The sequence below is a fragment of the Schistocerca gregaria genome, chromosome 2, assembly GCF_023897955.1.
Source record: "Schistocerca gregaria isolate iqSchGreg1 chromosome 2, iqSchGreg1.2, whole genome shotgun sequence".
Taxonomy (NCBI): domain Eukaryota; kingdom Metazoa; phylum Arthropoda; class Insecta; order Orthoptera; family Acrididae; genus Schistocerca; species Schistocerca gregaria.
The window spans coordinates 563,957,993-565,111,425 of record NC_064921.1 but is presented as its reverse complement, the minus strand read 5'-3'; the positions used below and the strand labels follow the sequence as shown (position 1 = coordinate 565,111,425).

At 42.7% G+C, this 1,153,433-nt stretch overlaps 3 protein-coding genes and 2 non-coding genes across 6 annotated transcripts; 1 reads left to right on the top strand and 4 right to left on the bottom strand.

Moving 5' to 3' along the window:
• The first annotated feature begins 216,652 nt into the window (after positions 1-216,652).
• On the top strand, positions 216,653-1,106,262 carry LOC126332527 (leucine-rich repeat-containing protein 15-like). Of its 2 annotated transcripts, XM_049996616.1 has the most exons (10): positions 216,653-216,809; positions 360,780-360,819; positions 587,145-587,182; positions 732,408-732,476; positions 1,031,866-1,032,222; positions 1,064,962-1,065,240; positions 1,073,402-1,073,697; positions 1,077,783-1,077,915; positions 1,094,171-1,094,717; positions 1,105,349-1,106,262. In XM_049996616.1, the coding sequence occupies exons 5-10, from the start codon at positions 1,031,866-1,031,868 to the stop codon at positions 1,105,612-1,105,614; spliced, it is 1,878 nt and encodes a 625-aa protein (XP_049852573.1). In that variant the 5' UTR covers positions 216,653-216,809; positions 360,780-360,819; positions 587,145-587,182; positions 732,408-732,476; the 3' UTR covers positions 1,105,615-1,106,262. The 2 variants fall into 2 exon arrangements, with proteins under 2 accessions (XP_049852573.1, XP_049852572.1); XM_049996615.1 differs by lacking the exons at positions 216,653-216,809; positions 360,780-360,819; positions 587,145-587,182 and adding an exon at positions 719,630-719,821.
• Trnas-uga (transfer RNA serine (anticodon UGA)) lies at positions 543,501-543,575 on the bottom strand. Its single transcript has one exon. It is a non-coding gene; the product is annotated as a tRNA-Ser (tRNA).
• Positions 545,107-546,219, bottom strand: LOC126332553 (transmembrane 9 superfamily member 4-like). Its single transcript, XM_049996618.1, has one exon. The coding sequence runs from the start codon at positions 546,217-546,219 to the stop codon at positions 545,107-545,109; it is 1,113 nt and encodes a 370-aa protein (XP_049852575.1).
• LOC126332569 (transmembrane 9 superfamily member 4-like) lies at positions 545,266-547,098 on the bottom strand. Its single transcript, XM_049996619.1, has one exon. The coding sequence runs from the start codon at positions 546,991-546,993 to the stop codon at positions 546,235-546,237; it is 759 nt and encodes a 252-aa protein (XP_049852576.1). The 5' UTR covers positions 546,994-547,098; the 3' UTR covers positions 545,266-546,234.
• On the bottom strand, positions 940,935-941,007 carry Trnaa-cgc (transfer RNA alanine (anticodon CGC)). Its single transcript has one exon. It is a non-coding gene; the product is annotated as a tRNA-Ala (tRNA).
• Positions 1,106,263-1,153,433: the final 47,171 nt, after the last annotated feature.

The following is a 1,153,433-nucleotide window of genomic DNA, read 5'->3' as shown; positions in this document are numbered from 1 at the left end:
TCGATGTATTAAAACCAACCAATGTATGAAACCATTAGCTGTACATAGAGCGATTTTAAGTGTTTACAGGTTGTCGTATTGGTTGTGATATAGTGTAAAGGAAAATTTCATAAGGAATCAATACGAACTTTTATAAACATGTTTTAAAAATGTTCTAAAATGATATAAAAAGGTTTATGCATAAATTACGTTTTGCGAATGTTGCACATGATTTCAAAGACAATTTTTTAAATGTAGAGTTTTGTTTCAGCTTGTATGTCACTGTCATAATTTAGGCATACGTAATTATATGAAATAGGAGATTCATGTTTTAATCTAATGTGTGACGATAATATCAATTTGTATTACCATAGCGACATTTGATGTATTTATGTATCGCTAAGTATTTTTATGCTGGAAACCGTCGGTAGCAAAGTGATGTTGAATGTGAGCACTTTTAATAGGCTGTTACTCGTATTTTAAAACTGACGTGCGACTTTTAGTATAGTTCGCGATACCAACGTGGACATACATTCTGTAGCACCACTTACCGTATTGAAGGAGAAGATTGCGTAACGATGGAAACATAGGTATGTTGCTGTTCTGTGTATTACATATTTTCTTATAAAATTGTGTGTACTTTTACGGTAGTTGCAGGATCCTAGCAGTTTCGGCCCTATCTTTTGCAGATCCGAAGATGGCAACAGAGTTTTGCCGAAACCCATCATATATATGAAACATTGATTATAGCGATTTATACAGTGTTCAGGCACTACAGATCGCCACCAGGCTGACGATGTGAGAAATGTATGATGCAGCAGTTGATTAATACTGTTTCTGGGAGGCCAATACTTTGTATTCATCATAAATGTCTGTTATGTCGATGCTAAGTTTTGAATTACTACATATAGAGGACACATACTTATTAGATGGGGCACTCTTAAGTTCTGGTTTTTTCCTTGTACGGTCGTCTTACGCAGTCGTGCCTTTATATTACTACAAACCTTTAGCCTTTCCTTGTTTGATCTTAAATGAGTTTCTTCACCTATTCACATCTGTTCTGTTAATACAACGATGCTCTGTAGGCACACTTAGCTTGCGTATGCTACAATTTTTAAAAAATCGTTTACACGTTACAGTACTTAGAGGTTATTTGTGGAAATCTGTTTTAATTTTTGTCTCCGTTAATGTACTGACACATTAAAAAAGCCCTCGTAGTAAAAAATTACATCAAAGTTTACTTCCCTTTCCGACATGCTCCTAAACGGCGTCATTTTTGCCGCGGAAAATATCAGAGTGAATTTAGCTTCGAGCTCAGTCTTTGTAAAATATACTCGATACTGTGCTGTTGATACCGCCATTTGGGATTACCATAGTCACAAGGCTAAACTTATGCTCCATTTGAACACATTTCCACTCAGTTACTTATCACAAGTACTGCATTTTCTGACCATACGTGCATTGCCTCACAAAATTCGCATTGTTAAGAAAGCATTTTACTTATAGGCTCATATTGCCCATTGTTTAGTCAGGTAATTTTTACTTATTTATTATTTTCTTGGCTGAATTTAGTTTTTTCTTTATCTATACTGAAGGCTGAACTCCAGAAAACATGTACTCATATTTACTCACATTTACTCTGTTGAAAAGCATGCATGCCACTATTCTGCCCTTCTTGGTCGAGCGATACTTCCAAAACGGATTTTTTTTCTTATTTTAATTTAGGTACCTTAATGTCACAGCGAAATGTTCTAGAAGCTGCGACGTCTCGCTACTATGTCACCCCAAATAGCCTTGTGTCCCTGGCATTGTGTCGCAATACGTTGAAACGAATTTCCTCAGTATTTATACTGATCAGACTATAACATCGAGTAAAATGCTGACACTTTTTCCCCAGGACCAAAGGAATTAACATTACTTACAGAGAATCGGTTTGTGGACATGGATACTTCTACGTTACGAGTTCCCATGGGGTGAGGTGGTATCATGCGAGAAGGTCGTGGGAAGGTTAATATACGAATATTTGTAGAGACCAAAAGTATATAAATAAGCAATACGAATCAATTTTCATAAGTGCCATAGCTGAGGCGTCATTCTCATGGATGGTAACGTACTTTATCACGGAGCTGCCTTGATTGATGAATTTCTAACAGATGTTCTTCAAACTGAATCCCGTGTAGCAGCTCGATGTTGCATTGCGGACGTCTACTGCAGCCTGTCTTATGGCGTCAGGGACTTTTCCACACAAGGCTCCTTTTATAGAATTAGAACTTTGGTCCAAAGAGAGTTACCTCATCTCTGCCAAGCGTATGTGGCAATTACGTGTGAGCCCTTCCCTCTTTCGTTATATTGTATGAGATATACTAGTGTCATTCTGAATATATCTCGTTTCAAATTGCTTAACTGGACACCAACAAAATGTTCACAAAGAACATAGGACTATCTGTATTCTGAGAGCTCAGGAGTGGCAACGTACACTGATGAGCCAGAGCATTATAAACACCTTCCTAATAGCCGGTATGTCCATCTTTGTCACAGATAACAGCGGCGACGCGTCGTGGAGTGGACGCATTCAGGCCTCGGTAGGTCGCTCGAGAGAGCTGACACCATATCTGCACGTACGGTTCAAATAATGCCCGTAAATCCCGGGAATGGGGGCGATGAGCTCTGACGCCACGTTCGATCACATGCCAGATGTGTTCGATCAGGTTTGGATTTGGATGGTTGGGGGGGAGGGGCGGGGGGAGGAGGTCAGCACATCAACTGGAACTCGGTACTATGTTCCTCGAACCACTCCCATCACGTTCCTTGCCTTGTGACATGGTGCATTAGCTTGTTGTTGTCGGGAAACATGATCGTTGTGAAGGGGTGTACATAGTAGCGTACGACACACTTTCGCCGTTATGGTGCCTTGCACGAGCTCCACTGGAACCAAGGATTCTCAAGTGAATGTTCCGCAGAGCATAATGGAGCCGCCACCAGCTTGACTACATCTTGCAGTACACGTCTCAAGGAGCTGTTGCCCTGGAAGACGGCGAACTCGCGCTCTCCCTTCGGTTTGATGAAAAAGGTATCGGGATTCGTCAGACCATGCAACGCTCTGTCGCTGCGCCAGCGTCCAGACATGGAGTTAACAATGGCATATGCATGGGTCGTCTTCGGAGGAGATCCATCTTAAGGAGCGTTCGATGAGAGGTGTGTTCATACACACTTGTACTGTGCACAACATTAAAGGCTGATGTTAGTTCCGCCACAGTTCGCTGCCTGTCCTGTTTTACCTCTCTGTCCAGCCTACGACGTCTGATATATGGAATGAGGGGTGGCCACATAACTCTACGAGGTCTGGGTGTGGTTTCACCTTGGTTTTGCAACGTATTTAAGACACCACAGTACTCCACGAACATCCAAAAAGTCGTGCTGTTTCCCAAACGCGTAAGTCAGTAGTCATACTGAACGCAGCCAACCTAACGTATCTGTGTCGCCAGTTCTCTATCCACCGAAGCCCTGACTACTGACGATGGTTACCTCAAGAGAGTACTAGAAAACGCTGCTCATTATGGCAAACAGTCCAGATGTAAACTAATACCGCGATACAACAAATGTTTGATCTAGACTCGACTAAGCATAAAGAGATGTAAAACATGGCAGTTTTCACTAGTATCAGTTAACAAGGACTAACGTCCGAGCCTGGAAAAAAATGATCTTTATCACTGTACCGGGAAACCCATGAAGCTTATATTGCCCCTGAAAAGTAACCACGGAAGATATGTAATAAAGTGCAACGCACAAGTGTTAAACGCCATGATGTAAAGTTGTGGTGATGGATGGCGATTAGAACCCAGTACCAATATGAATTGACGACTAAGCTTGTCAAATAATAAATAAGTTTGCCAATAGCAGCACGGTACTGGAACGTGAAACGATGATGCAAATAATTATAGCCAGGTAGGGATTCGATACCGGCTGTTGTTCCATAGCTAGGAATAAACATGAAATATTTGCTGTTTCTTCATCAGTAGCGAGATGTGCAAATGTGCGATTAGAGGTAACGCAACGAATAGTTCTGTGCTGCCTGAGACCCCTCGCGAAGAGGTGTCAACTACCAAATTCTCTTTCACTAGTAGTTAGGATCGTGCCATTCGTAAAGACCTGGAGGAGTATGGCATCGTGATTGACCAATAAATGGATGGAACAATATCATATCGAGTGGTTGAAATCCACAGAGCAGTCAGATCCCGAAACCCAGTCCAGTGCCAACATTTTCAAAATCTCAAGGTCACTGAAATTAAGAAATGAAGGTCCTATGACCTTACGTGGCGATCGGTTCATTAACTAAAATAACATAACTAGTGTACCATCGACAGAGTTTTTGCAAGCAGCGACTTCCGCTTCGGACAACCAAAATCAGTCAAATCTGTTCCAGTCAGTAACGAATGGACATGTTTAATGTTGATTTGGAACTACGGCACAGTCCTGCGTTCTTCAGTTGGCATTACTCGATGTGAAGAGGGTGTGTCTGTGGCTATAAAAACTCATATCCCCAGCGGGAATCGAACCCACAGCTCAGCCATTACAAACCAGCCTCCGTCCAACCAACCACCGAATTTTACAATTTTTGGCATAATGTCTTTGTCGTACTGGGGTATGGAGTACACGGTACGAGAAGTCTTGACTTCCATTTGAGCTGTTGTTGTGAAGCCTACTCGTGGTCTAGTAGTGTATGTCATGCAGTATGAACAGAAAGACGTGATATCAAATCCATCAGTTTCTTTTTCACACTGCATTCCACAGACAGTAATAGAAAAACTTTGCTGAAATATATTTGTGAAAGGGCTCATGGGTGTCTGTCAGTGTAAGACAAGCTAGTGATCGCTTGATTGAGACCGGTGTCCGCCCAAGTGATGGCGACGCATCGGTTACAAAGCCTATGATCACCAGCGGGTTTTCTGTTCTCGAATTAGCAAGTATAACCTTACGTATCATACACTCCTGGAAATTGAAATAAGAACACCGTGAATTCATTGTCCCAGGAAGGGGAAACTTTATTGACACATTCCTGGTGTCAGATACATCACATGATCACACTGACAGAACCACAGGCACATAGACACAGGCAACAGAGCATGCACAATGTCGGCACTAGTACAGTGTATATCCACCTTTCGCAGCAATGCAGGCTGCTATTCTCCCATGGAGACGATCGTAGAGATGCTGGATGTAGTCCTGTGGAACGGCTTCCCATGCCGTTTCCACCTGGCGCCTCAGTTGGACAAGCGTTCGTGCTGGACGTGTAGACCGCGTGAGACGACGCTTCATCCAGTCCCAAACATGCTCAATGGGGGACAGATCCGGAGATCTTGCTGGCCAGGGTAGTTGACTTACACCTTCTAGAGCACGTTGGGTGGCACGGGATACATGCAGACTTGCATTGTCCTGTTGGAACAGCAAGTTCCCTTGCCGGTCTAGGAATGGTAGAACGATGGGTTCGATGACGGTTTGGATGTACCGTGCACTATTCAGTGTCCCCTCGACGATCACCAGAGGTGTACGGCCAGTGTAGGAGATCGCTCCCCACACCATGATGCCGGGTGTTGGCCCTGTGTGCCTCGGTCGTATGCAGTCCTGATTGTGGCGCTTATCTGCACGGTGCCAAACACGCATATGACCATCATTGGCAGCAAGGCAGAAGCAACTCTCATCGCTGAAGACGGCACGTCTCCATTCGTCCCTCCATTCGCGCCTGTCGCGACACCACTGGAGGCGGGCTGAACGATGTTGGGGCGTCGGCGGAAGACGGCCGAACGGTGTGCGGGACCGTAGCCCAGCTTCATGGAGACGGTTGCGAATGGTCCTCGCCGATACCCCAGGAGCAACAGTGTCCCTAATTTGCTTGGAAGTGGCGGTGCGGTCCCCTACGGCACTGCGTAGGATCCTACGTTCTTGGCGTGCATCCGTGCGTCGCTGCGGTCCGGTCCCAGGTCGACGGGCACGTGCACCTTCCGCCGACCACTGGCGACAACATCGATGTACTGTGGAGAACTCACGCCCCACGTGTTGAGCAATTCGGCGGTACGTCCACCCGGCCTCCCGCATGCCCACTATACGCCCTCGCTCAAAGTCCGTCAACTGCACATACTGTTCACGTCCACGCTGTCGCGGCATGCTACCAGTGTTAAAGACTGCGATGAGCTCCGTATCCCACGGCAAACTGGCTGACACTGACGGCGGCGGTGCACAAATGCTGCGCAGCTAGCGCCATTCGACGGCCAACACCGCGGTTCCTGGTGTGTCCGCTGTGCCGTGCGTGTGATCATTGCTTGTACAGCCCTCTCGCAGTGTCCGGAGCAAGTATGGTGGGTCTGACACACCGGTGTCAATGTGTTCTTTTTTCCATTTCCAGGAGTGTATAATACTGTGTTTCAGCATGCTGCTATAGGCATATTTAACTATGGTCTTATTATTTTAAGTCTGTGCCACGAAAACCTGAAAAATTCTCATTTTTGACGTTATGGGGAGCGTCGTTTATGCATTAGAAAACAGAGTCTAAAACGGAGTGAAGTCTAACATTTGTGATGTTGTGTTCCGTTTGGAATGGAGCACTGTGTAACGTGTGACCATTCTACATCGTTAACGGTGTATCCGTTCTTATTTCTCCAACATCAAGACCTGCAATATTATCCAGTTCTTTTCCCCACGTTGTTCCGTGAAGTTGCGTTTTATTCACGTCATTGCACTTCGGTGACAAAGAAGGGGAGAACGTATTAAAACAATACCTTCCATTTTGGAAAATGTGACTGTATATTCCTCATGTGTTAACATTACTGTTACAAGCTAATGTCTAGCCTTTTTTGAAAATAATACGTCAGTATAACTGTGGTAAACATTTTGTTCATATTGTCGAACTGTTTCCTCAGTGAGTTGAGGTCATGCTGAATTTGTAGCCTTAGCATACTGATTGTACATAAATACAGACAAATGACCCGTATGATTGAGAAGAAAAGCAAATACTCCGTATTTTAAAATTATTTGTATTCCACATTAACGATTCGAACCAGGTTCCTTCCTTTGTTAGTTGTGTGGTGAGATACGTGGCAGATAGTCGTACAAAGGCACACAAACGACTAGGCTGTGAAACATGAATAGACAAAATCAGTTACTAGTTGTCGCCTACTTTTTTCATACACAGTTCAACATCTATTTTCTATAATTTTGATTACGAATACGAGAATAAATTTGTGTACTTTGTCTATAGCGGGAATGATTTTCCGTTTTGGGGTTCTGTGCCTCATTCTGTAAAAACGAAACCTTCATATGTTCACTTTGTTGTCCGTCTGTCTCTGTGTCCGTTAAGACCCACTTTCTCTGGAACAGGATGGAGTGTCAAGTTCAGATTTATGTCACATACAACTTTGAATATGGCTCACGTTTGAATCAATCATATTCACAAATTTGAAAAATATGTAAAAATCTGCCAATCGGTTGCATAGGATTTCTATAATATACCTTGACCAGCTTCCGTCACCTCTAAGGGTGACTTCATCAGAAGGTAAGGTAATTACATGAAGAACCTTAGAGGTGACGAAACCTGCTCAAGGTATATAGAAAACCTATGCAACCGGTTGTCAGATTATATTTTTCAAATTTATGTCACATACTAAATCAATGCAATCAAAAGATACGGCCAATTATGACACATGTGTTAATACACGAAAACTCACTCATCAAAAACTACAGGGTACCAACCGTTGACATAGAATCATAAAATTCGGCAAGAAGCAGGGTTTCACAATACAAGTAAAGTAAGAAATATGAAGCTGGTTATATTGCAATTGTGTCATAGAACAAATATATTTTTGCCATTTTAAGATATATTGCAATTATCTTCCGTCAAAAGCATAATGGACGAGCGTTACTGCAAGTAAACGTAGAATGTAAGTTACAGTCATGTTTTAGTAAGCAAATAAAAATCTCTCTCTCTCTCTCTCTCTCTCTCTCTCTCTCTCTCTCTCTCTCTCTCTCTCCTATATATATATATATATATATATATATATATATATATATATATATATATATATATAGAGAGAGAGAGAGAGAGAGAGAGAAAGTCCTCTGTTCGCTTCTGTTTTGTATACCCGGGCTAGTCTGGGGAGCTACTATAGAGGTTTTTAAATGGTCTTGGAATTCCTGGGACCAATATCTTGCCGGTATCGATTTCAGTAAGGGGCAAAAATCTCTGAGATTCTCGTTTCCTAGAAAAGCTGAACTACCCATACACATACACACTCTCACTCTCTCTCTCTCACACACACCCACACACACACACACACACACACACATACACATATTCCATTCTGTCGTAAAAACAGCAGGCAGTTCTCACGAAGATCACTTGCAAATTCAAATACTTCGATAGAAGACTATCACGACACCGGAATTGGCAGTACGCCGTCAAATGCAAACACTTGTTACTTTTGAAAGCAGGGTTTTAGCGCTGTATCGCTTCCATCCTCCGGTCGTCACCCTTCTCCGTTCCGCCATCTACGGCGGGGAAAACACGGAACTCCTCGTTCAGAAGCGGCCGCTTCATGTAGTCGACAACGATGTCGCTAACACTCCCAGTCCCACACGAGTAGACGGATTTTAATTTTTAACGGTGGACACTGCGGGGACATCGGACCACATCGGATTAGCGGATTCCGGCGATAGTTCAACTTTTCAAATTAAACTTTGCGGTCTGCGCTCCGGCGGACGGTCTGGGGTCACGAGTGGTATCGTGGCTCCGGCGCGAGCAGTGGTGCGTTATACATCAGCCGCCACCGATTCAATAACGCGGGCCGCGCTCCAGATTTACTGCCCGACTGCTGCCGGCGAATATGCCTCGCGACCCGTTCGCCTGTTATCTTAATTACGGGCTACGATCCCTCAGTCGTCTCTCTGCCTCACTCTTACTCTCTCTCCTCTACACGGTCTCTCTTTCTCTCCTCCTCTCCCTCCGGATCTCTACCCCTCGCCCAAATTTCCACTCCGCAAAATGTATGCCCCGCGACAAAAGCGAGCTGTATTGTTTCGCCGACTGTTGTTTTGCAGATCCCTGGAGCTGTTGCACGCTCGTTATTAATTTGCGCTGGCCCTGTCTCGGCTTAATATGTCATTATTAATAATAATAACAACACCAACAACACGGCGATAGCCACGCCTGCACTAGGGCTGACGCGGGCCCCAGTCATTTCTGTCACTGCGCAAATTAACGCTACGGCGTTCGATTGGCTGTGTATTTGATTGTTAATTAGACCGATCGACCTCGTTGATACACAGCTCTGGTGCCGGTGCAGGACGCACTGCGATATTAACCCAAAATTGGCTGCTTCTCATTCGTGTTATGACTAAGAACGCTTTTCTAGCGATTGTCAGACTACATTTCTGCTTTCAGCTTGAGCCGTATGTGTTCGGTGTGCGTGAATATACAGGACTGACGGAAAGTTTCTACCCTTTTTATTGAACAGACCACTTTATACAAACAGGTGGTGCTGGCTGCGTGAACTGCACGGTAGTCTGTATTACTTGATGAATCATACTGAATACATTTCCAGTTGTTTTTTTTGTGCTGCAGGCGAATGTTATTGTGAGGGCCCAGTTTTTCCAGCAGAACAATTTAATAAATCTGGCACAGCTCTACATTTTAAGTTAATGAAAATTTGCCGTTCAATAATTCTTACACTCTGTCATGTTTTCCGCTTGTCCCTATATTTTAATTAGGGGGATAAAAAAGACAGTCTTATTAAAGACTGCTTATTTAAATTAGTTTTTAACTGTGTCTGCAAATTGTTCTGTGGTGAATTCTGTTCATCGTCGCTTCTACGAATGTCATGGAAAAACGAGACCATACGATAAACTTCTTCTGTCTCAGATTCAAGACCCTGATACTATTGAATATCTAACACTAAATTGGGTGCTGATACAAAACCCATTAGTGATCGTGTTAACAGATTTGATGATATGGTAGTGACAGTAACAGAGTTAGATGGCCAACAAAATTCACATCAAGCCGGAAAACACGCTGCCTGAATAAAATATTGTTAACCGTCAGTCGTTTTGCCATGGTTTCTGCAACGCCACCCCACAAGGAAAGAGAAAATGGATACACATATTGTATAGAGACGAGTATCCTGTACAGATATATCCAAAGACCAACAAACACAATGCCTGAATTCATTAAAATGAGCCAGAGAAGATTTCCCGAGTCCACAGACAAAAGCAAGATTTGAAGGTACTGGTCACTGGATGCATTTGTGACTATGGAAGAAATGATCTGTATGAGACTCTAAGTGGGGGTTATTATTGGGAAAGGTTGGTTCTTGTCTATCCTCAGGTAGTCTCGAATAGCCATTTCCCAAATCCAATTACTGCTGTTTTTACACAAGATGCAACAACGGCCCAATCAATCAAAAGAACCAACGTCTTTTCTGAAGAGAGCATTCCTTGAACTTAGGGAAGACCGTTCTGGAAAAACTCCACATCTAATCCTTATAGATCACCTAAGGGCCAGCTCATCCATGCAACAGAGGCTAGCTTATTCTATGTGTTTTGGAGGAGTGGAACTCTTGTCACTCCTGAAGGTACAGCAGTGCTTGAGGAGAGTTTTAGCTGGTTGGCAGACGAGTTGCAGAATGTCTTTATAATCAGGGACTCCAAACAACATATTGAAAAAGTGAACTGATGACATCTCAAATCACTCTCTTAGATGTAGGAATGTGTTTTTACAAAAAAAGAAAAAAAAATACCGTGTATAAAAAAATTCTAGAAAACTTCAGGGAGAAACTTTCCGTACCCTCTGTATGTGTATGTACAAGCATGGTGTGTAAAAATTTATATCCATAACAAAGTTTACAATAGGAGAAAGCAGTAAGTTATGATTTTAAAACCATTAACATTATTTTTTGCCTTGTATATGACGAACAAAATATGTTTATCAGAGGGATTTGCAGCAGAAATAAAATTCTAGTTCCCTCCAGTAAAGGTTAAAATACGGCATTCACAGTAACACTAGAAAGTATTAACAATTTTCTATATCCTGTGAAGGCATCAGAAGAAAAGAAGCTTTAAGAAGAACAGATAGAGTACGCTTAATTTCCGTAAAGAAATGGCAGTGGGAACATTGCTTTACGGTAGTGAACTTTAGGAAAGTACTCACATAAGCTATTTATAGCATAGTAACGTAAAACATTGCCCTGTAGCAATATACCGTCATCTAGTGAAAGCGGTAGTTCAAATTAAAAAATCTTTTAAAAATTTTTTTATATGGTGCGAGCGGCAATGACCTAGAAAATAAAGTTAAAATACGATGCTGATAAAACTCCCCTAAACACGATCGACGAAGAGAGGAAAATTAGCATGAACAAATAGCGGAACTAGGGCCATGTAAACATATCAGAACATGCCGTTCAAGTTATGAGGAGCCGCGCCGCAGCGGACACGGTCTGACTGACTGGCCGAAACCCGGAAAGCGCTCACGCAGTGGCACGAGAATCGCCAGAGGCCGGATGACGTGTACAAGCTGTGAAGAGTGGGTGGTGCTCAACATTTGATAAACAATACCTTATGTCCATTTTCTTTTAAAAAAGTCTGAAACCATACTAGGTGGCCGATATAAAAAATGGGCAGTTAGTTACAACTATAAGAATAATAAATGTGGTTCTGAATGCGTAAAGCCTGGAGTACGCCTAAAATATATTGGACAGAACCTACTAAATGCGCACCAAAGGCTCATTTTCAGCCTGAGTCGCTGATGCGCTCCTTAAAGTGGGTCTCAAAACTTCTTTCGGCCTGGCCTATGTACTCTGCATCACAGGCACTACTATATAACCCCGACGACTTGAAACTACTCCATGTTGCAACCTCCTTGTGTGTGAACTTCTGTCCATTGTTTTTAGGAATATAAAAATCAGAATTTATTCCCTTAGAACTTAAGAATTTGCCGATTCTGTTTGAAATGCTACCATAGTAGGGTATTCTGTAGAATTTACGTCCAATAGCTAATCTGCTATTTGCTGGCTATAGGAAAGTGAATGATCCTGGTGTGAGTGGAGTGAGAGCAGTGTTATGTTTCATGTTTATCTTTCTTAATACACCCCTGTTAATCTATCCAACAAAATCCGCGTCGTATTCATTCGAAAAGGCGATAAACTGTATTACTTTAAAATCCCGATACCTGGCTTCTTGAGATAATGGGACCGTATGCGTCCTGTGTAGTAAAGCCCTGAATGTGGCCTTTTTGAATTGCAAAGGATGGTTACTCGATCTATGTATCGCGACTTCAGAAGTGGTGTGCTTTCTGAAAATGTCAAAATTAACTGAGTTCCCATTGATTTTGACTAATAGATCTAAGAATGAAAGGGTGCCTTTAATGCTCTGTTCTATAGTAAATAGGATCCCCTCGTGTATTTTGTTTAGTTCACCCAGGAAAACGTTATAATCCTGGAAAGAACCGTTCTACAGCAAAATTATGTCATCCACATATCTGGCCCCAAAACATTACCCTTTCAGAGTATCTGCTTAAGTCGACCATCGTATTATGCTCAAAAAACGTCATAAAAATGTTGGAAAGGCTATAAGACAGTGGAGATCCCATTGCCAAGCCCTGTTTTTGGATGTATGTACTATCCCCAAATTGTACACTTACTAAATGCGATTTTAAATGTTTTCCAAAGACGCGTAACTTAACCGACATTGTCTTCGATCGGAAAGAGAAACGATTATTGGATAAGGGTTCATCCTATAATACATCACACAAAATATCGCAGCAGTAACTGGATCGGTTGGTCTCCCATATTGCTTCTACTTTGGGTAGAAAACTGATGTCTACAGCTTGGCCTAATGACCTGGCTATAGGAGTAAAAAAAATACTAGAGAATTACTCTAACAGATTAAGTATCCTAGTCGTAGTTCTCTAATAGGGTCTGAGGAGAATATTATAGTAAGTAGGATAAATGGAAAGCTCCGGGATAGTGCTGCGATTATAGTACAAGCGAATAAGTCTAAATCGGTCGTAGTTATTTCGGAGGAACAGTACGTTGAAAATGTCGAGCAATTTACAAACACCAACCACATCGAGAGAAGTAGGTATGACCTAACTGCAAAATACGTAGTGACTGTTAAAAATCTGACTAGGAATACAAGTATCTTTCTCAGACTTTTTAATAAGCGGTCAATTATTCCGATGAACCCATCGGCTCCAATACATTGTGGTGTAATAAAGCGCCATAAGGAAGTTTTGCCTATCATACGCATCATTAACTCCAGGAATGGCCCGGCTGTTCAACTTGAGAAACATTTGGCAAACTTTTAGCTTTGACAATCCCAAAGGGTACTTCCATGGTTTCATTTGATGTAAAAAAATATGTATGCAAAAATCCCATCACCCCCACGAAATATTTAGTGAAAATTTAAAGAAAATTAGTGCAGACCATTAGAACAGATAGAAGAGGTACTGCAGCTTCTGAAATTGGCATTAGGTTTTAACTATTTTAAATTTGGGGATAGTACATACATCCAAAAACAGGGCTTGGCAATGAGATATCCACTGTCTTATAGCCTTTCCAACATTTTTATGACGTTTTTTGAGCATAATACGATGGTCGACTTAAGCAGATACTCTGAAAGGGTAATGTTTTGGGCTAGATATGTGGATGACATAATTTTGCTGTAGAACGGTTCTTTCCAGGATTATAACGTTTTCCTGGGTGAACTAAACAAAATACACGAGGGGATCCTATTTACTATAGAACAGAGCATTAAAGGCACCCTTCCCTTCTTAGATCTATTAGCCAAAATCGATGGGAAATCAGTTAATTTACATTTTCAGAAAGCACACCACTTCTGAAGTCTGGATACATAGATCGTGTAATTATCCTTTGCAATTCAAAAAGGCCACATTCAGGGCTTTACTACACAGGATGCATACGGTCCCATTATCTCAAGAAGCCAGGGATCGGAAATTTAAAGTAATACGGTTTATCGCCTTTCCGTATGGATACGACGCGAATTTTGTTGGAAAGATTAACAGGGGTGTATTACGAAAGATCATCAAACATAACACTGCTCGCACCCCACTCACACCAGGATCATTCGCTTCCCTATAGCCAGCAAATAGCGGATTAGCAATAGAACGTAAATTCCACAGGATACCCTATTATGGTAGCATTTCAAGCAGAATCGACAAATTCTCAAGTTCTAAGGGAATAAATTCTGATATTTATATTCCTAAAAACAGTGGACAGAAGTTCACACACAAAGAGGTTGCAACATGGAGTAGTTTCAAGACGTCGGGGATATATACACTCCTGGAAATTGAAATAAGAATACCGTGAATTCATTGTCCCAGGAAGGGGAAACTTTATTGACACATTCCTGGGGTCAGATACATCACATGATCACACTGAGAGAACCACAGACACATAGACACAGGCAACAGAGCATGCACAATGTCGGCACTAGTACAGTGTATATCCACCTTTCGCAGCAATGCAGGCTTGCCATGCCATTTTCACTTGGCGCCTCAGTTGGACCAGCGTTCGTGCTGGACGTGCAGACCGCTTGAGACGACGCTTCATCCAGTCCCAAACATGCTCAATGGGGGACAGATCCGGAGATCTTGCTGGCCAGGGTAGTTGACTTACACCTTCTAGAGCACGTTGGGTGGCACGGGATACATGCGGACGTGCATTGTCCTGTTGGAACAGCAAGTTCCCTTGCCGGTCTAGGAATGCTAGAACGATGGGTTCGATGACGGTTTGGATGTACCGTGCACTATTCAGTGTCCCCTCGACGATCACCAGAGGTGTACGGCCAGTGTAGGAGATCGCTCCCCACACCATGATGCCGTATGTTGGCCCTGTGTGCCTCGGTCGTATGCAGTCCTGATTGTGGCGCTCACCTGCACGGCGCCAAACACGCATATGACCATCATTGGCACCAAGGCAGAAGCAACTCTCATCGCTGAAGACGGCACGTCTCCATTCGTCCCTCCATTCACGCCTGTCGCGACACCACTGGAGGCGGGCTGAACGATGTTGGGGCGTCAGCGGAAGACGGCCTAACGGTGTGCGGGACCATAGCCCAGCTTCATGGAGACGGTTGCGAATGGTCCTCGCCGATACCCCAGGAGCAACAGTGTCCCTAATTTGCTGGGAAGTGGCGGTGCGGTCCCCTACGGCACTGCGTAGGATCCTACTGTCTTGGCGTGCATCCGTGCGTCGCTGCGGTCCGGTCCCAGGTCGACGGGCACATGCACCTTCCGCCGACCACTGGCGACAACATCGATGTACTGTGGAGACCTCACGCCCCACGTGTTGAGCAATTCGGCGGTACGTCCACCCGGCCTCCCACATGCCCACTATACGCCCTCGCTCAAAGTCCGTCAACTGCACATACGGTTCACGTCCACGCTGTCGCGGCATGCTACCAGTGTTAAAGACTGCGATGGACCTCCGTATGCCACGGCAAACTGGCTGACACTGACGGCGGCGGTGCACAAATGCTGCGCAGCTAGCGCCATTCGACGGCCAACACCGCGGTACCTGGTGTGTCCGCTGTGCCGTGCGTGTGATCATTGCTTGTACAGCCCTCTCGCAGTATCCGGAGCAAGTATGGTGGGTCTGACACACCGGTGTCAATGTGTTCTTTTTTCCATTTCCAGGAGTGTAGTATCGCCTGTGATGATTGTGATGCAGAGTACATAGGCCAGGCCGAAAGAAGTTTTGAGACCCGCTTTAAGGAGCACATCAGCGACTCAGGCTGAAAATCAGCCTTTGGTTCGCATTTGCGGGAAACGGGTCGCCATATCACTGGTATCCAGAACAATATGAAGGTGTTACACTTGAAAAGTAAGGGCAACACCCTTAATGTTTTGGAAGAGGTTGAAAACTTCAGTTCTGAAGAAATCTCCTAGCTCCACACTTAATGGCTAGACCGATCTGAGGCACAAGTGTCTTTTAGAAACTTTTGATTACTTAAACATGTAGCCTTACCCCTACAGCTTGCTTGTTAGTAGGTTCTGTCCAATATATTTTAGGCGTACTCCAGGCCTTACGCATTCAGAACCACATTTATTATTCTTGTAGTTTTTACTAACTGCCCATGTTTTTTATCCGGCACCTAGTATGGTTTCAGACTTTTTTTTAAAGAAAATGGACATAAGGTATTGTTTATCAAATGATGAGCACCACCCACTCTTCACAGCTTGTACACGTCATCCGGCCTCTGGCGATTCTCGCGCCACTGCGTGAGCGCTTTCCGGGTTGCGGCCAGTCAGTCAGACCGTGTCCGCTGCGGCGCGGCTCCTCATAACTTGAACGGCATGTTCTGATATGTTTACATGGCCCTAGTTCCGCTGTTTGTTCATGCTAATGTTCCTCTCTTCATCGATCGTGTTTAGGGGAGTTTTATCAGCATCGTATTTTAACTTTCTTTTCTAGTTCATTGCCGCTCCTACTTATTAAAAAAATTTTTAAAAAATTTTTAAATTTTAACTACCGCTTTCACTAGATGACGGTATATCGCTACAGGGCAATGTTTTACGTTACTATGTTATAAATAGCTTATGTGAGTACTTTGTTGTTACATTCAAGAAAATGGCTATTTAAAAATTTAATTACACCTCAGAATTGGGGGATCGAATAGTTTATATGATCTCTTATTATTTTATTTAGTGTACAGATAGCCTGAGAATGTACCGATAAGTGGTGCGAAACGGGGCGCAGATTTAATAAAAATCATTCATCCATCCAGTGCCGAATTTTATTTGAAAAAATGTCGACGTTTGGCTGTGGTAGCCCGCCCTACAAAACAATATCTTCTTGAACCATCCTGGGACTCGCATTGGTACTGTTTGTAGGTTTCTGCATCTACATCTACGTACATTCTCCACAATACACCATACGGTGCGTGGCGGAGGGTAACTTGTACCATAAGTAGCATCTTTTCTCTCTGTTCTACTCCCAAAATAGAATTAGGGAATAATTACTGCCTATATGCCTCTGTACGAGCCCTAATCTCTCTTATCTTATCTTTGTGGTCTTTCCGCGAAATGTAAGGTCTTTTCAGTAAAATTGTTCTGCAGTCAGCCTCAAATGCTGGTTCTCTAAATTTCCTCAGTAGCGATTCACGAAAAGAACGTCTCCTTTCCTGTAGAGACTCCCCCCCCCCCCCCCCGACTTCCTTAAGCATTTCCGTAACACTCGCGTGATGATCAAACCTACCAGTAACAAATCTAGCAGCCCGCCTCTTAATTGCTTCTATGTGCTCCTTCAATCCGACGTGATAGGGATCCCAAACGCTCGAGCAGTACTCAAGAATAGGTCATATTAGTGTTTTATAAACAATCTCCTTTACAGATGAACAACATCTTCCCAAAATTCTACCAATGAACCGAAGACGACAATCCACCTTCCCCACAACTGACATTACATGCTCGTCCCACGTCATATCGCTCTGCAATGTTACGCCCAAATATTTAATCGACGTGACTGTGTCAAGCGCTACACTACTAATGGAGTATTCAAGCATTACAGGATTCTTTTTCCTATTCATCTGCATTAATTTACATTTACCTATATTTAGAGTTAGCTGCCATTCTTTACACCAATCACAAATCCGCCCCTTTCTTGAAGGCCAGACAGTAGCGTTTAGTTGGCATGGTTGCGGTTGTTTGTCTTCTTCTCGTGTTGACCGGCGCCATTCGGTTTTGCAAGTGGTTCCTGTCGGCTAGTGGCTGCAGCGGCTGTTATCGGTATGTAGTAATTGTTGCCCTATCTTTGGAGCGAGTCGTTGTTTTCCTGCATCGTGTGAGTGTGCGAATTCGGTTGGGGACTCAGGTGGAGCCAGGTCCGTGTGGTGCAGAACACGCCGAGACCACTGGCAGCACGCGTGGACCGCCGGATGGAAGGGCTGTGGTCACGAGGGTGGACGACCTCGTCCTACACCGGGTCCAGCAAGCTTTAAGATGAGTGCATTTCGCTCCAAGTGGAGAAACCTCCACCATTGTGATAACTCGTAATTCTGCAGTGACTTGGGTTCATGTTGCTGCTCATTGTGTCGCCGAAGCGAAGAGCAGCGAGCGGAGTGCTTGGGGAAGTCGGATCTGATTAGCTTTCTTCGACTTCTTATTACTATTTACTGCGTTCGACTTGTTACAATTTTTTAAGATTAACCAGCATTAATTTTCTTGCCTAGTGGCCGCTAACACCCCAGTTACCTGCCTTGGGGGTAAGTATATGTAACGGCAGTGTACGTTTCCTCACCTTGCCGCTGCTGTCGGGTAAGATGTGTACTTTTTACAGCTTTCTTGATTGTAGGCCGGTTGGTGATTCTTCTACTCTGGTGGTAGTGATTCCTTTCTCGTTCCGGACACTCTAAGCACAGTGTTCTGGGGACGTAGTGCAGACCGCCGGTTCCGGATTTAGCGTATTGTTCCATCGGTGCATTTGGTTTACCGGGCGTCAGGTAGCTTCAGCAAGATTATCATTACTCATTCACTAGACTGCCACTAGTCTGAGTTGCCATCTTGTGAAGTCAGTGCAAGTCTTGGCTGCCTATCTCATTGCTCGCGAAAGTGTTTGTTGCCGGACCTTATTAGAGATCGATTCCTGGAGCACCGTCTGTGACCCCTTGGTTCTTGTAAGACATGTGTGTTCTGAAAGGAGGTCTGCTGGCCAGTAATTCAGTGTAACGCTCCTTCAGTCCACGAGTTCTGCGGGTATAATCTGTCTCAGTACCCTTTAAGGAACTTATGTCCTGGTCTTTGTGTTTTATTATTGTATTATTTATAACAGTACCTTGTAATGCCTACTTTAAAGGTTATACATGTCTAGTTCATAGTTCAGGTCGTCTTCTGGAAAAATCTGGCAGTGTAGAGTTCAGTGGATGTTAAGGGTTGTGTTACAAAGTTTAACATCATCTTATTTCACCCGTTTGGCGATCAGTTGCTTGCTTTTTAATTAACCCTTGCTCCTGTATTTGCTGCTTTAAAGCAGGTTTATAAATTTTTTATATTGTTGCCGTTCCTGGCGTGTAAGGCCTTCAGCTGTGATTGTGGCCATTTGCCTTAAACTTCTAATTTGGTATATCTATTTTAGCAGTAAGCCTTATAACCTTATTCACTGCCATTCCTGGCGTCTGATGCCTTCTGCTATGTTTGTGGGGACTTACCTTTAATATTTCAATACCTGAATGTTGTAAATTGCAGTGAGGTCTTCAACAACTCTTAACTTATTGTCATTCCTGGCCTGTAAGGCCTTCTGCCCATATCACAGTGGCTTGATTTTAAAATATTATCTGCTTTGTCTGTATTTAATGGTGATTTGCTAAATCGTGACTCACTGAAAACACTATTATTTACACAATTGTTTATTCCTTCATTAACAACGTGTGGTATTCTTATTTATTGTTGAGTCTGGAATTACTGGTTTAAAATAAACCGTGTGTAACTGTAAAAGGCAACCAATAGTAACTTATTACGACACCGTCCACAATCGTAATCGAATCCTGCCTTCCCTTGACTACCAGGTTTCACTTGTCTTTACACTTTTTTAGTTTAACTTACAAAACAGAAGCGAGTGTTTATTTTCAACACTCCTTCAAACCTTTTGACAGTAAATCACCTGAGTTATCAATGCCTGAAATTTTTCTTACGGGCCTGGTTGGTAGTTATGTTTAACTGCTGGAAACAGGTGATTCGCTTATTTGAAGATAATGTGTGCTTATTTATGAAGATGAAACCTGCCATATGTTTCGCCGAAATCTTAGTAACGAGTCGGTTTTCACCAAAACACCAACCTCCGCACCTCCTAGATCACACGGATACTACCGAACATCGACGATGGTGGGCCAAAGACAATCGTGCCGTAGCCGTTGAGTGAAAAATATGTTTGCTCTCTTTGACGCAGCCTGCTGAATCCAGCATGTGTGACTAACATCCATCAAGTTATGAAACGAGATACAATGAAACAGTAGCCACTTTTCGAAGTTATCTACCTAAAGCCTAATTTAGAAAAACTACCTATTTTAATATTTGATGTACTACTTTGTTTTCTTTAATTCACTTTCCACTCTGAAATTAATGACAAACGTTCCTACAGACTATAGAAAAGTTTTGTCACAGAATGATTATGAAGAAATTCAGAATGTGATTTGAACGTCAGATCTCTTTTAATGTGACAAGTAAAAGACGGAATGCCCAGCAGAAGGGGATAGCCCCGTTGTATCTGATTATATCCTTATCGGTAAGAGACTCAAGCTCCTCATACAAATAAATTTGAGGTGTTAACGGGCTGTAGAAGCGTGGGACAACAAAGCGTTATAAGTACTTCACCTGTTTGAAAGTGTAGTTTCTTTTAGAGCACATTATTGCCTAGATCACAATTTCTGTCACAAAAAAGGCGCGAAATTCCCTACGTATCATGATCGTACACTTTCTGAGATAATAACCGTAAGTCATATAACACGCCAGCCTGTATGACATGTGAACCAGTTGAAGCTGTTCCTTTGACGGAAAGTAGCAAACTAGCTTCAGAAATCGTTTAACAGCTGAAAATGCTATATTCTCCTTTCTCTGTGAGGTACGGGATGGATTAAAAAAATGTTTAAACGTTGGACATATTTTTTGATTTGATTAAAACGCTTGATTGCGGATTTTTCATAATTTAATGCTCCAGAATTTGGACCATTACGGAATATGTGAACCAGCTCACATTGGGTTCACCTCTTACTCTAACAACAGAGAGCAGAAGGTCGTTATTCACAGTGTTGAGAATGGATGCGATGTAAGGTGTGAGTGAGGTATGGTCAAGTGGGGGGTGCCCCAGGGATCAGTGTTGGGGCCACTCCTGTTCCTTAATTATATAAATGAAATGCCCTGTAGTATTACAGGTAATTCTAAAATATTTCTGTTTGTTCATGTCACTAGCTTGGTAGTAAAGCATGTTATGTGCAAATAGTGCGGTTTATGACTTAAGTTCATGGCTAGTAGAAAATAAACTAACTCTAAATCACAGAAAGTCTCAGTTTTTTCAGTTTCTAACACACAATTCAACAATACCCGATGTTTTAATTTCACAGAATCGACATGTAATTAGTGAAACTGAACAATTCAAATTTCTAGGTGTTCAGATAGTAAACTGTTGTGGAAAGCCCATATTCAATATCTTGTTCAAAGACTTAATGCTGTCATATTTACTTTTCGAACAGTATCTGAAGTAAGTGATCGTTGACAGGAAAATTAGTTTACTTTGCTTATTTTCATTCTCTCATGTTGTATGGCATTATATTTTGTGGTAACTCTTACCATTCTAAAACGATACTTTTGGCTTAGAAATGAGCAACTCGGGCAATAAGTGGTGTCACTTTGCGAACTTCTTGTTGACCGCTGTTCATTAGTCTGGGTAGTTAGACATTGGCCTCCCAATATATATTTTTTTTACTGTTGTTTCTTTAGCTACCACAAGAAATCAAAAATCTTAGTAGCAATCCACGCGCTTTCAAATCTAAACTGAAGATATTCCTAATGGGTCAATTCTTCGATTTTGTTAATTGAAAAATTAAGCTTATCATATTTTATATTGTTGATTGCGCTTACTCAAACTTATGGCTTGACTTTTCTTGGGTTCATAAAAATTTTATTTTATCTGTTATTACTTTTATGTTGTAACTTCCTGTACTGAGATGTTCCATGACCTTGGGGATTTTCCCCTCAATTCGGTCTTAGGGAACTAGACATGTAAATAAAAACTAATAAAATACGAATCATTTAGACTTTAAGTCGTTGCTACTTTCCACAGGTACAACTAACATTTGAAGCTGCTTCACTTCATATTCCGTTATAAATAAAATAAAATATACCATTTTGACATGCCTGTGAAGTTCGGAAGGTAGAAGACAAGGTACTGGCAGAACTGAAGCTGTGAGGGCGCGTCTCAAGTCTTGCTCGGGCAGCTCAATCGGTAGAGCACTTGCCCGCGGAAGGCAAAGGGTCCCGAGTTCGAGTCTCGGTCCGACACACAGTTTTAATCAGCCAAGAAGTTTCATATCGCAGCACACTTCGCTGCAGAGTGAAAATCTCATACTCAATGGCAGTGTTAGACGATTTTTTTCATGTATGTCGGGTTGTCATCGTAAATTACCAGTGGAATCGACTACAGTATGCAATTAATGTTCTGTACATTGTCCTTAGGTTCGTCACAGTTTTATGCTTTATGCGTATAGAACCAATGCTGTGGAAGTGAGATTGAATACTGATCACCTCTGATGATCCATGTACTCATTAAACAGTTTGCTTAACTCTTTTCTTTAATATAGAAATTGATTGTCAATCTTTTGTGCCACATCACGGTGTCAAAGGGAGTAGGGTTTCTATAAAGTAGACATTGAGCTATGTATCACGTTTTGCACATTTGTTAGCCTTCTACCTCGAGCTAGTACGATTTGTTCCATATTATTTTTTATGTCGTTATAGTGTGTCTTATAATTCTACCTTTTTATTATACTGTGTACAATAACACACCTCTCGGGCGTCAGATAGTTATATATTGTATTATATATGATGTATTGCACCTTCATATGAGATAAAATATGCTTGATGAAAAGTATATGGTAGCAGAATCTGGAAGCAACGGTTTTAGAGAGTGTTTCTAGTTCTACATATCATGCTTTTCGCAAAGTGTTTGCAGTCTAAGTGCAAACGGTACGCTCTGTTTTATATTATTGTTTTATGACCTTCCGAAGTCTTTCACAAACATACCTGTTGCTTACATGGTATAATAACACTCCTGTTGGAGGTGTTGTATTAGATTTCAAGAGATGTTGTATTTGACTTGATGTATTAATAACTGTTATGAAATACGGTTGATAAAGTGTATATGATGGGACATTGTGTCAGGGCGGAAGACACATGATACTCCTTCCGAGTTCAACGTGGAATGGTTCACGGAGTTTTTTCTGTTCCAGAAAGCAGCCTGCCTTGTCACCAAGCACGCTGAGATACCACGGCGGCTTTGATCTCCAGACCAGTGACACCATCATATATCGGATTTCATGACTGATTCTGCAAGTATCAGAATTTGTTCCATATATAGCCGTATCCTCTGACTGCGTTGACTTAGAATCTTAAAAATTTTATACCGCCAAAAGTCGCTGACATTAGTATTTGACAGGATTTTCGTCTTGATACCTCTACCTAATCCTAAGAAAAAGGGGTCTTAACAGGTGGACAAACAGCCACAAACTACAAACGCAAAAAACTCAACTGAAATAGGTAACAGCAGACCCCTATGTATTAATGTCGTAAACAGAAAATATTGGTTGACCATAACAAAACAGAGAAGCATAGACCAGTGAGAGTCCTTAAAATGTACCGTTATGCATCTAGCCACCAGACATAGACGTTCTGTCTTAACAGCTACATTCCAAGGGTGTGTCTCTCGCAGTTGGTACCTATTGCCAACAACTAAGCCACCAGACATAGACGTTCTGTCTTAACAGCTACATTCCAAGGGTGTGTCTCTCGCAGTTGGTACCTATTGCCAACAACTAAGACGCCAAGCGGTCGCGAAATGTGTAAAGCGATCTAGGAAACTGCAACTGCTGTTCCTACTGCACCAGAACGCCCGTCTACACTGTGCTGATTTCGAAACACCGGTAAGCAATTACCACCGTAATTATTCTTCTTGTCTATCGCCCTCAAACCTTTACGTTTCTTCCACCTTATCGAACAACCATCAATAACATTTATTTGTGGACGAAAATGCACTTTAAACTTGGATTATCGGCATCTCTATCTCCAGACCAGTAACTCTCTGTGGGCGTGGAATCCAAAAACTGTCTGATCATCGTCAGACTACTATAGTTAGTGTTGACAATTAGTTTCTCTCTAATGTTATTTGTTAAATTTAATAAACCAAAGAGAAACGCTATAAAAATATACTCTGTACTAATACAAATTAACTACAACTTACCAGGATACCCTAACAACTTAACTATAATTTAATAAAACGAATAGTATCTGTATCAAGAGGCTGCTCAGAACATTACCAATATACGCACTTTCGACCCGCCATACGGTCTGTGTCTACGCGAAGTCCTGAGTACTACACAATAAGCATTCCGGATTTTGCCACAAAAAGATATAAATCTTTCAGGAGAGTATACCCAAAAGGAAATAAGTTATCAAATTATTCAGTGCCACACATAATCAAGTGAAATATGCATTTACAAACTATGATGTATGTCAGCAAAAGCAGAAACATGTAAGTTTTAACTAGAGCCCAAGGTCACATTTCTTAGATTTTTCACCTTTAGATCTACAGACACTAGTCCGAAATCGTAGTCAGATTTGAGATGGTTTTCGATGTGAAAACCTATAGCTCGGTAAGCGAAGAAGAAAAAAGTAGACAAAACATCGAGTTCTCTGGAGAGTTGAGAGTTCAGAACACGGAACACCTGCAGGGTTTTCTATATGAAGCGGCCACGTTACCACTTAATTAGCGAGCCCGTGCTGGCAGCAGTGTTCTCTCATTATGGTGTTCTGTATCGGTCGAGAGAATTAGTAATGTTAAATGTGAGATCCGTTATGGATTCTGAGTGGAATGACCTTTGTGAAATCAAATAATAAATTTGATACCTCAGTGTTACGCCTTCAGTGAGAATCCGTCAAATTATTTATGGGAAATGAGAACGAATTATCAAGTGAATTTAACAGAACAATCCTGAACCACATCAAGAAGTAAATGGACCATCACGTAGTCGCCAAACATATTCTACAATGTTGCCAGTTCCCCATTAGAGTAGTGAGAGGAAAGATACCTTGGCTCAGCTGACGCGCCGAATCTTGCGAATCTCATCTTTCGAAGATGTAGCGAAGCCGTCTGCTACTGCGCTGACTGACAACCGAAAAGTCTGAAACATAGCCCAGAGTTTTCTTCGCGTTTGTGTAACTATGGGTTTGATCTAAAGAACAGCGACGAATAAAATCCAGACTCACTAACTGTAAATCGAATATCATAAATAAAGAGCAGGGAGAATTACTTGGCTGGTGCTACTCTTCTGTAGCTGTTGTAGTTATTTCTGTGTTTTATGTATTAAATATTCTGCAGACAAACAGCTTATTCAGCAAAAGAGATTTGCTTTTTCAGCAAGACCGGAAACTTCTAACATTATGCGTAAGTAACATTTTTTTAAAATATTGATCACTTAAAACAGTTTTCCTTAAGAATGCTTGTATTGGCACCACTTCTAACATACAATAACACAAATGAAAAGACAGCGTAACACTGATTAGAAAACACGAACGTCTGCAAAAATGTTTCGTAATCTGCAAGTAACATATAGTTTCAAATTAGAAATGCAAGCAGTGGACGAATATCTTTTCAGTGACCATAAAACAGAACTCAAAATGCTATGAATAATATGAAACAAGCGAATGAGTGAGGTGCAAGTTTGATTATTTTAGATAATGATTTCTAATGATTAACTTCATATGTTCATCTGTTGTGTTCAACAAACTGACAACTGACAAAAAAAAAAAAAAACATACAGATGACTTGCAACTTATCACGGTAATCTTACGAGTAAAGTCCTCTATAGTAAACCCTCCAGAATCATTATGAATTAGCCAGGTATTATGTACTTTCTGCATAAAAACGTCTATGAGCATGTGCAGTCAGCGGTCATACTGAAACAGCGTTACAGGACTCCCAAGAAAGTGTCAAAACTTAGCACTGTAGGGGTACATATAAGGAAATCAATTTAATAAATTATCCAGTGCCCAGTTAAGTCACCAAAACTGTTTATTCATAAAGAACTAAAAATCATCTCTGCAGTAGCAGAGAAAACATTAATAACAATTGTGTGAATATGTAAGTTTTTCACTTTTAGATCTGCAGTGTACTGAATCAAGGTAGAAAGGAAACTTGTGAGGGAGATATTTTCTAATGATTTCTTTACTGATGGCCGAATTGCCTGAAGGTCACTTTGTTGCAAAAGAAGTAAAAATCTTGGCCCCAATCAGATTTCAACCGAAAGCTAACGTAGTCTTCTCTTTGAAGGGTGAATACTTTCTCCCTTAGCGGATAACTGTCACATGGAGCCCTCTCTTTGCTCCAAATGATGGCATAGAACATGTGCAGTGACTACCATTTCGTCTGTGTAGCAGACCAGAAGATTTTTTTACGCAAATTATCTGCGGAATTAATAGCGTCGGTTTTAGTACCAAACGACGCAATCCGACAGAGGATTGCCAGAGGCACAAAAACTGTGAGAATTCTGCACAGGACTATTACAATCAGAGCACCCGCCCACGGTGCCCCTGGAGCCCAAGTGAAAGATTTGTGTACTGTGCTTACACGAATCCGCAGTGAAAATTTATGCGGGCGAAAATGTATGAGTGAAAATGGGGCAGAGCTTGGGTGGCAAGTGATGCATATGCTGACAAATATTCTAGAACCGGCCATGACATTTAACACAATAACTCTATCAAGTGAGCTCATACCTGGGGTCAAGGGGGTCCGCCCCCCCCCCCCCCCCCCCGCCACCTCCATCTAGCTCTCAGGGAAAGAAAAAAATATAGTGTATTCTGGTATTTTTCTTTGAAGAAAGTGATTTAGTGGACGGTTTTGACAGAATCGGAACTTGAACTTTTTAATGGCTACTTAAGAGTCGCCGTATTAAAAATCTCCCCCCTCCCCAATGCGAACTATCAAATGGGCGTCCTTGAACTGTAGAAAGCAATGAATTATGGTAGCGAGCAACATGTTGCTAAGAAGAGATCGTCTCGTGCAACAATGAAGAGTTGTGCGTATGTCTGGAACCAGTTCTGATTCTCAGACGAGACTTTCACAAGGTAGGCAACACCACCTTCCGAGTAATTCGGACTCATACAGCGAGTCATCAGCAGATGAAATGAAACTAAAATTAGGGTGACCGACTGAGTCATATTCAGCAACAAGTAGAGTACCATACTGTTTTAACTATTAAACTATGTTAATTCTTTATGAAGTTTGGATAGCCTTGAGCCTTCACTAGCATGAAATAACCAGGAGCCGATTGTGGAGCAGACACTGGCTACTGTGACGCGCCCTACAGAACCGTCACCCCACGCTCATCTTGATGGATCTCTTACTGATATTTTGGTTTTCCTTCTTCTGAATTTTGCTCCTTGTTGACAAGACCATTCATCAGGCGCATTTCAATCTCAATGATACAGCAATGTCAGCGATTATATTATAATAACTGCGAGTAGATGATATTATTCATTATTTTGATTATTGCAGACGGAACAGAAGTTTCGCTTGCTGAAGACATATTTCAGACAATACAGTTAATACTTTCAGTGTTTTGTGTTACTGTTTACATGTGCTTCTTGTTAGTAGCGGCACGAATCGAATTTGCTGTGCACATACTCTCCAGGTCCACTTTTTTGCAAGTGCCTGAGCTTACTTCGTTTACTTTCTATCATTCTGCGTGGTTTCTGTTTGTTCTACATCGTGTCTCCCTACCACTTTCGCGCAACGACGCTCTGAGCGTGTTTTTTAGGGAGTTGACTAGTTTGAACCTGGGACCTGTTGCTGGTAAGGAGACGCCAGACCACACATGACATGTAGAATTCAGAAGAGTTCAGTGAGACTAGCGATGATATAGCCAAATACAAAATGATCTCAGCGTCAGCTCCACTGCACTCCCTGTAAAAGAATCGTAATACTAACTAAATTTAGTGGAAGGGGTTCAAGGCTTTTCTATTTTTAGTTAGCTGGTAAAATAACGTCGAAAAAGCAGTTAAGTTTACCATTGGAAATTTTATTCTACTCACAAAATATTGTTTATAAATTGCACTATTGATAAAAGGAAGAGTTTTAATACAGGATGGTAAAAACCAACAGCGTTCAACAAAAATGTGAACGAATATTCCCTGAATGGGTTTCCAAGTTCTACAATGGATCGAAGGATGACCTATATCACATCTATAATCTAGGTTTAAATTAAGTTTCACAAAAGAGAAAACTATCAAAATGGTCTACAGTGACCCTCAATTATATTTAATTACTTATCTAACTTGTAAATTACAGTGGCTGATGTGGCTTCTCAATAACTATATAACAGAAAAATCATCGCTTTTCAGATTTTTACTTCAAGTGGCAAATGTGAACACCATGAGCTTTAATTGACGATCGACACTAGTATTATGCAAAAAGGGGGTGTAATAGATGAGACTTCTGCAGTTCTGAGTGAAGCTCTATGCGCTGTTATGCGGCATCGCCTGCGTTCATTACCTTGTCGGTGTTCGTCAGGGGGCAGCGGGCAGCACATCTCCGCTCACCCCGCCGTCTCGGAAGCAACTCTCCCTAACTTCTCCTTATTACAATTTGCCGAAGTTGATTTAAAAAAACTATCGAGCCGTGTTTTCATCTGACCAATCAGGATTTCAATGTTAACCTTAAGATCCACCTACAAAAATTCTATCTATCCAATGAGAAACGTTATACTTTTCGTGGTGGGGCAATGTTTTTAAAGTTTGCAACGTAACAGAGACGCATAAAAGTCTCACGCTAAAACTTGCAGCTGGTGTGGTCCTTTTAGTGTTATCGTATGATCTATACTGTTCTTCTGGAGGGCTCCATCTTTTAACATGGGCTGGGGGGGGGGGGGGGGGCGGTCCTGACGTAACAGAGATGCGATAAAGTCTCACGCTAAAACTTGCGGCTGGGGTTTTCCTAGCGGTTAGCTGGCGACATTGGTGTCCGTCCCTTATCGCAGGGCCTTCCACCTTAACACGGTTCTGCTCTCGGCTTCTTTTCTCGTTTCTCCCCTCGGAACTGCGTCTGTCTCACGGTGGGAAGGTATGACATGCAATTAGGCATTCTTGTGTTAGTCTGTGGTATTCCTACTTTGGTTAATTTAATGTCACGATTTATTCGGAGCTATATGACATACTACTGGATTTGCTTATCATGTCAGGGTTTTCATGGAAGGTGTTGGATTTGCCTGACACCTTACAACTAGGTAGTTGAAACCGTATGTTGTTTGTAACTTTTCGTAAATGCCAACAAAAATATTTTTAAGAAACATTGTTTTTCACTTCAGAACGATCAAAAGAATAAAATGTCATATCGTCAAATTGTTACTGTATAAACAGCGTGATGCCGTAAAATAAAAAGACGTGAACAGCATCTGGCGAATGAGTGTCTCAGTTTGACAAAACAAAAAGAATTATTACACCTGCTAAAGTGCAGAGCCACACAAATATTTGCCGCTCCTCTTTACTTATGATGACCGATTTATAACTGGTGAGCCTGTATATTATCTGTAGATGTCTTTTAGATCGAAATCGTAGCTATAGAAATGCGAGTAAAACTTTTTGGGCTATATTAAGATATTTCGGCTGTCAGTAACACGGTAGCAAACAGCTTCGCCTTGTCTGCGTGCTGCCGAAGTGGTACCCAGATCAGCACATAAGCTGAGCAACCGCAATCTCCCCGTTACTGGTCTATCAGAGATTAGGCAACGCTGTAGAAAACGTTTGACAACTACGTGATCGTCGATTAGTTCCTTGTGGTTCGGGAATGCCTAAATTCAGTTGATATTCCGTACGATATTGCAGTGCCTGTGTTATGCTGATTTACGATGAAAATTTTCTTCGGACGTGCAATCGTGTCCGAAGGAACAAGCACTTCGTCAACTATAGCCATAATGAAATACATTAAATGGATTCGCAGTTGCGAATATGGGTAACCATTAGTTGTGTAATGGAATGATGACAGTGAACGTTTGTGCCAGGTCGGGACTCGAGCTCGGAAATGGTTCAAATGGCTCTGAGCACTATGGGACTTAACATCTGTGGTCATCAGTCCCCTACAACTTAGAACTACTTAAACTTAACTAACCTAAGGACATCACACACATCCATGCCCGAGGCAGGATTCGAACCTGCGACCGTAGCGGTCACGCGGTTCCAGACTGAAGCGCCTAGAACCGCACGGCCACACTGGCCGCTCGGACTCGAACTCGGATATCCGTCTGATTGCTAGCAGTCACACTACCATTTGGCTGCCCGAGCACGAATCAGGGCTACACCCCGACTTTCATACACTCCTGGAAATGGAAAAAAGAACACATTGACACCGATGTGTCAGACCCACCATACTTGCTCCGGACACTGCGAGAGGGCTGTACAAGCAATGATCACACGCACGGCACAGCGGACACACCAGCAACCGCGGTGTTGGCCGTCGAATGGCGCTAGCTGCGCAGCATTTGTGCACCGCCGCCGTCAGTGTCAGCCAGTTTGCCGTGGCATACGGAGTTACATCGCAGTCTTTAACACTGGTACCATGCCGCGACAGCGTGGACGTGAACCGTATGTGCAATTGACGGACTTTGAGCGAGGGCGTATAGTGGGCATGCGGGAGGCCGGGTGGACGTACCGCCGAATTGCTCAACACGTGGGGCGTGAGGTCTCCACAGTACATCGATGTTGTCGCCAGTGGTCGGCGGAATGTGCACGTGCCCGTCGACCTGGAACCGGACCGCAGCGACGCACGGATGCACCCACGCCAAGACCGTAGGATCCTACGCAGTGCCGTTGGGGACCGCACCGCCACTTCCCAGCAAATTAGGGACACTGTTGCTCCTGGGTTATCGGCGAGGACCATTCGCAACCGTCTCCATGAAGCTGGGCTACGGTCCCGCACACCGTTAGGCCGTCTTCCGCTCACGCCCCAACATCGTGCAGCCCGCCTCCATTGGTGTCGCGACAGGCGTGAATGGAGGGACGAATGGTGACGTGTCGTCCTCAACGATGAGAGTCGCTTCGGCCTTGGTGCCAATGATGGTCGTATGCGTTTTGGCGCCATGCAGTTGAGCGCCACAATCAGGACTGCATACGACCGAGGCACACAGGGCCAACACCCGGCATCATGGTGTGGGGAGCGATCTCCTACACTAGCCGTACACCTCTGGTGATTGTCGAGGGGTCACTGAATAGTGCACGGTACATCCAAACCGTCATCGAACCCATCGTTCTACCATTCCTAGACCGGCAAGGGAACTTGCTGTTACAACAGGACAATGCAGGTCCGCATGTATCCCGTGCCACCCAACGTGCTCTAGAAGGTGTAAGTCAACTACCCTGGCCAGCATGATCTCCTGATCTGTCCCCCATTGAGCATGTTTGGGACTGGATGAAGCGTCGTCTCACGCGGTCTGCACGTCCAGCACGAACGCTGGTCAAACTGAGGCGCCAGGTGGAAATGGCATGGCAAGCCGTTCCACAGGACTACATCCAGCATCTCTACGACCGTCTCCATGGGAGAATAGCAGCCTGCATTGCTGCGAAAGGTGGATATACACTGTACTAGTGCCGACATTGTGCATGCTCTGTTGCCTGTGTCTATGTGCCTGTGGTTCTGTCAGTGTGATCATGTGATGTATCTGACCCCAGGAATGTGTCAATAAAGTTTCCCCTTCCTGGGACAATGAATTCACGGTGTTCTTATTTCCATTTCCAGGAGTGTATGTTGTCAACCATGTGTCTACAAGCTGTACTCATACATCCATTATGTGTATACGAATATACATCCAAAATGTGTATGCTATCATTTACGACTCGCGTGCGTTTTTAAAAATATCGATTGGTGCCATTTTCGACTCCCAAACGATAGATGCACATCTAATAACATGTTTTCTGTTATTTGAGCTAAGTGATATTAATTTTCATCTGGATTAAAAGCCGTACAGAGCAGTTATCTCTTGTGGCCTCTTGTATTAGGCATTTTGTATAGTCAAACGACTGTACCGAATAGCTAGCTGAAGACCTGCGAGGCAACTACGTTTTTGGGTTTCATACAAAGATGCGAAACGCAGTTCAGGTCATTCGGTTACTTTTGAGTTTGACAGTACTTGTCCTGTTCACGAAGCGTACTGCTGTAATTCTTAAAGGTCCTTATAAAATATTTACTGGATGACAGGTTGTTTACATGTAGCCTCTATAGATTGTTATTGTTAAATAAATACAATGTAACATCTATGTAGTGTATATATTGAGCTACGTATTTGTATTCAAATAACCGCTTGCTGTCCATCAGGGTCCCTGTACCCACTGATGTAAAATAAATTTTGAGGGAAGTCCTGCTTTATAATATTGCACACAGTGTGTATAGTGGGACATCCTTGTAATGCAGACATCAAGCTGCGTATTGCAGTTCCCGCATTTGGTTGTTATTTACGTGAATCTTATTCCCTCTGCCCGATAACGCAGATTACCAGTGGTGTGTCTTTTGCTGTACTGACGTAATGTCTTCCGGCATAAGGCCAGAACTTACATAATGTCTTCCGGCAAATGGCCGATACTGATACGTATCCTGAAGTATGAGACTCGCAAGACTTTACCATGTACCTCTTCTACTTGTGTACTGTAACATTGAAAGTACAGATAATATGTAGCCTTATTGACGTCGTTCACCAGTAATGTGGTCAGTAGAGAAAGGTATTTTAGGAAATATAATTGTAGGTTCGTATGTATCCGTCCTGTTCGTGATTCTAAATGTAGTAGTGGTCAAACGTTCCTGTCCCTTTAACTAATGGACTTGAGGTTGTTTATAGGAACTTACTGCACTAGTACTGTCTTTCTCACTGCGTTTTCAAGTAACAAATTTGGCAAACGGAATTTTAATCTCTACCTTAACGATATGTGCAGTATATATATTTTAAGAATTTTAACATACAGATTATCAGGTTGTTCGTACATTACGTTTTATTATGTACTGTTACATTTTATGTATGGTCCAATGGCTAATAACTCATTGTAACGGTGTATTTATATAATTTATAACGAAAAATATTCGATGGGCTGTATTTTTACTGCCACCTGGTTACAATAGCTTCCACTTAGGGACTAAACGATCTGCGGCTGTTCGTTTGCCTGTCAACGTCAGCTGGACTTCTTCAGATGGTTCCCGCGTCATTGCTTATCATTATTATCTAGGAAAGTATAAGATAATAATGTACATGGGATTCTATTGAGGTTTTTTCCCCTTTGTGAGAGTGCTCAGCACTCTGTACATTGTCTGATATGGTGCACGTTTTGTGATTATGGGCAGGTAACGTACATATAGTAGAATGACTTCGAATCATTTCGCAAATTATTACTTCTTTACGCATCGTACACAAACACGTGATTAGTTGCTTAACAACACTGATTCTGCCGTACAGGTTACATACTCTACTTAATTGTTATACGACGTTTTTGGTTTGGATTAGATTTGTTGACCTGTATTTCATTTTAATCCTTTACAGATCGTAAAATGGCCAATTAATCGGCTGAAACCAGTTATTTATTTAACAAAACTTTAAAGATAGACAATAAAGTGCCCTAAAAGGATACTAGACTGTCAGGTATAGGACACCTCCTGCTCCCACTAACATGTCAAGCCATCACAATTTGCTCTTGCTTAGATAGTATTTTTTGCAATGCGAAAACAGACTAAGAAATAAGATCGTACCTGAAATGTGAATAACTTGAAAAGTAGTATGTAAGTAAACAGAAAAATACTAACGTAGGGTAACTCAGTGCATAGAGTTTACGAAAACAGCGTACAGTGACATGCTACGACATGGATAACGAAAATACTGATACTGCACTGTGCTTCAAAATGAAGGCTTTATAGCATTTATTAAATTCAACTTACTATAATAAATAATATATCTAATCAAAGAGCAACACAGATAGTTTGATTGTATAGCTGTGGGCATAGGGAACAGCACAAAATTACCAAGACTGACTGAAGAAGTTGTTGAAAGAGGAGAATGTTTCACGCTTAGCCACAAAGAATCACTTCGGAAGGATACCTGTGAGTTAGCATTTCCAAGCATTTCCAGTGACTGCTTTGTGGAGGTTTTTCAGGACACGCTTAAAACTACGCCCTTATCGTCTGCAGCTGTTACAAGCGTTAAAACCCACAGACTACGGTTTACGTGCCAACTCTGCAAGTGACGTAAAAGATTTTCTGAATCGTGTAGTCTTCAGTGATGGATCGACATCTCACCTAAAGGGAAATGTAAACACACATAACGTGAGCATCTGGTGGCCGGAAAATCCCAACGAGGCGGTACAGTTGCAACGAGACCCCCTTGTAATTGAATGTTTTTTGTACCATATCCCTGATGAAAGTTCATGGGCCACTCTTTTTCTGTGATGAGCTAGAACTTTGGCTCTTTCCTCATCCGGAAGAAGCTGACCCACAGAATTACAGCAAGATGGCATGCAGCCACACTGGCATAACTCAATATACGCTTGGTTAAATGACATTGTCACCCGACTGTTGGCTGCCAGTGGCCTGATGACACAACTTGTTTCACATGACCTGTACGTTCACACACTGTCTAACATCATGCGATTTTTACCTTTAGGGGTTCATAAAGCATCATGTGTAAGTGTTTCCGCTACCAGATGATCTACCCGAATTTAGAAACAGAATTTTTGCGGGGGAACCATACCTAAGAGTGCGCATTTAAGGAATAACCGTAAATATCTGGGTCATTGTCAATAGGAAAACAAAATCATTTTCGATTTGTATTTATTAACACAAAATCTACGTGATCATAAAATTACAGCAGCAGAGAGATAATACATTTATTGACTTTTCCAAACTATAGAATACTGGAAATTGGTTGCACTCTTTCGTTCTTCAGCGCTTAAGAGTTCGCGAAACATGCCGTAAGAGTTGGCACTTAGCAAATGTCGCAAATGAACGCAATATCAACCTCAAATGAAGTCCACCGTTCCTACCTCCATCTCCCACACTTTATGCATCGGATCTAGTTCTCTGGAAAGGCCAACATCTATTTTTTCTAGTCACAGCTTTCAGTCTTTTTCTTAAAGGAGACTCCTTAGTACCAAGAGCAGCGGCAACCTTTGTTTGCTTTCTCCACTTTCAATTCGTTTCTGGCCTCACCGAGTAGCTCTTTAGTTTAGATGAGTTTCCTGCACGATTTTCGCACTTAATCTGAAGTCATTCAGAAACAAAACCTATCTTTCGTTCTCTACAACGCTCTCAAGAGGTACAAATATGCAGTTGTGCCCTAAAAAGACACCGACCGAGGTGGCGCAGTGGTTAGCACAGCGGACTCTCATTCCGGAGGACACGGTTAAAACTAGCTCTCGGCCATCCTGATCTAGGTTTTCCGTGATTTCCCTAAATCGCTTTAGGCAAATTGCAGGATCGTTCAGTCGAAGGGGAACGGCTAACTTTCTTCCCCGTCCTTCCCTGATCTTATGGGACCGATGACCTCGCTGTTTGGTTCCCTCACACCGATCAACAAACCAAACCTAGAGAGAACGCACTCACTCTTTGAGGAAGTTATATGCGCACTCTTCCGTACAGAAACAATGATTCGAATCTAAGTCAACTAAGTCAACATATGGCAGGACACGTCACTTCGCGAAACATGTGGATGCAGTATGGTAGATTGCAAGCCAGCCTTTCAAAATGCAGTCGAAATTAAAGACTATTGTTCGTGTATCGTGTGTGTAAGTAATGCAACAGAGTGCCATAACTACAACAAGAAAGCTGAAAAGTGATTGCTACTTGTTTCACTTCGGAAACAGGATTTCTTGACACAACCTTTACGAGATGTTTCTGACACCAGTCTTAACGCCGGCCGCTGTGGCCGTACGGAGATTTTCTCCGCTCAGGGACTATGTGTTGTGTTGTTTTAATCTTCGTCATTTGCCGGTATGGTAGCTCAGCGTATTAGGTCAGAGGATCAGCTGCCCTCTGTAATAAAAAATTGAGTCAACGCTGAACTTGAACTCGTGTCATGGCACATCCCCACCGACAAATACAACGAACTATATCGAAAGTAATGAGATTTTTTTTTTAAAAAAAAGCGGTTATAGGCGCTTCAGTCCGGAACCGCGCTGCTGCTACGGTCACAGGTTCGAGTCCTGCCTCGGGCATGGATGTGTGTAATGTCCTTAGGCTAGTTAGGTTTAAGTAGTTCTACGTCTAGGGGACTGAAGACCTCAGATGTTAAGTCCCATAGTGCTTAGAGCTATTTGAACCAGTCTGAACACAACTATGCCAGTCACTAGCTGGTCAGTTTAGTCAACTCTCAGGAACTCAAACTGCGCAAATTTTTTGTAAACAAGAACTGCCTCTCCATAAAAACCTAGATATTCGCCTAAATTACTCTGTTGTTTCCACTCTGTATAGCATAATCTTGGAAATTAATATCTCGTTTATTGCCTTCCTTTTGTAGCGGATGTATCGAGGCCACCTTATATTCTTCTAAACCTTTTTCTGTTTTATATATTTTCACATGGATTATTTATAGCTTATTTTTATTGTTGGTAGACACAACTTCAAAAGTTCTGATTGAATAGAGTTCGCAACATTTTTATCCGATTTTAGTAACATTTTCTATTACTTTGATAGTTGGGGAAGCTTTTTTTTTACACTTTCGTGAGCGTTTGTCTATTCGAATTTATGGGCTGTTTCTGGACAATTAAGAAGGTGATCGATATATTCTGCAAATATTTCGAAATTGTCAATGTTGTTTAAGCCACATTGGTGAGCCTCTTCCCACGCCTTTCTCTTGGTAGATTTCCATTTTACATCTCACTTTCTCCTCCAAAGATCTACTGGAAAAAAGCCAGTTGAGCAGATCATCTTAAGTTCATCTGCAGAAAACACTTTCATACTAAATTTTCTCATACACTCTCTTTTTTACCATCGCCTTTTGACTTGAAAGTAATTAAATTTTACATATATTAATTACATTTTATAATTAATAATTTTACATTGTGAGGAATAAAATAAAATGAAAAAATGTTGGTGACAACAGAGATCGAACCCAGGGCCGCGAACAGACAGTCGCTACATTAAACCACTACGCCACTGCATTGTTGAAATAACGTCTTTCCAAAATTCCCTTATCATGTGTACTGTCTTCGATACGCTACACGCAATTTCAGAGAAAAATACTGACCTGGTTCTGTGAGTAGCGTAGCACTCTTAGTGCCGGAAGGGATGACGTCACATCAGAGCATACGCAGTCGAAAAGAGACATTTGCGTGCCTTGTTTGAACTGCTCAGGATGCGGCTGACCAACGTTTCAGTACTCGAAACTGGTTTCTAGTTATCACAGATAGAGCGCTACAAATGATATTTTCGTCCATTTTATTTGTATGCCACCAGGCATTTGAAGAGAAATGGTGTAATTTTAATGCCATTTATGGCTCGCATTCGAAGAGAATGGCGTAACTTTATTGTGATATCATGTTCGTAATCGAATAGACACCGTTCAAGTTTAGTGCAGAATTTACAGTGTCCTGTAGCACATTAGCACATCGTAATCAACCGCCACTGGATGATGTTATTGGTTGCATCAGTCGATAGAGATCATGATTGGATGTTAGTTGTGGCTGCCAGTGAACCGATTTGTTCGCCACAATGTTTCTAGTATTCTTTGCCCTCTTTTTAAAAAATTGGATTCCGGTCATTTTACTATCATAGTCTAGGTACCACATCAATAAAATACTTCTAGCTGGATAAGTTGGATAACTGTGCTATAGCACGTTAGCGAATTTCTAGTCTTAAGTGCGTTCCCGTTGTAAAATATTTTTGTCGGAGGATAGGTAAAGTCAAATTTTGAGATTTTCACACTAATTGCTTTTTGCTCCAGCTTAGTCTTGTGTGAGCTCAAATCCCTATTTTCTGTCAATACTCAGTTCTTCTTGTTATGTTCACAACACGCACAGCCCCCACACATACGTATGAACATACTCCGACATTGCAGTATGGGGTCACAGTAGTTTTCTATTTCTTAAGTTTCCTATGGTTTCTGTAACTCGCTTAAAGCATATGCCAACCTATTTGCGAGCTAGTGTCCTCTCTTTAATGACCTCATCATCCACGTATGTGAAACGCTTATCTTTTATTTTTCCAAATATTTCATTATGTTTTAGGTAACCTGTAGAGCTAGTCTCTCAACTTTATTTCAGTTTTTCAGATTTATAATGCTGAACTGATGTTTTAAAAGTAGCTATGTCTTCTTCTTGTCGCGATATCTTTCTCCATCATCAGATGATCATATCTGTGACCATAAGCACGTTCTCCTTGAGAAAAATGATGGAATGAAACTTCCTGGCAGATTAAATCTGTGTGCCGGACCGAGACTCGAACTCGGGACCTTTGCCTCTCTTTAATGACAAAGGTCCCGAGTTCGAGTCTCGGTCCGGCACACAGTTTTATACTGCCAGGGAGTTTCATATCACCGCACACTCCGCTGCAGAGTGAAAATCTCATTCCGCAAATGATGGAATGTTGTCGAGTCTAGGTGTCTCCACTAAAAGCCAAAGTGATATCAGGGATCATCGCAGCTTCTGTGATTAGTTTCTTATGCTTACTCATTTCAGCCTACTTAGTTCTTTTGCTTCTATTATTTCACTGTTTTCAAAATTTAACACCAGACTTTCTCAGAAATGAAAATTACAAGATCTCACACCTCACATTTCTCCCGAAGAATAACCCAATGGCCCCGAAATATATCTTGTAATACGATATACACGAAGTCAGCGAAGAGCTTTTGTGTTGCGAGCAAACCATTTATAACGAAAGACAATATATCAGTTTATGTATGAAGGCGATCTCAGTCCATGTCCGTCCTAATAACAATAATGCGATACCATCTCTAGCATCCATCCAAATAGAATCCTTCGATTGTTTAGTCGAACAAGCAACTCTGTCGTTTCTGAATATTGTGCAATCTTGTGTTTTACTTTCTAATAAAACCTATCTTTCGGGTCGTGTAAATTATATCATATCTTATCATCATTCTCATATTTCACAAGCAATTGACATGGGAGCCTCTAATCAGGACAACCGATTGCGTTGAAGCGTTATCGGCAGTACGCAAACAGGTATCGGTGGAAGGCCCCGCACAGTGTATTCAGAAGTGCAGACACAGAGACATTTGAATATATACAATGAAATGAGTGCAGGTACGGCTATATTAGTAGTTTAAGACCACAAAAAAATTAAATAATGTACGAGACGAGACGCTGCCTATCTACTTGTTTAAGATACTTTCAAAACATTTGGCGAAGAAGACGATACACGAGTACCAGCATGCCCAAAATGCACATGGCTGTGCATAGAAATACACATGAGGGAATGCATGTAATTTCGGCCGAATTAAAGTGAGCAAACCCGTCGGCGATCGTCAATTAGTGTTAGTAACTGCGAAGACTCGCGCAAGAGTGCAAAGAGTGCAACGGAGTACCTAATAAGCCTCTTGTCTTGTCTCACTTGCGATCGGTGGAGACGCTTGCTGAGTTTGCGCGAATGAATTGAAGCGGCCGTCAACAGGATATGTTTTTAGATCGGTAAAAAGTGTCTCTAACGGAAAGCATACCATGTGTGTTTCGAATATTTAAAACTTAATTCCTTGTAACTTTGCCACTGCTACAGGGCAGTTCATTATGGTTTTCCGAGACGCAAGGTACCGCATATATAGTTATAAGGAGTTGGTTTTGTCACTGTGCCGTTTTTAGTGGTAAGTTTATATCTGCGGCGATTTATGTGGAAAAGTATTTAGCTTTTTTTTCTGAAACGTCTCCGTCATTTGAGAAGCTTTGGACGACAATTCTGTTAATTTTTTAAATTTTTTACTAAAAAAATCTTAAATTATAGTCACATAAGTAATCATGTAATCGGAAGTGATCCCCCTATATAAATAAAAATTAATTAGAAATGTTATCGAATCCCAATTACAATATTATAAAACAAGGGAGATGAATAGAAAATCATGACTGTATAAAACTGAACAAAACTTGTACGACTAATATGTTTTGGTGCCATTATGACCAGCTGCATGTTTGTAAAGTAGTAAAGTCTAGTGAGACATCATGGAAACTATTTTCGTTGTGCTTCTGAAAAGTTACCAGTAATTTGTTGTTCGAAATGAAAGTGTATAAGCCTTAGAGTTTAAGAAGAAAGAATTATTTCTATATAACTGACAACATCCTGACGAATGTAATAAACGGGTTCCGTTTCCGTTGCCGTGCAGAAGAAATTTCGACGTAGATTCTTACGGTCATAAGGGCAACAAAACAAGGAACATTTGAGTTTTCCTAATTTTACAAATTTTTATCAGTTGAGAGAACAAAAGTACTAATTTCATATGCATTTGTCCACTAAATAGTGCTTATGACTTATAAATGTTTTTTCACCAGCAGCGACATAGACTTATGCTAATCGCTCGAAAGGAGAGACATGGCCAGTGCTGGCACAAAATCTGCAACTGCCTTTCTAATTCAAATGTCACCGATTCTAACAGATTTGACTAAATGGCGGACCTTTGGGGATCTGGGCTGAACAGATTCACTGTTAAGTAACACAGTTAAAGATTACAGGAGATTTTATTGACGCGTGTGACAGAGATCCATAAGTTCCGGAAACTGTCATCGAAGGGGCGAGCTATGTACTATCTATTCCATATGTTTTATTGCATACAAAATCACTTCTCCATAAACAGTTGCTTGTTTCATGCTTTGTTCGATCCAAAGCAAACCCTCTGCTGCCATTTTACAAAAGCTATTTAAATATTGCAATCCGATATTACTTTCATGGCGAATAAAGATATTTTATTTGTGTTTTAAGGTAATTATTCCCCGAAAATTTCTCTTACACACTGTTACGTTCATTTCCAAAAGTTTTTTAACCCACTGAAGTAAACAAATCATGCAATAATTTTTTTTAAATTCTGCTTACAAGACTTTACTGTATATTAAATAACATCTGAACTCTCGGTTAAGTGCTGTAATTCTTGTCGCGATGATGTTTCTATACTCTCATTTCTCTGTTAGGCTGCCCAACTATGAGCGACACTGTCTTTATATAAGACAGATTTTGCTGTCATCGTCAAGTCTTAAAAAATCTTATTGTCGTGTAATATGTTCATTTTACGTTGAACATCACGCCAACTGGTCCTACCGATAAATATGACGACTTTACAAAAGGTCTTGTCATAACTGAAATCTTTAAAAACAAAAAGTATACACTGATCAGACTGAACATTATAGATGCCTATCTAATAGCTCCTATGTTCACATTTGGCATGGCTAACATTGGCAACACATTATGGCATGGAAGCAACGAGGCCCTGGTAGGACGTTGTAGGGAGTTGGTACCACATCTGAACACACAATTCACCAAATTCCCATGAAGTTCGGAGAGCGGGGTGATGAGCTCTGACCCCACGTTCAATCACATCCCTGATGTGTTCGATCAGGTTCAGATCTGGAAACTTGTGGAACCAGCACATCAATTGAAAATCGCCACTCTATTCCTCGAACCAATCCATCACTCTCCTGGGTTTGTCCCATGGCGTATTATCTTGTTGAAAAATGCCAATGCCGTCTGGAAACATGATCGTCATGAAGGAGTGTATGTGGTCTCAGAGTATGGTACACCTTGGCCATCATAATTCCTTGCACGAGCTCCACTGGACCCATGGATTCCCACGTGAATTTTCTCCAGAGCATAATGGAGACGCCGCCAGCTTGCCTCCGACCCGCATTATATGTGTCAAGGAGTTGTTCTCCTGGAAGACTACGGATTCGCGTCCTCAGATGACGGAGAAGGTATCGGGATTTATCAAATCACGCAACGCTCTGCTACTGCACCAACATTCAGCGTCGATGGTCACGTGCCCATTTGCCATCGTCATGGAGTTAACATTGGCACATGCTTGGATCTAAGGCTGCAGAGTTTTCGGTGGACAGTATGTTCAGAAACTCTTGTACGCTGCCCAGCATTTTTTTCAGTCTGATGTTAGTTCTGCCACAGTTCGCCGTCTGTCTTGTTTTACCGTCTGCCCAGCCTGCGATGTCAGAGATTTGTAATAAGGGGTGGAAGCCGAATCCCATCTACGTCTGGGTGTGGTTCCACCTTGGTTTCACAACATGTTGAAGACACTCACCACAGCACTCCTCGGACACCCGAGAAGCCGTGCAGCTTTCGAAATGCACGTTCCGAGCCTACGGGCGATCACCATCTACCCTTGGTCAAACACACGGGCAGCTCGGTCACTGATACTATATGCACATGGTAAGGACACACACACCCATGCCCGCGGGAGGACCCGAACCTCCGACGGTAGGAGGCACATGGACTGTGACAAGGCGCCTCAGACAAAGCGGCTACTCTGCGTGGCAAGGCGGTGTATGTTAGGAGTCGTCGTTACGCACATTTCAACATGATTATTTCCTGATATTTGTAATTATTATGATATGTCGTCTTTTTTCATTAATAATTTTTGCATAATTTTGCACATATTCGGTTAACCTTTCTATACACGTAAATCCTGATCAGCGCTGTCAGTAGAACTGTCTTATTTGAACAGCAGCAATTGCAGTGTTGCATCGAGACAGTATCGCCGACTGGCAGGTCTGAGGAGACGCCCGCTGTCATTAAAGAGTTTGGAGAAGTTCAAATGATTCAAATGGCTCCTGGCACTATGGGACTTACCATCTGAGGTCATCAGTCCCCTAGAACTTAGAGCTACTTAAACATAACTAACCTACGGACATCACACACATCCATGCCCGAGGCATGATTCGAACCTGCGACCGTAGCGGTCGCGTGGTTCCAGACTGAAGCGCCTAGAACCGCTAGGCCACAACGACCGGCGTTTACAGAAGATGATAATGGAATTCGTAAATGCAGGTTATCTTTGTATCGTATTTAAAATACTGCACGTGCCCCGAGTAGTAGGGTTCGTCAAGTGTCACGAGACATTCCCATCCCATGGTCAACCGTACGGAAAGTTTTGTGGTCTGCATTACATTGCTTCTGAATTTATTCTTCGCATTCAGAACCGAACGATGTTGATGACATGCGTACAGGATATAATGGAGTCACAGTATACAATGCAGTGACACACAGAATTTTGGGTACCGTTAAGCCGGGTGCTGTGCACGAAGTGCCATTGTTGTCGCTCTATCTGACTGTGTTGTGTGGACTCTTGAGCGACTTTATTCTCGGTCCCCTCTTCTCTGGGGGCGTGTCAGGTGTACCGTGACGTCTGCACGTTATCAACACCTCCATGTACAGCAAGTGAATCGTGCTTTGAAAGAGCGCAGGTGTATGTAAATCACTGTTTTCATGCAACGTTGCACGAACATTTTATCCCCAGAGGTTCCCCAGATAAATGACCTGCAAGATCACGTGATCTGAATCCAAGTGACTTTTCACTCTTGGGACATCTGAAAGAACACTTTAACGAGGGACATGTTCGGTCTGTTCCTGATCTGAAGGCCATTATGTGAGTACACTTTGCTTATATTCCACCTGAACTGTTCGGAGCAACTATTGATCACGCTAACTTATACATGCAGCATCTCGTTGCGTCTCCTGTGCTCACATTCAGTAAACTGCGTAAGAGGCTGTTAATAATAAAATTAACATTATGCCTTTCTCACTTGTTTGAACTTCTCTCACCATGTATTGTTCCTAATCCATTATGTATGGGAGCTTATCTATTCGTCTTTATTTCGTTGGTTCAAATGGCTCTAAGCACTATGGGACTTAACATCTGAGGTCATCAGTCCCAGAGACTTAGAACTACTTAAACCTAACTAACCTAAGGACTTCACACGCATCCATGCCCAAGGCAGGATTCGAACCTGCGACCGTCGCAGCAACGCGGTTCTGGACTGAAGCGCCTAGAACCGCTCGGCCACAGCGGCCGGCCCTTTCTTTCATTCATAGCACCATCTTTGCACGCGCTGGTCAAAATTGAAACCACTTTCTCCAGAATAAATCGGTTCCGCATTAACGCGTTATCATATCTACCAAGTTTCGCTACCACACGATAACTATAGCTGACACAAGCACTTTAATCTCAGTGTGTTCTTCTTTGAATAGCTGAATTTTAATTCTCACAAGTCACTGCAAATTCTCTAGTCCTACACGGGTGTTAAAATATGCTCCAAGTGTCTATCTTAATTCATGTAGAAGATATAGTCTAGCTACACCAATTGAGCCTTCTTGATATGTCCTCCACTTTGCGATAGGAAGCAACCTGAAATAGGAAGATAGGACTCACTCCATCCCTGGAAAGGCGGGCATACTGGTGCAAAATGAGGTCTCGACATAGCTGACCTGTTGCAGTTCCTCTGTCAAAAACGTGCGGGGGTGTACGTGCACCAATCATAATCCCACCCCACACCATCAAACCACGACCTCCATACAGGTCCCTTTGAAGGACATTAAGGGATTGGTGTCTGGTTCCTGGTTCACGCCAGATGAAAACCCGGCGAAAATCAGACTATACCTGGTCTCGTCCGTGAACATAACCTGGGACCACTGTTCCAATGACCATGTACTGTGTTCTTGACACCAGACTTCACGGGCTCTCCTGTGACCAGAGGTCAGTGGAATGCACCTTGCAGGTCTCCGGGCAAGTAAACCACGTCTGTTCAGTTGTCTGTAGAGTGCGTGTCTGGAGACAACTGTTCCAGTGGCTGCGGTAAGGTCCCGAGCAAGGCTACCTGAAGTACTCCGTGGCCGTCTGCTGGCACTGATGGTGAGATATCGGTCTTCTTGTGGTGTTGTACACTGTGGACGTCCCGTACTGTAGGGCCTGGACACTTTTCCTGTCTGCTGGAATCGTTGCCTTAATCTTCAGATCACATTTTGTGGAGGGTCCGTGCTACAACCTGCTGTGTTTGACTATCCTCCAGTCGCCCTAGTAATTGACCCCTCATAACGTCATCAATATGTGTTCTTTGAGCCATTTCCAACGCACAGTCACCATTAGCACGTCTGAAAAGGTCTGCACACTTACTCGCTGCACCGTACTCTGAGACGCACCAACATACCTCTGCGTATGTGAAAGTGCTGCTAGCACCACCATGCGAAGACCGCATGCACCGCATGGTCATACCCCGAGGTGATTTAAACCTGCAAACCGCACACCAGAGCATTGTTTCACCATGTATCAGCATGAACCTTAATTTATGACCATGTGTGTACAAGCCAGATGACTCGCAACGAAAAAGCTCGTCGCTCCGTGACGCCTACAGTTTACATCTCGTCCGCAAGTCGATAACAGGGTGCAAAAACTTGCTCCTTATTCAGTAAGCTAGATTCGCGTTTGAACACCCTACTCAAATGAGTATTTATTCCTCCAACGGAGCACCCTTCTGAACACAGCCAGTTACGTACAGCACGTTGCATTCATCCGTTAAGCTTTGAAAGTTTCAAAGTACCTAACTTCAATTGATAGAAATTTGTTATACAACGATTTGTACACAGTGGGTTGCTTAAATATGTCACCTACAGATAGTAAGCTAAGTATAGAAATTATAGCTCATTGCCACACACTCTGTTAAAGCAACTAAATGGTCAGTGTGCAAATTTCCATAGAAAGAAAAAAATTTTCAAGTTTACCTAGCAAAATACATATTACTTTCAGCTATTATTTCGTGACGTACGGAGAAAAACACTTTACCTGAAACTCACTGTGGTACATCACAGCTCAGTCGTTGACGACTCTTTCTGGAAGTTATACATCGGCTTCCTCATGTGGTCTGGGTAAATTAATTTTGATCAGATGATCGTTATGACAACTGCAAACAGTAAACATCAAAGGAAATGAAACATACGTGATTTAGTTTGTTATTAACTATTATTATGTAAAGGAAACCACTGAATTTACAACGTTCTGCCGAAGTTGAAAATAATTATTTCAGTCACATGAAGTAATTAACTGACAAGAGTAACAAAGCCGCTATCTAAGCTTCACAGTAATTTCCATAATGAAACAGGAAGAGAACTTCCACCTCCGGCGTAGTAACTATTTACAGAATGAAATTTTCCCTCTGCAGCGGAATGTGCGCTGATACGTAACTTCCTGGCAGATTAAAACTGTGTGCCGGACCGAGACTCGAACTCGAGACCTTTGCCTTTTGCGGACAAGTGCTCTGCTATCTAAACTACCCAAGCTAGTCTCACGACTCACGACCCGTACTCACAGATATTTATTTACACTACAGAAGCATCCAAAGCGTCAAATTCACAAAGAGCCTGTAAAATGATTACTGCATGGCTGTGAAAGATCGTACCGAGTATTTTGCACACAAATTAAAAACATGGGAAATGATTTAAATGATTTTGAATCAAATCCCAGTACCAGCTGCAGTTTTCATTTCAAAATCGCGGACCGTTTCCACCCCCAAGCCCGTTATCCAGTGGTCTGTGTCAGGTGCCCTGCGTGAACACAGAACAAAGTACGGCAGTTGTTCTGTATCCTCTCAGAACACCTTACATACACCACTGGATAATGGCCTCGGGGGAGGAAACTGGAGCCGGCCGCGGTGGTCTCGCGGTTCTAGGCGCGCAGTCCGGAACCGTGCGACTGCTACGGTCGCAGGTTCGAATCCTGCCTCGGGCATGGATGTGTGTGATGTTCTTAGGTTAGTTAGGTTTAAGTAGTTCTAAGTTCTAGGGGACTAATGACCACAGCAGTTGAGTCCCGTAGTGCTCAGAGCCATTTGAACCATTTTTGGAGGAAACTGGTCGTGATTTTGAAATAAAAATAAAATTGAAACTGGTGCTGGCGTTTTATTCCAGAATAACACTACGTTTCAAAACTTCTAGCAAGTCGCTCCACACGCTGGGCAAGAAACTGACTTAAATGTGCCATTGCTGTAGTTGTTCTGAGCGACCGATCACATAGTTCTCCCACATTTAGTTTACTACTTCGAAGAATTTTCAGAAGCTTTGTTATTGTGAATGGCCAATTTTTCTCTTTCACTGAAAGTGAAACAAAGCCTTTTACAAATAAATTTCGCATCTGAGGACTGCAAGTTATGTTTTATGCTTTATGTTGCAAAGACAGTTATATACTTGAATTTCTTTAATCGCGCTACAGAAGCTGTTGAAATGTCTTGGGTCCGATTCTCAGTTGCTCCTAAAATATTTTCCGTTGCTTTTCACTCCATTAAATGACTTCAGTATTCGAAAATTGCTAATTTAACCTTAAACTATAGGCTCCCTTCAACTGGCTCTAACAAACCTATTGGAACGTCGGAGGAATGCAAAGGTATACTACGTCCAGTAGGACCAGAGATAGTAAAGCCCTGATGTGCTAAATCCACACTTCGGGTCGAAAATAGTAAGTTGCTTCAATTTCCTTTGAAGTTTCTTCTAAATTCCTGACTTAATTAAGGAAAAAGTTGCCACATTTTGTGACTATGGTCCCTTACGCACAATAAATATCATGTCAATGTCACCTATATTTCAGATAATGACAGTGTTTGAAAATAAAATTCTGTTTCATGCCACTAATTCAAATGAAAGCGTTAAAAATTGGTAAAAATAGAGTTGTGTAAGAGTACGCCATTTATGAAAGGCAATTGATTCAGTTTCTATAATAAAGATGAGTCCCAGCCAACAAAAGCTCTGAAACGCAGTTCAACATCGGCGTGATACGGAAGGGTGCAATTGAAACGGCGAAGTAATATTGTGATATCTATACAAAATATCCACTCTCCATCCCAACTCTTCATGTAGTACGGGGGAGCAGTACAATGCAGTCTGAAACACCGTAGTTTCCTGGGCACAAATCTATCGCCTCTCACGACCTTTCACTTTTAGAAATAATAATTATTCAGAAAGACAATCTAGCTTGTCAAATGAATGATACATACTTTCTTTATACCGATTCTCAGAAGCAAACATGTAAATAGAATGCACCGAGATCTGGTCTTACAAAAAGCAAGTCACTGTGACGGGGACCGAGAAAAGAAACAAACAGTGTGTCACAACTCTGACCAACATCTGCAATGCTTCAGCTTCTTTACTTAGCAGTTTTGAAGTCAGAGGCTCTCTGGATTGGGTGCACTTAGACGATTTGACTTCTTCCTTTAATAATAGTTACGAAAAACTAACATCAGGACTGTTTTCTGGCATCAAGTTTAAGTCTCACGCCTTTAATTCCTACACTCATTACAGCGCCAGCCAACAAAATTAAATTTCATGTCAGCTAGGAATTGTATACTAGCGTTTCAATAGAAAATTTCTGTTGACAGACTATATGTTGTTTCCATTTCCATATCGACAGTAGTGGTGCTTTATACATCTGCTTGAGGAGTGGCGCTGTGCCGATAAATCTGTAAAACTTCTGATGCAGTCAAAACAGTGTACAACAAAACGTCGATGGAATACACAGTTGTTTTTGAATGTGGTGAATCGCTATTATTGTTGTGGTCTTCAGTCCAAAGACTGGTTTGATGGAGCTTCCAATGTTTTCCTATCCTGCACAAGTCTCTCCGAATAACTACCGCAACCTAAATCCTTCTCAGCCTGCTTATTTTATTCATCTCTTGGTCTCCCTCTACAAATTTTACACCTCCCCCGCCCCCCCCCCCTCCCCACCACCACCACATTGATGTTTCAGAATACGTCCTATCAAGTGACCTCTTCTGTTAGTCAAGTTGAGCCACAAACTTCTTGTCTGCCCAATTATATTCAGTAGTTCCTCATTAGTTACGTGATCGACCCACCTAATCTTCAGCATTCTCCTGTAGCATCACATTTCAGAAGCTTCGTTCTCTTCTTGTATAAATTGTTCATCGTCCAAGTTTCACTTCCATACATATCTGCACTCCAGACAAATACTTTTAAGAAAAGCTTCCTAATACCTAAGTCTATATTTGATGTTAACAAATTTCTCTTCTTCAGAAATAGTTTTCTTGCCGTTGCCAATCTAAACTGTATAGCCTCCGGTCCTCACCAGTTATTTTGCTGCCGAGATAGAAAACATGTCTACTACTTTAAATGTTCCGTTTCCTAATCTATTTTCTCTAGCATCACCTGATTTAATTAGTTTACATTCCTTTACCGTTGTTTTGCTTTTATTGATGTTCGTCTTAATATCCTCCTTTCAGAACATTATTCGCCCCCAGAATGAGATTTTCACTCTGCAGCGGGGTGTGCGCTGATATGAAACTTCCTGACAGATTAAAACTGTGTGCCCGACCGAGACTCGAACTCGGGACCTTTGCAAAGGTCCCGAGTTCGAGTCTCGGTCGGGTACACAGTTTTAATCTGACAGGAATTTTCATTATTCGCCCCGTTTATCTGCTGTTACAAGCTTTTTTCTGTCTCTGGCAGAATTACAGTGTCATCGGCAAACTTCAAAGTACATATTTATTTCTTCTCCCTGAACTTTAATTCATACTCCAAATTTTTCTTTGGTTTCTTTTACTGCTTGAATTAAGGACAGGTGGAATAACATCTGGGATAGGCAAGAAACCTGTCCCACTCCCTTCTCAACAACTCCTTCCATTTTACGCCCCTCGAAACTGTAGAAATTGTACTAGTTGTAAACAGTCCAACATTCCCTTTATTTTAGCCCTCCTACTTTCCGATTTCAAAGAGAGTACGCCAGTCAACAACGTCAAAAGCTTTCTCAAAGTTCACTAATTCTGTAAACATAGGTTTTCATTTTCTAAGATAAATCCCGTGTACCTAAATTTCTCCGGAATCCAAACTGATCTTCCCCAAGGTTCCATTTCACCATCTTTTTCCATTCTCCTGTACAGAATTCTGCAAGTGCAAGAGATAGCAAACAAATAGTTCGATATTTTTCAGATCTGTCAGCAACTGCTGTATTTAGTTGGAATTATTACACTCTTGATCACGTCTAAGGGTATTTCGGCTGTCTCATACATCTTGCACACCAGATGGAAGAGATTTATTACGGCTGTTTCTCCCAAGGCTGTCAGTATTTATGACGTAATGTCGTCTACTCCCAGGATCTTGTTTCGTTTTACGTTTTTCGGTGCTTTGTCAAATTCTTAGCGCAGTTTTGTATCTGCCATCTGGTCTTCATCTACGTATTCTCTATTTTCTATAACACTGCATTCAGGTTCATTTCCCTTGTATAGACCGTCTATATATTCTTGCCACCTTTCAGCTTTCCTTTCTTTGCTTAGGGTTGTTCGTTTCTCCAAAAGCCTCTTTAACTTCCCTGCAGGCGGTGTCTATCTCTTCCCTAGACAAATATGCTTCTAAATCCTTACATATGTCCTCCAAACATTCCTGCTCACAATTTTACACTTCCTGTCAATCTCATCTTTTAGGCGTTTGTATTACCTTGTGGCGCTGGAAATGTCTTACACTTTGAAATCTGGTTCCGAAATCTCTATCTTACTATTATACAATCAGTCTGAAACCTGCCGTTACCTGTAGGTCTCTTCCACGTGTACAACTTCCTTTTATGATTCCTAAACCAAATGTTAGCGATGATTAAATTATACTCTGTGCAAAATTTTACGAGGTGGTCTCTTCTTTCATTCCCGTCCCTATTCACCTACTTTTTTCGTTCTCTTCCTTTCCCTACAGTCGGATTCCAGTCCTCCATCACAATTACATTTTCATTCGTCTTAACTATATGAATAATTCCCTTACCTCATCGTACATTTCTTCAATCCCCTCATCATCTGCGGAGCTAGTGGGCATATAACCCTGTCAGATTCGAAATATTAAAAACTATTTATTAATTATCACGTTTTTCTTAGATTATTAGACGTACATTGACACATAACAAAGCGAAAAACAAGTGTTACATACATTAATTGAACACACACTGTGTGGTTTCAAATGGTGTCGCTGTGGATGAAATGTCGTTACTTTTGCTGATAAGGTAAAATGCAGTTCGTGTCTCCTGTTAGTCATAAGGCTACTTGACACGAAGCATACTTCTCTCTGCTTTAGTGCTGTTCCATCTATGTGCTACAGCGTACGCACTGCCTTGACGGACATGTACTGGTGGATGCTTCGTTTCTATTGCATGTTAGTTCAAATGGAACAACTGTTTTACATTTTTTTACTAATGGTTATTTGCTCCCACTCTCTGAAATACTGCAATACAAGAATGATTTTTCCGTTCGAAAATGGAGAACCCTGTTTTCAGGTAACACATCATCTGATCTTTTACTGCTAGTGCCAGTCTGAACTGGCATCAAAGGAAACCCCTTCCAAAAGGCAGGCCAGAATTTCATTTTCTTTAATTCTGCGATAGTACATCTTGTGAAACTGGAAATACAACAACCTGTCGCAGCTACTCATGTTCCCCTCACAGCCGCAGTGGTTTCAAAAGAAATCACCATAATTATTATGAAAATAAACACATAAATTTAATTGTTGTCGCAATAATCAGTGTATAAATTTCATTAGGACAGTCGTCTGTACCTAATACATGCGCAAAACATGCCTTGCAGAGGCAAATTCAATCAAAATTTGAAAACAAAGACAATTGTGTACTGTAAAAAGGATGGCTCCTACATTTGCACTTTTTAGTGCTAACATTTGAAACATATGAAGTTGTCTAACCTACAACCGCGACACGTCAGCGTCTGCTGGAGACGTAAAGAATGGCTACAGATATAGCCACTGTGCATATGCTACGAAATGAGAAAATCCTAGGTGTCTTCAACAGGATCCACATTGTCTGAAACGAATAAACTTGCACTGCTGTGGTAGGTGTGCGCTCCCTGGCTCCCTGTCTATCTTGGTTGCGATAATGCATTCACTATGATATTCATAGCAGCTTACCCGTATTTCTATTTTTTTATTTATTATTAAACCCACTCCTCCGTTACCCCTATTTGACTTTACATTTTTAGCGCTGTATGCATATGACCAGAAGTCCTGTTCCTTCTGCCAACGAGCTTAAGTAATTCTCACTATACCTCTCTTCAGTCTATCCATTACCCTTTTTAAATTTTCCAGTCTACCTGCCCAATTAAGGGATCTAGCACATAGAGGCTCCCATCCGTAGAATACCAGTTTCATGTCTCGTGGTCGTGATATCTTCCTGTGTAGACCGCACCCAGCGGTCCGAATGAGGGACTATTTTACGTTAGGAATATTTGACCCAAGAACATCAGTTAACCATACGGTAGATCTACATGCCCTCGGGAGAAATTACGATTTTAATTTCCCCTTGCTTTCAGCCGTTGGCAATACCAGCACAGCAGGGCCGTTTTTATTGATGTTACTAGGCCAGATGAGTCAATCATCCAGGCCTTTGCCCCTGCAACTAAAACTGCTGATACCTCTACATTTATCCGACATGTCAACAGATATAACTCCATCGTTACAAACAGTCCTGTAGGAGGAGCATCCGTAACTGAGCATTATACCATTGGTTGAAAATACCGCTACAGTTGAAAGGTTCCCTTATTCAGAACACGACCGGTTTCAGTATCATCATGTGTTATTCTGAAAATAGCAAGAGACCAGTAATAATAATAGTTTTTAAAAGCAGTAACACAGACAAAAAAGGCAAAAGAAGGTTACGTACAACATCTTAGAAACTACCGTCGAGTAAGGTACTGCAAAACCTGAGTCAATGGTAAAGTGACACCAGACTGTACTACTGACGTCTGCGTGGGTAAAGCAATATGCAATGAACACGAACAAACTTGCACCTCATGCTTTGACTCCGACCGCCGCGGTGGACGAACACAGGACGCGGTTTGTTACCAACGAGCTCAGAGCATGGAGTGGCGGACGCGAAGGAGGAAGCAAACTGGTAAACCAAAGTCGCAAAAGTACTGCCTCAGTCCTCAGTTAAAAGAACATACACATGTGCCGCTCCTGTTTAAAAGCATCGCACTACTGAACAAAACGGAACGTAGCAAAACCTTACAGTCCACACTGTGAAAAGTTGTTATGCCAAATAATAGCTAGCAGCAACAGCACTAAAGAGACACATTATCAGTGGTATCAATTTAAAACCTACTAACAAAAAGTCGACAACTAATCGACGTTGAAAGTTCTCTCAAGCTCACTCTTAAGGATATCTTTTTGTGGAGGGAGATGACGCTTTTGGTGTACGAAACATCGATATGCACTACAGAGATCTGGTTACCAGTTTGGCTGAAGCTTCCGGTTTTATTAAACAATTATCAGATAGTAGATGCCAGATATTTGTCCATGTAAATGGACGACATTTTCAGCAACATCTCTAAAACAATATTCATCACACGGCAGTTTGGACAACGTCTCTGAACATCAATGGCGTCAAAGCCTCCCAGGGACCCTAGCACGCAAACGGTGCATCTGTTACACAAAATAATTATATGTCTACTTGACGACCATTTAAAGGTTTTTTCAGTGAACATGATTAATTATTTCTATTCAAGTTTTCCTTAATGGTATAGAAAGTGATGCTTAGGCGAAACATCATCCTCATTTAAAAACACGTGTGTTTTCTTTTAGACAACTTATTTCCGTGCGCAGATTGTCAGAGATTTTAGTCCTGCATACTTCATATCTTTGTGTGCCAAAGCTAGATTCATCAAACCGTAGTGGAGATCATTTTTCCTTCTAGGTTTGCACTTTTTGATAACAAATGTCATAACTGAATAAATGTACTGTGAAACTGTGGTTAACATTTCCAGCCGCTCAAAGAAATCCCTGTAAAATGTACATTTGAGAACCCAAAAATTATTCTAACTACTATGAATCGTGTAACGAATATTTTGGGCATAAGTGAGTATTTATCTCAGATTATGATCGAATAACACATGAGTGTATAAAAATATGTACAATACGTTAACTTGATAGCTTCCGTATCAACAAGGTCGGCAATTATTGTTATGTCAAAACTTGATGAACCTAAACGTTTTTAGCAGGTATGCTGTATGGTTTTTTAGTTCTAAGTTTCCTTAGACACCATACCAAAGATCGTAGACTATTCTACGCTGTTTTAGTTGTTGTTAGTAAACTGGGTTAAGAGAAGGTGGAATAGTTTTGGTGCTATAAAACTGCGTGATTTGTGCTACGTCTAAGTTTAAAAGGTAGTCAATTTCTGCAAAACCAATCAAAATCTTTGCAATGCTTCTATCTCTTCAAAAAAGTATATGTTACCTATAAAGAGGACTAACTGAGGTGTTCGGCAATAAACAATGGCAAGGGACAGTCTGCGAGAAACAGAGATATTAATTGTAAAATGTCAGAGATGGCATGTTTCATTCATATTAGTATAAAGTTCCACTAAAAACCTATAGATGGCACCACTTCTTAACTTTCAGATTTTCACTGTTGGCAGCTTTTACGATTCGTGTGAGAGTAAACAATGATAAATTCCTAAAAAAATGGCGGCAAGTCAGAGTGAAGTGTCCAATGTCCGCGTGAAAAACAAGCTTTCCAGAGAATTTTTGAACGAGTGTGGAGATGACCTGGATACTTATGACTCTGATAAAGACTTGGAATACGTTGTTGAAGATGAAATCACCTCCAGAGTTGTTGCTAAACAGGTAAACAGTAATAGTTTTTTCTGTAAGTAAACAGTGTTAAGCAGAGTGCCTTAGATTAATTTACTTGACAATGTGATTCCAATAATTCTAAGGGCTATCCTTAACACCACTTACTTGCCATGATAAGAAATCCAAATTAGTTTTCTATGAAGTATTATGGTATCTATAAATGTAGCTATATGTTGATATCTAGGCTTCTAACAGCAATCACTAGTTGCTGGTTAATTATTAGGGAGTATCTCTATTCCACATGCTTATCCTTTTCAAAAAAATTTTTCTAGAGAAAGTGTGTTGGAGAATGTCAATGTATACGTTACATAATGAAAACTACAATGGATGTTTAGTTTTAGGTGTTTCATTATTCTTAGAACTGTGCAGAATGTTAAACTTATGACATTTTTTCTGTAAGTAAACAGTGTTAAGTAGCGTCCCTTAGATGAATTTACTTGACAATGTGATTCCAATAATTCTAAGGGCTATCCTTAAGACCACTTACTTGCCATGATAAGAAATCCAAATTAGTTTTCTATGAAGTATTATGGTATCTATAAATGTAGCTATATGTTGATATCTAGGCTTCTAACAGCAATCACTAGTTGCCGGTCAATTATTAGGGAGTATCTCTATTCCACATGCTTATCCTTTTCAAAAAAATTTCTAGAGAAAGTGTATTGGAGAATGTCAATGTATACGTTACATAATGAAAACTACAATGGATGTTTAGTTTTAGGTGTTTCATTATTCTTAGAACTGTGCAAAATGTTAAACTTATGACATTTTTTCTGTAAGTAAACAGTGTTAAGTAGCGTCCCTTAGATGAATTTACTTGACAATGTGATTCCAATAATTCTAAGGGCTATCCTTAAGACCACTTACTTGCCATGATAAGAAATCCAAATTAGTTTTCTATGAAGTATTATGGTATCTATAAATGTAGCTATATGTTGATACCTAGCCTTCTAACAGGAATCACTAGTTGCCGATCAGTTATTAGGGAGTATCTCTATTCCACATGCTTATCCTTTTCAAAAAAAATTTTCTAGAGAAGGTGTGTTGGAGAATGTCAATGTATACGTTACATAATGAAAACTACAATGGATGTTTAGTTTTAGGTATTTCATTATTCTTAGAACTGTACAGAATGTTAAACTTATGACATTGATTTTTTTTGTAGGTTCAGAGGCTTCTTGGAGGTAGATGTTCCTCCGAAGATACATGCAGTAGTGACAATCATGAAGCAGACGCTAAACATGTTAACGATCAACAGAGCATACGGAAAGGTCAAAAGAGTCTAAAACGTGGCAGTGTGCAAGAGTAGATGAAGAAAAACAGAAATGAAGGAAAGCAGTATACGAAGTACAGAGGTAAGGGTACTGTTTGTGAAGAACAAAATGATAGGCACGCCATGCGAATGCCCTAAAAGTGTTTCCAGCTTATTAGAGAAGTAGATAAACCAACAATATTCCGAAATTTGTGGGAAATGAACTGCTATGATACTCAAAATGCTTACCTGCAAGGTTGTTTGCGGTCAAAAACTGTTATACGAAAGAAGACTAAACAAGATACATCCAGACGCAGTCAAACAGTTCTACCTACATCGAAAATTGCCGAAAAGGATGTCATTATTTGCAAAATTGCATTTGTTAACGTTCATGGACTTCAGAGAAATAGAGGCCATGTGGTGAATATCGTGAAACGATTGAAAAATGGTGCCGTTTAAACTCCTTCTGATGGCAGAGGTAAGCGTATCAGTCACCCTAGAAAATATTCAAACGATGTCATCAACGATGTGAGAGCATTTACTGACGATCTTCTAAAGTATAGGAGTCACTACACTCGAAAATATTCATCGCTAGAGTACTTAAGTATGGATTATTCCACTGAAGTTCTGTTAAGAGAAGTACGTCGAGGAATGTCAGTCGGCAAGCAAAAGTTCCGTTTCTATAGACAAATTTCGACGAATACTTACCAAAGAATTCAATATAATTTTCAAGAGCCCTAAAATTGACAACTCAAAAACCCTGTTATTCAATTTATCTAGCAGTCAAGCTTGCTGAGAACAGTAAAACGAAACTGGAATAGATTCATTGCGAATAAAGCAGGACATTCACCATCAAAAAGCAGAAGCTGGGCAAATTGCTATATGTGAAGCAATTAAAGTAGCAAAACAAGACAAAAATGTTCATGTAATTTCGTTCGATTTGCAACTGACACTACCCACGCCTAAAACGACTACTGGGCCAATTCTTTACCAGCGGAAAACATGGTTCTATCATTTTAGTCTCCATCCTTGTGTAAACAGCCAAGGGCATTTTCTTCTTTGGGATGAAACAACAGATAAAAGGGAACAGACGAAATTTCAAGCTGTTTAAAGATGTATTTTGTAAAGAAAGTCATCAAAAATGAAAAGTTTACTGCGTTTACCAACAACTGTGGCGGACAAAACAAGACTTGGACCTTAGTGGTGTTTTGGCTATACATGTTAAAGGCTGGTCGTTTGAGATACATCGAGCACACCTTTCCTCAGGCCGGACATAGCATGCTACCTAGTAACAGTGACTTTGCTCAAGTGGAGAAAAATGTCACCTCACGTTATCAAAGTGTTTATGAACCTGATCATTGGGAAGAAGTTCTAAGAACATCCAAGCGAAAGAAGCCATTCAAGGTAACTCTTATGACTCAAGAGTGTTTCTACAGCTTCTCTCCACAAAAACAGCTGTTCCACCAACCACAAGCATCAACTGCTGAAAGCAAATTCAGCATTAGAAATTGTGTTCGAATTGTATTTTCTGCTGAGCTACAACGTCCCACCATAACATACTTGTTTAGTGATACATACAATGGTTGCCTAGAATCTGTTGCCTTATCAAAATGTGGAAGGCCTGCAAGCAGTTCTTTCCTGATAAAGCTTAAACCGAAATATTCTGGTCCTCTTACTATTAAAGGAGACAAGTTGAGAGATATTCTCTCAAGCTTAAATTGTAAACCTCCTGTAACCATGATTGGTCAAACTCACTCCAAGCAGAAGGAGGTACTGCGTTTCAATAACAAGACGAAGAAGAAAGATAGACAATCGTACTGAGAAACCAACGTTCTAAGTAATATACTAATGTTAAGTAATGCATTAGAATAATGTGTTTTCACTTAAAAAAAATGTTAAGTAAGTGTGTTTAGACTACAATGTTTCGAGTAAATAATGTTAAGTACGTGTTTCTGAAATTTTGAAATATTTTTCCCAGTTTATATCACTTACTAAAAATATGTAACTACTGACGCTGTGTAATAAAGCAATGCTGTACGCGGAAAAAAATTGTTTTTGTATGTGTTTCAGATGTCTGATGAATGTGATTTTATCAAAATATTTTTGACGCGTTTTCTGAGAGCTACTGATATGTCCTTACCATTTTTTACTGCAGAGCCCTTGAATTTTGCCCCTTTATTCAAGCAAAACGGCAGTTAATTATCATAAAGAGCATTAGTGGGCCACTGACTGAAGGCTGTGGACCACCCTAATACAACATCTCATGACACAGATGATGTTTCTGTGTCTTACTAGGACACCCTAGGGTAAGTTTATGCATGCTGTTCACACAACACACTGAAATTTCTCCTGGAGGAAAAACCATCTTCACGATACAGCTTACATAACAATCCTTGTACCGAGAGTGTTAGGAGAGAGGCAGCCGCACAAAAACCGTAAAAAAAAAAAAAAAAAAAAAAACAGACGGTACCATCATAAATGTAATCAGTGTTTAATCTATAAATCATGATAAACATTAATGGACACCTTGCACTTCTGTTCCCTTCCCATCAGAATGAACATGAATGTGCGTTCTGTAACACACATTAAAATGTACAGGATCGCCTTTGTGCGCTAACAAGGGAAACTCCGCATTTCACCTCTCTCAGATTTATTGGTAAGATGGCCCAGTGGGTATACCGTCCAAAACTAAACACAAACCATGCTCTAAAACAGGAAGAAGGAATACTGAACTGAAAAAAATAGATAAAAAAGAGCGAGAGCAAAAGTCCAAGAACGAGAGGTGCAATAAATTGCTGCGTCATATACCAACGGCGTCGTGGGTAAGTGGTCATGGCATTGAACTGTTTAGCGCGAGCCGTGTTCAAAAATCTCTCTTATTACTTTCTTTTCAACAACATTATGAACAGTCCGTCCGGTCATTGAAATGTATGTTGTCTTTCTGTATTCTTGTCAGTTGTCATGCTACACATCCGTTATAGAATATGAGTCATGTAGTAAGAATACGTTACTGTCGCAAGTAAATGCGATGAACAGTGAGAGCGGGCAAGATACCACGTAGACGTTTCACAGAAACGAAAAGAACAAGTAAACGCGTGTGAACTAATTTAGAACAATGGAATTCAAGAATAAAATCTTCCAATACGGAAAGAAACTTCAAAAACGATAGAAACATGTGCCTAGACAGAGCACAGAGAAACTGTGTGATTATGAAACTGTTGCGTTCATTTGTTGCAGCTTATGTGACAAACTATTATGTTTCCATCATTTACTTGGGAGTGATCAAATTCATATTCATACGAAAAGCTATATCGGGCAAGGAGGCATGCCTCACTCTCTTACCAGTCGTACAAATTAGGTGCGTTGATAATATATTTCTATCATATGACACATGCACTGGCACTAATGCTGTGTATGACACACCAGACGTGTTTTCCGGTGTAGGCTTCGGTTGACTTCTCGCCTTGTCATCAGACGTTTGAGTTCCCATTCGGAAGCCACTTCCTTTCGGTTGCAGACTTACTTGTCATTGTAAGTCATTAGCTTATACCTCGCTATTGGTAAGCGGACGTTGCGCCACGACACGGACACAAATTTGAATTAAGCGAACAGCGGGAAAAAGAAAAAACTGTTTGTGCGATGATGATTTCAACACCGAAACCACTTAACCTCGCTCTTTCTGTTTGCGTGTGCTCTATATTGCACCTCTCGTTCTTGGCCCGTTCATTATTCCATTTTTTTTTTTCCGCGCAGCCCAGTACACCTTCTTCCTGTTTTCATGCTTGATCTCTCTTCAGTCTCTGACACGCTGGCCACTGGCATCTCCTACAACTAAATCTGAGGGGCGTGCGACAGGGAATTTCCCTTGCACGTACATCTCTCAGCATACTAAAGGTGGTATGTCGTTTAAATTATCAGGCAAGAAACCTTCAGTCAGGCAAATTAAACATAAAAATAATCGAAATAGTAGTCCAAATTCGACAATTTAGCGTTCACGAATTCATTTTCGAGTTTTCAAGTAAGACATTCGATCCACAGGTGTAACGACTACATTTGAGAGTCTATAAACTGTATTACAGAGGACAAACTCGATGTGCTGCCTTAAAATGGAATGCCCTAGATACTTTAGAGCCACAGTAGAAAATATAAACGACGCAAAAACCTTATATTCAGACTATTCTCCAAAAAGTTTCTTTGGAATACACTGTTGTTCTAAAGTTTCCGTAAACCCACCTCAATATTTTTAAATTACCTTGTTAGGAATTCCATAGGGAAAAAAGTGAGGATTTGCATAAAAAGAATCTTCCGCAGCTACTCAGTTAAATATTTAAACAGAAGACTTAAATCGTGGGATGAAGGCTGAAGAAGACTTGAGAGACTCATTGGCGTAGGGCCTGTGGCGTCTCGGCCTTGGACAGTGCTTGCCGCAGCAGGCATTTGCATTGCAGCTGCGGTGCAGCTGCACCCTACTCCACGCTTCTTAGCGAGTCGGCTAACGAGCGACTCGCTGCTTCCGTAAGTTGGTGGTACGGTTTGTTCGGCGGAGTCTGCTGGTTTTCAGTCTCAACTTTGTCCAAATGTGTTTCTTAAGAGCTGGAACAGGAGCATCTCTCCCTCGGGCTGACATTTTGACAGACAGAATACTTATTCTGTTCTTTTAATAAACTTCCTCGTGTTCTAAAACAGGTTCTTCCTACAAACTGGATAACATAAGGGGAATCCTACGTCGAGCAGAAGAATTCCTTTCTTCTATCCACAAGTGTTTCGATGACGATCCGTCATGAACTGTCAGTGTATGTGGTAACTCATGTAGCTGTCTGTGTCATGTGGTACAGATGACAGTTTGGCGTCTGGAATATTTCTGTCAAGCTGCTGTTATAACGGTTCCTTCTCCTAGGACTTACAATGTTGCTCAGGTTTTCCTGACCTTTTGCGCAATGCACTAATGTCTGTCAACGAATACAGAAAAACATTGATACAATGCTTGTCAGGCATACACATGTTTCGCATCTTCTTATTCTTCTCTAAGAACTAAAGGTGATGAAACGCAGCAATTAAACTATTCTCGTAGTACAATTATTAACTGTTCACACAATGATTCTCTGGAAATTTTACATACTAAAGCTTAATCTAAAGAAATTACACAGCACTTTCCTCAGACTGGGGACGCAATCCAGGTCAACTGATGATAAATCTCGGCTTCGTGAAAAGAAAAAGAAAAATAATCAACTGAGGCGTTAAAGGAACGTAACACACCTTGATAACCAACATGTGAGGTTTGTAATATGAGAAAGTGGTGGAGGACATTAATGTTTCAATTTTCATCGACAAGAAGGTCATGACAGACGGAGTTCAAGCTCGAGTTAGGGAAGGCTATCAAAAAAACCATCCCAGAATTTGCCTGGAGCGATTGAGGGAAATCACGAAAAACAAATCAGAATGGTCGGACGCGGATTTGAACCGTCGTCTTCCCGAATGCAAGTCCATTGCGTTAACTACTGCGCAACCTCCATCAGTTAGTATGAGAAAATCTTCCCATTTGCGCAATGCTATCAAGACCTACCTTTATACTTAACAGCAGTAAATAGGGGATCTAAGAACCAAATACGCAGTACCATTTTGTTCGTCTTGCAACCTTCGTTATACAGTTTCTTCTAAATAGCCAACACCGTTACAAAGTTTTGTAAACATCGCATTGTAAAATGCTAACTTGCAGTTGAGTAACAGATCAGATGCTCTATTTTCTACATTCACCAATCAGCATTTTAGTACACACTGTACAAGAATTAATTAACAAAACACTTAGCAAAGAGTAGTTCTAATAATCACAATATTCTAGTATTGAGTGGAAATGCACATTAAAAATGGAACACTCGGACGTTGCTGTTACATTAAGCGCAATAAATTTCATTGTTATTTGGAATGCTCACTACAAGTTTCTGTGATTAAAGATCTTCTAACATCAGACACTTCAGCCGAAGTACTTGGTCTAATTACGCCTCTTAAAAAGGCATTAATTTTTCTGTCCTTCCCAAACATTTAACTAAAATTGCACACCTTTATAAACGCAGAATTTGTCTAAGGTATTAGCAATGACTCACGGTGCTGCTACATTCAGCATCCAACAATATCAACTAATGCATTGTACACAAGAAGCTTCATCTCATTGACCATTCTCCAGCTGAAAATAATAACTGTCTGTAAGGAAATGCCGGCCGGAGTGGCCAAGCGGTTCTAGTCGCTGCAGTCTGGAACCGTGCCACCGCTACGGTCGCAGGTTCGAGTCCTGCCTAGGTCACGGACGTGTGTGATATCCTTAGGTTAGTTAGGTTTAAGTAGTTCTAAGTTCTAGGGGACTCATGACCTCAGACGTTAGGTCCCATAGTGCTCAGATTTTTTTTTTTTTTTGTAAGGAAGTAGATTTCTAATGATCATAAAGATATAATACTGATTTCATAGCTTACTGAACACTATATGTACAGGATGATCAGAAAGAGCCTGAAAAGCTTGTAAGGCTAGTGTTCCATAGATTTCGTGTTTGTTTTGAATACAGTCAGAGAGAGTCCCTTTAGTCAACCATAGTGCCAGTAGTGCTAATGTTTGTTTTCAATACAGGTCAGAGACAGGTAGTCCTATTTTCATTGTTTTCTACACGAAGTGGCTAGCAATCACAGTTTAGTCAATAATCAGCCTCCTTTAGTGAATTAGCAGTCTAGTTAAAGTTGATTAAGTCTCTTCAGTAAATTGATTCCTTAGGATGGATAGGATGTGTGACTGCTGTGTACGGACGCAGGAGGAGCTGTCCACTATCCGCGAACAGCTGAGCGTGTTGATGGCCGAGGTCAGCCGTCTTCAGGCTGCTGACGCGGAGTGTAACGGCAGTGGGGAGTCTGGTGCGTCGCAAGGTACACCCCAGGTGTTACATGCTTCACCCAATGTCCTTGCTGTCGAGACATCTTCGCGGGTACAGGGCGCAGTTCGGCTACCCTCTCCCCAAGGGGAGTGGCGGGTTCAGCGGCGTTCGCGGCGCACGAGGCGGACGGTAAATGTGGAGGCTGGCCGGTGGCATCGCCCCCTCTGCCTGTGAGTGGACATGTGGCTGCTCCTTCAGCAAGGTCCGAGCAGGCACACGGGGGGAGGGGTTTATTAGTTACTGGGAGCTCCAACGTTAGGTGGGTGATGGAGCCCCTTGGGGAAATAGCGGAAAGGTCGGGGAAGGAGGCCAGTGTTCACTCTGTCTGCTTGCCGGGGGGTCTCATCCGAGATGTGGAGGAGGCCCTACCGGCGGCGATAGAGAGCACTGGGTGCACCCGACTGCAAATTGTTGGTCATGTCGGCACCAATGACTCCTGCTGTCTGGGTTCAGAGGTCATCCTCAGTTCGTACAGGCGGTTGGCGGAATTGGTGAAGGCGAAAAGCCTCGCTCTCGGGGTGGAATCAGAGCTAACTATTTGTAGTATCGTTCCCAGAACCGATCGCGGTCCTCAGGTTTGGAGCCGAGTTTAAGGCTTAAACCAGAGGCTCAGACGATTCTACGGAGAACCGGGGTGCAAATTTCTCGACGTCCGCTATCGGGTGGAGAAATGTAGGATCCCCCTGAATAGGTCAGGCGTGCACTACACGCCGGAAGCGGCTACAAGGATAGCGGAGTACGTGTGGAGTGCACAAGGGGGTTTTTTAGGTTAGAGAATTCCCTCCCTAGGCCCGACAAGACGCCTCCTGAGACGCGGAAAGGTAGGAGTAGGCAAAATGCAACAGGGAATAACAATGTGCTAATAGTAAACTGCAGGAGCGTCTATAGAAAGGTTCCAGAACTGCTCTCATTAATAAACGGTCACAACGCCCATATAGTACCAGGGACAGAAAGTTGGCTGAAACCAGACGTAAACAGTAATGAAATCCTAAACTCAGATTGGAATGTATACCGCAGAGACAGGATGGACAGTGAAGGGGGAGGCGTGTTTATAGCGATAAGAAGTGCAATAGTATCGAAGGAAATTGACGGAGATCCGAAATGTGAAATGATTTGGGTGAAGGTCACGATTAAAGCAGGCTCAGACATGGTAATTGGAAGTCTCTATGGGCCACTGGTCTCAGCAGCTGTTGTGGCTGAGCACCTGAAGAATAATTCAGAAAATATTTCGAGAAGATTTCCCCACCATGTTATAGTTCTGGGTGGAGATTTTAATTTGCCGCATATAGACTGGGAGACTCAAACGTTCATAAAAGGCGGCAGGGAAAAAGAATCCAGTGAAATTTTTTAAAACTACCTTGAGCAGTTAAACAGAGAACCTACTCGTGGCGATAACATATTAGACCTTCTGGTGACAAACAGGCCCGAATTATTTGTAACAGTTAATGCAGAACAGGGAATCAGCGATCATAAAGCGGTTACTACATCGATGATTTCAGCCGTAAATAGAAATATTAAAAAAGGTAGGAAAATTTTTCTGTTTAGCAGAAGAGACATAAAACAGATTACAGAGTACCTGACGGCTCATCACAAAAGTTTTGTCTGAAGTACAGGTAGTGTTGAGGATCAGTGGACAAAGTTCAAAACCATCGTACAATATGCGTTAGATGAGTATGTGCCAAGCAATATCGTAAGAGATGGAAAAGACCCACTGTGGTACAACAACCTAGTTAGAAAACTGCTGCGGAAGCAAAGGGAACTTCACAGCAATCATAAACATAGCCAAAGGCTTGCAGACAAATAAAAATTACGAGAAGCGAAATGTAGTGTGAGGAGGGCTATGCGAGAGGCGTTCAATGAATTCGAAAGTAAAGTTCTATGTACTGACTTGGCAGAAAATCCTAAGAAATTTTGGTCTTATGTCAAAGCGGTAGGTGGATCAAAACAAAATGTCCAGACACTCTGTGACCAAAATCGTACTGAAACAGAGGATGACAGACTAAAGGCCGAAATACTAAATTCCAAAGCTGTTTCACAGAGGAAGACTGCACTGTAGTTCCTTCTCTAGATTGCCGCACAGATGACAAAATGGTAGATATCGAAATAGACGACAGAGGGATAGAGAAATAATAAAAATCGCTCAAAAGATGAAAGGCTGCTGGACCTGATGGGATACCAGTTCGATTTTACACAGAGTACGCGGAGGAACTTGCCCCCCTTCTTACAGCGGTGTACCGTAGGTCTCTAGAAGAGCGTAGCGTTCCAAATGATTCGAAAAGGGCACAGGTCACCCGCGTTTTCAAGAAGGGACTTTGAACTGATGTGCAGAACTATAGACCTATATCTCTAACGTCGATCAGTTGTAGAATTGTGGTACACGTATTATGTTCGAGTATAATGACTTTTCTGGAGAGTAGAAATCTACTCTGTAGGAATCAGCACGGGTTTCGAAAAAGACGGTCGTGTGTAACACAGCTAGCGCTATTCGTCCACGAGACTCAGAGGGCCATAGACACGTGTTCACAGGTAGATGCAGTGTTTCTTGACTTCCGAAAGGCGTTCGATACAGTTTCCCACAGTCGTTTAATGAACAAAGTAAGAGCATATGGACTATCAGACCAATTGTGTAATTGGATTGAAGAGTTCATAGATAACAGAACGCAGCATGTCATTCTCAATGGAGAGAAGTAAGAGTCGTTTCAGGTGTGCCGCAGGGGAGTGTCATAGGACCGTTGCTAGTCACAATATACATAAATGACCTTGTGGATGACATCGGAAGTTCACTGAGGCTTTTTGCAGATGATGCTGTGGTGTATCGAGAGGTTGTAACAATGGAAAATTGTACTGAAATGCAGGAGGATCTGTAGCGAATTGACGCATGGTGCAGGGAATGCCAATTGATGTAGACAAGTGTAATGGGCTGCGAATACATAGAAAGATAGATCCCTTATCATTTAGCTACAAAATAGCAGGTCAGCAACTGGAAGCAGTTAATTCCATAAATTATCTGGGAGTACGCATTAGGAGTTATTTAAAATGGAATTATCATATGAAGTTGATCGTCGGTAAAGCAGATGGCAGACTGAGATTCATTGGAAGAATCCTAAGGAAATGCAATCCGAAAACAAAGGAAGTAGGTTACAGTACGCTTGTTCGCCCACTGCTTGAATACTTCTCAGCAGTGTGGGATCCGTACCAGATAGGGTTGATAGAACAGATAGAGAAGATCCAACGGAGAGCAGCGCGCTTCTTTACAGGATCATTTAGTAATTGCGAAAGCGTTTCGGAGATGATAGATAAACTCCACTGGAAGACTCTGCAGGAGAGACGCTCAGTAGCTCGGTACGTGCTTTTGTTAAAGTTTCGAGAACATACCTTCACCGAAGAGTCAAGCAGTATATTGCTCCCTCCTACGTATATCTCGCGAAGAGACCATGAGCATAAAATCAGAGAGATTAGAGCCCACACAGAAGCATACCGACAATCCTCCTTTCCACGAACGAGACTGGAATAGAAGGGAGAACCGATAGAGGTACTCAGGGTACCCTCCACCACACCGTCGGGTGGCTTGCGGTGTATGGATGTAGATGTAGATGTAGAGTTGATGTAAGGCTGTTGCAGGGTAGGTTCTGCTGAGATATAACTGTCAAGGAAAATACTGGATACGTTGCACAGTTTTCGACTTAACCGTCATTGAAGTCAGCCATTCAGACCGCTGTGCGCGCAAATGCAAGCGTCCCGCCATAGACACTGTCGCCGAATGTGTTCCTCGTCCTGTTTCCTAAAACCGAAAAAGAGAGCGATGCAAAAACTAGACTTTGGAGGGTAGCAAGGAACGAACCAAAGCCAAAGGCTGAGCAGTCTCGTGCGCTGTCATCTACAGTAGGAGAACAGCTGACAGAAACTTCATCTGGCGGGCTGCTTGAATTTGCGCTCACGACGGCCTTATTGGTTAGCTTCAGTGCTAATGAACTCGTAAACGGCGCAACGTATTGAAGTATTTTCTTAAAAATAATTTCTCAGCTCAACCTATCCTGCAGCACCCTTAAAGTTTTTCAGACTGTCTCGGACCACTCTGTATATCAAACTATAAGCTGCTTTGTGCTGTACGCAGTAAAATATTTTACTAAGGAACTTTATTCCTTATGGACACAAATCAAGATTATTATTGGTATTATTTCTGATTATGACACTTTTTATTCAACACAAGGATGGAAAACAACAGATGATACATAAAAAGTTTTCTTAAAATAAACTGCAACACTGTATTTAAAGATTTAATGCTACAACACCGACACTGTCAAGAAATTATGAGGTGATATACTGTCCCTTTATCACAGTGATTAGTAAAAGAAATTATGAAGATATCCCCCAGATAATTAACTTTACAAGACCTTGAGATTGTCATTAAAAACTCTTGCACATATCGGCGGAAAAGTCAGAAAGCATCAGAATTAACATGATGGTCCAGGATGTGATCACATGACTCTATGAATTTTTCTGCCATTTATTACTTCATTCACAGATTTGTATATGTGACTAGGCCGATGTCTCTCTTAGGTTCGTAGTTCAGTACAAAGGTCATATATGGACATACAATATTCCATAGGACCACGTTCACGGTTTATTGCTATGTCATTTGTACATCTCAATATGTAGGATACAGTAACTAGTAGAGATTGGGACATATTAATCGGACTTTTTTACTTTGACTTGTGTTCACGATACGGATTGTTTCACGTTACATGAAGACAGTAATTCTACTTGTAATTACTTTGTGAGGCTGTACTGGTGCACTAAGACACCTAGAATGACCTTTTATTCGACTCCTACAATTCCAAGCTATTATCTATAGTCAAGAATATATTTACAGGGATCCCTGCAAGAGCTAATCTCTCCTGTGCAAGCCTCTTCACCTACACATAGCTGTTGCAACCTACACACGTTGAATGTGTTTACTGTAATGTAGCCCTGGTCTTATTCAACGATATTTACCCCGTCCCCTACCGCACCACCCCACCCTCCTTTCAACAAAACTGATGCCTACTTGACGACTTAGGATGTGTGCAAAACAATTAATCCGAACCGTTCTTTTAAGCAATTTGTGTCATAAAGCTATTTTCTCCCAATCTTCATTCAGTATCTGTTCAGTATTTAATAACTGTTGCCGCCTACCCTCCAGCAGTCTACTGCATTACAAAATTTTTTGAAGTCTCCAATTTCTTGTTATCTATACTGTTAGTCATTCCGGTTATTAATAAAACACAATTAAATCTCAAGAATCAATAGGACTATAGATGCCTAATATGACATCTCTTTACAAAGACGTCAACGCCACGTATTTTGAATTTTATATAGTACGTGCTTTCGTTTGAGCACAGTGGAAAAAATAGCACAATAAGTAGTCATGGCGTGCGGAAAGATACCATCACAAGAGGAAGGAGTTTACTGCGGCTATTACGTTAACGTTGAAGTGAAATATCAAGTCTCTCTTTCGGACCTACGCAAATTTATACAGCTCATAAAGTTACATTATTATACTGAAAAACTATGCATTAAATTCGTGGGCAACCTAACTATATCAGACGGAGCGCTAAAATTACTTGAGCTTAATAAAAACTCTGTGTTACTTGTTCATAGAGTAAAAGCCGAACACCCATGAAAAAGAGGGCCATGTCCTTGTATTGTACTCTAAAGTGTAACAAGTGGCAGGTGATTTTATGTACAATGCATAAGAGGGTTTCGTTTAGACAACTGCGTCATTAATTAATTGGATTGTCTTTTTATTTATTCTGTGTTCACGTCAGTATTCGATATGTCGTGAGTTCGGAGCATTTCGAAAAGCTCATAACATTCCAGAGACTCAATGGAAGTTGTAGCGCTGGTCTCCGCAGATCTCTCCGATCAGCTGCAACTCTGCTGAATGGTTTTCGATCACCTGAAAATTTGGTTTTGAGTTTATTTTCACACATAGAGCCCTCGGATCCTGTTATAGCGCAATTACGGTCATCAGTTGACTCGTGGATGTCCTCACCAGCCACGCAAGCTTCACAAAGATGACAATGGGTTAATAATTCTCTCGGTGAAATAATCTTGATAGTAGGTTTACCGGAAAACATCCAGAAAACAATGTCCGAAAATCCTATGCAGTACTCCACATGCACAAACTCAGATCAGTCATTTGTGGATAAACAAAATAGTTATACGCTTAAAATTCAGATATTCTATTCTCTTGAAAGTATCCAGAATGAAATTTTCACTCTGCAGCGGAGTGTGCGCTGATATGAAGCATACTGATAGATTAAAACAGTGTGCCGGACCGAAACTCAAGCTCGGGACCTTTCCCTTTCACGGGCAAGTGCAGGATAGCTTCTGTGAATTTTGGATGGCATGAGACGAGGTACTGGTAGAGGAGAAGCCGTGGGGAGCACTTTTTGGACGTGCTTGGTTAGCTCAGTCGCTTAAAGTACTTTTCCGCGCAAAGCAAAAGTCAAGAATTCGAGTCTCGATCCGGCACATAGTTTTAATCTATCAGGAAGTTTCTGTTGAAAGTAGTTCACTAAGAAGAAATAAAAATAACATTTATCGGACACCAATTGTGCCGTGTAATGAGACATCAAATTAACACAAGCTGGAATGGCGGCTAGCAATAGTACACGTATTTAACTGAACTGCTGTTAATCACTAACGCGTCACTACTAGTTGAGTGTCCAGACCAAAGAAGAAGTTACAGTAGTTGCATAATATCGTTAATAGATTCAATCTCCATGGAGAAGTGCCACAGTCACAGAACGTCTAGCCCACTTTCGCAGTCAGATACATTTGAAAATGTCCTTTAAACCCTTTTCCATCAATTCTTCACACACCCAGTACACTCCGTTTGGTGACATGTACATACTCAACCACACAACGTATACTAACTTTTCAAAACAGTTCATTTTTGGGATGGGGCAAGTTCCTCAAAGAAGACGACGTTGTTGTTGTTGTCTTCAGTCCTGAGATTGGTTTGATGCAGCTCTCCATGCTACTCTATCCTGTGCAAGCTGCTTCATCTCCCAGTATCTACTGCAACCTACATCCTTCTGAATCTGCTTAGTGTACTCATCTCTCGGTCTCCCTCTACGATTTTTACCCTCCACGCTGCCCTCCAATGCTAAATTTGTGATCCCTTGATGCCTCAAAACATGTCCTACCAACCGATCCCTTCTTCTAGTCAAGTTGTGCCACAAACTTCTCTTCTCCCCAATCCTATTCAATACCTCCTCATTAGTTACGTGATCTATCCACCTTATCTTCAGTATTCTTCTGTAGCACCACATTTCGAAAGCTTCTATTCTCTTCTTGTCCAAACTAGTTACCGTCCATGTTTCACTTCCATACATGGCTACACTCCAAACAAATACTTTCAGAAACGACTTCCTGATACATAAATCTATATTCGATGTTAACAAATTTCTCTTCTTCAGAAACGCTTTCCTTGCCATTGCCAGTCTACATTTTATATCGTCTCTACTTCGACCATCATCAGTTACTTTACTTCCTAAATAGCAAAACTTCTTTACTACTTTAAGTGCCTCATTTCCTAATCTAATTCCCTCAGCATCACCCGATTTAATTTGACTACATTCCATTATCCTCGTTTTGCTTTTGTTAATGTTCATCTTATATCCTCCTTTCAAGACACTGTCTATTTCGTTCAACTGCTCTTCCAAGTCCTTTGCCGTCTCTGACAGAATTACAATGTCATCAGCGAACCTCAAAGTTTTTACTTCGTCTCCATGAATTTTAATACCTACTCCAAATTTTTCTTTTGTTTCCTTTCCTGCTTGCTCAATATACAGATTGAATAACATCGGGGAGAGGCTACAACCCTGTCTCACTCCTTTCCCAACCACTGCTTCCCTTTCATGCCCCTCGACTCTTATTACTGCCATCTCGTTTCTGTACAAATTATAAATAGCCTTTCGCTCCCTGTATTTTACCCCTGCCACCTTTAGAATTTGAAAAAGAGTATTCCAGTCAACATTGTCAAAAGCTTTCTCTAAGTCTACAAATGCTAGAAACGTAGGTTTGCCTTTTCTTAATCTTTCTTCTAAGATACGTCGTAAGGTCAGTATTGCCTCACGTGTTCCAACATTTCGACGGAATCCAAACTGATCCTCCCCGAGGTCTGCATCTACCAGTTTTTCTGTAAAGAATTCGCGTTAGTATTTTGCAGCCGTGGCTTATTAAACTGATAGTTCGGTAATTTTCACATCTGTCAGCACCTGCTTTCTTTGGAATTGGAATTATTATATTCTTCTTGAAGTCTGAGGGTATTTCCCCTGTCTCATACATCTTGCTCACCAGCTGGTAGAGTTTTGTCATGACTGGCTCTCCCAAGACCGTCAGTAGTTCTAATGGAATGTTGTCTACTCCGGGGGCCTTGTTTCGACTCAAGTCTTTCAGTGCTCTGTCAAACTCTTCACGCAGTATCGTATCTCCCATTTCGTCTTCATCTACATCCTCTTCTATTCCCATAATATTGTCCTCAAGTACATCGCCCTTGTAAAAGCCTTCTATATACTCCTTCCACCTTTCTGCCTTCCCTTCTTTGCTTAGAACTGGGCTGCCATCTGAGCTCTTGATATTCATACACGATGTTCTCTTCTCTCCAAAGGTCTCTTTAATTTTCCTGTAGGCAGTATCTATCTTACTCCGAGTGAGATAAGCTTCTACATCCTTACATTTGTCCTCTAGCCATCCCTGTTTAGCCATTTTGCACTTCCTGTCGATCTCATTTTTGAGACGTTTGTATTCCTTTTTGCCTGCTTCATTTACTGCATTTTTATATTTTCTCCTTTCATCAATTAAATTCAATATTTCTTCTGTTACCCAAGGATTTCTAGCAGCCCTCGTCTTTGTACCTACTTTGTCCTCTGCTGCCTTCACTACTACATCCCTCAGAGCTACCCATTCTTCTTCTACTGTATTTCTTTCCCCTATTCCTGTCAATTGTTCCCTTATGCTCTCTCTGAAACTCTATACAACCTCTGGTTCTTTCAGTTTATCCAGGTCCCATCTCCTTAATTTCTCACATTTTTGCAGTTTCTTCAGTTTTAATCTACAGGTCATAGCCAATAGATTGTGGTCAGAGTCCACACCTGCCCCTGGAAATGTCTTACAACTTAAAACCTGGTTCCTAAGTCTCTGTCTTACCATTATATAATCTATCTGATACCTTTTAGTATCTCCAGGGTTCTTCCACGTATACAACCTTCTTTCATGATTCTTAAACCAAGTGTTAGCTATGATTAAGTTGTGCTCTGTGCAAAATTCTACTAGGCGGCTTCCTCTTTCATTTCTTAGCCCCAATCCATATTCACCTACTATGTTTCCTTCTCTCCCTTTTCCTACACTCGAATTCCAGTCACCCATGACTATTAAATTTTCGTCTCCCTTCACTATCTGAATAATTTCTTTTATTTCATCGTACATTTCTTTAATTTCTTCATCATCTGCAGAGCTAGTTGGCATATGAACTTGTACTACTGTAGTAGGTGTGGGCTTCGTATCTATCTTGGCCACAATAATGCGTTCACTATGCTGTTTGTAGTAGCTTACCCGCATTCCTATTTTCCTATTCATTATTAAAACTACTCCTGCATTACCCCTATTTGATTTTGTGTTTATAACCCTGTAGTCACCTGACCAGAAGTCTTGTTCCTCCTGCCACCGAACTTCACTAATTCCCACTATATCTATCTTTAACCTATCCATTTCCCTTTTTAAATTTTCTAACCTACCTGCCCGATTAAGGGATCTGACATTCCACGCTCCGATCCGTAGAATGCCAGTTTTCTTTCTCGAAGACGACTTGTCAGCAATAAATTAATGTTGTTCTAATCACGCGCTTCCAACCAAGGATTTTGAGGGGTTTTCCATGGTTGTGAGGCATGTGTCAGAACTGCTAAACCGGTCCAATTTGTTCGTCATTGGGGTCCCTCACCTGCCACAGCTCGCCCGATATTTGGCTGAGTAGAACCGCGACTGCCCCTTTGTCATCTTGTATGATATTTGGCTGAATAGAATCGGTACGTTCTAATGCCAGAGATCTCAAACAGCCCGCTCCACTACTGGGAGTGGAGAGTGAAAAGAGATAAAAGCAAATGAAGCAACTGAAAAGGTCATTCACCACACGTTTGAAGATGTGAGAATTTTTCATTACACTATGAATCGCGGGGCCGGCTATTGGGCCATTTCAAATCGTATATTTACCCGTAAATTTCTCCCACTGTTACACATGCTCAAAAGCTCGCAAATTATGCAAGACTACCTCTGCAACTTCACGTGTGACTTGTGCTCGTCTGGTGTACTGTACTGTGTTAATTATTTCTGATGGCTCATTTTAGCACTGAATCCGCGTCAGAATGATTCATTCGGTCAGCCGGACCAGCTATATCGAGTTTTCAGCGTCAGCTACCTCCATGCAGTATCCTGAGTGACAGGTCGTCGTACGTAGCGCCATAAATTTCCGCCCACACAGAAACAGTCACGTAGCCTGCTGTCCGACAGTTAGATCCGATTCAGACCTCGGACAAAAGTTTGAAGCTCCGTTGTCAACCTTTTAACCCGCCAGTTGTCTTGACAACAGGAATAAGCGTTTTAACATCTGTGGGAAAAGTATACACTTCTAATCGGAAAATGATTAATCAAAAAGTTCGAAAAATTATCTAACGTCTGATGAAGAGAAAAAACAGTCACTTTCTACAAATATACACGTTTAGTAACAATGTAGCAAATGACAGACTTACTGTAAAGAAGACACGTCAAGTTGCACACGGGGACAATAAAAACGCAGTCAGACATTGCCTTTGGCCACGGTCTTCGTCAGTAAAAGACACAAACACACACACACACACTGAAGCAAGCACACCTAACGCAAACACAGGCGCCAACTCCAGCATCTCGGGCCGAATACAAGTTTGGACTCATAATTAGCCATCTGCTTGGAGTTAAATCCCGTCTGCAAAGTGGTGTCATCATACTCTCAGGGAGATCAAATAGATCTAATATATATATGAGGTCTACTTGATCTGTGTCTATGCTCCCTGAGATTACGATGACAACAATATACAGACAGGATTTGACTCTACGTTTATGTATAAATATAAGTCTAAACTTGTCCTAGGCTACCAGTAAATATTTTATACGATGTAAACTACTTTTACAATTCAGGCAAAAGATACTCATGTACGATTTAAAATGTGTGTATGCACATTTTGTCGTTATCTCTGAAAACTGTAGGAGTTCATTGCAATAAAGAGTGTCTCAAAAAATATATTACAAGGTGTTATATTTTCAAAACTATCGATCGCTGTGCCTCGGCTCATTTAATGGAGTGTAGTTTACGTTCATTGTCGCCAGGTTTTAAATGTCTGCTGTTTGCTCGGTTACCCTCACATGTTGCAAAATGGCTACCCCGCAACGGAAATCGTTCTCAAGGTTAGAGAGTGTAAATCCCTACTACATTCCAAAGACGTATCAGGATGAGGTATCAAACTAATCCCCAGAAGGGGTGCAACATTCGCAGATGCTATCGACAGCTTGTAGACGCGAGGTGTGCATGTAAAGAAAAAGTCCTAGCCGCTCTTGTGTTTCCGATGAAACTGTCGCACAAATCCAAACTGCTTTTCAACGCAGTCCTACAAAATTAGCTCGTCGTGCCAGTAGAGCAACAATCTGGCGTGTTTTGCAGATCAGTTGTTTATGAAGCCCTACAAATCGAAGCGGTAACAGACACTATATCAAGACAACAAATCCATAGGTGTGCCATTTTCTAAAGATCTTCTGAGTCCTGTTGACGATGATAACACTTCAGCACAAAGCACCACGTCCAGTGATAGAGCGACTTTCCACTTTTGTGGGAAAGTAAACAAACACAGTATTCGAATTTGGGGTGTACGGAACCCGCACATACACAATGAACATTTACGAGTCACACGAAGTCGGTGAGTTTTGAGCAATATCCCATTCATCTGTTTGCGTCTCTTTCTTCTTTGACGGAACCACGGTTACCGGTCAGCAGTACCTTGCTATGTTACAAAACTAGTTGCTTCCGAGGCTGAACGTGAAGAACTTCATTTTTCAACAAGACAGGCCACCCGCTCACTGAAGTCGCTAAGTGCGTGAATATCTGAATGAAGCCCCGCCGAGCCGTTGCATTGGTTGTCAGTCCACTTGTAACTTAGCACTCTTCCGCTGGCCTCCATGGTCGCCGGATTTGACGCTCTGTGACGTCTTCCTATTGGATTTCACATTTCCACGAAGCCTAGAAGGCTTGAAGAACCGGATCCGTACTGCCATAACATAACGACGATGAATATGCTTACCCATCTACGAGAGGAATTCGAGTAGCGCTGTGAAAATGTTCATGTCGGTTGCGGAAGACTTATTGAACATATGTTATCTAAATTGGCAAGACACATAAATATGTGTTTCATAGTTGTAAGTCGTACAGTTTAATAAATGTGATGATGATGGTGTGGTCTTCAGTCCTGAGATTGGTTTGATGCAGCTCTCCATGCTACTCTATCCTGTGCAAGCTTCTTCATCTCCCACTAACTACTGCAACCAACATCCTTCTGAATCTGCTTAGTGTATTCATCTGTTGGTCTCCCTCTATGATTTTTACCCTCCACGCTGCCCTCCAATACTAAATTGGTGATCCCTTGATGCCTCAGAACATGTCCTACCCAACGATCCCTTCTTCTAGTCAAGTTGTGCCACAAATTTCTCTTCTCCCCAATCCTACTTAAAACCTCCTCATTAGTTATGTGATATACCTATCTAACCTTCAGCATTCTTCTGTAGCATCATATTTCAAAAGCTTCTATTCTCTTCTTGTCCAAACTATTTATCCTCCATGTTTCACTTCCATACATGGCTACACTCCATACACATACTTTCAGAAACGGCTTCCTGACACTTAAATCCATACTCGATGTTAACAAATTTCTCTTCTTCAGAAACGATTTCCTTGCCATTGCCAGTCTACATTTTATATCCTCTCTACTCCGACCATCATCAGTTATGGAATTAAAATGTCATCGGCGAACCTCAAAGTTTTTATTTCTTCTCCATGGATTTTAATACCTATTCCGAATTTTTCTTTTGTTTGCTTTTCTGCTTGCTCAACATACAGTTTGAATAACATCAGGGAGAGGCTGCAACACTGTCTCACTCCTTTCCAAACCACTGCTTCCCTTTCATGCCCCTCGACTCTTATAACTGCCATCTGGTTTCTGTACAAATTGTAAATAGCCTTTCGCTTCCTGTATATTACCCCTACCACCTCCATAATTTGAAAGAGAGTATTCCAGTCAACAATGTCAAAAGGGTTCTCTATGTCTACAAATGATAGAAACGTAGGTTTGCATTTCCTTAATCTAGCTTCTAGGATAAGTCGTAGGATCAGTATTGCCTTATGTGTTCCAATAGTTTTACGGAATCCAAACTGATCTACCTCGAGGTCGGCTTCTACTAGTTTTTCCATTCGTCTGTAAAGAATCTGCGTTAGTATTTTGCAGCCGTGACTTATTAAACTGATAGTTCGGTAATTTTCACATCTGTCAACACCTACTTTGTTTGGGATTGGAATTATTATATTCTTGTTTAATTCTGAGGGTATTTCGCCTGTCTCATATATCTTGCTCACCAGATGGTAGAGTTTTGCCAGGACAGGCTCTCCCAAGGCTGTCAGTATTTCTAATGGAATGTTGTCTACTCCCGGGGCCTTGTTTCGACTCAGGTCTTTCAGGGCTCTGTCAAACTCTTCACGCAGTACTTTGTCTCCCATTTTATCTTCATCTACATCCCCTTCCATGTCCATAATATTGTCCTCAAGTATATCGCCCTTGTATAGACCCTCTATATACTCCTTCCACCTTTCTGCTTTCCCTTCTTTGCTTAGAACTGGGTTTCCATTTGGGATCTTGATATTCATACAAGTGGTTCTCTTTTCTCCTAAGGTCTCTTTAATTTTCCTGTAGGCAGTATCTATCTTGCTCCTCGTGAAATAAGCCTCTACATCCTTACATTTGTCCTCTAGCTATCCCTGCTTAGCCATTTTGCACTTCTTGTCGATCTCATTTTTCAGACGTTTGTATTCCTTTTTGCCTGCTTCATTTATTGCATTTTTGTATTTTCTCCTTTCATCAATTAAATTCATTATCTCTTCTGTTACCCAAGGATTTCTAGCAGCCCTCGTCTTTTTACCAACTTTATCCTCTGCTGGCTTCACTACTTCATCCCTCAGAGCTACCCATTCTTCTTCTACTGTATTTCTTTCCCCCATTCCTGTCAATTGTTCCCTTATGCTCTCCTTGAAACTCTGTACAACCTCTGGTTTAGTCAGTTTATCTAGGTCCTATCTCCTTAAATTCCCTCCTTTTTGCAGTTTCTTCAGTTTTAATATACAGTTCATAACCAATAGATTGTGGTCAGAGTCCACACCTGCCCCTGGAAATGTCTTACAATTTAAAACCTGGTTCCTAAATCTCTGTCTTACCACTATATAATCTATCTGAAACCTGTCAGTATCTCCAGGCTTCTTCCATGTATACAACCTTCTTTTATGATTCTTGAACCAAGTGTTAGCTATGATTAAGTTTGCTCTGTGCAAAATTTTACGAGGGGGCTTCCTCTTTCATTTTTTCTCCCCAATCCATATTAACCTACTACGTTTCCTTCTCTCCCTTTTCCTACTACCGAATTCCAGTCACCCATGACTATTAAATTTCCGTCTCCCTTCACTATCAGAATAATATCTTTCATTTCATCATTCATTTCTTCAATTGCTTCGTCATCCTCAGAGGTAGTTGGCATATAAACTTGTACTACTGTGGTAGGCGTGGGCTTCGTGTCGATCTTGGCCACAATAATGCGTTCACTATGCTGTTTGTAGTAGCTTACCCGCACTCCTATATTTTTATTCATTATTAAACCTACTCCTGCATTACCCTGTATTCGCCTGACCAAAAGTCTTGTTCCTCCTGCCACCGAACTTCACTAATTCCTACTATATCTAACTTTAACCTATCCCTTCCTCTTTTCAAATTTTCTAACTTACCTGGCTGATTAAGTCATCTGACATTCCACCCTCCGATCCGTAGAACGCCAGTTTTCTTTATCCTGATAACGACGTCCTCCTGAGTAGTCCTCTCCCGGAGATCCGAATGTGGGACTATTTTACCTCCGGAATATTTTACGCAAGAGGACCCCATCATCATTTAACCATAGAGTAAAGCTGCATGCCCTCGGCAAAAATTACGGCCGTAGTTTTCCCTTGTTTTCAGCCGTTCGCAGTACCAGCAGAGCAATGCTGTTTTGGTTAGTGTTACAAGGCCAGATCAGTCAATCATCCAGACTGTTGTCCCTGCAACTACTGAAAAGGGTGCTGCGCCTCTTGAGGAACCACATGTTTGTCTGGCCTCTCCACAGATACCCCTCCGTTGTGGTTGCACCTACGGTACGGCTATCTGTATGGCTGAGGCACGCTAGCCTCCCCATCAACGGCAAGGTCCATGGTTAATGGGGGGGTTTAATAAATGTATGGGTTCGAAATACATGTATTCTTGCTGCAACACACTGTATCATCATATACTGCACAAATCATTTGTTACGATTGCTGTCATCACAGAGTGTTATACCGGATGTCTTTCTGGGATTAGTATGTGCTTACTGTGTGCTTTAAAAATGCAATAGTCACCTACGATGATGAGTAGCAGCAGCAAGGTGCATTACCCTGGGCCGATGGGATCATCATGGCATTACGCCATGGACACTTCATAGGCGATTTTCCTTACTACCTAACTTTGCATAAAAACTCGAAAATCGTTCCCCGCTGGAAGCCGCCATAGCAAAAGTGATATTGCACATACAAAAATAGTGCTGATTATCATCTTCGTGACAGGTTTTCAGTTATCATTACTGATAAACCATATCAGGACGTTTGAGGCCCACCTCGAAAGACCAGTACAGGAAGAAACAGATACCAGGTAGTCATCACCCTTTTGCAATGCCACCAAAAACAGTCCAGGCGGCTTCGCTCAAGAAAGAGCTTTCTTAGGACGACACGCAAGCAACGTAACCGCCGAAGAGAGGAGACTTAATGAATGGAAGGAAGCAACAACAAATACTGTCCTGGAGCTGAAGGAAGAACTTGCGGCTGAAAGTAACAAATCCTTGACAACTTGGAAGGCTCTGAATAGGCTGAGAACTAGACTCTTAGACTGCAAGCTTGCCCAATCGGGGTACTTCTATGGGGAACCACTACGTGACTGCGGGAATGTGCGCCTTGGCACAAGCTGTACGCTGCTGCAAATACTACTGTCTAATTATGTGGCAATGTGTGTAGCTAATCGTTGAGCAAAACACATTTAAACTTAAAATTTTATTACAGTTAACTTACATCATATTTTAATGTGTGATGCTGTGGATACGAAAAATAGACAAATAAGTGTGTTGAATATAAGGTGTACAGCTGTGCTCAGAAAACCTGAGTTGGATTCCACAACATACTGAATAACGGTGACGCTCTCGTTTTTGATCAGTTTTTCGGGGAAAACGAGAACCTCAGCGTAGCCTCTGTCATTATCTACATCTACATTTATTCTCCGCAAGACACCCAACGGTGTGTGGCGCAGGGCACTTTACGTGCCACTGGCATTACCTCCCTTTTCTGTTCCAGTCGCGTATGGTTCGCGGGAAGAACGACAGCCGGAAAGCCTCCGTGCGCACTCGAATGTCTCTAATTTTACATTCGTCATCTCCTCGGGATGTATAAGTAGGGGGGGAAGCAATATATTCCTCATCCAGAAACGCACCCTCTCGAAACCTGGACAGTAAGCTACACCGCGATGCAGAGCACCTCACTTGCAGAGTCTGCCGCATGAGTTTGCTAAACATTTCCTTAACGCTATCACGATTACCAAATAACCCTGTGACGAAACGCGCCGCTCTTCTTTGGATCTTCTCTATCTCCTCCGTCAACCCGATCTGGTACGGATCCCACAGTGATGACCAATACTCAAGTATAGGTCGAACGAGTGTTTAGTAAGCCATCTCCATTGTTGATGGACTACATTTTCTAAGGACTCTCCCAATGAATCTCAATCTGGTACCCGCCTTACCAACAATTAATTTTATATGATCATTCCACTCAAATCGTTCTGCACGCATACTCCCAGATATTTTACAGAAGTACCTGCTACCAGTGTTTGTTCTGCTATGATATAATCATACAACAAAGGATCCTTCTTTCTATGTATTCGCAATACACTACATTTGTCTATGTTAAGGGTCTGTTGCCATTTTAGAAGGAGCAAGCTGTGTACCAGCACATAGTTGATCCAATCTTTGTTCTACAGTCAAAGTCAGAGAGACATGGATTACATTGTATGCTTCAGTCACCTGCCACACTAAACACATAACACATTTAGCTGCTGGAAAATGCTATCGCACGTCAAACCTTTTCAAATTAGGGATGCTGAATTACCCCTCAGGCTCCTTCACGAAACGGTGATATACGTTTCACAGTCAGTAAACGTCTGCTGCTTTCACGTTTCGTCGAATCACTGCATCACAATGGTACATGGGAATATTTTTCAACTCTCTCTTCCTTCCTCAAGAAGCACTTAGTCTCACATACAAATGAAGCACCAAGAAGACGTGATCGGATGTCAATGTAACTTGGTAGACGTATGAACTGTTAGAGAGTACGTAAATAATTACAGAACGGCATACATAGTGCATTAGTACTTTGCGCGTATAATGTTGTTACCATTCTGCTTAGGTATTCAAGGGGCGTGAATAGCGTCATGTTATCACCGTGAAGAACGCGGAAATGACATGTACTCGTTTAAGACAGCGTTATCATCACTTGAAACCGTTGAAAGGACCCACATTGCCAGTCTTTATTTGACCAGCTGGTCGAATCGTACTACATTTATATTCGTGGACCATTCGGATTTGGCACTTGCCAGGTGTTAAAACTGCATGGGAACAGGAGGGCAGGCATCAGGCATACTGAGCGCCAGGATTCTAGTAGACCACGTCTGACCACCACAGTGGAGGATGGCCGTATTGTGCAACCAGCAAATCGTAGCCCTTCCATGCAACAGCAAGTAACGGACTCCTTTGCAACATACTGCGACGTCCCGCTCCTCTCGCAGGAGGAAAGAAGCAGTCCGACTATGGAATTACCTTCCCACACGTTGGCTACCGTTAACACTGTAACACGTTTGCAGTGATGCCGTGACTGGGAAGCATGAGCTGCTCATGAATGATGTCGCATTGTGTTCAGCGATCAATCGTGAGTCTGTAGTATAACAGATGACCATCGTCACCAAATTTGACGGTGATTTAGCCGAAGGTCCTATTTTTTCCATGTTTTGGAGAAGGACAGCTGTGTTACCTCTGGCGTTATGGTAGTCGGGCATAATATGAGATAACTGCTGGAACTCACTGAGGGCTCAGCTGTACACTACACACATCCTACATCTCATGTATTGTCCGCAGCTCGTGCTCTAGTGGCTACCTCTGAATCCCTGGGTCCCGTGTTCGATTCCCGGCCGGGTTGGGGATTTTCTCTGCCCGGGTACTGGGTGTTTATGTTGTCCTCATCATTTCATCATCATCATCATCATCATTCGTGACAGTGGCTGGTTTGGACTGTGAAAAGAAATTGTAGTGTGTAAAAATTGGGACTGTATACGGGCGCTGATGACCGCGCAGTTGAGCGCCCCACAAACCAAACATCATCATCACATCGCATGTATTAACGTTCTGCCGGCCGGAGTGGCCGCTACAGTCTGCAGCCGAGCGACCGCTACGGTTGCCGATTAGAATCCTGCCTCGGGCATGGATATGTGTGACGCCCGTAGGTTAATTATGTTTAATTAGTTCTAAGTTCTTGGTGAATGATGACCTCAGAAGTTAAGTCGCTTAGTGCTCAGAGCCATTTGAACCATTTATTAACGTTCATAAGGTACTATGCGGCGCCATTTTCCAACAGGACAATGGTCGCCCACATATGACACGTATCTCTGTGAATTAACTGCGTGATATTGAGTTACTCCCCAGATCTGTCTGAACATAATATATGTGGCACCAGCTCGGAGGCCGGCCGCAGTGGCCGAGCAGGTCTAGGCTGTGCTACGGTCGCAGGTTCGTGTCCTGCCTCGCTCATGGATGTGTATAATGTCCTAAGGTTAGTTAGGTTAAAGTAGTTCTAAGTCTAGGGGACTGATGACCTCAGATGTTAGGTCCCGTAGTGCTTAGAGCCATTTGAGCCGTACCAGCTCGGACGTAACTCGATCCTAGCGTCAGTATTCAGGATATCAAAAACCAAGTAGAACCGCTGTGAGCCAGCTTGCCTCAGAAGAGGGTACAACGACTTTATGTGCAATAGATGAGGTAGAGCGCCACACTAATAAGAGGTTTCATACTACCAAGTTCTTTGTGAATATGACTAGATTTTGTAATCAGTGAAACAATTTCACACATCCTCTAAATCTTCGTTGTTTCATGTTGTTACCTGCCTTCATATTGGGTGCTACAATTTTTTTTTTTTTTTTTTTTTTTTTTTTTGAGAGGCAGTGTATTTTTCTCTACACTCTGTATGAACATGCAACATGAAGGATGATCTCAGTGACATGTATCAATAGTTTATAGTAATAGCTGTTCTATGGCCACACAACTTCCGGCAGCTGTCGCTATGATTGGAGCCCGTGTGAGCTGAAACGGGTGTAAAAAAGGGGCGCTGGAATATCGAAGAAAATGTATTTCAGATATCACACAGAATTCCTGATTGTTGTGAGGAGAAAACCACTTTATATTCATGAAAGCGGAAATTTTTTGTGAAAGTTAATGCCTTTATTGTATTGAAGACCCAGTGTAGCCACGTATACTATTTCAGCATCACGTGCAGTACATTTCTGGGCTATTTTTGCAAAGCTTTCCGATGCAAACATAAACAACCATTGTATCGCTTTGTTTCTCTTATTACAAGCTGCTGAATGCTGCGTAGGTGTTAGCGAGTATCCACCTGTATTAAAAAGTGACGTATGTTAAATTTGAAGCTCTATCTGAGAGTCTTGTGTAGGATTACACGTCAGTATATTTTTTTCAACATCTTAAAATCGTTTATGGCAGTTCATCAACTATGAGAAACCATGGTCAAGTGTCACTGTGTATCTACACGTGCAAAGGATAACTTCGTGGGTTTGTTGTTGTGTGGGAGTGCGTGCGTATTTGAGTGTGTGTGAGCAAAGAGCCACCGAATTTCTTTTTTTTTTTTTAAGAGTCGAATACAATTCACTCTGTGATGATTTTTAATGAGAATTACACGTCGCATGTCATGTCTCGTAATTCGTAACTCGACCGGGTGAATGTTGTGGCGAAAATTGCGCAAATAATATTTGTTTTAGTTTTCTTATTTCGTTGTATTTTCCTTAATTCTTTTGTAGGAAGTGAAATCAATGTGCAATATGCTGTGAATCTTTGAAACTACATGACTGATAATTGCTTGATAAACAACGAGATAGGGGAAGATTGCGGAGCATAGAGGCATAGTAATAAAATTCATGGAGACAGAGCAAGGACCTATGCTCCAGGAAGCTCCAGGAAGATGCAGAAATCGATTATAAGGTTAAATCGATAGTTGAAATAATGAAAGTGATGAAATCGCAGAAATACAATATATTTACATAGGCTGCAGGTATTATTTGTAAACCGATAGCAAACACTCTCCCATCCTGACTGAGGACTTGAGTGCGCATCAGTATGAAATTGGAAAGTAGTTTCGAAGGACACTATTTGAGGATGTAGTTCATTATTTTCACTATGTGAACGTTATCCCCTCAAGAAATTAGTAATGCCAGGTTCTTAAGCTGATAGCTGTAAAGCATTCAAGGACTTGGTAGACTCTCAAAGTTAAGGTAGTATTTTTCTTGATTTTGGTTAATTTTTTAAAACTAACATTATTCAATAAGGTCATTTTCTTTAACGTATCATCGTCTTCATTCGTTTGACATATATGTCTACATAAAGGAGCCGTTAGGACTGATGCGTGTGTTGCGCTGTGTAGATACATTTCTGATTCTTGCTTTCTAATTTTGTATACAGCATTTATAATCTTTTTACTTATCCTGCCCACCTACATTCCCTTTTCCTTAAAGTCATCATTACGTCGACCGGTACGGCTTTGTTTTCCATGGATTGGTTACACGTTGTGTTGTCCCTAAAATTATTTGTTTTCGAGTCTACATTCGAACTAATTAGATTACGATTTCCTCTAGGTGTTGTCTTTTATCTACTCTAGAACCATACATTTCATCGCTATCAAGGTTAAGGTGAAGCTGCGTTCGTTCAACCCATCCAGCTTTTATAGTCTCATTTTCCAAGGATGGATATATATTTTGTTCCAAATGAATCTGAACCTGTCTTAAGACATGTAAATGCAAGACAATGGGAAAATTCTGTGATTTAATTAGCGATTTGCAAAGGATAGAATCCGCTGTATCAGCTTCTTAAATCATATGGTATCTCCACCATTTTAAAAATTCAGTACAGTTCTTTTCTTGTATTGCATATTCACCATTAGTAATCACTTCTGTAGGAAAAGTATCATTAAATGCCTTCGTTGTCTTCTCGAATCGAATGAATTTACACACCTTACCTGACAATTATGAACTTTATTTTTATTTCTATATCAGTTATAGAAGGACCGTGCGGTCTGAAGATGCTTGGGCATGGGAAGAGTCAGTACATAGTTTGCAGAAAGCTGATTACAGAAATTAGTAGCAAAAGAAGCTAAAGAATTCATTAAACATGTGGAAAACTTTGAGAGATTATAAATAAATGACACATTACGTAGAACAGTTCCGACGGAAACCTTTCAACGTACATTTTAATACTGGAGGTTTACGAATCAAGTTTTTCAGTTCTCCTGGGAGCCTACTGAACCTTGGTGAATTATGAAAAACTTACGTTGTGCTTAAGAAAGTCTAATCCAAGTACAGATCGTTTTTCTATATGGCTTTGCAGAACGAATGTTCCAGTATCTTATGAATAATTCAACATTGTGAACAACAAATCCCATGGCTGTTTATACTCTATGTGATCAAAAGTATCCGGACACCCCTAAAACATGCGTTTTCAAACGTGGTTAGGTGATTGGGTGTCACTTAAGTCATAGGTTTGTATGCGAGATTTTCACACTGCTAAACATCCCCAGGTACACTGATCCCGATGTGATAGTGAAGTGGAAACGTGAAAGGACACTTACAGCACAAAAGCGTGCAGGCCAACCTCATCTGTTGAGTCACAGAGACTGCCGACAATTGAAGGGGGTCGTAAAGTATAGTATGTGGTGTCACCGCCAGACACCACACTTGCTAGGTGGTAGCCTTTAAATCGGCCGCGGTCCGGTAGTATACGTCGGGCCCGCGTGTCGCCACTATCAGTGATTGCAGACCGAGCGCCGCCACACGGCAGGTCTAGAGAGACTTCCTAGCACTCGCCTCAGTTGTACAGCAGACTTTGCTGGCGATGGTTCACTGACTTCTACGCTCTCATTTGCCGAGACGATAGTTAGCATAGCCTTCAGCTACGTTATTTGCTACGACCTAGCAAGGCGCCAGTATCCGTAGTATTGACGTTGTGAATCATGTACCATAAAGAGCGACGTTCTTCATGAATGGATTAAAGTTATGACCGTTTTTCTCAATTCTAATTCCCTTGTCATGTTCCAGACCTCACGCCAGCCTGTGTGAGCTGAGACGCGTGCATTTCGGCCTCCTTTAGAAAAACACGGTTGGCTCTCCTGCCAACCACAACATTGGTGACGAGGCAAAACCCCGTTCGTGTCGATATTGCCCTGATTTACTTGTGTAATGGCTTCTTCACAATCTCCAGATGTACTGTCCGAATTTAGACTTACAGAATCAGCAGACGCAGTCCTTACTGGACGCCCTTGGACACCTCGTCCAGGGTCAACGTGCCATGCAAAACGATGCGGCAGCAGCCGTTTCACCGCTAACGCGGCCACAACACGCTGTTCCGCCCACTTTTCGACCTTTTGCTGCTGCACTGGAAAGCTGGACTGAGTGGTCATGCAAATTTGGATTCCATCTCGCCGCCTACAGAATTCAAGGTAACGAGCGGCAGCCTTTCCTCCTTTCCTCCGTCGGGGTTCAAACGTACCGTGTGATAGTCGAATTATTTCCCCGACGCGACGTAGCAACTCTGTCCTACGAAGAAATTTTGTCTGCATCAGATTCATATTTCAAGGAATCAGTCAATGTAGTTGCCAAACGGTATACCTTCTTTCGTACAAAACGAACGGCAGGTCAGACTAATCGCGAGTGGGTTGCAACCTTGCAAGGCCTTACTAGGGATTGGGCTTTTGGGTGTCAATGTGGACTCTCTTATTCAGATACTATGGTACGTGATGCAATTGCACAGAACGTTTCTGATGTTCGTATAAGGGAACAGATTTTGAAACTAGTCATTCCCTCCCTTCAACAAGTGATGGGCATATTGGATCGGCAGGACACACTTGACTTTGCTCAGGAATCATTTGAAACTTCGCCAGCAGTGTGTCAGGTTAACCGGCCCGCCGGGCGAGCTGCACGGAGCAGTAAACAGCCCTCGCGCCCGGCCGCGCCGCTGCCGCCAGGCTCTCAGCCACGTGTGCCTCGCAGGCAAGCAAACGCAGTGATCAAATCATGCCCGCGATGTGCTAATAAACATTCGCGTGAGAATTGCCTGTCACGCCAAGCTATTTGCTTTTATTGTAATAAAAAAGGACATGTTCAGAGTGTTTGCCAGAAAAAGCTCAGATCGGAAGTTCAAAACCCTTCCAGGCCCTTTGCTTCGCGCCGGAATCGGAATCGAACCATGGATACTCAGGCTCACGAAACTTCGCCCATGGAAATTCATGTATTTCATTCCACTCCGCCCAGTGCCACTCTCTAACAGTGACTGTGTTCGTCCCAAAAATAGTGTGTGTCGACATCGCCGGAACTCCCGTCAAGTCGCAAGTGATTCTGTACCAGTGTCTGTTCACGTTGCACGAGACAGTCGCTCTTGTCGTCAGCAGGACAATAAACTTTTTGTGGACTTGGACATTAACGGCAAAGTGATACCATTCCAGCTCGATACCGGAGCTGCAGTTTCACTGATCAATCAAGACACTTATAAACTGCTGGTCACACCTCCGTTGCGTGCCGCAAATGTTAGATTATCTAGCTATTCCGGTCAAAACATCCCTGTGTTAGGACAGTGCAGCCTTCTTGCAACATACAAAGGACAAACAAAACTTGTGTCATTTCACGTCCTTCATTCTTCTTCTGCAGTTAACTTGTTTGGTTTCGATTTATTTCAGTTGTTTAACTTGTCTGTAGTAAATCAGGTACTATCAGTGAACCACATGGTGCCTTAAGACAGTGTTTCTCGTCTATGTGAAAAATTTGCAGACATTTTTGCACCGGGCCTCGGTTGCGCTAAGAACTATAAAGCACATTTGGAACTGAAAGTAAACGCGCAACCGAAATTTTTCAGAGCGCGCAATGTTCCCCACGCATTGCGTAATGATGTCGCAAAAACATTACACGATTTGGAATCACAATGTGTAACTGAACGTGTGCAGGCTTCTCTCTGGGCGTCACCCTTAGTAATTTGGCCAAAACCTTCCGGAAAGTTGAGACTTTGTGTGGACTTCAAGGCAACAGTGAATCCACAACTAGTGATTGCTACTTTTCCTTTACCCCGCCCGGAAGATCTTTTTGACAAACTGTGCCCGGGTAAATATTTTTCAAAGTTGGACCTCGCAGATGCGTAGTTGCAAATACCGGTGGACGAAGAATCCCAGCGCGTTTTGGTTGTTAACACGCATCTTGGTTTGTATCGATTCAAACGACTGCCATTCGGGTGTACATCCGCCCCTGCATTGTTTCAGCAATATCTACAAACTGTTTGTGCGTCGGTCCCTACTGCAGCAAATTATCTGGACGATATTGTGTTCTCCGGAACGACGGAAGAAGAACATTTGGCCGATCTCAGAACATTATTTCAGGTCGTGCGAAAAAATGGTCTTCGCTTGCGAATGGACAAATGTGTGTTTTTTGCTCGGGACTTGCCATACCTGGGACATGAACTCAATTCATAAGGCATACATCTCAGTCTCACGCACATTCGTGCCATACAAGACTTGCCGTCGCCGCAGAATTTGAAGCAGCTACAGAGTGTGCTGGGAAAAATCAACTATTATTATAAATATGTGCCGCATGCCTCTTCCATTTCAGCTCCGCTTCATCGCTTACGCCGTAAGGGTGTTCTGTTCGTCTGGACGACGGAATGCGAGCGCGCCTTTCGCCAATTGAAATCGGCGTTGCTTTGCGTCATTCGATCCCCAGAAGCCCCTTTTGTTGATGGTGGATGCATCGGATTTCGGAATCGGTGCTGTGCTTGCGCACAAAGATGGATTGCACGATCGCTCTATTGCCTTTGCGTCCAAATTGCTATCGTCTGCGCAAAGAAATTATTCACAGATCGAGAAAGAAGCATTGGCTCTCGTATTTGGTGTTACAAAGTTTCATGATTTCTTGTATGGTCGTCACTTTACCATAATCACAGACCACAAACCTTTGACATCGCTTTTTCATCCGACCAAGCCTGTACCTCCACGTACAGCGCAGAAATTCATTCGCTGGCCTATTTTCCTCTCGCAGTACCGCTATGATATCTTGTATCGGTCCACTGCTAAGCACGGAAACGCCGATGCATTGTCCCGCTTGCCTGTTGCTGAGGATAGGGCATTCGATTCCTCCAAACTTGCTTGCATGTTCATTGATGCGGAAACCGATGACGTGGTCGAATCGTTTCCGATTGATTTTCGTCGTGTAGCTACATCCACAGATGCCGATTCTGTCCTTGCTCCCATTCTGCGTTTTGTTGCTACGGAATGGCCCTTGTCAAAGTCACGGATAGGGAAGCAGTTAGTTCGCCGATTTTTTGCTCACAAGGAATGGTATTTTGCTGTTGTGTTCTGATAATGATCAGTCCAGGGTTGTGGTACCACGTTCATTACAGTCCTCTGTCTTACAGCTTCTCCACCAAGGACAGTGGGGTATAGTGAGAACGAAACAACTTGCTCGTCACCACTGTACTTGGTTCGGAATCGATGCCGCAATTACGAAAATGTGCTCTTCTTGCATGGTGTGTGCCGAACAACAGTCAGAACCACCGCGGAAATTCTTTCCATGGCCAAAAGCCACTTCCCCTTGGCAACGCTTACACATCGATTTTGCTGGTCCATTCTGGAATGCTCGATGGTTGGTTGTGACAGATTCGTTCAGTAATTTTCCTTTTGTTGTCCGGATATCTTCCACGACGTCATCTGCCACCATCCAAGCGTTATCTGCTATCTTTTGCATTGAAGGTCTTCCACAGACTATTGTTTCCGACAATGGCTCACAATTCATGTCCGCAGAATTTCAGTCATTCTGCAAGGCCAATGGTATTCAACATGTGACGTCCGCGCCCTTTTCGCCACAGCCAAACGGTGCCGCTGAACGATTGGTCAGGACTTTCAAGTCACAGATGTCGAAGTTGAAAGAGTCGCATTCTCGGCAGGACGCGTTATCGCGTTATTGCTCTTTTTGTCCTCGTATCGCTCTCAGCCCCCCCCCCCCCCCCCCCTCTTCATGAAGCATGGACCTTAACGTTGGTGGGGAGGCTTGCGTACCTCAGCGATACAGATGGCCGTATCGTAGGTGCAACCGCAACGGAGGGGTATCTGTTGAGAGGCCAGACAAACGTGTGGTTCCTGAAGAGGGGCAGCAGACTTTTCAGTAGTTGCAGGGGCAACAGTCTGGATGATTGACTGATCGGGCCTTGCAACTTTAACCAAAACGGCCTTGCTGTGGTGGTACTGCGAGCGGCTGAAAGCAAGGGGAAACTACAGCCGTAAATTTTCTCTAGGACATAGCTGCTTTACTGTATGATTAAATGATGATGGCGTCTTTTCGGGTAAAATATTCCGGAGTTAAAATAGTCCCCCATTCGGATCTCGGGGCGGGGAATACTCATACTCAGGAGGACGTCATTATCAGGAGAAAGAAAACTGGCGTTCTACGGATCGGAGCGTGGAATGTCAGATCCCTTAATCGGGCAGGTAGGTTAGAAAATTTAAAAAGGTTAAAGTTAGATATAGTGGGAATTAGTGAATTTCGGTGGCAGGAGGAACAAGTCTTTTGGTCAGGTGAATACAGGGTTATAAATACAAAATCAAATAGGGCTAATGCAGGAGTAGGTTTAATAATGAATAAAGAATAGGATTGCGGGTAAGCTAATACAAACAGCACAATGAACGCATTATTGTGGCCAAGATCGACACAAAGCCCAAGCCTACTACAGTAGTACAAGTTTATATGCCAACTAGCTCTGCAGATGATGAAGAAATTGATGAAATTTATGATTAGATAAAAGCAATTATTCAGGTAGTGAAGGGAGACGAAAATTTAATAGTCATGGGTGACTGGAATTCGTCAGTATGAAAAGTGAGAGAAGGAAACCTAGTAGGTGAATGTGGATTGGGGCTAAGAAATGAAAGAGGAAGTCGTCTGGTAGTATTTTGCACTGAACATAAGTTAAACATAGCTAACACTTGCTTCAAGAATTATAAAAGAAGGTTGTATACATGGAGGAATCCTGGAGATACTAAAAGGTATCAGATAGATTATATAATGGTAAGACAGAGATTTAGGAATCAGGTTTTAAATTGTAGGACATTTGCAGGGGTAGATGTGGACTCCGACCAGAATCTATTGGTTATGACCTGTAGGTCAAAACTGAAGAAACTGCAAAAAGGTGGGAATTTAAGGACATGGGATCTGCATAAGCTGAAAGAATCAGAAGTTGTACGGAGTTTCAAGGAGAGCATAAGGGAACAATTGACAGGAATGGGGGAAAACACCGTAGGAGAAAAATGGGTGGTTCTGAGGGATGAAGTAGGCAGCAGAGGATAAAGTAGGTAAAAAGACGAGGGCTGCTAGAAATCCCTGGGTAACAGAAGAAATATTGAATTTAATTGATGAAAGGAGAAAATACAAAAACGAAGTAAATGAAGCAGGCAAAAAGGAATACAAACGTCTCAACAATGAGATCGACAGGAAGTGCTAAATGGCTAATCAGGGATGGCTAGAGGACAAATGTAAGGATGTAGAAGCTTATCTCACTAGGTGTATGATAGATACTGCCTACAGGAAAACTAAAGAGACCTTTGGAGAGAAGAGAACCACGTGTATGAATATCAAGAGCTGAGATGGCAACCCAGTTCTAAGCGAAGAAGGGAAGGCAAAAAGGTGGAAGGAGTATATAGAAGGTTTATACAAGGGCGATGTTCTTGAGAACAATATTATGGAAATGGAAGAGGATGCAGATGAAGACGATATGGGAGTTAAGATACTGCGTGAAGAGTTTGACAGAGCACTGAAAGACCTGAGTCGAAACAAGGCCCCCGGAGTAAACAACATTCCATTAGAACTATTGACGGCCTTGGGAGAGCCAGTCATGACAAAACTCTACCAGCTGGTGAGCAAGATGTATGAGACAGGCGAAATACCCTCAGACTTCAAGAAGAATATAATAATTCCAATCCCAAAGACAGCAGGTGCTGACAGATGTGAAAATTACCGAACTATCAGTTTAATAAGTCACAGCTGCAAAATAGTAACGCGAATTCTTTACAGACGAATGGAAAAACTGGTAGATGCGGACCTCGGGGAGGATCAGTTTGGATTCCGTCGAAATGTTGGAACACGTGAGGCAATACTGACCTTACGACTTATCTTAGAAGAAAGATTAAGAAAGGGCAAACCTATGTTTCTAGCATTTGTAGACTTAGGGAAAGCTTTTGACAATGTTGACTGGTATAATGTCTTTCAAATTCTGAAGGTGGCAGGGGTAAAATACAGGGAGCGAAAGGCTATTTACAATTTGTACAGAAGCCAGATGGCAGTCATAAGAATCGAGGGGCATGAAAGGGAAGCAGTGGATGGGAAAGGATGAGACAGGGTTGTAGCCTCTCCCCGATGTTATTCAATCTGTATATTGAGCAAGCAGTGAAGAAAACAAAAGAACAATTTGGAGTAGGTATTAAAATTCATGGCGAAGAAGTAAAAACTTTGGAGTTCGCCAATGACATTGTAATTCTGTCAGAGACGGAAAGGATTTGGAAGAGCAGTTGAACGGAATGGACAGTGTATTGAAAGGAGAATATAAGATGAACATCAACAAAAGCAAAACGAGGATAAGGGAATGTAATCAAATTAAATCGGGTGATGCTGAGGGAATTAGATTAGGAAATGAAGCACTTAAAGTAGTAATTGAGTTTTGCTATTTAGGAAGTAAAATAACTGATGATGGTCGAAGTAGAGAGGATTTAAAATGTAGACTGGCAATGGCAAGGAAAGCGTTACTGAAGAAGAGAAATTTGTTAACATGGAGTATAGATTTAAGTGTCAGGAAATCTTTTCTGAAAGTATTTGTTTGGTGTGTAGCCATGTATGGAAGTGAAACATGGACGATAACTAGCTTGGACAAGAAGAGAATAGCAGCTTTCGAAATGTGGTGCTACAGAAGAATGCTGAAGATAAGGTGGATAGATCACGTAACTAATGAGGAGGTATGGAAGATTACTGGGGAGAAGAGAAGTTTGTGGCACAACTTGACTAGAAGAAGGGATCGGTTGGTAGGACATGTTTTGAGGCATCAAGGGATCCCAAATTTAGCATTGGAGGGCAGCGTCGAGGGTAAAAATCGTATATGGAGACCAAGAGATGAATACACTAAGCAGATTCAGAAGGATGTAGGTTGCAGTAAGTACTGGGAGATGAGGAAGCTTGCACAGAATAGGGTAGCATGGAGAGCTGCATCAAACCAGTCTCAGGACTGAAGACAAAACAACAACATCGCTCTCAGCCCCGAGTTGGTCGCTCGCCGGCTGAGGTGCTCCACGGTCGCCCTCATCGAACCTTGATGTCGTTGCTACATCCGCCGCCTCAGGTTCCTGAGCAGCGGCAGACATAGCTTTTGCTCCAGGCGACGTTGTCTACTATCGCCACTATCGAGGTTCACGGCGTTGACTCGAAGGGCGCATAATTCGCTGCCTCGGCCGCGCTATGTATCTGGTGTTAGGGGCCTCTGGTGAGGTGCGTTGGCATCTTAATCAGCTGCTCCTCTGTCGTCGCACGGGACCTTCCGCTCGCCGTCTGCTTTCAGCGACGGTGCCGTCCGGTCAGCGCCCCGGGGACCCATCTACTTGCTCGCCTCAGCCCCAGGTGTTATCGACGCTGCCTCCCATTTTGCCCCATGGCGCAGTGCTGTCGCTGCCGCCGTCACCGCCGCCGCCTGTTCTCCCGCCGGCGAAGCCCGCAGTGGACGCGTCGCTGCAACCGCCGGGCGCCTCCCTGGGTCACGCTCAGCCGATCGCTTCCCGTGACCAGTTGTCCTCCGACATGGAACTCTTGCCCGTTCCGGACCATATGTCGTCTTCGCCCGTCGGGTGCCCCGGCCCGATGGAGGTCGACCCATCGGCCCCTCCTGCCTCTCTACGGGCGCATACACCGCATGTCGGCGTGCACCCTGAAGCAGGTATTCATGCGTTTCCTAGCTCCCCGCGGTCCGAATGGCAGGGTGCGGGTGGCACAGCCTCGCCTGTTCTTAGGCTCCCCACCTCGTCGCATACGTCAACATGCGGTCCTCCCCACGGCGGGCGGAAGCTTTATGCCACAACCGTAGAGAGATAGGTCTTATTGTGCATTATTTTTCTGTGTGAGATGGAACACTACATTAGTTGGACAGTATAGTGTAGCACTGTACTCAAGTGCATAGAGTCACATACCACCACATATTCTACATTTGCATTGCATTTGATCTCTTTTCTGTATTTGTCTGTACATGTGTCATGGGTGGCTCCCATGACCTAGAGTAGACCTCAGTTATGGTGCAAGTGTGGATCCACCATGGGTTACATCCAGAACGACGTGGTGCTTACCATAGTAGATTGTCCCATATCGACATTTATTTTCCATCACATCTGTCGAGTAGTACACTGTTAAATACCATTTAATGATTGACTGATGCCATTTGTTTCACATGAAGAGAATGTTGGTGAGGGCAACCGCGTCTGGGAGTGGCCAACAGACAGCTGTTTGTAAATGCTCCACAATGCCAGAAAGTTTTCCATTTTCCATATGTTGCAATGTCCTCAATATTTTTGTCAATAATAAACACCACCTCTGTATTTATTTCACCCATTTTCTGTCTTGGGGGAGCAGCATATTTTACACCATGAAATTTTCAGCTTTCTGTGAGAGTCAATGGATCGAAATTTATTAATTCTGGTTTAGCACCTGACGCAAACCTCGAAGTTGTGGTGGAAAAATAAAATGTGTGGTGTGTACACAGCAGTAGTCACACACTGCTTGGGTGTGTTACAGTAGAAAAACAATGCATCAAACTGCTTATGAAAGAAGAACACAGGCACCCTCTCTTGTGACTAATAGTCTGTGGGATATGATTCTTCTATAGTACAGGTGATGAAACTATATACTGATCTGAGTAAGTGGCATCGATCACTGGCCAACTACTCCAGTGGACCAGTACCTGTATATTTAATACGATAGCTATATACACTCCATGTAAAATGTTTGAGTCACCCACTTTAGTTCATTGAATAAGGCGTAATGCAGTACAATTATTCGACAGGAAACATAACGAAACATACATTTATTCCACAAGCACATTTGTTTGCGTTAACACTAATACATTATGTGTTCATATTATTCCAAAACATAAAAGAAAAAAAATGGTTCAAATGGCTCTAAGCACTATGGGACTTAACTGCTGAGGTCATCAGTCCCCTAAAACTTAGAACTACGTAAACCTAACTTAACCTAAGGGCATCACAAACATCCATGCCCCAGGCTGAATTCGAACCTGCGACCGTAGCGGTAGCGCGGTTCCAGACTGTAGCGCCTAGATCCGCTTGGTCACTCCGGGCGGCAAACATAAAAGAACCGCGCATACTATAACCACAGACCATTGCTGATGCATTAAAACAGCCGCTCAATGTGGCAACCACCAATGTTGTTAGAGGCATAGTACCTACAAAGCATGTTCTGTTACACACTCTCCCTATAACATGGTGTCCTCCAATTTCTAATGCAGCAGCCAGAACTCGTGCCAGTAGATCTTCCCCTGTCTCCGCAGGAGTCTCATAAATTAAACTTTTCATTTGAACCCATGAGAGGCAGCCTGCATCATCTTGTCTATGCCATTGCATAACAGGGCAAGCAATTCTCAGAGTTTGCTCTTTCCCTCAGTAGATGTGCACGTGTTGCACAACTGAACACAAACTGCCATAGAATGGAAATGGTACATTTCCAGACATGGGCTCCTATTCAAAATACTTCATTATGTACTCACTCCTCTCTACAAGACCTAGACGTTTGTAATGTGAATTTCGAAACACCTGCTATGAAAGAGCCATAAACAACGCCGTTTTAGCATTATGATGACTTGGCCAACTGACAGGCAAGAAGACACCTTGGTCTTGAGAAACAGAAGCAGAACAGGAATTTCAAGCCTTCAAGCCATTGTTAATAAGAGTTCCATTACTGTCACATCCCAATTTGGCGTAGGACTTCTGAATGGCTACAGATAGTGCGTATTCAGGATTCATATCGTGATATTTCAGGAATATTAGGAGGATGGAAACATCCACAAGGTGAATGCATACAGAACTCGTGTATTGAAAAACGTGATAAAAATTATACCATTACAGAGATAGTAGTTCTGCTTGTGGATTGAGGATTTAAAAAATGCAGATTTTTCTTGTTTGGGATCACAAGTCAATTGCATTCTTATCAAGTGCCAAAATAACACACAGGAGCCTGGCAAGATGAGTACTTTGGATTTAAGAGTTTAATTTTGCCGTCACCTTCATATCAGGAACGACCAACATTGTTTGCAGACATATCATCCTATCCTCCCCATGGGGTGGCTGAGGGAATGAACGAAGAACTGGAAGGCAACAGTATCAGTTTGTTGTATGTACACAAGTGGACTTTGAGAATTACATAGGCATGAGCCTGAAGGTTAGAGGGAAGCAACAGGACATGGACTCAGTACTATCATCCCTGAAAAGGAGATGGACACATCGATCACAGGCAGTAGTAAGAAAATTTTACCTATTTGCAAGGACATTCTCTTCTACTGCAGCGCTGCAGGTGATTCAGTCTGGGGTTATGTATCCCAGAAGAACTCATTAACTAAGGAATCTGGTATACACAACTGAGATAGACACACTTTGGTCCCAGGCAGTGTTTCTTGGAGCTGCGAGCACTCTGTTATTTTAGCAACATAGAGAACAGGATATGGAGAATTTTGGCTGCGCATAAGGCGTGCCAACAAACCAAATTTACCACCGTAGAGATGCAGGCACCACTCTATCCCGCAGTACATGAGAAATTGAAGTAAATGTTAGTGGCAATGGGTTTAATTGAACTTGTTCTCATGCACTTCACAAGGTTTTTGTTAGATAACGTTGGTAGTGGAATAGACCTCAAAATTAGTAGTATTCACTCCATTGGAGAAAGCTACGGCCTTGACAATATCGGCAGCACTGAGCATGGGTTTCCTGGCCCAGATAGGACACCTGTGCAAGGTAATTTCTTACAATGGTTCACACTTCAGACCTGAGAGGTGTAAAGTCACATTCCTCAAATCAAATGTAGATGTTATATGATCATGGGTCTGGTAATGCTTCGTTTTTACTTTGCAGCTCATTATTCGTTGGAAACACACAAGAACAGAACGTTAGAATCACAGGGAACATGCACTCTTGGTGACGTCTTGTTACATTGTGCACCATCCTGTTGCCATGAGACGTATAACACGAATGCAGAGATGGCATAAGCCCATTTTATGTTTGGATTGCCTCACACCAATGACGCTCGCGCTCAGCGTTTGTATCGGGAGAGATTTCCAGGACGAAGGTGCCCTGACAGGAAAAAGGTTGTAGCCATTGATCATCTCTTAGGGAACAAGGGGCGTTTCAGCCTAATACTCGCGACTCGGGAGACCTAGAAGGACGAGGGCACTACAGTGGGAGTTGCAGTTGGAGACAACCCTATTGTCAGCACTAAACATGTAGCTGCAATAGTGAATACTGACCACATGACTGTCTGGCGAGTGTTACACGAGGACCAGCTGTATCCATACCATTTATAGCCTGTGCTGCCACTAACAGCAGCTGATATTTCCTGCACAGGTACTCTTCTGCGAATGGTTTTTCAGCAAAGTTTCATCCATAATGTGCTGTTTCGACGATATCAGATTGTAAGTTTTCACAGAGCTCATGCAACTGTTGAAGGAAGTCGTCAAACAAAGATTTTCTGGCAATATTTTGGGTGCTATTGTTAGTATCTGTTTGGTAGGGCCTCACTTCCTTCCACTCATAGCTAACAGACAAGGTTATCACAGTTTCGTAGAGAATGTTCTACCTAATATGTTAACAGATGTGCATTTAGTGTTAATGTCAGTCAACTTCTAAAAAATAGATTTGGTAACGGATGGATAGGTAGGTGTCTGGTCTCCACGCTCTCTTGACCTAAATCCACTGGGCTTGTGGGAGCATTTCAAAGCTCTTGTGTATGGAACCCCCGTGCAAGATGTTTTCAGTCTCCATGCCCATATTATGGAAGTCTGCAAGACTATAAAAAATACTCGAGGAATACGTCAGAACATCCGGTAATCACTATGAGTGCGAGTTAATGCATGTATCAATGGCTGTGGAGGGCTTACTGAACATCTCCTGTGAGAAAGATCAGCATGTGATATGCTAGTGTGTTCCATTCGCTTGTGATTCCTATGATTAATGAGCTGGAGAACATTTAGTTGTAATGTGGTATGAGTACCACGAATTTTGAGGTCAGTTCCACTACCACCATTATCTAACAAAAACATGGTATCATGGAAACGAAGTAATTTCCCAGGAGATCTTGAAAGAGTTACCTCATGGTATCATGTTGCTAGCAGTTACCATACTATGAAACCGTCAGCTGAAGGATCTCATAACAGAAGTAGTGAACTACTCACCAATAGCAAATAGCAAGGGAGCGATTTACAATGAGCGACAAAAATCATGGGATAGCGAAGTCATGTGTGCATTTATACTCAGTTGTTTCATGTGAAATCGTTACCGAGATTATTATGGCCGCACATTGGGAATTAACAGGCTTTGAATATGGAATGTTAGTTGGATTTAGACACATGGGGCATTACAATTCGAAAATCTTTAGAGAATTCAATATTCTGTAACCCACAGCGTCAAGACTGTGCCAAGAATGCCATATTTCAGGCATTATCTCTCACTTTGGACAATGCAGTGGCCGATGACCTTCACTTAATTATCAATAGCAGTGACGACGAATTTAATTTTTAGCGCAGTGCAGTGGAATGCGACTTTAATGCGTTATAGAAGCACACGACTGACACAAGTCCTCTGCTAACAGCATGACATAACCTGCAACCTTTCTCCTATGCGAGTCCCAATTGTAGTTAATAAGGACTGTTGGCAGGGTCCATTTGTGATGTAGACATCATGAAAACATGGACACAAATTATGAACAATCTCTGTGCAAGCCAGTCGTGGCTCATAAATAATGTAGGCTGTGTTCACATGGAGTGGACTTGGTCCTCTGGTACAACTAAACCGATCGTTGACTGGACATGGTTATATTTCGCTACTTGGATGACATTTGCAGCCATATATGGACCTCATGTTCCCAAACAGTGATGGAATATTTATAGATAGCAGCACAACGTATCACTGGGCCAGAATTATCGCAATTGACCTGAGGAACATTCTGTGCAATTTGAGTGACTGATTTGGCCACCCAATAGACATTTATGGGACATAATGGAGAGGTTATTTCTTGCAAAAAATCTTGCGGTGGCTACTCTTTCTGAGTTACTCTTGGTTAAGGAGGTAGGATCGCTCACTATTTCTACAGAGGACTTCCAGCGACTTGTTGAGACCATCCAGTTTCAGCACTACAACAAGCAAATGAGGTCCAACACGATACTAGAAATTATCTAGTGAATTTCATCACCTTCACAGAATACAATTTCTGTGTGGAGCATAGGGCTCCGAAAGTCATTTGCAAGTTCAGTGCTGTGGAGAGAGGACGAGGTCGTCTTTTGAATGTCTTGAGGAGAAGACGCGGCATGGGATTAGACTACGGAAGAGGAGTCCTAAAGAGACTGCCAGGAATTTTAAGTGTTGGTTGGCAGCCACAAGGCGTACCACATGTTCGCGGTTACCAGAAGCTAACTTCGATCGGTGTTGCAGCGAAGCAAATCTAAGCGAATTTTCTGCAATTGTTAAGTATTGTCGTGCATCATATGTGTCAAAAATAGCTAACTACAGTTGTATTTTCTAATAACATGATCCCTGAAAGTATTATGGCACTTCACACAAGTAGAGCTCTTTGTTCAAGTCAAATTTTCGTTATCACGCACACAGTCACTCTTCGTGTATTCACCTTTAGATCCTGACCTTCCTATAGTTTTAATTTTGAATTCATTGTACAAACCTATCCAAAAATCCATCAAATATGGGAATAAATCTTAAACTTCTCAAACACCGTTCACACTGTAAATTATTCATATCCTTAACATTAGCACTTCTGTAGATTTACATTTTTTATCAGTTCTTATAAGTTCCAAAAAATTGACTTGCAGACTACTGTACAAAATTTAGTTGATCTTGATCCTTGGAGTTCTCAAAATATCGTATGATCTACGAATCTTAAACAAGTCCGATACTGAGACAGTCTGCCAGCCGGAGTGGCCAAGCGGTTCTAGATACTTCAGTCTGGAACCACGCGACCGCTACGGTCGCAGGTTCGAATCCTGCCTCGGGCATGAGATATGCTAGTGTGTTCCATTCGCTTGTGTTTCCTATGATTAATGAGCGGTTCTAGATACTTCAGTCTGGAACCACGCGACCGCTACGGTCGCAGGTTCGAATCCTGCCTCGGGCATGGATCTGTGTGATTTCCTCATGTTCGTTAGGTTTAAGTCTATGGAACTGATAACCTCAGATGTTAAGTCTCAAAGTGCTCAGAGCCATTTGAACCATTCTGAGACAGTCTTCCGTTCTCCCATGATAGTCAGGTGTTGGTGCACCTTGTGAAACACTGTCTTAGCCTCAGGGTGCCAGATGTTTACAGTCTTCCATGTGAATGGGGCAGTATCTAAGTGCCACGATCTGTTTTAACTGTTCCTCACCTCTGTACCGAAAGTCATCATCACCTAGACCATCTGGCTTGTTCACCCTCGGAATTGCTGACGCCACCTCTCCAAGAGACGTCCAACGTTACTCTTTCCTTTTGGATTATACAGTATTGGAACTATGGTTATCCTATTATTTAGACATACGTTGCACGTGACCTCTACATTTCAGTCCAAGTTTTTCAGGTATAATAGAATCACAATTACTTCTTATAGATCAGTGTTTCCTTTACGGTCCAGTAATGAATATCTTGCTACAAATCGAAGGAACTACATCTCTCATAATTTTATTTGTCTTCTATGACGTCATGGTAGGATTTAACACTGGCAAACACACAGCAGCGGAAGACTACGTGGTAGTAGGTAACTAGCGGAGAAAGCCGGCGTTTCCCAGCGATTTGTTTATAGCTATGACTCCACTGCCGCACCGCGCAGTGATTGGTCTTGTGCTTAATGTTTGTGGTGTGATATCTCCTGAACTACGTCTCGTACAATGGCATAATTTATGTAGGTACATTCAGCGGCATATGGCATTACTGTCTGAAATTGTGTTGGGAATGAAGATAGAAGTAAAGAAGTAAAAAATTAAAAATCACGCACGATGCGGCAGTTTTTCAGGAAACTCACTGTTTATGACGTCATATTTCCTGAACTACGTGTCGTGCAGTGACATAATTTCGCATTTACATTCAGCAGTATATGTGCATACTAGCTGTAAAATGTGTCACGAATACAGTTAGTAGTAAAGAATAATATAACGTCAAGCCTCCTGCGGTACTTTTACTGCATGAACAGTAAAAGAGAACATATCAATAAACCTTTTACCTTGCATCATTTTGTAAGAGCTGTAAGCGAGAAAAAATTTCGGAAAGACCCGAAACTTTGTATAACATTTGTTGGAAGTTGCTAAGCACGATCATTCTAAAATGCCGGGTGAATGAAGTTCTGCAAATTTACGCGTCACGAGATACTCTCCTTTTCCACTCCTACCTCCACCGTTCGATAGGTAGCTGTTTATTACCCCCATGGCGAGTGTTGCACGACGGTAAGAAATATGTGTGCCAAGCTTGGTTGAAATCAGTCCAGGGGTTTAGGAGATGTGGAATATTCATACAAATATACACATATACGTAGATCCATTTTTATATTACGTATGGATTACATTATCGTCATACGCAGCCAGAGATCTAGAAGGCTACTTTATATTTCTATTAGATTTATGCATGTCATGTTTGAGGAGGCGCATCCTCAGAAGAAAGTTTAGCTTTCCGACGCTACCATGCGACCTTAACACAGATGAGTCATCGAAAGCAACGATGAAAGTTCCAAACGTGAGTGCCCTATGTCCTGAGGGCGCTTCACGCACTCCAGCCCCGACGTTTCCTCCGAAGTTAGCGACGCTCGTTCCGTCCAGGCCTCCTTCTTTCTCGCCGGAAATCCGTCTGCTCGCCAGTTGTCCTCCGCAGTGGACTTGACACCTCTTGTTTCCGGCGACACCCTGAGGATGGCGACACCGGATGGGGACGTCGGCAGCGAAGCTTTCCTGAGTGGGTGCGGAAATTTCGTCGCGTTGTCAAGTCCTCGCTCTGACATAACTTCCGAAAAGAAAAGGTCTTAGTGCTATGTCCCCATTTAAGCTAAAAGCTATGTTCACCAGTTGTAGAGAGGGAAGTTCTCATTAAAAATTGTCGTGCTGTAATTGTCAGACTGTGGTAATAATTACGTACCAGTTACATATTTTATCTGTATTCTTTCATTAATCTTCATTCTAATACGGAAGATCTATACAACGTCTTATGATTAGGGAACAGAGGAATAAGCGAAATGTTAATTCGATACAATTTTGCATGATAATTAAGTAGAATGAGTCCCGTTACAACGTGGAAACGCTTCCTTTGTATGTAAGGCTGCGTTTAGTCCATTCTCAGACTGATATATTCAGCATACGCTTTAGATGATTGAAAACAAAGAAAAAAGGAAACGTGTAGGCCTTTATCGTAACTTGTACAGCATACGAAACAGCGAAACGTAATTAATCCTTGGAAGTCAACGAATGTTGTCATTTATGACGCATTTGTTACTTCTGAAAAGTACAGGGTGCTTCAAAAGTATTCATCTGGTTCGTTTCTTCTATGTGGCTGAGTATAGAAATTTGAGATAAATTTAAACTTAAGCATCGAAACTAAACGATAAGCTTGATGCCAGTTCTATGTACCCGTCTCATATGGTTACCTATAGATGTCTCCATGGTGAGGCAAGCTCGTGCTCTCCCTTCCTCGCTCTTTCTTTATCCAATGATTTTGAGTCGAGATGGCAATAACACAACGTCTGGCATTCTCCGTTGCAGTAGGCGCAGTTCAGTTATGCCAGTACCTTACGACTTTCCTCGAGAATAAAACATTGCATCGCCTACAGCTAAAAGTAATGGTCTGTGGCACCAGCAATGTGCCTCTGGCCTCTGGCCTCCATGGCCTCCAAAGCCACTTGGGGAGGTCGCATTTGATTCATCCGAAAGTATTTGTTCGGAAGCGGAATATATTGCAAAGGGCAGGCACATAGACATAATCATCCTGTCACTACTCACTATATATATATATATATATATATATATATATATATATATATATATATGGCAAGCACACAGATATATCTATCCAACCACTACCCAGTATGTAATATATACATACCGGGCAGTGGTTGGGTAGATATATCTGTGTGCTTGCCCTTTGTGATATAATATACCCTGCCTCCGAACAGTTTGCTTTCGGAAGACTCAAATACGACCCTTTGCAGTTCATTTCATTTCCTCTTTTTTATTGTGATTTAACAAGAAATTCTCTGTGTATAGCGTGTGTAGCTCATATTGTACGTAGTAGTAATTCCGCAGTGCAACCGTTTCATGTAACCTGACAATGCTCTTTCGACTGAGGCAACCATAATACACAAGGGGAACTGACCGAATGCTACCGCTTAGTTCTAAAGTAGATGAGCTTTCTATAGAGAACCTGATCATTAACTTGGGTCCCACCACAGCCGACGACGTCGTCTGAACTACATCCTTGGGTCCATCACAACTGGTCATCGTCCACCCAGACATCGAATCAGTCCTATAAGACAGCCTATAATAAACTGTAATTTGCATTGTTCATGATACAGAGAGACAAAACCTTTCTTTTAATGTGACCTTTCTTTTAATGTATAATACTTCTGCGATAATACATCGCTTGCAGAAGCAGTTGAACTGATAAACATCTATATAGTTGATAAGTCATATGAAACTATGAAATGTAATAAATATGAAGTTCTTGACCAATGAGAACGAAATAAACCAACACAAAAACACACTTAACAACAGCCTGCAGACAATCAAGTCGAAGTCATCACGCGACATATCGCTGCTAACCACACGGGCAGTCATACTGCAAAATGATCCATCAGATTGCCTGGGATTTCCGTGACATCAGCGAACGATCGCTGGGATTTGTCTACACAAGTGCGATCTACGAAGCGATCAATCGCCCAGACGACAGATTACTCTGATCCGCCCCTCGTGTTTGGTGGCATTTCATATCTATGCACCCACGACCTTGGGGTATTTTTCACGTTTACTTTTAAGAGCAGTGTTCCCTCTTACCTTTCAAGTATCTTCAATTCGTCCAGCACAGACGTCCTTGTGTTCAAAGCCGCCCCTTGCATATCTGTAGATACTGCATCCTCTGACATTGTTATTGCTAATGATTGTACTTAATTCTTCCGAAAGCTAGTTGTTCGGAAGTAGGTTACATCACAGTGACCACAGAAGGTGTATAACAGAGAAAGATGTAGCGTTAGGAGGTGAACTTGGATTAAACTCAAACCTCCCGCCTGGGAAAATTAAACTCATGCGTTACCCTTGCATTCTGGTGCAGAGTCGTTGTTGGGGAAACGAAAAGTTTGGTGACGGTGTACTGTTATGATACGGCGTATAATACAGCGGAATAACGTTTATTACTAAAGGGAAAAATAAATAAAAAGAATCTATAATCGGGCTTTGTGAAAAAAAAAGAGATTTCCAGTTACGACTTTTAAGGAATGGAAATGTCTCTAATTGACACTTCAACAAGCCAATCGATTCTCCGCTGTATTAAAACGTTGAAACGTATATAAATTCTTCACATATTATTAGTAAAGGGTAGTGGTGCTCCTTCAAATAAATAAAACATTGATTAGGTTAATTGTTTCTGTTACTAATAATAAGAAAAAAGGGAGCACGAAAAGGCGTAATAAGAGACAAAAACCGCAAATCTCCAGACCTGCTAAAATCAAATATACGAAAAAGATAAAACAAAAAAGAGAAAGGAGGACACAACATCAAGGGGATATGCCAATTGGTCACAAATTGATATTCATACAGGTATAGATTGGAAATGAAATATTGTAAATTTTGGCGCCAGCTCAGTTTAATGGGGCTACTGATAAGCAAAGTAAACAGGCGATTTGTCGACACCCGAACATGAAGCCTCTCAGAATCTCATTCCGTGCACTCGGTTGGACAGTAACAATGCCTCTCAGAGAGGCGCGGGTAGAATATATACTGACGTCAGCACTTGAGCGAGGACTTTTACTTGGACTCAAAGAAGCCATTTGGAGTAAGAAAGCTCGTTGCAATGACGTCGGGTGCATTCGGCTGGAATCTCATTGACTGGGGTAAGATTTGTCTTCGGTGATGTGTCACACTTCGAACTGAGCTCCGATGAAAAGCGAAGACTTGTCTGGAGACGCCCCGACAGTAATTAGAGGCCAACGATACGGCCGGACAGCCAGGAATGGTGGTCTGGATTCAAATGGCTCTAAGCACTATGGGACTTAACATCTGAGGTCACCAGTCCCGTAGACTTAGAACTACTTAAATCTAACTAAGCTAAGGACATCACACACATTCACGCGTGAGGTAGGATTCTAACCTGCGACCGTAGCAGAACAGCGGCTCCAGACTGAAGCACATAGAACCGCTCGGCCACAGCGATCGGCAGTGGTGGTCGGGGAGTCGTTTCATTTCATACCAGGACCCCTGTGGTTGTTTTCATCTGCAGCACCCTAATAGCACACCGCCAGTTCAACGACATTCTGCGACCCTTTTTGTTACTTTTCGTGGCAAGCCGTTCTGGGCATACATTTAAGGAAAAGAATGCCCGCACCCACGTTGCAAGAGTTTCTACTGCTTGACTTCGTGTTTGCCAAATCCTAACGTAGCCAGAAAGGTCGTCTGATCTCTCCCTAGCTGCGAACGTTTGGAGCGTTATAAGCAGATCTAGCTCGCCAATTGGACAGAATTTGGCACGACATCCCTCAAGCGGGCGTCCAACAACTTTATCAACCGATAACAAGCCGAACAACTGCTTGCATGAAGGTCAGAGGTGGAAGAACTCGTCACTACCTTGCTCAATTACTGAAGCTCCGTCTTTCGAATAACTCACCCAGCTTTCCTGAAACTGTAATCAATTGTTTGTCTGTGAATGTAAATCACGTCCACCGATTTTTGTCACACTTGGCTAATTTCCTCGTGATCTGTCGTTCATTTGTTGTCTTAGAATGCACGTAGAGTTATGTCTATAACTGTAAATTATGCACAACGATGACGCGTCTTTTCAAAAACTGTACTTACCAAGCTATCATTTTGTAGGGAATACTCGGAGAATATAATGTTATTTCCCTTACCTGTAACGTGAACGTAAGTAAGGGCAAATCTGTAACTAAACAGTCGTGACCCACCAAACTGAAGCTCCAGGCATTCACACTGTGGCATGACACTTCAAACCTTCAGAAAAATGGAATAAAATAAAATAAAAACAAATATATTTATTACCAGTTTATACAAATATTATGATAAATCTAATTTGTCTAATGTTATTCACAGAATATCGTTAGTTATTGTTAGTAAGTCAGTTTCACACCTGACTCAATAAAACTCCTACTGTGATGTACCGAGAACGTATTTAAACAACAGCCCCTGGATAACACAGCTGAATGTATCATTCAGTATCTGTTTCAGACTCTGTCCGAGAAATTCTAGATGGCAATGTAATAAATTAGTCTACACAGTAATGTTAGCGAGTTGATCATTTTTGGTGCTCTACCTATTGTGTGTGTGTGTGTGTGTGTGTGTGTGTGTGTGTGTGTGTATCGTGTATTGAACCGGGGACCTAGAAGCGACGGAGAGGCTTCGTCCCCGCCGTAGCCCTCAGTGGTTCAGAACCCCACAGCAGGATACAGCAGTCCACTCACCCCACCGCCACCCCCCACCCAACCCAAGGTTATTGTGCGGTTCGGTCACCAGTAGTACAGTAGATGTAGAGATGATGGGAGTAGTCGCGATACACTGGGCTCCACCTAATGAATCTGAGTTATTTATGAAACAATTGCATGCATTATTAAAGTTTTTAACTTCCAAGCTGAATGATGCGCTGTAATATTGAGTGGTCATTTTAATTTAAATCACTATGGTCTGTCCCTCCAGTGTGAAGCAGTTTCAAAGAAATACCCTTGTGAAATCGAATGGTTATTTTAAAAATAAATACCTTCGTAATCTTACGCGTATGTTGGAATGTACCTCCGATTTCTGTAGCCATTTAGGTGGGAAATATTTCTCGCGAAATTCGATGAATCATATTACACACCGATTGCTCTAACGAAACAGAAAATCGTTAAATAAATTTCCGTCGAGAACTCTTACAGATCTCTTCCATTCCAAACGACGTGTATCGCCTGTTTTTCTGAAGGACTAGTCATCCTGCCCATGACAATAATTCGCAACAGTATGTCTTATCACTGTTAGTTTAGCAACAGTCTTCCGAGTGATCCGGAGTGTTGACGCAGGAGTTAGTATGCTGGGTTCGCTTTCGGGAGGACGATGGTTCAAATCCCGGGGTTTACATAAATCGCTCCAAGAAATTTCCTGGGCGTTTCCTTTGAAAGGGCACGGCTGCTCCCCCTTACCCATCCTTGAGATAATCCTAGTCTTTGCTCCGTCTAATGACCTCGATCTCTAATGACCTGGTCATTGATCGGACGTTAAAACACAATCTTCCCTTCCATCCGTCCTTCTTTGTACTGATTTTCGGAGTATTAGTCTACATCTGCCATAATTTGATTGTAAATTTATGATGAGAGTTATCTTCCCTTTCCAGAAATATTGGTAGCTCGATAATGAGAATTCTTTAGGTCTGTTTAGTTTATGAAAGATATTTCTAGAGTTTTTAGTCTTCTGTTCATGAATTTATTTGGTTTCCCATCGAATTATTTATTTTAGATGTTCTAAATGGAAAAACTCACCACCAGGTTCCATGACTTCGTAATCAAGCTGTACAGCATTATTTTCAGAATATTGACTTTACTTTATGTAGCCCTTGTTAGAATTAACTTACAGAAAATCTGAGAAGGAAGATCATTATTCAGTACAACAACACTTCTGTGTCTTATCTACTGCACAGGGAAGGACACAAGGGACATAAAAAACCTATATATCTCCAATTGAAAATTACATTCGTTACCGACTGCTTAGAGAAACATTTAAGCAAGTTAAGAAGCTTTGCACACGGGTGTACTACAATGGGCCATTATCAAGTCGTGAATTTAATTATACACTGAGGTGACAAATATTGTGGTATAGCTCTTAATATTGTGCCAGACCTCCTCTTGCCCGTTGTAAAGCATCTACTCGACGTGCATGAACTCATGAAGTCTTTCGACGTGCTCTGCAGAAACATTGAACCATGCTGTCTCTACAGCCGTCCATAACTACGAAAATGTTGCCGGTTCACGATTTTGTCCACAAAATGATCTCTTGGTTATGCGCCAGGAATTTTCTGTGAGATTCGCTGGCATTGTCCAGGCTGTTCCTCAAATCGGTTTAGAATAAATGTGGCCCGGTGACGTAACGCATTGTCAGCCACAAAAATTCCATCGTTCTTTGAGAACATGACATCCATGAATAGGTGCAAATGGTCTCCAAGCAGCCACACCTCTGGAGAACCCAGTTCATTCCATGTAATCACAACCCACATCATCATGGAGCCGCCACCATCCTGCACAGCGCCTTGTTGACAACGTAGGCCGCTACCTCCCTGCACAGTGCATTGTTGACACCTTGACTCCATGGCTTCGTGGAGTCTGCGTCTAACTCTAAACCTATCATCAGCTCTTGGCAACTGAAATCGGCACTTATCTGACCAGGTTACGGTTTTCCAGTCTCTAGGATCTAACCGATATGGTTAGGGGCCCAGAAGAGCCGCTGTCGATGTCGTGCTTTTAGCAAAGGCATTCGCGCCTGCTGCCATAGCCCACTAACCCCAAATTTCGTCGCACTATTCTAACGGATACGCTCGTCTTACGTCCCACAATGATTTCTGTGGTTATGTCACGCATTGCTGGGTGTCTGTTAGCGCTGACAGCTCAAAGCAAACGCCACTGCTTTCGGTCGTTAAGTGAAGGCCGTCGGCCGCTGCCTTGTCCGTTGTGAGAGGTAGTGCCTGAAATGTGGTAGTCACGGCACACTATTGACACTGTAGGTCGCTGTATAATGAATTCCCTAACGATTTCCGAAATGGAATGTCCCACGCGTCTAGATGCAACTACCATTCCGCGTTCAAAGTCTTGCCGTCGTAATCATGTCGAAAACTTTCTCCCACGAATCAGTGTTCAAGTGACAGCTCCACTAACGTAGTGCTACTTTGTACATTTGATGTGTGCAGTACTACCGCCATATGTGAATATCGCTATTCAGTTAGTTTTGTCACTTCAGTGTAGAACGGAGAAGTGAGACCGGATTGCCACCTTGACAATGATTAATGGATTTTTGGGAAGTGTTTAATCAAATTTGAACATAATATGTTCTACGAATGCTGGGGTAGTCTATGCTGATGTGTCGAAGAAAATATACATTAGTACTAAGCTGTGTAACGAGCGTGTGAACGAAAGCGAGTATGACCAAGAAATTTCATATCAACAAAATAATACTCATCAGCCCTAGAAAATGTTTTCATATCACTAAGCTTCGGCATTGTACCGTTTATCTCTGGCACAAATGAGTTCAATAATGAACGAAAGAACTGATATGAAACGGTTTCAACGTAATCCTCGCAGTTAATAGTAATAGGGAGTAATATGTGATCCAAATATCGTAAAGAAAACAATGCGGATTAAGAATTTGATCGGATCCAGATATAAACGTTTTTATTTGAAGCAAATGAAGATAAATAATGGAGGCTCCACAAAACAAAGTAGAGTCAAATTTGTCCTCAGTCGTTTTTTTATCAAAAAATTGTTTTATAATCCGAGTTTCCAGTAGGCCTATGTCTGGAACGGAGAGTTTACATTCAGTGCGAGTTACCAGTTGTGACACACAGCAGTGCAATGAGGATTGTCATAGCGAAAACAATAAAAAGTCTGTAAGTTGCTCAGCAAACAATGTAATGTGTGGAACAAGTGAGAAAAAAAGAAAGGAAACAAATGGATCAGGAAACGGCAAGTGATATGCAGCAGAACGAGACTGTGCATAGTCAAAGGACCAAACAAGCATTCTACAATATTCCAAAAGCTCATACGGAAAAGTGGAGTAGACTGGAATAGGTTTGATGATACTAGTAGCATACGGCGATTTACTGCCTAGTTTATCTGTCGTGTTAGTATTTATTCATTGTTCGTTGTGTCAGGAATTTTAAAATCTTTCAATCATAGACAAAATATAGCTTACACACATTTCTCCTATGTGACTAACTACTTGTAAAAAATCGACTCTTCTATATCAACTTTTGACTCAGCTTATTACGTACTTGATTAGAAGCAAACGCTCTTTGAGCGGTTGTGCTTCACAGGGATGCTGAGTCTTATGTCTCTGTTTGTGCTAAGCTGAATAGTTACATTAAGTTTGAACAATTACAATATATTCTCTATGTGAGAAAATACAATGGATTTGAAGACGTCCTTTCTTTCAAATTTTGTAGTTAAAAGAATTTTACTACACCTTTCATTATATTCGTTAAATACTGTTATAATATCCCTTTATTCATCCCTCCTTCACTAGCAATACGTTTATTTTCTATTTACCCACCATCCCTGTATTCATCCCTCCTTCACCATCAATTCGCTAATTTTCTACATATCCGATCGCACATTAATAATTACTCCTTCTCCAGCTCTAAATTTTTGAGAGGCGTATTTTTTGATATTTAAAAAAAAATCTGAGTGGAAGTTTTCATTTTTTCTGCATCCTTCATTAACCGAAGGAAAAACATTGTTCTGTGCGAGAAATACTCGAAACAGTATAATATTTGCAATAAGTTTCTTGTTGTTCTGGAATATTCTTCTCGCCGTCTTTAATTGTGTAGACACGCTATTGTACTTTTAATTACTGGAACTGAAGCGTCTGTGTTCGCTTCCATTGAATTGCTGCCTACCTTTTGTGGCCTCTTTATCGCACGGTGCCCTCAATGCAAAAATAACATTCACGCCTTAGTAAAGCACGCTGTTGTTCAGGTGCTGAAGAAAGTTTTCAGAGGAGAATAGCGACGAGGAGTTAAAAATTAATTGCGTGTCAGATTGAAACATGTTTATCTTGTGAGTTCCGTTGTCGCTGCAGCGATAGAAGACCCCTTTTGGTAAAGACATTGCAGCACATTGTTGACTGTGTATTTCTGTAATGAAGTCGTAGATGTTACCTTATGGTGGGAACACACGAATAACTAAAAGTATTGCGCACGGTTGTTAGAGCAGGAAAATTAAAACTTTAGGTGGGCAATAAATATGCACAATTTAGAAATAAATTTAATGAACATCAGACATCTAAAGTAAGAGTTAAATTAGTTTCCGACGGTTTCAAGCTTTTGCTAAACATTTGTGGGCCGAAGGACCACGACATTTTCGACCTTTTTTTCAGTTTTTTGCTTATAGCTCGAAAACAATATATTCTACTGAAAATGTTTAAAAACATCAAAATTAAGGAGCATATCATTTCTCTTAGAATGGTCTTCTTAAAAGTTAAAATTTCTTCAGGCGTTTTGTGACAATCTATGGTCAAAGATCGGCAGCTTTTACCAGCTTGGCAGAAAAGCCAATTATATTCGGTTTCCAACGCCTTTAAATCAAAACGGCTACCGCAAATAACGTATCATTGTTGAAAGTCATAGAACATCAAATTCTACATAAAAATGGCTAATAAATTTCAAGATTCACTGACTCCCTTGCAATGATACATAAGAAAGTTTGAAAGTATACTTAGGTCTAAATTCCAGCTAAGACATTTTTGTGAAGTAGGGTTATTTAACTTCAGATCATCCACATGCATCCAGATATTCAAACTCAAGGGCAATTTAGTTAGAAACCTACCTCCCTTGGTAGTCAGGTCTATGTGTTAGTTAAGACCATGTCTCCAGAATGAGATTTTTACTCTGCAGCGGAGTGTGCGCTGATGTGAAACTTCCTGGCACATTAAAACTGTGTGCCCGACCGAGACTCGAACTCGGGACCCTTGCCTTTCGCGAGCAAGTGGTGGATCACTTGTCCGCGAAAGGCAAGGGTCCCGAGTTCGAGTCTCGGTCGGGCACAGTTTTAATCTGCCAGGAAGTTTCAAGACCATGTCTGTCCAACAAGATAATAAATGCGTTTAGAAATGAGAAAAACGTAACGAATAAAAGGCTTTATTGATGAAAAGATACTTCATCTGCAATATAAAACGGACGATTCATAAGTTTTTAAAAACATTCCTTAAGTATTTATTTTTTCGTTTATTTACAATTTTTTGTGTTTTACTGCATTTCGGGAAAGACGTTCTCAGGGAGACACAATAGTCGTCCAATTAATGGGATCTGAATCGATTTCCTCCTTGACGATGTTAATCGCACCATCGATTTGCGCTCAGCCGAGGACTATATCATCTTAGTAAGTAAAGGCGTGAAAGCGCCTTGCAGTCACTAAATGTAGCCGACCACTTTTAAACGTTGCTTCGGGAAGAAGCTGCTTGGCATCCCTTCTTGCATGTGTTAGATTTTGTGTTGAGCAGTTCATGGGGTGCAAGTTCTTGCGTAGTTGGAATTGGGAATCAGACAGTTTTTTGTGATCTTCCATCGCCATGTCTGTGGATCCAGCTGATTGTATAACTGCTCTGAATCTGCTAGTAGACCCTCTGGGAGTGCTGGCGAGCAGCAGCTTCGGTAGGAGGCAAACATGTATCAATGAATTTACTAGTTTTCGATTAAGCTCTCTCGTAGAGTCGCAGCCGAATTTAATTCAAAAGTTCGGAGGTGACACCTGTATACAAACATACAATGGACTTCACTCCAGCCTCAGCGGCCTTATGAGGTTTAGCACTGAGATTCATGAAGTCTGAGGCGACTTATTGAAGATCTACGTTCTTTTGAAATGTATTTGTAAATTTGATTTTGCCCTGTTGAAAAAAAAGAGGAGAGGTGGTGTTACTGCGACTGAGGGCCGGAATAAACAAATCTTTTCGGATTCTTCAGAGCGCTGAGAAATGTTGGGGGTGTAAATGAATGTGTCTTGATTGCATTTCCCAAGTTTAATAAGGAGGATGCAGATGAGAGGTTCATCCCTCTTACTACTATCTGCTACGTGGTCAGTTACCAGGACAACAAATCAGTATCTTTTCCGACAATAAAGTCGTTGTCTTCGTGCCTCGACTTTTCTATGGCTCTCCAAATAACCAAAGGATGTGCTTGACCAAATTGCCTTAACTTAATAATTTATCTGTTTACATTGAGATAAGACGTTTCTGTGGTGTAGAATGGTGTAGTGTAGTGCTGTGTAATGTAACGTGTAGGAGTATAGTCCAGAGTAATGGACCAATAGTCGATGCCATCTTGATTCTCGATGAACAGATATCTGTGCGCCAGATGGCCCAATGGTAGTATGTAGACCTTTTGGTATTGTTTTTCTTTATGTAGGTTTCCTCTTTAGATTTTCCTCCTCCTAAACAGCATAATGTTTGCTTATAACTAATACCTTGACACTGTGATGAAATATTATGTGTTATATTCATGCCATTCGATGGTAATATGAATTCACAACCAATTTGCACTAAGTACGTTTTCTAGCTTTGATTTGTATCTCTGCAAAAGTATGACTAAATTTTAAATGTTAGGAGCTATTTTTACGAAAAATTCGATGCTCTACAACTTTCATGAACGACATTTTTCAATTTGAGTAGCTGTTCTGAATTACAGGTGTTGGAACGTCATCATGACTGAATCACACTCAGGTGCCTGGCAGAGAGTTCATCGAAGCTGCTTCACAATAATTCTCTATTATTCCACCCTCTAACAGGGTGCAGAAAAAATACCTGTCTCCCTGTGAGAGCTCTGATTTCCCTTATTTTATTATGATGATCATTTCTCCCTACGTAGGTCAGTGTCAAAAAAATATTTTCGCATTCAGAGCAGAAGTTCGTGATTGAAATTTCGTGAGAACATTCTACCGCAACGAAAAACGCCTTTATTTCAATGGTGTTCACCCGAAATCCCGCATCGTGTCCGTTACACTCTTTCTCCTATTTCCCGATAATACAAAACATGGTGCTCTTCTTTGAACTTTCTCGATGTTCTCCGTTAATCCTATCGGGTAAGCCGCACAGAAATACTCCAAAAGAGGACGGACAAGCGTAGTGTAGGCAATCTCTTTAGCAGATTTATTACATTTCCTAAGTACTCTGCCAATAAAATGCAGTCTTTGGCTTCCCTTCCCCACAACATTTTCTGCGTGTTCTTTCCAATTTAAATTGTTTCTAACTATAGCTCCTAGATATTTAGTTGAATTTACGGCCTTTAGATTTATCGTGTAACCGAAGTTTAACGGATTCCTTTTAGCACTCATGTGGATGACATCACACTTTTCATCTTTTAATTAAAAAGTATAGAAATTACATTCCAAACGAAGCAATTCTGCATATTAATAGCCCTATGCCGCATGATGTCTACCATACACGCACGATAGTCTGTTACATTGACGCCTTTCAGCTTCAGCAAAATCACTTTCTTCAATTCTGAACGATGGAAGAAGTTGTCGACTGCAAAAGAGACGAAGTGCTGCGGGCACGTAAAGTGAATGCGTTAGATTGCAGCAAAACACGGTAACAGAGGCTGTGGACCTGTCGCAGGCCGCGCAATGGTGGCAAACATGGACAGTATTAATTTTCCCCCAAACTGGTACAAATTTCTGATTTTTGACAATCCATTGTAGCTAAACGCTTAAACCGATTTTATGCTATTTTGTTGAAATCTGACATTCTCAGCCCGTAGCTGTGTACAAAACATAGACTGAGTCTTACTTAGAAGATGAAACAAACCAGATACTACTTACAATGCTATGACCAGTTTTAATAGCGCTGTTACCGGTTTCGAACCGACAGATTCATCTTCAGACGTATAGTACGCGTTAAGATACATTTTACATTAGCAATTTTATCCGTTTGGAAAACAAAAGGCGAAAGCTAATGTAACATGTACCTTAACGTGAACTACCCGTTTTAAGATGAACCTGTCGGTTCGAAAGATGTACCTACGCTATTTCAATAAATAAATATCATTGTAAAATGTGGCGGGTTACTGTAATCTTCTATGTAAGAGACAACCTGTATATTATAAACCAATTTTAGCGTTCAAGAGAAATTTTACTGTCTTTCATTACGATACTTTTAAAATTTTCTGTAGCATGTGTAGTTTTCGAGTTAAAAAAGAAACAAAATGTCATGGTTTTTCCACTCTCACACAAATGTCATCGTTGAGAGAAACCTATGTACTTTAAAAGAAAGGGTATTTGTGACGAGCAAATCGTTCATCTAATTCGTTTGCTAAGAATTGTAGTAAAATACAATTATTTTGTTTTCAATGGCAAATAATACCATCATGCAGCATATTAATAGCCCTATGCGAAACCCCTTGGCAGCCATCTTAGCCGATATTTTCATAAATTCGCTAGAAGATAAATTCTTCAATAATTTTTCTGCTGCTGATCTGGGTATTTTGTCATCTGCTCGGTACGAGGACGACATTATTTACATTTCTGATCAGTCGCGTATTTGACAGAATACGTAACTGTCCCTCTGTTAGAGGTTTCTGTGTGTTACTGAGAGCTTCATTGTAGTGTATATGTGTAAAAGACTAAATTCAGTGGCTAACCTTAATGTTATATTTTCTCATTGATGTGACTGTCGGCTTTCTTGTGCGTACTATTCTGGGAAGGTGTTTTGGTAGTAAGACGTTGAAATATTTTGCAGGTTAAATTGTTATTTTGAGTGTTTTAAAACATTTTGCAATTAATGTTTATATTTTGTTCGCTTTAATTGAAATTTCCTGTATTTAGTATACATGTTAAAATTGTGTTATAGGTTTCCATGCCTAAATACCGTAGAAAGAAGCGTTGCTTGTAAGATCTAATTATTAAGTACCACCTTGTAGCGACAATCATTTTCTTTACGTAACTGTCTCGTTCAGGCAACGTTTCTTGCTGTGTGGTTTGGTTATATTATTGCGAGATCTTATTCTCTGGGAGTTTCCCTATATCAAAATTTCATTCAGGTAAATAGTTTCATATTGATTCTGGTGCTGTGATTTCTAGGTTGTTGAGATAAAATCATTTGCTAAAACCGATTATTCATGAAGGAACAAATAAACTTTCCTCCGTCGTCCGTAATTATTTGTGATAATTGTATTTATTTCTTCATGCTATTATACGGTCTTTAAAAAAATGTAACCATTGAAACGACAAATGACACTGCTAACCTGAGTTTGACCTTCCATTCTTTCCTTTTTCTTATCCCTTATTGCGTTTATTGATTTCACTTTTCATTTAGGTTAGGCTACTGGAAGATAAGGCAAAAGGATCTGGTTCTCCCTTTTGAAGCTGCTGCAGACTGTATTAACTCCCAATTTCTCTGTGACGGTAACAGTAGTGAGGTTGGAGAGAATCTATTGAAATCATTAGAAGCAAAGTGAGCCGAAATCCTTCTGAAAATATTCATCTTCGCGTTCTGAATCGATGCTGGTCTTGCACATTGAACGGTAAAGGTGTTAAAAGTTTTCAGACACAGCCAGTCTTAGAGCAAGCTAACGCTGCGATACAATTAAATTTATGTTTGAGAAGAAAAGCTGTAAACGAAGTCTCTGACGTCAGAAGTCAATTCTAGTTCTACCTGGATTCTGAATAAAAAACAATATGAATTTCTTGATTTTGTAGTGTTAGTACAACTGGTCTTGACGCTGACCGAAATTGATACATATGAATACTCAATAGGAACTAGTTAAAAAAGTGGCTGTAGCCTCTACAAAATTGTGAACATCGTAAATAAGCTTCAGACATATTTATTATACAGCCAACCGGTTACAAGTAACTGTTTGGTACAACAGATAATTAGGCTCAAATATTTGAGTAAGCCACAAGCACATGTTGTAGCAGATATCTGATAATCCTGGAAATATCCAGTGCGGCCCCAAGCACCCAGTCCCGCGCAGCGTGGAGTATTTAAGCCGGACAAATCAACAACTGCGCAGAGAAGGACGCGGTTCTCAACTCGGTGTCGTAACTCTGACGTCTCCAGTTACACCAGGTCTGAACATAAACAGAACTCGGCTCGTGGTGACCTAAGGTCCGCTGTCACTCACTGCCCCTCCAACGCTGCTCAAGGCCTACTTAAGACTCGCTGTGCCACTGATAATCAGCAACAAGCTACAATCGATTCACGTTGCCAATAGTAGGGCAAGTGAATAATGACCTAAATCAAGGCGCACAAAATCGATTGTGAGCCCATTCCCCTTTCCCCATGGTTCAAAATGCATTTAAAACTACATAGGAATGTTAAATCAACTTTCCATGGTTTTACGTACTGTATTAGATTGAAAAAATGTTACAAACGTAGGATGTTAGTTTCTAAGCGGATCGTTGTTTCATCATCATTGTTCATTTTACTGAAGAAGCGCTGGATTAAAATGACATTACACGTAATAACCATTGAGATTGCACCATGATAGAAAGGAAACATATTTCGAAGATGGTATTACATCAGTTAATGCTACGAACTGGTAGCTGTTAGTTTATAGCCAGCCAGTAAGAAACTACTACGATTTTTATTTGTAGAATATAGTTGTTCAGCAACTAAGAGGCGTTCCGTTGCTCACACCTATGGTAACGTGCGTTAAGGAAGATGGAGCCTCTTCATATCAGACCTGTCAGACAGCATCTGAGTCGTGCCATCTGAGATTATTGTGTTACTCACTACACGGGCAACAATATTTTCTATCTTAATACTATTAAATATTGTTTATGGTGTGTTATGAATATGGAAGTATACAGAAGTGCAGGTACTAAATGTGCCCTTTTTATGAACCTAGATAATATGTTATGCATTATCAAAGCATAGCTAAATTTGACGTTAGAATTCTTCAAAAATTACCGTGGAAAGTTAAAATTCACTGTTAGCTGTCATTGATTTATTGCGATGATGTTACAGTATTAATAACTAAACTGTTGCATATTTGTAGCCAATATGACAAAGGAATAAAAGAAGTACGGATTTATAATGATAACAGTTCGACACGGGATGCGCAACTGCGTGAAACTTTTTGCATAAAATTACCTGCACGATTATTTAAGTTCGTCACAGAAACTTGCAAATATCTGCTCAGAAATCATTGGAGAATTTTCTATCACGTTTCGTCAAGTGATAGATGTCAGATGTTTTATTGCTTAGATTCCATCCCCCATGTCTCCTTATTCTTAAATTGTGCTAATTATTTAGATATGTTCCTGTCCAAATTACTGAAATACGTGTAATTTGTTATTTCATATAATTGCATTACTTCTAATTACATTATTACATTGAGTGCGAGACGATATACTCCTCCCGTTTATCTACAGATACCCATTTACATTAAGCTTTGCGTTGCGTGATTCAATACAAAACAGGACATAAATATAACTTGTATATTACGTTTGGAATACCTTACTTAAATTTACGTCAAGTAGTTTCTCCACGTATTTTGTTAAGTGTAGCTCACCCTATGGCTTCAGTGGATGCAGTATCATTTCGTTCGGTCTGCATACATAAAATTTAAATCCTTAAGTCGTGGTATTTTCTATACCAGCGCAAATATATTTAACGCCGTCAGAGCTTGCTGAGGAAAGAGTGCGAGAGGAAACTGCTAGAAACTTCAATCACTTATACACCCGCTGCGATATGAATCACGAGCTGTTTGAAAAAAGTTCGTCATTTTTGCACCGCCTCGGATGAGATACTCCCTCATCAATCGCCAGAGCACACCGTAGCGGAGAAAAAGTTTTCATTATTGGCCTATCAAAGGTTCCAGCCAAGTTTCATCTCGTACAACTAACGGGAGAAAGTTTTGAATTCCTGACCGTGATCACACAGGTCTCACCTATCGATCGTTTATAAGAAGTAAGTTTGTCATAGCCCTCTTCACTTTATTGCGAAGTAACACAAGAACGCTTTTAATTTCCATGAAGATGAAAATGTTAATTGAAGATCTGTATAGAAGCGGCCTTCCTTCCATTATCTCTTTCATCTGCGAGTACAAGCACAGTATGAAGTGACAGTCGATTCATAAGTTGCCTCTGATGAGCAGGTACAATTATGTCGTCTCATTTAAGCAGTGTTGATCACTACGTTCGTTTTTCTATGTCCCTAAAGGAGAGAATGTTCTTTATTGTATTGTCCTTACTGCTACTAGTATGACGTTGTTAGTAGTCGCCCGTGTACTGGTGTGTAACAAACTATAATTAATATATGACCGTTTAATTGTGATCATCTAACTGTATGCGGAAAGGCTCTCTGGTAGAGAATTATCTCTAATAATTGTATTGTTAGTGGTGTATACGTTTGTATGTCCATTACACACACTCATACTGTAAAATCACGCTAAGTCCGACTGATCTAAATTAGTACTTGAGATCCATCAACAAAACAAATTCCAGAATGTCGTCGTTAACGCCTGTCATGATTGATAAACCAATGAAATATATACCAGCAACGTAAATAATCTTCAGAAGGTTAATGTAAACTGCATAGATTCAACCTCCACGAGTCCTCTAATACTGTATTATTTCTATCCTTTCGTGATAATTGTTCATACAGCATGCATGAAGCAGCGGGGAACGTCATAGTGCAATGACGAATTACTATGTAGAAATTTGGTTGTGTTGGAGTCGAATGAATGGAGAACTTTAACAAACATTTGAACTGAACATTTAACTTTAGACCGCGTAATTATTTTGACGCTCTTCCGCTAAACTAAAGGATGGACACCCCTGTTTCTGCCTTAAAATAACAGCATGAATTACAATTAGGTGAAACTGATAAAGTAATTATTTTAATGAATCATTTTGATTAAATATAATTTCAGCCTTCATTTGGCGACCCATAAAAACCATACACTCAATTTCAAACTGTCTATGCATAGTAATTATTTTCTAATGCCGCCCAACAGTACGCTTAAATCTCCCAACATTCAGTACACGTCTTTCTATTACAAAGCTTCACATCATCGTGATTAAAATTTAATTACTAAGCATTGATATTACATTTAATTCAAAGATCCAATTATAATGCCAGAGAATTCATTGCACTGATGAGCTTGTGTCACGTCGTATTATCTCTGACTGTTCGAGGCACATTACACTTTATCAACCGGTCGAGCACGCTCACTGGATATAGCTGCACCTATCCGTCATCTTCGCACCTAATTTAGTAAATTTCACCATACGAACGTAGAATTCGTAAACATTCACGTAAAATAACCTTGTATGTCACAGAATATTATGCACTGAGATACTTGTGAGTAATACTCTGGGAATGAGCTTCACAGCCATAAGAACAACATCCATAAATCTCTACAAAAAAGTACTCTTCAGTCAAGTTCAACTCCGAACCCCTTCATAGTATACTGCACGTTGTCATGTCTTTCGGCTGTTAATGCAATTTATACATCGACTCATCACCACATCGGAAACATTCACGAAAATTGAGGTCCCACAGCGCTCATACCATGAATTTCATACATTCTCAGATGAAATAGTGAGTTTGGACTCCCTGCTCAACGCAGTAAGTTATATCGGAGTTTTCTCCCATAAACAGAAATGATGAGAGGAATGGAACGATTAGTAGACAAGATTCACACTTAATTCCTACACATTTAATACTCACAAATATTTACTTAAGCACCCAGTTATACCCGGATGTACTTGGTTTTACACCTGGTATGTCTTTCCGTACACATTGGACGAAAGATGAATACATATTATTGCTCTCATCTCTTAAGCTTTCATAATCGATACACGGTAATGAGGATGAGAGCTACAAATTTTATGTTTCATCTACATCACAGTGTTTACAGAGGAAGCTTCCCATTGCACAACCTCAGATTTTGTAGTAGAGTGGCCCAGTGGATAGCCCGTTAAAAAATGAGCACAGATCAGTCATGAAAATTGGAAGAAGGTGTCCAAAACTGTCAAAAAATTAGCAAAATAGAAACAAGATGTGCAACACCGAAGGAAATGAAAAATGCACTGCGTCGTGGTTGTATGGTCACGGTTTGGACTGTAAAGCGGGAGATCATATTCACAGCTCCTTCGTGGCCCCCCTCTTTTTTTCGAAATTGTGAACTGTCCATCCTATCATTGGCTCGTCTCTGTTGTCCTACTGTAGTCTTGGCAACCGCATGCTATACACTCGTTATAAGATATGATTCATGTGGCAATAATATGTTGCCGTCGCAACAAAATGTGATGAATAGTGAGAGCTAGTGAGAATCCAGATAGACCTCTCGCAGAAATGAAAACAACAAATAAAAGGGTGTGAACTATGCTACAACAAACGGATTCAAGAAGCTAAACGTCCGAAACGGAACGCAAGACTCAGAACATGTGGTACTTGTGTAGAATAAGTACGAGGTAAGTACGTCTGTATTTACCTTCCACAGACACAAATTTTAACACAGAGAATAAAAACGTCAGTGACACGACTGACAGTTCATAATCTTCTGGGGAAAGAGGCCATGATGGAGACCTGAACGCGGATTTCCCCCGTCACATTTCAACACCGTGGCCACAGAACCACGATTCCTGCCTCGATGTTACACATATTGATGCTTGACCGTTCTCTGCTTCGATTTTTATTTTTTTACGTTTCAGTACACCTTCTTCCTGTTTTCATTCTTTATCTCTTTTCAGTTTCTGACGGGGTATCCACTGGGCCATCTTAGCACTAAATCTGGGGGAGGTGCGATGGTGAGTTTCCGCTGTCAGCGACAGATAAATAAAGAAGTAAAGTCAAATAATGTTGTTCAGTTAGACACCTTCTGCGTTAGGTCGTAAATGAAATACTTACACTGAATGTAGACATTTGTGTTTTGCTCCTGTTGCTGGTGTTGTTGCGTAAAGAGTAGGCTGAAGGGATGTCTTTTGTTCGTGTTGTTGTTGGAGGTTCATACCTGATGTTACTAAATTGCCTACTTTTATTGAGTAGCATCAAGGATGTCACCGACGTCAGGTTATAGAGAGATTTTAACCTCGCCACAGGCGGCCACCATGCTTGCCGGTGACGGTCATTCGATGTTGTGCAGAACCGCGATTCATCGCTGGATACAGTGTGATAACGTTCATCTGCACTCCAAACGCACCCCTTTGCCTTGTGGTGTTAACGGCAGCCTACGCGTAAGGATGGTATTTCCTAATCCGGTTGCTAGCCTCTGACGCATGACGCGGGATGACACAGAATGTTGTAAGCAGTCTATTAACTGCTCTCGGATGGCACTGCAAAAGGAAGCGGTTATAGTCCGTTTCGTGCACAATACGGCAGTACTCCCTTACGGTAGTCGACCGGAACTTTAACGAGAATGCATGCCCCTCACGTTTCGATGTATTTCATCACTTTCCCGAATTCCTCACAAATCTAGATATTGCACGGTTGGATCATCTGGCCACATCGACACACACAATGCAGCCCGTTTAACACATTTGTCAGCTGCTTCTAACGATATCACACTCAACCTCCCTGTCCTTCAGAGTGATCACTCAGTACATGAAGCTCACGCCCCTCATCTACCACAATCAGACCTGGCAAAACACTTAACAAGAACATCTGGCGATTGTTCTATCTGTCACAGAATTGGAACAATGATTACTTACATAGGGGCCGTTGGTGTGTGTATGTGTGTGTAAGTGTACGAAGTTACATTCATATCCGACCATTTCTTCTGGGTGCTTCACTCTCTATCTCAGGCAGAGTGTTATAACCAACATACCGTTTCGATTGACCACGTATAAGAATGCTAATATCATACTGTTATACTGTTAGGGCAATTCATTAAAGGAAGATTTATATACGAGTATGTAGTCAGATGAGTCTACTAGCTTGTGAACTAGTGGGGGAACGCTATCAAAGCCCAATGAAAGGGCAGCGTAGTGAGGTCAGTTGGATCGGTGTTGCTTGTGAGATGGCTGTATGTTAATATAGGTAGTGATAAGGTCGCTAGCATATACCCTAGTATAACTTACTAAAACAGTTATCACAGAATTAATTTAAAAACTGGTACACATTTGCTAGTATGAAATTGTAGAAACTTTACAGTGACAGGTGCGTCCTCAAGTCACTACGTGCAGCTTGACTCATTCTACTGCAGTCTAATACTATATGGCGTTTAAGTAAATACGCTCGTACCATAAACGTTTAGCACTGAAGTTGATTATAACATAGTACTTTGCACTAAGGAACTTAGTATGATTTCAGCCACTGCAAATTTTATTACTTCCCGTTTCGGTATATAAACATCACACTCTGCGTGCGGGGTTCTGGAGTTCGCTTTGATACAGCGTCACAGAACCTCAGCCACTCTAACTGATCGTGTCGTTACGACGTTATGATGTAGGCTATGCTATGACAACAAGAAAAACACTTTCGCGGAAGTGTTGGACATAGTTGGACATAACGACAGATGAGGACTGTTTCTGTTTTCCTCTTTTTTACTGTCTTTAAATTCTTCTCATCTGCTCTTCTTGACAGGAACGTACACGATGTGATCAAAAGTATCCAGACACCCAAAAAAATATGCGTTTTCATTTTAGGTGCATTGTGCTGTCACCTACTTTCAGGTACTCCATAAAGTGGTCAGGTGATTGCGTGTCACTGATGTCATGTCTGTGCGCGAGATTTCCACACTCCTAAACATCCATAGGTCCACTCTTTCCGGTGTCATAGTGAAGTGGAAACCTGAAGGGACATAGACAACACCTCATCTGCTGACTGACACCACCGACAGTTGAAGAGGTTCGTAGTGTATAATAGGCAGATATCTATCAGGATCATCACGCAGGAATTGCAAACTGCATCAGGATCCAGTGCAAGTACTATGACAGTTAGGCGGGAGGTGAGCTTGGATTTCATGGCCCAGCGGCTGCTCCACAAATCACGCCTGTAAATGCCAAACGACGCCTTTCTTGGTGTAAGGACGGTAAACATTGGGCGATTGAACAGTGGGAAAACGTTGTGTGAAGTGTGTCACGGTACATTATGTGGCGATCTGATGACAGTGTGTGGGTTTGTCGAATGCCCAGTGAACGTCATCTACCAACGTGTTTAGTGCCAACAGAAATATTCTGAAGCGGTGGTGTTACGGTGTGGTGGTGTTTTCATGGAGGGGGATTTCATCCCTTGATGTTTTGCGTGGCGCTATCACAGCACAGGCCTACATTGATGTTTTAAGCACCTTCTTGCCTTCCACTGTTGAAGAGCAATTCGGAGATGGCGATTGAATCTTTCAACACGATCGAGCATTGGATTTTGACCAGGCATAGTCCCATACTCCGGACAGAAGGTGAAGTTACATTCATATTTGGATAATCTTATCATAGTTGTAAATGTGGACTAAAGAAGGTCTCGCAAAATATTTGTTTATATAACCTGAGCTGATTAGGGCACCAGGCCCTCTCTTACATTGGACCAGAGTTTCAGACATACAGCACCTTTCTTACATCATAGTGACTTAATAAATAACAGTTTTAACATTGCAAATAATATTATAGTAGCTTCTCTGTAGAGGCAATGTGAGCAAATAATACTTAATTCCCCCGACTCTTTCTTCCCCCTCGCTTCTACTCCTAGCTCATATCCCTTTTATGTTTTAACACGTTCTATATCCCTTGATAAGCTCATGTTCGTTTCCATAACATATATTGGTAACCAATAAATCTTTCTATCACAGCCCGCCCCACTCTCCCCCAACCCCCCTCCCACATCTTCCGTAAATGCTGTATTTAATTTTTATTATAAATAGGTGTGCAATGTATATTGAACCCTAATATATAATCTACGGCAACGGCCTTGCCTCAGTGGATACGTCAGTTCCAGTGAGATAAGCGAAATTAAGCGCTGTTGGGCGTGGCCAGCACTTGGATGGGTAACCATCCAGCCACCATGCGCTGTTGCCATTTTTCGGGGTACACTCAGCCTCGTGATGCCAATTGAGGAGCTACTCGACCGAATAGTAGCGGCTTCGGTCAAAAATACCATCATAACGACCGGGAGAGTGGTGTGCTGACCCCATGCCCCTCCTATCTGCATCCCCCCTGAGGGTGACACGGCGGTCGGATGGTCCCGGTAGGCCACTCGTGGCCTGAAGAAGGAGTGCTTTTTATATATAATCTATAGCACCCTCTTATTAACGTTTTATTTAAGATACTTCACTTTATATAATATTACACGATGTTTTATTGTTTTTTTTTTTTTTTGACAGTTACTTATATAAGGCACCCCATATAATTTTACTTATAAAAAGGTGTCCAATGTATATTGATCCCCTATATATAATCTAAGCACCCTCTTATTAACGTTTTATTTATGAGACTTCACTTTATATAATACTACACGATGTTGTATTATTATTGTTTTTGACAATTGTTCATATAAGGCACTCCATCTAACTTTCCTATTTTGAAAATGTTAAATTAACACGTTTTTCAATAGCTATTAGACTACTTGCATTATTAAAAGAGTGAAAAAAAAAATCCTTTCATTGTATATACGGTTGTGTCTTTATTTTTATTATGATGACACTCTTTGAGATCACACTGTTTGAGACCATACTGCTTACACGCTCATTTGGTTGATATGAGTAAAAAACACTAGTTCTCTCAAATTCACTAATGTATGACACATAATCTTAAATATAGTTAACTCAATGTTCCGTTATTAACTTTTTATTAATTTGACATTGCATGTTTTGTAAAGCTTTCCTTCACCACACGTCTCCTCACTGTATGTGTTTTTATACTTATGTTTTGGTGATACTGTTTCTTAAATACGTTTTTTAAGCCACTTCACTGTTCACATCGTTGTTAGATCGGTCTACTTTAAAATAATCCACATGCACCTGTGATGTGTATTTATTATCGATGTTACAGCTACAGACCCTCTCTTACGATCTTTGTCCAAGATTCTTAGCAATGAAAAACTTAACAGCAGTGACAAATTTAACAGCAAAGGTGAAAGGTGTTTCATGTTTGCTGTTAGATTTTTTTCTGCATGTCCGTTAACGTTTGAAATGTATGATCATCTTGTGCGCATCTCCTACGTATCTGTGTATTTTGGAGATTATTTATTGTAACAGAAGCTATGTTTTTCTACCGATATCGAGTATGTCACTTCAAACGTTGTAGTGACAAGCTTTGTAAGTAATTATGCTTTGTAAGAAATTTCTACGTTATTTATCGCCATAATTTTTATTTTGTCAGCATATTGTAACCTGTCCATTTTATATGTTTTGGCTGATCGTTAGGTTTCGGCTTGGTAATGGTCTACTGAACGAAACCGAAAGCACTGAGCATAAAAGCAAACAGTTCATAGTCATCTCAATGACGTTTCACAATTATTTTACAGCTGTAAGGCCCCACCTCATCACAGATTTAGTAATTATGACGGCAGATATAAAAGGACTCTATAGGTGTACAACACAGATGTTTTCTAACATAGCTTGTTAAGGGGAAAGGAAATATAAGGTGAGAGCACGAGAGCACTATCTAAGAATACAAGGAAATGAGGAAGATCTGACTACAAAGAAGGATGTGCAAGGGTAACTGGTACGCACAGGGGCAAAGGGGTTCATTAATATTGCTTCAGTAGACATGTCGTCTACTGTCTTTTGAAGCTCTAGACATCATTCAGTTCACTAATATAATGCAGGAGGGTACTGCAGAGTCGGGTTCCTGCTACTGAGAAGGACTTCCCGGAAGTGGTTGAACGAGGGTGTGGGACAGAAATAATTTTGCTGTGATGGGAACGGATTTTCTGCCATGTTATTCAGACAAGAGCGATAATGTTGATGAGAGATGGGAATGACAGTGTACGTTGATAAGTCAATACAGAAGACAGAGGGCACGGAAACCTCCGTGCGCCCTGCATACAGCCAGAACAGCTGTGCGTATAATGGTGAAATATGATCGAAGAGTCGACCATCACGGATATGCCAAACACGGGCGTTCATAACCATTTCCAGGCGCTGTGAGTTTCCCTGACTTAGGCCTTGCAGAATATCATCGTTATAATCAATAACTGGATGTTTTAGAGTTTTTATAAGTTTCTCTGTCAGTCCACGAGAGAAGAGCTTCTAATGTTTTTGTAGGGCATGGACAGATACTGATGCCTTCTTGCACATTGCAGATACATTACAACTGTATACATTATTTTGTCGCTGTCCTGTAAAGCGCAGATTTTGGGAAGATCTGGTTTAGTAATCAACGTCTGACATTTAAACCTATTTTTCTGTTTTGCGCCCCAGTTTTCTGTAGTTTTGACATATGTTTAATAAACATTGTTGAGGAAAATGTGCAAGATAGCGGACAGTTTATGCGAACACATCGAGAAGAACTTGCGACACAAATCAGCGAGCGCTACTAACCAACTTTATACTAGCAACTTCTACATCCAGCAAATCTGACCATTTTACGTTTGGAGCACCTGGAATGGTAATATGTGACAGGATATTTCATGTTGAGTGAGACTGAATATGGCCGATTTGGTTTAACATAATCATTTTATAGCAGAAATGAAACTTCTGAAGTACATAATTCCCGAAAGCTGAAAGTTGTGGTTTCTTTTTACGTGTATTCAAGTATCTAGGACAGCAGGAGAAAATATAAAAACAGAGCGAATACAAACTTCTAAAGTATGAGATTAACGGAAAGTGAAAATAGCAAGGCAGGAGTGACTAGAGAGGAAACAGAAAGCATGTATGGTTATGGGAAGACAGATGCGACCTATAGATACCTTAGGAAAAAATGTGGAGAAAAATGAATCTCTATTAATATGAAGAGCATATTTTTCAACCCAGCAGTAATAAATGGAGGGAAGACTGAAAGCTGGAAATATAGATGGCACATACAACGGAAAAGAAGGCAATATATTGGAAAAATTCTACAGAGCACTAAAATATCAAAGTCGAATAATGGGTCTTGCAATAGACTACATTCATTAAGAATTATTGACGTTTGGGTGATTCAGTCGTGACATATCTATTCCTTAACGTATTCAAGATATATTTGACTGTCACTGTATACTCATGCACGAAGAAGTACGTTATAATTCCTGTTCCCAAGAGGGCAGATACGTACAGCTGTGGATATGACCGAAAAATCATTTTAAAAAGTCATGGTTGGAAACTGGTGATACGAATTATGTAAAGGAAATTGGGAAAAAGAGGTAGATGCCAAACTTGGCAATGATCAGTTCGGGTTCTGGAGAAATGTGGTAACAAGAGAGGCAATATTGACCATACGACTCATAAGATGCAGAAAAACGAACATACATTAAATTCATGAGGTTACTTTCCATTCGGAATGCTGTTACACGCAGCGACTGTTATGTTGACTTGTAAATAATAGATTTCAGCTATCAGTCGTCCTTTTCAAACTTTATTGACAGATCTAGATTTCAGTTAGAAACTAGCCATGCTCAATGCACTATCATTTTTGATTTGGTAGTTTCCAGCTGAAATCTATATCTGCCAATAAAATTTCAAAAGAACGATTGACAGCTGAAATCTATTTTTTACAAGTAAATACATTAAATTGTAATTGTACGTTTTGAGAAAGCTATTGACAATGTTAACTATAATATACTCTTCGACCTTCTGAAAGTGCCAGGGATAAAATACAGGAGTTAAACGGTTATCTACAGTTTGTACATAAACCATACTGTAGAACTGAATGACATGTAAGAAACCATTAGTTGAGAAAGGAGTGTGACAGTGTTGTAACCTATCCGCAAAGTTACTAAATGCGTGCACTGAGCATGCTGTAAAGGAAAGTAATGACAAATTGGGAAGAGCGAGCAGAAACGAAAACTATGAGGGTTGCTGATAACGCAGCTCTTCTGCCAGACAGAGCATGCAATGAGACACTAAAGGTAATAGATCAGTTTTTCTCTACCTAGAAAAATAAGTGCGATGGCCGAAATAGACAGGATACACAATGTAGGTTGGTGGCGCAGTGGTTAGCACAGTGGACTCGCATTCGGGAGGACGACGGTTCAATCCCGTCTCCGGCCATCCTGATTTAGGTTTTCCGTGATTTCCATAAATCGCTTCAGGCAAATGCCGGGATGGTTCCTTTGAAAGGGCACGGCCGATTTCCTTCCCCATCCTTCCCTCACCCGAGCTTGTCCTTCGTCTCCAATGACCTCGTTGTCGACGGGACGATAAACACTAAGATCCTGCTCCTGTCTCAAACTTCATGAAATTTTTTTCCTATGAACTTATCAGTAACGAAGCCTTTTATGTGAATGGGGAGCCAGAAGCGTGCAGGGAGATCGTGTGTGGCGCGAAACACACACTCGGAAGTTCCAAAATATCTTTACTACAGTTCCCTGTCTTGGTTCAATACAGGCAGCAGCGGCGTGGCAGAGGCGTCCACTGGTTCCCTGTGAGTGTGTGAATGCGTGCTAGGGTACATGCGTGCTCACGCTTGCTTATGTGTATGTGTGTGTGTGTGTGTGTGTGTGTGTGTGTGTGTGTGTGTGTGTCATACAACAGTGCTGACAGAGCACAGTGGCGGCCAAGCGGTGGTGCGTGACGCCACTTCCTCTGTCAGCGGCGACTCTGGCCCCAGCGGCCACGACAAGCTCCGGCCCCAAGTTTGCTGGCGCGACTCGTGACCCCGTGCTGTGCAGCAGGAAGCGTGCAGGTGATGTAACGCCTGTGACACACTGCCCTATGCTGATGGCCAACAAATTGCTTCCCGCAGCAGGTATTGGTCCGATGTGGTGGCAGCTCGAGCTCCCATGGTTTCAGGGAGGAGTACCCTATCACATAAGCAAACCGTAGCCCACTGAAACGTCCCCTTTGAACAATTATACAAGACTGTGCTTAAACTGACACACAATACTTTTTGCGCAACGCAATCTGACTTTCAATAATCCCTACAAGAGAATGGCCCTGACTAAATTAACCTATACGTTTCACAAATCACTTACCTCACAAAAATCTTCGTTACTCAAACTACTGCAATACAGCGAGCACCACTACTGCCAGCTAAATAAAAGATTCAAACTACGGAAGGCACTAACTATTGATAGGTATAGGTAGCAAATGAAAAATTGTAATAGAGAACAAACAATGTATTTACCTTAGTAGTCATAATATATATAGCAGTTCATGACATCCATTCTTACAAATTTCAAAACTCCGCCATCTCTCTCCCGACATCCACCACTGCTGGCGGCTCACCTCCAACTGCGCAACGCTACGCGCTGTTCACATCCATCTGCCCAATACTACAATGGCAGACAACAATGCAAACTAGCCACAGACTGCACACAGCACAGCCAGTGATTTTCATACAGAGCGCTACGTGGCATTACCAATAAAAAAACCTAAACAGCCTACTTACACCACGAGCAGCATATCATTCTACATGACACAGCCAAGCGTCACAACCTCATTGTTGTAGAGCTACAATACTAAACAAGTGACTTTAGCACAAAATGGCTCGTTATTAGTATGCCTTTGGGCTGCACTGGGTTGATCTTTGATGTGACCTCTGGCACGTTTCCGACCATATATTGTCGGTGTGCTGCAATTCCTTCCTCTTCTACAAGATCCAGTCCCTTGGGTCGCCTTATACAAAACTGTCACCACACTTCAGACAAACGTTAACCTCATCTCTGTAACACTTCTAAAATTTCACTTCTTCCATTTTCACATGCGTGCTCTTGTCCTCTGCAGTCAATAGTAACCACTGCACTTTTACACTGAAAAACTTCAATATCCACCAATAAATGGGATACGTATTGCTGGTACCTTGACTGCTTCCTTGCTAGCAGCCGGAAAACAAGAATGGGAGGCTTTGCTCCATCGGTCCTTGCTTCTGCTTTGGCTAGGTTAAAATAGAAGACCAACGTTTATATGTGCAGGTTTAAAGACCAATTTTAATTCTAGTGGTAGCTCTTTTTGCACTTTCCTCAGCCACTTCTGCTACTGATCTGGTTACAAAAACGTTATTACCAGTCGTCATTGCAGGGCTTACTGCATATCCTGACACCTCACTGAGTGCTTCCCACACACTATTCTCCAAGTACTGCAGTCAGTTCGTTGCCACTCCTTCCCTATCCAATACTTCCAGTTCATGTGTAACCTGTTAATATTCCAGTTCACTGATTCTTTCACAGTTTTCGAGCAGTTCATTACTTGCCTAGTCAACTAGCGTAATAACTGAATATTATTTAAAACATCTTTCCCCAAACTTGCGTTTGCCACTCGCTTGCTACCTTGTATTCTTTTAGTGAGTCTTTCATTCCTTCCACCACATCGTTCATACTGAAGTCCTCCTCGTCAGTTGTGCCAGACACAGTTTTCATCGATTCAATCTTTCTTCCTTTTTGTACGCGGTATAATCCAGAGAACCTGCATCATCTCGTCCGTTAAATTCTCAGAAGTCCTGTGTATTCTCACACATACCTCTGTAATTCCTTTCATCTCTCCGCGCTTTCCCACGCCGTGCCACAGGCTGTCGAATGCTTCCTCCGTTGTCTCACCTCGTTCCGTATCTCGCATGGGTTAAATATCATTTTTATAGCCCATCGCTGACTGGTGAACATACGTTCTTGCTTTATGAAGAGCAGTCCCCCTTCCAGGCGCTCGTTCCGAAATGTTTCTACTCCGATGACCATCTGTAGCATGGCTATTGTCCGCAACGTCCTGGCCCCTGACATGTTTAACCTGAGGGCAGCGATACCCATTACCGTTTCCTCCCGCTAAAGTCTGCTGATGCCTCGCAACAGTTCATCTCGGGTACACTGTACCTTACGCTACGCTCACACCTTCAAACAGAAACCGTAACTCCACTCTTACCTCGTAGGACTAAATGCTTGCGGACTTGTTCGCACTGATTTGTCGAAAACTTCACGCGCTCTCCTGCAACATGCTTTTAACTTTTCCCTTCCGTTTCTAATGTATACATCCTGGAATAGCTTCCGGACTTCCTCGAAACAGTTTCAAACGTCCCACACGTACAACTGTCGTCCTCGTTGCAAATGAATCGTGACAGTGACTGATGGCGTAGTTTCCACAACTTGACATGGCCCTTCATACTTGGAAAAAATTGTCTCATATTCGCCTTTGGAGTACAGTAAGCCGATTACATTACCCATTGGCCAGCCCTGTATTGCGGAATCCTTGCTGTATGGCTCCCTGTTTCTTCTAGCTTTTCTAGCGCCCTGGTATTAAGCTTGCGCACCTTGTCCCGGATTTCCTTTATTAGTCTCGCGAACTCTTTAACAGTTTCTCCTGTCTTACCCTTTTTGTTTTTTAACATGTCGAACGGTGATGGTATCTTAAGTTAACAAACTACCTAATAAGGGGAGAGTCCTGAACATGTATGCTGTTTTGATTTGTATGATGAGACCACATACCTTGAATAAATATCGCAGTTGAAGTGGTGTGCGTTCATACCGTATCCTCGCATCTTCCCTGTAGTTCTATGCACTCTTTCTATCCTTCCACTAGCTTGAGGTTGTAAAGATCTCGTCCCCCATTTTTTCACATGAAAAACTTTGCCCAACCTTCCCTTGAGTTGATTCATGGAGTGGACAGAACAATCCTTCATTGTAAGATGAAAAATTCGTGGGTGAAGGTGGAATACCAGCCTGTTCGTTGAAAGCAGTTCCTCCGAAGCATATGCCGCTCTGTCAATCATCTGGTGACGTACTTTTATGAAAAAAAAACCTGGAGAACTGCTGTATGCTCATTGCACAACGAAAGGGTATCGCAACTAGACACGACACAATTAAAAAACCATGATATTTATTCATAATCAAATGGAAGCTGCAGTTTTCGGAAAATGTCTCCTTATTCGTGATTTGCCGCAGACATTCTTTCCCGGGTGAGATTTATACCAGCAAATGTGACTGTGGGAAACCTCTCTTTGAGCTATCCTAATGGTGTTCGGAATTTCTATGTTTTAAATGTTACTGTGCTCGGTATCATCTTTAGAAATGCACCAGATCTTCCTGAAAAATAAACATAAAAGTGATATGTAATATTTAATGTAGGAATAAAATATAATAATGAGTGCAAGATTTAGTATAAGAATTGATGTGAGAATGAAATTTAAGAATATGAGAATTGGAAAATATTGTTATGATTGAAAATACTATCCATACATGTAGTGAAACAGAGTTGTAACGATCCAGTTAATATTACGCCCTTCTATCCCCTAACTTGATAAGAAATCTTCTAAGAACATCGGTATACGAAAAAAAAATTGGTAAAGCTGCATTTTTCGTACTACATCCTAAGTCATACTCCTGATATATCCAATCCAATGTTTCTAAACTGCGACACAAGGTGGCGTAAAAGTGAACTAAATGGTCGTGCGAGTAATCAAAAACAGGGCGAGTGGAGCACTGGCTATTGTGAAAGTAAATTAACAAGCAAGTATCTTTCACTATGTTCATGGAATTATCTCGCTCGTTTGTAAGCATTTTCAGAGAAGAGTTTGATGATTAAATAATTATTTTGTCTCACGGATCTTACAGACACGTACAAAAAATTTTTTTTTTATTTTCAGCTGATCAATATGAGGAAGAGGACGTACAATATGTGGAACCAAGATGATACGGAATAAGCTTTACTGAAACATCGGAACTATGGAATAAGATTTAATGAAGCATATAGAAGACGTAATATAAAAAGCCTATAATGCGTCGTCTTTTGAATGGTTTAAATTGAACATAATAGTTTGGAAGATCTATTGATTTGACCGTAGAGACGGAAGACGTATTCGCACAGCATTTAATTAATTTAGAGTCCAGTTTCTTCGGATTCAAGGAAGATTGCTTACCAACTATCTGAGAAATATCATCTACCGCATCGCTCCTGGAAATTATATATCCCAGATCAGTTTCTATGAACATAGTAAAAATGGTTCAAATGGCTCTGAGCACTATGGGACCTAACATCTGTGGTTATCAGTCCCCTAGAACTTAGAACTACTTAAACCTAGCTAACATAAGGACATCACACAACACCCAGCCATCACGAGGCAGAGAAAATCCCTGACCCCGCCGGGTATCGAACCCGGGAACCCGGGCGTGGGATGAACATAGCATTAAATGGTCTTAAGGCAAAAGGTTTGTGATCGTTTGATACAAAAGTCGTCAAGAAGATTATTTTGTGGCTACTATCGCACATTATATTGATCAATCTGACCAGGAATCGGTGAAACTAAAGCCACAGCGTTAAAATCTGGAAGTCTGTCTAACGTAGTAACACCACCCAGAGATCATTTTGGACATTCTACAATGTCTCAGGAATGTGGGTCGGAAAATAATATTGCAACTGTTGCTGAAATTAACAGTAAACAAATAAAGTCTTGCTTACAAACTTCACCTTCTGTTCTGTTTATAATAACAGTTAGCCAGAAAAATACTGAACGACCTAATCCAACAACGGAATTAACATTAAGTACTTACAGAAAGGAAATAGAAGCCACAGAAAAAGCAAATAAAATGAAATAAACCTTAGGAAGAAACATATAAAGATGAGGCAGATATATGAAAACCGCAACAAAAAAAAAAAAACAAAAAAAAACGAAGAACAGAGGGAAAGGGTTATATCAGTTACATAAGGAAGATTGAGAAGAAGTAATGATTCAGCGCATGAAATCTAAAGTTTGGGTACATGACCTACACTTTGGCGTGCATAGTAAAATTAAGACATATTTCTGTAAAAGCCAAATGATTTTCAAAAAGCCATTTTAAACACTCTGATTTCTTAAAAATTTATGTTTTGTTAGCTATGTGTAATTTCATTACGTGTAACTATGGAAGTAACGTAACGATTATAGCTTTTATTTTGTTATTGTGACGTCTCGTAATATTATTCCATGGCTTTATTATGTTGTCAAACACTTCTTATCCAGAATACGAGTTAATCTATATGGCGTAAAGATTAGGAAATCACGCGCCGTAATCGTTCTGAGGGTTGTGTTGTTGTTGTTGTCTTCAGTCCTGAGACTGGTTTGATGCACCTCTCCATGCTACTCTATCCTGTGCAAGCTTCTTCATCTCCCAGTACTTACTGCAACCTACATCCTTCTGAATCTGCTTAGTGTATTCGTCTCTTGGTCTCCCTCTATGATTTTTACCCTCCACGCTGCCCTCCAATGCTAAATTTGTGATCCCTTGATGCCTCATAACATGTCCTACCAACCGGTCCCTTTTTCTTGTCAAGTTGTGCCACAAACTCCTCTTCTCCTCATTAGTTATGTGATCTACCCATCTAATCTTCAGCATTCTTCTGTAGCATCACATTTCGAAAGCTTCTATTCTCTTCTTGTCTAAACTATTTGTCGTCAACGTTTCACTGACATACACGGCTACACTCCATACAAATATTTTCAGAAACGACTTCCTGATACTTAAATCTATACTCGAAGGTAACAAATTTCTCTTCTTCAGAAACGCTATCCTTGCCATTGACAGTCTACATTTTATATCCTCTCCACTTCGACCATCATCAGTTATTTTGCTCCCCAAATAGCAAACCTCCTTTACTACTTTAAGTGTCTCATTTCCTAATCTAATTCCCTCAGCATCACCCGATTTAATTCGACTACATTCCATGATCCTCGTTTTGCTTTTGTTGATGTTCACCTTATATCCTCCTTTCAAGACACTGTAAATTCCGTTCAACTGCTCTTCCAAGTCCTTTGCTGTCTCTGACGAATTACAACGTCATCCGCGAACCTCAACGTTTTTATTTCTTCTCCATGGATTTTAATACCTACTCCGAATTTTTCTTTTCTTAGCTTTACTGCTTGCTCAACATACAGATTGAATAACATCGCGGACAGGCTACAACCCTGTCTCCCTCCCTTCCCAACCGCTGCTTCCCTTTCATGCCCCTCGACTCGGACAACTGCCATCTGGTTTCTGTACAAATTGTAAATAGCCTTTCGCTCCCTGCATTTTACCCCTGCAACCTTTAGAATTTGAAAGAGAGTATTCCAGTCAACATTGTCAAAATCTTTCTCTAAGTCCATAAAAGCTAGAAATGTAGGTTTGCCTTTCCTTAATCTATTTTCTAAGATAAGTCGTAGGGTCAGTATTGCGTCACGTGTTCCAACATTTCTGCGGAATACAAACTGATCTTCGCCGAGATCGGCTTCTACCAATTTTTCCATTCGTCTGTAAAGAATTCGCGTTAGTATTGTGCAGCTGTGACTTATTAAACTGACAGTTCGGTAATTTTTACATGTGTCAACACCTGCTTTCTTTGCTATTGGAATTATTATATTGTTCTTGAAGTCTGAGGATATTTCGCCTGTCTCATTCATCTTGCTCACCAGATGATAGAATTTTATCAGCATTGGCTCTTCCAAGGCCGTCAGTAGTTCTAATGGAATGTTGTCTACTCCGGGGGCCTTGTTTCGACTCAGGTCTTTCACTGCTCTGTCAAACTCTTCACGCAGTATCGTATCTTGCCTTGGGCACAATAATGCGTTCACTATACTGTTTGTAGTAGCTTACCCGCACTCCTACTTTTTTTATTCATTATTAAACCTACTCCTGCATTAACTCTATTTGACATTGTATTTAAAACGCTGTTTTCACCTGACCAAAAGTCTTGTTCCTCCTGCCGCCGAACTTCACTAATTTCCACTATACCTAACTTTAACCCATCCATTGTCCTCATTAAATTTTCTAACCTACATGCTTGGTTAAGGGATCTGACATTCCACGCTCCGATCCGTAGAACGCCAGTTTTCATTCTCTTGATAACGACGTCCTGTTGAGTAGTCCCTTCTCGGAGATCCGAGTGAGGGACTATTTTAGCTCCGGAATATTTTACCCAAGAGGACGCCGTCATAATTAAATCATACAGTAAAGCTGCATGCCCTCGGGAAAAATTACGGCTGTAGTTTCCCCTTGCTTTCAGCCGTTTGCAGTCCCACAAGAGTAAGGCCACTTTGATTAGTGTTACAAGGCCAGATCAGTCAATCATCCAGACTGTTGCCTCTGCAACTACTGAAAAGGCTGCTGCCCCTCTTCAGGAACCACACGTTTGTCTGGACTCTCAACAGATACCCCTTAGTTGTGGTTGCACCTACGGTACGGCCATCTGTATCGCTGAGGCACGCTAGCCTCCCCACCAACGGCAAGGTCCATGGTTCATGGGGGTTGGGTTCTGAGGGTATGAAAACATTGAGAACTCGTTGGTGATAAGGTTTCTGTATATATGTGAAAGTTAGTTGATAGTTTAAAAAAATTAACAACAAAATGTGCGTTTTTAAAAATGGCTCTGAGCACTATGGGACTTAACTGCTGAGGTCATCACTCCCCTTGAACTTAGAACTACTTAAACCTAACTGACCTACGGACAAACATCCATGCCCGAGGCAGGATTCGAACCTCTGACCGTAGCCGTCGCGCGGTTCGGCAAAATGTGGTTTTTAAATTATCTTACAAAACACAGTAATTCTCCCTTAAGGGGTATGACTTGCGCAACCTTACCCTAATTGGGTTTCGAACACGGAACGATAAGCCACAGGATCGCTTGAGCTCGTCATATGTTGAAACAAAAGTAAAGTACGTCGGAAGAGTAACTACGGATAAACCGAGACACGCGTTCGCTTCTTTTGACCCCTCTTCCATTTTGACCTTTCTTTGAATAAGCAAAGTTTCTGGGACGTCAGTTTGTGGTAGTTTCTGTGTTCTCCTGGTTAGATGAAGAGGTCTTGCTCGCGAATGACTACTGTGGAGATCTGCATCAAGCCAGTCCTCCGACTGAATACAAAACAAACACACAAGTCCAGAGACTAGCTGTCAAATTATTTTCTACTATCCTTACGTAATTCGTCAGATAAACATAAATATGTTGCGTGGAAAGACAGACTAGCTTGATTGTGCTGACGTCTTTTTGGTAACATAGAATTACATGATAAAATAGAATTTCATTATTCCTAACATTCTGGAACGTGTGGGGAACATACAATGAAAGAAGTGAACTGACGGAAACTGATAAATGTAGTTGTATTTTCGATAGACGGGTATGAAGAAAACATGTCTGTTTTAATCTTAGGTAAGTTGTGTGGATGGAGCCTCACGTACTGCACCTGAACGCTAGCAGAGATTTGGGCGTGACGTACACCACAGACTCGTAACATTGCGGGCCGCTCTTACGCTTTCGGCGCCTTACACGGTTATTCCATCCCCTTTCGACGGGATGTCCGCGATCTGGATCACGCACGAGTTTTATACCGGGGTGCTCATCATTTTCCACCCACTCCTCTCGGCGAAAGAGGTGGGCGGCCATTGTCCTCCCCTTCGCCAGCCTTCCACCCCTACCCCAACCCATCTCCGCCGCCCGCTCATCCCTCTCCATCTACCGCGACGCCTCCACCGCGCAGGTCTCAGTTGGCCAGAGTTTACGATTCGGACCCGCGCCAGTTTAGAGGCGCGTATTGTCACCCGAGGCGGACGGCCGGAGCCCCACCAAAGGCGGATTTACGACCTCTGTACGTGAGATTTGCGGGGTGCACCGGCAGCCGGCTCCCGCCTACCTGCTGCCGGACACCTCGGGGCGCGCCGATAAACCCCGAGCCGCCGCGCAGCTGACGTAACGCAGGTGCGGACCTGCCGACTACAGCCGTCACAAGACTCGGTATTGAGTGCGCTGCAGCGCCCCCTGCCGATGAACAGTGCATTCTACCAAAACACCTTGGTTTACTGAATAAACACGTCGTTCCACCATGCCTTAGGGCCGGCCGCGGTGGTCTCGCGGTTCTAGGCGCGCAGTCCGGAACCGCGAGACTGCTACGGTCGCAGGTTCGAATCCTGCCTCGGGCATGGATGTGTGTGATGTCCTTGGGTTAGTTAGATTTAAGTAGTTCTAAGTTCTAGGGGACCGATGACCTCAGCTGTTAAGTCCCATAGTGCTCAGAGCCATTTGAACCATGCTTTAGGTTAACATTGAAACTGGAGAGAGACTGGATCAGGAAGTAGTAAGGAGCTCTGTATACAGAACACAAACGCTTTCCGCCTTAGTTTTTATGATTTAGCAGATCTTAATTTTTAAATTTCGTAAAATCCTTCACCCAGAGGCACTCAAAAGGCTACTCACAAACATTTTGATTAATATTTTAGAATAACTACCACATGAAGGACATTTAACGAAAATTTTGAAAATTCCGAAAATCTTTTAACTTTCACAATCAGTAAGAAATTGAATGTTTTAAGCGATAACTCACACACGAGATGAAAAAAATTCATTGATTAATAGTTTTGAAACAGAATTACAAGGAGCTGAAAATGAATACATTATCCAACTTAAGGCTACTGGCCTGAACTCAGTCCACGTATCAAACAGTTGCGCGGTTCAGGCCAACCCTAAAACATACTCTGAATGCACAATACAAATATGCAACAGAAATAAATTATAGATCGTACATGGGTCTTTAGCCTTACAGCAAAAGAAACTTGATCCGTTAAACCCACAACAGCTTTCGTGTAAACAGGAAATTGTAGATGCAAATTTTTTAAAACAGTGTGAACACTTGGAATGCACGTACAATTTCAAAGAAACACCTCACAATTACTTTAAATGCGAAAGATTTTTTAAGAGTGTGAACACCTGAGTATTCAAATAACTCGTAAAATTTTAAAGGCTCAGTCTCTGGACTTGATCGAAGTGTAAACGATTCCGAAAATGTACTTGAGCTCTTAGCAAAAATAAACTTTATCAAATAGGGAATATTATTCGGGTACAGGGATTAGTGACCACAAGGTTGTTGTAGCGAGACGGAATACCGTAACTTTCAAATCCACCAAAAGTGAACACATAATACATATCTTTAAAAAGCAGATAAAAATTATGTTGTCGTCTTCCTAAGAGATACTGCACTCCTTCCAATCTGACTGTGGAACTGTAAACGTCACGACCTTTGAATTCAAAGAAACAGTATCGATGAATGTTGAGAGGTAGATACCACATTAATTACTAAGAAATTTTACTGATTTCCCATAGTACACAAAACTGCTGAGAACTTTGATGCAGAAGGAACTAAGAAAGAATCTCAAACTTAAACGAATGAAAAATCCACAGAATTGGATAAGTTTTTCAGAATTTAGTGCGTACTTCAATGCTAGATGCTTTTAATAGTCTCCCACGAAATCTGGCTGAAAACACAGAGATTTTGTCGTATGAAAACTTCACCAGCGGCAAGCAACAATCAATACCTTCACTGCACGTAAATAATGGCGATGTTGCTGATGACTGTGCCACCAAAGCAGAGTTACTGGACACAGTTTTTAGAAATGTCTTCACCAAAAAAGTATTCCAGAATTCGAATCAAGAGCAACAGCCAACATGTTGTTGTTGTTGTCTTCAGTCCTGAGACTGGTTTGATGCAGCTCTCCATGCTACTCTATCCTGTGCAAGCTTCTTCATCTCCCAGTACCTACTGCAACCTACATCCTTCTGAATCAGCTTAGTGTATTTCTCTCTTGGTCTCCCTCTACGATTTTTACCCTCCACGCTGCCCTCCAATGCTAAATTTGTGATCCCTTGATGCCTCAAAACATGTCCTACCAACGGATCCCTTCTTCTAGTCAAGTTGTGCCACAAACTTCCTTCTCCCCAATCCTATTCAATACATCCTCTTTAGTTACGTGATCTATCCACCTTATCTTTAGCATTCTTCTGTAGCACCACATTTCGAAAGCTTCTATTCTCTTCTTGTCCAAACTAGTTATCGTCCATGTTTTACATACATGTTATCATACATGGCTACACTCCATACAAATACTTTCAGAAACGACTTCCTGATACATAAATCTATATTCGATATTAACAAATTTCTCTTCTTCAGAAACGCTTTCCTTGCCATTGCCAGCCTACATTTTATATCCTCTCTACTTCGACCATCATCAGTCATCTTGCTTCCTAAAAATCTAAACTCTTTTACTACTTTACGTGTCTCCTTTCCTAATCTAATTCCCTCAGCATCACCCGATTTAATTTGACTACATTCCATTATCCTCGTTTTGCTTTTGTTGATGTTCACCTTATATCCTCCTTCCAAGACACTGTCCATTCCGTTCAACTGCTCTTCCAAGTCCTTTGCCGTCTCTGACAGAATCACAATGTCAGACTCCAAATTTTTCCTTTGTTTCCTTTACTGCTTGCTCAATATACAGATTGAATAACATCGGGGAGAGGCTACAACCCTGTCTCACTCCTTTCCCAACCACTGCTTCCCTTTCATGTCCCTCGACTCTTATGACTGCCATCTGGTTTCTGTACTAATTGTAAATAGCCTTTCGCTCCCTGTATTTTACCCCTGCCACCTTCAAAATTTGAAAGAGAGTATTCCGGTCAACATTGTCAAAAGCTTTCTCTAAGTCTACAAATGCTAGAAACGTAGGTTTGGCTTTTCCTAATCTGTCTTCTAAGATAAGTCGTAAGGTCAGTATTGCCTCACGTATACCAACATTTCTACGGAATCCAAACTGATCCTCCCCTAGGTCCGCATCTACCAGTTTTTCCATTCGTCTGTAAAGAGTTCGCGTTAGTATTTAGCAGCTGTGACTTATTAAACTGATAGTTCGTTAATTTTCACATCTGTCAACACCTGCTTTCTGTGGGATTGGAATAATTATATTCTTCTTGAAGTGTGAGGGTATTTCGCCTGTCTCACACATCTTGCTCACCAGATGGTACACTTTTATCAGTATTGGCTCTCCCAAGGCCGTTAGTAGTTTCAATGGAATACTCCGGGGGCCTTGTTTCGACTCAGGTCTTTCAGTGCTCTGTCAAACTCTTCACGCAGTATCGTATCTCCCATTTCGTCTTCATCTACATCCTCTTCCATTTCCATAATATTGTCCACATGTACATCGCCCTTGTATAAACCTTCTATATACTCCTTCCACATTTCTGCCTTCCCTTCCTTGCCTAGAACTGGGTTGCCATCTGAGCTCTTGATATTCATACACGTGGTTCTCTTCTCTCCAAAGGTCTCTTTAATTTTCCTGTAAGCAGTATCGTTCTTACCCCTAGTGAGATAAGCTTCTACGTCCTTACATTTGTCCTCTAGCCATCCCTGCTTAGCCATTTGGCACTTCCAGTCGATCTCATTTTTGAGACGTTTGTATTCCTTTTTGCCTGCTTCATTTACTGCATTTTTATATTTTCTCCTTTCATCAATTATATTCAATATTTCTTCTGTTACCCAAGAACTTCTAGCAGCCCTAGTCTTTTTACCTACTTTATCCTCTGCTGCCTTTACTACTTCATCCCTCAGAGCTACCCATTCTTCTTCTACTGTGTTTCTTTCCCCCATTCCTGTCAATTGTTCCCTTATACACTCCTTTAAACACTGTACAACCTCTGGTTCTTTCAGCTTATCCAGATCCCATGCCCTTAAATTCCCACCTTTTTGCAGTTTCTTCAGTTTTAACCTACAGGTCATAGACTGTGGTCAGAGACCACATCTGCCCCTGGAAATGTCCTACAATCTAAAACCTGATTCCTAAATCTCTGTCTTACCATTATATAATCTATCTGATACCTTTTAGTATCTCCAGGATTCTTCCATGTATACAACCTTCTTTTACGATTCTTGAAGCAAGTGTTAGCTATGATTAAGTTATGCTCTGTGCAAAATTCTACCAGACGGCTTCCTCTTTCATTTCTTAGCCCCAATCCATAATCACCTATTATATTTCCTTTTCTCCCTTTTCCTACTGACGAATTCCAGTCACCCATGACTATTAAATTTTCGTCTCCCTTCACTATCTGAATAATTTCTTTTATCTCATCATACATTTCATTAATTTCTTCATCATCTGCAGAGCTGGTTGGCATATAAACTTGTACTACTGTAGTAGGCATGGGCTTTGTACATGAGTAACTTAAAAGCAGATATCCTCGGTGTACTGAGTCGCCTTAAAGTATTTAACAAAGACAAGGCCTCCGGTTCAAATTGTACTTCATACCAGTCAGGTTCCTTTCAGAGTTAGCTGATGCAATAACTTCCTATTTAGCAATCATAAACAATCGCCCACTAGTACAATGATCAGTACCTAAAAACTGGAAAGTTGCACAAGTTACACCAATATAAAAAAAAGGAAATAGAAGTAATCCACTGAATTACAGACTCAGATCACTAGCGTCGATATACGATAGAATTTTGGAACATATACTGCGTTCGACCATTACAAATTACTTCAAAGGCAACGATTTATTGACTAATAGCTAACACGAATTTAAAAAATATCGTTCTTGTGAAACAAAACTAGCTCTCTGTCTTCAAAACGTAATGATTGCTATCGACAGGAAATGTCAAACTGATTCCACGTTTTCGGATTATCAGAGGGTTTTTCACATTGTTTTCCCAAGCAACTGATAAAAAAATTGCTTGCCTTTAAAGTGTCGCTTGAGTTATGTGACAGGATACTTCATTTCCTGTCAGAAAGGTCATAGTTCGTAGAAACTGACGGAAAGTCGTCGAGTAAAGCAGAAGTAATATCATGTGTTCCCCAACGAACTGTTATAGGCTCTCTGTTATTTCTGATCTATGTAAATGATTTATTAGACAATCTGACGAGATCACTTAGATTGTTTACAAATGATACTGTCATTTATCGTCTTATTAAGTCATATATTATCAAAATCAGTCACCAAATGATTTAGACAAGATACGAGGGTTGGAATTTTAATAGTGGCAACAATTTATTTACAGCTCGTACAAAACAGATACGTGTTTCAAAGTTTTACTGACCTTCACAGCAGTCACCAACATTGTGTATAACCCGTTACCAGCGATGTGGAAGTCATAGGATACTCTTAGCAGCGCCAGTTGTGTTGACAGTTCCAGTGGCGCGGACTATTGCCCGACGAATTTGTAGCAGTTCTGAAGCGAATGCCGTGAAGTGTTTCCTTCAGTTTAGAAATCGAGCTGAACTTAAGAGGGCTTAAATCAGGGGACTGCAGTAGGCTGTATAGCAGTTAGCAGCCCTATTAGTCAAACAAATCCGTAACAGCTTGTACTATACGTACTTGAGTAAGGTCCCTCAAAATGATGGTCAAGTCCTGCAGAAAGTGTCATCACTTCTGTCTCTATGCTGTTCCCTTTTGGAACACAGTTTGCGACCAGTATATCACGAAAACGCCTCGCCTTAAGAACGATTTGCTACAATAAAATGACAGGAACAACACATGGGTAGCTAAAGGCTTTCCGTATTTGATGATTTTAGCGATTTAATTTGTTTGGTATCAAAGAGTACCGCTTTAAGACCACGGGAAAATAATGATGAAACCGAAGCTCTTCGTTTTGTGTACAATTCAAAAAAATGTTCATATGTGTGTGAAATCTTATGGGACTTAACTGCTAAGGTCATCAATCCATAAGCTTACACACTACATAACCTAAATTATCCTAAGGACAAACACACACATCCATGCCTGACGGAGGACTCGAACCTCCGCCGGGACCAGTGTGTACAATTTGTCATAGGCAAATGTCAAGTGACATTTGTAGGTATAGCCGTTACACATACCATGTTATCAGTATAACTGAAGCACTGCATTCATGATGAAGATGTAACATAGTTCATAGTGTCATGAAATTAAAAACAAGATGCCGTCTAGCCACTAATTTGTTTTTCTTCTGCTTTTGTATTCTAGAAAGTTCTGGGTCTTTCTCAGTAATTGAGTAGACATCTTCATTAGTCGATGTTAATTAATAAAATAAAAGGTAAAATCGTGCACTTTCTGCTGCTCTTCTTATATAGGCCAAAGAATGCTCCTCCAGTGGCCGGAAATCTTATCGTGATTGTGTGAGAAAGTAAACACATGTTACAAACTGTTAGATTTTACTGTTATGAATCTGTGCTTGAAATATATACACTTATCTCTTGGTTTTAAGGACTGCCGAAGTTCCATAGTTGGGGGTTTGCAGTCACGGAGAATTTATTAGAAATCACATACGCTGTTGACTACAGAAATTATTTCTTTCATTATTGGACTTTCGGCCCTTGTGCCACTTTCAAGTGGTAATGAAAAATATTTTGCTTCAGGACATGTCAGCCGTCGAAATACTCCGACATATATACATTTCATCGTATTTTTAACGGTGACATGTGCACACATCATAGGATTTTAAGGACTGATATGTGCTGGAGCAAAATTTTTTGCAGTACCGGTACCTCTTGAAAATGGTCCAAAGGCCGAAACTACAATAATGAAAGAAATATCTACAGTCAACGGCGGAAGCGATGTCTCCTGTTTGCATCTTACCGGTAATTATCAACTATGGTAAGCAACTTCGAAGAAAACCTCCTCTTTCATTCGAATACCGACCTTGAGACCTATATGAAGTACGTTACTTCAGAGTGATGGTGGCCAATACAGCGCAGAGAAAATGGATATTACGCATGCGCAGACTGACGTTAGACACTATATTTTTACGGTATTTAAAACCGAAAATGGGATAGATTCATCTGAATGTGAATAAATCTTCCCATATGATGTTTTTTTCAGTGATTACTATTTTCGACGCGCCTAAGCTGTCACCTTCAGATCCATCGAGTACTGGTAGCGAAATCATGCTATGGTACGGAAGGAAACGTACGGTTTATTATTCAGCTTGATGTCATAACCAGTATTCCATGGATTTTAAGACGGCGGCTTAGTCCTGTCGAATCTAGTAGTCCAATATATTATATCAAGGTAGTAACAAACTTCATACCAAAAGCTTTCTTTACGTTGATTTAATAGATCGCTCTCCAGTTTTTTTTTTCTTTATTGAGTTTCGATTGGCAGCAGCTTAGTATGCCGCTCTTCAGCCTACAGAATTTGTTTTCAAAAGGTGAAGATAATAAATAATGAAAACAAGCGATAAAATCATAGACTTAAATGGTAACATGGCGGAAAATCGTCGAGCTTAAAACATAGAACAACGGGATGATAATGCTCATAAAATACGTATGAAGTAGGCAGGTAAAATAATAGACAGACAATTCAAAAACACGGCGACAGTCTGGTTTATGTTCGCAACACTTTGGAAAGACGTGCAACACTGAGCATTCGCTTGAACACTGGACTAAAAAGTTGGCAAATATGACATACCACAGCCGAAGGCAGATGATGGGAAAGAAAAATGGGGGAGGAGAGGAAAAACGAAGGGGGGGAGGGGGAAAGAGCCGATGGACGACGAGTACCCATTAGAGGGGGGGGGGGGGGGGGGGTTCCTGGGCTGACGCGACAGGTATTGGGGAAAGGCAAAGGAGGGGAAAAAAAAAGGACTCGGGGTGGGGAGGGGGGGGAGGCGCTCTCCAGTAGAAATGTCAGCTCTTTATAAGGTTGAAATGAGTTAACAAATATCTCCTACTAGTACGTGTATCAGATCTTTGTACAGCATTATTTTGCGACCCTCTGCCAGCAATTAGCTGTTAAAGCCATCGTCTAGTCCAGAATCCTATTTTCTCTGTCCAGCTTCAGCGATCGCTAACAGAGTTAATGCACCCACTTTTCACAAGTCCAGTTTTGATTAGAAGCACGGTCCATGTGAGAACGGCGCAAGATCTGTTCCAACTGCTTGCTGCAAGGCAGTACAAGCAGCGATCAAAGATCGTGGGCCCTCCAATCTCTCGAGATGGGTAAATCGGTTTCTTTTACTCGGGGACAAAGAGAACCTCGGAAGCCGCAGCACGGCAGCAGCGTCAATTCGTACGTTGTTACCTGGAGACAGTCTCTGTCGGCAGCAGTAGCTGACAGCACATGGCGATCGGCTGGCTTTTCCACAGACAGCTGAGTAGAGGCAGCTGGTTGGTGTCACATGTCTTCCGGCTGCGGCCCAGGTCTGGACGTGGGCAACGACGGCAAGAGTCATTGTGTTCAGGACCAGAGAACTGAGCGACCTTCGAGTTGCAGAGAAGTCTCCAATGCTAAGAGGGTCCCCATCCTAGCTTTATGAAAAATTAACATTAGGCGTGCCCATACATCTCTTTGGCCAAGTGGGGATTCTCCTTCTCACCAAACGAATTCCTTAAAAGCTACTTTTGTAGCTGTTCCTTAAACCTTATTTCACACACTAAATAAAAGTCACACGTAAAGATAGCTGCTATCTGAAAGTTGTATTCCAAATTTTATATGTCGATGTATCCAGGCTGAAACGAGGATTGTGTATGCATCCAACTCATCCAGTTGCTGACGCTGTGGCCCTCCTCTAGCGACATCTGGGTTTCAGGTTCGAGTCTGAGACGTCTTCTCGTGCCTAAAGTCCCGAGTCGGCTGGCTACCTCATGAAGGCGAGAAGTAATCACATTGAAAAAAAATTATTTTTTGTTGGTTTGCAGCATATGTGACGTCCGGGCTTCATCAGGGGCACACTAACCAGTGGGTACGCGGAGTCCTAGTAGGTTGTCCGTACTTTGCCTCCAGGTCTTCCGTGGTACGGTGTGTGGTGTTTTCTTCTTGTTGTCTTCTCGTCTTTACGTTGCCCTTCTCGTATTTAGTTTCTTCTTTGGTGGCTGTGTTTCAGTTAGCTGTGGCCGACCTGGCTGCTTCCGCCGCGGACGGCGTAGGGAGCGCTCTTCTGCGACGGTTGATGCGTGGCCAGTAGATGGCCTCAGAACATGCATCGCCGACTGCAGGAAGCCTGCGCTAACTTAGAAAGCTAGTCTAGGAAATGGCGGATTCGTTTTAACCGAAAGAAAAGCCAGGCTGTTAAGTTCACCGAAAGACGACCACCGGATGTTCCAGAGCTCCAGTTGTTTGGTACCTCCATTGAATGGTAGCAAGCAACGACCTACCTTGGTGTCGTCATGGACGGGCAGTTAAGACGACAACAACAGGTTATGGCGACAAGAAGAAAAGTTGACCAACGGCTGGGTGCCCTTTATCCGCTGCTCAACGAGCACTCTTTTTTATCTGCTGAGAACGGCTTCCTGATATACAGACTTTTTGTGCGGCCGATCATGGACTATGCCTGCGTCGCTTGGGGCAATGTCGCTTACAAGCATACTCTATGACTTCAATCGCTTCAGAACAAAGTGCTACGACGGATTCTACATGTCCACCCACAATTCCCATCACGATACATATATGAGGCAACGCGACAACCAGAAATCATCCTACGCTTCCAAACGAAAGCAAGAAGACTGTACGAAAAGGCAGAGGTCTCTGAAAATCACCTAATTAGGAACCTTGGGCCTATAGTACTGCATGATTGGTAAAGCCCCAGGCAGCGCCACTAGAAGCCCAAGTGTAAGGTACACCTACACCGTTAAATAAAGAAGACCAAAAGACCAACACCTAAACCTGAAGTCTTGCCACACACATTCAGATATAGTAGTTAGTGCCTCAGGGGATATCGTACTCTCACCCAGGTTGCTCTTAATATGCGGACTGGAGCTGGCAAGGCGCTATCAGCACTGCCTCTGCAACTCTCTGCAGCGTTTCGGCAAGGTGCGATATCTTTTCGATTACTGCAGAGAGTGCGGAGACGGCTGCAGAGAGCTAATCTTCTTTCGCAGCGGATCCTGTGCTTCGGCTGGGTGCAGCAGAGTTGCGGGCGGCGGCGTGTTTCCACTCCTGCCGCCTCCCGACAAGGTGTCGCCTTCTTTACATGATTTCCCCCTGGGGGCGTCGGCACTTAAGTCGTAAGGTGTGCTCTCTGGAGCACGTTTTCTGGCACGAACGCACCGTCTTCTGATACCCCTATCTGTGGAGGCGAGGGTGGTTGCTTGCCGACTGTACGCCTGTGCGCGAATGGCCGAGAGAGCGGTCTTGAGTCTTGTGCGTCTGCTGTCCACGTTGGCGAGCAACTGCGGCTTCAATAACTTGACAGCAGCGGTAACTCGCCTCGTGTGGCCCGCCACAGTTCGTGTGCGTGCGTTCTCGATAGTGGACAGTTTCTGCTTGCATTGGCGCCTCGGGGAAGAAACAGTGGCGAGCCACGTGGTCCATCCCCTGGCAGCGGAAGCACTACGCCAAGCCCTCTTCTGCTCCAGATTATCCACGGTGACCTTGATGTTGGCCATCCGTTGCAGCTGGTAGAGCCGCCTGTTCTCTGGGGTGTCGGTGGTGATCACCAGCAGAGAAGGCGACTCTTTGTGCGTGACGTTTGACTTGACTCGCGTCACTTTGCGCACGCAAGAGTCAAGTTGCTCCAGTTCGCCCCTCAGTAGTTTAGGTCCCGCCGCCTTGGGGAAACCCTTCACGACGATGTTCAGTAACCTCTCAGGGAAAGCGGCGTGCTTGTAGCAGTGCAAGCCCTGGTTCGACGCCTCGCTCGTCACCTTGATGAAGTCGTCAGTGCGTGCGACTTGCAGCCGCACAAGGTTCACTGCTGCAGCTCGCATCTTGAAGTCTGCAGTCGTCCACTGCTTCACGAGCTGCGGGAAACCTTCATAGTCTTTGGCCAACTCAAAGACTATGGGAGGTGCCCGTTGCTACGACCGTCCGGTGGTGGTGTGCGATCGGGCGGCGGTCGCTTCTATTTCTGTCGAGCCGCCAACGTGTGTAGCGGTTGTGGACTCCGTCTGCTTGGCTGCTGTTGGCTGCTCCAACTGCTCCTCGTCTTCTAGAGTGCCGTAGCGGTTAGCATTAGCCGTGGACGGCGGGGAATGCGTCGTCCTGGGTCTGGCCGCCAGACGGTAGGCCAGGTTGCGCCTGCTGAGCTGTCGACTGGTATGGCCCGTCTTCTGCCACCGGTAGTTGAGACAGCAAGCTCCCTCTTCTTCTTGGGCTCATTTTTGGCACCGGAGGGTGCTGTGGAGATTGGCCGCTCGCCATCTGGGCACTGCAGCGCGCTGGCCGTTATCCTTTGCGTCTTCTCGTCAGCCGGGAGTGCATCATGCACTGTGACATCGTCTTTACCAGAATCGTCGTCCAAGTCGTGGTCCATGGACTGCGACCGGGTCGTTCTAGGCGGCGGGTCAGACGGAGCCGCTGGGGGAACAAACTCCTCCGAACACCAGCATCTCCAATCGTCTTATGTGCCAGCGAGCTCGGCCAAACGGCGATCCGCCACATCCAGCGCTTTGTTCTCGGAAGTCCGGGTGTGCCCAAAAAGTATCTGCTCGCTGCCGGAGCGACGACTGAGCGCAGCACATGTGTGTAGTACCGGTACTGGCACACACCGACATCACAGCACCTAGGTACCGTATCACGCGGTTGGTAAGGGTAAATGGTATAGCCCACTGGTAAAGTGGAGTATCGAGTGGCAACATGTTTTTTGCATTTACCGGGAAATATCACGTCAAGAACTCATGACGGGTTGCTGATTGTTTATGGTAAAAATTAGTCACAGAATTTTACAATTGTTAGATGGCGCAAGTACTTCCGGTGTGGTCACACAAGTCTTAATGGCGAAGAACCGACGGTCAGAAGAGGCGGCTGCTGTGCTCGTAGGCCGGAGTAACACAATCAAAACAAAAGTGGAGAAAGAGAACATCCATCGTGGATCAGTTTACACCATCCAGCATGACATTTTAAATATGGGAAAGGTCTCCACAACTACTCGAACCCGCTAGAGAAGCCTGGACATCCTACGCAGCAGCAGAAAAATTGCTGTTGTGTTGGGCAAATTCTACTAAACTCATTAGCCATGTTTTCACCGCCGATGCGTGCTTAGAGACCCGACACTGGAACAAAGCTAGCAGTGTAAGTATGTGTATTTACTATCACAGAAAAAAGCGAAGACGCGAAGTTCATCTGGCAAGTTAGTGCTGAGACTTTTCTTTCATTCTTATTTGATATTTTTGAATTTTATTTTACGCGGTGTTGGGGGGGGGGGGGGAGGGGGGGAAGTGGGGTACTACCATGGTTGGATGCTACCGAGCATTCTCGTAAGGTTTAAGCCGTTATAGCGACATCCTGCTTAAGCTCCCTGCCAAGATTATGGGAGTCGGCCAAGATGAAGCAATGTGTGAAGCTGTGCTAGGTGTTATCTTTGCTCTAGCCTCAGATCATTCTGTACAGGATAGGACACATTCACACAGGTCGCTTCTTTTCCTCCCTCTCCCACCCCCTCCCCTCCTGGCCACCCCCACCACTCTTGTTCTACTAACACAGCTCCCACAGACTTCTCCCTGTTTCCTTAGGAGAAGAACCATTGCGTGTCAGTCATTTTCACGGTGACTACAACGTTATATGATAGGTGCAACGTTTTCTGAATACAATAAATGCAGATTCCTACACACAGGTACTCTGCAAAGATAAATATATTTGGAAACACGCACGTATCACAATCTACATCTTCATCTACATTTATACTCCGCAAGCCACCCAACGGTGTGTGGCGCGGAGGGCACTTTACGTGCCACTGTCATTACCTCTCTTTCCTGTTCCAGTCTCGTATGGTTCGCGGGAAGAACGACTGTCTGAAAGCCTCCGCAATGAAGGGGAAATGCACTCTAGGACAACGTCATTGAGACGAATAAGTTAAGGTAAGACACATTGGGCTGCAAATATCAGGAAATACCCGAAAGGTGGGTGACAAATGTTGAATTTGTGACGTCACCTGGCGATATACCTCGCCGCGCATGAAGCGGTTGCCATGTCGATCCTAACCTCACTGATGGGGGAAGTGCTGCACATTGCTCTGCTGGGGTACTCTTTCATCGAGCAACTGTAATAAACGTTATCTGTTGTTAACGTAGATCTTACAGAATTATTGTTCTCGCTGTTGCGAAGCAAAAGCTGTTCTCGTTTTCCGTTTCTTTCCTTTCCTCCCATCGTTTGTAGTTTACAGAGTTTTTCTAGTAAAGAAAACGTAGGTCATTTACTGGTAGCGACGCAATTCCGAATTTTTTGCTCATTTACTTGTGATGTACTGTACTTTGCAATAGAACAGTGAATGAGATAATAAACATTATCACCCAGAAGAGGGTGTAATTAGATGAATGACGAACACTAACTTCACTTAACTAAGGTTATTCAGCACTAGCACATACGAGTGCCCTGAGCGAACCGCCTCCAGCCCGAACACATACAGTATATATATAGCTACAGAACACTCCGGCACAATGATTCTTGCAACTTGTGGATAATACTACAATGTACCACAACTGAATATGGAAATTAAAATTGTACAGTCAAGGTCAATTCTCAAATTACGCACCTCCTTGCAACAGTTTATTATCATATCCACTACACCACTGTCCTACTCAGTTTCTGCCGCAACACTGCTCCCTCCTTAAGGGAACAGCGTCTCGGCGTTACGTCCTCCTAGTCCGGGAAAGAGTCATCAGTTCTGCATACTCCGGCTCCTGATGACTGATTCTCACCGTGGCGGTGATTTTCTTAGGACTTCTTTTGCAGCTACGCTCTTCTTCACCTTTCCGCTTGTTGCCTGTCGCTGGAGCTTCGAATTTATCCATTGTTGCAGGATCCTTATAGGGCTTCATTCGAAGGACGTGGACCGAGTCTCTGATCTTTCGTCGTCTTGGACTTTATAAGGTCCAAAGTAGCCCCTAAGGAGCTTCTCAGAGAGACCAACCTTCCGAACAGGAGTGAAGATCCAGACGAGGTCACCAGGCTGGTATACAACAGGCTGTGGGTCGCATTATACCTTTAGCGATCGTCTTCTTGAGGCTGCAGCGTGCGGAGTCGAGCTAACTGCCGAGCGTCCTCAGCTCTGGTTAACACCTGGCCAATATAGTCGTCGTACACGTCATCATGATATAAAGGAGACACAGTGTCAATCGTCGTAGTCGCCTTACACCCATGCACCAGGAAAATGGCGTAAACCCTGTGGTGTCCTGTTTGGCGGTGTCGTACGCAAACGACACGAAAGGTAGTACCTCATCCAAGTTGCTCTGCTCAACACTGACGAACATTGATAGCATGTCGGCCAAGATCTTATTAGAGCTTTCAGCAAACATTTAGATTGTGGATGGTAGGAAGTTGTCCTGTTATGAGTAATGTTGCACCTACCGTTTATCTCTGTCACCAGATTCAATTGAAAAAATTTCCCTCGATCCGTAATTAACGACCTTGGGGCACCGTGTTTTTTTACAATCTCTTCCACGATGAATTTTGCTACCTCTGCTGTTTTCACCGCTTTTGTAATGGCACAGCGTGTCAGATAATCAGTGTAAACAATAATCCATCTATTGCCACTAGCAGACGTTGGAAATCGTCCGAGGAGGTCAATCCCAACACGCTAGAAAGTCGTTTCGGCTGATGGAATTGGTATGAGACGGCCAGGTGGTTTCTGAGGAACTGCCTTTCTCCTCTGGCAATCTCGACACTGCGACACATAGTGATGGACATTCCTAAATAACACTGGCCAGGAAAATCTCTTGCAGAATCTATATGATGTCTTAATAAATCCTAAATGTCCGACCTCAGGTATGTCATGGAATTTCTGTAGAACATCTAAGGGCATGTGTTTAGGAATCACTGGTAGCCACCTCTTTCCTAAGGGATCGAAGTTTTTCTTGCAAAGTAATCCGTTAACTACCTTAAATTGTCCTTTTACCCCTCTGACCGATTTAAGGCAAGCATAATTTGAGATATCTTGGCGTCATCCTTCTGCTCAGCAGACAGATCCTGGAGTGCAGCGAGACAGTCACTATCTTCATCGAAGTCTTGATGATCTTGCACAGGGTTTCTTGAGAGACAGTCGGCATCTTGGTGTTTTCTTCCACTTTTGTACACTATGGTAATTTCATACTCTTGAAGACTTAGTGCCCACCTGGAGAGTCGTCCTGTTGGTTCCTTCAGACCTGTCAACCAACAAAGTGAATGATGGTCTGTAACATCTGTGAATGGCCTTCACAGAGATACTGTAGAAATTTGCACATTGCCCAGATCACAGCAAGAAATTCTCTTTCTGTAGTTGAATAGTTTCTCCCGGATTTGCACGTGCCCTTCACTTTTCCATCCGACATTTGCACCAGAACAGCACCAATCCCATACCTGCTGGCACCTGTGTGTAGTTCTGTAGGTGCTCTCTCACCATACAGATCAAGTACAGGGTCAGTTGTCCAAGCTTTCCGCATCACATCGAATAAGTCTTGTTGAGCACCAATCCAGATAAATTTAGCATCAGCTTTTACCAACATTTGAAGTGGCCTGGCTTTAATACAAATGTCTTCTACGAAATGTCCGTAATAAGAACATAATCTGAGGAAGCTTCTCACATTTCTAATACTTTTAGGAATAAGAAATTCCATTATAGATCTCACCTTTTCTGGGTCTGCCCACACACCTTCGTTTGACACAAGGTGTCCAAGTATTTTGATATCTTTTGCTCCAAAGAGATACTTTCTTGGAATAAGTTTCAGTCCGCCTTGTTGGAAACACTTAAGAACGGCCCTCAGTCTTTTCATATGTTCATCAAATGCCTATGAGATCACTATAATGTCATCTAAATAACAAAGACACATCGCTCACTTCAGGTGCCTTAGAATATCTACCATCCGTTCAAAAGTTGCTGGTGCATTACAAAAATCAAACTGCATTACCTTGAAATAAAACAGGCTCTCGGGGGTGATGAATGCAGTTTTCTCACGATCAGCCTCTTCTACTTCGATTTGCTAGTATCCTGAGTACATATCCATGGTTGAGAAAAACTATTGTGTCGTGAATTCGTGGAAGAGGGTAAACGTCCTTTTTAGTTATCTTACTAAGCTTCCTGTAATCAACACCAAAGTGCCAACTGCCATCCTTCTTCCTGACGAGAACCACTGGTGACGACCATGGGCTCTCTACCTCGTCGCGAATTACTCGACGCTCCTTTTCTGACGCGCGGTATGCTCTCTGGCTTATTGGTTGATTGCCTCCAGTGCTAATTCGGCGCTTCACCATCGATTTGTCTAATTTGCTCTTCATATGTGGACTGAAGCACTCAGAGTGTGGCAGATATGATAAGCGAGTTGGGATGGAAGTCATTACAGCATAGACGTTTTTCGTCGCGACGAGACCTTTTTACGAAATTTCAGTCACCAACTTTCTCTTCCGAATGCGAAAATATTTTGTTGAGCCCAACCGACATAGGTAGGAATGATCATCAAAATAAAATAAGAGAAATCAGAGCTCGAACAGAAAGGTTTAGGTGTTCGTTTTTCCCGCTCGCTGTTCGGGAGTGGAATAGTAGAGAGATAGTATGATTGTGGTTCGATGAACCCTCTGCCAAGCACTTAAATGTGAATTGCAGAGTAGTCATGTAGATGTAGATGTAGAACTATTGGAGAATGGCAAGTAGCATTTCTGTTGTTCCTCAGAGAAATCAGGTAATAGTCAAGCTAGAAGATCTTATCTCGTAGTGGTGGCGCTAATTTCGCCCACAGACTCGGCCTGGGAGGTTCCTATGAGGCTCAGCTGTTCTTCAATTAAGGCTCAGCATTTGCTACGCACTTGCGTCTTGGAATAATCTGCGGCTCTCGGCGATAGTTAGCTATCCACAATTCACCGAATGCGTTCTTATACGAGACGACAGAGGCTGGGAAGACCAAGCCGTTTTTCAGTGGTCTGCTTCTCCTACATTCCACTACAAGACCCATGGGTTGATGCATGGCTTGACACGTGACAGTTATCTTTCTTTCGCTGACTGCAGGAATGATCACTTCATCCAGCACACATAGTCCCCACACACTCGGTTGCGCATCTTCCTGTCCACAGTATCTCATCTCGTCTAGCAGTATCTTCAAGCGACCACACTCTATAATCGCCTGAGAAGCTTTGAAAACGTCCCATCTGAGAATGAAGTCATGACTACTCTCGCGGAAAACGATGAATTCTGAGGGCTGTGTATCGCCACTTATACCCACACGAATGGCACATCTTCTTGTAGGTTCTACATATTTCCACTTCCCATTAGCCATCTTCGGCAGAGATGTTTTGCTGTCGACGAATACGGTTTCCTGCAACTGGCGACTGTACTTCTCCGAAATGACTGAATATGATGCTCCAGAGTCCACAAGAGCTTAAGCTGATCGGCCATCCATGAGGATGTCGACATAGTTTCCTATCATTGTTGTAGTGATCGACGGCGCAGGATTTTCTCTTCGGCTGCCTGACCTCCAAGGAAGGTCGCACCCTTTAGTTTTCCAGGCTGTGGCGGTTAGGTGATCGTCTAGAGCTTCTAAACGGCTATGGGGACCTTGGTTGGCGTGTTGGGGAGCACCCTCTCCAGCGGCTAGCTTGCGGCGATGGTGACCTACGTTGTCCTGCACCCACATCTTCTTTTTCATCTTCGTCGTCCCGAAGTTGACGTCGGCTAAGATCGATCTGCTGTCTTCTGGCGCGGGCGTCATCAAATATCCGCCGCCTTTCTCGACAATAGTGCACCACACGTCTCGGTCGTCCTCAGTGGAAACATACTGCTTGGTTATCCTTGGTCCTCCAGACGTCAGGCTCTTCCTTGGTGCCCAAACAATTTCCTCGTGCGGTATTGTAGGAACGTAACTCCGCCTGGATCTCGACTTTTTCACCGTTTTCAAGGGACGAGAGATTGGGTTCAATGTCTGTTCCACGTCCTCCCTTATGATCTCCTGAAGTGTCTCGGTTTTTTGCTCGCCGTGCAATCCAAGTGCGTTCTGAGCGTCCTCTATCACTATCTGACGAAGAACACTTGTGACGTCAGTTGCTGCCTTCACCACAGACATTGTTACGACGTTTGGAAGCCGTTCAAACTTCTTGCGTGTAATTCTCTTTTGATGCATTGTCTCGATATGCAGGCAACATTTTATGAAGTCGTCTGCTTTCGCAACTTCCTTCAGCAGTAGGACTTGATACATGTCCTCAGCAACGCCCTTCATGAGATGTGCAACATTATCTTCCTTCTTCATTCGAGGATCAACAATTTTACACAGCTCCAAGACGTCTTGATTGTAGGATGCTGTAGTTTCTCCTGCACGCTGTGCCAAGCACTTTAATTTATCTTCAGTCTTGCACTTCTGTTGCTGTGTGTCGCCGAAATACTTGCGCAGTTCTGCATGGAATACTTCCCAGCTTGTGAACTTCTCCTCGTTGTTCTCATACTAATGCTTGGCAGTGCCAGAAAAATACGTTAGGCAAACACACGGTGTCATTCCATTTGTTAAATTTGGCTACACGCTCATATACCTTCAGCTACTTGGTTGGATCTCAGTCATCGTCACCAGAGAACCCGAAAGGATGTCTCATGTCGTGGCACACAGTTGCTGTCATCGTAACTTCTTCTTCTGTCTCCAATAGATTTCGATCTGTTGAATATGACTTGAACTCGTCTTTCTCGCCACGTAAACGGCGGCTCTGTCGTGGCCTGATGGGAGCCACTGTGGCGTAGATAATGTGCGCAGTCACGAGTTCTAATACCCAGCGTCTCCACCAGAATAATGTTGCGTAGAAGAAGGTGTAATTAGATGAATGACCAACACTAATTGCACTTAACAAAAGTTTATTCAGCACTTGCACATACAAGAGCGCGCTGCGGATTGCCTCCGGCCCGAACACACACATTATATGTACAGCTACAGAACATTCCAGTAAAATGGTTTTTGCCAATTGTAGAATGTACTCGAACTGAATATGAAAATTAAAATAGCACAGTCTAGGAGAGTTTGGACTCACGACCCTCCATGCAACAGTTTAGTATCATATCCACTACTCCACGGTGCTAATCAGCTTCTACTACGACAATATTACTGCAGTGTTAACACATAATGGTGTAACTCAATGAAAAAAGAGTTCCTACCAAACACAGGATTCGAACGCCCAGCCTCACGCGCTGTAGTTGCGCATTAAGCACGGTGCCACACCGTCTTGTGTTCGGATGATCAGGTGCGACAAACCAGTAAGGTCTACCTCTGCAACTGCGGCGATGTACGTCATCTGGCGACGTCGCATGTTCAAAGTCCGTCATCCGTTCTTCCGACCTTTGGAGCCCCATGTGTCTTATATTAAATTACTTGTGTCGGCGTCATCTATGTCACTTTAGACGTTTTTAAACCTTAACGAGAAATACCCTGTGACGACTTTCACAGCATTTGAGGTCTTCTTGTAAAGGTTTTCTGCATACACTAATGAGCCAAATCATTAATACCATTTATGAGCGCGTTATTTAATTCCATCTGGTGCCGTTGCGGCCATTTGATGCGGGATGGAGCTCAGATGAATGGTTAAAGGACGATCATACAATGAGTGGGTGACAGGGTACTCAACGTCTGCTATCCCCCATTACAGAACGTGACAGCCAATTCTTGCTTGATAGTAGTGTCCGGTTATGCCGTCATTCAGGCGAAAGGCTGTTCGAAACATAAACTGCGCTACAAATTCAAGCCGACGGGAGCAGTAGTATGTTACGGGGAAGAGTCAGTTGGGCTTTGAACAATGGGAACTGTAGGTTTCGTGAAAATTACCACAGACTACTTGCAGCATTTCAGGTCTGACGTCTTCCTCCACGTTGATGGCGCTACAGCAGGGTAACTGCAATGCTGTGCTGAGTGCGAACGCATGTAACTGCCGTTCTGGTTCTAAAGTGAGGTGAAGAGCAAATAAGAAAGTGCTTTCAAAAATGGCAAAGAAACTGTCAAGTGTGTATGTACCTCGAAGTGTCTACCTCTGCCTCCGCTAACAACGAAGTAAAAAGCAGTAGGTTGCTGACTATACGAACAGCAGGAAGTAACACCAACCACCAGAGAAGATGCCTTGTAAATAAAAGTGAAATCCTATGTGGAGCAAAATTCTCTTTAATTAACTGCAGTAGGCTTAAGACGGAGAAACTAATAAAAATAAAAATAAAAGTCGTAAACAGAAAATAAGAATATATGAACTTCTAGTGCAAAACAGAACATAAGAAACGTAGCTGCAGTACAAAGATAAGCGAAACTACGCTAAACACGTAAAACAGAAGCATACCAATTTTCATGGGGTGAATTGATTGTAATGTACAAAGCTTTTGACTCGGTGATTAGAAATAAACTACGAACAGTAATGCACGAAAGGGGAAATCACATGCCTCTTTTACAATCAAAAGCTTATGTAAAGATTCCCAAATGATCGCAAACACAGCCCGCTCAAAAACAGACGAGATAATAATAAGTCAAGGCGTGAGGCTGGGGTCTAGCTAGCCACCCCCGTTCTTCAACGTCTACATTGACGATCTCCTAAGAAGGTAATAGAATGAAGTACACGAAGGTATAAGGAACTATCATCTTCATGTAGTCTTAAAACACAATAAGGAAACAAACCTACAACAATTTGTGCGTAGATCCTTCGAACTAGTAAGAAGAGGACTCATTACGAACCAAGCAATTATTTCAAAATCTGTGAACGGTAGTCTCTTCATAAGCGTTCAAAGACTTTCAGTTTACTTTTAACCCCATGTTGATAAATGATATACTCCGATATACTGAAATACTGTATGGCATGAGTAGGAAAGTGACAAAGTGGTCTCTATAAAATTCGGCTACAGTGCTATTACGATAGCTATTTACAAACAGTTGTGGTACATTCAGGCACATGTATTGTTCGATGTGGCTGTTTACTCAAATGTTAACAGTTATTATTCCTTTGATGTTTACACAGCTTTAAGCGTACCTCGCAGTTCTATTACTACCTAATACGTATAAATACATTTATGGAGACCACCGTTTCATAGCTCGTTTTATAATGGACGCATACGAGCCACTATTATTCCCAGTTACTGGATGTGAATGACAAGTAAGGCTCACTAAATGTTATGCCTTTGGGGGGAACGGTAGGTGTAATGACCAGTGCGGGCATAACGGCCATTTGAATTTGTTGTTCCGTACAATAATGCCATAGCGCGGCAGCTGCATAACGGTGTCACTCGACACCCCCTCAGGAACGAACAGTCATTTGAAGGACTCAGGACATCCTCTTGTCTTCTACTCACGTCTTATATGATTTTGAGACACTCTAATTTAAGGTGTGTTCTAACGTCTCGTAAATACTAGAAATTTACATAACTAGGTAGGTTTCTCTATTATAAATCCGTTGAAAGAGTAGTCAGTTACTGACATATTCCTATGTTGACGAATGCTTTATCGGAGGCTATCAGCAAATACCAACACTTTTGTGCAATGGCGTCTAGGCAAGTGCAGTGGCAAGACGGCTACTGACGTATCCTCTCTGCACTAGAAATTCCATCATGGTGAGTCAGCAACTTCTGTTAATCGGTACAAGGATAAACCAGTCCAAAGTTGCAATTTCTTTTTTATTTACTCGATGACTAGCCTCGGACGGAGACCCATTTTTAAATCATCCCACAGGGCATAAACTAAATTCACACTCATGTACCATACACGTATTACGTTCATGCAATGTTGCCCACCTGACCCTCCCCCCCCCCCCCCCCAACCCGGCCCCCTTTATTAGCTCATCATGTTCATGCTCCTGACGCAATATCGTTTCCCAACCCTCTATCCCATCCCTTGAATGTAGTTACGCTGTGTCTTCCTTCAGGGTGTCAAGTACACTTTTGGTGCTTTATGAAAGATAGATTTGTCGTTTAATGTCTATTTTGACCTGAGACATATTAGGAAAAGTTGTTTGATCTTCTCGCAGTTTGCTAACTCTGTTATGATAAAATTGTTCAAATGGCTCTGAGCACTATGGGACTTAACATCTATGGTCATCAGTCCCCTAGAACTTAGAACTACTTAAACCTAACTAACCTAAGGACACCACACAACACCCAGTCATCACGAGGCAGAGAAAATCCCTGTCCCCGTCGAGAATCGAACCCGGGAATGTTATGATAAAGTTTCATACTTGTAAAGCGTAGAAAGTGATGAAGATTTTTTAATCTCCTATCAGTTTGGCCTCTTTTAATACTAATGTTGTTGTTCACATTTCATTTTTTTTATATGCCAACATGGCATACAACTTTGTGATGCTGCTATGTTCTACTGTTTAGTGATTTTAAGCATTTGACTGTGTTTAGTAAGGGTTTACAAAAGTACTAATTTTATTGTTGAATTGTACAGTTATTATATTAATTGTCGGGGAATATTTTAATAAAGGTTATTTTAATAAAGGTTTCCTATACCCTGATAGGGCTCCTCCTTCGAAAGGTTTCCTTACGGCAGCGGAAGGAGTAGACCGACAGTTATCTGTATGCGCTGTAACTGTTTGTTGCAGATTTTTTACATGGTTTTCACATCTTCGGAAATACCACTTTTGAGTTCGTTACGTAAGTTTTGAACAGATATGTTTGGCATTTTTGGCAAATACTTTAAAATTTAGTAACGCATGTACTGTAAATGAGTCTAAATTTGGTTTTCTGCCCAATAGGACGATTTACCTATCAATATTGCATAACAAAAATAATTTATTTCTTCCACTCAGTGATGAAGTACATATATAAGCCCAACGCGAATGTGCTTTGAGGGCTCCACGTGACACGGAGAGATCAATAAGGACTGTAAAGGGTGGAATGATTTTCAAAAAAACGTTCATAAGAAGATTTTTGTACATACCGTTCAAAACAAGAGTTTTGTGTATACATTAACATGCATCTGGCAAGCAGAAGGAATCTTATAAGCTGTCAGTCCGTATTGACCACAGAACAAGAACAGGAAATTAATGACCATCGCCTGTTGTTGGCAACAATGATTTTCGGCGTCACAGTTAAGGGTCTGTGACGCTTGCTCATTATTTGAGCTAGACGAAAGGAATAAATCTTCCAGATAATACTAATAAAGAGACGAGGATGGCTAGAAACGGGTCGATTGCTGATTTCCGGAAGAAACTTCCAACTTCGAGATTGAGGTCACTTTGAATCTACTTCTGTTCGAAGACCAAACGTATTTAACAAGGTGATTACCAAAAAAATTTGTCTATTAATCGAGGATAGAACCAGGCACATTGATCCACCCAGTCGCATTTACAGTTTAGATAGAGATGAAATTTCCACAGTCCAGTATCAAAGTCTTGCCTTTGAGAGGGAGCAGATATAGTGGCGCCACCTTCATTCATTTATTTTTTCACGCATTCGGGTGAAGCCTTAGTTGAAGGGTGGGACCCCACCTGAAGCAGAGTTCACATGGCGTCGTTCAGAATGGATTCAAAGTGTACTGTTAGATCAGTGCTTTAAGCATTTTTTGCTGCAACCAACGGCCACCGAAAGTGACCAGTCGTTGCTGATAATAAATGGCTATTCCTCTCATTTGAAAAACACTGAGTTTATCGGAATGGTAGGTTGGTTGCTTTTGGTGGATCAGAGGGACCAGACTGCTACGGTCATCGGTCCCTTATCGGAATGACCAGTGCTAAGCGCACAGTTCTGTTGTGCCTACTACCTCACTGCAGACACAGATGTCACCTCGTGAACGTCTCATTTATGTAGCCTTTCAACAAGTAGGCAAGCGAAAGCATCGTTCCAGCTGAGTTGAAGTTTCGGGGTAGCTTTATTGAAGGCAACTGTTCCGCTCAGTGTTGTCAGGGCATTTAGAAAATTTCGCAGAGATCACATAATGAAAACATTTTTCAGCTGAAGATTTTGCTGCAGAAGAAATACACTCCTAGAAATGGAAAAAAGAACACATTGACACCGGTGTATTAGACCCACCATACTTGCTCCGGACACAGCGAGAGGGCTGTACAAGCAATGATCACACGCACGGCACAGCGGACACACCAGGAACCGCGGTATTGGCCGTCGAATGGCGCTAGCTGCGCAGCATTTGTGCACCGCCGCCGTCAGTGTCAGCCAGTTTGCCGTGGCATACGGAGCTCCATCGCAGTCTTTAACACTGGTAGCATGCCGCGACAGCGTGGACATAAACCGTATGTGCAGTTGACGGACCTTGAGCGAGGGCGTATAGTGGGCATGCGGGAGGCCGGGTGCACGTACCGCCGAATTGCTCAACACGTGGGGCGTGAGGTCTCCACAGTACATCGATGTTATCGTCAGTGGTCGGCGGAAGGTGCACGTGCCCGTCGACATGGAACCGGACCGCAGCGACGCACGGATGCACGCCAAGACCGTAGGATCCTACGCAGTGCCGTAGGGGACCGCACCGCCACTTCCCAGCAAATTAGGGACACTGTTGCTCCTGGGGTATCGGCGAGGACCATTCGCAACCGTCTCCATGAAGCTGGGCTACGGTCCCGCACACCGTTAGGCCGTCTTCCGCTCACGCCCCAACATCGTGCAGCACAACTCCAGTGGTGTCGCGACAGGCGTGAATGGACGGACGAATGGAGACGTGTCGTCTTCAGCGATGAGAGTAGCTTCTGCCTTGGTGCCAATGATGGTCGTATGCGTGTTTGGCGCCGTGCAGGAAAGCGCCACAATCAGGACTGCATACGACCGAGGCACACAGGGCCAACACCCGGCATCATGGTGTGGGGAGCGATCTCCTACACTGGCCGTACACCTCTGGTGATCGTCGAGGGGACACTGAATAGTGCACGGTACATCCAAACTGTCATCGACCCCATCGTTCTACCATTCCTGTTCCAACAGGACAATGCACGTCCGCATGTATCCCGTGCCACCCAACGTGCTCCAGAAGGTGTAAGTCAACTACCCTGGCCAGCAAGATCTCCGGATCTGTCCCCCATTGAGCATGTTTGGGACTGGATGAAGCGTCGTCTCACGCGGTCTTCACGTCCAGCACGAACGCTGGTCCAACTGAGGCGCCAGGTGGAAATGGCATGGCAAGCCGTTCCACAGGACTACATCCAGCATCTCTACGATCGTCTCCATGGGAGAATAGCAGCCTGCATTGCTGCGAAAGGTGGATATACACTGTACTAGTGCCGACATTGTGCATGCTCTGTTGCCTGTGTCTATGTGCCTGTGGTTCTGTCAGTGTGATCATGTGATGTATCTGACCCCAGGAATGTGTCAATAAAGTTTCCCCTTCCTGGGACAATGAATTCACGGTGTTCTTATTTCAATTTCCAGGAGTGTTTAAGCCTGCTTTACACAATACTACAAGTGGTACAATATCCAAAAACGGTGCTGTTATCATTTTAGACGAGATATAACAGCAATCGGGGCCATCAGTCATCAGGATCAGTCCTGTACCACAAAAAGGATCTTCGACTGAACTCATCATTAAACGTCAGATAGAGAGATGTTACGCCTTTTCTTGGCGTATCTGAGGCGAAAGGTAGGGCCAAAGAAAAAAATAAAGAATTTGCTGTGCTGTTGTCTTGAGTCAATTACAAAAACAATCTTTTATTTAAAGAAAATATGCAAAAAACACCATGAATGAGGATGCGGCAAAACAAAAAGATGGGAGGAGAAAAAGATTGCCAATAAGGATCCAAGGAAAACTGCTAAGAATTCTGAACTGAGCTAATATCATCGAAGTTGATGGATGGCTCTGAAGATGAAGACGATTTGGAATGCATGAATTCTTTTGAAAATTTTTCACTTTTTTAAAAGAACGACGGAGTATGTAATGTGGACTCACAAATAGTACATTTTTTGTTTCTGAGGACTGAAATATCTATCTGTATGAGAACCATGTAAGCAGGAGTGTAGTCTCACTGTGGACCTTGTGATTTTGGAGTTTGTAGACCAATAACAAGAGAATTCGACACCCTTTGTGGTAGCCGTTATAACTGTCCTTCCTCATGAGACCGAAAGAGTATGAATTGAAAATGATATAACACTGCTGAGTAAAAAAAGTTTATGTACTTAAGAGGTTGACGTTGGTTGGCCTGTTGTTACAAGTTTTGCTTAACTTTGCATTTGTCTTCAGCAGGGATCCCCGCCATACGTGGCATTGAATAGGTATTTTTAAATTGCTACTGAACTGGTTTTCGGTCGTATTACAAACGACCGCGTACAGGACATCAGAAAATGGCGGTCACATGGAATAATTTGGTGTACACCTCTGCTAGGATTTCGTACAAGATTACATATGCGCACAGAGTATCCGTTGAAGTAGGCAGTGTACCATCTGATTTGTCACTGCAACAGTTTGTGGGTAGAATGAGACAAATTACACCCGTAAGGCACAAGCGCTTTTGACATTGAGATACACTCTGCTCGAATGGGACTAGGGGAGGACTGACGTGACAGCGAATTGGAAATTTATCTGAAGCGTCATCTGTGGCACTGGCAGAGGGACGACGCCATTTCATAATGTCTTCCTTCACATATGAAAACAACTGCTGCCTGACCTGAATACAGCGCACAGCAATTTCGAGGTCAGCGAAGAAGCGCGCTTCGCACAAATTACGTGTCTCGTCGAGGCACAGAGGCTTATAGGGATGCCTCAGAAGCCGGCACTGCCCTCTTTTACTGCAGTGCAATATCGAAGGTCAGAATGTTCTGCGCTGCAAACCTTCCTTCCAGAAACAAAATTTTCGATAGGAAATAATCCAACAGAGATCTGGCGCAGATAATTAGGGTGTTTTATTCTACTTAGCGGTTGCGATAGACAAAACCGTTTTATTAGTTTGGGGAAGAGAGACTGCAGCACTACTGATCCTGTGAGTTGTCGCTACCAGTGTGAGAGAAGAAAACAGGAATAAATTAATAGTAATATCTTATCTACACTGCTGTCTTTATACACGCGTCCTACTCACAATTCCCAGAGTACATTGTAAAGCTTCATAACATTACAATAGCCTAAACCATATATTCATTTAAAACTTATTTTAGTAATCTGAAACTAAGAAAATTTAGTATTGGCTTGCTTTCAAGTCTGTATCACTACAGTTGAGTAACTCAAAATACTTGCCATTAACATCATTATTGATCTAATTAATACCACCACAGCATAAAACTAACCTTATTATCTACCTAGTCCTTTCCATACCAAATTTATTGTTCAATGAATCAATTAAGAATCTATTTTAATTAATATTTACATAGTGTTCATCGTTACACTTTCGTACATCTACCTCACAGTTCACAATTACTAGACTGTCCATAATATTTCAAATATTTTATTTTAAGAAAGGTCTTGGTTGTAACTCATACTCGGTCATGTATGTATAATTTACAGAGCTCTTTATTATTTTGAATTACTTTTTTAACTTTTCTTATACAATTTCACTTACTACTTCTCCAGTGGCTTTTCTAGAGGGATACAATTTGATACATTTACAGAACACATCCACTGCTATTAAAATGTAACATAAGCCTCCTGTGGTTCTTGATAATTGGCCAAAGAAATCCAAAGCGACTAATTCTAACACATCATTGGGCAATATGGGTTGCATGGGGCACATACTCTTTTAGTGGGTCGCCTTAGCTTTTTGACATAAGTCGCAGATCTTTATTCGCTTATGTACTCTCCTAGCCATGTTATTAATATATATTGACTCCATTAACTTTTCTACACTCTTTTTACGCCGGCCGGTGTGGCCGAGCGGTTCTAGGCGCTTCACTCTGGAACTGCGCGACCACTATGGTCGCAGGTTCGAATACTGCCTCGGGCATGGGTGTGTGTGATGTCCTTAGGTTTAAGTATTTCTAAGTTCTAGGGGACTGATGACCTCAGATGTTAAGCCTCATAATGCTTTGCAATCAAGACGGTTTTTAAGTAACATTAGAAAATCACTGATTGCTGTTATCCCATAAGACATTATGTCTGTTTTTGCAAATGCTCAGAGCCATTTGAACCACACTCTTTTTACATGCACACTGTCCATAGCTCTCATGGATATTATCAGTTAAAGTGATCACATGTTCACTGGCCACCACACCTTCCGTACATCAGTTGTCTAACCTTTCTTTCTGAACAGTATGCCATTAAAATTACAGTAATATTGGAATACTTTATCATTCCCTTTTTTATTAATTTAAAATTTACCAGTTTCAGAAACGAATCATTGTTCGGGTCCCTTCTCAAGTTTGTACAGATACGTTTGGTTTCCTTCTGCGGCTTAACTCCTTTTATGTAATAGGGTCTACATTCTTTTACACCCTTCAATTACTAAACCTTCCTCACCGTCTTCTGTACCTTGGTAACCTTAATAATGCATCTGATACAACATTCTGTTCACCCTTTATTTAATGTATTTCAAAATCGAACTGTTGCAAATATAATTCCCATCTGGTTAACCTGTCACATAGAAGTTTGCATTTCGGCAGAAATGTCAGTGCCTCATGATCAGTATATATTACCAATTTATGTCACCATAGACTGTAAAACTTCTTAAATGCCCTTATAGTTGCTACAACTCTGTTTCTGATATAGTGTAGGTGTGCTCGTACTTACAAATGTTCTACTGGCAGATGCTATATATTTCCTTTCCTCTTTCCCATCCCTATTCAGCATTTGATATAAATGTACTTCTAAGCCATAAGGAATGCCATCTCTCTCCAGGCAAAATGGTTGTCCTAAATCCAAATGACTCAAAATGCTTTACTCACTCACTTTAGCTTTAAGTTGGTCAAATGTTGCCTGACATTCTTCTGTCCACACAAAGACTTTATCTTTCTTTGACAAGCCAGCTGGACTGTTAAAAGCTTGCTCAGAAACAAACTTCCTATAGAAACCACATAATCCTAAAAATGATTTTAGAAGTTTCCAGCACTTTGGAACTGGGAATTTTTTTATAGCCTTCATTTTCTCTGGGCCTTCCCTCATTCCTTCGCTCGATATCAGATACCCTGCAAACATAATCTCAGTTCTAACAAATTCCGATTTCCTAAACTTCAAAGTCATTTACCTTTTCACAAAGCTTGAAACACTTCCCTTAGTAATATACAATATTCCTCCCAACTCTTGGTAGCTATTAAAATATCATCCACATTGACTGTAATTTTATTACACAGATCTTTTCCTAAGACTCTGTCTAATGCTCTCACAAATATGGATACAGATATATTCAAGGAAACTGGCACTCTACAATACTGGTAGCATTTTCCACCTACAAGAAAGCAGTATACTTTCCATGTTCCTTAGCTATAGGAATCTGCCAGTACCTGTCAGTCCGGTCAAGATGGCACAAATACTTAATTCCATGAAAATTTTGAATTATTTCATCCAAACTATCAGATTTGTCACGTTCACTTTCAATAATATTATTTAACTTCCTTGCATTTAACACTGCTCTCATTTTATAATCTTTCTTCCCAAAACACATGATTCGGTTATTATAGTTGCTATTACCTCTTCCTATCACTCGTAGTCTCTCCATCCTGTTCAATTCCTCAGCTACAGCTTTTCTAATGGCAACTGGGAGCTCTAAAGGTTTCCTGTAAAGAGATTCATGTGGTTTAATGTTCAATCTACACTCAAATCCATTCACTCTACCTCGGTCCTCTAAAAATAGTTCCATATTTCCATCATTACTTGATATAATTCTATTTTTTGCTCGTTATTAATTTCAGTAATTTCACTCAGGTTTTGCCTAGACTATTCCACTTTGGTCGTAGGTCATCTTCACTTTTTACATACTGCTCATTCTACATTGTCACAGTAATCTCCACATGGTGTTCTATAACTGTCAAACAGCCTGATGGTTCTGGACTATCAACAACCTGTCCCATGAACTTTACCATCTGTTCTATATCTAGATATTTGGATGACATTAACCCTTGATAACAATTAATAATTATATGGTTGTCACTCATCCAGTTTGCGCCAAAAATATTATTCATGCTCTTATTAGTGATTACCAAGAATACACTTTCTAGCACAAATTTACCTATTTTTAATGACAAATAAACTTTTTTCGTAATGGGCATACTCAGTTTTCCTGTAGCACTAATAACTCGAAACTGGACACAGACATATGTGCAATATTATTATGCTGATCCAAATGTTTCTATAAGATGTCTGCAATACCTGTCACTTCACTATCTGTGTCTATAAACGCATAATCGTTAATCTCACATAACTTTACTTCAATCATCGGTTGTCCTACTTTCCTCAATAAACCTTGTTCTATCACCTCATCAGTCCATTCGGTCAACATCTCATGGACTGCTTCATTGGTCTTATTGGGTAGTTTCTTCCTTCATCTGGAAGTATCCGATTTTCCCTAGCATCTGATTCAGCTGACCTCTGATGAACTAAATCATAACTCTTATCGAGGTGCTTCTTCCTTTTCCTACATACTCCTTTTGTGGTATCCACTGCTCTACCCTTTCTTTCTGAAATTCATTTACGGCAGATCTCTCGTCCTCCTTTACACATTCCTCATGCTGTTTGCAAACAGTAAGTATTACGTAAATTGAAGATGGAGGAGGAGAAAGGAAAAGAAAAGGAAGGGATTACTGATGCCAGCTGCATCGGTATATTACGCGGAATCAGCGGCACCGAGTAAAAATGTGTACCGGACCGGGATTTGAAAGGGGAACTCCTGCTAACTAGGCAGATGCGCTAACCGCTATGCCATCTGGGACACAGTGTTATCGCAATTGTGCAAACTATCGCGGCACGATTTAGGGCCGACCGCAGCTGCGGATTCCGCATGGTGCTGCTTCACATACATCCACGTACAAAGCATTATGACTACATGACAACGTAGACTCCATTGGAAGCTGCTGGGAATGGATGTGCTGGAACGGTTAGAGAAAGGCATGCAACAGACACAGGAAACTTGCAATTACTATCCTTTTCTGTAGGTGCTGTCTGCTGTGTAGGAAATACGATATCCATTACCAATCCTGCCCTTGACTGTGAGTGTCGTGTCAGTGATAGGTGTAGGTTCACAGTCCAGAGGACTCAGGAACCAGGGAGAACTGGGTGTGTTATGCCCATCCCTGTACTAACAAGAGAAGCGGTGCAGGTCACGCGACATTTCAACGGCTCAGCATTATTCCATTTCATTATCGCCCCTTTGCCGTGAGCTCTCTGAATGGCGGTCAGCCGGCCGGGGTGGCCGAGCGCTTCTAGGCGCTACAGTCTGGAACTGCGCGACCGCTACGTTCGCAAGTTCAAATCCTGCCTTCGGCATGGATGTGTGTGACGTTCTTGGGTTAGTTAATTTTAAGTACTTGTAAGTTCTAGGGGACTAATGACCTCAGAAGTTAAGTCCCATAGTGCTCAGAGCCATTTGAACCATTTGAATGGCGGTCAAACGTGACTTAAGCACCCGAACGCCGCAATGGATCCGCTTGTATAAGCAGACGACCATAAGACGGGGAGATCGAAGTATTGGTGGCACAACGGGTCGTCTACCACTGTGCGTTGGCTTCCATTGCAAGATCGCTAATGGTCTTCCACCATGTCCGCACGACGCCCCGTATACCCCATAAATTGCGCCTTCGGATTATCATAACTCACTGAAAGAAGATCTTAATGGCTCAAAGTTTACTGATGATTGTGCGTTGGCTTCCATTGCAAGATCGCTAATGGTCTTCCACCATGTCCGCACGACGCCCCGTATACCCCATAAATTGCGCCTTCGGATTATCATAACTCACTGAAAGAAGATCTTAATGGCTCAAAGTTTACTGATGATTGATGAAATCCAGGAAACAGTGCACAACTGAAACGGCAGATGACCCCAAAAATTCTTTGCACGTGGCATTGAGAAGCTTCTTCAGTGGTGTCACTTGTGCATTGAACTTCACGGCGCTTATGTTGAAAAATAGATAAGTGTTGTAGACCATTTTCACAAGATTATTTAAAAACATTTTCCCATTCTTTTAATAAATGACCTTTGAATACAACCACCATTACCCATTAGCCTATGATTTCCATATTCGCTAAATTATCCTCAAATCACGCACAGAAATCAATTTCGGCATTTAACTGCTTTTCTTCACTTGCTGTTACACTTTCTCCACTGCTTTTAAGTAGCGTTACAAACCGTGGAACCGAGCGAGGTGCTCGGCGGTCAGGGCACTGGACTTGCATTCGGAAGGACGGTGGTTCAAATCTCCATCCTGTCATCCTGTCATCCTCATTTAGTTTTTAAGTGATTTCCCTAAAACGCTGCAGCTAAATGCCTTTGAACTGGCACGACCGATTTCCATCACCGTCCACCTTTCTTTTCGAGCTTGTGCTCCAATAACCTCTATGTCAACGGGAAGTTAAACCATAAACTGCCTTCTTAAAACTGTGGAATTTTGTTGCGAATGGCTCAGCATAGCCTTCTGAGTTTTATAAATTCGTTTTGCTTCTTTTGCTATTACACTGACACTTCTGGTTCTCCTGCAGCCATAATACGTGGACTGAATGGATATCGCCTAGTCCAGAAAATTCTTGTGTTTGCCGCTCATACACAGTTCGTTACCTGGGTCGTGGCGACTGACGCATTTGTGTACTTAATCCATTTAACCCTAAATTCTAAAACGCAGGTCTATAAAGTCGTAGCCTAGCTTATCACTGGACTTTCGGAGTCTCTGGTTCACGCCTTCACGTCAGAACTAGACAGCCTCTATCCGTTCTGTGTGCACTTCTGCCGAACGTATGCTTTATTTAGATACTATGAGCAGTGTCTGAGTTCTCAACTTTCTCTGCCAACTGATGGAATGATCTTAGAATTACCGTAGGCCCCAGACGACAGGTATAGCTTGTTCCACCTTGCGCCAAAATTTGCAATTGGTAGGACCCTGTTCCTTCAGTGGCTGCCAGATCAGCTTTTTCACATGTTGAAACGAGGCCTCGAGGCATACAGGTTGGGAGCACAAGGCGATCCGTTCCATACATTTCTGTCATTCCTTTCGAGGAGTACAGGTTGGGAGCACAAGGCGATCCCTTCCATACATTTCTGCCATTTCCCTAAGTGGTACCAATATGCACCCTATGTCTGAATTTCCGACAGTTAATAGATCCGTAACGTTTTACGTTGCCCGAAAGGTGAAGTTAGTGCCATTGGTTCAGTTTCACTTTCATATGAAGTGGGGTAAATGTGTGTGGCCGAATGGAGGTGAAGAAGAGATGCAAAAGATTTAGGCATCCAGTCTTTGGCGGTACAGTTTATTGCTTTCATATTTAGACAGACTTAGAAACTGCGTGACCACGCCCGCATCACTGTGAGCTGAGCGGACCGACATTGACCACCAGAATTAGTCGGCAGTGTTGCCAACAGTCAAATATCAGACCGATGGCTGCTGAGCGGCAGCTGACGTTTGAAGACCCCAGCGGCTCGGGGCGGGGAGGCTTCTAGTTCGACACTGCTCCATCTAAGCTGCGGAAGATTAACTTCATGTCTCCCGTCACATTCAGGCACCTTTCTTCATTTCTGATGTCATGTGTTTTGAACCCCACCTCGCGCCCACTCTTGAACATCAGTACGTCGCGAACAATACGGTTTGTCGATCCGACAGTAAGATTCATCATTGCTGTACTACTCACCGTAATACGCCAGTTTACCTGTATCAACTCATCAACCCTCGCAGTGTTCTTCTGTAGCACATCACAAGCAGAGAGTGTCATGAGCGTGGCGAATTTTCAACACTTGTTACACTGTGTTTGACCTTATCTGCACACTCTTAGACTTGTGTTCAAATTAAACAACTTTCACCATATTGCACTGCCATCCGACAGTGACTTTCGATACGTTTCATGCCTTATGCTGACAGAAAGCAAATGACACCCTGCTGCTCCACTTTCGTGCAAAGCTATAAGGATGCCGCCATCTTGTTTTACTGAGTCCAAGCATCCAGTTCGAAAGGTGGGCGTGCCAACCTCATCTGATGACAATTCTTGGCCACCATCAAAAAATAGCGAAGAAACCTAAATTGTACAATTTTTCCCATTGCTGATTGAATGGATATATATTTGTCGCTCTAGGCGACTCAGATACATCGAAATAGAAATTTAAGCTGCATGCGAGACTGTTCCGACAAGACTCAGCATCAAGGATGGGCATAAACCTATTTTTGATCTTTCTGTCGACGACCATACTCACTTTGAGATATAAGTGAAACGCTTAGAGCATATCTCTGTTCTCTGGCATGTATGTTCTCCACTCGTACTTTTATCATGGGAGGAGACTAATCTTCCAATATTAATTAGTTTGGTTACAGTTTTGTGAGTAGTCGGCCTGACAAGTGGTACACTGAAATATTACAGAATGTCTTCTCTGAAAACTGCAGTATCTTGTGTAGATAGTTGGTGGAAAAATGTAATCGAATTGCAGCAAATAGACTAGAGTTCGTTAACCTTTTCCTCGTTGAATTGATGGCAGTGACCACGATGCAACTGTTGTGTCATACATCAATGAGAGGCTTGAAACATATAGCTCTGGAAAGGTATATGCAAAACTATTGATCTAGTTAAAAGAATATTTGAACTTGTACTAGGCAGACAGATACTTAGTGGAAAAATTTATCATGTTAGGGACTCTTCGTGATATACAGTAACTGTAAAGAAATGTTTGAAGAAACAGGGGGTACTGTGTAATAAAACGAAGTCTAGGGCTGTACATAAAGGGATAATGATTAAACTCGTTTCGCTGTCAAGAGGATAATGCGTGAAGCCTTCAAAGACTATCTAGCAGAATTAACGAAACATCTCTCACAAAACCCAAGAAAATTCTGTAAAGGCTGTTCGTAGAAACAAAGTCAGTGTCAAGGCGCTCATAGACTAGACAAGAAATGAAGTTGAGGGTAACAAAGTAAGGCCAGAAGTGATAACACCACTCTCATATATCCTTTCAGAAGGAAAATCCAACAGTGTTACACCAGTTTAATTCTCATAATAATGTAAAGCTAAGTAGAGTTGGTATTAATGTCAGTGGTGTGTAGAAACAGCACAAGTCGTCACAACGGAACGAAGTCCCAAGCGCTACCAGATTCTACACTGATTTTGCGGCTGATTTAGCCCATCTTTTAGCCATTATATATAGTAGATCCCTTGAACAAAAAATTGTGTCCAGTAGTTGGAAGACACAACAGGCCACGTTCGCTACAAGAAGACTAGCAGGAATGATCAACGCAACTGTCGTCCAATGTTCTTGACATCAACTTATTGTACAGTCTCTGAATATAACTAGGGCTCAACCAGCATATATTGTGAAAACATCGGTCATATGAAATTCAACCTCCACTTTACTCAGATATCCCTAAGGCCACGGAATATGCAGTATTTCATAACTTCTGAAAATCGTTTGACTTAGTATCACAGCTGCACTGATTGGCTAAAATACGTTTGTGGTGCCAAGCGAAATTTGGACTGAGAATTTCTTGATAGGTAGGACGCAGTATGTTATCACTGATGGAATCGACAGATGTAATAGATGAGAATTACGTAACTGCAATGTGCAAGAAGGCATCTACATCTCTCCATGTCCTACAGAAATATAAAACGCTCTTCCCTCTTCATCTGAAAAAGAAACTTGTACGAACACTTAAACTTCCAATTGTTGATTACAGAAATGTGGTCCTGTAGGGCCTTTTTCAAGAACGTATATGGCGCCAGGAACTGGTTATGAATATCTGTGTTCATCATATCAGTGAAGTTCCACTCTCTCATCATATTTCACGATCATATGCACAGCTATCCTGGCTATGTGCAGACAAGCACAGACATTTCAATATCCACTATCTTCTCTACGAACACTGTCCTGATATCTCTCCGCGACCTTAATGCTCTTGTCTGAACAACTTCACAGAAACTGTTATCAGAATCGAAGTCCATTCTGTTCCACTCCAGCAAGACTGTGCGCAGCACACGGTGGCGCGGTATTTCGAGAGCATTTGGTGTATTAGTTTACAACGCAGCTGGGTTCACCTAAGCATATGAACACGGTTCAAGTCTGGTCTGGTTTTACAAACGTGCATAGAGGCCATGAAGAATATGGTCAAATGAAATAAAGCCACTTTCTCTAAGTTCTTCTCAGTAGCATGTACCAGACTCCGAAACAACATCCCGCATTATGTTAGAGAACTGAAGAACATCTCCGACTTCGGAAGAAAATGATACATCACCTACAGCAACAATAAATACTACCATTGTCGCTCGTTACGCTAGTACATCCTTCTTTCCAACCGGATCTTCCTCTTTTCCCACAATTCTTAGCTGGCTCAGTGTCATTAAGTTTCCTTTCTCCAGAACGCGCTATAACAGAAAAGATCTACCTTGTACACCTATAAATTCTTTTTATATTTTCCGATCATTTTTTAAAATTCAGTTTTCTGACAGTTTTCATGCGACTATCCATGTATTCCTGTCCCGTGCCAAACTTTTCATTTCAGAGCAGCACTTTCAACCTATGTTCTCAATTATTTGCTGGATGTATTCGAATTTCCGTCTTCTTCTACAGTTTTTACCTTCTACAGCTCCCTCTATTACAAGAAAGTTATTCTCTGATATCTTAACAGGCACTGTCATTCTGTCCCTTCTTACTGTCAGTGTTTTCCATATATTCATTGCCTCGCCGATCCTGCAGATAACTTCCTTATTTCTTACCATATCAGTCCACTTCATTTTCAACATTATTCTGTAGCACCAAACCTCAAATACTTCGATTCTAATTTGTTCCCGTTATTGTTGATATGGTCATTATTACGGTCATTATTATTACGATTATTACTATCAGTGTCAGCAACTGCAGTAGTACAAGCATTGTTAGAATTAACATTATTAGTTCGTAGTAAGTATTATTTACTGAAAATGCCACTTCAGACAAACAAATCATTTTGATTGTATTTGTTGTATTGAAATTATTGTATTTTAGGAAACCATGATGTAAAAAAGGTACTGTATGTGTGAAACTCAGGTCCGATGGTAAAGACGACCTCATGGTCCTAATCAGATCAGGATAAATAAATAAATAAAAAAATATCAAGTCAGGTGTTCCCCAGCGTAGCGTGTCAGGACTCTGGAAGGCAATACTAATAGCAAGCTCTTGACTCTTCACAGATGTTTGAGTTACCTGTAACGAGATGTTGTTGTTGTGGCCTTCAGGACAGACTGGTTTGATGCACCTCTCCATGCTACTCTATCCTGTGCAAGCTTCTTCGTCTCCCAGTACCTACTGCAACCTACATCCTTCTGAATCTGTCTAGTGAATTCATCTCTTCGACTCCCTCTACGATTTTTACCCTCTGGGCTGCCCTCCAATACTAAATTGGTGATCCCTTGATGTCTCAGAATATGTCCTAACAACCGATCCCTTCTTCTATTCAAGTTGTGCCACAAATTTCTCTTCTCTCCAGTTCTATTCTATAACTCCTCATTAGTTATGTGATCTACCCATCCAATCTTCAGTGTTCTTCTGTAGCATGTAACTAGATATTGTTTGAAAAAAGTCTGCACAGTTACCTAGTGCCACATCGAGAATAAGAATAATGGAGACTGAAGAAATGAAACCACTGCACACTGTGCAGTGAAACTGAAATTTAGTGAGAAGCTTCTCTTTTGCCAGCCCTGCCGGCCGCGGTGGCGCGGAATAGGTTCTCCTTATGGCCAGAGGGCGTGAGCGCCGGACTGCTTTCCTCGAACGGCGCGAGAAAGTGGAGAAGTATCTACAGTTTGAAGATCCAGCGGCAAATCGACATGGGACGGAGCCAGGGCCGCTGAGGGCAAGACTGTGCCAGATACGGTGCGCAAACTGCACTTGTTTCTTTGCGTTGCTGGCCCAAGCAGTTGCCGCGGCCGGAGTCTATTGGAGAAGCTAGTTACTGGACGGTGCGGAGATGGCCAGTTCAACTTGTGCCTGCAAAGTGTTTGTCACTGGTAATGGATGATGCGTCAGCGATGATTGTCTTCAAATTTGGCGGGACTGGTAAAGGCGAAGCTGAAGTCGTCAGCCAGTGAAGGCAGACAGTACGTTGACGGCGACAGCGAGAAATAGACTAGGGAGATGACCACTGTGGAACCGATCAGTGTCATGCAGCAGCTGTCTTCAGCAGTCAACATGTGGTTTGGGCTGCAGTACACGGGCACTGCCGCGCTGCGTGGCAGATGGTGTCCTCTTGGCAGTCTCAAGGAGAAGACAGCAGTTGACGGCGAGTAAAGAGAAATGGTGCAGAAGTCTGTTACAGCAAGACGGTGCAGAGCACGAAGTGAGGGGTTATTTTGAGGGACATATTATTAGTGGTAAGGATTGAGAGTACTTGGTGGATTAGTTTACAACGCAGCTGTGTTCATCTAGCCGAGTGAAGTTGCTTCATTCCGGGTGTGGACGTATAAATCTGCAGTGGAGCTATGAACAATGGTGTCAAGTGAAATGCAGAATTTCACAAGAGAGCCATGGTGTAAGAGAGTGCGATATTTTGATTGTGGAATTATATGCTCAAGGAGACCTTGTTTTTATGAGTGTATAATAGTGACAGGCAGTTGTGTACTGTAGTGCTTTTTCTAATGATCCATGCAGTCATTTTTCCGTGCATTTGTCTTTCGCGTATAGCCTGGCAAATGATGGAACTTGATGTTAGTAGACTGTAGGTATTACAGTGAGCCAGTGATAGTGGCCAGCCACTGTGGCCGAGACGTTCTAGGAGCTTCAGTCCGGAACCGCGCTGCTACTACAGTTGCATTTTCGAATCCTGCGTCGGGCATGGATGTGTGTGATGTCCTTAGGTTAGTTAGGTTTAAGTAGTTCTAAGTCTAGGGGACTGATGACCTCAGTTAAGTCCCATAGTGCTTAGAGCCATTTGAACCATTGTTTTAGTGATAGTGCTTATGGGGTTAATCTCGGGCTAAAACTTTAATTGTTGTTATTTTAATTTGCGGCTTAATTTATAGTTAATGTTGGCCAAGGAATGTTATTTTATATAAGTAATATAGGGACTTTTTTAGAATAAGTTTTTTGTACATATGGTAGCCCATTTCAGTAAAGAATGATTACCTTTTATTCCGGATGGAATACTGTTTCATTTGTGATGTCAGCAGTTTTCTGAGTTCTATACTTGTGTTACTCAGTTCCCGAGCCTTAATTTTATTATGTGCTCAGATGTTGCTGAGTAAAGAAGATATTCAGTGTAAGCTAAAGTTCACATGAACCCCTGCAAAATCGACTCTATCCGAAACTTGAACCACAAAACACTGGACTTTAAATTATGACCGGGTATATGGCATTCATCGTTGACCTGCCGTACCTACCTTCACTACCCAAAGAGCTCGCGCCACCGGCTGATAGTCCCTGTGATGGTAGCTAACGGTTATTGCTAATGTAGTTGCTCTTCTAAACGGCATCCCATATGAGCAAAACCAGTGCATCTCTACCTGTAGTTACACCTACTTTAGGTACCTGGACTATGTAAAGCTGTGGTTCAAAATAACAACTCGATCCATCATAGGGTCGAGCGGCACACGTCTGCTTTCGTGCCCCGCAGCTAATTTACTGCAAATAATACCCTGTAGCTGTGATCCTGGAGTCCAATAATCTATGCATTGGCTGGAATTGCGAGTTAATTACATTTACAGGAATACAAAATGGAAGCTAAATCAATAATTTAATGAAAAGGATTCCATTCAAAAGACTGTAATTGATGTAGAGGACAGAGAATTATTTTGAAAAATGTTTACTCAAGAAAGGACAATGAAATAAACAGGGAGAGGTCCTTCAATATTCAATTACAACAAGGACAGAATATACCCGCATCAAATGCAGTAAAGTTACGTTGAGAGCGTTGCAAGAATGGTAGCAAAATCCATGAACTGTAGTACATAGTTATCAAAGACTCACGAATTCTAAGTGCACTTCGTAATCACAATATACAACATATTCAGCAGCGTAAGACAGTTCAGAGTTCAACATGATGAGTTACAAATTATTACATGTGCTACAATGAACAGTGACTTCTACTCTGTCTATCCCGTTTGGTAAGATAAGTGGACCATATTCACACTTTTCGGAACTTAAAGTAACTTCAGAAGTTAAAATACTGTAGCCGCCGATCACCGCCCAGAATCAAATGCCTCCACAATCGAATACCACTCGTTGTGAGAGACAGGTCGACCTTCTTTCAGAACTATCCTAAAAGTGCCCCAAATCGTTCCCTTAAGCTCTTCACTCGAAAAGTCCCACTCTCCACTTGACTCCTGCAGTGCTTTTCCATTGGCTGAATGCTGTCCCCGACAAAATTACATCGTTATCACATTCTACAGACATTATTTGACTCAAGAAAATTATTAACAACAATATTTCAATTTTAAAAATTTATAACCATTAAGTCACACTCAGACCCTACGCAACAAATGTAAATAGATGTTCGTCTCTGAATAAATGAAACAGTATACTTGCCCAAGAATACTCATGATAAATGACAACAGATTGTCATTAAATATGGTTTAAACAATTAATTACAGCTGCTTCTCACAAGCGTTTTTTACAAAAGTGGTATGAGTTAACACATACGAATGACCACTTCTTATATTACCACGAGTTTGTGTTACCAGTTGTAATTAATATTTAAACGAAGTTACTGGCAATGTAGTAAACTGCTTCCTAAGTAAATACACAAGTATGACAAAATGTGAGAGATTCATTTTCTGTGCAGTTCTGGAGGATACGATGTTCTGGCAAAATTTTCATAATGGAAAGATATAAAAAAACTTAATAAATCTAAAAACATAATAGATACAAATATATAATTTTCAGAAATGATAGCTATAGTCCAGCTATCATCTGAGATATCATATCTTGAAATCGCATGAAGCATTTGAAAGTTACTAATTCAGAGGTTCATTGTGAAAATGTTTTTTCACTCTGAAGTATTAACTTCTGTACTTTCAGATGTATTGAAATATTGTTGTATCACAGGATGCGCCTTTTTTTATGAGATTCAGATGTATTCATATTTGGTTTAATACTTGACTGTGAATTTAGATTTGTAAGAGATGTAACAAGCCATATTTCAGCTTATTTGACACTTCGTCACTTTTGGTGCATCTCCTACACAAAGGCTATGTGAGCTACAAACTTCCAAATTCGCAGCTTTTGGGATTCACCCATTTCTGGCGACGCTGCTCGTCTCTGTATCTGGACTCGCCCGTACTGATCGCCTAGCCGGACATTCTGCGAAGTAGCCTCATCCCTGGGCCCACGAGTGATCAGCCGACGTACAATTTCACCTCTCCTCACACTACTTCCAGGCGGCCAAATCGCTTGCATACATGCATGTGATGTTACACCCCCCTATGCGTTTACGATATTTGCATAGTAGATAATTCTATGTGCCGACACCACGACGGAAGAACTGCATTTCTCACTTTGGCCCACTACTGACAGATCGAATATATGCTGCAGGCTACACGACGACGTTCAGCGAATGGAACAAGTTGTAACACAATAACTGTGTAATAATACAGGTGAGGTGGCTTTCATTAATCATTGACATTAGTGTCTGCTGTGGTACTCAACACAAAATTATTTCAGATACGTGCTGTCACATCATGTGGAATAATTTGTACTCAATAAATCTCCCACCAGTTCCAAACATCATTGAATGTACTGGGAAACAGAAGTCGGCATCAGGCGTTTACGCTCGCTAGCATTGTTCAGTGCATGTTGTTCCATGAAAGTTCGGCGTATGTCATTGCAGTCATGCCGGGAGCAATTGCTTTCGACTTCTCTGAGACTCGTTCGGACATGCCATACTCGAAAGACCTGACTGTCCACTCGGGGGAAAACGCACGTCTCGGATTTTCACGCTGCTAAACCACTTAAAGGTATATAAGACTACGCAGCATCATTTTATGAATTTGTTTTGCAATCAAAATCTTTACTTTCCTTGTGGAAATAGAAAAGATTTCATTCCCCAAGGTTTTTAGTCCCATAACGTTCCTCAATCCGGTTTGAAAAAAGTGTCTATTTATGACGCCTCATTTTTTCACACAAATGGTTCACTAAGAAGCTAAGATCTCAACACACACATTTTCAAAATTTGTAACAGCTATTGTTTGATGACCCTATTTGTCAAGCATGTTCAATTGATTTATAAATTGTGTATTGAAAAAGTCTGATAGTGTGTAGCCTTCTGTTCGATACGCATTAGCCTACATATTATTCCGAGTGGTATGCAGCTAAAAGTACAAAAATGTTTTTGAAATGTTTGTGATATCTGAATTTTTGTAAACAGAAGTTATTAAAAGGCGTGTTAATATTTGTCCGCATGTTATGATGTTGCAAAAAGAGACCCACTCAAGCTCCTGGTCCTGTATCTCCCTATTTAAATTGATGTTGCAGTCTATTATATGCCGCTAACTGGTAACCCATATGATGTCCGTCACCCTGTGTGAAGCCATGCAAATTTTTCTATATAAAGTAGGTAAAATACTAGTTCCTTTTCCAGTTCAGCACCTAATACAAGCTTTATTCTAATTTTTGATGAGTTTACTTTTGCAGGAAAATTTTTAGCTTTCTTAAATGCTTCTAATGTCGATCGGGTCAAGTTAAATATTTTAGATTAACTACAAAACGATGAGAAGCGGAAAACATAGCTATTCTAGAAGCTAAGTTTGCCCTGCACAACCACAGAGAGTATTTTGTTCTTAGTAACGGAAACTGTCTGAAAGAAAAATGAATACATACCTCCAAAAGCTTTAAGATAACTGGAACTGAACTTATGTTAACTATAACTAAATGTTGTTGTTGTTGTTGTTGTGGTCTTCGGTCCTGAGACTGGTTTGACGCAGCTCTCCATGCTACTTTATCCTGTGCAAGCTTCTTCATCTCCCCTGTACCTACTGCAGCCTACATCCTTCTGAATCTGCTTAGCGCATTCATCTCTTGGTCTCCCTCTACGATTTTTTCCTCCACGCTGCCCTCCAGTACCAAATTCATGATCTCTCGTTGCCTCAGAACATGTCCTACCAACCGACCCCGTCTTCTAATCAATTTGTGCCACAAACTCCTCTTCCCCCAATTCTATTCAATACCTCCTCATACGACGTTGAGTAGGTGACAGTTTTCCAGAAGAACCGGAGCGGGGTCTGAGATCTATTTGCTGCCTCGATTATACGCTACCAGACAATAAAGTACACTGATCCACCACAACATTATGACCACCGACCACCGGTACGTTGGATGCCTCATGGTGGCGTTGCGGACACGTGATGAAGTAAGATGCAGTAACAAAAGTATCTAAGCGGTGCAGATACTGGAGGGGCATTACCCTATCGAAGATATGGGCTGCAGATGGGGAAATACACTGAGATAAGTGGCTTTGCTGAAAAGCAGATCATTTTTATGCAGAGTCTATGAAAGAGTATATCGAAATCAGCGATTTTGGTCGAATGTTCACGTGCTACTGTCGTGTACATCTATGGAAAGAGGTAGGAGGACAATGAAACTACCGCTATGTGTTAAATGGTTGGACACCCACGACTCTTCACAGACGTGTTTGAAGAAGGCTTGTCTGCTCCGTATAGTGGGATAGATGGAAATCTGTCGCCTCTCTGACGTAACAGCACAATGCTGTGCACGCACAACTGTTCCGGAGCAACCGATCATCATACACTGTTGAACATGGAGCTCCGGAGTAGACCACCCCCACGTCTCCACATTTTGTCCCAACGACATGGTCAATCACAATTGCAGTGAAACCAGTTTCTCTAACTTCAGAGTCTTTGGTAACAAACTTTCGGTTAGAAATTAGCTTCTTCAGATCATTTTTATAAAAATGTGTTCTAGTATACTGGAGCCATAGTGGGCTGTTTAGCTTTTGACATTGCCACTATAGTTGCAGTATATTAGGACATGTTTTTATGAAACAGGTCCGAAACCGCTAGTCTGAGGGCCTGCAAGTTCGTGACCGTAGACGTGAAATAAACGAAATTTATTCTTCATTTTCGAGCCACCCATTCGGGGCCATGTCGCAGCTTGTGAAACGATTTAAGTGGGCAGGAGGAAATCGGGATTCGACCGACACTCAATGGAAACGTGTCGGCTCTACGGGTGAATCACATTCTTACTACACGAGGTCGATGTTCGTCTCCACAAACGCCGTGCGGCGATCCACGGACTCTTGCAGGTAGCAGCAATATTATGCTATGGGAGACATTCTCCTGTGCTTACCTTGGACCTGTGGACGTAATCGAAGACAAGCTAACAGCTGCGAACCACCTGTATCCCTTTGTGCTAAATGTCTTCCCCTACGTCGATGCCATATTTCAGCAGTATATTATCTGTGTCTCGGAGCCAAAACCGTGTTACAGTGATTTGAAGAGCATTACAGTAAACACACGTTGATGTCTCTGCGACCAGATTTGCCGGATGTAAATCCTATTGAACCCATTTGGGGTGCTATCACCGCGTACGCAAATCAGTGGCCCGTTATATACACGAATCTCATGGCCTTTGCATAGACATCTAATGCCACATACTTCCACACACCTACCAACAAACTGTCGGACTCCTAATACGCAGAATCAGTGATATATTTCGTTCCAAAGACTGACAAACAATCTATTGAGCAGGTCGTTATAATGTATTGACTCATCAGTGTATCTGTACAGTATACGTAATTGAAATTAGTGCAGTTCCGTCAGTTGGAGGAGATGTACCAGAAGCAAATCCAGCCTGCCGACATGGGGCTGCTTTGACGGCCACGACATTGGAGCGGTGAGCAGCCCAGGCCGAGTGGCCTCTGCCTCCCTCAGTCCACAGCGCTTCGTTCTACCCCAACCCTCCCGGTCGGAGCATTCGTACCCGAGCGAACCAAGACCGAACGCGGTACGCTCGAACGAGTACCAGAGAACAAAATCGCGAACCTGCAGACCTCTACTGGCAAATTCTTTTCCTCACTTCAATAAAAATATAGAAAATCATACATTCAATTGTTCCCCCCATGAACCATGGACCTTGTTGTTGGTGGGGAGGCTTACGTGCCTCAGTGATACAGATAGCTGTACCGTAGATACAACCACAACGGAGGGGTATATATTGAGAGGCCAGACAAATATGTGGTTCCTGAAGAGGGGCAGCAGCCTCTTCAGTAGTTGCTGGGGCAGCAGTCAGGCTGATTAATTGATCTAGTCTTGTAACATAAAATAAAACGGCCTTGCGAACGGCTGAAAGAAAGGGGAAAACTCAGCAGTAATTTTTCCGAAGGGCACGAATCTCCACTGTATGGTTAAATGGTGATGAAATCCTCTTGGATAAAATATTCCGGTGCTAAAACAGTCCTCCAATCAAATCTTCGGCGGGGACTAATCAGGAGTACGTCGTTATCAGGAGAAACTGATAGGATAGAAAATTTAAAAAGGGAAATGAAAAGATAGAAGTCAGGTGTAGTGGAAATTAGTGAAGTTCGGTGGCAGGAGGAACAGGACTTCTGCTCAGGGGAATACACGGTTATAAATACAAAATCAAATAGAGGTCATGCTGGAGTAGGTTTTATAACGAGTAAAAAGACAGGAACTAGGGGTAAGCTACTGTGAAATGCATAGTGAACGCATTATTATAGCCAAGATAGACTTGAAGCCGACGCCTGCCACAGCGATACAAATTTATATGCCAACAAGCTCCGCAGATGAAGAGGAGACTGAGGAAATGCATGATGAGACAAAATAAACTGTTCAGATAGTTAAGCGATTCGAAAATTTAATAGTCGTGCGGGACAGGAATTCGATGGCAGGAGAAAGAAGCGAAGTATTAGGTAAATATGAACTGGGGGAAAGGAATGAAAGAGGAAGCCACCTTGTAGAATTTTGCAAAGAGCACAATTTAATCATAGATAACTCTTGGTTTAAGAATCATGACAGAAGACTGTATACGTGAAGAGATCTGGAGATATCGCAAGGTTTCAGATTGGTAATAAAATGGTAAGGCAAAGGTTGAGGAACCAGATTTTAAATTGTAAGACATTTCCAGGGGCAGATATGATCTCATAGCACAATTTATTCGTTATGAACAGCAGATTAAAACTGAAGAAACTGCAAAAAGATAGGAATTTAAGGAGCTGGAACCTGGGTAAACTGAAAGAACAAGAGGGTGTACAGGATTTTAGAGGGAGAATTAGGAAACTGTTGACAAGAACAGGGGAATGAAATACAGTAGAAATAGAATAGGGTGCTTTGAGAGGTGAAACACTGAAAGCAGAAGACGACTAAGTAGCTAAAAAGACGAGGGGTAGTAGAAATCATTGAGTAAGACAAGAGATCTTAAATTTAATCGATGGAAAGAGAAACTATAACAAATCATTAAATGAAGCAGGCGAAAGGGACTTCGAACATCTAAAAAATGAGATCGACAGGAAGTGCAAGATGGCTGAGGACAAATTGCTAGAGGATAAATGTAAGCATGTAGAATCGTATGTGCCTAATGGTAAGACAGATACTGCTTACAAGAAAATGAAAAAGATCTTTGGAGAAAAGAGAACAACCTGTATGAATATCAAGAGCTTATATGGAAAACAATCCTAAGTAAATAAGGGAAAGCAGGAAGGTGGAAGGAGTATATAGGGTTTATACAAAGGAGATGTACGTGAGGGAAATATCATGGAAACGGAGGAAGATGAGAAGGGAGATGTGATCCTGAGTGAACAATCTGACAGAACACTGAAAGACTTTAGTCGAAACAAGGCCCCAGGAGTAGACACCATTTCCGTTAGAATTACTGATTGCCTTGGGTGAGTCAGACATAACAAAACTTTTCCATCTGGTGAGAAAGATGTAAGAGACAGGCGAAATACCATCAGACTTCAAGAAGGATATAATAATCCCAGTTCCAATGAAATCAGGTGCTCGGGGAAGATCTGTGGGATCCAGCCCACTCGTGTGATACAGGGTGCCTAGGAAGCTGCTTTCTCGGATAGCTAGAAAACATACAAGTAAATCGTATTAATGGAGTTTATTACAGTAATTGAATTGACAATACCTAACTCTGAAGCAGTTGGTGACATGCAAATAATCAGTGTCATTCGATATACAATTTGCATGCAAGCAACTGATATAAGGAACAAGTCTCAACTAAAGAGTTAGGATGACGGTACTTCTTTTAGTGCGGCTCTTCTCTGCCGTTACGTTCCATGCCGACGTGCTGGCGCTTGACTTTAAGCCGGAACAAGATCAGTTTGGATTCCGGAGAAATGTAGGAACACGCGTGGCAGTAGTGACCCTACGACTTCTCATAGAAGATATGGCATTTGTAGAGTTAGAGAAAGCCTTTTAAAATGTTGCCTTGAACACTCTCTTTCAAATTCCAATGGTGGTGGGGGTAAAATACATGGAGCGAAAGGCTATTTACAACTTGTGGCAGTTATAACAGTCGAGGAGCACGAAAGGGAAGCAGTGGGTGAGAAGGGAGTAAGCCAGGGTTGTACTCCATCTCCCGTGTCATACAACCTGTATATCGAGCAAGGTGTAAAGGAAACAAACGAATATGTAGAGTAGGTGTTAAAGCCCAGAGAGAAGAAATAATAAATTTGAGGAGTGCCGGTGACTTTGTAATTCAGTCAGAGGCAGCAAAGGACTTGGAAGAGCAGTTAAAGGGGATGGACAGTATCTTGAAAGGAGGACATAAGATGAACATCAATAAAAGCAAACTGAGGATAATGGAATGTAATCGAATTAAATCAGGTGTTGTTGAGGTAATTAGATTAGGAAATGAGGCATTTAATTTAGTAAATGGGTTTTGCTATTTGGGAAAGAAAATAACTGACGATGGTCGAAGTAGGGAGGACAGAATGTGTAGACTGGCAATGGCAAGGAAAGCGTTTCTGAAGAAGAGAAATATGTTAACATCGAGATTTAAGTGTCAGGTAGTTCTTTCTGAAAGTATTTGTATAGAGTGTAGCCATGTAGAGAAGTGAAACATGGACGATAAACAGTTTAGACAAGAACAGAATTGAAGCTTTAGAAATGTGGTACTAGAGAAGAATGCTCGATATCAAATGGGTAGATCACGTAACTAATGAGGAGGTACTGAATATAACTGGGGAGAAGAGAAAGTTGTGTTACAACTTGACTGACAAAAGGGATCGGTTGGTAGGGTACATTCTGAGACATGAAGGGATCACCAATTTAGTACTGGAGGCCAGCGTGGTGGGTAAAAATCTTATAGGGAGACCAAGGGACGAATACAATAAGCAGATTCAAAGGGATATAGATTGCAGTGGTTACTCGAACATGAAGAGGCTTGAACAGTATAGAGTAGCATGGAAAGGTGTATCAAACCAGTCTTTGGACTGAAGACTACAACAGCAACGTACGTGGGTAGCTACCAATCACTTTCCTGACTTCACAAATTTGATCGATACGGGTTTAGATTCAATGAGTTCGAATAAAGCGCTCATTGAAACAGCTGGTGGGACAGAAGTGTTAGTACGTAATAGGCACGAAGCTTGTGGTCCACAATATTAATAAGAATGATGGGAAAATCGCACTGCTGTCCTGCCCAAACAAGTCGTTATATTCCATGAACCGGTCTTAGAACCTCTACAGTTTCATTTTCAGGTGGTTTTCAAACAATCTGGTTGCAGTTTTATGTATTTAAATTTAATTAACAGTCACGGGTTCTAAAAGATCCGTAATGATACGCTTAGTAAACTGTTAATTTACTTTACTTCCAGGCCTCTATGTAAATGTGTATCTGTATCTTGTAAATTAGTGTTGTGGGTGCAAGTGCGAGGCACACGGTAACAGAAATAGAACTGTGCTGAAAAGGGTTTTTGGCGTTCCGTGACAAAATAATCAGCAGAGCTGATCATTAGATAATCATACAAAAGGAGAGCGGACGGCAGAAAACATTTTTCATCTCAAATTATATGTTGCAATGTACAAACAAAGAGGCAACACCCGTTTATTGTGTAGGTGGTAATTAAAGATTTTATCTCGTCAGACCACTATTAAAAGTAACCTGCTACTTTATCCTTACAAATAGTCTGCTGTGTGTGTAGTTAATGATTCCAGACCAACCTGTTCTTGTTCATTTCTGCTTTTGGTTAATGAATGAAGTTGTTCATTTCTTCAGGTGGGTCATGATTTAATACCACACCTCCCCTCCCCCCACCCCGGTTAATATGAAGTCTTTTGACTACCCCACACCTTATGTATCCACTCACCACAAAAAATACCTGTAATTAAACACTAATATTTCTAATTAGACATTAATTACTTTACTGGTGCGTTGAATATGAGTTATTCTGAGGGCTGTTTGCGGAAGTAAGGTCCGATTGGTCGCAAAATTGGAACCATAGTGAAAACCAAATACGTTTTGTGTGCAGCAGTTAGTAAAGCTTCCTGCTGCTGCACTACATAGTTGCCACTCCGAGAGAGACATTTGCCGTAGCATTGTACCAACTTTCTAATACTCTGTTCGTAGAAGGCGGCCGCCTGTGCTTCTACCATTTCTCTACGCTGATATGCAGCTTGTTATCTGTTCCAAAATGTTTTCTTCATAGCGAGCAGTTAACGTGTGCAGAGATGAAAATCAGAGGTAGCCATGTCCGAGCTGTTCGGCGAGTGATCAAACGCTTCCCATCAAAATTTCTGCAGGAGCGTCCTCGTTCCAAAGCAGTGTACGGCCGATAGTTGTGATCAAGAAAATGCATGACTTTACTTTGTGTGGGCTGCATGAAATCAGGAAAACTTCCTCACAGGCTTTCATACTTGGCGGGAGGCGTCATCTTCTAGGCACCTTTACCTGTTCAGTGTACGCCCTGAACCGAAAAGAACGACGTGACGCGCTCGATGGTCATACTGGAGACACTGTCCAAAACATCTATGTAAAGTTTCATCGGGCTTTCACTGTGGTTTCCCTTTCGCGATCGATCGGTCTTTTCTTTACGAACAGCTTTTTTACATAATATTAAGAATCATGTTAGGTGCACAGTTTTCGAACCAATTTTGTTTTCACACTCTTTACTGAGTTTTGTGTTATGAAGTACCAGTAGAGAAGGAGTGAAACAAGGAGTCTCGAAGACTGTGCATAACGCACTTCTCTACATGAGCATCAAGGGACATATCACATATTCATTTGATGAGAAAGTGTGAAACGTTTGGAATATAATCCATTAGAAAGGCACATTTTTTACCAAGCTGGCTGGATACACTGTCAGCCAAACAATTCCCCCACTACCTGGACAGAAGTCAGTTTTCGCCACTGTGTCAGCTGCCACAAGTCACATTGCTTAAGGCGATGCCTCTAGTACGCACTGCTCCCCCTAGTTTACTCACTTTTCAGTCGGGCTGAACTTTGTTCGTAAGACAGCCGGTGAGTAAAGAGCGCTTCAATTACTGGGAATTTGTCTGCCCTCAGCCGTTGGCTGTCTGCCAGAGGCCTCTCCTCACGGCAGCGGACGCCTCAGGTTTCCCAGCATGCAGCGCGGCAAGCAATTACAGGCGCAGCTTCTTTTGGTCCTGTCCCAACACTTAGTTACCGACCCGGCCACAGGTTGTTTCCGTCAGCTGCGCGAGGGGGACTCCGGCGTCTGTGCTCTGCCTGCTAAGCTGACTCAGAACGGGGGCCTCTCTCAGCAGAACTCGTCTCGTCCTAGATAGCCTCCAGCGCTCTCTGTTGTAGTCAGATGTTTGAGCGCAGTGGAAAAAGAACTCGTTAGAACATACACAATACGTTTGGTCCGAATTTTTCATAGCCAAACAAAATCCGGCAAATCACAAATGAGGTATTATATCGACCATCGTGGGGTTTAGTCTCGCAGAAATGATTTATTATATGTAAATTGTGGGTAGAGAGGGGAGAAAGGAAAGGAAAGGGAAGGTAGAAGTGATATCAGAAGCATCTCGGCATTACACGGAGTCAGCAACGACGGGTGAAAATGTGCGGCGGACTTGTACTCAAGACTAGGATTTCCTGCTTACTAGGCAGGTGCTGTTACCTCTGTGCCAGCAGGTACACAGTGTTTATCGCAACTGCGCGGGCTATCTCGTACTTACGCTGAGCGCCATCTGTCCACAATACCTGTCCACATCCTTCTCGCTCGCTACTCTGAGAATCCCGCAGAAGATGGGACGTACTTGTGCATCCGCAATGAAGAAGTGGATCCATTTCCCATCTAGAAGAATCAATTACATTGATGCGTGGTGTCTGACCTTTCGGACTTTACTGAATCTCTTGCTCCACGTCTTGCAGTAGTCCAGCCGCAAAACTTGTTATTCAGTCTTTTGACACATGGTTACATTAATGTGAGGGGACAGCGTATGTACTCACATTTATTTCGTAGCTTAGTTGAAGCGATGGCCAGTAAACGATACAATTGTAATAAAAAGGTTCAACCGCCAACAGGGCGATAAAGCTAAAATACAGCAGAATCAAAAATTGGTTTAAATGGCTCTGAGTACTATGGGACTTAACATCTGAGGTCATCATGAGTCCCTTAGAACTTAGAACTACTCAAACCTAACTAAGGACATCACACACATCCATGCCCGAGACAGGATTCGAACCTGCGACGCGCGCGGTACGCGATTCAAGACTGAAGCGCCTAGAGCCGTTCGGCCATACAGGCCGGCACAGCAGAATCCAGAGAACACCATCCATAAAGGAAACCTAGAATACGGATAAAACGGTGAAGCAGATGGATGTAAGAGTATAAAACGAATGTATGATTAGGCGATGGAATCTTCAGTTAATCTGGTGAGGTAAAACAAACCTCTAAATTTAGAGCCTGCCTAACTGTATGGTGGGGCCGGCCGGAGTGGCCAAGCGGTTCTATGCGCTACAGTCTGGAAACGCACAGCCGCTATGGTCGCAGGTTCGAATCCTGCCTCGGGCATGGATGTGTGTGATGTCCTTGGTTAGTTAGGTTTAAGTAGTTTTAAGTTCTAGGGGACTGATGACCTTAGAAATTTAGCCCTATACTGCTCAGAGCCATTTGAACCATTTTTGTATGGTAGGTAACGAAGGTCAAGCCTAGATATAGTGCTGCTTATAAAATAGACGATCATCGAGATTAAAGAAACTCTGGGGAAAAGGAAAATTAAATTCGTGGTGAAGACATGAGTCACACAGAGACCGCCACGACTCCAAATGAGTTGAACTAGAGATGGAGCTGATTGGGGAGAATGGCGTATGCGCGTAAGAACGTATACAACGAGAGGTGTCACGCGAACAGGATCATAAAATTTGGCACTGAAAGTTGGCTACCATATTTCCAAATAATTTTACAGTGAAAATTACAAGAATGTAAGTAACAAAAATTCTTTTATTTTCCAAACAAGGGGACAACCAAGTCTCACACAATAACGCTATACAATGAAAAAAATTATATAGAAATTTATTAAAAACATAATGAAGAACAGAAAATACGTAACTGGCCATGTATGAACCTCATAATAATTAACAATGATGGAATTCAATCTCGGGAATGAAATAGTGGAGTATAGCGGTTACAGGGAAGAATGCCTAATAACATAGTATAAAAGTGGTTAAAAATAGGGAATATAGTGTATATACTAGGTTATTCTATGTAAGCAGTAGAAGTTTGTTAAAATTTTACGATGATGCGATTCTAGTTGCCCAGTGAGGATTTGTCGATATCTCCCAGATTGTTGAAATTATGTTCTTTTGTACTCTAAATTATTTTGTAGATTTTTAATGGGGTGTTCCTCCTACGCAAATGGTTACTTGTGGCTGGAATTGAATTAGATACATTACGTTGTTCTTTAAATCTTGTGCAGAAGCTTCTGTCTATTTGTGCAATGTATCTCATAAGACAGTTGTCGCACGTAACGCAGTAAATGCCAGAAGTATTGTATTTATTGTATTCTCTGTTGGTAGAGTGTTCTTTGTTCCTACACATTTTTGTGCCGCGTATTTCTTTTCTGCAGTTTCTTCTCGTTGTTGTGACCAAACTTTCTTCGAAATCTTACTGAAATATGTTTTACGGTGATAAAAGCGTTGTCCCGCACGCAAGAGACCTCTCTAACTAAAGTGACTGTATTATTCTTCATTTTACGTAAATTAGATCCATTTAATTTTCTCAAAATTCCCTTGTTAATGTTGTCGACAGAACTGACTTCACAACAGTTACAGAATGCAACGCAGTGAGTCACCTGATATTTATCCCTAGTTTCCTTTAAAAGGGGAACGTTCTATGTTTTATAGAGTAATATTTTAAAAGCGACCATTTTTTATGGCTCGGGATGGTGTGATGAAGTATTTCATTTTGAAGAATGCCACTATATATTCACAAAATGTGTGCAGCAATGTCAACCACTTGGTTCTAGAGAATACTGGAGTACACGTTTGTACCGTCTAAAGATATAATGTTATCTATCAACAGGAATTGTTAGACTCGAAAGGTTGTTAATCAGATATTCTCTGTTTTGCATACCGAAATCCGTGTGATGTCGGTAATATCTGTTTAAGCACTCTGCAACAGATTTTTCAGTGTGGTAACCAGCTCCTTCCCTCACATCGACAGTCGGTCTTACTGGCATGTAGCTATGAGGCTGGGGGCAGTGGAGCTCATTGGGAACATCTTCTTTATATCTAAAATCATTTAACAAAGCTTTTTACCGTGAGAACATGCTTACATGTTTCAGTATCACTGGCATTAGATAACTCATGAACTTAATTAACATATTGGTTTCCTTGTAGCATTACAATAACTTTGCACCTATTGGCCTTAACGGAAGGTTTCATGTTCATCGAGTTTTCTAGTAATAATGTGTAGCTCGAGAGCTGCATCAAACCAGTCTCAGGACTGAAGACCACAACAACAATGTGTAGTACAGTATTGTCCGTAATGGTATACGTATTTCCTACCTGCTGCTCATATTTATTAAATGGAGCAGTCTCAATGAGCATATTTACTTTATAGTAACTTGATTACGTTCCGGGGTGGTAAGTATAGCTCTGTCTAAGGCCGTGTCTGATAGTAAGAAGCTGATTCGTTGCTGTGAAGGTGCATTGTGAGGCTTGTATGACAATTCTATTTCTAACAATAGCATTTTATTTTCATTGAAGGTTGTCTCCGTTAAACTGTCAACTTGTGGAAGATACTTAAGACTATTATGTTCAACTACAAGTGTGGACACCTGCCGCTCGTTCGTACATAACCTGCAGATTTTCATATTATCTGTACTTGTCGAATTATCTTTCACGCATACTGAAAAATGTGTTCTTACATCCAATGGAACTGTTCACAACTGATGGCTTTTGCAAGGACTAAACGTGCTACAAACATTTCCCTGTTCGCCTTGGCTTTCTTTGAATACAATAAGTTAAACTCACGTTGGAAAAATGTTCAAATGGTTCAAATGGATCTGAGCACTATGGGACTTAACATTTGTGGTCATCAGTCCGCTAAAACTTGGAACTAGTTAAACCTAACTAACGTAAGGACATCGCACACATCCATGCCCGAGGCAGGATTCGAACTTGGGACCGTAACGGTCACGCGGTTCCAGACCGAAGTGCCTAGAGCCGCACTGCCACACCGACCGGCAGTTAATTTGGGGAAGAGATTTCTGAGAAAGTACGCTTGGAGCACAGCATTATAAGGTAGTGAAACATGGACTGTGAGAAATTCTTAATAGAAGAAAACCGAAGCGTTTTTAGTGGGGTGGTACGAGGCGGACTAGTAAGATAAGGAATGAGGAGATTCTCGGCAGAATCGGTGAAAAAAGGATTACGCAGATAACACTGCCAAAGAGAAGGGTGCGGACAATACCATTTGTGTTAGGTCACCAGGGTGTAGCTTCCGTAGTACTACGGAAAGCTAAGAGGATAAAAATTGTATAGCAGTCAGATATAAATATGCATCCACAAATAGTTAAGCGCTACTCTGAGTCGAAGAGATTTCCACTGGAGAGGAATTCGTGGCGGACTGGATCAAACCACTGAGGGGACTGGTAACTAAAATTACATAAATAAATAAAACATAAATAAATAGAAAGTAGCCCATTTTCTGAAGCTTGTGAAATAGGCTATAAGTGCGAAAAATAGGATATCTTTATATTTTCGGTCGATCCTCTTTCTTTGTGTGTTGTCATATACACTCGAGCTCTGAGCACTATGGGACTTAACCTCTGAGGTCATCAGTCCCCTAGATCTTAGAACTACTTATACCTAACTAACCTAAGGACATCACACACACATGCCCGAGGCAGGATTAAAACCTACGACCGTAGCAGCAGCGCGGTATCGGGCTGAAGTGCCTAGAACCGCTCTGCCACAGCGGCCGGCTTCTGGACCTCGACTACTCCTAGCGGCCGTGCACTCTTCTGTAGCTCGATACATAATAGCGATCCTTTATCGCGACCTCGCTGCGTCAAATGCTCGAGCGTCTTAGGGGTACTTATGCAACAATGGAGCTACGCACACTACGGCTGTGTAGCTTCGATCTAACGCTACGGGATGTTGCTCGCCAACCTCTGCTTCTCTGCAGCGATCCACCGATCACTAGAAAACAGCAGCTGCTGTGGAAGGACTGGACAGTGCAAACGAGTGCGCAACCCCTAGGAACAGCTTAGCCGGTGTGAATGTGGACGACATAGTTTCAAGTGTGTGAAAATGTTTGTGAGGATTTTGCTGTGAAGCTGAATCAGGAGAGGAGTATCACTTTTTAACATATAGTGTTCTACTGGCGGCGTTTTGGCTCGAATGTTGCCAATCAATACTTGAAACAACCATACCAGAAACTGTTGTGGTCTCGGGTAAGAGCCCTGTAATGTGAAGGTGCAAATTAAAATGTTTGTTAAAATTATGAAGGTACAAATCTTATGTCACTAATAAGAGTTTGAAATATGCTCTGCGAATCAGAATTACGTTGCAAGGCGTGGTGGTTGGCAGACGGGTACAACGTGAGCATATTTTGATAATCATTACCGCCAGAAAGTGCTGTAACAAAAATATCTGTCCTCACGCAGACGGCTCGTTCAGGTTTTACATCTACATCTACATGGATACTCTGAAAATCACATTAAGAGCCTGGCAGAGGGTTCATCCAACCACTTTCACAATTCTCTATTATTCCAATCTCGTATAGCGCGCGGAAAGAATGAACACCTATATCTTTCCGTACGATCTCAGATTTGCTTTATTTTTTCTTGATGATCGTTCCTCCCTATGTAGTTCGGTGTCAACAAAATACTTTCGGATTCTGAGGAGAAAGTTGGTGATTGGAACTTCGTGAGAAGATTCCGTCGCAACGAAAAACGCCTTTCTTTTAATGATGTCCAGTTCAAATCCTGTACCATTTCTGTGACACTCTCTCCCATATTTCGCGATAATGCAAAACGTGCTGCCTTTCTTTGAACTTTTCGATGTACTCCGTCAGTCCTATCTTGTAAGGATCCCACACCGCGCAGCAGTATTCTAAAAGAGGACGATAAGCGTAGTGTAGGCAATCTCCTTAGTAGGTCTGTTACATTTTCTAAGTGTCCTGTCAATAAAACGCAGTCTTTGGATAGCCTTCCCCATAGCATTTTCTGTGTGTTCCTTCCAAGTTAAGATGTTCGTAATTGTAATACATAGGTATTTAGTTGATTTTACGGTTTCTTGATTAGACTGATTTATCGTGTAACCGAAGTGTAACGAGTTCCTTCTAAGCACTCATGTGGATGTCCTCACACTTTCCGTTATTTAGGATCAACTTTCACTTTTAGCACCATTCAGATACCTTTTCTAAATCATTTGGCAGTTTGTTTTGATCTTGTGATGACTTTATTAGTCGCTAAACGACAGCGTCATCTCGTTTGGATTTTACATGCAAAAGTAGTCACCATTAAAAAACTCGGGATTGAAGGGCGACTGATTGTTCGAGTTTGATCCACCAGTGTCATGGACATTGATTTAAGACACGTTTTAACTGTCTGAAGAAATCTTGCTACCTTTATATTTTACGGGCAAAAAATACGTTAATCTGGGATTTTTCTGAAGCGCACCACTGCTATAAACTTCTAAGAATCTTATTCACCTGAGCTTCCAGCGCCGTATATAACATCGCTGACTCAACTGTCAAGACACTTGTCAAGTGAAGTCATGGTGAAATAAACATTCATAGTTCAACAACTTCACAAACAACAGCTCCACCAAAATCTTTACGCTTACTATAGCTTTACCGGCACCAAAGGAGTAAACTTAGGCCTATACTGCAGACAGCACCTGAGACATCGATTCAAATTGATATCAAGACCACCTGATATAAACTGAAGACAGAAATCTCGCGGGAATAGGCATACTCTAAAAAAAATATAATATAACTCTTCCGTCTTTGTCTCATTCCATTATACACTCCTGGAAATTGAAATACGAACACCGTGAATTCATTGTCCCAGGAAGGGGAAACATTGACACATTTCTGGGGTCAGATACATCACATGATCACACTGACAGAACCACAGGCACATAGACACAGGCAACAGAGCATGCACAATGTCGGAACTAGTACAGTGTATATCCACCTTTCGCAGCAATGCAGGCTGCTATTCTCCCATGGAGACGATCGTAGAGATGCAGGATGTAGTCCTGTGAAACGGCTTGCCATGCCATTTCCACCTGGCGCCTCAGTTGGGCCAGCGTTCGTGCTGGACGTGCAGACCGCGTGAGACGACGCTTCATCCAGTCCCAAACATGCTCAATGGGGGACAGATCCGGAGATCTTGCTGGCCAGGGTAGTTGACTTACACCTTCTAGAGCACGTTGGGTGGCACGGGATACATGCGGACGTGTATTGTCCTGTTGGAACAGCAAGTTCCCTTGCCGGTCTAGGAATGGTAGAACGATGGGTTCGATGACGGTTTGGATGTACCGTGCACTATTCAGTGTCCCCTCGACGATCACCAGAGGTGTACGGCTAGTGTAGGAGATCGCTCCCCACACCATGATGCCGGGTGTTGGCCCAGTGTGCCTCGGTCGTATGCAGTCCTGATTGTGGCGCTCACCTGCACGGCGCCAAACACGCATACGACCATCATTGGCACCAAGGCAGAAGCGACTCTCATCGCTGAAGACGACACGTCTCCATTCGTCCCTCCATTCACGCCTGTCGCCACACCACTGGAGGCGGGCTGCACGATGTTGGGGCGTGAGCGGAAGACAGCCTAACGGTGTGCGGGACTGTAGCCCAGCTTCATGGAGACGGTTGCGAATGGTCCTCGCCGATACCCCAGGAGCAACAGCGTCCCTAATTTGTTGGGAAGTGGCGGTGCGGTCCCCTATGGCACTGCGTAGGATCCTACGGTCTTGGCGTGCATCCGTGCGTCGCTGCGGTTCGGTCCCAGGTCGACGGGCACGTGCACCTTCTGCCGACCACTGGCGACAACATCGATGTACTGTGGAGACCTCACGCCCCACGTGTTGAGCAATTCGGCGGTACGTCCACCCGGCCTCCCGCATGCCCAATATACGCCCTCGCTCAAAGTCCGTCATCTGCACATACGGTTCACGTCCACGCTGTCGCGGCATGCTACTAGTGTTAAAGACTGCGATGGAGCTCCGTATGCCACGGCAAACTGGCTGACACTGACGACGGCGGTGCACAAATGCTGCGCAGCTAGCGCCATTCGACGGCCAACACCGCGGTTCCTGGTGTGTCCGCTGTGCCGTGCGTGTGATCATTGCTTGTACAGCCCTCTCGCAGTGTCTGGAGCAAGTATGGTGGGTCTGACACACCGCTGTCAATGTGTTCTTTTTTCAATTTCCAGGAGTGTATGTAATGTCTTTCTACTAATCGGTTCAAACTTTTGATGAAGGTAGATGTATGCGTAAAGAGAAAACTAAAATTTTTATTCAGTAATCCTCATCTGTTGAGGAAATACGATGGTTTAGGGAGTCGAGCTAAATGTAGCACGTAAAATTCGTTCTTACGTGAACTGATCGAGCGGAAATGTTTAAAGTGAAGCAAACATATTTTTGTATGCGTTATCACGATAAAATGGAAAACCCACTTTCAAAAACTTAGCTTTATTCGGATTTTACGTGCAAAAATCACTCGCGCCAGTTCTATGTTTCAGATTAGCGCAAATCGCTACAAATTACGTAAGAGGAAAGACAAATATATTTGATTCATGGTCGCCTTGTTGTTGTGTGGAAGCTTTATCTGTTGCCACTATATAAGGAACACAGCCCGGAAGACAATAAAAAACATATACCAGATCAGTCGTAGCCCGCGTCAGCAAAAATCAACATTGATTGCAACGCTATGGCAGTCTAACATAAACCACACAGCACAGTAAAATTTGGTCTAAGGTTAGCGTCTTTGATTAGTAATGAAAGGTAAAGACACCGGAGAGGCAGTTCTGACGTTGCGGTTGATAATGGAAGCAAGATTGAAGAGAGATCAAGACATGTTCAAGGCACTTGTCGACCTAGAAAAAGCGTTCGACAATGTAAAATGGTGAGAGATTTTCAAAATTCTGAGGAAAATTGTGGGGGAGGGGGCTAGCCATAGTGAGTGACAGGTAATGTACAACCTGTAGAAAAGCCAAGAGGGAATAATAAGAGTGGAAAACCAAGAACGAAATGATCGGATTAAAAAGGGTGTTAGACAGGGATGTAATCGTTCGCCCCTATTGTCCAATCTATACAGCGGAGAAGTAATGACGGAAATATAAGAAAGGTTCAAGAACAGAATTAAAATTAAAGATAAACGGATGTCAATGATAATATTCGCTAACGACTTTGCTATCCTCAGTCAAGGGGAATTAACGATCTGCTGAGTGCAATGAACACTCTAATAAGAACAAAATTAGGATTGAGAATAAACCGTAGAAAGACGGAAGTAATATGAAGCAGCAGGAGCAAGGAGGACATCAAAAGCAGACCATCACTCGCAAAAAGGGCATTTCTCCCCGAGAGAAGTCTACTAGTATCAAACATAGCCCTTAATTTGAGAAATAAATTTCTGAGGATGTACGTTTGATGTTTAGTATAGTATGCTAATGAAACATGGACTGTGGGAAAAGCGGAACAGAAAAGAATCGAAGCAACTGAGATGAGGTGCTACAAACGAATGTTGTGAATTCAGTGGACTGATGAGGTAAGGAATATGTAGAAAAAACTGACAAGAAGAAATTTCAGGATGACAGGACGTCTGTTAAGATGTCAGGGAATAACTTTCATGGTGCTAGAGAGAGCTGAAGAGGGTAAAAACTATTGATTAAGACAATAATCATTATACATCAAGAAAATAAATGAGGACGTAGGTTGCAAGTGCTACTCTTAGATGAAGAGGTTGGCACAGGAAAGGAATTCGTGGAGGGCCGCATCAGACCAGTCAGAAGACTACTGATAAAAAAAAAGAGAGAGAGAATAAGAATTAAAAACTCTCCCCTCGTTGTATTAAAAAAGCCGAAGACACCCTGGGAAGAATTAAGGATGTAAAAGAAGGGAACTATTTTTTCGACTTATCTGGCAGCTTCAAAGCCACTTAAGTCACATCTTGACGTATTCGCGCTTTTTGAGAATTAACTCTACTTCACAAATGCACTGAGCTCTCTTATATCACCCCCTGCCACATGTATGGTGAAGAATGTAAGAACAAATAAACCCCTACTGATGTGTGTCTAGAGACTGGAATGGATATACAGTAGGAAGTATCCGAGAGTGAGGGTGTATCTGCAATAGGAAGCATCCCAGAGTGGGGATGCATCCATTGTAAACTTTAATGACACCTTGTGTCATGTTGCACGACATGACAAGTGCCATGTTAGATTACACGGTGGCATGTATCATATTATACGACATGGCATCTTGTATCATGTTAATTTTCTTATACGATGCATTATATTACATGACATGCACTCACTCACTCCGTTGGCTTTTTGGGACGCGGCCGCTATCACAGTCGGCCTCCCGTTCCTCCCTTTCTTGTGCCGCTTTTCTTCCATTCACTCTACATCATGGCTTACCAGGTGGTCTTCAACCTTCCATCTTCTTGTTATATATCTGACGGACTATTCTGCCATGTGCCCTTCTGACAGCATGACCTGCTCTTTGAAAACATCTTGTTATGCCAGTTTTCGCAACCGAGAGTTGGTCGGCTAGCTTAACTAGTTCTTCGTTGGATCTCCAAACCCTTCTTCGTCTCGCTTGGTCAAAGTTTGCCTAAAGATTTTTCGAAGACTGAGAGTCGGTGTTCTTATTTTCTGGCCATGAGCCACGCTTGATCTCCGTACAGCAGTACAGCCCTTATGATTTTGTTGTAGAGTTTCAGCTTGTTCTTTTGGAGAAGTTTCTGGATGGAGAAGTAAACAGTGTTTTCGTTTCTTAATCTACTTTAGTACTTTCTATTGCAATCATTCACATTTACACCAAGATATTTGAAGTTGGGAGTGTTCTTCAAAGGGTAGTTCTCTACGTGAAGGTTATCAAGCTGCAGTCATATTTTCCATGCATATGATCATATAGTCCGTTTTTTCTTCATTCATCCTAAACATATTTTCATCGTGGTTTCATTTAGCTCCTTGAACAGCTTCTCAGTTTCACCACTGTTATTTTGTGTTAAAACAATGTTATCTGCATAGGCCAGTATATTTGGTTGTTTATCTGTGATGTTTCATTTGTTCCATGTTTGATTTCTCTTATCATTTTTTCTATGAGAAGTTTGAAGTGAGGATAGCGCATCACCTTTCCTCATTCCAATTTTCCTCTCATGTTTTCGTTTCTTAATCTACTTTAGTACTTTCTATTGCAATCATTCACATTTACACCAAGATATTTGAAGTTGGGAGTGTTCTTCAAAGGGTAGTTCTCTATGTGAAGGTTATCAAGCTGCCTGCAGTCATATTTTCCATGCATATGATCATGTAGTCCGTTTTTTCTTCATTCATCCTAAACATATTTTCATGGAGGTTTCATTTAGCTCCTTGAACAGCTTCTCAGTTTCACCACTGTTATTTTGTGTTAAAACAATGTTATCTGCATAGGCCAGTATATTTGGGTGTTTATCTGTGATGTTTCATTTGTTCCATGTTTGATTTCTCTTATCATTATTTCTATGAGAAGTTTGAAGTGAGGATAGCGCATCACCTTTCCTCATTCCAATTTAGCTCTCATACCAGTCCGATACCGAACCACAGTATGTCACTCTGCTTACTGTTTTCTCCATACCTCAACATTTTTGACCAAGACTTTGAGTTTCTTGGGGATTCCTTATTCTTCCATGATTTCCCACATCATTTCTCTGTGCAGCGAATCATAGGCCTGCTGGAAGTCTATGAACAGGTAATGCATGCTCCTGTTGTATTACTTTATTTCTGTACTGTTGGTCTTGATTCAGAATGTACCGTCTTACTCTGCCGAGGACATATTCGCCTTTTTTTTTCATATTATTGTAAGAGCATTTTTCATTGTGACTAACTTCTAAACCACTTCGTTTGTTTCTCTGAAATGCGGCGAAGGGCACAGGCTGTTAGAAGCACACAAGCTAAGCGAGGAGTAAAGGACAATATATACATTACTGTTAGTAAGCACCAATTTAATTAACTCACGGAAGATGCCCAATATGATCCCCCCCCCCCCCCCTCTCCCAAGGTATATCATGGATGGACCCAATTGCTACTTCTAATTGTGTTACAAGATGATATAGTGACCCCACCCTTGTCTCGTACCCAATGGTTATCAAGTACCCAGAAATGAAAATGCAGTGGTCTCACGTTCGATTAGCAAGGATTTGACAAGCCATCATCTAGCGATGCACTGAAGTTGGTTGGTAGCGGTGTTTTTGAGGACCTTCTCTAAATGCACTAAACTAACGTTTCCTGACACGAACGTACGTTGTTTGCTTGACTCATGCCCTAGCTTGTGTAGTCCTCCTTAGGTCGTGCTCCACATTTCAGATACGCTAACACGCAAAAGCAGCTTTTTCGAAAATCAGTTTATTGTCGAAATACGCGCACATTGTACCCATCCAAAACCCACCACTGCTTGTAACATACAGTTTGATACACCCTGAATTCTGTTATTTCAACCAGTTCAGTGAAATCACTGCTTTTCTGTGAAGCACCCACGCAGTCTGATTTCTTCTCTATACGGCCATACTTTTTACGTTACCATTCTGGTGCGTGATTATCGCTGTGTAGTCGCCTTGTATGTACTGAAACGATTTGTGATGTTAAGAGCTTGCTGCGACCAACCGCGGCTATTACTCGTTTGGTGAATGGAGCCTATGCCGCAATCCGGGAGCAACGCTTCCGTTCCCTCCGGTCAGGGATACACGGACAAGTAAATCGTTTTGGGGCGTAATATGTAAGCAGAGCAGCGAAAATCTGTTTCCGAAATGTAATTTTTATCTTTCGCAGGTAGTGGCGCAAGTACACGTTGCAAACCAGTGTTTATCGGCCTTTCAGTATTCACGGCTAAAGTTAATCATAATTTTCATCGCTATCCCCACCCCGCCCAAAACCCCTCCCTGCCCCCCCCCCTCCTGCCACCCATTAACACAATAACAATATATGTGCTTGTATATATAATACAAACAACGGATGTATGTATGTTCATGCGTGTGTATGTTCTCCTGCTAAACCACTGAATCGGTTTTAAGCAAACTTCACAAACATTTGCCTTACTGCTTACCGTTAGACAACATTCACTGTCGGGGTTCAAATGGCTCTGAGGTCATAACTACCATAGAACTTAGAACTACGTAAACCTAACTAACCTAAGGACATCACACACATCCATGCCCGAGGCAGGGTTCGAACCTGCTACCGTAGTGGTCGCGCGGTTCCAGACTGAAGCGCCTAGAACCCCTCACCCACAGCGGACGGCCGCTGTCGTGGTAAGAAGATTTACCTGACGTTGTTCAAGAGATATGACGTCATAAACAATGAAATGCATGAAATCCTGCTGCACCATCTTGACGCTTAAATTTATTACTTATGTGCTACTTACGCTAAGACTCCTGAAAAACGAAACTCGGAAAACCGTCTCATTGTGCATGAGGTTTAAAGAGATTACTTATTTGGTACTTACTTTATTCCACAGGACTACATCCAGCATCTCTACGATCGTCTCCATGGGAGAATAGCAGCCTGCTTTACTGCGAAAGGTGGATATACACTGTACTAGTGCCGACATTGTGCATGCTCTGTTGCCTGTGTCTATGTGCCTGTGGTTCTGTCAGTGTGATCATGTGATGTATCTGACCCCAGGAATGTCTCAATAAAGTTTCCCGTTCCTGGGACAATGAATTCACTGTGTTCTTATTTCAATTTCCAGGAGTGTATTTTGCAAATGAATCCCAAATGCGGTTACCATCCCTATGCGTTATCGTCATGGAACCATAATTATGCCTTTCGACAATGCGTCTAATAAGCGCATGCTGTTTAGTAAGTATCTCCATGGGTTATTATTATTATTGTTATGATTAGCATAGACAGAACTGTGGAAACATTATGTACATTACCATTAGGGAAACAGGGTAATTTGTAAACGAATATTTCGCAAATGGCAGTATCGGTATGAATCCTGCAGAACAGAAGCTGTACGACAGGTGATGCGCGTTAGGTGGAACAGCCCCCTGCGACTGATGACGTGATTATGCTGTATGCTCTGTTTACCTCACAAGAACTAAATGACAGCGGAGTAACGCGCCCGTGACATTCGTAAGCTCATCGTATTTTCTTCTTGTGTTATTCTAATATAGTACCGGTATTTGAGACGTATGGCATACACAAATCATGAATATGTGGATACGCTTCTGGCGGTTTGTGCACCTGATGATCGGGGTGATGTTGCCGCTCGTGAATATACTGCTAGATATTCTGGTCGACGTCACCCAGACAGAAATGTGTTTCGTCTTCTGGAGCTTCGCTGCCGGGAGACAGGTTCTCTGTTTCCCCGCATCGCGTGACAGAGGTCATCCTCGGCCTCGCCCTACTCCAGCTACTAAGAAAGTTATTGTGGATATCATTCACAAAGAACCCCAGCGAAGTACAAGTAGTGGCGTCTGCGTGAATCGCAATACACGGATTTTGAAGTGCTGCGTGAACATGGGTCGCACCACAACCACAAGTTAAGCAATACCTCCAAAATGTAGAGCGCCGCCTGCGAATACAATTCTGTGAATGGTTCCAACGGTTACAGGTAGCGAACGACTACTTCTTAAATACTAATAATATGGTCGGATAAAACAGCGTTCACTCGTAGGGCTGTCTTCAATAAGCACAACGCCCACCATTGGTGTGACGTTAACGCGCACACCACCCGCTGTCGTGCTTATCACTCGTTTGGTATCAACGGTAGGCAGGAGTTTGGGTTTCCACTTGTTGCCAAACCGGTCTACTGCACGAAGGTGTCATGCATTTCTCTCAAACTATTTGCTTGACGCACTGGCAGATTTTCCAGTACATGTCTGGCAGAGGTTACGGTTCCAACATGATGGTGCACCTCCATACTTTGGAAGTAATACGTGACGTTATTTAGACAGAACATTTGCATGGGAATGACTCGGACGGGTAGATCCAGTTGTTTGGCCTCCGCATTTAGTTGACATAAATCCCCTGGCATTATTCCTGTGTAGAAACTTGAAGGATCACGTCTATTTCATTCCGCCATCACATGTGGAAGAATTAGTAGCGTGTGTTCATGCTGCTCTTGTGTCTATGGATACACCCATATTGGGAAGAGTCAAGAGCTGTATGACGCACCAGGTTTGGACGTGCAGGGGGTCTCTTTGAGCATCAGCTCTGAGGACAACGTATTCTCTTGGAAACGTCAAGCGGTCATTACCACGTACATTATCACTGTCACTGGTTGCTAATGTGTTACATGTGCCGGCCGCGGTGGTCTCGCGGTTCTGGGCGCGCAGTCCGGAACCGTGCGACTGCTACGGTCGCAGGTTCGAATCCTGCCTCGGGCATGGATGTGTGTGATGTCCTTAGGTTAGTTAGGTATAATTAGTTCTACGTCCTAGGGGACTGATGACCTAAGCAGTTGAGTCCCATAGTGCTCAGAGCCATTTGAACCATTTTTTGTTACATGTGAGCGCAGGTACTGCATGTACTGCAAAACACTAGTAATACTGATTTATTTAACTGCGCAAGCGTCTTTAGCAGCTAGAAATTTATATTTTTAGTAAATTCTGTCCTATGACAGGTGACTTATTTCAACTGTTTGTTTCTGACCTGTCTTATTACGTTTTCGCTACGTTTACTGATACAAAACACTGTACTATGTAAACATCGGATACATGTGGCTTACGAAACGTTGTATGCTACTATATTTCATGGCAGAATGACAATGTAAAATAAAAACAAATATGATTCGGCCCAGAGTAAAATCCTCGACCTTATACACGCTAACCCAAAACGCTATCCGCTGCACAAACTGCACACCACTTTTTCATGTGAAGACTGAACTAGTTATCGGCCGGCCTGAGTGGCCGTGCGGTTCTACGCGCTACAGTCTGGAACCGAGCGACTGCTACAGACGTAGGTTCGAATCCTGCCTCGGGCATGGATGTGTGTGATATCCTTAGTTTAGTTAGGTTTAATTAGTTCTAAGTTTTAGGTGACTGATGACCTCAGAAGTTAAGTCGCATAGTGCTCAGAGCAATCTGAACCATTTTAGAACTAGTTATCGTACATGTGACAACAGTGCTGTCAGCCTGCCAACCCTTAACGTCCATTTACTGCCGGAAATATGCGCAGGACGCAATTTTGTGAGAGACGTTTTCGCTAGTGTGTGAGGAAAAGCTCTGAGAAGTCTGAATGCCCGCATTCTTTGTCACCCTGAATAAATATTCTACTCTGACACCAAGTAGCTCGCGAGGAGCTGATGGGGTATCTCATTCGAATATCTTTGGTCTGAAACCCAGGCCCAGGGAATCCACTGACAAATTTGTACTGAAAATTTAATTATTGCATGAATTTTTCGGTAAAGACATAGTGCTATATGTAAGTATATTATAATAGTGTAAATGAGAATTTTGATTTTTCATTCCGTCAGAATGCATGTTGCTTTGCTTTCCTTTCAATAAATTAGTCACTATTTGAATTCTCGTGCCCTTTAGCGGAGCTCCCCCCCACCAGTCGAGAATTGCTGATGTAAACGGTTAGTTAGCTTCCAGAATGAGATTTTCCCTCTGCAGAGGAATGTGAGCTGATATGAAACTTCCTAACAGATTAAAACTGTGTGCCGGACAAAGACTCGAACTCGGGACCTTTGCGTTTCGCGGGCAAGTGCACTTCCATCTGAGCTACCCAAACACGACTCACGTCCCGTCCTCACAGCTTTCTTTCTCGTCGTCTCCTACCTTCGAAACTTTACAGTAGCTCCCCTGCGGTTATTTAGCTTCCTGAGTAACCAAATGTATCCTCATTGACGACTCACGGTGCAAAACGTGTCTGGACGAGGACTAAGCAGGAAGCGGTAAATCGTTTCTTGCCGTCCTTGACGCTGAGACTGGAGCACCAGTGGCGACTGCACCCGGCCCAGCAGTCTCCGCTGGTGCAGCTGTCCCCGGCAGTGCACGGCGCACACGCGCGCCGCCGGCCAGCTGTTCCGTACCGTTCTCGGCAGCAGGACACGCCCGCCGCGCCGCGCCGCGCCCGCCTTCACATCCGGCGGAAGCTGCGGCCAGCACACCACGGCAGAGCGCGGCCCTGCCCAGCCCGGGCACGGCCGGTCAGCCGCTGACGGCCAGGGTCGCGGTCGCGGAGCCGCCCACTGCCGGAAGTTGCCGCGCGCGCTCGTCACCGGGCAAGCAGGAGAGCCGACGCACGGCTTCCACTGTACGCTGAGGTGACAAAAGCCTCGGGACAACGATATACGCTTACACATATGGCGGTAGTATCCCTACACAACAAATACACTACTGGCCATTGAAATTTATACACTAATAAGATGACGTGCTTCAGACGCGAAATTTAACCGACAGGAAGTAGATGCTGTGATATGTAAATGATTAACTTCTCGGAGCATTCACACAATGGTGGCGCAAGTGGCGACACCTACAGCGTGCTGACATGAGAAAAGTTCCCAACCGATTTCTCACACACAAAGAGCAGTTGACCAGCGTTGCCTGGTGAAACGTTTTTGTGATGCCTCGTGTAAGGAGGAGAAATGCGTACCATCACGTTTTCGACTTTGATAAACGTCGAATTGTAACCTATCGCCATTGCGGTTTATCGTATCTCGACATTGCTGCCCACGTTGGTCGAGAACCAATGACTGTTAGCACAATATGGACCGGTGGGTACAGGAGGGTAATACGGAACGCCGTGCTAAATCCCAACGGCCTCGTATCACCAGCAGTCGAGATGACAGGCATTTTATCCGCATGGTTGTAAATCACCGTGCAGCCACGTCTCCATCCCTGAGTCAACATTCGGGGGCGTTTGCAAGACAACAACCATCTGCACGAATGGTTCGACGACGTTTGCAGCAGCATGGACTATCAGCTCGGAGACGAAGGCTGCTGTTAGCCTTGACCCTGCATCACACACAGGAGCGCCTGCGATGGTGTACTCAACGACGAACCTGGGTGCACGAATGGCAAAACGTCAATTTTTCCGATAAATCCAGGTTCTGTTTACAGCATCATGATGGTCTCATCTTTTTTTGGCGTCATCGCGGTGAACGCACATTGGAAGCGTGTATTCGTCATCGCCTTACTGCCGCATCACCCGGCGTGATGGTATGGGGTGCCATTACACGTCTCGGTCACCGCATTGACCGCACTTTCAACAGTAGACGTTACATTTCAGATGTGTTACGACCCGTGGCTCTACCCTTCATTCGAAACCTCCGAACCCCTACATTTCATCAGAATAATGCTTGGCGGCATGTTTCAGGTCCTGTACGGGCCTTTCCGGATACAGAAAATGTTCTACTGCCACCCTGGCCAGCACATTCTCCTGATCTCTCACCAATTGAAAAAGTCTGATCAATGGTGGCCGAGGAACTGGCTCGTCACAATACGCCAGTCACTACTCTTGATCAAATGTGGTATCGTGTTGAAGCTGCATGGGCAGCTGTACCTGTACACGCCATCCAAGCTCTGTTTGATTCAATGCCCAGGCGTATCAAGGCCGTTATTATGGCCAGAGGTGGTTGTTCTGCGAACTGAATTCTCAGTATTTATGCACCCAAACTGCGTGAAAATGTAAGCACAAGTCAATTCTAGTACATTTTTCCAATGAATACCCTTCATCTTCATTTCTTCTTGGTGTAGCAATTTTAATGGCCACTTATGTAAAATGCCAGTGCGTTGTCACAGCTGTCAGGTTTCCGGTGTGGTTATGGCCGCACAATAGGGACTGACAGTCTCTGAAAGCAGAACGGTAGATGGAGCCAGACGCCTGGGACATTCCACTTCATACATCGTTAGGGAATTCAGTATATAGCGATCCACAATGTCAAGAGCGTGCCGAGAATATAAAATTTCAATCATTACCTGTCACCACCGACAACGCAGTTGCCGACGGCCTTGACTTCCGTGTTTGAGTAGAGTTGCCAGTGCTAAAAGACATGCAACATTGAGAGCAATAATCACAGGAATGCTTGTAGAACGTATGACAAACGTATCCGTTAAGACATTGCTGCGAAATGTAGCCTTCATGGGCTATGATAGCAGACGACCAACTCGAGTGCCTTTACTGACAGCACGACTTCCCCTGCAGCGCCTCTCCTGGGCTCGTGAACACACATGTTTGACCCTGGACGACAGGGAAACCGTGGCCTGGCAAGGTGACTCCCGTTTTCAGCTGACAAGAGCTGATGGTAAGATTCGAGTGTGGCGCAGATCCAGTGAAACTATGGACCCAGTTTCTCAACAACGCAATGATCATCCTGGTAGTGGCTCCATAATGGTGGACTAGCTCCTTTGGTCCAATTGAACACACCACTGACTGGAGTAGACCATAAGCATCCCTTCATGGACTTCGTTTTCCGTGAAACGATGGCATTTTTGTAGATGACAGTGCACAGCTGTTCGCGATTGTTTTGAACAAAATTCCAGACAGTTCGAGCGAGTCATTAGGCCACTCAGATCGCATGGTGTGGACCTTATTGAACATTAATGGCACACAATCGAGACATCAGTTGACGCACAAAATGCTGTACCGCCAACAATTCCGCAATAAGGACGGCTCCTTTTTCCTGGAAAATTGCAATCGAAAAAAAAGCCAGAATTTGTTGCCGGACATCATGCAATATTTCCGCTTCAGTCTCTGTAGTTTCATGAAGTTCCGATAGGCGACGGCGCTAATCAAAATGGCTTCTGTAGCAGAGGTCCGTTCCAAGCAGAAGGACGTTATTGATTGTGTATTGGAAGACAACCAGAGCATCGCAGGTACTCATATGCGCTTGCTGAAAGTCTACGGTAATCTGGCAGTGAACAGAAGCGCTTTGAGTCATTGAATGAGGTGTCGGTCATCATTGCAACATGGCCGTGCAAACCTGTCAGATCTCATCTCAGGAAATTGAAGAAACGACTTCAGCTTGTTCGTCACCACTAAAATCTTCTTCTCCGTGATAACAAAACGCTTCACACAAATCTGCGCACCTGAGAGGAACTCACGAGACTTCATTGGACCGTTCTTTTTCATCTTCCCTACAGTCTGGATGTCGCATCTTAGATGTTCACCTATTTTGGACCAATGATGAATGCACTACGTGAAAAGCAGTACATGGATGATAGGGAAGTTACTGATGGAGCAAGACGTTGGCTCCTACGGCTCCGACGTAGAGTTGCACCATGATGGCATACAGACCCTCCCAGTAAGGTGGCGTGCGCCCCAATAGCCGAGTGGTCAGTACGGCGGTCTGTCACGCCAAGCGACTGGGTATTGTGTTGTCCTCATCATTTCATCATCATCAGTGGAAGGCAACGGGACACCACCACTGCAATCCCTAGACGCTCATGCGATGGACGTCTCTGACGAGGCTTCCCCCATGACAAGACCTGCTGTAAGGCAGTTTAAGTAACGTGGCTTAAGGCCGTCACATTGAAAGCAGATTTTTTTTTGTAAAAACTAGGTTTTGTAGCCAAGAAGTAATAATTGCTATGATGTACTGGAATCCTGAAAAAAAAAATAGTGAGCTTTCAGAAAAAAATATGCTGCGTTACCTATTGAACATCCCTAGTAGTTTCATGACAAGCCACAAACCTTCATGTCTAGTTCATATGATCATATACGGTTTCAAAAGTTTCCTAGCGGTTACTCAACCAAATTATTACTCTAAATTACTTCAAGCAAAGATTTATGTGTCTCTTGAGACGCATGTCACCGATATCATTATCTTAATCCCCAATTCAATATGCTCTGCCTCTAACAATCTCCTCGTCTATGGGAAATTATATCATAGTCTTGCCTCTTTTCCATCTTCTCGCTGATGCACTACTCGTCGAGTTTCTAGGAGACGACACTTCCGAATGGAAGTTGTATTGAAATGTTACCATTCCATACAGCGTGCAATGTGTTTATATACGAAGTTGCACAGACTAAGACGCTAATCGGGTGATGCGAAGGAAGGTTGTGGACATCGATCATGCGTGACAATATCCTGGCAGTGGTGAAACCGATTCGCAGCTACTGTAGAATTTCTGATCGTGAGAACTTGACACATTAGTTCTTGAATAGCTTCACGACCATGGTACTGAAAGAGCGCTATGAAATTCCAACTGTTTCTTACAGAACGTTCGTGGCGATGCTGAAAGATAATGTCATATCTCTACCACTTTGAAGTGTAGTACAGCTGTCAATAAAAGTTTCTTGGTCTGCCATGATAATGTGTAACATACTTTTGAAGACTTCTTATACATTGTTATCGTATAAACGAATATTAGTTTTTAATCAGCAACGACTGGGAGCACCACTGAAACGGAACAGAACCGAGTTTTCGGAAGTCATTTCATTAGTACAGACTGGTTGAACTACAATTCGATAGAGATTTATGTTTTTATATACTTATATATTTTCCACTTATTACACTCAATTAAAGCCTGTATCAGATAAAGTATCTCGCATATCTGTTACAAATACATTCATGATAAGGTGGAGATTCTCATGGGAATCATCAGTGACAATTACAACTTGAACAGTAATAAAATGTCGGGAATCGAGACACTAAAAATAATGCAGAATGAACTTCATATCCGTGAGGTGTACAGTGTAACCCGCATCCGTACCTACTTAAAAATGTTAACCGTTAGTGCTCATGCTGTAACGAATTCTGCTGGGCGCTTTAGGAGGTATCAGTGTAGCTACAGAGAGTGACAGTGAAATACGTTTTGTTGATACCAAAGGGTTTCTGCGAAACGCAAACATCACTATCTCGTGCAATTAATTCTTAACAAAGAAATACTTCCCAAAACAGTGAGATGTATTTGCGATGCGCTGTCATCTTTGATTGCTTACGTTCTCGGTAGAAGTATTCCGAATGCTGTTAGAAATTTATGTTTTCACCTCTGATCCACTGTGATCAGCTCAAGCAGTGATTCCTGCTCGGATTCCATGTTTCTGCCTGTGATGTACTACAACCTTACAAACACATTGTCTTGTGAAAATTAGCATATTTCCAATAACAATGAAACAATAATAAGAGTTATTATATTATATTGCACACTTATATGCCGCTGAATAAGAAAATACTGAAAACTCAGATGATATCCAAGACTTGTTGCATATTTCTGCGTTTCGAAACCACTATCAGTGTGACGGTACAGCGGTGTTACATGTATTAATCATTTTATTCCTGTTAGTCCAGTTCCTTTAGTCGAGCGTGATGTACGTTTTTATATCCCCTTATAAAAATCAAGCCCTTTAAACTTGTTACTGCAGAACGACATAATAGTTTATTTTAGGTGTATTGAAATTGTACATTCAACATCGTGAATAGTAAACCTGAATCAAACTAATGATTTTTACGAAGTAGTATGGTACACAGTGTTTCGTTATTAAAATGGTAAGTGTAGTTATGCTATTTCACTTGAACTAAGGGGAAAACCCTCAAAGGCAAATGAATTACGGATTCGTCGTGATGAAGGCGGCGACGAAACGTGGTATGGGTTGCATGAGACATCGCAACTATAGCGAATATCCCATGATGGTTGGTCTGGTCTGTATCCGAAGCATACATGACCCTCTCGACAGAGTCTCAGACATTGGTCAGACAGGTTGCTGGAGCAAAACACCAGCCTTATGTCCGTGACGTGTTCACCATGCCATTCTGAGTTAAACTGAAAACTGCGGAGTGAAACAATGTCCATAAGGACGCCATGAGTTAACAAACGAATGGTCGTACAGTATTTTTCTGAGCATTTACAGATGAGTAACAATAGCCCTCCTCCCAACCATGTAAACTTCGCCCATAAGAAAAAGTGTACTTTATATATCGAGCCATATGAAGATCCCACTAGCACAGGTGAAGGAAACAAGTACTGTTTTGATAGTTGGTGGGCACGTTTCCCATTCTTCTGGTTTTATGTTTGTTAATCGTAGTTGATTTCCTTTACTAGCGACTTATTAGTCCCACCAATTTTTGTAAACAACTTTTCAACAGCCATAATCGTATGAAATATTTCTTTATTGCAGACAACCGGTTTCAACAGACTTTGCTCTCATCTTCAGGTCTTAAGATTTGTTTGTTGTAAAACATGTTCATCTTAAACTGAACCTCGGGCACAATATATCAAATGGATAAAAATCAGCACATTGTAAAAGGTCTGTCATGGTCAAGACATTTAAAAACATAAAAAACATTTAAATATTTTACTGATGACAAACCTTTTATCAAGTACTGATTTTTATGTATTTAACATCTTGCACCTGAGGTTCGGCTGTAAATGAAGATGTTTTATAAAGAAAAGGACTGAGTATTATAGCAAAATCTGTTGAAACCGGTTGTCTGCAGTAAAGAAATATTTTATGTGATATTGGCTGTTGAATGGTTTTTTACAACTGAAACAGATCGCCCTTCAGTACTCTCAAATTGAGGAAATTTCACCAATTTTCCAGAGTAACAGTGCAGTGCATCTTCCATTCTTTGTTTGTTCACACAAGTCTTTCGTCAAATTAGTTTAAGAAGCTGTAGGTGGTTTCCTCTGCCGGGGTTGACATTAAAACGCAGCGGTAAAATCACTGGCTGGTAACAGCCAGGGGAGAGAGAGTGGGCTTGCAAGCAGCCAAGGGACACTTGTGGTTTCGCAGCGCATGGTGGGAACGCGTGGGCCGTCGGTATGCAGATGTCCACTTGGGTCTGCGTGAAGGGTGGGTGTGCTCTCTCCATTTATACTAAGTGGCTGTAATTAAACTGACGGTGTTCCGAGCGCTCCAGAGTGAGCTGTAGTGCTAATGGAAAACAAAGGGTTCCATTACGTAACACTTCAGCAGTAGGCAATCAGACATCATCTGACTGGGAAGAAATTACATACGGCGTTCTGCAAGGTTCCATACTAGGTCCACTACTTTTTCTTGGGTATATTAGTGACCTGTCATCTGTTTCATTACCCGATGCCAAGTTTGTCTTATTTGCAGGTGATACAAACATTGCAATAAATAATAAATCAAATATAGCTTTAGAAAGGGCAGATAATCAAATTTTTACTGATATTAATAAGTGGTTCCTAGCCAATTCACTGTCATTAAACTTTGGAAAGACCCACTATATGCAGTTCAGAACTTTCTAGAGATTTCCTTCGTGTGTGTATAAAATATGATGACACGGAAATAGGAGAAGTTGAGAGAGTAAAATTCTTGGGATTGCAAATTGCTAATAAATTTAGTTGGGAGCGACATACTAACAAACTGCTAAAGCGCCTAAACAAGTCTGTGTTTGCAATTCGAATGATTTCAGACATAGGAGACAGAAATATTAAAAAAACTGGCATATTTTCCTTTTTTACTCCATTATGTCTTATGGTATCATATTTTGGGGTAATTCCACAAACATCATGTCGAAACCTATTCAAAGAATAGGTCACACTAATCATAGTATATGTATTCCTTAAGTATATGTATTCCTTAATGAAGTTTGTTGTAAATAACGCATCTCTTCTTCCAACTAACTGCTTAGTACACAGTATTAATACTAGGAATAAGAAAAAGATACATAAAGATTAAAAAACACTTACTCTTGTCCAGAAAGGAGTCCTTTATTCAGCAACGCGTATTTACAATAAGTTAGCAGCAACCATTAAGAGTTTACTTTTAGACAACGCACAATTTAAATATAACTGAAAAGAATTTTTGGTGTTTAACTCCTTCTATTCCATCCATGAATTTCTCAACAAGTGCAGTAGACCACTTTAATGAAAATTTATTATTCTTTAATTTTTCAGAATACTTGGTTGTAACAGCCAAGTAACAACTTACTATGTGAATGCTGGAATTACTGAAAGCAGATGTAAGTCTTAAGTCTGTAAATACTGGAAGTTTAATTTTAAATATTGTACATAATTTGACTGTTTTTAACTCAAAATCATTGAAATGAATAATTTACTTTAATTTTTGACAATACTTCGTTGTAATAGCCAAGTAATTAACTACTGTGTGAATGATGGATTTAATGAAAGCAGATGTAAGTATTAAACCTGTAAATATTACAGGTTTAATTTTAATTTATGTACATAATTTTACTGATCAATGACTGAGGATCATTAAAAATTGATGAAACTCAAGTTTTTCTAACTTCATTTTTGTAATGTGTTTATTTGACATGTTCCACACCCAGGTGGATCCCCTCTTTTGTGGCTCTATGGAATGAATAATTAATCATATCAAATCATCACAGGATGCTGAAACATCGTAGGAATGGTCGTTAACAGGAGCGCTCACAGAGTATGCTGAAAATAATGGTTTCTCTTTCTGCCACTAGACTGTAACCAGTCAGAGAGTAGTTGGGGTACAGAGAAAGTGGAGGAACGGTCAAATACATGACAACGATGGTTGTGGCAAATATATTACGATATGATCACAAGTTAGAGCACGTCTTCAATATAGTTTCCAGAATCAGCAACATGTTGTGTTCCTAACAGGTCACGGTCGACAGTTGTGGCGGCATACGAGTATATGGTGTAATCAGAGTGATATGTCGTCCTATACTATCCTTTGGATTAGGTGGAGACCGGAAACGACCCTGAGAGACGTGTCATTTCAGATACACCACAACCAGAACTGACATGGTTTTAGGTCGGGGGATCTGGAAGGCCAAACATCTTGAAATTGTCTAGAGATGACGTGGTCGTTACCGAAGGTTTTTTGAATCAAATCTTTCGTCCCTCAAACGGCATGTGGTGTCGCCGTATATTGCATGAAAATATTGGTATGGGCACAGTTGTCTTCTTGCAAAGCTTTAACTACGTTTTGCACAATGAGGGCCTTACAAGGTGCATATGTCATTGTACAGCTAACAGGCAAATGAAGTGTCATGTTCTCAAAGAAAAACTCACTGAGAATGAAGGAACTTGCGAAACCACTTCACGCAATCATATAAAAGTGAGTGCATTGGGTGTTCCTGCACAATATGTGGCGGAGCAGAATCCCATATGGGACAGTTATATGCATTAGCGGCACCGTGCTAAGTAAGTTGCACCTTGTCTGTCCAAAGAATATTCCCTAACCACATGTAATCTATTTCCACGTGTGTCAAAAAGCTAACGGCAAAGTTAGGGAATAGTAACCTATCCTGGGACTTAATTTGGAGCACATTCTGCATCTTGTGGGGATAGCAGAGTAAAATGCGCCGCAAAATCTTCTGAACATTGACCAGGAAAGAGACTGCAAGGCAATTCAAGCACTGGTTGCAAAATATGAGTAGTGTGTTGCCATGGGAACGGGTCACCTTATTTTCCGTCCTGCTACACATAATTCACCTGTTCATTGATCATATTCTTTAGCTCATTTATTGACGTGGGGCCCCTTCACAGCTGTTTCTCTCAGCGATATTGTCGCAATGCAGCGCTGCTATTGCTACCATTCTGATAAAACAACTGTACCATAAGAGCACCGTCTTTCTTCTCCATAGTCATCGCGTTTAGTGCCGAAAAGTTCAACCTTCTTAAGCCTTTACTCCAACTGTCACTTCACAAAAGAAGTCAGCAGGGATAAGCAATCGACAAACAGTATACTAACGTCAAAACAGGGAACATTTCACACTCTGATTGCTTACAGCGCTATGTTCTCACCTGGTGGCGGAAGGTAGAACTATCATTCTTTTATCATACTCCATGAGCGCATCAATTAATGAATATACTTATTATTTTCCAGCGTCCTGCCATTTATACAGCCAGCACTGCAGCAATTGAAACACCGTCAGTTTAATTATAGCCATCTGGTACATATTTTCAGTGTGTTGTCAAAGTGTTTTCTTCAAGGAAATTGTCACAACAGGAACGTTTCGTCCGTTATTTCTCGGTAATATCCCGATTTAATTGTCTGATTTCATTCCACTCTGTGTGCTGAATGACAAGGTGTTAAATCAGTTTAGTCATGCTGTTAGACGAGCTTTCACTGTTTTAAATGTTACATAGATGTTGGCTTATAGTTTTCCTAAGACTACTGAGTTCATTATATGATTCCATTAAACTTTCTTTGTGTGCTGCACCACGTGGTCAAAACTAATGCTAACTAATTGTTGTTGCCCAGTACTGAATAAGCGAGTTTATTTGCTCTCTTTCACAATCCAGAATAATGGGGGAGTCCCAATGTGGTTTGGTTTTAAAGTGCAAGGGAAGCCTAGAAGATGTCGCAATAAAATTAGAGTGCCGTCCAAAACAATGACTGGGCAAACTTAAGTACTCTAATTGAGAGATGAATCGCAGTTAATTTGATTTATTCCCATATATCGACAAAACTAATGAGAAACAGTGGCAACATTAGCGTTAAAAGGTCTTTGCATATCTGACATAATGGTCGGGTGGGGGAGAAGACGCTAATAAACACGCAAGTGACTTAATTGCAATAGCAAAGCGCCCAATGATTGTCGTATAGTTCACTGAAAACAGATACTATTATAGAAGGGAATGCGTCACACCTGTGGTCCGAGTTGAAAGCTGGTATACAAAATACTTGTGCTGCAAGTCGAATGTACTCGAGAGGAAGTTAGTGGACGTACAACTCTGCTTAATTACCTTTGCTCCGGGAAATTAGCTACTCTTACAAGAGGCGAGGTTGCGTGTTCATGGTGTTTTAAATACTTCCTGTGAACAATGCGCAATGGACGTTTCTGTCAAACTATTGTAATAAGAGTTGCACAGTAATGAGTAACGTAGCCTGGTTCTGTGGCCGTCCGATGGGAATCACTGTATCTTTTGTCCGTATGTGTGCGCGCTTGTATGGCTATGTTGTGCAACCCATCCTTTGTGCATTACTTTCCCCCGGCGCACTTTAATTTATCTAGACCAGTGCATGAGTACTCTAAAGCTGATCTGTGTTGGTACGTTCACGTATTCCCGTACCACTCGCCCGGTGGCCGACGCTGTCGGGACGCTTCTAAGACGCGTCGCTGGTTGCCCGCTTGCAAGGCGTTCCGGAACACACTGCGCATGCGCCAGCGGCAGTGTGAGGCAGGAGGCTCGGCGCGCCGTACGAGTGCTGGCCCATGTCAGTGTGCGCGCGGCAACCCGCGAGCGAGCAGCGAGGAGCAGGAGCGCAGGACAACTGCCATCGGGCTTACCAGCGCTCGCGACGTCGCAGCTGTCATAGCCGGAGCTGTCAGCTCTGTGAGGGAGCTCTTTTTCACCGGCTGCCTGCTTGCTGCACGGTAAGTTTTACTTCCAGGTCACATTCCGCTAGAAAATTCCAGCAGATGAAAATAAAAAGGATGCCAACTATTATGTTATTGCATCGCTGGCTGTGTTGTTAACGCATCGGTAGTGGTGTTTCGCCTTCACCTCGAAACAGTCACCGATTTCGTTGGTGCTCTGGTGTAGAGGATAATTTTAATCATATCTAACATTTGGAAAATGTTTCACTGACCGTAGACTTGAAGTGACAGCAATAGGAAAGCCTAGTAATCATGGAGAGATACAGAATTAATGCTGTTTATTTCCTATAAAGCAGTACTTTGAGATTTAGGGTTAGTTAATTACTAGAAAAGCGGTTTTTCATTTTGTGTGACGTGATGGTCAACTGTTAGCTGTTCTGTATCATTACTTGATCTATAACGTTACATGTCGCAATAGACGGAGCGACTGATTCCAACTTATCAAACTACGGTGCAGCTGCAGTCGACATTTAAAATAAATTTATATTCTTAGAAATCCAAGAAATCATTAACTTAAGATATTTTTGATATTTTCTCATTGTTTTTGTCATACTATAAAAGGCATAGGAACAGTGGAACTGTTTTTCGTTTTAAACTACCGGTGCTCTAAATGATAGAACAGCGTGACAGAAAGACAAATTATTTGGTATATGTGGAACTGTCAACATGTTATATTTTACTTTAGTGACTGTCTTTCTCTAAAATGTAATTGAAAAATACTTCATTTAGCGTGACTGAAAATGTCCAACAATTCTTCAAATTGTCTTGGTAAACTGTATAATACAATTTAGCCAAATGTGCTATATAATGTCCTATTTCAGCCTCTTAAGTCACTCATATCTTAATAGTAAAATTCTGATTGGCTTACAAGGTATGCTGTAGAGTGTTATGAAAACTTAGAGACTCAGTACTGAAACTGTTTCACTGAAATATTGTGGTAACGTTTTGCAGAAAGATTGTGTCTATACTCGTATTTTTTCAAGAAGATAAGTTCTTAACTGTTATGTATTGTGAATATTTAATCTTCGACTTCCAATAGAAATTATGACTTCACATGAAAAGAAGGAAGTCGAGGCCAGTTTTCATTTGTACTATTTTGAGTATACGCGCTTGCGTGCAGGCGTGCGTCCGTGTGCATCATCGCGGGCACGGAAAGGAGAGCGTCTTCTTCACTATGGGATATTTTCTGACATCTAGCTGGTAATTCGAGTTTCGTTGTAACGAAATGTCCAGCAGCAACTGCAGTTTGTCGTGAGATAAAATGGTGCCATTTCTTGTCGTTTTCTACCCTATAAGGAAGGTAGCTAAATTGACTCTACGATGCTAGTTTATATACAGCAAAACAATAGAAAATACATGCAGCACCGAATTTATGGATATCACAATGAAGGATAAGCCATTTCGTAAATGGATGTAATTTAAGGTGATTTTTTATCTGAAGGTCACGTTAATTGTGCTGTTATGCTTCACAGACGTAGAAATATTGTTAATTCTTTTAGTTTCTAACATTGCATTATGGCAAGATACTTTTCACTGAACTGCTATCGCATTTTTTATATGCGGTTTGCAAATGTTATGCTGTGTATGGTCATTTAATCAGAAATTTACATTACATGTCCATCACCCTCCATCTGGAGATCGCATAACAATATATCTCCAGTGTGTTGTAAATTCATTTCTCTGCGCGACTTGTGTACAAGTAATAGATATATTAATATATGTATTAAGAACGTGTTATCCATAAAACTGAAGTGCTTCGAATATGCTGACCTTCGGTTTCTTTGTTGCTCTTTCTGTTATGAATTCTATACGTAGTGATCTATTTCATTGCCACTGACTAAGTAAATTACCCGTGTGTTGTTTGTTCAAATTTCCAGTATTCTGCCATTGCGTTATTCACTCTTCCGAGCGATCCACAATTTGAGGGATTTGACTTGCGTTAGGAGTGACACTTCTTCTCTACGATATCTGTTTGTTAATCACACAGTAATGAAATATTTGCATATTTAGTGTCTGTAATGGAACAGAAAATCGCCTTGGCTCAACGGCAAATCGGACCGAGTGCTGTGGCTGATCCGGTATCTAGGCAAGCTAGTTTACCAGAACGTTGCTCATTAGTCCGAAGCTGATTCCATTCGCCTCCGGAAGCCCGACCCACCTCTCTGTCATCGAGTTAAATCTCTTCGATTTGCGCTGTATATTCAATACGTTGCTGATCCAATAACCTATTAAATTATGTTTATTCAGGGGAATTAATTAAATCCTTTCACTTCCTGAGTCGAGCTTGCTTACGCACGTCCGCGTATAGGTGGTCTTTCAAATACTTCCCGTGAAAAAGTGCAGCTGAAGTTTCAGTGTAACTATTAATTTCCTGTAACTAAATACTTGGTCACAAGCCCCACATTAACCAAATTATACTCATCTGCGTGCCCTCGGTATGTGTTTATCAAATGTGTATGATTTCACCATACAACCTGCCTAGTTGTTCTGTTTGAATGACTTTCACTCGGTGTACTTCAGTTGACTTCCTTCGTTGCATTTGGATTTCAAGGGTTGTTTGACTTCTGGGAGGAATAGAAGTTAGTTTGAAATTGTAAGAGAGATCTGTTGATTAGTTTTTCTTATATACGTGTGAAACGGTACTTTACTGGTACACGCACAAATATCGGAGTGTGGGTGAATCAGACGAAGTCTCTAATACTTGCTAGTGATTTAACGCTCGATTGGAGGTATCCGGTCAAAGCCTGTTGAAGGAGAATGGTGACGTGGGAAAGGGTGGAAGGGTGGAGGGCAGAAAATTTCATTCCTCGATCTGTTCAGCAAAGCAACGTATTGTTCATTATCACCTGACTTCACGCTAATTTTCCGGGCCAAACGACTATTGTATAGACTGTGATTCAAGAAATGACTGGACTTGCTAGAGATTGTCCGACCATTATATAGGGACGGTAAGCTCGACGGCATGCTTGGTTTTATTTAAGAGAAGCAGGCTATGTACACACAATGGTTCTTTCTCATCATCAATATAACCCCAGACTCCAAACCCACAATTTGTAGTCACTTATAATTAGCAGTTATACACTGAAGAGCCACAGAAAATGGTACATCTGCCTAATATCGTGTAGGGCCCCAGTAAGCACACAGAACTGCCGCAACACGACGCGGCATAGAACCGATTATTGTCTGAAGTAGTGCTGGAGGGAACTGACGCCATGAATCCTGCAGGGCTGTCAATAAATCCGGAAGAGTACGAGGAGTTGAAGATTTCTTCTGAACAGCACGTTGCAAGGCGTTCCAGATATGTTCAGTAATGTTCATATCCTTGGAGTTTGGTGGCCGACGCAAGTGTGTAAACTCAGAAGAGTGTTCCTGGAGCCTCTCTGTAGCAATTCTGGACGTGTAGGGCGTGGCACTGTCTTGCTGGAATTTCCAAAGTCCGTCGAAATCCACAATGGACATGAATGGATGCAGGTGATCAGACAGGATGCTTACGTACGTGTCATCTAACAGAGTCGTATCTAGAATCATCAGGGGTCCTATATCGCTCCAGCTGCACACGCTCAACCAGTTAGAACAGCCCCCTGCTGTTGATATTCAAGGTCCATGGATTCATGAGGTTGTTTCCATACCCGCACACGTACATCCTCTCGATACAATTTGAAATAAGACTCGTCCGATTAGGCAACATGTTTCCAGTCATCAACAGTCCAATGTCGGTGTTGATGGTCCCAGGCGAGGCATAAAGCTTTCTGTCATGCAGTCATCAGGAATACACGAGTGGGCCTTCGGCTTCCAGAAGCCCATATCGAGGATGCTTCGTTGAATTGTTCGCACGTTGACGATTATTATGGCCCAGCGTTCAAATCTGCAGCAATTTGCAGAGGGGTGTATTTCTCATGTTTAATGATTCTCTTCAGTGATCGTTGGTCCTGTTCTTGCAGGATCTTTTTCCGGCCGCAGCGATGTCGGAGATTTGATTTTTGACCGGATCAAGATATTTACGGGAAACTCGTGATATGTTCGTACCGGATAATCCCCACTTCATCGCTACCTAGGAGATGCTGTGTCCCATCGCTCGTTCGTCGAGTATAATACTACGTTCAAACTCACTGTAATCTTGATAACCTGCCATTGTAGCAGCAGTAACCGGTCTAACAACTACGCCGACACTTTATTTAGGCGTTACCGACAGTAACGCCGTAATCTGCCTTATTTTTGCCGGCCGTTGTGGCCGAGAGGCTCTGGGCGCTTCAGTCTGGAACCGCAAGACCGCTATGGTCGCAGGATCTAGTCCTGCCGCGGGCATGGATGTGTGTGATGTCCTTACGTTAGTTAGGTTTAAGTAGTTGTAAGTTCTAGGGGACTGATGACCTCAGATGTTAAGTCCCATAGTGCTCAGAGCCATTTGAACCCATTTGACAAACGTTCCTTTATAGCGTTGCGTTTAAAAGCTTCCATTTGTGTAACTACATCGATATTGTCACACAAAAAATGAATTAGCGAGCCTTGTTTACATATCTCTGTATTTGAATACGCTTGCCTATGCCAGTTTCTTTGGTGCTTTAGAGTACATAAGTCGCGACAGTCGCCCAGCTGGTTTTGTTCAAAATGGATTCCACCAGGCAGAGTAAGAAAAGCCATTTCCTTACGCGATACAACACCCCCATCCGCAAATGGTCTCAGGTGTCCGAAATAAGCACGAGAAGCTATTTATATTAGTGGGCTTTGTATCGTCTAAGGTATTTAAGTGCCAGTGTAAACAAATTTAGGTGATGATGTAACAGGACTCCATAGTCCCCAGAATGAAGTGTAATATGCTCTGGTTTGAATCTTCCTGAGAGATTAAAACATTGTCAGAGCGGCACAAATCCGGAAGTCTTAACAACAGAGCTTTTCAGCCACCAAGCACGACTCACGCTCACCACTTCCTCGAGTAATACTTCTCTTGTGATCGTAGCTTCTCACTAGTTCTCTTGCACACCTTGCGGAGCTAGCGTTCCTGGAGGAATGAATACTGTAGTTGTCTAGTTATCACCCACACTGTACTGATCCAAATTATTTAACTCCACATCCATGTCCGTAGAGGGATGCAACCTGCGAACCTTGATTAAACTGAAATCTACCTCATGAACAATGTTATAGGACTAATGAACGTCAGTAAAATAAGCAGAAATTCCAAAAAACATTTGTACCGCACTCAGCATTGTTATCTAACAAACTGACAACGCTGCAGATCCATAGGACGCACAAACCACCATTACTACAACATTGTAGCAGTTCCAGCGCTTCGTACAATTAAATAACTTTCGTATTTCACAGCCGACAGTGAAGAACATCTCGCCACCGCCCTAGTAAAATGGCCACTTGTAATTTGTTTCTTGAACAACTAATTTCCAGATGGTGCAGAAGCCTCAGGGTTTATTTATTGTATGCTGTAACGGCATTCTAGAATTATATTAAAGTATTTCCAAAACATTTTCGTTGTTGATTATCAGTCACTCACATTTCTCAAAAGCCTTGGTGACCTCTTTGAATGTAACATTTCGGGTTCCAGACCAAATATGATACACGGATATAACACACCAAGATGTTTCACAGCATATTCTGACATTGTCTTTTGTTTTATTCCAACAGCTATTTATGCGTTAATTTAAGGTTCATCTCCAGGATGCACCTAAGACTCATATAAAAACGAAGTAATGGTAACTCCCACGCGCTAGGCATACCACTAACTTTGTTAAAGTAAAAAGGTTTCTTAGACGGTTTCTCCGCGTACCTCAGATGGGATCACTTGTCCCTGACGTGGCACCATAATTAAGCCTTTGAACTGACCTAGAGGAAAGAATGTTAGAGATGAACATTTTCGTATCGATTAACACTGGCTGGCTCTGAGCACTAATCGACTTAATTTCTGAGGTCATCAGTCGCCTAGAACTTAGAACTAATTAAACATAACTAACCTAAGGACATCACACACATCCATGCCCGAGGCAGGATTCAAACCAGCGACCGTAGAGGTCGCTCGGTTGCAGACAGTAGCGCCCAGAAACGCACGGCCACTCCGGCCGGCAATTAAAACTGGAATAGGGGCCATCTCGGCGTTAGACCTACGTGTTTTAGGCAACTACATAAACCTATAACAACATAACTTGACGGGAATTTGAACCTATTTTCACTCGAATTCGCCCCGATTGTTGTAACCACTGTGTCATATCGTCTGGCAGCGCATTTCAAATATCGCTGCATGGTGTCCTCAGAGTGTGTAATACATAAATTCCTGAGGTCTCTCCATAAATTATCTCTTGGCAGTCCCTTAAAACAAGGCAGCAAATTTTTTACCTCTTCATCCTTTTCCAATTAAGTTCTTGTAACATTCCCGATGAACGGGCTGCCGATGTAGTACAACATTGCCTTCCTGCCCCTTGCAGCCAACTGATTTGAAGTTGGTTCTGACAATCTTACTATTGCCGATTCAATCGTAGCGTGAGAGTGCAGCAAATGTTTTAGTATGTAAACCTTTTTTATATCGTTAAGTCTCAGTTGCACATTTTTTCTTTCTTCTTTGTTTGATGTTCAACTAGGACGGCAACATAAACGATATAACAAAACATTTTAAACACTTTTTTTCTATTTAAATTATTTAAATGTACGAATTTATTGCATATACAATCCAAGGCAACTAAAAGAGCATAACAGTTCATTCACAAAATTCGCTCGCATTACACCCATGCTTTCTGTCCATATGTTTAATGTTGTCATATACACGTTCTACAGAATCATGGAATATCTGTTCGTCTTCCAGATCCATTTCATACAGACATGTTTGCTAACGTTCGAACCACTCCCATTATTACATACATTATAAAGGAAGTATTTTCCAGCCTGTATTCCAAAGACTATTCTACGGTCTTGTTTCAATTTCAAATGCTCCAGTACACATCCCCAGTGCATCTTTACGACAAAAATTTCTTTCTGAATACATAGATCTAGAACTGAATAGCCCACTGGATAGCCAAGTCCTTACCCCCCAATGTTGAACAACGTAGTGGTACTGCAGACATTATCTTGCTGGAAGTGGTGTTGCGTTGTCTCCACTCGACCTTTGAACTGCCTTGCCCTGCCAGTTATAGAAATTTGATGTTGACTGCGACCCATGGAGCAATGCAGTGTATTTTACATACGTAAACTTCTGTCAAAGAGGAGAGAGTGCTACGAGATAGAAGAAAAGGGTTTTTAGACTGACATTTATCTCTTTATGTAACGATATTGTTAAAATGTAAACTTTCACGGCCGGAACTGTCATGATTAATAAAATTCTTTTCCGGGCTATTATGCCGTGGTCTGATGGATTTCGCATTGTAAACCAACGTTTCGTCCCCATCTGCGGAGGACATCTTCAAGGGGGTTCGTGGCTTCTGTTAACCTCCGAAACACACACTGTCTCACTGGTGAGCCCGGAAAAGAATTTTATTAATCATGATATTGTTAAAATTATATTAATAATTAGGAACACGGAACATATAACTTTGCTTCCTTTGTGTGCACTCCACCAAAATATTTCTTACAAAACCAAGAACTTGAAGTGTTCCTAGAAAGATAGCGAAAGTAGTTTATCCGGCTACAGAAAACTGTGATACCAAGGCATAAAGATATAAATACTGCAGGAAGTACACAACTACCTATCCTGACAGATAAATGTGGACGGCGGATGTTCTTAGATCGATTGCCATTAAAAACCAAACTAGTGCTTTGTCACTGCAAGAAAGAGAGCGAATTTGAACTTTGAAGGACTAAAACAACAACAAGGGTTGTGTTTTCGGAAGGCAATGTGCTGCAACTACGGATGTGAGCCGCCAGACATGACGGAGTAACACAAACATAAACTCAAACGTAAACAAACCGGCAAACAAGCTAACAGCTAACACAACGTGTGGTTAAGCTTGCTAGGAATATCAGCAGTTACTCTGATCAGTCTCAGTAAAATCTCGCTAAAACGATCAGCGTAAATACAATTTCCTACTGATAGATCGTTCTTGATACCGTGAGTAAGTGCGCAGAACTCATATGCTGCAAAACCCCGTAGCTGATAGTAACCGTATCAGAAAAGTAGCACAGTGCTATTAGCTTTAGTCGTAGGAGGCACAGTGAGCCATTATCATACTGCTGTCAAAATATAATTGTTTATTTTCAAATTTCCTCCAACGTAAGAGAGTGACTAACATTACAACAATATAAATCTTTGTTAGAAGACAGAGCAAGGTATTGCATCTCGTATAAAGTATAATTTACGTATCCAGGATCGCCGTTCTCCTTACCACCCGAAACTAATGCATGAAATTTTGTCTACAAATATAGTACACCATACTCCATAAGCCACCTAATGGTGTGTGGCGGAGGGTACTTCTGCCACCACTAACTGATCCTCTGTTGCACTCGTGAATGGTGCGTGGGGGAATGATTGACCGTAAGCGTCTGTATTAGCTCTGTTTCTCGAACTTTCTCGTCGTGGTCATTTCATGAGATGCATTTGACAGGTAGTAACATGGTGTCCGACTCTTTCCGGTAAGCGTTCTCTCGAAATTTCAATAGTAAACCTTTCTGTGCACAAAGCCTGCCTTGTAACGGCTGCTCTCGGGCCGACTAAACGATCCCGTGACCAAACGCGCCGCTCTTCTTTGGATATTCTCCATTTCTTCGAACAGTTTAAGGTTGTAGGAAGGTACCATGGGACCAAACTACAGAGGTCATCGGTATCTAAGAATACACACTACGTAATCTAGCTTACACTATGTGCAACACACACACCCATGACCGAGGGAAGACTCGAACCTACGACGGGAGGAGCCGTAGGGACGTGACAAGGCGCCCTAGACCGAGCGGCTACCTCGCGCGGCTTCTTCCATCAGGGCTATCTGCTTAGGTTCACAAATGGTTCAAATGGCTCTGAGCACTATGAGACTCAACTTCTGAGGTCATCAGTCCCCTAGAACCAACCTAAGGACATCACACACATCCATGCCCGAGGCAGGATTCGAACCTGCGACCGTAGCGGTCGCGCGGTTCCAGACTCTAGCGCCTAGAACCGCTCTGCCACCAAGGCAGACCTACCTAGTTAGGATCTCAGATAGATGAAAAGTACTGAAGATTTTGTAGAACAAACGCCTTATAAGCCACTCCTTTCTTGAACGAGCCACATTTCCTTAAGATTCTTCCTAAGCATCTCAGTCTAACATCTGCTCTTCCTAAGATGTGATTTATGCTGTCATTCCACTCTGTGCAATTAATCTTACATATTTTACGGTAGGTACTGTTTCCAGCAATTTGTCATTAACAGTGTTGTTGTACAGTAGTGAATTCCTTTTGCTATGTATGCGCAATATGTTACATTTATTTACGTTCAGGGTCACCCTCCTGAGCCTGCATGATTCATCAATCTTCTGCAGATTATTATGCAGATTGATAGTATCGCATCACCTGCGAACAGTCTTCAAGAGCTGCCTACGCTTTCTGCTGTATTGTTTATACTTATTGTCAACAGTAACGGTCCTCTCACACTTGGCAGGGGTACTCGAGAAATTACATCAGTCGAGTTTGTTCCGTTAACTCTCTATGGAAGATGTACCAGTATTTATGTTTAAAACAAGTGTTAATGAATAAATTCGAATATTTCTTGTGTGAGTCTGAGGCATTGCCGGAGTGGTAACACCGGTTCCAGTCAGCACATCGAAGTTAAGCGCCGTTGGGCTTGTCTAACGCTTAGATGGGTGACCGTCCGAATGTGCCGAGCGCTGTTGGCATGTGGGATGCACTCAGCCCTTATGAGGCCTATTGAGGTGTTAATTGATGGAGAAGTGGTGGCTTCGTTCATGAAAAACTGTTAACGGCCGAGGGAGCAGTGTGCTGACCACATGCCCCTTCGCATTCGCCTAACAGCCGAAGATGACACGGCGGTCGGCCGGTGCCGTTGGGTCTTCTCTTGCCTGCTCGCACGGAGTATTTTTATGTGAACACAGCAGCGTTCCCATTCATCCTATGATCTTGAACTTGCACCTTTTACACGATTTTCACCGTGCACAAGTAAATATATTTTGTGAGAACTCATACGTTAACTGTCTAACATCAGCTGGATGTTAACTGTCTAACATGAGCTGGATATAATGCACTTTCTATTTTCTCTGAATTTCTTCTACCAAACTGTGATAATGTGGGGATTCGGCACATTTATGATATCGTGGTAACGTCCCAAGATCCTTTGTATGCAGTGTATAACTTGCCAGAAACGCTGTAATTAAAATCACCGATGACATGCATCTACCCCACCGAAACTTCAAACCCTCTAGAGATGTAGCAATAGCGAGGAAAATAAACGCATACTTCCCGTTGAAGTCTTAGAAATCGTGCAGCTTTATTGCTAGACTTTAGTAATGCATCATCATCAAGGCGGCGTGCAACAAAACTCAAATTACTGTTGAGTGTGTTATATGTGTGACCATACAAATAATTAGTATTTCATCAAAATCAGACGAAGTAGGTAAGAGTGACGACACGTAAATTTCATATGAGAGAAAGATTAGGCAGAAAATATTTCATTCAGAATTCAAATGTAGGTGTCGTATGTTTGTGAGAAGATTATGTTATGCCCCGAGTGACAACGAGAAACGTCAACAATCTTCTTCCAGAGCTGAAACAGCAGTGGGATCTTAGCCTATCTAGACTGCCATTTATCACCCCGAGATATTTCTGCCCTCGTTGTTCGGTATCCCAAGACTGTCACACGAATATACATTCGTGCTTAAAATTTAAGGACGATAGTAACTTTCACACAAAGTGTCCCAGCCAAATGACGTAGCTCGACAAAACTTGGTCCACATGTGGAAAGAACTAATACAGTGCTGAACAGTAGGTGGCTGACAGAAATATGCAATGACACGAACAGATATCATACTTTTATTCAAAGACAGTAATTACACTGAAGTCGCCGCGATTTTTAATGGTTCCCCGGACCAGGCGGAAAGGCGGAACATGGTTCTTAATACAGTGTGTGATCAACGCAGAACGTAATCATTCTCTCCAAAAGACACCCGTACTGGATGCAAGGTTGGTACAGAGTTCTTCTGGTAGAGCGTTCCATTACTCAACAAAATGTTGGGACTTGACGTCTGAGGTCATCAGTCCCCTAGACTTAGGACTACTTAAACCTAACTAACCTGAGGACATCACACACATCCATGCCCGAGGCAGGATTCGAACCTGCGATAGGTCGCAGCAGCGCAGTTCGGGACTAAAGCGCCTAGAACCGCTCGGCCACAGTGTACGGCCATTATTCAACAGCTGCTGGATGGTCAATGGCGCATGTTGCGGATCCACAACATACCCCGCAAGTGCGCGGCAATATGTAGGCCACTCCGTTCGCTGAATATCTAGGTCTATGTATTCTGAAACCAATTTTTGTCGGAGAGGTGCACCGAGGAACTGTATTGGAGTATCTGCAATAGAAACAAGTCCGTAGGATTGTGTTTTGAGTTTTTTTTTTTTTTGGGTCATCAGTCTACTGACTGGTTTGATGCGGCCCGCCACGAATTCCTTTCCTGTGCCAACCTCTTCATCTCAGAGTAGCACTTGCAACCTACGTCCTCAATCTCTGTCTTCCTCTACAGTTTTTGCCCTCTACAGCTCCCTCTAGTACCATGGAAGTCATTCCCTCACGTCTTAGCAGATATCCTATAATCCTGTCCTTTCTCCTTATCAGTGTTTTCCACATATGCCTTTCCTCTCCGATTGTGCGTAGAACCTCCTCGTTCCTTATCAGTCCACCGAATTTTCAACTTTCGTCTATAGCACCACATCTCGAATGCTTCTATCCTCTTCTGTTCCGGTTTTACCACACTCCATGTTTCACTGTGCTCCAGACGTACGTCCTCAGAAATTTCTTCCTCAAATTAAGGCCGGTATTTGATATTAGTATTCTCTTGGCCAGAAATGCCTTTTTTGCCATAGCGAGTCTGCTTTTGATATCCTCCTTGCTCCGTCCGTCATTGGTTATTTTACTGCCTAGGTAGCGGAATTCCTTAACTTCATTGACTTCGTGACCATCAATCCTGATGTTAAGTTTCTCGCTGTTCTCATTTCTACTACTTCTCATTACCTTCGTCTTTCTCCGATTTACTCTCAAACCATACTATGTACTCATTAGACTGTTCATTCCGTTCAGCAGATCATTTAATTCTTCTTCACTTTCACTCAGGATAGCTATGTCATCAGCGAATCGTATCATTGATATCCTTTCACCTTTTATTTTAATTCCACTCCTGAACATTTCTTTTATTTCCATCATTGCTTCCTCGATGTACAGATTGAAGAGAAGGGGCGAAAGGCTACAGCCTTGTCTTACACCCTTCTTAATACGAGCACTTCGTTCTTGATCGTCCACTCTTATTATTCCCTCTTGGTTGTTGTACATATTGTATATGACCCGTCTCTCCCTATAGCTTACCCCTACTTTTTTCAGAATCTCTAACAGCTTGCACTAATTTATATTGTCGAACGCTTTTTCCAGGTCGACAAACCCTATGAACGTGTCTTGATTTTTCTTTAGCCTTGCTTCCATTATTAGCCGTAACGTCAGAATTGCCTCTCTCGTCCCTTTACTTTTCCTAAAGCCAAACTGATCGTCAACTAGCGCATTCTCAATTTTCTTTTCCATTTTTCTGTATATTATTCTTGTAAGCAGCTTCGATGCATGAGCTGTTAAGCTAATTGTGCGATAATTCTCGCACTTGTCAGGTCTTGCCGTCTTTGGAATTGTGTGGATGATGCTTTTCCGAAAGTCAGATGGTATGTCGCCAGACTCATATATTCTACACACCAACGTGAATAGTCGTTTTGTTGCCACTTCCCCTAATCATTTTAGAAATTCTGATGGAATGTTATCTATCTCTTCTGCCTTATTTGACCGTAAGTCCTCCAAAGCTCTTTGAAATTCCGATTCTAATACTGGATCCCCTACCTCTTCTAAATCGATTCCTGTTTCTTTTTCTATCACCTCAGACAAATCTTCACCCTCATAGAGGCTTTCAATGTATTCTTTCCACCTATCTTCTCTCTCCTCTGCATTTAACAGTGGAATCTCCGTTGCACTCTTAATGTTACAATGGTTGCTTTTAATGTCACCAAAGGTTGTTTTGACTTTCCTGTATGCTGAGTCTGTCCTTCCGACAATCATATCTTTTTCGATGTCTTCACATTTTTCCTGCAGCCATTTCGTCTTAGCTTCCCTGCACTTCCTATTTATTTCATTCCTCAGCGACTTGTATTTCTGTATTCCTGATTTTCCCAGAACATGTTTGTACTTCCTCCTTTCATCAATCAACTGAAGTATTTCTTCTGTTACCCATGGTTTCTTCGCAGCTACCTTCTTTGTACCTATGTTTTCCTTCCCAACTTCTGTGATGGTCCTTTTTAGTGACGTCCATTCCTCTTCAACTGTATTGCCTACTGCGCTATTCCTTTCTGCTGTATCTATAGAGTTAGAGAACTTAAAACGTACCTCGTCATTCCTTAAAACTTCCGTATCCCACTTCTTTGCGTATTGATTATTCCTGACTAATGTCTTGAACTTCAGCCTACTCTTCATCACTACTATATTGTGATCTGAGTCTATATCTGCTCCTGGGTACGCCTTACAATCCAGTATCTGATTTCGGAATCTCTGTCTGTAACCTAATTGAAATCTTCCCGTACCTCCCGGCCTTTTCCAAGTATACCTCCTCCTCTTGTGATTCTTGAACAAGGTATTCGCTATTACTAGCTGAAACTTGTTACAGAACTCAATTAGTCTTTCTCCTCTTTCATTCCTTGTCCCAAGCCCATATTCTCCTGTAACCTTTTCTTCTATTTCTTCCCCTACAACTGCATTCCAGTCGACAATGACTATTAGATTTTTGTCTCCCTTTACATACTGCATTACCCTTTCAATATCCTCATACACTATCTCTGTCTGTTCATCTTCAGCTTGCCACGTCGGCATGTATACCTGAAATATCGTTGTCGGTGTTGGTCTGCTGTCTTCCTATTCATAACGAATCCTACACCTGTTATACCATTTTCTGATGCTGTTGATATTACCCGATACTCATCTGACCAGAAACTCTTGTCTTCTTTCCACTTCACTTCACTGACCCCTACTATATCTAGATTAAGCCTTTGCATTTCCCTTTTCAGATTTTCTAGTTTCCCCACCACGATTAAGCTTCTGACATTCCACGTTATCCTTTCGTTGATTATTCAAACTTTTTGTCATGGTAACCTCCCCCTTGACAGTCCCCTCCCGGAGATCCGTATGGGGGTCTATTCCGGAATCTTTTGCCAATGGAGAGATCATCATGACACTTCTTCAATTATAGGCCACATGTCCTGTGGATACACGTTACGTGTCTTTAATGCAGTGGTTTCCATTGCCTTCTGCATCCTCATGTCGTTGATCATTGCTGATTCTTCCGCCTTTAGGGGCAATTTCCCACCCCTAAGACAAGAGAGTGCCCTGAACCTCTATCCGCTCCTCCGCCGTCTTTGACAAGGCCGTTGACAGAATGAGGCTGACTTCTTATGCCGGAAGTCGTCGCCCGCCAATGCTAATTATTTATCAAAATTTAGGCAGTGGCGGAGATTATGAATCAAAGACGCTACCCCTAGACCACGGGTAACACCTATTTTGAGTACATACCGGCAAATACTTCCTTTGCAATGTATGTTAACAATGGGAGGCGTTGGTACGTTAGTAAAAAATCAGATACACAGGTATAATATACCAAGATGTTTCACAACATATTCTGACATTGTCTCTTGTCTTAATCAAACAGCTATTTGCACGTTAATTTAATGGTCAACGTGCAGGTGTCTACGGAAGACAACGTTCTGGTCGTCGGGTAAAGAGATCGCGCCCACGCAGTGGCTGTGCTACTGCGGACCGTGAGTTTGCGCACCTTGCAGTCGTCTGCACCCGCTGTTTGAAGTAGGGGCGGTTCTTGCCTGTTGCACATGTGGCGTTGATGTGCTGCTGCAGTTGACCATCGTCGACCACCTTTTCTCCTTCGGTAAACAGCGCATGTGTTTGTGAACGCTCACCACTACTGTCAGCAATATGAAACACATGCGCTAGACTCGCTACACTTGTGAGAGTGGTCCTCTTCCAGTTTCCTCATGATTCTTCCCCGTATGAATCATATAGATGTCTGCGGGCCGTGTTGTAATGAAGAACACCACCACAATGCACCGTAACTTCTATCTGATTGACACACCCTGTCTTTTCCCGTTCCTTCAACGTGTACGTGATGTAGGGCCAGCCCCATTTGGTGCTTCAGCCACGCCGACTACACGCCATCTAACGTCCAACTTTCTGTGTACGACTGGGAGATCTCTGTCAACTTGCTCCTGCACAGTCATTCATTTCAAACGAGTTATTAATGTGTCAGGGTTCTCGTCCTTACGTTTTCCAGAACAGCGTCGTCACCACGAATTCAGAAGGATCGCACTCAACGCCATTAGGGACCTCAGTGGCTCTACGCGACTTCTGATCATGAGGACAGACATAGCTCATCCGCGCACGACTTCACAGCCGCTACACGTAACATGAATCAGAAAATTCGCTTCCTTCTTTCAAGACGAGTACTCACACTGACAGTACGGCAGTGCCTGGAACACCACCGACATTAAGTACGATGACCATTGTTATGTCTTGCCATGACATTGCAGCAGAGAGGTGCACCGAAGGTGGCGAGTCAAACGACAGCACGCCGTCCTATGAGTTTCGGTTCAGTGAATTTTCTTACAGTGACGTATCAGAGTGTCGAAGCTCCAACGAGAACGAACATTGCTAGAGTGCATTCGTTATCGCCGTACGTGACAAGCAACTGGTTCGATATTATGGGGTGTGATTGGACACGCAACGCGTTCAGCTCTGGCTCACATAGTCGGTAATTTGGGCAGCCGCCGTAACCTTTCTATCCAGCTAGATCCAGTCTGTGATGCTATATTTCCACAAGGTTACTCAAGAGTGGATGTTGCTAGTGTTTCCGTAACATTTCTGCTTCCCTGGGCAGTATGTTCTCCAGATTTGTTACCCAAAGGATACCGTCTCGTCATGGGTTGCCGGAACGCTGTTATGCAAACGCGACGATTGATGAACTCCCGCAGAGAGGTAAGGGAGAAATAAAGGACGTGTCTTATTTATTACCTGCCTCGATGCGCAGCCGAGAGAGAGCCATTTTGGCAGGTCTGCGTACTAAATTTAGTACTCTGTAAGCCGCTAAATAATCTGCAAGTTTAATTATGTATTTTCGGAACTGTACGGTATACTCACAATAAACCAAATTTCGTTACTTTCTATCCTCCTTGAAGTAGCAATTGTAATAGACAGCAGCGTAATTTCAGCATAGCCTTCATTCTCCACAACAGATTTCCACGAACTGGAAGGAAGTTTTTTTTTGTTTTTTAAAGGGTTATCAAATATTATACATATGCATTAGCCGTAACAGAATCATACCTATTTTCTTTGAACTAATTAGTTGCTAGTAATCTATCGAAAACACAAATAATTTGGTTCGCGGTATTTAATTCCTAAAATCAGGTGCTCTTCACCATTCGTTTGGACTATATTGCACATTTATTCACCAAAACCTCGTTATTGTTACGAGAGAAAGCTGATCTGTAGAGTTTTGCGAATTCCGCTGATGTCAAAATCCCGACGTGTTTCACATTTACGGCCTGACAGTTCCCCGGGTTTTGAAGCGAGTCGTCAAAATCTGTGTACGGCCGAGCGGTTGGGCGCGACCAGCAGGTTATTAATGCGCTGCCAATGTTCCGTGTGCCAACATCGGAGCTCATCACTGCGAAGTGATGGCCTGAGCGTGCGCATTCATTCGCAATCTGCGACAGGATTTGTCGCGGTGCCGCGGCAGCTGCTGCTGCCAGGGACAACGAGTGTCACGGCCTCTCTGAGGAGGAACGGTTACTGCGGAGGTGTTAAGGCGCCAGAGGTTACTCACTACCGTCATGTGTCTTTCAGCCAGCTATTATGAAGTAATGGAGGTCGTTTTCGTATCAGATTAGTTTGTGCGAGGAGTAGGTGATCCCGGGACACATTTACGCACATTTCTTTTCGGACTTTTAAAATCAGTTTATTTATATCTACCGTACTCATAATTCTTTGGTCCTTAACTTGGTTCTTTAAATACACTGAAGAGACAAGTCATGCCGTACCTCGTAATACGGTGTCCGACTTTCTTCTTCCGGGCTTAGTGGATCATCTCGAAGTTGAATGGGCTCAAGAAGTCGTTGGAAGTCCCCAGCAGAAATACTGAGCCATGCTGCCGCTACAGCCGTCCATAACTGCGAAAGTGTTGCCGGTGCAGGATTTTGTCTACTAACTGACCTCTCGATTATGTCCCATAAATATTCGATTTGATTCGTGTCAGACGGTCTGGGTGGCTATATCAATCGCTCCCATTGTACAGAATGTCCTTCAGACCATTCATGAACAATTATGGCCTGGTGACGTATCATCGTTGTTTGGAAACATGAAATCCTTCAGTGGATGCAGATGGTCTCTAAGTATCCCAAAACAACCGTTTCCTATTAATGATGTCCGCTTAGCTGAGTGGTGCAGTCCGTCTCTCGCAGCCGGGCGAAGCAGACGTGCAATGTGTGCTTTCCGCGAGCAGCGCGCGCGGGCTCGTGTTGCTTACTTCCTTTGGCAGACACTAACGTGACGCCGTAGCGCTACAAGGCTATGGCAAACAAATAGAGAAGATCAACCTTGAAATGCTCATTTCGGAACGACTTTGCCCGACCAAAGGCGCTCGACGTCGAACGCTTTTTAAGAGAGGAAGCCAATATCCCGGCTGCCGACATTGTCGGCATTCACTTTTCGATCGTCAGTAAGACGGTGTATGTAAAACTCATAAACAAAGCTACATGCTCCAAGGTGCTTCGTGAGATGAAACAAGAACTCCAGTTCTTCCACGCAAAGGAAATGTTGGCAACGTCGAGGTCGGCCATGCCGCAATGGGACTGCGGACTATACGCATCTTCGAACTTCCATTTGAACTCCCTGCGGCAGACGTTGTAGCGGCGCTCCGCCCCTAAGGGACGGTACACGAATAAGTGGCTGAAAAATGGACTTAGTTTAGGACGTATCCAGTGCTGAATGGAGTAAGCAAAGTGCGCATTGACCACCGAGACGCGCCATCCTACCTACGGAGGGTGCCAGACTATAGTCGTTTATGACGGCCAGCCGAAGACGTGTTCCGGATGCGGCAAAGAAAGTCACCTTCGTTCCGAGTGCCTCCAGCGTCGGATCACACAACTCCCACCGACGAACGTTGCGCTACCACCCACGAAGACCATTCTCCTCGGGACTTCCGTGTTGGCGCCCAGACGTTCTCCACAAAACAGACCGATTTGGCGGTACAGGAACCACCTTCCACGGACAGAAACCTGGATGTGGTGGTGTTGGTTAGTGTTTAACGTCCCGTTGACAACGAGGTCATTAGAGACGGAGCGCAAGCTCGGGTTAGGGAAGGATTGGGAACGAAATCGGCCGTGCCCTTTCAAAGGAACCATCCCGGCATTTGCCTGAAGCGATTTAGGGAAAACCTAAATCAGGATGGCCGGAGACGGGATTGAATCGTCGTCCTCCCGAATGCGAGTCCAGTGTAGAAACCTGGATGATCAACCGGTCTGGGCAGTGGTGGAAAATAGTACAATGACGCCGGAGCTACCGAACGCGACAGACATTAACGACAGCAAGATGTTAGTTGATTCCCTTATTGTACCGACCGAAGCATTTGTCCCGGCGGGGCGTGAGTCAGTGCCGTCTTCCGACAATGAAGGCCACGTACGGAAACAGCGATCACGGAAACGCCGAAAGAGCCGTCGTCGGATCGTGTTGGAACACGGCGATTTACATTCGGCCGGGGAGGAGCAAGTGACCACTCAAGAAGCCAACCGCGAGGCTCTGGCCACTTCCACTGATTCCAACTTTGCAGAACAGACAGAGAAACATACAGCGTTCAACTACCATCCGCTTGATATAACCAGCGAGCAGTAGGAAGGTAGCAGTACAGGCAGCGAAGTCGCCCGGTCCCTTACTATCAAACACTCAGAGTCTATGGAACATGAACAGACATCCGCGCCCGCTTCGTGGGCCGAGGACGTCGAGACACAAGATCCCGATCCGGGGCCAGCTGAGGCCCCGCCGGATCATTCAGCATAAGCAACACAAGGAGGACCGCGTTCGGTGAGGGGTGACATCACTTCCGGTGTTCCCTTCTCTCCAACATCAATATGGATAACCGCCTGGCGACCATTAATATCAGAATGATAAGTTGTCCTATCAAGATCCAGCTTTTGAAAGACTCAACGCGAGCCATGGGAGTTGATTTTGCTTTCTTACAAGAAGTGAAAACGACCGCACTCCCGAACTTTTATGGTTACGCCACGTATGTGACGCCCGGTCGCCCTGCAGGCACCGGAGTGGCAATACGAGTGCGTGATGGTATCGAAGTTACTGAAATCACGCATCTTCCCTCTGCTCGAGGAATAGCACTTACGGCGCTCAACACCCGATTTATTGGTGTTTACGCGTCGTCGGGTACCACCAGACGTCACGACCGCTTCAGATGATAATCCACGGATGTCGCCCCCTTTTCCCTCAGAAGGTACTAAAACAGTGTCTTCGCCGGCAAATTTATTTGCGTACTTCACCCGAAGAACCAAATCCCACACTACATGCCCTGTCCGGAACTGGGTGCGATGATCCAAGAATTTCACTTGTGCGACACGTGGCAAAAACTCCACGGTAATCGCTCTTGCCACACTCATCTTTCCAGTCATTTGTCCAGCCGACTTGCTCGCATATATGTGTCGCAAGACCTCACACAAGAGGTGGTGGTCGCCGAACTATGGCCTCAGGCCTAATGATATCATAGTGCCTATATCTGCACTATACATCTCCTCCCCCAACAATCCTGTCGCAGCAATGGCTTTTGGAAGCTTAATATGACTCATCTCCAGGACCTGGGTTGCCGTCGGCAAGTTGAAGCAACGTGGACTGACTGTGAAGGCCGCCACCCCCGATACACCTCGACTCTGGAGTGGTGGCTCCTCTGTGCCAAAGCAGCGATCTGCAGGACACTTATGCAGTTTGGCAAGGACGTGGCTGCGTGGCATCGACAGACCCTCGATTTTGGCTACGCGACTCTCAGGGACCTCGACGCCTTCCCCCTTCCTCAAAGAGATAAAATGACCAAAGCAGAATTAAGGCTCACATACTATCATTGACGAAGTGCCGACGAGTAGGTGCCGTAGTGAGCTCGCGACGGCACGACCGAACGGCCACAGGGGAACCCACTATGCACCATGTTGTGTCGGATAAGCGCCGACGTCGCCAACACTTACTCTCACAACTCAGGACACAAGACGGTCGCTTCTGTACAAACCGAGCTACCATAGTCAAGGCGTTGGAGAATCATTTTCCTCATCTTTACCAGACAAGAACCGTAGATGACGATGCCACTACTGAAGTGTAACAGCAGGTAACACGTACTATCGACGAGGCAACCGTGAATACACTAATGGAGGAAGTCTCACTCGCAGAAGTCGAAGCCACCCTGGACTAAGGTGCGACCAATAAGTCTCCTGGGCTTGACTCATTGTCCACCGAATTCTACCGGACCTTCCGTCACATGATGCCTCGCTGGGTTATTATGTTCTGCGATCTGATGTCTGCAGACTGTGTTGTACCGCCAGCGTTTGTAGAAGGACTTCTCATACCGGTGCACGAGCCAGGTGGAGGGCGATCAAGATACGACGATAGGCTGAACGCCGACTACAAGATTTTCGCCAGGCTTATGGCGGTCCGTATTAAGACGACTTTGCCGGTGATTCTCGCTCCAGAACAGACGTCGCAGGGGGGGAGAAGCCAACATACACATGGCCACCGGTCACTGCAGGGACTTAATAGCGAACGCCTCTGTGTGCCGTCTGAGAGCGGCGATCGTCTCCATCGATTTCAATTTCGCCTTTGATAGAGTGTACCATAACTTCCTGCTACTTGTGATGGACCGTTTTCTCCCCCTTGGCCTCATTGACAACCTACGGCGTCTTTGGACAACAGCTGACTCACACATCCAGGTCAGTGGAAGGACTGTAGGACTAGTACCCATCAAGTGGTCCCTACAACAAGGTTGTCCCATTTCTACCTACCTCTATGCAATCGCACTCGAGCCACTCCGCAGGGGCTTTGACCTCCGGTTATCAGGCATCACGCTCCGGGACGTAACCTTTCGCAATAGGGCATACGCTGACGACCTGCTACTGCTGGTTCCTTCCTATGACGAAGTTCAAAGCGCGCTAACCTGGCTACAGACAGGCATCAGGCAGTCTTCTGAACATCAACTAGTCGGCGGCGTTGGATATTGGACGTGGTCTCGGACCGGAAGCCTTCGCTCCCGTCCCACCAGTTTCTGATCTGCGATATTTGGGAATCACGTTCAAGAAAGATGTACGTGAAACTAGCCGCAGCAAACTACCGACAGTTATTACAGATCATAAGCGCAATGGTGCGACAGAACCTGCTCCGGGACTTGAATAAGCTACAACGTGTTGAATACTTGAACCTCTACGTGGCACAAGTCCTCCCATAACCGCTGCAGATAGGACGCCGGCTTCAGGCGGCCTTCAGTTACTACGTTTCCGCAGGTCATATGTTTAAATTACGATACGACACTCTTACCTGCCCAGTGCACAAAGGAGGGCTGGGATTGGTCAAAGTCATGGAGGGAGCAGCTGCCCTTTACATGAGCAACGTGAGGAAACGCTGAAAAAGTCAACATACCTCTCTCAAGGGTCGTTTACTACATGTTCTGATGGCATTCTCTCACGTCCCGCCGGTGTAGGTTGCGCACATCACACCACAACTCCCCCATGTGTCGACCTTCATTCTTGATTACAGCTATGTCAGCTCGAACCTCCCCGCTACACGTCCACCAAAGGCAAAAGATTTTTATACCAACCCTCTGCAGGCTGTTCCCCATAATGTGGTGGAAAACAAGTACCATACGGTCCATTGGACAAGAGTGTGGAAAACGATACACCACGACTTTCTGTCGTCCACGGTGCGTTCGAAGTGGTATCAGATCGCCAAAAAAAATTTGCGTCACGGCAGAGACTTCACGCTATTGGACTGGCAGACTCACATTATTGCCCAGATTGTCACCTCTTGGATACCGATGAACATCGTTTTACATGAGTATCGTCGTCCGGAGTTTGGCGACTATCACAGAAGATATTGACTTGTTACCTCCGGGTCACGCCTGATATGACTAACCCTCAGACCCTCCTCTGTCCAGATGAATCTTACTTTCCCGCCGCAAAATATCATGCGCTTACACGGTTCAAAGGAATTACCGTCACCTATATCTCTAGCGAAGGAGAGAAAGAGCAGCTTGATTGCTGGTGGTTCCTACAAAATGCTAACAATGCCCTCGAACGCACACCGAGATACCGTACGCTCTTCGCAAATTATTTACGCAGTGTTTTCGTTAACCACCCACTCAGTTGGGGAGTGCCAAGCTGAGGTTAATGTTCTGTGCCGCATCACACTTACGGCTAAACGTCCTGCATTGTCAGCGATGAGAGAAGGAAGAGACTGTCTACTTCAAGGATTTCTGTTTTCCTTGAGGCATTAGCGAAGCAGAATGACTCCGTTGCAGATACCCTTCAATTGCGCCGTTGGAGATACCAGATAAACATGGCGAAGTACCAAATGGAACCAGTTACGTTTATTGCAGAACTTTTTTTAGCTGGAATTGCGTTAGTGACTTACATTTTTATTTTTTTTTACTTTTTTTTTACGCTGTGAATGAAGCTTTGTTGTTGTAACACTCAGTTACTAGAATTATCATTTGTACATGTTTATTGAGTGTAATCATGTAAAAAAATAATAAAAAAGTGAGGGAATAATTAGGGGCAACGCCTGATGAAGGTTAGTTCATTTCTTATTTTATGGCGTAGTTAAAGTGGCGGTGCCTAGTAGGGGTTCATTTTATTTTGTTTCTTTTATTTTTGGAGATTAGTCTTGTCTAAATGAGAAGATAGGTCCACAAAAAAGGGTTAAAAATTGGCTAGCGTATTTTTCTTTTTTCATTTCTTCTTTTAAAAAACAGTGGTCAGCGTGACAGAATGCCAATCTCGAGGGCCCGGTTTCGATTCCCGGCTGGTTCGAAGGTTTTCTCCGCTCAGGAACTGGGTGTTCTGTTTCCCTAATCATAATTTTTTCATCCCCATCGGCGCGTAAGTCGCGGAAGTGGCGTCAAATCGAAAGACTCGCACCCGGCGAACGGTCTACCCGACGGGAGGCCCTAGTCACACATCATTTACTTTTTATCAGTGATCGGTTCAGTTGAACCAGAGCACCCATTTCATTCGATGTAAACGGAGCCCACCACCATTATGGAGCCACCATCAGGTTGCACAGTGCCTTGTTGACAACTTGGGTCTATGGCTTCGTGAGGTCTGCGCCACTCTCGAACCCTGCCATCAGCTCTTACCAACAGAAATCGCTACTCACGGTTTTCCAGTCGACTAGGGTCCAACCGGTATGATCAGAGCCCAGGATAGCCATTGTAGGCGATGTTGTCCTGTTGGGCACTCGCTTCGGTGGTCTGCTGCCACACCCTGTTAACGCCAAATTTTGCCGCAGTGTCCTGAAACGTTTGTCGTACATCTCACACTGATATACCAGAATATTTCACGCTAGTCAGTTAGCACTGACATCTCTACGAAAATATCGTTGCTCTCGGTCTTGAAGTGAAGGTCATCGGCCACTGTGTTGTCCGCGGTGAGAGTGCCTGAAATTTGTTGTTGTCCGCACACTCTTGACACTATGGATTTCGGAATAGTCCAACTACCACTCCAAGTTCATAGTCCGTTAATTCCCATCATGAGGCCATTATCACGTCGGAAACATTTTTCATATGAATCACATAAGTATAACTGACAGCTCCACCAATGCGGTGCTTTTTTATGCCTTGTGTACACAATACTACAGCCATCCGTATACTTGTATATCAGTACCCCATCACTTTTGTCAAATGGCTCTGAGCACTATGGGACTTAACATCTGTGGTCATCAGTCCCCTAGAACTTAGAACTAGTTAAACATAACTAACCTAAGGACATCACACACATCCATGCCCGAGGCAGGATTGGAACCTGCGACGGTAGCGGTCACGCGGTTCGAAACTGATGTGCCGGAGCGCCTAGAACAGCACGGCCACACTGGTCGGCTTACTTTTGTCAATACAGTGCAAAATAATTTTATATAGGTATATAGACAGAAGTAACTTCTTGCAACTATGGAGGCGAATTTGCGCATATTGTAGAAAAGAATAATGAGTAAACAAAACACACTACTAAAATTTTCAAAAAAATATTCTTAATTGCCAGTGAACAAAATTATGGGCTTCGTTGTACCAATTAACATGCTAAAACACAAAAACTTTTCTCGCAGTAAACAAACTTTTGGCAAATTTCACCTGTTGTCATAATGTGATCTACATAGGAGTTAGGATATTAATTAAAGGCTTATTCATCATCACTGTCCGAGTTGTGGTTGACCCACAGAAAGAAATCTTTTATTGTGGTGAGCTCGTCGTTAGCTCACTTTTCACATTTACGGCCCTAGAACCATTCTTAATTTATTTGTGATTGGATGATACGCTTCAAACAGTAAATACGCGTACAAAGGCATTTCTTATCCTCTTCATCAGACTGTCGTCAGTTCTAAGAGAAAGGAAGAAGAAGATGATGGGATATTCGTTGAGCTGCGACAACTTGCTAACAAACGCTTTGGTTGGATGGTTGATTCGAGGGACGGGACCAGACAGCGAGATCATTGGTCCCATCGAATTACGGAAGGATGGGAAGAAAACTGGCCGTGCCCTACCAGAGGAATCATCCCGTCATTTGCCTGAAGCGATTTAGGGAAATTACGGAAAACCTGAATTAGGATGACCGGACGGTGGTTTGAAACGTCATCCAACCGCATGCGAGTCCAGTGTGTAAACCACTGCGCCACGTCGCTCGGTACAGGCTTTGCAAGGACTAGTATGGGAGAAAAGATTGAGAGGAAGGAGAAGAGAGAAGACAATGGACGACGTAAAGGGAAGCGGAAATTACGCGGACCTAAAGAGGGTAGCTGAACACAATAGCCCCTGAGGGGTACCATGTGAAAATTTGCGTCTGAGCAAAACGCTAATGATGACATCAGATGTACGCTACCTTCATTTTGCCTTGTTATCGCTTTTAGTTATTTCTTGCACTTATCGCTTGTTGATCTCATAGAATTAATTCCTTCTGCTGGAGATTCGTTAGGTTGAAATAGATTTTTCAGCAATTTCTACCTTTTGTATTTATTATATTTTATATTTGTTTTGTTTTTGGATTTCGTTTCCAACTGCTATTGTCCTACGGTTTCCTTCAGAGAGATACCAGTTAGAAGAGCAATGCAAAATAGTGCGTAGAAGTTCGGCAGTAGAAAAGCGTAAACGTGCACCATCGAGATGCTTGAATTAGTTTCGAAACTACAACAGCAACTTCCAGGCTTTCAAATTATACAAATGTACCTTATAATCAAGAACAATTTCTTGCAGACTAACATATATCTATCTGTTCTCAGTTCCAAAAGGTATGTCACTTAGGAGCTTCAATATTTTGAGTAACATAGTTTATTCGCCTCTCACAAAGACACAAATATGTGAAGTTTGTGAGAGCCCTCAGTAGATGGCAGTACTTCTCATCGATTGCCAGTCGTGCTCTAGCACGAACGGTTCCCGAGAAAAGTGCTTACGTTAACGTCCCCCAATGGTAAACGTTGCCCAATCTCCCCTACTTAAAGTTTGCTTTTTTCGCTGTTGTAGTAGTTTTTCCCGCAAAGCATAGGTTCTCGCGAGGTTTCGTTTGATTTCATGGAGCCCCTGCATAACGTACTTCTCAGGCATTTTTCTCTTCCATGAAGACGCTCCTGCAGCGTTTTCGATTGGAAGTGTTTGATGACTCATCATACAGCCTGCACTTGGCTCCCTCTGCTCACATCTAACGCTGGCTAAGAATACAACATTTTGTCACAGAAAACGAATTGCAGACTATTGTAGAGAAGTGGCTGAAATCACAGGCAACTATGATAAAGATATCGGAAAGCTGGTGCAACCCTACAACAATTGTCTAAGTCGGAGCAGCGACTATATAGAAAAGTAGCAGGGGAGTGTAGCAAACTCTTGCAAATAAAACGTTTTCTAATTTCACTGTGGTTTCCATTTCCTGACCGATTGAACCTTACTTTCCGAGTAACCCTTGTATGTACTATCAACCGACCCCTTCTACCAATTAAGCTGTGTCATTAATTTATTTTTCCCAATGTGATTAATTACCTTCTGATTAATTATTCGATCCATAAGTGTATAAGTCTACACTGAAGACAGATACCTCCACAAACTACTTCCTCATACTTACATTTTTATATAATGTTGGTAATTGATATTTTTCATAAGCCTTTTCCTGCTAGTACCTGCTTCTGCATCTTGAGTTATTTTTCTTTTCAAATAGTTAAAGTGATCAACAGCTGTCACTGTCTCATTTCCTAATCCCATTCCGTAACCCTCATCTCCAACGCGCTATGTTCAGTCGTTGCTCACATCTGTGGTGCGTCTGGTATAAGGAATCGCAGTATCCTGCTTGCATACACTCTAGACATCTACAAACGATTCTTTACAAGAATACGAACACTTTCACTTGATATCTTCAAAATGAGAGCAAGTTTTCTGATAATGAGGCGTGGATCACTGCGGGTAATGGAGGCCCCAGTATTGCCAAGTGTTTTCTCTGTGAAGGTTCGAACAAGAATGCCTTTTCCTCCTTGAATTTCGCCGTTATCACGTCCATTTTAAATTTTTGTGAAGAAGCAGACAGGCTCGACGGCACATAACAGACTCTGCAAATGCTGTCTTTAATTCTTCACGGGTCACAATAGCATTTTCCATCAGGCGAATACAAAATTTTGTCGCGTAATGCTGCTCACGAAATTTATTGTCAGAAAGCTGAAATTTTAGAGGCATCCTAATAGCACCAATTCACTGTTACAGCTCATGCTGAGAGAACAGGAAGAACGATGCATCGGATATCTGCAGGATCTAGTGTATAGTTTCACCACACGGCAATACATTGCTGCCGTATTTGCTGCCTCGATTCGATTAGTGCCAGTATTTACTAAACTTTACTCGCTTTTTCTTCTGACGCAGTGGAGACACAATCGCTTATACGAAGGTTGCCCGCCCTTTAAACGTTTCCTGACACAAACTGCTAGCAGCGTGCATGTGAAACTTGGTCAAATTCCAGAAGTTTGGAAGGTAGGAGACGGAAACTGGCAGAAGTAAAGCTGTGAGTACGGGCCGTGAGTCGTGCTTCGGTAGCTCAGTTGGTACTTGCCCACGAAAGGCAAAGGTCCCGAGTTCGGGTCTCGGTCGGGCACACAGTTTTAATCTGCCAGGAAGTTTTCTTGGTCAAATTGTCAACACATCGGGAAAATACACTGTCTGATCAAACATATCGGGACACTCGTATGTAATGCGATACTGACGACCAGATGACACATTAGGCGGACCCACCGGTCTGAAAAGAGACAGCAGATGGGTCCGTCGGGAGTGCTCACAAGGGAACTTCCCCATCGCACCCCCCTCAGATTTAGTTATAAGTTGGCACAGTGGATAGGCCTTGAAAAACTGAACACAGATCAATCGAGAAAACAGGAAGAAGTTGTGTGGGACTATGAAAAAATAAGCAAAATATACAAGCTGAGTAGTCCATGTGCAAGATAGGGAACATTAAGGAGAGTGTGAGCACAGGAGCGCCGTGGTCCCGTGGTTAGCGTGAGCAGCTACGGAAGGAGAGGTCCTTGCTTCAACTCTTCCCTCGAGTGAAAAGTTTACTTTCTTTATTTTCGCAAAGCTATGATCTGTCCGTTCGTTCATTGACGTCTCTGTTCACTGTAATAAGTTCAGTGTCTGTGTTTTGCGACCGCACCGCAAAACCGTGCGATTAGTAGACGAAAGGACGTGCCTGAAAACATTTGATCGCAAGGTCATAGGTCAACCGATTCCTCCACAGGAAAACACGTCTGATATATTCTATACGACGCTGGTGACGGCATGTGCATCACATGACAGGAATATGTTGTCGATCCACCTAACTTTTACACTTGGCGAATGGGTAAAAAGATTCTTCTACCTTGCCCGATTTAGGTTTTCTTGTGGATGTGATAATCACTTCCAAAAAAGTGAAGAAAACATAAGAGTTTGTCACGTAAACTGCAACAAATGAATGCAACAGTTTCTCAGTCGCACAGTTTTCCTTATGCTCTGTCAAAACATATGTTTTTAACGTTTTCAAATTTTTCCGTGTGTGGACCAACAAATCCTGCATATGTCCAAGCAAATCTGACCATGTCCAGGAATTTTGGAGAGCATAGTTGATTGTTGTTGTTGTTGTCTTCAGTCCTGAGACTGGTTTGATGCAGCTCTCCATGCTACTCTATCCTGTGCAAGCTGCTTCATCTCCCAGTACCTACTGCAACCTACATCCTTCTGAATCTGCTTAGTGTACTCATCTCTCGGTCTCCCTCTACGATTTTTACCCTCCACGCTGCCCTCCAATGCTAAATTTGTGATCCCTTGATGCCTCAAAACATGTCCTACCAACCGATCCCTTCTTCTAGTCAAGTTGTGCCACAAACTTCTCTTCTCTCCAATCCTATTCAATACCTCCTCATTAGTTACGTGATCTATCCACCTTATCTTCAGTATTCTTCTGTAGCACCACATTTCGAAAGCTTCTATTCTCTTCTTGTCCAAACTAGTTATCGTCCATGTTTCACTTCCATACATGGCTACACTCCAAACAAATACTTTCAGAAACGACTTCCTGATACATAAATCTATATTCGATGTTAACAAATTTCTCTTCTTGAGAAACGCTTTCCTTGCCATTGCCAGTCTACATTTTATATCCTCTCTACTTCGACCATCATCAGTTATTTTACTTCCTAAATAGCAAAACTCCTTTACTACTTTAAGTGTCTCATTTCCTAATCTAATTCCCTCAGCATCACCCGATTTAATTTGACTACATTCCATTATCCTCGTTTTGCTTTTGTTAATGTTCATCTTATATCCTCCTTTCAAGACACTGTCCATTCCGTTCAACTGCTCTTCCAAGTCCTTTGCCGTCTCTGACAGAATTACAATGTCATCGGCGAACCTCAAAGTTTTTACTTCGTCTCCATGAATTTTAATACCTACTCCAAATTTTTCTTTTGTTTCCTTTACTGCTTGCTCAATATACAGATTGAATAACATCGGGGAGAGGCTACAACCCTGTCTCACTCCTTTCCCAACCACTGCTTCCCTTTCATGCCCCTCGACTCTTATTACTGCCATCTGGTTTCTGTACAAATTATAAATAGCCTTTCGCTCCCTGTATTTTACCCCTGCCACCTTTAGAATTTGAAAAAGAGTATTCCAGTCAACATTGTCAAAAGCTTTCTCTAAGTCTACAAATGCTAGAAACGTAGGTTTACCTTTTCTTAATCTTTCTTCTAAGATAAGTCGTAAGGTCAGTATTGCCTCACGTGTTCCAACATTTCGACGGAATCCAAACTGATCCTCCCCGAGGTCCGCATCTACCAGTTTTTCCATTCGTCTGTAAAGAATTCGCGTTAGTATTTTGCAGCCGTGGCTTATTAAACTGATAGTTCGGTAATTTTCACATCTGTCAGCACCTGCTTTCTTTGGGATTGGAATTATTATATTCTTCTTGAAGTCTGAGGGTATTTCGCCTGTCTCATACATCTTGCTCACCAGCTGGTAGAGTTTTGTCATGACTGGCTCTCCCAAGGCCGTCAGTAGTTCTAATGGAATGTTGTCTACTCCGGGGGCCTTGTTTCGACTCAGGTGATTATGTGTGATAATTGTCTGAAAATAAAAAATTAAACCCCTCACTCGAGGGAAAGCTTGAACCAAGGAGCTCTGGTTCTGCAGAGGCTCACGCTAACCATGGGACCACGGCGCTTCCTGTTTTCTCGATTGATCTGTGTTCAGTTTTTCAAGGCCTATCCACTGTGCCAACTTATAACCAAATCTGAAGGGGGTGCGATGGGCAGGTTCTCTTGTCAGGGACGTCAACCATGCACTAGCCATTGGATGTCACCTGACTAACATATCCAACACGGACATTTCAACTCTTTCAGAGATATGACTGTGAATCGGAAACGCGAAGGCATATCCAGAGCTAAACCAAACACCAGGCAGACCTCATGTACGGACGAGAAGTGAGCATAGAGATTTGCGGAAGTTGCTTGTAAAATTTTGGATGAAATTAGCGGATGGAGCCATTTGTGAACTCCAAATGCTACCCTCCATTCCACCCATCGCAGTTATTATGCGTAAAGTGTTAAAAAGAATGGAGTCCAATGGTCGAGCAGCTCCACATAAGCCACACATTTCTGTAGTCACTGTTAAAGGGTTAAAGAGCGACGCTGCTGGTCAATGTACGCAAAGAAATGATTTGGAGTGGTGAATCATGCTGTACGCTTTGGCAATCTAACGGAGGTGTTTGGATTTGGGGAATAATTGGGGAACGTTAAGTACCACCATGTGTAGCGCCAACACTGAAGTGTGGAGATGGTGGTGTTACGCTAAGGGGATGCTTCTCGTGATGGGGCCAATTTTTGGGGTGCCTTTGTTTTAAGAAATGCAGATGAAAAATTTTTTAAACTATACAATGGCGCCATGTATTTTTCGTCTGACACCAACTGAACAGACTAGTTTCATTAGTTGTCTCTTAGACTAGACGTTTCGTGAATCGATGAATAAACAGTTTGACTGAACTTCATGTATAGGCCCCCGTCAATTGATGCGATTACTTTTCTCGCAGATAAATTTTCAATCAAAATCTAAACGCAGCTGTCTTTGATATGTATGCGGATGGCTAAATTTCTTGTTAAATCTCATACCGACAAACGTCAAGCATACTGGGCACAGCACTGAAGATTTCTCGAACATCTTCCTTCGCTGTAACTTCCTGGCAGATTAAAACTGTGTGCCCGACCGAGACTCAAACTCGGGACCTTTGCATTTCGCGGGCAAGTGCTCTACCATCTGAGCTACCGAAGCACGACTCACGCTCTGTACTCACAGCTTTACTTCTGCCATTACCTCGTCTCCTACCTTCCAAATTTTACAAAAGCTCTCCTGCGAGCCCTGCAGAACTAGCACTCCTGAAAGAAAGGATATTGCAGAGACATGGCTTAGCCACAGCCTGGGGGATGTTTCCAGAATGAGATTTTCACTCTGCAGCGGAGTGTACGCTGATATGAAACTTCCTGGCAGATTAAAATTGCGGAGACATGGCTTAGCCACAGACATTCGGTAGCTCAGATGGTAGAGCACTTGCCCGTGAAAGGCAAGGGTCCCGAGTTCGAGTCTCGGTCGGGCACACAGTTTTAATATGCCAGGAAGTTTCTTAACAGCGCACACTCCGCTGCAGAGTGAAAATCTCATTCTGGAAACTTCCTTCGCTATTTTGGAACCGTTACGACCTTCCTCATGGACGAATTCCTGTTGACTACCTGCAAACAGTCTTTCCGGAATGTAGCTCATCATCAAACGCTGATTGAATCTATTTGAGACATTGTTATTGCGTTAGATATTAATAAAAATCGTATTACAGCAGCCAACGAATATCATCATGTGATATTTCCAATTTCTCATGATACTGGTGCTTTAAACGCTCGCTGTGAACAAAGAAGGCCAAGTCCGACATGTTTTGGGCTGGCTTTCTCTTAAGAAAAGCAGATGACAAATTTTAAACTACGCAATGACGCTATGCAACTGTCATCTGATAAAAACGTAATGGACGATGTGTATTCATTGTCTTTTAGATTCGACGTTTAAAAATTACCAACTTCAATTTGTACAGCTGAAAAGTGATGTAGGAGGCACTGTATATACTGTAACAAATTTTTGGTTCTTCCTACCCACAACACTTCTGTGTGACGATTGCAATGTAAGTTTTACGTTGTTCGTGTTTTCCGAGCCACCACTACTGTGTATTCAGATAAGCTGTAGCGAAGCTGTATGCCACTCTTACCAACTTATGTTAACGGTAAATACCTCGAGAGAAAATTGGCTGCCGTCAACAGCGGCTTTCAGAGCTTGTAATTACAAACAGTTTTGAAAGAGTGCTCTGGAACTGCAGTGCATCAGCTTCACGTTTAATTGCTTCTTGGCAGAAATATCACTGGTGCACTGCACCAGTATTACTTGGTGCATGAGAAATTGTTGTCGTTGATGACGTGACTCTGATATATTCTGTGGCTTCACTGCAGTCGGTTATGGGTGTATCAGAAAGTGGACATTAAGGGACGTTCCAGTACCAAATCTCATACGACTTTTGATAATCGAAAACAATGTCTATACATTATACTAGCATCTTGTTATCATCGGAACAAATCATCAGTGCTGGTATTTATTGCTTATGTATTCCTAATCTTCACTTCAGCAAAAAACGACTTTCTTCCAGAAGACAAAAAAAAAGAGAAATCGTGTTAGGTTTTTATTAGCACACTTGAGTATGAAACAGAATACAAGGAGTAAAACACAAATGTTTCAACAACAAAGTAAATACGATGAGAAATCAAAACATTAATACCACCGACCACCACGAGGCTGAATACTGCGTCTTGTGTTCCACAGAGCGAGGAGGGGCAGTGGTAACATATCTCACTGACATTCGGAAGAAAGAGGGTTCAGATCTCCGTTTCGCCATCTATATTTAGTATTTACGTTTTCCCTAACTTTCCTAAAATCGCTTAAGGTGAAGGCCGAGACGATTTCTTTAAAAAGACATGGTAGATTTCCTTTCCTACCCTTACCTAATCCTTGCTTGTTCTCCGTCCTTGATGACTTCTTCCTTCCTTCCTTCCTTCTGGTAACGTTGCCGACACGTCACGTTGTAAAGAAAGCGTATAAGTGGAGCGGAGACGAATAATTCTACCGTTTTACCGATAATAAGGACCGCCAATGAGAAACTCGATTGACGTAAACGACTTTGACGAAGGGAAGTTTGTTATGATCCAGCGGGTGGGAAAGGCATTTCGGAGGGAACAGCGCTGATGGACTGTTCGCCTGCTGACGCTGAAAACTTCAATGGAAAGTAGCAGAAAGACGGTGAAACCACGCGTAGGCTACAAAGTCTTTGACAGTTTGGCAAGCACATGCTACGGAAGACGACTAGAAAGATACTATTCTTTGGCCGAGTTGTAACGTAGTTATTTCTCTTAGTTATGACAGTTTTCTGTTATTCATTCCGTTGTCAAATTTTTGAAGTGAGTTGTCAAGAGAAAGAAATTGTTAATGTTCATACCATCGCAGTGAGTTGTACCTGTAACATAAAGTACGAATTTTGAAACTTCCTGGCAGATTAAAACTGTGTACTGGACCGAGATTCGAGCTCGAACCTTTGCCTTTAGCGGGAAAGTGCTCTACCATCTGAGCTACCCAAGCACGACTCATGCCCCTACCTCACACCTTTATTTCTGCCAGTATATCGTCTCCTACCTTCCAAACTTTACAGATGCTCTCGTGCGGCAGGAGTGCCATTGTTGTTGTTGTTGTCTTCAGTCCTGAGACTGGTTTGATGCAGCTCTCCATGCTACTCTATCCTGTGCAAGCTGCTTCATCTCCCAGTACCTACTGCAACCTACATCCTTCTGAATCTGCTTAGTGTACTCATCTCTCGGTCTCCCTCTACGATTTTTACCCTCCACGCTGCCCTCCAATGCTAAATTTGTGATCCCTTGATGCCTCAAAACATGTCCTACCAACCGATCCCTTCTTCTAGTCAAGTTGTGCCACAAACTTCTCTTCTCCCCAATCCTATTCAATACCTCCTCATTAGTTACGTGATCTATCCACCTTATCTTCAGTATTCTTCTGTAACACCACATTTCGAAAGCTTCTATTCTCTTCTTGTCCAAACTAGTTATCGTCCATGTTTCACTTCCATACATGGCTACACTCCAAACAAATACTTTCAGAAACGACTTCCTGATACATAAATCTATATTCGATGTTAACAAATTTCTCTTCTTCAGAAACGCTTTCCTTGCCATTGCCAGTCTACATTTTATATCCTCTCTACTTCGACCATCATCAGTTATTTTACTTCCTAAATAGCAAAACTCCTTTACTACTTTAAGTGTCTCATTTCCTAATCTAATTCCCTCAGCATCACCCGATTTAATTTGACTACATTCCATTATCCTCGTTTTGTTTTTGTTAATGTTCATCTTATATCCTCCTTTCAAGACACTGTCCATTCCGTTCAACTGCTCTTCCAAGTCCTTTGCCGTCTCTGACAGAATTACAATGTCATCGGCGAACCTCAAAGTTTTTACTTCGTCTCCATGAATTTTAATACCTACTACAAATTTTTCTTTTGTTTCCTTTACTGCTTGCTCAATATACAGATTGAATAACATCGGGGAGAGGCTACAACCCTGTCTCACTCCTTTCCCAACCACTGCTTCCCTTTCATGCCCCTCGACTCTTATTACTGCCATCTGGTTTCTGTACAAATTATAAATAGCCTTTCGCTCCCTGTATTTTACCCCTACCACCTTTAGAATTTGAAAAAGAGTATTCCAGTCAACATTGTCAAAAGCTTTCTCTAAGTCTACAAATGCTAGAAACGTAGGTTTGCCTTTTCTTAATCTTTCTTCTAAGATAAGTCGTAAGGTCAGTATTGCCTCACGTGTTCCAACATTTCTACGGAATCCAAACTGATCTTCCCCGAGGCGTGCATCTACCAGTTTTTCCATTCGTCTGTAAAGAATTCGCGTTAGTATTTTGCAGCCGTGGCTTATTAAACTGATAGTTCGGTAATTTTCACATCTGTCAGCACCTGCTTTCTTTGGGATTGGAATTATTATATTCTTCTTGAAGTCTGAGGGTATTTCGCCTGTCTCATACATCTTGCTCACCATCTGGTAGAGTTTTGTCATTACTGCCTCTCCCAAGGCCGTCAGTAGTTCTAATGGAATGTTGTCTACTCCGGGGGCCTTGTTGCGACTCAGGTCTTTCAGTGCTCTGTCAAACTCTTCACGCAGTATCGTATCTCCCATTTCGTCTTCATCTACATCCTCTTCTATTTCCATAATATTGTCCTCAAGTACATCGCCCTTGTATAAACCTTCTATATACTCCTTCCACCTTTCTGCCTTCCCTTCTTTGCTTAGAACTGGGCTGCCATCTGAGCTCTTGATATTCATACACGTGGTTCTTTTCTCTCCAAAGGTCTCTTCAATTTTCCTGTAGGCAGTATCTATCTTACCCCTAGTGAGATAAGCTTCTACATCCTTACATTTGTCCTCTAGCCATCCCTGTTTAGCCATTTTGCACTTCCTGTCGATCTCATTTTTGAGACGAGTGCCATCACTCACGTAAAATACGAAACGCAAAGGGCCCACAAGCCTAATTGAAATAATACATTAATTAAGTATTGCTTTCGCCAGTAGAATTGGGTCCTGTCTGTTCACTAACTGATGAGTAATGCAGACAGCAATGAATACATAACCATCTGACTGTAGGTTTGACAACAGGCAAGACTGACACGCGTTTCTGATAGCACAAGACGTCAATAAAAGTTGACCAAGAAAGCAATTATATTATACCGGTACTACCTCAGGTAAGTTAATTAGGAAAAAGGCATTTAAACTCCTCATTAAAAAGTAAATTATTGATGGAGGTAATGCTTTTGTTAACACAGAAATTTACGTAGCTTCAGATTAACGTTTACTTACGTGCGCCGGCCGCGGTGGCCGAGCGGCTCTATGCGCTTCAGTCCGGGATCGCGCGACTGCTACGGTCGCAGGTTCGAATCCTGCTTCGGGCATGGATGTGTGTGATGTCCGTAGGTTAGGTTGGTTTAAGTAGTTCTGAGTTCTAGGGGAGTCATGACCTCAGATGTTAAGTCCCAGAGCGCTCAGAGCCATTTGAACTTTTTTTTTTTTTTTTTTTTTACTTACGTGCGGCCGAGCGGTATTAGCCGACCGGTCTACGGCGCTACAGTCATGGACTGTGCGACTGATGCCGGCGGTTGTCCTTAGGTTAATTTAGGTTAAGTAGGGACTGATGACCTTAGCAGTTGTCCCATAGGATTTCACACACATTTGAACATTTGAACTTACGTGAGCTAGTTTCCAGGATAAGGAAGCTACGTACATGGAACTGGTTGTAATTACAAAGAAAATTTTCTAGATCAAATAAATAACTGCGGGCTTTCACCAGATTAACAACGACGAAATACAACAGCATTGTTACAATAGACACAGATATAAAATATATGAATTTAATTTATTATTTCCTTTGATATGAAATTACCAGACTTACTTTAATTTTTAGTTACTTAACTTAACTTAACGTCACTCAATTAGCAAGCAAGACTCACCGCTGAGTATTATTGAACAACACTGGTAAGTTATTAAAACTTCATTATTATTTACTATCTTATCTTTTTTTAGTAAACAAACAAGACTGGCAATAGTTTTTTTTTTTTACTTTCCCTTTAGTTATTTACACAAAAACACTCGGGTATTCAGTAACTGGAAAGGAATACGATCCTGAGTAGGGTAATGGTTCAAATGGCCCTGAGCACTATGGGACTTAACATCTGAGGTCATCAGTCCCCAAGAACTTAGAACTACTTAAACCTAAGTAACCTAAGGACATCACACACATCCATGCCCGAGGCAGGATTCGAACCTGCGACAGCAGCGGTCGCGCGTTTCCAGTCTGAAGCGCCTAGAACCGCTCGGCAAACGTCATCGAACTGTTCGTGCAGATGGTTGTTGTCTTGCAAACGTCCTCATCTGCTGACTCTGGGATCAAGGCGTGGCTGCATGATACTTTACAGCCATGCGGATAAGATACCTGTCATCTTGACTGCTAGTGATACGAGGCCGTTGGGATCCAACACGGCGTTCCGTATTACCCTCCTGAAGCTACCGATTCCATATTCTGTTAACAGTCATTGGATCTCGACCAACACGAAGAGCAATGTCACGATACGATAAACCGCAATCGCGATAGGCTGCAACCCGACCTTTATCAAAGTCGGAAAGGTGATGGTACACATTTATCCTCCTTACACGAGGCATCACAAGAACGTTTCACCAGGCAACGCCGGTCAACTGTTTTTTTTTGTGTAGGAGAAGTCGGTTGGAAACTTTCCACATGTCGGCACGTTATAGGTATCACCACTGCGAATGCTCTGAAAAGCTAATCATTTGCATAACACAACATCTTCTTCCTGTCGGTTAAATTTCGCGTCTGAAGCACGTCATCTTCGTGGTGTAGCAATTATAATGGCCAGTAGTGTGTAAAGGCGTTGCCGACCGCTGCGCTGTATTCTGCCTGTTTTCTGTTCTCTGTATTTGAACACGCGTGCCTATATCAGTTTCTTTGCCCGTTTCAGTGTTGAAATGTTGAGTTTCACGGGCAACGTGTAGATTTTTTATTGTGCAGAGATAGAAATCCCCTAAATACGATACGCTGCTACCCATAAGGAGATAAGCACATTGTCTCCATTCGCGTTGAGACTGCGCAGATAATACTGGCCACTGCAGCACGGCGCGATATTAATCGCAAGGAGAAAAGATTACATGCATCACCCTAATAGACGGCCGTAGCGCTTCCATATGAAAATGCGCGTTGACCTCGCAGAGAGAACAGTAGGCTCTGACGTATTCCAGGGGCAGTCGTGCGAACTGAACATCCAGCAGGGTGGCCGCAAAAGCTCTGCGTAGGACGGATCGGGCCCACTGCGGCTGCAGCCAGTAGCTGGGAGCCGCCCGCAAGCCGCACGCACTGCGTGCCGTCCCCTGTCTCACCCTCCTTTCGTCGTGCCCTTTTGGACCAGTGACTCTGGATTCTCTGGTGACCGTACTCCGTGTCGCCGCAACAACCCATCCTCACACCCTTGCCCGGCAGGCACCCCAACTTCCACATACTCACACTCACAAACACACACACACACACACACACACACACACACACACACACACACATAGAAAGAGAGAGAGAGACATAGAGAGTTGGCGAGTCGAAGGAAAAGAGAGAAGAGCTGGTGACGAATCGGGCCGAAAGGACGAAAAAACGCAGTGGGGAGCCGGGAGGACGCGCGCAGCTCCAAGTCGTTACGAGATTAATGCCTTCCCTCGTGACTTTGACTTGGAAAGCTAGGTCTCTGCATCGCCTAATTAGCTGCTCCTTTGATCGTGCTCTGGGATGAGATTTATCTCATTTGAATTTTCATGTAAATTGCTAATCAGATTTTTTTATACACCCAAGGGAGCATGCCGTGGAATCATCGTGAGTACTGATATATTGCAGAGGGTTTCGGTTTAACGTCTAGCGATCAGCATTAAAGACGTTTTTTGCGAAGCAACCCAGTTTATATTTTTATTCCTCATTCTATTCGAAACGAGAAGTTTTACCTATAGCCTTGAACCAACTCTTAATGAAGAAGTTAAGTCCCGTGAGCGAAACACCACTGAATATGAATGCTGCTCACTATTGCTGTGTTATTACGTATGCTCCACGTCCCAAAAAAGACTTTTTCAGTTAGATCTGCACTTTAGTTCATTAACATTTTCGCTCCGGCTTCAAATTACTGTGAACTGTTAAGACTTTCTGAAGTGGTGTATGGGTAAGTCATTAAAGTATATGATGAAATTCATGTTGAAAAATTCAGCTGCAATATTCTATTTGTCATTTTACCTCTAAGTTTCTATGAATTTGCCCTGAATAGGAAGATAGTTTCGTGTCATATCGATGGTTTATATTTAGAACCAAGTTGAGAAATTTTCGTAGTGACCTCCAGATTCGTGCTTCAATTTCAGTTACTGTTCATGGTAACCCAATAAAATTAGCTGAGTAAATCAGCGTTGCAATAGGGGTGTCTTTCCTGCGAAATCTATGTATACGAGAGCTGGAACTCTACTTGAGATCCACAGCTAATTCCTGGCCTGTTCACAAAAAATTGTTCAGTCCACAATAAATATCAGTCTCGTTACTGGGCAGTACTGTTATGTTAAAAGATCTCGTTTTTTCTAAGCAATAAATTTTCTGTCTTAATCAAAACATCGAGGCATCCAGTGATTGCAAAGGTTGGCAGAACAGTCAATTCTGACATATATTGTTTATTGTCTTGACCATTTTCAACATTTATGTAATCCTCGACAGCCAATACTGGGCCTTAGCTACGGCTATTACCCTATGCCAACAATATGCCAGATGTGAAGAAACCTCTAGCGATAAGCTGCAGACATATTATGCTGTATGCAAAACATTGTGTGTTTAGTTTTTCTTCACCCAAACCTAACGCGGAATATCTCTCCATAGTTATCAGCAAGTACGGAAAGGACGAAGAGCATCAACATCCAAAACGTGATTATTCTACAGATAGTTAACACCATAAATATTGTCCGCTGGTACTCAGGTGAAACAAGACTAATTTAGGCAACACTCGAGAATCTAGGAGCAATTATTATTCTTGTTGCTATGACTTTAACACAAGAACTACATGTAAGTGCATCATTATCAGCTATAACAGTAATACACCGAGGTAACAAAAGTCATGGGATATCTCCCAATATCGTGCCTGACCCTCTTTTGCTCGGTGCAGTGCATCATCTCGACGTGGTATGGACTCAAGAAGTCCCTGGAAGTCTCCTGCAGAAATACTTGGCCGTGCAGCCTCTACAGCTGTTCATAATTACCAAAGTGGTAATTTTGTGCATGAACTGACTTCTCGATTATGTCCCACAAATATTCGATGAGATTCATGTCTGGCAATGTCAAATAATTCAATAGAAATGTCGAGCATGTTCTTCAAACCAACTAAAAATAAATGCTCTTCGTCGTTAATGAAGGCCATAAGCCACTGTGTTGGCCAGTGGCGCAGGATAGTATCTGAGATTTGGTATTCTCAGCACACTCTTGACACTATGCATTTGGGGGCCATTGAATTCTCTAATGATTTCCGAAATAGAATGCCCCATGTCCTAGCTTCATTCCGGTTCAAAGTCTATTAATTCCCCGGTTCGATTCCCGGCGGGGTCAGGGATTTTCTCTGCCTCGTTATGACTGGGTGTTGTGTGATGTCTTTAGGTTAGTTAGGTTTAAGAAGTTCTAAGTTCTAGGGGACTGATGATCATAGATGTTAAGTCCCATAGTGCTCAGAGCCATTTGAACCATTATTAATTCCCGTCGTGCTGATATAATAACATCGGAAACATTTCCCCCCTAGTCACCAGAGGACAAATCACAGCCCCGTCAACGCACTGCCCTTTCATATTTCAAATGTTTGACACTACAATAGTGTAGCCACAATCACAGAACATAACATTTTTCTTTAAAAAAAAAGGTTACATTTTCGGTTTCAACGAAGTAAGTCGCCCTTTTCAAATGTAAATCATTAGTTGGAGAATATACAACGGGAATTGTGACCATTAGTCCTACATGAGACTAAAGTGTGTTTTGAGATTCTTTTTTTTTTTTGAACATAGTAAAATTATGTGCTGCATTCCATGTGGAAGCTTGCTGTGTTTGATGCACTTAGGCCTTGTGATTTTATATAAGCCATACGATCGTTGTGTCACAAAACGGCACATTTGCAAGAAATCTTGGCAATTTTTACCCTGACGTAGTTTTTATCTGTTCTACATTAGGACATGGAATGAATGTTTGGGCAAGCATGGGCATAGCTTGCAGTGACTTCGTTGTGCCACCGTTGCCTCGGTTGCCTGATCTCATTATTTCTCGTAATTGTCAGATGTATGGTCGTAATTACCATAATATATTCTCTAACTGATGTTATTTATTTGAAAATAACTTCGTAGTTCACTGAAACCGGTAATGTAACCCCCCTTTTTTTAAGAAAAATTTTTCGTTCTGTAACTATGGCTTCACGACTGTAGTGTCTAATAAACACTTAAGTTATATTATGGTCACACTCCTTATGCTAATTATTTCTGAATATAGAGCCACTTTATATCTTGTGTACCCTATACTACCCCTATCTAGATATGTGCGTATCGCTTTCCCGCTTTCCCGTATCTCTTATTTTTCCGAGTCAGAAGGTAACTTTAAATTTAGAGTTCTTTAATAGCGACTGAGCTTTTAGTAGCCTTAGATTGCTTTAACAGCACGCGTGTTCCAGCGGTCCGACAGCTCCTTTTCCCATCCCTCCCATATCGCCTCAGCCATTCAAAAGTAACATCCACAACCTTAGAAACTCATCATAAACGTTAAAAAAGGCGTTGTGATTGAATTCACTAGTCTCATTCAAGATGAATTCAGATATGCTTTTTGTGGCTGTAAATTTCCAATTGGTACAAGACGTTAAGAAATCGTCCCTTTTTAGCTCTGTGTAGTATGCCCAAATTCTGAACATCGATTTGTTTTGAGAATATGTGTGCCTCCTGAATCGAGTTTGGAAGTTTCTTTCCGTTTATCCTATTCCGACTATACCAGATTTTTTGGCAGAATCTGAATCGTAGAATGTTACTTTTACGAGAACCTAACTTTACATTTGTTTTACAAAATAAGATCTCGATTTAGTGCTAAGTCTTTCCGTTGTAGCTCATGGCCTGTTGTTTTTTATAGTAGTTATTCTAAGCTGTGAGGTGAATTCCACTTACTTGCTTTAGTTCCTTCTTATCTTATTATAATTTTCTCACGTCCCTACCTCTATATCCATTCATCACGGCCACCTTTTTTTAAACAAGCTTAGTTCTCTTTCAACTTCATGCTGGAAGAGAAGCGATCTTAATCAACTATATAACTCTGAATTGATATACGACCACTATTACAGACGAGAATGCTGCCTACGCTCATTCTATGAATGTGAAAAGATTTTTATGATGACTTCAATCTTTAATTTCTCGAGCATAAAAATCGATAATGGCCCATTATACTAATGTTCTACGCTCAAGTTTTACTATATTTTTCCCATGAAATTGTTACATATTATTTTTCATACCTGACAAACCGTAAGTTTTATTCATTTATTTCCAAAAACACTGATCTCAAAGTACAAAAATTAATATAAGAGCCACTACCTGTTTTGTTGACTGTATGAATAATGTGGATTCTACCGAACCACGTTTTTATTCTTTGATGTAGCATTTAAAGTTTACTGACAACCTGGACGAGTTATAAGCAATATAGTGAGGACTTTGTGGTACATTTGATGTTTGGTGGTATGGTATAACAACAACATTGTATTTCATAGTATTTATGTTCGTTAGTTATTTCACTTTATTCTACAGTCGTCCTTTAATCTATAGTTCATACTGGTTATTCTAAGAAATTAATGCAATCGTCACGGAAAATACAAAATTTGTTTTACAGACAGTGATTCGGGCACTTCTCTGAGGACATAATGTCAATATTCGCTAACTCAGCCACTTAAAACATGCTAGACATTTCTTTCAGCGTAAAATGTCAATGAAATAATTGCTTGCTTGCTGCTCACTCTGATATTGCTGTCGCTGAAATAGGAATTCAGGTTGATAACTCTGTGACATACCTCGCAAAATCATTATCATTTTAACATGATTTGAAGAGGAACTGTCCAACTCGACATGTCGAAACCTGTCCTGAAATTCTTTATACGGGAAGAATACATCGAAAGAAATAGGATTTCAACATTTTAACTGCCAAAAATTACTGCAAGTGTTGTTTTAATGTTGAAAATTACCGATTTCGTAGCTCACCAGGCAGCCATAAGTACACTAAAGGCTATTAAGATTGCTACACCATGAAGATGACGTGCTACAGACGAGAAATTTAACCGACAGGAAGAAGATGCTATGATATGCAAATGATTAGCGTTTCAGAGCATTCACACAAGGTTGGCACCGGTGGCGACATCTACAACGAGCTGACATGAGGAAAGTTTCCAACCGATTTCTCATACACAGACAGCAGTTGACCGGCGTTGACTAGTGAAACGTTGTTGTGATGTCTCGTGTAAGGAGGAGAAATGCGTACCATCACGTTTCCGACTTTGATAAAGGTCGGATTGTAGCCTATCGCGACTTCGGTTTATCGTATCGTCACATTGCTGCTCTTGTTGTTCGAGATCCAATGACTGTTAGCAAAACATGGAATCGGTGGGTTCAAGAGGGTAATACGGAACTCCGTGCTTGATCCCAACGGCCTCGCATCTCTAGCAATCGAGATGACAAGCATCTTATCCGCATGGCTGTAACGGATCGTGCAGCCATGCCTCGATCCCTGAGTCAACAGACGGGGACGTTTGCAAGACAACAACCATCTGCACGAACATTTCGATGACGTTTGCAGCAGCATGGACTATCAGCTCGGAAACGATCCATTGCTGCTGCATCACAGACAGGAGCGCCTGCGATGGTGTACTCAACGACGAACTTGGGTGCACGACTGGCAAAACGTCATTTTTTCGAATGAATCCGGGTTCTGTTTACCGCATCATGATGGTCGCATCCGTGTTTGGTGACATCGCAGTGAACGCACATTGAAAGTGCGTATTCGTCATCGCCATTCTGGCGTATCACCTGACGTGATGGTATGGGGTGCCATTGCTTACACGTCTCGGTCACCTCTTGTTCGCATTGACGGCACTTTGAACAGTGGACGTTACATTTCAGATGTTACGACCCGTGGCTATACCCTTCATTCGATCCCTGCGAAACCCTACATTTCAGAAGGATAATGCACGACCGCATGCTGCAGGTCCTGTACAGGCCTTTCTGGATACAGAAAATGTTCGATTGCTCTCCTGACCAGCACATTCTCCAGATCTCTCACCAACTGAAAACTTCTGGTCAATGGTGACCGAGCACCTGGCTCGCGACAATATGCCAGTCACTGCTCTTGATGAGCTGTGGTATCGAGTTGAAGCTGCATGGGCAACTGTACCTGTACACGGCATCTAAGCTCTGTTTGACTCAATGCCCAGGCGTATCAAGGCTGTTATTACGACCAGAGGTGGTTGTTCTGGGTACTGATTTGTCCCAAATTGCGTGAAAATGCAATCACTTGTCAGTTTTAGTATAATATATTGGTCCAATGAATACCCGTTTATCATCTGCATTTGCTCTTGGTGAAGCAATTTTACTAGCCAGTAGTTTGTGTGCCCCTGCTGCAGTTGCAGCAGACAGCGCATGCGCAGTGGGCCAGGCGTATAGGTTGGCGGCAAATCGGTAAACAGATAATACGGCACAAATCAATTGTTACTGATAAAGTGAATTTCAGATTCCATTGATAGTGTCTGTGTCACAATTGTTTTCAATTACTATTCACTTGAATCTGCAACACATTTAATATCCATAAGAATTAGCAGTTGGTTACGGTATCATAAAATAATAATGGAGATAAAACTGAATTAATTTTTTTAGTTTTTTTAGTATATGCCGGGTAATAGCATTTGTGTTTGCTGAGATCCCATGGTTTCTTATCAGTTACAGCAAATAATTCACTACTTATTCTTTTTTTTTTTTTTAATTCTTGATCTGGTAGCAACATCACAACTGTTCTTCTACATCTACGTCTACATGCATACTCCGCGAGCCATTGTACAGTTCCACTCGCAGATAAAGAGAGGAAAAAACAACTGTCTGTATGCCTCCTTATGAGCCCTAATTTATCATAAATTATCTTCGTGGTCCTTACGTGAAATGTACGTTGGTGACAGTAGGGTTGTTCTGCAGTCGGCAGTCGGCTGTCTAAACTTTCCCAGTGTTCTTCGAAATGAATGTCAAATGGTTCAAATGGCTCGAAGCACAATGGGGCTTAACATCTGAGGTCATCAGTCCCCTAGACTTAGAACTACTTAAACCTAACTAACCTAAGGACATCACATACATCCATGCCCGAGGCAGGATTCGAACCTGCGACCGTAGCAGCAGCGCGGTTCCAGACTGAAGCATCTAGAACCGCTCGGCCATAGCGACCGGCGAAATGAATGTCATTTTCCGTCCAGTGATTCTCGTGTGAGCTTCAGAACCATATCATTAAAGCATGCTGACGACAAATCTAGCAGCTCGTCTCTGAATTGCTTCGATGTCTTCTTTCAAACCGATCTGGTGCGGATTTCAAAGACTCGAGCAGTACTCAAAATAGGTCGCAGCAGCGTCCTATGTGCGTATCCTTAAGAGGTGAACCCCTCTTTCCAGAATGCTCAAAATAAGCCGAAGTCGACCATTCACCTCCCCTACTGTAATTCTCACACGCTCGTTCCATTCCATATCGCTTCGAAACGTTAAGCCCAGATATATAAAAGACAAGAGTTTGTCAAGCAGGACACTACTAATGCTGCATCCGAACATTCCGGCTTTACTTTTCCTACTCATCCGCATTAACTTACATTTTTCTACTTCATTCATCACACCAACTAGATATTTTTTCTAGGCCATCTTGTATCAGCGTACAATAACTTATGTTCGACACCTGCCTGTACTCCACAGCATCGACAGCGAACAACCGCAGATTGCTGCCACCCTGCCTGCCAGATCATTCATGTATATAGAAAATAGCAACGGTCCTATCACACTTCTCTAGAGCACTCTTGATGTTGCCCCTGTCTCTGTTGAACACTCGACGCCGAGGAAAACATACTGCGTTCTAAAGAAGCCTTGAGCCAGTCACTTATCTGGGAGGCCATTCCGTATGTACGTACCTTCGTTAGCAGCCTGCAAGGGGGCATCGTGTCAAATGCTGCCCAGAAATCTGGGAATCTGGGAATATGGAATCTGCCTCTTGCTTTTCGTCCATTGTTCGCAGTATATGATGTGAGGAAAGGGCAAGCTGAGGTTCGCACGAACGATGTTTTATAAAACGATACTGATTCGTGATCATAAGCTTCTCAGTCTCAAGAAAGTTTCTTTTACTCGAACTGAGAATTCTAGGATTATGCAGCAAAGGGAACTTAGGGATATTAATCTGTAATGTTGCGGGTCTGTTCTTTTATCCTTCTTATATGACGGACTCACGTGCGCTTTTTTTCAGGCGCTTGGCACTCTGCGCTGGCCAAACTGTCACGATAAATCGTACCTAAGCAAGGAGCCAATAACGTAGAGTACTCTTTCTAAAATCGAACTGGAATTCAGTCCTGACCTGGAGACTAGTTTCTCGACGCAAGGGATGTTTATTACTGTGTCATCCATAAGGGACTCTGTGCGACAGTCAATCGATGGTAAGTTTGTACGTTTCTCCTGCGTGAACTATGTCGTAAACGTAGAATTTAAAACTTCGGGAATCCTTTTGGTATCTTCTACTGCCAAAGAGCTCCTTAACGATTTTACGTAGGACCAGAATTTGTTCGGGATTTTCGACACATCTTTAGCCAAGGTAGGATGATGGTAGATATTGTATGCTTAGCCGATATATCTCCTCACAGGCGCACGAATCTCTGGAAATCTCTGCCTGTTCTTAGGAGGACGGTGAAAAAGTTTTTTTACAGTGTGAAACATATGCCAGAAAACTTCTCGAAGTTTTAATTTTGATACCTCTTCATCATCTCCGATTTATCTGCCGAATAGTACAGTTAAACTGCATTCATTTTTACAGTGTCTGTTTGCATGATTAGTTTTTACGGATTTGGTTAAGTAAGCCTGGTACACGCACAGTATGTCGAATAATGGCCATCATCATTTCTTCCTCTATAGCTCTTCTGTCTAAATAAAACTAGTAATTACTGTGACTTGCCAAAATGCATTTTTTGGACAGGTATACCCGGTGTAAGGGAGATGTTTGTTTTTGAAATCCAAAAGACACCTCGCATATTTGTGACGATTATTTGTGACAACTACTGGAAATAATAATGTTTCGTAACCACTAAAATATACGTTTTTCATAAATTATCGTAAGAACAGTTATACAGAAATTGTTATAAAATAGTTCATGTCAGCATATTAAAGTCCCTGTTGACAGAAATTGTCTATAATGTAACATCATATACTGCCTTGATTTTCTTTCCTCTGTTATTTTCTTGTATAAGACTTACACCTCTAACAGTTTAGCTGACTATATGAAATGCAAGTTATTCATAAAATTAATGATTTGAGACAATTTTGATGTGGTTTAAGTGCTTAAAATTCACGTTTGTGCGCTTTGGACTTGGTGCTACACAGCGCTACTTTCTCTTTTCACGGCTGCTCCTGCTTGTTCGTCGATTCAAACGCCACGTAGGAACAGCTGCACAACCCGGTGTCGTAAGCAGTTCTTCGTGCGGCAAGAAAGAGTAACTAACATTTTATTAAAAATACTTGCAATGCACCCTGTCAACTAAAATTTTGACAGTTCATTTCTTTCGGGGTAATCTTCCTGCGTGAAAAACTTCAGGTTAGGTTTCGACGTGACGTATCGAACCAATCCCTTTATAGACGAAACTCCTAGTTTATGTAGTGACTGGGAGTTCGCGCCAAATATAGAAAAATGTGAATTAATGCAGATCACTAGGAAAAACAATCCTGAAAAGGAGACTCCATTAAAACCTTTAGGCCACTTAAGCAGTTTGGTCAGGGAACAGGGTTCCTTTGGTGAATGCGGCTGAGTCTTCTGTAGAGATTTTAGATTTACTAACACATCCTTTATTACAATAAAGTTTCGTTTCCTAGATACTTAAGACAAACATTAGTAAAACTCAAGCTCAATACAAACGGTTATAAAGAGGAAAAATATTAGCCCAAATCACAGTAATATTAACAATAACATAAAAGGCACTATACTAATCAAAGGAAACTACTTGCCGCCTTTTTGCTCCTTTCTTAATACAAAAGGAAAATTTCATACAACTGATTGCACATTGAACCACATAAGACATCTTAACATTAAGCAACTTTCATGGGAGCTCTTATTTATTATTTCTAGAAATAATAAATATAAAGAACTAGTTTGCTTTTGTTCTACAGTATTACTTTTACTGTGTTAACCGGTTTTCCACTTACAAGGCCATCTTCGTACATTTACTGAATATTGTTACTAAAGATGTTACAGTGTTTGCAACCAACATTGGAAGAGAAGTTACACGTGTACATGGAAGCAGAAACACACCATAAGTAACGTCTTTGGAAGTGTGGTGGTAAATCAATGTAAAAAGTAAAAAATTTTGAAAGTAAATAAATAAAAAGGAGTAGACAGGAAAAACTTTAACACAAAATATTAGCAGCATGCCTACGTAATAGCTTGTTTTAATAAACAAAACTAAACTTCCTAGAAATTTTAACCCTGAAAAATTAAGGTAACATCATTACAGAACTGCAGCCAGAAAGGGCACCATACAGTCGCCTGGTCAAACCCATCCCAGGCCGCTAGCAATTACAAACAATCAAGTGCTAGCACGGGAAGCAGACTTATTGACTGTCGTCCAAAGCTCCTACAGAACGCCTCGTATAACACGTGCACGACCACATACTCCATCCCACCATACTCATCTGGGGCGCTGTGCCCGCTTAGTGGTCGTATGTCGCACTTACTCCGCGCTGGCACTTACCCCGCACCTCTTTCGGTGACCTCTCCGCTCTCTTTGCAGCGCACAGTCTAAGGAAAAAATGTCCGCCAGGGAGTATATGTCTTCAAGTCACCTACAAGCGATCGTGATCAAGCAAAATCGATTCTGACACACCAAATCCCGTAATGTTTGAACACAGTATTAGTAGTGTGCTGCTGGAGACAGTCGCGTTGATTAAATATTTGGGAGTATTCTTGCAAAGCGATACGGAATGGTACGAGTACCCGGCGAAGGTAGTAGGAAAAGTGAACGGTCGATTTCCATTTATTGGTCATCTGTAACGGAGATCGCGTACAGAACACTCGAGCGACACATTCGTAACTGACACTCGACTGCTTGGGCTCCCAAGCAGGTCGAGATAAGGAAGATGTAGAAGCAATTCACAGGCAGGCCACTAGGTTTGTTACCAGTGCATTCGAACAGCATTTCGGAGATGTTTGTTTGTTATTTATGGCAAGCCGGGTATGCGGCAGTGTGTGCTGTGTGGCAGAGCAGGCACAATTATCTCATTACACGCTGGGGGTGTGATTCATTGTAACAAGCGGCAGTTGACTGTTTATCGCTGTGAACGTAAAGTAGTTGCTTACTCCTGTAATTTTATGAGAATATTGTGTTGTTATGTGATTGACCCTATGGCTCTTTCTTGTTGAGCTAAAGTTCTTTTTGTTATGGATTGTACATCATGACCTATTCCATATATTATTGTAGAACAAATTATTCAGATATAAGCCTGGGTACCGTGGTAGTGCTGTAGGTAGGTAGTGTTTTACTTGTCTGGTGATGGTAATAAGAATGGATTAAGGTGTAGTTATACGTTGTATTTACCGACTCTTGAGAAAGTTATATATGCTTTTGCATTGTAAGTTTTAGTTATTATTTCTGGTTATGGCCGAATACCCTCCGCCACGCACCGTACGATGGCTTGCAGAGTGTGTATGTAGATGTAGATGTAGGAGTAGATTTTAAATTGCTATGTTTGTCAGCTGAATCTCCTTAGTTCGTATAGGACCAGACTGAATTGGTTCTTGATATTAATTTATTCTATTATTATCTGGATAACTCTACTTCTGATTAATTCCAGTGAATCTTAAAATTCCTTACTTAGGTTCATCAAAAGTGGTTTTGTATTCTTTTACTTGAAGTTCGGGTGCTCAGTAAAATAGATCTTAAACTGAACCTCATGTCTACATATCTTCCCAGACTGAACCATACCTCACCCAAATCCGTCCCTACACCACGCATGGAACGGTAATACCGCAGTCCGTACGTTGATAACCTCTGTCCAGTGATGCAGGATAACACAGAACATGGCAGGGAGTCTACTATTTGTTCTGGTAAGACAGGCGTAGACGTGAAAGTGCTTGGTGCACCAATACGGCGATTCTCCATTGTGGACGTCGGACGTGATCGACCGGAAAGTTCACAAGTACGCCTCCCCTAGTGTTCCTATGCAGTCCGACATCGAACCACTGTCACACGACAATTGTGCACAAGTCCGGATATTGCACAAATCGACTGGCCATTTAATTACTGGAGATCCGCAAAGAGGCCCGCTTGAAACTCCTTCAGGTGCTGATAGCGCTGTCTCACACGAGTAAGCGGCATCTCCCTGAGCCTTCACAATGATCGCTCAACATGTGACGCTGTTCAGGCCCTTATTTGCGCAATCAGGCCAGGTACCAATACCAAACTGAACAACACTAATGTATTCTGGTGACCGTTCTATCTGTCAGAGAGAGTCGCAACTCTAACGATTTACGTGTATTTGCCGATGGTGTGCAAGTGCACGAAACTACCCTGAAACTCAACGATGCCTTTTACGCACAACACTATCTGTATCAGGTAGCGCACCTTTTTTGACAGAGCCTGATCTACCAGCGGAACACACATAATTACAAACGGTTATGCACTGCGTCGAGAAGTTGAATAATATTCGACAAAATCTCTGAAAGTGTGTGTCTGTATGCTTTTCTAAATACAATTTCTGTGTGAAGCTTTATAATGAATGTCACTGACTGAGAGTCAGTTCCGATATAAGCCATTTTAATTGGCTGCATTCGACGGGCATCGAGGCAAATTATTGCTGTAGGATAAATCGTTTCGGCACAAAAGACGCCAACCTTCAATAAAATGAGAGCGCCATTTTTCTTGGATACAGGCAAAAATAGGATTAATTTATTCCTCTGGGAGATATGTAATGTGATAACATAGGTAAGCATATTTCTGCCGAAAATTATGTGTATCAAGGTTGCTTGTACTCGCAGTTGACAAAAATATTCTTCAAGAGATCTTCGCCTTCTCGTCAAAAGTCCTGGCAGCTGTAGACGCTGAATAAACTCGTATCAACAACTTAGATTTTGTTCTGGACTGGAAGGCTAGTGCAGAAGCAGCGCGAGTTGGTCTCGCCCCTCAGGAATAAGGAACTGATAAGTGAGAGTCAAGTCCGTAAAACATTATTGGCAACGTATAAACAGCTGCTGTATTTTATCACCCGAAGAAACTGTCAATGAAAAACTTGCGTGCAGTAATAACGCTGGAACGATGCTTTTCCTGCGTCATCGTTCGTTCGATAAGTTTGATGCTTTCTTCCATCTGCTCCTAACTTGTCCTAATCTTTTCATACGTACCCAGCAACTGCACCCTATATCCTTTATAATCAGTTTTGCAGACTTTTGTCTTTGTCTGCTTGTACTATTTTTGCTCACTACTGCTCTTTCCAATGCCGGGTTAACTATCCCTAATTGCCGTAGCACATATCCCACTGCCTTGTCCATTCTTCTAAGGGTCTCCTCACCAGTTTTCCACAATACTTCATGCTTCATACATTATCTGTCCTCTTAATTTTGAACATCGTTACACAGTACCACGCTTCCAGAACCTTGTTGACATTTTACTTTTGACAACTCATGTGCTTCCATCACCCTGGCCCGCATCTCGTGGTCGTGCGGTAGCGTTCTCGCTTCCCATGCCCGGGTTCCCGGGTTCGATTCCCGGCGGTGTCAGGGATTTTCTCTGCCTCGTGAAGGCTGGGTGTTGTGTGATGTCCTTAGGTTAGTTAGGTTTAAGTAGTTCTAAGTTCTAGGGGACTGATGACCTAAGATGTTAAGTCCCATAGTGCTCAGAGCCATTTGAACCATTACATTACCCTGCGTAAACTTGTTTTCTAGATTCGAGAATTATTTCACGCCTTCCAAGACTACGTTACTCCAAATTTTAATGTTAATCAGATCCTTATTTTTCCTTCCACTAGTCTTCGTCAACTTCGTTTTTTTACATTGCTCACCCTTATCTACATTCATTCTCTCCATTCCATTCGACAGATCTGTCTGCCTCACAAAGGCTCGTAAGGACTGTATCGCTTGCGAACCTTAGTATCTGTTCGAGCTGCGCCTTCATTTTGCTTCCGATTTTTTTTCTTCATCACATCCGATCTGGATATTAGCACATTAGCTCTAATATTATAAGGATGTGTACATCTCGTTTGCTTCATGCAACCTGAGATGATATCTCTTAAAATACTCAGGCAAAACACTGTGGAACGGCTGACAACATTCATCCACAGCAGCACTGTTGCACTTCATGTATCACCACAATATTCACAAAGTGACAGAAACTCAGAGGAAAAGATTAACTAATCGTACGTCCAACATCAGGTCTCGAAATTCTGTTTGATCAACAGTTCCTGAAAGCGTAAATAACTTTCCTCTTGCGTGGAGACAACTACTATTTCACTGCTGTTACTGTTAAAGTACGACTGACTCCTACAGTTCGTAGAAGAACAGCGGTTTTTTGGGCAGTGTGGCATCTCTTGACATAATAGCACATCCCATTTCTCTGTCGATTACTTTCGATGAGTCACTGGAATGAATGCCCTCATCCTCGACCTAAAGTCTCATCGAACACACAGCTATAGACTTGTATCGCACATGTTATTGTAAAATTTTGAAACGGGTTTTATGCTCACGTATTGTGAAATTTCTGGAGTCAGAGAACGTGGTAAAAAGAACCAACGTAAGTTTCGGAAATGATCGTGTGGCACTCAAACTGTACTGTACGTCCACGTGATCCGAAAAGTCAGAGATGCCGTCGCACAGGTTATTCCATTAGTATCTGAATCTTGCGCCACAGTTTGTGATGCATGGCACGTACAGCTGATAGACGAAAAGGGGGCAGCTCTGCAAACGAGCAGTGAGTCTTGTTACGGTTTCATTCAGTAAGCGCGAAAGCATCACTGAGATGCTCAGATAACTCCAGTGACTCAAAAATCTTCTTTGCTGAAGCTAGACATATCACCTGCTTGTTATGTTTCAAATATAACTGATCCCTTTCCAAATGTGGCTACTTTTTACGATCACTAAGAGATCCTACTGACTTCTTCAGACAAACAGATAGTGGTCCATACGTAGTTCATATGGAGAGACTGGATGAAGCATACGGCATCTACAAGCTATACTTTAAGGTAAAGTCTTGCATCTTTCCCTCCCACTTGCCAAGAATGTTGTAATTAATATATTTCCAGTCTATGATGAACGACTGAGAATGACAGCCGTCGGTTGTTCTTCAGGGTGTAGTAGCGCTATTTCCTTAGCTTTTCCTTTTTTCGATTTGAAGAACCTAGATGAAAATTGAATTAAAAACTCCAGAAAGGTGAGTTTCATAGCTAACATCGATATGTTACGATCTGAAAAATTAAAACCTTACGTTCCTTCTTTAGTTATCAATAAGCAGGAAATAACAAGAAAAGTTAATTTAAAATATGAAGGCACAGGCATTTTGGAGGTCTTGCAGCCAGTATTCCTCGATGTAGGTATTATACTGTACACTAAGCAATATTTAAGACATGGTAAGGCACCAAATGACAAACTGCAGAACTGTTTCAATTCCCAGACATTACCAGACGTTTTGTCTATTCAAGAAACTACACGCATCAAAAGAAGTTTTGCATCACCTCGGTTCCGAGAGTTCCGGAACCTGTACAGAAAACTGGAATTGAGATCAACACAAACATAATTTCCACCCCTTTTATTGGTCGTGAAACCACACATTGCATGTTGTACCACCATACAGCGAGACCTTCAGAGGTGGTGGTCCAGATTGTTGTACACCGGTACCTCTAATACCCAGTAGCATTGATGCTTGCCTGTATTCATCGTGACATACTATCCACATGTCATCAAGGCACTGTCGGTTCAGATTGTCACATTTCTCAATGGTAATTCGACGTAGATCCCTCAGAGTGGTTGGTGGGTCACATCGTCAATAAAGATAACTTTTCAATCTATCCCAGGCATGTTCGTTATGGTTCATGTCTGGGGAACGAGCTGGCCGCTGTAGTCGGGCGATGTCGTTATCCTGATGGAAGTCATTCACAAGATGTGCACGATGGGGGAGCGAATTGTCGTCCATGAAGACCTATTCCTCGTCAATATGCTGCCAATATGGTTGCAGCATCGCTCGGAGGAAGCCATTCATGTATCGTACTGCCGTTACGCGCCTTCCATGGCCGCCAACGGCGTACGTTGGTCCCACAAAATGGCACCCCAAAACAGCAGGGAAGCTCTACCTTGCTGCACTCGCTGGACAGTGTGTCTAAGGCTTTCAGCCTGACCAGGTTGTCTCCACCCACGTATCGGACGATTGTCTGGTTGAAGGCATATGCGACACTCATCGGTGAAGAGAACGTGATGACAATTCTGAGCGGTCCATTCGGCGTGTTGTTGAGCCCATCCGTACCGCGCTGCATGGTGTCGTGGTTGTAATGATGGATCTCGTCATGGACGTCAGGAGTGAACTTGGGCATCATGCAGCCTATTGCGCACAGTTTGAGTCGTAACACGACGTCCCGTGGCTGCACGAAAAGCATTATTCAACACGATGGCGTTGCTGTCAGGATTCCTCCGAGCCATAATCCGCAGGTAGCGGTCATTCACTGCAGTAGTAGCCCTTAGGCGGCCTGAGCGAGGCAGTTCCTGTCTCTCTGTATCTCCTCCATGTCCGAGAAATATCGCTTTGGTTCACTCAGAGACGCCTGGGCACTTCCCTTGTTGAGAGCCCTTTCTGGCTCAAAGTAACAATGCGGACGCGATCGAACCGCGGTAGTGACCGTCAAGGCATGGTTTAACTACAGACAACACGAGCCGTTTACCTCCATCCTCGTGGAATAATTGGAACTGATCGGCTGTCTTACCCCCTCCGTCTAATTGGCGCTGCTCATGCATTGTTATTTGCATCTTTGGCCGGGTTTAGTGACATCTCAGGGTAGTGGGACTGTGTACGTGGTACAATATCCACAGTCAAAATCTATCTTCAGGAGTTCTGGGAGCCGGGGTAATGCAAATCGTTTTTTGATATGTGTAGATGTTCTTTAGACCTTTGTATGCAAGCTGTCAGGCAGTTCTTTAATTGCCTCCGATATGGGAACGTCAGCAAACAATGTCAGATCTAGATGAAATGCATTAAATACAGTTGGCCTCATTCTGTCGAATCCTGCGCCTCTGCTATTGCTATCTGTGATAATTGTGAACGACAACTTCCCTCCTCGGATCGATCCTGCCCTGGATAGCATAGACGGGGAAAAGCTCTAGAATTAGCTACGTTTAATAACATTGATTTCAGAGACGGGTTCGATATTACTCATACTCCAACCTACGTGTCTGTCACCGGGGGACAACAGTATTCCTTGCTTTCAACAATCAGTACCTCTCAAACGAACTAGAGATCTTACCAATGGCGGTCGGAAGTAGGCAAACACCGTAACGTTGTCCTATTAATGAAACCTTAAGTGCCCCACGCAACGTGCAAGTCCGAAAAATCACCTTACAGATACCATATCAACGACAGTCTCAGATATTTAGTTCTATTCCAGCTTACATTATAAAGCCCAGAAAAGTATTGGAGTTGATTGCAAAATCAGCAAACTCCAACAAGGAAGGCTTGCAAGGAGAAAGATTCATAAATCAGCCTAATACGTGACACGTGGTTTTAATTCCAGTACAATATTCACGTTAAAAATTATTTTCGAATATGGAAGGACCGTCTCAACCGGAAAGGTATAATTGTAAAGCATATGCTGCCGCATTAACAACAAAGCTGTAAGAAATAATGAGATCTAATTAGTTGCCGTACAAATAAAACCGTTCTAAAGCAGTGGTTCCCTACTTCTCTGAGACTATTACCTCTGAGTGCAGTCAGATATTAGCGCGTAGCCCGTACCTCCCCCACCATTGACATTGGCGTCCAACTAAATTTATAATGAAAAACAATTTTCTTTTAACATTTTTTATTTTAAATTGGCGAAATTTAAATGATATTTAGTTGTTGTAGGTACTTTATTAAACAGTGAACTAATCAATCAATGAGATGATTGGTAGGCTGTTAAGAACTATTTTCATAGAATGACGAATCAGTTCTCAGTGCTTGGCGAGTGCTGCCTACATTATCTTTTCAGGAAAGAAAGGTAACTATGGGTTTTGAGGGTAGACATTTATTACAAAACATGCTTCCTCTTCACGACTCGTCTCGCTAGTTTATTATGGGAAGTACCTACAACTCGGAGAAGTCATTTTCATGAGATACTTAATCTCATGTGAAGTAAGTGTTTCATTTTTATAGTCGTAGATACATGAGAAAGTACCAAGTATATGTGTAGTGGGTGGCCTATGAGGGGGTCGTTGTTTCATAAGCAGCATTCTGCACTCCATCGTGTCGGTGCAAAGCGCTCACTTACGTAATTAGTATTACAGCGTTCCAAAATAGTGCTAATATTAATGATATTTTTTTTAAAAAAATTAGTTTTATCTGTTGAACACATTTGGTTTTACCCCTCAGACAATTTCATTTTAACCCTCAGGCGATAATTACCCCCGGATTGGGAACCACTGTTCTAAGGGCTTTAGGGTTGTCTCAGTACATATAGCTCCTCACTATAGCAGTGTGAAAAATGCCTGGCGACGTTTAATAAGGAAACTTCGGCTTCGCCTATTCCCATCATGTAGCGAGAGAAAATGGTGCTAGATGTTCGAAATCTTGAGGAAAATTGGGGTAAGCTACAGGAAAAGACGGGTAATATAAAATGTACACAAGAACCAAGAGCGAACAATAAAAGTGGAAGGCCAAGAACGAAGAGCACGGATTTAAAAGGAACTAAGACAGAAATGTAGTCTTTCGCTCCTGTTCTTCAATATATACATCGTAGAAGCAATGATATAAATAAAAGGAAGGTTCAAGAGAGGAATTAAAATTGAAGGTGAAAGAATGTCAATAATTAGATTCGCTGATGACATAGCTATCCTTAGTGAAAGTGAAGACCAATAATATATATTGACTGGAATGAACCGCGTAATGAGTATAGAATATGGATTGAGAGTAAATCGAAGAAAAGAGAAAGTAATGAGAAGTATCAGAAATGATAACAGTGAGAAACTTGACATCATAATTGGTGCACACGAAGTAGATGAAGTTAAGGAATTCTGCTATCTAGGCAGCAGAATAACTCATGACGGACGGAGCAATGAGGACATAACAAGCAAGATAGCAGTGCAAAAAAGAGCATACCTTGCCAATAGAAGTCTGCTAGAATCAAACATTAGTCTCCGTTTGAGGAAGAAATTTCTGAGAATGAACATTTGGGGCATAGCATTGTATGACAGTAAAACGTGGACTATAGGAAAAACGGAACAGGAGAGAACAGAAGTATTTGAGATGTGGTGCTTCAGAAGAATATTGAAAAGTGGAAGGATTGATAAGGTAAGGAATATGGTCTGGTCTTTCTCCGGAGAATCGCCGAAGAAAGGAGTATATGGAATACATTGACAAGACATTGGGCCAGGATGATATCACATCTGTTAAGACATCGGAGAATAGCTTCCATAGCAGTAGGAAAAGCTGTACAGGGTAAAATCTGTAGAGCAAGACAGATATTGGGATATAGTCAACAAATATTTGAGGACGTAGGTTGCAAGTGCTACTCAGAAATGAAAAAGTTAGCACAAAAGAGTAATTCGTGCCGGGCCTCATGAAACCGTTCAAGGGACACATTTCAGAGCCTAGTTCTAAGCTATAGTGACGATCTTTACAATTAAGATATGGATACCTGGGTTTATCACTCAGCTGTTTCAGTTTTGCTGGAATCCTAACGAAAATACAACCTACTGAATGAGGCACACGTTCCTGCACACTGCATCACGAAGTGTTTTCATACTCCATATGGTTTTTCGGCCTATTGTTCACTGAATGAATGTTGCAGTTTCTTCTAAATGAGTCAATATTGTCAACAACAAATCCCATGCTGCAATACTCGTACAGCAGTGACTGAGTTGGTGTTGCGAAACGCCTGAAGGACGGCCTACACAATTGACGAACTGACACCGCAGATCTGTCAGACTGCCTTTTTCTAGGCTGAGAATATTCTTGGTGAATTCTCAACCTCAAAGTGAAGATTCGTGCAAGGGAATAGAGTGAATGTAAGCAAAGTAAACAACGCGTCGCGTTTCCGAGCCAGACACAATGGATATTATTCTTAATACATCAAATGTATTCACAGTTGTGAGTGTCAGCAACCACCAGTTGTAGAATGCAACGATGACAATGAAAATCTGTGCAGGACCGGGACTCGAATGCGAATTTCTCCCTTATCGCGAGTGGTCGTCTTACCATTTGGCTATCCGTGCATGACTGACGGCCAGATCCAAACGTCCAAATGTCGTCAACCATGCGTCCACGGCCTGTACTCGTACATCCATAATATATATTCCCGTACAAGGGAGACGTTTTACTTGAAAGTCACTTGCCCGGCATCGTCGGATAAATACAATATTGCAGTGCCTGTGTTATTCTGAATTACGATGCAAAGTTCCTTAATCATATCACATTATTCTTGAAGTGCAGATATGATCATTCATGTTGAGCTCGACACTTCCATTAAAGACTTCAAAGTACTATCGGTACTAAGATAGTCACTGACTGAATACCTTCGGAAAGCAAATTTTGTTCCTGCAAGACTTCTATGTCAAATACTGTAAGCACTGCGATTTGTTGCATTTAAGCATTAATCTGGTTTCTGAAACTGATGTACTAATGTTACCTCTTACCCTACTTCAAATCGTTCAAATGGTTCTGAGCACTATGGGACTGAACATCTGAGATTATCAGTCCCCTAGACTTAGAACTACTTAAGCCTAACTAACTCAAGGACATCACACACATCCATGCCCGAGGCAGGATTCGAACCTGCGGCCGTAGCGGTCACGCGGTTCCAGACTGTAGCGTTTAGAACCGCACGGCCACGCCGGCCGGTGCTGTCTGTTCTTTCACACTTGTGGGTTAATATTGTTGACTGAGGTAAGTGTATTGTATTACCATTCAGTGCTAAAGATAATCGCAGGTCGCACTTATCCCAAGTGCTAAAATACATTTTTTACTTTGCATTCCACGATTTTCGCATTAGCACTTGTTTCATCTGCAAAGACAAAAATTTAAAAAAAGAGTGTAAGATTTTAAGGTTTACATATGCTTTCTGCTACGGTAAGAAATTCACCTTTACTGTATCGCAATAAAGATGACTGAGCGCGCTGCATAAGTCGTCAATAAGATCCTTGACACTGTGGTTACTTTTATCTATGGGTGCCTTGCTAGCCAGTCAGATGTGTAGCGCTGTGGCATTCTGTAGTAGGGAGCAGATGAGTTCTTCGGAGAAACTACCTGAAATGTTTATTCTGGAAATGAAAACTCATTTATAATACTTTCTAGTTCTTTCTATTAATGGGGAAGATTTTGGAGGAATTTTAAAGGTAACGAAGGCGGTGTGCAAGAATGAAATGTTTATTGTTAATTGAAGGGAATCTTTGTCCCACAGATAACTAGTAACTTACTTTTTTTTTACCTAACTGCTGAGGTCATCGAACTCTGAGCTTACACCCTATTCAGTCCAACGTAACCTATCTTACGCTTTGGGCAACACACTCACCTATGCCCGAGGGAGGACTCGAACCTCCGACGGGGAAGCCGCGCGAACCGTGACAAGGCGCCTCACACCGGACGGCTACCTCATGCGGCTAATAACTTACGTGATTAATGTCAATTTGATCTCTTTGTCTTTCATTATATCACAAATATCGCAACTGATTGAAGTGTTTGTAAATTTTGTGATGACAGAACTTTGTAATTGTTAGAACCTTCGTATTCTCTGCAATCTTTTTGTTAATAATCAGAGTTTGATTTCTTAAGAACGATTTCCTGTAAAGTAAAACAAATCTCCATGATTCATAGTAAAGTTTTGAATATTTACTCGTGTGTACATTGCACCTTACGCCAAGCGAAGTCACAGGTTGTTTCTGACAAGAAAAAAGCTGACAAGCTGCTGCATTTGCTGATTTGCATTTGCCCTCGCGAACGTCAGCAATTCAGACATGAAAACAGCATGTTGAGCAAGAGGTAAGTCACTTTTATTTCATGGCAGATCTCACCTTGCATTCTCGAACCAACAGTGTGTGATTGGGATTGTCAGGTGTAGTGCTAGAAGCACATTAATTTTCAGTGAACAGTATTAGTGACTCCAAACAGCTCTTTTCTTCAGAGTAGAGCAGTAATTTACTTTTGTGGACATTCCAAGTCACACACTGTACTTCATATCACGCATCGTTCATAATGCACTTCACTATTGAGTTTCAGTAATACAGTTTTCATTGAGCACGCAACTAGTTTCTTTTGAAATTTATTAGAAACATACTCTTTAGTTAAAATTTTGCATTTCATGAAGTTTACAATTTGAATTCACGACACTGTTCACATGCGCGACGCAGGACCAACTAACAGTCAGTTTCGCTCAGCAACTGAATATGATATCTGAAGTATATCATACATGAGAAATTTTCTGAAACGGATATATTCAGTTTTGTCACTTAGTGACAATTTTTTACAGAAAGCTTTCAAAAGTAATTACGGAAAATATGAGGTGAATTTCAGTATAGTGAGTCTCACAAATGAACGCAATTCTACAAGCATGTCTACATTGGATCTAGAGTGGTTAATACAACAACACGGCCGATACGAATTAAGGTCATCAGATGAAACAAAAGAGACATTAACCGACACAATGTAGAGGACCCCAGCCAACAACTCCCAGGAATGCAGCTTCATCGTAAAATCTGGTTCCAGCTTAAAAGTGTGAGAACTGGACACGCGAGAACTAAATCCATGCTGTACAAATGGGGCGCCAGTGATAACCCAATGTGTGACTGTGAAACTGATGAACAAACAGTACAACATCTAGTGCAAGATTGCCCACTGCAAAGATTCTGTGGTGACTGGAGAGACTTCGTGGAGGCCAGCCCTGCTGCCGTTAAATGGCTGTCACATTTGAACATTACTTTTTGACGGATTCAAGCTGTGATTATATTTCAACTTTGCTCAAATTTAATAATGACTGGTGTTTGTCCTGTTTATATTATTATGTATGTGTGTATGTGTACCGGGTGATCAAAAAGTCAGTATAAATTTGAAAACTTAATAAACTACGGAATAATGTAGATAGAGAGGTAAAACTTGACACACATGCTTGGAATGACATGGGGTTTTACTAGAAAAAAAAACAGTTCACAGAATGTCCGACAAATGGCGCTGGACAGCAAAACGTCAGTGACTGCTACCGTGACGGGTTAGAGGTACGCCGAAATGTTACAGAATCGCATCATTCCCTGCCTGGCTGGTAAACATCTGCTGGAACGTACGATGTTTATGCAGGATGGCGCTCCAACCCATAGTGCTAGACGCGTGACAGATATCTTGCGCGCGGTGTTTTATGATGATCGTGCGCTCAGCCGCCACTTTCGTCATGCTTGGCCTCCCAGGTCCCCAGACCTCAGTCCGTGCGATTATTAGCTTTGGGGTTACCTGAAGTCGCAAGTGTATCGTGATTGACCGACATCTCTAGGGACACTGAAAGACAACATCCGACGCCACTGCCTCAACATCACTCCGGACATGTTTCACAGTGCTGTTCACAATTCCTCGACTACAGCTATTGTTGAGGAATGATGGTGGACATATTGAGCATTTCCTGTAAAGAACATCATCTTTGCTGTGTCTTACTTTGTTATGCTAATTATTGCTATTGTGATCAGATGAAGCACCATCTGTCGGACATTTTTTGAACTTTCGTATTTTTGCGGTTCTAATAAAACCCCATGTCATTCCATGCATGCGTGTCAATTTGTACCTCTCTATCTGCATTATTCCGTGATTTATTCAGTTTTCAAATTTATACTGACTTTTTGATCACCCGGTATATTTGTATTTAATGGTATGTTATGTAAATTTACGATGTCAATACCGCTCTTGCACTGGTAAAGCCATAAGATAAATAAATAACCGTAGTCGGAAACTGGTAATGCATGAATGGTGATATTGGTACCTGTATAACTAATATCCTTTTCAAACCGTATCACCAGCTCTTCGCCACGTTAACACAGCACGGAAAACAAACCTCTCATTCGGCACGAGCAGATCAAACAATAAGTGCAAACACGGGGCGCGGCATAGCACGCGATGAATCATGCAGAATCTGTTTGCGCAGGTAGTCCCTGCTGCTGGCAGCGCTATCGGGACTCAACTTGTCGCGCAGCGGCACGCCGCTCGCTAGGGTGTGGGTTGCCTGCGTGACAGGTAGCTGACAGGTGGCGCCACGGCCGCTCTCGCGTGCCGGCATTTGTTGGCGCAAATGAGCATGCGTTTACTCGCACTAATTACCAATTATCGCTGGCCCGACGGAGTTCTGCGTTGCGATGCAGGGTGGCTGCCAGGCGACGAGCTCGTTTGCTCCAGCTTCGGTGCCAACTGCAAACTGCTTCCGTAAGCAGTTTGCCTGAACATCAACAGCTCGAATACCTTACACCTTTAATGATAAATACGAAACACAGTAGCGAATGAGGGAATGAAGCGGTGAACACGTTGGAACTTTATCTAGGAGACTACCCTAACATGGGTTACACATTCAAAATCTCCAAAACGTTTAGTAAAACGTATCTTTCGGGACAGGGAACCTATGTAATTGCGTGGGCTTTCGTGAATATAAAAGTTTTCTGGGTACTTTACCTCGACATAATGTAAAAAATACATCATCCGGGAAACAATAAGTGCAGATAAGTGCGAAAAGTATCACACAGTCAGCTTAACAGCTCATGCGTCCAAGTTGCTAAGAAGAATAATTTATATATATAGAAAAATGGGAAAGAAAACTGAGGATCTTTTAGACAATGAACTATCTGGCTTTTCGAAAGGTATCAGAGATGCAATTCTGATGATGCTTCTGATAATGGAAACAAGTCTGAAGAAAAAAAAATCTAGACACGCTGCCACGGGGCCGTAAAATAATGAAGTAGTGCGGTTGCAAAGAGATCACACGAGAATGTGCACATACAAATGTTGGTCAAAAAATGTTATTGCAAATTTTGGCTCTCACACGAGTCTCAGGAGACAATTTTCACACTTGGTGCATTAGTACACTTCCCCACCAGCGCATTTGTTATAGTTTTGAATCAATTATTCACTCAGACACAAGTACAGTTCATCCTGGGGAACAAGAATTAGGCGTTATTATATTAAAATCAGTTTTTTACGACACAGTTCAATCACAATTTATTGTAGTTGTCCTTTTCTTTCACACAATTAAATTATCACTCATGAAATGGTTTACAGTTTTTCTTTAATAATAATGTGACTCCGAGCTCCCAATAGCAATAATGTAGGCTCCCATAACCGAAACATATTCAAATAATTCGAACAGAAACACAAGTCCCACTGTCCTCTTTGATCTAACAGTTTCGGCGCGAAATCACATATAGCCACATGTTTACTTACGAGGATGTATACCTCGTAAATCGTACTCACACAAATAATCGTAGCACTCTTTTTTTGTCATCAGTCTACTGACTGGTTTGATGCGGCCCGCCACGATTTCCTTTCCTGTGCCAAACTCTTCATCTCAGAGTAGCACTTGCAACCTACGTCCTCAATTATTTGCTTGACGTATTCTAATCTCTGTCTTCCTCTACAGCTTTTGCCCTCTACAGCTCCCTCTAGTACCATGGAAGTCATTCCCTCATGTCTTAGCAGATGTCCTATCACCCTGTCCCTTCTCCTTATCAGTGTTTTCCACATATTCCTTTCCTCTCCGATTCTGCGTAGAACCTCCTCATTCCTTACCTTATCAGTCCACCTAATTTTCAACATTCGTCTACAGCACTACATCTCAAATGCTTCGATTCTCTTCTGTTCCTGTTTTCCCACAGTCCATGTTTCACTACCATACAATACTGTACTCCAGACGTACATCCTCAGAAATTTCTTCCTCAAATTAAGGCCGGTGTTTGATATTAGTAGACTTCTCTTGGGCAGAAATGCCTTTTTTGCCATACCGAGACTGCTTTTGATGTCCTCCTTGCTCCGTCCGTCATTGGTTATTTTTCTGCCTAGGTAGCAGAATTCCTTAACTTCATTGACTTCGTTACCATCAATCCTGATGTTAAGTTTCTCGCTGTTCTCATTTCTACTACTCATTACCTTCGTCTTTCTCCGATTTACTCTCAAACCATACTGTGTACTCACTAGACTGTTCATGCGGTTCAGCAGATCATTTAATTCTTCTTCACTTTTACTCAGGATAGCAATTTCATCAGCGAATCGTATCATTGATATCCTTTCACCTTGTACTTTAATTACACTCCTGAACCTTTCTTTTATTTCCATCATTGCTTTCTCGATGTACAGATTGAAGAGTAGGGGCGAAAGGCTAAAGCCTTGTCTTACACCCTTATTAATACGAGCACTTCGTTCTTGATCGTCCTCTCTTATTGTTCCCTCTTGGTTGTTGTACATATTGTATATGACCCGTGTCTCCCTATAGCTTACTCCTACTTTTTTCAGTATCTCGAACAGCTTGCACCATTTTATATTGTCGAACGCTTTTTCCAGGTCAACAAATCTTATGAACGTGTCGTGATTTTTCTTTAGCCTTCCTTCCATTATTAGCCCTAACGTCAGAATTGCCTCTCTCGTGCCTTTACTTTTCCTAAAGCCAAACTGATCGTCACCTAGCGCATTCTCAATTTTCTTTTCCATTCTTCTGTATATTATTCTTGTAAGCAGCTTCGATGCATGAGCTGTTAAGCTGATTGTGCGATAATTCTCGCACATGTAAGCTCATGCCGTCTTCGGAATTGTGTGGATAATGCTTTTCCGAAAGTCAGATGGTATGTCGCCAGACTCATATATTCTACACACCAACGTGAATAGTCGTTTTGTTGCCACTTCCCCTAATGATTTTAGATTTTGATGGAATGTTATCTATCCCTTCTGCCTTATTTAACCGCAAGTCCTCCAAAGCTCTTTGAAATTCCGATTCTAATACTGGATCCCCTATTTCTTCTAAATCGACTCCTGTTTCTTCTTCTATCACCTCAGAAAAATCTTCACCCTCATAGAGGCTTTCAATGTATTCTTTCCACCTATCTTCTCTCTCCTCTGCATTTAACAGCTGAATAACCGTTGCACTCTTAATGTTACAACGGTTGCTTTTAATGTCACCAAAGGTTGTTTTGACTTTCCTGTATGCTGGTTCAGTCCTTCCGACAATCATATCTTTTTCGATGTCTTCACATTTTTCCTGCAGCCATTTCGTCTTAGCTTCCCTGCACTTCCTATTTATTTCATTCCTCAGCGACTTGTATTTCTGTATTCCTGATTTTCCCAGAACATGTTTGTACTTCCTCCTTTCATCAATCAACTGAAGTATTTCTACTGTTACCCATGGTTTCTTCGCAGCTACCTTCTTTGTACCTATGTTTTCCTTCCCAACTTCTGTGATGGTCCTTTTTAGTGACGTCCATTCCTCTTCAACTGTGTTGCCTACTGCGCTATCCCTTATTGCTGTATCTGTATAGTTAGAGAACTTCAAACGTATCTCGTCATTCCTTAGAACTTCCGTATCCCACTTCTTTGCGTATTGATTCTTCCTGACTAATGTCTTGAACTTCAGCCTACTCTTGATCACTACTATATTGTGATCTGAGTCTATATCTGCTCCTGGGTACGCCTTACAATCCAATATCTGATTTCGGAATCTCTGTCTGACTATTATGTAATCTAATTGAAATCTTCCCGTATCTCCCAGACTTTTCCAAGTATACCTCCTCCTCTTGTGATTCTTGAACAATGTATTCGCTATTACTAGCTGAAACTTGTTACAGAACTCAATTAGTCTTTCTCCTCTTTCATTCCTTGTCCCAAGCCCATATTCTTCTGTAACCTTTTCTTCTACTTCTTCCCCAACAACTGCATTCTAGTCGCCCATGACTATTACCTTTTCGTCCCCCTTTACATACTGCATTACCCTTTCAATATCCTCATACACTTGTCTATCTTCCGGAGATCCGAATGGGGGACTATTCCAATCTTTTGCCAATGGAGAGATCATCATGACACTTCTTCAACTACAGGCCACATGTCCTGCGGATAAACGTTACGTGCCTTTAATGCAGTGGTTTCCATTGCCTTCTGCAACCTCATGTCGTTGATCATTGCTGATTCTTCCGCCTTTAGGGGCAATTTCCCAGCCCTAGGACAAGAGAGTGCTCTGAACCTCTATCCGCTCCTCCGCCCTCTTTGACAAGGGCTTTGGCAGAATGAGGCTGACTTCTTATGCCGGAAATCTTCGGCCGCCACTGCTGATTATCTATCAAAATTTAGGCAGTGGCGGAGATCGAACCCGGGACCGAAGACGTCTTTGATTATGAATCAAAGACGCTATCCCTAGACCACGGGTGCAATACAGCTCACCACATATATGCTTGCACACTTCCACTATTAAACAATACTCTTTGTCGAAATAAATCGGCGCGAAAAACAGTTCTCAAACGACCACATGGGCCACTCTCAAGTGGGCTTACTCGCCACCAACCCTCCAAAACGACTGACCAACGACTGGCCTGGCCAAGATAACTCTCGCCTATATAGGGGCGGACGTCAATCCCCTGGTTATACAAATACCAATCTAACCAGTTAAGGTTACAAATTTTGATACATACATCCCTCGACAGAAATAAGTACACTATCGGTACCGGGCTCTAAAGTACATCGTATTCACTATGTTACATTTATTTCTAGGATTATTCTATCGCCCGTAAATCAAGTTTTAGTTTTTGCAAAATTTTGCAACTTAGCGCTAATTTCTTTGTTGACATCTGTGCTCCAAAGTTTTAACATAGAACTGCATATTGCGCCGTTTTTGGATGTAATCTATAGCGATCTACACATCGCGCTGATCAAAATTTCATATCTATAATAATTAACTAACTGTGGGCCTTAAATGTTAATAATAATTTGCAAACAATGGAAACTATTGCAAGTTAATTGTATAGTATAAGTTAACTAGTTTAAAATACGTGTGATACCACCCAAAATATTGTATTTTCTATTGATTTTATAAACAACTTTCCCTCAAACTTTGTTTATTGGTCTTTACGGGCTTAATCATTTATGAATCTTAACATATGACTGCTGCACTCGATCCGCTATGACGAAACGTTTTTAATGAGTGCTCCCTCATCTCTGTAAGTTGGTATTTACTGTTTTATTAATCTTTCAGTGTTCGTGATATTAACCGATTTTGAGGTTACTATAACTTTTGCGTCTCGTGACTTTCAGAAGTTGCATATTGCTGACCAAAATCCACTGCCGCATTGCTCTTCACCGTAAGTTACATAGTTTTCACGTAGTGCGCGAAAAACCAAACAATGTCCAAGCTGCAGGCATCGTGGCCGCCCGGCTGCAAATCACACACGGGCGCGCCACGTGCTTCCGCGTATCACGCACCATGTAGTGCGCTCGCTCACCGCAAAGCAATCCTTGCATACTAGAAATATTCATCTAGTAACGAGCGTTTGTACCGTCACAACGCTCTTTCGATTTGTCGATCTAGAAAAAGCGTTCGACAATGTAAAGTGGGACGAGAAAAATAGGAGTAATCTGTAAGGAAAGATGGATAATATACATTATGTGCAAGAACCAAAAAGGAACAGTAAGATAGGGCGATCAATAACGACGTGCTTGGAATAAAAAGCCTTTCGCCTTTACTATTGAATCTAAACATAGAACAATCAATGACGGAAAAATGAAAGCTTCAATTGTGGGATTAAAGTTAAGGGTGAACACATATCACTGATAAAATACGCCGATGACATTACTAATCTTAATGAAAGTGAAAAAGTATTATAACGAGTGCAGACTGCAGAATGAATGAATGGATAGTACTTCCTCACAATGTTATTAAGCAATCAGAGTATGTACTAAATTACATAGTCTGATTGGTCGTAATGAGCTTTACTAAACCAGCGACATGGCGGAACTTCCTGGCAAAATAAATTAGTGTGCCGGAGCGAGACTCGAACTCGGGAACTTTGCATTTCGCAGGAAAGTACACCGAATGAGCTATCCAAGCACCGTACTCACATTTCCAGAATGAGATTTTCACTCTGGAGCGGAGTGTGCGCTGATATGAAACTTCCTGGCAGATTAAAACTGTGTGCCCGACCGAGACTCGAACTCGGGACCTTTGCTTTTTGCGGGCAAGTGCTCTACCATCTTTCTTTTTTTAAATAAGTAGACTTTCCACCTTTTTTTACATAAGTGTGAAAAAAAATAAAAATAAAAAAAAATCCTGCTTCCGTCAGGACAAAACAACGGTCTACGTTCCTCTTTCAGGCGCGTACCTCGCTAATCCCGTCATACCTCGCGTTGGTGTCGGGTACGTCTTCACGTGTGTTTGTGGATCCTCTCCACTGCCCTGGTCCTTTCTTGTTCTGATACTTATAGGCAATAATTACATTCTCCTACCCGGGACACCCCAACTGGGTGGGGGATCAAGCAAGGCACTCCCTAAAAAATTTGCGTAATATGTTCTATATCTCGGATGTCTCATAAGCTGTGAGTGATGTTCCTGTAATAAGGCCCAGAAGTCAAGCACATTCTTACTGCCGTCTCGGAAAAGATAACGCACAGTCAAACCTCGAATCCAAGTCACTGCGTTTGTCTTTGTTCGGGGATAATATGTCCTATCTGGGAGAAGTAATGTGCGTGGTTCTACTGTTTGCGGCCCCACCCGAAGGAGGAAGGCGATCATTTTTTTGACCAAACACCATACGTCCGCCGAAGGACCGCATATCAGGCGATGCTCCTCTGTGTCTATAACATTGCACTGCGGACACAGTGGCTCGTCCGCCATATGAATTGTATGCAACCTGGAACGAGTCACGTATTTCTCATTTATCACCTGATACCACAGTGCGCGCGTTCCCGTATCCAGGTGTGGATGGTGCACTGTACGCCATACCACTGACCACGTAACTGTTGGTTGGCGGCGCTCCACGGCATTGTTCGGCCGTCGTCGAGTTAAGATGTGATATATATCACGTGCTCTTGCCGTCCTGGTAGTCGGTAGTTCCATGTGTACATAACTGTGTTCCACAAAAAAGGTTCGCATATGGGTAAGCGATGGTGAGATGTGAGCCACCGCTACCGGAGCCGAACGCGAAGGTGGAGCGAGTTCGTCTATCAAGGTGCCCGTCAGACATGTCTGGTGTCGTGTCCACATCTTTATCACTGTGGTTACATAAATAGCCACTGCTCGGTCGCGTACGTGGAATAGTCCAAGACCTCCACGACTACGAGGAAGGGTGAGGGTTTCGTATCCTACCTTAAAAAGCAGACCCGTGCTCACAAAATATCCTAGTGCCGCCAGGATTCGGCGGGCCAGCACCACCGGCATAGGAAGAACTTGTGCCAGGTAGGGGATGCGAGAGGATAGATAAGTGTTGGCAAAGGTGACCCGTTGTATCATATCCAGTGCCCTTAACCTGTGACTTCGGACACTCGCACGAATTGTTTGCAGAAGATGTCTGTAACTCAGTGCCGCCGTGCGTCGAACGTCTGTAGAGAAGATAATTCCTAGGCATTTCATCTTGTTGATCGGCTGTAATGGTGCTACACTTCTTGTCGGGAGTCCTCTCCCGATGTTCATCGCTCCCGACTTTGCCATGTTCAGGCGACATCCCGTAGCCATACAATACAAATTAATCCAATGCAAGGAGGCTCTTGCCTCGTCTGCTGACCGTGCTAAAAACACTAGGTCATCTGCGTATGTTCAGCATATAAACTTGTTGCGCCTTATCGTCATTCCTTGGAGTCGATTCCGGAGCCCGCAGAGCAGGGGCTCGACAGCGATGGCATACAATATCGTTGACAGCGGGCACCCTTGTCTGACCGATCGTGAGATGGTGATGGGCCCCACCAAGCGTCCATTGATGAGCACTTTGGATGCGGCTCCGTGGAGTAGTCTCATAACGACGGTGACAAAACTTTCCGGAAACTTCATTTTTGTCATAACGTCCGTGAGATAAGCATGACTCAGCCTGTCAAATGCGCGATCGAAGTCTATCGATACCAATACATCGCGATAGTCACTGAGTGCCATTTGTATATTGCTGTCTCCTCCTAGCTGGGTTTGGTCGAGTGAAATCACTTGGCGTATTACGCGTTTAAAACGTGCTGCAAGTACCCTGGCGTAGATCTTGTAGTCGCAATTAAGAAGGGTCAGTGGCCGGTAGGCCTGTATCCCTGTGCCGCCAGATGGTTTGTGGATGGGGATGATCATTCCTTCCACGAAGGCGGGTGGAAGAGGCACGTTGGGAGACATCAATTCGCAGTACATGGCAGTCCATCGTGGAACCATGAGATCTTTAAATGTACGATAGAACTCTAACGGAAACCCGTCGGGCCCCGGCGATTTGTGCGGTGTTCCCTTATCAATCGCTTCCATTACGTCGTCAACTGTGATTTCACCTGTTAACTCCAGGTTGGCCGTCTCGTCGAGACACGCGGAGAGCGTTCGTCGGACCTCCTGAAAGGCTGGCTGATCGTGTTCCGCTTCTTCATAGAGATGACCGTAGTGTTCCACGAAAGCGTTGTCAATATCTTTTTGCGTTGTCATGCGGCGACCATCTGGCAGTACGACCGTCTGTATTAAGGTTCTGCGGCTACGTTGTTTTTCTCTGATAACGTGATACATCGACGGTGATTCTCCACGGACTCGTTCAAAGGCCCTTGCACGGATTGCGACTCCCTCCAGACGGCGGCGCGTTATGGAAATTATTTGGGCCTGTGCTCGTTTTATACCGGCTCTACGCTCCTGTGAAGGTGCTTGTACAGAAAGTTCGCGGAGCATCGTGAAATAAAATTCCGTCGTGTGTCGCCTCCACATCATCTGCTCTCTTCCGTATGCAATTAACGCTCGGCGCAATGCAGGCTTAACGCATTCCAGCCACCACTGCAACGTCGTCGGATATGTCGGGAGGCGTCGTTCACACACGTGCCAAGCATCTTCGACTCTGCGTCTGCACTTCCTTGAGGTGTGCTGTATTCAGTTTCCAAACACTGCGACTCCTCCAAACTTGTTGACGACTCAGGGAGACCGTGCAAATATATGCTTTGTGATCTGAAAAGGTGACAGGCCACAATTCCGCATCGAGGATCGCAGGTTCGAGACGACGTGTTACGTAAATGCGATCGAGCCGACTTGCAGAGTGACTCGTGACGTAGGTGTATCCACGTCTGTCGCCATGTATCTTCTCCCATGTATCAATGAAATTCATGTCCTGTATGAGTTGTCGCAGCTCCGGGCATGAAGTATAACGTGGGTGTTGATCCTTTGGTGCGAGCACGCAGTTGAAGTCGCCTCCAAATAAGACATTTTCATACCGACCTAAGAATAGTGTTGCAATCTCCTCTCCGTAAAATCGGGATCGGTCGCGCCGTCTGTCGGACCCCGACGGTGCGTAAATGTTAACGACCCGTACTCCCAGCACTGTGAGAGCCAGTCCCCGCGCTGACGGCAGGTACACCACGTCCTCGGCTACTATGCCACTACGTAGAAGTATCACTGTTCCGCTGCCGCCGTCGGTAGTAGGTGTAATGTACGTATCGTACTCGTAGAGGTCGGGGAAGCTCTCAACACATACTTCCTGCAGCACAACGATGTCGACGTCTGACGCATGCAACATGTCTCGTAATAACTGCAATTTTACAGGCGTTCTGATCGTATTATTATTAATAGAGGCTGTTCGATATGCCTGCCGCTGTTCCTCAGTGCGTAAAGCGCACATGAACGCTTATGTTAATTTGTGTGCTGCTGCCCGGTGACCTGCTGACTGTGCGTCAATCTGCATCTTCTGCGCGGTTAACATCCGGTGGACGCAGCACTCGCCATTACGGGTGCGTCGTCAGTGTGTGGGTCAGCATCGGATTCGTCGGCCCAGTTACTGTGCTGGAGGTCCAGCTCCCGTCGCGTCTCTCCGGCCGGGCTGACCGAAGGCGGTGGCGTTGCTGCGGTGGGTGGAGGGTCTCCTTCCGTCGGCTTTCCGTCCGGTGTGTCTGTATTCAACCCCTGTCTAGAGTGATTCGCGTCGTACTGCTGTGTGGGGGGTAGAACCTCCCGTTGCGCCTCCGGATGCACTGTATCGACGTTACACCCAAGATCGTCTGACATGGACTGCAGTAAGCAGGTATCCGACGGCGCTAGCCGTCGTTTCTTGTGGCGCTTCGGCGACCGTTGTTTGCGCGTGTGCGCCTCCGTATCCGAGTGCGGAAGTGACTCCCGGTGCTCAGGGACGAAAGCAGCTGTCGGCACAACCGCAGGATCAATTTCCATATCTCCTACCGATCCTTTCCGCTCGGTTAAGGGCGTCGTCGGCGCCGGAGCGGCAGAAGTGTGCGTCGTTTCGTCACTGGAGGCGGTCTCTGCTGCAGTCGGTTGCCGTAAACTGTCAGGATTCTGTACCTGGTTATTCTTCGGGATGGGATCTGTTCGGAATGCGTCCGCATACGTTAGTGGCAGCGGCGTCAATGTGGACGTAGGTACAGGTTCGCCATTTGGAACTTGCACTATCCTCCGCTGCATACATTCGGAACGCACGTGGCCCTCTTTCCCGCATCCTGAGCATGTTTTGGGTTGTCCATCGTAGATGACTATAGCTCTGCATCCGCCGATGAACAAGTACGAGGGCACATGTTGTGTCAGTTCTATTCTGATTTGACGCACCCCACTGAGAAAGGGGTAAGTCGTGAAGTTGGACCATTTTTCCTGAACGTGGCTGAGCACTCTTCCATATGGGCGTAAGGCGTCAATGACCAAGTCAGACGGAACCTCGAAGGGAAGTTCGAAAATGCGTATGTTTCGTAAGCCCAGTCCTGCATGATCAATAGTTACTTCTCCAACATGTCCATCAGAGTGACGAAATTTGAGTCCATGTTTAGTATCTCGGATGATTCTGTCACATACTGCATCGTTAATCAGCTTGACGTAAACGACACTGCTCACTATGGAGAGGTGGATTCCGATAAGTTCGTTGTAGTCAAGTTTAACTTCGTCTCGTAGGAACCTTTCTATCTCGTAGGCTTTCGGTCTCGCATGTACATTCGAAAAACTAATCTTGAGAGTCGACTTTCGCTATGCATGTGCCATTCTGTATCGAGTCGTCTAAACGTGCGAGTACTCCGAAGAGGTAAACAACTGCGCGAGCGCGAACTACTCCGGCAGGGACGTAAACAGACGTCCGTGCCGTAGCACCGCCGAAGGCAGACTATACCGAATGAGCTATCCAAGCACCGCATATGATCCGTACTCACATTTCCAGAATGAGATTTTCACTCTGGAGCGGAGTGTGCGCTGATATGAAACTTCCTGGCAGATTAAAACTGTGTGCCGGACCGAGACTCGAACTCGGGACCTTTGCCTTTCGCGGGCAAGTGCTCTACCATCTGAGCTACCGATGCACGACTCACGCCCGTTACTCACAGCTTACTGGCATTTGTGATGCTGATCGGGAAAGAAGGCCATCGACATCGACCACGTTGTCCAGGTAATCGAAAAACTGATTCGCTTGCAGTCGCTGATTTTCAAACGATAAGGACGTCACCGGCGGTTCTGCTATGGGTCCATGGATAAGGAGAGGGAAAAGACAGGCTGGTAAGCGTTCCGATCATTATTCAGGGACTTAATGACTACGTTGCACAGTGTTGACCTATGTTTGTTTCACTATGACGCTTAGTGCACTTTTTTTTAAGTCTCCTCGGAAGTATAATTTCGCATTTCTTTGTGCCCACACCAGGTGTGTGTGTGTGCGTGTGTGTGTGTGTGTGTGTGTGTGTGTGTGTGTGTGTGTTTGCACATCGGTGTCTCTGTGAGTGAGTGAGGGAAGGGAAGGGGAAGGGGAAGGGGAAGAGAGAGAGAGAGAGAGAGAGATAGAGAGAGAGAGAGAGAGAGAGAGAGAGAGAGAGTAAGGAGAGGAGAGGAAAGAAGAGGAGGGGAGAGCGCTTGTACACAGTGAATTTTAGCTTGTTCGTTGCCTTCACTTCTTCATCACTGCTACCCAGCAGACAACAAAAAGACAGTCTGATGCGCAGCCAAGAAAGAAACTGAGTTAAGGGAGTTTGCACACCGTCACTTGACCCGTGTGCGGACTGCTTGAGGTACTCTGCTGTAGGGACAGAGTACTTTGAGAGGATGACCATGTTCATTACATATAATGCTCTTAATTGATATCTCTCTGTGCCAACTGGTTAGTGGCGAAGCGGAGGTGGAAGGGACCTGTGGAGGATGAGGGCGCCCTGTACCGCTGGCTGCAGCCTTTAATATCCAAGTGGACGGCGGGAGACTAAACGGAAGTCCTCGAGCTGCGCGGAGCAATGCTCTCTCGACTGTGTCGAGCGCCGCACAGGGGCGCCGGCTTGTTACCGGAGGGGGCCCTGCTCGCTCTAGCGGCGTGGAGTACTTCCTGTAGGGCTGGCTGGGTAGGTAGGGGTGCTGAGACACGCTGCCTGCACAATCCGTAGCCCCGCCCCAGTCACCCCCCGCCCCCACACCCTCCCCTGTCTGTGTTTCAGACACGCTTTCCACACGGTCGGATGTCGTCACCACCTGAAGGCACGTCATATCTGACGAATGGCAACATTTCCTGTTACTTTTTTCGATTTAACAATTTGGTTTTAAAGCTTTAGAGTCAAAACGTCAGCAGTGTTGTTACCCTCTAAATCAGTCATCGTACACAATCATGATCTATAGCGGAAACTGGTACGGGTGCAAACATACAATAACTTGAGTACAAATGTTCCAAAAAACATGGGTGCGGAAATGTGTCATTTGCGATATAATTGCAGACATATGGTTAGGAGTGAACACCGACTTCCTTTTGAAATTTGTCCTATTTAATACAAGTGTTTTTGAAATCTAAACTTTTGGGTTAAGTCCCCATCCATTTGGGTTCCAATTTCAGCCATGGCCTACCTGAACAAGAACTGTAAGCGACGATCAAAATGTTTCCACGTGAGGGCGTTGGTGTATCGTTTCGGCAAAGTAGAGCGATTTCGATGTATATAACCACAAGTAGGCATAGGATTAGTGTGGCGTTTGCATCTTTCTGACTTGCGTGTCATAAATGGGACAGAGTGAGCTATGGCCACGTTATTAACAAAAGCGCCCAAACAGGATCAACAAGCTTTTATACTTTCCTTGGCTGCCTAAGGACGAACAGCGGTAAACATCCAACGGAGATGAGGAACGTGTTGGGGACTGCATGTCTGTCGAAAACCACCGTTGTGGAACGGTGCACTAAGTACCGACGCGGTCGCTCTTCCATAAAAGACGTCTGCTTGGGAGACAGTTGAAAGCCCCCTCCATAGTCCTGATATCTATCCGTGGGATTATGAAGCCTTCCTTGAAAAAGGCCTTGAAGTGTCCACGAGTTCCTGTCGGACGAAGATGTGTAGCAGCCAGTTGTGGATTTCCTCATACAGCCCAACACAGTGTTTTACCAAAGGTGTATCTTTTAAGTTGGTGCTCGATGTGATGATTGTCTCAATGCTCACGGCGATTTAGCGTCATTGGCTTACCGATTCTGGACTGTACAGCCTTCGAACGGAGACTTTTTGGTCGTGCCTTAATCAATGCTGCTTGAGCATGTTACAATTTCCTGTGCACTCGTATCTGATAACGAGGTATTCCATGCGCTGTTCTCACATTTTAAAGCAATACTGCAGTCGTTTCTGCACCAATTACTGTTTCTTTCAAACAGTCGCGGATCATCTTGTAAATATCGACAAGACTACGTAAATCGCAGTCCTTCAAGTGTAATCAGCGGGAGTGCTTTTGAGATGAGGTTGAACAAAAAAGTTCAGAGATTTGGGATGAGCTTGTCTTGGACACGACGGTAAAAATCCGGCAGCCAGGACAGCATCCCAGCAACGAAACCAGGTCCCAGTCTGCCGGACATTGACATACCAGCTCAGCAACCTCGTCACGACCCCCGCGCGTGAAGCGGAGGGACGTCACGCGTGCCTCTGTCGCATGACCGACCGACATTCTGGTAACGCCACGCCTGGCGATCATCCTCCTCCAGACGTCTCGTCATTCATTTGATAACTGGGTCTTCCGCTAACATCAACACGTGGAAGCTTGGATTGCAAGTTCCAGGACCATTCCGTCAGGGTGGTGTCTCAGCTGGGCCGTCTGATCACTCACAGGCTGTGACTGTCGTCGTCGCATCCACGACACTGTCTCGATCGGGCCACGAATCGATGGCCACTGGCTAAGTGTCCAACCCGGGCACGTGGACAGGCCTCGCGGCCACACCGCCATCCAGCAGTCATCCTCTGCCATCCACCGTCAAACTGTGGTAGTCGGGCAGCCGTTTCCATCTACAGGCAAAGCCTGCGTCAGCGCGTCCGTACCAGCGTATAGGAACCGAGTTTCACTCTAGTAACTGGAATCGAATGAGACCGAAGCGCACAGGCCGATGGGCCAATGGCGTCAAGCGGTAATCGCCGGTACAACGCAGATACACACTTCAAGTACCAACGACAACACAGACCACACGGAGAAACACGAAGACCTGTAGCGTTTCTCTTCAGGGATGAAGAGAAAAATTGTTATTCTTATATTTTTTGAAAAATGTCGAAAAAGTGAACATTTTGGTGGGCCACTTGGCAACAGAATCAGGGATTGATTACACTATTATAATAACATACGTTGAGCATTAAATACCTGGTGGGATTATTTTGAACAGGAGGAGCAGATTGATTTATTTGAGATCGTTCGGCATAAACATTATCATTTCTGTGCATTTTTATAGTCGCAATGTAGTCATAGCCGGAACAACACTAAGGGACCAGAAGATTTTTGGACTTCAAAGGAAATGGAACACTACACAATTAAAAAAAAAAGCTGATTGAGAAATAATAGGATAACGATAATGTTCCCTCTGCCTCATGCTGCGTTCAGCCCATCAGCGTGATTGTAATTTCTGGTGATGAACTAACACAAAATAATTAACATTCAAGTAAATGAGGAGACGGAAATCATCAAGGTTAATTTACCAAAATAAAAAATGGTTCAAATGGCTCTGAGCACTATGGGACTCAACTGCTGTGGTCATCAGTCCCCTAGAACTTAGAACTACTTAAACCTAACTAACCTAAGGACATCACACACCTCCATGCCCGAGGCAGGATTCAAACCTGCGTCCGTAGCAGTCGCACGGTTCCGGACTGCGCGCCTAGAACCACGAGACCACCGCGGCCGGCTTACCCAAATAAGCACACTTATCTTTAACACACGTTTTTTTAATGCTACGTAACTTTTCATATTAAATTACAATAGATGACCATTGTGGTTAAATACTTTATACATACCAGTCTAAATTTCTTCTTGATGCTGTCTGTTCGTAATCATTTACAAGGAACTACATGTTTTCTGGTTGGAAAAATAACATTTAGCATATTTATTGAATATTTTCAAATGAAATATAAAATGCGGAATGCAGCAAGTCCGCGTCCGCCTTTCATGGAATGCAAACAGTAAAAGGTGGGGTGCCCAGTGACTCATTTGTCTTGAAACAACAGAAATCTATTTTTATATCATTAATCGATACATGTACATAGAGATTTACAGGCACGACGCAAGAACGGCAAAGATAATAATAGATTCTGTCGCTGCTATTTGTGGTTCGTTTCATTTACTTTACAATTGTTCGATAACTTTAGTCCATCAGGCGTTTACTATTAAACATATATTAATGTTTGTGAGGCGAAAATTACTAATATTACAGACCATACAGCAAAGCTACATCGAATAGCAAGACGTAACAAATATCAGAAACGGTAAGTAGATAAATGATCACGAGCACTTCCGGAACACGACTGCGGTGGGTGTCCCTGCGCTGCCGGTTTTATACGCCAACCGTGAGCGCCGATAGGCCGGCGCGGCTGGAGTGACCCTCCCATAGCTCTGTGGCAGCGACCGATCCGCTCGCGGATTATATGGGCACCGCCGAGCGGGTGTCGTATACGTCTATGCCTTCTGGCGCGCTGTCAGAATTGTTGGAGCAGGATACCAGATTCTCGTTCCTCGTCTGCAGTCTCTCTGTTTCAGATGAACTGAACCATATCTGTTCGTGTCTGTCCACAAAGTGTTCTAACAACTGACTGACGGCATTCATCACCCGCTCCTTCGGCAACCTCCATCAGAGAACCACTTGCCCACTCCTACGCTACAGTGCACCTGTCACAGACCTGATCCATTTGCACCGTATTGATGCATTGGATGTCGTCCTACATAATCTCCAAAATGTGCCAGTACTCCATCGTTTATCAAACACATTCCCGAAACTTGAGACAAAGATGGAATTTGAACCCAGTTAGAAAGGTATTTAATCGAAAGTAGATTTGTACAGCCACGCTGGATTAGCCGAGCGGTCTGGGGCGATGCAGTCATGGACTGAGTGGCTGGTCCCGGCAAAGGTTTGAATCCTCCCTCGGGCATGGGTGTGTTTGTTTTTCCTTGGGATAACTTAGGTTAAGTAGTGTTTAGGGACTGATGACCTTAGCAGATAAGTCCCATAAGATTTCACACAAATCTGAACGTTTTTTTTAGATTTGTACAAACAAGGACAATATTTCAATCTGAAGTCGGGGACGACTCCGTAACAGCACATTCGCAATTATCTTTTAAGCCACTCTTTTGCGCACCTATGTTTACTGGAACATTTTTGGTTCTATATCGCATACTTTCACTCGTTTCAGTTATTAAAATTAATCGTGATACACTGTGTGTAACATACGTTCAAGACGGGTCTCTTAGCCCCAACTTATGCACACTGAAGCAGCAACGTTGCACCGGATTATGGATGTCCGACGACTTTATCGTAATATCTGCCAACTCTGTGTCGCAGGGTTAGTGCGTTTAGCGAATCTGATCATCCTCACTAGTTTGTAGCCAGCTTAACGTATTTACGGTAAGACGGAGTTCAAGACCTGGCCACTATACACTCCACGTCCCTCTCAGTTAACGGGTTTGTAGCTAGCTCTCCTTATATGCAGTGGAAGGGGCTCCGTGACCAAGCCGAAACAGGAACGGATAGAGAAATTTCTGGCTAGTTATGAGCGCTCGAAAGTGTTTGGAACAAAGAACATCCGTCGCGCGGGATTAGCCGAGCGGTCAGGGGCGCTGCAGTCATGGACTGTGCGGATGGTCCCGGCAGAGGTTCGAGTCCTCCCTCGGGCATGGGTGTGTGCGTTTGTCCTTAGGATAATTTAGGTTAAGTGGTGTGTAAGCATAGGGAGTGATGACCTCAGCAGTTAAGTCCCATAACATTTCACACACATTTGAACATAGGACAAGCCCACAATTCCAATAAACAGTAGATGGATTATTTGATCTTTTGGCTGCTGTAATGCTGGGCACCGGTTGGGCCGTCCGAGAGACGGATCACAATCCATGAACCCAGGCACGAAAATATATTTGTAGGATAGGATACTCACTAACCAAATAATTCCGAAAATTCTTGGTGACACCTTTAGATGTCATTTATTTTGTACACTTCGCTAGTAGTTTCGACTTGATAACGATTATTGACCGAATTGTGCAAAGTAAATGACAGCTGAAGGTTTCACCATGAATTTTAACACAAATGGAGCTGCCCTTATATATGAGTTCTGGGTGTTAGTTCTTATAAACAGGATTGACTGTTTAATTGAAAGGTGTAACTAGTTCTTGCCCTGATGTAACCCCAATTTATTACAATTGCTCCTCGAAAAGAAATACATAAATAAGACGCCAATAACTACGTATTAACGTGAGCAATAAAATTACAAAGCAAAAGGAACTGCCAGTTATGAGCATTGAAACGAACTTCTCTGAGAGTTAGGTTGTTTTGGCACAGCCCGCAATGAACAAGTGAGACGGAAGCGACCGTCGTCTCAACAAGACATCTAGGAAAAGCATAACCGTGGTCGGATTGGCGTAAAACCATTGGCCCATGCCAGAGAGACGCGTGAAACCCATGTGCAAATGACAAAGACGGGTCGGTAATGGATGAGCCCTCGACATCCTGACCGCGTGTTAAATCACGGAATCTGCTAAAGCTTAAAAGCAACAGACCGAAAAATGCGTTCCGGGGTAGCCTGTGGTACAAGATAATCTCACCACACTTGACGAGTAACAAGACGAGTCCTGCATAGTGCGGGGCTCATAGTCACCCGTTAGTCAATCCACTATAATCACTGAATTATAGTATAATAATCTTATGTAAGGTAACATTAATAATGCGGGGGCTTACAGCTTTCCAATGACTCTTAAAAATTTTGATTGACGTCGGTCAAACAACAAACCAGCATCAGGAATAGGAAAATAAAGTTAACTATAGAACAAGCATCAAATCGTGATCGTTTGTATGTAGGTCAAATTTATAAGCTAATTGCACAAGAATTACAGAATGAAGAAAACTACCCGATTTATACATCAGGCGACATGTTAACGCGGTGAAGAAGATCTACATTCGTTTGCCTTCGTGCTTCGCGCTGTTAATATACTGCTTAATGTTTAAATCGAGCCCTTCATTTCATTCTACAATTTTGATGTTGTTGATGTACAAATTTTATCAACATATAAATCAAGCCCTTCATTTCATTCTACAATTTTGATGTTGTTGATGTACAAATTTTATCAACATACAAATGATCATAATCGGTTGCGTATCCCATAATTAGACCGAGCGAGGTGGCGCAGTGGTTAGCACACTGGACTCGCATTCGGGAGGACGACGGTTCAATCCCGTCTCCGGCCATCCTGATTTAGGTTTTCCGTGGTTTCCCTAAATCGTTTCAGGCAAATGTCGGGATGGTTCCTTTGAAAGGGCACGGCCGATTTCCTTCCCTAATCCTAGCTTGTGCTCCGTCTCTAATGACCTCGTTGTCGACGAGACGTTAAACGCTAACCACCACCACTCCCATAATTAGTGCCCTATTTTTAAGTATGATGATTGTCTGATCAAATTGTCTTATTAAAGTGACATGGCGATTTTTGTGCCAGGTCGTGATTTTTCAAAAGTCCTGAATCAAATTCAGTTACTGAGTTTTGAAAGATAAGGCAACCGTTGTGAATGAGAGTATCGTATGATGGAAGATTATGGAGTTAAAGTCCCGTCCACGACAAGATCGTGACACATGGAATACGAACACGGAACGGAACAGGAAAATCATCTGTTTCTTTTTCGTTTTGAAAAGATAAGACAGCTTTAGATGTACTTCCTTTATTTATAGGTACGCCCGGTTTTGCAGCATTTAGCTACATCGTCATGTGCATTAAAGTCAAGTCATGTTTCTATCGAGAAAAAAGAAAAGATCCTGCTTTCATCACCAGCAACTTTTCGCTACTTAGCGGACGTCAAAAATGGCTGACCGTGAACACTGGCTCATCTCATTCTCTTTTCTCGATCTGAACGTGACTTTATTTTATTGCACCTGATGATGCGGGCTAAATGCTGCGAACTGTTCGGCCTGTAAATAAAGAATTTACAGTTCGGGAAGTCTTACCTTTTCAAAATGATATATCCAGGTTGTGCCTGCCTTGACTTCATGCTGCGTTTCCTTTTCATTTGTCTCACGCTCTAAGGAAGAGCAAAGAAAATTTGAAATCTGTAGACTGGACAGAGATATGAACCAACGTTTTCCCGAATGGGATCCAAATACCTTACCACTGCGACTCTCCATATATTTCGCATTGAGTGTCCTATTGACATCTGTCTATGGCGCTGTGCAAGTCCCACATGCATGCCAAGATTACACGTAGCCTAGTCTCGTGAGTTGTGGTATCTGTGGAACTTTTGCCACCTTGGTAACAACTAATCCCGTGGATTACAGTGGATACGGATTCCCACGTCCTGGAACTTTCCGAAAAGTTAGCGAAACCCCGTGATTAATCAGATCGTGTACAGTTACAGTTGTGATTCACTTCCTTTGAAGGATACCAGCCATAGACACACTGTGTGTATCACGTATAGCATAAACGTAGGCTCGTGGCTGTTGTTGTCGTTTAGGGTGACATGTGAGGAGATGAACAGACTGCGTACGCTATAGAAACTATGGTAACTGCTAAGGACAATAAGGTGTACGTAGTAAATATCTTTTTAAACATTTACCCATCAAGTCGTCGTAGTTTGAGGTAAGGACTCTGCCTCGGGCATGGATGTGTGTGACGTCCTTAGGTTAGTTAGGTTTAATTAGTTATAAGTTCTAGGCGACTGATGACCCCAGAAGTTAAGTCGCATAGTGCCCAGAGCCATTTGAACCATTTTGAGGCAAGGACTACGCAACCAAGAGGTTGCGGAAGCTGAAGGAAGAGTACAAACAACGGAGTCTGCCAGTTAACATGGATGCATAAACAGTTAGAGAAGAAAAGCTTAATTTTATATAACATAGTTGGAGAGCACCGATCTTTATTGCGATAAAATTATTTTAAAAACAGTCCTGATCGCCGCCGATGTTAACTTCTGACCGGTTTAGGCCTCTTGTTACGGATCATAATCAGAGTTTTCACCATCTGCGTGACGACGATGGCGCGTGACCGGCTGTGGAGGCCTCAGTCACTGTAACACTTACTGTACCATATCTGGACCGATAATATTTCCGTGTCGTCGTGTGATTGGAAGGCAGTCGGGATGGAGTAGGACGGAAGACCAGTCGGGAACGGAGCAGCAGTCGGGACTCGGCAGCAGTGAAGTCGGGGACGGAGCGCCAGTGAGGTGCGGACAGCCAGTGCTTGCCGATCGCAGGCGACATACATGAACTGTCCAACGAAAGGAGATTGGAGAGCCGTTGGTAATTTGACCGTTTCTGGGTCTCGTCAGTTGCTCACCTTGCCGGACGTGTGTGGGTTCCTTCCTTATGCAGAGATGTCGTGGTCAATGGGCGAAAGTTACCATTGGGTCCGACCCAGTGTGCCCGGGTCTCCTTGTCTCCAAATTCCGAACGGACATGGAGTTGAGTCGGATTGGAGCTGCAGTCAGCTTCGGACAGCCAAGACTATCCCGATCGTTGCCGACACATGTAACTTCAGTGGGAACGATCTGGATTTTTCGTTCGGTCGTTCGTCTCATCGGATGACGTGTATTTGGTCGCCGATCGCTTGTGGAAACTCTCTGTGTATAGCATTGATTCGTCCTCATCGTTCCTCAGTGACTGCTTTTACGATTACTCGAGTTCTGGTGCAAGTGTGTTTACGTGGAACCGTGTGTAGCTTCTGTGATTTCCACTGAGCTGATCAGTGCTGGCTGCGTACTGGAGTAGTCAGTCGGTCGGTTGAAACAGAGCAGCGAGTGTTTCGGGTGTAAGGGAATTGATTAGCCTGTTGGTGGGTTCTTCGGCTGTCCCTAAGTCGTGTTGCCACCCGATAGTGTAGAGTTACGCTTGGCTGCATGTCTCACCTAAACTGTGCTTAGAGTTTCCTCCCCTGGCCGACCCTTAAAACACTTCTCAACGCCGCCGTTGTTGTTTGTGATTGTCATTTTATTTCGTCGCAGGTACTGCGCCAGGCCTTCAGCGTGTATTAATGATGTCTGTTTAGTACATGGCCTTCAGCTGAACTTCATGACAACTATTTTAAGATTAGGCTTTCAGCCGTCTTTCATTTGAAATTCTTGTTGCTCTGTATTTAGACATTTAGCCGCGTTTGTTTCAAAATCTATGGCTTTAATACGCAAATACTTGTCTATAAAGGTTCTCCTTAATTATCTTGAATTCTTAAAACGGCCTTCAGAAGTGTTCTGTTAATGTTTATCTTAAGGTTGTCTTTAATTATTCTGGAGAAGCCATTTGGGCCCACAGTCGGGAACTGATCTTTGCTGTTTTAAAGAGAAAACTGCGCATTGGTTTGAGGAATAAAATTGTGTGTGTTCTTGTATTACTAACCGTAATTGACCTTTGCCCCTTTCCACAACCAGATCAGCTCTGTCCTGCAAAACCAGATTTCAACGTTATTTTTACGAAGACTGCTCTTACGTTGCGTTACATAGCTCATTGTCGTACACCATTAGTTTTGGTGCAGTTGGACATCTGCCATTCTGAAATGTCTGTACGACATTTTATCTTGATATGCCTGATTCCATACAACTAGCGGTGCGTCCTACTACAACTACGCATCGGCATAGTTGGTGAAGTATATAAATGACATAGCAAATGGTAGGATTGCCTGTAGTATTGGTAGGAAGACACATACAAATGAATGTAGCAAGAAAGAGTGGGCATTGATTTATGTCATTGGGGAAAGTTGACAGTATTACTAGAAGGATAGATTGCCACTCATCATATACTGCAGATACATTAAATGTATTCGCAACTGCGAATATGGATAACCATCAGCCGTGGAAGAGAATGACGACATTTAAAGTTTGTGTGGGATTGTACTCGAAGCCGAATGTCCAGCTTATTACGAGCGGTCGCGTTACTATCTGGCTATCCGTGCACGACTCATGGTGAGACCCATACTCCCATACGTAGTCAATTATGTGTCTAGAACCTGTACTCGTACGTCCATTATGTATGTTCCTGTACAGCTGATACATTTTACTTGACAGTCGCGTGCCCTGGGTCGGCGGATAAATATGCTGATGCAATGCCTGTGTCATTCTGAATTACGACGCAAAGTTTCTTAGGACATGCATATAGGTCCAAAGAAAATTTGCGTCGTAATTCAGAATAACACAGGCACAGCACTATCGTATATTGTGGAAATGTTGAGTCGCAGACAGACACAACAAAAAGACTGCTACACAAGTAAGCTTTGTGCCAAAAGGCATTCTTTTGATTTAGGCGACACACACACACACACACACACACACATATATATATATATATATATATATATATATATATATATATATATATATATATATATATATATATATATACTCCTGGAAATTGAAATAAGAACACCGTGAATTCATTGTCTCAGGAAGGGGAAACTTTATTGACACATTCCTGGGGTCAGATACATCACATGATCACACTGACAGAACCACAGGCACATAGACACAGGCAACAGAGCATGCACAATGTCGGCACTAATACAGTGTATACCCACCTTTCGCAGCAATGTAGGCTGCTATTCTCCCATGGAGACGATCGTAGAGATGCTGGATGTAGTCCTGTGGAACGGCTTGCCATGCCATTTCCACCTGGCGCCTCAGCTGGACCAGCGTTCGTGCTGGACGTGCAGACCGCGTGAGACGACGCTTCATCCAGTCCCAAACATGCTCATGGGGGACAGATCCGGAGATCTTGCTGGCCAGGGTAGTTGACTTACACCTTCTAGAGCACGTTGGGTGGCACGGGATACATGCGGACGTGCATTGTCCTGTTGGAACAGCAAGTTCCCTTGCCGGTCTAGGAATGGTAGAACGATGGGTACGATGACGGTTTGGATGTACCGTGCACTATTCAGTGTCCCCTCGACGATCACCAGAGGTGTACGGCCAGTGTAGGAGATCGCTCCCCACACCATGATGCCGGGTGTTGGCCCTTTGTGCCTCGGTCGTATGCAGTCCTGATTGTGGCGCTCACCTGCACGGCGCCAAACACGCATACGACCATCATTGGCACCAAGGCACAAGCGACTCTCATCGCTGAAGACGACACGTCTCCATTCGTCCCTCCATTCACGCCTGTCGCGACACCACTGGAGGCGGGCTGCACGATGTTGGGGCGTGAGCGGAAGACGGCCTAACGGTGTGCGGGACCGTAGCCCAGCTTCATGGAGACGGTTGCGAATGGTCCTCGCCGATACCCCAGGAGCAACAGTGTCCCTAATTTGCTGGGAAGTGGCGGTGCGGTCCCCTACGGCACTGCGTAGGATCCTACGGTCTTGGCGTGCATCCGTGCGTCGCTGCGGTCCGGTCCCAGGTCGACGGGCACGTGCACCTTCCGCCGACCACTGGCGACAACATCGATGTACTGTGGAGACCTCACGCCCCACGTGATGAGGAATTCGGCGGTACGTCCACCCGGCCTCCCGCATGCCCACTATACGCCCTCGCTCAAAGTCCGTCAACTGCACATACGGTTCACGTCCACGCTGTCGCGGCATGCTACCAGTGTTAAAGACTGCGATGGAGCTCCGTATGCCACGGCAAACTGGCTGACACTGACGGCGGTGGTGCACAAATGCTGCGCAGCTAGCACCATTCGACGGCCAACACCGCGGTTCCTGGTGTGTCCGCTATGCCCTCTCGCAGTGTCTGGAGCAAGTATGGTGGGTCTGACACACCGGTGTCAATGTGTTCTTTTTTTCATTTCCGGGAGTGTATAAGGTAGACTTGGCAGCCAGAGACAGTAATCGTGTTTGTATGAGCTACGTTTGCGTGAATGTGTGTGCGTCTGTTGCCTAATTCAGAAGAAGGCCTTTTGGTCGAAAGCTTACTTGTACAGGGTCTTCTTGTTGTGCCTGTCTGCGACTCAACATCTTTACTATATGCTGAGTAGTAATTTATACTTTTCATATTATTATGAGTCAATGTTCGATTTTCTGATGTTTGATGGGGAAAGTTGAAAATCTGTACTGTTCTTTGATTCGGACTTGTCTCCTACTTACTACACATATGCGCTGACCACTACGCTATCCGGATAGTATGTTCATCGCAACTGTGCTGTCTATTCTATCACACCTCCCGTCAGTCTCAAATTCTCAAATTATCCACATTCTACTGGTGTAGTGCGCCTCATCCATTATCCCCAGTGTATATCTGCACTCATAATATCACTCGCCGTCCTCCCCTTAATTACATAACTGTAGTCTTTGTTAACTGCCACAGTGGATACACCAGTTCCCGTGAGATCACCGAAGTCAAGCGCCGTCGGGCGTGGTCGGCACTTGAATGGGTGACCCTCCAGGCCGCCTTGCGCTGTTACCATTTTTCGGAGTGCACTCAGCCTCGTGATGCCAATTGAGGAGCTTCTCGACCGAATAGTAGCGGCTTCGGTTAAGAACACCGTCATAACGACCGGGAGAGTGGTGTGCTGACCACATGTCCCTCCTATCCGCATTCTTTACTGAGGATGACACGGCGGGCGGATGGTCCCGATGGGCCACTAGTGGCCTGAAGACGCAGTAGTCCTTGTTATTTCGTATATGTACAAAAGAACTGACGCATTGAGGGGAAAAAGTCATGGGATGCCTCCTAAGATTGTTTCGGACCTCCTTTTTCCAGTGAAACGCCCCTTAGAAAAATTGTACAAGACTGTGCTTAAGCTGACACAAAATATTTTTTTGCGCAACGCAATCTTACTTTCAGTAATCCCTACAAGAGAATGGCCCTGACTAACATTAATCTATATGTTTCACAAATCAATTACCTCACAAAAATCTTCGTTACTCGAACTACTGCAATACAGCGAGCGCCACTACTGCCAGCTAACTAAAAGATTCAAACTACGGAAGTCACTAACTACTGATAAGCACAGTTAGCAAATGAAAGATTTTAATAGAGAACAAACAATGTATTTACCTTAATAGTCATAATATATATATATATATATATATATATATATATATATATATATATATATATATATATATATATCAGTTCATGACACCAATTCTTACAAATTTCAAAACTCCGCCATCTCTCTCCCCACGTCCACCACTGCTGGCGGCTCACCTCCAACAGCGCAACGCTACGCGCTGTTAGCATCCAGCTGCCGCTGCCCAGCACTACAATGGCAGACAACAATGCAAACCAGTCACAGACTGCACACGGCACAGCCAGTGATTTTTCATACAGAGCACTACGTGGCGTTACCAATAAGAAAAACTAAACAGCCTACTTACACCGGGTACAGTGCAGCAACTCGATATGGCATGGAAGCCCCCTTAGATATTGTGAACCGTGCTGTCTTCCGTAGCGACGAACAGGATGACGTGCAAGAACTGACCTCTTGATTTTGCCCCATAAATGCTTGATGGGATTCATGTGGGATGATCTGGGTGGCCACATCATTCACTTGAACTGTCCAGAATGTTCTTCAAACCAAGCTGCGAACAACCTTGTGACAAGGGGCACTGTCATTCATAAAAATTCCATTGTTGTTTGGGAACATGAAGTCTGTGAATGTCTGAAAATTTTCCAACTAGCCGACCTTAAGCATTTTTGGTCAATGATCGGTTGAGATTCCATGTGAACACTACCTACACCATTACGAAGCCAGCAGCAGCTTACACAGAGATTTTTTGGCAACTTGGGTCGAGATCTGCTTGTGGTCTGCGCCACTCTTGAACCCTACCGTCAGCTCTTACCAACTGAAATCGGGACGCATCCACCGAGGCCAAGGTTTCCATTCGCCTAGGGTCCGATCGATATGATCACGATCCCAAGAAAGGCGCTGCAGGCGATGTCGTGCTCTTAGCAAAGGCACTTGGGTTAGTCGTCTGCTGCCATAGCTCGTTATCGCAAAATTTCATCTCACTGTCCTGACGGATACGTTAGTCGAACGTCCCCAACCTGATTTTTGCGGTTATTTCATGCAGCGTTGCTTGTCTATTAGCAGTGAGAACTCTGTGCAAACGCTTCAGATCCTGGTAGTCAAGTGAGTCTTCTTCCGCCGCGTTGCCGGTGTTGAGCCTTCATGCCTGAAATATGGTATTCTCAGCCCATTCTTGACACTGTAAATCTCGGGATATAGAGTTACCGAACAATTTTCGAAATTAAGTTTCCACGCAATTTAGCACGAAGTACCATTCAAAGTCTTAGGCCCCGTCGTGCGGCCATAATCAGGTCGGAAACCTTTTCACATGAATCACCCTGAGCACAAATGACAACTCCGACAATGCATTACCTTGTGTATGCGATATCAGCGCCATGTGCATGTGTGTGAATCATTATTCCATGACTTGTCATCTCAGTGGTACATAAATGAAAGTGTGAGAAAGAGATAGGAATCCGACGACTTCTCTTTGTTTTGTGTTTGTTTTGCACATAATTAAAGATGCAAATCGTTTGGGGTTAGTCTCTTTTGTGTTTTATACCCTTGTAAAATACAAACTCAATTTTATTAGTAGTTAAAGTTAGTTGATTTCATAACTCCAGCGTTTTCATGTAACCAGAGCAATTACAGTTGATGCAAGTACAGTTTACTTCCACAAACATAAAAAATCTGTATTGTTGTTAGTTTGTTCTCAATAGGACGTCGTTCATCATCACAAAAACAAGTGTTTCGTATTGTTACTGATAAGTTTAGACATTCTTTGTGAAAAACAGAATTTTTTTTATGTAAGGTCGACGAAATACTTAAGCGATGTTTGATATGTTGTTTGCTTTGCGTTTCTTTTATTCCATCTTTTAATGAGTAAATTACTGTACGTTTTCTACCGCTATATGATTTGTTTTATTTGAACTACAACATCCGGTAGCTTCATGTTACAAATCAGTAATTTTCGAACACCTGAAGTAAGCATTGACAATTTTGCTACAAATTCCTTCTATTTTTAAGTAATTGACAGGAGGGTGACTATATAGAACAAAAATATTCAGTTTATAACACGGTCATTTCTGTATCCTAACTCAGTATTTAGACAGCTCACCGCTTTCCGTTACTAGAATATAGTAAAATGCTGATGGCATATGCAGAAGAAGTTTTCGAATTGACGTAACACCTGATAAGTATGCAACACACCTAACATGCAGTTACGATCTCATTTGACCAAAACTGCTAGAAAACCAGCATGGCCTACGCTTTTGCTAGGTCTATGAGAGCTTACGGTAGTTTTACAAAAATGGTTCAAATGGCTCTGAGCACTATGGGACTTAACTGCTGAGGTCCTCAGTCCCGTAGAACTTAGCACTACTTAAACCTAACTAACCTCAGGACATCACACACATCCATGCCCGAGGCAGGATTCGAACCTGCGACCGTAGCGGTCGCGCGCTACCAGACTGTAGTACCTAGAACCTCTTGACCTCTCCGGCCGGCCGGTAGTTTTACAATTCCGCATACAACCAACTGGCGCGTACATACCACTTCACTGCCAAAAAGCAGTGGTGGAGTGACACATGACGGTCTGATACCAGTTCTACATCGTTTTTAGTGCTCCTTAGTAGTCACTGTGCCCTTTTAAGGGAGTGAAAAATTTCTCGCCCGATCAGCTAATAATTCACGTAGTGTACTAGAATGTGAAGGAGGGAGATGCACTACGCGAAACTGTTCTTGGAGCTAATGCAAACTGTATTATGCTGCACTGAGCAGCTACGTATTGCTGTAAGTAACGCTGTAAGAGAGCCAGCCAACGTTTGGTAGACTCCATGCCCTTTTGACGGCCGCTGGCGCACGGTTCTGCAGACGGCACAGAGCCAGTAGCTTTGCCAGAAATTTTCGTACTACAACTTCAAACGTGCCTGTGCGGAAACGAACGAGCACCACGACAAATATTTTCTCCGCAAGCGTGCCTTGCAGCCGGCGTCCTCGTTCTGCGACGGTAGCGGCTGTGGCCTCTTTCTCTGTTGCTAAGGAGGGAACTAAATGAGGGAGAAAAAGGACCGAAACGTGGCCCTGCAAAGGAGAACGCCGAGAAGCATTTTTCAGGACGGACGTGTGGCTAGAGACGTACTCTTAATTCGGTAACTTGGCTTCTTTCTTTCACCTTCCGCTGTCTTTACATCTTTTACAATTCAGCTTTAACCTAGCTCTCAGTTATTTCGCGAGCTTTATTTTTCATTCAGTCTGATGTAATCTTACAACAACGATGACATTATTACTAATGCACCTCACTAATTACCTGTAAAAACCTATTTTGTTCATAATTTTGTGGATTCCAAGACTATATTTAGAATGGTTCAAATGGCTCTGAGCACTATGGGACTTAACTTCTGAGGTCATCAGTCCCTAGAACTTAGAACTACTTAAAACTAACTAAACTAAGGACATCACACACACCCATACCGGAGGAAGGATTCGAACCTGCGACCGTAGCGGTCGCGCAGTTCCAGACTGTAGCGCCTAGAACCGCTCGGTCACCCCGGCCGGCCAAGATTATGTGTAAATATGTTTTAGACTACCATTAACTAAATAGATGATATAACAGGTGGCCATTAAAATTAGTGACAAGCACCATGAAGAATCCAGAATGTATTTTCAATCTGGGGTGTTCGCTGATATGAAACTTCCTGGAACATCAATACTTTGGCGGACCGACCTTCGGATTTGAGACCTTTGACTTCCGCAGCCAAGCACTGCTGGTAACCCGACCCTATAGCTTATCTCCCACCTTCAAAACTTCTCAGATGTTTTCCTGCGAAACTGGCAAGACCAGAACTCCTGATAGAAATGATGGTGCGCAAACATGGCTTTGTCAACATATGCATCACCTGTTAACTAAATGCCGACATGCGCTTACGTTTCACGGGTAGCTTAGAAATGGACACTGGTGCCCTCATACTTTTCCGCAATGTAACAGTTTCCAGTGTTAAAAATTCGTGGCAGGTCACAACTGTGTGCTGGATAGAGACTCGATTGTGGGACCTTCGACTTCCTCAGTCAAGTGCTCTACCAACTCAGCTACCGAAGCACGACCCACATCCCCCCTCACAACTTTACTTCTACCAGGACGTTATCTATTACCTTCGAACAAGGTGCCGAGTTCGATTCTCGGTCCGGCAGATACACTACCGGCCATTAAAATTTCTACACCAAGAAGATGACGTGCTACAGACGCAAAATTTAACCGACAGGAAGAAGATGCTTTGATATACAAATGATCAGTTTTTCAAAGCATTCACACAAGGTTGGCGGAGGTGGCGACACCTACAACGTGCTGACATGATGAAAGTATCCAACCGATTTCTCATACACAAACAGCAGTTGACCGGCGTTGCTTGGTGAAACGTTGTGTGATGCCACGTGTGAGGAGGAGAAATGCGTACCATCACGTTTCCGACTTTGATAAAGGTCGCATTGTAACCTATCGCGATTGCGGTTTATCGTATCGCGACATTGCTGCTCACGTTGGTCGATATCCAATGACTGTCAGCAGAATATGGAATCGGTGCCTTCAAGAGGGTAATACGGAACGCCGTGCTGGATCCCAGCGGCCTCGTATCACTGGCAGTCGAGATGACAAGCATCTTATCCTCATGGTTGAACGGATCGTGCAGCCACGTCTCCATCAATGAGTAAACAGATGGGGACATTTGCAAGACAGCAACCATCTGCTCGAACAGTTCGACGACGTTTGCAGCAGCATGGGCTATCGGACCGGAGGCCATGGCTGCGGTTACCTTTGACGCTGCATCACAGACAGGAGAGCCTGTGATGGTGTACTCAACGACGAACCTGGGTGCACGAATGGCAAAATTTCATTTTTTCGGATGACTGCAGGTTCTGTTTACAGCATCATGATGGTCGCATCCGTGTTCGGAGATATCGCGGTGAACGCACATTGGAATCGTGTATTCGTCATAGCCATACTGGCGTATCACCTGGCGTGATGGTATGCCGTGCCATTAGTTACAAGTCTCGGTCACCTCTTGTGTGCATTGACGGCACTGTGAACAGAGGACGTTACATTTCAGATGTGTTACGACCAGTTTCTCTACCCTTCATTTGATCCCTGCGAAATCCTACATTGTAGCAGGATAATGCACGACCGCATGTTGCAGGTCCTATTCGGGTCTTTCTGGATACAGAATATGTTCAACTACTGCCCTGGTCAGCACATTCTCCAGTTCTCTCACAAATTGAAAACGTCTGGTCAATGGTGGCCGAGCAACTGGCTCGTCAAAATACGCCAGCCACTACTCTTGATGAACTGTGGTATCGTGTTGAAGCTGCATTGGCAGCTGTACCTGTACTCACCATCGAAGGCCTGTTTGATTCAATGCCCAGGCATAGCAATGCCGTTATTACGTCCAGAGGTGGTTGTTCTGGGTGCTAATTTCTCAGGAACTATGCAACTAAACTGCTTGAAAATGTAGTCGCATGTCAGTTGTAGTATAATGTATTTGTCCAATGAACACCCGTTTATTAGGTGCATTTCTTCTTGGTGTAGCAATTGTAGTGGCCAGTAGTGTTGTTTTAAGCTGACAGTACGTTTCATACCAGCACACACACTGCTGCAGAGTGCATATTCATTCTGAAAACATGCCTAAGGCTCTGGCTAGGCCACAGCTCCGCAGTATCTTTTCTTCCAGGATCGCTAGTCACTCAAGTTTTGCAGGAGAACTTCTGTGAAGTGTGGAAGGTAGCGGATGAAGTACTGGAGGAAGTAAAGGTATGGTGACGGGGCACGAATCGTACTTTGGTAGTCCAGCTGATGGAGCGCTGGCCTGTAAATGCCCATGTCCCGAGTTCGTGTCTCAGTCCGTCACGCGGTTTCAATCTTGCAGAAAGTTTCGCCGTGAAAAATGTCAAATTACTAATTTCACTTTTTGCGCGGAATGGTATACTAGCCAGAATACATGATTCAATTTGTAGGTAAATTTGGGGTACATAGTCAAAAATTTAGCACACAAAACTGTCTTCTTTGACAGTAACAATGTCTCTTTCGAGACTGGGATTCTATTCGAACTCAGCTTGGGTGACAGATAATCATTCGCCACGCCACGCCGCAACAGCTTTAGAGTTCATCAGTCGTAGTACGTATCTAGCGAATCGTTGATATGCCAGACCCCCGGCAGCCCATAATAAGATGTTTTCAGTCGGTGAGAGTTCAAGTGACCGTACTGCTCACAGTAACACTCTCTGTCTCGAGATTGTTCAGGTGTACACGGGCAACATCCGGTCCTACTTTGTCGAAAGATAACCTTAACAGTTCAAATTATAGCCTATGTGAACTGGAGGCGGTCGTGCTGGTAACCTATGTCATTTGCCAATTACAGGGTACGTACGACGTTTAACGAATGCAATCTTGCAATGTTTGATCTCCTCGGAGACAAGTACTTCCATTATGATGGTGTATACAAAATAAAAGCTCAGGAAAGACGACCTTATGCAACCGCCATGTTCACTGCTGCCGTTGGGCGCACCACTGTCTGACCGTCTCTCTCTGTGTCAGGGGTATCCGCAACAATGGTAGCCACACTGACAGTCCCCGCTGCTCGTGAAACTGTCATGTTGTCCGTGTGCGGCAAACAAGCCCACCTTCCGACTCAAAGTACGTGACATGGACGTGCGAACATTGTCCGACCTCCCGATTGGAAGACGCATGGGGCAGCTGAGACCCTGAGACCCTGTAAGGCTTTGAGAACAGCCCTCCTGAACCATCGGTTATCACAACAGATATGAGACACGCACCAACAATGGCAGCAAAATTGCGGATTTATTAGCCGCATTGTCGACAAGCTGCATTCTGAGAGAAAAAAAAAAAGACTCACCGCGAAGGAATTGTTCGAATTGACCAATAACGGTAGATGCACGTACATGCACCTGCAAACAAATGGTTACGATTCCCCAAAAACTGGATGATTTATTCGGGAGAAAGGGTTCCAAAAATTGAACAAACAATAACTGTCCTTCGGCCCACATGCAGGCAGTTACTGGACTTGGCATTGATTCACAAAGTTGTAGGATATCTTCCTGAGGGATAGCGTGCCAAATTTTGTCCTATGGGCGTGTTAGATCGTCAAAATCTCAAGCTGTTTCGACGGCGCTGCTCACAATGCTACAAGTACTTAAACTGGACAGAGATCCGGTGATCTTGCTGGCCGATGCAGGATTGGTAACCACGAAGACAAGCAGCAGAAACTGTCGACGTGTGCGGTCTGCCATTATCTTGCCGAAATGTGAGTTAAAGATAACTTGCCATGAAGGGCAACGAAACGGGGAGTGGAAAAACGTCGACATACCGACGTGCTGTACGGGTGCTACAGATGACAATCAAAGTGGTTCTGCTCCGAAAGGAAATCGCATCCGAAAGCATCACTCTTGGTTGTAGGATCATATGGAGGGTGACATTCAGGTTGGTGTCCCACCAGTGTTCGGGGCGTCTCCAGACACGCGTTCACTGGCCATCGGGCCGAAGAATCTTATTCACTGCATTCACTTATTCTGTGGAGTAGAATTGCTTTCAGTGATGAGTCCCGCTTCGAGCTGTTCCCAATGACCCGGAGTGACATAACGAAAAAAAACATGCCAAATTTAAAATAACGCAATATCCGCAAGATTGGCAAAGATTTACAGAAGTTCGAAATATGGCTCGTACTTCAGTTCGAGATGCTTTCCACAACGAAATTTTGTTTCGAAATCTGGCAGAAAACCCAAAGAGATTCTGGCCATACATAAAGCATACTACTGACAAGACACAATCAATACCTTCACTGCGCGATAACAACGGTGAAGTCATTGATGACAGTACGACTAAAGCAGAGATATTAAACACAGTTTTCCGAAATTCCTTCACCAAAGAAGACGAAGTAAATATTCCTGAATTCCAATCAAGAACAACTGCCAAGATGAGAAACATAGAAGTAGATATCCTCGGTGTAACAAAGCAGCTTAAATCACTTAATTGTATACCAGTCAGGTTCCTCTCATAGTGTGCTGATAAAATAGCTCCATATTTATCAATTATATACAACTGCTCGCTCAAAAACTGATACGTACCTAAAGACTGGAAAATTGCTCAAGTCACACCAATACCCAAAAAGGGAAGTAGGTGTATTCCGCTGAATTACAGGCCTATATCACTAATGTCGATTCGCAGGAGGGTTTTAGAACATATTCTGTATTCGAACATTACGAAGGACCTCGAATAAAACGATTTATTGACATATAGTCAGCATGGATTCAAAACATATCGTTCTTGTGAAACACAACTAGCTCTTTATACTCATGAATTAATAAGTGCTATCGACAGGGGATGTCAAATTGATTCCATATTTTTAGATTTCTAGAAGGCTTTCGACACCGTTCCTCACAAGCGTCTTCTAATCAAACTGCGTGCCTTCGGAGTATCGCCTCAGTTTTGCGACTGGATTCGTGATTCCCTGTCAGAAGGGTAGCAGTTCTTAGTAATAGACGGAAAGTCATCGAGTAAAACGGAAGTAATATCCGGCGTTCGCCAAGGATGTGTCATAGGCCCTCTATTGTTCCTGATCTATATTAACGACATAGCAGACAATCTGAGTAGCCGTCTTAGATTGTTTGTAGATGATGCTGTCATTTATCATCTTGTAAAGTCATCAAATGATCAAAACGACTTGCAAAATGATTTAGATAAGATTTCTGTATGGTGCGTAAACTGGCAATTGACCCTGAATAAAGAAGGAGGAGGAGGATCTTAGTGTTTAACGTCCCGTCGACAACGAGGTCATTAGAGACGGAGCGCAAGCTCGGGTGAGGGAAGGATGGGGAAGGAAATCGGCCTTTCAAAGGAACCATCCCGGCATTTGCCTGAAGCGATTTACGGAAATCACGGAAAACCTAAATCAGGATGGCCGGAGACGGGATTGAACCGTCGTCCTCCCGAATGCAAGTCCAGTGTGCTAACCACTGCGCCACCTCGCTCGGTCCCTTAATAAAGAAAAATGCGAAGTTATTCACATGAGTACTAAAAGAAATCAGCTTATTTTCGATTACACGATAAGTCACACAAATCTGAGGGCCGTAAATTCAACCAAATGCTTAGGGATTACAATTACAAATAACCTTAATTGGAACGATCACATTGACAATATTGTGGGCAGAGCTAACCTAAGACTGCGATTCATTGGCAGAACACTTAGAAGATGCAACAGGTCTACCAAAGAGACTGCTTACGCTACACCGGTCTGCCCTATTCTGAAGTACCTGGAGTACTGCTGTGCGGTGTGGGATCCGCATCAGGTGGTACAGACGGGTGTCATCGAAAAAGTACAAAGAAGGGCAGCTCTTTTTGTATTATCGAGAAATAGGGGAGATAGTGTCACAGACATGATACGTGAATTGGAGTGGCAATCATTAAAACAAAGGCGTTTTTCGTTGCAACGGGATCTTATCATGAAATTTCAATCACAAGTTTTGCCCTCCGATTGCGAAAACATTCTGTTGGCACCCACCTACATAGGGAGAGCTGATCATCACGATAAAATAAGAGAAATGAGGGCTCGCATGGAAAAATTTTAGTGCTCGTATTTCCCGCTTGCCTTTCGAGAGTGGAACGGTAGAGAGACAGCATGACGGTGGTTCATTGAACCCTCTGCCAGGCACTTTATTGTGAATAGCAGACTAATCACGTAGATGTAGATGCACATGCAGACAAGTCTCGAGACGCCCCAGACAGCGGTGGGGTACCGTCGCTTTGCTCGTCAACAGCCATAAAGCGATTCCCTCACAAACAAACAACATCCGACTGCAGTTTGTGAATGAGAAACCCGTTTCATAATCTTTGATGCCGTTGCTTCTGCTTCGATTGTACGGTTGCACTGAAATTCTAATTAAATGCATGTTCAAGCATGTAGAGCACTTCATGCCCGTCTGAATTTTGTTGCATAGCGCCTTCACTGTGTTGGCACTGTGTTCTGCTTGCCACTGCCGGCACCGAACATTTTGTTCATCATCAGATGCCTGTAGTGCGCTTAGATGAGGCACTATTAGTCAGCTCTTGAAAGTTTAGTGTTATTGCACTGATAAGAATGCCCTTGTTTTTTCCTAGAAAACATACTTTTTTGCTCGTTTAAGTCATTGATTCAGTTGACACATTGAAAAGACTTTTTTCACATTAGCCACAGAAGTTTTAACGTGTGGACTACTAATAGCTCTCTGAGACCTTTACTTTGGTTTATACGGTCTGTGTGCTCTATTAGTGCATGTTAAAACTTAAGAGTTGTTATCCTCAGCTGCTGCAACACTTACGTTACATATTTTGCAAGTATGTTTTGTGCAAGTGCATAGTTGAACGAAAGTAACCATATCTATTTATAGTAGTTAAGGTTTGCTTAAATTTATAATAGGCAGTTATCAGTAACTTTAAAGCACGTTGTAGAAGAAAATGTCTTTCCATTTATTACCTCTAAGAGAAATTTCATATCCGCGGACTGAAAAAGTGGTGAACTATTACACAGGTCAAACGAGGCTAAGACAGGACAAAACCAATACATAGAGCTATACTGTCATGTCACGTATAGAGAGTGCCTGTACATGGTACTGATAAATGTCGACGTTTTGCAGAATATCTTTGCAAGAACACATTGAAGGTAGCTACCCGTCTGTAAAATATATGAAGACCATTCGCAGTATGTTTCAGTACAGACACAGTATTTATAAATGGCCATGTCCGGCTGCGAAATTTTTTTGTAATTTACCTAGGAAAATTACATTGACAGATCTTAATAAAAATTTTCTCCCTTTGCAATATGTGAAAATCTTTTCATGCCGTGACCTAAGCGCGATAAATACTGCCTGCAAAAACAATTTCTCACTGATGTCAGAAATTTAGATAAAGAAAGGATGTGGGAACTGATGAACCGAAGATTAACTTCAAAGAAGTATCGATCTGATAATAGTAAAGTAAAAGTTTCCGTGATTCTGCACAAAATGTTAGAAAATTGCATTAAGCACCTGAGCTTTCCCATAATGGTTTCTTTAAGGTACCTTTCCTTGGATACATTTCCATGTACAATTCATATGGCAGTACATTGCTTTCGACGGTTTATTGGTTTGCGAGATCACATTTCTGGTGGTGATACTTCTGTTGTAAGGTATTTTTGAAACATTTTAGTGATCTAATACAAGTTGGATTAGGGCGGTAGGAATGTTTCAGTTGGCTTAATATAAACGGGCAGATGCACACGAAAATCAAATGGCTCTAAGCACTATGGGGCTTAACATCTGAGGTCATCAGTCCCCTGATGATAAGAGATACCACGAATGAAGAAGTGTTGTAAGCAGGAGGCATTAAATATTTAATTCCTAAATCCGCTTACATGGCCTTTGGATTCGTAAAATAACATCAGAGATATTCTCAGTTAAGGCGAAAACTATGTGTGGCTCAGAAAAACCGAATAAAAATTAGCAAATGTTGTGAGCGGTTTTTCCAGATAATTCCACATACAAAGTATGCGTGTTTCAGTCTGCTTGCACCATCATTTGTATGCTTATTCCCATATCCCAAACATGGTATTTCATTCCGTGTATCCCGCCGACATCAAATATTGTCAGTAACGAAGCTCAGTTGCTATTTGAGTCAAAGAATTTCGAATAGAATGAGGATGAATGACGAACATGAGGATTATGTGAGAGCAGTACACAAAGAACAGTAGCCACATGATATTCCTTCTCTGTTCCCAAAGATAATTTAAATTGCGAGACCTCTACGTGAGACAGAGGCACCATCAGCGCGAAAAAAACGATAACTAACGGTGTGTTATTAAATGAATCGTAGCCTGCAAGCCGCAATAAATTGGATGTTCAACTGAGAATTTGTGTTTTCATAGTCTAACAATTTCAGTCCCAAAATAAATCCTCATAGGAATCCTGATTAATTACCACAATTGATGAATTATTATCAATCAATTTTGGTAACGTCAGTGAAAGATAGATTGCGTCTGCCTATAAGTCAAATATCCACTAGCTTCCTCGTTCGCTTGAGCCCTACCATGTGTTATTCATTGTGCATAGATTAACAGTTTGTATTTCGCACCGACCCCTTTTTATGAAATCCCAACCATTAAATTTAGGAAGGTAACAAAAGTAAATGTCCTCACTGGAAAGCATGTGAATGGAGTCTGACAGTGATCTCCCTATGCGTGCAAAGCATAGAAATGAAAGTACAGTCGCACATAAATAAATAAAAGGAAGCAAATCAGAAACGAACGGTAATCGTCCAAGGTTTCTAAAAATTCTCAGAGCCTCTGTACATCCATGATTTTATCAAGTTCTTGAGGATGAGCACCACAACGTACTGTTTCAAAAGAATCCGATGGAAGTCTTCGAATACAGCTTTATCCGATACAAGGGAAACACCTCGTAGACGAGTATCTTCTTTAGCAAGGAAATGAGCACAGTTAACTATTAACTCGAGCGCCTCACTCTAATCTGATAATTGCTGTGCCATTGAAAGACTTGAAGCCGCTCCTAACTGGCGTCTCCATCACGATAATAAGTCTTGGAAGAGAATACCGTGTATAGCGCAATCATGAGCAACCTTTGGTGACCCAAGGCCCTGATTCACACGCTTACTTAAGCTCGCAGGGCATGTTGTTTCATGACGTACCAGGGGCGCTCCTAGCTCATAAAGTCGAAACCACAGCAACGGTGACGTTAATGGTTATGGGGTTACGCACCGATACAAATAATCTTACAACTCAAGTCTTTGATAGTAATTTGATAAGTCTGGTAAAAAAAGAAAATGTTTCAATCTTTCATGGAAATTTACTATACTTATCAGATCACCCACGTGCATTTTATGTTCACCCTGTCCTCAGATGTTTACATTTACTTACTTGTCGTGATCATTGTTTTCTTTACTTACGACGATTTTCAATAGATTTCTTTAAAAAATGCCACTGTAAAATTCTGCTATGCTGCTAGTACAGAATCAGTGTTCAAGACACATTAGTAAATGTAGACATCTGAAGATGGGGCGACAAGTATCTTGAAATTTCATCATCGAATAATAAAAACGTATGAAAGCAACTGACTGCAGCTAATTCATTATACATTGAGTTGACTGAAGTGGTGGGATACCTCCTAATATCGTGCCGGACCTCCTTTTGCCCGACGCGGTGCAGCTACTCGACGTGAAATGAACTTAAAAAGTCGTTGGCAGTCCCGTACAGAAATATTTAATCAATCTGCCTCTGTAGCCGTCCATAGTTTCGAAAGTGTTGTCGGTGCAGGATTCTGTGCTGAAACTGACCTCTCAATTATGTCCAGAATGTTCTTCAGACCCATGGCGAACAACAGTGGCCCATGGCATGGTGCATTGTCATCCATAAAAATTCGCGATTTTAGCCCGCATTCAGATCATTAGAATGTTTAAAGTTTAGTGTGTAAATATGACGAACACTATTAGTAAGCATTATTGTAAATAGTATAAGAAAAAGGCTCAGCTACAACATTATTTTTACTACTAATATTACAATTCGCCTGGTTAACGCTTCATCACATTTCGCCTAAAAGGAAACGGAAAGCAAGGGCACACTCATACAAAAGTATAATCCTGGGGAATGATTTTAAGATGCGCTAAAAGCAATATAATTTGTTTTTTTTATAGACGAGGAGACAAATAAATGCTCACGAAATGCTGTCAAGACGATTTCGTACCACTGGCTGAAAAGATATTTTGTCAGAACTGATGGTGAACAAACCTTCTAAGACATTTCTCTCAGTCTAAATTCAGTGACATAAGACCGTACTTAGGTAATAGGAATGAACCAGAGATAAGTGTATAATGGAGGAGAGGACTTCGAGTGAAGTAACGGAGCATTACCTTGGAAATCGTGAACACCACCGACAGAAGCGCAGCGTAGAGCCACACGTACATCACACCGCCTACAGTGTGTCCACATTGGAACAAGAATACGAAATAAACAAATGTGGGCCACGATAGTAAAGCGGAACGACCTCACAGTGTGCATATATCGGAAAATCTTCGACTAAGCTAGGAATAAAATGATAGAAAAAAGTCGAAAAAAGTAAGAAGTAAAATTCATTAAAAACATATTATCATAAAATTACTAATGTGCAAAACGCGCAAAAGACAAACGAAATATGAAAGTCGACAGCACTATTTACAAAGCTAAATAATAGCTCCTAAGATACAAATAGAAAAAATACTGAGTACCAAAAATGTTGAAATAAAGGAATGTGACAGGCCAAATGGTGGTTTAAAAACATTAATGGTATAAAAGATTTCAAAATTTATATACATGAATAAATCAAATCAAAAGGGGATATGCGATAAAATAGGCAGAATAATAAATAGTAGATGTAAGGAAGGGGAACGAGCTATCAACTTATGAGCTGTATTTTAAAACAGGTAAAATTGCATCATTAAAAGCCTCATTCTTATTGACCAACTGATCAGTTAGAAGCCTACCATCATTAAAACTTAAATGTAATTTCCCTCTCTTCAAGTAAGTTCGGTTTTCCCCTATTTTTCCAAGTGAAGTATTTTGAAATTACTTGAGGTCTGAGGATGGTGGAGGCTAGGTTTCAAACGTTTAGCAGATGTCGGGTATGACCTAACCTCTTGTGTTCAACAAATGTTCGCCGAATCTCGTCTTAAACACCCTGCCTGTTTGTAGAATGTATGCTGCGTCTCATTCAGTGCAATCAACCCTTTATACCGCAGAACCATTAAGTTTGTCCTTGTATTGTTTTTGATTATGAATATAAAGATTTTGCACTTTGTTAGTCAACGAATATACAGAGCTTATTTCAAATATTTGTCCTAAAATGTTTTTCATGACTGATCGCATAGCCATGGACTGTTTCTGTAACACTGAATAAATTCAGCGATCATTTCATTGTGCATTTTACAACGTTTAAAGACCTTAACCGCTTAAATATGGCATATCAGCTGTTTCATACCAAGACAAACGCACAACAGAAAGGCGAATATCCGAAAATAATTCACAGGCGGATTACGATACGATGGATTTCTTTCGCGGGCCGGATTGCAACGAATAGCAGGTCGAATCTGGCCCTTGGGAAACCCAGTTCCCCACCCGTGGATAGCCTATCGATGTTCGAAGATGTCATATACAAAAACGCCATTACTTTTCTGATGTTCCAACCGTCTTTGAAGATCGCACATTAATTCCTTTTCTGACAGAGCGTTTTCGTATTTCATTTATACAATGACAGGTGTTCTCCATCCTAGTACACTTTAATAATATTATATACAAGGCCTATAATTTTAGGTATCCATATACTTCGCTGTTAAAAGTAGAAGCGAGTATAAAGAAAAATCAAGACCTGTTCATAGGATTTGTCGACCTGGAAAAGGCGTTGTACAGTGTAAACAGGTGCAAGATGTTCCAAATTCTGAGAAAAATAGGGATAAGGTATAGGGAGAGACGGGTAATATACCATATGTACAATAGCCAAAAGGGAATGATGAGAGTGGAGGACGAAGGACGAACTGCTCGGATTAAAAAGGGCGTTAGAAAGGGATGTAGTCTTTCGCCCCTACTATCCAATCTGTGCAGCGAAGAAGCAATGACAGAAATAAAAGATAGATTCAGGAGCGGAATATAGATTCAGGGTGAAAGGATATCAATGATACAATTCGCTGATGACATTGCTATGCTGAGCGAAAATGAAGAAGAGTTACATAACCCTCTGAATGGAATGAACAGTCTAATGTGTACAGAATATGGATTGAGAGTAAAGGGAAGAAAGACGAAAGAATTGAGAAGTAGCAGAAATGAGAGCAGCGAGAAACTTTACACCAGGATTGATGGTCACGAAGTAGATGAAGTTAAGGAATTCTGTTAGCCTGGCAGCAAAATAACTAATGGAGGACGAAGTAAGGAGGACATCAGAAGCAGATTATCACTAGCAAAACGGGCATTCATGGCCAAGAGAAGTCTGCTGGTATCAAACACAGGCCTTAATTTGATGGAGAAATTTGTGAGGTTGTACGTTCTGAGCACAGCATTCTATGGTGGACTGTGCGAAGAACGGAACGGAAAAGAATCGAAGCATTTGAGACGTGGTTCTACGGACGAATGGACGGGTAGAATCGGAGAGGAAATCGGAGAGGAAAGGAATACGTGGAAAACACTGACGAAAAGGACAGGATGATAGGACATCTGTTAAATCATAGAGCATGACTTCAATGGTGGTAGAGGAAGGTGTAGAGGGCAAAAACTATATATATATATATATATATATATATATATATATATATATATATATATATATATATATATAAAAGAAAATGTATCATGTTTATCTAGAGTAACCAGGGAGCCTTGAGGTCTTGTAAAACGCAAGCTAACGTAAGATGTGAGTTCCTTATTATGGGAGGAACGGGAGGGTGTGTCACATCACTCGACATAAGCATACAAATTGTTTTGTGACAGTAGTGGAACCAGAAAGTGCATATATCATGCCAAACGCGGGACGTCCTTCGCCATTTATAATTTCCACACTGTGTGACAGCACGCCTATGGACGGTGACGATCGACCTGACTTTCCATTATCCTTTTCTGGCAGATACGTCGCAGACCTGGGAAACACCGAACGGTGGAAAACCTGGCGGCACGTCTGTTAACTGAGTGACACCCCACATCGATTATTGCCGAGGAAGCGCACCGTTCCGCGATTCCCAGAATCGACTACCACCAAACTGTCTTACGACCTCAGACATAATACATCACGCTGATACGGTTTTGCAGTAGCTATGGGATCGATTGTATGAAGTTGTTGTACTTCCTTTCTGGAAGCAAGAACAGTGCAAGCCAGGGTAAGGGAAGTACATACCATACACTCATAACAATATATCTACAAAAAAAAAAAATTGGAACAGTTGTAACGAAACTTCACTGCTTTCATTGCTTCATTCACTGTTGAACGTATTCTTGACTCTTCACTGTTTAATAGGAACGTTACTGAAACAAATTTAAATGCAAGAAATTCAAACAGTGTATCTAATGAGAAATGGACCTACTTAATTATGTGCTAGTCGATTGTTTCTACGACTTTCGGAAATGAATTTGACAAACGCCGATGTTGTAGCTATAAGATGAGACATCTTTCATCACTTCAGACTAGGATGTTATACTTCTGGGAAACATTAATTTTTAGATCAAAGATCACACAAAAGCTAAGGAATAACTGTTGTATTATTCGTATTTCATTACTAATTTTAGTGGTAAATATACTAATAGTAGTACTATAGTAGCAGTAGCATAGGTACTGAGAAAAGCAGTAACGTTACTGATCTAAGCAGACTAGAGATTAACTTTTTTATTTTGGAAATGTGCGGGATGTTAACATTTTGAAGGGACAACTCTATCGATACCGCGTCTTAATTTTTCATGTGTACCCGCACTCATACGCTTTACGCGTACTGCGTTAATTTCCAATAACTAGCAACGCCTTACTCTTTCAGCAACCTACAGGACACAGCTAATAAAATAGGAGCTAGTTCTTTGGCATACTATATGTAGAATCATAATGGTGTCCCGTCGTATTCGCACTGTTGAGTGATTTCAGCCCCCTTATGCTCCATGGTCGCTTACATCATATTTATTATCCTGAAGTTCGTGCGACAATTTAAAGAACGCACTGCAGTTCGAACCTCTTCATTATAACATGTGGAAAAAACGACGTTTAATTTTTCGACCTTATCCCAGTGACTCTTCTTATCGGTATCCTTATGGTCACAGAATATCTGGACAGATGATTTCAATCTATTTACTGAGTGTAACATTACATCAAAATCTCTTAGGATTTTCTGTCGTCGTATACCACTACTTTTTAGTTTGTTTAAATAATAATAATAATAAAAATGTCTGTAGAACACACCATGTACTATTCTATCACGTATTATCAAGAAATTTTAATGCAGAGATTTGTTTTTGCTTTCTGAGATGCTGCTTTATCATTAATCATTTAAAACAACAAAAGACTAGTGTCCCACTCCTGTCAGGTAACGTATTCCAAGTCTTGCTCGTGTAACAGCATTTTTTGGAATAATTACTTAATTAATTGTGTATAGGTGTCAATGTAGCAGACATATTTGAAGCCACATATTTATATACCTTCAACTATTCAAGATCGTAAGTTATTATATCAGAGGAGGCCGATTTCAACAGGATTACGACTGCTGAGACCAAACACTGTCTTTGCAGAGATGAAGTCTAATAATTTAATTTCCCTTCCTTTGTTTCACTTTCGTGGTGGACATTCAAAGAGGGGAGAAAAGTGATTAACTTATTTACAACACTAGTAGCTAAGCTTTATTTTATTTTTATCAGCAACTATGCAGATAATGGGAAGCAATTCCATCGCTGTTGTAATGTGCTTCCATGACCCAGATAAATATGTACGCAAATTTTTCGAATTACTAGCATCTTTAAAAGTCGCAATACTAGAGGACCTTTCCTTTGATGTGATTTACACTAACTTAAAGGCACATTTCAACTGGTGACCTTGACAGGACCTTTGTTTGAAAATATTTATTGTGTGACATTGCAACTAAATTCCTTTTGTTAGATCTGCATCAATGAAAAACGGGCGTGTAACAAACTCAAATGGGACAGGAATGATTGAGAAACAGTAATAATTGGAAATCCAATGAAGAAAACGTTCAAAGAACAATAATGATAATACGAAATGAAAAAGGTACTGTTATAGTTTGTAGATGGAATTTTACTTTGGAATTCGTTGAACGCTTCGAGCTTCGGTTTCCTTACACTAATTTTAGCTTCCTTCAGTCATTGTCTGTTTACTACTATGTCTTCAGAACAATTCCTGTGTATCGCTTACAGTTATCGATGCACCCTGTACGTATCTTAGGGGCTCTTGAGGCGCCTACGAATGTGCAGCCGAGGTAACGCTAGACGGTGTCGCAACCTGTTATCATGGTGGGTTGCTGCCCGCCGCGGCCGCCGGGAACCCGTGATCCGTGTCGCTGGGAGGCAGCGGCGCCACTCGATACACGGCGAAACAGAATACTGTCGCTACCTGCCGCACTCCACTAGTGTACGCGGCTGGCACCTCCACACCGAGACCGCGGCCGACAGGGGATGTGTTGCTGCAAGCCGGAGGGGTACTCAACACAGACAGCGTTAGCTGCGCTGGGGCTTCAAATCTAGCGTATGTATCTAACAAATATGGCAATTCCAGTAGATAAAAGCGGAAATGGGAATAGACACGGATTCCCAGGTAGATTCCGTGTTTCTTGACTTCCGCAAGGTGTTCGATACAGTTCCCCACAGTCGTTGAATGACCAAAGTAAGAGCATATGGACTATCAGACCAATTGTGTGATTGGATTGAAGAGTACCTAGATAACAGAACGCATCATGTCATTCTCAATGGAGAGAAGTGTTCCGAAGTAAGAGAGATTTCAGGTGTGCCGCAGGGGAGTGTCATAGGACCGTTGCTATTCACAATATACATAAATGACCTTGTGGATAACATTGTAAGTTCACTGAGGCTTTTTGCGGATAACGCTGTGGTATATCGAGAGGTTGTAATAATGGAAAATTGTAATGAAATGCAGGAGGATCTGCAGTGAATTGACGATTGGTGCAGGGAATGGCAATTGAATCTCGAAGTAGAAAAGTGTAATGTGCTGGGCATAAATAGAAAGAAAGATCCCTTATCATTTAGCTACACTATAGTAGGTCAGCAACTGGAAGCAGTTAGTTCCATAAATTATATGGGAGTAGGCATTAGGAGTGATTTAAAATGGAATGATCATAAAAAGTTGATCCTCGGTAAAGCAGATGCCACACTGAGGTTCATTGGAAGAATCCTAAGGAAATGCAATCCGAAAACAAAGGACGTAGGGTACAATACGCTTGTTCGCCCACTGCTTGAATGCTGCTCAGCAGTGTGGGATCCGTACGAGACAGGGTTGATAGAGGAGATAGAGAAGATCCAACAGAGAGCAGCGCACTTCGTTACAGGATCATTTAGTAATCGCGAAAGCGTTACGGAGATGATAGATAAATTCCAGAGGAAGACTCTGCAGGAGAGACGCTCAGTAGCTCGGTACGGGCTTTTGTTGAAGTTTCGAGAACATACCTTCCCCGTGGAGTCAAGCAGTATATTGCTCCCTCCTACGTATATCTCGCGAAGAGACCATCAAGATGAAATCAGAGACATTACAGCCCACACAGAGGCATACCGACAATCCTTCTTTCCACGAACAATACGAGACTGGAATAGAAGGGAGAACCGATAGAGGTACTCAAGGTACCCTCCGCCAGACACCGTCAGGTGGCTTGCGGAGTATGGATGTAGATGTAGAATTGACGCTTACGAAAGACTACAATTACTTGTCCTATAACCTTTTTTTAAGTTATCGGAGCCCAAGACTTAACATCAGCTACCAGCAAAAGATTCTACTTCTGTCCTTGACACTACATCCCCGTGCCTCCCCCCCCCCCCCCCCCCCTCCGCCTGTCTGTCCCATGTCCCTGCTCTCCTGCTCTTCCCCCACTCACTTGCCTTCCCTGCAGCAACCCTAATCCTTCCACATAATTCTGCGAAAATCCTGCTTAATTTTTATTATTCCACAAGCGAGCCAGTTATGCTTACTACCCCCTGAGCATCAGGTCAGGTGCTGAAGGGCGGATGTGTGGACACTCAAGAGGAAGATTTAGACATGCACAAAAAACAACTACCACACTGATGTTGTTATATGTTAAAGCACTACATATACCCTATAAAAATATCTGCATTGGTACATGTTTCCTTTTACATAAAAGGTCTAAGTGCAGATATTTTTATAGGTCCTATGTAGTACTTCAGTATGTAACAACTCGAGTCTGCTAGGTGATTCCTGTGTGTGTCCAAAGTCTTACCGCGAACACGCTACAAAATTTACTACCTGTTTTTTCTGCACGGTTGTAACTGCATCGCTAAGAGGACTACCGCTGTCAGTATAGACTAACGTTTTGCGCACACACTTCCACACTTCAACACCTGACCTTGTGCCCAGGGAAAATAAGCATTAATGGCTTGCTTGCGCCACATGTACCGGCCGGTGCGGCCGGGCTGTTCTAGGCGCCTCAGTCTGGAACCACGCGACCGCTACGGTCGGTGGTTCGGATCCTGCCTCTATCATGGATGCTTGTGACGTCATTAGGTTACTTAGGTTTAAGTAGTACTAAGTCCAAGGGACTGATGATCTCAGATGTTAAGTCCCATAGTGCTCATAGCCATTTTGTGCCACGTGTAAATAGAAGAACCACCAAACCAAAGACAATAAGTATTAGTCTGCACATGGCGTAAATACTATTATAATTTCGTCCAGACAGCGTCCTCAGTCACCAATAGGAACGCCTGCACTTACAACTATTACACAGATCGCATACACAGGTTGAATCAGGAGGAAAGGTACATGCTATGAATGGCGATAGTGTTAGTGATTCTGACAAAATATCCTCATACGGACATAAGTGCAATACCGAATGGGTTATGAGATAAAACGTATTTAATGTAAATTGTCATAATTTTCTGTATTATTTAGATGTTTACATCGTACCACAGTAGTGTAGAACAAGGGAAGATGAACAGTTTGGTGCAATACTTGCGGCCTATCCAGCTCACAAAGTACTTCAAACTGGCTTACAAAACTACCTATCGCGGTTATCTGTCTACGTGTGAAGGTTAATATCAGAAACTATTGTAGGGATTTTGATTCACACTGATTACGAAGAATGTCTATGAGTATCGTTTAAAATTTTAGCAATGATATGTGATATATGTATTGTTATTACTTACATATTAAATTTGCGTTTGGTGTGAAATTTCGTGGTTGTGACAGGAGCTAAGGGCTTGTTAGGTACTGATGAGGCAGTCAAGGAGAAAAAAAATTAGTATATACCCACTACCACTGCTTAGAGCAGCAAAACTTGACCCGAAACTATACTTTAATAGATATCTCCCTCTTTCATCTTTCATACGTATTATGAATTGAAGTTCGCTCACCTTTAAGTGAAGGTGAATGTCAGAAACTGTAAGGATATTGATATGGTTTCAGTAATAAATGTACTGATTCACGAAGAAAGTTTGTGTATGCAACTTATTACTTCTGGTATGAAGTAGCATTTCATGGCACAGTTTAGGTCTCGCCGCACCTGTCAGTTGGCTCGAGCACTTACGTTTCATTCCTGCCGAGGAAGAGTGTACCTGCGACTGCAAATTCGTTGAATACAGTCACACGGCGACGACAGGAGTGCTGTGGAGTGACAGCAGACAGTCAATGATGGAACAATGAAGTGCCGTCTACTTAGTCAACACTGGGGGCTGTGAACAGCAGCGTGACTTCAAGTGCGTTGTTGGGACATGGTTGGTGCGTCATCCGATCTTCTTCATGTACCGGTGTATTTGGCTCAGGGAGTTGGTGGGCGTGTGGGCGAGCAGTGCAAACGGGACGACATGTGGCGCTTTCCTGCTGCCCGTATGTCCAAAGGACGGTGAGGAGCCTCAGTGGTGATGTGACAGTGTAACATCGGCAGCATGAAGTTGCTACAGGAAGCGCGTATCTGAGAAGTCAATCACCTGGATGTGGGGGACCGGGAAGTGCGTGCAGCAAAGCGGTAGAGGCAGCCTGAGGGCATCTGGTGACGGGGTTTGCAGCGCCCTGCTATCAACATGGGGCATTAGTTCCTGTCTGGGAAAACGGCCCGCGGCTTGACGTCTTTGATCCAGCAAAGGGTGCAAGAAACTCAAGTGATACTCTTTAAGGCGAAGAAACGAAGCAACACAAAAGAAGTATCCGAATGGGAGGAAAACGGTTCATATGATGTACATGTACAGACAAATAAATTATTACAATTTCAGAAAAATTGGATGATTTGTCTAGAGAAGGAGCGTCACAAATTGAGCAATTCAGTAACGCATTGGTCCTCTTCTGGCCTTATCCAAACGGTTATTCGGCTGGCAATGACTGTTAAAGTTGTTGTATGTCTTCTGAGTGATATCGTGACAAATTTTCCCACTGGCACGTTAATAGTGAAAAACCCGAGCTCGTTGGAGGGTACTGCCCATAATTCTTCTAACGTTCGAAGTCTGGGCGAAATCCAGATAGCAAGATATCTAGAATGAGATTTACACTCTGCAGGGGAGTGTGCGCTGATATGAAACATCCTGGCAGATTAAAACTGTGTGCCCGACCGAGACTCGAACTCGGGACCTTTGCCTTTCGCAGGCAAGTGCTCTACCATCTGAGCTACCGAAGCACGACTCACGTACTCACAGCTTTACTTCTTCCAGTATCCGTCTCCTACCTTCCAAACTTTACAGAAGCTCTCCTGCGAAACTTGCAGAACTAGCACTCCTGAAAGAAAGGATATTGCGGAGACATAGCTTAGCCACAGCCTGGGGGATGTTTCCAGAATGAGATTTTCACTCTGCAGCGGAGTGTGCGCTGATATGAAACTTCCTGGCAGAGCTAAATCCTGAAAGATCTGTGTTCCATTGTTAATAGCACTCAATGAATTTTCATGTTCTATCTTTTAGGGCAGATGGTAGCAGATTATTAACGACAATTTTTGTGGCCTATGGTGAGCAGAGCCTAGCGTTGTGTTAATTACTATATATTTACTGATCCTCTTGTTAACTCATAATATTAGTATTAATTTGGAGTTTAGATATGTTGTGATTTTTTTGTATACTTCTTCCTGCGGTAGTATTTAGTTATTTTATTCCTTCCTTTTCATTCTCTTACTGCTTCTAGTGTTATTTGTGGTTTGTTGATATATTAATGCAAAGCTAAAGATATTCTGAGAGGAATCGGACTTAACTGTTTGCCATATTGTAGTATTTTAGTATTTAGTAATTATCATGTTCTGAACACTTATGAATTGAGCACAGCTATATGCCACAGTAAATCCTCTGCCCACATACACACACATTATATATTTGGCACATTTCATAAGTCGATATATGTATTCCGAAGGTACTGTGAATATCCCGATTTCTTTAAATAAAGTACTGCAAGGTGATCTCGGTGGGCCGCAGCTATTACTCTGATTATACGCTTTTGTGAAATGAATACTTTTTCTCTTAATCATGAATTACCCCAAAATCTGATGCCATATGAAAGCACTGAGTGAAAACAGGCATAGTAGGCTAATTTACTGATACGTATATTACCAAAATTTGCAATGACCGTAATAGCATAAGTAACTGTACTTTAAGATTTCAGCAGATCATCCGTGTGATTCTTCCAGTTCCATCTCTCATCAGTGCACGAAGTCTTTGTACCTGTTGCTCGCAGGACGACCTATATTATCGCGAGATGAAACGACACCTCCGGCCGATGCATATGTTGACAAAGCCATGTCTGCGCAACATCATTTCTATCAGGAGTTCTGTTCTTGCCAGTTTCGCAGGAAAACTTCTGAGAAGTTTGGAAGGTGGGAGATAAGCTATAGGGTCGGGTTACCAGCCGTGCTTGGGTAGTTAAGTTGGCACATCACTTGGCTGCGGAAGTCAAAGGCCTCGAATCCGAAGGTCGGTCCGCAAAAGTGTTGATCTTCCAGGAAGTTTCATATCAGCGAACACTCCACTTCAGATTGAAAATACATCCTGGATTCTTCATGGTGCTTATCACCAATTTTAACAGCCACCTGTTATATCATCTATGTAGTTAATGGTATTATAAAACATATTTACACATAATCTTGGCCGGTCAGGGTGACCGAGCGGTTCTAGGCGCTACAGTCTGGAACCGCGCTAGCACTACGGTCTCAGGTTCGAATCCTGCCCCGTCATGGATGTGTGTGATGTCCTTAGGTTAGGTAGGTTTAAGAAGTTCTAAGTTCTAGGGGACTGATGACCTCTGAAGTTAAGTCCCAGAGCCATTTGAACCATTTGAAACGACATCTAGTGTGCATCCGCACTGAAGGAATCATGCCTGACCGACAAGACTGTAGAAATGTTGCTTATATGTATAGTGTGTGTGTTGTGTGTGTGTGTGTGTGTGTGTGAGTGTGTGTGTGTGTGTGTGTGTGTGTGTGGTGTCAACATAAATGAATATAATTTAATGTGCATAATCGCACGAAGTAAATGGGAACTTCGTATTTCACTGCTGTCTACAGACAATCACATGATTCTTCCAGACTCGTTAACAGTATACCAGTATATATCCTAAATGATTTAAGGTGAAACTACCACAGAAACGTAGGTGTTGGGAAGGATATCTTACACTGAGATTTGTCTGAAAACCTTATAGATAACTAATTCACAGATGCAAAAGGTCAGTTTTCCAGTCTCATACTATTTCTTCAAGTAATTACTTATTAGAGAACCGTGGGTGTTATGTGGTATGGAATGTTTGTACAATCAGCCACAACTATCTTCATTTTGGTTTGTGTGTAGTTAGTCGAAACACCACCCTTAATTGCTTTGAATTTACCTTTACATCGACAGACGGCTTCCATGTTTTCATCAAATTATTGTACAAGTGACTTGCCATAGAATAAACAGAAATTCACAGTTTCGTAAGTGTGACAGCATGTTTGCATTATGTTATAACTCATGTGAAATGATCCGCTCGAACGTTTATTGTACTCGTCTTTGGTAAACAGGTCGCGCTCGAGCTACCTTCCACCAGTTTAGTGAAGGTTACCCTAAAAATCACTTGTCTTAGGGAAATGCAATATACTTGTGTACGAATGATTTGGGGAGTCCACTTGCACTTCCTTAACGCTTTGAACGTGCTTTTGCTTAGATACTGTCTCCCATGTGCCAAGCTAGTACGTGTTCAGAGAGTTCGCTCGGTTTACTGGGATATTCATTTCATGCATCAGCACGTTTTTCCAATAACCTCGTGAGCTATAAAAGTCGAACATAAATGGTCACGACTTTATGCCTCGTAAATAGCATCGCGTGGATGGAGGCCGACTGCATTTTTCTTTATCCACCGGTGTTAGTGTCAGTAGCGCCTGGCCTTTAATATTTTTAGGGCTGCTTTTTTTCTAGCAGTCACGCAGAAAAATTTTCTACCGAATCGAAACCCGACTAAAAGAATTTCGCTATAAGCTGTGCCTTCTCGTTGGTATCAGTGTCTGAACTAGTCTCTCGTTAGTTGAACAGCAGACTCCAGGGGATCTGCGTTTCACCAGCGATATGTTGATTTAAGGGCTAAGCGAATAAACCATTCCCCTTTTGTGTCTACTGCCTGACGTCGAAACATTTTGATGCGATCTGAATCCATCAGTAACACTCTTCCTGAGCTAAGCTCCAGTACCTGTAATCCCTTTGCCGACGAATGGTTAGATTATACACTAAGCTAATTAAGTCCTCGTCGTAATTAGAGTACGGAATATTTTCTGCTCCTCAAGAAAAAAACAGTAATTATTACCAATATCTAATTCTTCATTCTTTGGCGTTTGTGTTCCTCACTAATTCTAATACCGTTTCGTAGCTGTATTTACTCTAACGTATCGCATGTAGTTCTTGTCGATTGAACAACTATGAATGACACGCAAATGTCTAAAATGCTTACTTTACAGCAATGGATGGTTTAATCGAAGTAAGAAAAATAAATATATGAAAAAAACAGGAGATTCTGAGACATAAAGCTGGGAGTCATTGACTCAGGAATAGTTGAACTGTCATATTAAAGGAACTTGACTTGGTTGAAACTTAAGACATTTCACTTGTGGCTGATGCGTACTGAATGAAGAAAATTGGTCCGTCGTAGACGATGAAGAGTAGTAAGATGCTGCAAACAGTTCCGTTAGTCGATATTAATAGTAGCTGACTTGGGTGGAGTAAGCAATAATTAACTTTCCTCCCCTCCCCACACACACACAAAAAATGCTATAATCTTGACGTGAAGTAGGAATTACTCGACTAAGCACTATTGGATGACTTGGTCTAGAATAGCCTTAACTAGTAGTTCTTAGTATCAGCCACAGACTTTTTTTCTTATATCTAACTAAAAATGAGCTCTTGGGTCTGGTAGTAATGGTAGATCTGGCCCAAACTGGAAACAACTGTTAACATTCATTTTGTGTTTCTGTCCGTGAATATATCGGTACATTCGGATTCACAGTATAATTTCTACTACAAACTATTTAGTACTATTTAGTTTTCTACTACGCACGTAGTATCGATCTTCGATCATCTGTAGACATTAGAAGCATCTTTATAAATACAGTAAAACACCTAACATTTCTTTATCTAACAGTAGGTTACGATCGCTGCTAGTCATATTCTAGTGTTGCAAGCATTAAATTAAACAAATTATAAATCATGGAGCTTCCTGGCAGATTAAAACTGTGTGCCGGACAGAGACTCGAACTCGGGACCTTTGCATTTCGCGGGCAGTTGCTCTACCCTGAGCTGCTCAAGCACGACTCACGCCCCATCCTCACAACTTTAATTCCGCCAGTACCTCATCTTCTAAATTCCAAACTTCACAGACGCCCTTCCGCGAAAATTGCAGAACTAGCACTCCTGGAAGAAAGGATATTGCGGCGACATGGTTTAGCCACAGTCTGGGGGATGTTTCTAGAACAAAATTTTCACTCTACAGTGGAGTATGCGCTGATATGAAACTTACTGACACATTAAAATTGTGTGCCCAACCGAGACTCGAGCTCGGGACCTTTCCCTTTCGCGGGCAGGTGCTCTATCCGGTGCTACCCAGGCCCGACTCATTCTAGAAACACCCCCAGTCTGTGGCTAAGCAACGTCTCCGCAATATCCTTTCTTCCAGGAGCGCTGGTTCTGCAAGGTTCGCAGAAGAGCATTTGTGAAGTTTGGAAGGTAGGAGGCGAGGTAGTGGCTGAATTAAAGCTGTGAGGACGGAGCGTGAATCGTGCTTTGGTAGCTCAGGTTAGAGCACCTGCCCGCGACAGGCAAAAGTCCTGAGTTCGAGTCTCGGCCTGGTACACAGTTTTAATCTTCCGGGTAGTTTCATATCAGGGCACACTCGGCTGCAGAGGAAAAATTTCATTCCAAATTATAAATCATAATTTGCAAACAGTTTACTACATTTCGCAATACAGAAATATTTGAATTGAACTGTTAGGTAAAATTTACTTCCTCTGACCCAGAAATAGCTTCTTCAGCAAACTAGTAATAAATGCCGTTGTTGTTGTTGTGGTCTTCAGTCCTGAGACTCGTTTGATGCAGCTCTCCATGCTACTCTATCCCGTGCAAGCATCTTCATCTCCCAGTACTTACTGCAACGTACATCCTTCTGAATCTGCTTAGTGTATTCATATCTTGCTCGCCCTCTACGATTTTTACGCTCCACTGTGCCCTCCAATGCTAAATTTGTGATCCCTTGTTGCCTGTCCTACCATCCGGTCCCTTCTTCTTGTCAAGTTGTACCATAAACATCTCTTCTCCCAAATCCTATTCAATACCTCCTCATTAGTTATGTGATCTACCCATCTAATCTTCAGCATTCCTCTGTAACACCGAAGCTTCCATTCTCTTCTTGTCCAAACTATTTATCGACCATGTTCCACTTCCATGCATGGCTACATTCCATACAAATACTTTCAGTAACGGCTTCCTGACACTTAAATCGACACTCGATGTTAACAAATTTCTCTTCTGCAGAAACGCTTTCCTTGCCATTGCCAGTCCACATTTTATATCCTCTCTACTTCGACCATCATCAGTTATTTTGCTCCCCAAATAGCAAAACTCCTTTACTACTTTCAGTGTCGCATTTCCTAATCTAATTCCCTCAGCATCACCCGACTTAATTTGACTATATTCCATTATCCTTGTTTTGCTTTTGTTAATGTTTATCTTATATCTTCCTTTCAAGACACTGTCCATTCCGTTCAGCTGCTCTTCCAAGTCCTTTGCTGTCTCTGCCAGAATTACAATGTCACCGGCGAACCTCAAAGTTTTTATTTCATCTCCATTTATTTTAATACCTACTCCGAATTTTTCTTTGGTTTCCTTTACTGCTTGCTCAATATACAGATTGAACAACATCGGGGAGAGGCTACAACCCTGTCTCACTCCCTTCCGAACTGCTGCTTCCCTTTCATGCCCCTCGACTCTTATAACTGCCATCTGGTTCCTGTACAAATTGTAAATAGCCTTTCGCTCTCTGTATTTTACCCCTGCCACCTTCAGAATTTGAAAGAGAGTATTCCAGTCAACATAGTCAAAAGCTTTCTCTAAATCTACAAATGCTACAAACGTATGTTGCCTTTCCTTAATCTTTCTTCTAAGATAAGTCGTAGGGTCAGTATTGCCTCACATGTTCCAACATTTGTACGGAATCCAAACTGATCTTCCCCGAGATCGGCTTCTACCAGTTTTTCCATCCGTCTGTAAAGAATTCGCGTTGGTATTTTGCGGCTGTGACTTATTAAATTGATAGTTCGGTAATTTTCACATCAGTCAACACCTGCTTTCTTTGGGATTGGAATTATTATATTCTTCTTGAAGTCTGAGGGTATTTCGCTTGTCTCATACATCTTGCTCACAAGATGGTAGAGTTTTGGCAACACTGGCTCTCCCAAGGCCGTCAATAGTTCCAATGGAATGTTGTCTTCTCCCGGGGCCTTGTATCGACTCAGGTCTTTCAGTGCTCTGTCAAACTCTTCACGTAGCGGCAATAATTCACGTCGCTCGAAACAGGAAAGGCTGACTTCACTTGAAATAGGAGTATATGAACCAGAACTTGGAGTAGGTGTTTCGACATGAATTGATAGCAGGTGAGTTGGCGTAAAAGTTCAAAAAGTTAACTTGATACTTTGACAAGGAGTAAAAAAGAATTAAACTGGATGCAGAAACCACGAGTAGTACATCTAAAACAAAAATAATTGTTTCTGTATCTAGAGGGTAGCTACAGTCGACGCGATGAACACGAAACAGAGCGAATTTACCGGAATCGTCACAACTCATCAGCAACTTCAGTGCAGCGCCAACGTGACGTGCGCGCTGCTGTAGTCAAGTCTGCCGTTGAGTATCGCCGTTTTGAGGTTTCCCAGTGGTAGAAAATAGTGAGTAGCCTGGCGGACAACGTAAGGTAGGAATTAAAACTTTGTGCCTTTGAGAGAATTACAAGAGGAACGTCTATTACAATAGATAAAGTGACAAAATACTGCAATTGTCTTGAGACATTGTTTAGGTAAATACTGTATAGGGTTAAAACATTTAAATCAGTCTGGCGGAATAAATATTTTTTGGACGGTTTTCCTTCTCAAACATGACAGATATTGGTGATAGAAATAATGATGTCAAGTCCAATATATATTGAAACTGACATCATCAGTATCAGAGATTCATAAACTTCTCTTCACTATCACTTGACTTCCACATGATACGCAAAGCATTTCATAAGGTGCTGTCCTCATTCAAGTAACTAATATCACGAATTTGGGAATTACAGTTGCGTTACGGTACAAGACAATAACTGTATAAATATAAAAGCTACACTTAAATCTGACAATATATAGGAAAACGTGAAAATTTGAACCCCATGGAATGTAAGACAACTTGAAAAGGATGTCATGTGGTACAGTGAAAATTTGATAAGATAAGCAGTTGTAAACAGAAAGATGAAAACAAATGAGAACACCAAAACGAGGCGTATTCGTCGTCATGGAGTTACCGCAATCGCTAATTAGGAAAAAAATGAGATTATCGTATGATATTGTTGGCTGGGAGGTCCCATTCGGGTTCCGCCGCCAAGTACAAGAGTTATTTCAGTGGCCGCCACATTGGGTGTCTTGCGGCCGATGATGGGGACGACACAACACCCAGTCGCCGAGCGGAGAAAATCCCCAACACGGCCTGGAATCGAACCCGGGCCCAGTGCATGGCAGCCAAGCACGTTACCACCCAACTAAGCAGGCTGGCGTTAATAAGGAAAACATGTCTAAAATAAGTCTCCAGATCGCTTTTCCTTATTTCCGTATGATAGGTTTCGGGCCAGCGGCCCAACTTCACATCATTTGTTATAACTAGAGAACAGCTCCATCTGTGGCTGTGACGTGAAGATAGGCACTTGTCCCGAAACCTGTCGTATGGAAATAAAGAAAACGATCTGGAGACTGAATTTAGATACTTTTTTAAAAGCAGGGACATGTCTTATGTAGTCTTTACATTTCATCAGTAAGTAGGCAGATATTATGCCTCGTTACAGAGATTTCTTCATAAATGGTGTTACGAAGTTCGTAACATTTCATCAGGTTGTCAGGTTGTGTAGATTTTTTTTCGAATAATTCGCCTGCCTTGCATTTCTTTCTTATGTGACTAAGAAAGTCAGGTTGAGAATTCACAGCCCGATGTCTTGACATTTTGTGGCCGCATTGCGTCGACCTGAGAGCTTTGTCATCCGTGAAAGGTGAGGCAGCCATCAAAGAGGAAGTAGCAATGAAACCTGCTTTAGAAACAAGGCTAATATCACCCTCCTGAATACAAAAGTACAACATCCTTGTTCTATCTCAACCCAGCTGGATTGGAGTTTATCGCTGAAATATTCGCAATCAATTCCCCAGGTGGAATGAAAGACTAAGTCGTTCTGTCCATACCAACGACACAATTACTTCACTCAGCAATCCTGTTCTTTTTAAAAGTAATCACCACCAGCGGTCTCTTGTGACGGAACTTACAGGTCCTTTTATTTTTGATAATCATTGACTTTGAGACAATTTATGTAATTACATTGTGTGACACAGAATCACTCGTTTACGGCACTAACTAGAGCTTTGTCGTCCGTGAAAGGTGAATCCATCATCAAAGTAAATTCAGTATTCTTAAGTCACATTGTTCTTCCGAATTTCTTCTATGCCTGCAATACGTTTGAAATTAAAGCGACTTACCCAGTTTTCTGCTACTGGAGAGAGGCGTTAAGGAGAAGTCAGATTTTGCATTACATAATTCTTCAATTGTTTCCAGTCAATACCGTTACGAATGTGCTTTGAGAAATAAGCGGATCGTTGCAGCAAACTTGCACAGTACTTTCACACCAGGTTGAACTCTATCCATGAAGCTCACTACCCAACATATGCCAATAAAAGTGACTGGTCTCCCTTGTTGGTGTGACCATCTCCAAGTACGCATCGCCGTGGCATTTTAAGTGTTCTGTCTTAAGCTCGCTTAGGATAGCTGCCGATGCATACACAACTTCGAAAATTCTTGTATGTTTTTCTGTCGTACCTTTCTAATTTGATAGTTTAGTCTAAAACTCCGACTTTCATCAATAAAATTGTTAAAGTATTATTGAGAAGACGATTTATGTTTTCAGTCAAGCTTAGGGGGGCAGTTGCTCTATAACGTTTGAGAATACCAATAAAAATCACTGACAGCACACCAGAACTCTTGCCTGGAGAATGAATACACCGAAAGCTTTCTTTTGCAATGATCTGTAATACGAAGATAATGAGGACTTTCCAAATTCACGAGAATGGTGTACTGTAAAACACCGTCTGCGATATTGTGAGTATAGCAATCAATAAACACTAGAAGTATGTACAAAATTCGAGTGATCTTTTTAAGATATACAGCCAATTTAAACTTAATGGCGTTAACATCTTCGGAAGTTCTGATATGGCTTGTTTTCACTGTGGCTTCTTTGATAATAGAGCAGCATATCAAAATCTGCGAGACATCTATTAAACGAAATATTTAGCTTCATTTAGTTTCTATTTGTTTCGTGACTGATCCTCTCCCCAGTATGGTCAGGTCTAAATACAGAACACAATGAAGGGGAAGCACAGCAGTCAGCTGCGTGTGCTTATTTTCCACACCCAAGTTGGAATTTAAAAGTGTAAGTACAAGAAACAGAAGCTCTTATTAAGACGTGTGGAGAGAAGAATTGTAGCGTATCACCATTTTGCTTCAATTTTTAGGACAAAGAAGCAGAGGAGGAAGTGGAAAACAATAGCTGTTGAGAAAAAATGTGCAAGTTGTAAAGGTACCATTGCTCTGTTTCGGTTGCGACATAGCGTATTTGCAGGTTTCACGGGAGACTTATAAGACCTACAGAAACTAATAGACAACATATTTAAAATATCAAAACACAGACTGCGATGACGAGGAATAAGAGAAAGGAGATTACTGCTGGTATGACTCTAAAACTGAGATCGATGAGGCAGTGATGTAAGATAAATAGCACTCATGAAGCATAGATGATAAGCGTTATATTGAGACAGACATAGGAAGATTTCATCAGTAAAAGAGTTCTACTGGTATCAGATATTGAAAAGTTCTGAAAGAATCAGCATTGTATGGAAGTGCAGTATGGACCGTTGGGACTCAAAATAAGGTGATGGAAGTATTTGAAATGTAGTGGTATAGGAATAAAGTAGAAAACGAAGATATAACAGGTGACAGAACAGTCCGTGGTAAACCACACGTTCAACAGTGAGCACCGATCGATAAGCTCCGAAACGTGCCATCATAGTATTGTACTCTGTCCATTATAATTATCCGGGCTGTTATGCAGTCGGAAACGAAAAGATGGGAATTGACACAGAATTCATCAACCGACCACGGCATAACAGCCCGGATAATTATAATGGACATGGTATTCCCGGCCGTGAAAGTCTACATTTTAGTATTGTACTCTGTCTTCTGTAGGGAGAGTTCTATAATGAGGTGTGGACGACCAGTTTCTTGTTGGCTACTCGTGGTTTCACCGTCATTGAACCATTTTCATAGATGTTCACTACAGTAGCCTCGTTCCGAGGCGCTGGACCGAAGTAATCTGAGAATTCCCCATTCGAGACCCTTGTTGCCAGTAGAAAGATTCGTCTCTCCTCTGCTTATGTACTTCTCTTATCGCCATCAAGCCGACAAGTGCCATTCAAAGTCGCAGGAGATAGTGGTTATAATATTTTGGCCATTAATTTGTATTACCTCGAAATGGGTAGCTACCACTACCAAACATTCGACGTTTTCTTGAACCATTCCCTTTTGACGTAACATAGGAGATAGATAAGGGACTAGTGATCGTCTTACATCCAAGCACTGGCGATCTGTCTAACAGGTCTTGCCTAATCGTGGAAGACAATCCAGTAAAAAGTCGTTTCATCCGCTATGTGTACCACTGTAATAGACGTATTGATCAGTATCAGAGAAAAATGTCCCGTGATGTCACCTACCGAGCTATGTATTTTTAAGACACCTTCTGAAACTGGCATGTACAAGAAGTAGAAGGAAGAACAGGATTTAGTGTCCTGTCGAAAACAGAGTCCTTAGAGGTAACGCTCATGCTCAAGAAGAACAAGAGTTGAGTTGAAGACCTTAGTGCCCTTACAAAGGAAACAACCGTATTAAATTTAATAGCCGGAGCGACATTCGAGCCATCTTTTTCTAGGATCCTCCTCCACCATCTAAACCACTATGCAACCTCGCTGGGTTATGTGCCCGTTATGTCTCTGTGACTACGCCTAACAGACACTTATAATGAAAACCTCAGAGTTCACTTTTACAGAACTGCTGACTGTTCTGTACTTTTGTTTGCGACTATACACATGTAGCAGCCGGCCGGTGTGGCCGAGCGGTTCTAGGCGCTTCAGTCTAGAACCTAGGGACCGCTACGGTCTCAGGTTCGAACCCAGCCTCGAGCATGTATGTGTGTGATGTCCGTAGGTTAGTTAGGTTTAAGTAGTTCTAAGTTCTAGGGGACCGATGACCTCAGATGTTAAGTCCCGTAGTGCTCAGAGCCATTTCAACAATTTGAACTACGTGTAGCAAGCAGAAGGATGTGGCTATTCGTTACTTCCCCACAACGTTAAGATATAAATCTAGATTCTGAGTTGATTATGAGAAATTTTTACTCTTTCAAGCTGATTTTCATCATCTCCTCTACTAAAAAAATACCAGCCTTTTTGAAAAATAGTTGCAACTTCGCTTTAGACTTTTACTAGCCCTAGAACCTGTCATTGCTTGCGCAAATAGTTTTTACAGTTATTGTATGTTTTTCAGTTTCCTAAAGGTGTTTTTGTAACAGGAAAGATAACGATGGCTACAGTGGAATTATCGATAAGATTTTTCGTTAATTTATCCCGTCTCAAACAAAAATCCGCTGTTCACTTGCTGCTTTGTAGGAATTTGCAATTTATGTAATTATTTTTATTACCTCTTCTTAACCATACGAGGACGAATTTCGACCTTACAATTTCAGAGAGTGGTACGTAACATTTCGACGTTCTTGTAAGAAATATTGTACAAGAGCGTTCGTCAGCCGCTGTATCGAAATGTATCTGAAATGCAGTCACGGTGTTAAGCTCCCATTCACGGCACTGTACCACTATTCGTGCGCCAGTAGCAGCTTTCAGAAGATGCTGGACTAAGGAGAGGCGCGTGAGCGAGATTACCGAAGCACGAGCAAGTGTCCAACGGCAGAATGGAGGTCCGTTCCACACTGGCGCCAGCTACGTGACCATTAGCGGGCCAATTACGGCTATCTACGGGACGTGCCGCGACTAATTACTGGCGCCATTAAACCCCCAGATTGCTGAATGCGAGCAGAGCGATCGCTGGTGCGAGCACCGAGGCGGGAACTGTCGCGCGCCACTCGGCTCACACGCGTTCGTCGTGCGTCGGCCCTCCTGCGTGTAATACACCTGCTGCTAGGCCGCAAGGGGCTCCGGGAAGTGTGTGAGTGTAGCCTGCTTGCAACAGCCTCGTTTGTCGCTGTTGGACAAAGCCTGCTCCGAATAACATCTTCCCCTTGTTCCATCAGCAAAAAAGAGCGCCAACGTCAAATTCACTGGCTCTGTCAGACCGTAAGCTAGCCAAGTTACACGTGGGGCAAGTGTGTAGTTTACAGTGTCTAATCCCGTAGAGGGGCCGTCCCTGGAAAAAACGGAACGAGATGAGATCAGTAGCTCTGTCTCATTTGGTCGATTTGTGTAGAAGACGTATGAATAGGCTATATTTAGAATTATCTTGATACGAACTACAATAGCTTGTCTAATTCAAACGTCATGGAGCTGTTGTTTCTAAAAAGAAAACCGTACATTATTTTCCTATGTTATCAATAAATACCCCGAAATATCACATACTTGTTCATTTCTTCAGATATCATGTGTTTTTGAAGGTTCTGCTTATCACCCAAACCACGCATTCCTTGACAACTTGTTTTTGCGTTTGAAAGTATTCCAAATCATTTCAGGCGTAAAATTTCTGTATGATTATTTTCGTGCAGTGTCGCCAATTACATGAAAAAATAGCAATTTCTGCTTTCACTAAAAGGATTGAATGTATTTCGTTACTAACTTAACGCGAATAAAGCTCTTGCGGAAGGCACTACAAATAACTCTTTCTTTAACTTGTTTAGTAATATTTAACTCCGTTAGTATTTGAAATTCACCGATATATTTCTAATAAGATGTCCCGATATCACATGTCATCAAGTCTGGTCAAAATAGCTGCATCTCTTACTACGTTTCTCACCTTTCTTTGATCTTTGTGCAGAGCGGGGTAGCCTCGCGGGTTGAGCGTCTTGTCTCGGTCCGCGCGGCTTCCCCCGTCGGAGGTTCGAGTCCTCCCTCTGGCATGGGTGTTTGTGTCATTCTTAGTGTAAGTTAGTTTAATGAGTGTGTGAGCTTAGGGACCAATGGCCTCAGCAGTGTGGTCCCATAAGATCTTACTACAAGTTTCTAATTTTACTCTTTGTTAAATAGTGAGTTGCAGACGTATATGACGTACATTCTCATAGATTTATTTAAGAAATTACGTCCTCTGAGATACGATCAGACGTAATTTGGAGAGGGATGCTCCGTTTGTCCGCGCTATCTTGTTTCTTATGACGTCCTTGGTTCGTCAGCCATGCGTTTGTTTCCAAGGTAGCAAAATTCTTTCACGTAGTCCAATGCTTAATGCTTGATTTTGATACTATGTTGTTGATTTAATTTTTCCTGTGTCTTAATATTTTCATTATTTGGTATAAACTCAATACCCATTCTGTATTCAGTAGCCCATTCAATCCATTCCTGTAATTCTAGCTCACGTTCTCTGATGACAGCAATCCTTTCACGGATATCAGTTACAAAATTCGCTTATGATACTGCTGTCATACGTGAAAGTGGAGAATAACTGAGGGACCTGCGAACGGAAGGAGAGGCTACTGAACACAAATACTGGATTGAGTTTACATCAAAGAATGAAAGTATTACCAAACAGCATATATGAAATTTAGCAACACAGCATCAAAACTAGGCATTACGTATTGCGCTGAGTGAAGGAATACTGATGCCTTGGAAAAAAAACACATGATGGCTGGAAGGAAGGAAGGAAGGAATGAAGATAAGGGTTTATCGTTCCACCGACATGAAGTCAGTACAGACGGAGCGCTAACTCACTGTTGCAAGGACGGGAAGGAAAACGGACGTGTCCGTTCAGAAGAAGCATCTTGATTTGCTTAGACTGATTTTGGAGATTGAGCCATCATTCTCTCAAACATGAGCGCATTGTGTGTGAGATGAGGTTGGCCAAGTGCCAAGCGTTGTAACTACCAGCATGCGCCACAACTTGCACATGACTGTACCCTGCGCCCTCGACAGTCGTAGGCATGGCCTCCTCCACATCTCGGATCAAGAGTCCTGAAAGATGTTATTTCCCTAACGAGCTCTATAACGCGCCTAACGTCGGAACTCATGATCACTAGCAAACACCTCCATTCCTGTTGTTGTTCAGACGCTGCTGAAGGAAGGGCTAGTCGTACAGTTGCAGAGTGAGAGGGCGACGCACCGGGGAACCAGTCCAAGTATCACTCTCCTTCTCGATCTACAGGAACTGGCGACAATCTGCCACTCACTTTGCAGTGAGATCTGTTCCCCCATGTTGGATACGATGGCATGTGCCTCGGCAGCAGAACCTAAGCCCACAACAAGTGGAAGAGATGTGCCCCATGTAACGTGCCAGTTTCCCCACTGCTGCTAGACTCCAAGGCTGCAGCCAGAAGATGGCTAACCTTCTTCAGTTATTCACGAACTGTGGCTGGCTCCTCCTAAATTTGTACACAGCGAAAACACCTTCTATCCTTGCAAACACTAAAATTCCAACCCCTTCGTCTTTTAGACACAAATTTACACCTCCTAAAGCTCGGAAACGCAAGATACGAAAAATTACTGAGTCTTTCGGTAATACTACGAGTACTTCACTGCACTCAGACAGATTAGGAAATACATCGAGTTCATCGAGAAAGAATAGCAACATGACACCTATTAAGTGATTGTAATACAGAATTGTACTAAATTGTAAGGCATTTCCTGGGGCAGATGTGGACTCCGACCACAATTTATTGGTAATGAATTGTAGATTAAAAATGAACAAACTGCAAAAAGCAGGAATTTAAAGAGATGGAAACTGGATAAAATAAAAGAACCAGAGGTCTTAGAAAATTTTAAATGCAGCATTAGAACATTAGGGAACGATTGACAAATACAGGGAAAAGGAATACAGTAGATGAAGAATGGGTAGGTTTGAGAGATGAAATAATGAAGGTGGCACAGGATCAAGTAGGTAAAATGACGGGCGTTCATAGAAATCCTTCGGTAACACAAGAGATTTTGAATATAATTGATGAAAGGAGAAAATATAAAAATACAGTAAATAAGGCAGGCAAAAAGGACTCCAAACGTATCAAAAATGAGATTGATAGCAAGTGCAAGATGGCTAAGCATTAATGGCTAGAGGACAAATGTAAGTATGTACAAATATATATTACTTGGAGTAAGATAGATGCCGCTTACAGAAAAATTAAAGAGCCTTTGGAGAAAAGAGAACCACCTGTATAAATGAGAAGAGCTCAGATTAAAAACCAGTCCCAAGTTAAGAAGGGACAGCAGAAAGGTGGAAGGAGTATATAGAGGGTCTATATACAAAGGCGATGTATTTGAGGGCAATATTATGGAAATGGAAGAGGACATAGATGAAGATGAGAAAGGAGATATGGCACTGCGTGAACAATCTGACAGAGCACTAATAGAACTTAGTCGAAACACGGCACCGGGAGTAGACAACTACTGACACCCTCGGGATAGCCAGCCATGACAAAACTCACATATCTGAGGAGCAAGATGTATCAGACAGGCGAAGTACCCTCAGACTTAAGAAAGAATATAATAATTCCAATTCCAAGGAAAGCAGGTGCCCACAGGTATGAAAATTATAGAGCTAGCAATTTAATAAGTCACGGTTGCAAAATACTAACACGAATTCTTTATAGACGAATGGAAAAACTGGTAGAAGCCAACCTCTGCGAAGATGAGTTTCGATTCCATAGAAACATTGGAACACTTAGACGACTTAGACGATAGGTAAAGGAAACGCAAACCTACGTTTATAGCATTTGTGGACTTAGAGAAAGCTTTTGACAATGTTGACTGGAATATTGTCGTTCAAATGCTGAAGGTGGCGGGGTAAAATACAAGGAGCGAAAGGCTATTTAAAATTTATGTAGAAACCAGATGGCAATTATAAGAATCGAGAAGCAGGAAAGGAAAACAGTAGCTGAAAAGGGAGGCAGACAGAGTTGTAGCCTAGCTTAGATGTTGTTCAACCTGTATATTGTGGAAGCAGTACACGAAACAATAGAAAGACTAGAATTAAAGTCCAGTGAGAAGAAATAAAAACTTTGAGGTTTGCCGATGACATTGTAATTCTGTCAGAGACTTGGAAGAGCCGTTGAAAGGCATAGATAGTGTCTTGAAAGGAGGAGATAAGATGTACATTAACAAAAGCAAGACGAGGATAATGGAATGTTGTTGTTGTTGTTGTTGTGGTCTTCAGTCCTGAGACTGGTTTGATGCAGCTCTCCATGCTACTCTATCCTGTGCAAGCTTCTTCATCTCCCAGTACCTACTGCAACCTACATCCTTCTGAATCTGCTTAGTGTACTCATCTCTCGGTCTCCCTCTACGATTTTTACCTTCCACACTGCCCTCCAATGCTAAATTTGTGATCCCTTGATGCCTCAAAACATGTCCTACCAACCGATCCCTTCTTCTAGTCAAGTTGTGCCACAAACTTCTCTTCTCCCCAATCCTATTCAATACCTCCTCATTAGTTACGTGATCTATCCACCTTATCTTCAGTATTCTTCTGTAGCACCACATTTCGAAAGCTTCTATTCTCTTCTTGTCCAAACTAGTTATCGTCCATGTTTCACTTCCATACATGGCTACACTCCAAACAAAAATTTTCAGAAATGACTTCCTGACACTTAAATCTATATTCGATGTTAACAAATTTCTCTTCTTCAGAAACGCTTTCCTTGCCATTGCCAGTCTACATTTTATATCCTCTCTACTTCGACCATCATCAGTTATTTTACTTCCTAAATAGCAAAACTCCTTTACTACTTTAAGTGTCTCATTTCCTAATCTAATTCCCTCAGCATCACCCGATTTAATTGGACTACATTCCATTATCCTCGTTTTGCTTTTGTTGATGTTCATCTTATATCCTCCTTTCAAGACACTGTCCATTCCGTTCAACTGCTCTTCCAAGTCCTTTGCCGTCTCTGACAGAATTACAATGTCATCGGCGAACCTCAAAGTTTTTACTTCGTCTCCATGAATTTTAATACCTACTCCAAATTTTTCTTTTGTTTCCTTTACTGCTTGCTCAATATACAGATTGAATAACATCGGGGAGAGGCTACAACCCTGTCTCACTCCTTTCCCAACAAATGCTTCCCTTTCATGCCCCTCGACTCTTATGACTGCCATCTGGTTTCTGTACAAATTGTAAATAGCCTTTCGCTCCCTGTATTTTACCCCTGCCACCTTTAGAATTTGAAAAAGAGTATTCCAGTCAACATTGTCAAAAGCTTTCTCTAAGTCTACAAATGCTAGAAACGTAGGTTTACCTTTTCTTAATCTTTCTTCTAAGATAAGTCGTAAGGTCAGTATTGCCTCACGTGTTCCAACATTTCGACGGAATCCAAACTGATCCTCCCCGAGGTCCGCATCTACCAGTTTTTCCATTCGTCTGTAAAGAATTCGCGTTAGTATTTTGCAGCTGTGACTTATTAAACTGATAGTTCGGTAATTTTCACATCTGTCAGCACCTGCTTTCTTTGGGATTGGAATTATTATATTCTTCTTGAAGTCTGAGGGTATTTGGCCTGTCTCACACATCTTGCTCACCAGCTGGTAGAGTTTTGTCATGACTGGCTCTCCCAAGGCCGTCAGTAGTTCTAATGGAATGTTGTCTACTCCGGGGGCCTTGTTCCGACTCAGGTCTTTCAGTGCTCTGTCAAACTCTTCACGCAATATCGTATCACCCATTTCGTCTTCATCTACATCCTCTTCCATTTCCATAATATTGTCCTCAAGTACATCCCCCTTGTATAAACCTTCTATATACTCCTTCCACCTTTCTGCCTTCCCTTCTTTGCTTAGAACTGGGTTGCCATCTGAGCTCTTGATATTCATACACGTGGTTCTCTTCTCTCCAAAGGTCTCTTTAATTTTCCTGTAGGCAGTATCTATCTTACCCCTAGTGAGATAAGCCTCTACATCCTTACATTTATCCTCTAGCCATCCCTGTTTAGCCATTTTGCACTTCCTCTCGATCTCATTTTTGAGACGTTTGTATTCCTTTTTGCCTGCTTCATTTACTGCATTTTTATATTTTCTCCTTTCATCAATTAAATTCAATATTTCTTCTGTTACCCAAGGATTTCTAGCAGCCCTCGTCTTTTTACCTACTTTATCCTCTGCTGCCTTCACTACTTCATCCCTCAGAGCTACCCATTCTTCTTCTACTGTATTTCTTTCCCCTATTCCTGTCAATTGTTCCCTTATGCTCTCCCTGAAACTCTGTACAACCTCTGGTTCTTTCAGTTTATCCAGGTCCCATCTCCTTAATTTCCCACATTTTTGCAGTTTCTTCAGTTTTAATCTACAGGTCATAACCAATAGATTGTGGTCAGAGTCCACATCTGCCCCTGGAAATGTCTTACAACTTAAAACCTGGTTCCTAAATCTCTGTCTTACCATTATATAATCTATCTGATACCTTTTAGTATCTCCAGGGTTCTTCCACGTATACAACCTTCTTTCATGATTCTTAAACCAAGTGTTACCTATGACTAAGTTGTGCTCTGTACAAAATTCTACTAGGCGGCTTCCTCTTTCATTTCTTAGCCCCAATCCATATTCACCTACTATGTTTCCTTCTCTCCCTTTTCCTACACTCGAATTCCAGTCACCCATTACTATTAAATTTTCGTCTCCCTTCACTATCTGAATAATTTCTTTTATTTCATCGTACATTTCTTCAATTTCTTCGTCATCTGCAGAGCTAGTTGGCATATAAACTTGTACTACTGTAGTAGGTGTGGGCTTCGTATCTATCTTGGCCACAATAATGCGTTCACTATGCTGTTTGTAGTAGCTTACCCGCATTCCTATTTTCCTATTCATTATTAAACCTACTCCTGCATTACCCCTATTTGATTTTGTGTTTATAACCCTGTAGTCACCTGACCAGAAGTCTTGTTCCTCCTGCCACCGAACTTCACTAATTCCCACTATATCTAACTTTAACGTATCCACTTCCCTTTTTAAATTTTCTAACCTACCTGCTCGATTAAGGGATCTGACATTCCACGCTCCGATCCGTAGAACGCCAGTTTTCTTTCTCCTGATAACGACGTCCTCTTGAGTGGTCCCCGCCCGGAGATCCGAATGGGGGACTATTTTACCTCCGGAATATTTTACCCAAGAGGATGCCATCATCATTTCATCATACAGTAAAGCTGCATGTCCTCGGGAAAAATTACGGCTGTAGTTTCCCCTTGCTTTCAGCCGTTCGCAGTACCAGCACAGCAAGGCCGTTTTGGTTAATGTTGCAAGGCCAGATCAGTCAATCATCCAGACTGTTGCCCCTGCAACTACTGAAAAGGCTGCTGCCCCTCTTCAGGAACCACACGTTTGTCTGGCCTCTCAACAGATACCCCTCCCTTGTGGTTGCACCTACGGTACGGCCATCTGTATCGCTGAGGCACGCAAGCCTCCCCACCAACGGCAAGGTCCATGGTTCATGGGGGGGTGTAGTTGAATTAAATCACGTGAAGCTGAGGGAATTACATTAGGAAATCAGACACTACAGCTAGTAGATGAGTTTTGATTTTTGAGCAGCAAAATAATTTTTAATGGTCGAAGTAGAGAGGATATAAAATGTAGACTGGCATTGGTAAGGAAAAAGATTATGAAGAAAAAAAAAAATTATTATCGAGTATAGAGTTAGGTGTCAGGAAGCATTTTTTGGAAGGATTTGTATGGAGTGCAGCCATGTGTGGAAGTGAAACATGGACGATAAATCACTTAGATACGAAGAGAATAGAATCTTTAGAAATACGGTGTTACTAAAGAATACTGAAGATTAGATGGGTAGATCATATAACTAATGATGAGGCGCTAAACAGAATTGGGAAGAAGAGGTATTTGTGGTACAATTTGACTAGAAGAAGAGGTAGGTTGGTAGGACACGTTCTGAGGCATCAAGGAATCACGAACTTAGTGTTGGAGTAAAGCGTGGAAGTTAAAGTCATAGAGGGAGACCAAGAGTAGACTACAATAAGCAGATTCAGTAGGACGTAGGCTGCAATAGTTACTCGGAGATGAAGAGGCTCGCACAGTACAGAATAGCATGGAGAACTGCATGAATCCAATATTTGGACTGAAGACCACAAAGCAACCACTATCCAGTATACCCTTGTGTCCAGTTGTATATGTTTGACAATGGTATGTTAGAAGAAGAAAGACGGTTTGTAAACTTTAAACTATGATATCGATGTAACATATAAACATTATCTTCATTACGCTGAAGCATTCGTGTGTCTATCTCAGAGAGGTTCACTTTGTCCAGAGCTTGCAACAATGTTCCATTTCCTAACCTTATCGAAAGTTTTACACTAGATCTGTAGACTGGTTAGCTCTGATTGCCAACGTCTGTTGTTTACTTTGTCACTAACAGCTGATTCCCCTTTACGACGCATTCTGCGGCCGTAACCTTGCCTCTCGCTGCTGAGCTGGCTGTCGATGCATATTTGTAAAATCTTACCCTCAAGTGTTGTCGCACTGCTCTGGAAAAACTGAAATTCAAGCGCAACATATGGTTTACATATATGAAATGTATTCGCAGATGCGAATATGGACAACCATCAGCTGTATAATAGAATGACGCGATCTCGCGATAAGCGGAAAAACCGGGTTCAAGTCCTCGTCCAGCACAAATTTTGACTGTCGTCATTCGACTATACAGCTGACAGTCGTCCATGTTCGCAACTGCGAATACATTTTATTTATTACATAATGGCTATAGTCACTGCAATGCCTGTTCTTTGAAAGAACACTGCTTCGTAATTCTCAAAAACACAGACACTGCAATATCGTGTAAGGTATATATGCTTGACACCAGTCAAGGGTGGAGGTGAGATGCAGTAATATGAAAAATAGATTTAAAAACGTCAACCGACAAGAGCGCCACTTATAATTTTACTTTTTATTACACGTTTCGGCAAAACTAATTTTCTATCATCGGATTTTGTGCAAATACATCTCAATACATGTACAGTACATAGTAGCAAGTCTTAATATGTCATTACACGAACAACCATACGTGGGGCATTGGTATGTCAATAATGAAACAAGATTTACATAAATTATCATGCTTACTGCGCCTACTGCACGAGTTCATGTTCACACAGCAGATGAAAGGCGTAGTTCTGATCTTTAATGAACCTTATTTTCATGAAACAGTTACGTATTATCGAAATATGGGACATAAAAGTTTGTTTCTTCAGGAAGAAATAATGAGAGTTGTACGAAGTCCTTATGACATTATTGCAGTTTAAATTAATTGTAGTTATCTCTCAACGCCATTTTTGCTCGCAACTTTATCCCAGTTTTCTTCGTTACAACTGAAACTCTCCACACTCAAGAATATAAAATTTGGTTATTTATTTGTACGGTTTCAGTCGGTGATGTGTCCTTTAATTAAAGAATTCCTTTTGCTTGTCGAGAAATTCAGAGTCCTACAATACGGCTTTAATGAAGAAGTCATTCCTTCATTCGTATGTAAGGGAAAGAGAAACACTATAATTATAAGGTGTGTCAGATAGTCTAACGACGTTTAATTTGTGATACATGTAGACGTCTATTATCGAGTCCCTGTTTCACTTAACAGCAGAACCGTCTAACGCCTTTTCTTAAATATCATACCGCTTTAGAATGAATGTTAATTAGATAATGTAACAAGTATGGGAAGAATAATACTTCAGTCGATATCTGGTGTGGAAGAGCTGTATAGGAAATGAACCAAAACGGATTTGCTTTTCACATTTGGGGAAATACCTGCTTTTAACCGACGACACAGTAATGAGTCACTAATTGAGTAAACTCAAAGAATAGCCATACCGTGTCTGGCAGACGAATTTAATGAGGCGTAGGACAACGGTAATCCATAGCTTACGAACAGAAAAGACTGCTTCTAATTAGGGAAACGTTTTTCAACTGGTGCTCAACTGAGATGGAAGTTCTTAAAAAGGGAGCTCTTCGGTCCCGTCTTAGATGCTATTCATACTGCCTCTTATAGAACCTTTTTAGAATCCTCTGAAGCTGGAAAAGCTATCAGAAGTCGTCTCCTCGTCCCACCTGGCAGTTTAACGAAGTATCCTTTAAATGTCAGACCTACAAAGATCTGTAGCTATAACAATGCTATTGATAAACTGAAGTTCTTGAAAATATCAATCCACATAAGAAATAAACACCACACATCCAAATTCTGAGGATGTGTAAAATCGTGATTCTGGAAATGTAGGTACATCAGCGTCCGCATTTCAGGGTCCACCATCAGGACACGTGGTTCAGGCAATAAAATGCCACAAAACGAAGTGAAAGAGTGAAACGAAACGACAATATACCGCTAGTTCAAACCGTGCAAAATGGTTTCACCATGTTCGCCATCGGATCGTACAGGCTGTGCTTCGGCGACTGCTTGGAACCAGTGGGGGAAGAATAACATACTCGTCAACGATCAGATAGTGGACTACATTGTATTACCACAGTACATTCATACACTGAAGAGCGAAAAGATGTGGTACATCTGCCTAATATAGTGTAGGGCCCCCGAGAGCATGCATAAGTGCCGCAAGACGATCTGGCATGGACCAGATTAATACCTGAAGTAGTGCTAGAGCGAACTGACACCATAAATCCAGCGAGGCTGTCCATAAATCCGTAAGGGCACGAGGGGATGGAGATCTCTTCTGAATAGCACGTTGCGAGGCATCGCAGATATGTCCAATAATGTTCGTGTCTGGGGAGTCTATTGGCGGAGCCACTGTAACCACTCTGTAGCAATTCTGCACGTGTGCGTTGTAGCATCGTCCTGCTGGAATTGGCCAAGACCGTCGCAATGCACAATGGACATGAATGGATGCAGGCGATCAGACAGGATGCTTGCATACGTGTCACTTGTCAGATTCGGATCTAGACGTATCAGGACCCCCTGTCACTCCAACTGCACACGCCCCACACAGTCACAGGCCCTCCACCAGCTTGAAGAGTCCCCTGCTGACACTCAACATCCACTGATTCATGAGGTTGTCTCCGTAGCCGTGCATGCCCATCCGCTCGATACAATTTGAAACGGGGCTCGTCCGACCAGGAAACATGTTTCCAGTTATCAAAAGTCAAGTTTCGGTGATGACGGGTCAAGGCGAGGCGTTAAGCCTTGTGTCGTGCAGTGATCATGGGTACGAATGGGCCTTCGGCTCCGAAAGCCCATATCGTAGACGTTTCGTTGAATAGTTCGCACGCTGAGACTTGTTGCTAGCTCAGCATTGAAATCTGCAGCAGTCTGTGGAAGGCTTGCACTTCTGTCACGTTGAACGGTTCTCTTCAGTCGCCGTTGGTCTCGTTCTTGCAGGATTTTTTACCGGTCTCAGCGACGTCTGAGATTTGATGTTTTACCGGATTGATATTCACGGTACACCCGTGAAATGGTCGTACAGGAACCTCCCCCCCCCCCCCCCCCTTCATTGCTACATAGAAGTTGCTGTGTCCAGTCGCTCATGCGCCGACTCAAACTCACTTAAATCTTGATAACCTACCATGGTAGCAGCAGGAACGGTTCTAACAACGGCGCCAGACACTTGTTGCCTTATGTAGGCGTTACTGACCGCAGCGCCGTATTCTGCTTGTTTACTTATCTCTGTATTTGAATATGAGTGTTTATACCACTTCCTTTGGCCTTTCAGTCTAAAGTATATGATAACAACAAACGTGATGCCACGTGGTAGTAAAGGCACTCATTGTTCGACGTCGAGAACGCTATCTCGACGCTTGATCAATGAACGGTTGAGCACCCCTGTTACTGCGGGTTTCACTGATGGGACGTGCAAAGCCTTCCGAATCTGGCACGACAGAAGTATCACATTGCTACTGGTACGTGAGTGACGTTGCTCTTGTGCTTAGTGACAAAGCATTCGCTTTCCGTTGAGCAGTACTTCAACCTGTTCTCCAGTGCTCGTATATCTATCTATGAGCAAGATATTTATGTGGTGACCACAGTCTTGCAGCTTAAATTGTTGAGTGGCCGGAGCGCCATTGAATATAACACATTGTCACACTTGGCAGCCTCCAACTTCAACTGAATACAGAAACACTATGAGTTGAGTGTAAATGCCCTGAAAATATTACCATTTTATACGAAATTTTGACCAATGTGTGATTAATAATGTGTCCTGACTTGAACTGATGAAACATTCAGAAGGAGGATGGACATTCAGAGTGCAGTGATAATAAGGGTTCCTTGAATATGTATTTAAGTGACTGCAGGACACTCAAACCAACTAGTACGACCTGAAGGAATATTGCATTCTCTGTTATAGAGTGAGGCTGTGAGACACAACATTATGCTCTCTAGTACCTGTCTTCCATAAATATGAATCACAATTGTCACTCAGAGCATATTCAAGATTCGCAGGAATTCTACAAGTTCACAGAAACATAGACCAACATCACACTTGCTGTAAAATACATCTTAAAAAATAAAAATATTCCTGCCGATGGCCATTTGTTTGAGTAACGATTCAGCCAAAGGCTGAATGTCTCCTCCCATCAAATATCGATGTAAACAATAAGTGATCACATGGGTACAGCCCAGAAAGGACGTAATAATGCATAAATTAAAATTGCAAAGTACTCACAAATCGCATGTACTTTTTCTTTATTTTGAATCGTTTCACACGACCAACGCAGGCATCTCCGGAAATTACATAGCTGAGGAGTGGTTGTCCACAAAGCGGATCATGTGAATTCTCATTGTCCTCAATCATTGATAAGATTTCACTTCCTCAGTTAGAGCGACTTCAGTGTATGCCTCTAAGTATGTATGTTCCACATCGCCTCCTAAATGAGTCGGCCTATTTCTACCAAAATTGATACACATGTCTCTTACTGTATGGTAAGGATCTGTGTTGGTGCAGGAACCACGTACCTATCAAAGGGGTGGCGGTGGTGGTGAAAATGAAGTGTAGTGGGAGACGTGCTAATACTCAGAATTTATTCATCCAATATTGGTGAATAAGAGCGTTCAATGACTTGCAACAATCCTTACACCTAATCCCAAACCTTTAGAAAACTTTTTTCAATGGTAACCCCCACAAATTGATAAAAAGAACGGTTTCTCGCTTACTACATTTTCGCTGATCCTGCAGTAAAACTAGTGCATCAAATTTTAATTTATTACATCTTGGCTACTAATTTTATTCGTTGGACACTTTCAGTAAAGCATTCACATATAGCACTAGATGTACCTGCAAAATTATATCACAGTACAATACGTAGTTCAGGAGATGTAACGTGAAAAACTGTCGCATAATGCATGGCGTTTAAATTTCTTACTTCTTTGCTATTACCTCTATTCGCAAGAGATTTCAGAAATTAGCATCCACAAATGCCGATATGTGTATCTACAAAATTTCATTATTGTACGACACGTCGGTCACGAAATACGAAGTGATAAACATTGAGTTGAATGAAAGCGACACTGCAGAGCGAAATTCACAGGAGGTACAGGTGATATGTGCAAAACCTTAAGCGAAATGTGTTACATATATATCCCTTGTACGTATGTGGGCGAAGCTGTGGATAAAAAAGATAAAAAAACTCGTCCTGAACCCCCTGCATCAAATATAAACACAGGCTTCCGCGGCCATTGTCACAGTCAATAAAATGTTTCTGGGTTTGTGACCACTCTGTCAATACCTGAAACTACCGACGTTTCGGTCCATGTTGCAAGTGACCTTCTTGAGAGTGTTTTTGTTTATTGCTGAATGAGAAAACTTTGTTTCTTATACACCTCTTACATAACCTCTTATATAACAGAAACGTCTGCAGGTATATAAGAAACAAAGTTTTCTTGTTCATCTGTAAATGAAAACAGCAGTAAACAAAAACAACCTGAAGAAGGTCACTTGCAACAGTGACCGAAACGTCAGTAGTTTCACATACCGACAATGCGGTCACAAACCATAAAAAATTTAATTGACCCCTGGATCAATTTCATCCAGACTTGGTCACATATTACTATCTGGAAACAGATTATGTGGGGTTACAAAGCTTAACTTCCTATTGCGGTAGGGATGAGAGAACCTGGGGAGGAAGAGGTGGAAAGAGAATGGAAGATGAACACATATATGGGAGGAGGAGGAGGAGAATGACACAATGAGGGGAGGGTGAAATGAAAAAATAAAAGGAAGGAGGAAAAGATGGACTGAGAGAAAAGTAGGAGGAGATGGACAGAGGGAGGCAGGAGGACATTTTGGGGGGAGAAGGAAACACAGGTGCAAGATGTGATGCAATTACAGAGGCAGAAGGGGATGACATAGGGGGAAGCAGAAGACAGTGTGGGGAGGTGCAAAATGGACAGCCACGCGGAGTTTCCGGGAGGTTTGAGCCGCCACGTGACGGATTGCGCGGCCGCTCCCGCCAGAGGTTTGAGTCCTCCCTCGGGCATGGGTGTGCGTATTGTTCTTAGCATAAGTATTGTGTAAGTCTAGGGACGGATGACCTCAGCAGTTTGGTCCTTTACTAATCTACTCACATATACTTGAAAAATTGACAGAAAGAGGTCATTGAAGGAGATGGACGGAGAGCGTGGCGGAGGGGAAGCAGGAGAGTGAATAAGAGAATTGGAATAAAGACTTTCCCAGGCACCCCTGGATACTCAGCTAGTAGATATACAGGGTGTCTCTCGTAGCTCTGCGACCTCATTTATTTCCGTGACGAAACTAAACGTGAAAATGTAGTAGGCTATGGATGTGCCTATGTCAGGGGCTCGCTCGATCGGTAAGGGCGCACAGCATCATTTTAAAGTTACTTTTTTTCATGGCACATGTTTGTTTTCCTACGGAAAGGGTGACTAGAGGTACAACTGCTGGCGACAGGCTTGTTTTTACAGTTGTAAACCTCAAACTCTCTGAAACGTGTAGACTCTGAAGGAGGGAAACGGCGACACAGTTTCTGCCGCAATGTGCAGAACAAGGCTGCTTGCACAAGCTTCCGGACAGCGCAGGCAACCCACATTGCATCATTACAGCATTAGTACAGAAACAGTGGCACCGTCTTCATTATTTAAAGGCTATCTATTCCAGAAAGTATGACGTTTAGAACAGTGCAGTCTTTTATCTTCGTTTCCGTAGAAAAACATTATTTGAAATTTAAAAAATACATGACTCTGTGCTGAAGTTGGTGTTTATTTACTTGTAAAGATTGTGCGTTCCTTCCCACTGTTTGAGCACCTAACATATCATCACCGACCATTTGCATTTTTCACATGTTGTTTGATTTCTGGAATATATGACGTTGCAAAGTTGGGTGGGACACCCTGTATATACAGGGTGAATGACCTAAAAACTGCACTGTAAATATTTCGGAAATGGGAGGTGCTATTGATGTTTCTATCGAATTAATTGATAGTTTTGGGCTCTTGTCGTTAGCAAATAAACGGATTGTAATAACACCTAGGAAGTGAATTTCTTGTACAAACTTAAACTTATTTAAGTAGAAAAATGCCTGTTTACATTAACAAACTAAAAGTAGGGTCGAGTAAGTTAGAGTGTCAGTGCTGTTTGTTGCAGAATTCTAGAACAAGTTGTTTACGAGATGTATTTTGAAATGTTTCCACACTGACACTTGTTTGTGCCACTCAACCTGGGTAGTTCCCACGTACGGTGCTCTTAAGTTTGTTTATCGATGGCCTGTGTGTTCCTTGAGTCATTTCGACTTTCTAGTCAGTTAGTATGTCAAAATGCAAACGATAGGTCGTGAGCAGGCGATGAGATGTACTAATGCAGAAAAGCTGATTTGTTCACTTTGTGTGGAGAGTTCAGGAAGAATGCTGTTCGTTCTTGTATGGGATATGAATCAGGATGCCCCAATAGACGTTAACCACTTTGCAATTACGTATCAATCTCTTCTACCAGTTAAGTAAAAGTGGTAGTGTAACACACAGCGTAACAGAAGGAAACAAGTGACGACAGAAAGGGGCAAATTAATGTTCTTGCTGCTGTTGCAGTTGATCCGCACGTTAGCTTCTGCGCAGTTACTCGAGGAATTTGCATGACTCAGGGAAATGTACTATGCATTCTTCATCGACATATGTTCCATCCCTGGCACAACTCTCTCCACGAAGAACTGCAAAGAAATGGTGATTAGAATCGTGTTAACTTATGTACATGGGCATTAAAACAGGATACTCCAGATGTACACTCCTGGAAATGGAAAAAAGAACACATTGACACCGGTGTGTCAGACCCACCATACTTGCTCCGGACACTGCGAGAGGGCTGTACAAGCAATGATCACACGCACGGCACAGCGGACACACCAGGAACCGCGGTGTTGGCCGTCGAATGGCGCTAGCTGCGCAGCATTTGTGCACCGCCGCCGTCAGTGTCAGCCAGTTTCCCGTGGCATACGGAGCTCCATCGCAGTCTTTACCACTGGTAGCATGCCGCGACAGCGTGGACGTGAATCGTATGTGTAGTTGACGGACTTTGAGCGAGGGCGTATAGTGGGCATGCGGGAGGCCGGGTGGACGTACCGCCGAATTGCTCAACACGTGGGGCGTGAGGTCTCCACAGTACATCGATGTTGTCGCCAGTGGTCGGCGGAAGGTGCACGTGCCCGTCGACCTGGGACAGGACCGCAGCGACGCACGGATGCACCCCAAGACCGTAGGATCCTACGCAGTGCCGTAGGGGACCGCACCGCCACTTCCCAGCACATTAGGGACACTGTTGCTCCTGGGGTATCGGCGAGGACCATTCGCAACCGTCTCCATGAAGCTGGGCTACGGTCCCGCTCACCGTTAGGCCGTCTTCCGCTCACGCCCCAACATCGTGCAGCCCGCCTCCAGTGGTGTCGCGACAGGCGTGAATGGAGGGACGAATGGAGACGTGTCGTCTTCAGCGATGAGAGTCGCTTCTGCCTTGGTGATAATGATGGTCGTATGCGTGTGTGGCGCCGTGCAGGTGAGCGCCACAATCAGGACTGCATACGACCGAGGCACACAGGGCCAACACCCGGCATCATGGTGTGGGGAGCGATCTCCTACAGTGGCCGTACACCTCTGGTGATCGTCGAGGGGACACTGAATAGTGCACGGTACATCCAAACCGTCATCGAACCCATCGTTCTACCATTCCTAGACCGGCAAGGGAACTTGCTGCTCCAACAGGACAATGAACGTCCGCATGTATCCCGTGCCACCCAACGTGCTCTAGAAGGTGTAAGTCAACTACCCTGGCCAGCAAGGTCTCCGGATCTGTCCCCCATTGAGCATGTTTGGGACTGGATGAAGCGTCGTCTCACGCGGTCTGCACGTCCAGCACGAACGCTGGTCTAACTGAGGCGCCAGGTGGAAATGGCATTGCAAGCCGTTCCATAGGACTACATCCAGCATCTCTACGATCGTCTCCATGGGAGAATAGCAGCCTGCATTGCTGCGAAAGGTGGATATACACTGTACTAGTGCCGACATTGTGCATGCTCTGTTGCCTGTGTCCATGTGCCTGTGGTTCTGTCAGTGTGATCATGTGATGTATCTGACCCCAGGAATGTGTCAATAAAGTTTCCCCTTCCTGGGACAATGAATTCACGGTGTTCTTATTTCAATTTCCAGGAGTGTATAATGTACCTTGTTTAGTGATGAAGCCGCATTTACCAGACATGACAGGATGAATTGCCGAAGAATGCAGAGTTGGTTTGACTTGCTCAGGTGGAACGTCAGCGTCCATGGCGCGTAAACGTGTGGTGTTGGATAATGAACCGTTAGTTCACAGGCCCGTTTGTCATGTACGGAACACTGAACGCACGCAAGTTTCGCAGCTTCCCAACACACCATCCTTCACGGATGCTAGAAGACGTTCCTCTGCAGACCAGGAGCAACCGGTGGTACCAACGTGATTGAAATGCTACACACTGCCTTCACGAATTGTTTCCAAATCACTCGACTGGACGCATAGTGCCTTTACCTTGGCTGGCCCGTTCCCCGGATTTAACGCCTGTAGACTTTTTTTTCTGCTGGGAAAACTGAAAGACGCTGCCCGCTAGAACACACCACCTACACCCCGCGATTTGCAACTCCGTATTACTGCAGCCTGCTCGGACATCTCCGAAGAAGTGTTAGCAGTTGTGCAGCAGTCGTTCCACACCATATTGTAAGCATGTACTGCCGCTGCCGGTAATCATTTTGATTGAACAGAAACTGTGATGGTCAAGTGTCTCATTACTGGTCAGATATAAATAACTAATGTATGCGCTTGTGCTGTTCTTTTGATGTATGCTACCAGGGATATTGTACAAGTGTCGGTGTGCGAACTTTTTAAATTACGATATCTTGTAAACGACTCGCGCTTGAATCATGCAACAAAAACCGCTGACATTTCAGTTTACCCTACTTCCAGTAATTTCAATAGCCGTTTTAGAATTTAAAATGTGAACGTTTGCACAAAACTACGTGTTCTAAGTTTTATTACACTCTGTTGACTGGCTAACAGTACGAGTCCCTGACTACCAATCCATTCTGTGCAAACCACACATCAACAGCACTTTCACTTCATTTCCGTGATATTTGTGATGCAAGTTTTAGGTTATTTTCTCTGCACATACACACGCACACACACACACAAACACACACACAGTTAACGATTACATTTGTTGATTTACCAACAGGAGACCACGTTCAATGGAAGGAGATGACCGTATTAGTGTAAACTGTATTAATATTCTTTTTACTCTTCAAGAAGATCTTACTACATACGTTAATCAGCGTGATAATATTTTCTAGATCAAAAGTATGTTTATGAAAGGATGATTTACTGAGTGAAGAATGTAGGTTAACAACAGTGTAACACGGGGGCACGATGGTGTAGTTAGTGTAATTTGACCCTATCAAGTATTTCGGGATTAGTGCGCTGTTTCGGTGGCACCAAATGGTGATATCATCTAATATACCCCGACTGGCCAGAACAGAATGAGAAGGACAATATTTATATAGACCAAATATTTTTCCCCAGCATGTTTGCAGTCAACCTTCTCACCGTGAACTCAGGTATGTTGCCGTGTACTAATGTCCGTCAAAATGATACATGAGACAAGCCATCGAATTAGAGCCATGAAAAGTGCAGGCATCGTCCACCCAATACACATAGTCCCAGCGATCCGGGAAAGATAAGTGTGCTGTTTCGGACAATTCACATGCGCACGCTGGCTCAAATCTCAGCCATGCTGACACAATTCTGCTCAGTCAGTTGCTGCCTCCAGAGTACAGCGTTTACACAGACTTTCGTATTGTAGCCAAGGATTGTGGCTTTCTTAACAGACGAAACCAGTGCACATAGTGTCTTTGCACCTCGACTGCGACTTACAGCTAGCGCAAAGACAAGTAATATGGAAGATATTTTCTAATGAAATGCTTTCACACTGCTTCACCTTAAACGTCACCAGCGTCCGAGGAATACTGTGCAAATCTTCTATGAGGAATGACACGTACCACTGCAATGACTTACGTGTTCGACGGCCAGGGTGGCCGAGTGGTTCTAAGCGCTGCAGTCTGGAACCGTGCTACTGCTACGGTCGCAGGTTTGAATCCTGCCTCGGGCATGGATGTGTGTGATGTCCTTAGGTTAGTTAGGTTTAAGTAGTTTTAAGTTCTAGGGGACTGATGACCTGAGAAGTAAGTCCCATAGTGCTCAGAGCCATTTGAACCATATAAACTTCCGTGTTCGCCTGACATTTCCCTACATTAGAGGCGTGATTGGCCATTATCCTGCATTTCGCGGCCTTTCAGTTCTTGACGTTTTTAAACTGAGAGGGGTTAGATTCCTATGGATTGAACGGTATGATTGCAGCATGTGGAGGCTTCTGATGGTACTTTATCATTCACTGTTCCTTAATACCGATCGTCTGCAGTTTATCGGAGTCCAATGTCATTATGTGTTATTGTAGTGTTTTTATATTATTATTATTATTATTATTATTATTATTATTATTATTATTATTATATTTATTACTTCTTTCCCTCACTCCGTTAGAGTAATACAAGTTGGCACGCGAGTGCAACAGTTTTATTGCGGGTCACTTTGGCATATGCTAGCAGAGGCGTCTAACTGTTTCTGCTGTTGTTGAATAAAAGAGCGGAAGACGGTGGAATCAGATGGTAGCAAATAGTATACTCCTGTACAGCAGGTTGAACTGAGGCACTTCACCTGTTCCGCAAACTCCAATGGCTATTTGACACACTTAAGGTGAGAAGCAGGAGAAATCTGTGATTTTAGTAAGATGTAGAGTGAAATTATAATTTTAATGTAGGAAACCACAGACTATTTTTAACTTAGAGTGAGCCGAAAACTATGTAAGAAAGGTGGAATATGAAGAATTCATGTGATAATTTCACCAGTGCAGTACTGTCAGTTACGGAAACAGATTTCATAAACTACGCAACTCATTACACACAGTAGTTTTAAATAACGTGGTATGTGTTTGCACTGTATGTGACGAATTGCTCATTGTAACGATATTTTAATGATTTGATGGTGACTGCTCGAACTATCGATACCGATCGTCACTTTTATTTGTACTATCAAGACAAACAAAGTTTATGCGCATATTAATTACATTTAAAATAATTTAACTTTATTTGTCTGCTTGGAACGCTAATACTTTGTTCACATACTCCTCTTTTCCCATGTTTTCAGGTGGAAATCGGTCGCAGACTCCGGTAGCTGAACTGCAGCGGTGAGTGTTTTTCATTTCTAACGCAAGACACTGAAGTTGCTATCCTGGAAACATTTTACGTATTATTTATAATTGATTAATTGGTAATGAACTAACCTAACAACATACGTCTTACTCTGCTATTAGTAGACAGTGCAGGAACAAGTCATTGAGCGTGAAAAACGCATATTCACTAAGTTTTTAACTATTTGAGAGATTGATATGTTTTTCTTACTATCGCATTAGTTATGTTGGGTTTAAGGTCCCGTCGACATCTGGGTCAAAACTAGATAAGTTAACATTGTAGAAAATAGGTTAGACGAACATAGTTACGTTGATAAATATAAGGGGTGAGCAAAAACTTTTCGTTTGAGGATATTGCTGCAGAGCATATACAACATAGTACGACTTCGATGAGGGAATATAAGCACCATGTAGGCAAGGGCCTACTAGCATGGCTGTCGAACGGAAACTTTTGGTGGCCCTTTATAAACTTCACCTGGATCGTGTTTTGGGCTGCGAACCTTTTAAACGGACTCTCCGAAGAATTTGTATCTGCTCGGTAAGTGATCGTTACTGTCTGAATAATGGCGGAGGAATCGAAAGGCTTAAAGCAGGACAGGTCCTTTATGTGTTATCACCATGTAGCTGAGCGAGTGTCACTGATACTATATGAAAGTTGATGTGCTAATCATTAAAATAGTTTTTTTCATTGCAGCTAGATCTTTTTATGCAATTTCAATCAGTACCAATCTCTACCTTCCGTAACGATTGCCGAAAATCTTGTTGACTGGCACAGAAAAAGGGAGAAATGACTGTCTTGATAAAATAAACGAAATCAGAGCTCGCACGGGAAGCTCTAGGTGTTCAGTTTCCCTACATACTATTCGATAGTGGAGCGATAGCGAAATAGTGCGAAAGTGATTCTATAAACTACCTGTCAAGGAAATAAACGTGAATTGCAGAGTAATCATGTAGATGTAGATGTAGGCCGAGACGTGAGGTGTCACCTGTATATGAGTGTTGAAAATGAAACTCAAGGGTAGAAGGAAATACGCGTTCTCGTAGTTCCGGACTGCTGAGCTGCAGCCTGCAGATTCACGCCATGTTCGCCTCATCAGATGAGCCCCCACTGCTGATCGAACTGCGACCGCTGCAGAAATTACGGCCGAAGTGGCGACGTGAATCTAAACTAGGATCCCGAGGAATCGGCAGTTTGCTGGAAGCTCCTCTCCGGGCAAGAGTGGAGTCCTTTTCGAACCTCACCACTATACAAGTTGCCTCTCATGATGTAGCGTCGCATGCAACAGGAGGAAGGAGTTAAGCGAAGTTATACTTAATGATGAGAACAAATGCTGCTAGAACAATCTCACAAGAAGTAGCAAAGTACAGGCGTATATTATCCAGCGTGATGTGTGACGAATTCTGGGCGTTAAGGTGAAGAAAACAGTAATCAAAAAGACAATTATCTGGTTTTTACTGATCACATATTGCACACGAAATACCTATAATCAACAAGCGACGACTATTATCTCGCATTTACTGATCGAATGCCGCACAGAAAATACCTATACTTCACAAACGACACTGAAGTCTGAGCGAAAAAAAAGTCTGTGTATAAGTATGGTGCCATCCCATGCGCCTAGCATCGATTCTGAGCTACAGTTTTCTAGCATTGCGACTTAGCATCATCTGCAATTAGCCCACGAACTTTGCACGGAAACCACCAGAACTTTCGTAATTGACGTGCGTGATGTATGTGGGATGACGCTTAGTCTTCTTGGAACATTTGCTCTTGGGAATTTCAGCATTAAACTTAACCGTGATGCACAACAGACTGTAGATGGATGAATATATTCTCAGCGCTATTCAGTATTCCTGACTGGAACCGCGCAAAATGCGTTGATATTTTTGGGATCCTCTCTGTCTCATCTATCATTCAATACCGAAATGTGAGCCACAGTAACAAACAGTACTCATGAGTCAGTGGTAGAGTCTTTTGTGTGTGTGGCTGGTCCAGGCTGAGGTTCGAGTCCTCCATCGGGCATGGGTGTGTGTGTTTTTCCTTAGGATAATTTAGGTTAAGTAGTGTGTAAGCTTAGGGACTGATGACCTTAGCAGTGAAGTCCCATAAGATTCCACACACATTTATCATTATTTATTAGAGTCTTTTGTGGGTTACCCCATTGATAATTGGATTACCAACGGGGTAAGATTATTCAAATAAATCTCTTTCTGTTACCATTCATTTTCTATAGTTTTATGTGGTACTCATCCTAAATAACTAACGATTGGCCTCTTTAGTAAATGACTAAATTAGCAGTTGATCGATCCCTAGCAGGTTCTATTTCTCTACAACTTCTGGGCAGTACTACTCACTACTCATCTGTGAGTAGCCCCATAAAGTTTCAGCGTTATCCATCAGATCTTTAACATGTTTCAGAACTTGGGAGCCACACATGAAGGAATAATAAAATTGGTCAAGTTTCACGTTTATCCATCAGGGCGCAGCAGTTACGAGATAGCGACGAAGGAGCTTCTACCAAGAAAACTTAAGTTGTACTCGATGTAAGTCACATCAGTTTCTTTACAAAGATTAATGACGCTTCAGAGTGAGAGGATTCATAATGATTCACAAATGTCCAGTGTACAGTGTACGATGACAGGATGTGTCTACTAAGAGAAATCACTTGGTACGTCGGCGGTGGATAGGAAACGGTGAAAAGCGTGTCTGAGGAGACTACAGAGTAGAACACAGAAGAATACATGTAGAATTTTTGCGATTGTTGGCTTTCTTGGCGTATTCCAGGTATGAAATCTTCACGGGTTAACAGCCGAGTGGCGTCGTCTTCTAGTCGCAACGTTTCAAAGGATTGCGTATCCATCATCTTCGCCTGAAGATGATGGATACCCAATCCATTGCCACTAGATGACGACGCCACTCGGCTGATAACCCTTGAAGATTCCACTGCATTCAGAATATTATCCAGCTAGTTGTGCTGCCTTCAAGGAAATAAATCCTTGCTGCGCTAAACCAACGGAAAAATGTTCCATACTTAAAATTAGTTCGACACACGAGACAGTATGCAACATGTTCGCTCTCTCCGCTGATCGGAATTCTCACCAACTTGAGCCATGTCCTTATTATGCTCTAATAGCGGTTCAACCTGAGGACGTTACCTGCAACATCTGTCGAGCAGTTGTTGCAACGGGAACAATAAGAGCGGGACACGAAGAAACGTTTTTTTCGATCGATCTCCGAGAAAGAACGTTGCCTGAATCCTAGCGACATGTGGCGATGTGCGACAATGGGCAGCGCTCGTCACCAGTTATCTCATATATTGCTGCACAGAGTAACTTGGAGATGTATGCTGGTTGACTCATATTAACGAATCTATATCAAGGTTACGTTTTCACACACAAGGAAGGGTTAAAATGGTCACCAATCAGCTGCCTTTAGAATTACGTCTACTTTCACAAATTTTGCACCATCCGTCCACTGGTCAGGAAAATGTACACTGCTCCCAGATACCTTCTACCCACATCCGCCAAAAATAAAACAGGATAAAAGTTCAAAGTCACTAGGCAAAAAAGCCTAATCAAAACAGCACGACACTTCAAGTTTCTCGTGAACAAGTGTAATTTATTGGCTTCAGTTAAATTTCTCACAGACCGTTTCGTGCACTAAACACCACCATTGCAGTATCTGCTTCACTCTAAATATTAATTCAGGGTCTTTGCCGACTGGACATTCACACATTCAATACACAGCGAAATTCTCCACGAAAATGGGGAATAACCGGAACAAGAATCAGTGACCACGGAATGGAAAGCATCTATGATCTTTTATAATCAGTACTGGAAGAAATAACTTTCTTGTCAATGAATGATCACTTACTCCTGACTTCAGGTAAATAAATTTCCTAGGACTTTAATAAATGGTTCCTAGTTAGATGCTTTCACTAAACATTAAGTAAACACCGTGTATATGCATCTCGGAAGTTGTGAGATATTTCTCTCCAGTATAAGGCTAAGGTATTACGACCACTTAGAAGAGGTTGGTAGTGTTAAATTCTTGGGAATTAGTTGGGAGGAGCATATCACACATTAGCTGAAGCATCTAAGCAAATCTTTATTTGTAGTGCGGACGTTATCAGACATGTTGTTGTTTTTTGTTGCTGTTGCTGTGGTCCTGAGACTGGTTTGATGCAGCTCTCCGTGCTACTCTCAGGTGTAAGCTTCTTCATCTCTCAGTACCTACTGCAACCCACATCCTTCTGAATCTGCTTAGTGTATTCATCTCTTGGTTTCCCTTTACAATTTTTACCCTCCACGCTGCCCTCCAATACTAAATTGGTGATCCCTTGATGCCTCAGAACATGTCCTACCAACCGATCCCTTCTTCTGGTCAAGTTGTGCCACAAACTCCTCTTCTCCACAGTCCTATTCTATACCTCCTCATTAGTTACGTGATCTACCCATCTAACCATCATCATTCTTCTGTAGCACCACATTTCGAAAGCTTCTATTCTCTTCTTGTCAAAACTATTTATCGTCCACGTTTCACTTCCATACATGGCTACACTCCGTACAAATACTTTCAGAAACGACTACCTGACGCTTAAACCTATACTCGATGTTAACAAATTCCTCTTCTTCAGAAACGCTTTCCTTGTCATTGCCAGTCTACATTTTATAACCCCTCTACTTCGACCACCATCAATTATTCTGCTCCCCAAATAGCAAAACTCTTTTACTACTAAAAGTGTCTCATTTCTTAATCTAATTCCCTCAGCACACCCGACTTAATTCGACTACATTCCATTATCCTCGTTTTGATTTTGTTGATGTTCATCTTACATCCTCCTTTCAGGACACTGTCCATTCCATTCAACTGCTCTTCCAAGTCCTTTACTGTCTTTGACAGAATTACAATGTCAGCGCCGAACCTCAAAGTTTTTATTTCTTCTCCCGGATTTTAATTCTACTCTAATTTTTCTTTTGTTTCCTTTATTGCTTTCTCAGTATATAGATTGTATAATATCTACCCTGTCTCACTCCCTTCCCAACCACTGCTTCCTTTTCATGCCCCTCGACTCTTATAACTGCCATCTGGCTTCTGTACAAATTGTAAATAGCCTTTCGCTCCCTGTATTTTACCCCTGCCGTCAGTCAACATTGTCAAAAGCTTTCTCTAAATCTACAAATGCTGGGAACGTAGGTATGCCTTAATCCTTCTTCTAAAGTGAGTCGTAAGGCCAGTATTGCCTCACGGGTTCCAATATTTCTACGGAATCCAAACTCATCTTCCCCGAGGTCCGCTTCTTCCAGTTTTTCCATTCCTCTGTAAGGAATTCGAGTTAGTATTTTGCAGCTGTGGTTTATTAAACTTATAGTTCGGTAATTGTCACATCTGTCAACACCAGCTTTCTTTGGGATTGGAATTATTATATTCTTCTTGAATTCTGAGGGTATTTCACCTTTCTCATACATTTTGTCTACACCCGGGAACTTGTACCGACTCAGGTGTTTCAGTGCTATGTCGAACTCATCACGCAGTATCGTATCAGCCATTTCATCTTCATCCTCTTCCGTTTCCATAATATTGTCCTCAATACATCACCCTTGTATAGACCCTCTATATACTCCTTCAACCTTTCTGCTTTCCCTTCTTTGCTTAGAACTTGCTTCCATCTGAGCTCTTGATGTTCATACAAGTGGTTCTCTTATCTCCAAAGGTCTCTTTAATTTTCCTGTAGGCAGTATCTATCTTACCCCTAGTAAGATAAGCCTCTACTTCCTTACATATGTCCTCTAGCCATCCCTGCTTAGCCATTTTGCACTTCCTGTCGATCTCATTTTTGAGACATTTGTATTCCTTTTTACCTGCTTCATTTACTGCATTTTTATATTTTCTCGTTTCATCAATTAAATTCAATATTTCTTCTGTTACCCAAGGATTTATACTGGTCCACGTCTTTTTACCTACTTGACCCTGTGCTGCCTTCATTGCTTCATCCCTCAAAGCTACCCATTCTTCTTCTACTGTATTTGTTTCACCAATTACTGTCAATTTTTCCCTTATACTCTCCCTGAAACTTTGTACAACCTCTGGTATAGTCAGTTTAGCCAGGTCCCGTCTCCTTAAATTCCCACCTTTTTACAGTTTCTTCAGTTTCAATCTACAGTTCATAACCAATGGATTACTGTCAGAGTCCACATCTGCCCCTGGAAATGTCTTACAATTTAAAACCTGGTTCCTAAATCTCTGTCTTTCCATTATATAATCTATTTGAAACCCGTCAGTATCTTCAGGCTTCTTCCATGTATACAACCTTCTTTTATGATTCTTGAACCAAATATTAGCTATGATTGAGTTATGCTCTGTGCAAAATTCTACAAGGCGGCTTCCTCTTTCATTCCTTACCCCCATTCCATATTCACCTACTACTTTTCCTTCTCTTCCTGTTCCTACTATCAAATTCCAGTCACCCATGACTATTAAATTTTCATCTCCCTTCACAATCTGAATAATTTCTTTTATCTCATCATACATTTCTTCAATTTCTTCTTCATCTGCGGAGCTAGTTGGCATATAAACTTGTACTACTGTAGTAGGCGTTGGCTTCGTGTCTATCTTTGCCACAATAAAGCGTTCACTAGGCTGTTTGTAGTAGCTTACCCGCACTCCTATATTTTTATTCATTATTAAACCTACTCCTGCTTTACTCCTATCTGATTTTGTATTTATAACCGTGTATTCACCTGACCAGAAGTCTTGTTCTTCGTGCCACCGAACTTCACTAATTACCACTATATCTAAGTTTAACCTATCCATTTCCCTTTTGAAATTTTTTAATCCACCTGTCCGATTAAGGGATCTGACATTCCACGCCAGTTTTCTTTCTCCTGATAACGACGTCCTCTTGAGTAGTCCCCGCCCAGAGATCCGAATGGGGGACTATTTTACCTCCGGAATATTTTACCCAAGAGGACGTCATCATTTAATCCTACAGTAAAGCTGCATGCCCTCGGCAAAAATTACTGTTGTAGTTTCCCCTTGCTTTCAGCCGTTCGCAGTACCAGCACAGCAAGGCAGTTTTGATTAGTGTTACAAGGCCAGATCAGTCAATCATCCAGACTGTTGCCATTGCAACCACTGAAAAGTCTGCTGCCCCTCTTCAGGAACCTCACGTTTGTCTGGCCTGTCAACAGATACCCCTCCGTTGTGGTTGCACCTACGGTACGGCTATCTGTATCGATGAGGCACGCAAGCCTCCCCACCAACGGCAAGGTCCATGGTTCATGGGGGTGTCAGGCATAGGCGATACAAAAATAAAAAAATCTATCATTCATCTCTTATTTTCATTCAATGATTTTAGAAGGAGTCCGTCTCGTTCTAAAACAGTTTTTCTGCTATAACTCATTCTTACACAAATTTGATTTTTCGTTTCACACTTTTTCCGAGAACTCATGAACCTACCGAAACTGTTTTGAATTTAGTGAATACGGGTTATTCAAAATTCTCTCTGCAGTGCCGTATGATTGTAAGCCGCGCGTACCATATGATTGTTCGCCTGCCTGCGTTACTTCGCTTCAAGTGGACTCTCTTAACATTCCATTGTTTCGTTTATCTCAGATAGCGTCAGTAGTGTCGTTGGTGTGATTTGTTACGTGTTGACGTGAAGGTTTAAGTTTAGTTCCTTTGTTCGTTTGTTCGTTTTTGTCACTGTTAAAATGCTAACAATTGAAGGACGTGTGTTTTTAGGCGAACAAGTGTGCAAAGCCGGCTGTAAATACACAGTTTCACTCCGTTAAACATTTAATTCAGTTTTCCCGGAGACAACACTCCCACATCGCGATAGAATGCGAGATTTGATTTCAAATTTCGAAGTACGGGTTCAGTGACAGAAGCACCGAGAAGTGGTCGTCCCAGCGTGTTTTCTGAGAATAAACTACTCGATATTTCTGATAAAATGTCCATGAGTCCGAACAAGTCAGTAAGAAAACTCGCCCAGGAAATCGATGTTAGTGTCGGAAGGGCCCAAACACGTAAGGAATAAATTAGAATTTTTTCCATGCAAAATGACAGTCGTGCAAGAACTCTAAAATGCTGATCATAGCAGGAGACTGCATTATTGTCAGTGGTTCAAAAATTTCGTTCAACAAAATGGAAGCGATATTCTTAATGAAGCGTTTTTCACTGATGATGCGTGATTTCATTTATCAGGGTACAAGAACTCGCAAAATTGTCTTATGTGGAGTACTGGAAATTCATTGTGTATTCATGAGAAACCACTTCATTCTGTGAAAATAAGAGTTTAGATTGCAATTTCTAGACACGGGATTGTGGGTTCCATATTTTTCAACGAAACAATAAACGAAAAACGATACTGCAGTGACATTCTGTACCCATTCATACGAGAACTTGAGTTAAGTGAAATAATGAACGGCCATTTTCAACAAGATGGTGCAACCGCACATACAGCTGGCGTTTCAAGGTCACTGCTTGCTGATGAATGTTCAATAAATTAACTGGTATTTCACTGCGTTTCATTTCGTTATGTTCACTGCGGCATTCAGCACGCACAGCTAACAATCATACGGCACTGGGGAGATACTTTTTGAACACCCCATAGTACGAAAAGTTTTATTACGCTTGTGTTCAGAACTTAAGGACGGAATTAAATTTAAGATGATCCGTCACTGCAAGCAACATAGCTCGATGAAACTTGGACCATAAGTAGAAATAATGGCTACAGTATAGTACCGTACATAAGGTAACTGAAAACAATACGCAAAGAGACAAACAGAGATATCACTTTTATTCAGGACTTGCTCTATGTGGCCAGAGGTGAGAACACATAACGCACCCAGGAACTTTGTCGAACACAATCGTTTTCGTGGTCCGGGTGTTATGTTGTGGGCATACTGACCTCTACATCTTTGACCGTGGTACACTCACTGGCCAACTTCATTGTGACACATTGTGCCTCTTCAGGGGTGCATCAGACGCTGATTTCATTTTTATGGATGACAGTGCGCGACCGCATCGAAAAGCGCAGGTGAAGAAGCTGACCTGCTCGTTCCCTTGAGAAAATGTGGGACGCCTTGGGGAGAGGTACTGCAGCCCGTCCAGAAGCACCAGTGGCAACCCAGCACTTGTCAGCCACACTGGCAGCGGGATGGAGCGCCCTGTGACAAGAACTCCTTACCAATCTTGTGGCCAGCATGAGTGGACGTTGCACAGCAACCACTGATGTTCGTGGTGCTCACTAGCCCTATCAAAGACTATCTTCCATCATATATCGGAATGAGTTCGGTGTGATTCTAGTTTTTGAATGTTTTTGAATAAAAGTACCATTATTTTTCGCCGCATCGTGCATTTATTTCAGTTAGGCCCTACCTTATGCACATTTTCTATGGTTCATATTTCATCGCGCTATGTTACATACAGTGACGCATCATGCGAAAGTAACTTTCATCCTTACATTTCACACATCGGTGGATGTCAGTGACCCTTTCAGTATCATATGGACTTCTCTTTTTCTCTCTCTTTCTTGTGGTATGTCATCAATCAAAGCTCAAATTTTCCTAGTCCAAAAAGATTTAACACGAATTATTTGTGGTTCGTCTCTACAGAGTTATGCAGAGGCCTTTTGATAGGGTGGGTAGTAGGTGTGAGCGTTTCACCTTACAACATTTTTCAGGATTCAGATTCTAGCCAGCCATGTAATAAAGAAGCGTGCCTGGGGCTTTAGGTATCTCTTCCTGACATCAAATTTTATGCGAAGTTAATATGAGCAGCCGGCCGCTGTGACCGAGGGGTTCTAGGCGCTTTAGTCCGGAACCGCGCTGCTGCTACGGTCGCAGGTTCAAATCCTGCCTTGGGCATGGGTGTGTGTGATGGCCTTAGGTTGGTTAGGTTTAATCTCTTCTAAGTCTAGGGGATTGATGGCCTCAGATGTTAAGTCGCACACAGCTCAGAGCCATTTGAACATTCCACACGAACTTCAGTCCGAAAATCCTTTTTTTATGGAAGTATGAAATGATTTGTTACTCATGACACGAAAATGATAATCTTACGATACACATTTACATTTTTGTGCTTCCATCCATGTCTTGAGCCTGTATTCCACACTTCCCGCTGTATCTGGAGGAAACTGTTGGTGTGTTCCGTACTTGGCCAAATTAACTTTTGTTGCGCTCCCTCAGAACAGAGACACTGGGTATGTGAGTTGGATACAACTAGAATTTGAAAAGTCTCTAAGGAAAAAGTTCTTTGAACCACAAATCTGGCGACTGGGGAGGCACCGCAATGGGTCCTTTTCGACGAAGCCACCTTTTGGGAAACTGTTTATCCAGATATTGGCGAATTATTCTTGTAAATTGAAGCGGAACTCCACCGTACACGAGAAAAATTCGTTGTATAACGTCTAGAGGTACATCATCAAGTAAATGAATTAACTCATCTCCGAGAAACTGTAGATATGTATATCCAGTAAGACAATGCGGAAAGACATAGAAACTGCAGATATGTATATCCAGTAAGACAATGCGGAAATACATAGGGCTCAGTTCGATCATCATCGAAGGCTTTGCCCCACATTTTTGAGGCTGAACTTCTATTCATGTCTGTCTCGTCACGCTTCATAATTCAATACGTGTTTGTTATGATAACTGTAGATGCCAGCACGTGAAAAGCAAGCTTCATTGTTGAATAAGGTACATGCTAAGAGCTGCAAAAATGCAGAAAGCTGCCCTAACAAAAGGTGACAGAGTTATTCTTGACTCTAAATCTGCCTCATTTAATTCTTGCAGGCGTTGAAAGTGATTTTCATGCAGAATGATTAACACCTTCCTTTCTCGCAGTTCTCCTAGTGACAATTCATAGTGCGAACAACTTGTTCCTCACTGTCAGCTTGTCTCTCGCAACCGTTCGTGATGTTGTAGAAACGGACACTCACAAGGTAACTGTGTCCTAGGCTAACGTTCAGCATGAAGTTGACGTGCTGCGATCGCGCTCCCAGCTGCTAGACCGTATATAACGTGGTTATCCATTAATTCAGAGAATGATTAAATCGTTATGATGTGTTCTAACTGAACTCACCCTGCAATAGAACAAACAATAATCACAGTTAAACAAATGCCGTGACGAAATGAAAACAAAAAATTGAGTAAAAGCCCACATTTCAGTTACTTTATGCAATTAACAGTCACTTCAGGGAATTCTTCGAAACGGACATAAATCGGTAAATGTGATATCCATGTACAGATGACTATGACTTCAAAAAACAGGAATGACTTTTTTCAAGAGGAAGAGCTTGTGCCTATAATGTTCCCAACGTTCTCAATAGGATATAGACCCGGCGAAACCTTTGTGGCCAAGGCAGTGTTTGACAAACACGAAGAAAAGCAGTAAAAACCCTCATCGTATGTGGGAGGGCAATACCTTTCTGAAATGTAAGGCCGGGAAGACTTGCCGTGAAGGGCAACAAAACGTGGCGTAGAATATCGTCGACGTACGGTTGTGTTGCTCCGAGGATGACAACCAAAAGAGTGGGCACGGCCGACTTCCTTCCCCATCCTTCCATAACCCGATGAGACTGATGACCTCGCTGTCTGGTCTCCTTCCCCAAACAACCCAACCCCTCAACCCAACCAAAAGAGTCCTGCTAGTTACAGAAATGGTGCCCCAGGTTGTTTGGCTGAATGGCGCGCGACAGTCAAATTGGAATCCCTCCACTTTCCGTGACATCTCCAGACAAACGTTCAGCCTGGAATCTCACTGACTGGAGTATAATCGTCATCCGTGATGAGTCCCGCTTGGAACTGATCTCTGTCTACCAGCGAAGACGTGACTGGAGGTTACCCAGATAGCGGTGGGATACCAACCCGACAGTCGCCCGCTATACGCCTCGACAACAGGGAGTGATGATCTGGGACACCACTTCTTTTCGAAGCTGGACTGCTTCAGTCGTTACTGTAACAGCACAGCGGTATGTAAACGATATTGCATTCCCCGTTTTTCTGCCCTTCGTGGCAATCCTTCCTGGGCTTACATTTCAGCAAGATAATGCCCGTCCACACACAGCGCGAGTTCCTCTGCTTCTCTTCGAGCTTGCCAAACACAAGCTTGCCATCATCTTCACTGGATGCCTCCCAAACTGAGAACGTTTGGATCATTATCAGCACGACTCACCAACTAGCTCTCAATTTTGACTATCTAATTCGCCAGTTGGACAAAATGTGGCACGTTTTTCCTCAGAAGGACATCCAAAAACACTATCAATCAACGCCAAGCTGAATAACTGCTTGTATAAGAGTCAGAAGTGGACCACTGCGTTATTGAACTGTTCAGCGTATCTCTTTCTCTTGAATAAATCATACAAATTTTATGAAATTGTAATAATTTGTTTGATTGTACATTTACATAACGTCTACTTATTTCCGTCCCATTCGGATAATTTCTTCGTAGTGCAATTTTTTTTGTCTTAGATTGTGTTTGATTAAATCTTTGTCCTGATAAGTATGTGAAGTGGTTTGCCATAACTCCATCTTCCTACAGGGCGTCCACCAGTATGATGAGTAAATTGATGTTGGACGATTGCTTTAGTATGATCACTTGGTGTAAATACTCGTATAAGAGTAGATGCTTGCATACTAATTGTCCAAGGGAGCTCGAAGTTGTTGTGTGAAAATTTATATATGCATTTGTTGTGATCATGAGATTACGATGCTCCCGTAGTGAGAGGACCTGGTATATCGTGTGCACTATTTGCTGATGGCCAGGGCCTAAATTTCTGGCAAATAGAGAGTAGAGTCGGTACGCCGTTCTGATAAAAAGCGGAACAGGGCCTCTTTACTGGAGTGCGTGCTGAGTAGAGGGCGGGCAGAATGGGAGTGAGTGCGGGGGTGCCGCAGGTAATACGCAGCTAATAGGGTTGCGACCCGGCGGCATCGGGGCGCGGCTAGCTCAGTTCTCCGTGAAAGCCGGCGCACGCCGCATTACCTGATGGCCAAAGTGGTATGGATCGCCGGGCCAGCCCCGTGGATCAGCCATCGGGCGGACTGCTCCATTCCAGCCCTGTGTACACAGACGTACGCATTAATCCCCGGCGCAGCGTCAATTGCGCGAAATGCTAGGCGCAATTGCCGTTTTGTACCCTGACGGGGGGTGTTACCGTGGCAGGAGCACATTAACATTCCTGCCTTTCAGCTTCAAACCTGCAACGTTCCGGCCATGATGCGTTGCTCTCATAGCCACTGGCACTCAATGCAGTCGTGCCAGTGTGGCAAGAGTAATTATACTGCGAGAGGTGCACTGAAATTATATGTCGGAGACAATGGCAGTGTGCATCTGGTGGTCTTAGATCAACAATATCTACGATCAAATCTGGTTTATCATCGTTCTAGGAAAACACATTTCTCTCGAATAACTAATGCGGGTCCAGTGATAGATAGGAAAACCGGGAACTGGTAGTGAAAAGGTTAAACTAAGAAAAAATTATGCCTCAGAAACAATTTATTTTACTAATGAAGGCCACTCCTAAACAAAACAGCCTCTGTGGTAACGTCTGTTGGTAGCTCTATAGACGGCTAATGTTTTCGCCTACATCCTTGGCCCTTCTTAGGTGAAAGATGTCAAAAGCGATGCCAAGTGTCACGGATTTCCTTAAGTTGACTCGACTGTAGGAGTATCTTAGTAGTAAAGAATAAATACATTAAATCTCGAAGGAGGCATTTTTTCACAAATCTCAGAGATTATGACGTCATATCTCCTAGACTATGTGCTATACAATGATATATGTGTGTAAGTGCATCCAGCGGCATATGTGGATACTGTCTGCAAAATGAGTTGCTAATATTGTTAGTAGCAAGGAAGTAGTAGAATTAAATGTCATGCACAGTTCGGCAGTTTTCCACACATCTCAGGGTTTATGAACTATATGTGGTCCAATGATATAACTTAGTAGGTGAATTTAGCTGCATATGTGGATAATGTCTGCGAAATGTTTTGCGAATACAGTTAGTAGAACAGAAGTAATAAATTTCAACGTCATGCAAAATGCGGAAGTTTTTGATGTCATATGTCCTCAATTATGATAGGTAGGTGGTTCTTCTCCACACAACGATTGTTGCCTGACAGTAAGAGGTGTCTGTACCAAGTTTACGTGAAATCGGTGAAGTAGTTTAGGAGGAGACGTGGAACAGACACACTTGCGTAAAACCATTTTTATAATACGTATGGATTACGTAACCATAAAACAATGAATTACTTAGGTGTCAAACTGAGACCAGAAAATTAATGCAACGTGAGTCAAGCAGGAGTCAAAATACAATCAGAAGCCGGCCTTATATAAATACATGGCAACGAACAAGATTACACGATGAGAAGATATCAGACGACTTCATGAACATTTAAACCCGAAACCCTTCAGAGCCCCGAAGATAACTTTTTTGATAAAAACGATAATATTAAATAAAAGAATTACTAACCCATTCACAGCTAAAATTTATTTTGCACAGAGTCCAAAAATAAAAATAAAAGGCCAATAACTGTCTCCCTTTGTGAGAAATAATACACTTCCATTGCCAAACAAAATGGACCCCTCAGTCCGTGGCATTTTTCCCCAATTTCGAAAGCTCTTGCTACATGCCATCACTAGATGTATATGAGATGTAGAAGTCCCAACGCTCAAAACTGCATATTAATTTAGTAGGACGTGGGTACCCCATCAACCACGAAGAGGTTAAACCATAAGAAAACATAGAACACGCCAAAATGAAAGACTGTACCAAACTCTTTAGCATAACACAACAAAAATCCAATTGGATATGCTTTGAAATTATGCAAGTAATACCAGACAGCACTAGAATTTGACTGCGCTGCCCTAACGCTGCAGAAGCCGACGAAGGCTTGCAACAAAATAAATTTATCTAAGGTTCGTCTGCTACAAAGACATGGGTGACAGGCTGTGGAATACCAAATCATTCCGAGAGGCCAGAATTGTGCTTCGGTAGCTCAACTGGTGTAGCACTTGCCCGCGAAAGGCAATGTTTCCGAGTTCGAATGTCGGTCTGGCACAAAGTTTTAATCTGCAGAAAGTTTGATCCTGATGGGCATCTCAGCGCTGACCTCGCTGATTCGCTTGTTTGCCTGTGGTGAAGGCTCTCAAAGCTACTTCCTTAGAGCCAGCCACCGTTTGGTTGTTATTGGAGTCTTCGAACTTCCTACGGGCAGATGTGAATATCAGACGAACCGCGGCTATTAGTCAGGCAAACCTTGCACTGGCCAACTGGAGCACGAAAACTCCAAACACTTAGATGTGGATCTGCGTGGACACCACTCTTAAAAATCGGCAGGCGGAGCAGGTCGCTCGCTCTAGTGGGATACCACCGGACTTATTGATAGGTTCCAGTCACAGCTAGTGATAGGGAGAAACTCAGTCGACACGATCCGATACATGGCTCTTAAAGGAAAATGCATTTTTGTGAAACAGCTCGTTCTTTCCTCACAGGATATCTAGCATGTGAGGAAGCGGATTTTGCGTTCCTACATTTATGGAAGGAATGCTATTCTGCACCATGTACTCGGCTGACTACGATTATCTGAAAAAGTTTTGCTCCATTCTATGTTCTCCTCCGCGCTTTTAACGAATTATCTCCTCCTTTTTCTCTACCTTGTACACAAAAGATTTGTCAGACGGGGCCTCCAGCACCTCCAGATAGTTCATTAAATATGCTGGAGTTTACAGGGACGTTTCATCATCCCATGACTGAGAAGACTACACGTTTTGTGTTGGAAAGTAGCTCTGTTTCATTGTTGAAACTGTAAAACCAAGAGGCGAAAGAAACAAGATTCATATGGTTTATCCTTACTAATGCGAGTGCTTGATGAATCTTTGACTGGCACAAGCCTGTGCATTACACTGGACGACAAGTGTTCACTAGGAACGAAAATTTAAGTCACTGTTCCCCAAGGAAGCGCACTAGGGTAGCTGAAGTTGTCTACAGAGTGCAGAAAAACAACCAGATAAGATCGGAGCAGGTTAGTGGACTTCCAGCCGAGGAAAATTTTCCAAATATCAGCAGACTGTATACTGACCTTTCTGTAGCTGTTTTAAAACGAACAGCATTCAGCTATGAGCAAGGCAGACAAACGTGCTTGGGTCCGTCTAGCAGTGTGGTTCTGCCTGACAATGTTGCAGTTAGGCTGTGCTGTGGATACGACATTACAGTGCTTTTTGCGTAGCTGATTTAACCGTCTAGCCTTATGAAAGAAACATCACATTTCGCATCTAACGTAACAAGCCATTGAATATATTTTAAACTTTGGCTAACTTTGACCATTCAACTGAAACCAGTATCTTCAGCTTATTTCGTTAGTAACTGCAGTCTGCAGCATAACAGATATCATCTGGTCAAAATTAATATAAATGAAAACTCTTCCACATGTTTTTCGCTGAGTGGTTGTCATTTTAAGGACGTATATCCAAAACTATGCGTTTTTTACCTACGGTTATCTGGAAAGGTTTTAACTGATTGAATGTCGATTATCACGCTCTTCGTTATCTGCTATTTTTCTCCACTTCACACATAAAATATTTATCCTCTACGGTCTCCAGTACCGTCAGATTGTTCATCAATTATGCTTTAGTTCACAGGTATGTAGCGCCTTTCTATGATTATAGAAATTACAGAATAACGTCAGAATTTTCACCTACTGTACGGAAGGGAAGCTCTCTTTCATTGTTATAACTACAAGACCAAGAGCCGATAGAATTTTATTACAAAATCAGTACTATACATCTGTACTCTGTCGTGTGGCTTAATATTTGAAGCCAATACTGCGATGGAATGTGAGAGGGAACGAATACAGCAAACCAACAATAAGGAAGGCAGAGCTTTCTGGGTGATTAGGCCACTTGATCTTCTTCGACAATTTTCTTCAGTACTCCACCTTCGGACGCCTGTGCTGTAGTCTTATGATTCCAGATGATAAATGAATAAGACTCTCATTCCATGACAAAACCACCGTGGCATTTACCTGCAGCTGGTAAACTTACTACTTAATCACCATTCCTAAGCGAAAGAATATCCACTCTGCAGAAGAGATACTCTCCCGCCTCGGGCGAGCCAGACGAAAGGTGTGGGGCACTTAGTGCCGAATTTCTTCTGCTAAGTCCTCAGGCTGTTTACCGCATATTCTACAGAACAGAAATTCCGTAACCGCAAAATCTCTTGGGAGCTGGAGCAAAATTTAAACCTTTCTCCCACACCGTCACTGTAGGCTAATTTCCTTGGTTGAAAGTATAGTTGTCATGCGCTGACATGTACCCCTTCTGTGTTTAAGGTAAGTGAATACTCCGAGAGGCATATTCTCCAGGCTTTCCAGTGTGGACCGTACCTGAAGTTGTATGAAGAAGAGCATAGATATGTGGCTTTTGTTTCTTGTGCTTATGAAGCCTTGCAAATACAAAATTCTGTGTCACTATGGTTACGTTTACATAAGCCCGATGATTCACACAAGTCATGACATGTGCATGGAACATGCGGCGTCACACGAGGCTACAGCGGCCTGAAAAATAACTGGCTTACAACGGGAGACAAATGTTACAAGAAGTTCATGGTTTCCGGTAGGTCAGGTTTTTTGGGACAGCGGAAAGATGTTTCTACCGGAGCACAAGAAAAGTGGATATGCTACTCTTCTTTAAAGGACTGCGTTTTATTGGCAGGACATTTAGAAAATGTAACAGAACTACTAAGGAAGTCCGTCCTATTTTAGAATACTGCTACGCGGTGTGGGATCCTTACCAGATAGGACTGACGGAGTACATCGAAAAGTTCAAAGAAACGATACAGGGTTTGGGCTGGACATCCTTCAAAGGAAGGCGTTTTTCGTTGCGATGGAAACTTGTCATGCAATTCCAATCACCAACTTTCTCCTGCGAATGCGAAAATATTTTGCTTACACCGACCTACATAGAGAGAAACGATCACCAAGATAAAATAAGAGAAATCAGAGCTCGTACGGAAAGATATAGGTGTTCATTCTTTCCGAGCGCTGCTCGAGATTGGAATAATAGAGAATTGTGAAGGTGGTTCGATGAACCCTCTGTCAAGCACTTAAATGTGAATTGCAGAGTATCCATGTAGATGTAGATGTAGATTACTGAAAAGTGGGATACCAGCTGCGTCATTCTACGTTCCTCATTACGTTTAACAATTTTTGCAAAATATTGACATGCTAACATATTCGCACTCTTTTCAACATGCAGCTCACCTCTCTCTACATCCTCACTCACTCATTTGGCCCAACTCATTGTCATTATTTCTTTGTGGCTTTCCAACTTTCTCCTGTCACTGTCAATGTCTCACTCTTGTTCTTACTGCTACTATCTCACTCATTTCTCACCACTATTCCTGTCTCTTGCCTTTGTCACCATCTCTTTCTCCTCCTGAATGCCATAGACTTTGTCTCTCATTGTCAACAGCCACCGCCCACTTCCATTTTATCTTTCTCCTTGTTCCTCTCCCACTAGCACTGTCTCCTTCACTCTTTTCACAGAGCTCTTCTTTCACTGTCTGGGTACTATTGCCACTGCATCCCTCTCTTTCTCTTACACTGCCTTTTCTCCTTTGCTCTTTCTATGCAACAACCACTATCTTCAAATATTTATTACTTTTCCTTGTGTTTCCCACTAGCACTGGCTCCTTCCCTTTCAGCGTAAAGAATGGCGAATAAGTTCGCAAGCCAAAATTTTGGGAAAATTTTAAACGAACTGAGGAAGTTAGAAGGAGGCACCTGGTATCTCAATTTTGAGTTAAGGTCTTTTAATGAAGAGGAGCATGTTCGCCTTTTCTTGTGCTCCGAAAGTAGCACCTTTCCGCTGGTTCCCTTCTTTTCCCTGCCACAGAAGGGCATGTGACTCGTATGAAGAGAACTTGATGGGTCAATAAAATTTTGATAGTTTACTTGCGTGAAATTGAATTACACTTCAGACCGGATTTCACGTGCACAGGAGTTTCACTTGTGCTTTAATACTCAACATGAAATTCCCGAAACTGTTCTGATGATATCATTTATATCACTATTTCTCCGTGCTACTCACTTTATAAACTACTTTTTCGCTTCACGCCGCATTTTACGTGCGTATCTTACCTGCACACGAACATTAAATTTGAACCTCTCTACCTCGGAAATTGATAAAGCTATCTAGAAACTTTTAAGGGTTATTCCAGACCGGTATCCTAGGAGTATATCGGGAAATTTACAGTCATTCGCTGTGCATAGTCGCGTTGGAATACGCAGGTGCACTGCAATATGCAGAAGGGGTGGAATACACAGAGCTGAGGTTTGGTCCACTGCTAGCGACAAGGAGAAAAAAAATTAATGGAATAAAATAAAAAATAAAAACTTTTATGGTGTTTTTCCTAGGAACTGGCTATTATCTAATGGGATCTGCATAAGGCCAATCAAGTCCACCATAGACAACATCAATGCAAAAGGAACCAAGAGAAATGCTCCATTTGCCTAAGCAGGAGGAAGTGAGTAATATTCAAACTTTAATCCAGTACTGTACGATGGTGACACTAATATGATCTTTCTGTTGGGTATGCAAATGGTCCCTAGCCCAAGGGCTAACCAAAACATTTGACCCTACGCTTTTATTGCCAATAGAACCCCAGGCCCAAAGCATGAACATGAAATATCTTGATTTTATGCGCTGCGTTTTGGAACATATTGGGAATCATGTTGTCGCATACATACCGACAAGGACGTAACTTAAGTTTGATAGGCAGTCAATTTGATTAACAGAGGCTAGAATTCCCTCCTTTGCAAGTTATTGAACTCTGTACTGTTGCCCACCGCAGCTCATTATTCTCTGGTGCAGCCGGACCAAGTTTTTGAAGATGCTCTTCGACAGCACCACATCGTTGGAGCGGATGATCTGCTATGTACAGAGTGACAGGCTGAATCCTTGGGCAGCACCTGTGGAGGGGGAGCATGCGCCACGCTCAGTAAAGGGGACTACACAGAACGGCTGTTTGCAATTTTGGCATCAGTCTTTGGAGGGAGTCAGCAGCAGCAGCGTCGCTCTTGAAGATGGCAGACATAGGGATCACCGAAATTTCGAGTCAAGGTGATTTTACATCTGGGGAGCAATCCCAGTCAGGTCGGCTAGAATTATAACACCAAGAAAATCTCCGCATAGTTTAAAATGGTCAGAATGTAGCAATGCATATGAATGCAGTTCGATTCACTGTACATCTTTACGACAAATCTTATAAGTGAGTCAATCTATCTGTGGACAGTAACCAATACATAAAGGAAGATAACAGTAGCTTTTTAAATGTATTGCTACTGAAGAATGCTGAAAATTAGTTGCGTAGATCGAATAACAAATAAAGAGCTACTTAATCGAAATGAGGAAAATAGAGCGGTATAATACCGATTGGCTGCAAAAAGGGGTCGGTTGACAGGATATATTCTGAAACATGAAGGTTTAGTCAGTTTAGTTATGAGAGAAAATATGGAGGGTAAAAATAGTTAAGGGACAACTACAGCAAGCATGCTGAAGTGCATGTAGGTTCCAATAGCTAAGAAGAGTTCAAATGATCCGATGTAATTCAATTTTCCTTGAGACGTAAAGTCTCAACTTTATCTACGATAATGGGAAGCTACAGAAATCAACTTTGTGCCAGAGCTGGTACTTGAACCCGGGTCTCCCGCTTATTAGGCAGATGTATTAGCCAGTTCACCACCGTAGCAGTATAGGTTATACAGCTGCATGGACTATCTTAGTCCAGTGCCCTGCCTTACACAAATTTCAGTCTCGCCTTCAGCCTGTTTGCCCCTGTTGTTGTTTTGTACTTCGCATGATGTATCTACGTTGACTACGTAGGACAATATATAGCATGTGTATTATTGAACTGCCTATTGAGTGAGGCTATCAGGTAATCAGCAGACGACGACACGATGTTGTGAACATTAGTCTGAAAACGGAGCAGCGTTCAAATAGAGGCAAGGGATTTGTAAGCGTTCAAGTGATAACTGATTAATTGCACTGCAGAACTAAAACTTGGCACGTGGTAGGAAAAGATGTAAAGTTTTCAAATGCTGTAGGGCCAATGGAAACAGCCACTGTAGGCGCTAGAAGTAACGCCTTCCTTCCAAATCAGCTCCGAGCCAAGGGAGACAGCGGCGTAACAGCACCCCAGCATTGCTTTGCGCTCGAACTATCCAAGCGCGCGAATTCTGTGCTAATCACCGACCACTGTTATCGAAGTTTGAATGGCCGCCACGGAACTAGTGTGGAGATTTCCAAAACAAACTTACTTTGTGCTAGAGTGAAGGAACGTTCAGTGCACTCCGGGCTCCCTCGCTGTGTCAAGAAACGGCGAAGAAAGCAGTCACTTGCTTTTAGTCTGTAATTATACAGTAAGTATGTGGTTGTTAAGACGTGGGTCAGGGCCTTTGTGCATCATAATTCGTAGTATAATAGGAACAGTTAATAGAAATCACCACAATTATATATTTCTGAAGTTTTACATTGTCAAGGAGGAGACGGCGGTATAATGTAATGTATTAAATAAATTCTTTTCTTATAAAAACTTTTAACGCCTAGAGTGCAATTTTCAGTATACATTTAAGGCACGATGACTAGTTTCGGTTTTTTTTACAACAGTCTTCAGTTCTGTAAAAAATGGAGGAAAAGTAGTCCAAGAAAATTGTATACGATAAAGTAGGATACAAAACAGCTGAACCAATTGTATAATTAAAGACAACTCCAATAGTAAAAGGGAACATATAAGAAATCCACTTAAGAGTAATGTATAACTAATATAATACTGCTTGAAAGGTGACACATTGCTTACACAACACTGTTAAGTGCATTTATTACATGCTCACATTTACTATCGGAGTTGGCTCTCCTTATACAATGTGTTCTGCTGTTACACATTGTCTTATGTCCTGCTCTATTCTACAAAATTTTCTTAGGCCACTTTTCTGCTATTTGTTTACAGACCTGAAGTTGGCTGCAGAAAACAACCGAAATTACTCATCGCGCGTTAACTGTATACTGGAAATTGAGATCCGTCGTTAAAAGTTTTTGTAATAAAATTTTTACTCAATAAATTATTTACCTATTCACTGTATTGATCGGTTTCAGTCCGACCATCTACAGACGACAAGCCCCTTGATGATGTATCGAGCCGCTTCGTACAGCTGTTGGGCATACCAAAGTACCATTCGACGAGTTGTGTTTTCCGGTAAGCCCAACACGCTCTGTGAACCGCGTCCGCACATCAATGGTTCAAATGGCTCTGAGCACTATGGGACTTAACTTCTAAGGTCATCAGTAACCCAGAACTTAGAACTACTAAAACCTAACTAACCTAAGGACATCACACACATCCATGCCGGAGGCAGGATTCGAGCCTGCGACCGTAGCGGTCGCGCGGTTCCAGACTGAAGCACCTAGAACCGCTCGGCCACCCCGGCCGTCAGCACATGAAGGAGCTGGTCTGAAGACAATCGCTTTGACTAAAACCGGTTATCACAATTAATAAACAACTAGCTGTTGCGATCTTGACTGTCTGTTTTTGTTACACTGTCAAACACAATCGCTGTTGTTCCGTTATTATATCAAAAATTATTACGTAATTGATTACTGAAGTCATTGTCCTGTAAATAAAACAGAAATTGTTACATAAATTCACTGTAGAATTAGGCTGATTAGCGTTGATTCGTTGTTGAGTGTGTCGTATGTCTGAGTGAACCCTCAGGCCGACATAATAAACCCGCAGCCTTAACTATGTCTTGGTCTACTTCTTTTTTGAGTCCTTTCATTTGCTTGATTTCGGTATTACGTGCAGTGTGATTGGGGTGGAAGGGTGGATGGTGTCGGGGAGGGGGGGGGGGGGTAAAGGGGGAGAGGTCCCTTAGATTTACTGAGTCCGCAGCTCGTGGTCTAGTGGCTAGCATCGTGGTCCTGGGTTCGATTCCCGGCCGGGTCGGCGATTTTCTCCGTTCGCGGACTGGATGTCTGCGTTGTCCTCATCTCATCATCATTCCGGAAGTGCCGAGACTGGAAATGGAAAGATTTAGAACTTGTACGCCTTGATGACAATGATGTTGAGTGCCCCAGAAACGAACATCATCATCATCTTCATCTTAGGTTTACTGAGGGCTAATGCGCTTGGTTTTCAGGAACTTGATGTCTGTTCAGCTCGTTGCGTTACAGAGGCCACAGCATTGTGACGATTTCTACTACGTACACATGACGTCGACTGCATTGTACCACTGCCTACTAACAGCTCATACAGGAAGCTTCTTAGCCGCGTGGAAGGCGTAGGGATAATTAGCCCTATGCTAGAACTGACATATGTCAGGTATGATGTTGATTTATTGGGAGGCGGTTATGCCAGTGAAATAATGCTTTGAATGGAAACGGTAACTTTGACCAACCTCTTCTTCTCTATATATAAAAGCCTCTGCTCTCATCTTTGTGTTTTTTAGGGCTAAAATCAGTAAGTACTGTTGTGACTGGTCTCTGGTCTTTACTAAGAGGTGTGCTGATTTATGAGCTAGGTATATTATTTAAACATATTTCACGAAAATTATCTGATTTATGATAATCTGTCAACCGCTGCTGTGAAAATGATGCCATTGCCATCTAGCGATGAGTAGCAGAACTCTTCGGATCTTCAGCTCAGGACCGCGCAAAATAGCTCCGGCCGAACTGACTGCGACTTATTACCCTGATTCGTTTGATCTACCGACAACATGAGGAACTACGTAGTGCGGCGCGGTCCTTGTGTAGGCGAGTACCGATTTCACATATCATTTGTTTTGACACGTCATTTCGTGCTCAGCCGGCGGGAGTGGCCGAGCGGTTCTAGGCGCTACAGTCTGGAACCGCGCGACCGCTACGGTCGCAGGTTCGAATCTTGCCTCGGGCACGGATGTGTGTGATGTCCTTAGGTTAGTTAGGTTTAAGTAGTTCTAAGTTCTAGGGGACTGATTACTTCAGATGTTAAGTCCATAGTGGTCAGAGCCATTTCGTGCTCATCAATGTACAACCTTAATTCCACCAACCAAAAGGAATCAGAATTGTTCATATTCGTCGGTGGAATCATGAGCTTCTTAAAGAAGTAAAACTGACATGGGCACGATCTAATTAACATTTTACAAATAGAGAATTGTTACTTCCCTCACACTGCCATTGAAAGTCTCACTTACAGCTCATTCCAAATTCTTCGAAAAATGTTCAGTGAGTTTCTTAACTTCGAAGTACCGTAAGCAATGATTTGAGAATAACTGCAACGCGATAAAAGCATGGGAATCCAAAACATGTGTTTCTTAATTTTTTGTGCAAAAAAGTAAAACATTTTCGGAAATATTACTCCACCAAGGGATGTACCTTTGATTCCTTTACATAGAGTTTTTTTCAGCGGTGAAGTAGCTGACTCAACTTCCAATTTTCTGCTTCCCTTGAATCAAACCTAGATCCAACTATGATTCATTGCATCCGCCACGAACAATCTTCGAAAAGGAACTCTGCAGATGTGTCGTAACAACGAATCAGTGTGTACTAAGGTTTAGAAGAGGAGTGCCACCACATTTAAATCAGGCATGTTTCCTCCCGTTTCATTTTCCTTTATTTGTGGCCTTCCAACATCATCCTCTCAAGTAGCCTCAGTAAAATTATGTGCTACAAATTCAAAAAAATGTTCAAAAACGTTAAAATGTGTGTGAAAACTTATGGGAATTAACGGCTATGGCCATCAGTCCCTAAGCTTACACACTACTTAACCTAAACTATCCTAAGGACAAACACATACACCCATGCACGTGGGAGGACTCGAACCTCCGCCGGGACCAGCCGCACTGTCCATGACTGCAGCGCCTTAGACCCGTACAGAATATTTACATTGGTTGTTAACATATTAATTAAATCATAATATTCTCTCTCTCTCTCTCTCTCTCTCTCTCTCTCTCTCTCTCCCTCTCCCTCTCCCTCTCCCTCCCACACACACACACACACACACACACACACACACACACACACACGAATCGCATAGAATATTTACATTGGTTGTAAACATACTAATTATATCATAATATTCCATCATTGCCCCAAAAGGTCACTCCAGACGCCAATTATACGTGATTCATATAACATTCATGAAGTTCCTTGGCATCCACTGCTTCAGTCATTTCAATTACATGAAACTGGTGTTATTCAGTTGAGCAACACTGCTCTCTGCATTTTATGCATAACCCTACTCAGTGATGCGTAAACAAATTAACAGCTACGCCAGACAAATCTGGCCATAGATACGTAGGGCTACCCATGCGAAGCAGTAGTCTATATCTAGTATGAGATAAGCTGACTCAGTGCAACACTTTGGATTGTAAGAGCATCGGAAACCTGGTCGAAGACTTGAAACAACTCTCACTGGCTATGCAGAGCATTCTCTCGTAAGGGAGTGTTGCTTTTTCTGACCACTAATTGCTTTTTTGGGGGAGGGGGGCATGGGGTGGAGGAGAGGGGAGGTTGAGAGGGAGGTTCATCAGTCTGTTGGTTGGTTTGATGCGGCCCGCCACGAATTCATCTCTTGTAAATATGCGTAGATCTGTAGTTAAGCTGTTTGGATCGTCTAAAAAGCCGTACAGCAGGTGAAGAATGACTTCATTGATCACAAAGTATGCATGAAACGTTACGGAATTATTTTCATCTTCAGAATTCCAGGTGCAAATGTAGCACAAGGACAAGAACGTTACCAGTTGTGTACGTGACAGACTGCTCATCTCTTGTGCCAACATCTTCGTCTCAGAGTGGCTTTGTTTGCACCCTACTTCCTCAGTTACTTGTTGTATGTAATCCTACCTCTCTCTCCCCCAATAATTTTTATACTCTACAGTTCCCTCTGGTACCATTAAGTGTTTTTCATAAGTTCCCTTTTCCACCGATTTTGCGGAGAACCTCCTCATTCCATATCTTATCATTCCAAATAACATGCAACATTATTCTGTTGTACCGCATCTGAAATGCTTCGAATCTTGTCTCTTCCGGTTTTCCAACTGTCCATGAATCACTAACATAAAATGCTGTGTTCCAAACGTAGATTCTCAGAAATTTCTTCCTCCAATTGAGGCCAATGTTTCATAACAGTAGACTTCTCTTGGGCAGGAATGCCCTCTTTTTATCTCTGCTGGTATGCTTCTTACATCAGCCTTCCTTCGTCCTTCATGGCTTATTTTGCTTACAAGGTAACAGAATTCCGTAACTTCATCTACATCGTGATGACCAATTTCGATGCTACGTTTCTCACTGTTCTAATTTCTGATACTTCTCATTACTATCCTCTATTCGCAGTTTATTCGCAATCCATATTTACTACTCATTTGACCGTTCCTTCCATTCAACAAATTGTGTAATTCTTCTTCCTTATTGGGGATAGGAATGTCATGAACAATTCTTGTCATTTATATCCATTCACCCTGAAATTTAATCCCAGTTTTGAACCTTTCTTTTCTTTTGTGATCGCTTCTTCGAATCATAAACTGGGCTGCAACCCTCTCTTATGCCATTTCTAAGCCAACGACTTTGCTCTTCGTCTTCTGTTCTTATTGTTCCCAGCTGGTTCTCGTACATAATGTGTAGTGCCAGTCTTTCCCTGTAAGTTACGGCTGCTTTATTTCGACGATAGTTAATCATTTAACAATGCGAAACGCTTCTTCTAGGACGAAAAACCTTCACAGGAGTCTTGATCTTTCTTCAGTTTTACGTCCATTATCAAGTGCAACGTCTGGACTGCCTCGCTGGTACTTTTAGCTTTTCTGATAAGCTGTCATTTAATAAATCCTCTGTTTTCTTTCCCATTCTTCTTTGTAGTATTCTTGCCATAGCTGAGTGGTTAGAATTCAAGATGAGAGACTCTAGAACCGCCAGATATGAGAGTGGCTAGAAAAACGTATGTAGTGCTGGCTCGTGCTGCAAATAGTACTGAAAACATGCGATGCACATTCCACAAAGATAGTTCTGGAGATAAATGATAAGTGTGATTTCATTCACAAAAGAATCTGTGAATACTCGTTCTCAATAGTCAAGCTGCCTGTTAGTCATTTCTAGCGATCCTCATTGCAGTCAAGATGAGTACTCTCGGCGAACCTATGAAGGTGCCATACCTTCCCCTCAAAGAAAACAGCTATAGTGGACGCGAGTTTTGTGGGAAGAACGTATGCGACATTTATCTGAAGTGTTGATGCCCACTTGCAGTGCACGTGACACATTTAAACTGTTTGTCGTCCACGTTCCACTTCCATACATGCCTCCACTCTAGACACACACCTGCATATGACACTTCCCAGCACTTAAGTTTTTATTCCGTGTTAACAGTTACTCATCTTCAGAAACGCTTTTATTGCCACAGCCATCTTATATTTCACATCTACTGTACTGGCCATTGCCAGCTATTTTACTGGCCACAATGCAAATCTCGTCTACTACTTTGATTGACTCATTTCCAAGTGACTCAGCATCACCTGATTTAACTTGACTTTGCTTTTGTTGAAGTTCATTTAATATCTTCCTTGCAGACACTGTCCATTCCGTGCAACTTCTCTTACACGTCCTTTGCTGTCTCAGGCACAATTACGGTCTCATGGGTAAATCCATGCGGCTTTTCGCGGATGATGCTGTAGTATACATAGAAGTTGCAGCATTAGAAAATTGCAGCGAAAGGCAGGAAGATCTGCAGCGGATAGGCACTTGGTGCAGGGAGTGGCAACTGACCCTTAACACAGACAAATGTAATGTATTACGAATACATAGAAAGAAGGATCCTTTATTGTATCATTGTATGATAGCGGAAGAAACACTGGTAGCAGTTACTTCTGTAAAATATCTGGGAGTATGCGTGCGGAACGATTTGAAGTGGAATGATCATATACAATTAATTGTTGGTAAGGCGAGTGCCAGGTTGGGGTTCAATGGGAGAGTCCTTAGAAAATGTAGTCCATCAACAAAGGAGATGGCTTACAAAACACTCGTTCGACCTATACTTGAGTATTGCTCGTCAGCGTGGGATCCGTACCAGATCGGGTCCAAAGAAGAGCGGCGCGTTTCGTCACAGGGTTATTAGGTAACCGTTATAGCGTTACGGAGATGTTTAGCAAACTCAAGTGGCAGACTCTGCAAGAGAGGCACTCTGCATCGCGGTGTAGGTTGCTCGCCAGGTTTCGAGAGGGTTTGTTTCTCGACGAGGTATCGAATATATTGCTTCCCCCTACTTATACCTCCCGAGGAGATCACGAATGTAAAAACAGAGAGATTCGAGCGCGCACGGAGGCTTTCAGACAGTCGTTCTTCCCGCGAACCATACGCGACTGGAACAGAAAAGGGAGGTAATGATAGTGGCACGTAAAGTGCCCTCCGCCACACACCGTTGGTTGGCTTGCTTAGTATAAATGTAGATGTAGATGTAGATGAAATCTCAAAGATTTCATTTCTTTTCCATGAACTTTAATTCCTTCTCTTAATTTTTCTTTGGTTTCCTTCAGCTCTTGTTCAGTGTACGCATTGAATGACATCAGTGAGAGGTCACAAAACTGTCTCACTCCTTTCTCAATTACTGCTTTCCATTCATGCCCGTAGACTCTTATTACTGCCGGCTGGTTTCTGCAGAAGAAGTAGTAAATAGCCTTTCGCTCCCTATGTTTTACCCCTGCTACGTTCAGAATTTCAAAGAGTATTCCAGTCAACATTGTCAAAAGTTTTCTCTACGTCTACAAATTTTACAAGCGTACGTTTGCCTTTCCTTAACCAATCTCCTAAGAGGAGTTGTAAGGTCAGTATTACCTCGTGTGTTCCTACATTTCTGCGGAATGCAAAATGACCTTTCTAGAGGTCAGCTTCCAACAGTTTCTCCATTCTTCAGAAAAGAATTCGTGTGGGTATTTTGCGACCATAACTTAATTAAACGTATAGTCCGATAATATTCACACTTGTCAGCATCTGTTTTCTTTGGAATGGAATAGTTACATACTTCTTGAAGTCTAAGGGTGTCTCAAAACCTTGCACACCACATGGAATATCTTGGTCACAGATGCCCCCCACGTATATCAGTAGTTCCGACGGACTGGCGCCATCTGCAGGGGTCTTGTTTCGATTTGAGTGCTCTGTCAAATTCCCATATCGTCGTCATGTATGTCCTTTTCTGTTTCTGTAATACCGCCTGCAATTTCATATCCCTTATATAGACCCTCCACGTAATGTTTTGACCTTTGAGCTTTCCATTGTTTGGTGGGTACAGGTTTTCCATCTGAGCTCTTTATATTCATAAATCTTCTTCTCGTTTCTCCAAACGCTTCATTAAGTTTCCTGTGGGCGGTATCTACCTTTGCCCTAGTGAAATATACTTCTAAATCCTCACTTTTGTCCTCTAGCCGTTTTGCAGCTCCTGTCAATTTCATTTTTTAGACTTTTGTATTCTCTCTGCCTTCATTTTGTACATTTTTATATCTTTTTCTTCCATCAATTAAATTCACTATCCCCTGCGATATCTGAGGACTACTAGGCCTCGTCTTTTTAAGTATTTGACACTCAGCAGCCTTCACTATTGCATTTCTGAAAGCCACCAATGCGTCTTCTACTGTAATCATTTCCCCCGTCCTAAACAGCCATTCGAAATTATCAGCAACCTCTAGTTTTAAGGGGGGTATCAATCGAATAACTTTTCAGATTGAAATTCAGTCGTCAATTGCACAGACATTTTCATTTCACTTTTCTGGTTTCAGTAAATTTATTCCTCATCATTCCATTGGGTTAGCAGATGTCAGCATCTTCTTCGAGAAGGATAATGCAACAAGAGCTATTATTTTTCAGCAAGTATAATGTATATATCAAAATAAAGTTCAGTCGTGATTTGTACCGATAAAATTATTTCTGCTGCAATAATACCTAGTTTTCCAAGACGACAAATTAGTTTGTTGAAACCGGTAAAGTGAAATAAAAGTATCTCTGCAACTGACTACTGAATTTTATTCTAAATTTTATACTATAGTTACTGAAAAGTAACAGCCACTAATGAAATAATAAATCATGTAATGCGTTTATAGCGTTACATAATCAACACTCTCACCTTATTCAGATCTTCACCGGCGTAATAATCGTGTGTCATGTACTAAACGGCGACTGCGTTCTGTCGGCAGAGAACCCCTACGTAGAAGATGGCCGCATGCTTTCTTTTCTCGCAAGTGAAAAAAAATGGATCAAATGGCTCTGAGCACTATGGGACTTAATATCAATGGTTATCAGTCCCCTAGAACTTAGAACTACTTAAACCTAACTCCTAAGGACATGACACACATCCATGCCCGAGGCAAGATTCGAACCTGCGACCGTAGTGGTCACGCGGTTCCAGACTGAAGCGCCTAGAACCGTACGGCCACACTGGTCGGCTTTGCAAATGAGAAGCTAGCTTTACTGGGGTACAGGATGCTGCAGTGCCATTCGATACTACTGGCCGTAACAGTCAAGGTGCCACTGTGCGCTGCCTTGGTGTCCAAATAAACAGCAGGCAGCAGACAGCAGTGCTTACACAACGCGCTAAGTGCCGCTCCTGCCCGCGGCTGCGTTTAAGTCCGCTAAAAGCGCTCCGCAGCAGGCGCCCCAGACACCCCTCCGACAGCCACAAACGACGAACCATCAAACATCGCCCCCGCTACGCACTTGCGCGCCAGGCCATCGCACCCGCGTCTCGCTGTCGTCTCGCTGTCAAACTAGCATACCATCACGCAGTAAGAAACGACTGCCGCCTAAAGGGCATACTTCTCGCATATGTTATTTTCCTATTCACATCATTTAATCGCAACACAGCAACAGGCCGTTGGCATTAGACTGGATATGAATATCTTAGTCTCTGTTGCTGGTCGAAAATGCACTACTGGCCATTAAAAGTGCTACACCAAGAAGAAATGCAGATGATAAACGGGTATTCATTGGACATATATATTATACTAGGACTGACATGTGATTACATTTTGCCGCAGTTTGGGTGCATAGATCCTGAGAAATCAGTACCCATAACAACCATCCATGGCCGTAATAACGGCCTTGATATGCATAGGCATTGAGTCAAACAGAGCTTGGATGGCGTGTACATATACAGCTGCCCATGCAGGTTGAACACGATACCGCAGTTCATCAAGAGTAGTGACTGGCATACTGTGACTATTCAGTTGCTCGGCAACCTTTGATCAAACGTTTTCAGTTGGTGAGAGGTCTGGATAATGTTCTGGCCAGGGCAGCAGTCGAACATTTTCTGTATCCAGAAAGGCCCGTACAGAACCTGCAACATGCGGTGGTGCATTATCCTGCTGAAATGTAGGGTTTCGCAGGGATCGAATGAAGGGAAGAGCCATGGGTCGTAACACAGCTGAAACGTAACGTCCAATGTTCAAAGTGCCGTCAATGCGAACAAGAGGTGACCGAGACGAGTAACCAATGGCACCCCTAACCATCACGCCGGGTGATACGCCAATATGGCGATGACGAATACACGCATCCAATGTGCGTTCACCGTGATGTCGCCAAACACGGATGCGACCATGATGATGCTGTAAACAGAACCTGGATTCATACGAGAAAATGACGTTTTGCCTTTCGTGCACCCAGGTTCGTCGTCGAGTACACCATCGCAGAGGCTCCTGTCTGTGATGCAGCGTCAAGGGTAACCGCAGACATGGTCTCCGAGCTGATAGTCCATGCTGCTGCAAACTGTTCGTGCAGATGGTTGTTGTCTTGGAAACGTCCCCATCTGTTGACGCATTGATCGAGACGTGGCTGCACGATCCGTTTCAGCCATGCGGATAAGATGCCTGTCATCTCAACTGCTAGTGATACGGGGCCCTTGGGATCCATCACGGCGTTCTGTATCACCCCCCTGAACCCACCTATTCCATATTCTGCAAACAGTCATTGGATTTCGACCAACGCGAGCAGGAATGTCGCGATACGATAAACCGCAATCGCGATAGTCTACAATCCGACCATTATAATGTGATAGTACGCATTTCTCCTCCTTTCACGAGGCATCACAACAACGTTTCACCAGGCAATACCGGTCAACTGCTGTTTGTGTATGAGAAATCGGTTGGAAACTTTCCTCATGTCAGCACGTTGTAGGTGTCGCCACCGGCGCCTACCTTGTGTGAACGCTCAGAAAAGCTAATCATTTGCATATCACAGGATCTTCTTCCTGTCGGTTAAATTTCGCATTTGTAGCACGTCATCTTCGTGGTGTAGCAATTTTAATGGCCAGTAGTGTACAACAGTGTTCTATAAATTATTCGAAACACAATTCTCTTTCTAGAAAAGTGAGTAATACAGTAGAAGTGAGTGTGACAAGTCAGTCTCATTTTCACCACAGAGCGTTAGGCGGTATGAAAATGTGCTTTGCTGCCTGGACGATTCTCATCTGCCACTTATTGTTACTCTTATCGTATCCAGGATAGTACTGTATAGTTACACAGTTCTTCACAAAATCAAAACGGGTCTGCAACATATATACAAAAATTTGTACATATCAAATTAATTTTGAGGTCCAAAATTTGGAAGTCTTATTTACTGAAATAGTTTCTGAACGCAGGTCCTCCAGCGTGCAAACTTCAGACAACTTCGAGGAGACCAAGAAGTGTTCAGCACCTTGAAGTTATCCACATTCGTTGGTTGCAGCGCCACTAATGTTGCTCTATCGCCTGAAGTTTTGTTTGCACCGTGGCACTTCATTTCACACTCGGCTCAAATCCTTCCAAGTCTTGAAGGGTAGCTGGAAACCTGCAGCGGGCTCTTCCGTTAAATTTTGGTTATTAGTTACAGTTGCCCTATTTCGTCACAGTTCTACTTGGCGAGCGGAAGGTGATGATACAATGGCTTCAGTTGTCAGAATGAAGCTCTCTCTCGCCTTTAACCTAGGACTTGTTCCTTCGCTTCCAAACATGGGATGCCTGGGATCATTTTCCTGGTTCAATTGGTTCAATTGGCTCTGAGCACTATGGGACTTAACATCAGAGGTCATCAGTCCCTTATAACGTAGAACTACTTAAATCTAACTAACCTAAGGACATCACACACATAAATACCCGAGGCAGGATTGGCTCCTGCGACCGTAGCAGTCACGCAGTTCATCTTCCTGTTCTCTCTTCTCACACTCTACTGCTGTTCTTCATATAATATTCGGCGGTGCTATCCCTGTAAGATGGCAGGTCTAGTTAACTGGAGTTGGTCGTAAACAACCAGTTATAACGCGGCCTGGTTCGTTAAAAGCGGTGACAACGTGCCTGGTGTGTGCAGATTTCTACCAAACTGGTGCAATATTTTTTGTCGTAGAGAAACACAAAGCTGGAGCAGATGTACATGAAACATTTTTTTGAGCCCCGTTATTGCTGTACATAATATTACTTCCGTTTCTGACTCTGAGCTTCATGTTATCGCAGTGGTCTTTAAAAGTAAATGTGCGGTCGAACTTTACTCTGAGGTATGTTGGGGAGTCTTGTGTTGTAGCTGTTTTCCTCTCCAAGTTACTTCCAGTTCAGTTGTTTTCTAGATGGCTATTTCTCAAGTGAAATGCACACACTTTTTTCTTTTCTTTGGGAGCAACAGGCTGTAAGAGTTCTGTCAGATCTTCTAGGGCTGCAGTCAGTTTCATTCCTACCCCCTGAAACCTTGATCCTTGGACTGGAAGTGCTGTGTCTTCGGCATAAATGAATGCTCTTGTGTCTGTTCCGACACATGGGTCATTGATGTAGATATTGTACAGCAGCGGTTGTAACACAGTTACCTTGAGGAAGACTGTTCATCGGCTTTCCTTGTTGTTCGGCGTGGCAAAGAAAAATCGGTTTGGTAGTACGCTTTGGATTAAATGCATTAATCTGTAGTTGTTCGTGATTGTATATACCTTCCTTACGGGTTTGTTAAGTTTTACTGTTATGTCGACGAATTCCGCGCCTGTATTCTGCTCACACTCATACCCATTCTGTACATGCTGAGTTAGACGATCGAGCGTACCCTGGGCAATCCTAGGAGTTATCCAAGCGGCAGAATCTTTCACCACTACGACAGGTCAATAATAAGTATCTAGCGTTAATTAGGTGTGAAACTTGCATCTGTGTGGATGACTGAGCCTAATGTGTACCTATCGAAATTTTTAACACTGTTCCATGTGGTGTTTGGAAGGGAAATGGATGTGAATTTCAGTAAAATCGATCCAAATAAGTATCAAGTGAAGAACAAAACATCTCCCACTACATCTGGCCGACTGGTACAATAACTATACAAGATCATATATGAAGAAAATTGTCTTGGTTTCGAAAATATTGCTTTAATGATGTGTTTCGCCCTTGTAGGGCGCCATCAGATTATCTACAAAAAGAAGAAATGGGAAAATAACACTTAAGGTATAGTCCTACCATGCAAGATTGTGTAACAGGTACATTTGTCTAGGTAATCTGGTGATGCTCTACAAAGACGAACCGGTCATTAAAGAAATATTTCGCTACCAAGACTGTGTTATTCATAAATAAAAGACAGATTGATATATAACACTATTTAGCTCTCCTACACTAAACAATCTCTTCTAGTTATGTAATCATATTCACAAAAACAACTTAAAATTAAATACTTTTTTTAGCTTCTTATTGACGAACTGAAGTCACTTAACAACTTGGTTCCTCTTCTTTTTTTTCCAATACGCTTCATCTTCTCCTCGTATTGCCTTCTGTAATCTTCTGTCATTGTTCCTCCTAATCTCTTATCTGTACTGTATTGTAAGGCTTCTAAATTTAGAATTTCGTTTTTATTAATGTTTCTACTTGTAATTTCCGCTTCATTCATGATGTTTCATTTCGGTATTACAGGCGGACTCCGTGCTGATGATGCAGACATTCGGTGATGATTTGGAAGGCTAAATGACTAAGACTAAAGTTATAATCTAAAATTTTTCTGGTACCTCTGGCAATGGAATTGTATTGTATGGAACTGGGGACCTAGAAACGACGGAGAGGCTTCGTCCCCGCCGTAGCCCGCAGTGGTACACAACCCCACAACAGGCTACAGCAGTCCACGCACCCCAACGTCGCCCCACACCGAAATCAAGAGTTATTGTGCGGTTCGGCCCACAGTGGAGGAGCCCCCCCCCCCCCCCCCCCCAACCTCTCCGCCGCCCCAACAACCAGCCATAATCGGCAACCTGCTCAACATTGCTGCAGCCTTTGCCATGTGAGGGGCTCGTCTTCGTATTTACGTCCTGAGGACAGTCGCCACGTATACTGTCAACTGTGGCCCGTGGCAGTTTTCAGTTATTTTATCTTTCTGTATAACTGTGACAGGTGTCAACTGTTGATCGCTCACTTTTAGTCCAGACATTGTTGGCGACCCATTCAGTGTTTCGTTGATCTGCAACATCTTTCAGTCATACACCTGATTGATAAACTGGAGCAACAGCAGTGTAGATCTGTCTCAATGGGGAACGGCGTACGTACAGGAAACAGCTGAGTTTCACCGTGTCTGTGTGGTTCCAGCGAGCGACTGTCTGCGGCTCATTCCGCTCTACTTGGCCGCTCTTTAGGCGGGGACACCTTTTATAAGGAGCGTCCGCTGTCAGTTTCATTAAGGCTCTTGTCACACGGTTCTTCCCAGCCACTAAAGACCCTCCTGTTAATTTGGCTGCTTGTCCAGAAGCGAACCCCTCCCCACCCGCCCCTCTCCCACAACCCTCTACCCATGGATACGTACGGCAGAGCTGTTGTGGTTATAGAGAGCTGCTGGTAGATCGAAAATTACAGTATGTCTTGCTTCAAAGGACTTCATCCGCCTGCGCAGAACTTCAAAGTAATATTGTTCATGAGACCAAGGCCTTTGGCGTAAATGGCTACTTTGATGGTCGACGTATTAGCGAGCCGGTGTAATTACTGAATGGAATGGTGACATTATTATTATACCACAGTATTACGCTCGTAACAAGGAAAAGTGTGTCAGTGGATTTTAAGGATAAGCAACAAGTATGGCTAATTTAACGAAGTAGTGTGAAACTGAACAAATAATGGCAGGGAAGGTGAATGGATTGTAAAACGTCGATGTGATCAAAATGATGAAGGAAATAAAGTAACTTTCTATGGTACGTAGGCGACTATATCTTACTAAAACTGTTAATCACTGAAGAATTACAGCACTGGACCGAGAACGTTAATGATGAAGTTGCAGCTTGTAAACAGCACATTGCCAAGTCTACCACATTTCTAGCCAAAGGCAAATTAAAGTTCTTTCCTCCGTTAACAGAACAATTCTGTATACATCGCCACGACGTAAATAAATCGATCATGGAAACAGAGTTCCATTCAGTTAAGACAACAGTAAAAAGTATGAAAGGATAGTGTCTTGATGTGACTAAGTTGCTCTATTCAACTTAATTTTTTCTCTGCTTCTAAACAGGAGGTAAGATCAGTAACTGCTTAAGTAGCCTAAGTCGTCATTTCATATTGCAGTGCCTCAGTTTGAACACAGAGCTCGTCCCAATGCGTCTGATCATTATCAGAGGTAGATGGCTCATTTGATTATTCTATCAATTAATGATGACGTTATAGGAAAGGTAAAAGCACCATAGAGGCAATTCTGACGCTGCGGTTGATAATGGAAGCAAGCGTAAAGGAAAACCAAGATACGTTCAGAGAATTTGTCGATCAGGGAAAAGCCTTTGACAATATCAAATGGTGCAAGATGTTAGAATTTTTGAGAACAGTTGGGGTAAGTTATACGGAAAATCGGGCAATATACAATGTGTACAAGAACCAAGAGGTAACAATAGGAATGGAAGACCAACAACGAAGTGCTTGGACAGTGTAAGACAGGAATGTAGTCTTTCGACCCTGTTCAATCTATACATCGAAGAAGTAATGACGAAAAGAAAAGAACGATTGAAAAGTAGAATTAAAATTCAGGGCGAAAGGATATCAACGATAATATTGGCTGATAGCATTGCTATCCTAGTGAAAGTGAAGAAGAGTTATAGGATCTGCTGAGTGGAATGAGCAGTCCAGTGAGTGCGGAATAAGGATTCAGAGTGAGTCGAAGGAAGATGAAAGTACTGAGAAGTAGCAAAAATGAGAACGACGAGAAAAGTAACATCGGGATTGGTGGTCACGAAGTAGATAAAGTTAATAATAACCCTGAAGGACGGAGCAAGGGGGAAATAAAACGCAGACTAGCACTGGTAACAAGGGAATTATTGGCCAAGAGAAGTGTACTAGTTTAACATAGGCATTAATTTGAGGAAGTAGTTCCTGAGAATGTGTGTTTGGAGCACAGCACTCTATGGTAGTGAAACATGGACTGTGGAAAAATCGGAAAAAGTGAGACTCGAACCATCTGAAATGTGGTGCTGCGAAAGTATGTTGAAAATTAGGTGGACTGATAAGGTAATGAAAGAGGAGGATCTCCGGAGAATCGGTGAGGAAAGGAATATATGGAAAATGCTGACAAAAAGAAGGGACAGGATGGTAGGGCCTCTGTTCAGACATCACGGAATAACTCCCATGGTACTAGGGGTAGCTTTAGAGGGTGATAACCTTAGAGGAAGACAGAGATTTGAGATAAACTTTAGGACGTCGGTTGCAAGTGCTACTCTGCGATGAAGAGTTTGGCACAGGAGAGATATTCGTGGCGGGCCGCTCAAACCAGACAGAAGCCTGAGGACTCATAATAAAGTTGCCTTCTACTATCTGACTGTGCTACAGCGAATCAAACGGTGCTGATCAAGATTCATTAATGACTTTTTCACTTTGGATCAAAGTAAACGCCGAGAAATTAAAGCTATATATCTGCCAGTAACTTCCATCTTTGCCTTCCGCATGCAACGTACCTGCTGACGGAGCTACCGTAGCACGCCTTACCATCCACCAAATACCTTCCACCTGCCGGAACCTGTTTTCAGAACTCCTAGTAACTTCTCCACGATATCATTTGTCCCACACACAAACCATGCAAGCTCTATGGAACTAAGAAATTAGGAGACAGATATTAGAAACCTGATCCTGTGATCGAGACATGGAGCGTGTTTGGACAGTTTCATTAGTGGCACAATTAAGCACGATAGGAATTGATTCTGGTTGAAGTTGTTTTTGAGTATGCAGTTTGAAATCATAGTCCCAAAAGTTATTGTTTCTCATTATAAAAGGAACATTTTTGTGCAATGCGACGATTTATGGAATCAGCCGAAACGACTGAGTGAACGAGTCGCACCCAGAGAAATTTTCCTCCACCACCGGCAACGTTACGCACATCATCACATACCACAAATTAGTAACTTCATTCCGTTTCTTGCCGGCCGCGGTGGTCTCGCGGTTCTAGGCGCGCAGTCCGGAACCGTGCGACTGCTACGGTCGCAGGTTCGAATCCTGCCTCGGGCATGGATGTGTGTGATGTCCTTAGGTTAGTTAGGTTTAAGTAGTTCTAAGTTCTAGGGGACTGATAACCACAGCAGTTGAGTCCCATAGTGCTCAGAGCCATTCCGTTTCTTGCTCGGAGCGTCTCAAGAAGAACACATTATGCAACTTCAGCCTCTGACGTTGAGGACGTGCATGAGGCTAATATGCTGGTGCGGACCATTCGTTAAATTAAAATGACCAGTTTAGCTTCTGATACTACATACAAGCAGTACTTAAAACTAACTTGGTTTCTTCATCATCCCGTCGAAGAGGATGCGCGTACAGCGGGAAGTTGATCTGCATTCATACGAATGAATAGCGCTCACTTTGTTTTGCTTTTACATTTATCGTCTGTGCAAACTCCGCACCTGCTTTAAACTTAACGAAATCTTAAATTTATAAGGTCAAGGATGTGAAAAACGATTTTACTTTTCGATGTAAAATATGTTCATCGGATGGTGAGTTTTTAAAATGATACGACTGGACCAGTTTGCTTTTGTTCTACAATATTACTTTTATTGTTAAGCGGTTTTCGACTGAAGATGGCCTAGTAAGAAGAAAAATGGTTAACAATAAAAGTAATATTGTCGAATAAAAGCAAACTGGTGCTTTTCACTTATTATAGTGTTGTTCTACCAAGAACCGACGGAAGATTGTGTTAATATGATACTACTTGTTTCGGTTGTGGCAGCAATCATCTTTAGACTATTAAAATGGTATTTAAATACAAATCGGTTTTTAAAGTATCGCGTTTTTAGGTAGGGCGAAAAAGTATAAAACAATTCCTCGAAGACCCATGCAAGTTCCTAAACAGACAGTCCTGATAATTTGTGATTGGAAAATTTTAATAGCGACGAAATTACAATTATGTAAGTTCCGAAACGAGAAACACAGAACGCCTGGAATACATAAATGATATACACTCCTGGAAATGGAAAAAAGAACACATTGACACCGGTGTGTCAGACCCACCATACTTGCTCCGGACATTGCGAGAGGGCTGTACAAGCAATGATCACACGCACGGCACAGCGGACACACCAGGAACCGCTGTGTTGGCCGTCGAATGGTGCTAGCTGCGCAGCATTTGTGCACCGCCGCCGTCAGTGTCAGCCAGTTTGCCGTGGCATACGGAGCTCCATCGCAGTCTTTAACACTGGTAGCATGCCGCGACAGCGTGGACGTGAACCGTATGTGCAGTTGACGGACTTTGACCGAGGGCGTATAGTGGGCATGCGGGAGGCCGGGTGGACGTACCGCCGGATTGCTCAACACGTGGGGCGTGAGGTCTCCACAGTACATCGATGTTGTCGCCAGTGGTCGGCGGAAGGTGCACGTGCCAGTCGAACTGGGACCGGACCGCAGCGACGCACGGATGCACGCCAAGACCGTAGGATCCTACGCAGTGCCGCAGGGGACCGCACCGCCACTTCCCAGCAAATTAGGGACACTGTTGATTCTGGGGTATCGGCGAGGACCATTCGCAACCGTCTCCATGAACCTGGGCTACGGTCCCGCACACCGTTAGGCCGTCTTCCGCTCACGCCCTAACATCGTGCAGCCCGCCTCCAGTGCTGTCGCGACAGGCGTGAATGGAGGGACGAATGGAGACGTGTCGTCTTCAGCGATGAGAGTCGCTTCTGCCTTGGTGCCAATGATGGTCGTATGCGTGTTTGGCACCGTGCAGGTGAGCGCCACAATCAGGACTGCATACAACCGAGGCACACAGGGCCAACACCCGGCATCATGGTGTGGGGAGCGATCTCCTACACTGGCCGTACACCTCTGGTGATCGTCGAGGGGACACTGAATAGTGCACGGTACATCCAAACAGTCATCGAACCCATCGTTCTACCATTCCTAGACCGGCAAGGGAACTTGCTGTTCCAACAGGACAATGCACGTCCGCATCTATCCCGTGCCACCCAATGTGCTCTAGAAGGTGTAAGTCAACTACCCTGGCCAGCAAGATCTCCGGATCTGTCCCCCATTGAGCATGTTTGGGACTGGATGAAGCGTCGTCTCAAGCGGTCTGCACGTCCAGCACGAACGCTGGTCCAGCTGAGGCACCAGGTGGAAATGGCATGGCAAGCCGTTCCACAGGACTACATGCAGCATCTCTACGATCGTCTCCATGGGAGAATAGCAGCCTGCATTTCTGCGAAAGGTGGATATACACTGTACTAGTGCCGACATTGTGCATGCTCTGTTGCCTGTGTATGTGCCTGTGGTTCTGTCAGTGTGATCATGTGATGTATCTGACCCCAGGAATGTGTCAATAAAGTTTCCCCTTCCTGGGACAATGAATTCACGGTGTTCTTATTTCAATTTCCAGGAGTGTATGAATAGTTCACCTCCTTGCTGATATCTGTTGCGTTAACCCCACGTTTTCGTTTTATTTTTTACAAGTATTATCACAGGTGTTACAAATTTACAGTCACAAATTTTCAGGGCATTCTGCAGGGTCTGAAGAACCTGCATGGAGCTGAGAGAAGTTTATACCTTTTAGTTCGATTTAAATACATGATATATTAAAAACTGTTTTTATTTAAGAAATTATTTTCTGCTTTTTGATCTTGTTTGTGTGAAATATTTCAATCGATTTCAGACATTTTGATGAGATTGCAGCAGAGAGATGTGGTAAGATTCAAACTTATTTCCTTCTCTCAATGCGTGAGTCAACTAACATCTTGATTCCTTTTACACATATCTCGAAAAAAGACAGTGAACGTAACACTTGAAGAGATTCGAACTCACGTGGAGGTTGGATTTTCTCATTTTGAGAGTACTGAAGGGCGATTCTTGTGATTGCTAAAATCCATTCAACAAAGTTCGCATAAAATATTTCTTTATTTAAGAAAACAGATTTCAATTGACGCTCCTGTTTTCAAGACCTGAATATGACAGTAAAGTCTGTTGGAACCGGTTGTCTGACATAAAGATATATTCAATGCGATAATGGCCGATGAGTTGTTTTAGCACTTACATGGAGGCTTAGCAGCAATCGTTCTTCCACCATTCACGACTGCGACATGAAAAGGCGGAATGGCAGAGTCATACTCAGTATCCACCACCATACCCACTAGACAAGAAAGCGAGTTAACATTGCATTGTCATCCGGTTCTGAACTATGTTGAAAGTTTCAGATCTCTACTTCATCGGAAAGTTATCTGTACTAGACACCCTAGAAAAGCGACCTCATAAAAACGTGTTAAGATATTGTTACAGAGTGAGGCATGACACAATCAATCATGAACAATCAAGTACTGAGTCATTAAAAGTATTTTTGGTTGTACAACATGTGACGTGCTAAGATCTGTAACGATATTGTATTATCTGAACACCATTGATAGCACAATTTGAACCGGTCATATCATTTTGTAAACATGCGATATAGACAAATAAAGTTTATGTTCATTTTACACTTTCTTTACTGAAACAAATTCTCAAATTAATGCAAAGGTAATAGGGATCTGACAAAATAATACGAAGATGCTAGTATGAACGATTTCTGATGTTTATTTTATGATTGATTTTTGAAGCAGCGTATTTCTATTTCTTTTCCGCCTTCTGCTACAATATACGCTGAAGCGCCAAAGAAACTGGTATCGGCATGCGTATTCAAATACAGAGATATGCAAACAGGCGGAATACGGCACTGCGATCGGATAGCCTGTATCAGGCGACAAGTGAATGGCGCAGTTAGATCAGTTACTGCTGCTACAATGGCAGATTAACAAGATTTGAGTTTAAACGTGGTGTTAAAGTCAGCGCACGAGTGATGCGACGCAGCATCTCCGAGACAGCGATGATGCGTGAATTTTCCTGTACGATCATTTCACGAGTGTACCTTGAATATCAGGAATCCGGTGAAACATCAAATCTTCGACATCGATGCGGCCGGAAGAATATCCTGCAAGAACGGGAACAACGACGACTCAAGAGAATCGTTCAAAAAACCGAATCTCGTATAAGGTCGCAGCTGAAAAACAAGACATCTGCTGTCACTGGATTGAAACAATATTTTAACTGATATTCGTACACTAATCAAGTTCGTGTGATGTAATGTAGAAATAATTTTGTAAGGCTACTTTTAAAGTCTGTAATTTGTCAAAGTCAGTTAAATAAATTTTTATTTACGCCCTTCATTCATGTATATGGTCAATTTACGTACATTTTACGTAAGCCCGTAAAGCTGTCGCTACACTGAGTAAGTTTGTCTAGCGCCTACAAGTGGTCTCTGTATTGGCCTACAAGTGTGTGATTACCGTACTGAGTCTCGATTGATCGAAGCGTATAAACATAAGAAGGTGTTCATCGGACGAATCAGACGGGGAAAGTCAAGCCTACCTACAACCCACACGTCAGCAGTGACAGAACTTACAGCACAATAAGAAAGACGATGAGGAAGGCTCATCAGAATGCAGTCCAAACAACAAGAGACTTATCGTGGCCGGCAGCTTTTACGACACCAACGGGAAATTTTCTGCGAAGGAATGAGACCAAGGTCTTACGGACGTCCCTCTCCTTCCCTTGTTTGTGGTTCCATCTTTTGCTTTCCCGGCGGTTTCTCATCTGCATCTCTGATTTCACGAACTTGTTTACCTTTAGGGTGGCAGATGAAACCGACTCTCGCCCCTCCCTACCTTTCCGTTGATGTTTTGTTCATTTGCCTAAGAGAAAGAAAGGCGTGTGTGTGTGTGTGTGTGTGTGTGTGTGTGTGTGTGTGTGTGTGTGTGTGTGTGTGTGTGTGTATTTTCACGTGGGTGGACAGGCAGTGTGCTTGTCCTTTCACGCTGATTGCAGCGGTGCAAATTTTAATCAGAAGTTCGATTGTTCCATCGTTTAGTAACTTATTGATGAATTCATTCTTTTAGCAGGCAGAGCGCATATTCGAAAAGCCCGTTGGAGCGAGCTTTAATTAATAATTTTTCATCAGCGCTGAAATCTCGTGCATTGCAAACAAACGATTTTTTTTGTTCCTTCCTCTAGGGCACAGTATCTGAGACCTCTTCTGGAAGAGCTCACGCTTTTCTCTCTGTTGCAGTGTTGGCAGCGAAACATGTCTACAAGGTCTGAATATAAGGAAATTTGACCTTTCCTCTTTCTAAGCCCACGTAAGAAACTCTCAAGAGATTCAAACGTAGTCTTGTTAACAGAAAATGATTTGAATTCCTCTGTTATTGAAAACAGTTGCTGTAAGCTTTCCAGAGGAAGAGTATCAATATTAATCAGAAACACCTGACCTTCACAAGGCACCACCGACAATTTCCTACTAACGTTACCACTACAGCCCCGTAGGAAAATGTACATTTCATTAAGTTTCCGTTCACACGAAAATTCGGTCCCATAACTACAGGTTTAAAAAGGTATGTTAAGAAAGGTGGAAAGATATTTCTGCTTAGAAAGAGTGACAGGACACAAATTGCATTATGAGAAATTAGCATCAAACATTCAGTGATGAGGGCGTATACGAGGAGTAAAATTGGAAGAAATTCAAAAGCATCATTCAGTATATCTTAGACAAGGGTGTTCCGAGCCAGGTCTTCAGGTATGGGAAAGACCCACTGCGGTTTAATAGCCATGTTAGAGAACTGCTCTGTAAACAAAGAGAGTTTTATCTAACATTCAAGAGAAGTCAAAACTTAGATGATAAACAAAAGCTGTACGTAGCAAAACTGAGCCTAAGGAGAGCAACAAGAGAAGCTTTGAAAGGAAAACTTTGTCAACCGATCTGTCTAAAAACCCTTGGAGGTTTTGGTCTCGTGTAAAATCAGTAAGCGGTTCGAAATCCTGTATTCATTCACTCAATGATCAAAATTGCACCGAAGCGGAAGATATCACCAGGACCAGATAAGGTGCAAGGGCTGTTCGGAAAGTAAGAAGCGATCGGTTGAGAAAAGGAAACCAGAGTGAAAATCTGCTGAAGCCTTGCACCGATGTATTCGGTAGTGTCTCTCTTATGCCCGTCGATCACGTTACGTTGCTCTTCTCAGCTACGAACGCACAGTGAGCACGTAAAGGTGCCCAGAACAGCAGTGTCTTTCGACGAATAAGCATGCCTCCAAGAGATTTCACTTCATTTCGTGCAACCTTACATAACGTTAACTGTCATACAATTCCTTCTACACGACAGTTCTCTTCCGCTCACTACGGGGGCAATGACGCTCCTGCAGCGTCGTCGATGATAAGTGTTCGGTCACCCCTCTATAGCAAGGGTTTGTCTCCCTCTGATTTTCATCTCTGCTCAGATGAATCATTTTTTGACACAGACAGCGATCTGCAGTCCAGTGTAGGTAATTGTCGGAAAGTACAGCAGGCTACCTTCTATGACGAGAGTATTGGAAAGTTGTTACAAATCTAAGGACATATGTCGTAAGTCGGAGAAGCGACTACGTAGAGAGGCAGCTGGAAGGTATAGTTAATTATTAAAAATAAAGCAGTTTTAATTTCCACTGTTAGTTCTAACTTTGCGACCGACAGTTACTTATTTTCCGAATAGCCCTCGTATCTATGAGATTCTAAAAAGATTATGTGCAAGAACTTGCTCCCCTTCTAGCAGCCGTTTATCATAAATCGGTGGAGCAAAGAACGGTACTTAGCGACTGGAAAAAGGCGCAGGTTATTCACGTTTTCAAGAATGGCCGTAGAACCGATGCACACACTTACAGACCTATTTTTTCATCATTATGTTGTAGAATTGTGGAATATCTTATGATGTGTTTGGAGAACTAAAATTTTGAAATCAGAGGTCTTGCGAAATTCAGCTCGTTCTGTTGCTCCAGGAGATCTATAGCCCAGTAAACAAAGGCGCACAAGTTAATGCCGTGTTCCTTGACTTCAGGAAGGCATTTGGCACCGTCTCGCATAGCCGTTTAGTGAAAGAACACGAGCTTATCGAGGATCGGACTAGTTTTAGTGCTGGATTCAAGATTTCTTTGCAGACAAAAATTCACAAAATGGACAGATGTAAAGATAGTTTCCGGATTCCTCAAGGAAGTGTGATGGGATCTTTGTTTCCGAAGTATGTAAATGATATAGCAGAAAGCGTCGGATGCTCTTAAAGACTGTTCGCATATCATGTGGGGTTCAATAATAAAGTAGCAAAGCCAGGAGACACTACCGATTTTTTTTGCAGAATGACTTGCAGAGCGTAGGTGAATGTTGCACGCTCTCGAATTTGTCCTGAACGTATGTAAATGTAACATATTGCGCATACGTAGAAAAAGAAATCCACTACTGTACAACTACACAATCTATGAGAAACTGGCGGGCCGGCCGCGGTGGCCGTGCGGTTCTAGGCGCTGCAGTCCGGAACCGCGCGACTGCTACGGTCGCAGGTTCGAATCCTGCCTCGGGCATGGATGTGTGTGATGTCCTTAGGTTAGTTAGGTTTAAGTAGTTCTAAGTTCTAGGGGACTGATGACCTCAGAAGTTAAGTCCCATAGTGCTCAGAGCCATTTGAACCAGAAACTGGCGGAAAGAGTATCTACCTTAAAATATCTGGGAGTAACTATGCAGAGCGACCTTAACTGGAATGGCCACATAAAACAAATACTGACCACATAAATCAATAAAAGTAGATGCCAGACTGAGACACATAGGAAGAATTCTAAGGAAATGTATTTCATCCACGAAGGAAATGGCTGACAAGGCTCTTTTTTAACAGACTGTTGAGTATTGTTCATCGTTCTCGGATCCTTACACGTAGGACTGAGAGAGAGAGAGAGAGAGAGAGAGAGAGAGAGAGAGAGAGAGAGAGAGATAAAATCCAACAAAGAGCGGCGCGTTTCGTCAGGGGTCTTTTAGTCGGCGCGAGAGCGTTACCGAGATGCCTAACAAATGCCATTGGCGCACGTTACAAGTGCATCGCGGAGAGGTTGAATATTGAAATTTCGAGAGAGAACTTTCCGGGAAGAGTCGACAGCATATTACTCCCCCTCTCATACGTTTCGCGTAATGACCACTAGGAGAAAATTCGAGAAATTACAGGCCATACAGAGGCTTACCAGCAGGCATTCATTCTTACTAAGCGCCATACGCAGTATAAGGGGGGGGGGGGGGGGGGGGAGAGAGATCAGCTAGCAGCTAGTGGTATTAGAAGTACCCTCCGCCGTAGACCACAGGTGGCTTGCGAATAATATGTAAATTACAGACCGTCTGTCACGTGACAGTGCAGTGCGTTCTGCTTATGCTTCGCCTATCGGAAGCCGTTGGATATTCAAGAGACAATGTCGTTATCTCTCTTATAAACACATTTCTGCTAAATAGTAGAAAAATTATTTGTTGCTTATTACCTTGTTACCTTAGTGTGATCTCTTGTCGGCTATTGCGTACTTTCCTAAGGATACTTATATAAGCTGCAATTTGCATTAAATTGCTGTGAGATGATGCAGCCATTTTCGTGTAATTTTCTTCTGTCTTTACGACACTTTTATTTTTGCTCCAACCTTATGCGTTTCGGCTTTGCGCCATTATCAAAGGCAGTGTTAGGTTATTCATGTAAAACTGTTCACTGATGTAACACTGCCTTTGAAAATGACGTGAAGTCGAACCGCGTAAAGTAGTTGCGAAAATAAAAGTGTGGTCAAGACATAAGAAAAGTTATCAAAAGTACCTACATAAGTTCGTTGTAATCATGAAATTTACCACTTGCTGGTTACATTGCATGTTTTTTAAAAGTACGTATCTTCCGTTGAAAACGCTGGTCGTAGCGAATTCTACTATAATGGCAGCGTGTGCAACATGTGTTTCTCTCCCACGCCCACACAGCAGCCTTCGCGCCTGCCTTACCGGAGTATCCTTTCGATGGTTCGGGAGGCGGCCGCTGAGAACAAACGGATGGCCCGTGGTGCTGCTGGTGGCGGAGCATCTGGCCACAGAGTATGCAAGGCAGATGCGGCGCGTGATGGATGGAGAGCTCCGTGATGGATGAAGTGTTGCATGATGGATGAAATGCATTATCGGCAGCATTTGTCTTATTTATGCTTTCCGGCGGCATATGCTCTTAGCGAGCCGTGTCCATCATCTGTTGCAGCGACACGTGAAAAATCCTCATTTTTCTATGTTTGGACTAATTCCAGCAACAAAAAGCCCCTCAAATTCTCTTCCAAAAATTGCTACAATTTTATTCCAATATGTCCCATGAAATGGGCCTATTAAACTTTTGTTTCAATACATTCAGCTCTTGATCTTTACTGGGAAGGAACGAGCATTAGGACGTAGGATCTCGTCGATGATATGATCATTATAGAAAGACCATCAGATTGAGGATGGATGTGAAGGCAGTGTCCTTTCAAAAGTAAACCTTTATATGTAGGGAACTCTCGGAAAACACAAACCTCTTTTGGCCTACGGGGCTCTGAGCTGCCATCCTCGTGAAGGCGAATCTGCACTATTTCGCTCGGTCGTGGACAATACAGTACGACACTAAATCCTAAGTGCAAATGTTGAACGGTGCTGATATGGACACTGTATAAATATTTGACAGTCACTAGATGCAAGGCAACTGCTTTATTCACGCGTTTCTAATAAATTCATCTTCAGAATATTTGGGAAATGTTACAGATATCAAGAGTCACACAGTGATTGCAGCTAAAAGATGAACAAGAAATGACAACGAAGGGTGCAGGAAAAACTCATGTAACGCCAGGGAGAAGAACTTCATGCGGGCAGTATGGGATCATATGATCATATGACCATGACAAATTCTGCAACATAGCTAAGCGAATAATTCATGACATAACGTCTAACATAAACTTCGCAGTAGGTAGCCCTAGTGGTATCATACCGTAGTGTTAAAGGCTTGAGAAAATCATAATTTAAAATACTGAAAGACATTAAAGAATGATCGTACATATGATAAACCACAGCAACACAAATAAAATGTAGAAATATACTAAAAAGGACACTGTTCATATAATGCAGCTAAAATAATACAGTCAATGTAACTGATGGTAGGGGTTGGGGGAGGGGAAAGAAACGAGAGGGGATGAAACATGAGTGTAGAAGGATAAATATATTTTATTACAGAGCTGATAACAGTAAAGTAAATTAAAGTGTATATGTAATTAAAAACAAAAGTACGTGCGAAAATAGTGAGATTAATTGCTAATCATCAACAGTGTAATATGAAAGCTTTGTCTATGTACTTCTTTCCGCGATACATAAGATGACTAATGGCTTGGGTGAGCTCTTGCTTCTACATGCTGTACTTACGCTACAATATAAAAGAAATTTGTTATATTTGTTTGTTAGCCTGCTACCTCTCTACAGGAACCAATGCCAAACATGCACTGTCATTTCAGTGTGATTCGGATGTTGTTACAAAAAAATGGTAAATATATCGATCATGGAAACAGAGTTCAACTAAGTTAAGACAACAGTAAAAGGTAGGAAAGGATAGTGTCTTGATGTGACTAAGTTTCTCTATTCAACTTAATTTTTCCTTTACATCTAAAGAGGAGGTAAGATCAGTAACGGCGTTAGTAGCCCAAGTCGTCGTTTCGTATTACAGTGCCTCAGCTCGAATACCGAACTCGCTACAATGCGTTTGATCATTATCAGCGGTAGATGCTCATTTGATTATTCTATCAATTAATGATGAAATTATAGGAAAGGTAAAAACACCATAGAGGCAATTCTGACGCTGGGGTTTATAATGGAAGCAAGTGTACAGGAAAACAAAGATACGAATGGTTCAAATGGCCCTGTGCACTATGGGACTTAACTTCTGAGGTCATCAGTCCCCGAGAACTTAGACCTACTTAAACCTAACTAACCTAAGGACATCACACACATCCATGCCTGGGGCAGGATTCGAACCTGCGACCGTAGTGGTTACGCAGTTCCAGACTGTAGCGCTTAGAACTGCTCGGCCGCACTAGCCCGCGATGATGTCAAATTTTAGGCATACTATTATTGCGTTTCTATACACAACGTAGCTTTGTTTCTAAACAAGATTATGCCGCCATGTGTGGCCGAGCGGTTCTAGGCGCTTCAGTCTGGAACCGCACGTCCACTACGGTCGCAGGTCCTAATCCTGCCTCGGGCATGGATGTGTGTGATGTCCGTAGGTTAGTTAGGTTTACGTAGTTCTACGTTGTAGTGGACTGATGACCTTAGAAGTTAAGTCCCATAGTGCTCAGAGCCATTTGAGCCAGCGTAAACAAGATTATACTTTTTTACTTTGTGGTTATTGTCGCTATAAAAAAAAGGAAATGTGTAATTCTTCACTGACGTTGCACCCCTCTGCCCCCCCCCTTTTCCACATCATTCCTTCAGCTTCGTTGGCTACATTTTTTTAGCAATATTACACGAGCAATGTCCTTCCTCGTATATTTTTACATTTTCTTTGTGTTGATGTGGTTCATCACGTGTTCGATCATTCTTTTACGTTGTCTCCGTATTTTAAACTATGTATTTTTAACTTGCGTCCATCAATACGATATGATACGTATATAGCCATTTATTGGTCACTTAGTTATCAGCTAAGTTTCGGAATGTGTCATATTCACATGACCCCATACTCGTCGTATGAATTTCTTCCTAATTTGATATTTGTTTTTCATGCACTCTTCGTTCAGTATTCACGTTTGTCTTTTATCTAGCACCACTGTACTACTCTTGGATTTGGGAATCTTTTCCAGATATTCTGATTATGAGTTTATTCGAAACACGTCATTTTTCGAAAAGTGTCTGTATTCGAAACGTGTCAGTAAAGCAGTTGCCTTACATCTTGTGACCATTAAATATTAATTCAGCATCCATATGAGAACTGTTGAACATTTTAAATTCCACAAAATGGGGGCATACCTCTTGCGTGACGGCATGCCGTGACTTGAAATTAAGTACAAACTTTACGTCCGGACATTAAGGGCTGCGCTGTAATCATACGCGACAGTTATACAGAAGGTTGGTGTAGTACTCATACGCACTAATTCTTAATCAGAGAATTGAAATATCCTGGTATTATTATGCTACCTGATTGTGCTTCTACCATCGACATCACTGACTATCAAAACTTTCATACCGGTTGTGAAAAGGCACATGTTAAAATATGGCTAAATAATTTATAACTTTGTGCTATTGCAGCAAAAAACGCCCAAAGACTTCAAGTGGTAAAAGTTATAAACTACTAAATGTTCTCGTTGCACGGACCACATCAACAACATGTTCATTGTCCACCGCTCCTCATTTCCTGTACAAAGAGAAGTCCTGTCCGCGCACTGGAACAAGCCTGAAGTAGTTTCATCTCTTGTGCTTCGCAGACGATCTAATTCTCAGCGCAGTCTAAATTTGGGCGGTATTGTTCAGTGTTGAAAAACGTGTACAGAATATGTTCGGTGAATTTGGTCTGCACAAATAGATCTACGGTCACTTACGAAATCCTGAAAAACTCGCATCAACCAAATCTAAAGTTGTCCCATGTTTATTTCAGCCTTCATTGATGAGCAGCTGTGACATACAAGTAATCAGTTGTTGTTAAATCTGTATCCTGAATGTGGCTCTCCTACCCAGCAACACCGCAACGTCAGTTCTCCCGGATCGAAAAAGTCTGAGGCTGATAATGATAAGCTTCCATCTCGCGCCGAATATCATTGTCTGAAAGTATTCTGACCAATAGGAATGTTTCTATGTGAGGTAAAGCATTTGCCGCATTATCTCTGTCTATTACATAAACATAATAAACCAAGAGCTTTCGTACATTTCCCTCGTTTACAGATCGAGGGCAATTAAAGTGTTACAACGCCAATCGATAAGTTTGTAGTAGCTGTATATCTCTGCAAAAGCAGAGATTACTACCCTAAGACACCATAGCACACGTTAAATGACGTCGAATGGCTAACATCAGTACTATTGTTTGATTAGAAACTTCATAAGTTAAACTTAGCGAGTCCGGGAAATATTTAGAAAAGTAGCTTCGCTTTTCGAAGGACGACGGTTCAAATTCCCTTTTGGTCAAGAGATTTAAATTCCCAGTGGTTTCCCTAAATCTCCTGAGGCAAATTACAATATGTTTCCTGTGGAAAGAACACAGTCAACATCCTCCTCCCCCCCCCCCCCCTCCGAGCTCGTATTCTGCCTCTAATAACGCTATATTTGACAAAAAGGTATAACATAAACTCTCTTCCTTTTCATAAGCAGTGTTGAAGAAATTGATGGCTACAAGTTCTTGTCGGAAAAGTATATCTGGTCAAATAAGCCAGATGTCTCATTAGTAAAAGTGAGAACAGCTATAAAACGCATAAATAGATTGCAGAAGTACATTTCTGCATACTACAGCACATCTATTGCACGAAGCTGATAAGCGTTACACAGATATGCGCAACACACAGAGCTGTTATTTGAAACTGACAACCAGTAAACAGCCATACCCATTTATTGGTTAGCAGTTTCATGTAATAGCTGTGTTATTAGTCCATAAATGAACATCTGCAATATATTTAGGCGTTTTAGAGAACTTCCAATGTTTACTTATGATATGACCAGATATACTTCTTCGACAAGTGTTTGTGCTTCATATCAGTCTGATGTCTTTTGACATGAAAATAACTTTTTCTACTTCAAAAGACCAGATAAATGTTTTCGAAAAGGGCTCGTGTTTCATACCAGTCTGATGTCTTTTGACATAAAAATAAGTTTTTGTACTTCAAAATGACCAAGGCCGAAATATGGTTCGTATAACAATAAAATAAAAATTATTTGTGTCAAATGGCGGTATCATCTTGGAAAATAGGGGCAAAGAGGGAGTGAGTGGAAAAATAGCTGTGTGTAAATAAGGCAGGAATATGACTGTCATGTATTCCCTCCTACTCTTGCAGTAATTTATTTTTAAGGTCCACTGAACAAGCTGGCTATTTGGAAGAAGGTAGACGGCGTGTTTATTTGATCCAGAAGTAAGATTCTGATCTAATTAGAAGGGAACAAAGAAAAGCTGTCTTCAACCGGCAAGTTGGCTTTAACACCACCTTGCTATACGGGGCAAGATCGCTCTGGAGATGGTACATCATTGCGTTATTCAAACCTCTAAACGCTTTTACTCATTCAGTTACAGGAGGATCTACACTCCTGGAAATGGAAAAAAGAGCACATTGACACCGGTGTGTCAGACCCACCATGCTTGCTCCGGACACTGCGAGAGGGCTGTACAAGCAATAATCACACGCACGGCACAGCGGACACACTAGGAACCGCGGTGTTGGCCGTCCAATGGCGCTAGCTGCGTAGCATTTGTGCACCGCCGCCGTCAGTGTCAGCCAGTTTGCCGTGGCATACGGAGCTCCATCGCAGTCTTTAACACTGGTAGCATGCCGCGACAGCGTGGACGTGAACCGTATGTGCAGTTGACGGACTTTGACCGAGGGCGTATAGTGGGCATGCGGGAGGCCGGGTGGACGTACCGCCGAATTGCTCAACACGTGGGGCGTGAGGTCTCCACAGTACATCGATGTTGTCGCCAGTGGTCGGCGGAAGGTGCACGTGCCAGTCGAACTGGGACCGGACCGCAGCGACGCACGGATGCACGCCAAGACCGTAGGATCCTACGCAGTGCCGTAGGGGACCGCACCGACACTTCCCAGCAAATTAGGGACACTGTTGCTCCTGGGGTATCGGCGAGGACCATTCGCAACCGTCTCCATAATGCTGGGCTACGGTCCCGCACACCGTTAGGCCGTCTTCCGCTCACGCCCCAACATCGATGCAGCCCGCCTCCAGTGGTGTCGCGACAGGCGTGAATGGAGGGACGAATGGAGACGTGTCGTCTTCAGCGATGAGAGTCGCTTCTGCCTTGGTGCCAATGATGGTCGTATGCGTATTTGGCGCCGTGCAGGCGAGCGCCACAATCATTACTGCATACGACCGAGGCACACAGGGCCAACACCCGGCATCATGGTGTGGGGAGCGATCTCCTACACTGGCCGTACACCTCTGGTGATCGTCGAGGGGACACTGAATAGTGCACGGTACATCCAAACCGTCATCGAACCCATCGTTCTACCATTCCTAGACCGGCAAGGGAACTTGCTGTTCCAACAGGACAATGCACGTCCGCATGTATCCCGTGCCACCCAACGTGCTCTAGAAGGTGTGAGTCAACTACCCTGGCCAGCAAGATCTCCGGATCTGTCCCCCATTGAGCATGTTTGGGACTGGATGAAGCGTCGTCTCACGCGGTCTGCACGTCCAGCACGAACGCTGGCCCAACTGAGGCGCCAGGTGGAAATGGCATGGCAAGCCGTTCCACAGGACTACCTGCAGCATCTCTACGATCGTCTCCATGGGGGAATAGCAGCCTGCATTGCTGCGAAAGGTGGATATGCACTGTACTAGTGCCGACATTGTGCATGCTCTGTTGCCTGTGTCTATGTGCCTGTGGTTCTGTCAGTGTGATCATGTGATGTATCTGACCCCAGGAATGTGTCAATAAAGTTTCCCCTTCCTGGTACAATGAATTCACGGTGTTCTTATTTCAATTTCCAGGAGTGTAGAATTTCACGTGGACTCTGAATCACGGCGTTTAATAGCATGACAACTGACCGTAAATTGGAAGTTCACGAGAATCATATTACTGACGTATGATTTTCTCAATTTCAGAGACAACAAGATGTGCTGTAACGTTACAGTTCAAAGTATGGCATACAGTAATCAGCCAGAACATAGTGACCACGGCGCACCACGACTATGAACGCCGCCTGGTCACGTGACACGCTAGCAAAAGTAGGTAAGGGGAGCAGACTCGGACGAGGGACCATCCAAGCGAAGATATGGGCTGTGAGTGGAGAAATCCTTTGAAATAGGCTACCTTGACAAAGAGGAGATTAGTATTACGTAGAGCCTGTGGACGTGTATCTCTAAAATGGCGAAGTTGGTCGAATGTTCACGTGCTACTGTCGTGAGCATGTACGGGAAGAGGAAGGACGACAGTGAAACTACCACTATACGCTAAATGGTTGGACGTCCACGAATCTTCACTGAACTGGAGGTTCCAATCTTTTCTACTACTCTGTGGAGTATAACATATGATTATCTGTGGTATCTCTGCCGATAGAGCACAATGCTGGTTCACGCAAAAGTCTTTCGGAGCACACTGTTCATCGTATGTTGTCGAACATGGAGCTCGGCAGTAGACCACTCCTTCGTGTTCACAAGTTGATTCAACGACATCGTCATTTACGATTGCAGAGCGCACGGGATCATTGGGACTCGATAACCGATCAATGCATCAGCTCTCTGGTGAATCGGATTTTTGCTACACTAGGACGATAGTCGTCTCCACTAACGCTAGTATCAGGGTAAACGGCGGCGCGAAACATGCAGCGCGCTATGAGCGCATGCTGGTGGAAGCAGTAGCATGCTGCGGGAAACCTTCCCCAGTGCTTGCATGTGACTTGTCATAGTAATCGTAGACATGCTGACAGCTGGGAAACACCTGCATCCCTTCATGCTTGATATCTTTCCCGATGGCGATTTCATGTTGCAGCAGTATAATTATCCGTGTCTCGGAGCCAGAACCGTGCTACAGCGGTCTGAGGAGCATTACAATGGACTGTCGTTGATGCCTTGGCGACCAAATTCGCCTGCTGTAAATCCTGTGGAGCCGATCTGGGTCACTACCGCCTTCCGCCGTCATCATATACGCAAATCAGTGGCCCGTTGTTTACTCGAATTAAATGACCTGTGCATAGTCATCTAATGTCAGATATCTCCACAAGTCTACCCATAAACTATAGGATCCCTGATACGCAGAATCAGTGACGTATTTTGTTCCAAAGACGGACAAACAAGCTATTAAGCAGGTTGTCATCATGTTTTCTCCGCAGGGTACGTAGAATACTGTAGCTAACGATTCAAACATGTGAGATAAATTCTTCTCAGTACGCAAGATACATTCAAGACGCACCTTACAGGTTCTGCATAAACTTCTGAGTGGAGCATAGTAGTTCCGGAGTTGGCCGTGCATTGCCAAGAACCTGCGGGAGCATTCCATGCCTAAAGGGCTCCGAGTGCCCTGAATTCCTGCAAGCCACGGGCCGTACAGGAGCACTGGGGAGTGGGGCGGACTCCAGGATCCAGGCTCCTCGCCCCACCCAGCCATCTCCCTCCCAATGCCCCTACCAGCCAAGTAAATCATCCGAGCATTAAACGCGGCACCACGCCTGTCTTGTTCTGTGGAAGACATCTCAGAGAGAATTTCTCCCATTTCGGAGGAGCTGGCACTGTGTGATTCGCGAGTGTACCTTTGCAGCTCAAATATCCATTTTCACGTACGATGCTCTGTTGGTATTTTCATTTATTCAAATGATAGATCGGTAGAATGACAAAAGTTATCAGATGTCTGAACAAAATTCAAGTTAAATCGATGTCACTGAAATCATCAGTGATGGTTTTGGTATACTAAGCGAAAATGAGGAAGATTCACAGGTCACGCTGAAGGAAATTAAGTGTACTGAACACAGAACATGGATTAGTCCTACAGCAAAGAAAGATTAAAATGTTGACGAATATCTTAAATAATAGCGACACTGCTTAAAATAAAAATAGGACATAGGAAACAAGCCGTAGATTGATTGAGAGGAGAAAGGTTACCATAAATGTACTTCTCCTTGTCAGACGTAGGTATATAAAGTACACATTTGAACTTTTGTTTTAATAAACAATACAGCACAACACAGTGGCATCTAACATACCAGTACCATATTGTGTCTTAATCACAACGTCCCTATTAGTACCGATATTCAACACTCTTACTCTCATCCTTTTCTTCTCTTCCCGCGTTACATGTTCCTCGTTGCCATCCAGTTCGCATTGGATATGCAGCACTTCTTTAACCGCTTGATGATGGCTTACTCTCATCCTTTTCTTCTCTTCCCGCGGTACATGTTCTTCGTTGCCATCCAGTGCGTATAGGATATGCAGCACTTCTTCAACCGCTTGATGATGTCTTCTGATGATATGCACCATGAAGCAAGTATCATTCACACAGTTGGGTGACTGATGGCTTTGTTATCTTACCATACGGTGTGAAAGCGTAGTCTTCTTCCAGAAGCACATCCAAATACTTTCTCGGTTGTAGTCCTAGAACAGCTTATTTACGGCCTAATGTATCATGTATGGCTTTGAAATCCCTCCGGGAATTGCAAAAAGGTGTCTTTTGTGCAGCAAGGTTGTCTTCTGCTTCAGCAATTATATGTCCCTCTATCAGTCTTCTGACTGGTTTGATGCGATGCGCCACCAATTCCTGTGCCAAACTTTTCATCCCGTAGTATCACTTGCAACCTGCGTCCTTATATTTGCTGGATGTATTCCAGTTTCTGTCTTCCTCTATAGTTTCCTGCTCTACAGCTCACTCTAGTGCCATGGAAGTTATTCCCTGGAGTCCTAACTGATGTCCTATCATTCCGTCTCTTCTTCTTCTCAGTTTTTCCTCTACATTCCTTTCCTCGCCAATTCTGCGGAAAGCAACCTCATTCCTCACCTTACCAGTCCACCAGATTTTCAATATTCTTTTGTAGCAACCCATCTCAAATGCTTCTGTTACCGTCAGTTCCGGTTTTCCCACAGTCTATGTTTCACTAACATACCATGCTGTACTCCAGACGTATTTACTCAAAACTTCCTTCCTCAAAGTAAGAAGACACTAGTAGACTTCTTTGCCCGGGAATGCCCTTTTTGCAAGTGATAGTCTGCGTTTTATGTCCTTATTGCTCCGTCCATTGATGCTAATTTGGCTACCTCGATAGCAGGGTTTCTTAACTTCTTCCCTGATACCCGTTTATGAGACGTTTCTCGCTGTTCTCAGTTGTGCTGCTTCTCGTTATTCTCGTATTTCTTCGATTTACTCTCAGCCCATATTATGTACGCTTAGTGTTCATTCTATTCAACAGATCCTGTAACTCATATTCACGTTCCTTGAGGATAGCAATGTCATCATCGACTTTTGTCATTGATATCATTTCACTATGAATTTTAAGCACACTCTTGAACCTTTTTTTTATTTCCATCATTGCTTCTTCAGTGTATAGATTGAACAGCAGGGGCGAGAGACTACATCCCTGTCTTACGCTCTTTTTAATTTAAGTACTTCGTTCTTGCTCTTCCAGTCTTATTATTCCCTGTCAGTACATGTTGTACATTACCCGTCTTTCGCTAAAGCTCTTCCTACTTTCTCAGAATCTTGAACATCTTGTACCACATTACATTGTCTAACAGTATTTCCTAGTCAACGAATCCCATGAACGTGTCTTGATATTTCTTCAGTCTTGCTCCATTATCAGCTGCAGCGCCAGAACTGCCTCTCTAGTGCCTTTACCTTTTCTAAAGCTAAACAGACCGTCATCTAACAGATCCTCAACTTTATTTTCCATTCTTCCGTACGTTATTCTTGTCAGCAACTTGGATGCATGAACTGTTAAGATGAGTGTGATAATTCTCCCACTTTTCGGTTCATGCTGTCTTCGAACTTGAGGCTGACCTTTCTCCGAAAGGCCGATGGTAAATCGCCAGTCTCATATATTCTACACACCAACGTGAGCAGCCGTTTTGTAGGCACTTCCCCACCTTATTTTAGGAATTTCAATGGAATGTTATCTGTCTCTTCCACAGCTCTTATAAATTCCGATTTTAATACAGGATCTCCTCCCTCTTCCACATCGATTAATTTTTCTTCTACTACCACGTCGTCGGACACCTCCTTCCCCTCATAGAGTCCTTCAGTATACTCTTTCCACCTACCTGCTCTCTACTCTGCAATTGGCATTGCGCTCTTAATGTTACCTACATTGCTTTCAATTCTGTTTTAAGTTTTCTATATGCTGAGTCAGTAGTTCTGACAATCATTTCTTTTTCGTTTTCTTCACATTTTTCGGGCAGCCATCTCGCCTTAGCTGCCATGTACTTCCTGTGTATTTTATTACTAAGTCACGTGTATTTCTGTATTCCTGAACTACCTTGAAGAAATTTCAACTTTCATCCTTCGTCAATGAAATGAAATGTTTCTTCAGTTACCAAAGGCTTCCTTACCACATTCAGACTTCTGACATTGCACACCAACATTCGTAGAACCTTACCCCTTCTTTGATTACTGGATTGTTTCTCGTGTTCACCTCCCCCTAGACACTCCCTCTTGGAGATCTGAATAGGGGAATCTCTTGCCAATGGAGAGATCATCATGATTCTTTTTCACTTACAGGCCACATCCCCACTGGTTACACATCCGGTAGTCTCGAGGTTCTAGGCGCGCAGTCCGGAACCGTGCGACTGCTACGGTCGCAGGATCGAATCCTGCCTCGGGCATGGATGTGTGTGATGTCCTTAGGTTAGTTAGGTTTAAGTAGTTCTAAGTTCTAGGGGACTGATAACCACAGCAGTTGAGTCCCATAGTGCTCAGAGTCATTTGAACCATTTTTTTGTTACACATCATGCACGTTTAATGCAGTGGGATATATTGCCTTTTGTATCCTCGTGCCTCAATTAGTGCTGATTCTTCCGCCTTTAGTGGCAGATTCCCACTCCGTCGGCAAGAGAGTGCCGTGAACCTCTGTCCGCTCCTCTGGCCTCTTCGACCAGATCTTTGGCAGAACTAGCGTAACTTCTTTTTCCGAGAGTCTTCGGCTGCTGTTGCTGATGATTTTTATTCAAATTTTAAGCACTGGCCAGATTCGAACCTGGACGCACAACATTTTGATTATTAGTCAAAGACGCTATCCCCAGGGTAGGGTGGTTCTTTGTCCCTCAAAGACTTCCAAAATCAACATGGCTTCTTAGTAAGCAGTAGTCGAGATCTGCCATTCCAAACAGTAGACATCGAGTTCAAAACAGTCGCGTTGTCATCTAGTCCTTGTCTAGGTAGCGAATCACTCAGCCCTTATGAATGTTTTCTTCCAGAAATTTTCCCCTATTGACTACACGAAGACACATCAAAGTTATTCTATTTTTTTTTTCGTTCCTTGTTCCCCTCAATGGGATACGTTTTGCCCCTTTCATATCTCCTATAGTATTGCTCGGCATGTCAGAAACTATTGGCGTTTCGTCACTAATCGCGATCTAATGAAAAGTGCGTAACACTTTCGAACCTGAATGACGGCAGACCGGGGTCGCCGAGCGGATCTAGGCACTACAGGCTGGATCCGCGCGACCGCTACGGTCGCAGGTTCGAATCCTGCCTCGGGTAATGATGTGTGTGATGTCCTTAGGTTAATTAGGTTTAAGTAGTTCTAAGTTCTAGAGGATTGATGACCTCAGAAGTTAAGTCCCATAGTGCTCAGAGCCATTTGAATTTGAACTTTCATGACGTAATGCTGGAAGTTAACCAGTTCCTCCATGAAATCTGCTACATCTTCTGTGCTAGAGCAGTACGTCGTCGGACAACAAGGCCATACCAAGCAACGCTCGTGTTGGATTCATATTGTGTCATTATTAAGACTCTTGCGATCCATCTTACCTCTTACCTCGCACACAGCTTCAATTTTCAGGTATTTGACACATTTCGGTCGCCTGAAAGACTTTCTCGTTGAAACTGCCATCTTCCATTTTTTCTTCTGAAACAACCCAACGTCATACGTTTAATTTGTTCAGTACATACTTTAATCTGGTCTTTGTTGTTTTTTCGCGGAGCATAATGGACAACTTTAAATTAGTAGCTTGCATAGTAATTGATTCTATGTTGCTTTTCCCTCTAAATGGCCATCCATATCAACATAAATCAGGCTTTCTTATCAGTATCCAACTGAAACTGAGTTGTTAGTTAACAAAAGAATATATATACATCTACAAAATGTTAACATCAATAAAATATCTGTTAAAGTTTCGTTGTGTAATAAAATGGCTTGCTCAAGTGGTTCAAATCTCTCTGAGCACTATGGGACTTAACATCAGAGGTCATCAGTCCCATAGAACTTAGAACTAGTTAAACCTAACTGACCTAAGAACATGACACACATCCATGCCCGAGGCAGGATTCAAGCCTACGACTGTAGCGGTCGCACGGTTCCAGACTGAAACGCGTAGAACCACTCGGCCACACCGGCCGGCCAAAATGGTTTGCCGATATTTTGGGTTACAGACGCTAGATGTTACAAATGAGCATAATTTTTTTACAACAAGGATATGTAAAATGCCAAATAAACGGATATAAGCTGCACACCAACTTTTCGAGGGTGAAATCTGGACAAATTTTGCTGCTCAGCGTCGATAATTATTTAGTCAGTTGCACGAAAGCGGGCATCATCCTCAAGCAAAATTATACTTTTCTATAAACTTTCCTCTTCTCTTCGTTTTCATTTTCTTTTATTTCGGTGGAGATCACAGTAGCTTTCCCTTATCACAGTTGAATCTTTAGTAGTGAATGAATCAGGAATGAATGTTCCATTTCCCAAAACGCTGTTAAATGCTTTTCTGCAGAAGCTTGGTTTTTGAACCTTTGTTTCTGTTGACGAGAGTTGATGCTTCTTTATTATGCTCTGTTGCGCGATCTGTGATTGGTAGTTGGTATCATGAAAGATAATTGCGTGACGTCTTCGAAAAACCTTAAAAGGAATTTCGACGTTTCTAAGTGGTCTTATTTGGATCTGTCTGTTGATGGTGCCGGTAGTCCACGTGGAGATAATTTAGATTCATGGTCGGTGGCAAAAGCTAGATGCATCCAATGTCCAACAAATGCGTGATATTTTGAGTACTAGCAGGACGATCATCACAAACCGCTCGTTCGGCGATGCTGATGTTAACGTCCGTTTTAGAAGTGGATGGTCTACCCGAAATTCCTTCGCCGCACACATGCACATTTACAGATATTTGTGCGCTCATAAATGTTTCGTTGATTTTATTTTCTTGATTGTATTTTTGGATTCTAATGTAGCAGAATTCCATATGTTCTTGAAAATGTGATAAATCAGTTGTCAGTGTACACTATCAGTACGCCGAAGCCAATATTATTCAGTGTTATTCACAGAATACATTTAGGCCTGCCAACATACTACATAGTTTTTTCCTCTAATGAAAACACTAATGTCACATTAGTGTTCTCATGCATCACGATAAAATGCTTGTCGGAGAAAGAAAAATCAGCGGCAGAGGCTGAAACTGGTAAGGACATTTCCTTCTTCTTTAATTGCCGTTGTTACTTTCTGCCAGTGACGGTTATGTTAATAATAGGGCGGTTTGATATATACTTATGTCAACGTCAACCGGTTAGAAGATTCCATCATCAATGTGTATGTAGCATCTATTCGCATTACGACGGCAACTATATTTAGACATTTTTAGGCTGGACCGCTTTCAGTTAACTGTAAACAAAAGAACAAAATGATATATCAAAGATGAATCGCCGAACAGGATACGTCTGTCATACCCCTCCGTAAAATGTGTACTTGTTCGCATGTACTTTGGCGTAACCAAGCAACATGCTCATAACAGTTTCCTGTCAGTAAATAAATCCGGCAACTGCTGCGACCACAGGACATTTCCACGCAGTATGACCTGTGTGTGTCGTATGAGTAGCAATGCGAACACGACAAGTGTACTGAAAACATTAACGAAACAAACCTTTAAGAAACTCCGCGAAAAGAAGCAAACATCGTGATGGGCTGGGACTTGAAGAAAGTATGATATACACAGCATAAAAAAAGTGTATAAAGATGGATCTGTTAAAGTTCGTTCAAGATTAAAGTTCAAGATAGGAGAGAAGAGTACGATATTGCAATACCTGTGCTTTTTAAAACTACGATGAATCGCACCTATAAACAACACAGGTACTGAAAAATCATATTTATCCGCTGACAACATTCAAGTGATTTTCTATTTGTCTTTCTCCTGTACGGGGATGTACACAATCAATTTGCGAGTGCAGGTAGCAGACACAGGATATAGAAGTTTGGGTATGGTTGTGAATCGTGCTCTGACAGCTTAATGCAACGCGACCGCTCGTGATAGGCGGGTTCGAGTCCCGGCCCGGAACACATTTTCCTTGTAGTCATTTCATTATGCAGCTGATGGTTGTCTATATTCGCAACCCCGAATACATTTCACGGGAGGAGAGGTCTGAACAAAAGAAAAAATAAACATGCAATGATAAAAGTATGAAATGGGAGAATAAAACGTAGCTACAACACCAAATAGCATAGTTCTATTTTTTCATCTTTTACCGGACTCACAGTTGACAGTATCGGTATACGGTGATCAGTATTACCACCTCACACCGAGGATGTGTGCATGTCACATAGCTATTTTCTTTGTCTTATTTTAAAGGGTTAACTGTTCTTGAGTACAGTAAGTAAATTCCTTGTCTGAGACGTAGCAAGTTGTGAATTGCAGGACTTGCAAAATTGGTAACATCAGTAGGACAGAGCATCGTGAAGAGACGGATACCACAAGACGGCACTCTAGCTGTCGACGCACATAGCTGTCTCGTCAACAGATAGCGCAGGCGCTCTGCAGAGTGGCTATCAGTTCCTCTGCTGACGGAGAAGCAGGCGTCCGGCCGCCGGTAGCCCGGAGAAGGTGCTGGCAGTTGAGACGAGGTGCCGGATAACTGGCGCCTTACAGAGTGCAAGAACGGAGTAGAAGACCGTACGTATCTTAAATGCTAACATCTTAGGTGGGGCTTTACCATGACTGTTCCTGACAGTAAATGAAAGAATAAATTTACTGTTACCAGTCACTGTTTATTTATCTCCACGACACATTCAAAGGTTTAAACCTCCATCGTCAGGTGGATTTACATTTGTTAGTATGAGGTGTGTGTGTGTGTGTGTGTGTGTGTGTGTGTGTGTGTGTATGTGTGTGTGTGTCTGTGTGTGTGTGCTGTGTTCAGACTTTATGGGAGGAATTTGTGACAATATCTCTAGTGGCCACAGGTTCCTTTCAGTATCGTACCACATCACATGCATACTGTCATGTTTTGTTTACAAAATATGGCAGTATGCATGTGGTGTGTTACGACAGTGAAAGGAATCTGTGATCACTGGAGACAGTTCCCCAAGTCCTTCCAAAAAATTGTAACACAACACACGCACACACACATATATATAATTACTGGTAACAGTAAACTTATTATTTCGTTTAAAGCTGTACGTAAGTAGACGCCTGGCATGTGAGTCTAATATTCAGCTTGTACAGTAATAGAAAAATTTCTGACACTGACGGAAACATTGTTCAAATGGCTCTGAGCACTATGGGACTTAACTTCTGAGGTCATCAGTCCCCTAGAACTTAGAACTACTTAAACCTACCTAACCTAAGGACATCACACACATCCATGCCCGAGGCAGGATTCGAACCTGCGACCGTAACGGTCACGCGGTTTCAAACTGAAGCGCCTAGAACCGGACGGCCACATCGGCCGGCACTGACGGAATATTTCAGAATAAAAAATAAAATAAACTATTCAAAACCATTTTGTGTACCACTCTTCCACGATAAAATGGAAATTTTTGTTTGATGGCAAATGTAATTTGTGACTACAATACGATTTTCCGTATAATGATTGAAGTTAAGGTTGTTGTTTATGTTCTTCCGTGTTATGGTCTCGCCTCAACATTGCTAAATTTTGACAAAACATCACATGCAATGATATGGATTATTCGTGAATCACCCACACACATTCTTCTGTCGAACGGAAAGACGCCATTCGCTTGCACCAGACAATGATCATCACTTCCGTTATATAGTCTAAATACAGGACTCGAGATGTAGTAATTCCTGCTGTCTGGACGTAGCGTAGACGCCGCATGTATCTGTACAAAAAACCGTAGTTTGCCGTATCGGGACTCGAACCCGGAACAATGGATAAAACTTGAGAAAGACATGGTGTACGACGCTGGCAGTGTTAAGATCCTGCAACTTCGTGTGATCAGAAACCCACAGCTACAACTCGTTTGCTTGACGCTTGTCCATTCAAAACGAGAGACGTTTACTTTTCCATCGCGCCAACAGTGGCTGCCGCTTTGTAATATTAGAGACATGACCGATACAATTACACTGATCCTTATTCGTTTGCAGGAATCTCCGGTACTGAGCAAATATACAAAGATTTAGTGTGGATAATGGAAGTGTTCACTTTGCCTGAATCTGGTGCTAACTCTTTACAAGGTACATCTGCCCGTTCATTAGTAAAGGCAAAATATATATCTTGCATTTTTCGGAGATTATTAAATTTTTACAATTAATTCTATTTGAGCAACATATTACACTATCATTCATTACGATTTTTTGGTACTGGAACCCTGAGGCTTGTGATTAAGGCTAAGTCAGCTTTCAACATAAGTAACAATTCGACCACCAAAGCTTAGAGCACAAAGTTCAGTGTCAGCTGCAGTAATGCATATGCCTGAGCGGGAAATAAACTGTATACTGAGATCAAAACACAAAAACTAAAAATCTGATGATGGCAGTAACCGCAACGAGACAATAAATTAAAAACATTAAGCTATGTAGAAGGCATTATTCGTAAAAAGAAACAAAAGAACTGTAAACTTCATTAGATTAAACGCTGTGTATCGTGACGTAATTATAACACTCAAAAGACTGTATGAGACGAAAGTCTCAACGTGTTGTAAATCCATGATTTTTATGTAAGAAATGGGAAACTTTCGAACATCTCCACTGACCTGAGTAGTACAATTATGTATTATCATGTAGATAACAAAAATTCCGTATCTTGCTACTGATTGTTTTATTTGTGTGTATCGAGCACACTCCAGCTCAAAAAATAAAAAAAAAGGCGCACCACAAAGGAATTATCCGAATAGGACGGAAATCGGCAGATGTGATGGACATATACAGAGAAAAGGATGATTACAATTTCGGAAAAAAATTGGATCATTTATTCAAGAGCAAGAGCTTCACAAACTGAGCAAGTCAATAACGCATTGGTCCACTTCTACCCCTTATGCAAACATTCGGCTGGCATTGTCTGTTGGAGTTGTTGAATGGCCTCCTGAGGAGTATCGAGTCAAAGTCTATCCCACTGATCCATTGGATAATCAAAAGTTGGTTGGAAGGCCCTACCTATAATGCTCTAAATATTCTTAATTGGGGAGAGATCCGGCGACCTTGCTGGCCAAGGTGGGCTTTGTCAAGCACGAAGACAAGAAGTAGAAGCTCCCATGGTATGCGGGCGGGCATTATCCTGCTGAAATATAAGCTCGCAATGGCTTTCCTTGAAGTGCTACAGAATGAAGGGTTAAATATCTTATACGAACAGTTAACCTGTAAGGGTGCTGCAGATGGCAACCACAGGAGACCTACTATGAAATCAAATGGCATTTCAGCGCCGTGAGCTCAATCACATTTCTGTGACCCACTTATTAACGGTCATAATGATGAATCAGCGACCTCTCTGGTGACTGCTCGCTCCTCACGTTGTGTTGCCTCTCTACGTCGACCACTTCCTTCTGGACGTTGCGTACGGTAGTGGTTCACCCGGACCTGCCAACATTGTCGAAGTGTGGCATCGGTCCTATTCACATGTCGAGCGATTTGCCGATTACTCCAGCTGGAGTCTTTGAGGCCAACTGCTCGTTCTCTCTCAAATGCTAGGATCTGCGTATACTGTAAGCGAGCCTGTCTGCGAGGCACAGCCACTGTCCAACTGAGTACACGGAATGAAATTCTCCAAGGCCTTATGGCCTCGTGTTCACATGTCCCGTGTTTATTATTCTTGCCAGCTGCGATGTAAAACGGCGCTGCAGCCTGTGAACTTTGACGGTCAATGAATAACTGTGTGTCACATTTAGGCCACTTTTCCTAACTCCTTCGAGGACCGTTTTATTTTCTTACAGTGTACGTTCACCCTTTCACGAGGTAGCATTGTTACCTGCCAAGGCTATTCACGAGTTGGTGCACACCTTCCCTCTTCTCCTTTCCACACCCGTAATGTCCCCACATGAAAGACACTCACCCCCGGTGATCAGAAGGCATCTTTCTCTGAACGAAACTTTGTTTACTTCATTTGTTTAAATAATATTTTGTGACTTTTTGAGTTTTAGCTGTGTTATGCTTCTGAGGCGAAGAGTAGAAATTGGCCAGAGTCTGCCGGTAATGGTGTGGGACACAACCTTAGACTCTTATTGGGATAGGTATATCAGGCCAGAGTTTTACAGGGCATGATGACACGAAGTGGTTTACATACCTACTTTATAGCCTAGCACGGCGCATGTTAATGTACACGGGCAGAGAAGTTTGTCATACAAAGTGGACAAATATTTTTGAATCAGGAAGTACAAACGTCCAAATACTCATCCTTAAGAATTTGACCGTGTTTCCAAATTTGAATGTTCAGCTGCTCAGGACCTCATGAGTTGTTGGATATGCCTTATTGGATGATGTAATTGAAATATTTGTTTTCGTTCGTTAAGGGCTAAAGGCGTTTCTTTTACTGTGTAAGAAAGTTATAGTAAAATATGTAAACTGTATGATAGTAGAGGTTTTTCTATGAGATAAGTCTAGCAGAAGTAACGTAGTCGTCCTTTTGTGTCATCAAGAAGTTTCGATGCAACTCACGGTAAACAATTTCAGCCGGCCGATGTGACCGAGTGGTTCTAGGCGCTACAGTCTGGAACCGCGCTACTGCTATGGTCGCAGGTTCGAATCCTGCCTCGGGCATGGATGTGTGTGATGTCCTTAGGTTAGTTAGGTTTAAGTAGTTCTAAGTTCTAGGGGATTGATAACCTCAGATGTTAAGTCCCATAGTGCTCAGAGCCATTTGAACCATTTGAAACAATTTGAGAATACGTTATTCGACAACAATAATTGCAGCTGACAGTCAAGGCGCTTCGATCAGCTTGTTGTGCGTCATCGCGTAATCTGGGTTGACGAAGAGAGGGAGGACGGTACACTTGGTCGTGGAATGAAAACTTAGTAATTACAGTTACGAAGTGGATAGTCCATTATACAAGGGGTAAACGAAAAACTCTTCTGTAGCTGTTTCACATGAATCCATTCCAGTTTCATCCTACGTGTCGGTTCGCACATTACTGTATCGTCATGGGATTCACATTCATCTCCATACAGCATTCATTCTTATATAATCTCTGATGCTACTTCAATTAACTCTTCTCTGCGCCAATATTCATTTTCAGTCCTTTTAAATGTTCCCAAGCTTTTAAAGATTAATTTAGGGTAATTTCAGATTCTCTTTGGTAGTTTCTTCAATGTAGTTAAATTAATGGAGGAAACGTTTTTTCCAGCAATTGAGTTCCAAATCTCAGTGGTACGGTGGGAGCCTGAGAACAGTATATCCCTTAGATTTAAAACTCATCCGCCTTAAAGAGAGACTTTACCTTATGACGACCAAACTGCAAAATCTGATTTCTTTTAAGCTCAGTTCAAAATTGATTCTCAATGAGGCATTCATTTATGGCCTTTTTGCGGCTTGCGGTAGTGGGTGTTTTGCTGTCTGAGCAGTACGATGTAGTGCGTTCAAGGACAGTATTACCAGTTAAGATATTAGGAATCAGTGTTTCTTCTAACCGTTTATGATAATTATCCCCATTCATATTATCGTAATAACCTTGGGATTTAGATTTTCAATCGTCAATTAACTCAGCTCGTCTACGAAATCTATAACATTTTGGCCTGCACTACTATTGCGTATTATATCAGGAACTTCTGCATGCTGCCTGCACTGTTTCATCTTATAATGCATATATGCACCCACGTTTCGTCCGTGAATAACATTGTTTTATTTGGCCCCTACTCATTGGTTCTGATTCTTCTCAAGCATTGCACTCTCTTTGCAGCAATGTCGTAGCGTTCTGTTAAGACGCTTGTTTTACTTTTACATCTCTGGAAACGAAATCCAGGCTCTTTCAAAATTTTCCGAAGTGTTTCCGTCCCCACCCATTAAAATTTGCCACCGTTTTTGTAATTACAAGCAGTTTTCTCAACGTTGGTATTTTCTTCTTCTTCTTCTTCTTCTTCTTCTTCTTCTTCTTCTCATAACGCTCCAAAAATTTTCTTGGAATAACTGCTTCGTCGTCTAAAGAAACTAGAACTGTTTTGTCTTCTTGGAATAACTTTTTCCCCTTTTTCTTTTCCTTTCTTAAATTTTTTTAAAATGTATTTTTCTGTTGCTTCTGACTTCCCTAACACTTTTTCCTGCTGCAATATTGCCTAACTAACCTAAGGACATCACACACATCCATTCCCAAGGCAGGATTCGAACCTGCGACCGTAGCGGTCTCGCGGTTCCAGACTGAAGCGCCTAGAACCGCATGACCACACCCTCCGGCGTAGGTGTATCATTACTTAGTTCTGCTTTTCCTCATGCTGGAAGTTGTATAACTCTAAATATAATCTGTTTATCACCTGATGCCACCAATTTGGTGGCACGTTCCTCTGTTATTCACTATCAGGGGTAACCTAGGTTATGGAAAACGCAACAGTGCACTACAGATCGATTTCCACGAACACGCCGAGCCGCTAGATACCACATACACAGATGTCCTGAAAGCGTTGACAGTGCAATATGTTTTCCTTGGTCACCACTGTACTTGTTCACCGTAATGTCGCCGCATATTTCCGATAACGACTACCGGAGGTAAAATGCAATAACATCGCATGTGGGTTGTACACGGTCCACTCAGTTAATGTGACCACACCTGTGTTCCAGGTAAGCCTGTAATAATCACTCAGAGACGGCATACGGAAGCACTAGTAGTGGAAGGTATATAAACCTTGTATGGGGGACGTGGGAGACAGTGCAGTAGTTGTCCTAATGCGGAAACGGAGCGATTTATCTGATGTGCAAAAGGGGAACGTCAATAGCTTTCGTGCCATGGAATTTTCGAAACGGCTACGTTTGTAAACTGTTAGCCTGCCGTCAGAGTTCCACCACACCGTGCATGGCTAAATGGCGCTATCCAAAACAAGTGCTGAGGCCACTATGGTGCAGGAGGCGCCTGGTCCATGCATCGCTGCTTACTGCTGTTCATCGGTGACGAATACCACAACTGGACGTCCACTACTGGCAACAGGTGGCCTCTCCAGATGAATCACGTGCTGTGCTCCGTCGGACAGATGGCCATTGACGTCGACGACACTGCAACAATCTTCCCAAGGGTCCAAGTCGGAAGAGGGGGCATTATAAGTTGGGGAATGTTTTCGTGGCATTCCCTGGGTAATTTCATCATTCTGGAAGGCACAACGGAGTAACACAGATATGCATCTGTCCTCGGGGACTACGTTCACTCCTAAATGCAGTTGGGCAGTATCACGTATAGGAAATTGCTATGCACTACGTAATGGAGATTGTGAGTGGCAGATAGGCACAACAAACACTGTCAAACAAAGCTTTAGGTCAAACAGACCTTCATGAGAATAGACAACACACACACGCGCACACACACACACACACACACACACACACACACACACACACACACACACACACTCGCAAACGCAACCCACACTCGCACGACCACAGTCTCTGGCTGCCAATTCCAGACTTCGACATTACAATGCGACGTGTCACACGTACGTGCTTGGTTGGAAAAACACGAAGATGAGTTTATCGTAGTCCCCTGGCCAACAAATTCCCGGGTTTTAAACCCAGTCGAGAATCTGTGGGACCAGCTTAACCGAGCTGTTCACGCCATGCATCCTTATGCGGGAAACGTAGCGCAACTGGCCACGAAACTGGAGTCGTCTTAGTTCCATTTCCTGTCGGTATTTCCAGAACCTCACCGACTCTCTTCATCCATGTCCTCTCTGCAAAAGATGGGTGTTCAGTCTTCAGACAGGTATTCAGATGAATTTGACACGACAGTCTCTCCTTTGATAGCAGTATCATACACTCTAAAAATTATCCCCACCCAAATGTACTCCACCCTACCACCACAATGATGTTAATTGTTACAGTCACGTCAGACGTATGCAAAGAATTCAAAATGCTCTGACTTGTTTACAAGAAAAGCTATATGCTGAAAAACTATACGTAATGCAAAATTATTGAAACAGTCATTTTCATTGTAGCAATATCATTAATAAATTAATAATTACAGCAAATTTTCTTCACACATGTTTTCCGTGATATCGCTTCCATCACTTTCTGTGCAAGAACAGAATCCTGGATGGTATTTGTCGTAGAAGCATCCGAAACACAAATACATAGAACACCACGCACATTGGATAAAATCTACTACTTTGCTGGCATACGATTTTAAAAAGCGATAAAAGATTGTTGTCTTCGACTAAACTTCGATGCGAATCATGCTCATACATGTGCGTTGTGTCCCACTAACTTGTGTTTCCGTTGCTTTTATGACAAATACTATCCAGCATTCTGTTCTAGTACAGTAAGTGATGTAAGTGATAACACGAAAACAAATCTGAAGAAACTTTACTGTAATGATTGATTTATTAATGATATTACCACAGCGAAAACGACTATAAGACAGTAACTTGTTCTCGAAAGAACAGTTACTGTTGATGAACTGTGCAGCTTTTCCCTGGAATAAATAATGGCTAACTGAAAATGTGTGCCACAACCGGGACGCGAACCCGGGATCTCCTGCTTACATGGCTTATTCCAGGGAAAAGCTGCACAGTCATCAACAGTAACTATTCTTTCGAGAACAAGTTTCTGTCTTCATATCTATAGTTAAAGGCTACCCAGCCATTGACCTTTGTCTGCGCGAATGCGGACAGGTTGCCCAAACTCTTACGGGAATCGCCAAAGCGTGCTCGAGTAATGAGTGGGTGGGCAAATGTCTATAAGGTAGAACACATGTGTAGAATTGTGGACAGTTGGGAATGTGAGACTCACGGGAAGCGTGCAAGGGATAAGTCCCTGCAGTCGCGCTGTTCATCTGTGTCCTCGGTGGCTTAGATGGATAAGCCGGCACGGTAGCTCAGCGTGTTCGGTCAGAGGGTTAGCTGCCCTCTGTAATAAAAAAAAAAACTGACTTAAAGGATCAACAACGAACTTAAACGGATGTCTTACGACGTCCGCCCCGAGAAAATGCAACGAACAAAAGCGAACAAAATGAGATTTTTTTAAAAAAAAAAAAAAAAAAAGATGGATAGAGCGTCTGCCATGTAAGCAGGAGATCCCGGGTTCGAGTCCAGATCGGGGCACACATTTTCAGCTTTCCACGTCGAGGTATGTCAACAACACCTGTCGGCAGGTGAGGTTGTCAGTTAGAAAACGACTATGTTTCAGTAATTTTGCATCACATATGCTGATTGATAATATTCTATATGTTTAAATTCGAAGATAAGCACACATCAGCATTTAAACCTGTACCGACAGCGTGGTAGGCATTAACCTAGCCTCTGTGCTACACTCGCTTGGTAGAAACGTGACTAATATTAAAAGTATAGAACATAAGAAAAAAAATTCAGCATTGATTTATCGGAAACTGGGCTCCGTCGCATGGAAAACCATTAGCCAGGAGCACTGTGCAGGCCCCTATACAACATATCTAAGACTCATCAAAGTCTACAGGTCTGATGATACTCTTCCAAGACTGATGACTGTCCCTCAAGAGAAAATCTTGAAAACGGCAATTGCAAAAATGAAAGATTTATACTGGACCAATCGGCCTCCATAGTTTAGCAGGCACTGTTGCTGAGTACTGAAGTGGAAAACGTGATTTACAGCTTCTCCTCGGTCATGAGAGCAGGTTACAGATGTGCCGCTATTCGGAGGGTACTTTCAATTATGTCATTTTCCTTAGAAGGCACACTTCCGGAAAACTTTGGTCGAAACTGTGGGATGGAAACTATTTTTATTTTAATATTCCCACTGTATGTCGCCGACAAAAACTCGAATCCCTAGTGTAAGTGTATTTGTTTAAGTGCAGTAAATTCGATAACTTTATCGCCACCTGTAGTGTACGCACTTCGTTGCCCATCGTAGGTGATATGATCGATGACGGGGAATTACACATATGTTTCTCGACTCCTTTTAGCAACAAGGGATGTTAAGCTATTTGCGATAATATTATTTAAACATACCACTGTAAATAAGACAAGCAGAACCTCTACTCTCACAGAAGAGGTGATTCTCAATGAAGATTCATTGAAAAAAAAAAGTGTAAGTCTTCTCGATCCTGTTCGCCGGCAGTATACTTCGGTCTAATACATCCGGGAGGTGTACTTCATGCTCTCCTGTCGGGGTGTCCATCAGCGGCTCAGACGTTAACTGTGAGTAAACACGCGTGATAAATTTGCGAAGGCTGACTGATGAGTCACAGGGTTTCCGCGCTGGCGATCTCTATACTGAAGAAACGGCTAGTGCTTCTTCGCTGCGAATTCGTTAAATATCACGGCGCTTCATGCTTCCAGTACAGTAACTTGAAAGCTGCAATACGTGCTCCAGAAGCTACAGATTGTTAAGTAGGTCCTATCTAAATTTCTTTAAGTAGCTCACGGTAATGCTGGACTCTGTACACCAAAGCTGGTTGAATGCACACTTTCAGAAGATACTCCACAATTTATAAGTTGTGTTTCATACCCTTGTCCTAAACACATATTACACAGGTTACAGAAATAATCTTATTAGTGATTTAATTTACATTTACGCACCAATGGTTAAGCCATGGAGCGATCTTTTTTGACAAATAGCTGTGGAGACTTTCTTTCAGTCGTGGATTCGATTAATTCATTCCTTCCATTCTGTCTGAAGAGGGTGAATAGAATATCTCCATTATTACAGGGATTGTGGATTGATATTACTATCATAATCATCACAATCATTATCATCTATTCCATTAACGAACTTCAAGGCATACAGCTGAAAAAAACGAAAGAAAGATCCACACTACAGACAAAAATTCAGCACACTATAAATATTATAAAAGAACCCATTACAAAAAGCATGATAATAAAGGAAGTTATTCAGTCACAATAGAGAAGATATCTACCGCCGGATCTCTGGCTTCTCCTTCCACCGCTGTCGGCCCCACTTCTTTAAGGATTCCATCGGGTCCTTGGAAGTCCTCTTGCGCCCTATCCTGATGGTTGAGAATGGACGGCCCGGTATGGGAGGAATCCATCACCTCGAAGGATGCCGCTAAACCGCTATAGTCTCTTCTGGTCCAACATTCAGCCAATTAAGTGACTTTTCAAACTGCTGGTACATGTCCTCATTTGTTCATAATTGCCATTTACCTTCCATGGTACTGTAGACGGATCCATAGATCCATGGATAGTCATTATATTTACTTAAAAATTCAACAGCATGCTTCTGGCAACGAGACAGCATCAGAATGTAAATACCATTAGTAACGTCGCGGTTGTTTTACACTCACTGTCCGTCAGGCTATCATTTAGGTAAAGACTGCTGGTAACAGAACCTTAATTTTATGAAGCCGTTTTATTTATAGCAATCATGGCACTGTGTAATATTCATACCAACTTTATAGAAATAGACCACAGCAGGGAACGTGTTCGTTTATTTACTTTTAAAAAATTAAAAAAGAATAAAGAAGGATTGGCACATGTCGCGGAAGCTGACTGTAATGTTGTTGTAGCACTCACACTTACTTGTTTCTTATACTTCCCTCATATGTCATTTGTGTCCCAGCTGCTCTTTCTTTCAGCCCCTCATCTGTGTATTGTGGAAGTACCTGGAGGAACTAAAGGGTTCCTTTTGCACGCACTCGTTCTTCGTCTTTTTCCAGTTCAAGGATCTAGAAGTTTTCTTAGCGGCTTTCTGCATTAGTGCCAATCATTCGAAGTCCTTCGTCTGAGCTCTTCTGCTCTCAGTTTCCCGTGACCTTCGCGAAATGTAACAAAACCTTGTTCATATTGTGGCATGGGCTCACTCTGTTTTGCATGTCAGGGGCACATCACTCGGATTTTGTTGAACCTGAACCATATTTACAGTGATCAGGAAACACATATTGACCACTTACCCAACAGCCGGTGTGTCCACATTTGGAACGGTTAACAGCAGTGATGTGTCATGGCATGGAAGTAATAAAGACTTGTTAGGTCGCTGGAGGGAGATGGCACCACATCTGCACATACAACTCGCCCAAATCCCATAAAATCCGGGTAGGGGGGCCTTCAACTCTGATGACACGTTCAATCGCATCATACATGAGGTCGTCCGTGCTCAGATCTAGCAAGTTTGTGGACCAACCCATCAATTTTAACTCCTGGCCTTATGACATGGCGCATTATTTTTTTGAGACATGCTACAGCTGTCTGGAAACATGATCGTTATGGAGGGGTGGACGTGATCTGCAGCCAATGTACGATACTCCTTGGTCCTCATAGTGCCTTGCTCGAGCTCACTTGGTTCAAATGGCTCTGAACACTATGGGCTTAACTTATAAGGTCATCAGTCCCCTAGAACTTTACTTATACCTAACTAACCTAAGGACATCACACACATCCATGCCCGAGGCAGGATTCGAAGATGCGACCGTAGCGGTCGCGCTGTTCCAGTCTGTAGAGCATAGAACCGCTCGGCTACTCCGGAACATTCACGAGGTCACTGGACCCATCGATACCCACGTGAATGTTCCCCAGAACATACTCGTAATAGAGCCACTGCGAGGTTGTCTCCGTCCCGCAGTGAAGGTCTCAACGAACTGTTACCCTGAAAGACAACGGATTCGCGCCCTTCCATTGGCATGATGAAGTAGGTATCGTGATTCATCAGACCATGCAACGCTCTGCTACTTACTCAACGTCCAGTGCTGATGATCACGAGCGAATTTCAGTCGTAGTTGCCGATGTCGTGGTGTTAACATTGGTGTATTTTTGGGAGTCGGCTGAAGAGGCTCATCGTTAGGAGTGTTCGGTGCACTTTGTGGTCATACACACTTGTACTCTGCCCAACACTAAAGTCTGGTAATGCTTCGGCCACAGTTCGTCACCCGCCAGCGTACGATGTCCGACGTCTGTAATAAGAGACGCCGCCCAAGCCCTCGACGTCTGGACGTGGTTTCATTTTGTTTCGGTACGTGTTGAAGACACTCACCACGGCACTCCTCGAACACCAGACCTATCGTGCCCTTGGTCGAACTCAGACGCATTGCGCGTCTTCCCCATTCTGCACACGGACAGCAGGCTCAATGATACCCACATGCACCGTGCATGTGTCTGACCAGCAGTCATTCCTCGCCAGGTAACGCTACTACCACCGGGACGCTTTTACATCGATAGTAGGTTGGTGGTCATAATGTTATGGCTCATCAGCGTACTTTAACTAGTAATTTATACTTACTGCACCGATATTTTTTATGGAAATTTGCGGTAAGGTTATATGTGACCAAACTGCTGAGGTCATCGGCCCTAGACTTACACACTACTTAATTTAACTTAAACTAACTTAGGCTAAGGACAACACACACACATATCAGTGCCCGAGGTGGGACTCGAACCACCGCCGGGGAGAGCCGCACCAACACTGACAATGCGCCTCAAGCCGCTCGGCTACCCTGCGCGGCTATTTAATTTAATTCTCGACTTAGATGTTATAATCTATTCCTCTACATATACTTCTAAGGTCCCTTTGTATTTTTGCTTGCTCAAAATCCAGTGCTTTTCTCCAGATCATTAAATTCAGTTGTTTTAAATAGGAGTAATAAGTTAGTGTCTCTGTCAGTTATAAATTCGTTGCAGAAAACGCAAGAAATGTTTTACGTACACTGAGCCCCATATAAGATTAAGATCCCATTACAAACACATAGTAGCTTTCCGTTCACTCCTCCCTGTTCCTGAAGCTAAGAAAGGGAGCGATAAATTTGGTGTTTCTGTCCATAGGATAATTTAGGTTAAGTAGTGTGTAAGATTAGGTACTGATGACCTTACCAGTTAAATCCCATAAGATTTCACACACTTTTTTTAACTTAGTGTTTCCAACATTTCGCTCATGTCCTAAAAACGTCTCGCGAGCAAAGCGATGAGAGCAAATACTATTTTGTCTTTGTGAAAAATATTAACATATTTATCACATTGTTCCTTTATTTTTTGTCCCCGCCGTACAGTGTAACTTCAGACATAGTTTTATGACCAGCAGCCGTGGCACTGTCTCCGTTATCTTCAGAAAAGTTCTGACTGTAAACCTGGCGTTCTGTGGTAGGAAGTAAAGGAGACAGAGACGCGTAAGATGGCTTTAAGAGAGCATCCTTTCAGAGACGTGCTATCTCGAATGACGTCACTAGACGGTGCACGTCGGCCACTACGCTACGGTGGTGCGACAGCAGCGACGACGGCAGTTTGCGGTAGCTCGTTGACACTGAGGCGACTGACCAGCAAGGGTTCTCCTCGTATAGGGGGACTTACCGAGCTAATGATGCGAGCAGCCGCCACCGTAGTAAGCTCAGATCAGCCTCTCGGCTGCGTTGCTGTTGATGAGACGTGTCCCCGTGTACTTCGTCTAATATCTGTGGGGGGTAGCTCACCTTACGTCTGTTCCCTTTAGCACTAGAGTAAGAACATTACGGAGAACGCAACGTTTGCCACTGTCACCTGATCACAACCAAGGATAAACCGAAGGTTAAGTATTACAACATTACGACCTTCTGTACCCATACAAGCGGAAAATGCTAAGTTCCCTCGCATTCACTTCATGGAGTTACTGTTTTGTTTTTTGAAAATCTTAACAAGATTTCGATTAGGGTATCCTGTTCGGAAATAAAGCAAAGAACATGAAATAATAATTAATCGTTCCTAGAGCTGCTTCGTTCAACAGATATTGGTGAACACTCATTATAGATTGCAATGTGATGTATTTTTTATTGTAAGCTGACTGAAATTGTTAGTAGTGTCGTTGAATTCATTGGAACAAACATCGCATTCAACACTTTCCTCCTTTTTACTCCCTCATATGCACCTAGGCATCGTCTGATGTCAGACATTTCAAAGACCCACAACGCTGTCTATAGCTTTCACAGATTGTTTTTTTTTTTTTTTTAAAAAAAGAAAAAAGTTGATGAAGTATCCTCGCGAAAAAAAAAGTTTCTCACATAAATTACAGGTTGTTGTAAAATTATTTGACGGTTTTAATTAAAATACCTCGCTTATTAAACTATTACAGTTTTCATCCGGTTAACTTCCATTCAGAAGGCTGTTGCACGCAGAGACTGTTATTTTGACTTGAAAATAAGAGATATCAGCTATCAGTCGTCCTTTTTAAATTTTATTGGCAGATCTAGATTTCAGCTAGAAACAAGCCATTCTCAATGCACTATCATTTTTGATCAATGCATGTAATGCCTGTTGGTCGTGCGTCGTCCACAGTTCATTGAATACTACTGTTCGCGGAAGGCGGGCTGTACAGTGCATTGAGAATGGCTAGTTCTAGCTGAAACCAAGATCTGCCAATAAAATTGAAAACGAACGACTGATTGCGGAAACCTATTATTTACAAATTACAATTTTATTGATTTATAAAGGTCAGAAAAATAAATTTATTAAGAAATCGTAAGATTTGAAAATGACATTATCTAAATCAATGGCTCCCAACTTGAGGAGTAAAATTAAATTTTCTGAAGGTTAAAACCTGAACGACTCGTTTATGTTTGTCATGAACCTACATTATATTATAAAGATCATTATTATTATCACAATTTTGTAAGAGTAATGTTGATCACATAAGTTATCAATAATTACTTTATCTCAGTTTGTGGTGTTGGTGTGGTGGAGGTTTCAGGCTCCTCAAATGCACTCACTACACACATAAGTTGTGCTGTGTCTCGTACACGTCTAATGATAAAAGTGAGACATGTCAGTAGCAAATGCCAAATGACTGTAGAAACCGTCTTCTCCGAATTGTAGCTATTACTTGCAGTAGTACAGAAATCGCGTCTTCCGGTTCGAAACTGATAAAGGAATTAGCTTACAGTGCGTGCCAGCGGTAACTACATAACGCCTATTATTATTTTTAGAGTGGTTAGAAACAAAGCATTAACAGCCTGAAGCTGTCCAATTTCTGCTATTCCAGAAGTAAGGAGTACAGAAAATCAAGTGATTTACAAGCAGTAAGTATAGCGCATGCAACTGAACTTATTTGATTTTAAATGAGGTTGCGGTGTGGAGGTCAAGCAAGTACCGCAATGGAGGACAGATAGATCACAGAAATATCTTACTGATTTTGGGATGTGCTACTAAACTCGAGGAGACTACCAAGAACTATGACGCCGGGCAAGCTTACGGAATCACAGTTTATCCCGCTGTTAGCTATGAGAGCAGTTGTTCCATAGCTAGAATCACATTAGACTGCGACTTTGACGCGTTTTTCTCAGTTCAGGTGTCAGGAAATTTTAAGGCTTAACAGGTAACACTCTGCTGCACAGTAACGATATGTCCATACTTTCCTCAAAGAGGTATGGTTCAAGCACACAATTCTCCAAAACTTCACATCACACTTCTATTTTGTCACTTTAAAGTAGCTTGTGTCTTTAGGGCTTTTATCTAACCAACAATTGGAGTTCTATTAGTAACATAACCAAATAAATAGCATTGAACTTCCTCACAAGGACCAATTAGTAAGACTTCAAGCAGTTGTTTTGAAAAACTTACACCTTTTGTGTCACATCGAGGCAATATTTTTCCACCCTAGGCAACTTTATAATGTTTGAAGAGCAAATTATAATGATGCAGAATTCCTTACAGATGTAACACGGGGCGTGCCCCAGAAAAATTTGTTCGGCCCTTTGCTGTCGATGTTGTTTATTAACCTGGATGAAATTTTTAATAGTAACCCCAGATTTTGGCAATTTGGAAATTTGTGGTAAGGCTTTATGGGACCAAACTGCTGAGGTCATCGGTCTTAGGCTTTCACACTACTTAATCTAACTTAAACCAACGTACGATAAGGACAACACACACACATTGATGCCCGAGGGAAGGCTCAAACCTCCGACGGTGGGGGGGGGGGGGGGGGGGGGGGGGGAGCCGCGCGGACCGTGTGGCTAGGCGCCCACCAAGACCGCTCTGTTACCCCAAGCGGATCCCATATTTTCACAGATGTTGTATGGAAGAAGTTGCACAAATATGCTGACGGATTTGAAAGTGCTGTAAGGAGAGGAAGACTGATTTAAATGTTCAGGAATATCAAATTGCGAACTTCACAATACGCGGAAATAAAACGTAGTATCTTTTGAGTACAATACCACTGAGTCATATTTTGACAAGTCTTGTCTCGGTGTAACTACTTGTACGGACTTGTAGTGGAGATACAGTCGTAGGTCAGTCAGGCGGGAGAAAAAGTCAGCTTGTCTACAAAACAGATTGCTTCCAAAACAGTCGTACAGCTGATCCAGGAATACTGATTGACAGTGTGGGACTCGTACCACTGTTGGGAGTTGAACGAAAGTATGGGAACACCGCGAGAAACGCATGCTTGAATGTAAAAGCAATTACTGCCCAAACCCGCAGGCTGCACTGTTGTGTGCGTGTCTGAAGAAACATTGCATAAAACTTCTTCATAACAAAAGCACTGTTATTTCGTATTTATTCATCAATACCAAGCCCTCGACTCTCAATAAATATGTCATTCAGGACGGGAATATAGGTACGTTACAAGTGCAGATTGTGACACATAGACGACGACAGTTGGAAGTTTGGGTCTAGTCGTGATTCGTGCGTGGACAGCCGAAGCGGTTAAGGCGACTGCTCATGTAAAGCGGGAAATCGGGGTTCCAACCCGGTCTACACAAATTTTTACTGTCGTCATTCTAAGGCAACCGATGGTGGTCTCTTTTCTCAGCTGCGAATAATTTCCTAAGTTCATACCTGTACTATGTACGATGACATTTGGTCAAATTTCATGTGGTCGGATGAGTCTTGTATCACACTGTTCTCATATTCTAGCTGAGTTTACTTCCCAAGACTGAAATACGGCGGGGGTTCTGCAACGATTTGGGCAGCCATATCGCGGTAATCCGTGGGCCCAACGGGTATTCTGCAAGGTCGCTTTACTGCCGAGGAAAATGTGACCATTTTGGCTGGTCTGGCTCATACCACGGTACGTTTCTACGCCACTAATGACGCTCCAGAACTGGTTTTGTGAGCCTGAGAAGGAAGTGTCGCATCGTTCCTGGCCACCACAGCCACCATCTCTCAATATTTCTGAGCCTACGTGTTCTGATTTAGAGCCTAGGCTGCGTGATAACTAATTACCCTCACCATCGTTTCCTGGACTTGCCACTATTTCACAGGAATGGTGGTGTAAGATTGTAACCTTATGACGAAGCCTGACGCGCTAATTATTGTGACTGTAACATCTATCTCGGATGGTCAGAAGGAATCTGGAAAGGGTGCAAGGGAGTTGCAGGGGAAGCTCGCGCTGTGAAATAATTCTTCAGAAAAAAATACCGACACTTTGCACCTATTCATTTAGCGTTGAAGTAAGCCAATAAGGTCACCGCGCACGAAAATGCAAGCACTTGAACGCACTAAAATGCTGTAATGGTCACACATCTATGGCTCCGTGTGTTACCTCTTGTTTAAATGGTTGTTACCCATCAAAATATGGCTGTTTCGGAAATGTTAAATTTAAATTAGTTCAGCAAAAGCTGAAAAAGGTTTGGCGGCTCCGCCTCTTGTAGGCTGCTACGATTTACGCTCGCCACGACCTAATAGCCTAATTTTAATGCCGAACAACTCAGAAACGGAGCAAAGTATCGAATTTTTTCTTAACAATTCTCAGCACAACGTCCCCTTTAACACCCTTACAAGATCTCAGACCGTTTCTAACCACCTTTACATCTAAAGACATGTTACTTGTAATATACTGCATCTACTCGGGTACGAATATTATCATCGTTGACGGAAATTAACTACCTGGCTGAAAAACTTGTCTGGAATTAAAATAAAAGAAATATTTATCATTGATCATTGCAACACCGTACTGTGACTGTAGAGGAGCTGTATTTAGCCATTTCGAGCCGACTGGGCGCTGTTTTGACATGACAACGTCTTTACACCTTTTGGTGATTATATATATTGTCCACCACATATTGGACTAACAGGGGATGCAGAACATATATTTAGATAAACAGCGCGAGTTGACAAAAGTTTGCTCCATCCATAGCAAAGCGTTTCAGAGATGCTGCAGAACGTAAACAGGCAGAAGCTGGAAGATAGATGTAAACTATGCTGTCAAAGCATACTTACAAAGGGTCAAGAATCAGCTATGAGGGAGGAATCTGAAAACATGCTACGACCCTCGAAGTGTCACTTTAGTAGAGACCACGAAGGAAAGATGAAACTACTTACAATGTGCACGGAGGCGTTATTCTCCCTGCGTTGGATGACTGAATGTAACGGGAAGAGGCCGAAAGTGGTAAAATGGAACTCTCTGGCATGCCCTTCACAGGTTTGCACAGCACATATGTGAATGTAGACGCCGTAAGACGGATGTTTAGAAGTTGTTTGCCGGTATGGTCTCGTCTCCACAGCGTGTTTTGTTCGATCGGTGTTTCTTCGTGTGATGACTGACAATGGGCGACCTACCGACTTTCGCTTTAGAACTGAATCCGTTTCTCTGAAGTTTCTCATCAATAACAAAATTGTGTTAAGCGTCGGAGCAAGACTTCTTCGATCCACATTGAACTACTGGCGGAACTGATTCTGATTTGCTACGTAAGAGTCACTATCTTTTAAAGAAATTGTTTCCACTACATAAGCCTATACGCCCTCGAACACAGCTCCATGGCTTCTGAAAGGGCATCACACAAGCGACAAAGCGTTGTTATACTATTACGACAATGTTCTGCGGTGCTAGAGTTACTATTAATTAAAAACCCTTATATCTCCTTACCACACACTCATTTGTTGTGAATATCTCTGGAGATAGAAATTTTATGGAGTAAAATCGCTGCCTATGAAGGTGATACGTCGTTACTGGTTCGTCCGGTACGACAGTTGTCGATAATCGCATCTCTCACAAAGCGACTACAGTCTGCTGCAGCCCTGTCCTCAAACCGTATGATTGTTCTTATTTCTGGAAACATGTTCAGCAAAAGTATGGAAGAATTCAACAGGTTGTCTTTCATCAGCTCCACTACGTAAACAATTTCTGTAAAGAATAGTTTGAGTACATAGCATTTTGTAAACATACTCCCATAAAATTTCTCAGATGTTTTGGAAAGGAAAAATCCACTGCAAAATTTATCAAAGTAACACATCTGCGTAAAAATGCATTAAAAGAAAGCAAAGTAAAATACATATATATGTTATCAAAACCAGTATATTTCATGTCATTAATTTATGATTAATCATCTAATTTTCTATGAAAACTCGTTTTCACGATTCATAATTACCCGAGAGTAAAAATTCCGCAATATTAAACGTTTGTTTTGGCATCCGTATCCACCACTTATTCCTATTATTTACTATATTAGAAAATTTACTTATTGTAAGTTCAGGGAAGGGTACATGCGCTTTCTACTGCAGCAAGGAAAATGCCTGCGGTTAGCCAACAGCCTGTTCGACAATACGTTTAGCAGCTGACTGAATTATTATTCACTACTTTTTTGGTAATATATTAGAACAGAATTTTTGTTATGAACACTTTGTCAAACTTCGTAGAAGTGATAGTGCTTTTGAATATAAGTGAATGATCCTATAGCTTATATCATGAGTCTATGGCAAGTTTACGAAACGTTGACTGTTTATTTCTGTGGTTACCTCTTAAGAAAATTGACGCGATTATTCATAAAAAATATCTTAGTCAATTCTTTTGTATCTTCTGAGAACCTGCGAGATAATCTTGATTGTAGTTCAAAGTGTATTCTGACTCATCATGTACACCTCTAAAGGAAGCAGGTACATTATTTCAGATTCCTCTTGTGTTTTGGCCGTAGCCATTTGTTCAAAATGTTCATAAAATGCTGTTTTATCGCTTTGATAGTGTAGATACACTTCAAAAAATTTGATCAATATTTTCTACATTTCGCTCTTGTTGAGGGAGGCGCAACCTCTCATATGGTGACCGGCTGTGATGTTAATTTTCCGTTGTGGACAGCAAACACTACTGTGTAGCCGTAAATCACAAACTCCAATTGGAAAGAGCTTGTTGTTACTAATTACGGCCGTTTTAATAGCTAGCCACAGCCGTGTAGTCAGCCTGAGACAGACGAAGCAGCAAATGGCTTTCATTGCAGATTTGCCTACATCGCAGGCTCTCAAGCTTTACTGCGTCGTCGCCTTCCGCGTGAAGCAACTTTTCATCCTGCAGTGAATGCACACACGTGGTTTTTTACCCTTCGTGCCCGAGCTAAATCTTGACTTGATCAAGAGGAAAACATTAACAGAGAATCGATTACCAGAATACCGATCAACAGAGACATCGGTTGCCCGAAATCGTTCCACTCGGCAAATTCAACTTTTTGTTTCAAATGGCTCTGAGCACTATGGGACTTAACTTCTCAGGTCATCAGTCCCCTAGAATTTAGAACTAATTAAACCTAACTAACCTAAGGACATCACACACATCCATGCCCGAGGCAGGATTCGAACCTGCGACAGTAGCGGTCGCGCGGTTCCAGGCTGTAGCGCGTAGAACCGCTCGGCCACTGCGGCTGGCAATTCAACTTTTTATAGAGTGATAAGACATTGTATTTCTGCCTCAAGTCAACATCATATGTTCGCAGATGGGAATTCTGAAAATGTTTTATTGTTGACTATCCACCTCCCATTCTTCAAAACTTTCACTTGAAAAAGGGATCCTTCCAGTCAGTTTCCTTGTGCAGCAGCTGGATCAAAAATGGTTCAAATAGCTCTGAGCACTATGGGACTTAACATCTGAGGTCATCAGTCCCCTAGACTTAGAACTACTGAAACCTAACTAACCTAAGGACGTCACACACATCCATGCCCGAGGCAGGATTCGAACCTGCGACCGTAGCAGTAGTGCGGTTCCGGACTGAAGCGCCTATAACCACTCGGCCACAGCGGCTGGCGCAGCAGCTTGTTTTTCACCTTCTTTCACTATCATACCATAAGCAGCATTGCTTTTCTGCAATAAAGCTGAAAGCATCTGGCACCACAATGTTGGGCATAACAGTAGCAAAAGTTGAGGATAAACTCATTCCATCAGATGAGAGTATCACTGCTGCAGTCTCTCCAATCGTGTTGAATCTGAAGTTATTGTGTCCATAAAAAAATAAAAAAGAAAAGAAAACCAGATTTATCATGAAGCGAAGAAAACAATGCGTTTAGGAAAATACTAATAGCCTGAATGTGGTGTTGATGTAAAAAGTGTTGATGCACTATGAAATAATTACGCTAAAAACGCCCTCCACTACGAAAGCTAAACAAGAATGTGATGCTGTCCAGATGCATTCTTTAAAACGCTTACGAGAATTAGCGTAGGCCTACTGTGACCGTCTTGAAATTTCAAAATATGCTATACTATTTGTCTGTGTTATTTGTAACAACAGTGGTTCGAAATAAGTATCTATAATTTTATGTTAATTCAGTGTTACCTTGTTTCATATTTCCAATAACGATTCTTAATTGTCGTTTAACTCTCTCTCCCGCCCCCAGTTCCCAATTTTGCGATAATCGTTGATATGCTCTGTATGTTTAGGTTAGTCTATTTATAGAACTACTGGTATTGACCAACAGCAACGAAACTTAGATATAAAGTATGCAGCTAAAAAGTTAGAGCCAAGCAGGAAAAGTATGGTGAATATTGAAATTTGAAACGACGAAGAGAAACTTGATCAGATACGTATTGCTCAAAAAAAATTTTATGATCTCAAGCTTCCGAAGATGACGGTGCAAGAGAATTTACGCGTTTCTGGTTGAAGAGCAGCCCTTAAAGAATGGAATAGCAAAAGCACTGCAGGAGAGGGAAGTGCCAGTGAGAGAGGCAACAACCATGACAACAGACTAGTAGAGATAAAAGTCTTTCACATTTTATACACTATGAACATATTTTTGTAGAGTTTGGATACTATAACACCAACACAACTTGTCGTATTAGAAAAGTAAATTTTTCTCGGTACTTTAATTTGCGTTTTAGTGAAACAGACTACATAGTCACCATCACTTCATTGTTCCGTTTTTTCTTCTTGATTTAGACGATTCCTCGATTTCTACTTCTTCTTCCAATTAAGAGTGGCTGGAATCCCGATCCGAAAGAAGTAGATATGAAGCTTCCATCTTGTTTAGCGTCGGACAACGTCTCCTCTTTCTTTATTGTGTATTTCGTTTTGTTATGTGGTGAAACCACCACCAATATATCATTTAAGTGCTCCCCACTCATAACTTACATAACTTAGACGGTTATTCTCCTTCCCCGGAACAAGACTAACTGAAACCCCATTCCGAATCAAGTGGACACGTAGCGTTCATAATGCTTAGGGCAGAAGTGGGCAAAGTGCTCTTTACGCAGGCACATACACCCGTGAGTGCCCACACTTCTTGCCCGCGAAAGCTGTCAGATGGCAGTTCCCTCTCCACCTCTACATTTACATCATACTCCGCAAGCCACTTAATGGCGCGTGGCGGACGGTACTTTCGGTACCATTATCTCATCCCTCCAACCCTGTTCCACTCGCGAATAGTGTGTGGGAAGAATCATTGTCGGTAAACCTCTGTACTGGCTCTAATTTCTTGAATTTTCTCCTCGTGGTCAATACGGGAGACGTATATTGTGAGAAGTAATATGTTGTCTGACTCCTCCTGAAAAGTGCTGTCAGGAAATTTCAACAGTAAATCCCTTCGTGATGCACAATGCCTCTCTTTTAACGTCTGCCAGTGGAGTTTGCTTAGCATCTCCGTAACGCTCTCTCGCCAGCTAAACGATCTCGTGACGAAACGCACCGCTCTTCGTTGGATCTTCTCTGTCTCCTCTAGCAGTCCTACCTGTTAGGGATCCCAGGTAGATGAAAAATACTCAAGAATCGGGCGCCTAAGCGCCTTATAAGCCACTTCTTTAGTGGATGAGTTACACTCCCTTATGATTCTTCCGATGAAAATGAATCTAGTGTCTACTTTTCCCACTATCTGTTTTACATGGTCATTCCACTTACGATAGCTCTGGATAGTTAGGCCTAGATATTTTAAGGCAGACGCAGTCTCCAGCTGTTTGTGTTCAATAGTGTAGCTCTACAGTAGTGGATTTCTTTTCCTATTTGTTGGCAATATATTACATTTCTCTTCGTTAAAATCGTTCTTGTATTGCCGATGCACGTGCTGCATGAGGTGCCTGTTTATTTCGTGTCGTTTGAGTTGTCGGTATCGAAGTCTCTTTTGCGCTCGTTCTAGGACAGAGTTAGTGAAAGGAAAGTGGCTGAGGAAGAGTTACGATCCTCAACACGAAAATATGTCGGCTACCTACACTTCGAGCCGCAATGGGAAGATGTTTACTTTCTTACTGAAGTACGAAAATGGATCGGATCCTTGCGCTTCCATCCACTGTGGGAAGATGATAATTTCTTTTATAGAAATCAGTCTCTCTTTTGTGATGCTACTTTATAGGCATTAAGGAAGTACAGCGTGAAGCGACATTGTAATTTCTGCATGGGAAACTGGTTCAAAATGGTTCAAATGGCTCTGAGCACTGTGGGACTTAACTTCTGAGGTCATCAGTCCCCTAGAACTTACAACTACTTAAACCGAACCAACCTAAGGACATCACACACATCCATGCCTGAGGCACGATTCGAACCTGCGACCGTAGCGGTCGCGCGGTTTCAGACTGTAGCGCCTAGAACCGCTCGGCAACCCCGGCCGGCGGGAAAGGAGTGCCACATTTCTCGAGCTAAAACAGAAGAGAGAGAAAGAAACAATTTCGTGTAGATATGTCATTTCTTGAAAATGTTGATATTATTTATAAAGCATTGTGTTGTTGTGTCCTCGATTTTACCTCTTCCTTGCAACGTATTTAAAGGTGCGAACCAAATCATTCACAATGATGCTCGTACATTGAGAGTGAGCTACCACATAGCTCATAAAATGACGAAAAGAGTCTTTCCTTTCAACGCTGGAGTGTTTCGTCGGTGCCGCAGTAATCTTGGGTCCATCGACTCTTTTTGTTTTCGAAACAGTTTCTCTTTCATGGAGAACAGTTTGCAGAGAATGCAAGAAATGGCAAACGACGTGGAAATGCAACTGAAACTAAGTGTAAAGATTTAATTTTTTTATTTTTTCTTCGACGCCGCATGAAATTAAGGATGTAAAGGACGTTGCTCAGCTAGCTATTTTGGGGAGAGGTGTTGAGGCTGAGTCAACATGACGGAGGAACTCATTGATTTAGAGCCAGTCCACAATGTAACTACGGTCGACGAGATATATTGTTGCTTTAACAACATTACTGATAAATATGATCCGACAGCAATAGACGGAGCTCCTGAAATGACTGGGCAAAAGTCAGGGATCCTTGCTCTGATAAGAAAAAAGGTGAAATAAGTTGTTACTCAAGAGAGAAATATCAGCGATACACTGCGTCGTGCAGCGCGTTCATGTCCTGGAAAAATATGCCGAAGTAAGTGGCGTCATTGCTTTTGTGGTTAAAGCAGCTTTGAGAATGTTTATTTGGGCGCTTTATGAATGTTGTCATAGTTATAAATGTAATAAATTTTGAAAGGGGGACATTGACCGAACAATTTGATACATTTGTTACAGTTTTAAGATTTTGTTAGAAAACTTTGACGGTAAATTTAGTTATTTAACCCTTTATTGGCGATGTTGATCTCAAGCAATATCAAAATTGCACACAGTTTCAAGTTTCATCCTTGAATGGCTAATGGTGTTTGCAAGCAACATTTAAGCTCTCATATACAACCGTGTTAGCGAATTCTTACATGGGACATTGAAAATGGACTTACCGTTCTTGGAAATAGGAAGCCTAACTTTGAGTATTGGATGGCAAGAAGAGCAGAAGAAGAAGAAGAAGAAAACGTCAGCTTCTGTTCTAGTGAGTGATACGTGATATGACAGTTTTGATCAGTGGCCTAAGTATGGGTCAAAAAAGAAGTTGTGGACTCTGCCTTCAGGAATAGTTGACCGTAAAATGATAAAAATGGGAAACTGTTCTGTCCTTGGTAGCAATAAGGAATTGTTTTAAGACGTCTCACATGCAATAGTGCAAAATGCAATCTTTTCTTCAGCCGAAGATTCAGATTTTACTTACTTCTATTGTAGCCTCGCGTGCCTTTCGTGAGCTTTGATACTTATAGGTAACATAAACCTTTTTGAAAAAGTGTATGCACAATTGATCACATGACGATAAACATCAAGTTTAAGTAACTTAATACTTTATTTTTCAATGTTTTTTGTGTGTGTGCGCCAAATAAAGGGTTAAATCGATTTCAACTTGAGTTAAATATTTTTGCAACTCATTTTATAGTGAGTGCTGAAAGTGCGACTCCTGAAATTGCGACTTTCAGTGTAGCCGTGTACTCAGGGAGAGGTTTCGCATTCCAGAAAATATTGATATCGTTTACAAGAACTTACTAAGAGAGCTGCTCTGTAGTTGTTTCGAATAGCTGCTCGAAACTGCTGTATGTTCAGGACAACATACTTTTGTGAAAGTGTTTCCTCAATAATGAAATCAACTAAATCAATGCTTATGAGTAGTTTCCCCAATGATTATCTAACTGGGGCAATCCGTACTATCCGTTCACTTTTTCTGAAGAAGATGCCTTAGTCGGAAGTAAATTGAGGCTGATTTATGCTAAACAGTGCAAAAGTTATCCATCAAAGTACACATGTTCTAGTATTATTATATAAAACACTCAGTAGTCAAATTGTTGGTTTAATTATATATATTCGTTTATCTTTGAAACACACATTTTACCATCAAGGAGCGTTAAAACTTTGCAATCTGTTTTGTGAAATACTGATGTCACGAGTATATATTTGTGGCGTAATCATGATGACTGAATAGACCGGCATGTAAATTTTTCTGCTCCGAACCAAAACACAACACTGTAGCTTCAATATTAACGATCTGACCCACTTACGCTGCAGCGGCTTATGCAGGGTCCATGTTCGGTAACAACACAAGCAATTTGTTTACACCAGCACCACTATTTCTCCCACAAGTGGTCCCTCGGATCGGGTTTCATCGTGCACAGTAATACGTTTAGAATTAAAATTATCAGTCCAAAACGACTGTAAATGTTATTCCAGAGACGTGCTGGTGCAGAGAAGGAATAAAGTAACCAAAAAGTTGAAGTCCCGAAAGGAAGGCGTAAGCCGTTACTTTTAGTAATTTTTCAACCTGTGTTTTGTATATTCACGAGCTTGATTCGTCTCCTGCGATGGCTGTCACATTAGGCAATAATTATGACGAAGAGTATTTGCAAAACTACGAAATTACTGACACTGACTCCTTGCAGAGATACGATACTACTCATTGGTGAGTCTTTCCTGCAAGACATCGGCGTCAGACATAGCATTAAGGCTTCAATCAAATAATTTCTTCCTTAAATATCCATGAATCGTAGAGAAACGTCATTTTTTTCCTCTGTGGGATGAGTTTAACAAAAGTAACTAATGTTTGCAACGAACCATCCCCGACATTACCCCGGTGCACAGTATAACAAAAAACTGCAAAATAAGTGAATGTTGTTCAGAAATTATTAGTATACTTCGAATAACAAATGTGATCCTGTAAACCCTAAGCCATCGGCCTATGACTTGGGTCGGTGATACTTCGTCACACAAACGAATTAGTTTAAGTTATTAAGTCATTTGTGTAAACAGTGAAGTGTGCAGCTTTGACACTACAACCACTCACAGAACCAAAATGTTTAACTTTCCAGTACACCCGAATGAAATCAATTCTCAAAACGTGTTGTCAGTTTAACATGCGCTACTTCTTCTGGTCAATGAGTACTTTACATAATAGTCACTAAAGACTTGGTCACGTAGCAGTTGAGTCTCTTACATGTTATTTGAATTTCTAAACCGCAGATTCGGGCGTAAGTCCTCGCATGAATATAATCCATATACCACCACGGCCAGTGTTGCAGTGTGTAAAATGAGTATCAGCGAAATCACAAACACTTATTTGAAAGCTCATCACTAGACACAAATAAATGCGTTATCTCTTAAAAACAAATTGAGATACTTGAAATTTTTAACACACTGCACTTATAGGTCACCTCAGATGATACTGAACTCGTCAGCAGTTCTGATTATTCAAATGGTTCAAATGGCTTTGAGCACTATGGGACTTAACTGCTGTGGTCATCAGTCCCTTAGAACTTAGAACTACTTAAACCTAACTAACCTAAGGACATCACACACAACATCCATGCCCGAGACACGATTCGAACCTGCGACCGTAGCGCTCGCACGGTTCCAGACTGCAGCGCCTAGAACCGCTCGGCCACGAATTCTGATTACTTTGATGAGATTCTAATAACTAAGTTTCCAAACAATCGCAGTACCTGTTCGTTCCAGCACTCTATCGTATGGTTTTAATTGTTAGCCTTCTTTTATATCATAGAAAGCCACCGTAATTGTTATCCACGCTAATCAACTATTTTACCACGAACGACATGATACAGTTAAATTTCCTATTGTGAACTGAAAAGATTTTATATTAGTGACAATTCAGTAGGAGAATCAAGTCTCTTTCACGCAGAGCACGCTTTATTATAGTTCCTATAAACACGTTCCTGAGAGGCAAGAGCTATGTAAATTGTTGAAGTAACCTGCAGTTCATGTCACTGTTTACCATAGTCCACAATAGGCACCTCGAAAGTCCACTCATAGAGGAGTCAACAAGGGAACGAACGAGGGCCTCTCCTTCTGGATCAACAGAAGTCCCTAGAGTCTTCGGTCCACTCATATTTTTTGTGTGGGCTTGCCATCAATCCCAACGATCTAATCCGCGTGGCAGCCTCTTACGTATACGACAATTGCAAAGTTACTATTATATCGTGTTGTGTTCTGTCGCAAATTAATACATGTCTTTACGTAGGCGAAGCGTTGACCAATCACGGCCAGATCATATGTGGCCCAAATATTGCCTCCAAATACCGACAAGGTTGTTTAGATTACACTGCAGAACCTGCACTGGGAATCCCTTACACATTCCCCTTATGATCTGTCTCCGTCTAATTTTCATATTTACGGAGCCCTGAAGAAAGGAATTCGTAACCGTGGATTTGCTTCCGACGGAGTGGTGAACGCCTGACTACTATCTTGGATACGTAGGTAGCCGCAGACATCTTAATCGTGACGACCGTTCCATCCCACAAAGCGATTACTTTTGATACAACAAACTTACTTTTATCTCATCTGTCTCGTTTTCATGTGACTGCCCCTTCTACCGTGCAGAACAGACCTAGAAAAATCTATTAAATCGCTAAATGTTGAGAGCAGAAGAGCAAAAACGCCTGACAAGTGTGAGAAGGACTCGCGCCCCGAAGGTTCTGAACAAATAGATTTTAATGTGGGATTTCGAGTATTAAATATATGACATTAATAGGCGTATCTTTTGACTGAACTGACTTAGAAGATTAAATTTTGTAATCCACCAAGGGACCGTAGACTTCAGTATTTGACGTAAATCGCAACTGGCACATCCACTTGTTTCTGACAACAACAAAAAAAAGTCTTAACAAACGGGTAGACAGACGGACAACGAATTGCTCATTTAAGGGTTCTGTTTTTACTTGCTGTGGTATGAAACTTTACAAATTCGTTGATCCACCCTCTGCCTGCCATGACATGATTTATACAGTAGGAAGCTTCAGCTCTGTGAGAAGAATTTGGAACTTTTTCAGACAGTCATGAGAAATCACCAGGAACTACAGGAGGAAGATGTATTTTCAGTTCATTTTTTTCATTTCGACATTCCATTGAAACTACCCTCACTTCCTTTGAATTGCCTTACAATAGCAATTTTGGTGGTTTCTGTAAGATTGCCGTTACTTATTGTAGGAACTCCCGGTACTCTTTCTCTTGTAAGGGGAGTGGACACTGGGTGGCATCGTTTTCTGAGACCAAATATTCAGTAGTGTAGGTTACCATAGTGGGCCCTCGTTTTCCAGTAATAAAAAAGGCTTTCCTGAGTTTATGTGTGCCTACAATTCAGCGTGACACATGTTAGTGAACGTTAACAATTACAATAGTTCTTTTTACTGCTGGCGTGTCGGCTATACACCCGGTCGAGGTGGCCGAGCGGTTCTAGGCGCTACAGTCTGGAACCGTGCGAGCGCTTCGGTCGCAGGTACGAATCCTGCCTCGGGCATGGATGTGTGTGGTGTCCTTAGGTTAGTTAGGTTTAAGTAGTTCTACGTTCTAGGGGACTGATGACCTTAGAAGTTATGTCCCATAGTGCTCAGAGCCATTTGAACTATGTTTGGGCTATACAATTGATTCTTTTCCGTATCGAAGTTTTTAAATTTCGTATTATCTATTAGAACCGAGTATTTACGAGAACTGATACAAAATTGGTAGCAACAAGCCCCCATATCCAACATGAAACCATCAATTTCGATTTAACGAATTCTGTAATCTTTTGTTAAGCCCCTGTCTCAGTGTTCCTTTCGCAGATGCCCAATATGTAGCAATTGACAGCTTCGTTGGTGGCCAGTAAACGCCGCTTGGAGCACAATTTGATATTTGAATGCAATTATGGTACAAGCACTGAGTGATGTAGCTCTGGATTTTTTTCCCCTCACACCCTTCACACCCTCTGCAGCTTATGTGCTGTGTCTCGGTGGCTGGAGCTTGTTTTCCCTGCTCCCCACACATTCAGAATTCGTGCATCTCTTTGTGTACATACTGTAGAACTCACGCAAGTATGCACACGTACCAAGTACACATCAGCCTTCACTGGTGACAGCATAATTACGCGTCTGACCACTTGGAATGACACCCTTGAAATTTGGTCACGCTGTCTTAAATCATTCTGTCTTCATAAAAACTGCAATAATATCTCTCATAGCTCGCCTTTATTACTACCAAATTAATCTGCAACGTCTTTCCGCTTCACAAGCCACCTTAGAAACTCTTTACGTCAATATAATTTGTCATTCCTTCTCAAAGAAGTCACACCTTGCCAAGTCTTTCATATTTGTTGGAGAGCCAACTTTGCGCATTAAGTGACTTGGTATCACGTTCCACAGACAGGATTGTTTCAAAGATCTCGTAACAACCCGATACATTTTCTTACAAATGTTTTCTTGTCAGTAACAGTACTTACAAACTTAGAAACGTACTACAAGGTTAACAAATTGAAGATACAAAAGTTACGGGATTAGCCGAGCGGTCTACTGAGCTGCAGTCATGGACTGTGCGGCTGGTCCCGGCTGAGTTTGGAGTCCTCCCTTGTGCATGTGTGTATGTTTGTCCTTAGAATAATGTGGGTTAAGTAGTGTGTAAGCTAAGGGACTGATAATCTTAGCAGTTAAGTTCCATAAGATTTCACACTTTTTTTATAGACGCAGAAGTTTGAAGTTTAGATCAAGGGTTTATGTAGCCATCCTCTGTAATTGTGAAAAAGTGTCTCGCTCTGCTATATTTTAAAGGCCACAACTCTGCATTTCATGTGAGATGTGAAGAGGGAATAATTGCATCACTTTGGCTGCAAACTTCACCGCAGATCTGCCCAGCGCTACCGTGAACGTGTCTCGCACACTCTCCTTCTCACATTTCGCCGCCTATCTTGATGCCTCTGCGATCGAGATCAGAACCGTGATGCCCAGCGTTGAAATCAGGCGGATTTCTTATGAGTGACAGAGGAAGACATTCCAGACACGCCGCCGTGGTATCGACGCAAAAGGGCCTCAAGGAGTGGTATAAAGGGCGCCAGTGAAGCCACCCATTCACTTGGGCGTTGATTTCAACACATTTCGAGGTCGAAAGAACAGTTTATCGTGGGATCGGCAACAGGACAATGTTCTTGACAACCTTTGTTACGCCGCCCCCCCCCCCCCCTCCCTTCTTCGCCGGGGTGATTCGACCCTTCTCTATAGCAACACCATTGAGCGTGAACGCACCAGCTTTAAGTGTAGTGCCATCGCGATTTTTACTCTGATGTTCCCGGTAGAGCCACTAGCGACGGTTCAAAGCCATTCGACAAAATTTGAAAGTGAGCAGAAGCAGCAAAGAGAGTCTATGCTTTGGCAGCTCTCCTGCTTCACTGCCTCCTTGGCATGGATGACAGAAGATGGAGGGGGAGTGATATTGAAGTGATTTTGACACATACATAAATAAAAGAGCAAATGGTACGTCTAACGACCCCCCCCCCCCCCCTACCGTTCGACAACACCCTCCGTGACAAACGCCCCTTTTTTTTTGAGCACTTAAAAAATGTGTGTATTCAGAGACACTGGTGTGGCAGGCATCCAGTACGACATCCCTGAGCTGTGTGGCGCCATGTCTCGGAACTAGCATCTACTGGACGCATGAGTAGTCCAGTACGTGCCGAAAGTCATGCCTATCCTGTAGACACCTAGAAATTAATGACTAATGACTGCATGTCTCTGCGATGGAACATCTTCATAATGCCCAAAACGATAGTGCTGCCTAACTGAGGGGAGGGGGGGGGGGGGCGGGGAGGGGGGGTCTTCAGTTTTATTCATTCCACAGGAGAGGATGCGAGATATGAGTGCTGAAAAAGCATAAACGCCTTTTGCTGCTTCGCATCATGCAGAAATTTCATCTAATGGTTCGATACTTAGTGGTTCCAACCTGTACGGTAGAGCAAAAGTTGCTCTCGCGCTAGACTCCAAAAGGCAGCAATAACATTAAATAGGTTCGTAATCCCTTTACAGAAGGGTTCACTCGTCAGAGGACGTCAGCAGTATGAAAAGGTTGTCAACAATGATGTATTATTGCTCAATTTACTGCAGACTGTAGTTTGCAACGGTCGAAATGTGTGGAAATAATTTCATCGAGGGAAGAGGTGGTTTCATTGATGTTTGTTATGCCGCCTGCCGAGGCCTTTTTGTATCCACACTTTCTTAGGGTGCTGATAAAAAGCCAAGTGATTTAATTGCGTGGCGTCGCAGTTTTGACCTCCATCGCACAGGAGTCGAGAGTAGGGGTGAAATGTGGGTAAGAAGGATGTGACGACGTTCCTATCAAGATACACGTGAACGGTAGCATTGAGCAGAGTCGTGATCAAATTTGATACCAATGTAACATCATTAACTCACTTAACTCACTTTGCACCTCATATAAAATTCGGAGCTCTGAGCATTTTTTCACATTTTGACACCTGAATCGCCGCCCAAAACCGAGGGTGACGTCGCAGTTCTCCACGCTTTTGCACCGTTACAGAGGAACGTTATAGGCACCTTTGAGCCAAATTTCAAAATTTCTGGTTCGGAATGGGAGACAATTACGGCGTTTGATGTGTTGTACAATATACATGGTGGTCCAATGATCGTGACCGAGCCAAATATCTCACGAAATAAGCGTCGAACGAAAAAACTACAAAGAACGAAACTTGTCTGGCTTGAAGGGGGAAACCAGATGGCGCTATGGTTGGCCCGCTAGATGGCGCTGCCATAGGTCAAACGTTCCAAGCTAGACGAGTTTGATTCTTTGTAGTTTTTTCGTTTGATGATTATTTCGTGAGATATTTGGCCCGGTCGCTATCAATGGACAACACTGTTTAAATTAATACTCCATATTAATACCCAATTATCAGACTGTTAGATCAAGACTATTAATAAACAGTATCGCCAACTGGCAATGGCCAGTTACTCGATCTTATTAACAACAGAATATAACTTAGATGGCACACGTGTGTAATTTGTGTTATTAGCACTTCTAACTCTCAGACCACCACGGACCCCTCGATCCATATATAACACTGCCTTGGCCACACTGGAGTGTGCATCTCCACACTCTTGCGAACGTTAAGTGAGTTATTAGCACGTTACAAGTAGCATTAAATCTCACCTTGCCGCTGCATTACTCTGGAGTAATGAATACTTCCAGGGACATGGAGATAATTATGTTCTTCTCCAATATACCAGACAACTGACTTATAATTATACATGTTGCACTATTCTTGACAATGACTGCCAGAATGAGTCTAATTTTATTCAACGATACACCAGATTGGTCTTATCTTTGCTTCTGAATACGTTTCACACTTGAATTTATGAGCAAGTGGTACGAACAGGGCTCCTGCCATAAGAGACGCCACGTGCATTTTCTCTGGTGTATTAGCAGATTCGTTTTGGAAAACTGTTTATGTTTACTGAGACGCCCAGCGTCGACGGAAAACAAAAGCAGAATTTTACTCGCCCATTCAAGAGAAGGAGCTGGGAAATTTTGTGCTCAATTTCTGTCAAGGTCCTCCTGCTTATCTCTTAACTACTAGGATTTTTCTGTCTTTGTACGACTAGGGTCACATACAGCCCCAAATAATATACATCTGATATACTGGCAATATTTTAATGAACTAACATAAAAACGTACATTAGTAGTTCAATGTAACAGTAGTGATTCTAATTTTATAAATATTGCTTTCAAGAAACAAAAAAAAATTTTACTGTTATCATATTGACTCCAGTGGTACTATAAATCGTATAACAAAAGCTTAAAGAAGAAATTCTAACAATGGTCCAAAAATAGGTGAGAACTAATAATTTCGTTGTTGCAAGTGTTTCGTATAATGACTCTTCAACATAACGTTCATCAGTCTATTTTCATAAATGTTTCATTCAAGAAACAAACTAGCAATTTAAATTGGGTTCACACTGACACCAGTGGTGCCCAATGCAAAAACAATGAATTAGTTTTAGTGTGACGTAAACATAACAATGAACGAAATATCATTGGGTACAATTGACTCAAAATGAATCGTCATATATTTGAAAATTTAGGTTTTTAAAACAAAGGAGATATATATTTCCTGTGTGTTTATGGGGTCATATTCGTACCATGAGAGGTAATTGTTGTTGCTGTAATGGATTATTTTGACGAGATCCAGTATTTCGAATTTTTACTTTTTCATGTGTGATGTCCATATTTCATTAGCTAATATGCACTAAATTGGTCAGAAATTTCCCCTACAACACACCTTCGTTTCAAGCAATACGTAATCCCAAACACTTTGCGAACAATATTTGGCATACTTCTGCACCATGATCATCACTGAATCCGAGACTGTTCCTATGTGAACATGCCTTCGTATTTCACAACCGAATTTTTACGTTGTTGGATGTCGACCATGCACTAACCACAAATAAGTGTTTGTAGCAACATCTAATTCAAATTTACTCCTTTGCATAATACAGGGGTTTATTCAATCACGTGAAACACTTGTCCAGTCTATTGCATGGGTCGGACTAAATGAGCCATCGGTATCAGATATAAAGAGCATTTATTATGAATAAAGGATATTAATATTTATAATTTGTCCTCCATGGATCATTTGCTAATTACAGGCCACAAACCGAAGCAAGTCGATGAAGTTTATAACCTCCATAAGGAAAAGAAAGCGTAAAAAATTAATGTTCTTGAAGAACTGGAAATTTTTAAGCGTGTATCTGTTAGTGATGGTCTCACTCTCTGTGAACAGCTACAACTGCTAAATAATAATTTGTTTAGCGGCTGTAAACCACTATCCGCAAGTAATTGACATAATGTCGTTCTTTGAGTGAAGGACTTTACACACAGTCGTAAAATATCGTTTTCCTCGTCTTTCAATTGTTTCTGTAGTATCCCACAGCTGTTACGTCCATGTTCATTTTCTTCATTTTTAGCACATTAATAGTAGAGAGATGGAGCTCGCAGCTCCTGTTTTATTTTACAGCATTTTCCTCTCTATTTCATTTATTACCTATCTATATACTTATGTTATTAAACTTGGTCCCTTGTTATAATTATTTTTGTGTATAATTTAACTGGTTAGTCAATTTATGCCACTCTATGCTATTAGCGTTCCGTATCTGACGCTCACAGTGCTGCTTCCACGTACCAGAGTAATCGGTTGACAAACTTTCCCCTCTGATGTCGTACCTAGCAGTTTGCTGTACCGGTGGTTTTGATGTTGAATTCAGAAGATAACTTTTACTTACTTGACTGGAGCACTTATATTTTATTGTATCTCCATGTAACGTGAATCAAAGTAATACTTTTTCTCTTTTTAATACTCCTATTGCTTTTAATGGTTTTTAAGTGCTTGTTACTGTCCTATCTTGAACAAAAAATTTTTGTAGTTAATTGTAACTTATTCTGATAAAGATAACCGTAATTGTCTCGAAACCAGGTCGACGCATTAACGTTCGTACTTCCAGTTGGCTGGCTTTACCTTTCATTAAAACCGCAGAAGTATATTTAACTAGTAATCTGCAAAGAATTGGACTCTTCCTTTGAGAGACCATCACCAGTTTCCTTCTCAAACTTTCCCAAATACATACTTCTACTGTGTGTATAATGGTCTTGTCGACAGTGCCATAAATTCTCAGATTCTATTTCAATTGTTTCATTACAGTTCTTGTTTTTTTATAGTGATCGTGTTTTGAAACTCACAATTAAAATTATACCGAATCACTTCCTTGTTACAATCTTATTTTCCAATTTACCTGTTTTTTCTGATTCGTTTGCTCCGTAGTAGACGAAATACCGAGCTAGTGCTCGCTTGACTAGCATTGTAATGCTACCTACGTTATTCTCTGCGCCGTCAAACAATAAAATAAAACAGCTACAGGCTGTTTCCCTTCAAATGAACCAATATTTAATAAATTATGTAGCATTAATTACCTGTAACAGCTATTAGAGGTTGTTACTGTCGATGACACGCATACAAGCGACGGCTAAAACAGTCGTTAATTTTTAAAAATGTCCATCAGTTGCTATACCACTATAAATATGCTTCATAAATATTTTTGTCCTGCAATACTGACAGCAGGTAAGCAAGTAATTATTGTGATTGAAACGTAATGAGATAATTGGCATGGAGCTCCCATTTCCGCGAACCCTCATGATTCAGATTACTCAATTACCTGCATATCCTGTCTCATACTCGAAATAACGCTTGGGGAAATTTACAATACCCACTATCCTGAGCAAAAATCCTTGAATAGACGGTTCGCCTTTCCCTTCCTCCGAACTTTCAAGAAGTCGTGTGCCGATGATGGTGACCAATATTTGTTAAAGTCGTGGAGAGACTGAATTTCTAGAGATCAATACGGAACGAAATTAAGCGTGAGAGTAAAATCTTTAATCAACTGCTGGCATATAAACAATTGAAACAGCAGCAAGAAGCAGTTCACGTAATATCTCCATTCGACGTTCGGATTACCATCAACATTGTGACGCAGCGTCCCGTCACATGCTTGGGTTTAACCCAAGATATTTGGTCAAGACCTGAGAACAGGCAGCCTTATACGCCACCTAACTTTTTGAACGAATAATACTGAAGATCTACATCTACATCTACATCTACATCTACATCTACATCTACATCTACATCTACATCTACATCTACATCTACATGACTACTCTGCAATTCACATTTAAGTGCTTGGCAGAGGGTTTATCGAACCACAATCATACTATCTCTCTACTATTCCACTCCCGAACAGCGAGCGGGAAAAACGAACACCTAAACCTTTCTGTTCGAGCTCTGATTTCTCTTATTTTATTTTGATGATCATTCCTACCTATGTAGGTTGGGCTCAACAAAATATTTTCGCATTCGGAAGAGAAAGTTGGTGACTGAAATTTCGTAAAAAGGTCTCGCCGCGACGAAAAACGTCTATGCTGTAATGACTTCCATCCCAACTCGTGTATCATATCTGCCACCCTCTCTCCCCTATAACGCGATAATACAAAACGAGCTGCCCTTTTTTGCACCCTTTCGATGTCCTCCGTCAATCCCACCTGGTAAGGATCCCACACCGCGCAGCAATATTCTAACAGAGGACGAACGAGTGTAGTGTAAGCTGTCTCTTTAGTGGACTTGTTGCATCTTCTAAGTGTCCTGCCAATGAAACGCAACCTTTGGCTCGCCTTCCCGACAATATTATCTATGTGGTCCTTCCAACTGAAGTTGTTCGTAATTTTAACACCCAGGTACTTAGTTGAATTGACAGCCTTGAGAATTGTACTATTTATCGAGTAATCGAATTCCAACGAATTTCTTTAGGAACTCATGTGGATCATCTCACACTTTTCGTTATTTAGCGTCAACTGCCACCTGACACACCATACAGCAATCTTTTCTAAATCGCTTTGCAGCTGATACTGGTCTTCGGATGACCTTACTAGGCGGTAAATTACAGCATCAGAATGAAATTTTAACTCTGCAGTGGAGTGTGCTCTGATATGAAATTTCGCTGATATAAAACTAGCTTTCTGTGTCACAAATGAACTTGCAGATAAACTATAACACACAATCGGAAATTAAAAAATATGGATTCTCAAAATCTGGAATATATAAATTAACATGCAGGAACTGTCATAAGGTATATGTTGGACAGAATGGTAGGAGTTTTCAAACAAGATTCAAAGAGCATATGGAGGGTACAGCCCGCAGAGAATAGGCATCTGGACAATATCTGACTAATACTGGCCATTCATAATGTGATATAGAACAAGATATGCAAAAACTACATACTGTTGAAAAATGCTTTTTATTAGATCCCTCAGAAGAACTTGCGATTTTTATCCAACAAAGAAACGATCCACCCCTCCTCCTTAATGAACACATAGATTTTCTGGATATAGCATATTTTGTACTTTTAAAAAATATTGTTTGAACCCAAGGATGCTGCTTTCCCTCTTTTAATTTGCGAATCATGCATAGCTCCTGTCTTATTTTGGTTTTATGCAAATTAATCATTATACTTCCTTTTATCCGTATCGCACATGTATGTCAACGCCACTTTGTTATAAACAAGCCTATTATATCACATACCATTTTATAGTGTACTTTGGGCCCACCTAAGTTAAAATATACTGGCCCATACCCATCCGCTTAAAGTTTTGTATTTCCATTCCAGTAAATTAACAGAATAACGTTAATGTATCCTAATGGCGTTTTATCATCATATTACTAACGGCACTATGTCATATATGTACTCAAATTTTTAGAAGACAATGCCACGAAAACGTCCACGCATAGCTGCCAGTCTGTCACTATGTCACCTTGACAATAGCAGGTGCTATCGTTGTTGATGTATCACTATATTTGGTATGAATAATGAGCTGGAAGATACTGAGTAGCATTTCTACAGCGGGTATCAAATGTCTCTGATGATATCGACCTGAATCGACACATTTATAATAGTCGGCGTCCACAGGCGTACTTCTTTGGTATGTATTCGTACGTGGGTTGCGAGAAATTACTGCAAATTGCATACAGCGCTTGTGAAGCGTTTGCCATTTTCTGGTGATAACGTAAGCTATAGTTGGAACGGAAATTGCACGCTATTTAACCCGTGGCTCCACAGCCATCAGTCAGTGTACGATCGTGGTATCACGAAGAATCTGAGGAGCCGCCAGCACCAGCCATTGGAGTAAACGCTGTAACCTTTCTCTATTTTTAACGCCATATACAATAGTACTGCCAGTAATTTTTACTGCAGCATTACTGTGTCTTATTTTAAGGCCATATGTAATAGTACAGTTTGTAACTTTGCTGTCCTACCCTTACAGTGCCAAAAAATTCTAAAGATGGATTTTAGATAAAACGAAACAGGTTAATAAAGAAATGTTGTTGCGATCTCGACTGTTCATTTTTAAAAATACGAAGGAGTAACACTACGTTGTTCCACTGTTATAGTCCTGTACCATTCGCCAGTGACAGATGGTGGCAGACAATTCAGGAGCCCGTCTTCATTCCTTACAAATACTGGGCCCACGATAATTCCTACGCCGCTTTTCTTTACGCAGGCAAGCGTGACATGTAGTCTGCGACGCCCTCGTGCCCTGACGTATGCATCTACCAACATGCACCGGGTCTCATTTGTCCAGGAGTTTTTCTCCATGCATCGAATTTTCAAGGACGATATACCCATGCATCTGCTAGTCCTTTTTCCTATGACGGTGGCAAGCAAAGATAGTCGACTGGGGTGATCGTTCTGTACCCCGTGTGAGGGGACGTTCTTAGTTACTTTAACTACAGCAAGCGCTTCCACTAATCACGAGTCTGTTCTCAGACATCACAAACTTCTATCCCGTCAATCTTTGGCTATGATTCACCTACACGTTGCCCTCGTTCACCCTGGGTTCCTTCTCCCTGGCGGAGATAAGTTGAGTAAACACTGCGGCCATCGTTCAATCGTTCCATCAGTCGGACATGTTCATACCATCTCAGTCCTAAGCAATAGTCATTTTTATGACTAGCTCCACCGCATCCCCACTTACATATTCATTCCCGGTCGATTCAAGGGGATTTCTCTTATGCTCCACCGTAACCCGACTAATTCTACAGCCTCAGAATTTACCCTTTGCCTCCCGTTCAGTGAGCCATATGTCAGAATGCTTTGACTACTTTCTTTATTAGTCTGGATATGGGCCGAGTTCAAAAGATACCAAATAATGACGTAATAGCTATCTTCACTAGGCTTATCCTATGTATCCTATGAGATATGAACAGCCGCTGAATACTGGCCACTGAAGCCAGATACTTGAACACCTCTGGATTTCTTACCTGGCCAAGTTCGAACTCAATATCTTCTCCTTACCCACTTCCAACAACATATCGATTGTTAGTACATATTGTTTATAAGCAACCATTAACTCTCTCATTTGATACATGGCATCATCCTTGTGTAGAGCCATAAGTGTTAGATTGTCCGCAAACAATAACGAAAGTAAACGCTGATGCTTTACTGTCGCGCCCTAACTTCATCATCATCTATTTCAATAACCAAGAACAACTTATAAATACATACGAAGGTTCCAAGAATGAATGTCTTACTGTGCAGCAGAGTGTGCGCTGATACGAAAGTTCCTGGCAGGTTAGGAGATGGTGTACTGCCGAAAGTAAAGCTGCGAAGATGGGTAGCTCAGACAGTAGAGCACTTCCAGAGGAAGACAAAGATCCCATTTCGAGTCTCGGTCCGACAGACAGTTTTAATCCACCAGGAAGTTACATAGCAGCGCACACTCCGATGCAGAATGTGACATCCATTCTGGAAAGATCCCCCAGTCTTTTGTTCCACGAGCGCTAACGCTGCAAGTTTAGCAGGAGAACTGTCCACCCCCTGTATTCACTTTCAAGTTGTGTTACGTATACGTAGTCGTATAGTTTTGATTACCACCTCAAAACAATCAAGTTTTGTATTTAATTGTTTCTTCGTCTGCAGTTACATGTCTAGTCCTGGCACACACTGAAATTCCAGTGCCGCAGTACCACAGCACGCTGCTAGAAGAACCAAAGCGCAGCCCGTCCGTAAAGTGGAGTATCGTGTCGTAATCCGGTTTCTGCGACTGAAGAAGAAGAAATACTGTTAGAGTCCATGCTGAACTGCTAAAAGTGTGCGACAAGAGTACACTATTAAGTGACATACTGAGTCGCAGACACTTCCAGTGTCGTCAGACAAATCGAAACAACTGTACTCGAGGCTCTCTGTGAAGAACCGGACGGTGGATGCCCCGGTGCTCTAATACCGGCGTATCACAATCGAGGCCATAGTGCAAAAAGTGGAAATCAGTAACGGGAGTATATTTAAATATTGTGTATGGCCTACTAATCGTTACAATGTGGTCACAAAAGTCATCGGATATCTCTTAATATTGTTTCGGACCTGCTTTTGACCTCCGTAGCGCAGCAACTGGACGTGGCATTGGTTAAACGGGGCATTGGAAGTCCCCTGCAGAAATATTGAACCGCGCTGCTTCTGCAGCCATCCTTAATTTCGAAAGTGTTTCCGGTGCAGGATTTTGTTCAGAAACTGACCTCTCGATTGACTCATAAATGCTCGACGGGATTTACGTCCGGCGGTATCGGTGACCAAATCATTCCCTCGAATGTTCTAAATTACATCGTTGTTTGGGAACATGAAGTTGAAAAATGGCTCTGAGCACTATGGGACTTAACTTCTGAGGTCATCAGTCCCCTAGAACTTAGAACTACTTAAACCTAACTAACCTAAGGACATCACACACATCCATGCCCGAGGCAGGATTCGAACCTGAGACCGTAGCGGTCGCGAACATGAAGCCTGCGAGTGGTTGCACATGGTCTCCAAGTAGACGAACCTAACCATTTCCAGTCATGTTGGGTTCAGATGAACCAGAGGACCCAGTCTGTCCCATTTAAATACAGCCGAAATCGCGAAATTGCACAGTGCCTTGTTGACAACTGGGCTCCATAGCTTCACGAAGTCTGCACCCCGCTCCAACCCTATAATCAGCTCTTACCTACTGAAACCAGGACTCATCAGACCAGACACGGTCTTCAAGTCGCCTAGGGTGCAACCTATATGGTCACGAACCTAGGAGAGGCGCTGCAGGCGAGGTCTTGCTTTTAGCACAGACACTCGCATTGGTCGTCTTCTGCCACACCCCATTAACCCAAATTTCACCGCACTGTCCTAACAGATATTTTCGTCGTACGTCTCTCAATAATTTCTGCAGTTATTTCATGCAGTGTTGCTTGTTTTGAAGCACTAACAGCACCATGCAAACGCCGCAGCTCTCGTCGTTAAGTGGGAGCCGTTGGCAATTTCTGAAATGTGATATTCTGGGCACACCCTTGACTCTGTGGATCACAGCACATTGAAATCCCAAACGATTACCGAAATGGAATGTCCCGTGCGCAAGGCCCAACTACCATTCCGCGTTCACAATCTGGTAACTCCCTTCGTGAAGCCGTAATCACGTCGGAAACCTTGTCGTATGAATCACCTGAATGCAAATGACACTTCCGCCATTGCACTGTGTTTTTCTACCTTGAGCACGGTATACTAACGCCATATGAGTGTACGTATATCACTATCCCATGACTTCGTTATCTCAGAGGACAGCAATTCACGACTACTGTGTTCCAAGACTTCTTACACCCATTCACACACATGCTTCTCCTTCGGAGTATCAAATTGTGCCTCGCCACCTATTCTCACCTCAACCCCCCCCCCCCTCCACATCCCCCCCCCCTAAAAAGACACTTCTTTCTCTTCGCTCACACGAAGAAACCATTGCCTGGATGGCGTATCAAGACTGAAGACGAGATAATTATCGAGGTGGGACGTTGCCTAAACTACCAAAATGTAGTGTTCCGTTGCAAAATCTCGGTGAATTCATCCACCATTGGAAACAATGTGGTGCCTATTTCAGTTCGTTAAGCAGTATCAACACTATGACGAAATGTCATGGTCGGAGCTCCTTTATACACTACTGGCCATTAAAATTGCTACGCCAAGAAGAAATGCAGATGATAAACGGGTATTCATTGGACAAATATATTATACTAGAACTGACATTTTCGGGTTCACGGGTTCGATTCCCGGCGGGGTCAGGGATTTTCTCTGCCTCGTGATGGGTGGGTATTGTGTGATGTCCTTAGGTTAGTTAGGTTTAAGTAGTTCTAAGTTCTAGGGGACTGAACACCATAAATGTTAAGTCCCATAGTGCTTCAGAGCAATTTGAACCATTTTTTTAATTACATTTTCACGCAATTTGGGTGCATAGATCCTGAGAAATCAGTATCCAGAACAACCACCTCTGGCCGTAATAACGGCCTTGATACACCTGTGAATTGAGTCAAACAGAGCTTGGATGGCATGTACAGATACAGATGCCCATGCTGCTTCATCACGATTCCACAGTTCATCAAGAGTAGTGACTGGCGTTTTCTGACGAGCCAGTTGCTCGGCTATCATTGACCAGACGTTTTCAATTGGTGAGAGATCTGGACAATGTGCTGGCCAGGGCAGCAGTCGAATATTTTCTGTATCCAGAAAGGCCCGTACAGGACCTGCAACATGCGGTCGCGCATTATCCAGCTAAAATGTAGGATTTAGCAGGGATCGAATGAAGGGTAGATCCACGGGAGGTAACACATCTGAAATAAAACGTCGAATTTTCAAAGCGCCGTCAATGCGAACAAGATGTGACCGAGATGTGTAACCAGTGGCACCCCATACAGTCACGCCGGGTGATACGCCAGTATGGCGATGACGAACACACGCTTCCATTGTGCGTTCACCGCAATATCGCAAACACGGATGCTACCATCATGTTGCTGTAAACAGAACCTGGATTCATCCGAAAAAAATGACGCTTTCCCATTAGTGGACCCAGGTTCGTCGTTGAGTACACCATCGCAGGCGCTCCTGTCTTTGATGAAGCACCAAGAGTAACCGCAGCCATGGTCTCCGAGCTGATAGTCCATGCTTCTGCAAACGTCGTCGAACTGTTCGTGCACATGGTTGTTGTCTTGCAAACGTCCCCATCTCTTGACTCAGGGATCGAGACATGGCTGCACGATCCGTTACAGCCATGCGGATAAGATGGCTGTCATCTCGAGTGCAAGTGATACGAAGACGTTGGGATCCAGCACGGCGTTCCGTATTACACTCCTGAACCCACCGATTCCATATTTTGCTAAGTCATTGGATCTCGACCAACCGTCGTCGGTTTTGAAACCCAAATGTTTTTTGAGATATGTAGATGGTACGTTTGTGGTATGGCCGCATGGGACAGCAACGCTTCCTTCTTTCCTGCAACATCTGAACTCCCTCCATCCAAGCATCTGCTTCACCATGGAGGTAGAGAAAGATGGTGAGCTCCCGTTTCTGGATGTTTTGGTTCGTAGAAAAGGGGACGGCTCCTTGGGTCACAGTGTGTTCCGGAAGCCTACGCACACAGACTTGTATTCACAAGCTACGAGCTGTCATCATCCCTCTCAGCGCAGCGGTGTATTACGGACGCTAGTGCATAGGGCTAGAGCTATCTCAGATCAGGACAGCTTATCGGCAGAGCTTAGCCATCTCCGCTCTGTGTTTGCCCAGAACGCGTACTCCGAGAAGCAGATCCGGAACGCGTTTCGACCAGCACGCTCCAAACCTCAAGAAGAGCCTGAAGAAGCAGAGAACACCGCGAGGTTGGTTTTTATACCGTATGTCGGTGGGGTGTCTTTTAAGATGGGCAGAATTTTCAAGAAGTACCGGATTAAATGTGTTTTTCGGCCTCCAGCACGAGTACAATCAATGCTGGGCTCTGTTAAAGACAACCTGGGCCTAAGAAGACCAGGAATATATAAAATCCCGTGCCAATGCAGGAAGTCTTATATTGGCCAGACGTGTCGTACGATCAAAGACAGATGCGACGAACATAAACGTCACACGAGGTTGGGTCAGCCAGAGAAATCTGTGTTTGCTGAACACTGCCTTGACATGGGACACGGCATGAATTACGAAGAAACCAAGATCCTCTCGCATGCTTCCACATACTGGGACTCTATCATCAAAGAGGCGGTCGAAATACGTATAAACAGGACCTAATAAACAGAGACACGGGGTTTCACCTGAGCAAAGCCTGGGAGCCAGTATTGGTGGCACTAAGGAATCGTCAGCCGCAGAGTGGCAACCGCACCGAATTAACGCAGGTGGGAAGCCTTAGCGCAGATGCTTAAATCGCGCGCCAACAACTCGCGCGCGCGAACGGAGTCCGTCGCTCCCGGCCACATTTTCCCGCGCCGCGACACGCTTTCGCAGACCGCGACCCGTTCTCCAGCAGAAGGTTCTTTTACTCGACGCTGTCTACGATTGGTCTTCGATGACGTCTCGCCCCGCTGGCGACTGCGCTGTTGTAGAAAGCCAGCATATAATTTGGCGAGCTTCTCAGCGACGCGAAAGTAGCACCTGAAGATGGCGGGCAGTTGTCTCGCTGAAATATTGTGCGGTTTCTACAATATTATCCGGCATAATTCCCGTGAACCTATCAAGAAGATGCAGCGCCGGGAAAGCCTCAAACAGCACTACCCATTCTTATTCTACTGTATTTCTTTCCCCCATTCCTATCAGTTGTTCCCTTATGCTCTCCCTGAAACTGTGTTAAACCTCTGGTTCTTTCAGATTATCGAGGTCCCATCTCCTTAAATTCCAAACTTTTGCAATTTCTTGAGTTTTAATCTGCAGTTCACAACCAATAGATTGTGGTCAGAGTCGACATCTGCCCCTGGAAATGTCTTACAATTTAAAACCCGGTTTCTAAATCTCTGTCTTACCATTATATAATCTATCTGATACCTTCTAGTATCTCCAGGATTCTTCCATGTATACAACCTTCTTTTATGATTCTTGAACCAATTGTTAGCTATGATTAAGTTATGCTCTGTGCAAAATTCTACCAGACGGCTTCCTCATTCATTTCTCTCCACCAATCCACATTCACCCGCTATATTTCCTTCTCTACCTTTTCCTACTCTCGAATTCCAGTCACCTATGACTATTAAATTTTCGTCTCTCTTCACTACCTGAATAATTTCTTCTATCTCATCATACATTTCATCAATTTCTTCATCTTCTGCAGAGGTAGTTGCCATATAAACTTGTACTACTGTAGTAGGCATGTGCTTCGTGTCTATCTTGGCCACAATAATGAGTTTACTATGCTGTCTGTAGTAGCTTACCCGCACTCGAATTTTATAATTCATTATTAAACCTACTCCTGCATTACCCTTATTTGATTTTGTATTTATAACCCCCTCTCCCCCTATGAACCATGGGCCTTGCCGTTGGTGGGGAGGCTTGAGTGCCTCAGCGATACAGATAGCCGTACCGTAGGTACGAGGGTCAGTCAAAAAGTAATGCCTCCTATTTTTTTTTCTACGTTTAATTGTCAGGAAATTTAAATGCAATTACATAGGTTGAAAACCACAACATTGAGGATCATTTTGTCATTTTTCAATGTAATCTCCGCCCATCTCTACAGTTTTGGTCCATCTTTGAACAAGGGCATGTATCCCAGCACGGTAAAAATCACAGCTCTGCTTCCTAAGCCATTGACGCACGGATGTTTTGACGGCCTCCTCATCTTCAAAATGAATCCCACGATGAGCTTCTTTTAGTGGCCCGAACAGATGGAAGTCTGACGGTGCCAGGTCAGGGCTGTATGGGGGATGAGGCAAAACTTCCCATCCAATTTTGACAATCTCGTCAGAGGTGTGACGACTGGTGTGTGGTCTTGCATTGTCATGCAAAAGAAGAACATCTGCCATTGATTTTGTTGGGCGAACTCGCTGAAGATGTGCTTTAAGTTTTTTGAGGGTTGTGACGTATTGAACAGAATTTATTGTGCATCCCTGCTCCAAAAAATCAACCAGAATCACACCCTCTGTATCCCAGAAAACTGTTGCCATAACTTTCCCTGCCGATCGCACAGTTTTGAATTTTTTCTTCCTCGGCGAGCTTGTGTGACGCAACTCCATTGACTGCCTCTTTGATTCGGGTTCAAAAAAATGCACCCATGTTTCGTCCCCGGTCACAATTTTTTTCAGAAACTCATCTCCCTCCAAACGGAAGCGCTGCAAGTGTTGGGAGGCTATTGTTTTCCTTGCCTCTTTATTCTGATCGGTTAACATTCTTGGAACCCACCGTGCACAAACTTTTGAGTGCCCCAATTGTTTAATAATCGTGATCACACTGCCTTTACTAAGAGAAATAATGCGACACACTTCATCTGCAGTCACCCGACGGTCACCACGAATGATGTCATCAACTTGCTGAATGTTGTGTGGAGTCACTGCACTCACCGGCCTGCCGCTCCGCTTTTCGTCAGTCAACAGTGTTTGCCCTTCAGCTTCCTTACAACGACGAACCCATCGTCTAACAGTGCTGACATCCACTGTCACAACACCATACACCTTCTTCAGTCTTTCATGAATGCGTATGGGCGTTTCACCTTCTGCATTCAAGAATTCAATCACACAACGCTGTCTCAAACGAACATCGATGTCGGCTATCTTACAAACTTCTGCTGTGCTGCCACCTGTTGACACAGAAAGTTACTACTGCAGTGGATTGCAGAAGAAGGTTTGAGGAATGGCGCCAAATTCAAATTTTTCACTTAACTTAATTTTTTTAAGTAGAAAAAAAATGGGAGGCATTACTTTTTGACCGACCCTCGTACAACCACAACGGAGGGGTATCTGTTGACAGGCCAGACAAACGTGTGGTTCCTGAAGAGGGGCAGCAGGCTTTTCAGTAGTTGCAAGGGCAACAGTCTGGATGATTGACTGATCTGGCCTTGTAACAATAATCAAAACGGCCTTGCTGTGCTGGTACTGCGAACGGCTGAAAGCAAGGGGAAACTACGGCCGTAATTTATCCCAAGGCCATGCAGCTTTACTGTATGATTAAATGATGATAGCGTCCTCTTGGATAAAATATTCCGAAGGTAAAATAGTCCCCCATTCGGATCTCCGGGCGACGACTACTCAAGAGGATGTCGTTATCAGGAGAAAGAAAACTGGCGTTCTACGGATCGGAGCGTGGAATGTCAGATCCCTTAATCGGGCAGGTAGGATAGAAAATTTAAAAAGGGAAATGGATAGGTTAAAGTCATATATAGTAGGAATTAGTGAAGTTCGGTGGCAGGAGGAACGAGACTTCTGGTCAGGTGACTACGGGGTTATAAACACAAAATCAAATAGGGGTAATGCAGCAGTAGGTTTAATAATGAATAGGAAAATAGAAATTTGGGGAAGCTACTACAAACAGCATAGTGAACGCAATATTGTGGCCAAGATAGACACGAAGCCCACACCTACTACAGTAGTAAAAGTTTATATACCAGCTAGCTCTGCAGATGACGAAGAAATAGACGAAATGTATGATGAAATGAAAGAAATTAATTATTCAGACAGTGAAAAAATTTAATAGTCATGGGTGACTGGAGTTCGATTGTAGGAAAAAGGAGAGAAGGAAACATAGTAGGTGAATATGGATTGGGGCTAAGAAATGAAAGAGGAAGCCGCCTGGTAGAATTTTGCACAGATCACAATTTAATCATAGCTAACACTTGGTTTAAGAATCATGAAAGAAGGTTGTGTACATGGAAGAACCCGAGAGATACTAAAAGGTATCAGATAGATTATATAATGGTAAGACAGATGTTTGGGAACCAGGTTTTAAATTGTAACACATTTCCAGGGGCAGATGTCGACTCTGACCACAATCTATTGGTAATGACATGTAGATTAAAACTGAAGAAACTTCAAAATGGTGGGAATGTAATTAGAAGGGACCTGGATAAACTGAAACAACCAGAGGTTGTACAGAGTTTCAGAGAGAGCATAAGGGAATAATTGACAGGAATGGGGGATAGACATACAGTAGAAGAAGAATGGGTAGCTTTGAGGGATGAAGTAGAGAAGGCAGCAGAGGATCAAATAGGTAAAAAGACGAGGGCTGGTAGCAATCCTTGGGTACCAGAAGAAATATTGAATTTAAGTGATGAAAGGAGAAAATATAAAAATGCAGTAAATGAAGCAGTCGAAAAGGGATACAAAAGTCTCAAAAATGAGATCGACAGGAAGTGCAAAATGGCTAAGCAGGGATGACTAGAGAACAAATGTAAGGATGTAGAGGCTTATCTCAGTAGGGGTAAGATAGATACTGCCTACAGGAAAATTAAAGAGACCTTTGACGATAAGAGAACCACGAGTATGAACATCAAGATTTCAGATGGAAACCCAGTTCTAACCAAAGAAGGGAAAGCAGAAAGGTGGAAGGAGTATATACAGGGTCTATACAAGGGCGATGTATTTGAGGAAAATATTATGGAAATGGAAAAGGATGTAGATGAAGATGAAATAGGACATACGATACTGCGTGAAGAGTTTGACAGAGCACTGAAAGACCTGAGTCGAAACAAGGCTCCCGGAATAGACAACATTCCATTGGAGCTAGTGACAGCCTTGAGAGAGCCAGTCCTGACAAAACTCTATCATCTGGTGAGCAAGATGCATGAAACAGGCGAAATACCCTCAGACTTCAAGAAGAATACAATAATTCCAATCCCAAAGAAAGCAGGTGTTGACAGATGTTAAAATTACCGAACAATCAGTTTAATAAGCCACAGCTACAAAATACAACACGAATTCTTCACAGACGAATGGATAAACTAGTAGAAGCCGACCTCGGGGAAGATCAGTTTGGTTTCCGTAGAAACACTGGAACACATGAGGCAATACTGACCTTACGACTTATCTTAGAAGAAAGAATAAGGAAAGGCAAACCTACGTTTCTAGCATTTGTAGATTTAGAGAAAGCTTATGACAATTTTGACTGGAATACTCTCTTTCAAATTCTGAAAGTGGCAGGGGTAAAATACAGGGAGCGAAAGGCTATTTACAATTTGTACAGAAATCAGATGGCAGTTATAAGAGTCGAGGGACATGAAAGGGAAGCAGTGGTTGGGAAGGGAGTAAGACAGGGTTCTAGCCTCTCACCGATGCTATTCAATCTGTATATTGAGCAAGCAGTAAAGAAAACAAAAGAAAAATTCGGAGTAGGTATTAAAATCCATGGAGAAGAAATAAAAACTTTGAGGTTCGCTGATGACATTTCAATTCTGTCAGAGACAGCAAAGGGCTTGGAAGAGCAGTTGAATGGAATGGACAGTGTCTTGAAAGGAGGATATAAGTTGGACATCAACAAAAGCAAAACGAGGATAATGGAATGTAGTCAAATTAAATCGGGTGATGCTGAGGGAATTAGACTAGGAAATGAGACACTTAAAGTAGTAAAGGAGTTTTGCTATTTGGGGTGCAAAATAACTGATGATGATGGGGGTAGAGAGGATATAAAATGTAGTCTGGCAAGGCAAGGAAAGCGTTTCTGAAGAAGAGAAATTTGTTAACATCGGGTACAGATTTAAGTGTCAGGAAGTCATTTCTGAAAGTATTTGTATGGAGTGTAGCCATGTACGGAAGTGAAACATAGACGATAAATAGTTTGGACAAGAAGAGAATAGAAGCTTTCGAAATGTGGTGCTACAGAAGAATGCTGAAGATTAGATGCGTAGATCACATAACAAATGAGGAAGTATTGAATAGGATTGGGGAGAAGAGAAGTTTGTGGCACAACTTGACTAGAAGAAGGGATCGTTTGGTAGGACATGTGTTGAGGCTTCAAGGGATCACCAATTTAGTATTGGAGGGCAGTGTGGAGGGTAAAAATCGTAGAGGGAGACCAAGAGATGAATACACTAAGCAGATTCAGAAGGAAGTAGTTTGCGGTAGGTACTGGGAGATGAAGAAGGTTGCACAGGATAGAGTTGCATGGAGAGCTGCATCAATCCAGCCTCAGGACTGAAGACCACAACAACAACAACAACAACATATACAACCCTGTATTCACCTGACCAGAAGTCTTGTTCCTCCTGCCACCGAACTTCACTAATTCCCACTATATCTAACTTTAACCTATCTATTTCCCTTTTTAAATTTTCTAACCCACCTGCCCGATTAAGGGCTCTGACATTCCATGCTACGATGCGTAGAACGCCAGTTTTCTTTCTTCTGATAACGATGTCCTCTTGAGTAGTCCCCGCCCAGAGATCCGAATGGGGGAGTATTTTACCCAAGAGGACGCCATCATCATTTAACCATACAGTAAAGCTGCATGCCCTCGGGAAAAATTACGGCTGTAGCTTCCCCTTGCTTTCAGCCGTTGGATAACTTGTTCCAAACTAAAGAATAATTAATAATTTTGTTCTTAGTTATTAATATTGGCGGAATATCACTTTCCATTTCCAAGCCATAATCTAAAAGTCTAAAGGATGTTAACATTCGTTAACGCCCATTGACAAAGGAAGATAATAAACTGCAAACCGATACATTCGCAAAGAAAGTGTTGTGTAATTAAAAATCATCCTGTCAAGAGCTTCGGGAAATTACGTTAGCAAAAATAATGTTCTTGATAATGTGGGTTGAAATGATAAATATTAATACTTAACTACAGATTATTGTTATTTGTGTATAGATGTAATAGAAATGACAGAAATTATTCGATATCTTTTCCTTTAACCCGCGAGGACAATAAATAATTGCTTATTTTCTTCAATGAAAAACTTGTAGTTTATTTTAATATAAGATCTTAGGAAGAAGACTGAGCAGTTAACAGAAACTGAAAACTTTGTTTCTGTGATAATTGCCAAATTTCAATGCTATTTACTAAGAGCTTGTGACTGAGCTATTAACAAGGCTGAACACGTAGTTGTATGGTAACTGCCAATTTATAATGCTATTTACTAAATGCGTTTCGTGTAACTACTTTCAAAGTAGATCTCAAGCAAGGAACTGACAGTAACTGATTGTGGATAAACGATTGGAAATGCCTAACGGACTCCATTTCTACTAAATTCGTGGTCCGGTTAACTATGACGAAAGTCCGGCCTCTCCAAGAAGGTGTATGGATAAGTAATGCTCCCGATTTTTGTATTAAAATTCTTAAAGCTTTTAAAGTAAAACAAAAGTTGTTAACGTTCTATATCTTTATTCTACATATACATTTACTAACATTATCACCCTGGCGACAAACACGTTTCTCCCAACGAGAGACTAGGTCGTCGATACCGGTACTGTAGAATGTTTGACTTGTAACCCTTCATCTCTATCAAAATGAAGTCCTCGAAGGTGTTCTTCAAGATTTGAAACAAATTAAAAACTTATGGGGCCAGGTCGGAACTTTAAGGTGGAATATCAGTTACAGTGAACTCGAGGTGTCGTATTGTTGCAAATGTCGTATGTGGTCTGGCATTGTCATACTGAAGGAGACGGTGATCCATGTGTGGACGAACTTACGGCTTTCGGAACTTGATACCCGCACTTTGTTGCGCACGCGCAGACATAGTTACATTACACACCGCCATGTTAGAGGGTAGCGGCAGAGGGCTGGAAATATGCAAATATGAAGAATAAAGACGTAGAATGTTAATAACGTCTGTTCGACGTAAAAAGATGTAAATGTTTTCGTATTTTCCAGCAGCCATCGTACTTTTGGACCTGGGAACCCTAACTGCCGATACGCTATTCACGCAACTACAGTAAGCACTTGTCAGTGCAACATAGCGTGCCACAGTCGAATGGCACTAGCAGACAGCAGTTACGTTTTGCACGTGAATGACTAATACCACTGTTCGCAGGAACAGCGTCTTAAGTATATTTTGGTGCGATTCTGAGTGTTCGTGGTCACACACCACCCTTGAAAATGGAAAGACTACTGCAGGTTTTTGTAATATCATTCAAGCAGAACTTGCAGTTGCCAGCCTTTGCAGCTGCTGAGTGGAGCAGCATGACTAAAAAATACGGAGCCCTTCTCAGCGCGGGATGCGTAGCATATACTACGTGTGCTGGATCGATGAACCGTCACTGATAACACGGTGCCACAGATTTACGGTCACTTGTTTCTCACAGTCAAATCTCGCAGACAGTACATGCTCTCATATTAACTCGGGATGGGGCAGCTAACATTGACGTGGAGGCGGACGAGACACCCGACCTCAGGAGAGACTGGCCATCGGCACACAGGACGAGATAGATAACGTGTTTTGAGTTCTCAACGCTCTCCAGTACCTGATGTAGGCATTTTTTGCTCCCAAGCCACACGGTTTCTTTACGATTGTGGACGCATGTACGAGGGATGCCCAAAAAAGTAACGCACCGCATTTTTTTCTTCAACAATTCTTTATTGAACATAAAGAGTATGCTGTTTTATCCGCACACGCTATTTTTTCACGTAACATCCATCATCCCGTTCTATGGTCTTCCTCCAGCGGGAAACAAGGGAGCGTATGCTCTGTCGGTACCAATTCTTGTCCTGGTGGCGGAACCAGTGCTTCACTGTGTGAATTACCTCCTCATCGTTGACAAAATGTCGTCCACGAATGGCACGCTTTAATGTCTCAAGCAAGTGGAAGTCCGAGGGGCTAGGTCAGAGCTGTAGGGTGTATGAGGTAACACTCTCCAACCCTGTTTTGCGATGTGTTCAGCAGTCCTCATACTTGTATGGGACCGAGTTTATCGTCTCCTGGATTGTTGTGGTGCCGAAGTCGCCATAAGTGCGTCTTGAGTACTGTTAATGTGTTGACATGTGCTTCTGAATTAATGGTAACGCCTCTTGGCATGATATCGATGAGAATCACATCTTCACAGTTCCAGAACAGTGATCGTGATCGTGACGTTACCGGTGGAAGCAGCTGCTTTGAATTTTTTTCTTCTGTTTTGAGTGGAAATGGCGCCATTCTATCGAATGTCGTTTTGCTTCGGGCTCAAAATGCTGAGCCCAGGTTTCATCACCTGCCACAATGCGTGACAAGAAGGTCTCGCCCTCAGCTTCTAAACGTTGCAACAAATCAAGATCAATGTTGTTTCTCTGCGATTTGTGATCCACCGTTAGACACCGAGGGACCCAGCCTGCACGTACTTTTGAATATCCAAAAGTGAGGATAATTGCATCCACACTTCCTTTGCTGCCTGACAGATAGAGCGCCAACTGCCGAGTCGTAATGTGTCTGTCATCGTGAGAATGACGACATCATCTCGCTGCAACACGTCAAGTTTGACCGCCGTGGATGGTCTCCGCGACCGCTGTAAATCGTGGAGCTCCGCCGAACCGCTTTCTGACGACCTCACCCTTCGTGCATAGCGAAGCAGATGCTCCGTAGACTTTGCACAAGCGTTTGTAAATATTCCCAACAGTCTCTTTCCCTGCAAGCACGTTGCTTGTAACGTACATCCCCTACAGACGCCATTTTGAATCTGTCCTGCAGCTACGATATCTGTTGCAAGAGAAAGAAACTTGTCGCGCGCACCCCGGAGACTTCATATAATACATTCGTAACGTTTCGAATTCGTAGCATTACTTTCAGCTGAGGAAAAAAGTGCGGTGGATTACTTTCCGGGCAGCCCTCGTAAAATATCAGAGTTCACTTTGTTAGCTTGTGTCGAAGAAGAGCGGACAAAATTGCGAAGAAAATTGTTGACTCATCGATGGCTTGAACAGCGAACTGCTGGCAGAGGAACACTACATAATGGCGTACAACGTACTTCCGAAATTCATATGATAATTCAAAAGAATTTTCATCCTATTTTGGTTTTAAACTGGATAGTTAATGTATAGTACCTAATGACAGTCTGCGAGTGCATAATATACATATTCTCGATGTTGTATTGACTACCAACACTCCGTAATAACGCACTTCGTCACAAAAATTTCAAGATCGAGGTACGTTCCATAATTTCGTTCAAATGGAAGAGAAGATTTTTTTCGAAGTTGCTCTCCATCACTGAAAAAGGTATCTACCGGCAAGGTAAAAACGTTGTCAGGTCCGTAGACCAAGAGATTTATAATATATTACAGGAAGTTCGTAATAGCAAAAATTTCCAGAGTGTAACTTGTGTTTACTTTCAATTATAGACAGGCAGTCACGATAAGATTTCTGGCCATTGGGGAAACAGTCCAGTCGTTTCCATTTGACACAAGAATTGCAGCAAATAGATATGTATTAAGTGAATGAAAACGACACAAAATCTCTTACAAAAAAGGGTGAACAGAAATAGAAAAAAGGTGGACTCGTACCTAATACCTTGTTCTTTAGAGCCCACAATCACGACGCCATGAACTGCTATATAACTTCGACATGCCAATGAATATAGTGCGTATGGCATACAGTGGGCGAGGATTTTAGTTACAAATGCGAACCGTATCAAAAAGAGGCGCTTTTGATAAATGAGCCGCCAGGTTTGAGGTGCCATGTCACGGATTGCGCGGACCATCCCGCCGGAGGTTTGAGTCCTCCCTCTGGTATGAGTGTGTCTGTTGTCCTTAGCGTAAGGGGGCTGGATGTCAAACAGGTCGACTTGGAGCAGGAGAGGCATCACAGGATATTTTAATTTCCATTGCCGTCTGGAGGTCGAGGTCGTGTGGTAGTGTTTTAGCTTCCCACGCCCGAGTTCCCGGGTTCGATTCCCTTCGGGGTAAAGGATTTTCCCTGCCTCGTGACGACTGGGTGTTGTGTGCTGTCCTTAGGTTAGTCAGTTTTAAGCAGTTCCAAGTTCTAGGGGACTGATGACCATAGATGTTAAGTCTCATAGTGCTCAGAGCCATTTGAACCATTTGAATTTCCATTGGCTATACTTTTACAAATAAATTCATAAAACTTTGTCAGCATCACCAGGAAGGATTCAGGATTCACACTCATTGCAGTGAAAGTTCTAAAACATAACGAAGAAATTTCTTCTTACGTGTGAAATTTCATCTTTTTTTCACTTACAAATGGCTTTATTTGTTGCTATAGGTACACTTTTCTTCATAAATTACAGAGATTCTTCGATGAATTTTGCACAGCATACATACCATACTTACAGGCGTATGAAGCTCTCGAATTTATTTAATTTATGAAAAAACGAATGGACTGTTATATTTTAAATCTCATGTTTAGAAAAAAACACAAATTTTATAGTTAATTACCTCAATTTGTACCACAGATTTTAGTAAATTAGGACAATTCTAGAGTTTCACATTCCTTTAAGTATGGTTTGTATGCTGTGCAAAATGCATGGAAGCATTCGGGAGGACGACGGTTCAATCCCGTCTCCGGCCATCCTGATTTAGGTTTTCCGTGATTTCCCTAAATCGTTTCAGGCAAATGCCGGGATGGTTCCTTTGAAAGGGCACGGCCGATTTCCTTCCAAATCCTTCCCTAACCCGAGCTTGCGCTCCGTCTCTTATGACCTCGTTGTCGACGGGACGTTAACACACTAACCACCACCACTTTACTTACCCACGTGTAGCTTCCTGTCACTTTATTGTAAAAATTGGTCCCTGAAACGACCCGTTTTCATGATATCCTTAATTTGCTGATGCCTCGAAAGAGATTATTCATACCAAGACACGATGAGGAAGAAAACCCACAGTGCAGAGGCACATAGAATTCCACGTCACCATGTCCTCGTCCACGCGCCTTTTCACGTCCCGTGAGAGGACGGCCTTACAGCAGGCGGAAGTTCAGCGGCGCACTGCCCTCTCCTCCACTTTGCAGAGGGGGCGGGGCGTCCTCGTCCCCGGCTTCTCCAGCAGCTGCAGTGGCCGCGCACGGCGGCGCTTGCGTCCACCGCTGTCGCCACTGCAGTGCCGCCTGCTCGCCTTTGTCCCCCCACTGGCTGTGGCAGTGGGACTGCAGGCCGCGCCGCTTGACACAGCTGGCTCACACGTGTCACGCCCCGGACGACAGAGCCGCTCAGGGCGCATGGCAACTCAGCGCGAGACAGCGCGCGGATCCACTTGTCTCGCAAGGCTACTGCGGCTGAGTAGCCAACTTGTGACAAGGCTCTCATCTTCATTACTGTCGTAATTCATTTCTCTGGCTGCATGTATCTACCAGGTGTACCGGTATGAAATGAGCTTCATGATACATATGTGTCTATAGGGAACATTTGTTGTGAACGAGCCTTAATTTTTTTTGTTTGGTTGATATGACATCTGTCAAAGACACTTAGTATACATAAAGTCATGGAAAAACATCATATGCTTTCATCGTGTTAACAATGTCGAATTTTATACCAGAAAGTGATGATTTGCGGAAAGCATTAATATTTTGTTTTCATTTTTTAAAAAGTGCAGCTGAGTCGCATCGAATGCTCTATCAGAAGCAACATGCAGAATATGGTTTCAACAGTTCAGAAATAATGATTTTGATGTAAGAAATGAAGGACGTGAAAGACCTCCAAAAAAGTTCGAAGACGCTGAATTGCAAACAATATTGGATGAAGATGACACTTTGAGTCAGAAGCAAATGGCAACAATGCTAAATGTTGCACAACAAACAATTTCTGACCGTGATTACGTAGGCTTTCTCGGCGTAATAAGACTTGAAAGTCTCTTCGGGTTTGCTGCCGGATCATAAAATCAACTTGACTCGACATTTCGGCGATCCAGCTGGTCGCCATCTCCAGGAAAATGCTGCTTCTGCTGATGAGAGTTCTCAGCGGGACTCATTGGCAGAAGCAGCATTTTCCTGAAGATGGTGACCAGTTGGATCGCCGAAATATCGAGTCAAATTGATTTTAGGATCCGGCAGCAAACCCGAAGAGACTTTCAGTTTCTGACCGTTTGAAAGCTATGGGAAAGATCCAAAAGCGTGGATAATAGGTGCCACACGAACTGAATGAAAGACAGATGGAAAACCGAAAAACCATTTGTCAAATTTTGCATGAAACACATGAAAGAAAGTCAAATTTTCATCGAATTGTTACTGGCGATGAAAAATGGATTTATTTTAAGAAGAGTGAACGGGAAAAATCATGGGTTAATCCGGGACAACCATCAACGCCGACTGCAAAACCAGATCGTTTCGTCAAGAAGACAGTGCTCTGTGTTCAGTAGGATCAGAAAGGTGTGGTGTATCATGAGCTTCTAAAACCCGGTGAAACTGTGAATAATAATCCCTACAGAAAACAAATGATTAATTTGAACTATGCATTGATCGAAAAAAGACCATAATGGCAAAGTAGTTTTTTTACACGACAATGCACCTGCACACAAAGTAAAACTGGTTCAGGATACAATCAAAACACTTGGCTGGGAGCTGCTACCCCACCCACCGTATTCACCAGACTGGGCCCAGTCCGACTACCATTTGTTTTTATCAATGGGACACGCATTGGCTGAGGAACACTTCGATTCCTACGACGAAGTCGAAGATTGGGTGTCTGATTGGTCTGCTTCAAAAGACGAAGATTTCTATTGGCGTGGTGTCCACAAACTGCCAGAAAGGTGGTCAAAATGTGTAGAAAACAATGGTCAGTACTTTAAATAAAAGATTTTTACTTTTCAATTCAGAATTACTGTTTCATTTTCACAAAAAAATACTCATTTCATACCGGTACACCTGGTAGAGGTATCGGTAACCACATAGCACAGCCATTCGCAGTGCTGAAATGTTGTTTCTTTTGATTATGTCGATGATCAAAAAGCATTTGGTCCTTAGACTACTGGTTTTGGTCCGCAGTGACCATCTTCAGGTGTTCAGCCAAATATGGGACATGAATACACGTAATGGACAGATTACAATTTAAAACAAAATTGCTGTAACGAAAACTACTATTTTAGAGGATGTGGAAATATGCCTTTTAAGTATGACGTAACTTACTTGTTTTATAACAAGTCCTAGTGTAATAAAGCCGCATGGGAATCGTCACAAGATATACATAAAAGCAGCTTAGCATAGTCCCATATGTTTGCAATATGGTGTAAACTACACTATAGGATCAAAAGTATCCGGACACATGGCTGAAAATTACTTACAAGTTCGTGGCGCCCTCCATCGTTAATGCTGGAATTCACTATCGTGTTGGCCAACCCTTAGCCTTGATGACAACTTCCGCTCTCGTAGGCTTACGTTCAACCAGGTGCTGGAAGGTTTCTTTGGGAATGGCAGCCCATTCTTCACGGAGTGGTGCACTGAGGAGTGGTATCGATGTCGGTCGGTGAGGCCTGGCAGGAAGTCGGCGTTCCAAAACATTCCAAAGATGTTCCAGAGTGTTCAGGTCAGGACTCTGTGTAGGCCAGTCCATTAAAGGGACCTCAGTATCGTGTAACAACTGCGCCACAGGCCGTACATTGTGAACATGTGCTCGATCGTATTGAAAGATGCTATCGCCATCCGCAAATTGCTCTTCTACAATGGGCAGCAAGAAATTGCTAAAACATCAGTGCTGGCATGTACTGCAATAGTGACACGCAAAACAACAAGGGGTGCAAGCCCCCTCCATGAAAAACACGACCACACCATAACACCATCGCCTCCGTTTTACTGTTGGTACTACACACGCTGGCAGATGACGTTCACCGGGCATTCGCCATACCCATTCCCTCCTACCGGATCTCCACATTGTGTACCATGATTCGTCACTCCACACAACGTTTTTCCACTGTTCAGTTATCCATTGTTTACGCTCCTTACACCAAGCGAGGGGTCGTTTGGCATTTACTAGCTTGATTTGTGGCTTACGAGCAGCCGCTCGACCATGAAATTCAAGTTTTCTCACCTCCCACCTGTCATAGTACTTGCAGTGGATCTTGATACAGTTTGGAATTCCTGTACAATGGTCTGGATAGATGTCTGCCTACTACACATTACGACCCTCTTCAACTGCCGGCGGTCCACTTCACTATCACATTGGAAACAGTGGACCTAGGTATGTTTAGGAGTGTGGAAATCTCGCGTACAGACGTATGACACAAGTGACACCCAATCACCTGAGCACGTTCGAAGCACGTGACTTCCGCGAAGCGCCCCATTCTGGTCTCTCTGTTGAATACTGAGGTCGTTGATATGGATTACGTGGCAGCAGGTGACATCACAATGCACCTAATATGAAAAAAATATGTTTTTGTGGGTGTCCGGATACTTTTGATCACATAGTGTACGTCCCAGTGTCAGCTGAGTCATACTGTCGTCTTACTTTCACGTTTGATTGTCACTTCTCTCTTTATATAATACATTTTATTATCAAGATAATTTTATTAAGTGACTTGGAATCGTGTGTTGCAGATTATGAGAGGCCCTTGGGTTGTTAAGATTGAGAGAGGATGAGTCACTCTCTCGCTACTCTCCATGTTCAAGAGTACAGATTAATGTTGAATTTCTACGGAAGACATCGTTTTTGTGAGACGCCAGAAAGTGATCAGCTTTAGGAGGCACTGATGGGAGCATGAACGTTGCCAAGGCATGTGGGATCTTTATGGTGGCATTCCGTTGAAAAGTACTTTTCTGGAGTTGAGAACAAGCTTGCACATTGGTCATTTAACAGTAAACCTTACAATCGACATTTGGGGCTTGATAGCCATTTTCAACTATTAGAAAAAGAAGCATCCGGAAGCACTGACTAGAGACAGAACACATGGCCCAAGAATTTCTTCCAACAGGCTGCAGAAAATGTGTTCGCAAGAAGAGGTGAGAAAATGGCCACCTCTGTTCTGCCAAGTGCCTCTTGCCGCAGCAGGATCAGGGGGGCATGAAAGAAATCTAGGTGATCTAGCCAATGCATTATGACAAGGTCCATAAACGCCCCTTGTGAACCGGGATGGCGACCATAAAAATTCGTGAGTTTCCACCTGCTCTGTGGACCGGACGCCATTGAAAGCCATCAGATAGTGTCGTCCATCTGCCTGCAGAGACAGTTTGGGAAGCATTAGGCCTTCAAAATGCAATATTTATGGAGACTCTTAAATGGTCAATGTTGGGACAAAAAATCAATTCTCTTAGCTTAACCAGTGTCTCTGGTCAGACATGCGATAACGTTCGGGTCGTCCAGATAAAGATATCCGTGATAAATGTGTTCTTCACTTTAGAGCTAGATGTAAACTCAAAATAAGATGCTGCCTAAAGGGACCATGGGAAAACAACCCGGGAGCACAATATCTCCTTCTCTCTGTATGGGAATTTGCTAGTCAGGGATTTGCTGTTTCTCCTGAAAAGAGAAGAATATTGTAACTTTGATCAGGATTGCCTAATGGGTCAGCAGATAAGTTAGACGTGAGACATGGAGCTCGTGGAGGGATTGGCAGAAAACCCTTGTGGGGGTGGTAGCAGGAGTGCTGTTGTGCAATTTGCTGAGATTTGATGGAACTTGATGAAAGGGGAAATTGCATCTTTTGCCTCAGACTCTAGTCTGTTTGGGACTCTGGTCTGGAGAGGATCTTGGTCTTGTTACAAATGACTTGCACTTGGGCACTTGTCCTGAGCGTTACATCGCATTAGCAATGGTCTTGACTGGGGAGCTTGAGGTAAGGACCTAGCTGTACCAGTAGTTTATACGTGATTCATCTCGGACACCTTGCTGTGCTGAGGGTAATCTTATTTGTGAGAGGTATGCCACCTTGGCATTTGAGCTCCGTATGCATCCTGTTATACAAGGGAGACAAATTGGTCCATGGTACTACTGGCGAACGGGAGTGTCACGCACTGGAATCTGGGCTCCTTTAAAGAGTAATTGAGATCTGTCTAAAAGATCGCCAGCCGCAACTTTGCATATTTCATTCCTTTGATAAGAGATTACCGGCGCCGCACATCGATGCTGTGCAGACATGTGAACCACGACCGTCACCTGAGACAATGCCACATATCGAAAAAAGGGCATTGTATTGCTGCTCCGGCTTGTTAGGGGAAACAGGATCACAATCTCACAATTTGCTCTCAGTTTCGCCAACGTAGTACAACTTGTAGAAAAAATCCAACAAATTTTATTCAGTGTTAGATAATTGCAGATTGTGTTGTCAATATTTTGAGCTAGGGTAAATAGTTCAATCAAACAGACCTTGGTCTTTGCCAACCAGCCAAACCAGGGGAATGTTAACTGCTTCTGACATATTTTTGATGTCATTCAGTTCATGTTTTATTTTGCCATTACGCTTAAAAGATACTTTCTGTCCTATTTTATAACCAATAAACTTGTACCATAATTTTTACAAGAGGTCGATCCCGTGTTGATATATTCATCACCCATCAACAGTTGACTAAAATAATGACAGGGCCACCGTTTCATTACTATTATTTCAGAATTCAAGTTCATTTAGGTTATGATGAATGTGATAACTTTAATGCAGACTTTCAATAACAAACACAGGCAAAGGGAAAAATAAATTTAGGAGATCCATGGGGGAGGTTTACTAGTTAAAGTGTTTGCTCCTAGGGCGGTAACTCATAGTCGCCTGTCGCTTTCCAAAACATAGTGGTGTCTTGCAAGTTCCTCCGACTTCTCGTCTACGCTGGATTCTGGCGGTTACACCAGCAGATATCGCTGATTACTTGTTTTAGTCTTTTATTTTCATTATTTTCGTTTTTTCCTTTGTTATTGTATCAACTTTACATTACTCTATTAACTCCATAGCTATTTCTTGTGTGTTACTATTTTAATCTAATGTGAGAGAAAGAGCACCTCATAACCGCATAATGTCACTTTATTATTTTCTTTTCAATAGTTTTAAATTTAACTTGATTCATGTTTTAATTAACACATTTTATCAATGTAGTAAAACACAGCTGGCCACCCCACTATAGATTTTACTTATTGTAGTCTTCATTTACTGCATTCTGTATAGTTTTAAGATCGACAAATATATGTTTTACAGTAGCGACTTCTAACGAGGTTACAGAACAAACATATATAATGTCTATTGTACTGCAGATTGTTATGAACAGGAGCGCTATTCACATTAGAACTCGCCGTCACAGTGGTCTGGTCTAATCTACACCTTGTTTTAAAAAAGAGCGATGATGCTAAGCTGCCTTTGTGTGTATTTTGTACGATGTCACCGCGACAACATTATTTTAGAACATGTTGTAAAATAGGTATGCCTCATCATATTTAAGCGTATGTTTGCACGTTCATGAAAGTAATAGCTTTTCTCTATGACACATATTATTGTTTTAAGTTGTAATCTGTCCACAACTTGTATTTAATGTCCCATATTTTGCTGCAAGTCTGAAGACGGTCATTACTGACCGATAGCGGTAGTCTAAGGACCAAATGTTTTGTGTTCATTGACAGAAAAAAACAATTTATTCTACAATTCCTGCATTACTGTCTTAACTGGCGATCATGTCACAGCTTGAGCTGAAATGTGATCTTTGCCTGTAACAAAACTTGGAGTTTTATCATTTTAATAAAATCTTTTGGCGCTTAGAACAGCGTCGGGTGGCTAAATTCCCACGAGCTTTCGGCCAAGTTCTCCTCGGCCATTGTTAGATGGTGGACGACTGCTGTTTCCCGTGGTCTTGCCCTTATATAGCGGATCTGCTGGATGTATCGTTACTGGGACTCGCTTCCTCGGGAATGACAGTTCTGTCATTATGAGGACGAACGTATTATGGAAAACGCTATAAAAAAAAGGTATTAAATATAGATATCTGTAAACACCATCAATAAGAACTGCGTTAGGAAACTCAGCACAGCCTGGAACCCGAAAAGAGTATCGTGTCTGATGAGGAAGCAAGTACCAGTGACGTCACAGCCAGCAGCGCGTCTATATAGCAGCGAGGCCATGGTGACACGGTGGTCATTTACCATCTGACATTGGCCGAGGAGAAATTAATCGAAAGCTCTTGGGATTCGGGCATCTGACGCGGCTGTAAGCCCAAGAAGATTTTATTAGTTCGTATCACTGCCAGACCATTCATTCATACTTCATTGTTGTTGTTCGCACAGTGCATGTGAGTCGTTAGTTGTATTGGGCCACAAAATGCAATCAGAAGTAGTGAGTTTGCAGTAGGTTGTGATGTAAGTCATGTGCAGTGACACATTGTACGATTAAATATTCTTTCGTTAATTAGCTTCATAAGGAAACTGGACTGAGTTCCAAATTATTTGTGAAATTTTTGTGGCTTATAGCCGATATTCAAACAGTATGGAATTATGTTTTTGGTGCAGATGAAAAGCGTGAAAATATGAAAGCTAAGTTACGCATAACATACAGAATGTTTCATGGTGTTTGCATCAAGCTTATAGGGCTGATAGATCACGTCATAGGTAGCCATTTTTATCTAAGGCAAAATATCAGCTGACGCTTACCACCGACGCTAGCTGTCTCTTTGTAGTGGTCGTTGCCCTGAGAGGCGGCAGTGTGTAGGCGCTCTGCGACATGCGTATGCAATGGGTGTTGCCTATAATCAAGTGAAACGGGGTACGCCGAGCTGATTCGAGTTCCTGTCGCCATTTTAAAATACACTGAATCGCCAAAAAATACGGCTCTGCAGTCGCCACCGCCTATATAAGACAATAAGGGTCTGGAGCAGTTGTCAGATCGGTTACTGCTGCTACAGTGGGATGTTATCGACCTTTAAGTGAGTTTGAACGTGGCGTTATAGTCGGCGCACGAGTGATGGGACACAGCGTTTCCGATTGAGATTTTCCCGTACGAACATTTCACGAGTGGGTGGTGAATATCAGGAATCCGGTAAAACATCAATTCTCCGGCATCTCTGCGACAAGAAAAAGATTTTGCGAGGACTGAAGAGAATAGTTCAACAAGGCAGAAGACCAACCCTTCCGCAAATTGTTGCAGATTTCAATACTAGGCCATCAATAAGTATAGCATGAGAAACATTCAACAATAGATCATCGACACGAGCTTCCGGAGCTGAAGGCCCACTCGTGTACCATTAATGACTGATATAACAAAAATCTGCACAAGTGGGAAATTAGTGAAAGTGCTTTGTGTCCGTGTGGGAACATCCTGACCATAAACCACGTGCTTCAATGTCCGCAAGTAAACCATCCAAGAGCACACACGGCCCAAGATCGTATGGCGTGCAGTTAAACAGCGAGGGCATATATGGACTTCTGGAAGAATGTGATATGAAGCAAAGACTGCAAAATATTTTATTATTCTGTGTGTAATGTTCCATGAATTTTATTTTATAAATTAGCATTGTAATACTGTAAATTTTATAGAGGACAAATTATTCTATAATGCGTGAATATATCGTAAATACACGTAACGTGTATCCACAGGACATGTGGCCTGCAGTTGAAGAAGTGTCATGATGATCTCTCCATTGGCAAAAGATTCCGGAATAGTCCCCCATTCGGATCTCCGGGAGGGGACTGCCAAGTGGGAGGTTACTAAGAGAAAAAGATTGAATAATCAACGAAAGGATAACGTTCTACAAGTTGGGACGTGGAATGTCAGAAGCTTGAACGTGGTAAGGAAACTAGAAAATCTGAAAAGGGAAATGCAAAGGCTCAATCTAGATATAGTAGGGGTCAGTGAAGTGGAAGAAAGGCAAGGATTTCTGGTCAGATGAGTATCGGGTAATATCAACAGCAGCAGAAAATGGTATAACAGGTGTAGGATTCGTTATGAATAGGAAGATAGGGCACAGGGTGTGTTACTGTGAACAGTTCACTGACCGGATTGTTCTAATCAGAATCGACAGCAGACCAACACCGACAACGATAGTTCAGGTATACATGCCGACGTCGCAAGCTGAAGATGAACATATAGAGAAAGTGTATGAGGATATTGAAAGGGTAATCCAGTATGTAAAGGAGGATGAAAATCTAATAGCCATGGGCGACTGGAATGCAGTTGTGGGGGAAGGAGTAGAAGAAAAGGTTACAGGAGAATATGGGCTTGGGACAAGGAATGAAAGAGGAAAGACTAATTGAGTTCTGTAACAAGTTTCAGCTAGTAATAGCGAATACCCTGTTCGAGAATCACAAGAGGAGGAGGTATACTTGGAAAAGGCCGGGAGATACGGGAAGATTTCAATTAGATTACATCATGGTCAGACAGAGGTTCCGAAATCAGATACTGGATTGTAAGGCGTACCCAGGAGCCGATATAGACTCAGATCACACTATAGTAGTGATGAAGAGTAGGCTGAAGTTCAAGACATTAGTCAGGAAGAATCAATACGCAAAGAAGTGGGATACGGAAGTTCTAAGGAATGACGATATACGTTTGAAGTTCTCTAACGCTATAGATACAGCAATAAGGAATAGCGCAGTAGGCAGTACAGTTGAAGAGGTATGGACATCTCTAAAAAAGGGCCATCACAGAAGTTGGGAAGGAAAACATAGATAGAAAGAAGAAACCATGGGTAACAGAAGAAATACTTCAGTTGATTGATGAAAGGAGGAAGTACAAACATGTTCCGGGAAAATCAGGAATACAGAAATACAAGTCGCTGAGGAATGAAATAAATAGGAAGTTCAGGGAAGCTGAGACGAAATGGCTGCAGGAAAAATGTGAAGACATCGAAAAAGATATGACTGTCGGAAGGACAGACTCAGCATACAGGAAAGCCAAAACAACCTTTCGTGTCCGGTGGTAACAATTAGAGTGCAACGGGAATTCCACTGTTAAATGCAGACTAGAGAGCAGATAGGTGGAAAGAATACACTGAAAGCCTCTATGAGGGTGAAGATTTGTCTGATGTGATAGAAGAAGAAACAGGAGTCGATTTAGAAGAGAAAGGGGATCCAGTATTAGAATCGAAATTTAAAAGAGCTTTGGAGGACTTACGGTCAAATAAGGCAGAAGGGATAGATAACATTCCATCAGAATTTCTAAAATCATTAGGGGAAGTGGCAACAAAACGACTATTCACGTTAGTGTGTAGAATATATGAGTCTGGCGACATACCATCTGACTTTCGGAAAAGCATCATCCACACAATTCCGAAGACGGCAAGAGCTGACAAGTGCGAGAATTATCGCACAATCAGCTTAACAGCTGATGCATAGAAGCTTCTTACAAGAATAATATACAGAAGAATGGAAAAGAAAATTGAAAATGCGCTAGGTGACGATCAGCTTGGCTTTAGGAAAAGTACAGGCACGAGAGAGGCAATTCTGACGTTACGGCTAATAATGGAAGTAAGGCTAAAGAAAAATCAAGACACGTTCATAGGATTTGTCGACCTGGAAAAAGCGTTCGACAATATAAAATGGTGCAAGCTGTTCGAGATACTCAAAAACGTAGGGGTAAGCTATAGTGAGAGACGGGTCGTATACAATATGTACAACAACCAAGAGGGAATAATAAGAGTGGACGATCAAGAACGAAGTGCTCGTATTAAGAAGGGTGTAAGACAGGGCTGTAGCCTTTCGCCCCTACTCTTCAATCTGTACATCGAGGAAGCAATGATGGAAATAAAAGAAAGGTTCAGGAGTGGAATTAAAATACAAGGTGAAAGGATATCAATGATACGATTCGCTGATGACATTGCTATCCTGAGTGAAAGTGAAGAAGAATTAAATGATCTGCTGGACGGAATGCACAGTTTAATGAGTGCATAGTATGGTTGGAGAGTAAATCTGAGAAAGACGAAGGTAATGAGAAGTAGTAGAAACGAGAACAGCGAGAAACTTAACATCAGGATTGATGGTCACGAAGTCAGTGAAGTTAAGGAATTCTGCTACCTAGGCAGTAAAATAACCAATGACGGACGGAGCAAGGAAGACATCAAAACCAGACCTGCTATGGCAAAGAAGGCATTTCTGGCCAAGAGAAGTCTACTAATATCAAATAACGGCCTTAAATTGAGGAAGAAATCTCTGAGGAAGTACGTCTGGAGTACAGCATTGTATGGTAGGGAAACATGGACTGTGGGAAAACCGGAACAGAAGAGAATCGAAGCATTTGAGATGTGGTGCTATAGACGAATGTTGAAAATTAGGTGGACTAATAAGGTAAGGAATGAGGAGGTTCTACGCAGAATCGGAGAGGAAAGGAATATGTGGAAAACGCTGATAAGGAGGACAGGATGATAGGACATCTGCTAAGACATGAGGGAATGACTTCCATGGAACTAGAGGGAGCTGTAGAGGGCAAAAACTGTAGAGGAAGACAGAGATTGGAATACATCAAGCAAATAATTGAGGACGTAGGTTGCAAGTGCTACTCTGAGATGAAGAGGGTTAGCACAGGAAAGGAATTCGTGGCGGGCCGCATCAAACCAGTCAGTAGACTGATGACAAAAAAAAAAGTCCCAAATTGGTTGTAGTACGAATACGCCTCGCCTGGGCCCGTCAACACCAACGTTGGACAATTGAAGACTGGAAACATGTTGTCTGATCGGACAAGTCTATTTCCAAGTTGCATCGAGCCGATAGAAGTGTACGGGTATGGAGACAACTTCATGAATCCATGGACTGTTCAAGCTGGTGGAGGCTCTTTAATGGTGTGGGGCGTGTGCAGTTGGACTGATATGGGACCCCTAATAATTATAGATACGACTCTGACAGGTGACAATTACGTAGGCACCCTGTCTGATCACTTGTATCCATTCATGTCCATTGGGCATTCCGACGGACTTCGGCAATTGTAGCAGGACAATGTTACACCCCACACGTCCATATTGCTAGAGAGTGGTTGCAGGAGCACTCTCCTGAGTTTAAACACTTCCACTGTCCATCAAACTCACCAGACATGAACTTTATTGAGCGTGTCTGAGATGGCTTTCAGCCTGCTGTTCAGAAGAGATCTCCACCCCGTCGTACTCTTACGGATTTATGGACAGCCCTGCAGGATTTATGATGTCAGTTCCCTCCACCACTTCTTCAGCCATTCGTCGAGTCTATGCCACGTCGTGGTGCGGCTTTTCTGCCTTACACAGTAGTAGGCGGATGGACCAGTTTTTTTGCCTCTTCAGTGTAACTTTCTTCGTTTAGGAGCCCTCTTTCTTGAGAGTTTCTTGCTGAAAATCTATCGGTTTACTGGCGAAGTTGCTATGCAACACATTTGGTTAGGACACCCCTCTAGTTTAGTGAAATGTCGTCGCCCGAGGGACGGCGAATACAAGAAATCTCCATGCGTCGCCAGTAATCGTCAAAAATATTTCGCCTCTAACATAATTCATTCCCCACGACGTGATCTTTCAACCTTGGACGTTTGAAAGGATTGGTGAAAGGTTTTAAAGTGATAAGGTCATTTTCGCAGGAGCTCTACGAACTACCCCTTCAGAGCAACTCCAATTGTCACATTTGTTGTAACAAATGAAACTACAGGGTTGCAGAACACATTAAATTCTCAGTTATCTGTGATGTCTGTATGCAGACTGATGCGACGAATGAAAATTTGTACGAAACGGGGGATTCGAATCCGAGTCCTCTGTTCACTAATCTATGCAATAACCACTACGCCACAATAGCTTTGCACAACTGCATCGACTATCCTAGCATGCCTCACTCCTCAAATGCCCATTCACGCCCACTTGGTACTCCCCGTAGACTCGAATAGCATGTCTGAGGTTCTCCAGCTCTATTGGAATAGCACCTGAGCTTCGACCGACATGAGGGATCTTGCGTGGAACCTAGGCACATGTTCTTTAATCAAATGAACTACACAGTTCCAGAGAAAATCTTAAACATCCGTGATGTACACTCCTGGAAATGGAAAAAAGAACACATTGACACCGGTGTGTCAGACCCACCATACTTGCTCCGGACACTGCGAGAGGGCTGTACAAGCAATGATCACACGCACGGCACAGCGGACACACCAGGAACCGCGGTGTTGGCCGTCGAATGGCGCTAGCTGCGCAGCATTTGTGCACCGCCGCCGTCAGTGTCAGCCAGTTTGCCGTGGCATACGGAGCTCCATCGCAGTCTTTAACACTGGTAGCATGCCCCGACCGGCAAGGGAACTTGCTGTTCCAACAGGACAATGCACGTCCGCATGTATCCCGTGCCACCCGACGTGCTCTAGAAGGTGTAAGTCAACTACCCTGGCCAGCAAGATCTCCGGATCTGTCCCCCATTGAGCATGTTTGGGACTGGATGAAGCGTCGTCTCACGCGGTCTGCACGTCCAGCACGAACGCTGGTCCAACTGAGGCGCCAGATGGAAATGGCATGGCAAGCCGTTCCACAGGACTACATCCAGCATCTCTACGATCGTCTCCATGGGAGAATAGCAGCCTGCATTGCTGCGAAAGGTGGATATACACTGTACTAGTGCCGACATTGTGCATGCTCTGTTGCCTGTGTCTATGTGCCTGTGGTTCTGTCAGTGTGATCATGTGATGTATCTGACCCCAGGAATGTGTCAATAAAGTTTCCCCTCCCTGGGACAATGAATTCACGGTGTTCTTATTTCAATTTCCAGGAGTGTATTTACACAGGATGAAGTGACGAGGGAAAATTTGCACCAATCCAGGAATTATAACCCATGTCTCCTACTCATTAGGCATATGTGCTAACCCTTACGCCACCCTGGCATAGGAGCTGTACACAACAGCAGAGATTACCACTTCCTTCCATAATTTCCATTCCCTTTCACGCTTCAGCACACTTGGTAATGCTCTTAGCTCAATCCAAACTACCATTCACGCTTTCCCCCTAAACTCGAACAGCACTGCAGAAGTTCTCCAACGCTAATGAAACAGAACCTCAGCATCGGACGAAATGGAGGATCCTGACTGAAACCCAGGCGTAGGTTCTTTAATCAAAAACTATAAGGTTCCACAGATATTCTAAAGTTTCAGACATCTATGATGTATTGATACAGAGTGAAATGACGAATAAAAATTTGTACCAAGGCTGGGATTCGAACGTATTACACAGTAAGGTAACCACACACTAAATTTGATGTACAGCTACAGCAAGGATATCTTTGCACACAGCATTAATCTTTGCGTGCAGCATGAACAGGCGCTAAGGAACCTTTCTCAACTATGGAATGACACCGATTTTGCCGTTCCAGTGGCACATCGCCATTTGTACCAATGATACTGCCCGACTGAAGAAAATCTAGCAATACAATTACTCTTTACTAAGCTAGAAGTTAATGTGGCAACATTGGTCAGTGCTAAGAGCTGTTATGGCCCTAGAAGAAGATAAGAATCACCTGTCGAAGAATAGCTGATGTGTGTTTATGTTCCAAGTGTACCTTAGTACTGAACAATGTTACCACCATATTTCATCACAATGTAGAATTACCAGAGTTACCATTAATACTTAACGTTTTTCACTAAGCATACGCGGTTATGAGGAATTTGTTTTATATGTTTGATCCTGTAGGTCAGGAATGTTTCTCTTCAGAATGAATGTGGATCACTATTCAGACTATTATTGACCTAGCGTCCCTTACCTACAGCAGAAATGTTAAATAGATATGTAGATTAAATGAAATTGTTAGTAAATCCGCATTTTTGGACTAGACATGATCCTGTTGCAAGCCTCCTACTGGGGACTGGCTCACGCAGTCAGGAGTGTAGGGATCTGAATTTTATGATGAAATACGGAAAATGTTACCACTTAGTTTTCTTAGATGTAGCTACAAACGCTTCAGCGTCAAGCAACAAGTGCTCTGCTAATCTTCCTTCCAGAGTTTCATAGCCGAACTGCTTGCCAGGACCAGTTAACATCTCACCGCAGTAAAGGTTAAAAAAGTGCATTTCACACAAAATCTGGCAGCAGAACGAGTTTCTCTGGTATGCAGTATACTAGCGATATCGGTTTCGCACGGGTAACACAAAGTATCTACTGCGTAAAGTCTGTCTGGCGGTAATAAGTCATATACACTAACTTCCCTAGTAAATCAGTTTACATTGACTTATAAATAAAAATCAGTTGCTTCATGTATGAAAAATCATCGCCTGAGAAGGGCTCCTTGATCTGGTTGTGTTCTAACATTCTGAGTGGTGTCTGTTTGTTCTATATCGTGTCTCCATAGCACTTTCGCGCAACGACGCTCTGAGCGTGTTTTTTAGGGAATTGACTAGTTTGAACCTGGGACCTGTTGCTGATAAGGAGACGCCAGACAACACGTGACATGTAGAATTCAGAAGAGTTCAGTGAGACTAGCGATGATATAACCAAATACTTAATGATTTCAGCGTCAGCTCCACTGCGCTCCCTGTAAAAGAATCTTATTACGAACAAAATTTAATGGAAGGGGTTCAAGGCTTTCCTATTTTAAGTTAGCTGGTAAAATAACGTCGAAAAAGCAGTTAAGTTTACCATTGGAAATTTAATTCTACTCACAAAACATTGTTTATAAAGTTCACTATTGATAAAAGGAAATGTTTTAATACAGGATGGTAAAAAGCAACTGCGTTCAACAAAAATGTGAACGAATATTCCCTGAATGGGTTTCCAAGTTCTACAATGGATCGAAGGATGATCTATGCCATATCACATCTATAATCTCGGTTTAAATTAAGTTTCAGAAAAGAGAAAATTATCAAAATGGTCTACAGTGACCCTCAAATATCTTTAATTACTTATCTAACGAGTCGTAAATTACAGTGGTTGATGTGGCTTCTCAATATCTATGTAACTGAAAAATCATCGCGTTTCAGATTTTTACTTCAAGTGGCAAATGTGAACACCGTAAGCTTTAATTGACGATCGACACTAGTATTACGCAAATAAGGGGGTGTAACAGATGAGACTTCTGCAGTTCTGAGTGAAGCTTTATGCGCTGTTATGCGGCATCGCGTGCGTTCATTACCTTGTCGGTGTTCGTCAGGGGGCGGTGGGCAGCACAGCTCCGCTCACCTCACCGTCTCTGAAGCAACTCTCTCCTAACGTCTCTTTACTACAATTTACCGAAGTTGGTTTAAAAAATACTATCTGGCTGTGTTTTGATATGACCAATCAGTGTCTCAATGTTAACCTTAAGCTGCTCCTACAAAAATTCTGTCTATTCAATGAGAAATGTTATACTTTTCGTGGTAGGGCAAAGTTTTTAAAGTTTGCAACGTAACAGAGACGCGAAAAACTCTCACGCTAAAACTTGCAGCTGGTGTGGTCCTTTTAGCGTTATCGTAAGATCTATACTGTTCTTCTGGAGGCCTCTATCTTTTAACATGGGCTGGCGGATGGTCCTAACGTAACAGAGACGCGAAAAAGTCTCACGCTAAAAACTTGCTTGTGTTGTGGCCCTTTTTGTGTTATCGTAAGATCTGTACTGTTCTTCTGGAGGGCTCTAGCTTTTAACATGGGCTTGGGGTGGTCCTGACGTAACAAAGACGCGAAAAAGTCTCATGCTATAACTTGCGGCTGGGGTGTCGTCCTAGCGGCTAGCTGGGGACGTGTCCGTCCCTTATGGTAGGGCCTTCAGCTTAACACGGCTCTGCTCTCGGCTTATGTTCTCGTTTCTCCCCTCGGAACTGCGTCTGTCTCACAGTGGGAAGGTATGACATGAATTTAGGCATTCTTGTGTTAAGCTGTGATATTCCATTTTCTCTCTCGTTACTCGTATTACTTTGGTTAATTTAATGTCACGATTTATTCGGAGCTATGTGACATACTACTGGATTTGCTTATCATGTCAGGGCTTTCATGGAACGTGTTGGATTTGCCTGACACCTTGCAGTGTATGTGTGTGTGTGTGTGTGTGTGTGTGTGTGTGTGTGTGTGTTAGTGTGTCTCTGTTCGTAATTGTGGTTGGCATCAGTGTATCTGGTATCAGAAAGAAAAGAAAATAAAAAATTCCTTTTTGTTTTGACGGTTATGCTGTCACATACTTCCATACCAAAAAGCAACAAATTGACAGTAATACATATAAGACATACAATTTGTACATACAATATATAAATATAACATCCCAACTGAAAATCTCGAAAAGTTTTTGACTAATTTCCTAACATATTTACTTGAGACAGAAATGAACTTTCAGACGTAGGCACTACATTTTTGTAAGGTATATAATATATACATACATTTATAATATATAAAGGAGAAGCCTAGTTACCACAAATCTCGAAAAATTCTTGTCCGATTTACTTCAAATTTGCACACGATGCTGTAACAGTCAGACGGACATAGGCAGACTGGCTACATAATTTTGTAATACGTGTAATTTATACATACATATGAAATACATAAATGGGAAAGTGTTGTTATCACAAAACTCGAATAATATAGTACATATATAAACATATGTGTAATACATAAAAGGTAAACGTTGTTACCAAAAATCTGGAGCAGATCGTTAAGGATTTACAACAGATTTTTATATGATAGTCTACTGAACATTCAGACGGAAATGTACGGTGAGAGAGAGAGAGAGAGAGAGAGAGAGAAAGAAAGAGAGAGAAAGTGAGATAGGGGGGGGGGGGAGGATGTTGGTTGTGTACAGAGACGTGAGGGAGGAGGGACTGTGTCGAGAGTGGGGGAGGGGGTATGAGAAGAAGGGTAGTGAGAGGGAGGTAAAAAATTTATGGTTTATATGCGATTTTCATACCTGTTCAGTAATTGCGAAGTATTGCCATGTTTGCTAGTATAGTTCACCCCATGTGGAGGATAGTACAGCTGAGTGCGTCGCAAAACATTCGTTGCCTCCGGCTTAGACCACTTTTCTACGAACTAGAGGTGCCCAAAGACCACTCAGGACAAAGCTGAGGCACGACTAGTACAGTTTGTTGCCTTCACTGCTTTGCCTGTCCCGGAATAAGCCGAGAATAATCACAGTTCCCAAGTGCGGGACGTCACTGGCGTCAACGTGAACGGCAGTCTGCAACTACGCAATTGCAACCTGTGTTTCGATTCCTTACGATGTATCCACTTCCACTAGGCGGGCGATTCCGTCAAAGGTAAAAACCGTGGACACATTAGGTTGCTTCTTTTCCAGTAATGCTCTTTCCCTGTGTGCTGTCACCACACGTCAAATGGTCGAGCCGAGGCAGCTTTCTGCCTCTTTCTTCCCGTCTTAGCTGCACAACCGCTAACCGAGAAGGTAAGGAAAGGCACGCTGGCTCTGCACACTATCGGCGGAAAGAGTTGCCTCGAACTTAGTAGTAGCGAACACATTAAGCAGGTCTACAGTTGCCACTGCAGCGTCTGGCTGCTTTCGGATAGCAGGCAACTCTCCCAAAAAATTCCCTATGCGGTTATATTTCCTAACACATCTACAACTACAAAAACAGCTTATAACAGGTTGGGACGTTACTCCAAAATACACAGGTGTGCATAACTTAAGGACCAAACTAACTTTCGCATGATGTGTCACTGCCAAATAACATACTCGATGAAGCTTGGAATCTACATAGAAAGAACTGATACAGTCTAATACAGAAAATAATTGGTTGAAGTGAGCAATGGTACGAACAGAAATTACACTTTCATTCAAAGGTAATAATTACATTCAAGTCACCAAAAATTATGATGGTCACCTGGACATAACGAGAGGCGGAACGCGGTGTATGATCACAACGGACGGCGTTGCATAATCTGCAACCTGCTCCCATGCTGGCCATGATGCTGGAATGATTTCTTGTGGTAGAGCGTTCCATTCCTCCACCAGCGTGGTTTAAACGGCAGGACGGTTATTGGACCAACCACTCACACACGTGCTTATTACGATTTAAGTCTGGAGACCGAGAAGGCCAGTCCATGAATAACGTTTCGGAAGCTGGAAGTTTGTGATAAGGTCTTATGGCACCAAACTGCTGAAGTCATGGATCCCTAATCTTACGCACTAATTAATCTAACGCTAAGGACAACACACACACCCATGCCTGCGGGAGGACTCGAACCTCAGACGGGGGTAGCCGCGCGTGCTGTGACAGGGCGCCTCAGATCGCTCGGATACTCCACGAATAACGTCCCGTCCCAAGAGTTTCCCAAGAGTTTGCACAACCTAAAGGACTATCCTAGCATTGCTCCCTCCTCAGATGCCCACTTCGTACTCCCCGTAGACTCGCAGCATCGCAGAGGTTCTCCAGCTGTATTGGAATAGCACCTCAGCTTCGACCGACGTGAAGGATCGTGCGTTTTTTCCCTCAGCTTCGACCGACATGAAGGATCGTGCGTTTTTTCCCTCAGCTTCGACCGACATGAAGGATCGTGCGTTCTTTCCCAAGAGTTTTTTTTTCGATGCGTTTGCGGATTGGTATCAATAACAGTATGCCCGTGGAACACTATGCTTTCCCACACCATAACAGCTAGTCTACCAAACGAGCGAAGTTCGACAAAGAGGTTGTGTCCAGAATAAAGACTCAGATTGAATCTACTCTTAATCGAGAAGAGCTCACTAGACCACACGTCGTTGGTACAGTCCCTATACTCCTGGCACCATCGCAAAAGACGCTGCCAATGTGCGGGAGCCTGTGGAACACAACGTACTGATCGGCGGGCAAAGAGACCAAACCCTTTCAGTACCTGTGTCACTGTACAGCATCGCATTGCGTGCCCTGCGGTCCTGTTAAATGTGGTTGCAGTTTCACCCCGCGATTCTTGTCTGTTGCACAATGTAACGGTCATCATCTGCTACAGTTGGACGTGGTTCACCACCTCCTCTCCTTCGGGCAGCAGTGGCTGTGGTTCACAATTCTCCCCATAAACGTTAAATAATGCAGTGAGCTGTTCTAACTTCCAGGGCTACACTCGTTGCACTCTGTCCTTCTTTCAGTTTCCCCATAATTCCTCTCCTTGTAAAGTCATCCAACTGTAGTCTCTGGGTGATTTTCTAATGAAGAACACGACCATAGTGCAGCACATCTGATCAGCTTCCTGAATGACACACACACACACACACACACACACACACACACACACACACACACACACACACACACACACACAGAGAGAGAGAGAGAGAGAGAGAGAGAGAGAGAGAGAGAGAGAGAGAGAGAGAGAGAGAGACAGACAGACAGACATACAGAGAGAGGGGGGGGGGAGAAGAGAGAGAGTCACACGCACGCACTCATGGTCTTTTCCCATTCCCTGTTGTAGGGCAAGCCGCAGTTGGGGCTGACTCTGACTGCAGTCCATGTAATGTATCTCGTCCTTTATTTTTGAACAGCATTGTCTTTTAATGTGAATCTCTGCTAACCTAAATACCTTGACAAGTACAGAAAAGGTAAGTGGCTGCAAAAAGACATAATAAAATGTCACCTTTTATTCGTCATTAACTAAAATGCGGAATATAAAACAGTTTCCGCGAACATAGTACTGTCGCCCACTTCTGAATTTAGTGGCTAAAGACGCCGAACGACAGGGTGAAGTCTCAATAATTACGACCAATGAGTTTTACACGCGATGTGACTACAGGCAAAAATAAGCCGCTTACTGACTACACACCCTTTTGCAAGGAGAGACTGGCAGTTGAATGTTTCACCATGTGGAAATGCAGCAGATCTCCAAAGCTACAACCGATATCAAACCCTTTAATGAATAGTGTGGTGTCGTTTTGCTGCAGAATTCTTGTACATATCTTAAGTTCAAATTTCATAAAAGCAGAAAACCTTCTATCCATAAATCAGCATTGTTCTACAGGGTGACAATTATTGAACTATATGAAAAAGAAACGTAAATTAATTACCAACTACCGTGTGCACACACTTTATTCTACATGTAAAAGTCACTACAGATATTCGGATTTAGGTTATGACATGTTCGATATGCCTCCATGTCTTGGACCATACAAATACCGCAATTCTGTGTGACCCGCTAAAGTGCTGGAACATCGATTCTGTCAATGACCTCCTAAATGGCTTTTTTCAACTCAGCAGTGGTGTTATTGCTGTACACCTTGTCTGTAATATAGCTCCACAAAAAGGAGTTGCATGTGTTGAGATCCGGCGAATATGGTGGCAAATCGTGGCCCACACCAGTGGCCTCTGGGTCCCCCAGAGCCAGAATGCGGTCCCCAGTTATCTCCAGCACATCAAGCACTCTCCTCCTTTGATGGGTCGAGCTCCGTCTTGCATGAACCACATCTTGTCGAACTCAGTGTCACTTTGGATAATGGGATTAAATCATCTTCCAAAGCCTTCACGTACCGTTCGGTAGTCACCGTGCCATCTTGGAATATAGTACCGATTATTCCGTGACTCGACATTGCATACCACAGTCACCCGTTGAGGGTGAAAAGACTTCTCGATCGTGAAATGCGGAATCTCAGTCCCGCAAATGCGCCAATTTTCCTTACTGACGAACCAATGCTAATGAAAACGTGCTTCGTCGCTAAACCAAACCATATTCACATATTAGTTCCGTTCATGCCCCGCGATCAGTAAATCGTTCAGAAATTGTGATGATTGCATTTCATGTAGTTCAATAATTTTCGCCCTGTGTAAAGTATTGCTTGTGCGAAACTCACCTTGCTCTTTTCTAGAACGATGACCTGGGAACTGTGGATAATTGGCAAAAGGCAGATTTCTTATTTGAGGTAAGTGTTTCACATAGAGCCCCGAGCAGAGTGTCAGCTAAGGTCTGAGCAAACGAACTAGGCTCACAGTTACGTGAGTGGCTCGAAGATAGCTCGAAGGACTTGTCTATATACGTAAACGATCTGATGCACAGGGTGAGCAACATTCTGCGAGTGTTTTCTGATGACGACGTTGTGTACGAGAAAGTCTCGTCATTAAGTGACAGAAGCATGATACAGGATAATTTAGAATTCTTGTTTGATATTCTGAATGGCAGCTTGTTATATTACACCGAAAAATCTAAGATACTGTAGATGAGTAGGAAACACAATCCCGTATTGTTGAAATACAACACTAACAATGTGTTACTGGACACAGTCGTGTCAATTGCAACGGTGCAAGCCAAAACGAAGTGGATAAAGCGTCGGTTGTGACGAAGACAACTGGTTGACTTCGTTTTATTGGGAGAATTCTAAGCAAGCGTATCTCTCTACTTTAAAGCGTTTCCGCGGTTTCAATTTATGTAAGAACGGATTTTACGTACCGCGGTTAGCTCGACTTTAAATCATCGTATCTCGACAACAGATAAAGATTACTGGGTAAAAAAGTTGGTTTTGACTTTATCCATTTATTTATCTTGTTATTTGTTATAAAGTCTGAACCGATTCGTACAAGATTAAAAATAGAAGAGGCGTGGTTCAAAAATCTCGTATAAATACGTTTTCTTTTGCACATAAAATGCCAAAGATGGAAGATTTTTTTCGAACTGTCTTAGACCAAGGTCTGGTAGACCGGTGGACCAAATCTGAACCACCGGTCTAGTTATAGTCCGGAGTTATTCGAGGGTGACTGTTTTTGCATATTAAATCTTAACGGTGCACATACAAATTACTTCGTTTGCTGTACATTAATTTCAGCTCAATAACAGACTATTGCAAAAGGAATTAACTACCACAGTTTGCCAGACGGCAGCCGCCCTTCATATACTGGAACACGGTTACAGTAAGACAGATTTTCGAAGGTCTGTATATATGGCAGCTGGTCCTCATGTTCTTATCTCAAATAGGAACCGTGTATAACCTCCCTCCCCCCAATCTCCCACCAACCGCGTTTCTGACAATCCCCTTTTTAACACGTATATAAAAATGGTGAAAATGGCTCTGAGCACTATGGGACTTAACATCTGAAGTCATCAGTCCCCTAGAACTTAGAACTACTTAGACCTAACCAACCTAAGGACATCACACACATCCATGCCCGAGGCAGGATTCGAACCAGCGACCGTAGTGGTCTCGCTGTTCCAGACTGAAGCGCCTAGAACCGCTCGGCCACACCGGCCGACTACACGTATGTGTTACAGTGTTTCCGCGCAGTATCTGTTAAAAAGCTTATAACATTTTGTCTAATTTTTTTAGTTGTTTAAGTACTAAAGTCGGAGTTCTGTGCCGAATGAATCCCCAAATGAGGCTTCTGAGAAAAACTTAACCCCTTGCACGAGGCACACAAAGCGAGGGTGTGCAGCTGATTTGATGATTAGTCTATCTATTAAAGGAAATAAAGTGAGAGAACACTCCTGAACAAGAAACACGAAAAAGGTCGACCTGCTGATGACGCGCGCACCAGCTAGCTAATGGCCCGGCAAGAGTGGCACAAAAACTGAGCCGTGCGGGACGCCCTCACCCGGGACGACTTTTTGCGGGAGCGATCGCTACTGTGCGGGCGACGGCAGACGGCGCACGGCGCCGCCACAGGAAGAAGGCCCTCGTGCTGAATGAAGCGGCGCTGGCCAAGGCCGCTGCGGGAGTTCGCGATGGGGGGGGGGGGGGGGGGGGGGAGGACAGTGGCCGAGTGGGCTGGGGCAGGGGGGAGTGGTCGCGGGCATAGCTCCTGAACGGCGCCTGGTGTCCGCCGATAAGCAGCGGGGGTCACGGAAGACATCTCTCCAGAAGACCGCTCCACTGCTTTGTCGCTTCGCTCCCATTCCATAACTCGGACTCTGCCGGACGCCTGGAGACGCCCTCAGAGAAAGACGCCGAAGTTCCTTTCCATCCTCAGTTTTTTAGTGAACTCTTGGACCGCTGCTGTTTTCGATAGCTCTATCTGATAATGAACGAGGAGGAGGAGGAAAAGAAGAAGAATAAAACATAAGAGGAGACAATTTGTTCATTCTTTAAGCAGTGCAACGTGTTTCAGGGATTCAGTTCGTTTTTCAGAGTATGTATCATTTACAAAAATCCTCCATAATGTTCACTTCCTTTAGTTTCTGTTGTCTTAAGCTATCCCTGCAATAAATTTCACTATAAAGTGCTTTGTAATCTTACCCTCCCACACATCACTATTAAAATTCTCATTCTTCACACTAATTTTGTAAGTTCAGAGAGACATAAGATACAGAATAGAATAAATTTTTACTATCTTCATTATCTCGTTGTTACTGTTGATGGCTGAAAGTCTTGTCTAGATGTACAGTCATGCGACTGGAAAACTGACGAAGGTTTGCCTGTATTATTCTTGAATTTTATTCTTTGTCACATCTTTCAACATCACAATTTTTACATTTTCCATATTAAAAAACCAATAATTACATTGTTGGTGACAAACTTAAAAATGTCTACTTCCACCAGAGGCATACCCACCACTACTTACATTCTGCGGTACTCATATTATTCAAATTAGTTTACAAAGCAATACAGTTTACAAACTTTCTTTACCAAAGAGGAATCTTTGCTAAAATATATCATCATTTTGTACATAAATCAAGAAGTAAATTTAATAATTAGCGTTATAAAGTGCAATTAATAATGTGAATTATAAGTATGACAGAAATTTCGTAATTTCAAGCATTTTTAAAACAAGAGTAATTTTAACCGTTAGTGCATATCGATTGTAACACATTAATTTCCTTTGTATAAATTTTAAGCTGAAATATAATACATTGTATATAAAAACATTCGAAATTTTTTAATGAAACAGCTGAGATAATTTTGACCTATGCAAGAATAGATAGTATACTTGGTCTCGGTTATCTCTAATAAAAAAAAGGAATGTTATAGGAGGGTGATTCATTATAGTATGTGACAGGTATTGGAGATTTTTGTCATTTTTAGAATCTATAGGGGTAATATTAGATAAAACAGGAAAAATTTGGCTTGTGTTGACGGTAACAGGTATGGCCAAAAAGCCGAAAAGAATAATGCACCGTTAATGTGTGAAGTGGATTCAAAAAGCACTAAAAGAAGTCTTGTTGACTGGTTACAGACTTCGTTGCTACCAGTAGTAGTAATAGTAGTAACACAGCTGTCAGGAAACAAAGTACTCGATAAAGTACAAGACATTTTTCACTTAACCCAGCATAAACGACATTCCGCAAGATTCAGTTTTGTATGCTCATAGTTAATAATGAACTGTATTATAATATCTTTCTAATTTTAGCTGCACACGATGTTGCTTTATACTTTGATAGTGAAATACATTAATTGGTAAATGTGACAATTATTTACTGTAAAATTACAATTACCGACCGAGCAGCAGTTATTAAGAGACTGGACCCGTATTCGATAGACCTTCTGTCACTATAGAGATTTAGCTTTACGTTGTTCCTATCAATCGAGTTGGACTAATATTGACATGCTTCCTTTGAAAAGCATTTCTGCTCCAACTGTAATGAATACTTAAATTTTTATTGTTAATAATTTTTCACTTAAACAGAGTTAAGCAGTTTAGTTCAACGCATAAAGATTAGTCGATTACTGTTTAACTGGAAATATACGCTTATTTGTGTATTCGCCAGACTCTTTTAAATGTCTTATAGGAAAAATTTTTAATTGCGCAACTTGATTTGATATGTGTCCTTGAGAAATGTTTCTTGCAGAAGGATAAATCTATACCGTCAGAGTTTTCACGCTGTGAAAAGTGTTGACTTTGAACTTAGGGACGAGATATACCAAATAACATCAATAGACACAATGAGTTTGGGTAAGCGGTAATTATTGATAAGATTGAAATTTAAAGAGGCTGTTGCATTAATATCGTAAAAGAGGCAACATCTAACTGCTGTCCACGAAGAATCAAACTACAGTTGTCAGCATTGCGTATTATTTCTGCTTGTTTTCCAAGTTGTTATCTATAAGGTTGTTGACAGAATGACTTGTCTACCTAGTAACCATTCTGCGTTGATTAGTTGAAACACCACTGCTAATCTAAATAAATATCTGTGAATTCTGTTTCATCGTAATTTCTCGTAAGTGTCCTTTATTTAGTATTTATTCTGAGGTCTTCAAAAGTTTTCTTTCTTGCTTACGGGATCCCTCGGCATTAGATAATGTGCATGTAGATGCTTCTATGACTTGTACAAACTAGGACGTTCTTCCTCATTGTTGCTGCTCAACAAATATCTGACGATTCGCTATCACTGAATCCTAATGTAATGTAATCACACGCAGTGTAATGAAATCACATTTAAGCTGAATAAGAAAAAATGTCGCCCGAAGTCACTGCGTCAAGGACGAGAAGCAATTTCACCTGTGCAACACATATAGCCCATGTAAAACCTCCATCACCTTCATCATCAGGGTAATCAACTTAAGCGAAGGAAGAAAAGCTACATTGATGTAAAATAATACATAGTTGCTGTCTTGCACTTACAGGAAATGTCAGTGTCTCGGCTTACAGGCCTTCACGAAACGAGTTTCGGCATATATGTTTGCACCAGTTATTTTCAGAAAAGGTATCATATCTCCTGTCGGAGTTTTCAGTCCAAATAACGGAGTACTTATACCCAATCTCTTAGAAATAACACTTGAGACAAAGCAAGCAACTACACCACAACTGTCTGTCAGCGTTCATTACGCGCAGGACTTTTGCCAAAAACAGGTTATTTATTCACGGAACTGTGTTTATTCGGTTATAATAAATGTATCGCCGAATTAGTACAGGCTTAACTTGTAGTAATAAACATAAAACCGTTAACCAGTTTGATAATAAAGAAAAAATCTTGGTGAAGTGGAAGGAAAATCTTAAATCTTTCGTATTTTACTTTTTATCAAAGTACTGCACATTACCGAATTTTAAAGGGGAGCCGCAGTCCACTCCTTCTTGTGAATGTTATGCAGTAATTTGTTATATTTAGATTCATTGCTCTCGATTATTAGTGATATATACTGCGTATTTATGTCACGACAAGTGGAAAATTTTTGAATACCAGTTTTAATTTCATCCAAGTCGTTATACCGGGTTGGTAAATAAGTTCGTAGCGGTTTTCCATAATTTTAATAAAGACAACAGATACAAATAACAGAGAATTTACTCATTAGTAGCAAATTCTCTTTCACTATTTAATCACGTGGTTTTGACGCAAAGAGCTACTTTCGGTGAACATTTTCCTCTGGTAATTTTTTGAAGACCGTTTGACAGAGAGCGGATATAGTGAAAATCTGAGGGTGTAGGATTAGGTGAATAACTTGGATGCGGAATGACTTCCCAGACCAGCTCCTACATGGTGTCTTTTGTCAGTGTAGCAGAATGTGAGGCCGTGTTTTCGTGGAGTAGCACCACTTCACGCAGTCTTCCTGGTCCTCCTTCTTGGACTGCGTCTGCAAGAAGTCCCAGTTCTTAACAATAAATGTCAGCAGTGATTGTTACACCTTGCGGGAGTAATTAGTAGTACACCACAAGGTCGCGGGTCCACCACATGCGTAACATTATCTTTGTGGATGTGGGCAATGTACGGGGAGTTGCTGCAGTGTTTGGGCACAACCATTCCTTTATTTTTCTTACGTTACCATTAACACTCAATTTCTCGTCACCAGTAACGATATAGGTTGTTCATCACAAGCCAGTTAATGAATAGTAAGCAGGGAAGCACATACGATCACCAGTTGATTTTTGTGCTTTTGGCTTAGATGGTTCAAATGGCTCTGAGCACTATAGGACTTAACATCTGAGGTCATCAGTGCCCTAGACTTAGAACTACTTAAACTTAATTAACCCAAGGACATCATATACATCCATGCCCGAGGCGGTATTCGAACCTGCGATCGTAGCGGTCGCGCGGTTCCAGACTGAAGCGCCTAGAACCACTCGGCCACAGCGGCCGGCTTTTGGCTTAGAGCCGTACACATACACCGAAGTTTTTAACCTTCCGCACTGCATGCAAATATCGCACGATAGTGGAATGATCACAGTTCATTATATCTGCCTTTTCTCGAGTACACTGACGTGGATCTTTGTGGATTAAACTGTCTTCATCAAACCCCGAAGGTCTCCCTAAACGTGAAGAGTTACTAAAGTCAGAACGATGCTCCTTAAAACAAGAAAGCCATTTTCTGGCCTTGCTCTTTCGAACTGAATTATTCTCATACGCGGCACAAATATTTCTGTCTGCCTGCGCTGCTGTCAACCGCCTATTAAAAACCAACAGAAAAATAGGTCAGTAATGTTTCTATTTCTCCACTTGGCATTAAATTTTCTGGCGTACACAATACACGTCACCATCTTCGGATGACAACATCTAAACTAAAATAGCAACAGTGAACTACAAATAAAAAACCACGAGCAATAAATAATCAAATAGCAACCGGAATACCAACATCCAAAACAAAAACGCTACGAATTTATACAGCAACCTGATATAAATGGTCTGCAGTGAAAATGTCACATTTAAAGCGTTTGTCACGTATACACAATAATCATTACATTTATAACTAATAATCTGTATATGTAATGACGTAAGTACTGGATTCCAAATTGTTTTCTGCTTTTGTTTAATCTGTTTGCTGCAAGTCATCTGAATTCAATACGTTAACGATATCGTGTTTGAGACAAAGTCGGTTGAGAAAAAAGTAAGCGAAAGAAACAGAAGAGCTTGAGTGTTCGTGACAATATAGCTTTTGTCCGGATTCAAAAATGCAAAAGAGGTTTACTAACAGTTTTATGTATTAGGAATGCTTACTTCTAATGAATAGCGCAACTGATTAAGATTATTCCGTCTAGTTAACCTTAACTTCTTCTCCGACTCTCTTCTGTTCCGCTTTTACCACTGCTCGTGAGCGAGAATCGAAGTGTTTGAGATGAGGTGCTACAGAAGAATACTGAATATTAGGGGGACTGATACGATAAGCAATTAGGAAGTTCTCCGCAGAATCGTAGAAGGAAGCAACATATTGAAAACACTGTCAAGAAGAAAGGAGTATATGATAGTGTAATACTACGGGCTACTGCTAAATTACCAGTACACCGATAATGTTACTCCGGTGAAAGGGTACTAATCTGACAGTGATTTTGCGTAAAGGGAAGGTTTGTTTATGGGAAGGTTTGTTACCTAAAGATTTCTATTGAAAGGAAACAGTAGCAGAACAAATGGGAATCAAACCAGTGTTCTATCAGCAATAAATTAAAAAGCAATTATGCAAAGGAAAAAGGTTGCCAGCGTAATTAGGCAAAGTTGTACTAAGTATAAGCACGTCTCATAAAAGAATGTGAACAATTGGTATTTACTTCATTTGACACTGAAATACTGTTTTTGCTTATAGGACACGAGGTAATAGTACACCTTTCCAAGCAATACATCAGTAGTTTGCCATGAACAAAAGAAAACAAAGGAATATTCACCGCTTTAGCGACAACTGGTTCTCAGTAACATTTACTAAATGTAAAGCGAATCATTGTTGTAGGTGGAATTATAGGTGGAATATAAATTTGGAGAGGAGTTTGTTTTATGCGCTTATTCATTGAAAGTCCTGTCACTGAAATTGTTTTCAGTGATTCCGATTCCGATTATTATTTGTATTCTCAAGGAACATTCACTTGCTTATACTGTTTAGCTCAAATGGACCATGTGGTTCCTGGATCTAATATTGTTTAAATAGTTATAACCAGTTGCACATAGTTGTTAAAGAGCTGGCAAGTGCACTTCATTAATTCTGCAGCTTTAATGATAAACATAAAACCGGGTCAGGCAGTAGACTCAGCTGAAGACTGAACAATTTAGTCAAAAGATGACACAAGAAACACTGTTTATTATGTACATATGAAATTATAAACACTGTTATTTCCAGTCCTGTTGAGTAGTTAATCCTAAAGTCGGCGCGTCAAAGTCTACTAGCCAGTAACTATTATGAATCGATACGGTTTTTGCAGGTAACTGTAATACTGTACTGAGATTTCAATTTGAACTATCTTCAAACTAAACACTGTAAGTCTTTTCTTGAACATCGTACATAGTACTTTCGTGAAACTCTGACTATCCTTTTATGAAAATTATGTGGCGAACTTCAAATCTTAGGTTCAGTGAATAAATACGAAATTTACTACTGCACAAAGTTTTTTAACTGTAGTGAAAGTTCACTAAAATGACTTTTCAGCCCAATGAAAGAGGATACTCGGAAACACGGTAGCACTTGGGATAGGACCCTGTCCAGGTAAATGATTGACGATACAGTACTGTTGCTCAACACAAAGTTTAAAGAACACAAAAAAATTTTTATTGAAAAGGAAGCTGCATAACTGGTCCAAGCAGTCATACATTTCTCAATTGATAGTTTGAAATGAAGGTGGTAGAAGTGTCGATCTCCTGTGACTATTACAGAAAGGCGTCATATGTCTCCACGGCTCTTGTTGTGTGGCGAGCTATGAAAATTCCCTTCTTAGCGTCACATTTTCGTTGTACAGAGCTAACCAAAGTGTGCCGTGAAAAATTAATTCAAAATCTTGCTGTTCTTCTTGTCTCGTTCAATTTACAAAATGCAAACACTTTGCCTACTAGCCACTGACTAAATCTTAATCCAAAGATGCCTTGCTGGTCGACAGCCAAATTAACCTTTCACTACTCCCCCCAAGCCATTTTTGTTACGAATTGAGTTCCCTCTAAAGTTTACGAGATTACAAACATACTTCCCTGCGCATGAACCATACTTTCTGGTAAAGTTTTAACATTTCCATCATTTTAAAGCATGTTGTTTTTAATTACATTGACATAATGTGGGATAAATAACGAATGAAACATTTACGTAGATGTTCCATCCGAGAAGGACACGTGAGGCAATACTGACCTTACGACTTATCTTAGAAGAAAGATTAAGAAAAGGCAAACCTACGTTTCTAGCATTTGTAGACTTAGAGAAATCTTTTGACAATGTTGACTGGAATACTGTCTTTCAAATTCTGAAGGTGGCAGGGGCAAAATACAGGGAGCGAAAGGCTATTTACAATTTGTACAGAAACCAGATGGCAGTTATAAGAGTCGAGGGACATGAAAGGGAAGCAGTGGTTGGGAAGGGAGTGAGACAGGGTTGTAGCCTCTCTCCGATGTTATTCAATCTGTATATTGAACAAGCAGTGAAGGAAACAAAAGAAAAGTTCGGAGTAGGTATTCAGATTCATGGAGAAGAAGTAAAAACTTTGAGGTTCGCCGATGACATTGTAATTCTGTCAGAGACGGCAAAGGACTTGGAAGAGCAGTTGAATGGAATGGACAGTGTCTTGAAAGGAGGATAAAAGATGGACATCAACAAAAGCAAAACGAGGATAATGGAATGTAGTCAAATTAAATCGGGTGATGCTGAGGGAATTAGATTAGGAAATGAGACACTTAAAGTAGTAAAGGAGTTTTGCTATTTAGGAAGTAAAATAACTGATGATGGTCGAAGTAGAGAGGATATAAAATGTAGACTGGCAATGGCAAGGAAAACGTTTCTGAAGAAGAGACATTTGTTAACATCGAATATAGATTTATGAATCAGGAAGTCGTTTCTGAAAGTATTTATTTGGAATGTACCCATGTATGGAAGTGAAACATGGACGATAACTAGTTTGGACAAGAAGAGAATAGAAGCTTTCGAAATGTGGTGCTACAGAAGAATGCTGAAGATAAGGTGGATAGATCACATAACTAATGAGGAGGTATTGAGCAGAATTGGGGAGAAGAGGAGCTTGTGGCACAACTTGACTAGAAGAAGGGATCGGTTGGTAGGACATGTTTTGAGGCATCAAGGGATCACAAATTTAGCATTGGAGGGCAGCGTGGAGGGTAAAAATCGTAGAGGGAGACCAAGAGATGAATACACTAAGCAGATTCAGAAGAATGTAGGTTGCAGTAGGTACTGGGAGATGAAGAAGCTTGCACAGGATAGAGTAGCATGGAGAGCTGCATCAAACTAGTCTCAGGACTGAAGACAACAACAACAACAACACATCCGAGAGCTTGGTGATACAGAAACCATATTAAGTAGAGCAGACAAAGAAGTAAGAGAAGACAAATATTGATGATATATATAGTAGTGTAACAGTAAGACATATGCGAAGGCTTCAAGGGATAACCACGATGGTACTAGACGGAGCTGTGGAGGACAAAACCTGCAGGGAAGACAGAGATTGCAACATATCTGACAAATAATTAAGAAGCTAGGATACGAGTTCTACTCTGATATGCAGAGGTTAGCGCGCAGGCGAGGAATTCATTCCTGGCAGCATCGCACCAGACAGAAACTTAATGAAGAGCTTAACTTAGGGTGACAAGAGTTTCTCAGTAGTATTCAGACATAGAGCACAAATTTTGTTCAGGTATATTTTAGGTGCAGTTCCAATTTTTTTAACCAAATTAAAATGCGAAAAGAATCTACAAACTGAGAAGAACTACACATGATTTTCACGATATATATCTCTGAGTTTAATGTCCAAGTACATGAATTCACAGCTTTAGAGAACCATTGTGCCAATAGTGAAATATATAATGCTGTGTGTGCTTAGTATCGATTTCACAGAATTAACTTTGATTAAATTTTGGACAGTAGATTGTTAGGTGTTATAATCATTATTCTCTGAATCGTAAAGATCTCCGTAGAAGTGTATGGATGCCATCGTCACTTGGGCTTTACATAAACGTTACAAAGCAGAGCTTGTACCCTTTCATTAGCTACCCACAATATACGATGAAAAAGGAAATGCCGTGTGGCTAGGGCCTCCCGTCGAGTAAACCGCTCGCCTGGTGCAAGTCTTTCGAGTTGACGCCACTTCGGGAACTTGCATGTCGATGGGGATGAAACTATGATGATAAGGACATCACAATACCCAGTCCCTGAGCGGAGAAAATCTCCGACCAAGCCGGGAAGCGAACCCGGGCCGTTAGGTACGACATTCCGTCGCGCTGACCACTCAGCTACCAGGGGCGGACACAATATAAGATGACTGACCATAGAAGGGTCCAAGGTGGTGATTAAGACAGGAGGTTAAATTCAGAAGACAAGCTCGTTCCTTTGACAGGTGATATAATCACTCAAAAATATTTCACTCTTGAAAAACCTGTAGTTATAATTCATTAAAGTTACAGATTCTGCTTACTGGCTATAGGACCTGCGCTCTAGCATGATCCTCACGAGTCTTTTGGTGTTAACGGCAACTATACCACGATTTAATTCAGGTGATTTTGGGAGCATTACTTTTCTTAGTGAACTTTCCCAGTGATGAATTAGTGAGCCCTTACATGCATACTGATCTTACTGAAGATAAGATGGTCTAGGAGTTAACGCATAATGCACACGTTGTTGATGAAGAAAGTAGACTTTGACGGGTCCGAGTTTGCCCAAATCGAGGTACTGACCCCTAATACCTCACAGATTTAAGCGAATGCGGAAAATGTAGTGAATCATGTGTCCCCATCAAGCAGTCGGGCCGATACCCTTCAGTCTCGCGTCTTGCTTATTCTTTATACCAGCATGTACCAGACAACCCATGCCTCCGTGACAGAGGATAAATCGCGAAGACTGCACCTACACTACTGGCCATTAAAATTGCTGCACCACTAAGATGATGTGCTACAGACGCGAAATTTAACCGACAGAGGACGATGCTGTGATATGTAAATGATTAGCTTTTCAGAGCTTTCACACAAGGTTGGCGCCGGAGGAGACATCTACAATGTGCTGACATGAGGGAAGTTTCCAAGCGATTTCTCATCCACAAACGACAGTTGACAGGCGTTGCCTGGTGAAACGTTGTTGCGATGCCTCGTGTAAGGAGGAGAAATGGGTACCATCACGTTTCCGACTTTGATAAAGGTCGGATTGTAGCCTATTGCGATTACGGTTTATCGAGTAGCGACATTACTGCTCGCGTTGGTCGGGATCCAATGTCTGTTAACAAAAAATGGATTTGGCGGGTTCAGGAGAATAATATGGAACGCCGTGCTGGGTCCCAACAGCCTCGTATCACTAGCAGTCGAGATGACAGACACCTTATCCGCATGGCTGTAACGGATCGTGCAGGCACGTCACGATCCCTTAGTTAACAGATGGGGACGTTTGCAAGACAACAACCACCTGAACGAACAGTTCGACGACGTTTGCAGCATCATGGTCTATCAGCTCGGAGACCATGGCTTCGATTACACTTGACGCTGTATTACAGACAGGAGCTCCTGCGATGGTATACTCAACGACGAACCTGGGTGCACGAATGGCAAAACGTCATTTTCTTTTCGGGTGAATCCAGGTTCAGTTTACGGAATCATGATGGCCGCATCCGTGTTTGGCGACATAGCGGTGAACGCACATTGGAAGCGCGTATTCGTCATCGCTATACTGGCGTATCACCCGGCGTGATGGTATGGGGTGCCATTGGTTACAGGTGTCGGTCACCTCTTGTTCAAATTGACTGCACTTTGAATAATGGACGTTACACTTCAGATGTGTTACGACCCGTGGCTCTACCATTCATTCGATCCCTGCGCCTAAATTTCAGCAGGATAATGCAAAAGCGCATGTTGCAGGTCCTGTACGGGCCTTTCTGGATGCAGAAAATGTTCGACTGCTGCCGTGGAAAGCACATTCTCCAGATCTCTCACCAACTGGAAACGTTTGGTCAATGGTGGCTCAGCATCTGGCTCGTCACAATACGCCAGTCACTACTGTCGATGAACTGCGGTATCGTGTTGAAGCTGCATGGGCAGCAGTACCTGTGCACGCCATCCAAGCTCTGTTTGAGTCAATGCCCAGGCGTATCAAGGCCTTTATTACGGCCAGAGGTGGTTGTTATGCGTACTGATTTCTCAGGATCTATGCACCCAAATTGCTTGAAAATATAATCAGATGTCAGTTCTTGTACAATGTATTTGTCCAATGAATAGCCGTTTATCAACTGCATTTCTTCTTCTTGTGGCAATTTTAATAGCAAGTAGGGTACATTTAGTTCACAACTCCATTAGTGTACTTCGTAGTTTGTAACTCTAGCTATAGCATAATCATAAGGACCAAATAAGGTACACACATCACTCTGTGTTGTGCAGTTGTGTTGGTTTTGTGACTGTTCTTGTACCGATAGGAATGTCACCCCTGACGTTGTTTGTAAACAAACAGTAATCATAAGCACATGGAACGCCGCTCTCGAATGGATTGCAGCATTTCACTCGAAAGTAAAGCACCCATTGTGACTCTTAAGAGACGTCTGTGGAGAAGTTGAGAGAACATGCATCGTGCCACGAAGGACAGCTGCGACCAGTGATCGACTCCGCATTATTATATTACATGGAGAAGACTCTAAGTCATGTGGAGCAGGTAGTGTTGAAGACATACGCCACACAGGCTGTTCACGTGCAACCAGAACACAGCATTTTCGATATCTACAGCATCTGAGACAAAGGAAACATGCGCTGAATACTCCAGAAGCGAATTCGGCGTTCCAAGAGGTTACAGAATGTCAAATATCGCATACAACTGTTGGAAAACAACTGACTGAGGCGAATCTGAAATCCCGAAGAACATGGCCAGCAGTACTTCGTACATAGAGCAGCAATTTGTACATCGCAACGCCATGGGCTCCGGTACAGTTGGGCAAGAAATCATGCAGGATAGACGTCGCAGGATTGGCGCCGTGTGTTGTTTACAGACGAATCTAGGATCGGTTTGCGAACTTTTAGTCGCAGACAACGTGATTTGAGACAACCCTGTAATACCGAAAGCCTCCAACATTGAGTCTCACATGTGTGCTAATGTGGCAATGGGGTGATATTCTGGGGTGGCGTAGAATGGAACGAGGGTAAATATCTTGAACGCAGTCTCACTGCTCTACAGTACAGGGACGAGATACTGCAGCCAATAAGGAGGCAACATTTTGGTGACAATTTCTTGTTGATGTAAGATAACCCGCGTGCTTCTACTTCAGCATACCGGGATCACCAGAATGGGGCGGCCCGCCGACATTAACCTAACTGAACACGTGTGTGATCGATTTGAAACAGGTTTTTCTGGAGTTCGACAGTGACTACGTACTCTACACGACTTACGAAGAATCGCTGTTGAAAAGTGGCACAATTCGGACCACGTATGTCTGGATGATGTCGTCGATGGTATACCACAACGGATTCAAACGTGCATCAGAACAAGGGACGTTCCACCACGTGTTGACGTTGCTCAGGAGTGCTGTGAAGCCTCTAAAGCAAACAGACCACTCTGTCATTGCACAAATGCTTCTCTTTTTGTTAGGTGATGTGAACACATTGCAAATATGTGGATCAGAGGCATTTTTTTCTGTGTCATGAAATTCGGAACAAACGGGTGAGGCAGAAATTTTTTTATATACATGCACATATGTCACAAAAGAAGAGTAAAAGTGAAGCAAATATTCAGAGATTTGGAGTCCATTCCGGATCTTGATATATCCAGTATGCAGGATATCCGAATCTTATGTAAATGTTCTTTTATACTATTATTAGTTATTTGGGAACAGAGTGAATCTAATATGGGAACCTTAGAAAGCGAGCTGTTAAGATATTTCCGGGTGGAAGTACAAGTAATCAGTAATGTAGATTGCGTTCATTATTGACACATACACGACATTCCTTTGTGCATGCGTATTGAGTTACTGCATTCCAACTTTTTATTTGTGTCCCTTTAACTGCGGAGGAATACGGTCAGAATAACAGCCATAAAAATACTGACGCCTCAGCGTAGACTGTAGACAGACGTATCTAAGAGACAAGTAGCTGCCGCAATTAATGGAAAATGTAGAAATCTGTATGATTTTTTCTATCAGAAATACATACATCAAAAAATGTTTTGCATCACACCGGTTCCCAGAACTCCTGAAGATAGATGTTGACTGTGGATATTGTATCACAGACACAGTCCCTTTGACTGCTCAGAGATATCACTAAACCTGTCCAAACATATAAAGAACCATGCATGAGCAGCGCCTATTAGACGGAGGTGGTCCGACCGCCGATCAGTTTCACTCATTCCACCAGGAAGCAAGTACACGGATCGTGCTGTCTGTAGTTCAAACAAGATCGCCAATACCGCTGTTGGATCGCGTCCGCGTTTTTACTTTGTGCCAGAAAGGGATCTCGACAAGGGAAGATTTCAGGCGTCTCGGAGTGAACCAAAGCGATGTTGTTCGGACGTGGAGAAGATACAGAGAGACAGGAACTGGCGATGACATGGCTCGCTCAGGCCCCCCAAGGGCTACTAACGCAGTGGATGACCGCTACCTGCGGATTATGGCTCGGAGGAACCCTGACAGCAACGCCAGCATGTTGTATAATGATTTTCATGCAGCCACAGGGCGTCGTTTTACGACGCAAACTGCGCGCAATAGGCTGCACGAAGCGCAACTTCACTCCCGACGGCCATGGCGAGGTCCATCTTTGTAACCACTACACCATGCAGCGCGGTAGAGATGGAACCAACAACATTCCGAACGGACCGCTCGGTATTGGCAACACGTTTTCTTTAACGATGAGTGTCACATATGCCTTTAAACAGATGGGATACGTGTTTGGAGGCAACCCGGTCAGGCTGATTGCAGACTGTCCAGCGATTGCACCAAATGCCTGGGATAGATGGAAAAAGGCTGTTTATGGCCGACATGACCCAACAAGCACTCTGAGAGATCTACACCGAATCGCCTTTGAGGAGTGGGCAATCTGGAACAACAGTGCCTTGAAGAACTTGTGGATAGCATGGCACGACTAATACGGGCACGCATCAATGGAAGAGGACTTGCCACTGGATACTAGAGCTACTGGTGTGTACAGAAGTCTAGATCACCACCTCTGCAGGTCTCGCTGTATGGCCGTAAACATGCAATGTGTAGTTTCCATGAGCAATAAAAATGATGTTATGTCGATTTCCATTCCAATTTACTGTACAGGTTGCGGAACTCTCGGAACCAAGGTGATGCAAATATTTGTGTGTGTGTGTGTGTGTGTGTGTGTGTGTGTGTGTGTGTGTGTGTGTGTGTGTATGTATGTGTGTGTGTGTGTGGGGGGGGGGGGGGGTATCAGTCTGTTCAAAACATATAATTGTTTGTTAGCAAACTGACTCGTACTTAGCAAATGATATCATTTCTGGAGACTGTATTTTGCAGAAGAGTAGGTAAGATTGCGTCTTCTCATCTTTGAAGACAAAAGGTACTTCAATTTATACACTGTAGTTTGTTAATAGTACTGATTTTACGAGCAGAAAATAAATAATTGTGTAATGATTCGTTCCTTGTCGAATGAGTGTCTCAAACTAAGTTCCTTAAACATGTCTACAGCAACACATTTCAACTTTTTTCGTGCTTTTACTCCACGTTTTCAAAATATACGCAAATAAATGTTTCCCACATAGCTCACCCCAGAAAAAAATACCGTATTTTATAAACCTTGACACAAATAGACGCTACCGAGCGTAGCGTATGTTTTACGTGTTGCCTTGTTACCAGAATCTCTTTCAAGGAAATAACTTCCATTGCCTTACCAGCCTTGTAAATGCTGCACTAAATATACATAAATACATACCTACTACCTTAAATAATTAACGTACAAAACACGATGACGATAGTTCTGGGATATTGCTTTATGAAGTTTGCAGATAACATCTTTCGAGGTATTTATTTCCGTTCGCTACAAAGTCTGGCTAAACACCTATCACAGATGCTGAAGATAATGTTTCGTTTCTCTCGTGACCTACCTGTTTATGCTCCCTGTTCGCTATGATTTCCAACTTCAAAGTTTAAGTGCTTCGGCAGATGCTAGAGACCGTGTTTATTCACTCCTGTGACCTACTTACTTCTCCTCTCATTGTAACCACTGTAAATACTGTGCACAATATTAGTATCTTTCTCAGTGTAGTCATACTAATGCTCAATGTTGTTAGCACATGTGAAGTAGTAACACTAAAGCAAAAACCTCTCAACGTTTGTCTGTGGTGCAGTGACTGTAATGGGCCCTTAGTCATCGACCCTGACTTTCTATTGCTGTGGTTTTGCCTAAAGGTGTAGGAAAGACAAAGTGTTGGAAACTACGTTATCTACTTTTGTTACTAGTTTTTTTCCGACCGTCCTTACCAGTTGCCATGATTTCACAATACTAAATAATAACCATATTTTTGGAAGAGCCTGCCGGCAGACGCTAACCATCAGTTCACAATTTTTAAGAGACAGAGAAAGCAACAAGAGGAGTATTCATAACACGACACTCGGTAGCGGTGAGCGATCTTGGCATCTCATTCTACAACTGTTCTATAAAGAAGGAAGAGATTGGTAAATCTCCGACGTAGGTCACCTTGTCAGGAAGCCACTAGGGTAATCTCGTGAGTGACCGTGTAATGCATCAACGGCGGATGTTTGACTTCCGTTTCTTACACTAACAAACCGCTTCTACCGCTTCCGAAGAATGTTTGTTTGTCAGCGGTACGACCTGAAATAGTAAGCTCGTAAATAAGTCAGTCTCAAGAGCAAAGCCTTGAGTTTCTGCACATCTACCACAATTCAAAACGCGGAAATAGACTATCACAGCGTAAACAAATTTTAGTTGAAAACCCTTATGCATCATTTCCTACCATCTCACTAATACTGTAACAGATAAAAGTGCAGTAAGAAGATCTTAGAAGATCATACCTGTAGCTAAGTACTCAATTTAAGAAGTTGTTCGCAATAGTCTAGCAGAGTTTGCACATTAAACAAAGTAATTTAACGAAGGAAACAGTCAATGGAAGCTAATTAAAAAACACATGGAGGACGTAATTAGAGGGTGCTAGTGAGAATAGACTGTCACATTACTTAAGTTCTACGCTGATTGACATGAGAAAATGTTAATACATGAAGCACCCGTACGATACTGACAAAACTCTGTGGAGATGTTCAGAATGTGAGGAGGACTGAATGATTAAACTTTCATTGGATTTAGAATTCATGGACATCATGATCAGCTCACGATCAGAAATACACCACTGTATACGTCTTGGCGTGATAGAAAACAACCTCCGAATGCCATCCCGAGGAATTTCTTCTACACGTGCAGTGCCAGTTGATAAAGAGTGCTGACTGGAGTCTGGTATGAAATTTTTCCACTGCATTCCATACACACTCTAGGGGTCTTAGCAGTCCAGTTGAGGATCCGTATATTCCTCAAGGGAGTTGTAGCGTGATCCTCATGAAGAGGATATTGCTAGTGCCAAAATCCGATTTACAGAAACTTAGTGGAAGTGTTTTGAAAATAAACTAAGCTGTGTCTCGGGTTATTTGTAGATACTCAGTTGTTTGTGAGTAAACGAGGGTCCAAGTTTCGACACTTTTTGTGCTCTGTAGCGAATAAATAGTGCAACCGAAGATGTGGCACAGTGTATAGCTTAATGCGTAAAGCTTTTGCTTCCCGTATTCGAAACATGATTATTATTTTTGTTCTATTGATTTACCCACGTCCGTAGAAGATTATTACACGAGTGTTTTGCACTGTAGATTGAAATAATGTTTTCCTCATTCACCTACTAGTAAAACAATAAATGAACGAGAAAAATGTTTCAAATACTGTGAGATTCCTGTAATTATCTTGATTCATAATCAGCTACAAGCGGCAATTTTCGGAAATGTGATCCTTCATGCCAACGCAAGAAATCGTCATCGTTTTTAACGACATTCCTTTCCCGTGTGAGATTCATGCGAAGAAATGTCACTGGGGTGAACCTGCCTTTGCGATGCTCGCCGTGTTCGGAATTTCTGTGTTTCGAATGTTTCTAGGATCGTTATCACCAAGAAATGCATTAAGTTTTCCTGAAGAATGTAAGTAAGAAAAAAATGTAAGAATTCGTTTAAGAATTGATTTAAGAATGAAATGTAAGAATTTGAGAATTTAAATAGATTGTAACCCTTGATATTACGATGCAGACATGTACTCGTATTATGTAACAAGTATATGACAATGTGATATCCAGTTGTAGTTTTACAACTTATATAACGTTCTTGTATCCCCTAACTGGAGAAGGGACATTCGTTTAATAACGAACATGAGTAGATAAATTTAAAAAAAAGATAAAAAAATAAAACAATAATCGAGTTTCGAAGGCGGAGCGCAAAAGTGAGAGTCAGCGACGCTAGCCACCGAGCCACCATTTCGGCTGTCATTTTCGCACGGTAAAAGGCATATACATTACTTCAAAAAGTTCGACTGTCGTTCTCTCAGAAATAGTCGAGTACCTACGGATAACCCGTGACACGCGTTCGCTTATTTTGACTCATCGTCCACTGGGTGAAGTTTCAAGGAAGTCAGATTATGGCATTTGCCGTGTCCCCCTCGCTATGCTGCTGGACTAGGTATCCCGGCCACCAGGGGTATGACGACAGGAGTAACCGTTCTTGCCTAGTAGTAGCAAGCATATAGGCTTCTTTCGACAGTTGGAAAAGTCATGGTCTCATAACAAATACCTGCTCACATCTTGATTATACGACTTGTATGGGCCTCGAGAATCATTGCATCCTGTGACCGTGCACGAAGTCGCTTAGGACACGTGTCTACCAAACTGCCTTCTGACTGACTGATATGTGCCAACCTTTTTATCTCAGAGTAGCAATTGCAAGCTCCGTCCTGAATTATTTGCTGGATGTATTTCAACCTCTGCCTCCCTCTACAATTTTTACCTTCTACAACCCGCTGTAGTATCTTGGAAGTTATTCTGTAATATCTTAAGAGATAGCCTATCATCCTGTCCCCTCTTCTTGTCAGTGTTTTCCATAGATTAGTTTGCTCCAATTATCTGCTGACAACGTCTTCAGTCCTTATCTCATGCGCCCACTTAATTTTCCATTCTGTAACTCCACATCACAAATGCTTCTATACTCTTCTGTGCAAGTTTTCCCACATTTTGTTTCTCACTACCATACAATGCTGTGCTCTATACGTACATTCTCAGAAATATCATCCTCAAACTAAGGCCTATATTTTATTCTAACTGACGTCTCCTTGGTCTGGAATGTCCTTTTTGCCAGTGCTAGTCTGCTGTTTATGTTCTCCTTGTTCCTTCCGTCATGCGTTAATGTAGACAGAGAGGTAAACATTTACACACATGCTTGGAATAACATGGGGTTTTATTAGAACCAAAGAAAAAAAAATGCCACGCGTGAAAGAACTCTTTCGCGCGTCGTTTGGTGAAGATCGTGTGCTCAGCCACCACTTTCGTCATGCTTGGCCACCCAGGTCCCCAGATCTAAATCCGTGCGCTTATTGGCTTTGGGGTTACCTGAAGTCGCAAGTGTATCGTGATCGACCGACATTTCTAGGGATGCTGAAAGACAACATCCGACGCCAATGCCTCACCATAACGCCGGACATGCTTTACAGTGATGTTCACAACATTATTCCTCGACTACAGCTATTGTTGAAGAATGATGGTGGACATATTGAGCATTTCCTGTAAAGAACATCACGTTTGCTTTGTCTTCCTTTTTTATGCTAATTATTGCTAAGATGAAGCGCCTTCTGTAGGAAATTTTGTGAACTTTTGTATGTTTTCGGTTCTAATAAAACCCCATGTCATTCCAAGCATGTGTGTCAATTTTTACCTCTCTATCTACATTATTCCGTGATTTATTCAGTTTTCAAATTTATACTGACGTTTCGATCACCCGGTACTTCGTGATCACCAATTCTGATGTTAAGTTTCTCGCTGTTCTCATTTCTGCTACTTCTAATTACTTTCGTCTCTCTCAATACATATTCTATACTCACTAGACCATTCCATTCAGTAGAGCCTGTCATTCTTCCTCACCTTCACTGAGACCGCGAATCTTAATACTCATGTCTTTTCTGCTTGCATTTTAATTTCCTTCTTCAACCTTTCCTTTATTTCCATCATTGCTTCTTCGATGTACACACTGAACAATAGGGGCAAAAGAATACTACTTTCACCCATGTTAATCCAAGAACTTCGTTCTTGGTCTTCAAATCTCATTGTTCCCTCTTCGTTGTTGTACATGTTACACATTACCCATCTTTAATATACCTCACCCGTATTTTCCTAGAGATTCCGAACATCTGGCAACATTTTACATTGTCGAACGCTTTTCCCAGGTCGATAAATCCTACGACTTATCTTAAATATTTTAATTCCTGCTTTCATTATCAACACTGTGTTATCCGCTGTAGTTATAGTTGCCGTCTTGGATTCTGTGCTGCTGACAGATGGGTGTCAAAATTCGTATTTCTATCCAACCGCATGTTAGCAGTTGAGAACATTACACAATTGCTTCCCTCTATCCTGAAAGAGGAAATAATAATAGATTCTAATATTTTCAATGTTCTTGCGTTGGATTCGGGGGTCGTTCTCGTCTTCAATAATTGTAATTCAATCGTCATGTTACTACACAGACCAACGCGTCGCAAAGTGCTGAAAAAAAAAGAGGGGTGGTTGGAGTGGTTTGAAGGTGAACATTACAGAGGGGTATGAAGTCCCGTCAACGATGGTTGGAGAAGGCTGTCCTTCGTGTCCTTGTGAAAGGGTTCGACAGTTACCTCATGCGATTTAGTAAAATTGCATGAATTCTAAATCGGTATGGTCGAACGAAGATTTGCACCGCCAACCATTCAAATGCCAGTCCAGAGTATTAGTACGACGGAGTCTCATTCGATTCTTACTCCATCAGAACGCTCTATTAACCAGGGAAGTAACTAAATCACCCCGACGAGTGGGCAGAACGTTGGTCTGTGTAAAAACGTGACGTCGCGGTCACGTACCATTAAGCGTTTCACTGAGCAGGATTTTGGCCATTTAATGAAATGTAGGTATAACCTCCACAGCAGAGCAATATTTGCTTCTGGAGATATTCCCTACATAGACGTACAAATTCGGACCCGAGGAAGGCGTAAGCGTTAGTGGGATGTGGCAGTAAATCAGATAAGGAATGTTACATCTGAATGCTCACAAGTTGGGTCGCACGCTCTTCGTGGCGGCCGCGCTGTCGATAGTCGAATACAGGTCGATAGCAGGGGAGGAAAGGGCGCCGTTTGGCCTCCATCCAGCTATTCGTGTCCTCTCCCGGCAGTTCTTGTCACAGGCGAGCGCTGTTATTCCAGGCCTAGCTTCAGACATTTCTTCTTCCGCAGCGCTCCCCATAAATTTGCAAGTAGCGCCATCGGCCACTGCTTCTTCCTCGATTATCCTTCTTATGCGGAAACGCACACTTTTTATTGCCGTCGTAAGCAAATTTCCACGTTGACTACATCTCAGTTTAAAATGTACACTCAGATTATACCAGCACCTCCAATGGTGATCACAAAAAGCAGTTTCTGTCCTAAAACGGAACACACAGAACAGAAATAATTATGACATTACAAGCAAAAATAAACAGTACACGTTAACATACACGCACAAATCAACACACAAGATAGAAATATATTGAACAAATTTACGATCATACATGGCAAACGGAACAAAGGACACACAATGATAGAAAAACCAGACGAATATAAAGGAGCCAGTAAATAACAGAATGTCAAGAGTGCAGTTCATTGTACATGGAGTTGGCAGGCAGAAATTTCAAATCCAGATAGGAAAACACATAAGAATATAGGGGTATGAAACTAGTATGGTCATGAACCATCCATCGTAGAACAGGACATGAAAATTATTAAAATAAACAATCGCAGCACAAAACTCTCAACATTAAAGGCCAATTTTTAACACACAGTCTTTGAAGTGGATAGGAAAGTTATAAGTGACCAAATTTAAAAAAAAACTAAGTCCTCACTGATCATGTGAACCTGTGAAACATCGAGACGTAAAATATAACCAGACAATGATGTGCGCATGCAGACGGAAGCGACGGATGAAAATTTGTGCTATGGCCATTATTCGAATCTGCCTCTCCTGCTCACGAGGCAGGTAAGCCAACTACTGCGCCGCAATGGCACACTGGCTTTGCATAACTGCACGGACTACACTAGCACGGCTCCTTTCACGGTCCAGATTCCCATTCACACCTCAGCCCACTTTTATTCCCCCTACACTTAAACAGCACTGGAGAGGCTCTCCAACTGTACTGGATTAACACCTCAGCATCGAATTAAACGTGAGATCCTGCCTGAAGCACGGGCATAGGTCCTTTTATCAAATGATACTTTATGATTCTAAAGACCTTTTTAAGTCTCAAACATCTACGATGCATCAACTTGAGAAGTTCTCTGGAACCAGATAAAACATAAAGTTATTCAATAACTCCACCATGGACATTTCTTTTAAAAAATGCGAATCCATCTTCTCTAAATCCGTCCTTTGCACAGAACATCCTCACCCAAACAAAATAACAAATGCATGTATACAGCAAAAAAAAAAAAAAAAAAAAAAAATGTGTGTCAACTAAATTCAGGCACCACTACACAAAGGACGACTGAAAAACACTCAGCGGTAGTTGGCAACACTGTAAATGTAAACAAAAGTAATGTAAATAACAGTAAATGTACTGCGCTAGCAGATTTTTTTTTAGTTACGCAGTGAAAATGAAGCATTTATGTAAAATGTGATCAAAAACTTCTAAAATAGGAATCCCTGTCTGAAGAAGACCACGAGGTAGAATTTCAAAGTGACATATGTCTGATCAAAATTAACTAAAACCATGCACTAATTTTGTACGTGCAAAAGTTACTCTTTGCTTCTTACGGAAACAAATGAGAACAGCAAAAACACTGTAACACAGCAAAAATCTATAAACGTTGTATAACGTATTTATTACACACATACAACAAAATGCACTATAAGCCACTGAGAATTCTTCGTGAATGCAGGGGAGACATAAAAACCGCCTTTTATTTAATTGCTTCATCGACCACATCTTCAATAACATAGAACTGTTTTGTTGTTCCTAATTTACTTAATTTTCATTTAAGAGCGAAACGTGAAAGTATAATGTAATGTTGTTGCAAAAGTAAGTAGCATTTTCATGTATTCCATGAATGCATATTTCATTCTCTACGCACAGATCGGTGTAGACGCTTTCCCAGATTACGTCAAACCGTGAAATTATTTACTTTTTGACTTTAACAGTCTATGACACTCAACTGTGGTACAGATTTCAAAAATGGTTCAAATGGCTCTGAGCACTATGGGACTTAACATATGAGGTTATCAGTCCCCTAGACTTAGAACTACCTAAACCTAACTAACCTAACGACGTCACACACATCCATACCCGAGGCAGGATTCGAACCTGCGACCGGAGCAGCAGCGCGGTTCCGGACGTAAGCGCCTAGAACAGCTCACCCACAGCGGCCGGCGGAGCAGATACACCTTACATAAAATAGCCGCGCGCTGTGGCAGCGCGGTTAGGGGGGCCATGTCACTGATGGCGCGGCCCCTCCCGCCGGAGGTTCGAGTCCTCCCTGTGGCATGGGTGTGTGTTTTGCTCTCAGCATTAGTTAGTTTAAGTTGTGTGTAAGTCTAGGGACCGATGACCTAAGCAGTTTGGTCCCATAGGAATTCACACTAATTTCCATAAAGTAAGGAAACTTGATATGCTAATGTTCCCCGTTACGATGCACAAATCGATTAAAGACACATGGAATGAATAATGTTTTAATAAATATGGACAACTTTTGTACCACATATTTCGTAGCAGTCATTTCACTGGTCATAGCATCCTCATTCACAAGTTGTACTGACTTACAGGTAAGACTATACCGAGGGTAAGCGCTGGTAATGATTCTTCAGCGGCCGGAGATGGAGAGACACGTCCGCGTTGAGATAATTAATATTGGAGAGGACAGGTGTTCTGTTTCCTGGTTTTTTTTTTTTTTTTTTTGCCTCTAGGTCCCTAATTTCCTTCTCCATCCTTCCCCTAACCAAACTTGTGCTCGTCATGGACATAGCATTAAGTCTTAGCTTTCCTTCCTCCCAGAGGAGATGGATCAGATGTCGTTTTGCACTGGGGGAATAATGCTAATGTTAGTTTAATCATGAACAGATATTATACACAGTTGCAAATGTTGAAACTATAGTTACTCGATAATTTGATGTGTTTGTTTTCACATTTCTGAACAACATAATATGCTGCAGCTCTTACAAGATCAAAATTTTAGCAGATTTTTATTTTATTTCAATATCCCCTGACGATTCTATTTGATGTGGGTCCCTCGCACTTGAGCCGTATTCTACAATTATGCACGTTGTTTTGTGAGCAATCTCCTCTGCACACCAACAACATTTTTTCCAGAATTGTACCAGTGAGTCAAATTAACCCACCAGCCTTACGTACAACTGATCCTATGGGATCATTCCATTTCATTGATTAAGAGGAGCCGGCAAAGTATCCCCATGGAACAGAGAACAGGTCAGGAGACTGTTGCAGAAGCAGCGAGAAAAGCTTCCCAGATCTAAAAGATCATAAAGTCTCCAATGCTGACGATGTTTGACGGAAGCTCTTAACGTTGACTTCAGTGAAAGATGATGTCAATAGTTATCGAATATAGAGACAATAAAACAAAGTTACTAAACAGGGTTTTCCGAAGTTCATCCACCAAAGACGATAAATTAAATATTGCGGAATTAGAACGCAGAATAGCTGCCAACAATGAGTAATTTAGCAGTAAACCCACGGTGTTGCAAAGAAACTTAGGGCACTCAATAAAGACAAGTCTTACTGTCGAGAGTGTGCCATTAATTTCCTTTCTGAGTACACTGACGCAACAGACCCATTTTTAGCAATCGTCAACAAGTGCTCGCTCTATGAATGATCCTTTTCTAAATATTGGCGAGCAGTACAAATCACACCAATGGACAGGAAAGGAAATACAAGAGATCAACCGGACCATAGACTCATCATTGACATGTGTCTACAGTACGATTTGGCGACATATACTGTGTTTGAAATTGGCGCAATACCTCACAGAAACGATCTATTGGCATACAACCTGCACTGATTCAGATGAAATGGTTCTTATGGAACACAATTAGCTCGTTGTTCACACAAGGTAATGGGTGCTCTCGACAGGGGCTCTCAAGTTAATTCTATATTTTTAGATATCCAGAAGCCTTGGGACATCGGCCTTCAGTCAATTCGTTCTAATGAATCTGCGCATCTATGGAGTACTGTCTCAGTTGTGCTACTAGATCCATGATTTCCTGTCACAAGGTCACAGTTCTTAGTAATCGGCAGGAATTCACACTAGAGAAAACGAAGTGATATCTCGGGTTTCCCAATCAAGTGTTGTAGGCCCTCTGCTTTCCTTAATCTACGTCAACAACTTAGGAGACAATCTAAGCAGTCCTATTATATTGTTTGCTGAAGATGCTGTTTTTACGGTGTAGTAAAGTCATTCGATGATCAAAACGAATTGAAAAAACTATAAAGTATACCTGTGTATGGTGCAGATAGTGACGACCATAAACCACATGATAGATCCTCGAGATGAGTACCACGAAAACACGTTAACTTTTGGTTACACGATAAATCACGAAACTAAATGGTTTTCATTACAGTTATCAACGACTTTAATTGGAGTCTTAACATAGGAAATGTTGTAGGCAAGACGAAACAAAGACTGCGATTATTTTTTCAGCATAACATGTAGCAGATGCAACTGATTTACTAAAGAGGCTGCTTACAATATGCTTGTCCCTCGACATACAGAGTATTATTACTATATGTTGAACCTTTACCAGATAGGCTTAATGGAGGGCTCGAATGTGTTAATAATAAAAAAAGGGCAACACGTTTCATTTTACGGCAAAGTAGGGGAGAAATTGACACGGATATGATACTCGAGTTGGGATGCCAAGCATCAAAACAAAGGCATGTTTCGAGGCAGCGACATCTTTTCACGAGAGTTCAATCACTAGCTTTCTCCTCCGAATGCGAAAATATTTTATTGGTTCCCACCTACATTTGGAAAAGCGACATCCTAACAAAAGAGGAGGGATTGTAACCTCCACGGAAATATTTAGATTTAAATTGTACCCAAGTGCTGTTCAAGAAAAGAAATACCGAAAAAAAATATGAATGTTGTTCTGTGAAGCAAGCAAAAAAGTGAATTTCATTGTAGTCACTTAGATGTAGATATCATTGTAAATTGTTGTATGCACGTATTTGTACGATTTGGCTGATTGTAGTCGTGACTGAGTGAGTTTTTATTCACTATTTTCACATTTCTACACTTTGAAAGCAAGTTTCGAATTAACTGTCCTACATCTCATCTATATCTGGATATCGTTGTAGCTCTCTTCTCAGATAGAACTTCGCTATCGATGACTGCATCCTCTCCAAGATCTCTGAAATTACTCTTAATATTGTCCGCCTTACTAACAAACAGCATGAACAGAAAAAGTCACAACACACTTCGTTAGCGTACGTCTAAAATACGTCGATGCGTCTGTTGATGACTCCTGAGCGAAAGTAAGTCGTCCCTACCAAAAAATAATCCAGTCACAATTTCCTTTTATTTCTCTTCATGATCGTATACCATTTATAAGCTTTGGTTTGTCTGTCACTGATTCGAATATTTCTCGTTTTGATGGCATTTATGTTGTCCTATTTAATTTCGTCTTTTTATCTGTACATCAATCCTACACTTAGTTTCGCCATCGTTTCGATTTGCGTAGGCCTATTCTAATCTCCGTGAATCTCTACCAATCTTTGTCCCTTACTTACATTCCAGACCGATTCCTGCATGTCAAATTTCTGAGTTCCCTTCTTCTCCTGTAACGAGTGTTTCACATATGTTTTCCGGCCATTGTTCTTCTTAGTATCTCATCTGCTGACATAGCCTATCTCGCGGAGCATCAGGTTGTGAGATAGGAAATTTAGCCGGATATTGGCTTAATTCCCGCTACAAATATGACTGATATGACTGATGCAAGAACAGAATCGTAAACTCAGCGAGTATGTATTGCGCTCACCAGTTTTCTTTATGCCTTCAGTTTCCCATCACGCTGCAGGGATCACTTGGAAATTTCGCCTCCTAACTCATATTCAGCGAACAAGCAACCTTCCATTTATATGGTAAAGTTAATTGGCATAATGTTAGAATGTGGGATACCGAGAATACTCATGAAATTGTCTGTGTAATGTCACAGATTTAGATGTATGTGTCGTTTTTCTTCTGTGAGAACAAAGTGGCCGTTATCTCTTGCCTTGATATGTCGCAGTTTGGATTGACTGCTGATTCCAAGAATTTAATTTCCAACAAGATGGGGCACACCTTCTTTCAGCATCGATGTTCGCCGCTACCTCAACGACGAAATTCGCGTTCGCTAGATTGGGTATGGTGGTAAGATGATGTACCTCTTCACTTCAGGCTCCGCAGGGCGTCTGACATACAGCGTTGTCACTTCTTCCTTTGGAGGTAAATTAAGCACCGTGTTTACGAACTCCATCTGCCTAGAAGGTCAGAGAACACACCAGTACTGCAGTAACCGTTTCAGATTGTTGGTACATAAGGCAGGGAACCACTTTGACTACCACTTGGATGTACCTCATGTGACTAGAGAGACACACTTGTGTTCAAAATGCGAACTTGGTTAGTGTACGGTTCTATTTGCGCATCAATCGTGTCTGTGCATGTATTACTTTGGAAAACAGAGAGCTCTGAAAACGAAAGAATAATTTGTAGTGGCCATGTATTTTTCAAAAATAAATCACACACATGGACAAGTGATGCGTCACAATCTCCGTAATGACATTATAATACAGTTTACAATGATAAGACAGAATGAAGTTTACATACGACTCACAAATAGAGCACCCGAGTTCCTCCCTTAAGTGAACTGACGACTTTGGTGACAAAAAGGACATCCGGTCACACATTTAAAATAAAATAAATTTGTCAAATAATGAAAAACAATGGACTCCGTACTACTGGTTAGACGCTACTCGAAGAGATTACATTCCGATACCTCTGCACAAATTATGGCCGGCTCTAAAGGTTATATCATTATTCCAGAAAATACTGGTCCTCGAACAGGTGGCCTGGCATGTCCGCGTTCGGAGCGCGCTTTCCGCTCCCGCTGTCGGCAGCAGTGTGGCAGCAGAAAGACAGGTGAATCGTGAGCACCCGTATGTAAGTGTACGTGTATGTGTGTTTGTGTGTGTGTGTGTCGCAATGACACGTGCTGCGACTGGGCGTGCCCTGCTAAAACGCATGCCGTGTCCCTGCGAAGTCCGCTCCCAGAAATATTTAGTCGGGTCCCCGCATCAGCCAGCAGTCCATAGGCTTCTTACAGCAGTTTTGATGCTGAAAAAAATGGAAATATCACATGTATGGATGTGAAACGCTACACTTGAGACATTGGTATCTTTTTGATACTACTAGCTAGCATATAGCTTTCGCCAATGACATGAAATTTCATACTAGCTTGGATTCTGAAAGCTTATTATTTACGACGTAAGTTAATAAACTTCTCAATACTATGTCGTAAACGGACCAAATAATTCTGTCATGGATGATTTAAAGATGAATGTTTGTATAAATCCAGCTAACAAGAAGCTAGTTGTCGGACACATTTTGTAAAGAATCCTAAGAAGCGCAGTTCACACATTGACATACGGTTTGGACGATTACCATATACTCATTCGATAAATTCTAGAGAATTTTTTGTCGATCTGCAAACGTTACCAAACCAACGGAAGGAATACAAAACATTCAAAGAAGAGCTTGCATGATTCATTACAAGTTTCTCTATCAGTAGAGATGTTAGTCACATAGATATTAATATCCGACTCTAAAATGAGGAAGTTGTTTAGGTACTGTATTTGCGAAATGTCGGTCTCAAGTTCAAGACCAGCTGCCCTGCCCTGCCCTAGGTATTCTACACTTTCCTTTCAGCATTTCAGGCCAAAGGCAGGTTGGTCCGCCCAGATTAGCCGCTGTCGACGTCCGGCCACAAACTTTTGCATTTGAACTAGAGATCATTATCTGATTACTTAGAAACCAACACGACGTTAGCTTTGAGTTCCTCTCCTTCTTTCTAGTCACACTTCGGAGCCGTAAATGGGCCTCGTCGACTATTATTTTTAATTTCAGCATATCTATCCGTGAAATACAGGAGGAGGAGAGCACAACCAATATGAATATTACGATTTTCAACACTATCGTCAGCTCTAGTTTCATTATCAGTTCATTGGCAACCGGTTTTCGAGGGTTGAGGATAAAGTGCAGCGTCCAAACCGTTTGCCAATAAATTGATAATGAAAATTACAGCTGACGGTAGCGTTGAATATTGTAATATTGTTTTAAATTCTATGTATTTAATCTGAATGGCGCCACTTGTTGATACTGAATCTACTTTCGACGTAGTTGTAAAAACAATCAAAAGATGATTTCGTTTCACAGAGTGCCATCTTTCCACGTATCTGCTATCACAGTTCTAAGTGGTTCAAATGGCTCTGAGCATTATGGGACTTAACTTCTGAGGTCATCAGTCCCCTACAACTTAGAACTACTTAAACCTAACTAACCTAAGGACATCATACACATCCATTCCCGAGGCAGGATTCGAACGTACGACCGTAGCGGTCGCGCGGTTCCAGACTGTAGCGCCTAGAACCGCTCGGCCACCTCGGCCGGATATCACAGTTCTAAAAATGGTCAGGATGTCATCAAAATATTAGCTGCTAGTTTGCACTTCTCTGGAAGGACTAAAGAAAATTTAAAGACATAATACAGTAATCTTGAACACCTTAGTTCATCATACAATGATTTCCTTGAGTGACTGACTAACATTAGTTTTGCCTATTATACAGTGTGATTCAAAAAGAATACCACAACTTTAGGAATTTATAACTCTGCAACGACAAAAGGGAGAGCTAAGCACTATCTGTCGGCGAATTAAGGGAGCTATAAAGTTTCATTTAGTTGTACATTTGTTCGCTTGAGGCGCTGTTGACTAGGCGTCAGCGTCAGTTGATGCTAAGTTGGCGACCGCTCAACGGAAAGCTTTTTGTGTTATTGAGTACGGCAGAAGTGAAGTGACGACAGTTGTTCAACGTGCATTTCGAACGAAGTATGGTGTTAAACCTCCTGATAGGTGGTGTATTAAACGTTGGTATAAACAGTTTACAGAGAATGGGTGTATGTGCAAAGGGAAAAGTTCTGGACGGCCGAGAACGAGGGGTGATGAAAATGTAGCACGCATCCAGCAAGCATTTGTTCGCAGCCCAGGAAAATCGACTCGCAGAGCTAGCAGAGAGCTGCAAATTTCACAGTCAACTGCATGGAGAGTCCTAGGAAAAAGGTTAGTTATGAAACCTTATCGTCTGAAATTGGTTCAAGCACTGTCTGCAGCTGATAAGATTAAAAGAATCGATTTCTGTGATTTTATCCTTGCTCAAATGGAAAGAGATGAATCTTTCGTTTCAAAGATTGTGTTTAGTGATGAAGCAACTTTCCACACTAACGGGAAAGTCAACCGTCACAATGTCTGTATATGGGACACTGAGAATCCGCGGGAAACAACTCAGTATGAACGTGACTCGCCTAAGGTGAACGTTTTCTGTGCCATTTCAGCCAATAAAGTTTTTGGTCCCTTTTTCTTCGAAGGTGCTACTGTAACTGGACTACAGTATCTGGAGATGTTAGAAAATTGGCTGTTCCCTCAGCTCGAACAAGAAGAACAACAATTCATATTTCAGCAGGATGGATCGCCACCACATTGGCACTTATCTGTCTGTAACTACCTGAACGTCAACTACCCGAGGCGATGGATCGGACGCCAGGCAGCCCGAGACAGAGCACTTCATCACTGGCCTCCAAGAAGCCCTGATCTTACCCCCTGCGATTTTTTCTTATGGGGTTATGTTAAGGATATGGTGTTTCGGCCACCTCTCCCAGCCACCATTGATGATTTTAAATGAGAAATAACAGCAGCTATCCAAACTGTTACGCCTGATATGCTACAGAGAGTGTGGAACGAGTTGGAGTATCGGGTTGATATTGCAGGAGTGTCTGGAGGGGGCCATATTGAACATCTCTTGAACATCTCTGAACTTGTTTTTGAGTGAAAAAAAAACTTTTTAAATACTCTTTGTAATGATTTATAACAGAAGGTTATATTATGTTTCTTTCATTAAATACACATTTTTAAAGTTGTGGTATTCTTTTTGAATCACCCTGTACTTCTTCTGACAGGTTAGATGTGGTCCGCTGCGAATTCCTCTCTCACACTAAGGTCTTCATCTTAGAGTAGCACTTGCAACTTTCGCTATATTCTAGTCTCCGTCTTCCTCTACAATTTTTAATACTTATCCTGTCATCCAGTCCTATACCATGCTGTGCTCAGCACAGACATCTAAGAAATTTCATTCTCAAATTAAGCCCTATGATTGATCCTTGTTGATTTCTCTTGGATAGGAATGCCCTTTCTGCAAGTGTTGGTCTATTTTTTTCTTTTTATTAATTTACACACACACACACACACACACACACACACACACACACACACACACACACACACACACTGCTGTGGCTGCACACTGCGGACATCGTAGCGCCTACGGCATTGGCATCTCACTTCCAACGATATCGGGATGCCTGCATCACAGGGCTTATGTTCACCAGGAAAACCTGCGTCATCTGTGTTGTCAAAACAAAGACCCACCGGCGGCCATAACACAACACACCTGCGGGTCTCCACCAACGGCCACCAGGGACCCCTACCCGTTCGCAGAGCCTGCAGAACAGCTTCACCAGAGGTAGCAGCTAGCCTAGGAACTACTTTGGTACGGCAGGCATGTGATAGTAAATAGTTACAGCAGATACATCCGCCATACATGCTTTATAAGGCGGAGCACTGCTAGCAAAATGGAATTCGACGCACGGCTCCGGCAGCCACGGCCAAACGCCTCTTCTAGCTGGCAAACAACGTGGTACGGTCGACGAACTTCTTGACGTTGTAGAACTGTTTGTGTTTGCCCCCCGTCAAGAGACGCGTCTTTATTATTATTATTATTCACATTCTTATTTTTAACATTATTATTGGTTATTTTGTATTTGTAACGATCCGCAATTGCAATCGATTTGGTTGTTCTTCTGGATATTGTATTATTATTTCGTTCTGGTGAGTCCAATGAATTATATTCGGACTTGTGTTTTCCGAATTTCTGTTCTACTACCGCAGATACTTCTGTGCCGACGAGTTTCCCACATTTATTCGCTTGTTGTCCACAATGGTAGAAGGTATTCCAGGTACTGATGAACCCTCAGCGCTAGTCATAGCGCTGTTGGAACGTACGCAACAAACGAACTAGCTCATTATTCAGCGTTCACAGGCGATGTCTCCCTACCACGTTGAGGTGCCTATACAGGGGTCCCACCCAGCTTCCTCACTTCTGGGACTCCTTAGGCACCCCCTGCGTTTCCCAAGTTCGCCAAATCTGTTGAGCCTTAGGACAATTACGTGGCTCGTCTAGATCCACACATTTTTCCTCTCCAGTGTGGGCCTGGAAGTTTATCACCTTTTGCAACAGTTGCATTCCGATACGGAACCTCACGCTCTCTCCTATGAGACGTTGACTTATAGCCTATTGGATTATTTTGACTCTCAGGTTGACATAGTGACGGCACAGCACAAGTTCTTCTGTTGTCAGAAGCTTCCCGTACAGTCATACAGGGAATGGATTGCTATGCTGAAAGGTTTCTCCCGTGACTGTTGTTTTTTCTGTGGCAGACCCTATTGCAAGCAGTCATATGGTTCGGCACTCATTCGTGATATGATTCTTGCCCATACCCCCTGATGATACCTTACAGGCTGATCTTGTGAAGCTGAAAGATGCTTCTTTAGACACCTGTATATCCGTTATCCGCGCTCATGAACAGTCTTTTCCCTCTGCTTCCATGCTGTAGTCCCTGGAGCTGGTCTTCGCCGCCCGCCAGTTCTCATCACAGCCGCGCCCGCCCTCCAGGACCTGGACGCCGGTCCCCACCTGGGCCAATGCCAGCAGCAGCGCCAGCAGCAGCAGCGACAACGGTTGCCCTCCTGTAGTCAATGCTTGCTCACACAGAGGCAAGATTGCCCCTTCCAGAGGATGACTTGTTCAGCCTGCAGAAAGCAGGGTCACAGATGCAAGGTCTGTCAGTCGCTGTCGTTGATGGCCATGGACCACACTACTGTCGACGCCTACCACTCCATGGTGGATGAGACAGACCCAGTGCCGTCAACACTGGACTCGCATTCAGGAGGACGACGGTTCAATCCCCCGCTCGCCATCCTGATATAGGTTTCCTGTGGTTTCCCTCAATCACTCGAGGCAGATGCCAGGATGGTTCCTTTGAAAGGGCGCGGCCGACTTCTTTTCCTGTCCTACCGTAATCCAGCGAGACTGATGACCACGCTGTTTGGTCTCTTCCCACAAACAATCTAATCCCACTGCCGCCAATTCCCTTCCTTCAGTCGGTTTTTCTGCACACGATGGTGGCGATCACTCTGACTGTGCAGTTAACGGTATTCCGCTCCCTTTTCAAGTGGATACGCGGTCCTCCCCAACCATCATCGATGGGAATTCCCACCGTCTGTTGGGTACGTCTGCTGAATTTACCTCCTGCTGCACCTCTCAGGACATCCAGTTGATTCATACTGCTCCCTTTCGTCCTGCATGTAACGGATTAGCTGAACAGTTTGTCTGCACATTGAAAACCCAGATGTCGAAATTCCGCCCCCAACACTTTCTGGACGATGCCCTTACCATCTTTCCGTACTCCTACCGCTCCACTGTTGAGGATGGACCATTCCCAGCCAAAACGATTCACGGCCGTCGTCGTAGGTCCCCCTTGTCTCTCCTGTTTCTGTCTTCTCCCCGTCCAGCTCCTCTGCATTCGACACAGCACCATTATTCTCTACAGGACTGGTCTGCGCTCTGGTGTTTAGCCGGCATCGTCCCTGGTGGGTCGCCGCCAGGGCCACGTCGCTTGTCGGCCGCGCTATGGCGGCAGTTACCCTCGACAATGGCAAAGTTTACTGGAAGCACACCAGCCATCTTTGTCCCTGATGTGGTCCACCGCCACCTCCTCTGCCATCTCCAGGACTGTCGGCCCTAGGAGATGACGGTGCTCCTCTCCCCGCCCGACCGCCGCCTCCGCTGTCCCGCCGGTGTCACCCCAGGCATATCCTCTGGCTGAGGGCCCTACGCCCACGCGGGTGGATCCTGCGCCTGCGCCGTCCCTGGTCTCCTGTCGCCCACGGCACCGGGGCCTGACGTCGAGATGGGCCTTCCATCCCCCCTGGGGGGCGAGGGGAGGGGGGAGGCCTCCTGTGGCCGCACACTTCAGACATCGTAGCGCCCACTTTACGTTCAACCATCACATGATGCATCACAGGGTGTATGTTAACCAGGAAAACCTATGTCCTCTGTGTTGTCAAAACAAAGACTTACTGGCGGCGACAACACAACAGACCACCAGGTCTCCACCAACGGCCTCCAGGGACCTCAAACCCGATCACGGAGCCTGCAGAATAGCTTCACCAGAGGTCGCAGCTAGCATAGGAAATACTATGCTAAGCCAGGCACGCGATAGCAAATGTTTCTGGAAGATACATCAGCCAACGGGCTTTATCAGGCGGCAAACGGTCGGCAAGAAGAAGTTCGACACGTCGCTTGGAAGGATACAGAGCTGCCGATCTCATGGTTTAGTCGACGAGCCTCTTGACATTGTAGAACTGTTTGTGTTCGTTCCCCGTGAAGAGACGGGACTTTTTATTATTATTATTTGATATTTTGGATTTGTGTCGATCCTCAGTGGTGACTGAGTGAGGGGTGATCCATTGGTAGTGACCAGGACAAATATCTCACGAATTAAGCATCAAACGAAAAAACTACAAAGAACGAAACTCGTCTAGCTTGAAGGGGGAAGCAGATGACGCTATAGTTGGTGCTGCCATAGGTCAAACGGATATCAACTGCGTTTTTTTTAAATAGGAACCCCCATTTTCATTACATATTCGTGTTGTACGTAACGACATATGAATGTTTCAGTTGGACCACTTTTTTCGCTTTGTGATAGATGGCGCTGTAGTAGTCACAAAAATATGGTTCACAATTTTAGACAAACAGTTGGTAACAGGTAGGTTTTTAAATTAAAATACAGAACGTAGGTACGTTTGAATATTTTATCTCGGTTGTCCATTGTGATACATGTACCTTTGTGAACCTATCATTTCGGAGAACGCATGCTGTTACAGCGTGATTACCTGTAAATAGCACATTAATGCAATAAATGCTCAAAATGATGTCCGTCAACCTCAATGCATTTGGTAATACGTGTAACGATATCCCTCTCAACAGCGAGTAGTTCGCCTTCTGTAATGTTCGCACATGCAATGACAATGCGCTGACGCATGTTCTCAGGCGTTGTCGGTGGATCACGATAGCAAATACGCTTTAAATTTCCCCATAGAAAGATATCCGGGGACGTCAGATCCGCTGAACGTGCGGGCCATGGTATGGTGCTTCGACGACCAATCCACCTGTCATGAAATATGCTATTCAATACCGCTTCAACCGCATTCGAGCTATGTGCCGGACATCCATCATGTTGGAAGTACATCGCCATTCTGCCATACAGTGAAACATCTTGTAGTAACATCGGTAACACATTACGTAGAAAATCAGCATACATTGCACCTTTTAGATTGCCATCGATAAAATGGGGGCCAATTACCCTTTCTCCCATAATGCCGTACCATACATTAAATCGCCAAGGTCACTGATGTTTCACTTGTTAGAGCCATCGTGGATTTTCCGTTGCCCAATAGTGCACATTGTGTCGGTTAACGTTACCGCTGTTGGTGAATGACGCTTCGTCGCTACACAGAACACGTGCAAAAAATCTGTCATCGTCCAGTAATTTCTCTTGTGCCCAGTGGCAGAACTGTACACGACATTCAAAGTCGTCGCCATGCAATTCCTGGTGCATAGAAATATGGTACGGGTGCAATCGATGTTGATGTTGCATTCTCAACACCGACAGTTTGAGATTCCCGATTCTCGCGCAGTTTGTCTGCTACTGATGTGAGGATTACCAGCGACAACAGCTAAAGCAACTACTTGAGCATCATCATTTGTAGCAGGTCGTGGTTGACGTTTCACATGTGACTGTTTCCTTAAATAATGTAAATATCCGGCGAACGGTCCGGACACTTGGATGATGTCATCCAGGATACCCGTTGGGCATTTTGATCACAATAGCCATACAGCAACTACGAGATCGACCTTTTCCGCAATTAGTAATCGGTCCATTTTAACACGGGTAATGTATCACAAAGCAAATACCGTCCGCACTGGCGGAATGTTTCTGACTATTACAGCGCCATCTGTCACAAAGCGAAAGAAGTGGTCCAACTAAAACTTTGATATTTCTTTACGCACTACACGAATATGTAATAAAAAGTGAGGGATCCTATTTAAAAAAACGCAGTTGATATCCGTTTGACCTATGGCACCGCCATCTAGCGGGCCAACCACAGCGCTGTCTGGTTTCCCCCTTCGAGATAGACGAGTTTCGTTCTTTGTAGTTTTTTTCGTTTGATGCTTATTTCGTGAGATATTTGGCCCAGTCACTATCAATGGACCAGCCAAATATATCGTCTTTGCTTCATATGTCATGGATTTTCCACGTTAGCAGAATTTGTTAGCTTCCTGTGTTTGGTGATCACCAGTCTCAGTGTTATGTATATTTTTACTACCATTCCTGCTGCTTCTTATTACTTTCATCTTTCTTTGGTGTAACCACAGTCTGTATATTTTTTTTACATTTACTGTTGAAAAATTCTCGTTCCATTGACAAATATTAACACAATGTGTATATAATTCATTAGTTACCCCCTGTAATTACAGCACTCCGTCCACAAATCCGTCTCCGTTTTACATTCCACAGGCAATGCTTTAAAAATCATTAATTTCAGATATTTAACGTATATCTTCTCAACAGCACGCACTGAAATTGCGACGATTTTATCCTCCGCGTGACCTCGTCACAGCGCGGGCACCAACGCACTCCAGTACTCACTGCTCGCGGTATCGACTAATTTCAGAGAGCTTTAAGGTACTCTTCACCCCATATGAAGCCTTCAACGTGCAATGCTTAAATGTAGTTTCTAATGTAGTTAGTGAACACTTATCAGAGACCTGGTAGAACGCACGATCTGCTACCGTAACGCTTACCAAAGGAAATTATCGGCTATACTGGGCACGCGGAGCATACAGAATTCAAGCTCTCGAATCTACCTTCCGGAAATAGTTCGTAACATACATAAACTACTGTAGAATTAAGGAGGTGGAAATCTACGATAAGAGTGTTGACATGTGGATGGATTTAAGTATTCCATACCTATATCGGCCACAACACACCACCAGGTCTCCACCAACGGCCTCCAGGCACCGCTCCCGTGCCAGTCTCGTATATAGAGCGGAGAGAACGAACACCTATATCTTTCCGTACAAGCTTTGATTTCCCTTAGTTTATCATGGTGATAGTTTTTCCCTATGTATACCGCTGCCAACAAAATATTTTCGCATTCGGAGGAGAAAGTTGATGATTGAAATTAGCGGTAAAGTATTCTATTTTCTCCCCGATCATGCAATTTTTTCCACGCTTGGTCAGTGGAAATCTATTCAGCTACCGTTTCGGAAGAATTTATCAAGAAGTTTCTGTTCCCATTCATACCTTCGAATTAAAAAGTTATGACAACATTGTACTTATCACCGCATCATATCGTAACGTTACGTGTATCTAGGCGAACCAATCGGCAGCCTAGAATTGCTACGAGGCGTGAATTTGACGCATGGCTGAACGCTAGCGGGCCCAGGGCGCAGGGAGCGCCACCCCCGGTTTCGGTAGTTAAAAGTTTCCGGTCAGCCAGGTGTAGAGAGACAATGAGAAAGTCGCTGGAAACGAATAAATTCAAGAGCTGGAAATTTGGGCGGCAGAGGCTCGCATTGCCTTTGTGCAGAATATGCACCAGGAAACGGCAGAGTGTCAGACATTCTTAAGGATGTCCAAGTTACAGCCCTTTGAAATTCAACAATAACTCAAATCAAATATTAATGCAAATATGAATACATTTACGATCTCAAGAAAAATAAGGTGCATTCAGTGACACAACAATACCTCAATACCTTCAAAATTACAGAAGTTGATACCTCACAGAAGATAAACGTTTTCACAATGACCGTCTGAATTAACAACTTTTAATCGAAACTTCCTGGCAGACTAAAACTGTGTGCCAGATCGAGACTCGAACTCGGGACCTTTGCCTTTCGCAGATAAGTGCTCTACCAACTGAGCTACCCAAGCACGACTCACGCCCCGTTCTCACAGCTTTACTTCTGCCAGTACCTCGTCTCCTACCTTCCAAACTTAACAGAAGCTCTCCTGCAGGTAGCTCAGTTGGTAGAGCACTTGCCTGCGAAAGGCAAATGTCCCGAGTTCGAGTCTCGGTCCGGCACACAGTTTTAATCTGCAAGGAAGTTTCATATCAGCGCACACTCCGCTGTAGAGTAAAAATTTCATTCTAGAAACTTTTAATGGCTTCGTGCGATTTCAACAGACTTTATCTCAGACGACAGCATGCACGATAGCTATCATCCCTGAAAGCTGCGTATCTGTGTTTTATTTATTGATTTACGGCGTCTTATACATCTTTTTCATCATGCAGATGTTCGTTAGAACACAGTATTCTCCACATTTACACAGCAAATGAATGTGCGTGAATACCTCAAATTTTGTCATACTCTCGTATTTATTTACTGAACAGTTAAGTATTTTGTCAGACACTAATTTAAATGTTGACCGCAAGTGATATTAAAAACTGTACCAATTTAAAACTGGCCGATCAAGAGAACCAAAAGAAATTTTTGTTTAGAAGACATAAACTATTGTTTAAATAATTTTGAGCGGTAATGTGTGGTCTTTTAACGTGAGCGCACTTGCACAAGAATACTGGCTTATTTATTTATGAAAAACCTTTTTTACAATTATTGTAAATTATCTGATTTGATCCATTAAAAATAGTTTTGAAAGCCTGCGACTGTGAAAATTGTAGGATTGTTTACAAATAAATCTTCTGCTACTAGTAATGATTTTCTTTATTTACTTTTAACACGACGCGTTTCGGGAAATGATTCGCCTTTTGAAGTGCGTTTTTTTGTGTGTATTATACCAGTTCTGTGTGATGTTGTCGACGCGTGAGAGTCTGCTTCATTTCGTTGGCGTTACTACAATATATAAGAAATACGCGATTTTTTAGTTGGTGAAGTTTGTGGTGAAGTTAGAAGAATTTGTACTTCAAGTTTTCTAATGGTCCATTTGTGCAGAGTCTCACACACACTAAACATCACACAAAACTTGCTGTACACTTCAAACAACGAAAATATCTTACATAAACAAAACAGTTTCAAAAATGTTCCTACAAGTAGTCTACAAAGATGACATTATAGGTCTTCCACAGAGTATGTTATGTTTCTGTGCAGAAGTGATTTATCTTCACACTTTCGCACATTTACAATTCTAAAATCGATATAAGTAAATTTCGATCCTAATTGTTAAGATAAATAAACTCTATACAGAAACATATCATACTCTGTGGAAAACCTATAATGTTATCTCTGTGGACTACTTGTAAGAACGTATTTGTAATTGTTTCCTTTATGTAAGATATTTTCGATATTTGAAGTGTACGGCAAGTTGTGTGTGATGTTTAATGTGTGTGAGACTCTGCACAATTGGACCATTAGAAAACTAAGAACAAATTATCCTAAATTTCGCCACTAGCTTCACAAAAAGAATGATAACCAACTAAAAAATCGCTTATTACGTATATACTGCAGTAAAGGCAACGAAATGAAGCAGGCTCATACACATCGGCAACATCACACAGAAATGGCATTATACACATAAAAAACACAATTGAAAACGGGAATTGTTACTCGAAACTCGTCATGTGAAAAGAAAATTTAAAAAAGGTAACAAAATATTTATGTATAAACAATGCCATTATTGTAAATTATGAGTGTGACAGAACGTTTATAACATTACTTTATTGCAATATATGACATTAGTTTAGCCCTGAAGTGGTCATGTTGAATCAAATATTGTCTGTAAAGGTTGAGAATACTTTTGGTGCGGACAGCTTTCAGCCTCCATTCAGCCTTGGACAATGGCAGAACGCGGCTGGAGTCAGGTGGAGACGGGGACTTTTCAGTGAGGAGCGATGTAATGAGTGTATGGCATTGGTGCCCGGAAGACCTCTCGCGGCGCGGTTCGCCCGCCGCTCCACAAGTTCTCTAACGCCACTACGGCGACTTGCTAGTAAACGAAGATGAATGATGATGACAGACACACAACACCCAATCATCCTAAAGCAGAGAAAATCGGTGAAGAGATTATGGACTTTTACGTGAGCTCTGGAAGGAGGCAGACCTGCCTATGGTAACGAGTGGTACTCTATTGTGAAGTTGCTTAATTCTGGACGGTGTACGTTCGCTATCATACTGTAACCTCTGAAGAGAAATACCTTTCTAAAAAATGAGATTTTCACTCTGCAGCGGAGTGTGCGCTGATATGAAACTTCCTGGCAGATTAAAACTGTGTGCCCGACCGAGACTCGAACTCGGGACCTTTGCCTTTCACGGGCAAGTGCTCTACCAACTGAGCTACCGAAGCACGACTCACGTCCGGTACCCACAGCTTTACTTCTGCCAGTATCCGTCTCCTACCTTCCAAACTTTACAGAAGCTCTTCTGCGAACCAAGCAGAACTAGCACTCCTGAAAGAAAGGATATTGCGGAGACATGGCTTAGCCACAGCCTGGGGGATGTTTCCAGAATGAGATTTTCACTCTGCAGCGGAGTGTGCGCTGATATGAAACTTCCTGGCAGATTAAAACTGTGTGCCCGACCGAGACTCGAACTCTGGACCTTTGCCTTTCGCGGGCAGGTGCTCTACCAACTTTTTTTTTTTTTTATCACAGGTCATGCACATTTATTCAGGCAGCAAAATAATTTAAAAATGCCTGTTACAAACAAAACAACAAACAACTTTCACTTATTGATATAATGCTCCATAACACACAGATTCATTAAATTGTGCAATGGCTACAGAGAAGTACAAAATGGCAATAGAATCTATATTAAACTCACTCTCTCTCTCTCTCTCTCTCTCTCTCTCTCTCTCTCTCTCTCTCTCTCTCTCACACACACACACACACACACACACACACACACACACACACACACACAAATTCAAATTACTTCCACTTACTTTCAAACTTAATTACACTTGCAAATTTGGAAATATAATATGATCTTTACCCCAACTGTATACGCTTTCAACATTAAGAGACGGGCACGCAATTAAAGCTCCATCTGTGATTATAATTTTTTCAGTATTTAATATTACAACACACAAATGAAGCACTTTCCTGAACTACTGTAATCCAATAAGCACACAAGAGACTCCAGTAGTAGGTCAATACATCTGTAAACCACAACTTCACTGAACAAATCTTTATAAAACATCATACGGAATAAGGTACACAATACACTTTAACTCATAATTGTTAAATAAAATTGGTATATGTCAAAGTAGAGCATTCAGAGATATATTATGTTTTTACACTTTTTATATTACATAAAAATATATTTTAAGAAACTGTGTTCATTGCTAGTAAATACAAGATATTACTACTAAACAATATCATGGTCAATAAAGAACATGCAAACACTTTTACACATTCATTTGCAAACTATACATATGAGAAAACAGCCAGTACAGCACAATATTACTGATATAAATTCTCATCATAGAGAGAACACAGGATGCAGCTCTCTTATCACCACATTTCTGTCCAGTGGTAACATATGCAGCAAGCTCTCACTAATGAAGAACTTTATTAAAATATATTTGCACATTTAAATATATGATAATCACATATTAAAACTTTTTCTTTTTTTTTTTGGTATTGTGTGACTGACAGTACTGAGACTATCAGGTTACCAAGCTTTACAATTTCTTTCACTGCTGCAACCACAGCTCTCAGTACTGCTTAGGAAGTGTTGATTTCAAACAAAACTGCAGAATTACAACCTTTAACTACAACAGTAAAGATGACATGAGGGATTCTCCAACTGTCAATGGTCCCCACTTTCATAAATAACCACAGTCCGTGAGATCTGCTGCACAACAAATTCAAAATATCAGTCAATCTTCACAGCAGCATAAATCTTCCGAATAAATGCATATGCTGCAAAAAAACCGATAGTTCCAGTAAGAAGCCAAAATGTTATCACCATAATAGCTGTGTAGCCGAAATATAACAATGTGGGAATGAACTCTGTTATTTCCAACTTGGTGACAAAATAAAATACTGAATATGCAAAGACATATATTGCTGACCCTCCTGAAACTATAAAACTTCTCCACCACCAATGGTAATCCTCACCACACAGCTGGAAGTACACCATTACAATTGATATCTGGGAGCATGATATCACCAAGATAATGAACACAAGGAACAGGAAACCAAACAGATAATAGAATTGATTGTCCCAAATTGCAGAAAATATGAAAAACAGCTCAATAAATACAGCTCCAAATGGCAGTACACCTGCCATTAATGTGCATAGGAAAGGATTCATGTACCAAAGTTGATCTGGGACTTGACGTGGAATCTGATTTGTCCGTACTGGATGCTGGAAAGGCTGTTTGCGAAACCCAAAGTAATAACCCAAGTATACAAGTGGTAAGGAAATGCCAAACCACATACATAACAGTGACACCATTGTGGAGAATGGTACTGCACCACTGGAATGTTTCCCCCAGATAAAAAAGTTTAAGAAGAAACAAACTCCAAAAACAATTGCTGGATAAAAAGTGGCAGTCAGAAAAGCTGCCCTCTTCCATTCTCTTCCTTTCATTGTCTTATATAACCTTGCAGAAAAATAACCAGCAATCAGACCCATAAAGACGTAGAGAAAAATTGCTGCAGTCATGAGGGCTCCCCGAGATGCCGGTGAAAGCATGCCCAGCATTGCAAAGAATATTGTTATCAGTGCCATGAAAAATATCTGGATCCCACTTCCAATGACTGCTGCAAACAATCTTGAGTAACGCGGTGGTCTAAACACATCATCATGAACTAGTTTCCATCCAGTCTCTTCAATAGTTTCATCGGGTCCCTCATCAGCATTATATCTAGCAATGTCTCGCCGTAATGTCCGTACCATAATCATTGTTAATATGCCAGACAGAAACAGGACGACAACCAGAGAATTCACAATGGAAAACCAGTGGATCTGAACATCATTCATTCCTAAATATATATCCTATCTGGATGCCCAACTGATTTCTGATGCTTTCCATTCAACTGAATATGTGAAGAAAAGCTTTGTTCCACCACGTTTATTAACAAATTGGGGCCTTGGATTCTCACGAATTATACATGTGTCACCAGTAACTGTTAAATCTGACTGATCAACACTTTGAGCTTCTACTTCAAACCCAACGACACGATAAACATCCTTATTCTCTGTGTGGTACAGCAGGATCAGCTTCAGATGATTATTAATATAAACTCCCTCACGTGTGCTACCACCAAGCCGGTAGCCATGCTCGCACTGCACTTCTCCAGTCTCAGGATTTCTTTTCCTTGTGGCACATGGGAGATTATCTACCAGCAGGTGGACAAAATATTCATGCTGTATTCGGTTGATAGCCTTTTGTGAAGCTTCAGCATCCCAGTTCATTGGTCCATGAGAAGGATGACACAGCAATCGACATTTAATGTTTTCAGCCATCCGAACTTCATATGGCGTGTTGACTATGCGATCGCCTCTTAACACTTCACCTAAATTTTCTGATTTGTATACAATGGTCCCATTCTTTGGGCGACAAAAATCCAAAGAATAGTATTCATATGGTAACTGTGTGTGAGTACTGGTCATTTTCACTGCCTTAACATCTATCCGAGACCCCTTCTTGAATTCCACAGGTGCAACACCTGGTATGTAAAATGCTTCTCCAACATGACAGCACACTAGTACCGAAACCAATGTCAGATAACTTCTCACCATTACCTGTAACATAATTAACAAATTTTCACACCAACTTTAATTGCCACCGTGTCATAAAACTACTGCTACAACCTCATGACCAAAACACTGATTACGTTCGCATGTATATTTCGTATACACGCAACTGAGCTACCGAAGCACGACTCACGTCCGGTACCCACAGCTGTACTTCTGCCAGTATCCGTCTCCTACCTTCCAAACTTTACAGAAGCTCTGCCAGGAAGTTTCATATCAGCGCACACTCCGCTGCAGAATGAAAATCTCATTCTGGAAACATCCCCCAGGCTGCGGCTAAGCCATGTCTCCGCAATATCCTTTCTTTCAGGAGTGCTAGTTCTGCAAGGTTCGCAGAAGAGCTTCTGTAAAGTTTGGAAGATAGGAGACGGATACTGGCAGAAGTAAAACTGTGGGTACCGGACGTGAGTCGTGCTTCGGTAGCTCAGTTAGTAGAGCACCTGCCCGCGAAAGGCAAAGGTCCCGAGTTCGAGTCTCGGTCGGGCACACAGTTTTAATCTCCCAGGAAGTTTCACCTTTCTAAAGGTTTGGACATGCTGCAGAGGAGGACTCTGTTTCTACCTGATTTACGGAACTGAGAAAGTGTGTACGGGTTGCTACTCTTCGCATCACGTGTATAAATTTGTGAATCATCGTGTTCAACTCTGAACTCCTTTGAGCTGGTGAACGTTCGTGTAATGTGATTACGAAATGGATGAGTATTTAGTTTCGGGATTTTACTATCATTCTCAAACCGCTATGAACGTAACTTCACTGCGTTTGATAAGGGTATTTTCTGTTTTGATTTCAACTGAATATCGTGGAACCACTTCCCGTTTACTTGAGATGTCCTTTCTTGAATAATTAGTCAATTACAAACATCAGAATGAAACACTTGTTATTAAATTAATCATTTATCTTTTATCTTATCTTTTATACTTCTGTGTATCTTAGCGATTTGAAGTTCTAGGCAATGCACAGAGTATTTGACTACTGGACCACAGCTACAGATTTTTATCTGCACCAGTACTAACCATTAAGTACCGTCGCAAGATGCCACATTTTATTAAAACGAATCACACCAGGGACGAAAGTCTTAAATAAATCCATAACGGTTGTAAGGTGTCAGGCAAATCCAACATCGTCCATGAAAACCCTGACATGATAAGCAAATCCAGTAATATGTCACATAACTCGGAATAAATCGAGACATTAAATTAACCGAAGTAATATGAGTAACGAGTGAGCAAATGGAATACCACAGACTAACACAAGAATGCCTAAATGCATGTCGTACCTTCCCACCGTGAGACCGACGCAGTTCCGAGGGGAGAAACGAGAACACAAGCCGAGAGCAGAACCGTGTTAAGCTAGAAGGCCCTACGATAAGGAACGGACTGGCCACCCACGTCGCCAGCCTACCTCTAAGACTACTACCTGCACGTTTTAGCGTGAGACTTTTTCGCGTCTCTGTTACGTCAAGGACCACCCCCCAGCCCATGTTAAAAGCTAGAGCCCTCCAGAAAAACAGTATAGATCTTACGATAACACAAAAAGGGCCACTACCACCCGCAAGTTTTAGCGTGAGCCTTTTCGCGTGTCTGTTACATTAGGACCACTCCCCAGCCCATATTAAAAGATACAGCCCTCCAGAAGAACAGTATAGATCTTACGATAACGCTAAAAGGACCACATCAGCTGCAAGTTTTAGCGTGAGACTTTTTCGCGTCTCTGTTACGTTGCAAACTTTAAAAACATTGCCCCACCATGAAAAGTATAACGTTTCTCATTGGATGGACAGAATTTTTGTAGGCGGAGCTTAAGGTTAACATTGAGACCCTCATTGGTCAGATGAAAACATAGCCAGATAGTTTTTTTAAACAAACTTCGGTAAATTGTAGTAAGGACAAGTTAGAAGAGATTTTTAAACAAACTTCGGTAAATTGTAGTAAGGAGAAGTTAGAAGAGAGTTACTTCCGAGATGGCGAGGTGAGCGGAACTGTGCTGCCTGCTGTCGCCCTGTCGCTGCCTAAACACCGACAAGGTAATGAACGCACGCGATGCCGCAGATTTGAGCGCATAAGGCTTCACTCAGAACTGCAGAAGTCTCATCTGTTACACCTACTTTTTTGCGTAACACTAGTATCGATCGTAAATTAAAACTCATGGTGTTCACATTTGCCACTTGAAGAACAGATCTGAAACGCGATAATTTTTCTGTTATATAGTTATTGAGAAGCCACATCAGCCACTGTAATTTACGACAAGTTAAATAAGTAATTAAAGATAATTGAGGGTCACTGTAGACCAGTTTGATAGTTTTCTCTTCTGTGAAACTTAATTTAAACCTAGATTATAGATGTGATATGGCATAGGTCATCCTTCGATCGATTGTAGAACTTGGAAACCCATTTAGGGAATATTCGTTCACATATTTGTTGAATGCAGTTGGTTTTTACCATCCTGTACTGAAACATTTCCTTTTATCAATAGTGCAATTTATAAACAATGTTTTGTGAGTAGAATAAAATTTCCAATGGTGAACGTAACTGCTTTTTCGACGTTATTTTACCAGCTAACTAAAAATAGGAAAGCCTTGAACGCCTTCCACTAAATTTCGTTAGTATTAAGATTCTTTTACAGGGAGTGCAGTGGAGCTAACGCTGAAATCATTAAGTATTTGGTTATATCATCGCTAGTCTCACTGAACTCTTCTGAATTCTACAAGTCATGTGTGGTCTGGCGTCTCCTTACCAGCTACAGGTCCCAGGTTCAAACTAGTTAATTCCCTAAAAAACACGCTCAGAGCGTCGTTGCGCGAAAGTGGTAGGCAGACACGATATAGAACAAACAGACACCACCATGAATGTTTGGACTGTCTGGTCCTGATAAACAACATATTCCCACTGCACGGAAGTTTTAGTTGAAATGGCAATTATTTTAGCATTTTGAGTTCGGTATGATGTGATATTACTTGGCGTCTGCTCGATCCTGCTTATAAAATAGACGGGGATATTGCATCTCATTGTCCCACAAGTTCGAAAAATCTGTCACGTCTGTAAATATGACCAAAGTAAACATTCCAAGTCACGACTCGTAACCTGCACTAGTAGTACGTCAGTGTTAGCGTTCGAAGCCCTTGTCACCCCGGAGTATTATCGCGGCACTCGAAACTACTGAATCCGTAACTGGTTGGTCGAGATGCTTCAGTGTGGTTCTCAAGGCCGAAATCATTCTTCCTTAGTTGTCGGACTACCTGTCTATGTGACTACTGGCATTCTACTTGTTACTAATGCAGCGATAAGTCTCTACCAGCGTGAATTTAGATTTTTGTGAAATAAATAGTAGTGGAGTGTCATAATTACTGGCAGCGTTGCTACTACTTCTAGTTCCACACTTGAGTCTGATGCTTTACGGAAGCTGCGAGAGCCTCGCCCGCAAATCTTCTCGCAGAAAGAACGAAATTCCAGAGAGAGGACCTGTTAAGATTAGGCTGTCGGCGTGCGTCTGGTTTAACAGTTCCCGGAACATTCTCTCGGCCTGGAGTGTCATCCGACGCGGGTGGCAACAAAAAAAAAAAAAAAAAAAGAGAGAGAGAGAGAGAGAGAGAGAGAGTCTTGGGCGCCCTGAGTGCCAGCGGATCGTATTCAGGGTCGCCAATGGCGACCGCTCCAGAGTCTCGCAGAGCTGGCGACTGCGGCAAGTGTTTCCAGATGCTGGAAAAGGCGCTTTGTCCAGTGCCTGGAGATACAGGCAGGCACCGTGTTTGTTTACCTAGCACACATACCACAGATACCCAGGCGTCTGGCGTTCGTGGGGGAGACAGGCCCAGAAAACGTTCCACAACTGGATGACTTGCTGTTGTGGACAGTTTGAGCAGTTAAGCCGTTATCAAACACGCAAGATATATATCGTGCACTGCCACAAGTGGTTATTTATGGTTGGATTCTCTCTGTCCTCACTATCCTTCGTATCTTCCCCCACCCCACACTTATTTCTCTCCTCGCCCCCCCCCCCTTCTTCTCCCTCCTCCCCCTTCCTCACCATCCCTCCCCCCTCCCCCGCACCAGAGATCTTCTCCGGTCTTTCTGATGTCTAATACCAAGTGAGGTGGCGCAGTGATAAGGCTCTGGAAGTTTTTGGGAGGGCTGCAGTTAAAACACTATCGTCCAAACAGATGTAGGTTTACCGTTGTTTCCCTACGTTGTTAAACTGGATGCAGAGATTACTCCGTCGAATAGGGCACGAACGATTTCCTTCCCTCGCTTCCCTCGTAGAAAAAGGATAACAACAGCCGTAATTCTTCCTAAAAGCTTTATTATTTTAGCGACCGTTTTCGACACTTCATTAGATCACCTTCAGGCCCCAACACCGGAAACGAATAGAGATATCAAAACACGCACGTAGAATAGGGTCCATATGTATACATATATACATATATACATATGTATACATATATATGTGGTACCTCTTCTGTGTGCATCAATGTTTTGATGCCTCTATTCGTTTCCCGCGTCGGGACCGTAATATGACCATAATGAAGCTTCGAAACTGGTTGCTTAAACAATAAATTGCTGAAGAGGATGTACAAATGGTACTATCCGTTTTGTAGTTGTTATCTACCAGCTGCAATGTCCCATTCTCATATATACGATGGACAAACAAAAACTGGATTTCCTTCCCCGTCATTCCCATATCCGAGCTTGTGCTCCATCTCTAATGACCTCGTTATTGATGATACGTTCAAACCTAATCATTCTTCCCGATGTTTTATAGTACACCGGCAATATAAATTTTCTATGCAATGTACTCTGTCGGCTGGTTGTGTGTATTTATGCTATGTGCCATACACTTTAACCCTGTCGCCACTCTTTTCTTCCCCACCCCTCATATTTTCCCTTAGCCTTCATGCACTTCATTCCGCTGTTAATTTCACTTCGTCCTCAAACTATATGTCTGTAATTTACGCTTGTAATATTTGTAACATACGTTCAGCTATCGAATACATATTGTAACACGAATCTTAACATTTGTATTTGCTATTCAATTTTATGGTCCAATAATCTTAGAAATCTATACACATATGTTACTAGGCTTCACATTGTTGCTACTTTGATATTACGTTTTTCTTGTATTGTGACCTTTCTGTGGTGCGTGCACGTGCTTTCTCAGTAGCTGATGTACGGGAAAGCTTCTGTCAAGCCGTAAGGGTCTGTGATCATCTGTTGCTCTTTGCTCCGCCACGACTGTTGCAGTTATTATATATATTGTGTTCTGTACACCGATAGTGTACCTTTGATTAGTAGTCATGAATTTTCAAATTGCCATCAAACGCAGACGGACACTAATACAAAGATAACTTAGGTTCATTTTTATGATGTCAAGATTCACCGTGTGCAACATTGCCAGCGATCACCAATGACATACGTACACTTCAAAAGCCTAGAAAAACATCGACTTTACTCAGTGTACATGTAAACAACGAACACTTACAATTTTTGACAGAGGAATATGGTACCATAAGTAATCGGAAAACACCTCTAAACCCTCAGCTTCGACCAAAATCTTCGTGCGTAATTTCCATGGTTTTAAAATAAACGCTTGAACTTGAAAACCTCTCCGAAATATTATAAACTGTATTTACTATGAGCACAACTACCTTGCTAGGACCTGTGGTGTAAAAGGAGTGTCTCTACAGTGGGTCATATCTCTAACAGCCAGTTCTACTATTCGGGGTGGAGAATGCCACTTTTTAAAAAACTAAAAATATAGAGCTCTAGACAGGACCTATTTTTCACATACATTTGTTGGGCTGGAACTTGCTTACTCATAATCTGATATTCATACAAACACTTCCGTATTCTAAAAAATTAAACATTTAATGTAAGAAGGTTTTGTTTCCTGGTTTCTTAAGCGTTGGTATAGTGGATTTCAAGAAGGGGTATAAGTCTGTTGAACAATGTCTATAAAATATACTCGAGGAGAATCAAGAGTAGACTTTAGGACATAGAGTACACCGTCTTTAGCGAAGAATGGGTGCGATTTGGGTGGAGCCACTCAGCTGTGGATGTCCTCTTCGTAGTGAAACAAATGCCTGGGAAAAGAAGGGAATTAATTTCGAAAACTCACACTGACTTCATCGATTTTCAAAAGGCATTTGTCAATCATAATATTGACGTGCTCTTGGAAAATTTGATCAAAAAAGGATGACTGATAATGCAATAGAAACGACCAGAAGAATGTATAAAAACAAATGAAGGAGTTAGACAAGGTTGCTATATATATCCTGCACTTTTTATTAACTATGTGCTCGTAGTCAAGTGGAAACAAATTTTAAAATTTGTTATGATGCTCTCACCATAGTATAACTCAAGTAGTATTTTATTTATTTATTTATTTATTTAACCTGATCAGATTAGGGCCATCAGGCCCTCTCTTACATCGGACCAGTGTTTCACACATGCAGCATTTCACACATCAGAGTTACATCATGACAATACTTTAAATAAGAAAATTAGATTACTCTAGTCACAATATGAATGAAGATTAATGACTAAGATCTAATAAAGTAAGTACTGGCAGTATTTTTACAACAGGTGCTATACATACAAATTATGATAAAAGTAATAATAGTAACAGTAAAAAAATTAAGTAATAATGATAAACATGAGAAAAATGGGTAATAGTAATGAAGATTTGTGCAGATCTACATTAATATCTTGGTGTGTAAAGTAGATGTTTACTAGTATAACGAGTTTTAGGGGAGGGATACTTAAGGAGGGGGAAAAGAGGGAAGAAGTGAGGTGAAGTGCATTCGTGTACAAATTAAAGCATTACTGTTGCTTAAGTAGATGCGTCATTAACTGTTTTTGAAGCTGGACCTGTTTTTAAGTTCTATAACATACCGAGGGAGGTTATTCCAGAGTCGGGTTCCCGCTACTGTAAAGGACTTGGAGAAGATGACTGATCGATGTAGCGGAACAGAGAGGATCTTATTATGATGGGAACGTGTGTTTCTGTCATGTTGTTCAGACATAAGCGTTAAGGACGAGGAGAGATATGAGGGACAGTGTACATTTATAAGGCAGTAGATGAGACAGAGTGTATGGAAACCTCTGCGTTTGTCTGCACGCAGCCAGGACAATTTTGAATATGCTGGTGAAATGTGATCAAAAAGTCGAACGTCACAGATATATTGGACGCAGGCATTCATGACCAGTTCCAGACGTCGCGAGTTTTCCTGAGAGAGACCTTGTAGGATAATATCGCTGTTGTCAATGATTGGGAGTTTAAGCGTTTGTACTAATTTCATTTTCTTACATTTTTGTGGGACATGAAGGAATGCTGATGCTTTTTTGCACACTGTAGTTACGTGCTCTGTCCAATTTAGATTTTCATCTATTATTACTCCCAATCTCTTTGCTGAGGGAGAGAAGTTACTATTTGTTCCATTTAGGATAAGAGATGGTACGGATTCCCGATGCAGTCGATGTTGTTACGTGCAACAGACAGAAGACTGGTTACAAATGTGGCTACAGAAGTAACGACATTTCTTGGGAAAAAATAAATGAGAACCAAAACTGATATAACGGTTAAAATATTGGACGTGAAATGTCCCCAAATGGCCGTGCGGTACTAGGCGCTACAGTCTGGAGCCGAGCGACCGCTGCGGTCGCAGGTTCGAATCCTGCCTCGGGCATGGATGTGTGTGATGTACTTAGGTTAGTTAAGTTTAATTAGTTCTAAGTTGTAGGTGACTGGTGATCTTATAAGCTAAGTCGCATAGTGCTGAGAGCCATTTGAGCCATTTGAACAACGATGTAAAAACAAAACTTCACAAATTTAAATGTGTGTGTGGAACAATTCATAAAGCCGGAAAGGAAAAAAAAACTGAGGTTTTATAAAAACAAGAGCGCTATCGATAGTAATATATGAAAGCGAGACGTGGAACTCTCGAAGGAAGATAGATTAAAATTACGTTAGCTGAGATGAAATTTCTGAATCGAGGGCTTTACACTCGTGGACAAAATACTCCACGTGACGGGTTGACTAAAAATCGTTCTGTGACAAGAAATTCAGACTTCCCGTGAACTGATCCATTAATTACAGATCATGATAACTTATTCAGAGTCTCATGTCATGTGCTAAATAAAATGCAGTTGATGCAGTTTTCATACGATTTTCAACCAACTTCGGAAAGATATCTCTAATTTTAAGTTGAAAGTAATACTGGCCCTAGACGATTCTTATACAAAATAGTTTGTGGTAGTAAGCCAGTGTGAGCGTAAATGTGTGCTTCTGGCTGTACTAAGTCGTTAACCTTCGATACGTCCAATAAGTGTATTTGTAAACAGTTGTAGTTGGAGTAGTTTTGCGCTCACTACAGTCCGTGACTAGCTGTCAATTCATCATTAAAAAAACTTATGTATAGTGCAAAAACCAAACGTACAAACAGAGAAAATTTGATGAACAGGTGTGAGTCTGATTTGAAGCTAACTATCAGAGGGGACAGGAAACTACAAGGAACAGGGTTGTTGAAGACGTAGGGAACTGGTCAAGAGTCTCATGGTTTCTAGCGTAATACAAGTAATACGAGATTCATTTCTATTTTCATCTGACTTATTGTAGTAGTTTAATGGTGTATCGAACGTTGTGTTGCCGCTAGTCGGATCTTCTATCGTTCTGTGTCCATAGTGTTATTTTACAGGTTCAACAAGTTCCTCTGACGAGTTTATTGCTGCACATAAAGAGAAGAGAGGAAAGTTAGCAATCACAAAGCGGTTACGCATTACCTACTCCCAGTCAAAGATTAGACTTACGTTGGAAAGATGGTTTTTATTACATTTCAGAGACAGTATTCAGCTCACACAAAGCAGTATTTTGAAAAGGAAAAAGCACTGTAACGAAGAAATGACTCATCAGTGTTGCTGAATGTTAAGTTACTATTTCATTCTGCTCTGGTGTGTATTGCGTATGAGAACTGCTGTCGGAAGCTGGAAAATTTCGTTTTTAATGAGTATATCAAAAAAATAACAAATATTATTGTGACTATCATCGAAACTAACAGGATGTTAAAATTATCTCTGGTAAAAATTCCTCGAAGTCTAGATTTCCTTACTATTTCCTTTCATTGTTAAATTTAAATACTTATATTTCTAACATTAAATGAAAAGAAACATTTTTGATTTTAATATTACGAAATTGGATGCTATTTGCTTTATATCGTTCAGAATTTCCCCTTTCCTTGTGCTATCAAATGACGTTGTAAAGGAAGATTACCTTTCACGGTTCATTGTTACGCATACAGGTGTCTTGTTAGTTAGGTGCTTTACTAAGTCAAAACATCTGTATGTAGTTAGTACACGGATAGCCTGTTAAGTTATAGCTGGATTTGTTCCAAATGTGTATGCGTTGTCAAGTTGCTATCTAAAATAACAAATTAAACCCATAAAAACTGAACCTTGGTGGTAGCAGTATTTATTGACAGCGAGCTGCTGCTAAAGCACATGCATCTATTGTAAAAGGAGAAACTAACGAGAATCAGCAGAAGAAAAGCCTCGTTGGATGTTTGCCGTGCTCAACACAAAGATACACAAATCGATAGCCTAGAAGTAACATCTGCCAGCAAGAAAGCTTCCTAACGCCACAAATAGGATGGACGTTGAACGAGGCACAACTTTATACAGAATGACGCCGAACGTTCTGGAGTTGGGTTTCTGGCGAAGTTACGCTGCAAGAAATTGTTTCTTTCCTTGCATTAGCTACTCGGAGAAAAGTCGGCAGAACAGCGCGGAGCGGTGCGGCAGAAGAAGCGACAGCGCAAAGGGTGCGGGAAATTTCCGGTAGGATGCCTCAGACAATCGAAGACGTGGGAAGGAGGAGGAGGTATGGGGGGCAGAGTCAACGGGCCGGGGAGCTGTTGCGGTGCTTCGTACAGTGGCGACCTCGCCAGCGGGCAGCTGACTCGGCCGCGAGGCTGTTACCGCTCGCCAGCGATCTAAGGCGGTGCAGCAGTTACTGGCTCGGGTTTTCCGTCCCAGACCCGGCGTCCAGACTTCGCCTGCAAGGACTGGTATCACAAAACTCGCACTTCGCCAACACAGAAGACTTACACTGGGGTGACAAAAGTCAACGAATAGCGATATGCACGAATACAGATGGCAGTAGTGTCGCATCACGTGGTATAAAAGAGCAGTGCATGGGTGGAGCTGTCGTTTGCCCTGGTGACTCATGTGAAAAGGTCTCCCATGTGATTACGGCGGCATGACTGGAATTAACAGAATTTGAACGCGGAATGTAAGATGGAGCTGGACGCATGGGACATTCCATTGCCGAAATCGTTAGGGAATTCACTATTCCAAAACCCACAGTGTCAAGGTCGTGGCTAGAATACCAAATTTCAGGCATCACCTCTAACCACGGACTACGCAGTGGCCGATGGCCTTCGCTTAACGACCGAGAGCGGCGACGTTTGTGTAGTGTTATCACTACTAACAGACAAACAATACTGTGTTACATAACCGCGAGAAATCAAAGTGGGACTAACGAGGACCGTATCCGTTCGGAAACTACGGCCAAATTTGCCGTTAATAGGCCATAGCACCAGATCACCGATGCGAGAGCCATTGCTAATAGCACGACATGGCCTGCAGCGCCTCTTCTAGGCTCATGAACATACGAGACTATAAGACAGTGACCTGGTCAGATGAGTCAAAATTTCAGTTGGCAAGAATTGATTATAGGGTTCGAGTGTGGCTCAGACTACACGAAGCCGTGGACCCAAGTTCTCAAAATGGTTCAAATGGCTCTACTATCGGACTTAACATCTGAGCCCATCAGTCCCATTGACGTAGAACTACTTAAATCTAACTAACATAGGGACATCACACACATCCATGCCAGAGGCAGGATTCAAACCTGCGACCGCAGCAGCGGCGCAGTTCCGGACTGAAGCGCCTAGAACCGCTCGATCACAACGGCCGGCTTCCAAGTTGTCAATAACACACTATGCAATCTGGTGGTGGTTCCAAAATGGTTTCGGCTGCGTTTACATGGAATGCACTGGGTCATCTGGTCCAACTGAATCGATCATTGACTGGAAATGGTTTTGTTCGTCTACTTGGAAACCATTTACAGCGATTCATTGACTTTGTTTCTAAACGACGATTTCATGTCACCAGGCCACAGTTGTTAGTGGCTGATTTCAAGAACGTTATTGGCCAATTCGAACGAATGATTTGGCGACCCAGATCGCCCAATATCAAACCCATCGAACAAATATACAGTGTAACCGAAAGGTCATTTTGTGCACAAAATCCTGCACCGGTAACCCTTTCGAGGCAGAAATTCTCAGTATTCCTGTAGGAGACTTTCAACGACTTGTTGAGTCCATGTCATATCTAGTTGCTGCACTACGCCAGGCAAAAGGACGGACTCGATATTAGGAAGAATCCCATGACTGCTGACACTCAGTGTACATCCATAAGACAGATCAGCAAATGGGTCCAAATTTGTTCACCCCCTAGAAGACATCACTAATACCTTCTAAACCCGCCTGTAGCTTTAGCCATATTTCGTCAACGGAAAGAGTCTGCAAGTTTCTTGAGGCACATCGTATGCAACCAACCAACAATGCAATCCAACTACAGAGTTACCAAATGGAACGGGTGTAGATTGCTACATTTCACATGGTTCCAAACGGTCCTAGATTTTTCAGTTAGACTAGGATTTGGTGATTTAACGGATCATCCTACATTTTCTGTACGAGGCCTGAGATTACATCAAACCAGTATCGTAAGCGTGTAACCCCGAGAAAACTGCTGTTGTCATACTGAGAGACGGGAACGTCCACAGAATACTTATGATGAAAATAAAAAAGGAGGGATGACATTTGGTTACCGACAATGTTGAAGTAAATATTCTGGTTCATGTTCACCGGAATCTGAAGGACTGAGCCCAAGTATGGTATGAAGAGCAACTCCAAAACTTCACAGAACAATATCTGGCCTGCGTCTTCTACAACCTCAAATTAAGCAACTTATTGCGGCTGAAAGCAAGGGGAAACTACAGCCGTAATTTATCCCGAGGACATGCAGCTTTACTGTATGATTAAATGATGATGGCGTCCTCTTGGGTAAAATATTCCAGAGGTAAGATAGTCCCCCATTCGGATCTCCGGGCGGGGACTACTCAGGAGGACGTCGTTATCAGGAGAAAGAAAACTCGCATTCTACGGATCGGAGCGTGGAATGTCAGATCCCTTAATCGGGCAGGTAGGTTAGAAAATTTAAAAAGGGAAATGGATAGGTTAAAGTTAGATATAGTGGGAATTAGTGAAGTTCGGTGGCAGGAGGAACAAGACTTTTGGTCAGATGAATACAGGGTTATAAATACAAAATCAAATAGGGGTAATGCAAGAGTAGGTTCAATAATGAATAGGAAAATAGGAATGCGGGTAAGCTGCTACAAACAGCATAGTGAACGCATTATTGTGGCCAAGATAGACACAAACCCCATGCCTACGACAGTAGTACAAGTTTATATGCCAACTAGCTCTGCAGATGATGAAGAAATTGATGAAATGTATGATGAGATAAAAGAAATTATTCAGGTAGTGAAGGGAGACGAAAATTTAATAGTCATGGGTGACTGGAATTCGTCAGTAGGACAAGGGAGAGAAGGAAACATAGTAGGTGATTATGGATTGGGGCTAAGAAATGAAAGAGGAAGCCGTCTGGTCGAATTTTGCACAGAGCATAACTTAATCATAGCTAACACTTGGTTCAAGAATCATAAAAGAAGGTTTTATACATGGAAGAATCCTGGAGATACTAAAAGATATCAGATAGATTATATAATGGTAAGACAGAGATTTAGGAATCAGGTTTTAAATTGTAGGACATTTCCAGGGGCAGATGTGGACTCTGACCACAATCTATTGGTTATGACCTGTAGGTCAAAACTGAAGAAACTGCAGAAAGGTGGGAATTTAAGGAGATGGGACCTGGATAAACCGACTAAATCAGAGATTGTGCAGAGTTTTAGGGAGAGCATAAGGGAACTATTGACAGGAATGGGGTAAAGAAACACAGTTGAAGAAGAATGGGTAGCTCTGAGGGATCAAGTAGTGAAGGCAGCAGAGGATAAAGTAGGTAAAAAGACGAGGGTTGCTAGAAATCCTTGGGTAACAGAAGAAATATTGAATTTAATTGATGAATGGAGAAAATATAAAAATGCAGTAAATGAAGCAGGCAAAAAAGAATAGAAACATCTCAAAAATGAGATCGACAGGAAGTGCAAAATGGCTAAGCAGGGATGGCTAGAGGACAAATGTAAGGATGTAGAAGCTTATCTCACGAGGGGTAAGATAGATACTGCCAACAGGAAAATTAAAGAGACCTTTGGAGAGAAGAGAACCACGTGTATGAATATCAAGAGCTCAGATGGCAATCCAGTTCTAAGCAAAGAAGGGAAGGCAGAAAGGTGGAAGGAGTATATAGAAGGTTTATACAAGGGCGATGTACTTGAGGACAATATTATGGAAATGGAAGAGGATGTAGATGAAGACGAAATGGGAGGTAAGATACTGCGTGAAGAGTTTGACAGAGCACTGAAAGACCTGAGTCGAAACAAGGCCCCTGGAGTAGACAACATTCCATTAGAACTACTGATGGCCTTGGGAGGGCCAGTCATGACAAAACTCTACCAGCTGGTGAGCAAGATGTATGAAACAGGTGAAATACCCCTTGTCTTCTCTGGTGTCGGCTCCATCCTCCAAAGACATTCAGACACCTCACTGAAAGGGCTTAGCCAGTATCAACGACTCCTTATAATGGGCTGGTATTAAATCATATTCAAAGAAGAATGTAATAATTCCAATCCCAAAGGAAGCAGGTGTTGACAGATGTGAAAATTACCGAACTATCAGTTTAATAAGTCACAGCTGCAAAATACTAACGCGAATTCTTTACAGACGAATGGAAAAACTGGTAGATGCGGACCTCGGGGAAGATCAGTTTGGATTCCGCCGAAATGTTGGAACACGTGAGGCAATACTGACCTTACGACTTATCTTAGAAGAAAGATTAAGAAAAGGCAAACCAACGTTTCTAGCATTTGTAGACTTAGAGAAAGCTTTTGACAATGTTGACTGGAATACTCTCTTTCAAATTCTGAAGGTGGCAGGGGTAAAATACAGGGAGCGAAAGGCTATTTACAATTTGTACCGAAACCAGATGGCAGTTATAAGAGTCGAGAGACATGAAAGGGAAGCAGTGGTTGGGAAAGGAGTGAGACAGGGTTGTAGCCTCTCCCCGATGTTATTCAATCTGTATATTGAGCAAGCAGTAAAGGAAACAAAAGAAAAATTTGGAGTAGGTATTAAAATTCATGGAGAAGAAATAAAAACTTTGAGGTTCGCCGATGACATTGTAATTCTGTCAGAGACGGCAAAGGACTTGGAAGAGCAGTTGAACGGAATGAACAGTGTCTTGAAAGGAGGATATGAGATGAACATCAACAAAAGTAAAACGAGGATAATGGAATGTAGTCAAATTAAATCGGGTGATGCTGAGGGAATTAGATTAGGAAATGAGACACTTAAAGCAGTAAAGGCGTTTTGCTATTTAGGAAGTAAAATAACTGATGATGGTCGAAGTAGAGAGGATATAAAATGTAGACTGGCAATGGCAAGGAAAGCGTTTCTGAAGAAGAGAAAATTGTTAACATCGAATATAGATTTATGTACCAGGAAGTTGTTTATGAAAGTATTTGTTTGGAGTGTAGCCATGTATGGAAGTGAAACATGGACGATAACTAGTTTGGACAAGAAGAGAATAGAAGCTTTCGAAATATGGTGCTACAGAAGAATGCTGAAGATTGGATGGGTAGATCACGTAACTAATGAGGAGGTATTGAATAGGATTGGGGAGAAGAGAAGTTTGTGGCACAACTTGACTAGAAGAAGGGATCGGTTGGTAGGACATGTTTTGAGGCATCAAGGGATCACAAATTTAGCATTGGAGGGCAGCGTGGAGGGTAAAAATCGTAGAGGGAGACCAAGAGATGAATACACTAAGCAGATTCAGAAGGATGTAGGTTGCAGTAGGTACTGGGAGATAAAGCAGATTGCACAGGATAGAGTAGCATGGAGAGCTGCATCAAACCAGTCTCAAGACTGAAGACAACAACAACAACATTGCGTCCTCATCTAATCCTCATAGATCCCTTTGATCCTACAACGTTTAGAACCTTTCGAATTAAATTGAAGCACCTTCCGTTTTTTACCCTCTTTGGTTTTTGAATAAATGTCTTACATACACGTCAGACCTTTCTAAATGTTAGCATACTTTCTAACATTAACAGATGAACGTAATTTCCCTGTACTCTTCTATTCTATAATGTAAGACTTGTTAAACCTTGTGTGTTTTTCATTACTGTTCCTTCTTTGTAATCATTTTTATAAATTCTTTTAAGTCTATGTACCGTATATTATCCTAGTTGGTGTAACGAAATTTAAATCAACAATGATGTTTGACGTCAAGTCTTATGCCGTCCCCATCCCTTCATCTCCCTTTATATATGTGGCGCTTTACCTAACGAAACCACAGTGACAGTCCGCTCCTTACTTTCATCGTAGGCTTAATGTTGTCAGCATTTTTAATGACGTTTGTAGGTGCATGTACTAGCTAAAAATTTTAGATAGTTCATTATTTTGGTAATTTTGTCTTTACAGTAGCAACGTAAATAAATAAAGGTACTTTTTCCTATATCTGATACCTTTCTTCCTTTCACCTATTCTGGTTCATGTGCATTTCGCAAAGGACCGTTGGTGCTTCTTTGTTCTCCGTTGTTGGAATCGACTATGCTGTATGATAAAGGCAACGATTTGTATTAATTATGATTGGTTGGTGACTTCCATTTGTCTCCCTCTCCCTACCACTGTCATTCGTATCCCTCCAGCCCTCATATGAATCAAGTAATTTACTTAAGTGCTGTTGTTTATACTTTTGCGTACCCTTTTTTTTTCTTGTAGGTGTTCGTTCCTATTATCTACATCTGCTTTCATATTACTATTTTCGTTATTATTTTGTCTGTCTATTATATTTGCATGCTTTTAACTTCTTTACAACCGTACAACTATGCCACTTGGTGGCATGTATTGATAGATTTCAAAGCAGCACCCGGCCATCACTGGAGCACCAATGCCGAAATTGTAATATTATGTATTATGGCACTTTACACTGAATAGCCAAAGAAACTGGTACATATGCCTAATATGGTGTAGGGCCCCCGCGAGCACGTAGACCTACCGCAGTAATATGTGGCATGGACTCACCTAATGTCTGAAGTAGTGCTAGAGGAAACTGACACCGTGAATGCCACAGGACCATCCATAAATTCGTAAGAGTACGAGGGGCTGGAGATCTCTCCTAAATATTTAGCGGTTCTAGGCCCTCAGTCCGGAACCGCGCAACTGCTACGGTAGCAGGTTCGAATCCTGCCTCGGGCATGGGTGTGTGTGATGTCCTTAGGTTAGTTAGGTTTAAGTAGTTCTAAGATGTTAAGTCCCATAGTGCTCAGAGCCATTTTTTTCTCTCCTAAAGAGCATAGCAGATTTGCTTAATAATGTGCGTTTCTAGGGAGTTTGGTGGCCAACGGAAGCGTTTAAATTCAGCAGACTGTTCCTGGAGACACTCTGTAGCAATTCTGACATGTGGGATGTCGCATTGTCCTGCTGGAATTGCCCAAGTCCGTCGGAACGCATAATGGATGCATGTGATCAGACAGGATGCTTACGTACGTGGCACTTGTCAAGAGTCGTATCTACACGCACCATGGGTCCCATACCACTCCAACTGCACACGCCTCACAGCAGTACATAGCCACCACCAGCTTGAACATTTCACTACTGACTCGTCCGACCAGGCAATGTGTTTCCCGTCATCAACAGTCCAGTGTCGGTGTTGACGGGCCCAGGCGCACTTTAAGGCTTTATGTCGTGCAGTCATCAAGGGTTCGCGAGTGGGCCTTCGGCTCCGGAAGCCCATATCGATGATAAATGGTTCGCACACTGACACTTGTTGGTGGCCCAGTACTGAAATCTGCAACAATTTGCGGAACTGTTGCACTTGTGTCACGTTGAGAGATTCTCTTCAGTGTTCGTTGGTCCCGTTCTTCCAATATCTTTTTCCAGCTGCAGTGATGTCGCAGCTTTGATGATTCACCGGATTCCTGATACTAATGGTACACGCTTGAAATGGTGCCACGGGAAAATCCCCACTTGATCGCTACCTCGGAGATGCTGTGTCCCATCGCTCGTGTGCCGTCTATAACACAACGTTCAAACCAACTTAAATCTTGATAACTTGCCGTTGTAGCAACAGTAACCGATTTGAAAACTGCGCCAGACACTATGTGTCTTTTATAGGCGTTGCCGACCGTAGCGCCTTATTCTGCCTGTTTACACATCTCTGTATTTAAATACGTACGCCTATAGAAGCTTCTTTGGCGCTTCAGTGTACATGATATTTGAACTAACATGATACGTAAATCTAATATTTTTAGAAACACTTCTTCGTGTATGTGCTATGCTACTACTTTCGTGTCCATTGTGATTCATTTGTAAGACTTTCTGCCGAGTGGTTCTAGGCGCTACAGTTTGGAACCGCTCGACCGCTACGGTCGCAGGTTCGAATCCTGCCTCGGGCATGGGTGTGTGTGACGTCCTTGGGTTAGCTAGCTTTAAGTAGTTCTGAGTTCTAGGGGACTGATGAGCTCCGATGTTAAGTCCCATAGTGCTCCGAGCCATTTGAATTATTTTTTTTCTTTTTTTAAAGACGTTCTGATGGTGGCCTACGCCCGGAAAGCTTCAGGAAATATAATTATTAAGAAGTGCCAGCTGCTGTCTCAGCCTAAATATCTTACCTGCACTAGTTATGGAGACAACACTTTTTTTCTATCAGCTACATAATGTTGTAGTTTAACGAGAGGAGACATGGGCATTTTGACTGTGGGGGTAATGTCATTCAACACTTCACTTCCAGTACGTCACGCTCCCTCTTCGCCTTCAGTCACTGCTGGATTCTGATTTATAATTTACACCCTTGGCACCCCAGGAAGTTAACATAGATTTTGTCAGCAGTGTACTTGAGACATTGTTCGTAAGATCTTTGATTGGACATCACTTTTAGGAGTCTCTCGCAGACGTGAATAGATCATATGGAAACAGAGGTTTTTCCCAATTGTGTTAAATAATACACAAGGAAAGACTGCGATTCTGTTGTTCATTCTCTCCCTGTCCTTGAGTCGTTTAAGATGAGTAGCATGATGTTTGTGTTCTGTCAGAATTATACCATGCATCGATGGGGCTTGATATGGTGCATTTTTAACTATTCACGAATATTCGGGAAGAGAGAGTTAGCTCTCGTCACTGTGTTTCGTAATATCAAACTGATAACTTCTTATAGCCACTGGCAGGCTGAATTGGTGAAAGCCGCTCATTAATCCTAAGGCAGTGTTGAACTAAAAGAAAGCGAACCAGCAAAGGAAATTACATTGTCTACAGGTTTTCCACGTAGGGAGTAGACAGTTTCTAAAAGCAGGTATATCAAGGCTCTACGGTGTATGCCAGATAACTGAGAACTGTCTTGTGGACTTTTAACAAGGAGCAAAGATGGGGACCGTTTTATTTTACACAGTTATTTTACCCGTTGTGATAGTTACTGTATTATTTGACAAGAAGCTGCAGATAGACACCGGACAGAATAGGTACGCTTGTGACAGCGTTCCATTAGGGTGAGACTGGCTTAGAACTTTCATAATAAGTGAAATGAGGTCTTCGCACTGCAACATCATTACCTCTGTAACAGAATGGTTCAAATGGCTCTGAGTACTATGGGACTTAACTTCTAAGGTCATCAGTCCCCTAGAACTTAGAACTACTTAAACCTAACTAACCTAAGGACATCACACACATCCATGCCCGAGGCAGGATTCGAACCTGCGACCGTAGCGGTCGCGCGGTTCCGGACTGTAGCACCTTTAACCGCTTGGCCACCACGGCCGGCTGTAACAGAATGACAGCGGAGGGAGACAACAGACTAAGCTGTCACGGACGCTTGGATAGCGTTTATAGAAACTTTTATACTCTTTGCACAATCGTCATATAGCTTACCAAATGGTTAACTATAGCATATGTACATCTCAATCTACATCTGTACATCTGTACCTTACGGTTTGTAGAGGAAGATACTTTGTGCACCAGTGTCACTTCTCTCTCTCCCTGTTCCAGTCCTGATTGGTTCACGGAAAGAAAGTTGTGTAGGCTCTAACCTCTCTATCTTCTTAGCCTTTTCGTAATGTGTACGTCATAGGGAGAAACGTATTGTTTGACTCTTCTAGAAAAGCACGCTGTCTGAATTTTAAAAGCAAGTCACACCGTGATGCAGAGCGCCCCTTCTGCAGCGTCTGCCACTGTAATGGCTGAGCAACCCTGTGTTGCTTTTGTTGTTACTAAATGAACCTCTGACGAAACGTGCTGCTCTTCTTTGGATCTTCCCTGTTTCAGTCCTGTCTGGTAAGGATCCCTGATTGCCAAGCAATGACCGTTTTGCTGGCTACCTCTTTCGTCGATGAACTCCATTTCCTGAGGATTCTTCCAATGAATGTCAATCTGACATCCCAAATTTTGTATGGTCGTTCCAATTTAAATCGTTCCGTACACATTTTCTTAGATATTTTATGGAAGTAACTGTTTCTAGTGATTGTTCACCGTCGTATGGTCATACGACGTCTTTCTATGCGTACGCAATACATTACATTCATTTATGTCGATGCTAAATTGCACCCCCTACACCAAGAGGTATTCTTGCATTTCACTACAATTTTCTTGCGTTTCGACCTTTTGTATACAGCAGAATCATCCGCGAAAAGCCTCGTGCAACTTACAATTTTGCCTTCCAGGTCATTTATATATACTGTGACAACTATTGGTCCTATAACACTTTATAGGATACGCGCGAAATAAAATTTACAAGAGTTTTCTCCAATGATAACGATGTGTTGTGTTTTGTTTGCTGGAAAATCTTCAGTTCCTGGTGTTTTGATATTCTATAGGCTTGTATTTTGCTCAATAGGTGGCAGTGTGAATCTGTATCTGATGCGGGAAATGAGTAAATTAGTAAAGTGAGTCATTTAACGTTAGAGAGAGAAGAAGCAAAAAAGTTAAAAACTAAACAGCGTCTACCAGAGGATGTATGTTCAAGTAGATAGGGTCGATGTCTTTTCGTCTGTCAAATGAAGACGTGAAACTAATGGCTACCCGGATTCATTTCCACAGAATTGTACCCAACCATGGCGGAACGAAAACATTGCATGAAGCACCACCTCGTTATACTCATCGAAATTACCCATGTGTTATGGATATTAAGCACAGGTTAGAGGAAGGTGTGCCATTGGCACGAAGCACCGGTACATGCAACAGATAGAGCTATTTAGTAGACTCACGCGTACCGTATTGTCGAGACACGTTCTTTTAGCTCTTGTATCAATCCATATAAGTCTGGGTACATATGGCAACATGTCTTCCCAAAAGGGAATGAATGTGAGTCTATTGATGTTGGATCTGTATATTGGATGGTGACATTAAGGTCGACTGCCCATTTGCAGCAGCCAGTTAAATGTAGCGCCCTATTAGAGCCACTACACGCGATTAAAATTGCTACACCAAGAAGAAATGCAGATGATAAATGGGTATTCATTGAACAAATATATTGTCCTAGAAGGGACCTGTGATTACATTTTCACACAATTTGGGTGCATAGATCCTGAGAAATCAGTAGCCAGAACAACCGCCTCTGGCCGCAATAACGGTCTTGATACGCCCGGGCATTGCGCCAAACAAAACTTGGACGGCGTGAGCAGGTACAGCTACCTAGCACTTCAACACGATACCACAGTTCATCAAGAGTAGTGACTGGCGCATTGTGACGAGCCAGTTGGTCGGCCACCATTGACCAGGCGTTTTCAATTGGTGAGAGATCTGGAGAATGTGCTGGCCAGGCCAGTCGAACCTTTTCTGTATTCAGAAAGGCCCGTACAGGACCTGCAACATGCGGTCGTGAATTATCCTGCTGAAATGTAGGGTTTCGCAGGGATCGAATGAGGGATAGAGCCACGGGTCGTAACACATCTGAAATGTAACGTCCACTGTTCAGAGTCCTGTCAATGCGAAAAAGAGGTGACCGAGACGTGTAACGAAGGACACCCCATACCATCACGCCGGGTGATACACCAGTATGGCGATAACGAATACACGCTTCAAATGTGCGTTCACCGCTATGTCGCCAAACACGAATGCGACCATCATGATGCTGTAAACGGAACCTGGATTCAGCAGAAAAAATGACGTTTTGAGATTCGTGCACCCAGGTTCGTCGTTGAGTACACCATCGCAGGCACTCCTGTCTATGATGCAGCGTCAAGGGTAACCGCAGCCGTGGCCTCCGAGCTGGTACTCCATACTGCTGCAAACGTCGTCGAACTGTTCGTGTAGATGGTTGTTGTCTTGCAAACGTCCCCATCTGTTGACTCAGGGATCGAGACGTGGTTGCACGATCCGTCACAGCCATGCGGATAAGATGCCTGTCATCTCGACTGCTAGTGATACGAGGCCGTCAGGATCCAGCACGGCGTTCCGCGTTACCCTCTTGAACCCACCGATTCCATAGTCTGTTAAGTCATTGGATCTAGACCAACGCAAGCAGCAATGTCATGATACGATAAACCGAAATCGCGATAGGCAGCTATCCGACCTTTATCGAAGTCGGAAACTTGATGGTACGAATTTCTCCTCCTTACACGAGGCATCACAACAGAGTTTCACCAGGTAACGCTGGTCAACTGCTGTTTGTGTATGAGAAATTGTTTAGCACGTTGTAGGTGTCGCCACCGGCGCCAACCTTGTGCGAATGCTCTGAAAAGGTAATCATTTGCATATCACAACATCTTCTTCCTGTCCGTTAAATTGTGCGTCTGTTGCACGTCATCTTCGTGGTGTAGCAATTTTAATGCTAGTTGTGTATATTTATATCTATATCTAAAGCTACATCTTTATTGCACTTGGCACCTTCAGGTTAGTGACGGAGGTACTTTAGGTACCATTGTAATTTTCTCTTTTTGTGTGCCAATCGTTAGGTTTTCGTGCTACTGGAAGATCATAATACCTGGAAACATAGAAAACCTTTCAAAATTCCAACACACATTGACGTCAGCGGTACAGGACTACAATTATGAGTGGTTCTGAAAAACCTGCCCAATGTCTTTGTTTCTTAATTTCTCTTCTTTTGCCTGTCATCACCACTACAGTGTCCGTCCCCCACGCCGGCACGGTAGCTCAGCGTGTTCCGTCAGAGGGCTGATTGCTCTCTGTAATAAAATAACCGAGTCAAGACATCAACAGTCAACTTGAACGGATGTCTTGTGACGACCGCCCAGATCAAACGCAACGAACTATAGAGATAAAAAAAAAGTCATTGTGACACAATGTCAATCCTAATGGCCCGGGTTCGATCCCCGGCTGTGTCGGAGATTTTCTCCGCGCCGAGACTGGGTGTTGTGTTGTCCTAATCATCATCATTTACATTCCCAACGACGTGCAAGTCGCCGAAGTGGCGTCAAATCGAAAGACTTGCACCTGGCGAACGGTCTAACCCATTAATTTCAGTAAATCTGTGCTTCCGGAATCTATATTGATTTTTATACGTTCGCAATTACAAGTAACAAACTTCAAAATATCACCATTGCTTTAGTAGAGGATTTATTCAGATTCTGGTTTCAGCAAACTACCCCTCCATCTTCGGATCTTATGCGCTACAGTTCAAAGAATCTCGTTGATGTGTACAATAATTTGTATCGCATAATAAGTAGACATCCGAAGAACACGCATAATACAGTATATCGCCACGTCAGAAGTAAAATTTTCGTAATATAAAATATCATACACAATCCACCTATAAACAACCTCACGCCAGCTTCAAAGCCGCGTACAGACTATAGTCTATGTGCGGCTTTGCAGCACGTATGAAGATGTTTATTGCTGCTCTGTTTATGATATTTTATATAATTACGATTTTTATATTTACGTGCTAATATACTATGACATGAACGTTCTTGGAATGTTTATTTGTTATATGACAGAAATTATTGTAAACATCGTCGAGATCCTTTGAAGTGTAATGCGTAAGATTCGAAGATGGAGGCATAGTTTGCCAAATCCAATAATCTGACTAAATGCTCTACTGAAACAATTGTGGCATTTTGAAGTTTGTTAATTCTAAATTCGTATCATTCTAGATCGCTAAATTCTGATCGCTAAGCGAGGAGTAACGTCAATTGCAGCTGCACGGAAGATAAGGAAAATAGAAGACAGTGCAGACAAATCAAGTGACACGTTACGCGTTGCAATTAGCCGGAAACGTGATTTCTCAGCTATACAAGTAGTAATAAGATCTAATTAGCAGTGATACGGCGGTGTGGAAGGGTTGCTTGCTCTGCTGAGCAGACCCTTCAGCGACAAACACTTTGCGCAGCACTCGACAATCCCCATCGTCATGCGGAGCGCTGGGACCTTGGTTGGCTCCGACCCTGAAATAATTTCGGCTCGCAGTTCTGCGAAGGCAGCCAGGGGTTAAGGCGGTGAGAGTTACAGCGGGGCACCGTTATGTTTGCCGGCTGCTGCTGCTGCTGCTGCTGCCGACCTGCACTTCGTCAGGGCGTAAAACTTCGCTAAGCCGGGCTCTCCGGGGAATTATAACGATATAGTGCTTTTACTTAAAGCTCTTTACGACCGGTTGGGCTCTCACCATAGGTAAGAATTTCTGCACTGTGCCAAGTACCTGCTCCAGCAAATTCCTTTTCCTGACACTGAAACGCTGTTCCTCCATATTTTACTAGATACATATTTATCGCAGCATAAAGGTCAGAGGAATTTTCCAAGTATTTCACTGTCTGAATCCTGAATCCAATCTGAGTTGTTTTGAGGCAACTCAACTTGCGGAATCATGATTTTTTTAAAAATAATAATCTCTATTCTGCTGCTGTTAACATCTAGAAATATTACAATAAACCTGCTCCTCAGATATTTAATCCTGTGCTTGATACTTGGCTGGCTGAATATATGGCACATTACTGCACAAACGAGCCTGCAGTAAGGAATTAAAAATACTTTGTTTATCAAAAAGGTATTCCTCTCTCCTGTCTTGATAATTTTGCATTTTAATATCAGTTACATGATATTACACTTGAGTTCTTCCATTAAAAATTGTGGGTCTCGTTCTCGTCAGTTCACACATTCTTTCGGTATCTCAGTCTTGATTATCCAAATTATTTCGCTGTGCTCTCATACTCCGTAAAACAGACATCTGTAGCAAATACTAAAAAGCGGCAGTCATTTATTTTAATATAATTATATTCGTAACATTTCACAGCATTCGTTCCGATACACACAGCGTTTTTCCATATATCTCATAAAAATAAATTTTGGATTACTATTCCATCGATGATGCGATGCTCTCTTTATAAGATTTTGGGTTCAAAATGGTTCAAATGGCTCTGAGTACTATGCGACTTAACGTCTGGTGTCATCACTCGCCTAGAACTAATTAAACCGATCTAACCTAAGGACATTACACACATCCATCCCCGAGGCAGTATTCGAACCTGTGACCGTAGCGTTCACGCGGTGCCAGACTTTGTCGCCTAGAACAGCACGGCCACTCCGGCCACGATTGTGGGGAACTTAAATTGAGCTGAACATTTAAACCCAATTATCCGATTACGTGTCGGTATCTCAGCATTCTGCCAACTCTCTGTCATGTTTGAATGAATTAATAGAGCATACTGTAAGTTTCCATGTATGATGTCCCTGTAGTATCTCGCTGCAACGAAGAATTTGAAATATTTATATATCTCTCTTATTGCACGAATTGGGAATCCCATTACACTTTCAGAACGAGCGAAGGAAAACGCAAAATTTAGGCTGGACATCGAGAAGGGCTGTGCAACCATTTTGTGTTGCAATGAATGATACTGTCGTTGTGTTCCCATACTACCTCGAAAACCACGTTTCATTCATAGCTTTGTTTCTGATGTGCATGTGATGGCGTCTCTCCAGATTTAATCGCGGTCGTTGTTAGAATGGACTCATCAGAAATAAAATTACGTCCCCAAATTATGTGCGCAGGTTACAATGCTCCTTGTGCTTACGTCGATGGTCTGTGATCCACTTTGCTTTGTTCTCCTTCGAGCATTTAATTTTCACCAGAGACAGAATGAACAACGAATCAAACGTGTACTCGATGAGTCCAGGTATACGGAAAGATCTCTCTTCTCTTACGGCAGTTCGACTACAAAGCGATCAGTGGCCAGTTAACCCAAGAGGCATACAATTTTCTTTAGGAGTATCAGCAACGTTTAACTACGGTAGTTATTGTTCTAAATAATGTAAAACGACAGAAATGCGGAGTGTCCATGAATGTTTACGTTGATAGAAAACCCTCTGCAATACCTCATATGCCTCTACTCATTAAGTTTTGAACTTTGTGCAGACATTTAATACAGGTAACCACATCAGTATTTAAATCACTTCAGCATTTGCACCCCTGGTAACATGCAAAATGTCAAGCCGGTATTCAATCTCTTGTCACACATTCTGCAACATGTCTTTTGTGATTGTGCCAATAGCATCTCTCATGCTTTGTTCCAGTGTCACAGTATGAGGAACTGTTGTTTTGTAGACAGTATCTTTCACATAACCCCAGAGAAAGAAATCTAACGGGGTAATGTCAAGCGATGTCGGCGGCCATGGAATTCGGCAGTCTTTGCCAGTACACCTCTTGCGAAAGGTTTGAGCAAGATGATCGCCGATTCCTGTAGCCCAATGTGGGCGAGCGCGATTTGTCTGGAAGTTGATGGTGTCTTGCATATTATGTAACACGGGAACAGCACAACTAACCAACATGTCTAGGTAAACACATCCACTTACATTGCTTTGAAGGAAGAAAAATGGGCCAGTCACTAGAACACACATTAACTCACAGAACAAATCAATTTTTTGGACTGCCCCGATCGTGTTCTCGTATGCCATGAGGATTTTCTGACCCTCATATCCGGACATTATGGCGTTTAACTGAGCCACAAGCAGGAAATGTAACTTAATCAGAGAACTGAAGAAGCTTCCAGAAATCATTGTCCTCATCCATACAGTTCAGCATGTCCATTGCAAACTGTTCGCGTTTTGGACGATCATATGGCTACTTGAACAGTTTGGACCTTGTACTCATACAAGTTAAATCTTGGAGAATCACATTATCCACTGTACACTTCAGCATTAGAAGCTTCCTTGAAGCTTGTCTGAACGAGTTCCGTGGCGATCTCGTGAATACGGCCTGAACTGCCTGCACAGTCTTCTCCGAAACAGATGGTCTGTCGCTGCTTGTCCGTTTCTGAACCGACCCTTCTGTTGCCAAAACTTTTCCACCTATGTTCTGACTAATGTGACATCAATTACTTTCTATCCGAAATGGGACACTAACTTTTGCTGCACATTAGTAGATAATTTGGTTTTTGCTAGATACACAACACACTGAACTTTCTCATGGGGGAAACCATTTTCCTGATATAGTTCACACAGCGCATTTTCGGCGAAAGTGCTGAAAGACACACAGCTGCGCAGAAACCTCATGGGTTCCCTAGTATAACTGTAACAAAAACAAATATAATTGATATTTGTTCTTGAAGTCAGGGTGAAAGTTTATGAACGCTCTGTATACTTTTCCGTGATTCAATTCTCACCGTTACTGAGAGGTTTTGTGCATAAAAGTCAAACTCGAATTGATTTGTAGCGAGGAGCGATTAACGTTCGGTACAAAGCATGTCATTTTCTTTGGCGAAGATAAAAATTACCTGTCAGCGCTGATCGCTTTCAGTCAAAGGGACCCCTACACTATACGCATTCTGTTCATCAGTGGAGCCGATATTAATTTCTCTAATATTGTATGCGAAGTTACCGGCTGCCGTAATTTCTTGTCCTTTTCCCCTTTCGTGAAATATGCTTACAACAGTACGGAATACAAAGATCTAATTTCAGGTGAATTCCGAAATTCCTCAGTTAAGATATTGTGAGTGCCATCCGTTACGCACAAAATTTGGCACGTTACAGTGCTAATTATCCACTGGAGACAGTAGCATTACATTGCAAATCGCCAATTAAACAATTTCTGTTAGCTTAATGCGAACAGATTAAAAGAGAGGAGGTATTTACCAGTGAAATTAAATTATTATTCGTCCCTTGAAACAAGCAGTAAGATAAACAACCAAACAACATCTGCATGTTTGTTCATTTTAACAAAACGGAGAAATGTATGCACTGACTGAAGTTCACGCATAAAGGGATTAGTAATTTACTTCAACTCAAGGTGTATTTATTTCTACAAACAACTCACTAGATGTGGCATAATCTAGGTGAATGCAAGTAACAGAAAGTGAGAAAAAATAATGATTTTATAGACCACCTCCGTGAGAAGCTGTACTGGCAAAACACTGCAAAAGTCAAATGGCTCAACTTCTAAGGTCATCAGTCCCCTAGAACGTAGAACTACTTAAACCTGACTAACCTAAGGACATGACACACATCCATGCCCGAGTCAGGATTCGAACCTGCGACCGTAGCAGCAGCGCGGTTCCGGACTGAAGAGCCAGAACCGCTTGGTGATAGCAGCCGGCAAAACACTTCAGAGAACACTTTTACAATGACTAAAGTTTATTGTTCATACTGTTGTAGTAGAAGGTGATATCAGTTTGACAGATATTCACTGAGAGCGTCGTGAGATTTAAACTGCTGAAAAGAAAGAAGTTCCTGTAATATAGCACTGAAGTTTGTTTCCGAAAAATATTTCGAGTAGTTAATTGATTTTGATTATTGGGGGCATTTTACATTACACCTTAGACATGTATGCTCCAAGCAGAGATGGAAAGTAAGAAGTTACTGTCAAAGATTTCAGAGAGACAAAATCTGAACGAACCAGAAAAAAACCATTATCAGGGTCATACAAGGTGTGTTAAATCACCGGGAAGTAAAATTTCGTAAGCGGATCTAAATTTAAAAAAAAACCTAAAAAGCTCTGGTCTTCAGCAAAGTAAGCAAGCTGAAAATTGATTTGACAAACGTTTGGCGTTGATATTTTGTCTCTCTTAAATCTGTGACAGTAAATTCTTACTTTCCATCTCCGCTTGGAACATACACGTCTAAGGTCTAATGTAAAATGCCCACAAAAATGCGTAGGCACAACTTGTAGTGACTTGGTTGTGCCACCACTACCTCAGTTGCCTTGTCTCATTATTTCTTGTAATTTTTGTCAGATTTAGGACCATACTTCCCATTATATTCTCTCCAACTGATGTTTTTACACTTGAAAATGACAACATAGTTCGTTGAAACCGGTAATTTAACCATTTCTTTTTAAAGAAAAAGTTTTATATACTGTGGCTGTGGCTTCACTATTGTAGTGTCAAATAAACTTATAAATCATGATTCCAGTCACGCTCCTATGAATATCCTGTCATACTATAGAGCAAAGAAGCTGATTTAAACCATTTAGCTGGTTGATGACCTTACTTGTACGTTAACGGAAGGTGACAGATAAGGCCGACTTGCAGAATGCGGTCTGCTTACACTGTTTTACTGTAGGAGTTAGTAATACGGATCCTCTTTTCAGTCAGCAGACGAATCAAAATGGCAGATACTGTGAGACTGCGGAATAGAAAATCAGCTGGAATCGCTAAACAGTGTAGAGATACTTGGACAGCACGGGTTACCTCTGAAAGTGTACGTAGAAAATGCGAATGAGCTTTCTCCACCTTTGGAATCAGACTATCGTAGATAATTGGTGTCACAAAGAGGACCAACAAGTTGGTAGAAGGCGCAGGTCATTCACGTCTCCTACAAGGGTTGTCGCATAAATGCACATTCGTAAGCCAATGCCGCTGAATTGGAGAATATATTTTATATTTTCGTGTTATGATATTCCCGGAAAAGGAAAATGTACAAAATATGCTTGACTCTATTCCACTCTGGGGGCGATCTACATTGATCTGAAATTAGAAGTAACAAACTTCAAAATGCTATGATCGCTTCAGTAGAGCTTTTATTCAGATTATCGGTTTCGGATCTTACGTTAGAGAATCTGTTCGATATGTACAATAATCTATGTCACACAAGAAATAGACAGTGCAAGAATAAGCATATCATAGTATATCGGAATGTAAAAAGTAAAACAGTATACTAAACATCATACGCAGTGGACTAATATACATGATCCATACCAGCTTAAAGACGCGCGCTGCCTACATGCCGTGCTTGATCTTGGAGAGTCCATTTATTATGTGACACAAGTTATTGTACACACCGACCAGATACTTTGGAATGTGGTGCATAAGATTCGTAGATGGAAAAATAGTTTGCGGCATTTTGAAGTTTGTTACTTTTGATTCGGAATAAATAAGAATCAATATACCAGGTGATAAAAAGTCAGTAGAAATTTGAAAACTTAATAAACCACGGGATAATGTAGACAGAGCAGCCACCACTTTCGTCATGCTTGGCCTCCCAGGTCCCCAGACCTCATCCGTGCGATTATTGGCTTTGGGGTTACCTGAAGTCACAAGTGTATCGTGATCGACCGACATCTCTAGGGATGCTGAAAGACATCCGACGCCAATGCCTCACCGTAACTCCGGACATGCTTTACAGAGCTATTCGCAACATTATTCCTCGACTACAGCTATTGTTGAGGTATGATGGTGAACATATTGAGCATTTCCAGTAAAGAACATCATCTTTGCTTTGTCTTACTTTGTTATGCTAATTATTGCTATTCTGATCAGCTGAAGCGCCATCTGTCGGACATTTTTTGAACGTTTGTATTGTTTTGGTTGTAATAAAACCCCATGTCATTCCAAGCATGTGTGTCAATTTGTACCTCTCTATCTACATTATTACGTGATTTATTCAGTTTTCAAATTTGTACTGACTTTTTGATCACCCGTTATATTCCGCAAACATAGATTTAGAGAATTTATCACTCTCTGATAATCCTTAGGCTTTAGAGACTATGTACAAAACCACGCACTGGTTAATGGCGTGGTCCTTTACTTAGTGAAAACTATCGATGCAGAACAGCAATTTAATTTAGTGAGCAAATTACGATCGTAACCGGTACTGGACCAGGTTAAGTGTCCGAAGCGACTTAAAATGAAACGCCAACTAAAACGTTTTACGGAATGGGTGTGCAGGCTAAGTTTCATTGGACAAGTCTAGAGAAAATGTGTAAGGGGCAGTCAAACGTAAAAGCAAGTAAATAATTTCTTTATTTCTTTAAAAGTAATCGCTATAACAGGTGCTACAGTATTCCACAGTGAGACAACGTCAGTGCTGCGACGGGAAAAAAATGTTTGCTGTTGTCTACGGAGCCATAATTTAACCCAGGCATGAAGCAAATCGATGCCACGAATGTCTTTCTTCAGGTCTCCAAAATATGAAAATCGCATGGAGAGAGATCGGGACTTTATGTGTAAGGGCTCCCCAACGAAAATTCTGCAGCTTAATTAAAAGAATCATGGCAAGAAATGAGTAGGTATTACCCTGAAACAGAAGGAATTCATGTGTCAACGTTCCTGAGAGTTCGGACGTCATGAGGTGCTTCAGCTTTTGCAAAGTGTCCACGCACCGCTGTGCGTTAATCGTGGAGTCCTGTTCCAAAAAGTCAATCAACAGCAGGCCCTCGCGGCCAAATAAAAAGATCGTCATGACTTTCCCGAAGCTGTCATGTCTGTTATTTCGACTAAGCTGCTCAAGTTTCGATTGGAAGCTCTTCACATAGCCGGAAACTGTGGCCCTGCAGTTCTAGGCGCTTCAGTCGTGAACTGCGCTGCTGCTACGGTCGCAGGTTCGAATTCTGCCTCGCTAATGGATGTGTGTGATGTCCTTAGGTTAGTTAGGTTTACTTAGTTCTAAGTCTAGGGGACTGATGACCTCAGATGTTAAGTCCAATAGTGCTTAGAGCCAATTGAACCCTTCAAATCCTCTGTACAATTCCGAACCCTCTCAACGCGATTTCCATATTTTTGGAGTTCTGAAGAAAGACATTCGTGGCCGTCGGTTTGCTCCGCTCTTGTATAAAATCCTGTTTCCGTAGGCAATCTCAATCTGTTTTCCTTCAAAACATTGGCCGTGTCTGACGCTGGCGGTTACGGCGATAACTTTGGAAATAATAATACGTAGGCTCACAATCCACTCATCAAAGAAGTGGCTTGCAAAACACTCGTTCGGATGATTGTCGAGTACCGACCATTGGTCTGGGATAGCAGGCAGAACGAATTGGAAATGTCAACAAACGCCAGTGGTGTGGTCGATGCTAGAGAAAAAGCGTCATCCATCACAGACAGTTACGTTCTTGAGATTCCGAAAGCGTAACTTCCAAGTGCAGTCCATAAGCTTCTTACTTCCTCTCTGAAACGTCTCGCGAAATGACCAGAATGAGAAAATCAGAGGAACTATAACTCTCACGGAGGTTCACCGCCAGTCGTTCTTCCAACGTATGATTCGTGATTGTGACAGATACCAGAAGTACCCTCCGACACATACCACGTGGTGGCTTGCGCAGTATATGTGTACACTTGTATTGAGGAGGTACTGAACTTCTTCACACTTCGTTAATTAGAGATGATGTTTGACACCATAGCTATTCAATTTAGTGTAGGACCCTAATTCTAAAGCAGATCCTTGTTTTTCTGATCACTAAGAGCTACTTTTCCTCTTGTTACAATAAGTTAGAGCTTAATCAGTCTAATGGAAGACTCCATTGTGTGAACACATCAGCCCCGTGGTAGGGCCTGACAGGATAATAGGTGGGCGCAAAGGTTAAGAAAAAAGAAGATTCTGGCGTGAAAAGAGCAGACGTAAATCAGTTGAGCTCTTATAGACGGTACCAAGGCTGGAAAAAATTACATGCATTTTCCCTGTTTCTGTTAACAGAGCAGTGATGCATGCTGTTACCGATAGGTTAGAACTACCTTCATAGGCCGAGATACTAAACAACGAATTTGTCTACGGAGCTTTCCACGAAAAGGTAATTTTTCATGAATAGGTGGCTTATGGATGTTCAGAAAGGAACGTAAGTGTAAACTATAGAAATTATAAGTACAGAGCGATAGCACAGAAAATAAATACTCGCAAATACTGGTGATAGCAAAATGCGTATTCCCAGAAATTTGTAAAGCGATATTTATTGCCAGCATTATTAAATTTTTCACCCGCTGGGAGTATTTTAACTAAAACGATACCCAGAGAAACATCCGTTCTCATTAACAAAAACAAATAAGAACCTGCACTCATATACTGAGTATTTCCGCGAAAATGAGAGCTCTCAGTGTAGGCCACGCTTTTCGACCTGTCAATTCATACGCTCCTCTTTCAATACGTGTACCTTTTTTTAATATGGAGCTATCCTACAAGAAAACTAAATCCATGGCTTTCAGAGGTAAAAATCCTACGCCGAAGGGAAATTGTAAAAAGTAATAAAGCAAACACTAAATTAAGAAATATGATCGTTTAATAAGTGAAACTAAGAAGGCAAGGAAGAGACTGGGTAATTCAAGACAGGAATGAAGAGTGTAAAAATGTGTAGAAGTGATGTAGGAAGCATCAAGATTAGTTAGCCACTTAAATGTAATTGTGATCCGTCCTGTAACGGAAAACAAAATTAAAATATCTAGAACAAGTAAAAGCTTCTAACTGAGCAGGTGTTGATATACTTCATAACGACAATAAGGGCGTAGAAAGCAAAGAAAACACTCTTTAAGTAAGTTATGGAGCTCTTGACACGCATCTGAAAAGAGAAGCGTTTAACATTTTATTATTTACTGCTGACGTTTCTGTACGTGATTGACGCTTTTGACACAACAAACACTGAATCTATAATCAAAATGTAGAGGTGCAATTTTTAACAGTTGCTGATGTCTGTATTATGACACATAAAATCTAATATCATGTGTCCATCATGCAAAAAGATGATAAGAAACCAGAAGAAATTCGATTAACTATAGAGATATACAGAACGAAATGAAAAAACTGTCAATCAGACTTTTAAAAAAAAAAACAAGGGAAACGATGAATTAATGCATGAATACCAAAGCAGACAATAAGCAAACCACATAATAAGATTAAAGCTATGTTGGACTGCAGTAGCAAATATAGGATTAAATGGTTCAGTTGAAGAAACAAGAGAATATAATAAAAGTGTTATTCCACACAACTTTAAGCAGTAGAAGTAGCAGCGACATCTTCCTTTGAAATTAATACAATTCTAAAAATCTTATCGATTTTATGGTGTTTCAGAAAGAGTTCTGGAAGGTTGTTACAACTTAATAAGTAATGCCCTTAGTGATATATGCAATGCGTCACTGGCAGAGGGATTCTTTCCAGACAGGTTAAAACATGCAATTATTAAACCACATCATAAGTAAGGTTACAAGTCCAGATTCCTCACTAATACCTCTGTCCAAAATATTCGAAAAACTAATGTACATAAGAATAGTTACAGACTTAACTGAAAATAATTTACTAAGCACATCACAGGTTGGATTCCAAAATTATTTTTCGTCTGTGAATGCTGTTCATACATTCACTCATAAAATACTAGAAGCCTTAAATAATATCTCCTGTTGGTATTTTTTCTGATCCAAGGCCTTCGATTGTGTATGTCATGACACTCTTTTAGCAAAGTTTTATGTAACTGATGGCTTTACAGACAGCTGGTTGGAATCATACTTGATAAACATAATGCAAAAGGTTGTTCTGAGTAATTCAGACAATGTTGCGAACATCGTAAATTTTAGTTACTGGAGTAAAAATTACAAAGATCAAAGGGTTCAATTTCGCATCCACTCTTAATCCTTGTGTAGGTGAATTACCTTCCACTTAACATTCAACAAGCGAAATTGGTACTTTTTGCAAAAGATACTAGTGTTATAATAAGTCGAGTAGAGAAAAAGCAATAGAAGAGTTAGTAAATGATGTTTCACAGTGCATTATTAAGTGATTATCTGAAAATGGACTACCCCAAATTCTGAAAAAAAACCACACTGCGTTCAGTTCTGTGCAACAAATAGAGTAACAACAACAGGTGATGTAGCACATGAGCAGCAGTCAGTAAATAGGGTAGAATGCTTCAAACTTTAGTGCGTACATATTGCTGAAAACGTGAACTGGAAGAAGCATATTATTGAGCTTTCAAACAATTAAGCTCAGATGCTTGTACTCTTCGTGTAACTGCTAAGCTTGAAAAAAAAAAAAAAAAAAAAAAAAAACGTATCACCCTCCTGACACACTCTGCATAATCCCACTCAGCAATGACGTGCAGAATAATTTTCTGGGATAACTTATTACTTATAAAGGAGGAATTGATTGCATAAAAGCGAGCAGTAGGAATAATATGCATCGTCACCCACGGACGTCGTGTAGGTACCTTTAACGAGCTAGATATTTCGACGGCGCCGTCCCAATAGATAATTTCGCTGCTGAAATTCGTCATAAATAATCCATCGCAATATGAGAAGAACAGCGATGAACGCAACTACAACACTAGACGAAAAAAGACTTTTGTTGCCCATTATTAAAGTTGTCATTGGCTCAGAGAGGAGTTCCATATGCAGCAAATATACATATATATATTCATCAAGTCTGACAGGTAGAGAAGCAAGTTTTAAATCTATTCTAAAACAATTTCTCCTGGAGAGGTCCTTCTACCCTACGGACAAATTTGTACTTGAAAACTGGTAGACAGCAAAAAAATTGTTTTTAAGTGCACCTGCATGAGTAGGAGTAAAATTATAATGCGTACGTTAATGTTGAAACTAATAATCTATATATATATATCCCTTAAACTGACTCGTACCACGTCATTTCCATAAGAAATAGTTCAATTGATCTATGAAATTTGTTAGTAACTAACTAACTAGCTTTTTATGAACAAGCTGGCCCTTAACCTAGAGCATCTACTATTTTATTTCTTCTCGCAGTTGTACTCCATCAGCATAGCACGAGGTTGTCTATAAGACTTCGAACAAAACAAATATATGTTTTGAATTGGTCTGTATAACATGCAGCTTATAGAACAATTGCTTGCACACAGTGTTAATTTCTCACAAAACTGTTAATCGTAGCGTATTAGTACTGAAGATGTTAACTTACGCAGTAAGACGCCTGATATAAAAAGTGAAGAAATCGATGAAGTTTCTAAAAACACTGTAAGCGGGTTAAGTACTAAAGTTCATGCATTTTTTTAAACACAGTAAAGATGCATGAGCGATACTGTCCATTGCCAGCAATAAACATCGCCAAAGCCTAATCACAAAGTCCACTAGTGAACTATTGGTTAGGCTACGTGACGCTAGTGTTTTGTGCCGTTAAAGTGCAAACCGTAAGTTCCACGGCTGCTACAGCTATAAATATGTGTAAGTCAGCCCAAACGGAGAAACCGTAAATTCGAGCAGTGAACCATGAGATGTATTCTTCCGGGAAACCACTGGACATGATGAAAGTCTCAGAAGCTAACGATTCCAGATTCTCCAGCAGTGAGCACGACATCGAGAAAGAAGACGACCTCGCAGTGATTCCTTCTCTGAATGCTCACCTGTAGTTTTAGTTAAGGTGCTCATTTACACTGTCATCTTGCATCTTCTGTCTAATTTTAACTTAAATGCACTTTGGTCATTAGTCATATTAATCGAAATATCGGTTATTATATTACACATTACATTCATGCATTACAATCTTTCACAGGTGTGAAATCTCAAACCCAACAGTTCAAGTCCACATTCGCATGCTCTCTATTATTAGAAAGCGTTCTACAGCGAAGATGAAAAAATTTCTGATTCCTTTTATCAACTTTTATGTTTCACTCTGATTTGAATACGTACCATGAAACCCACGAGATTTAGTTTTACCATCATATATAACAGATAATCGTTTCTTATTCTATTTTTAACCTTAGTGCTGCCTCCGTTATCGAGGTCGCTAACGCACGTACGACGCAGCTTTCAAACATCCGTAAGGAAAGGAGCTAATGTGCGCGGAGGAACAACATCCTTCCCCAAAGTCGGCTGGACAAACCTCGTGGGATGATTTAGCCAACGTTGCCACACTACTTTTACATTTTTACGTTCACCGTTAAGTGTTTGACTCACTGGTTATCACAGCGCTACTTGTTTAATAACTTCCTGTCACGATATCATCACACGTATTATTTCCTTTTACCACGCTTCTCGGCAATAGTCAACATCTACGTTGTGCTATTCCATATCGATTTGTGCTGCAAGTAACTCCACTGTTCCCATTACAATCAACCTAAGGAGTGTCCGTTTGTTTGTTTGTTGTAAGTCATACAAATCTAGAATTTTATTCCGATCTTGACAAAATTTTGGACGCTTACCTTCAAGACAGGAGGAATATGACTGTCTACACAGATTTCATAATCTGACTTGTAACCTTTATGTATGTAACACGTAGAGGGGGAAGATTGTTAAAAATAATTCTAAAAGTTCTTGGCCGATTTACTTCAAGTTCCTACACAATCCCCTACTGAACATTAGGACGGACATAGGCTATACATTTGTTAATATACACAACGTATAACAAATATATGTTACCAAACATCTCGGAAAGTATTTGGCCAATTTACTACAAAGCTCTTGGCCGATTTATTTGAAATTTCAACATTCCGGTGAAACAATGAGTACAATTAACGAAAAGTTAAAAGCCTAAGAAACGAAACGTGTCGTGGTAAATTGATTGTAATTCGTATAACGAGAATAAAGTACAGTGAGAATAGCCGTCTTGGAGATAGTATTATCAGATAGTTCAAAGGGCTCTAAGCACTATGGGAGGTCATCAGTCCCTTAAACCTATCTCACCTAAGGATATCACACACATCCATGCCCGAGGCAGAATTCGAACCTGCGACCGTAGCAGGAATGCGGTTCCGGACTGAAGCGCCTGGAACCCCTCGGCCACAGCGGCCGGCCATAGTTTTATCAGATGCTAGCTGATCTGGGGAGAGCGGAATTCGAGAATTAGACAGAAACATGATTGTTCACTTACTTGTTGACTATTTACTGTTGTTATATATGACATAAACCTCAGAAGATACTTTAGTCCATGTTTCAAGGTTATGTTTTACTATTAAAATCCACAGTGCCATACAAACGCTAAAGAAGGTCGTGCATATAGATTAAATAAATCACCAGATCGCGAGCCGATCAAAAGGTAGAACAGAACGCGAGATTTCCTGAACTTTGTCGTAATCTGTTCGAACAATCTGAGTGGGGCTCATTCACCAACCTACTTGAAAAAGCGCAAACAGAGCTGAAACAATAGCAGACAAATCCTCCAGAAACACAATTAGATACTTACAGCAAAATGTAACAATAGATGGTGCTACTATTCATCTTTTCATACAGGGCAAATGCGAAGTTCGTGAAAATCTGCTTAAAGAAATTAATTGGAAATGTTAGCAGAAAATCGTTTAGTTTCTCATTCCTGTAGAAAAACATGTAGTTCCCATAGAAGTTTAACATAAATATTAAAGTTCCCATTGTCGAATACCGACAACAAATCACAATGCAACTTTCTCCGGAAGCGATAGTCTTAAAGTCATCTACATCCATTTCTTAATTGTCTGTTGTTTAGTGTGGTCGTTAGAAAATCGTGGCTGTTAACTTGAATTACGATGTGTAAGCTAAGTCAAGTTGCTTTCTAACTGCTAAATTTTCGTACACTTTAAGTGAAGATCTGTTTATGTATGAACATACTTTATTGAGTCAAAATGTTTCCTGCAGAGAATGAACTGTATTGAAATGATAAAAGTATGTATATCACAGTTAGATTTTAGGTATATTATGGGAAACAGATACACGCTGTCAGCCAGAACATTATGACCACCTGATTAATATTACTTAATAATAATAAACACTTTGATACGGACAACAGTGGTGACGCTTCGTGGCATGGAAGCAAAGAGGCCTTCGTAGGTCCCTTGACAGAGCTGGCACCACATACGCGCACACTCAACTCACCTAATTTCCGTAAACTCCGGGGAGGGGCTCGATGAACTCTGACTCAACGATCTATCACATCCCAGATGTGTTCTATCGGGTTCAGACCTGGCAAGATGGGGGTGCCACCACATCGGTTGGAATTCAGCACTGTGTTCATGAAACCACTCTGTCACTCTCTTAGCCTTGCGACATTGCGCGTTATCTTGTTAAAATATGTCTCATTATCACATTGAAAAATGCCTCGTGAGGAGGTGTACGTGGTCTGCAACCAGAGTACGATACGATATAAGGGGCCGATATGGTCCTTGCATGAGCTCCACTAAAGCTTTTGACGCCCACGTGAATGCTCCAGAGAATATTGGAGCCACCGCCTGCTTCGTCCCACAGTACAGGTGACAAGAACCTGCTGTCCTGGAAGATGATGGATTCGTGCCCTCCCTTCGGCTGCGGAGGCTCATCATTAGGAGACTTTGTGTTCAGACACACTTTGTACTGAGCCGAGCAGTAAACTCTGATCCTAGTTCCGCCACAGTCTTACCAGTCTGCCCAGCCTACGACGTCCGACGACAGTAACATCGGGTCGCCGCCTAACCCTCCACGACGTTTCATCAAGTGTTAGTCACCACTGCATTCTTCGAGCACATAACAAGTCGTGCAGCCTCCGTGCCATCACAATCTGCCCTCTGTCAAACTCAGCCTTCCCCATTCTGAGATCGCGCGCCTGTCCCATTTAACACACGCACAACACGTTCACTAGTACTACAAACATTGCGCGTGTGTCTGACTAGGAGTCATTCTTCGCCAGGTGACTCTGCTATCACCTGCACGGGTTTATATCGGTCGTAGGTCGATGGTCACAATGTTCTGGATGATCAGTGTATTGATTTAACTTGTATTTTAAAAAGGAATCAAATCATAATCTGTGACGTAATTGTTGTTAATAAACTTTGGGTTTGATATCGGTGTATATTTGTGAAAGTCAGTACCGGAAGGCAAGAACCCGATATTTATGAATGCCTCACGTGAAACGGTATTCATTCGTGGCATTCCCTTGGCACTAAGTTATTTAAATATGCTCTTCGAGTGAAAGGGATTGCAGTTTCCGGTGCAGCTTGCGTTCGCTAGGCACAGACCGACTCACTTTGTGTGACAGATATTAAACATCCCGGGCAACACCTGGCACTGCAGCTAGTGCTAAGTACAGAAATAAAAATTCCGCACGCGAGCTTCTTGAACGCCTAATGAATGTCTCTTTCGTCCTTCAGAGCCTACCATAATGGATGCGGTACAATTAGCAACACAGTGCTGGGAAATTACAAGACCTGCTGTGTCAAACAGTGCAAACAGTGCAAACAGGCCTACAACTGCACCATTTCCCTCCAATTCTTCTGATTTGTAAACCACTGAATATTTCTGGAATTTTGTAGACAGACTCTAGGAAGCAGTTTCAAGAGCAGTGTACCTGAACATTGACTTGTGTGAGAAACTGTCAGGATTATCGTTCCTCAGGATGACTTTGAAGGCTTGTCTGCTTCCAGGGAGCGTCGCGTAGACTCAACATGCAATTAATAACGGCTCTACCTAACACCAAGTGAATACTACATAACGAAACTTTAGATCATATTCTTACTAACGTAAATTTCGAGTGGTATAGGACTCTCCCATGAGTTAACGGGAAACAGTGTTAAACATCGGAAAAGACAGTAAAAACGATAAGCCAGAACGAGAAAGCGAAAAGGAAGTATGAAAAAGGTAGATTTCCTTTGCAAAATACTCTGTTGCACAGACAATCATGGTTTCTAACAACTAATTACTTCACGTAGACATGTCACTGAAACTGTGATACAAATTTGTAACTACAAAAAATTTATTTTTATTATTTACTATTATGTCCTAAATTAACAATATGTATCAAAACGTAGAAAGTCTTCTTTTGTTTCAGGCTAATCTCTCACATTATTACAGTATGTCACACAATTACTGTATTCTTTTTATTTCAGGTTAAACCCGACATAGGCGTCCGTAGCTGATCTAACAGGTGAGTGCGTTTAACTTAGACAAAAGTAACATAAAAGAATTCTCATCAAAGTATTTCGAATTATCATGCTTCGCATCTTCATTTAACACTGAAGTGCAAAATTTATCAACACAGCTAATCACATGATATTACAAAACAGTTAACTTTATTATTTAATACTGACCGTCTTATGGCAGCCCTGTTGTATTAGAAGTTAGTAAAACTACGCTGCCAACACCTTCGATTCTTGAAATAGTTCTTTCTCATATTTTCTAGTGTTGCGTGAAAAATAGTGAATTGGGGTTAGTATACGGTGGTCGTGATAAGTTCCTATGGGACCAAATTGCTGAGGTCATCGATCCCTAAGTTAACACGCTACTTAATCTAACTTAAACTTATGCTAAAGACAAAACACATACACACATGCCCAAAGGAGGACTCGGACCTCCAGTAGGAGGAGCCGCGCGAACCGTGGCAAGGCCTTAGTATACAGTACATCTCTGTCTTGCCAACAGCAGTCTCCGACTCTCATCTCTGATAATAGGACCCAAATTCTCCTATTATACAGTACTTCCATTCAAAGTGTCATTAGTGTCCAGCATTAGAGACGACATGAATAAAGAGCGCGGAATAATATGATAAGAAAAACACTTTTGTGCAAATAATACTTAACAATAATGGAACGGCTAATCATATGGATAGGAATCACTGTTGACGGACGAGCAAACTACGTCCCGTCCTTGTGAACACACACATCTTAAATGTGTTACGTAAACCAGTACACACATTACCCTCTAACTGAAAGTATGTCCTGAATTGCAGACTCTTCTAATTGCCTGCCTCTTCATACCAATAAATGATATGCGTAAATTTAGCAAAACTACAACGATCAATATCATAAAATACTTTAGTTCTTTGTCTCGGCGCTTTCCGGAGGCTATGTCAACACACTCGTATTTTAACTCGTGTGCAAGAGCTAAGACTAAATATATGTATGACCTTCCCGCGAGCTCATCATGATTAATTAAAAATTTTTATTATCTGTTACGGAGTTTACTCGAGACTTTCACATTCAAGATTCAGTCAAGGTCAAATCATCACATACGAGGCCACATTGGAAATATGAGTACCATTTTTCTACTGGTGGCACAAAGAGAAGAAAGTGGTCTACCTGTAAGAGACACTGTCTGTTTAGAGCAGTAAGACATGTCCTCTAAGATACCCTCAGTGCACTCGTGACAGAACCCCTCTCTCCTCCCATCCCCCTCTCACCAAACACTTCTGCCCACCCTTTCCGCCTGTCTTTACTCTCCCACCAGCAGCTCCACTCTCGCCCACATTTGCCAAACGTCACCACGACACCCGCAGCCTTTTACTTACTCACTCCACGCGTGTATCGCCCCCTGTTCGAAATTCCCTGCAAACTCTCTCCCGTCATGTTCTTCTGTCAGCATACAAATTACTTCGGCCTGCGTGGCGCTTTGATGTCGAATTACTTTTTTCCCCTCCCTCAGAAGCATAAACCATTTGCTGACTCAAGGGAAGACAATTCCGGACCTTTTCTGGGAAAGAAGTTCTGATATTGTTTTCTTACCAAAAGAACTGTATTTTGGAGTGATTTGCCTATCTAATATTGAACTGGTGTATTCCTATTTGCTTTTAGGAAAAATTTAATTTTTATTTCTTTTTCCGGCTGTGCTTTTCCGCCCGTGAGACACCCAACACACTTCAGTGTCGTTGTTCCAGGAACCTTACGATGTTTCCTTTGCACTTCCTCGACTTCTCTGTTTATGTGTAAAGTCTTAGCGCCAACGGATGCCACATTCTCTCTTTTCCACCGGAAGACACGTTGTGAAACACTTTTGTTAACTTTGAAGTACCTCTTTGCTTTTGCTTTCCTCCCTCACTTCAGCTTCCTTGACTATTGCCTTAGTGATTAGGATAGTTGTCTTACTTCTCTCAATGGAGTAACGAGTTACAAGCAAACAGGAGTTGGAGAGTGGCTTGGCGGAGCGCATGTGGCATTCGGACACATTGCGCAACTGTCAATTTCGATGTGATTAATTACTGAACCTCTCGTGTGTTTTTCATGACGCTACGTTCAGTAATTAAACATATAACAATTGAAGCTTCAAAGCGGAAAATATCTGAAAAATGTTCGGGATCCTTCTGCATAGGCGCTGAAACGCTTCCATAATCTACAATGATAAACTTTTATGTTTAAGACAGCTTCAAATGGTTGAACACGCAGTTTGCAGTTACAATTAGAACTTTTGCATCGACAAGAACGAATAGTCCCCTTTACACGCAAGACAAATATTCATTTAAAATGTCAAAAAAACAAAACGTCGATTGTGAATTTTGGGCGGGGGGATTGAGGTAGCCTTTTGTGATAAAGGAAAAATGTTACTCTCTCGCATTCATCGCTGATGCACACGGAAAACATTCTTTCCTATTACTACTAATCACTACGGCGGAACAATGCCCACAGAGTAAGGAAGCAGCAATGCCTCACACTTCACAAAAACTGGAAGGCAGGGGGTGAGTTACTGGCGGAAGTAATGCTGTGAGTACGGGTTGAGAGTCGCACTCGGGTAGCTTAGTTGGTAGAGCACATGCCTGCGAAAGGCGAAGGTCTCGGTTTCCATTCGCGGTTCGGTACGAAGTCTTAATCTGCCAGGAAGTTTCACTTAAATGTTTCTCTCTAAGAAACACTTTTCTTAGTATTGCCAGTCCGACTTTTAAATACTGTCATCAGTTATTTTGGTGCCAAAGTAGCAAAACTCACGTACTATTTAAAATTAGGGCTACTTTTCTTGATGTAAATTCTGCCTTCGTTACCTACTTTATTGCATTACACATTCTCCTATTTCTTGATTCTTCAGTTCTAGGCGAAACCAGAAACTTTCGACGATTACCACCATCGTTTTCGCCAGGGGCTACTGAATCAGTTCCTAACATTACCGTCGAGAGGTCGAGTTTGTACCCAGAACTGACACGACAAGAAATGTGAGAATAATACAAGAAAGCACAATACTTAAGCTCTTTGCTCTGTCATCATAAGCAGTTTTCCGGTGTATACTCTATTATAGTTTCTCAGATCACTTCAAAACTGCAAAATAATCTTCTACGTAGGCTTCCAGGCTTCCAAGAAGTTTTCTTACAGCGGGAAACTCTTCTGTCATTCTTTTGACGGTTCTGTTTGTTGGTGCTCGGAAGACATAGCTTATTTGTCCAAATATTTCGGCTTTAATTGTTGTCACTGTATTTGTTTATTTAAATTATAAACTTCATCATTCTGTAGTTTTCTCCGAACAGTAAATATTGAGTTTATGTTTCCTTAACTTGTATTCTTTCTTTTCTATGGATGTCCAGGTTTCGGACATATAGAAGAAAATAAATGTAATGGTCTCGTTAGTCACGAACTGAATTAATTAGTTAACGTTAATGTTTACTAGGTGACAGGTTTATTACAATTTTTTTATTTACCAGAAAGTCATAGTCGCTTTCAGTACGTCAACTGTTGCCAGACTCGTTGCATGGGTCTTGTCATAATGACACCTTGACGTTGTTGTTGTTGTGTTCTTAAGTCCTGAGACTGGTTTGATGCAGCTCTCCATGCTACTCTAACCTGTGCAAGCTCCTTCATCTCCCAGTACCTACTGCAACCTACATCCTTCTGAATCTGCTTAGTGTATACATATCTTGGTCTCCCTCTACGATTTTTACCCTCCATGCTGCCCACCAATACTAAATTTGTGATCCCTTGATGCCTCAGAATATGTCCTACCAACCAGCCCCTTCTTCTAGTCAAGTTGTGCCTCAAATTTCTCTTCTCCCCAATCCTGTTCAGTACCTCCTCATTAGTTACGTGATCTACCCATCTAATCTTCAACATTCTTCTCTAGCACCACATTTCGAAAGCTTCTATTCTCTTCTTGTCCAAACTATTTATCGTCCATGTTTCACTTCCGTACATGGCTACACTCCATACAAATATTTTCAGAAATGACTTCCTGACACTTAAATCTGTACTCGATGTTTCAGAAACGCTTTCCTTGCCATTGCCAGACTGCATTTTATATCCTCTCTACTTTGATCATCATCAGTTATTTTGCTTCCCAAATAGCAAAACTCCTTTACTACTTTAAGTGTCTCATTTCCTAAGCTAATTCCCTCAGCATCACCCGACTACATACCATTATCCTCGTTTTGCTTTTGTTGATATTCATCTTATATCCTCCTTTCAAGACACTGCTCTTCCAAGTCCTTTGCTGTCTCTGACTTGTGTAGACCCTCTATATACCCCTTCCACCTTTCTGCTTTTCCTTCTTTGCTTAGAACTGGGTTTCCATCTGAACTCTTGATATTCGTACAAGTGGCTCTCTGTCCTCCAAATGTCTCTTTAATTTTCCTGTAGGCTGTATCTATCTTACCCCCAGTGAGATAAGCCTTTACATCCTTACATTTGTCCTCTAGACATGCCTGCTTAGCCATTTTGCACTTCCTGTCGATCTCATTTTTGAGACGTTTGTTTTCCTTTTTCCTGCTTCATTTAGTGCATTTTTATATTTTCCCCTTTCATCAATTAAATTCAATATTTCTTCCGTCACCTAAGGATTTCTACTAGCCCTCGCCTTTTTCCTACTTGATGCTCTGCTGCCTTCACTACTTCATCCCTCAGATCTACCCATTCTTCTTCTGCTGTATTTCTTTCCCTCATTCCTGTCAATTGTTCCCTGAAACCTCTGATTTAGTCAGCTTATCCAGGTCCCATCTCCTTAAATTCCCACCTTTCTGCAATTTCTTCACATTTAATCTACAGTTCATAACCAATAGATTGTGGTCAGAGTCCACATCTGCACTTGGAAATGTCTTACAATTTAAAACCTGGTTCCTAAATCTCTGTCTTACCATTATACAATCTATCTGATACCTTTTAGTATCTCCAGGATTCTTCCATGTATACAACCTTCTTTTATGATTCTTGAGCCAAGTGTTAGCTATGATTAAGTTATGCTGTGTGCAAAATTCTATCAGGCGGCTTCCTCTTGCATTTCTTAGCCCCAATCCATATTCACCTACTATGTTTCCTTCTCTCCCTTTTCCTACTCTCGAAATCCAGTCACCTGTGACAATTAAATTTTCGTCTCCCTTCACTACCTGAATAATTTCTTTTACCTCATCATCAATTTCTTCAATTTCTTCGTCATCTGCAGAGCTAGTTGGCATACAAAGTTGTACTACTGTAGTAGGCGTGGGCTTCGTGTCTATCTTGGCCACAATAATACGTTCACTGTTCTGTTTGTAGTAGCTTACCCGCACTCCTAATTTTTCATTCATTATTAAACCTACTCCTGCATTACCTCTGTTTGATTTTGTATTTATAACCCTGTATTCAGCTGACTGGAAGTCTTGTTCCTCCTGCCACCGAACTTCACTTATTCCCACTATATCTATCTTTAACCTATCCATTTCCCTTTTTAAAATTTTCTAACTTACCTGCCCGATTAAGGGCTCTGACATTCCATGCTCCGATCCGTAGAACGCCAGTTTTCTTTCTCCTGATATCGACGTCCTCTTGAGTTGTTCCCGCCCGGAGATCCGAATGGGGATCTATTCTACCTCATGAATATTTTACCCAAGAGGACGCCATCATCATTTGACCATAGAGTAATGCTGCATGCCCTCGGGAAAAATTACTGCTGTAGTTTTCCCCTTGCTTTCAACAGTTCGCAGTACCAGCACAGCAAGGCCGTTTTGGTTAGTGTTACAAGGCCAGATCAATCATCCAGGCTGTTGCCCCCGCAACTACTGAAAATGCTGCTGCCCCTCTTCAGGAACCACGCGTTAGTCTGGCCTCTCAACAGATACCCCTCCGTTGTGGTTGCACCTACCGTACTATTATCTGTATCGTTGAGGCACGCAAGCCTCCCCACCAACGGCGAGGTCCATAGTCCATGGTTCATGGGACGGGGACCCCTTGACAGCTGCTCAGAAAGCGGATGCCTGCCGATTGTCGCCGATTCCTTCTGTTGTTTTTTCCCCATTTCGTTTTATGTTTACAATCTGCCTCTTGTATTGTCCTAGCTGATAGTTTTACGTTAGGTTTAGTACAAAAATCTTGTGCAAGATATTTCATATTTCATGAGCATATGTACTTCTGCTGTTTCTATTTTGCGTCCTGACATCCGTTCACTTATCTCCGTATCCATTCATTAACACTGACGGATCAGTATATCTGCAGAATGCAATTTTTGTACCCATCTTAATTTTCCGGAGATCATTGTGAAATTCTTTCCCTTTTATGTTCAGATGGTTCAAATGGCTCTGAGCACTATGGGACTCAACTCCTGAGGTCATCAGCCCCCTAGAACTTAGAACTACTTAAACCTAACTAACATAAGGGCATCACATACATCCATGCCAGAGGCAGGATTCGAACCTGCGACCGTAGCCGTCACCCGGTTCCAGACTGTAGCGCCTAGAACCGCTCGGCCACTCCAGCCGGCTTCGTTCATGTGCCACAACATTAAATTTTACACCCTAAATTGTGAATCGTGCCAAAGACTGAAACAACTGAAAAGAAATTTTTGATATAGTTGCACAAAATCATAGGGAGTAGCAGTGACCCAAGATTCAAAATTTTTGGGACTGAAAAAGTCTTTGATCGCAACATTTTCTGTTTTGTTCATTAGTTTAGGGGGACGGACGTACCTGATGATAATCACATCGAAACCGTTCATAAAATAAAGACAAAATACTGCCGTCATAACCTGTTTTCAGTTTCATGAAAAATGTTTTATCTTGCTCTGAATTTCTCTTAAGCTACATAATTTCTATAGATTTTGACGAAAATGTGAAAGTCATATTCTCTGCGTATTTTCCTCAGTGAAAGAATATTTCATGTAAAACTGCTGGATCGGCTGAAAGAGTTATAATTAACGCCTTAGTTTTAAGACTATCCTTCTTTTCAGAATCTCTTTCCATCTACTGTTTCCATTATCTTAATCAGACCCACTCTCCTCTTCGTCTTTGGAACAATTATTATGACTGCTTACGCTTCCGCAGCCAGAGTCAGTCGACATAAAGAGTTTTCTGGGTATGGCACCGCGTCATAACACCATTAGACCCAGAGGGAGGCCGCTGCAACCGCGGCCGAAACGTTGCTTTTTTTCCCAGCTGCAGTAGTTTTATACATAATGACGCGGTAACATACCCAGAAAACCTTTATGTCGAATTATTATGGCATTGGTCTATTAAAGAGAATAAAATATGCGAGAAATGACAGGGTAATCTAATTGAGAAGTTTCTTGAAAGAATGACGTTTGGGTCATAATAGAAACTGCGGTAACTATTTAAGTGCTTGTGTTCCTCTACAACAGGTTTTCCCAAATTTTATATTCCACGGAATAAATTCCACGTAACAGTGGTGTTCCGTGGGAAGTGAGTAAGTGCTTAGCGAAAAATTGCGTGGCGGCTTTTTCCGGCATTTTATAGATGCTAATTTTTTATTATAATACCTGTGATATTAGTTGTGATTTAATCACTAAAAAAACCATGTCTTTCTAAATTTTGAAAATTTTCCAGGCACCGAAATAATCAACACGTTCTATCAAAGTACCAGGTTTCTATAGGTGTTTCACCAGAGAAAACGTCTGGGAACACCTGCTCTACTATATGAGAAGTATCCGTGTCGATTAAATATACGCAATGGCATATTCGTAATCTGCACGTTTAGCATAATTTCAGTTATCTGGAATTTGCATGCACAATGGGGTTCAGGTAATGATATTTAGTGCGCAGCAGACGGTCAACTAACATATTTATTTAAGAGCTCAGACGTGCCGACTTTTCAGCAAGACACTCGGCGGATTCCTATGACTTTTTTCTGAATGTCTCTGCTGACAGTTCCATACTCAGATGTAGTCAGTGAGTCATTTGCCTTTTGCTCTTTTAAAACCTAATCAATTCAAGTTTTAAATAAACCGGAAAAGTGGATATACTGCAATATTTTTTCATTAATGTCCACGCATTAATGTCTTCGTATCAGACACAAGAAAGAGGCTTTATATTCCGTGCGTCTGCAATGGTGGGTGACGTGACGTCAGCTGTCGCCACTCGCGTCAAACGCGACAGCAGCGCAGCGTCGGCGTATCTGACGGCCAGGCGAGCAGCCGCTGCGAGGAGGTGGCGCTTGGCGGCTACCTCCGCCACTGTGCGCGGTGACGTAAGCGCCTGCGGCCACGCCACGCGGAGGCGGTAATCAACCGTGCTGTCTGTACTCACAGTTACAACTTTGCTGTGCCGCATCTATATTTGGAAGCTGATGAGTCGCCTACAAACTGCGTACCAAGCTTACGACATACAAGTAATGCGATAATCTTTTATAAAAATGCTCAAGCTTTTACATTGCATGGAGCCAGGCAATTAACATATCAAGAAAAGTTCTCGCTTGTACTTACGAAACATCAGTTTTATATAGCCAAATACACATATTTTAATGATTTTAGATATGTGAGTAAGGGTTGAAATCAAGATAGTGCAATTAAAGCATATCGTACAGTCAAATGGCGGTTATACACTCCTGGAAATTGAAATGAGAACACCGTGAATTCATTGTCCCAGGGAGGGGAAACTTTATTGACACATTCCTGGGGTCAGATACATCACATGATCACACTGACAGAACCACAGGCACATAGACACAGGCAACAGAGCATGTACAATGTCGGCACTAGTACAATGTATATCCACCTCTCGCAGCAATGCAGGCTGCTATTCTCACATGGAGACGATCGTAGAGATGCTGGATGTAGTCCTGTGGAACGGCTTGCCATGCCATTTCCACCTGGCGCCTCAGTTGGACCAGCGTTCATGCTGGACGTGCAGACCGCGTGAGACGACGCTTCATCCAGTCAAAAACATGCTCAATGGGGGAGAGATCCGGAGATATTGCTGGCCAGGGTGGTTGACTTACACCTTCTAGAGCACGTTGGGTGGCACGGGATACATGCGGACGTGCATTTTCCTTTTGGAACAGCAAGTTCCCTTGCCGATCTAGGAATGGTAGAACGATGGGTTCTATGACGGTTTGGAGGTACCGTGCACTATTCAGTGTCCCCTCGACGATCACCAGAGGTGTACGGCCAGTGTAGGAGATCGCTCCCCACACCATGATGCCGGGTGTTGGCCCTATGTGCCTCGGTCGTATGCAGTCCTGATTGTGGCGCTCACCTGCACGGCGCCAAACACGCATACGACCATCATTGGCACCAAGGCAGAAGCGACTCTCATCGCTGAGGACGCCACGTCTCCATTCGTCCCTCCATTCACGCCTGTCGCGACACCACTGGAGGCGGGCTGCACGATGTTGGGGCGTGAGCGGAAGACGGCCTAACGGTGTGCCGGACCGTAGCCCAGCTTCATGGTGACGGTTGCGAATGGTCCTCGCCGATACCCCAGGAGCAACAGTGTCCCTAATTTGCTGGGAAGTGGCGGTGCGGTCCCCTACGGCACAGCGTAGGATCCTACGGTCTTGGCGTGCATCCGTGCGTCGCTGCGGTCCGGTCCCAGGTCGACGGGCACGTGCACCTTCCGCCGACCACTGGCGACAACATCGATGTACTGTGGACACCTCACGCCCCACGTGTTGAGCAATTCTGCGGTACGTCCACCCGGCCCGTCGCGGCATGCTACCAGTGTTAAAGACTGCGATGGAGCTCCGTATGCCACGGCAAATTGGCTGACACTGACGGCGGCGGTGCACAAATGCTGCGCAGCTAGCGCCATTCGACGGCCAACACCGCGGTTCCTGGTGTGTCCGCTGTGCGGTGCGTGTGATCATTGCTTGTACAGCCCTCTCGCAGTGTCCGGAGCAAGTATGGTGGGTCTGACACACCGGTGTCAATGTGTTCTTTTTTCCATTTCCAGGAGTGTATCTTTCCGTAAGTTTCATATGACTTTTAAAGGCACTTTTTAGCCATGGCATGTAAATCTATTTCTTTCTTAATCAGAGAACCCTGTTTAATAAAGCATGAAAGCCAATGCAAGTTATCTTATGCGCGGTCGCATGTGATCGCTGGTGAGACACAGAAAGGATGTCTAGTCTTTTGTTAATTACTTCTTCTGTTATCTGTTCTGGAATGGAGTCGAGGGAGTGCCTCGCGCGTTAGATCGGCCGCTCTAATTTAAACTCTTCAATTTTATAAAAAGTCACTGCGTACTGCAGGGCCCATACTCGCGCATACTAGTAATTATTTCCCCTACGCAAGGACGAGATACCGACGTGCGGTTAATCAACATATCTCTAGTGATTAATGTTGTATTCCCAATGTAAGTATCATAGTGCACTTCAGTAATTATAGTTATGATTAACGCTCTTTTGATTTCATTATCTGTTGTATCCATGATCCTAAAATTTCAACATTATATGTAAACTGTATTTTCAGTATTTATCTCATTTTAGCTCACAAATAACGTGGCCCACGAGCCTCGTTCTTACGGCGTCGAAATTCTCAAAGTATATGTCCGATGCCACCTTATCATGGTTTAAATATTTCCATCCATCTCAATTCAGTTCAACAAAAATTACAAAAAAACCAAGATTATATATATATATATATATATATATATATATATATATATATATATACTGTGGCTCCACATGAAGGAAAAATCATCAATATTACGTTATTTTTCGTCTTCTTTTTCTAGTTCTTCTTCGACTTTCAAGGAGCAGGCCATTTCGCCTATTGTGATAATAGAAGCTGCTGTAGCCTCCTCGGTCTTCCAATATCTCTTTTATTCCTCCTACGACTCTTTTACTTCTCAATTTATTTAATAGAACGTCTTTCTCGCATTATGTTCATGTGTGAGAGTCTTCATATTTTCATTTAAAATTGTCATTTTTAATTCCATTTAGGTCGTCCAGCCTTTCACGCGTCTCAGAAACTTCATTTCTGATCTCTGTATTTTACGTAAGTGTTAAGTACGCTGCATCTATGTTCCATTCTTGATCGAATAGTTCAGAGGTTCACTGCCGGTTGATAGTGTCCAGCGTTCACAATTTTTCGGCAATCAGACATGTCGCCGTCGTCAGGGACTGTTCGATCAGTTATTACGGCGAAAGAAACTGAAGAATCGAGTTTCATTCTTGTTTGTTTTCTCGTTTTCCGATACTTATATCAGTGTCAATGTTATGAATTATGAAATATTTGGTCAGGTGAACATCCGCAACTGAGGAAGATATTTATAGAATAAAAATCCGGTTCAGTTGCTAGTAATTTTCTTAATTTATTCCAGTACCCGTTTCGAAGCTAAAAGCTTCATCTTCAGGTGCCACCAGATAATTATGAAAATACGAATGTGTGGCCTGCATATGACCAGTAACCACAGGACCGGCCTGTCGTGCTGGCCAGGCGGACGCTATGGTTGCTGGTTCAAAACTCCCATGCTCTTGTTTGATGTGAGTGTGATCCCCAGTGACTGACGGACCCATCTGCAACAAATTGATGCTTTAATAACTATTTTATGGCACATGAAGATAATGATTTAAGCCCCTAAACCTGTCGTGGAATAAATTAAGAAAATTGCTAGCAACTGAAGAAGATTTTTATTCTGTAAAAAAGTTATGAGTTATGTCAAAGCCAAGATAATGGAAGGGAGACACTTGTTCAAAAGGTATATTATCTAGGCTTTTTCTTGGGTATTTGCCTAAAAGCCACGGTCTTGCTCTTTTATGCAGACTTTTTCTACTTGTATGTCGAACAAATATGTTGAAGGTAAATTACAAATCGCTAAGGGTCAAACTTGTTCATGAGTAGCAATTTGAGAGACACTACCTTTAGAGGAAGATTCAGTAGGTGGAACTGCAACGCTTAAAATGTAATGAATGATACAGCTAAAGAGTACGGATATTTTATTTGCGGAAGATAGGATACATTAGAAAGTTGTATGAAATGCGATGTATTCAACATAAAAAAGAATTATAAGAGAATGCAAATTGTTCTTTCTACGGCTGTTTAACCCCGAATCATGTTCCGTGTTTTTTTGCGTTTCTGTACTGACCAGTGTTTGTGCAGGAGTGAACGTTTACGGGAATGAGGGGAGAGAAAGATATTAGTTATCGTACATGCAAATTCTCCTTTAGGACTAAGTGGGCAGCCAAACTTGACGCCCCAGTCCGCCCTACGGGTTGCCACCAACAGGACAGATTAGCTTGTTCGCTGAGAGACACCGAAGAGAATTGGCATTTAATACAGGTCATTTAACATTAAACAGTGCGGTAACAAAATTTTCATCACCACATTTTCACCTATTTAGTACCAAATAATGCTGATGTAATTATACCCATCATAGGCAATAGAACAGTTGAATAGGTCAAGAGGCACTGCAATAGTGTAGGGATTTTCTCTTTGTGGGAAGCTGGAAAAACTACCAGGGCGATGAAAATTGATCCTGAAGAAGAATAGCTACAGTGTACCTAAAGCTAAGTTTTTTTGAGACATTTGGAGCAGCGGACGGAGGTCTAGACTTCAATTCAAAAATTTATTGACTGGAAGACATATTTTCCAATCAGGTGACGAACCTCTAGCTCATACCCGAAACTGCACAGAGATAAGGGCGAAAGTTATTCGATAGGAGAAAGCAACTACTGTAAATTTTATAAGGATGTTATGATTATCTCTGAAGAATTGTGCGTGATAAAATCCCAACAAAGTTTAATCACATACTGAATAATTTACAGTCATTTACAACTACTTGTTTCCGGATTACAGTATCAAGGAAACGCAAAGTTATTTTAGAAACTAAATTAGAATTATATTAATACCTTCGGCTGCTAACGGGCGTTGATATATATCAACGGGGACAGGTGAAAATGTGTGCCCCGACCGGGATTCGAACTCGGGATATCCTGCTTACATGGCAGGCACTCTATCCTTTTTTTTTTAATCTCATTGTGTTCGCTTTTGTTCGTCGCAACTGCTCGGGGCGGTCGTCGTAAGACACCCTTTTAAGTTCGTTGTGGATCGATTAACTCAGTTTTTTTTTATTACAGAGGGCAGCTACGCCTCTGACCGAACACGTTGAGATACCGTGCCGGCATCCATCTGAGCCACCAAGGGCACAGAGGATAGCGCAGCTGCAGGGACTATCTCACGCACGCCTCTTGCGTGATCCACATTCTCACTTTGTATGTCCACACACTACATTCGTAGTGTCCCACCCCAACACAGTCATTACTCATGGAAGACATTCTTACCAAGTCCCGTAAGAGTTCGGGGAATATGTATGCATCCGCACAGAGGAAGAAAGTCATGGCCGGCGCTACAGAACTATATACTTATATCGATATGGCGTCTGTTCTTTCGGACATGTCCGGGACTTGGTACGAATGTCTTCCGCGAGTAATGAGTGTGTTGTGATAGGACACTACGAATGTGCTGTGTGGACATACAAGGTGACGCTATCCTCTGTGCGCTTGGTAGCTCAGATGCATAGAGCGCCTGCCATCTAAGCAGGAGATCCCGAGTTCGAGTCCCGGTCGGGCCACACATTTTCACCTGTTCCCGTTGATATATATCAACGCCCGTTAACAGCTGAAGTTATTAACATGTCCGAAAGAACAGACACCATATCCATATAAGTACCGGGTGATCAAAAACTCAGTATTATGTAGATTGAGAGGTACAAACTGACACACATGCTTGGAATGACATGAGGTTTTATTAGAACCAAACAAATACAAAATTTCAAACAATGTTCGACAGATGGCGCTTCATCTGATCAGAATAGCAATAATTAGTATAACAAAGTAAGACAAAGCAAAGATGATATTCTTTACAGGAAATCCTCAATATGTCCACCATCATTCCTCAACAATAGCTGTAGCCGAGGACTAATGTTGTGAACAGCACTGTAAAGCATGTCCGGAGTTATGGTGAGACATTTGCGTCGGATGTTGTCTTTCAAGCATCCCTAGGGATGTCGGTCGATCAGGATACACTTGCGACTTCAGGTAACTCTAAAGCCAATAATCGCACGGACTGAGGTCTGGGGACCTGGGAAGCCAAGCATGACGAAAGTGGCTTCTGAGCACACGATCATCACCAAACGACGCGCGCAAGATATCTTTCATGAGCCTAGCAATATGGTTTTTTTTTGTTCTAATAAAACCCCATGTCATTCCAAGCATGTGTGTCAATTTTTCCTATCTACATTATTCCGTGATTTATTAAGATTTGAAATTTATACTGACTTTTTTATCACCCGGTACAAAGTTATTTTGGTCTGGAGTGAAAGATGTTTCCATTATGCCGCAGGTGCATTTATTTTTCGATTTAGTCGCCTTTATATCAGTGCACCTTGCTCACCGTTTTTCCAAGGAGCAGATTCAATCTCCGATTTTCCATTCGCCAAATAATCCAAAATACCTAGCTACAGCTCCCATAATCGCTTCATTAGACGCGCAACGTTTTCCAACCAAAAAATTTCATAAGATGTGAATGTAACCGACAGCAGAGGGCACCATATCAGGTCAACTTGTTCGGTGAATCGTTGTGAATATAGGTGATAAATGTATGTATTTTTCGCTGTGAGGTGGAACACATGGGTAGTCTTCGTCGATTTTGTTTTATCCTTATCATGTATACAATTACAACATATTATATTATGTTTCAGAAAGCATTGGCCATTCAATTTTTATGTTTAAATCGGCTGTGATTGTTTCGATGCAGGTTCACTGGTTACCACTCGATGATTTGTTTGCTACTCAGTTCCTTGCCTAATTGGTCGTCCAACATCACCTTCCGCAGTAGCAAACCTGTGGAACAAGTCAATTCCTTTCTTCTCATAATGGCAGTGCTGTGAAATTAATTTTTTATTCTCTGTCTTTGGTGAGCAGTCACCAAACAAAGCATTCACCTTGAACCCAGCAACATTTCTCAGTTGTAATTTCTGTTTGGAATTGTTCATAAAAAAGTTAAAGAAATAATTATATGGCAGCGCAGTATTCTTCTCATTGGACTGAAACAAACAAAACTCGTGTAGTTTGAAATGAAATCCAAAAGCAACTGACTCACCAAAACAAAATTGCTCATATCAAAGCCGTCTGTGTATCAGACTGAGAACTTAGAGGACCATCTGTCAATTTAAGCTCGAAGTAATATTGTAATAGAAGAACTGACGACGGTATACACCTCTGTGCGAAGTGACATTATCGAAATATTAATATTGTCCGCACAGTCTCTATAACAGCGATATGTATACGACTAAAATGTATTCATATTTTCCTCTCTGAAAGTAAGTTAATGGAATTTTTTAATCTTACTCCCCCATTCACTAGTGCTAACATTCCAGAATTAGATACCGACCGCTTTTATCGATGGGGTTGTTGTAGACGCAGCAGTGATACACTCCACGAACAGGTAGGTTGGACTTGCTCGGTTTGTCTTTTCAACGCCTGTGTAAATTTCACCGGGGTTTCTCCATTGTGTAATCTACCGAAAGACCGTACTTTGCCCATCGCGTGCATACTTGAAGTGAAGCGAACACAGCCTTATCGCCTCTGATTTCTTGTTACTAACGTGTGACTTCTTACTCAGGATTTCAGTATCTCACTGTACACGCAACTACAGAGAAAGGAACTAAGTATTAGGCGAATCCACAAGTGCCGTACGTAATGTTTCATATTCTGTCCGATTGAACACTCGGTTTACTTCAATTTCCGTAGCTAAGTTACGCTGCTTTGTAGAGGGTTTTAACCAAATGTATGCATCAGTAAGTTGCGACGAGGAATGCGGATGCGCAAATTCAAATTGCCGATTGGGGGATTCATAGTTGGGTGACGTTACGCTATTAGTGTGCTACAGACTTGGAATTTGGGATGAGGGAGCTATGCCTGCGAAAGGAAAAAGTCCTGAGTTCCAGTCTCGGTCCGGTACATAGTTTTAATCTTCCAGGAAGTTTCATTTTATCATATTTATCGTATTTGCAACATAACTTACTGATTTCAAAACGCAATAAAACCGATTTCATGAATCAGATTTTTTCATGTTTTAAATGATGTAGGTACGTACCTGAAGTTTTGTATTACACAGTTTTGAAAATCTGGTAGGTGACGTCCCCCGTTGTTTGTACATTGAATAGGCCGATTTCTGCCATTTCTCGTGAGCTGTAACCAACATGGAAGGCGGTATGATGGAAATTTCTGTCCAGATGTTAGCCTTCAGGTGTTGTAGGGGTCCTTGGAGGGTTGACATAAACACACCACACTGTAACTTTAGATGACTGCAGAGGCCTTTGATGTAAATCTCAGAGATTGGTGTCGGCCTCGTAGCGTGTGTTCTATTTGTTGACGCATCCAGTCAATTGAAACTGGGCTTCATCATTGAAAAGAAAAAAGTTGGCTACTCGGGTACGCTTTCGAGAAGTGCCTCACATGCATTCCTCCAAGAACTGAAAACGCATTGTCCCATCCCTAGAGTTTCTGCACAATCGCCATCTTGTACGGACGTTAATGAAGGTCTTCGTGATAAATTAGACACATGTAACGAATGGAGAGTACAAGGGCAGACGCATGTTTACGCGCAAAAGCCGTGGGGATTGCAAGAATGTATCTCTCTCTGTCTCAGTGATCTCGCATGATACGACGTGCCGAGAGACTTCAGTTCTTCCTCTTGTCCTACTCGCGGATAGTATGAACATAGAGACCGATGAAATGATTGATTTCCGGTCTGGGATACGATCCAACGGGGCTATATTGAAACGATTTCGGAAGGCACGTCGGGTTGTGATCATAGACCATCCGTTCGAAAAGTAGATTCGACGGCAAGCGCACGCCCATCCCTGTTCCAACATATGGTGGCAATCGATCTGGAAGAGAAAAACACTTTAAAACTATTCCTATCGAAGGAGATCACACCCGTCCTGTACGACCGACACAGCCTGAATGGCGCACATATCAAACAAGGAAGTTGCATTGCCGCACCCGGACATTGGGAGGCACCACCTATCTGATACGATTTTCAGAACTGTGTAAAACAAAAGTTTATGTATGTATCTGTATTATAAAAAAATAAAAAATGCCGATTTATAAAATGTGTTACATAGATTTTTGAAATAAGGAGATTATGTCGCCGCGCACTGTATAACAGACCTGTAATGAAACATCAAAAGTAAATTTTTATGATGTACTAATTGTTTACGTATTTGATCTTAGGCTCCTGCTCCGCATGAGGGAGCTGTTGTGAATCTGGTATTGCAGTGGCTGTGTTATTACGAATTACGATGTAAAGGTCTTTTGGACATGCATGCGGCTACATCTGTCACGAAATACATGAAATTCAGTCGCAGTTGCGAATATGTATTACTATCAGCTGTAAAATGGAATGACGACAATGGAAGTTTGTGCCGGACTGGGCCTCGAATCCGGATTTCCAGCTTATCGCGAGCGGTCGTCTTACAATTTGGCTGCCCGAGCAGCCAGACTTTTATACTTCGTCAGCCATGTGCCTAACACCTGTACTCATACATCCATTATGTATAATCGTGTACGGGAGAGACATTTTGGCCGTCCTCGGTGACCTAGCGGTTCTAGGCGCTTTAGTACGGAACCGCGTGACTGCTACGGTGGAGAGTTAGAGTCCTGCCTCGGGCATGGATGTGTGTGACGTCCTTACATTAGTTAGGCTCAAGTAGTTCTAAGTTCTAGGGGACTGATGACCTCAGATGTTAAGTACCATAGTGCTCAGAGCCATTTTAAACATTCGAAGAGACATTTTATTTCAAAATCGCTTGCCCAGTGTTGGCGGATAAATATGATTTCACAGCGCCTGTGTTATTCCGAATTACGATGCAATGTTCCTGGGGACATGCATGGTTGCATGCATGTAGTGGGTCATCATTTTCCTACACTCCACTGAAACATTATACTTCTTTGTCAGATATTTATAAGTCCCCATTTTTCGTTTTCCACTAATGAGTTAACGTAGCTGACAACTGTACAGTCCCCCATTTCCGGAATGTGGGAAGATTTTTCACTTAGGACGCGGGGTGACAGTAGGTTGGTTCTTGAGACATATGTTGCTTATTCTTTGTCACGTATTTAGAAGTACCTATTTTTCGTTTCCCACTAAGATATTAACATAACTGACTACTATACAGTCCCCACTTCCGGAACTGGTGAAGATTTTTCACTTAGGATGCAGAGTGCCACCGGCTGCTTCATGAGACATATGGTGACTGCGGCAGCTGTAGTTGGAAGAGGGGGGAGGGGGGGGGGAGACGGCGAGCAGTGGTGGGAAGCGCCACTTCCTGCTCCCTGATCACTCGTCATGCTTCAAATGCATCGCAGGCAGTCGTTCGACAGGCGGAACTCGTTATCGTTTAGATCCGGTAGTGTAACAGTCCTTCGTTGTCTTGACCAAGATTACGTTTGGCACCAAACGTGGGGGTGGAGGAGGGAGGGGGGGGGCAAAGTTTCGTCACTGACATTCGGTCGTAAAAGGGTTAATTGAGTACGATAACTAGATCTGAAAGGAACCCAGCATCTTCGCTACCGTGTCAGACTATGTTTATGACGGTGGTTCTCTTGTATGAGCCGTCAGGCTTGAATGATCTTTTGGTGCTATTCGAGAGTATTCTGGTACGTGCTGCGATTGGTTCCACCCTATACTATCTACTGTCGATAGTAAACTCCTGGGTAATAGCAACTCACACTGTTTTTGAGGGTTTGGTGGGAGTATTTATCGTTGAAAATTATTGTTTTTCTTTACTTGAATTAGGAGCCCCTTCTCAGCAGTTCTGTTGCTTAAAACGCAGTGTGAAATCTTATGGGACGTAGCTGCTAAAGTCATCAGTCCCGAAGCGTACACACTACTTAACCTAAATTATCCTAACGACAAACACACACACCCATGCCCGAGGGAGGACTCGAACCTCCGCCGGGACCAGCCGCAAATTCCATGACTTCAGCGCCTTAGACCGCTCGGCTAATGCCGTGCGGCTCAGCAGTTCTGATTTTCACTCAAACTTTACCTGCCAAAACAAGAAATATTGTCGTGGAGTGATTCTCAAATTAACCTACTGTATCGACATGACTAAATTATCTTTTTATGTGACTCCCTTTAAGAATAAATACTGTGTTACTCATTTTGATCAATCTGACAGTTACTAAATCAACGTAAGCTGTTACACTTTCTTCTTTTAAGCACAGTGCATCCTGTAATATTACAGTCTCTTATTCTCTTCACAATTATTACTCCAAACGATCTCTATAGCATGTTTATCTAAGTTTTGTCTGTGCCGCAAGTTTTTCTTTCTGCTGATCATTGACTTAAATTTTCCTGCTTTCCTTAACCCTAGACCTATTAAAATGTTCCATCTTTTATTTTTCATTGGTTTGTCCCTTCCCGCTGGTTTCCACTACCGTTTCATTCCACATGAAATATCCCCCTACACTTAACATCTATACAATAATGCTTTCCAAAATTAGGTCTCATATTTGAGATGTGCTATGTCTGTTTGTGATGAACGGTACATCGAACATCATGTTCAACGTATACGGTTTTGTGTTTACGATGATGCTAGCGCAGCTCTGAACCTTCAACATGCTGCAGTCAGAGGTTCGAATATCTGAAACGATCTCATGCATGAAACTAGCAATAAAGTAAATAACATTCACCCTGTTAGTGACTTACCTGCACATTAACTGTCGACGATGGCTGTGTCCGTTGCAGCCGGTGTCTCGTTTGCTCTTCCCTTCCTCCTCTTCCTTTTCCTCCTTCGTCCGCAGCTCGCGGTCTAGCAATCGCGTTCTCGCTTCTCGAGCACAGGGTCCCGGGTTCGATTCCTGGCGGGGTCAGCGATTTTCACCTGCCTCGAGATAACTGGGTGTTCGTGTTGTCTTCATCATCATTCATGAAAGTGGCCAGTTTGAACTGAACAAAGGTTGCGAATTTGTACGGGGGCTGATAACCGCGCAGTTGAGCATCCCACAAATCATGCTTCATCATCTTGCTCCTTTGCCTTTTTCCCGCATATTATTTCGGATGTAGCAATTTTAATGGTAGTCGGTAGTCTTTCCTTCTTTGTAGACCACATTCATGTAGAAATTTTCGAATGAAGTTTCCGCCATTTGACTACATATTACCATTAATTTATTTCATGCGATCGCCATTTCGGCTTTACAACCATTATCAAGAGTAAGGTAAAATATCACAAAATGTCCGCCATGCTTGAATACACAATTTATCTAAATCCGGGGTTGTCCTTCTGTTTGCGCCTTGAACGAATCGTGTTTTCAAGTGTAAGAGTGTTTTGAAGTATTTGCGTATCGCTTATCTCAGATGAGAGGACGTTGGAACAAGCGGTATTTGCCTTGTTGGATGAGGAAAACTGTCTAAGACCACATGCGGGCTCTCTGGCACCCTGACCCCCGTCGATAATCCGCCGGGCAGGCTCAATTGGAAGCAACCGCATCAACGCGCACGGTTAAGCAGGTGGCTGCGTTTGGTAAACACCACAAACTGTAATAGACTGCCAACAGGTCTCGCAAAAAGAATGACAGAGGCCACGGAGACCATTTCTGGAAATTTCATGGATCGTCAGGCCATGCATGGTTTGCAGATGACAAGCTATCAGTTGGTCCTGCAAAACCACATAATGTAAACTCACGGTAAGAAGAAAAACGAACAAAAACTTTCTTTAGGCCTCACTTTGTTAAATCAATTATAATCTAAAATATTTTCATTTTTTACACTTTTCAACAAACAAAAAAACCGACGGATGAAGGCACAGAGGAGCTGAAACACGTTTGGATAAAAAGAACAAGAAGTGTGTTTCCAAAAGCAGATGTGGAAAGAAAGGACGAGAGCTGCAGATCCAAAACATGAACATGGTAGACCAGTTATATGAAGTAATGGGCCGCAGGATTAGTTTGATTCAGTGGAATATGGTAGCACATGGTAACCTCAGAACTGGCCGTACGGAATGTACCCATAAAGTAGGCCAACGCCTCCTCGTTTGAGATTATGGGGCGTTTCCTGGCAGCCGAAATTACCGGTAGAGCCAACGGGGAGTGTCGGCGGCGGCGATTCACCAGCACCAACACTAGCGCTCAGCTACAAACACCACGTGTCCCACGGGAAATGGACGCCTTGGGCTCGGCTCGACAGCTGGTAGGTCTGCTGACCGTGTACCCTGCGTCCACATTCACGGTACTGATACTTACGTAACGTCACCTCAGCGCTATTCCCCGTAAACACTGGTCGGAAGATTTATTTCTTCTGGCGACAATCATCTTCAAATGATCTGACCTTGAAGAGCATGCAGAGCCATGGTTTACCCACGTAATTCCAAAGACTTTCTTTTTAGTTGAAGCTGTTTATCTACTGGACGAACTTGCTTGTCCCTTTGAACATCAAAATGAAATGTTCGGAAAATGTTGAAATAGGACGATTCTGCCGTCATCAAGGTATAGTGCGGCAATAGTAATACTTTCATTGTGACAGGAAAAATGAATGACGTTTCCATTCACAAACTGAAGCGAAGAATTACGAACATGCAGCTTTTGTTCATTATTAGAAACATCTTTCTGACAAAGTGGTAAACGTCCGACGACAATAACAAATAAATCACTACAGTCACTAGATGTGAGAAAAGCTTTAAATTTCAGTTCCATGGCCCAGGAGCTGTCCATAAACCAGACGCTGTACTGACAAAGGGTTGTTGCTACTCTTAACAGGGTACGCAGACTGCTCCACAGGTCACGGGAAGAATGAGGAGACGTTGAGGAGCCACGATATACTATGTGACATTGCGATGGAAGCCAGGTGGACGTCAGGAGAGACTTTGGATCGTGTCCCTTGTACAACCGCTAATGTTTCATAAGCTGATGAGCATAATCCCTTGTGTCGTCCTTAAGATTTAACACTGTTAAATTGATAGTTCACACGACACACCTTTGTGGTAGTCGAAACCTCAGTTCTATATAGAACCGTTGAAACTATCATTGCGTTATGTGACTGTATTTTAATTTTATTGGCGACAAATCACAAAGTCGCAACCATTTTCCGTGATATTGCGTATACTGAAGTCTCATAACGTCACAGTATCTACGCAGTTCAGGCTTGTAATCTTCTCCAAGTGAAACTGAGCATGAAAAAATGAAGCAGCATATATAGATTGCAATTACCGTTACTGATATATTTTACATAATTACTTTGGAAATTGATTTTATGATTATTCACCTACTGTCACACCTGTCAAATGATAATGCAGTTTGGTGTAAGCATTTGTGACAGCGCTTGCAGGCAATATTGTAAATACTCGACTACCATGAGAGTAGCGGTAACTCTGATTTAGTTTCGAGTGCTAATATTCAGTACGATAATAGCTCCCGTCTGATCTGGTGACCGTTGGCATTAGATAAACATTTACTTTACTGAATGCCTTAAACTGAATAATCTGAATCTTTAACATCGACACTTGTAGCAGGTTCATCGTAGAATAACATATGAAATCTACAGTGAAAATCTAGTCTCCCCGATAAGATTACGAAAACTTGCTCTTCATATTTTAAGGTGACCCCCATTTTCTAAATCATCTTTTTTTCTCTTTCATAAGGAATTCGCTGATGAGGATAAGCAAATAATTCACTTGTGTAGTTAATAACAGTTTTCTATGCATATATTCACGGTGAACTTACGCCACCTCGGGATGCATTCCGCATAGTTACTTTGCAATGATGAATTAAACGTTCGATATAAAATAATTTTCTACATAGCTGTTATCTGATCGACTCAATAAGATCTAATATCGAAATAAGGCGCAAGAAAACTATATCGCAAAAGCGAGGATTTTAAATTTTCGGGTATGTCTTTTATTTTTTCCAGTAGTCAGCGAAAAGAATGAAAATGACTACAGGGCTGGCTGCACCACGGGCCCAAAAGTCTCTGTAATCTAACTCGACCGAGATTCAAAGATTCAGATGTCTCTGGGAAAGTAGCACGAAATGAAATGATATATTACCTCTCCTGTTCTCTTGTTATTGTGAATGATTGTGTTGTTAACCTATGTTCGTTTCTATTTCTCAGTTGTCCTCTTTAATTCTGTAGTGGTGTGCCCTTTAATGTCAGAGTTCTTTTTAAATATTTTGTCTTTGCTTGTAACGATAAAGCTGTCACAGTCGACTGACGCAATCGACAGAGCCATAATATTATGTTTACATGTTTATCTCTTTTAATAAGTTTTCTTATGCCTTGACTGCACTTTTACTTTTCCAACAACCTTACGCGTTTCGAATTTGCGTCATTTTCACAGGCAGTGTTCTGTCGGTCACATAAAATTATTTATTAGATTCATTGCATCATGTCAACATTCTCGATCACGAGATAAGTGTAAAGCCTGAGAATGTCGACGTAATACAATGTATCTAATGAACAATTTTATATAACTGACAGAACACTGCCTCTGGAAATAACGTAAAGTCGAAACGAGTGAAGTTGGCGGAAAAAGAAAGGTGTATTCAAGACATAAGAAAAGTTATCAAAAATGCATCCAAGTGGGCGCATTGTCCCATAGCATTTTCATGCAAAATGTTTACCTCTCTCGTTGAACGGCCCTTTCTGTACATATTACTGTACGTAGCGAACTTGTTCGACATACTTCCGTAGAGTGGTCGGAGGAATATTTCTGATCATTAAAATTACATACAACTAGACGATTTACGCCATGCTCTTAGCACAGCCTGGGAGGATTTAGTATAAGACTTTTTATGGCGCTACAGCCAAAAGTAAAGGCATTTTCCCCTCTTTTTATTCAAATTATTAATGTTGTAGAAGTGTCACGTACGCCCGAAGCGGAATAATAATTGAGGCATACAATATTTCTCGTCTGTGCAAGACCAGCGACCTTTATTAACGTTGTATTAATTTGATCGTAATGAAAACAAAGAGGACACAATGGCGAAATCGGCCATGGCCTCGCTATTACATTGTCTCTCAATTGATTTTTGCTTTGCTGTCAATATTGCTAATTCATGTGAGTTGTAAAACGTTACCGTGTATGTCAGTGTTTAAAATAATTTAAGTGCACAGTACCTTTCCATTTTACTAAACAAAAAAGTTCATAATATAAAAAAAAGTGAAATATTTAAAGAGAAAGCTATTCGCTTTGTATAGGAATTAAATATATTTGCCAACCTCGAGAATTTTATTTTTGATACATTAATTTCCATAGAACCTGCTATCATTTTCCTTAGTATTTTCGAAGTTTAAGTTTCTCAGAGTTAAAGCCAATATTAAGCGGTCAGAGGATTAAACCAAATTAATTGTTTCCAAGTAAACTGTGAGACGCTACTGTTTCGAAAACAATAGCCTTTACATTTTCAGTAATTTTACACTTTCATTAAAAGCAGAAATTAATAACTAAGTCAAACATCAATTTTGGCTCCAGTTATTACGTTTATAGTTGCCACAATGCAAATGATTAACACGAAATAATATTTTATGTGTCAGTTAATAACTGAATTTATTAATCACGAATAAACACGGAAAGTAAAATCTCAGTTTCCGTGTGGTGAGGGCAGATGTCTGCGTGAGTTGATGATTTTATTCATTAAATTGTTGTGTTTTTAGGCTATTTTGCTGTTTTGTTTAACTGCGGGCAACCTGAGGATGTTCGAAGAACAAGATCGATCGCTGTACTACAGATACGTAATAGTACAGCTCAGGTACGTTCCATTAATCGTTAAAAATATGTCATGAGCCGTCCATGAGTGGACGTCGGTTGCATGGCTGACGAAAATCGTAAACTGCAGCTGCACATTGCAGTCACTGAAACCAGGAGACGAGAAGGTTTGTTTTGTTCCCAGGACAAGTGAGGAACAATTCATTCAATATTGTTTCTCCATAAATGTTTCGTTAACGTTTGAAGGACTTACGGCAGTTTATCAGAGCCACAATGTTAATTTTTTCGAAAGTAACACATCAAGTAGCCATCCATCGCCCACGGAGGTCATTACTTTTTTATCATTTTTATTTTTTATGTAAGGTTCTATTGGACGAAACTGCCGAGGTCATCGGTCCCTAGGCTTACACACTAACTAAAATAGCTTAAAGTAACTCCCACCAAGGACTACACACACACCCATGCCCGACGGATGACTCAAACTGCCAGCCGTTGTGGCCGTGCGGTTCTAGGCGCTTCAGTCTGGAACCGCGTGACCGCTACGGTCGCAGGTTCGAATCCTGCCTCGGGCGTGGATGTGTGTGATGTCCTTAGGTTAATTAGGTTTAAGTTGTTCTAAGTTCTAGGGGACTGATGACCATAGATGTTAAGTCCCATAGTGCTCAGAGCCATTTTTTTTACTCAAACCTCCAAGGGGGGGGAGCCGCACGAACCTTGACAAGGCGCCTCAGACCACACGGCTACCATGCGCGGCCTGAGGCTATTAGAAATAAATTTACTTGATTTATAGTGATAACAGTGGTCGCTAGATGAGAGATACTGGCTCTGATGGTGACTCATAAGAGTTAAAACTGGCAATGTCTCAAGTTCATTAAATGCGATCAAGAGAAATAGATCGTTTGCTCCTTTCTGACAATCACCAATTTCATTGAACAAATCATGCTAACTGAAAATCTCCGGGTCACGGCAGAAGGCGTTACTGACAACCTAACAGCAAGATGGCTGACGAGGAAGACTTGGATATCTGCTCTCGAATCAGTTGGACGTGTGTGCGTGTGTATGTATGTATGTATGCTTGTGCGTTTGTGTGTGCCTGAGTGTGTATGTGCGCATTCTTGCGTGCGTTCGTGTTTGTTTGTGTATGTGTCTGTGTTTGTGTGTTTCATAGAATGAGGACTTATGTATGTGCATTAGTTTTAACCTAGAAAGAACGATGCAGATTAGACAAAAGGCACTGATTGGTGATGAACGATATTAATGAACATGACTGACATCAAGAATGCAGAAGGGTGTGGATACACTGAACTTTGCAACTCGGGCGTCACTCTAGTGGTTGAGAAACCGGAGGAGGCGAACGGAGAACTTTTGGGGTCTCGGATGGCTGAAGGTGGGCGAACCGGTAACGAACGGCTTCCGGCCGTGACGGGAGGCCGCAGAAAGGAAGACGCCGCCATTGTCCGTCTGTTAGGCGGACAATGGGTGTCAGCCGGCGGACACCGGCTGCTGGATCCGTTCAATTAAAACGGCCACCGGCGGCCGAGGCGTCCGTCGGCGACAACGGCTCTCCTTAATAACGCCCCGATAAAGACCGTCCCCTGAATCAGGCGCCGAAATCGTTTTTAATTATAGCGAATTCCCCTTCCGCGGGTGGCGCATAATTAAACACTGCCTTCGAGCGACCCTTGTTCGGCCGTTGTTAATAGACTTCTTCCGCCATTTGTGCGAGTCTTTATTCGCGATTCGAGAGGGCCGTTCTTTTGTCGGACTGATAAATCACCACTTAATACTGCACCGATCTTTTTGCGCTTAGTAAGGCAGTCCAGGGCACGATTTGTACACGTTTCTAAAGAAGTGTTGTGCTCTAGGATGCTGTTTAGACTGATTTATCTGGAAGTAGTAACTGCGTCTTGTAACTTTTCATGTACATCGAAGCACCTAGCAGCTCGGTTGTGGCCATAAACTCGATGGTCAGCATAAAAAGGAACAATGCGAGACGACGGCAGTTCAGATCTCCTTCCAGCCGTATAGTTTAACCTTAACAGTGATCCTTTAAATCCCTAAAGGTAAATTCCGGCATCAGTCTTTTTGAAAAGGTGTAGAATGCCCCTTCCTGGATTCGGGGAGACGCGACAGACCCGAATCGTATCCGCCCGGAGGATTAACGACTAGCGCCTGTGTGTTGGCCGTCCTACATGAGGTTTTAAGCAGTTTCCCACATCTGGCAGTGAATACCGGGGTGGTACTAACGCCAGGACTCAGATACACGATTTGCAAACATTTTGAAAACGTTCGTTTACTTTCACAAGAGATTAGAGCAGGCGCAGACATACGGGATACACAAATTCAGTCAATGGGACAGGAGGAGCGGCAGAAAATCAGTTCCTGAGCAAAGAGGGGAGGGGGGGGCGAAGGTTTGGGGGGGGGGGGGGGCACGTGGTGACCGTAAGGGCACTCACAAATTTCTTTACTGTGTCAACCTTTTCGTCTCAGAGCAGCAATCTACGCCCTCAATTATTTGCTGGATCTATTAGAGTCTCTGTCTTCCTCTACAGTTTATACCCTGTACCACCTTCTCCAATACCACTAAAATTACCAAAATCCATTAAATTAACATGCCGACCCCGTAAATTTGCCGGATAAAGGCGATTAAAAACGATGTTTTGTGTGATCTTGCTGTAGTTCCTTCCCATCCGAGATGGTGCTCATATTATTCTGATTTATGCAGCGAAATGACCTTAAATCTTAATCTCCCTTATTTCCTTTCTTTCTTCAGCGGGCATTATGCCAGAAGTGTGACGGATGTCACGGTTAGTTAGTTTATAAACGGTGTATGAAATTTTTCCTCTGTCTTCACGACTATAACAGCAGTTTAATGACAGATTCTGTGTACTAACTGCACATCTGAAAGAGACGTTCGTATGTAATATTTATGTAGTATTGTTGTATTGATGTATCCCTCCACTTAGTTTATCCTGCAAAGCGTGTTCATTTCTACATAACTAATGCAACTTACATCCTTTCGAACCTGCTAACCTCAGTAAAGCCTTGGTCTCCCCCCACGATCCCCTCCATTACCAATTTTACAATGCCTTGATGCTTCAGGATATATTCAGTCAACCGACAGTTAGAGGTTCCCAGAGCCCACGTCTACAGAGACGTTTTAGGAATCTACGGTAGCCAGTTGAAGTTAGTGATCCCTATAATAGCACAGACGTTTAGATGACGTATCTAGTTACGGACATAGAGGCCTGAAGATGGTGTCAATGAGGCACCGAAACTGATAGTCATATAAAATAATCCATAAAATTACAGCTGTCGGTACTTATTTTCTTCAAGAGCAAAAAATGGTCCAGAGAAGTTGTAATTATGACTCTAGGGCGAATGAAGAGAATGTGTGATAGATGGTCCAAGGGCATTCTGTCGTGGTAACAAAAGGCCGAGGTAACCACGTAACAGAAAGAGGGTTGATGACATACAGCAACGCCATGAATACCTCTTACAAATGGCTCTGAGCACTATGGGACTCAACATCTTAGGTCATAAGTCCCCTAGAACTTAGAACTACTTAAACCTAACTAACCTAAGGACATCACACACACCCATGCCCGAGGCAGGATTCGAACCTGCGACCGTAGCAGTCCCACGGTTCCGGACTGCAGCGCCAGAACCGCACGGCCACCGCGACCGGCATACCTCTTACAGATGAGTAGCGTAATGTAGAGAAAAGTTTAGAAGACACACAAATCCAGCAACAGGTGTCAAATGGCTGACGATGTGGAAATCAAAAACCACAAGATTGGAGAAGTTTTACAGAAGCTCGAAATTTAGGGTGACCTTCAATTCGAGATGCTTTTAATATTATCGACAACGAAACTCTGCCTCTAAAATTTGCCAGAAAATGAGTAGAGATTCTGGTCATATGTAGAGCATACCACCGGAATGATGCAATCAGTACCTTCACTGTGCTTTCCTCACAGGTGACTTCTAATCAGACTGCGTACCTACGGAGTATCGTCTCAGTTGTGGAGATGGATTCGTGATTTCCTGTCGAAACGATCACAGTTGATAGTTAGCCTACTTACGGAAAGTCATGGAGTAAAACAGATGTGTTATCTGGCGTCCCCAAGGAAGTGTTACAGGCCCTTCGATGTTCCTGATCCACGTAAGCGATTTAGGAGACAATATGAATCGCCATCTTAAATTGTTCGCAAGTCTTACTATCATTTAGCATCGTGTAAAGTCAGCAGATGATCAAAACAAATTGAAAAATGAGTTAGAAAAGATACATGTATAGTGCGAATCGACTCTAAATAATGAAATTGTGAAGTCACCCACACGAGTAATAAAAGAACTCCACTAAATATTTGCTACTCTATAAATTACACAAATCTAAAGGCCGTGAATTTAACTTAATACTAAGTGTTTACAGTTAAAAATAGCTTAAATTGGAAGGATAATATAAAAAAATATTGTGTGGAAGGCGAACCAAAGACTGCGATATTTTTTCCAGAACACTTAGAAAATGCAACAGATCTACTAAACAAACTTTCTACACTACGCTTGTCGTCCTCTTCTGGAGTAACGCCGCACGGTATGCGATCCGCATCAGATGCGACTGACCCAAATGATCCAAGAAGCTCAAAGAAAGGTAGCTCATTTTGTAATATCGCTAAATGGGAGATGGAGTGCAACAGATATGATACACGAATCGGTGTGCGAGTCTTTAAAACAAAGGCGTTTTTGTTGCGGCATAATATTTTCATGAGTTTTCAATCACCATCTTTCTCGTCTGAACGAGAAAATATTTTGTTTGAGCTCTGCAACATAGGGAGAAATGATCGTCATTCAGGTCTCACCCGGAAAAATGTGTTTGTTTTTCCATCGCGCTGTAAACAATTTGCGTGGCCGTATTAACACGGTGTAATTCACCAAATCGTCTTTAGCCCGTAAAAAGACATCACTTGTTTGTATCGCCTAAACTTGCTATCGATTTTTATGTCTTAAAAGAATGAAGAGATTAAGTTCTTTATATAGCTTTCTTAAATTTTTGTGTTATAATGTTGTAGGTATGTGACACTTGAAGGACGACAAATGCTGTGTCCTGTCAAGTCAGCGAGTTTGCAAAGCCCGGCCGATTACGAAATCTGTGAGTGCAACAAAGATATCAATTACTAGGAAGCTGGCCTCTACGAACGTTTCTGCCGGCGACTGCAAGGTTCAAACGGCTCGGAGTACTATGGGACTTAACATCTTAGGTCATCAGTCCCCTAGAACTTAGAACTACTTAAACCTAACTAACCTAAGGACATCACACAACACCCAGCCATCACGAGGCAGAGAAAATCCCTGACCCCGCCGGGAACCGAACCCGGAAACCCGGGCGTGGGAAGCGAGAACGCTACCGCACGACCACGAGATGCGGGCGACTGCAAGGAAGTAACACTTAAAGAGAGAATTTACGTGATATGTTTGTTCGCAAAGAATGGTTCTTGGCTTGTCCTATTAGAATTTCAGTAGTAGTGTCAGAGTATTGTTCGAGTAGTTAGCCTCGAGAGGTATTATCTCAAGAGTGTGATAAGATCGCCTAACTCGTACGATACTTGAATTAGTCTGCAGTGGGGACCAAACTTAAGTGACTTTGAAGCAGTTCTAGGTTGTGATTAATGGTGTGTTGTGCTGCTTAATAACCACGCCATGGTCGGCGAACCGTATTTCAGTAGTTTTGTGAGATTTTCCGTTTGATGGTGTATGTGAAGGGACATGTTCATGCGAAGTCGTTCAGTTATTCTATGATTGAGGATTAAAGCTTTCGCAAGGGGTAGTAGGTTGCATTGTGCTATTTTGGTTGTATATGTATGCACAAGTACTGAGGGATAGTGACTTAGCGATATTTAGTTAAGATGTATTGTGCGACTTTGGCGTGAGCGTTGCAATATAGTAAATTCTGTAAATCTCGTGGGATGCGCTGAATGTGTAGTCTGCATTAAAGAGAACCGTTACCGTATGTAATGATCATGTATTGAGAAACAATCACAAGTTTATTGGGAATGTGATAGCTTTTCCCCTTGTCCGTAAAAGACAAATCAAGAACCACTTATTAGAGAACACGCTAATTCTCTCTAAAGCGATCATATAGTGCCGTGTTTTGAATTTTAAATGTTAGTGGGTCGCAGAGTCAACACCTGAAGTGGTTGAACTTCTTCTGATTGTCTGAAGTTCATATAGCTGGAAAGTTTCAGTGACACTCAGGTGTTTTGTTTTATTTATTTTTTCCTTATAATGGATTTTTGAACAGAGAAACAGCAATCGAGCCTGTAAATGATTTAATTGCAGGAAATAAAACGGATTTAAACTGAAGAAGTCAGTACTCGACTTGTCTTTATCCCTAAACTATTACAAGAAAAAATAATCAAAGGTTTAATTGAAAGACTTCAAACGAAAAGAAAGATAAATTAATCTTTAGACAGGGAAAGCAAGTTTGCGTGTTATTGAATAGTGATTAACTATAAATGAAAAGTTATTCCATTTAATTCTGAAATGTTGAGATTAGCGAAATAGTTTATTTCGATAAAATTTCAATATAGTCAATGGTATTGTGGTAACAAGGCGCTATTTATAGAAGTTATCGTTGATTGACAACGAGACAGAAACGGTATACGATGATGTCTTTGCTTTGTGAACGTAGTCTCCAATTTAGGTAAAAATTTATAACGTTCACACTGATTGAATGTATATACGATTATTCGTCGAAGCTCTAAAAGAGGAATAACTACAAGACTCAACGGATCTATATGACGTATTCATCAATTATATACGAGAGCTATCATTTACGGAACCTACGATATTGAGAAAGTTTAGTTGTGTTGTCAGAGTACATAAGTAAGCGTCACTGTCGATTTCTGTTATTGGTGAAGTAAAGCAATCAGTACTACTCCCCGTAGACTCTCGATTTTTGTATTTTACTGGTGACTTATACTAGCTTTGGTGGCAGTTTATCTTTCGAACCTTGTGAACCCCGATAGGTGCATTGTTGTAATTAATATTCAGATAGCTACCACTGACCCCATTATACCACGAAAAATGTTATGGTCTACCCTCTCGTACTTAGTGTAGCCGTAGTGTAGTTTGAGAGGCTGAATATAAAATCTTACGTGACGTTACTGTTTTAGTACTGACGAGTGTTTGAAGTCAAACAGTATACGTCGTTGATTGTAGGCAAGGTGCTTTCAGGACAACTTATTGTAGTGTTACGAGAATGAGCTACATTATCTGACTTTGCTTTTCACCTAAGTATTGAAGTGCTGTTAATGCCTGTTCATACAGTACATCTCCTATGAGTTAGTGGATATAAAAGGAAACGTAGTACAAAGTTGGCGTTAATGGTACCTAAAGGGTGGCACAGTACAACGGCATCCAATGCCAATTAAACACGTAAGAAAGCTCCCGACAACAATGAGACTCTCCTATATACAAAAAAAATATTCATATGCTTCAGAATTTCGTGTCTATAACCGGCGCTTTAATAGGGCATACTAGATAACTAATCTTGGAATATTCCAGAAACTAAATCTGACGACCCGCTACTTCTTCTTATAATTAGGCTTTAATTAAAATTCTGAGTAATAAATTATGATTTATCACCCGTCTATAAAATTCTGCTATCCGAAAATAGCCATAAGCATCACATGGAAGTTTGATGTGTGCAGCAGTAAGGGCTGCGCAGTAAAGTATTCCCAACCCAGTCCCCCTTACCAACGCTCCACATTCCAGGGCCCGATACGGTCGGCTATACCGGAGGGATGTCGTTCATAAATTCCGCCATAAAGGTCGGCCGCGCCGCGCTGTGACCAGAGTAGAGCACATGCCAACCGGTGACGTAGGTGTCAGCTCCAGTGCCAATAGAAGCACCTGCGTCCCACATTACAGCACGCCAGTGCTGCAAAGTTGTTGCCTATTGCCTAATACCGATTGCCCTCTCTCCATATATGGGGCAATTCAGCTGCCCCTATCGCTGGGTTTTATGCAATCCGCAACGTGTTCAAATTCTACGCGCAAGATTTACGTGTACAATCGCTCACTACGAACAAATAATTGGACCTACAGAACAAATGAACAGGACCTTTTAGTAATAAATTCAATGTAGTTAAATTTTGTTCTAGGGTACGTTTTTGCTGGAGGCGACAGGTGACGAATTATTCAAGAGAACTGTACAAAAGTGACTTTTCTTGAATTATTTGAAAACTGTGGCCCCCAGCGAAAATGTGCCCCAGTACAAAATTTTACATTAAATTTTCTACAAAAAACTGCTGTTCCTAATGGTTTGCACGTATGAAGTGGAAGAATATGGAAATAATGCATGTTGTATTTGATGGTGTTGTGGGTAGCATAAAACCCAGCGGTAGGGGCAGCTAAATCACTCTGTATAAAACTGTTTGTCTTCAATCTGGCGTTGCTTTGACGACATTTGCTTGGGCAGCTTACTTCAGCACGAATGCATAAGAGGAAATGGCATTTCAGAAACTACTAGCAATTGCAAAACTTGATGATAACTGTTGTGGTTGGCAGGAGAGCCAACACAGGGTTACTAAAGGAGGCCGAAATGCACGCGTTTTAGCTCACGCAGGCTGGCGTGAGGTCTGGAACATGACAAGGGAATTAGAATTGAGAAAAACGGACGTAGCTGGTGGAATATTTAACTTTAATCCATTAAAGGTGAACGTCGCTCGTGACAGTACATGATTCACAATATCAATGGTAACTGAATATGGCGCCTTGCTAGGTCGTAGCAAATAACGTATGTGAAGGTTGTGCTAACTATCGTCTCGGCAAATGAGAGCGTATTTTGTCAGTGAACCATCGCAAGCAAAGTCGACTGTACAACTGGGGCGAGTGCTAGGAAGTCTCTCTAGACCTGCCGTGTGGTGGCGCTCGGTCTGCAATCACTGATAGTGGCGACACGCGGGTCCGACGTATACTACCGGACCGCGACCGATTTAAAGGCCACCACCTAGCAAGTGTGGTGTCTGGCGGTGACACCACAATAACATAAACTGTTTAATAAAGGAATATTTCTCGAAGTATGAACCTCATACTCAGGCCACAATGTCAATAATTTAATGTAAGGATAGAAATTATAGTTATTCTCTACAGTTGTGGCATGTGCCGTGGTCATTCTCTTTCTCCACAGGATGCTCACAGAGCATGCCAAGACTTTACAGAACAACTTTAATATCTATTCCTGTTTTTAAAACTCTTTTTGTATTTCCACTGTATTGTGAAGGTTAGGTTTGTATCTCAACAAGTTGTTTCATTATATAATATCTGTAGTCAACAATTCTTGTGACTGACACCGGACTCTGGAAAACTTTTCCATATTTTTGAAACAGTCTCTCTTGATTAGCGGTCTGATTTAAAAGGAATGCACAATTTCCTAGAATCTGTAACAAGAGCTAAGCACTGAGCACTGTTAGGTAAATTCGCTGTTTTCGTTGTTTGAGGACTAACGCCGAATGTGCTTCGAATGAATCAGGGAACTGGTTTCCAGTAATGAATGTATATAGCAAGTTTTCGTGCTTAATGCGCAACTACTCTTCCACGAAGAACTTTCAGATGACAAATTCCGTATTTCAGTGCCCAACAGCCTCCTTACATGTGGCTTACAAATTATTTGTATATGCGTTTTTTCGTATCAGGTTACTCAGAAGGTAGGGAAATGTTTCTTTATGTGGTCAGGTTTTTCAGTACGAAAATGTTTTTATCTGACTGAAAGATGGAAGAAGCAAATCATCTGAAGAACAACCACTATACGACTCTGTTTGTGTGTGGCATTTATATATATATATATATATATATATATATATATATATATATATATATATACTCCTGGAAATTGAAATAAGAACACCGTGAATTCATTGTCCCAGGAAGGGGAAACTTTATTGACACATTCCTGGGGTCAGATACATCACATGATCACACTGACAGAACCACAGGCACATAGACACAGGCAACAGAGCATGCACAATGTAGGCACTAGTACAGTGTATATCCACCTTTCGCAGCAATGCAGGCTGCTATTCTCCCATGGAGACGATCGTAGAGATGCTGGATGTAGTCCTGTGGAACGGCTTGCCATGCCATTTCCACCTGGCGCCTCAGTTGGACCAGCGTTCGTGCTGGACATGCAGACCGCGTGAGACGACGCTTCATCCAGTTCCAAACATGCTCAACGAGGGACAGATCCGGAGATCTTGCTGGCCAGGATAGTTTCCTTACACCTTCTAGAGCACGTTGGGTGGCACGGGATACATGCGGACGTGCATTGTCCTGTTGGAACAGCAAGTTCCCTTGCCGGTCTAGGAATGGTAGAACGATGGGTTCGATGACGGTTTGGATGTACCGTGCACTATTCAGTCTCCCCTCGACGATCACCAGAGGTGTACGGCCAGTGTAGGAGATCGCTCCCCACACCATGATGCCGGGTGTTGGCCCTGTGTGCCTCGGTCGTATGCAGTCCTGATTGTGGCGCTCACCTGCACGGCGCCAAACACGCATACGACCATCATTGGCACCAAGGCAGAAGCGACTCTCATCGCTGAAGACGACACGTCTCCATTCGTCCCTCCATTCACGCCTGTCGCGACACCACTGGAGGCGGGCTGCACGATGTTGGGGCGTGAGCGGAAGACGGCCTAACGGTGTGCGGGACCGTAGCCCAGCTTCATGGAGACGGTTGCGAATGGTGCTCGCCGATACCCCACGAGCAACAGTGTCCCTAATTTGCTGGGAAGTGGCGGTGCGGTCCCCTACGGCACTGCGTAGGATCCTACGGTCTTGGCGTGCATCCGTGCCTCGCTGTAGTCAGGTCCCAGGTCGACGGGCACGTGCACCTTCCGCCGACCACTGGCGACAACATCGATATACTGTGGAGACTTCACGCCCCACGTGTTGAGCAATTCGGCGGTACGTCCACCCGGCCTCCCGCATGCCCACTATACGCCCTCGCTCAAAGTCCGTCAACTGCACATACGGTTCACGTCCACGGTGTCGCGGCATGCTACCACTGTTAAAGACTGCGATGGAGCTCCGTATGCCACGGCAAACTGGCTGACACTGACGGCGGCGGTGCACAAATGCTGCGCAGCTAGCGCCATTCGACGGCCAACACCGCGGTTCCTGGTGTGTCCGCTGTGCCGTGCGTGTGATCATTGCTTGTACAGCCCTCTCGCAGTGTCCGGAGCAAGTATGGTGGGTCTAACACACCGGTGTCAATGTGTTCTTTTTTCCATTTCCAGGAGTATATATATATATATATATATATATATATATATATATATATATAGAGAGAGAGAGAGAGAGAGAGAGAGAGAGAATCTGGTATATATAATTTGTAACAGAAGACTTTCTGTCCTCGAAGTAAACAGTTTTTAATTAGAAACAGAGGGAAAATAGCTGCTATGATTTATATGTCAGAAATCATTCATGCCTTTACATTCGTGAGAACAATAGTCTCAAGTGCAGAAAACTCTTCCTTCTCCTCTGTCACCACAGTGAGCTAGGCGGTATGACGGATGTTCAATAAGCGTGGTCGCTGACCTGACGCAGGATCTCTCGGTACTGTGAGTCTTCTGCCTCGAGACGCGGCGACAGCTGACTTCGCTCGCGCTCGGCTCGAAGCTCTGAATATTAAACAGGAGAGTCGTCTCGTCGTCGGGGAAATGGATTCGCCTGGAAGTGCGCTTTATGTGCCTGTGTTTCGTATTTCAGCAACATGAAAAACTAGACATGCGACCAGCTCATTGTTCAGCGATCAACTGATCTGTGAAGTTGTTAGTATCATACTTCTAGGTTCAGACACAGAAAGAGAAGAAAAAAGAAAAAACTCAACGGCTATGAAGAAATGGACAGTTCTCCCCGTTCACACATCACAAGAATTCCAGGCTTTACTATGCCAGCACAGTAAAAGTGAAGAGTAATTATCCGTTTAATACTCACGGAGAAATATACAAAACGTTGTATTCCACTCAATTCTCGAGTAGGAGACGCTATCAGGCAGTTATATTTCCTCTGAATTAGGACCGGAGTGATGGCTAGAAATGATTTGCAGAGACAATTCCGAAATCGATGGATTAGACGCTGAGGAGACGTGTCGTGATCGGCTTGTTTGCCAGACTTGACGCCTCTAGACTGTTTCTTGTGAGGATTCGTAAAAGACATTGTTTATAAAGACATTCCAACTACACCTGAAGATATACGAGAGAGAATTGTCAGAGCATGTGCTTCGTTAAGTGCCGAAGTGATAAGGAATACCACTCAATTCATCATAAGAAGAATGCAGCACTGCATTGATAGAATGGTCATCACTTCGAATACCTTCTATAAATGGACGTTCATGCCTCTTTTATTATCTTCGTTGACCTTCAAAGACCTTACTGTTACACATCATTGGATTTGTCTCGATAGCCGCTATCAGAAAATAAGTACAAAACTATAGCATCCCATTTTAAAAGTAAAACTTTCCTTCATATTTCTGAAGCGACCCCACATAGCAACAAAAAGCCAACGTCATATTATCGCCCCTGTTGTTCCACAAATTTTTCAGCTCCTGTCATACTTTCGAAGTTATTCTAAGTTGCAATAGTTAGTGCCTCACCCTGTACAGTGGAAACTTAAACAATAGGCAACCCCTTAAGCCATGCGCGCAGTTCCCAAGCTCGCCTACCAAAGCAGGTTTGTCATATATGTGGGCAGCTCGACGAAGACTGAGACTAATATTTTCTTGCAGCTTTCGTGATAGTTTCCTATGTGTACTATGAATATTTGATAAGAGCTGGATTTTATGCATGATGTCCATAGGTGACTCTCGCACTTCACATACCGTGTTCGCTTAAATCATACTGCCAGTCAAACTCAAAAAAAGCTGCATCAAGTGCAAGGTGAATATGCAGTACCTCGTGCAACAGTGTTTAGTGGTTCAAGGACTTCAAAGAAGGCCGACTTGCCTGTGTTGAGCATGGTATGCCTGGTGGTTTGGCTTCTGGTGCGACTGAAGTCAACATCAACGTACTAACTGCGATTATCTGTGCGGATCGGCGGATAACATTACGAAGCTTCAGTGAAGTGTTGAGAATTACATATGGTAGTGGATTTTTGATTATGCAAGGACGTCTCTTCCTGACCTGTGTTTGTGCCAGTTGCGTGCCATCCCTGTCGACTCCCCAATAAAAGTCTGTGCGATTGGTGACAAGCCGTTGAGTGCTGCGTCTCTTTGCTGTTGGAGCGGACGAGTTTCTGGAATCTATTATCACCGGAGGCGACTCATGGCTGCATCATTATGATCCGGAAGGAAACGAGCCGGTGCCCTGTGCAAATTTCCAGGTTCTATCACACCGAAAAAATGTGAAAGTTGTTACAGCTGCAGGGATGGTGATGGTGATCACATGTTTTGACAGCAGTCATGGCTCAAAATGGTTCAAATGGCTCTGAGCACTATGGGACTCAACTTCTAAGGTCATCAGTCCCCTAGAACGTAGAACTACTTAAACCTAACTAACCTAAGGAAATCACACACATCCATGCCCGAGGCAGGATTCGAACCTGCTACCGTAGCGGTCACACGGTTCCAAACTGAAGCGCTTAGAACCGCACGGCCACACCGGCCGGCGACAGCAGTCATGAAATGATTACCAGCAAGCAGCTCCCCCTCACACTACTGTTACAGCAGCATACTACACGACTGTATTGACTAAACTGAGAAAGAACAGCGCAAGGAAACGATCAGAACATTCTCGGATTGGGTGGCGGCCTGACGTCACAAATCAAATCGTGCAGTTTCTGACTGAATTCAACACTACCTGTGTACACCCACCGCCTTATAGCTCCGATTTTGCACCATGTGCCTTTTTTTTTAATTTCCACCGCTATCGACAGAGCTTCGGGGCATTCCACTTGAAAACACTGAAGCACTGTTCAAGAAAAGTGATGTGATTCTCAACGACCCGACAAAGAATGGAGTACACCATCTCTCCAGGACTGGCAGAAGCGTTATAAAAAGTGCATTCAAGTAGGAGCGGACTACTTAGAAAAAGATCTTATAAATATTAAAACGATGGAATAAACATCTGTGAAAAAAATCAGTTTCATACTTTGTTGGTCATTCCTCGTACTAAAATTAAAGGTGCACGTTATGCTTAAGAGTCACAAACTGTTGTCAGAAATGATAATGGTAAGATTGATGTTCCTCGATTCCTCTTCTTCGATTGTTTCTCATCCTCGAAAAGTTTATTTGAAAGGGACACGAAAGATTTCCGTCCTCATCCTATTTGAGTCTCAGTTGCAACTCTAATGAAGTTAGCGTGTATTGGGCGTTAAGCGCGTACTACCATTTCTTTTCATATAGATCTGCCAAAATAAAACTACCTAGAAATTTTTTTTTGCTTTTTGTTACAACGCATTATGAACAACAAAAGCGCCATTAGGAAGATATCCCAAATGTTTCCGTAAATCAGAAAACATCAGTCAAGTGAAAAGTCTGACAAAATCAAGCCGCAGCTAGCTGCATCAACGGGAATTAAAAGATGGTCGCGTCACATTATCAAAAGGAGCCTGCGTGTTATTCCATATGAAGATGTGCGTGAATTAGCGCTTCCAGACCAGTGTGTTTTTCAGCAATACCAGTGATTTTTGTAATGAAACGCTGTCAGAACACTTAGAGCCCCAGCTTTACGAATAGAAGTAGCTTCGCGTATGTGAATTTACAAAATACACAGCATTATGCATCAAGAAACGCTTGATGTTGAGGTGATGTCTCGGTGTATTAACTAGTAACCCCCTCACCACTCATACTTTTAAGAATAGAACTCCGGTTTGAGAAAGGCTCGTCTTCCACTGATGTTTATCATGTAATATATTCTGAACTATGTGTCGTAGAAGGGTATTTTTTACATATGCATTCAGTGGTACATTTTGGTACCGATTGCAAAATGTATTACGAATAGAAATAGTAGTAAAGAAGTAATAAACTAAAGCGTCAGGACTGATGCCGTAAATTTACTGCAAGAAAATGTAGTAAGCGATAAACAGTTATGTACACATGCATGCTCTCGCGATGATCTCCATTAATAAAATTTTTTCGTGTTTTCATTCATGTCAAATGCTTAACTGCCACGGAGCTTTCTGCAGGGAGATCCTCTTCGATTGCCAAGTGGCTGACTGCCGTATGGATGCCGCTTGCCACGCTTATGTAGCGGCACCTTCGCCAGTGACGTCATTGGTGCTCTGTCCCGCACCATATACGGTAATGATCTGGTGCCGCGACCTCCGCGCCCACCTTAACTCCCCAATCACATAGTCCTAGGCTGTACTCAGCTGCAATCCATAGTCTTTATTGACGCTGTTGTTCGATATTTTGATCTCTATTGCGTTGTTTATTAGGCTACCTCAGAAGCCGTAGGTCTTGTCGAATGCAATTTGGTGCCAGTTTTCCAGAGAATGTTCCGCTACAGCATGTTTTTCTGGATAGCGTAGGCGGAAACACCTTTCATGTTTTATGCTGCGCTGATAAAGTTTTACTCTTTCATTACTTTGTGGATATATCAGCAAGAAAAAGTTCTGAAAAGGTTTGAAATTATCTGTTGGAAGTCGATAAGTGCTCTCTCTCTCATTCCCAAATTGTAGACGTAGACGAGTATAGTCTGCGTGAGTTACGTTGCCTCACGTATCTTATACACAGTGTCTAACTTTAATACATAATGTGTAAAATCTTGCACGTAAGATTAGGTAACCTCTTAATGAGTAGATATTGACAGCATTATACATTTTTGAATTCGGCTAGTAAATATTTGCAATACTGAAAACCAGTTTTTTTTTTCTGGAAGCCGTCGAACAGCAACTTGCAACTGGGTCTGAGCACCGTTCTGCTCGTTCAGTATCGATATATTTTATTTGGCGAACAAATAAGGGGCTACTTCAGGTTATTTTTCACCTTCTCAGTACCTGTAAGCTGAATAACCATTGGTCAATTAAATTTTCGTCTTTCAGTTCTGTCTAGCGTGGTGGCACAGCGGTAAGCACATTTGACTCGCGTTCACTAGGACGACTGGTTCCATTCGCTCCCGAACATCCAGATATAAGTCCTCCGCGATCTTCCTAAATCGCTCCAAACAAATACCGGAATGTTTCATCTGAAAGGGCGCGGCCGCTTTCTTTCCTCATGCTTGAAACTATCCGAGCTTGTTCTCCGTATTTCAAGATTTCGAATCCGTGAGCACGTTAAACGCCTCTATCTCTGAATACGAAGCTCGTAAACCAGAATGTGCGAAGCATGTTATGTGAGAATTTTACTCACTATGATAAAAAATAGATTCCGGGAAGTACGACGGTAGTAAAATATTACCGTAATTTCAGTGCGTGTGCTTACATTTTGACTGTTGACAAGGTGATTCTCACATTACGAAAGACAAGAAATTCTAGTGACTTATGTACCATAAAGGATGCTTTACAAATCGCCGTTCATAGATAATATCTATATACAGGCGACGTTTATTAAAAATCTCACCCTTTGTGTCTGCATTGCCCGAAGAATCTCTTCAGGGATTTACGAACACTGCTAGTGGATTTGCTGCGGCTTATCTTCGTATATTTCTTCTTCCATAGTTCAGTTATTTATGCAGAAACCTACAGTGTACGTCGACCTCGCCGTAAAGCAGTCAGTGTCACCAAAAAGCATGGTCACCTGGCCGGAGACCATTACTCCTAAAACGGACACTGAGAGACAACAAATGGGAGCGCCTTCCATGCCCTATTGAAAGAAAACACCTTTTTCAACTGCATCAAGTTCAATGGATTTTTCATCTATATGTACTCCATGTTTTGTGTGAGGGTGCGTGAGTGCGGGGATAGGAGGGGAGGGACGAACATAACGTACCAAAATTATATACCGTCCCCAACTGCAGTTACTTGTTTCATTAATAGGTAGAAAAGTTGTCATAACCTCTCGAGATAATTACGTGGAACATATATCTTAATTTTTTGTTTCCTTTCCGTTTTCCGTCGTTCCTTTGTTGCTTCAAAACTGATGGAGGTATGTTCTGCCTTTGCAGCTAAATAAAATAATCAATTTTTTTTCACACGCTTGTTTTATTCATGAACCATCTTCAGAGGCCTCTTTGTTTCTGTAAATGTAATAAATGCGTTTTCACTAGCTACAAATACGTTACAATGCTACGTTTTCTTGTGTTTTTTCTTGATTTTGACATTAGAAACAAATTTTGTAGCACAATTTGCTTGATGTTGAATTATCGTCTGGTGTTAATACGATTTCCAGTGTTGCTAGTGCATGTGTGGGGTCCTGAAGATGTGTGCATTCGGTCCCCATACTCCAGCTGTCCGCTTTCCGTCGTTGTTTTCTTCACCCGCATTTATTAGAGCACATTACTTGCACTTTTCATTGCGTGTTAAACATGTTGGTGTTTACAGTGTCCAGTATTGCCAGCTGTCGTTGGGTTGATTATCTTTACTGTATTGTTCGTGTAGTGTGTGTGGCTTGATATTTTTCCTTGTGTGTGTGTGTGTGTGTGTGTGTGTGTGTGTGTGTGTATTTTGTTATGTGAGAATGTGTCATTTGTTGTGAGAAGGCTTCTTTTAAAAAACTGTGGATTTGTTATTCTTTAGGTGAGTGGACATTTGTGTGATATATAAGTGGCAGAGAGAGAGAGAGAGAGAAATGGTTCAAATGGCTCTGAGCACTATTGGACTTAACATCGGAGGTCATCAGTCTCCTAGAACTCAGAACTACTTAAACCTATCTATCCTAAGGGCATCACACACGTCCATGCCCGAGGCAGGATTCGAACCTGCGACCGTAGCGGTCACTCGGATCCAGACTGCAGTGCCTTGAACCGCTCGGCTACAACGGCCTGCAGAGAGAGAGAGAGAGAGAGAGAGAGAGAGAGAGAGAGAGAGAGAGAGAGAGAGAGACATAGGTGGAAAAATTGATTGATTATTTGTTCTCGTCAGGTTTCAAATTTCTGTTTGTTATGGTTTTTGCCGCTAAGACGATCAGTGATTCACTGCTTATATTGATTTCGTCATTTATCACTTTCTTTTTCCTCGCAAGGGCTCTTTTTATATGAATACTTTCCTGTAATTTCAGAAGTTACTTGTTGCAATTGTCCACTCCAATAATTTTCATGCCTTGTTTCATGTTGGATGATTCATGTTTAATCAGGTGTTCAGGAAAGGTAGAATGGCTAGCTCCATACAATCTTTGCTGAACACCAGATAAATCATGGAATTGAATCATCTAACATGGAAAAAGAGATAAAAATTATTATAGTGAACAATTACAGCAAAAAGCTCTTGAAATTACAGGGAAACTTTGATATACAAAGAGTCCTTCCAACGGAACAGAAAGTAATTAACGATTAAATCAGTATATGCAGTAAATCATTGATCACGCTAGTCACTAAAAGAACAACAAACTGAAATGTGAAACATAACCAGAACGAATAATTAATTACCCTTCCTCCCCATCCTACGTCTCTCTCTCTCTCTCTCTCTCTCTCTCTCTCACACACACACACACACACACACACACACACACACACACACACACACACACACACGAATAGGAACCATATCTAACACACACATTACACAAACAATAGAGTAAAGATAAAAACACAGTGACAGTTGGCAACACAACACACAGTAAACACACATGCTGAACACACAATGACAAGTGCAAGAGATGTGCTGTAATACATGAGGACGACAGTTAAATTCCCGTAATTAGCCATCTATAGTCTGGAGATCGAACGAACACATCTCCAGAATCACAAACATGCACTAGCGTTATTGGAAATAATAACACCAAACGATAATTTAATCTCTCGAAACTTGTGCTGCATAATTTTTTTTAAATCTGAAAAACAATACAAAAACTTGAGAAAATGTAACGTAGTGACTTATTTGTAACCACTACATAAAGCGTTTATTATATATGCCCCTACACGAACATGTATTACAGGCCACTGTAGATGGTTCATAAATAAAAGAAGCGAAACGCTTGTAGCAAAAAACAAACTGCGTTTCATTTAGTTGCAAAGACGGACCGTACCTGCATGAACGCGAAATACAATCTACAGAAAAATAGTCCGATTGCTGACTGCTGTTGGAACGTGAGTTCTTGGAATTTTCAGAGCAAGGCTATCGGCAACATTCGACGCTCCACTTGTAGCATGAGCCAGTGAAGCTCACAGAGCAGTTCTGTGACGCTGTCGTGATGATTAAACGAATCTGCGACGAAACGTTGCAAATCCCTCTTTCCCCACTTCAATGTGGCGCTCCAGCAACGTCGCTATGAGCAGATACTCCAGTATGGTTTAGTGCCTTACTGGAGCCAGTGATTAAATTCAGACGATTTTGGCTCTTCCATTTGAATGCTGTAACTTTATCACCTTCGCTTATTTTTGTAATAAGCTGTCGTCTTATCACCAATCGCTGGTGGGTTGTGGACAGTTTTAGACCACGGAATTCGATGCAAAATTCTTGTTTCGTTATTTGTAAACTGCAACACAAACAATCTCACAAAATTATTAGCCTTGTCGCAGTTTCTATGTAGCTAGTGTGCTACAATTTTTTGGTCTGAAACACGTTTAAAGTCATACACATGTGAAAACAGATGTTTCTACTTCTAATCACTGTTTAACTTAAGCTTGAAATTTGAATGACATCAATTGCGTGTTCATCATGATCACTGAATCTCTTTGATTTGTTACCCATTTGTACATTGCAATAGTGACGGTCTTTCAAAAGCTTATTGCCATTTCGTATGTGAAGAATCGATCACAACAGTCTGTGGATCTTATCCAAAGCTTAACGACGTTTGTGCCCGTCTTTGCTGATATCAGTTTGTAATTTTCTCTGAAACAGTTAAAGTGAATACACTTTTTAAATCGAGCAGGGTGCTGCAGTGACAAACAAGATTCCACGTTCAAGAGGAACTGTACTGAAATGCCATTTTAGTCATATTGCATATGGTAGTGATGATTGGCTTCTTTCAGCAGAATCAGGAAAATTACTAGAAGGTCCATAAGGAATTCCACATTAGAGTCCAAACCAGTTTCCTACTCGCGTTACAAGTACTGTCGCTCAGAGGATTTTGAATTCCACTAGGTGTTTCTTCTCGAGCGTAATTAAGAGTTCGCAGCTCGTGGTCGTGCGGTAGCGGTCTCGGATCCCGCGCCCGGGTTCCCGGATTCGATTCCCTGCAGGGTCAGGGATTTTCGCTGCTTCGTGATGACTGGGTGTTGTGTGATGTCCTTAGGTTATAGGTTTAAGTAGTTATAAGTTCTAGGGGACTGATGACCATAGATGTTAAGGCCCATAGTGCTCAGAACAATTTTTTTCGTAATTAAGAAACGGGACTAAACAACAATATACCTTTCAGCAAAAAGATGTTTCAAGAAGACGCAATCACACGTTAAGAGGTGATTGTACGAATTTTTATGCAGGAAAAATATCGTGTAATCCTGTAATCTACTTCCAACATTTTTTGAAATGTAGCTCTTTGAAACATTCTGCATTCCCTATTGGCCACTTGCCAACTAATTTCTGTATTTATCACATTTCGTTGAAGCTTGTGAGACAGAGCTACTTCCTTACGGTCAAGACAATACACAGATTACAAGACTGTTGATACGAAAACATATAAACAAACGAAATAGCAAAATTAAATACAAAATTCCTTATGATCTTTAACTCGACATTTGTGCTTCAGATTGAATGCAAACGTAGACCTATAGGAGAAAGATAAAAACACGAGGATGAACTGATTTTCTTATTTTTGGACGATTGTGCAGGTGTCAATGAAAAACAATGAATCCGGAACAGTTTAGCAAATTTATAGAGAAAAGAGGAAATGGGAATACTCCATGAAAGCACAGTTTCAGTCCTTCTCAAGGAAAAAAGTCATATAAATTACACTGCATTCAAAATGGTTTCCTAGATACAGCTACCTGTACTCACTGTGTTAGGGATAATGTTAAAAGGAGTATTAGTTACTGAAAATGTTTGTGTCTTATTTCTCCTGCTTTGTGTAACACTGCCTTATTGCTTTTACATTGTAAAATTGACCGAAATCGGGCTATTTCGGTTGTATCACTGCAATACACATTTTGAGCTTTTTAAGCCAATAATCATTAGCATAACATAAGTTCGTCAGTGATCTCTTCTACAGAGTTGAATGTTGAAAATATCAATCACTGTTTGTCATTTTTTCAGGAGTAAATAGAAAACTTTCAATCTGACACCCATACTGTGTTTTCCTAGATTTCCTATTTTTATGACAGGTAACTGTAGAGCGTATTGAAAACGATAGAATTTTGATAGCTTCTCTTGTATTACTGGAATTCACGCCATCAGCTACCTAACAAACTAATTTCTGGCATCATATGAATTCATCACTCCAAATGGTTCAAATGGCTCTGAGCACTATGGGACTCAACTTCTGAGGTCATTAGTCCCTTAGAACGTAGAACTAGCTAAACCTTACTAACCTAAGGACATCACACACATCCATGCCCGAGGCAGGGTTCGAACCTGCGACCGTAGCGGTCTCGCGGTTCCAAACTGCAGCGCCTAGAACCGCACGGCCACTTCGGCCGGCAATTCATCAGTGAGCTGCACTACAGAGCTATATCTAGAAAACGTCACTCACTTCCTACCAGTTTTGTTTAAGAAAATAGAACTCTTGCAGTCTGCTCGCCTTATTTGAGTTCTCCTTGATGTCCGTTTTTATGATGAGCATCTGTAAGGAAGTCGTACAGCAACACGGTAGAAATGCTATATATAAAAAGAGTACTTACATTAGGTACACTACCGTTTGCTCTTCTACTAGTGCCACTGAACATGTAAAAGTTTTTATGCATTTTATATAGTTGACGTAAGAGATTTTACAGATAATTGAACATGTTTTATGTTTTCATACCATAAACCAGTAAAGTGGGCGATTGTTTGGAAAGGCAGTAACGTTTGAAGTCATTGGTTGTATAGAGGGAAAGAACAACCGAGCTATTTATGAAGTTTATTAGAGCGGACTCGGAGAGCAGTAATGTTTACAGCAGTAGGGAGTCAGAAAACGAGGCCAAGGACGGGGTTTAACTGGCCAACCGTTCTGTTTACTGCTGTTCTGAAGCATTTTAATTGCACTGTCGAGGCTATCCAGTAATCTGTTCCCCGCTGCGTGATAAAGAAGGCGAACCGTATTTTCACAATACTTTGGCGAAACAACTAGGACAGTGCAGCGACTAAATAAGGACTGACGGAAGTTACAAGCTTCATGTAGTTTCATCTGAGGTGTCTTCTCTTCAAGCTACACACTTCTTTTATTGCATACAAATGTGACAACTTTGGACTAGAAATCGAATGGCTCTTTTTGTTTATTCATCAGTGTTTTATACGCACTTTGGCACGATGGGTGTAACAGATAACAGTGGGCATCAAGTAATTATAAATATACTTTAACTGTTTTAATTGTAGGTGTATAAACTATTTGCAGCACGCCGATGCTATCCCGCTGTACCACTCTTTCCGCTATTATGCTGCAATCTTTATATGCAGCATGTTGGTAAGCGACAACGTTTCGTAAATTAATGACTGACATCTCCTTAAATTTATAATCAAAACTGAGACAGCATCTTTATCGTTCCTTATTCTCACGTTTAATTATTTTATTTCTACAATATGTTTCAAGAAATGACCTCACCGTGAGGCAAAATTGGCGGCACCAGAACATAACAAAAAAACTATGTAAAGATCTCTATAAAACATGTTTCTATGTTGCCTTATTTGCCTATCGATAAAGCCATACGTCGAAATATGTTGCAGAAATTAAGTAATTTAAGCAAAATAACAACGAAATACTATTTTGCAGTGCATGTGGTTTACAGAGTACTATGCAATCTGTCTCAGACACGTATGTACGTTTGAAGCAGCAGGCACTGCAGATGATCTATACCTGTCTAAAATGGTAGATGTATTCGCAAATTGCGAATATGATTAGACATAAGCTGTACAATTTATTAGTGACACGTGAAATCTTGTGTCGGACGGGCGCTGGAACCTTGATTTCCCTCTTATCACGAGAGGTCGCCTTAAGCACTTTGGCTGTACGTGCACGAGTCCTGGACCAATCCAAACCTCCGTATGTCATCGTATCCACATCCAGTATTCACTCACTTGCTGTGATTCTTGCAGAGGGAGAGACTATATTATTATTGCCGCTGCTTGTCTGGGCGTATAATATTTTACGATGCGGGATGCAATGTCCTTCAGACACGCATGCATGCATACACAGTGTTTGGATGCGGTGACATGTGGAGGTTTGGTACAGTCTAGAAGATGTGCATGTGTGGCTGAATGGTTAATTTTCAAATACATCTTCTGTTTCAGACAGGTATGGATAGTATGCAAAGTACATTTCATAGTAAACCGTAAAATACGAACACTAAAAGTAATATTCAATGCCTAAATAGGTCAGGCAGTAATAATAAAATCTTTCCGTGTGGAAGAATCAGAGCAATTGTGCGAGTACAGTACATGGCTACGGTGACGTATGGAAGATAGTATTTAAGACAACCACTCACGATAATCGGAAGATCGAGTCCTTACACGGCACAAATTTAATGCCTCATGAACAAGTTATCCAATCGCATTTGCAGTTTGTGAATTTTTCTTCTGATTATTGATAGATTGGGCGAATATCTCGCGCCGTTATCATGAATAAGTTGCCAGTGGCGAACTTGTCTAGGTTGCAGAATGACTTTTACTACAGAATTCAACAGTGCTCACAGATCAAAACTTTTGCACATCGCAAGTTGAAGAGGAATTTTTATGGCTGGCAAACCTCTACAGTTTGGGGAACGTGAGTCACCTAACAGCCCCATACGAAGCATCACTGAAACTTCTTGCCCTCTACTCTGGACTGCCCCTCCTGAGAGATGGTGTTACGGAGAATGGTTTGACTACAGCTTGTATTGTATTGAATGTAAACCGGGCACCTAGAAACGACGGAGAGGCTCCGTCCCCGACGCAGCCGCAGTGGTCCAAAACCCCACGACAACTACCATAGTCCACCCCTCCGCCGCCCCACAACGAACCCAGGGTTATTATGCGGATCGGCCCCTGGTGGACAACCCCCCCCCCCCCCTCCAGCGAACGTCTCACACCAGACGAGTGTAACTCCTATGTTTGCGTGGTGGAGTAATGGTGGTGTACGCGTACGTGGAGAACTTGTTTGCGAAGCAATTGCCGAGATAATGTAACTGAGGTGGAATAAGGGAAACCAGCCCGCATTCGCCAAATGGAAAACGGCCTAAACACCATCCACAGACTGGCCGGTTCACCGGACCTCGTCACAAATCCGCGGGGCGGATTCGTGCCGGGAACCAGACGCTACTTCCCGCCCGGAAATCCGTTCGTTAGACCGCATCGCCAACCGGGCGGGCTGACTACAGCTTACAGAAACTTTCCAGAAATATTTAATTCTGCTGTTCCACTACTCGAACCCAGGCGTTTAAGAGTGTATTTCGTCGAAAGACACGGATCAGAAAACAATCTATCAACAGTTGGTGTACTGTAAATACTTAAAGTTGTTCTATCCACTACAGTATCATACCCACCGGCAGAGACTGCAGTAATGATCTCTGCAACAGTAGAGACCACCGCGAGTCCCCTTGCACTACTACACTAACACTGGCGACCTGAGAAAGAAAAAGAACTACAAAGTTTCATTTGCATTCCACGTTAGGTCATTGTCGACGCTGAATATTTTTAGGGCCATGGAATCGCCCAGGACTTTTTAACAATTTGCTGCGCCTTTTAATTTAAGATAAAAAGAAAAAAACTGAAATAATCTGCACAGAACAGGCTCTCGATCCCTCCGAAAGTGTGCTGTGTACTCATTGCACTATACTGCTTATTAGGAAAAAATGTGATGGTCTATCATTTTTTGTTTAAAATACGTCCATTACATGTTTCAACGCCTTTGTGCCCATATCAGTTATCATTGATTTTCTTTTATTCTGTGTTGCCATTTGTTTTTGGTTGCAGGACACTCATTCGTTTGATGGCCGGTGTGGCCGAGCGGTTCTAGGCGCTTCAGTCTGGAACCGCGCGACCGCTACGGTCGCAGGTTCGAATCATGCCTCGGGCATGGATGTGAGTGATGTCCTTGGGTTAGTTAGGTTTAAGTAGTTCTAAGTTCTAGAGGACCGATGACCTTAGATGTTAAGTCCCATAGCGCTCAGAGCGATTTGAACCATCTGAACCACTCATTCGTTTTGTATGGGAAGCCTGATACGACTTTTGTCCAGGCGAAATGAATTACTATTCCGGTATCAAATACAAACAGCCACTGAGACAGTGAATTTAATCAATACCCACTGATGTTTGCCAGCAGAACCAAAAATGTGCGGGTAACTGTATAAGAAAAAGTTCTTGTAATTGTAGAGACTGGTGTTGTGTACTTCTTCCATTATTTCTGCAAAGGCGTTTATTAGAGAACACTAGAAAGGTAGAGGTGGCTATGTTCGCCTGTAGCTGAACTTTACCGTTTGTATTGGTTTTTTACCAGGCACAGTACATTTATCTGATATTTCGTGGTGCTGTAACGTCAGAAGTCAATTCTGACCCTAGAGCCGATTACGTCGAGGGCGCTGACAGTACAGAGACGTAAGGTACGCCAGCGGTCAGATTGGTGCCCGGGCCTCTGCTGGCTAGAACACAACCGGGCAGCTGCTGCCGCCGTCCATTGTCACAGCTGGCGGGGGGCGAAGGGCGTGACAGCGCAATTCCTGCTGCCAGAGCTATGGGGCATTACTACTGTCAGCAGGTTTGCGATACTGACGCCTTCCCTTCGTGCAGTACCCTACACGTACTCAGACAGTACTATCGTGGCCATTAGGCGTCAGAGAGGCAAGTCAAAACTGTACTTCACCATTCCCAGATCGGACCATAGATACAATGTAGCCATAGTAGCTCGACGTCTTAATCGACTTTTCGAGTTCGTTGAGGAATTAGCATCTATATACATCGAATTCGGTGCTCAGGTGTCACTTGTCCCTTGGCAGGAAAATGCGAAGGAAAATAATGATAGATAGAGATGTAGATAAATTATAGTAGATGAATAACTGGAATATGCAAAACAGATTATAGTCGCTATTGGCTGTAGCATTCATGTAGAGATGGAAAGTTTAGCACGTATATAAGAAAAATTTGGCGGATGAAAGCAAACGAGTCGTAAGACAGACGACATAAAAATAATAATTCATCGCTAGTATCAGTAGAAGACAACGGGACGGTAAACTCGCAGATGTTAATATTTTTACTTTTTCATGTATTCGTAATAACAGTAATTATCGTTTTCAAACAGTCACTGAGTACTGTAGTTATTTATATTACCCTAGAAACAGAATTAAATTATCTTACCTGTAGATTTATATACAAAGGTTGTACAAATGTAAGCGCAGATGTTTCTATTGGTCACTGAGAGTGGTGTATTGAACTCCATTACATCAGTATTTAGGTCATTTGTAGAATAATAATTAGAGATGTTATAAGTCCTCTGCTTTTAGGTTCGTTAGTAGCAGCGAGTACATGTGGAAAGAGCAAGCAATTAATGCTTATTTTCCCCAGGGAAGCAGGTCAGTTCAAGTATAAATGCGTGGACGCAAAACTATTAGTACATACTGACAGGCGTAGTCCACTTACTGGTACAGTACGACCGTGCAGTAAAAACCAGACGGTAAAGATTGTGACGTGTTTTGTATAGACTGTTCGATGCAGAGAAACAACAATGAACACAATGATATGTGTGCAGATTAAGGTACCAAATATAAAAATATCTATACTTATATCCTTTGCACCCTGCAGGTTTTACTTTATTAGTTTGTATGTGATATACATCCTATGACATGTACAGCGTCGTGAATTCTACGCTCGTTATGTTAATATTTCCCTCGTGTCTAATGAAAAATAGTTTAATATATTTGCAATGTAGGCCCATTAAATGGGTGATAAAATGTGTGCAAGGCAGTAAAAACAGAAGTAAAACGTAGATGACTCTTCTTTGCGTTGTTTAGAATCAAATTTTGTGTTGTAATTTTCCACTGATTTACCCTAACGAGAGAGCGTATTGACTGCATATTTATGTGTCATTAACTCATGTTAAATTATTTCAAAGTTTGTTAGTAAAAGTAAATTCACGCTAATGAAGATATGGATTACTTTACTTTGCATTTATCCCGCCTGGTATAAGTTGCGGCTACGACCTGTTAATACTGGCGTCAGATTAATGTTTCTCCTCGAATCCTATGAAAGAGTAACCACTCACGTAGGGCATCGATTCCATCCTACTCGCATGATTGTAAAGCATTATTGTAAACGTATTTGTACTCATTTTCCAGTTCAATAATGTTTGGTGAGTGCAAGAGATGCGAAGGAGTTTAGAGTTCTGTGATCATCTACGTCAGCGATTCCAATACTTTTCCTCTGTTGAACACATTGAGAATACTGGTATTTTCATGGAACACTTTGATTATGGGAAAGTGCGGCGGCTCGGGGTTTAATTTCTCGTGTCTATCCGTCGTTGTCCTTCCCCCCATGAACCATGGACCTTGCCGTTGGTGGGGAGGCTTGCGTGCCTCAGCGATACAGATAGCCGTACCGTAGGTGCAACCACAACGGAGGGGTATCTGTTGAGAGGCCAGACAAACGTGTGGTTCCTGAAGAGGGGCAGCAGCCTTTTCAGTAGTTGCACGGGCAACAGTCTGGATGATTGACTGATCTGGCCTTGCAACATTAACCAAAACGGCCTTGCTGTGCTGCTACTGCGAACGGCTGAAAGCAAGGGGAAACTACAGCCGTAATTTTTCCCGAGGACATGCAGCTTTACTGTATGATTAAATGATGATGGCATCCTCTTGGGTAAAATATTCCGGAGGTAAAATAGTCCCCCATTCGGATCTCCGGGCGGGGACTACTCAGGAGGATGTCGTTATCAGGAGAAAGAAAACTGGCGTTCTACGGATCGGAGCGTGGAATGTCAGATCCCTTAATCGGGCAGGTAGGTTAGAAAATTTAAAAAGGGAAATGGATAGGTTAAAGTTAGATATAGTGGGAATTAGTGAAGTTCGGTGGCAGGAGGAACACGACTTCTGGTCAGGTGACTACAGGGTTATAAACACAAAATCAAATAGGGGTAATGCAGGAGTAGGTTTAATAATGAATAGCAAAATAGGAATGCGGGTAAGCTACTACAAACAGCATAGTGAACGCATTATTGTGGCCAAGATAGATACGAAGCCCACACCTACTACAGTAGTACAAGTTTATATGCCAACTAGCTCTGCAGATGACGAATAAATTGAAGAAATGTACGATGAAATAAAAGAAATTATTCAGATAGTGAAGGGAGATGAAAATTTAATAGTAATTGGTGACTGGAATTCGAGTGTAGGAAAAGGGAGAGAAGGAAACATAGTAGGTGAATATGGATTGGGGCTAAGAAATGAAAGAGGAAGCCGCCTAGTAGAATTTTGCACAGAGCACAACTTAATCATAGCTAACACTTGGTTTAAGAATCATGAAAGAAGGTTGTATACGTGGAAGAACCCTGGAGATACTAAAAGGTATCAGATAGATTATATAATGGTAAGACAGAGATTTAGGAACCAGGTTTTAAGTTGTAAGACATTTCCAGGGGCAGATGTGGACTCTGACCACAATCTATTGGTTATGACCTGTAGATTAAAACTGAAGAAACTGCAAAAATGTGGGAAATTAAGGAGATGGGACCTGGATAAACTGAAAGAACCAGAGAGAGCATAAGGGAACAATTGACAGGAATAGGGGAAAGAAATACAGTAGAAGAAGAATGGGTAGCTCTGAGGGATGTAGTAGTGAAGGCAGCAGAGGATAAAGTAGGTACAAAGACGAGGGCTGCTAGAAATCCTTGGGTAACAGAAGAAATATTGAGTTTAATTGATGAAAGGAGAAAATATAAAAATGCAGTAAATGAAGCAGGCAAAAAGGAATACAAACGTCTCAAAAATGAGATCGACAGGAAGTGCAAAATGGCTAAACAGGGATGGCTAGAGGACAAATGTAAGGATGTAGAAGCTTATCTCACTAGGGGTAAGATAGATACTGCCTACAGGAAAATTAAAGAGACCTTTGGAGAGAAGAGAACCACGTGTATGAATATCAAGAGCTCAGATGGCAGCCCAGTTCTAAGCAAAGAAGGGAAGGCAGAAAGGTGGAAGGAGTATATAGAAGGTTTATACAAGGGCGATGTACTTAAGGACAATATTATGGAAATAGAAGAGGATGTAGATGAAGACGAAATGGGAGATACGATACTGCGTGAAGAGTTTGACAGAGCACTGAAAGACCTGAGTCGAAACAAGGCCCCCGGAGTAGACAACATTCCATTAGAACTACTGACGGCCTTGGGAGAGCCAGTCATGACAAAACTCTACCAGCTGGTGAGCAAGATGTATGAGACAGGCGAAATACCCTCAGACTTCAAGAAGAATATAATAATTCCAAACCCAAAGAAAGCAGGTGCTGACAGATGTGAAAATTACCGAACTATCAGTTTAATAAGCCACGGCTGCAAAATACTAACGCGAATTCTTTACAGACGAATGGAAAAACTGGTAGATGCAGACCTCGGGGAGGATCAGTTCGGATTCCGTCGAAATGTTGGAACACGTGCGGCAATACTGACCTTACGACTTATCTTAGAAGAAAGATTAAGAAAAGGCAAACCTACGTTTCTAGCATTTGTAGACTTAGAGAAAGCTTTTGACAATGTTGACTCGAATACTCTTTTTCAAATTCTAAAGGTGGCAGGGGTAAAATACAGGGAGCGAAAGGCTATTTATAATTTGTACAGTAACCAGATGGCAGTAATAAGAGTCGAGGGGCATGAAAGAGAAGCAGTGGTTGGGAAAGGAGTGAGACAGGGTTGTAGCCTCTCCCCGATGTTATTCAATCTGTATATTGAGCAAGCAGTAAAGGAAACAAAAGAAAAATTTGGAGTAGGTATTAAAATTCATGGAGACGAAGTAAAAACTTTGAGGTTCGCCGATGACATTGTAATTCTGTCAGAGACGGCAAAGGACTTGAAAGAGCAGTTGAACGGACTGGACAGTGTCTTGAAAGGAGGATATAAGATGAACATTAACAAAAGCAAAACGAGGGTAATGGAATGTAGTCAAATTAAATCGGGTGATGCTGAGGGAATTAGATTAGGAAATGAGACACTTAAAGTGGTAAAGGAGTTTTGCTATTTAGGAAGTAAAATAACTGATGATGGTCGAAGTAGAGAGGATATAAAATGTAGACTGGCAATGGCAAGGAAAGCGTTTCTGAAGAAGAGACATTTGTTAACATCGAATATAGATTTATGAATCAGGAAGTCGTTTCTGAAAGTATTTGTTTGGAGTGTAGCCATGTATGGAAGTGAAACATGGACGATAACTAGTTTGGACAAGAAGAGAATAGAAGCTTTCGAAATGTGGTGCTACAGAAGAATACTGAAGATAAGGTGGATAGATCACGTAACTAATGAGGAGGTATTGAATAGGATTGGGGAGAAGAGAAGTTTGTGGCACAACTTGACTAGAAGAAGGGATCGGTTGGTAGGACATGTTTTGAGGCATCAAGGGATCACAAATTTAGCATTGGAGGGCAGCGTGGAGGGTAAAAATCGTAGAGGGAGACCGAGAGATGAGTACACTAAGCAGATTCAGAAGGATGTAGGTTGCAGTAGGTACTGGGAGATGAAGCAGCTTGCACAGGATAGAGTAGCATGGAGAGCTGCATCAAACCAGTCTCAGGACTGAAGACAACAACAACAACAACATCCGTCATTGTCACTGTGCAGCCTGCAAATTAAAATTCACCTACCTCAGAATGGCGTCTGCTCAGTGTCCGTTCACTCGGTAACGTAGATACTTACAAGATTATGTAAAAGCAGCGTTGATAAAAAAAGAAACACCACCTAATATCTACAATTACTGAGGCCGCCCAACTCTAATTATGAAACGACGTTCTGAAGAAATACTGCCATCCAATTTTATCGGGTATTAAGAAAATGAATTGGCTACTGGACAATAATGTCCGAAATTCCCACACGATAATGTTTATTTTGTCCTTGATAACCAAAGAAAAGATACTATTCAGTCCACATTTAAACTACTGGCTATTTACTTCCAGTTCACGATTCATACATATATTTTACACGCACAACAGCCAGAAATCTGTCCAAAGCCGATCCAAATTAAACAACGGTTTCAGAGTAATTAATTTCACCACTAATATGAGTTATTACATTCGGTACTCCTTGTGGATTTCTAAAAAAGAAACTGCTCGCCAAAGGGCGCTGATGACCTCGATGTTAAGCGCCCATAAGCCCCAACACATACTGCTCGCCAAAAATGCTCAGTTATTGAATACTGAAATATGCATCGCGGATTCTATGAAGGCCAATGTTTCACACGCGAACATCTGTCCAACAGATTTAGTCAAAACCTCTGGAATTTCGTCAAGCAGCCCTCAACAACAACTGCTATCGACTTAGCTCGCCAATAACTCAAACACTAACTAACTCTTCATCTTACATATTATTTTTACTGGCACTAGTAACATGAACGTCCACGTTCAAAGCTAGCGAGCGACTCTCTTCTTCCAACCTCACTCTCTGTAACGAGCGGGAACCCTCTCAGTTCTGATTGGCTGAGCATACTGACTGTCAATCAGAATACTCGCTCTTGATCATACTCGCGACAGAACAGGCCTGCACCAATCCTTACATACAGACGCATCTACGTCAATCTGACATACAAATATTATAGTAATGTTTAATAAACGAAACCGAAAAGACAGTAATTGTGGGAATATTCTTTAGATACTGATTTTACTCCAGCTGACTTTCTGGTTGCTCTGTTACAGTAGCAATCACACCTAGAAATACGTCATCAGAAAAGTGGGTAAATCACATAGCATCATTTTCCCACAACAGGCTTGTGTAACTCTTGCAGGTAGTACTGAAATTTGACGAATGTCCCACATACACACTTTCATTTACTCAGTCTCACATAACACATAAAAAAATTAATGCTGATTTCATTAGTTATTTCTGAAACTTCCTGGCAGATGAAAACTGTATGTCAGACCGAGACTCGAACTCGGGACCTTTGCCTTTCACGGGCAAGTGGTCTACCAACTTTTTCTTTGTTTCCTTTTTTTCTTTTTTTCAATGTCAGACTTACAACCTTGTTGACATACATTTTGTTGTACTACCGCATGAATAGTGTCTACAATGTAAAAAATGTTGACAAATATTGGCTAATTAGAAACTTAATTAAGTAAGGAAATGCATAAAACTGAAAATGTCTAAATGAAAGACAGCAAGACATCGCCGATATTACAAATACAAAAGAAACATGCTCCTGTAGCAATGAAATGGAATTCGTGTCGGGGGCGACATCTGCTCACGACTCGCTGTTCGATAGAGCAAGAGAGCCATCTATCTACTCGTTCTCCAGGCGTTTGTGTAAGACTGGGTCGTGTTCTCTAAATTAACTAAGGGTCCGTAAGTTTGATCGATGTCTATCTCGGCTTCTTTGTCTATCTCATCTCCCAACCGTCACACCCCACCTGGCCGGCGGGTCGGTAAATGTAAGTCGCAAGTAATTAGCGAAGTCTTGCCTATACATCTTATGCTGTTGCAGCTTCGTATGACCTTCCAGGAGAAAATGCCAAATATCTATTTTTTCCTTTTCCGGTTAGTTACAGACGTAGCCAACAACCATTCCCCGTACCCATGTCACTGCATTCGTTTTTTGGACAGGAAAATAAGCTTCTTGGGTGGAAAAAGTGTGTGTGATGAAAATTTGTGAGGGGCGGAGCGTAACCTGGAACGCCAATATCTGTTGTGCCAAGTGCCACTCCGGAGCAGTGCCACTACACGCTAAACAATGTTCATCAGTGCCCACTGTTGCGCAGCCTAAACCTAGTGGAGTGTCTGCCAAACGAATCGCGTGCCGCCGTTGATTCGTTGCGAACTTCCTGTTTACCACCACATACCATGTTGAGCGTACCGACGTTGGGAAGTAAACGTTCCGTATAACGCGCCATATCTGTTGCCAGTTCTTGTCTGGGTACTTCTCCAACTGAGCTACCCGAGAACGACTCATAGCTTTACTTCTGCCAGTACCTCGTCTCCTACCTTCCAAACTTTGCAGAAGCTCTCCTGCGCAGGAAGCCAGCACGGTAGCTCAGCGTGTTCGGTTACAGACCTGGTTCCCCTCTGAAAGAAAAAAAAAATGAGTGAAAGGATCAACAACGAACTTAAACGGATGTCATGTGACGTCCACAACGACAAAACACAACGAACAAAATGAAAAAAAAGAGCTGTTAGAGCACTTGATCGCAAAAGGCAAAGGTCCCTAGTTCCAGTCTGGGTCCGGCACACAGTTTTAATCTGCGAGGAAGTTTCATATCAGCGCACACTCCGGTGTAGAGTGAAAATCTCATTCTATTTCTATCTGAAGTTATTCTAGATTTTATACTACGACAATGTAAGGTATTTGAAATATTTAAATTAAATTTTAATTAAATAATTTTTCACCCTGATACTTCAGGTGAGTATTTCAATTGACAACCAGAAACAAGTCATAAGCGTTCCCAGGTGAATTTCCTTTCTTAAGTGTAGTCCTAACTTTAAAGTAAAATTTTCTATCTCTTAAAATATGTCCTTTCTATTAACAAGAAAGTGCAGTATACAAATTTGAAAGCGTTTACACAAAAACTACAATCCTTTATTTAGATTCTTATAGGAATATACGCGTTAAATAAGAGATTGCATATCTTTCCCATAGCAGGCAGTGACAGATGCACTTGTGTCTCCCGGGTAGGCCGCTAGATGTCAGCCCCCGAAGATACATACAGCAGGCTATCCTAAAACAAACGTTCGCTCGGAACGACTTGCGACGCTACAGAAAGGTTAATAGCACTTTAAAAAATGAGGAAAATTGTTTCATTCAGTGATACATCAATTTGAAATAATAAGTGATAACACGGAAATCGTAATAAGAAACAAATAAAGTAATATGTATCGTCAAAATGTTGAAAAACAAGCCATGTTGTTAATAGTTAACAAATATCGTCAAAATGTTGAAAAAAACAAGCCATGTTGTTAATGGTTTTTCGTGCAACACTGATTCACTTCCCATGGAACACCAACGTTCCGTGGAACGCTGTTTGAGAAACCATGATCTAGACATTCTAATTAAATAATTTAGACAAACGGCGCAATTCCACGGGAAAATTGCCGCTGGCAACAGCTTATCAGTAATACGTTCGCAGTTTTTTTTCCACAGTATAAATGGAATGTTACTTATATCTGCTCGGTACATTTGATAACTAGCGACGTTCGAAACCAACTTCGCAAGCTCAGCATCTCTCGAAAGAGGACATAGCTGAACTGAAGACAGCTGTCAGTAAAGTCATCAGCAGACGGCACGTGATTATCCACGACTACATTATAGTCCCCTCGAGCACGAGACTTTTACCTTATGCTGGGAAGTGCTTTACCGACTGAGCTACATAACCACGATTCGCGATCCGTCCTCACGGCTTCAGTTCTGACAATACCTCGTCTGGTACCTTCTAAACTTCACAGAAGCTCTTCAGTAAACCTTGATGAACTAGCACTCGTGGCCCAGTGCTGGCTTAGTCGGTAGAGCACGTGTCTGCGAAATGCAAAGGTCCCGTGTTCGAGTCTCGGTCCGGCACACAGTTTTAGTCTGCCAGGAAGTTTCATATCAGCACACACTCAACTGCAGAGTAAAAATCTCATTCTGGAAAGATCCCCCAGGCTGTGGCTAAGCCGTGTCTCTGCAAATCCCTTTTTCCTGGCGTGCTATCCTTGCAAGGTTCCCAGAAGAGCTTCTGTGAAGTTTGAGAGGTAGGAAACGAGGTGCTGGTCGAATTGGAGCTGTGAGGACAGGTCGCTAGTCTTGCTTGGGTAGCTCAGGCGGTAGAGTAGTTGCCCGCGAAAGGCAAAGGTCCAGAGTTCGATTCTCGGTCTGGCACACAGTTTTAAACTGCAAGGAAGTTTCATATCAGCGCATACTCCGCTGCAGGATGAAAATCTCATTCTGTATAATCCCCTCTTTGTGTTTCTTGGAATGATGGCACAAGAGAGAGTTGTTACTGGTTTACCCCCTCTAATGGGATCTTGAACTACGCCACCTGGTTAAATTTGAGAGCAGCAGTCATCTGGAAATGGATTTCCCCTTCTCCCACCCAATCGTTTCCGTTATCTAAAAACTAAACGCTTCCCTAACTGGTCATCCTCAGCCCACAGGCGTTAATGCATGCGGTGTATATGAAGCCGGAAAGCCGGAGCCGCTACTTCTCAATGCTCATCAATTTGCCTCACAAGGGCTGAGGGCACCCCGTTGTCAAGTCTCGGCAGACCGCATGGCCACCCATCCAAGTGCTAGTCCAGCCTGGCAGCGCGTAACTTCGGAGATCTGACAGGAACCGGTGTTTACCACTGCGGCAAGGCCGTTGGCCGCTTCCATTATCAAATGTATCAGTGCTTACCCAGCTCTTCACTGCACAATAGTTTACACACATGCACAGATGGCAAGTCTCTCTATGACTTGTGTGCGTCATGTTGAAATTCTTCAATGGTCAGCAAGCCCCTCCCCCCCCCCCCCCCCCTCCACCCAGATACGTCCATGATAGAACATATGTGGAACCAATTTGGACATCATCTCAGGCATGGAACCAGTCTGGACATCAAAACACAGCGTCCCAGTGCCAGTATTCGAAATATCAAGAACCAGTTACAACAGTGTGTGCGTGACGTGCGTGGCAGTCAGTTATCGATAGTATATGCCCTGCGTATATCTCTGTGCAGTTGCTGAGAAACTGGAGGACAGTGGGCTGCAAGAGGGCGCGTGAGCAGCGGCGGATGGGGATATGCTATGTTTCCGCACACGCAAGATCTTTTGAGGTTTTCCGTGGAAAATCAAATCACGTTAACATTTTCAAAAACCTCTCTTTCAGCCGATAATCTGTAAGCAAACCATGCATAACGCAGCATTTCCTTAAATATCCACGATGATCATTGGTCATGCAGTATCGAGTGTATTTTAATAACGTCTTGACGAGAATTAATTTTCAGTATCACTTTATGCGTTCGGTTGTTTACTAGTCGATAGTTATGAATCTTATATTATTTGTGATAATAAAAATTTGTAGACTGCCAAATAATACTGTAAATTTAATAAAATTTCATCCGATTACACGTATGTTTCCCATTACATCAATTGCAATATAAATAGTGAAGAAAATGACTGTGTTAGAAACTAAAAAGAAACTGACGAACGGGACGCGATGCGGCGACCCGGCTATTACGGGGCTTGAACGCTAACCACTTTTTTAAAAAAAATCTCATTTTTTTCCTTAAATCTGCTCGGGGAGGACGTCGTAAGACACCCGTTTATGTTCGTTGTTGATCGATTAACTCAGTTTTTTTTATTACAGAAGGCAGCTAGCCCTTTGACCGAACACGCTGAGCTACCATGCCGGCAACCACTCGGTTGCCGGCGCTTTGTGGTAAAGATGGATACGCAAAGGTATATATTTAACCACCAAAATTATCTTGCGATTATCTCAATAACGCTTGAGAAGTACGCGCTACTGCTTACGTATTTTATTGTTCTAATGGAGTACTACGAGTGTACGAAGTTTGTAGTAAATGCGCGTTCCATACGTCGGGGCTTCCCCTTGTGACAGCTACCCGATTGTTGGTGGTAGCGAGCCTGCGAATATTGTGGGCTTTAAGAGTGAGCCCGTTTATTTAATCTACAGATCGATAGCATGGCAAACTACCACAGCTAGGACATTGCTAACACATTGTGAAATGTTCCACTTTGCTCCTGTGCTCCGTAAAGTGTGTAAGAGAACAGCGACTGGGGTAACAGGAGGTTAGGAGCAAGTCTACCTTCCACCTTCCGCTAGGAATTTAAATGAAGTGTAAAGTCCAAGCCCTTATCGATCTCCATTCAGGAAGCTATTGAGATGTGAGAGAGAAATCACGGAACGTAATTCCGATTTCGTAAAATCCAGAACTCCGACGCGTCAATCTACTAGCATACGAGCGTAAACTGCTCTTTAAAGTACGCCAGAGTAATATAAATTGCGTGCCAAACGGTGGACTGGTAATAAATTGAAATATATTTCTCCTGGACTACTGGCGCTTTTCACTTCGGGGCATTCGCGACCGTTCGTTCCGCTAAGCCGGCAGACGCGCTATCGGCAGCTAAGCACGAGACGCCCCGCACCGTCCCCATTGAACTGGGGACTCCCCGTGGCGCTCCCGGTATGGCGCCGGGCTTTCACTTGGCGCCGACAGCGACAGGCAGCTCTTCCGCTGAAGCGGCGCATAATTGGATTTCTCGGAGGGCGCAGAACTGAATGAGCGCGGCCGGCGCGAAACCGCTTGTCGTGGCGCGACGAGACGAGGCCGAGACGGAGCTCTGTTTGCTTCTCCAAGGCCGCCGGGCTGCGCTGAACTGCACACGGGTGCTTCCGTGTGCCCTCGTTCTCTCATACAGCTGCCGCACCTCCATTAACAAATTACGGCGACGTACACGTCGCTATAATTCAGTTTTGCGCTCTGCAAGTGTGCTCTCTGACGTGGTCGTAGTATCTCACCAAGTATCAGCATGGATTTCGGAAGCATCAGTCAAAAGAAACACAGTTCGCTCTTTACATGCGCATCATGTCGCTAATCGCATTATGGGCGCACACGTTTTCAAAGGCCATACCACTTCCCCATGAACCATGGACCTTGCCGTTGGTGGGGACGCTTGCGTGCCTCAGCGAAAACAGATAGCCGTACCGTAGGTGCAACCACAACGGAGGGTATCTGTTAAGAGGCCAGACAAACGTGCGGTTCCTGAAGAGGGGCAGCAGCCTTTTCAGTAGTTGCAAAGGCAACAGTCTGGATGATTGACTGATCTGGCCTTGTAACACTAGCCAAAACGACCTTGCTGTGCTGGTACTGCGAACGGCTGAAAGCGAGGGGAAACTACGGCCGTAATTTTTCCCGAGGGCATGCGCCTTTACTGTATGGTAAATGATGATGGCGTAAAATATTCCGGAGGTAAAATAGTCCCCCATTCGCAACTCGGGCGGGGATTACTCAAGAGGATGTCGTTATCAGGAGAAAGAAAACTGGCGTTCTACGAATCGGTGCGTGGAATGTAAGATCCCTTAATCGGGCAGGTAGGTTAGAAAATTTAAAAAAGGAAATGGATAGGTTAAAGATAGATATAGTGGGAATTAGTGAAGTTCGTTGTCAGGAGGAACAAGACTTCTTGTCACGTGGCTACAGGGTTATAAACACAAAATCAAATAGGGGTAATGCAGCAGTAGGTTTAATAATGAATAGGAAAATAGGAATGCGGGTAAGCTACTACAAACAGCATAGTGAACGCATTACTGTGGCCAAGATAGATACGAAGCCCACGCCTACTACAGTAGTACAATTTTATATGCCAACTAGCTCTGCAGATTACGAAGAATTTGAAGAAATGTATGATGAAATAAAAGAAATTATTCAGATAGTGAAGGGAGACGAAAATTTAATATTCATGGGTGATTGGAATTCGGTAGTAGGAAAAGGGAGAGAAGGAAACGTAGTAGTTGAATATGGATTGGGGCTAATGAATGAAAGAGGAAGCCGCCTGGTAGAATTTTGCACAGAGCACAGCTTAATCATAGCTAACACTTGGTTTAAGAATCATGAAAGAAAGTTGTATACATGGAAGAGCCATGGAGATACTAGAAGGTATCAGATAGATTATATAATGGTAGAACAGAGATTTAGGAGCCAGGTTTTAAATTGTAAGACATTTCTGGGGGCAGATGTGGACTCTGACCACAATCTGTTGGTTATGACCTGTAGATTAAAATTGAAGAAACTGCAAAAAGGTAGGAATTTAATGAGATAGGACCTGGATAAACTGAAAGAACAAGAGGTTGTACAGAGTTTCAGGGAGAGAATAAGGAAACAATTGACAGGAATGGGGGAAAGAAATACAGTAGAAGAAGGATGGGTAGCTTTGAGGCATGAAGTAGTGAAGGCAGCAGAGGATCAAATAGGTAAAAAGATGAAGGCTAGTAGAAATCCTTGGATAACAAAAGAAATACTGAATTTAATTGATGAAAGGAGAGAATATAATAATGCAGTAAATGAAGCAGGCAAAAAGGAATACAAACGTCTCAAAAATAAGATCGACAGGAAGTGCAAAATGGCTAAGCAGGGATGGCTAGAGGACAAATGTAAGGATGTCGAGGCTTATCTCACTAGGGGTATGATAGATACTGCCTACAGGAAAATTAAAGAGATCTTTGGAGATAAGAGAACCACTTGCATCAACATCAAGAGCTCAGATGGAAACTCAGTTCTAAGCAAAGAAGGGAAAGCAGAAAGGTGGAAGGAGTATATAGAAGGTCTATACAAGGGTGATGTACTTGAGGACAATATTATGGAAATGGAAGAGGATGTAGATGAAGATGAAACGGGAGATATGATACTGCGTGAAGAGTTTGACAGAGCACTGAAAGACCTGAGTCGAAACAAGGCCCCCGGAGTAGACAACATTCCATTGGAACTACTGACGGCCTTGGGAGAGCCAGTCCTGACAAAACTCTACCGTCTGGTGAGCAAGATTCATGAAACAGGCGAAATACCCTCAGACTTCAAGAAGAATATTATAATTCCAATCACAAAGAAAGCAGGTGTTGACAGATGTTAGAATTATCGAACTGTCGGTTTAATAAGTCACAGATGCATAATACTAACGCGAATTCTTTACAGAAGAATGGAAAAACTAGTAGCAGCCGACCTCGGCGAAGATCAGTTTGGATTCTGTAGAAATGTTGGAACACGTGAGGCAATACTGTCCCTACGACTCATCTTAGAAGCTAGATTAAGGAAAGACAAACCTACGCTTCTACCATTTGTAGACGTAGGGAAAGCTTTTGACAATGTTGACTGGAATACTCTCTTTCAAATTCTGAAGGTGGCATGGGTAAAATACAGGGAGCGAAAGGCTATTTACAATTCGTACAGAAAGTACACTCCTGGAAATGGAAAAAAGAACATATTGACACCGGTGTGTCAGACCCACCATACTTGCTCCGGACACTGCGAGAGGGCTGTACAAGCAATGATCACACGCACGGCACAGCGGACACACCAGAAACCGTGGTGTTGGCCGTCTAATGGCGCTAGCTGCGCAGCATTTGTGCACCGCCACAGTCAGTGTCACCCAGTTTGCCGTGGCATACGGAGCTCAATCGCAGTCTTTAACACTGGTAGCATGCCGCAACAGCGTGGACGTGAACCGTAGGTGCAGTTGACGGACTTTGAGCGAGGGCGTATAGTGGGCATGCGGGAGACCTGGTGGACGTACCGCCGAATTGCTCAACACGTGGGGCGTGAGGTCTCCACAGTACATCGATGTTGCCGCCAGTGGTCAGGGGTAGGTGCACGTGCCCGTCGACCTGGGACCGGACCGCAGCGACGCACGGATGCACGCCAAGACCGTAGGATACTACGCAGTGCCGTAGGGGACCGCACCGCCACTTCCCAGCAAATTAGCGACACTGTTGCTCCTGGGGTATCGGCGAGGACCATTCGCAACCGTCTCCATGAAGCTGGGCTACGGTCCCGCACACCGTTAGGCCGTCTTCCGCTCACGCCCCAACATCGTGCAGCCCGCCTCCAGTGGTGTCGCGACAGGCGAGAATGGAGGGACGAATGGAGACGTGTCGTCTTCAGCGATGAGAGTCGCTTCTGCCTTGGTGCCAATGATGGTCGTAAGCGTGTTTGGCGCCGTGCAGGTGAGCGCCACAATCAGGACTGCATACGACCGAGGCACACAGGGCCAACACCCGGCATCATGATGTGGGGAGCGATCTCCTACACTGGCCGTACACCTCTGGTGATCGTCGAGGGGACACTGAATTGTGCACGGTACATACAAACTGTCATCGAACCCATCGTTCTACCATTCCTAGACTGGCAAGGGAACTTGCTGTTCCAACAGGACAATGCACGTCCGCATGTATCCCGTGCCACCCAACGTGCTCTAGAAGGTGTAAGTCAACTACCCTGGCCAGCAAGATTACCGTATCTGTCCCCCATTGAGCATGTTTGGGACTGGATGAAGCGTCGTCTCACGCGGTCTGCACGTCCAGCATGAACGCTGGCCCAACTGAGGCGCCAGGTGGAAATGGCATGGCAAAGCCGTTCCACAGGACTACATCCAGCATCTCTACGATCGTCTCCATGGGAGAATAGCAGCCTGCATTGCTGCGAAAGGTGGATGTACACTGTACTTGTGACAACATTGTGCATGCTCTGTTGCCTGTGTCTATGTGCCTGTGGTTCTGTCAGTGTAATCATGTGATTTATCTGACCCCAGGAATGTGTCAATAAAGTTTCCCCTTCCTGGGACAATGAATTCACGGTGTTCTTAATTCAATTTCCAGGAGTGTAGATGGCAGTTATAAGAATCGAGGGGCATGAAAGGGGAGCAGTGGCTGGGAAGGGAGTGAGACAGGGCTGTAGCCTATCCCCGATGTTATTCAATCTGTATATTGAGCAAGCAGTGAAGAAAACAAAAGGAAAATTCGGAGTAGGTATTAAAATCCATGGAATATAAATAAAAACCTTGAGGTTCGCCGAAGACATTGTAACTGTCAGAGACAGCAAAGGACTTGGAAGAGCAGTTGAACGTAATGGATAGTGTCTTGAAAGGAGGATATAAGATGAACATCAACAAAAGCAAAATGAGGATAATGGTATGTAGTCGAATTAAGTCGGGTGATGCTGAAGGAATTGGATTAGGAAATGAGACACTTAAAGTAGTAAAGGAGTTTTGCTATTTGGGGAGCAAAATAACTGATGATGGTGGGGGTAGAGAGGATATAAAATGTAGTCTGGCAAGGCAAGGAAAGCGTTTCTGAAGAAGAGAAATTTGTTAACATTGGGTACAGATTTAAGTGTCAGGAAGTCATTTCTGAAAGTATTTGTATGGAGTGTAGCCATGTATGTAAGTGAAACATGGACGATAAATAGTTTGGACAAGAAGAGAATAAAAGATTTTGAAATGTTGTGCTACGGAAGAATGCTGAAGATTAGATGGGTAGATCACATAACTAATGAGGAAGTATTGAATAGGATTGGGGAGAAGAGAAGTTTGTGGCACAACTTGACTAGAAGAAGGGATCGGTTGGCAGGACATGTGTTGAGGCATCAAGGGATCACCAATTTAGAATTGGAGGGTAGCGTGGAGGGTAAAAATCGTAGAGGGAGACCAAGAGATGAGTACACTAAGCAGATTCAGACGGAAGTAGTTTGCGGCAGGTACTGGGAGATGAAGAGGCCTGCACAGGATAGAGTAGCATGGAGAGCTGCATCGAACCAGTCTGTGGACTGAAGACCATAACAACACCAACCACTGTGATACAATTGTACTGAATTCTCCATCGTTTGCGTAAATCAAACATTGATTTCTATTATTCCAAATATACCAAATGGACTGCTTCAGAAGGAAGGTCCTACGTGCATCATAAACTACACTTTCGTGTAGTGGAGGTTGGCTCCAATTTCACTTAACACTTTCGGGTAATACATAATATTGTTTCCAATTATTCGTCACTTCCGTGACAGTCATTTTACATCCACTTACTTTTTAGCTTTCAACATGTGATTCAAGTTTCCGCATTTGGACATCTTTTAGAAATAGTCCCCAACATAACAATCATAGGATGTGAGAATCCCCTCTCTTTCAAAGTGACACAGTCGATTTTGTGTGTAAAATTTCGAACATTTCAGCGGTTGGGTTGTTCTCATCAGATTCGACAGCAAATCAGTGCTGACAACCGTAGTTCAGGTATACAGAGGCATGTCGCAGGCGGAAGTGAAGAGAAAGAGGAAGTACATATACATATTGAACGAGTAATTCATTATGTACCGTGTGATGATAATCTAATGGCACATGGAGGATTGAAATGCCATTGCAGTGAGAAAGTACAAGAAAGGGTTACGGTAGAATGTGGACTTGGTCGTAGGTATGAAAGGAGAGAAATACTGTTTGAGTTCTGCAGTAAGTTTCAGCTGTTAATACTGTATACTCTACTCAAGAATCGCAAAAGGAGGGAATATACTTCGAAAAGGAGTGGAGACACTACAGGATTCCAGCTGCTTTACATTATGGTGTCACAAAGAATTCGAAATCAAGAATCTGGCTGTAAGGCGTACCCAGGAGTAGATATAGATTGAGATCAAATTCAGTAACGATGCAAGTTAAGAAAATCGATCAGAACCATTGAGGAAGGAAGTGGGATACGGAAGTAGTCAGGAATATAAAGATACCCTTGAAGTGCTCCGAGGCTATAGATATTGCGATAGTGAATAGCTAAATAGGCACTTCAGTTGAAGATGAATGGACATCTCAGTAAAGGCCAGTCGTAGCAGGTGGAAAGAAAGACATAAGTACAAGGAAGGTAACTGCGACAAACCGTGGGTAACAGGGGGAAATACTTCATTTGATCGACGGAAGAAGCAAGTGCTAAAATGTTCAGGGAAATTAATGAAAACAGAAATACAAGTCACTTAGGAATGAAGTGAATAGGAAGTGCAGGGAAGCTAAGGCTAAATGGCTTTATGAATATGTGAAGAAATCGAAAAAGAAATGATTGTTGGAAGAACTGACTCAGCTTATACAAAAGTCGAAAGGGAAACATTAGAAGCGCAATGGGAATCCTAGTGTTCTACGCAGAGGATAGAGCAGGTAGGTGGAAAAAGTGCACCGAAGGTCTACATGAGACGCAGAAATTGTCTGATGACATGGAACATGATTTGATATGGCACACATGTGAGATCGAGTGTTAGTGTCAGAATTTAAAATAGTTATGGAAGACTCGAGATAAAATAAGGCAGAAGGATAGATAACATTCCACTGGAGTTTACAAAATAACTGGGTAAATGACAACCAAACGATTGTTCATGCTGGAACGTAGAATCTGCGGGATAGGTGACATACCACCAGTCTTTCAGAAAAATATTGTCTATATAATTCCGAAGATTTACAGAGCCGACAAGTGCGAGAATTATCTCAGAGTTAGCTTAAGAGATCATGCATCCAGATTGCTGACAAGAATAATATACAGGTGAATGGAAAACAGAACTGAGGATGTGTCAGATGACAATCAATTTGGCCTTAAGAAAGATAAAGACACGAGGGAGGCAATTTTGAAGTTTTGGGTGATAATGAGGGCAAGACTAAGGAAATATCGGGGGTCGTTCATAGGATTCGTCAACCTGGGAAAGCGTTCGACAAAGTAAAAAGGTGCAGGATGTTCTAAACCCTGTGAGAAATAGTAGTAAGCTATATGTAACTGTGAATTATATAGAGTGCGTACAGGAACCAAGAAAGAAAAGTAAGAAGTGCTCGGAATAAAAGGGTCTAAGGCAGGGAAGTAGTCTGTCGCCCTTACTGTTGAATCTATATGTCGAACAAACAATGACGGAAGCAAATGAAAGGTTCAAGGGTGGGATTAAAATTCAGGGGGAAGGGATGTCAGTGTGGTAAGATTCGATGATGACATTGTTATCCTTAATGAGAGTGTAGAGAATTACATGATCTGTTGAACAGAATGAACAGTCCTAACGAGTGCAGAATATGAATTATCTGTATACAGAAGGACGACAGAAGTAGTGAGAAGTAACACAACTGATAATAGCAAGAAGCGTAACACCAAACTGGTGATTACTGAGTAGACGAAGTTACGGAATTGTGCTACCTTGGAAGCAAAAGGACCTTTGAGAAACGGAAAAGTCGACTGGCACACGCGAAAAGGGCACTCCTGACCAAGAGAAGTCGTCTGGTGTCAGACATATGCCTTAAGTAGAGGAAAAACTTCTAGAACGTCACATCATTGTACGTTAGTGAATCATAGACTGAGGGGAAAATGGAACCGAAGAGAATCAAAGCGTTTGAGTTGCGGTGCTACAGAGAAACGTTGAAAACTAGGTTAGCTAATAATGTAAGGAATGAACTGGTTCTCCGTAGAGCCGGCGAAGAGTGGGTCATACAGAAAACACTAACATTATGATTAATTACATTACGATGATTTTGTTAATATTAATTAATCATCGTGTCGCATCGAAAACTTACGAAAAAGTTTATCTTGGCAAAATCTGAGTCTAATTTTTGTATACTATGAATCAAACGCAATCTTTTAATACATAGGGCGTTTAAAAAAAAGTGTTGTATAATGCTACAGGACATAGTATCCGTCAAAATTCGAAGAAAAGTTCGTATAATTACACTCCTGGAAACTGAAATAAGAACACCGTGATTTCATTGTCCCAGGAAGGGGAAACTTTATTGACACATTCCTCGGGTCAGATACATCACATGATCACATTGACAGAACCACAGGCACATAGACACAGGCAACAGAGCATGCACAATGTCGCCACTAGTACAGTGTATATCCACCTTTCGCAGCAATGCAGGCTGCTATTCTCCCATGGAGACGATGGTACAGATGCTGGATGTAGTCCTGTGGAACGGCTTGCCATGCCATTTCAACCTGGCGCCTCAGTTGGACCAACGTTCGTGCTGGACGTGCAGACCGCGTGAGACGACACTTCATCCAGTCCCAAACATGCTCAATAGGGGACAGATCCGGAGATCTTGCTGGCCAGGGTAGTTGACTTACACCTTCTAGAGCACGTTGGGTGGCACGGGATACATGCGGACGTGCATTGTCCTGTTGGAACAGCAAGTTACCTTGCCGGTCTAGGAATGGTAGAACGATGGGTTCGATGACGGTTTGGATGTACCGTGCACTATTTAGTGTCCCCTCGACGATCACCAGAGGTGTACGGCCAGTGTAGGAGATCGCTCCACATACCATGATGTCGGGTGTTGGCCCTGTGTGCCTCGGTCGTATGCAGTCCTGATTGTGGCGCTCACCTGCACGGCGCCAAACACGCATACGACCATCATTGGCACCAAGGCAGAAGCGACTCTCATCGCCGAAGACGACACGTCTCCATTCGTCCCTCCATTCACGCCTGTCGCGACACCACTGGAGGCGGGCTGCACGATGTTGGGGCGTGAGCGGAAGACGGCCTAACGGTGTGCGGGACCGTAGCCCAGCTTCATGGAGACGGTTGCGAATGGTCCTCGCCGATACCCTAGGAGCAACAGTGTCCCTAATTTGCTGGGAAGTGGCGGTGCGGTCTCCTACGGGACTGCGTAGGATCCTACGTTCTTGGCGTGCATCCGTGCGTCGCTGCGGTCCGGTCCCAGGTCGACGGGCACGTGCACCTTCCGCCGATCACTGGCGACAACATCGATGGAGACCTCACGCCCCACGTGTTGAGCAATTCGGCGGTACGTCCACCCGGCCTCCCGCATGCCCACTATACGCCCTCGCTCAAAGTCCGTCAACTGCACCTACGGTTCACGTCCACGCTGTCGCGGCATGCTACCAGTGTTAAAGACTGCGATTGAGCTCCGTATGCCACGGCAAACTGGCTCACACTGACGGCGGCGGTGCACAAATGCTGCGCAGCTAGCGCCATTCGACGGCCAACACCGCGGTTCCTGGTGTGTCCGCTGTGCCGTGCGTGTGATCATTGCTTGTACAGCCCTGTCGCAGTGTCCGGAGCAAGTATGGTGGGTCTGACACACCGGTGTCAATGTGTTCTTCTTTCCATTTCCAGGAGTGTATATGTCCGGAAACCTGGAGCTGTTGACAGTGAGCCATTTTACTTGTGACGAATGGTGTTAGTATGGGATGGTGCAGTCCTGTCGACCGTCTGGTGCTATTCATTCCAGGTATCTGAATGGTTGCAATTTGCAGGAAGATGATGACTACTCTTGCAGAAAAAGCGACTGTGGCTTATGGACGACAGGGGCATTACCTCATTTTCTAAGGATCATGCTACAACACCTAACCTTTAAGCACCATGGGCGATAGACTGGTAGAGTTCTGTAGCATGGCCTTGAACCTGGATTTATGGCTATTGGGACATTTAAGAGCATTGGTGGGTGCCCAACCCATCGACAATATATACACTCCTGGAAATTGAAATAAGAACACCGTGAATTCATTGTCCCAGGAAGGGGAAACTTTATTTACACATTCCTGGGGTCAGATACATCACATGATCACACTGACAGAACCACAGGCACATAGACACAGGCAACAGAGCATGCACAATGTCGCCACTAGTACAGTGTATATCCACCTTTCGCAGCAATGCAGGCTGCTATTCTCCCATGGAGACGATCGTAGAGATGCTGGATGTAGTTCTGTGGAACGGCTTGCCATGCCAATTCCACCTGGCGCCTCAGTTGGACCAGCGTTCGTGTTGGACGTGCAGACCGCGTGAGACGACGCTTCATCCAGTCCCAAACATGCTCAATGGGGGACAGATCCGGAGATCTTGCTGGCCAGGGTAGTTGACTTACAGCTTCTAGAGCACGTTAGGTGGCACGGGATACATGCGGACGTGCATTGTCCTGTTGGAACAGCAAGTTCCCTTGCCGGTCTAGGAATGGTAGAACGATGGGTTCGATGACGGTTTGGATGTACCGCGCACTATTCAGTGTCCCCTCGACGATCACCAGAGGTGTACGGCCAGTGTAGGAGATCGCTCCCCACACCATGATGCCGGGTGTTGGCCCTGTGTGCCTCGGTCGTATGCAGTCCTGATTGTGGCGCTCACCTGCACGGCGCCAAACACGCATACTACCGTCATTGGCACTGGTGACAATGTAGGTGAAGTGAAGAAAATGGTTCAGAGAAATCGTCGTATCACCTTCATGTAAGTTACTGATGAAGTCGGCATATCCTTTGGCTCATGCCAAGTAATTTTTTCGGTTGTCTTAATATGAAACCTGTAGCAACAAAGTTTGTTCAAAATGGTTCAAATGACCCTGAGCACTATGGGACTTAACATCTATGGTCATCAGTCCCCTAGAACTTAGAACTACTTAAACCTAACTAACCTAAGGACATCACACAACACCCAGCCATCACGAGGCAGAGAAAATCCCTGAGCCCGCCGGGAATCGAACCCGGGAACCCGGGGGTGGGAAGCGAGAACGCTACCGCACGAACACGAGATGCGGGCAAGAAAGTTTCTTCCGAAGTTGTTGAACTCCGACCAAAAACGACGACGCTTAGAAAACGCACAGGAATTGCTGAATGCAGTCGACAACGACGCAGAACTTCTAAAGACGGTTACAACAGATTATGAAACATGCGTATTCGGTTGTGACGGTGAAAACCAAAGCCCGATAGTTCAAATAGAAACCGCCTGAAGAGCCCAGACTGAAACAAAATTGACAAGTGGGATCGCATGTGAACTTTTCTCTCCTGTTTTCTTCGATTACAGTGGGATAAAGGAATTCTACATGGAAGGTATGTGTCGTTTGCGTGAAACAATAATGAGAAAACGACCAGGATTTTGGAAAAGTCTATCGTCGGAGTTGCATCACGATAATACACCGGCTTACACCTCAATGCTGGTTCGTGATTTTTTAGCAAAAAACAAAACCGTAAACCTTGCCTCATCCACCGTATTCGCCGGACATGGCCTCGTGCGACTTTCTTTTATTTCTGAACATAACCATGAAAGCACGTCATTTGTCACCATTGGTGAGGTAAAAACAGAATCGCTTGAAGGAGTTGAACACCACGACGAAAAGTGCGTTCCAGAGCAGCATCAGAGATTGTAAAAAGCGAGGCTCAGGTGTATTGTAAAATGGTTCAAATGGCTCTGAGCACTATGGGACTCAACTGCTGTGGTCATTAGTCCCCTAGAACTAACCTAAGGACATCACACACATCCATGCCCGAGGCAGGATTCGAACCTGCGACCGTAGCAGTCGCACGGTTCCGGACTGCGCGCCTAGAACCGTGAGACCACCGCGGCCGGCCAGGTGTATTGTACCTGAGGGGAATTATATTGGAGCGGACCAAGGCGACAATGATGAATAAATAAAGATCCTTTAAGGAAAAAAATGCGGTGTATTCAGTATTCTCATTTCGACACTTTGTAGTGATTTTAGTTTTCATATGCTTCTCATGGTCTCGCAATAGCGTCCTCGCTTCCCGAGCAGGGGGTCCCGAGTTCGATTTCTGGCGGGGTCAGGGATTTTCCCTGCCTCGAGATGACTGGGTGTTGTTGTGTCGTCTTCATCATTCATTCCCATTACGGTCGAAGGAAGGCAGTGGCAAACCACCTCCACTAGGGCCTTGGCTAGTTCGGCTGTGTGGGTCTCCCGCATCGTTCCCCTACTCTCTGTCACGGAGCATTGGACTTCATCATCATCATGTTTTTAGAACTTCTATCGTCATCTCATTGTGGAACGTCAGTAGACGATTTGCACATGAGCGGGATTGTCAACCTGTGAGTGTCCTCAAATTGTATTTGGGTCTACTGATTCACATTGAAAATGTGGAACTTCATAAAAAAAATATGAACCGTAATTCTTACTAATGAGTCATCATAGTCAAACTGTCTCTGCTGAAATTGCGCAGATTTGCGTTTTCTGGTCTACTATTGCAGTGAGTTTCGGCAGTTGAGAGTGACAGCTTCAAATGGGATTGGCTACCGTCAATTCAGACATGTAATACGTTGGCGACGCTGACGATGGTCGTATGGGAGTAGAACAATAAATTTTTATTTTTGCGTTGAATGTCAATAAGAAAACATTACTCAGAGTTTTAGTTTATTTTTCAATCCATAATTTCACCTAAAATATTAAATGAATTTGTGAAACTGTAATCCTAGACAAATCAATAACCACAAGTATATAGACGGAGATAATGGAAATGAGAGACCAATAGGTAAACGCTCGAATGTTATCCCATAATGCTAAGATGTAAATAGATCTCACTACACCGGTGACTGAAAACACTAGAACGAGCTTACCGTGTATTCTCCCTATTGCTTGACGGGCTCAAATAATTAGTGACGTATACTTCCAGAAAGGTATTGGAAGTGATGTATCAATCCGCTACAAAGCACAGCAGATAACATTATTTCAAGATATAACCCCGATGCCCTTAGTTCCGTGGGGTTCAAACATTTTGCTTTCCTCTAAAAACCATATGAGGCGTATATACTTATGTATAGCAAAAATAAGTGCGAAAAGAACTCGCAGCTTGCTACCAAGTACGTCGGTTAGCTTGTCACAATCGGCAGGTAAGGCAATACGCATTGCGGAAATGCCGTTACCAAGAATAAACTCTCGTCACTGACAGTACACGTTATTAGATTTTTTTTTATTACGAGCATTCACAAGCATCTAATATCGTATGAAAGTGCATCCATGACGATACGACACTAGGATGATATCAGTAATCCATAGTCTTCATGACAGATTATATGCTTCTGACGGTTCTTTACACTTTAAATTCTGCAGCATTCCCAGTGTCTGATAACTCTAAAGCATAAACTACATTATTTCTGTGCTGCATCTTTCGTTAAGGGGAATGTACGAAGTTGTGAAACTTGTAACTAAATTTAAATGAGGTACAAGAACTGTTCTTGAATCCTAATTCTTTCCTGAGCATTGTTCTGATCAACTGTGCTGTACAGACATTTATTGTAATCTCAACAGCTTCTGTCTACAAGTATTTATCGGAGCATTGAAATATAAGTACATAGAGATGTCATTGTGCTGGTTGTGAGTAGTGCCTAGATGACTCAGAAAGAACGTACTATGCAGAAAGCCAGGGTCCGCATTCGCTTCTCACTCATCAACAAAATATTTCGATCGATACATTTAAGTACTTTGTAAATTCTAAACAAAACTGTCCCTAAACTCCTTCACTACAGTACCTTCTCTCATACTTCTACTTAGACCTGTTTTGTGTGTGTAAGAGGTTAAAGGACAGCATCCAAAGCTATCCGCAGAATTGTACACCCTTACGAGAAAAGTATTTTGATGTAACGTTGTGGATGCAAACGCTTTTAAATTTGCCACTACAGAATCTGTACATTGAGCAAGTAGTAAGGGAAACACAAGAAAAATTTGGAGTAGGAGTTAAAATCCAGGGAGGACAAATAAAAACTTTGTGGTTTGCCGATGACATTGTAATTCTGTCGGAGACCGAAAAGGACTTGGACGAACAGTTGAACGGAATGGATAGTGTCTTGAAAGGAGGATATAAGTTGGACGCCAACAGTAGCAAAAAGGGATAATGGAATGCAATCGAATTAAACCAGGAGATACTGAGGGAATTCGATTAGGAACTCAGACACGTAAAGTAGTAGATGCGTTTTGCTATTTTGGCAGCAAAATAACTTATGATTGTCGAAACAGAGAGGATATAAAATGTAGACTGGCTATGACAAGGAAAGTGTTTCTGAAGAAGGGAAATTTGTTAACATTGAGTATAGATTTAAGCGTCAGGAAGTATTCTTTGAAAGTATTTGTATGGAAGTGAAACATGGACGATAACGAGTTTAGACAAGAAGAGAATGTAAAATTTTAAAATGTGGTGTTACAGGAGAATTCTGAAGATTAGATGGGTAGATCACATAACTAATGAGGAGGTACTGAATATAATAGAGGAGATGAGAAATTTGTGGCACAACTTGACTAATAGAAGGGGTCGGTTGTTAGGAAACGCTCTGAGGCATCAAGGGATCAGGAATTAAGTACTGGAGGAAGGCGTGGAGGGTAAAGTCGTAGAGGGAGACAAAGTAATAAGTACACTAAGCAGATTCGGAAGGATGTAGGTTCCAGTAGTTACTCGGAAATGAAGAGGCTTGTACGGGACAGAGTAGCATAGAGAGCTGCACCATACCAGGCTCTGGACTGAAGACCACAACAACAACAAGAAAATGGTTATTTGTTTACATAGCTCGCATTTATACTGGCAGATAGACAGTGTGCCTAAGATCACTTCTGCGACAAGATTCCTGACTGTAAATTTCATTATACTTTTCAACATCTATGTTATTTGAATAGACTTGGCGCGACTGGTACGGTCGCAGGTTCGAATCCTGCCTCGGACATGGATGTGTGTGAAGTCCTTAGGTTAGTTAGGTTTAAATAGTTCTACGTTCTAGGGGACTTATGACCACAGATGTTAAGTCCCATAGTGCTCAGAGCCACATGAACCACATGAATAGACTTGCTTATATCACATTCTTCACTGTAGTGACGGTCAGTGCTCGAAATATTACACAAAACATTTCAAAAACAGGCCTTAAACAGGTACACACCTTCAAATAGATTTTTCAACATTTGTGTAGTGTGAATGGATTTGCGCGTATCATACTCATTACTCAAATGACGGCCAGTGTTCAAGACGTTCCACGACAATACATTTGAACAGGGGCCTGAAACTATAATTAGACGTGGCAGTCCGAGTATTCATGAAACCGATGGTACTTCTGTACAGCTCATGAAAAACTTATTATATCCTCTCCATAGAAATATTTAATGACTTTTCCAGCCTTTAAGATTATAATGACGTCTGTAAGGTTTCACTGCAATGCTATAACGACCCTTACACACTTATCTGTAACTCCCTGTACATCAGTTAAAGCTAATTACCTAGTACCAAACAAGAACAATTAATTTTGCAGAAACTGCCACCACTTGTACAGATATCTCCACGGCTACTTCGAGGCTGCTGTTTCTCTTGCGGGTTCATAGTATTTCTCGAGACGGGAAAATGCCCACATGCAAGGGCACTTCAAGTAATGTTAAAACTTCTGCAGCAATGATACGTAGCATTCACTTCAGCGCACTGTTTCTAATGAGACTCTACGGAAACTTGTGTCGAGTACTTTCTGTAGCTGTGGGCTTTGGAGGGTCGTCTTTCTCTTGTTCTACACCAGCCGTCGGTCCCTCTCGTTCTGTGGCTAACTCTTCTTTCCGCAATGTTACAAACTCCAGATCTGAGTTGGGTGCTTGTTACTGCCGTTTCTCTTTGGATCATTCCGCCCTGGCAAAACCCCTTGTACACAGCCAGTAGTTAGAGCGAGGTATCTGCAGTACGGCTGAAACTTATAATGACAGCCTGCTCCATCAAAGGTCGGTCGATTGGTGTGGTTCACGTAAGATGCTCCGCCACACACCATCAGGTAGCTTGCGGAGTATGGATGTAGATGTAGATGTAGGAACTTGGGTTGTAAGGACACAAACATTACACATTTTGTGTTGCTCCTTTTACAGTTTCGGAGTGCATGGCTAAGTCGTCCGCTACAAATAGTCTCAGGAGTTTTGTGCATGTATATTGGAATCAATGTCGTTACATTTAAAAATATATTGGCTAAAGCGTTCTGAAAACAGGATTTGCTATGGTTAATAGCTGCTTACTCTATAAAGAAAGAATTGTAAATACAGGGTGTTACAAAAAGGTACGGCCAAACTTTCAGGAAACATTCCTCACACACAAAGAAAGAAAATATGTTATGTGGACATGTGTCCGAAAACGCTTATTTTGCATGTTAGAGCTCATTTTATTACGTCTCTTCAAATCACATTAATCATGGAATGGAAACACACAGCAACAGAACGTACCAGCGTGACTTCAAACACTTTGTTACAGGAAATGTTCAAAATGTCCTCCGTTAGCGAGGATACATTCATCCACCCTCCGTCGCATGGAATCCCTGATGTGCTGTTGCAGCCCTGGAGAATGGCGTATTGTATCACAGCCGTCCACAATACGAGCACGAAGAGTCTCTACATTTGGTACCGGGGTTGCGTAGACAAGAGCTTTCAAATGCCCCCATAAATGAAAGTCAAGAGGGTTGAGGTCAGGAGAGCGCGGAGGCCATGGAATTGGTCCGCCTCTATCAATCCATCGGTCACCGAATCTGTTGTTGAGAAGCGTACGAACACTTCGACTGAAACGTGCAGGAGCTCGATCGTGCATGAACCACATGTCGTGTCGTACTTGTAAAGGCGCATGTTCTAGCAGCACAGGTAGAGTATCCCGTATGAAATCACGATAACGTGCTCCATTGAGCGTAGGTGGAAGAACATGGGGGCCCAATCAAGACATCACCAACAATACCTGCCCAAATGTTCACAGAAAATCTGTGTTGATGATGTGATTGCATAATTGCGTGCGGATTCTCGTCAGCCCACACATGTTGATTGTGAAAATTTACAATTTGATCACGTTTGAATGAAGCTTCATCCGTAAAGAGAGCATTTGCACTGAAATGAGGATTAACACATTGTTGGATGAACCATTCGGAGAAGTGTACCCGTGGAGGCCAATCACTTGCTGATAGTGCCTGCACACGCTGTACATGGTACGGAAGCAACTGGTTCTCCCGTAGCACTCTCCATACAGTGACGTGGTCAACGTTACCTTCTACAGCAGCAACTTCTCTGACGCTGACATTAGGGTTATCGTCAACTGCACGAAGAATTGCCTCGTCAATTGCAGGTGTCCTCGTCGTTCTAGGTCTTCCTCAGTCACGAGTCATAGGCTGGAATGTTCCGTGCTCCCTAAGACGCCGATCAATTGCTTCGAACGTCTTCCTGTAGGCACACCATCGTTCTGGAAATCTGTCTCGATACAAACGTACCGCGCGACTGCTATTGCCCCGTGCTAATCCATACATCAAATGGGCATCTGCCAACTCCGCATTTGTAAACATTGCACTGACTGCAAAATCACGTTCGTGGTGAACACTAACCTGTTCATGCTACGTACTGATGTGCTTGATGCTAGTAATGTACAGCAATTAGTTGCATGTCAACACAAGCACCGAAGTCAACATTACCTTCCTTCAATTGGGCCAACTGGCCGTGAATCGAGGAAGTACAGAAAAAAATGGTTCAAATGGCTCTGAGCACTATGGGACTTAACATCTTAGGTCATCAGTCCAATAGAACTTAGAACTACTTAAACTAACTAACCTAAGGACATCACACCAACACCCAGCCATCACGAGGCAGAGAAAGTCACTGACCCCGCCGGGAATCTAATCCGAGAACCCGGGTGTGGGAAGCGAGAATACTACCGCACGACCACGAGTTGCGGGCAAAGTACAGTACATACTGACGAAACTAAAATGAGCTCTAACATGGAAATTAAGCGCTTCCGGACACATGTCCAGATAACATCTTTTCTTTATTTGTGTGTGAGGAATGTTTCCTGAAAGTTTGGCTGTACCTTTTTGTAACACCCTGCATATTTACCTAGTAAAGGCTGTACTTTAAAATTTACTTAACCACTAAAAGACTAGCAGCACTTACAGTCTCTTAGAAAGGAAGGAAGTTGGGAAATACGCCACGACCCATTGCTTGTTTTAATTGTAAGAACAGTTCTGCAATACAGTGTGGCAAATCTTCTAGAGGCTGATCAGCGGTCTTAGGATTATTAAGGATGACTTTAACGAAGATATTTCATCTTGTTACTGTCTGCCCCGGTAGCTGTGTGGTCAGTGCGACGGACTGTCATGCCAAAGGGCCCGGGTTCGATTCCCAGTTGGGTCGGAGATTTTCCCCTCTCTCAAGGACTGGGTGTTGTGTTGTCATCACCATCTCATCCCCATCGACACGCAAGTCGCCGAAGTGGCGTCAACTCAAAAGACTTGCACCAGGCGAACGGTCTACCCGACGGGAGGCCCTAGCCACACGACATTTCATTTCATCTTGTAACTTTGAAAAGAATTTCAGTCCGCATCATCCCACTTAACTAAAAAGGTTATCGTTTATGGGATATCCCATGGAACCTATGTCTTCGTGGACAATATAATGACACATGAAATTCCGGCATTTTTTTCGGACATCACATCACGTTGCAAGCGATATCTCTATCACGACTCACCACCATCAGCTATGCAGGCGTATCTGTGCGAAGACACTACAGAAATCTATAACTATATTTCTTAGAAGATGCGGTTCGCTTTCGCTGGAGATCGCTTTGAAAAACCTCTCTCAGCCTGTTCTTGAATATTGTCCATCGATGTTTGACCTTTACTAAATTAACGGAACATATGTCAGGAAAGGTGTAGCACATCGTGGTGAGCCTCCGACCAAGCGAGGTGGCGCAGTGGTTAGCACATTGGACTCGCATTCTGGAGGACGACGGTTCAATCCCGTCTCCGGCCATCCTGTATTCAAACATTATGAATCACCTCGAAGGGAACGAGCAACGGAGCTAGCTCTTTACTCGCACGAAGTAATGGCCACTATCGACAGGGGATCTCAAGTTGATTCCGTATTTCTAGATTTCCGGAAAGCTTTTGACACCGTTCCTCACAAGCGACTTCTAATCAAGCTTCGGGCCTATGGGGTATAGTCTCAGTTGTGCGACTGGATTCGTGACTTCCTGTCAGGAAGGTCGCAGTTCGTAGTAATAGACGGCAAATCATCGAGTAAAACTGAAGTGATATCAGGTGTTCCCCAGGGAAGCGTCCTGGGACCTCTGCTGTTCCTGATCTATATAAATGACCTGGGTGACAATCTGAGCAGTTCTCTTAGGTTGTTCGCAGATGATGCTGTAATTTATCGTCCAGTAAGGTCATCCGAAGACCAGTATCAGTTGCAAAGCGATTTAGAAAAGATTGCTGTATGGTGTGGCAGGTGGCAGTTGACGCTAAATAACGAAAAGTGTGAGGTGATCCACATGAGTTCCAAAAGAAATCCGTTGGAATTCGATTACTCGATAAATAGTACAATTCTCAAGGCTGTCAATTCAACTAAGTACCTGGGTGTTAAAATTACGCACAACTTCAGTTGGAAAGACCACATAGATAATATTGTGGGGGAAGGCGAGCCAAAGGTTGCGTTTCATTGGCAGGATACTTAGAAGATGCAACAAGTCCACTAAAGAGACAGCTTACACTACACTCGTTCGTCCACTGTTAGAATATTGCTGCGCGGTGTGGGATCCTTACCAGGTGGGATTGACGGAGGACATCGAAAGGATGCAAAACAGGGCAGCTCGTTTTGTATTATCACGTAATAGGGGAGAGAGTGTGGTAGATATGATACGCGAATTGGGATGGAAGTCATTACAACAAAGACGTTTTTCGTCGCAGCGAGATCTTTTTACGAAATTTCAGTCACCAACTTTCTCTTACGAATGCGAAAATATTTTGCTGAGCCCAACCTACATAGGTAGGAGTGATCATCAAAATAAAATAAGAGAAATCAGACCTCGAACAGAAAGGTTTAGGTGTTCGTTTTTCCCGCGCGCTGTTAGGAAGTGGAATAGTAGAGAGATAGTATGATTGTGGTTCGATGAACCCTCTGCCAAGCACTTAAATGTGAATTGCAGAGTAGTCATGTAGATGTAGATGTAAGTTTTCCGTGATTTCCCTAAATCGTTTGTGGCAAATGCCGGGATGGTTCCTTTGAAAGGGCACGGCCGATTTCTTTCCCAATCCTTCCTTAACCTGAGCTTGCGCTCCGTCTCTAATGACCTCGTTGTCGACGGGACGTTAAACTCTAACCATCACCACCTTACTCTCCGAATTAGATGAACTCAAGTTCGATAACGTCAGAAGACACAATACTTTCGGCAAAATACTTACAATAAAGGTAAAAACAGATATTTCACAAACGTTTGTATTACCAAGCATTGCCAAAAAATAATTATGTATTTCCAACTGGTTAGCTCTTCATACCATGTTCCAGTACCTTCAAGTTATTTACAACAGCCTACTGGTCAGTTGTTAATGTACGCTATTGTAAAAAGTCTTGAAGATAACTGTACTTGTTTTCAAGATTGAAACCAGCTGTAAATAAAGAATTATTTTTCAGCAGCAGTTGTAATATGATGTTTTTCAAATACTTACGCACTATCAGGCATCCCCTGCAAAAGGCTAGAGAAACGCAGGTGCCTGAAGTGTCGAAAAGACTATTCTTTGCCGATACCACTCCCGTATGGAACAGGAATGTGAGGGAACGACTCTGGTGCGCTGTGTAACATTTGCCGTAGAAGTTACATTCTGTTTTGGAGGACACGTGTAGATGGAACTATAGGAGACTAATTTGCCTCCGTTGATGCCGGATTTCCTATTCGGAACTGTTGCTACTTCTCCATGTAACTAAATCTGACTTACGGTAATGATAGCAGCTCAAGGAATCAATTAAAGGTTTTGCCACAGCCTGGACTTGAACCCATGTCTCTTTGCTTATTAGGCAGGTGAGTTAGACATAACACCACAACAGCGGAATAGCTAACAGGCATGCACTACCCTTCCTAACACAAACTTCAGTTAATGTCTTGAGCTGATTATCCCCTCTTTAGGCCTAAGGAGGGGAACATAAATTAAGACGTGAGTTGAAGTTTGTGTTAGGAAGGGAGATGGACTAGGGTGGTCCAGCCAAGTGTGTTAGGAATATCGCTGTGGTGATGTAATTCTCGCCTAGTAAGCAATGAGACCCGGATTAAATTTCTGGAAGTGACACAAAGTTTAATTCATTTCTTGGGCTTCTGTCACTATCGTAGATAAAGATGAGGCTCAAATATCTCAAGTAAAATTTAATTGTATACAGTCATCAAAAAAACTTTTGCATCACCCCGGTTCCCAGAACTCCTAAAGATAGACGTTGACTGTGAATATTGTATCACAGTCACAGTCCCTGTGACTATCCAGAGATGTTACTAAACCTCCACAGTGATGTAAACAACCATACATGAGAAGAGCCTATTAGAGGAAGGGGGTCTGACAGTCGATCACTTCCAGTCATTCCTCTATGGAGGAGGTACACAGCTCGTGTTGTCTGTCGTTCAACCATGCCTAGACTGTCAATACCGACGTTCGGTCGCGTCCGCATTGTTACTTTGGGCCAGGAAGGGCTCTCAACAAGGGAAGTGCCCAGGTGTCTCGGACTGAACCAAAGCGATCTTGTTCGGACATGGAGGAGATACAGAGAGACTGGAACTGTCGATGACATGCCTTGCTCAGGCCGCTCGAGGGCTACAACTGCAGTTGAAGACCGCTACCTACGAATTACGGCTCGGAGGTACCCTGACAGCAACGTTACCAGGTTGAATAATGCCTTTCGTGAAGCCACAGGACGTCCTATTACGACACAAACTTTGCGCAATAGGCTGCATGATGCGCAACTTCACTCCTGATGTCCATGGTGAGGTCCATCTTGGCATCCACGAGCCCATGCAGCACGGTACAGATGGGCCCAACAACATGCCGAATGGACCTCTCATGATTTGTATCACGTTCTCTTCACCGATGAGTGTCACATTTGCCTTCAATCAGACAATCGCTGGAGACGTGTTTGGGGTCAACCCGGCCAGGCTGAACGAATTAGACACATTGTCCAGCGAGTGCAGCAGAGTGGAGGTTCCTTACTGTTTTGGGGTGGCATTATGTGGGGCCAACGTGCGCCACTGGTGGTCATGGATGGCACCGTAACGGCAGTACTATACGTGAATGCCATACTCCGACCGACAGTGCAACCATATCAGCAGCATGTTGGCGAAGCATTCGTCTTCATGGACGACAATTCGCGCCCCCATCGTGCACATCTTATGAAAGACTTCCATCAGGGTAACGACATCGCTCGACTACAGTGGCCAGCATGTTCTCCAGACATGAACCCTATCGAACATGCCTCGGATGGATTGAAAAGGGCTGTTTATGGACGACGTGACCCACTAACCACTCTGAGGGATCCATGCCGAATCGCAGTTGAGGAGCGGGACAATCTGGACCAACAGTGCCTTGATGAACTTGTGAATAGTAGGCCACGACAAATAAAGGCATGCATCAATGCAAGAGGACGTGTCACTGGGTATTGGATGTACCGGGGTGTACAGCAACCTATACCACCGCCTCTGAAGGTCTTTTGTATGGTGGTACGACTTGCCATATGTGGTTTTCATGAGCAATAAAAGCGCGGAAATGATATTTATGTTGATCCCTTTTCCAATTTTCTGTACACCTTACGGGACTCTCTGAATCGACGTGATGAAAAACTTATTTTTGATGTGTGTATATCTCCCACACCTGAGGTTCAGGCGGGATTTCCCCATTACAACCAACATTGGGGTGCTGTTGACTTAATAGGTGCCTATGGCAGCTGCTCAGCCGCAGAGGGAAACTTAATACTTGAAGCCTTACCCAAATAGCACAGCCTTACGAAACTTTCAGAAGGTCTGCAAGTGTAGTGAGCATGTCGTAGACTTCACTTGTTCTGAAGGCGCAATTCCAGTGAGGCAATGCCTCGACTGTATGTGATATTTGGCTAAGCCGCATGCTTTTTGGAATATTTCGACCAGGGGGACACAGGCAACATTCTGTATGCGGCGCTGTACTTCACCGCACTTTCGAAATTGTTCCGCTCATGCGCCACTTGTTGTTGCCAAGAAACGACATGTGGTAATTCGTCACCGTATATACGTCAGTCAGTGGGTCTGTATGGATTGTCTTATGCGACGTGATTTGGAGGACTGAAAAAACGACTTCATTTATGGAGGATGCCAAAATTCACATGAGCTGTTTATTTACAGATATATTAGCTTGAGAAACTGTAAGCTGTGACATTTTGCCATAAGTATGATAGCAGTGTTTTAGCATTTTGCATCATAAGGAGTTGTTAAGAAGATAGCTATTTTTAATACGAACAGAATGCCATTGTGAATGTTGAAAACTCGAGAACCCAAAACATCGTTTGCACTGAAGACACTAAGAGATTCTGGTCGCACGTAAAGTACACTATCGGCAAGGCACAATCTGTACCATCACTGTGCGATAGCGATTGCACTGTTCTAGAGTACAGTACCACTAAAGCCTATTACCTGCACCAGAAAAGAAATAAATATTCCTGATTTAGAAACGAGAACAACTGCCTACAGGAGTAAATTAGAAATAAATGTCCTCGGAGAAACTGAGCAGGTTAAATTAAAAAAAAAAAAAAGGAAATCCCTCGGGCTCAAATTGTATTTCAGTTACATTCCTATCAGATTATGCTAATTCTACGTAATTATATACAACCGCTCTCTCAATGAGAGATCTGTACCAAAAGACGGAAAATTTACGTAGATCACAACAATATTCAAGAAAGGTATAGGAATAATCCGCTGAATTAAAGACTCATATCGCGCGAAGTCAATCTACAGTTTGATTCTGGGACATATGCTGTGTTCTAACATAATGAATTATCTCGAGGGAAAGAAACTACTGACACATAGTCAGCACACGTTCAGAAAATGTCATTCTTGTGAGACACAGTTAGCACTTTATTCATACGTAGTAATGATTGCTATCGACAGGGGCCTGATATTCGTTTTAGATTTTCGGAAGGTTATTGGTACCGTTCCTAACAAGCGGCGCCTAACAAAATTTCCTAAGCATGCAGTGTCACCTCAGTTGTGTAACTACATACGTGGCTTCCGGTCAGAAAGGCCACAGTTCGTAGTAATTGACTGAAAGTCATCCTATACAACATAAATGATATAAATGATACCTGGCGTTCCATAGAGCAATGCTATGGGCTCTCTGTTGTTCCCAACCTATATACATGATTTAGGAGAACATTGACATTGCAGAATAATATTTGTTACATTTAGAGTTCCCTACCAGATACATCAGTAATGGATTACAGTAACCTATAGCTAAATATCTCATTGTTACTAGCAATCAGCAGTCAGCCATTATTGGCTCAGACTGTTGGGGTCTCATTTTCTTACGGGTGGCATGGTCTTCTGCAGCAAGTACCTGAAACCCAAACCCATTCGTTTACATTTTTTTGTACTAGTACTTCATGCTCTTACCCAATATTTCTCTTTTCCCCTTGATTTCCCCTTATGTTACTCGAGGTTACGTCCTGGAACGAAGCTGCAGCTACCGTTTGCAAAGGTATGATGCTCTATTCTGATGTTCCTCCAAGGGAACTGACTGAAGTGTACGGTACAAAATACGGTCAACTTGTAGCATGTGACGTCAGACAATACGTTTTCCTTGGCATCGCCAAATTTGTAACACGGACGGGTGTCGCACCTACAACTTTGGCTTAATAGACAACACGCAGCAAGCGAATTGTGGCAAGGTGGCGCCTAGTGGTACCTCGGTGCGATCCCGCCTTTAGGTGCTCAGCCTTTTGTCCGCGGCACGGAGGAGAAGATGGCGGAGTTTTGCGTTACGGCCGGATGCGGAAGCGGCGACGCGCGGAAGACTGCTCGTCCCTGCGGAAGTGGTCCGCAGGAAGTGGCTGCCTCTGCACGGCATGGAGAACAGCCGCGACGCCAGGTAGCGGCCACGTGCTCGCCACGTGCGCAGGTGTCCTCTCCAGCAGCGCTCCCCCAGTCCCTCCACTGAACCAACCGCCTCGCACGGGGGCCGCCGCTCGTGTGCATTGTATATGTAAGGGCTTTTGTGTTAGTTTTCTTTGAATGAACGTGGTGCCATAGTACTGAATAACAGAGAGAATGTTGTATGGCTGCCAGCCACAGGAAAAGATCAAGGAGCGTATCATTTGAACTCTCGAGGCTGAAATGTCAGAATACAGATCTTCCCATACGGGCAAAATTGAGTCACTAACAGTCGAATCCGAGACTTCCACATCAGCAGGAAGAGATGATAAGCACTTGATTACATGCAGATTCTAATGTACTCCCAAAAAGGGATACCTTTTCAAGAGCAGCAGACACTATCCACACTGCTTAGATGCGTAAAGTTTTCCAGTGGTTTTCCTCAGTCGCTTTTAGTAAGAACCGGGAGGATTCTGTAGGTAGTCACGCTCATTTCTTCTTACCTACGTCGCTGGCTGCAGCAGTCTTCGCTCTCTGGTGACGTCAATGTCTATAAGGTATTAAATCATGACTGCCCTCTTTTTCTCGCCTTTTTTCAGTCACTTATTCGATATATTCTGAAAAGCGTCTCTTCCTTTCCATGTAGATTTAAGAGGTCAGGCAACTGAACCAAACCATTCTGTCCTGGATCATTTAAGGATGAATGGTTTTATAAATCTAGTTAACCAGAAGGTAGTTGTCGAGCACATCTTTTGAAGAATCCTAATGAAGTGCAGCTCACACATTGACTCATGGATAGGTCGATTACCGAACACTTGTTCGATGAATTTAAGAGAATTTTTCGTCAATCTTTAACAGTTGCCAGACTAAAGGAAGGAATACAAAACATTCAAAGTAGAGCTTGCACGATTCGTCTAGAGTTTCTTTAGTCATTAGAGTTGTTACTCACATAGGTACTAATATCTGATTGTAAACTGAGGAAGTCATTCAAGTACGGCACGAGGGTTGCCCAAAAAGTGATGCATCGCATATTTTTCTTCAACAATTATTTATTAAACAAAATGATAATTACACACACGAAGGAATGGGGATTCATCTTCAAACACTATTTTTGCACGTAATCTCCGTCCTATTCTGCTGCCTTCTTCCAACGCGAAACAAGAGCGTGTATGCCCTGTCGGTACCAATCCTTGTCCTGGTGAAGGAGCCAGTGATTCACTGTGTGAATTACCTCCTCATCGTCCTCAAAATGTCTTCCACGAATGGCATCCTTTAATGGCACAAATATGTGGAAGTTCGAGGGGGCTAGGTCAGGGCTGTAGGGTACATGCCGTAACACGGTCCAACCTTGTTTTACGATGTGTTCAGCTGTCCTAAGACGTGTGTGGGGTCGAGCGTTACCGTGTTGCAGCAAAACATCTCATGAATTGCTGTGGCCCCGAAGTCACCGGAAGTGCGTCTTGAGTTTGTTAATGTGATGACATATGCTTCTGAATTAATGGTACCATCTCTTGACATCATACCAATAATAATCACACCTTCAGTGCCCCAGAACACAGTGATCATGACCTTACCGGCGGAAGCAGTTGCTTTGAATTTATTCTTCAGTGACTGTCGTTTTGTTTCTGGCTCAAAGTGATGAACCTAGGTTTCATCACCTGTCACCGTCTGGGACAAGAAGGCTTCCCCTCAGCTTCAACACTTTACAACGAATCAAGACAAATGTTTTTTTCTGTGCGATTTGTGATCCACTTTTTGACACCGTGGGACGCGTCACACTTTTGAATACCCAAGAGTGCGGATAATTGCATCCACACTTCCTTTGCGGATCGAGAGGTGCAGTGCCGACTGACCGGTCGTAATGCGCGTATCCTTGCGAATGACAAAATCAGCTCGGTGCAACATGTCAGGCGTGACATGGTGGATGGTCTCCCCGACAACCGCTGCAAATCGTGGAGATCCGCCGAACCGCCTTCTGGATGTCCTCACCTTTCGTGCGCAGCGATTATCCTTCTGTCGACACCAAATGCTGCATACATTTGCACAAGCGTTTGTGAATATTCCCAACAGTTTCTTTCTCTTCAGTGAGAAATTCAATGACGGCACGTTGCTTGTAACGTACATTACCTACATAAGCCATTTTGAAAATGTAGTGCAGCTACGCTATCTGTCGAAAGTGGCGCGCTCAGCTCGGGAGACTTCAAATAATATACAGGGTGTTACAAAAAGGTACGGCCAAACTTTCAGGAAACATTCCTCACGCACAAAGAAAGAAAATATGTTAGGTGCACATGTGTCCGGAAACGCTTACTTTGCATGTTAGAGCTCATTTTATTACTTCTCTTCAAATCATATTAATCATGGAATGGAAACACACAGCAACAGAACGTACCAGCGTGACTTCAAACGCTTTGTTACAGGAAATGTTCAAAATGTCCTCCGTTAGCGAGGATACATTCATCCACCATCCGTCGCATGGAATCCCTGATGCGCTGATGCAGACCTGGAGAATGGCGTATTGTATCACAGCCGTTCACAATACAAGCACAAAGAGTCTCTAAATTTGGTATTGGGGTTGCGTAGACAAGAGCTTTCAAATGCTGCCATAAATGAAAGTCAAGAGGGTTGAGGTCAGAAGAACGTGGAGGCCATGGAATTGGTCCGCATCTACCAATCCATCGGTCACCGAATCTGTTGTTGAGAAGCGTACGAACACTTCGACTGAAATGTGCAGGAGCTCCATCGTGCATGAACCACATCTTGTGTCGTACTCGTAAAGGCACATGTTCTAGCAGCACAGGTAGAGTATCCCGTATGAAATCATGACAACGTGCTCAATTGAGCAGTACATACTGACGAAACTAAAATGAGCTCTAACATGGAAATTAAGCGTTTCCGGACACATGTCCACATAACATCTTTTCTTTATTTGTATGTGAGGAATGTTTCCTGAAAGTTTGGCCGTACCTTTTTGTAACACCCTGTGTACGTAACGTTTCACATTCTTGTTTTCGGCTGATAAAAGAAAAGGCGGTGCATTACTTTCTGGGCAAACCTCGTATATGCTACAAGTGTCAGAAATGACAGCATCGACAAGTCACACATTCGTAAGTAGTAGTTCACTGCAGAAATTTATGTGAGATAAATGTATGTGTCTGCAGAGATTTCCTTTGATACAGAAAGACTAAATGCGTAGGATATTATTTGCATTTTCTCATCTTTCATTTATATGAATCATTGTGCTTTCGCCTATATGCTTGTGTGCGTCTCATTTGCGATGTAAATAGAGTGGATATACAGGTAGCACCTCACTGAAAAGAAGATTAAAACAATTTTTTTTTAATTTATTAATTGTGTATGAAGTAGTGACATCACAGTTTAGGAACGTCAGAGCCTCATTCACACACAGCAGGATACGTTTCTTAAGGTCCTTAGTATTGTTGTCTCAGTATGAACCGCAGAATCTCGTAATCTGTAAATTTTCTGTTCTTAACATTAAATGTAACAGTGTATGACTGCTGGTGTTATATCATTAACAAATATCCAGTATTTCCAAATAATAACAGTCTCATAATGTCTTGTTTCAGCAAGGAATTATTATATTTGAGTTTAAGAAAGGAATGTACGCATAGAACGTCGCTGGAGAAAGCACATGTAGAGCCGTAGCTACGCAGTTATAATACCCGGTGTCGCTGCCGTCCGAAGTATTTCGCAGACTATCAGTTCCCTAGTTTCATTCCGTTACGTTTGTGTGCCTACACCTTGGAAAACCAATGACTTCGTACTGCATTTCATTTTCCTTTTTAAACCGTAAGACTAATGAAATACAATGAGCTTTTATAATTGGATATAGAGTCCGCATTCTATGCAAATTCTGTTATTTAATATAGACTCAAAGCTATTTCAGTTGAATCTTTAATATCTGAATATGTTTTATGTGATAACTAATCTAATAAAATTAAGCCTATAACAGATTTTGTTACTTGTTATACTAACCTTGTTTTTCTTACTTTATAGGGGTACGCAGGACCCACTGTACATTATCGTATACTTGTAGCTTGTCATCTGCACAATATTACCAAAGGGTTTTGCATAACCCTATAATGTCAAAGAAATTAAGGTAAAAACAACAAATAAAAACTGTTTTAGACTTAGTTTTCTTAAATTATAACTTAAAACATATTCAAATTTAACGGATTTAATTGTAACTGGTTTGGGACTACATATATATTTTAAAAAAAAACAGGTTTTCGCATAACAGGCAGACGTATACACAATAACTGATACTCGAAACTATGGCCAGTGGCAAGAAAAGCAACACCAAATGATGAACAATCACTTACGTCCGTCCTATCCCTTCCTTTTTAGCACAATTCCCCTCTTTTGCTTGTACCTTCTATCCGCAGAAATGCTCCAAGTATTGTTTCCAACCCCTTTTCTCTGTCTCCTCTGCACAGGTGATACATCCCAGTCACCTGTCATCATCCACCTGCTCCATTATGCCGACCATACTACCTTCCTTGCCCTCCATTTAGCCTCCACACCCACCACAGTAACTTCACCTCCTGGTGTAACATGTGACACGTCATAATCATTCTACCAAAGTCCAGCCTACATTATAGCATGCATTACCCATCGTTTCCAGCTCACCATGCATAATCATCTGAGCCAAGCTACCAACAAATTAAATTAACTTAGACAAACATTCGACCAAAACCTAAACTGTTGCCAACATCTACCAACCATCCAAAAGCTGCTCACATTAGTCTAAAATTACAAACAGGCTAGAGAAGAGGTTTTACCTGTTGATCATCGTTTACATCTGCCAAAGCATTATATGACTCCACCTTACCTCCATCGATGCAGCCTGGACTTTCGTACCTCCACCTGCATTACTAACGCACTCGGCCTTCTAATTCTTTCTTCACTCTTCCAAATCACTCTCCACAAATTTTCAAAAGTCCTGCACATCTTATAAACTTCTGCCAATCCCGAGAGACCTTTACGTCTATACCAGCATTATCAATTCCCTTCAAATCCTCTCATATAGAAACTTCAAGAGATTTCTATTCCTAATCCCGAAGTCTAAAACAGTGTTTACCCAGTATGCCAGCATTAGTCATAGCATTCATTCCCTGTCCTGTGATTTATATTCCTCTGCACCCCCAAAGACTCCCGAGGACTGTTATCCCATACTCACCCCTCCCTGTATCAGCCGACATAATCGATCACATTTTCAGCTCAGTACTGACACCACCACCTCTCCGCCGCCCCGTCCGCACAGAAAGACATCGATTTGATATTGTCAGCGTACAAAGTCACGTTTGCTGCCAAAGGGATAGCCCAGGGGGCAGGTGCCGGACGCGTATAACATCGACGCGTCGTTGGATGGCGCTTCCTACCCTCGATTTCTTCCTGAAAGCACCCCTTACAACCACTAGAAACTTAGCGCAACATTTCTGGAACACGCTCTATTGTGTCTGACTATGCACCTATATTTAAATGCTGACTAGAAAATTTTAGATGGTTTTCCTGATTGATGGCTCACCCGTATGTTATTTGAGTGATTTGAGAGCCACATTTTAATGACTCGACATTTTATTCTTTAGTACATTTTATTACCGTTTACCCCGGTCGCAAGAATCGTTAACACTCCAACTACGGAGATATACACTGATGCGCCAAAGAAACTGGTATAGGCATGCGTATTGAAATACAGAAATATGTAAACAGGCAGAATATGGCGCTGCTGTCGACAAAGTCTATATAAGACAGCACATGTATGGCCTAGTTGTTAGATCGTTCATTGCTGCTACAATGGCAGGTTATCACGATTTATGTGAGTTTGAAAGTGGTGTTACAGTCAGCGCACGAGCGATGGGACACAGCACCGAAGAAGTTATGATTTTCCCGTACGACAATTTCACGACTGTACCGTGAATATAAGGAATCCGGTAAAACATCAAATCAGTGACATCGCTGCGGCCGGAAAAATGTCCTTCATGAACGGGACCAAAAATGGTTCAAATGGCTGTGAGCACTATGGGACTTAACATCTGAGGTCATCAGTCCCCTACAACTTAGAACTACTTAAACCTAACTAACCTAAGGACAGCACACACATCCATGCCCGAGGCAGGATTCGAACCTTCGACCGTAGCAGTGGCCCGGTTCCAGACCGTAGCGCCTAGAACCGCTCGGCCACAACAGCCAGCAGAACGGGACCACCTAAGACTGAATACAATCGTTCAACGTGACAGAAGTGCAAGCCTTCCGAAAAATTGCTGCTAATTTCGAAGCAGTGCCATCAACAGGTGTCAGCGTGCGAACCATTCAACGAAACATCATCGATATGGGTCCTTCGGAGCCAAAGGCCCACTCGTGTACACTTGATGACTGCACGACACAAGCTTTACCCCTCGCCTGGGCCCGTCAACACCAAAATTGGACTGCTGATGCAGTTTCGTTTCAAATTGAATCGAGCGGATGGATGTGTACTGGTGGTGTGGAGACAACCTAATGAATCCATGGACCCTGCATTTCAGCAGGGGTTGTTCAAGCTGGTGGAGACTCTGTAATGGTGTGGGGCGTGTGCAGTTGGAGTGATATGAGACCTCTGATACGTCTAGATATGGCTCCGACATGTATCACGTACGTAAGTATACTGTCCGATCACTTGCATCCATTCATGTTCTTTGCGCTTTCCGGCGGACTCGGTCAATTCCAGCAGGACAAGGCGACACCCTACACGTCCATAACTGCTACAGAGTGGCTCCAGGAACACTCTTCTGAGTTTTAACACCTACGCTGGCCTCCAAACTCCTCAGACATGAACATTATTGAGGCTTGGAACTTAAATAGCGGAAACTATTTATTCACAACCGATACAAAAGAATTACGTGCTTGCCACTGTTACTGTCCTTCAAAGTAGTCACCAGCGTTGTGTATAACCCGTTGCCAGCGATGTGGAAGGCGTAGTCACTCGTTAGCACAGCCTATTCTCTTGATGCTGTGAATGGAACGGTCTTCTGCCTGTCGAATCTCTGAAACAGTTCCGAAACGAATGCCACGAAGTGATTCCTTTATCTTCGGAATCAAATCAAAGTCACAAGGACTTAAGTCCGGAGACTAAGGAGGATGGTAGAGTACTTCCCAGTCCCATCATCGGAACAGAGCAGCAACAGCTTGGGCTGACGTACCCACGCTTTGTTGTGCAAAATGATGGGTGGGTTGCCCAGAAAGGGTCCCCAATTCTTCGAAAAGCTGATCGCAGGTGATACTCCAAAAACGAACAGTAATACTGTTCACTGACGGTCTGCCGTGGAGGAACGTAACGTATTAGAATAACACCATCACAGTCGTACACGAGAATCACCATAACTTTCACCACACCGGGTCTCTGACGCGCTTTCGACTTTTCCAGCTACCCATAATGACATCATTCGTTGGATTGGCGTTTCAGTTTTGGCTCGTACGTATGGCTATGTCTCATCCAGTGTTACGATACGGCCTAAGGAAGCCTCTCCTTCGCGCTCATAGCGCTCCAAGTGCGAATGAGCAGCGTCGCAACGCATCCATTTCTGCATTGCCGTTAATTCATGCAGGATCCATCGTGATGCAATTTTTCGCATTCCCAGGCGTTCCTTTAGGATGTGAAGCACAGTCGTATGTGCTAATCCGGTTTCGTTCAAATGGCCCTGAGCACTATGGGACTCAACTGCTGTGGTCATCAGTCCCCTAGAACTTAGAACTACTTACATCTAACTAACCTAAGGACATCACACACATCCATGCCCGAGGCAGGATTCGAACCTGCGACCGTAGCAGCCTCACGGTTCCGGACTGCGCGCCTAGAACCGCGAGACCACCGCGGTCCGGTTTCGTGGGCGAGCTCATGAATCGTACGGCGTCGATCACTGTCCACTGACGGGGCAACAGCATGCACCTCTTCTTCAGAGTCACTAGGACGACCCGTCCGATGACACAGTTTCCCGACCTTCGTTGAAGGCTTTTACCCAAGCCCGTTGTTCCTGTTTCGTAAACATAGTGACACCGTTACGTTAGACCGCTGGCTCACAAGTGGCAGTGTTTGCCTCGATTGTGCGCTCGTTGGTGACGTGGGACGGGCGAGTCCATTTGCTCGGAGGTGAGATAAACATGTCAACAAGATTACAATCCGACCTTTACCAAAGTCGGAAACGTGATGGTACACATTTCCCCTCCTTACACGAGGCATCACAACAACGTTTCACCAGGCAATGCCGGTCAACTGCTGTTTGTGTAAGAGAAATCGGTTGGAAACTTTCCTCATGTCAGCACGTTGTAGGTGTCGCCACCAACGCCAACCTTGTATGAATGCTCTGAAACGCTAATCATTTGCATATCACAGCATCTTCTTCCTGTCGGTTAAATTTAGCGTCTGTAGCACGTTATCTTCGTGGTGTAGCAATTTTAATGGCCAGTAGTGTACTTGCGATAAATGTAGATAAGGTGAAACGAGATCATGCAGAAAAGTAAAGCTTACAAATATTTTGTGCGAAAACGCTTAAAGCTTTTTAAATGAAAAAAAACATTCAACATATTTATTCTTTTTGTCCGCATACTTATTTTTCAATGTAGTCACCATGGTGAAGAGCATATATCCCAACCGAGAGACTAGTTTGTTGATACCATCACTGCAGAACATCTGACTTTTTTTTTGTGACGGAGCTGCAACCTCACTTCTGCCTGCACCGCTCCATCACTATAAAAGTTAACTCTTCGAATATGTTGTTTAAGTTCTGCAAACAGATGAAAGTGGGAGGGAGCCAAATCGGGACTGTGTGGAGTGTGATCGCTGACAGTGAACCCAAGGCGTCGGATTGTTGCAGATCTCGTGTGAGGTGTGGCATCGTTATGCTGAAGGAGAGGGTGGTCCATGAGTGGACGAACTCTTCGAATTCGAGTTTTTAGTTTTCTGGGGGATTACAGCACACTGTTTGACAGGCACCGAAATGGTACCGTTACAGACAGTCGTGTTACATGCTGTAATTCGGAGCCCTCTAGCGGCACAGGGTTGCAACTTGCGTCAGCGAAGGAGCTAGTCGACCGAGTAATAACCATGACATGTAATGCCTCAGCCAATAGTGAGAACAGAATAAAAAATTCGGCGGCATTACTTTTAAACACTTAGTATAAATGAAATGAGTGTATTGATCAGACTGAAAGTTGTCGTGTATAGTTTGTTATATTTCTTTTCTCCTTGCGAACTTTTTTCTCCTTTTCTTAGCATAAAAGTTGTGGAAATAATGAATGAATCATTACATATCGATAATTTGCATAGTCATAGTAACTCTCTTGATAGATCTGCGTGGAAATGGAAAAATAGTAGCAGAAGGAAGATTCGATCCAGAGACGTCCCGCTTATGAAACTAAACTCTTGCTCGCTCGGCCACAGAATCCTTGAATACCAGCAGCCATACAAAGAGTGTCTCAAACCAGTTGGGTCAAATTGAAACATGTGATAGTGGGTTCACAACCGATTTTATCAAGACAGGGAACCAGTGGTCGGAAATTATTTACACCGGATAACAACGACGTAGCTCATAGTAATTGTTCAAAGTGCCAACCACCCGTCTCAATGCATGAATTGCAACGGCGCGTACAGTTCTGGCGCACTCTCGCAAACATCCAGGGTGTCTGTTTCATAGCCCGTGTGTCATGTAACGACCACGTGCATCGCCCTCTCCCACTGACCAGTGCCGCACACACAACACAGTCCCCGATGTCAGCTGTCTATTGCATCAGACAGCTTGTGAAATGTCCACGGCGAGGTGAGTCACTGTGTACATTGCATGACACATAGTTAAAAATGGGGCGTTACTCATCACGAGAGTTGGTACACATGCATTTAAAGTACGGTGCGACAGGATGTAGTGCCCGTAAACCAGTACGAATGTACAGAGAAAGCTTTCTCCTAATTGGAAGAAGTTTATCTTCGTGGATACTGGCCGAGCGGCTCTAGGCGCTACAGTCTGGAACTGCGCGCTACAGTCTGGAACTGGTTCAAATAGTTCTAAGTTCTAGGGGACTGATGACCACAGCAGTGAAGTCCCACAGTGCTCAGAGCCATTTGAGCCATTTGATACTAGCTTTTGAGAGACGGGGTCGTAAAGCAGGTTAAGGTTCCCACCAAAGACATGTCTGAACACTAGACTCTGAGAAGATAGTGTTAGATCGTGTGGCCCACCACAACGCGATAAACATTCCTCAACTTCCTTTGAAACGCACACTTCGAAGAATTCAACGTGGAGAATATTCGTGTTACCCTATCATATAGAACGTTTGCAGGCACTGGGACCGACGAACTCTTGGGGTCTATATCCCTTGTTGTTCTTCGAAAAGATGTGAGTTCAGCACGACGGTGCACCAACCCAGTTCGACGTTAATGTCCGCGAGCACCTGAACAACACGTACCCTCATCTTTGGGTTGGAAGGGGAGCTACTGTCCCACGGCCAGCGCAGTCGCCGGAGCTCACTCCTCTGGACTTATCTTCTGGGGTTATTTTAAGATGTTAGTGTATGAAACACCGTAAACGGATGAAGACTTGCTTTCTATGGGTCAAGCTACCTGTCTCCTACATATACATCTACATTTATACTCCGCAAGCCACCAAACGGTGTGTGGCGGAGGGCACTTTACGTGCTACTGTCATTACCTCCCTTTAATGTTCCAATGTTCCACTCACGAATGGTTCACGGGGAGATCGACTGCGGGAAAGCCTCCGTGCGGGCTCGAATCTCTCTAATTTCACATTCGTGATCTCCTCGGGAGGTGTAAGTAGGGGGAAGTAATATATTCGATATCTCATCCAGAAACGCACCCTCTCGAAACCTGGACAGCAAGCTACACCGCGATGCATAGTGCCTTTCTTGAAGAGTCTGCCACTTGAGTTTGCTAAACATCTCTGTAACGCTATCACGCTTACCAAATAACCCTGTGACGAAACGCGCCGCTCTTCTTTGGATCTTCTCCATCTTCTCTGTCAACCCGATCTGGTATGGATCCCACACTGATGAGCAATACTCAAGTATAGGCCGAACGAGTGTTTTGTAAGACACCTGCTTTGTTGATGGACTACATTTTCTGAGGACTCTCCCAATGGATCTCAACCTGGCACCCGCATTACCAACAATTAATTTAATATGATCATTCCACTTCAAATCGTTCCGCACGCATACTCCCAGATATTTTACGGAAGTACCTGCTACCAGTGTTTGTTCCGCCGTCATATAATCATACAATAAAGGATACTTCTTTCTATGTATTCGCAATACATTATATTTGTCTATGTTAAGGGTCAGTTGCCACTTCCTGTACCAAGTGCCTAACCGCTGCAGATCTTCCTGCATTTCGCTGCAATTTTCTAATTCTCTGTATACTACAGGATCATCATCTAAAAGCCTCATGGAACTTCCGACACTATCTACTAGGTCATTTATATATATTGTGAAAAGCTAATGGTCCCATCACACTCCCCTGTGTCACTCCAGAGATTACTTTATCAGGCGACAGTGCTGAAATGTATCGAACGCCTTCCGGAAGTCGAGGAAAATGGCATATACCTGGGAGCCTGTATCTAACATTTTCTGGGTCTCATGAAGAGATAAAGTGAGTTGGGTCTCACACGGTCTCCTGGTTCAACCGACATTCTTTGACAGATACGGGCAGAACTTTATACAACGGTGCCATGCATGCACTGATACTGGCGGTCATCACTTCGAACAGTTACTATGAGTTACGTTACTGGTATGTCCACAACACAATAAATATGCATCTCCACCCATTTGTTTGCGATCTCAATATAATCGGTTGTGGACCCATTTTCTCGAAAATCATCGGTAGTTGCGTCTTTCTGTTTACCTACGTTGGAATCATAATAATGCACTACACGGCCTGTCAGTATGAATAAAATCGTCGAGGGCAAGGTCGTATGGTCCTCTTCTTAGTAACATCTACATCTACATCTACATCTACATGACTACTCTGCAATTCACATTTAAGTGATTGGCAGATGGTTCATCGAACCACAATCATACTGTCTCTCTACTATTCCACTCCCGAACAGCGAGCGGGAAAAACGAACACCTAAACCTTTCTGTTCGAGCTCTGATTTCTCTTATTTTATTTTGATGATCATTCCTACCTATGTAGGTTGGGCTCAACAAAATATTTTCGCATTCGGAAGAGAAAGTTGGTGACTGAAATTTCGTAAAAAGGTCTCGCCGCGACGAAAAACGTCTATGCTGTAATGACTTCCATCCCAACTCGTGTATCATATCTGCCACACTCTCTCCCCTATAACGTGATTATACAAAACGAGCTGCCCTTTTTTGCACCCTTTCGATGTCCTCCGTCAATCCCACCTGGTAAGGATCCCACACCGCGCAGCAATATTCTAACAGAGGACGAACGAGTGTAGTGTAAGTTGTCTCTTTAGTGGACTTGTTGCATCTTCTAAGTGTCCTGCCAATGAAACGCAACCTTTGGCTCGCCTTCCGGACAATATTATCTATGTGGTCCTTCCAACTGAAGTTGTTCGTAATTTTAACACCCAGGTACTTAGTTGAATTGACAGCCTTGAGAATTGTACTATTTATCGAGTAATCGAATTCCAACGGATTTCTTTTGGAACTCATGTGGATCATCTCACACTTTTCGTTATTTAGCGTCAACTGCCACCTGCCACACCATACAGCAATCTTTTCTAAATCGCTTTGCAGCTGATACTGGTCTTCGGATGACCTTACTAGACGGTAAATTACAGCATCATCTGCGAACAGTCTAAGAGAACTGCTCAGATTGTCATTTATATAGATCAGGAACAGTAGAGGTCCCAGGACGCTTCCCTGGGGAACACCTGATATCACTTCAGTTTTACTCGATGACTTGCCGTCTATTACTACGAACTGCGACCTTCCTGACAGGAAATCATGAATCCAGTCGCACAACTGAGACGATACCCCATAGCTCCGCAGCTTGATTAGAAGTCGCTTGTGAGGAACGGTGTCAAAAGCTTTCCGGAAATCTAGAAATACGGAATCAACTTGAGATCCCCTGTCGATAGCGGCCATTACTTCGTGCGAATAAAGAGCTAGCTGCGTTGCACAAGAGCGATGTTTTCTGAAGCCATGCTGATTACGTGTCAATATATCGTTCCCTTCGAGGTGATTCATAATGTTTGAATACAGTATATGCTCCAAAACCCTACTGCAAACCGACGTCAGTGATATAGGTCTGTAGTTAAATGTATTACTCCTACTACCCTTCTTGAACACTGGTACGACCTGCGCAATTTTCCAATCTGTAGGTACAGATCTATCGGTGAGCGAGCGGTTGTATATGAGTGCTAAGTAGGGAGCTATAGTATCAGCGTAATCTGAAAGAAACCTAATTGGTATACAATCTGGACCTGAAGACTTGCCCGTATCAAGCGATTTGAGTTGCTTCGCAACCCCTAAGGCATCTACTTCTAAGAAACTCATGCTAGCATATGTTCGTGTTTCAAATTCTGGAATATTCCATTCGTCTTCCCTGGTGAAGGAATTTCGGAAAACTGCGCTCAGTAACTCCGCTTTAGCGGCACAGTCGTCGATAACAATACCATCGGCACTGCGCAGCGAAGGTATTGACTGCGTCTTGCCGCTTGTGTACTTTACATACGACCAGAATTTCTTCGGATTTTTTACCAAATTTCGAGACAATGTTTCGTTGTGGAACCTATTAAAGGCATCTCGCAGCGAAGTACGTGCCAAATTTCGCGCGTCTGTAAATTTTAGCCCATCTTCGGGATTTCGCGTTCTTCTGAACTTCGCATGCTTTTTCCGTTGCCTCTGCAACTGCGTTCGGACCTTTTTTGTGTACCACGGGGGATCCGTTCCATCTCTTACCAATTTATGAGGTATGAATATCTCAATTGCTGTTGCTACTATATCTTTGAATTTCAGCCACATCTCGTCTACATTCGCATAGTCAGTTCGGAAGGAATGGAAATTGTCATTTAGGAAGGCTTCTAGTGGCACTTTATCCACTTTTTTAAATAAAATTATTTTGCGTTTGTTTCTGATGGATTTGGAAGAGATGGTATTGAGCCTAGCTACAATGACCTTGTGATCACTAATCCCTGTATCAGTCATGATGCTCTCTATCAGCTCTGAATTGTTTGTGGCCAAGAGGTCAAGTGTGTTTTCGCAACCATTTACAATTCGCGTGGGTTCGTGGACTAACTGCTCGAAATAATTTTCGGAGAATGCATTTAGGACAATCTCGGAAGACGTTTTCTGCCTACCACCGGCTTTGAACAAGTATTTTTGCCAACATACCGAGGGTAGGTTGAAGTTCCCACCAACTATAACCGTATGAGTGGGGTATTTATTTGTTACGAGACTCAAACTTTCTCTGAACTGTTCCGCAACTGTATCATCGGAGTCTGGGGGTCGGTAGAAGGAGCCAATTATTAACTTAATTCGGCTGTTAAGTATAACCTCCACCCACACCAATTCGCACGGAGTATCTACTTCGACTTCACTACAAGATAAACCACTACTGACAGACACAAACTCCACCATCAATTCTGCCTAATCCATCTTTCCTGAACACCGTCTGAGACTTCGTAAAAATTTCTGCAGAACTTATTTCAGGCTTTAGCCAGCTTTCTGTACCTATAACGATATCAGCTTCTGTGCTTTCTATTAGTGCTTGAAGCTCAGGGACTTTTCCAGCGCAACTACAACAATTTACAACTATAATTCCGACTGTTCCTTGATCCAAGCACGTCCTGTAATTGCCAAGCACCCTTTGACATTGCAGCCCATCCCGCACTTTCCCGAGGCCTTCTAACCTAAAAAACCGCCCAGTCCACGCCACACAGCCTCCGCTACCCGTGTAGCCGCCAGCTGAGTGTAGTGAACTCCTGACCTATTCAGCGGAACCCGAAACCCCACCACCCTATGGCGCAAGTCAAGGAATCTGCAGCCAATACGGTCGCAAAACCGTCTGAGCCTCTGATTCAGACTCTCCACCCGGCTCTGCACCAAAGGTCCGCAGTCGGTTCTGTCAACGATGCTGCAGATGGTGAGCTCTGCCTTCATCTCGTAAGCAAGACCGGCAGCCTTCACCAAATCAGATAGCCGCTGGAATCCAGAGAGAATTTCCTCAGATCCAAAGCGACACACGTCATTAGTGCCGACATGTGCCACCACCTGCAGCTGGCTGCACCCTGTGCTCTTCATGGCATCCGGAAGGACCCTTTCCACATCAGGAATGACTCCTCCCGAAATGCACACGGAGTGCACACTGGATTTCTTCCCCTCCTTAGCCGCCGTATCCCTCAGGGGCCCCATTACGCGCCTAACATTGGAGCTCCCAACGATGCTAGAAGTAGCGACGTTTGAAAGTTAATGAAAATTCTCTATTTAAACTGGACTGAACTGCAAGTGACTGCTTTAGTCTTTAATAAAACTTGCATCTGATTGCGTATTTAACTGAACTGAACTTTATGTGACTGAATGAAAATATCGTTGGAAAATTAATACCCAAAATACACATCTGACTGCATGAAAGTTTAGTGGTAAAAATAAATGAAAGTCACCAACCTGCATCTGACTGCGTCTGTGGATTTAGCTCGTGCACTCCTTCCCGTTTAGCCGATAGTGAAACATATATTCAACTCAGCAGTAGTGCAATGGCATAAAATTATCATTCTAGATAACTTTACTAATTTTGGCCCTGTTTGTTACTTAATAAAAATTCTGTCCTGATCTGAATAATTTGCCATCCATGCAATGGCATATAGATTATTTTACTCTGATAAATGAAATTATTAGTTTTACTCGTGGGAACATTACTTTAATGTACCTTCTGGTTCAATGCAAGCACAGGATGCGGAGTTGAAACTCAAATTTTATCTAAAATATATTTATTTTTCAAACTTTTAAGGCACATGTGAAAAACTAAAAAAAATACTTCTGTAGCTTGGATTTACGAGAAAGTTTCACAAAATGCTTATTGCATCAACAATGGGATTTCTATCTAGCTTTTAGACATTATTTAACCAAAGAAAACCTACTTTATTAAGTATTCTTTCTAGTTTCCCTTGGTATGTGCCGAGTTTCGCTCATTATATAGCTTACTATGTGGGTGGCGCCAATTCTTACTTTGATGCTGTCACGACCCGGCTGCCTCCTGCACGCATCTAGCTCCGACTCGAAACACGTGCACCTAGCTTTGTTAGCTCTCAAAGATCTTACCACTCGAAGATGTACTACTCGTCCAACCTTGCGGTAGGGAACTATCGACATTTTTCACTGGCTCTATCCTGATCGAACCTCAGCACATACCTTTCACGTTGATTGGCTCAGACCAGAAATTATGACTATTTAGGAACGAAGACGCTACAAATAATCCCTTCTCCTGTAGTGATCTTTGAGGATGAGAGCCGTGCAAAAATGCAGCAGCACAGGTGATGGCCCCTCCAGCACCCGTGTCCGCCTCAGCTGCGCGCGCTGTTTCTTCCCCCTGCCGGCAGCAGCGCAGACGGGGCCCAGGAGCGCCCTCGACGCCAAGTGCACACTTCATTGTTGTTTCACGCCTGGAAACGCCCGCCTATGGAGGCGCGCATCTAGCGGCATCGGCGTAGGCGTCGGTGTGTGGCGCGCCTGTTGGAGAGGCGGCCGGAGAAAGCGTCCGCGCGTCGCATTGTCTTCGCGCGAGCAGAGCGCAGTCCGCGGGGCGTCGCCCAGGGAACGGCGCTGCGCGCTCGCTCGCTACACGCCTTTGTCTGCCGTCTGCGGTGTACAGACACCGGCAAACTCTGCCGACAATGCCTCGCGCGATCCGCGCCTACTGCAGGTGGATCAATGTTCATTAAGTAGCTACCAGCCAAAGTGCGGAGCCCTGCTCGGAGTACCGGAGACGGCACTGTCAATAGACTTGTCCACTTAGCTGAGATAGCTGATGTGCGCTAGTGCAATGTCACCCCACCTACTTTTCTGATCTTGACTGAGGAATAGCTTTCAAATTTCAGCCTCCAGTCGGAAGGTAGAGGAGAGGTGGTGTACGTCGTCATTTGACGAAGCCATCGATCCCGTCGCCGTTAATACCAGATTATTTATAAGTATCTACGGAATAGAATTGGGGAGAAGAGGAGCTTGTGGCACAACTTGACTAGAAGAAGGGATCGTTTGGTAGGACATGTGTTGAGGCCTCAAGGGATCACCAATTTAGTATTGGAGGGCAGCGTGGAGGGTAAAAATCGAAGAGGGAGACCAAGAGATGAATACACTAAGCAGATTCAGAAGGATGTTGGCTGCACTAGGTACTGGGATGTGAAGAAGCTTGCACAGTATAGAGCAGCATGGAGAGCTGCCCAAACCATTCTCAGGACTGGAGACAACAACAACAAAACGGTATTTCAGAAGATGACTGCACGACAATTACAAGACGCATAGCAAAAAGATACGTAAAATAGGTGGAAAAAATATGGAAACACCAAAAACACCACACATTACAATGACGAATATGGCATCCAAAACAGATTCCAGTCGTTTCGTTATGGATAAATACAGGTCCTGTATGGTTTGCCAGGGAATCTGTTGTCATTCATCCTGAAAAATAGGCAAGGCCGAATTACGATGATAATAGGTGGGTAGCGACTAAGCCGACTTGTCTCCAAAGTCTACCACGAAGACTTAACAACATTGACATCAAGTGACTGCAGTAATTAGGGAAGTTGCTATAATTCATCCTCCTGGTCACAAAATCTAATCCTGGACGATACGACCAGTGTGAAAAGCGGTTTGGTCATCTTGGGAACACTGCAGCACCCTTGGGGTGAAACAAATCAGCCAAGCCGGCCGGAGTGGCCGAGCGGTTCTAGGCGCTACAGTCTGGAACCGCGCGACCGCTACGTGGCAGGTTCGAATCCTGCCTGGGGCATGGGTATGTGTGATGTCCTTAGGTTAGTTAGGTTTAAGTAGTTCTACGTTCTAGGGGCCTGATGACCTCAGCAGTTACGTCCCATAATGCTCAGAGCCATTTCAACCAAATGAGCCAAAATGGTAACATAATGCTTGGAAGTGGAGCAACCTTGAAGCGTAACCATGGTGTCTGTGTAAAACCACGATGAGGCTGCCGAAATCATCGCCAAGTCTCCGGTTTATTTTACTCTTGCGATATAAACACGGACAGGTGTTGCAAACTGAGCGCAAGAAGACTCGTCCAACCAAAAGGCTTTCTTCAATTGCTGTAAATTCGGTCAGAAGTTGGGAAAAATGTACAGCAAAACTCATCCGACCAAATCACCTTCTTATATTGCTCCATAGTCCATGTTTCATGCTTCGGTTTTCCCATTACCGGCATTTGGGTCACTGAGTTTCAATTGTGGAATTCCAGCTCGCCATGCAGTTACTAGCTAAAGGATTCGCGAGTGTCACATTGCTTTCTGCAGTGGCTTTTGCACCCGTCGTTCTTTTCTTTTTCGTCACAGTTTTCTTGAATGAGCTTCTGTCACTAGCATTCAACTCAAACTTATGTCTTCGTTGTCTCTTATCGCATAGTATTTCTCCGAATTCCTTCTATGCGGTATAGATCTTTGATACGGTGACTCTTGAAACACCAAACGCTTCGGCTACCTTGGTGAGACCACCATCAATGCGACCATGTTCGACCTCTTAGCTCCAACATAATGCACACACAACTACAAAGAAAAAACTGTTTTGACCATCACACTCGCAACTTACTGTTGACATTGTACTGGTGCTGTCCATTGTCAAATACATCAGTACAACTTGTAGGCTTCACTAGCATGTACCCTGAAGAGCCAAAGAAACTGGGAAACGTGCCTAATATCGTGTAGTTCCCCCGCGAGCACGCAGAAGTGCCGCAACTCGACGCGGCATGGAGATCACTCCTGACTGGCTCGGAGCACTATGGGACATAACTTCTGAGGTCATCAGTCCCCTAGAACTTAGAACTACTTCAATCTAACTAACCTAAGGACATCACACATATCCATACCCGAGGCAGGATTCGAACCTGCGACCGCAGCGGTCGCGCGGCTCCAGACTGTGGCTCCTAGAACCGCTCGGCCACGATCTCTCCTGAACAGCACGTTGGAAGTCATCCCAGATATGCTCAATAGTGTTCATTCATGAGTTTGGAGGCTATCGGAAGTGTTAAAATTCAGAATAGTGTTCCTCGAACCACTCTGTAGCAATTCTGGATGTGTGGGGTGTCGCTTGGACCTGCTGGAATTGCCCAAGTCCGCCAGAAAGCATAATGAACATGAATGGATGCATGTGATCCAACAGGATGCTTACGTGCATGTCACCTGTCGGAGTCATATCCAGATGTATCAGAGGTCCCATACCATTTCAATTTCACACGCCCCATACCATTACAGAGTCTGCCGGCCGGGGTGGCCGAGCGGTTATAGTCGCTACAGTCTGGAACCACGCTACCGCTGCCGTCGCAGGTTCGAATCCTGTCTCGGGCATGGATGTGCGTGATGTCCTTAGGTTAGTTAGTTTTAAGTAGTTCTAAGTTCTAGGGGACTGATGACCCCAGATGTTAAGTCCCTAAGTGCTCAGAGCCATTTGAACCATTTGATTACAGAGTCTCCAAAGGCTTGAATAGCCCCTGCTGAAATGCAGGGTCTCCATACCAGCACACATCCATCCGTTAGATACAATTTGAAACGAAATTCCAGTAATCAACAGTCCACTTTCGGTGTTGACGGGAATTTGTGTCGTGCATTCATCAAGGGTACACTAATGGGCCTTCGGCTCCGAAAACCCATATCTATGATATTTCGTTGAATGGTTCTCACGCTGACCCTTGTTGATGACCGTGCTTCGTAATCTGCAGTAATTTTGCGGAAGGGTTGCACTTCCGTCACGTTGAACGATTCTCTTCAGTCGTCGTTGATCCCGTTCTTGCAAAATAAATTTCCGTCATCAACGATGTCAGAGATTTGATGTTTTACCGGATTCCTGATATTCACGGAACAGCCGTGAAATGATCGTACGGGAAAATCCCAACTTCATCGGTACATCGGAGATTCTGTGTCCTATAGCTCGTGCGCCGACTGTAACACCACTTTCAAACTCACTTAAATTGTGATAACCTGGCATTGTAGCAGCAACAACCGATCTAGCAACTGCGCCAGAGACTTGTTGTCTTATATAGGCGTTGCCGACCGCAGCGCCGTGTTTTGCCAGTTTTCATACCACTGTATTTGAATACACGTGCCTATACCGGTTTCTGTGTATATTTATATACTGAATGTATATTTATGTTCAAACACGAATTTCTTGCGGTGTCCCCATATTTTTGTCCAACTCCTCTATCACGTATAGAGAATATCTCGAAATTTTTAAATCAGATTACATGTGTTCAATATTGGCACCGCTTGTGACGCGGCACGCAATAGATAGTCAAGCTCTTGGCATAATACGTCTTCACGTGTCGTGATAGATATCAGTAACTGCATTAATTATCTTTTCTTACAAATGTTCCAGATTCATTGGCAATGGAGACAGGAAGACACGAACGTCTGAAAGAAAGTTTTTATTAGTAAGGTCTTTTAAGAAAACGTAGTATCGACTTGATTGCTGTAATTGTGGCACAAGCCATTGTTGCATCATGTCGGCGATGACGGTAACTGTCGCAAGTTTCAACGCAATAAAAATGTCCATAAACTTCTGTTAAGCAAATTTCACGAACTCGATATTTTTGGGCACTGAAGAACCAGACGATTTTGTGGAACACATTCGTGATTCACTTAAACACGGATACGCCGACGATTTACATTTCTAGACACATGAAAAGTGGTTACCTCACAGAAAACCAGCTTCTGTGAAAACCCGTATTCCGCAAATCGCCACCACAAGTCATTGCAGTGGAACGAAGCTCATTGTCCCGAGTAGTCAGAGCATCTAATAACTTCAGCCAGTTTCTCAACGTTCGTTCAACGATAAATCAGGTGAAAGATCGAATGTGGAGAAACCTGTCTGTGGTTATAAGGTGCAAAGGTATTGCATCGTACTCAGAAAGTACGAAGAATTTATACAACTGTAGCTCTCCTTGGAACAAGCAAAGTATTTTGAACGCGTCCTACACTCAAATATGGCAGCAAAATGTTTTCTTCATTATTAATTTCCAAACAAGAACATTTTTTATAGCTAAAGGATCATGAAGTTTCGTAGTTTTTAAAAGTAAAAGTACATTTATTTGAAAAATTTGTACCGTCCTCGACTATGTCATTCACAACATTCCAGTTTTCGAAAAAGGTTCATTCGTATCTTAGAATGGGAGCACATTATGGTTCAATGCAAACATCAGTTAGGTAATTTTGCACACATTATTATACCATAAAAAGTTTGCTGAGTTCGACAGCGCCAGAAAAATATTCCTATGATTTGAGCGAAATTCATGCAAATTTGAGCGAATTCTTCTTTGAAGTTGTGTTGACCGAATTTTAACGGGAAAAATTCAGAGGCGACGTTTTCGAGCGTTATTGTTTGTACGATTTGTCTGGGACCCGCAGTATATGCAAAAGCCTCAGCTGCCTTTTTAGTCAGTTACTTAGTATCAGAAAATCAAAGAAGAGACAGTCGGAACATGATGTAATAAATAAGTGAATCTAGAAAAGTCTGTCGTGTGTTCAAAACAATAACTTGACGGGTTTGCGGAATTCAGTAAATTACACAATAGCTAACGGGAAACATGTAGCATGTGCTCTGCAGTGACAAAGAAATCATAAAAAATAATAAAAATGAAATCAATTCTAAGAAGGAAAGATCGTCGTCGTTTTCTTCTTGATATCGGTTTATGGTTTTAATTCACTTTGAACACGGTTATAAAAGGGGAACTCTTAAGTCCACCATTACTCAAATTAAATGAAACAGTGAAGGCTCGTGCTTCCATCCGGGATACATTCGCTTAAAATTTACGGACTCCATTTCTCAAAGTTAGTAATAACCAAGAGAAACATATTCAGTTAAATTTTATGAAAATTAAAGCGCGACGCGGGCATATAACAGACTGTGTGCTGTATAGCTGGGCGCAATTCCTCCCTTTAATCGCGTCATACCTCTCGCTTTTTATTGCATGAACTGTATCGCAGTAGAGGACGCTTCACATTTTATTGGAATAAACAAACACTGAAAAGAAGTTTTCGGAGACCGCTTTGCATTTGCCGATTAAATGTCAAGAAATTCAACAGAATGTAAACAGTGCCGTATATGTCGTAGAGGAAATTGCGTTTCGGCCTCCACTGGCAAATGCAAACAGACATCTTTAATTTAGAATTGCGACTACTGTATGACATTGAAGCAGCTGTCTGTGTAGAGGAGGAGTCAGGAGAATTGAGCCGAGTGATAACCAGAAACTTACATCAGCACAGCAGGACTACGTATTATTAATATAGGTTTGCTGATAGCGGATGTAGCATTACACAGACAAAGTATCAACTGATTGCAAGGCCTTCTGCAAATACTACAGTACTTCCGCTGTGCTTACCATAATGGACATTACGTACAAAGCCATCTTTATTACTCGCTTGTTTACATTGTTGGTTGTTCCTTCCCATTCGTAGAAGTATTACTGGGAATATCTGCTGTGTGACGTCAGTGGTTTATGCGATAATTTTGCATCAGTGGATGTTGATGTATGTAATAGAATGGCCGTGACAAAGAGTAAGGACCTGATGCTATCTGACTACATCTACATCTACATTTATACTCCGCAAGCCATCCAACGGTGTGTGGCGGAGGGCACTTTAGGTGCCACTGTCATTACCTCCCTTTCCTGTTCCCCTCGTGTATGGTTCGCGGGAAGAACGACTGCGGGAAAGCCTCCATGGGCGCTCGAATCTCTCTAATTTTACATTCGTGATCTCCTCGGGAGGTATAAGTAGGGAGAAGCAATATATTCGATAGCTCATCCAGAAACGTACTCTCTCGAAACCTTAACAGCAAGCTACACCGCGATGCATAGCGCCTCTCTTGAAGAGTCTGCCACTTGAGTTTGCTGTACATCTCCGTAACGCCATCACGCTTACTAAATAACCCTGTCACGAAACGAGCCACCCTTCTTTGGATCTTCTCTATCTCCTCTGTCAACCCGACCTGGTGCGGATCCCACACTGATGAGCAATACTAAAAGTATAGGTCGAACGAGAGTTTTGTAAGCCACCTCCTTTGATGATGGACTACATTTTCTAAGGACTCTCCCAATGAATCTGAACCTGGCATCCTCCTTACGAACAATTAATTTTATATGATCATTCCACTACAAATCGTTCCGTACGCATACTCCCAGATATTTTACGGAAGTAACGGCTACCAGTGTTTGTTCCGCTATCATATAATCATACAATAAAGGATATTTCTTTCTATATATTCGCAACACATTACATTTGTTTACATATGTACATGGACGGACAAACAGATGGTCACAATTTCAGAAAAATTTGATGACTTTTGCAAGACAAAAAGCCTCACAAATTGAGGAAGTTCATAATGCGTTGATCCACCTCTGGCCCTATGCAACCAGTTATTCGGCTTGGCATTGATTGAAAAAAATATGAGTGTCTGCACGCCCCAACACTGCAGGGGTCACAGCTGTATGTTGCCAGCTGTCGTGAGGGAGATCGGACAGGTTTTCGCGACCTTGTTGCGGCGATGAACGTGCTTCGCCCAACGACTCGCCGGGCTTTTTTCATTGCCGTCTATTCATAGAAATTCAGGAAGCGCCTATGAACATCTTCAATGTCCTGGTTTTCCGGCAAAAGAAACTCCGTGACAGTTCTCTGCTTGGAAAGCACCTACCTTACAAATGCCGTTTTGATGGCTACACATAGCCCCGCCACTTATCATAACTTCATGAAACTATAGTGGTTGAAGCGGGAATATGCCACGATGTCCCACAGCAAATACTGCATTTTTTTAACCGAAGTGGGCCGAGAGGAAAACGAATGTGTTTCATTCCTTATTTACTCCCCTTCGAACATACCTCTGTATAGTATTGAACAAAACGCAGCGCCTTGTCTTCTATGTGTGGCAGGTGTGGTGTCGTTTTAATAACATGTATGAAGCTTTCCATTCTCACGAGATAGATATAAAAGGCTGATTTATTTTTCCACCGATATTCAGAGTAAGCACATTATTCAGATTAAATAAAGAGCTATTACCTAAATTTTACAGTAACGAGTTAAAGAACTTTTTTCTAAAATGCAAAAACAGTAGCGGCTGTTGTTGTGCGCGCATTAAATATTCGTTGTTGCCAGCTGCAATGAATAACCTGGTACACAATTTTATTGCAAAAATAAAAAGCGCTCACTAAAACTGAGTACTGCACAATTCATCATTCCTATAATACCCTTTTACACAGAAAAACGGCTCGAATCGGTAAACTGTTGTACGCTCTTAAAACATGATACTGATGGCGTAATTAATTACTGGTACCGTAATGTGCTGCACTTCCTCTTCCAATTGCCCCAGAGCAGTTTAACATTTCGCCCATACAATAGTGCCGCAGCATTTTCTAAAGACGTATATGATATAGTATACATTTTTACCCAGATAAGTGATATTTAAATTTTTGTGATTTAATCCTGTAATAAAGATCTTCATAGGTCAGACATTTGATTCTCTAAAGGAATCTCGTTCTGGAAATATTCTTGTGTTTTGTCCCCATTTATTATTTGAATAACGTCTTGTAAACGAAGGGCATTTTTCAGGTGTTGTCAGCGTCTCGAGGGGATGAACTAGCACTCAACTAGCTCCGTATTTTGAAACAATGACGAAATGAGCATTAGTAACGCAGAACCTAGGCTTAATTGCTGTAGCACAGAACTAAAGCCACCTAGACATACAGTGTCACTGCTGTGGTCTCATAATCGTAATACATTTTTTATTCTGAAAATAATAGTCTGTCTCGAATATTTCTAAAGTACTTCAAAATATTTTACAAAACATGCAAATCTACAAATGTGTATGAGTGTCGATTCAGAAGGGGCAGGGAACGAAAGAATAAAGTTTATGTAACTAAAATTACAGCATAAGTGTGAAATAAAATTAAAACAATGAACAAAATAAAGAAAACCTGAAGTGTCTCTCACGGGGACACGGGGGAAAAAGGGATCAAGTTTTATAATGAGTTTACTGACTATGAAATACGTCTGCTACGATTTTCAGAACGAAAGGCACAAACCACAGAGTCTCAGTAGATACTGATACAGAGGCTTGACAGAGCTGATACCTAAAATCGCCTGACTGACTTGCAGGGAAATAATCCAAGTCCACAGAATTCCGTCCTGATTAGGTCTAACACAAGTACAGAGCAAACAACGATGGAATCTGAGAACTGCTATGTCGGCCCCAATGATGTGCTTCGAGAGCATCCTGAGACGATGGGGGGAGTAGCACCCGCCCAAAGGTCAGGAGAGGCTCTTGAAGCAGGAAGCGCTGGCTCGTGCAGCCCATGCGCCAGCCTTTATACCTGCCGGCGGCGGAATACTCGCGATACTGCATTGAAGTGCCAAAGAAACTGGTATAGGGATGCGTATTCAAATACAGTGCTATGTAAATACGTAGAATACGGCGCTGCTGTCGACAACCCCAATATAAGACGAGTGTCTGGCGCAGTTGTTAGATCGTTCACTGCTGCTACAATGGCAGGTTACAAAGATTTAAGCGAGTTTAAACGCGGTGTTATAGTGAGCGCATGACCGACGGGACGCAGCATCTCCGGGGTAGCTTTGAGTTGGGGATTTCTCCGTACGACGATTTCACGACTGTACCGTGAATATCAGGAATCCGGTAAAATATCAAATCTCCGGCATCCCTGCGGCCGGAGAAAGATCCTACAAGAACGGGACCGACGACGACTGAAGAGAAGCGTTCAACGTGACAGAAGTGCAGCCCATCCGCTGCAAATTTCTATGCTGGGCCATCAACAAGTGTCAGCGTGCGAACCATTCAGTGAAACATCACCGTTACAGACTCTCGGAGCCGAAGTAACACTCGTATATCCTTGATGACTGCACGACACAAAGCTTTAGGCCTCGCCTGGACCAGTCAACACGAAATAGGACTGTTGATGACTGGAAACATGTTGCCTGGTCGGACGACTCTCGTTTCAAATTGTATGGTGCAGATGGACGTGTACGGGTTTGGAGACAACCTCATGAATCCATGGACCCTGCATGTAAGCTGGGGACTGGCCAAGCTGGTGAACGTTCTGTAATGGTGTGAAACGTGTGCAGTTGGACTGATATGGGACCACTGATACCTCTAGATCCGACTCTAACAGGTGATACGTACGTAACCATCCTGTCTGGTGATCACATGTATCTATTCATGTCCATTGTGCATTGCGACCGACTTGGGCAATTCCAGAAGGACAATGCGACACCCCACAAGTCCAGCAACACACCTATTTGCCGTAGACCACAGCGAAGGATTTGAACACTTGACCACCATGGTGAGACTCTTCCTTGAATCTTGAAAGGCGAACATAATATTCGAGGACCATGCGCCGATACGGCAGAGTCCTCAGATAGCCATTAATAGTGACGATGATCATCGGACAGATGTTGTACTCGTCGCTGAAGAGATCCCGACGCCATTGATCAGGTTCTATTAGTTTACTTGCTCACCGTCTTCGCGTGCTACAGTACTGGGGGTTTCTACTGTGGTTCGTGATGGACATCTAGATTCCAAATTAATCGTGTTGGTACGGTTGCGTACTGTGTGGGTCGGCACGTGCCCATCCATACCCTCTAATTGCGCGACAAAGGCAATGCGCAGTTGTGTTGCGTTCTCCCCTGGCTACCTACAACTAATAGAAAATATGTAACAGTAATCATCTGAAGTTTTCGACCGCAGACAATCACAATAAGAGAGTTCTCCCACGTTTTGCGTCTGACTATGACGGTCAAATGTTCGAATTATTCACTGTGGTGTACAGCAAATAGGCGAGTAGTTTACTATGCTTGCCGTAAAATGACAATATGCGCATAGTCAAAATTTGAAATCACTCTTCCGTGCTCGTTGACAAATAGTGATACACAATTAGTATGACAGAATCAGACTACTCTATAACCATCCAGCTATGTTGATGAATTTCATGCTGTCTAATGTATCACTGTGCTGGCCAATGTCGAGTACATAGTAGCGTCAATAGCTAGGTTTCTGTATTAATACACTGCTGGGAAAAAAATGCTGCACCCTCAAGGACAGTGTTCAGAGCCACCAGATTGTAATTTATGGATACTAAGGGGTTGTACAGTTGATGATTCATTTGTCCTTGTCACTGGATTTTAGGCTGTGCTCAGGAGGCCCATCTGCGCGCCCTCTGTTTGGTCTCTGTGAGCAGTAACTGTGAAGAGTTTCAAGGTGAACAGTGTTTGGAACATCAATTCTAGGATACAAGTATGACTTGACCCCGAATATGTAGGTCTAGTCATGTTGAATATCTTCAGCCATTTGAAAGGGATCGCAATATGGGTATGCGGAAAGCTGAATGGACATTATCGAATGACTGCTGCACATGTTGGACACTGTGTGGTATGAGAAACTTTCACGCACACGTAGACCAATTTCTGGACGTCCAAGTTGTACAAACGCATATTAGGGTAGACGCATTTTGCAAGCAGCGGTGACCGACCGAAAAGAATCCAGCAAAGAAACTGGGTTTCTGTCGCAACTGCTGTGTCACCGAGGACCATTGTTACCCGCCTGAATGCAGCAGGACTAAGATCACGTGTGCTTCTGGCCAGTATACCACTGACATCACGACACTGCCAAACACGGTTACACTGACGTACTGGAAATGTAGCCTGGAGAGCGGAATCTCGCTCTGTTGTCTATTATGAAGGGACATAGTTCTGTCTGTATACGAGTGGTGAACCTACACATGTGAAGACCTGGTGACCGGCGTATTCCGGAGTCCATCAGCCGATCACACATAGGTACCATACCGGGCTAAAACTCGAAGTCACAGTTGCTGTTACTGCAGGATAAAATAATCAGGACCTTCAGCGTGAAAAAAAAAACGGTCTACGTTGAAAAAGAGCATAAATTTTATTGATGCGTTTCGCCTTCTAGAGGCATCTTCAGAATTCGTATATAGGAACTGAGGGTATCGCATTAGTCATAAGTAGCGAAAATTTTGGTATACGTCTTCGGCGAAGGCATGCAGCTTTATTTCGATAGGGCCGCACTTCTAATCTTGACACAAATACTGGTATACAAATTGTAGTAGATGTTAATGCCAATATTTTAGTCAAGATTAGAAGTATGGCCCTATCTAAGGATAGCTGCATGCCTTCGCTGAAGATCCACAACAAAATATTGCCTCCTTGACTAATCTGACATCCTCAATTCCCATACGAGTTCTGAAGATGCCTCAAAAGGCAAGATGCGTCAATAATGGTCATGCCTTTTTTGCAACCTACACTACTTTTTCCTACTGAGAATATAATACGGTTGCTGCATCATGGCCATGGATTGGGAGGGTTTATATAGTCAGGACTTTCAGTAAGTTGTCAACACTCCAGAAACGTGTACCTATCGGGCTTATCGTGTTCTCTTAAACGTAGATATACGAGATTGTCTTGGGCCATGTACATAATTAGACGAGAATGTATGTATAATTTGGCTTACCAGCCAGTTTTACTGATTTCTTTTATTTGTGATAGCAAAATGACGTAACTTCTTCGTTTTGTTGACAATGCTATATGAGGATGCACAGTTTTCAAAGATAACACTACATGTTTCAAAGAACAACACATATTTCATGACTCTTTTATTAGTACCAAGATATTAAATAACTTACCTGATACAAAAAAATAGCTTAATGTTTCCACAAATGCTATACTTACGAATTCTACAGAAAAAATTATACCATTGTCTATTCTTGTAAATTATTGTTATAGCGGCAGGTGATTGAATATGTTACACGTAAGCGACAGGATTAATCGTTTATCAGTCTTTGCGTCCCTGACGCAGCAGTGGTAAGTGACTAGAAGGTGGCGATCCAGATGTTTTTCTGATAAGAAAGACAGATGCGTTTCCTATACGTGGTAGAACACTGTTTCGGGAAAACAGGCTCATATGTGGTGATTGTCTTCCTCGCAATATCGGAAACTGCAAGGGGGCGGAGCGGCTGTAACATTTTGCAAGACTTTCCCCTCAGGCCAGCCACGAGTATTATCATGCGGTGCCCACACAGCAGTACGCCCCTTTGATCCGCCGACGGACACACCATTATGAGAAGGTAACGCACTGGCCAGCGGCGTTGCCGGGGGAACCTCTGGATTACCAGACCAGGGGAGGGGCGACATGCAAGCTGCTTTCAAACGCTGCGTGGCTGCAGAGGAGGGTTAGGCCTCTGTCGGAGGGTGCAGCAGGCTGTCGAGGGGGAGACTGCGTCATTAGCAGCCTCGTGTTTGCTCAGCTCGCTATTGTCTACATTGCTTCCAAGCCCGACAAAATTAGAGCTTGGCAAGCAGTGAAGCAAGATGGAAAGTGAGTAAAGTGGATAGGACAACGTGGTGCTGGCACGCAACTCGCGTGCTTCTATTGTTGTTCCGCAGTGTATTATAACACAAAATAAAACAAGAATATTTATGATTTAATGTTGTTGTTGTTGTGGTCTTCAGTCCTGAGACTGGTTTGATGCAGCTCTCCATGCTACTCTATCCTGTGCAAGCTTCTTCATCTCCCAGTACCTACTGCAACCTACATCCTTCTGAATCTGCTTAGTGTATTCATCTCTTTGTCTCCCTCTACGATTTTTGCCCTCCAAACTGCCCTCCAATACTAAACTGGTGATCCCTAGACGCCTCAGAACATTTCCATCCATCTGATCCCTTCTTCTAGTAAAGTTGTGCCACAATCTCCTCTTCTCCCCAATTCTATTCAATACCTCCTCATTAGTTATGTGATCTACCCATCTAATCTTCAGCATTCTTCTGTAGGACAACATTTTGAGAGCTTATATTCTCTTCCTGTCCAAACTATTTATCGTCCACGTTTCACTTCCATACATGGCTACACTCCATACAAATACTTTCAGAAACGACTTCCTGACACTTAAATCTATACTCGATGTTTACAAATTTCTCTTCTTCAAAAACGCTTTCCTTTCCATTGCCAGTCTACATTTTATATCCTCTCTACTTCAACCACCACCAGTTATTTGGCTCCCCAAATAGCAAAACTCCTTTACTACTTTAAGTATATCGTCTCCTAGTCTAATTCCCTCAGCATCACCCGACTTAATTCGACTACATTCCATTATCCTCGTTTTGCTTTTGTTGATGTTTATCTTATATCCTCCTTTCAAGACGCTGTCCATTCCGTTCAACTGTTCTTCCAAGTCCTTTGCTGTCTCTGACAGAACTACAATGTCATCAGCGAACCTCAAAGCTTTTATTTCTTCTCCATGGATTTTAATACCTACTCTGAATTGTTCTTTTCTTTCCTTTACTGCTTGCTCAATATACAGATTGAAGAACATCGGGGATATGCTACAACCCTGTCTCACTCTCTTCCCAATCACTGCTTCCCTTTCATGCCCCTCCACCCTTATAACTGCCATCTGGTTTCTGTACAAATTGTAAATAGCCTTTCGCTCCCTGTATTTTACTCCTGCCACCTTCAGATCTTGAAAGAGAGTATTCCATTCAACATTGTCAATAGCTTTCTCTAAGTCTACAAATGGTAGAAGCGTAGGTTTGCCTTTCCATAATCTCTCTTCTAACATAAGTCGTAGGGTCAATATTGCCTCACATGTTCCTTTATTTCTACGGAATCCAAACCGATCTTCTCCGAGGTCGGCTTCTACCAGTTTTTCAATTCGTCTGTAAAGAATTTGCGTTAGCATTTTGCAGCTGTGACTTATTAAACTGATAGTTCGGTAATTTTCACATCTGTCAACACCTGCTTCCTTTGGGATTGGAATTATTACATTCTTCTTTGAATATGATTTAATACCAGCCCATTATAAGGAGTCGTTGATACTGGCTAAGCCCTTTCAGTGAGGTGTCTGAATGTCTATGGAGGATGGAGCCGACACCAGAGAAGACAAAGGTGTTAGTCGCTGGTACATGCCAACTTTTTAACTTATCCCAGAGATATTCCGTTAGGTTCAAATCGGGCCTGGATGTAGGCGAGTCCATTTAGTAAATGTTATTGGCCGCAATCCGTTGCCTCAGAGATGTTACTTTCTGACAGGGTGCATTTTGATGGCGATACAAACAATCACCGTGTCCGAATTATTCACCTACAGTACGCAGTACACAGTACTATAAAATATATACATCATATCTTGCATTTCGTGTTTTCTTGAGCACACGAAGTGGGCCACTCCCTGTCTTCCAAATATACCCTAAAGCCGCAACACCGCCTCTTCCGTACTTCACTGTTGGCATCGCACGTAATGGCAGGTAACCGTTACCCGACGTTCGCCAAACCCACAATCCAAATCACCCGTTCCCATTTGTGCACTGTCCAGTGGCGTCGCTGTTTACACTAGCTCAAGCGTCACTTAGCACTGACTACAGATATGCGTGGCTGAGGAAGAGCTGCTCGTTGTGCCAGTTTGACTGTTGTTAGCACAATAGATTTCATGAGTGTTTGCTTTCACTGATTTCATGCGAGTTTTTAGAAACCACTGTTTGCAAAGCTCGACATTCCACGTCGTCAAGTGTATGCTGTCTTGGTTTGGCTGGGCTGTTCCTCCATCTCATCACCAAAAGTCGACATGGGGAGCCTTAGAAAGGTTGAAATGCCCGTGATGGATCCGTTGCTCTCGTGACATCCAATGACTAGTCCTCGTTCGAAGTCAGTGAGACCTCCTAACTGACCTGTTCTGCCGTTCTGCTGTTTCTGTTTCCCTACGAACAAGACAGTAACCCCGCGATCTTTTATACTAGCGGGACCACTTTTGGTGTTGTCTAGTGGTAATCTGCTTATTACGTAGGCTCTTCAAATACGTTTGATCAGATAATGTACAAGAAAAGATTACGCTGTTGGTTTCTCATTCACAAATCGGGATTGATTATTGACTGTTTCTGAGAATAGGAGGGGGAACGCCTACCGGGAAGACTCGAAAGACGACAGCGGCGGTATGGTGACCATCCGAGAGCGTGACTCATTTTGAGCGATTTTGCTGCCCGCGTTAGTTGAGATACCATGACTATCATGTAAATGTGGATTCAGGAGATTCAGGATGGCCTTATTTGAAGCTATGCACGACTTCAACGGCCACAAGCGACTAGCACCGGAAAGAACACACTTGCATGCTCGGCTGTGCATTATCGTATAGCCAGGTTACGTATCTCAACCTTGTGGTACACATGTCCATCGCAGTGTACAGCTGTTAATGGTTGCTTCTTTGGAGTTTCCAATCAATCGTGATGCTGCCAATGTACACAGATCGCAGTACCTGTGGGGAGGATCCACTGGAATGGGTCGCGTTCATATGCAGCCTCAGGACTGACTGGGAACACCAAAGAAGGGACAGTAACAGCTGTCCACTGCAGTGGACAAGTGCATCAACGATTAAGTCAGGAAATTCCTAGTTTGCAGCAAGACAAGTATCCACATCGAAAGTGCGCCGACGACACGGGCTATGAGCATGTTGACTATGGTTGCGGCTTGCCTTGAGCACAGCGAGAGGCGCGCCGACGGCGGGGTGCATGGCGACAACACTGCAATGAGAAGTTGGACCACATCGTCTTTTCTGACAGTAACCTGATTTTGCGTGCAGTATCACGATTGACGTTTCATTGTGTGAAGGCTCCGAGGAGAGCGACTTTACTAGATTGAATTTGTTATTGTCTTACGCAGCAATGGGTGTTATGGTATTCGGTTCCTTTCGACACACAAGGGGTCGTCTTTTGTACACATAGGCTTTAATTTGGACAGCAGTCGTTACGTTTCTAATGTGTTAAGGGAGGACGGCTGTTCTCTACTTTGGAGGTCTTCGTGACGTTATTTTTAGACAAATTAACGCAAGACCGCATTTTGCTCGTGCTTTCTCGGCCTACTTCGATACAGGGAGTGTTCAGTTATTGACGTGACGAACAAATCCTTCGGATGTCTTTCCCGTTGAAAACATCTAATCATGCGTTGCGGAGGGTCTGTTACGTCACCACTCGAGAGCTACTAGGATTGATGAAATGTGTTGTAAAACGACGTACCGGCATGTTCAGACAAGTTCAGTTCCATTCTATGCCCTGCCCGTTACAGTTGTGGTAAACTATAGCCAATAAATCGTCTTGAGAGAGTCAGCAACTGTACCGATGTTTAAGATAATTCTCAGTTAATGTTCAGTCTCATACTCGCATTTTTAATTAGATTTAAATCACTCACTATTATCTTCAGATCACAGTAGTTGCATCAGCCACCCGTTTTGTCTGCTCAGAATAACGTACCAGTGTATTCTGTGATCCTGAGTGATCGAAACCTGAAATCTAATTAAAAATTCGCAATTGAGACCGAAGAATAAATGATAATTATCAGATGTGGTAAGCATCGCAACCAGTATGCATGTTAAACCACTTATAAATTTGATTATATGCCCTTCCATCTGTACTGTATGCTTACAATAAGCAAACCGTTTCGTTTTTTTAATATCTTGCCTAGTGACGTAGATTTAGCGGCTAGTAGCCGGCCGCGGTGGTCTCGCGGTTCTAGGCGCGCAGTCCGGAACCGTGAGACTGTTGCGGTCGCAGGTTCGAATCCTGCCTCGGGCATGGATGTGTATGATGTCCTTAGGTTAGTTAGGTTTAATTAGTTCTAAGTTCTAGGGGACTGATGACCACAGCAGTTGAGTCCCATAGTGCTCAGAGCCATTTGAACCATTTTTTAGCGGCTAGTAATGCAGATTCGTCAGATGATGTTCGAAATTTTGAGGAAAACGGGAGTAAGATTATAGAGAGTGACGTGTAATGTGCGATATATGCAAGGATCAAGAGGGAATATTAAGAGCAGAAGGCCAAGAATTAAGCGTTCCGATCGAAAAGGGTGCGAGGTAGGGATGCGCTCTTCCGGCCCTAATGTCCAGTCTGTACACATAAAAAGCAGTGATGGAAACTAAAGAAAGGTTCAATAGTGGGTTCAAATTCAAGGTGAAAGGATATCAATGATACCATTCGCTGATGCTATTGCTATCCGGAGTGAAAGTTAGGAAGAATTACTTGATACGCTGGATGGAATGAACAGTCTAATGGGTACAGAAGATGGACTGAACGTAAGGACGAAGAAAGACGAAAGTAATGAGAAGTATCAGAAAGGAGAACAGCGAGAAATTTAACATCAGGGCCTAGGCAGCAAGATAATCCACGATGGACGGAGCAAGGTGGACATAAAAAGCGGACTAGCACTGGCAAAAAGGGAATTTCTGGCCAAGAGAAGTCTGCTACTATCAAACGTAGGTCTTAATTTGAGGAAGAAAGAAAGTACGTTTGAGAATGTACGTTTGGAGCACAGCATTGTATGGTAGCGAGACATGGACTGTGGGAAAACCGAAACAGAAGAGAATCGACGCATTTGAGATACGGTGCTAGAGACGAATGGTGAAAATTAGGTGGACTGATAAAGTAATGCATGAGGAGGTTCTCCCAAGAATCGACGAGGAATGAACGTACGGAAAACACTGACAGGAAGAAGGGACAGGATGTTAGGACATCTGTTAGACATTAGGGAATAACTTCCATATTGCTAGAGGGAGCCGCAGCGGGTAAAGGCGGTAGAGAAGGTCAGAGATAGCAATACCTCCAGCAGGTAACTGTGGACGTAGGATGCAAGTCCTACTCTGAGGTGAAGAGTTTGGCATAGGAGGGGAATTCGTGGCGGGCCGCATCAAACCAGTCAAAAGTCTGATAACTCAAAAAAAGAAAAAGTACATATACCCACGTTATAAGAATTCCGTGAGTAGCACCCGAACCACACACACACACACACACACACACACACACACACACTTGCATTATTAGTACCGACTTCAGTCGTCGAAACATCCATACTGAAAAGGTTATAACATCTTGTAGCATCCAGTTATATTTCATTAACACTCTCTAGTCATCAGAGCATATTTCTGTCTCTCTCAGCCCGAATATATTTACTGATTCACTGCTGTATTATTGCTCGCCTAATTTCCGTCAGAATGCAGGTATGATGGAGGAATTAAACTCCCGAACCCCTCGATTTGCCGAAGCGGTATTATCGTCATCCTCTCGTACGACTCCGCTACACTACACATTATGTTAGTATTTCGCCTTGCATGCCGGTTGAGATATGAGAAAAAAGTTAATTCCACCATTTACGAGTCATATTTCACTGATAAGTCATGTAAACTCCAGGGAAGGCGATATCTGAAGTCACATTGTGCGACGAAGTCAACCACGAAGGCCTGGTTCTTGGCGCTATTATTCCCTAACTATGTTGTGGAGTACGTCGTCAAACACGTGACATTATGTATGAATTTTCTTATCGTTCAGTTTGCACAATTTCCATATTTGTTACCTGGGATCGCAATACAGTAGCGAATTGAGTGTACTATGTACAGCTAGTGTTTATCGCAAAACAATATTATCACAACAGTTTTTTAATATCTTGTCCATCCTGTTGATAATTATGGTGATGACTCCGCAACTGTGTTAATGGTTTTGGACAAAATGTCAGCACCAGTTTATAACATCCCAGCTTCCTCAACCAAATTATAACATCCTAGCTTCCTCAACCAAATTATAACATTTCAGCTCCTCCACCAAATTATAACATCCCAGCTTCCTCAACCAAATTATAACATTTCAGCTCCTCAACACCAAATTAAAACGTTGCATTAGGAGGTGTCTGCTTCGTGCAAAAGGTCTTGAGTTCATATTGACGACAACAAGTAATTCTTCATTACAGACGTTTATTTACAAACAGAACTGACAGACTTCACAGACTCAACAACTGACTCACAGAGCTAACCGCACTGCATATCCGAACTGGCAACTGACCACTCCTAGGTGTATTAATATCTTTCCAAACAATGAGAGTCTTTGACAATGTTTTGTTTACAATACGATAGCAATTCACGACTTAAAACTAAATTACACATTACAGAATTTTAGTACAGATTAAAGTAAGTAAAAGGATCAGTACATATAAATTCTTACAAGCATAATTTCCAAATATATTTTATAACATTTTTCTACCAGCTTCTGGATAACCTTCACCAGATTTGTACCGATGTTTCCAGAAATATCTTGACATTTGATTCTGGATATTTCTTGAGTGATTTAGAACAACTATTTATATGTAAAATGATTTAAATCGTGTTTCAAAACGTAAATAAATCTTCTTTAGCAATATTTCTTGATACAAATCGTCTTTCGAAATTAGGTTATGAAACAGTTTTCACAAGTTTTCGTATTTTTGCGATCATAATATAGAATTTCTCCATAGAAGGTTCCAGAAGTGTGCATTAAACGTTCATTTACAGACTTTCTCTTTAGCTGGTGAGTTTTTAAAAGTATCTTGTCCATATTATACGAAATAATTTAGCTCAAAACTGATAATTTATACAATTAATCAGAGCTACAGCAAACAGTGAGTCTTTCTTTTACAAAATGAAATATAATTACAAAATTGAATGAAAATAGGTTACTAACACTAATATATATTTACATTAATTCTATTTTTGTTCTTTCTGTGCAAAATGTCCTAATACTGACACAGTACAATATTTAAACATCACCAAAGTTTCCCTTTACATTTTGCGTATCTGTATCGACATCCCCTAAAAGTCTACAGTATCGAATACTTCAATATGTCCCAATATGTCCTGTAATGTTACAAGTTGCACTCTCTTTTTTTGTTTTAAATCACGACCGATTTCGGTCCCCAAGGCCATTATCCGTATATCATTATGTCAGGCATCCTGAAAGAACGTCCCGTGTTTTCACGGGACTCCTGACATATACTACAAGAGAATAGCCTCGGAGATCGAAAGTGTCCTGTGTCTTCTCAGGACGCCTTTCTATAAGTATACGAGTAGGTAGTCGCCTTGAGGACAGAAACATGTGGCGATTCAAAATGAAAAGGAAAGTGCGACTTTGTGTTCCACACTTCAGAGAATCTAAGAACTATGTTTTGACATCATAGATTCCAAATAGTTAACGTATATTATTTGTTGCAACTCAAATGTGTGGTTTCCTGATGATGAACACCTGATATGGATTTTTCCCTTCCATTCAAATCTGAAATGTTAGAAACAAAATCTAGCTTTTGTAGTAGACTGATCAAGTTGGATTTCAAGTTAGGAAATGAAATTCTGCACGAACAAATCGGTCGCCTTCTAGTAGAAAAATACGGATGCTGAGTTGGATTTTCTAAAAACAATACCTTGCAGAACAATCTTATTCACCAACACAAGTCCACAGTTGCTCCTATACACAGTTTATCCATTTATAAAATCACTAGTGATATGTGTCCTGTTAGAACAGACTAGAGGATCTTTCACTGTCAGGTATAAGGAACAATTATTGTAAGAAAGAGGCACTTTTGCGGATCGTAAGTTAATTTCCGGTCAGAAACCGAGCAATATTGAAGAAGTTTCCGTTTTACTTAGGGAAGAGAAAGGCCACAGGCTCGACGACTCGAAGAGCTCGAGAGTTTCAAACATGTTTCTAAGAATGATATCCTCATCCTCAACGAACAGTTATAATTAAACATCAAAACGAATTTAAATGGCTTTATTCACTACTCGCGGATTTTTGATTCTTTTAATTTTTGTTACGTTTTCCTGCCTCTAGCTCCGATACATATTTTTCCTCAGATCTCATGTAGATGTGCACTACTAAAGTTTCCTTCACGCAGATGTTTCTGGACTGTGCAGATGTTTGTGTAAATATTCGACAATACTCTGTACGTTACGTAGTGGGCATTTCAGTAAAGCCTAATAGATGGGTCTTACTTGTACTTCATTTACTTGACTACTTTGCATTTTCAAAAATGCATTAAGCTCTCATCGTTTGAATTTTTTAAAATAATTAATTGTTGTTTAATTCGCTTATTTCTGTTACAATGTCTCAAATGGGGAAATGTCACTGTGTGTCCGATAGGCAGCACAACTTGTGTCTTGTTTCTGTAGCAGCATGCAAGTACACCTTGCAAGTAACATCATCAGTCTGATGTTGTTACTTGCAAGGTGTACTTCGATTGGCTGGTATGTTTTTAATTTTTACTATGTGACAAGGCCATATCTGCTATAAGCTCTGAATATTGCCTTCTCGCAATGTAACATTTCTATGTTATGACTTTCTTCATCTTGGTTAACGTCTCTGTCAAGTTTATTTTTCTTGTGTTATTTTGTGGGACTCTCAAATTTTTATTCTGATGTAGAAATCCTCAGAGCTGTCGAACCTAGGTAAATGTATTAAACAATTATTTGCAACCGTTTGGCTGTGTTATTTCTCTATTGAAAATCAAAAATGGTTCAAATGGCTCTAAGCACTATGGGACTTAACATCTGAGGTCATCAGTCCCATAGATTTAGAACTACTTACACCTAACTAACCTAAGGACATCACACACAGCCATGACCGAGGCAGGATTCGAACCTGCGACTGTAGCGATCACACGGTTCCGGAGTGAAGCGGCTAGAACCGCACGGTCACAGCGACCGGCCATTGAAAATCGGTAAATGCTGAAAATAGCAATACTAAAAGAGTAAGAGTAATAAAAATAACTAAATTATTTCAAAAAATAAAAAGATAATATAGTAAATGCCCATTCCAAGCAACCGCTGCGCGTTTTAAGCTGCAGTAATCAAATTTCAGCACGTACCGCCCATAATGTTAATCTGTACACATAGCACTGCATTAACGTTGTTTATGAACAAATGCGCCATTCATATGCACCGTCAGACATATGCAAGAGCACTCTCACGAGTATATTTTGGCAAGTATATCTCCGCATAGTCGCTGGTTGCTTATCATATGAATGAAAAATAAGCATAGATATATTTATTGGCAATATATTTTGTTTCCAAATTTTTGTGAAGTACTCATCTGCTGTAGGAAAACTCAGTTTTTTTTGTTTAAATTCGGATCAAAGAAGTCATGAAATATACGACTGCATGGGCAGAGAGAAAAGAGAGGGGAGAAGATGGAGAGAGTGAGAAGAGGGAGTAGGAAATGGGCAGAGAGAGGAGAAGGAAGAAATGGACACAGAGGAGAAGATATAAAAACGTCACAAAACTCAAACCAGGGTGACGAACAACAAATGGAAATCGGAATCAAGAAATAAATATATTACCTCCACAGAATGATAAAGAAATGTACTTGTAAAATGCCTTTGAAGAAAGTTCCTGGTCTCGCTACAGCAACCGTGTCCACTAGGAGGTATCTCTGTCTCTATTTACGTGACTTTGGAATAATGAAGGAGCAATGGCATACTTTGCGGAAGCATTACCATCACTCTCCGATGTTCACTTTATGCAACAAGCTCAAATTTATCATTTTGTTAAACCGCTTCGCTGTTACACGTCAAATTGAGTTTATATATAATTTGTGCCGAATTAACTTTCTATACCAGACGAAGCGAACGCCATTATCGTACAGACCCTCTTTGCCTTCGAGCTACGATTCCAAAATCAACGCGCCGGCTGGCGTGGCCGAGCGGTTCTAGGCGCTACAGTCTGGACCCGCGTGACCACTGCGGTCGCAGGTTCGAATCCTGCCTCGGGCATGGATGTGTGTGATGTCCTTACGTTAGTTATGTTTAAGTAGTTCTATGTTTTTGGGGACTTATGACCTCAGAACGTAAGTCCCATAGCGCTCAGAGCCATTTGAACTATTTGAACCACAATCGACACGCAGTACGTTAAGATTCCGTGAGGTGTGCGATACTATAGGTGCCCTGCACTCCAGCATTTCTCCCTGGTGCACTGTAATGCCTTTCCACTTGCCTAAGTCTGCCGTTCACCAATTTTTCGAATCTACTGTACTCGTCTCCTTAAGATATACTGCGATTTAGACATTCTCTTTTTCCCTCCTCTCTTCTACAGTCAGTCTGGCGGCAAGAGCCAGGCATCAGTAAGATCACAGGCGCTCTCTTCCCTTCCACCGGGGATTTTTCGCCGGCATAGAGATCCAGGCTCCGTGCCCTACCGCCGAGGGACCCCAAATCCCTGTTGGATGTGAGACGTCTCCACTGAGCTCCCGAACTGCGACGCGGCCAGAGCCTCCTCGCGGCACAAGAAATGTCAAGTGCATGCGGCGGCGGCGGCGGCGCTGGTGCCTGGTCGACTGCGTATGGGCCACTTGAAGGCGCAGGGTCGACGGACTAACCGCACCGCCGTATAGCCGATCCGAGTGCAGACGGCGCTATTCCTGAGCGCAGCCAGTGCCAGGCACAGACACCGGCAGGTTCTCGGCTGCCAGGAAATACGACGCAGCTGGCCCTATCACGGGGAAACGGCTCGCTCCCACAGAATGTATTCGACGCCTCCCGCCGTCTCCAGACTGTGCGAGCGGTGCCGCGTCTCGCCGCTTTATGAGGACCGCACGCCTGCAAACGAGGCTATGATCCGCGTAATAGGCGCGTGAGAAGCGTCCATCGAGTCTCTGAAAGCATCGGCTCACGGTAGGAGCTTGATATGAACGTCAGCAGATGAAGAGAAATACGGAAGCTTATAAGGGGAAGAATAAAAGGGAAGAGTGGAGGAAAAGGGCATAAGCTTACGATCTAGATTTGAAAACAGGTTACCTATTATAATAATTCCGAAATCTTTCCTAAAGTGAAGTGCCCGCTCATACGGAAAGCTTAGAGCCACGAATTTAGATGTTAACTGAATATTTAGAGCGGTGATCTAGAACAGGAGAGACTTGCTTAGAACAACGTGTTTGTAATGGGCGTAGCAAATACTTAATTCATTGTGTGAGCCTGATTAGCCTTAGCAAGGGTCTGAATTTACATGAGAAACGTGTAAACAACGATGCTTATAGCCCCTCTGGCTGCAACAGAAATAGTGTACAGGGATTGTTATCATAGATCAGAATTAAAAGACATAAAATAATCACACTGCACAAGAAATGATGAACTGGAGCTCTGCTACTACCGTCTCTTCCGTCACTTACCTTTTCTTCTGAAAATCAAAACATAGGAAGACGATGCGTAGTGTTCACCTTGACTGCTGAGAATCTGGGTATTGTTTGCAGAAACAGTTTAAGGGGGGTAGTACGTCAAACGGGCCGACTTGGAGCAGGAGAGGCACCACAGGATATTTTAATTTCCGCTGTCTATACTTTTACAAATAAATTCATAACACTTTGACAACATGACCAGGAATGATTCAGAATTCATACTCATAGTAGTGGCAGCTCAAAAACGTAACAAAATACCTTTTTTTTTTTACATGTGCAATTTCAACATTTTTTCACTTACTACTGGCTGCACTTGTTGCTATAGGTATACTTTTCTTCCTAAGTAAGAGAGATTCTTCGATGAATTTTGGACAGCGTACAAACCCTAGTTATAGGTGTATGAAACTCTAGAATTTATTTAATTTATGAAAAAATGAATGAACTGTTACATTTTCAATTTCATGTTTAGAAAAAACTCAAATTTTATAGTTAATTATCTCAATTTTTACCACAGTTTTTTCATAGATTTGGAACATTCTAGAGTTTGATACACCTGTAAGTACTGTTTGTATGCTGTGCAATCGAAGAATCTCTCTTACGTAGGAAGAAAAGTGTACCTATAGCAACAAATGCAGCCAGTAGTAAGTGAAAAAATAATGAAATTTCACATGTAAAAAAGGTATTTTGCTAAGTTTTTGAACTTCCACTGCTATGAGTGTGAGTCTTCAATTCTTCCTGGTCATGGTGACGAAGTTTTCTGAATTTATTTGTAAAAGTATAGACAGTAGAAATTAAAATGTCCTGTGGTGCCTCTCCTGCTCCAAGTCGGCCCGTTTGACGTCCTATCCTCCTTAATAGAGGAGAAATTATCTTTGCTGATGGTATACTTAATTCTATATCAAATGTGACTGTGCTAACTGCAAAGTAAAATTGAGTGCAAATTAGTCTGAACAGGAATGTGATGTCTAAAAAATCCAATTACAGAATGTAATGGGGTGCAATAAGCTACAAAACATGAAGCTAAGTAATAGGTACCTCGAGAATAGAATCATGAAAGCTCATTGGCTGGCAGTGTGACGAATTTAAATGCTCTACTATTCAGAAAGGTTTAAAAAATGCGACTTTGTACCGTAGATCGAAGACTGCTGTCTTGACAACGTAACAATCACAGCAGCTCCCTATGCAAAACATGGTTTAAGCTCATGAAACATTCCGCGAAACACTCCACCTAAAAGTACGCAGTACGAACCACAAAAACCGGTACCCAATAACCATATGATTGCCCCTTTTTATTCTTAATTTTAGAAAATTTTCCTGCTGGTTTGATGTAGACCTGTCATCCTTTTCATCTCAGAGGAGCACATTGGCAATTGATACCTGCGCAATAAATTATTTTCTGGACGCATTCCAATCTCTGATTTTCTCTACAACTTTTACCAACAATTTTTACCTCTAGTACCCCTGAAGTTATTCCCTGATTTCTGAACACATGTTTTATCATACTGTCCCTTCCTCTTGTCAGTGTTTTCACTATAATCTTTTTTGCCGATTCTGGGGATAACGTCCTCATTCCTTACTTTAGCAGTCCACCAAGTTTTCGACATTCGTCTGCAGCACCACATCTCAAATGCTTCGACTGTCTTCGGTTTTTCCACAGTTCACGTCTCGCTACCATACAGTACTCAGAAATGTCTTCCTCCTGTGAAGACCTACGTTTCATAGTAGCAGACTTCTCTTGGCCTGGAACGCCCTTTTGCCAGTGCTAATCTCCCTTTTATTTTCTCCATGCTCCTTGGCCACCTAGGTAACAGGTGTCTTTAACTTCGTCTACTTCGTGATCACTAATTTTGATATTAAGTTTCTCAGTGTTGTCATTTTTGCTACTTCTCATTACTTTCGTCTTTCTTCGATTTACTCTCAATCCATATTTTGAACCCATTAGACTGTTCATTGCTTCAACGCATACTGTAATTCTTCTTCACTGTCACTTAGGATAACAATGTTATCAGCCAGTGTTATCATTGGTATTCTTTTACCTTAAATTTTTATCCCACTCCTGAACGTTTTTATTTCTGTCATTGTTGTTTCGATGTACAGATTCAGCAGTAGAAGGCGAAACATTATAGCCCTGTCTTACACCCTTCTTAGTCCGAGCACTACGTTCTTGGACTTCCACTTTCTGGAAAGTATATGATATCTATGAACAACTAATGGGTCCGTACTGCAAAAGGCTCAACTTCTGCTCAGTCACGTAACATCTTACCAAAATCGTAGTGACTTATTCACCGACCGTTGAAAGCTGCAGACAAGACAAGATAAGAGGTCTCTAAAAGCTATTAAGTCTTCTAACACGCCGTTCCACAGTTCGCCGTGTGGAGGGCTGGATCCCAATTGGATCGAGGAATCGGAACTCAGAGACTTGAATAGCGTCATTCTTCCATGCACGGTGTACTTAACCGTTACAGCATGCGATCAATTTACAGACTTAGCCGTTTTGGAAATACTTCCATCCTTCACTCGAAAGCCATTGACCATGCCCTTTTGAACGACAGATATCTGTCCATATAAGTATATGGTTCCGGCAATACTTTCTTCTTCTGTGCGGGTGCACACACATTCCCCGAACTCTTACAGGACTTGGTAAGAACGTCTTCCACGAGTAATGAGTGTGTTGGGGTAGGACACTACGAATGTAGTGTGTGGGTCTCGTGGGAGGCGTGCGCGAGTTAGTCCCTGCAATCGCGCAACCCTCTGTCGCCTCAGTGGCTCAGGTGGACGCCGGAACGGTAGCTCAGCGTGTTCAAAGGGCTGCTCGCACTCTGAAAAAAAAAACCACTGAATAAAGGAATCAGGAATCAACGATCAACTTGAAAGGATGTCTTTTGACGTCCGGCCAGACCAAACGCAACGAACAATACCGAACAAAATTAAAAAAAAGATGGATAGGAAATGGTTCAAATGGCTCTGAGCACTATGGGACTTAACTTCTGAGGTCATCAGTCCCTAGAACTTAGAACTATTTAAACCTAACTAACCTAAGGACATCACACACATCCATGCCGGAGGTAGGATTCGAACCTGCGATCGTAGCGGTAACGCGGTTCCAAACTGTAGTGCCTAGAACCGCTCGGCCACTCCGGCCGGCGATGGATAGAGCGTTTGCCATGCAAGCAGGAGATCTCGGGTTCGAGCCCCGGTCGGGGCACACATTTTCACCTGTCCCCGTTCATATATATCAGTCCCGTCAGCAGCTGAAGCTACTAATATAATTCTAACTTTGATATCTATCCGGTCCCACATTGCGGCAATGTCTGCACTGTTTTCCATGTACCTCCGATACGCTTTAAATACCCTCCACAGCTAGAGCTACTACCTGCCGTCTGTGCGTGGTTATTGCACGTTGTCGTCGAACAAAGGCAGTGGTCACATTAATGTGACTTCACCTTGTAGAACCCTAGCGTCGCCGGTGTGCATCGAAGAAGGCTCTGCCACCGGCAAAAGTTGTACCCCAGGTCGTTATCTATTGCACCTAGAAGTTTGATGTGAATACTTCGAAACACACTGCAAGCTTTCATTTTGTGCCTGCAATGTTGCCAAGCGCAGTTGTTTTGGCTTACAGTGTATTTAGGTTTCACATAGCGCATATGGATATCTGAGATGAGATTGTCTAGTGCTGCAGCGGTATCGATATCGCCGAACCAATAATAAACTGATAGCGAAAAGCCTTTCCCTAGTCAGGGTACAGTGTATTGTATTCATTTTTATGGCGTATCGTATTGACTAACTGTAATTTCTGACGGATGCAATATCGAGGCACGTGCAGAACGGGTTTCCCCCCACCCTCGGCTGACCCCTGACGCGAGCAGCGCCGTGCTGCTAGGGCGGGGGGGTGGCGGCGGCTCAGCAGCGCTGAGCGGCGCGGCGGTCGGCGCCGTGTCGCGACGTCAGCTGTCTGCAAGCGGGCCGGGGGCGGCTGTCGGTGAGTGATCACGGCCCCCCACCACTCACACACCCTGCGCGACTGACACACCCGCGAAAAGGGGGCAGGGGACAGGAGGGGGGCCGAGGAGAGGGAGGAGAGGAGAAGTCAGGCGGAATAAAAAAGCGGAAACACGCCGCGGCAGCTGCCGGAGCCGCCCTCTCCCTCGCTCCGCGCATCTGCTGCTGCAGGGAGGACCGCGCTGGTACAGCCACTGTACTCGAGACCTCTCGCGCGCTCGTAGGCCCTACGCTAAACCGCTCCCGACAGTAGCATGTCTCCTCCCGTCATCTTAACTGCCGTCGGGAACCAGTTCAATAGAACCGCGACGCGTGTGGTGCTTTTCCCTTTCAGCTGCAGGTGGATTATCGCTCGACCTACATCAAGTTAGTGACAGACCAGGTGAGTCTCTTCCATCAGGAAATTTGTCTTACTTTCCAGTAGGAATTTCGAGGGCGGATGGTGAGTCGTGCCTGAATATTTCAGGAGGTAGAGCAATTCAGTTAGACACCCAGTTGTCATCTGCAAGAAAGTTTCTATTCAGAACCACCGCGCCGCTCAGCGCTGCTGAACCGCCGCCAAACCCCAGCCCTAGCAGCGCGGCGCTGCTCGCGTCAGGGGTCAGCCAAGGGTGGGAGAAAACCCGTTCTGCACGTGCCTCGATATTGCATCCGTCAGTAATTACAGTTAGGTAATACAACACAACATAAAAATGAGTACAATACATTGTTCCCGAACTAGGGAAAGGCTTTTCGCTATCATTCTGTGCACGAATTACTGCTTTGATTTTATCCTTGATGGATGCGATGCCGTAGTTGCTAAACGTAGTGTTAAAATGCAGGCTCAACCACCTCTCACAACACGAAAGCACTAGAATTTCAATGTTTCGAAGGAGTAAGTCTTCACTGGAACAAATTTACACGAATCTTATAAAAGTGAACTCACCTAGGCCGCGCGACTGCTACGGTCGCAGGTTCGAATCCTGCCTCGGGCATGGCTGTGTGTGATGTCCGTAGGTTAGTTAGGTTTAAGTAGTTCTAAGTTCGAGGGGACTGATGACCTCAGAAGTTAAGTCCCATAGTACTCAGAGCCATCTGAACTAACCCAGGTAGTTATTTATTTATTTATTCAACTGTGGTCTGTAACCTGCAATTTAATATTTAATCACAGGCTGTATTGAAACTTGCGCAAATTCTTACTCAAATTATGCACTGTGCAATATTACCCTCTCACAATGCTACCTCTCATCACCATGACTGTTTCAAAAATCGTTCAAATGGCTCTGAGCACTATGGGACTTAACTTCTGAGGTCATCAGACCCCTAGAACCTAAGGACATCACACACATCCATGCCCGAGGGAGGATTCGAACCTGCGACCGTAGCGGTCGCGCAGTTCCGCATTGTAGCGCCTAGAACCGCTCGGCCACCCCAGTCTGCTGACTGTTTCAAATACTTATAGCAATTATAATTAGCAAAAACTATTTCTACTATAAATATACACTACACCTATGTGTACTACTATTAAAATACGTCAGTTCCTGTCTGTCAAATTCCACAATGCACTCCATCGGTGCCCTGTCTGTCGGCATGCGCTGCCGGTTCCATGGGCGCTGTGGAGGGCTTTGTAGTTGCATCTTCCTCTTCCATTCTTTGTGATCTCCCTGATGGGAGGGAATTATTACCCTGTTCCTCGGAACCATCGTTGTTGTGGCAAGGAGCACAGCCACCTGCTGACCCACATCGCTCCGTTTGTACGTTGGGCGTTCAATAAATAATGCAACACATTTTCTTTTATCTACCAATTTCGGTTTAAAAACGAATGTGGAATATTCTCTCTTCAGCCTCTACAGTTTCATGAATTTCCTGAAACAGGATAATGGCCTCTTCTCCTGTCGTTGTCCATTGACAGTTACTGCTCCGACCTTGAAGTTATTCAGCAAAGAACAGACAGAGACAACTTGCAATGAAAGTGTTGTACAGTATGCAACAGTACAGAACTATTTCTTTAGTGGAATTGCTTTTAGTATCAGTTTTCATGATCACGGCGGATTGTACAAGGAGCTAGCTTGAAGCTTAAGCTTATCCAATACGGATGTTTTAGAACCCGTGACTGTTTATTGAATATAAATACACAGAACTCCAATCAGTCATTTTTCTTTAAATAGTTATTTATTCATTCCATGAACCGATTTTCAAACTTTTTCAGTCTTGTCTTCAGATGGTTTTGCAGAAGATACATAGATATTTCAAGCATAATTCTGGGTGCTGGCTTTGTGATAAGAAGGTGCAACATGCTTTAATGCATCGCCTTGAGTGTTGTTTAGCTGTCGATTGAGATCCAAAATTTAGTTTTGTACTTAGTGCGACAGAATGGGTGGCTTCTGTTGTTAGTATCCATCTGTCATCAAATAACAACAAAGACATAGACAAGAATAAAAAAGGGAATAATGCAAAAAACTAAAGATCTATTGGATGACAATTAGCTTGTCTTTAGGAAAGCTAAAAGCACCAGAGTGGCAATCCTGATGATGCGCGTGAAAATGGAAGCAAAGCTAAAGAAAAACCAAGACACATTCGTAGGATTTGTCGACCTTCAGAAAGCGTTCGACAATGTAAAAGGGTGCAAAACGTTCCGAATTCTGAATACAGTAGGGGTAAGCTCTAAGGAAAGACGGGTGGTTTACAATGTGTGCAACAATCAAGAGGGAACGATAAGACTGGAAGACCAAGTAAGAAGAATTCGAGTTAAAAAGTGTTTAACACAGGAATTCAATCGTTTGCCCCTGCTGTTCAATGTATACATCGAAGAAGCAATGATTGAAATAAATGAGAGGTTGAAAAGTAGGATTAAAATTCAAGGTGAAAAGACATCAATGATAACATTCGCTGTTGACACTGGTGTTCTCTGTGAAAATGAAGAAGAATTACATAATCTCTTGAATGGAATGAACAGTCTAATGAGTACATATCATGGACAGACAGTAAATTGAATAAAGTGAAAGATGATGAGAAGCATCAGAAATGAGAACAGCGAGAAACTTAAAATCGGATTTGGTGATTGCCGAGTAGACGAAGTTATGAATTCTTCTACGTAGGTAACGAAATAATCCACGACGGACGGAGCAAGGACATCATAAAAAGAAGACCAGTACTGGGAAAAAGGTCTTTCTTGGGCAGGAAAAGTCTACTCGTACCAAACACAGATCTTAATTTGAGGAAGAAATTTCTGCGAAGTTGTGTTTGGGGAACAGCTTTGTACGACTGTGGAACTTGGACTTCGGAAAAACCAGACCAGGAGATAATCGATGTATTTGCAGTTTGGTGCTATAGAAGAATGTTGAAAATTAGGAGGATTGATAATGAAGAAATGAGAATGTTCTCCGCAGAATCGTTGAGGGAACGAATATAGTGAAAACACTGACAAAAAGAAGGTACAGGACTATATGGTATCTGTTAAGACAACAGGTAGTGAAAACACTGACAAAAAGAAGGTACAGGATTATATGGTATCTGTTAAGACAACAAGAGGGTAATAACTGTCGAGGGCCGGCCGTTGTGGCCGAGTGGTTCTAGGCGTGTCAGTCCGAAACCGCGCTGCTGCGACGGTCTCAGGTTGGAATCCTGTCTCGGGCATGGATGTGTGTGCTGTCCTTAGGTTAGTTAGGTTGAACTAGTTCTAAGTGTAGGGCACTGATGACCTCAGATGTTATGTCCCATAGTGCTCAGAGACATTTTAAAGATTTTTGAACTGTCGAGGAAGACAGAGATTTGTATACGTCCAGTAAATAATTGAGGACATAGGTTGGAAGTGGTAGTCTGAGATGGTAAGCTTGGCACAGGAGAGGAATCAGTGGCAGGCCGCATTAAGCTACTCACGATACTGATGACTTAAAAAATTACTCCTCCATGAGACTGTACACCTAGTGTTTGACATAAATTTCATTTTGATAACTCTGCTCATTCCTGAGTAAAAGGAGACTTAACAGACGGATAGGCAGATGGGCAACAGAGTGATCCCACAAACGACCCGTCTTTACTGACTAAGGTACGGAACCCTATAAATTACACATTTAGTGGATAGAGCGTCCCTCCAAGACTCGAATCGTAATACGCCCTTTGACGTAGTTGCAGAGCACAATATTAGAGCGCAGGTGTGTCAAAATATGTATAAAAGTCATCCACTATCGTCGACATCTACATACATGCTCCGCAAGTCACCGTTCGGCGATTGGCCGAGGGTGCACCGTATCACTGCTAGTCATTTCCCCTGCTGTTGCAAATGTCTATAGGCCTCCGTACGAGCCCTAATTTATATTATGTTTGTTGTCCTAACGTGAAATATACGTTGAGGGGAGTAGGGTAGTTATACAATCAGCTTCAAATGTCGGATACCTAATTTTTCTCAATATCGTTTCCCAATCAGAAAGTCGCCTTCCATCCAGGGACTTTCATTTCAGGTTCCGAAGCGTCTGTTGTCGCATCGCTTCAGTTCGCACCTTCAGATAGCCAGCCTAATGAGGAGACGTGCAAAATGGGCTGATATCATTGGCCTTCGTGAGCAGCAGCAGCAGATATTACAGTGAACTAAATGTGCCTATATTGAGAACCTTTATTGTGAGATGCTCTATCCACTGATATGTGTCTGTTTTTTTTTTGTCTCTCATAGTCTTCGCACAGTTACCTTCTGAAGCTCCACAGGTACTTAAACTCACCGGACAAAAAATTAGTCACCTCGATGCGCAGGCACAGACAAATCGTAGTAGTGTGTATCTGTGTGTCTATGTTCATGACGAAAGCGTTGTGACAGCTGTGAGTAGCGCCATGCATGACCTCCCGGTCCATTGTAAGTGGCAGTGCATTTGCATTGTGTCAATCTGCTGCTGGCTCCCGATGGCGCTATGCAGGTGGGTGGCTGATTCAGACTGTTGACGATGTAGAGGTTGTGTTCATTTAGCACGCCATGGACTTGGTTGGTTGGTTGCTTGTTGTGATGCTTAAGGGGGACTAAACGGCTCAGGTCATCAGTCCCCCATGGACTTGGTTGGTTGGTTGCTTGTTGTGATGCTTAAGGGGGACTAAACGGCTCAGGTCATCAGTCCCCCATGGACTTGGTTCCCCCGTCCCATAGTGCCATGTAGTCGACCTTGCATTTAGCACCTATCAGTAAGTTTCTGTTCCTGGCATATTCGACAGCGTCTCTGATGTAACTGAGGTATGTATGTACGTAATGGACTGCGAGTACTGCACTTATAACAGCGCAATAATCCACTTATCGCCTTTGTGCACTATTTCCACTGATGCGATGTGTATGGTACATAGAGAAGCTATCTGTGTAACTGTAAAGTTTCTATTTCTGACAATGATGGCAGCCTTCGCATTGGATGTACCTATTACGATGATTTGTTTGTGTCTGCCGTTCCTGGTGCAGGGTTCCTGCAGATAGGCATGTCGGGGTGCACGTCGCTCCATAGTAACTAGTGTCTGGTTGTTCGCATTCAGTTAGGCACATAAAGACGAACACAGGAAAGTCCATTAGCTTGATATAATATGTGATTGGTTTTCTAAACAACTCCCCCACTGTGTTACAACTCGATTGGCCTGCCTAATCATTTGACTTTAACCGCATAGATAACCTGCGGGAAATGTTAGAACTGCGGTTAAAACGTCGACATCAGCATTAATGCAATTTGATGGAACTGCGCGGTTAAAACCATAAGATGTAGCGTGGTATATAGGTGTAACGTAAAATTTGTCTTTGGCCCATTTAAATTGATATCCAAATATATGAGTGCAATACTCTCAATACACTGCGCTTACAAAAGTTATGGGTTCAAATGGCTCTGAGCACTATGGGACTCAACATCTTAGGACATAAGTCCCCTAGAACGTAGAACTACTTAAACCTAACTAACCTAAGGACATCACACACACCCATGCCCGAGGCAGGATTCGAACCTGCGACTGTAGCAGTCCCGCGGTTCCGGACCGCAGCGCCAGAACCGCACGGCCACCGCGGCCGGCAAAAGTTATGGGATACCGCCCAGTATAGCGTAGTAAATCCTTTTGCCTGACGTGGTGCAGCAATTGGACGAGACATGGACTTGATAATTCGTTGTAAGCCGCTGCAGAAATACTAAGCCGTGCTGCCTCTGTAGTCGTCAATAACTGCGAAAGTATTGCCGGTACACGATTATGTGCTCGAATTGACCTCTCGGCTATATACCATAAATGTTCCAAAAAATGTTCAAATATGTGTGAAATCTTATGGGACTTAACTGCTAAGGTCATCAGTCCCTAAGCCTGCACACTACTTAACCTAAATTATCCTAACGACAAATACACATACCCATGCCCGAGGGAGGACTCGAACCTCCGCCGGAACCAGCCACACAGTCCATGACTGCAGCGCTTTTAGACCTCTCGGCTAATCCCGCCGGGGTGGCCAAATCGTTCGCTCGAACTATCTTGTATGTTCTTGAAACCAGTACCGAACAGTTTTGGCCCGTTGACATGGCGCATTGTCATTCATGAAGATTCCATCGTTGTTTTGAAGCATCAAGTCCATGAATCGGAATAAATGTTCTGAAAGTAGCCGAACATGAACATTTCCAGTCAAAGATCGTTTGCGTTGGACCAGAGGACCAAGTCCATTCCATGTAAAAACAGCCTTCACCATTATGGAGGCACCTCCAGCTTGCACAGTGCCTTGTTGACAATTTGGTTCTATGGCTTAGTGGAGTCTGCGCCAGACTCGATCCGTACCATCAGCTCTTAATCAACTGTAATCGGCATCCATATGACAGGACCTCAGTTTTCTGTGCGTCTGGAGCCCAGCCGATTTTGTCACGAGCCCAAGAGAAGTGCCACTCAGGCGATTCCGTGCTGTTAGCAAAGGCACTCGCGTCGATCGCCAGCTGCCATAGCCCATTAACGCCAAATTTCGCCGCTATGTCCAAACGAATACATTTTTCGATTATTTCACGCTGTGTTACTCAGAGAAAATGCTACGTAAATGCCGCTGTTCTCAATCGTTAAGTGCAGGCCGTCGGCCAATGCGTTGTCCTTGGTGAGAAATAATGCCTAAAATTTGGTTTTCTGGGAATTCTCTTAACACTGTACCTCTGAATACTGGATTCCCTAACGATTTCCTAAGTGAAATGTCCCATGCGTCGGCCGAAGTGGCCGAGCGGTTCTAGGCGCTTCAGTCTGGAACCGCCCGACCGCTACCGTCGCAGGCTCGAATCCTGCCTCGGGCATGGATGTGTGTGATGTCCTTAGGTTAGTTAGGTTCAAGTAGTTCTAGGTTCTAGGGGACTGATGAATGACCTCAGAAGTTAAGTCCCATAGTGCTCAGAGCCATTTTTTGTTGTCCCAAGCGTCTAGCTCTAACTACCATTCCGCGTTCAAAGTCTGTTAATGACGTCGTGCGGTCATAATCACTTCAGAAATGGTTTTACATGTACCACCTGACTACAAATGATGGCTCTGCCAATGCACTGCCATTTTATACCTTGCGTACGCGATGCTACTGTCATCCGTGTATTTGCATATCGCCATTTCTTTCGGCACCTCATTATAAATTGATGTAACTATCTCAATATGTCTATAGTGCAATAATTCGATGAAAGAAGGATCTAATTAGATATGGAAACCACTGGTAGTCATTAGTGAGAGAAATTCGGCGTCGCAGACGCGGAGAGACCAAACAGATAAACGTTGTTCAAACGTAATTTCTGATTCAAAACACGATATTTTCACATGAACCTCTGCGTAGCTGCCGCTGACAGCAATAGCCAAATATAAACAACCATTGAAACGTAAACACACGCAGAGTGAGTAAGTGAGTGGAGCAGCGATTACGCGCCACATCTATCACCAGCGGCTGTCAAAGCGCGCTGCCAGTTCGCGTAGCCGTATTCAGTTTTGCGCTGGCCGCCACTGACCGGTCTTTGCTCCTTAATGGTCCCTGCGCGCGCGCTAATTAGTTTCCGGATACGGGAGCGGAGCGGTAACGAGCTAGCTGGCAAAACAGCACCCTGCCGCAGCGCGGCGTGCGCAAGCGGTGGCGGTCGGCGTACGCCACACGGCCCCGACGCACGTGTTGACAAGTGGCCAGCGATGGCTGCTGTGCTAAGAGCGGCCGGGGAGCGGAGAGGAGGCGTAATTGTCGTTGCTTTCCCACCGCGTTAGCTACAGGGGCTGGCCGCCGCTGCAAAAAGAGCGAGAAAGAAGTTGCGCTCCCCTCCAAAAAGCTAGTGGCGCTACACGCTCCCACGAGCCGGAATTTCATCAGCTCAAGATAAAGCCTGCATTAAACAACAGAGATAACTGCGAGTAATTATCGTTTGCGAGGAGAGTAGCCACAGCCGTGTAATGGCTTGCACTCTGCTGACGCGGCTGGCAGCGTGGGAGGGGTCGAAACTTCGAAGCAGGAAACTGCTGGCAAAGAGTTGAACACACACACACACACAGTATTAGTTCCACATGCTGCAGACAGTTTCTGAAATGAAAACGTAGAAAAAGTTGAAAGCAGTAGTTATAGTTATATTTCCTCCCTGCTGCTTTAATTTCAAACAGGGAGTTCTTGCAAACACGCCCACAAGAGCAAATTGTTTCATTATTATAGCATTTCCTTTCTAGCGGTAGTGGTGGTGATTAGTGTTTAACGTCCCGTCGACAACGAGGTCATTAGAGACGGAGCGCAAGCTCGGGTTAGGGAAGGATTGGGAAGGAAATCGGCCGTGCTCTTTCAAAGGAACCATCCCGGCATTTGCCTGATACGATTTAGGGAAATCACGGAAAACCTAAATCAGGATGGCTTGAGACGGGATTGAACCGTCGTCCTCCCGAATGCGAGTCCAGTGTGCTAACCACTGCGCCACCTCGCCCGGTTCCTTTCTAGCCTTGTGAGACGAGCTGTTAGCAAAGTCACTCGCTTCGATCGCCAGCTGCCATAGCCCATTAATGCCAAATTTCACCGCTCTGTCCAAACGAATACATTCGTCGTACGTTCGACATTGATTTTTGCGATTATTTCACGCAGTGTTGCGCGTATTTTAGCAGAGGAAACGCTACGTAAATGCCAAGTTCTCAGTACCCTCTCAGACAGAAGAAAACTACGCACCATGAATCAATTATCCGACTCGAATGGATATCGGTAGTTGATTGACAGATTTGTTGGATGTTATCCTTAGGGATATCGTGCCATATTCTGTCCAATTGATTCGTTAGGTCCGGAGGCCCTGCACATAATGCTCTGAAATGCTCAGCTGGGTGGAGATCTCGGGAGCCTCCTGGCCAAGGTAGGGTTGGGAAAGCACGAAGAAAAGCAATAGGTGCTGGGACGAAAGCCTACGATGGCTTGACATGAAGCGCAACGAAACGGGACGTAGAATATCGTCGACGTGCCGCTCCGCTATAAGGATGCCACGAATGACAACCAAACCGATCCTATGATGAACTGAAATCGCACCCCGGAACTTAACTGCTCCATCATTTCTGCTTGTCGTGTGTATGGTGGGCGACATTCATGGTTCGCATCCCACCAAAGTCTGGGGTGTCTCTAATCGCGTCTACTCTTATCATCAGGACTCAGTTCGAAGCGCTTCTTCTGCTTGTCCTCGTGCATGCCAAACCGTGCTTTGACCAGCAAGGTCGCTGGGTACCTTCCCAGTTCAGAACTTTCGGAGCATTATGGACAGGGCTTTTGAGATTTTGTCGATCTAAAGCGCCAATTAAACAGAATTTGCCACGATATCCCTTAAGAAGATATCTAACAATTCTACATCAGCGTATGCCAAGCCAAGTAATCGCTGTCATAGGGGGCAGAGGTGGACCACTACGTTATTGACTTAATACATAACCCATTTTCTTATGAAACTGTAACCATTTATTTGTCTGTACATGTTCATCACATATACCGATTTCCGTCTCATTCGGCTGATTCCTTCGTGGTACACCTTTTTTCTTTTGTCTTAGTCTATTATTATTTATACAGTCTGTTGCTTGGGACCGCCAACTCATGAACTTAGTTTCCTCTTGCGTACACTGCTACTGGAACCCTTCTGTGCGAGATGCATCTGTTACACTCCATCGCAATAGTGTTCTCTTTATCGACAGACTATTAGTGTAACTGGTGTGCTGAAAGCTTCCCGGTTACTTCTCATGGCATTTACAGAAGATTATGAACGCTTGAACGCTGAGACAAATTATGTAAACTTTCGTAGACTGTACGTGTAGACAGTAGTAGCTTGCAGTACTGATAGGAGACAGCAATAAGGGGCGTTGTGTATTTGGTGAAATTGGAGGCAGAGGTAACTGAAATGTTCATTACCGAAGCAAATCTTGATAGCTCTGTAACTAATTACAGTATGAGTACCAAACTTGGTAGCATTAATTTCAGGGAGATTGCGAAGAGAAATAATGCAGAATCAATTCAATTGAAAGACTTTCCATATGCTCCTACGGTACATCATACAATAACAAACCGATACCATTACTGGTACAAATGGCTCAGTTTGGCGCCCATCAGTGTCCAGAGGAGTCTGAAAGTGCAGGATTGCACAGTGCACAGCACAACGAAGCATGTCCGTAGGTATGCTGGTTATCTCTTTTGATGCGCTGCGCTTCAGATCAGCACATGTGTGAATGTTCTCTTGGTAAACCCTATCCCTCAGGTAGCGCAACAGCCAGAGGTCACAGGGAGAGAGATCAGGTGATCGTGCTGGCCATGCCGGAAACAATCGCCTGATTATTCGATCGTTTCGAAATATGTTTCGGAAAGCTGGCCGGAGTGACCAAGCCGTTCTAGCCGCTACAGTCTGGAACCGCACGACCGCTACGGTCGCAGGTTCGAATCCTGCCTCGGGCATGGATGTGTGTGATGTCCTTAGGCTAGTTAGGTTTAAGTAGTTCTAAGTTCTAAGGGACTGATGACCTCAGAAGTTAAGTCCCGTAGTGCTCAGAGCCATTTGAACCATTTTTTTTTGTTTTGTTTCGGAGAAGCAGGTGAAATTCACGAACGATGTGAAATGGAGACCCGTCTTGCATGAAAACTGTTGTGTTAAATGCGTGTCTCTCCTGTAGTGCGGGTATGACTTGCTGGAGAAGCATATCGCAGTAATGCTGGCTAGTCGCACTGCACGTCTTTGGTCCTTGAGCGCCAATCCGTTCAAAAAAAGAATGGGCCAATGATGAACGTAGCTGTGAAGGCACAGCATACGGTGACACGTTCACCTTACAGAGGAACTTCATGTGCACTGACTGGAGGTGAAGCTTCCCACACTCGGCAATTCTGTGTGTTCACCTCACTCGTCAGAGAAAATTAGGTTCGTCTATCCATAGGATGGTCAAGGGCCAGCCTTCGTCAACTTCAATCTCTGCGAGAAAGCGGAAAGCGAAGTCAACGCGTTGTTGTTTGTCCTGTGGTGCCAGCTGCTGTAGGATATGGATCTTGTACAGATGCCATTTGAGAATGGTTCGAAGCACCTTCCGTGCAGTGGACAACGAGATGTTCAACTGTCTGACACAGCACGCACACTGCCTGACGATCGGGAATTGTGCGCAGCGTTGTCTGCCACAGCAACAGCGATTTCATCAACCAACTGTGTTGCTCTTCCCGGAGCGACGCCCGTTCTCCAGTTGATCGTACAGCAGGTGGAGGAAGCGAACCCTTCCGCAATCCTTTCAGCTAGTGATTCGTATTATCGAAGTGCAGCTGCAGCATTATTGTTGTTTTGATAATAGAGCTTCACCAATAATGCCCTGCTCCTTTTGTCCAAGCTCATGTTGACACGTCAACAAGTGCATAGAGACTGGTCAGGTGTGCGAGACTAGGAATCACAATGACTGATCACGACACCTGGTGGTCCCAGCTGGAACTGGACGGTGGCGCCGTGACGAATGGAAATCATGCACCCAATACTGTGGACATTACTGCTGTCAGGTTTGGTAATCGTACGGTAATTAGTTTCCGTGTTACAGGGTGTCAAATGGGGAAAGCTTAACAGTAACCACCCGGTATAATTCGAGGACAGTGTTGCACCAGATCAGACTTTTTTATTGCGTGGAAGGTCTAATTAACGTTGGAATATTTGACGAAGAGAGATATGGAAAGACAAGGTGCAATGTGCGTAGCAGTTTTCGACAACATATATCGTGTCTATTACAGCAATTTAATTATTCTGATTTGTAGCTTGGAGATATTTGTGAGTTGGTCAATAGCTGTGAGTCTGAATGGTGAGTATTAGTCATTGCGGCATTTAACTTCATTTTGAAAACAGTTTCGTAAAAATGTCCCTAAGAGACATTTTTTCATTGGGAGAGTTACAGTCTCTTAGGGAAGTCGAACTTTAAGTTCACATAGGGAAGAAGTGATTTAAACACATAGTCAGTTGTACAGACAGGGCATATTATTGGACATTTCAAGATAAAAGTAATCCTGCAAACTGAAAAATTGGAACAACTCTACAACATTATCGGAAAGGGTATAAGTACAGTAAAAGTCTTACTGTCTTCAGTCGTTTCATGCAGTGGTGTAACGCATTAAATCAGTAATAACGGGAATGTATGCTGTTACTGCTAAGGGTACTCAATCCATCATAGCGGCTAGTGACATCCATGCAACAATAGATTGATAACTCGAATGGCTTCGGTTCCACTCAAATTGCTCAAATCTTCTTGTGATTGCTTTTCAGTATTCAAAGTCATTTATGCGTACGTACCTAACCTCAGTTCAAGTGAAACGAGAGTCAGCTATCTTTGCATAACAACATGTAAATAGGCAAGGTAAGGTAAATAATGTAAAAATAAGAAATGCAAGTAGCAGTTTATAGACATACTTCATTTTTAAAAGAATTATCTGCTAAAGTTGATTTGTAGCTGGCTCTGACTAATAAAAGGAACCGGAACGAGAAACCATACCAAGTAAATGCTTATAGTGGTGTATTTCTTTACGGGACGCTATATGCATAAACCCTATTTTTCAGGTGTGGGGCACCAGTTCGATCTTCGCTTCAGCAACCGGTATCACCAGGGGTTGGCTCCCAGCATTTAAGGTAAGATAACTCAACATCCGTAAGCTTTGCATCTCCACAACGTTCAAACATTCTTGCAAACGTACATTTTTAAAATACACTCCTGGAAATGGAAAAAAGAACACATTGACACCGGTGTGTCAGACCCACCATACTTGCTCCGGACACTGCGAAAGGGCTGTACAAGCAATGATCACACGCACGGCACAGCGGACACACCAGGAACCGCGGTGTTGGCCGTCGAATGGCGCTAGCTGCGCAGCATTTGTGCACCGCCGCCGTCAGTGTCAGCCAGTTTGCCGTGGCATACGGAGCTCCATCGCAGTCTTTAACACTGGTAGCATGCCGCGACAGCGTGGACGTGAACCGTATGTGCAGTTGACGGACTTTGAGCGAGGGCGTATAGTGGGCATGCGGGAGGCCGGGTGGACGTACCGCCGAATTGCACAACACGTGGGGCGTGTGGTCTCCACAGTACATCGATGTTGTCGCCAGCGGTCGGCGGAAGGTGCACGTGCCCGTCGACCTGGGACCGGACCGCAGCGACGCACGGATGCACGCCAAGACCGTAGGATCCTCCGCAGTGCCGTAGGGAACCGCACCGCCACATCCCGGCAAATTAGGGACACTGTTGCTCCTGGGGTATCGGCGAGGACCATTCGCAACCGTCTGCATGAAGCTGGGCTACGGTCCCGCATACCGTTAGGCCGTCTTCCGCTCACGCCCCAACATCGTGCAGCCCGCCTCCAGTGGTGTCGCGACAGGCGTGAATGGAGGGACGAATGGAGACGTGTCGTCTTCAGCGATGAGAGTCGCTTCTGCCTTGGTGCCAATGATGGTCGTATGCGTGTTTGGCGCCGTGCAGGTGAGCGCCACAATCAGGACTGCATACGAACGAGGCACACAGTGCCAACACCCGGCATAATGGTGTGGGGATCGTCGAGGGGACACTGAATAGTGCACGGTACATCCAAACCATCATCGAACCCATCGTTCTACCATTCCTAGACCGGCAAGGGAACTTGCTGTTCCCACAGGACAATGCACGTCCGCATGTATCCCGTGCCACCCAACGTGCTCTAGAAGGTGTAAGTCAACTACCCTGGCCAGCAAGATCTCCGGATCTGTCCCCCACTGAGCATGTTTGTGACTGGATGAAGCGTCGTCTCACGCGGTCTGCACGTCCAGCACGAACGCTGGTGCAACTGAGGCGCCAGGTGGAAATGGCATGGGAGAATAGCAGCCTGCATTGTTGCGAAAGGTGGATATACACTGTACTAGTGCCGACATTGTGCATGCTCTGTTGCCTGTGTCTATGTGCCTGTGGTTCTGTCAGTGTGATCATGTGATGTATCTGACCCCAGGAATGTGTCAATAAAGTTTCCCCTTCCTGGGACAATGAATTCACGGTCTTCTTATTTCAATTTCCAGGAGTGTATTATACCCCCTTGACACAACTTAAAATAGTTTAACACAGTTAAAACACTTCAACGATACACAGCAGGTATCATAATATTTTCTACTTATCTCAATCATCTATTTTATTATCCGACTGGAATTTGCATAATTTTCTCCACTTTTTAATAACATCTCATGAATACCCGTTAACTGAGAGATTTTTAATGCGTTCTGCGACCTGTAATGGAGACAACCACTACATAGACAAAAAAACCATCTGTCAAATGTCTCTAGCATCGACGTCACAAAGGAAAAATTCAAAATATTGTTCAGCCAAACGAATGCAATTTTCTACTGACCATTTGTTATAAATTGAAATAGGAATTATTTTCTAAAAATAGTATTGGTTACATAAAAATTGATTTTCCTAGCGATAATATTACTTCAAACCCAGAAGAACAAATAGCAAATAAGTTTTTACCAACTTCGATGCTTCCTCGCCTTATATGTCATATCTTGACACCATTTATCGATCTGTAATGTATCTTTAAAACCGTTAAATATTAAGTCGCTAAAATAAAAAAAAGGCTTTTTGTCCTCTTCATTGATGTTAGAGAATGTGAATTTTATATATATGGACGATAAATAGTTTGGACAAGAAGAGAATATAAGCTTTCGAAATGTGGTGCTACAGAAGAATGCTGAAGATTAGATGGGTAGATCACATAACTGATGAGGAAGTATTGAATAGGATTGGGGAGAAGAGAAGTTTGTGGCACAACTCGACCAGAAGAAGGGATCGGTTGGTAGGACATGTTCTGAGGCGTCAAGGGATCACCAATTTAGTATTGGAGGGCAGCGTGGAGGGTAAAAATCGTAGAGGGAGACCAAGAGATGACTACACTAAGCAGATTCAGAAGGATGTAGGTTGCAGCAGTAGGTACTGGGAGATGAAGAAGCTTGCACAAGGTAGAGTAGCATGGAGAGCTGCATCAAGCCAGTCTCAGGACTGAAGACCACAACAACACACATATATATATAAACTTAATTTATGATGTACACTCCTCTTGCAACATTTCGCTTCGATCGACGGCTGAACTGGTTGTTGATTAAGGCTCAAGTAAAATGTTATGTACAAAAACTAGTCTTAGTTAATAACATTATTGTTAGCTGACAGTAACATACATTGTTAAGGTCGTTAACAATTTCACGTGAATTATGTTCCTTGTCAGGAAAATATCTTCTTTCTATGCACGTAAACAGATATATTCCATGCCATCGGATGTAAAAACTTTTAGCAGGTGGTGCATCTGCGCTCCTCCTATTTCAAATACATAGATGTCATGGGTGAACGTCGGCTGCTGAGATGTGTACGGACAAATAGAGGTGCAACTGTCGAGCAACTAATTTCCCAGATGAACCAAGGGGCTACTAACAGTGTCTCCTCAACACCGTTAGTGAACGTCGCTGCATAGGCTCCTGGTTCATGCACCCACGCTGACTACTACTGATCGGCGACGAAGGCGACTAGAGCAACTGGACGGCCGCCAAATGACAACAGGTGGTCTTTTGAGATGACGCAAGTTTAATGCAGCAAAGGACAGATGGCCGTGTACGTGTACGGCGTGAAGCGTCTGAAAGCAAATACCTTGCATGTATTATACTCTGAGGGACATTTTAGTGGCATTTCCTGAGTCATTTCGGCATTGTGGATGACACAATGGATCAATGCAAGTATACATCCGTTCACGGGAACTATGTCCATCGTCACATGCAGTTTGTTTTTCCTCCGCGAGATGGTATCTACCACCAGGACAATGCAAGGTGCCACACAGCTCGCATTGTACGTGCGTGGTTCGAAGAGCACTAGGACGAGTCTACCGCACTCCCCCGACCAACTAACTCTCCAAATTTAAGCTCAATCGAGAACTGTGGACCCACATTGATCGGTCTGTTTGCGACATGGATCCCCAACTGAGAATAATAGCACAGCTGACCGTGGCACAGAAGTCGTCATGGCTCTACATCCCTGTCGGTGTCTTCTACAACCTCATTGACTCATTTCATGCATGTCTTGCAGTTGTCCGTGCTGCAAAGGGTATTCAAAAAAGTGGTTCAAATGGCTCTGAGCACCATGGGACTCAACATGTGAGGTCATCAGTCCCCTAGAACTTAGAACTACTTAAACCTAACTAACCTAAGGACGTCACACACATCCATGCCCGAGACAGGATTCGAACCTGCGACCTTAGCGGTCGCGCGGTTCCAGACTGAAGCGCCTATAACCGCTCGGCCACACCGGCCGGCCTCAAAGGTTATTCATTGAGGCTTTTTACAGGTGGTCACGTTAATGCAACTGGACAGTGTATAATGTTGGAACACAGTGCATGTTCCAGAATCTTTCCTCAAACCCTTCTGAATGATGTGGGCCTATAATTCAGAGGATTAGGTCTGTCTGGTAGCGCGTATTAAGAATACAAGTATACAAAGGTGCAAGGAGATCCATAGCGCTACCGAGCGAGGTGGCGCAGTGGTTAGCACACTGGACTCGCATTCGGGAGGACGACGGTTCAACCCCGTCTCCGGCCATCCTGATTTAGGTTTTCCGTGATTTCCCTAAATCGTTTCAGACAAATGCCGGGATAGTTCCTTTGCAAGGGCACGGCCGATTTCCTTCCCTATCCTTCCCTCACCCGAGCTTGCGCTCCATCTCTAATGACCTCGTTGTCAACGGGACGTTAAACACTAACCACCACCACCATAGCGCTACTGCCATCTTCTGCTGGCGACAGGCCTCTTAAGTATCACAGCTATCCCTGCGCTTGGGTCCTTCGTCGCTCCTCAGGCTGTCAGCGCCCGCACAGTAGCACGCCCAAGTAGCGTGCCAGGGTGCACTTGCGCGCGGCCCGCAGGAATTTATTCGGCGCGCCTCGCCCTTCTATCCCTCCCTCCCTCCCCCCCCCCCCCCCTCAGCTCAGCTGGAATTATTTATAGAGCGCCACCTTCGTGCTCAGGAATCTCAACTTGGCCCGCCGCATCCCGCACGATAAATCGCATTTCCGGCGGCCGTCATTTCGATTTCACGGCGCCCACGCCTCGAATTGCCTACCGGTCTGGCGATGAAGGCCAGAGAATATTAAGAGCTAGTAGCACTCTTATGTATATCGGTGATTCTGAAAGAAGGTCCTCGTCATATGGACCCACACATTTGTCAGAGGGCTTTTTGGAATTTGGAGCTCAGGTGACGCTAACTATGCGCTTCATACACTTGTCGAACTACATGTCGTTGCATTTCCACAATCTGTCTTCTCGTGATTTCCTTGTGAAGCGTGTCACACTGATGATGGCATTTCAGCTGGAAACGGATTTTGCATTCAAATTACGTTAAATGTAAAATAAAGTAGCCTGTCTGACAAAAAACTGAAGAACTGAAGAGGGGATTACAAAACAAAAGGAAATTTCACGAGTTGAGAGGGTACCTGATGCTACTGCAGTGTTTACATACTCGAGCGAAATTTATAAAGAACTTCACAGTTTGAACCCATCTCTGTGCTAGATAGATACACTAATTCTTTGGGAAGGGTACCACAAAGCCGTTGTATCCTCTCCTGAGGCCACATGTGTTCTACCGGGGACGGATCTCGGGATCTTACAGGCCTTGGGAGGATATAATCATGCAGACGGTTCACAGAGACAGATGCCGGTTGGTTATAATTATAGTGCAGCTACTCAGTGAGTTCCAGCGTTGGATGCAGTTAACGTATAAAAGCGAAACTGCGTAGATATTCTAATGTGATGCGGAACTGATTTACGCTGGAAATAAAACTTGTTCCAGTCTTGACCACCAGCTGCAAGTCTGGCGCTGTGAATGTAAGTAAAGCGTGTGGAAATGTTTACATATGTAATGGATTACGGATGGAACGTGGGTAGAAAGATCAAACAAATGAGAAAGGCTTAGTGTTGATTTTATTATTAACCGCCCCTTACACAGTTTCCTCAACATGTGCACCGAAGATGTCGACGAACGATATGCTGCACAACGATAGATTTGCACCTGGTGGCCAAAACTGGAACCAATTTTCTTCTTCAGCGTAAATCTATTCCGCTTTAGCATATATACTAAGTTTCACTTTCGTACGATAACTACAGCCCACACTGGACCTTCGTGAGTTGCTGCATTTTAATCATAACTACCAGGTCTGAACGAGCATTGTCGTGTTCAAAAATGGCACCACGATACTGTAGCATGTGAGGCCGCTGAATTTTGGTGACGTACCGTTGTCCTGTCATAGTTCCCTCAATCAATACCAGCTGTGATCTGAAATCATACCCGATGGCTACGTTCACCATAACAACAAAAGTAACAATGCTCTGCCTCTTCAGAACATTGGAAGAATATGATCTCTCTTCAGATCGTCGTACGCGCCGATAATGGACATCTGGGACAGTGCAGAACCGCGACTCATCACTGACGCCATTCAACAGCAGTTCATACTTTCTGGCCAGGCAGCACTCCAAACCAGCTGTTCGTGGTGTGGTGTTAACGACAGCCTGCTCGTGGAATGATAATTCACCAGTACTGCTGCTGCTAGTCTCCGGTCAGTGCTGCAAGAAGACACTGTATGTTGCAAAGAGTCCACTGTTTGACCTCGGATGGGAGGTGCAGCTGTGAAGGAGCTACGTTGTGGCTGGTGATCAGACATTGTCGACTGGAACTTTGTCGAGGAGTGTGCATACCCTCGCGTTTCCATGCAGTCCAACATCAGGGTGTTAACTCATCCAGATACCCTACAAATCTGGATAATGTATGATTTGACCAGCTGGCCAAATGGAGACCCATAATGAGGCCTCTTTCAAATTCTGTCAGGTGCTGATAACCCTATCTCACACAAGCATGCGGCGTCTCCGTGACCTTAACAGTGATCACTCAGCCCTCATGCTGTGCACGACCCTTACAAACCCTACCAGGCCTGCTAAAACCAGTTAACAGTAACAACACTAACGCATTCTGGTGGCAGTTCTTCCCGTCATGGAGAACTGCAGTCTCGTTATTTACATCTCATCTAGGTGTGCGTCTACATGTATACCCTGAAAAACCACCATGAAGTTCATGACAAAGGGTACACCTAAATGTGTCAGTAATTAGGGGTTCTCATTCCATACACGTAAAGAGAAGGGTAAGAATGATTCGCTATCTCTCTTAACTCTGTCTCCATGTGTCCACCAGTTCAGTTTCTTATGTAGTTCGTCCCTATGTCCATACACGTAAAGAGAAGGGTAAGAATGATTCGCTATCTCTCTTAACTCTGTCTCCATGAGTCCACCAGTTCAGTTTCTTATGTAGTTCGTCGACACTCTCTCAACAGTCTAACAAACAAGTAGCTAATGGTGATACCACTATCCGTGTGCACGATTGATGTCACCGAATCCTACTCAGCCTCAACCTACCCATTTCACCAAAAAACTGTGACACGACTCCCAACTGTATGTCCCTATGTCCCTACTTAATCTAATATTCTTCTAATATTTCGACTGCGAGTGCCAGCGATGATGCGCTATCCTAATTGAGACGACAACGCTCTTTACTATAAAGAAAAGAGCACCTATGGTTTTTGTAATTGTTCCTTCATCTTCGGAATCAAATCAAAGTCACAAGGACCTAAGTCCGGGGAGTCCATCGATCGAACAGAGCAGCCACAGCTTGCGCTGTATGCGCCCGCGCATTGTCGTGCAAATGATGGGTGGGTTGCGCAGAAAGTCTCGCCGCTTCCTTCGAGAAGCTGGTTGCAGATGATGCTGCAAAAATGAACAGTAATACTTTGCATTGACGGTCTGCCTTAGAAGAACGTAATGCGTTAGGATAACATCATTACAATCGTACACGAGAATCACAACTTTCGCCATACTGGGGACCTAACGCACTTTCGACTTTCGTAGCGACCCATAATAACGCCCTTCGTTGGATTGGCGTTTCAGTTTTGGCTCATACGATGTGGCCCATGTCTCATTCAGTGTTATTATACGGCGTAAGATAGCCTCTCCTTCGCGCTCTTAGCCCTCCAAGTGCGTTTGAGCAGCGTCGTAATGCATCAATTTCTGCATTTTCATCAACTCATGCGGAACCCATCGTGATGCAATTTTTCGCCTGCCCAGACGTTCCTTCAGGATGCGAAGCACAGTCGCATGCGCTAATCCGATTCCGTGGGCAAGCTCACGTATCGTATGGTGTCGATCACTGTTCTCTAACGCGGCAACAGCATGCACTTCTTCTTCAGAGACGCTTGAACGACCTGCCCGATGCATGTCTGTCACAGTTTGCCGACCTTCGTTGAAGGCCTTTACCCAACGTGCAACTGTTCTGTACGGCAAAGCCGATTCCCCGCACGCCTCTTGAAGACCTTGATGACACTTTCGTGCTGTACGACCTCTGACACATTCAATCTTGATGCAACTCCGTTGCTCCTGTTTCGAAAACTTAAGTGTTACCGTTACGCTAGACCGCTCGCTCACAAGTGATTGTATGTCCGTCGACTGTGCGCATGTCGGTGACTTGGGACAGGCGAGTCCATTTGCTCAGAGGTAAGGTAGGTATGTCAACCACATGTGCTACCAGCGACAATAGTAGATTCCTTTGCAAAGTGTCTCCACAGCAGTGTTGCCACTATTTAAGTTCCAACCTACGTATTTAAGCTCAGAAAGTGTTCTAAGACTCTACAACAAATCTATGTCAAGGACCTGAACGGTGGTTTTGTAAATCACTTTTACTACTCTTCCTATGAACGGGTACGTGGCATGGGTTTTGTGGTTGAGGGACCGACGATAAATTTTAGATGGAAGAGGTGCTAACTTACCTACAGTTCAATATGAAATCTGAGACGGATTCCATCGAGCTCTGGAGCTTTATTCACTTTTAACGATTTCATGTTTTTCTTAACACCACTGACACTTAATACTTATTTCATTCATTTTTTCAATGGTACGAGGATTAAATTTCTCCTTGGTTTTCCTTTTTAAAGGGACATTTGAATACTTAGCTAAGTATTTCAGCATTTTTTTTCTTGTTATCCTCAATCACGGTTCTAAGGACAGGACAGTAGGTCTGCTGCCACTTACAGCCGTTACATATGACGAGATTTCTCTGGGTTTTGTCCAGGTTCGTTTTCAGCTACGGTAGTAACTGAAGGATTCACGCATTACTACCTTAACAGTCAAACGCATTTTACTCAGCATCGGTCTATATGCAAAGCTATGCTTTGTTTTACAGCTGTCACGCAATAGTCTTCGTTTCTTTAAAAATTTCTTTACAGTGACTGTGTAACATGGACGATCCCTCCCATTACTAACTGTTCTACTGGGTACATATCTGTCTAGTATATGGTCAACTATTCTTTTAAACTTGAGGCATCTGCGCCGATGGTATGTACGTATGTGAGGTCACAATGTCATTCGATCATTTCTGCTGGGTGTTTCACGTTTTTCGTCAGACAGTGCGGTAGTGGTGGGTCGTATGAAGACGCCGACCTTAACAGAACAAAACTGGCGAATGTAAAGGTAGTTCCTGGATTACCCGAAGGAATTGGGATAGGACTGTTATTGCTTTCAAAATAAGTAAAATATCGGATGAATGACGTAAGAAGCTGTATGGCAGTTTTCGCAGGAACGCAGTTGTATTCAGGAAAGTGGCAACGCCAGAAGACAGCAGTGAGTTGTAGGAAGACCCGCCGTGGAACAGTGCTTGGTACAGGATCTGGCAGTTGAGTCCGAACGCAAATAAATGTTAAGTCACTGCGCGTAAATAGTCGACAGGGAGGGAAGCGTATTCTTAAACGTAAGGGTACATAGACTGAAAAGGCGACATGTGCAAACGAAGATGTTTGGTATCTCACCACTGCTCCTCGATGGACGTGGACTTTGATTCGGGTGTACGAGATGACTAGTATGAGTTATGAGGAGAATTCCAGAAGATCTGTAAGAGGCACTCATAATAAAACGAGTCGAAGGCTGTGAAAAGGAAATCATCGAAGGGATCTCAATGTTATTGCCTACGTGATGACGTGTGGTCCCTATAAGAGCTCTGAGGTCTCACACTTAGAGGTAGAGGGATACGGATGCACATCCCACGACAGAGCGAGCGTGTACTCGTCGACCGTCCACTGCAGTTAGCAGTGCTGAAGTCAGAGAAATGGTTCAAATGGCTCTGAGCACTATGGGACTCAACTGCTGTGGTCATTAGTCCCCTAGAACAAAGAACTACTTAAACCTAACTAACCTAAGGACATCAGACACATCCATGCCCGAGGCAGGATTCGAACCTGCGACCGTAGCAGTCACACGGTTCCGGACTGCGCGACTAGAACCGCGAGACCACCGCGGCCGGCCCACCCACTCAGAGAAATGGAGCAAAAACTGTGGAGAAGAGCAAAGGGATGTAGTGCGTTTACATGCAGCTGCAGGAGTGCGGGGAACGAAAAATCATAGGAGAATGACATAAGTGTACGGTGAGCACAGAAAGAACATTGCGATTCCGATGCACAATCCGTCTTCTGGAGCAATGGCTGTCACTGTGATACGCCAGTCTTCGGTAGTGAGTGTATCCATCTGCAGGCAGTGGTGTCGGTAATGTGGTGTTGCTTCTCAGATCGTGCGTCATCGGCCAGTGACATCAGTCCTTCCCTGAACCGGTTGTGCCACACCTTGATCCTTGCCAAGGACGCTCAATGCTCTCTATATAATTGTGCCACTCTTCGATGAATTTCCCTTCCCCGAACTCCTTCAGTCATAAGAAAGCGCAGTGCGACCATTTTACTTTTCTTTTGAATCTCCATATTTCTGATTTCAACACTACTGGCGGTGGTGGACGGTCGAACAGGGCGCGTGCTCGCTCTCTTGTCACGTAGGTGTGCGTCCATGCCCCTCGAGCCGCATGTTTGCGAGGCCAGAGCTCGTGTAGAGATCCCACATTACTCCCTATACTACGGCACTATGATGCCCACAGCGGTTTTAATTTTGCGTCCACCCTTTTTGAATGCCACTTACAGAATAAGGAGCTAGATGATTCAGCCAAGACGAAATAGCTGCATGAAAGATGTGAAGAAATCTAGAAAGAAATGATCGTCGAGAGGACTGACTCCACGTACAGAGAAGTCAAAACAGCCTTCGTTGACATTAAAAGCAAGGGTGATAACATTAAGAGTACAATCGAGATATCATTGTTAAACGCAGAGGAGAGAGCTCATAGGTGGAAAAAGAGCGTTCAAGGACTCTACGAAGGGGACGACTTACCTGATGATATAACAGAAGAAGAAAATGGAGTCGATGTAGATGACATAGGGGATTAGGGGATCCAGTGTTAGAGTCAGAATTTAAAATACTTCTGGAAGTCTTTGAGATCAAATAAGACAAAAGGGATAGACATCATTCCATCCGAATTTCTAAGATCATTTGGGGAAGTGGCAACCAAACGATTATTCATGTTGATGTCTAGAAGATGAGATTGGCGAAGTGTCATCGGACTTTCGAGAAAATGTCATCCACAAAATTCCGAAGATAGAGAGGGCAAATACACTACAGGCCATTAACATTGCTACATCACGAAGATGACGTGCTACAGACGCGAAATTTAACCGACAGGAAGAAGATGCTGTGTTACAGAAATGATTAGCATTTCAGAGCATTCACACTTGCTTGGCGCCGGGGGCGACACCTACAACGTGCTCACATGAGGAAAGTTTACAACCGATTTATCATACACAAACAGCAGTTGACCGGCGTTGTCTGGTGAAACATTGTTGTGATGCCTCGTGTAAGGAGGAGAAATGCGTACCATCACGTTTCCGACTCTGATAAAGGTCGGATTGTAGCCTATCGCGATTGCTGCTCGCGTTCGTCGAGATCTAATGACTGTTAGCAGATTATGGAATATGTGGGTTCAGGAGGGTAATACAGAACTCCACGTTGGATCCCAAAGGCCTCGTATCACTACCAGTCGAGATGACAGGCACCTTATTCGCATGGCTGTAACGGATCGTGCAGCCACGTCTCGATCCCTGAATCATAAGATGTGGACGTTTGCAAGACAACAACCATCTACACGAAGAGTTCGACGACGTTTGCAACAGCATGGAGTATCAGCTCGGAGACCATGGCTCCGGTTATCCTTGACGCTGCATCACAGACAGAAGCGCCTGCGACGGTGTGCTCAACGACGAACGTGGGTGCACGCATGGCAAAACTTCATTTTCTCGGATGAATGCAGGTTCTGTTTACAGCATCATGATGGTCGCATCCGTGTTTGGCGACATCACGGTGAACGCACATTGGAAGCGTGTGTTCGTCATTACCATACTGGTGTATCACCCGGCGTGGTGGTATGGGGTGTCATTGGTTACACGTCTCGGTCACCTCTTGTTCGCGTTAACGGCACTTTGAACAGTGGACGTTATATTGCAGACGTGGTACGACCCGTGGGTCTAGCCTTCATTCGATCCCTGCGAAACCCTACATTTGAGTAGGATAATGCACGACCGCATGTTGCAGGTCCTGTGCGGGCCTTTCTGGATGCAGAAAGTATTCGACTGCTGCTCTGGCCAGCACATTCTCCAGATCTCTCATCAATTGAAAACGTCTTGTCAATGGTGGCCGAGCACCTGGCTCATCACAATACGCCAGTCATTACTCTTGATGAACTGTGGTATTGTGTTGTAACTGCATGGGCAGCTGTACCTGTACACCCCACCCAAGCTCTGTTTGACTCAATGGCCTGGCGTATGAAGGCCGTTATTACGGCCAGAGATGGTTGTTCTGTGTACTGATTTCTCAGAAGCTATGCACCCATATTGAATGACAATGTAATCACATGTCAGTTCTAGTATAATATATTTGTCCAATGAATACCACTTTATCATCTGCATTTCTTCTTGGTGTAGCAATTTTACCTGCCAGTAGTGTAAATACGGAAACTATCGCACAATCAGCTCAACTGCTCATGCATCCGAACTGTTGACAAGAGAACCTTACACTAGAGTGGGAAAGAAATTAGAAGTTCTGTTACACGACGATTAGTTTGGCTTTGGGATAGATAGAGGCGCCAGAGGCGCAGTTCGCACGTTACTCTTGATAATGGAAACAATGATGAAGAAAAATAAAAACAAGCCCATAGGGTTAGTTGACCTAGAAAAAGCGTTCGAAATTGTAAAATGGTGCTAGATGTTTGATATTATGAGACGAATAGGAGCTAGCTATGGGGGAAGACGGCTAGTGTAGAACGTGTACAAGAACCAAGAGGGAACTATATGACTTGACGACCAAGAACGAGGCGCTCGGATTGAAAAGGGTGTAAGACAGGGATGTAGCCTTTGTCGTGTACTACTCAATCTATAAATTGAGGAAGCAATGAGGGAAATACAAGAAAGGCTCAAGAGAGGGATTAAAATTAAAGGTGAAAGGACATCAATGATAAGATTTGCTGATGACATTGCTACCATTAGTGAAAGTGAAGAAGAATTACGAGATGTGCTGAACTGAATGTACAGAGTAATGAGAAAATGGATTGAGAGAAAATCGAAAATAAACGGACGCAATAAGAAGTAGCAGAAATGAGATTATTGAGAAACTTAACATCAGAACTGCTGATGACGAAGAAGATTAAGTTAACGAATTCTACTACCTATTCCGCAAAATAATCCTCGAAGGGGAGAGCAAGGAGGACACAAAAAGCAGACTAGCACAGGAAAATATGCCATTCCTGGCGACGAGAAATCTATTGGTATTAGACATAGGTCTTAATTTTGGGGAAAGCATTTCTGAAAATGTCCATTCTGATCACAGCACTGTATGGTAGTGAAAAATGAACTGTGAGAAATCCAGAACATTAAAGAATCTTAGCATTTGAAATGTGGTGCTACAGACCAATGTTGAAAGTTTGATGGAATGATAAGGTAAGGAATAAGGGTGTTCTCCACAGAACTGGCCAAGAAAGAAACGTATGGAAAACACTGGCAAGAAGAAGGGACAGGATGGTAGCACATATTTTAAAGCACTCGGACCATAACAATGCTGACATGGTGCTAGAGGGAACTGCAGAGGATAAAAACTGTAGGGGGAGACAGAGATTTGAATACATCCAGCAAATAATTGAAGACTTGGGGTAATAAGTTAGCTCAGGAGAGGAATTCATGGTGCGCCACACAAAACCAGTCACAAGACTGATGACTCAAAAATGTATGCAGAGGTCTCGGTGAAGAAAAGAAAGTTTTATTATCCGGTTATGTCAGTTAGAAATCAGGTAAGCTGCAAAGCAAGCAATAAAATATGTTTGTTGGTGTAGATATTAAGAGACGAGCTTGCCTAGATGAAATTTCGAGAAATTTAGTTTATGAAGGTAATGAGACTTCTTTAGCGATACATATTCACTATTTCATTTATATATTAGTTGATATTAGTATCTTTTAAATAAAATAATTTCTCAGAATGCACACGGAACAAAGTAATGCACGTAACATTGTTGAGAAACTTCTTCTTCTATGTTCTATTTTACTGCCAGAGTTTAGGTTTACCTATGGCGGCTCATTAAAAAAGAGTCTGATTGACCTGTAATAAAATGCGTTCGAAATTGTTTCACATTCTGTGGTCTACTTAAACTTGTTAAATTTTCCCTTTTTGTAACTCACTTATTTCCTTGTCTCACCTGATGTTACTAAGCCTCGAAATGTCCATAGCTTTACAACAGCTTGGATGCAGAATGGAAATTTCCAGTCATGCTGGTTGATATGTAGGTTTTTATGTACAAGGAACGAAACATATCATATGTCGATTGTATGCGTACGTATGAAACTACATCCTTGGGCAAGACTCTAACCCGAATACCTACCTTGCGTTGGCAGAGCTCTACCAATAGGAACACTAGAGAAAACTTCACGAACACACTGAAACCACTGGATATGTTTCTCTTCCTTCGCAATTCGGCAGAAACTTTTTGGTGCTGCTGTGGACTTACTAACTTAAAGAGTGTGGACGTAGCGGGGTCAATGACTTGCTACTGGAATGGTTTGAGTCCATCTGCGAAGAGTGCTTGGATAGCTCAGCTGGGGCACACTACCCAAGAACGGCAAGTTATGTGTCTAGTACCGGTCTGGTACGCAATTTTACGTTGTTACATGAAATAAACAGATGACATATTTGTTGCCTGACTTGAATAAAAGAGTTCTGTTTCAGTTAAGGAGTTCACACTAAACGAAAAATTGTTCGTTGACATAGCCCTTATCTTAACTGGACGTCAGAAAGAGACTAAAACTTGACACGAATAGAGATAAACCAAAGTTGAATTGAAACTATGTGTGGAACCCTGTGGCGTGCATGGATATTTCAGTTGGTGCAGCTTGAAAGGGGAACCTGATTCGAATATCGAACAGAGGCAAGGTTTCAGCCTCTTACTTGTACGACACTGAAAGCGTATGGTTATTTCTTTTGTATATCAAAACTAATCTCGAAAGAATTGGGTTGCTCAACTTGATGGTACATACTTTCATCGGTTAATCAGTGTACTTATAACTCTTTTTTTCTTCTATGATCTGGACCGTTAATATTTCCTTTGTCCTCCGCTTACCATTGCTGATCAATGAATTTGAGCCATTTCTTACTGTGGGAGACTAAGCCAAATTTTTACCAAAAACTTAAATAGAGTTGCGCTAGTGAAATGATTGTTAACTCGATGAGTTTTTTTTTTTTTTTTTTTTTGTACTGGCAGTCGGAAGCGTAAAAAAAGGCAAGGTTAGCTAGCCTTCACTTACAATAATTCCGATTTCACAGTTAGTTATTTAGCTATATCACTGAACCTCCGGTTTTACATACAGCTCATTCGCGGTTGCTCGTGTAATTTTTGGGTAGAGCGTTGACGTTCTTTTATTCTATACTGTAGATTATTTCTTGCATGAAGTGGTCATAAATGCGTCAGTGGCGTTATCTTGCCAACATTAATATCAGTTACGATTTTGCTTCGGACTTTGCTTGATAGTGTCGTAATAAAGTTAGGAATGCGGTCATGGTAATTAAAATAATTTAACTACAACGCATGATCTCGGTATTTATTCTTTGCGTTGATTTTTACAATTCGGTCTTTACCTTCTGTGGGATTATTCCCAGCAGGAAGTATTTCAAGCAGACGCTGCTTTAGTGGCTTATAGTCCAGTCATGTAAATATGACTGTATTCGCTACGCTGAAAGACTTCTATCTGTATTGGAATTATAAATAATTATTGGGTGCTCATGGACTAGTCATTTATAACTGGACCACTGAGTTTAACGCCGCCACATGACATCCTGCCAGATATGAAGGTGCCATTGCGTGCATGTGATTAGTGCATAACTGCCTCAGGTCAAAATTCATGTACGTTATCCTTTCATATCGTCACACAAGAGTAATGCATCTCAGTGTTACGCAAACATCAGTCTTCTGCGGTAGACCCTCATGTGCTACATGAAGAAAAGCTTGTGTCATTAAGGAATTATTTACTTCAGCTAATCACTTTAATTTGGGAGATTCCAACTGACACAGTTCTGTGAACGCAAATTTTCTGTTATCTGCAAAGATATTACAGCATATTTAAACAAATAGTTTTATGAGGCTATAGTTTGTAAACAAGGCATCCGTGATGTGGGTATTGTTTCTCTGAGTCCGAAATGCTTGATTATGGAACGAATCTTTCACTCTGCAGCGGAGTTTGCAGCGTTTTGAAACTCCCTGGCAAATTAAAACTGGGTGCTGGTTAGAGACTCGATCCCAGGACTTTACCATCCGCTCGTTAAGCTATTATGGAGGAGAACTTCCGAGAAATTTTAAAAGGACGAGAGAGGTACTAGCTGAGTCGGAAAGAGCACTGCCTGCAGATTACGAGTATCCGGGTTAGCGCGTCGGTCCGGCATAACAGTTTTAATCTGCTTGGAAGTTCCATACATGCTTATGTTTGCGCGACATTTGCAGTTGACACGGATACCAAACATATGCGTAAATTAAAGCTTAATAACAGTATTTTATGACAAACTTGGGAATTAGTGCATCTGCTAAACTCAGTACTTCAGGAAAGGAGAATAGAATCAAACCAGAATATCAAAAAGTGTGTGTTCATGAATAAAAGACCTGAAGGGCAGAAATAACTTTTAACTTTTGGTTTATTGACACTGATTTGGTTTATTGACACTGATGAGCAAACGTGTGGCAGTAAACATCACACCGGTTGGTAATTCGTCAGTGAGCAAGTAGACATTTGGCATCTGTTCAGGCGAAAATGTTAGTACCTCAAGACGTTTCGTGTAAACCTTTCGCAATCCACAGTTGATAAACAGTCGTCGCTTTTTGATCTCTTGTGTATGATGTTTGCCACCAGGACAAAAACAAATCGACTTTGAAGTGACGTTTACTAAATGTTCACTGGATCAGCAAGCCTCTATTAATTGACTCAAATTAACACTTTCCCATTGATGCTGTCAACAGCAACAGCATATACCATGCTGCAGATTTTGGGTACAAAACAAGCACTTATAACGTTACTATATTATATAGCAAACATACATTACTTTTGTCAGTTACTTCTACCGCGTTGTGACTTTCTGACGAAATGAAAATGATCACGTCTAAGACACCGTTGACGTGAGCTTTATTCAGTTTCTGCTTCTTCTTCTCTTTCAAAGAGCTTTAGATCGTATGGCACTTTCCTACTTTCCTTCTTTCCATCTCCTACACTTCTTATCTTTTTCTGGGACCTCTAATACTTCTTTCACCGACTGGCTTGTAGTTGTGTCCTGTTTCCGATATTCCGTTACCTCTAAGCATATTTAAATGCTGCTTCTACCAATTTCCGTCGTCTTTTATCACTTACACTAAAACTTTAAGCTCTTCTCTGCTTACATCATTAACAATCTTTTCCAGAATCTAAAACACCAGAAAGAATCTCATCGCTGCCACACGTGTTTGATGTTTGTCCTTTTTCGGAAATAACCATGTTTCATTTCCATAGAGCAGTACTGGGACAGCCGTAAATCTATAAAATTTGTACTTATTTCTTCCAGAATGTGTTTAACAGTTCCGCAGAGAGATTGAAATCTGAGAAAATTGTTTGTTTTATTCTATTTTGGCACGTCATTTTTAAATGACCTACTGGTTACCTGCTTCGATGCAAAATACCATGATTAGCCCATCCCGTGGGGTGCAGCCGTTAAACTGGCTTCTCAGTCTCGTGTGTTACGTAGTCCGTGTGTTTAGTTTCATCTGTTTATCATTGACACGTTTACAACTCATACCGCAATCTAAATGGCACATGGTACACTAGATTGGTACTTATTTCTTACGTACACGGGTAATTTGCTATGAGTACCATTTCTTTTCTCCTTTCCTTAATTCAAATGCGTTTTTCTTACTGCAATCTAATAATTATTACCTTTTCAAAGGCTTATAACTACTTAAACCTAAGTAACCTAAGGACATCACACACATCCATGCCCGAGTCAGGATTCGAACCTGTGACCGTAGCGGTCGCGAGGTTCCAGCCTGCACCGCCTAAAACCGCTGACCTCTCCGGCCGGCAATAGGGAATTACAGCTTGTCTTCTGTGTCGTCTGAAACAGAAATATCGTTTTACATTTTCGCTAAGGCAGTACGAATGATTGTAACTAATTCTTCTGTTATTCGTAGTGAATTATGAGAATTGTTAAAAGTCTAACCCTCTCTCGGGATTCAGACCATTTCCGCCTGGTACATCGCAACAGTAGCAACATTTTTGCCACGGTGTATCCCTTTACGATGATAAGTGAAAATGCGTAATTTTCCGTAAAACCAATATCATGTAATAGGGAACATAATAATTCATTGTTTGAGTGAATAAGAAGATTAGGCATCTAAAACTATCATGACGCCCAAACGCAGGTTTTTAGAATGCTGCAAAGGGAAAGAGAATCAGTGTGAGATATCAGATGTTATGACACACGTAAACGATTTTAAGAACTGGGACGTTACAAGCACACCATTGCTGCTGTTCAGAATCGTTTGACAGACACAGTGTGAGGGTCGTGGTGTTAACAGTAAACTCCTTTTTAAATGCCAAGTCACCTTTAAAGATTATATAATGGTAACTCCTCTCTACCTACATAAACATTTCTTTGCAGCTACATCAAACTGCCATTTCTTTTATCAGACAGCTTCTAACTTTAAATTTCCAAGCGCATTTTACATGTCACGCAACCTGTATAGCCTCTGGTCCTTCACATGAAGTGGAGTATTTCACCCATAAATCGAACGCATTGCCTACCACCCAAATTGTGGGCATACTGAGTTACTTAATCTACGCCTCAAATTTGATGAGAAGAAGGAACATATAGGCATCGATTAAAATTTGAAATTGAATGCTTCTGTGTCCGCCTTTATGAGGTAAGAGACAGTCATAGGAATCCATGAAATGTAGTATGAATGTTCACCTTATGCAGAGAGAAGTTTGTATTTCGCATCTTCTGGTAACATTAGAGTATGCGTTTATCATCACAATTATGTGAAGTAGCTGTGTGCTTTAAGATGATCATCAATTTACTGTACTTAATAATGTACTCTATCACAGTATTACGGAAGTTAGCAGAAGTCAGTTAAGTATGGTGTAGACTCCCAGGCGTCTTAATAGCAATTACACGAGACCAATTGCTGTCGTGACCTTTTTCGCCAGGGAAGATAGGCTACCCGTCGGGAGTTAATGGCCGTGGACTGATTCACCCTCTCCTCTAGAAGACTAAGATGCAGCTTCCACGCAGTTAACGGAAACCGACCTCCATAAATGTTTTGAGCAACAATGTTTTGCGGAACACAGGGAGAAATGTGTGGCTTCAGATTCGTAAATATACGTCGTACGTTCGTTATTTTTTTAGATGTGTAATGATTTCTAGTGTTTTAAAAGCTATAGTTAATGTCACCTTTAGGTAAGCTACTCCCTAACACCAAAAGTGTAGCAAATTCGAAAAAACACACCACTGTGCTGAATCTAGGATAACCCTAAAACAATAAAAAGCTTTAACGATGGGAAATTATCTTACTGTACTAAGTGTAACAGGCACAACGGTAAACCGCAGACCCACACCACAAACAGTCTTCCAAAACAATGCAAGGATCTAACACAACCAGTCTTGCACGAGACCAACCACATCCGGTTCACTTTCTTAAATTAATAAAATGTTCTTGCTGAACATTGCTCGTACGGGACCCGTTTGGGCGATGAAGCAGTTTATAAATTGAAATAATAATTAATAAGATGAAATCCGGTTTAAATAATTCCTGAAGTTTTGGAATGCGTGGTTGGTTTTAAACTTTTTGTTTACTTTAATGTCTAGGGGCGAACAAAACGCATTCGTCGCATTTCCCTGATGATTAGTCAGACGAACGTTTAGTGAAGAAAAAAGTATACTTGCAGGATTTTTCTGTGTGCTGAAAAGTAAATTATGTTCAAAACTCATTCTTGTTTTGAATAAAAGTAGTTTATATCGTTTCCTTCTCTAATTCGAATCCATGTTGTGGTATCATAGATCAACACCACTCTCACCGACGTCTCTTAGTTGGCTTCGGGCACGTTTCTTTCCGACAGACACTGCTGCCTCTGGACCACGAGGGCCCGGGTTCGATTCCCAGCCGGGTTTGGGATTTTCTCTGCCCGGGGACTGGGTGTTTCTGTTGTCATCATTTTATCATCATTCGTGAAAGTGGCTAGACTGGAATGCGTAAACACTGGAACTCTGTACGGGGCGCTGCTGACCGCGCAGTTGTGCGTTTCAGAAACCAAACAACATCATCATCATCAACAACACCGACAGACGCTGATCTAGTCACAAGGGGACCCGACGGATCCAATGGTGCTCGCCCACTGAACCACGTCTTCAGTGGCTCCGAGTCATCTGCCGCCACGACTAGGACGGCTAGCAGAAGGCACGCGGTCCAGTACCAGTCACAGTTTTTGACAGTCTTCGGTCTTAGTCAACCTTCGACAGTTCGGTAGTGTATTAGCACCGTGAGATTCACACTGCATGACTCTACAGATGGCTGCCTGTAACCGTTGGACTTTATTGCTGTTTTGTTCTTCTGCAAGGATTTCTTCGCAACTCTTGGATGAAGCTATAAGTTAAGTAAAAACCAAACGTCTACTTCGCGTTCGCTAATGATATCTGCTCCTGTCCAGCTTCTCCACGATGCGGCACCAATCTGTAGACCACTTTTTCTTTCTGTTGCTGTAAACGAAATAGTAGACAACACACGTAACGACTGCGCTAAAAAAAAAAAAAAGAGAGAGAGAGAGAGAGAGAGAGAGAGAGAGAGAGAACCCTACTAAAATGGTTATAAGTTCAATCGTGTTCACAATCTCGCAAAACTGTTTCAGGTCTCTAACCTTATTATCTTGCACGAATTAGTCTAAGTGCACCCATTAGCTAACTCACCGAAATTTTTCCAAGTCCACACGACAGTACAATATGAACATTGATAAAACCGACAAACTCCTTTGACGGATTCCTGACTGGAAGCGGAGGAAAGAGGATCATATGAAGATGTGGCTGAAGTGCATTGTTGCCACATTAGGTGGCACTGACGAATGACAGTTCCTCTGACCACCTGACGTTTATCTCTTCTGTGTTTCAGACTACGTGATCGACGAAGCATACTGTAAGCAGCAGAATGGTCCACTATTCATAATATGAGTAAGCCGAGATGGTGTTTGTGTACAGCCAAGCAGAAGAAAACAGTCGAGCGTCAGAACAGCTGTTTATTTCCATAGTCACGGCTACTCTTTAGTGTTGTTTTTACACCCTAGTCATAATGTCTGTGAGATGAAATTGTCAACGTGAGCAGTCATTAATTCCTCACGAAGTACAAGAGGTATGACTTGATCTCTTCACTGACCAAACTGGATTAATCACTGGAGATTCATTTTCAAAGATAGAAAAGGATCTCTATGGTAACTCTCCTTCAAATAATATTTTCTGGACTTGAGAAACAGTATGTGGTTTGATTATTTAACATAAATCTTGCAGTGAACATTTGGGGGTTCAAGTGTTATGCAGAGGAACATTTCAAAGCACTTTCCTGGGGCAGAACGCTGGTCCCAAGAATTTATCGCACCAGTGTGCAGACAATGCTTTTGGCCGAAGAGGCGAAAGACTGCCAACCTGGATCTACCTGTCAGGCGTTTGTGGCCACAGCAGGGACAGGAAAGCAGGGGAGAAATGGGTTGCCCAGCCAAGGCATTTCGACGGTATCGTAAGTGTTTATAGTGTAAAGGAATGACTTCCATAAAAATCTGGAAGTTTCTATGTTCACCTTGAGAGGACGCTATCGATAGAACCATAAGGTGGTGTCGTCCCTCTGCCTGCTGAGCTTTTTGGATAGTATCACGCCTTCAGAAGAATTTAAAGATGGAATGTCAGACGTGGCGGCTCTGAAATGGTCTACGTTCAGACACAAGAGCACTTCTCTTAGTTTAACAGAGGCCCTGATAGGATATGCTGTAATGTTCAGCACATCAAGATAATGATCTCTATTATAAATTTGCTGTCCACTTTGGGCCTAAACAAAAACTCAGGACATGCTGCCTAAAGTGGCCATGGAAAAAAAAACAGTTTGGAACCATAATGTTTTCTTCTCCCTGCACGGAAATTTACGACTCAGAGATTGACCCCGTTCTCCAGCGGGGCAAAGTGTACCATTATCTTTGGTTAGGATTGGCTGGAAAGTAGAGCAGACGAGTTAGAGGGAAGACATGGTGCTCGTATAATCTTGTGATTGGAATGAAACCCTTGTGGTTGCAGTTCCACGTGTGCTGTTTTCGAGTTTACCCAAGTTTGATGGAAAGGGAGCGGAGAAATGGGGCTTACGATTCAGCCTCCAGTCTGGAGAAGAGATTCTGGTCTTGACTCTTGTTATAACTGGGTTGCACCTGGGACACTCGTCCTGAGTGTGACGTTGCACTGGCATTGGTCTTGACTGGGGAGTATTTGGTGAAGTCTTAGCTGTGCTGACAGTTTAGACACCAGCCATCTAAGACAGTTTGCTGTGCTGAGGGCAATCTTATTCATATCAGGTTTGCCATCTTGGCATTTGATCTCATTGAATAAGTGAGTGGCGAATGGGAGTGTCACCCGATGGAATCTGGCAATATTTCCGGACTCCATCAGAAAATAATCTCTCTACCAGATCGCCAGCCTATGACTTTGCATATTTCACACCCGCAATAACGAATTATAGACGCTGCATTTCGCTACTCTACAGACACTTCCACCCCGATCATCACCTGATACAGCACCACGCATCGGGAAAGGGGTATAATATTCCTGTTCCATCTTTCCAGGGCCAAGAAAATCACAGTATCGCTACTTGTTCTCAGTTGCACCAACATAACATAACTTCCGCGTAGCATGAATCAATCAAAATCCATTCAGAATTAGATAATTAACGTTGCGTTACCCATGTTTTTAGCCAGAGTAAATAGATGAAACAGATAAACCCTAGTCTTTGCCTACTAAAAACCATCTAGTTATGTGCTAATTACTTGTTGCTTTTATTTGTGTTGCCCATAGTTCACGATTTATTTTTCATCTCGCTTAACCTGCGTTGTTTGTCCTATTTTATGATCAGTAAACTTTTCCATTCTTATAAAAGATACATCCTGTGTTGATATATTGATCACCTATCAATAATTGACTACAGTAATGACATAGCCACCATTTCGTTCAATTATTTCAACGTTCAAGCTGTAGTAAAGATTCTGATAAAAGTGATAACCTCCAATGCAGGCTAGCAACAGCAACCACTATCAGATGGCAGAATCAATTTAGCAGACGTATGTCCAGGTAGACAAGTGGAATGTTTATAATTTAAAGTGACTGCTGTCAGAGTGTACATTTTATAGTCGCTTGTAGCCTTTAAAATCAAATCGCACCAACAGTGGAGTCCCATAACCTTGTTAGATGTGGCAGATTGTGCTTACACCAGATTTGGAGGACCGGGTTCTACAGGATATTGAGATGAACCCTAGTACAAGCTCCAGGCAAGTGGCCCACCAACAAGGTGTAAGGCACGATTATGAGTATCCTGCATGACAAAAAGGATTATCAGCAGCGAATTTCCCTCTAAGGGAAGGATTTTGTCGATTGTTCCTGCACCAAACCATCACAATTATGGGATTTCTGTCATCAGTCCTCTTTTCTGACGAAGCTACCTTTAGCAGATGTGTCATCATCAATCTCCATAACCAGCATTGCAGAATACAGAGAATCGTCAGGGAATAATTAAGGTATCTCATCAGCATCAGTTCAGTATTAAGGTGTGGACCTGTTATTATTATACAATGCCTCAATGGAAGAACGTAATGAACTTCCTATGGAATACTATGCAAGGGCTGCTTGACAATAGGCCTTTGACTCTACGAGAGCTTATGTGATTTCTGCATGATGGAGTACACTCCACATCCACATTAGTTCACTGACTGCTCAACAACATCTTCCTTGGACCTCGGATAGAACACGAAGCCCCTGTAACATGGCCTGCTAGATCACCGGACTTAAATACCCTGGACCTTTACCTCTGGGAGCATCTGAAATGCGTTGTAGTTACTAAACTGGTTCCTGATGTGCAGACCCTTTAACAGCATGTTCACGATGCCTGTTATTCTATTCGGAGAAAGTCTGGAAGATGAAAAAGAGGGCAGCAATACTTGATGTGATGTGTGAATGCGTGCATTGCGTCCCGTGGAGGCAACTTTGAACATCTGTTGTGACGTGGATGTCATGCAGCCTTGCACTGTGTTCCACGACAATTTGTTGTCGCTGCTTACACATCGTCCTTTTCCAGACACTCTAACCTTTTTCCTTTATTTCCAATCAAGAATCTGTCCCTGCAGTTTGTCGGTTTTATCTATGTTTGCAGTGTATAAATGTAGATTTTCTAAGTAATCGCCTTCGACACGTACTTATAAACTTTCTGAGCTCCTCAGAAATGCGAACTAACCGTCACCCGTACATACGTCTTACTTGCTCCAACTCTGGTACACGACTGCCCAGGCACAAACTGGTTGCTTAATGTTTATGTACTCACCTGACGTTACGAAAATTTACGTACTTCCGATTTCCATAGATTCTTAAAAATTAATGATCATACTCTATACAAACGTACAAACATCACACTACATGGAAATTCCTCAGCTTTCCATTGCTGTCGTTAGATTTTTGCTTAGTTCCTTAGTTTTCTCAATAATTGTGCCGTTAGTAAATCAGAAACAAATAAAGCTTAATACATTTGCACAAAAATACCTAATTATAAATCGATACTCACGAGCTACTTTAATTATACAGGGTGACTGACAAAGATATGCAAATATTTTAATATGTTATTCTACAAGTAAAACTAAAGAGAAAAGTTCATATAAACATAGGTCTGCAAATGTTTAGTTACTGAGTTACGGCTAATAGAAGATTTTGCCTGAAATTTAGCAGGTTCGTTAGTATGAAGCCATTACAAAACTGTACGAGGTTAAAGTAAAGCACGATTTCTATTTATTTCGTTGTAATTTATCTGGCGAATCTAATGAAAAATGTCCCAGACGTGTATCTGCAGTAGTGTTCCGGATCATTAAGCACAACATAAATTGAAATCGTGGTTTACCTCAACCTCGTGCAGTTATTCGGTAGCTTCATCTTAGCGAAGCTGCTAAATTTCAGGAAAAACCTTTTACTACACGTAACTCCGTAACTAAACACTTGCGAACCTATGTTTTTCTTTAGTTTTACTTGTAGAATAAAATATTAAAATATTTGCATATCTTCGTGAATCACACTGTATTATTAATGATTTTGCTGAAAATTTACTTTTTGGTGTCGAGCATAAAATTTATAAGGTTTATAACAACTCTAATAGTTAGTTTTGATAGAGTTTCTCGAGCCATATCCATGGACATTTAGTTCACAAAATTCACGCGCATTCTTAGGAAGTTTATTTTAAATCTAAGCTTTTGATGATGAATAACTTAAAAACTACTCCCTTGATCGAGGGCGCGTTTTCAGTCACAGACCTCTTGATTTTCTCTCTGTAAAGGGTTATTACTGGTTTTTCAGTTACCGTTTTCGATCGGCTTTTATTAAAATCATGTCTATTTATTGGCCAATCAGATCACCTAGTTACGCCATAGCGGGTACTCCGTACATGCCCGTCGCCAACGGATGAGCACACCCGGCTTTCCCAGTGCCGAGCCAGAGCTTGAGTCTACCTGCTGCCCTCCTGCAGCGTGGAATGACTACAGTCGTTTGAGTCTTGCCTCCACCTTTTGGCGAAGACTGCAACCCTGGCGTGGATGGCCGCTTGAGTTCGGCCTGGTGTGAGCGACACAGGCTCTGAGCCAACCAGTCTTAACCTAACCTAACTTAACCTAACCTAACCAAACAACCTTGCTTCTTTCTCACCCGACCCAACAACACTCACGCACGAACAAACGCGTCTGCTTTTTTTCAGTTTTGGTTTTCAACCATATAAGGCTGTACCCTCACAGTAACCATCACTGTCGTCTAGATTTAGCAAATAAGTTTAAGACAGAAATCTTTTTGCGAAGGAGAGGTGTCATTGTAATCGTACAAAGGAAACATTTCCAATTATGAGACGGAATCTAAGTACTCCCCCCCCCTTCCCGCCCCCCGGGATTTGCCAGGATATTTTGTACTTAAAATGCTACTGAAGGTCTAATATTGCTAAATAACTTATGCATAACCTGTTGATTACGAATTCCTTTGAATAAATTCTGGTGTAGTAAACTTTACGATGGTTTAGTAGCAACGTAACAGTTGCCTCTCTGTGGTTGTATAGAGTAACAGTAACTATTGCAAACTCTGCACTCTTTACCTGAAGCTGAGCCCGGAATAGCTCGAAATTAGTTGCGGGAAATAAAAATTATTTCCCTAAATAACTAAATGCAACAATCTTTAGCTTTAATACCTTTAACTTACAGTGTGTCCGTAAAGTCTCCGAACCACTCTTGACTCAGTAAATTTGGGGAAATAAATAGTGGTATCCCTTCTGATGGAAACATTGTTTCAGTATTGTACTGGTTTGTTTCAGTATTGCGTTGTTTCATTTGTGAAGCCTGTTCTGAGCGGACACAGCTACAAAGTCGAGGAGGGATTGCTGGTCTGTGTGTGTGTGTGTGTGTGTGTGTGTGTGTGTGTGTGTGTGTGTATGTGTGTGAGCACAAGTGTCCACAAACAGAGGAGGCAATCACATGGATAGTGAGTGCGTTTAGAGATGGCTTTGGCAAGGCCCCTACTCAGCTGGAAACAAGATGGTTTCGTTTCAGGAAGAACTAAAATCAAGGTGCATTGCTGACGTAGGAAAACGTGAGAGGAAATGTGACTGTGACGTTTCGAGTGAAATCTCTTGGGAAAAAAATAGCAGCTAAACTTCAAGTACCACAGTCCACAACGCAGGAAGACTCCATTTCAGTCCCCACTTTTGTTTTGAACATGGCTGACGGCATTGAATATTAGAAAGGCTATCCTGTTTGAGCAGGATGCATTTTTATGAAACAACGCCAACTAGATCTGTAGCTCATATAAAATAAAAAAATAACGTTAGTGTTATTGGTGTGTTTCCTGGGCTGCTTTTCACGCCAGTGTCATTGAAAAGTTCAAATGTTAGACTGAGTTACCTATCTGCCAGGGACGATGACATCTTCGATAACGTTCGATGCATGACATCTTCAAGGTCGTGGTAGTAGGAAATTTAATAATTAGAGCTGGTGATAGTGGGAAATGTAAAAAGAAGAAAAAGGATGGTAATGTGGAAACTAAGAAAGAAATTCTGAGGTATTATACGATCATAGATTTTTCTTTTTAATTGACCATCATTTTAAACTTAGCACAACTGGACTAGGTACACCATCTTACACTTCTCACCACTGCCACCCTGTGTTTTTAAATTTCCCACCAGTGTCACAATGATGAGACGCATTCAAGGCCATTGCCCTGGTATGTAGATAATCAGCACAAAGACTAGCACTTTACAAGGTCATTTAACTACTAACGTCGTTTGTTGCCGGATTTTCGTTAGTTCATTTGTCCGTTTGTTAATGAACTACAAGACAGAGAGAGAGAGAGAGGATATGTATGATGACAAGGGTAGAGTGCTCTGTAGGAGCAACGGTCTAGTAGGCGAAGACGTTTCAGCGCACGCGATGAGGATCGTTGAGTAGGAAGGACGACTAACAGAGATAAACACGACGCTTTGGCTCAGCCGGCGGCGCCACAGCAGTTGCAGCCAGCCGTAAAATGCGTCGGTGTAGGCTGCGGCGCCTATAGGCGTTGCGACTCTGCCGCCTGATGGCTGGGAGTGTCGTTCGCGTGTTTACGAGCCGCCAAGAGGGCTTGCGGCTGCGGGGGAGGGACGGGGGTGGGGATGGCAGGGGGGGGGGGGAGTGTTCTGGGGTGAGGCGGGAAGTGGAATCCCGGCGATGGCGTTAATTACATCTGCGCAATCTGCATCGCTTGACACCGCCACTGTGCGTCCGGGCAGACGGCGCCTCGAGCCGCGGTGCTCGGCCGACCGCCGACCCTCGCCGCGCCGGCGCATAATAAATCTGGATTGTTATTAAAACTGAATGAATTATTCATTAAACGGTGCGGCCTTCGGAAGTCGCCGCTCTCCGTCGCACGCGCGCAAATTACGTTCGCCGGTGGTGCCGGCTAGCGCGCGCTGGTGCGGTCTGCTTTGCCGGCCGGCACTTTGCGGAGCCGGGCACGCCACTGTGCTGCGCCCAATAGCGCGCGAGCTGGCCAGCGGGGCGAGCGCCTGGAATGTAATGCCGACTGCATCAGAGGTGGCGCGCGCCACTTACACAGCAATTAAACAGTTTCGCGGAATTTTTTAGTCCACTTATGATAAATGGCTGCTGCGGTTTACGACTGAATATGCAAGAGCAGAGTAAATAAGACTGAATAATCCTCTCCCACTATGGTATTCATTGCTGACATCAGCACACCCACAGTTCCACTCCTGTCTCTGCATCTTGCTTTAAAGGGGAATGTATGTAAAATTGGTCGAAAATGCTGAACACTTTTCTTGCCGCCAGATAGTTTTGTAGCATGTTAGAAATATTGTTTCCAATATTCAGAGTTTAGTTGGAGCTAAAAATTAATATAAAGGCCACCTTGTTTCAAGCAATGCGCAGTGTCACGCCTCTTTTCTACGCGACTCTTTCCTTGTTTGCGATGTTTTACTATTTCCTGCGATCAGAAACGACAACTGTGGCGTATACGAGGCTGATCTCCCTTACAATGCGACTAACTACGATTTATTAAAGAAATGCACACGTAGTGGAATACACAACCCGAACACTAGCTTAAATAACCTAATTCAGAAGAGAGACACCCAAGACAAAATTTTGCTCACCATGCCTGTTTTTAAATAATGGTTACACTGGAAGAATCGCGATCCTTATCAGAGTAGCATTTGAAACAGGTTGCTTTACTCAAAACCTATTGAAGCAGACTGATGTACATATTGCTAGTTCTGAAACGTCAGTCAAGGATATTGCCGTACGTCACTCTTGAAGGATCAGACTAGAATGAAAGATCTAAAAGATCACCAATAGGCCAATCGTATGCTTACGGCCAATATTAAGGTACCTGTTTCTGGCATACATGCTAATAAATACTTTTTCTGCTTTTAACACAACTTACATTTTTCAAAGTGTAGGGAACATTTTCTTTTGAATCGTTGCAGATAAAAAGGTGAAATTTGATACAGACCTTTTACGTACTGTAACACAATCTCCTGGGGCCAACTCTTTCGAAGCGCATTATTGTCAAATTTATTTACACTTCTGTGAAGTAAAAACTGCGGTGTAGCATATTCATAAATTTAAAAACTGTCGTAATAGTTCTAAGAGTGATATTAAAAAACTGGAACACAGTGTTATCCAGTTACAAAGAATAACCTACCACATTTTGAAAGTGATAAGTAAAGGAACCTTTCGGAAAATGTTCCTATGTGATAGTATGTGTTCTGAAAGAACACTGCAAGTATTGATTAAATTATGTGGCAAAAAGTTAAAAGAAAAGTCTCGGTTATAGCCAACAACATACTGACAAAATGTGCAAAGTACGGTTTAGTTGTCTCTCAAACAGGAAAAGTTACTTTACCTTATATGTATCTCTGTATTTTCCATCACTTCCCCCGTTAAACCATCTAATATTCCGCCACTTCAGCGGTACGGAGACAGACTCGAAGAGTGGCGGCTATACTATTTTATGCCACTTAATTCTGCTTCCGGCTGCTACAGTTTTCGTCCATCAGTATCTGGCTTACAGCCAGAAAGCTGTAAATCAAGCTCGCGATATAACTAAGCCGGATCAAAATTAGTAAACAGAAAATACGCGTGCTACGATATGCAATGTTGCTGCTATGATCACGGGGACCAAAGAATTTTAAAATCAGCATAGTTTGAGAATAAAATTAAAGATACCAAACTGATTGTATGCAGTACTGAAGAAGAATATGAATCTTTATGAATGAGAACAGGAAGAGGTGAATAGAAGCGGCAGTGATTTACCTACCTGAGAAGCAGAATTACAGGTTTAGGTAGGATCAGGATTAAAATTGTAAAAAAAATTGCATTTAATATGAGGAAGAACTTACTGACTAGCAAAAACTTTAGTCTGGAAATAAGGAACCGGATCATGAATGTATTGCTTGGAGGATGTCCCTATACGAATCTGAAATTTGGACATTACAAAACCAGAGTCAAGACGGCTGTAAGCACTGGACATTGGTGCTATAGAAAGATGTGGAAGACAGTTGGAGAGATAGAGTTACCAATAAAGAGGTTCTGTGAACGATTCAGGAAACCAGATCTCTCTGCACAGCCAAACAAGAAGATGCAAATTCGTCGGGGACATTTTTAGACAAAATAACTTCATTGGGACAGTAACAGACTGACCTATTGTGAGAAAGAATCACCTGTGACGTCCAAAGATGGGAAGGCAGACGGAATGGAGGAATGGCGTACTACTGCAAACCAATCTCAGGTTTGAAAACTTAAGAAGAATTGCTTTTGTTTAACGTGGCCCGCCAAAAATTCCTCTCCTTTCCCAACATTTACGTCTCTTTGTAACATTGGCATCCAAAGTCCTCAATTAATTATTAGATATATTCCGCTCTCTGACTTCCCTTACAATGTTCACCCTCCACAGCTTCCTCAAGCACAAAAATTATTCTTTGATGTCATAACACATGTCCTATCTTCCTGCCCCTTCTCTTTGTCAAAACTTTCCACGTGTTCATCTCCTCGCCCACTTTCCGCAGAACTTCATCATTTCTTATCTTATCAATCCATCAAACTTTCAGCTCTTTCTATAAACCACATCTCAGACTTTTGTGATTAACTTCTATTCGGATTTTTCCCACAGTCCATGCTCCAAGCACATATTATGAGGATTTCTTCAAGTTAAGCCCCAAATGGTTGATACTAGTCGACTTCTATGGCCTGTTAGAGTCGGCTTTGTATGTCCTCCTCACTTCGTCTGTCATGTATTATTTTGCTTCCCACGTAATTTCTTCACTTCCTCTACTTCATGGTAACCAGTTTTGATGTTACGCTTATGGATAATCTCATTTGTGATACTCGTCATTACTGAAATCTTTCTTTCTTTTACTCTCAAACCATAGTGTGTGAACATTAGATGGCTCATTCCATTCAACAGGTCCTGTAATTCTTCTTAGCTTCCAAAGAGGTTAGCAATGTCATCTGCGAATCTTGTAATTGATATTCTTTTGTCTTGTATTTAACTATACTCCTGAGCCTTTACTTTATTTCCATCATTTTTTTCTTCCATGTACAAATCGATCACATGTGTCGACAGGCTCAAACGAGATACTGTATACTTTCTAATCTGAGCCGTTCGTTCTCTCGTTCGCTCTTGATTCTTGAACATATCTTATATCCCTCCTTTTACCCTGTAACTTACACTTGCTTTCCTGAGAATTTCGAATATATTGAACTGTTTTACATTGTCTAACGGTTTTTTTCTCTGTCGACAAATCCTGTGAATGTATCTTGTTTTTTATTATGTCTTGCTTCCATTATCAAAAGAAATATCACAACTGACTTTCTGTGGCGTTTTCCTTTTCCTGGTGCCAACCTCATCGTCACCTAACAGATCCAAACGTGCGAAGGGTTTATTCGTGCACCCTTCATGTTTGGCGACGTAGCCTGGATAGTGTCTTTATTCACTGTCTCTCTTGTTGAGAACAATGGCTTTCAGTTGGTCCACGAGGAATCACATACTTCCCAAGCAAATTTTTGTACAAGAAATATGACTTCTTTTGTATTTCTTTTTGTATTCTCTGTGGCAGCTTATGCTGTTAGCAGTTGTAACCGGTCTACATTTTCATTTAGATCATCATATTATATAAAGCGTTTCTCAAGAAGAGAAATTTGTTAACATCGAATATAGATTTATGTATCAGGAAGTCGTTTATGAAAGTATTTGTTTGGAGTGTAGCCATGTATGGAAGAGAAACAAGGACGATAACTAGTTTGGACAAGAAGAGAATAGAAGCTTTCGAAATGTGGTGCTACAGAAGAATGCTGAAGATTAGATGGGTAGATCACGTAACTAATGAGGAGGTATTGAATAGGATTGGGGAGAAGAGAAGTTTGTGGCACAACTTGACTAGAAGAAGGGATCGGTTGGTAGGACATGTTTTGAGGCATCAAGGGATCACAAATTTAGCATTGGAGGGCAGCGTGGAGGGTAAAAATCGTAGAGGGAGACCAAGAGATGAATACACTAAGCAGATTCAGAAGGATGTAGGTTGCAGTAGGTACTGGGAGATGAAGCAGCTTGCACGGGATACAGTAGCATGGAGAGCTGCATCAAACCAGTCTCAGGACTGAAGACAACAACAACAACAACATTATATAAACTCCATAGGTAGATTTTTCAGTCTTTTACGCTTAACTTGTGCCCCTTTGCCTGCGCTGTGTGCAGCTGTTAATGCTGTGTTAGTTATATTCTTTTTTGTTTTTGTTACTCTCTGAGGCTTTCATAAGCCCTTTTGTGGTGTTGCCCTTCCTTATGTGTGAAAATTCACCATACACTTTTATCTCTTGTAGAGTATATTTCTAACGTTGGAAACTCTAATAAATCGGGCGTTCTTTCAAAATCCTGGTCCTCAGTTCGTTATGCACTGGCAGTGGCACGTATTGGGAGCTTACCTAACATATATGGTTTTGTCCTGCTGACTCCGTGTGTTATGTCTAACTCAGCATTACTGTAACGGTTAATGAAGGCAGTGATAGCATATACTCCCTCTTCCTCTTCTTCTTCTTTTTCTTCTACTACTACTTTTCTGCCTCCATCCATAATGTGTAACAGCCTTTTCAAACTGTCGGTTACTGGCTTAAAAGTTGCCAAGAGATAATTATCTCATTGCAACGGCACTAACTTCAATAATTTTGCGCTTTGTCGATGACTTGCCACTCTGTACCAAGCCGTTTTCGAGGTTGCGTACAACTTACATACGCTCTAAAACTACTGATAATGAATTGAGTCAAGTGTCACAGCTGTCGCCTTATATATCGACCCTCATCGGGTAGTTTTGTGTTGACGTCTCCAATTTACTGATTGGTGTATAGTTCACATCGCTGTATTCTAGCACTCATCACGTTGCCATTTGTAGCCACCGCTTTAATAAGACTTTCCAGTTCCATTAGTTTAGAGCTAATTGCCTGAATTTTTATGTCAACGTGTAGACGCACGTGCTTTGCAACCTCTGAAACAGTGTGCAACACATGTGCAAATTTTTTCCTAGTCTGTAGTACATTGATACAGTTGCGTTTTGGCATACTGCCTTTTATGTAGAACCTTAGCGAAGTTTCTTGTATATCATACCTCATTCAGTTCCCTGGTTTTATCTATAATTAAAAAGTCATATTGCGACTTATGCCACGTAACTACTCATATGGTAATGAATTCATTGAATTATATCTTGGTTCCTACATGTACTTGATAAATATGCTTTATTATCCCAAACCAACTAAATCAAGATACTTGAGTACGTTTGGCTTAAATTAAATATACCGATTTGCATACGACCGCCAAAGCAGAAATATGTCCAGATCTCATCCTGATTTCCCATTGTGGCATTGTCAAATATTAATACGCTATTTGGCTTTAATTTTTCAGACAGTGTAATATCATTGCTTTTTCTGAAAATCTGGCCTCACTGCCGTGAAAAATCTCCTGCAGTAGCTAATGTTTTGGCTGAAACAAGATTTGCGAAAAAAATATGTACATCCTCGAAGCAGACTCCCTCGGGTTGTGTTAACAGCGGTTGAACAAAATTAGTTATCCTACAGTCTGTAGTACAAAGCAAGTAAGTTACCAGTAATTATTGATGAATTCGTTCGCTACTTCTGGTTTCCAGCATCGTCATTTCAAGACCAGTCATTTGATACAAGACCCTTGTGGTGAGGTTGTTTCATCCAATAAGTCATAATTTAGTAGTTCATTTGCGTTAAGATGCAGGGGGTTTCATAGGGCAATAAACAGCACATGTATGGCTCTTAAACTGTATAAACTCTTACGTATAGCTGGCGATATAAACGAACTTAAGTAATTCTGTACTCGTATCGGGTAAAACTGAATCATGAATTTCCACCTCCATCGATGCACGGCATGTGTCGTGGAGTAGAGCTATGGTTTCTTCCGACAGGCGGAGTGTTTGGTGATCTAACTCCAACAGAATACTCCACAATGTCTCACAGAATTTGTGGACATACGACTGCCACCTTTGTCGACACTGCAGCTCATGCTGTATTGCAAAGCTGGTAAGCATTAAACTCTTGGAAACTGCTCTTGTATCTGTACGCAACCTCTTGTATAATTTTTTAACTGCTCCATGGAAGACCCCTACAGAGGTTATATGTTCATTCAATAGCACCAATGGAGAGTAATATTTCCACGGAACAAGGCCAAAATCTGCACTGACACATCGCATAGTTGATGCCATTCATCCATATCACTCAGATGTCACTAAATCTAAGGTTTTGCAATTATACCACAGGATAAAACTCCTGATTTGACATCATACCGACAGTGAAACGTTTGCAGCCACTGGTGTTTAAAAATTAAGTTTGATTCAACAGCATTATGCCGACGTCAGGTGGTTGCTGCTGCAATGAGTTAACCTCACATGCAAGGTATAAGGAATTATCACTTAAGCATATTTAATTTTCCTTCCTGTTCATCATCATCAGTGTTACTACATTGCTTCATACCAGGGAGTATTGATATACGTCTTTACATCCTTACACTTTTACCTTTGTCTCACAAATGGGTGAACAGTTTAGCGTTCGCCTTAAGTATATATGCTACTCGTGACATCTCCTGCCAGTATTATAATCTTTGGTACTAAATTTACAGTTACACACTCCTATGTATGAGTGATTAAAACATTTAGAAAGGTATTCAAGGCTGAAGTCGCATCTGCAGTGATGATGCGCTGCTTATCATATTGCTTGGCTGTGCTCAGGGCTGTATTTTTAACGCTTAAAAACTGCACTTGTGTGTGTTGAATATAAAAAAGTTTTTTTGGTAGGATATATTTATGTGCAATATTCCTCCTAATTGCTGTGAACAGTAGTACTTTCCATGAGCAGTAGAAATCAAACACGCTTATTTAACCAATTATTATTTGTTAAATAAGTGCTGAAAATCATCACACTACAAGGCTTCTTGTAAGACGTATTTATTTGCAATTCTCCTTCTGATTGTTACTGCAGATGCTACTGTAAACACCTCCACTAACACTTTAATAACATCAAAAAATCCTTAAGTATAAAGTCATAAAAACATATTATTAATGGCAATTATAGATAGATGAATACCTACCGCAGTTGTTTATGCTTCTCGTGTGGTGCGAAACTTCCTAGACATTTTTAAAATACTAAACAATTCCAGCATATACAGCACAATTTGTTGGTGAACTCAGTCATATAATGTATATTTTGCATTCTGCTGCATAGCCGTAGTTTGTTGAACAGCATTCCTCCTGTCTACAGTCTTACTCTTCTCTACTACCATGCTTTCCAACGGTTGACGCAGAAAGCTGTGAGCACATTTTTCTGATTGATGTTTACAATCTTCTTTGCTCAATGCAAGCGTCTCATCACATGAACACATGGGACCTAGACATACATACAGACGGTGATGGAATGACAGTGGCATGGATCTTGCTCGAGAAATTATGGACGTTGATGCGATTCATCACAAGATTGTTAAAAAAAAGTGGTTTTTTGCTACACATTAGGTGTAATATCATGCAATGCGTGATGTCAGCAGATCATAGTTTCTCTATAGGTGGCTACCGACTGCGGGTGCGGAGGCAGGCACACATTGTGTTCTGGGTACTCAGAGGTATGTACAAAGATGCCCAGGTGCATTGGATATTAAGCACTCAACAGTACATGCAACCACACATGGGTGCTTTGGGTTGCAGGTGCAAACTACAGTCGACTCTCAGTCCCACAAAAACTCGATCCCAGCAACCACACCAGTGCTGTGCTAGATACATACAAAGATGTGGGGGTTTAGAGAGGTGCCTCATGCTGGACAGCATATGACAACACACATACAAATACTGACTGCCAGGCAGGGTTGTGGGGCATGTGTTCATGGAAAGTGGGAAGCGGACCTTCCCTCACTCATCACGGCATTTGCATGTGGCCACATGTGGCGTTGCTGATGTCAGTGAAATTTAACAAAGACATTTGCCTGATAACCAAAATGACCTTTGGGTCGGGGTCAAGGTTGTCTAGCTTGCCCACTGACCCACTGTGGATCTTTTGTCTGTGTTGATGTGCCGAGAACGATATATCATCAATCAGTGTTTTTGGTTCTTTCAGTTATTGTAGTTAATAGGTAATTGTTAAGCGTGCACCTTTCGCTGCGAGCAGACTGTTGACACTAAATGCATTAGCTTGTATTAACAAGAAAGTATATTTTTATTGGGAGAGATACAGAAGATTTGTGTGGATTTCATATGAGTGATGTTATGACAGTCTGTATTGTGACAGTTGTCGCCTCTGTCAAGCCAGTCCAACCAGATTGCTGTAGTGGATAAACAGTACATGTGTCTTCAGAATATATTCAATATAGCACTCTTGGCCTGTATGTAGATTAACCATCACGAGTTTGCGAAACGAATGGTGAGGACACATTTGTTTATGATAAAATTCTGTTCTGACTTTGACTGCAGCAGAACCTCAGTTCATTGCGTTGTTAGTATGCAACACTGAATACTGCTGTAAAATCTGCCTTCCTGCGCCGATCGTCCTTGTTCATAAGTCACGGTCACGAACTAACTTTAGACTACTTTTTTAAATTAACAGGGTTGGAAAACTAATACGGAGTTTTACAGAGAGCAGTACTGACCTATTACGAACTTAGCTCCACGGCTCTGTATTGTTTCCATGTATGTTGTTTCTAGTTATTAAGGTCTTCAAACACTGGAAAAGTAGAGGAGGTTGGACTAGAGACTTGAACGCAGTGTCCCTTAAACATATACCCCTCTTACCCAAATTCGTCCCGATGAATCTGATATTCCATTCGTTTTTTCTACTACTGATTTCATGTGTCCATTGCAATTAACATAGCTCTAGTGCGATGAAACTAAGAATTTCCATTATCTTCACGACTGTCCGGAGTTTTTTGATTGCAACAAACGCACCCTCACGAACCAATGCCAATGCTTTGCTTTTTTACTTGGTTTGAACTGGAGTTATTCTAGTAATGGAGAATTGCTTGATGAGTCCTTGGAAATAATCAAGGCAGTTCGTTCTTTCTTGCTCGTACAACTGATTTAATAGAACGGCCCTACAAATCTCAGTATCTTGGACTAAATTTACTTACAGCTTAGAGCGACCGAACGTACTGCGCAGCGAAAGTAAGTAAAGATAGAACCGATGCAGAGGCGCAGAACGAGGTCTGAAAGCATCGTTAGAAGCTTATTGATACAATGCCCAGACTCCATTGCTCTCCGCCGATCAGGTAGCCCAAGGCGGCATACGTATACCGGAACCGGCACACAGGAGGGAATCTGCCTCCTCACTCGCTTCTGCTACTCTTTCCTATCAGTGTCCCGACGGACGTGTACCTCTTTGTTTCTAAAAGCTCTATCTGAAATACTTGCCCATTCCAACTTCTGACATATTCGTTCTGTAAAGCATAAGGCAAAGTGATTGGCAGAACACAATACACTACACGTCCCTTTTACCTGTCGTGTTCATATGCGTCTACAGTCCGTTACCGATATTATAGTATCTGATAATTAAAGTATTAATAGAAAATTTCTAAATTTGCTTTGTCTCAAACATCAATTAAGAAAATTAAAGGTGGTAAATAGTTGAGAGACGGACTATTCAAATGGATACGACATACCTACAGAATACAACATAACGTACAATGAAACAACTGCCAACATACTAAATAAACGGAAATATATTGAGAGCACCGTGCGCATCACATACTGCTTTTTTTTTTAAATATTATATTTCTACGAGTTTATCTGCATATCACAAACCATCGAAAGAATGGAAGCGAGCTTAGACTTCTCTGATAATTCAAATTGGATTTTGTACTAGACAATGTGGCGCAAAGTGTCAGTTGGGAACCTGTTTACCTTTATAATTTACAAAAATGGTGCAAATGGCTCTGAGCACTATGGGACTTAAAATCTAAGGTCATCAGTCCCCTAGAACTTAGAACTACTTAAACCTAGCTAAGCTAAGGACATCACACACATCCATGCCCGAGGAAGGATTCGAACCTGCGACCATAGCAGTCCCGCGGTTCTAGACTGAAGTGCCTAGAACCCCTCGGCGACACCGGCCGGCTATAATTTACAGATAAGCATTTAATGAACATTTATCTACCAGAAGATGCTTGTATATGTTTCAGCCATTGGTGGTAAATACATACGAATCTTTCTGTTACGTCCAGACTCATATAATTTATAAAATTCGACAGCTCAGAATAAAATAATATTTCATTAACATTCAAAGTAATCCTCGGTTGAAATACAGGTGTATACAGATTCTTTTCTTCCACACGATATTGCAGTGCCTGTATTGGTCAGAAGTACGATGCATTGTTCGAAGGGAAAGGCACTGTGGTGAGTAAATCCATTACGAAATATATGAAATGGATTTGCAGTTGCGAATATGGACAGGCATCATCTGTATAATGGAATGACGACCATGAAAATCTGTGCCGGACCGGATCTCAAACCCAGATTTCTTGATACAATAATTTACCAACAGCCGTATGTATTGTAGGTATTTATTTTACTAACTCCTTACATGCAACCATTACATTGATTCCTAAAGTGGTTGCATATCAGAAGTTCATAAAATAAATATCTACAGCACATACGGCTGTTGGTAGACTATTGTATCAAGAAATACATGTCAGCCGTTGTCCCACAGTCCATAATGGATCAGCAAAGATCGAACCAGGATGTCCCGCTTATCGCCAGCGGTCGCCTCACCGTTAGGCTATCTGAGCACCACTCACGACCACATACAGGCTTCCATGTGTGGTCAACCATGTGTTTACACAACCTGCACTCTTACATTCATGATATATATTCCTGTAAAGGGGCGACATTTTAATTTAAGTCGCTTTCTGGGTGTCGGCGAATAAATACAATATTGCAATGCCTGTTTTGTTCAGAAGTACGATGCATTGTTCCTTCGGACTTGCGTGCGTGTCCGAAGGAGCAGGCTCTGAGGCGACTACAGCCCTTATGAAGTACATGAAATGTATTCGCAGTTGCGAATATGGACAACGATCAATTGTGGAACGGTGTGACGACAGTCAGAATTTGTGGCAGACCGGGTCTCGAACACGATTATCGGGAGCGGTCGCCTTATCATCATGCTCTCCGCATATGTTTCACAGCCAGAGGCAAACTTCCATATTACGTAGTTCTACGTCACAGCCTGTATTCGTGCACACATCGTGCAGTTTCCGTACAAATTTTCACTGTCGTTATCCCATTCTACAGTCGACGGTCATGTGACCCTTCGGCTATAGCGTACACTGTGTGATCAAAAGTATCCGGACACCCCCAAAAACACACGTTTTTCGTATTAGGTGCATTGTGCTGCCACCTACTGCCAGGTACTCCATATCAGTGGCGTCAGTAGTCATTACACATTGTGAGAGAGCAGAATGGGACGCTCCGCGGAACTCACGGGCTTCGAACGTGGTCAGGTGATTGGGTGTCACTTGCGTCAGACGTCTGTACGCGAGATTTCCACATTCCTAAACAACCCTAGGTCCACTGTTTTCGGTCTGATAGTGAAGTGGAAACCTGAAGGGACACGTACAGCACAAAAGCGTACAGGCCGATATCGTCTGTTGACTGACAGAGACAGCTGACAGTTGAAACGGGTCGTAATGTGTAAAAGGCAGACATCTATCCAGACCTTCACACTGGTATTCCCAACTGCATCAGGAGCCTCTGCAAGTACTATGACACTTATTCGGGAGGTGAGAAAACCTGTTTGTTATGGTCGAACGGCTGCTCATAGGCTAGACATCACGCCAGTAAATGCCAAACGACGTCTCGCTTAGTGTAAGGAGCGTAAACATTCGGCTATTGAACAGTGGAAAAACGTTGTGTGGAGTGACGAATCACGGTAAACAATGTGCTTATCCGATGGCAGGGTGTGGGCATGGCGAATGTCCGCTGAACGTCATCTGCCAGCGTGTGTAGTGGCAACAGTAAAATTCGGAGGTGTTGGTGGCGTTTCTCATGGAGGGGGCTTACACCCCTTGTTGCTTTGGGTGGCACCATCACAGCAGAGGCCTACATTGATGGTTTAAGCACTTTCTAGCTTCCCACTATTAAAGAGCGATTCGTGGATGGCGATTGAATCTTTCAGTACGATCCTGCACCTGTTCATAATACACGGCCTGTGGCTGGGATGTTACACCGCAATAACATCCCTGTAATGGCCTGACCTGCACAGAGTCCTGACCTGAATCCTGTAGAACACCTTTGGAATGATTTTGAACGCCTACTTCGTGATATACTTCACCGACCGACATCGATACGTCTCCTCAGTACAGCACTCTGTGAAGAATGTGCTGCCATTCCTCAAGAAACCTTCCAGCACCTAAATGAACGTATGCCTGCGGGAGAGGAAGCTGTCATGAAGGCTAAGGGTGGGCTAACACCATACTCAACTCCACCATTACCGATGGTGGGCGCCACGTACTTGGAAGTCATTTTCAGCTAGTTGTCCAGACAGTTTTGATCATATTGTGTATTTCGAGGCACGTGAAGATGTCAGTTTGTTTGTTGTTTGGGAACAACGCAGTAATACGAGCCAGTAAGGAGTCGTGGAACAATGGTATAAAGGATAAGTCGTATTTGGACGTACCACTTACCATAACTGTGTCTGAAGTTGCCCAATTCGTTTGTCTATCACTTCCGACTGTCCAACGCATTGACTAGGAATGGTGTAGCACTCGGAGCCATGTAATACGGGTCAGAAACAGCTGTCGTAAAAAGATCCAACAGGGACCGGAGACGAGTGTTACGTATTGTCGATGAAAATCGGATCAAACTCCACCAGAAGTTGCTGCTGTTAGTGGATGCAGACCCATTTCAACCAGTTCCCCGTCTGAGATCGCTTGCATCACGTAAGACCATTTTTCATGGCAGTGCAAACGGTTGCAGGAGACTTTAATGGACAGACAACACAGAATCTGACACTAACAAGATGGAAGCGTGTAGTGCGGTCCAACGAGTTGCGATTTTGGCTCGTTTCAGGTAATGTAAAGCGTAGAATGAAACGTCGGATCAGTGAGTAGTTTGACCCGCATTGTGTGCAGCATAGGGGATGGTTCCTTGATGGTTTTTGGTAGGTTTTCCTACCATGACTTCTACCTACACATTCAGGTTACTGTGAACGTGAACTGGAATATTAAGAGTATTTCAACAGCCTCCCTGAGTAAATGTCGTCCTTTGGTCTAGATCTCCTCAGCGGGTGTAATGTGGACGCTCACAACCGTGTTGACACACCTGCATGCGCACCCCCCATAAGTTTAGAAATACCTAGTGATTATGGACAATGGAAAGAAAATACTTTATTAAATTACGTTCATTGTTTTCTAAATGTTGATTAAACTCATGCAATTAATACAGAGGGAAATGCAGCTATTAAAATGTAGATTCCTAAAAATAGCTAACATTTGCTGTAATCATTGCCTTGCATAGACTCGGCATGCAACGGGTAAGCTTTGCCGATGTTTCACTTGGAATTAGTCTCCCTTCTTGATGTAGGACCTCCGACAAGTGTGTCCCACATGTGATTCCCCGTTTTCGGATCGTCCACTCAACTCATTCAGTACTAGCTCCACTGGATTACTTTCAGAGGACTGGGGAGGCCATTCCACGTATTTCATTGGGTACTCGCCTGGGTAGCTGTTTGCGTTACCGCGACAGCTTCTGAGACGGGAGGTATACAGTTCCGGGGGCGAATGCGCCTGGCGAATTTACGTTAGCTGTCCCATGTACCACCCTGAACATGGTTTTCAGGTGGCTTCCCACATCGTAATACATGTATACCCAGCTGGTTCTCATGTTCCGCCTCAGAAACGTACCACGCAAACTTTTAGGACATTTCCTCACACTTGCACTCAGAATATGCTGTACACGGAGACAGATTACTTTGGTTACACTACTTTCGTCTTGGGCGGGAGGTTAATAGAAGACTGGTGACCTTCGCTGCTTGGCCCCTTATACACTTACTCACCATCATTAGATTGCTTCAACTAAATGTGGAATTCCTGAAAATTGAGTCCGTTGTCAAGGTCAGTGGCGTTCGTAGCTTTACCGCGCGTGGGGACGTTTAATTTTTTCGCCAGGCGCTGATCAGCGAAACAAACTAGACGCAGGAACTGTAGTTTTGTAAGTAGGAGAGACGACAACTGTTAGAATCAAATTACAGCTACGTCTGTTTTCTTCAAGTTAATTTTTAGCTTATAGTCAGTCCGTGACATCTAGGTTGGGAAAGTACCCTGTTTGGAGACTTATGAAAGAACGTCTAATCTTCGAGGTGTGAGAGCGAGCCCCTCCTGTAGTGCCCCAGCTCGTCACAAAATGCACCCCGCTTCTTTGTATCTTCGCTGTGTCTACATTTATTCCAACCTGAGTCTAACCGCGACCAAAAGTACTCTAACATGCTTTATCAGCAAATTTTGTTATATTTTACACCTACTAGTACTAATAGTAGAGTTCCATAAAATATTAATGAAGTCAGCATGATTTTTTTCTTTTTTTTGTTCTTTTTGTTCTTTTTCTTCTTTTTCATATTTTCTCTCTTATTGTTGCTTATCTTGGATTGTAATGAGTTTGTATGTTCATATACAATGTAATGTATTACATAGAATCAGTACAGTTACTTGCCATGTAATGTTAATCCCGTGAGCGTATATAATTTAGTTGTAATTCAAGAAGCTACGGCTCGTTAGAAATATTAATATTTGCGGATGATGTTACGAAGAGACAGTTGATGAGCGATGGTGAGCTATATTGAGTTGCAACTAAGAGCTAAGGTGAATCTTAACGAGTGAAACGGGCTGTCTTCGTTTGGTAAGCTCAAAACTGAGTTGGAATCTTTGAGAAGGCGAGCTCCTGCACGGTTTAAGTTTGGTGAAGTGCTAAATAAACAGGCGGACTGCGCGTCGTGGTTGATACCTGGCTGGCGGTCCACTCTTTTTTCTGGAAATCTGCGTTTTTGCTAAAAAATTAGCTCGACTCGCCTTGTCCCGTTCTGCTAACGTGAGGTTTTATTTGTGGTATATGCTGACGGCCTGATCGGCGAGACAACGGAGCATCGGCACCAGAGATCTTGCAGCAGTCGTCTCAGGTAGGATGAAGCCGAACGCACATCTCTGCAGTCACACTGTCAACTATCAACCGACATTTCATTCTTACGGAATATCAATAGAAATATATTCCTGTAGACAAATATTCCTAAAGTGTGTTCATAGTTCATGCCAGTTTTCAGTTCACGTTTCAACATTTCTACTCGAGGACACTTCAAATTAAAATTACTTTCGTACCGTTACGGTCAGTTTCAACGTCAAAACTTGACATAGTTGCCACATAACAAACTATGTTGACTTAACAGTTATAATTTAGCTTTCGATATTTTAACATGCTAGAGATAAAGAATGAAAAGGTTTCTGCTACTGATGCTATGACCTCACAATATTAGAGACAAAATAGAGGCATTTATAATCAGATAACAACGACTTCGAGTCGAAACTGTTTGCACCCGCCTCATTTCAAGCCAGGTCATCACTTCAGTGATAACATTAACTTTAATACAATCAGGGATCATCTAGAGTTTTGTTCATTGCAGCGTTTAATAATTCAAGTTTCCCATCAAGAAAGTGCTGGATTGTAACAGATCTCAGTTAATATCAATAACAAGCCAATGTGCACCAAATTTACTACTTTCGTGAAAGACGTTTTCTTTAACCAACGTTGCATTGCCAATCTGCATAACCATCTTCAATAGCAAAGAGTAACCCAGAATTATTTATTATAAGAGCATATTTTTGGATATTTTACCTGATTATATGCCTCAGGTATATGTATTTTACATGTGACTGAAGTGACCTTGGGTCCTAAATATGCGATCTCAGTCAGCATTTATTAGTAATAGACGCAGTCTACCACATAATGTCACAGACACATTAGTTCAGGATGAAAACAGATTTCCTAGGTGTTGGATTTAATGGACAGATGTACAGCGCTTCAATTCCATCACTTTACGAACCGTTTTGGTGAAAGTTTTGCTACACATGCTCTACATGTTACGTTCAGTAAAACACTTCCAAATTCTATAAGCTAACTGACATGTAAGGAGATGGTATCAGCTGCATATTTACTTGCAGGACGTTGTCTAAAGTATAATAGAACATTTACTCGCAGTTTTGCGTCAGCCTTTACCACGTCTATTTCTAATTGATCGTTCTACATTACGTTTCCCCAAAAAGATACTGCTAGTTACATAACAGTTGTGGCTGACAGCGGTGATCACTCACAAACAGGGTAGCCAAAAGGTATCGGGTGCTTACGGTTATATCCAAGTATCACATAACATTCATTAAATTGGCGGTCAGCTGCCAGTCCTTGAGCCAATATTTGATAATCTTATATGTGTCCTTTTTGCTTTTAGCTGCGTTCAATTAGATTTGATAAATTAATGTTCATTCGTGTTATCCACGAGGAGCCTAAAAGAGTAAGAGACGTGTGCCAGATCGTTTGAAGACATTGTGTTTCATATATATTAGAGAAAACTAACACAGGTGACATCATACAGAAACAGAGGCAGGAACGTTCCACTAAACTTGAGTCAGCAATCGAATGTGTGATTACGAGACGCCAGTGTTACCAATACGAAATATCGTCTTAGTTACTACAAATGTATTTCAAGTGTACACTTTTCGATTAATCCTGCATCTAACTGAGATCAAACTTCACTCGTGACTTAGCTGAACTGGCTGTAGGCTTCCTTAGCATGTTACGATTTATGGTACACTCGTCGCTGTTGGTGAAGGTGTTCCACGTGTCGTTCTCTCCTTTGGATGCAATACCGCATCGGTGTCTTCAGTGAATTACGAGTTATTTCAGTTATTTCGAATGTGTCTCTTAAATCGTTCACTGCTCTAGTTATTCAACGGTATCAACCGGCGTGCTTTACGTTTAACTATTCAGATGACCCAGACAGACGAATGAGCACGGTTGACTCCTGGTGGCGTTTCAGGTCGTGGTTCAGGCCATCCTCCACCTGTCGATGATGGACCATATTGGCGCATTGGATGTCGTCTTACGTATGCATCAGCAGAAAAACTTGCCACCATCCAAGTACCTATATACCACATTCCTGAACCAAGGGCCGTTGGTGGAAGTAGAACTCAATATAATGGGAACTTAATCAAAAAGCTTAGATTTAAGATACATTTGTACAAACTAGGACATTATTAAATTCATCACACATTCTCAATTATCTCGTAAATGAATTGTTTACCGACTTTTTTATTGGATGTTTCTGCCCGTATTGATACGCATGCAACAACATGCTTACCAAAGTGTTCCAACTGTAACTGAGACGGAATGCGGGGACCAGCCCGGCATTCACGTAGCGGGATGTGGAAAATCGTATAAAAACCACATCCAGGCTGGCCGGCATACCGGCCCTCGTCGTTAACCCGCCAGGCGGATTCGATCCGCGGACGGCACGCCTACCCGAATCCAGGAAGCAGCGCATCATCACTCTCGGCAACCCTAGCGGGTTCTTGTTCATATAAGACACGCAAGTAAAATTCGGTGTGAGGCGAAGATATGATGTTTTATGGAACCCCATTCTGTAGTATTGAAGCACATGTAAAACTTTTTTTCCACATAAATCCGATTCGTGGTGTATAAGAAGTTTTCCATTATTTTAACACTATCAAAATTTTATTCACTAATATGTGTTATGCCCCGTTGCAATAGGGAAAAAGGGGAACCAGAGGAAAACTGCTCCTATCGAAGCCCAAATACAATGCAAATACGTTCTTGTTTATTTAAAAGACATTGACTGGGAACTGGAAACCAGCTGCTTATTCTACTTTCTTCAGCACTTTTAAAATTTTCCCAAAAATTTTAGCATGTGAACGTATATGAGAATTTTTATGTTCAGAGAGAAGAAGACAGTGAAGTAGCAGAGAGACGGTACAGTAATGAAAACTGGAAGATAGTAGACAGTGTTTGTGGTTTAGAAAGATTGAAGAGGCATCGGCAGTGTGCGGGAAAGTGAGGGATACATTGACAGAGGAACATATTTCACAGTGAGAGAGCAGTGCTAGGAGAAAGAGCTGACGAGACAGTGCCACAGGGAGAGAAATAAAGAGAAGGGGAAGGCGGATGTGGCTGAGAGACAGAGTCTATAACAATGACTACGAGGAGGGGAGATTTGGACAATGAGATGAGACAGCAGCAGTGGGAAGGAATTAAATGAGATAGTAACAGTAAGGGGAAGAAAATCAGAGACGATGACAGTGAGAGGAGACCGTCGCAGTGGAATAGAACATAAGAGACTGGCTAGGAGGGGGACTGATGACCTTAGCTGTTTAGTCCCCCTTAAACATCCCAACAACCACCACTGGCTAGGATGCAGGAGACAGTAACAATTAGAGGGACACAAAGAGATAAATAGAATGTGTTTCGGTGACTAAGTGAATGCGAATGGGCAGTCGGGAGTGGACGGTATCATTGACTTACAGCAAAGGACTAATGGGTGTGAGCGAGTTACTGTTTGCGGAGCTTCTGGGAGTTAGAGGCAAGTTGCATGTTACAAAGAGGGCGACTGTGTTCGCGTGTCAAAATTTTTGGGAAAACTTTTCAAGGTGCGGGTCAGCCGCTGTGGCCGAGCGATTCTGTGCGCTTCAGTCTGGAACCGCGCTGCTGCTACGGTCGCAGGTTCAAATCCTTCTTCGGGCATGGATGTGTGTGATGTCCTTAGGTTAGTTAGGTTTAAGTAGTTCTAAGTCTAGGGGACTGATGACCTCAGATGTTAAATGCCATAGTGCTCAGAGCCATTTAAAGGTGCGGGGGAGGGACGAATGCGGAGGCTGGTACCCCACTTCTCAGCCAGAGTCTTTTAAATAAACAGGAACATATCCGCCTCTCTTGTGGTGTGAGAGGAGCATTTTTAGCTGGTTAACGAATACTTTCAGTCGTGTTAGTATTCAATTTAATTACGATACTCACAGTGTATCGTGAACAATAACAGGCCTTCCACATTGCCTTGAGTTACACCGAATGCTACTGCACTGTGCCGCAGGATATGCGCGATGCCAACATTGTCACTCTTTGCTAAAGTAAAGGCAATCGCGGTGATTGCAGTTGCTACAGCGGAATTTCACTGCTTAGTATCGGAAAACCATTTGCCTGTCTGGTGCTGGGCGGGCTGGAGAAGCTTGCCGATCGTGTGTACCCTGAGTCTCAATCTGAGTTAAGAGACCCGTGATCTGCTACTGATATGATCTTCACATTGCGACAAATTCAGGCAAAATTTCGCGAGCTGAAGCTACCACTGTTCATTGCTTCTGTCGATCTAAATGAAGCACTTGACACAGACAGCAGGAAGGGACTGCATATTTTACTAGCGTATAGGGTGTGCCCCGAAATTTTTGAAGATGGTCAGGACTTTTCACGGCGATATGGAGAGTGCTGTGATATTAGAAGGAAACACATCATATCCGCTTCTTCCACAAACAGGAATTCGTCAGGACTGTGTATTGGCTCTTCCTTCGTTGGTATATTCTTCTCAGTAGGGTACTTCTTATAGTTGCTTCCGGCAAAACAGACGTGGGCATTCATCTACGTACCAGAACTGATGAGAAATTTTACAATATGTCACTGTTCAAACCGAAGCGCTGTAGTGATGATTTCTTAATAAGTAACATTTTATTCGCTAATGACGCAGCATTCATAGCACATCATCAAGACGAGCTACAAAGGCTTACGGACAAATTTGGTGGCTGCCTGGAAGCTCTTCTCCATGTCTGTCAGTAGAAGGAATACCATGATTATGGCGTAAGGATAGACAGATATGCCTGCCATAAGATTAGATGGTACCTTGTTTACTGTGACTGATGAATTTTAGTACCTCAGTTCATAGCGTGGTAAGATCTTCCTCTAGACGACAAAATAAACCCAAAAATTGGCAAAGTAGTGAACAATGTCGGGTATCTCACACAGGAGTATGGGACAAAAAAATGATCGCTTATCAAGCATTCATGCTGAGGACCCTCTTGTACGCTGCTGAGAACCTGACACCATTCACGAAACAAGGACGTAACCTTAGCACCTTCTTCTGCGGAGCTTAGAAACATTCTGGGCATAACACGGAGGGATCATGTGACAAATGAATTGGTCATGAAAACTGCGAAGCTACCATCACCACCATTCTCAAGGAACGTCGCTTCTGGTAAGGGACACTTACAGCATATCGACCAGTCACGTCTTCTCCGACGCACAATACTTAGTGAGACAATACACGCCAAGAGATCCCCTGGAAGACTGCGTCAAGTGCAATATGAATGCCTTTAACAGTGACAGTGACAAATTGGAGGAGCTCGCCGAAGACGGCATCAGTTGGAGCAATCTCATCAAGGCTGCCAGCAAGTTTCACGACGGCGCCTGCATCAGCAACTTAGCCGAGAAACGAGCGTGTAGAATAGCACATCCAACGAACCCCTCTTTTGGAGTGGTGTTCTCTTGCTCCACCCCTGGGCGCCATGTAGGCTCTCGCATTGGATTCCTGAGTCACCAAAGAAAGAGCCTGCGTGATGGTATCTCAGTCTTTCGTTAGGAAGCATAGGCCACTGATGACTACACTGTCGATGTATCTCCGTTAAGATCGATCTTCTGGGCTCATCCAGATCATATACGAATCTCAAACTTTGTAAACGTGTGATATGCTTGTCAAACAACGTGGCTGATCTGAACCTGCAGTGTAATGAATTAGTGATATTGATTCGTTGCACCTCTCACATAATCGCATCATTTATTCAAAAGTATGTACTGTACTGTTCGTCTGTAATATAACAACAGAGAAAGATAAAAGAAAACTTATGTCAGTGTAATCGTAAAACATGAAGTTGACCATTTCAACTGACACATTCTTCTGGAAAATCTTCAGGAACACTGAGGATGAATTATGAAATGTATTTACATCAGCAATTTGAAAAAAAATAAACGTCTTCTAATGCTTCTAATAACTGCGTATCACCATGTCAGGCGCCAAGCTTTTCCCACCATACATTTAATCATCTGTATATTCTTTTATATTTATATTTATATTAGATCGTTGTTTTGATGCACAGTCAGATTACTAATCATTTCATTGGCTGATACTGGCTAGCACCACACACTAACAATTTCTGAAATATTGCATGTCTGGGAGTTAATTACGCTGAGCACTGACAGGAAGAGCGACGTGGGCAACGTTACCCTCAGGAGCCGCTATTGGCTAAAGAGCAGCTGTGAGGAGGCTTCTCATATTCTGCAGGGGATGGACATTTATTGCCCTGAGAGACAGCAAAGTGACGAGGTGGGGGCTTACAGAAGTGGAAACCTCATACCATGGACAGTGTGCAGTCGGATGGGAAAAATAAAAAAAAATCAGAAAAGCGTACGTGGGGAAACAGCGTCGGGGATAGAACAAGGCGAAGAGACACCCTTTTACTGCGAAGGAATCCGTGGAGGTCACAAACGATGGTCGCAAACTGACTCCGGAGGATCTTCTCAAGGGAAGGGCCGAGGCACGCTTTCCGCAGAAAGCTGAGATGCTCATTTGATTGACGGACTGCTAAGGCTATTGGAGGGGAAATGGAAACTTCCAAAAAATCTTCTGGATGGTGTTTGAGCTTCATTTGATTGGCTGGCCGATTTATGAGCCACGTAGTGGGAGGTAATGTTTCTGTAATGGCCACTAGGATTCGCGGCCTGAGCATAAAGATAGACATAGCGTTTCCAGGGGGGAGCGGGCTATGGAACGTGGAGGGACACTTCCTCCGGGGATCTATCGAAGGCACTTCCCAGTGGGAATCGATCGAAGGCCTCCGGGGATCAACCTAAAGTGTTCGCCGGCGAGAGTCCCAGCCCAGAATATGGCAGGCATATTTTTAGAAGAGTTGCTTGCAACATAAGGAGCACTTGAAATCGTTTCTTTGTTAACAGTGTTGATTCTGTTGACTCGAGTAGTGATTCTTTAGCTCTCTGTGGTGTCCGACACACACTGAAGTGCTTCTTTAAGGGAGAATACTTGAGTCGAATTTCTGTTGCTGGAAGCAAACAGAAATCTTGTCTCGTTTTCTGCTTGTACTGCGGTAATTTCAGTCCTAGAAGATTGCAGACAGAATATTACGTCCACTGTGTAGGCAGAGAATGACAGGTATGTCATGTACATCATCTGCACAGTGCCAAAGGCCCAGCGAACAGATCATCGATGCAGTACAACTGCTGTCTGTACTTCAATAGGTGACTTGCAGACTACAGGTTTGGTAGGTAGGGAATCAATCATTGTAAATGTATTGCGTTACATTAACTTGTCCATTAAATTTCTTTCTGAAAGTGCTAGTCAGGATGTAGGTATTCTGTTTCTCACCTCTAATCAGTATCAATCAACTTTATGTCCGTCTAATAACAGGGAGGCGCGGTCTAAATAAAGTCAATCATATGTTCTACCAGCCTCGAAATTGCATGTAGGGTAGTATTCAACATTGTGTACTTCAGATTTATATAGCTTTCTTGCATTCTACCAGTTTTTTGAGAAGAAATAATTTACGGTGTCAAGTTCTGATTGACTCTAGTAGCTTCCCTGTGGGAATGATTGGTTTGATGTATTAAACTGAAGTAAAGCCACAACACGATACTTCATTTCACGGAAATCACTAGGTGTAGTTTGTCAGTAGCACGGTGATTTTAAACATTTTGTAGACACGAGTTTACCATTGCAAAGACAACATTAAGCAACCACACATGCACTCGCTATATGTCACATACACCGTAAGAGTTTACAATTATACTCTTATAGCGAAGAATCCGTAAGTAGATATTTAGGTAGTAAATTTCTCATTCATAAAAACGGAGGTCTCTGAAAGTCATTTGCTTCAGTACTTTTGGAAAAGTAATGGCAATAATTTCCGCATAGCCTTTCGTAAATAATGAAATTTATATTGCAACGCCTCTGCGACATTGAGGTTATTAGAGACAGCAGAAACTCAGACGATAAGGGAAAGTAAATGGCTGTCGTGTTATTACAGCATTCGCTTCAGGGAAGTCACGGAAAACCAAAATAAGTGAACGGGTTGGGTATTTCTTTCTCGTTACGTTCAAATACGAATTCAGTGCTGTAATTAAAGGATGATGCTGCTGCGTTCCCGCATTTCTCTTCCTCGAATTTTCTGTACGTGTTGCAACGTATCGTGTCAAGTTCAGCGGAATTGAGGAACACGATAGACGGTTATAATTACAACATTTCTGTACCCTGAAAGAAACAAGTGGTTTCCTTTCAGACTCATTTGAACCCTGTTTTGAATATTGTCGATGTCTTCTGTTGTGCTTGTAGATGTTTACTTACTCTGGTACGCACGTAGTGTGGTTTCACTAGCGCACCACGTTTTGGATTGTATACCACTCTTCTATCATTTCACTAAATTAAGTGCTTGTCACAATCTGCCCCATTTCTCTTTCTAAGCGATCCTGTGTGCAACTAACCTGCTATTATCGTAACACTTGTAAGTAGGCTGTTTAGGTTTTTTTATTGGTAACGCCACGTAGCGCTCTGTATGAAAATCACTGGTTGTGCTGTGTACTGTCTGTGGCTGGTTAGCATTGTTGTAATATTCGCTATTGTAGTGTTGGGCAGTTGGATGTTAACAGCGCGTAGCGTTGCGCAGTTGGAGGTGAGCCGCCAGCAGTGGTGGTTGTGGGGAGAGAGATGGTGGAGTTTTGAGAGCGGATGATCTGGACGTGTGTCCATCAGAGTCAGTAAATTTATGAGACTGGATGTCATGAACTGATATATATAATGACTTTTGAACACTATTAAGGTAAATACATTGTTTGTTTCTATCGAAATCTTTCATTTGCTAACTATGCCTATCAGTAGTTAGTGCCTTCAGTAGTTAGAATCTTTTATTTATCTGGCAGTATTGGCGCTCGCTGTATTGCAGTAGTTCGAGTAACGAAGATTTTTGTGAGGTAAGAATTCATGAAAGGTATAGGTTATTGTTAGTCAGGGCCATTCTTTTGTAGGGATTACTGAAATTCAGATTGCGTTGCGCTAAAAATATCGTGTGTCACTTTAGTGAATGTTTGAGTGCGTTCAGTTTTGCTCAGCTGTTTGAAAATCAAATAACGTAGGGGTTTATCAGCACAGTAATTCATTAATTTTTCTAAGGGGACGTTACACACTCTCTTGAACACGTTATACTGCTACGTAACGGCACTCTGCTACATAAGGAACTGAGCAGATAATACCAATGACTACTATGAGTCCTGATATCAGATACTAGAGGCAGCACCAGTAGCACTAAGGTCTTCATGCAGTTTTATTTTTAGTACCTGCAGATGGAAGCAGCAGAGCTGTCGCTGGCGATTTTGAAGTGCTCAGAAAGAATGCCCATTTATGGCTGCCCCTGGGGGCATAATTTTTATATTCGTACATTCTGTCTGCTTCGAATAGCTGCCATTGGCCGCACGTCTATAGCAAACGATATCGTCGTGCGTAAGTGACCTACAAAAGTACATGTTGCCGATATTGGAGCGCAGATGTATCGAGGATGGGGTCGGGGGGAAGCAGGCACACTGAGATAAGCTGAGTCGTTGTTGGAGAACGACGGGAGCTGATAAGGTTCGGGAGTTACTACTCGCACAAAGGCGAAATCTCATGGGAGCCTTGCTCAGCCCTCCTAGATATGAGTACTTCGCCTTATCAGAAAGCCGCCATTGAGTGCTTCTTCCTTTCTTATCTTTCAGTATTCATCATTAACATAAAATATATTCCATATCCGTCGAGAGAGGCAGTATTCTACTGCTTAACATTAGCAGAGATGTGACGGAGAAATATACGTACAGCTCCATCAACATGTAGGGCACACCGTGTCGTCATGTCTTTGCAAGTTGGCCCACGAGGCACACTGTAATGGAATGAGCGTGGTCACAAAGCAGTTAAGTCACTCGACTCCTACTCAGTAGGTGTGGGTTTCAGATCTCTGTTCGCTCGTCCTAATTTATCTTCTCCTTCGCTTTGATAATCCGTTCGAGGCGAGTGCCGAGATAATTCTGTAATAACAGGTGCGCCCGATTTCCTTTTCTATGTTTGCCACTCAACTTCCAGATGTTGTTAATATTCATCTTGATCGACGTCAGTGACATGCAAAATTCTGTCTTCGTTTACTTCTTTGGCGGCTACAGTTAGAAAATACATTTCACGTATTTTAAAAGTTTTAAATTAACAAGGAAAGGATTACGAAGGAAGCATGTAGTTTCCACAAGTTTAACACCGCATCATTTTCGATTTTACCAAATACAGAGCAAAAAAAGTTTCGTTGCGGAACAGAATCGGTAGTGTCAGTCTGCTAGAGTTACTGCAATATCATTCATCTTTAGATCCGTGAGTTTCGCTCCTCCATTTCTTTCTCTCCTGTGATAATGTTTTCATCTTTACATAACTACTACACCCATTCCATCAATAATCTGTTTCGGATATTTGAGTATGTACAGCCACCTGAAACTCCTACAATCCACTGTGTCATATAGCGCCGAGCTACCTTCTCCTACATGCTTTAACAAATATCTCACTAAACTGTTTCTCCTTTCGGTAAGAATTTTCCTTGGTTATATTTCATCCACAATACTCCCTAGGATCTCTTCTTTCTACATATTTGAAATGATGCTACTATTATATCTCTTCGGATTTCGTAAAGTCTCTGCTTCCATTACAACACACCTGTGTTTGCAGACCTGAATGGAGCTGCTAAATCGAAATCAGAACTTATCTGCATCAGATACTATACTTTCTATGGCTTCCAGTGCAATATCGCCTACAGTATAAACCCAAGTGCTGCACATTTATCTTAGGGTGACAGATTATCACGGATGAAACGAGTAATCTGAAAATAAAACTGATTTTAAACATAATTTAGATAAAAAGCATTGTAATATAACACGTCTTTAAAACGGAGTAAAATGTCTAAAATAATTTCCCATAGCCCCTAACAGATTCCTAACTCTATACTTAAAGTCGTGAAAATTTGTGCTTGTGAATTTTAACAGCTCTGAATGTACTTGTAGATATTAAAACGACAAACATGCTGTGCATGCAATAGATAATAGCGAGGAGATGAACTATTCACCGATCTATTACGTTTCTTGTCTAATACACGTTTTTTGCTTTATATTCTAGAAGTATTTTATAGCTACTAAAAATCCACGAACACAAATTTTAGGGACTATGTGTACATGATTAGGAATCTGTATAGGGTTAGGAAAAAATATTTTACACTTTTCAATCGTTTTAAAAACACATTGAATTAAAGTTTTTGTTTAATTAATTATTTTCTCATATTAAGTCACATATGTGTCAATTTTTTCAATTGATTCCAAACATTTCGATGAGATTAAAAGACAGACTTGTACATTTCCGTTTCTCTTCACCTGAGTCAACCAATATTTCGCTTCTTCCTACGATTATGTCACGAAAAGACCTCTAAGGTAAAAATTCGAGAGAATCGATCTCACGTGAGACCTACCAGTAACCATTCTTACCACTAAGCATTTGCAAGTGGACCTGGAAAAGAGGGAAATAACAGTGGTTCACAAAGTACCTTCCGCCACCGTCAGACAAGCAAGCGAGTAAATCTTACAATATCATCCAGCTCTGAGATATATTGAAAGTTTCAAGTCTCTACTCATCGGGAAATGAGGAAGAAAATACCCTCTGCGGCACATTAGACAAGAAATCGAGTTAATACTGGAATGACATCCAATTCTGACGTACGTTGAAAATTTCAAATCTCTAGCTCATTGGGAAGGTAGTTTAAAATCAACGCGTAAGACATCGTCCGAAACTGTGCTAAACGAATTCTCTGAAGTTAGTTCATGAGCTCACTCGAATAGTAAACGATTGTGAAAACACACTTGACCTCTTAGCAACAAATAATCCTGGGTTAATAACGAGCATCAAAACAGATCTTAGGGTAGTTGTCGTAGCGAGACTGAATATTGAATCTCCAAAATCCTCCAAAAATTAACCAAAAATATACCTATTCGAAAAATCAAATAAAAATTCACTTGACGCCTTGCTAAGAGACTATCTCATCTCCTTCCAGATTAACAATGTACCGCTAAGTGTAGATCAGTTGTGCCTTGAATTCAAAGAAATAGTATCGACAGCAGTTGAGATATTTAAACAAAAAAAATTGACGATAGAGCTTTATCCGCCTTGCTACACAAAAACGGGTCACAAAACGGTTGCAGAAACAACGAAATAACATGCCAAATTCAAACGAACACAAAATCACCGAGATTGGCGATCGTTTACGGAAGCTCGAAATTTAGAACCGACTTCAATGCGAGATGCTTATAAGAGTTTCCACAAGGAAATCTTGTCTCAAAACCTGGCAGAAAATTCAGAGAGAGTCTGGTCGCACATAAAACATGCTAGCAGCAATACACAATCAATGCCTTTTCTGCGCGATGACAATGGAAATACTATCGATGACAGTGCTGCTAAAGCTGAGTTACTGAACATACCCTTCCGAATTTCCTTCACCAAAGAAGACGAATAAATATTCCAGAAATCGAGTCAAGAACAGCTGCCAACATGAGTAATTTAGAAGCTGATGTCCTCGGAGTGGTGAAGCATCTTAAACCATTTAATAACAACAAGTCTTCTGATCCAGACTGTATACAAATTAGGTTTCGTTCAGAGCATACAGATGAAATAGCTCCATATCTAAGTCATACACAACCGCTCACTCGACGAAAAATCCATACGCAAAGACTGGAAAGTTGCAAACGTCACACCAATATTCAAGAAAGGCAGTAGGAGTAACCTGGTAAACTACAGGCTCATATCACTAACGTCAATTTGCAGCAGGAGTTTGAACATATATTGTGGTCTAACATTATGAATCACCTCGAAGAGAACGGTCAATCGACATTGAATCACCATGGATTTAGAAAACATCCTTCTTGCGGAACAAAACTAGTTATTTACCCACACGAAGTGCTGAGTGGTAGTGTCAAGGGATTTCAAATTTATTCCACATTTATATATTTCCAGAAATCTTTTGACACTGTACCTTACAAACGACTTGTAGTCAAATTACGTGCTTATGAAATAGCGTCTCAATTATGTGACTGGATTCATGATTTCCTGTCAGACAGTCACAGTTCCTAGTAATAGACGGTAGGTCATCTAGTAAAACAGAAGTGATTTCTAGAGTTCCTCGAGATGTGTTATAGGCCCTCTACTGTTCCTTAACTGTATAAACGATTTAGGAGACAATCTGAGCAACTGTCCTAGGTTGTTTGCATATGGTGCTGTCTTTTATCGTTTAGTAACCCGTAAGAAGGTCAAAACAAATTGTGAAACGATTTAGAAAAGATATATGATGGTGCGTAAATTGGCAGTTGACCCTAAATAATAAAAAGTGTGAGGTAATACACATGAGTGCTAAAAGGAATCCGGCTATACGATAAATCAGTCAAATCTAAAGGCAGTATATTTTATTAAATTCGTAGAAATTACAATTACGAACAACTTAAACTGTAAAGGACACATAGAAAATGTTGTGCGCAAGGCGAACCATAGACTACGTTTTATGAAGATGCAACAGATCTACTAAGGGAGACTGCCTATACAACTGTTGTCCGTCCTCTTTTGGAATGCTGCTGCGCGGTGTGGGACCCTTACCAGATAGCATTAAGGAGGACATCTAGAAAGTTGAAAGTGGGACAGCAGATTTAGTATTATAGAGAAATACGGGAGAGAGTGTCACGGACATGATACAGGATTTGGGGTGGCCATTAGTAAAGCAAAGGTGTTTCTCGTTGCGGCGGCATCTTCACAGGGAATTTAAATCACCAAAATTCTCCTTCGAATGCGAAAACAATTTTGACGCTACCTATGTAGGGAGAAACGATCACCATAATAAAATAAGGTAAATCAGATGCACGGAAAGATACCAGTGTTCGGTTTTTTCCGTGCGATGTTCGAGATGGGGTTAATAGAGAATTATTACGAAGCTGGTTCGATGAACACTCTGCGAGGCTGTTAAGTGTGATTCGCATAGTATCGATGTAGTTGTAGATCAACTGAAAAATTTGTAGCGAACAGAGAAGAAAGCGACATAATGAAAACATGTTAAAATGTAGCAATTACAGCCGTCTTCACATGATAACAATTGTTCACCTGGGCTTTGCTTACATTTAAGCGTCAAGTACGCTGCCCATTCCATTATTTAACTCATTCATGTCTGCCTTGCTTTCGTCCAAATGGGTGATCTTACCTGAGAACCGTAACATTTCTATCTGTTGCCCTTGACTTTCGTTTCAGTTAATATTTTTTCCGTTTTGTGATTTCTTCTTCATTATAAACATAGCAAACAGAGAAGCTAAAGCAGTCTGAAAACACTGTGTAACTCCATTTTTCTTTCTGTTGTTACCTACATAACTGCAGTAAGCAGAATAACCTGGTGGATCATTCAGTAGCTTTCACATTCTTCTGATCGCGCTTTCTTCAGTGTCGTGATAATAATGCATTCGGGAGAGGTCGATCGTTTTTGACGTGTTCGTCAAGAGATGAAGTTATCTTCCTGTTCTTAAAGCTCTAACTTACATGGATAACTGGGAAGGTGTGTACGCAGCTTCTGCTAAGTAATCTAAATTTAGGGAATTTGGTATTGTCTCCTGTTCAGACGACATAAATTAGATTTTTTGGAGCGTTCTGAAATACAGCCTAATACCAATTTAACATTTAGACATTGACTTCTAAATAGCAAATCCGTGCGCAATCTCTGTTACTCAGTGCTGGACACAGAATCTGCGGTGTATTTCTTACGTCTTTTCACGGCAACTTTCTTGTCCTTTGTATTTTTACATCATGAAACTTTTGCTGACTCTAATCGAAATTTAAAATACATATAAAAATGTAACTCTAGTTGACAATGCTGCAGGGACAGCTTTATTACCTTCTTTCAGTCCGGTTTCGTAATTCCACGCTTGTCGTTTATCTTTGGACGTTAATCTGGAGAGAAAGCGACGCCACGGAAGCCGCCCCCATCTAATCTCACTTCAATTTCCCTGCAATCTCAGCTTATTCTCTCCATCCCCTCTTTCTCCTTTGACTTCTGCAGTAGAACTTTGAAGTCGTTCGCGCCGCTCTGAAATTCCACGCTGAATCAATATGTCTATGCGAACAACCATGCTGCAAGAAGAGTCGATACCTCTAAATTAAACTTCTGCGAACGTTTTTTTCAGAAAGTTGTGCGAGGCAACGAATGGACCGTACTGACGGGGACGCTGTACGGTCTGGGAGAGGAGCGTAACTGGGGAAAAGGGAAGCTTTTAAATTGCTTTCGCAGCATCCCCGTGGTCTACTGTATTGTGCAGGATTACTTTTCTACAGCTATTTTCAGGAAGAAACGACATTAGGAATTCGGTTTGACAACTAAAAGAAGGAAAAATCATGTTTTCTCCGAAGTTACACCATTTCGTTAACGCAGATTATTGACAGATTCTGAAATATAATCCTCTGTTACAAAAATTAAATCGCTGACAGTGCGATAGAGGGTTAAGAAAACCCATAAACCACTCGAGAACAATATTAAAGTAATGTCGCTGTGAGAGAACTATGATCAAAATTCATTGCAAACTTGGTTGAGTCCATTCCGTAATTATGTGAATGGAAATGCATAAACATATTAATCTCATTCTGCGTAATAGATATTTTTAGATAGCTTGCGTCTGTGTCATTCATGATTTAAATAACAAAACACTCCACCAGCTACGTTTTTTCAAGAGTAGACGAAGCCTTTCGAGAATTTATTATGGCGTGTATGTTGTTTTTTGCAGTGTTATTTGCAAGTATTGTTATTTTTTTACTTGATTATGTTACAAAATACCGATTTTTTTTTTTGCCTGTGCAGTAAAAGAGGCACAGTACCTGCAAGCAGAAAGATAAAAACTACTATTTTCTAAAATTACAACGTCAAAAAATAAAAATATTTATATTTTCTGATTTTTCGAATTTAGTAAAACCATAAAAACTCTACTGCATGGCAAGGGAGGAAGAACAACACACAAGCAAACGTCACAGTAAATGCTAATGTAAATCTTTGCGTTTGATAATGAGTATAAATCTGAAAACCTGTCGTGCTGTGCTTCAGAAGACTCAAGAGCTCTTATGGTTCATTATTTAGGTCATGAACATTTTGTTTACTGATGCAACTTCATAGTTATTGAATGGCTACAGTTGTGGTAACTGGGACTGCTCGCTTTTTGTGTGAAGAAGCATAGGTTTTCCCGGCCTTTCCGTATCTGTCTCACTCCATTGTAGGCAACATTGGAAGGTTGAAGATCCTAGCGCGGCTACTCTCGCTCGCAGTACGTTGCGGAATCAGTATCTGTTCTCCTACGGCACTGCCACGAAACTTGCTACATTCTATACCATTTGAACAATTCTGTTGTACTTTCTTGTGTGACACTATGTAGATACGACCGATAATGTCATGGGGGACCGAAAGTGGTCGTCGTTTAAAATATAAATAAAAGTACAACTGGTGCTGATATTTTCTTCAAAACCATTGCTGCAACTGGGGAACTGACACAATGATGCTTCATATTTTGGACAAGAAAGTAATGTTAGTAGTTTGTCAGAAGACACTGTGTGCTAAACACAGCTGAATAAGAAGAATAGAAGTTTTAGCACAAGTCTGACAAGAAGATGTCTCCCTTAAAAGTGACAGCCATTCTTAATGATATTCGAGAAAAGAGAACGTCGACAATTGACGCACGGAAACATATATACCAAAAATACATTTTGAAGCTGGTCTTGCCAAACCTACTGTAAAACATTTGAACAAAAACATCTGAATATAGAGACAACTGATTATAGTTAACGCACACGTGTAATGTATTTCATCGCTTTTTCTCTTCCACTTTTTCCTACAGCTGGATATATTTACACGTGGAGAACTAGAGGAGATACGTTCAACGTAAATTCTATATGAAAAGTGGGGAAACACCTGCGGTGTTCGATTGGTGGCATCACAAATTTGTTTGAATTCTGTTGTCTCGGTGAAATGGCTCTGAGCACTATGGGACTTAACAGCTGTAATCATCAGTCCCCTAGAACTTAGAACTACTTCAACCTAACTAACCCAAGGACATCACACACATCCATGCCCGAGGCAGGATTCGAACCTGCGACCGTAACAGTCGCGCGGTTCCGGACTAGAACCGCGAGACAACCGCAGCCGGCGTCGCGCTAAAAGAAAATGTGAATGATAAGACCTCTGGAATCGTTTTAGGTAGCCGTTTGGACTTGAAGCAGACTTTTCCCCGATTGTCAACACCTTACTGTATGGTATCGCACTAGTCACACTACCGAAAGTGACAAGTTTCACGTAACATTTTGCAGATGGTTTTGAATATTGTCCAGCCATTACTGTCTGCGTTTAAAAAAACAATACATGGCCGTTTACCATCGTCCAGGGAAATGCAACGATTTACATTCATCAAAACAATAGAAAAATGTTCAAATGTATTTGAATTCCTAAGGGACCAAACTGCTTCGGTTATCGGTCCCTAGACTTACGCACTACTTAAACTAACTTTTGCTAAGAACAACACACACACACACACACACACACACACACACACACACACACACACACACACACACACACACACACATGCCCGCTGGAGGACTCGAACCGCCGGCGGGAGGGACCACGCAGTCCGTGACACGACACCTCAAACCGCGCGGTCACTCCGCTCGGTGAAACAATGGAGGTATGACAATTTTCGACAGCGGAAGTGAGCGTATACAATACGAAACAGTGGTTTATGTTATTCTGCTAGTGTTATTCTGCCCAAGGAGGTCACAGAATCACTAAATACTGTATTAACTAGGGAATCGGATAAGGAATGTTGCCAGTCTACGTCCTGTTTAGTTTGTACGGATTAATCAGGTAATGGAAGAACTAAAGACCTAAAAATACAGAGCATGGCTGCTGGATGAAAGTCGATTCTCCGCTCTTTGCTGACGATCATATGCTCCGTAAAATGTCAGTAAGACGCAGGTGTCAGAGATCAAAAACGAAAGTGACGGTATTGACTTTCTGTAAAGATATACCATGAGAACAAAGAAATACGTTCGATAATTTTACACTACATCAAGTAACGCAAGGTGAATACCTCTCACCACAAGTAGCAAACGATTATTATATCTATATTGAAATAGAACTAACTAACATAACACAATTACAAAACCTGTTGTCCGACACTGGTCAAAAAGGGTAAAATCGTATTTCTTCGAGTTGTGGCTAAAACCATGCAATTAATGTGAAGGACAATACGAAGAACAATAGCACGTTCCTGGGGACTCAGAGGAATTCAAGGATGTACGAGACGCGCTTGTATTAGAAGTTGCACATCAGAGATGAACTGAAAATTTTGGTAACGAAATTTAAATGTAAAGCTTATTGAAAACAGTAAAATAAAAAAAAATACATTTGGAGCATCAGACTTCGGTTTCGTGTTATATGTGAAAAAAATGAGAAAGCGTAACATGATCAACAAAAAGAAGAAGAGAAAGAGTGGACGGACTACATTCCCAAATATGAAGCTTCGTAGCCTGGATATAATTACAGGCTGAATTGACAAAAAAATTATGTAACATTAAGTTCGAATAGTTATCGCTGTAAGTTACCATCATTATACCTGTTTTATTAAATTCTGTTACTAATAGATTGTAACGCTCACCACTTCTATCATTATCAATCATTCGTTATTACACATGTATAGACCTATCCATGAACTGGAGACCAGAACCCTCTCACATTCTCTATCGCCCCTATTGTCGTTTCTTTAGTTTTTCTTCTTCGTCCTTTTCTAATTTATAAGAATCGCAATAATGTTAAACAGTGATCACGAACCAGCTTTCTCCTTATTCCACAGCAATTTGACAACAAACGCCGATAAAGTGACGTTACTTACAAGATATCACTGATACTGACACTAAAAATAATAAAAAGAAGAGATACAGACTGTTCAAAAAAATTGATTCTAACTTTCTTCATGTAAAGTAGAAATTGTAAAACGCAATCAACAATTTAAAAAAATGTGGAAATCTTTAAATTTAACAAACATGAAAAATAAAGTTGAATTTACTTACGCACTCTAGAATATGCGCAACCGAAATTTATTTTACTAGAGGAGGAAAAACTATTCGGTCATATAAAAATACGTTAGCGTTCTTTCTCATATGTCCATTGACTTGAAGTGTATCCAATGTTATCTTTCTTTTTCCTTACATAGTATGATTGTCGTGTTCTGTGAAGCACCGACAGAAACTTCAGTTAATGTGATCCGATCTAGTAAAATACAACTGCCTCACATCTATCATCCATTTGATTGCAAGTCGTACCCAGCTCCCTTTCACATCCGTAGGTGCCATAATTATTTCCTCTACTCGAGAATACTTCCTCATTCATGTTTTATATTTCAGTTCTGTCTCTCTTTTGTTTTCATCATGCACCTTTCTATGGCTCTGTCAGCAATCGACAGGTTTTGAATTATTTCTTACTTTGAATACCATTTCTCACAGCCGTAAGTCAACGCTGGTGACACACGTTGTTATTAAATTTTCTGTTTCAGATTCATCGGAAGCGTAAATTTGCAAACTGTATTGAGCTTTGCAGAAGTGCTCCAGGCCTCTTTCTACTTCTCTGTTTATTCATTTTGTTGTTCCTTCCGTCCAAGTAATCAGCAATTACAGATAATAAATTGTGTGAGGCACCATTTTCCTGATTTGTGAAGTCTACAAATAAATGCTCATGTAAGGGACTCTTTCTTGGTTTCCGTGATGGCAACAAGTTGTATGTTGGTTTTGTGAAGCAGAAATGTTAATATTTTGGCAATTACTAGTATCCATTATCTTCAGAAGAAACTTTGACAATATTAACTGTTCTCAGGTATGAAAGTAGGTAATCGACTGTGGTCTATGGTAGCAGCATAAACAAAAACAAGGAAGCAAAATGACCTCGGAAAATCGATTAAGACGGTGACTTGCCGACAACAAACCAAATATACAGTGAAAGAAGTGGAAAGTTGTATACCATAAACATCTTGACTACACTCACGAAAATTTCTGATGGAGCACTTCCATGCATGTTGGATATGTTGTTTAAAATTTCTTCTTTATTCGACTTCATTACCTAATTTTCAATAGATAAAAAAACAAACTCTTCTACCAGATGAAGTATGGTCTGACTAGGTGATGGATACTGGTTGTGTAACGTTACTGGAAATTTTCGAGTGAATCGCAACAAAGCGTGCCGAGAGGATTTGCACATATAGCTTAATCCTTATCTTTCATACTCTATTCATACTCTATTCGAATCATTGCCATGAGAGACGCGGAAGCATCGTACGGACAGATCGCACAGACAGTTGCCGGTAGTGTGATGACTGCGTTGAAGTTGAAGACGAAATGAAAACAGGACAACAGTGTGGCAAGCAGAGTGGGCGTGAGTCTTTCCAGAAGGACCACACCACGAGAGAATCCTACGATTATTCGACTGGTTCTGAAGAACAGACGGATGACAAAAGGTAAAATCTCGACAGAGGTTAAGGTATGAACCGCGAGTCGTCAAGAGCATGTTACCCGAATACATGTTGAGTTTTCGAGATGCCATAAGTCTTTTACCACTGACAGGATACCAAAGGCAACACAAACCTGCATGGGGAAGAACCAGTGTCAATTAAGACATAGACGAGGAAAGGTCCGCAGGGATGGGATCGACTTTTGAAATCGTCTATGTGGTGAAGTAGATTAAGGTCCCAGTTATCACACAATGCAGCGATTCACCTGGGAATAATGAACCAAAAATGAAGTTCGTTATTTTGTGTGATGTTCTATAACCTTCAATTTGATAGTAGCCCATATTTCGTCGTTTTTAAATATTTATGAAATGATTGATCATTATATTTATTTAATTAATTGATTTAAATATATTTATTTTACATTTATAATCGTTCATCACGTCATTTTAATCATCCTAATAACTTCCTAATTACCTATTATTTTTTGCTACCTATCAGTATTTTTTCATTTGGAATCTTTGTACACGTGATTTTAATTATTATTATTTATCTAACACAACGTTTAAACGTTTGAGAATGCCATATAACGGTTAAGGAAAAAAGGACGAAATAATCTGATTATATTTGCTGTGCAGTGGAGACATCTTTGGATGATAATTGTCATGCAAACATTTAAAACATAAGTTACTGTTGCGCAATCGACAAAATGACGCAGATGAAGTTTCAAACGAGAGCTATATTCAAAGAAAATGGGGAACAGAGGTAATGACTGCAAATACATAAACGAAAATATAAGATGATCAGATGAAAGAAATTAAATCTAAATAAATATAAAAATAAAATAAAATAAAATCACATGCTCAAAGATTCCAAATGAAAAAAGATAGGCAGAAAAAATAACAGCAAATGAAAAAATTATTACGATGATTAAAATTACATGACAAAAGATTAGAAATTTTAAAAATTATATTTAAGCCTGTTAAATGAATAAGAATAAGAACGGAAGTCATTTCTATAAAGATTTAAAAATAAAAAGTTTTGAAGCACCTCACACGATTCGAACCTACCACCTTCTTCACATCCGGATCGTATGCTATCCAATACGACACAGTGCCGATGTAGGAACTACAACGAAAATGAAACCTCTAGAATAACATAGAAAATTACGATTTTTTTTTTCGTCGATTACTCGCAAAATAGGGAACACAACGGTGAATGGCTGCCGAATGAGATACCAGAAACACTAACGTGCATTATCATATATATAGTTTTAAACACACTATCCCACCAGTTGAGACTTCTACTGTGAGTAGAATTTTTGGTGTTCAGCGACGGATCTCGCTTCTGAGCAGTCATCAGATGGGTGCCTGTAGACGTCCTAGAGGACGGCCACAGAAAGGTAGTGGTTATCGAGACCCATACCTGAACAGATCCTGGTATGGGGAGGTATTGGATATACAAACAGAACTAATTTGACAGTCGTTGAAGAGGATATACTTGCTAGGCAGTATATGGCTATGACGGTAAACCCTGTTTTCATGCTCTTGTCACAGCCTTTACGACCAATAAACTAAATGGCATATTCAAGCACTGCAGTTCACACCACAAATGCCTTAATGAATGCCGGTGTCCTTGACTGACCACTACAATCTCTTTATCTGTCACCCATAGAACATGTCCTGCGTGGGCTGGGGAGATATTCCATACCAGCCTCATGCGACGTTCATGAACGGGCACACCACGTATTTCGTGCATGACAAGAAATTTCTCAAGATTGCATTCAGTTGTTGTTTGCTTGCGTTCCACAACAAAGACAAAGTACATGTGTGCATGTGGGATTCAAAATTCATGCTGATGATAATGGTGATCACTTCCGAATGGAATGAAAGTTTGATCATTTAATACCTTTTACAAGAAATTCTCCCCATAAATTTCGGAATGTTGCTTCATGGTGTATTACTCTCCACTATTGTCAATGTAAAAGAAATAGTTAAATTATGAAATATGAACACCAACAGCAGCTCATTATATCTTCATCTAAAGAAAAAAGCACAAAAAATCATGGGAAGTTTTATTTCACCACTTACTAAATATTATTTACATTTCGTTACTAAAAAACAGTAGAGATCTTATTTGAGATACTGATTGAGGTATGTTATTGATCAGAGGTGATTAGGTCAAAAAAGTGGGAATAACTGCACTAATCTCTGAACGGGATAATCTAAATAATTTCAAAGCGGGAATTTGTTAGTTATTAAATATCACATGTAGGAGGATATGTTATTACCCGGAGTCCTGAATGTCTCAACACTGCAAAATTCCGCCGCACCCTCTAATGTACGCTTCCCACGTCCTTCGCTCGGTGACGAGCCACCACTGGTCGTTCGGCGAGATCTGAGAAGAGACTCCGTGGGAACGGCTGCTGGCCCTCGATAAAGGGCGCGGCAGGTCCGGCGCACGTTTCTGCTGCAGGTTTTCTGTGGTGGTACGGGTGGGAGAGCGCCGGTCGGGGGAGGGAGGGATGTTTTACGAGACAGCCGCGAGGTTCCGGGCCGGCGCCAGGAGCGGCAGTGCGGGTTGCCTACCCGGGCTACCCGCTTCATCAGCGTCGCTCTAAATTTCACTAACAGCAAGGCCAAGCCGCCGCTGAGCGGCTGGAAGGGCGCGGCGGCGGGCAAAAAAACCTCGCTCTGTTTGTTCCGCAGCTTCAATTAAAGGGGCTGGCCCCGACATCACTGCCAAGGGTTCATGATATGCTTCGGAAACCAGCGGGGCGAGTGAGAGCACAAGTTCTGACCTATCCGAGAGGAGAAAAACAAGGGGATGATGTAAACGTCTTCCGAAAAGACCTTGCAACTAGAAAGTTGTTCTTCTTAATGGAGTTTCCTTCTCAATACTTCAGCGTTTGTGGGGTTTCTGATAACACCAAAAACTTAAACTGTGATCTGTTTGTTCCCTAAAAACATTAAATGTGGTCTGTGTGTTTAGTAGTGCTTTACCAGAAACATCATGTTGAAGCATGAAATTCACTCTGTTCAATTAATTATTCAAGGTCATTTTTTCATATGTTGTTCGAAGTCTAACATTTCTCCTATCAGTTGGATCATAGAGAAAAGGATTTACACAAAAGTTTTGTGGTACGTTCGTAAGAGGTGTTTGTACAGGTTTTGTTTTGGTTTTCTATCTTTTCACTGATATTATTATTAATTTTTTTCAAAACCAGTAGTTGTTGTTTAGGTATTCACTCCGAAGACTGGTTTGATTCAGCTCTCCATACTACTCTATCTTTTGCGAGCCTCTTCGTCTACGAATAACTCCTGCAACCTACATCCTTCGGGAATCTACTTACTGTATCCATCTCTTGGTCTTCCGCTGCGATTTTTTCCCCTGTCCCCCTCCTCCGCCCCACACAAACTTCCCTCTACTACTCTACTGGTGATCCCTTAATATTTCAGAATGTGGCCTGTCAACCGATCTCTTTTCTTGGCAAATCGTCCTACGAATTTCTTGTCTGTTCCGGATATTTACTGAAACAGGAGCATCCAAATGTTAGTTACGAGTAACTTCGGACAGACCAAGAGGTGTTCTGCCACTTGGAGTTCATCGCATTTGCATATTACAAACGTGAAATTGTATGGCATAATTGATTCGGAGTCAGTCAAGAGGAAAAATACAAGGTAAGCCAGGCATATGCCATCTGCACTCGTTATATTTATTCTGACCACAGACTTTTAAACTAAACCTTTCAATTAAAATGCAGCCCTCCAGAAGAAAATTAAAATTATACTATTTGAAACGTAATACATATACACTCCTGGAAATTGAAATAAGAACACCGTGAATTGATTGTCCCAGGAAGGGGAAACTTTATTGACACATTCCTGGGGTCAGATACATCACATGATCACACTGACAGAACCACAGGCACATAGACACAGGCAACAGAGCATGTACAACGTCGCCACTAGTACAGTGTATATCCACCTTTCGCAGCAATGCAGGCTGCTATTCTCCCATGGAGACGATCGTAGAGATGCTGGATGTAGTCCTGTGGAACGGCTTGCCATGCCATTTCCACCTGGCGCCTCAGTTGGACCAGCGTTCGTGCTGGACGTGCAGACCGCGTGAGACGACGCTTCATCCAGTCCCAAACGTGCTCAATGGGGGACAGATCCGGAGATCTTGCTGGCCAGGGTAGTTGACTTACACCTTCTAGAGCACGTTGGGTGGCACGGGATACATGCGGACGTGCATTGTCCTGTTGGAACAGCAAGTTCCCTTGCCGGTCTAAGAATGGTAGAACGATGGGTTCGATGACGGTTTGGATGTACCGTGCACTATTCAGTGTCCCCTCGACGATCACCAGAGGTGTATGGCCAGTGTAGGAGATCGCTCCCCACACCATGATGCCGGGTGTTGGCCCTGTGTGCCTCGGTCGTATGCAGTCCTGATTATGGCGCTCACCTGCACGGCGCCAAACACGCATACGACCATCATTGGCACCAAGGCAGAAGCGACTCTCATCGCTGAAGACGACACGTCTCCATTCGTCCCTCCATTCACGCCTGTCGCGACACCACTGGAGGCGGGCTGCACGATGTTGGGGCGTGAGCGGAAGACGGCCTAACGGTGTGCGGGACCGTAGCCCAGCTTCATGGAGACGGTTGCGAATGGTCCTCGCCGATACCCCAGGAGCAACAGTGTCCCTAATTTGCCGGGAAGTGGCGGTGCGGTCCCCTACGGCACTGCGTAGTATCCTACGGTCTTGGCGTGCATCCGTGCGTCGCTGCGGTCCGGTCCCAGGTCGACGGGCACGTGCACCTTCCGCCGACCACTGGCGACAACATCGATGTACTGTGGAGATCTCACGCCCCACGTGTTGAGCAATTCGGTGGTACGTCCACCCGGCCTCCCGCATGCCCACTATACGCCCTCGCTCAAAGTCCGTCAACTGCACATACGGTTCACGTCCACGCTGTCGCGGCATGCTACCAGTGTTAAAGACTGCGATGGAGCTCCGTATGCCACGGCAAACTGGCTGACACTGACGGCGGCGGTGCACAAATGCTGCGCAGCTAGCGCCATTCGACGGCCAACACCGCGGTTCCTGGTGTGTCAGCTGTGCCGTGCGTGTGATCATTGCTTGTACAGCCCTCTCGCAGTGTCCGGAGCAAGTATGGTGGGTCTGACACACCGGTGTCAATGTGTTCTTTTTTCCATTTCCAGGAGTGTACAAGTGAACCACATAAGTACCCAATCCGTAGTAGCTCTTCTTATTGCAATTACTCCGAATTGAACTTTGCAGGCTAAACAGGTTGGAACTTATTACTTTCGGTAAAACATATCGACAAGAAAGCGGGTCCAAGGACTTACCCCTGATACTCACAAACAATATTACTTTCTTACTTAAAAAAAATGTTCCCTGAAGCACAATTACTTCCGGGATAATTAAAATGATTGGCTTATATACAAGCACAACACAGATTTAAGAACAAATATCTTTAACAAATTCGTACCCCACTTACTGCTCGCCACAGTGAGAATAAAGCCACGAAGGTCATGTAACAATCCCATTTCTAAAAAATGATCTAGCAAAGCAGCATCCATGCAGGAAGAGCCCACAACCCCTATGGCAGTAGATACACCAATAAATTGCCTGCAAAGTTTAACATACAGAACTTAAAATGAAGATAAGGAGTCACGTTTAGTCAAACCACAGCGTGCGTCTGTCTGGAGCTCACCACAACTGTCGCACGATTCATCAGCCCTTTATGCTCGACGGAGGCTCATAAGGTCATGTCAATGGCTAACACGATGAGCATGCCTGCCGATCGTGTGGCTGTCATACTGTTTCCACCCGGAAGAGCTGGCATGCTAGCACTCCGTACCTCGTTCAGTTCTGAAACATAGGTGACTCATGTAAATAACTGCACAGCCACTCCAATGAAGCGCGTCTACCATTCCGTCCAACTACTCAGCAATAACTCTTTTCAGCAGATATATCCGAACATAAGTGACTCAAACACCATCACTCAGCCGCCTCATTAGAGAGGGACAAAAGTACGATGTTACTGCCCAGAAATAACTAACGACAACATTTCACGATGGTGCCAAATCTCGACACAGAGGTAAAGGGGACAAACTGTTTCAACAAGAATCCGAACCACGTGTCGGTCCTGTTGTATCTGCACATCATTGAGAGGTTTAGGCAAGTGTAAAGGCGGACTGCCTGACAGAGACTCCATTGTCACCTTTCGTTTTCCATGCTCTTATATTACTACTGCAACCGCCAAGTCCGACTATTCTACACTCCTGGAAATTGAAAAAAGAACACATTGACACCGGTGTGTCAGACCCACCATACTTGCTCCGGACACTGCGAGAGGGCTCTACAAGCAATGATCCCACGCACGGCACAGCGGACACACCAGGAACCGCGGTGTTGGCCGTTGAATGGCGCTAGCTGCGCAGCATTTGTGCACCGCCGCCGTCAGTGTCAGCCAGTTTGCCGTGGCATACGGAGCTCCATCGCAGTCTTTAACACTGGTAGCATGCCGCGACAGCGTGGACGTGAACCGTATGTGCAGTTGACGGACTTTGAGCGAGGGCGTATAGTGGGCATGCGGGAGGCCGGGTGGACGTACCGCCGAATTGGTCAACACGTGGGGCGTGAGGTCTCCACAGTACATCGATGTTGTCGCCAGTGGTCGGCGGAAGGTGCACGTGCCCGTCGACCTGGGACCGGACCGCAGCGACGCACGGATGCACGCCAAGACCGTAGGATCCTACGCAGTGCCGTAGGGGACCTCACCGCCACTTCCCAGCAAATTAGGGACACTGTTGCTCCTGGGGTATCGGCGAGGACCATTCGCAACCGTCTCCATGAAGCTGGGCTACGGTCCCGCACACCGTTAGGCCGTCTTCCGCTCACGCCCCAACATCGTGCAGCCCGCCTCCAGTGGTGTCGCGACAGGCGTGAATGGAGGGACGAATGGAGACGTGTCGTCTTCAGCGATGAGAGTCGCTTCTGCATTGGTGCCAATGATGGTCGTGTGCGTGTTTGGCGCCGTGCAGGTGAGCGCCACAATCAGGACTGCATACGACCGAGGCACACAGGGCCAACACCCGGCATCATGGTGTGGGGAGCGATGTCCTACACTGGCCGTACACCTCTGGTGATCGTCGAGGGGACACTGAATAGTGCACGGTACATCCAAACCGTCATCGAACCCATCGTTCTACCATTCTTAGACCGGCAAGGGAACTTGCTGTTCCAACAGGACAATGCACGTCCGCATGTATCCCGTGCCACCCAACATGCTTTAGAAGGTGTAAGTCAACTACCCTGACCAGCAAGATCTCCGGATCTGTCCCCCATTGAGCATGTTTTGGACTGGATGAAGCGTCGTCTCACGCGGTCTGCACGTCCAGCACGAACGCTGGTCCAACTGAGGCGCCAGGTGGAAATGGCATGGCAAGCCGTTCCACAGGACTACATCCAGCATCTCTACGATCGTCTCCATGGGAGAATAGCAGCCTGCATTGCTGCGAAAGGTGGATATACACTGTACTAGTGCCGACATTGTGCATGCTCTGTTGCCTGTGTCTACGTGCCTGTGATTCTGTCAATGTGATCATGTGATGTATCTGACCCCAGGAATGTGTCAATAAAGTTTCCCCTTCCTGGGACAATGAATTCACGGTGTTCTTATTTCAATTTCCAGGAGTGTATGTTGTATTTCCACTAACGTATCCTACCACTTCAGGTTCTGTTTTCAAAGTATCACTACAGTTTCTAATCCATTCGAGGTTCTCCGCGCCTGCTACGTAGTCGGGAAAAGCAGTATTCTCTACCTTTAGATTTTGGGTGGGTGCTCCAAGTAATTATAAATGAAATAGCCTCTGGTTGTAGCATGCTTTTCTAACTTTCTTATTACATGATTCATTTCGGTAAATACATTGCTGTCTTCAGACGCAGATGGGTACAGTTCGATTTTCTGGTGTGAAATACATATATATCTTTATTATCTACTACGATGGATAGTGCAACTGAAGATAGCAATGGAGTTCTCAAACTCTGCCATATATATAACATAATTCGACCAGACGTTATTTCACTTCTAATTACTAATCATTAAAACTGCGTTCCCACTATCGACTATCTCGAATAAACAACATATGGGCTCCAGGTGTTTCCTTTCGACACTGCACTACTGGGTGAGTGGAAGATGATGATGCAGTTGCTTCAGTTGTCTGGAGATAACAAATTCTTGAGTTCTGTCTCAGAACACGTGTTTCACATGGAATGTATGGGATTATTTTTGTCTCTCATCCGAGAGCGTGCTGCCTACAAAATACTGCATTTTGTCAACTGGTGTTGTGGTTCAAAATGGCTCTGAGCACTATGGGACTCAACTGCTGTGGTCATTAGTCCCCTAGAACTTAGAACTACGTAAACCTAACTAACCTAAGGACATCACACACATCCATGCCCGAGGCAGGATTCGAACCTGCGACCGTAGCAGTCGCACGGTTCCGGACTGCGCGCCTAGAACCGCGAGACCACCGTGGCCGGCTCTCCTTTTTCAGTTGCTGTATTACGTGAAAATAAATCAGAAGAAAAGTGTTGAGTGAGCCAAATATATTGAAGGAAATTGGAGTTCTGACTGCCAGAAACCTTTCTCTTCTTTCTTGGCAAATGTCAGACCCATGCGCCAGATAACACTAATTGAATTGAAACCTCAGTGAATCAAAGTATTACATCTTGCAATACATCGTAGAGATGACAGATTTGTATGAAGCGTTTTCAACAGCGTGAGTCTGATTTTGGAAATTATATGCAAACAGAAAGTTAAACGTATTTCGTTGTATGATTGTAACAAAGTACTTTAATCAACTACATAATTTAGTTTCTGACTCTCTACTAATTAAACTTTGTCATTTCTCCTTCACAGTATTTCGGAAACAATATTTTCATTCTAAGTACGATATATTAGTTGTACTAGTTACGGCGTTTGTATTGTGACCTTGTAAAGGGTGTATTGCTGAAACGATTTAGGGATGCTGTGGAAAACTAAAATGACGATTCTATCACATGTGATTCCGCCGTGACATTAGACATCTTCTTGTATAGTTTAAGTCTTTTAGCTTTAATAAAGTGAAGACAGATTTATTGCAAATCTTGATTCCTAGTAGAAGTAAAGGTATTAATTTAGCTAATCCTTCCAGAGTTTAGCCTTGAACTGAAGAAACAATATTAAGAATATACCTCACTTTTGTACTGCCGGTTAACAAATTTCTGCTGGCTGAAGCGAAATGGTTATTTCTGCTCGCAGAAACCGCAGCTGCTGTAGAGAAGATAAGCCTGCGGTAAAGGAATGGATTAAAATTTCATTTAACTTTTCAAATTTGAATTCAGTCTTTTCTGACGTTTAGACATAAATAAAATGAGATATCTCTGGATTCACTAATCTGAGGCCCTGCTCTGGATAAGGGAGGACTCACTTCTAGGTTTCATTGTGTACCAAGTGATAACTAATTATATCTTAATAGCAATACCTTAAGAAGATTAAATTCTGCATTTCTTTAGAGTAAATCCGGAGGCTGAACTTTCCCCATCTCTTCAATGGAGTGTCCTGGGACGACACAACAATATTATTTCATCATGCAACTTCAATTCCGATTTCAGGTAGCTGTGAAAGACAATTATCTTGTCATGGGGGATTAAAATAAGGCAAGAAAACTTGGAAAAAGGCCAAAGCTTAAATCTATAGCAAAAATCGTGGCTTAGCGCAGAGATGATAATATGTGATACAAAAGTCTTCCATGTGGGAAACTGCAGTTTCATTTATGCTTGGTTAAAATTGTCTCTTTATTAAACAGTTTTGTTTCAAATCTTCAAAAAAATTGTAGAGTCTCTTTGTAGCTGCCAATCCTCGCGTATTAATGAATCAAGTTACAGCCGCTTTCACGATATTGAATCGCATCCTCACGTCAAATCTACTGCATTATTCACATGAATTAGACGCCGCTAAGTCTAAGATGAAGAATACAGAAAATTACCAACTTATCAGGATTACACTGTGCCATTGAACCAATAAGATCCCCCAAAGTTCGCTAAGGCCCTGGCATCATCAGATGCAATGGATATTGAAAGATTCGTCAAAATTTTAGATAATTACTGGTCATCACTGAGGGATAAACTAATTTAGAGCCAAAAAATAGCGTGGATTAGCGAAAGAATAAAAAATATATGGCATTAGACTCCTGTGAATGTAGTACGATAGAAACTTACCAGTGATGAACTTCTGATAGTACGTAGAAAAACTGAGAAACAGGTGTCTCCGGTCTCACGAAGAAATGATAACACTGTGTGCCGCAGCAGCCGCTAGTAGGTCGTAGCGTAAACTGATATGGGAGATGGGTAGTACTGCAGCACAAGTGCTTGCAGGTGCCGGCAGAGGGCATGAGGGTTGTGTAAGACTGTAGTACCGCATATTCCAACAGTTGGGACTCGTTTTAAAAATTAAATTGACGAGTGTAGATAAATAAAACAATAATAAGAGTTGTTCTTGCCGTTGGTAACGTTACTAATAATTTAAACACAATGGAAAAATTCTGGGTAGTATGCTTGTTCTATTTTTTTTTTTTTTTTTGGTACAAATCCCACTAATTAAAAGTTACAACTTATTAAAGTAAGAGTTATTAAAATTGGCTTTTTCTCCAAGCAACCAATGCTTTAAATTACATTAATGATTGTTGTTGAAGGTAAATAAGGAACATAGCGAAACCGACAAGGCTATCTCTCTACAAGGAATGTGTACTAAAACAAGATGAATGAGAGCCTAAAGTAAAAAATGCAGTGAATATAATATGCTGCAATTGTTATCGTGAATGGACTACTCCTAAAGGAGGACATAAATAATCGAAATTCGAGAGAATGAGTCTGTGTCACACATCCAGCTGTCCTTTCAGTATAGGTTCGGGTGTAGCCTTAGGGAGTGCGTGATAAGAATTTCTTCAGGAATATTGAGAGTATTCAACTTGCTTAAATTACGTAAGATCTTTTAAGATAGATGCCAGATCTGTATATGTACAAACATCAAAAAAAGTTTTGCAACACCTCGGTTATGGAATCTGTACAGAAAATTGTAATACAGATCAACATAAACATCATTTCCACCATTTTTATTCCTCATGAAAACCACACATTGCGTGTTGTACCACCTTACAGCGAGACCTTCAGAGGTGGTGGTCAAGATTGCTATACGCACAGATACCTCTCATACCCAGTAGCACGTCCTCCTGTATTCATGCATGCCTGTATCTGTCGTGGCATACTACCCACAAGTTCATCAATGCAATGTTGGCCCAAATTGTCCTACTCCTCAATGGCGATTCGGCGTATCTCCCTCAGAGTGGTTGGTGGGTCACGTCAGTCATAAACAGCTCCTTTAGATCTATCACAGACATGTTCGGTAGGGTTCATGTCTGAAGAACATGCTGGCCACTCTAGTCGAGCGATGCCATTATCCTGAAGGAAGTTATTCAAAAGCGGCGTAAGTCGGCCCCACATAATGCCACTCCAAAACAGTAGGGAACCTCCACCTTGCTGCACGCGCTGGGCAGTGTGTCTAAGGCGTAAAGCCTGACAGGGTTGCCTCCAAACACGTCTCCGACGATTGTCTGGTAGAAGGCATATGCGACACTCATCGGTGAAGAGAACATGATGCCAGTCCTGAGCTGCCCATTCGGCATGTTGCTGGGCCCATCTGTACCGCGCTGCATGGTGTCGTGGTTACAAAAATGGACCTCGCCGTGGACATCGGGAGTGAAGTTGCGCATCATGCAGCTTGATACGAATAGTTTGAGTCGTAACACGGCATCCTGTGGCTGCACGAAAAGCATTATTCACCATGGTGGCGTTGCTGTCAGGCTTCCTCCGAGCCATAATCCGTAAGTAGCGGTCATCCACTGCAGTAGTAGCCCTTGTGCGGCCTGAGTGAGACATGTCGTCGACAGTTCCTTTCACTCTGTATATCATCCATGTTCGAACAACATGACTTTGATTCGCTCCAAGACAGCTGGACACTTCCCTTGTTGAGAGCCCCTCTTGGCACAAAGTAACAATGCAGACGCAGTCGAACCGCGCATTGGCAGTCTAGGCGTGGTCGAACTACAGACAACACGAGCCGTGTCCTTCCTTTCTGCTGGAGTGACTGAAACTGATCGGAGGTCCATTTTTGTAACCACGACACCATGCAGCGCGGTACAGATGGGCCCAGCAACATGCCGAATGGGCAGCTCAGGACTGGCATCACGTTCTCTTCACCGATGAGTGTCGCATATGCCTTCAACCAGACAATCGTCGGAGACGTGTTTGGAGGCAACCCGGTCAGGCTGAACGCCTTAGACCCACTGTCCAGCAAGTGCAGGGAGGTGGAGGTTCCCTGCTATTTTGGAGTGGCATTATGTGGGGCCGACTTACGCCGCTTTTGAATAACTTCCTTCAGGATAATGGCATCGCTCGACTAGAGTGGCCAGCATGTTCTTCAGTCATTAAGCCTACCGAACATGTCTGTGATAGATCCAAAAGAGCTGTTTATGACCGACGTGACCCACCAACCACTCTGAGGGAGATACGCCGAATCGCCATTGAGGAGTGGGACAATTTGGGCCAACATTGCATTGATGAACTTGTGGGTAGTATGCCACGACAGATACAGGCATGCATGAATACAGGAGGACGTGCTACTGGGTATGAGAGGTATCTGTGCGTATAGCAATCTTGACCACCACCTCTGAAGGTCTCGCTGTAAGGTGGTACAACACGCAATGTGTGGTTTTCATGAGGAATAAAAATGGTGGAAATGATGTTTATGTTGATCTGTATTACAATTTTCTGTACAGATTCCATAACCGAGGTGTTGCAAAACTTTTTTTGATGTTTGTACATATACAGATCTGGCATCTATCTTAAAAGATCTTACGTAATTTAAGCAAGTTGAATACTCTCAATATTCCTGACGAAATTCTTATCTCGCACTCCCTAAGGCTACACCCGAACCAATTTTTGGGGTGGCGGCATGTTGGGCCGACGGATCTCACTGGTGAATGTCTTCCTTCAAGATAACTGCATCGTTCGACTAGAGTGTCCAGCACGTTCTTCAGACATTAGCCCTTCCGAACATGTCTTTGGTAGATCGAAAAGGGTCATTTATAGACAACGTGAATCTGGAACAACAGTGCCTTGATGAATTTGTATATAGTATGCCACGACGAATACAGGCGTGCATCAATGCAAGAGGACGTGCTACTGGGTATTAGAGGTACCGGTGCGTACATCAATCTGGACCACAACCTCTGAAGGTCTTGCTGTATGGTGTTATAACATCCAGTGTGTGGTTTTCATGAGCAATAAAAAGGGCGGAAATGATGTTTATGTTGATCTCTATTCCTATTCTTTGTACAGATTCCGGAAATCTTGGAACCGAGATGATGCAAACCTTTTTATATGTGTGTAGATATAAAATCATAACCATATTGTTCATCAGATCTGAGTGTGAGGAATATCAATGAGTTAGCTGGGTGTATGTGTAGCGTTCCTCCTTTCTTGCTGCGTCCGAGAGCGTACCGAGCGATGAGCAAGGAGCTGCGAGCTAATACTCATTGTTTAGAACTACTTTCTTGGAAGTGAAACTTAAATGTGTGGTTAGATTTTACCTGAAATTTGACTCGTCCAACTTTGACTAGCGACCAGACACACACCGCTGCAAAACAGTTCCCTGTAGGATGAACTAAGATTTATAATGCCCTAGCACACTTGCTAGCTCTGTTCTAATTACATTTAGTTGCTCTAGTTGGATTCCACCAACGAAACTGGGTGACACAAAATACTTATTTAAAGCTGTTCTTATTTATTTAATGAAAACAGTTGTTTAATTGTACTAATTAAGTCACAGCAGTAGTTAGCCATTTTACCAGACACTCTGAATGTCTCGCCCACAATTTGCGAAAAACTGTTGTAACTATTCCTAAGTTCGACCACACGCCCCAACTCAAATTTACAGCTCGGACGTAATAGCACTGGGATAAGTATTTCAAGCCGACATAAACCCAGTGAACGCTCAAAGGTGTAACAGCTCAACCACCGTAAATCTTCGTAATCTCGGTACACTCTCTATAAAGGCAAAGTCCAAAACCAACGCAATTCCGGGAAGACAAATCTTTACCGCCAGATACTCAGGACTCTCGAGTCGCCGACCGAAATCCCCAATTCAATCGAACGGGAACGATCACGAAAACGTCTTGACTGAATGGAGTCCCAGACCGAAGTTCAGTAGTAATCCGAAACAACGACGTTTCAGTCTCTGGAGACCCACACTCAAGTCTCCCAATCCTTTCAACAGTAGCTCTCAACAAAACGTTCAGCATCGCATCCATGTCCTTCAATTCGTCTGCTGTTGATGGACTGTATTTGTGCCTCCCCCACCATATCATTTTGTCGTTGGGCCAGGCAATAACACACGAAGTTGTACAAGTATGAACAAATTGGCCATCCTGAACAGCTGTTATGAAACAAAATTTGTATTTTAAATCACGCTTAAAATCTGATGTTAATTACACCAAACACTGTACATTTACTGCGTTTAATATCTCATGAAACTTACATTATCTTGGATTATTCTTTTACCATGTGTTAATTTTGTCATAGAATTCAGTACACATAAGTTCGCCGTATTTCACCGATAAACACTGCCATTCATGTTTCACTCTGATAAAACAGTAGATTAAAACAAGAGTTAAAAGACAGTCTAATGCAGTTCTGCCGACGTTTCTTAACTTTACGTGGGTGGTCGTTCTCGACAAGAGCCAGCAGTATACACAGTGGATCTGTCGTTAGCGACGTAAGGCAGGCTGAACCACTGTCTGCCATCTTCCCTGCGGCACTTGATAAACACGCAAGCAGTAGCCCAGTTAACTAACACACACAGCCAGCTTTCCCCCCATGGAAGCAGAAATCGGGCGACCGTCTGGAATGAGTGAGAAGACAAACTCCCTTTGAAAACCCTTTTTAAAGCACGCGCTTTGGAAGTGCCCCGCAACCCTGGGAAAACAACCAGCTGGTAACTAATAGTGCCTGCCGTTTTTCCAACCAATCCGTTTAGTTAGAAAGTGTGTGACCAGCACCTGCCTTAGGCAACATACAATGGCCCTTTGTAGTTCGTTTAAGATGCACGTTCCACCGCCGTCGGTGCGATCCTTACAACGTTTGAAGTCAACGCACTCCTATAGTGCGCGACCTTTCTGTTGTAAAAAAAAAGAAAAATGATCACTTTCGCGCCGCGTTTCGAGACACGCAGCCCACCTTAGAGACCCCCGGCCAGCGCACGACTTTAAAAAAAATGCTCATGTGCGTAACACTGCTGCTTTCTCTGCTGGCCTTCCTTCAGTGCATTCAACTGTGTAGGCGGCCCGTGTCGAAGCAGCGGCTGGACACAAGACGCCACCCTCCGTCGTCCCAGCGTGTCCTTGGCTTCCTGCAGAGCTATTGCCGCACCGCACAATACGCCATGCTGAACGCTCAACTCTGGGAACCTGTTGCTAAACACCTGCGGTAAAAGATACCTCCGTCGCTCGTTTTGTTAGCTCTCACGGCGTTTTAGGAATAAAGTTTTCACAAAAAGAGCTTACAGAGAGACAGACATTTCAGTTCAACAGAGGCTTGAAGAAAGCCGACCATGTAATGGATACTGAGCTGTAGTAACTGAACCCAAAGCAGTTTCTTGCGGAATGTTAAAACTATGTTCATTCACCGCAAAACTTCTATGAATTGCCACCTGTACCTCAGACACAAAGTATTCCTCTTGTGATGGCCTTGGACTGGCGTTGTGTTTACCTTTACTGCCTGTTAGGTAGGTTGGAAAAGGAACAAATGCGTCACGTATGCTGCGCATGCAATAACTGGGAGTATCACTGTTCCAACAGCTATGACGTGTTTCCGCCCTCTTTGGATTGTGAATTCAGAAACGTAGGCCGGCCGTAGTGGCCGAGCGGTTCTAGGCGCTTCCGTCTGGAACCGCGCGACAGCTACGGTAGCAGGTTCGAATCCTGCCTCGGGCATGGATGTGTGTGTCGTCCTTAGGTTAGTTAGGTTTAAGTAGTTCTAAGTTCTAGGGGACTGATGACCTCCTATGTTAAGTCCCAGCCATTTGAAGCTTTAGCTTTAGAATTAGAACTGTTGTAGGTTGATCTTGTTACGTCCTAGAAAACAAGTACTGGTCGAAATTCACTTAAGTTTAGCATTGTAGGTAGTATTGAAGGTGACAGAAATTGCTAACACAGCTACATCGTTCACAGATTCTTACTGTTGCCTGACACAGGAATGAGAGTAAGTAGTATTTTTCAAGAGCCGCTCACCCAACACTGCAGCTAACAGAATTGAGCGTCAGCAACACTGCTAATAGTGACAGATATTCCTCCAAAACGGAACGTGCAGTTTTTCCACTTTATCGAGGGATCATTTGGTACTGTGAAAAAAAGGTAATAATAAAGAGCCGTTTAGCAGTTTATCCAAATCTGATGGCACATAACGAACGCCATCGCTACATCGGACATTGGTGATTAAACCTTTCGAGTCCATTTTGTTATGGGCCTTTCCATACTTCACATTACCGTTTAGCATCAGCGCTGTCTTTCCATTTCTCTACCACCATCCCCAGCATCCTCTTTCCCGACTCTTCATCGGCGAGTCCGAATGCGTTCTCATTTGTGTAGATGTGTATACGTGCGCGTGCGTGTGTGTTTGTGTGTGTGTGTGTGTGTGTGTGTGTGTGTGTGTGTGTGTGTGTGTGTGTGTGTGTGTATGTGTGTGTGTTAGAGAGAGAGAGAGAAAGAAAGAGAGAGAGAGAGAGAGAGAGAGAGAGCCACTGGTAGGAATTTTATTTTGCGAAAAGGCAATGCGGGGGAAGGGGAGGGGTGGAAATGTTCGTGGAATTCAGGCCTCTGTGTTATCGGATAGTTGTTTGTAATTCTTCGCCCAGGAGTCTCTCTCGCACTCCCCACCCCAAACGTGAAACCACAAAGCGCTGTTGCGCTGTCATTACCTCACACGTCACGGACTCACGCACTGGTGCACACTACAGTGCTTAGTGATGGGGGCACTTGCCTGCGGCCTTTGATTATACTCCTCTGTAAAGGCGAATATCATGCCAGAGGAAGTTTCAGGTACAAATAGCGGTGAAGTTCGTATTGCGCACTCGTACGTGCGGTGGAAGCTGGGCGAGGAAAATAAATGCATTTGGTAGGCGCTACTAAATTTAAAATGTTGTATTTCAGCCATCCTTTTGTGTTTCACAATATAAAGTAACATCATTAGAGAACGAACGGAGAAGTAAACATCAAAACTGTACATTAGTCTCACCGTCCTGGAATTTTACTAAGCGTCGTCCTATAGGGATTAACATGACCTTGCAGTCCCAAAGCAATGAACGAACTCACTCACTAATAAGGGGGCCTTGCGTCATATTGTATAATGGACAAAGAATCACGGCACAAATTTGACGCTTTCAGCACACAGAGGTGAAACCAACTTAAAATGCCCCAAAATAATCCTTAATTTTGTATTGCTGTAAGCACTGTCAAAACAATTTTGGCAGTTTCAAGCGAGGTGCTAGAACAGCACTTATTCCCTTTCCTGGGCAGTGCCCTTAGAGACTGAACTTTGGAGTCCAAACAAAGAACTGCCCCATAACTTAAAACTGCCGGTATTGTTATTCTATTTTCCAACTATAAAAATGTATCCTACAAAAGGAAGTGCCAAGCTCGAATACAGGTGCAGAACAAAATTCTAATGTTTTCGGTATTCTCTGAAAGAATCTTGAGAAAGATATAGGAACTGTGCAATATACCATTATTAGTGGTACAAGACTTATGTTTTGGCATCAAGCAACAGTGCTACAACTACATGTAGGATCTCTAATTTTATTTCATCAGATCCTGAGAAACTACGTTGATATGGCTTCATACTTTCACTCTGAGAAATGAATTATTCACTTGATCACTCTTATGTCATAGTAGGACAGTCTAAACATTTCTATCTCCTTACTTCGTGATGACGTAGCAACTTATAGCATCCAGTGTCGACGGTGTTTGTCAGAACTATTAAATAAATACATTTTATATTATTCAATGTCATTTCATTTCCATCAGTTGATTAAGTGAGTTACATTCCTATACCAACAAAAATGTCAAGTATAGTATATATCATTTAGAATACAAATACACTATTTCTTTCAGATTATAAACACTTTATTTTTAGGGTTCCAGCGGCTACTGATTAGGTATCTGATAGCAGTAAATGAGACAATCTTGTAATCATCTCACTGTGCATTTCAGTGATTATTAGTATTTCGAAATGCTAATGATATCTCTCGTCTAGGTGACGCAATGAGGACATCTGTCACATTTATATGACTTATTCTTATTTTTGGACAAATTTTCTCTTCCAGACGTTGGGAAACTATCTTTCAACATCCATCCAACGTTGGAGTGCGCATAGTGTTTGGTGCACTACACTTGCATATCCGCCCTAGAATCTACATTAAGGCTTTACGTGGTTGCCCTCAATCCCATTAGCCCAGTACTGAGATATGTCCTATGAAACCACGACTACCAGTTTTCTATCCTGTTCTTGTGAAGTTTCGTTTCATCTTCATCCTCAACGGCCTCTTCTTCGGCGAGACATAACACCTCAAATGATTCCACCCCTCATCCTCATCGCCCATCCAGCCGCCATTAAAACCGGCCATTTCCTTCGGTTTGTCGTTGTTATTTTCAGATTCTACTAACAAATGGATATTTTTCGTCGACCAAAATGTCCTGCTCCAACATTCTCATACACATCGTAGAAGTTTGCCCAGGGTTCCCTTTCTCAGTATTGGAGAAAATGAAGTCGAGCTTTGTTGGCTGATGAAAATATGATACAGTCAGAACGCAAAAAACGCTTTTGAATGTATTGTAGGACCACCTGCCCCCCCCCCCCCCCCCCGAATAGCCTGACTCAAACGTAAGGCAAGCTGTCATCTTTAACTAAATTCTCATTATTATTACAGTCATCTTACATATTCCTGCACTAACCTACTACGATTAGTGCCACACACGTGAATGTGAAGGAGAATAGTTCGTTACGGTGTAGGAACAGCTCTAGAGCAAAGTCTCTCTCTTGGCGAAAAATCTAATATTTACGTTAGAGAGTAGGAGAAAAATTATGACAGACGGGAGCTTTGGGACGTCAGAAGCTGAGGTAGCCAGTTGTCTCGAGCACAGCGCGCGAAAATTAGCAGTCCTCTTTTGGTGACGGTCGCCTGCTAACTTTTAATCTGGCTAATTTCATAGCAGATACTTGGAGCTTCTGATAGAATTCTTTCCATACGCAAGGTAATTTCCTCCTGTTGGTTTCACTTTCTTACGTGGGCATTGATTGTTAATTTGACTGTGCCGCAGCCAACATACCTTTTTTGCAGGTGTATCGCCAAGTAATGTATGACTTACAGATTTACGCCATGCAATAAGAACGGAGGCCGTCTTATACAAATATGAGCCCCGCATTACTGTAGTTCGAAGAGTCACGTAATTTCCGTCGATTGTAAGGAAACTGCATTCGTAATGAAAAATTAGGAACTACATATACGTTTAAATGTTCTAGGGTTTCTTACTAGGGTATGTATTGCGTCGTATCATCATGTCACCAAAATGTATCAAAATTAATGTTTGTCATGATCTTCCGGGCCTACCTGTTAGCATTAGTGAAATAAACACTGATGTGTAAAGAAGAACTTTGAATTACTCGTGAACTCATAAATTAATGTAAGTGTATCGAGTAGGCTGGGAAACCATTTACATTGACTATACTATAAAATCGATGGTAATACGTCTTTCATAATTTGGCATAAAGCTAGTATCTAGACAAGTTATATGCAGTAAAGTACAATATGTTATTTGTCCCCTTTTCGTTGTTTTGTACTTCTGTATGAATAATTTATAGTAGTGAATGCAATGCTGGAAACAGCACTAAAACGTCAAACTTGTATACAGCAAACGTTAAAAAGCAAATTGTACTAAATTAAAAACTAATTACGACTAAATGTGAAACTAAAAGATTTGTTTACTAATGTTACTACACACATAAACGTATTTAGAAGGCAGTTTGAGTTGTACTGCATGAACTCGAATACAGCATAGGGAACGATTTGGTGCATAGGTTTGCTAGTTAGTGCCTGTTCCATAGAGTAAATTCACGATATACGTTATGATGTGGAACATGTTAATGGAGCAAACATACAAATGCATTTTCTAAACCAGGAAAAATATTTGTATAGGTCATTGAGCATCCACAGGTTTCTCTACTTAAACCACTAATAGTTCCTATTCAAGAATTTCTCTGTGGATAGGAGGAGTGGTCAAGGAAAAGAATCTCTGTTCTGCATTTGAAAACAGTTCTACTATTTTCATCTCCATCGGTAGATTGTAAAAGAATGTTATAGCTGTATATTGAATCCCTTTCTTGCCGATAATACATTCGTTACACCTTATGCACATCACTTTTTTCTGGTGTTCTCTCTTTCTCTCAAACCCTTATGGATTGTTGATAATTAATTTCTAAACTGAATGAATGTACTTTGAGGCTGTGGTTAATCTTCCCCGCTATCTAAGGAGACATCTGCGATAAGCACGCGTGTGTACCACATATTTAATTCTAATTACTTACTTTGGCACGAAGAATAATTTTTACTTAAGTTTACAATATTATCCTCGAAGATATCAGTGAATGAAAATGGGCGAAAAGAATGAACTGTTCGTAACTCGTGGTTGTGCGGTAGCTTTCTCGCTTCCCGCGCCCGGGTTCCCGGGTTCGATTCCCGGCGGAGTCAGGGATTTTCTCTGCTTCGTGATGACTGGGTGTTGTGTGATGTCCTTAGGTTGGTTAGATTTAAGTAGTTCTAAGTTCCGGGGACTGATGACCATAGATGTGAAGTCCCATAGTGCTCAGAGCCATTTGAAGCCAAAGAATGAACTTGAAAACTTTGGTATCACATTAGTTGGCAAATGTTCTTATCGCAAAGCACTAGACTCGGATTGTAATCCTGATTTAAGTTTCACGTCGTTTCCCTAAAATGATTAAGGTGAATATCGGTAGAGTTCTTTGTAAAGTACAGGGTGTCACTAAAGCAGAGTACAAATTTAACGTGTTACGGCAGCCAAACTAATTAAGGAATTCACAACATGTTTGGCTTCTGTGACACACTACCTCACAAAGTTATTATGCCATTCAATCACTTTCAACACTAGCTCTGGAGGCACGCACAACATCCAGCCTGTAGTCAGTCTCCTGCCACACCCGGCTCAACATACCCCCATCAACTTTGGCAATGGCAGCAGTGATTCTATTCGTAAAACCCTTGATGTGATTGACAGCCGTTTGGTAGACTCTGCCCTAGACATACCCACAAAGAAAGAATTCGATCAGTGTGAAATCAGGCAGACTAGGAGGCCAGGGAATTGGACGGTCCCTGTCAATCCAGCGACCTGGAATCACCGGTCTAGAACATCTCGCACAGTCTGAGCCCAATGTGACGGTGCGCCATATTGTTGGAAAACGACCGTGTCTTGGCGATCAGCCAGTTGTGGTAACGCAAACAGCTGTAGCACATCAAGGTAACTGTTAGAATTAACTGTTTTTCTGGGAATGAATGGTCCCACATCGCTATCAGCAGTCCATCACCACTACCCATTGACTTCCAGTCCTTCACCTGCCTCTTGCGTCACAGTATGCAGATGGTTGCGCTCCAGATCCGAACATTGTGTTTGTTTGCCCTACCACACGCGTGGAATGTTGCTCCGTCAGAAAATGCTAGGTTGTTTAGAAAATTTCCATCCTTCTCTGAACTGTGAAGAACGTATACGGCAAATTGCATAGGTTGTGGGTTGTCGCCTGGTTTCAATGCGTGCAAAAGACGCAGTCGATATGGGTACACCTGTAAACGTTCCGAAGGAACCGTTGGTAGATCTCCATAAGGATTTGCAGCTCCTGCGACGCCCTCCAAACGAACTCCTGCGCTGAACGTTGAAAATCTAACAGTAGCCGTATTGTGTTGCCTTCAGATGTTTCGGGTCGTCCAGTACGATGCTGCTTTGCCGAGCGGGGTAGCCGCGCGGTCCAGGGCGTCTTGTCACGGTCCGCGCAGCTCCCTCCGTCAGAGGTTCGAGTCCTCCCTCGGGCATGGGTGTCTGTGTTGTCCTTAGAGTAAGTTAGTTTAAGTAGTGCGTAACCTTAGGAACCGATAACCTCAGCAGTTTGGTCCCATAAGACCTTGCCACAAATTTCCAAAAGTTTTTAGATGCTCCACATCAGCGCTTCCTATATCCATTAAATTTCTGTACCACCTGCGTAACGATGCTCGCGAGGGTGCTTGCTTCCTATACCGTGTTTGGAAGGTCCTTTGAACCTATGTGTATGAGTCCGTCTGAATAAAGTATTCCACAAACTGAACCTTTTCTTGAACCGTTGTCATTATGCTGTACTCACTACAACCTGGAAAACACACAAACATAACTTTTTGAGTTCGTCTGCCACAAAAGCCAAACATGCTGGGAATATGTTAATTAGTTCGGGGGCTATAAAACATAGGAGTTGCAGCGTACCTTTTGACTCAAGTTCTACACAGTCAACGTACTCATTATTCGTTTCATGCCCGAACATGTTTTCTGACTGCAATGACCTTGACGTCGATGGAACGCTAATCTGTGACCTCCTCCCTCGTAACGCCGAAACTGTTTACTGTTGTGAGTATGTCAACTATGCACGCTTTCGGTATATTAAATATTCATAGGCTACATCGCGTGACGGAACGCTTTTAACTGGCATGCCATACAGAAAGACGACGCATGTAACTACGACGACGCTTGTAAATACACAAGAACAAACGTTGCAACTCGAGTTCAGACCTGTGTCTTACAGAAGATTCTCGCACAGTTTATTCGCATCATAAGTGTTGTAACAAACAGCCTTTGGATTGTATTAATCTGGTCACATTATTTACCATTAAATACATAGCTGAGCTACATATCCCTGAAATTACACCTCCTTAATGACAACTGTTCCTGTTATAGGAGGAGTGGATGGAAATTTCATTCTGCGATGTAATAAACCTTCACATTATTAAGCAAGTATGTATTATGTTACTGCATCAGTACAAGTGCTATTTAAATTCCTAAAGCCACGTTTCTTGTGCAGGTTCAAATGTTTCAAATGACTATGAGCACTATGGGACTTAACTTCTGAGGTCATCAGTCGCCTAGAACTTAGAACTACTTAAACCTAACTAACCTAAGGACATCACACACATCCATGCCCGAAGCAGGATTCGAACCTGTGACGATAGCGGTCGCGCGGTTCCAGACTGAAGCGCCTAGAACCGTTCGGCCACTCTTGCCGGCTCTTGTGCAGGTCTAGGTCTACAGTTTTCACTACTTGGCGTAAAACTGAAGAATGTCAAATGTAACATACTCTTTGATAGACATAGGGAGATATTTACACAGCGGATTCGCAGACATATTGGTTTATGTTTCCATTGTTTACTAATAGCTCTTCGGGCAGTGGCTATGACGACGTCTTTAATGTTGTAACTCCCGATTTCTTCTCGCATTCTCGTTCAGCGTGGATACATCTCTGTATAATCTAGCGTACCATTCTTTCTGTAACCATCTACAACACAAGGCACACTTACAGCCAAGTCTTCAAGCGTACATAATAGTCGAATCGGTTTTAAATGGCTGACAGTCAATAGATACTCACCTTTCGAAATCTAGTGAGTGAATAAGATCGTCTAACAGCTACGTTATTTATATATTTAGTGTAGAACATGATCAAATGCGCAGTTACTGTTATCATTTTGAAATATCAGTTGTTACATCAGCAAACTTTCACAACAATTATAATCTCATTTAAGATACACAATGTGAAGTATCAAGACACCTGGCTGAAAAGGCTTAGAAGTTTAGGGCGCCCTCCATCGGTAATGCTGAAATTAAATACGTTGTTGGCCTTGATGACAGCTTCCACTCTCGCTGGCATACGTTCAGTCAGGTGCTGGAAGGTTCTTGGGAAATGGCAGCTCGTTCTTCACGGAGTGCTGTACTGAGGAGAGGTATTGATGTCGGTCAGTGAGGCCTGGCACGAAGTCGGCGTTCCAAAACATCTCAAAGGTTTTCTGTTGGGTGCAGGTCAGAACTCTGTGCAGACCAGTCCATTACAGGGATGTTATTGTCGTGTAACCATACCACCATAGGTCGTGCATTATGGACAGGGGCATGATCGTGCTGAAAGACTCAATCGCCGTTCCCGTATTGCTCTTCAACAGTAGGAAGCAAGAAGGTGCTTAAAACATCAATGTAGGCCTGTGCTGTGATAGTGGCACGAAAAACAACAAGGAGTGCAAGCCCCCTCCATGAAAATCACGACCACACCATACATTCATACTACGGAATACGAGGCGATGTAAAACCTACATTCCTTTTTCCTTTCAGATATTTGGTCTCTTACATGCGGAAACACTCGGAGAAAAAATATTAACTCCTCATGCAACGTTAGCACGAAAGGAATATAATCAATATAAAAGTCAGGCAAATGTAAATTACTCCCCCATGACAGCACGGTGGGAACTGCTTGACTACCGCTGTTAGGAAACGACGCCACAGCTCATTATCTCTGCGCATACGTTGTATTCAGCACATTCAGGATTGTAGGGCACTATGCTGCGCACATGCGATTTCTCATTAACGTCACTAATTCACTAGTGGTGTGGTTGATGTCTGATTTATTAGCAGACACGTGACGCTCACCGCCCACAAGTAGGTGATTTTGACCAGAAAATCGCTCGTATAGTGCAGGGCTCTGGACACTGGGGTTCGGTATTTAACTCGCCGCCCGGCTAATCAGATTTAGGTTGGTTGTTGATTCCCTAAATTGCTCAAAGCACAGTCCGAGACGGTTCCTTTGGAAAGGACACACCGAATAACTTTTTCTATCCGAACTTATGCTCCGTCTCTAATTACTTTGTAGTTAATGGGACGTTAAACCCTGATGTCTACGGCTGGACGAACGGTATTCGCGTTCCAACGAGGTCGAGATTTCCCGCTACACCGCAGAGCTCGATACAGTGGTTCTCAAAAAATCACGTGATTCACGCGTCGTGAGAGCAAGTGATTGTGAGAAGCTAAACGTTTGTTAGAAGAAGAAGTTATAACTCTGCTGGAAATGTGACAGTTTCGTGAAACACAGGGGGAAATTGTAATAAATCCTACCATCGAGAAACTCCAATTGTATCTGAGCTAATTTATAGTAAGAGTTCATGTTATCCTGACAGTCGTCCGTTGATGAACGAAGGCATAGGATCGTGTAAACCAGATATCTACAAACACCGTTTGCTTAATATAGTCTCATGTTATGGCTGCACACGAAATTGCATTCTTTCCAATATAGTGTGGTCAAGGGGCCTGGAAATGAAGCAGTTGAACACGTACGTTGCTTGCGTAAATTAAGTAAATGCAAAAGAGATCGCTGTGGGTGTTTTGTCATATAAAGCTAAAACTGCCCTCCTTCAAAAATATTACCCGACTCTGAACCAAATACAATGTTTTATTTCTTTATTAGTGGCTACAATAATTCACCAGATTCAGTCCTAAGTGAAAATTTGAATCACATCACGAATTAGAATCAGGGACGCCAACAGAGGCGGTGATGGAAGGGGGGGGGGGGGGGGGGGGGGGGGGCGATTGCAGTTTAGGTAGCCCGCCCTAATAAGAACAATGTTTGGCGTACGAATATGAAAAAAGATCTGTAACCGCAAGGGTCGAATTTTTAAGACCTAAAATACCTGGTAAATTATCTCTAAAATGACCAGAAAATATAGATAAAATTACGTAAGATTTACATGAAAGGTAATTCTAAGTCATTTTACATAATTTTAGCTGTCAACGTAATAGCTCAGTGATTAGCACACTGGACTCGCATTCAGGAGGACGACGGTTCAAATCCGCGTCAGGCCATCCTGATTTAGGTTTTCCGTGACTTCCCTAAATCGCTTGAGACAAATGCCGGTATGGTTTCTTTGACAGAGTAAGACCGACTTTCTTCCCCATCCATCCTAATCCGATAGGACCAATGACCTCACTGGTTGGTTCTCTTCCCCAAATCAACCAACCAACCAACGATATAACTATGTGTGAATCGAGTTATTTAATGAACTAGAGTAATGGAAAAGTTTATGGGACGTTGGAACTGAAACTGAAAAAAACGATAATTACTTCAAAAATCAATATGTTCTTCTTTAAGAAAGCTCATTCTTTGACGATGTACGAAAATAGTTGTATAACAACTTTAGAGCGTTTGCAGTGTATTGCAGCCAGCATGCAGAGGTTCTCGAATGTGAGAGGCTTCTGTTGACGGACAAAACGTGCTTACACGTAGTTAGAAAAATCTTTCGACATCTGCTCAAAAGACAGGGGCGTGTACATTACACGTTCCTTTAGTTTCGAAAATGAATCTAAATAATCAACAGATTATTCACAAACGGGTTTTGTGTTTTTGTACAATATCGATACAAAATAACGATATTTTTCTGTCCGCAGCTCGTGGTCGTGCGGTAGCGTCCTGGCTTCCCACGCCCGGGTTCGATTCTCGGCGGGGTCAGGGATTTTCTCTGCGTCGTGATGACTGGGTGTTGTGTGGTGTCCTTAGGTTAGTTACGTTTAAGTTGTTCTACGTTCTAGGGGACTGATGACCATAGATATTAAGTCCCATAGTGCTCAGAGCCAGTTGAACCATTTTTGATATTTTTCTTTCACTACTCACACCTGGTACAAGTTAACAACAGTAAGTGACACGACAATGATAATAAGCAGATCATGTTCTGATTCCAAACCTTATCCCTTGTCTGCTCGGGGTCAAAATGTTAATGTTGCATATTGGCATTGTTAGTGGTAGAGGGTGACCGGATACCACTCCTCTCCTACCGCCATGCCCCCCCCCCCCCCCCCCCTCGCCGTGGTATGGAATTCTTACACCCCGTTTGTCTGCATATGGTGTTATTCAAAATGTAGGAAGGTTTGTGAAATGTTTGTAAGAGAAGCGATACATGGGTGCCAGCCCATTATTGACCTAGTCAGATGCGGGAAACAGCCCAAGACCGACATCCAGGATAGCTGGGATTTCTGGCTTTGTCGTTAATCCGCCGGACGAATCCGATTCAAGGGTAGCGTGCCACCCCGAATCCCGGGAGCGGCCTGCTGTCACGCTCAGCTATTTGGGTGGGTCTCTTTACAATAAACAGATGGTCCATTAATTTATGTTCAACATGCACCAACTCATTTTGAGCAACAATGTGGCGTTTCTACTAGCGGTACGTTCATTCCCATTTCTTGCCAACATTTTTCTTATGCCTTTTTCCCGCATCGGTTATTTGCGGATTTTGCATGGTTAACTTAAGGGATGGCTGGATGACCTCCCTATCGCCACCCCGTTATACCCCGGGACGGAATATGTGCACCCCACTGTATGCGTGTAGTAATACTCATGTGAAAGTGAACGAAAATGTTCTAAAGCCACGTAACTGGCGCGGGACTCGGCTACCAGCCCGGTATTCACCAACTGGGATGTGGCAAACCGCCTAAAAGTCACATACAGTTTGACCGGTACACCGGCTCTCGTCGTTAATCCGTCGGGCGGATTCCAACCGGAACCGGCGTATCTCCCCGTCCCGGAAGCGGTGCATAAACTGAAACGTCCCATTAGATAAATTATACATGACTGTGCTTAAACAGACACACAATATTTTTTGAGCGCAACGCAATCTGACTTTAAAAAATCCCTACAAAAGAATGGCCCTGACTAACATTAACCTATACCTTTCACAAATCACTTACCTCGCAAAAATCTTCGGTACTCGAACTACTGCAATACAGCGAGCGCCCCTACTGCCAGCTAAATAAAAGATTCAAACTACGGATAGGCACAGTTAGCAAATGAAAGATTTTAATAGAGAACAAACAATGTATTTACCTTAATATTCATAATATATATATATCAGTTCATGGCATCCATTCTTACAAATTTCAAAACTCCGCCATCTCTCTCCCCACGTCCACCACTGCTGGCGGTTCACCTCCAACTGCGCAACGCTACGCGCTGTTAGCATCCAGCAGCCGCTGCCCAACACTACAATGGCAGACAACAATGCAAACCAGCCACAGACTGCACACGGCACAGCCAGTGATTTTCATACAGAGCGCTACGTGCCGGCGGCGTTACCAATAAATAAACCTAAACAGCCTACTTACAAAACGTGCACGGCCACCCAAGCGGGTTTGGCTCCTGCCAACGTTAAAAGAAGTAGCTGCTGTATCGTAAATGGATGTTAAACATAAGATGTACTAAATGAAGTAAAATCTTAAAAAATGACACCATCCTTGAAATCATCGGTAAAATATGTACGTATACGACGAGGAACGTAAAATTAAATTTACATTCTACAGCCAAAATATTCTGGATTGTAGCACTTGTGTACAATGCGTAGCACATGAGGAAATAAAGATAGCGCGCCGACAAACTCCGGGGATTGCTAATAATTTACAATAAAATGAAACGAAGCCACCGAAAGAATGCGCGACGAATCATCTACGTGCCTACACGGTCAAATTAATAAGACCATCCATGGTGAGAGTTCAGTCTCGGAAATGTTATATTCCTAAGGAGGTGAAAGTCACGCTCCCAGGGCTCTCGTCACTAGGCCTGCACACCGTCATGAACTTCAAATGGCTGTTGATGTAACAAAACTGTTGCATGAAAAACCACACTCAAGAAAAGCTTACTTCTTCAAAATTCAAATAATGTTTAACGTCTGCCATATTTATTTCAGTGGCTGAAGGGGTGTTCATTTGAACTGTTTTCCCACGGATTGGTTCTTGTCAGTTGTCACTGGAACTACTGTAAACCTATGTCATATAGCAATCGGTAGCATTAATTGAGTAATTGCTGAACAACAGTCTTCATTTAATTGATTTCACCATCACTCCTGCAAATAAGCTCGGCATCTGAGCATTAAACTTTCCGTCTGAGCTCCTGATATTCAAAGAACTGCTTCTCTTTTCTCCAAAGGTGTCTTTAGTTTTCCTCTAGGTGGGATCTATCCTTCCCCTAGTGATATACGCTTCTAAATACTTATTTTTGGCCTCCTGCCATTCCTGTTTAGTCATTTTGCTTTTCCTGTCAGCTTCATTTTTTAAACTTTCGTATTCCGTTTTGCTGCTTCATAATTTGCTTTTTGGTATTTTCTCCTGTCATCAGTTAAATTCAATATCTCCTGTGGTATCCAAGGATTTCAGCTAGGTCTTGCCTTTTTACCTATTTGGTCTTCTGCTGCCTTCACTATTTCGTCTCTCAAAGCTACCCATTTGCTTCTATTGCATTCTTTTCCTGCTCCTGTCAATCGTTGCCTTATGCTGCCTCTGAAACCATCAGTAATGTCTGGTTCTTTCAACCGACCCAGGACCCATCTCCTTTATTTCATATCTTTTTGCAACGTCTTCCGTTTTAATCCACAGTTCATAGGCAATAAACTGTGGTCAGTGTTCATATCTGTTCCTGGAAATGTCTTACGATTTAAAATATGGTTTCGAAATATCTATTTTATCATTATGTAATCAGTTTTGAAACCTTTCTATGTGTCTAGGTCCTTTCTACGTATACAACCCACTTCACGATTATGAAACCAAGTGTTGGGGATGATTATGTTATGCACTGCGCAAAATTCTACCAGGCCGCTTTGTCTTTCATTCTTTTCCCCAGTCCATGTTCACCTACTAGTTTTCCTTCTCTTCTGTTCTTCTATTGAATTCCTGTCGCCCATCACAATTAAATGTTTGTGTCCTTTAACCATCTGAATAATTTCTTTTCTCGTCATCATTTGCGGAGCTTGTTGGCATATAAACTTGTACTACTGTGAAGGTTGCTGAGTTTGTGCCGGTCTTAGCTACAATAATGCGTTCACTATGCTATTCATAGTAGCTTACCCGCATTCCTATTTTTTTATTTACTGTTGAACGTACTCCTGCAATATCCCTATTTGATTTTGTATTTACAACCATGCAGTCACCTGACCAGAAGCCCTGTCTCTCTCGCCCTCAAACATCATCAGTCTACACCATATCTAATTTTAAGGTATCTATTCCCATTTTTAAATTTTCTAACCTACCTGCCTTATTAACGGATCTAATTCCACTCTCTAATCCGTGGAACACCAGTTTTGTTTCTCCTGATGACGGTATCCTCCTGAGCAGACCCGCCTGGAGATCCGAAAGTGGGACAGTTTTACCTCCGGAATATTTTAACCAAGAGGATACCGTCTTCATTTAACCATACAGTAGAGCAGCATACCATCGGGAAAAATTACGGCTGTAGTTTCTTCTTGGTTCTAACCGTTCGCATTACCAGCACAAGAAGGCCGTTCTAGTTGATGTTACAAGGCCATTTCAGTCAGTCATCTAAAATGTTGCCCCTGCAACTACTGCAAAGGCTGCTGCTCCTCTTTAGGCAACCGCACGTTTGTTCGGCCTCTCAAAAGATATCCCTCCGTTGTGATTGCACCTACGCTACGGTTATCTGTGTCCCTGAGGCACGTAAGTCTTCCCACTATCGGCAAGGTTCATGGTTGATATGGCGGAGGAAGTGCCTCCTATATTTCTCATAAAATTAAAAACGATTTAGTTTCTGAAACAAATCGTACAGTTTTATGTCACGCACTATCCCATAGTTCGTGCGTGAGCGGAACACGATGTAGTATTCACATAAATAAAATTGAAAATCGCTGTCGAATTTTGTGGTAGTGGTTCAAAAGCCCTAAATGTGGGAAATGTTATCCGTTGCAAATTTTGTACGGCAAGAAAATAATTAGCTGACAGAACAGGGCTACGAAAGTACCAGCAAAAAATAACTTGAATGGTGAGAAAACATAAAATCTTGGAATGTAAAAACTGGTTTCACTATAATTGTACTATTAGGATTTTTTATGATTATAACACTCATCATGTACTAAAATTGCACTGTAGAAATGAATATACGAACGACGTGAGGAAGGGTAAAAGCTTTGTCCCCTATTCACATTGTAACCTACGGAACCCACTGGATAGAATAAGGCGAAAATATTTTTCAGTTTTTATGCAGCTTCAAAACAAGACGGTAACATTCAAGGAAAAAATTAATTAGAAATTGAGTGTCTAATAGAGGAAACGAATCAAATTAAAGTGACTATAATTGCGGTCGCGGGGGTAAATAACGGTAGTAAGACAATTTATGCTAATAGTACCAATATACGTCACTAGACGGCAGGACGAGTTTACGTATGACAAGCATTCTGTGAGGTACTGCAGTATGTGTTTTACAGTTACTTTTATGATTAAAATCCTAACTATATTAATTCGCTGTGGTATGACATGGAACTGCACCAACAGATTCGCTAGATCGTGCGGTGATAGAGAACTCGAGCAAATCCCGAGATTTCCCCGAGTTGTGACACCAATTGCTCAAACAGTTCGAGTAATCTTCAAGCACAACACTACTGATGTCTCCCCTAACTCTTATCTTGGATTCTTTGCCGCGAGTAATTTCACTTGTATCGCTGGCTGAATTTACGTTTTGCTCCCATTGTCGTCAGTTTCAGTGCCTTCATTTGAGACACAGGCCTTCTGTAGCCTCTGTGGTAACCGAGGGGAATTCACGAGACTTCCTTCCTCTTGTTTTCTGCAGTCCGCCAAACATGTACGCACCAGCGCACAGGCATTGTGGCCTACGCACCCGCCGCACGAGAGCAGCAGGCCTACATAAAGACCTCTGCCCTCCTGCCCTCCTCTCAGTGCAGCAACCCACTGCCGGTAAACTGTTTGGTCTGGCGACGACGCGCCGGCAGATAATGCTGCCAATTAGCGCCTCGGCAACATCAGCAGGCCTCCTCACCCCCCCCCCCCCCCCCCCTCTCTACCACCCCTCGGGCCAGATAGCGCGCTCCGACACCATTGTCCAAGTGTTCCCGGGAAGCGCCGAAAACTACAGTATCTGCGAAAACAGGTGCCTACTGCTTGTCAGGGCAGTAAACCTGGAGGAGGTAGCATTAGGACCTTTTATTCATTTAATAGTTGTCTTGTTTGTTGTAGTAGCATGTACATAATCCGTAAGGGACAGGAATAAGCGCACCAGAGAGCCCAATGTGCACCAATATCATTCTTCTAAACTCTTATTCCATCCGCAGACTGCACATCTCCACATAACACAGATTATCTTTAAGTTAACGGTACAGGGTGATCATAATTAAACTTTCATTACTTGAGAGTGCCCCGTGCAAAGCGAGCTATCGTAGAGCAATGAAACTTTGTGGCAACATTTGTAAGGGCCCGTGGAACAGAAATAACGAATAAACCACGAAAAGAAACACTTCTTATTTTCCACATTTGGGGGTAGTATTAACTGCGTACCATGTTTACGTCCTATGTTATAAACGTCGCTCTATATGACGACAGCCTGGAAATGCTCTATAGAACGGTCGACATGGAATCTTGAATTGCGACACATTTCGAGCACTGCTTCAACAGTGCACATTCCCACCACCATTTTCAGCCATGGCAACAGTAACTTCTTCAACAATTTGTGGCACAATTGGCCGTCGGCCTTCCCAGGAACAGTTCCCAAACGGCCAGTTAATTCGATTTGCGATTCATATTTTTCAGCCCCAGTGCGGAAAGAGGGCATCTCGGTTCTCCTTTAATGCCTCTTTACTTGCGAAGATTAGCAGCACGTTTCCGTTGTTTTGATAAGGCGGCTTCAGGAGTAAAGCCCTGCTCGCCTTGTCCAGACCCGTGTTGACTACGTACAACTTTTATGCACACTGGATGGTAGTGTTTACGCCGTAGTACCAATACCGGTGCCTAACGGCAAGTTATGACCCTGACACTACTAAAAACGCATGTCCTGCAGCGCACAGTCTGAACATCGTTCCTCTAAGTTGGATACTCTGACGGTAGATAGTTTCCCGTCTACACTGGCTCACAAAGCCAGTGTATTATGTATCCCTGAAGAATTAATCGGCCACTGTAAGTGAAGTCAAAAATCTGAAGATTACTAACAAAACAATAAAATATAATAACCCAAAAGCACATCCCATTTACATTACCAAAATGAAATGTGTTCCACAGACAGCATTTTAATACTGAAGAAGGTGATATCTGACGTAATGGACTCCATGCAGACGTAAGTGGGTTCAAATTACTTGAAGTTCTTTAAGGAACAGAAATTTTCCAACACTTTTATCTTAAGGAAAGCGTCATTCTGAATGAACACTTCTAGATACGTAATAAAAATTTCTTTAATGCTTTAAAGTCCTTCCTTAGAAACGCCTAAAACTGAGTCATTTTTCTCATTGTAGACTCTAAAATCCTGTGTACCTCTCTCCTTTTTATTTATTACATTGTAATACGTTTTCACACAAAATGTGTAGAATATTTGCTATTGCATCCCCGTGTACAAATTTTTATTTTGCATAATACTGGTTGTCGACTTGCGAGAAGAACACTTAGATGCTATTTAAAATAATTTTGTTGATGTAAACAGCTGATTCCTGCGATTGTGAACATATGGCGCGACACATTTCGTGTCCACGTTGTGGCAACTTGGGCCTGTTGGCCGCTGTTTAAGCCTGATGCCACCTCCTGTGCCTGTTTTCTCGCACAGCCCTTAGCAGCATACAGCGTGCTACGTCAGGCAGCCATAACTTTTACTGACAAGTACCATTGTTATGTCAGTTCCAATACCCGTACTTTTTATATGGTTTTATATACGATTTTAAGAAATTATTTTATATGACGAGAGTATTTTGGTCGTAAATCTGTTTTCGACTGTGACATTTGAATACAGTCACCTCATAAATCTGTTTAGTATAATGACCATCTATTCTTGGTTTTTCTTCTATATTAACGGTTTTGTTGTCTTTTAGAGAAAACTGTTTTTGGGCTTTTATCTGATGAAGAGGCCCATAGTCAGTGTCGTAACCAGCTCATGTTAAATCTTGAAGCAACTGGTTGGCTAAATTATACAAATCCTGTCAAATTATCATATACCTTGAACCATGCTGCCGTTGAACGATATTTATTTATAAGAAATATATGAACATATGGAAGAATCTGAAGTCTTATATGAATGTTAAATAAGCAGAAAAAGTTAACACCTATGTCCACCTGAATAAATTACCAAAATTTTACTGTTTCTGAGACATCTTTAAAATTTCGTTTCCATACTCTCAGTTTTCGCAATTGAATTTTGCACAGGCGTAAACGAATCTACTATTGCCTCAGTTACTAGTTTTGTATGGTATGCCACTGGGATACTCTGTTTGCACCCAATTAAATGCTGCAGAAATTAAACTTCGCATTTTTCCTTCAGTAACGAAATAGCGTATTGCATCATGATGACAAAACACTTCTTTTAAATTTTGTTTTCAATATTTCCGTAAGAGTTTACGTATTATTTTTAGAACTTGTAACGTATTAATATGTTTACGACGTTGCTCATCGAGCCATATTCGTTATCTCGCATTTCTAGCTGCTTCTCTCACACAAATAATGATAAAAATTCAGAAATTCAGGGTCGCCACCAGCCCACGCTCTTCCTAACCATTTAGAAAAAAAGGAGCTAGAAAATTATTAGTTAAATTACTTTAATAATTAAATTACAAGTACACAAATTTCTTTGAGCAGCCAGCTAAATAGCACTCCATGTCGTGCATGAAGCAACTTCAGTAATGGAAATCAGAGTAAGGGGGTAAGATCGACACCAAAGAATTTATCTTTCACGGAAAATTATTTATTGTAACTAAATATTTGGTTGCACATCCTAACTACACATAACTGGTGCTTGACTCGAAATATTTAAGTAAGAATTACGTGAGAATGAAACAGAGCACAATTTAACTACAGCAAGAAGAAACACAGGTGACGGGGTTTGGAGACAATTATACTGTCATCTCCTTTGCGTTAATACCATAAAAATATCTAAGTGAGATTTTCATTACGATTCTACGCATGCTCTATTCTGGACAGAGGTTTAACCAATACACAAGGCTGTGCGATAATTATATAATATACTAACTGCGTCTGCTGCTTGCAAACAGCCGAACTAGAGCACGTGGTGCATTCTGGCTCAAACTGTTGTGCTGCTTTGTAGAAAGCGCACGAAAGAACAGATATTCTTGCAGAAATTGTTGCTCATTAAACAAGCAAACTGTTAAAATAAAGCCTGTTGCGGTGCCGTGGTGAATCAGAAGGGTCATTGATTACCAAACATGTGGCACAAAATCGACACACAAAGACAAAAGCAATTTCCACAAAATATAAAATTAAAAATCATTAAAAAAATAACTCCCTTCACACGCTTCAGTTAAGCTTAAGTTCTTAAGTATTTCACCAGTTAAACATAACGGAGTCCTAACTAAACCTGATTCCTATCACCTAAAACACCCCTTAAGAGTTACGATTCGTACTCACCAAGCGTTCACCGAAGCGTGCCCCTTTCTCTTTAGAGATTACCTAGCTCCTCGTGCAGCGGAAGCTACAAGAGGTGTAGCCCTCCGTCACCAACCTCACACACAAAAACAGCCTTCGACTAAGATAAGTAAAACTTTCTGTTCAGGTATTGGAAACCGAAGTTGGTCATTCTGTGCTATCCTTTGAACGAGAAGCAACATCGTCTGCTCCCAGCAGACGATGACCACAAAACAAAACCGAAACCCACATTAAAACACACATATAATAATCAATAGGCCTTATTTCAGTGCTCAGTCTTTGTGGAAGAGTTCATGAATTGAGTTAAAATCAGGTAGTAAAATGAATAGGTTGTACCGAATTCGACAAGCGTCTTAAGAAACGACTTCACAGAGACGTTTCAAACTAACTTGGTTTAGCAGGTAATCCGCTCTCTTTTCAAGCCTTTAATGATATATTAAATGCAGATCTTATTTCGTTGATTGGAGGGAGTGCTACTAATTGCCTTCAGCCTCAGGGAAGTCAGTAACTGTTTGACAAAAGACTGTGGAGTATCCGGAACAAAATTCAACCCCCTGAAGCGGATGTGAGACCTAGTTGGTTTGGGCAAAACACACCACAGTGAGACTAAGCATTCCTGAAATAATGGGATTACGGTTTTAGTAGCCAGCAGACCAAAACTTGAAAGGGTACTGTAAACGATACTAACTGCGCCTTTCAGTTACGCTGCAACAGTTGGCCTGACGCACGAGGTTAACAGCATTCCTGAGCAGAACGGCGCGCTTTCACCCGCATAACACAAAAGGGGATGACAGAGAGGGGCGGCGGTGGCGCCGCTAAGTGCGGCGCCGCGGCGGCGGGATTTTCCGGTCGGCAGCGCCGCGCCTGATCTCGCATTCAGGCGCCGACGGCGGCGCGCATTATCCCTCGCGCTGGCCCGCGCCGGGCTGGCCTGAGCCGCCGGCTCCCCGCGTCTCGGGGACTCCCCGCCGGCCAGTAACGAGATTTGCCGGGATTCACAGAGAGCTGCGCCGCTCCGCGCTCCAGCGCACAGTGCTCGGCTACTGCAAGAGAGACGGAGCGCGATGGACCGACGATACAACCGGCACCACGATGCCCTCTCAGCTGCCAACCTTGCTACCACGTCCATTCTCTTCTCATGCCTGTCGCCGGCGCAGAAAAATAATGTCGAAGTATTCCACGAAGAAATAACACAAGATCCAATCCTGACATTGTTTGTTTGTACTACGACATACTTGTCGCAGTCGCCAGATATATTCGCACTTTCTCTTCTACTTATAATATTTCGTTTCCTGTATTCAGTGATTTACATTTGCAGGCTTTGCTTAACTCTTAACAGTGGAGCGTCGCCTCTTCTCTAGCATACCATAGGTTTGCGTGCCTCTTTAACACTCGGCGAGTTTTGGCATCATCTATGCTTCATGAATCTATAAAATAGTGTAGCCATTTTGGAAGAACATCATCCACACAATTCCGAAGACAGCAAGACAGGACAAGTGCGAGAATTATCGCACCATGAGTTTAACAGTTCATGCATCCAAGTTGCTGACAAGAATAATATGTAGAAGAAAGCAAAAGAAAAATGAAGTTTTTTTAGATGACCTTTAGGAAAGGTAAAGGCACTAGAGGGGCAGTTGTGACGTTACGGTTGATAATGGAAGCAAGACTGAACAGAAATCAGATACGCTCATAGAATTTGTCGACCTGGAAAAAGTGTTACACACTTTTAAATGGTGCAAGTTGCACGATATTGTGAGAAAAACACGAGTGAGCTATAAGGAAAGGCGGTTAATATGTAGCATATATAGGAACGAAGACGGATCAATAAGAGTGGAGGACCAAGAACGAAATGCTCTGTTTAAAAAGGGTGTAAGACAGGGATGTAGTCTTTCGCCCCTACTGTTCAATCCAAATATTGAAGAAGTAATGAGGGAAATAAACGAAAGTTTCAACAGTGTGATTAAAATGCAGGGTTAAAGAATGTAAATGATAAGATTCGCTGACTACATTGCTAACCTCTATGAAAGTGAAGAAGAATTACAGGTTGTGCTGAATGGAGTGAACAGTGAAATGAGTTCAGAATACGTATTTAGAGTAAATCGAAGAAACAACAAAGTAATGAGAAGTAGCAGAAATTAGAACAGCGAGAAATTTAAACGTCACAATAAGAGATCACAAAGGATGAACTTAAGGAATTCTGCTGCCTAGGCAGAAAAATAGCCCCTGACAGACGGAGCAAGGAGGACGTAAAAAGCAGACTAGCAGTGGTGAAAATGGCATTCCTGACCAAGAGAAGTCTGCTAGTATCAAATGTAGGACTTAACTTAAAGAAGAAATTTCTGAGAATTAACGTTTGGAGTAGAGCAGTGCATGGTAGTGAAACATGGACTGTGGGAAAACCAGAACGAAAGAGAACTGAAGCATTTGAGATGTCATGCTACAGACGAATGTGTTAAAAATTAGGTCCACTGATAAGGTAAAGAATGAGGAGGTTCTCCGCAGAATCGGGGGAGGAAAGGAACATATGGAAAACGCTGACAAGATGAAGGACAGGATGATAGGTCATCTGTTAAGGCATCAGAGGTTATCTTCCATCGTACTAGAGGGAGCTGAGACTAAAAGAAAGTCATATTTTCGATTATTTCAAAAATTATATTCTTGTTAGTCTTGGCTGAGTTCCATACACATCATTTTAATTTACTTGGGGCCCAATGTGTAAGGCAGTTGATCTTACGAAGATGATCACCAAATGTGCACTCGCAGTAAGTTAAATAGGAAATCTGCGTTTTATGAAATTTAACCGTTGACTGTTTCACCGTAAGCTGGCGCCAACTTTAGTCATCAGCATTGCATGGTCAAGTCAAGCAAAGGAAACGACCCAAAACTGGACACCAATTTTGTTAAAATAATGTTTCATAAGCGTGTAACATTTAATTTGTAATGTTATACGTCATTTACATTTTACTCGGAGAAAAGAAAGTTATTACGAAATAGCAGTGCTTGTGTTTCTGAGAAGTACGATGCAATGATACTTCGGACGTGCATGCATTTACGGAGGAAAATAGCACCGTACTTCTCAGAAACACAGGCACTGCTACTTCGTATTTATTCGCCAGTACCAGGCCATCGACACTCAATAAATGTCCTTTCTATAAGAGAATGTACGTAACGTACACGTGGAAGGTGTCGCATATGGAAGTTTGGGGCTGGCCTTGATTCGTGCATGAGTAGCCTACGCTATTAAGGCGTCCGTTCGAACAAAGTGGGAGATCTACTGTCCTCATTTCAATACACAGCCGACAGTGATTGATATGCGCAATTGCGAATACATTTCCTGAATTATAGTTATTAGTAAAAAAGAAGGTTTTACACTTCGATGCATTGCAAAAATAATCAAAGTAACAGCAAATGAAATTAGAATAAGGTGTTAAACCAGTGAAAACATATTCTAGTTTTATCACGTAAGTATAATATAACAGTTACGAGATTTAGTTTTAAAGAAGGTGTAGAACACTTTGGAAGAACGTACAGAAAATATATACTATTAGAATTAAGTCGTTTGGATAAAAAAATCTATATGTATATATTATTTTCAGATTCAGCTCAATCCATATTGGGATCACAGTGAGAACATAACAGACATGGCAAAAATTTACCCTTTTACAAACCTCTGAAAATTTTCTGTTATCGTCTGTAAAGCAACCACCATCGTCTTTAGATAAGGAAGCTCCCAGGAAAAGCTCCAGTTGAGGAGTGGCATGACAGATGTAGTTTTCATCTGGCGTGTTAAAGTCTTTGACATTTTTCTGAAAACTTAAAGGCTTTTCCACGAGCCCTTTCCCTTGTCTCGAAAGCCCAACCGCTGATCCTCATCCCCAGGGCCTGGTGTGCTGTTGCGCGTTAGGTCTTCACCTCCCTTGGCATTTGCAGCTTTTTGTAGTTTCCTCCGATTGGGGTTCATAAGAAGCCGATATTGTGCATGTATTTCGTCCGCTACCCGAGGTCTATATTTTGATTTTTCGAATGGAATAGATGTTAGGTGGGCTCATCTTAGTAGGCGTGAAAACCTGGGACTACTCAAGCGTAGCTGATGACAGAAGAGCACCAAGAGTACCAAAGATGTTGGTGACTGATTTGGGTTAAACTCTGCGATAACTTGCGGTTCGTCCATATCACATATTTCTCTGTTGTCTGGAAAGCTAACAATTTCTGCTGTTTGATTCATTAATACAGCTTCATACAAAGAGGAAACTGGTTTTAGTTTGTCTCTTCAATGTATTCGACACATGAGAACAGCTTCCTGGTCAGAACGCAGGTTCTTGCTCACTGCGTCTACCCACAATCTTTGTGCGTTAACCACTGATTACTTCACTGTAATAAATTTTTAGACAGACAGTGAAAGTTTTATCGAAAGATGAAAATTCTGTGTGGAGTGACCCAATGAGAACGTGATTTTTTTTCTCCCAAATCGATCACATTAATATACTATGTGTGGTTAAAGTGGCCATCCAAGATCAACAACATGTATCCTTCGTTTGCAGGACTGGCAAACTCGGTGAAGGGTCAAAACCAGTGAGTGAAGAAACTGATTTGAGTCTAACCGGAATTGTGTGTTGCAAAGATTGTTCCCACTCGATGCTTTTTTTTCAACTGTTTCCTCATATTTTACCGCCAAACAACTAGTAAAGGGGGCACGAATAAGCAACAGTCAGTGTCGGGGAACTACTTTTTCCTGGAGTGAAGGCGGCTCTCTATTTCTTTCTTTCTTTTTTTTTTACCCTTAAGACCAGTCACTTCAAACTGCACCAGAGTACTGCAACTCTCATTGACATTGTAAATTCTGTCAGGACTGATTTTAACGTTACATTAAACATCTTACCTTCTCTTTGTTTCCTTTGCTGAACACAAGAGCTCTGCTGTACGATGTTCTCGTATAAATTCTTTCAGACAGTTTAGTTTTGAGGCGGTTTAGAAAAAGAATGACCCACTTTTTATTAAAATAGTTTCTTCTTGAGAGGATATTCAGTGTTATATTTCTCTACCGACTCCACGGCAATCCTCCGCGAAGTCGTAAAGAGTAAGCCCAAAGAACGGAGCTTCCATAGCGAGACAACAGCAAATAAGCTGTTCTACAAGAACTTTACCAAAATTTGTAGATCTGCCCCTTTTTTTGTTTTTTCTGCTTCCTCAGGTATGCCATACTTCGTATTGAAAAACCTAATAAATGTTGTTTTAGAAACATCAAAGTGTCTACTTTTCTTGAAAGTACCTATTGAAGAAAACGTAAAGGTTGAAATTCCAGTTTACGTGACCTACATCTTATCAACCCTCTAAGACTTAAGCAAAAATCTAAATGAAACGGTTTACCAACACCATAAACTTTAAACTTTTCTTTTCAGGAGCACATAAAGGTTGACTGGCTCATCTGCCCATATTTTTGTGAACTGGGTCAATAGCTTTAGTCATTTTACACGGACTACAGTTTCTTTGATCAACCTTCCCCGTTATTTATCTGCAATTCGCAAGTAAATTCCAACAAATTAAGACTTCACACATAAAAAATGAAGTGTCTAGTTTAAGTAACTGAAAATATATGTGATTATAGTCTATATATTTTTTACCCAATACATTTTTAACCAAACACCTAAATGACTCCCTTTAATCATAAGCATTAACTTTAAATCTTACAAAGGTTGAATGGCTTCCTTCGCAATATCTAGGAGAAATAACGGAAAATGTAGCACACTGTGTCACTTTTTTACTCTGTCAGAACATATAATGGCGAACTGACACGCAACAAGTGAGGCAGGCGACGTGTGCACCCTTCTGCAGAGTACCAGAGGCCCGGATACTGTTTGCGCCTGATCGCACTGGAATTCAGGAGAATGCAGATGCAGGAGACCAGGGGGTTCTCTTTGGCCGAGGAATCCAGTCTAGGGTACACTTTCAGTCGTCAATTTACGACAGATTTGCAGTACATTAACATTTCCAATCATGATTACTGTTCTCTTAATGTACCTAAGTTTTTGTACAGTATGTTGATCGTGTCAGTGTTTCAAGTGCCTTAATACTTTTCAGGTTAAGTGTATCATAATGTAATTTTGTTAAAGTTCATCAAATATTGCAAATAAAATGAATAGGATTTTATCATTATTTTGTATCTCAGACATGTGACGTCATTGAGAAAATTTTACTGAATTCAGTACCTCAAAATTAGATGTATACGCTCTCTTAAAAACCATGTACAGAAAAAATATTCAATTCTTTTTACTAGTGTTATTAGTGAAATGAGTTATGGCTACAGATAATAGTTGTTCCCGTGAGATTCTTGCAGACTACTCTTAATTGATGTGAAAAAGTTTAAAAGAAATTTCATAGCTTATTAGCAGCCAAGTAGAAAACGAAAATTTGAGCAATTTGCAGTTAGCAACAACTAAAAGGAGATCGACGACCTGTAATAATAATAAAACGTCCCTTACAAAAAAGTTTTCAACGCTTGAATAGCAGAAACTACACAATTTTATGTTCAAATTGACCCCAATGATGATGACTTTGGCATGTTACAGGTACGCTGACGCTGAAGCTGGCATAGGGGGACACCGCTGGTGCGCAGAAACAATGGTAACTTACCCTCTAGCAACGTTTCCTTCGTGCTTTTCTTTTCTGTTGACGGTGTTTGCAGTGTTATTTCTTCACTCTGCGCTATAACCGCTACGCTTCTACCACTTTCTGCCTATTGTCTCCTTGATGGGTCCTCATTATAGGGTGATGTCACACGCACGTACGGACAACATCTAAGTTCCGTATCCTGTTAGTCCTCGATAAAATTACCAACCCTTTCGCGGAGTTATCTGTAGAGCTTTAAGTGAACGTCACCATGCAAACGTGGGCGTGGAGAGGGTCCACATTTCATATAAACCCGTACACACGCCTGTATACAATGTGATGTGTGCTTAGGTCCTAATAGTGAAACAAGGAGCTCCTGCAGAATAGCTCCAGCATTCAATAGACATTCTCATAGTGACAATCTGAATCTACATCCATCAGATTGCTCGGCAATCCACAGTTATGTTCCTGGCACAGGGTTAATCGAAACGCCTTCAAGCCATTACTCTTCCGTTCCGCTCTCGAAGAGCGCACGGGAAAATGACTCTAGAACTGCAGTTAAAGAGTGTCAAAAGTCCGAAATGCATGTTGATGTAAGTCAATTTCATAAAGGTACTTGTTGCTGTATTTCTTCAAGTAAAATATTCAGAAATTTTTTAATACTCTACTTCGCTGAAAAATAGCGGTTGAATTCACAGAAGCGGAACTCGACCTTAATTATCGTGGTTAAAGTAACACTAATATTTTCATCATACAAATTAAATAGTTAATTTAGTCATTTTAAATATAATATCCAACATGGCTGTGTATGACGCCAACTTTACACTACAGATAACCAACAGGTGGCACAATGCCTTTACAATTTCCGCAATTCAACTGCAGTAGCAGATATGTGATATTGATGCCAGAAAAAATTAATATAATATTTCTATTTATAAATGTGAATTCGTCTTAATGTGATAAGTAAATGTTATCTGACACTTAAAAAATTCTGCTTGCAAAATTTTCATGTTATATGTAAGTCAGCAAATACTATTAAAATATAATACAGTTCTCCAAACTAAATTTCTATTAAAATAATTTTGATTGACGTTTCAGCTAGTCGACTGGTAGAGGCCAATTTGTAGCCAATCATATTACTTTTCCGATCACAATGTGCTCGCATTGTTACCCGTTTTGTAGGTAGAAATCACAGTGTTATGTTATTTGAAATATGTAAACGTAGTCGCATGTGACATATGCTAATGACAACTTGTTCCCGTGCTCACAAATGTATTCATAGTGGCTCTTCATTTACGATTCCGATTCTTTTAACTTTTGTTCAGTGGCCTAGGTGGGAATCATATTGGCCTTTCAGGTCACAAGAAAGATATATGCTGCATCTACACACTCCCCATCTACGTGCAACCTAATTACTTAGTCTTCTTTCACTGTCGTATATATGTCACTAGTTTAGATCATTTCGAGCTTTACTTTCTGGAAGCAACAGTTTTCACAAACGTTAATGCATGTTCCCTTAGATGAAATAACAATTCCGTCTTACGTAATAAATTTTTGTGTTCGTTGTGTTTAAGATGTCGTTATTATCATCACTGGGATTAGTACAAGCCAGCTGTGTAGTAGGATATGACATTTACAGGGTTATTCAGCTGCTCCCATCGATGTCTCTTTATGCAACCCGCAATATTATATCCAACATAGTTTGTTCCAAAAAAAAACAAAAACCTCGAGATTTTCGTTTTCTCCCTCTTGCTACGCGCAAACTGATGGTTGTAAAACAAGTAAAGGAAAAATAGGAACATTTTGTACTAAATTTAATGCAGTTAAATTTTGTCCTAGGATACGTTTTCGCTAGAGGCCATGGTTTTTGAGTTATTCAAGACAATCATACGAAAGTGACTCTCACGTGCACTGGCACAATTTTCTCTCGCCAGTCAGGCTTTTTAGTATGTTTCTCGTGGTAGTCCCTCCTACCACTGTACAAAAATTTCCGACTACACTACTTGCGATAGTTGATTATTTTTCGTCGCTGTTGATTGGGCTATTACGCCAAAAGCATGGTCGGCTATTTCGTAAACAATTACTATTTAAATGTGCCCGTGAGGTTAATGAAAGAAAAACGCCACATGTAAATGATATGCTGTAACTAATTACGTTCACAATTCGATCTAAACCTAGCCCTTGCTAGGACAATAGCTTCGTAGTCAGAGGGCCTGACGAATGCAGCGGTGTAATTGTTTATATTATGTTGTTAAAATTCATAAAATTTACACAACCGTCAGTTTTACAATATGTATCCCCTTAAATAAACAGCGTGAGAAGACCTATCCATAAAGACCAACAAAGAGCGAATGTGGGATGTAATTCGAGCAGTCGTCAATTTTGGTTCAGCGGCAGGAGAGAGTGTCAAGAACATGTTACATATCTTGACTGGTGGGGGATAACTGTGGGAGTGGCGGTACGTTTAAAGGTTATTTTTGTACGTTTTGCTTGAATAACTCGAAAACTATAGCCTCTAGCGAAAACATATCTCAGTACAAAATTTTAACTACTTCCAATTTCCAAAAAAAAGTTTCTGGTCATTTTTCCGTAATATCAATAGTTTGTCCGTAGCAAGCGAGAGAATACGAAAATCTAGCGTGTGGCTTTTGAAGGCCAGATATAACATCGTGGGTTGTGTAAACGACATTGGTAGGAGCAGCTGAATCACCCTATATGTCACTTCACAAAACCAACTTCAGTCATTCATCCACATTTTTGAAGCGTGTACCTACAAGTTTGCTTATGGTCAGACATCCACATGTATGTTGCATAGTTGCGGTAACTACGTCACATAGTACGAACAGACTTTGTACCTGAATGTAGACGCTTCTGTGCAAGAAAATTCGCTAAATGATTGTTTCATTAGTTTAAACTCCGTGAAATGCAAATTGCGTTTCACATTGTAATATCTGTAAGGGATAGCTTTATCCTGAACAGTACTTTTACAGATACTCTACACAACAGGCCTACGTTTTCTTAAATAGAAGTCATAAATCGCTTAAAATGCTGTATTTGGTGCAATAAAATCAAAACCATCAGAAAAGGAATAGAAATGTTTTCACGCATTACTTCAAGTGAATGGTTTTCGGAGGCAGAAGACGGCATTTATACTTACGGCCGTTCGAAATTCTGAGCAATGAGGCGTCAGGTACACTTTATTCTCACAAATAGTTTCAAATGGTTCAAATGGCTCTGAGTACTATGGGACTTAACGTCTGAGGTCATCAGTCACCTAGAACTTAGAACTACTTAAACCAAACTAACCTAAGGACATCACAACCACCCATGCCCGAGGCAGGATTCGAACCTGTTACTGTAGCGGTCATGCGGTTTCAGACTGAAGCGCCTAGAACCGCTCGGGCACACCGGCCAGCCGAAATAGTTTAATTGTATGGTGATGTTGCTCAATTAATTATCAGCTCTGCAGGAAAAGGTCTCCTAGCAGTACGCCAATAGTAACATCATGTCATTGAGTTTTTGAATAGGTAACAACACCTACAAATGAAAAAGGTGTAATCACCTAAAATCGGGTGATGCTGGGGTAATTATATTAGGAAATGAGACCTGAAAGCAGTAGATGAATTTTGTACTTCAGACTGTAAGATAATTTGCGACGGTTCAGAATGGAAAAAAAATGAGACTGGCGGCGGCGAGAAAATCTTTTCTAAATCAGAAAAAATATGGATAAATTTTAGGAAGCGTTTTCTTAAAGTATATGGCCCAAGTGCAGCCCTACCTGGAACTGAAAAGATAACGGTAAATATTACAGACATGAAGGAAATAGACGTATCTGAAATGAGATGTTACAGAAGAATCCAGCACATTGGAAGGGTGTGTCGAAAAAGAAAGGTATACAGAACAGAACTGCGGAAAACGAAGGGTTAGCTGGCTAAGACATATCCACGGGGGGAGGGAGAGGGGAATAGTTCATTAGATACTGATGGGAAGTATTGAGGGGGAAACTCGTTGAGGGGACCCAGGGTCTGAATGCAGTAACCAGATTCAGACTGTTGCGTGTTGCGGTAGTTATGGACAGACAGAAAGAATCCCACAATAGAGACTACGCGTGGTGAGCTGCATAAAACTAGTCTCCAGGCTGAAGGCTACAACAACAGCATCAGCAACATCACTTCGGAGGCTGACGATAATGAAGTTCCTAACGATATTTTCAGATGCAATAACGGATATGACGACTGGAAAGGTTTTACCTTCAGTGTTACCAACATTTTTCTAACGAAATATGTACATTTCCGCATTATTTACATCAGTAAACTTTTGATTTCTGCTTATTGTCTCTAATTCGAGGTGGAGTCACGATTTGGACTCTGCTGGGAACCAAATGGAGAGAATGTTTTGTGTGTTAACGTCCGCCTTGCCAGTAAAGTCGACTTGGTGAAGCAGCGAACAATCCGAAACGGAAGAGGGATTCATTCTGTCTCGCGGGTTTTTGCCTGTCAGCCCACTGTGTACATTCGTGCGTCACAGCGCTCGCTGACGTCACGCAGCGCTCTACTTGAATGAGGGAACGCCACAAAACAATCCGTGCTTCCCGTCTCGGCGTGTCTTCTGGTACCCGCTACAGCTGTTAGAGAATAATATTGCGTAATACCCAACACACAGTACCACATTAACACCGACGTGCCAGTAGCAGAGAATTTGTCTGTGTCTGATTCAGCCTCTAGGCGACATTTAAGAATCATCCCTGGTATAGAGTTACAGGGTGGACGGTCACTTTCTCCCTTTTTTTATAGAGCCACCGAGGTTTGATGCTGGTCTGTAGAAATTGATTAATCATAGTGAACATATTCCCACAGTTGTTTGTCTGCTGCTCACAAGTGTTGTTGTGATGGCACGCTTCTTCTCAGCAGATCATTTCCATAAATTGAACACAACTGTGCTTGGTATCTCAGCGAGAATCTGTCATTAAACGTAGAGTTATGTATAAATATTAATAAGGGACTTAAAAATAGACAGTGTTGTAAAAGTTTAGTTTTCTTCCTTTTAATGGATTTATACATTCTTGAGAATTTCTCGGGTATTCAGCCGGGTAGCGTCGTCCAAAGGCGCGATATTTTGGCAAGCCGACGTCTTGCCAATTTCAGGCGTCCAAGAACATTTGACTGCTAATGCACGCATGAACGCATGCAGCAACGTATTTCTTACTAATCGTTATTTTCAAATCAATGAGGAAACGCCCTGAATGTCAAGAGGCTCACCTCCTGGTTCCATGACAGAGTTGAGAGACCAGGGTACATGAATGAAGACCTGTTTATGACCTGACTTAGACGCTTCAAGAAACACAAAACAGTTATTATTGACAACCATGACAGCCATACTAGCATGTATGGTGTATAGTTCTGTCGGGAAAATGGGATGGAACTTTTGGGATTGTCTCCACACGGCACACATGTACTACAGCCATTAGACGGAACGTTCTTCAACTTTCTAAAGGTTAGATATCACAGAATTCAATGGATTCATCGTAACCCCAATGAAAACACTACAAAACAAAGATTATTTACTATTTCCCGCATTAACACCAGCATCCAGTACCATTTCTCAGCACGATGCTGTCAAGTACATTTTGCTAACTCCAAGGATAAAGGGATCCTCTAGGAAAACACAGACTTCAGTTCGACTCACAGCAGATGAAAACCTGGAAAACCTGCACAGCAAGAGAACTCTTTTTCAACGGAAAACAAAGAAATAAAGAAATGAACCATCAATAATAGAAATTAGGTCATGAGCAATGATGAAAGAAGTATTAAAAGATCCGAATCGCCAGCAAACAGCGAGAATAATTGTGGGTTTTGTTTCATGAATTATTATAGTGCGGAATCATTGGCAAAGGGTGACTGGTTTGGCTACTAAAAATGTAATGTTTGGTACTACGAAGTGTGCGTTGATGCTCGAGGGTAAAACTGCTTTTTATGGAGAAAATGTCGATGATCAGAATTGTTCTAAGAAAAGATCACTTGTAATATTTGTTTTACATATTCATTGAACATCAAAGAACAAGTGCCGTAGTTTAAATTCCTTCCTTCCTCAATAAGTTTCCAGTTACAAAAGCATTTTTCAGAAATGATCGAAATTGTACCACCTTGCCGTAAATGTAAATACTGCCGAATGCGAAGACGCAGGATGAGAAGAAGACATTTCTGTCGACCACATAACATGAGAGCAGAGTTGTGCGGAAGCGCGTTTTAGCAGTAAATCTCTGACCCTTTTATATGTTTTGGCTAAAGATCCAGAAAATCACTGCCGATGTCAGAGAACACACTTTCTTTTTTTTATGGACACCTTTTGGAGGAAGGTTTAGGAAAACAGAAAATAAATCAAGTGTTGTTTTCTGGAATATAGTTGGCCAATTAAACATTTTAGATTTCCTTGTGACTTTCAAAAATCACTAGATGACAGCTGTGACCGATTAACACTCCCATATTCATACAGCCTAGGTCTGCATCTAGATCCATTCTACGTAAACTGTTTTGGTGCGCATGGAAGGCAGTAACTATCATTATATAATAAATATTAGACCTTATACTTGTTGCATTCACTTTTGGAGCTGCGAAAGGAGGTGCTGTTTAAATGTATGGGTGCACGCTGTAAGGAAACTAATCTTTTTATCGAGTTCTCTAGGAAAGGGATACATAGAACGCTCTATGAAATTCCTGGATTCCTCACTTTCTTCCGGTTCTTGGAACTTCGTATGCTGTCTTTCACGGGCTAGTTGAAGTCTATCTAAACCGCATGCAAGTTTGAGTTTTCAGCATTTGCGCAGCAGTCTCCTGTGAATCAAACGAACCTGTCCTCGTGTTGCCCTTTTTTGTACACGTTCAGCATCTCGTGTTGGTCCTGATTAGTTCGTCTCCGACACACTTCAGAATTATTCTAGGACGCGCGAGCGTAGCAACTGGTTTATACTAATGTCCACTTGCCACCTGCCTTACCTTACGATTTAATCCTAGTGATCAAACCATTTCAGAGCTTGTTCTTCATTGAACTCCTCATTTACTATACTACTTCTTCACTACACTGATACTCGTCGCGTTAACACATCACGCGGTTACCCATTACACATCATCGACTTCGCCCCCCTCCCCCTCTACCACACACATATGCACACGTGGACACATGTTCGTGGCGTAAGCCACATTTTCTCACTGGCCCACACAACACACGACGAAAAAACTACTACTTGCCAGCGAACTAGTACCTCAGTTCTCACGCGCTGCTCGTAAACAGATGTCTAAAAATAACGTTGTGGAACTGGTATCAGCTAGCGCGTATTTAACAGACAGATAAAATATACAGCGGCGCCTTTCGTCGCGCAGTTTCTTTCTGAGGCAATAAACTCGGCGCCAGTGAAGACAACCAGTGCGGGCGCACCTCCGCCTGGAGGAAAGACCCCATAAATTTACGTACTTTTAAATATTAAATTTTTCCTCGGTAGCTTGAGGAAACCGCTTTTATTCCGTACATGTAGCACTGTGACTACCTCCGCACGTCTTCACGTTCTAAATTCGCTTTTGAAGTGACATGCTGTCACCAAACGGAGCGTGTCCAGAAGGGTCTAGAGGACACCACCATCTGCGTAAGCAAACTTTTCTTAGCGTCAAGTCTGTTTGCGGCGAAGGTGTACCGGTAGCGAAGACAAAAGACGTCATGCTCGGAGTATCTGTTGCAAGCCGACAAACAGTGGCTGTTCGTCTGCCTCTGAGTATTGTGAACGCACTGAATACATTTAGATAATTACTTTCAGTTAGGAAACAATAGATATTGTCGCATTTTAGGGTCCTTAATATTTTCGATGAATTTGTCAGAAGTATCTTACGCTGTGTCACACCGACATGCAAACTATTCGAAATCAGAATTACATTAATACCTTCAGCTGCTAACGGGCGTTGATATTTATCAACGGGGACAGGTGAGAATGTGTCCCCGACCGGGACTCGAACGCGAGATCTCCTGTTTACATGGAAGACGCTCTATCCATCTGAGCCACCAAGGGCACAGAGGATAGCGCGACTGCAGGGACCATCTCGCGCATGCCTCCCGCGAGACCCACATTCTCACCTCGTATGTTCACACACTACATTCGTAGTGTCCCTCCCCAACCCACTCATTACTCATGGAAGACATTCTTACCAAGTCCCGTAAGAGTTGGGGAATATGTGTGCATCCGCACAGAAGAAGAAGGTCATGGCCGGTGTTACCAGACTATATACTTATATGGATATGGTGTGTGTTCTTACGGACATGTCCGAAAGGACAGACACCATATCCATATAAGTATATGCAAACTATTCCGTCGGTATACTGTACCTGCACATGCAGCGCGAAACAGCACACTGGTTGACGCTGTTAAACGCGACTGTACCGAAGTGAAATTGTAATTTATATCAGCTGTATTCTCGCTGGTGTAATTGTTCAATCAAATGATATCTTATTTTGAGTTGCACAAAACGAATCTGTTTTAACTTCTTCGTTTTTTATGAGGTTACCTTTTAATAGTCCCAATAATTAAGTTGATAACTTCAAGAAAGTTGTGTTTGTCCTGGTGAAATTTATATTACTTTTAAAAGTAGTTACTGTACTAACTATTAGTATTAATTGCTTGCAATTTTCTTTTCTTTTTTTTCGCTAGTGGATCACTGAAAGATATTAGCGCAGGTATTTCTTAGGAGCACCATGTGCGTTTCTCCCATCCAAAATTAGTTTATCATAAATAAATCGTATATTCTCGCATGTGCAGACCATTGTACAAACATTGGACGTTCCATCCGCTTCCATACTACAAATCAGAATGGGTGGATAATTATTTGAATTGCATTTCTTGAGTGATAGGCAAGCACAGAGAGAGAGAGATAGTGAAGGAGGGGTAGACGGCAAGTGTTAGAGAGGAAGAGTGAGTAGAAGAGGGAGACTGAGCGAGAGTAGGAGGAGAGAGAAAAGGAGAGTGGGCGGAGGAGGCATGAAAAGGGACAGTTGTAGGAGGAGGGGAGAGCGGTGGAAGAGAGGGTGGAGAAGGTTATGGAGGACTGGCAGAGGGGAAGGGGCATATAGAGGGGTAGTAAGAAGGGGACAGGTATGAGCGCCATGTGCGTTATGCTGCAACGTGGTGGTTATGTGAGATCCATATTGCTGGATGAAAAGACTATCCAAACAACCTCGCTGTTGCAGGAAATTGAGAGTGAGTTGACCTCGCATGCATCTTAAACGTCTTCAGCCACGATTTAAAACTAAAACAGTCGGAACAGCTCCTACATCCACTGTCAACCAAGACATTATGTCCTCTGTCCACCATCATATCAAATGCTGCGTGGTGACGTTGTGCGACATGTGAAATGATAACGAACGTATGTAAGCGGATCAGAGACGACTGGAGATCCATTCTGAGAACGATACACCCGAACGTGTATATCAACTGATACCGGGTGTTTCAAAAATGATCGGTATATTTGAAACGGCAATACAAACTAAACGAGCAGCGATAGAAATACACCGTTTGTTGCAATATGCTTGGGACAACAGTACGTTTTCAGGCGGACAAACTTTCGAAATTACAGTAGTTAGAAATGTCAACAACAGATGGCGCTGCGGTCTGGGAAACTCTATAGTACGATATTTTCCACATATCCACCATGCGTAGCAATAATATGGCGTAGTCTCTGAATGAAATTACCCGAAACCTTTGACAACGTGTCTGGCGGAATGGCTTCAAATGCAGATGAGATGTACTGCTTCAGCTGTTCAATTGTTTCTGGATTCTGGCGGTACACCTGGTCTTTCAAGTGTCCCCACAGAAAGAAGTCACAGGGGTTCATGTCTGGCGAATAGGGAGGCCAATCCACGCCGCCTCCTGTATGTTTTGGACAGCCCAAAGCAATCACACGATCATCGAAATATTCATTCAGGAAATTAAAGACGTCGGCCGTGCGATGTGGCCGGGCACCATCTTGCTTAAACCACGATGTGTTCGCAGTGTCGTCTAAGGCAGTTTGTACCGCCACAAATTCACGAAGAATATCCAGATAGCGTGATGCAGTAATCGTTTCGGATCTGAAAAATGGGCCAATGATTTCTTTGGAAGAAATGGCGACCCAGACCAGTACTTTTTGAGGATGCAGGGACGATGGAACTGCAACATGGGGCTTTTCGGTTCCTCATATGCGCCAGTTCTGTTTATTGACGAAGCCGTCCAGGTAAAAATAAGCTTCGTCAGTAAACCAAATGCTTCCCACATGCAAATCGCCGTCATCAATCCTGTGCACTATATCGTTAGCGAATGTCTCTCGTGCAGCAATGGTAGCGGCGCTGAGGGGTTGCCGCGTTTGAATTTTGTATGGATAGAGGTGTAAACTCTGGCGCATGAGACGATACGTGGACATTGGCGTCATTTGGACCGCAGCTGCCACACGGCGAACGGAAACGCGACGCCGCTGTTGGATCACCTGCTGCACTAGCTGCGCGTTTCCCTCTGTGGTTGCCGTACGCGGTCGCTCTACCTTTCCAGCACGTTCAACCGTCACGTTAACAGTCCATTGAAATTTTTCAAACAGATCCTTTATTGTATCGCTTTTCGGTCCTTTGATTACACTAAACCTCCGTTGAAAACTTCGCCTTGTTGCAACAACACTGTGTTCTAGGCGGTGGAATTCCAACACCAGAAAAATCCTCTGTTCTAAGGAATAAACCATGTTGTCCACAGCACACTTGCACGTTGTGAACAGCACACGCTTACAGCAGAAAGTACGTACAGAATGGCGCACCCACAGACTGCGTTGTCTTCTATATCTTTCACATCACTTGCAGCGCAGTCTGTTGTTGAAAATTGTAACTACTGTAATTTCGAAAGTTTGTCCGCCTGAAAACGTACTGTTGTCCCAAGCATATTGCAACAAACGGTGTATTTCTATCGCTGCTCGTTTAGTTTGTATTGCCGTTTCAAATATACCGATCATTTTTGAAACACCCGGTATCAGTTGATATACACGTTCGGGTGTATCGTTCTCAGAATGGATCTCCAGTCGTCTCTGATCCGCTTACATACGTTCGTTATCATTTCACATGTCGCACAACGTCACCACGCAGCATTTGATATGATGGTGGACAGAGGACATAATGTCTTGGTTGACAGTGGATGTAGGAGCTGTTCCGACTGTTTTAGTTTTAAATCGTGGCTGAAGACGTTTAAGATGCATGCGAGGTCAACTCACTCTCAATTTCCTGCAACAGCGAGGTTGTTTGGATAGTCTTTTCATCCAGCAATATGGATCTCACATAACCACCACGTTGCAGCATAACGCACATGGCGCTCATACCTGTCCCCTTCTTACTACCCCTCTATATGCCCCTTCCCCTCTGCCAGTCCTCCATAACCTTCTCCACCCTCTCTTCCACCGCTCTCCCCTCCTCCTACAACTGTCCCTTTTCATGCCTCCTCCGCCCACTCTCCTTTTCTCTCTCCTCCTACTCTCGCTCAGTCTCCCTCTTCTACTCACTCTTCCTCTCTAACACTTGCCGTCTACCCCTCCTTCACTATCTCTCTCTCTCTGTGCTTGCCTATCACTCAAGAAATGCAATTCAAATAATTATCCACCCATTCTGATTTGTAGTATGGAAGCGGATGGAACGTCCAATGTTTGTACAATGGTCTGCACATGCGAGAATATACGATTTATTTATGATAAACTAATTTTGGATGGGAGAAACGCACATGGTGCTCCTAAGAAATACCTGCGCTAATATCTTTCAGTGATCCACTAGCGAAAAAAAAGAAAAGAAAATTGCAAGCAATTAATACTAATAGTTAGTACAGTAACTACGGTGTATTTATATCGCTGGTCGTTTAGTTTTTATTGCCGTTTCAAATATACCGGTCATTTTTGAAACACCCTGTATAAACGACTCTGATAATGGGCAGATTGTTAAGGACTGCGTCTGGGAACCAACATCTCAAATATGATGAAATTGGTCAGCTTTTTTCGCTTTTACCGTCGTCTCATCCGTGGAAAGTTGTTGAAGGACGGTGACACTACGAGTAGACGACAAGGTGTTGAACTTTCGCGCCTCATCATCGAACGAGGAGATCGGAGCTACCCTGTAAAACAAGATAGGCGGTGGTGTGTGGCATATCTCAAAGAGCAAAATGCAGATGCACGTACATGTTTCGAGCACACTTTTCAGCGCACATGTTCGGAAACGCGACTCCTCAGCAGTGTTCTCATCTAGACTGGACCGCGCATCAATGGAAACACGTCGTCTCGCCCAGTTAACTACCTTTCTTTCAATAACAGGTCGATGGTCGTGTCCGGATACGCCACCATCTGGGCGAACGGCAGCTGGAAACACGCTACGGCGGTGGGGACAGTATCTTGCCATGGTGGATACTCACCTGAAGTTCCAGTGGACACGTTGTAGCAACAGAAGGCGCCATGACTGCTGTAGACTACATGGGCATTATTGTGGCCTATCTGTTTCCCATCGTGCTTAATGTCTTCCCCTGACACCGACGCCATCTTCGAGCAGTATCCACAAGACCAATCGCGCTACATTGGTTTGAAGAGTATGATAGTGGACTGACGTTGATGTGTTAGCTACCAAATTCGCCGGATCCGAACCCAATGAAGCACACATCGGATGTTGTCGGGGGCCATTTCTGCGCCCACAGTCCACCTGTTCGTATTTCACGCGAATTGCGTGACCTGTGGGTAGATCGCAAGTCCAACATGCCTTTAGTAACCTATCAAGGACATGTCCAGTCCTTGCCACCCAGAATAGTGATGTACTGCGTTCCAGAGGAGTACCAACACGCTGCTAGTCAGATATCACAATGTTTTGGCTCATCAGTATAATTCAGTGTTTAACAAACAGACAATCTCTGTTACCTAACACACTTTCAGAAAACAACATTTCAAACCATTTAGACTCTCCAAAACGTTCCTCCAGAAAAGGTATACATAATGGAACATGGTGCATAAAGGATTAACTATAACCATTGTAAGTAGTTTGTTTAGGTTTTTGTGTAGGTAACGCCACGTAGCGCTCTGTATGAAAATCACTGGCTGTGCTGTGTGCAGTGTGTGGCCTGTTGGCACTGTTGGAGTATTCGCTAGTGTAGTGTTGGGCAGTTAGATGTGAACATCGCGTAGCGTTGGACTGTTGGGGGTGAGCCGCCAGCAGTGGTGGATGTGGAGAGCGAGAGATGACAGAATTTTGAGAGGTTACTGTAAGCGGACGATCTGGGCGTGTGTCCGCCAGAAAAAGGAAATTTGTAAAGATGGAGGTCATGAACTGATATATATGTAATGACTCTTGAACATTATTGAGGAAAATACATTGTTTGTTCTCCTTCATAATGTTTCATTTGCTAACTATGCCCATCAGTAGTTAGTGGCTTCAGCAGTTAGAATCTTTTACTTAGCTGGCAGTATTAGCGCTCGCTGTATTGCAATAGTTCGAGTAACGAAGATTTTTGTGAGGTAAGTGATTCATGAAAGGTATAGGTTATTATTAGTCAGGACCATTCGTTTGTAGGGATTATTGAAAGTCAGATTGCGTTGCGCTAAAAATATTCTGTGTCAGTTTAGTGATGATCAGAATTAGTAAAGAGAGAACTGTCTGAGTCAGTTTAGTGATGATCAGAATAAGTAAAGAGAGAACTGTCTGAGTACGTTCAGTTTTACTCGGCTGTCTTTGTATCAAATAGCGTAGAAGTTTACCAGCACAGTAATCCATAATTTTCAAAGGGAACGTTTCACCATTGCCAGTCAACGTAATAAAATCTTTGATCTGCCACATCGGTACTGTTATTCCAGATCTTTAGCAAAACATATCGAAGGGCCATAAGAAATGTACCTATCACATCGTAGTAAAACCAAAGTATCGTCACTGTCTCGGTAGATAAAAAAGCTCATCCCTCTCGTTAGTAGCATGTGCCAAGAATTGTAGTCTGCTCACTCGATCCGTTATCAGATATCCTGAGTATTTTTCTTACGGAGTATTTATCTTTATCTTAACATAATCTAGAACTGCAGTAAGTAAAACAGGAAAAAGTAAAGTATAAACTAACGATTTAGGCGAGCAAATAAATAAGCGAAATTTATTTATAATGGGCGATCAAACAATTTCCGTTTTAGAGCGTTGCTGCATCGCGTACACAATCAAGTGCGACTGAGATGCGGGTATATAAGCATCGACATATACGCAAGGAATCAGTATGGCAATCGCGTCTTCCGAGGTGCGTGCGTTAAATCCGGAAGCGTATCTATGGCGACGTTATTACCAAATGCGCCAAACAGGACCAGCGTGATGTTACTCTTTCCTTGGCTGCCGAAGAGCAAACACTTTGAGATATACCTAGGAGAATGTGTGTGTGGTTGCATGTCTGTCCAAAACCGCCGTTGTCCATTTGTGCTCTAAAGGCTTCCAATACTTCGTGGAAACGCACATCCCCATATCGCAAATGTCGTTACGACAAGTTGCTCCAACTCAAGCAGCAGACATTCGATAACCTGGCCTGATCTCTCGGAATGCTATTATCACGGCATCGATCCCCTATAAAAGCCTCTGAAAGGTCGATGATTCCTGTCGGTCGAGGATGAGCAGCGGACAGTTAAGGACTCCTTCACGCAGCAGGACACGATGTTTTAGCAAACGAGTATCTTCAAGCTGGTGCGTCGGTGGGGTGATTGTCCCAGTGTTCAAGGCGAATTTGCTTCTTTGGGATACCGGTTCTGGGCTGTACGGCCTTCAAACGGAAGCCTTTAGAGCGCTCTTTACATAAATTTCGTGCCAGATATAAAAGGGTTAAGAAATGAAACAGATATGCGTAACATATTTCATACATGATAATAAGGCAGTGAAGTAAATCATTTACTTAGGAAGTGAGCTCCCACAGGCGCTTTTAATTAACATTCACCGCCTAATCAGCCAAGTCAGTGTGTCAGTAGAGGTGGTTTGTTCACACCTTCCTCAAAATTGACGTGATTCATTCCATGACGGATGATAAAACTTTGTGACTGTGTCTAAAATGCAGTGACCAATCGTTACTGCTTGGTGATGCTAGAATTCTTTCCGCACTTACTTAAAATTTCAAGTACTATCAGTACAGCGGTGACTGACACCAAAGAATGATTGTCCAACATCGTGTTAGTGTTCATGCAACTAAAAGGCAGAGATAAGATGAAACTCAGGTCCCTCGCATATTCTAGTTTGCTTGTCTTCAACAGCACCAGCTGACTTAATCGTACCCACACGACAGATGAACCGCCAACAACAGTGTCACATATATTCTCTTTCTCTTCTTTCTTTTCTTTTTTTTTTACGAATAAAGCCGCTTCGGTGATCCACACTACCTTATTAAAAAATTGTTATGACTGCAGTTAAGTGTAGGGATTTTCTCTCCTTTGTTAGTATGTACACCACTTTCCTGAGACACAGCGCTGAGGTTTAGAGTTTAACCCAGGGCGATGGGAAACATTACGGCAGCATTTTTTATTCTCTGGAAATAAAATACTTCGCGTAAAAAGTCTGTTTCACTGCCAGGATGCGTCCTGATAACCTTGGAATCAAGAACAGTTGTGTAACTGGAAGCTGGCAGTCCCCGATGCGGAGACGAGTTTCTTCCAGCAGTGAACGCAGCACATTCTGTTTGCCGCTGTGTCGATCGTGGCCCGCGGCTACGCGCGGCGCGTCGTGTCATTCTGCAGCGGAGGCCCCATCTGTTCCGGCGGGGACGCACAAAGCCATAGCACACAAGTATTAAACAGCGGGGGCGGTGTAAACAAAGGGGAGTGCCGAGCCAGTAAACGGCGGCGACGGCCACGGCGTGTTTGTGTCGACGGCGATCACAACACGAGCTGTGTACGTCACGTGTCCCCACGTGGGACGCCCGCTCCGGCCGCACACGCTGCGGAAGCGCTGCCTCTCTTCATCTGGCCCAGCATCCGCTGAACTACCCGTTGCTCCCGTCACTGTCACTTACATTCAGAATTTGCCGTTAGTTCCTGCAAATAGTGACTGACTGTAGCTTACAATAACACTGTCCAAGGTGTTTGTAAAATAACAGCACAAAAGTACTTTTAACTTTAAAGAAGGTAGATAACTTGCAGAAATTGTTGATACACCGCTGAATGTAGTATATCTTGAAGTTTTATTTACAAGGGTTCTAGGTTTGTTTGTTTGTTTGTTTCTTGGTCTGGGTCATTAGTCTTCTGACTGGTTTGATGCGGCCCGCCAAGAATTCCTCTCCTGAGCCAACCTCTTCATCTCAGAGTAGCACTTGCAACTTACTTCCTCTGTTATTTGCTGGATGTATTCCAATTCCTGTGTTCCTCTACAGATTTTTGCCTCTACAGCTCCCTATAGACCCACGGAAATCAATTCCTGACGTCTTTACAGATGTACTATCATCCTGTCCCCTCTCCTTGTCAGTGTTTTCCACATATTCCTTTTGGAGGGCGGCGCCGTAAATCGCTCCTGTCTAGAGCCTGTGAATCGGGAGAATGACTCATGCGTGCACAGTGACAGATGGTGCGAAGCGGGTAATTCTAATTTTCATCTGCTAGAGGACAGTAGTGTACAGAGACATTCAAGAAACTAGTCACGAGTATGCACAATGAGATTTTCACTCTGCATCGGAGTTTTCGCTGATCTATTGAAACTTCCTGGCAGGCTAAAACTGTGTGCCGGACAGAGACTCGAAGTCGGGACCTTTGCCTTACTTGGGCAAGTGCTCTACCATTTGAGCTACCCAAGCACGACTCTCGCCCCGTCCTCACAGGCATAGGTCCCGAATTCGAGACTCGGTCCGGCACACAGTTTGTATCTGCGAGGAAGTTTCAGCTTATTTCTGATCTGGTGTGGACACATTTCGAGAAAACTTGAATCTTACATCTGTTACTGAACTGTTTTCAACCGTCTACCGTTTTTGTCTATTTCGTTCCTGTGCGTGTGCAGATAGAACTGATTGATCTGCAGTATAAACCCCGTTAAAATGACAGTTTATTTTACGTTATAACTGTTCAGGACTTCTCCGTTGATTTCTCAGGGAAAGGTTTCCGTTTCCACGTCTCCATAACGAGCCTGCAAACGTGATCCAATGTAACGATCAATAAAAGTGCGTGAAAGTCGTTTTTCGATTATGAGTCATTATTACGTGGTAACATTACGTTAGAATTTCTTTACCTTATTATAAATCCATAGTCTATGCTGATTACACTGGTCATTCCATTCAACAGGTCCTGCAAATATTCTTCATTTTTGCAGAGGGTAACGATGGTATGAGCAGATGTTACCAATGATAGCCTTTAAACCAGAATTTTAATCTCGTTCCTGAACATCTTTCTTCATCACTCGATGGGTAAATTGGAGAGTAGGGAAGTCAGACTGCATCAATACATTAAGCTCTTTTTAACCCAACTTCTTTCTCCGTCTTCCATAATTATTGTTGAACTGAGTACTGACAGTATTGAATAAGAAGTCGCTCCCTGATAGTTCATTCGGTAAGTAACTCGTTCATTCGGTAAGCAACTCGTCCGTATATAGACTGGCCAGACTTCCTGACTGATACTCTGTTTTAATCTTTCAAAAATATCTATGCATGTTGGTCGTCTACGGAGTACATAGGAAAACCTTACTTTACAAGGTTCGTGAGCAAACTGACAAATAAAATAAAAATCCAATGAACTATAAATGCGGAATTTGAATCAGTTACACAGTTACCTTCGAGGTACTGTGAAGACCGCACTTGCTTGCAGTGCCTACTCTTTACTTCACGGTATACTATGATGAAAGTTGTTTAAATACGTAGGATACACGAAGGGATCGTACCCGCAATGTAAAAGTAAAATGGAACTCTTTTATTAAAAATTTTCTGCAGTTTGAGAGAAATATTACAGAAGTACAACACAGGAACAACATGTGCGTTGCAATGCAAATACGAATCTACAGCTTACAGGTATGCTGGTAATGGGACACCTTCCAATTAGATAGCGACTCATTTCTCCGGCTCTCTTGGAGCGTGTCCCATTTTCGTCCTTTTTTGTCGGTCTGTTCTCATTAATGCCGACAGACGCTAAGACACTCTCCACCGCGTGATACAATGGAACGTGATTAAAACACAGTCTCTCGGCCAACTGTCTTTCACGGCATCCAATACAGCATTGCTTCGGCAGACTATATACTACTATGAGAACAATACGTGAGATTCGTTAAGTAATCACTTTATTAATTATAACTGAATTAATTACACACTCTGGAATTTCTTATCATTAAAAAATCGTCACATGTATAATGTCAGAATTCTTTATCTAACTGTATGTTGTCTACACATACATGTGTGTGACGAAAACTTCCATGATACGCTTCACTAAGGACATAACAGTACAATGCTTATTTCCTACGCCAGTTTCGACATTTTTGTCTTTCTTAGCAGACTGAACAACTTATTACCCACTGTGTGTGTAGGGGGAGTATGCATCTCCTTAGGTGTCCCTCGAGAGTCCCCTCATACTAGAGTCCCCTCATACTAGAGTCCCCTCATACTAGAGTCCCCTCATACTAGAGTCCCCTCATACTAGAGTCCCCTCATACTAGAGTCCCCTCATACTAGAGTCCCCTCATACTAGAGTCCCCTCATACTAGAGTCCCCTCATACTAGAGTCCCCTCATACTAGAGTCCCCTCATACTAGAGTCCCCTCATACTAGAGTCCCCTCATACTAGAGTCCCCTCATACTAGAGTCCCCTCATACTAGAGTCCCCTCATACTAGAGTCCCCTCTTACGAGAGTCCCCTCTTACGAGAGTCCCCTCTTACGAGAGTCCCCTCTTACGAGAGTCCCCTCTTACGAGAGTCCCCTCTTACGAGAGTCCCCTCTTACGAGAGTCCCCTCTTACGAGAGTCCCCTCTTACTAGAGTCCCCTCTTACTAGAGTCCCCTCTTACTAGAGTCCCCTCTTACTAGAGTCCCCTCTTACTAGAGTCCCCTCTTACTAGAGTCCCCTCTTACGAGAGTCCCCTCTTACGAGAGTCCCCTCTTACGAGAGTCCCCTCTTACGAGAGTCCCCTCTTACGAGAGTCCCCTCTTACGAGAGTCCCCTCTTACGAGAGTCCCCTCTTACGAGAGTCCCCTCTTACGAGAGTCCCCTCTTACGAGAGTCCCCTCTGACGAGAGTCCCCTCTCTGTAGAGTCCCCTCTCAGTAGAGTCCCCTCTTACGAGAGTCCCCTCTTACGAGAGTCCCCTCTTACGAGAGTCCCCTCTTACGAGAGTCCCCTCTTACGAGAGTCCCCTCTTACGAGAGTCCCCTCTCAGTAGAGTCCCCTCTCAGTAGTCCCCTCTCAGTAGTCCCCTCTCAGTAGAGTCCCCTCTCAGTAGAGTCCCCTCTCAGTAGAGTCCCCTCTCAGTAGAGTCCCCTCTCAGTAGAGTCCCCTCTCAGTAGAGTCCCCTCTCAGTAGAGTCCCCTTTCAGTAGATCTAGGGTCACTTCTTACTAGAACTAGGGTCACTTCTTACTAGAACTAGGATCACTTCTTACTAGAACTAGGGTCACTTCTTACTAGAACTAGGATCACTTCTTACTAGAACTAGGGTCACTTCTTACTAGAATTAGGGTCACTTCTTACTAGAATTAGGGTCACTTCTTACTAGAATTAGGGTCACTTCTTACTAGAACTAGGGTCACTTCTTACTAGAACTAGGGTCACTTCTTACTAGAACTAGGGTCACTTCTTACTAGAACTAGGGTCACTTATTAATAGTACTGCGGCCGCTCTTACTAGAGTCCTCTAATATGAGCCCTGAGGAGATACACACTCCTCCTACACACTAATGAAGCAAATGGCTAATACGTTTTGTGGGTTCTTTGGTACAGACATGTCGAAACCGGTTAAGCCAACAAGAGGTACATCTGAGCGTTGGCTGGTAGCTCTGTAGTGAAATTAATTGTGATAACTGATGTTCTGTGCTAGCACCAAAGCCGGCCGCGGTGGTCTCGCGGTTAAGGCGCTGAGTCCGGAGCCGCGCGACTGCTACAGTTGCAGGTTCGAATCCTGCCTCGGGCATGGATGTGTGTAATGTCCTTAGGTTAGTTAGGTGTAAGTAGTTCTAAGTTCTAGGGGACTGATGACGACAGATGTTAAGTCCCATAGTGCTCAGAGCCATTTGAACCCAGCACCAAAGCAAATTATGCAGATGTAGCGCTGCAGAGCGACGTGAAATCGAATGACAATCTAACGTCGCTTTTAGTGAAGGCGAATGGTCGACTTCGGTTTATTGGAACAAGTTTACGAAAGTGTACCTCACCATGAAGGAGACGGGGTACAATCACTCGTGTGACTCATTTTAGAGTGCCGCTCGAGTATTCTGGAACCGACCAGGTCGCATTAAAGGAAGATTTAGCAGCAATTCAGAACCGCGCTGTTAGACTTGTTATGGATATGCTCGAAGAAGGCGCGAGTACGAAGGAAGTGGTACATAAACTCAAACGGTTATCCCTGAGCGAAATACAACGTTCTTCCCATGAAACGGTATCGAGAGTGGTTAGAGAACCGGTAGTGACAATGTACGGAACAATTCTACTCTAAGGTTGAAATGGCTCTTAGCACTATGGGACTTAACTTCTGAGGTCATCAGTCCCCTAGAACTTAGAAATACTTAAACCTAACTAACCTAAGGACATCACACACATCCATGCCCCAGGCAGGATTCGAACCTGCGAAAGTAACAGTCACGCGGTTCCAGACTGTAGCGCCTAGAACCGCTCGGCCTCCCCACCAACGTTCATCTCTCGTAATAAATGCTCGTACGGAAGCATATAGGCGGCTGTTTTTTTCTCGCTCCTTTTGGGAGTGACCAGGAAGGGGAATGATTAGCGGTGGTGGAGCACGGTACTCTCCACCAGTCACCATACGGTGGGTTGCGGAGTAAGTCGGTGTTATTGTTACTATAGTGTTTCGAAATGATTGGCACTAACTCCCAAGAAACTTAATCTATTAGTGGCTATTGTCCCTTTTTTGGGACGCATATATTGTACTTATTTCTACGTAAGCAATGGAGCTTTCAGCCTTTATTGTTGTACCTGTACGTTCAACTAACTGCTATAATGCCTGTAAATGTACAATAAATAACTTTTTTCTAAGTACTTCACGACAGGAAAATTATAAACTCGGCGATTTTTTCTTCGCATTTGGCAGCACTGTATGTCTGCTCGTAGTTCCTGGACGACAATGAGCTGTGATTTAGTTGTCTGGGCATGTTTGTTATGAACATATGGATGTCCGTGTAAGATTAAGTATACTTTATATTTTTTCAAGTAGGTGCAATATCGATATATTTTATGCGTCCAATAATGGGACAATGGCATGTTACACTATCATTTATTGTTGATGTGCCCTATTATTGTATACACGCATTATACAGAGAAAAATTACATTTTACCTTCTTTATATCTGCTTATTTCGTATTCTATTCTAATTTCACGATTCCAACAGGATAAAAACATGCTGTGTGGACTTATACTTGAAAAAATTCTAGCAGAACTAGAGAACCATTAAGTCATTGAAGATGAAGATGACGTAGAATTGGCGATTATTCCACCCGATGCAGATGTAATAACAGATGAAGAAGACATCGACGAAAATGTAGTGAACAACTAGTCTGTTGTACGAGATGTAGCCGGTACTTTAGAACTCATAACCAGCCGAGATAATACTAATGCTACAGTTGTACCTCCACAAGCCAAAAGAAGGAAAGCGTTAAGAGATGGAGCGGAAAATGGTACGTTATCTACAAAAAAATATAACTGTAAGTTGTATAAATGTCAACCAACGTACACAAACTCTAGTGAACCAAGAGCAACGAACATTATGTTGCGGAACGTCTAGCAAATAAGACAGTGCCCCAGGTGTTTGAGGACTTCTTTTTCCTGAGAAACTAATGGATACTATTATTGAACAAAGCGAAATCTATGCTTGCTTATACCCAAACACTGTACAGTGTTTTGAAACCGAACATTTAAAGCGATTTCATATTTGTAGCAGGCCAAGGTTGGCAGCGAGTGGAAACAACATGCAAACTGCTCGAAATGTGGAGTCAGAGATACGGAGCCAAGTAAACAACAGAAACTGCGCTCGCAGCATTTCAGGACGAACTGAGTTCTGTTCGTTCCGAATGCGAGTCCAGTGTCTTAGCACCTGGCCACACGACTCTGTAGGACTCTTCCGTCGTGCAGCCGACAAGTGTGTCCCCGCTGTTGGAGGGATGAGGGACCGGGCGCCATCCGTCTTCCTCCTCCGCCTCCCCCTGCCCCTCCCACAGTAGACGTCGCCCGGGGCGACACTTCCGGGTCAGCGGCGGCCGCCTGCGCCAGGTGCTGCGCCGGTCTCTGAGTGGCTGACCCTCCCTGCTGCCAGCAGCTGCCACACACAGTTGAGCCAGCCCCGGTGGTCGCCAGCCAAGTGTCTGCTCCCCTGCCGCCGAGCAACTCCAAAAACTTTTTGTAGCTCTACAGCTTGTCCGTTCCAGTAATATCAGTACAGGGAAGAAGTTTCGACCCGAAAACTGTCGAAGTCTGACGTTTGAAACGCTTCTCCAAACTTTAACAGTTTTTATCGAAACTTTTCTCAACGGTTTTTAACATTGTGCAGCCCCGTCAGCAACTGTGATAATTAAACATATAACACGTCAGCCTCAGTTGCAAACAGAAACAAATCTTTATCTAGGTTTTTTAGCCAAATTAATTTGGTCTTCTTCAGAAGCTATTGACACCAAACTACTGTATGCCAAGTTTTATACTTGACACGGCCAAACTTTTGCATGCAACAGTTTAGTGTCAATAGTTTCTGAAGAAGGCCAAATTAATTTGGCTGAAACGTAGGTAAAGATTGGTTTCTATCTACAACTGAGGCTGATGTGTTATATGTTTAAACTTTTCTCACTCTTGTAAAACCAGAAAAATAAACAGTTTCTAACTGTTTGTTAAGATATTATGCATCTTATTTCATACTGTAATTTTCCTATAAGCTGTGTAGTGTTTCATATTTGGACACTGTAATGGTTCCTGCACCTCCCGTTGACCATAATGAATTAAATTACTTTTGCAACTGCTGTTGTAGTTTGACCGTCAATAGCAAGCATTCTTTCATGCCACTTCTTCGTATTTTAGACGCATATCGGTAACCCACATCAAGTGACACAGAGCTGTGGAAGAAGATTCTTGAAGACCCCGTATTTAACAGTTATATCAAGTGAATTTCATTCGTTACTTTTCGGAAACTTTTTTGACCTTAAAGCTAAATTTTAATCAATATCTTCGGGTCCATGCAAGATGATTATAAATGACAATGAATATTGTGTGCAGTGGCCGGCCGCGGTGGTTTAGCGGTTCTAGGCGCTCAGTACGGAACCGCGCGACTGCTATGGTCGAAGGTTCGAATCCTGCCTCGGGCTTGGATGTGTGTGATGTCCTTTGGTTAGTTAGGTTTAAGAAGTTCTAAGTTCTAGGGGACTGATGACCACAGATGTTAAGTCCCATAGTGCTCAGAGCCATTTGAATCATTTGTGTGCAGTGTCTAAGATCAGCAGCTAATTTCGGGGAGAACAACTGACTATCACAACATTAAATGAACCTTATTGTGATGTTTGAATTATAAATTCAGTGATTTTCCGTTTCAAAATTTGTAACTGGACGTATGTGAATAAGGCTGAGTGCTGAAACTCGCAGTTTGGTTGCACTGTCTGGCAACTACGTTAACTAAAATGCGACTTTCTTGTTTACGTACTGAGCGCTTTATACTTGTAGACTGACACAGGTGTTGTGATGTGTCATTTAATCAGTGATAAGTACTTTCTTTACAGTCAGATCAACTTAGATACCATAACTTTTAAAATTGCACGAGAATTAGTTATTGGACAAGACAAAGTTAGTATATAAGAAAAATTCTAACATATTAAAACATCTTTTGTTGTGATAACTATTACATAATTATGGACCATTAGCTCGGTTATTCTACTTCACTTGTAGCATGGGTGTCTACGTCATGGGTGTCAATTTTCTTCAATGGCATAATCAATAAGTGGTGGTTCGCACCGTCGGGGTGTGGTTTTCCTATGACGTTGTTTACTAGGAACATACAACACCAGTTTGATCTGCCGATGTCCTCTTGATCATTTACTCAATTCGGGATCGACATGATTCACTCTGACCTCTAATCAGATTTTCTGTGATTCTTAACTTCGTTCAAAAGCACAACTTCACCTATGTGCTACGTAGGTCAATATATGCCAGTACTTTTCTTTCACTCATTTACCCATCTAGCGAATCAGATCTTTTATTCCTCAAACATATCGTTATAGTAATTGTAAACACTGTGGTGCTCAAAACAGCCTTCAAGTTCTTGACAGATGTATCTTCTTTTATTCTAATCTCCATTTACAGATTTTAGTAATTTTAACTTTTGAAGGCATTTCAATATCACGAATCTCATATTGTGACGGATTCCAGTGCTCAATAGCGTAATTACGAGATACAACAAATTTGACGTTCTCAGATTACTGTTCAGGTGTAATCGATTCTGTACACTAGAAGGATTGCAGGAGGAGTCCTTGAGCACGTTACGACGCTTGAAAACACTACGCAGCAAGGTTTGAAATCGAGTTGTAGTAGTGTAATGGTATTGCCTGATATCGATGATGTAATACCCAGCAGAGCAAGATGACGCTGTGTTAAAGCAGCTGGACTCAGGTTGGGTAGTGTGGCCGTTCGTATACTCGTCCAACTATCCTGATTTAAAATTGGAAACAGCAGCTGTTACATGGCTCTGAGCACTATCGGACTTAACTTATGAAGTCATCAGTCCCCAAGAACTTAGAACTTCTTAAACCTAACTAACCTAAGTACTTCACACACATCCATGCCCGAGGCAGGATTCGAACCTGCGACCGTAGCGGTCGCGCGGTTCCAAACTGAAGCGCCTAGAACCGATCGGCCACTCCGGCCGGCAGCAGCTGTTAAAAACGCTATTAAAAATTTTAACTGAAATCAGTATTGACTGCATAAAGCATTTGTTTATATTTCAGAAGACGGCCGGTTTCTCAAAAAGTCATCAAGGAGTCACTGGTCTGAAGATGATCTCACCCCGGTCAAAACCAGCCCCATTTAAAATGTAAATAAATTATTTAACTAAGATTTTTAGTCTTCCTTATTTATGTTTTCCACGGTTGCCATGACCCAACTAAGGCTAATCCTAGAATGGTTCGTTTTCTGCCCACTCTCCAAATATTAATGCATAATCCGCAAACGAAACTAAGGTCGTCGAGAGCTGAACGGGGAGCGAAAATCAATAACTAAAACAATAAAGTCCAGGTATGATGCATGGTCGCAATCCAATAAGCAAAACGGCGTGGCAGATAGTAGCTATTGCAAATGACTGTACTAGAGTGAATCAAGACTGGTTTCCTTGTCCCGTGGCTGTGAGTAGCTCGGTCCAAGTGAACTGCTAAGCACGCTGCAGGTGACGATCGTCTAGCATGGTCTGTAGCGCCTCTGAGCCGTGATAGATGCGGGCCGATGATAGGGATATTAAAGTTCCATTGAAAAGAAAAGAGAATATTAATTCTGAAACATTCCCAATTCGGAGCTCTTGCCAGCTCTTCCTTATTGAACATCTCGGGAGGTTACCTTTGCAGCAGAGATGGTCCAGATATTGCATTGTTATTTTGACTAAATCTGGTATTCTGAGTCCGTGGCCGTCTCCAAAATACAGGTTGAATCTTACATGAAAGATAACAGCAAGCAGTCTCTTTTTATAACGCTATTAATTTATTTAAACAGCGCCGTTAACGGTTTCGATCTGACAGGTTCATCATCAGACAGCTTGTTCGTTAATACACATTTTACAGAAGCTTTAATTTTTTTGTTTTCCTAAGTGATGTATTTTCCTTATGGTGATGGTCCCGTTGAAAAATCCGCGTCATTACGGTCCAGTGTTCGTTGCTTGTTTTCTTGCAGTAGCGAAGGTTGTATGAACACTTGAACAAGCGGTCTGATGATGAATCTGTCTGTTCGAAACCCGTAACGGCACTATTTAAATAAGTCAGTAGCATTATAAAATGTGACTGGTTGTCATTTTCTTCTCTGTAAGAGTCAACCTTTATATTGTATTGTAGCGAAGGGAATTTCTCAGTCCGTGAAGGTTCAGAATTTCACGCGAAAGGTGTATCTGCCAAACATAAAACCCGTAGCGAACGCTTATAATGCTCTTGGGACACATACTACTCAGAATATGGCTGTAGGACGGACCTCTCGCGATCTGGAAACCGCACCGAGGGAGTATTAGGGCAAAGTGCATAATGAATTTGATAATTTCCCAGAGAACTTCCCAAATATCTGGAGCTCTTAGCAGGCCAGAGTGGCCGAGCGGTTCTAGGCGCTTCAGTCTGGGACCACGCGACTGCTACGGTTGCAGGTTCGAATGCTGCCTGGGGCATGGATGTGTGTGATGTCCTTAGGTTAGTTAGATTTAAGTAGTTCTAAGTTCTAGGGGAATGATGACCTCAGATGTGATGGTTTCTAGTATGGTTCTCCCAAGTGGATCGTTGCAAGGTATTAGGATTTTGTTAGATTTCTTACACCTATTTGCCTTTGTACCTGTATTACACTGGAAATATACTCTAAGACAATAAAACGATACGCCAAGAAGGAATTATCCGTGTCGGACGTAAATGTACAACAAACAAATCTTCAAAATTTCTTGAAAATAGTATGATTTATTCAAGACAAAGACCCCCACTACTGGAATCTCATTGTCTGAGGTAGATTTGTCTTCAATAATGTGCCCCAAGAAACGTTAGTCTTAAAGCACCGCTTTCCGAATGGGAAGGTACGCCGACCCAGGATCGAAACCATCCGCCAGATTAACGATGAGGATCAATGTGTTGGCCACATGAGAGATCTCTTTTAGGCTGTTTCCCACATCCTACAAGGTGAATACTCGGCTGGTACCCAAGTTCCGCCTCTATTACACGATTCGCAAACTGTCACGTTATTAACTCTGGACACAGGAAGTTGGGGTACGCGTAATCTGTCTCAGGAGGCCGTCATAAGGATATAAAAGTGTACTGTACATTCATCAATTTTTTCCCGTACATCACGTGATTCTTATATCCTGAGGTGACAAGTCATGGGATAGCGATATTCACATATGCAGATGGCGGCTGTATCGCGGACAGAAGGTATAAAAGCGCAATGCATTGGCGGATCTGTTATTTTTACTCAGGTGATTCATGTGAAAAGGTTTCCAACCTGATTGTGGCCGCACAACGGCAGTTATCAGACTTTGAACGCAATGGTAGTTGCAGCTAGATGCATGGGACACTTCACTTCGGAAATCGTCAGAAAAAAGAACAGTATTCCGGGAGTTACAGTGTCAAGAGTGTGCCGAAAGTACCAAATTCTAAGTATCACCATGGACAAGGCAGTGGCCGACGGCCTTCACTTAACGATCGTGAGCAGCGGCGTTTCTGTAGAGTTGTCGGTGCTAACAGACAAACAACACTGATTGAAAAAGCAGCAGAAACAAATGTGGGACGTCCGACGAACTTATCATTTAGGACAGTGCGGCGAAATTTGACGTTAATGGGTTATGTCAGCAGGTGCCCCACGTGGGTGCCTTTGCTGACAACACGACATCGCCTGCAGCGCCTTTCCTGTGTTCGTGATGATATCGGTTGGATCCTAGATGAATAGTAAAGCGTGGTCTAATGAGATGAGTCCCGATTTCAGTTGATAAGATCTGATGGTAGGTTTCGAGTGTTGCGCAGATCCCACGAATCCATGGACCCATGTTGTCTACAATGCACTGTGGAAGCTGGTGGTGGCTCCATAACGATGTGGGCTGTATGTACATGGAATGAAGTGAGTCCTCTGGTCCAGCTGAACCGATCATTGACTAGAAATGGTTATGTTCGGTTACTTGGAGACCATTTGGAGCCATTCAGGGACTTGGTGTTCGTAAAAATCGATGGAAGTTTTATGGATGTCCGTGCGCCATCTCACCAAGCGACAGTTGTTCACGTTTGGTTTGTGGACAGTTTGAGCAAACGATTTGGCGACGCGACGAACATTGTGAGACACAATGGAAGGTCAATTCGTGCAGAAAGCCGTGTGTCGTCAACACTTTCGCAATTATGGACGCCTATAGAGGAAATGTTGCTCAAAATTTCTGTAGAGGACTTCCAAAGACTTGTTGAGTACGTAGCCCATCGAGTTGCTGCACTGCATCGGGCAAAAGTAGGTGCAACAAGATTTTAGCAGGTATCCCATGACTTTTCTCACCCGAGTATAAGGAGTTGCTACCTATGGTCCAACTGCTTCAGCCCGGTTTATTCGATGTGCGAAATTTAAGATGGAGAGGTTACGCATTAGCAGCATCAAAGCATGGACTGTGGCGGCGCCAGTAGGCCCGGGATGCTGAGTACGCTTAGTGGAACCCTCCACGCAACGCACTGCCCCTCTGGCGGCAGATGGCCCTCCCCCCTGCAACACGCTACAAAAGGGTTAATCAGGGCAGCGGGGGCTTGCAGCTGCAGCCCCGGGGAGTCCCCGAATAATTGGCAACTGCAGCGCCGCGTGGGAGGCGCCAGGGGTGGACACTCTGCAAAACCCGGGCCCGCTGCGCTGGCTCGCAGCCTGTGGAATACGCGACCCACTCACAACCACTGCACCGGTGTGCAGAAAAAATTTTCATGAAGTGAAATGCTTTGGTCTGGCGCTAACATCTGCACTGTCGGGGACTGCGTAAAGTAATAGATGATGGTCGAAATAAAAGATTTCGCGAGGTACCGCACCAAACACCAGTCTAAACATTACTCATAGGCTATTAGGACAACCGACGAATATTTTGTAACGAATAATAGAATTAAGTATGAGTTCACATACCCGGAGACACCCGAAGAACATTTCACGTCACGAAATCAAAAGTGAGGATCAAAATGATTTCATTTACAAACCCCTGTCATACACTCCTGGAAATTGAAATAAGAACACCGTGAATTCATTATCCCAGGAAGGGGAAACTTCATTGACACATTCCTGGGGCCAGATACATCACATGATCACACTGACAGAACCACAGGCACATAGACACAGGCAACAGAGCATGCACAATGTCGGCACTAGTACAGTGTATATCCACCTTTCGCAGCAATGCAGGCTGCTATTCTCCCATGGAGACGATCGTAGAGATGCTGGATGTAGTCCTGTGGAACGGTTTGCCATGCCATTTCCACCTGCCACCTCAGTTGGACCAGCGTTCGTGCTGGACGTGCAGACCGCGTGAGACGACGCTTCATCCAGTCCCAAACATGCTCAATGGGGGACAGATCCGGAGATCTTGCTGGCCAGGGTAGTTGACTAACACCTTCTAGAGCACGTTGGGTGGCACGGGATACATGCGGACGTGCATTGTTCTGTTGGAACAGCAAGTTCCCTTGCCGGTCTAGGAATGGTAGAACGATGGGTTCGATGACGGTTTGGATGTACCGTGCACTATTCAGTGTCCCCTCGACGATCACCAGAGGTGTACGGCCAGTGTAGGAGATCGCTCCCCTCACACGGATGCCGGGTGTTGGCCCTTTGTGCCTCGGTCGTATGCAATCCTGATTGTGGCGCTCACCTGCACGGCACCAAACACGCATACGACCATCATTGGCACCAAGGCAGAAGCGACTCTCATCGCTGAAGACGACACGTCTCCATTCGTCCCTTCATTCACGCCTGTCGCGACACCACTGGAGGCGGGCTGCACGATGTTGGGGCGTGAGCGGAAGACGGCCTAACGGTGTGCGGGACCGTAGCCCAGCTTCATGGAGACGGTTGCGAATGGTCCTCGCCGATACCCCAGGAGCAACAGTGTCCCTAATTTGCTGGGAAGTGGAGGTGCGGTTCCCTACGGCACTGCGTAGGATCCTACGGTCTTGGCGTGCATCCGTGCGTCGCTGCGGTCCGGTCCCAGGTCGACGGGCACGTGCACCTTCCGGCGACCACTGGCGACAACATCGATGTACTGTGGAGACCTCACGCCCCACGTGTTGAGCAATTCGGCGGTACGTCCACCCGGCCTCCCGCATGCCTACTATACGCCCTCGCTCAAAGTCCGTCAACTGCACATACGGTTCACGTCCACGATGTCGCGGCATGCTACCAGTGTTAAAGACTGCGATGGAGCTCCGTATGCCACGGCAAACTGGCTGACACTGACGGCGGCGGTGCACAAATGCTGCGCAGCTAGCGCCATTCGACGGCCAACACCGCGGTTCCTGGTGTGTCCGCTGTGCCGTGCGTGTGTATGATCATTGCTTGTACAGCCCTCTCGCAGTGTGCGGAGCAAGTATGGTGGTTCTGACACACCGGTGTCAATGTGTTCTTTTTTCCATTTCCAGGAGTGTATATGAACACGGACGTGTTGGTCTGGAAGGTTGTTCTCGTACACCACAACGATTAGGAGGCTGATCGTTTTCGACAATGTTCTGACACGATGATTTCCACTAGCACACCTCACCATCGTTGCGAATTTGTTCTGCGGTTCTGCAGACATCTTTGCACACGAGCAGTGTTTGTCAGCGTTCCAAATCGTTTCGGACTGTTTGGTAACCATGACGTTGATGTTTAAATAACGTTATGATGAGATGCGGAAATCATGTTACGGGCCAGTTTCGTTGCGAAGAGCCTGTGTGAATAACTATGTATAAGAACCACATTTACTGGCGGAATGATGATAATTTAAAGTGTCGCTCACGTGCACTTCATTAGAACCAGGGTAGATAATGCACAAACAGGGAATAGGAAACCAGATGTAGTCTTGATTCTAGCAATCAAGCCAGCCTCCGTCACAAATGATGTAGAAAAACCGCTGAAGACATGAACAACAGACGGCTGGGCTTGTCCTTGACACCGGTCCCGACCATTTTGAGTCCTATCAACCTAGCCACTGCGCACTGTTGATCGGCACGTCTTTTCCAATACGAGTGATACCTTTTTGTTGCTAATTTTTGCTCGTGCTTTCCATAGAACAGTTAGTGATTTATGTGGTTTATTGAAAGTATTCATTTAAGACGTTTCGGTACGAGGGTCATAAGTTTATTGCCTGTGAATGAGGTGGTGCCTATAAGTCATACATCGTACGAATTTCATAAATTTACGCGAAAGTCAATACGGAGTGAAACCGCGCAGCCGCGTTTCTGCTGTAATAAATCAAAGAAGTATTAATTATATATGTTCTTAGGATTGGCAGAATGTCTCGTGAAAGGCATACAGCGGCCTTCATTGAACGGTAGTATTCTTGTAACAATTCTATTACTCAGATTAAAACCGGAATAAAGCTGTAAAGTTTAGGGATTTTTTCAGCATTTTTGGGAAAGTGACCAAAGTCTCCGGCAACTCGTCACAGAATAAGAGTGTAATTATCGTTACACTATTGTAGTGCCTGTGTTCCTAAGGAGAGCGAGGCAATGTTCCTTGGGACATGCTTGCATTTCCGAAGTAACAGGTACTGTAGCTACTTAAGTCGTTATGAAAAAAATGAAATTTATTCGCTGTATAAGGGAATATATAAAGGAATGACGACGATGAAAATTGGTGCAGGAAAGGGATTCGAAAAGGGATTTCCCGCTTTACACGAGCGGTCGCCTTAAACGCTTGGGCTATCCGGTGCACGACGTACGGTCAGACCCAAACTTTTATGTGTCGTCACTCCTGCGTCACAGCCTGAACTCATACACACATTACGTAATTGCCGTACTGGAGAGGAATTGTAATTGAAAGTCGCTGCGCCAGACGGAGTGGCCGAGCGGTTCTAGGCGCTTCAGACCGAAACCGCGTTGCTGCTACGGTCGCAGATTCGTATCCTGCCTCGGGAACGGAAGTGTGTGATGTCCTTAGTTTAGTTAGGTTTAAGTAGTTCTAAGTCTAGCGGACCGATGACCTCAGATGTTAAGTCTCATTTGCTTACAGCCATTCGAACCATTTCTTTTGGCACTAGGAGACTAAGGTTAGGGAATGTGATTCTGAAAGTAATAGATCTGTTTTGGTGTTTGCACAGCAGAATGACTGGTGACGGGCCGATTCAGACTGACTAGAGAAAAATGGGTATGGAAAATAAATTTGTTGACATTTAATATAAATTTAAGTGTTAGCAGACGTTTTCTGAGGGTATTTGTCACTTCAACGGAAGTGAAACGTGAACGACATGTAGTTCAGACAAGAAGTCTATAGAAGATTTTGATATGTGGTGCTACAAACGATATTATATGGATATTAAATGGGTAAATCGAATAACTAATGAGTATGTACATAAAAACGAGAAAATAATAAGCGTGTGGTGTAACTTGGTTAAAAGAAATCATCGTTTTATAGAACACGTCCTGAGGCAACATGTAACAGTAATTTTGCTAATGAAGGAAGTGTGGAAGTGAAGGGAGGATAAAAATTGTAAGGGGAGACTTAGGCATGAAAGCAGTGCTTAGGTTCAAATGAATGCACATTTGCTGTAGATATTCAGAGTCGAAGAGGCTTTCACAGGATAGACCAGCGTGGAAACTTGCGACAAACCAGTGTTCAGCCTGAAGACCACAGAACAACCAACACCTTCAAAAGAGTGGAAAAGCCTGTAATATGTAAATACCAAAAATTGCAGCCCATAACAAAGCGGACTGTAACGGAATTTATCATTGACTCCGAATTCAGCTCATACTTTATCACGCAAGGCCCAGAAAATCAGACTAATGGTTTTACTTGGTAGTTCGTAATACTAATTTACACGAAGAATACATCGTTTTTCAGTTGCGTATTTGTCTTTACAGCTGAGGAACACTTCTGCAAGACTGCTGATTGTAGTATTCAAGAAGTTACGTGCCAAACGTAGCTGGCATGTCGAGAAAGACTACTTCAAGCTATGCTCCCGTACGGTTTCTGCAAGTAGCAGTCAGTGAACAACTAGCGACGGATTGCACGTCGACCAATCGCGGTAATGGATGGCTTTTTGAGGCCCATAAATATATCAAGCGCAACGTTTTAACGTATTATTCGCTGATCGGAAGTCATATTAATATTTTAAATCGTTAGCCAATTATTCAAGCGTTTTTCGCAACTCAGTAATATTTAACAGCGTAATGTACGCACTCGAGTGTCACAAAAGAATAGCGGCAATGTTGCAAAGTGGTTTATTTAATTTTCGTGTGTTCACATTTACCAATGCAGGTGAAGCCGCTCGGGCACGGGCGGCAGGCGTGGGTCAGCGAAATTTCGCGTGATACACTGCCTATCAGCGCGGCTTTGTGATGGTAGACAACGCTGGACGGCTTGTCAGGACAACGGCCAAACAAAGGACTGCGGACAGGTGCACGCACCGCGCAGGGAAACACAAACCATGGGCCGTAACAGCCCCTGAGTAATGAGGTCTGCGGATAAAATATAGCCGGAGCACTTTTAAAGCTGACCTGTCTCAGACTTAATTATTGCACACTTTACTGTCTGCTCCTTTTCCCTTGGCGGTGTACTGAAAAACACGCCACGGGCACAGGACTTACTTCTGCCAGTAGTCAATCGTGGAATACTCGTATTATAACCGAATAAGTTAAGTATCAGTTTCGTGTATACTGCCGAGTGCGTTATTGTCACCTTATTGCCTTTTTGGCAGTTAAGTCTCGCATCGGTATGATGCTGGAAATTCATAGCAGAATACAACTGTGTGCCAGACCGGGAGTCAGATCGCAACCTTTCCCTGGATAAGTCTGCCATGAAGTTTAAAATCGGTGCACACGCCGCTGCAGAGTGAAAATTCATTCGGGGAGGAAACCCCTTAAGCTACGGTAAAGCCATTTCTCAACGATATCCTGTTCTCCGGCATAGCTAGTGCCGATAGGTATTTAGGAACACGTCTGCGAGAGTTGGAAAGTACGAGAGAGGTACAGGCGGAAATCAAGCTGTGAGGGCTGGATGTGTATTACGCCTGATAAATATGTAGGTAGAGCACTTGTCGACCGAAGGCAAAGGTTTCGGGGTCGTTTCATGTTCCAGCACGTAGCTTTAATCTGCCACAAAGTTTGAAATCGGCACGCACGTCACTGCAGATTGAAAATCTATTATAAAAAGTGTCTCCTACGCAGTGGCTAAACCATTTCCTCGCAGTATCTTGTAGTCCAGAAGTACTAGTCCCGCAAGGTAATCAGTACAGGTGCTGTGAAGTTTGTAAAATAGAAAAGGAGTAGTGGGAGGGGTAAATCAGTGAGGCCCATTCATAAGTCGTGCGTGGATGGCTCAGCTAGTGGCGCATTCTCCCTCAAAAGTCAAGGACACTGGCATCGAGTCCCGGAAGTTTGGGTGCAGCGTAACTTTCACAACAAGGTGAAAATGTGTTCTGGGAGCAGGATTCTCTCATTAAATTGGTTACATTAGAATAGTCCTTTACTGAACACTTTAATGTGAAGAACAGATGCTGAGTGGAATAGAAAAGTTAGAGTTCAGCGACCTGGATACTTATTTGTTCATTCTGCGCGGATATGTTATCTGTAGTACTTGACCTGCCAAAAACCGCACTCGAAATGTAGAAGCAACGTGTTTGGCTTTCTGTCTGAAATAACTGAGTTGATATTACCGGCGATACATCGTTATTTTCTTTAAACCATTATTCTTGTATGCAGATGGATCCTATAGCTATTTTCAGTGGGTTAGAGTTTATTATTCTGTCTCACTCGACGGTGTCAGTTACTTTACACCGGCAGTTTTTTATGTTTACCATATATTCTACAGCCTGTCGTGGGTTCCAATCCTTTGTTCTTGTTTCCTGTCATTCTAGATGTGTTAAAGCATTTATTCTCCTCGCTATCGCTATTTTTATCACGGAACACAAGGTTTCTGTCGTCTGCTCCTTTGTTGTTGTAGCTATATGAATAGCAAATGCTGTTGTTGTTAGTGGAGAGAATACTTTCCTGCCCCCACGACGAATTCAATAATTGAGTGGAACGTCATTAAGTCTGTACGCGCCGTCTGCATGACGGTGTAGCGTAGGATGAAGGAGACACGAGATATCATCATGGTTTTGCCTCTAGATCGAAATTCCCGAGCTTGGAAAAAATCTGCATAACAGTGAGCCACGTTATATTTTTGTACGAGCCGGAAACGTAGTATACTGTCGGAAGCCACATGAGGCTGCTCATCCTATTTGGCAACAAGCTATCATTCAGGCTTACGGTGATGGTGTTGTTATGTGCACAATATTTATGCAGGGTGGAATGAGGCCATCGGTATATATGCTATGGATTCTCTGCAGCCAACTTATCCGATCATGAGCATTAGTCTCATCACGTCCACCATCATTGGTGGACATTAAATCCCAGTCTCCATCTCTTCCACCCGCAGGAGACCTCTACCTTCAGCAAGACAACGCGCCACTCAAATGTGTCAAAATCAGAAACAGTTTTGGGACAAGATATTGCTTTTGTGTTCCGTCATGTGACTTAAGTCGTGTTGAGAACAACTGGGACACCATCGTGAGAGATGTAAATGTCTCGAACTCAGAAGCACAGGCCAATCTCTGAGAGCAGTGGACAGAGCTTGAACGATAGTTATACGTACTACCTGTACTGTTCCGAATATAAGCTGCACCGTTAACTCTGAAGTGGAGGGGGATGGGCAAGAGACAGAGACTACGTGGAAAGAAAACTGTGTCACATTACTCACTAACAAAGACTGTTCATAATGAGGCCATACTTAAGCACATTTTTAATGTTATGATGCAGATAAATTTCACAGAAATACAATCCCGCGAATCACATTTTACGCCAGTGTCATTGTTAAACTCAGTGCCATTATTTGTTGCTTCAGTCACTGTATTTTCGTTCCTCTCCTTTCAAAGTTAAACACTCTAGCAAAGAGTGCATTGGACACCCAGCACTTCGTGAACTACGTTTTCTGAAAATTTCTCAATTAGACGTTCTTTACACATAAAGAATAATCGCGAGTTCCAAATTTGCATGATAACTAGGCCAAATTCCGATGTTTATTGACTTTCTTCCGACGTTACCGCTCGTTGGTGACGTCCATACTTTACTCTTTCGTTAGAGAAAGATACTGTACACGCCCTGTCGTGTAAAACAGCTTAACTGTAATCACGATAATTGAAATGTCAACACCTGATACACAGGGATTAATTTCCAAACACTAGCGATTCTGCTGCACAATTTCTAAATGAGGAACTGGTAATCCTGTTGAAATGTCTATGGTTTGAAAATATACCTGTATTTATAGCACCATGTAGGTGATCCTGAATCTGCCTTTTCGTAGTAGAATTTTGGGAAAAAAGTGCTGCTTATACTCGGGTCAGCAGAGAAAAATGATCGTTTCTGCCATTGTCTCATCATCTGACGGCTATACTACACCTTAACAGCACAGCAGAACGTACGTCTACGGCGGTGATGGTGCCCGGAACTGTTCTTTTCTCTTACCGGGCAATGCGTCTACGCTTAGACTAGGGAGATGCAGTAATATGGTATTATGGGTTATATTACTTCGGATTACTAGTAATAATTCTTTGAAGTTGTTGAACCCTTCAATGAAATCTCTCTTTAGCCTTCATGACCGCTCCCTACCCTAAAAATCTTTCATTATTTAAGTAATGCCAGAGTTACATGTTGCAAGAGGTGTAAACACATCTGTTGTTGTTGTAGGATTACAAGTTGTTTCAAAACGATTCATCCGATTTCGCTAGACTATACCTTCTACTCGAATGTAGACAGAAAACTAGGGTGGATTTCCACGTACAGTACTTATACAAACTAAGAGTTTATCTTGCTATCAATTATAATTTGCTGGATAACGTAGTAGCTAGAATTGATCCCACATTAGCAGCTAGATCGATCCTTTCAATAAGATATGTGCATCGAATCGATAGCAATGAAACTGCAACAAAAATGATTTCTGTGAACTCCTTTTTAACGAATACAATTCATTTACAATTGTGCAGTGCGATTATCATCGAGAGCAAGGTGCTCCACACCCTACAGCTCAGAGTATTCGACGACAGCACCTCGCATTGCACGACTGGCCTCCAAGAGTGCAGTATGTGACTTTTGTGGAAAACTCCGTCTACATGCTTCCATTTCCACCAATTCTGGATGGACTACGACAACGAATAACAACTGCAGTTATTCCAGACATCGTCGTAAAAAATATGAGACAAGTTTAACTATTTTCTAGAGGTTTGTCGGGCATCCGGGGGAGATCGCACTGAACAATTATACACTCCTGGAAATTGAAATAAGAACACCGTGAATTCATTGTCCCAGGAAGGGGAAACTTCATTGACACATTCCTGGGGTCAGATACATCACATGATCACACTGACAGAACCACAGGCACATAGACACAGGCAACAGAGCATGCACAATGTCGGCACTAGTACAGTGTATATCAACCTTTCGCAGCAATGCAGGCTGCTATTCTCCCATGGAGACGATCGTAGAGATGCTGGATGTAGTCCTGTGGAACGGCTTGCCATGCCATTTCCACCTGGCGCCTCAGTTGGACCAGCGTTCGTGCTGGACGTGCAGACCGCGTGAGACGACGCTTCATCCAGTCCCAAACATGCTCAATGGGGGACAGATCCGGAGATCTTGCTGGCCAGGGTAGTTGACTTACACCTTCTAGAGCACGTTGGGTGGCACGGGATACATGCGGACGTGCATTGTCCTTTTGGAACAGCAATTTCCCTTGCCGGTCTAGGAATGGTAGAACGATGAGTTCGATGACGGTTTGGATGTACCGTGCACTATTAAGTGTCCCCTCGACGATCACCAGAGGTGTACGGCCAGTGTAGGAGATCGCTCCCCACACCATGATGCCGGGTGTGGGCCCTGTATGCCTCGGTCGTATGCAGTCCTGATTGTGGCGCTCACCTGCACGGCGCCAAACACGCATACGACCATCATTGGCACCAAGGCAGAAGCGACTCTCATCGCTGAAGACGACACGTCTCCATTCGTCCCTCCATTCACGCCTGTCGCGACACCACTGGAGGCGGGCTGCACGATGTTGGGGCATGAGCGGAAGACGGCCTAACGGTGTGCGGGACCGTAGCGCAGCTTCATGGAGACGGTTGCGAATGGTCCTCGCCGATACCCCAGGAGCAACAGTGTCCCTAATTTGCTGGGAAGTGGCGGTGCGGTCCCCTACGGCACTGCGTAGGATCCTACGGTCTTGGCGTGCATCCGTGCGTCGCTGCGGTCCGGTCCCAGGTCGACGGGCACGTGCACCTTCCGCCGACCACTGGCGACAACATCGATGTACTGTGGAGACCTCACGCCCCACGTGTTGAGCAATTCGGCGGTACGTCCACCCGGCCTCCCGCATGCCCACTATACGCCCTCGCTCAAAGTCCGTCAACTGCACATACGGTTCACGTCCACGCTGTCGCGGCATGCTACCAGTGTTAAAGACTGCGATGGAGCTCCGTATGCCAGGGCAACTGGCTGACACTGACGGCGGCGGTGCACAAATGCTGCGCAGCTAGCGCCATTCGACGGCCAACACCGCGGTTCCTGGTGTATCCGCTGTGCCGTGCGTGTGATCATTGCTTGTACAGCCCTCTCGCAGTGTCCGGAGCAAGTATGGTGGGTCTGACACACCGGTGTCAATGTGTTCTTTTTTCCATTTCCAGGAGTGTAGAACGTAGATGAAATTTTTTATCCCAAATTAGGTCCGATTGGTCGCGAAATGGAAACCACAATGAAAATCGAAATAGTTTTATTTGCACCGTTTAGCTACACCTTATAGATATTTCTTTACATAGTCGGCGCTCCGACTTAGACATCTGTCTTATCGTTGTACCAACTTTCCGAATCCCTCGTCACAGAAGACAGCCACCTATGAATTCCGCCAGTTCTCTAGGCTGGTCTTGCAGCTCATTGTCAGTACCAAAATGTTATCTTTATAGCCAGCGGTTCACGTGAGCAAAGAGACGAAAATCAGAGGGGCCAAGTCCGGAATCGATGGTGGGTGGTCAAACAATTCCTATCGAAAGCGTTGCGGGAGCGTCTTTGTTTCAGCTGCAGTGTACGGTCGAGCACAATCGTGGAGGACAATGGCTGACGGTAACATTCCTCTTTGCTTGTTCTGAGTTTTTCCTCATAGACTATTTTCCGTCTCGCTTGATCACTGAACAAGCTCATCGGCTTGCAGTCGCTTCCTTCCCTTACTGGCAGAATCAAAAACGTATGTACGTCCTGCTTTAAAGTTCCTGCACCATTACTACAAGTTTCTGTTACACGTAAGTTATGAGGGGCACATGATACGAGACAGAACCCCTCAGCACGAAGAAATCGAATGACAGCACACACTTCACACTTAGTGGAAGAGTCTATTGTTCTAGGTATTTTACGTTCAGAACTGAAAAGTGCTACGTAACGCTATGGATGGGCATACCAGAAACAATGAACAATACACATGCGCAAAGCATCATCAGATTTTTACTATGGTTTTAATTTTGCAATCTACATAATCTTGAAAAAAAAATAGCCATCTTACTTGTAAAATCGTACGTTTTAAAATAAATACTTTGTAGCTTTTGCAGTTAATATTAACCCCAAATGCATGGCCTCATGTATTTAGAAGTTACGGTCTTCTGAAATCGGTCGAATATTTTTGAGCACCCAGTATATTCCAGTATTGATACTGAAATCAAAGGTGCGACGGGTAAAGAATATTCTCACATTGTTGTACATGTTTTGATATTATTACTATAGATATTAGATCTGTGCCAAAGTGAAAGCCACACTAAAGATCCTCATTGCATATAAGTCTCAGTTCTGCTGTTTACACTCCAGTAGGTTTTCGGTGTACGACAATGGAGCGATGTTTGGTTTTTCACAAAGCAGAAATTACCAATAATACACAAATTGAATCAAACTTAATGTTTGTTCGCATGTATGGTGATGTACACGTCACAGCTGCAGAAATAATATTCTACATCAGGTTGCTGAATTTGTTGAATAAAGTGGCTGACCAGACCTACTGTATTCACGTCCATTGGAATGATAGATGGGGCAGATTGGATTTGGTATCGCGGCGTAGTTCCATTTTAGTGATCGCAAGTGTACGTGTCGGGATCTGACCCTCCATACTAACTAATAAATAAAGCACACAAACAGTTTAAACATTACATAATTAATACAACTTATAGATAAATGGTGTGTGCGGTATTCCTCCAGTTAAAATTCTGGAAACATAATTCTTCTGGTGGATCACCTGGTCCCAGGAACAAGTGCCTGATCCATGTACACGAGGCAGGGGAAGAAGAGGGACAAAATTTGGCATCGTTATTGATGCCCCTGCTACATTTAGTCGTTAAGGTAATTTTATTACCAGCTATTCTATAAACGAAACTTATACATACATTCTCACATTCTCCTTGCGTTAATGTGCCAGTTGCATTTTACGAGCAACATTCCACTACTGAACCCGTTAAGGTTAAGAGTTGCTGGTTAGAATTCTGATAGAAAAGCAAAAATGAACCCAAAGAAAACTTAATGTTTGCAAATATTCCAGTCTACAGCACATGATTTCCTGTCGTTGAGAACGCGTAGTTACTATTGACTGGCACTGCTAGCGCCTTTGGGGTTCAAGTTTCCTAAATTCAACAGATCATATGATAATGAGGAATATTTTTATCGGTATACGTAAAGGATCGACTTTTCTGTATTACTACTACTTTTCTTAAGTTTCAGTGACCATTTATAAGGAATTACTCATATCAAAGAGGATGAATATTTTTGCTTTAGAATTCTTTTTTTTCTTGGACTTCGGAGTATTTAATACAGTAGCAGTTTTAAAAAATCATCAGTGATTCAAGGATTCATGGAATAATATCAAACAAACATCGACAATCGACATGATCTATTGAAAGAGTTATCACGGCAGTACATCTTGCTTCTATTTATTTGTCATTTCGTAAATGCACCATCTGACGTTACTCGTTCTTGGTATCAAGTTGAAGCTTAATCTTACTGACTATGGTGGGGGGAGAGGTACTATCGCCATTATTCTGCCATTATCTGAAATTTATTAATAGTCCCCGTCCTTTGTTCGTCAACTGGAACGCCTGGTTGACGGTGAGATCGGAGGAAACACAGTTGCTGGTAAGTTACCAAAGTCGGTAAACGAACTTGAACTCCGCTTCTCAAGGTTTTTTTTTCTTTTTTTTTTTACGCTCCTATGAAGTGACTTAAGAAAATAAAAATACTTAACTTTTGCTTCTCAAATCCACATCATAACCTGACGAGATTTAACATAGTGTTCATGTAGAGAGTGTGTTAGTCTACTTTCGGAACGCAGTTCAGCAGCGATTATGCTTGGCATGGATCTGACAAGTGCTCGGTAGCTTCCTGGACTTGTTGCCATGTTAACTGAACGCTTGCCTTTAACAAACTGCTCGTACCAAACGCGACATCCAGCTGCAACATTCGGTTGCTATGCACCATATACTGTATTGTCTACATCTAAATGATTACTCCGCGATTTACATTCAGGTGACTGGCAGAGGGTTCATCGAATCACCTTCGAGCTGTTTCTCTAACGTTCCACTCTCGGTCTGGTACGATGACGTGGTGTCAGTTTGAGGGCGAAAGACAGGCGTAGATTGAGAGAACGTTTTGTTCTACAGAGCCCACCAATTAAGATATGCATTCTTTGACGAGGTCTGCCATCACGACCGGGAGCCACCACACTACCACCTTGCAGTACGAGCTTTCCTGGATGACGATCTGCAGGAACATTGAATTGGACGTAGACAGCCCTTTTGAGATCCCTCTCTCCCTCCCTCGCTCCCTCTCTCTCACCTCTCTCTCTCTCTCTCTATCTCTCTCTCTCTCTCTCTCTCTCTCACACACACACACACACACACACACACACACACACACACACACACACCAACGGGCACCAGATGTATCCCCTGCGGACTTTTCCTTATGATGAACTCTGAGAGATAAAAGTCTACCGACGTAAGCCAGGCACTTCGGGGACATTCGCCACAAGGCTACAGCGGCATGTGAAGCGACTTCCATTGAAAAATTGATCGATGAAGCTGTGGCGACCACACGTCGTACCGCTATGTGTCTAGGTGCCAGCGACGGGGGTTTTGAAGCTGTAATCTAACCTGTACTTAACTGCAGGCAGTAGTATACGTGTGATCAGTATTCAAGTGTAGAACAGAACTGTAATAATAGTTTCCATTCCTTGAATTGTATATATTTTTTTGAGTATTCTGTACTTCAGTTGTGCGTAATTATTTCTATAGTGCTTTTAGTAAAAATGTGATACACCTCGCGCAACGGCCATTAATGGAAGTGTTACGGCATTCCTAAGAAAACTTCATTACTCGTTGACAATAGCTCAGCAGACAAACATAGTAATCGTCGTTCCAGTAAAACTGAATGTGGTCGGTGGATCTACGACCGCTTGATGTCTTCTGCGTAAGGAACACAACGACGTGTGTTAGGAGTGTAGCGTGTCCAACTGAAACGTCCAACGGCAAACGTATGATCCTCACAACCAGCCCACACCATCACGTTCTCGGTAAAAATTTCTAGTGAGATGATGCAACGTCTTCATACGGGACTAACCATTCCGTTACTTTTGGCCAGTCTATTTAATTCGGTAACCTAAAAATTCCACTTTCGTTATTAAGGCTAGATGGGTTATGTAGTTGCGGAAACGTAAATTAGAAACCTTCAAGCTTTCCACGGGAAACAATGATCTATATTTTAGCTTTGCTCTGATGCGATAGCTGCTGAGTTCAATACTTTGAAACAACGTAGTTGTCACTTCTGGAGAGTTGGAGGAACACTGCTTCTGTCCAGCGAAATTTCAATTCAACTTAATCACAGCTGGGCGCATCAAAGCAGTGACGTATACAGTAATGCCACCAGCGGAAGCCCATCGGCCCAGCACCTGTCACAGAAACACCAGAAGATGCCCCGCGCTGCATAGGATTAAAAGTTGCAGCGCTGCTCACGTTGTTTCTTTTCAGCTATCAAGGCGCGAATTCCTTTGAGGTGGTACCAGCTGACGTGGCAGACTTCTGTATAAACTCAATTAAATCCGGCCCGGAGCGATAGAACTCCTGTGACTTTCTCCCGAATACGTTTTAAACACTGAAGCTTCCTTTGCGAATGAGTTTAAAAGGATAACATCGCTATGAAATGGAAAGAATTTAATCACATTTCATCTGAATGTTAAACGATAAATTTCTGGCATATTTCTTTGCACCGCCGTCTCTGAAATTTCGATTTAATATCGCTTTCAGCTGAGCCGAAAAGCACTCTCTTTGAGCCACAGAAATTACGAAGTTCTTCCTTTTACAGACGCCACGTAACTAGCTACTTTTAGAAATGGAAAATAAAAAAATTAACACTCTACAGAAACCACCGAATTAGCGACAGGGAATCGGATAGTGTAAGGGTTTTCTGGTACACCTCAGTCACTATTTATTTCAAACATGATTTCTGAGAACTAACATATAGCGGTAGGACGCGTATGCAATTTCCTGAAAGCGACAAGTTTTGAATATCTTCTCAGTCCTGTTACAACTAATTAAGAAGTTACTAGAAACAGGAAACACGAGAAAACAACGCCGTAATTCAATTGCGACCAATACGTCATAACTGTAGAGCGGTGCGTTGTATGTCTTAGAAAATTATTTAGTTCGAATTAAGTACTATTACGGTAAACCGATACTTCTACAAATTGGTCAGTTTTGAGGAGCATGTATGTACAGAAAATGACGTATAACAAGTGCCAGAGGATATCTTTCATTGTGGGAATTACCAACGCGCTTATTCTCTTGAGTGAATCTCAGTTCTCTTTTACGTTTCCCATGTCAACGCTGTCTAAAGGGCTCTAAGTTGCGCTTGTCCTCAGTAATGAAAACCGTTCCGATAATATTATTGGAGTGGTTCTCTTAGCAGTTATCCATGTCTTTCTTCGTTATATGCAAGTTATCGAGCGTTTTGTCATTGAGTGGTAGGGTGCTGCGTTGTACTCAAGTCACAAACATTTACAAGTTACCAGCGTACTACGTACATACAGTTGACTGTAAACCAAATACCTTTGTGTAGGTATTCTCGCCTGAACCCTACCTCATCGCAATAAGCTCATGGGTTTCGAATCATGTGTAACTGCTCATTACAAATATCTATCCACGTGTTACTGATTAAATGAGTGTATGCGTTGAATTCTTGGCCACATCGAAATTAATTGGTGAAGGTCAGCAAAATGTCCACACATCACAGTTCATTTATTATGCTATTCCGAAGTCACTGGAACGAAAGAATGTAATCAACAGATTTAACAAGAAGTAAGTTATTATAAGAGGTACAAGAGGGACATAGAAATAGCAAAATTCGTATACTAAGTATTATAATTTGTTTTAGCACTATCTCATATATATATCATTCTGTTTAGTGTCACTCTCTTCATACCAGAGATAACGTCGAGTAGTATATTTTTTATTCTTTTGTCCCTTTACAGGTATTGTTGACAATGATGCCGTTGCATATTAATCGTACAGTCTCAGAAGGACGGCGGGGGCATACGGTTGTCATACGGGTTTTGCAAACCAACGAGGCTTATTTTCTATAACACAGAAATACAAAATCTGTTAACAAAAATGGTTCAAATGACTCTAAGCACTATGGGACTGAACGTGTGAGGTCATCAGTCCCCTAGACTTACAACTACTTAAACCTAACTAACCTAACGATATCACACACATCCATGCCCGAGACAGCATTCGAACCTGCTACTGTAACAGCATCGCGTTCCGGACTGAAGCGCCTACAGCGGTCACAGCGGCCGGCAATCTGGTAACACTGTGTGACGAGTGTCTTACATCTAGTGGTATACACGGAGAAATACGGGGCGAGTCCTACATTTAAGATCACAATGCACTTAACACTTTGAGACATACGTATTTATTTATGAAACATATTAAGTATTAGAGCGATGTACCACAAATGCTCCACACCATAATCAGCACACGGGAGTCATTTGGTTGGGTGGAGTATCAAGTTTCAACACTTGACACACGTCACTTTCGTAACTTCCTTCTCCTTTGATCAGCGAAACACAGGACTATTCCCCTCCCCGCACATTTAAAAACGTTTTCCGCACATGGCCTCGTTCGGTTGTATTATCTCGACAGTTTTGTTCAAATCGTTGTCGCCATCGGTATTTCATTCAGCTGTTGGAGATTTTCTTCAAATCGAGATGTCCATGGTTCATATTCGAACTGATGCCACGCGAGAAGCATATTTCTCAGAAGAACTTGGAGATGGAGTGCCCAAGTTAGGGGTAGCAGAGCTCTGCACTTGATCAAATGAAACGATAATAGCACGCATCTTGCTCATCATTCGCTAGACTGGCACGTCGCCGGCCAGACAAGATCTGAAGACGTCAACCTCAGACGGCTCTATGTCATTATTGGTGAGCGCTTTAACTACTACACAGAAGCTATCAGTAACTTAACAGTAACACACCCTAGATAGTTCAATAATTATTTTTAATTGGTACAATATTTCATATATTACGTTTCGGTTACTGTAACGATGGGTTGCAAACTAAGGTTCACAGCTGGTGTACAGAAAATAGCCGTACTGAAGTGTCAATTGTGAATTCGGCTCGGAACTTTCTAATTGAAAGTGGTATGTTTCGTTCTGATGCGATGTACTGTCCTTTAATACTGACCAATTATTCCTATAGTACTTCGCCGCGGTGCTGTGTCTGTGTGTGAAGGCTAATCTCAGAAACTACTGTAAGGCATTAGATACTGTTTTCAATAATAGAGAGACTGGTTGACAAGGAAGGTTCACACATATGAGTGATGGTTTGGACATAGTAATAATAAGTGTGTAATATATTTGTTGCTATTTGTTCCACAATTAACTGTGACAAAGACGGGAGCTACAAGCTGGTGAGCTGTAGAGGAGGCCGTATATGGCGGGAAAAGCAGTAAACAGCCGCTTCAACTCCAGAGAGCGACGAAACTTGACCATAATCTGAATTTTTAAAAATTATATCTTCCCGACTCGTTTTTTTATTAGTGTGTTAAAGCCAAACTCAGAAACTACAGTAGCAATTTCGATTAGGTTTTCATTAACAGGCAGACTGATTCACGAGGAAGTGTTGTGTTTATCACTATATAATCACGAGGAAGTGTTGTGTTTATCTCTATATATTCGAATGGCTCTAAGCACTGTGGGACTTAACATCTGAGGTCATCAGTCCCCTAGACTTAGAACTACGTAAACTTAACTAACCTAAGGACACCACACACATCCATGCCCGAGGCCAGATTCGAACCTGCGACCGTAGCACACTATACATTATAAACAAGTTATCCATCCGTATCTAACTACGCAGAAGAGGATCACTAATAAATTCTAAGTTTTACTCTGGATATCGGAGTTGATGGAGTATGTCACATTATAAAGTAACAACTAATAAGCGATATAGAAAGCATTATTCGTTAAGTTCATATTGGCTTCGAACACCTACGTGGAATTCGTTACCACTATTAATATCTTACTTGCCTTGAAAGGCATTGTGCTGTATCGGTGCCGCGGATGACAACCAAAGGGCCAGCCGCGGTGGCGAGCGGTTCTAGGCGCTTCAGTCCGGAACCGCGAGACTGCTACGGTCGCAGGTTCGAATCCTGCCTCGGGCATGGGTGTGTGTGATGTCCTTAGGTTAGTTAGGTTTATGTAATTCTAGGTTCTAGAGGACTGATTACTTCAGATGTTATTTCCCATAGTGCTCAGAGTCATTTGAACCATTTGAACAACCAAAAGCATACTGCTATGTAAAAAATAAGATGCATCCCAGACTGTCATTATTGGCTGTCGGGCCTTATAGTGGGCGACAGTCAGACTGGTATCCCACCGCTGCTCGCTTCGTCTCCAGACACAAATTTGCTGGTCATTGGAGCTCAGTTCGAAGCAGCACTCATCATTGAAGACAGTTCTGCTCCAGCCAATGAGACTCGAGGCCAAAGACGTGTCTGAACAAACCCTGGACAGCGGTGTGGTATCAGTCTGACCGTCGCCCACCTTACTGCCCAACACCCTGGGAGCAAAGGTCTGACGTTCCACATCTTTCGGTAGCAGACGGTCATCCGCAGCACTCTTACAGCATAGCGGTACGTTGACGATATTCAATGACCTGTTTAGTTGCTCTTAATTACAAAACCATCCCAGACTTACTGTTCAGCAGGATAATACCCACCCGCACACGGCGACGGTTCTACTGCTTGTCTTCGTGCTTACCAAACCATACCTTGGCCATCAAGGTCACCGGATCTCTCCCCAACTGAAAAATATCTGGAGCACTATGGGCAGGGCTCTCCAACCAGCTCGGGACTTTGACCATCTAACGCGCCAATTGGACAGAATTTGGCACGATGTCCCTCAGGGGGACATCCAACAACAGTATTGGCTCAAATGGCTCTGGGCACTATAGGACTTAACATGTGAGGTCATCAGTCCCCTAACCTAAGGACATCACACACATCAATTCCCGAGGCTGGATTCGACCCTGAGACCCTAGCAGTGGCGCGGTTCCGGACTGAAGCACCTAGAATCGCTCGGCCTCCACGGCCGGCTCAACAACAGTATTGATCAATACCAAGCTGAATTACTTCTTGCATAAGGACCAGAGGTGGACCAAAGCGTTATTGACTTCCTCAATTTGTGCAGCTCTTTCTCCTAAATAAATCGTCCAATTTTATCTGAAATACCGATTTTCGTCCCATACGGATAAATCCTTCGTATTTGTCATTTTTGTCTTAGACTGTATGTTCTAGGCCGCCCTGCAACCGGATGATTATAGGAAATCCTATATGAGTGTTATCGATTCATACAGCACAGTTAGACCAATGTCAGAAGACATTCCATTCACTTCATCACGAATCGTCTTACCGGATCAGCCCTTCTAGTTCGTTAACAAATGCATCAGCGGCAGGAGACGGTATCTAGATCACGTGTCTGCCATAGATGTTTATACAACCTCCTTAAATTCCATACGTTACAATTTCGCGATGGATGTTGCTGACTTTTGATATTTCGCTTTAACTAGAAACCGAGCGAGGTGGCTCAGTGATAAAAACATGGGACTCGTTTTCGGGCAGACGAAGGTTCAAATCTGCCCGTCCATCAAAATTTAGGTTTCCCAGCGTTTACTTGACCGCTCAATGTGAATACCTAGGTGGTTCCTTTGTAAGGCTTCGGAAGATGTTTATCCCAAACCCTCGTTAGTTCGGGCTAGCGCTACGTTTCTTACGTCCTCGTCATAGAAGGATCATTAATTCCTGATCGCACTTCTTTTGACAGGGTCAGGAATTGCCTGGCTCATGTTCACACACGATTGTTGCACAAATACTTTGGCTGCTACTGATGTTCGCTGCCACGCTAAGCATTGCCCTTCTTCACGCAGTGGCGTAAGTAGATTAACTTGCGTCCAGGACCAACACATCCAGATAACCCCAGTTTCTTTGTGTAATCGACATTGGTACATCGCCTGTTTATTCGTTTCATGAGTTCAATACGACTTCACAGTGAAGTAATATATACACTTTTCAGCAGTGCTGTTTTATATGGTAAAGCTAGTTATAGCACGTGGAGCAACACACAGTTCAAAATCACATTTCTTGAAACAGTAACGCGATCCCTTTTTTGGTTACCTCACTACTGAACAACGCAACCTTGAAATAAATAGAAAGAAAACATATTCATTTTATGAAGCCATAATTATTTTGCATGTCACTCACTGTAGTTCGGTTTCTTAGATTTTCATTTCCAATTCATTTTTCAGATCTAAAGCTCCAAGTTCCAGAAATAACTTGAGACTTCTTATTATGATCCAATGAAGCAGTCACAGCTGAAGGATGTTATACGGAAAAAATGTGATTCGTAGGAAGAAAACGATCTGGGGGACCATAAAACAGCCGCCTTTTGCGATAATCTGTTTCACTTGTGGCCCATGGCGAAAAATATTCTAACTTGTGGGGTTTTTGTTTCACATACAACGTCATCAAACTGAATTATGAAACACTGAAAATAAATATCGTCTATGAGCAGACATCCATTAAGATCTCAACTATGTAGTCATGAAAGATTAAGAAAACAACATAAGTGTAAATGACCATATTTTTCTTCCTACTACCAGAACTTATGTAAATCCGAATGAAAAAAGGTATCGGTAACGAATATTTTACAATTTATTTTGCATAGAGTTGATAGCATCTCCAAGGTATTTCCAATGTGCGACAGATTCACCAGGTGATGATCAAAAGACTTGGAAAAACCGGTGATGAGGCTTTCGCTCGAAAATACGATCTGATGTAACACTACAACGCCACTGTCGCATTATTTTCAAAAACAGTTCAAATGGGTCTAAGCACTATGGGACTTAAGATCTGAGGTCATCAATCCCCTAGCCTTAGAACTGCTTAAACATGACTACCCTAAGGACATCACATACATCCATGGCCGAGGCAGGATTCGAACCTGCGACCGTAGCAGCAGCGCGGTTCCGGACTCAAGCGCCTAGAACCGCTCGGCCACAGTGGCCGGCTGTTGGATTAGGCCTTAGGCCTGTCCGGACTGGCAGAATACTGCCTACCTGGGAGTACGAGCAGCGATCTGTGGTTCTGGGACAGGTCATCAGTCCCTCTAGCTGTTATTATGAGTCCTGTTGGTACTGTTTCTTCTTTATTCAATCTGTTGCTCATTTGACGTAACGAGACCGAGTAGACCCCTCTGTAGACTTTCCTACCTCAGAAAAAAATCTGACGAGCTTCTAGGAATCCGACTCACGTCCTTCCGCACCAAATGCGGATACTCTTACTCTTTTATTGGTCTACATTCTTGTACGTCTCTTTCTTCACTGTCATATCGTGAGTGGTTCTTTCCAGACCGCATGATATCTTTCGAATTGTATTGATGGTATGGGCAATGGCGTTTTATTACAAACGTCGGCCAAGCCCGAACTGAACACACTGTACTACCTTGACTGCAACTATTCGGCTTCAGAATTATCTGAAATAAAAACCAAAAACAAAATCTCAATACAATCGGTGGAAGCACTTTGACTCAGAACATACACTCTTCACATTTTCGTTTAGTTACTCCGCTCAGCACAACGAAAATTATTCCGTCTAGTAGCCGAAAGCAATTAACAAGCCTATTCCAGAGAGAAGTTGGAATTATGGAAGTTAAAAATTCTGTGAAAACAGTTCCGATCTCGAGAGATGTTTATTTTGGTGGAAGACCAGTTTTGTTCTATAATTTAGACCATTTTTAGGCCATGATGGCGGCTGATGGCGGTGGACAGGGCAAGATGCGCAAGAACATGGACGTCACTACCATATCCTAGTTGCCCTGATGCGATGAGGAAGCACCATTCTCTGCGACAGACGCCACTTGCAGCTACAGATAAGTTGTAACTTTATAGTCAGAGAATGTGTCGTATCTCAATGATTGTTCCATCCGTTCCACTTACGTATCCGGGTACGTACTCTTTTCTCCTACACTACCGTCATTGGAAAACAGTCGAGTAGTCCTAATATTTGGAAGTAGTAGATATACTGGAAATCCGACATGCGGTAGTAAGCCAGAGTGTAATTACGGAGAAGTCCTTACATAACTTGGTCCTTCTGGAAGATGCTCGTCCCGCGGCCAGAAATCTCGCAGAACGGCGCCATCCTCCGGTGTCGGGGGAGGGGGCGGGGGATTTGGGAACCCGGGGGGGGGGGGGAGCAATGAGAGGGATGTGGCGGAGCGTGAGGGTGGGAGAGGCTAGTGGGAGGGGCTGGCGCAGCAGAGTCGGCAGCGCGCTTCCCGGCCCAACGATAACACGGGCTATCAGCGCGCCGCCAGCAGCCAGCAGCGCCGCGCCTGCGAAGCGACGCCAACACGCGCGCACGCCAGCGCATACCCTCCGATAATGGCGCCAGGCGGGCACGCCGTTGTTTTTTCGGTGCTGCCGCGCGGGGCAGAGGGACCTGCTCCGCAGCATCGCGTGCTTAAACTAGATCTCCCGTGAGTACTCAGAAAACACCTGCACGGGGTAATGCTGCTATCTTTCGCGGGTAAATTTTCGTTGCGAGCCCCTATCTGTAACCTGCACCCATAGGCTTCTCTAACAAACATTAGAGACATATTTACACTGTAGTTCCGAATACACTGAGGTGACAACAGCCATTTGGTAGTGATATGCACGTGTACAGGTGGCAGCAGTGTCGCGCACACACCGTATGAACCGACAGTGCATTGGCGCAGCTGTCATTTGTACTTACGTGTTCCATGTGAAAAGGTTTCCGAAGTGATCGTGGCCGCACGGCGGTAATTTACAGACTTTCACCGTGGAATGGTAGTTTGAGCTTCACGGATGAGACATTCCATTTCGAAAATCGTTTGGGAATTCTGTATTCCGAGATCCACTGCGTCAAGAGCGTGCCGAGAGTACCAAATTTCACGCATTGCCTGTCAGCACGGGCAACGCAGTGGCCGACGGCCTTCACGTAACTATCGAGAGAAGCGGCGTTTGCGTAGAGCTTCCAGTGCTAACAGACAAGCAACACTGCGTGAAATAACCTCAAAATGTATGTGAGAGTTGAGACGAACGTATCCGCTATTTGGCGTTAATGGTCTGTGGCAGCAGACGACCGACGCGAGTGCCATTGCTAACAACACGACATCACGTGCAGCGTCTCTCCTGCGCTCGTGACGGTATAGTTGGATCTTAGACGATTGAAAAACCGTGGTCTGGTAGGTTCAATCCACATTTCAACTGGTATGTGCTGATGCTAGGGCTCGAGTATGTCATAGACGCTAGGAAGTCAAGTACCCAAGTTGTTAACAAGGCACAGTGCAAGCTTGTGGCTGTTCCATAGCGGTATATTGTTGCAATGTGGCTGACAAATGATGACTGACTATTAAACAGTGCATTACAACGGCTCTATATTTTTATGATTCGAGAAAGTGTGGTGCTTTCACAGAGACGGTGCACATTTTAAAACTCGATGGTCGGTTTCAGTTTAAAAAAACAAGCAGAATTTGCCAAACGTTTAATAAAAATGGCTTTATGCTTGAAAGGATGCGCGAAGGCCCTGTCAGAAGATCTTTACAGAGAAGTCTAGGCAAATCAACAAGGAAAACAGCAGCACAGCTTGGGATTTCTAGACAATCTATACAGATAATTTTAAAAACTGATTTGCATGTTTTGTACAAAATAAAATACAAAATAGTAGTGTTGCCTACATGTGTGTCTACATCACACACCGCAAGCCACATAGCAGTGTGTGGCGGACAGTAATTCTGGATCCAGTGACTCATACCTTCTACCCTGTTGCACTCGCGACCAGGACATGTGAAGAATGACTGTCGGTAATCCTCTGTATTGACTCTATTTTCTCATATTTTCTCGCCGTGAGCATTACACGAGGTGAAAGTGGGAGGAATTAATATGCTGTCTAACTCTTTCCGTAAATTCCTCTCCCCAAATTTTAATAATAATCCTCTCCGTGATCCATAACGCTTCTCTTGTAATGTCTGCCACTGTAGTCCTTGAGCATCTCGGTTACGATCTCACACTGACTCAACGATCACGTGACGAACACAGCCGCTCTTCGTTGGATCCTCTCTGTCTCTTCAATCAGCACTATACGGTAAGAATCCCATGCTGATTATCGATACTCAAGAATCGGTCAAACGAGTGTCTTATAAGCAACTTCCTTCATGGATGAACTCATCCACGAAGGAAATTGCTTATAAGACACTCGTTCGACCCACCATTTCTTTAAGATACTTCCTATGAATCTCAGTCTGGTATCCGCTTTTCCTGTTGCTTGTGTTATGTGGTCAATCCACTGGATTGTTTCCTTTAGGTAATTCACCGTAAATAATGTTGGTAGCAGTTCCTCGTCAATAGTGTAATTGTACATTTCTGGCTTTCTACTCCTATGTACGAACACCATGTCACATTTATTTACGGTCACTTTCTAGAACCTGCACCATTCGTCAGTCCACCGCAGGTAATTTAACAAATCGATATCGTTATCTGGCGTTGCTATTCTAGACAACAGCATCATCTGCGAACAGTCTTAAAGAGCATCCCATGCTTTCTACTAGATCATTTATGTATATTATAATAACAATGAGGACCTGTCCCTCTTCCTTGGAATACCCCAGAAATTAACTTTACACCTGTCGATTTTTTTTTTCGTTAAGAGCGGCGAGCTATGTTCTGTCTGCAAGGATGTCTTGAAACCAGTCGCAAATATGATCTGATACTCGATTAGCTCGTATTTTTTCCACTACGCGGCAGTACGGTATTGTGTCAACTGCCTTCCTGAAGTCAAAGAACACGGCATCAACCTGAGCGTTGTTGTTTACAGTGCTATGGATCTATTGGAGGAACAGAGAGAGCTGAGTTTCGCAAGATCTCTGTTTGTGCAGTCCATGTTGATTTTTATAAAGGAGATGGACATCAAACAAGAATGACATTCGCTGAATCGGTAGCGAATCAAGACGTATTGTTGAACAACGTTTAGTTTTCAGATGAGGCACGTATTCACCTTGACGGCGTTGTTAATAAACAATATGTGCGCTTTTGTGCTTCTAAGAATCCGAACGTGCTTTATAAAAAGGTGCATCGCGCTGCAGGAATTACTGTGCTGATCGCTTTCTCAAGTCATGGGTTAATAGGGCCATTCCGTTTTAGACACGCACTGAACAGTGGACGATATCTTAACATACGGCGCAATAATTTTGTTCCGCAATTTCTTGCAAAACGTTTCCAACTAGAAAGCCATTATTCCGTGCGAGAAGGAGCCAAACCACACGCAGCTTTCGTTGTCTTAGACTTACTATACCAAAGTTTTAACGCAACTGTCAGTTCAGAAACACATCCTTATCATTTCGCATGTGCACAGAACTACCCCCCGAACAGTCGTGATTTGAATCTGTCTGATTTATTTGTTTGGGGATTTCTAATTGAAGAGATTTTCCCTATACGGGATGAACTGAGAATGCTGATAATTTCGGCGTATAACGAGATAACCGAGAATGTATCGGCAAGTATTTCAGAATTCACGTAAAAGTTAATAGTCTTGATAGTGGTCATAATGAACGCGTCATAATCAAAACATAATCTTCAGGTGTATTGTTAACACCTTGCATTTTACATTTACGTATTTCGACTGAAATATAAATTATTTACCGAATCAAATGTTAGATCATTTCGTGCGCCAGAGTCATCAGACATGCAATGCCACATGATGTAATTTATGCCAGGGTAAGTACCATGAAAGCAAAGCCGAATGCGATGAACTATTGTAACAAGGAGAATAACGACGTAAACATAAAAAAGGGAACGGCACCGCATGGGAAGAAATGAAATAGTTCTCCTATCCAGGAAGCAAAAATACACAGTATGGCTAATGAAAGGAACATATCAGAAGGAACCTTTGTTCGATAAATATGATTATTGACGTTAAATATAGGAGTGGAGATGAAGTAAAAGGTTCTGAAAGTGTAGGCCTGGAAAACGTGTAGAACTGAAATCTGTGCATTAGATATCGGGAGAAGAAGTTGGAAGCATTTAGAATACGGCGCTACCAAAGAATATTAAAGATTAGGAGGGCAGATAAATCATGGAAGTATTGAAAATAGTAGGTGAGCAACGAAATCTATGAGAGCACGTTCCAAACGTTGAGGGCCACCTACTACTACAACCAACTTAGCGCTCGAAAGAGCAGTAGAGCAGGAAAGTACTAGTGACAAACAAAGAGTAGAGTATGTAAAACAGATTAGAGTAATTGCGTAGAGATGAAAAGATCAGCACACGATAGGAAATAAGTCGAAAAACTACTTTAAAAATATATAGTGGGCGCTTCAAGTGGGCATGACTATACTATTCACAAACTCAATTCTTCTAGCACAGAATTTTACCGGAATAATGAAGCAGAATCATCAAGAAACAGTTAAATATATTTATTGCATTAAGTAAGTATTGCATAAGTAAGTGAAAACGCCGCGGTATTGTATGAATCAATCGCCCAACAGCGCTTTCCTTTTTTAACCGTTTCTTGACCTCTATGGTCAAAATTCTTCATTTAATAGGGAATGTTTCAAGGCAACTAATAAACTGAAATGAATATTTAGATTTTTATTGATGTATGCAATGAAGGACTTACACCTTGTAGCCAGAACTTAAATCTCGTAGCAGCTACTTAAAGCAACGACCGCCAGTCTCTTTGCATGTTTGACAACATAATTCTTTGGCGAAACTGGACTCTGACCTTAAAATAATTTAGCCACATTGCTTCAACGTTGTTTAAGAGAGGGTAACTACCGCTCCATCAATAACACCCGCACGACGTTCTTTAATGTGTGCATTCGCGGGTAAATTTTTTATTGCTGATAAATGAATCTTTGCCTTCACCATAAAACACCATCTTCAATAATTCTACTGTGCGGTTAATCCTTTGTGGATTACTAGGGCTTATACTACCCTAGTTCTGGTAATTTTCTATCGTCGACTCATAATGCTCGTTGCAGGACTTTTCTATATACATTGGATCGTCAACCCTTTGTCCTAATATCTGCCACACAACACAATAAATACTTGTCTGCAAAATTCTTACATCATTTTAGTTTCTTCTGCTAGTGGTTATTTTTACATATGATCTACATTCTAGAAGCTACTGCACATCATGTTTCAAATTTATTACCATCATTTAAATAAACGACACACAAATTAAATAAATTGCTTCTTTTAAGAATAGTTATCCGTGCAAACCCCAAACACATCATTATATTACAGAACTTAACTACTTAAAAACAAAATGAAAAGTACTGAAAAGACAAAACAAGCAATTTCTAAGATAATTCTAGGTGTAATAACTAATAAGAATTCGTGACTGTATTTTCATATGATGAAGGGTAGACCATCAATCATCGTTCCTGGCTCCATGAACGGAAATATTCTGCAACCAACGCACTTGGCGTCGGACTGGGTAAATGTGGGCTCCTTCATTCTGGCAGATTTATTCTTCATGATTCTTGCACATAGGGTGTCTGTGACCTTATCCTTTGTCCGATTCTGGAAACCCTGTTGACGTGCTGTCTTCCTCTCCTCTGCTGGAGCAAGCACTTATTCGGAAACGCTGGTACTCATCAGTAATTAAAAAGTCGAGGCTCTTGGTACAACTCCGGAACATCAAGCGGACCAAGTGCTCTCGTCAGTCTTTGAAACGGATTCTCTCATTCTGGGTCTACAGTGACGCAATACTCCTGCGTATTACCGGGCTACGTGTTCTGTTGCTCTCTGAAGATTAAAATAAATCTGTGGCTCTGTGCTAGTATATGTGTCTAAGAGTCTGTTCCGACATTCACATACTTCACGTAGAGCATCATACAAAATCCTCTTAAACTCTCTGCCTATACATCAACCGTGAGTTTTCGTCCGAGGCGCTCAATCGCTACATGTTAAGGTGTACTAGTTTCTTCATAAACACTGCTGTCCTTGCTCCTTATACTTCATTTGCAGGTATAATAGAAATTTCATCTCCGCCATCATGAGAATCATCGCCTTCGAGATAAACATGTTACTTTTCGCACTTCCCGCAACGTCTGGTACATGTTATACATTCTTTATCCTGAACTGGTAGGGGAAAATCTCCTAATTTTTTTAAGTACCTTATAGAAGAAAATGGAAACAACTCATTTCAGCAGAAACTCTGAACATAATTTATCTAATACGTTCGAATGATGATGAATATTCAACTTTAGCTCTTTTTATACATTTATACTGTATTAGATATGTTTTGAGGCATCAAGGGATCACAAATTTAGCATTGGAGGGCAGTGTGGAGGGTAAAAATCGTAGAGGGAGACCGAGAGATGAGTACACTAAGCAGATTCAGAAGGATGTAGGTTGTAGTAGGTACTGGGAGATGAAGCAGCTTGCACAGGATAGAGTAGCATGGAGAGCTGCATCAAACCAGTCTCAGGACTGAAGACAACAACAACAACACTGTATTAGATATGCTGCAAAACAAATAATGTTGCAAAACAGTCTCTAATTTGGAGAGGTATTATGACCTTTGTATATAAAACAAGTAATCAGATATTTTGCAAGTGCAGCACCTTCAGCGACACCTATTGCATACGTATTCTTGCTTGAAGAGCAACACATGCTGTACGTGTCCATGATCCAGCTCCCAATCTCTTGAGCATAAAATGTCTTCAATACCCCATAAACGAAACGTCGAGTGGCGGCATTTTATGGGTGCTATGAGGCGGCAGAGACACAATGCATACACTTTTATTCCTGGCCAAATCAATCACGTCAGTGTTTCTGACACGGGTGAAGAGTCCATCCACGACCAGAACTGCATCATCATATTTCGTTGGTTTCACATGGAACAAGAATTGGAGAAATCATTGTTTAAAAATATCTGTTATATCCACAGTGAAGGATAGCATGCATAAAAGGAACCTAGAAGAGCACCATCCATTAATTGCATCTTCATTTCCTCCCGTGGGAAGGTCATCGGAGGTCGTATGATGTGTCCCGAATGGCTCATGCATGTCACTACAGTAATGAGTGCACCCCTTTGAGCGGCGTGTAGAGAAGCGATTTGCTGTTTCACCTTCAATACAACAATTTTGGTGCGCCTATACTGCACAACTGTGATACCAGTTTCGTCACATTTAATCAACCTGGCTGGGTTACTCTTCACTGAAGATAAGGTCAGCCCATAAATGTCAAAAAACTTTGCTGACAGCAATGGTTGTGAAACCCTTAGCTCCGGCGAATGGAAGTTCTTGGGGAGATCTTGCAAAGTTTTCGGGATTCGTTTATTGGAAGTTGCGTAACCATTTTTTAACCAGCTTGCAGTTTTTCTTTTTAAAATAGGTTTCTCGTGCTATTTATTATAGCAAGCTGATAGGAAAGTCTTCGGACATCTTTTCTAGAGAGGCGATAGAATCGCTTTTCCATCTGGATGCAGTAATTCCTAAACTCCTTGTTTCAGTTCTCGACGAAAAGAGGTTTCTTTTCTATTTTGGTATTCATAGATTCATCTGAGAATTTGCTGTCTTTAACAGGGTGTTCCAATTTAGTGTGAGGGACACCGAAGATGCGAGATGCTTTATAGCTCCATATTACTTTACTTCGAATAACTAAATGCCAACCTTCATTCGTTGGGCCCCGAAGTTTTCTAGGTGCCAACCACAAAAGAAAGATATACTACTGTTAGGGACTCTTTCTCTGTTTCTAAAAATATATTTTCTTTGGTATAGCATTCAGCATATAAAATGAAAATATCTTTACAGATGTTTAAGTAGGATTCATCTAAAATGAATTTTGCAGCACGCACATGTTATTAAATATGTATATAGACGAACTTAAAGTTCCAATGAATAATTTCGGATCGAAATTTGGGGAGCCGCATTTTAGGAATCACAGACGCCCCCAAATTGAGAAACCTGCACGTGCTAGAAAACACGTTCCATTAGTGCACTTCGCAGTTGGTGAACAACGAAACTACTTATGTCATTGCAATCCTAAACGGATGTAGATTTAATGTATGTATAATAATTTAATTATATACTCATCTCTTATAACATATTTCCAGCTTTCTGAAAATGAAAAAACCTTCAGGAACGTGAACAATGCTTTCCTGCTTGTAGCAACACAATACAGTGCGGCTGTGCTAAAAATGTGGGCCTCCAAGGTCACTCAAATGCCTACTATCTTGTTCCGGTTGTCACTGCGTGATGGAATTACATACCTTACAGAAATACATGACCTCCTCAAGTTGGGAAGCTCCAGAAAATAGGGAACTTTCCCCTGTGGTTCAGTGGTGTTGTCACACATTTTAGTTCTTTTGTATCAGTAATTATTTTAGAGATAAGCCCATTACATTTTACAATTAACATATATGTATTGTTTGTTGTTCTCCTTTAACTTCCCGTCCAAAAGAAAAACGTCAGAGACGAGGATGTTAGGACAAAAACCGATTAGGTAAACCGTACTGTCATTGTCTTACGTGCCAATCGTACAACGGACTATTCGTGAAAAAACTAACTTCATATGCGCATAGAGACATCGAAATTTCGGTTTCTCGTTTTTTTTAAACCTCTTTAGGTTAATTTCAAAATTAATTTTACAAAATGGTTCAAATGGATCTGAGCACTATGGGACTTAACATCTAGAACTTAGAACTACTTAAACCTAACTAACCTAGGGACATCACACACATCCATGCCCGAGGCAGGATTCGAACCTGCGACCGTAGCAGTCGCGGGGTTCCGGACTGACGCGCCTGGAACCGCTTGGTCACCGCGGCCGGCTAATTTTACAAATTACGTTACATATGTTCCACTTCCTCCGTGACCAAATGAGAAACACCTTCGTCCCTAAGGCTCTCGATGAAATTCGGATTTGGAAAACAAATTACTTAATTGAAACAAAGGAAGCTGTTTCCCACTGAGAGCTAGTAAGGCTTATCTGTTGTAGAAGCAAGACGTTTCTTGACGTCTAGGACAGCACGTTTCACATTATAACCCGTCATTGTGTAATTACGGACGTCTGAGACTTAGCATCTCTATCAACATTACCCTTAGAACAACTGTTGTTTATGCATGGATGGCATCAGTGGCCATGCGGCGTACACGTTTGAGGCACAACTTCCTTGCATAACTTCTCATATTACGTTAAGGCAGTCCACGGACGGGCACTTAAAGTGCTTTAACGTGCTTGGGACAGCACACTTACGTGTGGAAATGAAGTGTTTTCTCTTACGTTCCTGAAATTGATAGCCTATCTTAAGAGTAATCCTACCAATAGGAAGTAGAGACAAATTTTTTTCTGACAAAGAAGCCTGAGATGTTTGTAGAAAAGATTTGATGCAGCTTACAATCACTGTCCAATATGTATTACTCTTAAAGATATTGTGATTGGGAGACGTAGAAGCTTCGGCTCACGTAGGTGGTGTTTTCAAAATTAGCCCTTAATCTCAGTCACTCATTCCACACCCACTGAAAACCGCTGTATACACGAAGACTCATCAAATCTTTAACTTAGACACAATTTTTCACTCAGAAACATATTTATAGAGTTATCTCTAATTTTCTGCAGCTCACAAACTACAAGTCAGAGGAATATAAACCTAACTAACTCATTATCAAAATAAACACATTGTTAAGAATCCATAGAACTACTTTGTCCACACGAATCACATTGGTTGTAAAATACTTGGAATGCTTTAGGACAGAGTCAAGCAAAACAGAATAATAAGTTTCGAAACACTATATTTCCTCCAAGCTTTCCTACCAGGACAAATTAGGGAATTTCGTCGAGCGACTGTGACACACGTTTACTAGTATGTTTTCGTCCCATATTATCACAGCAGACTACGAAGTCCCCAGCGCTGCTACTTTTTCCAGCATGCGCAAGTGGCGGCTAGTGTTAGCCACAGGAAGTTTCAAAAAGTCGTCCACGTAAAAGAAAAAAACTTTGCTGTTAACTATCCACTAAACTATGCGCCGAACAAAAGCAAATGGAAGGGAAATTTTCACCTGTGACTTACCTGTATTTTGTGCCTTCGTCATTTCTATACGTTTTCAAACGCCTCTTTCTATACTGCCTCGTCATGGAACGCAAAATACTTGTACTTCTGTTATGAACCTAAATTTATATTGCATTTATCTTTATGACAGGTCTATGATAGTTCCAGTAATTCCTGCACATGATACTCCATCCCGACAAGAATAATCATCTTAATAATGACATAGATAATTTATGATCGATGGCATAATGAAAGGGTAGCCCTTACTCAGTCCAAGGCCAAAAGTTTTGCGTTGTGAAATTTTTAGGGTGGAATTCTGGTCTCTCTTGATTCTCACTTAATGTACGGCCGTTAAATTTTTCCAAATGCCACAAACCGTTCTTGAGAAAAACGCTCTTACTTCTCTTGAAGTTTTTTATTACTCATGGATCGAGAACAGATCATAATACGAGAGCGTGTATTGTTATATTGTTCTCTGGAATATATGAGGACCAACAAATTACATGCGTTCGAAATGAGTAACAAGTAAAAGAAGAAAAGCTGTCAAAGCCGCAATCATTTGATGTAGAGCATTGCTGCTGACGAGGTAAAGGAGAAGGTAACGGCCGTGAACTTGTTAAAGGAGCCATGTCGTCATAGATATAGAAGATATAAAGGGAATCCAGCTAAAACCTGAGTTAGCATGACCGAACGGAATTTTGAAATCATCACGTTCCGTTCGCCGGTCTGCTGCGTATCACAAGTGAAGTGCATGACAGCATTGGGTCTTCCTTTTTCCACAAAAAAAAAAGTGTGGTCACCAACGCGTAAACGGCACTATTACAGGATGCAAACGATAACTGTTTACAACGATATACAGTGAGGAAGGGGAAACCGGAACAAAAAGCTTGACATAGTACATGTATGGTCTACCATGACGGGAAACAATCTCAAACTGTTCTACAAAGCACATAAGTTACAGCGCATGTTCACCGCGCAAATTTTGTATATCCTCTCTCCGTCTTACACAAGTCGGTCAGATTTTTGAATATTTTCTTCCTTTAAGGTTACTAATGTAGCCTTTCGCGGGAGGTTAATGAGTTGGAATGACTTTTGTAACATTATGCAAATACTATTTCGAACTACGTTTAACCCACACAGGCATAATAGTCGTAGTTAGAAGGCCAGAGGAACAAAACAATTTATAAACTAAAATAAAAATTGTCTTGACCGCAATAAAATGGTGATTGGCAATGGTAAACTGTTTAGGACAAAATGTGATCATCTTAAGACCACATACACCTTAAGCAGTTGGCGTTCGTGGATCCACGACACCAGCTCCATTTACAGCCACCGCCTGCCGAAATTATGTATATTATCTGCGCAATTTGACCGAAACCAGTTACCATTGCCAATAACCATTTTATTGCGGTCAAGACTGCTTTTAATTTCATTGTAAAATATTTTATTGAGGCATATGATATTCTCCACGAGAAATTTCCTCAAAAATTACAAAGCGAATAAATTGTAATTTATACGCTGTCGAAATTCACAAAATTTTGATGTAAAATTTACACAAATCTCACTCGGTATAATAAAATTCGTTTTGAACTGTATATTGCCAACGGAAATTCATCCATAGTTCATGAAGATTTATAGGAAGTGTGCTATTGTACCAATACTAGGACGTCTGAACGGTAGTTGACGCTCGTGATGCTCTTCTGGAAACTACAACAACCGACTACAGTATGGAATTTTTCTGTGAGTGATAAGAGGAATACGTAATAGTTACGATCCTAGGCATACCAGAATGAATATTACGGTATCAAAATGATTTGTGCTAGGTGGTGGTGCTTTAGTTGAACGCTGATCTAAAGCAAACGTGATATCTCAAAAATTATTTGATTGGTTTGTATAGTAACTGCGTTAATTCCATGCACCAATTTGTTACTGTGGTTGGTTCTAAAGGCGGGGACTTGTATCAAAACGGAGAATCTGCTTTTATCTGCCTGGAAGGCTATGTTCAGTATTGTTTCGAATGCAAGACGGATTCGGTGTATAGAATACCTTCGGAAGGGGCAGCCAGTACATTTGTTCTCGATTTACAGCTTGAAAAAGAACGCGAAATACATGGAATGCAAAATAAAAGGATAAACTTTCATCATAACGTAGCAGCCGCCCACAGCTGCGCAGAGGTAAAAAGTAGATTGAACAATTTAATACGCAGCCTGACGAAACATCCCAGTTATTCACCAAATTTAGCTGCAACCTCAACCTTTCCCACATGTAAAACATTTATCTATAGGAACACTTTTGAGTCGAAAAGGTTACGTTAACTGTAACTGGGTATTGTTTACACCTACGAGAATAGCAAATAAGGGATAAGATACAATTGCTGGAGAAAAGTTGTCTAAAGCGCATTCCCTAAGTTTTTCAGTATTAGGCCGAAAAAGTTTCAACTTACTGTTGTATTTTACGTCTGTATTTGTACATTTCGTATCTAAAACGTTTTCTAGTTAATCGTATGTGCTTATGCAATATCGTCTCAGTTATGTCACTCGATTTGTTACTTCGTGTCAGTAAGGTCACAGTTCGTAGTGATTGACGGAAAGTCATCGAGTAGAACAGTAATGACTTCGGGCGTTCCCCAAGGTAGTGTTATAGACCCTTTGCTGTTCCTTATGTATATAAACGATTTGGGAGACAATCTGAGCAGCCGTCTTAGGTTGTTTGCAGATGACGCAGTTGTTTATCGACTAATAAAGTCATCAGAAGAACAAAACAAATTGCAAAACGTTTTAGAAAAGATGTCTGGATGGTGCGAAAATTGGCATTTGACTCTAAATAACGAAAAGTGTGAGGTCATCCACATGAATGCTAAAAGTAATCCGTTGAACTTTGGTTACACGATACATCAGTCAAATATAAAGGCCGTACATTGAACTAAATATCTAGGAATTACAATTACGAACAACTTAAATGGCAAGGAACACGTGGAAAATGTTGTGAGGAAGGCTAACCAAAGGCTGCGTTTTATTGGCAGGACACTTAGAAAATGTAACAGATCTATTAAGGAGAATGCCTACACTACGCTTGTCCGTCCTGTTTTACAATATTGCTGCGCGGTGTGGGATCCTTACCAGATAGGTCTGACGGAGAACATCGAGAAAGTTCAAAGAAAGACAGCACGTTTTGTATCATCGCGAAATAGGGGAGAGAGTGTCACTGAAACGATACAGGATTTGGGCTGGACATCATTAAAAGAAAGGCGTTTTTCATTGCGACGGAATCTTCTCACGAAATTCCAATCACCAACTTTCTCCTCCTAATGCGAAAATATTTTGCTGACAACGACCTACATGGGGAGGAACGATCTCCACGATAAAATAAGGGAAATCAGAGCTCGTACGCAAAGATATAGGTGTTCGTTCTTTCCACGAGCTATGCGAGATTGGATTAACAGAGAATTGTGAAGGTGGTTCGATGAACCCTCTGCCAGGCACTTAAATGTGATTTGTAGAGTATCCCTGTAGATGTAGATGTACACTCCTGGAAATGGAAAAAAGAACACATTGACACCGGTGTGTCAGACCCACCATACTTGCTCCGGACACTGCGAGAGGGCTGTACAAGCAATGATCACACGCACGGCACAGCGGACACTCCAGGAACCGCGGTGTTGGCCGTCGAATGGCGCTACCTGCGCAACATTTGTGCACCGCCGCCGTCAGTGTCAGCCAGTTTGCCGTGGCATACGGAGCTCCATCACAGTCTTGAACACTGGTAGCATGCCGCGACAGCGTGGACGTGAACCGTATGTGCAGTTGACGGACTTTGAGCGAGGGCGTATAGTGGGCATGCGGGAGCCCGGGTGGACGTACCGCCGAACTGCTCAACACGTGGGGCGTGAGGTCTCCACAGTACATCGATGTTGTCGCCAGTGGTCGGCGGAAGGTGCACGTGAACGTCGACCTGGGACCGGACCGCAGCGACGCACGGATGCACGCCAAGACCGTAGGATCCTACGCAGTGCCGTAGGGGACCGCACCGCCACTTCCAGGCAAATTAGGGACACTGTTGCTCCTGGGGTATCGGCGAGGACCATTCGCAACCGTCTCCATGAAGCTGGGCTACGGTCCCGCACACCGTTAGGCCGTCTTCCGCTCACGCCCCAACATCGTGCCGCCCGCCTCCAGTGGTGTCGCGACAGGCGTGAATGGAGGGATGAATGGAGACGTGTCGTCTTCAGCGATGAGAGTCGCTTCTGCCTTGGTGCCAATGATGGTCCTATGCGTGTTTGGCGCCGTGCAGGTGAGCGCCACAATCAGGATTGCATACGACCGAGGCACACAGGGCCAACACCCGGCATCATGGTGTGGGGAGCGATCTCCTACACTGGCTGTACACTTCTGGTGGTCGTCAAGGGGACACTGAATAGTGCACGGTACATCCAAACCGTCATCGAACCCATCGTTCTACCATTCCTAGACCGGCAAGGGAACTTGCTGTTCCAACAGGACAATGCACGTCCGCATGTATCCCGTGCCACCCAACGTGCTCTAGAAGGTGTAAGTCAATTACCCTCGCCAGCAGGATCTCCGGATCTGTCCCCCATTGAGCATGTTTGGGACTGGATGAAGCGTCGTCTCACGCGGTCTGCACGTCCAGCACGAACGGTGGTCCAACTGAGGCGCCAGGTGGAAATGGCATGGCAAGCCGTTCCACAGGACTACGTCCAGCATCTCTACGATCGTCTCCATGGGAGAATAGCAGCCTGCATTGCTGCGAAAGGTGGATATACACTGTACTAGTGCCGACATTGTGCATGCTCTGTTGCCTGTGTCTATGTGCCTGTGGTTCTGTCAGTGTTATCGTGTGATGTATCTGACCCCAGGAATGTGTCAATAAAGTTTCCCCTTCCTGGGACAATGAATTCACGGTGTTCTTATTTCAATTTCCAATAGTGTATATACTGACGATTACATAATGAATGGAACTGTATTTGCCTTCAGTGAATATTGGTTTCATTGATCTATCTTACTTCTTTCAGAGATGTAAAGTGATTGTAGGTCAGTGGAAACTTGTCACCTTGTCAGAAGAAGAACGTTTCTTCTGACACAAGATCGATTGTCGTATTCGGATATCGAAAGGCGGTTCGAAACATGCACCATGTCACGGGCGCACTTCGTTAGGGGGCAGTGTAATGTTAGGGGAAAATCATTTGGGATTCCGGTTGACCTGCGATAGTAATCGAAAGAACAATGACAGCTGTGGACTATGTGAACATTGTTGCTGAATACTTGAATCCCGTCATGCTTGCTATCTACCTCGAATGCGCTGGCATCTTCCACCGCCATAACTGTCTGTGTCACAAGGCCGGTTTCGAGCAATGGTTGTTTTAGGTACATGATAGTGAGCTCACGTTGATGTCTTGGTAACCACACTGTCCTGATCTGAGCCCGATGAAACACATGTGGTGCGGTATCGGAGTGCGTAGGCACCTGTAGCACATACCTACCAAGGAGTTGTCGAATCCAAGCTAGGCGAAATCGCTGTTGTCCTACATTCCAATATATAATGATGAACCAAAGCATTATGACCATCATTACGTACTGTTGCACTATATCACGTAACACGTTAATACTTACAGTCAGAGTAGAAAATTGATTCCATTAACGAAAAGTAACTATCTATTAACACATTAGTACTTCCGGAGTGAAAGATGGTACCGTTATCTGTGATGGCGTATTTCAGGTAACTAACGGTGGAAAAATGCTCACTGAAAATTTCTCTGCCGCAGAGCATTTCGGCAGAACGCACATGTGATGTGATGATTTTACAGTGAAGTTTTGTGGGAATAACTGATATGATCCTCTAGTGCTACAGCCGCGAAATCTTGATTGTCATTGCTATAAATTCTCGAGACAGAAATATGTCCACACCACTTCATTAACTTGTAAACCAACTACTGGAACCTTCAATTTAGTGTGGTTTCCCTTTGTATTGTTCCACTAAAGGTGTCTACGTGACAGAGCATAAGAAGATTAGTGTTCGCCGTTCTTGGGGCGTGCCCGATTTCATTTGTAAAACCTAGCTAGGGAGCAAAAGGTGAAATTCCATCAAGTCACCATCGTCCTCGAACTTTGGGTTTCGTTTCCGGACAGGTATCTCAACATCATTCCAAACTTTTCAAGTGATTGGTCCATTGGTAACAGGGTGTTCATCGTATTTTTCATAAAGAAGACTTGAAAATGAGTAGCACGTAGCTCTAGCCAAGAGTACTTTTGTAGTGAAATGTGGTTCGCCTTTCAGCAGAAATGGAAGGTAGAAGGTATTAAAGAACACAGCAGAACATAAATTAAAGTGAATTTTAAGATATCCCTCCTGACAATGAGCATTTACTCTTTTCTTTCTTCTCTCTCCTTTGTTCCCGCAAGCCTGATTAAACTTTTCTTCTACTTCGCATCTGCTCGCTGGATGCAGGACATGAAGAATGAAGTTTTTAGTAACACAGTCTCAAGTAACTTGTCCCAGGACACTGCGTAACTCGCCTACTCCCAATTTTGCATAATACAGCTGGTTTTCTGGATTAATAAGATACTGAACAACTTTAAAACCGAAAGGAACGGACGGCATAAATTAACATAAATCTCTTTTAGAGTTACTTAAAAAATCCCTCCGGGACAGAGGATGTTAAAGTTAATTAGAAAATGAACTTGAATGTACGTGAATTATTTTGACGACAAGTGAAAGAAGTAGAAACCACAACAGAGAAGAATGATATCATAGAACATCCATGAAGAACGTCTTGTGACCGACGGAGGAAGAGCTCGAGCATGATCGTTTGTTAGCTTTCGGTGCACTGTGTGCGGCAGTGACACGGTCGTTTACGTAAGCCAACACGATATATTAAACTGCACTGAAAATTGTCGTGGGACACCGATATGCACATGTACAGACGGCGGTAGTATCGCTTCGCAATCTATAAAGGTGTACGTATTGCCAGAGACCTCATTTGTACTCATGTAATTCATATGAAACACTTTCAGACGTGATTATGGCCGCGCCGGGCGCTGTCGACGAGTGGTCCTAGGTGCCTCCGTCCGGAACCGCGCTGCTGCTACGCTCGCTAGTTCGAATCTTGCCTCGGGCATGGGTGTGTGTGATGTCCTTAAGTTAGTTAGCTTTAAGTAGTTCTAAGCCTAGGGGACTGATGACCTCTGAAGTTAAGTTCCATATTGCTTAGAGCCATTTGAACCATTTGATTATGGCCGCACGATGGGAATTAACAGACTTTCAACGAGGAATGATAGTAGGAGCTAGATTCATGTGATATTCCATTTCGGAAATTGTTAGGGAATTCTGTATTCCGAGATCCACAGTATCAAGTGTATGCCGAGAATACCAAATTTCACGCATTTCTTCTCACCACGGACAACGTAGTGGCCGACGGCCTTCACGTTACGACTAAGAGCAGCGGCGTTTGCGCCTTGTTGTTAATGCTGACAGACCAGCAACATTACTTATCCTCAGAAATCAGTGTGGGACGTACGACTAATGGTTCCGTTAGGACAATCACGGCAAAATTTGGTGTCAGTGGGCTACGGTAGCAGACAACCGACGCGAGGGCCTTTGCTAACAGCACAACGTCATCTGCAGCGCCACACCTGGGCTCATGACCATATCAGTTTCACCCCAAACGACTGGAAAACCGCGGCCTGGTCAGGAGAGCCCCGATTTTTGTTGGTAAGAGCTGCTGGTAGGGTTCGGGTATGGCGCAGACCCCACGAAGCCATGGTACTAAGGTTCCATAACATTGCCGTCTATGTTTACATCTTTATGTTCAGGTACTTGGATACCATTTGCAGCCATTCAGGGACTTTATGTTTTCGAGCAATGATGGAATTTTTCGGATGATAACGCTCCATGTCAATGGGCCACAATTGTTCGCAAATGGTTTGAAGTACATTGTGGACCATTCGAGTGAATGATTTCGCTACTCATATCCCATCGAACGTTTGTGGGACATAATCGAGAGGTCTGTTCGTGTACAAATCCTGAACCAGCAACACTTTCGCAATTTTGGACGGCTGTAGAGGCAGCACGGCTCAGTATTTCTGCAGGCGGCTCCCAACGACACATTGAGTCCATGCCACATCGAGTTACTGCACTACGCCGGGCAATACGATATCAAGAGGCATGTTATGTCTTTTGTCACCTCAGTGTATCAATCGGCATGATGTGGCCAGCTTCAGTAAATTACTTATACTAAGAAACAGAAGGTCGTTGCGTGAGTAAACTCCCCGACAAAACTTTTGTTGTCAGAGATATTAACGTATTTAACTTTCATGGTTGAAGCCAAACTGTGGGGAGTCAAATTAAGAAGCTTAAAAGCTTTCAACTGCACTTGAATGTATATTTTGTGTGCTGGTCCTAAGAGCGGGGATGTTTTAAAAATGAACATTTATAAACAGATTAAAAATATTTGTCAGCCAACATCGGAACCTTTGTGATGTCTGAAATTTACGCACAGCATAGTACGCACACGAAACGTCATTTCCTTGGAGTGATATCATCGAAATTCATAGTTACAAAAGGGTGGGCTACTATTGTCAGCAACATCTTGGAGAATAAGAAACCAATATGTTTACTCATTTTCTTTTTCTTTAGTAATATTTTACGGAAATATAATCTGAAAACTCAAATTCTCTTCCCCGAACCTCCCCCCTTCCCCTCCTCATACCGCCAGCCACTTGCATGTTCATCTTATTCTACGTTGTTTCACAGTTTATGTAATTTACTCTATCCACACATTTTTTACACTTGCTCATGAAATTTGCTTTAATTTTCCCTACACTGATAGGAAGGAACAATGCTATATTTTTAATATATTGCCGGCCGTTGTGGCCGAGTGGTCCTAGGCGCTTCAGTCCTGAACCGCGCTGCCGCTGCCGTCGCAGGTTCGAATCCTGTCTCTGGCATGGATGTGTGTGATATCCTTAGGTTAGTTAGGTTTAAGTGATTCTAAGTATAGGGGACTGATGGCCTCAGGTGTCAAGTCTCATAGAGCTTAGAACCATTCGAATTTTTTTATAATTTATAAGTGCATAAAACAAACACATAATGTGCCAGTAGTGTGCTGCTTGAGACCGTAACGGGGATTAAATATATTAACCTTGTAAAGCAATATTAAATGGAATGAGCATGTAAAGACTATGGTAGGAAAGGCGAATGGTCGGTTTCGGTTTGTTGGGAGAATTTAAGAGAAGTGTGGTTCATTTGCAAAGGAGTCCGCATGTAGACCGCTAATGCGGCCCATTGTTGAGTGCTGTTCTAGTGTTTGGCATCGGTGCTAGATTTGTTACCGTTAGGTTCGAACAAAACGCTAGAATTACGGAGATACTTCGGGAACTTAAGCGAGAATCACTGGAGGGAAGCCCACGTTCTTTTCGAGGAGCACTATTGAGAAAACTTAGAGAGCCAGCATTTGAGACTGACAGCAGAGCGATTCTCCTGCCGCCAACGTACTTTTTGCGAAAGGACCACTAAGATAAGATTTGAGAGATTAGTTCCCGTACGGAGACATGTAGATAGTAGTTTTTCCTTCGCTCTATTTGCGAGTGGAACAGAAAAGGAAATGGCCAGTAATGGTACATAGTATCCTCCGCCACCCACCATACGTCGGCTTGCGGAGTATGTACGTACATGTAGGTAAAAAAAGCCCAATAGTAAATGAAAAATTTGCATTCTGTATTCTTCATAAAATTTTGCGTTAATCCAGAAAGGTCTGAATAATGCTGGTTCAAAATGGTTCAAATGGCTCTGAGCACTCTGGGACTTAACATGTGAGGTCATCAGTGCCGTAGAACGTAGAACTACTTAAACATAACTAACCTAAGGACATCACACAAGTCCATGCCCGAGGTAGGATTCGAACCTGCGACCGGAGAAGTCGCGTTGTTCCAGACTGAAGCACCTAGAACCGCTCGCCCGCACCGGCCGGCAATAATGCTGGTACTGAAATCCTTTATCTGCTTCTTGAACTTAAAAAGCCCGATAGATAGGATGGGGAAAAATGTGTCGGGTCACTCATTTTATTCGACAGAGGTCGTTTTTTTTTTTAACTTATAGATTACGTTGTCGAAAGGCAATTACATGCCTCAGTCTTTTATTAAGCTAAATGCTTAATGCAGTTACTAATTTGATGTACAAGTAGAGGAATATTCAAACTTGAATTATAGTAAATAAGCATAAGAGCAGCTCATTCTGAGTTGTCGCTATACATCATACCAATGACACAAGGAACAAGTAACTAAATCAGAGAGAAACGGCACTTAAAACGTATGTCGCTCATAACGAGCTGTGGCACCGTAAGTATAGAAGCACGCATCACGGACCGTCAATCAGGCAGAAACGGCGACGAAGCTTTCCATTAGGATTACGATACGGAGGGGTGCATGGGTCAGGTCGGATGAGCCCCTCGTCTGGTGTTGCCTACGCAGGGAAGAAGCAAAACAACAACAACACGCCAGACCCGTGGCCCAGAGATAGCCGGCCAGGCGCCAGGGCGCGTGTTGTGTCGGGAAGATAGCAGCATTCCTCGGGACCTGGCGTCTTCTGCTTGACCGACGCGTGGAGACGTTACCGTTAGGACAGCGCCTTTACTAAGCTGTAGGTCGCCTCAGTCACTATTCGAGATTCGCTACAATATAAGCACGGCGGTCAGAGCTTTCTGAACGTTCACTGCAGACATCAAGATGATACAACACAAACCGGTAAAACAGTTCAATTCGTACATTTTAATAATGCTAATATGATGATATTCACCATGATTTGATATAATAAGACTTAATTCTTAGTTGAAACCTTACGACTTTTCATTGTCTTCTAAATAATACCGGCACCAAGTAACATGGAAAATTCGTAGCTAACTTTCACTGTAATACTACTGAATCTCATATAAGTGACCACTTGCTGTCTGTGCCACCGTCGCTAACGAATGTATCGGTTACAGTCTGATAATAATATGAGGTACTGACTTTGATAATAATACGTACTGCTACTGACTGACTGCTGAAGTGTCCAACACTGCTACTCTCGTACGCTTGAATACCTCCGACATATGCGACAATAGCTACCTGCTGCCACTGGCAGTAACAATCGCCCTAATTGCTACCTCTTCATTTGCCACATTTGACCAAAATAATTCAATATAAGATTAATAATTCTGTTGAACCTGCTTTTTTCTATGACTGGTAATGTAATATACACGCAGGCATATTTTCACAGTTACATGAAGACAGGAACAAGCAAGGATTCACAATTAAGTATCAGATATGTGTACTTTCAAAGATAAACTGTTCTTTGGATTCTTCTTAAATGTTGCATATGAATACATTTATCAGTCTTTTACAGTACGGACCTAAGTGAGTGTAAACCGAAGTTAATTATTAACATTTACTAAATAATTTCTTATCCCATACTACAGTCTGAACGAGACTAGAAATATTAGTCTTAGTTTAAATTAAGACTTCAGTATCCGCTGGCAGCTCCTCCTCTTTACATACACCTGCTGGGCCAGTTTATGTTTAGAAATCTTTGGGCTCTGAATAGTTCTTCGACGAATGTATGCACTAACTTCTAGTGTGGGAATTGAAGGAGTTCTTTGTCGATTTACATTTTGCACAGATCCGTAGGTGCACCAATTTCTATACAGACTCTGTGTTGCTCTCTTTGCTGGTACTCCGCCAGTCCTGTATCCGGATACTTGACCCCGAAAATTTTGCAAGTTTCCTGAATCAAATCTGTTTTCACTTACGCTTCCACAATTCAATTCTTTCTTTTGCCGGAAAGGACATTTAGCTGGTGCCAAGAAAAAAGTGTAACTTCGCTGATGAAATGAACTGAAATGCTGACAAAAAATGTTGACAATCGATTATTACATAAAACTGTTGTAGGTGTTTACTCTATTGCATTCGTATTCAAATGGGAGGAGCGCTATTTTAATTGCGCCACCCGTTATTTTCGGAGATGACTGGGTGTTGTGTGCTGTCCTTAGGTTAGTTAGGTTTAAGTAGTTCTAAGTTCTAGGGGACTGCTGACCATAGATGTTAAGTCTCATAGTGCTCAGAGCCATTTGAACCATTTTTATTTTCGGAGATGCTAAACCATATTCAGCGCCAGAGATGCATCACTGCAAGGCCGCTGCTGCAACTGACAATCGCTGGCGGCGTCGTCTGGCAGATGTTCGGCGACCCGCGGGAGAAGTACAAGATGGCGGACTCTATTTTGTCACGATAAATTTAAATTAAGAGATTCAAAATAGATTGCCGCCGCCACTCCGATGCTCCACCATGTTGTAGAACTCTCAATGTCAGGAGTCTTTAAATTATTGTATAAAGTTTACGGAAGGGACTGAAGTATAGACATTGTTTTGGACACACAACATTAAGCCTGTGTAGCGATGTATTAAAATGCGTGGCGTCGGATTTATTTCTGAGTTCTCATATTTCAGGTAATGTTGTATCCTTACAAGAGCTACTTGTACAACAGACAGTCCAGCCACAGTCCAGTAATGCTAAACACAGAATATTGCTAAACAGTCACTTTTCATAACGTAATGGAGGAGGAGATTAGTGTTTAACGTCCCGTCGACAACGAGGTCATTAGAGACGGAGCACAAGCTCGGATTAGGGAAGGATGGGGAAGGAAATCGGCCGTGCCCTTTGAAAGAAACGATCTCGGCATTTGCCTGAAATGATCTAGGGAAATCACGGAAAACCTAAATCAGGATGGCCGGACGCGGGATTGAACCGTCGTCCTCCCGAATGCGAGTCCAGTGTGTTAACGTAATCCGTAGCATTGAGGATATACACAATCTCTACTCAACAAAAATAAAGCTGACAACCGTCCAGTACACACCCTCACTTAAATCACACTATACCCGCATTTTCGTGAATAACCTGATTATAGTTTTCCCCTGCGTATGGTCAGTTCTGACCTTCCATTGTCTTCCGCACTAATTTCTTGATAAATCCTCTGTCTTCAGTCTTGTGGTTTCTAATCTTTCTTTCTTGCGATTTCTCTCCTCCGTTCATAGTGTGGAATCGTATTTCTTCTGGATCCTTCGTCCTCCGTTGTCTCCCTGTTGTTACGGTAGTCCCCTGGAAGCTTCTGCATAGTGCTCCTTTCTGCGTGTATAAAATGCTTCCTATGGTTCACTATTGCTATTCTCTCTCCTGTATATCATCTCCTAACTTTCACGCTAATAAATCTACCTCTCCTCCCACGAAGTACCACCTTTTTCCATCGATTAATGACATGTCTTCACCCGTACACAGTCGCAACACAACAGACTCCGTTCGCTTCTCACTTTCTCGTTAGCAGAATTATTCACACATACAACTGTCCCTAATGGATCAAAGCGTTTCTTTGAATATGAATGCTATACGGTTAAGGTTACATAAAACACCTCAACAAGTTCAGGTAATTTATTGCCGGAAAGTAAAGGTCCCGAGTTCGAGTCTCGGTCCGGCACAGAGTTTTAATCTGCCAGGAAGTTCCATATCAGCGCACACTCCGTTGCAGAGTGAAAATCTCATTCTGGAAACGTCCCCCAGGCTGTGGCTAAGCCATGTCTCCGCAATATCCTTTCTTTCAGGAGTGCTAGTTCTGCAACGTTCGCAGGAGAGCTTCTGTAATTTTTGGAAGGTAGGAGATGAGGTACTGGCAGAAGTAAAGCTGTGAAGAAGGGGCGTGAGTCGTGCTCGGGTAGCTCAGTTGGTAGAGCACTTGCCCGCGAAAGGCAAAGGTCCCGAGTTCGAGTCTCGGTCCAGCACACAGTTTTAACCTGCCATGAAGTTTCATATCAGCGCACACTCCGCTGCAGAGTGAAAATCTGATTCAGCTTGAAGGTGGTTTATTGAACCCTCTGTCAGGCACTTTATTGTGATAGCGGAGTAATCACGTACATGTAGATTACAGAACCAGCGGAAGCCACTCATTAATCTCTTAGAGCAATCAGACTGCACAAATGAGCCCACAGGTCTCTTCACGTCCGCCATATCCAGCCGAGGACACGCATCCATCATTAGATCCCGAAGAGCTAATTAACTGCGAGAGTGTTGACTGCAAGGTTTCACCTACTCTTGCAAATGGTCCCAGACAATTCCTATGGGAAAAAATGGGTAATTTAACTGCCAATCTGGGTGTGACAGTGTGACTGAGTGTCTAACAGCCCAGATAATTATACGTGCAGCCCCCTCAACACGACTGTTGTAGCCGTGGAAGATCAGAGGGTCCGCAGTATATTCGTTACGCAGATGTAGAGGAAAGGGTAACACTTGGCCAACGAGAGCGTTGACAGAAACATCTTGGTCCTTGTTCGCGGTTATCTGAATAAATCATCCCAATTTATGGCACAGAAACACCCCTTCCAGTCTGAACTACACAATCTACATACTTCGTTTTAAGCGCCCCAATGGGCCGTCGGTGCACTCGACGCTGTAGGATCTAGAGTTAGGAGCACTATTGTACTCGGCTTATTACAGTGACAAAGTAGAAATGCACTGTGAAGACAATAAGGTGAATTCAACAGCACATTAACAGAAGATAACAGCCTAAGGCTGCGCTGGGTAACGGTGCAGTCTCAGGCGCCTTGACACGGTTCGCGCGGCTCCCCCCATCGGAGGTTCGAGTCCTCCCCTGGGCATGGATGTGTATGTTGTCGTTAGCATAAGTTAAAGTTACATTAAGTAGTGTGTAAGCCTAGGGACCGATAACCTTAGCAGTTTCTTCCCATAGAACTTACAACAAAGTTTCCAAATTTTTTAGCCGCCTTGTATTAGGCTAGGCGCAAATTGAGAAGCGTGTAGCACGTGTGACGTGGCACGACACTACAGCGCGACACGCACGTGCCACACCGGTCGCGCGGCTGCAGCGCATATTGCGACGCGTACACCGTACTTAGCACGCGCCGACTGGCGACGTTCTGCGCTGACTGCACCGAAGCGCGCGCAACATCTTATCTTTCTCAAACGATTTTACAGAAACTATTCTCTGAAAATATGTGATTTTTGCCTTACTAGTAGCGTTATACGTCAGCTTCGTGACGAAGTGCCCATCACCTCGCTAATGACCATTCTTATTGTGATGTACACATTTTAGTAAGACATGACGCAAAACTCAAAGTTTGCAACGAAAATCAGGGGTCGCTATGATTTTGCGTTTGGTGCGTGTTGCACCATATGTTGCTGCGTATGAAATTCAGCTAACATGCTGAAATTTTGTTTAGACGTGGGAGGAGATCTCTATCTGCCTCCGATCTCGAGAAAATGTATCCCATGTAGCGCGCTCACTTCCGATCTCACGCCCCCGAGAATGAAATACTCGCAACATCTCTCGTATCTCCTAAACCGCTCGAGACATCGAAACGAAAGTTTGGCGAATGATAGCACACAAGGAGGAGAGTGTTTTGCCAATTATTAACACACGGAACTTTCTTATCTATGGCGATTTATCACTACTTATACTTCTTTTTTTTATTTATCTCACTCCAGTGACTGTAATTTTGTAAGAGTTATCGACAGCTAGCGAAACAAGAGCTTCCTAGTACGAAAATAAACGTGAAATTTATTCTTTTATATTACTGCAAACCGATACTACGAGGTTTTTCGTAAGCTATTGAGCTCTGTGATTGGCAATTGCTTGTTTAATGAGGCCCTCCGTTTCGGAATTCTGTCTCAGTAGCTGATGTGAGATGAGTTTGGCAAACTACATTGTGACAAAGGAAGTGCAATTAAACCAGTCACCAAGAGAAATGTGGTATTTACCCATAAATGGTGATGCTTCTTCGAATGAGAAAATGTTAACAACTCACACAAAAACTGATTGGCAACTCTGTTGGAATTTCGGTGGAATCCCCGTAACCCATCGTATTTTTAACACTGAGAGACTGGAATGGAAACTTACCAAATGATTTTATTCCTTCTCTTGATCTGACCAGTATTAAAATAATGACGAGCGTTCCTTCAGGCCGAATGATAGGCACATGCCAGATACTGTTTACTCACCTAGGGCTTGCCAAACTGACAATGCGTGATCGCGAATAAAATAGTTGTTATTGAGAAAAATAAACAATTGATCTGTCGCACAACACAATGGTCAGTGTATTGTCAGCACCGAAGGATAATGCGCGAGACAGGAATGCACAATCTAGCCATGTGTGCCTTGTGAGATGGAGCTCGAAAAACATTGTCATGAAAGTAGATCTGCCTTTGTCAGCAGCATATTTCATCAAATTTAATATATCTAATCATAACACTCTTTTAGGATATTCCTACTTTCGTAATAATACCTACCATTTTCTTCATTTGTGTAGCCTGTTGTTGTATAATTAGTTTATTAATGATGATAATGTCCATGTAACAATTGAAATTTTTCTCATCACGGCGAACCAATTAAAACATTGTTATTTGTGACTGCTTTTCGACTGTTTCTAGCTTACAGTGGAAATATGTTGTTCGCATGCATGTAGTACAGTGTGTCGTATTACATTATTACATCCATATCAGAGTAATCATAGTGAAACTTCTATACTTCAGAACTTGGACGCTTTTTACCAGATGCACAAAGGGATGACACCTGTGGAGATTATCCCTTCCTAAATTTGGTAACAGATCGTACAGATAACGCTAGCTTACTAGGCAGCGAGAAGATAACCTTGCTTTAGTTTCCTACCTTGATTCCTAAGCATATGATTTTATAATATTCTTTGCTTCCTTATTCACTACCCTCTGTTCCTTCTTGCGATCTGAAAACATCGCGGAGGCATATGGTGCAATTCCAGCGGCCAATGACTCATCAGTTACTGAAGTATACATTTTTCTTGACAGAAGAAAAACAAAACAAAACTATGCACATATAAATAACAGAAAAGTATAACGTGCTAACGAAGAAAGCTGGAGCGTTTAAATGGCGAAAAACAAAACACTACCCAAAGGCAATAAAATTCAGTACACAGTAAGGCAAAATTTATCGTATGGGCAATATTACCACTGCTCATATGCGCCGTTCCGATGTGAGCATATGGCCGTGCTACTTTTGCGCTCCCCACCTCAAATTTCCCACGGTGCTAGCGAGGTAAGCGCGACGCGCGGCGCGAGAAACTGTGCCTCAACCGCAAGGCCGCGCGACCTGTCGTAGGCGCGTGTCGCGTCCCAGTCGCGTCGCGTCGCGTCGCAATTTGCGCGGTCCCATTTGAACCTGTGATGTTACAAAAACACGCGCTGCGCTGCGTCGCGCCACACGCGCTATACGCGTCTCAATTTGCACCTAGCCTTAAAGAGCCGTCCAGTATTAAAGTCCGCACGTAGTCCAGGATAGAAGCAAACGTTGTCACAGAAAGCGGCCGGCAGAGCGAACATTTCATTAAGCGAGTGCATAAGGGAGTGAGTCTTCAGGGTGGCAGGCGCACGGTTATAGTCGATCGGAAGTCACGGGTGACGTGACGATAGCTCCGTGGCCATGGCGTCTTCCCAAAGCGCTTCTTGCGGTGACAGCTGGTGGACTGTGGACCCACCGATGGTAGGGATCTATTTCCGACAGGTGGAAGAGGTCCATGTCGCTGTCGGGGTCTGTTACTGCCGACGCCATTTCCCAATAGGCCAAGTGTCGACTCGTCAGACCCCACTATACGCCTCCAGTCTGAGTTCTTTCACTTACTGAAGAAGTGCAGTTGTACGTATCACTGCGAAGGTAGACTTTTGCGTGGTACCTGGCTCCAAATATCCACTGCATGCAGTTTCCATGATTATATTTGATAGAAAAGAGGTTGATATGGGCCTGCACTCAGTGACAGCAGCACTTCTTGTCGCGTTTGAAACCGATTGTTACTCACAAACGTGTAACTGCCATTCGGCCCCTCTTGATTAGGGACTATTGTTATGATGTGGTACATGGCTACGAGTGGTAGACCATTCGTTCTAACGCATTATGTTTTAACCTTTCTGAGTTCGTCGGTACCCTGGCAAACGATATTGTTTTCGTGGCTTCACTGTAGGATACCTTAAAAAAATGCAATTATTAATGACAAACAAATTAGGGGAAGGGCAGAGGTAGGGAATCCAATATTAGAATCACAATTTGAAAGAGCTTTGGAAGACTTAAAATCAAACAAGGCAGAAGTGATAGATTACATTCTACCAGAATTTCGGAACTCATTGGGGGTTGTGGCAACAAAACGACCATTCTCATTGGTGTGTAGAATGTGTCAGACTGGAGACATACCATAAGATTTTCGGAAAAAAACTTCGACCACACATTTCCGAAGATAGCAAAAGATGATATCTGCTAGATTATAACACAATCAGCTTAACAGCTCATACATCCTGGTTGCTGACAAGAATAATATACAAAAGAATGGAAAATAAAATATACGATCTGTCAGATGACGATGAGATTGACTTTAGGAAGGGTAAAGGTATCAGAGAGGCAGTCCTGGAAAAAGCGTTCGACAGTGTAAAATAGTGCAAGATGTTCGAAAGTTCGAGAAAAATAGGGGTAAGTTACAGGGAAAGGCGGGTGATATACAATATATACAAAAACAAAGAGGGAACAATAAGATTTGAAGACCAAGAAAGAAACGCACGGATTAAGAAAGGCGCGAGATAGGGGTGTAGTTCAGTCCATACACCGAAGTCGCTATTAGAGCAATAAAAGAAGTATTTGAGAGTGGAATTAAAATTTAGAGTGAAAGGATATCACCGATAAGATACGCTGATGACATTGCTATTTTCAGTGAAAGTGAAAAAGGATTGCAGGATGTGCTGAACGGAATGAACAGTCTAATGTGTACAGAATAACGATAGGGAGTAAATCGAAGAAAGACGAAAGTAATGAGAAGTAGCTGAAATGAGAACAGCGAGAAACTTAAGGTTACAGTTGGGAATCACGAAGTTAACGAATTCTGCTACGTAGGCAGCAAATTAAACGGCGATGGACGGAGCAAGGCGAACGCAAAAATAAGACTAGCACTCAAAAAATGAATTCCTGGCCAAGAGAGGTCTGCTAGCATCAAACATAGGTTTTAGCTTGAGAAAGAAATATCTTTTGGAACACAGCACTGTTTGATAGTGAGACATGGAGTCTGCGGGAACCAGAACAGAAGATAATGAAAGCCTTTGAGATGTGGTGCTACAGAAGAATGTTGAAAATTAGGTGGATTGATAAGGTAAGAAATGAGGAGATTCTCTGAAGAACAGGGGAGGAAAGGAACAGGAGCATACAAATAGGGTATCAGGGTGTCTTCCATCACAGTCACAAGTATTATCATATAAGAGCGTGTGGTTGCCGCTTTGGATCCAACCACACCAAAGATATACTTCCTTCGCTCTCCTGCGAGAGTCCATCCAAATCGTAACTCTTTTTCAAATCTTGATTGGTCGGTAATAATTACTTGATCTGGAGACAGACACTTTTGTTCAATGAGAAATCTGATTTCTCTCACGAACTGATAAAGTTTTTGTTGAATATCGGTATCCCTTCGCCCAACAGCTTGTTAACTTCATGGGTTATTTTGCGACAGACAGTCTTAATCTTTACCTACGAGTTGGAAGTTTTGAACTGCAGTGAAATGTGAGGCTGGGTTCTATTCCACCTTTTTAGTACCCAAAGACTCATATATTACTGCGTTTCGCTGTATCTTTGCAATAAAACGATCATGGAATTCACAGTTATTCATATCAAACAGACTTTGTGGATTTGACGAATGTCGTTGTTTTCTAAAATCTTCTAGAATTTGTGGTAAGGTCTTATGGGACCCAACTGCTGAGGTCATCGGTCCCTAAGCCTACACACTATTTACTTTACACATTAATCTAATTTAAACTAACTTACGCTATGGACAACACACACACCCATGCCCGAGAGAGGACCGTGACAAGGCGCCTAAGACTGCGCGGCTACCCTGCCGGCTGTCGTTGTTTTAGCCTGTTTTCAAAGTTCTGTAACGCAGTCTTCCTCTTTATGTTCCTCTTCTGCGCCAACACTGTCGTAATTATCTGGCACGGTGTCATGTCAATTGTTAATCTAGCACAAAACAGACAGGGAGCATCAACATTTTCAGGTTTTAGCCATTATTGTTTTGTCCATATCCTTTGCACATCAGCCAGATATCCTTCTGGAAACATCGTTCGTTCTCTTGGAGGCGATGGTTGATAAGATGATCTGCTCCTTCCTGGAAATACATCAGCCGGCCGGGGTGGCCGTGCGGTTCTAGGCGCTACAGTCTGAAACCGCGCGACAGCAACGGTCGCAGGTTCGAATCCTGCCTCGGGCATGGGTGTGTGTGTGATGTCTGTAGGTTAGTTAGGTTTAAGTACTTCTAAGTTATAGGGGACTGATGACCTCAGAAGTCCCATAGTGCTCAGAGCCATTTGAACCATTTTTGAAATACACCACTGCTGACATTGCATCATTCTTTCTGCCATGGCACTTTCACTTCCTTCATCTGATCCTCTGCATCTATTACAAGTGTAGTAATCTTCGTTATTTTAGCATTCACTTGTGTCAAATTTTGATGCCCTTGTCCATAAAAATAAGCTTTTCTCCATCACGTACGACTTCCGCAATACCGAAATTATACCAACAGTTTCACAAACACTGCCTGTCTCTTTTTCAGGGTGAAACACTTACTAACAGTGCAAACACACTTCCATACAACAAAGATAATCTGCTCTACTCTAACAGCAAACTCAAATCCTTCTCATGTAGTATGACCACTGCGCTACTTGCAGAGCACTACTTAAACCGAGGGCTTTAGTGAGAGTGAAAACCTATTACTGCTCCGCCTATTCCTCTCTCCTCTATCAATACCGGTGCAGCATAGCAGCTAAAACTTTATAAAGAATTTTTCTATCTGGTCAGTAAAGAATCAAAAATTGTTATGTTCTGTCCTCTGAGATAACCACAGTGATCTACGCTTGTCAGAATACAGTTGGGGTTGTTTTTATGTTTCTTTAAGGAAATAATTCTTAAATAATGGTATTACCGTACAAACCACCATTCAGAAATGATTTTCTGTTTGCATGCATATTTATACATCTACACCACATTTGAGGAAACAATGCATGAAGAAGGGTATGTTGTACACCAGTACAATTTCCTGTCATTCCTGTACTGTTCACAGATGACAGGCGGTAACAACAACATTCTGTATACATCCAAGAAAGCCCAATCTTTCTTTCTTTTTTTTTTTTTTTGTTTTACCTTCATGGTAGCAAACCAAGCTTTCAGAGTGTTTGAAAGGCCAATAGATAAAATATCGATATATCGAAGATTCCCCACAATGTATCGGTATATAACGCCGATATATTTGGACCGATATACATGTATCGAAATGGCAATATCAAGTGCCGATATTTTAAATTAATTTTTTTTCTTAATTTTCGCGAAATATTTGAAATTGTAGTAGAACATAATTCTACTTTCACTGTGTGAAAGTCTTACAAGGTCTTACTACTTCTTGCTCTTTCATTACGTCCAGTCTTTCTCTTCGACTGTGTGAAGCAAGTATAGAATTATAGATGGCACAAATAAGAAGTCCGTTTGCACTGGGGAGGGGAATGGGGGGGAGGTTGGGCGAATGGAATAACAAGGCATACGATGTGAAGAAATAGCACGGCAGTTACATTAAAAAACAATTTTTAACTCAATTAGAGTGCTATTTCATCATATCAGCATTCAACAAAAACATTTGCTGAGACTGATGAACTAAAATCCAAATGCCAGTACTGCTCTTTGTGGTGAGTGGAGACGTTCGAGGGGAAATGCGGACGTAATAGGCGCTATCAACAGAAAATGCAACGTTTAACTGGTGGCGAAATTTTGGCACTACAGCCGTTAGGTCGCTGGTGTTTGCAGAAATGAAAAGCAGGGAAGTTGAAGTGTTGGCACACAAATACGATATGTGACGAAACCGAACAATGGACCCATCGGACACTTACATCCAGTTACCATTGTTAGCAAAGTGGTTACTGCCCAGCAAGAACGTTCATCGTTTTCCTTTCAGTTCTTGCTCTAAGGGGGAGGGGATAAACAGGCTGCTAGCTTGTTGATGTACCGAATATCTAATAATAAATCAATACTTAAGTATGCAGCTCCAAGACTGACAGTGCATCCGATATTTTTATATCGAGGACCAATAATGACATTTTTTAACTATCGGTATGTGGGATTCACGATATTTTTAAAAATATCTACAGTCCTAATTTGAATATGCTGCCTCAAAATGGGAAGCGAAGGGCTTTCTGCAGCCGACTTCATGGTGTTTCTTACATGTCCTATTGGAATAGTTTCATTCTATTTCCCAGTAAGCGAAGTCTATCTGGAAGCCAAGAAGTGAAGCGTCGAAGCTGGGTACATTTACCGCCTTCTAGTTCTCGTTGTCTCCCTGCAAGTTTAATAAAGCTTCCCACAGTACCTAAATTTTCAGATGAGGGAGCGGAATAGATGGAGAGAGAGAGAGGGGGGGGCAGAAAGCTTGTTTGTGGTTGACCTGCCGCTGTTCTAAGCACGGCTTTTAAGTACCCCACAACTTCCTGTTCCGCATACATTTCCATTGATCCATAAATTACAGAGACAGAAGCTGGAACAGGGAAAAAATGCACCCAGGGCTGGGCTAACTGGCGTCAGAGTCAGCAGTTCGGAATGGAGGACGCGGAACAGGGGACGGGTCAGCCGGGGGCAGTCAGTTTGCCGAATGCACAAGTGCAGGCGTGCGGCCTGTTGTGACTCCATTACCATACTATTACCAAAGTTGGGGTCCCAGGGCGCAGGCTGGCCGCAGGGTGGTCCAGCTCCTGAATGCCCGGGGGCCGAGCTGCTGGAGCGTGCCATGATTTACGCCCCCGCGCTCGCTGGAGCGGACAATACACTCTGGAGGCGGCGGCTGCGGCTGCGGCGGTCCGACACTGGATTCATATTTCTCGCCCGCGCGTGACCCACAATGGCTCGCCGCAACGCGTTCTCGACTGGCAACACTTTCCGTGTCAGACTGTGCGCTGTGCGGCATTCATATCGAAAGGCGACACCAACAAAGCTGGAGAACGAACTTCAAGCTCCAGTAAACTGGTGTCTTCGTCTTGCCGTATGGGAATTAAAGTTAAATCGGTTTGCTACTTGTAACTACGTAGGTGGTCTCTTGCCGCCCTGATATTCACCACAATATAATACAATGATTATCTAAGTCGTACATATTCCGCAAGGACTTCTTGTAATCGTCTTATTTGGTGGGACGACCTTGTGGTGTTTCGTGGGAAGTCGCACATTCTCCCTTGGTTACGGGACGGATACGTGGTATGGACAATCGATTGGTTATCATGGTAGAGCAATACTTAGAATGTTCCTGGCCTGGAATCTGTACTGATATTCACCAGCTGCTACTCGTTTTGCACTGTCGTAGACATCGCATTACAACGAGAGTCTTCAAATAGAAAATTAACATTGACACTTAAGCACATGTTAACAAGTAACAAAACCTGGTACCGGCGAATGTGTACTATAACAGAAGGAAAATTTCAGATTTGAATTTTTTTGAAATTTAAACTTTTTTGTTTATGGTCTTCTCAGGTGTAAACTGTACAGCATTCCTGTTGATCTGATTCAGTGCTTGGAGCAGCTAACGGTACACTATGGTCTAGATTTACGACAAGATCCGGAAGTTTTTGAAGAATTAGTAGCTCACTGCAGAGACGAATACTGCATTACATCCAAATGCGAGAACAACACATGGGACATCCCATTCAGCAACTAAATGTGTCCAGTAAATTGTATGGATGAAATTGGCGCCCACTTAGATGAGGACTTTATGACGGTGAGGGAATGGTGGTTCTGGGCTAGAGAGGTGTGCGTAACAACATTCCACAATTAACCATTTTCTTATTAAATGAAACAAAAATCTAAGCATTAAAGTGAATACCCAAACAAGTGATGACCCAAAGAATTAAAATTCCACAAATAAGCATATACAAAGATCACAAAATTTACTATAATTTAAAACAAAACAAATAGTAACTCCTAGAAATGTTATAACAGCACAATAACTCACAGAATGTACAATTATTTTAAATAATACCATTACCATTACTTAGGAAATTGCGCAACGTTTTCACAGTTTACTAAATACGAATAAGGCGTGAAGAAAATCAGAGAAATAACCAGACGACGATAGTCCCTTAAAACAATAGCAGTGTATAGCACTCTCACATAATTTAAATATGAAGTTAGCGATCACATGAATCACTGAAAAAGGACCCTCGAACACAGTGTAACAGAACCTCAGTTTAAATAAAAGGGCCCAGCAAAACATGCAGAGTGAACATTAATACAACTGACAAAGTGCAGGAACGGGTTCCTGACTGGAAAGAAAAAGAGGTCCTGCGAATATTTGTCCCGAAATGCATTGTTGCCACGGTAGAGAGCGCTAAAGAATGAAAGTTTCTCTGACCACGCGATGTGCGTTCCCTATGTGTTGCAGGCTGAGAGTTTGATGCAGCGTAAAGTAAGCATCAGAATGGTCCGGTATTCATGTCGAAAACAAGCCCAGATGGTGTTTGTGTACGGCCAAGCAAATGGAAACGGTCGTGAGACAGCACGGCTATACCAAAACAAGTACCTTCCCAGACACCAACCACATCACGCGATATTTCAAACCCGTGTCTTCCGTTTGTGTGATCATGGGTCCTCTCAGAAAGACGAACGTGCAGGGTTCAAATGTCTCTAAGCATTATGGGACTTAACATCTGAAGTCATCAGTTCCCTAGAACTTAGAACTACTTAAACCTAACGAACCTAAGGACATCACACACATCCATGTCCGAGGCAGGATTCGAACTTGCGACAGTAGCGGTCGCGCGGTTCCGGACTGTAGCGCCTAGAACCGCTAGGCCACTCCGGCCGGCTAAACTTAGCACAACTTCACAGAAGATAATATGAAGTGAACTGTAACTGATCTGAATGCAGCTCTACTTTTTATTAAATGCGCAACGGAACTTACCTCGAGTCTTGACAGCATTGTTGAAAATTTCTCGAAAGCACAACAACAAGCAGGCAGCCGCTAAGCTAGGTTTTTATTTCTACATACATATTCTAACTGTTGCAATTGGTAATGCATAATGATAAACAGTGGAATTGGGGCAGTAACTATTCATATGAAATGATATTCCAAGACAACGATTTTAGAATGAAATATATCTTCAAAAAGAAAGAATGTAACTTCACGCGATCTTCACACCTGACATTGGCCTGAAAAATGCTAAGCTTAACAAGATGAAAAATGATTTAATAATAAGGTACAAAGTTGACAGAGAATTTCTATAAAAATCAAAGAGCTCAATCAGTCAATATGCAAATTCATGACTCACGGAAGTGGGGTGGTTTTTCTTTCAGCTCCGACTAAGTTCGTAGCACACTATAATCATTAAGAGCCGCGCAATGCTGCAGTCGTACCTCAGACTTCTTCTCTTCAAAAAGAATGACGTTATTGTCACTCCTTCGCCTATCAATATACCCATCACACTCATCTGTGCTGTCCTTCCTTCAGGTAACAGATACAATTAGAAGTCCACACAGCATTAGTAAATACGTCCATCATCTACCACATGCCGGCACGGTAGCTCAGCGTGTTCGGTCAGAGAACCGGTTGGCCTCTGTAATAAAAAACTGAGTGGAAGGATCAACCACCAAACTTGAATAGGATGTCTTGCGACGTCCGCAACGACCAAACACAACGATAATAATAATAAAAAAAAACAATCCGCGGCTGGTGGTCTTGCGGTAGCGTTCTCGTTTACCGAGCACGGAGTCCCGGGTTCGATTCCCGGCGGAGACGGGGATTTTCTCTACCTCGAGATGAGTGGGTGTTCTGTGTCGTTCATCATCATTTCATTCTCATTCACTCCTAAGTCACCGTAGTGGCGTTAAGGAACTTGTGGAGCAGCGGCCGAACCGCTGCGCTAGGGGTCTCCCGGCCACCAATGCCAAGCGCTCGTTGTTATCTACCACACTTCAACTACAATTATATCAGACTGCGCAGAGGCAAAGACCGTGCCACGACAAGATCAAAGATTGTTTAACAGTAACATAACTTGCTCTCTCTCTGACATGCATATCGACAACACACAAAAAACAGAATGACATGACCACCTTATAACTAGAACAGATATGTCAGGTTTTAAAGTGAACGTCTCAAAGTAACTGACATTTTAGACGAAGTTTTTTACAGTTATGTGTCATTTCAAGGTCTTAAGTTCATTTAAGGATAGTGTATTTCACATTATAATAAAATCCTAACAAATATCCACTGATGAAGCAAACTAATATGACCACTTGTCACTGCGAGATTGAGAGGCACATGGTGATGTTGGGGCACGTGATTCGCTAGGGAGATTCCCAAATGGACGGGTGGGGGGAGGGGAGGGAGGAGGGGGAGGGGAGAGGCGTATGTGGGACCATTTAGTGACGATGCGGGTCCCACATGGGGAAATCCACTAAAATAAGTCGTTTCCACAAAATGTCTATTGTTGAGGCACGGCGCCTGGCAACAGGCGCCACTGTGTAACGTTAGGCGAATGTAGGCGAGCTAATGGGCTGCCTAGAACTGGCACTAGCTAAGGTGAATTTATTAGCGGAGCTGTACCGCTCCAGGGTCGAGAGCGCGTGGCGGCGCCGGGCGGCCAGCCGCGGCCGCTCCACGCGGGCCAAGTGTGTGTGCAAAGGACAAGATGTGGGTTAATCACAGTACAGGGGAATTTTGGGGACTTACTGTCGCTTTGGAGGAGAGACAATGCACCAAGAAATAGCAGACTGTGAGATAATAAAGATGGCTAAGTTACAGTTCACTGCACTTCAACAATAAATCACACTTACATATTAAAGAAAATGTGAAAAATCTACAATTTTAGAAAAATACATACCTGTATCTAATTTATTTAGTGATTTACGACGCCTTTGAGATCTTTTATAATACACAAATGTTTGATATAACATCGTATTCTCCACATTTACAAAGAAAAAAGTACCACAGCATCAATATTTTATAATTTGTCATAGTTTTGTATTTATTTAGCGAACAGTTTATTTTGCCAGTAGCTTCATTCAAATGTTGATTGCTATTACAAAATAGTGCTAATTTAAAAGTTGTCAGTCGCAAGAGTTAACGAAAAGCACAGTTGGAAAGATAACCAAAAGATGCTTCTGTCAAGAAGGCATAAATAACTGTTTGAACAAAATTTAAGGAAAAAAAATGGTTCAAATTGCTCTGAGCACAATGCGACTTAACTTCTGAGGTCATCCGTCGCCTAGAACTTAGAACTACTTAAACCTAACTAACCTAAGGACATCACACACAACCATGCCCGAGGCAGGATTCGAACCTGCGACCGTAGCGGTCGCTCGGCTCCAGACTGTAGCTCCTAGAACGGCACGGCCACTCCGGCTGGCAAAATTTAACGAAGATTCATTGTCATTTAACGCGAGCTTATTTATTTCTAAGCACTTGAGTCCGGAACCGCGCTCCTGCTCCGGTCGCAGGTTCGAATCCTGCCTCGGGCATGGATGTGTGATGTCCTTAGGTTAGTTAGGTTTAAGTAGTTCTAAGTCTAGGAGCCTAAGTCTACGGGCCTGATGTTAAGTCTCATAGTGCTCAGAGATATTTATTTCTGCTCACCTTTATTTCTAATTATTGAACATGGTCTGATTGTAACCGAATGTTTAAAACATTTCTGTTAATTAAATTTTGTTCTAATAAGTTATTATTTCGTTAAACCATGTCTGTAGGATCTAAGGACGATGTTTTTTTTGTTGGGGATGCCTTCAGCCAAAAAGACTTGAACAGTGGCGGCCCACTGCTAGGAGGTTTCGAGTGGAGAGCTCAAGGGAGCGATTCTTGACACTTTATGTCGGAATCTTGTAGAAAGCAGACCTGCCTGAGGTAACTTATGTGATTGGGTCGCGTAGGTGCTTGATTCTGGGTGGTCAACAGCCGTTACCCTACTTTAATTTCTCAAGGGACTTTACATTCCGAGAGGTCTGAATATGCTCCAGCGAAGCCGCTTGATTTACGCAACTGAGATCATACACAGTATGAGTTACTATTCTTGCCTTGCGTGTGTTAATTTTTGAATCATTATGTTGAACTCTGAACTATTTTGAGCTAATGAGTCCTCGGTGCACTGCGATCATGAAATGGAGTTAGTTTTAGTCTTTCGTGACTACTTAGGAGGCGAGTATCGCCATTCAGACAATTTTAATTCGCGGCTCTACACCACGAAAACAGTTTTTGTTACATTAGAGCCGCTAATTAAAATTGTCTGAACGCCGATACTCTTCCCAATGTAGTCTCCTAAACATCGGTTTTCCTTCTATGTTTTCTCTATATATTATCTGAACTGTTTTTCCTTTTGTAAAAAAAGGCTGTTAAGTTATGTTCTAACTTCCATACGCTGGTTCCGGTTTGTAACCAATAATGTTTAAAATTGTCCTTGTAATGCCTCGTTTACACTTAAGTTGTTTTTAATTGGATTACTTCCTGCTAGATGGCTCGAATCTGTTTTCGCGTCCACTTTGATGCTGCTTCGGCGTGTCAGCGGCTGTGTGATGCCGCTCTTGGCCCTAAGCGACATTGCGGCTGTCACTATATTCCATGAAGTACTTTATCTAGTTGGAAATCATGTTATACTTTTAGATTTTAGTTTTTATTCCTGTGACATTTGTTTGAGGAGAGCATTTGGGCTCAGACGCCATGGCGTGATTACGCGTAAATACTTTCTGTTAGTGCGTAATTTATGGAAGTAATCCTATAAAGTGTATCTTATTTCAAGCCATGTTATTATATTTTTGAGGTAGTCCGTGTAACTTTTTATTCTGATGAAATTGCCCTAGTGCAATCGAAACCATGGTCAATCGACGTAAATTTAGTGCAACCGAAGCGGATGTATACATGGTGGTTCACTGATTTTGAACGGGTCAAATACCTCACGAAATAAGCTTCAAGCGAAAAACCTACAAAGAACGAAACTTGTCTAGCTTGAAGGGAGAAACCAGATGGCGCTGTGATTTGTCCGCTAGATGGCGCTACCATAGGTCAAACGTATATAAACTGCGTTTTTTAAAATAGGAAACCCCAATATTTGTTACATATTCGTGTAGTTCGTAAAGAAATATGAATGTTTTAGTTTATGATAGGTGGCGCTGTAATAGTCACAAACGTATAAGTACGTGGTATCACCTAACATTCCGACAGTGCGGACGGTATTTGCTTCGTGATACATTACCCGTGTTAAAATGGACCGTTTACTAGTTGCGGAAAAGGTCAATATCGTGTTGATGGGTGGCTATTGTGATCAAAATGCCCATCAGGAGTGTGCTATGTATGCTGCTCGGTATCCTGGACGACATCATCCAAGTGTCCGGACCGTTCAGCGGATAGTTACGTTATTTACGGAAACAGGAAGCGTTCAGCAACTTGTGAAACATCAAATACGACTTGCAACAAATGATGATGTCCAAGTAGGTCTTTTAGTTGCCGTCGCGGCTAATCCGAACATCAGTAGCGGATTTATTGTGAGAGAATCGGGAATCTCAAAAACGTCGGTGTTGAGAATGCTACATCAATATCGATTGCACCCGTACCGTATTTCCATGCACCAGGAATTGCATGGCAACGACTTTGAACGTCGTGTACAGTTCTGCCACTGGGCACAAGAGAAATTACTGGACGATGACACATTTTTTTGCACACGTTCTATTTAGCGACGAAGCGTCAGTCACCAACAGCGGTAACGTAAACCGGCACAATATGCACTATTGGGCAACGGAAAATACACGATGGCTGCGACAACTGGAACATTAGCGACCTCGCCGGGTTAATGTATGATGCGGCATTATGGGATAAATGGGTGGAATTGGCCCCCATTTTATCGATGGCAGTCTAAATGCTGCAATGTATGCTGATAAACTACGTAATGTTCTACCGATGTTACTACAAGATGTTTCCCTGCATCTCAGAATGGCGATGTACTTCCAACATGATGCATGTCCGGCACATAGTTCGCGTGCGGTTGAAGTGGTATTGAATAGCATATTTCATGACAGGTGGATTGTTCGTCGAAGCACCATACCATAGCCCGCACGTTCACCGGCTCTGAGGTCCCCGGATTTCTTTCTGTGGGGGAAGTTGAAGTATATGTGCCATCGTGATCCACCGACAACGTCTGACAACATAAGTCAGCGCACTGTCAATGCATGTGCAAACATTACGGAAGGCTAACTACTCGCTGTCGAGAGGAATGTCGATACACGTGTTGCCAAATGCACTGAAGGTTGACGGACATCATTTTGAGCATTTTTTACATTAATGTGGTATTTACAAGTAATCACGCTGTATCAGTATGCGTTCAAACGTAACTACGTTCTGTATTTTAATTTAGAAAACCTACCTGTTACCAACTGTTCGTCTAAAATTGTGAGGCATATGTTTGCGACTATTACAGGGCCATCCATCTCAAAGCGAAAAAAGTGGTCCAACTAAAACATTCATATTTCTTTACGTACTACACGAATATGTAATAAAAAATGGGGGTTCATATTTAAAAAAAACGCACCTGATATCTGTTTGACCTATGTCAGCGCCATCTAGCGGACCAATCATAGCGCCATCTGGTTTCCCCCTTGAAGATAGAGAAGTTTCGTCTTTGTAGTTTTTTCGCTTGACGCTTATTTCGTAAGGTATTTGGCCCGGTCATGATCAATGGACCACCCTGTATACATGCTGTAATTAAATAATTGAACAGTAATACACACAGTTGTCGCAGAAAATATCTAAGGATATATACTGTTTTACTTTCTTCACCCCAAGAAAGATAACAGAACGATAGCAACAGCGGTTGCGGCCCTTACTATTCTTGGCTTTCACTCCGGCTGCACCAGGAGCCCACCGATCAGATTGAAGGCCCTCGCCGTGAGCTCCTATCGCTGACGTAACGCAGCACCGCTGTCTGTCGCTCGTAAGTGCCACGCTTCGCCGCACGCCGTCTTACCGGCGACCTCCGTCATGGAGCCATCTTCTCCGTCACCCGTCGACGCCCGATGTGTCGGAAACATTGTCGTCGCACCGCCAACTATCATCACCGAGCCATATCCTCGAACAGCCGCCGACGCCCGACATCCCGGACGGCTCGTCATCCCACTGACAGCAACCGTCAGCGACCCATGGTCTCCGACACTGCGGACGCCCGATGTCTTGGAAGCCCGTCGTTCTCGAGTGCACACTCGGAGTGCCAGGCTGAATTGTACCATCATTACACTGGGCTCTTTCTGCCTTGCCCAAACTAAGAATCAAGGATTTCATCTATGAAACGTCCCCTTAGAACAATAATATACACGACTGTGCTTAAACTGAAACACAATATTTTTGGCGCAACGCAATCTGACTTCCAAAAATCCCTACGAAAGAATGGCCCTGACTATCATTAACCTATACGTTTCACGAATCACTTACCTCACAAAAATCTTCGTTGCTCAAGCTACTGTAATACAGCGAGCGCCACTACTGTCAGCTAAATAAAAGATTCAAACTACTGAAGGCACTAACTACTGATAGGCATAGTTAGCAAATGAAAGATTTTAATAGAGAACAAACAATGTATTTACCTCACTAATCATAATATATATATCAGTTCATGACACCAATTCTTACAAATTTCAAAACTCCGCCATCTCTCTCCCCACGTCCACCACTGCTGGCGGCTCACCTGCAACTGCGCAACGCTACGCGCTGTTAGCATCCAGCTGCCGCAGCTCAACACTACAATGGCAGACAACAATGCAAACTAAACACAGACTGCGCACAGCACAGCCAGTGATTTTCATACAGAGCGCTACGTGGCGGCGGCGTTACCAATAAAAAATCCTAAACAGCCTACTTACACATCGTGTCGGTACATCCTAGGCAACGTCTTCGAAAGACATTCCTGTTTTTATCTATGTTGTCTCGACGTTTCTCCACGGACCCTTTGTGTTCTGTTTCTTTTTAAAACAAAATATAGAACCAAAAAGGGAGGCATAAAATATTAATGATGTGTGTAAATCATTACTGTTGTATGATGTCTATCTCATACCCGAATTTATTACAAGGGTAACTCGTCAAATTCATTATCAGATAAAACAGACTGAAAATATGTAGTACGTACGAGTCGCTGATTCTCGTATCCACAAAAATACGATGTAAAAAAAGAAATTATATCAAACTCTTCTATCATGGCAATGCCTAACGATTTTATTTACCGAGACACTCTACACAGCCTCAGTGTCAGAACATTGAGAAGACCATTCTTGAAACCAGTTTCTTTCCTTTGAACAGAGAAAACAGCGTGCGAATCGAGATGAAAATTCTTTGTTGCTTCACGAATAGAAGTTATTGCGTGCTGTGCGCCGCTACAAGAACTCAGAAGTATCGCAGATGAAAACACAAAGACAGTTCCGTCTGACCTCAGACATCGTGTCGCTGCCTGGCACCACCGATGAAAATATCACGCTGAGGCTCTTAATGCTAGTGAAAAGAAATCGAAGAGAGAATGCATTTAGATGGTAAAAACTTGCTTGGAATCAGAACGCTGTACCAGACAATAGCAATAACTTACAAAATGATTTGTTCTACGACCACACCTCTAAGCGTAAAAGCAGCAGCAGGAAATGGCACTAGGTTCTAATGGGCCGTCGACGACCATGTGTCGTGAAACGGAACATAAGACCGGTACAGGAAATGATTGAGAATTAAATCGGTCGTGTCTTTTCGACACTAACATCTCGTGTAACGGTTTAGAGAAACAGCACATTCGTAAATCCCGATGGACAGATGGAGACTGGAACACCTGTCGTTCTAAATCCGAATCCAGACTGCGAACCACCGCGCCACGGCGTAGAGTGCGCTTTAGAAATATCGCGAAAATGTAGTGCAAGGGTGTCATCAAATACAAAATCAGTTTTACCAATTGTTTTGGTTATATAACATGTACAAAACTGTAAATAAGTTATACAGAACCTTCAACTAGTCACTTTTCTTTGAATAATAATGCTTTATTCCATGAACCGGTTTTCGAACCTTTACAGGTTCGTCTTCAGATGGTTTCGGGTGGATCCGGGAAGTTACATCATTACTGGTAGTAGCATAATGCTGGGTGCTCGTTCTATGGCAGAAAGATGGGTCACACTTTAATGTATCTCCATGACTATAGCTTATTTGTCGATATGGATGTATTTACTTTGTAGTTACTGCGGCAGTATAGGCGGCTTTTTTCGGTTGGTGGTTATGGACACCAACCGAAAAAAGCCGCCTATACTGTCGCAGTAAGTAACAACTAAATACATCCATATCGACAGATAAGCTATAGTCATGGCGATACATTAAAGTGTGACCGATCTTTCTGCCATAGAACCAGCACCCAGCATTATGCTACTACCAGTAATGATGTAACTTCCCGGATCGTCCCGAAACCATCTGAAGACGAACCTGTAAAGGTTAGAAAACAGGTTCATGGAATAAAGCATTATTATTCAAAAAAAGTGACTGGTTGCAGTTCTGTATAACTTATTTACCTTCAATATAGAGTCACGGTTCTAAAATATCCGTAATGGATAAGCATAATGATGTACAAAACTGCTTAGAACGTGTTTACATGTTCCAACACTGTCTGTATTCCGATCAGTGAAAGTGCTTAATGTTTACGAAACCATGAATCCCAGATGAAAAAGCACTGTTTTTATCTACTGCATACTTCTCTAATGGATTACCTGATGCAGTTCATTTTCTGTCTTAATCTTCTTCAAGGTTAGTACATCCCTAAGTAGTTCAAATCCACGATAGGAACTTCTATCCAAATTAAAGATATATGCAGGTAGATAGATGGGTGGTAGATATTCGAAACGAAGATCCCTGTACCAATAAATTGGTATTATGTGGCTTTTCGCACTGTCGCGGTCAATCAGTGGATCAGAAATCAGGAAATTGCAATGTATTCTCCTCATTGCAACATTCCAATGGATGATGAGCATACCACAAAACGGCTCGTAATTTACGATGATTTCTTTCGGCACAGAGTATACCAGTATTACTCCTCTCCAGTATCAAGTCTCAAAACGGGTAAGAATCAGTTTTCCAGCTGAAGATATGTAGGAAGTCGATTTAACATATTGACGCCGGTATGAACCACTCGTGGCGCATGCTAGACCCTCCCATAAAGCAGCATGAACCACCGGTGGCTCACGCTAGACGCTTCGATCGAGCTGTGTGTACCATCTATGGTTTACACTCGACTTTACCAGTTATGCTACTTGCAATACTTTAACATATGGTGTATTATCCATCAACCAGAAGCAACGGAGAAATGTACACTCAGGTTCAGAAAAAACGGAACACCTTGAACGTTTAGAGATAGGACGTTCATATGCACAGGACATGTACGTTAGGGTTTTCTGCAGGAATGATTAGCATTTGAACCGTGTCGCCCCGCGGGTTCAAGGTCAACATCGATATCGCGACTCAATACCACATACCAGTGAAATATGCCTGCAGCTCTCGTTGTCGCTATAAACCGAAGGTAATGAATCAGTGCGACTTTAGCAGACGTGTAGGGTGCCTCGCAGACGTATGCGTGAACCATATCGTTAAATCAGTGAGTTTGAAAGGGGGCACATTATTGGCGTGAGAGGATGTGATGCATTCATCTGGAAATTGCTGCTCGTGTGGGCGAAGTGTTTCAAATGGTTCAAAAGGGTCCGAGCACTATGGGACTTAACATCTATGGTCATCAGTCCCCTAGAAAATAGAACTACTTCCACCTAACTAACCTAAGGACATCACACAACACCCAGTCATCACGAGGCAGAGAAAATCACTGACCCCGCCGGGAATCGAACCCGGGAACCCGGGCGCGGGACGAAGTGTTTCGCCAGTGCAACGATCAGAGGTGAAATTCTGTCACCATTTATTGCGGCATGAGTTACGTGCGTGTCTTCCACTTCTCCGCGTGCATCTGACGAAACTGCAGAAACGATGCTAGACGGCAATGGCGTATGGAACAATATCACTTATGACAGGAATGGCACCAGATAGTGTTGTGTGAATAATCTAGTTTCTGTTTGTTTGAAACTGATGATATCGGCCGGGGTGGCCGAGCGGTTCTTGGCGCTACAGTCTGGAACCGCGCGACCGCTACGGTCGCAGGTTCGAATCCTGCCTCGGACATGGACGTGTATAGTGTCCATGGGTTAGTTAGGTTTCAGTAGTTCTAATTTCTAGGGGACTAATGACCTCAGCAGTTAAGTCCCATAGTGCTCAGAGCCTTTTGAACCATTTGAAAATGATGCCCACATTTTGGTTTGCCGCAGACGGGGGTTAGCGGCATCACAGTGACTGCATTCTCACAAGACATGTAGCGCCAACTCAAGGCCTTATGCTCTGGGTTTCTGTTGAGAGCAATCATAAGTCACTCGTGTGTGTCCAGGGAACTGTGACCAGAGTAACCTATGTGAAGACATCCTACGACCAGTAGCCATACCGTTTCTGATCAACACCTCAAACGCCACTTTCAGCAAGACAATGCACGATAAGATGTTACTGCATGAACACGTGCCTTCTTGGTGTCACAGGACGTCAGCCTTTTGCCCTGTCCCGTCAGGGCCGGCCGCGGTGGTCTCGCGGTTCTAGGCGCGCAGTCCGGAACCGTGCGACTGCTACGGTCGCAGGTTCGAATCCTGCCTCGGGCATGGATGTGTGTGATGTCCTTAGGTTAGTTAGGTTTAAGTAGTTCTAAGTTCTAGGGGACTGATGACCACAGCAGTTGAGTCCCATAGTGCTCAGAGCCATTTGAACCATTTTGTCCCGTCAGATAACCAGACTTTTCGCCAGTCGAGAATGTGTTGGAGATGGTGAAACGACAGGTGCAGTGCTGTGACCCAATGCCCACCGCAACAAATTAACTATGGAACCAGGTGAATGCAGCGTGGATGGCTACACCAAAGGCTTCCATTCGCGTCTTATACACGTCGATACCTTCACACATGAAACAAGTCATCAGGGTCCATGGCGGACCCTGAGCCCACCAGGCAACGGGACACATGCTCAACCGAGGTGGCTGAAATGCTAATCATTTCTACAGAACGTACTTATGTACATTTCCTGCGAATATGAACGTGCTGTCTGTAGTCATTCAAGGTGCTCTATTTTTTCTGAACATGAGTGTAAATGTAATTTTGTGGGACCTTCAAACGAAAAAGCTTTCTGAACAAATGGATATCACAAAATTTGTTATTAATTTTGTGCAAAATTATTTTATGTGTTGTTTTGAAAGAATATACTTATACGGAGTTCAGTATGTTAAAATAGTACCTTAGAGCGTTTGAACACGATCATCGTTCCAAGGCAAGAAATGCGAACAGCAGCGTCACCAGATGAAAGGAAACATGAATATACGTGCATTCGCACAGCGGAAAACACATTTATCAGCCACGACCTGAACATGTTAAGCTAACATGAATGCCCTGTTCCTCATATATAAGTTTCGGCATCGCCCAAAAATACTGTAGTAAAACTAGTAATTGCTAACAACATCCTTTAAGTAGTTGATTACGTACTATGTTATAAAGTTGTACACGAATGTAGTATACATCCACACAATGTTATTTTAGTTCAAGGGCAAATTGTTTTTGCAGACATCTATGAATATCGTCGTGGCGTAGCAGCATATTATAAATTATACATTGTCATTTTGGAAGTCAGATCTGGAAGCTGGAGAGATCTGTGGAGATTTAATAAGAGTCCCTAAACGTTCTTTCCAGCAACCTGTCAAGTTGTGTCCCCAGCGCAGAAGACAGCTCGTTGGTCGTGGGGTCTTCTTCGGTGGAGGGTGCTAGACTGCCATCTCGAACTGGTACCTGGGTTTGTGCTTTTTTTGTGGGATGCCACTTGCCCAGGTTAGTTTCTGTATCTACAGAGGGGAAAAACTGTGGTACTGACAATGATGGTAGAGGACACCTCTCATTAATGTATCCGGTTTGTTTATACTTTAAAATATCACTTTTTACATTGTCTTCTACAACACTCGGCAGAGATTTCTTAATAGTACGGTAACTGTTTTGACAACTTCCGATATAGAGTACGACATGTCCGTCTTAAACAGAGACACACATCCAGGCTCTGAGGAACACCCGAAACAGAGTGACTAGCGCAGCCGAAATACTTAATTTTATAGGCGCGACAAAGGGACCCGAAGGCCGAAGCACTTCGGTTGTAATGAAATAGTGTTACACTGAAAACTGAGTTGAATACAATAAAAAGTATGTAAATAGTTAATAAGAGAAATAAGGCGTTTTGGCGCCTAACACCCGAATGTGCCGACCAACCAGAAGCAAGTTCAGTATAACTGGCGGACTCTCCCACGGGAGTGGTACATACTGTAACATCTGCTGCTTGTACCTCACTCCTCTTTTCTACCACATGCTACGTTACGAGTACCAAGCTGCATCAAGCCGAGCTTCTAGCAAGATAAAACACTGGTGGCCACAGCCAGGAATATAACAGTATGGAGAATTAAGTCATGTTTAATGTTCAGATGTTGTATACATGGAAGAACCCTGGAGATACTAAAAGGTATCAGATAGATTATATAATGGTAAGACAGAGATTTAGGAACCAGGTTTTAAATTGTAAGACATTTCCAGGGACAGATGTGGACTCTGACCACAATCTATTGGTTATGACCTGTAGATTAAAACTGAAGAAACTGCAAAAAGGTGGGACTTTAAGGAGATGGGATAAACCAGAGGTTGTACATGGTTTCAGGGAGAGCATAAGGGAACAATTTTCAGGAATGGGGCAAATAAATACAGTAGAAGAAGAATGGGTAGCTTTGAGGGATGAAGTAGTGAAGGCAGCAGAGCATCAAGTAGGTAAAAAGACGAGGGCTAGTAGAAATCCTTGGGTAACAGAAGAAATTTGAATTTAATTGATGAAAGCAGAAAATATAAAAATGCAATAACTGAAGCAGGCAAAAAGGAATACAAACGTCTCAAAGATGAGATCGACAGGAAGTGCAAAATGGCTAAGCAGGGATGGCTAGAGGACAAATGTAAGGATGTAGAGGCTTGTCTCACTAGAGGTAAGATAGATTCTGCCTACAGGAAAATTAAAGAGACCTTTGGAGATAAGAGAACCACTTGTATGAACATCAAGAGCTCAGACGGAAACCTAGTTCTAAGCAAAGAAGGGAAAGCAGAAAGGTGGAAGGAGTACATAGATGGTCTATACAATGGTCATGTACTTGAGGACAATATTATGGAAATGGAAGAGGATGTAGATGAAGATGAAATGGGTAATACGATACTGCGTCAAGAGTTTGACAGAGCACTGAAAGACTTGAGTCGAAACAAGGCCCCCGGAGTAGACAACATTCCATTGGAACTACTGACGGCCTTGGGAGAGACAGTCCTGACAAAACTCTACCATCTGGTGAGCAAGATGTAAGAGACAGGCGAAATACCCTCAGTCTTCAAGAAGAATGTAATATGCCAATCCCAAAGAAAGCAGGTTTTGACAGGTGTGAAAATTACCGAACTATCAGTTTAATAAGCCATAGCTGCAAAATACTAACTCGAATTCTTTACAGACGAATGGAAAAACTAATAGAAGCCTACCTCGGGGAAGATCAGTTTGGATTCTATAGAAATACTGGAACACATGAGGCAATACTGACCTTACGATTCATCTTAGAAGAAAGATTCAGGAAAGGCAAACCTACGTTTCTAGCATTTGTAGACTTAGAGAAAGCTTTTGACAATGTTAACTAGAATACTCTCTTTCAAATTCTGAAGGTGGCAGGGGTAAAGTACAGGGAGCGAAAGGCTATTTACAATTTGTACAGAAACCAGATGGCAGTTATAAGAGTCGAGGGACATGAAAGGGAAGCAGTGGTTGGGAAGGGAGTGAGACAGGGTTGTAGCCTCTCCCCGATGTGATTCAATCTGTATACTGAGTAAGCAGTAAAGGAAACAAAAGAAAAATTCGGAGTAGGTATTAAAATCCATGGAGAAGAAATAAAAACTTTGAGGTTCGCCGATGACATTGTAATTCTGTCAGAGACAGCAAAGGACTTGGAAGAGCAGTTGAATGGAATGGACAGTGTCTTGAGAGGAGTATATAAGATGAACATCAACAAAAGCAAAACGAGGATAATGGAATGTAGTCGAATTAAGTCGGGTGATGCTGAGGGAATTAGATTAGGAAATGAGACACTTAAAGTAGTAAAAGAGTTTTGCTATATGGGGAGCAAAATAACTAATGATGGTCGAAGTAGAGAGTATATAAAATGTAGACTGGCAATGGCAAGGAAAGCATTTCTAAAGAAGAGAAATTTGTTAACATCGAGTATAGATTTATCAGGAAGTCCTTTCTGAAAGTATTTGTTTGGAATGTACCCATGTATGGAAGTGAAACATGGACGATAACTAGTTTGGACAAGAAGAGAATAGAAGCTTTCGAAATGTGGTGCTACAGAAGAATGCTGAAGATTAGATGGGTAGATCACATAACTAATGAGGAGGTATTAAATAGGATTGGGTAGAAGAGAAGTTTGTGGCACAACTTGACCAGAAGAAGGGATCGGTTTGTAGGACATGTTCTGAGGCATCAAGGGATCACCAATTTAGTATTGGCGGACAGCGTGGGGGGTAAAAATCATAGAGGGAGACCAAGAGACGAATACACTAAGCAGATTCAGAAGTATGTAGGTTGCAGTAGATACTGGGAGATGAAGAGGCTTGCACAGGATAGATTAGCATGGAGAGCTGCATCAAACCAGTCTCAGGACTGAAGACCACAACAACAACAACAATGTTCAAATCTATCTTCGCCGCCGATTCTCTTGTATAACTCGATTTGTTGAAGGGAATTTGTTGTACTCTCGATGTATGTGTGACCATAAGTACAGTGCATCACTTATTTTGTACGTCCTCTTGCTCGTAACATTCCTGTAAAGTGGTGGGTGATACATGACATTGGGAGATAAACTGTCTCTAAAAAAATCATCTTCAAATGACTTGTTACAAGCTGTGTTTGCACACGTTATTATACTCACAAGGAAACCGCGTCTACTCGTCATTGTCAATTTCGTCCAAATTTATGGCGTATGGAGGTCTTGGCCAAAAATGAAAGTGACGGAAGAATAAGTTCCAAATGGCAAAATATTTGGAGAAAATAGCATTTTTGCCACTGGATGGGCGAATCATGGGCCGTTTATTTGAGCGTTGTTTCCAGGCAGTGGTTGGCGCAGTGGGGGAACTCCAAAGTAGTCCCATGGTCCTGGGTTCGATTGACTATGCGCAATTATTTATCATTTTCAATTTTTAACATTTCTGATACAGTAAATAGACCGAAATAACTGTCAACATTTTCTATTTATCAACAGTTTCATAAATTGCAGGAAAAGGAAGTGCGAAGAAAAGTTTGGGATTGCAAATAAATTCCAAAAAAAAAAAAGGTTGTACTTAGAGCTTCTACTAGAACTGTGCAAGTGACATTACAAGAAGGAGCTGCGATTAATGCGTGAGAGTATTGTTTTCCTATATAAAGTTTAAAACAACCAATTAACTGCGAAAATGCGGCAAGAAGCCGAAAAAATTACTGCTCACCTGTTTTATGACGAATAACACATCAGCACAGATAAATCACCAACTGTAAAATAATAGAAGTACGTAATTTAGAATACGAAATTCTTGTGTACGTCCTACAGTCCCTTTCTGGAAATTTGTTTGCAATCCCACTTTTTTTGCCGTTCTTTCTCGTGCCTTTTATGAAAGTATTAGTAAACACAGTATACTGAACATTGTTTCCGTTTATTGGCAGTGTAAGTTAAGTAAAAACTGAAAATTAAAAATTAAAAAAAAATCAGCATAGAGACTCAACATTATGTCTTTCGGTTTACGGTTCTGTTGTTACCCACGGCACGAACCACTGCCTGAGAACTACATTAACGTAAATAGGTCGTGCCTCGCCCGACAGGGCGCTAAGGGTACTAAAGAGTAATAAGGTGTTTGTACATGAGGTCTTCACTGAATATTGTGTTTGTGTGCTACAACAATAAATTAATTTATTATTTCATTCCTAAATTAGCGGCTTCCAATGAGATACTATACTTCGTGTATTGCCCTCATGGTCTGTCACTCTGGAGACTCCTGCACCAGGCGGCAGTAAATTCAGCAAGCTTGGTGAATTAACTCTGTTTCGACGGGAAAGAGTTGGTCGTGGGTTGCCTGCAGTTATTAAGAAATACACTATATAAAGAGGGTGTTCGGTTTTGATGTTACAACAAAATATTTATTAAGTTAGTTGAGGTGGCGATTAGTGTTTAACGTCCCGTCGACAACGAGGTCACTAGAGACGGAGCGCAAGCTCGGGTTAGGGAAGGAAATCGGCCGTGCCCTTTCAAAGGAACTATCCCGGCATTTGCCTGAAACGATGTAGGGAAATCACGGAAAACCTAAATCAGGATGGCAGGAGACGGGATTGAACCGTCGTCCTCCCGAATGCGAGTCCAGTGTGCTAACCACTGCGCCACCTCGCTCGGTAGTGCCTGGAACACGATGTGTATCTTGCACTACTTTTTATTAACGTACTGTTAACATCGTGATTCCTCGAGACAGTGTAACAGTTCATTTGGACAAAGATGGGAAGAAAAGTCGGCAGCGACTTCTTTAATGTAATTATTCTGGCGTTCACCTTGTCGAATGCGGAAACGCCATTCATGAACTCAATCTGTATAGCTGGGTGGGATTTTGTATCCATACGAGTCTTCATTCTGATTCAAAGCGTCTCTGCCGATATATTATTTTGTTTCTCGGGTGTACAGAAGCCGCATTGAGGTGACTAGAATACCTAAGCAAGCCGGGAGATTGGCAGCGCGCGAAGCGCACGTGCAGTAATACTGTTGCTCACTCTGACCCAAACCACAGATCTCACATTTGTTTAAGCTGCCATCTTATATTCGAAAAAAGATGTGCTTTTTACTTTCCGTTTTTTCGCTGTGTTAGTACCAAAGGCATCCGAGAACTGCGGCTTCGCTGAAACACGCGCGTGTTGAATAGTAAATGTCCAACGCACAAACGCCTGCTTTACATAACAGGTTTTGCTGCAGTCCGTCAGATTTACGACGTCTGTTACTTAGACAGACATCGCTCCGTCACGCAAACTACTCGCTACATTGCTAGTACTACGGGCTATTTGGATGAAACGGGTGTTATGCAACTGAAACCTCGTATAAATAGTTGCGGGTTACTATGAGTATGCTGCTATCTAGTATATTACTGGCTTGAGTGATAAATTTTTAATCCCCTTCAGAAGTCTGTCAGCAAGACAAACTTGTTTTCTGATTTGATACTATTCCTATTGACTGTACTGTAATTTTACAAAACAGGATATGGTTTTTATTCACGATGTGTGAACCTCATGGCGTACGTGGATTCCGGCGGTAGTACCTAATATTCTACATAAAACTTGGTACATAGCTCTACCTGTATAGACATTTTTATCTACCACAGAGAGATAAAGAATTCTACATGAACAGATCCCAGCTGGACACAGTACGAGATGAGGCTATAAAAGAAAGCGACTAATGCTGTCACAGAGTTGTACGCATGCGCCAAAGTTGAACGACCAGTAGCAGTGAAGCGTGAAACCTTCTCAGTCGAAAGCGGTATGTACACATGGTGTCTGTGGAAAAAAAAAAAAAAAATCAGCGTGGCCGTGGCCTTCGTTTGTGTAAGATTTGTTATTTTGTTTTGCCGGATAAGTGATGAGCCGTTCTGCGGCTCGCGTTGGTGCTGTTTGTAGGTTTCCGCCCTCTGTTGCAGGCCAGGCGGTATCGTTTAGTTGGCATGGTTGCGGTTGTTTGTCTTCTTCTCGTGGTGACTTGCGCCACTCGGTTTCGCAAGCGTTGCCTGTCCGTTAGTGGCAGCAGCGGCAATTATCGATATGTAGTAACTATTGCCCTATCTTTGGGGCGAAGTCGTTGGTTTTTCGGAGCTTGTCAGTGGGCCAGTTCGGTTGGGGACTCAGGAGGAGCTAGGTCCGCGCAGTTACAGAACACGCCGAGATCGCTGGTGGTACGCATGGACAGCCGGTTGGAAGGGCTATGGACACGAGGGTGTACGACCTCGTCGTAAACCGGATTCAGAAAGCTTTAAAATGAATGCATTTTACTCCAAGTATAGAAACCTCCACCATTGTGATATCTCGCGATTCTCCAGTGACTTGGGTTGGTGTTACTGCTCGTAGTGTCGCCGAGGCGAAGAGCAGCGAGTGGAGTGCTTGGGGAAGGCGGATCTGATTAGCTTCCCTCGACCTCTTAGTGCTGTTTCCTGCATTCAACTTGTTACACTTTGTTAAGTTCAACCAGGGGTAATTTTTCTTGACTGTCGGCTGCTAACGCCCCAGTTACCTGTCTTGGAGGGAAAGTGTATGTAACGGCAGTGTACGTTTCCTCGCCTTGCCGCTGCTGTCCGGTAAGGCTTGTAGCTTGTAGTTTTGACAGCGTTTTTGATTGTACGCCGGTTGGTGATTCTTCTACTCTGGTGGAAGTGGTTCCTTTCTCGTTCCGGGCGCTCTAAACACAGTATTCTGAGGACGTAGTGCAGACCGCTGATTCCGTAATTCCGAGGATTTACGTATATGGATTGAGACCACACAATAAAGTACCACCAAGACTCTACGGTCTTCCCAAGATACACAAGGATGGTGCCCCACTACGATTAATAGTGAGTAATATTGGTGCTGCCACCTATTCTACAGCAAAATATCTGGCCTCACTACTAAAGCCGTATGTGGGTAAGTGTTGCCACCATATACGTAATGCCGAGGATTTTGTCAGTCGCTTGAAGGAAGTTAAGCTTAGCAGCTCGGATTTACTAGTCAGCTTTGATGTGGTCTCACTATTTACCAAAGTGCCTTTAATGGAATCGTTACATCTTATTGGAAACTTATTCAGTGCAGAAATGACGGCCTTGTTTGAACATATACTCTCCTCAACGTACTTTCTATTCAATGACGAATGCTTTGAACAAACAGACGGCGTCGCCATGGGGAGCCCTTTGTCCCCTGTGGTAGCTAATCTCTTTATGGAGGACTTTGAGGAGAAAGCACTTGAGTCTGCTGTCTTAAAGCCTACGGTCTTCTGGCGGTACGTAGATGATACTTTTGTTGTATGGCCTCATGGCAGACAGGAACTGGAGAAATTCCTTCATCATTTAAACTCTTTACATGAGAACATCAAATTCACGGTGGAGATTGAAAAAGATGGCACTTTACCATTTCTAGACGTGCTAGTATGCCGTAAAAATGATGGATCACTAGGACATTCTGTGTACAGGAAACCGACTCACACAGATCTGTATCTCCAGGCATCAAGCTGCCACCACCCAGCACAAACAGCCGGTGTTCTCAGTACCTTAATACATCGAGCGCATGTAATATCGGACGATGAAAACCTCCACGCAGAATTAGAACACTTGGAGAAGGTTTTTTAAAGAGAATGGCTACACTTCACGCCAAATAAGAAAGGCCATGCGCAACTGTCATAACAAGAAGCAGCGCACTGAGGACGCTGATGACGACTTTAAATCAACTGCGTTTCTTCCATACGCCGGGAATGTGTCGTCGAAAATAGGCCGATTACTGAAGAAGAATAAAATCAAGGTTATCTTCTGTCCACCAGCAAAGAACCGGGCCCTGGTTGGATCCGTTAAAGACGATTTACAACTGAAGAAAGCAGGCGTCTACAAAATTCCCTGTGAATGTGGCTCTGCATATATTGGCCAGACGACAAGAACTGTCCATGAACGATGTACAGAACATGAAAGATACACCCGTCTGCGGCAACCGTCAAAATCGGCAGTAGCAGAGCACTGTATTTCATTGGGACATTCAATGGAATACAATGGAACAAAAATTTTAGCTCCGGTTTCCGGATTTTGGGATTCCGTAATCAAGGAATCAGTGGAAATACGTCTTGCCGATAATCTTATAAATCGTGACAACGGCTTTCAACTGGATAAAACTTGGAATCCTGTTATTAAAATTATACATTCACAGCGGAATAGACAGCGTCAATCGATACTCAATGACTAGATGATCTTTTACTTTGACCACCGAGGGCAGCACGTACAACTCGGCTATGCCGCGCATGTCAACACGTGCGCGAGAATCGGTATAAATACCGCGACTGCACCTGGGCTCTTCAGTAGTTGTGTACTCACCTGATAATGGCCGGACGTCTCTGGGCCGAAATATCGTGGCAGAATGTCGACGGGATCCGGCTGCATACCCGGAAATTATTAGAAGAACAAATACGCCGGGAAAATTTCAGAAGTCACAGTGGTTGAAATGGCTCTGAGCACTATGGAACTTGACATCTTAGGTCATCAGCCCCCTTGAAATTAGAACTACTTAAACCTAACTAACCTAAGCACATCACACACATCCATGCCCGACGCAGGATTCGAACCTACTACCGTAGAAGCCGCGCGGTTCCGGACTGAAGCGCCTAAAACCGCTCGGCCATCCCGGCCAGCAACAAGTAAAAGGTTGGTACTGGGATGGAGCTGTGCCCCATCGATTGGTCGACTTCTCTTCGCCAAACACTGTGTCGAGGCGACTCATCCTTATCGGGAACAACAAGCAATGGGGTAAAAGGAACGAACCTTCCGATGCTGGTCGGACGATGGTTCGATATCTCGTTCTTTGATGTCCGAATGGAAATGGAAAAATACCGTGCTCAGTTATTTACTGTGTATGGTAGTGGCGCAGGACTAGGAGAGGCACTGGCTCTAACGATAAAAACACGAAGTAGGTCGCAGCCTTACGTCTACAAAAAGTACCCAGCTCTCAGGTGACCTTCATGCTTCGTAATGAGATTCACTGACCACCTCCTGCCGGCGTAGAGGACACAGAGACCACACCGACATAACACCATCCTTTGACAAAATGGCATATCTCTTCTCTTAGTAAATGTGCTCAGTACACTCTAATTAAAGTAAATGGCGGCAAAAATGAATCAGAGGTAAGTAACGGCATGTGACAGTAATTTCACACAATAAAACAGATCCCGTATGCAGGATTTCATTACTGTGTATGAAAGTAAGTGCAGTTGCTCATATCATATAGTGAAAGGCAAGAACGACACAGCTCCACGCGTCTGCAGTTGTTGCTGTGGCAGTAACGTTAGCTAAGTCTATAATGTCGTGCTCTTCTGTTATTCGCAAGCAAACGTAATACAGCTATCAGCTGACCAAAAGAGCTACATTAATTCTTTCGCGTTCATTTGGAAAGTGCGGGCGCGCGCACGCTGCAAACCTGCAGCTGCCAGTGGGACCGGTACCCTCCAACAGGCCGGATAAAGGGGATAAAAAGCTCAGCCCTGCCCAGCCCAGAGGACATGGGCCGCCGCCGCCGCCAGATGCCTCGAGCCCGATGCACGTGCGCTCCCGTCCTCCCCACGTGTCGTCCCGCCTGCACCGATCCATTCAACACGTCGGGTAACATCTGCCACCTTCCGGGCTACGACCTGTTTTATTCCGACCGCACCTACAGGAAGCACTAAAAATGGTCAACCTATTACTCCTTGTCATAAATGTCCTATAAAGAAAAGTGCGGCTCCCTGTAAAAGCAAACCCACAGCTGAGGCCTCGACTTAATATCGTCAGGCACTGTTTCGTCCAATAAATATCTCTGCGCTGAGTAAATACATCACTTAAGCATATGCTTATCCCAGGCGGTCTACTATTCAAGCACGGTATTATTGCACATGGCGTCCCACGCCGTTGTCGGAACCAACTGGTAACGCTACAGTTAACAACTTGTAATGGTGTGTGGTATCTAAGTGGTTGTTCTTTGGAGGGCAACAATGCCCAGTGCGCAGAGAGTGCAAGCAGAAGCAGTTGTTGAGATGATGTGGAAGGTGTAGGCTGCGTGAGCCAAAGGCGGTTGCGTAGGGAAGGACTTATCTCCATGTTTAATAGCAGTGGCACACAGTTTGAATAATAGTGTGTTCACGTTTTCACGTTTTTGCAGTGTAATAAAGAAAATAAATTAAATTTTACCAGTTCTTAATGCGTCTCCATCAGTTAGTACCACGCCATTGTATTTAACAATGAACGAAGTCTCGATATACAAGGTCAACTGAAACAAGAGGAATGTAAATTAATAATCATTAATTAACCCATATAATCTCCAAGGAGAAGGGAGCTTATAAACTGCAGTGATGACTAAAGCAAACGCTTCACACTTTCAGTGCATTCAGGTAAGTTGCACTTATGCTATCAGGTGTTACAGCGTGTCCTCATGTAATATCACAATAAAAACTTACAATTGCCGACCGAAGCATTCTAACCCCCAGGTACGAGTTTGTGCACTGTTTCTGAGTAACGACAGTGTGGGTTAGTAGAGCGAGGCGCGCTGTAGGAAGTGATCCGCCAAGAGACTTCATCGAGTAATGTCAACGTATATCAGAGGTGTAGGACGGGTTGCGAATAATTTAATAATGATTCAATCTCCAATGACACATTATATACAATAATTTCAAGTGCATCAAAATTCTCACTGCTACAGGTTATTAAAAATAGGCTGAACTTCAGTGCCATTAATTATAGGTGCCTGTAAAAAAAAATTCTGGGCAGGATCGGGGGAGGGAGTGGTGGAGAGCAAGACTGTATAATGGTCATTTCATAACATAATCCAGTTGATCAGTTTAGAAACGTACTAGGTCATGAGCTGTAAATTTTATAGGTGACACAAAAAATCTATTATTTCTCGGATATGTTATGGTTCTCCACAAAGTATTTGCTATAGGGAGATTTTGTTATTAATAAAAAAGCTGTACTACAGATCCAAGGATTGTGAAGGGGGTGAACAAGTGCCCCTCTTGCCCCCTTCCTCTCATCTCCCTCCCCCATTCTTCCACACTCGTATAACTCTAACTGAAATTCCTCAGCAAAAAGTGCACGATTATAACGGTTGTAGTATTACTGTTGAAAATGCTTCATTCTTTAAACCGGCATGACAGATGTACCCGTCCATGGCTCGCTCCTTCTCGATGAGTTCCAAGGATGTACCTTACTCAATACTTCCTCCATTAGATGGCACCTCTCGTCAGCCAAGGTAATGTAGTCTCTGTCAGTTACAACACTTTTTCAATGTTCGTATATATATATATATATATATATATATATATATATATATATATCCTAATTCGTATCGTTTATGATGGGGGAAGTAGAGAGGATATAAAATGTCGACTGGCAATGGCAAGGAAAGTGTTTCTGAAGAAGAGAAATTTGTTAACATCAAGTATAGATTTAAGTGTCAGGAAGTCGTTTATGAAAGTATTTGTATAGAGTGTAGCCAGGTATGGAAGTGAAACAAGGACGATAATAGTTTGGACAAGAAAAGAATAGAAGCTTTCGAAATGTGGTGATGCAGAAGAATGCTCGAGATTATATGTGTAGATCACATAACTAATGAGGAGGTATTGAATAGGATTGGGGAGAAGAGGAGTTTGTGGCACAACTTGACTAGAAGAAGGGATCGGTTGGTAGGACATGTCTGAGGCATCAGGGGATCACACATTTAGTATTGGAGGGCAGCTTGGAGGGTAAAAATCGTAGAGGGAGACCAAGAGATGAATACACTAAGCAGATTCAAAAGGATGTAGGTTGCAGTAGGTACTGGGAGATGAAGAATCTTGCACAGGATAGAGTAGCATGGAGAGCTGCATCAAACCAGTCTCAGGCCTGAAGGCCACAACAACATTTTTTTGTCTGCAGTTCTTTTATTTATTTTAATTGTGTGTCTCTGTTTGTGTGTGTGTTTGTGTGCTATAAATAGCTTTGGGAGCCAGCAACGATCACTTCGGACATGCTCATGCTTGTACCTGCTAGGAACAGCAAGGCGCTCCCGGCCACCACGCGAGGTGGAGCGTCGTAGGCCGAGAGCGGGAGCGATCGCGGGAGAGCGGCGCGACTGCCAGCGTAGTGTCCCGGCCTTGGCCGCTGGGCGTCGCGGAATTGAGTTCTGGGGGCGGCAGCGGCTGCGACGGACTGCCGCGGGGCCAGCAGGCGATGGCTGCTGCCAGTCCGAGAGCGCAGAGCCAATCTCCTGACCGTAGCCTCGCAGCCCCTCCACCAAATGGCAGACAAAATTATTTTCTTGTTCCTTCTTCAAGAACCGGGAGTTACTTCAAACGGGTGCGCGTATTTGTCTCATCTGTTCTTTGACTAGTTATCGTGGTAGAGGTCGTAAAATGACACCCTAGGCCCTTATCAATTATTCGCTCACTACACGTGCAGGATCATACCGGTTTCTGACTAGATTATGAACCATTTAAGCCCAATGATGTTGAAAGATCTGACCGGACAAAGTAAACGCAACGAAAACGCAAAAATTCGGGATGATCATGTAGTGACGAACTTATTTTCTTTACTTCGGCTTGCATTAACAGTCAGGCACGTATTTAACATGTTTGCTCTATGAGGGCTGTTCAAGAAATATCGGACTTTTTCTTTATTGTTGAAACCAAAAACTGTATCGAGATGCTCGCACTGCCTATGTTGTTTGGAGGAACATACGCAGTGCATATGCCTGGTGTTTTTGAAGTCTGTTGAAACAGACAGTCGCTGGCTAGCCGTTGGCAAGTGAGGTGTAAGAGTTAGTCAGCGTGTGTTGTGGGCAACATGAGAGAACAAGTGGAACAACGTTATTGCATCAGATTTTGGTTTAACCTCGGCGATTCTCAAGCTGACACAATCCGCAACATTTGACAAGCGTCTGGGGACGAAGCAGTGGGAACCACACAGATAAAGTAGTAAAAATGGCTCTGAGCACTATGGGACTTAACTTCTTAGATCATCAGTCCCCTAGAACTTAGAACCACTTAAACCTAACTAACCTAAGGACATCACACACATCAATGCCCGAGGCAGAATTCGAACCTGCGACCGGAGCGGTCGCGCGGTTCAAGACTGAAGCGCGTAGAACCGCTCGGCCACACGGGTCGGCGATAAAGTACTAGTTCAACTCATTCGAAGATGGCCGCTCGTCAGAGAGATGTGAAGGACATTCAGCTAGGCCCTTATAATCTACAGACGAGGTCGTTATTGATCAAGTAAGATACACGAATCACGGCCATAGAACAAGCAGACGAGGTTAACTTTAGTTTTAGATCCATTTATTCCATTTTAATGGAACATTTCGACCTCATGAGGATCCTAGCAAAGTTTATGCTGAAGTAGGCAACAACTCAGCAGAAGCAACATCGTTCCGAGATCGCATAGGACACGCTAGATACTGTGAACGTGAATTCCAAATTCATTGACATTGTCATCACTGTTGATGAGTCCTGAGTTCATGGTTATGACCCAGAAACAAAATTCCATTCATCACACCCTGAAACCCAAAAAAGCGTGATAGGACCGCAGCAATGTGAAAAAACATGCTGACCGTCCTTTATTACTCCGATGGTGTGGTCCAACACAAATACGCCGCAGAGGGTACTAATGTTAATAAGGAGAACTCACACGACGTTCTGGGTAGCCTTAATGAAGCAGTGAGACGCAAACGCCCGGACTTTGGGTCAGCGGGCATTTGGCACGTTCACCACGATAACGCACTCTTTTATCGTTCTTAGTTAATTCAGAGATTTTTCTTCTTTGTTCAAACACAACACGAGTGCGATTTGTTGGCGTTTCTAATTCCTTTACCCAGCGGGCCTGCTTCCTTGACTTCTGGCTTTCCATAAACTGAAAACCTCTCTGGAAAGAACTAGATTCAAAAACAGGGGAAGACATGCAGCGTTCAACGGAGCAGCTGCGCCGCACCAACAGTGGCTTATCGGTGACGATTCTAGTAGCGGCTGCAGCGTGGGAGAAAAGTGTTGATGCCGAAAGGGGCTTTGAAGGTGACTAGTGTCAAACTATCGTATATGAATGAAGATTGATTTTAAAAAATATATATAATATTTTTTTCAGCAGTTCTCTTATAAAAGGAAATCGATTCGGAGTTATCTAATTATCTTGATTTACAAAGAATTTATCATTCATCAGTCTAATTCATGTTTTTATTGACAGTGGTTAACATCGAACATTATTACTATTATTATTTTTATTATTATTATTATGAGCTGTATGACAGTATTACAACACTTTAGAAATACAAATAAAGTATATTCATAATTATATATTGATGGGTATATTATGCAATTTATCACGTGTGCTATATAGTGTCCAAGAAGTTTGAAGGGTTTACAGAGTACGAATTACGAGGGCACTCTTCAACAATGCGTCTGTCTTGGAGAGCCATAGGTCCCCTCCGCAGTGGTAGCCTTGCACCTAATGTAGAGTAAAAAAGAAAAAGCACTCCGTCCTCCGGTCACAAGTGGCCCATTGAGACTGTCTGACCGCCGTGTGATCCTCAGATGAAGAAGCTGGTAGGAGGGGCGTGTGGTTAGCACACCGCTCTACCGGTCGTTATGATGATTTTCTTTGACCGAAGCCGCTACTACTCGGTCGAGTAGCTCCTTAATTGGCATGACGAGGCTGAGTGCACCACGTAATGTACAGTAAGTCGCCGCAACTCCCACTGTTGATCCGTATCCTGTTGAGCGTACTCCATGTCTCGGACAGATTTAATTCCTGTTGGTTGTTGTTGGCTTGGAGAAATCTACGGAACTGTAGTGGAGTGTTGTGATATTATTCTTGCGTCCAAGCGTAGTGGAGATTGACGTTATGATCGACCGGATTTCTAGCTGTTCTGAGTGTGGAATGTCTGGAAAAAAGTCAGTTGCTTCGGACAACAGACATGTCCTCATGAATTTGCATCTGCTGCTTATTGAAGATCTCACTACAGTTCCTAAGACGGTTGTTCTTTCTTCTAAGGTTAAACATAGAATGCGGTTCACGGCAGGTAGGCCGGTACGGGAGTCGAATTGATTGTGCCAGTAACATTCCGAGTTGTCTGATTTGGTTTTGCTTCTACCAGTTTCGTGTGCCTACTGTTTATCCAGACCGGGCTGCATATTCTGCCGCTGAGTAAACAAGGCCAAGGATAGATGATCGTAATTTCGAAGCAGCAGCAACCCATGTTATACCACATTACTTGTGCTGAATATTATTTCTTGATTTCAATTTAGTTGCAAACTTCGTTAGTTACTGTTGAATTTACAGTGTTATGTAGAGTATGACTCAAAGTTAACATGGATATTTGTTATGGGCCATTCAGTTACCAGCGGTATATATGTGCGTTCACGGTTGCTTAGGATATTACACAGATGAAAGGAAATGGATTCAGTTTCGTCAGGGTTCTGTTGAAGCCCAGTTTACGAATGTACTGTCCCATTGTAGTTACGTCTTCTGTTAACATATCTTCAAAGACCTGGATTTGTTTGTATTGCCTTGTTATCATAATGGAACACTGTCTGTACGTCTTACTGATCAATTGCATAGACTATAGCCCCATACTTCCACACTAGATGGAGTCAATTTGTATAACGATGATCATTGCAAAGCATCTTTATGCACAAGGATTATGATCTACTTGAAGATGGGTGTATCGTCACACATTAGCGTCTGCCTATCAGGTCAACACTGAAATGGAAGACAGGAAAAATGTGACTGGCATTGTTAATAAAAATTCGAGAAGGATTCGTTTAATACCGAATGGTGGAATTCATTAGATTGACGGGTCCGAAATTTCTCCATCTGAAGTAGCCGGTAACTACACTACTGGCCATTAAAATTGCTACACCACGAAGATGACGTGCTACAGACGCGAAATTTAACCGACAGGAAGAAGATGCTGTGTTATGCAAATGATTATCACTTCAGAGCATTCACACATGCTTGACGCCGGGGGCGACAACTACAAATTGCTGACATGACGAAAGTCTCCAACCGATTTCTCATACACAAACAGCAGTTGACCGGCGTTGCCTGGTGCAACGTTGTTATGATGCCTCGAGTAAGGAGGAGAAATGCGTACCATCACGTTTCCAACGTTGATAAAGATCGGGTTATAGCCTATCGCGATTGCGGATTATCGTTTCGCGACATTGCTGCTCGCGTTGGTCGCGATCCAATGACTGTTAGCAGAATATGGAATCGGTTGGTTCAGGAGGGTAGTACGGAACGCCGTGCTGGATCCCAACGGCCTCGTATCACTAGCAGTCGAGATGACAGGCATCTTATTCGCATGGCTGTAACGGATCGTGCAGCCACGTCCCGATCCCTGAGTCAACAGATGGGAACGTATGCAAGACAACAACCATCTGCACGAACAGTTCGACGGTGATTGCAGCAGCATGGACTATCTGCTCGGAGACCATGGCAGCGATTACCCTTGACGCTGCATCACAGACAGGAGCGTCTGCGACGGTGTACTCAACGATGAACCTGGGTGCACGAATGGCAAAACGTCATTTTTTCGGACGAATCCAGGTTCTGTTTACCTCATCATGATGGTCGCATCCGTGTTTGGCGCCATCGCGGTGAACGCACGTTGGAAGCATGTATCCGTCATCACCATACTGGCGTATCACCCGGCGTGATAGTATGGGCTGCCATTGGTTACACGTCTCCGTCACATCTTGTTCGCATTGACGGCACTTTGAACAGCGGACGTTACATTTCAGATGTGTTACGATCCGTGTCTCTATCCTTCATTCGATCCCTGCGAAACGCCACATTTCAGCAGGATAATGCACAACCGCATGTTATAGATCCTGTACGGACCATTCTGGATACAGAAAATGTTAGGTTGCTGCCCTGGCCAGCACATTCTCCAGATCCCTCACCAATTGAAAACGTCTGGTCAATGGTGGCCGAGCAATTGGCTCGTCACAATACGCCAGTCAATACTCTTGATGAACTGTGGTATCGTGCTGAAGCTGCATGGGCAGCTGTACCTGTACACGTCATCCTAGCTCTGTTTGACTCAGGCGTTTCAAGGCCGTTATTATGCGAGAGGTAGTTGTTCTGGGTACTGATTTCTCAGGATCTATGAACCCAAATTGCGTGAAAATGTAATCACGTGTCAGTTCTAGTGTAATATATTTGTCCAATGAATACCCGTTTATCATCTGCATTTCTTCTTGGTGTAGCAATTTTAATGGCCAGTAGAGTAAGTAACAATGATGGTTGACGACGTGACGTTCCGTACCATAGTGATATCTCAGGGACTCACTCAACGTTGGACAGGAATAAAACTGAATCAATGTTCCGCAAGTTTAGCAGAATTTAATGGCCTTATAAAGAAAAGATCTGTACAAATCTAATCACGGCGAGCACTGAACGTCTTGTCAAAGGGTTACAAGCCCCTACGAGATAATGAATGCATGACTCTAAGGCTCAGTCGAAATAACAAAATTTCACACGCAGAAAGTAATTTAAATATAAATACAGTGACTCCCTGTGCCTGAAGGTGCTGATACCAAGAGGCTGAAACATAATGAAACACACAAGACATAACCGGCTTGAAATTAAATTTCCACGTTGCAAGAGAGCGTCCCCAAAGCAGAGTGCCCTCTGAATCTTCTGCTGGCTGCCCATGGACGCAAACCTAGTCGCCAGTTGTCTGTGGAGTGTGTGCCTAACTGACTAATATCCAACGCCCACCGAAAGCGTGATGTGCTAAGCCAGTAAGAGAGGCTGAAAAAGTGCGAGTGTTCGTTGGCCTCAGTACTTCCAGAGCAGGTAAGGCTTCGACAATGTCCCCGAAAATGTTACGCGGCAAATTGCGGGATCAATTAAACAGTAAGAATTTAAACGCGGTGGGAAATTTGGGCAATTCCATTAAGACTTGGCCTGCCGACTAAGTTTGAAAAGAAAGTCAAACGAATGCTTCCTAGCCTCCCAGAGAATGAAAGAAAGTAAATCTCCAGTAACCTGGAGCTGCACAGCCTTATTCCCATTTTTGCACGTTGCTACGACAGAAATTAGTATATGGGGAGGCATGAAGCTACTGATCACAAATGACTATAAAATAAAATGTCTTACAGAATTCATCCTCCAGGCATCGGCATGTAAAAGGAATATGACCTTGATAGAAAAAAAAATTGTGAAGAACAGTAACAAATCAGCACAAGACAACATTATTGAAGAGATACGAAAATGACTTACGTCTTTCAACATAATTAGTAAAGACAGCTATCGGCTCATGACGATAGTGGCTAGCAACAGATTCAGAGAGCACCTCGCATTGGATTCACTCTGTTGAAACGTGGAAATGTAATTTTAGCCCGGATTGCAGCTTGTGCGTTAGGGCGTGTTTCAACCTGTTGATACCAATACTCATATGTTCCAAAAAGTCGCATGTGAAAAAGCGATTTTTAGGGGCCTTATCTCGCGTTTTATGGGTTGTGTAGCCCTAGCGATCATTTAATAGCTACCGGAAGAACGGGCATACTGTAGCTATCATAGAGCATGGAGTCAAAATATAAACATTGGGCACTTCCAGCAGCCGCTGAAAATTGAGAAAATCGGTTGCTTCTTTTTCATTCGGTATGGTATAAGGTGGAGATAAGGTGGTTTATGAAAGCGTTATTTGTTCAAGAGCGGTACTAGCCGCTACAAAGATCGAGAGGTTCAAAGTTACTATACTTATGCACGTAAAATATGCACGTAATATACTTTTTGTGGCCTAAATATAGCTGTAACTGACGTACTGAACAGATGGAAAGACTTCTAAATTCATCTCAAAGATTCTGAGGTCACCAATAAAACTTGATGACGGGCTGTCTTTGTAAATGGGCCCACATGTCTATACAGATAGGCCCCAAGTGATGCTGCGTTGAATAAAATAGGGTAGAAAGTACCTTAATGTGCCTGGAATGAATTTAAAATGACAGCCAGAAATTATGAAAAATAGGGAAGACTGCAAATTAGTAAAATATTTCTAATAATAATGACACAGGCGTTTCCGATGAATTGCGATCGATGAGGCAAGTGTCCAGAAAAAACTGTAAAGCAAACGACTTTGTGTTAATCTTATATTACGCGTACCTGTTTATTGTTTATATGTGTTAAAGTATATAAATGCGTCAAAGTACATAAACAAAATGTCAAAACTTTGCGACCCAAAGAATTCCTTTTATATAAGCAGGACAAGCTGCTGCAGGAGGGAAAGAAGGGCACTATCCGAAAAATTCTCCTGTCGGAGAATAACAATGGCGAATAAGTTCCTCTTTGACAGATGCTAACAGAAATGTGTGGAACCATGCGTTTCAATCCTCATTCCGCCTTCCTCACCAAAAATTTTGTCATGCGAATAAATACGCGCTTTTTGTCGGTGAAAGACAGTGACACTAGAAGAGAGAGGAGACAGGATCAGTGGGAGAGAAAGAGAGAAGACGCAGCGATGATGGGAGAGAGAAAGTGGCAGTGAAATAGAAGAGAGATGGAGACAACAGCAGTGGACACCAAAGAGAGAGGAGTTGTGTATGGTCAGTGACAGATAGTGTTAGTGAAAGGGAAAGAGAGGTGAATGGAGACAGAAGCAGTGGGAGCAGGAGAGAGAGCTGCTGATGGAAATGAAAAGATGAGTGGAGACCATACATAGGCTTGAAGGCTCTGGAGTCTCCCAGCGAACTTTAACACGTGTGTATAGGAGAGCGCCTTCTTGATTGAAATTTTAAACAATTGTGTATAAGACGAAAAATGATTTTAGTCTTTTTTCACCAATAAAACTTGATTCGCTGTCTTTGTAAATGAGCACATTACGTATACACAAATATAGTGCTACCTATTCTTGAGTTCTGCTCGAGTGTTTGGGATCCACACCAGGTCGGATTGAAAGAAGTCATCAAAGCATTTCAGAGCCGAGCTGCTAGGTTCGATCAACATGCGAGTGTTACGGGTGTGCTTCGGGGGATCATGTGGAAATCCCCGGAGGGAAGGAGGCATTCATTCCGAAGAACACTACTGGGAAAGATTAGAGAACCGGCATTTGAAGCTGACTGCAGAACGATCCAACTGCCGCCAATGTACATTTCGCGTAGGGACCACAAAGGAAAGATACGAGAAATTAGGGCTCATACGGAGGCACATACAGTAGATAGTCGTCTTTCTCTCGCTTTACCTACGAGTGGAACAGGAAAGGAAACGACTAGATGAGGTACAGGATACACTCCGCCATGCACGGTACAGTGACTTGCGGTGTATGCATATAGATACAGATGTAGATGAACAAATAATTTGCCCTTCCACTCCCATCCCCCAGAACTTTTTAGATGTCGAGACATGTTCGAAACCGTGAAAGTAGGAAAGATAGACACAATGACAGCGTGAAAGAGAGAGAACAGACAGTGGCAGTGGTAAATACTGTAAATAAATGGACGAAATTAGAGACAGTAATAGATGCTGAGTATGAAGGCTTAAATTGCAAAGAGAGACCGAGTGAAAAAATTTGGAATTTTCTGTGCTAAGAGAATTTGAAGAAGTTTCTATGCAAAAATTTTTGGTGAGAATGGCAAAATGTGGATTGCGGCAGCTGGTTCCCTACCTTCCCCCTCAGAGCCTTTCAAAGCGGTATATATTCCCCATAATTCTGCTCCGTTCAATCCGTTTCAGCTGATGGAAATGCCACCATCATTCTCTGCTGCATTGCGTTGATGCGCTTCCGAAGTGTAGGGAATTTCGTGTAATGAATCTTTCTGTTGGACTGTACAGTGTTAGGTTCACCCGACTATATATTAGTTTACCCCGCTGAGAAAGCAAACTGGCCCATTTTCGAATACTGTAGATTTTGTATAAATGCTATCAGTCACTCACACTAGCCACGTAAGTCATGGCAGTGAAGTGTTATGTACGTGCCAGTCGATTGTACAGTGCAGTTTAGGAAGTGGGGGAGAGTACTGGAAGATGAAATAGTGTGTTCTATGGTGAGTCATGTCTAGACGGTTGTTTTTGGCAGAGCATTGTCGGCCATGTAATGGCCGGCGTTTTTAAATTTGTTTTAACCTATTACGAGGTTTTGCTTCTCTCACTGCATTCGTAAGTGCTTCCGACATTACACTGGCACACAGACTCTTAGAAATCAAACGGGCCTCGCGGGATAGCGGGGTGGTCTGGGGCGTATTGCCACGGTTCGCGCAGCTGCCCCCACGGAGGTTCGAGTCCTCGACGGGCATGGGTGTGTGTGTTGTCCTTACCGTAAGCTTAAGTTAGATTACGTAATGTTTAAGTCTAGGGTCCGATGACCTTAACAGTTTGGTCCCATAGGAGCTTATCACAAATTAAAAAGGAAAAAAATCAAACAGTTTTTCGACAACTTGAAGTGCTGCAAATAGATGAGAGTAGTATAAGCGATTCATACAATTCCACACGGTACAAAAGGCCGGGAATCACTCAAGTGCCTAATACGTTCGATTTCATGGAACTGTTATATTACTTATACCAGTACCGTTAAAAAAATGCAGCTGAGATTTAAAAAAAAATTAAGAATATTTTTTATGGTGCAAACATCACATAAAGTTTTCATTTAACATGTAGCATTTTTCGGAACGCATTGCACTAGAAGTTAATGAAAATGCTTGCACTATCAGGTGATATGGGAACAGCAGAAATGAGAACAATGAAAAACTTAACTTCAGGATTGATGGTCACGAAGAAGATGAAGTTAAGGAATTCTGACATCTTGGCAGTAAAATAACCAATGACGAACGGAACAAGGAGGACATCAAAAGCAGACGAGCAATGGCAGAAAGGGCATTCCTGGCCAAGAGAATTCTAGTATAAAACATAGGCTTTCATTTAAGTAAGAAATTTCTACGAACGTACGTCTAGAGTACAGCGCCGTATGGTAGTGAAACAAACTGCGGGAAAACCGGAACAGAAGAGAATAGAAGTATTTGAAACGTGGTGCTACAGACGAATGTTGAAAATTACGTGGGCTGATACGTTAAGGACTGAGGAGGTTCTGCGCAGAATCGAAAAGGAAACGAATATGTGGAAACCATTGATAAGGAGAAGAGCCAGGATGATAGAACAGCTGTTAAGACATGAGGGAATGATTTACAAGGTACTATAGAGAACTGTAGAGGACAAAAACTGTAGAGGAAGACAGAGATAGGAATACATCCAGCAAATAAATGAGCACGTGGGTTGCAAGTGCTGCTCTGAGATGAAGAGGTTGGCACAGGAGAGGAATTCGTGGCGGGCTCCATCAAATCAGTCATAAGACTGATAACCCAAAAAACTCAGGTGAATCTCTTCTCTTTCTTATTAAGACACCAGATTCCTTTCACTCTTTTACAAAATCACATTTTACATTCCAATAAGATATTTATCGGGACTCTATTTGAGAAACTTTAGCCTAGAGTCACATCACGTTACCGAGAACAAAAAAAAGTTGAACTAATACTTTGCTACCAGTAACTGTGACGTCGCAAAGTGTCTCGGCTTGCTTGTCGAAATATGTGCTTACGGCGAAGACTGCATTTCCTCTCCAAACAACAAGGAGAACTACAAGTACGTTGTTTGCACTCCAAAGAGACAGGAAGTGAGAAAAAATTTATTCTCGTCTAATGACCAGCATAGCCAAACGTAAAGGTTGAGCTGCAGCTGGAAAATTAAGAAAGCTCAATTCATCCTGAAGGTTGATTGGTTTGGTTTTGAGTAAGTGCAGTGTCCGATGGAAGCAGAAAGGTTACCTGAATCCTTACCAAGGCCACCTGTTTTATGGTTCTTTTCTTATGCAGTTATTTTCGTTGTATACAAAATCCATCTCAATTTAAAATCTCGCCGTCTCGTTTCTTCTCGTCTAAAACGTTACACAAGATTCTTAAAAACGCTGCACATATGCGCTTACGGTTGGTATCTCTTTCGGATTGTTCCTCGGTAATATAATATACTTGTGTCGTCAATTCACGCAAAACTCTAAAACATGCCCGGTTGGTTACGAGTCCTGTTAAATAATGAGGAAATATGGTTACTTAGCACGAACACTGGTCATACTACTACGATTTAACGTGTTTACAGCAACAGCTATTATGCTTAAACGGATGGCAGCGTCCGTTGTTCCTTGTAACAATGGAGCTAATTCTGACGACGGATTAGTAAAGCGAGGGCTGGAGTGCAATGCGCTTTATTGTTGTTCGATGTCAAAAGCGAAACAGATATCACATTGTCCTGCCCATTCTCGCAATGACCACCATGGTTAATGTATTCACGTAGCAATAACTGGAGAGCTTCAGTATTCTTTAGAACTATTTTGGACAGTTTTTTACGAACACTGTACTTAGAAGTACACTGACGCAAACGAAGGAAAATGTAACTGCAGGAAACAGTTCAGTACGAAAACTAACGATTACTATCTTTGAATATGACCATGTACTTAAGTGCCAGCTCATGTTTGTCTATCAAAGACTACTCGTTTGAGGCCATAAACCACGGATCATTATCATCATCATCACTTAACATCGTTTACCCTGCGAAAAGCTCATAGAGTGTATTTCATAAATCGTTCAGGAATATTTTCTGAGCATTTTGGTACAAGAAACTGGTGGTTGCCGTTGGTCGTGCAGCCGCTGCATTCTGGGAACCTGAGCATGAAGTGCATATCTGACATCACTTGAACTGTAAACCTATGTGTACCGCTATGTATCACTGTTAACGTACGGCTCTACAGGATAAAAGAACGTGACACATATGAAGCAGTATTGAATACGTTCTTGAGGTCGAAGGATATATTACTATTGTAAACAGCAAGTACTGTGAATGAATGAAACAAGTCCGTTTCCAAACGAGACACACATACAGTCGACTTAAAACACACCGGAAAGAGCAATTACACAATTCAAAAATGCAATACTTGAGAAAAATCGAGTTAAAGAATTGAATGAAGCTTATATTAAATTCTGTAAGATTCGTTTAAAAGTGGAGTAAGTATTTTTGGAAGTAAATTCCGTTATATTCTATAAAACAGTAATATGGAGATGCGGCTGCGTTCTTGCCGAATTTGGGGTGTCATCAGATAATGATTGGTTCAAATGGTTCATAAGGCTCTGAGCACTATGGGGCTTGACTTCTGAGGTCATAAGCCCTCTAGAACTTAGAACTAGTTAAACCTAACTAACCTAAGGACATCACACACACCCATGCCCGAGGCAGGATTCTAACCTGCGACCATAGCGGTCGCGCGGTTCCAGACTGTAGAGCCTAGAACCGCTCGGCCACCCCGGCCGGCAGATAATTATTAATTATTTCTTTGAGTTGCGTCACTTTTCTTGCTTTTCTAAAATCTCTTTTTTGTTTTTATTATAACCCATCATTTATACTTTTTAGAACTGTCCACGACAAATCATATACATTATTTTCACTTACTGTTACAGTACACGACATTCGAACCTTCATCAGGAAAAATTAGTACTTAAATTAGACTAGAAAATGAAAACCAAGTCGCAATTATTTTAACAGAGACACACAAAATACAAATTTATAATTTATCTAAATTAATAAAATTTTTAAGGATCATAAATTAGATTCAATTTGAGGAACCCAGTTTACGAGAACATAGAATCATAAATGGGCGTACATATTGTAGGAATACTTTTCGCCGAGGAAAAGGACTCAATATTTACTTTTTTATGTACAGAAATTTCCATTTTTTCTTCTACGCTCAAATGCACTAAATTTCTTAATACTTACAACAACAGTTATCGTCAAAACACTGTAAGTTTCTTCAGACAAATATGCATGTCTGAAGGACATTGTAATGTAAGATACAGACACTTTACAAACACAGAAACTGCAATTATCGGTGATACTAATAATACCTGAAACTTACCTTATACGTAGAAAATGATAAAACTCAGAATACTCGTATCTTGGAAGACACAGGCACACCTGCTCATAGCAACCCTGAAACGACACAGTTCTTGCAGTAGCGAATCATGAAGTAGCTGCCTTCAAGTGGAAATATTATGAGCTAGAGGTGTGCGTTTTTCGTGCAGATTGGGACACTACACAAGTATTTCTCAATGACATACACTAAAAACTGCCGTCTTTTGACTTTTGTCACTTTTCTTGCAGTGGCGCGACATGATCTGTTTTGCAGAGTTTTGCAGTGCAACACACATACAAAGACAATGATGGTAGGACACCAAATGAAATTAAATTATAGTGTACCGACACACCGAAGACAACGGTTGCCTTACACCGAAATACGCAGAAATATCCCTGAGAAGAACTTCCGAAAGTCTGTAGTTGTTGTTTGGGTACGGAATGTTTATACTTCCACAGATAATTCCTAGCACAGCAGGTACTACGCGACAAGCTCTCTTCTCCTTGTGGTTGCATAGCGGTATTTAAAGCTGTGTGAAACTGCCAAGATGTGTAACTGCGATGTCTGGACTGCGAAGCACGCAGGACGACTCGGTTAACGAGAAAGCGGCCCCTGCGGTTAACTGCGGCCCGTGATGGGCTCCTTCCTGCTTAGTAGTAGCAGTCTCTCCTTACGAGGCTCTTCACAGAGACACCGACCAGACCTGTGCAGGAGATAGTTCTCGCTTCCGGACACTACAGAGTATCCGTCCCGCGTAAATGTCAGAAAACTCATGTGTAAAGTGCCCCGTGCTTGGGATCGAACCTCGCAGTGATTAAAACACAAGATTCACATAGGGATCTAGAAACTATATTTCCTCACCGCTCTTTCTCCTTCCCCCTCCCCTCTTCGTCCATCTCCTCCCACCCTCTCTTTCTGGCCATCTGCTCCTCCTTCTCTTCCCGTCCATCTCCTCCTCCCTTCTCTCTGTCTATTTCCTTCTCTTTCTTTATTTGACCATTTCATCCTCCTCTATCTCTCCCTGTCCATCTCCTCTTGCCTCTCTCTCTCTGCCTATCACTTCTTCACCATGCCTCTGTCCATCTCCTCCTTTTTCGTATCTCTGTCCATCTGCCCCACTCCAGTATGTTCATTTGCTCCTACCTCTGTCCATCTCTGTCTGTCCCTCTAAATCCATTTCCTCCGTTCCTCTGTGTCCACCTTGTCCCCTCTAAGCCCATAACCTCTTCCACACTCTCTCTGTCCATCTCCTCCTGCTCCTTTCACGCTATCAGTCCCTCAAAAATACGAATCTGTTAGTTCTTACCCGGACAGTACTTATTTTCAGGTAGTAAGTAAAATGTGTACCATGTGTGGTGGAAAGCGATCCAGGGGCTTAGCAGGAGCTTTTTACCCGTGGTGTCAAGTATACTTCTCATATATTTAACATTTTTCAGGCGTATTTGTGCACATAGATCACCTGTGATTTCTAGCGAATTTTGCTCAGCTGTTTCACTTCCACGAAGTTCAATGTTTATCACGTCATATCTGCTGAATTACGTGTCGTACGATGATACAATTTTGCATGTACTTCTAGTGGTACACGCTGATACTGTCTGTAAACTGTGTCCCGAATGCAGTAAGTAGTGAGGAAGGAGGAAATTAAAACGTTATGCGTGATGTGCAGATTCACTGCATACGCAGCAAAAATATAGTGCCGTTACGTTACATTCTTTCTCCTTTTATCATTTGTGGGGGCTGCCAGCAAGAAAAAAATTTGTAAGGGTTTGAAACTATCTGTAAAATTTGTTGAAAGTGACTAAGTGCTCTCATTCTCAATTTGTGGATGAATAAAGTCTGAGTATTCGCACGCCGTTGATTAAACTTCATTTCACACCCACTCCCTCCCTTGGATAGATAGGTAATTGTTACTACGACAGGGATTCTTTCAGGCAGTATGTGATATGCATTCGAAGTTTGGTAGAAACCGTTTTACTGGTTTACTAGAAGATATGGAACATCGATTCACGCATACATACATACATACATACATACGTACATCCATTTTTATATTTGTGGATTTTAGTTTCCAAATTACTTACCTAAATTCTAAGGTAATTAACTAGTGTAATGACAAAACTATGAGTAAAATGCGTTGTTGTCTGGTATGTTTTACAATATTGCTACACAAAATGAAATTACAGAGCCAGAGTGGGGATGCACGAAGTTTATCATGCAATGAAACAGCACAGGTAAACAACACAGTGAAAAAATAAGATGATGTGATATCATGCAAAATAAAGGTGGTACGTCAATAGCGGAGGTTTCAAAAGGTGCTTTAGTACCTCCGAACTTACAAAATACAGTTCGTTGTGTTTGCTTGGCTAGCCAAGATTCTCATCAATCTGATGCAACAGATTTATTAGTGGAAGAGGAGAGAGTGAAGTGAGAGACTGCGATACGTGTGTGTCTGTGGGAGGTAGAAAAGTACAATTTGATTTGTCATTGCATGCTATTTAAGAGTGCAGTAACCAGGTGTGCTGGAGATGAATGTCATCGTAAATAAATCACCGTTATGTAAAACTAGCTGTTACCCGTAGCTGCGCTTTCATGTCAGTATTTTTGTTATGACGAGTGATGGTGAGTAAGCAAACTATTTCATGTAGAATAACACGGGGTAAATACCCTCAGGCTTCAAGAAGAATGTAGTAATTAAAATTAGTTCAAATGGCTCTGAACACTATGGGACTTAACATCTGAGGTCATCAGCCGCCTAGAACTTAGAACTACCTAAACATAACGAACCTAAAGACATCACACACATCCTTGCCCAAGGTAGGATTCGAACCTGCGACCGCAGCTGTCGCTCGGTTCCGGAATAAAAAGCCTATAACCGCTCGGCCGCAGCGGCCGGCAGTAATTATAATTCCAAAGAAAGCAGACGCTGAGAAGTGTGAATAGACCAGACTATAATATTCATAAGACGTGGTTGCCAAATACTAAAACGAATTCTTTATACAAGAGTGAAAACAGTGCTAACGCGAGGGGCTTGAAAGGGACGCAGTGTTTCAGAAGGGAATGAGACAGGGCTGTACCCTGTCCCCGATGTTATTTAATCCGTACATTGAGAAAGTACAAAAGGAAATCAAAGGAAACAATAATTACAGTTTAGAGAGAAGGAATAAAAACCTTTGATGTTTGCTGAAAATATCGTAATTCTGTGAGACATAGCAAAGAACTTTGAAGTGCAGTTGAGCGGAATGGGCGGTGTCTTGAAAGGAGGATATAAGACTAACATAAACGAAAAAAAAACAAAGATAACGGAACTTATTGGAATTAAGTCAGGCGATGCTGAGGGACTAGATACGGAAATGACATTATTTTTACTGGAATTCGCACACCCCTGCCGATGCGCTTATAAAACGAATTTAACACTCCCTCTCGTTGCGTATCGGTCCTTTCGCACAGGGGCCAACCTAGGTTTAAGCAGATTTTCTTAGATTTTTATCATAGAACCTTTATATTCTTAAATCGCTATTAAAGTATGTCATTCGTAACAAACTATTTGGAAGGCTACAGGTCCTTTCACGAATAATCTGTGCTGTTTCATCACAACACACCGAATCTTCTCTGACCACGTAAACACGTAACGACAATAGCAACGAAACGTTCTACAGTCTGCTTTTTATTACGTTATTGGCACATCAGTGATTCACGTTGTTGTTGAAATTGAGTTGAGTCATATGTGAAGGTCGGTCAGTGACGGTGACGTTCGTGTACCTGAATAAATCGTTAAGCATTTAATTTGTAACGACGGTAACATACGGTCATTTAAGTTCCGATCTACATTAGTTGAATAAATCTTTGTTACATTAATGTGTTAATGTAGTTTGCAGAACGTTAATGGAAATGTCAAATCTGTTAACTCTCAGAACATTTACCATCATAGAAGCATGACTGCATGCATTGAGTGTTTAATATAAGAGATTGAGGAATTTGGAAGGTTATAAATGTGAAAAGCTTTAAAACAGTAGAAGGACTGCAGAGTTCCAGAAAAGAGAAAATGTGGCAGTGAATATTGAATTCTGCCGTTCCTATCCATCTCTACAGGGAACAATCGTAGTATTATGACACATCCACTGACTATACTTAATTCTCCCAATATTCCCGGCAGGTCTGAAAAGTTTATCATCACTTTCGAAGTGTACAGAAACTAATATAACAGCATTAATGGTCTATATGTACTATGTAACAACGAAATGACCTTCCGAGGATATGTGCTTCAATTCGGACAGTTAAATATGTGCTAATATTTTTGAAAAAAAAGAACAGTTGCTTTGCAACACACCAGCTGATCCAATCATGATTAAGACAGGGTTTAAATTGCGAGGGGCGTTCAATAAGCAATGAAACACATTCTTTACATTTAGAGGAATCGGAGATGTATAAGATCAAAATCTGACGTTTATGAGAGGATTATAGAACCAGGAAGAAGTTTTAAATGTGTGGTACACAGAAGTAAGTTATCTACAAGATCAAGATATAAGTAAACCTTGCAAATTTAAACTAGACATGAAAATAAACCTTTTTGGAAGGAATGCGTTGGCGTGCAGTGCTCCTCTCCAGTTTATGACTTTAGCGCTGAAGATTTTTTATTTTGTTCTGTAAGTGTCAGAAGCTATGCACTGACGAAATAAGTAACCTTGTTTCTTCAAGAGCACAGTCTCTGAGGAGACACAATAGTAGATACAGCCGCTTCCAGCTGTTCGCAGACGGAGACATGCGCTGCATATCCAGCCCCGGATGGAAAGCGGTGAATGCGTTGTTATGCCGCTCACTGCGCGACGAGTAACACATTTTACGACCGCGTAGGAAGGTCCCATAATAGTTAACTACCATCGTAAAGTGCGGTCCTTCCCCCATGAAAAATAGTTGGCCCAGAACGGCACGGGCAAAAGCACGCTTACGTAGACAAACAACGGCCGTAATCCGCGTGCATTGTCCCCGAGGGTGCGGTGGCAGGACAGGAGGAGGACCTCTGCGAGGAAAGGTGGTGGCTGGGCTTGGGAGAGGGGAGGGGGATAGACTCGTAGGACGAGCCTGTCCTCCCGTGTCAACCGGCTGCCGAATTGGGGCGGAGCTGACAGAAGTCACGGCGAGGCCAGCAGCGCCGCGCTGCGCCGCCCAACGGGATGATAAATGGAGGCCGTGGCGGCAAAAGTTGCTAACGCGCCGGTGAGCGGGAGATTGATGTGTTTGCCGGCAAGCGCCGCCCGACGCCGACGCCGCCGATGCCGACGCCGGCGCTGGAGGCAGGCGAGACCTCGTCGCGGGGCGCAGCACGCGAGCTGCGGCGGCGGCTGGGACGCCGCTCGCTGCTTCCGGGGACCGGACGAGAATATTTTGCCTGCTGCTTCGGCCCACCTCGGAACGGCTCGCTGCGCTGACGTGGGCCGACTTGCTCCCGTCCGGTTAACTTCACCCTCTCGCTGCCTCTGGCAGCCTGCTGGAAAATAAACTGCCAGTTGTGATCGGATGCTAAGCGACGACGTTTGTATGACGAACGCCCTACAACCCAACGAAGATAATTTTAATGATGGGAAAACTTCTTTTCGCTTGGCGGTCACATTTGAATCGCTAGTAACACCGAGACTATTAATGCTAAACAGTGATGAATCCACAATGAACAGATCATGTCAGAACATTTTTGGAGGGCGATATTTGTTTGCTCGTGACTAGGGTATCGTAAACTTTTGTAACTACGCGTACACTACGGTCGTAAACGCGTTACCTGCACGTTAGGTGTGTTGCATACCTGTCGGACGTTATCTCCTTTCGATCGCTTTCTTTATGTCTGCGATCGGTGCCTTAGTAGATTGTGTTGGAAACCAAAATTGCTGAATCGTCTAGAAAACGAGTGAATACATAAAGGGCTGTGTAACCTACATAAAAATTTTATTTTACGTAGCTATCCTCCTATCTTTTAGTTAAAAATAACCAATATTTATAGCATAATAGAATCTGTCAATGATTAATTCTGGTTTTATTCGAAAATTATTGACTTTAACGTGAAACAGAGGGACTTTGTAGTAAACATTGCTAAAATGTACAAATTTATCACTTAGCGCTAGAAAACCCAATTTTATCAAAAAAAGGTGAAAGTAAAAAAAAAAAGAAACTAAAACCTATCAAACGTCTCTTTATTCCTTCGTCGAGCTTTTATAAAACGTGCTCTGTTATTTATAAACATTTTTCGCACTTATCGACAATAACAGGAAACACTCGTCTTTAATCATGGTGAGAGCACTCTACTGAGTCAAAATAAAATAAAAAAATATATTGTCATTTTTTACGTTTTGTGCGTGTAAACTGCAATTTCATGAAAAGTGCATAAAAGCGCAGAAGTTGTGCTATCATGTAATTTATATTACTTGTAAAATGCAATTTATATTTTTAAAAGATTTTTGAAACTTTACAATAGTCTGTCACTGAGCAATATGCTGTTCTAACTATGTGCAACACAAACAAGGAGAGTTCGTCCGCTCCCAGTTTGTCTCTCACGCAAGTATTTATGTTTGTTTTGCAACCAATGCTGGCGATTGGACCGGTGATCCTACCATTTACAGAGTAATTTATTTACTGTACCAAAATTGCCGAACCGTTGTCTTGATACAGCGCAACTCTACCTATGGCTCATTGTACCAGTGAGGGAGCGGAAGCTTTTCTCTATTTTTCTTTTTTGAGTAATCAGTCTTATGACTGGTATGTAGCGACCGGACACGAATTTCTCGGCTGTGCCATCCTCTTCGTCTCAGAATAGCACTTGAAACCTACGTCCTCAGTTGTTAGTCGGACATATTCCAGTCGCAGTCTTCCTCCACAGTTTTAAACATCTACAGCTCCCACTGGCATCATGGAGGCTATTCCGTGAGGTCGTAACGCATGATCTATCATCACGTACCTTTTTCTTGTCAGTGATAGCCAGAAGTTCTCGCAGAGTCAGAGGAGAACCTGCTGATTTCTCACCTTATCAGACCACCTAATTCTCAACATTCTTCTATAACAATATATCTCAGAACCATCGATTCTCTCTTGTTCTGCTTTTCCTACAGTTCATGAATCAGTACCATACAATGATGAGCTCCAAATGTACATTCTCAGATATTTTTCCCTCAGATTGGGGGCCTATCTTTGGCAAAAGGAGAATTCTTTTGACCAGGAATGCCCTCTTTGCCAGCGATAGCATGAGTTTTATGTTCCCCTTGTTTCGTTCGTCACAGATTAAGGTACCAGAATTCTTGTCAGCTTTGTGATCACCATTTCTAATATTAAGTTTCTCGCTATTCCCATTTCTGCTGTTTTTCATTACTTGCGTCTTTCTTCGGTTTACTCTCAGTCCAAATTCTGTAGTTATTACACCGTTTCACTCGACAGTTCCCATAGTAAATTATTCTTCACCTAACCTAAGGATACCAATGTCATAAGCTAATCTTACAATTCATATCGTTTTACCTTGAATTTTTAACCTAGTCTTAAATCTTTCTATTATTTCCGTAATTGCTTCTACGATCTGCAGATTGGTCAGGTGGATTGAAAGAGTATATTCTTGGCACTTATCTTTTTCAATTCAAGCACGTCGTTCATAGTCTTCCAATCTTATTCTTCCTCTTGGTTATTGTACATATTGTAAATTAGCCGCCTTTCCCTATAGCTTACTACTACACACCTGGAAATGGAAAAAAGAACACATTGACACCGGTGTGTCAGACCCACCATACTTGCTCCGGACACTACGAGAGGGCTGTACAAGCAATGATCACACGCATGGCACAGCGGACACTCCAGGAACCGCGGTGTTGGCCGTCGAATGGCGCTAGCTGCGCAGTATTTGTGCACCGCCGCCGTCAGTGTCAGCCAGTTTGCCGTGGCATACGGAGCTCCATCGCAGTCTTTAACACTGGTAGCATGCCGCGACAGCGTGGACGTGAACCGTATGTGCAGTTGACGGACTTTGAGCGAGGGCGTATAGTGGGCATGCGGGAGGCCGTGTGGACGTACCGCCGAATTGCTCAACACGTGGGGCGTGAGGTCTCCACAGTACATCGATGTTGTCGCCAGTGGTCGGCGGAAGGTGCACGTGCCCGTCGACCTGGGACCGGACCGCAGCGACGCACGGATGCACGCCAAGACCGTAGGATCCTACGCAGTGCCGTAGGGGACCGCACCGCCACTTCCCAGCAAATTAGGGATACTGTTGCTCCTGGGGCATCGGCGAGGACCATTCGCAACCGTCTCCATGAAGCTGGGCTACTGTCCCGCACACCGTTAGGCCGTCTTCCGCTCACGCCCCAACATCGTGCAGCCCGCCTCCAGTGGTATCGCGACAGGCGTAAATGGAGGGACGAATGGAGACGTGTCGTCTTCAGCGATGAGAGTCGCTTCTGCCTTGGTGCCAATGATGGTCGTATGCGTGTTTGGCGCCGTGCAGGTGGGCGCCACAATCAGGACTGCATACGACCGAGGCACACAGGGCCAACACCCGGCATCATGGTGTGGGGAGCGATCTCCTACACTGGCCGTACACCTCTGGTGATCGTCGAGGGGCACTGAATAGTGCACGGTACATCCAAACCGTCATCGAACCCATCGTTCTACCATTCCTAGACCGGCAAGGGAACTTGCTGTTCCAACAGGACAATGCACGTCCGCATGTATCCCGTGCCACCCAACGTGCTCTAGAAGGTGTAAGTCAACTACCCTGGCCAGCAAGATCTCCGGATCTGTCCCCCATTGAGCATGTTTGGGACTGGATGAAGCGTCGTCTCACGCGGTCTGCACGTCCAGCACGAACGCTGGTCCAACTGAGGCGCCAGGTGGAAATGGCATGGCCAGCCGTTCCACAGGACTACATCCGGCATCTGTACGATCGTCTCCATAGGAGAATAGCAGCCTGCATTGCTGCGAAAGGTGGATACATACTGTACTAGTGCCGACATTGTGCATGCTCTGTTGCCTGTGTCTATGTGCCTGTGGTTCTGTCAGTGTGATCATGTGATGTATCTGACCCCAGGAATGTGTTAATAAAGTTTCCCCTTCCTGGGACAATGAATTCACGGTGTTCTTATTTCAATTTCTAGGAGTGTATTTTTTTTAGAATTTCGAACATATTGCACCCTTTTACATTGTCAGACGTTTTTTCCATATCGACAAATCCTATGAATGTGTTTCGCTTGCATTATTAAGCGCAACATAATGACTGACTCTGTGGCACGTTTCCTTTTCCTAACTCTAAACTTATCGTCATCTACAAGTTTTGTTTTCCATCCTTCTGTGTAGTGTTCTCGCCAGCGAGCCATGAGCTGATTGTCCGAAAGATCTTGCACTTACCTGCTCTAGGTATCTTTGGAACTGAATGGATCATATTTTCCTTAAGTCTTATAGTTCACCGGCCGTAGTGGCCGTGCGGTTCTAGGCGCTACAGTTTGGAACCGAGCGACCGCTACGGTCGCAGGTTCGAATCCTGCCTCGGGCATGGATGTGTGTGATGTCCTTAGGTTAGTTAGGCTTAATTAGTTCTAAGTTCTAGGCGACTGATGGCCTCAGAAGTTAAGTTGCCTAGTGCTCAGAGCCATTTTAACCATTTTCTACAAAGCACCTTGAATAGTCGCTTCATTGCCACTACCACCAATGATTTTAGAAATTACGATAGTGTGTTATCTAACATTTCCTCCTTATTTGATTCTAAGGCTTTCAGAGCTGTTTTAAATTTTGCCTCTATTACTGGATCCCCTATGTCTTCTACATCGACTCCAATTACTTCTTCCATCTAGTCTTCGGATAGTGTCTCTCCTCACAGAGGCTTTCAACGTACTCTTTCCACCCGTTCGCTCTCTCTTCTGCTTTCAACAGTGGAATTACCACTGCATTCTCAGTTTTGTCGTAATTGCTTTTAATTTCTCCTTGCTGTAACATTTCTGTCTGGTGAGTCAGTGCTTCCTGCGACAGTTTGTTTTTCGATTTCTTCACATTATTCCTGGAGCCATTTTCTTAAACTCCCTATTTATTTGTTTCTTGAGTATTTATATTGCTGTATTCCTATCTTTAGAAAAATATTCATTCCTCTTCATTGCCAATGCTTACTGTGGTATTCCGTATTACAGTAGCGAACTTCAAATGCGTGTCGCCACTACTCGGTTCTTTAGCATGCCACTCGCTTCCTCATTGATATCTCCGAATAATTGTCTTAAGAATTAGCTTTGTGTAATGTTATTAACTGGTGTGGCGTGGAACACCTTTAGCTAGAATACTGATTCGGAAGTCATTGTGAAGATTCTGTGGAGCACTTCAAGGACTCAAAGCGAGACAATAAAAATATTACATGGAGTATAAGTGAAATCAGTATTAAATTAAAAAATTACAAAGTAATGAAAGAGGTCGTCTCATAAGGCCCGTAAACATGTTCGGAATCATAGAAAATGTATATCTAGGGAAAGCACGCGTCGAAGGGAATTCAAAAACCCTGAAAGTTCATTGCTGAGCGAATGCCAGAACTACAATAGCGTCAAAACGGAAAATAAAAAAACTGCGCAAAGCGATTACATATTTGGCCCATCGGGCACACAGGGGCCGGCGACAGTCCAATCTTCTGATTTCTCTTATCTCTAATCATTATGCCAATATGTTTCACGATAGTATTAAGGAAGGCAATTTCCTTGCCGCAGTGGATACACCGGTTCCCGTAAGATCACCAAAGGTACGCGCTGTTGGGCGTGGCCAGCACATGGATGGGTGACAATCCGGGCCGGCATGCGCTGTTGCCATTTTTCGGGGTGCACTCAGCCTCGTGATGCCAATTGAGGAGCTACTCGACCGTATACTAACAGCTCCGGTCAAAATAAATAAATAAATAAATAAATAAAAATAAAAAATTAAAAATAAAAAAAGTCCTAACGACCAGGAGCGGGGTGTGCTGACCATCCGCCCCTCCTATCCGCGTCCTTAGTTCCTCAACAATGACTAAAACAAAACACTAAGACAACAATTGTGATCGTGTTATATATTTCATAATGCAGGTGTTGGGTGTAAAAGTGAAAACACCAGAAACACAACACATTACTATGCGTAAAATGCCGTAGAAAACCCGTTGGCATTCGAAGCCATTCTTTCTGCAAAATATGGGCAAGTTGAGGTAACGACGATGCAGGCTGATAAGGATAAAAAATTCAGACAGGCAATAGCAGAAGAATAACTCCTCAAACATGGGCGTATGGTCCCGATGGGCTACTTGTGGGCTGGAGACAGAGTGCATGGTATTAAGGAGATCGATAATTAAATTTCATTTAATGCAAAATGCTTCTTGTGATTTTATCCCGACGTTTTCACCGACCCAAACTGCGTACTGAAATGTTTTATTTATTTATTTAATATTATTTCGTTGAACATTTTCAGACTTAGAGAAAGATTTTGACAATGTTGACTGGAATACGTGCTTTCAAATCCTGAAGGTAGCAGGCGTACGAGACAAGACTAGTTGCAAGAGTCGAAGGACATACATCGAAAGGAGTGATTGAGAATGGAGTGAGATAATATTCTAGCTTCTCCCTGATGTTTGCTCACTGAGAAAGGTGTAAACGGTATAAGCAAGGGTGATTGAAGATCAGGGAGAAGACTTGAAAACTTTGCATTGCCGATGTCATTGCAATTCTGTCGAAAACAGAAAAGGCCTAGGAAGAGTATTTGAACGAAGTGGACTGCCGAACTGAAGAGGGTGTCGCTGATAGATTTAGGAAATCAGACACTAAAATTAGCTGATCAGTGTTATTATATGGGCATATAAAATAAGCGATATGACCAAAGAAAGAAGGACATGAAATTTAGACAGGCAATATCAGAAGAAAAGTTGCTCAAAAACCGAAATTAATTAAAATTTAGTACATGTTTTAGCATTAGGGACAGGGAAATGTAAAAGAAAAAATGTAGAGCGAGACCAAGGCAGTAAGGAGGTTCGAATGGTTATATTCGCAGGTTGCGGTAGTTATACAGAGATGAACTGACTTGTGCATGACGGACTAGCTTGGAGAGAGGTATAAAACCAGCATTAGGACCACAACAGCACTTCATCGTGGCCTTCCTTACTGAATCTTAACACTCAAATGGCATTATAAGCTCACCAGACAAAATTTTATTAACCTCCGTCAAAATTCCACTGTAGTCGCTTTGGAACGGTATAGATCATTGGTACACAATGATTTAAATCTTTCCAAAGGTACTACTGTGGAATATTGAGGGACTGACTAAAATTTTATCTGGTGGGCTTATATGCCATTTGCATGTTAAGATTCAGTAGGGAAGGCCACGATAATCAGAGAAGCGTTCTGTGTCGTTAAGAGTGCATTGTGTAGGAGCTAAGGGAATTAGAACGCGTAAAAATTGTTGGTGCCCGTATGATGGCTGCTTCTGTAACCAGGATAGCCGATGTGTTTTGTGTTTCAAGAAGGACCATGTCGAACATTCATACCGCGTACAGGGCAAGAGAAAGTCACAACGCGGACGAAAGTGTGTACTGAGTGATCCTGACAGACGATTAATGAAGAGTATTGCTACGAAAAATTAGGAGTCGGCAGCTGCAAAAGTCACTGCAGAACTGAATGTCTCACGGGTGATCACCGTCAGCAGGGTAAAAAAACAGTAAGGGAGCCTCATAAGGAGGGGATTACAGGTCAAGCTGGAATTCCAAGACCACTCATCAGTGATGCAGGTTCCCGTAACCAGAAGATGTGAGACCGAAGTCATAAAACCTGGGCTGTGTAGAAACAGGAGAAAGGCATTCGGTCGCCATGAGTCTTATTTCGTACTGCTTCCAAATTCTGGCCATGTTTAGGTCCAAAGAGCGAAACATGGTGGGGCCTCGGTGATTCTTTGGTTATCCGTATCGTGATATTCCAATGGACGCCATTGTTACTCTGCAAGGCCGCATTACTGCCAAGGATTATGTGACAATTTTGGCTAATCAGGTCCATCCTTTAGTACCGTGTTTGTTCAACGGTTGTGATGCTCTGGTCCTAGACGACAGGGCTCATGTTTCTACAGCTCGCAATATCCACGATTCATTTTGTGAGGACGAGGATGAACTGTCGCATCTCCTATGACCACCACAGACACTATTTCTCGATTTTATTGACCCTTTGTGGCCTGCTTTGGAAATAAGTGTCCGCGGTCGTTATTAACCTCCATCGCCGTTACCTGAACTTGCCCCTATTTTGCAGAAAAAATGGCTTCGAATGCCAACGGGTTTTCTACGGTATTTTACGCATAGTAATGAGTTATGTTTTTGGTGTTTCCACTTTTCCACCCAACGCCTGTATCTTTAAATGCATTATGAAATACACTATTGGCCATTAAAACTGCTACACCATGAAGATGACGTGCTACAGACGTGAAATTTAACCGACAGGAAGAAGATGCTGTGATATGCAAATGACTAGCTATTCAGAGCATTCACACAAGGTTGGCGCCGGTGGCGACACCTACAACGTGCTGACATGAGGAAAGTTTCCAGCCGATTATTCATACACAAACAGCAGTTGACCGGCGTTGCCTTGTGAAACGTTGTTGTGATGCCTCGTGTAAGGAGGAGAAATGCGTACCATCACGTTTCCGACTTTGATAAAGGTCAGATTCTAACCTATCGCGATTGCGGTTTATCGTATCACGACATTGATGCTCGCGTTGGGCGAAATCCAATGACTGTTAGCAGAATATAGAATCGGTGGGTTCAGGAGGGTAATACGGAACGCTGTGCTGCATCCCAACGGCCTCGTTATCACTAGCAGTCGAGATGACAGGCATCTTATCCGCATGGCTGTAACGGATCGTGCAGCCACGTCTCGATCCCTGAGTCAACAGCTGGGGACGTTTGCAAGACAACAACCATCTGCACGAACAGTTCGACGATGTTTGCAGCAGCATGGACTATCAGCTCGGAGACCATGGCTGCCGTTACCCTTGACGCTGCATCACGGACAGGAGCGCCTGCCATGGTGTACTCAGCGGCGAATCTGGGTGCACGAATGGCAAAACGTCATTTTCTTCGTATGAATCCAGGTTCTGTTTACAGCATCACGATTGTCGCTTCCGTGTTTGGCGACATCGCGGTGAACGCATATTGGAAGCGTGTACTCGTCATCGCCATACTGGCGTATCACCCGGCGTGATTGTATGGGGAGGCATTGGTTACACGTCTCGGTCAGCTCTTGTTCGCATTGATTCCACTTTGAACAGTGAACGTTACATTTTCTAGCCTTCATTCGATCCCTGCGAAAACCTACATTTCAGCAGGATAACGCACGACCGCATGTTGTAGGTCCTGTACGGGCCTTTCTGGATACAGAAGATGTTCGATTGCTGCCCTGGCCAGCGCATTCTCCAGACCTCTCACCAATTGATAACGTCTGGTCAATGGTGGCCGAGAAACAGGCTCGTCACAATACGCCAATCCCTACTCATGATGAACTGTGATATCGTGTTGAAGCGGCATGGGCAGCTGTACCTGTACTCGCCATTCAAGTTCTGTTTGACTCAATGCTCAGGCGTATCAAGGCCGTTATTACGGTGAGAGGTGGTTGTTCTGGGTACTGATTTCTCAGGATCTATGCACCCAAATTGTGAGAAAATGTAATCACATGTCAGTTCTAGTATAATATATTTGTCCAATGAATATCTGTTTATCATCTGCATTTCTTCTTGGTGTAGCAATTTTAATGGCCGGTTGTGTATATAATACGATCACAACTGTTCAAAAAGTGGTGGATTTCATATTTCTTTTACTCATTGCATTGCATTAAAACAGTGTCTATAATGCATATTCACGAATCCATGTTTCTTCCCTGTCAAGATTAGTACCATAGCGTCTGACCGATTCGAGTCCCACACGTACGCAAGTTGTCAGTACTGGAAGAAAAATCATAAAATATTCCCTCTCTGACATCCGCTAAACCCACAGTGGCCGCGCTGCTTACCTCTCTGCTTCTGAGGTAAACGGCCAGCTTCACTTACCTTAAGGCCGAATCCTCGGAAGTCAATTAAAATAAAGTAATTTTTAAAATATTACCGTCTCTGTATTTTTGTTTGTTACTGGGAGGGTAACTCCACTCCTCAAAATCTTCTAAAATTACATGAATTTTTGGATTCACCTGTTAGTTGCTAGATGCATATTATTATAAAGTACAGCTGAGAACAGGGGACGCCACGAATGGACGATTCGGACCGCATGCGGCCTGCGAGCCGTAGTTTTATTACCACGGCGTTAGATAGTCTATAATATGCACCAGGTAGGCATGTGACCATCCACCGCTGACATGAGTCACGATATTGAACTGGTGTGTCTGTGTTAGTCCATTGTATTTAATCAGGGCAGAAAGATTGTAATACGCTAGGGTGTACAGACGGCGGGGGTCCCTTAAACTGGAATCTCACTTCTGCTTCTCGTTTCGTAACCGCGCGCCCTGTTCACACCACGTACCTGATAATATTGCGCCGGTCGTACTGTTCTGCTCCACTCTGCTGCTGGCTTGCCTGAAATTATGTATCTAAATATGCAAGTGGGTTTAGGTGAACAACTCAGCGTTAAGCACAACACTGTCCTACATCTGGTATGAACACCTATATTCTGAGTCGACAAGAAATTACAGGTTGCACTGTTTACATTCTAAGTTATAACTGATTAGCCCAATTAACATTCCTGGTGATTATCTGTCCATAATATCAGTTGGACGAGCGTTCGCGTAACCGACGCGACGCGGGTGATTGCTGATGATGCGGCAGCCGAATGATCGAACAAAAGTTCTCATGCTCGTCACGCATACACAGATATTTGCTACCAGTCCTCCTTGACGTTAGTAACGATGTGACACTGTTCATAGAGTTAATTTTTCAGTTCTCAGTTCACAATTGTACGAGAGTGCTCGTAACCGTCGCGGCGCAGCTGATTGTTGATGATGCGGAAACGCGATGACCGAACGCACGTTCTCACGCACGCTACAAAACACTGGCACTTGATTGCAATCTTTTATGGTAACTAATTTTTACTGATTCACATTAGTTCATTCTGAGAGACCGAACACGACGATTTGTGCTATGCGACACGCTACGAAAGGATACACAAATGCGTTATCGGTGGCACTGCTCGTTCTTAATTACATCATTACGCACTTTCCTCTGAAACAGATTACTGTAATAACACTTGTAGTAACACTTGAACTTCCATAATAACAATGCATCTCACATGCAGAGCTACCTACAACACAACATAACAGTTCTGTGTCCCGTGCTCGACTCTGCTAAAACGTGGCCGCTCGCAAATATACTCTGTAACCAAGACAGAGATATGACAATACGCTTACAAGATGTGTATACGCGGAGACATGACAGATTGGCATAAACGAGCTATGGTGTTCGCATGCATCGTGACCAGACAACGAACGCGGTGATACAAGCTGTAGAGTGCACCAACGGCCAAAGGAGGCGTTTAGCTCAAGTGTGTCGAGGCTTTGTTTCGTACCAAAGAGGGTTACGTGCTTTTGTTTTTCGAAACATGACGCACGGCAATTAACTTAGTTTATCTTGAAGTGCGATGTATAATTCACGACACTCGGTGAGGAACTGTGGTGTTTCTTCTACATTCTTATGATGGTCTGTCTTTGAAGCTAACAATAGCTTTGTTTACAGGTCTGCAAGCAAATATTCCTGGAAATGGGAACACACAGACGCTCTTCCATTTCCCGACTTTCCCTTTAAGTTACCCAACCTTAATCTCACAGGAAGTATGTGGGATAAAGTGAACGGTAGATGAGGTGTAGTAAACAGTGCCCCGCAGTTTTGTAGATCTACAAGACCTAAACATCATTCAATGGCTTCAGATAGATACGGCGTAACTGACGAAACCCGTTGAGCCGCTTCCTCAACGGATTGATACACTATATGATCAAATGTATCCGGACACCCCCAAAAATATACGTTTTTCATATTAGGTGTATTGCATTGCCACCTACTGCAAGATAGTCCATATCAGCGACCTCAGTAGCCATTAGACATCGCGAGAGAGCAGAATGGGGCGCTCTGCGGAACTCATGGACTTCGAAAGTGGTCAGGTGATTGGGTGTCACTTGTATCATACGTCTGTACGCGAGATTTCCACACTGCTAAACATCCATAGGTGAACTGTTTCCGATGTGACAGTGAAGAGGAAACGTGAAGGGGACACGTACATCATAAAAGCGTACAGGCCGACCTCGTCTGTTGACTGACAGACACCGCCGACAGTTGAAGAGGATCGTAACGTGTAACAGGCAGACATCTATCCAGACCATCACACAGGAATTACAAATTGCATCAGTATCCACTACAAGTACTGTGACAGTTAGGCGAGAGGTGAGAAAACTTGGACTTCAAGGTCGAGTGGCTGCTCATAGGCTACACATCACGCTGGTAAATGCCAAGTGACGCCTTGTTTGATGCAAGGAGCGTACAAGTTGGGCAACTGAACAGTGGAAAAACATTGTGTGGAGTGATGAATCAGAGTACAGAATGTGGTGATCCGATGGCAGGGAGTCCGTATGGTGAATACCCAGTGAACGTCATCTGCCAACGTGTGTTATGGGAACAGTAAAATTCGGAGGTGGTGGTATTATGGTGTGGTCGTGTTTTTCATGGAGGCGACTTGCACCCGTTGCTCTCGCGTGGCACTATCACAGCACGGGCCTAAACTGATGTTTTAAGCACCTTCTTGCTTCCCACGGTTGAAGAGCAATTCGGGGAGGGCGCTTTCATCCTTCAACGCGATCGAGCACCCTTTTCATAATGCACGACAATGACATCCCTGCAATGGACTGGTCTGCACGGAGTCCTGACCTGAATCCTATAGAACACCACTGACATCTTTTGGAACGGCCACTTCGTGCCAGGCCCCACCAACCGACATCGATACCTCTCCTCAGTGCAGCACTCCATGAAGAATGGGGTGCCATTCTCCAAGAAACCTTCCTGCACGAGATTGAAAGTATGCCTGCGAGAATGGAAGCTGAATCAACATATTGAATTCCAGCATTACCAATGGAGGGCGCCTCGAACTTGTAAGTCATTTTCAGCCAGGTGTCCGGATACTTTTGATCACATAGTGTACCATTACCGAAAAGTCCAGTTTCGCGGTGTTAGCTTGAAGGTTGGTGGGAGTATCCTTTTTTGGTCTGTTTTGCATATCACACCGCATCATAGTTGTAATAAAGATATTTGCAGGAAAATCGAAGTGTTTAACATAGTGAGTACAATAAAATAAAATGAAATAACTATAAGCTTTTCACCTCTCTGTCGTTCGTAGCGTTTATCACGCTCTACACGGCTCGATGGCTTAACCTTCTGAGAAATTAGTCTTATTTAAAAATTGGCAGGATGTCGACTAGCAATAAGTATTCGCGCCCTCTCTGCGCATTATGTACATTTTTTACCTGTTTAATTGTATTTTATCTGTTTTTGTACCCAGATGTGGATTTCGCGAAACCTATCCAACAGGTATTCCAAATTACTATTTTAATTCTACTTTTTCACTTTAATATTCCCCTAGAATGTCAAAGAACATTTCGTTGGGCCTACGTACCGAGTAGGATCCTCGCATCAGTAAGGGTTGCTTGTCCCTGTGGAACACGATTTGTTGACAGCTTGCTCACTGTTGACTTGTTCTCGATAGCCAATAGGAAGCGTGTGAGAGAAATGACGAGTTGACTGGTGGCCGCCGTCGAAGCGCGTCTGAGCCAGGCAGAAACTGTCCGGCACCGACTCTCGACTAACAATGACTTGATTTATCACATACTTCCGTTTTTTCCTCCGACTATGTAACGACACCGAAATGAATATCTGTTATGGCTCATTTATTTTCCTTGGAGGGTAGCGTCCTAGGCGGTAAGGTATAGAAGCTGGTCATAACCCAGTACCAACTCAATATACAAAAAAGGACACCACATCTACACTAAAGCGCCAAAGAAACGGGTATAGGCATGGATATTCATTTACAGAGACGTAAAAAGGATGTATACGGCGCTGATGTCGGCAACGCCTATAGAAGATAAGATAGCAGGTGTCTGGCGCATATGTTAGGTCGGTTGCTGCTGCTACAACGGCAGGTTATCAAGCTTTAAGTGAGTTTGAACGTGATGATACAGTCGGCGCACGAGCGATAGGACAGAGAATCTACGAGGTAGCGATGAAGCGGGGAATTTCCCGTACTATCATTTCACGAGTGTATCGTGAATATCAGGAATCAGGTAAAAGATAAAATCTTCTACACCGCTGCGGCCGGAAGAAGATCACCTGCATCCATTCATGTCCACTGTGCATTCCGAGGAACTTGCTCAATTCCAGCAGGACAATGCGACTCCCCACACCTCCAGATTTGCTAAGAGTGGTTCCAGGAACACTCTTCTGAGTTTAAATACCTGCATTCGTCGTCAAACTCCTCAGATATGAACATTATCGAGCATATCTGGGATCCTCGCAAAGTGCTGTTCACAAGAGATCTCCATCCCCTCATACTCTTAGTGACTTATGGATAGCCGTGCAGGACTCACGGTGTCAGTTCACTCCAGCACTACTTCAAACATTAGTCGAGTCCACCAGACGTCGTGTTGCAGCACATCTGCGTGATCGCGGGACCTTAAACGAAATTAGACAAGTGTACCAGTTCTTTGACTTTATAGTTTACGTACATCTGTTTGTTTTATTGTACAAACACTCAAAGTTTCATGGCTATATCGAAACGGCTTCGAGCGTTGTCTCACCGCGTCGTGCATCCTAAATGAAATAACTGTATTGCACTTAGTGTACGCGGTATTCTCCGGCTATCTCTCCGGCTTTTACTTGTCTTGACATCACTCAGACCTCCGTCAATTCCTCAGCGGATTTCCGCTACTCTAATTCTGTTACCAGATACTAAAGAATACCTACGTAACACTGTGCAAAACAACAGTATACGTAGTTGTAACGATTGAGTATAACTTGTTATTACCATTACAGCATTGGTGACGATCTATAATCTGATATTATTAAGAACTTTTGCCGCAGTTCCGAATATTTTTGACATCAGCTGTATTAGACATGGCGATCATACCAATTGGTGGCGAATGAAAGTTTATGCGGGGTAGGGACTCCAACGCGGATTTCCCGCTTACCGCGGACGGTCACCTTAACAATCTCGACCGTCCGTGCGCACTTCTATGATCGATCCAAACTTCCATATGTCACAGCGTCCGCGTCCCACTGGCCACAACTTGGCTGATTCCGCCAACAACGATAATGAGACACACTTGTTCAACATGAGAATTATCGTCGATTTGCCTGTCTAGGCTGTAATGCTTTTTCTTACAATTTCTGCCCCTTCAGACAAGCAAGCAGTACTAAGTTAGTTTTATTTACTTTGCTTGTCTAGACTGTAATATTGCTTGTATGTCTGGAGGAACAGACATTGTAATAACAAGTATTTCAGTCTAGACAGGCAAAATGACTATGATACTAGCGTTGAACATGATTGTCTTACTAATCTTGTTTCGTGATTCAGGTGAGCTGCGAGCGATGGGGGCGTAGACACACTGATACTGGAGGTCTGAATTGGTCGTGGAAGCATACACGGATGTCTTGAAATATTCAAGGCGACTTCTCGCGATATGCCGTAAACATGTGTTAGAATCTCAGTCCAGCACAAATGTTCATGCGGCACCAATAGGTATGATTTTTACACATAATACAACCGATGTCAAAAATATTCGCAACTGCGACAAAATTTCGTTATTAAGTTTGAGCTAAAACATTTCACTGCCTCCGCGTCAATCGAGGATGTTATGAAACTGTTTTCGAAACATTGTGTGCAGTTATGTCCATTGAAGACCATAGTTCTAAGTCTCTTCGAAGGCTGTAAAAATCATCAAAAGGATTTTCCTTTCTAATGTATCCACAGTCACACATTTGTGAATGCCGTTTACCATAGACAAACATTCAGGGATGAGTCTTCAATGCCTTGACTTGGGTCGAGGTGTTTCAATTTGGTCCATTCCTGACAAGGAATATTCCACAAAAGTGTATTACAGTGTTGTATTAACCGGTTGTGTAAGTGGCGGGTGTACTGTCCTGTTTTGCACTCGCAGTGACTCCGAATGCGATTTTACAAGACTAATCAGGGCTTTTGTCCCTCACATTACCATTATACGTGCTTGTATAGCCGGACAGCACGTCACCCAATGTTTAGCACACACCCCATTCAACATGGCATAATTACTAAACTAAGTTAGTGGTTTGTGGTACGCAGATGGCATTGTATCGAGTGGAGTAAATATTGACTTTATTCAGATTACAATCTCACTGTGCACGTGGCACTGTTCACAGCCTTTAAACAGTCGGTATACATAATTAATATTATTGATAGAATCAACAAGTTACATACCTCAATTGTCTAGACCACTTAATGTTTCATTTCTGCTTTGTTTCATCGCTCATTGGCTTAAACATTGCTTAACTCCGGTCCGATATAATATTTTATCAAACACCACAAATACCTTTAATTAACGATAATTACGTTTCAGTTCATTTCGAATTGGATTTCTTACCCATCCCCTACGCGCTCGGAACGAAACTCGCTGTTGAACAACTCGCGTGACTTTTAGTAATCTTCTTCAGTAGCCTACACCCATTACCGCTATCGCCGCTTTCTCTGGGACAAAAGTATGTTGAAAATACGAGTAAACTGAAAAATGGAGATCATTGTTGTAACAGTATCGTTAAAGACTCAACGCCGTTTTTAGTGATCTAGATGTAGTAACGTAGTCGCTGAAGAACTTCATGGAACATTTTCTAGTATTGCATATTTGAGGTGACGTTTTCTTGTCTGTCTGCTTCGTTCTTGGTCCACAGACAATGTGCTGAAATGCACTGCGGACGAGAATTAAAGAATCACATTTTCGAAACACCGTAATGGCCTCCCACTGCAAAGAATGAGTTTGAAATGTGGCTGAACTGTGACTACAAGCTTCGGTTATAATAGTGCAAAAGCGTGGCGCCCTGCGACGTTCCCGTATGCTTCGGTGAAGCTTCAAACAGCAACCTGTCGACACACTCGAGAAAAGGCCACAGCTCGGAAGTTCATGTGAGCTGTAAGGTGGGTTAAGGATGTCGCACTGACACGAAATTTCACCACATATCTGTCTAACGCCACCATGGACGTGTCATACGACGAGAAGGTCGTCACAGCCTCTGTTACCCATATTTCACCCCTTCTTTAGACGTATCTGCAATGGAGATCAAAACCTCAATACCCAGCGTTGAAACCACACCGTTTTCCCATGGGTGGCCGAGGGCAACATTTCAGACCCACCGCCGTTCAAAATCTGACACGAAGAGGCCTCATGGGGTGGCATAAATTGCGTCAATGAAACCACCCCTTTCCCTGGGGCGTCTATTCTCATACATCTCGCAGTCGCGAAAATGACAGTTCGCTGTGCTATGAGCAACGGGTAGACGTTCTTGACATCCTTTAACACTGCTGACATACTCAGACCTACCAGCCCGTCTCTGAGGACAAGGTAGGCCTACATCCACATTGACCGTGATTCCAACCGTTTGGAAAGCAGCAAAAAAAATAAAATAAAAAGGCCATGAGCGCTATGGGACTCAACTTTTGAGCTCATCATTCTCCTAGAACTTAGAACTACTTAAACCTAACTAACCCAAGGACATCAACAACATCCATGCCCGAGGCAGGATTCGAACCTGCTCGGCGACCCACTCGGCCACTCCGGCCAGCCACAACTGCGATTTTTGCTCTAGTGTATACGCCTGGAACCGTTCAGAATCGTTCGACGAAATTGTATTTCATATGAAGAAACAAATGCCGCTTATGATTTACAGTCCTCCCGTTTTCCACCTGTCAGTGGTGTTATCACTAGGGAATTCAACTTTAACATACGCGTGAATAAAACTGCAAAAAAGACCCCGCAGTTCAGCAACACCCTCTGTGTCAGGCACGCACCTTTATTGAGCACATTAAAATTGTACTATCAGAAATTTCGACACCAAATTAGCCTGGCGGCTGCTCCTGCCCCTGAGGTGTAGATAACCTCTTCGGCAGCCTTTGGGCGCGGTTTGCCTAACTATTAAGGGGTCAGAAGTCTCAACTTCAGTCAAGAACGAAATTAGAATTATACACTCCTGGAAATGGAAAAAAGAACACATTGACACCGGTGTGTCAGACCCACCATACTTGCTCCGGACACTGCGAAAGGGCTGTACAAGCAATGATCACACGCACGGCACAGCGGACACACCAGGAACCGCGGTGTTGGCCGTCGAATGGCGCTAGCTGCGCAGCATTTGTGCACCGCCGCCGTCAGTGTCAGCCAGTTTGCCGTGGCATACGGAGCTCCATCGCAGTCTTTAACACTGGTAGCATGCCGCGACAGCGTGGACGTGAACCGTATGTGCAGTTGACGGACTTTGAGCGAGGGCTTATAGTGGGCATGCGGGAGGCCGGGTGGACGTACCGCCGAATTGCTCAACACGTGGGACGTGAGGTCTCCACAGTACATCGATGTTGTCGCCAGTGGTCGGCGGAAGGTGCACGTGCCCGTCGACCTGGGACCGGACCGCAGCGACGCACGGATGCACGCCAAGACCATAGGATCCTACGCAATGCCGTAGGGGACCGCACCGACACTTCCCAGCAAATTAGGGACACTGTTGCTCCTGGGGTATCGGCGAGGACCATTCGCAACCGTCTCCATGAAGCTGGGCTACGGTCCCGCATACCGTTAGGCCGTCTTCCGCTCACGCCCCAACATCGTGCAGCCCGCCTCCAGTGGTGTCGCGACAGGCGTGAATGGAGGGACGAATGGAGACGTGTCGTCTTCAGCGATGAGAGTCGCTTCTGCCTTGGTGCCAATGATGGTCGTATGCGTGTTTGGCGCCGTGCAGGTGAGCGCCACAATCAGGACTGCATACGACCGAGGCACACAGGGCCAACACCCGGCATCATGGTGTGGGGAGCGATCTCCTACACTGGCCGTACACCTCTGTTGATCGTCGAGGGGACACTGAATAGTGCACGGTACATCCAAACCGTCATCGAACCCATCGTTCTACCATTCCTAGACCGGCAAGGGAACTTGCTGTTCCAACAGGACAATGAGCGTCCGCATGTATCCCGTGCCACCCAACGTGCTCTAGAAGGTGTAAGTCAACTACCCTGCCAGCAAGATCTCCGGATCTGTCCCCAATTGAGCATGTTTGGGACTGGATGAACTCGTCTCACGCGGTCTGCACGTCCAGCACGAACGCTGGTCCAACTGATGCGCCAGGTGGAAATGGCATGGCAAGCCGTTCCACAGGACTACATCCAGCATCTCTACGATCGTCTCCATGGGAGAATAGCAGCCTGCATTGCTGCGAAAGGTGGATATACACTGTACTAGTGCCGACATTGTGCATGCTCTGTTGCCTGTGTCTATGTGCCTGTGGTTCTGTCAGTGTGATCATGTGATGTATCTGACCCCAGGAATGTGTCAATAAAGTTTCACCTTCCTGGGACAATGAATTCACGGTGTTCTTATTTCAATTTCTAGGAGTGTATATTAATACCTTCAGCTACTGACGGGCGTTGATATATGTATTGAAGGGGAGAGGTGAAAATGTGTGCCCTGACCGGGACTCGAACGCGGGATATCCTGCTTGCATGGTAGACGCTCTATTCATCTGAGCCACCGAGGGCACAGAGGATAGTGCGACTGCAGGGACTATCTCGCACACGCCGCCCCTGAGACCCACATTCTCACCTTATCTGTCCACACACTACATTCGTAGTGTCCCTACCCAACACACCCATTACTCGTGGAAGACATTGTTACCAAGTCCTGTAAGAGTTCGGGTAATATGTGTGCATCCGCACAGAAGAAGGTCATGGCCGGTACTGCCAGAACTATATACTTATATGGACATGGTGTCTGTTCTTTCGGACATGCCCAACTTATTCTTGGGTAAAATATTCTGGAGCTAAAATAGTCCCCCATTCGGATCTCCGGGCGGGGATGACTCAGGAGGATGTCATTATTAGGAGAAAGAAAACTGGCGTTCTACGGATGGGAGCGTGGAATGTCAGATAACTTAATCGAGCAGGTAGGCTAGAAAATTTAAAAAGGGAAATGGATAGGTTAAAGTTAGATATAGCAGAAATTAGTGAAGTTCGCTGGCAGGAGGAACAAGACTTTTGGTCAGGCGAATACAGGGTTATAAATACAAAATCAAATAGGGTAATGCACGGGTAGGTTTAATAATGAATAAAAAGTAGGAGTGCGGGTGAGCTACTACAAACAGCATAGTGAACGCATTATTGTGGCCAAGACAGACACGAAGTCCACGCCTACTATAGTAGTACAAGTTTAAATGACAACTAACTCTGCAGATGACGAAGAAATTGAAGAAATATATGATGAAATAAAATAAAATAAATTACTCAGATAGTGAAGGGAGATGAAAATTTAATATTCATGGGTGACTGGAATTCGGTAGTAGGAAAAGGGAGAGAAGGAAACGTAGTAGGTGAATATGGATTGGGGCTAAGAAATGCAAGAGGAAGCCGCCTGATAGAATTTTGCACAGAGCACAATTTAATCATAGCTAACACTTGGTTCAAGAATCATAAAAGAAGGTTGTATACATGGAAGAAGCCTGGAGATACTAACAGGTTTCAGATTGATTATATAATGGTAAGACAGAGATTTAGAAACCAGGTTTTAAACTGTAAGACATTTCCAGGGGCAGGTGTTGACTCTGACCACAGTCTATTGGTTATGAACTGTAGATTAAGACTGAAGAAGCTGCAAAAAAGTGGGAATTTAAGGAAATGGGACCTAGACAAACTGATTAGACCAGAGGTTGTACAGAGTTTCATGGAGAGCATAAGGGAACAATTGACAGGAATGGGGGAAAGAAATACAGTAGAAGAAGAATTGGTAGCTTTGAGACATGAAGTAGTGAAGGCAGCAGAGGATCTGGTAGGTAAAAAGACGCGGGCTAGTAGAAATCCTTGGGTAACAGAAGAAATATTGAATTTAATTAATGAAAGGAAAAAATATAAAAATGGAGTAAATGAAGCAGGCAAAAAGGCATACAAAATGTCTCAAAAATGAGATCGACAGGAAGTGCAAAATGGCTAAGCAGGGATGGCTAGAGGACAAGTGTAAGGATGTAGAGGCTTATCTCACGAGAGGTAAGATAGATCCTGCCTACAGGAAAATTAAAGAGATCTCTGTAGAAAAGAGAACCACTTGTATGAATATCAAGAGCTCAGATCTAAGCAAAGTAGGGAAAGCAGAAAGGTGGAAGGAGCATATAGAGGTTCTATACAAGGGCGATTTACTTGAGGACAATGTTATGAAAATGGAAGAGGATGTAGATGTAGATGAAGATGAAATGGGAGATACGATACTGCGCGAAAAGTTTGACAGAGCACTGAAAGACCTGAGTCGAAACAAGGCCCCGGGAGTAGATAACATTCCATTAGAACTACTAACGGCCTTGGAAGAGCCAGTTCTGACAAAACTCTACCATCTGGTGAACAAGATGTATGAGACAGGCGAAATACCCTCAGACTTCAAGAAGAATATAGTAATTCTTATCCCAAAGAAAGCAGGTGCTGACAGATGTGAAAATTACCGAACAATCAGTTTAATAAGTCAGGAATGCAAATTACTAACTCGAATTCTTTACAGACGAATGGAAAACCGGTAGAAGCTGACCTCGGGGAAGCAATACTGACCCTACGACATATCTTAGAAGCTAGATTAAGCTTGTAGACTCAGAGAAAGCTTTTGATAATGTTGACTGGAATACTCTCTTTCAAATTCTGAAGGTGGCAGGGGTGAAATACAGTGATCGAAAGGCTATTTACAATTTGTACAGAAACCAGTTATAAGAGTCGAGGGGTATGAAAGGGAAGCAGTGGTTGAGAAGGGAGTGAGACAGGGTTGTAGCCTATCCCCGAAGTTATTCAATCAGTATATTCAGCAAGCAGTGAAGGAAACAAAAGAAAAATTCGGATTACGTATTAAAATCCATGAAGAAGAAATAAAAACTTTGAGGTTCGCCGATGACATTGTAATTCTTTCAGAGACAGAAAAGGACTTGGAAGAGGCAATTGAACGGAATGGACAGTGTCATGAAAGGAGGGTACAAGATGAACATCAACAAAAGCAAAACGAGGATAATAGAATGTATTCGAATTAAGTCGGGTGATGCTGCGGGAATTACATTAGGAAAAGAGACGCTTAAAGTAGTAAAGGAGTTTTTTTATTTGGGGAGGAAAATAACTGATGATGGTCGAAGTAGAGAGGATATATAATGTAGACTGTCAATGGCAAGGAAAGCGTTTCTGAAGAAGAGTTGTTGTTGGTTGTTTATTTTGGGGAAGGAGACCAGACAACGAGGTCATCGGTCTCAGCGGATTAGTGAAGGACGGGGTAGGAAATCGGCCGTGTCCTTTGAAAGGAACCATCCCGGCATTGGCCTGGAGCGATTTAGGGAAATCACGGAAAACCTAAATCAGGATGGCCGGACGCGGGATTGAACGGTCTTCCTCCCGAATGCGAGTCCAGTGTCTAACCACTGCGCCACCTCGCTCGGTCTGAAGAAGAGAAATTTGTTAACATCGAGTATAAATTAAAGTGTCAGGAAGCCGTTTCTGAAAGTATTTGTATGCGGCGTAGCCATGTATGGAAGTGAAACATGGACGATAACTAGTTTGAACAAGAAGAGAATAGAAACTTTCGAAATATGGTGCTACCGAAGAATGCTGAAGATTAGATGAGTAGATCATATAACTAATGAGGAGGTATTGAGAAGGATTGGGGAGAAGCGAAGTTTGTGGCACAACTTGACTAGAAGAAGGGATCGGTTGGTAGCACATGTTCTGAGGCATCAAGGGATCACCAATTTAGTATTGGAGGACAGTGTGGAGGGTAATAATCGTAGAGGGAGACCAAGCGATGAGCACACTAAACAGATTCAGAAGGATGTAAGTTGCAGTAGGTACTGGGAGATGAAGAAGCTTTCACAGGGTAGAGTAGCATGGAGAGCTGCATCAAACCAGTCTCAGGACTGAAGACCACAACAACAACAACAATTGAGGCCCAATATCCACTTCCTGAGGTATTTTCGGTGTCAACTCTCAACTTGCTGTGTGAGGCGGTGCCGTGCCCAAGGATGACATTGCAGGACGTCACGCTTTTGAACAATTGCAAAAGTACGTTGTGGGCACTTTTGATCCAAATTTCAAACTCATGCGTCGCAGGGAAAAAATTAAGGTGATTCCGAAAAAGTGATAATTTAATTTTCGTGCACAGAGTATATACGCTGCGAGGTGCGACTGTCTGCCATTTTAGATGTGTTGTACACCTATACACAGCCGCATGGAGGATATAGAGGGCAGAGTAGTGATGAAATACCATGCACCCATGAGGTTTTACTAATAACGCGATCGCCTTGACGTCAGTTTCTTAAGTCATCAGTTTTATATATGGTCTGATACTGTCCTTTATCTTTTCCTGTCTTTTAATAATATTTCAATCACTGCGCTCTCTGCAGTCTATTTGGCATACGCTGATCCTCGTCTGTTCCTACTATTTTACCAGTCATACGTCCAGCGGAAGTTAACTGTATTATCTGACCAAAATTATCCGCACATCCGCGGAGACTTTCAGGCAGGTGTCGGAATGTCTGTGGAGGAATGGCAGCTCATTCTCTATCAGGAGCCTGAAACAGGGAAGGTAATGATGGTGGAAGCCGAGGTCTGGAGCATAGTCAGGGTTCATATCGGTCACTGGGCAGGCCTGAATGCTATTGTTTACAAACCATTGCTTCACTAAAGGTGCTTTAAGACAGTGTGCATTTTCATTTTGTTACGAACAGTCATCGCCTTCCAACCGTTCCTCTACTGTGCGCAGCGCATGACGCTCCAAGAAACGTGTTGTTTTCCTCCCGCATCTGGGGTTTGTTTGTTTGTTTGTTTTTTAAGCGTAATCAGGATACCACAACATAACCACGGGAAGGTCCCCATACTGAAACATTCCCTTCTCCAAGCGTTATTGTTGGGACTACACGTGATGGCAAGAAATGATCTCTAGAAATTCGCCTAACCCAAACTGTTCCATCGGATTGTTACTGGGTATAGTGTGGTTCACCAATCCATATCACTCGTCTCCAGCCGTCCACTGCCTAATGGCGTTGCTCTTTAAACCACCACAAGCGTCGCTGACCAATGTCTACAGAAATGAGGGGCTGCTCGTCCATTGGCCCCCATTCAATTTCACTTTCTATGCACAGCAACTGTGCTAGTTAGGAGCACTTAGGAAGTCACGAACGTTTAATTGCGTTCATATTATGCTGTTTTTCACAACCATCCTCCGCAATGTTCTATGGTCTCTGTCCGTCAGTATACGAGGCCTGGCAGGTCATTTTCCTCCGCGTTTTCAGTCCTATATCACATCACCAACAGTCGACCTGGGCAGCTTTAGAAGGGTTGAAATCGCCCTGATGGATCTGTTACACAGGTAACGATGCTTAGTCCACGTTCGAGGTCACCCAGCTCTCCTGGCCGACTCATTGTGCTGTTACTGCTTCTCTGCTGACAATAAAATACTCCCCACCTTCCCTTTATGCTAGCGGGGCTGCCTTTCGTGACATCTAGAGGTCAGTTCCGTTATTTATATAGGTGTCGGATACATTTGATCGAGTAGTGTATCCGTGAATGCTGTAGCAAATTTCCCACTAACCTGTCTCATCTTCTTCTTAGGTTTCCTGTCAATGTCTTTCCATAGTGTATTATTTTTGTTACGTCTTCATTTATTACTTAATCTGCCCACTTAATTGTTAATACTCCTCAAGGAACTTGTAATTGCATCCTCTCCGGAGTTTGGATGGTTCACGTCACACTTCTACGAAATGTTGTGCTCCAGATTTGCATCCTGGAATTGCCTGCTCATTCCTCTATCGGTCTCTGACGCATGTAGATCTCTTTAACTGGAAAAAGCTTTCTTCGCGCCGGTTTACTTATGTTATTGTTCTGTTCTACGTAATCTTGCTAACTAAGCAGGAAGCCACTACTGTGTTGTTACAATTTTTGACTTTAAACAAGTCGACACTCTCCTTTCCACCATGCTTCCCCTCAATCGCCTGTGCTTTATTTATCTGTAAACCATTCTCTGTGCTACGCATGGCCCAGCGGTTCTAAGCGCTTCAGTCCGGTACCGCGATGCTGCTACGGTCGCAGGTTCGAATCCTGCCTCTGGGATGGAAGTGTGTGCTGTCCTTAGGGTAGTTAGGTTTAAGTAATTCTAAGTCTAGGGGACTGATGACCTCAGTGTTAAGGCCCATAGTGCTCAGAGCTATTTGAACCATTTTTTGTGCTACGCAAGGCAGTTCACTTCCTTAAACGGGTCTAGAAAGGACCTCCTTACATACAGTCACAAGACATAATTCGTTTGCAAACCTTAATACTTGTAACCGTTCCCTCACGACTTCTAAGCCATGCTTTCTCGCGATGTCAGAAAGAGGAGATCATATAGACATTTTAGTATTTTCAAAAACATAATATTGGCTTTACCAGGACAAACTTCTTGCAGGTGAATCTCACAAAAACTAGTCTGTCCGTATGCAGTGCTCAATTACGTTAAAGGCAATATTTCATAGACGTGAATTGGAAACATCGTAGAATGTAATTAAGACACGCCCTTTTTCAAAAATTCTTGTGAACGTTTTGTGTTCTAATGGATGTACCGAAACGAGTTTTCAGTGATTGCGTTTTTCTTTTTGTGATCTTCAGTCCAAAGACTCGTTTAATACAGCTCTATCCTGTACAAGCCTTTCATCTCCGATTAAGTGTTGCAACATATAGCCTTCTGCTTACTCTATTCATCTCTTGGTCTTCCTCTACGATTTTCACCCCCGACGCATGCCTCCAGTACTATATTGGTGATCCCTTGATACCTCAGAATGTGTCCTGCCAACCGATCCCTTTTTTTGAGCAAGTAGTCCCACAAATTTCTTTTCTCTCCAGTTCTACTCAGTACCTCCTCATGAGTTATGTGATCTACCCATCTCATCTCCAGCATTCTTCTCTAGCATCACATTTCAAAAGCTTCTATTCTCTTCTTGTCCAAACTGTTTGTCGTCCATGTTTCACTTCCTTACATGCTACATTCCGTGAAAATACTTTCATAAAGGACATTCTTACACTTAAATCTGTTAGACTCGATGTTAACAAATTTATATCGTTCAGAAACGATTTCCTTGCCACAGCCAGTCCACATTTATACCCTTTCTACTTCGACCATCATCAGTCATTTTAGCACCCAGATAGCAAAACTCATCTATTACTTTAAGTGTCTCATTGCCTAATGTAATTCCGTCAGAATAAACTGATTTAATGTTCACAAAGAATTTCTGAGAGAAATCCTTGTCTTAGGTGGTAAATTATGACCACTTCATATATGTTTCTCTTCGCCACATCATAGCAACGTAAAGGAACTGATTGTAAAAAAAAAAAAAAAAAAAAAAAAAAAAAAATCTTGATGATTTCGCCTAAAATACGTCTTGAAATAAAAGGAAAGTTGTTGGACAACGCAAACAGTGACAAATATTTGTAAAATTTGTTATTTCCATGTCTTACTCGGATTTGGACTATGCTGCCCATGTTCAGATGGTTAAAATTTATGACTAAATTAATGTATCCACCACTACAAGTCGTACGCTCCTGCAATATATTCCAGTGACCAACTGTCTGCTTATGAAAACATTAATGTAATCGGAAACGTTAAATATCTGAAGATCAGCATCATAGCCCGAAACTGGTTACTGCAAAAGCTTCTTAAAAATATTTGTCTGTTTCCATTCACCAACAATGATTAACGGGCTCGGGGTTCATGAAATGCAGCATTATTAAATTATCATTTGAAAGGAACTCAGCAGTGAATAGCTACCGAACATTAAAAAGAAACTCAAAAGTTAATGGTTAGCATGCTATGAATGAAACTTCATACGTTTATAGTCATTTATCAGTCTGCTTACTAGGCAGATGCGCTAACCATTACATCGCTGTAGCGTTATATCTACCACAGCTACACGGACGTCCCTACTCGAACGTTAACGCCCTTCCTAACAGAACCTTCAGTTCAGACCTGCAGCCCATTTTCCCTGTTTAAAACATCAGTACGTCAGAGGCTCTCCGACAATGGTATAGAATCGCAGCGTTGTACGTTATGGGGAAATCCTACCTATCCTCATCGAAGATAAACCTGAGACTCATATGTCTCCACGAAAATGTAAGTCCATCAGATCAATAGGTTTACGTACAACGTTGGAATGCTATTCTAGTATCGGAGAGCCATGGCAATATTGACGATTGAAAGGGAGGAAAAGGGGCTATAGACGTGAATTGGAAATTTGTGTTAGTGAGGGCCTTAGGCTAGCGTAGTCCATACTGCTGTGGTGATATCACTCTACGTGAGTGTAGTGGGTAGCGCATCTGACTAGCAAGCAGGAAAGCTTGGTTCAAGTCCTGGCTGTGGCACAGATATTAACTAGTCGCTTCAGATTCTATTCTTACACTTTCGCCAGAAATACGTAATTCCGTCAGATCATTTATGGTTAAGCTTAATACAATAATCACAACCAAATTCAATGAGAATCAGTTATATCCCATAGTGTCTGTGGAGATACTAAGGAACTCCAAGAGAAACTAAAGACGTGAACATATAGAGTCGTTCTACTTCTTGTCTGGCCAGTCATGTTTGACGAGTTTTTTCTCAAAGTCAGTGAAACAAAGGACGTAGTCACGAAAATAAGAAGACAAGGAGAAGAGCTCTAGTTACATCTGAATGGAACAGTCCTGGAGAATGTGCGACATGTCCCATATTAGGAGAGTGTGACAGATTGTGAAAACTCAACCGAAAGCGAATTTCTAAGACGTAGCCATCAGGCTGCCCAGTTTTACAAACCTTTGGCAACAGATGGCAAAGCAAAGCATCACATGTTGACAAAGATGGAGGATAAAGATTTCCAGGATTCTGAAATGAATTTTGTTAGACCTTTGAGTAAAATTACAGCAAATGTACCGGAAAAATTACGCAAGGCTTGATTAAGGTATTACGGTGATTTGAAACGAGTGGAATAAACTAGGATAGCCAAGAATTTCCTTGAAATGACTATAAATGTGAGATCACATTAAACGATCGACGAGAAGATGGATCGAGATACTGAGGAAGGACGCGCTTAAAATGGACTCCTTTGGCACAGGGTCTATATGGAACAGCTCTACCAGGATTGTTGTAACAGGTTTTCGAGAAACTGGAGCTGTGGCCTAATGATATTAAGTGAACATACGGTTTCCTTCTACCCCTTGATTGGTCAATATGCTGCCTTTCGGGAGGATGTTAGTATCAGTATTTGAACCTTTTCAAATGTACTGCTAATGTATCGAGACGATAAAGAGTTAAATTGTTTAGCATTACTACGTTAAATACATTTTGAGTGTATTTTTTGTACACATTACATATTGAAATCTAACGTAGAGTGCTGTACACTACTGTTATCGGTTACTGCTTGCCGGCGGGATAGCTGCCGTCTGTTAACAGCCGCGACCGTTTCCTTACGTTGCGGATGTGGAAGAAGTCATTATTTATTTATATTTTGTGTTTATTTATGCCTTCATTTCACCTGGTAAGATTAGAGCCCCAGGCCCTCTTTTATATTTCAACCGGCTTTCTCGGCGAGTAAATATTACAATTTGCAAGGAACATGAGGGTATGTGTTTAAAATGAAAATGTGGAATTTGACAAATGTCAGTTGTATTAGCATTAAGGAATTTTCACGTCACATATTCTGGAGATTGAAAATCCCTTTCGGCCCAAGTTTGATTCGTAATGTATAATAAGGAAAAATGGTTGAGCAATTAAAAAATATACTTATTTCAATACCCAAATGCGTTTCGGAGAAGTTTCTCAAATAACGTTCAAATGGCTCTAAGCACTACGGGACTTAACATCTGAGGTCATCAGTCCCCTATACTTAGAACTAATTAAAAGTAACTACCCTAAGGACATAACAGACATCCATGCCCGAGGCAGGATTCAAGCCTGCGACCATAGCAGCAGCGCGGTTACGGACTGAAGCGCCACGAAGGCCGGCTCAAATAATGTACAAAGAATTTTTGCACCATTATACATAAGAAATTTTGAGATTGTGGTATGTACATTAATAACAGTATTAACAGAATGATGTTAATAGGAAAAAAATTGTGCTTTATTTTTATTCGTTATGATCTTCTCGAATGTGAATAATCACATTGAACTGAAACACATGGCAACAGTGCATAAGGGGTCAATGTGGAGAAGAAGTTAACTGGAAATAAGAAGAGCGAGGAATAAGATTAGTTGATGAGATAGAAAGAACAAATCAAAAACAGAAAGGAATGAGTAAAGCATAGAGAGAGAAGCTACGCCGATGATAAAAGATAGAGCTTTTATCTCCTCTCGAACGGGGATCCCATAGCTGCGTCATATTTACATGGGTTTTCATTCTTGGTGATAGTCTACAATGGTTTATGGAACTTATGGACGAAAGTAACTTTGACATGATGTGTCACTGCCCAGTAACATAGCTAGATGAAACAAGGGCCATACGTAGAAAGAACTGTTTCGTAATATTACAGAAGGTAACTGAGAGAAATACGAAATGAGATGTACAGAAACGACTCTTCTATTCAAAGACAATAAGTCTTCACGTCGTAGGACTTGCTTTTCGTCGAACAGCCCGACTGACAACCGCTTGATGGTCGTTGCCGCATGTGGAAGTGATGCAGTTCGTCTCTGAAAAACTCCCCAAACCTGCTCGAATCGCTTTACGTCGGAGGAACGAGCAGGTCAGCCCATTAACCGAATAGCACCTCTTTCCAAGAGTTCCTCCACACACGCAATTCCATGTGGTCATCTGTTGTCCTGCATAAAACAAAACGCGGCCTAATAAGCAAAATACGTAAAATAGAAGGAGTACAGTATCACAATAACTGGGACCAATGAGTGTATCGCGTTCAAAGATAGTATTCCAGTGCCACATTATACCTCCCCACACCATAACATTTGGACTAGCAAAATGACTACGTTCGACAGTTCTGGACTTAGCGTCATACGACGAGACGTGAAAATATGTAATTTGGGAGGCACAGTGCTACATGGGAATGCTGACCTCAAAGTCCTTGAACATGGCACACTCACTGATAAACGTTACCGTGGCACTGTACAACTTCCATACGTGCCTCTTTTCATGGCTGCATTACGCATTCTATTCAAACCGTACTGAACAGACGAAGAGCTCTCCGAGCGAGAGGATATTCGGCGAATAGTCTGGCCTGCCCATTCCTCCAATTTAAATCACATTTGAGCACGTTTGAGGTGCTTTGGGGGCTGGGGAGGGGGGGGGGGGGAGGTGCAAGTATTGTGGCATGTCCAGATGCACCAACTACCATACCACATGAACTTCTTGTCAACCTTGTGGCCAGCATGGGAGCACGTTGCACAGAGCACGCATTTCCGTCCGTGAGGTCATACACCGTATTACATATTTTTAATTTCCAGGGGTCTACCATAAATCGCAATGACTTCAGTGTAATTATTTTCTTAGATTAAATGTGTCATTTCTGTTCGCTTCATTTCGTATTTCTTTCAGCTACCTTCAGTTCTATGCTGCGGCAGCCAGTTCTGTGTTAAGTCCAAGTTAACCTGTATTAATTGGCAGACCGGCCGGTGTGGCCGAACGGTTCTAGGCACTTCAGTCTAGAACCGCGCGACCGCTACGGCCGCAGGTTCAAATCCTGCCTCGGGCATGGTTGCGTGTAATCTCCTTAGGTTAGTTAGGTTTAAGTAGTTCTAAGTTCCAGGGGACTGATGACCTCAGACGTTGTCCCACAGTGCTCAGAGCCATTTGAATTTTATTAATTGTCAGTGACGCATCATGTGAAAGTTACTTTTGTCCTTACGTTTTTACATACTAATGCAGTCTGTTGTGTTTTAGAGCGTGCGACAAGATGTAATCTCACGAGCACCATATAGGTTCCAATGACTTCAACACAGCCAACTTGATTCAGGCCGGGCAGGTTGTGTCGTGCAGTCGATTTTCAGATGCTCAGCGCTGTTGTTGTGACTGCATTAGCAGCTTGGAACATGGGTGAACAGATTCTCACTACACAGGCCACCTCAGTTAAGGAGTGCTGAAATTGCAGTGATCATGGTGAAGTAGAGTACTCGTGAGTCCAGATCATACGCGGTTTCTCCGTAATAGGTGACGTGCAGAGAACTACGTGTCTCGTATCCGTGATTTTGATCTCCTCTCCAAAGGCAGTCTGTGTGGGGATGAACAACTAGCAGAAGCCAGCTGTGTGTGAGCACCACTTCATCGCACGACCGTCTCGAACGTGTTTGTGCATCAAATCACGAAGTAATTTCAGCTTGCAATACAGGCGAACTTCGAATTAAGACTGTAACAGAGAATCAGTCAGTGGGACGCTGACCTCATTGTTCAGTTATCATAACAAAATGCGTTTTGGAAGACAGATAAATGATAAAGTACCGATTAATGCAAACTCACTAAATTAATGCGTAATCAGAGAAGGTCTGCCTTTCGATGTGGTTCTCACGCGAACCCAGAGAAATATGTCTGTTATTGTTTAAAAATATTTAAGCAAATTCGGCTGTATAGTTCACGTTTGTGTACTACGTTTCCGTTAAGACAATTAGGTCAGTTGTTCCACTTTTTAAAAGTTTCTAGTAAAGGGTGCATTATTAAAAAGTGCGATATTTTAAACGTGATTGTGTCATGGTTCAACTTGTAGATCCAAGAAGCAATGATAGATATAAAAGAAAGGTTCAGGAGTGGAATTAAAACTGAAGGTGAAAGGATATCGGTAATACGATTCGCTGATGAAATTACTATACTGAGTGAAATTAAAGAGGAATTAAATGATCTGCTGAGTAGGATGAACACCATAATGAGTACAGGCCTATGGATAGAGAGTAAATCGAAGGGAAACGAAAGTTACGATAAGTAGCAGCAGCAAGAAACTTAACATCGGTATTAAGGAATTCTACTACCTAGGCAGCAAAATAATCAATGACGGAGGGACAAGGAGGACATCAAAAGCAGACTAGCAGACTAGCACTGTCAAAAATGGTATTCCTGACCAGGTTCACTAGTATGCAACATAAGACTTAATTTGAGGAAGAAATTTCTGAGAATGTACTTCTGGAACACAGAATTGTATGGTAGTGAGACACGGAATGTGAATGGCCCTGAACAGATGAGAATCAAAGCATTTGAGATGTGGTGCTTCAGGCGAATGTTGAGAAGTAGTTGGCTGACAAGGTAAGGAGTGAGAAGATTTTGCGCAGAATCGGAAAGAAAAGGAATTTGTGGAAAACACTTATAATCATAAGGGACAGGATGATACGACATCTCTTAGGCCATCAGGGAATGACTTCCATCGTACGAGAGGGAGCTGTAGAGCGCAAAAACTGTAGACGAAGACAGAGATTGTAATGCGCCCGGCAAATAATTTAGGACGTAGGTTAAAACTCTGAGATAAAGAGGTTGGCACAGGACAGCGCAAAGTTGTTGTCTGTTATTCCAAAGCCACGTGAGACACCCCCCCCCCCCCCCCGCCGCAGCCCCACCCCCCTCAACACCCACACATGTGTTGACATTTGCCTCTTGGTGCACATCAGAATTTAATGTGTGTGAGGTTTGATGAATAATACGTATGTCGTATTCTAAATTTCTTTAGCATTGGGATCACTAGCGTAGGAGAACAAAGAAAAAGAAAAGAAATACAGCGGTCTTGAAGTACCTTATTGGTTTTTTTGATTTCTGGTTGACTTAAGATTAATAACTAATTATAACTGCAGGGCATGAATGTCAGTTGCGCAATGCAGCGGTCTGCAACGTCTACGCAAAACGAAGATATGCCGGATGAAGACGGCGACAATGAAGGAAAGGAAAATATTAACCATCTCTCTTTGAAATAACTCACATTAAAAGTTGAATTAAAAGCGGAGCAAATTCAAAACAAGTGCTGTAAAAAAATTTCTTTGGTGAAACTGAAGACTGTCAGCTAATGGAGAACCGTCTGCAAACAATAATTAGTTGAAAGAGATTAATAAATCTTTCATAAGGCCCACAGACCTGCAACAAAAAGTAATGGGATTTAAAAAAAATATCGGGGGCTGTTTACGAAGGATGTGGTCCCTCACTTCTTTGCTGAATCAATAAGAGATCAATAAGACTTTGAATTCTATTTAGTTTCAGAGAACGATTTCAATCTTGCTGAGCTGTTTGAGAATTTCTTTGGTAAGGTCCTGACCCGTACGTATATAAAGCAGCATACTCTGAAAACTAAAACAATGGTGCTAGACATTACTCGCCATGAAAGAAAGTGTTTCTCGCAGTTTTGTTGCATTTCTTTATTGTTAGCTTCCTAGATTGACCATGTTCATGAAAAAGAGTCTTGATTGCCAGAATAATGCTACTTGTACTTCCATTACAAGAGAAATATCTACCTAAATTATGGAGGACATTCATGTTTTAGGTAACAATACTATTGATACAAATAACTTTCAGATCTGTTGCAACTGTTGCTGCCACTGAACCATTCGTGCTGCCCTCCTTTTGTAGCTCAGTACAGCTTTTAGTCCTATTTGGTATTGGTCCCACGTACTTGTGTAATATTGAGGGATGGGATGCACTCTTCTTTTAAGCAGTATTATTTGTAAATTTCCTGAATTTTCCCAGTGTGCTACTCATGTAACGATGTATGACACCAGCTCTATCTACGATTGAGCCCATTTCATATCCCATAGGTTATTTCATCCATGTATTTATACACTCCGCGAAATTGAAATAATATCACCGTGAATTCATTGTCCCAGGAAGCGGAAACTTTATTGACACATTCCTGGGGTCAGATACATCACATGATAACACTGACAGAACCACAGACACATAGACACAGGCAACAGAGCATGCACAATGTCGGCACTAGTACAGTGTATATCCACCTTTCGCAGCAATGCAGGCTGCTATTCTCCCATGGAGACGATCGTAGAGATGCTGGATGTAGTCCTGTGGAACGGCTTGCCATGCCATTTCCCCCTGGCGCCTCAGTTGGACCAGCGTTCGTGCTGGACGTGCAGACCGCGTGAGACGACGCTTCATCCAGTCCCAAACATGCTCAATGGGGGACAGATCCGGAGATCTTGCTGGCCAGGGTAGTTGACTTACACCTTCTAGAGCACGTTGGGTGGCGCGGGATACATTGTCCTGTTAGAACAGCAAGTTCCCTTGCCGGTCTAGCAATGGTAGAACGATGGGTTCGATGACGGTTTGGATGTACCGTGCACTATTCAGTGCCCCTCGACGATCACCAGAGGTGTACGGCCAGTGTAGGAGATCGCTCCCCACACCATGATGCCGGGTGTTGGCCCTGTGTGCCTCGGTCGTATGCAGTCCTGATTGTGGCGCTCACCTGCACGGCGCCAAACACGCATACGACCATCATTGGCACCAAGGCAGAAGCGACTCTCATCGCTGAAGACGACACGTCTCCATTCGTCCCTCCATTCACGCCTGTCGCGACACCACTGGAGGCGGGCTGCACGATGTTGGGGCGTGAGCGGAAGACGGCCTAACGGTATGCGGGACCGTAGCCCAGCTTCATGGAGACGGTTGCGAATGGTCCTCGCCGATACCCCAGGAGCAACAGTGTCCCTAATTTGCTGGGAAGTGTCGGTGCGTTCCCCTACGGCACTGCGTAGGATCCTACGGTCTTGGCGTGCATCCGTGCGTCGCTGCGGTCCGGTCCCAGGTCGATGGGCACGTGCACCTTCCGCCGACCACTGGCGACAACATCGATGTACTGTGGAGACCTCACGCCCCACGTGTTGAGCAATTCGGCGGTACGTCCACCCGGCCTCCCGCATGCCCACTATACGCCCTCGCTCAAAGTCCGTCAACTGCACATACGGTTCACGTCCACGCTGTCGCGGCATGCTACCAGTGTTAAAGACTGCGATGGAGCTCCGTATGCCACGGCAAACTGGCTGACACTGACGGCGGCGGTGCACAAATGCTGCGCAGCTAGCGCCATTCGACGGCCAACACCGCGGTTCCTGGTGTGTCCGCTGTGCCGTGCGTGTGATCATTGCTTGTACAGCCCTCTCGCAGTGTCCGGAGCAAGTATGGTGGGTCTGACACACCGGTGTCAATGTGTTCTTTTTTCCATTTCCAGGAGTGTATGATCTAACGGATTCTGCGATGAATCTTTGAAATTGCAGATATTGTATATTTCTGCTTTGCGTTCTCTGAGGTGCGCAGTTTCACATTTCTGGATATTTGAAGCAAGCTGCCAACATCTGTAGCGCTGTAAACTCTTATGAAGATCTGACTGGATATTTTACCCGCTTTTTTTCAGATGGTACTTCATTAAAAATTATTCTATCTTCTCCAAGAAGTCTGTAGTTACCATTAATACTGTCATCCTGGTAATTAATGTACAAGGTAAACAGCAGTGATCACTTGTCTAAGGCACACTTCCGGCTACTTCGACATCTGCCAATAACCATCCATCGGAGAGAACGACTTGCACCTTCAGTACCAGTATATCACGAATCCGATCCCTATTTCTTTTTCTTTCTTCTTTTCTTTTTACTTTTCCTTTAAATAAGCTTTGGAGTGGTACTGATGAAAACGATTGTCGGAAGTCATATATGTAAAGTATTGACATTTCACGTACTGGTCGATGAATAATCATTAGTTATGCTTACAGTGGAATGCATATAACAAGAACATTTGGCGCTGTCAGAGTAAGAGCGAAAATGTAACATGTGTAATTACTGCTTTTTGTACACATCACTTTTTTTTATTTCACGGATTACGAGCAGGGGTGATAAACTGTGTCCAGTGATAAAATCTGTTGAAATGTTTAGCGATAAAAATGCACATGACTGTACGATGAGATTTTGTTTGTCGTGCTGCTTTCAGATAGTATGGCTGGAAACGGCATGCATATTTTTAATGTTCTTTAATTCCCATCAGTTTTTGAGTCTCTAATCGTGTTCAGAGGAGCAAATTTGACACTGCGCAAATACTGTATACGGCGATCAGGAGCACGACGCTATCGACGATTCGAGTAATAAACATTTCACATTTAATATGAACGTCGCAATCGCAGTTGGTAATTGTTGTCCATAGAACTTCTCTCTAAAAAGTTCCCGCGTATTAATATGTTCTCTCTAGACATGCTGATGATCTTTTACAAACAGTCGTATGTTACACTGCTACCTGCGTGGATTCAGTGCGTTTTTTATTGGATTAGATATTGGCCGCAAAATGTTCAGTGATAGCGCCGAACATTCACGCTACAAAACAGTACATCAATGAAAAAAAGATTATCATTAGCATCGCCGTCAGTTACTGAAAGGCACCAGATGCCAATATTTGAATGAATTTAAAGTGTGCATCACCTTTTCGCTTTTCGTACTTAGTCCTTGTAACAAACAAAGTACGCTGAACCAATGAAACTCTAAAAAACGTATAATAGCACTGAAATAAAGAATTTATTATCCCACCTATCTATTGGTTTCCTGGCGGAATTTTTAGTGGGGAATTTTTAACCCCTTAATTAAGCGAAAACCAAACCGGGAAATCATTTCCGAAATGAATTCAAGAAATGACTTTGAGATTAACGTCTTGTCGACAGCGCGGTAATTAGAGACGGAGCACAAGATCAGATTATGAAAGGAGGGGGAGGGAAATCAGCCGTTCCGTTTTCAAAGGAAATTCTGAACATTTTCCTTGAACAATTAAAGGAAATCACGGTAAACCTACATATGGATGGCCGGACGAGGATCTGAACCGTCTTCCTCCTCAACGCGAAACCATTGTGCTAACAACTGCACCAACTCGCTCGGTTTTGCTTACGAGAATGAGTTCTCTTATTAAGTTCGAAAGACACGAAAGATGGAGAAATGATAGCGCAAGTAGTATCCGAGATCGAAGTGTAATAGGTAGTGGGAAAAGTGATATATGGAAACCTTTCCCATAAATCGAAATTTTCGTATTTCTATTGGAATATTCACGAGGTTCACTAGAAATGCATAGTTACATATGAATGCATAGTTCCATGTGTCTCACTCCTGTCCACACTTTCATTGTGAACTGAATGTATAGACTTGGTGAAATTTACAGAGTGAGGCGGTTAAGACAATGGACACGTGTTAGGGAGAAAGGCGGTTAAGATCCTCACCCAACGAACATAGATTTAGCTTTCCGATCGTTTCCGAGTCAATGCTTAAGATAAATAACAGAAAGGTCCATAAAGACAGAATACGGCCGAATTACTTCGTCATCCTTTCCTATTCCGAGTCTCTAGGTGAGGACATAGCCGATAGGACGTTAAAGCCTGATCTTCAGCCTTGTATGAAATCTCTAGTGCGCTGGCAGGAAACTATCGTTCGCAACCTGTCGTGCGTAGTAAAACTGATGAATTCATTGAAACACGTCAAACAATCACTTTCCGACGTTCCAAGACACAGTGAACATTAGTAGTAGGGCTGTACTACGTACCAAGTGTAATTAACTACGAGATTAATTCGTGGACTGAGTTGTGGGACGAAATTCAACGGTATTTCAAAATAATAAATTGTCTGCTTAGCTTATAGCAGCACAGGACTTGCACCTTGCCGGCAAAGTGTATGTAAGGGCTTAGATTAGTCGCTGTATAAGTCGTACGCCTAGCGGAGTATATCGTGTTGAGCCGGCCGGAATGGCCGAGCGGTTCTAGGCGCTACAGTCTGGAACCGCGCGACCGCGCGGTCGCAGGTTCGAATCCTGCCCCTGGCGTGGATGTGTGTGATGTCCTTAGGTTAGTTAGGTTTAAGTAGTGCTCAGGGGACTGATGACCTCAGAAGCTAAGTCCCATAGTGCTCAGAGCCATTTGAAGCATTTTATATCGTGTTGATATTTATTAAGAGGCGTGTCCTTTTATTGTGATGCCTGTAGCATGGATATTAGACACCGAATAAATAACAGAGGTTATTTTCCGCCTTTGAATCCTCCTTCAGATTACAAACAAATTCTTTTTTCCCTTTTGTTTAACAGCCGGTACAGTCTCAGAAAACTATTTTCTAGTTAGAACAACCACAGCTTAGATTAAACATTGTTGCTGTAAAGAAATTTCTTAAACCTCTCCAGAATAATCTTAAAAATCCCTTTAAATAATTTTCTGGAAATAAATGAGAATACGTCAAGACTGTACTCAGGTTCCTTTATTAGACAACAGAATCGGTTTCACACCGTAATAGGTTCGTCTCCAGGTGATAACCTGTACCGAATACAAACGTTTTTTTTATAAACGCTGTTGATACAAAGTATAAAATAGCGAGAAAGAGGAAAAGGTTTTTGCTCACAACTTTTCATTTCATTAGGACAGAGAGAGACTCTTTGATGCCCCAACGTTCAAGTTGTAAATCGATTAATTGCGTAACCTCTTAAAAAGGTTGACCAGCGGATGGCCAAACTTTGGGTTTATACACCGTAAGGCGAACGTCGAAAGTGTCAAAACTCATGCCCCAATAAAATACTTACGAAACGAGAGAAAATCACCGGTAATTAGAACACATACGGCAGAAGCACCAATAATAAGAGACCGTGTAGTGAAAGATTGCACTCGCCAAAGCAGTGCTATAGTAAACTCAAGGACTAAAAAGTAGACTCATTACTAAACATATTGCGTAAATGCACTCCACATGAAAGGAGGAGTGCAGTTGGCACATACAAGATCTGTGGCAGTGTCTAAAACAAGAACAGACGGTTTTGAAGGAACTATGGAAGTTTAAAGTGGTCATCCGGTGATACGTTCTTCCACCAGGCTGTTGAGAATCCTTCTTGTATGGTATGCGTCAGCGCAGTTTTATTGATAACTTCCCAAAAAGCTTTTTCTTATCAGTTCTTCTCGGTTCACAAGTGTTCTGTTGCTGTTGCATTTTTCCTGTATATTCTCGACGATAGTCGGTTGAAATTTTGTCGGTTCTTGTTTGTCTGTAGGTGATCTACTTAACTACGGTTTTACCCACCCGACGAATAGTTGAATATACTAACTGCGCTTCTAATATAGATTTCACTTTAGCACTATGTTTAATAATCAGCCAACTTTAAGCTCTTGTGTCTATTATAACACAGCTTTGGCTAGTGTAGTCTTTCACTAAGTGGTGTCCGTTACCACTTTTGTTTGCCCTGTGCGTGGTAATCTTCAGCGATTTGCTCTCGTTTCTACGTATATTTTTGGAGCACGAGTGTCCATTATCATATGTTCTAATTTGGAGTGATCTGATCTTGTCTCTAGGTATTCCCTCGGAGGATCAGTTTTGACGATTTCGACGTCCACCTTGCGGTGTATAAATTCCAAGTTTAGCCACTCAGTGATCAACTTTTAAGACGTTACACAATGAATCGGTTTACAACTGGTACGTTGGGGTATTGCACATTGTCTCTAGCCTTATGAAGTGAAATGTTGTGAGGAGAAAGATAATCATTTTTTAATGCTATAATAGACTATATGTTAACAGTATTTTATGAAACATCTTTTTGTGTCCAATACAGGCTATCACCTGAAGATGCGCCTACAACGAAATGTGACCGTTTTGTTGCCTAATGAAGGAAACTGTATGCGGCTAACACGGTGTCTATTATCGATGCTTCTGTCGTATGTGTTCTAATTACCAATGATTTGCTCTCGTTTCGTAAGTATTTCATTGGGCATGAGCTTTGACGCTTTCGACGTTCGCCTTACGGTGTATAAATCCGAAGTTTAGCCATCCGATAGTCAACCTTTTTAAGAGGTTACGCAGTTAATCGATTTACAACTTGAAGTTCAAGTTCAGCTGCACGCAGCTGTGACTCAAGCAATGTCGGAACGTACGGACACTCTCATTCAAGGTGCTCAACTTGCCGTCATAGTCTGACGTCCTCCCTCATGGTGCAACTTTCAACCGTTAGGAAATTGAAGAAACGGCCTCAGCGTGTTCGTAGGCACAAAAATAAAAACTAACCTGTCCCTCTCAATGAGAACGAATGGTACCATGCAGGTATAACGCTCCTGCCTGTAATGTGGCGTAAGGCCGTAGCACTGAACGGAGATTATGTTGACAAACAGGCTTTTGTAACCAAAAGAATGGGGAATTGAACTGTGTATTGTTATCCTGAATAGCGCCGACATGATTTCAGAAAAGAATTTAACGTCTCTCGTATTCCGGCCCTTGGAACGAGCAACCTGAAAAAGGAGAGGCTATTCGGCTGTTCAGATACTAGTGATGAGCATGTATGGAAACTGGTAGAACGGAGGTGAAACTGCGAGCAGGCGACAAGGTGTGGAACGTCCGCACGTCATCACGGAGCTTGGAGCTGGAAGCTTGTACGTTCTGTTCAAAAGGACACTCGGCGATTGTAGCACATCTGACAATACAGTTCATATCTGGTATAGATCAAAATGTTCAGCGCCCATAGCTGAACATAGGGTTCCACAGCAGTCAACCTTACGTGTCGCCTTGTCGACCCAACGGTTTCATCTATTACAACTGCAGTGGGGCAGTAAACATCAAGATTGGACAGGAAATCAATGGAGACGTGTCGCCGGCTGCTGTCCCATTTGTCGTCATAATACTCTTCGATGACCGGGTGCCACTATCACTCGACATACAGTTCCGTTGTGACGTAACGGATGATGGTTTTCGGCTCTCCCTGTATGCGCTATAAATCTTCGGTACGCTGCCTATTGAGACACCAAACACTTCGGATGCTTTGCTTATAAAAGCACCCTATGTACGACCACCAACAACTTGCCCACGCTAAAAGCACTTAGCTCCGACATAGCACAATCACAACCACGCAGTGCACTTTTGTGACTACGATTGGCAGTTTGAAATGTGTGCCGTTCGCCGTTCGCATTGTAGGTTGCATTGTTGGTGTCTCCATAATGAATTTTCAGTCTGCAGCGGTGTGTCGACTGATTTGAAACTTCTTGAATGATTCAAAAAATTCATTATTAGTGCATGAATAGATCTGTCGGTAGGGCACTTTCCCGCGAAAGGCAAAGGTCTCATGTTCGTGTCCCACTGCGGTACACAGTTTTCATCTGCAAGGACTTTCATATGGTTGGAGTTGGGAGGAACGATTGTAGTGTACTTGTGGACGAAAAGGTAACGTGTCACACGGTCCTCGATGTTCATATTGCTTAACATCCTACCTACCTGGTGATATCGGATACTTGTATACAAGCCGTTATTATACAAAGTAACACGGTTTGCGAGGAAAGACATTGTTCTGCTTGCTGTAGACATATTCATACCCCTCACCATCGGCTAATGGGGTCGGAGTTTTGCTATCATGCACTCCCCATCGCCTCAGATGATTGGCACTGAATCACAGAGGGAGGTTCCACAGCGTGTAACACATTGGATTCACATTCAGGAAGAATGGGTTCGAATTCCTCCTGACATCCATATTTAGATTGTAAACGCTGTGATGGTACTTTTGAGTACATTAGTTATCTTTTCCATCATTGTCGTATCTGCTCAAGTTTGTGACAATCGGATACACAGGGGGCTGTTCAACTGAACCGTGTGGGTACCAACATGCGTGCAATATCCCATATATATAGGGAACTACAACAGGTTTTTTGAAACGACAAAAGGCACTTAAATTAAACACAGTCCATTGTTTCACTTGTAGCCAGTTGGCGATCCGTTATCAGTCTATCTCAGTCCAATATCAGTCATTTCCCTTAGCCACATAATTCAATTCGTTCAGCAATTTCACATCACGCATATTTGAATTACTTAGTTACTTCTTCCGAAACTATTCAAGGCATCACTTGATATTTAACGTTTATACACGGTTGCCTAAGAGATTAGTCTACTATGTGCTATTTATGGCTGCCATAAGCGTGCCATTCGGCAATATTCAAACTACTCAGGACTCACGATTCTGAACACTTTTACATTATTTACGATTTTGTAGTGCCTGCGATATTAACAACACAAACACTGCAATATTGTATTTATCCACCTATTCCAGGCAGCGACTTTTAATTAAAATGTCTCCCCACCCTCCCCCTACGGGAATTACGTAGCATGTCTACGTGTAAACGAGTACAGGTTGTGACGCAGGCACGACGAAATTCGGAAGCTTTCGTCTCTCCGTGAGCCATGCCACGGACAGCCAACGCTGTTTTAGGGACCGCTCGCTTAAAGCGAGAAATTCGGGTTCGAGTCCCGATCCGCCACAAATTTCCACTGTCGTCCTTCATATACCGTTGTGTCTAAACATTGTTGTCTTACAAAATTACTTGCCATGAATATTCAGCCAAACACAGGACTCAAGTACTTGTCCTCGTCATTTTCAGACTTATCATACTTCAGTATTAGACTTTTGTCCACGCTTCTGACTGTCACCCTTGACTCTTACGCTAGTCGCCTGCCCGGATGTCTCGAAAGCGCGCTCAATCTACCGGCGGTTCTTCCGCCTTTCGCGCTTTACTGTGAGATTCAGAAACTTCTAGAGTATAAGCAGTATCACAGCTACAGGAAACGGGCTGCTAATATTGATCTTTATGAAAAGTATGGTTCATGTTATCCTTACATGCCTCGTGTCCAGCGACCTGGCCATCAACGAGACGTCAAACCTACATCTCGTTTCCTTCTTTATCACTGAATCGAAATTGTAGCTTACCGGCGCTGTATTACAAACAGTTGTCACATTAGCTTAAGTGGCCACTCTCACAGAACCGTCCCAACCTTGTAACGATCGGTATTGATGGTAGGCGGGCAGGTACTTGACCTGTGGCGCGCGCTGAAAGGAGCGCTGGCGTGCGTGGGTGTGTCGGTAGGTGGCGGCGAGGAGGTGGGAGAGAGGGGAGGGGTGTTAGGGGGAGATAAGGGGTGCTCCACAAATTACCGCGTCAGGTCGGGGCGTCCAATTACAGACTGTCAGCAGCAAAGGTGTCCAGCCTGCGAGCTGACGCAGCCCCGGGGGATAACCTGTCAGGCTGCATCAGATATCGTTACAACGTGCGTGTGCATCCGTCGTTCGCTAGACCTAGTTCATCGGCTGTGCCTGATTGTACCTATTATGCTCTAAATCAATATATCAGCTACTCATGAAATTCATTTGCGTGTGATATCCGTCAGCGGCACTCAGTTGCAATTTAATTTACTTTTTGAATTTTTATTTGATTCTGGTACAAATCTCTGCATGCAGCGAACACGTAATCTCTTATGGCTTATGGAGCGTACATTTAGTACAGCCCTTGTGATATAAATCTAAGTCAGAAGGCGAATTCGTTAGAACAATAGTGACAAAAAAAATTCTGAAATTGACAATTAAGTAGTTCAAAAATGTTCAAATGTGTGTGAAATCTTATGGGACGTAACTGCTAAGGTCATCAGTCCCTAAGCTTACAGACTACTTACCCTAAATTATCCTAAGTACAAACACACACACCCATGCCCGACGGAGCACTCAAACCTCCGCCTGGACCTACTGCACAGTCCATGACTGCATCGCCTTACACCACTCGGCTAATCCTGCGCGGCGGACAATTAAGTAAAATTATGAATAAAACAATTTACTGAGTCTGTCACTTGTCTGTTTCCTCGCTAGTCGTTTCGATGTTTCACATAATCATCTTCAGTTGGAGAATTGTGTAGCTAAGTTCCTGTTATTAGTGTAGACTACAGATGCCTTCTCACTGCAGCAGACCAAGTGCAATGCTATGCTTCGTCTTTCGCCGGTGATGAAATTGGTTGTTGAGAAAAGACAGTGTTAAAGGTAAAAAAAGGCGAATTGGTATGGGTACAGTGCACTCACAGAGGAATCGCAGCGGCGTTTGGATTAAGATATTGAGAGAAATCACTGAAAACTAGACCTGGGTGGCCGGTGGCGAATTGAACATCTGTCCACCCGAAGTTGGATCAAACATCTGTCGGCTCACAGCACATAAAAGGATTAGTTTCAAACATGGCACACGTTCCGAATTATATACTATCTGCTCAGAAGTATCTGTTCATTTGTTAAAAGACGAGTCCACCCTTCGCCTTTATGTCGGTTTTAGCTTTTCTGAGGGCGCTTTCCATTAGGTGTCTGAATGTATTTTTAGGAACGCCAGACATTGTGTCCTTAATGTTCCGCTAGCGGTGCCCCTTTTTCCGCCATTAATGAAGGACCTCACAAGTGCACAATTCATTTTCACGAGAAAAAAGTTTCTGAAGAACAACAGATTGCATTGAAAATTAAGGGAAAGGGTGAGGAACATCAGAATATGTTTAAAATGGACTGTATTGCAGCTTATCTTCAACAGAGGAAACTTACATACTTTACGTATATATTACTCATGACTGCGTTACGTCACGAACCTCCACGAAGAAAATCTTAGGAGTTGTACTATTTTCGAAATTTGCTCACCACAAAATCACAGAACTCTGTAAAATAAACAACATTTTAAATATCAGGTAGCAGGGAATTACATACCACATTATCACAGCATGAATTTCCCTTTGTTCCTCGGGCAGATGCTAATAAACTATTTCAGGAACTGTCAGACGCTTCATTGCTACCCTGCATTGTATTTTGAGTAGCGTGACATTCATTGTAAATTGTAGTTATGTGACTCAAAGTAATTTTCAGAAGCAACACAAGAGTACTTCATGCTTTTGCACCGTTTCCTCTGGTAACAAGGCGCACACAATTATTTCCTGCAGTTGACGCCTTTCTGCAATATCGGCGTGACCTCAACCAACCAAAGCCGTAGCTGTATGTGCAGAGGTGTCTCATCGTTTCTTCGTCGTACCATTTCGTTAATTATCAGCCCTCTCATTAAGATGGTTCAAATGGCTCTGAGCACTATGGGACTTAATATTCGAGGTCATCAGTCCCCTAGAACTTAGAACTATTTAAACCTAACTAATTTAAGGACATCACAAACATCCATGGCCGGGGCAGGATTCGAACCAGCGACCGTACAGGTCGCGCGGTTCCAGACTGAAGCGCCTGGAACCGCTCGGCCACACCGGCCGGCTGTAAGAGCCGCGCAGCATAGTTGCGTGGCCTGAGGACTCTTGTCACCGTTCGCGTGGCTCCCCCTGTCGGAGGTTCGAGTCCTTAGTGTATGTTAGTTTAAGTTGGATTCAGTAGTGTCTAAGCTTAGGCACCGATGACCTCAGCAGTTTGGTCCCACAAGATTTTTCCAAAAATTTCCATTTTCTGAGCAAGTGACGCAAGAACGCCCTCCGGCTGTCCGAGTCATAGACGTTTCCAGCGTTCCGAGCTTTTATACCGACCACGTTGAGAACAGAAAAAAATAACCATTGGCGATTGCAGTGTATTTCTAGACACATCATAGGTTGTGCTATTAACCGTATCAATGCCCCCTTTCATCTGGTTGTAAAATAGGATAATTTCAGGTTTGTTCATGGGCCCATTTTTGTCATCGATCATATTGTCGAAGTGGAGACTTGATAAGAAAATCACATTTTGGTTTTTACGAGGAATGTACGAAACCATCGTACTCTGTCTCTTGAAACCTAAAAGGTTGGAATGTTCGCCTCTTCTTGACATATTTTTGAACTCAGCCAGATTTTGCCTTATATTCTTCTTCAAGGTGGCAACGACTGAAAGTCTTATCTGTCAGTTATTTCATTAGGGGGACGTCGCCGAACCAGTTGTCAGTGGTCAAATTACGGCCTGTGTTGATCACTGGCGTTATCTTTCTGCGAACGACGTCAGAAGAGAGATTACCGACATGATCCTCCTCCTCCTGTTGCTTGCCAGCATGTATTTTCCTCTCGCAGGTGTAGCACATATTCGTGTCAACAAGGGATAAAATTTTGGCGACATACTTTGCTAGCTTGGACGGGATATACTGACGAACACGGAAATGCCACCGGAGGCTTCCAGTTTTTCATCGGGAGAAACATACATATTCTTCAAAGGAGTAACATTTATGGCAGTTAACAGCAAATATTTCAAATATTTCTCTTACTGGAGCAAGTCGATCGGTCGTTTTCCTATATGCTTGCATTTCGTTGCAGTTAAATGGAATGCATCTCATCAAAAATTGTAAACAATTCAACGACAAGGTGAGCCTAAATGACTCACCCCGACTTCATTGTTATCCCACAACACTTCCAAATTTAGGCGCGACGCTTGATAGACACCATCAAGATATAAGAAGCCAATAAAAGCTTTTATTTCAACCAGGTTCGTTATACGAGTATTCCTAGGACGTGTGGGAGCTGGTCTCACTTTTCAGTGTATTGATTCGTCCATTAACAAGTGAGTTCAGAAATGACCCGTCTTAAAGAGGCCACCATGCGTCAGAGATAGTTTCCACATGTCTGGCATCGCGTTTCGCACGAGGAACATGAATAAGTAATTTTTACTTCTCGTGTTTCTACTGTTCTGTAGATGACGTTCATTCCACATTAAATTGGATCGAGCCAGTGACCTTCTTGCTCCTCATTCGTTTCGCACATTCTTCAATTTCATCTTCAGTGTCAGTATCAGGAAGATCGTCAAAGGCGTTGTCATCCTTCAAAGCCACATCAGAGCCCTGTGCAGCCTACCAAAGTTGTGAGTGTTGTCACCATCAAAGATCCGTCGTGAAGTCTTCATACTGCAATACTGGCTGTAAGAAATTACATGAATGGTGGCCCCGCTCCTACTAGGTACAGACTGGTTTTTATACCTGAAATTTATTCTACGATCGAATTAACTCCCCCCATAATCACAGATGACAGCACAGTTTGACGGAAAATGAAGATTTGCAAAACTCCTGTCTCTTTTCTGAAGGATTTCTTGAAGCCTTCAGCTGTCATTCTCTTTATTCCTGTGCGATTCTAAAATTTCGGCCTTAGACCATGTTCAAGCTTCATGAAGCTTGAATCGGTTGCTAATTCACCTGTTCCCTCTTTTTTAATCCACATAGTTGGCTCCTGGTCCATGGCTTCAGTTCTGCAGTCTGGGGAATTACATATACAATTTGCAGCTTATTAAAACCTTTTAATAAGCTGAAATCTAATGTTTTTACGGAAATTTGTCTGTGACATTCCCGAGACTGTAGAACTGAAGCCATGGACGAGGAGCCAACTATGTGGATTAAAAAAGAGGGAACAGATGAATTACCTACCGAGTTAGGCTCCATGATACTTGAAAATGGCCTAAGGCCGAAATTGTAGAATCGTGCAGAAATAATAAGAATGGCAGCTGAAGGCTTCAAGAAATCTTTCACAAAATTCGTCGCAGCTGCGGATTCTATCGCATTGAAAATTATACTCCTATGTCTGAAAACTTACACGAAAATTGGCTCAACACCTGTGCGGTGAAGAGGTATGCTGCCAAGTTCGACCTTGGGCGGTGACGCGACTGTCCGTTAGAAGTACGGAAATCCGGAGGATACAGACTCAAAGAACATTCCACAACACTCTCGCGAACTGTGGAAAGGAAAACGAAACAATCACGCTGCTCTTGAGTGGGCGTCACTAGTGGAAGATTAAGAGCCTAAACCAGAGAAGGTACTCATGTTGAACACTGGGTGGTGCTCTATGAGAGGCTGTATTGTTATGCTGACGCAATCAGTCATCCTCTCCGAATTGTTCCTCTGCGATACACATTACAGAGGCTGTAAAATATGTTAATATCAATACTCATTTAACGCCTCCTTAAGCGCAATGAGCGACTACAACATAACCAAAGGAAACACCGTCATATGACATTCATAGTTCACAGTTGGTGCTACACACAATCACAAGCAAAGCTCTCCAGTGATTTACCAAACCGAAAGTCTTCCATCAGTCACAGGGTACAGCGTGATTCATCACTCCAGATCATTCGTTTTCAGTCATCCGCTGTCCAGTTGCGCCGCTCTTCACACCTCCATAAGCGTCGCTTAGAACTAACCATAAGAATTTGTGGTTCATGAGAAGCTTCTCGACCACTGTACCTCCCTTTTTTTTGTTTCTATGTTTAGAGTCATTGTGGTAACTGGACCGCTGACAACTGGAAACTCACAGGCAACTCCTTCCGCATATTTTAGTCGTTCTCTTTGCTTAGCTCTGATTGTTCTTTCAAGTTTCCACTTCGCAGTCATATCACCAACAGTAGAAGTGGGCTGTTTTAGACGGGTTGAAATATCACTGATGCATTTACTTACTCAGGTGAAACGCATGTACAAGTCCACATCTGAAGTCACTGAGCTCTTGTGACCGACCGATTCTGGTGTTGCTGCTCCTCTACTGACGATACTCCGTTTCTCGTTTTTACACTGGAAGCACCTCTTGTGATATGAAGTGGACAATTCTGCGTTACATACGAGAGTTCGGATACTTTTCATCAGGTAGTGTACGTTTTTGCCACGCCCTTGCCGCAGTGGTAAAGCCGTTTCCCCTCAGATTACCGAAGATAAGCGATGTCGGACTGGGATAGCACTTGAATGGGTGACCATCCGGTCTGCTGAGCGCTGGTGGCAAGCGGGGTGTGCTGAACGTTTGTAAGGCAAACTGAGCAGCTACTTGATTGAGAAGTAGCGGCTGCGGTCTCGTAAACTGACATACGATCCGCATCCAGTGACACCTGTGGGCTGAGGATGACACGGCGGCCGGCCGGTACCGTTGGGCCTTCCAAAGCTGGTTCGGACGAAGTTTACTTTTTAGTTTTAGTGTATGTGTTTACATTGGTTAACATATTCATTGCAATATAGTCGCAAAAAGAATTGGGCTAAGGGATCTAAGGAATTTCTCTGTATCAGAGTAAGTGTAGAACTCGCCAACGGCCTTGCGTTGTTGAACACACCGGTTCCCGTCAGGTCACGGAAGCTAGCCATACCTGGGACGGTTAACCATCACAATACATCACGCGCTGTTGGCATTTTTCCGTCTTCCTTCCTGCAAACAAGAGGACTAGAACCCGGCATTAAGTTCCAGACCTCCCCCTAGTGTCTCATGGAGTGAGGTCATTAACAGAGTCCACCAGGTGGGGATGCTAACATCGGTGGTCCGCCTGGCGCTATTTAAGAAGAGTAGACCACGTGATGACACAGGTTTTCAAATGGCTCTGAGCATAATGGGACTTAACTTCTGAGGTCATGAGTTCCCTAGAACTTAGAACTACTTAAATCTAACGAACCTAAGGACATCACACACATCCATGGCGGAGGCAGGATTCGTACGTGCGACCGTAGCGGTCGCGCGGTTCCAGATGTAGCGCCTAGAACCACCTGGCCATCCCTGCCGGCGTACCGGTTTTCAATCTCTCGCTTCTCTCATCACCGTACAACGCAAACATGACACCGCACTACACACACGCACACATACACGCACGCACGCACGCACATGCGCGCGCCTTCGTGGAAGGAAGTGTCAGTGTGTACGAAGTAAAGACGTATGCAACTAGGCGTCTGAGCCTGTACCTCGGTGTCAAACAAGTTTACACTTATTTTAGTTTTTGGGTTCCTTAAATACGTCGTTATCAGGATAAAGAAAACTGGCGTTCTACGGATCGGAGCGTGGAATGTCAGATCCCTTAATCGGGCAGGTAGGTTAGAAAATTTAAAAAGGGAAATGGATAGGTTAAAGTTAGATATAGTGGGAATTAGTGAAGTTCGGTGGCAGAAGGAACAAGACTTTTGGTCAGGTGAATACAGGGTTATAAATACAAAATCAAGTAGGGGTAATGCAGGAGTAGGTTTAATAATAAATAGGAAAATAGGAATGCGGGTAAGCTACTACAAACAGCATAGTGAACGCATTATTGTGGCCAAGAGAGACACAAATCCCATGCCTACTACAGCAGTACAAGTTTATATGCCAACTAGCTCTGCAGATGATGAAGAAATTGATGAAATGTATGATGAGATAAAAGAAATTATTCAGGTAGTGAAGGGAGACGAAAAATTAATAGTCATGGGTGATTGGAATTCGTCAGTAGGAAAAGGGAGAGAAGGAAACATAGTAGGTGATTATGGATTGGGGCTAAGAAATGAAAGAGGCAGCCGTCTGGTAGAATTTTGCACAGAGCATAACTTAATTATAGCTAACACTTGGTTCAAGAATCATAAAAGAAGGTTGTATACATGGACGAATCCTGGAGATACTAAAAGGTATCAGATAGATAATATAATGGTTAGACAGAGATTTAGGAATCAGGTTTTAAATTGTAGGACATTTCCAGGGGCAGATGTGGACTCTGACCACAATCTATTGGTTATGACCTGTAGGTTAAAACTGAAGAAACTGCAAAAAGGTGGGAATTTAAGGACATGGGATCTGGATAAGCTGAAAGAACCAGAGGTTGTACAGAGTTTCAAGGAGAGCATAAGGGAACAATTGACAGCAATGGGGGAAAAGAACACAGTAGAAGAAGAATGGGTAGCTCTGAGGGATGAAGTAGTGAAGGCAGCAGAGGATCAAGGAGGTAAAAAGACGAGGGCTAGTAGAAATCCTTAGGTAACAGAAGAAATATTGAATTTAATTGATGAAAGGAGAAAATATAAAAATGCAGTAAATGAAGCAGGCAAAAAGGAATACAAACGTCTCAAAAATGAGATCGACAGAAAGTGCAAAATGGCTAGGCAGGGATGGCTAGAGGACAAATGTAAGGATGTAGAAGCTTATCTCACTAGGGGTAAGATAGATACTGCCTACAGGAAAATTAAAGAGACCTTTGGAGAGAAGAGAACCACGTGTATGAATATCAAGAGCTCAGATGGCAACCCAGTTCTAAGCAAAGAAGAGAAGACAGAAAGGTGGAAGGAGTATATAGAAGGTTTATACAATATTATGGAAATGGAAGAGGATGTAGATGAAGACGAAATGGGAGGTAAGATACTGCGTGAAGAGTTTGACAGAGCACTGAAAGACCTAACTCGAAACAAGGCCCCCGGAGTAGAAAACATTCCTTTAGAACTACTGACGGCCTTGGGAGAGCCAGTCATTACAAAACTCTACCAGCTGGTGAGCAAGATGTATGAGACAGGTGAAACACCCTCAGACTTCAAGAAGAATATAATAATTCCAATCCCAAAGATAGCAGTTGCTGACAGATGTGAAAATTACCGAACTATCAGCTTAATAAGACATAGCTGCAAAATACTAACTCGAATTCTTTACAGACGAATGGAAAAACTAATAGAAGCCGACCTCGGGGAAGATCAGTTTGGATTCCATAGAAATACTGGAACACGTGAGGCAATACTGACCTTACGACTCATCTTAGAAGAAAGATTAAGAAAAGGCAAACCTACGTTTCTAGCATTTGTAGACTTAGAGAAAGCTTTTGACAATGTTGACTGGAATACTCTCTTTCAAATTCTGAAGGTGGTAGGGGTAAAATACAGGGAGCGAAAGGCTATTTACAATTTGTACAGAAACCAGATGGCAGTTATTAGAGTCGAGGGGCATGAAAGGGAAGCAGTGGTTGGGAAAGGAGAGAGACAGGGTTGTAGCCTCTCCCCGATGTTATTCAATCTGTATATTGAGCAAGCAGTAAAGGAAACAAAAGAAAAATTCGGAGTAGGTATTAAAATTCATGGAGAAGAAGTAAAAACTTTGAGGTTCGCCGATGACATTGTAATTCTGTCAGAGACGGCCAAGGACTTGGAAGAGCAGTTGAACGGAACGGACAGTGTCTTGAAAAGAGGATATAAGATGAACATCAACAAAAGCAAAACGAGGATAATGGAATGTAGTCAAATTAAATTGGGTGATGCTGAGGGAATTAGATTAGGAAATGAGACACTTAAAGTAGTAAAAGAGTTTTGCTATTTAGGAAGTAAAATAACTGATGATGGTCGAAGTAGAGAGGATATAAAATGTAGACTGGCAATGGCAAGGAAAGCGTTTCTGAAGAAGATAAATTTGTTAACATCGAATATAGATTTATGTATCAGGAAGTCGTTTCTGAAAGTATTTGTTTGGAGTGTAGCCATGAATGGAAGTGAAACATGGACGATAACTAGTTTGGACAAGAAGAGAATAGAAGCTTTCGAAATGTGGTGCTACAGAATAATGCTGAAGATTAGATGGGTAGATCACGTAACTAATGAGGAGGTCTTGAATAGGATTGGGGAGAAGAGAAGTTTGTGGCACAACTTGACTAGAAGAAGGGATCGGTTGGTAGGACATGTTTTGAGGCATCAAGGGATCACAAATTTAGCATTGGAGGGCAGCGTGGAGGGTAAAAATCGTAGAGGGAGACCAAGAGATGAATACACTAAGCAGGTTCAGAAGGATGTAGGTTGCAGTAGGTACTGGGAGATGAAGCGGCTTGCACAAGATAGAGTAGCATGGAAAGCTGCATCAAACCAGTCTCAGGACTGAAGACAACAACAACAAATAAGAAACGTCGGTAAGATTTTGAAAATTATTTAAGATAATTCTCATTGATTGTTCCATGTTTCGATCACTCTAATCGTCTTCAGATCTAAGTAGCTGCATCAGCAACCCGTCTTCACTACTCAGATAAATATGTCAGAGTTCTGAAAGTTAACTGGGTGTAGAGTTTCAACTCTCACTGCGATTAAAGAAAAAAAAAAAAAAGATACACAGAACGATAACGGTGGCACTTGTCAAGGATAGGAAAATAATACGACAATTGATAGAAAATGCTGCGTGCATGTCCGGTGTTAGATTCAGTCCACTGACGTCCCAGATAAGGAACACACTAACTTTTGCAATAAACCAAGTCGCTCACAACAAATATACATCGTTAGAGTACCGTAGACTAGAACCAGCTTTTTTTAGCCCAAAAAATAATACTTTCTCTGATACCGACTGTAATTTCCACTCACTACGTGTGCAACACATATATGTGGAAAATTTATTCGCACTACTTGTAGTGACTACAACGCCCCCAGTTTCATTTCTTTCTCATCAATAATATTAAATAATACAGGACTGCATTTTCTATCACTGTTTTATCCGAAGTAATGGAAGATAAAATAATCCGATAATGCAAAAGACTATAAGCAGTGGTTCGACTTGTACAAATATATCGTTTGCCTGAATTACCGTAATTTTCTACAAGCTGAATTAAGCAATAAAAATAAAATAGCTAATACTATAATTAAAGAATATTTCTCACTATATCATTTCTGTTCCTAAGCAGTCCACTGTTTGCCACACGAAGTCGAAATGATTGTATGTACTCTGTGACCACAAAATTAAATATTTTTTATTATTATGCAGTTTGAAGATGTGGCAGAAAGTATGACAGTATGGCGTGTGAATCAATCATTAACATTTTATGGGGAAGGATGCCCCAGTTAGTTCCGATGTATTCTTTTTCCAGTAAATTAGATATTTTTACTGTATGCAATTTGAAGAAAAGGCAGAAAATATGAAAGGAACGGTGTGACAAAATCATTAACGTTTTATAGGAAAGGATGATCCAGTTATACCGTATTCGTAGAAAATGAAATCTGCATCAAATTGATTCGGGAAAGTGCGCTTAGAAGGGTCGAGAAGTGCATTACAACTTGAGCGCTAACAACAAATTGTAATGGTAGTCTACAATAGGATAAAACCATAGACACTAACAAACGTATTGCACTGAAATACAAAAGTGTGACAAATAATGTGCAGATTTTTCTCCGTGTTACATCGTCATTTCCAAGGAGTTCTACTTCACAGTAAGGGTATGTACATTTTGTTCCACAAGGGACTGCGATTTTATCCTGCTATACTCTTATCACCGCCACATTAAACGAGTCACGGCTTTTTTCATGTGTGCGTGGTTTTTGCACAGCTGTAGTATAAAGACGCTGGTAATTTTTTTATAAGCGTCTTTCCGGTTCCCATAAATAATTTCCAGGGAATACCGTTGCCCTTTTTTATTTATTAATATTTTTTTAAGTAATTCGACCACTTGTTTCCTCTATCATTTTCCGTGTGATGTAATGTTCCGCCTTCGACTACCGCACTGTTGTGACCTTAAATACTAACGTTTCTATTTTTTACCTAAACTCGTACTTAAGCCATTAGTATTAATTATGATCGTACCGTGAACATTTTTTGTGATTTAGCAATAAACATCATCGTTCAGGCTTTGGGTATGAGACTTGCCCAGACAGCATAGAGAAAAATATCTGGCTCGACGTGAATATGCAAATGGTACCATCCAAAACAGTAAATGAAACCAGACCCAATGTGAGTGTAATAAGTTATAAAACTGTGATTTGTCAGCGTTTCCCCTGCAGAAATGAAATTTCTTCGTGGGAGCAGTCATTAAACAAGAGAAGACCAGATAAGAAACGGAACAGAGTAACAAGGCTAATGGTATAACCAGTTTATCGTAAAATGTTGCACTGAAAAACCTCATGAAATTGAACGATGCCGAACGGGAGACAGACTTATTGAGAGAGTTATGTGAAAGTGCATCCGCAAGACAGAAATATGAGCAGTTCTAGTTATTCCAGCGTTTGAAGTACTTGCCAGACTTCGTGAAAATTCGAAAAAGCACAGCAACAAACGGTATAGCCCTTATAAAATTGGAAAAAGAGACGCTCAGGGACTCAACTGAAAACTCTGCGTCACAGAAAACGTAGTTCTCAAGAATCCCTTCTGTTTAACTTCTGAGAGTCTGTATTCGAGGAGGATTGGCGACCATTCAGCTGTATGGCATATCTTCCACACGGGTCATAAAAATGAGAGAAGGGAGAATGGGGCGTGTACATCGGCATATAGGCACTCATTTCTCGTTCGCCCCACACGGGAATAAAATAGGACAGAAAATCGATAATAACGGTATAAAGCATGCTTCGGTATGGTCTGTACAACATCGTGCGCATTATTTACATACATGCAGATACAGAATAGTGAAGAATGTTAAAAGCTGACGTGAACATTAATACCTGATCAAAAACGTGCGACTTCCTACAGCACCAAGTTATAAGCGGCGATCAGACATTTTCCATCCGACGGCCGTGCAGTCTAGAATCAGTGTGCTAGTTAAGCAAAATCACCTTGGCTTTAGGCAAGCATCGCACCGACTCACCAGATTGAAGATAACCATTTGGTAAAAAACTGTGTCCCGTTGCGTAAAAAAGTCCGTAACTTCTTGCTGAGCATCCTCATTTCACAGGAATCGTCGACTCTTCAGGGCCTTTTTTAGAAACTGAAACCATGATAATTGCCTGAGGAGAGGTCAGGACCATAGGGCGGCTCTTCGTGTGTGACCCACTTGAATTTGTGTAACTTATACGTTACGACATTTGCAATAAGGGAACGTGCGTCACGATGAAGCAGCAGCATCCATTCTCGCACACCGTTCTACAATTGTAAATTTCATCAGACATGCTGCCCCATACACATTCTACGTTCTCTGGATGATGTCTACCGGTGTTTGTGCTTCGACAGCCAAGAAAAGAATAACAGATTGTTGATCCCCTTTGAATGCATTTGGTAATAACTACAGCTCACGTTTCCGCATTTACAACAAGCACGTCGGAAAAACTCGAACGCCCCAATAATTCACTGCCTATATGTTGGTGGTTTTATACCCACATCGGAGTCGCGCTACGTTGCATATTTGCTACAGGAACGAAAACTTCTTGATCGCCCCTTATATAAACACGAAAGAAGAGGGCATTCAATGGACGCCTATGAAGAGCCAACCTGATTACTTATAAAGTAATGACACTGGTCAAAATACATGGGAAGTCAGCTCGATAGCTGTGCGATCAGTGCTGCAGATTGCTAACTGATGGGGCTCGGGTTAGATTCTCGGCGTGGTTGGAGATTTTCTCAGCTTGGGTCTTGTGATGTCCTTAAATTCATGTCGTCATAATTGATATTATACTATTGATATGATTATATTGGCACGTCCCAAAAGCCAGAAAATTAAAAAAAAATCGGGGGAAAGGTCCTCCCATTTACTTACGTGCCGAATGTTGGAGCTAGAAACGGCGTGTGGTGCAAGTGTGGACACGTTATCTGAGCACCTTCTTGCAGACAGCCATGCAGTTAACGTCGAAAGGTAACTGGCTTTCAGTGTGGGACGATAACCGGTGAAAGACGTGTGGTTTATTGTAAATCTCTGGTTATACAAGTGCAGAATCTTCGGCTACGAGCAACATGGCCCCTCCATCTTTTCCCAAGGAAGAACGGATACGGTATGCGTACGTACAATTGGATCGGACAGCAACTACACGCACACCCGCGTTCCACAGGTGGCCTGCCTTTAGGCGTCGTCACTACTTGCACAGGCATATGCAAGCCAGCTACGACCACAACAATTTTCTGGTAGCAAACTGACACAGCAACAGTAATAATGTCGAAGCTTGTTATAGCCGGGAACCTAGGACATCACCACTGTAGACGCAACTCTCGCACACAGGCGGTGTTCTAATCGAGGACTGGAGGACCAGCCTGTGCGGGACTCCGCCTGAGGAGCATTTTTCCAGCGAACAGCCATTGATAAGCCATTCGTCGCCGGGAGGTACATCAGACAATGCCCCTGACTGCGGTTCCTCATTTACAGTGACTTGCGACTAGCACGGACCTTACCGTAACTGCCACTGGCCTTCAGACCCTAGGCTTCATGCCACGCCTCACTGATTCAGGACATCATCACAAACCTTTCAGTGATATTACTTGATAACTTCTTCCTGTGACTCACATCAAACGTGTGCAGTAACATGTAATGTTATTTCCTCCTGTAATTGTTCCTCAGTAAGAAAATATCTTTTTTAGTGGACTACTATTTTATGTGCATTTACCGAATCCCTGAAATAAAAGCAAGAATTCTAGTTTCCGAGGTCAGCAGTGTCTTGAAAAGATCTCCAGTATCGTACAACGTTTCCAAACTTGTACACCACCGCACTAGGCAAGTGGTTGAGAACGAACGTCATGTTGCCGTAAATCCATACGGACGGCTGTCTACTGTGAATCATATCGCAATCAGTTGGAATGCGGGGCAACAGGGACCAATTTCTTCCAGGACTCTACGGAAACAAATGTACCTCGTTGGCTTCAGAAGTCGACAGCCGTTGTATCACGAAGCATTGAGTGCTATTGAGGGGAGATCTCAAATTGAGTCCATATTTTTAGATTTATTGCGGCTTTTGACACAGTTCCTCACAAGCGGCGTCGAATCAAATTGCGTGTCTTTGCAGTATCGTTACGGCAATGTAGCTCAATTCGTGATTTCCTGCCAGACACGGTGTAGCTCGTAGTAACTGACGGAGAGTCAGAAATGATATGGGCTGTTCAACAACGAAGCTCATAATCAATGTAAGTGATGTAGGGGACAATCTGAGAAGACATCTTAGACTTTTTTCAGTAATGCTGTCGTTTATCGTCTAGTAAAGTTATCAGAAGGTCAAGTCCGAGTACAAAACGATTTCGCTTAGTTATCTGTCTGGTGCGAAAATTGGCAATTTCAGTTACTCGATAAATCATCAAATTTAGAAACTATAAGTAAACAACTAACCTAGGCACAAATACGTTTAAATTCTTTATTCAAATGCCATAACCGGCTTGAGGCTACCCTGCCGGTCTTCAAGTGGCTAACATTTCCATTTACATTGATGTTTTAGTCAGCAGCATGTCGTCTGTTCCTGCATTACACAAGTATATTGCGAGGAGTTTACATATTATTTCATCTGTAAAAACATGCTAATGAGCATGAATTTCTTTATATGTAGCGTTAGGGAGTCGCATGCAGTACAAATGTTCCAGTTGGTGGCGATTTGTTATGTTTGTCTGCATCATATCGTTATCCACTGGAACATACGTAAGTGTATACATCTGTTTCACCTTACATCTAAATGTATGCAGATAAAATAGCAGGGTTTTATAAATGAAGTAACAGAGGAAGTGACTCTAAATATTCTTGTGCAATGCAATAGTAGACTTCGCGCTGCTGTCCGAAACATCAGTGTAAACGAAAATGTTAGCCATTTGAGGATGGGTATGGTAGCTTGAATCCGGCTACGGCATTCAAATAAAGCATTTTAAAAGCCTTGTGGCTGGTTGCCTTGTTCACCAACAATCATTAACGGTAGCGGGGTTCACAAGATGCTACACGGAGAAAATAATTAAAAAGTTGTCGATTCAAGTAAGTACGTAGAATTACAACTAACAGACAACTTAAATTGTAGCCATGTCTTAGAAAATGTTACGGGGAAGATGAACCAGAAAGAGTGTTACAGTGGCAAAGCACTTTGAAGATGCAACGAATCTACTGAAGAGACTGTCTACACTTAGTTTGTCCGTCCTCACCTGGATGACTCCTATGCATTGTGAAATATTTCCTAGATAGGATTCAACCAAAGACTTTGGAATTTCAAAGAGTGGTGACTAATTTACTACTATCCAGAAATGGCGCAGAGGGTGTCATGGATATGATATGCGAGTTGGGGTGACAATAATTAAAAATAGATGTTCTCCCGCTAATGCGAAATCTTTCCAAGAAGTTTCTATTACCAGCTTTCCCCTCTTACTGTGACAATATGTTGTTAATTCCACCTCCATAACTAGAAACGACCATCGTAAGAAAGTAATAGAACTCACAAGTAGATCCGAAAAGAAATTGTTGTTCGTTTTTTCCACGCGACTCGACAGTGGGACGGTAGAACTGCGTGCAAAATGCTTATATGAATTGCAAAATAGTCATTTAGACGTCCAGTACCTTACTACTGTACCAGAGTGACAGGAAGTGGAAGGGCTGGATGATTAAATGGTCAATTTTTAATAACTCATATCCAAACGAACAAGTTATAACAAAATGTAATGTGGCAAATCTTTAGATTATTATTTTTATCCTTCATTTATCTACCCACGTCCGTAGAAAATTACTACGCGAATATTTTGCAGTCAATATGAAATAGCGTTGTATTTATTCGTCTCCTAATTGTAAATCTGGTGACAGAATTAAAAAAAAGAAAAAAAGGAATGAATGAGAAAATTGTGTGAAACTGTTTCCGGAGAAATACTGTAGTGTATATTGATTTATAATAAGTTACAAGGGCCAGAATTCTCTAAAGTAGTTCGTTATGAGTAGTTTGCGCGAAATTATTGCTAACGCATGAAATCTTCACCAGTGGCAAGGACGTTCGTTTCCCGACTGTGATTCATACGAAGCAATGTCACTGTGGCAAACCTGTCTTCACTCCATACTGTGTTGCCAATATTTGTGTGATCGGTATGATACAAGAGCAAGCACCAAATCTTTCTGGAGAATAAACGTAAGAATAAAATATAAGGATTGAAATAAGAATGAAATATAAGAAGATGAGACCTTAAAAGGATTGTATCCTCTGAAATACCATACACACATACATAATATAATAAACTTATGTTACTTGAGAAACCCATTCGCAACTTTGCAGTCTGTATAGCGCGCTTGTATCCTCTAATTTGATGAGAAATTCGTGTAGTAATCCTCTACGGGCACGCGTAGATAAATGAAAAATAAATAAATAAATAAAATAAAAACGATAATACCGTTTCGACCACGAAGAGCAAAGGTGTTAGGCTGCATCGCTAGCCACTGTGCCACAATTTCGGCTGGGATTATTGCGCGCTGTAAGTGAAGTAAATTACGTCGACAACTTTGATTGTCGTTTTCTCACAAGCGGTCGGGTGTCTGCAGATAAGCTGAGGCACGTGTTCGCTTATTTTGAGTCTCCTTCCAGCGAGAGAAATTTCTGGGAAATCGGGTTGTGGCACTTGCCGTGTTCACCTCGTTAGCTGAACAAGGCGACGACAGAACAACAGAAATCGGCGAAAGAGGGGAATCGAGAATATGAGTTTCAATCAAAATCTCTCTGGGCATATCTAATCGCTTATGAAATGCCTCACTAATTTGTCTACCTAACGTCCGGCTGGTCGGAAGTACTGACGGAAGTGGATTAACGCTTTCCCGCGAGTGAGTCTGAGCAGAACGCGAGCTGTCAGGCGAACACTGTGCTCGTAGCCGGCCTCCTGCCAGAACACACTCTGCCCGTGACGTGGCATGGCTCAGCTGGACATCCGTCGCTAGTTTGACAGCCGCCGCGGCTCCCGTCTGGATACGACGTGACACGACAGCGCGGCACGGGACAGGACAGGACAGGACAGGACAACAGGAGACGCGGCCACCACTGAACACACAGACAGGAAGCAGGCAGCCACTGCTCTGACACGCTCCGGCGCAGCACAATCCGGGCCACAGACACACACGCACACACACGAACGCAGGCACGTCACCGCAGCCGGGGACACGCACCGCCGGGCCCTTTGAGCCAGAATGCTCCATCGTGCAACATTAACGCAGCTTTAGCAGTCGCTCCGACAGCAATACTGCACTGGCAATTACGGCCGATAGTTGGCCATTCAAGGCTCGTGCTGCGAGTGCGTTCATACCGCGACAATTACTTCCCATTTAACGCAATTTACTTGGAACCCGAGACAGTAAAAGAAGGATCTCAGCGAACTTGTTACACTCAGAACGGCAGACGGTTTGCAACACCAGGAATAATATATGCAACGGAAATGTATGTAATGGGACTATCAGTTGTTAGCGCTGGATTTCGACTCGTAATTCGATTTACATATCTTAAATAGGACTGACAACACATTAAAAATTCAGGCGACGATCTTCTCCGGAGATCCACTTATAGCTTCTAATTACGCAGTATTTTGTGAACTGGATCATTCATTTTTTATCTCCTGTCTGTCTTTAGTTTCTTTTAGTTTGTATTGCGGGATCCGACAGCCTACACAAATCTTGCGTAGGTTCAAACTATTTCGTCCTGTAAGCTGATTAATATTTCAGTAACTTAGTTTACTATTTCGTGGCACCTGGCTAGATTCTGCCTTTTGTATATTTTCAGGTGACGCCTAAAAACCTCCAACGTATATATAATATAAATACATACTCCCAGCAATACACACAGCATCGCCGTTTAAAATAAGTTGTGAGAACACCTACAAATCCCATAATACACGAGTCGTTTTTGGAATAGACTAAATCTTGTTATGCATATACTTGTGACGAAGACGCAACTGGAAAAAACAGACGAGTAGATCCCGTAAATAGAGAGCACACTACAGTCATGTGAACGTGAAGACAATGCCATACGACAATCACTAGCCCAACGCAGTATTGAAAAAGGTACTGTTCACGACGTGACTTACAACCTCATGAATTCTGTAAACAGTCATATAGTTTGAAGACAATGGCATCTCGGCCTATCTTAATACACTATCGATTACATTTCAACTATAGAACGAATTATTTCTAAAACTTGGCCTAAATTAATAAATGCCGTTTTTGTCTTGGCACACACTACATGACTGTATATCACAGACAATTTCCGAATAGTGAATGACGTCATTAAGTTGATTTTTGTAGCAGTTATTTAGTAGTCATAAGTGGTGTTACTGCCATGTTTTTGAGGGTTCGCCTACAGTGAATAAAATTTAGAAGGTCTCCAGTGTCGTGAAGTAAAGGTCCCCTGTCCTATCCTAATGTTAAAAGTTAATTAGTTAATTCCATAAAAGGAATGGAATTGTAATGAAAACCAGACCTCTAGCTGCTTACAGGCGTTGATAAATATCAACGGGGCAGTTGAAAATGTTTGCCTCGAACATGTCCGAAAGAGCAATCTTCATATGGATAAGGCTTACCGGCCAATGATCTTCTTTAGTGCGGATGCTCTCACATTGCCCGAACTCATACGGGAATCGGTAGATTGACTGCCGCTGTTTATGATGGGCAGGGGCACTACAAATGTAGTATGATGATGGAAAAAATGGTTTAAACGGCTCTGAGCACTATGGGACTTAACGTCTGAGGTCATCAGTCCCCTAGAACTTAGAACTACTTAAACCTAACCGACCTAAGGACATCACACACATCCATGCCCGAGGCAGGATTCGAACCTGCGGCCGTAGCGGTCGCACTGTTCCAGACTGTAGCGCCTAGAACCGCTCGGCCACCCCGGCCAACCCTGCAGTCGTAGTATACTCTGTGTTCTCGGTGGCTCAGTCGGATAGACCACCGAACAGATGCGACGAAACAAATGCGAAGAAAATGAGATTAAAAAAAAGTAGATAGAGCGTCTACCATGTAAGTAGGAGGTCCTGGACTCGAATCCCCGTCTGCGAACACATTTTTCAACTGTTCCCGTTGATATTTAACAACGCATGTAAGCAACTAAAGGTCTGGATTTCATTATAATTTCATTCTTCGAGAGCTGCAAGATTACCAATGGTATCTGTACAGATGGCAGCATCATATAAAAGGAATGAGTTTACCAACATAAAACCAAATGCTGGATAAAGAAATTAACGTTTTCTTTCTTTTCAGTAGAAGCATAGTCTCCCATGTGAGACTGTCTTCATTGACTACAAGTATCTTTTCTTTCGCTTCCGAATTAACCCTGAGTCTTGGATTGACGCTACCACCAATTCCAGGAGAAGTTTTTCCAAGGTAGGCGCCCAAAGATGCAGGTTTCTTCAGCAACATGAACAGTTATTACTTCACACGCATGGAATCTCCGAATAGTTCGATCCTGCTATCCAGGCCACTTACTAAGCAACAGAGATTATGATATCTTATCTAGAGTTCGGTATTCTGATTGATTAATCATCTGCAGCACCATCAGTGAGGAGCCACATTCTCCATCTGTTCAACTGTCCTGATAATTGATGGACTTTTCTGACCTCACAGACATTAGCGTCCTCTCCACGGAGGTGTCGTAACAATTGGAGTACTAGCGTCCCCGGACCATTAACTAGAAAGCCATCGCTATTGTACGGGGACCACAGTAGGTCTGGGGGACTGATGACCTTAGCTGTTTAGTCTCCCTTAAACATCCCAACAACCACCACCACCACAGTAGTTCTAAATGAGATTCGCATAACCATGTCTGCCAGTTTTCGAATGCGAGTATTAGCTATTGATACATCTCTGGTGTTGCAGAGGGCAATTCGACGTCTCTGTAAGTTATGCGGTGTACGAATGCACTCCCTTACAGTTCATTGAGATCAACCATAAAGTGGGATGAAAAGTTTCTTGCAACTCGAGAGGAAGCACATAGCAACATCACTTAACCAAAATGAATTCGTTTCTGTTATTATTTCGTTAGTCACAGAGAATAACACGTTAAAGAGGTTGAAAAAATGAACCACCGAGTTCCAAATCAAAGATTTATTTAGTCCTAGAGCTAGGCTTCGATATTTACAAAACTATCTTCTTCAGAGAGAGTGGGTCTTTTTAAATCACATGGTTGTAAATTACACTAGCTGAAGCTGAGCGGACCTTGTCATACATAAAAACCAGGAACACAACATTGCATGGCTTAAAACAGCAGCCACATTGCACGTAGCGTACGTCAGAACCAATGCACAACTCCATTTGCCCACTGGTAAAGGCTCTTGTCTACACTTATAATACAAATCCAAATAATAAAATATTTGCATAACGTAAGTATTCGCTATGCCACAGACAAAGGCCTTTGTGACCACTCAGGGATCTGGTCCTGCATTTGTAGCTGAGAAAGCCTTTTAGGATAACCGCTGCCCACTCTGAATGGGGAAGGCCCGAGAAAAGGTGGACTACATACTGGTAGCCACATTTGTAACTGGCTGGGAATCCGCTCCCAGATGGCTATTTCCAATTTGTGGACGAAAACCGAGAAAGAACTATGTGACTAACACTACCGGAATACGGAAGTCAGGACTCTTCTAGACTTAATAATAACAGACCAAAATAAAAAAAAAACACATCTCATCAGTTACGAGATAGCTAGATAAAGTTTAGATGCTGTTGCCTGAAGTAAAACCATACTATAAGGCGAATGGCACGTCAGTGAGGTACCTCACGGTACACCATCCTCCGGAAAGGAAATCGTGAAGGAGTATCACGCACCCTTGGCGTAGGATTTGGAGTTAACAAAAAAATAGTGAAACGACATCGATTAGCCCTATTGCTGTCAATGAAAGAATTATGACTCCTCGAATTCCTGTCGCTGGAGATAGCTTTGTCATCTTTGTCTCTGCCTATGCTCGTATTATAAGCAGTGAGGAGAATACAAAGAGTCAGTTCTACCAACGACAGAGCAATGTCCTCGTTAAGATTCCAACTGAAGATAAAATCTCGTTACTGGTCAACTTCAGTGCTACCAGCTGGAAGAGAGAATCGTATTTGGGGAAACATCGTGGATAACGAAGGTGTGGGAAACTGCAATGCAAATGGGCTATTTCTAGGTCTCTGTTCTGAGCATCAGATTTTCATCACAAAACCGTAGTTCCGCTTACCTAATCGTTGTACGACCACATGGACACATCCACGCTACAATCACTCTCATTTTATTGACTATGTCATCTCTCGGTAGCGTTACAGTAAAGACGTCCTGATCACAGAAATAGACCAAAACATCGTTGATTGCTTAACTTATCACAAGCTGTTGACTAGCTATCTCAAGGCCCTCGTCTAGCGTGAATCACTACCCAACTTTTCAGGTCGTTCAAGGAGACAGTGCAACATCAATGGCCTGCGAAAGGAAATTGTTTGCTCTTTCTTGCAACACACACGTTTGGATCGATTCAGCAATGCCCCAGTTAACACAAGAAATGATGAACAAGAATGGCCCACTTTTAAAAAGGAACCCACCATTTAGATGGCTGCAAAAGAGGCAATTAGTTTCGATGCAAAGAAGAAAATGATTAAGAACCTCCTAAGTGTCAAGCAGGATGCATACCGATCTCTTGCTCAAGATCCATTCTCAGTAGGCAAGAAGTACTCTTTCAACAGCTCAAGCAGAAACCGCGAATTGGTACCGTACGCAGTCGTAAATTTTACGAGTGTATAGTTCTACATCTACATCTACATTTATACTCCGCAAGCCACCCAACGGTGTGTGGCGGAGGGCACTTTACGTGCCAATGTCATCACCTCCCTTTTCTGTTCCAGTCGCGTATGGTTCGCGGGAAGAACGACTGCCTGAAAGTCTCCGTGCGCGCTCGAATCTCTCTAATTTTACATTTGTGATCTCCACGGGAGGTGTAATTAGGGGGAAGCAATATATTTGATACCTCATCCAGAAACGCACCCTCTCGAAACCTGGCGAGCAAGCCACACCGTGGTGCAGAGCACCTCTCTTGTAGAGTCTGCCACTCGAGTTTGCTAAACATCTCCGTAACGCTATCACGGTTGCCAAATAACCCTGTGACGAAACACGCCGCTCTTCTTTGGATCTTCTCTATCTCCTCCGTCAACCCGATCTGGTACGTATCCCACACTGATGAGCAATACTCAAGTATAGGTCGAACGAGTGTTTTGTAAGCCACCTCCTTTGCTGATGGACTACATTTTCTAAGGACTCTCCCAACGAATCTCAACCCGGTACCCACGTTACCAACAATTATCTAGAGTTGAGATGGATGTTTACCTCGCGGCCGCCTGGTCCGTGTTGCAGATGCGGCTGCTGGCTGCGTGGCTGTTGTGGTGCGCGGCGGTGGTGGTGGCGCCGGCGCCGGCGGCGGGTCGCGGCGCGTGGTCGGTGTGCCCCGAGGCGTGCGAGTGCTCGCTGGACGCGCGCGGCCGCCGCGAGGTGTCGTGCCTGCGAGGCGGCATGGACGGGCCGGTGCCCACCGCCGACATGGACCCGCCGCGCGTCGAGGTGCTGCGCATCTCGGCGCCGCCGAGCCACCCCAACACGCTCACCATCGGGCCCATCTTCCAGCACTTCCTGCGCCTCGAGGAGCTGCACATCACGCGCTCCCGCGTGCCCGCCATCGGCAAGCACTCCTTCTGGGGAGTGCCCTCTCTCAGGGTGAGTCGAGCTGTCTTAATTCGTCATATTGTAGATTGCTAGTTTTCGTAGCTCCACGTCGGTAAAATTCGAGTACTAACCCACTTTTCTTATCTACATCTACATCTACATCTACATCTACATCTACATGACTACTCTGCAATTCACATTTATGCGCTTGGCAGAGGGTTCATAGAACCATAATCATACTATCTCTCTACCATTCCACTCCCGCTCACCGCGAGGAAAAACGAGCACCTAAACCTTTCTGTTCGAGCTCTAATTTCTCTTATTTTATTTCGATGACAATTTCTACCTATGTAGGTTGGGCTCAACAAAATATTTTCGCATTCGGAAGAGAAAGATGGTGACTGAAATTTCGTAAATAGATCACGCCGCGACGAAAAACGTCTTTGCATTAATGACTTCCATCGCAACTCGCGTATCATATCTGCCACACTCTCTCCCCTATTACGTGGTAATACAAAACGAGCTGCCCTTTTTTGCACCTTTCGATGTCTTCCGTCAACCACACCTGGTAAGGATCCCACATCGCTCAGCTGTCTCTTTAGTGGACTTGTTGCAGCTTCTAAGTCTCCTGCAAATGAAACGCAACCTTTGGCTCGCCTTCCCCACAATATTATCTTTGTGGTCTTTCCAACTGAAGTTGTTCGTAGTTTTAACACCCAGGTACATAGTTGAATGGACAGCCTTGAGAATTGTACTATTTGTCGAGTAATCGAATTCCAACGGATTTCTTTTGGAACTCACGTCGATCAACTCACACTTTACGTTATTTAGCGTCAACTGCCACTTGCCACACCATTCAGCAATCTTTTCTAAATAGCTTTGCAACTGGTACTGGTCTTCGGATGACCTTACAACACGGTAAGTTACAGCATCATCTGCGAACAATCTAAGAGAACTGCTCAGATTGCCACCCAGGTCATTTATATAGATCAAGAACAGTAGAGGTCCCAGGACGCTTCCCTGGGGAACACCTGATATCACTTCAGTTTTACTCGATTATTTGCCGTCTATTACTACGAACTGCGACCTTCCTGACAGCAAATCAAGAATCGAGTCTCACAACTTAGACGATACGCCATAACCCCGCAGCTTGATTAGAAGTCGCTTGTGAGGAACGGTATCAAAAGCTTTCCGGAAATTTAGCATTCTAATGACTGGGAACCACATCGCTAGGAGCGAATAGTAAACCATGCCCCCTGTAAGGAGGTGAAGTGCGTACCTTCACGTTTCCGACTTTGATAAAGGTCGGATTGTAGCGTAACGTGATTGCGGTTTATCGTATCGCGACATTGCCGATCGCGTCGGTCGAGATCCAATGACTGTTAGCAGAATATAGAATCGGTGAGTTCAGGAGGGTAATTCGGAACGCAGTGCTGGATCCCAACGGCCTCGTATCACTAGCAATCGAGATGATAGGCATCTAATCCGCATGCCTGTAACGGATCGTGGAGCCACGCCTCGATCCCTGAGTCAACAGATGAGGACGTTTGCAAGACAACAACCATCTGCACGAACAGTTCGACGACCTTTGCATAAGCATTGACTGTCAGCTCGGACACCATGGCTGCGGTTACCCTTGACGCTGCATCACAGACAGGAGCGCCACCGATGGTGTACTCAACGACGAACCTGGGTGTGCGAATGGCAAAACGTAATTTTTTCCGATAAATCCAGGTTCTGTTTACAGGATCGTCATGGTCGCATCCATGTTTGGCGACATCGCGGTGAACGAACTTTGAAGCGTGTATTTGTCATCGCCTTACACGTCTCGGTCACCTCTTGTTCGCATTGACAGCACTTTGACCAGTGGACGTTACTTTTCAGATGTGTTACGACCCGTGGCTCTAAACTTCATTCGATCCCTGCGAAACCCTACATTTTAGCAGGATAATGCACGATCGCCTGTTGCAGATCCTGTAGGTCCTTTCTGGATACAGAAAATGTTCGACTGCTGCCCTGGCCAACACATTCTCCAGATCTCTCGCCAATTGAAAACGTCTGATCAATGGTGGCTAGTCAAAATACGTCAGTCACTACTCTTAATGAACTGTGATACCGTGTTGAGGCTGCGTGGGCAGCTGTACCTGTACACGCCATCCAAGCTCTGTTTCAATCAATGCCCAGGTGTGTCGAGGCCGTTATTACCACCAGAGGTGGTTGTTCTGGGTACTGATTTCTCAGGTTCTAAGCATCCAAATTGCGTCAAAATGTAATCAAATGTCAGTTCTAGTATAATATGTTTTTCCAAATAATACCCCTTTATCATCTGAATTTCTTCTTGGTGTAGCAATTTTAATGACCAGTGGTGTACGTACTCGAAGCAAAATCGGTTAACAGGAACCAGTTGCAGTATAACAAACATCTCCGTTACGCACATGTATTTTAATCAAATAAGGAAGTTTAATAATTCATTCAAATATCTCTCGTGACTTAATATGGCTACAAGACTGGTCGTGTGTTTATTCAACAACTCACAGGAATGCAGCCGGGAGAGAGAACACACACACAATCACACACACACACACACACACGCGCGCGCGCGCGTACGCGCAGGCCTGAACGCACATAACCAGTGCCATCAGACAACCAAGTTTCATTAATGCCAAAAGTTATCGACAGTGGGTATTACCAACGGCGAGCAAGTAGCATTAACTCTTTTCAGTAGATGTAAATTGAAGGTGGAGGGGAGAGAAAGGAAATGAAAGGGAAGGGATTAGTGATGTCAGCTGTATCGGGACATTACGTGGAATCTGCGGCGACGAGTGAAGATGTGAGCCGAATCGGTTTCGAACCCTGGATTTCCTACGTACTAGGGAGGTGCGTTAACCACGGCGCCATCCGGGACACAGTGTTATCGTAACTGCGCAAACTGACTTAGCACACTTCATGGCCGACCCACATTCCCTGTCCATTTTCTCCATCCCCGCTACATTCCTGCAAGAGGTAGGACGTTCTCGTGCAACCGCACTGAAGAAGGTGAACCCATTGCCTATCTAGGCGAATCAGTTATGTAAATCTGTCCTCTCCGTGTTATGAACATAGATAATGCTCATCAATGTTCGTACGTACAACCAGAGGCTCCCGAAAACAACGACAAAAAAGTGGTTCAAATGGCTCTGAGCACTATGGGACTTAACTTCTGTGGTCAGTACTCCCCTAGAATTTAGAACTACTTAAACCTAACTAAGCTAAGGACATTACACACATCCATGCCCAAGGCAGGATTCAAACCTGCGGCCGTAGCGGTCGCGCGGTTCCAGACTGTTGCGCCGAGAACCGCTCGGCCACTCCGGCCGGCGAAAACAACGGCACACAACTATTTACCGCACAAGTTCATTTTCTGCAACTGTTTCGAAACTGAACCGTAGCACTATGGAAAAGCCGTTTTCATACTTTCGCTGTGTTCTTTCTTTACTTCTAATGCCAAGTGCTTTAAATGTAGGAAGTTACATAAGGCTTATGATTCATAAACCAGCAAACAAGTATGCTGAGCAGTGCTCTTCGTACTCACCAGTTCGCAAACGACATGTGATAAGCAGCCGTTCGTCGCTAACAGTTAATATAGTTTAACACAGGTTTAATTGAAATCACTACTGCTAACCAAAGTCACTCTATAGCTTTCACTTAACTACATCATTCATGAACTCACGCTGTATCTAGATGTAAGGGGTACAGGTTTGTAAAATAGGAGAAGTTATGGGAAGATATTCGTGGCAGTTGATCTGCCCTCTTGGTAATTTAACAGTAATATCATTTTATAAATTAAAACGAACTAAAATATCAGAGGAAAGACGTTATAAAAAGAAATTATGAAAACATTACCTATTACCTATTACATTTACGAAGGTCTTAGTTCGCAAAAATATTTAAGTTTTGACTGGGTGTTAAAGTACAAGCGATGACACAAAGAAGAGAACTATTAGGAAAGTGATTAATGAAGGCTCCTTCCGAGAGAGAGGCGGATTAATCGTAAGTTGTCTCACGTCAGAGAGGGCAAAGGATTTTTGCACCAAGGCAACCAACTTGGATAATTTTGATTAACGGTCTGGAAGTGGAGGCTGTACGGAAGACGACTATGAAAGATATCGACAACTCTTAGATACCATTTGCTCTCTTGGAACACAAAGCTACCGCAGGAATTACCTGAAACCTTAAATCGCAATTTGAAAGTCAGTGCCGCTAACTTGACTTATACATTACGAAATAATCTTACTTCCGTATAAGGCATTAGCGCTTTCAAATACTGTTGATGACTTCATGCAACTTGTGACTGAGGACTTTCCGAAATGTTCGCTTCAGTGAACGTATGAAAACAGGGTTTTTTGTGGTAATGTGGTAAATAACGCTCTAATAATTACTAAGCGCACGCTTGTTAATAACTTGAATACAACAATGATCGAAGTACGATAGAAAGTATACAAAACACCAATTTTTGTCTCATTCAAGACCTATAGAAACATTGCCAAGTCGCAATATTGAACCACTTGCTATTATCAATAGTAACTTCCGGTTTTAGCTTCTCATGGTGATTAAGAATGTCTCACGTTGTTTGGAGACTGGAAATGGGATGGGATAGGTACTGCAGCATTCGCGACATCTGTTCCAAGACCATTTTTCAGCCGACAGTACCATGCGTATTGGAGAACATGACTCGTGAGGTATGGCGCTACCCATCAGTTTCAACACTATTAAGTGTATTCAAGTGTTCTCCAAAGAGCCAAGGAGATTTGCGGTTATGCTCCTCAAAACTTATAGATGTTCTCTGAAGGACACGTTCATTAGGTCATTAGAAACATGAAGCGTTTTATGTAGAGTACCTGTATGTAACTTGATGACCATTTGAAAATGATCCAAAAAATGGCAGAGCTTTTTTAATTTTAAAAAATCTTCTACCAACACAAGTTGTCTCCTTGCTTGGTTTAAATGAATACTAGCAACATTATTTAGCTTTCAACTAGCGCAGTGGTCGTCAAACGTTTGTAGTCAAGGACCAATACTGATGTAAAACTGGTAGAGTACTTTCCCGCGAAAAGCAAAGGTCCCGAGTTCGAGTCCCAGTCTGGCACACAGTTTTAATCTGCCAGGAAGTTTCATATCAGCGCACACTCCGCTGCAGAGTGAAAACTACATTCTGGAATACTGATGTAGTCGGACAGTACAATAGACCTCATGTGAACCGATCTTATTATTAATTGTTAACCTAATTTTGTAACTATGTTACGAAAACCCTTTAGGGTAGCAGTAACAAGCAAACGATAATTTGCCTGACGAAGTGTTTTGTGATGTCTGTGTGGGCGAATGATTATCTAATTAATAACTGTATTTGTACTTGGAACATGACTTACAGCTTCAGATATTTACTGAATATTTCGAATGTCATATATCGTCTACTCTCTGCGTTGTATTACAACGGCCTTAATCTAACTTCACATTCCTTGTTACAAATATACAGCGCATTTGAAAATGACTCTCTCTGTAACCCGCGTTCACGAACCCGTGCTAGTTCCGTTTGAAACTTATATCATAGCAGCTGACCGGGATGATCCGCGCGAGTATTGGCAAGACAAATCATAAAACATTCACCACCTCACATCTTCTAAATGCGAATGACCGCTCTGCATGGCCTTCTGGTTCTGAGGTACGCGGCCGGCCGCTGTGGCCGTGCGGTTGTAGGCGCTCCAGTCCGGAACCACGCGACTGCTACGGCCACAGGTTCGAGTCCTGCCTCGGGCATGGATGTGTGTGACATCCTTAGGTTAGTTAGGTTTAAGTAGTTCTAAGTTCTAGGGGACTGATGATCTCAGATGTTAAGTCCCATAGTGCTCAGAGCCCTTTTTCTGAGGTACGCGGATTAATTTTACTGAGCTCACAGCCGAATTCTTCAACGTCAACTAAAATTAAATCCTTCTTAAAATATTATATTTTCTGTAGAATTTTTGTTTACTACTGAGCACGAAAAATGCAGTCTTAAGAAGCTCGTAACGTTAGTGGACGTTTTGGAATCCAGCCGTTAGTTGCTAGATGCATAGTGTTATAAAAATAGGTGAGAACCGCGGCTCAAACGAATAATTGATTCAGATCGCAGGTTGACGATCACCGATCTAGCCTCACTCGTACCCATCTCCACCTCTTGCAATTTGTAGACATTTTCTATAAATCAAATTCTGGATGATGTCTGTATTTTGGCCTACGTCGTTAGATTACCCCTGTTCTGTACCATTACACACACACACGCACACACTCACACAAACACACACACACACACACACACACACGCACGCAGTCTCTCTCTCTCTCTCTCTCTCTCTCTCTCTCTCTCTCTCTATCTATCTATCTCTACGGGATGTATTATAATGAACACCGAAAACTAAGTCTTACATCAGCACGAGATACCTCATCACGCGTGCACCACGTTCCCAACCATGAGCTGTTGGATTAAATTTGAGCCCAGTTACAATGGGAACGTCAAAGAAAAGTTGACATTTCAAGCACGTTAGTGCTAACTCACTAGGGCGATATTTCATACCGAAGTCAGTGGTGGTTCGTAACTATAAATTGGCAATTATCGCGCAAACGACTTGTCTGCGGACCCAAGTTTGCTGCAAACATGTTTCCATCGACTATCGCATACATTCAGTCATATTATTTTTAACTAGTGGTAAATACATACCCTGTATAATGTGTCACACGTAATATTTCATCAACAGCTTAAAATATTGTAGGAAAATTATGAGTGTTTTGCTGCGTCGTTGATACTTTCTTTCTCGCAGGGGAAGAAGAAGCTCAGCTTCTTTGGATGGGAGTTTGTTGAAATATAGTACAATGTTATAGAGCAGTGAACGCATTTAGTATCGGAAACCTGTCAGACGTGAGGCAAAATACATCCGACGCATTAAATTTTCATCCTGTGGCCGTACTAGGAGAAATTACCCTGTTTCAACGTCTCGAGGTATATTGAGCAGTACGAACTTAGTTTCCACTTTTGCAATAAAATTGGGATTTGTACTACAGAAGCGAATACCTAAACTGATTTTATAGACCGATCAATAGCATCTTACATCAAATTCCTTCAAATACAGAGCTAACAATGAAAAACCAAATGAAAGTGACTAATTGCTACTTAATGTACAGTGGCGTGTTCTCTTACTCCTCTGACTTGCATCGATGTGTTCCTGTAATCCGAACTGAAGGTTGTTCGAAACACTTGAGCAGCACTCAAGAAAGAGTCGCAGTAGTGGTCTATTCTCCTTTACAGATGAGGTTCACTTCCCTAAAATCCTCCCGAAATTTCTAAGTTGACCATTCGCTTTCCCCACTACCGACCTTACATGCTGGTTCGACGACGTATCGCTTTGGAACGTTAGGCTTAGATATTTAATCATCATAACTGTTAAGTAGCACCCTAGCAATTAAAAATTCGATCTATCATTAGTATGTCCATGGTATTGTTCTTCATATGCTTGAATGGCTAATGTGAAGCAGACAACGCCACCTATTCTTGAGCTGTAAAAGAAATCGAGAAAGACAGAAACATTGTTATTATTGTTCCACATAGAGTGGTGAATGGTTCCAATGGCTCTGAGCACTATGGGACTTAACATCTCAGGTCATCAGTCCCCTAGAACTTAGAATTACTTAAACCTAACTAACTTAAGGACATCACACACATCCATGCCCGAGGCAGGATTCGAACCTGCGACCGTAGCAGTCGCGCAGTTCCGGACTGCGCGCCCAGAACCGTGAGACCACCGCGGCCGGCTATAGAGTGGTGAGTTGCAATGCATATCTGTAAAGAAACTTTTCTGAAACCAGTCGAAGAATAATACAATACTCTGTTTCATATGTGTATCATGAGAGCAACAGCAAAATGCGTGCAAGTACATGCCAAAAGTCCATCAATTTGGGAATCACACTTTTAGGTGAGGTATTCTTCTAATGGAAGGAATGCAGAGCTTAGTGAAATCATTGGTACATTTTCGTTTGTATTACAACTGTGAAATAAAGCAAGAGTGGCCGTAATTCCGTAGCATCTAAAACTGTGAACAGCATTGCAATAGCGGAGTTTACATTGGAGGATAGCTCCGATTCACGCTTACATGGGGAGCAGTCTTCCCCTCACCGATTTCGTTCATACTAACAGGGTGTAGGTGGCACGAGCAGCATAAACAGGATGACGCAGCTGTCAACCGTTTTCAAGAAAACGGTGTTTGAAAATTTTGGGCGAGCTTATGTACTTTGTATTTCTCACAAATATGCAGCGAGTCGACAGCTTAGCCAGTAAGCGCTGTCTGAGAGTTGCATCTTCTTGTTCAAATACGTTAACGTCGTAGTCATGCCCTTAACACCATTTCAAAATGAACCAAATCGGTGAGAGAAATTTTGTACGATCCCATTGTTAGCAAAGCGAACTGGTTGCCTAGTCAGGATAGGAGCACCGTAGGTTTACGCCCGACAAGCAGGGAGGGCGAGGCAGTGATGATGTACACTGCTATACTTTCACAAGAGGCGCGCTGACACACACTGCAAGCCTTCACGCCACAGAAGGAAGCGCTCACGTACAAGGAGAAGAGGACGGACAGCATATCTCACCTTAGCCGCTCACGTCGCTCTCTTCTACAACTGTGTTTGTTGTTTCAGTCACGAATGATAAGGCACACACTTTCATTTTCGCCAACTGAACTTAAAGAAAAGACATTTTTGAATGTTTATTATCAAAGGCGTCTGACTAGTTTGGGCTTTGCCCATTTTCTTTACTCTTAGCTTTGTTTTCATGTGCATGTGTATCCTAGTCCGGCAATAATACAAGGTAACCAGCCAGTAAATAAACAGCAGCTTTGGTGTTAAATATTATTAAAAAATATTTTTTCTTCGATACATGTAAGCTTCAACGCACGACGCACTTGAAGTTTATACCAACAGATTTTATTACATTTCGGTTTCCTCATTCGTCAGATACACACCCTTTCTAGTCTCCTAATGTCACATCAGTAGAAGGTAATGCGACAATTGCAAAAAAAAAAGTTACCGCTTGCTGTCGTGATTAGAATTAATGGCTAATAATGCCGAGATCCCGGTGACAACATGAAATTTTTATCCGATGGAAAAGCCTTGGGAAACCAACTGAAAAACTTCTTGAATATAAAAGCAGCGATATTGATGCCAAAGTCGCCGAAGCAACGTTTTAGGCCGGAAGGCTTGCACCAGGCTAGAAGACACAAAGTTTATTTATTAGTAGCAAAATTATCACACCTTATTATTTCGGCTTAGAAAGTGACATGGTTGACGCATTACGACTGTGGATTTTATTCATCGCAAGGTTCCAGTCCGAGTCTACAGATATGGGACTACATAGTACAGCGGCACTGAGATGGGAATCAATTTCTTGCAAAATTTCATTTGTGGAATAAACAGGAGAAATATGTGCTCCTTGCTTAATGCGAGAAGTCTTGCGTTCCTTATTACTTGCATATCTTTTTCTTCTGTACCCTTCTACGTGACTGTCAAAAGTCTTCTTGTTGTAGTCTCAGAAGAGAAGTGAACACAAAAAGAAACTCTTTATTCACAAAAATGAAACGTTGTTTGGCACTCTTATAGGACAATGCTCTTTTCACGGACTGACTTCGAAGCATTTATTCACAGTGAAGTGTGTATTCATCCTTCGTTCGTCTGGATATACAGCTGGCCATTATAACTCTGATGCTTCGTTTTTTCTTAAAAAGTTTAATGCAGTACACTGTTTTCGAAAATCTTTTCTCTCTCCTGCACGTAATGATTCATTTATTCGGAGAGTTTTTAAAATCAAAGCAGACCAGTTTCCTTAGAGTGCCTTTGCTAGCCTGGAATTCCAGCTCTGCATTACGAAAGCTACGACGTTTCAGCAAGGATGATATTTTACAGGATTATACATAATATTGCAGAAACTGCTGTCGAATAAGACTTTTATCTATATCACAAATGATATATCGTATGCGTTTTACCTACCGTCCTTTTGGGTCAGATATCTGATTACTACTCCGCTCTGCTTAAAGTCCCTCCCGTCTGTAGTTTGCACACCGCTGGCTTACTTTAACCTTTGCTTGTCAACATTTGCTTCTGTCATCTCCTCTGTCGGCACTCTCAGACTTTTCTCGTTCTCAGTGAAATTAATGAAGGTAGGAGCAAGTTGCGAATTCTAACGAAACTATAGTCATGTGATCGAGTTATTTCTCTCTACGGCCTGGTAACCAGTCCATCTTGCAAAGTAGCAACTGAGCAGCTACAAGAGCGTCGAGATCCCCAACCCGAGTTTTCTTCGTCGGTATAGAGAACGGATGTCGAGAGTTTGGCTGATGAAATACTTGCCAGGCCCACATTGTCGGACCATAAACACCCAAACCATCATACACTAATTTGGATGGCCTTCTTCCACAGTAGCTATTATCTAGCAATTGTTATTTTTTCCATCTTGAGATTATTGCTATTTAAGAGATTTAAACTGGACGTGCTTCACTTTTAATTACAAAGCGTCATCAGTCGACACAGTGACAAATAATTAAGCTTTGTAGTTGTGAGATAACCTCGAACTCGAACCGTAGAGTTTCTAGTAGTTTAATTACAGCACAATACCACTCATGGAAGGAAATCATTGGAAGATTGATGCAGTCAGGTTTGCAACATGTGTAGGAGCTTGGTGCAATACGTGGCAAGCAGAGTAAGTGAAGTAGGGGCGCTGCCGGTCGGTGTGGCCGTGCGGTTCTAGGCGCTTCAGTCTGGTACCGCGTGACCGCTACGGTCGCAGGTTCGAATCCTGCCTCGGGCATTGACGTGTGTGATGTTCTTAGGTTAGTAAGGATTAAGTAGTTCTAAGTTCTAGGCGACTGATGACCTCAGAAGTTAAGTCGCATAGTGCTCAGAGCCATTTGAACCATTTGAAGTAGGGGCGCTACCACAGGCGTCAACCGAACGGGTATACTGTCCAGGGTGATGCCAAGCACGGGGAGATTCCAGACGTAGACAGAAGAAAAAGCAGGACGCCAGAGGGGAGACATGAGACGAGGCCGCAAAAATACGAAGAAAGATCAGCGTTTAAAGTCCCGTCTGCAACGAGGTCGTTAGAGACGAAGCACTAGCTTGTATTAGGGAAGGATAGGGAAGGAAATCGGCAGTGCCTTATTAAAGGTACGCTCCCGGCATTTGCTCTAAGCGGTTTAGAGAAATCTCGTAAAACCTAAATCTGGGTGGCTTGAAATAGACGACGAAGTGGGGGCGAGAGAAATGATATTGGGTTCTGTGAAGACAGACTGATATATACAGTTAACTGTGTTTATACGGTGCAGAATATTGGTTAGAAGAGTATTTAAGTCAGTTTAATTTTGACAGAGTGCTATGTAGTGTGCACAGACTGGGGCAAGGTAGTTGAAATGCTGTCGAGCTGCGCCGGATTAGCCCTGCGGTCTTAGGCGCTGCAGTCATGAACTGTGCGGCTGATCCCGGCGGAGGTTTGAGTCCTCCCTCGGGCATGGGGGTGTGTGTTTGTCTTAAGATAATTTAGGTTAAGTAGTTTCTAAGCTTAGAGACTGATGACCTTAGCAGTTAAGTCCCATAAGATTTCACACGCATTATTTTTAAATGCTGTCCAACAAGTATGCCTCGGAATAATGATTCCCTATATAAAACAAAACGTGTGTACGTGCCAACACGAATTCTTTACAGACGAATGGAAAAACTAGTAGAAACCGACCTCGGGGAAGATCAGTTTGGATTCCGTAGAAATACTGGAACACATGAGGCAATACTGACCTTACGACTTATCGTAGAAGAAAGATTAAGGAAAGGCAAACCTACGTTTCTAGCATTTGTAGACTTAGAGAAAGCTTTTGACAATGTTGACTGGAATACTCTCTTTCAAATTCTAAAGATGGCAGGGGTAAAATACAGGGCTATTTACAATTTGTGCAGAAACCAGATGGCAGTTATAAGACTCGAGGGGCATAAAAGGGAAGCAGCGGTTGGGAAGGGAGTGAGACATGGTTGTAGCCTGTCCCCGATATTATTCAATCTGTATATTGAGCAAGCAGTAAAGCAAACAAAAGAAAAATTCGGAGTAGGTATTAAAATCCATGGAGAAGAAATAAAAACTTTGAGGTTCCCCGATGACATTGTAATTCTGTCAGACACAGCAAAGGACTGGGACGAGCAGTTGAACGGAATGGACAGTGTTTTGAAAGGAGGATATAAGATGAACATCAACAAAAGTAAAACAAGGATAATGGAATGTCGTCGAATTAAGTCGGGTGATGCTGAGGGAATTAGATTAGGAAACGAGACACCTAAAGTAGTAAAGGAGTTTTGCTATTTGGGGAGGAAAATAACTGATGATGGTTGAAGTAGACAGGATATAAAATGTAGACTGGCAATGGCAAGGAAAGCGTTTCTGAAGAAGTGAAATTTGTTAACACCGAGTATAGATCTAAGCGTCAGGAAGTCATTTCTGAAAGTATTTGTATGGAGTGTAGCCATGTATAGAAGCGAAACATTGACGATAAATAGTTTGGACAAGAAGAGAATAGAAGCTTTCGAAATGTGGTGCTACAGAAGAATGCTGAAGATTAGATGGGTAGATCACATAACTAATGAGGAAGTATTGAATAGGATTGAGGAGAAGAGAAGTTTGTGGCCTAACTTGACCAGAAGAAGGGATCGGTTGGTAGGACATGTTCTGACTCATCAAAGGATCACCAATTTAGTATTGGAGGGTAGCGTGGAGGGTAAAAATCGTAGAGGTAGACCAAGGGATGAATACACTAAGCAGATTCAGAAGGATGTAGGTTGCAGTAGGTACTGTGAGATTAAGAAGCTTGCGCAGGATAGAGTAGCATGGGGAGCTGCATCAAACCAGTCTCAGGACTGAAGACCACAACACAACAACGTGCCAACTATTTCAATCAGTTATTCACCTACAAAGATAACGCATGAACGGATAGAAGAAACGTATGGCAGCTCCGCCACCCCTCCAACTAAAAATAACTGGACGTTACTTCATGTGTGTAGAACTTTTGTGCAGGCGAACAGTACGGCAGAGAACTTTTACCGACTTACAGTGGTACTTAACGTTTCTTGATGCCAGATTCCAGTCGCAGAGTGCTAATAAATTTTTCTTTAAACCCGGATTCTACATATTAGCGCAATCAGACGAAAAAATATTAACAGGTATACTAATTCCGTTGCTTATAAACATTAACATTCAATCTACAGATAATAATAGTCACGTTTTACTAGAATAGTTGCGCCAATGTAAGATAGCACGTATATTTACTGGGCTTACGATACAAAAATATAAGCAGTGTGATTACGAAAGTTACCAATATATGACTATCACTGTGTGTATAAACAATTATATAATGCTGGCGCCATTATGTCAAACAGTAGTTCGTTGTACTACAGCTGGTTCAGCAAATTAGGATAAAACACATTCCCTTGTCTATCCCTTTGCTTGCCAGGTAAAACTACGGTATAACAATAGCCTATGTTGTAGCTAAATGGTTCTGCGTGCCAAGAAGAACTGGAAATCTATAATGTGACTGTCAAACTTAAAACAATATAGAAACAACAATTTGTTTTCACGTAACTAAACTGTCGTTTTTGAGAAGAAGGGTGGATTCACATTGGATTCGGACAAAGACAAGTTTTGAAGAGATCACGAATTTTTGCAGCTGGTTGACGTGGCCTTTCGGAGAAATCTTCGTTAGCTAACATCATATTAGTTGTGAAAGTGTCTTCACTGTAAAATAACCTTCGATGTGTTCTCTGTCAATTATTAAACTATGCAGTAATAAAATATACATAACAGTATTATCTCCCACATAAACAGATGTTTTCATTGCTGTGGCTAATATTCTCCACTTTGAACATATAGGGTAATGCAGCTGAGACAGGCCACTCCAGATATATTCAGAATGAACAAATAAAACGATTTGTGGTTTTCTCCAAGCTGCAGCGGACTATAAGGCGGCGAATTTCCTGATGTTCGCAAGTAAGTTTATTGTTTAGAGTCGCCGAATTGCGACATCGACTTCGTTTTTTTTTCCGTTGGAACTCTATATTTGTTTCTGTGGCACCTGGAAGAAGCTTCTAAGAGATTTTCAACGATTTAACATGTATGAACGTTGATCAAATAATATAAATATGACAGCGCCACAAGCCACTGACTCACCGTGAGGAGAAGAGATTTGAGTGGTTCCACTAACATTTGCCTTGTTATACCAAATGTAAAGAAACACGTAACTCAGGAATGGTTCTTGCCTTTACCTGCGACCTTGAAGCCCATTAGACAGTGTTCTGCTATTGTAGTAATAAGGTAATTTGCTCGTTAAGTTACTGCATCAATCACAATGTGTACACTAGTTGAAAAGTGGACGTGGTTTATGATGAATGCCTTCAAGCTGTGCGGCTGTCTGCTGAAGAGCATCCAGTTCTGGTCAAGCACTTACGATCTGAGTTTGCCAACATTATAAAAAAGTTTTAGAAACTGGAAGTGTAGAGAATGTAACAGGTGAAGGAAATGAAACTCACATTTTAGCACTAGTAACACACACTGCAAATGTCACTAAGAATCATCTCGGAAGTAAGAGAGAAATCAACCAACCGAATGGTCCGTGTACACTAGATTCCATTGCAATCTCATACTCTTCACGTTTCAGTGCATCAACAGCTTCATGACAATGATATCCAATATTGTTAAATTCTCCGAATGACACCTGGGGAAAGCCAAAGTGATGCGGTATATGTATGCAAAATTTTGTTTAAGATAGTAGCATCGTCAACAGACCAAGGGAAAGTCAACCTTCGCAATATACACGAATCATCAGCTGCAAATCCACGCTGGCTGAGGGAAGTACTAAAAAGTTCGCTCTTGGTTCATCAACGTTTCTTGCACATTTTCAAGAGCCGCATCATTGGTCTATGTTTTACTGATGAGAATTTAAGTACGCTCAAGTACCTCGAGTTCCTAAGGACTGTCGCAGTTATTGGAAGGTATCGCCCTGAACATAAGTGTGGTACCAACACAACGGATGTCCCTCCGCACGTGTAATAACAGACCGCCTTAAGAGAACATTTGGAGAGTGTGGAAGGAAACGAAAAATGGTGCGCACACTCATCAAACTTAAAATTTCTATACTTTCATCTGCGGCGAGAATTAAAACAAAAGGACTATTAGGTAACACCGACGACTCCCAAAGGCATCAAATGAGAGATAACTTGTGGCTTTGCTGCCATTAACTCCAGATGAAATTCAAAGGGCAGTATTGTTTCTCCAGAATCACTCCACAGCTTGTAGCAATGTCCAAGGTCAACGTTTCGAACACTTGGTATGACTGTTGTGATAATAAACACGTGAATCGTACGAGAGTGACGTGCTTGCTTCCATTTGCTATAAGAGGGCCAACGTTTGTGGAACCTCTTCTCGTGACGGAGGGGCAATGGTTTGCGGTGCTAGTAACTTGATACAATTTGATCAAGTCCCCTACAGGTTATGTCGTTCAAGTTCTCTTAGCAGCTTCTTCCAAATGCCACAGACAAAGCATACTCGTAAACCACTAGCACCATTAAGAACAAAGTAGGTGTTGTAATACGGCGACTACAAACGACAAAAATTACTTCCGAATATCAGAAAATTCGCCATATTGTCCATTTTGGCAGAAAACGCACCTCAAAATATTTATGAATTCTTTATATATCTGGTGTGGTCTTTCATACCTGCGTCACCCTGTATTATTCGGAACACACTTTTTACATTTCCAAGTGTTCGTGATAAAATTAATATTGAAGTGTTATTTTTTTAGCATTTGACTGATGCCTTCCGTAAGATTTTAACAAACTGGGTAAATGCGGGTAAGTTTCATTGACTATTACAAGAAAAGATTATGTCCCATTTTACCTTTAAAGCACTGGCAAAAGAATTTTGGCTCTTTCCTAAGGCAAATGCGGAAACAAAGAGATGATCTAAATATTCTACTGTCTATTTTTTTCTCCGTAATCACCAACATGTTCTGACATTTTAATTAGTATTAGCAAGTGCTTGTAACACGATAGCACATCGACGTTTGTATTTATTTAACAACAAGAGGTAGAACAGGCAGAACAAATAATTTAAAGATGTTTTACGTTTGCGCCGGCTAATGTGACCGAGCGGTTATAGGCGCTTCAGTCTGGAACCGAGTTGCTGCCACGGTTGAAGGTTTGAATCCTGCCTCGGGCATGGATGTGCGTGCTGTCGTTAGCTTAATTAGGCTTAAGTAGTTCTAAGTCTAGGGGACTGATGACCTCAGATGTGCTTAGAGCATTTGAACCATTTTTTTCCGTTTGGACTTCGTAAGCTGTTAAGGAAATTCCAAATATTGCAGTAGTCGTATTTGAATTCGCTCCGAAACATCGACGTCTGGAATTTTAAATTCCTACCATCTTCCCATACAAATTACTCTTGAGGTTTCGGTACAGTAGCAACACTACCACTAGGCTGAACTCTGAAAGCAAATCTGAATTCAGGAAAGAAAATGAAATGTTTCTCAACTTATTGAGCATTTATAAGTACATCCCTGGAAATTGAAATAAGAACACCGTGAATTCATTGTCCCAGGAAAGGGAAACTTTATTGACACATTCCTGGGGTCAGATACATCACATGATCACACTGACAGAACCACAGGGATATAGACACAGGCAACAGAGCATGCACAATGTCGGCACTAGTACAGTGTATATCCACCTTTCGCAGCAATGCAGGCTGCTATTCTCCCATGGAGACGATCGTAGAGATGCTGGATGTAGTCCTGTGGAACGGCTTGCCATGCCATTTCCACCTGGCGCCTCAGTTGGACCAGCGTTCGTGCTGGACGTGCAGACCGCGTGAGACGACGCTTCATCCAGTCCCAAACATGCTCAATGGGGGACAAATCCGGAGATCTTGCTGGCCAGGGTAGTTGACTTACACCTTCTAGAGCACGTTGGGTGGCACGGGATACATGCGGACGTGCATTGTACTGTTGGAACAGCAAGTTCCCTTGCCGGTCTAGGAATTGTAGAACGATGGGTTCGATGACGGTTTGGATGTACCGTGCACTATTCAGTGTCTCCTCGACGATCACCAGAGGTGTACGGCCAGTGTAGGAGATCGCTCCCCACACAATGATGCCGGGTGTTGGCCCTGTGTGCCTCGGTCGTATGCAGTCCTGATTGTGGCGCTCACCTGCACGGCGCCAAACACGCATACGACCATCATTGGCACCAAGGCAGAAGCGACTCTCATCGCTGAAGACAACACGTCTCCATTCGTCCCTCCATTCACGCCTGTCGCGACACCACTGGAGGCGGGCTGCACGATGTTGGGGCGTGAGCGGAAGACGGCCTAACGGTATGCGGGACCGTAGCCCAGCTTCATGGAGACGGTTGCGAATGGTCCTCGCCGATACCCCAGGAGAAACAGTGTCCCTAATTTGCTGGGAAGTGGCGGTGCGGTCCCCTACGGCACTGCGTAGGATCCTACGGTCTTGGCGTGCATCCGTGCGTCGCTGCGGTCCTGTCCCAGGTCGACGGGCACGTGCACCTTCCGCCGACCACTGGCGACAACATCGATGTACTGTGGAGACCTCACGCCCCACGTGTTGAGCAATTCGGCGGTACGTCCACCCGGCCTCCCGCATGCCCACTATACGCCCTCGCTCAAAGTCCGTCAACTGCACATACGGTTCACGTCCATGCTGTCGCGGGATGCTACCAGTGTTAAAGACTGCGATGGAGCTCCGTATGCCACGGCAAACTGGCTGACACTGACGGCGGCGGTGCCCAAATGCTGCGCAGCTAGCGTCATTCGACGGCCAACACCGTGGTTCCTGGTGTGTCCGCTGTGCCGTGCGTGTGATCATTGCTTGTACAGCCCTCTCGCAGTGTTCGGAGCAAGTATGGTGTGTCTGACACACCAGTATCAATGTGTTCTTTTTGCCATTTCCAGGAGTGTATTATTAAATGTCCATCGTTAGGACTGTCAGAAATAAAACCCGAAGTAAATGGAAATGCGTATTTGATGAACTTTGAAATACCATGGCTTCCCTTCGAATAGCAGAGCAAAGACACTGCTCAACACACAGGTCCACGCTTTCGTCGAAGCTGCGTAATAAATGCCTCATGAAAAGTAATAAATGTGCATTTTATTACGTGCTGCTGTCATAGACGTAATTTATCACAGCTTCAACATAAACGTTCCCTTTGGTACGGATAGGTTTTGACGTATGTCTGCAGAGTTGCGTCTTCAAAAATGGCAGTTCCCTTCAGTTCGAACTTCTTCGCTCGGAAGAGTTTCCCGGGCAAAAAGGATAGGCTTACCTCGCAGAGCGTGCACTAATGAAGTTGATCCTCCCCTAGCGAGGGGCCGGCGCCCGCAAAGGGTTTCTACTGGCACCACGTGCTCCTGCCACCCCATTCGCTGCGCGCCGTGAGGGACTGCAGACGGACGCCGGATGACGTCACTCGCATTTAAATTGGAAATGCATTAAACAACCCCCTGGTCCCCTGCACGTGAATCAATGCTCAGATAACGTCATCGCACGCGGGCAGGGATTAGTAGCCAGCATCCGATCGATGCGCGTTCGCTTTGATGGATCTCGGGGGCCCAACAGACGGCTCGCCGTGTCCGCCTCTGGCTGAGCGCGTGTCACATTCGGTACCCTCGCGCCAACTTAAATTACGAGTCGCCTGTCCGTGATGAATGGGGAACCCAGATTTTTAGTCAAGTATTGGTTGTGGTGTCAGTGGCGTTTTTCGTTTCTCGGAGTTGACGCAGTACGCTGGTGGTCTAGTGTGCTGAGATGCACTCGCAACTTCAGGAAATTGAAAATGTAATACAACAGTAAGCAACGTACTGCGCTGATGAGGAATTCAGTTTTATATCTATGCACCAGCCACAGAAGGAATACATAGAAAGATAGATCCCTTATCATGTAGCTACAAAATAGCAGATCAGAAACTGGAAGCAGTTAATTCCATAATTATCTGGGAGTACGCATTAGGAGTGATTTAAAATGGAATGATCATATAAAGTTGATCGTCGGTAAAGCAGATGCCAGACTGAGATTCATTGGAAGATTCCTAAGGAAATGCAATCCGAAAACAGAGGAAGTAGGTTACAGTACGCTTGTTCGCCCACTGCTTGAATACTGCTCAGCAGTGTGGGATCTGTACCAGATAGGGTTGATAGAAGAGATAGAGAAGATGCAACGGAGAACAGCACGCTTCGTTACAGGATCATTTAGTAATGGCGAAAGCGTTACGGAGATGATAGATAAACTCCAGTGGAAGACTCTGCAGGAGAGACGGCCAGTAGCTCGGTACCGGCTTTTGTATTTGTAACAAGTTTTCTTTACTTTTCGTCTATGGTCACAATCTTTTTGTTTAACAGATTAAAGGTTTCGGTCTTTAATGACCATCATCAGATCTGTGTTATAAAAATAAAGCCCTAATGTAGTGGACTTTGTTGTTATGAAACAGATCTGATGCTGGTCATTAAAGACCAAAACCGGTAATCTGTTAAACAAAAAGATTGTCACCATAGACGTAAATTAAAGGAAACTTATTGTTTATAAATTTATTTAAATACTTCAGAAGCCGCTGTACAGTTAATGTTGGAGTGTACACCGTACGAATATTCTTTATTTCCTATTTCATTCGTGTTGTGAAAGAGGGGAAAGAGGCTGTCTACATTCTTCCACCTGCGTGAGTTCTCTTACGAAAGCCCTTGGAGAATGGGGTTAGCGTAGTCAAGTGTGGGGAGCTTTAGTGCTCTAAGAGCTACTCTTTAAGTTACAAACGAATTTATTTTTTATTTTTGTTGTGGATGAAGTGATGCGTACACCTTCTTACAGACAGAAGTTGTGTGCTCAGTCCTCTCTAAACGATGGTCCATAATTACCCCTTCGTTCTTTTCAGAAGAATAAATTGTCTCATCTGTGCCGTGTGAGATTAATGGTGTAAGAGAACAATCTCCAGCCATCTCGGAATAGATTATTATAGGTCTTGAATGATTCTGAAGGTAATCTTATACACTACTGGCCATTAAAATTGCTGCACCAAGAAGAAATGCAGATAACATACGGGTATTTGTTGGACAAATATATTATACTGGAACTGACATGTCATTACATTTTCACGCAATTTGGGTGCATAGATCCTGAGAAATCAGTACCCAGACCAACCGCCTCTGGCCACAATAACGGCCTTGATACGCCTGGGCATTGACTCAAACAGAGCTTGGATGGCGCGTACACGCACAGTTGCCCATGCAGCCTCAACACGATACCACAGTTCATCACGAGTAGTGACTGGCGTAGTGTGACGAGCCAGTTGCTCGAGCACAATTGACCAGACGTTTTCGGTTGGTGACAGATCTGGAGATTGTGTTTGCCAGGGCACCCTTCGAACATTTTCTATGTCCAGAAAGGCCCGTACAGGACCTGCAACATGCGGCCGTGCATTATCCTGCTGAAATGTAGGGTTTCGCTAGATTGAATGAAGGACAGAGCTACGGGTTGCAACACATCTGAACTGTAACGTCCACTGTTCAAAGTGCCGTCAGTGCGAACAAGAGGTGACCGAGACGTGTAACCAATGGCACCACATACCATCACGCCGGGCAATACGCCAGTATGGCGATGACGAATACAAGCTTCCACTGTGCGTTTACCGCGATGTCGCCGAACACGAATGTGACCATCATAATGCTGTACACAGAACCTGGATTCATCCGAAAAAATAACGTTTTGCCATTCGTCCACCCAGGTTCGTCGTTGAGTACACCATTGCAGGCGCTCCTGTCTGTGATGGAGCGTCAAGGGTAACCGCAACCATGGTCACCGAGCTGATAGTCCATGCTGCTGCAAACGTCGTCGAACTATTGGTGTAGATGGTTTTTGTCTTGCAAACGTCCCCATCTGTCGACTCATTGATCGAGACGTGGCTGCACGATCCGTTACAGCCATGCGGATAAGATGCCTGTCATCTCGACTGCTAGTGATACGAGACCGTTGGATCCAGCACGGCGTTCCGTATTACCCTCCTGAACCGACCGATTCCATATTATGGTAATGGTCATTGGATCTCGACCAACGCGATCAGCAATGTCGCGATACGATAAACCGCAATCGTGATAGGCTACAATTCTACCTTTATCAATGTCGGAAACGTGATGGTAGGCATTTCTCCTCCTTACACGAGGCATCACAACAACGTTTCACCAGGCGACGCCTGCCAACTGCTGTTTGTGTATGAGAAATCGGTTGGACACTTTCCTCATGTCAGTAGGTTGTAGGTGTCGTCACCGGCGCCAACCTTGTGGGGATGCTCTGGAAAGCTAATCATTTGCATATCACAGCATGTTCTTCCTGTCGGTTAAATTTCGCGTCTGTAGCATGTCATCTTCGTGGTGTGGCAATTTTAATGGCCAGTAGTGTGCTCGTGCTCACAAAACTAGCTGTGTCAACAGGGGACCTTTCGTCTTGCAACACAGGATCACCATTAAGGATAAAACATTGTAACATGAGCCAAAATGGTCACATAATCATTGGCAGTAATGCGAAGTTTCAGGGTAACCATGTGGCCCATGTTATTTCACGATATGGACTCGCAAACCTCCGCGATGTTTTACTTATGGGACGTAATCTCAGCCAGAAGTCGGAACCAATGTGAAAAAAGACTCATAAAACCAAAAAACTTTCTTCCATTGCTCCATAGCCCACGTTTTATGGTTTCGGTACCACTTTTTCCTGTCACGACGTCAATTAATGTCGTTTTAGTGCTTGATAGGGTTTGCAAGTCCGACATTCAGTTCCGCAGTGACGTTTGCAGTTTTTTCGTCACGGTCCTATTCAATGACCGTACGTCACGGTCTTTCAACACTCAGCACACACTTTCGTCCACAATGTGACTTGATCTTCGATACGGTGCCTTTCAAAGCACAGAACGCTTCGGCTACCTTCGTTACGGGAGTATTCATCATTGGAGCACCAACATTTTGTCAACGTTCGCGTTCGCTTAGCTCGGACATTCTGCTCTTAGGCAAAAGTAAAATACTGTTCTGGTTACGACTGATACTTTCAATGTACTGAAAGCACTACACAGGTGACTTGCATGGTCAAATACGGCAGCTTGACTTTCAGGCTTGGTTATCATCAGCATTTCTCACGGTGTTTGACTTGTCTTGTCCAACCCCTGCAGTGCTATTCCAACAATTTGTCTTCCATGTGCCATCCTAAATACTTATTGCTATAAGTAATCGCTGTATTTCATATGTTTTTTATTATTACCACCCATTCAACGTGTTCTAGATGTTTACCACAAATCCTGAACCTCACATTATCAATTTCTATCGCTTTACTGTGGTTGTTACCCAACATTTGCCTCTATTTGAAGAGTCACAATTCGTTCAATCTAGCGTAAAGTCCCTGTAGAGTACCTTAAGGTGGTTCGACAGTGACATCGTACTGTACGCAGTAGCATCGCCAGACAACAATCTTACAATGCTTCTGATCCCATCTGACATGTCGTTGATGTATATTGAGAACATTGGACATATTATTACGTTTTCAAGGGACACAGATTTCGTTACTTTCATTTCTTTAGAACTTTCACCTTCCGTTACGACGTACTACGGTTGTCAAGTACACCTCACCTTGAGCCAAATACATACTTGATAAGATACTACGTTTGATCGTATCTTCAGTGGAAGCTCATGATATCGTACAATGACGAACACCTTTCGGCAATCTAGAAGACAGAATCTACCAGTTTACCTGTATTTGTTATTCGCAAGATCTAACAAATGAATAAAGCGTTGTGTGTTTTACACGAGTGGTAGCACGTTACACATAGAAATAAGGAAATCGAGATTACGTATAAATAAAACTGGCGATGAAATCATTGTTCGCTTGAGATGAGGGTTGCAACATACAATTGTTCTCCATCATAAGCCCGCTGCTCTCTTCATATCTGACTCTCTCACCTCTTGTTACGCTGTAGCCTAAACAGGCGTATGGTGAAACAGGATAGCAGTCATAATGTCATATCAGTACGGGTAACTACTGTTGCAAGGAGAGAAGGAGCCACTAAAATCTAAAACATAAGAATTAAGAGGACAGTCCGACATTAAATGTGTGCCTTTCCCGATGTAACAGATAACATGCAGATTTCTGGGTATCACTACATTGCATTTCCTTATTTTCAACATGCAGTACTATTGCAATATATGTAGCCTTCCTGTGACGCTCCATTTATGGAGTGTAATGTAACAGCTGCTTCGCAGTTGACTTAAATCACGTGCTTAACGTCACCATTCCTTCTTCAAGCGGATAAAATAAGCGAACACAAGTGAGTAGCTCTATAGTCAGTTACAATCAAGTACTCTTACCTTGAATTGATTTTTTCGACCGTGCTTTCTTGAATAATTCTGCCTTCAGCGTAACAGATGTTCCGTAGTTCAATGTTTTCCTAACATGTTTCGTGGTGTTACACGAATATCAGTCAATTTTTCTTTATTTTACATAATAGGATATATGGTTGCCAATATTACTATTTGTCTCGTGTAGTATTTTCATAGATGTTGCAGCTCCTTAAAATACTCATAATACATTCATTACGAAAACTTGCTTAAATTTCGCTGTGATCATGCTTGCCGCTAGTATTTGAAGCCATGGCCGACAAGTAAAAGGAAAGGAAAGAGAACCATGAGGATGAAGGTCACTGGCTGAAGTAAAGAAGATTATAAGTAATTTTATACAGAGAATATTGTAAGCAGCTTAAGAGTTGATTTAATTAAGGACTTAATACGTATTTGCATTTCAGTTGTGTATATCGTAACACGCCTGTATTCAATAACGTATACACAGTGTGTCCACTGAACGGTCTTCCGTCAGTGTACTGAAGGAAGTATCGTACAACGGCCTGTTCACTTCAGTAAAATAAAAAATAAATTTTGATTATCTGATCCTCTTGAAATTGGCCTTATTGTTACTTTTAAATATCAAATAAAACAATTTCTTCATTGAATCTTCTGAATTTATAAATTCCACAGAAAACTAGTTCACAAGATATGTGTCTCAAAAGATTCCACAAGGCTGCTTCCCACAATTAAACATTTCCGTCGTTCCTTAGTTGCCTCAAAATCCAGGGAGAAAAGTTCCACCTTTGTAATTAAATGAAAGGCAGTTGGTTTCCTGCCGTACGCGTTTCGCTTCTTTTATTTATGAAGCGTCTTCAGTGGTCTGTAATACATTTTTTACACGTATGACAAATGAATTATGTGGTAGTGATAAGTATATTACTGTATTACGTTTCCTCGTGTCTTGCGATTGTTTTTCGGGTTATAAACAACTTCTGCAGCACAAGATTCGTGGGGTTAAATTATAGTTCGCTTCACTTGCAACTTACAATCTTGCTAGACCACGTGTTTGGCTGTATGTCTCTGGATATGTGTTTGCTCGGTCTCTGGATTCCAGAGGGCCGATTTCCCGCGTTTCTTCCTTTTTTTTTTTTTTTTTACACGCACATTCATTACTATGTTTCATTGTGTGTTGAACATGTGTGTGTTTACAGTGTGCAGTACTGCCATCATGAGGCACCCAACATGGAACAGAACATAAAATTACTACAGTGACGAAGTACAACAAAACCTTTCATACCCAAGGAGCTCTTTCCATGAAAAAGGAAGTATTAATGACGAAATCAATGTAATAAATAACTCACTGACCATATTAGCCACAAAAACAATACCAACAGAAAAGTGGAACACAACCAGAGCAAATAAGCAATGAATTCTCGCTCTCCTTTCCTCCCTACTTTCTTCCCATCCCCCTCCCTCCCTCCCTCCCTCCCTCTCTCCTTCTCTCCTTCTTTCCTTCTCTTCCCCCCTCCCTCTCTCTCTCTCTCTCTCTCTCTCTCTCTCTCTCTCACACATATATAGAGAAATACATAAACACACAAAAAAATCCACTCCCATAAACAATAACACATTCACACTTAACAAAAACCACACATAAAATCAAATTTAAAACAATCAGCAATAAAAAAAGTAGCGGAAAATTAAGTAATCTGACAGGAGATTTAAAAAGTTGCCAAATTGTGCTAGTGAGTTTTCATCTCAGTCCTATAGTGCCACTGTGGAAATAGGTCAGTTGTCCCAAGATTAAATTGTTGGGATATCCAAGATAGTATTTTATGCTATGGAATTCAGGATAGTAGAGAGTGTGTATTGTTGCCAGGTATCCACAGATATCACACACCTGAGACAAATATGTTTGTTTCCTCTGCAGGTCCGAGCCTGCCTGTTAAACAAGGTATGTTTTTTCTTCTTCCCCTGTGAGCCAATGATTCTGGGACGAAGAGCGCTGTCTCCCAAGGTCATCCCCCTCCCTCTTTGCAAGAACAAAGTGCATTTCCTCACCTGAGAGGAAGGGTATTTTCCCACCATGTGATTCTCAGTTCCCTGGCATGTCAAAACCTCTATGCTGGAATAAGGAAGTAAGTCAAAGCCTGTGGAAACCTAAACATACTTTTCACCCTAAGAGCAGTAACCAGTCTGGATTTCTCCTGGTGAGATGCTAGACTGCTAACCACAATCATAAAAAAAACAGTGACTTTCTCACGCAGGTCCAAGCCTTTCAGCATTATGCTGTTGGCTACATAACTATATTCTTCACCATATAGGTAGTATCCAGACTGGACTTTTCTGCTAACTTACTTTTAGTTCCTAGGCGTAAAATGGTGATACATTCACAAACCGTAAGGTTGAAATGATGGGAAACCTTTTTGATATCAGAGCTAGACCATTAATTCCAACTTTAAACACTGTATAGCTTCTTGGCACAGCATATACGGTTTCCAGGCACCAATTGTTGAATGTGTGGGACAGGAATAGGAGAGGTTTACACTCAGAATTTAACTTACATTAGCGCCTTTTAGGTCTTTGCCATGCAGTATCAGGACATGTCGATTGCCAGTTGACCTGCATTGCCACTCTGCTGACTCCGAGACACGTCGCTCAGGTGTTGAACTTCTGTGATCATCAACCATCAAGCCTCTGGAGGACCATCAGACTGGGCTGGGGGTGTTCGCACAAGCACTGACCTGCCACCACCGGTGAGACGTACACATTTAGGTCGACTGCCTCCATTCAAGTCAGAGCAGTTATCGTGTAGAACAGTCCACATGATGTCATGCAGTCTCCTGGCCGACAGGCAGGCAGAAGTCCTGTGATAATGCAATTTTGCCTCCAGTTTGGCACGTAGGAAAACATCTGCTGTCCAGTGCGAACTGAATATCCCACCATAGTAGACTACACGAATTCCCACATAGAGCAAGGCTGATTATAACTGTACGGTATCTGGCCTCTTTGTTCCCGCAATGCATCACTTTTATATGTGTTTCTGAAGTCTTAAACACGCCTCAGTTTTAAAAACACTGCAGGAATTGACACATCCATTACTGTTGCACACCACAGTGTCGCAGCTGAGGAGGTTCTCTTTAGCATTAAATTGAATCGTATGTCGCAGTTCAATAACGACGCATTAGCTTGACGATGCACATCACGTGACTGAGTACAAATGGCAAGGCAACGGGAGCACACTATCTCACTACTTTTGCACCGTGCTGTTACTTGTATTACTCGTCGATGCTGCATGACGGAAGTCTTTGATAGGTTTTCTGGGTGGCATAGAGCATCCAGTTATTACGAAAACTGCGTCCCTTTCCAGTTCAGCGGATCGATCTTTTCATTCCGACAATTCATAATAACCTCTATAAATTCAAGAATTGGATTGTTTCTGGGAGAACACCATAGGTAGCAGAACCTGTAGAAATTAATAGGTATAAATCTGATATGTGCAGAACAAAGGCATTAGGTTGCAATGTTAAGGCTTTTCCATTACTGTGGTGGACTCAAAACCACAAAAAGTAAGGAACTGAGTGTTCCACAGTTTTTGACAAATGTTGATGTTAGTACCGACATCAGAGGTTTCCACAAGGTTTTTAAGTAATTTACAGTGATATGAATATGTTTTCCTCAACAAGGGATCTTGTGCAGTGTATACATTAGCTAGAATCTAGGTAAAATTTGAAAGGAGAACAGTGATATAGCGGCTTGTTAATGTTTTTTGGAATGAAAGTTCTAGGAAATAGTGCAGAATATAATTGCTCATCTGTGATGATTTTCCTCTGCAGCACATGGTGCTTTCCGAGAATAGTTCCAACAATGTGTCTTCGATTTGCTTCCTGTAACTTACGAAGTCCAAGAACGCCTACACTGTATTTGCGAAAAATGTTCATGATCATATGATAAAGATTTAATATGCTTCATGCAATTTCACAGTTTTACCGGCACTATATCTCTCAAGTGAATTATGTACTAGTGTATATATTTATCTAATGCTGAAAGTTTTCACTATAGGGTAATCCCTGCTGTTTCTCTGTACCTAACTACAGTACACTGCACCAAATAACATAAAGTTATAGTAGCAAGTCAGAGAGGTGCCACAAATTTTTGTATGAGACTACAATCATAGTCAACTACTCTACACACACCTTCAAACGAATGTAGCACGATTAAGCCCTTGTATTACGACACCTATCCTGAAGGTGTATCGAGTTAATTATCAGACATAGACACTGTATACTTCCACATAATTTCCAAATTATTTCGGATGAATGCAATTATGTTTCTTTCAGCAAAGGCTTCTCTCGGAAGTCTTTTGCTGACGACGATTGTGTATGGTCGTGATAGTGAGGTCTGTTGCTAGGTTTACGCCTGTCAGCAGATGTAGCATGCAAACGAATCAATTATTCAGCAGTTTCTTCTAGAGGTATCTCACAGATATATTTACACAACTCCTGCAAATTGCGTTTCAGATGCATTCAGACCAGGCGCACATGATGGTTAAGTCATCAACATTCCTCCTCAAACCACTGTAGCGCGATTGAATCTTATATTACAGTTGGTTACTGTAGACTCTCCTGTGTCCAGCCCAATGTGGCGGAATGTCAAGCAACCACATAACAAAAAACAAGGTAGGCCGGAAATCTGTAAAGACTGGTTTGATTCCTGCCGAACATCCAGTCTCGAATGGTGCTTTTCCTACTCAATTCCAAAGCAATAGTTTTGGCTGCGGCTCCATTATCAAGTCACATTACTGTGCATAGTTTCTGATCCATAGTCAGTACTGGTTTTTTGGTTATCACCCATCTCAGACTCCTTCACTGAAACACGAAGGAACGCACAGAACAACAATTTAACAACGCATGCACTTTGGACATCTGATGTGCAACTGAAGAAGAAAAGAACTCATACCTGACAATAGAGCTGCTTCCTATGTGTGTTCATTGCTGCTTGTGACCGCTGGAAGCGGGTTTCGAGGTATTGCATGTAGAAGAGCGTTTCCGTTAATTTAACCAATATTACCAACGTAGAATACAACTTATGATTTGACTCCAGTGGCACAATTGGGCTATTTTTGAATTCTCCCCCCCCCCTCCACCACTGAAATTTGATTTTCCTCCATTTTTTTACTTCTCCTTCCATTTTATACATGGACTAATTTTCGTATGGCAGCGGCATAAGTGGGAGTGGAGAGAGAAACCTGGCAACTTCGCATACTGTCGTAGAGGAGGCAGAGCGAGGAGTGGGTATATCTGACTATTATGCACTCTGTGCTGGTTCTGCCCTAGTCTGCCTACTACAAACTAGATGTCATGGTGACTTCTATTACTACCATGGGACTAGTGGATGCTTAGGTGAATGTTTTCCATAGCATAACAGTTTCTGTAATATGAAATAAACAGGAATGTAACATGAGCTGCAGTTGCCCTCTCAGTCAATGAGCCTCGGTCCCCTTGTGGTTGTGCGATTCCCAATATGCATGTTAGTGTTTGGTGTAGTGAAACTGAGATTTAGGTTTGGGCAGGGAATCGTTCTAGGATAAACAGTTGGTAAGGTGATCGCCTGCGAAAACCATAAAGCCTAGGTTCGTGTCCTGGTACTTCACGAATTTTTTTCAGCTATGTATGATACCCGCGAAAAAATCGCGTGTTGTATTTTATGTGTGTGTAAAAAGTTATCTCAAACTTTCTTGATCTGTTGTTAAGTGTAACCGCTTAGTACTGGTTTTTGCTTAGACAGGTATTTCGTCTGTGGTAGCGACGTACTGTTAGTTAAATGACTTGCGCCTGTCGTTTACCATTATGTGAACAGCTGTTAATTGTTCCTTATATTTCATTCACTGTTAAGTGCGACCTCTTAATTGTGCAGTGGGTGGGATGATTTCCATTTTCGTATATTTTTTTTTATTTTTTTGCCGGCTGTAAACCGATGAAACTATTATTTAACAGATTATATGTGTTAATTGTGTGTAAAGTTATGAAACTTCACTGTATACGACCATTAGTTGTTTGTTTCTACTTGACCTTTCAATTATTGGAGTGCATTACTTGTGATGATTTAATGAAAATTTACTGGGATATGCAGGTTAAGGATTCTGCATAAATATTGAATTCGAACAAGAAGAAAACACTGCCGTATTATGATTCCTTTGTGACCTTGGCCATATAGCCTCCCTTGTTTTTCCCCATTGTTATGGTTTGATTTATATGCAGATTTGTGATCAATCACCGAACCAGTTCTGGCCCATTTCCATACTCTTCCATCAGGTTGCTGAGGGTCTGAGATTACTTTCCACGATAGATCTGACTAAATTTCATAAACTGCCTCTCCATGATAAGATATCGCTTACAGGATATTGCATGTCGAGCTTGCTTGAAGAACGTACGATATAGTTGTCAGTAAATACATGTTGCCAAAACGTGAACCGCTGCGTTTCGGACTGTATGATATTCATATACGCTCCTTCGAGAGGTTATGCCTTACATCTCTCCAAATAAATGGCTTGCATGTACTTACGGTACTATGTTGGTATTTGTATGGCTCTTCTGTAAATCTGACGAAGTAGCCGAATTAGGCAATTGTGTACAATTATTGGTCTGAAAGCACTTAACGATGGTCTTTCTATTTCAAGTGAATGATATTATTGAATTCTACAAAATATTGTAAGTAATTGAATAATTTGTTCTAAGTCTACTACAGAAGAATTCATGCATTTTTTGCTATAGTAAATACACCTTCAAAATTAATTTCTTTTGCACTATTGGTTACAGCAATATTGGTTAGAAATGAAGGTTGGCTCGAATACAATAAAATATTTTGCGGTAATGAATGCCTGACGTAGTGGATACCTAATGAAAAACTTTTCTCAGCGGACGAGAGAGTTATTTCTAGTGCATAGTGTACCTAGGGGCACATGGTATATCATTTTCAGTGTCTCAATCTAATGACCAATTATAATCACGTGAGGGAATGCGCACCAGAGACTGCAATAAGTCGGTCCCGCCATTTTCTTCTCATTTTATTGTTGTGAGACGTCAGATTGTGTACTGTGCAGCCTTTGTAAATACTACCACAGCTTCGTATTATTCAAGTGCTGTATAACTGTATTAAAGATGAAAGTCACATAATCCTATGGTGAGTAAAACTGAGTATATTTTTAAAACTAATTACATAACTTGTGGACGGTTAAGCCCTATATTTTTGGAACCTTACCATGTTGTACCTTTACACGGAAGCAGGTCCTCTACCATGGAACACGTGATATTTTGAGTGGACTGAGTGTCTTCAGTGTCTTAACTATTTTCGCTCAGCTACTGCACTATTGTGGAATAGTTTTTCGTCTTCTTGCTGTAGACTGGAGACTAATATAATACGTCCTCTGACTGTTTTATCATGATAGTAGTTGTACCCTCGTACGGAACTGAAATGGGGAAATAAACACCACACACAAGAGGTCAATTAGAGATTTAAAAATGTGCTGTTACAGAAGGATGGAGGAGATGGACTGCGTAGATTCGATAATAATAATAATTGAAGACCTGCAGCATCGAATTAGGGACAAAAGACTTTCATAGCAGAGCAGCACTAAAATAATGGATACACTGATAGCACATATTCACAGGTACTTTACATATACATCTTCTTGACTATTCTGCACTTCACACTTGAATACCAGGCAGAGGATTCAGAGAGTTACCTTCGGACTATTTCTCTACTGTTTCACGCTGGAACAGTGAGCTGGAAAAACGAACACTTTTAAATCTTTCCGTTCTTGATCCAATTACCCTAATTTTGTCACTATGATAACTCCTTCCTAATTAAGTTAGTGTTAACAAAATGTTTTTGCCTTCTGCGGAGAAAGCTGTTGACTGAAATTTCGGTAACAACCTGGCCCCAACGGGAAACGCCTTTGTTTTAAGGATTACCAAACCAACTCACTGCTCTTATTGGTGACAGTCTTCTCATTATTACGTGATATTACAAAACAAGATCTGTTTCTTTGCACCTTTCGATGCCCTCCGTTACTTTTATTTGGTACGAATCCCATACAGAACAACAATAATGTAGAGAAGGACGGACAGCGTGGTGTAGGTAGACTCAGTGGTAGACCTATTGCATGTTGGAAGTGCTCTGCAAATAAAACGTAGTCTGTAGTTCTGTGCTATCGTTACACTTTAAGTTGTTGGTAATTGTAGATCCTAGGGCATTAACTACTAGCGTATTTGGTAATACAGGGAAGAGTGAGAGGGCAAAATTTCTAGTCAGAGAGGTTGAAGCGAATGTAGGTTGCAGAGATGAAAGTATAGGACAGGATGACTAGCGTCGAAGTGAGCAACGTCCTACTCTCTGGGCTGCTTGATATCACAAGAGCTTAGCTACTTGATCCATAAGTGTAATATTTTCCACCATCGTGCCACGTATCATTCTGGCGTAGATGATAGATGCAGAACTTGCAATACGAAAGATGTTCAAGTAACTTACAGGTATACAGTGGGTTGACGTCGTCGACAACTGCCGATATTTGGGCAGGAGATGATAATAATAATAATAATGGCGTATGGCATCGTTGGCTGGGAGGCCCCATACGAGGAAGTTCGGGCGCCATATTGCAAGTTCATTTTAGGTGACGCCAGTTCGGCGACTTGCGCGCGTCAGTGATCATGAAATGATGATGAGGAACACACAACACCCAGTCATCACGAAGTAGGTAAAATCGCTGTCCCCACCAGGAATCGAACCCGTGACCCCGTGCGCAGGAAGCGAGAACGCTACCGCAAGACCACGAGATGCGGACGGCAGGAGATCATACTGTAATATTCAAGCCGAAACTGAAGCAGGAGAGCAGTATGCGAGAAGATTTACAACACTGGTTTGCAGCGCAGTTCCGGAAAGATAAGACACACACACACACACACACACACACACACACACACACACACACACACACACACACTGTAAACAGTAGAGCCACCACACCGGCCACAGATGTCCGGCGCCAGGCGTTATCGATAGTGAGAATCACTAAACAGCTGCTCAGGTTGCGTTAACTCATTCCGTTGGTTAAAATATCAACGGTTGTCAAAGATGGCGTGACCCGCCTACATTCCCGTAAGTTATTTGAACATTGTGTACGTCGGAAGAAACTCAGATCTCACAATACGTAGTATAGTGATAACTTTTTTTAATTTTTAGCAGTTTATTTTTTGCGTACTTTGTACCGTTCTCCTATACTCGTTTGAAAGCAGGAGCACCATGTGTGAGGTGAGAGACGTGCGTGTGCGCAGGTGCTGAACCTGACGGAGAACAACATCTCGCACGTGCTGGACCACAACTTCCGCGGGCTGGCCGAGCTGCAGGCGCTGCACCTGGACGACAACCGCATCGAGTCGATGCCGAGCGGCACGTTCCGCCACCTGCAGGAGCTGCGCGTGCTCACGCTGGCCAGGAACCGCTTCGCCGAGCTGGGCCCGCGTCTCTTCCTCATGCTGGGCAAACTCACAGAGCTCGACCTCAGCGGAAACCGGCTCGGAGACCTCAATCCTGAAGTCTTCAAGGACGTCCAGGTAAGCACCAGTCGCGTCCAAGTTTGTACGTTGCAGTGTTTCCTGTTCTTCGTTGAGTTATTGTGGCGTCTGTCTTACAGCAAGAAATGCCACTTTTATTTTCATCAGAATTCTGACTGATATGATGCGGATCGCCAAAACTTCCTCTCATGTACCAGTCACTTCATCTCAGAGGGTCACTCACAACCAACGTCCTCAATTACACTACTGGCCATTAAAATTGCTACACTACAAAGATGACATGCTACAGACGCGAAATTTAACCGACAGCAAGACGATGCTGTGATATGCAAATGATTAGCTTTTCAGAGCATTCACACAAGTTTGGCGTCGGTGGCGTCACCTACAACGTGCTGACATGAGGAAAGTTTACAACCGATTTCTCATACACAAACAGCAGTTGACCGGCGTCACCTGATGAAACATTGTTGTGATGCCTTGTGTAAGGAGGAGAAATGCGTACCATAACGTTTCCGACTTTGATAAATGTCGGATTGTAGCCTATCACGATTGCAGCTTATCGTATCGCGACATTGCTGCTCGCGTTGGTCGAGATCCAATGAATGTTAGCAGAATATGGAATCGGTGGGTTCAAGAGGGTAATAGGGAACGCCGTGCTGGATCCCAACGGCCACGTATCACAAGCAGTCGAGATGACAGGCATCTTATCCGCATGGCTGTAGCGGATCGTGCAGCCACGTCTCGATCCCTGAGTCAACAGATGGGGACGTTTGCAAGACAACAACCATCTGTACGAACAGTTCGACGACGTTTGCAGCAGCATGGACTATCAGCTCGGAGACCTTGGCTGCGGTTACACTTGAAGCTGCACCACAGACAGGAGCGCCTGCGATGGTCTACTCAACGACGAACCTGGGTGCATGAACGCCAAACGTCATTTTTTCGGATGAATCCAGGTTCTGTTTACGGCATGTTGATGGTCGCATCCGTGTTTAGTGACAGTGCGGTGAATGCACATTGAAAGCGTGTATGCATCTCCGTCGTACTGGCGTATCACCCGGCTTGATAGTATGGGGCGCCATTGGTTACACGTCTCTGTCACCTCTTGTACACATTGACGGCACTTTGAGCTGCCCTGGCCAGCACATTCTCCAGGTCTCTCACCAATTGAAAATGTTGTGGTTGGCAGGAGAGCCAACACCGTTTTAGCTCACGCAGGCTGGCGCGAGGTCTGGAGCATGACAAGGGAATTAGAATTGAGAAAAACGGACGTAGCTGGTGGAATACTTAACTTTAATCGATTAAAGATGCACGTTGCTCGTGACAGTACATGATTCACACTATCAATGGTAACTGAATATGGCGCCTTGCTAGGTCGTAGCAAATGACGTAGCTGAAGGCTTGTGCTAACTATCGACTCGGCAAATGACAGCGTATATTGCCAGTGAACCATCGCTAGCAAAGTCGGCTGTACAACTGGGGCGAGTGCTAGGAAGTCTCTCTAGACCTGCCGTATGGCACCGCTCGGTGTGCAATCATTGATAGTGGCGACACGCGGGTCCGACGTATACTACCGGCCCGCTGCCGATTTAAAGGCTACCACCTAGCAAGTGTGGTGTCTAGCGGTGACACCACAGAAAACGTCTGGCCATTGGTGGCCGAGCAACTGGCTCGTCGCAATACGCCAGTCACTACTCTTGATGAACTGTGATATCGTCTTCAAGCTGCATGAGCCGCTGTACCTATACATGCCATCCAAGACCTGTTTCACTCAATGCCCAGTTGTATGAAGGCCGTAATTATGGCAAGAGGTGGTTGTTCTGGGTACTGATTTCTCAGGATCTAGGCACCCAAATTGTGTGATAATGTAATTACATGTTAGTTCTAGTATAATATATTTGTCCAATGAATACGCGTTTATCACCTGCATTTCTTCTTGGTGTAGCTGTTTTATTGGCCTGTAGTGTATTTGCTCGATATATGCCTGTATGCCCTACAGTTTGTAACCGGCGCAGCTGTCTCGAGTTCCATTAATGTTATTTTATTATGTCCTATCACCTTGTCCCTCCATCGTATCAATTGTTGCCACTTCCTCGTCTCCTCAGCTATTCTGCAGGGATCTACTTGTTTCCTATTTTACCTGTCCACCTAACTTTCAGCGTGCTTCTATAGCATGCGATGTTTCTATTGCCTCCATTGAATGAACTGACTAGTTATGGCACATCTGGTCACTGACGCTAATTCCGACTGTCTCGTGTATTTACCTCTTACTTACTAAAAATAAAAGCCAATAACGCAGCACGGTTCCATCGTGTCTTAGGGCGCCCCAGCACCGCTTTTTTTTTTTTTTTTTTTGCGAAGTATGGAAAGCAGTCGCTCATTAAAAGCCATATGCCGTCTCCTTGTCAGACAGTGAGGCTCATTCTCTCTTTCAGAGAGAGAAGCGATTCACCAGCATACCTCCGGTACGGAGGACCCGCTTTCAGGAACACTTGATCCATAGCTGCGGACCATCAATTAATAAATATGCTTACTCGCGTTTCCTTCCCCTAGCCGCACTAAACACAGCTTACCGAAATATTCGTTCTGTTCCTATCTTTGAAATTCACTACTTTAATGAAGTCGACTGACAGTAAACAAACAGCTTCCCACACTGTCACTCCACCTGCAAAATGGAATGCATGGAATAGCGTATTTATACTTCTACCGCTAAAAAACAAACTGACACTGCAGGAAATGTCAGACTACCACAATACATGTAGTTTAGAGAAATTATAATTATTGCTAATGATGTTAATGCAATTGCGTTGTGTAAAAATATGGAATATGGAACAAATGTTTTATTTTTCGAGTGCGCTTTGTGCAAATGTTCTCTGTGTAATCGTGTGGGTTACTGGGGACGTCACTAGTCAACTGTGACCGAACTGTTTATCTCTTCGTGCATCCATACTTAAATTGAATGATGGTTGGACATCAGCTGGTATAATTTTTGTTAAAAATGAAACGCCTCCTGCTGTACTTAAGATTTCATATTTATTGGGTTACTAGTTTCTACGTTGCGTCAACGCCATCTTCAGGCGTTGATGATATCAATTGTGTGTGGCTGAGTACTAGAAGCCCGCGGTGAGACCAATATGTGCAGTAACTGGTGACACTCATGCGAGTGCAGTCCATCTCTTTGCCCTTCACAACGATCACTCAGCATCTGGCGCTGTTCATGCCTCTTATATACGTTAGCAGGTCTGCTAACAACACTAAACACCAGCTACACCATTGCGTTCCGATGACCGTTCTATGATAACCTACATACGCGTTGATGGTGTGCGAGTGTACAGTGTTACGATGCCATCCCACAATATCTTCTGAGTGCTTCAATAGTTTTACAAGTACTGTATTTCCCGGACCAGTTTTATTTTCCCTCCCTGTAAAATTGTTGGAAATGTAGGATCATAAAACTAAAAATTTGTGACCTTCTCCAATAAAAAGGCAATAATCGGGTAGTACCGCATGTTGATTTTACTTGGGATATCCTGTTACCTACTAAGATATACAAGGAAGATTCAAAGCTCGACCTCAGATACACACTTCCGCGAATTTCTCTGTTCTATGTTTCAAACATCTGAGAGGCTCTCCTGCTTACATTACGGGTAGCTATGTCGGTGACAGAATTGTCCATGGAAGGCAAGGTACTACGTGTCCCACACACTATTACTGGCAGGAAGTTTCAAAGCAGGGTGTACTGCATTTCAGAGTGGATAATTTACTATTAAAATCAGGGCTGCTAACCATGAGTAGTGTAAAGTAACTGACGAGTAGATTTGATACGAGCAATGTGATATGTTATTGTAGTCAGTGACCTCGTAGTCAGCTGCTTCTTCAGCTATGACGCGAGAAAATATGTCCAAGCATCAGGATGCATCCCGCATCCCTGTGAGTCGTGTGAATTCCAAACGTAACGGTATTAAACGTTATACGAGGCATGCTGCACCAGCTGAACCCCAACGTCTGGACAGCCGCAGCAACAGAACCCCCGGGTATGACAACAGTACATCCTGCCTTCAGCTGCCATCTACACACCTTTTATGGACGTGGAGCAAGTGATAGACCAATGCAGACCCACTGTAATTTGCTCCACATAAGGGAATTTTCCAAATACAACCTCTTCCTCCATACTGGTAGTTCTGGGAAAAGTTTAATAGGTAAGTGGGACATTAGTTCGTTACACATGAGTTCTCTACGTTCCGCAACGAATTTATACAGCTCAAATTCCCTTCTAAGATTCCCACAATAGTTTATCGTTTCTCCTATAAAAACTAGGTTTTGTGACTTACATACATTTTAACATCGACGTCTCAATTATTTTATTTCATTTAGCATATAACGATAGGTAAAGAAAAGTCTCATGCTCCGTGCCTAAGCGTCTAATGAATTATGACATGCGCTTGAGTATTTCAAGGTAGAAGGCTAGAATAACATCTTTTCGTCTAAAATTTTTTTCGTAACGTATTTTTCTCTTTCAGGAGAGGAGACAAGAAATAATCGCCTCAAAGTTTAATGTGCTCGGTAAAATCTATTGTCATTTATCGATATCCAATGACGCTGGATCAGAGATTCTGTTAGAGAGAAATGCACAGACACAGATATCATCGTTGCTGAGGACAGTTACAAATGAAACAAATGAAAGCCAAGAACGTGTTCGCCACTGAGAACGACACAGAACGAGAGATTACAGAACTGTGATAGACACGCTGATGAGGCAGAACACGACCTTTTCCAACTGCGGGACTCAATGCCCCCTGTGGGCGTTGGACTCGAGACGCTGTAAATAAGAGCAACAGAGACCAAAGAGGAATCATTGTCATGCCGATAATTGTAACGCCTATATGTGCGGCCGCACGAAAACTTGACTCGGGCAGCATGCGACTCGCGGGCCGAATTTTGACAACCACTAGGCTACACAGATATAAACGATTTTGACGAAGAACGGATTGTTTTTGTCCGCCGTCCGGGAACAAGCAAATCGGTAACAGTGAAGTTGGTCGACTGTGACCGTGCTTCTGTTGTGGTCATCTACGGGAAGTGACTGAAGGACGGTGAAACAATGAGTAGGCGATAAGGTTTTGCGCGTTGACATCTCATCAAAGAGCTTGGAAGTCAAGGCTGTTACCGACTCCTGCAACGGTCCGAAATTGTAGCAGCTGTCGCAGCCTGAGCATCGTTCAAGTCCCTCACCCGAGACGGCGTCGCAATCGACGCGAATTGACCGCAAGTGGCGTCATCAGCATACACCACGCACCTGAGCCACACGTCACACCACGGGATGGGATCCTGTGATCGCTGAGTGTGTTTAACGAAGCTTCTCAGACCGCGTCGATCACTTCTACTGAGTTCGCGCTAGTGGAAAGTCGCACACCGGCATGTTATACTACTGCAGCAACAGGCTACGATCCTAGACTCTCATGGACTTCATTCGACTGACTGTAGTTCCTTAGTGTCAATTCAGCCTTGGATGTACTGAATTTAACCATCTGTGTGTTTTTTTATACTCAATAAATTGTGCTCATGCTTGCAACATAGCACAACCGAAGGCTCTGTAAATTAAGATACATGACGATTTGTGTGAGATCTGACGACAGTGTACTGGTGCATTCACAAATTTTTCGGAGCACACCGTTCAGTGCAAATGTTAGACGTCGGGAACGGCAGCAGGCAGCTCCTACAAACTCAAATGGTGACTCAGTGTATCTTTATTTACGAAATCAATGGGTATAGAACTATCGAGATAGAACCGTGGAAAATAGAAACGTATGATCTGGTCGGGATCAAGAGATCATACTTATTTGTCCGCGTGTGAATGGAAAGGTGTAGCCTGTTCGGATGAATCGCGATTCTTATTACACAATGTCGATGTGTCCGAATAAGCCATCATCCAAGTGAACAGCTGCTAGAAACTTGCACAACTTCATGGACGCACGTCAGCGAGGGTACTATTATGCTATGCAGGATATCCACGTGATCTTTCATGGAACTTGTGGCAGCTGATAGCTTTGTACACATTATAGTAGATCATCTGCATCCCTCCACGCCTGATTTATACCCTACAGCGGCAGCATCTTCCAGCAGGATAACTGTCTACATCACGATGTTTTGAGGAGCAATACGGAGATCTCATGTCTATGTGTTGGCCAACGAATGTGCCTGATCTGAACCCGATGGAGGACGACTGGGATAGTGTCGGCCGCCAATGCCACGGCGAAGAACCACCGCTCCATATTTACGTGAATTGCTTGACCAGAGAGTAGGTATCTGATGCTACGTACCTCCGGCAACCCACCATGGATTATTTAGATCCGTGCAAGAGAGCATCGGGGTTGAATTGGGTTCCAAAGGCAGTCAAACACCCTACAAATCACGTGTCCTTGAGGATTTGGGTGATGTAATACAACTGTATAAAATTCACGCTTAATATTATTGAAAACAGGTACCAAAAAGAAGTAATCTACACTTAATGATGCTTTGCTAATTACTGTTCGCTGTGAATGAGTTTATTATTTTAACAAAATGATCATCATGTTCTTTTTTTTAGATATACTTAAAGTCGTTACTTTTGCTAAAATATTTTGTCTAACACAATAGAACATTATTGTATCTCAAATAATTTTCACTCATTACCACGTTGTAAATACAGTGCCGGAAAAAAAATATTTGTACATCCTTTTAGATATTTGCAAATCACTCGACTTTAATGGATATATGGAGTACATAAACTGAGAGAATTAACCGATCAGGAGTAAGAGCGGTTCTGAGGTACCCATACGTGGCGTTGTCTACACGAGAAGCAATGTAGGTGCTGATTCTGGCATCCAGGCGATCCTACAGATGGAGCACACTGCCTTGGGATACGTCATGAAACGGCTGATCGACTTTTGGGTTGTCGCCTCGCACGAGTCACTTCTTATTCCACCATACCACACACTTGCTCGATTGCAGACAAGTCGAGAGATTGTTTTGGACAAAGAAGATGCTGTACGTCTTGCAGAGCTCTTTAAATTTCATAGGCAGTGTGTAGACGAGCATCATCCTGTTGGAACAACATTGTGCACATACTGAGCACTGGTTAGCGTCTCCACTACAAACACCAAAGTTGAGCGAGAGTTGAACTGATCACACAACAGACCGTAAGGCCTGGTATGGGGACAGGGTGTCTTGGACGAATACATTCTACGGGGCAGTGCTCATTGGGTCTACGTCGACCATCACTTGCGCGCAGGCAGAGTCTGCTTTCTTCGCTGAAGACCATGGCGCGCCATTTCATCTTCCAAGTAATCCTATGACAGCATCGGCCGAGCCTTGAACTCAGATGCTGTGGCGTGAGTGGGAGATGGGATTGAGCTGTGCGTGCCCCAAGTCCCTGTGCTTGTAATCGGTTCGCAACTGTTCGTGTTGACACTCCTATGCTCTTAAGTCCCCTTATCTATGCTGTGATAGCTGTAAGATCTGACACTGCTGCCCTTACAACACGACAATCCTGACGGTCGTCTGTGCTGTGTGGATGCCCAGAACCTCGTCCACGAGTGTGAGAATTTTCACGTGACAACTCATACCAGCATCGTCGTACAATTGACGCAGCACGTCCAACTCGTGTGGCAGCTCTCCGAAAGGACCATTCTGCTGCTCGGAAGGCTACAATTTGACACCTTCCAAACTCACTCATTTGGCCATAGGAAGCACGAGTGTGTCATGATGGTACGGCTGCCGGCTTGTTTCACACGTTTGCACCACACTGAGCCTTCTGGCTATGAGCATGCCCTGTTAAATAGTAAACACATATGGCGCTCTGGTAGCTATGCCAATACAGTACCTGTTGATGGCCAACGTTTAACGTTAGTGCGTCTACTATCCCCAAGGTAACATACCCGTCGTCGGATCGAATTCATCATCATTCCAGATGTAGTCATTCTTTTTCCGTCTGTGTAATTCAACAAATATTCCAAACAAGCTCTCTCCCGCTCCTATTAGCGCATGGTATTTGAAGTTGTTTCCCAGCTTGGTAGACCACGTTTCTAATAGGCCTGTCAAATTGTCCGTTTCGACGCTCTATACACCAGTGTGGACGTTGTACGCGTTCATCGTTTACAACCTGCAGAGGTGAGTAATCTTAGACGTCAGGCGTGCTTGACGGTGATCCCGTGCTGTGCAGAGGCTTCGCGTGCTGCGGTGCCGCGGCTGCGCGCTGTCCAACATGAACACCATGGTGTACCGCCTGCTGCCCGACCTGACGCTGCTCGACCTGGGCGACAACGAGTTCAAGTACGTGGCGGCCGATGAGTTCAGCGACCTGCGGCGCCTGCGCACGCTGCTGCTCGACGGCAACCAGCTCCCGGTCGTGCTCGAGAACAGCTTCCAGCAGCAGCACGACCTCGAACACCTGTCGCTCGCGCGCAACCGCCTCGCCAAGGTCACGGCGCAGGCGTTCCACGGGCTCTCCACCCTCAGGTCAGTACTACAGCACGAAATCCCTCCTACCGTGACCGCACTGGTGCGTTATAATGGATCTGCACACGTTCTAGTGGATCTACACCCTTCTGACCTCTACACAGGTAACATCAAGAGGTGCTTATGCGGCTCCTTGTAAAGCCACTAAGTTGCCTCTTTCGTGCCGGCAATGATAAAACAGTACCACTCGATGATGAAATTGCAGTTACACCCCTAGTTTCCTTCTTCCTGTCCTGCTGCTTCTTAACATGTAGCACCAGAGCAACCAGAAGGACTTTAATCATATTTTGAGCTGATCTCAGATTTATCAAAGTCTTCGAGTAATTTGAAAACTTTGCTCTCCGCAACGATGGCTATGAGATAACGCGTCTGTAATAATTTAAAAATACAATGAATAATAATTATTTCTCAGTCATCGTTAGGGCGCAGTTTTATTTCATTTTCATGTATTCACATTAACGATTTTGAGATAGCCTCTTTATTAAATGTTAAGGGATCTTTCTGACAAGTTCTACAACGCGATGTAGTGCAGCTGAACGTAAATTCTTTTGTATTAATCGACCATCAACAAAACTCCACACATTAAAACGAAGTATACCCTTTAGTGGAATGTGTGTGCAATAGATTTGATGTATATTTTTTATTCAGTATCCTGCCAAACAACAACCATATATTTTAAGCGACTCTGTTTTTGTTAAAAGAACGACATAATTTCCACCCAACTCTTATTTTAAAATACATACACATGTTGGAGATGCAAACAGATGTGGTATAGAGATAAGTATTTTAAGATCATTTTCAGAGACGACCATGATATGCCTAAATGTGCTTTTTCATACACCATACAAGAATCATGTATTCACATCTAACGGTCGCTTCGGAATGAACAACACTCGCAACTAGGTTTATTGTTGTGTCTTCAATCTTCTGACTTCTGATGCTCTCCTTAATGAGCTCCTCTCAGAGCAGTACTTGTACACAGAGTCTTCAGTTACATTGACCAAAAAAAGTGCAGCACCCGGAAGACAAAGGCAAAACGAAACGAAACTTCACGAGTTAAGATAGTATGTCACATTGTTCTGGTTATTACAAAACTGAGACATATTTCAAAGATCTGTGCAGGGTGAGGCCGTTTATCAGGATGCCTTTGTAACCCGTCTAACCTGCATGTAACTGCTGATTCGGTTTAGAAGGGAATCACAAAGCTGTTGTCTCGCCCACCTGGACCACGTCTGTTTTTTCTAATATCGTGGATGCAGGCATTGGGAAGGAACTCACGTTCGAGATGGTCCCATACATGTTCCACTGGGAACCGATCTGGGGATTTTTCTGACCACGTAAGTACCTCAGAATCAAGCATACCGTTCATAGAGACGTATGCCATGTGTGGACGATCAGCAGTCCAAACTCAGCCATTTATGTTGAGGCGTTAACAGCAGATTACACCTAGGACGGTATTTCTCTAGTTCAGCTGTTGCTATACTCAGACCAATATTGCGGGAGCACACAATACGATGCAGGAAGTCCATTATTTGTTCTCGGATGGAAGACGTAGATGTGAATGGCTTACGAAGTACTTGTGGACAATACAGCTATCTTCCCTAGCGGTGTTCGGATGAGCTCCACTGGAACCTTGACGACCAGAAGGCATGCTCTCATCTTCCCACGCAGTCCAACATCCAATCACTGTGACATCCTAATGCCCCACAAATCTGAAAACTGCATGATTCGACCAGCCGGCCAAATGGAGACCAACATTGGAACCCCTTTCGTACTTTATCAGGTACTCACAACACTGCGACATCTCTCTGTCCTTCAGTCATCAGAAAACGTATGATGCTCTTCACGGCCCTTGTACACACTACCATGGATGGTAACATCACAAACCATGAACAAATTAATACACCATAGCGACCGTTCTACCTATCACAGACAATTTTAACTCAAATCACTTATTTTGAATAAAAACACCGCTTCAGTTGTATGGTTACATTATTTCAAAATCACGACTGGTTTGGTGGAGTACTTTTGATGTTAAACTTTTCTCCCGATTCTTAGAATTTTACTGCATTCTATGAATCATGTTGCATCTCACTGAGTCGCGGCGCTGCTTCGTACACCACGTGTCTGATTCACTGGAACATGGCCCCTCTTATACATTTGTTTATAGTGGGGCACAACTTTAGTTTTAAAATGTAATGAAACTGTGGGAATCTAAGGAAAAGTTTAATATCAAATGTGCAATCGCATGTGTTGCAATTATCACCTAATTATGTAACTACCCTTACGAAACTGGTAGTGCTTTTGAAGTAAAGTAACCATAAAGATGCAGTGGTGTTTTTATTCAATATGAAGCTTTTCGTTTGCGGATACCACTTAAATAAACTTTTGTATTGTAATCACTTTCTTTTGTCAGTGTTCGGTCCTTCACCAATTTTCAAGAAAACGTGTCATCCCTTACCTGACCAGCCCCTCTAATTTTCAACATCATTCTATGGCACCACATCTCAAATGCTTCGATGATGTGCTGTTCCCGTTTTCCCACTGTCCATGATTCGCTGCCATACAATGCTGTGCTCCAGATGAACATTAACAGAAATTTTTGTTCGAATTAAGGCCATTGGTTGATACTGGTGGGCTTATTCTGGCCAGAAGTCTAGTCTTTACTGTGAAAATCTTCTTTTTATATCCTCTTGGTAGGTACGTCACTAGCTAGTATAACTTAATAAAGTATTTATTTTGAAGAATAGCAGACGAATGGAAACTAAGTACCGATGCTGCAAAGCTCAGACAGAAGATGTAAATATCACTGTTACAATAATCCTTCTTGTTGCCCTTTGAGAGGCTGAGCCACAGTCATGCAGCATTTTTTGAAAGCATACACCGCCATCTGACTGTAAAGTTTTGTGTATTTCCTATGTACAATCTAGATTTCGGCTTTCACGCCATTATCGAGTACAATGGTGTTAGACTAATAACTTCATATTGCTGTGTACTGTGCAGTATGATCATACACACATCAACGCATTTACTTAACATAATATAAATGGTCAAATTAAAGTCTTTTAGGAATGCAGCACATTATCGAACAAGCGCATCATGTCTGGAAAAGTCAGCATAAAGCACGTAAACGCAAGACGATGATCCTGAGTTTTGAAACTTCCTGGCAGATTAAAACTGTGTGCCGGACCGAGACTCGAGCTCGGGACGTCTGCCTTTCGCAGGCAAGTGCTACCAACTGAGCTACCCAAGCACGACACACGCCCCGTCCCCACAGCTTTACTTCTGCCAGTACCGGTCCGGCACACAGTTTTAACCTGCCAGGAAGTATATCAGCGCACACTCCATTGCAGAGTGAAAATCTCATTCTGGAAACATCCCCAAACTGTGGCTAAGTCATGTCTCCGCAATATCCTTTCTGTGAGGAGTGCTAGTTCTGCAAGGTTCTCAGGAGAGCTTTTGTAAAGTTTGGAAGGTAGGAGACGGATACTGGCAGAAGTAAAGCTGTGGGGAAGGGGCGTGAGTCGTGCTTCGGTAGCTCAGTTGGTAGAGCACTTGCCCGCGAAAGGCAAAGGTCACGAGTTCGAGTCTCGGTCTTGCACACAGTTTTAATCTGCCAGGAAGTTTTATATCAGCGCACACTTCGCTGCAAAGTGAAAATCTCATTTTTGAGTCTTGTTTTTATCTGCTTTGGGCTGAGTTCCTCAGACATCGTGTGTTTCTACAATAATGTGCTGCATCCCTAAAAGACGTTAATTTGACCATTTATATCATGTTAAGCCAATGTGTAGTGCGTCATCCGGCACAGTACACAGCAAGATGACGTTAATGGTCTAAGAACATTGTGCTCGATAATGGCGCGAAAGCCGAAAACTACACTGTAGACGAAGAAATATACAAAAATATACTGTCGGATGGCAGTGTATTCTTTTTAAAAAAATCTATGATTTATTGCAGATACCTGAGATTTCGTCAGATGTGGCCATGAACTTTTTCAACTGTGATCTCAGCACTGGTATGAGCCGAGAAGCAGCTCACAGCAATCACCATTAGGTCCTAAGCATATTGTGAACTGCATGTTTCAGGAGCCTTGACTTGGGCTGGAACAAGCTGGACCGTCTGGAGCCGGCGTCGTTCGTGCCGCTGACGCAGTCCCTCAGGGAGCTGGACATAGCGGGCAACGCGCTCTCCGAGGAGAACGTGCACTACGTGCTCCAGGTGAGTCCGCAGGGGGGATGCAGGGGCGCGAGAACGCCGGCAGCCGAGCTGCGAACAAAGGCAGCGCGGCGGGCGGGAAGGCGGCTACTGGGACGCCTCTAGCAGCTCTGGGAAAGCCGTTACTCATCAGCCTGAGGGATTTGGCGCACTGGTTTATGCACCTGCAGTACCAGGAATGGCTTAGATGCTGTGCTGAAGATTAAGGCATACAGTGATTTAGCTAAATCAATGGTTCCTACCTTTTTTGCAGAGGAGGATAATTACCTATTTAGAAAGGCGGAGATAAAATCATATTTTGTAAGGGATAAAAACAAAACTCAGCCGTTATCATTTACTCCTGACTGCTAATGTTAGAAGAAAGTATTATCTACTGTCCCTATTTTGTATTATTAAAATTTATTAGACCATCATCGGCATCATAATGGTCACCACAAGCAGCATCCACTGCTGGACAAAAATCTCTTAGAGACCTTTCCATGCATTATGCTTTCAACGATGAACTCACATGCTGCCCTTTCATGTTTTCTAGTGTGATTTACGATCATGTACACTAGCTGATCAAAAGTGTCCAGGCAATTATCAATGGATGCCTAATCTTTACGTTTAGCACAACACAGTCTCTGTAGGGACGCTTTCAATGGTATTTCCAAATGTCTGGGGAGGAACTTCAGCCCATACTTCACGAGAATCGGAACCAGAGAAGATAACGATGTAGGACGCTGAGGTCCAGCCAGAGGTGTTCCATAGGGTTCACTCGGGAATCTTGGCCGGATAGTCCATTTCAGGAATGTTATTGTCCACAAACCATTGGGGTAAAGATGCTGCTTTATGATACGGTGCGTTGTCATACTACAGTCATCGTGTCCCAAATGTTCCTCTACTGTACACAGTAACGTATGTTATAAAATATCTTCGCATCCTTCCGCATTTAGCCTTTCCTTAAGCGCAATAAGCGAATCACACAATAACCACAAGAGAATCCATACCACCGGCCGCGGTGGCCGAGTGGTTCTAGGCGCTTCAGTCCGGAACCGCGCGACTGCTACGGTCGCCGGTTCGAATCCTGCCTCGGGCATGGCTGTGTGTGATGTCCTTAGGTTAGTTAGGTTTAATTAGTTCTAAGTTCTAGGGAACTGATCACCTCAGAAGTTAAGTCCCATAGTTCTCAGAGCCATTTGAAGAACCCATACCACAACAACATCACTGTTGGCACTACACATGAACACAGGTAATGTTCCCCAGGGTTCGGTAAACCCAAACCCTTCCATCGGCTTCCACAGGACATAACGAGGTCCATCACTCGTAATTACTCGTTTCCAGTCATCCAGTGTCCAATGGCGTCATTCTTTACACCTCTTCAAGAGTCACTGAGAACTGACTACAGAAATGTGTAGTTTTCAAGGAGCTGCTGGACTATTGTACCCGATTATTTTTAACTCCGTGCGCGAAATCACTGTGCTGGTTGGACAGCTGGTAGCACAGTGCAACCCACGAACGATTCCTTCCGCTGATTTCATGCAGTTTTCTACTAATAGCTACCATAGTGCTCGACAGTGCCTGTCACTCAGTACATGAAACCTTCCTTCGGGTTTCCACAACTACATCACCAACAGCTGCCTTGGGCAGATTTAGGAGGACTGAAACGTCCCTGATGGATCTGGTACACAAGTGACATCCAATGACTTGTCTACTTTCGAAGTCAGTGACATCTTCTAAGTTAACCATTTGTTTGTTGCTGCTGCTTTACTGGCGGAACAACGTTTCTCTCCTCGTATTATATTGGGGGGGAGGGGGGGGGTCTAACTCTAGTGATAACGAGAGGGTAACCCTACATTACATGAGCATGTCTAGACACGATATTTTATATTCACTGGACGGTCGTTTCATTTTATTTATTTATTTAATTTCTTTAATTTCGCTGAATGCAACAAAAGATTTCGTCAGTTGATTTCCTCTCTCTCTCTCTCTCTCTCTCTCTCTCTCTCTCTCTCTCTCTCTCTCTCTCTCTCTCTCTCTGCCTGCTAGTTAGCTAGATTCTATGGAGCATTTTGCACGATAGATCGTAATAATGAAGAATGAGTCATTTTATATACACAAGTTAATCTCTGCGTGCAACTCTGCACTACTCACTGAGCAACCCTAACTTTTTAATGGTGTCGGTGTGGAAAGTCGATGATTCATTTGATTTCAACTTGTGTTAACTGCCGTTTCAAAAACTCTTTCACTTTGTCGAACGAACTCCACAACTTTTATATTCATCTGCTTTTTTTTTCTTTTTCAACTGTTCGCTTAGTGTTAACTGTTAGCACTTACCCTCAGTAATACTTTCGAATACCAGTTTTTTTGCCGGCGTGTTTAATAGAAAACTGAATTCCAAGATGTCAAGGTAATAAGGCAATTTTCGATAGGTGAACCGTTATTTTAAGATAGTAATTTCATCGAAAAGGCTAATTCTTGGATGCTGCGAAGACAATATAGCGGCCGGCACCATTTTGAAGAAATGTAGATACCAAGTATTTGTCATTACCAACAAAGATTTAGTAATACCAAATCTATTCAGTAGAGTTTGCAAGTGTAAGGGTAGGTTTTTACCTGCGGGAACAGTTAAAGTAAAGGCGAGAGAGGATGCATGACTGACAACGTGCAGTGCCTGACACCAAGCAGAGAGCCATGGAGCTAGTTACAAACGAGCACTAGCACTGATTTATTATCTCTGGCTTACTAAAAAACATACAAAAGCATATAAGTTCTATTCTTTCTGCTATTAACTAAATGTTATTTATATTTTCTCATTTTAAATACAGACCTTTTCATATAGCCCCCCCCCCCCCCCTCATTGTTTCTGATGAAAAGTTACTTTAATGGTTGTGAGTATACTAGCGGTTAAGGATTCACCTTACTCACTTGTTGGCAGTGTGAAGGGCTAAGTGCGTATTCGAGAGATTTCAACGTAGGTCTTACCACAGTGAATGAAACAGATACATACTGAACGATCGTAGCTTCTCTAATGTCCCTCGTCGTAATTTGCTGCTTGGTGTTTGTCAGCGTGAAATTAATGTTCCTCCGTAACTAACAAAGCCCTACGAAAAATAATAGTATGTTACCAAACTCCCTTCCACTTCATTTCTATAAATATTCATTATGTTCATTATGTTCAGATTACATTAAAGCAGTAAATTATCGATTTTTCATTCAAAATTACAGTGAAATAAAACTTGTCGAAACACATTTTGTTAACAGTGTAACTAGTACACACTGTTAATGTAGTAAAAATATCCAAATTGATATACGGAAGTCACACCTTATTACCAAAACAGAGATGCACACAGTTCTGTTTCACATTACTAGCTGAGTATCTGGCATTGCAAGGGTATGCATCTATTCCATTCTCCTATTAATTCACCTCCTCCTCCTCTCTCTATCTGTCCACCACCCACTCTCCACCTCCTCTTGTCTGTAACTCTGCCAATCTCCCCTACGTTCTCTCCGTCCATCAGCTGCTCCTCCCCCCCCCTCCCCCCAAACACACACTCTCTGTCAGTCTGCTCCTTCACCTCGATCTATGTTCTCTTCCCCACTTCTAATTCCATCTCCTCCTCCCACTCACATTTATTCTCTCCCCTCTTCTCTCTATCGATCTCCCCCTCCCCCCTCTACCTGCCTGTCTCCTCCGTCCCCCTCTCACGGTTCATCTCCTCCACCCGCTTCTCTCTACGTCCTTTATTTTCTCTGTCCATCTCTTCATCCCCCTGTTAAATTACTCCTCTTTCTTTTCTTTGTCTATCTCGTCTTCTCCCCTTTCTCTGTCCATTTCCTCCAGTCCTGAGAACAGACAAACCAGAAGAACAAGTTACGTAGGAGTTGCTATTGGCTTACATTTAAGAAATCTGCATGGAATTAACATATCACAAGCAGTATTATAAATGTAAGTAGCAGGGTAAAACGCCGTTACATCGTCCATGATATTCTCATTTTAAATCTTCAGGTAAAGTGTGTTATATTCATCCTAAAACGAACAAAACGGCAAAAATTAAATAAGTACTGACCAACGAGTAAGATACTATTTATTTAGAAGGAAGGGTAGTTAATTGAGTGTACCACGCTATTTTTGGTAGCAATTGAAACATAGAGACTCTTCAGTATTGTAATTTTTTTTAAATTCAGACTTTGCATAGAGATTTTAAAATTTTAGTGTTCTGGGTGATACAGAGGTGTTGTACACTGCTAATTACATTTATTTTATCGTAATGTTAATATCCAGTAAATATTATAAAAGCAAGGCAAAAGCAATTTTTACGCAACTTGTTACGGGTATCAGTGGCAACGGTAGTTAAGCTACCGAAACTGGTAATCACTGTGTAATTTTTTTTAATGTTGAACGTGACAGACAACAAATAAAAGAATTCCCAAAGTTTTGAAAAGTTTCCTAGAAAGTTTTTAAAAATTTTTGTAATTTTGTATTTCATTATCTAGAATATAATTGAAAATCTGAATTCCCATTGGTGCACATGTTGCCGAGAGCTAATTACTTAGTGGGCAAACGGTAACTTTCGCTACAAAGAAAATTTGTTTATTGTGACAAGTTAAAACTCTACATATTTTCTCAGAAATGAGTCTTCCTTAAATAACAATAATCAGAAAAGGGAGACCGTTTAGAGTGTAGTGTGAAATCGGGCACTGACTTATTAGACAGATTTTGACTACAGAATGCAGATTCGAATGGATGTGGATGGTAATAATTGTGCAGAGATTAAGAGATTTGCACAGAATAGACTAGTGTGGAAAGCTGCCTCAGACCATTCGGATCATAAAAACTGTAACAATTTACGTCAGACGCAAAATATTTTTTAGTACGGGAGCATGGTTTGAACCCATTGTACTCGCATATACAAGTACGTTCATTGTCTTAACCAATGCTCCACTTCAATGTTAGAAGTTTTTATTTTTCAGAACAATGGTACAAGATGCTTACGTACTGCTGCCATTTAAACAATTAAAGGGGATAATTTGTAAAATGCAGTTTTCTCGAATATTCAGAGCCTAACAGCGCTGCTTCAGAAAGACTCTAAAGGTGTTCTAGGGCAGCACGAAAAGTTACACAGCGAACTGTTATTTCATGGCCCCGTCGTGATTCGTCTGCTAAGGCGAAAAGAAAAGAGATATCCAATGTTGAAAGAACGAAACGGAATGAGAGCAAAGTAGTTGAAGTTCGCGCGAAAACTTCCGTCCCCTTTATTAAAAACGGATTACAGCTCCTGAAACAAAAACTGATTAAAGTGAATTAAATGCCGGAATTACAAGCCGTGTATAACTCTTTCGACAAGTTTCTCCTGCTGGTTCCAGTTCTGACTCTTAAAGAGCCAGCTGTAATCGAAGGCAATTTCAGTCAGAAGGCTAACTACAACGATTTACATCCACGATTTCCGCTAAGTGCAAACGCAAACAATGTTCTGTGGGAAAACGGGGTTAATGGCACAGTGCCAAGCATAATAGATATGGTTTTCTATCACGGAACACGAACCGTTGAAGGGAGAAAATAAAAGTCCGTTACCACTATCCTTCGTCAATTTCTGTATAAAAAGGAATCCAATAGGAAAACGGTCCTTTATTACATATCTACGAGCAAACGTAACTGTCACTCGCAAAAACTACATTGGTCACAATTTCTGATAAGACTAAGTGGCTCTGGAAGAAACGGGGATACTACCTTTCATGTTTTTCAGAGTACTGCTTCAACAAATAAGTACAATTTCGAATCGATTATATTAAGGTAATATGGAAGAACAATCGCTGGAATTTTACACTATTTGGCATGTTATCTTCTATGTGAGATGCCCTTCGTTTTTTATTTTAGTATAACTCATATAGACTGAATTTCTTGTTTCTTGTTAAATGTCACTTATATAATTTGTTTCACTACTCCTCAGCAAATAAAATGGCTGGTGTATGGCCTGACTTTTAACAGCATTTCGAATATACGTAACCATCGCTACATATCTACGCATTGATGTTGATTTCATGATGTCTGATATGCCATTTAAATTTTCATACGACAATCTGGCCACAAAAAAAAGACATATTTGAAACGCACTGCTGGAATCTAATTTCAGGGTAAGAACTGCTATTGATAGTGACACGCTGCCGAACCGTGTGCAAGGGCCTTGCCGCAGTGGATACAGTGGTTCCCGTCATATTACCGAAGTTAAGCGCTGTCGAGCGTGGCTGGCATTTGGAAGGGTGACCATTCGGGCTGCCTTGCGCTGCAGCCATTTTTCGGGGTGCAGTCAGCCTCGTCATGCCGATTGACGAGCTACTTGAGCGAATAGTAGCGGCTCCGGTCAAAGAAAACCATCGTAACAGTCGGGGGAGTGGTGTGCTCACCACACGCACCTCCTATCCCCTGGGGATTACACTGCGGTCGGATGGACCCGGTGGGCTACTTGTGGATTGAAGACGGAGTGTGTTTCTGCTTTTCCGAACTGTGTAAATCTAACGACAGAAAAATAACTGGTACATAGTTACTTAACACCTGTTCGTTTAATATTTAAATCTAAAGCGGGTGGAAGGGCTGACTCAATAAAGTGAACATTTGAATTCCAATGGGTTTATTAGCTACATAAAATTTGACGGGCACCACTCGGGCAAGATTATTTAAGAGACTTATGTTACATAAAATCATAAGCACGTTAATAAATCATCTCCCTCGATCTCCAACCAAAATTGACAGAACCCACTAATGCTGAATTTAATGATTAACAAACCCTCTAGCTAAGACACATTAGTTAGAACCCTTTCAATTTCAACTTTAACACGAATACTTAAAATTAATTAAACGTAAGCTAGGCAATCTTGCAGGGCGAACTCGAAATTATTCAAATACCCATTGCCTTGTAAGATGGACGTTTCGGGCATAGAATATTACAACTCTTTACAATGATGAATGTGTAACAACAGAAGCAAGGTCCAAGCTTGTAAAGCCGAAGTTTAACCACGAACGGTGGAACCGAATGATGAAATAATACTTCGAACGTGGTCCGTTTGCAACTCCACGTTGAGTAGGCCACCAAAATGTGAACCAAGCAAATGCTATCGAAGAGGAACACATGAGCTCAGGCGAAGTCCACCGCCAATAAGCGAAACTTGTAATCTAAAAGGGAACCCAGAGCTTCGGTTCGCACTGCCTCAGCTCTCTGAAAAACAGACCACACCCGACAACAGGAGGCAGAATAACTTTCCTTAGCTTTAACACTTCAGATTGACCAGTAAATTAACTCTATAAAATCTAGGCTAAGCAACAACTAATTTCACTCGCAAGTGCTTCTTTTAAGTAAAACTGTACTTGATAAACAAACACTAAGAGAGGGGAATGAACTGTCTCCCGAGAACCGACATCCAATAGAACTTTATGACACACATCTGCAAACACATCAATATTATGCGGAAGCAGAGCACACACTTAGTAAGGAGCCTCAAATGAAACAGATCAAACATAACATCACACGTCTTGCAACGTCTTACTGTACCAAGAGCGATAACAATCACAGTTAACTAAGCGCTCTTAGTAATTAGGGTACGTAACTGGGTGTCTTGATGCTGGGGCGATTTTACGATGATGTCAGACCATCACTTCGCGAGACCATAACAGTGTGTCCCTTCAGGGAAGCGGGCACATCCACAGTTCCCGAGGTTGCCGGAGAATGCACAGCGGCGGCCAACTCCCGCCGACTGCAGTACAACCACGTGACGACCACCGCCCCGCCACAGGCACGCCGTTTTCGCTCCTGTCCGCCAGCCAATCGCCGAGTCGCGCACCACCGCGTTCCGCTGTCAAAGCGTTGTGCCCTCTCACTCTACTCGCGGTCGTCAATCCCTTACATCTCGAGCCGGCCCAAGCTCAAAGAGAAGCTCCTACACTAGGAAATCTATCGTCCTCATGTCAGAGATGCTACTGGCGCCAGTCCTGCCACCGCTCAGGAACGTTTCTTATGCTGACGCAGAACTATCATGCGTTAGCTGCACATATGTGACGAGGTAGGCGCACATCAGTACATGTTGAACAAGCGGTATTTTGACATACGGGGTGGTTGTAATTAAACTTTCACTACGTGACCCAGTATAGACAGAAAAATATTTACCGTCCAGGTACCCATATTTAGGGGAATGACGTTCAGGTTGTGCTCTGCAGGATATTCATTATTAGCAGTTTTAGTGACATGGCTTGCCTTTAGACGCCGGTACTAGAACGACAATGTAGGATTACACATCAGTGTGCAATGTAGTTGCAGACAGACAAAAAGGGTCCGGATAAAGTGGTCAGGTCTTTACTCGTAAACATGTTTTATCAAAACAACGACAATAGCTCTGCTACTCTTCGCGGGTATCGACGTGTTAAAGGCTGGGGCTGACGGACGTGATGCTAAAGTCAAATTAACTGGTGACAACTGCTCCTGGGAAAGGCCGACGGGCAGTTGAGTTACAAATTGCTGAAGAAGTCAATGTTGGCATGGTTCAGAACGCAGGGTGTCATGTGCGATCTTCAGACAGTGAACCAGCCGTGTCACAACATCTGAACACTCCACGATCCACCGTTCGAAAAATGCTGCGAACAATTGTGAAATGGTATCTCCAGTGGGCTTCACAGCTGTCGTGGATGCAGATGGTCGTGTCATTGAGTAACGTTCGTAATCTGGGTCGTAAACATGGTATGCAATCAACAAATGCTTCCCTCTCATGTGGAAATCAAACTGTGGTGCTTTAAGTGGTTTATTCGTTAATTCTCTGCAGCATCTCCTCCATGAAGTTTCATTCTCCTAGAATCACATTTTTCCATGGGAGCCCTCTCAAGTAGTGAAAGTTTAATTGTAACCAACCCGTCGATATACAGCTACAGAATACAGACTCTATACTTAGGTATTTGTAACTGGGACGGAGTTGTCTTGGCAACAACTTACATTCGTTCCAATTATCCATTTGAAAACAAGGCATATGGAGACATTTCTTCAGTTATAAAGCAAATTTTGCAACTGGGAATCCCCTGAAGAGCTCGCAGATATTCTTAATTGGCGAAAGTTTCTCACTTGCAATTCACTAAGATATTGCAGAAGACATCCGATCTTTACAATGGTCCTACGATTGTAAGATACCTTCTTGCCCATTAGCACAAAAAAGGCATAATAGGAGAAGCCCACTGTCACAAATGACTGTTATGGGTTGGTGCTTGTAGCACTTTCAGGTCTTTAAGGCATTTCTCTATAGAACAACTTAAATGAATGACTTTATAAGTTGATAATAACAATTACAAGGTGTTGTGAAGTCAACTTGTGTAAAATGTGACATTACCTCTACGGTCAGGGTGCACGTATTTCGACATACGAGGCCGTCATTTTGGGCTCTTTTTGAGCGACTTACTGGCTTACAGTCGTTCAAAACCACAGACTGTGAGAGCCTGTCCTAAGAACTACCTCAGCTCAGCTGTTACAACTCCAATCTTTGCACAGATCAGCAGATTATTGAGGGTGTTGGCAACTGTAATCGTATGGAGGCACAAAACAAAAGAATAAAAATTTAAAAAACCGAAACAATAATTCATACAGCATTTGGGAGCAATATGGATGGATATTCTCATGCTCAATGACGTTCCGATACACCAAATTAAAGCCTTCTAAACTTAAGGATTTTACTGATCACACGAGGTTTGATAGGAATGTCCTCGTATCTCATGCAACGTACCTCTATGAACAACGACGCAGTGTATCAAAATTTGTAGCAACTATTCGGACAATAATTGCTGTAAATTCTTAACCAGCGTATAACGTAGGTACCAGCCACTCACGGACGTATGGACGTTCTGATCTTCATAGCCTGTACCCAGCGTGTAATGTAGGTACCAGCCACTCACAGACGTATGGACGTTCTGATCGTCATAGCCTGTACCCAGCGTGTAACGTAGGTACCAGCCACTCACAGACGTATGGACGTTCTGATCGTCATAGCCTGTACCCAGCGTGTAACGTAGGTACCAGCCACTCACAGACGTATGGACGTTCTGATCGTCATAGCCTGTACCCAGCGTGTAACGTAGGTACCAGCCACTCACAGACGTATGGACGTTCTGATCTTCATAGCCTGTGGTGCCAGTAACCGTCAAAGTGGAGAGATGTGTGACAAGTACACAAATTTTAGTGCTGTCACCTTCTTTTATTTTGAAAGTCTTGTGACTGGTTTAATGCAGCCCTCCTCGCATTACTATTCTATGCCAGTTCAGTTAACTACTAGATATATTCCAATGTTTGCCCCTACAATCTTTATCCACTACAGCTGATTTATGTACCGTAAAGGTTTTTTCTGACGCGTTAACAGTTGTCCTGTCATCCTGTCCCTTCTTCTTGGTAGTGTTTTCCTTGTGTTCCTTTCTTCGCTAATTTTGCGGAGGACCACCTTACTTCTTATCGGCGTATCTGCTTTTCAACATTCTTCTGTAGCATTGCATTCCAAACGTTTCAATTCTCTTCTGTTACGGTCACTATAGGAATTGGGAAACTATTCCGCTACTTCTCTTCCGAAATCATTCACTGCTGAAAATTCTTAGAAGTACCTCACACAGCGTAGCATTATTACCCATTGACCACACTAGAGACATGTGAAATACCAACGAAACATTTTCTCTTGTAATATTGTGAGCACTAAAACGAAGAATTCCCTGTATTCTTAGCCGAATAATTGTAATTGTCAGTGATACGAACTCGATTACTTCCCCATCCCGGCAGAGAAGTTTCAAAACATGTTCCTATTGTGAGGTACACACATTTTCAGAAAACCTGCTTGCTTTTTATGTAAAATCTTCGCAAGGTTTTTTTACTCGTTAAGTACACTGGGGAATGCAACGCAATCGAATTATGTTCAAAAATGGTTCAAATGGCTCTGAGCACTATGGGACTTAACATCTGTGGTCATCAGTCCCCTAGAACTTAGAACTACTTAAACCTAACTAACCTAAGGACATCACACACATCGATGCCCGAGGCAGGATTCGAACCTGCGACCGTAGCAGTCACACGGTGTCGAATTAAGTCAACTGATGCTTTAGCTATTGCAACACACAATGAGACGATGAAAGTAATAGGCGAGTTTTGTTATTTAGACAATAGAACTACTGACGACGGCAGAAGCTAACAGGATATAAAGTAGAGGCCGACAGTAAATACAAAAACTTCTCCATGGCTTAATCGATCCATTCTTCTTAACTTGTAGCACCAAGTTTCAAAGTCCTCGATTCCCTTATTGTCTGTAGTGTTTGTTGTAAACATTATTTGGCTACAGGCAGCACGATGACGTTTGCGTGGCATGGCGGCTTGGTTGCTTCACACGTTTACACCACATTGAACCTTTTGGCTGTGAGCATTCCATGTTAAAGGGTAGACACAGTTAGTTCTTTGTTAGCTGTGGCGCTACGCTATCTGTTGGCGATCGACATTGAAACCTTTATCAGTACATCTGCTATCCCCCAGGTGCCATATGCCGTAATCGGGTCAAAATCGACATCATCTTTCCAGGTGCACTAATTTTCATTTTCCTGCTGTGTGATTAACATACTTCACACTGTTTGCTCACATATCCGTGTGATCAAAAAGTCAGTATAAATTTGAAAACTGAATAAATCACGGAATAATTTAGATAGAGTGGTACAAATTGACACACATGCTTGAAATGACACGGGATTTTATTAGAACTAAAAAAAATAAAAAAATACAAAAGTTCAAAAAATGTCCGACAGATGGCGCTTCATCTGATCAGAATAGAAATAATTAGCATAACAAAGTAAGACAAAGAAAAGGTGATGTTCTTTACAGGAAATACTCAATATTTCCACCATCATTCCTCAACAATAGCTGTAGTCGAGAATTAATGTTGTAAACAGCACTGGGAAGCATGTCTGGAATTATGGTGAGGCATTGACGTCGGATGTTGTCTTTCAGCATCCCTAGAGATGTCGGTCGATCACGATACACTTGCGACTTCAGGTAACCCCAAAGCCAATAATCACACAGACTGAGGTGTGGGGACGTGGTAGGCCAAGCATGACGAAAGTGGCGGCTCAGCACACGATCATCATCAAACGACGCACGCAAGAGATCTTTCACGCGTCTAACAATACGGGGTGGAGCGCCATCCTGCATAAACATCGTACGTTCCAGCACGTGTTTATCAGCCAGGCTGAGGATGATGCGATTCTGTAACATATCGGCATACCTGTCACCCGTCACGGTAGCAGTTACAAAACCAGAATTACGCATTTCCTCGAGGAAAAAAGGTCAGATAACGGTAGATGTGGTAAATCCAACCCATTTGTCGTGCAATGGAGTTTTACGACAGTTCTACGATTTTCGGTTGCCCAAATTCTGCAGTTGTGGGCGTTGACAGACCCTCGGAGCGTGAACTGTCTCAGCAGCGTTACGCCTTCTGCTCGGTCGGCCACTACGGGGTCTATCGTCTAAACAACCCGTGGCTTCGAACTTCGAAATCATTCTCGCCACAGCTGCATTTGCCAACTGACCTTTACCTGTTCTCTCTCTCATTACAGCTCCTTTTATACGTGATTGTCATGCGCAGTCACTGACGTTTTGCTGTCCAGCACCATCTGTCGTATATTTTGTGAACTTTTTTTGTTCTAATAAAACCCCATGTCATTCCAAACATGTGTGTATATTTTTACCTCTCTATCTACATTATTCCGTGGTTTATTAAGTTTTCAATTTATCACCCGGTATTTCACCTGTAAGTCTAGCGAATTTCGCCATGCAGTGTCATTACAAGCAGCTCACAGTTTATCACGTCGTACCTTCTAAATTATGTGACGTATTATTACAGAATTTTACAGTCACATCCAGTAGCCATTGTTATCGAAGAGTATCATGAATATAGTTAGTAGCAAAGAAGTAATAAATTTCAATATGATGCTTGATGTGGCAGGCACCTTGTGGTTTATGACGTCATATCTGCTGAACTATGTCTCGTACAGTGATATAATTTTGCTGCTACATTAACATGCTTCATGCAGCATTTTACTGCATTTGAGATTTCATCATTTTATTATGATTGTCAGCTAAAAAGAGTTGCATAATGGTTTGAATTTATGTGAACAGTTGGTTGCAAGTCACTAAGTACTCTTATTATCAAATATAGGATGCATAAGATGTGGGTATTCAAGTATCGTGTATGACACTGATTTTTCATCCTCTCCTCCACCTCTTCCGTAGGTAGGCTGTTCTTACCTGCACATGGATAGTGTCCAGACAGGAAGTGATACGTGTACGAAGTGTGGTTGAAATCGGTCCTATGCTTTAGGAGGAGTACATCCACTTTTTCGAGAGTCATTCAGTAATTAAACAGACAAACTGGTCTGAAGAAAAAAGCGTCTATTTTTACAAAACAATACTTCTTCTGCTTGTCAACATAATCCCCTTGAACATTTATGCACTTGTTCCAACGGGTTACAAGCTTTATTATTCCGGCTGCAAATAACTATTTATCTTGATGTTTGAACCAATTTCCCACAAACTTTTTGATGTCCTCGTTGTCCTGGAACCTCTTCCCACGTAATGCATCTTTCAGTGCACCAAACAAATGGAAATCACTAGCTGCTAAATCAGGACTGTAAGGGGGATGAGGCAGTACTTCCCAGCCCATTTTGTCGATAGTTTCACGGGTTAGATCAGCACTATGAGTATGTGCGTTGACTTGCTGGAGAATCACACCTCTCCTCGGAGATCACGGCGTCTCGCTCTCTCTCATGGCTGGCTTCACGTTGTTTAAAGTCAAATCTGAATAGTACTGGCTATTCATTGTATGCTGCTCTTCGAAATAATAACAAAAAGATGGACCTTCAGCATCACAAAACACCGTCAACATGACTTTTGCTGCTGATGCTTTGGTCGTGAATTTTTTCTTGACAGGTGAGTTGGTGCGCTTCCATTCCATCGCCTATCAACTCCTTTGGGACCTATCTTGCACATGCTTTGCAGTACTTCAGCTCGTTATAGATAATGTTATGAACTGTACCAGTACTAACTTGAACTACCATTTCCACAGTCACATGGCGGAAGGCACGAATAATGTCATCAATTCGACTCTCAAGTCAGGGAGTTAAAAATGCAACAGGTGAGCCAGAACGATGTCCGTCAGTCACCGAGCAGTGACGATTTTTGAATTGCTTTACCCATTTGGAAGAATTTGCACGATTCATGAAACCTTCACCATAAACTTCACACATTCTACAGAATATATTCACTGGGTTTTCACCTCCAGCAAATAAAAAACGAGTAACAGAACGTGGCTCAAGTAATGTGGTCGTTTCAATCGGACTCACCATCTTGAAATGTATTTTTGAGGCTATAAACAGAACAATGTTGATACATCACCTGACCAGGGCTCATCCCAGTTACGCCAACTTAAAGCCTTAAAAGTATTTAACTTGCCCTACTAACAGTTTTTTCCGCAGACCATTTTCTGTCTTTAATTATTGAATAACCCTCTGTAAATAGGCTGTTTAGGTTTTTATGTTGGTAACGTCACGTAGCGCTCTGTATGAAAATCACTGGCTGTGCTGTGTGCAGTCTGTGGCTGTTTGGCATTGTTGGAATATTCGCTATTGTAGAGTTGGGCAGTTTGATGTGAACAGCGCGTGGAATTGCGCATTTGGAGGTGAGCCCCCAGCAATGGTGGATGTGGGGAGCGGACGATCTGTACGTGTGTCCATCAGAAAGAGCAAATTTGTAATACTGTATATCATGAACTTATATATATATGGTGTTACAAAAAGGTACGGCCATACTCTCAGGAAACATTCCTCACACAGAAATAAAGAAAAGATGTTTTGTGGACATGTGGCCGGAAATGCTTACTTTCCATGTTAGAACTTATTTTAGTTTCGTCAGTATGTTCTTTCACCTACGCTCAATGGAGCACGTTATCATGATTGCATACGGGATACCCTACCTGTGCTGCTACAACATGTGCCTTTAGAAGTACGACACAACACGTGGTTCATGAACGATGGAGCTCCTGCACATTTCAGTCGAAGTGTTCGTACGCTTCTCAACAACAGATTCGATGACCGATGGATTGGTATAGGCGGACCATTTCCATGGCCTCCACGCTCTCCTGAGCTCAACCCTCTTGACTTTCATTTATGGGGGCATTTGAAAGCTCTTGTCTACGCAACCCCGGTACCAGATGTAGAGACTCTTCGTGCTCGTATTGTGGACGGCTGTGATACAATACGCCGTTCTCCAGGGCTGCATCAGCGCATCAGGGATTCCATGCGATGGAGGGTGGATGCATGTATTCTCGCTAACGGAGGACATTTTGAACATTTCCTGTAACAAAGTGTTTGAAGTCACGCTGGTACGTTCTGTTGCTGTGTGTTTCCATTCCATGATTAATGTGATTTGAAGAGAAGTAATAAAATGAGCTCTAACATGGAAAGTAAGCGTTTCCGGACACATGTCCACATAACATATTTTCTTTCTTTGTGTGTTTTTGTAACACCCTGTATATGCATGATGACTTTTGAATATTATTATGGTAAATACATTGTTTGTTCTGTATCAAAATCCTTCATTTGCTAAGTTTGACTATCAGTATTTAGTGCCTTCAGTAGTTAGAATCTTTTATTTAGCAGGCAATATTGGCGCTCGCTGTATTCCAGTAGTTCGAGTAACGAAGATTTTTGTGAGGTAAGTGATTGAAACAGTTCAAATGGCTCTTAGTACTAAGGAACTCAACATCTGAGGTCGTGAGTCTTCTAGAACTTAGAACTACTTAAACCTATCTAACCTAAGGACATCACACACGTTCATGCCCGATACAGGATTCGAACCTACGACCAGAGCGGTCACGCGGCTCCAGACTGAAGCGCTTAGAACCGCTTGGCCGGTAAGTTATTCATAAAAGGTATAGGTTATTGTTAATCACGGCCATTCTTTATTAGGGATTATTGAAAGTCATATTGCGTTGCGCTAAAAACATTGTATCAGTTTAGGGATGATCAGAATAAATAAAGAGAGAAATGTCTGAGTACGTTCAGTTCTGCTCAGCTGTTTGAAAATCAAATAACGCAAGAGGTTTATCAGCACAGTAATTCATAAATTTTTGTAAGGGGATGTTTCACCTATTATTATACGTATAGATTTAGTATATATATGTGAACTACTGGTGTGTTAATATTGGTTGAAAGCACCGCGCGTACCGGTTGTAGGAGCTGCCGAACCTGCAGAACCTGTCGATCGCGCACCTGCAGCTGCAGGCGGTGCCCGCGGTGGTGGGCGCGCTGGCGCAGCTGCGGCGCCTCAACGCCTCTGGCAACCGGCTGACGCAGCTGCCGGCGCCTCTGCCGCTGCCCGCGGCTCTGCTGGAGCTGGACGTGTCGCACAACCTGCTGCGGGGCGTGCACGACGGCGCGGTGGCGCGCCTGCTGCAGCTGCGCCGGCTGCGCGCCCACGGCAACCCCTGGGTGTGCGACGCGTGCCACGCGCCCGCGCTGCTGCGCCTGCAGGCGCCGGCTGACGGCCCGCTGGCCGAGGGGGGCGCGGGCCAGTGCGCCGCCCCCGCAGCCCTGCGCGGCCGCCGCCTGCCCGACGTGGCGCGCCTCCACGCGCTGCCGCCCTGCGCCACCGACGCCGACTACGACGGCGGCGGCGTCCCCGACGTGACGGGCGCGGGCTCCGCCGGCGTGCTGCTCGGCGACGAGTCGCGGCTCGGCTTCATCGCCGTCGGCGGCGCCGTGCTGCTGCTGCTCCTCACGGGTCAGTCGCTGCCCTCACTCACTGGTCCCCACTCCAACGAAAGATATATACAAATGTCTTTATCAGGGGTACACACTAAGTAGATCGTGGGAGAGGGCTTTGGATGTTTTTGTTGTTGTGGTCTTCAGTCCTGAGACTGGTTTTATGCAGCTCTCCATGCTACTCTATCCTGTGCAAGCTTCTTCATCTCCCAGTACCTGCTGCAGCCTACGTCCTTCTGAATCTGCTTACTGTATTCATCTCTTGGTGTTCCTCTACGATTTTTACCCTCCGCACTGCCCTTCCCAATTCTGTTCAACACCTCCTCATTAGTTATTTGATCTACCCATCTAATCTTTGGCATTCTTCTGTAGCACCACATTTCGAAAGCTTCTATTCTCTTCTTGTCTAAACCATTTATCGTTCACGTTTCACTTCCATACATGGCTACACTCCATGCAAATACTTTCAGAAACGACCTCCTGACACTTAAATCTATACTCGATGTTATCAAATTTCTCTTCTTCAGAAACGCTTTCCTTGCCATTGCCAGTCTACATTTTATATCCTCTCTACTTCGACCATCATCAGTTATTTTGCTCCCCAAATAGCAAAACTCCTTTACTGCTTTAAGTGTCTCATTTCCTAATCTAATTCCCTCAGCATCATCCGACTTAATTCGTCCATTATCCTTGCTTTTCTTTTCTTGATATTCGTCATATATCTTCCCTCCAAGACACTATCCATTCCGTTCAACTACTTTCCTTAGTCCTTTGCTATCTCTGACATAATTACAATGTCATCGGTGAACCTTTAAGTTTTGTTTCTTCTCCATCGATTTTAATTCCTTTGTTTTCTTTACTACTTTCTCAATATACAGACTGAATAACATCGGGGAGAGGCCACAACCCTGTCTCGCTCCCTTCCCAACAACTGCCTCCCTTTCATGTCCATCGACTCTTATAACTGCCGTCTGGTTTCTGTAAAATTTGTAAATAGCCTTCTGCTCCCTGTATTTTACCCCTGCTACCTTCAGAATTTCAAACAGAGTATTCCAGTCAACATTGTTGAAAGCGTTCTCTAAGTCTACAAATGCTAGAAACGTAGGTTTGCCTTTCCTTAATCTTTCTTCTAAGATAAGTCATAGGGTCAGTATTGCCTTACGTGTTTCAATATTTCTACGGAATCCAAACTGATCTTCCCCGAGGCCAGCTTCTACCAGTTTTTCCAGGGCTCTGGATATGGAAAGAAAACAAAGACGAATGCTAGACACTTGTAGCGAGGTGAGACACGGACTTCCAAGCGTAATTCCATCACTGGTCCCGCTGCTGCTGGCTGCAGAACTCCTCTTCCAGACATGCGTCCCTTCGGCCATCTATGAGTGGTGCCAGGTGCTGCATTCGTGCCCAAATAAGCGATAGACACTGGCAGCCCCAGCAGTTTTACTTCTGACAATGGTGGCGGAGACTGCCATCGAAGGCTCGACTGTTTTATTTCTAATGACATGGCTTGTAACCTGAGAATATTTTAGCATCCTGAGACCAGCGCTTCACTGATGCCCTTTTACGACAGGATACATTGTCATGCTGATAGAGATAATTATCGTCTCTGAAACTTTCCTTTATATTACGCATTCCATAATGTTATAAATATGTTAATGTACTTCCACATTCAGCCGGTTTATTAAGCGCAGTAGGGGACCACAACCTAACTGCAAGAAACCTCTGTATCGTAACACCACTTTCTCTGTACATCAATGACGGTATATGATGGCAACTAACATTCTCCAGGCATTAGCTAAACGCTGCCCCTTCTATCACACTGCCACTGTGTACGGCTTCATAACTCGCATTCCACATTCAGCCGGTTTATTAAGCGCAGTAGGGGACCACAACCTAACTGCAAGAAACCTCTGTATCGTAACACCACTTTCTCTGTACATCAATGACGGTATATGATGGCAACTAACATTCTCCAGGCATTAGCTAAACGCTGCCCCTTCTATCACACTGCCACTGTGTACGGCTTCATAACTCGCATTCGACTAGTTTCCAGTCATCCACTGCCCAGAGGCGTCAGTCTTTACACAATATGAAGTAATGATTTTACTTTTGTGTCCAGCCACAGTCATATGAAACATTTTGAAAGATATAACCGCCACTTGACTCTATAACAGGTTTTGCTCCACAATCTACACTTTGGCCTTTAGGCCATTAACAAATGTTACAGATAGTAAAAATCATTAGACAAGTCATTGTCAAATTCTTTCCTTTATTGTAATTTCGTTCCCCTGTCACATAATGGCAGGGGAGTGCTGTTAGCAGCACAGTCCGACGCTCATCGGCCGCGTAGCTTTACAGGTATATAAAACTCATAAATAAATGGGCGAAAGAAGTGGGGACATAAAAATACAGAAATGGAGATAATGGAAATTAACATACATGCTAACATGAAGACATTCACTGGGGGACAGTTAAAAAGTCTACATAAAGTCAGAAGAACACAGCTGGCAATACATGGTGCACTTAATATACACTGAAGTCAAACACAAGTTAAAAGTCGGCCATAGTACAAAAATCACACAGGGCAAAACACTTAAAATACCACTGGAAATGACGAAGAATAAGAAGTCATGGTAGGGACCTGCTGAAGGACTGGAGTGCGGAGAGGAAGGTAAAAGAGGGTTGGAAGGAGCGGCTGGGGTGACTGGTGCAGGGGGCAAGAGGACGAAAAAGGGGCCAGGCGCCGCACCAACAGGCAGGAGATGGGCAGGGTGCGAGATGGAGATGGAACACAAGGCAGGAGGGAGCACAGAGACACACAAGGGTGGCACGGGAAAGGGAGGAGCTGTAGGAGGGGGAAAATCCACTCAGGGGAAGAGAAGGGCAGGGGGTAGAGAGGACTGAGTAGGGGGAGGAAGGTGAGGTTAGAGTTGATAGGAGGGGTGAATGTCGGGCAAACCTCATCATCCAGTAGGGGTAGGTGCTGGAAGTTGCATTGGGAAAGGAAGTGGAGGGTGTGGAGATTTAGAGAGGGCGGGATGTAATGGTAAAGGTGCCGCAACAGGCTGTGGGTGGAGAGGAAGGGGGACATCAGGAGTGGTGGGATGGAATCGGCAGATGATGTACAGTGTGTGGAAATTTTTCAAGGAAAAGAAGAAGGTGTGAGAAGGGGATAATGTCATGGAGGATGTGTGTGGGGGACGGAAGGTGGATACAGAAGGCGAAGTGGAGTACATGGTGTTCCAAGATTTGGAGGGCTTTATACTATCTGGGAGCTGTGGAAATCCAAGGAACACTAGCATAACAAAGGATTGGGGGAACAAGGATTCGTAGGTGTGAAGGATGGTGGAGGTATGCAGTCCCCATTTCCGGCCAGACTGGAGTTTCAAGAGGTGGAGTCTACTGTGGGCTTTGTGTTGGATAGTAAGGACATGGAGGGGTCCAGGTGAGGTGGGGGGGGGGGGGAGGTCAAGGGTGGGGCCAAGGTATTTTAGGGCACGAGTGAGGAGGATACAGTGTCCATAAATGGTTAGAGAGAAATCTTGGGGAAAGAAGGAATGGGTGGTGTGGCCTGTGGCGGTTGCCTGGGTCTCTGAGGGTTTTGTGTAATTGGCTAATTTACTGGCAAAGAAAAAAAAAACAAATGAAGAAGTCATGTTAATTGCCAGTAAATTAGCATATTACACAAATGTTCTTGAATTTACTTTTGTCAAAATTGGTTTACATAACCGAAGATACATGTTTCGACTTCTATTCTATTCAAGTCTAAGGATTATGAATTCTTGTAACAGTTGATAATAGGTAATAAAACCGGTTGTATGGTAAAATAGCGGTTGTGTGTTTCAAAACTATCTCAAACATTGCTTACCATTAACTACAGATATGCATGGCATAAGAGGAGCTGCTCGAATGATTCTTTCTAAGTCCTTAAATACAGTCGTTGTTCTAGAACGACTGATGATAGCTCTTTGGAACTCCTGACTCTTTGGAACTCCTAACTGACGCCTTCCCCTGATTCCTTCTTTCGAGGTTCCAGTTCATATTCACTTCACGAACAGTCGACTGGGCCAGCTTTAGGATCTTTGAGACGCTCCTGATGGATCTGTCTCTCAGATGACCTCCAGTGACTAGTCCACACTGGAAGTCACCAAACTCTCTTGTCCGACCATTTCTGGTGGTACTGCTCCTCTACCGTTAACATAATACTTCCGTCCTCTTCTCATAGACACAGGTCCGCCTCACTTGATGTCTAGTAGTCAATTCGGCATTAAATAGGGCTGACCGGATACTTTTGATGAAATAGCGTACAGGCGCTAGTTATATGCATACTGATGATCGTGGAAAAGTTCCTTTTATGGTGTGACGACACAATGCACATTTCATTGACATGTTTTATACATTTTCATGATATTGGCTGTGCATATACGTCATAATGGAACTGTTGTTTGACTATTATCACACATCTGAAAATGGCAGTATTGTACTGAAACTGTTAAAGTGAATACTTTCAGTAATTACGCAATCTTAACATAAAAAATTTACATTTTTATTGCTTCCGTCGGATTGGATTTACTTACAACCGTTTACCAGTTCCGTCTCCTATGAGTCATCATTAGAATTTAAAAAACGCAGAAAAGACGGAATTCAGTTTCCTATTAAATATCGGAAACTGAAGGGTTAAACCTAATAATAAATATTAAAACTATATCCTGTTTCTCCTTATAAAAGTAACACGTCAGACGGTCACTTAGTGCCTGTCTCGGTCATTTGATGTCAACTGCCGTTCCTGCTAAGGAGAAATAAAGTATCCATGTTTGTAGAGGTCGCATGAACTTGTTTGGCTTACATGCGCTCAATTTACAGTTTAAAAGTAAATTAAACTTTGGCAAAATAGAACGCTATTTTTTGTGTCTAGAAGTATATTAAACGACAATTTGGGTATCTGAAGAAACTAACGCAATTGATTACTAGTACTGCAGGGTCCACTAGTCGGATAAAACAACTGAACTTTTTTGTTAACTACTATAATTAGGATAGACACAGAGTTACAGAAACCGACCCAACTGGGTAGCCGAGCGCGCTACGTCAGTGCTTACTGGACTAGGGTAGGCGCGCCGGCCCCGGATGGAATCCACACGTCGGATTAACAAAATGGTTCTGAGCACTATGGGACTTAACTTCTGAGGTCATCAGTCCCCTAGAACTTTTTGTTTTTTTTTGGTCATCAGTCTACTCACTGGTTTGATGCGGCCCGCCACGAATTCCTTTCCTCTGCTAACCTCTTCATCTCAGAGTAGCACTTGCAACCTACGTCCTCAATTATTAGCTTGACGTATTCCAATATCTATCTTCCTCTACAGTTTTTGCCCTCTACAGCTTCCTCTAGTACCATGGAAGTCATTCCCTCATGTCTTAGCAGATGTCCTATCATCCTGTCTCTTCTCCTTATCAGTGTTTTCCACATATTACTCCGATTCTGCATAGAACCTCCTCATTCCTTACCTTATCAGTCCACCTAATTTTCAACATTCGTCTATAGCACCACATCTCAAATGCTTCGATTCTCTTCTGTTCCGGTATTCTCACAGGCCATGTTTCACTACCATACAATGCTGTACTCCAGACGTACATCCTCAGAAATTTCTTCCTCAAATTAAGGCCGGTATTTGATATTAGTAGACTTCTCTTGGCCAGATATGCCTTTTTTGCCATAGCGAGTCTGCTTTTGATGTCCTCCTTGCTCCGTCCGTCAATGGTTATTTTACTGCCTAGGTAGCAGAATTCCTTAACTTCATTGACTTCCTGACCATCAATCCTGATTAGTTTCTCGCTGTTCTCATTTCTACTATTTCTCATTACCTTCGTCTTTCTCCGATTTACTCTCAAACCATACTGTGTACTCATTAGACTGTTGAGCAGGTCATTTAATTCTTCTTCACTTTCACTCAGGATAGCAATGTCATCAGCGAATCGTATCATTGATATCCTATCACCTTGTATTTTAATTCCATTCCTGAACCTTTCTTTTATTTCCATCATTGCTTCCTCGATGTACAGATTGAAGAGTAGGGGCGAAAGGCTACAGCCTTGTCTTACTCCCTTCTTAATACGGGTACTTCGTTCTTGATCGTCCACTCTTATTATTCCCTCTTGGTTGTTGTACATATTGTGTATGACCCGTCTCTCCCTATAGCTTACCCCTACTTTTCCGAAAGTCAAATTGTATGTCACCAGACTCATATATTCTACACACCATCGTGAATAGTCGTATTGTTGCCACTTCCCCTAATGATTTTAGAAATTCTGATGGAATGTTATCTATCCCTTCTGCCTTATTTGACCGTAAGTCCTCCAAAGCTCTTTTAAATTCCGATTTTAATACTGGACCCCTTATCTCTTCTAAATCGACTCCTATTTCTTCTTCTATCACATCAGACAAATCTTCAGCCTCATAGAGGCTTTCAATGTATTCTTTCCACTTATCTGCTCTCTCCTCTGCTTTTAACAGTGGAATTTCCGTTGCACTCTTAATGTTACCACCGTTGCTTTTTTTAATGTCACCAAAGGTTGTTTTGACTTTCCTGTATGCTGAGTCTGTCCTTCCGACAATCATATCTTTTTCGATGTTTTCACATTTTTCCTGCAGCCATTCGTCTTAGCTTCCCTGCACTTCCTATTTATTTCATTCCTCAGCGACTTATATTTCTGTATTCCTGATTTTCCCGGAACATGTTTGCACTTCCTCCTTTCTTCAATCAACTGAAGTATTTCTCCTGTTACCCATGGTTTCTTCGCAGCTACCTTCTTTGTACCTATGTTTTCCTTCTCAAGTTCTGTGATGGCCCTGTGTTGCCTACTGCGCTACTCCTTATTGCTATATCTATAGCGTTAGAGAACTTCAAACGTATCCCGTCATTCCTTAGAACATCCGTATCCCACTTCTTAGCGTATTGATTCTTCCTGACTAATGTCTTGAACTTCGGCCTACTCTTCATCACTACTATATTGTGATCTGAGTCTATATCTGTTCCTGGGTACGCCTTACAATCCAGTATCTGATTTCGGAATCTCAGTCTGACCATGATGTAATCTAATTGAAATATTCCCGTATCTCCCGGCCTTTTCCAAGTATACCTCCTCCTCTTGTGATTCTTGAACAGGGTATTCGCTATTACTAGCTGAAGCTTGTTACAGAACTCAATTAGTCTTTCTCCTCTTTCATTCCTTGTCCCAAGCCCATATTCTCCTGTAACCTTTTCTTCTACTCCTTCCCCTACAACTGCATTCCAGTCGCCCATGACTATTAGCTTTTCGTCCCCCTTTACATACTGCATTACACTTTCAATATCCTCATACACTTTCTCTACTTCTTCATCTTCACCTTGCGACGTCGGCATGTATACCTGAACTATCGTTGTCGGTGTTGGTTTGCTGTCGATCCCGATTAGAAGAACCCGGTCACTGAACTGTTCACAGTACCACACCCTCTGCTCTACCTTCGTATTCATAACGAAACCTATACCTGTTATACCATTTTCTGCTGCTGTTGATATTACCCGATACCCATCTGACCAGAAATCCTTGTCTTCCTTCCACTTCACTTCACTGACCCCTGCTATATTTAGATTGAGCCTTTGCATTTCCCTTTTAAGATTTTCTAGTTTCCCTACCACGTTCAAACTTCTCACATTCCACACCCCGACTCGTAGAACATTATCCTTTCGTTGATTATTCAATCTTTTTCTCATGGTAACCTCCCCCTTGGCAGTCCCCTCCCGGAGATCCGAATGGGGGACTATTCCGGAATTTTCTGCCAATGGAGAGATCATCTTGACACTTCTTCAACTACAGGTTACATGTCCTGTGGATACACGTTACGTGTCTTTAATGCAGTGGTTTCCATTGCCTTCTGCACCCTCATGTCGTTGATCATTGCTGATTCTTCCGCCTTTAGGGGCAATTTCCCACCCCTAGGAAAAGAGAGTGCCCTGAACCTCTATCCGCTCCTCCGCCCTCTTTGACAAGGCTGTTGGCAGAATGATGCTGACTTTTTATGCCGGAAGTCTTCGGCCGCCAATGCTGATTATTTATCAAAATTTGAAGCAGTGGCGGGGATCGAACCCAGAACCGAAGACGTTTGGATTATGAATCAAAGACGCTACCTCTACACCACAGGTACACACTCCATCGAACTTAGAACTACTTAAACCTAACTAATCTAAGAACCACGCCGACCCTGTGATCGCTGCGGGACTATGGTGTAAGTAAAAGAGAGAAATAGAGTTACAGAAACCAAGGAAACGTAGTATAAGAAAATGTGTGATTGTTAAAATAAAAGAATAAGTGTGTCTGTAGTAGTCGTGCATCTTTATGTTTAGTCCCTATGATTTTTGTAATTTTGCATGCATCCTAATAACAAAAGCGAACAGACATGTTGATTTAGTTTTATCCGACTAATGGACCACGCTATGAAGCTAATAGTTTTTGTCTTTTCCATTACAGCTGAGTATATTTCGAAACATGAAAAGTAATGATTACGTTGAAGTTTTCTGAACATAAATTTGTTACAAAATTCTACTTTCTGGAAGTGTGTATTTAACGTGCTCTCTACCAACTGTTCTATTTTAAAGGAACGATGGATGAGAAGGTACTGCATCTGATGTCAGGTGACCAGGATGTCTACTAGGTGTCTATTCGACGTGTTTTATTTGTAACAATACACTGTGTAGATATTTATTATTCTCTTTATCTTTCACTTTATTGATTTGTTATCTTTAATAATGTTTATTCTTTACATTTTAGTCCTGATGGTGAGTCATAAGAATGGGATAAAAAGTATTTTTAAAAATATGTAATTTGCACCAATTTGATAGTGCCCAATTTATTTGTAAAAATCTGAGTCACTGGATGTGTATTAGTCTGTCACTCTGTTCATATCCTCCTTCCTCACTTCTGTGTTCATCTCCTACATGCCCTCTCTCCATCTATCTCCTCCAGCCTCGACTTCATGACCATCTACTCCCATCTCCCTCTCTGTCCTCCACTGCTCCCTCTGCTCATCTGCTCTTCCCTTCTCTTTCCATCAGCTCCTTCTCCATTCGCCTCTTAACCCTCTATTCCCTCCTCTCCACTCTCTTTGTCAATCTCCTCCTCACCACAATGTCCATCTCCAGCTACCTGTATTGCTGTACATCTCCTCCTTAACCCTTCGGATGTTCATCTCCTCCTCCCTCTTTTTTCTGTCCCTCTCCTTCTCTTCCATTTTTTCTGTCTATGTCCTCGTCTCCCCTCTCTCAGCACATCTCCTTCTCTTTCTCTGTTCTGTAACTACTGCCTCTCTCTCTGTACAACTCTTTCTCGCATCCCTCTCTTCCTATCTCTTCCTCTCCTTGCCTCTGTCCATCTGCTCCTCTTTCTCTACCAATCTCCTGATCTCCCTCTTCTCTGTCCATTTCCTCACCTTTCCCTGTTCATATCGTCATACTCTCCTTTCTGTCCATCTCCTCCACCATTCTGTCTGTGCTGATTTCCCCCTTCCCCTCCTTTGTCTCTTCATTTACACTTCCACCTTTCTATCTTCAAGTTATCACCCCCACCCCAACAGAAAGTCTCTGGTTCTAACAGTGAAGTGAGATAGTAATATGAATACCAAATTCCCTTGAAATCGGTACAGACTTTTAGGAGGACCATTTTACCCATGACTCTGCCCACATACGCACGTGTCCCATACGTTTTGCCTATACTTAACGTAATCTGTACACGTATTTCACCTGTATCTATACCGAATGTCGCCTGGAGTTTCGTTTTCGTGCTGTTGATGTTCATGACCTCATATCTCCTGAACCATGAATCATACAGTGATCCAAAGGTATATGTTGATACTGTCTGAAAAATATGTTGTAGATACAATTACTAGGAAACAAGTGATAAATTAAAACCTCCTGCTTAATGCATCAGTTTTGCTGCATAAACAGCGAAAAAATAGTTAGTTAAAAGCTTTCTTTTCTCCATCAGTTCGGGGAAGGTGTCAACGATAAAAAGTTTTTTAAACGTTTGAAATTATGTGTAGGGGTTGCTGCATGTCACTAAGGGCTGACATCTCACATACTGCTCGAATAAAATATGGGTCTTCGCGCATCGTCAGCTACACCGCTTTTCCATCCCTGTCGCTTTGATAGGTATAGGGGTTCCTAGTTCCACAGCGATTCTTTCCAGACACCTGCACCAAGTTTGGTTGAATCGGTCCAGTGATTTAGGTAGTGATGTGAATGATTCAGAAATACGTAGACATTTACACACGTACAGTCTTACATACTTTCTTATAATATGTACGGATTATTTGAATTACATGTAAGTCTCTGGCATTCCTCCTACAGATCTCGACCACTCCATGTCGTCTTCTGGACGTTAAACACTTATTTTCCGCCGGCCGCGGAGGTCTCGCGGTTCTAGGCGCGCAGTCTGGAACCGTGCGACTGCTACGGTCGCAGGTTCGAATCCTGCCTCGGGCATGGATGTGTGTGATGTCCTTAGGTTAGTTAGGTTTAAGTAGTTCTAAGTTCTAGGGGACTGATGACCTCAGAAGTTAAGTCCCATAGTGCTCAGAGCCAATTAATTAACTTATTTTCCCCTCTTTCTGGCCTGTCGCAGGAGCTGTGCTGCTGGCGGGCCTGGCGTACACACGTCACCACGCGGCCCACTACTACACGCGCGAGGAGCGGCGCGCGGCGGCAGCGGCGGCCGCCGGTATCACCGACGCCGACGACGTCTTCGAGAACCCGGCGGCGCTGCACTCCAACGGCGACGTCAAGTGCGCCCTGGTCGCCGCAGAGAAGCCGCTCGCCTCGGTCGCGACCATCAGTAAGGAAGCCGCCGCCGCAGCTGCAGCGGCCGGCATGCGCAACGGAACCGCCTGAGCGGTGCGCTTCAGCGACGTCCTGGAGACGCGCTGCTAGGCGGCCGAGGGGACAGTGCATCCTGGCGCGGTCGCCACGCACAGTGGTCAGTGTTCTGTGTCCATAAACAATGTGCCTCTGACGGAGATCGTGGACTAAGCGCCATGCCACACACACTACGTATCTACTTGCTGGCGCTACGTCCGGTGAAGTGAAGTGAGTGGTCGTAGTGCTCGTCACCACTCGTACATGTGGAATGCAGCTGCTTTCCCCAGTGAAGTGCTAAAACCATAGCAGTTCTACGTCATATCTCGTGTGAATATTCGATCAGGTACCAGACTGATGATGCTTATAATAAAACCACTGAAAAGCACTGTATGCAGGCTGTTTGAATAAGTATATACAATACTTAGTCCGTTTCCAAATGACATATTAAAACTCACCACACATGGAAGCTACGGATAATGACCTATTAGAGAAGAAATACCATCGTTACAACCAAACCACAACAGTAACTATTCTGCGATGGGGTTGATATGTGTCTGGTGCCCGCAACGCATCTGTACCATAAGCTACTTTGTTGATGTTAATTCTCAAATCTTAGAAATTTTTGCAAAGTAAAGTAAATGTTTAATTTCTGTGCAGCAATGCAGTGTTGGACCAAAACAATTGAAATGTTCGTAACATAGTCACTTTTTAGTTAAAATCTACTCTATATACTAGCTGATTCATTTGAACAACACTTAGATGTATTTATATCAGTATTGAGACTATTCTACTACAAATTAATGAAACTTTTTTGACGACGTGCACCAACAAGTACCGGTGATGACTGTTCCACTCTGGGTGTTTTTATTTGAAGATACGTTTCTACTGCACGAATTGACTAACTGCAGTATGTTAGAAAATATCTACGGGCTCTACAAAGCTCGTGACATCACTACAGGAAATGTAGTAACTAAGTTTCATTATATCTAAAGAGAGTTGTAATTACACTGGCCACTCACGGGCAGGTTAATGGTTCAACTGCTCTTTCTGTCCACTAAATCACTGTCTAACTTTGTCACACCTCTGCGGGACCAGCATCTCAAGTGCGTAGCGGAGAGCGTTTGCGTTAACAACAGCAGCTGGATAGGAACTGATAGGAGACGCATTTAGTCGATTGTACACTTTTGTTTAGTATCGCATCAAAATAAAATGTCAGTTAAAATGCTGAAATAACAACTATCTGAAACTCTTATCTATATCCATTCATCAGAGGAAGCAAGTTCCGCAGTATCGTGGGTGAACCTAAACAGATCTTCGAAGAGATGTAATTTGAGTCAGCCTGCGCCATGTTAAAGTGTGAATCGTTTATTATAACATTGCTGCTGAGAAACAGCTGTTCGACTTGATCGCCAAACTGTCGTATAATGGCAGCTTTCCACATTCAATCAGCTAACACACATATCGTGTAACTAATTATTAATAACATATATTTGCTACAGGATACTGTATTAATGAGTTTTCGTATTTCACCTATTTGCTTTAAATCAGTGATTTTTTTCTATTTTGACGTAAGTGCAATTGCTCTCAAATAATATTTGGACTGAACCCTTTTGATGGGACAAAAATATTTCTGTTCTATATCAATATAAAACATTGATTGCACTTCACTTTTTTCAATACTGTTATTTGATATCTGTAACCAACATCGCTAATTTTCTAGATAAGCATACAGTTTTTGTGGTATCTGTAACCACCATCGCTAATTTTCTCGACAAGCATACAGTTTCTGTGGTAAGCAGAACCTCTTGGATTTTACAATAGCATTGTTACTAGTTCCCGGCTGTCATACAGTTCATGGTAGCACCTGGCATCAGTTGGCCTCAAACGGCAATTGTTCTTTCATAAGCAGCAGTTTAATGCCAGTCTACCAAACAACAATGTGCATTGCCTAGATAATGAAACTTTATTGTTCAATGTTGCAATTCTTTTCGTAATAATAATTGTGGATAGATGTTAAGCTCAATTTCTGTAATGGAATTTCAGATCATGCCGATGTTTGGCATGAGAGAAATAGTGGTTACATTTGATATAATGATTTCCATTATCAGTTTCACACTTAAGCTACTGTTCTGAAAACTGTTCATTCTTTGGCAGTTAAACTCGAATCAGCTGTTGGCAATCTTCCTTACTGGTACTGGTTTAGGAGAAATTTGCGGCAGTATCAAACACTAAGTTATAACTAGCAATGTAAAAGACATACAGAAAAAATTGTAGTTGCCAGAGTAACGGAACAGTGCTGAGGAGTTGGAAGTCAAGAACAACAACAACTTTTATGCATTTGATTGTGAAGAAACATGAACGAGAGCGGTGAAAGTACGTAGTTTACCTTGAACAGACATGTTTATAATAAATCAGAAAATGATGAATTTTCAAGTATTTTCTCCATGAAATATGTACTGAAAGCGTAGAGCAGGAGGTGAAGTTTTATTACTTGTTGTTCGTTGAGCATAAATTTATCTTTGTATGAATGATATCACTGTCATATAACCAGTACAAGACTATCCATTCGCAAAGGAAGTGAACTCTTTGGATGATTACATTTTTGGGCTTGCATGATTTGAGGGAGTAAGTAGTTACAGATTGTGTGTAAGTTGGTATACTACAATTTATATATATTTTTGTAAAAACTGTTTTGTAACACAAATGAAGAAACGACTGTAAACAAAAGCGTAATATCATTATTAAATATTTTGCAAATATTCATAACTATTAAATCATGAAACATTTTAAAACGTTATTGGGAATTTTTGTGTAGTTTATTGAGGCACTTGGAGCCACCAGGGTGAATTTTCGGCATTCTTGTTGTGATTAACTCTCAAATAGTTATCAAGAGTTATGTGCTTATTTTTAATTAGAAATCAGTAATTTTGTACCAAATTAATATCAGAACTATGAGCACTCTACATAATATAGTGTCCCTAACCCTCTTGGCACTCATGAAAGAAATATGCCCACATATTTTGCAACCCCAAGAAAAGCATGATATTTCCTAAAGAAGATATAAGTTACAGATGAATTCTATATACAGTCACAGTAATGAAATATATTTTAAACTAATGTAGTGTGCAACAGTGAAGACATTATTTTACTACCAAATAGATGTAAGTATGTAAATATGTGTGTGTGTGTATTTATTATTAGTAAGTCCTGAAAAGAAATATTTTATTACTCGAAAATGCCATGTGTTTAACATTCTTTTGATCTTATTGAAATTGTTAAGAAATTCATATTTTATGACCATGAACCAATTTGTTGGAAAATCATCTAAATTGTTTAACATTGAAAACTGATTGTCAAAACTCTCACTGTGATTTTTGTTTGGAAATAAAAATACACTGGAGCATCCCTAAAGTATTGTGTACTATTTTCTTGTTCACACATAACGAAGACATTCATTTCATCAACATAAGTGAATAAGCGAATTATGTAAGATATGCTGTTGGGACAATGGACTATAAAGGTTTTCTATTTCAGTGATATTTCTTAACGAATAAGTGTAAGTCTGATATATATATATATATATATATATATAATGTTTCAAGACTGATTTCAGAATTTCACTGTCATCTTGAAGCTTTTCCACATGTGACACTTCTATTGAATATTTAATTCCACTTTGTGGTGGTTGGCATCTGTGGCTCTTTAGATTAAATTGGGATGACCAGATTAGATGTTCATTAATTCAGAATTTATTTAGTACAGGTATTTAGTATGACTGCGGCACTTTTAAACTTGGTAGGATGAAGTGTGCTATCTGCAGCGAGGTGATGTACATGAATTACAGCTGCCTTTGTTTGTTCTTAAATTATTATTTCCATGGTAGAATTTTATTTTAGTTAACTACTACTAGTACAAGAAACAAAGCCACTGACACGCTACTCTTACAGTTACATTCTTATAAGAAATTCGTACTGAACAAACTTATTTGCACATTTTATTTACAGGCTCAGGGGCCAAATTTACTGAAAGTTAAACTAGTGTAGGTGTGATGAAGCAAATTTAACGCATGAATTGGCCAGCAACAGACTTCCATTGGAATACGCAGTGCCATTAGTTATTGATGACGGGCGGTCATTGGGATATCATCGGAAACTCAGCTTCTGCACCTAGTTACCGAGAAGCGACAGTGCTGCGGGATATGTTAAACCACCATCTCAAAACACAGCTACCTGAGTTTTGTAGTTCTTAGTCCACCCAACAAGCTTCCTTCCACTCACGTATTTGGTACCTCACATGCATCATAGTGTTTAGGAATTACATTTCACGTAACTATCTGTGATATCCTTGTCTCTTGCACGCGCCATACAACACACAATCTTCCCAACTGTCTATGAGCTACTAGAAAATTCAATGCGTCTCACAGTGAATCCAAAACTATCAGCTCTTAACCTCGAGTGCTGTTAATTAACAGATGGTCTCCAGCGCTGCAAGATTTCCCAAAGTATAAGTAGAAAATTTCGCAAATTGCTTTCTTTCTGTGACAGGTGGTTTTAAGAAGTGTCCTAATCACTTATTCTAGTGGTTTTCAACTAAATACTATTCGTTTTTTCCATCCTTTCCTTGCTTTTTCCTTCTTCTTTTGACTTGGATAAGAACATATTTGCTGCCGTTTGATCTATTCCCAACTTTCGTTGGTGTTAACATCGTCGGATGTAGTTTTCTCCTGCATTGTCTAATAAATTTTTGTTCCACCTCTCTTCTGATTCTTCTACAGAGTGTTTTCCATGATGCAATACTAACTTTTATTAGTTATGAAGATTAGCAAACAATCAAATTACTAAACAATTTAATTTAACTATTAATTTATTAAAGATAAAATCTTCTCGGTAACAAAATAGTAATACAACTACGTTATATTTATATATCCCTCTGCAGCCCTCTTGAACAGCACTCAAGTAATCAATTCCATAAAATATGTTGCGTATAATAAACAGAAGGGAAGTCCAGCCTTTGCCTAAATTACAGTACAGTGAAACAACAAAACAATTTGTAAGTGCATAGCTATCCACAAAGTTTGGTGAGCTCCTCTCATATGCGCTGACTTGTGTGAGACGTTGTGTGGTCATAGGGAAGGAGAAATTCGTTTGAATTTTTGTGTGGACGAACACACTGATGAATTCATAGCTGAGTGCGGCCGGCTGGCATGCGGGGGATCAGGCAGGTTTGCGAGACCTTGTGATGATGACGGACGCCTCGCGCAATGACTCACCGTGCGTTTGTTCACTGTCACGTCTCCATAGACATTCTGTAAGCACCTATGAATATCTATGATGTTCTGGTTTTAAAATAAAAGAAACTCAATGGCTGTTCTCAAAAAAGGCTCAAATGGCTCTGAGCACTATGGGGAGTAACTTCTGAGTCATCAGTCCACTAGAACTTAGAACTACTTAAACCTAACTAAACTAAGGACATCACACACATCCATGCCCGAGGCAGGATTCGAACCTGCGACCGTAACGGTTGCGCGGTTCCAGACTGTAGCGCCTAGAACCTGTCATTCCGGCCGGCAATAGCAGTTCTCAGCTTTCATAGAAACTCTGTTGCAGACACTATTTTGAAGGCGGCACAATGCCAACTGTCGGAACATCATGAAATTATATGGGCTGAGACGAGAATATCCCACAGGAGAGGCTATATTTTTTCAACCGAAATTTGTGTTGCATTACTTAATGAACACCCCTTAATACCCAACGTATCATAAGATGACCACCGCGTTACATGCAAAATGTTATTACTAGAGCCTACACCCATTGCTCCTCACATGCACGATACAGTGCACTGTATCGACCACAAAACCACGAGGGTGCCACCATTAGCTGTTAAAGCACTCAGGTAGTGCTCTCCTTCACAAGCAGGAACTCGAGTGTCCACCTCAAATGGTATAGCTGTTCGTCCAGCTAGGAAAGAGATACCACCAACTGCTCCAAAAGGCTAGTGTAGTCACAAAGCGCTGGCTGCCGTGACATCAAGCTGACTGTACTCGAAGCCCTTGAGAAAGACAGACGACGGCGCATACGTGACAGCGTGTGACACTGCAGGTCTTACGAGTGTTAGCAGGCGTCTCCGGCGGGGAACGGCTAAGTGTTTCAGACGCGTTTAATAATTCTCAACTGCATGTTGAAATGAAGCCAAGTTCTCGATAGTTCACGACAAAGATAAGACGTTTAGTTGGTAACTGTTCCAATAAATATTGATTTCCCATAGGCCCTGCACAATGCTGAGCGTGTGAAGTGTGTGTGGGGGGGCGGGGGGGGGGGGAGGGTAAAGGCGACTAGTGTGACGTCAAAAGCTGCAGCACGAGGCCCACGAGAAAGACAGGGCGCGGCGCGTACGTCACGAAAGTAGGCCTGAGCCACTCTGAGCTCGCTCGCTCGCACAACTCATCAGACAAACTACTGTACGTTTCTACATCTGTTAACTCGTAACTGTGTGTGTTGGTAGAAACGAAAATTGTATCTTCTACTGGAATCTGCTATTACGAAGTCTTACTATAGTTAGTCCTACAACGATCGGAAGTCCATAGGCCCACTTATAATTTGTTACTGCTGCACTGGGATAAAATAAAATTAAAGTCATGCAAAAATGATTATCTGTTGCACAAGGCACGACTTCTTGTATGAAAAGAGGACTGTTAAGCAGAAGAGACTAATTTCTGTAAACAAGCCGCTATACCATTTATACGGACTATTGACCTTAAATTAAATTTGGTTGTTGTACTGTTAACTAGTAAGACTTCATAATAGCAGATGACAGTAGAAGATGCAATTCTCGTTAGTACGTACACGCCCAGCTGCGAGGTAAGAGGTTTAGAAACGCCTTTTGTCCGCTAAGCGGAGCGAGCGAGCGAGTTCAGGCCCTCCTTCGTGAAATACGGGCCGCGGCCTCTCTTTCACGGCGGCCTCGTTGCAGTGCCTGTATATCCTGTTGGTCCCGGATGCTACAGCTCGCGCAGAATGCCATGGTCAATACGCAGTGAGCAGTTTTCGTCCAAAGCGCCGGATGTGTTCATTCGTTTGTTCGGAAGGGAGTCCGGTAAGTGTTTTCCACCTTTCAGTGGGTCAGTGACGACAGAATCGAGGCGGGCACCCTGCAATCTTTATCAAACAGTTTCACAGAAACTATTCGGTAAAGCTATTTCATTTTTGCTTTACTTATAGCCCTTTTTATGTCAGATTAATGATGGTGTAGCTATCATTTCGTTAATGATCATAGTTATTGTGATATGTACGTGAAATTAAGACACTTGGCGAAATTCGGAAAAGTGTGGAATGAGAAACAGAGGTCGCTATCATTTTGCGTTTGGTGCATATTACATAATATATTGTTGCGTATGAAATTTAGCTAACATAATTTTTCTTTAGACTTGGGTAGAGGTATCTATCTGTCACCAATATTGAGAAAATTGATCTGATGTAGCACACTGATTTTCGATCGTGCCGCGGCATCAGATTTTGGCAAATGATAGCATCCAAAGATGAGAGTATTTTACAATAACGTTAATATTAAAACTTCAGCATCTATAGTGTTACTCTAGTAAGAACAGACTTTTGTGGTGAAAGAATGTGATTTTTGGGGGGCATCGATAGCTGGAGAAAGAGAAATGCTATGGGTTTTTGAATAACATATGTTAAGACATTACCCTTCTTTTGTGCCGAGGATGTGATTTTTTTGTGAGCTACTGACTTTAATTTTCCCGAGTTCTTCACTTAATAAACGAATTTTTGAGAATCCTCTCGCAATTGTATCTGCACAACATGTTAGTGAGATAAGATTGTAAACTCTTTTCTGGAAAAAAAGCCAATTTTCTCATAGCATCCAGAGAAACGCGTAGGTTTTACTCAAATTCGCCACTCATGAACCTTCTCTGTATGTTACAAATGGTTAACAAGGGAGGAGAAAATAAATCACTGCATTTTCGGCGGATTTCTTCTTAGACGCTAACGAAAGCAGAGGTGACAAACCTATTTGAATGGTCACCTTGCAACTGTGGGTGTGGAGGGCCCCCACGTAGTATCCGGACGGCATTTCTCTTCCAGCACTCGACATTTCCCCTACAGCATTGTGAGCGACCGCCACCACTACGGCTGTCCCCACGCATCCACAGCCGACTGTGCATCTAGCGGCCACTGCCTTTTTCTCGCGCTATACTGCAGCGGACCAGTTTGTCGAGGCCCTTACTCTTGGCTCCGCACAGGACTCGCCTGTTCGTCTGAGCGCAGCGACTGCCTACACTCCAACATATTCAGGCTGTATGTAAGTCTGCAGGCTTTCTTGGCCGTTGTCACTGAAGTTAAATTCTTCTGGGTTATTAGGCCGCGTCATGTTTTTCCTAAAATGATCGACGTTTCAACCCCTCTGCTGGGATCTTCCGCAGAATTTTCTGCTGTCCACTACTGCTAGAACAGTGCTCTAGCACTAGTGGACACCAGAAGATCCTGAGGAAGATCATAGCACAGGGGTCGAAACTTCGATCATTTTAGAAGAAACATCATGCGGCCTAATAACCCAGTAGATTTTTAACTTCAATCTTCAAAAACTGTCTGCCGTTAAGCCGTCGGGACACAGACCGTGCATTCGAACGTTGAGCGTTGAGAGTACTGAGTTGCACACGTCATAGCTTGGAAGCTTGAGAAAAGCAATTTGGGAAGTGTTTTGATTTTCTGAACGTGTGGTTGAGCATAGACCAGCGAGATCCAAGACCGCCACTTACGTCATGTGCACGCCATCGCACTTAAGTTCACAGTCGCGGGTTATCAAAATGGCTTTCATTTGAGGCCCATGTTTCTAAGCACCAGCACATTAAGGATCTCTGTAAAATCCATTGTCTATTGTTTGATCAGTTGCAATAAAATGACGAGGAACGTCATACTAGTGTTTAAAGAATAATTTAACTTGCGTATTAAGACAACATGCCACTTCAAGGCAATGGCACATTGAGGAGCCATCAAAAACACATTGCTCTTCGTACACTTTGGTATAATTAAATGTCATTTAATTACGTATCTCGTATTAAAGCTTTCAAAAACAGTTAAAATGGAAAGCATAATCACAAACCATCACAGTCGGTATAGTGTAATGAGTGCCATCACAGATCTGTAAAGTAAGTATAAATGGTGGTGTGTTGCTTGTTCGCGCCCCGCTCTACCCAAACTTTTTTTTTACTAACCTGAGTGTTTTCTGGTAGGTTCTGATACTTTGTGAGTGTAACAAAAATATATTCTGTAATATTTGATGTTATGTAAATGTAAGTGCGCTCTTTCGGAGGAGCGAGTGTGTTCGATTGGCTTCACCTACAAGACAACTTGCACTACTTGCAGTAAGATATTTTACTAAGATATTTTTCTAAGAATAACGAGCAATGAAATAATTTTCATCTTATGTGGAGAACTGCACTCCTGGAAATTGAAATAAGAACACAGTGAATTCATTGTCCCAGGAAGGGGAAACTTTATTGACACATTCCTGGGGTCAGATACATCACATGATCACACTGACAGAACCACAGGCACATAGACACAGGCAACAGAGCATGCACAATGTCGGCACTAGTACAGTGTATATCCACCTTTCGCAGCAATGTAGGCTGCTATACTCCCATGGAGACGATCGTAGAGATGCTGGATGTAGTCCTGTGGAATGGCTTGCCATGCCATTTCCACCTGGCGCCTCAGTTGGACCAGCGTTCGTGCTGGACTTGCAGACCGCGTGAGACGACGCTTCATCCAGTCCCAAACATGCTCAATGGGGGACAGATCCGAAGATCTTGCTGGCCAGGGTAGTTGACTTACACCTTCTAGAGCACGTTGGGTGGCACGCGATACATGCGGACGGGCATTGTCCTGTTGGAACAGCAAGTTCCCTTGCCGGTCTAGGAATGGTAGAACGATGGGTTCGATGACGGTTTGGATGTACCGTGCACTATTCAGTGTCCCCTCGACGATCACCAGAGGTGTACGGCCAGTGTAGGAGATCGCTCCCCACACCATGATGCCGGGTGTTGGCCCTGTGTGCCTCGGTCGTATGCAGTCCTGATTGTGGCGCTCACCTGCACGGCGCCAAACACGCATACGACCATCATTGGCACCAAGGCAGAAGCGACTCTCATCGCTGAAGACGACACGTCTCCATTCGTCCCTCCATTCACGCCTGTCGCGACACCACTGGAGGCGGGCTGCACGATGTTGGGGCGTGAGCGGAAGACGGCCTAACGGTGTGCGGGACCGTAGCCCAGCTTCATGGAGACGGTTGCGAATGGTCCTCGCCGATACCCCAGGAGCAACAGTGTCCCTAATTTGCTGGGAAGTGGCGGTGCTGTCCCCTACGGCACTGCGTAGGATCCTACGATCTTGGCGTGCATCCGTGCGTCGCTGCGGTCCGGTCCCAGGTCGACGGGCACGTGCACCTTCCGCCGACCACTGGCGACAACTTCGATGTACTGTGGAGACCTCACGCCCCACGTGTTGAGCAATTCGGCGGTACGTCCACCCGGCCTCCCGCATGCCCACTATACGCCCTCGCTCAAAGTCCGTCAACTTTACATACGGTTCACGTGCATGCTGTCGCGGCATGCTACCAGTGTTAAAGACTGCAATGGAGCTCAGTATGCCACGGCAAACTGGCTGACACTGACGGCGGCGGTGCACAAATGCTGCGCAGCTAGCGCCATTCGACGGCCAAGACCGCGGTTCCTGGTGTGTCCGCTGTGCCGTGCGTGTGATCATTGCTTGTACAGCCCTCTCGCAGTGTCCGGAGCAAGTATGGTGGGTCTGACACACCGGTGTCAATGTGTTCTTTTTTCCATTTCCAGGAGTGTATTTTAAATTTGTATCACACTATTTGTGGCATCGACCTTGCCGCAGTGTCCAGGCCGCCTTGTGCTGTTGCCAATTTTCGGCGTGCACTCAGCCTCGTGATGCCAATTGAGGATCTGCTCTACCGAATAGTAGAGGCTTCCGTCAAGAATACCATCATAACGACCGGAAGAGCGGCGTGCTGACCCCACGCTCCTCCTATACGCATCCTCAGCTGAGGATGACACGGCGGTCGGATGGTCTTGGTAGGCCACTCGTGGCCTGAAGACGGAGTGCTTTTTTAATCACATTATTTGTAATGAAACCTTACTAAGTTGACTGTAAGTGGTACTTTGCTTATTGCCTTATTACATGTTTATTAATATGAAAGTTTTTATTTATGTATACCGGTACTGCAGACTGAGCAACAGGACTAGCATATGGACAAGAGAGGAAATGTACGTTTTAGTATGGCCAACGTAGGAATTTTACGTCCGTCCATTTCGTAAACAGTGCGATTTTAAAAGCAGATTACAGACGAATATCGTCACTCGAACTTTGGATAGCACTTACAACTCGGCACTGTCACCGCTGACGTTCGAAAGCACGGATCGTATGCCGACGGCTCCACGGACAACTCGTACGTCGTGCCAATCCAGGCCCTGGGCACTCGTTGAAGTCTTGTCCACCGCTACCGACATTGTTATGGCACTGTCCTCCGGAAGATGTTGCTGGTTCCATTAGCTGCAGGTGACGGACCACACAGCACCAGCTCTGCCGCGGCGGCGCTCACAGCAATCATGTGTCCGCGCGGTGCACCCTCTAGCGACTCCAGCGTGGCACTCCACCAGAAATAATTCTCTGGAGACGGCGACGAATAGCGTGGTGATCGACATGGCAAAATGCGTTAGGCAGTCTTTTTGGAAGGTGTGTAAATGTCACCTTGCACGGGAATGGCACTGTGCTCATGTTGTGTTACGAGTACCTCAATTTGGGGAAAGTGCTGTCTAGAGTCAACTGATGCAGCCAAATACAGGGTGACGAAAAGAGTCGCTGTGGGCTATCGCGTACTGTAACAGCAAACAGATGTGTCACAGGGCAGCAGATCTATCGCCTGATTTATGGGGGAGGAGTAAAGGCGGTGAGCGGCCGTATTACCCAGAACCACTCAGCGGCATGACACGTGTGCCAATGGTCACAAATGCTCAAAGGATCGCTAAAGGAAATAGAAACATAACATTTTCAGTATGTAGCTCAGAGGCACTATCGACATACGCGAAGGAGGAACTAAGCCTTAGGCAGGAGAATGTGGAGGACCTTTGGCTCAATTTTTGAAGAATTATACATTGAGCACTGGATAAATGTGCGTCTAGTAGAACATTTCATGAGAGAGGAACCGTCCATCATAAGCAGCTCTACCAAAAAACTTCGAAGTAAACTGCGGCTGCATCACCATAGAAAACAAAGTGTAGGTGTGTATATAAACAGAGGGTGAATGAAATGCTTTCGGCGGTCAAAAAGGTAATGCGTAAAGCCTCCACTGATTACCGCAGAATAACTGTATTAAAACATCTCTAATAAAACGCAGTGATAATATTGAAATATTTGGACTTATCAGTAGCATTTCTGTCTCCATATTTGAGTGGTGAGCATACCTAACTTCCTTGCGGGGGACACGCACGGTATCGCCGGCCGGAGCGGTCGAGCGGTTCTAGGTGCTACAGTCTCGAACCGCGCTACCGCTACGTTCGCAGGTTCGAATCCTGCCTCGGGCATGGATGTGTGTGATGTCCTCAGGTTGGTTAGGTTTAAGTAGTTTTAAGTTCTAGGGGACTGATGACCTCAGAAGTTAAGTCCCATAGTGCTCAGAGCCATTTTTGACTCGGTCTCTATTATCGATATTGCCATGGATTTTTCCTTGGTGGGAGCACTGGAACAGGGTGCATTTAGCCACGTGGGGGGAGTTGAGCAGCTGCTTGATTGAGTGGTAGCAGCAGCAGGTCTGAGAAACCGACGACGGCCGAAGAGCAGCGTGCCGACCCGCATCCATCCATATCGAATTCAACTATGCGACTGACCAAAGATGACACAGCGTTCGTTCACTTCCGACTGGCGCGTCTAAGGCCAGAAAGGGTATGCCTGTGGCATATATCAGTGGCAGTGGTGTCCGAGGACTCGTGAATCATGGATGACACAACAACCCAAAACAGAGGGTACAAAAAGAAAAGCAGAGATGCTGAAATCAATTTTCAGGTGTTATTTTACAAATAAAAATCCAAGAATACTGTCCAATTCAAATCTCACACATCATAACGGTGCTTGCCATCCACTGAAAAGAAATGTATAGCACCGACAAGACACTGTCAGATGCCAGTCTAGCTTCGTACACATACACATCATCGGCGGGTACGTAGAATTTTCTTGCGACAGGTCGAACGGCCATTAGAGTGTATTAGTGTTGTTTGTGATTAGTGTTGGTATGAGCCCTGGTAGGTTACGTATGGGCCTTGAACAGCGTCATATGACTCCACACTGTACCCAGCGACGAATAACAGTGAACGATACAAAGATACTGCGTAGTCTGGTGAGACAGTGTTGCTAGAATACGACAGTGGTAGAAAGGGGCCTCATTGGTGGTCTCTATTTGGCCACCTGCTCAAATAGTGCAATGTCCAGACAAAAAATGAAATGAGCGTATGGCGTCGTTGGCCGGGAGGCCCCATTTGGGGTCGCCAAGTGCAAGTGTCATTTCATTCGATGCCACATTGGGTGACTTGCGCGCCGGTGATGAGGATGAAACGATGGGGACAACACAACACCCAGTCCACGAGCGGAGAAAATCTCCAACCTGGCAGGCAATCGAACCCGGGCCCGTTTGCATGGGAAACAAGCACCTTACCAACCAGCAAAGCAGGCGAATAACCAGATTTTTGAAGCATACAGATATGACAGTGGCCCGATGTTGGATGGTTTATGAACGTAAGGGCAATCGTACTCGTCGTCACCATGTCTGGACACCACAAGAGGACTCTCCGTACTGTGCCCCAAGCACACTGTAAGACCTTCACATTTACGACTGCCATCCTGGAACAAGTAATGAACTCTCCGCAATGTTATGTGACATTACGCAGCACTGGTCGGAGGCAAGCAGCAGTCGGAAAAGGGAATTACCATCTCATGCGTAGGCTGCCGTTAACACAACAACACAAACAGCTGCGTTCGGAGTGGTGCTATGCCCGGGAAGCATGGAGTGCTGACGAGTGTCTTCTCATTGTGTCCAGCGATGAATAGCCGCTCTACACCATCGTGGATGACTGTATTCGGCTAGTATGGCGGCAACCTAGGGAGATGCACGATTCTTGCATTGCTTTGGAGAGTCACAGCGGTCTTACTTGCGGGTCATGATGTAAGGAATCACGTGGTATCGGTACATGTCACACCTGGGATAGGTTCAAGAAACTCTGATGGCACCATGGCACGTCGATGACATCCTGCTTCCTCATTTGTTACCTGACATGCGACAGTATCGTAGCTCCCTTTTTCAATAGGACCATGCCCGTCCACACATGGCACGTACCTCTATCAACTGTCTGCTAGGTGCTGAGGTATTCCTCAGGTCTACAAGATACCCTGATCTGTTCCCGATGGAGCATTTGAACGACCAGATGGGACGCCAACTCCGTCCCAATACCAGTATCCAGGATATCAGTGTGTGGACATTAACTTGAGAATGCGGGTCTCACGGGGAGCGTGCAAGGGATAAGCCCCTGCAGTCGCAATATCCTCTGTGCCCTCGGTGGATCAGATTGATAGAGCATCTACCATGTAAGCAGGTGATCCCATGATCCCAGGTTGGAATCCCGGTCGGGGCATGAATTTTCAACTGTCCCTGTTGATGTATATCAACCCCTGTTGGCAGCGTAGGGTTTTCATTTAATGATGACTTCAGTTATAATAGTTGTGGGCCAGCTTGCCTGTCGAGACAACGGCTTTGTGACACCCTTCGCAACCGTATCGTTGCATGCATCCAGTCAACAGGGTTTGCAACATCGTACCCATAAATGACTGACATTGCCAGCTTTTTCGTGAGTTTGACTCAATTTTACAACCACTGAAGTAGGCATGACATAACCAATCGCTGAAGTTTACTCCTTCTCTTCTGGATGTTTCACGTTTTTGCCAGAGGGCGTGGCTGTTGGAGTCAGTAGCAGTGAGAAACTTCTGAAAACGAGAAATCGGAAGAACGCCCGATGGAAACCGTGACAGATTCTTTAGAGAATTTGTTGCAGAGTTATCCTTTTCTTCCTGTCCGTAAGTCATCTCAGACTCAGGAAACAATAATCTGATCGAATCTGAGCTTAAACGTAATGTGATATTCAAGTGCGATAGCGTTCTCGCTTCCCATGCCCGGATTCCCGGGTTCGATTCCCGGCGGGGTCAGGGATTTTCTCTGCCTCGTGATGACTGGGTGTTGTGTGATGTCCTTAGGTTAGTTAGGTTTAAGTAGTTCTAAGTTCTAGGGGACCGATTACCATAGTGCTCAGAGCCATTTGAACCATTTGTGATATTCCAAGTAATTAATATTTATTGTTATAAATACAAATAATACTATTTTTATTGATACTAAAATAAGTATAACTTACTTGCCAGGTGATATATATTACTGGAGATAACACAGCATGTTATGCAAAATACTGTTTTCCAAATAGACCCAAGCATGTTTCCAATACCTTGCTGCCATCCTCAGTGAATTTGCGTATTTAAACACGCAAAAATTAAGCAGGTTTGAAGTGATAATTAATCTATGATAATGATGCATAAAACAGTCTGTTTGCTGTTGCCATTACTTCACCTCTACGTCACAGCGTTATGTAGGACCCCTCTGTACTTTATCGTGTGTTGGTAGCTTGTCATCTCCAGCCAAATTATGTTAATGGGAATTTGGTTAGCGAGTTAACTAATCACTTCATACCTAAAGGTAACTTTGTTGTGTCAAAATATATTTTTTTGTGTTTAGATATCAAGTGATCTGTTAACCCGTCAACGAAATTCACATTAACATCGTTTAGTGGCATAAAACAAGCTACCAGTACCTGATAATGTACTAGGGTTCTGTATAACCTTATAAAACTAAGGCAATGGCAGCAATAAAACAATTTGGTTTATATGTAATCTTCAAAGATTAATAATTGACTCATTAATCCTGTGTACATTTTACAGCCTTAAATAAAAAAAACCACTGAGAGTGTCACAAAGGGGTTGAAACAGGTTTGTGTCTGTATGAAAAAACAGTATTCTGAATAACAGGCGGACCATACATAGACAATTTTTATCTCCAAACACAGCCAATAGAAGAGTAAGCAAAACGTAATGACGGATATTGCCTTATGATATTTATTTATATCCAAACCGCTAGCGAGTAGATATTTAAATGTTTCTTTTGGCAGCGGCTCTTAGCGGTGCGTAAATACACTGAAGAGCCAAAGAAACTGATACAACTGCATAATATCGTGAAGGGCCCCTGCGAGCATACAGATGTGTTGCAGTAGGACGTGTCATGGACTCGACTAATGTCTTAAGCAGTGCCGGGGGAACTGACACCATGAATCCTACAGGGTTGTTCATAAACCCCTACGGGAGCGAGGGGGTGGAGATCTTTCCTCAACAGCAAGTTGCAAGGCATCCCAGATACGTTCAATAATGTTCATGTCTGGGAAGTTTAGTGGCCAGTGGAAATGTTTAAACTTAGTAGAGGGATCCTCTAACCACCCTATTGTAATTCGGGACGTGTGGAATGTCGCATTGTTCTGTTGGAAATGCCCAAGTCCGTCGGCATGCACAATGGACACGAATGGATGTAGGTGATCAGAGAGGATGCTTATGTACGTGTCACTTGTTAGGGTCGTATCTAGACGTATCAGGTGTTTCATATCACTCCAGCTGCACACGCCCCACACCATTACATTCCTGTGTTGACATGCAGTGTCCATGGATTCATCCGCTTGATACAATTTGGAACGAGACGAGTCCGACCACACAACATGTTTCCAGCCATCAACAGTCCAATGTCGGAGTAGATGGGCCCTGGGGAGGCGAAAGCATTGTGTCGTGCAGTCATCAAGGGTACACGTGTAGGCCTTTGGCTCCAAAAGCCCATGTCGATGATGTTTCGTTAAATGTTTCGCACGCTGACACTTGTTGATGGGCAAGCATTGAAATCTGCAGCAATGTGGGGAAGGGTGGTCTCCTGTCACGTTGAACGATTCTCTTCAGTCGTTGCTGGTTCGTTCTTGCAGGTTCTTTTTCAGGCACTGTGATGTCGGAGAACTGATGTTTTACTGGATTTCTGATATTCATGGTACAACCGTGAAATGGTTACGCGGGATAATCCCCACTTAATCACTGCCTCGAAGATGCTGTATCCCATCGCTCGTGCACCGCCTGTAACACCACGATCAAACTCACTTAAATCTTGATAATCTGCCATTGTAGCAGCAGAATCTGATCTAACAACTACGCCAGACACTTATCTTCTTCTATAGGCTCTGCCAACAGCAGCGCCGTATTTTGCCCGTTTACATATCTGTGTATTTGAATAAACCAGTTTCTTTGGGCGACGGCTATGTCCTCACGGAAAACTTACTTGACATCGATTTTAAAATGTCGCTTTCTTTTCTGTTTGTCTGTTCGCTTCAAACTTTACAATTGATTCTTCCCGAAGAGCTAAATACATTAAACTGTCAACATAGGTAATATTTACTCTCTTTCATGGCGGGTCTGTGGCGAAGGGTACTTTAACTTTGTCTGTTCAGGACAAATTTTGTAACTGATTTTAAACTAACATCTCGACGAATTAGAGACATGAAACTTTCAAGATGGCTTAGTGATGAATGACAGTGGAATATTAACTCTCTTTCGCGTCTGGTGTGGCGACAAGGGTACATTGATTTTCTTTCTTTTCGTCTGTTCTTAACAAATTTCGCTATTATTCCAAACCAACTTCCCGATGAGCTAGAGACCTGCGACTTCCAACATAGCTCACAACTGGATGATAATGCAATAGTAAGTCGCGTTCGCGTCTGGTGCGTGGAAGAGTGCACACTGTTTTTGTGTCTAAGTTTGAAACAAATGCCGGCCGCGGTGGTCTAGCGGTTCTAGGCGCTCAGTCCGGAACCGCGCGACTGCTACGGTCGCAGGTTCGAATCCTGCCTCGGGCATGGGTGTGTGTGGTGACCTTAGGTTAGTTAGGTTTAAGTAGTTCTAAGTTCTAGGGGACTTATGACCACAGCAGTTGAGTCCCATAGTGCTCAGAGCCATTTGAACCATTTCAAAACAAATTTTGCTTATTCCAAAGTAACGTCCCGATTAGCTAGAGACTTGAAACTTTCAGCACAGCTCAGAAGTGGATGATAATTCAGTATTAACCAATTATCTTCTATTATATGGGGTGGAGAGTAAATTTGTTTTTCTGCCTTCCCCATGAGCTAGAGACCTGTAATTTCTAAAATGGCTCAGAACTTAATGACAATGCCATATTAAGTGCTTTCTTGTGTTGAATGTTGCGGTGGTTTCTTTGTGTACCACTGTTATTTCCTACTTTTCCTATCCCAGTTATAAATGCTTCGAGTAAGAACGATTACTAATAAGCCTGAGCCTGAGCTCTGATCTCTCTAATTTTTAGCTTCACTGTCTTTTTGCGAGACATTCGTAGGAGGGTGTAGTATACTGGTGAAAAGGAATTGAAATAAACCCGAAATTAACCACTTGTTTCTGATATAATCTCATAAAACTTTGATATCGATTGAAAGGTGTCTCACACACACAAGACTAAGCATTTGTTTACTTTATTGCTTCCTTTAGACCTACTCTCCCTCTGTGTATAATAGTTCGTGTTTTAACATTTTTGAAGTGATTACATGTTTTGATTGATCCCAGAGGCATACCTCAGCGTACTTATAGGAGTAGGAAAATTGATAGTAATAATAATAATGATTGTAAAATGGTGATGATAATAATGTTGTTGACAATAATGATATTAATAATAAAATAGTTAAATGAATATATATATATATATATATATATATATATATATATATATATATATATATATATATATATATATATATATAATGAACGTACTTCGTATGAGAACCACTACTAGTGCGTATATGTACGATCAAGCCTCGTCTTCACACAGTATCTACGACGTAGCGGTAAATATGTTTAAGAGATATTGTGTAAAGTTGTGATTAAAAGACAGAGAACAACGTTAGGTAGCTGAATATCATGACTTAGAAATGATTTCAACGATTTAAGCAGCACACGCCGTGAGCCGACTACCCAAAGGAAACCCGCTAATAATGCGAGCCTTACTGCAGTGCCGAGACTCGAACTCAGGACCTTTTCCTTTCGCGGGCAAGTGCTCTACAATCTGAGCTACCGAAGCATTACTCACGCCCGGTACTCACGAGAGATACGAGATACTGGCAGAAGTAAAGCTGTGAGTACCGGGCGTGAGTCGTGGTTCGGCAACTCAGATGGTAGAGCACTTGCCCGCGAAAGGCAAAGGTCCCGAGTTCGAGTCTCGGTCGAGCACACAGTTTTAATCTGCCAGGAAGTTTCATATCAGCGCACACTCCGCTGCAGAGTGAAAATCTCATTCTGGCTTACTGCAGAGACTGCGCGTCCGCTTAGTTGTCGACAGGCTGCTGCCGCCAGTGTGCATTTTTAAATTCTAAAAATGTAAAGAGCACGGAAGTGTTGACATGCCAAGCATTTGATACGTCTCTGTATTGCGCGAGAACCTCTCCCATGTATCTACCCGGAACCGCACTAGACTGATACTCTCCCAGTATTAGCGGGATGACGGAGCGTTTTCGTGGAACGAGTGCCCGGATATACAACTGTAAGTCAGCGCTAAGGCAAGTGATAGGTCGATAATGCTGTAACGTTGTTGGTTTGGTTTGCTTAGCTATAACGATGGTGATTTACTCAGTAAAATTGTCCAAAACTGTATACTATTTAAAACTTCATTAAAGATCTTGTAGGTGGTCAGTCATCATTTAGTTCTCTGAAAGCTGTAGAATCATACTCCTGAGTAGATGGACGCCAATGAGCCTTTGCTCAAGCATAAAGATTTAAAAATTTAATGATTTTTGCTTGGCACAGTTCGGTCGATAAGCAATTCTGTTCTTCTACTTCGAGTGTGAAGAAAAAGCATTTCGTCCATAGTGTTACTCTCTGATCGTGTCGTTCTTCGTCTGAGAGGCAGCTTGAGTTTAGCCGCCATGAATTCCTTTGGACGGCCCGAGGATATTTCACATTAAGATAATATGGGACATGTTTTTCTAAATCAATACGGACTGGTCGAACACCGTTCAAAACATTCAAGTTGATATACATTGTGATTCCTCTTGTTTGATATTACAAAATCTATTCGCATTTTTTGAATGCGGATTGACGTCAGCCGTTCGTGAAACATGGAAATTTGTGCCAGACCGGGAACGGAACCGATATTTCCCGCTTATCGCGAGCGTTCGCCTTAAGGACTTCGGTTATCCGAGCACATCTACATGACCTATCAAAACTTCCGTATGTCACATACAACCACTGCGCTTACACATTTCGCGATTTTCAACTCGCAATTCCCGCATGTGTCATTTTAACCCGTCGAGGTATGGATACGTTGAAATGTGAAGATACAGAGATTGTTTAAACAGAACAATGTAACATTCATTGACGGTGGACCGTGCATCGAAACATTCCTGAACATTTGGTATTTTTACACTTTGTGCCTCCCTGGTGGAATCGCTGGTTGTGTAAAATCTCTTTGCCAGAGCCGCTTGTGGTACGAATGTGATCAGCTAGGCAGCGTGTGACGGAACCCCTGTACCGGAAACAGTCCATGTATGTGCCGAAAACGACTGGGCCACACCTGAAGTAATAACGCGGCCTAGTTGTAGTTGGGACCCGGTATTTGGGAAGCTTTAATTTAGAAAGGAGGTCCCCTTTGCATGCAAGAGCGGTTCAGTTGCAAAATACTTGTGTCACCCGATGGAGTTCGGCAGTTAAAGCAACGGTTGGATTTTTGTACAGACGTCACCATACTGTCGCTGCGCAATGGTTGCGTTGGCTCACGAGTACTGGACAACTCCAAGTGAACCTTCTTATTGAGTAGTTGCTCATCTGTCTGTTTCAGTTGTTCATCTTCGAAAATTGTAATTGAGTCTGCTCTTGTGGGGCGCTATTCCGTGACTGGTCTTATTGAGTACTTGCTCATCTGTCTGTTTCAGTTGTTCATCTTCGAAAATTGTAATTGAGTCTGCTCTTGTGGGGCGCTATTTCGTGACTGGTCACTTGTCTGTTTTAACTGTTCATGTTACAAGGCTGTCGTTGAGTTTGTCATGGTGGGGCCCATTATTTGGATGCAAATGACTCAGCAGTGGTAAGTGATTTATGTTTCAGATCTTATCACGCCAATTTAAATATGTGTGTCATGCATTGCCGGGAAGTGTGCGCAAGACTGACACATAAAATAAAATAAGATGGCAAGATTACCTCTCTGTAAACCCACTGAGGTAGCAGCGGATGAATCCTAATGTGCAGATTTGTTCTCGACTGAAGTAATTGTCTTTTGTATCCGAACGATTCACTCTTCTTCATTTTGCGTTCTCCTCAAGAAGTTTACACCAAAGGTTGTTTCAAATTGTTCGGCACTCCTGTACAGTAAATAAGCACATTTTAAATTCTGTCGCGAGTAAACTGGCATGTAGGAAACTTGTGATAAAGGGATCTCGCTGTAATTTTTTGTGTATTTAAATTGTTTGTTAAACTGCATTTATGGATACCGTTTTTAGGTTTGAATTGCTATCACTTTGTTACTATGAACTTTTTTAAAATTTATTGCATGCACGTTTGAAATAGCCATGGGCATATTAAACTTTTTATTACAAATTGTTATCGATCTCGAGTTGAACCTTTTTATCGATGTTATATTTGCTTTGGTCTCAGATTGGCGGTACTTATTACCGGTAATTTACCCTTGACGTTGGATCGGTTTAAATATTATTAATTAAGAGTAAGCCTTGTAATGGGTACCTTTTAACAAAAAAATAAGGCTGCCGGACAATACGTTTTCTAATAACTGTTGGCTGAGAATTGTTTGCTAATAATATTGTTTCAAGGATGTCTGAATTCATGTTAGCCCTGCACCTTACCACTCCTTCATAGCTCCTACCATTTCATACGGCTTTCAATGACGAGAAAACATTTGTACTTCTTTATGCAGGAATCACAAAATGTGCAAGTGCACGGATTGTGCACTCCGTGATATATGGAAGTTTTCATCGGTACTGGAGACGCTCACGACAAGCGGAAAATCGGGGTTAGGTTCCCGGTCTGGCACAAATTTTGATGTGTGGCCAACTGCTGACATCAATCCAGATTCGCAAAATGCTCATCCATTTCATAATGTTTGGCACAGCTGTACTCGTCAGAACATATCTGTTCTGGATAACTGTCTAAAGGGTGTTGTAAGGTGAAGATACAGATAATGAAGAAGCACAAACATTGGTATCCGGTGATCGCCTGGCCACTTTTCATCACGGAACACAACTGTAGCTGGCGGGTTGCCGCACCCCTAGGCGTCCTCTACCGAAGCCAGAGACACGCAGCAATCCTAACTCTGATCGTACACATCGCGCTGTGTACATGCCACACTACGACAGCAACAGTTACTCTAATTACACTTTTCCTCTTACGACATAGGATACTCAGTGACACACAGCTGTCACCATTTTGGTCATATTCTCCCTGCACCGAATACCACTAATCCATTTTCTATACTCCCGCAACCTCAGGAAATCTCTTGCAGTCGCTTTTCTTTCGGCTCTCGCGGAGTCACAAACAGGGCGCGCAAAATCTCGGACACCCCTGGAATATGTCACTTGGCGGAAACACCGGTCAGTGCCCCTCGCGGCAGGTAGTGCCTAACAAAGGGACAAACCAGTCTGCCACCCTACTCCAGGCTGCTCAGCGGAACGCGTCCGAGCTTTTAGCAGCTCACTGCAACATTCAGTCTTTACCTGCGCATTACGAAGAACTTAGCCTCCTCTTCCACCAACTAAACTACCACGTAATCCTCTTATCCGAAACGTGGTTGAAACCACACATATCCTCTGCATCTATTCATCTCCCAGGGTACACATTTCTTAGGGCAGACAGATCAAAAAAGCGAGGTGGCGGGGTCGGCGCATATATACGAACAGATCTCAAAGCGAAAGTCTTATGTACGTCAAATCCTGCTGAAGAAAAAGAGGCTGAATTCATGTTCATTGAAATAAATATACAAAGTCGGAAATTCTTGACTGGCGTCGTGTACAAGCCGCCAAAAATAAGCTCAATGAGTTCCTTCCAGTCGGAATTACATTCACTTCAGTGTCAATACGAACATGTCATCGTAATGGGTGACTTGAACATAGACCTGCTAAGAGACACTCCCTCCGCAATAAACCTAAGAAGATTGTTTAGTTGCAATAGCATGAACATTCTTCCATTACAACCTACACACCATACGGCGCACAGTCATACTCTTATAGACGTGATCGCAACGAAACAGACTGACAAAGTAAGAGATGTTGGTCAATCATCGGCCCCTGGCCTCTCAGCACATGATGTAATATTCCTGGCCTACTCTGTGCAGCCCCCAAGGATCAAATCGCGTTACATAACTTGTAGGAACATGAAACGTATTGACCTTGACGCTCTAACAGCCGATTGCTCAGAAATCTCATGGCATCAAATAATCAGAGAACCTACAATCGACGGCAAAATTAATGAACTTGGTGATAAACTCACTGCCCTCTATGACAAACATGCACCTGTGCGCACAGTCCGTGTAAGAAAATCTCCTGCTCCATGGCTGACAGCTGAATTACGTCAAATGATGACTAATAGGGATGCTGCCCACAGGCGTTTCAAGGCAGATCCGAAACCCGAACGTTTTGAAGAATATAGAAAGCTACGGAACAGAGTGAAACAATGCATTCGCAATGCCAAAATCAGGCACGCTCGCTCCCTCGTATGCAGCGATCTGACACCCACGACTCTATGGAAGAATCTCCGTAGCTTGGGGGTCGGAAAGGCAAAATCGGAAACTACTTTTCATGTGTCAGCTAACGAATTAAATGAATTCTTCTCTGCACCTCTGAATACCAGCACGGCTGATGATTTCCGTCCACAAGAATCCCCAAACAGGATAACTAACAACGATACCTTTCATCTAAAACATGTAACAACAAATACGGCAAGAAAAGCAATAATGAGAATCTCTTCTGATGCAATAGGCAACGACAGTATCGGTATAACCATGATTAAGAATGTTGCCGATATCTTAGTACCTGTCTTAACTGACATATTTAATTTTTCCCTCGTGAACGGAATATACCCCACTGCATGGAAAAGAAGCATAATTCGACCCATCCCTAAGGTCGAAAACCCGCAACTGCCTAGTGATTACCGACCAATTAGCATACTGCCTGCTGTTTCCAAAGCACTGGAATATATTGTTCATGACCAAATCACTGAACACTTGCATGAATTCAGTCTATATGACAAATTTCAATCCGGTTTCCGTAAACATCACAGCACAAACACTGCTCTAATTAAAGTAACTGATGACCTGAAATATGCCATCGACAATCGAAAGGCAACAATATTGACGCTACTGGACTTCAGCAAAGCTTTTGACACTGTTAACTTTGACATATTACTCAGAAAAATGCAACAGCTTAATTTCTCTGATAGTGCAATGAGATGGTTTGAAAGCTACTTAAAAGACAGACAGCAATGTGTTGTCTGCGCAAATGAAAAATCTTCCTGGAAACATGTTTCTTCGGGAGTGCCACAAGGATCAGTCTTAGGACCACTTTTGTTTTCTTTATATGTCAACGATATTTCGTCGGTTTTGTCCTCCTGTAAACATCATTTCTATGCCGACGACCTCCAGCTCTATCTCAGCGTCAGACCTGAAGACGTAAACACTGCAATCGCTCTGATGAATGATGATCTGTCTTCAGTAGTGACATGGGCGAAAAACCTGGGGCTTAAATTAAATGCAAAAAAGACGCAAGTAATCTTAATAGCCCATCAGAAATTAATAAGTTCAGATTTCCGCGAACGGCTACCTCCTATTCTGCTCGAAGGTACTCCAATACCATATCAGAAAACAGTGAAGAACTTGGGTGTAACTTTGGACGAGCATCTCAACTGGGCGGAGAATACAGTCGCAGTGTGCCGAAAAACGTCTGCTTGTCTCTATGCTCTCAAAAAGTTTCGGAACATATTCCCACAGGACTTGAAACGCCAGCTCGTGCAAGCACTCGTTCTACCGAACCTCCACTATTGTGATGTGATTCAACAAGGCATGAGTAGTGAAAACAAAAGACGGCTAGAGCTAACCATGAATGCCTGTGTGCGTTACACCTGCAACATTCGCCGATATGATCATGTTAGTGCTTCATACTCCGAGCTAGGGTGGCTGCGGCCGGACAAACTGCGTGACTACCACACTCTATGTCTACTTCACCGACTCCTCATCGCGCAAGCACCCCAGTACCTAGCTTCAGAGATTAAAATCCTGTCATACCATCATAATCGAAACACGAGGTCACTCTTATCTGGTATCCTAACTGTGCCCACTCACAAAACAAAAACTTTTGCAAACTCCTTCTCAGTTGCCGCTGTCCGCCTCTGGAACAAACTGCCCCTTACCTTGAGGAAAATTCAATCTCCTGTTGCTTTTAAGAAGAAGTTGAAGCATTTCCTACTATCATCCGCATAAAATTCTCCACAAAATTAATGTGCAAGGCAAATCCTCTCATCTGTCAAATAGCAAAGCTAGTGTCTCCTATCTTGCTCCTGAGATGCCTTCCTCTTCATCTATCTCTATTAGACACGCAGTCTCCTTTTCCTTTATATTTTCCTTAATTATGTTTCATCATGTCTCTCTATTCTTCTCCTCGCTTCACCATGAGTCTCCCTCATACTCCCTGCTGCCAGCACTCCTATCTTAAATCTTTCTCTTCAATAATGTATTTTTCGAGGTGTACCTTTCTAATTGTTTATCTCACTTTTGTATTAGATGTAGTTTAACATGCCTACTGAAACATATGACTGTAAAATAAGTAGAATGCCTGGTTAGATGTAAGAGAGGGCCTGATGGCCCTAATCTTGCCAGGTTAAATAAATAAATAAATAAATAAATAAATAAGTTTCCACTGTGGACTGCCCAAACACGGTATTATTGCTGAAGGCCTCCGGTAGCAGTTGGAAATACGTGGTGATATTACAGCAAACAAGCACAGTGTTGACTAAGGAAAACACATCGCACTCTGAATGATTTCAAGTCAGTTGCGCTTTACTACTAAAAACTCACTGTAAACTGACCGAAGCTTCCTTAGTCCCAGGTGCAAAAATATTGTTATTGACTAATACCCGTGAAAGGAGAATAGTAATACAAACGTTCTGTGTACATAGGACACTCAGTGGGCTCCGCGAGGGGCACCATCATCTACCGTCAGCAGCGCGCGCCGCAGACTGTAGCGTTGCAAATCGCCGCAGTAAATTTTGTCCCCTTGCCACCTGAAACGAGTTCGCATTACACGTGACCAGAGTGGAAATCCGTCCGCCCCGCACAGCTGCCAGCTAAGCACTAGCCCTCACTCGGGACACAGTGACGGCTGCCCCATGAAGCTCATGCAAGCAGCAACGATCGTCGACCGGATGTCGACCCAGCACGACAACTGATGACTGGCACATTTGCAAATTATCCACACGCACTGGTGGTGCCATCGGGAGTCATAAAGGGAAACGGCGTGCAGGAACTACTGAGTCGAGTAGTGGAGGCCAATGCAGCAACAATGTGATGTCCCGGTATACGAATAGCTTTAGTTTGTTAAAGTAATTGCCTAACGACTAGCGATGGTTTGGATTCTGGACTGTGGCAGTGCTTACCCGGATTGGTGGCTTACTCTGCATGTGGAGATGTGTTGCAGTAGTGAACTGAAGCGGAGAAAACTGAAGGTTATTAAGCCTCAACAAAGGATATACGATAATATATTCGCAGCCAGCAAAGGATTGAACTGGGGTACATAAACCTGTACACCCCTACATTAATTCTGCTGTGTTGATAAACGTCTAGCAATGGGTGGCTTAAGATACTGGTGTATTAGAAGTGAACATAGTATTCACTGTATGATGGCCTCGGTGGTTTCGAGTAATTGACATTAAGTGATGTGATACTGTACCGCCTAATTTGTTCTCACATCGCCGTATTACTTTTGAATTTCACACAGATACGGATACGCTACTGTGTGTGGGAAAAGGTGAGTTCGTAAACTTGTACTACTTATTTCGATAAGGACGAAGAAATTTGTAAAAGATTGCTGCTATCACCCGTCGGATTTGATTTAATACTATAAGTTACATATGTACGGGCTTAGCCATAGTTAGTAATGTTGTGTGAGTGTTTAGCTGCTCGTGAACACCGTCGTATGAACACTATTGTGAATAAAATCGAGAATAAGGAAATTATTGCTAACGCTGTCTCTGAAGTTGTCTTGACTCTTGCAGCGGATATGAGTTGTAACCCTTTTGCTTTCAAAGTGTTATTTGTTGTTCTTTTTAGATTGCGTAGAGAAATGTGTGGTTTAAGAGATGGTAGATGGGCATTGGTGGATCAGTAAATTTCTGGTTTGAAATGATCGGCAGTCAGTTCATCCTTACGGGGGAGGTACTGCTGTTAGCAATACCGAACTCGCAAAACACTGGGGCCACTTGAATATGTAAACCGAGGTTCGCCCAGAGGGAACTACCGTACTTGGATGGAACCTTATATTTGTGTTTAAGTGCAGCTTAAGTACTGAATATTTATTTCCTTTGAAGGTGCACAAATTGTCTCTTAAAAATTTAGTATTTAATACGTTTCGATTACTTATGGAATTTGTTTAGTCAATAACCCTATGCTCCAAAAAAGGACAAGGGTGCGTTTACTTTTAATCACATTCTTTTTGTAATTCGTCTACAAGAATCTAAAATTTTATAAAAGTGTAATTCATGTTTAGCTTTAATAAATGTTTGAAAATATTAGAATGCCTTTTGACACCCGGTATTCGGCCACCACCCATTGGAACATTTGTGTGTTACAATGAAAGTGGTATTTCATTATAGCCTGCGGACCGACTTATTTACGAGCTGTTGTTGCCACCTCGCAAGACTAGACGTCAGATTAACCATCAATAACGTCTGTTGTTTGATATGGAGAACGCTACCACAAGCCGTCAATGTCGACTGATTGTGTTTGTTCGGCATTTGAAAGTGAAGGTTATGTACCCTAACAGTGCGTTAAATACCCCAACCATGTATCATGACCAGCCACTGATTCTGACACCTTGATAATTTACATTGAAAGAATCGCAAACTCGGCCTCTCCATTAGTATTATCCATGAATGATTGACGTGTTAGTTCTGAGTCATGTAGGTAATACTCGATGATGTTTCGTGACTACCACCCAAGACTTTTCCTCTGAGAACCTGGCTCTTGCGGAGACGAAGTAGTGTGAGTGGTATTAAATGACCACCGGCAGCACTCCTTGAACATTATCGAGTATAGCATTAATTTTTATCCATCTGAAGCTACTTTCAATCTTCTGCCGATGACCAATGGCGAACGACTACGGTTAACGGTATAAAATGTTTTCTGTGATTGTGTCAAATAAAGTATTATGTGCACAATAAAAAAGTCAGCTACTATATGTAGGACAGAATGGAATTTTTTTCCGAGTCTCTTTTAATACTGGATGCTGTGTAAGAAGGCATGTCGAGGGCCATCATACTTCATATTTTGTCTGCTTACATGGTGCTCTCGAACTGTTGCTACAATGGAAACAAATACTTTCCCATTTTTCAACCACATGAGACAACTGAATCGCATGTTCCAGATTTATGGAAAAGAGCTAGACGAACTGTCTTTCAAGACTGGAACATAAAAACTCTAATATACTCAAAAATCTCTTGTGATCCTTACATTTGCAGACAAAATTGAAAATCCATAATCCTTCACTTCATCGTTTTCAATAAGAGTGATTACAAATGGTTAAAATGCCTCTAATCACTATGGGACTTAACATCTGAGGTCACAAGTCCCCTAGACTTACAACTACTTAACCCTTTCTAACCTAAGGACCTCACACACATCGATGCCCGAGGCAGGATTCGAACCTGCGACTGTAGCAGCAGCGCGGTTCCAGGCTGAAGGGCCTAGAACCGCTCGGCCACAGCGGCCGGCTAAGAATAATTTATTTTGGTGTTGGTAATGTCTGCTCCTGCTTTCCTTGGAAGGATCTGTGATTGACTGTGGTCAGTCCAATGTGTTCAATTAAACGTTTCAGTGCAAGGTTCGTGCGTTTAATTCCGATGAACCACGAGGTGCCCATAACCCACACATGGTAGTAACGCTAAGAATTTATGCGGAAGCCAATGAGCGTGTAACTGCATCTCTGCTTTATTACATTCAAAGAAAAAAGATGACGCACCGTGAAGGAATTATCGGAATGGGAGCAGAAATCGTAGATGAGATGTAAATGTACACAAAAAAATCTCTACATTTTTGGAGAAATTGCATGGTTTATTCAAAACAAAGAGTTTCACGAATTGAGCAAACCAATATTGTCGACCTCTAGCCCTTTTGCAAGCAGTTATTAGACTAGCCGTTAGTTGATAGATTTGTTGGATGTCCTCTTGAGGGATATATTGCAAATACTGTCCAACTGGCACGTTGGATAATCAAAATCCTGAACTCAAGTGAAGAGAGGTCCGTTGACCTTGCTGGCCAAGATTGGGTATGGCAAGCACGAAGAAGACAAGCCGTAGAAACTCCCGCAGTGTGCGATGGGGCATTATTTTTCTGAAAAGTAAGCTCAGGATGGATTGCCATGAAGAGCAACAAAACGGTGCGTAGAAAATCTCCGACGTACCACAACGCCTTAAGTTTGACGCGGATAACGATGAACGGAGTTCTGCTATGAAAAGAAAGTGCACCAAAGCGCATCACTCCTGGCTGCCATGTCGTATGGAACGTGAGTCAGGTTGGTAGCCCATCGTATAAGGCAAGTTTCCACAAGGGTACCTGCAGCTCACCCTAAAAACGACAGAAGTTTCTTTATATTATGCGTCTCATACAGATGACTTCCGGGAAGGAAGAGTGGCTACGACGTCCGGAGTCCAGTGAAGGCCCAGAAAGAAACGGCTGCCAAACTCAATACTTTATTTTCACCTCGTACATCAGCACTGTTCAGTAAACCTCTGGATGCAGAAATACAAGTCACTTAGGAATGTAATAAAATGGAAGTGCAGGGATGTTAAGGTCAAACGCCTACATGAAAAATATAAAACAGTCAAGAAAGAAATGATTTCCTGAAGAACTGATTCAGTATACAAAATAGTGAGAAACAATCTTAAGTGAAAATAAGAGCAAGGGCGGTAACATTAAGAAAGCAATGGGAATTCCAATGTTAGATGTAGAGAACAGTGCAGATAGGTGGAAAGAGAACATTTAAGGTGTCAAGGTCTCTAGAGACGGGGAGAAGGGGAGAGTGGGATGCGGGAGTGACTTACATGATTTCTTAACAGAAGAAAAAACACAAGTCGACACGGATGAGATGAGGGTGCAGTATTAGAATTGGAATTTGTCGGGGCTCTAGAAGACGCAATATCAGGGAAGGCAGAAGAGATAGATAACATGCGATCAGAATTTCTAAAACCATTGGAGAAAGTGGCAACATACGGTAATTCACGTTGATGTGTATGATGTATCGGACTTGTGATATGCCATCAGACTTCCGTCAAAAAATCGTCCATCCAATTCCCAAGTTAGCAAGAGCCGACGAGTGTGAGATTTATCACACCATCATCTTAAAAGCTTATGGGTCCAAGTTGCTGACAAGAATAATATACAAAGGAAGGGTAAAGGAAATTGTGGGACTGTTATATGACGATCGGTTTGGCTTAGAGAGGCATTTCTGACCCCGCAGTTGATAACGGAAGCGAAACAGAAGAAATATCAAGAGACGTTCGTTGGATCTGTCGACCCAGGAAAAGATTTTGACAACGTAAAATGATACAAGATGTTCGAAATCCTGAAAAAACTAGGGGTAACCTATACAAGTGTAATATATAATATGTACAACAATGAAGAGGTAACAATGAGAGTGGAATATAATGAAAGAAGTGCACAAATTAAAGTGAATTTAAGACAGGAATGCAGTCTTCTAGTAGTGGACTGGAACTAGAATTCATGACTGCTTCTGACCACTGACTTATTCAGCGTTTCCCTGCGCGTTCGTAGGATAACATGCAGAGTAATGAAACTGATGAAAAAATTACAGCTGTTCATACAAGGTAGCAGCGTGTCTGCTTCTAGTCATATACTTGGAAATAAAACCGAAATCCACTGCTGGAAAAATCACCTTGCCTGTACTGCGAGAACCGCTGCACTGACAGGTTATACCCAATGCATCTGGCCCGTCTCGTTGTAATTCAACAGCTCTGTTTCTATAACGGAAATGACAACACCCTGCACCCGCCAACTACTAGTGGCTGCTGCGATGCTCACCGCATACTGTCACTGATTTGCTCCTGAAACGATAGCGCCACGACACTGTTGTGGAGCACTGACTACTAGCATTTATGTCGCCACTCTGTGTCATACGACACACTACTAAGAATATGGTCACATATTTCCTTCACCATGGCATCAAATATCAAGTTTGCGGGGAAAAAAATCAGCTCTTATGGATGCTACATGTAGTCTGCTTTGGCAACAAAAATGTGCAAGTGACAGGCAACAGATTTTGGGACTAGCGTTAGGATGTACACAGCAAACCGACAATGGACGAGATTGGTGAACCAAACTTCGAGAGCTATACTAAAATTCGTATGTTACCTGAAGGAAGCAATTACCTGTTTCGGTATTTCTCTTGCTGGGTCGTACTTACTTGTCTGCTTGAAGTCAATGAACTGCGGATTTGTTGGTAGGGAAGAAGATGTTTGTCGTCTTTGTTGGAGAGCGACAAAGATAGAACTAGCTTCACGAGTGCCTCAGGGAAGTGTGTTGGGATCCTTGGGGTTCATGCCAAATGCTAATTACGCTGCAGACACTATTAACAGTATGACCTATTACTTCTCGCAGACGCATTCATCTGTAATGCAGTGCACAGATATTCGGTCAGATCTTAATAAGATTTCACAGTGATAAACATATTGGCAACGTGCTTCAAATGTTCAGAAATGTAAATTTTGCACTTTTCAAAACATATCATATGACTACAACATCAACGAGTCACAAATGGAATCGTTCAACTCATACACATACACATACTTGAATGTACAAAAGGGAGTGCTTTTAAAATAGCTTGCACCACCCATCCTAGAATAGAGCTGTGAGACACGTAGCCAGTAGGACTGAGAGGAGATGCTGAACGTATACAGAACAAAGAATTGCGAATAGCCAAATGTTGTTTGATTGGTGGGAGAGTTACACGGAAGTGTTGCAGAAACTGAACTGGCAGACACAAGAAAAAAGACGCAAACCATCCCGAAAAATCCTCCTCATAACGTTTCAAGAAAATGATAAATCTTGTAATATACACTCCTGGAAATGGAAAAAAGAACACATTGACACCGGTGTGTCAGACCCACCATACCTGCTCCGGACACTGCGAGAGGGCTGTACAAGCAATGATCACACGCACGGCACAGCGGACACACCAGGAACTGCGGTGTTGGCCGTCGAATGGCGCTAGCTGCGCAGCATTTGTGCGCCGCCGCCGTCAGTGTCAGCCAGTTTGCCGTGGCATACGGAGCTCCATGGCAGTCTTTAACACTGGTAGCATTCTGCGACAGCGTGGACGAGAACCGTATGTGCAGTTGACGGACTTTGAGCGAGGGCGTATAGTGGGCATGAAGGAGGCCGGGTGGACGTACCGCGGAATTGCTCAACACGTGGGGCGTGAGGTCTCCACAGTACATGGATGTTGTCGCCATTGGTCGGCGGAAGGTGCACGTGCCCGTCGACCTGAGACCGGACCACAGCGACGCACGGATGCACGCCAAGACCGTAGTATCCTACGCAGTGCCGTAGGGGACAGCACCGCCACTTCCCAGCAAATTAGGGACACTGTTGCTCCTGGGGTATCGGCGAGGACCATTCGCAACCATCTCCATGAAGCTGGGCTACGGTCCCGCACACCGTTAGGCCGTGTTCCGCTCACGCCCCAACATCGTGCAGCCCACCTCCAGTGGTGTCGCGACAGGTGTGAATGGAGGGACGAATGGAGACGTGTCGTCTTCAGCGATGAGAGTCGCTTCTGCCTTGGTGCCAATGATGGTCGTATGCGTGTTTGGCGCTGAGCAGGTGTGCGCCACAATCAGGACTGCATACAACCGAGGCACACAGGGCCAACACCCGGCATCATGGTGTGGGGAGCGATCTCCTACACAGGCCGTACACCTCTGGTGATCGTCGAGGGGACACTGAATAGTGCACGGTACACCCAAACCGTCATCGAACCCATCGTTCTACCATTCCTAGACCGGCAAGGGAACTTGTTGTTCCAACAGGACAATGCACATCCGCATATATCCCGTACAACCCAACGTGCTCTAGAAGGTGTAAGTCAACTACCCTGGCCAGCAAGATCTCCGGATCTGTCCCCCATTGAGCATGTTTGAGACTGGATGAAGCGTCGTCTCACGCGGTCTGCACGTCCAGCACGAACGCTGGTCCAACTGAGGCGCCAGGTGGGAACGGCATGGCAAGCCGTTCCACAGGACTACATCCAGCATCTCTACGATCGTCTCCATGGGAGAATAGCATCCTGCATTGCTGCGAAAGGTGGATATACACTGTACTAGTGCCGACATTGTGCATGCTCTGTTGCCTGTGTGTATGTGCCTGTGGTTCTGTCAGTGTGATCATGTGATGTATCTGACCCCAGGAATGTGTCAATAAAGTTTCCCCTTCCTGGGACAATGAATTCACGGTGTTATTATTTCAATGTCCAGGAGTGTATTACAACTCATGTACTTATCTCGAGGATTATGTCAAACTAATTACAACATGCACAATGGTCCAGAATGAGATTTTCAGCCTGCAGTGGAGTGTACGCTGATACTAAATTTCCTGTCAGATTTAAACTGTGTGCCGGACCGACACTCGAAGTCGGGACCTCAGCCTTTCGCTGGCAAACACTCTACCAACTGAGCTACCCAAGCACGACTCATGCCCCGTACTCACCACCTGGTGTTTAAATAGTTGCTCCTCCCGGTCTCCATACGTGAATAGAACGAAAAGAAACCCTAATAACTGACACAATTAGATGAATGAATAGTGATTTTTATGGTATAAATGTAGATGTTGATGTAGATATAGATGTAGAACGTCGAATTACAACTGTCAATATTTACAATCATCTTTATCTTGCTTCATCTTGAATTAAAGATATTTACAATACCCTTAATATGCCTGAAAATTTTCGGAAGATCGAAACCCGTTGTAAGTAAAGAATTATTGATAAGAAGCTCTTGGCGATTATCGTTTGACGTTTTTGGACTGTGGGGCACGGCCTGCATAAAACATGTTGAAGCCGGTAAGGGAGGCGACAACACCGATCCCGCCTAAGGTCAGCCTGCGGCATCGCGCGGGGTTTCAGATCTCAGCCGCAGGCTCTGCCGACGCACTTTATGGGTTTTAAAGGTTAATTGGTGACTCTCAGGAGCCCGCCAGCAGACCAGCCGATACGCTGCAGCCGCCTCTCGAGCTGGCTGTAAAATCGCCTTACTGCAAGCCCCTTAGGAGACACCTACAACAAATCTGCAGAGGACAGTAAATTCCTACTCATGTTGGCGGCTTTCGCTGTTTTTGTACAGCACGGAAACATTTCTCTAATGAGAGACGTAATGGCTGTCAACGAGTTTATTAGTAGCTCGGGTGTACCTGTTTATCATTTCTTTGCAAAGAGGACATAAACTTTTTATCACTGAGATCAATTAATGTTGGCATCCATTTTATTATGCGTTCTGTAAACCTGACAACAGTTAAACGTGTATGTCGTATGCAGCGTCAAAATACCTTCTCAGTATTTCTTGAAATTTTTACGGAGGATCGAATGTTCATCATTTTTCTGCGTTCTTTGTCACCATCAGTTTTACCTCTCACGTTTACTTCCCAGTCTGTAGAGCAGTTTAAAAGCGAGTTACTCACACTGAGAACGGACGAAAGGTTGTGATCCGCAATAACGGAACATGTATTAAAAAATATCCCAGATGCGTGCCCGAAATGTAATGGAATGTCTTCTCCGTAATTTAATCATAAAACAGCAACAGGTGACTTATGTTGTATTACTTATTATAGATATGCAGGTGAATCATACATATAGAAAGGTACAAAATAACAAATAAAATTACAATGTAAGCAATTATGTTTGTAGGGAATAAGCGATGTAATCGGAACACAACACGCAGCTCACGTACAACCTGTCAGATGCATAAACCTTTTAAGTGAAGAATCAGACAAGTGCCTGTACCCACTGTCCACAGAAAATGTATTAAAGAATATTTCCACTTCAAACGTGTGTGAAAGTAATTACTTCTTTCCTGTCTCCGATTTAACGTGATTCATCTGCATTGGTTATCAAGCGTGTTCGTGGAGTGTAAACATGTAGCTGTTCTATTTTCCAACATCATAGCAATCTAGCTGTTGACTAGCATATAGTAATGTGTAAAGTTAGAATTTCGTTGTCTGTTACATGTTTCTGTTTGTAATTACATCGTTATAGATTAATAAAAAAATTAAAGAAATCGGAATAAAGGCTGTTACCAATACGTAATCTCTTACTGTTGATCACGCCAGTGAAATACATCGAAGTTAACAATGTAGCTGAACAAATAAAAAAGATGCTATGGCTTCTGGCCAGGTGATAGTTCGTCGCAACGACGACATTTCGGTGACTTGCGTGCCAGTGTTACAACACATTTTCTTCGAATAGTTTCTCCATTGGCGTATCAAGGTTCTGAGGTTTTCGTTTCACAGATAAGAAAAATACTTCTTGGTCACCTGGAATTGAATCCGCTTTTTCCCTGTTAGTCAGTGCTGTTAAACTTTTACCACTTTACAGTGATTTGAAGCAGAGCGACCACCGTCAACTGTTTCTTATGGCCATGGTGGAGAGGCCACTGTGGAAGAATTGACAACTATTCTATGTGATCAAATGTATCCGGCATATTGGGTGCATTTTGCTGCCACCTACTGCCAGGTACTCCGTATCAGTGACCTCAGTAGTCACTAGACAACGTGACAGAGCAGAATGGGACGCTCCGCGGAACTCACGGACTTCGAACGTGGTCAGGTGATTGGGTTTGATTTGTATCATACGTCGGTACGCTATATTTCCACACTCCTAAATATACCTAGGTCCACTGTTTCCAAAGTGACAGTGAAGTGGAAACATAAAGGACACGTACAGCACAAGAGCTTACAGGTCGATTTCGTCTGTTGACTGTCACAGATAGCTGACAGTTGGAGAGGGTCATAATGTGTAATAGACAGACATCTTTCCAGACCGTCACACAGGAATTCCAGACTGTATCAGGATCCACTGCAAGTACTATGACAATTAGGTGGGAGGTGAGAGAACTTGGATTTCATGGTCGAGCGGTTGCTCATACGCCACACATCACGCCGGTAACTGCCAAACGACACCCCCCTTAGAGTAAGGAGCGTAAACATTGGAGACCGAGCGAGGTGGCACAGTGGTTAGCTCACTGGCCTCGCATTCGTGAGGACGACGGTTCAATCCCGCGTCCGGCCATCCTGATTTAGGTTTTCCGTGATTTCCCTAAATCGCTCGAGGCAAATGCCGGGATGGTTTCTTTGAAAGGGCACGGCCGACACTTCCTTCCCCTCCCTTCCCTAATCCGATGAGACCGATGACCTCGCTGTTTGGTCTCTTCCCCCTAACAATCCAATCCAATCCGTAAATATTGGACAATTGAACAGCGGAGAAACGTTATGTGGAGTGACGAATCACGGTACACAATATGGCGTTCCGATAGCAGGGTGTGGCTATGGCGAATGCCCGGTGAACTTCGTCTGCCAGCATGTTTAGTGGCAACAGAAAAACTCGGAGGTGATGGTGTTATCACAGCACAGGCCTACATTGATGTTTTAATCACCTTCTTCCTTCCCACTGTTGAAGATCGAGTCGGGGATGGCGATTGTATCTTTCAACACGATCGAACAACTGTTCATAATGCACGGCCTGTGGCGGAGTGGTTACACGTCAATAACATCCCCGTAAATGACTGTCCTACACACAGTCTTGATCTGAATCCTATAGAACACCTTTGGGATGTTTTGGAACTCCGACGCAGTGCCAGGCCTCACCGACCGACATAGACACCTCTCCTCACTGTCATTCCTCAAGAAAGCTTCCAGCACGAGATTGAACGTATGCCTGCGAGAGGGGACGCTGCTAACTCCATATTTAATTCCAGCATTACCGATGGAGTGCGTAACAAACTTGTAAGTCATTTTAAGGGAAGTGTCCGGATACTTTTGATCACATACTGTAATATGTGACATGAAAGTACTATATTGAGATTACTAACAATAGGCAGCCATACCCCCAACAGTATAGTCAAATTTCGTTAACACTCTTACATTCTTCTCTTACTAAAATAATAAAGACGTGATGGGGATGTGCATTGCTTTCCTGATGCAACGTCGCTTGCTGTATGACACTGACTAACAAATGGATGGGCATCTTCAGTCACTGGATTTTTTGGGTTCTTTACGAGCGACAGGCAGTAGCAGACGTATCTGGACACACACACACACACACACACACACACACACACACACACAGACACACACACACACACACACATATACACACACACCTCCTACTGCCTATGTCCATCTCTTCCTCCCTCTGTCTGTCCACATAATTCTCCTCTTGATACCTCCTCCTCCTGTCTCTTTATCTCCTGCTCCCCCTCTCTTGGTCCATTTCTTCTACTCCCTCTCTTCGACCCCCTTCATCTGATCATATTCCCCCCCTCTTTCTTCCAATCTTCACATCCCCTCTTCCTTTTCCAACCACCCACTACCCCACTTTCTACTTGCCTCATACATCTCTCTCTCTCCTCTTCATACACTCTCTCCATCTCCACCTTCCACACCCTCGCTCATTAGTTTATGTGGCCTCTGCAACATAGTTCAATAAGGCAGTTGGTACTATTCCCACAACATATCCGTCATGCAGCGCAGGGCACATGTCAGAGACACGCAGTTCATTTATTTGCTCCTGACGTACTAGCTGTCAAACAGAGCAGGTCAATACTATTCCAGTATAATACTCCTGTCATGCTGGGCAACCTACATGTTAGGGCTTCGAAAGCTGTTTCCTGTCCTAGATGCATAGGCTGCCCAGCAAGTCAGCTGAATTTGGCAGGCTGATACTGTCTCCACACAACATGCAGTCAATACACCATTTGCTTCTGTGGAAAACACTTTTCTGCTCATATCTCTGCTCCTACTTGAGCCAGATTTGGTTGAAATCAGTCCATGTATTTGCGAGGAGGACGTAGACATATATAAAGCAGGCTGTATGTTTGTGTGTACGTCCTCCTAGCAAATACATGGACCGATTTCAGGCTGTATGTTTGTGTGTACGTCCTCCTAGCAAATACATGGACCGATTTCAACCAAATCTTTCTCAAGTAAGAGCAGAGATATGAGCAGAAACGTGTTTTCCCCAGAAGCCACTGGTGTATTGACTGCGCTGCATGTTGTGTGGAGACAGTATCAGCGTGCCAAATTCATATATATATATATATATATATATATATATATATATATATATATATATATATATTACATTTAGGAGGAATCACTTGCGATAACAATAAAAAAGGCACATGCACTACATAGCAGACTCAAGCAGGCAATCCACCAAGTAGCACTGTGAACGTGCATTACAACAAAACGATCAAGACAAGATGAAGTTGTCAAAGTTGCGAAACAATGTGATGATACACAATTACAGACAGTGAATAGCAATTACAGTAGGTCTGACTCAGATTTGTAAACACATCTGTTACAACACGAAAACAGAGAAGTTATAGGTCGATAGGCTCATAGACATCATCCTCCGGTACATAACAAGGGTGGGGGGCATGAGAGGAGGAAATCAATCACCTTTCCCGCAACTGAAGGAGCACACACAACAGTACAGAAGGCAAATAACCTGCTCACAGATTTTTTTAAGTAAGTGACCTGCTATGTGAATTGCACACAGAAAGATCGGAACCTCTGGAAATATACCTCATGTTTAGAGACATATTGCGAGCCGATGGACGAATTGAGTGCGAACCCCAATTCCCATCACCACATGGTTACATTTGAACAAACATCCCATAATGTTCTTAAAAATTCTACAGATTAATGCAATAAGAAATTCCTTAGTAATCGCTGAACTCAGAAAAAGGGCAGAAGAAACGGGAGCTGACCCTTTGTTTATTCAGGGACCATATCTGAAAAACTCATTCTTTTCCCCCCGTTAACAGCGAAGTCCTTCGACCAGCAAATGCAAAGTCAATTATTGTACTTATAAACAAAGTTAAAAATATCAAAAAATCTTATAAATTTGTAGCGAGCATTCGGCTTTAATTGCTTTTCGACATCAAAACAGTGAATAGATTCTACCAAATGCATATGGTGACTTTTAATCTGAGACGGACAAATATCTCGAAGATCACGCATCGTACGAAAACAAATGTTGTAGATGAAAAGTTAATAATAATATAGCGGACATGTGTCTGTGCCATAATTTGTCACCTACTAGGCATTCCTCCTGTGTGGTCAGCGACAGCTTTGGACCTTCAAATGGAACCCGTCATTTTTATTACACATTCGGATTCTAAGCCTAAACATACGTACGATTTACTCAAACTATTGCTTTCATTTGGTAGATGGTGTTATAATCGACAAATATCAAGGTGGTAATTTCTGCAATTACAAACCGACCGCATTTAATTCTATATTTCATTTACTACGTAAATGTAGACCCTCGTGTCGTGACGACTGATATTTATGTAAGAAATTTACTTTCGTGTTGCAGACTTGATTGTATATTACATATGGTTAACCATTTCAGTGTCTAGTTAGAAACAACGTTTAATGTGGTCCACTAACAACAACGTGGATGTAGTAGTTTTCTGATCTCATCGGGATGGTTGATATCGGTGTGTACCCCTGCCTTTCGCCTTAACAGTACTTCCCTTTTTTTGTCAGTATTTAACAAGTATTCCTTTCCTCTCCCAGTCTGCGTAGAACCTCCTTATTCCTTACTTTAGCAGTCAACGTAATTTTTGACATTCGAATTTAGCATCACATTTTGTATGCTTCGACTCCATTCTGTTTTCCACTGTCCATGTTTCACTACCGTACAACACTGTGCTACAAACATTCGATTTCAGAAGTATCTTCCTCAAGTACTAGTATTCTTCCTTCGAGCAGAAATACTCTTTCTGCCAATGTCAGTCTGCTTGTGATGTCACATGCTCCACCTGCCATTGGTCATTTTGATACCTAGATAGTAGAATTCCTTAACTTCATCGACTTCGTGGCCATCAATCCTGATGTTACGTTTCTCGCTGTTCTCATCTCTGTTACTTCTCATTACCTCCGTCTTTCTTAACTTACCTCTCAATACATGTTCTGTACTCATTAGGCTGTTCATTCCATCCAGCACATCCTGTAATTCTTCTTCACATTTACTGACGATAGAAACGTCATCAGCGAATCGTATTATTGGTATCCTTCCACCTTGAATACTAATTCACTCCTGGAACTTCCATCAATGCTTCTTCATGTATAGACTGAACAGTATTGTTAATCTCTCTTTGCTCTTGTACATGTTGTACATTACCCGTCTCTCCCTACAGCTTGCCACTAATTTCCTCAGAATTTGCAACAACTCGCACCACTTGATATTGTCGAACGCTTTTTCCAGGTCGACAAATCCTATTACTGTGTCTGTATTGTTCTTTAGTCTTCCTTCCATTATCAACCGTAACGTAATTACTAAATCCAAATATATCGTCATATAACACATCGTCAATTTTCTTTTCCATTATCCCGTCTATTTTTCCTGTCGGCAACTTGGATGCACGAATTGTGAAGCTGATAGAGCGATAATTCTGGTACTTGTCAGCTCTTGCAGTCTTCGGAATCGTGTAGATGATATTTTTCTAAAATTCAGATAGTATATCGCCAGACTCAATCATTCTACACACCAATGTGAGTAGTCGTTTTGTTGCCAATGCCCCCAATGATAGTAGAAATTCTGATGGCTTGTCATCTATCCCTTCTGACTTACAATCCTGGAAATTGAAATAAGAACACCGCGAATTCATTGTCCCAGGAAGGGGAAACTTTATTGACACATTCCTGGGGTCACATACATCACATGATCACACTGACAGAACCACAGGCACATACACACAGGCAACAGAGCATGCACAATGTCGGCACTAGTACAGTGTATATCCATCTTTCGCAGCAATGCAGGCTGCTATTCTCCCATGGAGACGATCGTAGAGATGCTGGATGTAGTCCTGTGGAACGGCTTGCCATGCCATTTCCACCTGGCGTCTCAGTTGGACCAGCGTTCGTGCTGGACGTGCAGACAGCGTGAGACGACGCTTCATCCAGTCCCAAACATGCTCAATGGGGGACAGATCCGGAGATATTGCTGGCCAGGGTAGTTGACTTACACCTTCTAGAGCACGTTGGGTGGCACGGGATACATGCGGACGTGCATTGTCCTGTTGGAACAGCAAGTTCCCTTGCCGGTCTAGGAATGGTAGAACGATGGGTTCGATGACGGTTTGGATGTACCGTGCACTATTCAGTGTCCCCTCGACGATCACCAGAGGTGTACGGCCAGTGTAGGAGATCGCTCCCCACACCATGATGCCGGGTGTTGGACCTGTGTGCCTAGGTCGTATGCAGTCCTGATTGTGGCGCTCACCTACACGGCGCCAAACATGCATAAGACCATCATTGGCACCAAGGCAGAAGCGACTCTCATCGCTGAAGACGACGCGTCTCCATTCGTCCCTCCATTCACGCCTGTCGCGACATCACTGGAGGCGGGCTGCATGGTGTTGGGGCGTGAGCGGAACACGGCCTAACGGTGTGCGGGACCGTAGCTCAGCTTCATGGAGACGGTTGCGAATGGTCCTCGCCGATACCCCAGGAGCAACGGTGTCTCTAATTTGCTGGGAAGTGGCGGTGCGGTCCCCTACGGCACTGCGTAGGATCCTACGGTCTTGGCGTGCATCGGTGCGTCGCTGCGGTCCGGTCTCAGGTCGACGGGCACGTGCACCTTCCGCCGAACAATGGCGACAACATCCATGTACTGTGGAGACCTCACGCCCCACGTGTTGAGCAATTCGGCGGTACGTCCACCCGGCCTCCCGCATGCCCACTATACGCCCTCGCTCAAAGTCCGTCAACTGCACATACGGTTCACGTCCACGCTGTCGCGGCATGCTACCAGTGTGAAAGACTGCGATGGAGCTCCGTATGCCACGGCAAACTGGCTGAAACTGACGGCGGCGGTGCACAAATGCTGCGCAGCTAGCGCCATTCGACGGCCAACACCGCGGTTCCTGGTGTGTCCGCTGTACCGTGCGTGTGATCATTGCTTGTACAGCCCTCTCGCAGTGTCCGGAGCAAGTATGGTGGGTCTTACACACCAGTGTCAATGTGTTCTTTTTTCCATTTCCAGTAGTGTATTTTTTCTTAAGTCCTCCAAAGCTTTCTTAAATAATGATTCCAATTGCGGAGCCCCTACCTCTTCTAAATTAACTCCTGTTTCTTCTTCTGTCACAGCAGACAAATCTTCCCCCGCATAGAGGCCTTCAGTGTACTCTTTCCACCTATTCACTCTCTCCTCGGCATTTAACAGCGCTATTCCCGTTGCACTCTTCACGTTAACACCCCATCTTTCAGTTGCACAGAAGATTGTCGTGACTTTCCTATATGCTGACTCATCTGCAGGATACAGATATTGCAACAAGAAATTGCTCAGTAGGCAGTAAAGTTGAAGGGGAATACACATCTATAAAAAGGAAACGCACAGAAATTGAAAAGAGAACCATAGGCTCTGACCATCATTTCTTTTTCGATTTCTTTGCATTTTTCGTTCAGTTATTTCCCTTTAGCTTCCGTGCACTTTCTGTTTATTTTATTCTTCAGCGACCAGTTTTTCTGTATTCCTGAATTTTTGTGAACGTTTTTTTACTTGCTTCTTTCATCGATCAACACAAGTATTTCTTCACTTTACTCATAGCTTCCTCATAGTTACATTGTTTGTACCTATGGTTCTCTTTTCAGTTTCTGTGAGTTTCCTTTTTATAGATGTGCATTCCCCTTCAACTTCACTGCCTACTGAGCCATTCCTTGTTGCAATATCTGTATCCTTAAAGAACTTCAAGCGTATCTCTTCATTTCTTAGCACTTCCGAATCCCACTCTTTGCATACTGACTTTTCCTGGCTTAGCTCTTAAACTGAAGCATTCTCCTAATCAGTACTGTACTGTAATCTGAGTCTATATCTCCTCCTCGGTATGCCTTACAATCGAATAACTGATTTCGGAATCTTCGAGAGTAATATTAACAGTAAAAATAAGTGTATACCTTAATATTAACAGGAAAAATAAGTGTATACCTAAGTATTACGTATTTCTATACACGTGGCCGCCTGATATTTGTAGGGCAGCTTTAATAATTGCAATGTAGTATGTCGTCTGCTATTAATAAGCGTTTATCATTATTCCGTCACGTTATCTGAAAAATTTTAACCGATGCATTTTTCGATCTCATTTTCTCTAATCCCAAAAAAGGCATTTTTTTTATTTATTTACCTATTTTTTTATGTTTTGGCACTACTTTCAGTAAGAGATGTTGTGTTGTAAAACAAAAGTTTCTGAGCTATTCATTTTCATCGCCGCTTTTTAGATGCAGCACATGTCTTCGATAAATGTGTTCAAGTATATGCTGACTGTGAATACGCTTTGTCAAATGATGAACATGGAGGGGGGCGGACTATGAATGTAAATGTGTAGACGTCATTTTCATGCATCTACAGGATGGCCGAGTGGAGCTACCTTACGCAAGCTGTTTCACTGTTTATGAGGTGTTTATTTGTTCCGCCATATTTTTCTGTGTGTTCTGCGCGGGAGATCTGAATTTCACAGCGATGCTGAGCTTTTTTGTTAGTTTGTGTGTGTGCGAAATTTAAACTGGAAAAACAAATAAATGTTTTAGCATCAGATACACCAAACTTAAGAGTAACTGCATCATTTAATATTTGCTTATCACTTCCCCCACAAGGATGACAAACCAGTACATATAAATATGGACTTAAGTATTCTTAAATGCAGTAATAGCTCTCCACAGGAACTTATAATAGACGAGAATTACCATGCACAAAAAAACCATAATGAGAGGGAGAGAAGTAATGGATAAATACCCAACTGAAACTTACTCTCCGCTCTAAGAGAACTATCACAAGATCAAGACAAACAACACAAACGCACACACACACACACACACACACACACACACACACACACACACACACACACACACCGAACCTCCAAAGCCGAATGTCACTGCAAACTTTCTCGCCCAGAACGTACAGAACAAGATAGCAGAACTAGTGAACATAACACAAATAGTGAAACAGCGTGTGTTAAGAACTCCACTCACCTACCCTTTAGAAGCATTAAAATGCAACATCTGCACAAAGTAAGTATACACTTTTACATACATAGTGCGCCACTCCCTCCTCATATAGCCTATTGACAGTAGACATAGACTTTAACATTTTTTCAAAAACAAGTACTGCAACCTGAAAACTAAAAAACTCTAGTCAAAGAGTAGAACTATCAAACTTTGTTTAAAGCACAACATAATGTTATGTCCAATCGAATTAATGTGACCACTTGTCAAAAGCTTGAAGAGACCATTTTTGCAGCGTGGATCCCATCAAAACGTACAGAGAGTCAATGAGATTCTGGGAGGTATCGAGAAGGAGTTGAAGCTGTACCGGCTCCAGTGCCAAAGGCAGCAGCACAAGGTTTCTCGGGTGAGGATCCATGGCACGTAAAGAGTGGTCGAGATTGTCCCACAGAGTTTCGATTGATCTTACACCTGAGCAGTTTGCAGACTAGGGGAATACGATAGACTCATTGTGGTGCTCTCCGAACCAAATACGTACACTGTCAACTGTGCAACATGTTGCATTATCCTGTTGGTAGATGCTATTGTTCCGAGCAGACTTACGTGTATGTAGGGATGGGCATGGTTTCCTTGTGCTGATCGACTATGCCTTTCAGAATGACGAGATCACCCAGGAACGTCAAGAAACCACTACCTCGACCAAACCGCCTCCTCCGACCGGCACCTTCCGACGATTGTTGGAGGGTGTTTGCTTTCAGACGTTTCGCACCGTACGCGCCAACAGCCATCGGTCCGTTGGAGCATAATATGTGGACGCCTCGTTCCAGCAGTGGCGTGCAAATTCCACGCTTCGTCGCCTGTGTACAGCAGTCAGCAAGGTGATGTGGAGGCCAGCAATCAGGAAAGTTAACGGAATGGTTGTTGAGGAGACACCTTTGGTAGCCCCGCGTTTCATTTGGGTGGTAAGCAGCTCAAGAGATGCACGCACGTCTTTTCACCACCAGACATCTCTTCAGCCGTTTTGCACCCCAGTGGAACACAATTGCCATGAAACAGGTTTTGGATTACCGATTGGATTGGATTGTTAGGGGGAAGAGACCAAACAACGCGGTCATCGGTCTCATCGGATTAGGGAAGGGAGGGGAAGGAAGTCGGCCGTGCCCTTTCAAAGGAACTATCCCGGCATTTGCCTGGAGCTATTTAGGGAAATCACGGAAAACCTAAATCAGGATGGCCGGACGCGGGATTGAACCGTCATCCTTCCGAATGCGAGGCCAGTGTGCTAACCACTGCGCCACCTCGCTCGGTCTCCAATGTTTACGCTCCTTACTCTAAGGGGGGTGTCGTTTGGCAGTTACCGGCGTGATGTGTGGCGTATGAGCAACCGCTCGACCATGAAATCCAAGTTCTCTCACCTCCCACCTAATTGTCATAGTACTTGCAGTGGATCCTGATACAGTCTGGAATTCCTGTGTGACGGTCTGGAAAGATGTCTGTCTATTACACAATATGACCCTCTCCAACTGTCAGCTATCTGTGACAGTCAACAGACGAGATCGACCTGTAAGCTTTTGTGCTGTACGTGTCCTTTATGTTTCCACTTCACTGCCACTTTGGAAACAGTGGACCTAGGTATATTTAGGAGTGTGGAAATATAGCGTACCGACGTATGATACAAGTCAAACCCAATCACCTGACCACGTTCGAAGTCCGTGAGTTCCGCGGAGCGTCCCATTCTGCTCTATCACGTTGTCTAGTGACTACTGAGGTCACTGATATGGAGTACCTGGCAGTAGGTGGCAGCAAAATGCACCCAATATGAAAACCGTATGTTCTTTGGGTTGCCGGATACTTTTGATCACATAGAATAGTTGTCAATTGTTCCACAGTGGCTCCTCAACCATGGCCATAAGAAACAGTTGACGGTGGTCGCTCTGCTTCAAATCACTGTAAAGTGGTAAAAGTTTAACAGCACTGACTAACAGGGAAAAAGCGGATTCAATTCCAGGTGACCAAGAAGTATTTTTCTTGTCTGTGAAACGAAAACCTCAGAACCTTGATACAGCAATGGAGAAACTATTCAAAGAAAATGTGCTGTAACACTGGCACGCAAGTCACCGAAATGTCGTCGTTGAGACGAACTATCACCTGGCCAGAAGCCATAGCATCTTTTTTATTTGTTCAATTACATTGTTAACTTCGATGTATTTCACTGGCGTGATCAACAGTAATAGGTTACGTGTTGGTAACACCCTTTATACCGTTTTCTTTAATTTGTTATTAATCTATAACGATGTAATTACAAACAGAAACATGTAACAGACAACGAAACGCTAACTTTACACATTACTATATGCTAGTCAACAGCTAGATTGCTATGATGTTGGAAAATGAAACAGCTGCATGTTTACATTTCACGAACACGCTTGATAACCAATGCAGATGAATCACGTTAAATTAGAGACAGGAAAGAAGTAATTACTTTCACATACGTTTGAAGTGGACATATTCTTCAATACATTTTCTGTGGACTGTGGGTACAGGCATTTCTCAGATTCTTCACTTATAAGGTTCATGCATCTGACAGCTTGTATGTGAGCTGTGTGTTGTGTTGCGATTACATCACTTATTTTCTAAAAAACATAATTGCTTAATTTGTAATTTTATTTGTTATTTTGTACCTTTCTATATGTATGATTCACCTGCATATCTATAATAAGTAATACAACATAAATCACCTGTTGCTGTTTTATGATTAAATTACGGAGAAGACATTGCATTACATTTCGGGCACGCATCTGGGATATTTTTTAATACATGTTCCATTATTACGGCTCACAAACTTTCGTCCGTTCTCAGTGTGAGTCACACGCTTTTAAACTGCTTTACAGACTGGGATGTAAACGTGTAATTCGTGAGAGGTAAATCTGATGGTGACAAAGAACGCAGAAAAATGATGAACATTCGATCCGCCGAAAAAATTTCAAGAAATACTGATAAGGTATTTTGACGCTGCGTACGACATACACGTTTTACTGTTGTCAGGTTTACAGAACGCATAATAAAATGGATGCTAACATTAATGGATCTCAGTGATAAAAAGTTTATGTCCTCCTTGCAATGAAATGATAAAC

What these genes read in the sequence shown, in the direction of transcription:
- LOC126332553 (XM_049996618.1), bottom strand. Translation starts at nt 546,219, where the DNA reads ATGAATGATGTTCAGATCCACTGGTTTTCCATTGTGAATTCTCTGGTT.
- LOC126332569 (XM_049996619.1), bottom strand. Translation starts at nt 546,993, where the DNA reads ATGTTACAGGTAATGGTGAGAAGTTATCTGACATTGGTTTCGGTACTA.
- LOC126332527 (XM_049996616.1), top strand. Translation starts at nt 1,031,866, where the DNA reads ATGCGGCTGCTGGCTGCGTGGCTGTTGTGGTGCGCGGCGGTGGTGGTG. An exon ending in AAGTCTTCAAGGACGTCCAG is followed by an intron (nt 1,065,241 to 1,073,401) that starts GTAAGCACCAGT and finishes CGTGCTGTGCAG; the next exon opens with AGGCTTCGCGTGCTGCGGTG. An exon ending in CACGGGCTCTCCACCCTCAG is followed by an intron (nt 1,073,698 to 1,077,782) that starts GTCAGTACTACA and finishes TGCATGTTTCAG; the next exon opens with GAGCCTTGACTTGGGCTGGA.